The sequence below is a fragment of the Lepidochelys kempii genome, chromosome 1 (genome assembly GCF_965140285.1).
Source record: "Lepidochelys kempii isolate rLepKem1 chromosome 1, rLepKem1.hap1, whole genome shotgun sequence".
Classification (NCBI taxonomy): Eukaryota; Metazoa; Chordata; order Testudines; family Cheloniidae; genus Lepidochelys; species Lepidochelys kempii.
In genome coordinates this window covers 26,549,910-27,602,597 of record NC_136380.1, presented here as the reverse complement: position 1 = coordinate 27,602,597, position 1,052,688 = coordinate 26,549,910, and the positions used below count along the sequence as shown (strand labels likewise).

Here is a 1,052,688-nt window from a genome sequence, read left to right as displayed (position 1 = left end):
GTAGAAATGGGATGGTAAATCTGACCCCCACTTGTGAAGTGCTTTGTGATCATAAGGACAGTCTACTGTGGGGATTTTTGCACTGATATAGCAAAAGCCAGGATAAATGACACTGGTGCAAGCCCCACTTTACACCTGTGCAGCACATCTACACTGGGGATTTGCACTGGTGTACAAGGTAGACAAGCCCTTAGAGAGAAGGGCTAAGTATTAGCGAACTAGTATTAGCTGCTGCTGCATGTGAAGAGGCAAGCTGCCTTTCTCCAGAAAGATCCTTTCATAATATGCCAAGGGCCTAGTCCTCACTTCCCTTTGTGCCCCATGTTCAATCAGTGCTAGATGATGCAAATGCACGGATCATGGTGGCGAAGTCCAAATTCAACACGAGAGGACGCCATTTTTGTTGTGTGATAATAGAGAATTACAGAGCAGTGGCATTGGAACACTTTTAAGAGTGGGGGTGCTGAAAGCAGTTATTACTTTTTACCTCATGCCCCCCTTACCCCTGTCTGTGCCCCCCCTTCCCCCAGAGCTGGGGCCAGGAGTAGGGCCATGTCTCTGAGGGGGGGTACCCGGACAGGGGTAAGGGGGCTGGGGCCACAGCTGGGGGCAGGCACAGGGCCAGGAGCAGGGTGCTGGGTGAGGAGCCCCAGGCAATGGGCCAGCGGCCAGGGAGCGGGCTGCGGGGATGGTGGCCGGGACCCAAGCGTGGGGCTGGAGAATGGAGTTCCGGGTGTGGGGCTGGTGGTTGGGGCCCCGTGTAAAACCTGGGGGTGCTGCAACACCCCCTCCCCTGCACCCTTAGTTCCACCACTTATGTTACAGTCTCTTTTTTCTAATGCTGAATGAGGAGTTTTAGTAGAATGAGGACAACAGTATTGTCCCCGACCCTAGGTGCAGCCTAGAACTTTTCCCTAGCCCTTCCTGCTACCGTTTTAAAGAAACAGAAGACTTAGCCTCAGAGTCTTCCTATGAATGCTTTTCACAGATATGGCTATTTGGGTGTGCAGAAGTAGCGAGGAAGAAGTTCAGCCTAACACCAAAACTGCAGGCTGTTTAACAATCTGAGAGCAGACACCCTCAGCAAAATGTGAGGTTAGAGAGTGAGTGAGTGCTTGGGAAGTTCTGCCTTGTCCTCACTAGCATCACCTCAGCCTTTCCACTATTCAGCTGCTGCCTTGGGAGATAATACTTTGAGTGTCTGATGTATATAAGTGCAGATCAACACTTCACAATGTAGTACAAAATGGCCATGTGACATGCACCGCCACAGCGTTAATAGATTTTAAGTCCAGGAAGTACCAATGTGATGATCAAATCAAACATTCTGCATAACAGAGGCCATAGAATTTCACCCAAAAATTGCTGCAGTAAGCCCATATCTGTTGAGTGAGCTAGAGCAGTGGTTCTCAAACTAGGGCCGCCGCTTGTTCAGGGAAAGCCCCTGGTGGGCTGGGCTGGTTTGTTTACCAGCTGCGGCTGCAGGTTCTGCCAATTGCGGCTCCCACTGGCCGCGGTTCGCTGCTCCAGGCCAATGGGGACTGCAGGAAGGGCGGCCAGCACATCCCTCGGCCCGCGCTGCTTCTCGCAGCCCCATTGGCCTGGAGCAGTGAACCACGGCCAGTGGGAGCCGCAATCGGCTGAACCTGTGGACGTGGCAGGTAAACAAAATGGCCCGGTGAGTCAGGGGTTTTCCCTGAACAAGCAGCGGCCCTAGTTTGAGAACCACTGCTCTAGACTGAAGAGCCCTTCATTTTCAGAAATTCTCTCCCCATGTAGGTGCTGATAGACCACAATCAAGTCATCCTTTAACCTTCTCTTGGCTAAGCTAAATAAATTGAACATATTTAGTCTCTCACTATAAGGCAGATTTTATATGTGATGTAATATTTTCTTGTTACTGGTGGTTTCTTCCAGAACTTTCTGATTTTTTAAAAGTGGATTTCAGCATTGCAAATTAGGGTGGGGGTTCAGTTATTTTACTTTGTGCATTTGACTGCACTTTGTAAATAATCAGTTTCACAGCTCTCTTCCCCCAACCATGTCCCTGATGTACTGTCAGTTTTTCCTGTTATCATATGAAAGACCTACACCAATGAAAGAGACAGGAACACTTAAAAATATGAAAAGGTATTTGTAAAGCCACAAAAATTGGCCGGGGGGCCAGGAACAAGTGTTCATGGCACCTGAAAGTATTTATACCTCCTTTTTAAAAAGAAATGGACTCGATATGCTGATGATGTCCCTTCAGCCAGACCTATTATCTTCTGACTGCAAAATCTGAAGTCAAACTTGCACAGTTTTGAGGAAGATTTTTCTGAGTTGCAGGTGTGAAGTAAATGAATAATTTTAATCCATTCAGTTTCACACAATCAGAAGAGAGAGTTTATAGTGTTTCTTCTACTGATTAATATAGAATTTGGAAAACATTCCTATCAGAGCAATGATGATTGCAACACAAAGTTCTGGAGTATCTTTGAAGTGTTCCCTTATCATTAGAGTCAAAGGTCTTGGAGCTTTTGGAAGGCTTACAGTTATTTCATTACAACACAGACAATGTGTTAATTGATTTGTTTTCAGAGAACTACATTATTCAAATACTGTGTGGGCAGTCAGAGAGCAAATATATTCAACACAATGACCTGCCAAGAAGTGTCATCTCATAGATTTAAACTCTGTGATGCTATTATTAAATTTTTAGAAAGAGCCAGAATTTCACATGGGTTTTTATTACAGCTATCTACTTAGCAGCATAAGGCAGGGAGGAGAGGTGGGGAGAGAGTCAGCAATTCATAAATGTGTTGTTGCTTAGAAGTCTTTCATGCATCGATGATATTCTTTCCTTAATTTTCTGAAATTGGAACGGTCATTCTCAGATAGGGGTAGGAGTGCTCAGTATGGTTTGCTTCATCTGAGTACAGGTCAACTCTGCAGTTGTTTACCAAACTACTTAAGCAAACATTTCATACAAAAAACAAAAACACAGAGTTTTTCTGCTGGGATTAATATACAACAGAAGTGATGCATTGCATGAGATTTAATTTATTGATTTAATTTTTATTTTATTTGCAGAGGCTGAAGCTGGCTTGCATTTTAATAAACGCTGAAACACTCTTTGGCTGGATAAAGAGGAAAACAAAGAAATGGAGATAAGTTTGTGCCAGGGTATTCAACATTCACTCAGTTGCTCATTTTCTTTGTCCTTCTCTTCTCCAGTCAAGATGTTGGTTACACCTCTTGGTCCTGCAGTGTATTCTCCAAAGTTGCAGCTATAGTTGAATTCACCCTTTCCTAGCGGTCACTTGAGAATTTACTGTAGGCAACATTCCTGCACTGGCCGCATGGGGTTGGGCAACCTGTGGCTCTGGAGCCGCATGTGGCTCTTCAGAAGTTAATATGCGGCTCCTTGTATAGACACTGACTGGGGCTGGAGCTACAGGCCCCTAACTTTCCAATGTGCTAGGGGGTGCTCACAGGCCCTGACCCCTCTCCACCCCTTCCCGCCTCCTTCCCTGAGCCTGCCGTGCCCTTGCCCCCCCCCCCACAGAGCCTTCTGCACACCGTGAAACAGCTGATCAGGAAATGCGGGAGGGAGGGGGAGGCACTGATCGGAAGCACTGCTGATGGGTGGGAGGCTCTGGGGGTGGGGGCTTATGGGGGGCTGCTGACTTATTACTGTGGTTCTTTGGCAATGTACATTGGTAAATTCTGGCTCCTTTTCAGGCTCAGGTTGGCCACCCCTGGGCTAGGTAAAATAACTGATCTTTCCCATCTCAAAAATATCTGATTCTTGGACAATCCCATTTGTGTGGCAAATATGATTGCATGGAATATGGGGTAACACACATGTTAACTCCCCTTAAATAAAGAGGATGACATTATCCCATGCTCAACACCTGTTTCAGTTACCTGACTCCTCCACTGAAAAAGAATAAGGAAAAAACAGACCTTGACACATGCAATAAACTGTTTCTGAACTAGCTGGTGGTATCGTTAAAGGACAAGACTGGAAAGGCAGTAAGTAAGTTCTTTCCCTCATTGTTCATAAAAAATGCTGGAGGGTCATGTCCTAGATGCTGGGATCAATCTGTTTAAAAGTGGAAGGGTAATAAAAAATTTCTGATTGTACCAAAGCAGAAAAATTTGGGAAAAGGAAAGCTTAACAAAGTAGCAAGCACAGACGAATTATTGAACGTATTTCAAGGTCATCCCTACTTTCTCCCATGCTCCCCACTACATCTGGATTAAAGTCCCCAATCTTATTTATTATTAATTGTATTTATTAGGGTAGTGCATAAGGACCAATTGAGAATGGGGTCCCATTTTGATAGGCACTTACAACTATATAATGAGAGACAGTCTTTACCCAGAAGAACTTGCCATCTAAATAAACAAGACAAAGTTTAGAGGTATAACTAGATGTTGAAGAATTAGATTTTTATTGGTAAATATCAATTTCACCAACACACATGGGAAAAAATTTCAAATAGTTCCATCAATACTGATCAAAATGTACAGTAGTCAAAGAAAGAAATGCAGCTTGAGAACTTAGAGGTTGATTTAAGAAAATTTACTTTGTATATTTGACATATGATGTTGATAATTTGTTTTAATGAATATAAAGCTTTAACTTTGACTCTTGACCTCTGTTATTACCCCCCGCACACAATAATTTCCTGCAACTCTGAAAATATAAATTGATAAAATTGAAAAAATTCTTAAAAATAAACCAATATTATCTGTCAGATGATATGCATTTGAATTCTACCATGCCTAGGTATAACATACACATAGAGTGAACAATGTGATGGTGTCATATTAGCTCAGATTGTTTTGTTATTTAGATCCTTTCTGTGAGGTTATGTTAGAAGACAGTTAGCTAGCTGGAAAGACGAAGGAGCAGGTGGGAAGCCCTGGGAAAGGAGGTAGGAGGGGGTTACAGCAAACAGCCAATCAGCAGAGGGCAGAGAATGTTCAGAGTGAAATTCTGCTGACAGCCTCTCTTGGTCCTTGCTTCTCCAGCACCGGGGTTGCCTTCACTCTGGCTTGCTCCTCCCTGCAGTTTCTTCTTAAAGGCCACATGGCTGCAGAAGGGGAGATACTGCATAGCTCCTAGTGTCCCCAGAGAAGGGGCACAGTTCTGGGGTCTGGAGGTGCAAGGTGAGAGGGGTGATCCCAGCTCGACCCCATTTTACCTTCTTCATCCCCAGTACCTCCTTTAACTGCTCTCTGCAGCTGCTCTTTTGTCATGCAGCCTCTCTCCCCCTAAATCCCCTTTCAGGCAGTCTTCCAGCAGTGAAACCTTTCCTGTGTCCACCCCTGAAAAAAAAAAGAAAAAAAAAATACAAGGCTTAGACTAACTATTTACGAAGCACAAGAGCTAACACTATGCTTATGTTACATACCCAGTAACCTCACAATCATATAGGGCCTGTGTTTAGAGCCCTTTGAAATCAATGGAAAGATTCCTATTGACTTCAGTCAGGCTGTTACCCAGGTTTGTCTGAAACCGCAACAGGGGCAACTTAACTATTGTGTAAGGAATAAACCAACAGGAACACAACAATTCTGTCTGATAAGATTCATGCAAATAAGTGTGCTCTATCTAAAACAGCAGTTTATTAGAGTTAAGCACACACAAACATCAGCAATAGGTTTAGAACATCCCAGATATTTACCTAACATCTGGACCAGCAGGTTCTCAGTGGCCAGTTGCTCACCCACCTGGGAGAAAGGGTGTCAGGAAAAACGTCTCAAAGTGGCTTCAGAGGACTGCTCCAAAGTACACTCCATTAGCTAATCTTTTATAACTAATTTCTACAAAACACAGAGGTCATAATGATTCTAGTCTATCATCACTTTTCTAACTTTCAATAAACTTTTAATATCAGAGGCGTCTAGACAAAGTTTTCCAACCACCAAGGTTTTCAGTTTCAGTTGTTTACATGTCTGTCCCCTCCTCCCATTCTGATTAGCAAAAGGAGAGACAGTCTTTATCCAGAAGAACTTGCCATCTAAATAAGCAAGACAAAGTTTAGACATATAACTAGATGTTGAAGAATTAGATTAGCAAAAACTGCCAGCTAGATATGACCTTGCTCCTAAAAGCCTATCTCCAAACTAACCCTCAATTACATGGTATTCTATTTCATTACTTCAGGGTGGCTGAAGACACATAATATGGTTGCAATTAACTTAATCACATTCTGGCGTATACACACTCCTCAAAACCAGGCAACAAGGCTCATACTGGGTATAACTTTATCTTTCTCCTACCTCTTTTCATTGCTTGTCATCCTCTCATGCCATCTGCTAGTCCAGGGGCAGTGACCCATCTCTTGTCTGTAAAGGGCAAAGCCTACTCATGGCACTGCAGAAATAAATAGTCTCATAACCCTCAATTTCCAAGGAGGTGTTAAGAATTTTGATAGCTCACACAAGATAGAAAGGAAGAGCCAGTGGGTTCTATCCATGTGCTTATATTGCCCTGTTACCAGAGTAGTTGAGCCTCGCAAACATTACAGGGTTTATCTCCAGTGATGTAAAAAAAAAATCTCCATTTCACAGATGGGAGACAGGAGCTCAGAAAGCCTACGACCAACATTGTCAAAATTGGCCACTGATTTTAGCTGCCGAAGTAGAGGCTCCTGGGGCCTGATTTTCAGATGCACTGAGTATGTGAAGCTTCAGTTGACTTCTTTGGGAATTATGGGTGCTCAGTGCTTCTGCAAATGCAGTCCAAGGTGCCTCTGTATGTGCAGCCAAAAACCAAAACAGCTAAGATGAGGAAGCTATCCAGCTGGAGAAGAGGACACAGCTCTGTCACACCAGCAGGCGAGGAGGACACAGCTCTGTCACAGGGAGGACACTGGCTGCTGGTTACTTCTGGTGGCAGGCACTGCTCCATCCCTACTCCCAACGCACCCATCATAGTGATAAAGAGCCATTACGCCATGGAGGAATCGCCCCAAAAGGTGGAGGAGGAGATGCTCTGGAACCCCAAGGCTGGGAGGATCACAGCCACCACTCCGAAGAGGAACCATAGGGTAGTGGTGGTCTGTGACTCCCTTCTGAGGGGGACAGAGGCACCCATCTGTCAGCTTGACATGGCATCCTGGGAACCATGCTGCCTGTCAGAGGCCTGTATCTGAGATGTTACGGAGGGATTATCGAGGATCATCTAGCCCTGACTACTACCCCATGCTGCTCACCCATGTGGGCACTAATGATACTGTGAGGTATGAGCCTGAGCAAATCAGAAGTGACTACAGGGCTCTTGGAGCAAAGGGGTGAAGAAGCTTGGGCTCAGGTGGTGTTCACTTTGCTCCTTCCGGGCAAGGGGAGGGGCTCAGGCAGAGAGAAAGATGCATCCTGGAGGTGAATGCCTGGCTGCGAGGGATAGTGTCGCCAGATGGACTTTGGCTTCCTTGACCGCAGGAAGCTAGTCTGTTGAAGAAGGACTGCTAAGCAGCAATGGGGTCCACCTATCGAGGAAGGGGAAGAGTATCTTCAAGTACAGACTGTCTAACCTAGTGAGGAGGGCTTTAAAACTAGGTTCAGTGGGGGCAGGAGACAAAAGCCCATGGGTAAATCAAAAAACATTGAGAACTGGGAGAAGGATTGGAATCGGGGTGGGGAGCATGGGCTTTTATAGCAGGGACAAAGGAGAGACAAGAGGGAACAGAAAAATCAAATCAGTAGCTTAAATGTCTGTATACTAATGGAAGAAGTATGGGGAATAAACAGGAAGAACTAGAAATACTAGTGAATAATCAAACTATGACATAGTTGGCATCAGAGAGACTTGATGGGATAATACATGACTGGAATATTGAGATACAAAGGTACAACTTGTTCAGAAAGAACAGGAAGGGGTGAAAGGGTGGAGTTATTGCCTTGTATATTAAAGCTGTATACACTTGCACTGAAGTAGAGATGGAAATAGGAGACAGACTTGTTGGAAGTCTCTGGGTAAGGATAAAAGGGATAAAAAATAAGGGTGATGTCATGGTAGGGGTCTACTATAGACCACCTAGCCAGAAAGAAGAGGTGGATGAGGCTTAAAAAAAACACCCCTACATCATCCAAAGCACAGGACTTGGTGGTGATGGGGAACTTCAACTACCCAGACATCTGCTGGGAAAATACAGCAGGGCACAATTTTTTGGGGTGCATCAGAGGCAATTTTCTATTTCAGGAGGTGGAGAAAGCTACTAAGAGAGAGGCTGTTCTAAATTTGATTTTGACAAATAGGGAGAAACTGGTTTAGAATTTGAAAGCGGAAGGCAGCTTGGGTGAAATTGATCAAGAAATGAGAGAGTTCATGATTCTAAGGAATGATAGCAAGGAAAACAGCACAATAAATATAATGACTTTCAAGAAGGCAGACTTTAGCAAACTCAGGGAGTTGGCAGGTAAGATCTATGGGAAGCAAGTCTAAGGGGGAAAACAGTTTGAGAGATAGTTGGCAAATTTTTCAAGCGGATATTATTTAAGGGCACAAGAGCAAACTATCCCACTGTATACAATATGGCAAGAGGTCACCCTGGCTTAACCATGAGGTCTTCAATGATCTGAAACTCAAAAAAAGAGTCCTAGAAAAAGTGAAAAAAAATAGGTCAAATTACAAAGGGTGAAGATAAAGGAACAAACATGCAGGGACAAGATTAGAAAGGCCAAGGCACAAAATGAGATTAAATTAGGTAGAGACATAAAAAATAACATATTCTACAAATACATTAGAAGCAAAATGAAGACCCATTACTCAATGTGGGAAGAAAGACAACAGAAAATGTGGAATTGACAGAAGTGCTAAATGAGTGTTTTCACCAAAAATGTTTGTAGTGATTGGACATCTAACCTAGTGAATGCCAATGAAAATGAGGTAAGATCCGAGGCTAAAATAAGTAATTTTTAACTTGATCTTTCCCTTGACAAGTTAGACGTCTTCAAGTTGGCACGGGGTGAAGAAATACGTCCTACAATACTCAAGGAACTGACTGAGGAGATATCTAAGCCATTAGCAGTTATCTTTGAAAAGTCATGGAAGATGGGAAACATTCCAGAGGACAGGAAGAGGGCAATTATAGTGCCAATCTATAAAAAGGGAAATAAGGACAACCCATGGAATTACAGACCAGTCAGCTTAACTTCAGTACCCCAAAAGATAGTGGAGCAAATAATTAAGTAATCATTTTGCAAACACCTAGAAGGTAAGGTGATTAGTCAGTCACCATGGATTTGTCAAGAACAAATCATGTCAAGCCAACCTAATAGCTTTCTCTGACAAAGCCTTGGGGATGAGGGGGAAGCAGTAGATGTGGTATATCTGACTTTAGTAGGGTTTTGATACTGTCTTGCATGACCTTTTCATAAACAAACTAGGGAAATATAGCCTAGATGGAGCTACTATAATGTGGGTGCAAAACTGGTCGGAAAACTGTTCCCAGAGAGTAGTCACCTTGGTTCACAGTCAAGCTGGAATGGCATATTGAGTGAGGTCCCACAGGGATTAATCTTGGGTCTGGTTTTGTTCAACATCTTCATCAATGATTTAGATGATGGTATGGAGAGTACACTTATGTTGCAGACGATACCAAGCTGGAAGGGATTTCAAGTGCCTTGGAGGATAGGATTAAGATTCAAAATGAGCTGGACAAACTGGAGAAATGGTCTGAACGAAATAGAATGAAATTCAATAAGGACAAATGCCAAGTACTCCACTTAGGAAGGAACAGGGTATGACTGCAGCTGGTGTAGACATATCCTACGCTACCTTTATCTAGCTACCTTGGGTACTGGAACTGTGAAATGGCAGCACAGTATAGCCACCCAGAGTAATTACCCAGGGTCCTGAGCAGGTTAGTACAGCCCGTGCTACCATGGCTTCACTGCTCAGGTACCCAAACTAACCAAATGAGCTTTAATCTAGTTATGTCTACAAGAGTTGCACTCTCAGCTGATGACTGCAGTACAGGTGTAGCCCGAGTCTACAGGGTCTGACACAGTAGCTCCAAGAGATGTGAAATGTCCAATTCATCCTAGCTACCTGCTGTCACTCCTAAGCAAGGCGGGGGGCGGGGCCATGAGGTACACCATCTGGGTTGGTTCTAGAGCTTTATATTACCTTATTTCAGCCCAGGAGGGTCCTGAGCTTGGTTGGGGCACTCAGTGTGCAAGGCACTGTACGTAAACATAGTAGCAGTCCCTGCTCTGAAGAGATTACAGGCTAAGACCCCTTTGTCTTGCAAGATGTGAAAGGGGCTCTGTGCAGGTGCAGCAGTCCATCTACATGCAACAAACTACAGGATCAGGGCCTAAATAGACAGGTCAGGAAAGGAAGTATTATTCCTATCTTACAGATGGGGAACTGAGACAGAAATTATGGCCCTGGTCCTGCAAAGACCTTAAGCACATGAGTAGCCCCCTTGGCTTCAGTGCAACTACTCATATGCTTGAAGTTAAGCACATTTTTATGCTTTCCTGGATCTGAGCCTAAGTGACTTGCTAGAGGTCACAGAGGTAGTGTGAGGCTGAGCTGAGACCTGACTGAGGTCTTCAGACTCTCGTTCTTGTGCATTACTCACAAAATCACCTTTCCTCTAAAGGCTGATCACACATGTAGATTTGGCTAAATACTAATAGGTGTTTGGATTGACCTATGTTCCAAACCTCATTAATAAGGGGTTATCCACATTTTGCCTGCAGCTGGCTGGTTTCTATTGACTCAAATCTCATGCAACAGTCACGTTTCATAATTATAATAGAACAGGTTATGGTTCCTTCAAATACAGTGGTGGGAGATAAGTAACTGAATGGGACTGCCTGTTTCTGGAGTCAGGCTGTGACTGTGGCAGATATTACAGGAGTTTTCTCCCTGCATCTGACTACAGACAAGGCAGGAATTTCAGAATATATAGAAGTGGATGGGGACTGTGATCACACAGTATGGAGCTGTGAAAAGGCAGCAAGGAAAGTGTTAAATAAAAAAAACTGTAAGACAAACTTTAAAAATAAAATTCTACTCTCATTGTACATGTAGAGTAACTCCATTTACTTGGATCCTGTCAGGATAACAGAAGCATAAGCAATAAACTGCATGAGACTATAAAGGCTAAATCTTGCCAGATAAATTTGACCTTTTTAAAAAAGAAATACTAAATTAATCATTGAAAGCAAAGCAATAGCTGTAGTATCTTTGGAAAATAGCAAATCATTTAGTTAAGCACCAAGCATGAGATGTGTCATAAAATTTTACACTCAAAATTAATAAGCAATGATGCAATTGAAAACTGAATGAAGGACATAAAAGGTTAAGACAAAAGGTAGCATAATGGAGGAGAGGGAAGTGTAGAACCAGGATTTTTGTACCTTCTAATGTCATTTAATGTCTTCATTTGTGACCTAGAAGAGAAAGGAGCATGCACATTAAATGAGATTGACAAACGCTAGTAAATTGAGAGCAGTTGTGCATGCTGTAAAGACAAAGTAGTGCAAAGGGCCAGCAAGAGATCATAAAATAAAATCATTCACCTTGGACGCTCATACATCTGGAGAAAAGCAAGGGGGGTGGGGAAGGATATTTAGTGGGAAGGGAAATACCTGTAAAACACTGAATCCTCACTCCCAGTTAGGGCTTTCAGATTTAGTTTGATGTAGTAGACACAAGGCCAGCGCCATTTTGGGCTGTACACAGTGACGTCACACGACAGAGCAAAGAGACAACAATTCTCTATCTAGCTCTTGTGCAACCACACCTGGAATATAGAGTTAATTTCTGGGCACCTCGTTACCTGAAAGATGTTGAAAAGTTCAGAAAAGAGCAACAACAATGATTATAAGAGTCAGGAGGGGGTTAGGGTTCTGAGGCCTGATATTTGAAAAGTGCAAACCCTGAGCGAGGAGAGGAAGGATGAGTTTGTGGTTAATGCACTGGCCTGATGCTTGAGACCTAAGTTCTGGCTTTACTACAGTCTGACTGTGTGATCTTGGGCAAATCACTTCTTAACTGTGTACCTCAGTTTCCTCCTCTGAGAGCTGGAAATAATTGTACTTAACTACCACACAGTGATGTGAGACTAAACTCATACTCTGAAACATAGTCAATAGATTGGGGCCCCATTACCCTAGCCACAATGTAAAGTTAGAGAACCAGTGATGAAACCAGTCCCAAATGTGTAGTTAGTGCATCCATCACCAAATGGAACCAGGAAAGAAAAGATTTTGCGCAAAAAAATATTCCCATTAGATTTTTATCCTAATATTTATGCTAAGAAGTTTGGACAAGTTTTGCTATCTAAAGCAAAGCTCCAAGATATTAAAAATCCATCCACAACTGAACAAGAGTTGCTTTGGATATACAGAATCGTGCAACCTACATTGTCTAGCTTGCTGAATTGAATGAATATCTTAGTATTGTGATCCAGAAAGGTGCAACCATTCATGAGACTGAGAGAAAGTTCACAAAGTTCTGTTGGAGTTAGCGACATTCCATGCAACTTAATCTATTAAAAACAATTAGTGGGTAAAACAGCTTTTTAAAATATATTTCTATCGTTTTAGAAAAGAATAGGGGAGAGGCTTAACTAAGGGAGTATTGAGAGCTCGTATTCATGTTCACTATGATGGAAGTGGCTGTCAAAGAAGACTAGGAAAGCTAACAATTGTAACAAGCCAAACCAGAAACTTCTGAGGCTAAAGTAAAGGTTCCAGGAAAAACTGGATACTGCAAGTGAGTAGAGTCAGTTGTCTAAGAACATAAGAATGGCCATACTGGGTCAGACAAATGGCCCATCTAGCCCAGTATCCTGTCTTCTGACACTGACCCATGCCAGATGCTTCAGAGGGAATGAACAGAACAGGACAATTAGTGAGTGACCCATCCCCTGTCATCCAGTCCCAGCATCTGGCAGTCAGAGGCTTAAGGATACCCAGAGCATGGGGTTGCATCCCTGACCATCTTGGCTAATAGCTGTTGCGGACCTATTTTCCATGAATGTATCTAATTCTTTTTTGAACCCAGTTATACTTTTGACTCTGGCAACCAGTTCCAAGGGTTCACTGTGCATTGTATGAAGAAGAACTTCCTTTTCTTTGTTTTAAACCTGCTGCCTATTCATTTCATTGGGTGACCCCTGGTTCTTGTGCTGTGTGAAGGGGTAAATAACACTTCCCTGTTCACTTTTGCCACACCATTCATGGTTTTATAGACCTCTATCATTCCCTCCGCCTCTCCCAGTCATTTCTTTTCCAAGCTGAACTATCCCAGGTTTTTGAATCTCTCCTCGTAGGGAAGCTGTTCCATAACTTTAATAATTTTTGTTGCCCTTCTCTGTACCTTTTCCTTTTCTAGTATATCTTTTTGGTGATTTGGAGGCCAGAACTGCATGCAGTATTCAAGGTGTGGGCATACGATGGACTTAGATAGAGGCACTATGATATTTGCTGTCTTATTATCCATCCTTTTCCTAACAATTCATAAAATTCGGTTGGCTTTTTTGACTGCTGCTGCACACTGAGTGGATGTTTTCCTGAGAACTATCCACAATGACTCCAAGATCTCTTTCTTGAGTGGGAACAGCTAATTGAGACCCCATCATTTTGTATGTATAGTTGGGATTACATTTTCCAGTGCACTTTACTTTGCATTTTTCAGTGTTGAATTTCATCTGCCATTTTGTTGCCCAGTCACGCAGTTTTGTGAGATCCCTTTGGAACTCTTCTCAATCTGGTTTTGGCTTAACTATCTTGAGTAATTTAATATCATCTGCAAATTTTGCCACCTCACTGTTTATCCCTTTTTTCCAGTTCATTGATGAATACGTTAAACAGCACTGATCCAACTACAGATCATTGGGGGAATCTGCTATTCGCCCTCTCCATTCTGAAAACTGACCATTTATTCCTAACCTTTGTTTTCTGTCTTTTAACCAGTTACTCATCCATGAGAGGACCTTCCCTCTTCACCCATGACTGCTTACTTTGCTTAAGGGCCTTCAGTGAGGGACCTTGTCAAAGGTTTTCTGAAAGTTCAAGTACACTATATCTGCTAAATCACCCTTATGCATGTTTGTTGACCCCTCAAAGAATTATAAGACATTTCTGAGGCATGATCTCCCTTTACAAAAGCCGTGTTGATACTTCCCCAACAAACTGTGTGCATCTATGTGTCTGATAATTCTGTTCTTTACTATAGTTTCAACCAGTCTGCCTGGTACTGAAGTTAGGCCTGTAATTGCCAGCATCGCCTCTGGAGCCTTTTTTAAAAAATCAGCTTTACATTTGCTATCCTCTAGTCATCTGGTACAGAGGCTGACATAAGTGATAGGTCATAGGTGCAGATTCTCTGGGTGCTCCAGGGCTGGGGGGTGAGGGCTGGAGGGAAAGGGGGTGCGGAGTGGGGCCAGGGGTGGAGTTGGGGGTTGAGCACTCCCCGGGGTCTGGAGGAAGACGATGCCTGTGTAATAGGTTACATACCACAGTTAGTAGTTCTGCAATTTGATATTTGAGTTCCTTCAGAACTCTGGGGTTAACGTCATCTGGTGCTGATGACTATTGGCTGGTTGAGCCTTAGCATTAGCTTCTGTGGTACAGTGCTAAACAGAAGCTTTGCTGCAGTTTTGTGGTGAATGGACAGAATAAATATAGAGGTTTTAAACTTTGCCGGTAGAATAAGTGCTCTCTCTAGTGGGAGTGAGATAGGAAGTAATCCTGCCAAGGTGCGGGAGGTGAGATTGAGTGACCCAAGCTGTCTTTTCTGCCCCTCTGATATGAGTCTATATTAGTCTAACGTAACCCTTGTTACTGTATAATGTGCACAACCAAGTAGCCACTATAATCCAGAGATAGTGCTGCTTCTTACTTCACGATGAGTTACATTTGAGTAACAAAAGACTAATATAACTGAAGTGGAAACAGTTGGTTGCTGACAATGTTTGTTTTAAAACCAGATGCAGCTGGATAATATAATCACATGACTGAAAATAATTAGAGAAAAATAAATACCCTTAATTAATTGTAATCATAATTAAAGGATAGATTGTATTTTCATTCAAAAGTCCTGTTCATAATCCTCAGAGGCCACACACAGAGGAACAGTAACCCACGTGCCTAATAGGGAGATATCTCTTAAAGAGATCTAGAGAGAAGAGGGGGAGAGGAATGAGCCGTGTCTGGGTCACTGTTGCTAGGCAGATACACAATTCACATGCCACACCCAGAAGTTTCTGGAATTGGGTGTTGTGGTATTTTGGACATGCTCAGTAGGTTCCTTGTACCTAGACTCACAGACTCCATTGTGGGCAAGTAGTCAGGGCAGTTTACGAAAGGACACATGAGCTGCATGGGTTGGATGAAGCTCAGTCACAGTGGCAGAAAGGAACTGGTTTCCCCTAACTCTGAAGCATTGTGCAGCAGGTTCGTGCTATTGTTAACTTTCTGACATGGGGGTTAATTATAGAAAGAGGAAATTGAGGGGGAGGAGGGGCTAATTTCTTTCATTTTGTCTAATTTCAAATGGTCTTATCCAGTCTGGTTCACTAGCTCTCTTCTTGTTTAAATGGGATCCTGGGGAAAGAGTCATCTGTATTTTGCTATTTTTAGTCTTGTATTTTTCTTATCAGAGGGTTTTTCATGTATGTACTTAATACTGATTGGTAGGTTAATTAGTTGAACTTCCACTTGTATTATTTCCATGTATTATTTCCAGCCAAGCAGGGGTTAATGATATACTGCTGATATGGCAAATTAAAATAATTCACTCTCTGTTGATGACACAGCATATTCAAAAAGCTTCCCCCCCTTTCCATTTTTCCCATTCTGCCATTATAATTCACCCTCCTACATCTTTTTCACATTGTTCCATGAATAATTTCTCTTTGTCTGCTTCAACTGAATTTAATGCTTTGTAAAAGCTGGAAACTGGTTCTTTTGTACTGTAGCTACTATTCACAAACCTTGCTATGGTTGACAGTTCTCTGTTCAATGTGTCCTAATTTTCCCCTTGTGAAATGTAATGCTTAATTTGTAGAAATTGGAAAAGAGACAAATCAGTGCATTTATACATTTCCTTAACTTGAGGTAGATCTCAGATATACCCTTGTATATGTTTTGGCAGTTGTTGGGAGGAGCAGATTCTATCCACATGTCCATTCTTGACGTGAACGTTATTTTCCTTTAGGTTGAGATTTTCAATTTCAACAACTGACCCCAGCTTCTGGGAATGAATCCCCAGTCCTTGAGAGAGAAAGTTTTACCCTCTCACTTTTCTGCAGCAAAATATATTTTGTAAATTGCAGGTTGGGGAGGCTCATTTCCATGCTATGTTTATTTGACTAAATTTGTGCACCTAACCTGAAATAGCTTGCTTCAAACACGGTTAGTAGTGTTGAATATTGGGGAAGGCCAGTGTTGTCTTTTGCCTTATACACAGCACTTAGGTGTTTGTGCTGCCATACCCCATGGCTTGATGTGGTTTCCATCATATGCAGGGTTTACAGTTTGGTTTAGTGGCACCCCCACTATACAAATTGTTCCAGCACCCTGCAACAATATTACCATGGAGAAACCACACAGTCACCATGGGGCCCAAATAGCAATATTCAGTACATAGACACAACATGTAAGGTGTAGCTACATATACACAGTTCTGCTCTGTCTGGCTTCCAAAAGATAGAACACAGTGAGTATTGGAGGGCTCACTAATTCATTAAAGGGATTTCACCTAATTCCTATTTCTCACAGTGAGGCAACCCCCTGCTGAAATAGACAGTGTTCCTCCTATCCACTTGTTTCTCTTTTGTCCTAGGAAAACGCTTAGGGCTCTCACAGTTTCCTCTGCATTTTTCCACCAAAGGAATATGGCTTGCTTCTTTCTCACTCCCTGGAAGAAACTGACAACTCCTCAGTTCTTCCAAGAGCTGTGTAGATTGTGGAGAACTTCTGAGGGTGCAGAGCCTCTGTCTTGGCCACAGGCCTCCTTCCACTGTGCTCCCACACCCTGTTAGACATCTCAACTTGTTCCTACTCCAGTACGGAATGATAATACAGACTGTACTAACTTTCCTTTGGATTGTCTGCTGGTGGTGGGGAATTCTGCACATTCCCCTTCCTCTGGGCCATAGCCTCATTTCACCCCATGCACAGATCCCCCCAAATCCATGAGGTCCTGGGCAAGGGGGAAATACTGCCATAGAGGTGGCTGATACTTCTTTCTGCAGGTGGAGGATATCTGCATAAATCACAACTGTATGATCCAAGCATTAGTTAACTTGCTCTGGGGTCTTTTAGGATGGTGGCAAATCTCCATTAATCTTATTTGTTAACCTTAAATGGTACAAACAGATTGGAAGTTCCCTATAACTTACAGTTGTAGCTGGGTACACATCCAAATATTTCAAGGGTCTAGAAAACTCTACAGAAAATTAAGGGCCAAATCATGAAAATCAGTATAAAGCCTGAACAGACAGGCTGTACTTTAGTGCTCTCTGGGCAGGAGCCATCCTCCCTTCTGAGGCTATATAACCATTATGTGTCTGCAACCAGGGCCAGATTAACTCTCCTATGGGCCCAGAGCTATTAGATTTTGTGGGACCCCCTGTATACAAGTTGTTTTCCTAATTTAAAACAAAATGATCACAATTATGGCATCAAGGCTATTAACGCTATACTAAACTTATCTTTTAATTAACATAAAGCCATTCTGTGGTTACATTTCAGTCTTAAAACATGTAGAATATAGTTAAGTTAATTCAAAATGGCCTAATTCTTATTTTAGAACAGCTGTTATATTAGTTTCTTTCTGGGAGGGAGTTTGGGTGCAGGAGGGGGCCCCATGCTGGGGCACAGTGTTGGGGTACAGGAGAGGGTGAGGGGTGTAAGCTCTGGGAGGGAGCTTGGTGCAGGTGGGGATTCTGACCTGGGGCAGTGGGTTGGGGTGCAGGAGAGGGTGCGGGTTCTGGGAGGGAGTTTGGATGTAGAAGGGGATTCTGACCTGGCCTTTTTGCTATAGGGGAACGTTTATTTTAAATTGGATACTCCTGAAAATATATTTTCATCATAAAATTGTTGTAAAGTAAGTTATGTCTGATAATCTTAAATCATTTATAGAGTGTGTGATCACCAACTTGCAACACCGCCCTTAAATATTAATGTCAGATATTTGTTAATAAATGTAAAATATGCGCCAGGACCAAACTGATGTACCCTTAAAAAAACTGCTGAACCCTCAGGGAAAAACTTTGAAGACTATTGAAGATATAAGGATTGTATTTTGTTTCAGGGGATTCCGAGGATATGGCTACAATTCCCAGCTCTGCAACAGACTTCCTGTGTGACTGTGGGCCAGCCACTTCTTAATCTCCGTGTCTCAGTTCATTATCTGTAATATGGGGATACTAATAACTACAGCTCAGCTACATCGTATTTTCTGTATGTCTTATCCCTTTTATTTTTAATATGTGGGATATCTGTAGAAAAAAGAGGATGTTCACTTCTAAGAACTCTGTTGTAATTAGTGGGGTGATGTTGCAGATGGAGTGTTACGTCATCTGATCAAGGATCAGCAGTAGGAGAGAACAGAATCTTAAACAGAGGTCTGATGGCCCGGAGGGTCAGCAATGGAATACCTCTCATCTGCTGATTAAGTGTGGTTCCCAGATCATGACTGGTTGGTGTCCTTTGAAAATGGCTGGCAGTCAATATCTAGATACTGGTGGACAAGTGTCCATAAAACAAAACTACCACTGCAATCAACTCTGATTAGCACCCTTCTACGCACTCATGAAATGAATGGACATAAACTGAGGTGGTTCCTCCAGAATGAGGTTGAGTAACAGTACCTCTCCAATCTAACTCTTCTTCTTTGTCCTTTTGGCTACAGTGCTTAGCCAGGCCTTGGTTACCTGCAGACTCAGCTGCTGGAATCTCCTGTCTGGCCTCTCCTATCCCCATTTTGCTGCCCTCTATTCCACCTCAGTTAAAACCACTACCCTCACCCATCATATACTACATCACTTCCCTCCCCTAGTCCCTTTTCTGGCTTCCTTTCCTTTCTCCCAGCTCTCTAGGCTCTTTCAAATCCCTCCCAAAACTTCACACACCTGCAAAGCCAGTACAATGCTAAACCACCTCCCATTAAAAAAATTCTGCCCAGCACAGCCTACAAGTGAACTGAGAGAAAGACAACGGGGAATAAATAAAGAGGAAGACAGAAGCTCTAAAAACTTTCCTCTGCGTCTCCCAGATGCTGTCTATTTAGATTATAGGAGAGAGACTTTAGGCTTGAATCCAAAGCCCAGTTGTGGCCCCTTTGTGCCAGTCATGTGCATGAGGGCCATTATCCAACCACAACCACATCTGAGAATTCCTGTGATGTAGGCTGCTGGCCCAAGAGTGCTACTATTGGACACTGTGCCTCCCTTTCCCTCCGCTCTTCCCTTCCCCCTACCCCCCCGCCCAGCTTAGAGGGTATGTTGTAGAAAGAGGCATGGCAGGACTGTGCTCAGCACTGATCGGGCCTCACTGCACTTTGGGAAAGATGTGGACAAACTGGAGAGAGCCCAGAGGAGAGCAACAAAAATGATTCAATGTCTAGAAAACATGACCTGTGAGGAAAAGTTGAAAAAAAAATTGAGTTTCGGTTTGGAGAAGAGAAGACTGAAGAGGAACTTGATAACAAACTTCAAGTACATAAAAAGTGGTTATAAAGAGGAAAGTGATAAATTGTTCGCCTTATTCACTGAGGACAGGACAAGAAGCAATGAGCTTAAATTACAGCAAAGGCGGTTCAGGTCGGACATTAGGAAAAACTTCCTAACTGTAGGGGTAGTTAAGCACTAGAACCTATTACCTAGGGAGGTTGTAAAGAACAGATTAGGCAAATACCTGTCGGGGATGATCTAGATAATATCTAGCCCTGCCTCAGTGCAGGGGACTGGACTATATGACCTACTGAAGTCCCTTCCAGTCCTACATTTCTAAGATTCTGCTTCTTCTTATCTGTCTTAGATATTTTTATATGGCCTTTGTTACCATAGTGTCTGAGCACCTCAAAGTCTATATCCCCACATTACCCCTTTTAAAGTAGGGAAGTGTTGTCTCCATGTTACAGATGGGGAACTAAGGCACAGAACTAAATTACTTGCTCAAGATCACATAGGTAGTGTTGGTGGAGCAGGGATTTGAACTTACATCTCCTGAGTCCCAGGCTAACATGCTAAATACTAGGCTGTTCCTCCTCAATTAGCCCAAGTAGTGCACACAGCTGCGGCCCAGTTCAGCTGTGTGCTAAAGGTCATGGCCGCCCCACGGACTCCTGGCTGCCGCCCGGCCCCACACCACAGGGCTCGGGGTCTGGGCAGCCAGCTGCTGCCTGGCCCCACAGGGCTTGGGGTTTGAGCAGCTGGCTGCCACCCAGCCCCATGCAGCAGGGTACGGGGTGGGGGTCCTGGCTGCCCCCCAGCCCTGCCCAGCAGGGGTGGGGGGCGGGGGTCCCTGTGCAGCAGGGTCTGGGGTCAGGTCCCTGCCCATGCCCAGGTCTCCGCTTCTGGCCCCACTCTGTGGAGGGGTCTCTGGGTGGAGGGTGCGGGGCTTAGAGTCAGACTCTTAGAGATGAGTAACACTTTCTTGGGTGTGTGATAGAGGCCCCTAATTATGATTAACAGGAGGGGATCAGTTCTGGGGTGGTGGGTGTCTGGACTCACCACTGCCTTCTCATCCCTTAACTCACAAACATAAAGTAACTTTGGACTGAAAGGATAGGATCATATCTTTATTCTCTGTATAAGGCCTATTAAATAAAAGGTTTTTAGTATATATTCATAAAAATACGTACACACACAGCAGGTGCTAGGCATAAGGAGACTAAGCAATTGCTTAGGGCGCCGAGCAGCTCAAGGGAGCCCACTATTCACTTTTTATTAGAACTTGCCTCTTTTAGTATTGTGTGTTGGAGGGACCACCATAAATATTCCTGGTTAAGGCCCCCAGTGGGCTAGCACTGGCTTTGTGAACACACATAACATATGGTAAAGGTGTAAATCCAGACCTATCCCATGTGTAAAGGTGAAACCTCTGAAGCGGATACTGAAACGTCTTTAAGGGAAACTAAATAACCAACAGTTAAGAAAGCTTGTACCAGCTTTACATGCAGCATTTTTCTTCATTTTATTGTTGTGATACATCCTGGATCAAGAACTCTGAGGACTGTGAGACACACTGTTAATCTTTTATTCTTTGGAGAACAGTCCATCTACAGTCCAGCTTCTTTGTTCATGTAAAGACCAATACAGTCAAATCATTCACTGATGCTAAAGTTTAGGAAATAGACTATTTTAATTAAAAATTCTACTAAAATCCAGCTTCTGCTGATCTCTTTCCCATTTCTGTTTTCCTGTTACTTTGTTTGTTCCTCCTCCTTCTAACCATCTTGCAGAGAAAAAATACTTGAATTTTATTGAATTTTCATTGTTTTAGAACAGTTTACCCACTAGAAAGTGCTCCAGTCTATTGATATAAATTGCTAGCTGCCGTAGTGTATCCTCATCTCTTACACACACGGATATTAACTGGCACTTCTGAAAGCTACAACTCCTTTTATCACACTTCTTATCTATGACTGGGTGACCATTTTTTGTTAACACAGTTTTTCAATGGAAAATTGTTGTTGTTTTTTTGACGATAGGAAAATGTGCTCATTAAGTGTCATGAAAAAACAGAGAAGTTTTTGGCCAAAAAGTCAAAATTTTCTAGGAAAAAAAGTTTGACTAGCTCTACTCGTAAACCTTAGATATAAATCAAGGAATATGATCAAAAAAGCCTGCAACACAACATGATTCTGGATGAGGCTTTTTTAAAGCGACTAACGAAGTCATCCAAAGCACAGGACTTTGTGGTGATGGGGGACTTCAACTACCCAGACATCTGTTGGGAAAATAACCCAGCAGAGCACAGATCATTCAACAAGTTCTTGGAGACAATTTTTTATTTCAGAAGGTGGAGAAAGCTCCTAAGGGAGAGGCTGTTCTAGATTTGATTTTGACAAATAGGGAGGAACTGGCTGAGATTTTTGGAAGTGGAAGGCAGCTTGGGTGAAAGTGATAATGAAATGTTAAGAATTCATGCTTTTAAGGAATGGTAGGAGGGAGAACAGCAAAATAAAGATGAAGGATTTCAAGAAGGCAGACTTTAGCAAATTCAGGGAGTTGGTAGGTAAGATCCCATGGGAAGCAAGTCTAAGAAGGAAAAACAATTGAAGACAGTTGGCAGTTTTTTAAAGGGACATAATTAAGGGCGCAAGAGCAAACTATCCCACTACATAGGAAAGATAGGAGGTATAGCAAGGGACCACCCTGCCTTAACCAGGAGATCTTCAATTATGTGAAACTCAAAAAAGAGTCCTACAAAAAGTGGAAACTAGGTCAAATTACAAAGGATGGATATAAACAAATAACACAAGTATGCAGGGACAAAATTAGAAAGGTCAAGGCAAAAAAACGAGATCAAACTAGCTACAGACATAAAAGGTAACAAGAAAATATTCTACCAATACATTAGAAGCAAGAGGAAGACCAAGGACAGGGTAGGCCCATTACTCAATTGGCGGGGGGGGGGAGAATAATAACAGAAAATGTGGAAGTGGCAGAGGTGCTTAATGACTTATTTGTTTCAATTTTCACCAAGAAGGTTAGTGGTGATTGGACGTCTAACATAGTGAATGTTAGTGAAAATGAAGTAGGATCAGAGGCTAAGATAGGGAAAGAACAAGTTACAAATTGCTTAGACAAGTTAGATGTCTTCAAGTCACCAGGACCTGATGAAATGCATCCTAGAATACTCAAGGAGCTGACTGAGGAGATATCTGAGCCATTAGCAATTATCTTTGAAAAGTCATGGAAGACGGGAGAGATTCCAGAAGACTGGAAAAGGGCAAATATAGTGACAATCTATAAAAAGGGAAATAAGGGCAACCCCGGAAATTACAGACCAGTCAGATTAATTTCTGTACCTGGAAAGATAATGGATCAAAAAATAAAGCAATCAATTTGCAAACATCTAGAAGATAATAATGTGATAAATAACAGTCAGCATGGATTTGTCAAGAACAAATCATATCAAAACAACCTGATAGCTTTCTTTCACTGGTTAACAAGCCTTGTGGATGGGGGGAAGCCTTGTGGATGGGGGGAAGTAGATGTGGTACATCTTGACTTTAGTAAAGCTTTTGATACTGTCTTGGATGACCTTCTCATAAACAAACTAGGGAAATGCAACCTAGATTGAGCTACTGTAAGGTGGGTGCATAACTACTCTCTGAGAACGGTTATCCAACCAGTTATCAGTGGTTCACAGTCATGCTGGAAGGGCATAACAAGTGGGGTCCCACAGGAATCAGTTCTGGGTCCAGTTCTGTTCAATATCTTCATTAATGATTTAGATAATGGCATAAAGTTTGTGGACGATACCAAACTGAAAGGGGTTACAAGTGCTTTGGAGGATCAGATTATTATAATTCAAAATGATCTAGACAAACTGTAGAAATGGTCTGAAGTAAATTAGATGAAATTCAATAAGGACAAATGCAAAGTACTCCATTTAGGAAGGAACAATCAGTTGCACACATACAAAATGGAAAATGACTGCCTATGACGGAGTACTGTGGAAAGGGATCAGGGGGTCATAGGGTACCATAAGCTATATATGAGTCAACAGTGTAATGCTATTGCAAAAAAAGCGAACATCATTCTGGGATGTATGAGGAGTGCTGTAAACAAGACACGAGAAGTAATTCTCTGCTCTACTCCACTCTGATTAGGCCTCAGCTGGAGTACTGTGTCCAGTTCTGGGTTCTACATTTCAGGAAAGATGTGGACAAATTGGAGGAAGTCCAGAGAAGAGCAACAAAAATGGTTAAAGATTTAGAAAATATGATGTGTGAGGGAAGATTGAAAAAATTGGGTTTGTTTAGTCTGAAAAGAGAAGACTGAGAGGGGCCAGGATAGTTTTCTAGTACATAAAAGGTAGTTACACGGAGGAGGGAGAAAAATTGCTCTCCTCTGAGGATAGGACAAGAAGCAATGGGCTTCAATTGCAGCAAGGGAGGTTTAGGTTGGACATTAGGAAAAACTTCCAAACTGTCAGAGTGATTAAGCCCTGGAATAAATTGCCTAATGAGGTTGTGGAGTCTCCATCACTGGAGATTTTTAAGAGCAGGTTAGACAAACACCTGTCCTGCCCTGAGTGCAGGGGACTGGACTAGATGACCTCTCGAGGTCCCTTCCAGTCCTATGATTCTGTGATTCAGTCATACTTGATTAGCAATAGATCCCATGACTAGAGCCCTACAAATCCATGGATATACATGGGCCATTTTTGCAGATCATGGATCGGATGCAGATGCACATTTTGTATCTGCGCAGGGTTCTACCCATGAACACTCTTCAATCTGCAGAGAGCCACTGATATCCTTCAGATAGTTCTATTGCAAAATACTATTAACCAAAGGACTGAAAAATCTTGTATTGGGCTCCCATTGAAATCAATTGAAAAATTCATGTTGATTTGAATGGGACTGAGATTTGCCCCATGAAATCATTGTACATTATAGATTCTGCAAATAAGCTCCTAGGCCAAGATTTTAAAAAATAGGAGTCTAAAATTAGCTCTGAAGTCATCATCAGACAACAAATAATAGGTCTGATTTTTTGAAAGTCCTGAACACCCACAAGCTCCAGTGAGTTCAGGAACCTACTCTCCGGCACCTACTTTGGATACCCTTGGACCCACAATTTTCAACAAATGCCTATTTATTATTTTTTTACAATGGATTCAAATGGCCCAGCAAAGATCAGCATTGTATCCCTGCGCGGATACAAAATTTTGGGATCCCTGCCATATTAAATTGACTTCAAAACAGTTTCCTCTCCCCCAGACATTCAAACAACTTGTACTAGTGAATTGCCTAGAAAGGATCCACTCCAGAGTCTGGTACTTTAATTATCATACCATTTATTTTGCTCAATGTGTCTTGGGTACCCTGTACAGTATCTGGTGGCAATAACATTAGCTTGCTGTGTAAATCATTTTTCATTATTCAATAAGAAATATACTGATCCTGATACATTTGCATTGTAACAGGCCAGAAAAGCTGCTTGCTTCACTTTCCCACGTTTATTTTATAAATGTAAACAATCTACACAGTCCAGTACTGCATAACAGTTTAATTTAGCATCTCTTTATTTTAGTACAGGAGAGTCTGACCTCTCCAATATCCCGCATTCTGAAGGCCATCACTCATTTTAGTCCTAGAATTACCCATGTTCCACACATCTGGTGTTCCCTCACTAGTGATGTAGAAAACTTGACATCAGGTAATGTATAGGAATGGGATAGTATCCCTTTAAACAGGAGAGTCCTCTAGCGGTGCTCACTTGGCTCTAAATTTTAGAAGCCATCAGAAACCAGTGCATATGTTGCTAGGCTTTACAGGTGGGTACATTTAGTAAACATGGTTCTTTAGGGCCAACTGTGCCCATGTGGGGTTTTTTCAGATACTTTTTGTTGTGCAAAGAGCAAAAGACATGACAATCAGAAATAAAGAATCATTGCACTGAGATTACAGCTCTATTTATACTGAAGGAAAAATTAACATGGCTGTGACTTGGCTTCCCATATTTGTCATAGTAATATTATGATATGATTGTGTCATAATCATAATGTATTTTGTTCAGTATAGGTCATGTGAGGTGTTATTGGAAAGGTTATGATTTACTGATATGATTATCCTATTTGTATACATGTATCATTTTTGTATCTGAAGCTGGGAATATTGACTACACATCTGTACTACAAAAGTGTTTGCACCTGGGGAATGCCCACCAGACAGAATGCTGTCAGTCTGGAGGGCTAGTTGGGAACAAGTCAATGGACCATTAGGGAGAAAAATAGGTCTTTGCAGATGCTAATCTCCCACCTTCCTGAGAAGCTTTCCTGGGATGCTACAAACAGCCTCTGACTCTTGACTGCAGGGTCATGTGATCCAGTCACCTGGTACTGGACTCCATGATAGAATACCAGTATTCTTCCACCGCGGTGGGGGGAACCACACTGGAAAACAAAGGATTCCCACCATCTGTAAAACCTATTTAAGGCGGGGTGGGGGCGGGGGGGACATAATCAGTGTTCATTCTTCACTGAATCCCCGCCCAGGATGACTTCTGAAAAATCTAAGAAACAAAGACGGGGAGGACTGAACTCAGGGTACACTGTATAGTTCTCTGTGCAGCACAAGATGGTACAATTTTGGCTTTACACTCCACTTAAGTGCTAGGCAATTCCCTAGCTGAAGCCTTCCCATGCAGTGCTGATTTCAGTGTCTTTGTCTTTCTGCAGCTGGGTGTGTTCCTACCTGTGTGCATGCTGGAGGAGGCTTGAAGGCCTGGCTCAGCAGGACAGTGTAAGGGAGCCCAGGCTGGTGGAACAGGCAGGCTCAGTGGTACCCCAGTTTCAAGTGGCTCCCTGGGGGAACCTGTCACAATGGCATTTTAGTTTTCCTGCATAAATCATTTTTTGTGTCCATCATTTTGTGTCCTTGTCACACACTGTCCAATTTGGGCTTTGGCAGCATGAAAGATATGAATTTTGGCCACAGACACATTATATTCTTTAAAACTCTCTAGCTACCTAGATAGATATTTGGTTGTCCTCCGTTTCCACAGTATCTGAGTGACTCCCAAGTATTTAAACATAGAAATAACAATATATCACTCACTTGCTTCCTCTATAGCCTGCAGGACATTTTATAGAAAACATTCTGTTCCTTTTAAAAAACGTGGGGGATGTTGGTAGTGATGTTTGGAGGGGCAGACAAACACCACAAAACCCGAAAGCCTTCCAACTTTTGAAAACCTAAAAACTTTTTTTCTTTGGGGGGTTTTCATTTAAAGCGCGCGTGTACACACACACACACCTGTGAAAAACTTTTTTGGGGATTGGGGTGGGGAATACGTATATTCTGGCCAGTTCTGACAAAATATGTGGCTGAAGAGATGAAGTTTTCAGAAGTTCCTTGAAATTCAGTAGATTGAGTTTTTAATTTCATACAGCTCTAGTAAGGATGCTCCTTCCATATTTTGAGTGGTAGAGAGATTCAGTATCAACTTTACAGTTGCATATAGTTTTATCATAGAATCATAGAATATCAGGGTTGGAAGGGACCTCAGGAGGTCATCTAGTCCAACCCCCTGCTCAAAGCAGGACCAATCCCCAACTAAATCTATAAATTTATGCTGTGTGTTCAGTTAAAAATCAGAGTTGTCTAAGATGTTTGCAGTACTTGCCACAGCAAATATGTGCTCTGAAGATCAGAGAGTTGCAAAGCCTGCTCTGAATGAGGAATCATCAGTTTTGCAACATTAAGATGTATTTTTCATATTCTATGACATTACATAAAAGTAAAACTACTTCCCCCTTGCATATACTACAGCTGGTTAATTTTCAAAGGTAAAATAAAAGTAAGCCTGTTTGAATTGAATAAGTAACAAAGCTTATTAGAGATACCTGATTTATATATCAGTGTCAGTTAGAAACATAACTTATTCCAATATTAGTTCAAAATAGTTATGGTCTCGGACAGCACTAACCTTTCATGACATACTTTACAATCTAGTCAATACACAGACTGATGAAAGTGCCCGTTCTTCGTTTGAAGGCAGCAGCTGTGATTCAGGTCAGGAAAATACTCGCTGGCCTAGGGAGACGATAAGACATTGGTCTACACAGCACTGTGCTTTGTAGCAAAACCAAAATAAGAGACAATTGAGGCAGAGAACTAAGCAGGATTCGCAAAAGACTTGGGTATTTATACAGGTGATGATAACATCCAATATTATCTTAGGACATTTATTTTAATTTGGAAGGGATATCTAGCCTCATCCTTTAGGAAGAAACTTCCCATATAGACAGATTATTTTATAATTACCCACTTCAGGTTTTTGACATCTTGCACTGAAACATCTGGTTCTGGTTATTGTCACAGACAGAATACTGGACAAGATTGACCCTTTGGTCTGATCCAGTCAGGCAGTTCCTTTGTTCAATGACTACATGTACCCAAAACTGAAGCTGGTTGGAAAATTTCTGTTAAAACAGTTTTCCATCAGGAAATTCTCTTTTGAGGAAACAGATTTTTTTGTGTGAAATCATATCAATTCTGATGAAATTTCCTGAAATAAAAAATTTCCTAAATGGGGGGAAAAATTGTTTTGGAAAATTCATGTTTCAGAAAAAATTCAAAATTTTTGTTTCAAAATATATTTTAATGTTTTTTCATTCTGTTTTGTACTTCAACAAAAAAACTTCAAAAACAGACTCCAAGGAGAGACTGCTGAATTGGAATGAATTTGCAAACTGGATACAATTAACTTAGGCTTGAATAGAGACTGGGAGTGGATGGGTCATTACACAAAGTAAAACTATTTCCCCATGTTTATTCCCCCCCCTCTAGCCCCCACTGTTCCTCAGACGTTCTTGTCAACTGCTGGAAATGGCCCACCTTGATTATCACTACAAAAAGTCCCCTCCCTCCCCCCGCTCTCCTGCTGGTAATAGCTCACCTTAAGTGATCACTCTCGTTACAGTGTGTATGGTAACACCCATTGTTTCATGTTCTCTGTGTATATAAATCTCCCCACTGTATTTTTCACTGAATGCATCCGATGAAGTGAGCTGTAGCTCATGAAAGCTTATGCTCAAATAAATTTGTTTATCTCTAAGGTGCCACAAGTACTCCTTTTCTTTTTGTAGGGTAGTGATCTCAATTGGTAGCCTCAAACGTGAGAACCTCAGCCTTAGGTTAACAAAAACAAGTGGAAAAAAAATCCTGGTTTCAAATGTCATCAATTGAATGCCAGCACGGAGCATCCAGCAACTGTGTCTCTCTTCATTCCCTGTCTCTGTGCTGAAAACACCCGTCTGTGTTTAGACACTGCTCTCTCTGCATCCACGCAGTTCGTTGGACTTGTCAGACAGCTCTGAGCTAGCCTTGAAAGATGGGGGATTCTGCCTCCAGCTGAGTTCCAAAACTGTAGCATAGGCAAACTACAGTCCGCTTCTTTTGCAATATTTTTGTAAGCAGGAATCTCCTGCCTACGATTCTTATCAAAGCCAGGAATTGCATTAAGTGAGATTAAATCCACCATCAACAGATGCATTTGTGCAGGGTCAAAAATACACACTGCTTTTAGGAACCCTGCTGCAGGTTGTTGAAACTTTTGGGCCATTTTAGCTACATCACTTGACTCTTCCCCAAAGCAGTCACATTGTTTGAGCTTCTTTGCCAGGCAAGAAAATATCTGCTGAACACTGGCATTTAACGCAGCATTGTCAGAGTGATTTTCGTTTGTGCTTCAGCCCAGAACAGTACATCCATTACTTTGTTGTACACTTGGTGGATTGTGACACATTGAGATTCAAACCAAGTGATTAAGTCCATGAGTCCTATGGCATTCTTGGCAACAAACTGAACTTCCTTATTCAGCTGAGCATCGTGTAGACGGTTGACAGTTCTGTTAAAACCTGTGTTTTCGGTGTTGGTGGCAGCTCCACTGAGACAAATTCAGAGTAGTATTTCAGGTGAGCTGCATGGTATTGTACAGCCCCAAACCAGGAATTACAACGAGTATTTACTGGCTCTGGGGGAAGTGCAGTTTTTTGTTCCCCAGTTTCAGTCATTTCACTTGTGTTTGCAATGTGTTGCCTGTATCAAAGTTTATGGCTAGAGCAGTGTTTAAAGATCTTTTTAATATAGCTGACCAGTTTATCAACTTTACCAAACTCACGTCTCCACAGCTCACTGACAAGAGAAATTATACGTGCATTACATGTAATATGGACAGCATTTGGCATTATACCTTGGAGAACCAATTTGAAAGATTTCGTCATGTAAGTAGCATTGTCCCTTAGGGCTTGTCCACACTACCTGCCAAATCGACGGGCAGCGATCGATCTGGGGGGGTCGATTTATCGCGTCGAGTATAGACACAATAAATGGATGGCTGAGCGCTCTCCCATCGACTCCTGTACTCCACCAGAACGAGAAGCGCAAGTGGAGTTGATGGGAGAGTGTCAGCTGTCGACTTACCACAGTGAAGACATGGCGGTAAGTAGATCTAAGTACGTCAGCTTCAGCTACACTATTCACATAGCTGAAGTTGCGTATCTGAGATCGACCCCACACAGTAGTGTAGACAAGCCCTTATGAAAGCAGATACTTTGTCAACGTTTGCACTGTTGTTAGCTTTCCTGTCTGTACATATTCAGCCTGGTCAGAAATAAAATCAAACAAATCAAGCAGTAAATAGTTACCTTGCTCATCTATGGACTCATCCGAAATAATTTCACAAGACTCTCATGAGTTAATTTGAGACTTCATCTCCTCACAATGTGTAGCAATAACCTTTGGAAGGTAGTCCTGCCATAGCTTATTTGCACTTGGTAAGCAACTGGCATTTTGTACATTCCACAATGAAATCACACAGCTTTGGGTGATCAAGCTTTTCCAACAGTATATTAGCACTTGCAAATGAATCCACACATTCTATTCTAGATAAATAACGGGTCTAAGAGTTCTCTGTCTCCTTAGAAAGAGATGATTTTTTTTAAACTTTTCGTCTACTAACAATGCACTATCTGTAAGCCCCTTTCTGCTTTGATGGGTTTCCAAGTCTAAGTGGCACTGAGTCGTTGCCCGATGTGTGTGTGATCCAGTGAAACATTGCAGCTTACACAAAATAGTTTGTCACCATTGGCATGTAGAATTTGGCTTCCAAATTCTTTCATGCAATCCACTGCAGTAATCATTTTTGAGGTTTCTGATTTACTTGGAACACTCATTTTACAGTAATTGCACGTGTGTTCTGGTAGGCAGTCAATTCAGATCACGACACTACAAAAGCTCCACAGTGTCCATATCTACCAATCAGTGAGTTGAGCCCTGAGTGAGATTTGCTGCTGTAAAGTGTCAATCAAAAAATTCGGTCACCTTTCTTTTTATTTTTATTGAAATGAGCTAATAATTGTATCTGGAAAGGGTGGTGGGGGGGAGTTCTCAGTACAATGTCCCCTCCCCAGGCAGCTACAAAGGGAGGGGGACAGGAAGCGAGCAAGGAGGACAGGGTCTAGAGCTGTCTGAAGCCAGGAGAGATGCCCAAGAGCAGCTCTGCAGGGAAAGAGCAAGTCCTGTCCTGCCCCAGCCATGACCGGACTAGCAGCTAGGACCCCCCTGCTGGGCACTCCCAGCAGCACAGGGAAAATTGTACCCAACTCCACAAGCCTCCTCCAGCTGCAGGAACCTCTGGGGCAGCTGCCCAGTCCCAGAGCGTCCCCCAGCAGGAGCAGGCACCTGGTGGTGGATCTGAGCTCCCCCTGAGAGTGGCTGTGCAGGGGATGGACAAGTCCTGTCCCTCCCCAGCCTAGCCGGAGCTAGGAGCCCCTTTTGCTGGGGCACTCCTAGCACGGAGGGAGATCGGATTTCATGGGGAAAGGCTTATTTCGCTGTCCGTGATGTCTTTTTCACAGCCGTGAAATTGGTAGGGCCCTAGCTATGAGACAGGTTTTCCATCCCTTTATTCATTCTCATGGCTCTTCTCTGAACCCTCTCGAATTTCTCAGCATCCTTTGTGAATTGTGGAGACCAGAGCTGGACACCGTATTCGAGCAGCTTTTCACACCAGTGCCAATACATAGATAAAATAACCTCTCTGCTCCTACATGAGACTGACCTATTTATGCATCCAAGGATCACATTAGCTCTTTGAAGATGAGAGGCTGCATAAGAAATGGGGAGTGGAAGGTAAATCTCTGAGATGATGAATATGTGGTGATTAATGTGATAAGTATAGGTCACAGCAAACCAACTGCCTAGTCTTTCTTAGTCCATCTTCAACATCTCTCCAGCTGACCTGTGGAATGTTGTTATTAGTATCATTTATTTGCATCTCCCAGTGACCTCAATCAAAATCAGGGCTCCATCATGCTGGGTGCAGAACCATAACAAAACAGAACTGTCAGTAGTCCTCTCTGTATCTTTGGGCTGCAGCCTGGTTGTTTCCTCTCTGGGTAACTAACATTTGATTATTATCTACTTAACATGTGCAGAGACTTAACTAGTTCAGCTTAGTTTGTGATAAGCATCTTGGGCCAGATCCTCAGCTGGTGTAAGCCATGTAGTTCTATGAAGTCAATGAAACTGTGCTAACTTACACCACCTGTTTGCTAAGTTCTAACCATCACTAGTAAGAAAGAATTTTCCCTGTGGTAAGGACATCTAGAGCATGGTGAGGTGGTGTTCCCTATCATTCCTTTCAATAACACTGTAAGTTTGGACATATTCTGTATCACTCATAGCATTCTGTACACATTATTATATTGTTTCCTGGGTGATATTAATAACTCCATTTTGTAAATCATGGTAAATATTGTCTCTTAGAAAATGCAGCTTTTTGATTCAGATTGCCACCTTTTTCCCTTATGTGGGTGAAGTCATTATGATGACAATATGATTTTTTACAGATCTTTTAACATACCATTTTGGTGATAAGGGTGCCTGCAATTAGATTCTAATGAGTTTCCTTCTGATAAATAATTCCTCTCTCTCAGCTAAATTAATTTACAATAAAATTTAATTTGTCTCCAACTAAAATTGGAAATTTTCACTTTAAATGGGAAATGAAAAAGGCAATTACCTATTTGATTGTGTTACTCTTATATTTTATCAGTTGTGATTATGAACCGCACACAGCATAATATTGCCCTGAACTGTTTTCAGATACATTTTCTGCATTGACTAGCTCAGATTTTTCTCTCCGCATGCCCCAGCTGTTACTACCTCTGCAACTGGCTTATAGCTGCTGCTGGCCATCACCTCTCTGCAGTGTCACATTCTGAGGTTCCACCACTTAACTTAGCTCTTAGTGATTTCAGCCGGTAGTGGGGAACCTCACTGCCAGAACAGTTTCTGTTTTTTCACTGCAACACTGTCCCCACACAAGCTCTAAGGCTTAGCCCCTAGATTGGCTCAGCACGGGTGCCAATGCCAGGAATCCTAAGTGCTGGAAATACGGGTGCGGGGCGTGCTGCCCCACCCCCTATCTTGAAGTGTTCTCTGCTATATACAGGGTTTACAGCTTTGTTCAATGGCTCTCAGCACCCCCCACTATACAAATTGTTCCAGTGCCCCTGCCAGGAATCACCAACCAGAAACAAGGACTCTGAACAGAGTCGGGGCAGTTCTGTTTTTAAACACTATGGAGGAGCAGGACAAATGGTGTCTAGGATTCTTTAGGAGGAGTCCACACCACCACACAGAAACACCTGTCCCCACCCACTCTCAGCTCCACTGGGATTTGGCATCCCTACCCCCTGCATAACAAGTCAGCGACTCCCTCAAACAAGGCAGGCTAAGTACTGTTCTGCTGCCTTTTACTCATACAATCAGGATAACAGCATTTCATTACCCTTGCATTCAAATATTAGAGTGATTTGTAATCCAACATCAGCCCAAATTCATCATTTTGGCAAAGCAGCTCCGCCTGCTGCACACCTGGACAGAGTGGGCATGTCTATGCAAACAAGGTCTGCTCCTGAAGTCTTTTCCCCCAGCTCATCACTAGATATCAAGGGAGAGCTTACGCAAACCCTGTTTACATCCAGAGCCAGTGGCGGCTCATGCCAAGGGGCCCAGCTAATTGGGGGTGGGGGCAGAAAAATGGGCACCTCCATGCCCCAACCCACTCTGCCAGCCAGGCACTCATGCCAGGGAGCAGGAGAACCCCACACCCTGACCCCACTCCCCAGCAGGAGCACTGGGCGGGGTGGGCAAGCCTCCCTGCCCCAACCCCATTTTCCCAGCAGGAGCACCCAGGCAGGGGGCAGTCCAGGGAGGACTGCAGGCAGAAGGTTTGTGGAGGGGCCCCCACTTGCTCTGGCCCAGACTACAAAACGATAATCTGCCTCTGTCCAGAGCTTGTCCTCAGGATAGGGATCTGCTCTGAGGATAGAAAGCAGTAAAAATGAAGATGAACAGTGTATTGTCTAATTGGAGATAAACCCAACACACTAAAAGAGAGAGATAACACTGGCCTCTTTGTGCGTGAAGAAGCCAACACCAGCTTTGTGCCTCTTCTTCACTTGTAGACCCAAATTATTGTGTAATGTCATTGTGAGTTATTAAATGATTAACATTATCCACTCCAGGGGTGGCTGGATTTGAGGTCTCTATGGAGGTATCTATCCATCTGTCTTGCAGGCTACATGGTAGTTTATAGAGGTCTTTGGAATGGAAACAGTAAAATAAATTCCAAAATTTTCTATGAGCTTTAACTGTCTCTTTTCCTTTGCCTCATTTTTCCTACTCTTTCTTTAACTACCTCCCTCACTCCTGCCATTCCCCATTTTACCCCCACCTCCCAAAATACTCCAACCCAATCATAACAAAACTGTGTCAGCCCCATGTTCATTTGCTTGTATGTTATTCCCTCAACATCTCTATGCCTGTATCGTTTACTGGTGGTGTTGTGAGGCTTAAGCTCCAAAAAGCACTGTCAGATCTGTGAATAGCAGGTGCTATAAAAGTATAAAATGGGATTTTCAGAAGTGCTCCGTGTTGGTCTAAATGCTGCCACTGAAGTCAATGGGAATTTTGCCATCGGTATTAGTGGGAACCAATGCTGAAAATTTTTGAAAGTCTCTCCTATAATGTATTATTAAATCTCAACCAGAAATGTTAATTAGATCATCAGGGGTCTGGGTGCTGACACTGTGGGGTAAGAGGAGCTGCTCCAGGTCTGTTGGCAGCTTGTGGGGAGAAATGACTAACTTCCTCTTCCCAAATCCTACATTAATGCAGTAAGGGGGCAGGATTGGCATTGGCCAAGCCCCTCCCCTTTTCTCCCCAGAGATGCTTGTGTGGGAAAGAGAGGAGTTGTGCAGGAGAAAAGGGATATCCAAACTTACCATATCTGAATGGTAGGGAGGGAAATAGATGTCTGAGATGAATGGAGAAAAACAGGATGAAAAGGAGGCCCTGTGTTGTCTCATCTATTTCCTTTACTAACCGAAATGAGCAGTGAAAGGGGACTCAGCAAGCCAGTCTCAGACCTCCCATTTTCATAAGGGTAGGGATCAATAATCAAATAAAAATAACATTTGTAAAAAAATAATGTTTAAGGCACCTTGTCTCTGTGAAAAGCTAAACTTAGCTTGGTCTTCATTATCATCTATTTGTTTTGTTTTATTTTATTTTAGCCTTTGGTAAAAGCATCCTTTATTTATTAAGACGTGTAATGGTATCAGTCATTAGGATAACTTGGATGCCTATTGGACCTTTTAAAATAAGTCCATTACAGAATAAGAAAATATGAAGCTTTTCAGTTTAAAAGCTCAATAAGATCCAAACTTGATTAATAGTCCTCCAGCTGTGAAGAGTTTAACCCAAGGAGCCAAGCAACGAGAGCAATTCACCAGATTGTTATATGTGTGTTGGGTCACAGGGAGACAGGTGGCACTCAGGAAATGGGGTACTTGTAATGTATAGGCATGGGGTAGTATCCCTGTTACAGAGGGTCCCTCATGGCCAGAGTTCCCTCTGCAGCACCCTCCCCGCTGTTCTCTATCTTCAGGGTCCATATGAGATCTATACAGTCTCTCTTATGAGTAGTACCAGCCCTCCATTTGGGGCTTGTTTAATGACCGCAGACTGTTCCACATAGTCCTTAATGTCTCAGAAATAACCTTCAGCATTGCAACCTAGGGCAGGGATCACACTTACCTCTGACTCTTTGGCCACTCACACGGAGCTCTTCTGCCAGCATCAGTTCTTCACAGAGTGGTTTCTATCTGGAGCTCAGCTGTCTGGCTCTAGCTTTCTTCTCCTGCCAGTGTATCTTCTGTTCTTTTCTTTTTTTAATTTTTTTTTTACTTTTCATGGCAAAGCAGACCTCGTTGGATAGTCTATAAAAGGGGTGGGCAAACTTTTTGGCCCGAGGGCCACATCTAGGTATAGAAATTGTATGGCAGGCCATGAATGCTCACAAAATTGGGGTTGGGCTGTGGGAAGGGGTGAGGGCTCTGGCTGGAGGTGCAGGCTGCAGATTGGGACCAGAAATGAGGCGTTCAGGGAGTGGGAGGGGGCTCTGGGCTGGGACAGGGAGGTAGGGTGCAGGGAGGGTGAGGGCTCTGGCTGGGGGTGTGGGCTCTGGGATGGGGCTGGGAATTAGGAGTTTGGGGTGTAGGAGGGTGCTCCAGGCTGGGACCGAGGGGTTCGGAGGGCAGGAGGGGGATCAGGGCTGGGACAGGGGGTTGGGGCATGGGGGTTGAGGGATCTGGCTGGGGGTGCAGGGGCTGGGGATGAGAAGTTTGGGGTGCAGGAGGGGGCTCTGGGCTGGGATCGAGGGGTTTGGAGGGCAGGAGGGGGATCAGGGCTAGGGCAGGGGAATGGGGTATGGGGGGAGGCTCAAGGGTTCAGGCTCTGGGTGGTGCTCACCTCCCAGAAGCAGCGGCTCCCAGAAGCAGCGGCATGTCCCCTTTCCGGCTCCTATGTGGAGGCACGGCCAGATGGCTCTGCTGCACACTGCCCTGTCCGCAGGCACTGCCCCTGCAGCTCCCATTGGCTGCAGTTCCCGGCCCATGGGAGCTGTGGGGATGGTGCTTGGGGCGAGGGCAGCATTAAGAGCAGAGGCCCCTGGCTGCCCCTATGTATTGAAGCCAGAGGGGACCGATGCCTCTGCTTCTGGGAGCCATGTGGAGCAGCCCCCAACCCTGCTCCTAGGCTGGAGCACCAGAGCGGGACAAGCCCCAGACTTGAGGACTGGATTAAAATGGCTGGCGGGCCATAGTTTGCCCACCCCTGGTCTATAGCCACCACCAGCTATAATTTCTAAATACCTAGTGGTTTATATTCTCTCCTCCTACCCTGTGTCTTTCAGGTAATGTAACAACACCTTTCTAATACTACCCCATTTCCCTGATATTTTTACTAAATAACATAATGTAACTTTTGTTACCTTAAACCATTTAATTGCCTCAAAAGCTTTTGCCTTTCTTTATCACAGCCCTTATATACCCATAACAGGTGATAAATGTTTTGTCTACCTTACAGCATGCACATAATCCATCTTTTGTGTGTGTGTGTGCAAAAAAGTTTTTTGTTTAAACCACTTCGGCCAGTTTGTACTCTAAACAAAAGCACGTCACTTTTCCTATCCGAGTCCTCAAGTACGTTATTATCCTCAACTGGAGGGCACAATTAAAATCTTCCTCTTTTTTTGTTGTTGATTCAAATTTTTTGCTATTCCTCTTTTGAATTTTTCTGTGTTAGACTTTTGAATTCCTGTTTTGCACAAGGGCATTTCTCTGTCAGTCCTTCCATTACTTACAGCTCTTTTAGTGGCTTTGTCTGCTGTTTCATTCCTAGTCATCCCAATCTGCGCTCAGATCCAGTCCAATGCTTTATGTAGCCCCAGCTGTACTAACTCTGTGACTAGAATATAATTTCATTGTTTAGATCACTTCTACATACAGACACCCTTTTTATTGGAATACCGCATGATATTGAATAATAATAAAAAAAAAGATTTCTGCTCGGCTTACATCCCAGATCTAGTGTAATGCTCCTATTATTGTTGCTAGTTTAGCTGTCATGCAAGTGACAACATCATTTTTGGATCCATCTGTATATATTTAACAAAAATGACTCCACTTTTCTTCTATACAATGGTACACTTCATTTTTTATACCTCCTGCCTTCTTTTTACCCTTAAGTTGATACAATAAATCTAAATCCATATTTGGATGTAACACTCCATCCATAACTAATTTTCCCGTGACTAAAAGTTTTGATTTGTTTATCTTTTCCGTGTCTTTCAACTTCTGCAGCCACATTCTAACTCCAACAGCGTGTGGAGTTCTAGAATTGTGCCCTATAGTTCACCTGTTGAATTGCAAATAATCTTCATGTTTGTCTGGGTCTTTTCATCATTGCAATTTTCATTATCTTTGGTGCAGAAAGCTATAACCAGTAGTTTCATTTGTAGTGTAATTGGCAGTTCACTAGCAGTAATCTTTAGTGCACATAAGGGTGTTGTACTAAATGCACCACACGCAACTCGTAGTGCGTGTGCTTGCATTAAATTTAATATTTTAACTTTTGTGGTTTTGATGTTGACCCAGAACTTTGACAACCATAGTTGATAACTGGTCTGATAGATGCTCTGGGTACCATAAGCAGTGTTTTTTTATCTGCCCCCCAGTTAGTCCCAGCCATACTTTTAAACAGGTTGATCCTTCCTTGCATTTATCTTTAATATTGTCTATATGATCTTTCCAAAATAATTTAGTATCAAATATTTACCCTAGGAATTGAAACCTTTTTTACTACATCTATTTGTTCTGCATACAGGTACAGTTTACATTCCCTCCCCTGTTCTGAGGGAGAAGACTGTCTATGTATTGCCCTCCTCCACAGAGCTCCTTTTGACTGGCTGGAAGAGAGGGGAGCTCTATGGGGCTCCTGGTCCGAGGCCCTAAGAGTGACAGTGTTCTGAGTTTTTTAACTCACCCAACTACTAATTCCACAGAACCACTTCCAGTCTTCTACTATAAGGCCATTTCCTGAGTCTTTGTTCATTTCAGCTTTCTGGAACAGGGTCTTCTAACCCCCTCTACTCTTAAAGGGCTGCGGTACGCTATTATAATCCCTTTAAATAGTCTTCATTGTCTTCTGAATTTCAGAAGCCAGCACAACCCTGCCAGAGCAGCAGTGTGGTTCATACTGTGTTTGTTGCATAAAGACACAATAGTAGTAGACTTTTAAATCTTACATCTTTCACAGTTTAGCATGTCGAACTGCAGCCAGAATGCATCAGTGGCCGATGTAAAGCACAGAACACTGGTCGTATGAGCTCATGATTGCTTACTCAACGCAATAAAAGAGCCATCATGTCTCTACTGGATGAACCTTGCAGGTGCAAGGAAGCAAAGCCCATTGCAATAGTTGCGCCTTGAGGTTAAAATGGCATGAATCACTCTGCCAAGGTCCACTTCTGAGCCACAGCATCAAGTCCAACTGTAAACGGAAGAACGTACCACTGTGCTATAGCTGTCTGTGAGAATCCAGCAGTAACAGTGGACCCCAAATCCCCCTGTGTCATGACTAGGGTGTGGGAGGTTCATGCTGGAGCCTGGGCTTTCGGACCCTCCCCCATGATGGGGTCCCAGAGCCCAGACTCCAGCCCAAACCTGAACACCTATACTGCAGTTGAACAGCCATGTAGCCCGAGCCCCACAAACCCAAGTCAGCTGACACGGGCCAGCTGCAGGTGTTTAATTGCATGTAGACATACCCTTGAGGTCAACTTAATCTCATTGCCACCACTCCTCTTCTCCTTCCAGTGAGGACTGGGGGGATACAGAGCATCTCACCCTCAGCATAGACAGCGGAAGCCATGTTTTGGCTTTGGGTTTGAACTAAGCTCAGAGACACAGTGGCATCATGGACCCTGGGGAAGTCATTGTGGATGCTACCTCAGCACACGGGGTGAATGGGCAACAAACAGTTTGAGAAGCCCCCTGCTCTAGAAATATGAGAAATATTGTACTAAAACTTGTAGTGCAATGGATACCATTTAAAAATTGGATGTTTATCCCCTTCAGCAGTTGCATTTCCCATCGTATGCATAGGGGAGTCTGCAAATACTCTGATAAGAGTAAAAACAATGGCCAATATTGTACTGTTTCCTCGTACTCTGCTGTCTGTCTGTATCCATCTCTTGTGTTCTGTCTTAAACTTACATTGTAAGCTCTCTTTGGAGTAGAGATTGTCTTTTTGTTCAGTGTTTGTACAGAGCCTAGCACAATGGGGACCTTGTCCAGGACAAGGGTTCCTTGGTGCTATAATAATAAATACAAATAAATAAAGTAAATTTCAATGGTATTCTCTCTGAATGGACAGATATTTAAATATGCCAATTTTTACAAAAACATTACTAAATAGTTGTGTAGATATGTCCTCTCATGTGAGATTTTATCCTGCCTATAGATGGGATAAATGCAATGATTGATTGTGTCTTTTTCATCTCTAACTTCTATGATCCTGCATAGTAACTAAAATCTCTTTTTACATTTCCTTGGCTTTTATTAATTGTTTGTTAATTCAGTTACCAGATGCTGCTTGCACAATAGGGCCAACAAATTGTTTTTAAGAAAGAAAACTTACAAAATCATTAGCCATGTTACAATCTTGTAACAGACTCAGTATTCACACATCCTCCATATACAGTCTGTTAGGTAGGAATAAGTCACCCAAAGAAAGGTTTAGGATGGCATTTTTCCAGCATAATTGTTTGATGAAGTACATTAACAAGATAGGCAAATTGAGTAATAATCCTAAAACACAGGGGTTCCAAGGTAGCATCTATGTTTACAGGGACCTGAATCTTCCACAGGTAATTTGGACATGTTTCTATTGTGTATTTCTATTGAAAACAAAATGTGGCTTCTAATTTACTTTCCACAAATAAGTTGTTTAAAATATTGACAACCATTATAAATGCCATCTGCTTGGGATGTCCATTGTGTATAGAGACAATATGGGAAACTTCTTTTTAAAAAAATATATAAATATAAAGTTTTCAGCTTCTAAATATTAATCTCAACTCCACTGGGGTCCCTTAGCAAAAGTGATTTTTTCAAATATGTTATTGTGTCAAAACTTTTCTTAATTAAATAGTACTGGCAAGAATCCAGTAATAACAAGAAAATTGGCACACAACCGAATGTGAGCAGGAGACTGGGGATTCAAGATGCCAAGCAGACTATCACAATATTCTGTAAGTACTTAACATTAATTAAAAACCAATGAATTACATTCTAAGTTCTTGCTGCAAATCTTTCCTGTACTAAGACTATATGCAAGAAGCCTAACATAATATTGCTCTGCTGCTGGAATTCAGCAAACACACCAACATTAATTTCTGTTGACCTGTAAGTCTGGACTTGTAACTTGGTACCAAGAGTAATGGGCCAGTCTTTATCTACATCGCCCTTGAGGGGGCCATTTGGGATCTGGAGCAAAAATTGGGGATTGGTCCTGCTTTGAGCAGGGGGTTGGACTAGATGACCTCCTGAGGTCCCTTCCAACCTTGGTATTCTATGATTCCTGGCTGCCCCCACGCCCACAAAACTGTATAATTGCTAAGGCTGGAAATTATTTGAGTACGTATCCACTCTCTTCCAACCAACATGGGATCTTCAAATTCTATACCTTCCGTTGTTGGTGACGTTTTGATGTACTTCGTTTGCTTCATTGTTCTACATTAATTCCGCACATTTGTAGCATTCAGTTTACATCCCCGCTTAAATTCTGTTGTAAGACATAAAACCTGAAATTAAAGATGTAAAAATTACCTGTATGAGATGGCGACTACCTGGTGAATACATATAACTTATATCTACAGTGGGTTACACAGCAGGGTCAGCAGTGGAGCAGGGAATAGAAGCCACATCTTGAAACTCCTCATCCAGAGATCTAGTCATTTGTCCATGCTGCTCTATACCTACAAATGTCACAGCCATTAATCTGCTGTCTCTAGTCCTGGGGGGGAGGGGTAAGATCCGGGACTTGGAAATCACGTCATTTTTATGTAAAGAATATCTGTCACTGACCCAAGACTGGATATTGCCCTTCTTGGACCTATGACTGGTATAATTTCAGGTGGTAAATTCTACACTTAAGGGAAAGAATACAAAGGTGGTTTTGTTGCAAGTTGATTTTTAAAAAAATGATGTTGCCTATTTGAAGCTGCTCAGAGGTTTGGAATTTTAAGACTAATCCCAGGTGAGAGGAATCAGTGGGCATTAGGCAGGTGAGGCAAATGAACGGGCATACTAAATACAATTTACTATATCATTTTGCAATGCCCTTTCAGCTTGACTGCGAACCCTGATAACTGGTTGGAAAACCGTTCCCAGAGAGTAGTTATGCATCCAGTTATAGTAGCTCCACCTAGGTTGTATTTCCCTAGTTTGTTTATGAGCAGGCCATGAGAGACAGTATCAAAAGCCTTACTAAAGTCAGGACATGCCACATCTACCACTTTCTCCCTTTGCACAAGGCTTGTTACCCTTCCAACCCTGATATTCTATGATTTAAGCATGTGTGAGGTCCCATTGACTTCAGGCTAACTGAGTGCTTGAGTGCTCTGCTGATTTGGGATTTGAGAGAGATTCCTTTGCAGTGTACTAAAGTGAACTATAGAGAGATTAAGTGACTGGCTCAAGATCACACATGGAGTCAGTAGTAGAGATGGAAATAGAATTGATCTAAGAAAAGAGACGTAGTCTTCCCTGGTCTTAGATGGTCATGGATAGTACATCATAAAAACCCTTCTCAAATTAATTTATTTATATAGCAGCTCAGGTCCAAAATGCTGAAGATTGTAAAATGAGAGGGGGGTATCAATGATTTTGCAGTTCCGCTGTTCTGAGAGAAGCGCTCTTCATTTATTATCACATTGCTAAAATAAAATACTGCTTTTATTGCCAAGTAGCTTCTGTTGTTAGTACTGCGGCGTGTTGTTAAGGCCACTAAGTGCTTCTGCGTCTGTAGCTCTGATGTCCACTTCAGTAGCAGAGAGTACAACTTGCCAATTCAGCAGTCCTCCATGTTGTTCTTAAAGAAAGACCACAGACTCAGTCGGGTGGCAAAGGCACTCGACCAGGTTTATTGTCAATAAAGCACTGTACTAGTGCCCCAAAGAAGTTACAAGTACACTAACACATGTATGCCTGCCACAAAGTACCAACTCAGTCAGGATACCAGGATCCCGTCCCCTCAGCCAGCAAAAAGATACCCCTCCTGTGACTTCTCCTTTTAACATTGATAGAAACAAGTGATGTGTTACTCTCCAGATGTTGTTAGTTATTAACCTTATCCTTGTACCCGCCAATTCGAACAAAACATCCTCATCCATTATCCTGTCATCCCATCCTTACCTTACAAGAGGTCAATGTGCTCTTTTACCACTTCTTAAGAAGGTGTTTATATAATTACTTGAGAGATCTGTGTGTCTTTGTACTGTCCTCTCCAGTCAGGAATGTGCTTACTTGGTTAGCTGATGCCTGGTGTGTTGCTATTTTGCCAAAGTCAGGCCTACTCTGGTTCACAGCCTTTTGTTCATACTATTACGTATGCTTAGGGCTCCAGCAAGGCCTAAAGCCTCTACGGCAACTTTAATTACTTAACTGCAATTGGTAATTGCAAGAAACCACTGAAGAAAAAGAGAGGTTTTGCCACAGACAGAAGGGTATGGAGCATTTCCTTCAGCCAAGAGTTGAGATGGAACAGGGGCGTGCTTTTGTTCATCCTGTCCTATGATAGGTTATTGACTCCTTCCCTCTCCTCTTCTGCAGCTGGTGTGAAGCCTACTTCTATGGCTGAGTTGCCTCCAGCGCTAAGGAGACCTAAAGAAAGGGCTTCTGACTAACGATAGAAATGATACCAGAAGCAAATTGGAGTCCATTATGGAAGGCTTAGAGGAGAAGAGTCAAAGTGTGGGTAGCTGGAGCCCAGTTTTCAAATCGAGTATTTTCCAGATGTACAAAGAGGCACTCAGCTCAGCACTTAGACAGATAAAATGGCAATTTGGATAGCTAAATTGCTGCTGTTTAAGGAGTGCCATAAATGACTAAGGCCCCCAACTGTAGAATTGAATGCTCTAAGGTGACGCTGAAATTATTCAACATGCTTTAGTCTAAGAAAATGCTCATCTGCACCGAAATGTGAAATGCAGTGAAACCTTTCTTAAGTGACCCAAGGGACTAGCAGAAATTGTTTGCCACCTAGAGATTTGTCTTTAACTAGAGTTTGGACGAATTTGTTCTGGGAGCCCTGGGGATACTGAAGTGCTCAGGGAATGGTTACATATTGGTGGAAGTCCAGGCCTTAGTTATTGCAGGTGACCCTTGGTACTGTGGTTACCAAAGGCTTGTCTGAATTAGTGCACAGCAGTCCAGGCTGTGAATCTGCAGTGCAGATCCACCATGGCACACACTACCGTTCCATGTAGGCACTACTGCAGTGCAGGGAAAGTCCTAGAGTCTGGCTAAGAGTAGGTCTACATAGAAAAAAAATACTGCAGCAGTGACTCTCAGAACCCGACCAGAACACTTTCAGAACACTGACTCAGGCTTGAACTATGGGGCTAAAAATAACAGTTTAGACATTCGCACTGCGGCTGGAGCCTGAGCTGGGAGACCCACCCCCCCAGTGCCAGGTCTCAGGGCTAGTCTCCAGACCCAGACTGAATGTCTGCACAGCCACTTTTAGTCTTGTTAGCACGAGTCTATGTAAGTTGACCCTGGACTCTGCTGCCGTGGGGTATTTTTCTGCAGTATAGTCATCCCTTAGAGTACTGCACTTTCAATAAGAGTATGTTAAACTGCACTCTGGGACTTTTGCATCTGAACGACTAAGAAGTTTTTTTTAAAAAAAAAACCCTACTTTGAAAAATAACTATAGTGTATTTTACATTTTTGTCTCTTGGATTGTTTAATTATGGAATAGGAACAACTTCCTAAGTAATATCTGATTTCTTGTTATCTTTTTCAGTACCCCAGGGAATTTATATGTGCTACTGCTAACAATGACCATCATGTGCTAAATTGTTTTGGTGGGGCTGGTGGTTCATTTTTCAACTTGTGTTTCATTTACATGAAAACTGCAGGGTTTAGGGATGAGTGCACTGTCCTCCATTCTTGCTGACTGCTCCATGCGTCCTAAGTTTTCAGTGGAGTGAAATTGATGGGGAACCTGCTCTGGGAGTTGATCAGCCTGAAAAGCTAAAAGGCTGAATCTTCACACTCCTGCCATTTGTATTTTCTGATCCCCCTACCCCTTGCTTCCAAGAAGCATGGGGACAGGGAGGGGTGAATAAGTATTTGAGCTCCAGATTAAGGACCGACCACCATGCCACAATTCTCCATTGAAAATATCCAAACAAAACCAGCTGTGATATGCATGCTGCTGTGTACCACATTGCCTTCTACTGGTTAGAATCAGAATTGCTCTTTTGTCATCCATAGGCTCCGGTACTGTTTCTAGAACTGATTGGGAATTTTCTGTCGGAATGATTTTCTGATGGAAAATACAGATTCTGGGGGGAAAAAATAAAAAAAAAAAGCAGGAGAACAAACAAAGCAGGAGAACAAACAAAGCATGACTCAAAACAAAGAATTTCAGGTCACTTCAACAAACCAAAATGAATCATTTTGCTTTTGGGAATGTTGAAATGTCTTGTTCTAACTGAGACTTTTCCTTTGAAATTTCTTTTAGAATATCTTTTCCATGGAAAATTTTGAAAATTTCAACTTTGTCTTGTTTTGGGATGAATCAAAATGTTGAAATTCAGTTTTGTTCAGCTCTAATTGTTACTATCACACATGGTGGCCACAGACACTACTGCATCAGGGGGATTGAATGATAGATCTTCCACACCAAAAACAAGGGCTCTACCTCTTGAGCTAAAGGACAACTTGTTTTAAGTGTGACTAGACAGCTGTCATACTAACTGTGGTCCTATAATAGAGGAAGACACAATCACATGCTCTAAGCAAGTATATTACATTAGTCATACAGGGAAGGATGCTCTTGTGGTTCAAAGAGCCTTTTGAGACCTGTGCTTTTTGGAAGAGGAAGATCTGAGTTCTGTTCATGCTCCTTCAGTGAAGTTCTAAGTGGCTATGGTGTGTAGTGTAGCGACAAGTATGGCAACAGATCTTTATGTCTATGGTAGGACCTTGATTTTATGTACACCAGCCTTACTAATGACCAGTTAGATAAACCATTTCTTCCCAAGGAGGAAAAAAAATGACATAATGGAAGAGATAACCATGAAGAACAAGTTGGCATCCCTTCACAGTCTAATCTTCACAGCCTGATGTCTTCAATGCACTGGAAATCGGTTGGCATTGGTTTGAAAGACAAGAAGAAAGTGATGCAGTGCACCATACTGCAATTTATCCATCAGATCTACTGTTGTTTTATAAACTTTTTGATTTTTTATGAACTCAGTCCACAGGTAGTTCATAAAACAGTGGTTCTACTGGATGCATTTTAACAAAATCCTAGTTGGATTCTGTCAGTCTAGTATGTGGAAGGTTTTACAGGATTGGGATGTTAATAGTCATTTACTTTTGCTAACCTCCTTTCCCATATGACATAATTTTTTCTCTAACAGAATCTTTCTTTCTTTTATAACCAGCTTTCTCATTACCGTTTGTTGTCAGTTGTTTTAATAATGCCCCAATCCACTGAATGAAATTTTAGAATTAAATACATGGAATGAGATGTCATCAATAATGGGATTGTGGTCTCACTCCAGGAGACAGGTAGTGGGAAGAGAAAAATTGATAATAAAGAAAAGAGATTGTGTTTACCAACCACTCCCAGAAGCCCAGATTGTGCAGTTCTCTTTGTGAGCACTTTCTCACACTGACGGGCACTTAGTCACAAGAGTCATGCCATTGAACTGCTCTTGTGAATAAGCACTGTACAATCTAGCCCTTGATATGGTAATCAATAAAGATGGAAAAAGAATGCAAGAAAGAAGTAAAAAAGTTGGATGGAGCTTGGTAAAATAGGTGTGAGGGTTTTAAAATGGCTGGCAGTATGGCCAGTTCTCAAGATTTTGTCACACGTCTTATTTTATCACAGTATTTGGTGTTTTTCTTTAAGCCCCAGTTCCTAAAGACATGTGATTACTTGAGAATCTGAGGTTTCATTTAGGAATAAAAGTAAGCTTCTAACCTGCATGGTTAAAGAGAAAAGCTGAAAAACATTAAAAACCAGGATGCAAAGAAAAACCCGCAAATCATTTATTTAAGATCATGATTTTTTTAAGCCAATTTCATTATTTTGGGGGACTGGCTTATGATTTTTGAATGCGTGGGGGTTGGCAAGACTACTGAAGTGAGGAGCCCAATGTACAAAGACTAAGTGGCAATAGCTGAATGGCATTCATTTCCTGCTAGCCTAACGGTCCCCTAGTAACCTTTGCATAAAGTAGCTCTGAGAAGCCACAAATAACACTTCATGAATCAGTGGCTCATTTAAGTAAAGCACAGAAAGAGATGGACAGAGTTGAAACCCTAGAAAAGGATAATGAATTCTCCACATGTATGTCATGTAGAAAATAAATCATCTCCAGGTATCTTCTGGTGAGACCTCGAATTGTTTCACAGGTTATCTTTGCTTGAAATTTGCTTTTTTGCCGCAGTTATTCAACATGAGGGACGTGCCATTGGGGTTGCCCCACCTTCTTTACTTGCCCTGCACTTTCCCTTGTTATTAACACTTGAAAACTGCCAAGGGCTTTGGAGAGCTACATAAAATCAAATCAATATCAGTGCTTCCTGGGATGTTTTAGCTGATAAATATCTCAACCACCCTTGTATTTTATGGGGATTGAGGCTCAATACCAGGCTTGTACGCTAACAGCATCAGAACAATAATATTGCGTCCCGGTGGTAGCTTGATGTTCCTGTTTTCACTGATCTCTATGGTTTCGCAAAGTCCCTTTGATCACACCATACTGGGATGATAATACCCAGCGCGGTAGCTGATGACTTCAAAATGCCACTGTTGGGTGTTGCCATATGCATGGCATATGTAAGACCACATTACTGAAGCACTATGGCCTCAAATGGCATCATGCAACATGGCATGGTATGCAACATTGTCTCACAGTAAATGGAAACCTGTATTAACTGGAAATTACAAGTCACAGCCATGAAGCATCTGTCTTATCACATGTGGGAGATAACACATCAGCATTGTACCCTGTGGCATTTGAACTGTAATTGATTAAGAGATGACTTGACTCCACTATAATGTGATTCAGCAACATGCTGCTGTCATGCTGCTCAGGAACTAAAATATTATCTGTCTATAACTCATATGAATGATAGGATACAGAATTAATTTCATTATCAGTGACCATTTATACTGCATAACTAAACCTTGTTACTTATTTTATATCCTGCAGGGTACAGAAATCCCCAGATATAAACAACAACAATAATAATTTTGTTTTAGGTACCAGTGTATCAGGGATGTTCTTAGATGTCTTAAATAAAATGAAGTCAAAATCACATTTGGCAGTGTGGGCAAGTGCATAGAGCACTAGAAAGGCACTCAGGAGACCTGGATACAGTCCTGACTCAACATGCTTTTTGCAGGGTGACCTTGGGCAAATCACGTTCCTTCTTGGTGCCTCAGTTTCCCCATGTGTAAAATGGGGTTAATGATATGGCTCTCCTTTTTGAAAGCACTTTGAGATCTATGGATTTAAAAGTGCTATATAGGAGCTAGGTTATCAAATTTGAGGGCCGTGATGAAAGCCCAAATTTTTACAGATCAGTTTTAAAGATCTAAACCTGAGATGCTCTCAGTGTCAAGACAGAAGTGACTCCAACCATCCTTGATACAAACAGTACCCTTCCTGATGCTGAATGCCCTTGATGTTTAACATCTCATTTGTTCTAACATAATTGGATGGGATGGGTTGGGATGTAGGCAGTCAAAAGATCAGCAAAGTAATGAGCACAGTCCACTGAAGAGTTAAAGTGAAAAGGCATATACCCATTTGCATGCAGCCAGTGCTGAGCGAAGCAGTGTGGAGAAATCCCTTTGTGCATCACTTTCTGCACTAACTGCAAGCAACAGATCAGTATTTTGGCTACCCAGCAATAAAAGTGGCATGCACTGCAGTAATCCATACTTGATGTCACACAGTCATACATCACAGTCACTCTAGCGTGAGCGATTCTACTCTGAAGAGTGGCTTGGTAAAAATGGTAACAAATTTGTGTTCAATTTGTATTCAGAGTACTTTTTGGTGACCTTATTTCTGTTAGCCCAGCAGAGCCAACATAGCTAAAAAGGAGGAAGCTATGATCAAAGGCACATACTTTCTTGTACATCATACTGTCTTGTACATCATCAGCAGAATTGATTACTAATTCCAATCGCTTAGAACTGTGCCAAACACATTGAGGAAAGTGGAGTTGCAGATGTCTCTGAGGATCTAATTTGAAGATCATGATATTCTACAATAAAGTTGAGGGTAGAAATGCTCATGAAGGAAGAATGCAGCTTGACTGATTCATCCCACGTAGAGTTTGCAGGGCTGTCAGTCAGAAATAAACACATTTAATATGATGTCCATGAGAGACAAAGGATATGAAAGGCCACAGTGCCATTCTTGTGGTGCCACTTTTCAGAGTGGAGTGGCACACAAGTTGCTCAAAAATTGCCTAAGGGGATGAGACCTTGCATCTGTAATGTCTGACATGATAACGGAGTGCTCCTACTGAAATTCGCAGCCAGAGAACTCTGACCTCAGTTTCTAGCAGATAATGGAGATAAGGGGCATCTGTATGTGGCTAATCAGTAGTGCTTTGGCCTCTGAACAGAATGCAGGCCACTGAATACACAATCTCACTGACTTTGCCTATGAAATACTATAATCTCCTCTCTGGACAAACTGTTGCACAATTGTGAAGTCATGAAATTATCCATTACATCCCTTGAGAGCAAAATGGAAATCCAGACAGGACAAATAGAGTAGGGAGAGACTGGTGGTGCTGACCTGGAGAAGAAAAGAGGTACATACCGTAAGGGAGAAGGAAGGCTTTATAAGCTTGCATAGTGCAGGGCCACTGAGCATGGAGAGGATAGCTCATTGATGGGGAGCCACTTGCAAATGAAAAATGTAAAGGGTAAAGGGATTCTGCCCGCAGAGAAGAGCACAGGCTCCAGGGATGTCTGCCAGAGTCAACGTTTGGATGAGGATGTACATTGACCCTTCCTGCACAATTCCATTGAGGAAGAGAAGCTGACAGGAGACAATGCAAAGCCTGTGATAGCGTTGGTTGGGTGCATGAATGAAAAGGTCAGGGTAAATGCTGCCAGGAAAGAGGGGCATTCTATGTAGTGGAAATAGGGTCCTGCTCTTTCTCTGACCTCTGCTGAGTACTAGGCAGAGGAAAGGAAAGGACCGAGATCAAACAGCATTTCCTGAGTGTAAGAGTCAATGCAGCTGCTTTAGTCTCATGAAAGCCAAGTGTCATCTATGAAGGAGAGAATCATCTGTTCTGGAACATTGACTCTGCAAAAGCCCCTTTACTAGGAACAGTTGGGGAAGATGAGAATAGAAGTAAATCTGAAGGGAAGGCAGCTGAGAACTAAAGGCTGGAGATGATTCATCTGTATAATTCGGTCTATGACAAATGATTCCTTATAGCATGAGTTTGGTTTGCATTACCTCTAACATAAATTTTTCCCTTTAGAGGCTCAGTGTGATTTTCTTGTTATGTGATAAAACTAAGATTTTTATAATTATGAGCCAAAGTATAATGGGAAAAAGATAGGTGGATTGTTATAAAATAGCTTTTCTTATTGGACAAGTACAGACTATACATGTCATCTCTCCTCACACATCCCCAAATAGAGGACTAACAGTTTAAAAGATCGGTGTGCAAGTGTAACCTGGGGGGGAGGTGTGCTATAGGTCCATCTCTTCAGAGGATATGAGCTGTTACAGGCCCAAATTACAGTGATTTGGCACTCTAGCTCATGTGTTTAGCTCTTGGGGGTCCCGATTCTATCCCCAGTGTGTTCATCATGAGGGCAGTCACCACACAAGCATGTGTTGTTGGAAACGATGATATAAATATACACACATTTCTACGGTACTCATGACAATAGTATCTGTGCACCTCAGAAACATTAAAGAATTTATCTTCAGACTACTCTTGCGAGGAAGGGAAGAAAAAAAAAGCAGGAACTTAATGAGACAGGGTCTGTGGGAATAATATCATGTGATGATGTTATTAAATCCTGTAACACAATGCATATGCACAAGGGGATAGAGTTAAGGTTACATAGGCACAGTGTTTAATTGCATGTGTCATAAATATAAAGGGAAGGGTAAACCCCTTTGAAATCCCTCCTGGCCAGGGGAAAGCTCCTCTCACCTGTAAAGGGTTAAGAAGCTAAAGGTAACCTCGCTGGCACCTGACCAAAATGACCAATGAGGAGACAAGATACTTTCAAAAGCTGGGAGGAGGGAGAGAAACAAAGGGTCTGTGTCTGTCTGTATGCTGCGTTTGCCAGGGACAGAACAGGAATGGAGTCTTAGAACTTTTAGTAAGTAATCTAGCTAGGTATGTGTTAGATTATGATTTCTTTAAATGGCTGAGAAAAGAATTGTGCTGAATAGAATAACTATTTCTGTCTGTGTATCTTTTTTGTAACTTAAGGTTTTGCCTAGAGGGGTTCTCTATGTTTTTGAATCTAATTACCCTGTAAGATATATACCATCCTGATTTTACAGGGGGAATTTCTTTATTTCTATTTACTTCTATTTTTTATTAAAAGTCTTCTTGTAAAACACTGAATGCTTTTTCATTGTTCTCAGATCCAAGGGTTTGGGTCTGTGGTCACCTATGCAAATTGGTGAGGCTTTTTATCCAACATTTCCCAGGAAAGGGGGAGTGCAAGTGTTGGGAGGATTGTTCATTGTTCTTAAGATCCAAGGGTCTGGGTCTGTAGTCACCTAGGCAAATTGGTGAGGCTTTTTACCAAACCTTGTCCAGGAAGTGGGGTGCAAGGTTTTGGGAAGTATTTTGGGGGGAAGGACGCGTCCAAACAGCTCTTCCCCAGTAACCAGTATTAGTTTGGTGGTGGTAGCGGCCATTCCAAGGATAACGGGGGTAAAATTTTGTACCTTGGGGAAGTTTTGACCTAAGCTGGTAAAGATAAGCTTAGGAGGTTTTTCATGCAGGTCCCCACATCTGTACCCTAGAGTTCAGAGTGGGGGAGGAACCTTGACATGGTGGCACAGTGGTGGGATTAACCTGAAATCATTTTGAGATCCAGTTGAGATTTTTTGAACTAGAAATACAGATTTTAAAAAGGAATTTTTAGGAAGTCCAGAAGGCAGCTTTGAAACTGAAAGCAGCTTGGTTTCTCTCTGCTTTGTGGCCAAGCAGAGACAAAAGGGGATTATCTTGTGAATTGCAGGTTTTCTTTGCCTGGAGGCAGGGTACTTAACTCCTGCAGGGAAATTCACAGTCTTCCAACCCAGAGGTTTTTTTTTTTTTTCTTTTCTTCCTAAAAGTAAATAGGGGGTGTGTGCTCTACCCATTTGCCTGGAGACAAAAGTGGCAGGTTTTTTTTTTAGGATTTTGATTTTTTTTTTTGTTTTACAAGGAGCACAGGTTTGAAAAGAAATTTTTTTTCTTCTTTGGGCTGGGTAAGCAGGTTTCCAGGTAGTTGGAGGTTTTTTGCTTTAATTTGGGCCCAGAGCAGAGACAAGGGAATTGTCTTTTTCTGTAGGCTGACAATCACTATCAGAGAATAGGTATTCTATTCCAGCACAGCAAAATTTTACAGCCAAGTTTTGTTTGTTTATTTCTAAACCTCGGGTGTAAAGTTAGTTAAAAACAGAGAGGTTAGAATGGCCAAATCCTCAGCTCGACTACAGCTGGAATTAGCCAAATTTCAGGCTGAGGAAAAACAAAGGGAACATGAAAGACAGATAGAACACATGCGGCTGAAGAAGGAGGAGAAGGAAGAAGAGAGGAAGCATGTGGAGGAGGAGAAGGAAAAAGAGAGGAAGCATGTGGAGGAGATGGAGAGGATAAAGGCCCAGCAGAATATACCAACAAACCCTAGCAATCCTTCTCCAGGTACCACTTCCCATCCCAGAAAGTTCCCCACCTACAAGGCAGGTGATGATACTGAAGCCTTCTTAGAAAACTTCGAAAGGGCCTGCCTTGGGTACAACATCTCTACTGACCAATACATGGTAGAGCTGAGGCCGCAGCTCAGTGGACCCTTAGCTGAGGTGGCAGCTGAAATGCCTAAAGAACACATGAACAAGTATGAACTGTTTAAATCCAAGGCGAGAGTCAGAATGGGGATAACACCCGAGCAGTCTCGTCGGAGGTTCAGAGCCCTAAGGTGGAAACCAGACATGTCATTTACCCGACATGCCTACCACATTGTAAAACATTGGGATGCCTGGATATCAGGAGCAAGTGTTGAATCTCCAGTAAATTTGCCCTTCCTAATGCAAATGGAACAATTCTTAGAGGGTGTTCCTGAGGAAATAGAAAGATACATCCTAGATGGGAAACCCAAAACTGTAATTGAGGCAGGAGAGATTGGAGCCAGATGGGTGGAGGTGGCAGAGAAGAAGAAAACTGGTCGCAGTTGGAGCGGAGACCAGAAGGGACCACCCCAGACCACACCCTATTACCGGGGGCCGCCCAAAGCCCCACCTACCTCCCAAAGAACCCTCCAGACCCCTTATCGTCCCACCACCCCGTTCTCCAGCAACCCTCCTCGCCCCAGTGACCCGTCAGCTGGACGATGTTTTAAGTGTAACGAGCTGGGGCATGTAAAGGCCAACTGCCCCAAGAACCCCAACAGATTACAGTTCATTGCACCGGAATCACACCAGAGGTCCACAGGCCCAGATACCTCCCAGATACCCTTGGAGCGGAGGGAAACTGTGAGTGTGGGTGGGAAGAAGGTCACCGCGTGGAGGGACACCGGAGCACAAGTGTCAGCTATCCATGCTTCCTTAGTGGACCCCAATTTAATCAACCCAGAGATCCAAGTGACGATTCAACCCTTCAAGTCCAACTCTTTCAATTTGCCTACAGCCAAGTTGCCTGTCCAGTACAAGGGCTGGTCAGGAATGTGGACTTTTGCAGTCTATGATGATTATCCCATCCCCATGCTGTTGGGGGAAGACTTGGCCAATCATGTGAAGCAGGCCAAGAGGGTGGGAATGGTCACCCGCAACCAGGCTAAACAAGCCGTGAGGCCTAGCTCTGTTCCGGAAACTTCTATCAGGACCCAGTCAGAGGTGATGGACCTGGACCCCAGGCCAATGTCTGCAACAGCAGTAGTGGATCCAGTCCCAGAGACCCAGACGGAACCAGTCCCAGAACCGGAACCAGCCGAACAACCAACACCAGACCCCGTGTCAGCACTGAATCCAGTACTTGCAACCTCAACACCAGAGGGCCCCACCGAACCTGAACTGGCAGCAGCCGATAACCCTACACAAGAGGCTCAGCCGGAGCCTGAATCCCAACATAGTGCACCAGCGGAGAGCGGTTCACAGTCAACAGAAACAGCTCCATCCCCTATATCGATTCCAGAGGGACCAAGCCTAGATCCACAATCCCATGAGGAACTGATGTCTCCAGCATCAAGGGAACAGTTCCAGACCGAACAGGAAGCAGATGAAAGCCTCCAGAGAGCTTGGACGGCGGCACAGAGCAACCCACCGCCTCTCAGCTCTTCTAATCGATCCAGAGAATTAAAGGTTTGTCAGTTTACAGCCCAGGGAGGAGACGACGCTGAGTGGCCTGAAGGTGTCTACTACGAAGGGAAATGTGCTGGTGGTGTGGAAGAGGTGAACCTCTCCATGACCCTTGGGCGTATGCAGCGACAGCAGATCCAGGAGCTGTGCACTAGCTACGCGCCAACGTTCTCAGCCACCCCAGGACTGACTGAACGGGCATACCACTCCATTGACACAGGTAATGCTCACCCAATTAGGGTCCAACCTTACCGGGTGTCTCCTCAAGCTAAAACTGCTATAGAACGGGAGATCCAGGATATGTTACAGATGGGTGTAATCCGCCCCTCTGAAAGTGCATGGGCATCTCCAGTGGTTCTAGTTCCCAAACCAGATGGGGAAATACGTTTTTGCGTGGACTACCGTAAGCTAAATGCTGTAACTCGCCCAGACAACTATCCCATGCCACGCACAGATGAACTATTAGAGAAACTGGGAAGGGCCCAGTTCATCTCTACCTTGGACTTAACCAAGGGGTACTGGCAGGTACCGCTAGATGAATCTGCCAAGGAAAGGTCAGCCTTCATCACACATCTCGGGCTGTATGAATTTAATGTACTCCCTTTCGGGCTGCGAAATGCACCCGCCACTTTCCAAAGACTTGTAGATGGTCTCCTAGCGGGATTAGGAGAATATGCAGTCGCCTACCTTGACGATGTGGCCATATTTTCGGATTCCTGGGCAGACCACCTGGAACATCTACAAAAAGTCCTTGAGCGCATAAGGGAGGCAGGACTAACTGTTAAGGCTAAGAAGTGTCAAATAGGCCTAAACAGAGTGACTTACCTTGGACACCAGGTGGGTCAAGGAACTATCAGCCCCCTACAGGCCAAAGTGGATGCTATCCAAAAGTGGCCTGTCCCAAAGTCAAAGAAACAAGTTCAATCCTTCTTAGGCTTGGCCGGTTATTACAGACGATTTGTACCGCACTACAGCCAAATCGCTGCCCCACTGACAGACCTAACCAAAAAGAAACAGCCAAATGCTGTTCAGTGGACCGGAAAGTGTCAGAAGGCCTTTAACAAGCTTAAAGCGACACTCATGTCTGACCCTGTACTAAGGGCCCCAGACTTTGACAAACCGTTCCTAGTAACCACAGATGCATCCGAGCGTGGTGTGGGAGCAGTTTTAATGCAGAAAGGACCTGATCAAGAATTCCACCCTGTAGTGTTTCTCAGCAAAAAACTGTCTGAGAGGGAAAGCAACTGGTCAGTCACTGAAAAAGAATGTTATGCCATTGTCTACGCTCTGGAAAAGCTACGCCCATATGTTTGGGGACGGCGTTTCCACCTGCAAACCGACCATGCTGCACTAAAGTGGCTTCACACTGTCAAAGAAACTAACAAAAAACTTCTTCGGTGGAGTTTAGCTCTCCAAGATTTTGATTTCGACATCCAACACATCTCAGGAGCTTCTAACAAAGTGGCTGATGCACTCTCCCGTGAAAGTTTCCCAGAATCAACTGGTTAAAATCGTCCTTGAGATGTGGAAAATATTGTTAGTCTTTATGTACTTGGTAGTATATTTAGAGATGCATGTGTCTTATTAACTCTGTTTTCCTAGAGCTCCAGGAAGAAATCCCAGCCAGTGTTTCACCCTAGCTGAGATTTGGGGGGCGTGTCATAAATATAAAGGGAAGGGTAAACCCCTTTGAAATCCCTCCTGGCCAGGGGAAAGCTCCTCTCACCTGTAAAGGGTTAAGAAGCTAAAGGTAACCTCGCTGGCACCTGACCAAAATGACCAATGAGGAGACAAGATACTTTCAAAAGCTGGGAGGAGGGAGAGAAACAAAGGGTCTGTGTCTGTCTGTATGCTGCGTTTGCCAGGGACAGAACAGGAATGGAGTCTTAGAACTTTTAGTAAGTAATCTAGCTAGGTATGTGTTAGATTATGATTTCTTTAAATGGCTGAGAAAAGAATTGTGCTGAATAGAATAACTATTTCTGTCTGTGTATCTTTTTTGTAACTTAAGGTTTTGCCTAGAGGGGTTCTCTATGTTTTTGAATCTAATTACCCTGTAAGATATATACCATCCTGATTTTACAGGGGGAATTTCTTTATTTCTATTTACTTCTATTTTTTATTAAAAGTCTTCTTGTAAAACACTGAATGCTTTTTCATTGTTCTCAGATCCAAGGGTTTGGGTCTGTGGTCACCTATGCAAATTGGTGAGGCTTTTTATCCAACATTTCCCAGGAAAGGGGGAGTGCAAGTGTTGGGAGGATTGTTCATTGTTCTTAAGATCCAAGGGTCTGGGTCTGTAGTCACCTAGGCAAATTGGTGAGGCTTTTTACCAAACCTTGTCCAGGAAGTGGGGTGCAAGGTTTTGGGAAGTATTTTGGGGGGAAGGACGCGTCCAAACAGCTCTTCCCCAGTAACCAGTATTAGTTTGGTGGTGGTAGCGGCCATTGCAAGGATAACGGGGGTAAAATTTTGTACCTTGGGGAAGTTTTGACCTAAGCTGGTAAAGATAAGCTTAGGAGGTTTTTCATGCAGGTCCCCACATCTGTACCCTAGAGTTCAGAGTGGGGGAGGAACCTTGACAGCATGCTCAAAGTATTTTTTTCTTCAGAACCTCAGCCTCATTCAGATTCCAACTTAGCTAGCTTTAGACAAAGACACAGCACTAGTGGAGTCATTTGTGTTACTTTAACTGTAGGCATTCTTCCGTGTGTGTGTGTGTGTAAGAGTAATAGTGCTGTATTAGAAGGGAAAGAAGCACAGATCACCATTAGTATTGTTTCTGTGTATTGCGGTAGTGACTAGGAGTCCCAGTCATATACCAGGACCCCACTGTGCTAGGCCCTGTACGGATACAGAACAAAAAAAAAAAATGGTTTCTGCCCCAGGAAGTTTACAATCTAAATTGGGTCAAAGCGGGAGGGGTACCCTTTATATTCCATCTGTCATCCTAAAGCAAGAATTTTAGTGAAACTGTCTTTGGCATTCATGAATAAGATGAAGCCTGGAAATGCATTTCAAATTTTATGTCCCATGATGTTTCTGGTTATATTAACTATCTATCGTCACAAATAATTTGCTGTGATACTTTAATTTTGCCTTATAAGATTTCCTACATCCCTCTGTTTATACACACCATATCTAAAAAGGCATTATCTGAGATCTGTAAATTGGACTAGCAGTCTCACTGGTAAAAAGCTGATGGAACACAGAAATTTATTGCATGATTCATTATAAAGATATGCCTCAGGTAAAGAGAAAGTACTAAGGGATTAATTTTAGGCTTGGTATGATCACATAAACAGATATTTACTCCCTCCTGGTGCCATGAGTAACTAGGTATGAATTAAGCCCTGGGAGGTTAATTTTAGGAGACCATGCAGTCAGTGTGATTTTTATTTTGATCATTGTTTCTAGTCCATCTCCAGATATAAACAGTATCGATACCTGCAGAGTTGTCTGTGCCTTAAAAATAACTAGTTTTATTTTTTAGGTAAAATCATCAGAAAAAGTGTTTCAGAACAGACGCAATTATAATAAAGACAAACAATCTGAGCGAAGAGAAAAAAAAAATCACATTGCTGTATTATAGTCAGGACATAGAAATGGACATTTCATACCGGAACAGCCATTCCTGCTGTTTTTTAATCTTGTTGCATTCATACAATTTGGAACAGGTATTAATCATCAGATACAGATACGAAAAACTGGTTAAAAAAAACAACAACCGGTAATAAAAACATGTAATAATCTCCCTGATGTACCTTCAGAACTGATCTTTTGCCTGGAACAAATTGGAGCTGAAACTCCGTAAGTGACACTGTTTCTTCACCGAGTAGGTTCCCTTGCATATCAGAAGAATGGGGTGTAAGTAGATCTAACAGAGTCAAAGTTAATATAACAGGATCCAATTTACACCATCTTATGCATCATCTCTGAATTTGGATATTTCTAGCATTTTTCCAGAGTCAAGTTTATAATCTTTATGGTACTTGAAAATAGCTATCAATCATTTTACATATTCTTCCTGAAACTTCCAGCAATCATGAGATGGTCTTAAATTCAGTCATGCAGTCACTGAAGCGTGCAGATTTTTTATTTGTATTTGCCAGGTGGCAGCATTTGTGAAATTGTGATCTATGGACCCCTGGGGATTTCATGGTGCTGATTGTGCTTCTTACAACCCATGCTCAGAGAGAGAATCAGAATAGGCGGAAGAGAGCAATGAGATGAAGAGCACAAGTAGTGTGTGTGAGGCTGAAACACTTAGGGACAGATTTTTAAAGGTATTTTTGGCACCTACGGATAGGTGCCTAGTGGGACTTTCAAAAGCATGTAGACTCCCTAATTCCTACTGATTTCAGTGAGCATTAAGTATCTAGCCTCTTTTGAAAGTCCCACTAGGAAGCTATCTACATCTTTAGGAGTCTAAATACTTCAAAAATCTGCCCTCATTGCATTAAGGATAGTTAAAAATAATAAATGCTAATGTAAAGACCCATTTGCTGTAGTTTTTAGTAGTAGTTGTAGTTGTCACAGGTGTTAAGGGCTCATGAGTGGGAAGGAAGGATTGGATTGACCCATATGATTGCTCATGAGAGACATTTTCCATGAGACAATCACTCTCAAAATGAGTCCCAGACTATGAAAAAGTTTAGGAACTTCAGCTCTAGAAGAGTCTATAGGAACTTGTGAAAAATATTAGGCCTTGGCTAACTCTCCTCAGAGGCTGTCTGCATTAAGGGCCTGATTCAGTAAAGTGTTTGAGCACAATGCAATCTTTCATAGATTCAAAGTGACCCATTGTGATCGTCTAGTCTGATCTCCGGCATAACATACACCATAAGACTTCCTTAAATTAATTACTGCTTCAAGTCCTATAACTACACTTGCACTATAGCATCCACTCTGGATTTAAAATTTTCTAGTGATTGAGAATCCACCATAAGCCTTGGTAAATTGTTCTGATGGTTAATTACCTCAGTGTTAAACATTTGCACCTTATTTCTAATCAGAAATGGTCTCGCTTCAACTTTGGTATCTTTTCTCTGCTAGACGGAAGAGCCTTCTGTTATCAAATTTCTGTTCTGCATGTGAGTACTTATAGGCTGTGATCAAGTCACCCTTTAACCATCTTTCATTATAAGGCACGTGAGTAATGCCACTGACGTCTACTCATGCTTCAAGACCTTGCTGAATTGAGGCCTTCACAGCAGCAGTAACAGATTGCATAGGTATATTGCCCCAGTTTTAATCTCTAAAGGAGCAGTACACTCACGATTGAAGAACCTCAAAAACCCACAGGGAAAGAATAAGAACACATGTTAGTAAAGGGTAAAGGAACTCTTGCCACAGCTGATAGGCAAAGGGGCTAAATGCAGTGGTTAATGGGATGCAGGATAAGACAGCAACATGCAAACTATCCGTTCTATTCTTAGGCCAAATTAATTCAAAAACTGTTCTACAGAAACAAACAGTATACATGTTGTGAGGGCAGAGTGAGAACAGGCACCACCTCTCAGCAGACAGCTAGAGAATGACCTGCTACCTGCAAGTCATTTTATTAATTTCCCCATATGAGACATTTTGGTTCTCTCCAAGAACTCTTTGTGCTTGACTTAAGTCCACAAGTACGTATCGTATCATACAATGTACAAATTAATCAAATAAAGTTAAGGATCCATTGTAGCTAGGATATGGGCTAGAAGATCAGGCTCTAAGGTACCAGGGGCCAGATTCTGATCTCAGTTACACAAGGAAAAATCCAGAGTAAATTCACTGAAGTTAGCTGAGTTACTCTGGATTTACACAGGTTTACCTGACATCACTATCTCATCCTCTGACATAAAGTATTGAAACCCCGCTCTTAAAATGGCAATGTGGCTGTGGCAAGTTTCAGGTTACCCCATGAGTGAGGCTGACTGTTGTAGGAAAAATAGCAAATTCCCTTGAGATTGTGGAGTGCTGAAAAATCAGAAGTGGGATTGTCCTGGAACCATTCTGCACCTCATTTATCAAGAAAAGACACGGACAAGAGCTGAGTGAAATTCACAGTCATAGTGGACAAGCCACTCAGCATGAGCTCCCGGTGCAATACTGTGGCAAAAAGAGCTAATGTGATCCATGGATATATAAACAGGGGAGTAGTGACTAGCAATACAGAAATGATTTTACTTCTGTATATAGCATTGATGAAAGTAGCTAATAGGGATAATAATTGAACGGGGTTGTTTCCAATGGGATTCTATTGGGATTGATACTAGACCTGACACTAATTCAATAGTTTCATCAGTGATCTGAAAGTAAATATAAAATCGCTTCTGATAACATTTGTGGATGACATAACAATGAGGACAGGGGAAGTCAGAGAGAATGACCTGGATCTCTTTGTAAAACTGATCCTATCCAAATCAAATGCATTTAATACAGCCAAATGCAAAGTTCTACATCCAGGAACAAGGAATGGTGACCATACCTGCAGAATGAGGCACTGTATCCTCAAAAGCAGAGACTCTGGAAAGGATTTAGGAGTTAGTGGACAAGCAACTCAGCACGTGCTCCCAGGGCAATGCTATGTTAAAAAAGGCTAGTGTGATCCTGGGAGGTATAGACAGAGAAGTAGGAGCAGAGGTGGTTTTACCTCCATCCGTGACATAGATAAGACCAGTACTACGTACAATTCTGGGAGTCCGTATCTGTAAAAAGATGCTGCACAATTGGAGAGGGTGCAGAGAAGAGCCACATAAATTATTTGAGTTCTGGAGAAAATGCTGTACACAGAAAGACTCAGAGCTCAATCTCTTTTGTGTATCAAAAAGAAGACTCAGAAGTGATTTGATTACCATATAAAAGTAACTTCAAAGGGAAAAATACCAGGTACTAAAAAGCTCGTTAAGCTACCAGAGAAAGGCATAACATGAACCAATGGCAGGAAGCTGAAGCAAGATAAATTCAAAGTAGAGACAATGCACAAATAGTTTACACTGGCTGTTACTACCAAGGGAAGTGACAGAGTCTCTTGATGTCATCTGATCGAGGCTGGATGCTTTTCTGTAAAATACATTTTAGTCGAACAAGTTATGGAGCTTGTCAAGGTTCCTCCCCCACTCTGAACTCTAGGGTACAGATGTGGGGACCTGCATGAAAAACCTCCTAAGCTTATCTTTACCAGCTTAGGTCAAAACTTCCCCAAGGTACAAAATATTCCCCCCGTTGTCCTTGGACTGGCCGCTACCACCACCAAACTAATACTGGTTACTGGGGAAGAGCTGTTTGGACGCGTCTTTCCCCCCAAAATACTTCCCAAAACCCTGCACCTCACTTCCTGGACAAGGTTTGGTAAAGAGCCTCACCAATTTGCCTAGGTGACTACAGACCCAGACCCTTGGATCTTAAGAACAATGAACAATCCTCCCAACACTTGCACCCCCCTTTTCCTGGGAAATGTTGGATAAAAAGCCTCACCAATTTGCATAGGTGACCACAGACCCAAACCCTTGGATCTGAGAACAATGAAAAAGCATTCAGTTTTCTTACAAGACGACTTTTAATAAAAATAGAAGTAAATAGAAATAAAGAAATCCCCCCTGTAAAATCAGGATGGTAGATATCTTACAGGGTAATTAGATTCAAAAACATAGAGAACCCCTCTAGGCAAAACCTTAAGTTACAAAAAAGATACACAGACAGAAATAGTTATTCTATTCAGCACAATTCTTTTCTCAGCCATTTAAAGAAATCATAATCTAACACATACCTAGCTAGATTACTTACTAAAAGTTCTAAGGCTCCATTCCTGGTCTATCCCTGGCAGAAACCAGCATACAGACAGACACAGACCCATTGTTTCTCTCCCTCCTCCCAGCTTTTGAAAGTATCTTGTCTCCTCATTGGTCATTTTGGTCAGGTGCCAGTGAGGTTACCTTTAGCTTCTTAACCCTTTACAGGTGAGAGGAGCTTTCCCCTGGCCAGGAGGGATTTCAAAGGGGTTTACCCTTCCCTTTATATTTATGACAGAGCTCAATACAAGCTGGATGAAATTTAAATAGCCTGCAGTGTACAGGAGGACAAACTAGATGATCTAATGGTCCCATTCTGGCCTTAAACAATATGAATTTATGAAATCAGAATTTCTGTCCCAAGGGAAACTTCATTATTTCAGTGGTTATTCATTCCAAATCAGAATATTAGTATTCTGAAAATATTTTTTTAAATATCAATGTTCTGTCTGGATATTTTTGATTAAACTGAAACATTGTGACATTCGTAAAATAGAAACATGGTTTTGCATTGTTGAATTCACTTGAAAGGCTTTGTTTCAATTCACTTTGACATTAAACTATATTACCCTATTATGGCACACTGCTTCCTGGGATTTGCAGTTTGGGAACTTGATTTTTCCCCTCCCATTCTCCCCTATAACCAGGTTTCCTGTCCGGACTACGTTTCCCATGATGCACTGAAGGCCACAGTCATGATTCACCTTGCAGCTTGGTGAGGGGGAGTCCGTGTTGCATCATGGGAAATGTAATACCCTAGGGAGCCCAGGCCATAGGAGAGAATGGTGGCATGAAGTATAACTCATGAGGAAATGCAACACAATAGGGAAATTAAGTTTAATATTGAACAGGCTCAGAAAGAAATGTTATGGGTCAATTCAACAAAAGGAAATACTCTGTTTTGGAACAAACCTACCCAAAATGGCATATTTTGCTTTAATTTTCTATTAGATAAAATTGAAAACCTTTGGCTACAATAAAAGTTTCCTGTGGACAATTTTAATTTTATGGAAACTGAATTTTCTATCAAAATTATTCCAGTGGAAAATTGCCATGGAAAATAATTCAGATGGATTATGACCTAACCAGTGGTCAGATGAAGACACATAGATTTTTAAGGCTAGAAATAGGGCGGGTCAAAAATTTCCCATTAAAAAAAAATTGACAGAAAATTTGGTTTTTGATTAGATGAAATATTTTGAAAAAATATTCAGTTTTTCATCAGAAAACTAATTTTTTCTAACGATACCTAAAAAAAATTCAGTTTTTCTAGTTTTGTTTTTTGTTGAAAAGGCAACATATTCCATTGAAAATTTTAATAAAAATGATACTGTTTAGGTTATCAGAATTTTCTACAGAGGGAAAAAATAATTCTCACCAGCTCTAGCTAAAGGGAATTGCTGCAATCATCTGGTCTGACTTCCTGCATAATACAGGCTAGAGAATTTCAGCAGTAATTCCTAAGGGCATTTCCAAACTTCTTCCACCAATTGTTGCTTTGATGCCAAAGTGTCTAAAGAAATTTTAATGTGTTGAAATTATTAAGGGAGTAATTAGTCATGAAAAATACAGCTTCAAAAAGCAGATGAATGACTGTTTTTTCTTAAAATTATGAAGAAAAGCACTCAAACCACAGTATATGTTCACAAAAGAAGATATATAAAAAAATCTTTAACTATAGTAGCATTGGAAGATGCTGCTATAATGTTCTTAATGTGCTCCCTACTGATCAGGGAGGAGGGACAGAAATTAATACTAGTTCCATGTTGCTAGGAACCAACAGGATTTTAAAAGGAGAAAATATTTGAAGGTTTATGTACTACTAGACTTACATTTCTCTGTACTTCGACTATATCACTGGTATGCTTAAGTTCAGAGCCTCACAGACTGTACTGTTTACTAAGAAAGCTGCAAGGGAGTTTGGTCCACATTCGGATTACACTTTGTCATAAATATAAAGGGAAGGGTAAACCCCTTTGAAATCCCTCCTGGCCAGGGGAAAGCTCCTCTCACCTGTAAAGGGTTAAGAAGCTAAAGGTAACCTCGCTGGCACCTGACCAAAATGACCAATGAGGAGACAAGATACTTTCAAAAGCTGGGAGGAGGGAGAGAAACAATGGGTCTGTGTCTGTCTGTATGCTGGTTTCTGCCAGGGATAGACCAGGAATGGAGCCTTAGAACTTTTAGTAAGTAATCTAGCTAGGTATGTGTTAGATTATGATTTCTTTAAATGGCTGAGAAAAGAATTGTGCTGAATAGAATAACTATTTCTGTCTGTGTATCTTTTTTGTAACTTAAGGTTTTGCCTAGAGGGGTTCTCTATGTTTTTGAATCTAATTACCCTGTAAGATATCTACCATCCTGATTTTACAGGGGGGATTTCTTCATTTCTATTTACTTCTATTTTTATTAAAAGTCTTCTTGTAAGAAACTGAATGCTTTTTCATTGTTCTCAGATCCAAGGGTTTGGGTCTGTGGTCACCTATGCAAATTGGTGAGGCTTTTTATCCAACATTTCCCAGGAAAGGGGGGGGTGCAAGTGTTGGGAGGATTGTTCATTGTTCTTAAGATCCAAGGGTCTGGGTCTGTAGTCACCTAGGCAAATTGGTGAGGCTCTTTACCAAACCTTGTCCAGGAAGTGGGGTGCAAATTTTGTTAATCTCTAAGGTGCCACAAGACGTCTGGAGTGGCTCACCAGACAAAGGTGCCAACTTCAGGGCAGAGTGTTACAGACAAGGGCACAAACCCCAAACTGGTTGATACTTCAATTTCACCAACAAAGTATCAAGTGTTAACTCCTCTGGCACTACAACAGCCTTAACATGGAGTCTGACGATCCCCTAGGGCACTCTAGTCTATCTTGTCACCCAGGCAAGCCTGCCTTCGTGATAGATGGCCCCTTACGCCAAAAATCACCACAATATTCATGTTACTCCCAGTCCTAAAAGACCAGTTACTTACCCCAGGTCAATTGTACTGGAGATCTCTTACCAGAGACAACTCTTGTAGCCAATCCTATAACACACAACTAAAGATTTATTAACTAAGAAAAAGAATTGATTTATTTGCAACGTTAAAGCAGGTAAACATACAGATACAAATGAGTTACAGTTTTACATTTCTAAAAGTAGTAGAAGCTGCTGAAATGTGCAAGCTCTCTAAGTCCTTTAGGGCTAAGCTAAGCAGCTTGGGGATCTCTTGCTTATGCTTAGAAATATTGCCCTCTCCAAATTCCAAGCAGCACAGTGATACAGTTCCTTCTGGTCAGGGATATTTATTCCCTTCCCCCAGAGTTCAAACTGATAAACCCTCGCCCCGTTCATGTTCCCTCTTCATTGGTGTGGGGGAACAATCAATAAAGCCTTCTGTCCACTGATGTTCCACTGACGTCTGGTGCCTATAGGCCTTCTTTTGTTGGGTAGGAGATGACACCTCTTGTGGTAAACTAGTATTTCACACTTGGTAATGCTTCTCTCCTGACGTGTTTTTTTCCCATTTCATAGCAAACACTTAAATATTCCCTTATAACATGGGATGCAGATATGTGAGATTAATGTATGCAGCAACACGCAAGCATTTCATAGAGTCCAAACATGAAACACCTTCTTACAAACTTTACATCTATTTTAAGAAAGCGCTAACACTTGAGCCAGACTGGTCTCCTGTTATGCCTTGGCATGAGCTGCCACCTGCTCTGACAGCATCAGACCAGGCCAAAATTGTCTAAATATTGAGTGGCAGGATAAAGGTAGGAGATTATTCATAGGAACTGCTAGAAAGCTATTTTATCAGTGACTTTACATGTCAGTGTCATTTGTGGGCAGATACACTGCCTTCTGACAGCTCAGACCTCCATTCACATTAGCTTGTGTGTGGGGCTAGGCTTTGAAAGTGGAATCTGTTGAAACCGATCTTTAATGGCTCACAGCTAGGCAGATTGGTACCAGTGAAAACTTGGATTCAATTTGCTCAATGCACAGCAGTTTACTTGAGAGAGAATCGCACAAGCAGTAAAAGGTTCTATAATATGTCTCCCTTTTAGTGTGGTGTTGTTCAAAAGGGTCATTTTGACCCGGGTCAGCCTGTGCCGAGCTCACTGATCCCACGTTTTTGCGTTTTCTTTACTTGGTGAGCTGGCCATTGTCTGATATATTTCAAAGTTCTATGTTGAAACACATACACAGATAGTGCCTCTGATCATGCTCAGTAAATTTCCATACCAGCTGTCTGATGCCAAGAGACCCCTGCTCCCAGAATCCTCTAGAAAATTGAGACTACCAGGCCATACCAAACTCCTGCTCACCACGCTTATTCATATCAATTACAGTAATCAGTAATAATTTGGCACTGTCCCAACAGAAGCCTACTACTTAAATGACTTGTACTATTTGGTCAGCAATATGTCTGTAAGTCCTGATGGTGACTGTGTGCTGACAATCAGGTGGCAAGCACTGTGCCATTTCCAGGCATCCACCTCCCTGCAAAGAAGCCAATTAACAGCCACAGGAAACCATGATGTATCCAGCAGAAACCAATCAGGGAAGCGTCTGCACTCAAGGTAATTGGGGATTTCACCTCTTTTTTCAATTATCCTTGTTTATGCGGCATGCCTGCAGGACAGCCTGATGGGCTAGCAGTAGATGTACAGCTTGCCGAGCCATGTTCTAGACTAGATGGTGTAGATTCAATTACTGTTTTTTCTTCTGGAAGATCATACAAGAAACATAAAATCATTTGTTAATAACTGACTTTTTAAAAAAATATATTTATTTAGCTTAAACTATGGGGTCCTCTCCTTGACTAGAGGCACATCATTTCCATTGATGCTGGTAGATATAGTAGGTGTGTACAGAACACATTTCTTCTGCTTAAAAGAGAGGAGTGGATGGCTCAGGGCTCAAGAGCTTTTCACCTCTCAGGGTCAGATTTTCAAAAGTGTTCAGCAGCACCCATTTTGGCACCAAATTAAATGCCCATATTTTCAAAGAGATGTGCATATTGGGTGCTGAGCTCTTTTGAAAAGCTACCTCTTAGTGTAAAAATGGGAGTTGCTAAGTGTTGCACACCTTTGAAAATCTGGTCCTTATTTATGTGCCTAAATAAGAGCTGAGTTCTCCTGCAAATCAGGTTCATGTAGAGACTTGAAAATTTGGGCCTAGTTACCAGTTCAAATCTAGCCCAGATCAATAGTGATTGAAAGTTATTGTCACCTGATTGGTGGCCTATTTAAAATGAGCTGATTCTGATTGAAGTCACTCCCATTAATCCTGCACAAGTGCTAAATTAGCACAAACATGATATAGAAAATAAGATGGAGTCAAAGAATTTGGTTAGCATTTCTTTGTATTCTTTTTTGATCCACTCAACTCAGTTCCATTGGAAGGTTTTTCTCTGAGTGAGAGAACATCTCTATCTAGTCACTTTTGGCTACTATTATTTATAATCATTATTAGATGGCATTGTGTATGTATATAATATACATTTTTATAATGGTTACTATCTATTGTTATAATTATAATAGTAACCACAAGTGAGTTGTTAGAGCTGCCATTGTGGAGATGTTACATACTGAACTAGAAGCAATGTGGCTGGATATTTTGTAATGCAATATATTAAGCCTGTTTTTGTGCATTGTCTTTTTGATTTACTTGATATTTTGCTGATTATTAGGTAGGAATAAAGTTGAATCTGCACAAGCAGATTCATAGAATCATAGAATCATAGAATATCAGGGTTGGAAGGGACCCCAGAAGGTCATCTAGTCCAACCCCCTGCTCGAAGCAGGACCAATTCCCAGTTAAATCATCCCAGCCAGGGCTTTGTCAAGCCTGACCTTAAAAACCTCTAAGGAAGGAGATTCTACCACCTCCCTAGGTAACGCATTCCAGTGTTTCACCACCCTCTTAGTGAAAAAGTTTTTCCTAATATCCAATCTAAACCTCCCCCACTGCAACTTGAGACCATTACTCCTCGTTCTGTCATCTGCTACCATTGAGAACAGTCTAGAGCCATCCTCTTTGGAACCCCCTTTCAGGTAGTTGAAAGCAGCTATCAAATCCCCCCTCATTCTTCTCTTCTGCAGGCTAAACAATCCCAGCTCCCTCAGCCTCTCCTCATAACTCATGTGTTCCAGACCCCTAATCATTTTTGTTGCCCTTCACTGGACTCTCTCCAATTTATCCACATCCTTCTTGAAGTGTGGGGCCCAAAACTGCACACAGTACTCCAGATGAGGCCTCACCAATGTCGAATAGAGGGGAACGATCACGTCCCTCGATCTGCTCGCTATGCCCCTACTTATACATCCCAAAATGCCATTGGCCTTCTTGGCAACAAGGGCACACTGCTGACTCATATCCAGCTTCTCGTCCACTGTCACCCCTAGGTCCTTTTCTGCAGAACTGCTGCCTAGCCATTCGGTCCCTAGTCTGTAGCTGTGCATTGGGTTCTTCCGTCCTAAGTGCAGGACCCTGCACTTATCCTTATTGAACCTCATCAGATTCCTTTTGGCCCAATCTTCCAATTGGTCTAGGTCCTTCTGTATCCTATCCCTCCCCTCCAGCGTATCTACCACTCCTCCCAGTTTAGTATCATCCGCAAATTTGCTGAGAGTGCAATCCACACCATCCTCCAGATCATTTATGAAGATATTGAATAAAACCGGCCCCAGGACCGACCCTTGGGGCACTCCACTTGATACCGGCTGCCAACTAGACATGGAGCCATTGATCACTACCCGTTGAGCCCGACAATTTAGCCAGCTTTCTACCCACCTTATAGTGCATTCATCCAGCCCATACTTCCTTAACTTGCTGACAAGAATACTATGGGAGACCGTGTCAAAAGCTTTGCTAAAGTCAAGAAACAATACATCCACTGCTTTCCCTTCATCCACAGAACCAGTAATCTCATCATAAAAGGCGATTAGATTAGTCAAGCATGACCTTCCCTTGGTGAATCCATGCTGGCTGTTCCTGATCACTTTCCTCTCATGCAAGTGCTTCAGGATTGATTCTTTGAGGACCTGCTCCATGATTTTTCCAGGGACTGAGGTGAGGCTGACTGGCCTGTAGTTCCCAGGATCTTCCTTCTTCCCTTTTTTAAAGATTGGCACTACATTAGCCTTTTTCCAGTCATCCGGGACTTCCCCGGTTCGCCACGAGTTTTCAAAGATAATGGCCAGTGGCTCTGCAATCACAGCCGCCAATTCCTTCAGCACTCTCGGATGCAACTCGTCCGGCCCCATGGACTTGTGCACGTCCAGCTTTTCTAAATAGTCCCTAACCGCCTCTATCTCCACAGAGGGCTGGCCATCTCTTCCGCATTTTGTGATGCCCAGCGCAGCAGTCTGGGAGCTGACCTTGTTAGTGAAAACAGAGGCAAAAAAAGCATTGAGTACATTAGCTTTTTCCACATCCTCTGTCACTAGGTTGCCTCCCTCATTCAGTAAGGGGCCCACACATTCCTTGGCTTTCTTCTTGTTGCCAACATACCTGAAGAAACCCTTCTTGTTACTCTTGACATCTCTGGCTAGCTGCAGCTCCAGGTGCGATTTGGCCCTCCTGATAACATTCCTACATGCCCGAGCAATATTTTTATACTCTTCCCTGGTCATATGTCCAACTTTCCACTTCTTGTAAGCTTCTTTTTTATGTTTAAGATCCGCTAGGATTTCACCATTAAGCCAAGTTGGTCGCCTGCCATATTTACTATTCTTTCTACACATCGGGATGGTTTGTCCCTGTAACCTCAACAGGGATTCCTTGAAATACAGCCAGCTCTCCTGGACTCCTTTCCCCTTCAAGTTAGTCCCCCAGGGGATCCTGGCCATCCGTTCCCTGAGGGAGTCGAAGTCTGCTTTCCTGAAGTCCAGGGTCCGTATCCTGCTGCTTACCTTTGTTCCCTGCGTCAGGATCCTGAACTCAACCAACTCATGGTCACTGCCTCCCAGATTACTGAATAATGCAGCCTCTACCTTCATGGTACACAAATAACTTTGAACTTCAGAGGTAGAAAGACAGATTCCTTATTTAAATTAAATAATCCCCAATCCCTCTAGATATGCTTGCGCTCTCTCTCCTGCTCTCTCTGAAATGCTCAACTCTGCCACTGTAAGGCCGCAATTCAGCAAAGTACTTAAACATGTGCTTAAGTCCCAGTGACTTTTTCCACTGAAGTCCATAAGTGCTTTTGCTGAACTCAGGCATAAATAATGAGGAAAATCATTTGATGCGGAATAATCCTAATTTAACTTTAATATTTTTTTGCAAAACTACATCAGTGAAACTCCCCTACCCAACTAAAACAAGCAAATTAATTAGTAGCCCTTTGACAGAGCCCTTGCCATCCATTTTTGTGACAGATGCATTGTGCCGTTTCTTCTTTAAATCATCCTGCTCCTTGGTTTTGAATATGGAGAACAGTTGAAAAAATGATGGTACAGAATGGCCCCATGTGACTTACACAAAATGATTATCTATCGGAAAGTACTTTATTTCTTAGGAATATATATTTTCAGGTGTGCTTGCTTGGAGCATTGTTTTGAATCAGTGACTTTAACTTAAAGGGCAATTCCATTTGGAAGGAGCGTGCAGCTAAAGGACAGCCAAATTGCAAGGTCCCCCAAGTCACATTATCAGATATTTCAAAAAGATTTGTAAAGTGTCATTTTCAAACCCCCTTGGACTTGAATCTGAAAAGCACTCTGAAAATAAAAAAAAAAGTGTTCTAGACAGAAAGTCAAGGTCACGTTTTGAATAGGTGCAATGTGCATACCAAAGGCAGGTAGCGGACATGCAGATCCTCACACTGATCGGGAAGTGATACGGGACACTAATTCTATTCCCCTCTCCAGTCCATGCAACAATGCTGCCTCCTTTTCTTATTGGGTATGGCCAGGCAGGTAGCTGGAGAAGGTGAAGTCTATTTTCCTAGTGGCTTGTACAGTCGAATGGCAACTTGGTACTTTGAGCTAGGGAGGCAGTAATGGTGGTACTCCACAATGAAAATGGAGCAACTTTGACTAATTTAGGGGCTTAACAGAAGTGGCTCCTAGAGGCTCCCACACACAGCAGAATAGAGGCAGGGACTGGAGCTGAAACTGTGGCTACCTGCCCCTCCTCTGCTTGAGACACATAAAGAGCGTATTGAGGACAGCCCAGGAGCCTGACAGATAAGCCAAGCAATCAACTGCTGTCCTTAAAGAGCCTGCATGTGTTTGGGACCACTCATGCATATGAACTAAGCCTGGGCAGACCCCAGAGGAGAAAGAGTTACTGTGCAGGGCCTGAATGACCTGTATTAATGACCAACTACAGGCCCAGGAGAGGCTGCATGTGGCCAGGTTACCCCATTGTGTGGTGGGAATGAGAGGTTCTGCTGCCATTGGGGATCAGTGGTAACGCAGAAGAGGGCTACAAACACTAACAGATTTTTGTTGGAGGGGATAAATATAAGGACCAGAATGGAAAATGCAAATGAACATCTCCTGTTAATACTATTATTGCATCTTAGCTTTGTGGTGCACAGGAGTGCAGGCTAAAGAAAGAGGTGAGCACAAATTGTGGGCTGGTGAGATCAAAAACATCCCAAATGCTGATAGAGCAGACTCTTCCCGGATGCTGCTGACAATCACACCCTTTGTTCTGTCTGAGACTCCAGGTACCAAACTATGTTAGATGTCAATCCTGCAAAGGAGTCCTCAAGGGCAGACACCTCACCTGTGGGGTCAGTGGGACTCCAGCAAGCATAAGAGTTAGCCTGCGTGGATCTGACTGCAGGACTGCTGCTAAAATTGTACAGTAGGAAGAGGCTTCTTCAACCTACTTTGACATCTCAATGATTTAGTTGAATCACTAAAGAGGGACACTGGGTGTCATCAGCATAGGGTGAGTCCATGGTATGATAGTCACCATATTGCCCAACACAGAAGGGAGTGAAGTGGAGACTTCCAGATTTGTAAGCATTGGTCACTCACTACAGCTTTAACTGAAGACCCAAGCTCTGTGTTGGTGGGCTGTAATGGAGTCATATACTCCGTGGGTGGGGCACAGAGAGGAACATACAACATACACTTCCTCTACATGGTTCCTCTGGACAGAAGAAGCTTGTCCTAAGCATCTGAAATCCACAGCAGTTTGAATCCCAGAGAGACCCTGCTAAGTGAGGGCTGCCCCCTGATGCTGATGGCTGACTCAGGGTATTAAATCAGGGATCTATAGATTTGTGTCTCTACAGCTGAAGTTAAAAAATCATGCTCTCTGTATTGCCCAGGCTGAAACAGACTCTGTGGATCAGGCATACAAGGCAATTTGTAACATACTGAACAGTGGGTTAATAGGGTGCATCACTATCTTGGTGATCTCCTGTATCCATTGAATCCAAGCATAATGTTGACCCACTTGCATATCTCTGTTATGACTCTTTTAGACAGAAAGGTTTGTGTGTGGCATATGTCACAGAGATCAGGAGAGTGGATTAGAGATTGGTTTTGTGGGTCGGAAGACAGAATTTCCCCCTAAGATTGTATGCATTGGTACTGCTATATCATCAACTAGGTAAATAAACATTGGGGTAAATATATGGCCCAAGAAAGATAATTTAAATTAATTTGTTCATGTTTCATAATGCTTTGGTAATTCTGTGAGCACCCCACACATCCTCTGAGGAAGGTTAATATTCTGACATCTTATTTTTCTTGAATCCTAAAATATGTATTTCTTATTTAGTGTTTACATAAGAAAATATTTTTCAGCAGCCAGTGCTGCATTATATCCCACACAATACAGTAGCTAAACATTTTAGGCCAAAGCACAACAAAACTATTACAAGTAATAGAAGACATGCAGTGTACTGGGAACAAATCTCAGGTACAGATTGTCTGGAGGTTTCCTTCCTGGGGCCCATTATTCTTCCCTTTCATTAAATATGGTTTGCATTCTGCCTGGAAAATGCAGTGACACTACATTAAATCCTGTTGAACCTGATCTACAAGTTGGTCTTGGTAATATTCAAGTGTTGGATTGTGGCAGTATTGTAATTTAACTGCCAAACAAAGGGGGGAAACTCATTTTAATTAGCTTGATTTCTGTGTTATTATTATTTATTGTATTACCATAGCTTCTAGGAGCCCCAGTAATAGACAAGGATCCTATTGTGCTAGGCACTATGCAAACACTGAACAAAAGCGCATTCCCTGCCCCAAAGAGCTTACAATCCAACTAAGTATTGCTGATTTGTGTCCAGTCCTGCAAATACTTCTGTACCTGAGTAGCTTCACACACAGGAGTTTTATGGATTCTAATGGGATCAGTCACATGGACAAGGCTGCTGTGGTGCAGGTGTGCAGGATTGGGCCCTTGGTTTGGAATTTTCCCGAAAAAGCACAACCAAGCTAGGGCTGTGCTCCAGCAACATACACTAGCATGTGCTTCGGGCAATCGCTACCCAGAACAGCACATAAGCATGTGCTTAACTTTAAACACGTGACTTCCACGGGAGTTGCAATGGAAAATGATTAAAGTTTACTTCAATTAGACTTATGCACATGTTTACTTGCTACTCTCACTAAGGAGGCTTTTCAGTTTGGGCTATAACTGGGAGACCCAAATCTTCAAAAGCACGTGTGCGCTTTGGTGGGTGTCCAATTTAGGAAGTAGCAACTACCAATGTACATGAGCAGGTTGGCGTTTGCACATGCCCATGAGGGCACAGAGCAGCATTTTATTGATATTCCAACTATTCATTGTAGATGTTTATGATCTACGGGGTGGCAGATAATGTGTTATCTAATTTACCTGGTATGTTCACCAGCAGTTCAATGAAACTTCATATAACAACTTTTTCATATAATCCCATCAGTTTGTTTTTTATTATTTATTATTATGAATTTATTGATTTATGTTCAGTTTCTTAAAATGGACCCAGCAAAAACTCTAGGTTAATGTACAAGCAATTAAAAAACCAAAACAAGCCTCAGAGCCAATGTTGGCATTAAAATCCTCTAGATCCGCCAAAACTAAAAACTTTAGATGCAGGGAGGCTGAAAGGCATCCAATACTGCACTGTAAGACAGCAGGGAGAGAAGAGCCTAACCATCTTAATCTTCCTCCTTGAACACACAAATTATTGCTGGACTTGCCAGTATTAACTCCCATAGTTTCTCATTTCACACTTTAAAGCCCTTGGTAGGGAAGAGTTATTGGCTCAGGTTCCGGTTTCTGAGGGAGCAGTGTTGGTAGGGGGCCTGGGAACAAATGTGGAGGAGTTGGCCTTCTGTGCAGATCCTGGGAAACCCATGGGATTTTGTCATGGATTTTACTTATATAATCCAAGAATTATGGGGTTGTTTCCATTTTAAATCATTATCATCATCAGTGGAACAGTTGATATTTAAACTGTCATCATGGGACTTCAGAAAGAATGCTCCATTGGGGTACGTAGGGGCAGTTCACACTCATTTAACCTATAGTCTGTCTGTCTGCGGGGTCCATGAGACAGTACTGTCTCAGTTCACATTTGTAATGGTTTTTTTAGCAATGATGAACAGGACTGGTCGAAACTTTTCTATTAAAGTTTTGAAAACAGAACGTCCAAACCCCAAACCAGACTTCATCTCCCATGATGCATCAACTCACCGCACCAGGAGGAAATGGTGGGGACCTAAAAGAGAACAGATTTGAGGCTGGAGTCAGAGCCATTAATTGAACTTTCTGATAGTGTTTTCATCGTCAACCCTCGAATTTTATCTGACTTTCAAATATTTCCTTTTTAACTTTGAAATTCTCACTGCCGTGTGCATTTTTGGCATAACTACTGTATTCTAATAAGATTGCTTATGTAAGCAATGTCAGGATGAGCTCCACCCTGACATCTGGTGGTGAGGTGTGGCAAGTTGTGGAAAAGAACTTCAGGGGCCGATCTCATTTGCATAGGCACACCCACCACGCCTAGAATGAGACCATAGCTGCCCAAATGGTCACTTTGGCTGCTGTGGGATCCCCAGTGTCTCTGTTATTGGGGCAGGAAGAATAAATTGTTATTACCCTGATTATGGGAACTGTGCTTGGAACTGTACGTGGCCTTTTGTTACGATGGAGGGATTCACCATCATCTAAGTAGCACTCGCTAGGCAAGGGTCATGGGTTCCAAAACTGTGTGAATGGAGAGAGGCTGGGGACAAGTATTAATACTTGGTGGCATGGGCCCCTTGGTGAGGGCCTTACATGCTAATTGCACTTCCTCCTCTCTCCACTGTGGAATATCAGAGCTAATTTTGATTTCATTAGAAGTCTAGTTATAGGCTGCTGAGCTCACTTTGGGCTGACAGTGCACCAGCACTGGGGCTCCCCTATTATAAGCTGAATTCACCTAAGCGCTGAAATCACTGAGTGTTGTGTTAAGTAGTGGGGGAGCCTGAAGATATATTGTGGAGCAGTTTGCGGGACGGCTGGCGAAGCAGTTCGACACGGAGCAGTGTGTGGATGGCAGGAGTTGCTGGTGGGCCGTGGAGCTGAGCGAAGGAGTTCGTGGGGCGGCTGGCGGAGCGGAGCGCAGCTGAGCGAAGGAGTTCGTGGGGCGGCTGGCGGAGCGGAGCGCAGCTGCGCGAAGGAGTTTTGTGGGGCGGCTGGCGGAGCGGAGCGGAGCGCCGCTATGGAGCTATGGGGCGGTCAGCTTCAGATCACGTAAGGTGCCTCTTACCCCCGTCCCATTTCCACCCAGGTTGGGAGGTAAAGCTCCGCCGATAAACTTTCGAACTCTGGGGCTGCCCTGACCAGGGACAGAGACTTTTGGGGCATTGGACTTTTGGGGTTGCTGGACTCAAGAACCAAAGGGAAAAGGGCATGCCCCAATTTGCCTGGGGTGGGGTTGTTTTTGCTCATGGGTTGTGTTATGAATCCGGTTGGTGGTGTTTCCCCAACATAATGCCACATTGTTTCTCTCTGTTATTAAAAGACTTTTGCTACACTCAGACTATGTGCTTGCGAGAGGGGAAGTATTGCCTCTTGGAGGCGCCCAGCGGGGGTGGTATATATTTGTCCCAGGTCACTGGGTGGGGGCTCGAGCCGGTTTGCATTGTGTTATTGGAATGGAACCCCTAGATATTGAACCCGGCCCTTGTTGCTGCCAACTCTGACGGGCAGAAGGGTTACACTTACAATAACTTTATATTATCAAAAAGCTTTGAGTGGGAATTATTTTAGTTTTGTTTGGTAGTTGGGTTACAAACCTAATGTGTGAGACTCAGATGTCCAAGTACCGAAGTTGCTGCAAGTCTGGAGCAGAAAGAGGTCAGAGTGTTTGCTGTATAAAAGCCTTGGGTGTAGTAGGCTGGCTTTTTTCCTCTTTCGCTCCTTCTGTGCTCTTAGGGAACCTTTTCCCCAAATAGGACTCTTGTTCTGGTTCCTGCTCTGTTCCTACAGACTTTATAAACTTTGCAGGAGCCCTAAGTGTTTATAAACCTTCGAGGATCCATGGACTTTTTTTTTCCTCTACCCCTATGGACAGAACTTGTTCTGGCAGGCTGCAAAACCTGCTTCTTCCACAGGGCGGGAGACTAACTTAATTCTGAAGCCATGGTACAAATTGTTACAGCATACAGAAGTATAGCCATGAGGCCTCACACTGTGACTATTACTGTACAGGGCATGCTCAACTCCTCACACTAAGAGGAGTGAGCAGCTGAGCCTCTGGGTGCAGCTGAAGCCTTCGGATTTGTCAAGAGGTAGGTTCTGAGCAAATGGAATTAGTGCCGTGAATGCCTCTCACCTTCTGATGGTGAGACATGAGGGGAAGGAGATTTGGAATAGGAATGTGTCTTAGTGAGGATGCTTCCTTGTAGTCTTTTCCTCAGTGGTGGCCCAGCTGGAGCTAGGGTGTTACGGGCGCCTTTCCTCCTTTGCAGGTGACAGCCCTCCCAATGGTGGGTGGGAGCCATCCTCTGTCCTTCTATGTAATACTGTAACCAGTGATGAGCTGCCAATATCTTAACAATGGGTTCCCTCCTCACCCCACGAGGGGGTCGTTGCCCACCCCCGCCCCCCGGGACTCCTGCCCCATCCAATCCCCCCGCATTCCTTGACACCCTCTCCCAGGACACCTGCCCCATCCACCCCTGTCCCCTGACTTCCCCCAGAACCGGGCAGGAGGGTCTTGTGGGCCACCGTAGTGGGTGTCCACCCCACCCCTAAGAGCCAGAGGCACCTGCCAGGGGGCGAGGTGGGGAGTCCCAGAGGTGCTTATCTGGGGCAGCTCCCAAGAAGCTTCCGGCAGGTCCCTCTGGCTCCTAGGGGCGGGGGAGCATAGCTGGGGGGGAGCAGCCGCTCCCCCACTCATCACATCAAAAGTGGCACCTTAGGCGCCGACTCCCTGGGTGCTCCGGGGCTGGAGTATCCATGGGGAAAATTTGGTGGGTGCAGAGCACCCACCGGCAGCTCCCCACCCCGCGCCCGTCCCCAGCTCACCTCACCTCCGCCTCTGCCTCCTCCCCTGAATGCGCCGCCCCGCTCTGCTTCTCTGCCTCCTCCCCCGGCTTCCCGCAAGTCAGCTGTTCGGCGGGAAGCCGGGGAGGGCTGAGAAGCAGGCCGCGGCTTCCCGCTCAGGCGAGGGTGGCGGAGGTGAGCTGGGGCGGGGAGCGGTTCCCCTGCACATCCCGTCCCGTCCCCCGGTTACCTGCTGCGGCGCTGGCGGCCCTACTCGCACCCCCCTGCCCCAGCTCACCTCCGCCTCCCTGGGCCTGAGCGGGAAGCCGCGGCCTGCTTCTCAGCCCACCCCGGCTTCCCGCGCGAACAGCTGATTCGCAGGAAGCCTGGTGGGGGGGTGGAGAAGCAGAGCGGGGCGGCGTGTTCAGGGGAGGAGGCGGAGGCGGAGGTGGAGCGGAGGTGAGCTGGGGCCGGGGGTGGGGCGGGGAGCTGCCGGTGGTGCTCTGCACCCACCAAATTTTCCCCTTGGGTGCTCCAGGGCTGGCGCACCCATGGAGTCGGCGTCTAAGGCGCCACTTTTGGCAGGTTAAATTTAGAAGCCCTTTTAGAACCGGTTGTCCCTCACGGAACAACCGGTTCTAAAAGGGCTTCTAAATTTAACAACCAGTTCGCTAGAACTGGCTCCAGCTCACCACTGACTGTAACCCAAGTCCTTCATGCAGTATTTGACTTTTCCTCTGGGAGAGCAGGGGGAGAGAAGCCGTGGGGAACAGACATGCATTTTAGCTAAATACTCTGTGTCGCTGTGCAGGGAGCAGGGCAACTCAGCTAGAAGGACCCAAAAGAAACTTCCAGAACAGGTTGTGATAATTACCAGACATGTTCAGTAGCTGTTCTGAGATGGTATAGGAAGTTTTCATGGTTGGCAACCCACCTGGCAGGTCATACCCTAGTCATGCTCTGAGAGCTGACCTGCAGGAACAAGGGGAGTGTAATAGATTTATACAGAACATTGCCTGAACATTCCCTGCCCCCAGCACAGTATCAGATGGTGATGTCCAGTGAGGAGGCTTTTTATGAGTATATGTTACAAGAGTCAGGTGCACCCACAGTGAGTTCCCAGTGTGCTTAGACTCACCATTACACAATGCTCAGGGTTATAATCTTTATGGACCCTTAGCATAGTGCACACAATTATTTTCTGTAGTGCAGGACTTTTCTATTATCCATTTAGCCTGAGTACCACATATGAGCACTTTTCCTTGCAACTTTAAACCTCTTAATTTGACCAAGCCACTATTGCATGCTACCAAAGAAACAGCAGCAGACGTGCCCAAAAATGAAATACCTGGCTCTTTTTGAAGTTGCATATCGCATACACTTTGAACAGAAAATATCTCTCTTTCTGTAATTTAAAGCTGTGACTGAACTTGGCTTTATCATGGAAAATTTCTTAAAGGTTTAACTATGGAATTGCTACTGAAGCTTCATAAATCAGGAAACTCTTCTTTGAGAAAGTATACACTGATGCCTCTGTACCCTCACATTACTATTTATTTCTGGTTCTTCTTTTGGAGAATGTCCTATCTGGGCAACATGCCCTGTTCTGTACAAGCCATCAGCACAAACGGCCTGCTGCTTCTTGACCCCTATTATTTTAGAGCATGACCATCTATGCTCCATTTCCACAGTCTGAATTTGGCCTTGGCTCAGCCCTTTTCAGAATTAATTGTATTGCTGGAATAAAGCAATAATTTAATTACAAAAAGTGTTTTAATGCCAATCAAATATATATTTGAAAGCAGTGCTGCTTAATTCAGAGTCTTGGAAGGAATGAGTTGTGGTGTATAAAACCCTGGAGCTTCATCATACGGAGGGAACCAAGAATGATTTGTGGGGACTGTGGTGGTGGGCTTCTCTTTGGGTGGATTTAGTAGCAGGGGCTTTCCCTGCACAAGCGGCGGAACAAGTTTGGGAACCATTGCTCTAAAGTGCTTTAAGGTCTTTTGGTGGAAGTTGCTATATAAGTGCAAAGTTTTGTAAACTAAAAACATAAGAACGGCCATACTGGGACAGACCAATGGTCTGCCTAGCCCAGTATCCTGTCTTCTGACAGTGGCCAATAGCAGGTGCCCCAGAGGGAATGAACAAAACGGGAAATCATCTAGTGATTCATCCCCTATCACCCGTCCTCAGCTTCTGGCAAACAGAGACTAGGGACACTTCAGAGCATGGTTTTGCATCCCTGCCCATTCTGGCTAATAGTCATTGATGGACCTCTCCTCCATGAATTTATCCATTTCTTTTTTGAACCCAGTTATAGTCTTGGCCTTCACATCATCCTCTGGCAAAGAATTCCATAGCTTGACTGCACTGTGTGAAGAAATACTTCCTTTTATTTGTTTTAAACTTGCTGCCTAATAATTTCATTTTGTGACTCCTAGTTCTTTTGTTATGAGGAGTAAATAACACTTCCTTATTTACTTTCTCCACACCAGAAATGATTTTATAGACCTCTATCATATCCCCCCTTCGTCATCTCTTTTCCAAGTGAAAAGTCCCAGTCTTCTTAATCTCTCCTCATATGGAAGCTGTTTCATACTCGTAATCATTTTTGTTGCCCTTTTCTGAACCTTCTCCAATTCCAATATATCTTTTTTGAGATGGGGTGACCACATTTGCATGCAGTATTCAATACGTGGCATACCATGGATTTAGACAGAAAATATCATATTGCCTTTATATTATTATCTATCCTTTTCCTAATGATTCCCAGCATTCTGTTAGCCTTTTTGACCGCTGCTGAACATAGAGTGGATGTTGTCAGAGAACTATCCACAATGACTCCAAGATCCCTTTCTTGAGTGGCAACAGCTAATTTAGACCCCATCATTTTATATGTATAAATGGGATTATGTTTTCCAATGTGCATTACTTTGCATTTATCAACATTGAATTTCTTTTCCATTTTGTTGCCCAGTCACGCAGTTTTGTGAGGTCCCTTTGTAACTCTTCACATTCTGCTTTGGACTTAACTATCTTGAGTAAATTAAGAAATACTTATTTGTTCCACGCAGTTTCATAGCTAGGCTTGGAAGGAAGAAATGTTTATTGGCAAATGGCAGTAAAAATCAATGTCACCATATATACACAAACCGACAAAAAGTATTTCCATTAATAATCATCAAAATTTGCAGATAGGCAAAATAAAAAAAAATGCTACTTGAGAACTAATTAGAGTTTGATTTAAGGATATTTATTGTCTATATTTTGACATATGATGTGGACAATGTGTGTTTTAAGGGTTACAAAGGTTTAACTTGTTGAATCTCAATGTCAACTGTCATTAAATAATTATTGTCTAATGCTCCCCTCAAAATTTCCCAGAACTGTGAAAATTTAAACAGATAACAATTGGAAAAATGCTTACAAGCCATAATTGTGCATAACTGTGAAAATTTATTGATAAAAACCTAAAAAAATGCTTAAAATAAACATCAGCATCTGTTGAAATGATTAAAAAATGAAAATTGAATTCTGTCAAGCCCATTTATAGCTTATCAGGCCTGGCATTACTACGTGCTGATCTGGTCTATAATACTTCTCTCATTTTAATCTGACTGTTTCAGTAGTAATCTTAGCACTAGGTAGCACTAAGAACCCCAAAGCACTTAAAAGACATTAATTGATAAGCCTCACAAAACCGTTGTGATGGTTATGTAGGTATATAAAATTTGTCTCTATTAAACCTATGGAGTAACGAAGGTACAGAGAGGTATAGTGACTTGCCCAAGGTCATACATCAAAGCAGTGGCAGAGCTGGCAGTAAACTCCAGCAGTCTTGATTCTCATTCTCTCACTCTTGGCACTGGTAACACTCCCTCTCATGTATTAAAAAATCCAGAGTATTCTACAGTTTACTGTTACTTACATTGATTTCAATGAGACAGTGAAGTAATGTACTACTTAAAATGGCTATGGTGGCTGAATCTGATCCACAGTGTTTGGAGCATTGCTGTAGAGAATATTGTGGTATACTTACTTCTGTCGCCCCTTATTAAATTTATCAGGAAAGCTTTGGACAATTCACAAGCAAAGTTAGCTCCATGGCACAGGACAATTCAGGAAATCCAAAAGCTAGATGTCTGTGGGGCACAGGTAGCTAATGATCTGAGACTCGCTAGCAACTGAGAATGAGGAATCAGTGCAAGGAGCCAGAGGAAAAAGGGACTTGGAAGCTAAAGAAGACTTTGCAAACAAAAGAGTAATGATAGGCACAGCCTGAGGCAGCTTCAAGGCAGAAGTAGAGGTGGGAGGTTTGGAGCAAAGGAAGAGGCTTCCAGACTCTTAAAAGCAAAGGAAAAAGCCGTGCCTAACCAAATACAGTCCAGATGGCAATTCAGGTAAATCTTCAGGACAAACATTGTGCAGGTACCTTTGTGATATCTTCCTTGAGTAGACATAAATGGAGCAATGTCATTTGGGAGTCAAATTTGGGGTTGACCTTATTTATATGGTGCTATATGTTAGCAAGTGTGCATGGCACTGCCCTGAGGTGCCCAAGGCCTGATTCCCTACTGTCTTATACCATGTGTCATCATTCACATCTGTGCAAGGTTTAAAATGCTGCAAAATCAGAATGGTAAATGATACACAAGGTGAAAGATTCTAATTCCGATGTGACGGAGAGACTGCCAAGACTCATCAAGCCCTCGGATCGCTATCCCTTCATGCTTCTCCACGTGGGCACCAATGATACTGCCAAGAATGACCTTGAGCAGATCACTGCGGACTACGTGGCTCTGGGAAGAAGGATAAAGGAGTTTGAGGCGCAAGTGGTGTTCTCGTCCATTCTCCCTGTGGAAGGAAAAGGCCTGGGTAGGGACCGTCGAATCGTGGAAGTCAACGAATGGCTACGCAGGTGGTGTCGGAGAGAAGGCTTTGGATTCTTTGACCATGGGATGGTGTTCCATGAAGGAGGAGTTCTAGGCAGAGACGGGCTCCACCTTACGAAGAGAGGGAAGAGCATCTTTGCGAGCAGGCTGGCTAACCTAGTGAGGAGGGCTTTAAACTAGGTTCACCGGGGGAAGGAGACCAAAGCCCTGAGGTAAGTGGGAAAGCGGGATACCGGGAGGAAGCACAGGCACGAATGTCTGTGAGGGGAGGGCTCCTGCCTCATAGTGAGAATGAGGGGCGATCAGCAGGTTATCTCAAGTGCTTATGTACAAATGCACAAAGCCTTGGAAACAAGCAGGGAGAACTGGAGGTCCTGGTGATGTCAAGGAATTATGATGTGATTGGAATAATAGAGACTTGGTGGGATAACTCACATGACTGGAGTACTGTCATGGATGGTTATAAACTGTTCAGGAAGGACAGGCAGGGCAGAAAAGGTGGGGGAGTAGCACTGTATGTAAGGGAGAAGTATGACTGCTCAGAGCTCCGGTACGAAACTGCAGAAAAACCTGAGTGTCTCTGGATTAAGTTTAAAAGTGTGAGCGAGAAGAGTGATGTAGTGGTGGGAGTCTGCTATAGACCACCGGACCAGGGGGATGAGGTGGATGAGGCTTTCTTCCGGCAGCTCGCAGAAGCTACTAGATCGCACGCCCTGGTTCTCATGGGTAACTTTAATTTTCCTGATATCTGCTGGGAGAGCAATACAGCGGTGCATAGACAATCCAGGAAGTTTTTGGAAAGTGTAGGGGACAATTTCTTGGTGCAAGTGCTAGAGGAGCCAACTAGGGGGGGAGCTTTTCTTGACCTGCTGCTCACAAACCGGGAAGAATTAGTAGGGGAAGCAAAAGTGGATGGGAATCTGGGAGGCAGTGACCATGAGTTGGTTGAGTTCAGGATCCTGACACAGGGAAGAAAGGTAAGCAGCAGGATACGGACCCTGGACTTCAGGAAAGCAGACTTCGGCTCCCTCAGGGAACGGATGGGTAGGATCCCCTAGGGGACTAACATGAAGGGGAAAGGAGTCCAGGAGAGCTGGCTGTATTTCAAGGAATCCCTGTTGAGGTTACAGGGACAAACCATCCCGATGTGTCGAAAGAATAGTAAATATGGCAGGCGACCAGCTTGGCTTAACGGTGAAATCCTAGAGGATCTTAAACATAAAAAAGAAGCTTACAAGAAGTGGAAGGTTGGACATATGACCAGGGAAGAGTATAAAAATATTGCTCGGGCATGTAGGAATGAAATCGGGAGGGCCAAATCGCACCTGGAGCTGCAGCTAGCGAGAGATGTCAAGAGTAACAAGAAGGGTTTCTTCAGGTATGTTGGCAACAAGAAGAAAGCCAAGGAAAGTGTGGGCCCTTTAATGAATGAGGGAGGCAACCTAGTGACAGAGGATGTGGAAAAAACTAATGTACTCAATGCTTTTTTTGCCTTTGTCTTCACGAACAAGGTCAGCTCCCAGACTGCTGCACTGGGCATCACAACATGGGGAATAGATGGCCAGCCCTCTGTGGAGAAAGAGGTGGTTAGGGCCTATTTAGAAAAGCTGGACATGCACAAGTCCATGGGGCCGGACGAGTTGCATCCGAGAGTGCTAAAGGAACTGGCGGCTGTGATTGCAGAGCCATTGGCCATTATCTTTGAAAACTCGTGGCGAATGGGGGAAGTCCCGGATGACTGGAAAAAGGCTAATGTAGTGCCAATCTTTAAAAAAGGGAAGAAGGAGGATCCTGGGAACTACAGGCCAGTCAGCCTCACTTCAGTCCCCGGAAAAATCATGGAGCAGGTCCTCAAAGAATCAATCCTGAAGCACTTGCATGAGAGGAAAGTGATCAGGAACAGTCAACATGGATTCACCAAGGGAAGGTCATGCCTGACTAATCTAATCGCCTTCTATGATGAGATTACTGGTTCTGTGGATGAAGGGAAAGCAGTGGATGTATTGTTTCTTGACTTTAGCAAAGCTTTTGACATGGTCTCCCACAGTATTCTTGTCAGCAAGTTAAAGAAGTACGGGCTGGATGAATGCACTATAAGGTGGGTAGAAAGTTGGCTAGATTGTCGGGCTCAACGGGTAGTGATCAATGGCTCCATGTCTAGTTGGCAGCCGGTGTCAAGTGGAGTGCCCCAGGGGTTGGTCCTGGGGCCGGTTTTGTTCAATATCTTCATAAATGATCTGGAGGATGGTGTGGATTGCACTCTCAGCAAATTTGCGGATGATACTAAACTGGGAGGAGTGGTAGATACGCTGGAGGGCAGGGATAGGATACAGAGGGACCTAGACAAATTGGAGGATTGGGCCAAAAGAAATCTGATGAGGTTCAATAAGGATAAGAGCAGGGTCCTGCACTTAGGACAGAAGAACCCAATGCACAGCTACAGACTAGGGACCGAATGGCTAGGCAGCAGTTCTGCGGAAAAGGACCTAGGGGTGACAGTGGACGAGAAGCTGGACATGAGTCAGCAGTGTGCCCTTGTTGCCAAGAAGGCCAATGGCACTTTGGGATGTATAAGTAGGGGCATAGCGAGCAGATCGAGGGACGTGATCGTCCCCCTCTATTCGACATTGGTGAGGCCTCATCTGGAGTACTGTGTCCAGTTTTGTGCCCCACACTACAAGAAGGATGTGGATAAATTGGAAAGAGTCCAGCGAAGGGCAACAAAAATGATTAGGGGTCTGGAACACATGACTTACGAGGAGAGGCTGAGGGAACTGGGATTGTTTAGTCTGCAGAAGAGAAGAATGAGGGGGGATTTGATAGCTGCTTTCAACTACCTGAGAGGTGGTTCCAGAGAGGAAGGTTCTAGACTATTCTCAGTGGTAGAAGATGACAGGACAAGGAGTAATGGTCTCAAGTTGCAGTGGGGGAGGTTTAGGTTGGATATTAGGAAAAACTTTTTCACTAGGAGGGTGGTGAAACACTGGAATGCGTTACCTAGGGAGGTGGTGGAATCTCCTTCCTTAGAAGTTTTTAAGGTCAGGCTTGACAAAGCCCTGGCTGGGATGATTTAATTGGGGATTGGTCCTGCTTTTGAGCAGGGGGTTGGACTAGATGACCTCCTGAGGTCCCTTCCAACCCTGATATTCTATGATTCTATGATTCTATGATTCTAATTGATACATTCTATAGGATAGAAGTGGAGACATCATTGAGATGGTATCTGTGTTGGGGGAGGCACAATTGGCATAATACCAGAGGGGAAAGGGCCAAAAGCGCACAGGATTCTGTTTTATATTTAGATTAGGGGGTTTTTCTGAGAGTTTGTAATCCTTTGCCTTATAATTATTGTATATGTCATAGTGTATTCGCTACTGTGTTTTGATAGGGTCTTTTTCTGTGTGTTTGTTTTTGATATAGAGATTTCAAAAAGGCCAGTAAGAATTAGACTCAGAAAAATGATGGATAGTCTTCTTCAGCCCAGATCTGTTCCTGGGCTGAGTTCAGTGTAGCTAGGGTGCAGTAAAAATAGCTGGTGGCTTTGTGACATGTAGCAAGATGGGCCTGTAGCAGGAGCCACTAGATCCAATGGACAGGGACCCCTGACATGAGGCAAATATTTATGTATTGTCATTTTTGGTGTTTTTCTTTAAAGCCGCCACTTCTGGAATCAGGTGACTAGAGCAGAATCTTGGCTTTTCTTTTTTTTAAGTAAGTTTTAGTCCTTGTGGAGGAAAACTTGAAAATATGAACCCTGAAGACTAAAAACCAAGAGGCAAATAAAAAGAACCCTAAATATCATGATTTTTAAGCCAAACTCATGAATTTTGGGACCTGATTTATGGCTTTTAAATGCTTGAGGGCTGGCAATTCTAGCATGACCTTTTGTAGCCCCAAAGCACATCATGTGGAGTCAGTAGCCACTGATGCCAATGACTACTGGCACCCTTCCCTTTCCTGACTGCAAGGGAAAGAGGAGGGAGCATTCCCTGGTGCCATGCTGATCCTAGTTTGCCTCTCCTCTTTTTTTGTCCGTAAAGAGTGGGAGTGGGCGGAGCTGGGATCCTGCCCATGTCCCACATGCAGCACAGAACAGGCAGCTTCTATGTTTAGAGCACAGAGGTATCTGCTGCAGCATGCTCCATGACCCACAGCTTCAGAACGGTTAGGTGAAAAGAGAACATAGAATTTACAAGATTTCACAGAGTTAGGGCAGACTAGATACTTCCCTCCTCACCAGATCTTTGCCATGTCAGTGAGTTTGAAAGACAAAACTATCCTTATTTCCTTGATGCAATCTGTAATAATGATAGTGGTGAGTTCAAAGCTAGTAGTTCCTGGGTGAGTCAATGAAGGTTTTATTTCAATGTGAGGGGTGAATTGATGTGGGAGACTATTTGATCCTCTCAATTGCAGTGGGAGGGGAGCTCAGTTTTGTTGTCTGTTTTGAAGATTCATGATGTGCGAGAGGATACCCTTATGGATAGAGTCAGGCAAGATAAGAGAAACAAACATAAAGTGACATTTTTGTTTTGAGGAATTTAGGCTGAATGTCCCCAAAGCCTGACATCCCCAGGAAATGGAATAATATGATGATACTTAATATCATTTCTAGTGGCAGAATTTCAGGCTGCTGATTCTTGGAATTGAATCAAATCCACTGTACATATGAGTTAGCAGTTGAGTGCCTAAAGCCTGCTTAAGTTCTCAGTACCAATCACTGTGAAGGCACACATGATTGATTACGCTGCCTTTCTGTTCTTGTCCTGTTTGGGGGCCATCCAGGGCCTTTTGGAGGAAATAGAGAGAGGTGAGCTTTGGAGTCATGTAAATACACCAGAATCCCAGCTTTTATTGTTTTAAAGTAAGTTTCTAGCCCTTATTGTGGTTGATGATAAGCTTGAAAATGCCAACCCTAAAGGTTCAAAAGCCAGATGGGAAAAAAACCGCCAAAGGTGTGATTTTAACAATCTCCTACTTTTTAAGGCAGTCTCATAATTTTGTGGGCCTTGACTCATTATTTTTGCACATTTGGGTTTGGCCATTGGTGCAGTTCCGTCTGAAGACTTCTGTTAACCCCAGCCTAGAAACAAAGAGCCAAATTCAGAGGTGAATCTAAGAGAGTCAAAGTTGCTGTATGCCCCCACTATGCTATGGCTAAGGAGGATTTAAATGGGTATAACTCACATGTAGAGGGGCCAGAAGAGACGGCAGAAAGAAAAGCAACTAATGAGGGTAGAAGAGGACATAAATTAAAATAGCTTCCACCCTACTTTAACTTGTAGCTTCTTGAATATTCTTCTTCAGCTCAGCTACTGCCCTCCTTACTTCCCCGAGCCCTGACTCATGGGGCAATGGCTAGCTGGGCTGTATTAGCCAGGCATCTTTCTGCATGGATGTCCATCTTTCTGCATGGATGACCAGTAATTGTGGTCTGGCTTTGTGTTGCTCTGTGCCAAAGGTCACTCACTCCTCTGATTCTAAGGAGCTTCCTTCTTGACTGGCAGGAAGAGAGCTCCACCCCCACCTTACTTTGGCCTATGGGAGAATGAAAGGGCCAGTAACATTCACCATCTACTGCAGCAGGGTTTGCCCTCTCACCTTGCCATGTGCTACAGAGCAGGGTTTATCCAGGGGAGATTGTATTTGTGTGTGATGGATGTAGGGTGACCAGACAGCAAATGTGAAAAATCGGGATGGGGGTGTGGGGTAATAGGAGCCTATATAAGAAAAAGACCCAAAAATCGGGACTGTCCCTATAAAATCTGGACATCTGGTCACCCTAGATGAATGGATGGATGATGCTGTGCTGGTTAACTATTGTGTTTCCCTGTCAGTTTGGGTCAAACTAGAATCCCATCTGCGTATCCCCATTATTATTATTTGTTGTTTGTATCATATTTCAGTCTGTCACAACTTTGGGGCTGACATAGGCTTTGCATAGGTAACTGTATTAGGCTCTTTGGTTCAGGGAGGAGAAGGCCTTACATCTCCCAGACTGGTGGGATTCAGAGTGCTGCTGGGACAGAGACCGTCTCAGTGGCAGCTCTAACCCGCTCTCTGCGTATGGAATGTGGCTATGGAACAAGCCACATATGCAGGCCTGAGTGGGCTGGACACTATCATGTTGTAGCAACCAGGCCAGGTACTAACAAACTTCAACAGGACTTTATTTTTAAAGTGGAAACCTCTTTACCAAGCTGCTGCTGCACACTTAGTAGCTCTCACTCAGCCTCCTCAACTTGCCCCCCCTCCCCCCGTCCTGTTTCCTGTCCTTTCAGACTCCCACAGCTAGTGCTCCCAGTTCTACTAATTACAAGCAGCATCTAAACACCACATATCAGTAGCTAGGTAGCCATTTTGATCTTGATATCTGCCAACCAGGACAAAGAGTGTTGCACTCATGTGCTGACAGAGCAGCTGCAGCCACCCTTTGCTGCTATGTTCACCCTCCTCCTTCACTTGTTTACAGTTTTGTTCATTTAATAAAGTTGCAGCCATAAATGCCATTAACTTTTCCTTTGCTTGTGAGAGGCCCTTTGAGGATCCCCTGGGCAGTGGTTCTTCATGTGAGACTTCCTTATGCAGCAGAAAGTGGGTGTAAGTATGCTGTGTCAGGGAGTCTGGCTTCCACCACCTCACGCATGACCCTGAATTTGGCTCAGATGCTGCTGAGGGACGTTCTGATATCAGGCAATGGAAGATATTTTGCAAGCTTTTATCTCTTAGCATTTACCAGGGAATTGAGCTGTTTTATTTTTGTCAGTACATCTAAGCTCCCCATCCCTCTTTGACTTCGTGACTCTATAAATATTAAGCATTACTAATTTAACCCTCCTGTGGTTGCCAATTTAGTATGTGCCCTTAGTTACCCAGGGCATCTGAGATTATTTGTAGTTTTGTAGATGAAACTTTAGGCAGAATTTTGCTTTGTGTTTTAGCATGTATTTAACCACGAAACTCCAACTGAAACTTGAGATTCATGAACACACTTGAATTGGAACCAAAATTGCAGACACCTCTGAACTAAAGCTGCCAAATTTTGCATGTCCCTCCAAATTCTGCTGCAGGAGTTCTATCCTGTGAGGTTCGCAGCACCTCACATGATCAGACCCCAAATGAATCCATTTGGGACAGAGACTAGATTGGTGGGTTTTTTTAAACAGTTCTTGGAGAAATAATGATAATTTACTGAGTCTTTCACTGCAGAGAAAGTGAATGAGCTTTGGAATGGTTTCAATCTGTTACAGTTAAGTAATTTAGGCTAACATTCTATATCTTTGTAAATTATTTGACTTTCAAAAGTTTAACAAGGAACTGCTTTTAATGTGGAATGAATAGATTTCCTTTGGGAGTGAGGGACGTCAGGCAGATTGTTAACAGGTATTCTAAGTAGTGCAGCACCAAGCAAACATCTTTTAAAATGATCTTTCTGATGACGTCTTTCAATACTGAAATTGCTGACACTGAGAAAAGAATGGTTTCAGAGTGGAAGCCATGTTAGTCTGTATCAGCAAAAAAAAAATGCGGAGTACTTGTGGCACCTTAGAGACAATGTACAATAACATTGACCAAACCGGACAATCTCTACGCAAAAGAAAAAATGGACACAAATCAGACATCAAGAATTATAACATTCAAAAACCATCGGAGAACACTTCAACCTCCCTGGTCACTCAATTTCAGTCCTAAAAGTTGCAGTTCTCCAACAAAAAAATTTCAAAAACAGACTCCAACGAGAAACTGCAGAATTGGAATTAATTTGCAAGCTGGACACCATTAAATTAGGCTTGAATAAAGACTGGGAGTGGATGGGTCATTCCACAAAGTAAAAACTATTTCCCCACGCTAATTTTTCCCCCTACTGTTACTCACACCTTCTTGTCAAATGTTTGAAATGGGCCATCCTGATTATCACTACAAAAGTTTTTTTTTTCTCCTGCTGATTATAGCCCACCTTAATTAATTAGTCTTGTTACAGTTACATTTTTTCATGTTCTCTGTGTATATATCTCTTCCTACTGCATTTTCCACGGCATGCATCCGATGAAGTGGGTTTTAGCCCACGAAAGCTTATGCCCAAATAAAGTTGATAGTCTCTAAGGTGCCACAAGTACTCCTTGTTTTTTTTGAGAAAAGAATGTACCTCTCATACGGACATCACCTTTTAGAGAGTGCTGATGGAATAAATAGTACATTGTAGCCATTGGAGAAGACAGATTAGGGAGTGAAGGGCAGGTGGTTGAATAAGAAGTGTCCATTATGTACTTTCATTTAAGTCAGGGCCCAGAATAATAGGAGTCTTTCCCCACATTTGGCCTTTTAGGTAAATATAGCCTTTGCTTAGGGTGACCAGATGTCCCGATTTTATAGGGACAGTTCCGATTTTTGGGGCTTTTTCTTACATAGGCCAACCCCTGTCCTGATGTTTCACACTTGCTATCTGGTCACCCTACCTTTGTTCTTCAGATGGATTCATTCATAAACTCAAAGGCATCCTGCATTTCATCTGGTAGGTGAAGAATGTGCGAAAATAACCCTCAGTAAAAATGTGTGTTTAATATATGTTTTGATTTAAAAAAAAATAAGTCACTGGGTTTGACCGAGGAAGTCAACACATGTTGAGTCCATTTCAGACAGTTCCCCTTGCCCCATGAATAAGGTGCTGAATCTCCTTTGTTAAACTGAAAAATAGTTAATTAGTCATTCCATAGACTGGACATGTGCATGCCCAGAACTCGATGTTTTATTTAGCAGGAAAACTGGGATCAACAGTGTCCTTCTGCTTACAGAGAGTGCCTGCTACATATTATTTTTTAATTTTACAGGTTATTTTATTTTACTGCCTTTTATATGGTTGTCAACATATGAATGTGGATCTCATGCTTTGAAAAGCCATTCAAAGTATTGGTACCCAAACTGCTTATCTCCCCTCTCTTTTTACTTCCTTTGAAAATTTTCCTCTAATGTTCTCAAGAGCCTACCTTGCTATCGTCTACAGCTCCAGTCCTGCAAACACATACGTATGTGCTTAACTTTATGCATGCAAGTAGTCCAGCTGAAGTCAATGTGATTATTCATATGTGTAAAGGTAAGCACATGCATAAATGTTTGCAGGAATGGGGCTTAAAATATGCTCTATTTTTTGTATTGTGGTAGAATCTTTGAGCCCCCGTCACATAGCAAGACCCCATTGTGCTAGGAGCTGTACAGAGAACAAAAAGAGCTTACAAACTAAGTTCTAACTTAGCCAGAAGTTACTGACTTTGCTAAAGTCCCTCTGCTTTAGGATTTCACCAAGTAATTCCTAAGGCTTCTGTTATGTAGGAGGTTAGACAAGTCTACTAAGTGGTCCCTGCAGCCCTTAAAATATATATGTACGTAGAGGGGAGGTAAGTCAGTATACTTACCAATTCTGTGCTACATAAAGGGATTGGGACTTCTGACAACCAGAGATCTTCTGCTTTAATGTATGTTCGCACTGGGTATTATATTGATAATTAAATAAAAACATTTAGTTGTATCACCTAACCAGTTGTTTCAGCATCCAAACTATTTAGCACATACACAACTTCAAAAAAGAAGAAAACCTTTGACAATAACTGTAGCTGTTAGGCGCACACAGTGTCTTTGGTTCAATGATATAATCCACCTCGCAAAGATATTTCGCCTCCAGTCTGTGATTCCTCCTTTATGGTGTTTCGAGTCTCAATCCCACTGACTTCTGAAAAATTACAGGAAACTGTGCTGAGATCCAACCCACAGATTCAGCTTGGGTTATCTCTGGCAGTTCCATCTCCTCCCTGCAGATCTGACGGGTGCTCAACATGGCTGCCAGTGCTGTACCCCTGACGGAACTCACTACTGCTTAACCAGGAGCTTCCAGCTAAGGGGCTATGTGTGTACATGTGGAAGGTATGTGCTTAACGTACAAGGGATGTCTGCCCTTAAATGAAGTCTTCCACAGTAGCTTCAAACAGCTGCTGAGCTTGGTTAACAACTTCCTGCGCTCCCTCTCATTTACTGAAACAGCAACTACTTTGCAGTCACTCGAGGCTCTTATACTGCCACCTTGTCTGGGAATGTTTCCATATCAGCTCCAAGCGAGGAGAAACAGCTGCTCAAATTACAGCAATAAGTGTTTTTAGCTAAACACCATGAACTAAGAAAAAGAAAAGGGGGTTACATGTGGATCTGTTAATGCTTGGGGGAGGGGGTGGAGTTCTCCTCAGGCTTTTTGGACTTCTCCCATCAGGAGGCCCAACCAAAGCCTTTAGAAACCGTGAACATGGGGATATGTGGTGCTGGGACCATATTGAAATTTGGTTGAGTTTCATTTAACTGGTGTGAGGACACTTCCTTTTGCTGCATTCTGGGTGCAATAACCTTATTATGTTTATTCCATGAAAAATATTAGTTTTGGCCACTAAAAAGAAAAAGGAAGGCGGACAAAAAAGAAATGTAGTTATTGCTGTGAGGGGAGCTTGGAGACTGGCCTCCTTTCTACAGCCAAAGTACATATGCTTAAGTTCATCCCTAGTGTATCTCTACTGAAGTTAATGGGGTTACACCAGGCATAAATATGCTCTCTAGGGTCTGATGCTCTTCTCACTTACACCAGTGCAAATCAATTGATCTCTTTTGAGTTACTTCTGAGTTACATGTCTGTAAATGAGAGGAGAATCAGATCCAATCAGCATTTGCTCCTGTAGCTCAGGCTTCCCCCCTGTCTAATCAATGTCTTGCTACCCTGACCTGGAGGTTCCACCTTTAGTGATGAGTGTTTTACTAGTGAGTTCCATTCCCATGTCCATTCAGTCCTTAGCCTCTTTTCTGAGGTTGCCAATGAGCTTGTTCATTAATGTAAATTGCAGTGGGATTTATTGTGAAATGAACACTTCTCCACAAGGGACTTGACAAAAGACTACCATATTTCACCCCAGATGAGCCATCAGATGAAAAATATCTTTAAGAGGAGGTAATTAGTACTTACTTAGTACCAAAGTAATGGACTTTTAGTTGCGCATTATACTGAAATAACCCTGAACTTCTCAGTTTCTATAATTTCATTCTGCTTGGGTTTAATTTATTACAGTCATATCAAATTCTCTCAATACAGGAAGGGGAAAAATACTTAAGTCTTTGTAAACACTGGCCTAATTTTATTTTTCCTTTTAAAAATTGAGTCTGCCAGTAGGGCTTCAATTGCCAGGAGAACAATTAAAATAATTTGCCAACAGGCATCTTTGCCAGAGGACAGACATACATTTTCTTACCATAACAAAAATCTGTAACTTTCAGTGTTGCATATTATAATGCATTTAGACATATCTGTCTTCTACTAATATGGCATAAATGGTTGCTCCATCTTTCTGTTTCTATACAGCATGCAATTAATTACAGGGATTCAGAACATAAGTTTCTTCCCATCATCACTCTAATCTACAAGTCTTTGTGGAGTAAAAAGGGGTAATTTTAAGTTGTTGGCCACCAAGGAATTTTAAAAGTGACTACAAATATTAGGCCTGAATAAAGACTTGGAGTGGCTGGGTCACTACAAAAAAGAATTTCCTCTCTGTTGATACTCAGACCTTCTTGTCAACTCTTGGAAATGGGCCACATCCACCCTAATTGAAATGGCCTTGTTAGCACTGACCCCCCACTCAGTAAAGAAACTCCCATCTTTTCATGTGCTGTATATTTATACCTGCTTACTGTATTTTCCACTCCATGCATCTGATGAAGTGGGTTATAGCTCACAAAAGCTTATGCCCAAATAAATTTGTTAGTCTCTATGGTGCCACAAGGACTCTGCGTTGTTTTTGCTGATACAGACTAACAGGGCTACCCCCCTGAAACCTACAAATATTTAATGTAGAGAAACAAGAAATGGTAGCCCAGCTCTTACCAGTTGTTTCTCTGACTGCCAACTCAGGGGTGTGCTCCCACTGTTTTAGTCACAGGAGTTCTTTTACCACCATGATCAAAACCAAGCAAAAAATCATTTATTAACTGTGGTTGTTTTATTATTAAAGAAGGGAAAAGAAAACATTATGCAAAATAAGTCAAATGACAGAACACAAATGATAAACTGGTTACTTCCTTTCCAATCTCTTCTGTACTTCTCTCTGTGGAGAGCCTTTAACAGAGATTACACCTTTTGAGAGTGGACTGCCTCTGGGGGCGTTCTTCGTTTGCTTTGGATGGATGTACTAGACAGACAGTTACTTCACAGAGATGTTGTAAGACTTAACTAAATAATTTTGAAAAGACATTATTACCTTTGGATGGGAAGATGGTGGATAGATGAAGGGTTCATGTTTAGCTATTCCACCTGGAAGCAGGCAGGGCACACCCTGACTGTTTTGTAGAAGCAATGCACACATTGCTCTATCCAAGGACAAGGGCTAGATATGAACCATGAGAACTTGAGTGTTGGGACAGCAACTGTGGGAAGCTTTCTTAGCCTGGGCTCAAGGCCTGAGAACCAGGATTGTAGTAGATAAAGGATGGTAAATAAGTATATTAATCAACGTCATACATTCCTTTGTGTATCTTTTTGCGGTAGCAGTGTGTAATGCTTAGGGGGGAGAAATATAATAAAAGGAGACGGTGGAAGGCGGGGGGGCAGAACAGCCCATCTCAGCTGACCAGCCTGCTTGCTTGCATAAAGCTGTGTTCTGTCTCATCATTGAACCGCCACAGATAGACCAAAGTAGATTGTTTCCCATATTATTGTGAGCTCAATTTAGTATCTTATTAGATACTTTAAAATGGTTTATGTATGATTCACATTCACAGTTGGGTCAATTCAGTCCATAGTCCAGGAGTACTCATGGTACGTCTACGCTGCAGGAAAAAACCCATGGCTGGCCTGGGTCAGCTGACCCAGGCTCATGAGGCTTGGACGGCTGGGCTAGCTCAAGCTGCAATGAACTCTTCATTGAGATTGCACCTTGGATCCCTTTGGAAACTGCCTCTAGTGCAGAATGCAGTGGCTTGCTTCGCTGGTGGAATTTCTTGCTGTGAATACATAAAACGAGTGCCATGGTCTGCAGTGGCTGCAAGGCTGGTTAGTAGATGGGGTTTCAGCAGTTGGTATTGGTTAGAACTGGCTAAAAAATGGAAAAATAAGCAGAAAACCCCCCAAATGTTAAAATTGTGTTGATTTTGTTGGGTTTAAAATGTATCTCTCTTTCTCTCTGTGTATGTGTGTGTGTGTGTGTGTGTATAAATTTATTATATATATTTTGGATTTTTTTAATTTTTCATTTCCCCCCTTCTTTTTTGGGGGGGGAGGGTGGTTTGTTTTGGTTTTTTTTTGTTTTGTTTTTGACTTGGCCATTGAGTACAATAAAATGAGAAATGTCCAGAACTTTTTTTCTCATATTTTCTTTTACTTCTTTCTACTCTGTAACTTTCCAAAACTTCCACTTTGGAAAAGTTTCAGAGTGGCAAAGTCACTGTTTCATTTTTTTTCTTCTTGCCATTTTGTAATTTTATCAAACATGAGAAATTTTGAAAAATTAGAGCGGAAAAAGGGAAAAAAAGGCGGAGACTCCACTCCCACCTCAACCCTGGATGTCATTCATTTTATTGCCATCAGTGGCAAGTTGTAGGGGAAAATACAAAATTTCTCTTTAAAAAATCAGTTTTTGAAAACAAAGCAAAACTTCAGTTCTTGGTCTGAAATAGCCCAAATCTGTTGACTATTAGGGCATGCTACAAAGCCCATCTCTCTTCCTAGTCTTTTGGGGAGGGGCTGTGTGTGAGGATCTGTAGCTGCGGTTTTGTTGTTTTTGTTTTTGTTTTCAGGAGGCTCCTAGAGCTAGTTTAGTTGTATTAATTTATTGTATTTTTAATATATGATAAAGGTGCCTAGAGCACTGGATAGGCAGGTTTCTTATGTTTATATAAATCAAAATAAACTAAATAAATAAAGCAACCAAGAAGACCAGAGGCAATTTTGGATTTAGTTACTGAGAAAATAAGAGCTATGATCAATTCACTAGAGGTTTGGGCATGTTTCATTATGAGACTGCACTGCACAGTAGTGTCACACATTTCTAGATATTTCATTCTGACTCTAAAGTACAATATCACTTTTATTTCAAATAACCGGAAATTGCTTCAGGCTCTCTCACTGATCACAGGCCTGGGCAGATATTTTTAACTCTTTTTCATTCCTATAATAAGAAGAGATTTCATATCTCCCTGAAGATAGGTTGTATTCTATTTTTTAAGGGTCTGATTCTGATTTCCTTAATCCCATGTAACTCTACAGTGTATGCTGGTGTAAATTAGGAGAGAATGTCAGCTTCATTGATAAGAAAAGAGTTTGAGAGTTCTGTGTTCCATTCCTGGCTCTGTCTCCGACTTGCTGTGTGACCTTCAGCAAGTCACTTGACTTATCTTTGCCTCTGTTTACCCATCTATAAAATAGGTATAGTAACAGAGAGGTGAAGGATTGTCTAGTGCTTAGGGTGCTGGTCTGAGGCTTTGGAGACTGGGATTCCATTCCTTATTTTACCATAGACTTCCTGTGTGACCTTGGCCAAGTCACCTAGTCACTGGCCTATGGTGTATTCACTAATGTCTTCTGTGTTTAGGTGATGGCACTTTACTATCTAAGGTCCTGCTCCTACAAAGGGATCTTTAAGTGTAAGGGTCCCTGCAGGTGAATCCTTTTGTAGGACTGAGACCATAGAGATCTCCATAGTGGCTGTGGGGTCTTCTGCTGCTCTTTGCAACCCCGTGTCAGCATGGGTAAAAACTACTGTGGATTCAGGAAGAAGCATCCTGGTGGGGGATCTTTCTCTTTTGTGGTATTCACCTTTAAAGTGCCAGGCATAGCAAAGGGGACCTTGGGCCTGATCCACCTCCCATGTGAGGCAGTCGTTGAGTTAAAGTAGGCCCTATATAAATACAAAATTTGCATTTAGACTAATAAGCATTAGTCTAAATAATTATTTATTATTATGCTTATTAGTCTAAATGCAAATTTTGTATTTATATAGGGCCTACTTTAACTCAACGACTTCCTTGCATGGCATGCCTCACATGCCTTATAAATAAATAAAAAGGGCTATACTTCACTTTAATCCTGAATAATCTTTGCAGCCAAGTGGAACATGGAATTTGATATTTTATAATTACATACTTTTTGTTAATAAAATGCATTTCTATGGACTTATAGTTCCCAACTGCCAGGCCTGGATATCATTCACCACCTCTGACAGAGACTGAACTCTATATGAATCGTGTCTGCTTCCTTAGAAAGCACAAGTTTCCATTAGTTCACTAAACTAAAGCCCTGACAGACCTGGAGACTAAAATCCATGCTGCATGCTTCCCCACATTGCTCACCCCTGATGTGACAGGATCACTGCTAACTGTGCAATAGGGCAGTTAAAGTCTTCATCTCCATTCAGTCATTTTCCTCTTTCCAAAGTGTGCGATTTGTCAATGATCTGTCAGCAAATACCCAGAGATTTGTATTGTACTCCAAATAATTTCTTATGCACAAAATAGGTGTTGTCTATAGAGCAAGGTCATTTAGATAATCTGCTGTGTTAAAAATGAGTTTATTTTACCTATAGATGTCGCCCAGCAGGATAAGAGATTGATGTTTCAGCCAGTGGCTTTTGTCAAGCCACTTGATGTTAGCAAACATCTCGACAAAGGCCCCTGCCAAATTGTTGCTCTTCTGTCCCCGTGGATGACACCTGTGAGTAAAATAAACTCATTCTAATGGAATAGGTGGCCTCCATGCCCTCTTCTCCAAAAGACTGAGCTGCGGTGAATATTTATGGTTGGATTCAACGTATTCCTAATCTATAAGGATACCTTTCCTCACATAATGGAGAACGTGTTCATTTACTTTTTTATGCTGCAAAGAAACAGAATGAAGAAGAAAAATACTCTTAAATGGGTGTGCTAGAAATCACCAGTCTTTAACACTGCCTCATGTTAAAAGAAATGTTTGTTTTATTGTGAAACTTACTACTTTTAAAGACAAAAAGAAGTGGGATGTTTATTGGCGGGGGGGGAACTTTCAAGAAAAGGATGTAGGAATGGCCCCAATTTGCATGCACATTTCCCTAGATAAGTTCATGTAGGAGGTAGATTTAGAAAAGCATGCCTGGTATAAATGCCAAGTGCTGGTTTTTGCTCATCAGCATAGAAGCAGAGAGGATTTCAGTAAGTCTGCTTTTTTACACATATAATTTGTTCAATGAGGAATCAAAAAGGACTATAGTATATGCAGCCAAACCTTTCATTTTTTATAATGTCTCTAACAATGGTTCAAAAAAGACTTTCTGAAGATTTTTTTTCCTTTTCCAGAGCACAGATAGCTATGGCTAAATCCTATAGTCCATAGTCTTTACTCACATTCTTTGGTCCCATATATTTATTATGATAGATTATTGGCTTTGACTCCCTCCCCCCAACCAATGTTAATGTTAACAATTATTATTTCCATTTTAAATTAACTTTTTAGTTTAAGGTTTTTAATTTTTCAAAGTAAAAACAGCATAACATTAATTGAATTTTTTCATGATTGGGTTGAAGAATGGGTTTATTTATCAATTTTTCTTATTAATTGTATTTATTTTTCTACCAATCCATAATGGGACACCATTGTGTTAAGTGCTGTATAAATTCCCGAGATCTTACGATTAAAATTGTAACAGGCCATGATCTGGAGTGTAACACGTGATATCTTTGAACCAGCAAAATACTTCAATATATGCATGACTTTAGCCACAGGAGCTGATCTATAGATCTCAATGGGACTGCTAATGTGCTTAAAATTAAGTAGATTTGTAAGTGCGTTGCTGGTCAGTTGAAATTGTTTGTTAGGCTAATATGAGGAAATAGAGGGGAAGGGTAACAGTAAGGAGATGCTACATAGCATAATTTTGTGAAATGCTGAGGGGTCTAAGTCATTAGAGTGCTGAAGGAATTGGCGGCTGTGATTGCAGAGCCACTGGCCATTATCTTTGAAAACTCATGGCGAACCGGGGAAGTCCCGGATGACTGGAAAAAGGCTAATGTAGTGCCAATCTTTAAAAAAGGGAAGAAGAAGGATCCTGGGAACTACAGGCCAGTCAGCCTCACCTCAGTCCCCGGAAAAATCATGGAGCAGGTCCTCAAAGAATCAATCCTGAAGCACTTGCATGAGAGGAAAGTGATCAGGAACAGCCAGCATGGATTCACCAAGGGAAGGTCATGCCTGACTAATCTAATCGCCTTTTATGATGAGATTACTGGTTCTGTGGATGAAGGGAAAGCAGTGGATGTATTGTTTCTTGACTTTAGCAAAGCTTTTGACACGGTCTCCCATAGTATTCTTGTCAGCAAGTTAAGGAAGTATGGGCTGGATGAATGCACTATAAGGTGGGTAGAAAGCTGGCTAGATTGTCGGGCTCAACGGGTAGTGATCAATGGCTCCATGTCTAGTTGGCAGTTGGTATCAAGTGGAGTGCCCCAAGGGTCGGTCCTGGGGCCAGTTTTATTCAATATCTTCATAAATGATCTGGAGGATGGTGTGGATTGCACTCTCAGCAAATTTGCGGATGATACTAAACTGGGAGGAGTGGTAGATACGCTGGAGGGGAGGGATAGGATACAGAAGGACCTAGACCAATTGGAAGATTGGGCCAAAAGGAATCTGATGAGTTTCAGTAAGGATAAGTGCAGGGTCCTGCACTTAGGACGGAAGAACCCAATGCACAGCTACAGACTAGGGACCGAATGGCTAGGCAGCAGTTCTGCGGAAAAGGACCTAGGGGTGACAGTGGACGAGAAGCTGGATATGAGTCAGCAGTGTGCCCTTGTTGCCAAGAAGGCCAATGGCATTTTGGGATGTATAAGTAGGGGCATAGCGAGCAGATCGAGGGACGTGATCGTTCCCCTCTATTCGACATTGGTGAGGCCTCATCTGGAGTACTGTGTCCAGTTTTGGGCCCCACACTTCAAGAAGGATGTGGATAAATTGGAGAGAGTCCAGCGAAGGGCAACAAAAATGATTAGGGGACTGGAACACATGAGTTATGAGGAGAGGCTGAGGGAGCTGGGATTGTTTAGCCTGCAGAAGAGAAGAATGAGGGGGGATTTGATAGCTGCTTTCAACTACCTGAAAGGGGGTTCCAAAGAGGATGGCTCTAGACTGTTCTCAATGGTAGCAGATGACAGAACGAGGAGTAATGGTCTCAAGTTGCAGTGGGGGAGGTTTAGATTGGATATTAGGAAAAACTTTTTCACTAAGAGGGTGGTGAAACACTGGAATGCGTTACCTAGGGAGGTGGTAGAATCTCCTTCCTTAGAGGTTTTTAAGGTCAGGCTTGACAAAGCCCTGGCTGGGATGATTTAACTGGGAATTGGTCCTGCTTTGAGCAGGGGGTTGGACTAGATGACCTTCTGGGGTCCCTTCCAACCCTGATATTCTATGATTCTATGATTCTATGATTATGTCTTTATCAAACAGCTGTCCAAGACTGCCACTCATCCTAATCATCACGGGTGGCTGTGACATTACCCAGGTTACAATCTGGACTGATGAACAGCTGTGTCCACCCCCATGTTGGAGAACTGAGGGCCTTTTACACTGCTTCACTACCGCTCCTGGTCTGCTTACACACAACCTCCAGTATGACAGGTTTCAGAGTAGCAGCCATGTTAGTCTGTATTCACAAAAAGAAAAGGAGTACTTGTGGCACCTTAGAGACTAACAAATTTATTTGAGCATAAGCTTTCATGAGCTAAAGCTCACTTTATCGGATGCTTTCAGTGGAAAATACAGTGGGGAGATTTATATACATAGAGAACATGAAACAATGGGTGTTACCATACACACTGTATATAAATCTCCCCACTAACCTTCAGTATGTAAGTTATTCCCGGTTATACGATATGAGTGTTGTAGCCAACCACTCATGAATTACACTGCAGAACAACACCAGCAAATTCCCAGAGCTGGCCTGTACAATACAGGCTCATATAAAGTCTGTCATTTTATTAATAGAAAATGATATCCACAAATCCTGTTATCCCAAATAGAGTTTCCCAAATACTTCAATCCAAACACACTAGTCTAGATAAAACAAGTTTATTAACTACAAAAGATAGATTTTAAGTGACTGTAAGTAATGAGGCATAAAAGTCAGAACTGGTTACAAGCAAATAAAAGTAAAATGCAACTAGTACCTAACTTAATAGGCTAAGTAAATTCAAAGCAAAGGTCTCTCTCATCACATGTTCCAGCAGTCTTACTGGTTGAATTCCTTTCAGTCAGGATCCCTCCCCCAGTTCAAAGCTGTTTTCTTTGTTCTTCAAGTATTGTGGATGCCATGGGTACAGAGAAAGAGGGGAATCATTTGGGGTGTTTGCTCCCCCATCTTATTGCTCTTTCTCTTCTCCAGCTGAGGTTCAGGAGACAGAAAATCTTGTGGTTGGGAACCCCCGAACTGTTTCTTTGTCAATATGTAGATTTTCACCCACATCCTCTTTCCTGGTCATGTTGATTTTTCTGACACCTGGCTGAGGTTTTGGCTGGCTTTTTGTCTCCAGAGAACTGGTTTGTGGCTGTTCCCCACAGAATTGGAGCATATTTAGTAATACCATACAGAGGAATCCCACATGCAGTGTTGCCACACACATTTTACCAGGACAATAATGATCATAAAGTTATGAGTTTTCAACTGATACCTCACAAGGCATATTTTGTGCAAAATTTATCATAATCCTGTAAAAGGGGTGAACATAGGGGTACAGACTGTCACAGTGGCTCATTTTTTTTAGATGTGTTAAAAGATGTGTGTAGAAGTGGCAAATTTTTTTAAATTAAACTTTCATTTTTTCATTCCTTACCTGAGGATCTGACCCCTAATTTCTTGGTGGCTCAGTTGCACTTAAAAAAGTGTGTATATGTAAAATATTTTCCTTTCTCACATACGTTTGTAAAGTGCTCAGATACTATGGTAATGGAGGCAATAACAGTACCAGATTTATAAGATTTGGCTCTTGGTGCTTTCAAAACCAGGAACTAAATTCTAATCTCAGACATTTGATGTGAATCACCAGGATCCTGAGAAGAATCCATAGATACAAAAGTCAACCCAATAGAGAAGTTTTGAGGTGTAAAGGGTTATAAATCTAGGAACTGAGAATGTAGGCCACAAGGAGTAAGTAAAGGATGGTGGACTCTATCCTGGGAAGCAGTGACTGAAAAAGCTTTGGGGGCATGGTGGATAATCATCTGAATGTGAGCTCCCACTGTGTGCCAAAGGACTAATGCAATCCTTGGATGTATAAATGGAGGAATCTCAGGTAGGAGTGAGAGCTTATACTACCTCTGTATTTTTCAGTGATGCAACAACTAAATACTGTGTCCCAGAGATGACTCGTACCAACTGATACTGGTGGGGCACAATTTGAGGATGGGGGTGGGGGCACATGACCATCCCATGTGTTGCCTTTGGGAGGAACCTTCTAGCCCCATCTCCCTAGGCTAGGGCAACCAATCTGCTGGCTCCTGGGGGGGCTGGGGCCACAGGAGCAGGGGCCACGTGCCTGGGGCCAGGCTGGGCAGGCCACAGCCTGGGGAGACTCTCAGCATCACAGTGTCTCTACATACTTCTTGCACCCTCACGGATGATTCAGCAGGGGGAGGGGCATGGACAATGCCCATAAATCAGGCCAAACAGAGGGATCCTGTTCCCAGTGCCTGGCCCAGCCTGGGGACAATGTGCTGTCCTGGCCGGAATTACCTGGGGGCGGGGGTCCTGTCCTTATCCCGCTGTGCCTCCCCCCACCCCAGCACATTTGTGGCTCACTCAGCTCCAGCTTGCTTGGCCCCCGTTCTTGACAGCTGGGCCCGGACCACCGCCACCTCAGCAGCCAGGCCCGGGTGGGGAGCCGAGGGGGTGGGACAGAGCCACTTCTCACGCCGGGTGAGGGTGGCTGCTCAGGGTCACTGCCTCTATGCACTGCTGCAGCGGCTGCCTGTGAGGGCCTGCCTGGGGAGGTGGCGGTGGTCCGGGCCCAGCTGTCAAGAACGGGGGCCAAGCAAGCTGGAGCCCTCCTCCTCCTCAGCACATTTCCAACTCGCTCCACCCCATTCCCTAGCAGCTGGGCCTGTGCAGGGAGCAGAGCGGGTGGCCCACCACTGCCTCCCCACCTGGGCTCTCTCAGGCAGCCACCATGCTGCAAGGAGGCAACGACCCTGCACAGAGTCAGCCAGAGTGAGAAGCGGCTCCATCCCACCCCCTCCACTCCCTGCTCGGGCTCACCGGTGGGGGAGGAACCGAGCAAGCTGGAAGTGCCGGTGCGGAGGCACAGCAGGCAGCTTGGCACTCACAGAAATCTGGTTGGGGCACTTGACCCCGCATTTCCCTCCCATGCATTGCCTCTGCTGTGTCCAGTTCTGATGTCCACACTTCCAAGGAAAAATTTGATAAGCTGGAAAGAGACGAGAAGAGCCATGAGAATGATTATAGGACTGGGAAAAAATATCTTATGGTGAGAAGCTCCAGGAGAGCAATCTATTTAGTTTATCAAAGAGGTGAGAGGGTGATTTGATCACAGTCAAGTACGTAAATGGGGGACACGAATTTGATGATAAATGGCTCTTCAGTCTAGCAAACGAAGATATAAGATTGAATGTCTGGAAGTTGAAACAAATTCAGAGAAGAAATAAGGCAAACGTTTTAAACAGTGAGGATAATTAACCATTGAAACAATCTACCAAGAGTTGTGGTGGAGATTTTTTTTTTATCAATGGACATTTTTAAATCCATATCGAGTGTTTTCCTAACAAAGATCCTCTAGTTCAACCACAGGTATTGGTCTTGAAACAGGAATGAATAGTCTCATGGCACAATGGTCCCTTGTGTCTTTAAAATCTGTGAATCTGAAAATGGTGCCTTAGAAACCATAACTTGGCCTAACCTTATACTTCTCCTCAGACATTGAAAACTAAGGCTGAATAAAGAAAATAGTGTAAAGAGGAGGGGTAGAAGAGAAAAAGGAAAGTCACTCATTCATTCAAGCCTCTTCTGTTTCTGAAATATATAAATAATCCGAAAGGAATAACTCAGGATCACTTTGTTAAATGAAAAACATATCTTAATTATTTTATTAAGCAAAGTTATAATGATGAAAGGTCAAAGTAATTAAGTATTATCTTTATTCTCAGTATGAGTTACCCATCCAGACAATAAGAGCTGAACTGTATGCAGCCTTCCTCTCCCAGCCCCCATTGTTAGAAATAAGGAAATTAGGCTGTTGTTTTGAATAAAAAGGAGTAACTGACATGCTCTGCGTGATTAAAGATACTGATTTAAGCATCTGGCTGCAAACAGAATTCAGCAGAATGCCAAGATATGTCATAGAGTATGACCTTATTTAGCTCAAAAACCTGAGGGCCTCATTCAGGTCTAGTCACAGTTGCCAACTTTCACGCAGTAAATAAGCACCCCGACTTTCACAATTAGCCAAAAATCAAGCTAATCCCATTTCAAAACAAGGCCAAAACAAGCCAATCCCTAAGAACCCCAACACTCTGTGACTAGATCCCCCCGGTATGCAGTCTGGGACTGTGGTGGGCCCGCTGGGCACCCCAGACTATCTCCCCCTCTTGTTTCTGCTTGGCCCTTGCACCCCTTTTATCCCCCTTGCCCCTGCTTACCAGGAGCTGATTAAAAAAAAAAGAAGCAACAAGCTACAAGCCAAACAAACAACAAGTTACAAGCCAAAAACTAGCCAACAAGCAACTCACAAGCCAATTAAGTAAAAAAGAAGCCCAAATTCCACGTTTTTTCCATGGGTTTGGCATGTCTGGGTTTAGTAGTATCTTACTTTGCTAACAGCCCCAGGATTAAGATCTGATTCTGCACTGTCAGAGTGGCAAAATCTGAATAATTAGGAATTGTGGGATTTTTTGTAGACTGGAAAATCAAGAGTGGTGGCTTTGATGCAGGGAGCAGTCCTGTAGTACGTTCCAAACACATGATGCAGCCTGAATCCTGCGGTCTATACCGTGGGAAGCACTGAAAAGGTTTTTGCATCAAGGACTCAGTAGGATTAGAGCTGGGCAAATATTTTTCAGATGAAACTTTTTTTTGCCAAAAGGTTAAAAAAAAGCCTCAAAAACTGAATATTTTGTTTCAGGTCAGACAACACATTTAGTTTGACCTGAAATAAACAAATTTCAGCTTCTTTGGTATCAGCCTTAACATTGGTGGTACAGCTGACAGGCTGAAGTTCAGTGACCTAGTTGCCTTGAAATCTGACCAAGTGATTTCAGAAAAGAAAATCTCTTTCTATCTCTCCTTTCTTCTTCATGTTCCCTTCCTTACTTTTAAAAGGCTCGCTCCTGCTCCTATTAAGTCTGTCAAAATTCTACTTAGCTAAACAGTAATATGGCTGCAAGAACTGGAGAGCTATTAAAATGTTAGGTAGAAATCTAGATGCCTTTGAAAATACATGCCCATAAAAGATTCTGCACTTTGGATGGAGAGATGTTATCACAGAGAAATTACCAACCAGAAGCAATTCTCCACTGGAATTAGAAGAAAATCCTGGACATATTTGCACCATGTTCTTGGATGCCAGCACACAGACTCCCGCATGAAGCTGTCAAGTAGAAACCAACTGGTCTGAGGAAATGAGGATGCCCTCGAGAAACCTTAACAAGAACCCTTATCCGGGAGGACAGAACCCTCAGTCTCAACACCATAGAGCAAACGAAGCAGCGGGCTAATGACTGAAAGGGATGGTAGAGACTAGTTTCTGCCCTGTGTGCCGACATTGGTGTGAGAAGAATATGACGGTAATAATAATTAATAAAATAAGGTACTTAATAATCTTGGCTGGTTATATGAGAGATGGTTATTTCTTTGCTCACACATTCAGCACTGACGTCTAGCTAAGTTCCCTGTAAGCTGCATGGCCATGCATCAGGCTATCAAGGGCCACACAGGTGGGAGAGGTGCCCCTCCCCCAGTCCCCCTGGAGCTGACGGGTAGAGAAGCCTCTCCACCGGCCTGGCCCAGCCCAGCCCCACCAGAGCTGCTGGGGAGAGGAGCCCCTCCCCCAGCCCAGCCCAGCCCAGGCCTGCTGGAACTGCCGTGGCCGGGGAGAGGAGCTTCTCACCTGGCCCTGAGCTGCTGCAGCGAGAGAGGACTGGGGGGAGTCCTCTCTCCCTGCCGCAGCTCTGGAGCAGCCTGCACCCAAAACCCTTCATCCCTGGCCCCACCCCAGAGCCTGCACTCCCCCGCATGCCAACCCTCTGCCCTAGCCCTGAGCCCCCTCCCACACTCCGAACCCTTGGCCTCACCCCCACCACACATCACCTCCATATTGGTGCACATAACAAAATTCACTCCACACATGTAAAAAATTAGAGGGAACATTAGAGGTAAGTGGAGTTTTGAAGTGACTTGCTCACAAGCAAATACTGAGTCAATACTGGAACCATGAGTTCCAACTCCCAATTCCTTTGCACTAACCATTAGATAAGGTTCCCTTTCTTCCACGGGAATTTGAGGAGGGCTCATCATTTGATATTTTTACAAAGATAGTCTGGACAAAATATACTTTAAAGAATAATCTTTTCCAAGAGGATCTGATACCTTTAATATAGGTATTTTCCTTCTCAAAGTGTTATGAGTCTGATTAATTGGTACTGATTAATTTTCAGTTTGGGGACTGTAAAGATAGTGTCAGAAAAGGGTTTTGGTAATAACAGTGATTCCACTGGATCTGTCAGGTAATTAACATAAAATGGAGAGATTTGTCTGAGCTGTAAAATCTTAGCTTGAACCTTCTTCTCCCTCCCCATCCAAACCAAATTTGGGAATGAAATCATGACCCACTGAATTCAAATGGGAGTTTTGCCATGGGACCAGGATTTCATCTTCAAACAGTTTGGATCTGGGATTTTTGTTTGGGCCATTATAGATATTGGGCCAAGTGTGAAATCTGGATCCAAACAGCCATGTTTAGATCTCAGGTCTTGGGACCGGGTCATCTCTAATGTGAACTTCAGAAACTGGAATATTGAGTGACATCTTGGGGAAGATCTTCAACTGACTTCACTGGAACTAAACTGATTTACAATAGAGGAAGATCTGATCTGTTGTATCCATGTATACAGTACAATTCTGACAATGATTGTAACATGATTGTATCTCATTTTACATATCATGCTGCTTTCAGCTAGGATCTTTTGCCAGAAAGCCACTTGCTACTTATTTGCTATTCTAATCAAACATCTTGTCTTGTTTAAGGATAAATATGCAAGTGCTGTATGACACATTTAATTGATGTCATGCAATTATATTTTTGTGACTGCTTTGAAATAACATCTGTCTGCCCCCTCTGGGTCCCTGTAGGAAATTCTGGTGAATATGATCATCTCAGTGAGTCTTTCCTGGACATGGTTTAAATATTGATCCAGTTTTGATTCTAAAGTTAATGTGTACTAATGATGTCCCCAATGCCATACATTTAAATTAACACCTGGAGCTAACAGCCTGGAAGTAACCTCAGTTGCTTTCAATTATTGCCTTAATTGCCCTGACAAATCTGTTGATAACATATTTAACATGTCCTTTTTGATTCATATTGAACCTGTATGTTCTTTAACTAAAAAAAAGTATCATCCAGAGTTGGGTGATTGTATGTAAAGCATTTTCCAGGTGACTTCTATTGTGTTCAACTCATATAAAGCATAAAGCTAAGAGTTTCAAAAGTGACTAATGATTTTAGGTGGCCAACTTGAGATACCTTAAAAGGGTCTGATTTTCAGAAGGCAGGTGCTTAGCACCTTCTGAAAGTCAGGCCCCATTAAAGAGTGTGAAGTTGGGCATCCAAAATCACTGGTCACTTTTGAAACTCTTGGCCTATGTTACTTGGAGATTTTTTAGAATATAAGAAAATTTAATCTACAGGCACAATTCAACTTAGAATTTCGCAATAATAATAATACAAATTCTTGGTAGTGATACAGGGCTAGATTGTGCCACCCTTTCTCACACAGTGGCTCCTCACACCATGAATAGTCCCAGTTTCTTCAACGGTAAAAAAAAACATGTAAACATTCACAAAACTAACATTGCTAGGCCCTGATATTTAATATTTCAGTGCAATGTACCTCTGACCACAACACTGATCAATCTATTTGTTCACCTAAAGCTAGCGTCCTCTTAAGGAAGAGAGAAAGGATGGTCCTGTGATTGACACTGGCCTGGAGCACAGGAGATCTGAATTCAGTTTCCAGCTCTGTCACAGGCTATCTGTATGACATAGGGCAACTCACCTAAGCTATATTAGCTTAATCACTTAACCGTTCTCTGCCTCAGTTTCTCCAAATGGATACAGTAATTCTTACTAGTTGGAAGACAAGTTTTCTTGTGATCAAGAGTGCTGGAGTAGTAGAGCACTTCTAAAGAACACGGTTCAGGAAAACATCAAGGAGGATGGAGAAACACCTTGTTTAGAACAGCACATAAGCTTGCGTTACATTTCAGTGCCCCTTGTGACAGATGAGGTGCTTTCAGTCCTAGAAAGGGTGGCTAGTGAGAAAATCCACCCCTAAATTACTCCATAGGGATAGGGTATCTTAGATGCTGCTACAAAGGTCTGCTGCCAAACTGGGAATGAAAGAAAAGACTAACAAAACTGAACTGAGAAGTTAGAAAACCCAGACAGTCCTCCATGCTTGATACTGAAGGCATCTGCAGACACTGCACCAGTTTACACCTGCTAAACCAAACCCAGACTCCCAACCACAAATAACCACCGTGGGAAGAAGTTAGTATACTTCTTACTAGAGCTGATCAAATAGTTAAATTCATTGGTTTGTGTCTTCATGAATAAAAGTACTGACTGCTGCGATGGGAGGTTTACCGTTTGCTCAGATTCAAGAATCATATTATTCATTATTCACAAACATTTGGATAAATGCTTGTTGAGTAGTACCTTACTCTGTGAAACTCATTGTCTTCAACTGGTCCACATGCAGATTAAGGTGCTACTCAACAGGAGTAAAGGTGGCATAATGTAAGCACTACTGTCTTGCATCAAAGTGCCAAATACTAACAAAAAGAAAAGGAGTACTTGTGGCACCTTAGAGACTAACCAATTTATTAGAGCATAAGCTTTCGTGAGCTACAGCTCACTTCCTCAGATGCATATCGTGGAAACTGCAGCAGGCTTTATATATACACAGAGAATATGAAACAATACCTCCTCCCACCCCACTGTCCTGCTGGTAATAGCTTATCTAAAGTGATCATCATGTGGGCCATTTCCAGCACAAATCCAGGTTTTCTCACCCTCCACCCCCCCACACAAATTCACTCTCCTGCTGGTGATAGCCCATCCAAAGTGACAACTCTTTACACAATGTGCATGACAATCAAGTTGGGCTATTTCCTGCACAAATCCAGGTTCTCACATCCCCCCCACCCCCACCCCCCCCACACACACAAACTCACTCTCCTGCTGGTAATAGCTCATCCAAACTGACCACTCTTCAAGTTTAAATCCAAGTTAAACCAGAACATCTGGGGGGGGGGGGGTAGGAAAAAACAAGAGGAAACAGGCTATGCTCTAGCTTATGCTCTAGAGCTTATGCTCTAATAAATTGGTTAGTCTCTAAGGTGCCACAAGTACTCCTTTTCTTTTTGCGAATACAGACTAACACGGCTGTTACTCTGAAATACTAACAAGTTTCACATCATCTCTGTGAGGTAGGTATGCTATTTGAACAGGTCAGAATTCTCTTTTCCAGTAATATTTGGTATGAATTTGGCCCCTCTTTTTGGTTAACACATTGTTTTCAAACCCTTCCTGATTTCCATAAATTCATTAATCAGTTCTTAACTTTCCACCTAATAGTTTTAACTGGTAATTTTCATTGTCTGGATTGATCGCTTTGACTATTTCACATTCATTATTCAGGTTTATGATTGGTCAGTTATGTCACATGCTACTGATTCTTCATCCTGACTGGAAGACTGGAACTTCTCAAACAGGAGAATAAATGAGAAATTAATTTCTAGGCCATACTTTTGGATACTTGTGCAGACACTTACAAAACTGTCAAGCTTGTGAACATTTCATGATTGCCCAGTGGCCACCCAAATATTTGTGAGGTGGGGGGAAGGGAGAGAGGGCAAGGAATGAGCAGAAGAATGGGGAGCTTGCAGTGAGACTTGTCAGACTTTGTTCTGACCCTACTGACATGTTTATAATAGTTTTGAATTTCTCAATACCTGGAAAGAGACCCTTGATCTTATGGTGTGGGATATACAATTAGAAATCTTACCCACTCAGCTTGTGACAGTGTCTATCAAGCCTTCTATGCTGCCTGCTGAAGTCCTCAGTGCTCCGATGCTTCCCTCCCAAGACAAATCCACTCAGACTGGGTGACGAACAAGACAGTTCTCCAGAGGCCTATATGGACCAGGAGGAAATACTGACCAATCGAGGACCATCATGCCAGTTAAGAAGGTTTGCCGCCTTTGCTCAGGGGCAAAGCTGGGTGAGACTGGGACAGAGGAGTTGCTCCTTCGGGCTCGTCCCTTGCCCGAAGAACTGCAACTAAGTGCATTTGAAGGGGTTTTCTCCCCTTTGTTTAAAGGTGCAGACAACTAAATCCTGAGTTGCTACTTTGTTACTCGATTGTTTGACACCAAGCTTACAGCACAGGTTATTCTGCCCCAAGCAGGCTGCCAAACCTTGCAGACTCAGGCAGGGAATGCCTGCAGTACCACCCGTGGCCCTGGAGGGGGTACTGAAGAGCAGCACTGCCTACCACGCTAATATTTACCCTTTCACATGGAATAAGATCACAGGCTGTGGCTTCAGCTGAGAGAGCTGTACTCATGTAATTTAAAAAATATATATATATATATATATATATATATATTTAAAAATATATATAATTAATTGTATTTTGAGAGTTGATGTAACTGATATTTTCTATGAACAGTATTGCAGGATAGAGCCCCAGGTGAATAAATGGAGAAGCAGAAGTGTATGGGAAAATGGGGGAAGGACATGAAAATAGCAGAGACAGGATCATTTGTATAGGGTGCAGTGGTGTTGTAATCGTGGTTGCCAGCCAAATCATTGCCAGATAATAGGGGTTGTAGTCATCACAGCAAAGATAGTCTGTAAGAAGAGAATTCAAAGGGAAAAGGTGCGGCAACACGCACCAGATGGGTGTGATTTTTGGCCCATGTGACCCCGCTGGAGCACATTTCTAAAGTTCCCTTGTGAATGTTAACGTAGTACTGCTTGAAACAGGACTAGAGTGTTGTGCACTAGCAGTTCGCATGTAGCATATAGCGTGCCTACAGGGTCCATATGGGTCACTTAGTGCATGACATATCGATGCAGGTTCAAATTCACATCCCTGTGGTGAACATTGCCACACCATAGAGACAAGCTGGGAGGTGGTGGCTTTGTCAAGGGAGATCTGCACAAACGTAAGGGGCAGCACAGGAGAAAGCATGAATGTGCCTGTGGGGGGGAAACGCTGTTTACATTCTCAGTGTCCCCACCCTTTCTAATTCAGAGACCCGAGGTGTGGGTTCATGAGATCTAGACGGGGGAATTAATTTAGCCCAAAATATATTTTATTTAACTTGCCTGTTTAAATAGCAAAGCATTCTTCATGTGGCTATTTTATCAATATCCTAGTTTTACATAATTCAACTTTCCTTATTCTTTTGTGTATTTTTATATGTGAAATACTTTATTTTATTTTTAATTTTTTTGCTTTTGCGAAATATAGAATCATATTGACTGAAAAAAATTAATGGATGCTCTAAGCATAAACTCACGAAGTTATGCTGACTTCTGTTGTTGCTCATGGAAAGTTACAGGTATTAAATTAACTATAGGCATTTACTGTAGTTGCTTAAATATAAGAGAAACATACTGAGAATTACACCGTGTGAAAAGAATCATGTAACTGGGTGTCCTATTTGTTGAGACATTCATAACTACACTTAGGAAAATGTTTATTTGTCCTGCTTTTACTGAAATCACATGGGATGTATGCTACTGAAGTCAATTGGAACAAGATCAGATGTCCTTCTTTTTGCCCTTTCACTGAGGAGCCAAGACACATTTTTCATAAATGTAGTTCTGGGATCAACCAGAGAACAGGAATTTTTGAACTCTAGAGTAGAGCTGGATGCAATTGTTTGATCAGCTAATAAATTTTCCAAAAATATATTTGCAGGCCAACCAAAATTATTTTCGAGTTCGGGTAGATTTGGCTAATAGTTTCAGGCAAACTATAAAAGTGAGGGGAAAAAATCTAAAAAATAGAAACAGTTACTTTTGACATTTTGAGAGTGAAATGTTTTGACATGTTGGTTTCCAAATGATGATGTTTTGTTTAGAAATTTAGGTAGATTTGTTTTTAAAATGTATTTTAAAAGGATAAAAAGACCAAAAAAGTTACTAAAGGAAAAATCAAAAAATGTCATTTGGAGTTGAGCAAAATACTTTGTTTGACCCGAAAAAGTTTTTGTTTGTTTTTTTGTTTTATTCATAAAAGGCAAAAACAAAAAATCTATTTTAGTTTGAAACAAACCAAATCTTTTTTTTTTCTGATTTTTTTTTTCTGTTTGGCCACTATGATGCTGTATGATTGAATATGACCATTTATATTATTGACATTACCTTTTTCGGCTATCCCTCAATGGGAGGATGATGTCTGCCAGAGGGTTCATTGGTGGGTTTTTAAGTGGCCGAGGAGCCCAGTTCATATTCTGTGGATTTTCCCACAGAAGTGACAGATGTGATCTTGGATGAGACATAGTTTTTGGCTGGAGTGTTGTGCCCTTTTATAGATTCATAGATACTAAGGTCAGAAGGGACCATTATGATCATCTAGTCCGACCTCCTGCACATCGCAGGCCACAGAATCTCACCCACCCACTCCTGCGAAAAACCTCTCACCTATGTCTGAGCTATTGAAGTCCTCAAGTCGCTTCACTATCTCTTGAGCACGTCTGTTATCCTCAAAGTGAGCTGTGGCTTGGTGCATGGTGTGGCGCCGCTGTGTTCTGTTCTGAACCAAGTCCTCCCAGTTTGCTGGGTTGATGCCTCTCTTTTTAAGGCATACTTTCAGTATCTATTTGAAGCACTTCCACTGCCCTCTGTGAGCCCTTCTTCCCTGACTTAACTGAGAGAAGAGTACTTGCTTCGGGAGGTAAGTCTTTAGACATATGTACATAGTGGCCAGCCCAGCAGAATTGGTGTTCATGACCTGTGCTTCTATACTGCTGATGCTGGCTGCAGAGAGAATGCTGATGTTAGTGCATTGGTCTTCCCAGTTGATCCTGAGAATGCTCCTGAGGCAGTGCTGCTGGAACCACTCCAGCCACTTGAGATGTTGAAAGAAAAGGAGGACTTGTGGCACCTTACAAGCCCTCCTTTTCTTTTTATGGATACAGACTAACACAGCTGCTACTCTGAAACTTGAGATGTTGAGATATTCTTGACTGTTATAGTCAGAGCCAGAGATTACACTGACGTCCATATAACACGAGCCATGAGAGGTACAGATCACTGTTGGACAGACCACTGATTAGCAAGATCAATCATGCTCGCTCCACCACACTGCAAACACCCGAAGACTAAGCGGTACAACGTCAAAGCACTTCAAGACCAAACCAACTGTGAGACTTTCCAGTAACACCTGTCTGAGAAACTCTCTAACTTGCCTGACAACATAATTGATATTCAAGGTCACTGATATTACCACTGTTATATAATTACAACAAAGTATGTCATGTAAGGATCAATGGAAAAGTTATGATTTTGCTAAGTATGATTATCCTGTTTGTATGCATGTATCACCATTGTATCGAAAGTTATGAATATTGGCCATGAACTTGTATTGTATACATGTATTGTATTGTATTGTATTCCTGGGTAAAACCCACCAGATAAGATTTACATCAAGGCTAGACAGCTATATGCTGATAGCCCATTAAGGACACTTCACTCTAACAATGAGCCATAGAAAAAACTCATCTCACCCAGTAAGCTGTTCTGTGGATGCCTCAGCAAGAATAAGGGCAATGGCTGCCCTTGGGAGTCATCAAAGCATGTAAGGACATGTGATATGCTCATGTGACCCTGGACTTGATCTTGGGCTAGTAACTTTCCAGAAACAGAGACTGTAAGGTTTGTTTGGTACAGTAAAATTCCATGCACCTGGCAGAGGATATAAAAGGACCCCTGAGATATCTCCATTTTGTCTTCATTTCCTGCTTCATTTCTCTGGACTGGATTTCTAAGAGCGCTCTAAACAAGGACTCATGACCTCCAACCTGTTTGGGTAATTTCCAGAGCGACTTTTGCAAGCTAGCAGTTTATTCCATCACAGCTATGTTCCTGATCTATGAACACTAAAAAGTCACTTGTAGGTATATGATCTATTAACCATTTATAACTCTTCTTTTCTCTTTTTATTAAACCTTTAGTTTTTTAGTTACTAAAGGATTGGCATCAGCATGATTATTGGGTAAGATCTAAGTTATATATTGACCTGGCTAAGTAGTTGATCTCTTGGGATTGAAAGGATCCTATATCTGATTAAATTCATTTTCAGTAACTATTCATCATTAAGCCCAGTGTCTTGGTGGTGAGTCAAGGGCTGGGATGCCTAATGTGTTTTTGGTTTCTTATTTAACCAGTGTGGTGACACAGAATTTCACTTTTGATACTGGCTTGGTATAATTTAATGATAGAATAACCACCAGTTTGGGGTGAGTCTGCCCTATTTCTCAGGAGTCTATCCTGAATTTGGTATCCTCAGCTGTGAGCCACTGAGGCACTAAACCTAAAAATCAATAATTCACTCAGCTCTACCGTAGAGTAAGTAGATATGTGCAACAAGTCACAAAACATAAGGAAGTGTTGATCACTGGTATTGTACCAATACCCCCAACCCCTTCTCTGTGCTGGTCATAGGTGCTGATAGATGCCCTAAGGAGGCAAGCCTGCACCTATTTCTCTTCGGGTTGTGCATAGACTCCCTTTGCTTCTCTGGATCTGGAAGCTTCTGACGCAAAAACTGATTTTTTAGAGGAGATCTGCGACCATTCATATATAGTCTGCAGGGCTGTCAATTCAGCAACTTATGAGCACTGAAATTCCCATAAAAACATAAATGAACAGCAGCCTCTTACTGTAGCTTTCAGAGTCTCATCTCTTCTTACCCACAGCTTTTTAAAAAGTGTCAATAGCAATGAATTAAAAACAGTTATGATATTGATTAGCTCTCAGTTAATTCCCTTTGTCTCTAGCTCTAGTTTCTCATGCATTCTATAGTTAAAAATATTATTGTACCTAGTAGCTGTAATAAAAGTGTCAAAGTAAATCACATTATCCTGTCATTCTGAAGTATAAGCTGGTGATCTTGGTTTATTATTTCTTCTTTAGAATAATTAAATTACAATTAAACATAAAACCTCTCTAGTAATATTATGTGTCTTTTGAATATGTTGGAACTAGCATCTTGCTGTATTAATTTTTAACAGCCTTTGATTTCCTTCTTAGAATTGTCATGGTCATGTGTAATTGTTAAGGGTGGATGAACCATGCAATTTAACTCCTCTGATATTCTGGGTCTATGCAAATGATCATAATCTTTTGGACCTAAATTCATAATAGTGACTAAACATCCCACAGAGTGTCTAGACTGAAATCTAGTAGCCTGAGCAGGACAGGACAAAGGAGAATCTTAAATAAATCCTTTTCAGAACATCTGGCATTATACTGGCAGCCACTGATCAATTCTATAGCAGCTTTGATTCAGGTATCTCAAAGTGCTTCACAACCATTAGTGAAATGAGCAGCAACATTAATATTTACCAAAGGGCCAAAATGCTGCTAAATACCCATCTGATCTCTACAACATGTCAGGGAGTAAGACTACAGCTTCCTCTGAATAAATCCCAGATTGTATTCTACTATATCGCTTTTACGATGTCAGATCTTCAGAACTGGAGAGGTATTTATTTGGGGAGATAACTAATGTATACAACTATGGTGCTATGTAAATAACAAGTATGTGTGTCCTGCAAATCCCCATGTGTTTTGAGCACCATATTGGGTCAGTGCAGAAGACACAGCTCACAGGGAGAGGCTGAACTCTTCCACCACCAGTGATAAGTGAATGACAACCTATGATGGACTAATTAAAGACAGTCTGGAATGACTAGCATTCACTATTTATATATATGTATATTTAATTCTATGCCACAGTGGAATTCAGAGCATAGAGACAACAGTGTTATTTTTGGCTGTAAGTTTCACTTTGGTAACCTATTCCAGAATGTCATTGAACCATTGGTTTCATACATTATAAAAATGGGTATACAATACAGATACATTGATCAGTTCAGCTGATATTGCTGCCTGTAGGTGTTGTCTTACTGAAATTGTAAACTGTAAATAGGAGTTATGATACCCAAGCAGGTGCAGCCATTTATAATATGGTCATAGGCAGATGGAAACTTACATTATAACTTGTCGAAATGGGTTGGATTCAGAGAGAAACAATGGATGGTTATTTGAGGATAGATGGTAGAACATAGAAGAAAGACACAAAATTAATCTGAAATGAAATCAAGCAAGAATAAAAACACAGACACAGGAGGAATATGTCGTAAAGAACAAAGAGGCCAAAAAGTCCTAAGACAGACAAATGAGATTTTATAGACAAAAATGCAACAGATGTGCGGACAGCTGCAGCCTAAAATGGCATAAAGGCAATGTACACTATCATTAGACAGTTGTTAGGAAGAAAAACAAATAAAAACCAGCTGGTTCAAGACAATGACGGCAACCTAACAACAGAGATAACAGAATATATGGAGGTAGTGCTTTAATCAGCTACTGAATGGCATGCCAATGACCAATCCCCTGGATATAGAGGAAGAAGAAGATCTGAACATTGAACTGGGACCTATCACTAGAAGCAGAGAAGGCAGTCAATCAGTTAAAAAGTGGAAAGGCATCTGGTCTGGAAAATATCTCAACCACGGTCCTTAAGGCACACTTGAAGAAAACAGTAGGCATTTTGATAGGTCTCTTACAAAAGATATGGGAAAAAGAAAAATACCAGACAAGTGGGGAAAGGGTCATATAATGAAGCTGCCAAAGACTTGAGTCCATGCAAAAACTTGAGGGACGTTCAATTGCTGTCTAATCCAAGTAAGTATTTATGTGCATTATTCTAAACAGAATAAGGAATAGAGTAGATCAATGGTTACAACAAGAACAGGTAGGGTACAGACAGGAGAAATTATGTATAGCTCAAATAGTAATTCTGCATATCATCATAAATTGTTGAATGGTGGTCATGACTTTATAAAATTCATGTAGATTTCCAAAAGGCCTATGATAAGGTGGATAAAACAGTTCTATGGAAGTTGGTATATTACTAGGGAATCCCTCAAAAAAGTGTGAACCTCAGTCAGAGTTTACATGGAAATATGACATGCAAGTAATACATAATAGTGAACTGACACAGCCATTTGCAGTTATTACTGGCATCATAGATTCTAAAGCCAGAATGGACCATTGTAATCATCTAGTCTGACCTCATGTATAACACAGGCCATAGAACATCCCCAAAATAATTCCTAGAGTGTATCTTTTAGAAAAACATCCAATCTTGATTTAAAAATTGTTGTCGAATCCACCACAGCTCTTGGTAGATTGTCCCAATACTTAATTACACTCAGAGTTAAAAATTTATGCCTTAGTTCCAGTCTGAATTTGTCTTGCTTCAACTTCCAGCCATTGGATTATGTTATACTTTTCTCTGCTAGATTGAAGAGCCCATTACTGAATATTTGTTCTCCATGTAGATACAAGCATGTTTTATGTCACCCATTATCTTTTAGTGGTAGTGAATTGGGTAATGAGAAGGACCACAGAACAACCAAGGGACTGGAACCCCCAAGTTAAGAGGTGACAAGGTAGACCAAGAATAACATGAAGATGTGAGTTGTTATAACCAGAGGTCCTGGTTAGGTGATAAGAGCCCTTGTTTCTTCTCAGACTCAGGCAATTGTGATGGGTTCCCTCTGGGGTGCCACTAGAAACTGAGGTACTACTGAGCCCAGCTGTCCCACCAGCCTGGGTTCCCTTTACACTGTATTGCTGAGGCAACCCTCAGGGTTCAGATTGCACTTTACCAGCAAACATACAGGTAGGGACACACCACCTGCAGCTTTACACACAGATGCTGAGATCAACTCTGCATGGAAACGTTCAACTAAGGAATTGCCCAGCACTCAAGTGTACACCCCCTCTGGAGTGTAAACCCAAAACTATATTGTCTTGCGCTGCTCAGAGAACTATACAGCATAAGCACATTGAAATTCGCCCCTTCCCTCAATGTGGAGGAAGATATGCACAGCTTTTTGCCCCTCCCCCCAAGTTATAAATTCAACAAACAGGTTTTAGAGAAAACAAAACCAAGTTTATTAACTACAGAAGATAGATTTTAAGTGATCATAAAGGATAGCAAACAGATCAAAGCAGATTACTTAGCAAATCAAACAAACACACAATCTAAGCTTAAGATACTAAAGAAATTGGTTACAATTTGCACATTCTCACCCTGAATGAGGCAGATTGCAGAGATTCTTGAAGGACAGCTGCACTGGCCTGCAGCTTAAAATTTCAGATATTTCATTCAGAGCCTAGACATCCTTCCAGCCTGGGCTCAGTCCTTCTCCCACCTTATCTTTGTTTCTTAGATGTTTACAGCAGTCCTCCTGGGCAGGGATTCAGTGAAGAATGAACCACAATTATATCACTCCCCTGCCTTAAATAGATTTTACATATGGCGGGAGTCCTTTGTCTTCCAAAGTGATTCTCACCCCCACTCAGTGGAAAAGTACTAATTTTATCATGGAGTCCAGTATCAGGTGACTTGATCACTGACCCTGCAGCCATAACTCAAAGTCTATTTGCAGAGTCCACAGGAAGACTTTCCAGGAAGGTGGGAGATTAGCATCTTCAAAGACCTATTGTGTTTCCTAATGGCCCTTTCCAGCTAGCAGTCTAAACTGATTGCATTCTGTCTAGTGGGCACTTCCCAGGTTTACACACATTTGCAATAGGTGCATAGACAATATTCCTAACTTCAGATACAAAAATGATACATGCATACAAATATGATGATCATATTCAGTAAATCATAACCTTTCCAGTGATAGCTCACATGACCCATCTTGCATAAAATATATCTCGGATATGCTATAATCATATCATAACATCTCCATGGGGAATGTGGGGCATAGTATCACAGCAACCCCTTAACGTCTCTTTGCTATCCCCCTTCCCAACGCCCTCACTGCAGGCCAGCCTCAGTCAGTTCTGGCACAACAGTCTCTGCTCTGGTTGCCATGAAGCCAACCAACAGCCTCTGAGGTTCCCTGCTTGGGCAGAGCCCCAGCAGACTATCAACAGCAGCTTCTGACTTTCTGTCACTAGCTTAGCAGCAGCTCCTGGCTTGGACAGTGCTCCTTATAGCAGTCTCCAGGGATTTCAGCTCCTCATATACAAGTTGCAGCCCACCAACTGCTCTCCCTCTATCCCCTGGAAGTGGAATCTCTCTCTCTTCCTAAGGGCATCATGAGAGTTGTAGTCTCCAAGGCTGGATAGCAGCAGTCAGGACCTTCCCAACTGGAACAGTCCCAGTTAAGTTCAGAGGTCTGTCTAGTACAGGGTGCCTAATTGCCTTCAAGGCCTGATCTGGTAAGTGGGCTCAGAACCCACCTACTGGATTAGGTCACTATCGACGAGTTTACACAAAACAGCTGGAGGAGAAGGAGGCAGTGCTTCCTAATAACTCATAGCCCAGAGATCAGAATCATTATCTGGGATGTTGGAGATCCCCAGTTTAAGCGCCTTCTGCTTGGGCAGGAAGAGGGAAGGGATTTGGCAGGAATCTGCCACCTCTCAGGTGACGGGTCTAACCACTGGGCTATGGGGTATTCGCCCTCGATCTCTCCTGTTGAAGCTGTCCCACTCTGGATAATTAGTGAAAGGAACATTGGGTGAGAGAGAGATAATGTGAGTGACTCTGTAGCCCAGTGATTAGAGCACTCACAGGAGCAGAATCCGGTCCCACTGCTTAAATCAGAAATCAGTGACTTAATACTCCACAAACACTATGAAATTATGATTGTTTACATAGGAATGTACACACATTCTGAGAGATGTCCATGTTTCCAAAATTAAACTGGCTCTTCATTAAGAGAACTATTTACAGAGGTTCTGCAGCAGTAGCTCTCTAGCTACAGCATTCCAGCCATGTGCATGCAAACTGACTTCCCAGTGCCTCCTCCAAACTTGCGCTCCGACAGGTAGGGTTGCCACCTCTGAAGTACCAGAAACCAGGACTTCTGGGATGATCCAGAGCCCATAAAATTGGCTGGCTGGTTTTGTATACTGAGCAGCCCTAGATTTCTCAGGACAGCTACTTCTAAAAAGGGACAATCCTGGGAAAACCTGGACATGTGGCAACCTGGCCTGCAACCTGTTCTCCTCCCTCCAAGTTCCACACAGGTTGCTTCAATGGTTTCTTAGACCCAAAGATCTGACAGAGCTGGAAAAAAACCAATTGGGTTCACTGGTTTCATTCTCTTGCCAGTGCTGGATAGCTTCCCATAGTACATTTTCTCCTGCAGTGATTCTCACCCTTTTTTTACTTTTAACAACTAATCTGGCAGGAGAACCTTTTGTATTTACCACTTTTCTCAAGACTGAGACTATCCTGTGGGGAGTTAAAAAATAAGATGATTGTTCAAAATCATTCTTAAGAAGCCTTATATGTGTCTGATCATTTTAGCTAGTAGGTTACGTATCCAATATAAATTTCCTACGTGAGAACCAGATAAGGCATAGGCTATGGAAAAAGTCCAAAAAAGGAAGACTGCCCATTTTATGCTAGCTTTTTTTCTGATAAAGTAGGAAATATAAAATTGCATATAATCATTCTTCAAAAAATTGATGTAGGACTGTCTCCACTTCAGATAACGTGTATAGTCTTGAACTTTGTAGCTGGATTCTTGAATCTATGATCAGTAAGATTCCCAAAGTGTAACCAGTTATGGTATCCAAAGATCAAAATCTACTATATCCATACCCCAGTGCACACGGCAGCTGTTGTATTACCAGCAAGCCAAGGGTTAACTCCTGGGTTAGATCTCTCACCAGTGTGTAGAAGAGAGTAATGGAGCAGAGCTGAGGGCTGAGGATATACTCTGGCACTTAGCTAGTAGCTTCCTGCTAATCATAGAGGGAAGACATTCCCAAGGAGCTGAACTTCATATCTGGTTCATCTAGTCCAAGCCCATGCTCAAAGCAGGACCAATCCCCAACTAAATCATCCCAGCCAGGGGGTTGTCAAGCCTGACTTTAAAAACCTCTAAGGAAGGAGATTCCACCACCTCCCTTGGTAACGCATTCCAGTACTTCACCACCCTCCTAGTGAAAATGTTTTTCCTAATATCCAATCTAAACCTCCCCCACTGCAACTTTAGACCATTGCTTCTTGTTCTGTCATCTGCCACCACTGAGAACAGTCTAGATGCATCCTCTTTGGAACCCCCTTTCAGCTAGTTGAAAGCAGCTATCAAATCCCCCCTCATTCTTCTCTTCTGCAGACTAAACAATCCCAGCTCCCTCAGCTTCTCCTCATAAGTCATGTGTTCTAGTCCCCTAATCATTTTTGTTGCCCTCCACTGGATGCTTTCTAATTTTTCCACATCCTTCTTGTAGTGTGGGGCCCAAAACTGGACACAGTACTCCAGATGAGGCCTCACCAATGTTGAATAGAGGGGAACGATCACGTCCCTCAATCTGCTGGCAATGCCCCTACTTATACACTTCTTTCTACTTTGGAATGCTGAGGGCCTGATTGAACCATTCCGGAGTCTGAAGCAAGTATTTAACAGAGCCTGCATATTTTGAACCTGATAGTTAGAGCACCCAGCTGCTTCTACTACTGGAAGAAGGCTTTATCACTGTGGAATTCATAATGCTTATAGAGATACCAAGTGAGTCTTGTTACCTCTCTGGAAACTGCTCTCATCCTTGCACTCCCTTGCTGGTGCTCAGAAGAGGACAGGGTTATGTTCATTAGCTCTCACCCACCTCGCACCTCCTAGAGCTTGTGGCAAATAATGGCTTCTTCTTGAATGGATGTGGGGTTTTTTTGCACCTTCTCTCCATAATCTACAAGTCCAGCCAGAATTTGGCCCATGCTGTATATTAGATTGCAAAATGACATAAATAATTTGCATATTGAATTTGAATTGCAAATACAAAACAATATATTGGTACAAATACACTACATACGAATTGCTGGTAGTAGTAGCAATCTGGTAGTGCCTAAAGGCCCCATCCAAAGCGAGGGCTTCCTAGTGCTAGGAACTGTACACACACTGAATAGAAGACCACCTCTGCTCTGAAGAGCTTACAAGAGCTTATTAAAGCATGTGCTGTGTACTAGACAGAGTTATTAGGCACCTGCCATAAAGCTGGCATTCCCCGCTCAATGCTGGGGTATTGGGATCACATTTACATGAGTGGTCATGATGGAATGACATGTAGGGCCAAATCCTCAGCTGCTGTACGTTGGCATAGCTCTGTTGAAGTCCATGGAGCTACATCGATTTTTCACCAGCTGGGCAGCTGGACTCTGGGGTTCACAAGTATTGAGTTTCTTTCTGGATAAACAGGATAATAAAAACAAACAATTCCATGATAATAAAATTGAGTGAGTGAAGTGATATCTTTTATTTATATTGATGAAAGAGACAAGCTTTTAAGCTACACAGAGCTCTTCTTCAGGTTTGGGAAAGGTACTCAGAGTGTCACAGCTAAATACAAGGTGGAACAGATTGTTTAGTGTAAGTAGTTAACACACATTCTAAGAGACCATTGAAGGTGAAGTGGTCCATTAACACCTCTTCAATCATAGGACAAAAAAGGTTTCAGAGTAGCAGCCGTGTTAGTCTGTATCCGCAAAAAGAAAAGGACGACTTGTGGCACCTTAGAGACTAACCAATTTATTTGAGCATAAGCTTTCGTGAGCTACAGCTCACTTCATCGGATGCAAAAAGGGAGGTTAGTGCATTACAGATTGTTGAAATAAGCCATAAATCCAGTGTCTTTATTCAGGCTTTGTCTACACTGGCAAGTGAAAGACAAAACTTGTCATTCAGAGGTGTTAAAATAATACCTCCTTCCCTCCCCTCCCTCCCCCCGAAAGACAAAAGTTTTGTCAATGAGAAGTGCCGGTGTGAACAGCACTTTGTCGGAGCACTCTCCTGCCGACAATGCTAATGCCGCTCATTGGGGGTGGAAGAGCTCTCTCCTGCCAACAAACAGCGGCTACACTGCATGCCTTTTAGCGGCACAGCTGTAGCAGTACAGCTGGGTCACTAAAAGCTGCATAGTGTAGACATAGCCTAAGACCACGATTTTAGTATTTAGCAAAGATATGAATTTATATGTTCCCAGGCTCGTCTTTTGAAGGTGTTGTGAGGTCAGCACTGAGAAGTCAGAGATAGAGTGACTGCTTTGTGAAAAGCGTTCACCAGGGTGATATGGAGTTTTGTCTTTTATCATTTTCCTGTATGAGTTCATTCGAGAGTGCAGTGATTGTCTGGTTTCATGCACATCGTTGTTGTTGGGGCATTTAGTGCAGTGGATGAGGTACAGCACATGTTGTGATAAGCATGGATCTTGAAAGGTGTGTTGTGGGGGCATTGATCATTGTAGCTGTAAATATATGTTTGCAGGTTTTGCCTTACTTGTTCTGGAGATTGAAGAGCCCATTATCAAATTTTTGTTCCCCATGTAGGTACTTATACACTGTGATCATCATCCTCTTATCATCTCTCAGTTATATAGAATGAGCTCCTTGAGTCTCTCATTATAATGCATGTTTTCCAGTCCTTTAATCATTCTCATAGCTGTTTTCTGAACCCTTTCCAATTCACCAACATGCTTCCTCAACTGTGGACACCAGAACTGGACACAGTATTCCAGTAGCAGGCACACCAGTGCCAAATATAGAGGTAATATAACCTCTTTACTCCTACTCGAGATGCAGCCAGGGATCACATTAGCTTTTTTGGCCACAGCGTTACTGTTCTTCCTTGTGCATCATTACGGGAGTTGCAAGAAGTTACAGCTCTCCCATCCCATTTAAGGCAAAGGTGGTTGCAAAGCAGTCACTAAGTAGTGATACTAAGGCCTTGTTAACCCTAGATTTTGAACCACTGCATTTCCACCTCCAGTAGCAATGGCAAGATCAATAGTGGGCCAAGGCCCTGATGGTCATTGATGATTTAACCACCATATTTTCTAGACCTGCTCTGAGCATTTTTAGGAGACATAGTAGTTAAGATGCTGGCACTTTGTCTACACTACAGCTTTCACTGTTGTTTCTGCACCAATGATAGGAACAGTGGGAAAGTTCAGGGGGGAAAAGTCCAGGGTGGACACAGCTTGAGTGCATAATTTGTCCTTTGAAAACCTTTAATATCAGTGATGGTGCACAAGAAGGAAAGAACCCAGCTTGATTCTCAGATTCTAGGTTGAGTTTACAGGGCTGGCAGTTGGGGGCGGGGGAGACATCCTTTTACTTGAAAACTGATTACACTTGATATGGAAATTACTGAGCCAATAAATACAAGTCACAAGGATTCACTTTTACACAGCAAATTGTCAGAGCCGAACTGCACTTTCACTTGGAGTGTTCAAACTTTTGTGGATTTAAATCAGGATCAAGATCTTAAATTCAAGATCATTTCAATCTTGGACCTTTTGTGTTCAGTATAACTCAGCCTACGGCATCATGTGCCATGTATGTTTCATCCAGTGTATTAAACCTCTATTTGTCTACTCACCCTTTTTTTTTCTTTTTTTGGGGGGGGGGGCAGAGAGGTCTGGGTTTTTTTGTTCAATTTCTCTCGTAATCTTGAAACTTAAAATCACTTCAATTAAGAAGAATATGAAGGACTCATCAATCCATGTTTATGATGCAGTTTTTAATTGTATTTAATAAGGAGAACAATGCTAAAGTTTAAAGTAAAATTGTTTCCTTGGACAAAGAGAATAAGCACACAAGGATAGAAACTGGCCAACATTACAGAAACAATTGACAGATTTAACAAAACTTTGAATGAAAGCAACATTGTAATAAAGTCTTGGTTTCTTTTTTTTTTTTAAATGAAATGAGTGCACTGAACTCTTACAAATAACACCATTGATAGGCTTCAGTTAAACTGAGGACACTTTAGTTGTGCAGGATTAATACATTGGATAGAACAAGTCATTCAACAAGTAAAAGTACTTTTTGAAAAATAGTTGGGGAAGGAGGTGCAGCATTTAATGAACTAACTCACTGAGCAAACTCCAGGATTGCTATATTCCCCTCCCCATAAGTAATATGGCACTTTTGGCAGTGTGATTGGTTATACATAATGTGTTTGAATGATGTCTTTACACATGCAAGATTGTCGTGCTGTTTTAAAAAAAAATCTGTACCCAAATAAATCTCAAAAATGTAGGCACGATGTGTTTTAATGCAGATGGCTTCAATGCCACATCAGTTTATGATATACAGCAGAGAGGACTACTAACATGTTTTTTATATCTCAAACTAAACACTGCTGGCTGCAACCAGTGGCACTAGAGTATCCAGCTCACTAGTCTCAGTAGCTTTTCAATGGTTCATAGCTGCTAATTGTGCAAAATATTCTAAAGCAATAAAAGTCTACTTGAAATTCTGCAACATAACTGGCTTTCACTGTACTGCAAGTGTGACACATTATTTTAGATTAGTTCCACTTCAGATTAAGGGGGGGGAGAATTTGATGCTCTGTCTATTTTTAATGACATTCATAGATTCATAGATACTAAGGTCAGAAGAGACCATCATGATCATCTAGTCCGACCTCTTGCACAACGCAGGCCACAGAATCTCACCCACCCACGCCTGCAAAAAACCTCTCACCTAAGTCTTTCATGGTGTGCTGTTGTGTAAAGCATTGAGGAAACCTTAAGTATAACTAACCTTTCTTGTGGCAGACTCCTGCCTTGGGGCCTGATCCTAACTTTATTCAGACAAAATACAGATGCCACAGTGATAAAGCCTGGATAGAGAAGAGAGGTTAGATAGATAGGATCATGGCTCCGATTTTAAAAAGCATCTGGATTATTGCACTAGATCCCATATAATCATACGTTATCAGCTAGGGCATGTAAGACTGGTGAACACACTGCATTTTGGGAAACCTAATGTTATATCTAATATAATTAATAGAATATCTGATTCATTACATTTTAATCAAGGGAAAAAGCAGAAACAGTTAGAAAATAGATTTGCAGTAAAGGCTTTAAGGGAAACTTTTAGCAGTGAGGCTTTGAGCTAAACAGGACACAAGATCCCCTGCTTGCACCAGAGTAGATGAAAGGGAAATTCTACCTGGCCCTTTTTCATGGGGACCATTTGGAGCTGGATATAAAAAGCCTGGTTGAGAGAAGGGGGCCAGGAACAATTCCAGTCCCTAGACTCAGGAGTATAGGGACTGCTTCCTTCCTGCTCCTCCGGTGTGCATGATACCCTGAAGTGGGCAGATAATGAGGCTGGGCTATGGTTCCTCCCCACCATTGTACAACAGCCAGTTGGGGGAGGGGAGTGAGTTGTGCCCCTCAGAGGTGCATAGTAGTACATATGCAGTCTCTGCCTACCCGAGAGCTCTGGGAATGCTCACCCTGTGGTGGGCAGCTGCATAACAAACTTTTCTATGGATTGTGATTAAATGATATAATCTAGCCCAATGTGATTTGTGAAGTGGAGCCAAGTTTGCAAACTCATACCACCACCCTGACATCAGTGGGAGTACTTGCTACTCCCACGAGTGAGTGAGTACAGGATCAAACTCTTGATTAGTTTACTACCCAAACCTAGTCACACATGGGGAAACATTTTAAAGTGCCTAAGTGACTTAGGAGTCTGTCCTGTTTTCAAAAGTGCTTTAGACACTTAGGAGCCTAAGTCTCATTGAAAGCGGATGAGACTTAGGCTCCTCAGTGATTTGGGAGCTTATGGAAATTGTACCCTTGTCTTTGGGAGTTTTTTATTTGCCATTTCAAAAATAGGTGACTAAGGTTATGTTCCCAAACAAATGGTCTGATTTTCAAAATTGAAGAGTAGCCAGCAGTTCCCGTTAAAGTCAATGGGAGCTGCTGGGTACTGAGCACTTGAAAATTTTCACTTTTTGGGAGCCTAAATGTGGATACAGGAGTGTCAGTTTAGGCACCTATTTTTGAAAATTAGAATTAGTATTGCAGCACCTGGGATCCCTAGTCATGGACCAGGAACCCGTTGTGCTAGGTGCTGTTCAAACACACTGAAAAGATGGTCCCTGTAAGAAAAAGATGGTCTAAGTAATCTTAGTTTAGGTAATCCTTATGTAGAACACATAATAATCCATTTTCATTTGGTAGTGATGGCCATTAAGTTTTTTGAAGGCAATCAGAATATCTGAATAGGGTGTCATCCTAATTAACATTTTAAAAATGTCAGGAAAGGCTTTTTTTAGGGGAGATCTGTAAATTGTGCAAGTGGCATTTAGTACAAGAAGAAAACTGAGCACTTTCCTTGATTGCATCACTCATTGAGAGTTGTTAAATACAGAACCAATTCTGAAAAAGAATGATCATAGCAAAATTTCTGTCTAATTTTGATTGTTAGGGGCTAGTTTATGACATTTAGGCACAGCTCAAGTAAAACATGGTGCGAAGTACCACTGCTCTAGTGGGGGCACCAAGAGCCATTCTGTTCTGCACCACCCTGTCCCAGGTACAATGATGGGGTGTGGCTTACTACCCTCCACCCCTTCTTGGGGCATCATGTGTCCATATAGCATAGACAGGTAGCAGTCCCTGTGTTCTCAGACTGGAATTCAACCTGGCTCTTATGTGGGCAATCCTGCTGGGGGAATGATCCCTCACCCACACTGTGCTTGCACTAAAGTCCAGGCATAATCTGTCTCTTTAACAGAAAATGGGGGGATTTTTTTCATGTTGAGCAGTAGTGCAAGTAGGGTGACCAGACAGCAAGTGTGAAAAATCGGGACAGGGTGGGGAGGTAATTGGCGCCGATACAAGACAAAACTTCAAATATCAGGACTGTCCCTATAAAATCGGGACATCTGGTCACCCTAAGTGCAAGACACCTACTGGGTGATGCTACACAAATGAGCAGTTGGAAAGCCTGTCTCCTGGCGCTTTGGGTAGATATTATTTCTTCCTTAGGCTGACTTAAATTTTCATCCTTGTTTCTAATCATCCAGTTTCACATTGTTCAAACCATGTTTTCTACCTCTTCTGGACCCTTTTTAGCCTCCATTTTGAGTATTAATACGGTTAAATTAAAGATATCTCAGAACGTAGGAGAAGCACAAGGCTATTAAAAAGTGATTGTTACTGTATAGAGCTGCTTTTGTCAATGGGCCTGATTCTGCACTCCTTTTGTGTTCAGAGCTCCCACTGCAGTCAAGGGGTGTTTATGTTGTGGAAGAAGTAAAGGGTACAAAGGAGTGATTCCTCATGTCTGGAACTGATTGTAAGTCCACAAGTATTCTTCCATATTCTACCCTCATGTTAGTCTGTGTGAGTCTTCAGCGACAAGTTGAGTCTTTTGAACACACATCTTACATACAGATGTGCTCAGGAGTCAAGTGGGGCATAGACCTGGTGCTGGCCACTGCATAGCAGATTTTCCCCTCACCAACCCCACAGAGTGGACAGTGGCAGTGGGGAGGGGAGGGAATGGATGTGTAAGAGAATTTTGCTAATTATTTTCTGCCATTTTGCAAGGCCTTTCATGCTTTCTCTTTTTTGTGATATACCAATGAAATGACAACATGGAACACATGCAAGGAGGTGAATTGTCATGTGTTTTCATTGTGAAGCCATTTTGGCTCAAAAGCAAGGCATTTTTATTGAACATAGGAAAAATCAACAGCAAACAGAGCAAATATAGGCCATTCCTGATTTTGTACCTAAAAAGCACAGGCCAGCTGGTGTAAATTGGCATAGCTCATCATTCCTGCAGTTTTAGTACTTGTGATTATGTCACATGTCTGTAACCAGAAGGCCAGCTCACCTGGACTACAGAAGAGTTCATGGGTTCTTTGATATCCATTTTAGATACAGTGAATAATCCTAAAACTGCATTACCATAGTCAACTCTTCATTGCACTGCTGAAGAATGATTTCCTATATTATCATAGATTTAAGATAAATAAATATGTAAAAATTAAAGGCAGCAACTTCATCCCGCAATCCTTAGATTGAGTGGGCATTTTGCTTTCACAAGAACTTCAGATCAGATCTTTATTTTGGGCCTGATGGAAGTCAATAGGAGTTCTTTGTGTGGTAGCCAGCATTTTAGCTATCACCAGGTATTGGACTGGGGACTTCTAGGACTGAACACATGAGACTCTGCAGAATAAGATAAAGAACAAGGGTCTCTGGCTAGGCATGAAACCTTAAGTATACTGATGATACTCTTCCTCTGTGGATCCAGCCAGTGGGTTACAGTGGGTGGTCTTGCGGGATCAAGTTCTTTGTTACTGCAACTGTATCAACATGAAACATTCTTAATACTACATTCATATTATTAATTTTTACAATGCAATTAAAATAGCTCTTGCTCTAGAGGTTACATGAAGGGAATTATTGCAAAATATTTACAAAAAGATCTTTTAAAAAAATTATAACACCAATGTTTAGTGGTGTTTTCTGGATGTTGCTGAAGGAGCAATTAACAAAGGATGAACCAGAATCAATAATGCTTTCTACAGTTTGACATTATTAACCGCATCCATATATGCTTGATAGAGATTGAGGCAGTCTATGGATTTATTATTTAGTCTTAGGGTGTAGAATCCAGCCTGTGAAAATGGCCATTTATTCCAATGGATTAGTGAACAGGAATGCTGGGAGGGTGGGGGTGGGTTGTTTTTAAAATTTGTGGTAGAAGCTTAACTCAAGAAATGGTTACAAGGAAAAATATATACAAGATCCACAAATACTTACAATATATACAGATAGAGATTTATTTATTTAACTGTAAAATCTCCAGCCTCATACACTTCTTTTAAAATTAGAATTGGGGCAAAAACTAATCATTCTAAATCCAAATGTGCCATTAAAAGAAGGAAGAGAGAGATGTGCTTCTGACCCTGAGACTGGGGTACTCAGAATCCATCAGCTGAATCAGCACTTTTAGTGTGAAATCCTTGCCTCATTGAAGTCAATAGCTCCAGAATTCCATCCTTAATATTTTATGAAAATGCTCTTTGAGGGTGAAAGTCATCCGTGTCGTCATGCCTGTGCAGACGGTTAGCATATGGCCAATGCACCGCATAAATCTCACTTAAGCTCATTGGAAAAAGTAAAAGATCCATCCCTCTGTACTAAAGTGGGACTTACTGGGTAGAACCTCTGCAATAGACCCTCTGCAAAAGGTTGAATTTCACCTCTAAAGAAGAGTTTTGCTATAAGGAACATTCTGGAACAGAATCATTTTATTATAAATCCAAAACACTAATAACATTTAAAATCAAATCAAAAAGAAACTAAATAGATGAAAAGATCCCAAATAGTCTTCCAAAAGCAGAATAATCACTAGCAGCCTTCTGTCCCTGAAGCATCATTCTCATTCTGCTAGTGACCCATGTAGAAGACAGGATCTCCCTTTGCTTTTTTCCGACATTTTCTTAAAGTGTCAACATTTGATATGCTGTTATTGTAAATATTTTACAGTCTTCACAACTGAGATACTCTTTTCCTCAAAGATGGATAAATCTGTATGCAGCTTATTACATTCATCCTGACTATGTTTCAAATCATGCTATAAACATATGACCTGTATTGTAGACTAATAAAAGAGTTTCTTTTTTTCCCATATGAGGAATAATTGCATCTTACATTTACAGGTTTTTTTTTCAAAATGTACAGTTGGAGGAAGGGATTTTCTAACTGTAACAAAGTAATGGATACAATTAATTTAAGACTTTTTACATTGGTACGTGGGTGTATTATTACATGGAAAAATAAACTATTGCTAAATGAAGAGAGAATTTACTATGGAAGAACTGTGTTAGTCATCTAGTTTAACTGGATTTATATAATTGATTTCAGGTTTAAATTAAAATTAACAGTTGTGCAGTAATATACTATATAAAAACTTGTTCTTTGTTTACCAAGCACCTCCCACTGTCATTGCAAAAGTACTCAAGATGGAGAGTACCTTGTGCTGCAAATACCCCCACTGATTTCATGTAGATACCACAAGGAGCAAGATAACAAGGTACTAAGTGAGAGTAAGGATGGCAGAATCTGTCTCTTAGGATAAAGCATCTCTTCCGACATCTTTTAGCCAGTTGCAATGAAGGGCCAGATTTTGGAACCCTTATATATCTTAGTAAGCAGTTACTCACATGAGTAGTCTCATTAGCTTCATTTCAGATTACTGATGTACGTGCTCACCAATGTGAATAACAATTCCAAAATTTGACCCCTAATTTTTAAAGCACAAATGTAATTAGAAAAATGACTTTGTAAAAATGTCAATGTCCACGTCACATCTGCTTCCTATAAACATATAGAATATCTGCTTACTTATATGAGAAAAGTTATTACTACTTTTCATTTAGCTCTGCAGCATTAACACAGCAATAGGACTGTGAGCTGGATGCTATTCTGGCTCATGCATCATCGAATGATAAACTGAGATCCGTCTGAGTTATATTTAACACTCGTATTCATATACAAGTTAGAAAGGATAGCTTGACTTTCAAGTCCCAAGCTGAGTTTTCAGAGCTAGAAGTCTGAATAAACAATGTTGTGAAGTGAGCAAATTTGGTGCCACCTCTTGCGTTCCCTGAGCACTCAAAATTCCGATTGACTTTGATGGGCATTTCACACACACACGGACACACACACAGCAAGTCCATATTCAGGACCTTGGACAAAATGGAGGGTGGAAGTTTTATAGAGTCACTTTCAAAGTAGAACTATGTTTTAAGGATGGTTGCTTATATTTAAATTAATTTTATAGACACCATTGGGACAAATTTGTGCTGTTTAAATCCATGGAGTAATAAAAGGAATTAATTTGGCCCTGATTCTTTAGCTATTTCTCTTGGGTCATCATTAAGTGTTCCTCTCTTTCACCATCCTATAGAAAATGGTTATATCTCTCCAAGATCTTTGTCCACTTAGTTTTCATCAAAGCAGTACTATATGCCAGTTAGGCTCCTGTGCTTCAGAGCACATTAGAAATACCAGGAAAATATGGAACAAGCTTGGAAAATCATAGAATCATAGAATATCAGGGTTGGAAGGGACCCCAGAAGGTCATCTAATCCAACCCCCTGCTCAAAGCAGGACCAATTCCCAGTTAAATCATCCCAGCCAGGGCTTTGTCAAGCCTGACCTTAAAAACCTCTAAGGAAGGAGATTCTACCACCTCCCTAGGTAACGCATTCCAGTGTTTCACCACCCTCTTAGTGAAAAAGTTTTTCCTAATATCCAATCTAAACCTCCCCCACTGCAACTTGAGACCATTACGCCTCGTTCTGTCATCTGCTACCATTGAGAACAGTCTAGAGCCATCCTCTTTGGAACCCCCTTTCAGGTAGTTGAAAGCAGCTATCAAATCCCCCCTCATTCTTCTCTTCTGCAGGCTAAACAATCCCAGCTCCCTCAGCCTCTCCTCATAACTCATGTGTTCCAGTCCCCTAATCATTTTTGTTGCCCTTCGCTGGACTCTCTCCAATTTATCCACATCCTTCTTGAAGTGTGGGGCCCAAAACTGGACCCAGTACTCCAGATGAGGCCTCACCAATGTCGAATAGAGGGGAACGATCACGTCCCTCGATCTGCTCGCTATGCCCCTACTTATACATCCCAAAATGCCATTGGCCTTCTTGGCAACAAGGGCACACTGCTGACTCATATCCAGCTTCTCGTCCACTGTCACCCCTAGGTCCTTTTCTGCAGAACTTTTCATCAGATTTGTCACTTTGCCATATAGTTTTGACTTTAGATGGTTTTCATTGCCTGCCATAAAATCTATTAAAGTGAGTTCATTCTTTGAAATTTGTCTCTAAAAATAGGGTCCTATGTTTAATGTGTTTTAGTGACTCCATATGCAATTTGCTTAGTGCACAAGTTTTAAAATATTTTTCCTAAAGGTCAGCACAGTAAATCCAATTTGGAGTGTGAAAATCAAGTTGAGTTCCTTCCTTCTTACTCAGCATCACCAATGACTGAAAGATAGCTAATGTAACGCCAATATTTAAAAAGGGCTCTAGAGGTGATCCTGGCAATTACAGACCGGTAAGTCTAACGTCAGTACCGGGCAAATAAGTTGAAACAATAGTAAAGAATAAAATTGTCAGACACATAGAAGAACATAAATTGTTGGGCAAAAGTCAACATGGTTTCTGTAAAAGGAAATCATGTCTTACTAATCTATTAGAGTTCTTTGAAGGGGTCAACAAACATGTGGACAAGGGGGATCCAGTGGACATAATGTACTTAGATTTCCAGAAAGCCTCGCCAAAGGCTCTTACGTAAATTAAGTTGTCATGGGCTAAGAGGGAAGATCCTTTCATGGATTGAGAACTGGTTAAAAGACAGGGAACAAAGCAATAAATGGTAAATTTTCAGAATCGAGAGGGATAACATAGGTGTTCCCCAAGGGTCAGTCCTAGGACCAATTCTATTCAACTTATTCATAAATGATCTGGAGAAAGGGGTAAACAGTGAGGTGGCAAAGTTTGCAGATGATACTAAACTGCTCAAGATAGTTAAGACCAAAGCAGACTGTGAAGAACTTCAAAAAGATCTCACAAAACTAAGTGATTGGTCAACAAAATGGCAAACGAAACGTAATGTGGATAAATGTAAAGTAATGCACATTGCAAAAATAACCCCAACTATACATACAATATGATGGGGACTAATTTAGCTACAACTAATCAGGAAAAAGATCTTGGAGTCATCGTGGATAGTTCTCTGAAGACGTCCATGCAGTGTGCAGCGGCGGTCAAAAAAGCAAACAGGATGTTAGGAATCATTTAAAAAGGGATAGAGAATAAGATGGAGAATATCTTATTGCCCTTATACAAATCCATGGTACACCCACACCTTGAATACTGCGCATAGATGTGGTCCCCTCATCTCAAAAAATATATACTGGCATTAGAAAAGGTTCAGAAAAAGGCAATTAAAATGATTAGGGGTTTGGAACAAGTCCCATATGAGGAGAGATTAAAGAGGCTAGGACTTTTCAGCTTGGAAAAGAGGAGACTAAGGGGGGGGATATGATAGAAGTCTATAAAATCATGAATGGTGTAGAGAAAGTGAATAAGGAAAAGTTATTTACTTGTTCCCATAATATAAGAACTAGGGGCCACAAAATGAAATTAATGGGTAGCAGGTTTAAAACAAATTAAAGGAAGTTCTTCTTCACAAAGCACACAGTCAACCTGTGGAACTCCTTGCCTGAGGAGGTTGTGAAGGCTAGGACTATAACAGGGTTTAAAAGAGAACTGGATAAATTCATGGAGGCTAAATCCATTAATGGCTATTAGCCAGGATAGGTAAGGAATGGTGTCCCTCACCTCTGTTTGTCAGAGGGTGGAGATGGATGGCAGGAGAGAGATCACTTGATCATTACCTGTTAGGTTCACTCCCTCTGGGGCACCTGGCAGTGGCCACTGTCAGTAGACAGGATCCTGGGCTGGATGGACCTTTGGTCTAACTCAGTATGGCCGTTCTTAAGTTCTTATGTACTGTAGTAATAAAGATGATGCGAGCTAAATTATACAGGCCATAGTGGGGTGTGCAGGTGTAACCCATGTTGTAATTTGGCCTGCATGATAGCTGTTAGTGGAGAAGGAAAGAGAAGGCTGAGTTTGCAGAGCTGACCAAAAAAACCCCTCCCTTTTATCCTGTAAACTGTGCAGAGTTGAGCTGGAGTCACACTAAGAGACCACAAACATGGAACCTCATCCTGATATTTTTAGAGCAGAACCCCACTTGAAACAGGCAACCCCACCTGCCCCATGTACAAAAAACCTTTAAATATCTCAGGGGAGATTTTCTCAAAAGTGTTCAGTAGTGGCCAAATGCTGCCCGCACTGAAGTCAGTGAGAGTCAATGAAGTAAATGAGCGTTTCACCACTGACTCCAATGGGAGCAGAGCTAGGTCAATGCTGAGTACTTTTGAAAAGTGACACCGTTAGTGACTCCCCTTCATTTTACATGATTCTGTTTGGAATTCATTGTTCCATATAGTTTTTGGAGCCTACAACTTCCAAATGAACTATATATACTATATATAAAATTAAGAAGGCAATATTTATACTATACATTTTATATCTGTTATTTCTAAACAGTTATTATGTGTCTATTGCCCTTCAGTATACACACCACTCCACCAAGTACTAATGGGAATTCTGAGCACATATTAGAAGAAGAATCCTCAAAGTAATATAAATGTGTAAACAACTGACCAGTTACATTGTATCATCTGAAGGAAAAAAAGAGAAAGAAAGAATATATACAGAAGACAAATAGAATAAATAAACTGAGATGGATATATATGAAAATCCCTGCCAGGAAAGGCATTAGTAATAAAATATTCTTGTAGGACAAAATTCTCCTCTTCAGTTCACAAGGAAAACTTGTTCCCCTACCAGTACATACACAGAAATGCCAAGTTTGACACATAGAGGGAAAGCACAGTATCTACGTCAATTTCCATGTGCAAATATGACAGGAAAAATATGCCCTCAGCCTTGACTACTATACCTCTAAGCAAATGCATTCATTATATTTTCTAAGAGCCAAATTCTGACCTTGGATAAATGCATGACCCCCACTGAAGTCAATGACTGCCTCATCCACATTTTGAGAACAGGATTAGTCTCTCAGAAATAAAGCAGCTGGCATTCATGTTCTACTTTAATTCTGAAGCTGATTTCAAATTGGTATCTTGTATAAAATATGAATTTAGAAGAGCAGTGTGTTTTATCAAGACAACAGTATTCCAGTCACTGTATGACATTAAAATTGAAAGAACAGAAAAGTAAGCAAGAATGAGTGTAATCTTACAATTACATCACTGGAGTTCTCAATGACACTTCTTTGCATTCACCATAACACATTTACAAGGTATCAGTTTTGATTTGGTCATTGTTGTTTAAAGCAGGAGAAGGCTTGGTCTTTGGACCTTCAGTCCCCCCTTTGGATGTGTCCTGAAAGAAAATCCTTGGCATCCACAGTGACATTAGGATTCGTTTATATTCTTTCCGAAAATTCTGGTTAAGAAGTCCGTATATTATTGCATTAAGGCAACTGTTGAAGTAGGCCATGAAATAGCTTATGACGAACAACCACTCAGGAATTTTTGGTGCCATTTCCAAAGGATTGATAGCTACAGCTAGTCCAATGAAGTTCAGTGGTGCCCAACAAAAGGCAAAGATCACGAAAACCACGAACATGGTGAGAAAGTTTCTGAAGTCACTTGGCTTCAGTCTTGGTTTTATTTCTGATTTGACTCTTCTTCTTACTTGAATCACTAAGATCCAAATCCGAAAGTAGCAGAAGCTCACAATAGTGATAGGTACTATGAAATGAATTATGACAACAGCGATGGTGTAATAGGAGCTAGCAGTCTGAACAAATGTGCATGAATAGATGCGCGGATCATACTCTAAAGAGCCAACGAAAAAATTTGGCACAGTTGCAACAACTGTTAACACCCAAATTAGGCAGACGTATAGCATTGTGTTCCACCAGGTATAGACTTTGTCATAAGCAAAGCTATGGCATATATAGCAGTATCTGTTTATTGCAATTGCAGCAATGTTGAAGATGGAGCCTATTACGCTTAGTCCCATCACAAAGCCACTCAGTTTACAGTGCATTTCACCCAAGGACCATCCATTGTGGAAAATGGCTAAGAGCACCAGTGGATATGGATACAAGGCCACCACCAGGTCTGCCAAAGCCAGGCTAACCACAAATGCATTACCTACGGAAGAAGAAAAGAGAGGCAAATAAATATACTCATATTTATGAAACAGAAGAAAATAGTTTCAAACATTTGTAACACGAACGTGTTCAAGGTACCAGCAAGAAGCAGCTATTTCAATAGCAACCTTTCTGTACATGAGATCTAGCTCTGTCATACAGAACAAGCTATCACATAAATGTTAGCTGCTGCTGAGCAGCTGCTGAGTGGCTTATAGCTATTAGTGACTGCACTTAGGCCAGAGGATCTTCCCACAGGAAATACCCTACTGCCAGGATCACTTTACTATTCTACCACTGTTTATAAACTTAAATATCAATAATCCATTATATATAAACTAAGTCACTTTAGTGTAACCAACTCCAGCAGCCTTGTGCAAAAATGTGATTGAAAAGGCAGCTTGGGTAGGCAGATACTTGTGTAGAGGATCGTTATAGGCTGCCTCTGTAATACACCTTGGGATTCAACAAACTGCAAAGGGAAAAATGGCACGAAGATCAGGGATGATGGTACCAGGATGATGCATTATATGTTTATTTCAAATAGCTACACAATAAGCTGAACTACAGATATTTTCTTTGGCATGTTGCCTACCCTTCTGCAACTAGTTTGCAATTGAATCAATTTAGGAGGAAGAGTGAAACACTTCCATCATCTTCTATACAAAAGCACACCAAACTATGTAAAAATCAAAAATACAGGAATGCAATGGAAAGAAAAAGTATTTAAATGCACAGAAGTCTAGATTCTTTTCTATTTTTGATGTTAAAAGAAACTTCAACAATAAAAGTGAGACTTATTGTCTCTCTCTAAATAATACCCTTTTCATCTATTTGAAGTTTCTGAACTGTATCTATAAAATCCTTCTTGTATAAAACGGTAAGACATCAAGATTTATATTTGAAATGTGAAATACGTTACACTAAATAGTGGTTCCATTGATTTTGTGGGAAGAATACCAAATACCTTCCTAGCAACTTCCCAAAGTAATATAATAGGAGAGTTACTAATATTAGGTTTCTGACATTCAGGAAACATAAAAAATGTTCTTAGCTTGGCTGTTTGTTTGCTTGTTTTTATTGAAATCCATATAGTACTAGTAAAAAAAAAATCCTTTAAACTGTGAATGTAATTGTGAAAAAGACCAGTGTATTTTAAAATTATGTGTGGGCATAAATCTGGTGTTCATTTACAGTGAACAATTAAGGGCTCAATCCTGGAAGATGCTGAGCATTTTGTTCCTGATCCAGTGACACACCTATGCACATGCTTAATTTTAGGCATATAAATAAACCATATGCTTAAGTACATTGCTGAGTCTGGTCCATAGTGCTTAGTCCTCTGCAGGATTCAACACTCAGAAAAAATGGCAAGACCAGTGCCCATACAAATTTCTCCACACACTTTAGCAAATATACCTTAACCATACGGAAGGAATATGGAGCTCTGCTACTCCCCTCTACTCAAAGGGAGATCTTCTTCCATCAACCCCTTCACATGGGGGAAGGGAGACTTACGATACTACCAAGAAGGACCTTGAACAGATCACTGCAGTCTACGTGGATTTGGGAAGAAGGATAAAAGAGTTTGGTGTTCTCATCCAACACAAGTGGTATTCTCGTCCGTCCTCTCTGTTGAAGGAAAAGGCCTGGGCAGAAACCATCAAATAGCGGAAGTAAATGTGTGGTTACACCGGTGGTGTCGGCAAATGGGCTTTGGCTTCTTCAACAACAAGCTGATGTTCCAGAAAAGAGGATTACTGTGCTGGGATGGGCTCTATCTATCTAATACTAGGAAGAGCATCCTGGGACATTGTCTGGCTAACCTGATGAGAGTTTTAAACTAGGTCCAATGGTGGATGGTGACAAAAATACAGCCAATGTGTATCTATGGTCAAGTAACAAAGACAAGGGAAAGGGGCTAATTGCTGAAGAAGGGTCTAGAAATAACAACTACATTCAAAAGGCAAAAAGAAAAGCAACAGGGTAATCTGCAAAGTATCTTCAATGCCTGTATGCGATTGCAAGGAGTATGGGGAAGAAGCAAGATGAACTAAAAGTCATAGTATATGAAGAAAATTGTAGTAAGATGAGGTCCTGAAACATAAACCCTTATATCAGAAGCCTGGTATGAAGCCTAAGGCCTGAACTAAAGTAATGGTCAAGACTTTGCTAACATAAAGCAAAGTTAAGCTGTGAGCCAGAGGCAGGTCCTGCTCACAGAAGCTGGCAAGGAAAGGGCTGATGTTGCAAAAATATACGTACCTAAAAGGTACTGGACACTCGATACCAGAACACTCCAATACTTGCACATTCCACACACATAACAAGGAACAGGCTGACCCATCCTAAAGACAGGGGCAAAAGGGTAATATGATGGATAGAGATGTTTTGTTCGAACCAACATGTATAAGGTGAGAGGCGGAACCTTGCTACGTAGAGGGGTTGCACCGCAATATGTCCAGAATGATGCGTAATTTGTTTGTACCTGTATATAAGAATGCATCCCTGAGTGGATGTCTTTGTCCGGCCTAGGGGGCAGTGGAGTGTCCCACCACTGACTGAGCTGTGTCCATTGTCAGGGGGCACATATTCGTAGTATGTCCTCTAGAGTCTGCTGGAAGCTATTACTGTGCTTCGTTTGACAGTAAACCTGGCCAGGTGCCTTTGTACCTTAACGGAGTCTGTGGACATGGGGGTTCTCTCAGGGTCTGCTGTGCCAGCGATCTGCAGAGCCGGGGCAGCACACAGAGGGAACACATGCACACGGACAACTGTTATCAACATTGAACAGAGCAGAGCACCACACTGGTGGCGTCTGACAACAAAAATTATGACTTAATTGGCATGACAGAGACTTGGTAGAACAACTCCCATGATTGGAGTACCTGCATTGTGTAATATAGCTTGTTCCAAAAGGATACGTATAAGAAAAAAGGACGAGATGTTGTGCTGTATGTCAAGAATGAATACACTTATTCTGAGGTCCAAGGGCAAATGAGTCACAGGCCTACTAAGTCTCTGGGTGAGGATAAGAAGGGAAAAGAACAGTAGTGATGTTATGATGGGAGTCTATTATAGACCACCAAATCAGAAAGAGAAAGTGGATGAGTAATTCTATAAACAGTTAATAAGATTAGCTAACACATAAGCTAGTATTAATGGGGGATATTAAATTCAATGATATATATTGGAAGACTATTGCAGCAAAATATAATATATCCTGCAAATTCTTAGCATGTATAGGGGAAAGCTTTCTGATTCAGAAAGTTGAGGAAACAACTAGGGGGTCATCCATTTTGGATCTGGTTTTGACCAACAGGGATGAATTAGCTACAAACATGAAAGTGGTCAGGAACTTGGGAGGAAGTGATCATGATATGATAGAATTCAAGATTCTATGGAAAGAAGGACATGAGAACAGCAAAACATGGACACAGGATTTCAGAAAGGTGGATTTCAACCAACTCAGAGAAATAGTAGGCAAGGTCCCAGGGGAAGACCAATTAAGAAGAAAAGGAGTCGAAGGGAGCTGTCAGTTCTTAAAATACGTAATACTAGAGGCTCAACATCAAGTTATTCCAATGCAGGGGAAAGATAAAAAGAGCCACAGGAGGCTAATGTGGCTGCTCAAGGAGCTTTTTAGCTATCCAAAACCAAAAGGGATACATACAGGAAATGGAAGGAGGGGCATGTGACCAAGGAGGTATACATGGGAATAGTGCAAGCACATAGGGACAAAATCAGGAAAGCTAAGGCAAAGAATGAGTTACAGCTGGCAAGAAATGTTAGAAACAACAGGAAGGGGTTCTTCAAATATGTCAGACAAAAAGCAAGATCTAGGATGGTATGGGTCCACTGCTCAATGGAGAAGGTGAGCTGGTAATGGAAGATGATAGAAAGGCAGAGACGCTCAATGCCTACTTTGCTTCAGTCTTCTCACAAAAAATAATGTGACCAGATGACTAGTGAAGTTACCATAGACAATAAAGGGGAAGGGATGCAGATCAGAGTAAGTTAAGAATATGTCAGAGATCTTCTGACCCATTTGAATAAATTCAAATCAGCAGGGCCAGATGCTATTCACCCAATGGTACTGAAGGAATTAGCTGAAGAAATCTCGGAATCTCGGCAATAATACTTACAAACTCATGGATGACAGGCGAGGTCCCATAAGACCAGAGAAGGGCTACTAATATAGTGCCTAGCTTTAAAAAGTGGGGAAAGGAGGAATTGGGGAACTATAGACCAGTCAGCCTGACTTTGATACCTGGGAAGCTACTCAAGCAATGTATAAAATATTCAATTTGCGAATAGCTGGAAAGTGGAGGGGTAATCACTAGCAGCCAGCATGGATTTACCAAGAACAAATCATGCCAGACTAGCTTGATTTCCTTCATTGACAGGCTAACTGATTTGGTGGATAGGGCGAATGTAGTGGATATAATATACTTAGATTTCATCAGTGGTTTTGACACAGTCCCACATGACATTCAGATAAGTACGCTGGAGAAATGCGGGCTTGACAGAACTTCCAGTAAGTGGCTACATATTTGGTTAAACAACTGCAAAGAGTAGCTCATGCTCAAATAAATTGGTTAGTCTCTAAGGTGCCACAAGTACTCCTTTTCTTTTTATTAATGGAATGATGTCGGATTGGAGGGAGGTCTCAAATGGGGTTCAACAGGGATCTGTTCTGGGTCCAGTCTTGTTTAAATCTTTATTAATGACCTAATGTAGGTATAGAGAGCATACTGTTTAAATTGGCAGATGACACAAAGCTAGACAGGCTGCAAACACTTTGGAGGATAGAGCTAAAATTCAGAGGGATCTCTAGAAATTGGAGACCTGGGCTATAGACAATGAAACAAAATTCAACAAAGACAAATGTAAGGTGCTACATTTGGGGAAGAAAAACCAAATGCACTAATACAGAATGGGGGATAACTGACTTGACAGCAGCACTGCTGAGAAGGATCTGGGAGTTGTAGCGGAACACAATCTCAACATGAGTTAGCAATGCGAAACTGTTGCAAGAAAATGCAATTTTAGGTTGCATTAACAGAGGCATAGCATACAAGTCATGGGAAGTGATAGTACTGCTCTACTCGGTACTACTTAGGCCTCTGCTGGAGTAGTATATCCAATTTTGGTCACCAGTGTATAGAAAGGATATAGAGAAACTGGAATAGATCCAGAGGTGAGCGACACAGATGATCAAAGGGATGGAATGCAAGCCATCTGAGCAAAGGCTGAAGGAACTCGGCTTGTTTAGTTTGGAAAAGAGGAGATTAATGGGGGATATGACAGCAGTCTTCAGATACTGAAAGGCTGCCATAAAAAAGATGGAGAAACGTTGTTCTCTTTTTATCACAGAGGACAGGAAAAGAGGCAATGGGTTCAAACTGCAGCATAGCAAATTTATATTAAATCTCAAGGATAACTTCTTAACTGTAAGAACAGTAGGACAATGGAACAGACTGCCTAAGGAGGTTGTGGAAGCTTCTTTTCTGGAGATTTTCAAAAGGAGGCTGGATAGCCATCTGTCATGGATGGTTTAGACAAAATAAATCCTGCATTTTGGCAGGTGGTTAGACTAGATGAGCCTTGCAGTCCCCTCTAACCCTATGATTCTACCTTCCCACCACAGCCAGCACAGGTGGTCTGCAATGAGAGGAGACCAGCTTACCTCAAGACTAATGCAGAGGGAGCTCCTTGCTATAAATTTGGCAGCACTTTGCAGGGCCAGGTCCTGCCTGCTTTATGATTCCCAGGATGCACAAACACCTTGATGTCCATTGTTCATTCCAAAACTCAGTAGCGTGTTGGAATAATTTTCTTTGAGACTGTTGGATCCCTTTTTCTGTACTGTATCTCTAAGAGGTAGAGTCCAGAACTCAAAATGAGGATGGGGAGGGGGCAGGGGTTAAAATGACTTTAAGATAGCTTCCTGCCCTCCCAATCCTGAGTTGCTCTCATGGCTGGAGAGCCCCTGGCATCATTTAGATAGCCCTAAGAGTCAAATCTATGGCAGCTTCCCAGAATCTCCTCAGACCCACCCCAAAACTCTCTTCCTGCCCCCAGCTCCATTCCTGGTATGCACCTTACATCGAGATTGTGAAGAGGTCCTCAAAAGGCAGCCTTATGGTTGTCTTCTGCAGTGCCTGGGCTAGGGGAATCCTCCATAAGTCAGATGTAGGGGGTTTACAGCCCTTTTACTCAGGGCTGATTACCCAATAGGGAGACTAAGCACATGCTTAGGGCACCAGCAAAGCAGGGGGCACCAAAAAAATGAGATTTTTTTTTAAATTTGATATTTCAAAAAAAAGCATCCAAGTAGTCATCATGGGAAAAATCAGAACATTGTTAGACTTCCTTACATTCCACTACACACTCTTCCCCCATTTTTCTGTTCTCTTTGTATTACTTATCCCCACCTAAACCAGGGGGGTGTCCTAATAACGTAGATCAAAATAATGTGAGGAAATCAGATCCTGTTATGTATTTGCAATACATTTGTTTTATTATTGATAAATTCTTCTGAGTTATATGTACTTGATTTGTTTTTTCTCATATATATATATAAATAGTGTACGTTGTGTAATTTTTTTTTTAAGTTCAGATAACTGAGATAAGGGGCAGGATGAAACGTAAGCAACTGAGTGGAGCACAGAAACATAAACTGGCAGAAGAAAAGAAACAAAAAACTAGTGAAATTTTCCAAAATCTTCCAAAGCTGACATCATTTTTCAAAGCGAATCCATCAGAAACATCTTCTCTCAGTAGCACAGACAGCATTCCAAAATCTGTAGGTGTTTCAGAGACTGACCCTTCTTCTATTGGTGAAACAAACACCATTCCAGAATATGTGGATGTGTCAGAGGCTGTAACTGATCATCCTACTGCTGGTGGTAAAACAGACATTGTTCTAGAAGGTGTGGATGTGTCAGAGACTGAACCTGCTCATGCTGTAAATAATAGGAGAAAAGATCCTGGTATGTGGGTTGATTTCAGTACCGATGATGTAGCTTACTGGATAGAATCATAGAATACCAGAGTTGGAAGGAACCTAAGGAGATCATCTAGTCCAACCTCCTGCTCAAAGCAGGACCAATCCCCAATTTTTTCCCCGATCCCTAAACGGCCCCCTCAAGGATTGAACTCACAACCCTGGCTTTAGCAGGCCAGTGCGCAAACCACTGAGCTATCATGGACCAAAGGACTATCAATACCACACTGGGCCATATGAGAAATCACGTTGGACTTTTACCAATGGCAAACAAATACGATATTGTCCACAAAAAGAAGCTTTTAGAACAGAACAAATATGCCATATTCATACCATGTGCTGCACACTCTCTCAGTCTTGTTGGCCGCGGTGCTGTTGATTAGTTGTCCAGTGGCAGTACAATTTTTCTCAACAGTCCAGTTACTTTATACATTTTTCTCTGCCTCAACACACCGATGGGAAGTTCTTAAAACATATTTGGGCAATGATCATGTGTTGAAATCTCTTTGTAATACTCGCTGGGAGGCACATGCAGTGGCAACAAGTGCAATTCTGGAGTCCTACTCAAAGATTGTGGATGCATTAGAAAGTATAGCTGAACACCAATCACAAAAGGGAGAAACTATACGAGAGGCAGAAAACATTGCAAACAAGATGCAAGAACTAGAGTTTGTATTCATGTTGACCATATGGAATGAAATTTTACAACACTTTTACCACACAAAACAAGCTCTCCAAGAAAAAGAATTGGATTTGAAAACATGTGCAGACCTCTGTCAATCATTAGCAGACCACTTACACACTTGGAGGAATGATTTCAAAAGGTCTGAAGACATATCAAAAGATATCTTGCCTGATACTAACTACAAAGAAGCCCAGTCCTGCAAGCGAATCAGGACACAACAAGCAAATGATAGCAGTGCAACAGAAACAGGATCAGCATTGAATCCTAGAGATAAATTTTGCATATCTACTTACTATGCTATAATTGATACACTTGAAGCTCGTATGAAGAGGAGAAGTGACGTGTACAAAGAAGCATCAAGAAGATTTTCTTTTCTAAAGAATATGGATTTATCTTACGAACAATATTCACAAGGTTCCCAAAAGCTGGTTGACTCATACCCTGTTGACTTGAACATGAATTTCTGTGAAGAAGTATGGCCCTTCCACTGTTATATGCGCGCAAAGTTTAATGAAACAGGAAAAATGAAATTCAGTCACATTGATCTTCATGACACAATATTGAAAGAGGGAATACAATGTGTATTTCCAAATGTAGAGATCGCACTATGTATTTTTCTAACATTGATGATTACTAACTGCTCCGCAGAACACTCTTTTCCTTAGCTGAAAAGAATAAAAAACCCTCAGAGAACAATGTGTCAGAACAGACTTGATTCACTTTCCCTATTGTGTATGGAAGCAGACATGCTTCGTTAAGTCAGCTTTGATGAACTCATCCAGAATTTTGCAATCAGAAAGAAGCTAGAAAGAAGCTATTTTAATTTCAGCATACATGTAAGTTTTATGTCATTTCAAAAAATAAAATTTTATTTTACGGTATAGTATTGTTTTTATTTCGAATTACATATGGGGGGGGCACCATAATCTTTTCAGTGCTTAGGGCCTCGAAAGGTCTTAATCCGGCCCTGCCTTTACTCCACTCCACTCCACCCTTTTCACTTAGCATAGAGGGGACAGAGCGGGGTAGGGAGGATTTCACCATGGTGTATGTGCTTCATGGTAGTAAGTAGCTTCACCACATTTTCCCTACATTGTGATATCTTTTGGGGAGAGAAAATTTAATCCATGACAACACAGATTAAATGTCCATAAATCCCCTTAAACATCAACCAGGCACATATCTCAATTCAGCTAAAGGAATCACCTATTACTTTCAGAAAATTCTACCTGGCTTCTAGCCATCAGGAGATCTTCCCCATATAATTAAATCATTTACCTTTCACACACACTTACAGGTGCAGCTTTTTATTAAATGCTGTTTAAAGGTAATCCAGAAAAGCAGGTGGTGGTCCTGCTGCAGCAGTGGCATCAAGCCTTCTCTCCTTGTGAGAACATCTGTGAGATCCATGAACGTACTCAGTATTTGTCTTACTGACGTCTTTCAAGGGATCAATCTGTCTCTAGTCCTGGAGGGGGCACGGATGGAGAAACCTTGGTAATAGCTAATTAAATGCAAGTCTGATTTCAGAGTTATCAGCTAAAGCCGCACTGTGGAGAAGGTTAGGCTAGGTTGAGATGTCTGGGAAATGATTTATCCCTATGAAACATTGTGATTAAAACAATTTTATTTTTAATTTTCAACAAAATTTTTCTTCAAATATTTTCAGGTTTTTGTCAAAAAAATGAAAATGGTTCAGTTTAAAAGAAAAATTTCACCTTTCAGTGGCTGAAAAGTGAAGTTTTTATTCAAAAAAAGAAAACCTTTCAGGAAAGTGGAAAATATTTGGTAAATATTTCTGTTTAGTCAAGAAGCTATTTTCTGCTGAGGAAATATTTAGATGGGAAATTTTCGACAAGCTCTAATACTGCATAAGCAGCATCCAAGAAAAACTAGTTTTTAGTCATAGCAAGGTGCACAGTGCTTACATGTAGGAATAGAAATCAGACATAAAAAGCTCCCTGAAAAGATGCAGAAAGTCAATGGGATTTGTGCTCCTAAATGCATGTGGAGCTTTTGAAAATGCCACCTAGGATGAATCAGGCCATTCCAAACTGATCAAGGAAATAATGTGACATTAGTGCATAATGTGTACTGCATTTTAGGAGAGACAAAGTGTAAAAGCCTGACAGAATGCTTTCTGTGCTTTGTCAGACTACTCATTGCAATATAAGGGCCAGAGTCTTGTCTCTTGTGGAGGTGAGTGCAGAATATGGTCCTAAATTGTTACATTATTGCAACGAGTAGTTTGAAAAAGCAAAGAAAACCTTTTCTAATGTATAAATAATCTAAACCAGGGGTCGGCAACCTTTCAGAAGCGGTGTGCCGAGTTTTCATTTATTCACTTTAATTTAAGGTTTCACGTGCCAGGAATACATTTTAACATTTTTTAGAAGGTCTCTCTGTATAAGTCTATATATTATATAACTAAACTATTGTCGTATGTAAAGTAAACAAGGTTTTCAAAATGTTTAAGAAGCTTCATTTAAAATTAAATTAAAATGCTGATTTTACATTGCCGACCCGCTCAGCCTGCTGCCAGCCTGGGGTTCCGTTCACCTAAGCCGGCAGCAGGGTGAGCGGGGCCTGCAGCCGGGATCCCAGCTGGCAAGGGGCCAGCAGTCAGAACCCCAGACCAGCAGCAGGCTGAGCAGGTTGGCGGCCAGGACCCCAGACCGGCAGTGGGCTGAGCGGCTCAGCCCACTGCCACTCAGCCCGCTGACGGTCTGGGTTCCATCCACCGGCTCCTGCCAGCCAGGGTCCTAGCTGCCAGCCCCGCTCAGCCCACTGCCGGACTGGGATCCCGGCCCTGACCACATAGAGTGGGTACCTACCTTCTCCCTGGTTCTAGCTCATTCTCTTCATCTCTCTCTCTCTCTGCACTGAGCTGAGGGTGGGAGTGCACTGACACAGGGCTGGGGGTGAAGGAGCAGGCTGGGGGTTGGGGTGTAGGATCTGGCCAGGACCTTGAATGAGGGAGGGGGCTCAGGGTTGGGGCAGGAGGTTTGAGTGTGGAGTTCTTACCTGGGCAGCTCCCATTTGGTGCAAGGGGTGCAGGTGGGAATCATAGAATCATAGAATATCAGGGTTGGAAGGGACCCCAGAAGGTCATCTAGTCCAACCCCCTGCTCAAAGCAGGACCAATTCCCAGTTAAATCATCCCAGCCAGGGCTTTGTCAAGCCTGACCTTAAAAACCTCTAAGGAAGGAGATTCTACCACCTCCCTAGGTAACGCATTCCAGTGTTTCACCACCCTCCTAGTGAAAAAGTTTTTCCTAATATCCAATCTAAACCTCCCCCACTGCAACTTGAGACCATTACTCCTCGTTTCTGTCATCTGCTACCATTGAGAACAGTCTAGAGCCATCCTCTTTGGAACCCCCTTTCAGGTAGTTGAAAGCAGCTATCAAATCCCCCCTCATTCTTCTCTTCTGCAGACTAAACAATCCCAGCTCCCTCAGCCTCTCCTCATAACTCATGTGTTCCAGTCCCCTAATCATTTTTGTTGCCCTTCGCTGGACTCTCTCCAATTTATCCACATCCTTCTTGAAGTGTGGGGCCCAAAACTGGACCCAGTACTCCAGATGAGGCCTCACCAATGTCGAATAGAGGGGAACGATCACGTCCCTCGATCTGCTCGCTATGCCCCTACTTATACATCCCAAAATGCCATTGGCCTTCTTGGCAACAAGGGCACACTGCTGACTCATATCCAGCTTCTCGTCCACTGTCACCCCTAGGTCCTTTTCCGCAGAACTGCTGCTTAGCCATTCGGTCCCTAGTCTGTAGCTGTGCATTGGGTTCTTCCGTCCTAAGTGCAGGACCCTGCACTTATCCTTATTGAACCTCATCAGATTCCTTTTGGCCCAATCTTCCAATTGGTCTAGGTCCTTCTGTATCCTATCCCTCCCCTCCAGCGTATCTACCACTCCTCCCAGTTTAGTATCATCCGCAAATTTGCTGAGAGTGCAATCCACACCATCCTCCAGATCATTTATGAAGATATTGAATAAAACCGGCCCCAGGACCGACCCTTGGGGCACTCCACTTGATACCGGCTGCCAACTAGACATGGAGCCATTGATCACTACCCGTTGAGCCCGACAATCTAGCCAGCTTTCTACCCACCTTATAGTGCATTCATCCAGCCCATACTTCCTTAACTTGCTGACAAGAATACTATGGGAGACCGTGTCAAAAGCTTTGCTAAAGTCAAGAAACAATACATCCACTGCTTTCCCTTCATCCACAGAACCAGTAATCTCATCGTAAAAGGCGATTAGATTAGTCAGGCATGACCTTCCCTTGGTGAATCCATGCTGGCTGTTCCTGATCACTTTCCTCTCATGCAAGTGCTTCAGGATTGATTCTTTGAGGACCTGCTCCATGATTTTTCCAGGGATTGAGGTGAGGCTGACTGGCCTGTAGTTCCCAGGATCTTCCTTCTTCCCTTTTGTGGAGAATGTGGAGGAGGGGGGTGCAGGAGCTTCCATTTGGTGCTCAGGGTGGGGGTGGGAATGTGGGGGGTGCAGGAGTCAGGGCAGGGGGCATGTGAGGGAGTGCAGGAGTCAGGGCATAGGGTGGGGGGGCTAGGTATGTGTGTGGGGTGCTGGAGTCAGGGCTGGGGTCGTGGGAGGGTGCAGGGGTCAGGGCAGGAGGTTGGGGTGTGGGGGGGTGCAGGGATCAGGGCAGAGGGCTGTGAGTGTGTGTGGGGGGCCATCAGCTGGGCCATCAGCTGATCGGCAGCAGGGAGGGAGAGGAGGAAGCGGGGCAGGAACCCAGCGCACTGGGGGAAGAGGCTGGGGAGGGGGGAGCTTGCCTGCCCTGCAGCAGCAGCCAGCAGGACCAAGCTTCTTCACCCTGCCCCCTCAGGGGGGGAGCAGGCTCAGGTGGGCAGGATTTTTAATGGCACGCTGCTGCTTGCCAGGGTTCCGGCCGCCGGTCCCGCTCAGCCTGCCTCCAGCCTAGGTTTGGCAGCAGGCTGAGCAGGGCCAGCAGCTGAGACCCAGCAGGCAGCAGCATGCCATTAAAAATCAGCTCGTGCGCTGTCTTTGGCACGTGTGCCATAGGTTGCCAACCCCTGATCTAAACTTTTGGAAATCAAAGGACTGTGATGTCTTTGAAGTTCTCTAAGCAAGCAAATGCACTATAAGGTGGGTAGAAAGCTGGCTAAATTGTCGGGCTCAACGGGTAGTGATCAATGGCTCCATGTCTAGTTGGCAGCCGGTATCAAGTGGAGTGCCCCAAGGGTCGGTCCTGGGGCCGGTTTTATTCAATATCTTCATAAATGATCTGGAGGATGGTGTGGATTGCACTCTCAGCAAATTTGCGGATGATACTAAACTGGGAGGAGTAGTAGATACGCTGGAGGGGAGGGATAGGATACAGAAGGACCTAGACCAATTGGAAGATTGGGCCAAAAGGAATCTGATGAGGTTCAATAAGGATAAGTGCAGGGTCCTGCACTTAGGACGGAAGAACCCAATGCACAGCTACAGACTAGGGACCGAATGGCTAGGCAGCAGTTCTGCAGAAAAGGACCTAGGGGTGACAGTGGACGAGAAGCTGGATATGAGTCAGCAGTGTGCCCTTGTTGCCAAGAAGGCCAATGGCATTTTGGGATGTATAAGTAGGGGCATAGCGAGCAGATCGAGGGACGTGATCGTTCCCCTCTATTCGACATTGGTGAGGCCTCATCTGGAGTACTGGGTCCAGTTTTGGGCCCCACACTTCAAGAAGGATGTGGATAAATTGGAGAGAGTCCAGCGAAGGGCAACAAAAATGATTAGGGGACTGGAACACATGAGTTATGAGGAGAGGCTGAGGGAGCTGGGATTGTTTAGCCTGCAGAAGAGAAGAATGAGGGGGGATTTGATAGCTGCTTTCAACTACCTGAAAGGGGGTTCCAAAGAGGATGGCTCTAGACTGTTCTCAATGGTAGCAGATGACAGAACGAGGAGTAATGGTCTCAAGTTGCAGTGGGGGAGGTTTAGATTGGATATTAGGAAAAACTTTTTCACTAAGAGGGTGGTGAAACACTGGAATGCGTTACCTAGGGAGGTGGTAGAATCTCCTTCCTTAGAGGTTTTTAAGGTCAGGCTTGACAAAGCCCTGGCTGGGATGATTTAACTGGGAATTGGTCCTGCTTTGAGCAGGGGGTTGGACTAGATGACCTTCTGGGGTCCCTTCCAACCCTGATATTCTATGATTCTATGAAATGTTCCTTAATATGCCTATGATGCAGCATCTAGCATGGGTCTTATCTATAAGAAAATTACCAATTTAGTGCAGGAACCACACTTTGCTCTCTCCAGCAAGTCTGAAGCCACACTATGCTCATGTAGTTGGGATGATTATTTCATCCTTACAATGTTCCCATGGTAATGGGTTCCTAGATTTCAGTTCCATCAGCTACATTTGCTAAAAGATAGTGCTTACTGATCAGAAACACAGCTGCCTCATTGAAAGCTACATGATAAAATGACTTCATACTGAATAAAGCACATATGCACCGATCAGTGGTGAGTTACGGCTATTGAGAGCCAAATGATCAGCCCTGGGTGCAGCAATGTACATGCACCTATTGTGCATTAAAATCTAACATTTGTGTGTACAGAGAGGCAAATGAACATTTATTTACCAATCCGTGTGCACAATCATCCAGTTTGTACCCCAGATTTGATAGCATGACAGGAATGTATATGTTTTTTGGTATGAATGTCTGTGCATATTGTTTTTAATCCAACTTCATAATCACAGTAAATGGGATATCATTTAGGGTTTGTCTACAGTTGGACATACAGGAAAGTTTATCCAAAGTAACTAAAGGTGTGAATTTGAAGTAGATCAGTTAAACCACATTAAATCCCTGTGTGAATGCTGTTATTCAGAATTAAAGTGGCCTTAATGTAGTATAGTTTAATTCACTTTGGAAGTGAATTAAGGCCACTTTGCTTCTTAATGAGAGGGTTCACACAGGGTTTTAATGTGATTTAACCAATACACTTCAAATTCACCCCTTTAGTTAATTCAGATTAATTTTCCTGGATGTTCCCACATAGACAAGTCCTTAATCTCTGACAGCATTTAAATGACTATGCTGAGAAATTAAAGAACAAACTTTTTATTAAAGCCAGGATTTTTAAATGCTAAGCACCCTCTGTGGGAAAAGTAGGTCCCATGAAGGTGTTTAAAGTTGGGCACCCCACAATGGGAGTACTTAAAATCATTTGGTTTTTTTAAAAATCTTTTTCTATTTCTTTAGTTTCAAATTGACATTTTATTGTTTTATATATTTTTATTATAGACTCATAGACTTTAAGGTCAGAAGGGACCAGCGTGATCATCTAGTCTGACCTCCTGCACATTGCAGGCCACAGAACCTCACCCACCTTTTCCTGAAATAGACCCCTAACCTCTGGCTGAATTACTGAAGTCCTGAAATCATGGTTTAAAGACTTCAAGTTACAGAGAATTCACCATTCACACCACTAGTTTAAACCTGCAAGTGACCCATGCCACATGCTGCAGAGGAAGGCAAAAAAAATCCCTCAGGGTCTCAGCCAATCTGACCGGGAGAAAATTCCTTCCTGACCCCAACTATGGCAATCAGTTAGACCCTGAGTATGTGGGCAAGACCCACCAGGCAGATACCTGGGAAAGAATTCTCTGTAGTAACTCAGAGCCCTCCCCATCAAGTGTCCTGTCTCCAGCTATTGGGGATTTTTGCTACTGGCAGTTGCCAATGGGCCACATGCCATCGCAAGCAGTCCCATCATACCATCCCCTCCATAAACTCATCAAGCTTAGTCTTGAAGCCAGTTAGATTTTCTGCCCCCACTGCTCCCCTTGGAAAGCTGTTCTAAAACTTCAGTCCTCTGATAGTTAGAAACCCCTTCACCTAATTTCAAGCCTAAACTTGTTGATGGCCAGTTTATATCCATTTGTTCTTGTGTCCACATTGGTGCTTAACTTAAATAACTCATCTTCCTCCCTGGTATTTATCCCTCTGATGTATTTAGAGAGAGCAATCATATCTCCCCTCAGTCTTCTTTGGTTAGGCTAAACAAGCCATGCTCTTTGAGTGTCCTTTCATAAGGTAGTTTTCTATTTCTTGGATCATCCTAGTAGCCCTTCTCTGCACCTGTTCAAGTTTGAATTAGGACTGTCCAGTGATTAAAAAAATTAATTGCAATTAAGAAAACTAATCGCCATTAATCGTGCAATTAATCCCACTGTTAAACAATAATTGAATGCCATTTAAATATTTTTGGATGTTTTCTACGTTTTCAAATATATTGGTTTCAATTACAACACAGGATACAAAGTGTACAGTGCTCACTTTATATTTATTTTTGATTACAAGTATTTGCACTGTAAAAAATCAAAAGATATATTATTTTTCAATTCACTTAATACAAGTACTGTAGTGCAATCTCTTTATCATGAAAGTTGAACTTACAAATGTAGAATTATGTACAGAAAAACCTGCATTCAAAAATAAAATAATGTAAAATTTTAGAGTTTGCAAGTCCGCTCAGTCCTACTTCTTGTTCAGCCAATCACTCAGACAAACAAGTTTGTTTACATTTGCAAAAGATAATTCTGCCCGCTTTTTGCTTACAATGTCACCTGAAAGTGAAAACAGGCATTCGCATGGCACTGTTGTAGCTGGCATTGCAAGATATTTATGTGCCAGATGCGCTAAAGGTTCATGTGTCCCTTCATGCTTCCACCACTATTCCAGAGGACATGCGTCCAGGCTGATGATGGGTTCTACTGAATAACAATCCAAAGGAGTGCAGACCAATGGATGCTCATTTTCATTAACTGAGTCAGATGCCACCAGCACAAGGTTGATTTTTTTTTTTTGGTGGTTCAGGTTCTGTAGTTTCCACATTGGATTGTTATTCTTTTAAGACTTCTGAAAGCATGCTCCACACCTCATCCCTCTCAGATTTTGGAAGGCACTTCAGATTCCTAAACCTTGGGTCAAGTGCTGTAGCTATCTTTAGAAATCTCACATTGGTACTTTCTTTGCCTTTTGTGAAATCTGCAGTGAAAGTGTTCTTAAAATGAAACATGTGCTGGGTCATCATCTGAGACTGCTATAACATGAAATACATGGCAGAATGCGGGTAAAAAAGAACAGGGGCCATACAGTTCTCACCCAAAGAGTTCAGTCACAAATTGAATTAACACATTATTTTTTTAATGAGCATCATCAGCATGGAAGCATGTCCTCTGGAATGGTGGCCAAAGCATGAAGGGGCATATGAATGTTTAGCATATCTGGCACATAAATATTTTGCAATGCCAGCTACAAAAGGGCCAGGAAAATACCTATTCTCACTTTCTGGTGACATTGTAAATAAGAAGAGGACAGCATTATCTCCTGTAAATGTAAACAAACTTGTTTGTCTTAGCAATTGGCTGAACAAGAAGTAGGACTGAGTGGACTTGTAGGCTCTGAAGTTTTACATTGTTTTGTAACAACACAATAAGCTACAATGAATGGCAACTACACAAAAATGAGGAGGTCAGTTAAACAGAAATTAAAGGGTACAATGCCAAAAGTGAAATCTCTGCAAGCTGTGTGGAAACTTTTTAAAGACACCATAATAGAGGCTCAACTTAAATGTATATCCCAAATTAAAAAACACAGGAAAAGAACTAAAAAAGAGCCACCAACGCTTAACAACCATGTAAAAGAAGCAGTGAGAGATAAAAAGGCATCCTTTAAAAAGTGGAAGTTAAATCCTAGTGAGGAAAATAAAAAGGAGCATAAACACTGGCAAATGAAGTTTAAAAATACAATTAGGAAGGCCAAAAAAGAATTTGATGAACAGTCAGCCAAAAACTCAAAAAGTAATAGCAATTTTTTTTAAAATTACATCAGAAGCAGGGAGCCTGCTAAACAACCAGTGGGGCCACTGGACATTCGAGGTGCTAAAGGAGCACTCAAGGATGATAAGGCCATTGCGGAAAAATTAAATGAATTCTTTGCATCAGTCTTCATGGCTGAGGATGTGAAGAAGATTCCCAACCCTGAGCCATTCTTTTTAGGTGACAGATCTGAGGAACTGTCCCAGAATGAGGTATCATTAGAGGAGGTTTTGGAACAAATTGATAAATTAAACAGCAATAAGTCACCAGGATCAGATGGTATTCACCCAAGAGTTCTGAAGGAACTCAAATGTGAAATTGCAGAACTACTAACTGTAATTTGTAGCCTATCATTTAAATCAGCTTTTGTATCAGATGACTGAGGCTAGCTAATGTGATGCCAATTTTTAAAAAGAGCTCCAGAGGTAATCCCGGCAATTACAGGCCTGTAAGCCTGACTTCAGTATCGGGCAAATGGGTTGAAATACAGAACAATATTGTCAGACATACAGATGAACATAATTTGTTGAGGAAGAGTCAACATGATTTTAGAAAAGGGAAATCTACTAGAATTCTTTGAGGGGGTCAACAAGCATGTGGACCAAGGGGATCCAGTGGATATAGTGTACTTAGATTTTCAGAAAGCCTTTGACAAGGTCCCTTTCCAAAGGCTCTTATGCAAAGTAAGCTGCCACGGGATAAGAGGGAAGGTGCTCTCATGGATTGGTAACTGGTTAAAAGATAGGAAACAATGGGTAGGTATAAATGGTCAGTTTTCAGAATTGAGAGAGGTAAATAGTGGTGTCCTCCAGGGGTCTGTTCTGGGACCAGTCCTATTCAACATATTCATAAATGATCTGGAAAAAGGGGTAAACAGTGAGGTGGCAAATTTGCAGATGATACAAAATTACTAAAGATAGTTAAGACCCAGGCAGACTGTGAAGAGCTACAAAAGGATCTCTCAAAACTGTGTGACTGGGCAACAAAATGTCAGATGACATTTAATGTTGCTAAATGCAAAGTAATGCATATTGGAAAGCATAATCACAACTATACATATAAAATGATGGGGTCTAAATTAGTTGCTGCCAGTCAAGAAAGAGATATTGGAGTCATTGTGGATAGTTCTCTGAAAACATCCACTCAATGTGCAGCAGCAATCAGAAAAGTGAACAGAACTATTAGGAAACAGATAAATAATAAGACAGTAAATATCATAATGCCAATATATAAATCCCTGTTATCCCAGGTTATGGGCCTGAGTGACAGGGAGATAGTATTGTCCTCCGTGACAGAGAAAGGGGGGAGAGGAATGATAAAGGGTGAAATTCTGACCCTAATAAAGTAATTGGAGTTTTGACATTTCCTGGTTCTACTGAAGACATTCACTGAAGGTGTTAAATTGATAGGAAAACATCTTAGAAAATATGTCAAAATGGCAGACTGAGAGTGCCAGAGATGCTTACAATATGTTCACAGTTTGGTGTATCTAAGATACACTTAAACAAGGATTAGATATTATGGATGAAGGGTTTTCACCTGTTGTGAATGCTTTGTTTATTCTTCTACAAGATTGGTTTAAATCCTTTCACACACAGTGTATAACGAGAGAGAATTTTGGAAGGACCCTACCAGGATTCTAGCTTTGGTTGATGTATCAAAACATATTCTGAGTTGATTTTCCAGCTAGCTAGACAAATGAGGGATGTATTTTGTTGGGGATGTAAAGTTTTATAGCTCCCATAAGTTACCTGTGCAGCCACTAAGCATAGGAAATGATTTCTTGTTCTTCAACAAGTGGTAAATATATAACACACATACAACATGAATTTAAACTTTTATAGCCTTCCTGTATCCCAATAAAACAGGGAAAATAAAACATGTTTTATGGTCCCAATCATCCTGCAGGCTTCCTATGAGGTAAGCTGGTAAATCTGCACAAAACTCTTCTTTTGCTGAGACATCTTCCATCTTGAACAAAGATCAACAAGATATGGGCTTTGGACTTAATGTGGAAGACCCTCTTGACAGTATTTGTTTCTGACTATTAAAATTGTGAGTGAGGAAAAATTATTTCCTTTTATCAACTTGGTTGCATTTAGCTGATTATATCAATCTAAATTTGGCCTAGTCCAATGTCTTTGAAAGTCAGTGGAAGAATTCCCATTGACTTCAATGGGCATTGGATCAGGCCATTAAATAATAGAAGTATAAGGAAATAAAAGCCACTTATCCTAAAGTGGAAATCCTGTGAGAAACTATTCTCACAGTACTTCCAACCTGACCTAAACCAGGTCTTACAGGAAATCTTACTAGCAAAATCTGGCAAGTTTTTCACCCAGATTTCTCAACTAATGAGGTCCAGAAAAGCATCTGAACTCCAGACCAGTGGAAAATTGAGAAATACTAATTTAAGGGAACAAGATCTTCACCAATAAAAGATACAGTAATAAATGGGGGTATAGAGTTTTGACAGGTTCTTACTTCAGTAAAGACTGTTATATGTTTGTTTAACAAGAATGTGAGACACTGAAAACATATGGTATAGCTAACATGCACTAAATTGTGAAAGTTCAAGGCATGTGCATAAAATTTGGAAACAAAGAAAAACCCCCAACCCATAGTTTCTATCCAACCAACAGTTTCTACAACTTTTAAAAGAACAGACCTCTTCTCAAAATAGAGCTAAGAAGTAACCCACTAGCAACCTCAGGTAAGAAAAAACCTGAGAAAAGGTCTGACATGCCAAGGGAAGTGGCCAGGGCAATCTAGCTGCAGCCAGGAAGTAAAAGGCTAGTTAGTGATACCCAAAATGGAGACATTTCTTAAAGGAAACTTTTATTTATTAGAAAGGATCAAAGTTATTCTGCTACTCTGCTGAACTTCCCTAATAGCAAATGTAGCAAGTGGAATAAAAGCAGTTCACCCATGTTTTGATGTTTTTCTGAAATACTTATTACCTCATATAATGGTGCCCTGCATCTAAAGAAGTATATGCTAGGTCTGGCATTGGTTTGCAAACATCTGCAGTGTGAGTCAAAGCTTATGATGGGTGGATCTCAGAATACTCATCCAAAGCTTACTCTGCTATTTTATAATGGGGTGTGCAAGTCCGTTAGCATCCCAAAAGGAGATTCTTATTGTCATGATATTTACCACTAAGCAGAAACATTCATAGATTCATAGATATTTAGGTCAGAAGGGACCATTATGATCATCTAGTCTGACCTCCTGCACAATGCAGGCCACAGAATTTCACCCACCACTCCTAAAAAAGACCTCACACCTATATCTGTGCTATTGAAGTCCTCAAATTGTAGTTTGAAGACCTCAAGGAGCAGAGAATCCTCCAGCAAGTGACCCGTGCCCCATGCTACAGAGGAAGGCGAAAAACCTCCAGGGCCTTCCAATCTGCCCTGGAGGAAAATTCCTTCCCGACCCCAAATATGGCGATCAGCTAAACCCTGAGCATATGGGCAAGATTCATCAGCCAGATACTACAGAAAATTCTTTCCCGGGTAACTTGGATCTTACCCCATCTAAAAACCCATCACAGGCCATTGGGCCTATTTACCATGAATATTTAATTACCAAAACCATGTTATCCCATCATACCATCTCCTCCATAAACTTATCGAGTTTAATCTTAAAGCAAGATAGATCTTTTGCCCCCACTACTTCCCTCGGAAGGCTATTCCAAAACTTCACTCCTCTGATGGTTAGAAACCTTCGTCTAATTTCTAATCTAAATTTCCTAGTGGCCAGTTTATATCCATTTGTTCTTGTGTCCACATTGGTATTGAGTTTAAATAATTCCTCTCCCTCTCTGGTATTTATCCCTCTGATATATTTATAGAGAGTAATCATATCTCCCCTCAACCTTCTTTTAGTTAGGCTAAACAAGCCAAGCTCCCTGAGTCTCCTTTCATAAGACAAGTTTTCCATTCCTCGGATCATCCTAGTAGCCCTTCTCTGTACCTGTTCCAGTTTGAATTCATCCTTCTTAAACATGGGAGACCAGAACTGCACACAGTATTCCAGGTGAGGTCTCACCAGTGCCTTATAACACGGTACTAAAACCTCCTTATCCCTACTGGAAATACCTCTCCTGATGCATCCCAAGACGACATTAGCTTTTTTCACAGCCATATCACATTGGCAGCTCATAGTCAACCTATGATCAACCAATACTCCAAGGTCCTTTTCCTCCTCCGTTACTTCTAGTTGATGCATCCCTAGCTTATAACTAAAATTCTTGTTATTAATCCCTAAATGCATGACCTTACACTTCTCACTATTAAATTTCATCCTATTCCTATTACTCCAGTTTACAAGGTCATCCAGATCCTCCTGTAGGGTATCCCTGTCCTTCTCTAAATTAGCAATACCTCCCAGCTTTGTATCATCTGCAAACTTTATTAGCACACTCCCACTTTTTGTGCCCAGGTCAGTAATAAAAAGATTAAATAAGATTGGTCCCAAAACTGATCCTTGAGGAACTCCACTGGTAACCTCCCTCCAACTTGACAGTTCACCTTTCAGTAGGACCCGTTGTAGTCTCCCCTTTAACCAATTCCCTATCCACCTTTCAATTTTCCTATTGATGCCCATCTTATCCAATTTAACTAATAATTCCCCATGTGGCACAGTATCAAACGCCTTACTAAAATCTAAATAAATTAGATCCACTGCGTTTCCTTTATCTAAAAAGATCTGTTACTCTCTCAAAGAAGGAAATCAGGTTGGTTTGGCACAATCTACCTTTTGTAAAACCATGTTGTATTTTGTCCCATTTACCATTGACTTCAATGTCCTTAACTACCTTCTCCTTCAAAATTTTTTCCAAGACCTTGCATACTACAGATGTCAAACTAACAGGCCTATAATTACTTGGATCACTTTTTTTCCCTTTCTTAAAAATAGGAACTATGTTAGCAATTCTCCAATCATATGGTACAACCCCTGAATTTACAGATTCATTAAAAATTCTTGCTAATGGGCTTGCAATTTCTTGTGCCAATTCTTTTAATATTCTTGGATGAAGATTATCTGGGCCCCCCGATTTAGCCCCATTAAGCTGTTTGAGTTTCGCTTCTACCTCAGATATGGTGATGTCTACCTCCATATCCTCATTCCCATTTATCATGCTACCATTATCCCTAAGATCCTCTTTAGTCTTATTAAAGACTGAGGCAAAGTATTTGTTTAGATATTGGGCCATGCCTAGATTATCCTTGACCTCCACTCCATCCTCAGTTTTTAGCGGTCCCACTTCTTCTTTCTTTGTTTTTTTCCTATTTATATGACTATAGAACCTTTTACTATTGGTTTTAATTCCCTTTGCAAGGTCCAACTCTACTTGACTTTTAGCCTGTCTCACTTTATCCCTACATATTCTGACCTCAATAAGGTAGCTTTCCTTACTGATCCCTCCCTTCTTCCACTCCCTATATGCTTTCTGCTTTTTCTTAATTACCTCTCTAAGATGCTTGCTCATCCAGCTTGGTCTACAACTCCTGCCTATGAATTTTTTCCCCTTTCTTGGGATGCAGGCTTCCGATAGCTTCTGCAGCTTTAATTTAAAATAATCCCAGGCCTCCTCTACCTTTAAACCCATAAATTCTTCAGTCCAATCCACTTCCCTAACTAATTTCCTTAATTTTTGAAAGTCAGCCCTTTTGAAATCAAAAACCCTAGTTGCAGATTTATTTTTGTTAATCCTTCCATTCAGTTTGAACTGAATTAGCTCATGATCACTTGAGCCAAGATTATCCCCTACAACCATTTCCTCTATGAGATCCTCATTACTCGCCAAGACCAGATCTAAAATGGCATCCCCTCTAGTCGGTTCAGCAACTACTTGTTGAAGGAATCCATCAGCTATCGCATCTAGGAAAATCTGAGCCCTATTATTATTACTAGCACTCATCCTCCAGTCTATATCTGGGAAGTTAAAGTCTCCCATGATCACACAGTTTCCATTAGTATTTACTTTATTAAAAACATTAAAAAGGGCTCTATCCATATCCAAATTAGATCCCAGTGGTCTATAGCACACCCCAAGCACTATCCTAGGGGAGGCTCTAATAGTTTTCTTCCCCAATTTAATTATTGCCCAGACAGACTCAGTCATATCCATTTCATCGCTTCTTATTTCTTTACATTCTATCTCATCATTGATATACAGTGCTACTCCACCACCTTTACCTTTATTTCGGTCTTTCCTAAACAGCACATACCCTTCAATACCTGTAGCCCAGTCATGACTACTATTCCACCAGGTCTCTGTTATACCTATAATATCTGGTTTCACTTCCTGCACCAGTAACTCTAGTTCCTCCATTTTGTTACCTAGGCTCCTTGCATTAGTGTACAAACATCTTAATTTTTGCTGTTTGGCCTCACTCACATTCTGTACCCTATTAGGCACGGTTATTTTACTACCAGTATAACCTATTAGACTTGTATCTACACTGCCCTTCCTCCTACCTACAGCTGTATCCACTCTTACTTCATTTTCTTTCCACTCTATGCTAAATTCTGGCGTGGAGATTACCTGGACATCTCCCAACCATCTCCCCCAAATTCCTAGTTTAAAGCTCTCTTAATCAGTTGTGCCAGCCTCCATCCTAGAAGTCTATTTCCTTCCCTACTCAGATGAAGTCCATCCCGAGAGAACTGTCCTCTATCCATGAATGCCTCCCAATGGCCATACATCCCAAAGCCCTCCTTATAGCACCACTGCCTAAGCCATCTATTGATAGTCATAATCTTGTCACACCTTTGTTGCCCTTCTCTAGGAACAGGCAAAATCCCACTAAAGATCACCTGAGCCTCAATTTCCTTAAGCGTCCTCCCCAGCCTAACGTAGTCTCCCTTAATACTTTCCAGTGAGAATCTAGCCGTATCATTTGTTCCCACATGAAGGATAATTAGGGGATTCTTTCCCGCTCCCTTTAGAATCCTTTTTAACCTCAGGTCTACATCCCGTATCTTAGCACCTGGAAGACAGCACACTCTCCTATTTTCTGGATCAGCTCTGGTTACAGGCCTATCTATTCTTCTCAATAAAGAGTCCCCAATCACATAGACCTGCCTTTTCCTAGTGACGGTGCTATTCTCCAGTCTATCCCCTGTTCCCTCTGGCTGCAAGTTTTTTCCATTCCCATTCTCCCTTGTAATCCTTTTTAACCCATCCTGTATCCTCCTGGGGCTCATATTTGGTGTAATCTCCATTAACTCTTCCCCTTTTCCTATAGGACTAACCGCTCTTCTCTTCTTCCTTGCCCTGTCACCTTCAGTGACTACCTGCTGAGCCCCTTCTTCATTTTCCAACTCTGCAAACCTATTCTGAAGCTCTATTTCTCCTTCACTAGCCCGTCTTTTCCTCTGCCTAGTTCTTTTAGTCACATGCTTCCACTGACCACTTTCCTCACCCAGTCTCCCCTCAAAATTCCCTAGTCCTGCTTCCATCTGCAAGTCTGAGCTTTTCCCTTCAGATACCTCATGTCTTTGCTCCATAATCTGCTCAAACCCCTTCCTAAACTCTACCAGACTTTCCACCTGCATCTCCAAACCTCTGATCTTTTCCTCCATCAGCTCTATCAGACGGCATTTCATGCAGACAAAACTCTTACCAGGTGCCCCCTCCAGGATCATGTACATACCACAGCTTCCACATCCAGTCATCTTCATTGTGTCATCTGCTACATGGGTCACTCCCACTGCCACCTCTGAATCTGTCATAGCCTTCCCACCTAAATCCTGTTAATCTGGGAAACACAAACCACACCAAAACACCACCACCCACAGCAAAACCAAACCCCACACAAGCACCACAAGACAAACTCCGCTTTCAAACTCAAACTCCCCTGTTTACAGCTCTGTTTGCTAGCTCCTGTGCTGCTGCAGCTGTCTGTGCTGGTGCCTGACTGGCTGCTATCTTTATAGGACCCCTAGTCAGTGAAGCCCCGCCCCCTAATCAGGGCTCAGCTTCTCTTCCAGCACAAAGCCCTTACAAGCCTCTACACATACAAATACTACCAATACAAAGCCAAACAAACACAAATACCTTCTCCTCCAACAGAACTCCCACTCAAACTCCCCTGTTTACAGCTCTGTTTGCTAGCTCCTGTGCTGCTGCAGCTGCATTGCCAAACTGGCCAGCAATGCAGGTGGGCTTGAGGAAACTGGAGTTGTTTAAATCTAGCATCTGTTAGCTTGGACACTGAGAGTGCCTGCTGCTCTAGGAGAAGCTGTGGGCTAGAGAGATTTGGGTTAAATCCCAACTGTAGATTCTAATTTGAGCTCATTGAAGCTGAAGGAAAGCAGCTCGATCCCCAGTTAAGCCTCGTGTTAACTAGGGCAGCTGAGCTTTGTTCTGTAATCAAAGGTTTATAAAAGATCAGGCTTGTGCTCAGGGAGAAAGAAATCAAGGGAGAATTTCTGCTTTCTAACCAGAATTCAGCATGTAGCTGGGTTGTTATGTGTTGTAGATGATATAGCTCCACATGCCCTTTATCCTGTAGAAGCAAGATAATAAATGAACATCCCTACCAGAAGACGATGCATCTTGTAGTCCCCTGACTAAAGACCCATGTGATTTGCAAGTGTGGACCCTGGCATAGCAATGAACTTCCTAGGCATAGCCAGTTCATTGATAAGGTAAGAGCTGCATTTTGTGTTCCTGGTTCTATTCCTTGCCAGAACTAAGAAGCATACAGATAGGTGGGAACAGGGTTAACGCTTGTAAACATGTAAAACCTAGTTTGAGGTTTTGAGACTAGTTTTGTGCAACTCCCAGACCTAGATAGTGTAGAGGGATGGAACTGTCTGCAACCTCTATAGGGGGAAAGCTACCTCTGGCCACCCTCATTTCACAAATTACACTATTTCTTACCATTAGTTTCACATATTGTGGGTTTTTTGTGTTTTTTTTTAATTGGAATATGTCTGTGTTGTTCTATACATGCTAATAGATTGTTACTGTGACTGATCTTAGGAAAAGGCATAGGAGTTGTGCAAAATATGCCCTAGAGTATATTGGTCACCCTGACCTTATAGATCGTGAACTCTGGTTTGGGAATGGGATTCAAGCTCTGTAAGAGACCAGAGAGCTCTGTCTGAGATACCAGGAATTTTTTCTTCCAAGGAGTAGGGGCTTCATCAAAAAGGCTCATTTTGTAGGTTTCTATTAGAGAGTCTGAATCTTGAGTGGAGTGATTTGATTTGACCAGACTGGACTACACTCCACTAACAGCCATGATGCAGAACTGACTTCACAGCAAAGCCTGACTGGGCAAGTGGTGGTGGAGAGCTGACTACGTGACAGGGCCCCACCAGAACAGCAGTGGCAGAGCTGACATCACAGAACTGGATGAGGTAGCTATAAATCAGAATGCGATTGTGTGGTATGTAATTCATGGGAGTGGACAAGGAGAGCCACCTCCTGACGATCACCAAGTTTCTTTCAAACAATGAATGAGTGGGTTTGTTTATGACCAAGAGTTCTGGACCACAACAAGCTGGACAGTTGATACAATGGAACTCAGGGGTTGGCCATTGTTTAGGGTTTCTTTCCCCCGTCACTTCTGGAGCGAATTCTGTGATACTGCGCACCTTCAGAATTCATATCCCACACAGATTTTTGTGTTTGTTTCCCTGCAGAATAATAGTCTGATGGGGAAAGCAAAGGGAAGCCCCAAGAGGGGTCAGCGTTCCCAAGTGGGTGCAGCAGTTCTGGCATTGGGAACAGCTGGGAGAGATGTAAATCCTCACCTAGGTGGGACAAGGCTAGGCATGCAAGACTCTCTCCCTTGCTATCGCAGTGCACCTGGTACAGAGGGACAGAGCCCTGGGGTGTTGCTGGGGCAGGTCTGGCCCTTGCGCAGTGTTGGGTGCAGCCTCGCTGCCAAATCCATGCCCCTAGGGAAGGGCTGCAGGGTAATTCCCCACCTCTGCAGCCAGTGGGGAGGCAGTGCGTATCCCTTGCCTCCACTGATGCACCCACCCTGCAGAGGCATGGGGTTGACACAAGCATCTATTGGGAAGTCACAGGGAGCCTTGGCCAAGGGTGCCATTTAGCGAGAGCAGGGGGGTACCTACCCCCCATGAGTTTTGAACCAGAGGTCTGCTCATGGCTGCACCGCAGGCGGAGCTCTTACCTGCAGCACCACACAGGCGGATCCCCTCCTCCAGGAGTCGGGGTTTTCCGACTGACTCCCATGGTCAGTTTCCTCTGCTGCGCTACGCCTCTGGGGGAGGGGCAAGCAAGGAAGGGGTCAGTGAGGATGGGAGGAGAGTGCATAAGGGACTCTGTGGTGGGAGTGCATGGGGAGAAGCAGAGGGTCCCCAGTGGTTGGAGGGGAGAAGCAGAGGATCCTCAGTGGTGGGGAGATCTTAGAGCCTAGGGGTTGCCAGTGAGGTGGGAAAGGGGAGTTAATCTCCAGGGGACGGGAGAGGTGAGGGCAAAGGGCTGTGCCCTGAAGGAGGGGGCAAGGAGTGTGGGAGGAGCACCTGAAGGGGGATAGTTCCTGGAGCAAGGATCTGAGAGAGGGGGAGCTGAAGAAGGGTAGGGGGCTAGGAGAAGCAAGTGGATTTTGGGATCCATTTGCCCTCCGAGAAGCAGGGAGCACCCTCACCTGTCCTTGGAAGAGACTGGGGACAGACTTCATTAAGCTAATGCATTCTCTCAACTGACTAATTTGCTCTCTGCCTTCCTCCTCATCTCCTACTCCAGGGTAACCTATACCTTGATCCTGCAGTGAGGATCCATGTGGATGCAGAGGTTTCTTTAACTCTCTACTCCTGGGAGAATCTTTTTTGTTGCCTGTATTGTTAGACATACTTGCTGGCAGGTATTTTGAAATAAATGACCAAAATAATAGAAACTGATGTGATTATATTGGGTTATTCTGACAAAATGTGCAGAACTTTGCAAACTTTTTTAATTTTTTGGTGCAGAATTCTCCCAGGAGTAAAGCCTTGTATGTAAATATATATAGTTATTGTTTTTTGCTTTTGTTTGCTCTTCTTTTTCCCCAAATTATTTTGGGTTTCATGTTCCCAAAGACTCCTGAATGCTTGCAAGTAGGGAAGACCCCCCTAGGAAGATGTGATTTAATTTGGAAGTTGTGATTTAATTTCCCAGAGCCAGATGTACTGATACAGCTCTGGGTGGGGACTTTTCTCTTTTCAAAAAGAATCCCTCCACAGATCTAACCCTGGCCTTGTGGTGGTCATTGGCACCTGGCGGAAGCGTCACTCTTATTTTAGCTGAACAGATTCAATTTCCCTAGCCAACACTGGGCCACCAATACCCATAATCCTGATGGCTCAGCTAGACCCTAGGCTAATCCTGGTGCTGCTACAGGGCTCAGTCATGAGACGAGCTGTGCAAGTAAAGAGCTGCCTTGCCCCTGTCTGCAGGCCTGACTTTCTTGTTTGGTATTGGCTTCTTTGAATTTAAGGGGAAAAAAAAGATGGTACTTTCAAGATCCATTTGATGTTGGCTCTTGGTTTAAATCTGTAATGTTTGAGTCTAACCAAGCCACAATACATGGTCTCATTCTTCTTTTCTGTCAATGCATTAAAGAGGAGAAACTCTGCCAGCCATATTCAGGCAAAACTCTGTTCATCTGAGTAGGAAAAAAGCCAGCAGGATTGGCCCTGGTCTGCAGGTGGAGCATAGGATTAGATCTCTCATAGTTTGAAATTTAGATTCTCTAGTACAAAGTAGATATACCATGGATCAATACCTAGGGTATTTTTTGAACTACTCTGGACATGAGTTAATCCTTATGTTAAGTAATGTACTGTGAACAGAAGTGTTAGCATAATTCTCCTAGAAAGTGTGGGTGGGTGGGTTTGTTTTACACACCTAAAATTTAAAGGTAGCAATGCCCTAATGTTGTTGCTACTTTCTCATGGCCAAAAACACTTTTTGGGTGAAACTGCAGAAGATTGTTCTTATATAAAGTGACAGTCTAGATATTTTCACAGAGAATGCTGCATCACCCCTGAGCTTTTGTGGATCAATACCAAAAAATAAAAAAGGTATCTCAAAGGTAAGGCAGAGGACTTTGTCCTTGATCCATGGCCTATAGAGGGTATTTACTGTTAGTAGACACACATCTTTAGAAGAAACTTTAAATACTTGGTGAGTAAAATTGTCCCCTGGATCTCTCAATTGAAATCCCTCTGATATGGCTGGAAATTCTGTGTGCAGAACAAGAGTAGGGAAGGGGGAAATATTTTTGAGAACTGATCCTGCATGTGTTATGCATCTTAATTGCTTCAATGGGAGTTTTGCATTCAGAAGAAGAGGACTGGACCCTTCATGTTCTGAAAGTGTAGGTATGACAGAGGGAAGACTTTGTAGCATACTTTAATATGATTGGGTGGACAGAATGCCTGCTCCATCCTTCTTAATTACAGAAAGAGTAAGGACAGTACTATAGGTGAGAGGAGTTTGTCTGTGCTGGTTCCCAAGTCTGAATTTTTTTATAATGTATTTCGGGTATAAAAGCAACTTCTGTGCTGCTCCATGGCTAAAAAGTTAATCAGGCACAAGATTTGTGACCCCCTAAATATGTAACGTTGCCCAGATGCAGTGTCCCATGGTGAAATCAGTCCGTATTAATAATGAATATGACTCTGTAGTGCCACCTTGTGTTTCAGCTAAAATTGACATAATAAATTGTACCAACTAACACTGGAAGGCAACATGTAAAAAGTGTGTGGTGGTTTGCGGTTTCCAGAACAGACAAACCATCTGATCTGGTCCTTAGAGGTACTAGGCTTCCTCAGCTCCCTGTGCCGCTGAAAACTTAGGACACACCTAAGAGGTACCCTGAATAAATTTATAAGCAGAGTTCAATGCAAGAATCTTTAACAATATATTTACTGTCACTACTGTTTTGTAAACATTCAGACTCTAATAGTGTGATAATTCTGGGCCCAATTCCACAGCCTTTACTTACATAGAGCAGCTGTTAAACATGAGTTGTCCCACTGTGCTCAGTAGGACCTCTTGTTGGAATAAATGCTACTGAACATGAGTAAGAGTGACAAAATTTGGCCTATAAAGACAAATTTTATGTCCATTTTTCTTTTTTCCCTATAAATAAAAATTCCTATAGAATCTCCTTATGTTGAGCTTAGATATTATTATTATTATTCTCTATTATATAGCACTTTTCATCAGTAGATCTCCAAGCACAGGATCCTTTTCCCCATTTTATAGATGAGAAACTGAGGCACAGAAAGGTGAACTGACTTCCCCAAAATCACCCAGCAGGCCAGTGGTAGAGCCAGGAATTGTACTCTGGTCTCCTGAGTCCCAGTTTAGTACTCTAGCCATTAGGCAACACTGTCCTCCTGTGAAACTCCATGTAGGGCTAGCTTATGCCCTTAGGCACAGCCTTGAATAAAGGGCAGTTCATAGGAACAACACCCCAGAGGGAGCACCAAGAGGCACTATGCATCATTATTACTGCTCAGAGGCATTGGCACAGATCCTCAAAGATGTTTAGGCACTTAATTCCCATTGAAATCAATGGGAGTTAGGCTTCTAAATATGCTGCTGATCTGGGCTATGTTTCCTCCTGGGATTCACCTATTGCACAGGAGTGCACATCATTTTACAGCACTCTGTTTCAGACTACTGCATACTCCCCCTGCATAGCCAGCCAGCTCTGCTGACAGAAACCTGATGAGGAGGATGTATTCATAACTCCACTCTCTCCTTGAGGGGAGAGATGATATTCAGCTCCTGCATTTCCAGCCCCAGCAGCACTGAGTTATAAAATCCCATTAGCAAGGGGAGGAACCCTTACTCCCCTGCCTCCACACTGAGGGCTAGTCACAATCTAGCCCTCAGCATAGCCCATATGGTTACAATGTGCATTTTCATTTCTAGAGAACTGCCACTTGTCATGAAGTTTTCTTCATAATTTTCTTCACTTGAAATAATCCATTACTTCAACCAACAAATAACAGGAAACCTATGTGATGTATCACAAATATGAAAAACTCATCTACTGCTGACACAAAGGAAAATATAACCAATTTATAAAACACCACAGATGTATTCTAGTCTGATCCCAACAATAACCAACTAAGCTATTTTCATTCTTATGCTCTCCTGTCATTTGTATCATGTTCCTTGTATAAAAAGAGGAATGTATAGAATTTTGTGGTATATTATTTTGTTAGCCTTAAAAATACCCACTGAAAACAAGTTTGGACCAACTGTAACAGGCCTCAGTCTGGAAGCAAACAATCAAATTAAGAAGTTTTCAGTGGTTGAAAAGTCTGGTCTATTCACAAAACTTTACTGTGCTGTTTAGGCCTCATAAATATGAATTTATTTTCTGTGACTGGGCTAGTTCTTCCTCTGCTACATTCACAGAAACCCTTGAGTCTGATAATGCACCTCAGCTTTCTCTGCTCCCTTCCTTTAGTTTCTGCTTTTTGTCAAAGAAAAATGTTCACAAATGCCAAAAGTTGCACAAGACTTAACAAGAATATTCAGAGGTGCAGGAACCAAACTGTAAACCCTGTATTGGATGGAAACCACTTCAAACCAGGGGGTCCAGCAGCAGGCTCAGCACCCCTATTCCAGTGCTAGCCTATGAGAATATTCAGCCAGGAATTATTTGCCGTTCATAATTTGCAATAAATAGTTTGGCCAGAGATAATGAAGGGCAAATTCCTACTAGTCATCAGAGAAGATTGGGGGAAGCAGAGGATATGAGCAACAGTCCCTTTAGAACCTATCTTTCCAGCTCAGGACCAGGGAGGGCTAAGTATAGGGCTAATATATGGGCTCAATCCAGGGGTAAGTGGCCTGAGGGATACGAGAAGTCAGTGGTGATTCTCTAATGGTCCCTTCTGGCTGTAGAATCTCAAATCTATATGATTGGGGTGGGGGAACCTTACTGCTAGTCGAAAAAGTAGCCTCATGTAATCTCTAGCACATGCTGCCCGTTACGTGGGGCCTACCCAACTAAGCCAAAAAGTTCCCACCAATTGTTTTCTAGGATTGTTGGGTGCTCAGCTTGAGAACCCTTGCACCTTGATTTGCAGAAGTTCTGAGTGCTCAGCTTCCATTCAATGTTATAGGAACTTTAGGTGCTTCTTATCTCTGAACATTAAATCCTATCTGTTTCAAGTTGGGCTCCCAACATCAGTGGCCACTTTTGTACATTTGGGTCATAGGCTTTTATAAATGGAGGCTAAGCTCCTTAGGGATGTTTAGAATAACAGTAGATCTAAGCAGCATTGGTAACGCTCTGGATAGCTGTATAAAAGGCCTGGGTCTATCCTCTTAATTTACAAGACACCCCAGTGCATCTGCAGTAGAGTTGGATGAAAAATGGAGGGGGGAAATCACAAAGATTTTCATAAATTGTTTAAATTTTCATTCCTTGGATTTCAAAAGAGCAAATTTTGTCCAAAATTTGCATCAATTTATTGAAAATTATTTATTTTTTTCTTTTCGTTCAGTTTTCCTCCCCTGCTCCTTTTCCCCCCTCCATTTTGCCACTGAAAAAGGAAAAAGACAGATGAAGGGAGGGAGGAGAAAAATGAGAAATTGAAGTGCTGTTTAAATCTTGTTTTCCAGTTTTATTAAAAAATGGAAATTAAAAAAAAAGTGTGTGAAAATTGTTTTGGGGGAGACCATTTTTGACCCACCCACCCCCACAGGCCAAAAACAGTTTGAAAAATTTCCACCAGAGATATCTAAACCCTTCAGACAAAGCTGTCCAGGGAATAGTAATGTGTAGTGCATTTTGATGGTTATGGGAGACTGCCCAGCTCTGTTTTAACTAGGTGTTTTAGGTAACCAAGATTTGGAATAAGAGTTCTAACAATATGTAGACCTTACATCAGTAGACTGCAAAGTGCTTTGAGGAAGGCAGTGTGGTTTAGTGGCTACAGCACTGAACTGGGCCTCAGGAGATCTGTTTTATTCCCACCTCTGCCACAGGCCTGCTGGGTGACCTTGGGTAAGTCACTTCCCCTCTCTGTACTTCCGTTTCCCTGTATGTAAAATGGGGATAATGATATTGTCCTCTTGCAGTGTGTTTTGAAATCTATTGATAAGTGCTCTATAAGAGAGGTATCCTTCAAAAAGGAGGCGAGATCGTTACCCTGATTTTTTTTTTTAGATGGGAAAATGACTTGCCCAAGCTCACCCAGAAGTAGAGATGGTACTAGAACCTAGGTCCCCTGAGTCCTCATTTGGTGTGGTATACTCTAAACTTAAGTCACACTGCTTCCTTCTAGCTCTGAATTTCATTGATATTGTCTAGGGCTTGACCCACAGGCTCATGCTTACGGTGCTACCTGAACAAGTGATAATAGCAATAAACTTTAGTTGTAGATGAATACTGCACCTCAAACACACCATTCTGCATATGGGATAAGAACTCTTTATCTTGGTCTCTAGTGTACAGCCACTAAATCACTGCGCCATAAGTAGTATATGAAAAATACTGAGGACTATTGGACTCTTGGCAAACTTCCCTCAGTGGACTGGCACACTGTTTATTGCAGCTGTGTCTGCAATGGTGGTCGTCCTTTCAGTTCAAAGATGACCATGACATCACTGATTGGTTTGGTTTCTGTGAACATGTGTGGCTGATCAGGCCAATGGGAGCTTTGAACGGTCTGTGGCACACTGAACAAGAGATGCTGTTATAGGTTACTTGATTAACAGCAGACATGCTGCTGCTCTCAATTGTAACACACTGAAAAATGTCATTGTACAATGGTCTTCTCCAGTTTTTTTCCTTTCCTCTGTGCTCAAATCCTTATTTCACCTGTGTAGAGCAGAAACTCTCTAATTTAAATCTGCACACCCCTTAATCTAACCACAAAAGATAGTGATCCTAGTCCTCCTCCTACTGAAGTCAATGGCAAATTTGCAAATCTCCTTTGGTATAATAGCAAACTGCTACAGTCAGGCCTGATAGAGTGTGTCTACACAGCCTGCAGCAGCAAGCATCCCAGCCCTGGTTGACAGACATGGGTTCGTGGGACTTATGCTAAAAATAATTGTGTAGACAGCACTTTTAAGTTGCAGCTTAGGCTTTGAAGCCCATCACCATTCATAGGCTTCAGACAGGAAGATGTAACATCTGGTCAGCTATTTTTAGCACAGTAGCCTGAGCCTGGTGAGCCAAAGTCTGTCAACCTGGGCTAGGAGGCTCTGCTGCAGGCTATGTAGATGTACCAATATATTAAGTCTTCATTGTTTTCACAAACTCTACTACATTTAGTATGTGACAAAGTACTGTAATAAATAATTAAAACTAAAACACTTGTTCAGATACATGAACACAATACACATGATGCATTATCCATGTTTTCCTATTGTGTTGGTTTGCTTACTTGCTAATTCATAAAGCTGACTAATGCAGAATGGGCTTCCCTTTCCAAGTTATTATTGTGAATCAGCAGGGTTCAGTTGTAGGGGAGAGTGCATAAATACTACCTACCTAATTCTTAAAGATTATTTTCTGAAACCATCTTCATAGCTACTACATTTTTTTTAAAAGATGCAAAATTCTGAAAATTGTAATAAAGATCACACCTGACACTTTCCAAGCATTGTAGTCATTAAGTAACTCATCCTCATAACACTGTTTTGAGGAAGGGAAGTTTCATTAGCCTTATTTTACATATGAGAGAAACTATCCAAGGTCAGGGTTAGAGCTGGTATTAAAATCCATGGTATTCCTGGTTGCCAAGGCTGTACACAGTGGTTCTCAACCTCTTCCATATCATGATCCCATATTACAACAAAAAGTTTTGGGACTCCTCCCCCCTAGTTTTAGGAAATGCCTGTACATAAAGAAATGGTTGCAATCTGCAGGTTGAGAACCCAGGCTCTACACAGTGCTGCCTTGCTATATCATTTATAGGGCCAAATCCTATAGGCTTTAGACCAAGGGTGGGCAAACTTTATGGCCTGAGGGCCACATCTGGGTATGGAAATTGTATGGCAGGCCATGAATGCTCATGAAATTTGGGATGTGGGAGGGGTTGGGGGGCTGTGGCTGGAGGTGCAGGCTCTGGGGTGGGGCTGAGGATGAGGGGTTGGGGGGTACAGGAGGGTGCTCAGGGCTGGGACTGAAGGGGATCAGGGTTGGGGCACAGGAGGAGGTCAGGGTGCAGGTTCCAGGGGGCACTTAACTCAAGCAGCTCCTAGAAGCAGTGGCATATCCCCTGTCTGGCTCCTGCACAGCCAGGCAGCTCTGCGCGCTACCCCATTCACAGGCACCACCCTGCAGCTCCCACTGGCTGGGAACCGTGTCAATGAGAGCTGCAGGGGCTGCGCTTAGGGCGGAGACAGCATGTGGAGTCCCCTGGTTTCCCCTATGCATAGGAGCCGGAGGGGGGACATGTTGTTGCTTCCAGGAGCCATGCAGAGGAGGGCAAGCCCCGACTCTGCTCCCCAGCGGGAGCTCAAGGGCCGGATGTGGCCCTCAGGCCATAGTTTGCCCACCCCCGCTTTAGACGAAACTCCCTTTGAACACAATGATGCTTTGCCTGCATAAGGACTTCCAAGATTTGGTTTGTGGGGGTAAAGTAATCAGGATAATTTTGGCCAGAGCAGAAAATATTACAAGTTTATGTTGTGATCAGGGAAATAAAGTAGTAAGTGGACATTTCCTTGCCTGTACCAAGTTATTTTCTCTTAAAATCCCAACAAATACTCCCCTAATGTCTCAGGGCTCTAAATAAACTTGCCTGTGCCAGAAGGGAGACACTAACAGATACAAACACACACAAAACACCATATGTAAAACAAAGCCTTTTATTGCCTCCCACATATCTAGGAATAGTGAGCTCCCAGCTCAATTCCCAGTCACATTCAGGTTTCCCAAGCCACATCCTGCTATCCCACAAATGACCTCTTCACATATTCCACTGAGTATCTGTGTGCACTAACTATAGGCTCAATAAAGTTCCAGTGTTACTTAGGAGCCTCTTTTATTGAGGCACCCTAACATCTTCCTGTTCTTTTCCACTGATTCTCTCCTGGTTCCTGCTTCTCGTCTGTATGAGAACAGCTGTTTTTGGTTAAAAAGATCCATTGCTAATAAACCAACAGAAGTCTCCAGAAAAGAGTGTAGCCCTTTCTACTCCGAGCTTGTGGGATCCTCCATCTGTTTTATATTGCACGCATTTACGGAGTTGAATGTCTGTAGAAGCTGTTGCCAGTTTTTACCATCTGCTTCCTTTGAAAGAGGGCTTTAAACTAAGATGCATTTACATGTATCAATATGATACACAGTAGGTTTGTAAACAGATGAGTAAATTAATGCTGTGTTGGAAATCAATTAATGTATTCTCTTCTGAAGCAGTAGTAGTTTTATCACTCACCTCAATCTAGAGAAGTAGTGGGATGATGATTCTTGAATCCAGGTCTTACCAGACAGCTGGAAAAACACTCACTCACACATAGAGAAACTCTGTTATTGTTGGCCATAAAAATCACAATACCAGTGCGGGAAACCATTTTTCCCCAACTGACTTGTTTTCTTAAGTGTAAGTGGATTACATTCAGGGAGGAGATGCAAAGATATTTAAAATACTTCTACCTTAATTTTAATTAAGGTACCTGTGTATGTGGAACAGATGGGGAAGGCTACTGGTGATTCTGCCTTAGAATGGGGTTCTGTTTGCATGGGCTGCTCCATCAGAAAGCACTCCAAACGGGTGATCTCTGTGTTCTAGAACGTGAACCATAGGTGCACAGGGAAACTGAAAAAAAATATTCTGGCTGGTTAAGCAATAGAACTCTTCTAAGCCCTGATTCTCCACAAAGTCTGAGCTCAGCTCACTATGGGAGTAGTCGAAAAGGGCAGCTGCAAGGAAACAGCTGTAGTTCCCTGATTCAGGGCCACTTGGCACCAGTGCAAGTTAGAGCGACAAGGGTCCTGTTTGGCTTACATCATTACCATAAGGTTATGGCTGCGGGGTATCTGGTATAGTGGAGCTCAGCTCTGCTGGTCCCTCTCCCACCCTTGGCAACATAGAATGGCCTTAGCAGAATGGAGAATTGGGGCCATAATGTACTTACAGCACACCGCAGAGAGCTCTAGACCCTAGCAAGAATAGTTTGGAAACCAACTTCATTGGAGTCAAGATTTCACCCAATGTTTCTGTAAATTAGTGTTCAATGCTAAAGTCAACTCAGCCATTTGCAGAGTCCCTTTCCCACTATGTAGGTTTGTGGCACATTGTGTGTGCATCTTGAACCTCACTCAGGCCACACTTCAAACTGGTCCCCTCTTGGGATTCATAAATATTACAAAGATGGGGCCCAAGTGGGTAACCGTTTTAGTTTTGGCTGTAGCAAAGTCAATGGGAGAAATTTTGCCTGAGTAAGACACTGTCCAGATCAAGTCACATCTGTAAGCTGCTGCTTTACCAGGTGCGTCAAATGGGAATTTCCCATTGGCCAGCCTAGTAATAGCTTTACTAAATCAGTCTCATCGGGAAACCACTCTTTGCACATCTTACAAGAAATAAGGTTGTTTTTTAAAGGCCACCTACTATAATATTTTGTTTGGTGTTTTTTTAAGTAGACTTCAAAAGTAACATACTTTATCTTTCCTGGGCATAGATATTTCTATTTCATGTCTAAATGTGAAGTTAACTTTATAATAAAGGCAGGAGAAGATATTTAAAATCTTCAGCTCCCTTGTCTACTGGGTGTTAGATACCTTTTAGATTATCTACCTAAAGACATCATAACAGGATTTGAAAGTAGTTAATTTTTGCTCAACTTTAAAGCAATAAGATGTCCAAGTGCTGAAATAAGATGCTGGACAGCATAGTGAATGTTTCAAGTCTGGGACCACGGTCATTTTGGGTGGTCTCTGCTCACAAAGGTAACATCCCACAAGATAAATCACCATGGCCAAGACTGTCATACCAAGGCCTATTTCTACATATGATAACAAGCTACCCATTCTTCTGACTGCAAAAGGGAAGCCTGGCCAACATGGCAATCGGTTCAGAAAAGAGCGTCTGGCAAGGAAAAACAGTGTTTTTCACCCTTCATAAATTGCTATATGGGTGTTTTTGCAAAGACTCTAGAGTACACCGTGCTTAGTAGTCTGCCTTTCCTAGAGTGCTCTATAGTTTAGAATCACTACCAATCACTTTCTGTCACATGCGCGAACTACATTTTACTACAGCCCCCTGACTGGAATATTTAAGTACCATTTGCCTTCAGATAACCATGCTGCTGGGTGTGCTTAGTTTTAAGTGATCCCTGACTTGAGAGAGATGCACAAAAGGATGCCAGGCCCCCATTAATCAGATAAGTGTTTCTTTATTTCGGTACAATAGTAGGCCTTTATACTTAACTAAGGCTCTGTCTCAGGTGACTGTATTGAGAAGTTTCCTGGATTTCATTCAGTATATGACAGTGTGCTTTTTCTCCTTTTTTTGAACTTATTTCTTTCAGTTAAGACTTGAACCTACCCACAGATACAAAATGCTCACCAGGCTTTACTTCCCAGTCCCAGCTGCTTCTAGTAACATTGTAAATTTAAAGCAGTTACACAGACACAAAACATTCTTGTTACGCATATTTAAGCAAAAGGGCTCCATGTTTTTTTTATGCAAGAAATAATGCCCCACGAAATGCACTGATCCTGTTGTAAGCATGTTGCCAATGGTAAGTTTATTTCACTGCTCCCACTTTTCAAGGATGCAAAATTCATTCCTGCGAAGTGAGAGCAGTAAAGAAGTAGAAAAGTAGGGAAGGATAACGTTAGCCTTAAAATGAAAGGTCACCATTCTTACCATCTCTACTCCCCCTGCCCAAATAGTTATTTTGCAACCTTCTATTTATATAACATTTAGGTTGCATTATTTAAAAACTCAGAAGTGAGGAAATGCAAATGCTAAGCTTGTATATGCAACTTTGGGCCAGCTCCTCAGCTGGTGTGGCTCATTTGGAGTTAGACCAATTTATACAAGCTGATAGTCTGTTCCCTTAACTCTTTCCCCCAGTCAATAAATTATTTAATTACATGATAAGGTACTGTCTTTTAAACAATATAGGTTAGTACACTGTGGAAAAGGTATAGTGTTATGCTGGGACATTGGCTCAGTAGTGAATCAGAGGAAAGAGTGATACCTACTAGGTCACCATAGCATATTTTACAGCATCTTGCATTTTCCTTGGATGTCTTCTATTAAAGCACTGATCAAGCCTAACCCTGGTTAGCTTATACCTGTAGAATCAAAGGGAATAAGACATTAAACTACTACTTAAAGTTTCTTCTAATCCCACAAATGCAGAAGTTAGAATTTACACTAGCACTCCATCCTTAACACAGACCATCATGGTATTGTGAGACTGCCCACTGTGCTGTGACCATTTCCAATAAGTAAACCAAATGGGTTAGATTGTCAGGGCTAAAATGGTCTTTCAGTTAATTTTAGGCAGCCTTAGCAGCAGCTTTAAGTTATTGCAGCCCTCGCAGTGCGGCCTGTGTTTTGTGGCACAAGACACGACAGCCATAGCTGAATAAACTATGGCTCCCCCACTTTAGCCACTGGCACTTGCAGGGTACGTTGCAAGCCCACCCACAGTAGTTCAACACTACCTGCACCAAGGGAATTCTCCCTCAATCCACTGCAGGCTATTTAAAGTGCCAATACTCTGCCTGAGCAACATATAGGAGCAGAATCCTTTCCAGTGCAACAGCATTGATTTAAATGGTATTACATTTAGAATGAAGTTGGCCCAACTGGATAAATTAAGGGAAAATAGTCTCCTTGACTCAGTGTACTTGCTTTCCTTGGTCTGAATCAGACCCTTACACTCATTTTAGTGTGTTGACTATCCTACTTTTTCATCCTGAATGACAGCAGCAGTAATGGGAATAATGCCAACGCTGCCAGAGTCCCTAGCTGTGCTAGTTTTTTCATCAGCAGGTCTTAATTTTTTTGTGCTATGGGAAAGCATTCATCTCCCTGCAATGGAACTCCTTTAGGGTGAAAAGCACATCTTCTTTTTCCTGCATTCTGTGTCTCTGGATAGTGGATCTGAACAAATTTGCTAATTAGTTGGGTTGAAGCTGTGGGCCGTATTTCCCAACCAGACGCTCCTATGGAGAGTAAGAGTTGCCAAGCACTTTTGAAAATGTGGCCTCTTCATTTTGATGCCTAAATGGGAACAGTTGGATGCAGACTGCTTCTGCAAACCTCACTCTTGTTGTTTTATATTCATTAAATGAGAGCAGTGTGCTTGGCAGTGCACAGATTGTAAAGAAAGACATGGTCATGTGCCATAGAATTCACATTCTCAGTAGACTGACTGTAGGTGTGCAGCAGCACTTACTACTTACATGGCTTCACTCTGTACCATTTGCTGAGCTATTTCAGTGAAGGAAAGTTAGTTGTCTTTCATACCAAGAGTGTAGGAGGGAGTACTTAGTTACAAGGGGAGCATGAAAGAAATCACAAACCTGTTTACCTTAGCTACAATAGTGCTTTGCAGGATCAGGTCCAGAGAGGAGTTCTAGGTAAAAACGCCAGCTCTGATTAAGGCAGAGGTCCCCAAACTGTGGGGCATGCTCCACAAAGGGGGTGTGGAGGAACATTCAGGGGAGAGTGGCAGAGCATGGGGCAGCCCCCATGGGGGCAGGAACACCACACCGCACCACTCTGACACCAGCCTCGGCCCCTGGCTCCCAGCAACGGCTCCCAGTTGTGACCCCAGTCTGGAGCCCTTTACCCCTGTCTGCACCCCTCTCCCCCACCCGAGCCACAACCCAGCTCCTGGCCTCTGCACCCTGCCCCTCCCCGGGGAGGATTGTGGGGGGGCATGACATGAAAAGTTTGGGCACCACAGGATTAAGCTATTTCAGTGAAGCTTATACGCTTTATTTTGCAGCCTCAGAGTAAGTTGCCAGAACTCTGTCTCTTAGGGTATGTCTACACTGCAGCTGGGTGTGTAATTTGGTGTTCATGTAGACATATCCATGCTAGTTGTAATCCAACTAGCTCACTAAAAATATCCATGAGGATGCAGTGGTATGGGCTTCAGTGCAGGCTGCACAAGTTCACTTGACACCCCACCCTGGGGACAGACTCACTTGTACAGTCTCTGCCAAATCCCTCACCGCCATGTCCTCAATGCCATGTTTAGTGAGTTAGAATACAGCTGGTGTGGGTACATCTATGCAAGCTGCAAATCAGACTCCCAGCTACAGCATAGACATACCCTTGGCCTTCCCAGATATTTATGCACAACGGCTTTGTGCACACAGCACACTGAAAAGGTTTTGTTGTATTTCATTAAGAGCTTGTTCCTGAAGGGTGCTGCAACTCTCTCAGGGAGGTACATGGTCTCTCCTGGATCGAGTCCCAGAGGAGTGTTTTGTTCTGGCTGCTAATTGTATGGTGGTTTATTTTAACATTCCAGTATGATACCAGGATGTCAGATCGTTCTATTTAACAAAATTGCATGAATGAATGCAATAAAGTGTAACATATTATATGGTCATTAACATTTATAACAAAAGTCCTTTGCTTGTGATGGGCTTGTAGATTTACTTTGCCATAACAGGGGAGGAGGAGAATCAACACCTAGCTTGGCATTTCCTGAAGTGTAGGTACCAGGGTGTGTAATGAGATTTTTTTTTTTTTTTTAAAAAGGGGGGGGATGTAAGAAAGCATTTGTAAAAAGTGGGGGAAGAGAAATAAAAATGCACGTTGCAATGTGCGTAAGCTTTCATGCAAGCATAGAGGTGCTGGCTGCTGCATAGCAGCTGGCGTGCAAATCACATGGGCACAGAGTGTGCTGCTCATGCAGCACTGGGGCTCCCTTGATGGCTGAGGCTCCTGGAAAGGGATTGGTTGTGAGTGTAGGGGCTTGTGGTGGTGGTGGGAGGAGGAAAGCAGCAGTCAGAGGCTTGTGTGTCTAGGTGACCTCGGGGGGGGCTTCCCTTTCCTTGAGGATTGAGGGAGGCTCCTGGGAGGGAGTGGGTATGGGGCTTATAGGTCAGGGGCGTCAGGTTGCTGGTTTGGGAGGGGTGCCTAAAAGGGCAATAGAAGGGTTAGTATGGTGGAGCCAGTGGCCAGTTTTTCTGTGCCTTGGAGGTTGGAGTTGTAACCCTATTTACAACTTTAATATTAATGTAGGCTCACATTATTGCCATCTTTGGAGTAGGGGAGTGGTCTGAAAATTATTTTTGTGCTTTTAATTTTCAAAAAAAACACCTCAAACCCCTGGTGTCAAATTAACAGAGATGAGCCTGAAGGGTGTTGTGGCCTAAAAAAGTTTGGGAACCACTGATTTAGCTTAATGAAGTGTTGAAATCCTGCAGGCACTGGAATGTTTTTAGAGGATGATAACAAACCCCGATATTATTATCTGTCAATTGAATGAACTTTGTGCTGTTGACAGGTTCCATCCTATTGGATGACTAGGATTGGTGGATAGGTTTCAGTCCAACACAGCTCTTGATTTACATGAAAATCCACAAGCAACACTGCTGGAGACACAGGCAACTTTTCCCTGTTAGCCTGATGCTGCCCTGTTACTTTCAAGTCAGGGTAGCGGGGAACAATAGGACCAATATAGCAAAACAAAAAATGCTGTAGGGGAAATACTGTATGCACTGCTCCCATAGAGTTATAAAATGTAGGGCTGGAAGAGACCTCAAGAAGTCATCAAGTCCAGCCCCCTGCACTGAGGCAGGACCAAGTAAACGCATGCTGGAATCTCGGATGCATGCAATGTTAGGCCATCGCATACAGAGGACCTGACTCTGAGAAGAGCCAACTTGAAAGGAGACTTGCAAGGAGCTCAACACCTCTGAGGTTTAGAGCTGGGCAGAAAATTTTTCCTATCCCAGGTTAAAAAATTGGCGTCTGAACTTTTGTCCTATCCTGAATTGGGACAGAGAGTCAAGATCTTAACCATTTTTGCAAACTGATAATATGGAAGGAAAAAAATCACTTTGGATCAATCTAAATGCTTCACGTCAATCCTTTTGAAACATTTTGTTCTCACATTGACCTTTTTTTAAAAAAAATTCTAATTAACTTAAATTTCTTAATTGAAAGTCATTTTGAAATGAAAACCCAGAATTTTTAGTTTTGAAAATGTCAAATGGGGCTGTTGTGACAACTTTGAAGCTTTTTTCCCTAAAATATATTTAAATGAGAGATTCATTGAAATCAACCCTTTCCTGCAAACAGATGTGTTTTCAAGGAACTGCCATTACATGACGAAAAAAGGTTTCCTTGAAAAATTCCCAACCAGCTCTACTGAAGATCCAGCCCAGAACACGATGAGCAAGATACTGGGTGCTTGGGAGCACCTGCCTGCTTAACAGGAGTGTAGCAGCTAGACACATTCAGCATGAAGGCAGCTCACAGAGGAGATACCTCTTACAAAGCTGTTTCCTACAATGCGAGCAAATGGACAACCCAAAATAAACATCACTTAGTTTCCTTTTTAAGCACACTGAGTTAGGAAAGGGCCACATACCTATTTAAGGTCAGCACATGAGATGGAAGACTGGATATGTGCACAGAGTCCCTCATCAGCCAATGATGAGATACTGCAAGGATAGCCATTTTCCTCTGACCCCGGTCAAGGTGGGGCCTGGTGGGCAGAGGATGCTTCTTTGAAACCTGTCCCAGGTAGGTTGATGTGGACAAGCTGGTCTGGAGGTTGTTCTGCCTGATCCTGGCACCAGCTGGGCTTGCCTGGTCCTAGCAGCACTGGTCAGCTGCTGGATCTGGGACCATCATTGCCCCATGTTGTGGCTGAGCTGGTGGGCCTGGAATTTCTTGTGCCCAGTGAAGGTGGTGGTGCATAGGTCACATGAAGGCACATGTGCTGCTCCAGGGACCACTGGTCCTCTATGGGAGCAACACTGGACAACCTGGCTTCTCGGCACAGGACCTGGTCTTCATGCCTGTCTGACAGGGCTCCCCACCCAGCTGTTTCCCCTCATTTTGCAAGGAGCCTCCTTCCAGCCCACTTCCTTCCCCTTCCTCTTCCTCCCCCTCTCTAGCAATGTACTACTACTTCATCTGCTGGACACTGTAGGGCTTCTTTGAATCCTCTTTGTCCTGAGGGGTGCCTTCTGGCTGGGTCTGTGAGGACCATGGTTTGGGAATGGATGCTTTTGTCCTTCGTAATACCTGCCCTCTGAATTTAACTAACCCTGGTCTTTTGCTGCTTTTTATCTCTGCTCTGCCCAGCATCAGTTGCTTCCAGATCCTTCCTGTCCAACCTGGCTGGGGTGGGGTCTTCCCCAGGTGTTCTTTTTCAGGTACATGCTGCTGACCTGGTACCACATACTGTTCAGCTGCACATAAGGGCATGTCTTCTGGCTTGTCTAGCTGCCAGAACTGCTCCTGGAGGTCGCTTTTGCTGTCTTGCAGCTCCAGAGCTGAGTGGGGAGCAGCTGGCTCCAGGGCTGAGCTGGAGGCCAATTGCAGAGTTAAGCCCTTTTCAGTCTCCAGGGCTATCAAACTCTACTTCTTTCATCTAGAACAGTGGTTCTCAAAGCCAGTCTGCTGCTTGTTCAGGGAAAACCCCTGGCGGGCTGGACCGGTTTGTTTACCTACCGTGTCCGCAGGTTTGACTAATCGCGGCTCCCATTGGCCGTGGTTTGCCGCTCCAGGCCAATGGGGGCTGCGGGAAGGGCAGCCAGCATGTCCCTTGGCCTGCACTGCTTCCCGCAGCCCCCATTGGCCTGGAGCAGTGAACAGTGGCCAGTGGGAGCTGCGATTGGCCAAACCTGTGGACGCGGCAGGTAAACAAACTGGTCCGGCACGCCAGGGTTTTTCCCTGAACAAGAAGCAGATCGGCTTTGAGAACCACTGATCTAGAAGATGCTACTTTAGGACAGAGGGCCCATTTGCTCTTTCTCCCTGGCTTTGACGTAAGGCTGTTCCCAGACCTATCCCCACTTCAACATCGGTATCCACAGCTGAAGAGCCCACCCAGGAAGTTTGTGTAAGCTCCATGATCTAGACACTGCTGCAACCAGGATTTGGTCTGATATGATATGAAGTGAGCAGCTACTTTGCCCCTAAATGTGAGAATGTGACACTGTTAGACAGCAGCATGATCTTCTCAGAAAGCCCAACTAAAAATGAGTCTCTGAAGAGCTGAGATTATTATGCACTTAGGGCAAGATTTTCCAAAGCACCTAAGTAATTTAGGAGCACAATGTCCTGACTACTCCTAAGTCACATAGGCTATTTGAATATGCCACCCTTAATATCATGGGTGCTACCAGCATTAAGAGATTTCTACACAGAGAAGGCATGGCACTTGCCCTGAGAAATACACACTCTAAAGACAGAGTAATAGGAAGGGATGCAATATATATGTAGAGTGGTCAAGTTGATGATTCACTGCCTCTAAGTAATGGCTATATAGAGCCCTGGCTTGGAGGATTTAATAGGACTCATTGTTCTTCTAGTGTAGAAAACATTCCTTCTCCCCCAAGTTTGAAGTGTCATGGAAACAATGATTACAGTCTTTGTAAGACAAAGATGAATGAAGCCAGCATTTTGCTCCATAAATATTGCTTATAGCCTCAGAATGTACAGTTTCAACAACATGGTTCACTGGTGACTTGCATCATTCATTACAAAAGGTCTACAGACACAAAAGGTACGATTTAGCCTGTCAGTTAAGAATGCTCAATAAAAATATTTTAAAATATTAAAAATATTTATCATAATTCTTCCTGAAACCATCTAAAGTTGCCCTGTTTGTTCAGTTTTGTATGTTTTTCTGACAATTATCTGACACTAGTAACAAGAAGAGATGGACGAGTGCGCTTCTTTGAGATGACTTTGTAGCTACTAAATACGAATGGAGGGAGCAAGGGATAGGGTGGAATATATAAAGGGCCAGATCCTGGGCTGAGTCTGAGACACACTTGGTGCAGCTCAGGTGCTATTTTATGGTCCCTGATCTTGGAACCATCTAGCCATTGTCCAAGAGCTGTCCTGTGATGGCTCTTTTTTATACTAAGTACTATTTTCTACCAGCTGGAAGAACATGAATAGGACTTCTAGGTACTAATAATTAACAATATGACCCACATCTCCTTTCCAGCTCATTTTGTTTTTAGGATCAAAACTTTTTGTGCTTCTGAAGTCTATGGACAATATTTTGCTTCTCAAATGCCTTTGTACTTGCAGGTCACAGTTGTACCCAGAATGCTAAAATACTATGCAAGAGGTTATCCTCTGGGCCCAAAAGGAGAGGACCCTTTTTGAGAAATGTCGTTAATCTTATTTGGTTGTACGTCTCTGTTCCTCAAATTCCCTCTTCACGTTCTGATTTCCAGCCTGTGTTACCTGCTAGAGTTTATACACATTTCTGTTGGCTTCACTTGGGTTGGATTTCCACTCTGTTTCTTTCTTGCTCTCCTTTCAGTTTAAGGGTATGTATGCCTTCTATGACTCTACTCTGGCTATTTTAATCAACCTCTGTGTTGAGTCTAAGGACTTTATTGTCCTTATTTTCAATGTTAGGGTCTTTTTGACTAGCTTCCTCTTTAAAAAATATAAATGATTAGATCCTCAGCAGATGTAAATTGGCATAACTCTATTTATTGTAATGGTGCTATGCTGATTTATGCCAGCTGAGTATTTGGCACAAAATAAAGGAAGTTTGGTCAAAGTGTTAACTTTTGATACACACCCTTCTCCAGCAACATTGAAGTGGATTCTATTGTTATCACTGGGTGAAACAGTGGACGTGTTGTTCCTTGACTTTAGCAAAGCTTTTGACACTGTCTCCCACAGTATTCTTGACAGCAAGTTAAAGAAGTATGGGCTGGATGAATGGACTATAAGGTGGATAGAAAGATGGCTAGATTGTCGGACTCAACGGGTAGTGATCAATGGCTCCATGTCTAGTTGGCAGCCGGTATCAAGTGGAGTGTTCCAAGGGTCAGTCCTTGGGCCGGTTTTGTTCAATATCTTCATAAATGATCTGGAGGATGGTGTGGATTGCACCCTCAGCAAGTTTGCAGATGACACTAAACCGGGAGGAGAGGTAGGGATAGGATACTGGAGGGTAGGGATAGGATACAGAGGGACCTAGACAAATTTGAGGATTGGGCCAAAAGAAATCTGAGGTTCAACAAGGACAAGTGCAGAGTCCTATACTTAGGACGGAAGAATCCCATGCACCGCTACAGACTAGGGACCGAATGGCTCGGCAGCAGTTCTGCAGAAAAGGACCTAGGGGTTACAGTGGACGAGAAGCTGGATATGAGTCAACAGTGTGCCCTTGTTGCCAAGAAGGCCAATGGCATTTTGGGATGTATAAGTAGGGGCATAGCCAGCAGATCGAGGGACGTGATCATTCCCCTCTATTCGACATTGGTGAGGCCTCATCTGGAGTACTGTGTCCAGTTTTGGGCCCCACACTACAAGAAGAGTCCAGTGGAGGGCAAAAAAAATGATTAGGGGACTGCAACACATGACTTATGAGGTGAGGCTGAGGGAACTGGGATTGTTTAGTCTGCGGAAGAGAAGAATGAGGGGGGATTTGATAGCTGCTTTCAACTACCTGAAAGAGGGTTCCAAAGAGGATGGCTCTAGACTGTTCTCAGTGGTAGCAGATGACAGAACAAGGAGTAATGGTCTCAAGTTGCAGTGGGGGAGGTTTAGGTTGGATATTAGGAAAAACTTTTTCACTAGGAGGGTGGTGAAACACTGGAATGCGTTACCTGGGGAGGTGGTGGAATCTCCTTCCTTAGAAGTTTTTAAGGTCAGGCTTGACAAAGCCCTGGCTGGGATGATTTAGTTGGGGATTGGTCCTGCTCTGAGCAGGTGGTTGGACTAGATGACCTCCTGAGGTCCCGTCCAACCCTGATATTTAGAATCATAGAATCTTGACCCTTTGAAGTTAATGGTAAAAATCTCATTGACAAAGATTTGAGCAAGGGCAAAGATTTCAGTCCTTGTCAGTTAGGCCTAGATCTTAAAGTATTTAGGCACCTAATGGTCATTAAAACTAATGACTCAAAATCAGTGATGCAACTGTAGTTACTTTTTGAACCAGCTCAAATGGAAGAGAACATGTCACTGGGAATCTTCTCCCCTCCCGGATGACAGAGATGTACTGTGTTTAGTTTACTAAGGATGGGTAGAAAGTGGGCTGGTGAAGGGAAAGGAGAGAGAGAAACAGAATGCTGTAAGGCTTCAGAGTTTTGGGGATGGAAAGGGGTGAATGAAGGAGATACATCGGGGGAATGTAGAGGTGAGATGACAGACTGATGTTGAAAATAGGGTGACCAGATGTCCTGATAAAATTGGGACTGTCCCGATTTTTAGTTCTTTGTCCCATGTCCCGACTGATGCACAGTCGGGATGCCATTTGTCCCTATATTCCGGCTTTGGCCACTCCAGACACTTTTTTTTTTTTTTGCTTCCCCCATGTGTCCCGATATTCTGTCCATTTCATCTGGTCACCCTAGTTGAAAACAGGGGGTGGCTAGAAAAGAGTAGCAGTACAATTGAGTGGGTAGGGAAGGAGAGGCGCAGAGAGCCTTGGATGGGGAAAAGAGAGGAGATGCAAAGAGCAGATGTTAGAGACAACATGGAAAATGAGGGAGAGAACACAATGCAGGGGGAAAAAGAAGAGAGATGAGGAAAAAGGAAAGGCTACAAATGGTTAATATACACCCAGATGTAAAGAAGGAAGGAATGTGGTGTGAATGATGAGAAAAGGGAATGTGAAGAACAAAAGCACAAGACACTTACATTTTTTAAAGTTTATTTAGTAGGAAGTTGAATGCCAGAATTGTTAAAATACCATGTGCAGGAATGTTTTATTTTATACAGGTGTGTACGTTTACAGATTACAGAAATAGATATTTCTGTAGAGATAGACGTGTGTGTATAATTACATGACTGTATACACCAATATTCTGATGGCGGGGGGGCAGGAAGAATGGAGGAAAGTGGAATTATTATTCATATTATAGTAGCACCATACCCCAATCAAGATCAGAGTTCCATTGTGCTAGGTGCCGCTTATGAGCATATGTGTATATATAGAGAGAGAGGGGGGGGGGAGGGGGTAAGAATGGAGGGAGAAAAGAATGTTGAGTGGGTAACATTGCATTAGTATAATAACTAGCTCTTATACAGTACTTTTATCACTAGATCTCAACGCACTTTACAATCTGTTTATCCTTACAACATCTCTCTGAGGTAGTGAAGTATTATAATCCCCATTTTACAGATGGGGGAACTGAGGGTCTGAGGTCTGGGTCTACAATTAAAAGTTAGCTACGTTGCTCAATGTGTGAAAAAAGTCACATGATGAGTGACTGGTCTACAGTCACACAAGAAATCTATGGTGGAAGAGTGATCAGAAGCCAGATCTCCTAATTTTAGGCAAGTGCTTTAACCACTGGACCAAATGTCAATGCTCACGAATACAGCCTTTGGCAGTGCCCCAAGGCTAGCAAAAGGTTCCCTGCCAAAAGTCAGAAGGTACCACTGTCCTAAATTATCCTATGAGCTTACATTCCAGATAAGGTTGGGCAACTTTACGGTAGCAGAGGGCCATTAAAATCCTTTGAGCTATCACAATCAGGGCAGCTCACCTGGCTGCTGGTGCAAGCACATGCACCAGAGCAGTGAGTTATGCACCACCACCACCTTGCCAGGCCACATCACATTATATGCATATATTAAACTCGATCTCATGGAAGACAGATCAGCCCCTGCACACTCTCACCACTCCTGCCCTGGTCCCTACCAGTGGGGACATGCTAACCCCAGGCGCTGTCCACCAGCACCATCCCAGAGCTGCCACCTTCCTTCCCTTACTCCAGCAGGTGTCAGAGCAGCCTTCCCTCTTCCTCTGGACTGTGGAAAGAGCCGCCTCTCACCCTTTTTCACTGTCCTCTGCTCCATGCCGGCAGAGCCTTTCCCCTTCTCTCACTCCAGGTGCTGGCAGATCTGCCTAGTCTCTTCTGGTTGACGGGGCCAAATAAAAAAGATCTGACAATGACCAATGGGCTACCAGTTGCCCATCCTTCTTCCAGATAATGGGCATGATTCTGATCTCTTCCCCATTATGCACTGGCATAACTCAATTGAATTTCTCTTGATTTGATCTGCCCCCCTCCAATATGGAGCTCCTTGTAGAGTTCCCTACCATAGGTTTTACTCTCTTACCTATTGTTTGGTATTGGAATAGTAGAGTTATCTATGTCTATATAAATATGGACTGAAAGTCTCAGAAGTGACTTGTGATTTGGGGTAACTTGGGACACCTTAATGAGCCCTGATTTTTTTAGGGTGATCAGCTGAAAATGAGGCCCCTTCAAAGATCTCTCAAGTTTGGCACACAACAATTGAGGCACCCAAAATTGTTAGTCACTTCTGAAAGTACATTATGTCAAACAGATAGGACAAGCTAACTTATTTGATCATTCCCACATATGAAATTTTGTTTAACTTTGCAACAAGTTGGATAAAATTATTTCCCCTCCAAAATTAGACACTAAAAGGCACCAATTTCTGTAAATTAAATCATTTCTAGAAATCAGAAATTGCTCAGGATCGTACAAAAAGGCTGGTTAGAGTTGCATAACTGGATAAGTGGTGTGGAGTCATACCAATTAGGATATGAATTAGTAGAAAAAGCCTTCACAAATTCACTCCCTTTCCCCCAAGCATAATTCAGAAACGGACTTTAGTATGTACGTCAAGCCTGCAGTTGTAATGCTGCCCAAACTCCCAATGTAGCAGGACAAAGATCAGGCCCTAAAAGCATCAGTCCTACCAATGCCCCACAGTCTCTTCACTCTCCTCTTCTGCTGAACATGAATACCAACCTACACTTTTCTATATAAAGGCTAATGGGACATTTTATTTCACTCAGTTCTGCGAGCCTCACATTGTACAAAAGCTGCGAAACAGATTTGCTTTTGATCATTCCTTAATTGTATGGTGGATGATTCATAATTAAACACTTTGTAATTATCAGGATCTTAGTATAAAACCTGAGACAAGTGTCTGAATCTGGGAGAATATAACATAATGGTGTCCTGATTCCTGAAGAGAAAGTTATTAGTGATATTAAAGTAATTGAGCTTGAGTTCTTTATTCCACAAATCCACACTTAGTTGCAACCTTCAGCTCACACCCTAAAACTCTCCCTCTGTCTCCAGACACAAGTTTACCAGCTTTTTCAGAGAGAAGGTAGTTAAGATCTGAAGTGGTCTCTCCGATTCATAGAACCATAGAGTTAGAAGGGACTGGAAGGATCATCTAGTCTAACTCCCTGCCAAGATGCAGTATTTATGCCTAAGCCATCCAAGACAGATGGCTATCCAGCCTCCTTTTGAATTCCTCCAGTGAAGGAGCTTTCACAACTTCCTGAGGCAGTTTGTTCCATTGTCCTACTGTTCTTATAGTTAAGAAGTTTATCCTGAGATTTAATATAGATTTGCTATGCTGTAGTTTGGACCCATTGCCTCTTGTCCTATCTTCTGTGGCAAGAGAACAATTTTTCTCCATCTGTTTTATGGCAGCCTTTCAAGTATTTGAAGACTAATATCATGTCTTTCTCCCCTTCCCTCCCCTCCCCCATCTGCTCTTTTCCAAACTAAACATACCCAGGCTTCTTTGCTCATAAAGCTTGCATTCCATCCCTTTGATCATCTTTGCTCACCTCTGGATCCTTTTCAGTTTCTCTACATCTTTCTATACAGTGGTGACCAAAATTCCTCCTATTTCCTCCCTACCAGCACCCTCTCTTCCTTTACCCCGTCACCTACGCCAAAGTTTTGGCCTGCTCTCTTCTTCTAACCCTTCCACTGTCTGTGATCCCATCCCCTCTTGTCTCTGACATCCACTCTTGCCGCTTCCTGATCCTCCTCACTATCTGACTTGCCTTTGCTCCTTCCCTTCACAATTACAAAGATGCTCAAAATCAACAAGATAAAATTCAATAAAGACAAGTGCAAAGTACTATGCTTAGGAAGAAAAATCAAATGCACAACTATAAAATGTGGTGGCTAGGTAGTAGTATTACTAAAAAAAGGATCTGGGAGTTGTAGTGGATCACAAATGAATGTGTTAATGTGACGCAGTTGTGAAAAAGGCTTATCATTCTGGGTTGTATTAACAGTAGTGTTTGTAAAACACAGGGTAATTGTCCCATTCTACTGACACTGAGGCTTCAGCTGGAGTACTGTGTCCACTTCTGGGCACCAGACTTTCAGAAAGATGGGGACAATTTGGAGAGAGTCCAGAGGAGAGCAACAAAAATGATAAAAAATTTTAGAAACCCTGACCTAGGATGAAAGGTTAAACAAACTGAACATATTTAGACTTGAGAAAAGATGGGGGAATGTGATAAGTCTTCAAATATGTGAAGGGCTGTTACAAGGAGGATGGTGATCAATTGTTCCCCATCTCCACTGAAGGTCAGGTAAGAAATAATGGGCCTAATCTGCAGGAAGGGAGATTAATATATTAGGAAAATCTTTCTAACTATAAGGATAGGTAGGCTCCAAAAGAGCCTTAACACAGAGGGCTGGACTAGATGATCTCTTGAGGTCCTATCCAGCCTTACATTTCTCTGATTCTATAATTCTATGCTCCAGTCTCCTCAAAAAGTCATCTCTTGACTCACCTATCTTTCCAACTCCTGCCTCTTCTCTCTTCTTCCCTTCACCTCCAAAGTAATTGGTTCTTAGCATTCCTCACCTTCTCCACTACTCCATTAATGGTGTTAGTCTGGAATGTTCATTTCTCTGATTCTCCCCCAGCCATGTTCATGCCTTCTTTCACTCTGCATTCTATTCATGGAAATCTGACTGAATTGACACATAAGCCACTACCTACCCCTACCTCTACCCCTTCTCCCCCCCCCCATCTATCATCGAGTCATTTCTTCCATAATGCCTAAAAATGAGTTTGTGGGACAGTCATATGTAGACGAATATTTAAGGTTAAGAGAATATGTATATTCAAAATAAATATTTTGATGGTGTCCCTCTCTCTGATCCTCGGCATGTTGCTTGGCCTCATGAATTGTAAACTGTTACTAGCACATTATGGGCACTACTGGACCTAATAATATGCATTAATAATTCTATTATGAAATAATGCTTGTCACTAGTGACAACTTATGATACCACTATGCACTTTGATACTTAAATGTAAGCTGCTTCTAACTATCATTCACCAGTAACTTCTTTGCACTGTAAAATGAATGAAGCAAACCATATCTGCCTACCTAGACAGAAGTCCTTCCTGATCATGCTTCCTCCTCTGATTTGATGTTTCTATCCATCTGAGCTTCTCAAAGATGAGTGAACAAAAATCTATTCATTTTCATCAACCAATGGGCACTAGTCAAAGCAAGGTATTCCCAGGGTTATTCAGAGTCAGAACTGACACTTCTCTCAGTCTTTGGGTCATGCAAAGCTTCAGTGATTCATATCTATGGACTCTGATTAGTGATAGACCTATTTGTCTAAGGACTGGTAGGTTGCTGTGATTTTTTTTCCCCTCCCCACTTACAGTATTTGCTCATCAGCAGAGGTGCAGGTGCCCTCAGTGTAATAAGAGGAATTTTAAAATATGGAGGAATGTCATTATCTTCCTCCTAACTAATTAGACATCTACATGGAGTAAAGCTCAATAGAAGCATATTGTTTTAATCATACTATATTATATGACTTTCTAAGCCACATCCTGCCCTTAAATATACATATAAACATGTTATCAAGTTACTAAGCAATTGATGACTAAACAGTCATTTGCTAAAAGAAAACTGCTTTTAGATTAAAACTCAGCATCCTCTATTTTTCAGTTCAATACCTTCCTGGTTCTGTTTCTATATTTTCATTTTTCTGTCCCTTTGGCTTATTTTTCCCCACTGATAAAGGCTAGATTCCTTTTTTTAAAAAAATATAATAGTATTTAAGTATTGACCAAATGGTAACAGAATAGTAATGATAGCTGTGTATATTGTATTATTTCCAATTTCATGCATCTCCAGGTCCTAAAGAAGCATTTTTCTTTGAAAAGCAAAAGTAACCTAGTTCTAGCTCCTCCTACTGTTCAATTCAAATCCAATTAGTATATCTTCAGCAGTTATTACTGTCAAGTTACAGAAACCAGAGTTTCACACACATCTGAAGTGATGTTTGTAAAAGTCTTATGCTTCAGCTGAACTATGAGAATACCCTTTGTACTAGGTAAACTAATAAACAAGATAAAGAGCTATTTCAGCCTTTCTTATAGCAAATAAAATCTGTCTTAATGTATTGCATCCTCAATGGGGAGGAAGGAAAGGAAGCTTCATCTCTTTACACACTACTTTATCTTTTGTATTTAACAGGAGGACTGACTTTTCCTCAATTCCCTTCAGTTCCAGAACTATCCACAATGAATGTGAAACAAGAAAACACTGAAAAAACCTTTGCAAAAGAATTGAACCTCCCTGAAATAGCCCTGTATGCTTAAAGTACTTTAATAAGGGTATATTGCTAACTATATTTTACTAACAAAAGGAGCGTTTATAGCAAGGCTCTAGATACATGCGTCTAACTTAGAGCTGTTCTTGACAAAGTTTTGTTACTTAGCACTGTCATACCATAAAATAATGTTATTGAAGATCCGAAGTACCAGTGCAATCCCGGAACTGCTTGTAAGGGGAACTGTAAGGAGCTCAGGCTTCAGAGTAGCAGCCGTGTTAGTCTATATCCACAAAAAGAAGAGGAGTACTTGTGCCACCTTAGAGACTAACAAATTTATTTGAGCATAAGCTTTTGTGAGCTACAGCTCACTTCAGCAGCTCCATGCAGTTGAAAACAGAGGGGGGAGATTTTATATACACAGAGAACATGAAACAATGGGTGTTACTATACTCCATGTAATGAGAGTGAGCTATTACCAGCAAGAGTGAGGGAGGGAAAAAAAACCTTTTGGAGTGATAATGAAAGTGGACCATTCCCAGCAGTTGACAAGAACGTGTGAGGAACGGTGGGGTGGGGAAATAAACAGGGGGAAATAGGTAGATGGATGTAATGGAAGAGTAGTAAACTAACAATCTAACTTTTTAGCACCTTATAAATGAACTCTAGTTGGGCTGAATGTAGGCAGCATGGTAGATGGTATAACAAAAGTCTATACACCAGGACATAACACACCACAACAATGGGACGCAATTCTAAAAGATGCATGGCAGAGCAGTCCCAGCGGGGTACCCCTTATTTCCTCCCCCTGTCTAGTTCTATAGGGCAAACAAATCCCTAGCCACCTGCATCTTTAGCTAACCCCAAACTGAATAAAGCGGGAGAGAAACAGAAAGTTTATCAGTAACATCACCTCAAGAAATAAACACACACACGATTCATAAATCTCCTTTATTTTCTGTTTCCTGGTTAAGGATGACCAGTCAGGAGGCAGAAAACGTTGTTTAATAAATATAAAGATGACGGTGATTTTGATAAAACGGGGGACCGTGAACTGAGTCAGTCTCTCTCTAACCGCCTCCCGCCCAAAGTACACTTAGACAAGCCTGGATCTCTACAAAGAGATTTCCCTCTTGATCAGTTTTGGGAAAAGCTTTAAGTTAAATCATTAAACGCTATGTTATTAGCCTATGCACTGGTGCCCAAAGAATTATACGCGGCGCAAAGATTACACGACGCTTTGCCAGGCTCCAGGGCCGGGTTTAGCATCGCGTCCGGCCGGAGCCCCCACGGGCGGGGCAGGGAAGGGCTACGCCGGAGCTCAGGTGTTGCTTTGAAAGCGCCCCGGAGGCGGCCCCGTCCAGCCTGCTCGCCCCCCGCGCCCCTTACCGGAGTTCCGGAGCTTGCGGTTCTTGAAGACCGAGATGACGACCAGCAGGTTGCCCACGATGTCCACCACGGTGGTGAAGATCAGCACGCTGGACAGCGCCGGCCCCACCCAGGCCGGCCGCCGGGCCGCCGCCGCCGCCTCCCGCCCGGCCAAGCCGAAGCCCCCTCGCCCGCCCAGCTCGCAGCAGTTCCTCAGCGAGCCATTCTCCAGCATCGCGGACGCCCCCGCCGCCTTCTCCGGGCGTCCCCGGCCGCCGCCTCCCGCCCGGCCCGGCTGCTCCTAGCACGGGCTGGGGCGCTCCGGGCTCGGCATGGCAGCGCCGGCTGCCGCCTTGCCTCACGCCCCGGCTGACCCGGCTCAGGCGACTAGCCGTGCTCGGCGGCGGGCAGGGCTTTAAGGGGCTCCGCGCCCCCGCCCCGCGCCCACTCCCCCGCTGCCTCCCCGGCAGAAGGCGCTGCGGGCGGGCGGGGCTGGACGCAGCAAAACCCTCCCTCGCGCCCCCGCCCCTCTCTCGCCCGCCAGCGCCGCCAGGAGCTGGGGCAGGCGGGGGAAGGGGTCGGCGCGGGCTAAAGGGGGCGGGTGGGGGGAAGACTCAGAGCCGCTGGCCACTGGCTGTCCCGCCCCCCGCGCGAGCGCAGCGTGACTGCAAACTTTCCCGCGCGCCGCTCGCTGCAGCTCGGCGGCGGCCGGGGGGCTCTGAGGGGAGCCCGCGCGCCAGAGCCGTTTGCTGCGGGGATTGGCGCGTGCGGGGGGGGGCCGGAGCACGGGGCCTCGCGCACGGGGCGGCGGTGGGTAAGTTCGGAGCGCTCGGGCAGGAGGAGGACGCGGGGGAAGTACGCGGGGGGGGGGGGGGGACGGCGTGCAGGGAGAGAGACGGAGGAGCGTGCGTAAGGGAAGGGGATCCCCGACCGGGGGGGATCTGGGGAAGGGATAACACGCATGGGGGGGGGGGATCATTGGCAGTGGAGCATGAATAGAAGAGGGGGAATCATACAGGGGGAGGATGCATAGAGGAAGGAAGCTCCCAGGGAGATGGGAGGATGCGTGGTGGGGCGGGGGGGGGCGGGCATGGTCAGGGCAGTGGCAGTCAACCTTTTTTCATTCGCGGACCCCTAAAATAGTTCAAGTGGAGTTGCACACAGCCCCCCTTTGGAAATCTTGGCCATAGTCTGCAGATCCCCTCCCCCCCAGGGGTGCGCGGCCCGTAGGTTGAAAAGCCACTGAGTTAAGGGAATGGGGAGGAGGGAGGGTTATGCACAAGGGGCAGAGAGCCCCAAGCAGAGGGAGTGTGGGTGAGGGAGGAGTCCCAGGCGGGCAGGCACCGTGTAAGCTAGGGACTGGCACACAGTAGAGTGGTAACAGGTGTGGGGCACTGCACACGCCGGGGCTGGCACGGGGGCCGTGGCCGAGGCCGAGCTGAGCGTGCAGGGGACGCTGCTGCTGTAAGTGGGGCAGGCAGGGGCCATCGCACGCCGCAAGGGGCCCGGTCCTGCGGCCGTGGGTGTCCCAGGGCTGCTTGCAGCGGCCTCGCCAGGCACTGAGCCCAGCTGTGCCACGGGGCGGTGTGAGGGGCTGATCTTGTGCTGCAGATCCAGGGCCCTTCCGGCGAAGATGCAGCGAGGGGCCTGAGCCTTCGTGCTCGTCCCGGGCCCTGCGTGGGGGCAGAGGAGCCTCAGTGCTCCTTTCTGCGCGGGACAAGTCACAGCCACAGGGCGGGGCGGGGGGCAGGCTGAGGAAGGCCCGTGGTGGCTCACCTCACTGCCGGCAGGAGAGGAAAGGATTTGGAGACCATGCTCATTAGCAGTAAGCCTCAGAAGGGTCCAGCACCGTGCTGGAGCTGCATGGCAACTAGCCAGGAGTCTGAGCTCGGACAGCAGGAGCTTCCACGTGACTCATGAGACGAGCTGCCAAGGGAGCAGCTCCTCCTTGGTTTCTCTGCCTTTGGCTCACTGTTTGAATGGACTGACTAACCCGGATAAGGTAATCAAGGGCAGCAAACAACCCTTCCTCTCCTTTTTTAAACAGGGCAGAGCTTCAGATTTAGAGTTTATCTTAATTATGAAGTCCATGTAATCCAGCTCTATCTAAATCATCTCTCTCTAGCTTGGAGTTTCAGAACTGATTTGGCAGGAGGCGATTTTTTAAAGCAGGATGGGTATGAAAATTGTAGGGCAGGCCATGAATGCTCATGAAATTGGGGGTGGGGAGGCGGTTCCGGCTGTGGGGGCGGGCTCTGGAGTGGGGCCAGAAATAAAGAGTTCAGGGTGTGGGAGGGGGCTCTGGGCTGCAGGGGTGGGGGAGGAATGAGGGCTCGGGGCTGGGGATGAGGGGTTGGGGGTGCAGGAGGGTGCTCCAGGCTGGGACCGAGGGGTTTGGAGGCAGGGAGATCAAGGCAGGGGGCTGGGGCACGGGAGAAGATCAGGGGTGCAGGCTCTGGACAGCGCTTACCTCAAGCAGCTCCCAGAAGCAGCAGCATGTCCCCCCTCCAGCTTCTATGTGGAGGCGTGGCCAGGCAGCTCTGCGCGCTACCCTGTCTGCAGGTGCTGGCCCTGCAGCTCCCATTGGCCCTGGTTCCCGGCCAATGGGAGCTGTGGGGGCAGCGCTTGGGGTGGGGGCAGCGTGTGGAGCCCCCTAACTGCCCCTAGGTGTAGGAGCCGGAGCAGGGACATGCTGCTACTTCCTGGAGCTGCGTGGAGTGGGGCAAGCCCTGGATCCCACTCCCTCCCGGACAGATTAAAACGTCTGGAGGGCCAGATGTGGCCCCTGGGACATAGTCTGCCCACCCCTGTTCTAAGGCAGGTCTCCCTACTATAATTCAATAACTATACATGAGGCACCCAAGGAGGAGAACTTTATTTTCCTCAGGATCAGTCTAACAGCTACAGTGAGTTAGTTGTAATGGGAAATCCCTCCTCACTTTCCCCCTCTACTCCATCTGTTGTCTGGCTCTAAATGTTCCACTGCTGTCCCACCAGTTAAAGCAATTTCAGTCACTTCCTATGGATTATGTCAGGGCTGCCCAACCTACAGCACACCAAAGCATTTCATAAGGCCCGCAGCCTGCTTCAACCCAATATACTAACGTCCAATTCACTAGCATTTTGTCATCATGTTTACATCATTTTAGTTTACACAAGTGTGTAAATAAACAATACTGTACATAGAAACAACCTGTTTCAATACATATGAAACAACCTGAACTTAAAATATAAATCAATACAGGTGACTTTAAATCTTATTAAAATTTGTGGAATCTGTTTGGCCCACACAAGATTGTGCTTAGGTATATGTGGCCCTCCTGTGTAATAAAGTTGGGCACCACTAAATGTAATCATTTACTAAATATAATACAATATACACTATGCATTATTATTTGTGTTACATTAATGCCAAGAGGCACCACCTGAGAACAGGGCCCCATTTTGCTCAGTGCTGCACAAACACTAGAGTGGTATACAGTCCCTGCCCCCAGAGAGCTTACAATCTAAATAGGCATGACCTACAGAAGTGGAGTGACTTGCACAAGGTTACACACATAGAATATCATTGGAACAGCTGGGATTAGAGAAACCCAGATCTCTTTACTGCTAGTCTGATGCCCTATCTACTAGGCCACACTGCTTCCTAATACAACAATAAGATTATATACAAGATCTCCTAGACTTGTGTGCGACTTCTCTTCCTCTCCTACTCCGCAAAATTTCACAGATAAATTGATCAATGTATGATAAGTAACATCCAGTGTATCCTGTGAATTTCACAAGTCACCCAGATTTGACTATCCTGGCAGACTCCAGTTGAGGCCTAATCAGCACAGAGTAGAGTGGAAGAATTACTTCTCATGTCTTGCTTACAACACTCCTGCTAATACATCCCAGAAGGATGTTTGCTTTTTTTGTAACAGCATTACACTGTTGACTCATATTTGACTTGTGGTCCACTATAACCCCCAGATCCCTTTCCTCAGTACTCCTTCCTAGGTAGTCATTTCCCATTTTGTATGTGTGCAACCTTCCTAAATGGAGTACTTTGCATTTGTCCTTGTTGAATTTCATCCTATTTACTTCAGACCATTTCTCCAGTTTGTCCAGATCATTTTGAATTTTAATCCTATCCTCCAAAGCACTTGCAACCTCTCCCAGCTTGGTATCATCCTCAAACTTTAGAAGTGTACTCTGTATGGCATTATCTAAATCACTGGTGAAGATATTGAATAGAACTATACCCAGAACTGATTCCAGTGGGACTGAACTTGTTATGCCCTTCCAGCATGACTGTGAACCACTGATAACTACTCTCTGGGAACTATTTTCCAACCAGTTTTGCACCCACCTTATAGTAGCTCCATCTAGGTTGCATTTCCCTAGTTTGTTTATGAAAAGGTCATGTGAGACAGTATCAAAAGCTTTACTAAAGTCAAGATATACCACATCTATCACTTATCCCCTATCCACAAGGCTTGTTACCCTGTCAAAGAAAGCTATCAGGTTGGTTTGACATGATTTGTTTTTGACAAATCCATGCTGACTGTTACTTATCACCTTATTGTCTTCTAGGGGTTTGCAAATTGATTGCGTAATTATTTGCTCCATTATCTTTCCAGATACAGAAGTTAAGCTGACGGGTCTGTAATTCTCTGGGTTGTCCTTATTTCCCTTTTTATAGATGGGCACTATATTTGCCCTTTCCCAGTCTTCTGGAATCTCTCCCATCTTCCATGACTTTTCAAAGATAATCACTAATGCCTCAGATATCTCCTCAGTCAGCTCCTTGAGTATTCTAGGATGCATTTAGTCGGGCCCTGGTGACTTGAAGACATCTAATTTTTCCAAGTTGAATATTGTGCACCAGTATGGAGAAGATGCAGCCACATGCGACTTGTGGATACCCAGCTGAATACAGTGATGCAGTGCATCACAGGAATCCTTAAGTCAACTCCAACCCCATGGCTACCTGTTCTGTCTAACATCGCTCCCCCGCTGATACGCCACACTGTTGCGACATTCCATGAAGCTCAGTGAATCCAGGAAAATGGATGCCTTCCTATCCACCAAGACCTTGACAATGACCCCCTGCAACGTCGTAAGTCCCACATGCCTTTCTGGGAACATTCGTTTAGCCTCAAGCAATCGGGCTATGATCAGAAGCAGGCTTGGAAAGCAGATTGAGCTGAACAAGACTTAAAAAATAAGCACCTTGTGCCACATCCCATTCAGAAAGTTCCTAGGTTTAACCTTCACAGTCATCTTGGTCAACTCTGAACCGAATTTGAACCAACTATGGTAGATGCGCACATCTAATACACAAATGGAAAATCAAGGACTCCCCAGTCTGAGAGTTTGGTTCCCCACAACAGACCATCGAACATATCACTACTACTTCCAAATTTATAAATATGAAGCAGGCATTAGTGCAATAAATTCTGCAACTCCTGATGTAGCCATTTGGCTCGATCAACTTCACGTGAAATTGTAGTTGCTGCTCTGCACCAGCCAGACAAAAGAAGAAGATTTAACTGAGAAGAATTTGGTCCAGAATCTTCAGCCACACCTTAAAAAATGAGCACCTAATGTGGAGCACCTAACCCTTACTTAGGCACCTAAGTAAGAAGGTCTGATTTTCAAAATTGCGCATCTTCCATTGATCCTAATAGGAGCTGCTGAATGCTGAACACTTTTGAGAATCAGCCAATTTATTAAGGAGTCCAAGAGCCCATTTTTGAAAGTCTTGACTATCAATCATTGCTCAGAATCAGTGGGACTTTTCCCAGTAATTTTCTGGGAAATTCTGGGAACCACAGACTTTTCTGTGTTATATCTGTGGATGCTCTCTCTAGGAAATGCTTCTTTTAGTTTTCTGAAAAAGATCACTCTTACCCTGATCTTTTTTCTTTTATTTGAAGCAAGATGTGGTACTTCATATATGGGTGAATCTGGAAAACTGTACTGAGAACAGTCGTGGGTAATTAAAAAGTGTTTGTTCAGAATAACTTCCACTGAATCTATGAACAGATCAATTTTTGTGGTTAAAGGTACTCCTATTGAGCTCTAATATAAAGAAATGCCTTGGTATTTTAAAGTAATATTAAAAATCTTTTATTTTCTTTTGAAAAATTCTATGCCTCTGCCCCTCATTTTATGTCTAAGGGAAGTAATTTTATTCTGTGATGTAAATCCAGGCAGATTTATTTTTTAAGCAATCTAAGGCTCTGTGTGTCTGCTGCAGGACAAAACCAAGGAATTGCCTGTATAGGGAGCAATCAAATATTCCACACATCACTCAGCTGCCCAAGGCTGTTCTCTGTGGATTGTTCTTTTTTTCCTGAAAATGTGTGGCTGCTTCCTGAAGATACATTCATACTCCTGTTTTCTGTGTTTTATTGATTTTTTTAAAGGGACTTATCTTTAACCAGTTGTCAAAAGTGTAAACTTTTTATGAACATGAATGTAATTTCGGGAGACAGAAGTTGCTACTGCTGGCGTCCCTTGAATTTTCAGTTTCCCAGTAGAACAGAAGAAAAAAATTACCTCTCAGCACATTCATTATGTTATCACATGTCTCTGTAAGCTAACAGTGCAATTTCAACTAGAAGCACTATCTTTTAAAACGCCTTCATGCTTTCAGTGGTGTTAATTTCATGGCAATTTAAACTCTGCACATCCTGGTGGAAGCCAGAATCTAGGGTGCTCTCCTGCTTTCAATTTGATCCAAGTTTAGTTCTTTCAAAAACAGTTTGACTTACCTTTGAGTCAAATCAGGCCCAAGTTACAATGTTTAAAAGAAAGCCTCTTCTGCCCGTCACTGGTTTTCTACTGTTGAGAACCTGCGCAAAAAGCAGTATCTCCTTGCAGAAAGGAGAGACTGTGCCATCCCAGAAACAAAGTTGGTTGACTAACATATTGCTATATGATCTGCATCTTTTTTGCTCCCACACTATGAGAAGGTACTTATCTAGAAATCAAAGCCAGTTTTGTTATCTTTGTTGTATATTTTTTTCAACTTTTAAAAATGGCTTTATTTTCCCCTAGAACTCTCCTTCGGCCCATGCCACTTCCTGCAGTCCCCACTGGCCTACAATGGCCAGTGAGAGCTGCGATCGGCCAAACTTGCAGACGCTGCAGGTAAACGAACCGTCTCGGCCCACCAGCAGATTTCCCTGATGGGCCGTGTGCAAAGGTTGCCAATCCCTGATTTAGTGGGTCTAATGAAGACCCGCCAAATTGACTGCAGATCACACTCTGGTCAACCCCGGTACTCCGCCCGGAACAAGAAGAGTAAGGTAAGTCGATGGGATACACTCTCCTGTCGACCCAGGTCGGTGTAGTCACCGCAGTAAGTCGACCTAAGCTACGTCGACTTCAGCTACGTTATTCATGTAGCTGGAGTTGTGTAACTTAGATCAACTTACTGCGGTAGTGTGGACATAGCCTCAAAGTGTGACCTTCATGCTTGCAGGATGATTGTGAGGAGCCCATGTTGGCACCTACAGCAGCAAAGCATTGTGAGGCACCTCAGCTTGCAGGGCAAGTGGTAACACAGCCCCTCACTAGTATAGATTGCACCTGGAATGTCATACCGTGGCAGGAGTAAAATGTGGTTTTTTTTGAGCTATTAAAGGAAGCAGGGAGAAAGGAGTGGGAGAGAGTTAGGCTCCTAAATCCCATTGACAGTCAGCATGAATGGAACACCTAACTGCCCTTAGTGCCATTGAAAAATCTTTGTTCCTGCTAGTATATTGTGAATTAGGAGTGAATTGAATGCTCTAAAAAGTGAAATAATGGTGGCTCGAGCACAGTGCATTGCCAGGTGACGGTTCCATGCACATCTCTGCTGATGCAACCCATCCCTAAACTTAGACCCTCCAGGCTAGGCCACTCTTGGGCCTCTGCTGCCGTTTTGTGTGTTGGTTTTATGGCATTTATAAATGCAAGGCTGGAATGAAATAAACTAATTTTCACTCATGACCTAAGCTAATATATGAGCATGCATTTCCACAGGTGAAAGGCAAATTCCATTGCCCCACATCACCCCTTAACTAATTGCATTTAAAATGGAAAGCAGAGTCACAGAGCTCATATCATTAGACTGAGCGACCATAATGCATAATACAGTGTCTCTGAAAAATTCTCTGCACTGAGCTCAGTGCAGTTGCCTATCTGTAACGGAGAGCAGAACTGGGACCACGATGTGGAACAGGGCACAGGTGTGTGCTAGCTAATTGTTAAAACAATCTTTGAAATAAGGAAGGGGCTTGAATTTTCTCTTTCTCTTCCTACCCTGCAGTGCTGCTTCGATAATCCAGAGTGATCATCATTTGTGGGAGGCTTGATTCCTGTCATAGAGGAGTGGGATTGATTAGGCTTATGCCAAGAGAGTGGCATCTAACATTGGCCTCACTGGCTATGCCTGCCAGCTCATCTTGGGTTAGCAGACAGTGATCCTGCCTCCTCATTTCATGCAGTTGAATACAGGACAGTTGGCTAACATAATTAGCATACAAGATATAAAATATGGATGGGGACCCTTGCTTTCCATGTATAATTGAAACCCACTAGCCAACGCTGCAGGCTCAGATGACCCTGACAGAGAAGTCTGTTCAACATAAGCCATGAGAGAGATGCTGAGACAGTGCTATTTGCACCTGGCTCTGAGTGCAGCCCCAACACCACCAGATTTGAAGGTGTGACCACCTTGTATTGGAATCTCAAGAAGGGTGAAGCAGGGGCACTATGTGCCACACTGATGTACAGTTCACTACACCACAGAGTCCCTACTTGAGTTGACAACATTTCTTTCTGCAGAACCACTGATGTGGCCTGAACTAATGGGTGACTTCAGTCTCCACACAGATGACAATCCCTGAGGGGGCAACTTAAACTCTCGTGGTCAGCAGGACAGCCATGTGACTGTCCTGTGTGGTTTTTGGATTCATATAGCTAGAGATACTCTGGATCTGATTTTTGAGGTGGGATTGGAGGCAAAAGGGATGGTATGTCTTTTTCATGGACTGACAGGTTCTCTTGGGCCATGTTCTGCAGTACTTCATCAGTCCTTACTCAAGTAAAAGTCACTCTGACTACAATGGATGTTTTGGCTGAGAAAGGACTGTAGGATTTGGCTCTCAAATTTAAAAAAAAACTAGATAGTTCTGATTGTTTCTTATATATAGTATGTACATATGAATCCATGAAAATGTAAATGCATGAAATCCTGACTTTTCAATAGGGCCAGGATTCCCCCCATTAAGTACTGCAATATTTCAAACAGTGGTATACAGTAGAATCTCAAAGTTACAAACACTTCAGGAATGGAGGTTGTTTGCAACTCTGAAATGTTTGTAACTTTGAACAAAACATTATGGTTGTTCTTTCAAAAGGTTACAACTGAACATTGACTTAATACAGTTTTGAAACTTTACTATGCAAAAGAAAAATGCTGCTTTTAACCATCTTAATTTAAATGAAACACGCACAGAAATAATGACAGGTTTCAGAGTAACAGCCGTGTTAGTCTGTATTCGCAAAAAGAAAAGGAGGACTTGTGACACCTTAGAGACTAACCAATTTATTAGAGCATAAGCTTTCGTCATGCACATTGTGTAAAGAGTTATCACTTTGGATGGGCTATCACCAGCAGGAGAGTGAATTTGTGTGGGGGGGTGGAGGGTGAGAAAACCTGGATTTGTGCTGGAAATCACTTTAGATAAGCTATTACCAGCAGGACAGTGGGGTGGGAATAGGTATTGTTTCATATTCTCTGTGTATATATAAAGCCTGCTGCAGTTTCCACGATATGCATCTGAAGAAGTGAGCTGTAGCTCACGAAAGCTTACGCACAGAAATAGTTTCCTTACCTTGTCAAATCATTTTTTTTTACAGTTTCCCTTTTTTTTTAAGTAGTTTACTTTTAACAGAGTATATGCTTTTTTCTTTTTTTTTTCTTTTCTTTTTTGACAGGGGTGGGGGGGTGTCTGCTGCTGCCTGATTGTGTAGTTCTGGTTCCAAATGAGGTGTGTGGTCAGTTTGTACCTCAGGTGTTCTTAACTCTGAGATTCTACTGTATTTCAATTGATTTATAACCATTGATAGAAGCAGCCAAAATGTACACTAGACATATTTATATAAATGCATATATATTTATATAAATCTTCTCTGATAAATGTAACAACAACAAAAATTCAGGAGGATGAAGAATTTATCCAGAAGTAGAATTTTTCATAAGGTTCTGTCAATAACAGGGGAAAAAATTACCCAGCTTCTGTTCAATGCTAAGGATTTATCCTCAAGAATCTAGACAGAGCATTGGCATTGAGGATTGCATATTGATGTGAGCAATAATGATAGAAGTGCAGGGTATTTCCTGGAGATTAATGGTCATCCGGGTATTGAGGGTCTAAACTGCACCAAGGGGCACTCACCCCAACTGGTTATTCATCCCCAGGAAATGCTGTGAATGTCAGTCATTATTGCATAAATTAACATGCTGACTTGGAAGCTCAGTCTACATTCTTAAGGATAAAATGAAAAAACAAAACCATGATGTGTGGCTATTTTTTAAATGGGTGATGCTGTTTCAGCTGGTACCATGTGTACAGGGCATCTCTAGAGAACTACTGGCGTGGAGTTTACACAGTCAAATTCCTTAAATCATCTGTCAATATCATTATATGAAACTCTACTATAGAATGTAATATTAGTTAAGAAATGTAGAAAGAGGGGAGCTGAAGGCCCAGTGTGATGAGTAGATATGCCACAAACTGCCCCTTGTAATTAAAGTGGAGTGAAACAGGAGTGGGAGGTTGCTTTGTACCAGCCAAGGGGGAATTTAGAGTGGTGGTCCCTCAAGACAGGGAAATGGGGGGAGCTCTCCCTCTGCTTTTAGGTTCACTACCTCCAGTACCCCCTTAATATAACTGCTCTCTCCCTTTAATATAAACCCGGCCTCACTCAGTCAGTCAATAAAAGGTATCAGGCTCTTTAAGAGGCAAATTTTAAAAAAAATCTCATCAGATAAAGAGCTAACCACATAAAACTAGGATGGTAAACACATTAAAAACATGCTAACCAGCTTTGCATCTTATGAAGCCACTGAATAGTAAACAGTAGCTTATATAAGCACAAAATTTGCAGGCCTAATCTTGCTCCCACTGAAGCAAATGAGAATCTTGCCACTGACTTCACTGGGGAGACCAAAATGCAGAGCTATGAGCATGAGAGAAGAGAAAATGCTCCAGTGATTACAGTGCTAGAATCTGATGGAGCTAGAGCAGTGGTTGTCAAACTTTTGTACTGGTGACCCCTTTCACATAGCAAGCCTCTGAGGGCGACCCCCCCCCCTTATAAATTAAAAACATTTTTTTATATATTTAACACCATTATAAATGCTGGACGCAAAGTGGGGTTTAGGGTGGAGGATGACAGCTCACAACTCCCCATGTAATAACCTCGTGACCTCCTGAGGGGTCCTGACCTCCAGTTTGAGAACCCCTGTGCTAGATCCTCCTGACCCCTGCATGCCAGGAGCATAAGAATAGGGATTGAGCCTGCCCCCTATGCGAGGCACATAGCAGGGGTATAGGGCCCTATTGCACACCTACTAAGGTCTCTAAAGTTAGCAAAGTCTGGTGCTTCATCAATGACTATATGGTTTTATTGACAAGTGACCCTGCATTGATCAGATAATAGCTGTCAGTTGGGGTTGTTTCCACTGTTACATTCAGCCATGCGGTTCTGGCATTGGTCAGTGTGAAGGAAATTAAATGACTGCTACCCAGGGTACCGGCTTGCCAGATTCTCAATGGATCTAATGGGAATGGGTCACATCTACCACAGATGCTTGGTGAAATGGAAGGAAAATAAAGAGTAAAAAGTGGAGTGCAATTATGTCAGCCAGAGAGGATGATACAGCACTGGAAGGGTTTGAAATTCCTAGATTCTGTAAGCCCTAAGATTTGAATCCCAGCAAGCTCAGCTAAGTCTTTCTCCCTTCTAAGTTAGATGGATTGAATAGTATGTAGTTTTCCTGTATGTATGAAGTCCTGTCTGCTCTATGTGAACATGTGAAAAGTAACTAGAGTTTGTCCTGGATGTTTTTCCATGGCCGAAATGCCATTTAATCCCATCCAGTTGTGCATTATCTACCTGCTGGAAGCTGCCCCTCAGCCCAGGGGATCTTCAGTGACATGTATGTAGAGGGAAAGTCATCTCTGGGAAGAAGGCTAACACAAGACCTATTCATCACTTAATAGTGCTTAAAAGTGAGAATTAAGTGGTGCATCGGTCTTGTACTGGTCCTTGGCCCAGGGTGAATTTCACCCAGAGTTTGTAAGCCTTTGAGATGAAAGGCTAAATGTTAAACAATAAAATCTTTCTACTTAACATGTGAGAGAGTTTCAATAGGCATTAAAATGAAGCTTGAAAATGGGTAAAAACTATTTTTGCATCTTAGGCTCATGTAATAGTCTTTGTGTGCTCCAGGCACTTTCCCATAGGATAGGTGGTAAAATCATGTTAAAGAACAAAATTGTATTTATTGTAGATGTTAATTATTCAAGCATTGACTGGAATTCATTAAGTAGAGGAAAAGGCATGAAAGTATGTTTGTGGTGGTGGTACAGAATTGCTTTTTAACTCAATATGAACATCAAGCAACAAGGAAAGGAATGTTGCTAGATATGTTACTAAGTAACAGAGAGGATATGAAAACAGAAAGGCAAAGGGAGACTGCAGGAAGCCATTTGGATCAAAGTGCCATTAGGATTAGTTTTAAACAAAAAGGGGAAAAGTTAAAGTAGCCAACTTTATAAAGACAAGTTTGGTTTGGAAGAGATAGGGGATGAATGGAATACAATTAAATGCTATAAGACGCCACAGTGGAAGTTAGAGAGTGAAAGGAAATGTGACAAAACAGTGTTTCTTTCTACCTTTTTCATTTCAAATGCTATATTACTAAAAAGCGTATAATGGAAAAAATGGACCCATTTGAATAAGTAAAAAGGTTTATAGCATCATTAGAAGGAGGAAAGAGACAATCAGAACTATTAGATGCTTACAGTTTCAGAGAAAGAAGATAGTGAACTAGTGAATGGACTAAAATTCTAAATGTAAAAATATAAGGAACATTACAATAGCAAATACATAGAAATGGTATTTAACTAGTATATTTCAGCCAAGGATCCCAGAGGACTGAACCTTTCAAAGCAGACTAGAAACTGTAGGTAATTGAGCTATGCAGGTTTATACCAGCTGAGGATCCGGCCCTAAATTGTCATGGATTTACTGGTATGCAGCCCGTAAGCAGCACACAACAATACTATGCAACTGAAAAATACCACATCCCAACTCAACCCATATGGGAATTGAATTAGAATTGTAGAAGTTTGGTGCTAACTCTCTTTCTGTCAGCAAAGGTGTCACACATTTTTAATGATCAGTGCTTGAGTTGAAAGATGGTACCTCCCAACACCCATCATATTAGGCTATTGCCAGTAATAAATCAGGAGGAGGAGCACCACTTACTGAATTATCTCAACAGTTCCATTTCCTCCTGCAGCACCTTAGAGGATGGGATTTCCAAAATTCATCAGTGGGAGCAGAGTTCAGGCAATGAAAAAGTGGGTGGCTAACGTACAATAGTTCTCAGATTTAAGAAATTGCAAACAAAAACCTACAATAAAACAATATTATCAAGGGTACAAAGTCAAGCACCCAAAAGTTGGGGCATGCCAGAATTAGGTTGCATTAAGGTACCTTGTGTTAATAAGAAGCATAATTAAAATTGGAATCTTGGTCATGCCTAGATTTCCCAGCAACACCAGTGGCCCCAAATGCTCCCACTTCCTTCCCCCCTTCACTTAGGGACAGATTTTACAACACCTATCCACACTGACTAGGGGATAACCTGAAATCAGTGAGAATACTCAATCAATAATGCACAACTCAGTGCAGGTGGCAGAGTCTGGCCCCTTGTCAAGTAGTTAAAGTGTTTTCTTAGGCAAGCTTAACAATGTGTGTCACTGTCACTCCAGCTAGAATTCAAAGGTTACAGCTACACTGCGATAAAAAACCCACGGCTTTGAGGTCAGTTGACTTGGGCTCATGGGGGTCATGCTGCATGGCTAAAATTTGCTGTGTAGACATTCAGGCTTGGGCTGGAGTCGGGACTCTGAGACCTCATGAGGGGGTGGGTCTCAAAGCCTGAGCTCTGACCCGAGCCTGAACATCTGCAATTTTATAACCCGACAGACCAAGCCCCCCAAGCGCAAGTAAGCTGACTCAAGCCAGATGCAGCCATACTGCAAGTCTTTTATTGCAGTGTAGATCTACCAATATTGATAGTAATCATAAATATAACTGTGACATTCTATACCTTGGGGGAGCACCCTGTAACCCCCATATTCCTAATTTACATATATTTGTGATATTGCATATCAAGCATGCCTTGTAAAGTGTCATGGGAAAGGTTATGATCTGCTGAAACCCACTGTTCCATCTAAATATGTACATTATTAATGCATATGAAGTTATGAGAATTGTGTTGTAAAGTTGTCACTAAAATACGCTGTGGGTTTGGGAAGCACCCAGATATTAGCTCCCCAGAGACAACAGCAAGAAAAGTAACCAACACCTGGGCAGGTGTCAAACAACCATCAATAGCCATTGTCCAGCAAGGGAGTTACAATTCAATGACTCACCTGGACTCATGTTCTCCAAGCACATTGACTAAGGGTATAAAACAAACACAGTGGCCACATGCTGGGGCTTTTCTCCCTCCCTCCACCGAGGCTGCAAGCAACAAGGACATTCAGAAGACTGAAGATTCCAACAGAGTGGCCCACGTTTCAAGGGTGAAACCTGTGTACTCTGAACTGCAATATCCATTGGGGTGCGAAAAACTGTTTAATCTAGATGTTGCCCAATCTAATAGGGTTGAGAGTTTAGACTACGTGCTGATATTTTCTTTTCTTTTGGTAACTAACTCTGACTTTTTGCCTATCTCTTATAATCACTTCAAATCTATCTTTGTAGTCAATAAGTTTGTTTAACTGTTTATCTTTACCAGTGAGTTTGCCTGGAGTGTTTGGTAAACCTGCTCAGGTTTACAAAGTCTGGTGTATATCCACTTTCCATTGATGCAGTAGTGAATCAATTAATAAATTTGCACTGCTCATCTTGAGCAGTGCAAGATGGTATACTCCTGAGGTACAAGGCTGGGAGCTGGGGGAATTTGGCTGGTGCCTTTCTCTGTGTGATTCATGAGTGGCTCTGTGAACATGCAATCTAGCTGGGTGTGGGGCTCCACATGAGGTTGTGCTGAGTGATAACAGTGCCTGGAGGGGTTTGCTGCTTTTCACTAGCAAAGCACTGTGAGAGGCAGCCCAGGCTGGAGAGTGAAGGGGGCACAGCAGTCCCACAGACCCAGGCTGCACCCTGAGGACCCTGTCACAATAACATGATTGTAAGGATTTTCCTTCTTGCAGCATCTGAACTTCTAAAATGACTTGTAGGTGTAACAATGCAAGACTATTGTCTTGCTATTGAAGGATGGGATGAGTGCAAAGTAGAGTGAAAAACCTTCTGAGGCTGCCTCTGGAGCAGAATAAAGGGGTTTGGGTTCTCCACTGCCTTGCATCCATTTACACCTTTGTTAAGTGTTTTGCACCTGCCTTACACAGGTGTAAAGTGACAACACAAGGTACAAGGTGGTGGAGAATCAGGCATAAGGAGCCTGGGAAAGAGGCTCCTACCTGAAGCAGCGGAGTGCTGAAGTTTAGGAATTTTAGGGACAGTGCTGGGCAGTAAGTAGTTTAATCCATTGATATAAACTAAGATCTGACCCTGGGGAATTGGAGAATGAACCTTCAACTAGAGAGAGTGAAAGTATAAAAAGGAGAGGGGAAAATTAGCAAAAGTTGGGTGAGGATTCCATTGGCAGACTGTGAAGAGATCCAAAGGGACCTCACAAAACTGGGTGACTGGGCAACAAAATAGCAGTTGAAATTCAATCTTGATAAATGCGAAGTCATGCATATTGGATAACATAATCCCAACTATACATTCAAAATGATGGGACCTAAATTAGCTGTTCCCACTCAAGAAAGAGATCTTGGAGTCATTATGGATGGTTCTCTGACAACATCTAGGGGAACAATTTGTACAGTGGGGGTGCTTAGAGCCATTGAAACAAACTGTAAACTCTGTATATAATAACAAGCCAGTAAATATCAATTCCACAAAGGAGAAACAGAAACATATAAAAGTGAAGTGATGTACCCAAAGTCCCATACCAGGTCAGTGGCAGAGCCAGGCTTAAAACTCATTCTCACCATTCCTAGACCAGGGCTCTATTTGCTAAATAACACTTGTGAAGGGTTCCCCCCGGCTGGGATATGATCTGGAACTTGGGTACCATAGGCGCCGACTTCCCCTGTACCCGGGAGAGGGGGGGTGATCGACCCCCCCACTCTGCCCAAGTCCCACCCCCACTCCAGCCCGTCTCCCAACCCCCCACCTCTTCCCCGCCTCTTTCCGCTCCCTCCCCCAAGTGTGCTCCTGTCACTGCTCCTCCTCCTCACTTCTGGAGCCGACCTGCATGCTGCAAAACAGCTGTTCATGGCGGGCAGGAGGTGCTGGGAGGGAGGGGGAGGAGTGATCAGCAAGGCGGCCGGCAGGAGAGAGGCACTGGAGGGAGGGCAGGAGCTTGGCTGCTGGTGGGTGCTGAGCACCGACAAATTTTTCTCCGGGGCTGGAGCACCCGCAGAGTCAGCACCAATGGGTACCACTGAGCCCCCTGACCCACCAGCCTGCACTCCCTTTACACTGTACTGCTGTGACCAGTCTACCAAACCCTCTCCCAGGTTCCAGCACACATACAGATAGGGACACACCCAGCTGCAGAACATACAGATGCTGTGATCAGTTCTGCATGGAGAGGCTACAGCTAAGGAATTACACAGCTACTCAAGTGTACCCACCTCACCCTGGAGTGTAAACACAAAATTATACTGTCTTGTGCTGTACAGAGATCTGTACAGTGTAAGCTCATGAAATTCACCTCCTCCCTCCACGGGGAGAAGGATATGCAACAGCTTTCTGCTCCCAATTATGACTCCCACATACTGGTTTTAGACAAAGCAAAAATAAATTTATTTAACAAAAGATAGATTTTAAGTGATTATAAGGGGTACCAAACAGATCAAAGCAGATTACCTAGCAAACAAACAAAACACGCAAACGAAGCTTAATATACTAAAGAGACTGGATGTGAGTAGCAAATTCTCACCCTAAATGATGATTCAAGCAGGCTGCAGAGATTCTTAAGGGGCCAGCTGCACTTGCTTACAGCTTAAAAACCCCAGGTGTTCCTTTCACAGGCTAAAATCCCTTTAGCCTGGGTCCAGCAATTCCCCCCATTTCAGTCTTTGTTCCTCAGATGTTTCTAAGAGTCTCTTTGGGGCACGGAGTCAGTGAAGAGCCACTATGATGTCACTCCCCTGCCTTAAATAGCTTTTGCATATGGCAGGAACCCTTTGTCTCAAAGCTTACTTCCCATGGCAGTCAGTGGAAAAACACTGGTATTCCAAGATGGAGTCCAGTACCAGGTGACTTGGTTACATCTCCCTGTAGTGCCACAGCAGCCATTGCTCAGAGGCCATTTGTAGCAGCCTCAGGAAGACCTCCCCACATAAACTTCTTCTAAAGCCTATTGTTTTCTCTAACGGCCCTTTCCAGCCAGCCAGAATGATTGCATTCTGCCTAGTGGGTGTTGCACAGGTGTAAACACATTTATAACACAGATACATAGTCAATATTCCTAACTTCAGATAAAAAAGTGATACATGCATACAAATAGGATAATCATATTCAGTAAATCATAACCTTTTCAATGATATCTCACATTACTGATTTTGCATAAAATACCTCATAGTTATGCAATAATCATATCGTAATAATAGCTCTGTGAAGAATATGGGGTGCAGTGTCACAACACTGTCTCCTCTACTAGATCTTTATGAATTGCTAGTTTCCAGTTTTGCCATCCCCAACTATTCAAAATTTGTGAGACAAGCCCTATAAAAATCATGACATTGGCCCAAATAATGAATTTTATAAATATAATAAATTTGGGGTTCTTTTCCATTTAGATTTTGAGCCTTTAGGGTACACTCTGATCACATTTCAAGCTTTTCTCCCCAACCAGGAGGCCTAGAAACTTACTTTTTTTTAATTGAAGCTGATATTCTCACATGATCCCATGATTCCAAAACCTGGTACTTAAAGAAAAAACACCAAATATTGCAACACTTGCAATAACAATCACACAAGCTGGCAATGTTGAAATTCTTCCACTCTTACTTTTGAGTAGCACTTTACTCTGTGAGTAGTTCTATTTAAATCAATGGGCTACTTACAGAGTAAGGTGCTCCTCAACGTGACTAAAATGGCAGTCTCTAGCTCCATCTAGAATATGAAATGATACACCCACAGAAACATAATACATGGGTAACCAGATGAGATTCTATGGCCTGTCTGATTGAGGAGGCCAGGCTAGATGATCTAACGGTCCTTTCTGGCCTTTAAGTTTATGAATAGACAGACAGCTCATGTAATTAACTATATGGACTCTCTCAGACCAAAACCACTCCCATCTTCATGCCTGTCCAGCTTAGGCAAAATCTGAGTGAACAGATAGGTCTCACACAGCACAAGGAAGATCAAACACATCCCAATCACTATGAAATAAAATTCAAACAGCCATTCATGAATATCTTTTTGAAGAGAACACTGCAGAGCTCAACACACCTATGAGGCAGTAGCCTTCCTACATCTCAAAAAGAGACAGGAATGTTTTCATGATCATGCTCCACCACCAGCAACACATGCCAAGGAGAGGATTAACTGTTAAGTGTGTTCTGATTACACTGCCACATGCGAGTTAACTACATTTCTTGCCCCTACCCTGTGGCAGGGTTATTCTGCTGGCCTACCCTCTTGCATTTGAGCCAGGAGTGGTCAAAAAATTCCTATCAACACCATTTTATGATGGGAAATTTGGTTTTCAACAAAATGGACATTTGTGTGGAAAGTATCTGCTTTCTGCAGAAAATTTTGAGCTTGGGGGCTTTTGACCAAAAGTTGAAATTTACCTCAGAACCTCCCTCCCATTTTCTAACAACTCTAGTTAGAACCCTGCATAAAGCTGCTGAAGTTCTGCTGCCTCATTGAAGCAGGAGCACCCAGGGAGGTAGCAGTAGCTCTCTAGGGACAGGGAATAAGGAATCTAGGACAGGGGAAGGTCCGGAGGCAAACCAAACCCAGGGCTGGTCTACACTACAACGGTAGGTCATCTTAGGCACTTTGCTCAGGGCTGTGAAAAATTTCACGCTCTGTGATGTAATTAAACTGACCTAAGCTCCAGTGCTGACACCACTATGTCACCGAGCTACCATCTCTCAGAGAGGTGGATTTACTACAGAAACAGAAGAAGACCTTCCATCGCTGTAGTAAGTGTCTATGCTGTGCTACTTTAGCATTTCTAGTGTAGAGATACCCCCAGTGAGGAAGCTTAGGTTTAAATTACCAGTAAAGCTAAATCCCAGGAACACTGTGAGTTTGGACACTTAACTCAGGCTCTGGGTTGATTTACTGACGATAGGTCAGAGACATAGCCCATTCATATCCTGCCACAAATTTAAATGCCTTGCATGTCAAGGACTGCTAGCGTGGGCTATGAAAAGGAGAAAAATTATGGTTCATTCACACACCAGATAATCCTATTTTTAATAGGAGAAACTGCCAGAGAGATGAAATAGTATGTGTCGCAGGGCAAGGCCCGATGGCTACAGGAAAGTAGTGAGAAACAGGTATATTAGCCTCAGGCTAAACAAATCCCTGTTACCATGGTAACCAAATGGCAGTTGCTCCAGGTCAATTAAGACACCTTGGGTCAATTAAGAGCCATTTAGAAAGCAGTGGAGACAGCGTGGTTGATTGGGACACCTGAAGCTAATCAAGGGCTGGTTGAAACTAGTTAAAAGCCTCCCAGTTAGTCAGTGCGGGGGTGGGGGGAGGGGTGTCAGGAGCAGTAGGAGGAAGCTGCGCTGCTGGAGAAACTGGGCAATGCAAACCCTATCAGGCACAAGGAAGGAGGCTCTGAGGTAAGGGTGAAGTAGATGTTGCACAAGTGGGGGCTGCTGTTGGGAAGTGGCCCAGGGAATTGTACTTGTCCTGTTTCAAAAAGTCAGCTACCAATAGCTGCTACTATTAGGGTCCCTGGGCTGTTGTTGGGGGGGGCGGCTTTGCCCAGTGAGAGGTTGCTAGAGTGTGGGGAGAAGGAAAAGATCATTGTCAAAAGTGAACCCTGTGTGTGCTAGCACAGTAGTAAAATTTCCATTCAGGATGTTTGAATGACAACATATGCTAGTTTTTGTTGGGGGACAGGGAGGCATAAAGAAGCAAAGAGGAAGGAAATGGCCTGTTTGCTAGAGTCAACTAGTTTTGGTGACAAGAGAACAGCACATGTTAGGAGAGATAATTAAGGTGTCAAGTTTAAATACTTTTCTATAAGGATGAATAATCGTATCAGAAAAACACCTTTGATATTCAGCAGAGAGCAGTTTAGTGCCTGAAAAGTCTACGGAAGCGTGAAATCTGACATAAAAGAAATCCAAGGGACAAAATGCCAATTAGCTCCAACTTTGATTTACATAATGGAGACTGTCATCCACTGAGAGTCAATGATTCTGATGTCCTGTGCAGACAAGGTGCATGTGCCGATTGACAAATTGCCCACAATATCACCTCATGAAAGCCTGTCATATTATATATATATTTCAAAAGGAAATTTCCTCCAGAATTTAAGCTGAAGGTATTATAGTTAAGGTTGCTGCACCACAACTTCTGTTTACAGGTTGAATTTTCTAAGTATTCTAAAATGGACATGCTTAGTTAGATCCCTTTGAAATTTGATGTGCATCAAGAAAGTGCAGGGGAGGGTTAGTGACCCAAATTTGGAGTCATTTGAGCTAGCAGTTGCTGAGATATAACCCACTGAAAAATAGTCAGTTTTCAAAAGTTTCAAGGTCGGTTGTGTTTTTAGTTTTGTTTTTGTTTTTTGCTCAGAACTAGAGATCAAACTATTGATGTGATGCAGGTCAAAATGGCCTCAAATCTGTCAAGTTTAACCCAAAGTTGTACATGGAACCCATTAAATCACTAAATACAGAACAGTATTTAAGAATTTTTTTTACAACACACATGCATCAATACAGAAAAAGGGCTAGAGGGTTTCCATTCCCTCCATTTTATATGTTTTAAAGCTCAACTCTTGTAGGTGCTCTAAACACCTTTTTCCCCTGGTTGTTCTTCTATAGTGTTAGATGGAAACCTGTGGGTGGGAGCAAAATGGGCTGTAAAAGGAGGTGAAGAGCTTGTACATTTCAGCAGCTCTGGGGTTGACTCAATAATGGTATATGTGTTAATGGGCATAATGGGGTTTTCCTGAAAAAGGGAAGAGTTAAGGTTGCATGGGTAATTTAACTGTGAATTTCCTGGTTTTCAGAAGCTGAGTTCTGCTCAATTCAACATTCTGTATGAGGACGACATAACTCTGTGTTAGTATAGTTTTTTGCCATTGAAATATTTATATATATTTACACTAAGTAACAAATTACTTTTAATATCTGAACTGCTGCTGCTGAAAACGTGACTGACCACTGCTACATATTGTGTTGCCTAACAATGTTGAGTAAGTATGATACAGTATTATCCAGAACCCAGCAGAATGACTGAAGAGAGGAGATTGGGCTAATTAGAATGTTAATTAGAATCCAAAGATTAAACATCAGTTTTGATAACTGATGGAAAAGGTTGGTGAAGTAATATGTTTTGACAACTAACAGTTCCTCCTCTCTAGTGATAAGTAACTTGTACAGAACATCACAAGCAGTGCATGCAGTAAGTACTATAGTGTAAATCCTAGCAATTAAAAACTAAAAAATACCCCCAAACCAAACATGGAATTAAGGGGAATATGCTCCACCCTAACTGCATTGAACACTTCCCTAACTGAGCATAGGCTGACCTTAAATCTTGAGGCTAGCATCTTTACTTACTTAGTCATGTACTCCATCATGTGATCTTCCTGTCCCCTCAGTTTTATCAACTGGGTCAGCCTTGGAACAGGTACATAGGGCCTTGCACATGTTACACCTTTTATGCCAATTCTTAGCTTCCAAAGGAGAACATAAATTATTTTTAGAATTCTAACCTTTCAGCTTCTTGCAATGCTGAGGCCTCCCAGGCCCCAGCTACACGTAGCACAGTAACATATACACTGCTCGCAGGCCCATACAAGAGCTCAGTCTGAAGGCTACCACCCTATTCTTAAAAAGGGAAGCTCACATTTCTTGATATCATTTATGTAGCTATTAACACAGACTATCAATACAAATAGAACCACACTTTGGAGGAAGAGGACTTGTAAAGCAGACCTTATGTGATGGTATTAACAGAAGGAAGAAGAAGACAACCACTGCAAAGACAATCATCAAATAGTCACACAAAATTATTACTAAAAATAAACAATATGAACCCTTTTGTAAAACAATGTATTTCAGGGGTCCTCACACCTGTGCACCGAGAGCAGTGCACTGTTACACTAAAGCAGCGGTTCTTAACCGGTGGGTCATGATCCCTGTGGGAGGTCATAAAAAGGCATTGGGGATGGAGGAGAAGGAGGCATCACAAGTTGTTGAAAATTTTATTTCAATCTAAAGCTGAGAAAATTTGCTCCCCCACTCCCTGCAATACCCTTTCCCTTCAAAGTAAATATTCCTTTTCAAGGTCTCAAAATGCACAGAGATAAATCCTATAGGCCTTGCATGGTTCTCAGTGATACATATTTTAAACACACCCAAACACATTCTGCCCGACTTTTGTGAGCTATATAAATGACATCCTAAGATGGGGGCAGTGAAGAATTAGGCCCCTAGCTTTCCATGCTGTCACAGGATGTTACTGACCCTTTAAGAGGGAACAGGGCCAGTGCCCCTTTGCCTTCTAGTCTGGCCAATTAAGAAGGTAGGCGAGCACACAGGGGTTATAAGTGGGCCAGGAGAATCAGAGCCAGGAAGTGACCTGGTGAAGGGAAGAGAGATTTGGTAAGAAAAAGAGACACTCAGCCAGGGCTGCCTGGGTCAGTCAGGAGAGACCCAGTGTGGGAGAGAGAGAACCAGTGAATCAGAGCAGACTGAGTCAGTCAGGAGAAGGGAAGGAGGCAAGAGCTGTCTGAGGTTGTTTCTGGGAGAAGGCTGAAGGCAGGAGAGCAGCAAGAGGGGGTTGCTGGCTGGCGTCCCCAAACCAGGGTTGGGGAAGGCTGAAGGCCAGGCAGCAATAGAGGGAGTTGTCTGCTGGCTCTCTGCCAGAGAGATGTAGCCAAGGGCTGGAGGCAGCGAAGCAGGGGCAGAGCCTAACCATTGACATCTCCAGGGCTGGAGAGGGGCCAGGGGCAATGAGAGGTGTTCACCTGGTAAAGATGATTTCCCAGCAGAGAAGCTGTCCGGTTTCCTGTTAGGAAGTCGGGGCTGCATGTCAGCTGGAAGGGCTGGTGTGGCTATTCTAGCAGAGGAATAGCAGAGGACTGACAGAGTCTTGGCATGGCCAAAAGGTGCCAGTGTGTGGTATGTAGGGCATCAAGGGACAAGGTATCTTGAGTTTTAATGACTGCTTGCAATGGATTTTTGTTGGCAATTAAGGGAATTGTGTTTTGGTAATAAACAGTCCCCAAGGAGGGGGTTATTAAATAAGAGAACCAGACGTGAAGTTACTGGATTACCTCAGGAGGGAAATTGAGGCAAGCACACCTGTTCTGTCATGACCTGCTGCAGGAGTGTGCTCCAGGTGGAACCACCCAGTGATACCTGGTAATTCTTTTAGATCTGTCAGCAATTCTTTGAAACCATTAGCCATGAGGTGGTGGTGATGCAGCTGAGGACCATGAGGTGGATTAAGAAGTTGTATTTGAGTGGCTTTTCCTTCCACTTTCAAAGATCCTGAAGGTGAAATTTGGTATTTATCCATCTGCTCCAAGGGCTCTCTAGCACAGGGTCCCTATTCTGAGGTTACTCACGGGTCTGGTTAGCCTGCACTACCATGAGTCATGCTGATGTCATTCAGCCAATGTCTCCTTTTGTTTAGACCCAGATGGTGCAATCTCTGCTTTCCCAATGTTGAGCCAAGGCTAGTCATATTATATAATATTTCTTAAGCATTGTGTACATGGTGCTATTCAAGATACAAAACACACACAGTCCCTCCCTCAAGGAGTTCAAACGCTAAACTAGACAGACACAAAGTGGACATGACTCACTGAAGCCCAGAAAAGGTACTGTTTGTTGTCCCTTTTCTTGTGGACATTACAAAAGTATTTTAATGAAAATAGTGTAGTGCTTAAGGGATCTGAATTATTCCACTTATCCAGGTTTTATAAGGTCACCCATCTACATGTTATCTAAGTGCCTTCTACGAAAAGGAGCCATGACATACCAGGGTACAATCCAGAGTAATGAGTATTTGTGTCACTCCTGTCCTGTAACCTGGAGTGCCCTTTACAATGCTTTGCTGCTGTGGCCTCCAACCTGGACTGCTCACAAACGGCCTCCAGCATGTAAGTCACTCCCAAAGTTATGTCTGTTTGTGCTGCAGCCAGCCAGTCACACCTTGGCTCTTATCAGCCTTGATTATGCTACAGGGTGACCCCAACACACACCCCAGTCCTGGATCATCCCCAAGAAATGTATGTCCTTTGCTGCCCAGCCCTCTCCTGGTATGGTAAGGCCCTTATTCCTTTAAAACGGAATAATATGCATGCAACTTGTTACCCCGAATGGAGTTACTCAGCCACTTCAACTTGAACACATTTGATTAGACAAAACAATAAAACAAGTTTACGAACTATAAAGAATAGATTTTAAGTGCATACAAGTAATGAGGCATAAAAATCAAAAATGGTTACAAGAAAAATAAAGATAAAATGCAACAAGTGCCTAACTCAACAAAGTATATTAAATTCAAAGCAAGGTTTTCTCACCACAAGCTTTCAGCAGTCTTATTGACCAAACTTTTTTAGGTCAGGACCCCACGCCCAGAGTCCAACAGCTGCACCCTGTGTCTCTTTGGGTGCAGTGAATGCGGTGGGCAGGGAAAGAGAGACGGATGCCTTGGGGTGTTTGTTCCTCCTTTTTATCATTTCAGTCCCCCTCTCTTGAAAAACATTTCCAGATGAGACCCAGGAGACACAGAGTCTATGTGGAAGAATATTCCCCGTTTTTTCCCACCTGTTTGAACTTCCTTTGTTTGCCTTCCCTGCTTGAGGACTCTGTTTACAGCTTAAATGCAAATTAAGGCAAGCATACACTCCTTTCTTTGTTCTGCCTAGGCAGGGTGTGGGGTTTCGAAGATGTGCTATGAATAAGGGTACAAATCTGTCACAGATATTACAGATTCCGTGATTTTACGAGACCTCTGGGACTTTTTGAAAATTCCAGTAATTCAGCCCCTTCAGCTTCAGTGCTGGGCAGTGGGATGGAGGCCCACTCCTTAGTTTCTGCTGTGAGCCCCAGTGAGTCTAATGCTGGCTCTGGTTGTTGCTTAGCCAATAAGATTTGTTGTAATTGAGCAGTCAAGCATGAGGAGCACGTGTGTGTTTTAGTTGAGTGAAAGAAAAATTGACAACTCCAAATACACTAAGAAGCAAAGTGGCAAACACCGCTGCAATGCAGAGAAGTAGTAAATTTCATGAAAGTGGCAATTGATTATTTGTACAGTATGTAATGTTTCTGTAGATTACAAGAGAAAAGCAAGCTGCGACAAACATATAGAAAGTGCTTTGCATAAACATAAGGCACAAGGCCTTGAATCGGGTCTGGGCAAGAAAGCTAAACTACAAAAATGGTGAGCGAACTGTTTACTCTAAAGACCAAAGAACAGATGCATTGTAGGACATATGTTTACTGACTTACAGAGGCTTTCTTCACTGCTAACATTCCACTACATGTCCTAGACAACCCTGCTATGAAAAGCTATCTGGGAAGCTCCCTGAAAAACATCAGTGTTATACTGACCTCAGATCATCTCTGAAAAATGTATTTGCCAAGGCTTTCTGAAAGACATATAAATGACCTGAAAGAACTGTTGAATCAATGCTTTGGAATTAGTCTCATAGCAGACAAAACTACGGATGCTATATAGTGAATATCCTGACAGCGCCCTGTTTGTCTTTTACAGACATTTCAAACTGACAAGGAAAAGGTAGATTGGAATTGAAGTCTTTACTACTATTGTGTGTCTGTTTGGAGACTGTTAACTTTAAAACTGTGAGTCACACAGTGGTGGAAACAGTTCAGAAATACAGAATTCCTTTTGATAAAGTCACTGCTTTTGCCACTGACAATGCTGCAGATGCAAACAAAACCTGGGAACGATGTCTCAAAGTGCTTTTTCTGAATGCACTGAACAGCTTCTCAACTTAGTGGGCAATACCTGGAGAAAAACATTTGGAAAAGTAAATGAACTTGTCGTTGATGTAAAACGTACATTCACTACCTGCCCTGCCCACAAAGCATGGTTCTGTCAATCGTTGCAGGAAAAAGAGAAAGTGCCTGCAATTCCACCTTCTTCAGTAATCATATCGTGGAACAGCTGGTTTTTTTGAGGAGTGCGAGCAAAGCTGTAGTTCATCTGTTGAAGATGTGGTCACTTTAAGTAAATCAATGGAAATAAAAGCAGATATTGCAGCAACAGAAGCATTTGCACCAAGAATGATGGCAACTCTCATTGCTTATGAAAAAACAGAAATCAGCTTGCATAAGGTGGCAAATAATTTAGCTGATCTTGCCATTTGGGCAAGCCCTTCAGTGCGACGACTGACAATCTGTTAGCTAAGAAAGCCCTTTGTGAAAACAGCTATAAAATCGAAGCCTATATGACTGGTTCTGAACAATTTTTTCAAACTGCTGCCAGTTTTTTTAAAGCCTGCTGAATGTTTGATCCCAGTCAGGCTAAACTTCTCGACCTTGCATCACTAAATGTATTTGAGTCTATTCCCATGTTTGAAGACAACGAGTTGGCAATAGCCACGTTTTGTAGCTATAGCAGTGCAGTTTCTGAAATGAAGTCCCTTGACACTGTGGAATTTTGGTGCAAACTTAAAAGATCGCTTTCCAAGTCTGGCCATAATAGCTTGGAAGTGTTTATTGGTGCACGTTAACAATGCATACTGCATGAGATCATTTTTGTCTTACGAGGATATCTTGCGAGATGATAGACGCTCAACCAAAGACAACAACCTGGCGATGTGCAACATGCGGTTTCAGAAATAGTTGAAAATTCTGTTTGTAAATGACTCTAACAATTAGTCTTGTCAGTAGTCAAAATTATATAAGGTTTAATAGGCAATTTAAAAGCTTCAGTACTGATATAGTGAAAACTGCTTTACTATGTACATTTCCCTGATTTATAATTTATTGCCCAGGTCCTGTCCATGACTTTTAATAAAAATACCCATGCCAAAATCTTAGCCTTGTTAATGAGATCATACAGGGGAATCTTATAACTTCACATACAATGTTGCCACCCATATTTTACCAGGACAAGATGGAGCAGCAAATTATGGGTTTTCAAATGATACCTTACAAGGCAAACTTTGTACAAAGATTATTACTATAATGTGTAGGATATGAATATAGGGGTATATTCTGTCACATGGGTCATTTACAGATGACGCAGAGCAGTTGCTCAAGGTCACAAGGCAGGTCAGAGACAGGAAGAGAGCCCGGGTCCCTTATACACTGGACCATGCTGCCTCCATGCATAGGGGGGTGCAGGGAAAAATGAACAGACACAGTTAGCGGAGCAAATGAATGGGGGTGGGAGAATAACCATTGTGGTAATGGGGTGAATGTCAGTACCTAAGATAGAAAAATTATTGGTCAGCATAGGCTCAGGGAGTGACATGCAAAAAGAACGTGTCAGAGATGTAAGCCTGCAAGACTGGGACCTGGATAAGAGCTTATTGTCTAACCCTCAGCCTGGGTAAGACAGAATTGATACTGGTGGGTTAGAAGAAAAGCATCAGGAGAAGATGGCGATTGTGGAGGCAGCATCTTCCTCCTTCTTTGAGGTAATATGCTCACCAGTGCTTAATTTGTGCTATGGCTTGCAAGGGCTGAGCCCCAGCACCTCTAGGCTTGGCAATTCATAGGCCCAGCACCTCTGGGCTTGCCCCATCACTTATGAATAGAACCTACCAAATTCATGGCCATGAAAAACACGTCATGGACCACAAAATTTGATCTCCCCTATGAAATCTGGTCTCCCCTGTGAAATCTGGCTATTGTAGGAAAGACCAGATTTCACAGTGCTGGGCAGCTGGAGAGCAGCAGCAGCTGGCTGTGAGCCCAGCTCTGAGGGCAGTTCTGCCACCAGCAGCAGCGCAGAAATCAGGGTAGCATGGTATGAGGAGAGGTCACCACTTTGGGGCGGGCAGGGCTGGCCTTATAGGTGGGCGACTGGACAACCGCCCAGGGCCCTATAGTCGGGGGGGCACCATGGTCACTCCCACATACACACACAGCCAGCCCAAGGCCCCTTTTACTCCTGAACCCTGGGCCTGGAGCCAGGAAGGGCAGGGCTGGGGATGTCCCACCTGGATCTCCTAATGTGCACTGGGCTCCATCTGCTTGTCCTGGCAGGCTGGGGAGGGACAGGACTTCCTCTTCCTCTGCACGGGCCACTCCCAGCCCCAGGTCAGACCCACCTCTGGGAATCTTCCCTGGCTTCAGGAAGCTTGCAGCTGCTGGCTGGGAGCCCAGCTCTGAAGGCAGTCCTGCCACCAGCAGCAGCACAAAAGGGAGGGTGGCCTTGTATGGATTGCGACCCCTCACTTCTGAGCTGCTGCTAGTGGTGGCATTGTCTTCAGAGCTGGCTGCCCGGCCAGCAGCTGCCCTCCAGCCACCCACCTCTGAAGGCAGCAGCAAAGACGTGAGGGTGGCATGGTATGGTATTGCTACCCTCACTTCTGCGCTGCTGCTGATAGCAGCACTTCCTTCCGAGCTGGCCACCCAGCAGCAGCTGCCCTCCGGTTGCCCAGCTCTCAAGGTAGCAGCACAGAAGTAAGGATGGCAATACCACGACCCCACCCCAACAACAGTCTTACCACCCCCTCCCACCACAACCCCATTTTGGGTTGAGACCCTCATGGTTACAGTGCTGTGAAATTTCAGATTTAAATATCTGAAAGCACAAAATTTACAATTTTTAAAATGTGATTACCATGATGGCTTGAAAGGGTTAAACATCCTGCAAAATAAATAACCCTCAAAAGATATGTGGGGAGTTAGAGTAGGATCGGCAATGTAATCAACAGTCCCTATCTATGCTGTATTCTGATATCATTTAAATGAATTGTGAACACGGGATATCTCGGTATTCATTTCACTTTGAAATGTATAGAGAATCTGTGAATGGTGGAGGAACAAGCAAATGGCCTTATGTTAATTCATATCGCTAAGTACCAGTGATGGACCTCCTTCAGTCGTCCTAATTACATTTTGTTCCCCGAGGAACTCCCAACTTGTCAAAGAGGACATGAAATTGTATAAAAGATCCCTGGGTCTGATTCTGTCATCTCAGAACTGCCTAGGCTTCATCAGGGGAAGTATGAGTCGCAAGACTGAGATCCCAGTTATGCTGGTACGCCCTGAATATGATATTTGGACACCGGACTATGACCTATGAACTGAATTCTAAAGGAACTCTTTGCAACTACAAAGCTCACCATCTCTGCTATGAATCTGAACCTCAATGGATTGAACTCATGTCCGTATGTATATTGATCTTTTAACCATACTTTCTCTTTTGTTTTTTAATAAATTTTAGTTCAGTTAATAAGAATTAGCTGTAGCATATATTTGGGTAAGATCTGGAATATTCAATAACCTGGGAGGTAATGTATCCGATCCTTTTTTCTTTTATATGATGAAATAAGATTTACAGAAATTTTCATCGTATTTGACGTGGGTACCTGGATGGAGGCCTGAGGCTGGATCACTTTAAGGGAACTGTGTTGTTTGGATTTCTGAGTAACCAGTAAGGTAATAAAGAAGCTGTTTTATGCTGGCTTAGTAAATCTAAGTATTGGAATATCCACCAGATTTGGGGGGGTTTGGCTGCCCCATTCTTTGCAGTTCCCCCTAATTGAGTGACCCTAGCTGGTCCCCACTGGGACCCCAGTCACACATGAAATTGACCAAAATGGAGCGTGAATTTGGTAGGGCCCTATTATGAAAGTAAAAAGATTGCTTGAGCCCCAGAACCTAATTGCTTGATCCCGGCACCACTTTCATTACAAATTAAGCGCTAATGCTTGCCCTAGCCCGTGGCTAGCAGAGCTCACAATCTGGTGGTCCTGCTAGAGCCTCACATGCTCCCGGGGATGCAAAGCAGCAGCAGCAGCCAAGACATTTTTTTTCCCCCCAATCTGTGCTTGGCAATGACATGGCAGCCATTTCTGTCTGTCCCAGGCCTCTCTCTAGATTTCTCGCTGCCAGGACAATATTCTCACAAAGTGCTGCATATGAAACCACTCAGAAACTTCAGCCAGTGCCTGCCTGTATCTAAATGGGTGGTCTTCCACAGAACATAATGATAGCCGTGTTACACAGAAAGCATTGGCTTCCCAGTTTAGTGTTCCCCAGTTGCAACAGAAGGTGCTGGTTTTGATCTATAAAGCTCTATATAGTATGGGTCTTGGCCCAGTCTTAGAGCTCCCACCCTCTCCTATCCTGACAGCTGAGATCAGCAAGGTGATTCACATTGCCCAGATGGGAGCTGGAGGCAGGGAGTTCTCAACTCTGAAATGTCCCCACTCGTCTGCCAGAAATTGAGCTACCTTCCCGGGCATATTCCCTGTCTATTCACTCAAGGCTCATTAGTGCTGGCCCCCGCCCTATTCCTGAGCGTTTTGAGTGGGCAGACTGGTGCAAAGAGCCTCTCTATCATGTGCACTCCTACAAAGGATACAGTGCAGCTGAGGTCCTCTAAGTGCAAGGTGGTGAGAAGCATGTGCAATCACCTGCCAACAGGTGGGTTGCCATGGTGGGGGGAAGAAAGGGTCATAGTCTTGTAAAGTGCAGAGCAGGGGTTATGCCCCTTGGAGATCCACCAACCGTTTTGCCAGTTTCAGGCACAACACCTCCTAAATCTCCCTCTTGGCAGCTGTGTCATGGCCAGCTAGTTATGTTTTAACATGGGTTTGAAACAAAACAAAACTGTAAATGCACCTAAGGCGATGATGGGCCATTTGCAAACTGGAAAATAAATATAGGCTCTACCTCCATTTGACCCAAATCAGTTTATTTTATTAAATCACAGTAGCTAGATTAAAACCTGATACTTAAATGACTAACCCATACCCTCTGGCTGTCCACGTGACCCTCAACAATCCCAGCTCTAATAGCATTTAGACCCCAAAATGATGTTGAGCAAAATCCCTTACAAAAAGTGCATGTGATTTCCCCTATTCACTGTTTTTGCCACAAATAAGATTGAATTAGTGTCCATCTTTCTAATTATAATTCATGATTCACAGAGGCTGAAAAGTTATTTCCTTTCATGTCTTTCTAATTAACTATGCTTACAGATACATACCAAAGTGAAGAGGTACTATGGAACTAGCAGCTTGTTCTTGGCAAACAGATATGTTTCTTGCTCACTTTTTTTTCTTTTCATCTCTGAACAGAAATGGTTGTTATAGCAGAAAAACTAAGTAAACAATGTATTTCTCAGTGGATACTCCATAAAAGTTCATGTAATGTCTTCACTTTGGTCTGATGATGCATTACAGGAGCTAATGATGAGCAAGATTAACTGGGGCTCTTACCTTGTGATCATTCAGCTATTGGTTCATTTATTCTGTTATCCAGAATAATGGTGGGAATGTAACCCCAAACCATAGTCATTGCTCCTCATTACATCTAGAATTATTTCTCATTATAACCATATAATGAGGCATGAATGTAATTTCACTGTCTTTACTGGACCACTGTTAGTTGAACTTTCTTTTAGTTTAAGCAGTATTGACTGTTTTAGGTCATTCCAATGTTTCCTTAAGAAAAATTTAAGAAAATACTCTAATGTAGAGTATTTTAAAACACAAGGGGCCTAGATTAAGCAGGGCACTTAAATGCATGCCTAATTTTCAGCACCCAGGTTGCACTATTGAAGACAATGAGTGCTAAAAGTTAGGCACCTGCTTAAGTGCTAAGCTGAATCTGGGAGCCTTACGTGAGTGTGAAGTGGGTGTAAAACACTGACATTCTGCTCTGGTAACATTTGACACCCTCTTTGCACTGATGTAAATGACAATACAAGGTGCCAGGCAATGGAACATCAAAACGGAGGTATAATTTTTCTCATGATTGTTTATCTGTCACATGCATCCAATTTCTGAGGTCAAAATTTGAGAATAAAATCATACCGATCATTCTGAAGCCTGCGTGTCATTAGTTTTATATTAGTGGTTAATGTTACCTAAGCCTAGCACATGTAAGCATTCCCCTGACTAATAGACCTCAAAATACGAATAATGGCCCTGATTATCCGCTCATTATTAGAATTTATCTGTATTAAAATAGCACCAAGATTAGAGTCCCATTTTGCTAGGCACTGTGCAAACACAGAGTTAAGAGACAGTCCATACAGCTTACAACCTCAGTGCTGCAAACAGCCATGCACATGCTTAACTTTAAGCACCTGATTTAAGCTCCCATTGACTTCAACGGGGACTTCTTATGTGTTTCTTCAGGTATGTTGGCAACAAGAAGAAAGCCAAGGAATGTGTGGGCCCCTTACTGAATGAGGGAGGCAACCTAGTGACAGAGGATGTGGAAAAAGCTAATGTACTCAATGTTTTTTTTTGCCTCTGTTTTCACGAACAAGGTCAGCTCCCAGACTGCTGCGCTGGGCATCACAAAATGGGGAAGAGATGGCCAGCCCTCTGTGGAGATAGAGGTGGTTAGGGACTATTTAGAAAAGCTGGACGTGCACAAGTCCATGGGGCCGGACGAGTTGCATCCGAGAGTGCTGAAGGAATTGGCGGCTGTGATTGCAGAGCCATTGGCCATTATCTTTGAAAACTCGTGGCGAACCGGGGAAGTCCCGGATGACTGGAAAAAGGGTAATGTAGTGCCAATCTTTAAAAAAGGGAAGAAGGAGGATCCTGGGAACTACAGGCCAGTCAGCCTCACCTCAGTCCCTGGAAAAATCATGGAGCAGGTCCTCAAAGAATCAATCCTGAAGCACTTGCATGAGAGGAAAGTGATCAGGAACAGCCAGCATGGATTCACCAAGGGAAGGTCATGCCTGACTAATCTAATCGCCTTTTATGATGAGATTACTGGTTCTGTGGATGAAGGGAAAGCAGTGGATGTATTGTTTCTTGACTTTAGCAAAGCTTTTGACACGGTCTCCCACGGTATTCTTGTCAGCAAGTTAAGGAAGTATGGGCTGGATGAATGCACTATAAGGTGGGTAGAAAGCTGGCTAGATTGTCGGGCTCAATGGGTAGTGATCAATGGCTCCATGTCTAGTTGGCAGCCGGTATCAAGTGGAGTACCCCAAGGATCGGTCCTGGGGCCGGTTTTGTTCAATATCTTCATAAATGATCTGGAGGATGGTGTGGATTGCACTCTCAGCAAATTTGCAGATGATACTAAACTGGGAGGAGTGGTAGATACGCTGGAGGGGAGGGATAGGATACAGAAGGACCTAGACAAATTGGAGGATTGGGCCAAAAGAAATCTGATGAGGTTCAATAAGGATAAGTGCAGGGTCCTGCACTTAGGACGAAAAAACCCAATGCACAGCTACAGACTAGGGACCGAATGGCTAGGCAGCAGTTCTGCGGAAAAGGACCTAGGGGTGACAGTGGACGAGAAGCTGGATATGAGTCAACAGTGTGCCCTTGTTGCCAAGAAGGCCAATGGCATTTTGGGATGTATAAGTAGGGGCATAGCGAGCAGATCGAGGGACGTGATCGTTCCCCTCTATTCGACATTGGTGAGGCCTCATCTGGAGTACTGTGTCCAGTTTTGGGCCCCACACTTCAAGAAGGATGTGGATAAATTGGAGAGAGTCCAGCGAAGGGCAACAAAAATGATTAGGGGACTGGAACACATGAGTTATGAGGAGAGGCTGAGGGAGCTGGGATTGTTTAGCCGGCAGAAGAGAAGAATGAGGGGGGATTTGATAGCTGCTTTCAACTACCTGAAAGGGGGTTCCAAAGAGGATGGCTCTAGACTGTTCTCAATGGTAGCAGATGACAGAACGAGGAGTAATGGTCTCAAGTTGCAGTGGGGGAGGTTTAGATTGGATATTAGGAAAAACTTTTTCACTAAGAGGGTGGTGAAACACTGGAATGCGTTACCTAGGGAGGTGGTAGAATCTCCTTCCTTAGAAGGTTTTAAGGTCAGGCTTGACAAAGCCCTGGCTGGGATGATTTAACTGGGAATTGGTCCTGCTTTGAGCAGGGGGTTGGACTAGATGACCTTCTGGGGTCCCTTCCAACCCTGATATTCTATGATTCTATGATTCTATGACTTGCAGGATCGGAGCCTAAATCTCACTTAGATACCAAGTTCATGCGAGTGTAATTCTACTGACTTCAGTGCAGTTACTCCTGATTTACATCAAAGTAAGAGGTGAATCCAGCCCAGTATCTGTACTGCACATGAACAGCATTAATCACCTGGGCTGGATCTAATACTGCTGTTGCTTTCCTTGTCCTTTTGTTGAAAATGTTGGATTTTTTTATATTCATTAAAGTAATGAACAGCTCTATTGCCTTTCAAATAACAAATATTTAAAAATAAATGAGCGAACGACATATTCTTAATTCATTGCATTCACATGCTTTTAAATGTTCCAGTGCTAAATAAAATCAATGGATACTAACCAGAGTTTAATCCCTGAAATTGTTTTTAATGTTAATCTTAATTGTGTCAGTGCTTTGAGATCATTAGAAGAAAAGGCATATTTTTATTATTATTTTGAACATAAAAAGCTCAATAACCCAGATATTTAATGTTTAAAATAAAATGCTCTGCCCCACAATAATCTCTTTGGAGCAGAGCACATCTTTTAATCTAGGTTTGTAAAGCACTGTGGATGTTTGTAGTTCTATGTAAATGAATTATGATTCATAATATTACAAATTATAATCAAAATTATTAGCACACATTCCAAAATGCAGTGGCATTGGTATTCAGCTGTCAGAGGAAAGGAGCAGACTTACTTTTCAATCTACACCACAGTGTAAATCTTCTAAAAGAGCAATTATACTCTATTGGGTAAATAATGCTCATCTGATAAATTAAAATCTATGTATTTAGTGACACAATGTACTGCAGTAGCCTCTTCAGAACCATTGGGATCCACAGGGTCAAGCTAATGTGGCAAGAATCTGTATGTGTCTGAGAGCCCAGTGGAGGGGATATCTAAAATGCTATGAACCTTCATGGTTTGGGGCATGAGCCAACCTCTGTCACTCCGACTTGGGAACCCCATCAGTGCACTGGGATTTCTTTGCTTTCCACTTTCCTCTAATTGGGGAACAGCAGGGCAGAAGGGGAGTCAGTCCCTGGAGCAAGGGGCTGGGGAAATCAGGCTACAGTGGGGCAGAGGGAGGGTTGGTCCCTGGAGTGAGGGGCTGGGGTGGAGAAATCAGGGCACAGCAGAGGGGCGGACAGGATCCCCCTCCCCATTTTCCCCCCTGGTGGCACCAATACCTACCTCTCCACCAGAGAGACTGCAGCTGGGTCTGAGAGCCAGCCAGTTCTTTCCGTCAGCAGCTGAGCAACATCTCCAGGCTCCAGCAGCAGCTGTTGTTGCTGCTCTTCCCACCCTTTCGTCAGGGAGGCTGATTGTGATTACTCTGGTAACCGGACTTTTTTGTCTCTGGTCAGCAGTGTGGACATTGCTGGGTTCCTTTTTTGACTGGACTTTCTGGTTGAAAACCAGACACCTGGCAACCCTATTACAACATCCCTGTGAGGTGGGTAGTGGTGTAATAATTGTGCTTACCAAGTTACCCTAATTGTGAGCTCAACTGTAAAGTGTCTGTGAAAGTTCATAAAATGTCACAATAATCTATAATAACAAACGCTGACGGGAAAAGGTATGAAAGGGAGACACAGAGTGAATTAATCCACACAAAAAGGCTGCTGATATGACTCCAGGATGGTGTTAAGATCATGGCTGGTAAACAAGAAAAGTGTAGAACTAGAAATTGGTGAAACTAGGCCTAACTTGTGGACAAAATGAGAGGACAAGCTATTCCACCCACACTCCCTTTGTGGGTCCGTAAAGAAAGTGGATGGGGGGCAAATGGGCTACTGGGGTGAGCGTCACCATCATGGCTGTCACACCCACCATCTCCTTGTACCCTGGGCTTCTCTCATGCTGATCCTGAGAGATGACCTGACCAGACTGGCCAGCAAGAAGGACTTAGATGATATCACCACCTCTACCAGCTCCAGCTGAATCCCAAATGCCACATGGGATGAAACGGGATTGGATTTCAACAGCAGCAGCCGCTCCAGTTCATCAAATATTACCATCCTTAACACCCATCTAAGAGACTGTCAAGCATGAGGGTTTCTCCAGCTAAAAGCAAAGGAACCAAGGGATGTTCCTTATTTAATACTTTACATTTCAAATGCTTTAAACTGTTTTTCCTTCTTTTCTTTATCTTTAACAAAAAGTTTATCTAATAGTGTGTTTGCTATGGTAGTGAGCAGGCTGAGGGCTCATTATTTAACCCTGTTTAATGTTGGACGGTGACTGGGTCATGTTAATATCTCTGACTCTTTGGGCCCGTATACTCCAACTAAATTAATATAACAGTGGTAAGGTCTGATCACCCCTATTTTACAGATGGGGCAGCTGATACTGCAAGATGATGTGACTGGTCCAAGACCACACAACATAGTAAGTCAGGATTAAAATGTGGAACCTTCCAATGCTAAGCTTATGCCTCCAGACCACACTGCCACTTCCACCATCCCACCTCGGGGGACTATTCTACTACATAACACATCTCACTGTTCTCACCGCCAACCAAATTTTTGGCTGAAAAATCAGTCCCTCACCATTCTATTGAACCCAAGGTATTGTACAACAGATTGCATGTAAAAGCACTGAACAGAAATGACTGAGGGTGCCATAATTTTTGACAATACAAGAGAGTAAAGGACTCATAATGCAGACATCTCTGATCAATAGGTGATTTTAGGGACAATACATCCTACAGCACAACAAAGAAGAGGAAAAGCAAGAACAGCAGCAAAGACCCCAAATCTGTATATGATATTTACATATAGTAAATTATGTAATACTGCACAACAGGATGAGTCACAGCTCCAAACTTCGTAACCTCAAAATTGTTTAAACACAGCTTTTCTGTGTGAAATTCACTTTTAAGGTGTTTATAGTAGTGCCTGCTATTTGGCTATCACAGATTCATCAGCAGATGCTCTTTAAAAAAAGGAGTACTTGTGGCACCTTAGAGACTAACCAATTTATTTGAGCATAAGCTTTCGTGAGCTACAGCTCACTTCATCGGATGGTATATTACACTGGTAAGCTTATGCTCAAATAAATTGGTTAGTCTCTAAGGTGCCACAAGTACTCCTTTTCTTTTTGCGAATACAGACTAACACGGCTGTTACTCTGAAAGATGCTCTTTAATAACCCACTATTTTGTAGCTGTAAAATTTCAGCTCTGCTTGACAGAGAAGTTCTCAACCCTGGAGCATTAAAAAAAACCAAATCACCTCAAATGCCATTTTTCTTTTGACAAGCCAGCACAGTGCATTAATAATGGATCATTTCCAAGAGCAAGAGGCACATCATCGGCAAGGGAAGAGGCTGGAGAGAGGTGAGCAGGGAAGGAGAATGAGATAAAGTAATAAATGGGATTAAGGAGCAAAACAAATTGTTCTTTGTTACTATTTTATAAATGGTAACGTGCTCCAGAACTGTGCATAGATGTAATTTCATCGCAAAGTTCTAGTGACGATGAGAAAAAACACACATACCGCTCCCATAATTTATGGTGTCGCTCTCTGCAAATTAGCAGCCTTACCATGTATGGTTAGGTGTACAGAATTTGGTATATTACACTGGTAAGCGGCATGACAAAGGGTCTGATTCTGCTCTCGCACAGTGCAAATCAGGAATAACTCCCCTGAAGTCAATGGAGTTACATTGGTGTAAAACTGACACATACCTGAGCTCAGTATCAGGACCAAAGTACTTTGGATCTTTACTTCTATGTTAAGGGTTGTTCAGTATTTGTTATTTTAATTCACTACAATTTAGTCTGGTAGGGTCTGACTGGTCAAGAACCAGGATCTAGCTGGATTTATTCACTGATATACTTAATTGACTCAAAAGGTGGTTGCACTTCATCCATAAGTGAAGAGGTTGATTTTATATATGTATGCGTCCCATATCTATACATCTCTATCTCTAATCTCTGTATATCTCTATCATATATATATATGCCCCAGTCCTGCAAAAACATGCAATTGGATTACTTGCATGTATGAAGTAACATACCTGCTTAAGTCTTTGCAGGATCAGCCCCATAGTTTGTAAAATAAGTCTGGCATCTGAATGAAAGTTGCTTATTTAGACATATAGAACTGTATTATCGTACTTGGCAAGATTAATGAATTATAGTCACTGCATTCTAATGGTATGGTTTATTGACCTTCAGATTAAGTTACATAATATTTTCCATACCTGTTAAGGACCAGGAAGACTCTGCTAGGAGAACACAGAGATCTTAAATGTGTTTTTGGCTGTCTGTTTACAATGTATGTTAATTATTGATCAAAAGGGTAGAGGCTGGAGTAGTTACTGGAGTGGTCTATTTGTAATATACGTCAAGAATTGCCTACAGCTAAGGATGGGTGATCTTTTTTAAAATGAGTTTACAAATCTAAATAAATAAATGAAGGAATACATTATTAATGCAACTTATTACTCTATAACAGCAAGAGTAACACAACATAGATATGCAGAATGAGTGCAGAGGAGGTGTAAAACACTACCATTCTGACATGGTAACATATTACACTTGCATTGCACTGGAGGAAATGACTATCCAAGGTCCAGGGGCTTAGATAAATGTGCCTTTTGTACATGACCTTGGGATTTTTATTTCAAAATTGAACATCCAAACATTTAGGGCTCAACTGATGTTTGGGCACAAAAGATAGGATAGAGAAGGCACAAAGAACATCTGTGCAGGGACCAGGCACAATGCAATCCTTGTTCTCCCCAGACCTCAAGGACCACTGCACCTGGCTAGTACTGAGGTCAGTAATGGCCTTCCCAGAGAAAGAGAGGCTGTGACTGTGGCCCTCATTCTCTGGAGCACACCAGAGAGATAGCGATTCCCATGCAGTCGGGACTGCTCGTTGCATGCTGTGAAAGAGAGGCACAACAACCACACTCCCATTTGTGCTCCTGGGGACCTGATACCAGGATGAAGACCATGCTCGAGAATTTCACTCCTCTGGCACAATGGGACTTTCTGCAATAAGGGTGAAGCTCATCTGTGTAGCAGAGAACTTTCTCAGGGCCTGAACTCCACCAGGAACTAAGGACCATCACAGATCAAACCCCCTTCCACTCCAAGTACAAGGTGTATTTCTTTGACCTGGCCTTCTCCAACACAAACATAGCAACATTATATAAATAAATAAACTCCAAACAAACCCTGCACAGAGAAGCAATAATATGGGAAGGGAAGTCACAACAATGCCCTCAGTTTTCATTCCAAACCTGGTGTCACAGACACAGTCTTAACATAAAGTCCACCAACAATCTGCATCCACACACAAATACGCTATTAATCACTCACTCAGCTGCAGGCAAATAAGGGGAGGTGGTAGCTCTGTGACTGGGAAGCAGCCTTCACACCTCAGAGAACTCTTACACTGAGCATTGGGATGGGAAGCTAGCCACGAGTAGTGAGGCTGCCAACTTCCAGTCTCCATAACTCCTCTCTTCATGAAGCACTATCAGCCAAGGCACAGACTTGCTGGAGAGCACAGATCATGTGTGTGTAAGAGGGAATCACAGCCATGGACAGATATAACTCCAAACAAGTAGCAACCCAGAGAAAACTGATCACTTTCCCCACAAACAGTACCCTGAATTCACATGGCAATGTCTACGCATAATAAATTGTTCTGAGGATTACCTGGTTTTATTGGTGCAGAATAGGCCAAGATGCAGCTACTCTCAGACTAGGACCTATTATACCTAGCAGCAAGGTGCTTCAGCATTTTGTCAGTCACCAGTACTTCAGGGGGACACTAAGGCTCCCTTGTCACTTTACTCCCTAAGGCCATGTTTCCTAAAATGTGGGATGGACCCCTTTTGGGTATTGCAAAGGACCAGTCAAAGAGTCTTGGCCAAACATCTGTTCTTCAGTCCCAGCTTTCATTTTCAAATGAAGTTAGTCTCAAGCTGCAAGCATTGTGAGGAAAACCTTGAAAAATGTGCCCTGAGTGTACTGATGCAGTAATGTCTGCCTGAGTTTGAAGAGAGTCTAAAACAATAGCTCTGAATTTGAACTACCCCATTCATCTCAACGGGTGCTAATAACGCTACTTTAGGTGTCTACATAATTAGCTATTTCACTGATTGTCACATGTAAGAAAGGAGAATCATCATGTTATTTAGCTTTATACAGTCTACTTTGAGAGCTTGTTTACCGTAGAAAAGGAGTTGAAGCAAGATCATTGTTAGCTTGGGGAATGTTAACTAACTTCAGTCTAACCACAACCATTTTCTTAGGGCATAGCTACACCTGCAAATGTAGCGTGCTCTCATAGAATCATAGAATATCAGGATTGGAAGGGACCTCAGGAGGTCATCTAGTCCAACCCCCTACTCAAAGCAGGACCAATCCCCAACTAAATCATCCCAGCCAGGGCTTTGTCAAGACTGACCTTAAAAACTTCAAAGGAAGGAGATTCCACTACCTCCCTAGGTAACGCATTCCAGTGCTTCACCACCCTCCTAGTGAAAAAGTTTTCCCTAATATCCAACCTAAATCTCCCCCACTGCAACTTGAGACCATTACTCCTCGTTCTGTCATCTGTTACCACTGAGATCAGTCTAGATCCATCCTCTTTGGAACCCCCTTTCAGGTAGTTGAAAGCAGCTATCAAATCCCCCCTCATTCTTCTCCTCCACAGTCTAAACAATCCCAGTTCCCTCACCCTCTCCTCATAAGTCATGTGTTCCAGTCCCCTCATCATTTTTGTTGTCCTCCGCTGGATGCTTTCTAATTTTTCCACATCCTTCTTGTAGTGTGGGGCCCAAAACTGGACACAGTACTCCAGATGAGGCCTCACCAATGTCGAATAGAGGGGAATGATCACGTCCCTCGATCTGCTGGCAATGCCCCTCCTTATACAGCCCAAAATGCCATTGGCCTTCTTGGCAACAAGGGCACACTGTTGATTCATATCCAACTTCTCATCCACCATAACCCCTACGTCCTTTTCTGCAGAACTGCTGCCTAGTCATTCGGTCCCTAGTCTGTAGCGGTGCATGGGATTCTTCCGTCCTAAGTGCAGGACTCTGCAATTGTCCTTGTTGAACCTCATCAGATTTCTTTTGGCCCAATCCTCTAATTTGTCTAGGTCCCTCTGTATCCTATCCCTGCCATCCAGCATATCTACCTCTCCTCACAGTTTAGTGTCATCTGCAAACTTGTTAAGGGTGCAATCCACGCCATCCTCCAGATCATTAATGAAGATATTGAACAATACTGGCCCCAGAACTGACCCTTGGGGCACTCCACTTGATACCAGCTGCCAACTAGACATGGAGCCATTGATCACTACCCGTTGAGCCCGACAATCTAGCCAGCTTTCTATCCACCTTATAGCTCTGAGTTAAACCAGTCTTCATAGAGCGCAGTAGGTAAGCGCTGCAGTCTGTCCACACTGACAGCTGCAAGCACGCTGGTGTGTCCACATTTGCGCACTTGCAGTGGCATTGGGAGCGGTGCATTGTGGGCAGCTATCCCATAGAGCACCTCTTCCCATTCTGGCACTATGGCTTGTGGGAAGGGTGTGGGGGGTGTGGGGCATTCTGGGTCCTGTCCCAACACCCTGTGATGCATCAGTTCACATCCCAGCAATCCCTCTGCTTCTGTCCACAATTGGTGCCATCTTTCAATGTTTTTTGTACGCTCTGTCTTCCCTTTCAATCTGTGGGAATGCAGCCCGAACTGCTGAGGAGTAGGCTGATGAGTTTCACCAGCATGTCACATTTGGAAGTCAAGTTATTCCTTATGATCCAAAGTGACAGTGAGGACTCCAACAATATCGACACGAGTAACGCATATGACACGAGATTGCTTGTGGCATTCACAGACATCCTCACCACCATGGAACACTACTTTTAGGCTCGGGAAACAAGCACTGAGTGGTGGGATCACATTGTCATGCAAGTCTGGGATGACGAGTAGTGGCTGCAGAACTTTCGGATGTGAAAAGCCACTTTCGTGGGACTGTGTGAGGAGCTCACCCCCACCCTACGGCGCAAGGACATGAGATTGAGAGCTGCCCTGCCAGTGGAGAAGTGGGTGGCTATTGCATTCTGGAAGCTGGCAACTCCAGACAGCTACTGATCGGTAGCTAACCAGTTTGGAGTGGGGAAGTCAACCATTGGAATCCTGTTGATGCAAGTTTGCAGGGCCATTAATCACATCCTGTTCAGAAGAACCGTGACTCCGGGTAACGTGCATGACATTATGGCTGGCTTTGCATAGATGGGTTTCCCTAACTGCGGAGGGGTGATAGATGGGATGCATATTCCAATTCTGGCACCAGCCCACCTAGCCTCAGAGTACTTTAATTGGAAGGACTATTTCTCTATTGGACTGGAATAGGGGCCAGAAACCCACCCCCTGCAATGCAAAAGGGTAAATGGCTCAGCTCAGATTGTGGGTGATGAAAGGGAGGGATGTGGTCCTCACTCACAGAATACTTGACAGTGAGAGAATGTGTGTGTGAAGGAGAGAAAGCATGGCTGGAGGACAAGAGAATGTGCAGCAGAGAGTCAGCTAAGAGACAGAAAAACAAAAAGCACAGAAAAGCAGAGGGCAAGAAATACCTCTCAGTGCAGAAGAAAAAAAAATGAAGCCATCTATCCTGACCACAACAAAAGCTGAGCAAAAGGACAACAGGTAGACAGTGAAAGAAAGAAACCAGCAAGAGGGAAATGCAGCTAAAGACCCAGGCTATAGCAACTGAGGAACATCTTTAGAGCAGCTATGAAAAGCGCAAGCTTCACAGGAACTGAACTGCGATACTGCAGACATTATAAAGAGAACGGAGAGAAAGAAAAAACTAACACAACTGGCACGGCATTCCCAGCAATAGCCCTAGAAAAGTTAAATTGCACAAATACAGGTTCGGCTGGGAGATTACAATGCCTCCAGATGGTGTAAGGTTTCAATGAGACAATAGATCCTTAAAGGTGCATATGAGTACTCCACTGTCTGAGGGGAATCCAGCATAGAGTGGGCATTCCTAGTTAGCTCAGGGTTGGGGCCTTGTGTGGGAGGAGGTCTGTCCAGAGGGAGACTTTTCCAAAGAAGCAGATGTTAGAGAAGTCTTATGGCTGTTCTAAATTGCACTAGCTGACCCCAAGATTGTAGGGACAGGGAAAGCCACCTTTCCTCCTCCTTCCCTGGCAGCTGCACTAAGCAGGAGCTTCATATAACTGGAGGATAGAGCCCAAGAATTCCCAGTAAGAGTTACTCAATGAAAGATGCCTCTGATGAGATCCAGGAAATGTTTCTGTTAACTGCAGAAGCAAAAAATAATGATGAGAAGTTTGATGCTCACTGTTGGGGGTCCATAAGGAGAGATACAAAGTGCAATTTAATCACAGTTCATAGATTCCAAGGCCAGAATGGACCATTGTGATCATCTAATCTGTTCTCCTGTATAATACAGGTCATAGAACTTCCCCAAAATATTTCCTAGAGCATATCTTTTAGAAAAACATCCAATCTTGGTTTAAAAATTGTCAGGGATGGAGACTCCACCACCAGCCATAGTAAACTGCTCCACTGGTTAGTTATTCTCACTCTTAAAAATTTACTCCTTATTTCCAGTCTAAATTTGTCTAGCTTCAACTTCCAGCCATTGGGTCATGTAATATCTTTCTCTAACAGCATATCCTCAGCAAATGTGAGGAGCATGATTTGCTTATCACAAATACTATCTTTAGGCAGAGGGACAAATATAAGACCACTTGGAAACACCCAGATTCCGAACACTGGCATCTTCTTGAGTATGTCAATGTCAGAGCTAGTGACTGTACTGATGTCCATATTACTCAAGTCATGAGAGGTACAGATGACCGCTGGACAGTCCATCATTTAGTCAGATCAATCATGAACATGCAGCTTGCACCACAACACCATAAACAACCAAAAGGAATACAGAAGAGATTTAACATCAAGGCACTTCAGAATCACACTAGTCATGAGACTCTTCAGCCATGCCTCTTTGACAGGCTCTCTGACCTGCCTGACAACATCAATGACATCCAAAACGCATTGGGAGCAGTTCAAGACCATTATTCACAAGGCATGGGCTGAATTGATTGGATACTCCACTCACCGCCATCAGGATTGGTTTGATGAGAACAACGAGGACATCCTAGCACTTATTCATCAGAAGAGAAGCACATTTTGCACTTGGCAAAATGAACTCTCTAACCAGCATTGCCCTCCTCTCCATTGCTGGAAAGTCCTTGCTCCCTTCCTTTGAACTGTCTCCTCCCTCTTCCCAAAGACATCCTTCCAGAATCCCAATGTGGTTTCAGACCATCTCAGGCATGATTTTTGTTTCACGACTGATCCAAAAGAAGTGTAGAGAATAACACCAGCTCTTGTTTATGGCATTTATTGACCTAACTAAGGCCTTTGATTAATCAATCATGACGTATTATGGAAGGTGCTGTCTAGGTTCGTCTGTCCATTGAAGTTCATTTGTGTTCTCAGGTTATGTCATGGTGGGATGACCGCCATCATCCTCTGTAATGGTTTGGAGATGGACCCTTTCACCATCCATACTGGTGTCAAGCAGGGCTGTGTTAGTGCCCCAACACTTTTTCCCCCTCTACCTTGCCGTGATCTTGATTCTTATTTATGACCACCTTTCTTCGGAAATGGATTGAGTATCGCATGGACAGCCAACTCTTCAACTTCCGATGTCTTCATTCTAAAACTAAGGTCACCAGGACTGTTATTACCAACCTTCAAGATGCTGATGACTGTGCTATCCTCGCACACACCAAGGCTGACTTGCAATCCACCCTACATCTTTCCTCAGGTTCCTATCATAGCCTGGAACTTTCCCTCGGTATTGGGAATATTAAGGTGCCCCACCAGCCTGTCTCAGCACAAGTTGTTACCTTTCTCCCACTAATTGTCATCAGTGATGAGCCCCTGAAAAAGGTTAAGCATTTCCCTTACCTTTGTAGCCACCTCTATCTTGATGAGGAGATGGAACATAGGATCCATTGTGCCAGCGTATCCTTTGGAAGGTTGCTTTGTCATGTCTTTATTGACAGAGATCTGAAGATGGAAACAAAGATCCTGGTCTACAATGCAGTAGTCATCCCCATTCTTCTTTATGGGTGTGAGACATAGGTGATATACCAAAGTCAGCTTAAGTGACTGGAGTGGTACCAACAGTGCTGGCTTAGGAAGATTCTCTATATCAGATGGGTAGACCATCACACCAATGACAGTGTTCTCTCTGCAAGTAACATCACCAGTGTTGAGGCAAAGATTATGAAACAGCAGCTTCACACACTGGACTGGCCATTGTATGAGGACAGCTGATACTCATCTTCTAAAGCAAGTCCTCTTTTCTCAACTTAGTCATGGTAAGAGAACTTGCAGTGGACAGAGGAAACACTACAAGGACACCCTGAAAGTATATCTTAAGAAGGGAGGCATTGACCTCACAAACTGGGAAGAGCTTGCTGGCAATAGACTGCAATGGCATCACATCAAACATCAAGCCTCAGCCTGTTTTGAAGAGAATTGTCTTGCTTCAGAGGCTGAGAAACAGCAGAGGAGGAAGGAAGGTGTACAGCATCCTGGCCAGCAGTTGTGCTCTCTCCAAGCAACCACCTGTCACATATGTGGAAAACCTATAGAGCATGGATTGGACTCCTCAACCATATTAAATTTCATCAATGACTTTTCCCCTGGCAGACATCATCCTTGTATCGAGGTATAGCTGCTGCCGATGACCACCTTTCTTTGATAGATTGAAGAGCCCATTATCAAATATGTGTTCCTATGTACTTATTTAGATTGTAATCCAGTAATCCCTTAAACTTCTCTTTGTTAAACTAAATAGACTGAGCTCCTTGAGTCTATCACTCTAAAGCATGTGTTCTAATCCTTTATTCATTATCATGGTTCTTCTCTGAATCCTCTCCAATTTCTCAACATCCTTCTTGAATTGTTGACACCAGAACTGGACACAATATTCCATCAGTGGTCACAACAGTGCCAAATATTGAGGTAAAATCTCCTATTTGAGATTGCCCTGTTTATATATCCAAGGATCACATTAGTTCTTTTGGCCACAGTGTCACACTGGGAGCTCAAGTTCACCTGATTATTGACCACAACCCCTCAAAGCTTTTTCAGAGTCACTGCTTCTCAAGATAGAGTGCTCCATCCTGTAAGTGTGGCATACATTCTTTGTTTCTAGATATATACATTTACAATTAACCATACTAAAACATATATTGTTTGCTCACACCAAGCAATGTAGACTGCTCTGCATCAGTGGCCTGTCCTCTTCATTATTTACAACTCCTCCAACTTTTGAGTCATCTGCAAACTCTATCAGTGATGATTTTATGTTTTTTTCCAGGTTACTGATAAAAACATTAAATAGTGTAAGGACAAGAACAGATCCTTGTGGGAGCCCACTAGAAACACACCTGTTCAATGATGATTGCCCATTTACAATTACATTTTGAGACCTATCAGTTAGCCAGGTTTTAATCCATTTAATGTGTGCCATATTAATTGTATATCATTCTAGTTTTTTAATTAAAATATTGTGCAAATACCAAGTCAAATGTCTTACAGAAGTCTAAATATATTACAATCAACCATATTATCTTTATCAACCAAATTTGTAATCTCATCAAAAAAAGATATCCAGTTAGTCTGACAGGATCTATTTTCCATAAACCTATGTTGCTTGGTATTAATTATATTACCATCATTTTATTCTTTATTAATCAAGTCCCATATCAGTCACTCCATTATCTTGCTTTGGATTAATGTCAAACTGACAGGCGTACAATTATCCAGGTCACCCTGTTTATCTTTTAAAAATATTAGCACAATATTAGTTTTCTTTCCATCTTCTGGAATGTTCCCAGTGTTCGAAGATTTAGTGAAAATCAACATATATGATCCAGTGAGCTCCTCAGCCAGCTCTTTTAAAACTCTTAGATGAAAGTTATCTGGGCCTCCTGATTTAAAAATGTCTAACTTTATTAGCTGCTGATTAACATCCTCCTGAGACACTAGTGGAATGGAAAGAATGTTATCATATGATGAGGTTACATCATCTGTTTTTCTCCCAGATGCAGAACAGATATATTTATTGAACACTTTTGCATTTTCTACATTATTACTGCTAGTTTTACCATGTCCATCTATAAATGGACCAATGCCATTACAGGATTCTTTTTGTTCCTAATATACTTAAAAACAACCTATTGTCCTCAATTTTGCAGGCCATGGATTTCTCCTAATGTCCCTTTGCTTCCCTTATCAATTTTCTACAATTCATAGCTTCTAATTTGTATTCATTACCAACTTTCCTTTTCTTCCATTTGTTATATATTATTTTGTATAGTTGCCTTCACTTCCCCTCTACCCCAAAGAAGACTGTATAGTCCTTTAAAACAGCTGCATAGAACCTTGTCAAACTTTGCCAATTTTCTCAGTTACATGTAAGAAATAAGAAGATACAATCATTATTGTGGCTGTAAATGGGACAAAAACCTGTCAAATACTTCTTGTGAAACCCCAAAACCGACACTTGAAAAAAGCAGCAAACACAAATAATTTACAAAGTTTATGGACTGTGTGAATAGACCTCAAGCTTTAGCTGGCCTTAATGGCTGAAAATGCTTTGATAACTTCCACCCAGAATCAAAAGATTTCACCTTGGATGCCTGTGAATTACCTACAAAAGTAACACATATGCAAACAAAGATACTAAAATTAGCAATGCCCCTCATAGGTATCCACTTAAACAATCTATCAGCTGAGTAACAGGACTTTGAGAAATATAACCAAGTGTGAGTGTCTCGGTGACAAAGACTATACCAGAATCACCACCCAACTTCAACACAACAAGGCAATTCGAAAGGCAGACAACATCAACTTGTGACTGATCAGGCCTGGTATAGGAGGCTAGGGACATAAGACAGAATTTCTGTGGACTTGATTGACAGGAATGTGACTGTGGTAATTATGCAACAAAAAAGAGTAATACCACAGATCTGACTAGCGAAGTTACAGCTGAAAGTTCACAAGGGACTCCAGTGCATAAAAAAGTACCACACAAGGGCTCTTTAGTCACTGTGGTGGATTGGTGTTGGCCACAATTAAAAAAGAAAGAATGCAAAACCTTAACGTGTGGTAATAAATACAAAATTCAACAGTGAAGATCAGCGATGTGACCAGGGATGTGGAGGGGTCACTCACCAGCCAGGAGGATATAGCTCATTCTGTGAATAACATGACACATTAGAAACATTGATGTCAGCTGTTGACCTGTGATTGTCTTCAGCAACCAATTTGGCCAAAGACTTTTATTATAAACACGTGACCAACTGTCCACGCTTGCCTCAAAGACAGAGGGACGGGAAAAGATTAGTGAGAAGAGGAAATGCAAAAAATATCTGAAAGTCAGGGGAACCCTAAAAGGCCTTGGCAATCAGCCAGCTCTGCCAGTACCAGCAATTTCACTAGCATCACCCGAAATTGAGAGAAGGCTTTCTAGTCTATTATCTGTGGCTTTGAAACAGTTTCAGCCCAATGGCTAAATTTAGATGTGTAGCCACTACCATGTATGCAACAACCGTTTATAGGGAAAGCACAGGTATTCTAAGACTGTAACACAAAGACCTATAGACCTCAAGCCTGTATGACATTTAGCTCAGCATAACTAAAGCCTAGGTATAAAATGGTATAGTAGTAATGAAGGAGGCAGTTACTAGGTAAGTTGTATTTAACTGATAATTTGCATGTAAGTCATAAGATAATTATTACAGTAAAAGAAAGTGATATGTGAAAAGAAAAGGTGAAGTGAGATACCACAAAAGCATACTTTTAGAATTTTAGGGAGAGTTTAAAATAATGTTGAGCTCAACCGAAACTGACATGTACTAACTGCAAGTATACCATTGTAACTAATTGGTATAAATGCTAATGAGTGTAATGTAAATGATTAGTTAAACCATGGAAGATAGGAACCCCAATATTACTGAGATATGGAATTATGTATAAGGAAAAGAGGCTAAAACCCCCATTGAATATGCATAAGATAGGGAGCATTAGAATAACCCTCTATAAAAGTTAAGACCCAGTGTAACCCATGCCTGTGTGGTTCTGTACCCCTCTAGTGGCACGTAGCCCAGTTAGAGTCTGCTACAGCCTTGGCTAAGAGCCATGTGGATTATAGCTCATGCAGTAGGAAGGGGTGGCCAACCTGTGACTCCAGAGCCGCAAGCGGCTCTTCAGAAGTTAATATTCGGCTCCTTGTATAGGCACCAACTCTGGGGCTGGAGCTACAGGTGCCAACTTTCCAATGTGCTGGGGGGGGGAGGAGGAGATGGCTGCTCACTGCTCAACCCCTGACTCTTCCACAGGCCCTACCCCTGCTTCACCCCTTCCCCCAAGGCCCCCGCTCTTTCCTGCCCCCTTCCCTGAGCCTGCCAGGCCCTCACTCCTCCACCTACCCCCAGAGCCTCCTCCATGCCTCAGGAGGCATGGGGAAGGAAGGGGAGGCACTGATCAGCAGGGCTGCTGGCAGGCGGGGGGAGGGGAGAAACTGATGAGGGGTTGCGGAGGTATTACTGTGGCTCTTTGGCAATGTACATAGGTAAATTCTGGTTTCAGAGTAGCAGCCGTGTTAGTCTGTATCCACAAAAAGAGCAGGAGTACTTGTGGCGCCTTAGAGACTAACACATTTATTAGAGCATAAGCTTTCATGGGCTACAGCCCACTTCATCAGATGCATAGAATGGAACATATAGTAAGAAGATATATATACATACAGAGAAGGTGGAAGTTGCCATACAAACTGTAAGAGGCTAATTAATTAAGATGAGCTATTATCAGCAGGAGAAAAAAACTTTTGTAGTGCTAATCAAGATGGCCCATTTAGACTGTTGACAAGAAGGTGTGAGGATACTTAACATAGGGAAATAGATTCAATATGTGTAATGACCCAGCCACTCCCAGTTCCATTCTATGCATCCTATGAAGTGGGCTGTAGCCCATGAAAGCTTATGCTCTAATAAATTTGTTAGTCTCTAAGGTGCCATAGGTAAATTCTGGCTCCTTCTCAGGCGCCGGCTGGCCACTCCTGCAGCAGAGGCTCATACACTAAGCTTCAGAAGTCCGAGATTTGATCCCGCCCACTGACAACCGGGGTCTGTCAGTGTTACACCAGTCTGAGGGCATTGGAACGCATTGGTCTGATGACAATCTGTGGCTCAACTCACCTATTCCATAGTTTCCTGCAAAGGATGATGCAAGTGCCGGACATTTTGTATTGGCTCTGTCTCCTTTGCTATATTACAGTGTTTGTGATCCTGTTTGTTTTGCTAATAAATTTTATAACATTACTAGTCAGAAAACACGTAATGGATTGTTTCTCATGCAGTCCTCAAGGTCCTCATTTTACTGACAGCTTCACTACCCTAGCCAGTTCAGAGGCAGAACTCTCACAAACTACTGCATAGTAGACTAAATTAAATACCCCCTCCCTCCTTCTAAATTAGGCTACAGATGCAAGAAAAAAGAGGCAACAATAAAATAGCAACATGGATCTGATGCCAATGTAATCTCCACAGAGCTAGCCATTTGCCTGAATTAAACCAAGAACAGTGTCTGGTAGCTTAATTTTCAGCCCCATGGCAAGGTTGTTAGTCATACAGAGAGGAGGTGTAATAACCATGCAGCTCTACAATTCCAGAGTATACTCAAACCTGATTGAAATTGCTGCAGATTGGCATGATGAACACCACTAACAAAATTCATTATTTTCTATCTGGAGTATTTATTTCAGCAAGATTCCCCACAGCATTTCATTGGTATCAGTACATCTTCAGAAGAGAATGTATCATGGAGCAGCAAGACTGCAAAGCATGCTGTGCAAGGTGTTAATGTGTTGGACTCTAACAAATCTCACAAAGGACATGAAGAGAGCTTACCTGCTAAGACTCTTTCAGCAACTTGCTCTCATGCTAGGAAAAAAAATAATTCAAAAAATAAAATAAATCAGTGCTCAATACTTGTGAGTCCTACAGAAATCTCCAGCTAACAATGGTTAAATTGAGGGCCTGTTGAGTATAGTTTATGTTAATGTCATATATACACATGAAAAATTGCACAGATTTCAATTATATCTTCCTCCTACAACAAAAGGCTGAATTGACAAGATGCCTTTTATCACCATGACTGCTTTCTCGTATATTATATGCTGCTCACAATCCTTTCTCTATCCTTTTTAGATTGTAAGCTGCTGAAGGCAGAGACCCCATTAAGTCACCTGCCACAGAATCTTGCTCAGAACTGGGCCTCCCAGAACTATTACAATACCAATAAAAAAGTCTAAGCAAACTCAAATTGATCATAGACTTTCCAGCAAACAGAGATACCTCAGGTGTGATAAGGAGACTTCTGGTGATGAATATACATCGAAGGAAACTCAGGTCATGTCTTTTAGAGTTATAAAGACACTAAGAGAGCTAATGTTTCCATCTATGCTGCTGCACTTTAAAGTGCCAATGAGAGAAAGCTGGTAGTGGCAGATGCTGCATCAAATGCAGTATGTACATATTGAAAAGACAATCATTTCTGGGGACATATTTAAACCTTTATGAACTCTCCCCCCATGCAGTATCAAAACAGATCTTAAATAAAACTATTTGGCTGAACCTCTGCCTTAAAAAAGAAAGAGAAGAAAAGGTTCCCCTGTCAGAAAGAGAAAGGGACTTTGAGAAACAAGTCCAAGTGCATTTTGACTGTGACATAGAAGATCCCCAAATCCACCACACAATCACAAAAAGTATGGCAGTTCAAAAGATAGATAACGTCAACCCAGATCTTGCAAAAGAGGTGAGAGACATAGGACAGAACTGCTTTGTCATTTTCATACGTGATTGGCAGTAACCCTGATAGAAAGAGGTTTGTTGCTGAAGCAACATCACAGAACAACACCACAGTCTCTCTCAGCAAAGCTGCTATTGAAAATTGACAAAGGATGCTAATACATAATGCTAATGCAGTGTGATACAATGATTTATCATCTCACCTTGAATAAAAAAAATGTGAGCTCATGAAAGAGAAATCAGATCTGAAGACCACACATCCTCAGTCTTACTAATGTGATTGAATCTGATCCACGTAAGATAGAATTAGACACACCAAGGTATTTAGGCTCCTAACGTCCATTGAAATCAACAGAAATCAAAAAGTTAGGAGCCTAAATACCACTGATGATCTGGGCCTGAGTTTCCAGCAAATAAAAATACTTCAGAAATTATAATACTCCAGGGAATGAGCATACATCTCAAAAACTTCATACCCAATGTTGTACAAGTTACACAACCATTTAAAGAGCAACTCCAGCTGGTCTGGCATGATATAGTGAAAAGAAGCAGGAGATGGCAGTGGAAGATGCCCCATGATATGGCCAGTGGGCATCCCTTTTGCAGCTTCAATAAGATAGAGATTTGCTTTCATTTCCTGAATATAACAGAAGCAGAGCAATGGTGTGTGCATATTGTGAAACAGGGCACTTATGGGCATTCTAATGTGTTTAGCCTTGCTGTGTGTATGTGGAGTTCATGATCAAAATAGCACAAGCCTTGCTTGGCCCTTCTTGGATCAAAATGCTTGAATGGAAAGACATTCTCATAAGTAAACAAAGGAAAGGTGGCCTACATGAAATTACTATAAGGTGAGTGCACAACTGGTTGAAAGAATGTATTCAAAAAGAGTAGTTATCAATGGTTTGCTGTCAAACTGGGAGGGCGTATCTAATGGGATCCTGCATAGATCAGTCCTGAGTCTGGTATTATTCAGTATTTTCATTAATGACTTGGACAGTGGAGTGGATAGTATGCTTATATAATTTGCAGAGGATGCCAAGCTGGGAGGGTTGCAAGCACTTTGGAGGACAGGATTAGAATTCAAAATGACCTTGACAAATTGGTCTGAATTCAACAAGATGAAATTCAATAAAGACAAGTGCAAAATCCTTGACTTAGAAAGGAAAAATAAAATGCACAATTACAAAATTGGGAACAACTGGCTAGTCGGGGGTACTGCTAAAAAGCATCTGGTTTACAAGGCATTTCAATGCATAACAAAGTGTGATGCATGGACTCTTCATCTCACTTGCATTAAAAAAAGTGAGAGAAATCAGATGTAAGGAACAAATGCTAAAATACTATAACTGGGCTTACCTCTTCTTTTAAAAAAATAAAGAGAAAAATATTCACAGCCTTTTCAGCAAACAAAGATAGTTCAGAGTAATAAGACCAAAGGATGAGCATATGTGTGAGGAAATTCATACCCAACCTTGCATGTGTTTCATAGCCAATCCAAGAATCACCTTGTTCTAGCATGAAAGGGTGCTTAGGTGTAGAACATGGCAGTGGCAAATGTCTCACTGTATGATCTGGAGGCTTTTCTCATATAACATCAACAAGACAGAGAAAGGCAACCAGTTGCCTTCATTTCCTGAGGCCTAATAGAAGCAGAGGAGTGATATGTGGATAGAAACCACCCCACATTTATTGGCATGACAATGTATTTAGCGTTACTGGATGGGTATGGAGCTTACTATCAAAACCAGAGCAGATGACTTCCTTGGCCTTTCTTGGATTAGAAGCCCTGCTTTAGACACTAGAACTTTACTTACAGTAGCTCACACAAATGCCAAAAAATGCTGGCAATAGTAATTTCTAAGGCTCCACTCACACAGGCTTTGCTGGAGGAGACACAGGAGGTTGAGAATTTGTCTGTGTGTATTTTGACTCTGTTACAGAGCATATTACAAAATCCAGCAAGAAAGATCAATACCACAAACTCTGTGAGCACAGGTGATGTCAACAATTCACCAAGGACGCAGAAGCAAAGGCCATGCAATGGCCCTTCGGCGGGTGTGGCAGATTGGAGTCAGCCCACAAATGCAAGAAATAATGGGAAATCGCAACATATGCCACATATTGAAGTCTTATCTTCCAGAAGTAATGATACCGATTTCATTTTTAAAGAGACCTTTCAGCATGTGGCAAGAGACCTAGTCATCTTGAACAAGAACGCTGTAACAGAGTTCTTCTCTTCATCTACCGAAGTGGTCAATTCGGAGAAAACAACGTGCTGTATAATTCATCAACTAAAGTCCATAAACAGTCATCAGTTGCTTGCTACAGCCTTTGATGGTTTTCCAATAGTCTGATTTTGAACACATGCCCAGCTTTCTTCACAGAAACAGGGGAGTGGAAAGAGTCTGTGGAATTTTAAACCACCTAAAAATGTCAGGAAAACAAAACAAAAACAAAAAATGATACAACTATACTTGCAACTCTTTGGTGCATGAAATTTGTGCAGCTGAACTCTTAATGAGAACATGAGTTCATGCCCTATTGCCTGTAGTTTAATGGAACTAAAAATTGACAGATTCCTGAGACTATGGGTTGTGAATGCATTCAGTTATTACACAACCCATAGGGCTCTGGAGCCCCAGTCAAAAAGGTTTCCAGGAAGAGGAGAGAGGAATGGTCAGATGGACAACTTAAACTGATGCCAAACTAATTTTTTGTTCAATATTTTGGAACGAGTAAAGAACTGGTAAATGTCAGTGGAGTGATGCTGAGAGTTCGCCATCAGTTATTCTTTATTTGCATTGTGGTAGCACCAACAGGCCAGAGCACACTGTGTTAGGCGCTGTTCAAACAAATAACAAAAATGGCTCCTGCCTCAGAGAGCTTACAATTTCGACTGTATATTAAATAATATACCATACTGAAATGGACATTAAGATACAAAATACGTTTGGAATGCTATCGTTTTCTTTTTTTCATATCAGGGCCCTGTTATTTGATCATCAGAACTCTGACAAATATGGATCAAGGATGCTATGTCAAAAAAACCAACAACCAGAAGTTCAAGGTGAATGCACAAATTGAATGTTATTGGACTAAGAAGATGCACAACTAGGACTTCATTAATATCAAGGGCTCAAATGGTGGAGCAAGCAAGGTGCCTTCTTCCATGCCCCCCTCCGCTCCCCCGGTGGGAGGGGAACTCACACAGATGCACCTCTGAACCCTGGGTCCTCGCTGACCAAGGACAGCCACTGTGAGTGGGGTGTGGTGAGAGAGCAGAGAGGGGCACAGAAAAGGAACTTTTGGTTGTAGAACTCAAGAACCTGAGGCAGAAGACTCTGCCCCACGCACTCTGGGGTGGGTGCCCTGCTCACAGTTTTATGACTATGAATCCTGCTTGCAGCATTTTCCCTAATTAATGTCAGGTGACTTCCCTCCTTTCATTAAAAGTTTCTTTGCTACACTCAGACTCTATGCTTGCAAACGGGGAAGTATTGCCTCTCAGAGGCGCCCAGGAGGTGATGTGTAATTTTCCCAGGTTACTGGATGGGGCTTGAGCCAGTTCTGTGTTGTATTGTTGAAAAGGAACCCCTAGATATTGAACCTGGCCCTGGTTGCTGCCAGCTCCACCTGGCAGAAGAGTAACAAAAAGGAGGGGAAAGGTCCTTCTTAAATTCACCATCTGTATATAGAAGACCTGCCTGTCTGCCTGGTCACATTTAAGAGGTATCATAGATGTAGTTTGACTTCTATATTTGGGGGTAGGGCCCATGGCCAGTAGCCACCACTCTCCGGCCACCCAGCTCTGAAGGCAGCAGCAGGGCAGAACTTTAGAGCTGGGCAGCCAGCATTCATGTTTGGACAATGGACATAGATTAGTAGATGGTTTCACTTTTGGTTTAGTCAGTTTCTCTTTCTTATGTTGCTGCACCAGAATGGTGCTATCATGTGATTAAAAGTGCATGATTTGGAGTGAGACCTGGGACAGCAATGGTTGCCCAAAGTCAGAGCTGCACTGTCCCATGGAGAGGTAGGTACAGGGCTGGTTCTAGGGGCGGATAAGCAGGGTGATTGCTGTGCCACTCGGCTGGGTTTTTTTTGTGGGGGGGGGAGTTGCCTTTTACCCTCCTCCACTCTGATTGGCTGGCTGTTTTGTTGGTTTTGCTTCACTGATTGGCTTTTGGTTGGTCCTTTTTGTCCCTGTTGTTATTGCTTGGCTGTCTGGAGGGCAGTGGACACCACAAAGGGGGCACCAAAAACATTTTCTGTCCTACCCTACGAAACAGTTGAGGCCACTCCTGGGTAAGGGAGGAATTGTGCCTCAGGAAAGCAGTCTTCTTTAGGGCTCTGTGCAGCTGAAGAGAGGTGGGTGGGATTAAGATAAACACTAAAATTAAGGCACTCAAATCAGTGTTCTGTTTTGAAAATGTCAACGTATGGGCCTGATTTGTCAGAGTTACTGAGCTCCCACTGACTTCAGCAAAAGCCATAGGTGTTCAGCTCCTCTGAAAATCAGGCTCCAGGTTACTACTATTATGTTAAAGTTTCTTGTGGGCTGTACCCTTAAGTCTCTAAGACAGTGTCTGCAGAGATAAGCAGCCATATTGAGAAACGGAGCTGCCTCATGGAGGAGTCTGTATTGAGGTTACTGAGCACACAGAGATAGACACCAACTCTGCCTGACTCTCTAGCTTGCAGGCTGAGGCAAACAGCCTATGCTGAACAGTGTTACTGCATGGCATCTGCCTAAATCATCTTGCTCTCAGAGATGGAAGGTATAAAGTTGCTCTTTGTTTGGAAAACTTAACACCACTGGTATAACTGAAAGCAGGATTTGGGCCACAATATTTTATGCTCAGCTTGGCTTTGTTTCTGAACAATGACTGTTTTATTGCAGAGTAAGGGGTCCACTTATATTTAAAGTTAACTTAAATGCCTGTTCATCAGTTGTCACTGTTAGGCTCTTTGGCACATGGATTGTGGTTGTAGATGTTTGTACCACACCTAACACAAGGAGGTTCTGCTTCTGACTGGGATCTCTGGATGCTACTTTAATCTAAATAGCAACCAACAATCTATTTGAGCATCTAACACTTTGTTGTGGAGTCATTTTGGTTTGCAGTAGCAACGACATAGTATTTGATTATCCTTTGCTGATTGGAGTCCAAGTCTAGACGAGCCAGTTAATCAGAATAAAAGTAACCTCACTGTGTTCGTGAACTGTTGGCATGGCACACAGTCAGCTTAATGCTGTGTCTCAACAAAATAAACTCATTAAACTCAGTGACTAACTTTACTTTTTCTGACATTCGAGTTGTACCCATTGGCTAGATGGATATGATGCATTTTGCTGTTGTGTGCTTCCATTGCCAATGAAGCGGAAGTGACTCACTGATGTGTGGGCTGACCAACGCAACCGAGTCTTCTAGCACTGAACCATTTCTTAATTGACTATGACAAGACTATCTCTCTCTTTTCCTATAATATTTTTAAAGCGCACAAGGCCAAAATGTAGGTTCTTTTCCTTTACACAACCTTCTATTACTATACTATAGAATAAAATAGCTTAGACTAGAAATCACTTAAGACCAGAGTATTATAAGTAATATTTTATTCTATGCTGAATAGCTAACACTAGGACTAACCAAATAACTAGCATTGCTCCTTAATTAATTGTAAAGCTGGTCAAATATTATTCCTCAAATGTTTTATAGGGGTTTTATTATTGGCTAGAAAAGTCATCAGGCACATGGATGTGAAACAACCAGATTTTTGTGGGTCATTTTTCTGCCATGCATGTGTGCCCTCAACTTCATGGAATAATTTATCTGTGAAGAAAGTTAACACTGGATGACACTGGAACCAAGTACCAAAAATTAAACGATAATTTAAAAATGAAGTCTTCCTTATTATTAGAATATGCCCTTTTATGGGAGTTGGACATGCTAAATAGCCAGGAGCTTTGCTTACAACCAATATCTCTGATTTATGTGATGCCATCAACAGGAAAAAGCCAGTTAACTGAAACTTTTAACCCTTTCTCTGCTTAAACACCTTCTGTTCTGGAGTGTGGTAGCACTAAACCTGGTACATGGAGTAGCACACAAGTTTCAATCATTAACCACTGGGCACTTCAGACATCTATCTTCTTATGTCTTATTTAAGTCTCATATGCATCTTTTTGTTCTGTGTTTGTACAGCATCTATCACAACTGGGTTGTGATCCATGACTGGGGCTCCCAAGTGCTTGGCAATCTAAATAATAAATAATATATCCCCCTTTTTGTGGGTTAGCTATGCTCATTGTTGCTCATCAGTTCTGTTGGCTGAATACTAAAATAATATCTTACACTAATTGATAATGTAGTTAGCTTGTGGAAAAGGAATCAGACAAGGTAGATAGACTTCTGAAGACTTGAATGAAGCTGGTAGATATGTACTATTTACTGTACCATTAAGTATATAAAAATGTATCCATGCTGAAGAATAGAAGAGGCAGAATTTGCATCAGTTGTCGCACACATTTACATGCAGGAAATGTTCAGCCCCTGCAACTCAAGAAATTAAACCCACATCACGTATAAACATTTCATAAGAACCTGTGAGGTTATCCCTCATGGAAACGAATGTAAAAGTTCAATGGGAACACACAGAGATTTGTAAGGGAGAATGTTAGCAGAGCTGAAAATAAAACCTTAGAAAAATACAATGGATGTTACAGAGTACTCTCCATTCACTTCTCATTTCCATAAAATCATGGTATAGAGTTTGGATATCAAAATGACAAGCATGGGAATAACCTGACAATTGAAGACTCCTTAGCAGTGATTCTTGAAAAATCACCTTCCTCCTTTAAAAGATAAGAAGGGACATGAGAAATACATTAATCCAGTAAAGCATAAGGAAAGAGATGCTTTCTGGTAAGTTTACTGCCGAGTAATGTCAGTGTCATTAATATACACCAGTATAATCACCAAGGGATTAAAATGCGCTGTGCCTTTAAGTATGTTGTCTCGCAGGCTGAGAGAGGGGCACATTCTATCACTCTCATTCCAAATGACCCTTCTGCAAGACATCTCTTCAGGACAAGCAGCATATATCTGGACTGAGCTTTAGACCTTAGCTTTAGACGGTGATTCGGAAAAGGGAAGGGGTAAGGAAAAATGCCTTCAGAGAAGAGGACCAACTTGGATCCCTAGGTTATTAGTAATTCATACAGGACCATAGGAGTGTTGGCATTACAAATAAAAACAATGGTTCTCTGGACTGGAGCGTTTTCAATTTAAGGCGCTGATCCTGCCAGGAGCTCTGTGCAGATGGACCCCTATGCCTACATGGAGCTTCTCATAGATTTGGGGCCTAAATTCAACATAATACAACAATGGCTAATGATAAAGGAAGGATGGGTGAAGGTAACAACAGTGAAACATCAGGAGACACATTTATAGCTGCAGAGACATCTTGTATCTCACCAGTTCCTATTTTTAGTTAATATAGCAAAATTAGGGGATGCAGTCAGGGAAAATGAGAAGGAGCAGAGGTCAGCACTAATCAGATGAAGTGAGTTCTGATGCATAATTTGTAGGAGGAGAGTGAAGACTCAGGCCATGCAGTGTCAAGGACAATGTTCCAGATAGAAGGGAAAGAAGGGGTGGCAGGCAGCATTCCCCTTGACTCTGCGTACCATGCATCCATCAGTGGGAGTTAGCTGCCTAAATACGTTGGGGATCTAGACCTTAGAGGACCTAGACTCCCTCCCCAATGCTGTAAGTGGCACCAGAGCCCCGATGACTTCACTGGGCTCCACGTCGGCACAAGAATCTCACCTCATGGAGACAATTCCAGGATCAGAACCTTAGATACCTCAGTGGTAGGCACTATATAAAAAGAGAGAGAGAAAGAGAGAATGTGTTAACAAACATTGATTTTTTAATAACTGCTTTGTACAGTGCCAGAGAACGATGGGTCATTGTGCTGACAGAGCCACTTTGAAGTGATCTTGACTACCCCAGATTCAACTTCCTGAGCCAAATTCTGCCCTCAGTTACACTCATGTAACCCTATGAACTTCAGCAGAGCTGTAGCTGATGGCAGAGTTTAGCACCCTGTCCATCAGGAATGGAGAGCAGAGAATGCTACTCCCTGGTAAAGGACACATAAGCTTTATTTTTGCCTGTAACTTGAATATTTGTCATTTTAATATTGACTCCAAAGGAATTTAAAAGATGAAGTTGATAGAAGAATCATCCTTCCTGCCTGGAGCCCAAGAGTGAGTAAGAGAGTTCACAGTTTAGGGGGGGAATTCAGATTTAAAAAACAAGACTTACACAGCATAAGTCAAGTAAACTTGTGTGGGCTGGCAGGTTTAAAGAGTATGATAGTATTCATTTAGTGGGGGGTCTATGGTTTGGGGGGAACACATGACTTATGAGGAGAGGCTGAGGGAACTGGGATTGTTTAGTCTGCAGAAGAGAAGAATGAAGGGGGATTTGATAGCTGCTTTCAATTACCTGAGAGGTGGTTCCAGAGAGGATGGTTCTAGACTATTCTCAGTGGTAGAAGAGGACAGGACAAGGAGTAGTGGTCTCAAGTTGCAGTGCGGGAGATTTAGGTTGGATATTAGGAAAAACTTTTTCACTAGGAGGGTGGTGAAACACTGGAATGCGTTACCTAGGGAGGTGGTAGAATCTCCTTCCTTAGAAGTTTTTAAGGTCAGGCTTGACAAAGCCCTGGCTGGGATGATTTAATTGGGGATTGGTCCTGCTTTGAGCAGGGGGTTGGACTAGATGACCTCCTGAGGTCCCTTCCAACCCTGATATTCCATGATTCTGTGGCTTAAAGCACTTTCATTACAGTTATAAAAATTATTCAATACCCACAGCTATTTTGAAAACTGTATGTATTTCAATCTATTCATATCCATCTGAGTGTCCTCCACTTCTAAGTACTCTGGAAACTAGCATTTTAAAACACTTTTGTTGCTAAGGTCTTGTGAACTCAGCATTTCATCAACTTGACCCTGGCTACCTATGGTCTATTCATATCCTGAAAGGTGTCTCCATACCTGTCCCTAATTAGTTTGGATATTGTTTTCAAATGGCATTTTTAGATATATCAGCTAAACAGGCCCATGTAGATTAGATGTCTTTCAATTACTAGAACAACGTCATCTGCAGTTTTCCACTGGCACTAAATAAGCTACTTCAGCCACATGAACTGCTATATAACAAATTATGAGCCAGGCCTTCAGCTGGATGGCATAACACTATAGAAGCATGACTTCAATATAGCTTTACCAAGCTGAGGATTTTGCCATTCTTCTGTTGTGCACCTCGTATTTTACAGTCTGAACATTTATGATAAACATCTTTTTTTTATAGCAAAAGAACTTTAAAGCGATGTGGCAATTTGCAGAATTATTTGAACTGATGAATCCAGTTTTCCTTTAAAACAAATCCGAGAGTTCTGTGTAAGCTCAAAAGCTTGTCTCTCTCACCAACAGAAGTTGGTCCAATAGAAGATATTACCTCACCGCCTTGTCTCTTTCATATCCTGGGACCAACATGGCTACAACAACACTGCATATATAAAGCACACAGACCTACACACAGTGCAGTAGAACCAAACTTATGTTAACATTTTCTTTGTACCTTAATGCAGCCTACAGGGGCTTCTATCAGGCTAGCCTTGCTCAGAAATGAAGGAAATAATTGTTATGATGATTTAAATAATGAAATTTCATTCAAACATGGTAATGTAAGAGTTTGGGGCTGTGTATCGTGTGATCAGCATGGCACTTTGCTATTTTGAGTCCACGTTGATTCTAGATTGCTTAATTGTGGTATTATAAACGGAGTCACTTTAAACATACTGCAAGCATGGTGCTAACCAGAGGGCCCTGCAGAGAAATTTTACTTAAGCAGTTCATATTGATTTATGTCTTTTTAGTCATGACGAGGTGACCATGAAATACTTTATTTCTTTACCTTATTATCTCTTTAAAAATATTGAGTAGTTTAGGCCTAGATGAGCTAGAGAGGATTTTCTGGGCAATTGGTTGGTGAAAAACACAGCATGAACTAAAATGGAGACTTGATGGTCCCTTTGCCCTCCAGGAAATTCCCTTGGTATACATGGATTTCCTGGCTGGCACAAAGTCCAAGTAAAGGTTCTAGGCCACACTTGCAGTATACCAGGTATGTCAAGACATTGCTTGGGGTAAGACGATAGCCCCTAGGAAACAGCACATTTGGAGCTATTGGCAGGCAAGCGTAAGTTATAGCAGCTCTAATTTAGGCTCTGAATCAGCCCAAGGGCTGAACTAGCTGGGTTGTAGAGATGTCAGTGACGGCAGAATTTGGTGTTTCATCTCTAACTTTTTCATTGCTTACCTCCTTTCAGAGGTCAAGCTCCTGACCACTCACGGTCATTAGAAATCCTCTGGCCATGTAACAGGGCACTGCTCACTGCTAGGGCACCTCCTCCTGGATGCTCTCGGGATTAGCTCTCTCCAGGTCTGACACCCCCTTCTGCCACTCATTGAGTGCCTTCCATCTCTCTCCCACTGCGACTCAGGGTGCTCTCTTATCATGACTTGGCTGCTCCTTCTTTGTGGGTTGGCCCTCTAGCCAGGTCACTAGGTGTTTTTCCCCCTTCCAGGATATCTGTACTCAGGCAGTCTTCCCAGTCACTGACCAGATGGTGCCACTTCCCCACTGGCTGGTAGGGGAACCCAGGCCTGCCCTCGAGTCTGGGTTCCAGCTCAGAGGTCTGCACTATCATAAACCTTGCTTCCATTTCCTACACCCTCTCCCCTAGGTTTCCTGCCTTCCCTCCCTCTCTAATGTATAGAGAATGGCTCTAGGGCCCCTCAGTACAGCCCTTTCCTGCTGCCAACTTCATGGCTTTGTACTAGCTCCAACTGTTCCTTCTCAGCTAGGCTCAATCATCATTCAGGGGGTTACTAACTAATTCCCCTCAGCTGTGGCCTATCTGGTTAACTAGCCCCTTCTCAGCATCACTAACCTCTTTTAGGCTAGTGTATGGTGAACACCCCATCACAGTCAATTAACAGTAGAGATTTTCTCCTGGTATCCTAACTCAGTTCCATTTGGGCAATTAAAATCTGTGAATTGTCCCCACAGCTTCAATTAGACACCATAGCCTTCACCTTTTCTCCTAAACTATCAGCTAGTGTTTCTACTGGCTGTTAAACTTTCCCCACTTTACACCCAAGGAAGCTGCATTTCCATGATGCCTTTATAAATTTGGCTCATACTGGTGTGAATCCTGAGTAACTCCATCAAACCCTGTGCAATGACTCAGGATTTACATGAGTGTGAATGAGAGGAGAATTTGACAGATATAAATAAAGATCATGATTAAAAAAAAGAGTCTTTCAATGAAAGCTGCTGTAGAAACACCAGCAATTATTAAAAGTTATTATTATTTTCATTACTATTAATGCCAGAAGATCTGTCAGCCATACAAAAAAAATCCTAGGGTAGATCTACTGGAACTATGCCAGTTTATACCAACTGGTGGCCTGGCCCCAAGTTTCTTCTGAGTTATCTTTATCAAGGAAGCATTGCCTTTGAAGCACTCACATCTCCAAATTTTTGTTCGACCCTTGGAGGTGCAACTGAGAACCAAATTTGGCCAGTGTCCTTATTACAATATTCAAAGCATGTGAATTCTCTGTGTGCGTGTGCGTACATGCAAACATTTCCCTGTTGTTTTTAATGATATCTATGAAACATACCATATTTTGATAAAGATTCCTTTAAAAATTAATTTCAGAAAGGGGTATGGCAATGAATAAAGCCTTTGAGATGTTGAAGCTGTTTCCCAACTCTGTTTACTTTTTCTCAGAATTCTTTGTTTTCACTAAAGTTTCAAGATAAATGATTATTAGGTGTTCTCCTGGCTCTATCCTATTTCCTCAGTGCTGTGGTAGCTTCATGACCTAAACATGAGCCTGGAAAATCACTGTCCACTAGCTTGAATGATCACCTTACCCCTTCTTCAAAAGGAAGGTTAAATTCCTACTAACATCACATTCTGATGGACTAGCAGAAGTGAACAGTGTGAAAGACGCCTGTTACTGGCCTAATGCATCTGATGAAGTGAGCTGTAGCTCAGGAAAGCTTATGCTCAAATAAATTAGTTAGTCTCTAAGGTGCCACTAGTACTCCTTTTCTTTTTACTTCCTTAAAGGTAGGAATCAGCATGTATATTGCAGATCTGTCTTTTTAAAAATGTTCACATAATGCATTTGAGATTAAAACAGGAGTTTGAAAATATTTAAATATTTTTCCTATTTATGTATGCCTTTTATATGCACTTTCTTATTCAGATTGAAATAATTCCTGTAGTCCATGATAACACATTACCCTATACATAAACACCACATCATAACACAAGCCAAGTAAGTCACTTCATGCCAAGTTCTATGGTCTACAGAATTTGGCCCTCCTTTTTTATTCCCCTCTCTTGGAATATTTTCTATTCAAGTATAGTTATCACTACGGTATCTGACTGGTCAGTATAACCCTTGTACCAATGTTCATGGCCACCTGATCCATGAAATAAGGCACAGCCTGCTAGCGGAAAATCCTGCCTTTGCACTAGATCTCCTTTGCTTTGCTTACAAGGAGTTAAGGAGCGTGATTTGACTAATTTTGAAGATTGCCATTTGAAATTATTCTAAAAAGGATTAATAAAGTGCTTGCTGTGGTCTGTTGGAAGTTGTGCACCATCTGCTGGAAATCTTGAAGCTCTCTCAACTGTCTTAGGAACCAACTGTCATTTTAAATGGCAAAAGGTGCTCATTTAAAAGGCAATTAGTTCTTTTTAAAATGTGCCTAAACACTTTCCTAGTCAGACCCAGAGTATATATGCACATATACAATACATTTCATCCAAAATTTGAATAAATGAATGGTCAACTTGAGAGGGCTTGAGCTGGATTTCAGAAGCGCTAAGCACCCACAACACTTGATGAAGTCAGTGAGAGCTGCAGATGGTCAGCATCTCTGGAAATCAGTCCCAAGGAGTCCAAGATTGGGCATCTAGAACTAGCGTCCTCTTTTGAAAATGTTGGCCTATATATATATACACACATATGAGGTTGGCCTGAACCTGAACACCAGATCTGAACCCCTTCAAACAACTGGGGAAGTTTGGATCCATGGCCAGATCTCTCTCTGCCTAGCCTGAAACAGAACCTTGGATCCAAACCCCCCTGGAGCTCTGGGGAAATTTGGATTCAGATCTATCTCGATCTGAACTTGATAACTCAGCCCCACCTCTGGAATAAATTCAGATTTTCCTCATAAACTCTAATCCTTTTTTTTTATTATTTTATTTTTTAACAGATTTTAGCGAGGATACACAATTTGACTGAAGACAGAAGACTATAGGTCACCCTTTCAAGATGAGGGATTGTATCATGGAAAGCAGTGCCTCTAAAAAAGAATTAGAGAACATGGTGGAGAACCCCTGAGCATGAGCTCCCAATGGCTGGAAAGACTAAGTGGGATTATGTGATCCTTGGCTGTATAATACAGGGAAATATCAAGAAGGGGGTGCTATTATCTCTGTATATAGCATTAGTGAGACCACTACCGGAATGCTGTGTCAAGTTCTGGTGTCCATCCTTCACAAAGAATTTGAAAACTTGGAAAAGGTTCAGAAAAGATCTACAAGAATGATTCAAGGTCTGGAACATCTGCCTAATGGTGAGAAACTAAATAAATTCAATGTACATATGGAAAAGATATCTAACAGTAGAAGGCTATTTAATCTAGTAGACAAAGACATAACAAGAAAAACTGGGAGCTGAAGCTAAATTCGTTCTGGTTAGAAATAAGGTGCACATTTTTAACAGTGAGGATAATTAATCATTGGAACCACATGGATTCTCCATTACTTGAAAATTTTAAATCAAGATTGATAGTCTTTCTGCTTCAGCCACAAGATACAGGCTTGATGCAGGAATTACTGAGCGGATTCCTATGGCCTTTGTTGTGCAGAAGGTCAGACTCAGTCTAGCCATGAGGTCTCTTGTCTCCCAAAGCAGCAACAGTCTTTGCAGGGCATGTGGGGGATGATGGTGCCCTTAGTTATATTCTGAAGAAGATGCCTGAGAAGTTCGAGGACTTGTCCTTTCCTTATGAGAGAAGGCTGGAGCTCAAAACTTTTTCTAAAATAATTTGGCACTGATTCTTGCCACACTAGCATCATCCCAAACTAACATCCTGCAGCTGAGGGTGAGCTCTGAGAACATGGAATTTCTTTCCTCTGGTGGGCCCTTCTCATGATGCTTGAGGTGGGGGGAGTGTCCCAGAAGCTAGGGCCCTATGCAGGGGCCCTACTGACTTCCCATGGTGGACAGAATAATGCCCGTTGGTGTCAATAATGCCCCTGGAGCCAGTTGTATCCTGCATCAGAAAAAGGCAACCATGGGCATCCCCCTTAGAAATTATCACTGGCATCAGACAATAGACTATTTCCTTGTGTGCAATGTGGGTGCTCTCTGTGCATCAGCAAGTGGGCTATGCACGCCCATTATTCCACATTATATCGTTTGCTTAAAAATAAGTCTACAAGACAATAAAATAAGCTAATCAAGGTTACAGCAAAGATACATTTTGCACAAACATCCTTTCTAGTGTTTTAGCAATTCTTTATTTCTACACTTTTCCATTAAGAACATTACTAAATATAATGACAGGTTTCAGAGTAGCAGCCGTGTTAGTCTGTATTCGCAAAAAGAAAAGGAGTACTTGTGGCACCTTAGAGACTAACCAATTTATTTGAGCATAAGCTTTCGTGAGTTACAGCTCACTTCATCGGATGCATAATGTCTTCTGCAGTTTCCACAGTATGCATTCGATGAAGTGAGCTGTAGCTCACGAAAGCTTATGCTCAAATAAATTGGTTAGTCTCTAAGGTGCCACAAGTACTCCTTTTCTTATTACTAAATATGACACCTATCCCACATAGCAAAACTCCAATTGTTCAGTACAGCATAATATCCATAGGGGCATAATGAATAACACTAATTAGAATGTTTCGGTGTCATCTTAATATAAAAACTAAGAGGAGAGAGATGAAATTACAGTGAATCAGTTTTCTAAAGACAAAAATGGGAAAGAAATCTGCTGAAATATTACACTGGAGAAAAGGAAACAAATTGCAGCACCTGTAAAAGTGATGCAGTGGACACAGAGTGCATAAGCTGCATATCTATTTCAGTCATGTGTCCATTAAGCCTAGGTAAAAGATTAGACACAAGTGACAATTCAAAAATATTTCTTTTAACTTCAGTCCATTGAGATGTCACTTGTCCCCTTTTCATAGGTCCTGTGAATGATAAAAATCAGACATAAGTGGCAAAGATTGTGGTTTAACTGCCTTTGTTCTTACAACAAGTGTATCCTAGCAGCATTTCTCTGCAGAACACCAATCCTTTATAGTCACCATATTAAATGAAATCTCCTTCACTTGTCTTCGGATTTGGATTCAGCTCCGAGTTATCCTCTCCCATCGTTCAGGCCCTTGTGTTTACTGCTCTGATGTTATCATCCAATTCTCCAGGCCTCAAGGTCACTTGGCCAGATCCTCAGCTGGTGTAAACTGGTGCGGTCCCAGAGACTTCAAGGGAGTGACTTCCAATTTACAGAGTTGTGAACTCTCACAATTTGATCAGAAGTCTCAAGTTCCTTGGTGTTTTTCTTAAATCCCTAGACACTGGAGTCATGTGAAGACACCAGAATCTCTCAGCTTTCGTTGCAAAAAAGTAAGTTTCTAGCCTTCATTGTTATGGAGGAATGCTTGAAAATGAAAGTCAAAAAGATTCAAATGTCAGAAGCTAAATAATTACAACCCCAAGCATATTATTATTTTTAAGCCAACAGAGGGTTTTAGGGCCCTGACTCAGGAGTTCTGAATGCTTGGGGTTGGCAAGCACCAACTGAAGAATTCCCTCATCTCCATGTTAATGTCCATTTCAGAGCGCATTGCCTCTGGTTTCTTTCCTCTTGGATGCAGAGAGTCTAATATATTCTTCCTCATCCTCAACTGTGCTGGAGCCACTTTATGCCAGTCTCTTGGTGCAAAGTGACCATAGGGCTGGTGCATCTGATTATGGGAGGATCTCCCCAGCACAAGGAGATTGTTTTGGTGGCACAGAGCTCCCGTAATGTCTCTATGCCACTCCATTCCTTGTGGCTGAGTAAAGGTAATGCCACTTTTTTCCTCAGACCCTGCAGATCTTGGGCTGCTGAGGCCACTTTCAGCCAGTATAAATTAGAGCAGGCTTGAGGTGGTTTCAGTTACACTGGGTCGCTGGCCATACTCACAATTGGCACAGGACTGGGGAATGCACATTTACAGCACTAACATATACGTCTGCCAGCTGAGAATTGCTGGACCACTGCAGAGCTGCAGACGTGTCCCCACCCCCCAGCATACCTCCTTCACTGCAAGATTCAGTCCTAGGCCAGTGACAGCTTTCCTAGGTCATGACTTTAGTCTCAAGTCTCACAGCCCTGCAAGACTAGAAACAGGAACTTTACATAATTGGAACAAGTAGAGTCCCGCCTTCCCAATGGGGGCACAGCCTTTGTTTTAGCCTTAGGAGGTCCCAAGGTATTTATCCTTGAAACACTGACATTTTTAGACACAAAAATGCTATTTAAAAATTGGTTTTAGAGGTTTTTGATGGTTCCCTCTGAGCCCTAGATTGTTGGATTCATGAGGCACCTGGCTGTATGGGCAAGGGGATGCAAAAATAATCTGAATCTTTTTGGTTTTTTAATTAAACAAACTCTCCAGAACATCCTAAACCTTTTTTCTTTAATATACATAGCATATCAGGCTATGTGATTGTGTGGTTTCTCAGAAAAGTTAGTTAGCAATCCAGGATTCAGTCCAGAGATTATAAACACATTCGAAATTTAGGAGACAAAGGACAGAATTCCAGTATGAGTAGTAGTCAGACAGAACTTTCAAAAACTTCAGCTGGAATCTTGCCTGAGAAAAGATTGCTGGATTTGGTTCATAGATTTTAAATTGTTCCATACCCAAAGGAAAACAAAACAAAATAAAACAAGTAGGTCTTTTCAAATGTGGCAGTCTCTGCTAAATCATCAGTTTAGGTTAGATAAAGGAGGGTAATCTCTGGTCCAGCGCTTAACATAGACAGCTTGTGTAAAATAGCAGTCAAGCATGCCAAGATCACATCTTCTCCAGGTCTATTCCATCAACATCCGGACACTCTTTTGAAACAGAGGAATTTGTGCATGTTTTGTTTTTAGTCATAAATACTGTTTAAATACAAGACAGGATTAATTTCACTGGACATTTTCTAGAGGAGAGTCACTCCAGCAGGCCTTGGGAAATTGGGTAAGAACAACTCCTGTCCAACCCCACTGTCAAGAAAGCAGGTACTTGCTGGAATTATAATTGAACAAGCTTTTGTAACAGTATGAATAACAGGGTTCAGAAGACTAGATAAGCCTGATTCCTATAAAGTTTCTAAAATATTCCTGTCCATCCACACATCACACAATATTGCTGTTGGCACCACTCAACAAAAGCATAGTGACTTAATGGTTTCACTATAAAATCAAGGCATCTCTATAGCAAACAAGTGTCCCCATCTGCTCAATCATTCGTAATGAGTGTAAAACAGGGAACTCTACAGTCAGACAACATGTTGCTAGGATTTCAATATCAGAAGCTGTCTGCATCTGTGAAGCCAGACAGGCTTCTGTCAGTTTAATTCATTGAGCCTGCAAAAGCATTTAAAGAGAAAAGAATATACAGCTGGGGCTGTACCTACTGCTTTCCTAAACGCTGAATACCTCCGTAGATAACTACCGTGTTTTAGATCCCAAATCATTAGCAAAAAAGATTCAATAAAATTTACAAGTAGCAGGGGGTAGAAGAAGTGGGTTTTTTACCCATGAAAGCTTATGCCCAAAAAAATCTGTTAGTCTTTAAGGTGCCACCAGATTCCTTGTTGTTTTAATAAAATTTACAAGCACAGTAGGACCCTGAAGAGTCTGGGGCACAGGTGAACCCATCTGAAAAACAAGGTGGGAGAAATATTGTGAGTTTAACGCTTAGCACAGAGGTTTGCGGGACAAGAGACCTTCATTCTAGCCCCAACTCTGGCAGATATGTCTGGCCTCCCTATCTTATGCCACATGGCTGGGAACCGGGGTTCAGTGAGTCTGAGTGCAAGCTGGCCTTGGGGAAACGGAGCAATGTGGTCCTCTTCAGCTAGTTGGTTTGGAAGCTAGCCAGGGGATATTGACTTCACTCTATGTGAGTGCAGGAAAGAGTACAATAGAGTCCCGAGGGGGAAACTGATCCTTATTTAATCAAGACCTTTGATTAGCTGGATTTTGGTAAAACAGAGTGTACTGTGACCCAACAATTTAGAAAGCACAATACTGGAGCTGAAACCTGGTTCCTCAGTCCTTGCCATGCTCTGCATTCAAGACTCTATGTTTCTCTGCCCCAGCTAGTGGAGAGGACCTGACCCACTGGCTGCATTAGGAGTTGCAGGTGCACACTTCTGTGCAGAATTTGATGCAAGTCATGAAATGCATTTCCTACTACTGGTTTAGTTGTTAATTGTGCTATCAATGCCTCCAAAAGAAACCCAGCACACTGACCAAGTCCTCACAGCAGGTCAAATGCTCTTTAGTCCACCTTTGGTTTTCCCCCCTAAGTTATTTAAACTGTGTAAACCAGAACCTCAATAATAGGCCTGATTTTTAAAAATACTAGCATGCAGTTGCATACCTAATTTGTGTACACAATTACCATGACTGGACATGCAAATCAGGTAGTCAGAAATGCAAATTGCCCTCTATTCATCAAACTCGTGATTTGTATCCGTAAATTTGCTAAACATTATTTATTAAAAATAACATGGCTGCCCACATCCTTTGCCTTCTTTATGTGGATGACCTCTGTGTTCAATCCTCTTTGCCACATGCTGCCTGCAATTACAGCTATGCAATCCTCTAGACTTCAGTTGAGGTTCACAATAGTAACTGCCAGCAAAATTTGACCCATAGTGCCAGTGTTTTCCTTCCTCCAATACAGAATTAGAACTCTCATTCAGCACTTAATTTCTTGTCATTGCATTTAGTCAGCAGCTTGGATGATAATGTATGTTCCACTTTCTTATTGCCCAGTAGCCTGTGCATGGGCAAATCTTCCCTGGTTCATGCCAAATAGTCTTAGATGAGCCTGGCAAATTGCCACCTTCATTTCCAGTCTCATTAGATTAACAAAGATATCTTTGTTGTTTTTCTGATCTATTTTTGCTTTACAAAAATCGCATCAATTAATCGAAAGTCACAATGAAAGAAAAAGTTCAAAGAAAGTGCAGTATTGTTGGGATGAATTCTTCCCTCCGACATAACCACACCCCTGATCTCTGCTTCAGCCAAAGAGGGCATGGGGCAGCTCAGCTGGGGCAGAGCCTTTAAACCACCTTTGTGCCATATCTCCCTTCAGATTCTGGACTGATTGGGCACTGGTCTATCCCGCTCCCCACCCCAGCATGACTTAAGCCAGCCAGAGGGCTGGTCACTGTGGGTGGTGTGGGAGCTGCAAGAGTGGCTCTAAGGCACAAGGGGTACTTCCATGAATGGCTACATTGACTGTAGGGTTCCTTAACAGCCTGAAGTAGCACAAAGCAACTGCAGCTCAGTCAAGGGTCTGGCTTGTTGACTGCAATAGAAGTTGCACCTGCAGGCAGAATTTGGCCTAGTAATAATTCAGTCTTAAATTTGACTACAGAATCTCTGAAACACATGAACACTTCAGCCATCAAAGTGACAGTTTCTTATTGAAACTTGAGGAATTAATAAGTGTTAATCAAGCTACAAAACAGCTCCTCAGCGGTTCCCCAAACACAGCAGAAACATAATAGAATGACAGCTCCAAAACTGAACAAAGGGATGAGACAGCTTGAACCAAGTGTGCATACAAATTTCAGGCAAATCAGACAGTTTACTTTTGCCTTTTAACCCTTCAATCAACCAGAGGGAAGCTGAGTGCAATGGGGTTCCCACTCACCACTTCATGCTCCCCTTTGCATCTAGACCTGGGAAAGTAGCTCTCATTATATTGTGTACCCCAGTCCTGCTCTCAGCTCAGTCGGTGATTGTCTCTCTTCTGCTCACTTGGCCCTCCAGCCAGGTCCCCATTAAAGCAGGGAAGGATGTAGAGGTGAGGAAGTCCAACAGTATCACTGTCCAAACACTTTATCCAGATGGCGTTCAGCCCCAGCTTGGAGCTGTGTGCCACTATACCATTGACTGGAAGGGGAACCTGAGCCTGCTACTCTGGGTTTTGGTCCAGAGACCCTATAACTAGCAATCCAGGTCTGCTCTGTCCCCGTCGCTGTTTCCCTGGGCTCCTTCCTACCGAGCCTCTTGTTTCCCTTGGCTGTGTCTGGGTTTACCACAGTACTCTACTCCCCATACTTCACTCCTTCCTAGCCTCTTGCAAGACTTCTTACTCCAGGACAGGCTCTCAGGGCTCTCTCTCTCTCTTCCTGGACTTCCTCCTTAACCCGGACCACTACCCTCATCCCAGGGAGTATCTGGAGCCTCCTTCCCCGGCAGCCCTTCTGCTTTTAGCATCAGTGCAGGCTTTATAGCGCTGGCCCAGTCCTTCCCCAGCTCGGCTTCACTCAACATTAACCCTGGCCCTCCCTTTCGCAGGTGATGCCCCACTGAGTCCCAGTAACAACTCAGACATGTGGCTAAAGGGAAGAGATATTTTACTGGAACTGTCAGAATGCAGAAGGTTGCAAATGCCATAGTTACGCTACTTAAACAATTGCAATTCAAAGTAAAACAGCGGCAGTTCCTATTTGGGCCCTGGGGGCAGTTCAATAGAGAGTTAGGGTTCCTCAAGTCTAATGCCTGTGGGTCTCTGTAGAGGCAAACAGGAGCTTCCAGATTTCCAGGCCAGGATCAGTAAGCAGTGATTAGGGCCCCTCTGAACTGGCTCCCTGCCCAGCCTCTGCTGCTTCCCCACAGAGTCTGCACAGGTTTGACCACAGCTGCAATGTGCTCCAGGCACACCTCTTCACATGCAGTTCCCCAGCTCCAGCTGCAGCTTGCTTTGCATGCAGTTTCCTGGCAATCTCTGCAGCATTCAGCTTCCCTAATGCTCCAAATTTGTCATGTAGCCACTGCTTCCCCCAGAATGAGGTTACCTCCTGGCTCAGCGTCCCCATAACATTTCTGCCCCACCTTGTAGTGGCCAGACAAAGGGAATGTATTCACATATCCACCTGGAGGGTGATAGGTCAGAGGAGATGGTAGTTTTCTGCTTAGCAGTTCATCCCACGATTCTTTCCTGTGTATCAACTGTAGTGTTTAATAAGTTCCAAACAGTCACACCTGTACAACCATATTGAAGGCAACAGCTCTCACTGAGGGTAGTATCTGGCCCGTCAAACCTTTATTATTGGCAATGGTGCATTGGAAGGTAGGAACCCAGCTTGACCTTCAGATCTTAAGTTGAATTTGCAGGGCTGACAGTTAAGAAAAATACATATCTGAATTCATAAAGTGAGCACACTTGAGACAAACTTGGAACCCAATAACCCCCTCTCAATTACTCCAATTAGCTAGCTATTATTATTAATCATTTGGATTGCAGTAGCATCTAGAGGCCCCCACTTGCTCAGGTCCCGTTCTACTAGGTGCTTTACAAACATAGTAAACGATAGTCCCTATCCCAGAGATCTTACCAACAAAAGATAAGAAATCAGGGGGCAATGAGACAAACAAGCAAGATGAGGAGGGTGGAGACCTGCAGAGTAAGAAAACATTTAGGATATTTTTGCATCAACCAATTGTGTGCATATTGCTTAGCCCATCAATAGCAATAATCACAACGAGCTACCTGCTAAACTTCTGTACATCTGTCTGTCTGGATTTTTTCCTTCCATTTGCCTTCTCAAGTCCTGTCAATGAGTTTTCAGTTTCTTCCATACCTTGACTGCAATTCACTGCCAATTCTGTTGTGTTTTTCATTTCTACCTCCCGCCTCCTCTCAAATCCTTTCCGTTGTGTCAGGAGGGTTTTTTTCTGACTATTTCTTTCTGATGAGTAAAATGGATTTTTCCCCGTTGGACAGCAATGCATTCCCTTATTATACACAGTAATATCCCCAGAATGCCACTTCAAACTGTACTTGAATGATTTAGCACATAAACTGCAAATGAATGAGCAAATTTGTGAATAACTTGAAATTTTCTGCCTTTAACTGTTGAACTTTATGATCTCAGCAACTCAAATAGCCTTTCTGAGATATAAGATACAAGAATAAAAACAACAAATAGGAGGGAGGGTGTTTTGTAATTGCACAAGTCAAAGCCCATTTCATTTAAGGGCAGGTGTTAGCAGCTAATATTTACCATACAGGCAGAGAGATACAGTTTAAATGTCAGCTAGACAGATATTGCTATCTATATATAAAGGGTCAGATTCTGTGTTGCCTTCAGCATCTGCTGTGCAAAGCAGAGAAGCCAGGAAGCCAGTTATGGTTCCTTGATTCTATGCCCAACCCCAGATGCAGGTTGGAGCAGCCTGGGGGCTGCTCTACCATGCCCCAGCAGGCAGCTAGTGCATAAGGGACTATCCACTAGTTGGGAATTGCACTCCAGATACTCTCCCCCTTCTGACCCTGGACAAGCTTCCTGCTCCAAGAGATGTTGTGGGCAGAGAACTGTTGGAACCACTATGCTGACTGTAAACCCTTGGCGGAGTCCCCACGTCAGGGCAACCCCCAACACTGGACTTGAAGCCAGTCTCTGTCCCCAAGTGGTTCGAAGGTAAAGGAGCACAGCAGAGACTCTACCCCCAAAATGTATGTATCAAAAAAATGTGAAAGTACCTTGTATTCCTAGGTCACTTAGACTATTATGTACACTGAAACTGGGAGGTGTGATTCCCAGCCTGGGTAGACAGACTGTGTAGATGTTGCAGCATAGGAAGTGGCTTGGGCTAGCCGCCTGAGTCCATGCCTGCCCAACCCCCTGGCTCGGAGCGTGGGTGGCTAGCCTGAGCCACACCCCGGATGTTGCAAAGACCACACTGCTATTTTTTGGTGAATTAGCTTGAGCAGAGCTAGCACGAGTCTGTCTACCCACGCTGGGAACCACATCTCCCAGCTGCAGACTAGAGACATTCCTATCAGCCTTGCTGGAGCCCGAGGCATAACTAACAGTGTGAACCAAAGGTGGTGAACCAGAGTAGGCCTGGCCTTGGCGAAATAACAGCACACTCGGTATTAGCTATCACCATGTAAGCACATCCCTGACGGGAGAGGAGGGTACAAACCCACACTTCTCTCAAATAACTGTGCAAACATCTTCTTAAGAGCTGGTAGAGGGACACACCGATACATGGATAAAGATGGGGGGAGGGATAGCTCAGTGGTTTGAGCATTGGCCTGCTAAACCCAGGGTTGTGAGTTCAATCCTTGAGGGGGCCATTTAGGGATCTGGGGCAAAAATTGGGGATTGGTCCTGCTTTGAGCAGGGGGTTGGACTAGATGATCTCCTGAGGTCTCTTCCAACCCTGATATTCTATGATTCTATGTTTTGTTCGAACTAGCAGCTACAAGGATAAGGGTGGTGACTAGCCCTGTCTGGAGGGTAATACTTAACTTGTTGGCATCGGTGTATAAAAGGACAAGTCATCGGAGGGGCATCTTTGGCCACCAAGGGGAGAGCATCCTGTTGTGCTGAATGAGCTGGTACCATTGTTGCAGGCATATATGTGTCAGTGTACTTGAAGCTCCCATGGGATGCTAGCACCATGCTTTGTCAACAGTAAACTTAGCCGAGCGCCTTCGCCACCGAACTTTCTTAAGAATAACATTGAGATTTGCTGTATCAGCACGCTGAGTCCTCTGTTCACGCAGCTAACACCGGAGCTCTGAGAACAGCAGCGCTGAGCAGCCATCACAACTTGGCAGCAGTAACAACATTCCTCAGCACTTAACAATTCCCAGTGGCCCAAAATGGTACCTGTAGGTCTTTCTGCAGACTTGGCCAATGCTTCAACCCATGGGCAAGCTAACCCATTTGCCAAACCCCTTCCGCACCCACCAGGATGGCTATGCTAAGAGGAAAGCTGGATATATCCGCCTCGCTCCCCAGCCATCCCAGAGACATTATGCTTCCTGCCACTAAAATGGCACACCTTCTTCTTCAGACCTCTGAGGCAGCGTAATATGGCCCACAGTCTCTTGAGAACCTAGGCTGAAAATTTCAAAGGGTCAATCGGAGTTGGACACCCAATGCCCTTAGGCCTGTATAAAAATCCGATCCCTAGAGAATAAAGCAAGCCACAATTATATCAGGCACCTAAGAGTGGCAGAGGGAGGGTTATGGAAATCAGGGGCCCAGAAAACTATAGAGGGAAATAAATATTATAGCTAGATTTGTTGCTGCTGTTGTTTACAAAAGACTAGACAGTTCTGTGACTGATCATACTTATAGTGATGCAGGATAAGATTACAGAAACCCTGCCTAGCATGGGTTAGGAAGAGAAAAAACTATAAGGTGGCAGACGTGTCTTCCTTCGACCAGGCCTAGGGTTAGATCTCTCAGTGACAAGACAATGGCAGACTGCGAGACCCTGAAATCTGGTTCATGCTGATGAGTGTAAATACTCTTGTTAATGAACCCAGCACCAACCACGATCTGACTGATGGTGGATCTGAACCTTCCTCATATCACTAAGACCTAGCTGCATTACCTAGCTGTCTGTGTGTTAGAACACAGCTCTGTGCTGATTAGAGCTGAGCATTAGCCTAGAGAAGGCCAGGGAGAAGGAGTGGCTGGGCTTTTAATTCTTATGTATATCACTCCATAAGCATACACGTGGCTTTACGGAGCAGGAAAAAGACTGTCCCTGCCCCGGAAGGAGGAGGAACTTGGCATGACACATGAGAAGAACGAGGGCAAAATGGTGACAGATCAAGAGATGCTGCATAATACACAATGTCTTTTCAGCTTCTGGTTTGCTTTGGTTTTAGTATGTTAATTCTATTCTGAGGGGTAGAAGTAATAGGAAGGAGCAGTTCTCAAGGAGAGATGAGAAAGAGGGAGAGTAAGGTTGTCTGGTGTTACAGGTGCTGAGAGGGCTTTTTGCATCAGAGCTCAGAGGCTGGAAACTTCCAGTTCCAAAGATGGACTGGTGTGAATATTGTCACTGCGTCTTTCAAAGCCAATGTGAGACTCCTCAGGGTGCACATGGTAACATGAATGGGGTGCTAAGAAGAGCAAGTCATCACCTTAGATTTCAGGGAGAGAAGAAGCCATTCACACACTGTCTCCAGGAGGGCTGTAGATAGCACTGCTGCGTTTGCTGAGGTAAACCAGGCTTCTCACACCTATAAAGTCATCTCAGTGCCATTCAGGGAATGGCGCTTGTCATATGAATGCTCCTTTGTCCCACATAAACTTGCAGCTGTCAGCACAGCCAGCGCTAACTGCTAGGAAATGATCAGTCTGAGAAGGAAACGTTGCAAGCTACCAAGTTTCCAAAATGTGCTAAAACTGCCATAGACGCAAGCTGCCAGCAGCTTTTTATAAACTGTGGCCTTGACTGGCATGCTGCTGAGTAAGGAAATATATCAAATAATCCCAAAAAGAGAGGAGACAACACCCTGACCAGGGTAACAGTCCTGAATGATATCTTATAGGGATCATTTCCTGCCACCTGCCTCCCCCACAAAACAGGAGTGCATGAGCTCAAAAGAACCTTTAAAAGGCATGTTATTAGTGAGGGAGTGAGAAGAATTACCCTAGCAAGGAATTCTATAGCTGTTATCAGGAAAACCTGAATGAGCTACTGCTCATACAGGCAGCAATAACTGCCAGTGTATATGCCTGACTTGGATGCTGCCCTAACTTCATGGAGCACGAGGTGAAAGAGTCAGGGAGCACCAGGGCTAAAACTGAATCACCAGCTTGCTGAACCCAGGCCCTGCCTTGAAAAGTCTACTCTGTAACTCCAGCCATGGAGCACTTGTGGAGTATAAACTCCACTGGCTTTGACGGTCAGTGGAGTTTGGCAGAATATGGATACATGGAAGAGGCTGTTTGAATGTAGCTAGTCTTATACTATATCAAGACAGGTAACATTTCATGACATGCTGATGATATCATAAGAGGAGCTGATAGCACTGTAATAGTTAAGGTTGCCTGATATTTTACATTATGAGACCCTGTGTTCATAATGATGAATGTTAACTGTTTGGGTTGAAATGTGACATGTTGTGAGTCTGCCTCAGGCTTCAGAGTAACAGCCGTGTTAGTCTGTATTCGCAAAAAGAAAAGGAGTACTTGTGGCACCTTAGAGACTAACCAATTTATTTGAGCATGAGCTTTCGTGAGCTACAGCTCACTTCATCGGATGCATGCCGTGGAAACTGCAGCAGACTTTATTTATACACAGAGAATATGAAAAAATACCTCCTCCCACCCCACTGTCCTGCTGGTAATAGCTTATCTAAAGTGATCATCAGCTTATCTAAAGTGATCTCCTGCTGGAGAGTGAATTTGTGGGGGGGGGTGGAGGGTGAGAAAACCTGGATTTGTGCTGGAAATGGCCCACCTGATGATCACTTTAGATAAGCTATTACCAGCAGGACAGTGGGGTGGGAGGAGGTATTTTTTCATATTCTCTGTGTATAAATAAAGTCTGCTGCAGTTTCCACGGCATGCATCCGATGAAGTGAGCTGTAGCTCACGAAAGCTCATGCTCAAATAAATTGGTTAGTCTCTAAGGTGCCACAAGTACTCCTTTTCTTTTTGCCTCAGGCTAAATTTTCTGGGAGAATTTCAGAAAAAATGCTTCAGCAATTTTTCAGAACAAGGTTAACAAAGAATACATTGTTTGGTACAGGTTAAAAGGTTTTTACAACTTTTTCGCTGAGAAGCTCTAGCACCTTCATACTTCGGAGCCAGGACTAAAAATTTGGTAGGGGACTTCTCAGCTACCAAGTATGTGCCTTTTGTGGTCTCTTTGAAAATCCCCCTCAAAATTTCACCAAATTATGGTTGTCTGAAAATCTCAGTTTGCATGTGCTCAGTCGAGAGCTGCTAGCATTTGCTAGCTATATTCTCTGAAGATTCCATCTGCACTGTCCATCTTCCATCCCAGCACTGCGGGGTCTGAGCAGAACTTTCTCTGCAATTGCTCTTCCCAGCTGCCATGGGCTGCTGGGTACTGGAACTGTCTCTCCTGTGATCTCAATAATCGGACTGATAGTGCCCAGACAGCAAGGAGGAAGAAGTCTGACTGGAATGCAGAGGGGTGAGGAACTGGGGCAAGGTGGGAATGGCAAATGGGGTGACAGGGACAAGGGGCTGAGGTGGGTTAGGAAGACAGAGACTTAGACATGTGGGATGGTGGGAGGTACGAGACTAAGATGTGGAGCTAGAGGGACGATTGGGACTAGGGCTGGAACATGGTGCTGAGGAGGGCCAGGGGACAACCAAGACTGGGATGGGTTGAGAGGAGACTGGGACTAGGAAAAGGACAAGCTGGAGGGGCCAAGTATCTGTAACGAACAGCAGGCAGTCCCCTCAGTCCCCCTGGAACAAAGCTTAAGATTCCTGCATCTCCCCATTCCTCAGCTGTGAAGCCCACTGACAAAATGTGTGCCTCATTTCCTTCTAATGGTTGACTTACGTAGAGGATAACAACCTACTACCACTGTCAGTTGCTCTGTTAGCTGAAGTAGCAGAGGGCTGCGCTGTGGACCTAAAGATACCAACCCTGCTGAGGAACCATGTGGGAGTCAGTATGGGTCCACATGATAGAATAGCTACTTTTTCAGAGTCCTGCACTTAGGACGGAAGAATCCCATGCACTGCTACAGACTAGGGACCGAGTGGCTAGGCAACAGTTCTGCAGAAAAGGACCTAAGGGTTACAGTGGACGAGAAGCTGGATATGAGTCAACAGTTTGCCCTTGTTGCCAAGAAGGCTAACAGCATTTTGGGCTGTATAAGTAGGAGCATTGCCAGCAGATGGAGGGACATGATCATTCCCCTCTATTCAGCATTGGTGAAGCGTCATCTGGAGTACTGTGTCCAGTTTTGGGCCACATACTACAAGAAGGATGTGAAAAAGTTGGAAAGTGTCCAGCGGAGGACAACAAAAATGATTAGGGGGGTGGAGCACATGGCTTATGAGGAGAGGCTGAGGGAACTGGGATTATTTAGTCTGCAGAAGAGAAGAATGAGGTGGGATTTGATAGCTGCTTTCAACTACCTGAAAGGGGGTTCCAAAGAGGATGGATCTAGACTTTTCTCAGTGGTAGCAGATGACAGAACAAGGAGTAATGGTCTCAAGTTGCAGTGAGGGAGGTTTAGGTTGGATATTAGGATATTTCACTAGGAGGGTGGTAAAGCACTGGAATGGGTTACCTAGGGAAGTGGTGGAATCTGCTTCCTTAGAGGTTTTTAAGGCTAGACAAAGCCCTGGCTGGGATGATTTAATTGGGGATTGGTCCTGCTTTGAGAAGGGGGATGGACTAGATGACCTCCTGAGGTCCCTTCCAACCCTGATATTCTATGATTAAAAGAATATCAAGGTTGCAAAGTCAAACACTCCAGAAATAGGAAACACCAGAATTAAGGTTTGTCCAGCTACAAATGCAAGAATTTGCAACACTGCAATGGAATATCCCAGACTTTCTTAAACTCATTTAATAACCACAAATCTGACATGGTTTGATGGGATGTTTACCTCACACTTTCTGGGAAAGGGTTAATGGAGAGTGAGAAGGGGGCTAATTAACCCACCAAGCCACACCTGAGGGGAATCAGGTGGCCAAGTAATCCCCTGACTACATGAGGAAGCCCACCTGCAGAGGAATGAGCTGGGCTGGGATCATAAAGACAAGAAATTGGAAGCAGAAAGAGGGTTGCTGGGAAAGTCTGGAGTCACTCCTTTGGAGAAGGGAGATGTCTTTGGAGGCTATAGGGACAGATCATCAACAAAAATGATTAGGGGTCTGGAACACATGACTTATGAGGAGAGGCTGAGGGAAATGGGATTGTTTAGTCTGCAGAAGAGAAGAATGAGGGGGGATTTGATAGCTGCTTTCAACTACCTAAGAGGTGGTTCCAAAGAGGATGGTTCTAGACTATTCTCAGTGGTAGAAGAGGACAGGACAAGGAGTAATGGTCTCAAGTTGCAGTGGGGGAGGTTTAGGTTGGATATTAGGAAAAACTTTTTCACTAGGAGGGTGGTGAAACACTGGAATGCGTTACCTAGGGAGGTGGTAGAATCTCCTTGCTTAGAAGTTTTTAAGGTCAGGCTTGACAAAGCCCTGGCTGGGATGATTTAATTGGGGATTGGTCCTGCTTTGAGCAGGGGATTGGACTAGATGACCTCCTGAGGTCCCTTCCAACCCTGATATTCTATGATCAACAGTTACTTTCTGGAAGCACCAGATGATAAGGAAAGGGCTCAGTGAAAGGCAGTAAGGTCTCAAAGGGAACAGATCTTGACAGCTGGCTAGAGGTCCCTGAGCCAGAGTAGTGGGGCTGGGTTCCCCTGCCTGCCACAGAGGGAGTGGCACTATAAGGCAGTGAATGAGCAGAGTGCCTAGGTCTACAGGAGAGGAATGACTTTGATACCCCGGAAGGGGACAAAGCAGATAGTGACCTGGCTGGGTGGCTGAATCACAAAAAGGCTCCAGCAGCTCCTAGAGCAAGAGAGGGGTTAGAGACAGAGGTGGAGTGACAGCTTGCAACTCCGGGAGGGAGGAGTTGACCCTGGTGAGCTATTCCCCAAATGACCAGGAGGAGGCGCCATGCCTGCAGTGAGTGCAGCACTTCTTCACACAAGGAAATTTCACTCACCCTGAGGAAAGTGTATAATTTGAGGATATAAACAGGTGGAGTTAGGAAATCCTGTTCCTAACTGAGCTTGTGGACACACACACACACACACACACACACACACACACACACATACTGTATCTTTCATTTCAACCTTAAATAAGAATTATATATTTCCCTCTGAATTCCCAACTGAGCTTGGCTATTCCTAGGTTCCTTCCCTGTTCCTTGTACTCCACCTCGGGAGATGTTCAAACCTTTTATACTTCTGAGTTGGAACTAATAAAGACCACATGGTATGTCTGTACAGGGTCCTAGCACATGACAGCCTGTGACAGAGTGTCTCACACTTTTAAGTTAAAAGATTCCTAGGTTTCATTAACTTTTTCCTGAAAGGGAATTAAGATTATCTCAGAGGGAGAGTAGCACTAACTGGCTTCCACGGGAGTCAAGTAAGAGCTAATCTCGTAGGATAGTAAATGCAAACCTTATTTTGAGGAATATTTTATCCTTGAAATTTTGGTTGGGTTTTCCATGCTTCTTAGATAGAGTTTAGAAGTACCTGAACTGAAGTGTATAATGGGAACATTTGAGAAAGAAAATCATAGAATCATAGAATATCAGGGTTGGAAGGGACCCCAGAAGGTCATCTAGTCCAACCCCCTGCTCGAAGCAGGACCAATTCCCAGTTAAATCATCCCAGCCAGGGCTTTGTCAAGCCTGACCTTAAAAACCTCTAAGGAAGGAGATTCTACCACCTCCCCAGGTAACGCATTCCAGTGTTTCACCACCCTCATAGTGAAAAAGTTTTTCCTAATATCCAATCTAAACCTCCCCCACTGCAACTTGAGACCATTACTCCTCGTTCTGTCATCTGCTACCATTGAGAACAGTCTAGAGCCATCCTCTTTGGAACCCCCTTTCAGGTAGTTGAAAGCAGCTATCAAATCCCCCCTCATTCTTCTCTTCTGCAGACTAAACAACCCCAGCTCCCTCAGCCTCTCCTCATAAGTCATGTGTTCTAGACCCCTAATCATTTTTGTTGCCCTTCGCTGGACTCTCTCCAATTTATCCACATCCTTCTTGTAGTGTGGGGCCCAAAACTGGACACAGTACTCCAGATGAGGCCTCACCAATGCCAAATAGAGGGGAACGATCACGTCCCTTGATCTGCTCGCTATGCCCCTACTTATACAATCATCCTGATAGCATGAAGGAAAAACAAGCTGAGGGAAATCTTGCTAACAAATGTATTTACCTTAAAGAGTTTTCCTCAGGTTCGAGAAAGGATATGTCACCTGGGAATCTGGTGGCTGATAGAGAAAAACTGTGGCCAACTTTAGAGTCTGATCCTGAATTTAGGCCCTTAAAGATTTAAGGGGGCCTGATGGAAGTGAGAATTATCATCCTTCTCATTTACTAGAAAAGGGTAACTCGGTATTGGTTGAAGAAATCTGGGATGTCCTCCAGTCATGACACCAGGCCCCACAAAAGGACTTAGACACCTACTCCTACTTTAGGCACCTAATTCCAAATTTTAGGTACCATTGTGATCCTCAAAACCCCTGCTCTGCTACCTTCGAAACCTGGAGGCACCTAAAATCCCTTGGCACCTAAATTTCTGCCATTGAAGTTCCCAAGGTACCTAAGAGTATCTCTATACAGCAGCTGAGAGGGGTAATTCCCAGATCAGGTAGATGTACACAGGCTAGCCTTTCAGAGTAACAGCCGTGTTAGTCTGTATTCGCAAAAAGAAAAGGAGTACTTGTGGCACCTTAGAGACTAACCAATTTATTTGAGCATGAGCTTTCGTGAGCTACAGCTCACTTCATCGGATGCATGCCGTGGAAACTGCAGCAGACTTTATATATACACAGAGAATATGAAAAAATACCTCCTCCCACCCCACTGTCCAGCTGGTAATAGCTTATCTAAAGTGATCATCAGGTGGGCCATTTCCAGCACAAATCCAGGTTTTCTCACCCTCCACCCCCCCACACAAATTCACTCTCCTGCTGGTGATAGCCCATCCAAAGTGACAACTCTTTACACAATGTGCATGATAATAAAGTTGGGCCATTTCCTGCACAAATCCAGGTTCTCTCACCCCCCTCCCAAAAACCACACACACAAACTCACTATCCTGCTGGTAATAGCTCATCCAAAGTGACCATTCTCCCTGCAATGTGCATAATTAAGGTGGGCCATTTCCAGCACAAATCCAGGTTTTCTCACATCCCCCCCACCCGCATACACACACAAACTCACTCTCCTGCTGGTAATAGCTCATCCAAACTGACCACTCTCCAAGTTTAAATCCAAGTTAAACCAGAACATCTGGGGGTGGGGGGGTAGGAAAAAACAAGAGGAAATAGGCTACCTTGCATAATGACCTAGCCACTCCCAGTCTCTATTTAAGCCTAAATTAATAGTATCCAATTTGCAAATGAATTCCAATTCAGCAGTTTCTCGCTGGAGTCTGGATTTGAAGTTTTTTTGTTTTAAGATAGCGACCTTCATGTCTGTGATTGCGTGACCAGAGAGATTGAAGTGTTCTCCGACTGGTTTATGAATGTTATAATTCTTGACATCTGATTTGGCTAGCCTGGCTCAAGCTAGTATCTAAAAATAGCATGTGGCCACTGTGGCACTAGCTAGCCATCCAAGTGCATAGCCAAGGTCTTGGGTGGTATTGTACTCAGGCGGCTAGCCTGAGGCACGGCAGCCTTACTGTTGTTTGGAGCACACTAGCTGGAGCAGGGCTAGTTAGGAAGCACACCTCCCAGCTGCTGTGTAGACCTACCCTAAATTTCTGCCTCTGGGCATCTGCACTCCCTGAGAGGGGTGGGGCTCAGGACACACTCCCTGTCTTTGGTGTTTGCTATTGGATAGTTAGGTGTGCCCTCCCCCCCATCTTGCTGGCTATTGTGGATCCCATACTTAGGCACCTAATTCTCCCCATGCATTGTATAGGGAGCCTAGCCCACTCCAAGGTTTGTGGATTTTGCTGGGCAGCAGCTGTCTAAAAATTAGGCTCTGTGTTACTGAGTGTTGCAATGTCTAAGTCCCTTTTTGGATTTGGGTCTAGGAGACCAGAGTTATTCAGGAGTTGGAGATAGCATAACTTTGTTTTTATCAGTGATGCGTCATTTGTTAAGTGCCGGCAGTGTGCTCAGCATAGCTCTGCACACACGTCTGTGACCCAATTCTTGTTGAAATCAAGATGTATTTCTCAGACCATGAAGAACTGATGCAGTGCATTCTCTGATTGGAAGCTGAGTAGGATTCAAGGTAAAGACATTGGCTCTGTGTGGGGGAGGAAGGTGAGGTCACTGATACAGAATCACCTCCTACACTTTGGCAGGCGTGTGTCACACTTTGAAAAGAGTACTAAACATTAGGCAAGGCAACACATAACCTTTTCGTCAGACATTTTATTCTGTTCTGACTGTAGTCCTTCTGCATATCTGCGTGCTCTCTCCTAACTGCTCCTTTGGGGCAAAATTCCACTCTCCATTCAATCTACCACTGACTTTAGAGAAGTTACTGCAGCTTTATATTGGTGTAATTGAAAGCAAGATTTGGCCCCACGTCTCCTTCCACTCTTATCTTTTAGCCATGTTTCATGCTTGAAACAGCCTGTCACCTCTCATGCACCAAGCATCCTCTCTCTCCTCTTTCAAACCTCTCCTTAACTCCCTTATTTCCTCAAGGCTTCCTACGTATCTTCCCCAAGAATGTCCATACATCTCCTTCTGCCTGAACCATTGTCCTGTGTAACTCTCCAGGGCATAGGCCTTGTCTCTTTATATGTTCTGTAAAGCAGCGGGCATATTTCTGGTGCTCCATAATAACAGTATTATTCACAGCAGGTACGTTTTACTATCCCCACTTTATAGATGAGCAAACTGAAGCATGGAGAATTTAAGTGATTTGCCCAAGATCACATGGCAAGTCAGTGGCTGGGCTAGATGCTGAGAACAGGAATCCTATCTCCCAGTCACCTGTTCTAACTACTAGATAACTGCACCCTCTAAAGGAAAGAATTCTGGTGGTACTAGAAATCTATTACGTCCCTTTTCTTCGATTCCTAGATTTTTAACATCAGAAGTGTCCCTTACGGTCATCAAAACTGGCCAGCATAACACAGGCCACAGAATTTTACACAGTAGTTCCTACATAGAGTCCAATACCTTTAGCTCTGCAATATACTAACTTGATATCAAGATTATTTGACCCACTAGTTCTCTGCTGTGTCCCAAATCCCCTGAAAATGAATAATACCCTCTAACTGCACTGTACAGAGATGTTAATAGTGACAATTCTCTTTGATTATTGTAATACTAAACACTTTGAAGAAGTAGAATACACCATTTAAACTGAAATGATTGGATGAGTTCCAGCTTTTCCCATCTTTGCCTGCTAATACAAAATGTCACCCTGCACAAACAGTAATCTGGGCAGCTACTATACAAGGGGTCAAATCTTCAATTGGTGTAAATCAGCACATCTGTACTGAAGGCCTTGTCTACACTAACCCTGTAAGTGTAGATTTAAGTTACACTAGTTAAGTTAGGTAACTTAAGTCGATGTAACTTACATTGACTCATAGCACTGCCTACACCATACTGCGCTGACAGGAGATGCTCTCCCATCAACACAGCTTCTGCCTCTCATTGAAGTGGAGTACTGAAGTCGACGGGAAAGCGCTCGGCCATTATTGCATCTTCACTAGACTGCTAAATCGATGTCCACTGCATCCATCGCAGCAGTGCCGATTTAGCCCAAAGTGCAGACAAGCCCGAAGTCACTGGAGCTGCGCAGACTGAAAGCAGCTAAGGATCTGGATCTAAGCCAGTATTTCTCAAATGGGGCCACCATGGCCACATGCAGCCACCAGGGGCTTTTCATGCAGCCACAGCCTCACCTGGGGTCGGGCCCTGCCATCCTCTTGAGCCACAAACACTGGAAGAGCAGGCAGCCGGTGTGAGTTCCCCACCTTCCCGGGGGCAGTGAGGTTCAGGCTTCCACGGTGGGCAGCGGGCTCTGTCCCCTGGCCATGGAGCTTGGGCTTGGGCTCTGGCCCCAGGCTCACCACCACCCCCATCGCCTCTGTGCCCCACTGCCTCCTATGGCTCCAGGCTCTGGCTACAGAGCCAGGTGGCAGGCTGTATTTCCCAGCTGCAGGGTTTCGGGTTCTGGCTACAGGGCCATGGGATCCAGCTAGCTGTGAAAAGTGTTATTAAGCATACAAATATCACTTTTCACAGAAGCAGACTTATTAGCTAGCAAGGCTAAAAAAAAAAAGGCAACCAAAAAAGCAAAAGAAACGACAACAAAAGACAAGAACATGCAAAGCACCTTATTTGTGTTTCTATTCTGGTTAGGTCCAGTAAAGAATAGAAACGGCAGTAAATTCTTTTTTATTATTGAGTCTGCAAAAGAAAACCCTACATAAATAAATGACAATGATTTGGACATGTGTATGTGCATATTTATTTGTTCTTCCTAAAGTGAATTAAATATTTTAGGAAAAATTGTCAGAGCAGCCACCTGCAAGAGTTGGTGGCTGCACTCTGAGGCCACCAAAAAATGTGTTGCGAGAACCAAGCACTTTAAAAAGACTGTAGAGTGGGGATTAAAACTCTGTGGGTCATTCGTTAGAATACACCCTCAGAATACTGTAGATCAATATATTTTAGGGCAACTTCAGTTTTGCAAACCACACAGTTCCTTTAATGTACACATGTAATAGGAATGCCCTATTGTCAGACACAGAAGATAATTCTCCAGCAAGGGAAAATCTCACATCCCCACTTTGTCTCACACTGACAGATCATCACACATGGTAAAGGGCACGTGGTATCCCCATGTACTGGAGTGCAGCCAGAAGCAGGGTTATGTGGATGATGAACCTGAATTGCAGGGCAGCACATAGGACACTGTCATGAATATTTCCATGTTGAGCCAAAGGTCACCTTTCACTGAAACTCGGGGAGGCCAAAAATCACATGTTCTAATGAGCAAAATGCTGATTTTTGACGTTGCCTGACACTGCAATGCTGAACAGGACCAGTCAAGTTCTGTGCTTTCCATGGGGACACTGAGCAAAAGACAGATTCAATAAATCATTAACAAATTCACTCTCCGGGCAGGGCACATGGTAATTAATCTCATCTCTGTCACTTGCTTTGAGAGCTAACTCTGTAACTGACAAGCTTCTCCTCTTTGGTCCCATTTCTGCAAGTGGATAGAGAGCTGGCATTGGTGGGGCAGCCCACGAGATTATGGAGGCGCCTGTATGAGGAAGTAGCAACCCCATCTCCTGCCAATCCCAAACCCTCCTTTCCCTTCCACCCTGATACTTCCAGCAGCATTAACTCTCGTGGATTTCTGATTAGGAATTGACAGGGTCCAGGGGGGCAAACGCAATGGAGCGCAGCTGCTCCCTGAAACCCTATCCTCAAAATCTGTGGAAAATCGAACTCACTGTCTTTCTACAGTGGGCTCTCCACCCCAGTTCCAGCTGATTTTACTCCCTGTGCAGAGTAAGTGTAGAGGGGAGTTGGGCTCTTATTGCCAACACTAATAGCCCTTCTACAACAAAGATGTACTAAATAAGACTTACTCGTTTACTTCTTTTCCAAGAAGTCAGAGGACTTTTGGACACCTTTATGAAAGGACATCACAGTATCAGGCCACAGCAACAAGTATAAAAAAGAAATTTTCAGAGAACTTAGTCCTTACTTTATTGTTGCACAGGGTAATAGTTTAACTATCAAAGTATTTAGGAACCCCCTAGAAAAAGCTGTGGCAGGGGGCTTTTGTGTTCACTCTGTGCTTCTGCTCTACATAAACAAAATAGTCCATAACGTCAGCGGGAAGAACTAGGATATCATACCTGTTGTTTGTAAAGTAGACAGGACCCACTTATTGCTTTGATTCCTGGAGACTAAAAGAATGCTTGTGGGAATGCAAAATGCAATCTTTCAGAGCAGTGACTCTACCCAGGATGCTACTGTGTCTCAAATGTTGTCACCTGACTTCTTTGCTTTCTTTCATTTTGCTTCACAGCAGTTGTTTTGGATTTTAAAGTGCACTACCCAGGGAAAGCGGAGATGGGGGGATGAAGATCCAAACGTAAGTATTAAAACCTGTAGGGTGTAAGAGTAAATACATAAAGCAGCAAGAAACCCAGATCACATGCCATATGGTGCAGCACCATATCAGGAGTCTCACTATTAGAGCGTCAAAAGCAGCTGACCAAAATTAGTATTGCACTTCCATCCAAGCCATTCTAAACAACTCTTGATCTCATTCGGAGTTAGGACAATCTTTACATTAAGAACAAACCTGTCATGTACAAAGCAGCCTAATTAGCCTGGGAGGCAGGATACCTTAGTTCTACCTTCCAACCATGCCACTGATTAACTATGAGAGAGAATGTCTCTCGCTGACATAGCATGGTGTGGATACCGCTTTAAGTCGATGTAACTTACGTCACTCAGGGAGGGGTCGTTTTTTTCACACCCCTGAGTGACATAAATTACATCGACTTAAGCAGTAGTGTAGACCAGCCCATAATCTCAGGCGAGGCAGAGGGTTGTGTGTAGGATGTGTGTGTGTAGAGAGAGAGAGACTTAGAGACTTATAAAAATGTCTGTCACTTTGGTATATTGTATGATGCACCATTAAAAACAACTATTAACAAAAACGAAGTCACAAACTAAAAGAATCTAGATCAAAATCTTAAACAGCTTTTATTAGACCCTCGGGCATCTATGTACAGCAGATTTAGCTAACCCTGGTAAATACCAGAAATGCTGCCAGACATCAGCTAATATGTCCCATAACACTTTTTCTTACCGAAAATTACAAAAATATTGGAGTAATGTTTCATTAGTCTTTCCACGGTTTTGAATTCAAAGTTCCTCCCCTCTCCAAAAGCCTGTCACCTGGCATTTATGGACAAATTCAAATAGTCCAGCAAATGCCAGAAATGGCAACTAATGTGTCTCGTAGCAAAATCTGTAATACTCAGAAAATAGAACACCCCTCCAGTTTATTTATAATGGGCGGGAGAATTGTCAAACACAGCTTTGACAGAGAAAATAACTATATTGGCAACAAAGTGAGGAAAAATACATTGAAGTGTGATGTGAAATGAAGGCTTAAATTAGCTGTGGTGTAACACAGCTTGTACACTGGGGGCTAGGTCAGCTTACCTATGTCACTCAGGGGTGTGGATTTTTCAATGCCTGAGCGAAGTAGCTGGGTCAACCTAGCTTTTTAGTGTAAACCAGGCCTGACACAGTGACCTGATGCCCACCACATTCAGTTTGTGCTGGACTCAAAGAGGGGGCATACGTCCTCCTAGGAGAGCACACTGCCTCCCATCCCGGAGGGTTCAACCCCAGGAACAGGTAGCAAGAGTCTAAACTGCTATGACAGGTCTGGAGATAGAAAGGTGATCTGCCAGGTGACTGGATCTTGATTACTTAAGCCCAAAATGTATTAATAGATTTGTTCTGGATTCAGATCATAGTTTCATAGATTCTAAGGTCAGAAGGGATCACTGTGATCACCTAGTCTGACTTCCAGGATAACACAGGCCAAAAGATTTCCCTGAATTAATTCTTGTTTGGACTAGAGCATATTTATTCATTTGCCATGTGCTGGTGTCTTTGATGATAGCTATTTTGTATCATTACCCTGTGCAATAATTTCCCCATAAAAAAAGACCAACTCTTGGAATAGTTCACAGTGCTATTCAGTCATCGTTTCCAAAACCACCATACGTTGCCATTCATGCAGGATCTCTAACAGGCATAACTTTGTAGTGACGTGAAAATGACAGCATGTGAGTGGCAGAGTTCCTGACCTGGGCTTCCAAACTTTCTTCATGTTAGGTAGCTGATTAGCGAGTGGGTCTGGCAAATATAAATATGCATGACAATGCATATACTCCTTAGTTTTCTCAACAAACTTTCTCAGTCTCCTCCAAGGCATTATAACACACAAAACTGGGTTTAAAACAGTCCAATGACACTAGACCGCATCACCCTACTTTGAGATTTGACGTACGGCCCAGTTTTTAGGTAAAATACAATAATCCTGTGCTGCAGATTTGTCTCAGCACATTTCACATAATTAGGGGAGCCAGTGAAGGAGCTGTTCAGAACCACAGAGAATCAGCAGGGTTCTCCCCAGTCACTTGTATTTGCCTTCTGTTCTACTGAACAAGAATACGAATGTTCTGAGGCCACCTACTGTTTATTTTAAGGACCTACATGTTAAACTTTAGGACAGTATCCAAGAGATCTGACATTTCTTAATGACTGAAAAGTAGGCCTCATCATTTATTTAAAAAGTCAAAATAAGTTGACAACAGAACAGCATGAAACCCACCTGCTTTGCTTTATGTGAATCTTTATTTTAATAACAATCCCTAGCTCATATATAAGGGCTCATAGGAGATAACTATTGTGATACCCAAATCTGTTTCTTTCACTTTATCATAATGAATGCAACAAGTGCTCTGGGAGCATGTAGAATCTTTATAAGAATGCAGTGAACAAAACTCAGACTCTCCCAAATGCTCCACTTCCAAATGCTCCTACAGCCCTGCTCTGGAGAATTCTCAAGACACGGGGTGAAATCTGGGGGCCCATTGAAATTATTGGTTGATTCCAATGGGGCCAGGATTTCACCCATGCTGTTTCTCCCCCATCAGTTCAACAGAACCTGAATTTGCTGACTTCCAGGTGATACTGCAATGCCCATTTGTTCTCCCAGGCTTTTGCAACTGGGAGAGATGAGTAGAGGGTGAAGAAATGACGGTTGCAGCAACTCACACCACTTCAGAAACTGTTCTTGACTGAAAGCCTCAGGCCACTCACAAGCCAACCCAAGCTGCATTTGAACACCTGTCTTTGGACTGAGGCACAAATGGAATTTAACCAGAAGCTCCAGCCCAGCACAATCTAACCCTACTGCCAGGTGGACCAAGCGAGGGTGCCATGATGGTCTGTTGGACTGGTTAAAGACTGAGTCCAGGGAGAGCTGCAGAGGAGGGCACACCAACAGAGGGCACCGCCTCAGGACCTGTTGGACAGTGAGAGGACTGAGCCCAGGAAGGGCTGCAGGACACTTTTGATTGTGTATCCCGGAAGAGGTTTTGTCAGTTTCACACACAGACTGAGTGTGACTTGGCCAGAGGGCTGATTCACTGAAGACTGGCCTGACAAGCACAGCGGCTGACCGGGGGCACTGTGAGTGAAGGAAACTGAGAAAAAACTGGAGGCCCACAAAAACAACGAGGAGTCCTTGTAGCACCTTAGAGACTAACAAATTTATTTGGGCATAAGCTTTTGTGGGCTAGAGCCCACTTCATCAGATGCATGTAGTGGAAAATACAGGAGCAGGTATAAAAATACATGAAAAGATGAGAGTTGCCTTACCACGTGTGAAGTCAGTCTAACGAGACAATTCAATTAACAGTAGGATACCAAGGGAGGAAATATCAGTTTTGTAGTGGTAATGAGAGTGGCCCATTGCAAACAGTTGACAAGAAGGTGTGAGTAACAGTAGGGGGAAATTAGGTTTAGGTTTTGTAACCACTCAGTCTTTAATAAGGCCTAATTTGATAATGTCCAGTTTTCAAACTAATTCCAGTTCTGCAGTTTCACGTTGGAGTCTGTTTTTGAAGTTTTTTTGTTGAAGAATTGCCACTTTTAGGTCTGTTATTGAGTGACCATAGAGATTGGAGTGTTCTCCAACTGGTTTTTGATGTTATAATTCCTGATGAAGATTTGTGTCCATTTATTCTTTTATGTAGAGACTGTCCGGTTTGGCCAACGTACATGGCAGAGGGGCATTGCTGGTACATGATGGCATATATCACATTGGTAGATGTGCAGGTGAACAAGCCCCTGATGGTGTGGCTGATGTGATTAGGTCCTATGATGGTGTCCCTTGAATAGATATGTGGACAGAGTTGGCACCGGGATTTGTTGCAGGGTTTGGTTCCTGGGTTGGTATTTTTTGTTGTGTGGCGTGCACCCCATTACAGTCAGCCTAACTTCAATACCTGGAAAGATAGTGGAACAAATTATTGAACAGTCAGTTTGTAAGCAGCCAGAGGTTAATAGGGTTGTAAGGAATTGCCAGTATGGATTTGTCAAAAAAAAATATGCCAAACCAATTTATTTTCCTTCTTTGACAGGGTGAGTGGCCTAGTGGATAGGAAGGAAGCAGTAAATATGATATATCCTGATTTTTAGTATGGCTTTTGATAAAGTCTCACATAACAGTGTCATAAGCAAACTAGGGAATTGCAGTCTAGATTAAATTACTAAAGGTAGATACACAACTGATTGAAAGACTGAACTCTAAGAGCAGTTACCAATGGTTTGCTGTGAGGTTCCACAGAGGTCAGTGCTGGTCAATATTTTCATTAATGACATGGATAATGAAGTGGAGAGTATGCTTATAAAATTTGCAGATGACAGTGAGCTGGAAAACATTGCAAGCATTTTGGAGCACAGGATTAGAATTCAAAACCACCTTGACAAACTGGAGAATTGGCCTGAAATCAACAAGGTGAAAATTTAAAAAAAAATTGCAAAGTACTACATTTAGGAAGGAAAACTCAAATGCACAACTACAATATAGGGAATAACTGGCTAGGTGGTAGTACTGCTGAAAAGGATCTGGGGGTTAGAGGGGATCATCAACTGAATATGAGTCAACAGTGTGAAGCAGCTGTGGAAAAGGCTAATATAATTCTGAGGTGTATTAACAGGACTGTCATATGCAGGACATAGGAAATAATTTTCCCTCTCTACTCGGCACTGGTGAGGCCTCACCTGGAGCACAGTATCTAATTCTGGATGCCACACTTTAGGAAAGATGTGGACAAATTGCAGAGAGTCCAGAGGAGAGCAACAAAAATGCTAAAAGGTTTAGAAAACCTGACCTATGAGGAACGGTTTAGAAAACTGGTATGTTTAGTCTTGAGAAAAGAAGACTGAGGAGGGACCTGATAAGTCTTCAAATACATTAAAGGCTGTTATAAAGAAGAGGGTGATCAATTGTTCTCCGTGTCCATGGAAGATAGGACAAGAAGTAAAGAATCTGCAGCAAGGGACATTTAGGTTAGATAGTAGGAAAAACTTTCTAACTATAAGGGTAGCTAACTCTGCAATAAGCTCCCAGGGAGGTTGTGGAATCCCCATCATTGGCGGTTTTTATAACAGATTAGACAAAGACCGGTCAGGGATGGTCTGGGTTTCCTTAGTCCTGCATCAGTGCAGGGGGCTGGACTTGATGACCTTTTGTGGTCCCTTCTAGACCTACATTTCTAGGATTCTAAGTTCTGGTTCAGTGAAGACAATTCTTCCAGGCTCCAGAATTCTAGGGAAGAAACTCAGAGCAAAGCAAGACCCCAACACAGTCTCTGCTCTCTCTCTCATTGATCGTCAAACTCAGTATGTCATGAATGAATTGAACTAAAGGGACAGAGAATGTGAAGAGAAGAAAATTTCCAATCGTTTATATACAAGGAGACTGGGTAACAAGCAATAGGAATCGGGAACTCTCATTGATAAGAAATTTGATATAATTGGCATTACTGAAAACTGGCGGGATTATTCACATGATTGGAATGTTCAAATAACTAGTTATACCCTGTTTAGGAAGGACAGAGAAGGTAAAAGAGGTAGAGGGGGATGTTCTAGAGTTATTGATACCTCAGAAAGACAGAATGATGAACACATATGGAACAATGTGCTAACTAACAGAGCCCTCTCTAGGACTTTGTTACAGACCACCAAATCAAACTAGACAACAGGATGCCTTACTTCTTAAGCACCTAACTGTAACGTTTGGAAAGAAAAAAATGTGTTATGGGGTACTTAAATTTACAAGATCTCTTGTAGCCAGTAGGAAAAATCATTAGAGTTTCTAAAAACTATAAATTTAACACAAAAGGTATTGCAGCCAACATGAGGAAACTCTATTTTGGACCTCATTGTGATCAATCACTGAAGTGGAAGATGGTGATTTCCTAGGAATCAGTGATCATGACCTGATTACATTTAATATGAGCAACCAGAGGGCAATCCCAACCAGTAAAATAAATGTGAGTGTGTGTGTGTGTGTGTGTGTGTGTGTGTGTGTGTGTATAGAGACTATCCTATACTAAAGGGTTAATTTCCCCAAGATGAGGAAAATTATGAGCAAAATTGATTGGGAGGAAAATTTTAGATAGAAAAATATGAATGAAAACAGGGAGTTCTTTAAGAGATTATTAGCTTGTCAAAAAGCCATGACTACACAATCAAAGACAACTTTGGCTAAATATTTCTGTTTTGCATTTGGAAAGAAGTAAGATGATGTACTCGTATCACATAAGGACGATAAAGGACAGTCCATTAGTAACCAAGGAAGATATTAAATATCTACTAGGAGTTAAACATTTTTAAATCTACAGGCCTGGGACACTTCCACTCAACAGCCAGAAAGAGTTGGCTGAGGAGATCTCTGGCCCATTGATGTTAATTTTTAATAAATCTTAGAATACCAAGGTAATTCCGGAAGAATGTAATAGCACTAATATTATGCCAATATTCAAAAAGGGCAGGTTTAGAGAGGATTATTTATAAATATATCCTATCCAGTCCTTAACTTTTTTCAGGCTCAGTTTATACTAAAGCCACTACTTTCAGATCTGGATCTTCAGTTTCCCCAAGAGTGATGGAGTGTTCTTCTGAATTTGACAACAAATCTTAGTGCCTTCAGAATTAAATGTAAAATATGCTTCTTCAGCATTGCTTTCCCATTAAACTTATACACACACATTTCCTCCAACTTGGTGATTGAAAGAGAGAAATATTGTATAAATTTGCTCAGATACAAAGCTGATGCGTTCAGGATGGGTAGATAGATGGATTTTATCCATTATCTCCAAATTTGGGGGTGCTTAGATGTAGTATTTTGGTCCAGACCCTCCTAATATTTCTTTACAAGTTTATTTTGTATTGGATTCAACTGTTTATCCTTCAATTGAAGCAAAGCTCTCTCTGGGGTAAGTTAGCCCATTTGTATTTCATATTGATAATCTTTAGTAATTTGTTACCATAACTAATATTTTAATAGTGGAGGCCAAAAATCTGTGATTTACTTTCTGTGGAACTGATTGACTTCAGTGGATTTGCACAAACTATGAGTCAGCACACAAATTGGCCCAACATATTTAGCCTTCAGATCCATCATTAAAACTATTTGAGTTTAGCTGGTAGAAGAACAACCACCTGGGATCCTTATTGATATACAATAAACCACTTGAAAAAAATGTCTTTGGGTTTTCTTCCACAATTGAATGTACCATTTTAGGTAATATTTTTACATGAAGTAGGAATATGTGAGTGTTTTAAAAAGTAGTTATTATTACTAGTTATTAGTTATTAGTAGTTATTAGTTACATTAATTAGCTGAGGTATGGAGGGAAGTTGTTTCTCTTGAATGCCTCATGCTGTAGTTCATTAATTTTCCCATTTGCTCTTTTTTAACTCATTAACTTTTAAATGTTGTAGATTGATGCTGAGGTGAAGACAAAGTTATTCATTCACTCTGCCATCAGCTTCAAGCCATCTTACAATTATCGGTATTGAGAGAGATAAGGTGGGTGAAATCTTTTATTGGACCAACTTCTGTTGGTGGAGGGCACAAGTTTTCGAGCTTCACAGAGCTTTACTTCGGGTCTAGAGAAAGTAACCTTATGGCAAGTCTACAAATTTAAGTCAATATAAGTTATGTCAACGTATAGCCACCACAGTAATTTAATCGGTTGACGTCCACACTAGCGCCTTCTGTCAGCGGTGCATATCCTCACCAGAAGTGCTTGCACCAGCTGTCGGTGTGGGGCATTGCAGTGCACTGACAACTGGAGCCCCACCACCTGGTCAATAGAAGAATTCATCAGTTGATTGAGCTACCATCTCTCTGGGAGGTGAATTAACTACAGCAACAGGAGAACCCCTCCCAGCACTGTAGCGAGCGTCTACACTGAAGCACTACAGCAGCACAGGATTGCCACTGGAGTGTTTTTAAGTGTAGATATCCCTAAGGCCTGGTCTACACTAGGAAATTAGGTCAGTTAACTGTATTGCTCAGGGGTGTGAAAAATCCACACCCCTCCCCCCTAAGTGACACAGTTCATAGAAGATTAGTGTTGGAAGAGACCTCAGGAGGTCATCATCCACTGTAATTCCCAGGTCCTTTTCTGCAGAACTGCTGCTTAGCCAGTCATTCCCCAGCCTGTAGCAGTGCATGGGATTCTTCTGTCCTTGTTGAACCTCATCAGATTTCTTTTGGCCCAATCCCCCGATTTGTCTAGGTCACTCTGGACCCTCTCCCTACCTTCTAGCATATCTACCTCTCCCCGCAGCCTAGTGTCATTCGCGAACTTGCTGAGGGTGCAATCCATCCCATCATCCAGATCATTAATGATGATGTTGAACAAAACAGGCCCCAGGACTGATCCCTGGGGCACTCAACTTGATACCAGCTACCAACTAGACATTGAGCCATTGATCACTACCTGTTGAGCCCGACGATCTAGCCAGAAATGGATCTATCCATTCATCTAATCCATGCTTTTTTAACTTGCTGCCAAGAGTACTGTGGGAGACTGTATCAAAAGCTTTGCTAATGTCAAGATATATCACGTCCACCGCTTTTCACATATCCACAGGGCCAGTTATCTCATCATAGAAGACAATCAGGTTGATCAGGCATGACTTGCCCTTGGTGAATCCATGCTGACTGTTCCTGATCACCTTCCTCTCCTCCAAGTGCTTCAAAATGGATTCCTTGAGGACCTTCTCCATGACTTTTCCAGGGACTGAGGTGAGGCTGACCATCTGTAGTTCCCTGGATTTCCTTCTTCCCTTTTTCAAACTGACCTAATCCCCCGTGTAGACAACACTAGGTTGACTGGGGCATTCTCCCATCGACCTAGTTACCAACTTTCGGGGAGATGGAGTACCTACTCTGAGGGGAGACACCCCCTTCCATCGGCATAGGTTGTCTTCGCTGAAGTGTGACAGCAGTGCAGCTGCACCACTGCATCATTTGAAGTGTAGACAAGCCCTAAAATAAATACAAGGTGGGGCAGATTGTTAATCCTAACGAGTCAACACTTGGGGCTTGTCTACACTATGGAGCTTTTAGTGACAAGGCTGTGTCAACACAGCCTTGTCGCTAAAAGTCAGCAAGCGTGAACACTCTTTTGCGGTATTTTGTCAGCACTTTTGCCAACAAAATACTTCCAGCCCCAGGAGCGGCCTAAGCTTTGTTGGCAGGAGAGTGCTTCTACCGACAAAACCGCATTCACACTGCTACTTGCATTGGCAAAACTTTTGTCTTTCGCGGGTACTTAAAGAAGCCCCCCCTCCCCCCCGCAAAAGACAAAAGTTTTGCCGACAACCATGCAGTGTAGACATACCCTTGGTGTAGGCAACCACTTAAAATGAAGTGAGCAATTAACACCTCTGCAGTTGGAACATGGTGGAGGGTTAGTAGGCAGCAGGGTGTGTTACAGATTGTTGTAATGAGTTATAAAACCAGGGTTTCTGCTAAGTCCATGGTTCTTAGGCCTGATCTACAGTAGAAAATTAGGTCAGCATAACTACATCAGTCATGAGAAAAAGCCACACCTCTGAGCAGCATAGTTAAGCCAACCTAAGTCCCCATGTAGACAGCGTTAAGTCAACGGAAGAATTCTCCCATCAACCTACTACTTGGAGAAGTGGTTTCCTGTGCCAATGGGAGAATCCCTCCTATCCACATACATAGTGTCTATGCTGAAGTGGTGCAGTTTTAAGTGTCCCTTAGTGTCCAGCAGAATTGTGAATTTAAATTCCCAAGTTCCTCTTCTGAAGGTGTTACATGAACCCCCCCTTTTGCTTAACAATCTGTCCAGCTTCTATTTAGCTTAGACAGTCTGGTTCCATTGTCCAGGCCCGAGGAAGAGCCTTGTCTGTCTCATATCCTGGGGCCAACACAACTATAACACCACTGCACAAGCAATTATGGTATTCTGATTTATTTATATTGCAGTAGCACCAACCAGGGGTTGGGGCTCTGTTGTGTGAGGTGCTGAATAAATGCATGTGGCCTATGCCCCCAAAAACTTACTATCTCTATCCACTCGTCTCTCTAAAATGAGACAAGTGGATATGACAAGGGGATGAGGAAGTACAAGGTTGCAGTGAGATAAGACTTGGTGGATGGGAGGCAATGTGTTGGGTTGTCCTGTCCCATGGACCTTCAGAGTTGTAATACATTTCCTCTAATTTCCTTCCAGCCATAATCCCTTCCTTATTGGGAAGCCTTAGGCACATCCATTGAGGTAGCATAGGAGGGCCCAGGAACAGCTCTGCTCCCAGGTGACATATATGAGACCCTTGGAACAACTGTAACTTACAGAGCTATTGGGAGTAAAATGTTGTTTTCTGCAATTCTAAGGAGCCATGTGTGTGCATGTGCACACACTCATGGTGATGCAGGTGTCATTAGTGAGAGCTGGAAAGTAAATAAGAGAATCTGAACAGCTGGTAATTGTTTCATTTCCTACATATTTCATCTCCCAAATGCAAACAGCACATAGAATAGAAGAGAATTTTTCTGCTGATAAGCAATTAAACCAGGTGAGGCTATAGCCTACAATGGTCCCTATTTGGGGATTATAGGGAAAACCTGGAAGGAATCCCCTCTCTCTGGGTAAAACCTTAGAACTCAAAGTACTCTCTTCTGGCAAAATTTGCTCCTGTGGAGAGGGCTAGCACAAGACATAGGCACCACTTTAATCCTACTTACATCCATTAGTATATCTGGCTAAACACTCCAGGCTTGGTAAAAACATAATGAAAACATACAAGCTCAACTGCATCACATCAATTGCAAAAGCCAGCTTGAGTTGTTAATTTCTTCAGGATGTCAAAGGTACTTTGTTCCTAGCTCTGTGCCGGAAAGAAAAAGCTGCTTATCAACAGAGCTGTAACAAAATAGAGAGGGTGAGGTTAAACTGTGTTTGGAATAAAGGACCTGACACCTTGCACATTTCCTCTGACAGCTCATTATTACAGCTAGAGCTGGAGGGTGAATATTTTGGCAAAAACTTTTTGTTCAAAAATGTAGATTTGGGTTGACTGAAACATTTCACAAATTCATGCTGATTTCAGAGAACTGTTTCTATTGTAGGGGGTGGGAGTGGGAGGGAATGGAAATGTCCAAACAGTTCATTCTGACAACAAAACACTGCAATTCTTCAGGCTAGATTCACAAAGGAGCCCAGGTGTCCAACTCCAACATTCTCCCACCATTTGAGGAACCCTGGAGTAGATGGTGCTGGCAGCCCCTTTATACCTGACAGCTCAATGGTCGGGGTACTCCCTTGGAGAGGAGGGCCTGTTCCAGAGCAAGAATTCAAGCCTGGATCCCGCATATCCTAGGTGAGTTAGCTAAACACAGGACTATTACCACTCCGCCGCCTCCTTGGTTTGTGAATGGTACCTCAGTCCGTCCTATGAATCTAGCCTTTCACTTCCAAGTTGCCTTTATATTTATTTTTTTTAAAGAATCAAAAATGCCTAAAATCACAATGAAACGTTTGCTTTTGGTCAACCCAAAATGAATTCGTTTAATTTCTGGCTTTTCAGTTTGCCAAAAACTTCAGCTTTGGATTGACCCAGAATGAATTTTTACAATTTTTCAGAACTGCCAGTGGACCAAAAAATCCCAAACCAGTTATTCACACATTTCTAATTATAGCTTCAGGGCCTGGTATACCACCACCTGGAACCTTGTGTAGTCATTTATTCCCAGACAAAGTGGTTGTAAACTGTACCAGTCAAGATTTAGTGGAGTTTTACATCCAGTTTTGAACAGGGTTAAATACATGAGGGGCAAGGCTCTGAAAAGTCATACCTCCATTATCCAACTGTTGTTCTAGATGAAAAACAAGCATCAGCAGATAAAGCCAAGCTACTGCAGCCACATGCGCTTTGCAAAAGAAGGAAGGCTAGTGCTAAGACAAGCTTTACAGGACTAGTGAGGCAGGAGTAATGCAGGAACCTGAGCTAGTGTACTGAGCACAAGCTTATGCTTCAGTAACTCCTCAGCCGTAGTCCCAACCTTGCTTGGTGGCATTGGGCAAGTCACCAAGAGTCAAGCATTCAACAATGGCCTCTCACTTTGGTCACTTCAGTTTTTGGGATCCCAAATTTAAACATTCAGAGCTGCTGAAATTCATGGAACCCACTGAGTTTAGTCAGTATTGTATACACTCAGCATCACTGAAAACTAAGTGTTACAGTAAGTATTCAAAGCTAGGCCCTCAAAAATGGAAGCACCCAAAACTATAAGCCTCTCTTGAAAAGCTAGGCCTCAACTTCTGTCTCTAGTTTCACTTTCAGTAAAATGGGGGTAATACTTACTTGTCTCCTGGGAGCATTGTGAGGGTTCATCAGTTAGTGTTTGTGCAACACTTTCAAAGGGTAACTCACCTTTAAAGCGAGAAACTCATCTATTACAGTGAGAAAATACTTTGCATTACAAACCTGATTTTAAATCCCTCCTTTAATGTCCCCAAAATCCAGCCAATCTGACTGAAATTTCTCCTGCATGATGTCTTGCCAATGGAGACTTTATTGGGGTGAATCAGACAGGGCTTCTAGCATTAGCTAGTGTCCTAGTAGTGAAGACTTACCATAGGATCATGATCTCAGAGCAGAGTAGAAATTGTATTACAAGAGTTGTCTGCAGTCCTGGAGCTGTTTGGGACACTTGAGGCAGGCTGCTGAAGTTCTGCCATTAGAAGACTGTTGGCCCTGGCCCTGTGTATATATCATGATTACTCCCCACAAAGAAGTAGCAGGACAATAAGGAAACATTTTCAGGAAGGTAACACTTCTCCCACACTGAAAAACAAATTACTCACCTCATGCTAATCACATGGCATTTTTACTAGCAGTAAGTGAGAGCGACTTTTTCTGTTCTTGTCAGTAATATTTTCTTTTCTCAGATGAACTGGGAATCAGTCACACTGAAAGTCAGTGGAACCTACAATGTGATCCTAATGACAAATCTCTGCAGCTTTACATTCGTTCACATGTGTTATTTTGTTTTCAAATCCCTTTTAAAAAGCATTTGTTCCAATTCCTTTAATTCCTCTTTAACAGAACTCTCAGCCGGGCTTCTCCATCACTCCTTGTTCAGAATACATAGGGGGTCCAGCTATATGAAATGCACAAAAGTAGAAGCATCCCCCTCTTCCCAGGAGGTGGGAGAAGGCACAACACAAAGGGGTTTTAATATCTGGGAGTTGCAGGGGTGGGAAAAGAGCTTGCTTCTTTTCTTCACTGGACTCCCTCCTCTCTTCCAGAGCCTGCCCACACCACAACCATCGCAAGCTGCCCATCTATTCCTAACTCTTTTACCTTAACAACCTTTGCTTCTGCTGGGTGCTGACACTACTGTATTTGTATAATCAGTATCTGCTGCTTTCTGAATAGGGATGGGCCTGATCCCAAACCTTGAAACTAGATCTGTATGTCACATCGCGATCACAGGTTGCAACAAAACTTGTGCTCTGAACAGTCCCAGTTTGGGGTTCAAACTCCAGTGTGGAATCCAGGCTTTCCTGAATAATTGGGGTGTTCAAATCTAGGCATTTGAGAGCCTGTGAATTTGGCTCCAAATCAAAGTTTGTACCTGGGGTTTTGGTTCACGCCCATCTATGCTTCTAAGGCTAGCATGGCCCAGAATGCGGTGCACATTTCTTGCAGGATCAGCCACTAAATGTTGTTTCATAGCAGGTAAGTAAGTATCAGCCCCATTTTACAGAAAGTGAAACCTGAGATGGGGAAGCTAGGGCCTACTTTTTCATAGCAGTGCTGATGTCCAGGTTCTGGGGGAAAAAACAAAAGATTGGGGTGCTCTTATATGCCTGAGTTTCTTTCCTACCATAATGTAAACCAGTGGTTCTCATCCAGGTGTACACATACCCTCTGGGGGTATGCAGAGGTCTTCTGGGAATACATCAACTCATCTAGACATTTGCCTAGTTTTACAACAGGCTACATAAAAAGCACTAGTGAAGTCAGTGTAAATTAAAATTTCATATAGACAAATGAGAAAGGAAGTAATTTTACAGTAACAGTGTGCTGTGACACTTTTGTATTTCTATGTCTGATATTGTGAGTACATAGTTTTTAAGAGAGGTGAAACTTGGGGTATGCAAGACAAATCAGACTCTTGAAAGGAGAACAGTAGTCTGGAAAGAACCACAGATGTAAACTGTAGTTAGTGCATTGCTATATCTCCCTCTGGTGGTGGCTGAACCATACAGAGGGAGACGTAATTTGCAAACTGGACACCATCAAATTAGGCCTGAATAGAGATAGGGAGTGGATGAGTCACTACAGAAACTAAATCAATTTGTTAGTCTCTAAGGTACCACAAGTACTCCTCGTTGTTTTTACAAAAACTAATTTCCCCTTGCTAAATACTCTCACCTTCTTGTCGACTGTTTGAAATGGGCCACGTTGTTTACATTGGCCTCATTAACACTACAAAAGTGATTTCCATTCCTACTTGTCAACTGTTGTGAATAGCCTACTTCCAACTTAAATTGGGTTGGCTCATTAGCACTGACCCTCCCACTTGGTAAGGCAACTCCCATCTTTTCATACGCTGTGTATTTATACCTCCCCACTGTATGTTCCACTCCATGCATCTGATGAAGTGGGTTTTAGCCCACGAAAACTTGTGCCCAAATAAATGTGTTAATCTCTAAAGTGCCACAAGGACTCCTCATTGTTTTTGCTGATAGAGACTAACACGGCTACCACTCTGAAACCTGCAAAAAGAAAAGGAGGACTTGTGGCACTTTAGAGACTAACAAATTTATTTGACCATAAGCTTTCGTGAGCGTTTATGGTCAAATTTGTTAGTCTCTAAGGTGCCACAAGTCCTCCTTTTCTTTTTGCGGATACAGACTAACATGGCTGCTACTCTGAACTCTGAAACCTGTTACCAAGCTAATGTTCCTCCCACCAAACATATCTTTTTTTTCATTTAACATGTGATGGAAGTGGTGGGGAAAACAATCACATCTGAACTGTTGGATCATCACAGTACTTGATGCTGATGGCAACTTTTGGGCAGATGTTGATAAGGACCTTTTACCTGGCCCATTCATCTTGGGCTGCACTTTAAACTTTCACTGTCACCAACTGCCCCATGAAAGCAGGTTTTAAGATACATTCTACCCCCAAATGCATCAGTGCGGGTGTTTGGTAGATTTGTTGATATTGGCAATGGGCTCCAAATGAAGGATCATCAGACAATTATATGAGTCATTTTAGCTGCTGTTGCCTCCAAAATTGTGATTCCAGATGATAACAACAAGGACGATGATGAGGAAGCACTTGCCCACAGTAGATTAGGAAACATATCCGGGGCATCATCCTTTATGGAAAAAATTGCACAGAGTAAAACCTGACAAGATTTCTGTGGTTCAGGTCACAGCGGAGCATGAGGGATCTACCAGCAGCAAAGGACACTTGATTCTTTCCTTTTTAAAATATCACAACAGTGTCATTCTTATTGTTGCTGTAAGCTTCCTCGGAATTTAGGGCCAAATCCTTCAACCCTTACAGAGACTTGCATATTAATTTCAAGGGGCATTTTACCAGAACAACAACTGACTAAGGTCTGCAGGATTTGTCCCTTAAGAAATAAAAATTGTAAATACACATGACATCCTGCCCTCTGTCCTTTATGAGCTTTGCAAATATAAAAATATTTGGTTCACTGAGTGGTTACACTGTGTGGGGACCTGACCCTATTATCCCTCATGCCCAAAGCAACTAGGTCCTCCACAGCTGGGAAAGTGAGAGCAAGACTGACTTGTCTCTCATAGTTAAACTGAAATAAAGCCTAGACACATCAATCATTTCTCTCTCAGAACTGGAATTCTTTCAGACTGTTCTTTGAGTACAGTCCTCACTTGCAGTGCGGGTGTCTTGCAGTTCTCTGTGTGACAGGAAAACCTAGGATTGAGCTTGACAGGAAAAAATGGAGGAAATGTCCAGCCCAGAAAGACTTCACTGTTTTTTGGTAGGTGCAGACCCTGCAGCATTCTGTTCTAGAGAATGTTAATTATGAAGAAGTAACAGTTACCTGGGTTGCTTTCAGTACTCTTATTCTCCCCGCCCCTCAAAATTTCTGTTTTTCCAAACATTGCAATGCCAAGTATAAACAAGCCTGAGTGTTCCAATGCAGTGAAAGCAACAGTAAATGTAAGCTTTACATAATACAAAAATTGCTAATTTTATTCTTAAAAGTTGGGTGCAGATTGATTTTGCCATCAGTTCCAAAATGCTTCCCAACTGTCAGATTACAAAAAACATTCCTACTCTAGTGATTAATTTCCTTTGCTCCATTTCTTTTTTAGTTATTGATATAAACTTTCCTTAAATTAGATCCAAAATCCCCCACCCCACATCCCCAGTGCAAAGCCTGAGTGTACAGAGCATTGCATGGCAAACAGCACCTACAGAATTAACTAGCTGACAATGCAATCCGCCACTCCGTCAGTCAGGGTATAAAATCCACTGTTACTGTAGTAGCAGCTGTAACATACTATTTGCTCTCTCATGTGAGTGTTTTGGCTGGAAGAGTGTAAGAAAAGGACTGAGACCAAATATTAATTTCACATAAACAAAATGGCAACAAGTACTTTCTGCCAGTACAAACCTGAGCATAATTCAAACCTAGGATATATTCACATTGTTCACGTCTGCAAATGTACAAGTGAGATCTAAAGAGGTTTATTTTATGGCCTGGATCCATGTATATTTGCCCCTGCTATGAAATTTAGGTTTGTACCTCAGCAAAAACTCTTGTATTCTGCATGGCACAATAGCATTTGTTCTTGCAGAAGGCTTTGCATTTTTCAAAGTTAAATTGACTAATAAGGACTCCTGGTGATTTATAGGATATCACAGGGAGAGATAATGAGTTTACCTTACATCTATGAATTGGTAAGCATGTTTCTGATAGCACTCAATAATGAATCACCATCTAAGTATTAGGGTCAGCCTTCTGACAACAAGCTACTTGTCAGGTGCTTGGAAAGCACAGCATTTTGCCATCACAAGAACAAATCAAGTGATTATCTTTCTCATGATTTTTGGCACTAAGAGAGGAGATATTGTGAAAACACACACACACACACCCCGCTCTCCTGCTGGTAATAGCTCACCTTACCAGATCACTCTCATTACAGTGTGTATGGAAACACCCATTGTTTCATATTCTCTGTGTATATAAAATCTCCCCACTGTATTTTCTGCTGAATGTATCCGATGAAGTGAGCTGTAGCTCACGAAAGCTTATGCTCAAATAAATATTTTAGTCTCTAAGGTGCCACAAGTCCTCCTGTTCTTTCTGCAGATACAGAGTAACACAGCTGCTACTCTGAAACCTGTCATTATGCAAGGCACGGAATTTAGCCACATGGAGTGGAAATCTATCAACTTCATGAAAAAACTTGTACAGATACAGACAGACATCATCTTTCTTTTCAAATGCAAACAGATGGACATCATTCCAAAAGGACTGAAGGTAAAAAATCCATTGCAATCTACATACCACACAGACTATGCTGACAGCTTGTGCCAAACGCTCTCAAAGAAACTGTGGAACCACCTGATCAACATCCTCTACAGCAAACAGGGGAAGATTAAGAATGAGCTCTCAAAACTGGATACTCTCATAAAAAACCAACCTTCCACACAAACTTCCTCGTGGCTGGACTTTACTAAAACTAGACAAGCCATTTACAACACACACTTTGCTTCTCTACAAAAGAAAAAGGACTAAACTATCTAAACTACTACATGCCACAAGGGGCCACAACAGTGGTTCCCTTAACCCACCCAGCAATATTGTTAATCTATCCAACTATACTCTTAGCCCAGCAGAAGAATCTGTCCTATCTCGGGGCCTCTCCTTCTGCCCCTCCACCCCCATGAACATGATACAATTCTGTGGTGACCTAGAATTCTATTTTTGACGTCTCTGACTCAAAGAATATTTCCAACACACCTCTGAACAACATACTAACCCACAGAGACCTTCCTACCAAGACTACAAAAAGAAGGATTCTGGGTGGACTCCTCCTGAAGGTCGAAACAACAGACTGGACTTCTACACAGAGTGCTTCTGCCGATGTGCACGGGCTGAAATTGTGGAAAAGCAGCATCACTTGCCCCATAACCTCAGCCGTGCAGAACACAATGCCATCCACAGCCTCAGAAACAACTCTGACATCACAATCAAAAAGGCTGACAAAGGAGGTGCTGTCGTCCTCATGAATAGGTCGGAATATGAACAAGAGGCTCCTAGGCAGCTCTCCAACACCACTTTCTACAAGCCATTACCCTCTGATCCCACTGAGAGTTACCAAAAGAAACTACACCATCTGCTCAAGACACTCCCTGAAAAAGCACAAGAACAAATCCACACAGACACACCCCTGGAACCCCGACCTGGGGCATTCTATCTGCTACCCAAGATCCATAAACCTGGAAATCCTGGGCGCCCCATCATCTCAGGCATTGGCACCCTAACAGCAGGATTGTCTGGCTATGTAGACTCCCTCCTCAGGCCCTACGCTACCAGCACTCCAAGCTATCTTCGAGACACCACTGACTTCCTGAGGAAACTACAATCCATCCGTGATCTTCCTGAAAACACCAGCCTAGCCACTATGGATGTAGAAGCCCTCTACACCAATATTCCACACAAAGATGGACTACAAGCCGTCAGGAACAGTATCCTCGATAATGTCATGGCAAACCTGGTGGCTGAACTTTGTGACTTTGTCCTCACCCATAACTATTTCACATTTGGGGACAATGTATACCTTCAAATCAGCGGCACTGCTATGGGTACCCGCATGGCCCCACAGTATGCCAACATTTTTATGGCTGACTTAGAACAACGCTTCCTCAGCTCTTGTCCCCTAATGCCCCTACTCTACTTACGCTACATTGATGACATCTTCATCATCTGGACGCACAGAAAAGAAGCCCTTGAGGAATTCCACCATGATTTCAACAATTTCCATCCCACCATCAACCTCAGCCTGGACCAGTCCACACAAGAGATCCACTTCCTGGACACTACGGTGCTAATAAGCGATGGTCACATAAACACCACCCTATACTGGAAACCTACTGACTGCTATGCCTACCTACATGCCTCCAGCTTTCATCCAGACCACACCACATGATCCATTGTCTACAGCCAAGCTCTACAAAACGACCACCTTTGCTCCAACCCCTTAGACAGAGACAAACACCTACAAGATCTCTATCAAGCATTCTTACAACTACAGTACCCACCTGCTGAAGTGAAGAAACACATTGACAGAGCCAGAAGAGTACCCAGAAGTTACCTACTACAGGACAGGCCCAACAAAGAAAATAACAGAACACCACTAACCATCACCTTCAGCCCCCAACTCAAACCTCTCCAACGCATCATCAAGGATCTACAGCCTATCCTGAAGGATGACCCATCACTCTCACAGATCTTGGGAGACAGGCCAGTTCTTGCTTACAGACAGCCTCCCAACCTGAACCAAATACTCACCAGCAACCACACACCATACAACAAAAACACTAACCCAGGAACCTATCCTTGCAACAAAGCCCGCTGCCAACTGTGTCCACATATCTATTCAGGGGACACCATCATAGGGCCTAATCACATCAGCCACACTATCAGAGGCTCGTTCATCTGCACATCAACCAATGTGATATATGCCATCATGTGCCAACAATGCCCCTCTGCCATGTACATTGGCCAAACTGGACAGTCTCTATGTAAAAGAATAAATGGACACAAATCAGACATCAAGAATTATAACATTCAAAAACCAGTCGGAGAACACTTCAGTCTCTTTGGTCACTCGATTACAGACCTAAAACTGGCAATTCTTCAACAAAAAAACCTTCAAAAACAGACTCCCATGAGAGACTGCTGAATTGGAATTAATTTGCAAACTGGATACAATTAACTTAGGCTTGAATAAAGACTGGGAGTGGATGTGTCATGACACAAAGTAAAACTATCCCCCCCCCCCCCACACACACACACAGTTCCTCACATGTTCTTGTCAACTATGGAAATGGCCCACCTTGATTATCAGTACAAAAGGTTTCCACTCCTCCCCCGCCACACACTCTCCTACTAGTAATAGCTCACCTTACCTGATCACTCTCATTACAGTGTGTATGATAACACCCATTGTTTCATGTTCTCTGTGTATATAAAATCTCCCCACTGTATTTTCCACTGCATGCATCCGATGAAGTGAGCTGTAGCTCACGAAAGCTTATGCTCAAATACATTTGTTAGTCTCTAAGGTGCCACAAGTACTCCTTTTCTTTTTGCGGATACAGACTAACACGGCTGCTACTCTGCCTGTAAAACATTTGACACTTAAATGGAAATAACCACTTCACATTTGAACCCGTTTGGCAGGACAGATTTTAGTGAATGCCTCTACACAGAGATACATAGATGCTGCCACGCGGTAAAGGATCTCCATCATGAGCTATGCATTTAAAAGTGAACAAAGTTTAGGTATTGGCTTTATTTTTGCATATAGCTAAACTTTAAAAGAGCCACTTACCCTTAAATCTGTGCTTCCAAACATTGCAAAGCCTAGTGTAAACCAGCCTGAGTGTTCCAATGCAGCCAAGCAGGAACCAAACCTAGAGAGCCAAGAAATAGATCATGAAAATGTTGTCTATAACAATCTGAAGTATGCTCGCCACAAAAAACTCAAAATAAAGGAGATGGACAAATTTGATATGAAAATTAGAGAAGACAGGTAAATAGCTGGGTCCCAAAAAGATCTGTACTGGGACCAGTGCTGTTCAACATATTCATAAATGATCTAGAAAAAGGGGTACACAATGAGGTGGAAAAGTTTGCAGATGATACAAAATTACTCAAGTTAGTTAAGTCCAAAGCAGACTGCAAAGAGTTACAAAGTGATCTCACAAAACTGGGTGATTGGGCAACAAAATGGCAGATGAAATTCACTGTTGATAAATGCAATGTAATGCACATAATCCCAACTATACATATAAAACGATGGGGTCTAAATTAGCCATTATCACTCAAGAAAAAGATTTCGGAGTGACTGTGGATAGTTCTCTGAAAACATCTGCTCAATGTGCAGTGGCAGTCAAAAAAGCGAACAGACTGTTGGGAATCATTAGGAACGGGATAGATAATAAAACAGAAAATATCATCAAATCATAGAATATCAGGGATGGAAGGGGCCTCAGAAGATCATCTAGTCCAACTCCCTGCTCAAAGCAGGACTAATCCCCAATTAAATCATCCCAGCCAGGGCTTTGTCAAGCCTGACCTTAAAAACCTCTAAGGAAGAAGATTCCACCACCTCCCAAGGTAACCCAGTCCAGTGCTTCACCACACTCCGAGTGAAAAAGTTTTTCCTAATCATAGAATCTCAGGGTTGGAAGGGACCCCAGAAGGTCATCTAGTCCAACCCCCTGCTCGAAGCAGGACCAATTCCCAGTTAAATCATCCCAGCCAGGGCTTTGTCAAGCCTGACCTTAAAAACCTCTAAGGAAGGAGATTCTACCACCTCCCTAGGTAACGCATTCCAGTGTTTCACCACCCTCTTAGTGAAAAAGTTTTTCCTAATATCCAATCTAAACCTCCCCCACTGCAACTTGAGACCATTACTCCTCGTTCTGTCATCTGCTACCATTGAGAACAGTCTAGAGCCATCCTCTTTGGAACCCCCTTTCAGGTAGTTGAAAGCAGCTATCAAATCCCCCCTCATTCTTCTCTTCTGCAGGCTAAACAATCCCAGCTCCCTCAGCCTCTCCTCATAAGTCATGTGTTCCAGACCCCTAATAATTTTTGTTGCCCTTCGCTGGACTCTCTCCAATTTATCCACATCCTTCTTGTAGTGTGGGGCCCAAAACTGGACACAGTACTCCAGATGAGGCCTCACCAATGTCGAATAGAGGGGAATGATCACGTCCCTCGATCTGCTCGCTATGCCCCTACTTATACATCCCAAAATGCCATTGGCCTTCTTGGCAACAAGGGCACACTGCTGACTCATATCCAGCTTCTCGTCCACTGTCACCCCTAGGTCCTTTTCCGCAGAACTGCTGCCTAGCCATTCGGTCCCTAGTCTGTAGCTGTGCATTGGGTTCTAATATCCAACCTAAACCTCCCCCACTGCAACTTGAGACCATTACTCCTTGTTCTGTCATAACATCACTATATAAATCCATGATAGACCGACACCTTGAATTCTGCACCCAGTTATGGTCACCTCATCTCATAAAAGGTATCTTAGAACTTGAAAAAGTACAGAGAAGGGCAACAAAAATGATTAAGGGTTTGGAACAGCTTCTGAACAGCTCCTTTTGAGGAGAAATTAAAAAGACTAGGATTGCTCAGCTTAGAAAAGAGACGACTAAGGGGGGATGTGATAGAGGTCTATACAATCATGACTGGTTTGAGAAAATGAATAAGGAAGAGTTATTTACCCCTTCACATAACACAAGAATCAGGGGTCACCCAATGAAATTAATAGGCAGCAGGTTTAAAATAAACAAAGGAAGTACTTCTTCACACAATGCAGTCAACTGGTGGAGTTCATTGGCAGGGGATGTTGTGAAGTCCAAAAGTATAACTGGGTTCAAAAAAGAAGTAGATAAGTTCATGGAGGATAGGTACAGCAATGATTATTAGTAGGGCCCTACCAAATTCAAAGTCCATTTTCGTAAATTTCCCGGTCATAGCATTTTTTAAATCTTGAATTTCACTGTTTCAGATATTTAAATCTTAAATTTCACGTGGTTGTAACAAACACGGCTATGTATTTTAAAATGACAAAAGATAAACATGTAAAGCCCTCAAAGCACAGCGTTTCTCAAACTGACCCAAAAGGGGGTCACAAGGCTCTTGTAGGGGGGTCATGGTATTGCCACCCTGACTTCTGCGCTGCCTTCAGAGCTGGGCGGTGGGAGAGCAGCAGCTGCTGGCCGGATGCCCAGCTCTGAAAGCAGCACTGCCGCCAGCAGCAGCACAGAAGTCAGGGTGGCAATACTGTGGCCCCCTCCAATAGCCTTGTGACCCCCTTTTGGGTCATGATCCCCAGTTTGAGAAAAGCTGTTTACTTTTATACACTTTTACCCTGTAGTATAGGGCACTTTTATAATATTGGGTAAAAGTACACAAAAGATCAGATTTCATGGGGGAGACCAGATTTCACGGTCTGTGATATGTTTTTCACGGCTGTGAATTTGGTAGGGCCTTAGCCATTAGCCAAGATAGCTAAGCCTCTGACTGCCAGATACTAGAACTGGATGACAGGGGGTGGATCACTCAATAATTTCCCTGTTCTGTTCATTCTCCCTGAACCATCTGGCACTGGCCACTGTCAGAAGACAGGATACTGGGCTAGATGGATTATCAGTCTGACCCATTCTTACGTTGCTTAGAAAATAATTGCATGACCATAGCACATAGCACTTACACAACTCGCATTTTCAATGCACAACACAAACGCTGACTAATTAAACTTAAGATTCAGTCATAAATCTCCTAACATGCCCATGCAGGGGCGTAAAGGGGCATAAAATGCCCTCTTGTTTTTCTTCTTGGGCTACCTATGTTGTTACTCAATGCACTTGGGAGAGGGCAGCTGTCACCAAGTTCCTGCTGTTATTTCCATGTGGCTGGGAGGGGAGTAAAGCTGGGCAGGAAAGGACTTTTCCCGTTGTGGAAAAATATGAGATTTTGAAAAGTTTTCCCTTCCCAAATAGGAATAAAAAGTCAAAATTGCAAAAATTTTCATGAACCAACAATCCAGAAAAGGATTTGGTTCAGGCCAACCAAAATGTTTCATTTTGATCATTTCAAAATATTGTGTTTTGATTTGGACCTTTTTTATCTTTTTAAAATACATTTAGCTTAAATTTGTAAATGAAACAATTTCTAAATTTCTACAAACAAAAAAAATGAACTTTTCATTTCAAAGATGTCAAAACAGGATGTTTTGACATTTTTTAAACTTATTTTTCCAAAATTTGTTGAAAGTGACCCTTTCCCCCAAAAATTGGTTTTGACAAATCAGCATTTTTGGACGAAAAGTCATTGTTGAAAAATTCCCAACCAGCTGTGAGGGTGAGACAGCAGAACCCTGGATCCACTCTGTTTTTCCCTCCCTCAGTGCACCATGCCCTACTCCTGCAGCAGTGCAACTGTCTGCTACCCCTTACATGGGGCAGGCTGTCAGATTATAATTCATTTAGTTTGTCAAATCTTTGGGGCAGGGATTGCCTTTTATTACAAGTTTGCACAGTGCCAAGCATATTGCAGTCCTGACCTCAGTTGGGGCCACTAGACCCTACTGACGTACAAATAATAAACAACTGACAAACAACAAAGGCAGAAAAATCTATGGAGTCATTGGAGGTTTTCTGTCTGTTACAGTAGTCTGATGTTACCCTGGATGGATATTTTGAAAAAATGGTACTTAGAACAAGAAATCCCAACCACATAGAATAACTAACCATTGCAACAAAACTCCTTGCATTGGCTATCGATGTCTACCAAAAAGCAGCAAATTCTGCTTGAAGATATGCCCATGAGAAGTATAAAATAGATTTACTATTAGCAGACTTGGTTAACATTTTTCTATACACAAATGGCTTCTGCCACCCCCACCATCAATCTTTTTGGTTTTGTGTGTGTGTGGAAACTTTCATGTTTTAACAACATTGAACATGACAGAAAGACGAAGTGGGGAAGGAGACAATGGGTACGTCTACACTGTATAAAAGCCCACAAGGCAGTGAGTCGCAGATCCCCAGTCAACTGAATGGACTGAACAACTGAACTGATTGTTACCAAGCTAACAATCAACATTCCTGCCTGGACTGGAGCCTGGGATCTGAAACCCAGCAAGAGGGGAGGGTCTCAGAACCCAGACTCCAGACTGAGTGGGAACAGCTGCAACTGCTATCTTTAGCCAGATTCCAGGCCTGCTTCAGTTGACCTGAACTCTGAGACTTTTTTTTTCTTTTTGCAGTGTAGACGTACCCGAAGCGACAGTCATGGGAGAGGTGTGTGTAGAGTCAAAGAACGAGGATGAACCGTGGAGTGATTTAAAGACAAGTGGGAGAAGCTTCAGCTGTATGTAGAAGATGGCCCTGCAGAGAGTTAAAAATGGATTGGATCATGTAAAGCACTAAGCTCCCTCACATCCCACAGACTTCAGGAAGATGTGCAACCTCAAGCCTTTTGTAAAAATGATGGGAAGGGAAGCTCAGAGAGCTATGTACTAGGTGGATACTGGTACTGCTTTTCATGGGCAGTGAGTCAACCTCCCTGTTTGGGGAGGCTAGCCTACTGCCCTCCCCTTCTGCCTGAGGCCCCGCCCCTACTTTACCCTTCTGCCCCCAGCTTGCCCACCAGAGCCAGAGGAGTCCCCCTCCCCCACCATGGCCAGAGGAGCCCCAGCCTGCCTGCTGGCCCAAGACCCACCCGCCCTGAGCCCTGGCCAGCCAGTCCGAGATGCCCCAAGCCCCGATACGAGCCCCAGCCCAGCCAGCCTGAGCCACCCTGAGGCACAGCCCACCCACTGGCCCGAACCCCAGCTGCCCTGAGTCCCAGCCTGCTGGCTAGCCCAAGCTGCTGGCTAGCCCGAGCCCCATGCCCCGTTGGCCGGCCCCTGCTCTGGCCAACCCAAGCCATGCCAAGCGCCGAGTCCTGGCCCACCGGCCAGCCTGAGTCGAGCCCAACCCTTGGCCTGAGCCACCTGCCCTGAGTCCCAGGCTGCCGGCTGGCCCAAGCCCCAGGCCGCCAGCTGCCCTGGCCCACTAACCGGCCTGAGCCCCAACCAGCCCACCCCTGGCCCACCAAAGCTCCTGCATGTGGGAAGAGGAGCCTTGGGATGGAGCATGGGTGGGGCCACCGCCTGGCTGTTTGGGGAGGCTTAGCCTCCCCTGGCCTATTATACATGTCATCCATGCTTCTTTTGGGTCTTAGCAAAGCTTTCCTTAAAATTCACAACAGAATAAATTTAACATGGTATCTAAGGTTACTCTGTTTTATCTAAATCTCAAACTCTCTTCTCTTTAAAGTTCATTTCACCCCATATGAACTCTCTTGGTGAAGGTGAAAAAAAGCTGCTGAGAGCATCTTAGTCACATCATTATTATTGTTGTTCTCACTAACTGTCTAAAAGGTGATTGCATTTCATTCACAGTACATTGGGCAATTTTTCTTTCCCACATCCTCATCCTGACCGGCTCCAAACCACACAGCATCAGGAAACACACAGTACGACACTATGCTTGGAACAAAAACAAATGCTACTACAGAAGCTGCAATACGTAGCTGGTTCTGGCTTACCTCTATTTTCTTAGGTGTGGGCTGCGCACAGAGTTGTCCCAATGTAACTAAAGGTGTGGTTTCATGCCAGTTCTATTAAATCAGTACAACTTTCTTGTGTGGGCTCTTATATCAGTTTAAAACTGGTTATACTGGTTTAGTTTGCACTTGTACAGTTTTAAACCAATATACAAGAGAGTCCACACACAAAAGTTAAGTAAACTGATGTAAGTTAAATCTGTGTAACTTTGGTGCACAGACAACTTCTTAAGGCTCATCTACACAAGGAGTTATTCAGGAATAGCTGTTGCACTTTAAATTCACACCCTACCTTAAGCAGAATTAACTTTCAAGCATAAACACCACCTTAGTGTGAAATTTTTGTCCCTCATGCAAAGACTGAATTCAGAGTTGAGTGACAACGAGGGGCCCGTTAAATGGGACAAATCCTCCCCCAACTCAGAGCAAGGTGCAGGGCACCTTCTATTACCATAATGTCCAGCAGGGCCTCGTTCCCAAAGATGTGTTGTGGAGAGTAAAACTGAAGTTATTGCCAGGCCCTGCTCTTCAGCTAACCCATTCACAACACCTTGTCTGGGTAAATGAGGCCCCCTGCCTGGCACTCCATATTCATAGAATCATGGAATATCAGGGTTGGAAGGGACCTCAGGAGGTCATCTAGTCCAACCCCCTGCTCAAAGCAGGACCAATCCCCAACTGAATCATCCCAGCCAGGGCTTTGTCAAGCCTGACCTTAAAAACTTCTAAGGAAGGAGATTCTACCACCTCCCTAGGTAACGCATTCCAGTGTTTCACCACCCTCCTAGTGAAAAAGTTTTTCCTAATATCCAACCTAAACCTCCCCCACTGCAACTTGAGACCATTACTCCTTGTTCTGTCATCTGCTACCACTAAGAACAGTCTAGATCCATCCTCTTTGGAACCCCCTTTCAGGTAGTTGAAAGCAGCTATCAAATCCCCCTTCATTCTTCTCTTCCACAGACTAAACAATCCCAGTTCCCTCAGCCTCTCCTCATAAGTCATGTGTTCCAGACCCCTAATCATTTTTGTTGCCCTTCGCTGGACTCTTTCCAATTTATCCACATCCTTCTTGTAGTGTGGGGCCCAAAACTGGACACAGTACTCCAGATGAGGCCTCACCAATGTCGAATAGAGGGGAACGATCACGTCCCTCAATCTGCTGGCTATGCCCCTACTTATACATCCCAAAATGCCATTGGCCTTCTTGGCAACAATGGCACACTGTTGACTCATATCCAGCTTCTCATCCACTGTAACCCCTAGGTCCTTTTCTGCAGAACTGCTGCCTAGCCATTCGGTCCCTAGTCTGTAGCGGTGCATGGGATTCTTCCATCCTAAGTGCAGGACTCTGCACATGTCCTTGTTGAACCTCATCAGATTTCTTTTGGCCCAATCCTCTAATTTGTCTAGGTCCCTCTGTATCCTATCCCTACCCTCCAGCATATCTACCTCTCCTCCCAGTTGTACCACTATGGATGTTCAACTATATTTTGGGGCTTTCGTAGCTCAGGGAACAATTCCCAGCCCCTTCCCCCAGTTTATGATGTCATCTCAGAGAGATGAGGCTCAAGCCTGATTTACACTAAAAAGTTAGATCAGTGTGAAAAAGACACACCCCTGAGCGACGTAGTTAAGCTGACCTAAACCCTGGTGTAGACAGCACTAGGTCGCTGGGAGAATCCTTCCATTGACCTAGTTACCACTTCTCAGGGAGGTGGATTATCTACACTGAAGGGAGAACCCCTCCTCTCAGTGTAGATGGTATCTACACTGAAGCGCAGCTGTGCTGTTGAAGCATTTCAAGTGTAAACAATCCCTCAGAATTACTACAGAAAAATAAAGTACTCATGATGTGTGATGTATCCAGAATCCAGTGGAGCTAATACAAGATTGGGTGTCAGAAGAGTGCGCTTCTAATCCCAGTTTTGCCACTAGGTCACGGTGTGTCCTTGGGCAAGTCACCTAGGCCAACATTTTCAACAATATCTGCCTAAAGTTAGGCACCTAACTAAAAGTATCCTTTTCAGAAGTACTGAGAACTTCAGACACTCGGTACATCTAGAAGTCAGTCCTCTGTGTATTTACATACCTATGTATGGATCCGGGGGCCTAACTTCAGCCACACAAGTTTGAAAATGAGCTAGTGTAAATCCGCATAGCTCACATGCCTTAAATAGAATGCAGTCAGTTTGCATCAGCCCAAGATTTGGCCCATTGGTTTTAATCTGTCTGGCCTTAGTTTCACCATTTGTAAAATGAGGATGCGGATGAAACCCATCCTTTGCCATTATGCCTTAAGCTCACCCTTGCTTCTGAGACCTAGGGATGAAAAGCACTACAAAAATACAAAGCCTTATTTATTAAAGGTTATTCTATTATTACTGAGGAAAATTATAATATTTTTAATGTTCAGACCTTTGTTGTTTAGTATATTTTCTATTTTGTCTCAAAATGGGGCATTACAACTAAACGGTGCTAAAATCTTGCAAATATACCAAACGGTATGATATTTAACATGTATTACTCAGTACTTATTAAAACAATAACAGTTGCAAAAGCTACCACAGCCTGATTAATATATATAGACCAAATTCTGACATGCTTACTCACACTAAGTCATATCTTAGTCTGTGAACAGTCCCTTTAAAGCCAATGGGAGTAACTGTGGAGTAATGTGCTATTCATCAGGAGTAAGAATCTGTCCTTTGAGCGGGTGATAAGAAATAAAGGCTCACATTCTCCTGTATTGCAATGAAATGTGCAGTTAGCTATTATACCTTCTGGGAGGCAAGGAACAAACTGCTCTCCGCCTTTCCAGTCTGCTGCTCGCCCGGTCTTCTGGGACTAGATCATTGGCTGCCATCTCCTCTTGCATTTATCACGGAGTGGTCAGGCACTAGTATATTATTCAGATGCGTGGGAGTGGCGAAAGCATGCCTGGTGCTCAGGAGCGGGAAGAGAGAGCTGTGGAATCTTTATGATCATAGGCTGTTGGCATGTAGGCACCCCACACCAGTGCCTTGATCTGAGAATAAAAGAACTGCAACTGGTAGCATATGCTACTTTTCTTTTCCTTTCAGCTACTAAAATGTTCATTTTTCAAAAAGGGAAGGTTTCCCCCCAGTGATGGGACAAGGCCTCGAATCAGAGGGATGGCAAGGAAGTGGTCACATGAGTTTTTGTGGGTTAAGCCATACTCTCCGTGAGGCAGCTTACGCTGATCTAACTATGGAGGTGTACAATGCTCCTCCCACTGCTTTAACTCGCCTCTTACACCAACCTAATAAAGCCACCTGGATGAGAGGCTTAGACCTTTAGGAGGTGTCCCACAATGTCCTCTGTCACCGTTTTGAACGCTGCTACCCTGCAGCCAGGTACTCAGGTTACTCCTGGGGGAATTGTGCGCGCCCACAGAATTCATGTCCCCCCACAGATTTCTTTGCTTCCCTGCAGAAAAATGATTTTCTGACTGGGAAGCAAAGGGAAACCTCAAGAGTGGTCATGCACCCCTCCACAGCAGTGCAGGTGCATTGTTTTGCTAGCCCAGAGCGGCCATCAGAGAAGTAAATGACCACAGGGTGGGCAAGGTTGAGGTTGCCCCAGCCAGTGGCTCCTACCCTGTGCGGGACTCAGCTGCTAGTCCTGGCTGGGATGGGGGCAGAAGAGCACAGGACTTCCATTTTCCCTCCAAGGAGCAGCTGGGGCCAGGGCAAGAGCCAGAGCCAGATCAGACCCAACCCCAGAAACCTCCCTCGGCTACAGGAAGCTCTGCACCCCCCCGACACACTTCCCGCCCACATTGGTCCTTAGCCATGGGGGGTCACTGTGTGAAGAGCTGCTCCGCTGTCCACCCAAATTCCGTGTATCCAGACCCCCCCCATACCCGGACCCCCCCACCAAGCCTCACACACCCAGAACCGCCCCACACACGGAGCCTCCCACATGTGAACCCCCACCCTGCCAAGCTTCACCCCTGCTGCATCTGGACCCCCACCCCTCCCGCATCCAGATTCCCACCCCTACACCCAGACCACCCCTTGCTGAGCTCCTCATACTTGAACACCCACCAAACTAGCCACACCGCTCCTGCACCTGGACCACCCTGACCAGCCCCCCACACCCAGCCCCCGACCCCACTGAGTCCCAACCAGGTGCACCCAGACCCCCATCCTACCCCACTAAACTCCACTTTCCCAGCACCCAGACACCCCCACTGAGCTCCCTGCACCCAGACCTCTCCTGCTAAGCCCCAACCACTTTCACCTGGACCCCCCCAGCAGAGTCCCATTGCCCCTGCCTCCAGAACCTCCAAATAAGTCCCCGTGCATCCAGATCCTTCTGCTCCCAGACCCCCCCACTGAGCTGCCCACACAGAACCCTCTCACGCCACACCAAGCCCCTCCACACTTGGATCCTGCCAAGCTGAGCCTGCTTGCCCCACACCTGGTTGGGAGCCAGAGATGGGCATGCGTGCAAAACTCCCTCCCTCTCACTTGCTATCTTAGTGCCCCTGATGGGAAGGGGCAGGGCCCAGGGTGTTTCTGGGGCAAGCTCGGCTCTTGTGCTGTCTCAGAGTCAGATGCAGCCTCACCACCGAGTCCACGTCCTGAGAGGGACTGCAGGGTAATCTCCCACCTGTGCTCCCCACTGCCATGCTGGAGCCTCCACATTTATTTATTGATAAAAGTTGCGGAGTTTTGCAGAATTTGAAAACATTGTGCGCATAATTTTTATTTTATGTTGTTGGTGTAGAATTCCCTCCTTATAATGAATGAATGCCCATCCCCCCTTAAAGACTCAAGAAGTTTTGAAATTGCTCTTCCTGTTTGCTCAGCATGGAGAGCAACTGCCCAGTGGACCGTGCTGGCTCCATGGAGCAAAAGCGCCCCCTGCCTGGAGTTCAGGGGAGGTGGTGGATCTCCTGGGTCTGTGAGGAGAATTGGCTGTGCAGGCACAACTCCGCTCCAGCCACAGGCACGTTGATATCGATGGCCAGGTCGCTCAGGGCATGGTGGAGAAGGGCTATGACAGGGACATGCTGCCGCACCGCGTACAAATCACGGCATTGAGGAAGGTGTACCAGAAGCCAAGGGAGACAAATAGCCACTCCAGTGTGGAGCCGCAGACGTTCCGCTTCTCCATGGAGCTGCATGCCATCCTCAGCGGTGACCCCGTCTCCACCACCAAGAGCCCTGGGGATACTTCTGGGCAGGGCGGGGCCGGAGTCACTGGCCACCGTAGTGAACCCAGAGGATGATGTGCTGGACAAGGAAATGGAGGCAGAGGAGGATGGGGGCAGGCAACAGGGAGATCCAGTGGTGTGGGGAGCCAGGACCTCTTTTTGTCTCCTGAGCATTCTAGCCAGTCCCAGCAGTCAAGCTCCAGTGAGCCAGGGAACCTCTAGTAAATACTCTACTTCACTACTGCAGGGACACATCTGGGCATGGACTGCCTTTTAATCGGGCTACAAGAGGTAGTGAAATAACCAACACAGGTACAGTTGCTATCTTCTTCTCACTTCCCTGTACAGCTAGGCAGAGGGGGCCCTTCAGAAAGGTTTGTTTACACACACCAGGCTGTCCCATGAATCCTCCATAGAGATCTCTAGGAAACTTTCTGGAGATAGTCTGCAATTCTCTGCTGAAGGTTTCTTGGGAGGGCTGCTTTGTTTCTCCCCCCGTGGTAGGAAACTTTGCCATGCCACTCAGCAGTTACTTCAGCGAGCACCATAGTAGCACACAGGGCAGCAGCATGTGGTCCTGGTCTGCAGCCACACGCATACAGGAGCTGGACCCTTGCTGCCATGGCTAACTTCAAGACTGAGATAGTGAAGTCAGGGAAGAAAAGAAACAATCAGTTCCAAATGAGATACCAGCTTTAGCTTTGGCTCCTCAGCCCAGGGTGGCGGGGCTATGGGCAGGCTCAGGCTCCAGTACCCTGACCTGGGGTCGTACAGTAATTTTTGTTGTCAGAAGGGGGGTCACAGTGCAATGAAGTTTGAGAATCGCTGGACTAGATAATCATAATAACCCTTCTTATCTTAAAATCTATGAATCACAAGGTGTGGGGGGAATTGGCAGATTTTACACAGTACCTGTGAAGCACACACATTATTCTATTTATAGAGATATTACTATAGCACAGGTGGATCTGAGAACAGAACTCCACCTTGGGAAAACAATATACACCAGACAGGGGCAGATGTGCCTGACTGTATGGGAGAGTCAAAGAGCCAGCCAGGGTCTGCATGGGGGAGTCTCTCCAACTCCCTAACAATCCCCCCCACCCCCAAAACAAAAACAAAAACTAAAACAAAACAACCCTGTTCCATTCTTCTCCTACCTACACCCAACAACCCTCTAGGTTCACTCCCAGGCTTCTCCCCAGCAATTACTTCCCTCTCCCTTGGCTCCTCCATTACCCCTGACTCCCCCATGCATTTGCACTGCTTCTGAAGCATGCAGGAAATACTTTACTGCATTGTAGTTTAAATGAATTATTACTCAGAGTTCTGTATTAATATGCCTAGTAAGGAATCTATTTGTCAAAAAACATTTCCTGAATCTTTTTTGTTGTCTGTATTGTTACAGACATACTTGCCGACTGGTATTTTGAAATAAATCACCAAAATAATTGAAACTGGTGTGATTATACTGTGTTATTTTGACAAAAAATGCAGAATTTTGAAAATTTTGGCACAGAATTGCCCCAGGAGTATATATACATCTGCAACTTGCTGTGCTGATTTCAATGCAGTGCAATAGCTTCTTATTTGGGTTTATACATTATATGCAGAACAGACAAATCCCAGTTTAGAGAAGAAAATTACCACAGAAAGATATTTTTGTTGCAGGAAACAATCATTACATCAAAAGCAAAAGACACCGCTGGTACCCCTGTGACTAACCTCTTAAAATGAACTCTCTGAGGTAGACTCATACTGAGAAGCTATCTAATACCAGCTGTGCTTCCATGGTATTTTTCCCCCTTGCAGCAAAACTTCTTCTGTGTCCTGCTTTACTTGTAAAATTAACCACAGTAAATAATGCTTTCAGGTCTCTTTATACTGAGATTTTATTTTTAACAACAGAAACATCTTAATGGTTAAGACAGAGAATATGTTGTGCCTGGGATTTAGTACTCTTGAGGTTACTTGTTCTCAACACAATGCGGGGCGGCACAGGGGCAGGGGGAAATCATCTCTGTCAGATAGTAGAGAAAATAAAAAGTTAGACTGCACACACTGAAGAAGCCTACAAATATTAAGGAGCCTCTAGATGGCAATGTGATCTTCTGCTATTGCTGGAATGCTCGCTAAACAGGCGTAGTGCTTCCATCAGCACTGGTTCGGTTTCGATGGGTTTCTTGTTATGGGCATATTAGACTGGAAGACCAATGAATTCCAAAGCACGCTGACCAAGGAATGCCACTGCTTGGCTGTTGATCATGCAAGTATCAAAAGCTTCAGCGGCATAGTGAGATTGCTAGTGATAAACTGAACATCCAGCCAGGCCACCATAAGCACCTTGTCAGAGATCAATCCGAATGACGCTTGATCTGCAAGGAGGCTATGTCCCTTTGGGATATGCCATGGTGGTGATGGGGTTGGTGATGATGTGGGCACAGAAGGGTGAATTCTTGTCTGCGTTCAATGAGAAAAGTCAACCCATTCTTGGAGCAAAGCTTTCAAACCATGCGCAGGAAGACAGGAAGAGAGAATTCCTTCAGGAAAGACCTTAATAAAAAGAGAGACTGTTCTCCTGGGAAGAGAAACAGAGATTTTGCTCTGTGGAAACAGACTATGCTTATTTCACCCTTCTGACCCCATAGAACTAAAGCTCTTTCCAGCTGCAGAATGTGTGTACAATCACAGTTCTGAATTGGCTGAAAAATGCAGATCAGCCTCAAGCTCTGAGTGAGCCAGGGAAGAACAGAAACACTCAGCAGAAAAACTCCTGAGCCATCAGTAGTAAACCTGAGCCCCAACTGGGGGAACATCCAAATTAACGGGAATTCTCCTGAAATGGAAAAGAACTATATCTACACCATATGGGGATGTGACCCTACCTAATGAACTAGACTGGATTCTTGGACTACTGAAATTGCTGAACTCTGCATCCTTAAGAAGTAACTGTTATGCCTTTGCTCAAAACGGCAACCCATCACTTCTCTCCAGCACTGTCCAAACGGACATGCTCTAGAACAGGCGTTCTTAACCTTTTTCTTTCTGAGGCCCCCCCCCAGCATGCTATTAAAAACTCCATGGCCCACCTATGCCACAACAACTAGTTTTCTGCATATAAAAGCCAGGGACAGTGTTAGGGGTAGCAAGCACGGCAATTGCTTCAGTCCCAGGTTGAAGGGTTCAGGCCCATGAGGTGGGACTTTAGATTTCTGCCCTGGGCCCCAGAGAGTCTAACACTGGTCCTGCTTGGCAGACCCCCTGAAACCTGCTCGTGGCCCGCAAAGGGTCCCTGGACCCCTGGTTGAGAACCACTGCTCTAGAGCACAGCACAACAAACACAACCTCTTCTGATTGTGCACTGGCAGACTGCTGTTTTTATCCTCTTGAGGCTCAGCCTCTCGAGACATCCACAGTGCTGTCCAACACTAAGGGGGGAAGTTTTCAAAGGAGCAGGTGATAATTCCCATTGATTTGCTCACTGCCATTTGTGCTTCTAGAATTCTCCACCGAAGTTCCTAGATCTGAAGTCAGGGTCACCAAGACAAGCAAAAGCCAATACACCAACTGCCAAGCCCAACCCACTTGCCCACCCTCAGCAATAATGTTCAGGGCAAAACTGCCTTGCACATAGTAATCCAGCCTCGGTGTCCGTATAGCTGCACGGATCTGCTGAAAGCTTTGAGGCCTAGAATGTAGTCCACAAAGCTCAGTTCTGTGCATTCAGTGAACCTATGACCCATGCTCCCATTCTTGACATGCACAGAGGCAGCAAGGCGCTACCTTGAAGCAATGCAACGTGGTGCCCAACAAAGCAGACCTTACAAAGTCTTCAAGTGCAAAGCTCAAGGAGAGGAAATGGTGCTGTGCCATCAGAACTCATTGCCATCATACTGGACTCATGACAGCACTGCCCCAGAGAGAGTCTGGAATACAGCCATGCACAGCCAGCCTTCCCCTTGCAGTGCCTGTACACAGTGAGACCCCTTTCCTGACTAGGACCTCTAGGTACCACCATAGTACAAATAATACTAGTAATAGCGGATAGCAGAGTTTTAAATACAACCCATTTCAACACACCCGTATTACAACATTCAAATACGCACTCTGATTTTACAGATAAGTCTAAAACCACTACATTGAAACTCATCCGTTAACCTGTGTACTGCCAGGAGTCTAAATTTTATTTCCTCTTTGAGTGACTTATCTATGCCTGCAAACATGGCAAAGCAGTTTTCTGGGGTCAAAGCATGACAGGTAGGAGCTTCTATTGAGTCGATTCTTTTGACGATTCCAAGTTTTTGTTCTTTCCTCAGTTATGGTGAGTGGTGAGTAATTTTCCTCCAGCTGATGAATTCCATTACCTTCCCCCCTTTAAAATTAGTATCCTCTGCAGAAACCACATCAAAACAGTGATCTAATGTCAAAAACATCTCAGGCTCCAAAAAAAGAGTAAAAAAACAAAACACCTTCTCCGACAATTTAGAAAAGTTCCTGCTGCCAAGTAAATTCCTTTGTAAATGCTAACTCCACTCAAAAGACATTTTAGAGTAATGTTTTTGAAGGCTTATGCTTTCATTATCACAGCCGGGAAGGTGAAACTTCCTCACTAGAGTACACATTTGAATGCAAAATAAATAAATGGAGAGATGAAATAACATGGAAATATCACGTTATAAACCAGCACTCACAACCAGAAGCAAAATTAGTGTCATCAGTGAACTCCAGAGTATTAAACTATCCTTTAAAAGTGCTCGCATGCAAAGGCAAAGTCCTTGGCAATGCATTGTGGGAATGGCCACAGTGTAGGCTGTGGGCCATGAACATACCACAGGGTTTTCACATTTGTGGCAGTCCTCATCATTAATAGTAATACGTTCGCCTCCATATTATATTAATAGATTCATAAATTTTAAGGCCAGATGGGACCATTATGATCATGTAGACTCACCTCCTACATAATACAGGCCAAACAACCTCATCCAGTAATTTCTGCATCAAACCCATAATTTCTGTTTGAACTAATGTATATATTTTAGGTAGAAATCCAGTCTTAATTTAAAGACTTCAAGTGATGGAGCATCAATGGTTTCAATGGGTGATTATTCTCCTTGCTAAAAATTTGCACTTTAGTTCTAGTTTGAATTTGTCTAGTTTTAGCTTCCAATCACTGGCTCGTATGTCATGTCTTTTATTGTCAAATTAAAGAGCTGTCTACTATCAGAAATCTCATCTCCGTGTAGTTACTTATAGACTGCAATCAAGTCAAATATTACCCCTCTTTGAATAAAGTAAACAGATTGAAATTAAGTCTCTCACTATAAGGCATGTTTTCCAAATATCAAATTAGTCTTGTAGCTTGTTTCTGAATGCTTTCCAATTTTTCAATATCCTTTTCTGAAATGTGGACACCTGAACTGGACACATTATTCCAGTAATGGTCTCGCTGATGACACCACACCATGGGAATGCCACCCTCCGTACCCCTACTTGATATTCCTCTGCTTATACATCCAAGTATGCATCTGCCTTTTCACATACAGACTCACCCTTGGAGCTTGTGCTCAGCTGGTTACCTGCTATGACCCTAAATCCTTCAGTGTTGCTGCATTCCAGGATACAGTCCTGCATCTTGTTAAGTGTGGCCTACATTCTTTCCCCCCCAGACATACTACCTTGCATTTGGCTCTGTTAAAATGAATGTTGTTCAAATGAGTCCACCATGCTAAGTGATCCAGGTTGGTTTTTATAACTGACGTGTCTGACTCATTATTTACCCCTGTGATGGGGTACATAGAGCTCACACTGGGCAACAAGGGGGCTGAGGAGTTGCTCTGGACTCATGCAGCTCCACCCCCCACCCCCACCCCGCAGCTCCCCTACACACCTGCAGGGCATGCGCAGGCTGGAGGAAGAGTTTAAAAGGGGGAGCAGAGCTCACCTGTTGGCAGACCAGGGAAGAAAATAGGACAGACCTTCAGCCCTCCGCTTCTGAGGAAAGGGCTGACTGAAGGAAGGAGCTTTCCACATGACCACTGCTTTACGGCCCTGGTGATTGCAGGTCACTGCAGAGGTGGAGCAGCCATCAGCAGGAGACCCAGCAGGGAGAGAGCTACTATGCCAGGCCTGGCCACAAGGAGGCACCAGCTGTGAGTCAACATCTTCACCCTTCCCGTGCCTAGAGAGAAGGGAGGACTGACTGACCCAGACGGTCAAACACTCTAGACCTAAAGGCATGGGTTGGTAGGACAGACAACACGGATCTAGAGATGGGGTGGCCAAACTGTGGCTTGCGAGCCGCATGCAATTCTTTTACAGTTAACGTGCGGCTCATGGAGCCCCCCCCAAGCCCCCATTCTCCACCTACCTGACTTCAGGGAGTGGTGGGGAAACAGGTCAGGACCTCTGCCTTGCAGCAGGGTGGTGGGGTGGGGGCTTCTGCTTGGTAGGGAGGTGCTCAGAGCTTCAGCAGGAGCAGGACTGAAGCCCTGAGCCCCGGTAAGTGCCTCCCATGTGGCAGAAGCCCCAAGCCCCAGCAGGCACACCCCAGCTCTCAAACGTCTGAAGGTCGTCATATGTGGCTCGCAGGGTCAGTAAGTTTGGCCACTCCTGCTCTAGGGCATCTTGTCACGTGGATAACTGAGAACCAGCAGCAGCAACAGGCAGCCCAGCAGCAACGCTTGCAATGCATGGCTGCCCAGCAGCAACACTGGTCCAGGACTTGGGGGTGCAACAATAGGAACAGCAGCAAAGACTGGTCCAAGAGGCACTGTCCTAATGAAGCCTCAGGATCTCCCGGGGTTTCCCCTCAGGGGGGCTATAGGCCCCATGGCCCAGCCTGTGCCAGTGAAACTCACAAAGATGGGCTCCAAGGCAGTAGCGCAGCCAGGGGGGGAAGCGGCCACTCCCCCTCTGAGCACAAGTGGTGCCTTTTTAATTTATAGGTGCCTTTTTTAATCTGTACTCACCCGGCGGCGCTCCGGGTCTTTGGCGGCGAGGGCCGTTACACGTTCTGGCTCCTCGGCGGCACTTCGGTGGCACGGGCCTTCACGCGCTCCGGCTCCTCGGCGGCACTTCGGTGGCACGGGCCTTCACGCGCTCCGGCTCCTCGGCGGCACTTCGGTGGCACGGGCCGTCACGCGCTCCGGCTCCTCGGCGGCACTTCGGTGGCACGGGCCGTCACGCGCTCCGGCTCCTCGGCGGCACTTCGGTGGCACGGGCCGTCACGCGCTCCGGCTCCTCGGCGGCACTTCGGTGGCACGGGCCGTCACGCGCTCCGGCTCCTCGGCGGCACTTCGGTGGCACGGGCCGTCACGCGCTCCGGCTCCTCGGCGGCACTTCGGTGGCACGGGCCGTCACGCGCTCCGGCTCCTCGGCGGCACTTCGGTGGCACGGGCCTTCACGCGCTCCGGCTCCTCGGCGGCACTTCGGTGGCACGGGCCTTCACGCGCTCCGGCTCCTCGGCGGCACTTCGGTGGCACGGGCCTTCACGCGCTCCGGCTCGGCGGGGGCCGTCACGCGCTCCGGCTCCTTGGCGGCACTTCGGTGGCACGGGCCTTCACGCGCTCCGGCTCCTCGGTGGCACTTCAGTGGCACGGGCCTTCACGCGCTCCGGCTCGGCGGGGGCCGTCACGCGCTCCGGCTCCTCGGCGGCACTTCGGTGGCACGGGCCGTCACGCGCTCCGGCTCCTCGGCGGCACTTCGGTGGCACGGGCCGTCACGCGCTCCGGCTCCTCGGCGGCACTTCGGTGGCACGGGCCGTCACGCGCTCCGGCTCCTCGGCGGCACTTCGGTGGCACGGGCCGTCACGCGCTCCGGCTCCTCGGCGGCACTTCGGTGGCACGGGCCGTCACGCGCTCCGGCTCCTCGGCGGCACTTCGGTGGCACGGGCCGTCACGCGCTCCGGCTCCTCGGCGGCACTTCGGTGGCACGGGCCTTCACGCGCTCCGGCTCCTCGGCGGCACTTCGGTGGCACGGGCCTTCACGCGCTCCGGCTCGGCGGGGGCCGTCACGCGCTCCGGCTCCTTGGCGGCACTTCGGTGGCACGGGCCTTCACGCGCTCCGGCTCCTCGGTGGCACTTCAGTGGCACGGGCCTTCACGCGCTCCGGCTCGGCGGGGGCCTTCACGCGCTCCGGCTCCTCGGCGGCACTTCGGTGGCACGGGCCTTCACGCGCTCCGGCTCCTCGGCGGCACTTCGGTGGCACGGGCCTTCACGCGCTCCGGCTCCTCGGCGGCACTTCGGTGGCACGGGCCTTCACGCGCTCCGGCTCGGCGGGGGCCTTCACGCGCTCCGGCTCCTCGGCGGCACTTCGGTGGCACGGGCCGTCATGCGCTCCGGCTCCTCGGCGGCACTTCGGTGGCATGGGCCTTCACGCGCTCCGGCTCCTCGGTGGCACTTCGGTGGCATGGGCCTTCACGCGCTCCGGCTCCTCGGTGGCACTTCGGTGGCACGGGCCTTCAAGTGCTCTGGCTTGGCAGGGGCCTTCAGTCGCTTCGGGTCGTCGTCGGCATTTTGGCGGCGGGGGCCTTCAGTGCTGCTGAGGACCTGGAGCGCCGCCCGGTGCGTACAAGCGGGTGGCACCTTTTTTTATGTCCACTGCCCCTGTTCGCTCCACCTAGCTACACCACTGCTCCAAGGATGACCTGCAGGCTTTCCTGCTAGCGTCTGAACGAGAGGCAACTGCAGCCTAGTGGCCACCTAACCAGTCCGTACATCCAACTGGGGATAGAGATTGGGTGCTCAAACACTGGCCAGAGTCCCTACCTAATGCTGTCTGATGGAAAATTATCTAGCTGCAGAAGCAGCTCTGGCAACATCACACAAGCAACTGCCTGAGCCAAGGAGGCCCCTTGACTCAAGAGAAAACCCACTCGGGCGAGTCAGCAATCACACAATATGGTCTCAGCAGCACCAGCTTTTAACGGGCCCAACAGATCGCTGGGTCCTGGTCTGGCCTCCGTTGGGAAATCCCAGCATCTCAAGCTCCAGCCCACACAGAGGCCCCTGGGACTTCTGCGAACATCTCCACAGGAATACAAGGGAATAGGAGCAGACCAGCCACACAGGGAAGGGCTACCTCAAACATTCGGCCCAGAGGCAGCACCCACTCAGCCAGCAATGGGGGTTTGCTTTTTATGTGGGTGCCCAGATCATCAGTATCATGATTGCCCCTATATGGAGTGTGGTTATGGAGAGGTGTGGCCTGCAGAAAGATGCCCCCTAGGTAAACCCCAGCCAAAGTAATGGGCCCAATTCAGATATATGGAACAGAGGTAGATTCTAGATGAGGGAAGAACCTGGTCTAGGACAACTTGGTCCCAAAGCCTAAGACTCCCCATGGAGACACTATTTCTACAGTGTATTCCTGGAGACATTAAACCCTATCTCAGTACACACATGCGCTTGGCTGTAGGGGAAAACATGAAGTCCCTTGTAAGTGGGGCTGGCCTGCACACTAGCCTGCCTCATTATCTTGAGTCAGGATTGGTAAGATTACTCTGAGATATTGAAGGAGGTTAAACCAGCCCCACAAGGATTAACTGATGACACTCTGGGAGATGGGCTCTCAAAACCTGTGATGTTGGCAGGTGTAGGTGGGGAGCTGAGCCCTGGAGACAGGGGATCCAGCCAAGGAGAAGTTCCCCCAGAAGGGCCACCTCATAACAAAGTGACATTGCCCCCCCTACAGGAGAGGGACATCCTAACTAGAAGGACTGCCTTCATCAAGAATCAGAAGGAAGGCAAACCCTTGAGGCAGGTCAACTGCTGGTGGTTAGCAGGGATCTAACAGACTCATAACAAACAGAGCAGTACCCCTGGTTTGAGCTCTAGGCAGAGTGATTGTACCGACTAAAGGAAGACTGACCGATGGGTGAAATTCAATTGCAGCTCCTCATTCCCTGACCTCATAGGCACGAGGTTATATGACTGGCTCACACTATCCCCTCTCCAGGTCTCCTCAGTCATGAGAAGACCCTGGCTAGGTTCTGGACTGATTTTTTGGGAGGCCAGGATTCACCAAGAACTTAAAGTCTTCTGAAGCTCCTGTCCCTAATGCCGACTCAAAGGACTGAAAGGAGTGACAAAAACCCATCTGGTCCCACTCCCCATAGTAGGCATGATGTTTGAAAAGATTGGGATGGACCTCTTCAGACCCTTAGAAAAAAGTCCAGTTGGGTACAAACACGTATTAGTTGTAGTTGATTATGCTACCCGCTGTCCTGAGGCAAACCCACTGTAGGTCTCGAATGCAAAGACTATTGCAGCAGAATTGTTAAAAGTCTTTGCCAAAGTTGGGGAAAGGAGATCCTCACTGATCAAGGCACCAACTTTGTCACATCTGCTGAAGGAGGTGTTGTAATCTATATGTCTGTTAACAGCCTTTTCACGGTGTGACAAAGTTAATTGCTGAGGACCCTGTCACTGGGATCAGCTGATCTCTCCCCTGTTATTTGCTATTCAAGAAGTTCCCCAATCATCTACTGGATTCTCACTCTTTGAACTCTTACATGGGAGACAAGCCTGGGGAATTCTTGACCTGGCCTGTGAGATGTGGGAGGAACAGGCTCCTAGGACAAGAGTGTTGTACAGAATGTAGTGAAGCTTTGGGAGAGGCTCAAAACCCTAGGGACCTTTGCCAAAAAAACTTCCTCCATGCTCAACAGGCCCAGCAGCGAGCCTGCAATAAAGTGAGCATATGGGCATATTTAAGCCTGGGAATTGGGTACTACTTCTACTCCTGAGTGCAGAGCCCAAGTTACTTGTTAAATGGCCAGGGCCATACAAAGTATTCTGCCAGATCAGGCAAGTTAACCATGAAAGCAGCCAGCCCGATAAGAGAAAGCGAACCTAGATCTACCTTAGTAAACTTCTGAAGCCCTGGAAGGAGTGAGAGAGCTTATTTATCATTCCTTATCCCCCTAAGTCTGAGCTGGGGCCCCAACACCCACCCCACTGGACCCAGCTGCTATACAAATGGGAAGACATCTTCACCTGGAACAGAGAGCCCAGTGAGAAGCCTAGTAAAAGCCTTCTTGACAGTGTTTGTATCCCAGCCAGGATGGACTCATCTCGTGCAACACCACATCCAGACAGAAGCTGGGCAACTCCTGGGATAGCCCACAGCGACTCCCCCCAGAAATACAAGAGGCTGTGAGGCAAGAGGTCCATGTAATGTTGGAACTAGGGGTCATTGAAGAATCCTGCAGCAACTAGTAAAGTCCAGTTGTACTGGTCCCAAAGCTGGACAGCACTATCCAGTTTTACATAGATTTTTAAAATGCCTGTGCGATCTCCACATTTGATGCTTATCCACTGCCTGAGGGACAAACTACTTAACTGGCTAGGTGAGGCCCAATATAGTAACACGTTAGGCCTAGCCATGGAATACTGGCAGATCGCTCTCACAGCAGAATCATGGGAAAAAACTGCCTTTGCCACATGGTTTGGCCTCTATCAGTTTAGGACTATGCCCTTTGGCTTCCACAGTGCCCCAGTGATATTCCAATGGCTCATGGATCAAGTTCTTCAACCACATGGGTCTTATGCTGCAGTCTATTTAGATGATGTGGTTGTCTCCAGCTGAGATTGAGATAAATATTTAGCACAAGTGGCTGCTGTACATCAATCACTATGGGGTGGGGGAAGGGGGGGCTAACTGCAAACCCAGCAAAGAAGAAAACATCTGTCTGGGACATACTTTGTGGAACGGCACTGTCCAGCCCCTTGTAGACAACGTCCAGGCCCTCAAAGCACGCTCTATTCCAACCATGAAGAAATAAGTCCAAAGATTACTGCCAAGATTTTCAGTGATACCAGCTCCCCTAATTGAGCTAATTAAGGACAGTAGCCCCAAGAAGTTTCCCTAGCCTTAGACCTGTGAAAAAGGCCTTTCAGAAGTTGAAAGACCACTTGTGCAAAGAGCCTGTCCTGTTCAGTCCTGATTTCTCAAAAGAGTCCATTTTGCAAACTGGTATCTCAGAAGTGGGCCTAGTCACAGGATTGTCCCAGGAAGCAAATGGAGAGGAACACTATGTGCTTTATCTGAGCCACAAAGTGTTCCCTCAGGAGCAGGCATATTCTGTGATAGAAAAGGAAGAACTGGCTGTGAAATGGGTCATGGACTCTTCTTGATATTACCTCCTGGAAAATGCATTCAAGCTCATCACTGACCATGCTCCCTTAAGCTGGTTAATCGCCATGAAAGACACGAGGCCCTCAGCTTATGTTCTGATATCTGTCCCTCCAGCTGTGCACCTTCCAAATTCAGCATAGAGCTGGAAATGCTCACCAAAATGTTGATTTTCTTTCCAACGGGTGGAGAAATCTCCTGGCTCTGGTTTCCTAGATACGATCTTGAAGGGGAGGGTGGGTGATGTAGTATACAAATCCCCCACTGGACAACAGGGAATTATGGAGCAGCTCAGGGCTCAGGCAGCTCCTCCTCAAGGGTGCTGATGATGGAAACCATGTATTTGGTGTTTGTTATTACTACTTCAAGCCAGGAAGTGCAGGAGCACCCCATCACCCTTAGTTCCGGCACCACTGCTTCACCCTGCCACACCCGTAAGGCCGGCACAGGCTGGAGGAGGAGTTTAAAAGGGGGACAGAGCGGCTCCCTTATTGGCAGACCAGGGAAGAGAACAAACCTGCAGCTCCTGAGGAAAGGGTTGACTGGAGGCTGGAGCTTCTCAGATGACTGCTACGCAAAGACCCCCTTCATGAGGGAAGGGAGGGCCAGATTCCGATGCACATTGAGAGGGAATCATTCTCCTCTGCTTCTTAGTAGCTCAGTGTATTTGTGTTAGTTCCCTTTGCTTTTTTGTTAATAGACTACCCTAAAAAGAGAGAGACTTTAAAGTGACATGGTCAGAAGGCCAAGTCACAGGAAAAGGCAGAGCACCACAAAGGTGGAGCAGCTGTCAGTGGGAGACACCCCCTGGGGAGAGAGCTGCTATGCCATGCCTGGCCACAAGGAGGAGCCAGCGGTGAGTCAACCCATTTCACAAGGACTAAGGTAAATGTCTTACAGAAGTCTATTATGTAAATACAGTTACCATTATCAACCACATTTGTGATCTCATCAAAAAACAATATCCAGTTTGTTTGACGAGAACTATTTTCCATAAAACCAAGTTGACTGGATTATTTTACCATCCTTTAATCCTTTTCCGAGTGCAGCTCATATCGGTGACTAAATGGATCAAATGCTGAGAGATGCTGTTACCAGTTTGTTACCCATGAGGGTTTTAATAAGGTTCAAATTTATTTTTTATTCATAAATTTCCAGTATACTATGAAAATCTGTGTATCTGGCATAATATACTAAATTCTGCTACCCTAAACATCTATTACAATTTTTAGTACTTGTACAGTTCTGTAGCCATTAGTTTACCCTCTCTTTAATGTAGAGATCCATGTAGACTGTTATAAGAACATCAGTAGAAAGTGTTATGAATAGTTATAAGCAACCTGTCGACCTGTTAGGCTCTATAACAATTTATTATTGTTTATTAAAACATCTATTCATTATGTATTAACCCTTTGCAAGCTATGTGTATATATATATTTAATATAGAATGTGTCCAAACCAAGATTTTTTTTTTAATTCAGCACAAATATACAAAAGAGCCATTCAGTTTAACTGCAAATGGAGGTTTGTGGAAATCAAACCATAAATGCTCAGGAATATAAAAAGTTAACAGTTCAGAATTATGTCCATAGGTAAAAGTTTTGTCCAGAGTATTTTATTTAAACGTGGAAGCCTTCTGTTCTTATGTATCAGTGTTTAGAGATGATATTTGCTATTGTTCCCTTCAAATGTTGTAAATTGCCTTATTTTCTAAATGGCAGAAGATTAATTTCTAAAGGTTAGGCTTGTTTATCAGGAACATGACTTTTCTGTGGAAATTTAATGATTAGATATGGCAGCTCCAAACACAGAATGGAACCAAATAATTTATATCAGAGGTTCTCAAGCATTTTGTATAAGACACTAGGAAAAAATAGATAGCCCCATAACAACTAGTCCATTGTAAAATCTTATGGTGAAATCCTGGCCTGATTGAAACCAGTGGCAAAACTCCCGTTGACTACAGTGGGCTAGGATTTCACCCCGAGCAGAGACTTGATAGGTTTTTGTTTTACTTCATAGTAGCTGTTAAGGTAAACTTCAGGGGGAAGTCTAGAGTTGACCTTGACCAATTACATTGAGGTAGAACTACAGCTTGCCCCGTCAACACTACTCTGTTGTGTTGGTTATAAAATCACACCTTGTTATTCCCCCAAGTATAGACATGATCAGATTGTGGACTAAATCTTAACATGTGGATTGTCTTGTGGACAGTCCCTTTCCTGGTAGTCCAGGCTATCTCCCCTCTCATTTGTGATCACATGACACCCCAACTGCTACATGACAGTGGCAACTACAGCAAATGCTGACTTGGGAAAGTAACATCACGAAATTATTTAATGCATTTTTAGCTTCTTTGAATGAAATTTAGCAGATGGAGACAAGGAGGAGGAGCCAGTACCATGTGACCAGCACACACTTCATGATCCACCAACAAGTGCTCCACAGTTTAAGGACATCTGTTCTATATGATATTACGTTTAACAAAATCAAACCAAACTTATGTTAAAAGGACTGTTTTTTAGGTTGCAAAGTCAAACACTCAAAAGTTAGGAAATGCAGAATTTTGATTGTCCATGTAACCTTAACCTCTGCCCCACAATCGTTCATTACATGATCACATACTGTTTTTAACACAGGACCCCAGACTCTTTCAGTGCACAGGATGGGTGGTGTTCAAGGAAGGAGACAGCTGTTCAATACCTTTAGCTTCATCATTTAATTAGTGGTTTCTGCCTTATTTGCTGCACGCATTCCGAGGCCTGCAGTGCATACATAATCATTTCCTCGTAGCCAGGACACTTATTACTGTCGTGTCTGAGTGGCTCACAAACAATGAATTCATTTACACTGAAACATAATAGGGCATTATTATCCTCATTTAAAAGATGAGGAAACTGAGACAACACAAATTCACAGAAACCACACAGTGAATCACTGGCAGAGCCAAGATTGAAACTAAGGCTGTTCTGACTCCTAACACTGGGTTTACGCCTCCAGACCAGACAGCTGCAATAGTGTGCGGGCACAGCTTCCCTTGGCATCAGCTGGAGTTGTAAGCGTTCAGCATTTCTGCACCTCGGGCCCCAAATGTCTCAAACCAGGCACCCAGGAAATGAGGAACACACATTTCGTTCGGGGCCACCTGCCAAGATTTTGGTTTAAGCGAATTGCTGAGCAAAATAAGGGAAGCCTGTGCCAGAGGCAGGAGGAGCACTGAGTTCTCCTCCATGGCATTCACATGCCTTAGCCATAAGAACACCCTTTGTCTTCCTGCAGCCTCTTGCCTTGGTCTCTTCCAGCTTCTAAAGCAACTGAGGCCCAGATCCTACAAACAGCCTCAGACACTACACAGCCCTGAATTATGGCCTGAGAACAGGCCAGTCTCTTTGCTGAATCATTATTAGTTCTCTTTATGTGGTCATAGTGCCGCTGAGTGACCTCCCAGGGCATTGAGTCCTGAGCTGAATAAACCAAACAACGGGGGAAAGGACACGGTAACAGGACAGAACTGAACCCCAAGCTGAGTTCGTCCCGCCAACTTCAGTGAACTCATAAGCCTACAAGACGACTGCCCCCAGAAGGACATGGGTCCCTCTCTCCAGGAAGGGGCAAGGGCTGGTATCTCAGACATAGTTTTCTCTGAGCTGGCTTGGTTACTGAGAAGCACCCTGCTTTGTTGCTGCTTGTCATTTATTTTCTCTGTTGAATAAATAGCTGTGAGGTCTTTGCTTGTCTGAGTCATTACACCCCTTCATGTGTGAGAAGAGCCCACGTGCCGGAATCGCGACCCTGGTGCTTAGACAATGAGGCTCAGTTATTAGCAACTGCCTGCCAGCCCCGACTACACTTTTCAGTAATTTTCAGACAGCAATAACTTGGTGCTCAACAGACCCCTAAATCATGCCTAAAACACCTTGTTCCTGTCTGTACTCCGCAACGCTAGCTCCCCCAGTTCCCTGAATGGTATCTCAGGAAAGACTGGGCTCCTGGCTGAGAGGAACATGCCCTGCTGCACAGAGGTGCTGTTGACAAAGGGCTAGATCGTCAGCATTGTTGTTCCCCGGTGTGGCTGAACAAGCAGGAGTAAAACCACCCTCCTTCCTCAGATGGATACTCTGGCTGCGGGGGGAGACAAAGGCTGCTTGCAAGTAGGCACGGAGGGGCTAGGAAAAGCCCTGGCTCCCATCACCCTACCAAACAACCGGCATCGGTATCCTGGTGAACAGGGAAGGGGTATGCTGATCCATGGAGAAACGTGAGTAGTACACATAAGAGCAGATCAGAGTTAGAGTGACCTGTGCCCTGACCCTTTAAGGATTGAAGGGCTGCTGAGAGGGGTTAAAGGGGACAGCTGTGGTTGCAGCAGCAGGGTAGTGTGCGCCCTGCAAGGACTGGCCTGGGCCACTGTGTGTGTGTTTGTTTGGATACTAAGTTGAATAAAACTCCAGTTTTAAAATGGTCGCTGCTCTGGTAGTGTAACGTGTCATAACTGACTTCCTCTCCAGAGTGTGGGAGGAATGGTGGCTGGTTGTGAACGACATGACAAGTAAAGCTGTTCCTAAACCTACTGTGTCAGACTTTACACCTCTCTTTAGGGGGGATGAATAATGAACATTGCTAGGGGCTGGGTCTAATTTATAAAGGTGTTAAGAGAGAATTGTAAGAAAAATAACAAGATGATGGAAACACTGAAAGATCCATTGAGATGACAGCAGCACCCGCACTTCTGGGAGGGCTTCCTATTTTCTAATCCAAAATAAAGCAGAATTAAAACTTGCCATTATCTGAAGGGGGGTTTCATACTTTTGGTCTCTAAGAGCTCTGCTCCCATTGGAACCACATCAAAACTTACATTGACTTCCGGGAGACAGGCTCAAGCCTCAAGAAGCAGTAGGCGGTGTGCACTCCCATTGAAGATAAGGGGCCAGATTTACAAGCTACTTAGGTGCCTAAAGATGCCGATGGATGTGTAGGCCCAGATCCACAAAGGTACTTTGGAGCTTTGAAATGAATGGAAGGTACCTTTGAAGGTCTGGGCTCTAGCGGGATGTTTGACTTCAAAAGAGTTAGCTTAACTCACTGAAGTGCTTTCATAAACGCCAGTTAGTGCCCATGTGTATTGTTAGGAGCCAAAATTCCTTTGTGCATCAGGCCCCTAGAATAGGGACTGGTCCATGGGACTACTTGTGTGATTGAAATTAGACACATCTCAACAACTTGAACCCCAGAGGCAAGCCACTGCAACAGTACAGGTGGGAATCCCTCATTGCAGCATGCAGAGACTCTCTTAGCACTGCATACCTCTAGGGGCGGGGCGAGGCACAGCAACGGTCCCATCTACTCACTAAACATCCTAGCATCTGGTGCTAGGTACTGAAGCTAGCTGCATTCTTTTTAACGATGCAGTAAGTGCTACCAGTGAGTAAATTCTCCCCACACTCTGACCTATGCTTGGGAACTTCACCTTTCCAGCCCAGTCCAGCTCTGGGTCTAACAGCTATAATTTAGCTCTTTCTTTCAAGCTACATGGACTAGTGACTGTGCCTCCTGCTCTGTTCTGTACAGCACCAAGCACAGTAATTGTTCTCAGTTAATAATCAGATGCAGTAAGTTGCAATATTGCAATGAAATTTACATGGTTAAAGTTCCCTAAAGTCCAGTACAGCAGAAGTCAGTCCTTCAACAATGATAGCTCACCTGCATCACAGATTTGTGATCATTATTACATTGGTAAAGCTGCCATGCAATAACACTAACGGTGTCCAATAAAATTACTAATGCCCACGAGGTAGGATTTATGGTATTCATTTCAGTGCACAAGTAGTAACATATTAAACTACATATTTAACCAGGTGAACGGGGACAGAAAAAAATATGGTTGAAACATTGGCCCCACTGAAGTCAATGGGGGTTTTGCTTCAGCGGAGCCAGGATTTCACCCTATATATGTGTAATGAGGCTGAGTTAACATACCTGTTATCTTCACGCCTGGTTTTGGAGACTAACACAGTACTGCCCTGTAATTGTATGAATAATTATCTATGCATTTAAATCTCTAGGTTCTTTTAAAGAAAATTTAGTGTGAAAGGTGACCTGCAAAGTAAAAACAAGTGTTGAGTGTGCCTCTTTTTTTGCTTCTTTCTGAGGTATACACAAGGCACTCCACAGTGTGCCCAGCTAACTGATCATCACACAGAGATTGAGGGCCAAATTCTCTACGACGCCTGTTTACAGCAGCATTTGGCCCTGGGAAGCAAGCTCATGACACTTATGAGTTCAAACAACTAGTGACCAAATGGGAAAACCTGAATTTGGTTCTACACAATTCTGCACTGCTTTGGGCTCAACAGAATTCTCTGCTCTCTGAAGAACCCAGGGCCATATTCTCACCTTCCACTGGCTTTACAGTGGTTCCCTCCATTGTTTTGAATGGAGTCATTCCTATTTTACACTGGTGTAAGGGAGAGCAGAAGCAAGCCCTAAAATATTGGAAACGAAAATCTAGTATCAAATTCTCTCAGGCAAATTGAAGAAGCTGATATTGGCAGGTGTGGGGCAAAAAGTGTAGTCAGGGAAATAGAAAGCCAGAGAGAGAGGCCTTGTCATGTTAAGGGAGAAAATACCTCTGGTGAGAGCTAAACTATTGTAGACACAAGTCATAACTGAAGCTGTTTCCTCCACCTGCTGTTCAACTGCTCTGTCCTCTCTTCCTGGCCCATGGATTCCGCTCCCTGCGGTTCATAGCCCTTATTTACAAGTGAGGCATTGGGGCTCGGAAGTCTCTCTTCGTTCCAGCATCTAACTGCTGGTAGAAAGCAGGCAGGGGGTTTGTAAATTACTGTTCCCACACTGCAGAGAGAGTCCTAGTTACAGTGATGATTTATTTTTAACTGGGAGGGAGAGGGGAAGAGAAACAGGAAAAGATGCTACCAGGAGTTGCAAGTCTTCAATTTGAAAATTGCAACACTCATTCAAGTTTAATGACCCTGAAGCCTCTATCTCTTCACTGCCATTTGATCCACACAGAGGACTGTGCAGCCTCTATCAGTGGGATGCTGAGATACTACAGCCGTGGGGACCAGAAGTGCCTTTGTTAAATAGATGGCTTCTTTTGCCGAAACATTTTCATTCAGTTTTGCAAGTGCACCTTTTGTTTTATACTGGACATCCCACTGTGAATATGTAAGAAAAGTTTCTAGGTGAAAACCCAGTGCCATTGAAGTCAATAGCAAACTGTCACTGACTTCAATGAAGCTGGCACTTCATCCTCTGTACCTATTCATTTTTTCAATGCTTTATTATTTTTATATTCAATGGAAACACTGCTTATCACACTTATCACCATACGCGATGCTTCTTGGCACACAACGAGGGAGAATTCCCTTTAACCTCGTCTCATTACTCATACTTATAACGATAGTTTTATTGTCCCACATCCCTTAGTAGTTTTGAATAAAATTGCTACCAAGTCCTAAGGCACCCATTCTGAGTGTCATGGGAACAAAGAACCAGGGGCTGATACCAGAAAACTGGGGAGAATCACTAAACTGTTTGCCATGGAAGGGGAATAGAGTTTTACTTAAAGAGTGATTTTTAAAAAGCACTCTATTAGCAATTCTAAACTGGGTCAAAAGTAATTTGTTTTGCCTGAAAATGATGTTTTCTAGTGTCTCTCCACGGATCTTGTGCTCCCTACCTCTCCAAACAGGCAGATGGATCCTCCAATGGCTGAATTTTTGACTCCTAGTCCTGACAGCCGCTTGCCCACATGTGGTCTCAGTTCCAGAGCATCCACATCTACTTACACTACTGTTTGGGGAAACAGTGAAAAAACAGCCTTCTACTCCCAGAACAAGGGAGATGTGAACTGAAAAGAAATTAACATGGTTCAAATGAGGGCCCTGAAGTCTAAGAAAACCTTTGTCCCCTTGGAGGGAATAGATGCTTTTGCTTGGCATCCTGCTTTGTTTTACCACTATGCGACTTTAAATTCATGTTTCCAGGAGGCCAAAGAAAAGTATCTGAACTCTGATCAGTGGTTTAGTTTCAAAGACTGTTCTAAGTTTCATATGGTTTTAATGTGATACCGTCCTATGAAAAACATCACTCCTCCAATTTAGTGGTGTGAGTGCTCTAAATCCATTCTCCAGTTTTGTATGGGAGTCATTTTTTAAAAAATTATATGGTTGTGTTATGTAAACAGGATTAAAATGTGTTTGAAGGGCTCTGAAATGGTTTCCCTTCCTACTTGGAGCTGGTGTTTCTTCTCAGTATGTTGGGAGCTGGGGGGTCGGAAGATCTGAGCAAACGTGTCTAGAGTTAACTGAATGTTGGGGGTGGGGGAATCCCTCTAATTCTGATGTGGTGAACCCCTGTACACAAAACTCTGAGTGGACTGAAAGATCTTTGAGACAAGGACTTTTTTAAAATAATTGTATACATCGTGCCTAGCACAATAGGGTCTCATTTTGTTACTGCGCTATAACAAGGAGGCGGATTTGAGGAATCTGAAAAGCGCAGTGCTTTCTGGATTACAACATACAGTAGGGAGAACTATACATTGCAATGTGAATTTTCCCCTAGACTGCTGACAGAATTTATATGCCTCATCTGAATCCCTCTTTTCAAAATGTGTCCTAATGAAAATGTCAATAAATAGTAAACACAAGTAGGTTTTTTTTTTGTTTTTTTACTTAAACTTGTTTTAACCATCAACTTTAGCAAATTTTGGCAGTTACAAACCTGTACACTTTTTTCTTTTTTATAGCAAAAGAACACAAGACAATACTGCCAACAGCAATTATGAAGGAACATTTAATCTTCAGATGAGGGCCGAGATCCACTCGAAGTGATTACCTTCTCCTTTGCATAAGGTTGTTTTTTTTTTGTCAATGAAAAAATGATGTATCTTAACAGCTACTTGACATGGCATAAAAATCATGTCTCTAAGTCTTTGTGCAAAACACATTGATTTAAAAAAAGTCAATAAAAAACATCTTCTTAAAAACAGAAAAAGTTAAATGAAAAGAGCTGAACCAAAAGGAAAGTTACAGTACATTTGAAATGATTAAAAAGTACCATTTTTTCAAATCTAAACTTTTTTTTTGCCATTACCTTAAAAGTTTAAACCAACTTGGATGACTCTCTTTTAATTATATCAAACAAAAATTTAAAGCGACCCGATTGGCATCAAATATCTACAAAAGCCTGGTAATTTGAAACCATTATATACATTATTTTTATAAACTTCTTTTTAAACACCAAAACATACATCTTTTACAAACCAGCCTGCTTGCAACAGGTAAAATTTACACGACAATCTTTCTGATACAGTGCTTTAAAGAGAACTGCTTCCATTTCCCAAATGCATTTGTCACTTCCTGAAAAGCAGTTGTATGGGCTCATAAAATTATTAAATAGTAGCAATTCAGGTATTCATATGACAGACGAATAATTACAGTACTGAGAGTTCCAATCTCATTCCCATAATACAATTCAAGTGCATCCTTAACACTGGTAATGACAAGTTATGGCCTTCGCATAATACTACGTATTTGTAATTATTGCTTTTTGTTATTACATAAAGAAATTAATTTTGTTTATTCTTTCCCCACCCACCCGCCTGTTCCTCCCCCGTAAGATGTGGCTATAGGTAAATCAATGCCCCTTCTGTTAATGGGTGACTTTGTAGGTCAAGTTTACAGACTACAGGCTAAAGGCAATGGACAATAATGCGAATACTGTTAATTTCTAGGGATTGTTGTATCACTGATGTGTACTGAGAGGACAGAGATGCACACTGGCAAAAAAGCAGAGAACTATACCATAGAGCGTGTACCATCATGAACCTAAAGAAGTCTCTCTCCCCTTTAGAACCTTTTAACTTCCGTAATTACTCCTGTAATAATTAAAAAAAAAAAAAGGCTAAAATGGTAATATTGATCTAACAAAGATGCATTTCTCTATTGGTTTAAAATAGCTATTTTCCTTAATTATGAATGACACCAGCCTTTTAAAGAAAGCATTGCAGTAATGAACAATAATGGTCCACTGAACCTTGAGTCACTCCTGGGTTGTGGGGTTAAAATATCATGGCATGATTTTCAAACAGGAGTATGACTTGCTACACAAATATGTATTTACCATTCCTGCTAGACCTGCCTTTTCCACTGGAACTTGTATTGAGGCACAACAACAATTGTCATGTAACATATCAAAGGCTTTATAACAGGCTAGAATTTTTTTTGTTGAGGACCAAAGTTAAACAACTGTAAGAAACATGCTCAGGGTGAAATTCTGTGCTGTGCCTCTGAGAGGTGCAGCCCAGGTGGAGCTGGGATCTCTAAACCACCTTTGTGTCTTCTTGACCATGGGCTGCTCCCGTCTTCCAAACCTTGCCTTGAGAAAGGATCCTTGGAAGGGCAGCCCTATGGCTGTCTCCTGCAGTGCTTGTGCCAGGCAAATCCTCCCCCACCTGTATATGGGACTTTTAGGGTCCCTGTACACCACTTTGGCCCTTTTACCCAGTGTAAAGGAGCCAGATCAGGAGTACTAGTTTTTTTCCCCTCAGAAGCTCATAACTGGAGGCAAAATGTTAACGATAATTTAAAAAACCCCCATGCTTGCCAGATTCTCCTTTACACTAAGACCACTTTAGAGGGTCTTGGAATTGTAAATGGCATTGACACCCACTTTAAGGCCCTTAAAGGAGCACTGGTGTTAATGAGAATCTGACCCTTTGTCAAAAACAGAAAATATGCATCAGATAAGTAAGACTCACAAGCATCTTGGAAGTCTAAGAAATTCTGATAAAGATATGAATTTATTTTCTGAGCAGTTGCTGCCTTTTTTTTTTTTTAAATAAAAAGCAAAGAGTATATTTACCATAGAGGACTGTGGTTTTGCTGTGGAATATCATCATTTGATATTGTAGTAATTCTGTGAAAATAGAATCTGAAGGGAAATATCATGTAGGGGAGCCATCTACAGGAATGTGAATTGTGATACTGTACAGACACAATGATAGTTAGTCAAGACTAGCAGGGATTCTGAGCAAAGGCTGAACTAGGCAGCTGACAAGACGGCAACAAACAAAAAACCCATCATACGACAGAGTAATATACATCAGATGGAATAGTGTAAACTACCTACTCATGCACTCATTTGGTTCATATTATCACCTCCCAGGTGAGAGAATCAGGGTTAATCATAGCACACCATTAATTAAAAAGGCAAATAAGATGCTGAGTTGTATTAACAAGGAGACAGAAAGTAATGTGAGAACGTTATTGCACGCTGTAATGCTTGGAAAGGTTTTCACCTTGAGATCTGCATTCAAGTTTGGTCATTGAAAAGAACTAGAAGAGAACCAGAAAGGCAACAAAAGTGGGGACAGGCATTGAGGGGTTTCTGTCTGAGGAAAGACTGAATACAAGAGGCCTATTTAGTTTGGAGAGGAGGCGATATTGAGGTATATAAAATCATGAATGGTACGGAGAAGGTTTATCAGGTGCTCCCATATATCCTTCCCCATAACACATTAACAAATTGGCGCTTGATTAAATGAAATGGCAACAAAATTTAAAAGACAGAAAAGGAAGTATATACTGAAGCTACGTGTATATTACCAGTGAAACTCACTGCCCACAAGATATTACTGAGGCAACAAGCTTAGTTAGAACCATTGGTATTTTCTGGTATGGCAATTGCTATGTTACCAATTGTGTTTCCCTTTGTGACACTTTTGATATGTCCCTATAAGGAAAATAACTTAGATACCAGTGTCTCAGGGATCTATTACCCAAAGATGTTTTCTACAGATGAAGATGGTGAGAATATTTAATAACTAGTTGGGGGCAAAAAGAGAGTTCATTGCATAATAGCTCAAAATGTAGTACAGAAGAGTTGACTTGAAGCAAACCCCATGTACATCACAGCCATGTGCTAAAAGAGTATTAAATTCATATCAGCATTAAAACTATTGCACAACAGCTAAAAGTGCAGCTTTTTTATTTTGTTTAAACTCAAATATTCCTATCCTTGAAGTAATACTAATCTATTCCTTGCAACCGCTTCTCTGTAATGTGAACTTTCTGAGCAGGGCACGGTCATGCTGCAAAACTGAATCTCTGCCTTGGCCCGAGCCAAACTATTTCATGGGTTGCAGGGAAATCCCTCATTTCCCTTGCAATCGTGATATACTTGAAATCTGTATTTTTTTCCTTTAAAATGGTGGGAGAGTGGGAGGGAAAGGGGATCAAAATGTACCATAAACACATGTAGAACATACCACTCTTACAGAAGCACTTTGAGGAGACCAAGTGACAGTCATAAATTCAATGAACAGGAACTATATGCAGGCAAGTACTTCATAATACTTGTAGGTGCAGTACATTCTCTTGCCTAAATTCCACTTTATTTATTTATGTTCCTCTACATACTGTAACTGGATTGTTTTTTAATGAAGAATTGTTGCATGATCCAAAGTAAAACCAAACTTCTACTGATATATGATATACCGGAGGAAAGCACTGAAATATCAGGTTTACACTGCAAATTTTAGAGACCATGTTTTATTAAAAGTGTCACAAGCTACACAACTATTTAAGTAACATTCTCAATAACCTATTTTCTTTTGGGAAAACTTGAGAATAATCACCAGCGGTATGATAAGAAATAAGACTGACTTATGACAACCAAATGGGTAAAATTCAGTTCAGTCAAGAATCTCAAAAACGATCCAGTTAACTTATTTGACCAAGAAACAGGATAAGGCAGCAGCATGAAAAACCTGTTGGAGCATCCATTCATCTATAACTTCTATCTGTTCAACAAACTTTCAGAACGACTGAGTTCTGCCAGGGAAGAATGTGGATAGTAAACATGAATGCAAAGTGAAGACTTCCTCCTATTCAATGTACAACATACAGCTACAGAGATATATAAAGCTGTAGAAGTACTCGTAACTGTAGTAAACACATTTTCACAGCATTGAGTAAAGGGCACATATATATTTTACTGCAGTTGAGTGGAAAAAAAAAAGATTTCCATATTGCATTTAACCTGCTCTGGATGATTAATGTGAAATGCCAAAATTAACCTAATGTGTTGTTTTTGCATTTTACAGTATTATGCAAAAGTGCTTTTAACCCTGTGAATACTATTTGAGCGTTCTGAGGGAATACAGGGCCAGGTACTCAGCTGATGTTGATGTAAACAAAAATATCTCCACTGACTACCCCAATCTACACCAGCAGAGGATTTGTTCCACAAACTCGAGGGCAGGCCTTTTTGAAACTGTAGTTGATCTAGCAATTTAAGATTACAGCAGAATGCGTATGCAAATTAATACAAACTAATTTAACCGGACTATGACAGCATTATGACTGCTGTTAAAAAGCTGCAAGGAAGCCCAAAATAAAAGCAGCAAAATGTGGTAGGTCAGGTTCAGTTCTGTTCTCAGATACGCGTTCACATTGTGTACACAAATCACTGGGAGTTACATACGTGTATCTAAGGGCAGAATTTGGCCATTAGTGAGTCATACTCGCACGGGTTAAATGTCGCAATATTTGGAAAGTCTCATCATTCAATGTATACACAAACATGTGAAAGTAACTTTGAATAATGGCAACCAACCTAGTCTAGTTTGGTGTACAATATATAATGTATATATTTGTCTTATTTGATGCACACAAGCTAGAATTAGATGTGATATATAAACAAAACCATAAATAAATAGTTATTTATGAACAGATATCCATGTCGATAAGTTGACTTCGAAATGCTTTTTAAATAAAACCAATGGAATTGTTTTACATATGATCAAATTCTTTAGCGGACCTAAAATTTCATGCAACAGTGCCTCTTGGAATCATCCTCCCGTTTCTTAATACTGCAGGGAGAGATTGTAACACTTTTAATAATACAATACCAAATAAAATAGGAGGTGAAGAAAGGGAACTTAAAAGGTGAAATTGTTTCCCCCCTCAGAAACTCTGCGAGTGTACTCTTGGGAATAAATAGATGGTACGTACTCTCCAGATTGTCTGTAACAATTTTGTGGCATACAGCTTAACATAACTGGTCTCTTTGTGTCTGCACATACAGTATCGTTTTTGAACAAGTTAATAGGTTATACTGGATTTCTGCCTTGCCCAATATACATAGATATATCTTTACCAAAATGTCTTCTCAGTATTTATACTGTTAATTGGACCAAATGACCACCAAAAAAAAAAAAAAAGTCTCCTTTACACTTGTGTCTGATGCTGGGTCTCCACAAATGGAATGTGAATGTTATCTAGGATGAGCTCCTCCACACTTTCAAAGTCACTCATGGCTACTTCGGAGTCGTCAAAGCCGCAGCTAGCTGAGATGTCAGATGAGGAGGCATCCAGAGAGTTGTGTAAGGATAAGGGCATCTTACCTGCACTAACGTTTTCCAAGCTTTGGCCTGGGACAACAGCAAAAGTACTAAATTCATTCACAGTCTGAGATCCAGCAGCGTCCATCTCATTGGGAAACTGATGAGGAGGGAGGTATTGGCTAGGGTGAAACTGTGGCCGCCGTCTGCAATCTGGGCTGAGTGTGCTAGCCATTGAGACTGGCTGTGATGGTGAAAGGGTTTCATATTGGTCTGGGTAATCCTCGGGTAGAGGTGGCGGTAACTGGTCCTGACTTAAAAACTCTTCTTCGTGAGGAGGAGGATAGTCGCTGTCAATGTCATAGCCACCAAGGTAGTAATCAGTTTCCAGCTCCCTGTTACTTCCATGATGCACCGAGCCTCCATCTGCTGTTTCATAATTGGGCACTTCCTCAATATCAGACAAACGAGCGCTTGGCATCCAGTCAGAGGTGTCCCAATGATAAGCTGTAAAGGGGAACAAACTCTTTAGGATGGACAGTAACTAATAAGAACAAAACCTATTGCATGCACCTGCCTCAGAGAAAATATTCACAGCAAATTTCAGCCACAGATGCAAATATAATCAGCATGCTCCACAGCCTGCTAAAACTGGTCAGCCATGCTCTCCCCAAAGGGGGGAAAAACAACTTTACATCACGATGCCAACACAAAGACTAAAAGAAACAAAACATAACCATCTGAAAGCATTTCACATTGAAGGATGCAAGTAAGTGTATTAGAAATTATGAGTCTAAAAAATCAAAATGCTAGAAATCTGTGAATTAATATTTTTCACGAGGCATTAAAAAAAATCCAGCATGCTCAAAATAGCACGTCTGTCACCCCCAAACAACTTTGTTTCAGGAAAGAAAATACGCAGGACACACAAAGTGAACGGCTGAGAGGTCGAAAAGTATGGATGGCCCCTGAAGTAAACACTGGATGGCAAAATTCCCATGCATGCAGAATTTGCACATAATATAATCCAGAAGAGGGAAGAGAGATGAAGCACACTGATACTGAGAAAACAAAACCCAATGCCTTCCCCACCCTGACACAGTACAATAGGCAGAAAGCATCTCAGAAAAGTCACCTCTGTTGTAGTTCTGTCCTTGATCCATAACAGACACTGTTAGATACAAAGTGAAAAGTAAAAGCTGGTAATTCAAAGCTTGCTACCAGCATAGAGTTACAAGTGAAAATACAACTCTTAGCATGCATATGTCTAAAATACAGCTGGCTGTACGTTGTTTTATTAGCATTTTTAATTGTGCCATAGATTAACGTATCAGGTAAGCCTTGCCCAGTCAAACATGGAAACATTCTGTCACTTGTGTCAGTAAGTCATATTCCTTTCCTTTCATCATCTTAATTATCTATCTTCCCTTAATAAATATGGAATTAAATTAAAGCTGGAATTCTTAGTATAAAAGGGCCACCCACAGTCTGTAAGGTTTATAACTGTATAATACATTTCTCTCTCTCTTGCTCACTTTGAAATGGAAAAATAAGAATCTACAATTCTCAGGACCAGTTCAAACAAATCTGGGCCCACTCAAGTTCAGATACCATGGTGATGGGCATGGTATAAAAACATGAATAGAATAGAAAGCCATTCCATGGGGTCATCAGCTACCCAACATTGCGTGCTTCCCGATCCCACACCCTTGACCTCTAAACTGTTCTGCCATGCTAGCTGATTGGGGGGGGGGGGGGTGGATTCCAATATGGGGTAGGAAAGAGAAGAGGAATGAAGGTTTTGCGTTAAATGGGAGGAGAGTAACCTGTGATCTTTTTTTTTAAAAAGAAGCTCTAATAATTCAATCACTAGTTACTGGTCTCAATGCAAGAATCACTGAGCAAAAATCTCTGCACTTTGTTACTGTAGGTGGTCAGATTAAATCATCATAAGGGTATTTTATGGCCTTAAAATTTATTGATCTATGTATCCCAGCCAGGGCCGAGATAAAAGTGTGTGTGGGGGCGTGGGGAACCATCCCAGTTCCCTGGTGGCTCAATTTATTAACATCACACAGAGCTCTCACTCAACACCAAGCCATTTGTCCAGTTTACATGGTAACATAGCATGGTTAGTAAACAACATGCTAGCCTTCCAACTGGTCTCTGATAATGCTGGGGTGGCTGGGGACATGCTTGCCTGGAGGCTGCAGGTTTGGCAGCACTGTCTGAACCACCCTTAGCTATCCAAATATTGTCCAAAAAGAGCCTAAAACAAATGATCACACCAGTGGTCCCCAAACTTTTACCTCGTGCCTCCCACCCTGAGCTGCAGCTCTGGGAGGGGGGGGACGGGGACAGGGACAGAGGTACAGGGGTAAGGAGGCCAAGGCTGGTGCCACAGCAGGGGGCGGAGCCGGAAACGGAGCCTCAGCCAGGGGCGAGGGCTGGCAGCCGGGGCCAGCGCTGGGGCCAGGAGCAGAACTGGGTGGCACTCCTTCCCCACCCCCCCGTGGGGGCTGGCCCGGGCCCCAGCCTCACCCCCCGAATGTTCCTCTGTGCCCCCCTTGGGGGGTGCGCCACACAATTTGGGGACTTCTGGATTACACTGACAACACTCTTTGTTGGTAACCAGTATTGTGCTCTCCTCCGAGCTGTCTTCCGTCAGTGCAATTATACTGTACCCAAGGTGCATCAGGTACCTTAGCAGCTGCATCTTTTCACTACCCAGTAGAACCTCACTAATTTGCTGACCTGCACCAACCACAATTCCCACATGAAATAGTGCCTTCTGATCCCTGCCCCTGACTTCCCAGCAGGGATTTGACAGCAGATGATGTTGTGAGGTTTCATGTGACTATGGGCTTGTCTACGCCATGCAGCTTTTAGCGACAAGGCTATGTCGACACAGCCTTATCGCTAAAAGTCAGCACGTGTAAACACTCTTTGTCGGTACTTTGTCGGCACTTTTGCCAACAAAATACTTCCAGCCCCGCGAGCAGCGCTAGCTTTGTCGTGCTCCTGCCAACAAAGCCGCGTTCACACTGCCACTTGAGTCAGCAAAACTTTTGCCTTTCACGGGGGGGCTTTTTTATGTACCCGTGAAAGACAAACATTTTGTCGACACCGTCACAGCGTAGACACATCCTAAGAATCCATTGCTTTTACCCAACTCTACCTACTTCTCAAATCAGGAGTTTGCAGGTGGGCACAACATTTTCAGTGGAGGTTTCTGAAATTTATTTCTATGTTTTCTTGAGTCCACTGACCTTAAGGCATGGTGTGCAGCCAATTTGTTTTTCAAGTTTTTGTCTTGAGACACTGAGGTATTGGTGTTGTTTCTTATTTTCTTAATTTGGGGTGGAGTCTATTTTATTAGTTAACATTGATTACCTCATTGTATTAGTTTTGTAACATTGTATATGTTAGACAACTGCTAAGGGTATATCCTTAGATCTCAGGAAATAAGCAAGTACTTTCAAGTACTGTACCAATAAACAATTCCGGCTAAATGAACCTTTGAAACCTGCCACGAAAATATACTAGCCTGGGCACAAAATCAACTAGCTCACCATTTATTGTGATTATAATGATGACATCAGTATTTTATTTGCCCATCCTTAAACATTACTCAGCCTGGGCTAGCAGCACTCTGTAAGGCTGGACTAAACTATACTTGCTAAATAAGGGTGAAATCCTGAGCAAGCCAGACTCGATGGGCTTAGCAAATAAATAATAAAACCGAGCTCTTATATAGCACTTCTCACCAGTAGATCTCAAAGTGTTTTACAAAGAAGGAGAGTATAATTATCCCCACTTCACGGGTGGGGAAACTGAGGCACAGTGAGGTGAAGAGACTTGCCCAGCAAGCTAAGTGTTCCAGGTGGGAACAGAACCCAGTTGTCCTGAGTCCCAGTCCAGTGCTTTATTCACTAGGCAACACTGCCTCCAATGGGGGGCTATGGAACCCTCACTCTAACTGAGAACCAGGACATGTTTCTGTAATAGCATCCAGAGCTTTCTGCACAACTTGTGTGTTGGCATTGTGGCATTTGGGACCATTTGGCTTTGCCCACACCTACCTTCAGCCCCCACCTCCTCTCCATATGGTCCTGTGGCATAAAGAGCTGCAGAACGTAGCTCCCCTGTGGTCAGGGGTTAAACAGTCCCCAAGCATGGTCCCCCAGCATCCACCTTACGACAGCCACAGCAGTTTGGCTACGTCATGAGCTTAATCCTGCTCCAAATCAAGTCAACAGAATAACTCCCATTGACTTGAATGGCACAGGATCAAGCCCTGTGTGCCTTTTTGTACCCTGGATGGCACCCACAATTACCAAAGTAGATTTTGTGATGCATCGTCCTAGATCTTATTCTGCTGTTTGTTTGTTTGTAACCTTGCTAATTTGTAAAGCTGTCATCTGTAGTGGGTTTGCCAGTCAGTGTAGATTAGTGAGATTCTGCTGTAGTGTTTCAACAAAGAATACAGGAGGCAATGTTTGCAGAATAATAAAGAAAAAAATTAAATACCTTCATTTTCTATAGTGTCAACTACATTGTTGACAAGCTGTATGACAGTCACTATGGAAGCTTGTGGAAAAGGGAGAGTGGAAAATAAAGGGAGGGGAAGGACAGCTTTAGGTTAGTATTTAAAAACACACACAATATGTTCCCACATTAAAATTTCTCAAACAGAACTGGCATGAAAAAGGCTGTCAAACAATTCATGAATTATGCAGTGGTTTCCAACATTTCATTTCAGATAATCCTGTATATTTTTCAAATGGAAAAGCACATGATGATAAATTCCAAAGCATTACTTCCAAAAAGGCACATGCAATGATGAATATCAACTCCTAAATTCAAACAGGACTGTCCAGCTGATTCAATTAACCAAAGTAGTATCTGGTTTTACCAGATACTAATCTCTAATTAATTCTTGCTCAAAGGCCACTAGAGACAGTGTGGTGCATTTCAAGGAATCATTATCTCTGAGGCAATCACACAGATCTGAAATGGAGTTAAGTCTTCAACTTAATCTATTTCATAATAAAGATATTTTACTTATTTACTGTGCGTACCCTGCAGTATAGTACCTCAATGACATTAAGCAGTGCTGCTATAATTAGGACACTGTCAAATGGTTTCAGTCCAAATTCCGACCCATGTTAAATAAAATGCTATGTTGAATGTCCTGTGGGTTCGAAACGTGTTTTGCCAGTAATTAATTTAGACCAATCACAGTTAAATACAGGACCAAACTGCATTGTATGGCATAGACACCTTGACAGTAGCAATGATTGGACTCCAAAAGGTCCTGGTTATTGGATGAGCTGCCCCAAGTTCAGATGCTTATCTAAACCTTCTCCCGATCTCACAGATTGGCAAACCAGGACTTGACATTTTTTGCAAATAAGCTTTCATAGGAGGCTTCTGAATGTGCAACATTATTCTCATTAATATCCCATTCTTCTCCTGATGAGAGGCTATGCCCCTTTCAATTGAGGCATGGTCCCAGGCCCACTGGAGTCAGTGGAAAGACTTGCATTAAATTGGTGCTGGCCCTTCATGAAGGAATAGTTTTTCCCATCTCTAATTACCATGATCCAACTTAATGCTCCTGGGAAGGGGTCCCTTTTTTGATCCAGAAATAGCCTCTCTTCTCATGGTATTTAAGCCCATCCCTTATTGACAGTCATTTAGCAGAGAGAGGCCTGGTTAACCAAATAAACCATATCCTTGAGCTGTGTTGACCTTATAGATGCCATCAGTGATACTGATTATAATCATATAAATAAGGGAGTCCCAGATCTGTTAATGCACCATAAGTAATAGAGAGGGATAAAAAATCCTCCATTATATGGTTAGCTGCCGCATGACTGGGGAAAGAGGGTGAAGGGAGCACTAAGTGAGAGTGCCTTTCCAGAGACGCAGTGAAGTGCCCCCCACCGCCGGGCCAGCAGGATTCCACCAGCACAAGATACAGAGTCACTGCTTAGCCTAGCAGTGCTGACTAGCTCAAGATTTGGCACGCATAATTTGGAGAGACAAAAAAAATCTTGCCCATCCCTCTGCTAATGCAAATGCTTGGCAAATTAAAAAAAAAAAAAGGCAAAACCAGAAGGGAATGTGATGCTAGTGTGAAGCATCTGTGAGACAAGAAAGAGTTGAAAACAAAACATTAAAAACCAGGGTCAGCTTCGCATGGTAATGGCAGTGCAAAAAGTGAACAGAATGTTGGGAATCGTTACGAAAGTGATAGATAATAAGACAGAAAATATCATACTGCCTCTATTTAAATCCCTGGTATGCCCACAACTTGACTTCTGCGTGCATATTTTGGCCGCACCATCTCAAAAAACGATATATTGGAATTGGAAAAGGTTCAGAAAAGGGCAACAAAAACGATTAGGGGTATGGAATGGATTCCATCTGAGGAGAGATTAATAAGACTGGGACTTTTCAGCTTAGAAAAGAGACAACTAAGGGGGGATGTGATAGAGGTCTATAAAATCATGACTGGTGTGGAAAAAGTAAATAAAAAAGTGTTATTTACTCCTTCTCATAACACGAGAACTAGGGGTCACCAAATGAAATTAATAGGCAGCAGGTTTAAAACAAACAAAAGGAAGTATTTCTTCACACAACGCATAGTCAACCTGTGAAACTCCTTGCCAGAGGACGTTGTGAAGGCAAAGACTATAACAGGGTTCAAAAAGAACTAGATAAATTCATGGAGGATAGGTCCATCAGTGGCTATTAGCCTGGATGGGCAGGGATGGTGTCCCTAGCCTCTGTTTGCCAGAAGCTGGGAATGGGCGATAGGGGATGGATCACTTGATGATTACCTGTTCTGTTCATTCCCTCTGGGGCACCTGGCATTGGCCACTGTTGGAAGACAGGACAGTGGGTGAGATGGAACTTTGGACTGACCCAGTATGGCCGCGCTTATGTTAAGGAGTTACCCTTCCCCACGGGATCAGAGTTTGGGTTCTCAGACCAGTTGGAAGAGACAGCAGGGACTGGAACTACTTGCAGGGGCTGTGTACTCAGTCTCCTCATGCTGTTCTGGAGGGAAATCCCTCTGGCTGATTCAATATGAAAGGGGCAGCATCCATGAACAGGGTCAGCTTTTATGGAGAAAACTAGGGGTCTCAGTGAATGGTCTCTCTGATCCCTGAACCAACTCACCCACCCTAGACCCCCAATATAACAAGTAACCTGACAGTGTCCTTTTAAGTTTGCTTCAGCCCATCCATTCAAAATTCCTTCTTACAGGAAACAGTAACTTGCATTCAAAGTGCACTCTCAAAACCTTTGTGCTGAGAGCAGGCATTCTTTTCCCATTACGGTGAATAAGGAATTTTAAGACATCGTTTGCCTTTTTTGATTACGAAAATTAATGCTAATTACTCTGAGCACAACAAACTGAGACAAGCAATTTAAACACATTCAAAATGACTTAGAGTCACCTTAACAAAAACCAGTCACAGTAAATGTTCACAATAAAAAGCATTCAAAAGAAATGTTAGAGTTATGAGCTGAACCCATCAAAGCTATGGAAATCCACAGAGAAAGCCCCAAACCAACAACACTCGGGGGAACGTATGCTGCCTACCCATGTATTGACACAAACTGAATGAACAGTCTGATGTTTCTCTTAGGAGAAAGAAGAAATGCCTTTTGCTTGTAACGGCACTTTTACAGGAACTATTCCCAGCTCCAGTAAGACGAGCTCTGTTGCTTCCATATATGGAACAGGCTTCCCGAGTCAGTGGAAGATGACAACCCTACCCAGTTTTGCTAATAATTTTCGCAACATGACACAACTCGTTGCCCAGTCTCAGAAGAGGACAGTCAGTGTTGCAGGCAGGGTCATGCACAATCTTGATGGGAAGAAATATAATAATGACTCCGCCTTCGTGTCTCCTTGCGGACGTGGCTGGTGAGCAGCTATCCAGTTTCGGGGGCAAACATTGTGACCTTTGCAAGACGGATTCATTCACTAGCTTTAGAATGGAACGCCGGTGTGGGAATGTGAGGTGGTGAGTCATCCCTGAACTAGAGCCTGATTAAACCACTTGCAGTGACTGGTCATTCCTTACTAGGCTCCAGTCAATGCACAAGCCAGGAGCTGCTCTGGTGACTCTCAGGGCACCTATATAAGCCTCACAGGAGAAACAGTAGCTCAGTCTGCCCAACGTCACAGAATGACTTGGAACACTCCCCTGCTGGATAGTGGTGACGGGGAGAGCACCTGCCCTGCTCTTGTTCCAGCTTTGTTTCCAGTCCTGCTCCTGGAGAAACACTTAACTGCTTTAAAAGGAGAGTGCTTCCTTACCCGCTGTGTGTGTGTGTCCATGTATGTCTGCCTCCTATTTGGGGGTCCTATGTTGAAAAAAATCAGAAAAAACAGGATATGCTATTCTGCACTGACTTCTGTGGGATGACGCCAATGACCTAAAAGGCCTTCCTATCCTCTCTGAACCTTGATTACAGTAGACACTGAACTAGAATTCTTATCTTTAAGGGACACATTTTAAATACTGCTTCCACAAAATGTGTGTGGACACAAAGGGTCCAATCCAGCTCCCCGGAGGAGTTTTGCCTAGGGTTGCCAACTTTGGTTGGAAGTATTCCTGGACGTTTCATCAGATGCCATAATCTTTAAAGATTAATATTTAATTCTTGGAGACTCCAGGGCAATCCTGGAGCGTTTGCAACCCTAGTTTTGCCACTGACTTACAGGATCAGGTACCTGAAAAGCCTGCATTCACACTAATTTGAATTTGGTTGGCCTACAAGGTAATTGCATATACGTGCAAATCCATGTTTTGCAAATGCAACAGAAGTGCAACAAATAATGCAAGATTACACAGCCAGTTTTGAAATTTGGTCTTGAACTGCATGGAAGCTTAACTGCAAGGAAACTGAGTCTTTGCTCTTTTTGTTTTAAATAAAAATGTGCATTTTTTTCTTTTAATTCTTTTGAAAGGGGAGAAAAAATAATCAATTAGACAAGAACATTTGAATGTGTTCAGTTTATTCAGACATAAAGGAAAAGGAAAACAGTCATTTGTTTGACAGCTACCATCCAGCTATAGTCAGCATTTTTTGTAGCCTATGAATTAAAAAGATAGCCAAATTGCTACCCTGTCTGTGAAAGAAAGAGTAAAATTCTCTCCTTCATTCCATGGGGCAGGCATCAATTATACACTCTGCACTCCTTCCACGCGGGGTATGGATCCAAGAGGAGAATTTCAACTGAACACTGGTACAAGGTATGATTGGGACTGTTTACTTTTTATCAACAGGAACACATATTCTAAGCTTTTTATTGTGTTTATACTTTAGGTTTGAAAACTCTGAACATCTTACAATGGAAGGAGGAAGGGTGATTCTTGTTAAAGGGCGGCACTGAGACTCAGGAGATCATAGATTCACAGATTTGTTCCAGGCTATGCCAGGCTTTTTGTGCGATGCTTCATCTCCCTGTCCCTCAGTTTCCTCCTCTGAAAAATGGGGAGAATAACATTTTACAAGGGAGCAGAGTGGATAGATTCATTCCTGTGTGGGAGGTGCTCAGACTCTATGGGTATGAGTGCCACAGAAAAGGTCAAAATGTCTGAAATTTCTATTTTTAAGGTATGGATGAAAAGATTGAGTCAAGTGAATGAGAGGAATTACTCACCTGTAACTGGAGGTCCTTTGAGATGCATGGTCCCTATCTGTATTCCTCTGTGGGTTATGCATGTGCACCATGAGCCCAGAGCTGGAACATTGAAAACAGTGTCTGTTGGTCCACGCATGCCCCCTGCCTCACACCTCATGCCTCACCTCATAAAGGGCAGGCTGGACTGACCACTTCTCTGGTTGCTTTACTACGACAAATCAGATAAGATCTGAAGCAGAGGAGAAGGAGGGTGGGTAGTAGAATACAGATAGGGACCACACATCTTGAAGACCCTCCAGTTACAGGTAAGTAACCTCTTCTTCTTCTTCAAGTGATGGTATCCCTATGGTATTCCATTGTGGGTGACTGACAAGCAGTACCTAAGTAGGAGGGTGTGAGGATGTAGATTGTAGGGCTGAGCAGAGTAATCCTGTCCCAAAGGAGGCATCAACAGAAGAGTCCTGCACCCGGACATAATGTCTTGCAAATGTGTGATTGGAGTCCCATGGGGCTGCTTTACAGATGTCCCGGAAGAGTACCTCCTGAGGAGATGCCAGAGTTGTTGCTTGTGTCTGATAGAAGGAGCTCTTACCCCACGGAGGCTGGGGATTCAAAAGCGGATAAAGTAGAATGCAGCCAGAGATCCACTGGAGATTCTCTGAGAGGAGATGGTGTGTCCATTAACTTTTTCTGCTGTAGTGATGCATAGTCGCGGGATATCCTGGTTGGTTTTGTAAAAAGCCAAAGCCCGCTGAACATCGAGGGAGTGGAGTCTTTGTTCCTCTGTGGAAGTGTGCGGTTTTGGGAAGAACACAGGTAAGAGAATGGATTGGTTAAGGTGAAATACCAAAACTACTTTAGGGGTGAATTTGGGGTGTAGGTATAATATCCTTATGGAATACAGTGTATGGAGGATGGGCCATCATCACTCCAAGTTCACCAACCCTTCTCGCTGAGATGATGTCTACAAGGAAAGCGACCTTCCTAGAATGGAGGGACATGGAGCAAATAGCTAAAGGCTCAAAGGTGCGGCCTCGTGTGTACTGAGAGAACACAGTTCAGGTCCCACTGGGGGGCAGGCTTTTGAGTAGGTGGGAAGGTTCTGATTTAGCCTTTCCAGAATGTATTGGTCCACAGCTGTGCGGAGACCGAGTAGCCCTGAGAAGGTGGATTGTATGCACTCATCACCACCAAGTGTATTTGAAAGGAGCTGATGGACAAAGACAGGATACAGTCCAAGATGAGAGGAATATCTGTACTCTCTGGGAGAACGCCTCTTTGCTTTGCCCAAGAGGAGAACATTTGAGAGCAAAAATGTCCTGTGGAGCAGCAACAGATTCAGATCTTCCTGGTGTGAGACGGATTCTGTTTGTCTGGGCCATCGGAGCTGGCAAGCAGGGTGGTATCTGAAGTTGGCGGTGATCAGACTTCATCGGTGCAGACGGATCCCGGGGTTTGGGAGGAGCCGGGGATGACAGCGCCAATGGACCATGGTCCACTACCAATGGAGCCCAATGTTTCGGACTTTCTTGTTGTGCCTCTGGGACTTAGGATGTACTAATTCCTCATAGGCCAAGCTAGTGGGCTTGCTTACAGCTGAGTCCAACTTCTTTCAAGTGGACTTAGAGGAAGACTTAGTCTCATGCTTATAAGAGTGCTTCCTAGCTTCCTGATAAGACCTCACTGTAGGGTCCGTGCAGGCAGATTCTCTCACACCAGAGTCAGACTTCACAGCAGTAGGCGCACGCTTTGCTGAATCAGGCCAATGTATGGGGTGTGTGTGAGCGTGTTCCCGGGCCTGGGTCCAACTGGGGCCTCATGGCCTCCATGAGGATTTGCGGAGATGAAGTTCCCGCCCTTCTCAGGTATGGCTGGGGAACAATCAGCAGATAGTGCACCTTGCTGCAATGTGAGTTTCCCCAAGGCAGCGCTGGTGGTCATCACTGACTGGGAAGGATGGCGAGCAGAAGCACAGAGTTTGAAGCCTGGAGTCCTGGGCATAGTCCAGTACCCAAATGGGATGGAAGTGGGGTGCTAATAGTTTTAAAAGTTTTAAAAAAGATTAAAATGATTAAAACCTATTAGAACTTTTAAACTATTTATGGACTAGATGATTCATATTTTGTAGAAGGAAGCTGAAGCTGCGGACTCTAAAGTTTCCCACCTGGACCATGTGGCAGTGATAAAAGACTGTGGAGGTGGTCAGTCTGCCCCACCCTTAATCCCCTGGTCTGGAAGTGCAAGGTGAGCCAGGGCGTATGCACAGATCAGCAGGCACTGCTTTCAAATTCTGTAGCTCTGGGAGTATGGTGCTCTTGTGGAATATAATAAGGACCGTCACTCGAAGAAGAATCTGTGTGATCTGATGACGAGACAATTCCCCCCCCAGGAAACGCACTTGTGAGTGCAACAAAAACAATTGCTGTGCTGCTTGTGGGTAAAAGGCCACAGATTAACCAAAAGGAGCTGTGAATGCACTTCACGTTAAGTACTTTTTCTAATATTTAAGAGTACTTAAGGAAGAGCTGTACACAACGACTGGGGAAGTAGATCTCCAGAGGATTCATTAATTGATTGTTGAGGATTCTAAGAACAATTTCTTTCTGATAATCTTCTTGATGCATCTGAATTAGGCACCCACTTTCATGGCAGGAGCATCTAGCTTTATTTCAGACCATTGCTCAACATACGCAGTCCTTAGGAATAGAGGTTTGATCGGCTGCTTAATTTTAGGCCGCATATATTCACCCCTTGTATAACCTTCTGTCAACCACCAAGGTAACAATCTAAGACATGAGAGCAGGCAACCAACTTTCTCTGAGTTGGGATGTAATGGTATTGATCATTCATCCAGCTGTGATTACTAGCGTGACAGTCATCAGTAACTGTTCACTGAAAAGTAGTGGAGTTTTTTGTTGGGAATCCTAAATGAGACTTTGCAAACCTTACAGGATTTCCCTTTGAACTGACTCTTGAGACATGAAAAAGATATTGCTCCAAGGCTGAAAGACGCTGTTGCTTTTGAGTGATAGAAATTCTATATCCAGGTCCATTATATTCCTTGCGTTCTGGACCTTTGGGCGAGTTGTAAAGCTGGGTCTCCCATATGACAGCTCAGGACACCAAGGTTTCAATGATCTTTCCTTTAATTGAAAAAAAAATCACAGAGAGGTTTAGAACCCAGGAGCTCTGTGCTCGAAAGCCTGTGCTCAGACTGCACTAGATTTTCTACCAGATTCCAGCCCTCTCTCTACAACGGCTGTGGATGGGTTTACAAGATGTGGCAACCTCTGCTGATAACTCATCCCCGATACAATAATGCTGTAATCACTTCTTACCGTTATCGTCACCCGAGTCTGACTGGAAAGAGCTGAGGGACTGAACTTCAGAGTTGCTGCCTTTATTACTTCCTGCAAAACAGGTCACCTCTTCAGCGTCATCAACCTCTTTACCTTCATCGATAGCAAAAAACAAAGCAAAATGGTACTGTACAGGTATGCACATGTCTAAATATACCACTGCAGAGTGAGTTAAATGTTGCAAACGAGTAGTTCCCTCTTGCTTTTGTTGGAATAAAATTATTTACTTCAACAGCAGGAAATGACCTCATCTATTGGTCAAGTGGACAGCCAATCAAGAGATGTGAATTATGTTTTTGAAACACTTGACAAGTTTTGAAATGGCTGACGACAGCCGAAGCAATGAAGCAGCAGCTGTTTTAAATTTTCTCATTTGAATGCTGTGTGGGATCAGAACTAATTAAAATTATGAATCAAAAGGGTGCTATAAATATCTTATACAATAGATCATAATTACATTGATCTTTACTGTTCACTGTCCTGGGGCAGAATCTCACACAGAGCCTACTCCAGAGCCCATTGAAGTTAATGGGAGTCTTTCCATTGACTTCAGTGGCCTTTGAATTAGGCTCTACTTGCTCTGCCATTGGTGAATAGTCGCAGTGATTATACTTTGCACTTCCAGTGCCTTTCCCCTTCAAGCACCTGACAATTTCTCCTAACTCCTGAACAGTTCAGAAAGGTACTTAATTTAACTGCCATCTATGGTATATATCCTCTCTCCTTCACGTAAAGATACAAACACACCATATAAGACACGTAATTAAACACAGACAGATATATATATTTCCAATCAAACAACTATCAAAGTGGCATAATTACATTCTGTAATAAGGATATTTAGGTCTGTATTCTTCTTTAGATCAACGAAAGCATGTTTATAGGTAAGAAAAACATACCTATATCTGCAAATGCTGTTGTCTGCAATGTAAGTGGCAAGTCAAAAATTAAAACACTGCCAGAAAGCTTAAGAATTATATCCTCAGTAAATAAAGGTTATCCTTGTACTTCACAATGCTAGAAATATATTTGGTCAAAATTCTGACCTCATTTACACCACCCAATTGAAATTAAAAGGTTACGCTAGTTCTGCACTTGTCCCTTTGTTCTCAATTAATAATTTCCAGAACGATGGGACTTCCCATATTAAGATAAAGATTGTAGTATGGGCTCCTTCATTTGGAAGTTTTAAGTTTAATCTACAAAACAGTGGTTTCAAGATGCAACAGAATAAAAGAGGGATGAGGTTATTAAGAAGAAAAAAAAAAAGATGAGCAAAAAAGAAAACTTTGAGGACCCATGCCCTAATACAAGGCGTTTTATCAAGCACTGATTTGCGATAAAGGCAGGGGGACATACAGCATCATATATGGCCCTTGGAAACTGCTATTTGCTGATGCAATAACTTGTATCATGTCTCATGTGTGGATAGACCGTACAGAAATTGAAGATGTGCTTTGCTATCAGTGAAAAGGGAAGAGAAGCACTGGGAGCACAAATGGTTTAAATATGAAGATAACAGACGGTACAAGGTTTTAATATTTAGCACAGATGAGAAATAGATTGAAAATGTGGTTATAAGAGCAGCCTACACTCGTCCGATGAGCAGCATAAATAAAAAGTACTTATTAATTCATTTCCTGCGTAAATTTTAAGTGCCTTATCCGGTCTAGTTCTAAATACCCCTTGCACGACTGATTGCTCAAGCTAAGAGAGCTCAGAGTCAGGAAACTTAGGCCAAAATTTTCCTTTTCAACAGAAAGACACTTGCACTGCATCATGCGGCAGGAGTCCTCAGAGCAGTCTTCCTCAAACGTCCTGAACCAATATAAAAAGTAGGTTGGCCGCCATATTTTGATGACCTAAATAGGGCACTTCTCTACCTAGCCTCATCCTAATTACATCCTTTCAGTACTAAACCAGCACTTTCTCTGTGTACATTAGTCTGGGCTGCTTTCAATACGGTTCATTAAGTGTTCCCTGTCAAACTCACCTAGCGTTAACCAGACAGCACATCCTGGTTCACCCTGCCACCCTTGAGCTCCTAAAACTGCTGTACTCTGACAAGAGCTGTTATAACATGTGTCAGAAAGGGAAAGTAACACCCGGCATCTAATGACGCGACTCACTTTCAGTACCGCCGTCCCAGGTACTCTTCCTGATGGAGTCACAGTCAGATCGACAGGGAGACATGGCTGGCAGGTTGGGAGCCACGCTGCACACCACCACACCCCGCCTTGCTGTCAATATCCGAGGAGACTCTGGATGAAACGTTGTCATCTCCTGATGCTCAACTCCAAGTCCATCCACTATCTTGTCTAAATTGTTCCGCGAGTCACTCTGGAAGCAAGGGGTGTAGGCCATGGGCCTCACAGGGACTTGTGGTGGCCCTACCTCTTGGTAGATATTGCGACTGTCCCCAGTGTTCCTTAGGTTCTTGAACTGGATCCCGTTGCTCTTGTTGAGCAGAGCAGCAGTAGCCGGGTCCTGGACCAGGGTGATATTGTTGCGTGAGTAATTTTTCCTGAACACTTTCTTGCGGAAAACTATAAACAGGATGATCAACACAAAGATGACAAAAAGGACGACTGCTATTCCTATTAGCTCTTCTTTGCCGACGTAGGAATGTCCGGCTTGTATGTTGGGTACCACCACAGGCCTGAGGCCACAATACTGGCCCACATATCCAGGAGTGCAGTTACACAGAAACGAGCCAAATACATTGATGCAGGAGCCGCCATTTTCACATTCCTCTCTTTCACATTCGTTGACATCATCTTCGCACCTTAAGAGAACAAGACATGGATACAGATCTCGGAGGAGAAACCTTAGCAATCAACACCACTTACAATAATTTATTTAGGCTGTCTAGGCAGCAATTGTGTTATGTACTCTGCCAGTATCTGGCAAATGAACATATTATTATCCAGCCACATTACAACATTTAAAATCGTCTAAAGAGGGAAACAAGTTCTGCTGCTTTTTAAGTCAATGACAAGAAAACATACTGGAGAAAAGAACTGATTAATCCTACTCATCAGGAAAAGGCTCCTAGGACTGATTCACCATTGCATTACTCCCAGGTTTTATGCTGGTGCAACTCCATTGATTTCAGTGGAGTGAAACCGGTATAAAACTGGACCAATACAGTGATGAATCAGGCTCAGAGACTGTAATAAAAATGCTAACTTTTCTGTAGGTGTTTTGGACCATCCCACGAGATTCAATACAAATTGATATCCCTGCTGTACAATTCCACAGAACAGTTCAAACAACCTAACAAAAGGTTAGCATTGGCTATTAAATTCTATAGGATTTTAGATGGTTTGGGAAGAGAAAGGGAATGGAAATGAAAGAGAACGAATAGAGGGAAAAAGAGATATCAAAATTGTACTAATATGGGAAAGGACTGGGTGATGGGGAGTATAAAAAGTTATTTAGGACTGGAGATAGAATTAACAAATGTAAGAGAAAGCAGAAGAAATGAGAACTAGAATCTGAAATATCGAGGGGAATTGGTAAGCAATGAAGCTGAAGGAATTATAACAGGAGAGCGGATAGATGACATGGGAAGAAGCAAGTTGAGGAGCAGGTTAGGGGATTTTTCTGTTTCTGCAATAGATATTTGCTGGAGAACAAGATTTTAAAAAATGGATGCATTGAGTTAGGCTCCCAAGTCAAGACTTAGGTGCCCAAATAAGTGAGCTAATTTTCAAAACTGATGAGCACCCAGCAGCTTCCAATGCCTTAATGGGACTTTCAAAGGAGCCTATGGGAGTTAGGTGCCCAATTTCCACTGAACTCCCAGAGCTAAACAACAACTTCAGAAACCAATTTTAAATACCCACTTTGGAAAACTTTGGCCTCATGAATTTCTTGGATCATGTTAATATGGCCTCTTGGTAAGCCATGTGATTTGGCTATACTTTGTTAGGTAACTAGAGGCTTTAGGGTACAAGACGCCCTATGCAAAAAAGACCTCGTATTAAAATGATTCAAAGATGACAATTCCCCACTGGAATGCATCTGATGAAGTGAGCTGTAGCTCACGAAAGCTTATGCTCAAATAAATTGGTTAGTCTCTAAGGTACCACAAGTACTCCTTTTCTTTTTGCGAATACAGACTAACACGGCTGCTACTCTGAAACCCCACTGGTAGTTCACTTACGTTACTCCTGTCAATCCATTTTTGCAATTGCAGATGAAGGCATTGCCTATCGGGTCACATGACCCTCCGTTCCGACACGGATTTGGAAAGCACACTGTGATCTCCGATTCACAATTTCTTCCTGTGAATTGAGAGAGGCAACTACACTGATAACCTGGGAAAATAAAAACAAAAGTAACAACAGGAGCCTATAAATACAACTGTCAACACATGCTACAATCGGGTTACTTTAGTAGCTGTCCGGTAAATTGAAACAGAGTCACTTGGGGTTGGGTGTCACATAGGAATTCTGGCATGCAAGTGTGACCCACATTAATAGCAATGTGAAAGTTTGTCCCCAGCTGGTGGCCAGACCTCATAAGAAGCTTATACATCTGCAAATGCCTGTGCCCTAATAGAGTTGATCTTTTTGTTCCAGGAGTACAGCCAAATGTTTTTACATCAAGAGTCCTGGGTTCAATCCCAACAGAGGACACCACCAAAGAAGCAGTTACAGTCAGTAACTTATCCTTCACTTTCCGATATCAGCAACTGTCCTTTGAGAAAGCCTTTAAAAAAAGATTTTACATCATTGCAGCACTTCTTACTCAACGATCTTGCACATGAAGAGAAGCCGCCCACACTTATATTAGGGCTTCCGTGCAGAATAAATAAATGCGTCTAGATCAGGGGTATGCAAACTACAGCCTGCGGGCTGGATCTGGCCTACCAGCGTTTTTAATCTGGCCCTTGAGCTCCAGCTGGGGAGCAGGGCCTGGGGCTTGCCCTGCTACGGCACTCCAGGTGGGGAGCAGGGTTGGTGGCCGCTCCACATGGTTCCCGAAAGCAGCGGCATGGCCCCACTCTGGTTCCTGCACATAGGGGCAGGCAGGGGGTTCCGCCCTGCATGCTGCCCCTGCCCCAAGCACCGCCCCCGCAGCTCCCATTGGCCGGGAACTGCGGCCAATGGGAGCTGCAGGGATGGCATCTGTGGACGCGGCAGTGCGCCGAGCCGCCTGGCTGTGGCTCCATGTAGGAGCTGGAGCGGGAACATGGCCAGTGCTTCTGGGAGCCGCTTGAGGTAAGCACCGCCTTTAGCCTGCACCCCAGAGCCCCTCCCAGGGCCCCAACCCTGATCCCCCTCCTTACCTCTAAACCCCTCAGTCCCAGCCCGGAGCACCCTACTACACCCCAAACTCCTCATCTCCAGCCCCACCCCAGAGCCCTCCCCCCCCGCACCCTGAGCTCCTCATTTCTGGCCCCACCCCAGCGCCCGCATCCCCAGCCAGAGCTCTCATCCCCTCCTGCATCCTAACCCCAATTTTGTGAACATTCATGGCCCGCCATACAATTTCTATTCCCAGATGTGGCCTTCGGGTCAAAAAGTTTGCCCACCCCTGGTCTAGACCCTTAGAAAATATTTCCAATTCAGATACACCAGAGTTTACTGATCTCATCACTAGAACAGAAAATCGCATGACATTAAATTAAGAATAGGCATGATAATGATACTTAACATTTCTATATAATCTGTCATCTAAAAGACTGTGCGTGCTTTACAAACAGTAACTGACTCACCCAATGCCTGAGTGAGGTGGGAAAGCAGTATGACATCCATGCTGCTAGCTAACCTGGGGCAGCATATGGTTAAGAAACTGATTAATCACGATTCAAGATCATACTGTTGGCCCCAAGTTTCCTGCTCAGTCTCACACTGAAGGTCAGTGGCAGTTAGAAATAGAACCCAACAGTTCCTAGAACTTCCAGTTTCCTTGCACACTCATTTTTGTAACGATGAGTAACATTAATGAACATTGTTTAAAATTAATAACCTGGAACAAATTTAGTGTTGTGGATGCTGTCACTGATCTTATTAGACAACTGTAAGTATCACAAAACCACATATTTTCTGTGTTCCGGCGTCACTACTGCATCTGCAAGATGAGGTGGTTGGTGGGTTTTTTTTTTTTTTTTCTTCCCCAATTCAGACACTCTGACCTACATTCTGAACATTCAAAGACCTGGACAAAACACACAGAGTGGCCTAACGAGATGCGAAACTGACAATGCCATTGGCATTATATCATGATGCCAGCCTATTAGGAAGATTTCTTGTTACCTGGAAAACCATTTGCTTACAAACAGTTTGGAAAGGAATCACTGCATGAGTGAACAAGATTGTGTCAGTGTTCCATTATATGACTCAATAGTGACATCTATAGACCAAAACACTGCAGTATATCTGTTTTTATATAAAGCATTATAATCGCTCTGTGTATTTAATTTAACCAAAATATTTAATTCAAATACAAAAGATTTTATGCAGAAAGTTGTCATGTGACAATGTAATAGCTGAACTAATATGTTTTCAGTAGATTCCTGACCTAATTGTAATCAGACAGTAGGAAACTAAATAAAACATGTGTAAATCAAATATCTTTATCTAAGTTACTAATAATTACCAAGAATTATATTAAAATATAATTTTCTTGTCACTTTTTGCATTTCTCTGAGCTTGAAAACTGAAAATAGGTTAGTCAATTTTTCTTTCACATTCTCATGCAATAAAGCATGATACCCCAAAGTTTGGATTGCAAAAAGTAAACCTATTTCCACTGGAAATAAAAAAGCATACCACTTTTATTATTTTTTATATTACCTGCATGAGAGCAGCATTTAGAAAACCTGAACTCTCAGATGTTCAGAACAGATTAAGCTCCATTGTAGGAGTGTAGGCAGTGTATAAACTAAACAAAAAAGTCTCTGTTGTATAAATTTATACTTACAAAGCTGCATTTTAGACTAAATTTTACTCAACGATATGGCCTTTAAAATGCACTCAGATGCTAGCCTAGTACACTAAGCAGCACAGTATCTAAGTATAGGGATCCATTTCTTGGGTTAGGAAAAAACACTCATAAAACAAGGTAAATAGAGTCCACATTTATCACTGATTTAATCTCAGGACCCTAATCAGGAACCTACCTATGCTTATATCTTGGGACCGAAAGCAGCAGGGAAACAGCTTTCTGGTTGCACAGCTAGGCCAAGCCACAGAAAACACGTTCAGGAGGATTCCTCTCACTCCAGCACATTCATAGGTGGAGCACTATTCTCCACGGGGAACAACAGAAGTGAAGCACTGAGCACTGGAGGTATTGCCAGCAGGCCAGTTCACAGAGAAGATTCCCTGGGCCGAAAGACTGGCCATTCCCTTTACTCCTTCCTATCCCTCAGAAGTGGCTGTGTTCTTGTTGCATGGCAGCGACTGCAGGTCAGGGCGGAGGATTCCATACCTCACCCTGTGACAAGGTTTGACCCTGAAGCAAATCCCTTTGGCTACTGTTTCTGATGTTGGGTTCAGATTTAGGCCCCCAGGGAGGAGGTACGATACATATTATATTTCATGGTACATACCATGTGATAAAGTTAGCTATTATCCCACTGGCACTATGAGAAGAAAAACATAAATCTGCTTCCCTAACAAAGGCAGGCAAACTTAAAGGAAACACTAATGACCTCTAACTTTTCTGCATGGAAAAGAGCACATTTCAAACAGTCCAGGGCTTGATCCCGCTGCTATTGAAGCCAGTTGCGGGGCTGTGGATGTTCAGCACCTCTCCAATTCAGGTCATGTATTCCGGTCCATAAATATGGACGTAAATGCCTAACTTTATGCACCCACATCTGAAAACATTGGTCTATATACTTCAGTGCAGTATGAGTCACTGATGAACTGATGATGTTTCGAAAGGGAGCGGAGGAAGATGACAGATAAAAACGTGTTAATTTATTATTATAAATAATAACACAGATGCTAACACCGTCAAGTGTACTTTGTCTTCCTGACATTTTTAAAGGTGTGCATATTGTCTGCCAGAAGGCCACCCTGCAAACTTCAGGCCTGGTCTTCAGCTGGTGTGAACAGGAGTAGTGCCCACTGACACCAGCTGAGGAGCTGGTCCTTCAGCTTTTAATAAGGCTTTTACCACAACTCTACCAACTTGCCTCTCCTCAAGCCTCATCACTTTGACTTCAGCATCTTCCTTTCATCTAAGGTATTGCTCACCTCTCCCTTTTTGGTGATGTAAAGTGTCAAGAGGCACGAGGACACCGTGTGGTCCCAGAAGAGGAGCCTCTAGCAAACAATGACACTCGCAGTACTACACAGATACACTTCTCATCTATTCACATATGTTTGCTTGGCTCCCGTAGACTTAAAGAAGTTGTAAGCAAGGAGGCACTGTGCCATTGTAGCAGATGGGATGACTCAATGCAGCTGTCATGCAGAGAGCGTGTCTGTTGTTGCTAGAATCTCCAGTCTGAACCTTTGAGCTGCTCCCTATCCATAGATTCACTTGACTTTATTAAAGAGGATGTTCCAAACAGCTGCCAATTCTTTTTCACATACATATGCTCCTGTTTCCATCTATTACTTGGCCTTCTTTTGTGACATGCTTTGCTTTTACATCAGTTTCAGGCATGTTGTTTCCATGCTGTGCAGTTTTACTTCACCAATTCAGAGCTGGACCTATAGAAACAGATTTTGCCTCAAATCCAGTTATACCAGGAGCTGATTGGTACGAAGCATTGGAGCAAAAGGGGAGCTCCCCGATTTGCATTTTGATATGATTCTGTAGACATCTGGTTGGTTTGGGGACCAGAGTATTCTTCATCCAAGCATATTCCTGCCACCTCTAGTTTGTTTTATATTTCTCACACAGACAGTGACTTCCTTGCAATTACAATGACGACTCTGGTGACACCTTAAAGACTAACAGATTTATCTGGGAATAAGCTTTTGTGGGTAAAAAAACCACTTCTTCAGATGCATGGGGTTTTTACCCACAAAAGCTTATGCCCAAATAAATCTGTTAGCCTTTAAGATGCCACCAGACTCCTCCTTGCTTCTGTGGCTACAGACTAACATGGCTACCCCTCGGTTCCTTGCAGTTCAAATTGCAATTACAATGAATCTCTGTCTTTCACTCAAGACCCTTGCAACCAAATTTGTTTCTGTGAATTTATAGTCAGACTCTTTTACCTAATTTGAAACCATAAAATTCAATCAAGAAATCTGGAAGAGCTGATTAGCAGTCTCTTAAAGCTATACAAATAATAAAACGGTCCAACTCTTTTTAATTTTTTTTTAAATCCTAAAGTCTTTTAAAAATCAACATTAAATGGAGTTGTGATTTTAAGATTGCTTTTGTAAATCACGGTGTTTCGTTTGCGTCTCTCTGAAGGAGAAAGAAAAAGAGAGCCGGTCAGTTAATGACCATATGATTAAAGCAGCCTTTTGTTCTTTGCTTAACTCTCATGAGTGTTCTGAGAAATACCTAGTTCACATGTTAATATCTCTAAAATGCATCAAAATTTAAAAGTACCATATAAATGCTACGAAGGGCCCCCCCCTCCGCCACTTGGGATTTTAATGGTATTTATGTAAAAAGCAAGAGCTCATAGAACGAGGAGGAGGAAAGGAGTGTTGTTCTCTACTCATAATTCGCCCATGATCCCAGAGAAGCTAGATACCGCTGTTAAAATGATACATACTAAAATAGCCAATGTTGATATTTATGATGTCATTAGGATTCAGAGTTAGTTCCTCACTGGTTAATAATGGGGCAGCTGCATCTTTCTGGGAGCTAGTGTCTATCCATACAGATGGTAAAACAGCTTCTGTCAGCTCAGGTTTGAAAGATTTTCTTCAAAGCTGTAAGGGTGCAATTTTTTTACCCTTTAGTTGAAAGTTTGAATTCTGCAGAAGCTGAAGGGCTGAAAGAGGGCTGCTGGTCCATAATCTCACCACATACTGGTTCAAACCATCTCCTGAGACTCAACCCCACATGTGTTTTTTTTTTTTCACTTCGACATGGTAAAACTGCCTGTTCAGACAATTCAATCAAGGCAAGATGTATAGCACTGATAAAATTAAAATGAAGTAACTATACTTATAATTACAAGACTCTAACTAACCTAAGGTTTGTTTCTGTGACTTTTGAAAAACTTGGTCCAGTATTCATGCTTGCCCTATTAGTACATTTGGTACAGTAATGCTGTCTATGCCACTGCTGTTTGCTTGCCTTTGCATTGAGTGGAAATCTATCAACTTCATGAAAAAACTCGTACAGATACAGACAGACATCGTCTTCCCTTCCAAATGCAAGGAGATGGACATCGTACCAAAAGGACTGAAGGTAAAAAATCCATTACAGTCTACATACCACACAGACTATGCTGACAGCTTGTGTCACACGCTCTCAAAGAAACTGTGGAACCACCTGATCAACATCCTCTACAGCAAACAGGGAAAGATAAAGAATGAGCTCTCAAAACTGGATTCTCTCATAAAAAACCAACCTTCCACACAAACTTCCTCATGGCTGGACTTTACAAAAACTAGACAAGCCATTTACAACACACACGTTGCTTCTCTACAAAAGAAGAACGACACTAAATTATCTAAACTACTACATGCCACAAGGGGCCACAACAGTGGTTCCCTTAACCCACCCAGCAATATTGTTAATCTATCCAATTATACTCTCAGCCCAGCAGAAGAATCTGTCCTATCTCGGGGCCTCTCCTTCTGCCCCTCCACCCCCATGAACATGATACAATTCTGTGGTACCTAGAATTCTATTTTCGAAGTCTCCGACTCAAGGAATATTTCCAAAACACCTCTGAACAACATACTAACCCACAGAGACCTTCCTACCAAGACTACAAAAAGAAGGATTCTGGGTGGAATCTGGGTGAAGGGTGAAGGTAGAAATTCTGGGTGAAGGTAGAAACAACAGGATGGACTTCTACACAGAGTGCTTCTGCTGATGTGCACGGGCTGAAATTGTGGAAAAGCAGCATCACTTGCCCCATAACCTCAGCCGTGCAGAACACAATGCCGTCCACAGCCTCAGAAACAACTCTGACATCATAATCGAAAAGGCTGACAAAGAAGGTGCTATCGTCATCATGAATAGGTCGGAATATGAGCAAGAGGCTCCTAGGCAGCTCTCCAACACCACTTTCTACAAGCCATTACCCTCTGATCCCACTGAGGGTTACCAAAAGAAACTACACCATCTGCTCAAGACACTCCCTGAAAAAGCACAAGAACAAATCTGCACAGACACACCCCTGGAACCCCAACCTGGGGCACTCTATCTGCTACCCAAGATCCATAAACCTGGAAATCCTGGACGCCCCATCATCTCAAGCATTGGCACTCTGACAGCAGGATTGTCTGGCTATGTAGACTCCCTCCTCAGGCCCTACGCTACCAGCACTCCCAGCTATCTTCGAGACACCACTGACTTCCTGAGGAAACTACAATCCATCCGTGATCTTCCTGAAAACACCAGCCTAGCCACTATGGATGTAGAAGCCCTCTACACCAATATTCCACACAAAGATGGACTACAAGCCGTCAGGAACAGTATCCCCGATAATGTCAGGGCAAACCTGGTGGCTGAACTTTGTGACTTTGTCCTCACCCATAACTATTTCACATTTGGGGACAATGTATACCTTCAAATCAGCGGCACTGCTATGGGTACCCGCATGGCCCCACAGTATGCCAACGTTTTTATGGCTGACTTAGAACAACGCTTCCTCAGCTCTCGTCTCCTAATGCCCCTACTCTATTTGTGCTACACTTCCCATTTTAAGACGTTGTTTTCAGTGGCTTATATTTTTTATCAAACTCCAACCGTTTGGGCTGACGTTTTCCATGCCTCAGGCTGATTGTTTGGGGAAACATTCAGCTGACACAGTGCATCCATCTCTGTCTCTCCCCCTCCCCCCACCTCCAAAAGGCTAAGGAAAAATACATTGTTTAGCCCATGTTAAACTTTTCCAACAACTATTCTTTGAACAGCCCTAGTGCTGTCACACTTTGGAGTAGAGACTTGAAATTTGGCAGCGGTGTGGCCTTTGTGTCAGGGATGTGCATTTTGTGATCCCTGTAAAAGTCCAACCTACTTTGGCCCAGTTTGAAAAATTGGGAGTTTGCACATTCTCGGTAGAAATGTCTTAGATGTTTAGAAGCTAAAATCTTATAAGATTTCATCTTCACTAAGTGTGTACCATCTCCTCACTGCTTAGTGCTGAGCAAACTGTGCATGCCCCATTCCCACAGACCATGGTCCTTCCAGCTCAAGGCTACAGGGGCTCATAAGGCTTGTAAGGGCTGCTCTGGGCCAGGGTCAGGCCAGGCACTGGAACTCAGAGCAGGGAGCCTGTCTCTCCTGTGCTCTCATATGATGTCCCCTGATGGCATCCAGGCAGCATGGAGGAGGAAGCCATCTGATCTGAACGCAAAGTGGGACAAGCTGGTCTGGGGGAATGGAAAGGAGTAGACTGGGACAAGGAATCTGGTGAGACTGGGACTGGGGGGTGGATGACCGGACTATCAGGTAAGGAGATTGGAACTGAGAGGTCAGGGGAAGAGGCTGGGATGGTTGGATGGAGAGGCTGGAACTGGGAACCGGAGGAAAGGGGAATCTGGGACTGGTTGAGCAAGAAGACTAGGAGTTGGGAGGGGGTTAAAATACGAGGGAGCTCGGGAACTGGCAAGGGAAAGAGGGCGATGGGAGAACTGGGAGTCAGTTGTCCAGGAAGGGGAATGCTGAGTTTGAATGAGCAGCTGGGGAGCGGGGAGAGGAAACTAAGTCTGGCTGGACAAGGAGACTGGAACTAGGAACCAATGGGGGGGAATGGAGACAGATCTGACAAGGAGCTATAGTGGGAAAACTGGGACTGGCTGGGCGAAGAGACTGGGACAAGGAGGCAGGGAGGGGGGCACTGAGGTAAGGAGCTAGAGAAGGAGGTTGGGGCGGAGCTCGGAGAGAGAGACTGGAACTGAGAGATGCTGTGGGGGAGGGGAGAGACATTCTGGATTAGGAGTTGGGAGTGGGGAACTTGGACAGGATGTGGAAGGAGACGGGGAAGAATCAGGACTGGGTCAGGGACAGGTTGGAGTGGATGGGACAGAAGGGTTCAAACCTGGGGGAAATGGGCAGAAGAGTCTGTGTCAACTAGACAACACTCCCCTCCAGAGCACAGACAAGAACTGAAGAGTCCTAAGTCTCACTGCATCTCTTTTGTCAGAAAACAGCTGTGAAACCCACTGGAAAAGTCTCCCATCCTCCGCTAGTGCCAGTCCACATAGCAGTGGTAGGTTGTCATCCACTATCAGCTACTCTATTAGCTCATGTGGCAGAGGTTTGTGTGATGGATCTAAAGGTCCCAAGCCTGCTGACGAGAATCTGGCTTATTAAAAAACCAACAAACAAACAAAAAAAACACAATCTAGGAAATCACACTCCCCCACCCCAATCCTCTCTTAAAAGAACATTAAGGTTGCAAAGTCAAGCACTCAAAAGTTAGGAAATGCCAGAATGAAGCTTTCCTTTTAATTCAGCCTTTTTGTTCATTTGCTTTATGACAGAATGTTTAATTAGATGATCACATACTATTTTTCCCCCACAGGATCCCTGCTTCGTTCAGTACACAGGATGCCCCTGCTCTGGGAATGAACCAGAATTGTGTAGTAGAGAAGGCTGTTGTGTGCAGGATCCCTGCCTTTTCTGTTGCAGGAATTGGAAGTAATGTGTAGTCATGAGGCAGGGGATTGCAGGAAAAGAAAGGCAGGTTTCATGGTTAAGGCAGCTAAATGATGCCCGGAAGAACGTGATTGCCTTCGCCACAGAGTTCCTGTGTGATTCTAGGCAAAGCACTTAAACCAAACTTTCCACAGGTAGTCCTTTTCATGTGTATTCCTCATTTTCTGGGTGACTGACTTGAGACCCTAGGGTCTAAACTGTGGAAATGTGGAGCTATATGCCAGCTGTGCTTTGAACACATAAAGTGATATATAATGCTTTGTGCTTCGACAAATCAGGTCCTGGGTGCTTCAGATCGGGCACTCAGAATTAGTGGAAATTTTTGACCTTAATCTCTCTGTGCCTCATTTCCCCATTTGCAAAATGGGGACAATACCACTTCTTCACCTCTCAGGGGTTTTGTGAAAATAAATTAATGTTTGCAGAGAACACAGCTACTAACGATTCATAGATAAGGCCAGAGGGGACCTCTTGGATCGTCTGGTCTGATCTCCTGTATAACACAGTCCAGAGAACTTCTTTGAATTAATTCCTGTCTGAACAAGAAAAACATACAATATTGATTTAAAAATAGCCAGTGATGGAGAATCTACCACGATCCTTGTTAAAGTTGTTCCAATGATTAGTTACCCTTGTTGTTAAAAATTAACATTTTATTTCCAATCTGAATTTGTCTTGCTTTGACTTCCAGGCACTGGATCTTCATTTACCTTTGTCTGCTAATTGTGATGTATGCCACAGAAAACCAATGAGGAAATTAGTAATTATGTATTTAGAACACGACTTGAATAGAGTACAATAAATAAGGCATGCAGCCACACATTGAATAAAGAGAAAACAAAATACTGAATAGATGTTAATTAAGTGTGCACTGAATGAGGCAGGAGTCCTGGGGAAAATATAGTATGTGATCACATATTTAAAGACTTACTATAATGCACACACACAAGGGGATCAAACTGAGGTTGCAAGGGCAATCTTTTCGAGGGCTTGGTTTTGCAACCTTGATATTGTTCTTTTGATATGTTTTTTTTTGGAGTATAAGCCAGCAGCATCACCACTCTGAAACATTAACGGAATTTACTCTCACAATGCCCCTGGAAAGTGTTATTACTCCCATTTATTTAAATAGTTGGGAAACTGTGGTTTTGGGAAATTAAGATATGTCTACACTGCAGCTGGGAGCAAGCCTCCCAGCCTAGCACCCCACACTAGCTTTGCTCAAGATAGTGCACTAAAAATAGCAGTGTGGACACTGCTAACCATCCCAGTACAATCCTACCCATACCCTTTAGGTCTGTATTCAGGTAGCTACCCTACCTGTGCCACAATGTCCATTCTGCTACTTTCCCCATGCTTGCTTGAGCAAAGCTAGCATGTGTCTGTCTACCCGGGCTGGGAGGCACACTCCCAACTGCAGTGTAGACATTCCCTAAATGGCTTGCCAAGAGGGCAGGCACCAAGTCTGTGGAAAAGCCAGGAATTTAACCAAGGTCTCCCGAGTCCCAGTTCAGCACTTTACCCACAAGCCATCCTTCCTCCTTGCCACGATCAATTTAGCTGACCATACTTCTATGTAAGCCACTGCTTTGGCTCCTGGTACCTTATGTCAAGGACTTCATGTTCAGGTTCTAGATTCTTTTGCACATGTAGCCCTTTCCTGGTTGACATCATCCTATGGACCATATGCTTATCCTCCTCCATTCATGAGCAGAATGCCCACACAGGTCAATCAGAAGCAGTTCTCTGTATTGGTGGAAGTTCCCTACATGAACAGCATGCGGTCTTCAGCTTCTGAGCTGCTCACATTGTACAGTTCTACCTATAGGGTCCACCACTTTAATTTTGGAGAACCCCTTGCAGAAGGCCTCTGGTCCCAGCCCCTCTATATGTCTTAGCAATAAACTTTGATCTGTTGAGACTTGTCTTTTTTCCCTTCAGATATGTCATCTCTCTCTCTCTCAGGGTGCCCAAAGAATGGACTGAGATTCATTGTAGCTAGCCCAAAAATGCCTTGAAAGCTGTAATGGCAAGAGGAAACCAAAGTTGATCAAATGTAGGTTTTATTGCTGATGAACAGAAACAACCAGCCATTTCTATTCAGGAAGGAAGGTATCACCTCAGGGATAGCATTATGGATGTCTGCATTCATTTTACATACTTTATGCAAATTATATGTAAATTAGGCATGGCCCCCTGCCTCCTGCTACACTGCCAATGACTTTTTGACGTCACAGTGTTTGGTCGTAGATAGAACTCTGAGCTCTCTTTGTTTTCTCTTATTTTCACTGTAAATCATAGTAGGATTATTATAGGAAAAGGGAACTTACAATTGTATGCACACTACTCTGGAACATTCAAATTCAAAATTTATCCAACTAAATTCTGCATTTATGCTGAACACTGCTCACTTTGGGACAGATTCTGACACCCTTGTTCATAGTTAGTAGCACCTTGCTCCATTGATTTCAATGACCCTACATGTAAAGTAAGGTGCTATGTAAAGAACTGGGCTGTAGGTGCTGCTGTGTTATCCCTATAGTCATTGACTTAACTGGACCAGAATCAGGCCCCTTTGGTAGCAAAATATATGTGTGCGCACTTTCCCCCCAAAGAAAAGCTGCCATCTCCTTTCCTAAGATAAAAATGAAGCTTCGTATATTTTATTTTAAATCTACTGCGGGTGCTACCATCGGTGCCAGCAAGCACAATGTTCTGCCATCCTTAAAAGCATGCTACAATTTGTGGTTATATAACTAGCATTTGACATGGTGTAGGGTTCTCCTTTCAACCCAATTTCATTATATGCTCTTTTTATATACTGAGAATGGCTCACACTAACAGGATTGTTTTGCCTGGTGGAAAAAAATGGCCATGACTTGTCATAGCGGGCTGGTTTATAGAGCCACTCACGTATAGTTAGGGCCCACTGCTTTGAAATTATGGTACTATAACAATCCTTTATTTACATAAATTGCTGAAACAGTAAAAAGAGCAAACAGATTTCTTAACTAGAGACAGCTGAAATATCCCCTCTGGGCACTTGCCTCCTCATTGAGGCAATAACGTTTGCAAGTCTAAATAACTTCAGTGCCTGGATTCCAGAAGTAAATTATCTTGACTTGAACCGTTTATTTTATTCTAATAATAAAATGGACTCAACATTTGGAGCTGCATGCATCCCCTGCACTGCCCTCCTGTAAACTGGCAATACATATGATGTTGGGAAAAAGAATTACCATGAAGTGATTTGTTAGAAAGGTCTCAATATACTCACCATGCAATTGCTAGACAATACAATAAATAGATTCAAGTTAAATTAATAAAAGGCACAGTTCCTACTCTCCCCAGCTTGCTAAGTTGGTGATACTTGACCTAATTTATTATATATGGAATCTGAGTTAACGTTTCATCTTTACTTTCTGGGATTTCTATAATCTTGTTTAGCAGTTTCTCAAAAGCCACTACCTCTTTTTCACTCAAATATTTTCTTTCCCCTTTAATTGCCTGCTGCTTATTGCCTTTCCTTACATTCGCAGGTAAAGACCTTACACATACACATAAGCTGCAACATTTGTCTTTGTGCTGCACATTGAAGTCCCATTGCCATGCTTGGTGTTAATACTGAGATGCTTTGCTAATGTACGTGCTGTGAGTTCATTTCTTTTAACTATCTTTGCACTTTCTTCAATTGACCATACTTCTACAGCTTCCCTGACTCATCCTTGATCTTACTTGTTGTGAACCAAAGCCAAGTAGGAAGCACTGAGGTAAATACTGGGATGGCAACAGGGTGCTGTGGGCCAAATTAAACCTCCCACTAGCGGAGCTGTGAAGAAGGTACCTTGCATGAGCAAGGACAGCTGGAGGCCATTCAGTGAGCCCCTTCCATATGCTCAGGGAACACAGACAGACCAGTTATGGCTTCCTTCTGCACAAGAGCACTAGGGAAAGTGCTTATAACTTCCTTCTGGTGAAAGCCAAAATTCAGCTTCTGTGTTTTCTTGCAATACTGCTGAAGAATAAGCTTGCTTTTACAGAGGGAAGGACACCAGAGTGTGCAAGTTTCCCACAGATTTTCTTCCATTTCCAAAAGTGAATTTCAGTCCAGTTGAACTATTTAATGTCTGTGCAGGGCTGGGACTGAGAAGCAATAAACAGATGCTAAGTAACATTATTACTAACAGGTGCTTGGAAAAGGTACCAGATTGTTTAGTAACTGGAATCGGAGCCCACAAAGACAAGGAAAGGCTCTACCCCTTCAGGTGAGGGAGGGGCCACTGAGCCCTGAAATCAATAGATTACAGGGGACAAAAAAATGAAAAAAGCAGGGATAGAAGTGCAGGTCACAGAGTCAAAACCAGGGCTCCGGAAGGTGCCGCCAAGCAGAGAATCCCAGGCAACACCCACATTTCCAAGAAGGAGTCCAAGGAGTCAGTGGTTGCTGCATTGAGGAACCCTACCTAGACAGGTGAATGTATGAAGGACTGGAAAAGGGGACCACAATCTCAGAGAACCAGGTATGGCTAGTGCCACGAGGTGGCTGATGAGTAGGTCCTGGGACTTTGTAGGGCCACAGAAGAGGCATGAATAGAGGTGCCAACCTGACAGATATGGAAAATGAAGCACTGAATTGTGCGCAGCAGAAAAAAAGCTTCCTCATTTCTGTGCTGCAAACTAGGACTGGGAGGGCCCAGCCGTAGCATCAAGCAGGTAGATTTGTCTCCACACCCATTCAACACTCTCACTGACAGGACTGCCAATGATCCCAGTGTTTTTTGTGATTTGGGCACCTGCTCATTAGGAATTAGCTTGATGCTACAAAACCCACTTCACACAAGCTGTCAAACTGCCACTAGACAGGAACGGTCACCTCTAATACAGGTGTGAGTCAAAAGAATGACCTACTGGCTTTGCCCTGTTACCAAGACCCTGAAGCATTCAGTTCCCCCTGGGACTCCACTGCACGTGGGTTTTATCTGCAGTTTTATAACGCTTTAGACTCACAATTTAATATATAGATATGTAAGCAAATTATATACTCAAAAATGGATGATGGTGTTGTGGAAGTCTAAGTAACAATCTGTGCCAGCTTATATAGAGAAGCACAACCGTACGATTCAAGCTGTGATGGATATTAGGTATCACCAGTTTTGTTTGCAACCTCTGTTGCTGTAAATGGATTTTGAAAGCCTCAGCTGAGCACTTCAGTAATTGTTATGCTATTGGTGTCTACATAAATAGGATTATAGTAACCCTAGTGAGAGACAATCTCCTCCTTGAATACTAATACAGTGAGAATGGGTGAGTGCCATTTAGTTGTTGTTTATGAAGCTGGCAGCTTTTATAAACTTTGCCAAACCTAAAAAGCTTTTATAGAGTTTATGAGACTTTTCCAACATGTCTCCGCATTGAAAGACTTGTGACAGACTGAATGAGAGACAAGGTGGGTGAGGTAATATCTTTTATGGGACCAATTTCTGTTGGTGAAAGAGACAAGCTTTCGAGCTCTTCTTCAGCTCTGTGTAGCATGACAGCTTGTCTCTCTCACCAACAGAAGTTGGCCCAATAAAAGATATTACCTCACCCACCTTGTATCTCTAATATCCCGGGAACACCACAGACAGCACTGCAATTGACTGAATGAGACAGACATTGACTTCCCCCCCCCCGCAAAAAAAAGAAAATGTAATTAAAGATATTTACCACCAGATGGCAAACTAGTACAGCTCCCTCCGTTCTGGCAAGGATTCCTCTCACATGCATCAGGGTATAGAACGCAGCCAAGCTTTAATTCAGTCAGGCCAACCACTTCTGCAAAGCTGCTGCGCTTGTTTTGGAGCGGCAGTTCATTGTTATTCAGGATAACAGAATCCAGGCAGCCCTGAAAACCACTCAGGACCTGGGTTGTCCTCTTGTCAGTCAGGCTCCGGACATTATCCACTTGCACCTGGGCTCCAAAGTAGACAGAGCTATCGGTACTCAGAGTCTGAAAGTAGAGGGGGGCTTTGCGCCGCTCCACATAACTGTCATCAAGTGACAAGCTTGTGAAATTCCGATTGAGCTCCAGGAAGACCGAGTGCCAGTTCCCATCATTAACAGTCCTGCCAGAAATGCCCAGGATTCCTGGGCCACTTCCACAGTCCAACTGGAACCACAATTTGCCGTCCATGATCTGTGAGGGTAAAAGCAAAAACCAACCCACTTAAAACATTGGTCTTACAACACTTCTTTAATGTGTGTCCTTAAAATTGGTCTGATGCTTTACACGAATACTGTGGTATATTGTAGCAACCATTCACAACAACACACAGACACATGCTGCTGTACATTAGCCATAGAAGTAAGTATAAGTAAGTTTACACTACAGGTGTAATCCAAGGGATAAGGCACTGGGCTGGGACACCTGGCTTCTATTCCCAACTCTTGTGTGACTTTGGGCCAGTCACTTCATCTCTCTGCACCTGTTTCCTCTCCCATCATGTGCCTCTCTTGTCTATTTGGACTGGAAGCTCTTTGGGGCAAGGACTGTCTTGCACTGTACATTTCCTGTGCTTAGGACAATGGAGCTCTGATCTCAGCAGGGGACTCCAGGTGCTAATAGAAACAAATAGGTTTAATGGAGTTTACATTAGTTGGGTTGCAGGATTCTGCATCCCTATAGCTTTCACAGAGGAGCAGTTATTTTTGTTGTTTTTCCTAATGTCACAAGTTCACTCACCTCTATCAACAAAGTGAAATCCTGATTAACCAGGGGTCAGTTATGACCTGTGGAGTTTACTTCACTGCACTCCAGCTTCCATTCAGAAAATGCAAGAACTGCCCAAGAGCTTCTACTTTCTCTCCTTCCCTCATATTTGTACTGAGCTCATCACTGTGGTGTCCGCTTCCTTAATTTAAACATCATCACCACAATGTAAAGGTCACACCTGGGTCTAGTTTCCTCCCTCTTCCCCTGGAGGCAGCTGGGGATTTATTGACGGTGGTTGTCATTATTTATTACTGTCCCTCTTGCTCCTTGTCTGGCTGGTGGCAGAGGAATGGAGGTGCTGGTTAATAAAGAGGGTCTTGAGTGGAGAGGAGATTGAACTAGAACGCAAGAGACCTAGGTTTGATTCCTGCCTCAGACTCCTTGTGTGATATTGGGGAAGTTATTTAATCCACCCTGTGCCTCAGTTCTCCATCTGTAAATCAGAGTTAACACCTCCCTACGTCAGAGGAGCTGTGAACATAGCATTGAAGATTGTGAGGGGGCCAGTGCACGTACATAAATAGTGACAAGTGGAACCCTGTGCCTGGGTTTCCCTGAACTTGAAGCTTGCCAGCATTGTGGGGAAGGTGAAGTTCTTGGTCCCCCAAATGAAGAGCACAAACACCGGCTTCCCTGATTAGCTGTTTATCCAAAGGTTGCAAGTGTCACCAGAGGACCATGAGGAACTTGAAAATGGCTGACAGAATTGAGAAACATTTTCCTTGATGTGCTGACATTCATTGGACCCACACACTGTTCAAATCTTTGTGATTGTTTTACTTTTATTTCTTACTAAATGTTGTCCTTCAAAGGCACAATCTTTTTGCTGTGAGGACATGCCACCATCTCACCTGGAGCATGGTAATACAAGTGACAACCCAGCCTCTGATTTAACTGCTGCCATTACTACGTCTTCCCTTAAAAGTCATACAAAATGGGCACCTGTAATAGAGATGTCTCAGCTTTCAGCTCTAGTGTAGCACAATGAAAGGAAAATAGCCTTCAGGCCTTAACTGATATAGCATCAGGGATGAAACAGACAGTTGGCAGAATGAGGATGGTGCACTTACTCTTTTAGCCCTAGAGACCAGTGTTCAGATCTAGATTAGGTTACTGGTGAAAATAAGTTTGGTGGTTTCTGCTGGTCCCTACTGTATGCATTGCCATTCTATTTTGAATAGCCTCTGCACTGCAACCCAGAATGCTTTATCGCATTCTCTAAGCAGTATTTATCCTCACTAGCCCCATTCTGGGACAGCTCTGTCCCAGTGTTTATCCCCCACACTTGAGTTCTCACAAAAGTCCCATAAAATATTAAAGCTAATACACTCCTTGACATTTCCCCATTCCTGACATTTTCTTTTCCCATTTTGCTGGCTTTGGAAATTGAGGTAAAATATTTGGGACAAGGGCACAGGCTGAATTTTCAGCTACTGCCAACTTCCATATGTCCTACCACTTACAGCTTCTGATCCTGAGATTGGCCAGATTTGGACAGGCTGTAACTTTGAATGGGCCTGCTCCAATTCATGCTAGCAGATAATGGCTCTGAAGAGGCCGTTCCACTGTCCAGCACTCAGAGTAGTGGCACAGAGCTGGATAAGCTGACTCTATGCCACATAGGGTCTCTCTTCAACTGCTTTACATGCAGGAGTGGTGCCTAGCAGATGAAAGGGGGCAGAGGACGAGGGGAAGGATTTGGCCTTATGAATTTATCATGAACAACCCTTTATTTAAAAGCCCTTGACTAGACAAACCTGTAGGAGTCTGATGGAACTATACAGAATTGGAAATGTTTCTAACACAACAAATGTAACTGACAGAGTTAGAAATCTAAACTGTTGTCTTCTACTCCCAAAGGTCAATAAAGGAAAAGGCTGAGAGTTGTGTGTAAGAATAAGTCTGGATTCACCTTCCATTTCAAAGTCTTATCTCAGAGGGCTTAAAAATTGGCTATCAACAATTACTTTAAATTAAAAGCTGGCCTATTAAGCTATCAACTGAAGAGGAATCTTTTGATCATCAAGATGGCCCCTCAAACTACAGTTGTTGTTTTTAATTTAAGAAGGGGCAGTTTATCTTCCCCCATGCAATAATTAAAACACCCCAATTTTGTAGGAGCAGTTTAGACAGGCAGTTTCAAATTTTGGCTTGACATGGTCTAAATACAAAATACAAAGGGGCGGGGGGGAGGAGGAGGAGAAGAAGTGCTTGGAAAAGTAGCCATCACAGGAGCAGTAAATACAGTTCTTTCCCTAAAGGCTTTTATTATGCTTACTATGGAGTCTATTCTCCTGCATATTATATACATATAACTCCCATAAGGCTCATTATACCCTGACAGGTCCATTATCGACATGCCTTTTACCGGTATCCACGTACCATGCTTTTCCAGTGATCTATCTAAATACAGCACCGTACACACACTCTTGGGACAAACATGACACAGTTTTTATCTGGGAGACAACGTTTTAAAGGATCTAGAGTTTAAAAATACTTTACATATCTTCTGTTGTAGCTTGATCTTCTCTTTCTTTTCTTTTTTCATCTGTTTTATTCCTTCCCATTCATATGTTTATTAAATATTACAGCTCCTCTGTATGCTCTGAAATTTCACGTCCATTTCATTAAATGAAAAACACACACAAGGCAAGTCTTGGAGAGAGCAAGGATGGTCCAGGGGTTACAGCTCTAACCTAGGACTTGGGAGACCTGCACTCATGTCACCAGTAACAAACTGATAACTTAAACAGTTATAAGTCACCAGGGCCAGATAGTATTTACCCAAGAGTTCTGAAGGGACTCAAATATAATATTGCAGAACTGCTAACTGTGGTATGTAACCTGTCACTTATATCAGTCTCTGTACCAGATGACTGGAGAATAGCTAATAGGATGCCAATTTTTAAACAAGACTCCAGAGGCGATCCTGGCAATTAGAGGCCAGTAAGCCTAACTTCAGTACCAGGGAAACTGTTTGAAAAGTCAGAATTATCAGCACGCTTTGTTGGGGAAGAATCAATACATCTTTTGTAAAGGGAAATCATGCCTCATCAATCTATTAGAATCTTTGAGAGGATCAAAAAACTTGTGGACAAGGGGGATCCAGTAGATATAGTTACTTGGACTTTCACAAAATCTTTGACAAGGTCCCTCACCAAAGTAAGCTTTCCTGGGATAAGACGGGATTAGGGATAGGGAACAGCTTCTATATGAGGAGAGATTAAAAAGAATGGGACTTTTTAGCTTGGAAAAGAGACAACTAAGGGGCCATATGATAGAGGTCTATAAAATCATGAATGGTGTGAAGAAAGAGAGTAAGGAAGTACTAGTTACCCCTGCACATAACACAAGAACCAGGGGTCACCCAAATTAAAGTAATAGGCAACAGGTTTAAAACAAGCAAAAGAAAACTACTTCATACAATGCACAGTCACCAGGAACTCATTGGCAGGGGATGTTGTGAAGGCCAAAAGTTCAATTGAGTTAAAAAAAGCATTAGATAAGTTGATGGAGGACAGATCCATCAACGGCTATTAGCCAAGATGATCAGGGATGCAACCCCATGCTCTGGGCCTCCTAAGTCTCTAACTGCCAGAAGCTGGGAATGGGCGACAGGGGATGGATCACTCGATGATTAGCTGTTCTGTTCATTCTCTCTGGGGCACCTGGTATTGGCCATTGTCAGAAGACAGGATACTGGGCTAGATGGACCATTGGTCTGACCTAGTATGGTTGCTCTTATGGCCCTGCTCTGCTACAGACTTCCTGTGTGACCGTGGTGCCTCTGTTTGCCATCTGGGAAATGGGGATAATAGCCCTACATTAAATACATTAAAGATTGTGAGTTGATCAGATACAACAGGGATGGAGGCTATAAAGTACTTTAGAAAGACAAATGCGCAGACAGTTACAGTGCTTAATGTGCAAGGGAAGAAGGTGTCCTGCTCAAATTGCGACTTCAGCTGCAGTAGGCAAAGCAGGACCTACGTGCTATAAGTAAGAGGGTTGGGAGGGGCTGAGAGCAGGAGGAGTCCTGGCCCCAGCCACCACCTACTTGCTGGCTACAGAAGCTGGATAGACACACAGGGAGAAATAAACTGCTTCACAAAAACAGGTGAAGCAAGTTACTCCTTCCCCCAGAGCAGGCATTGAGTAAAGGAGAAATTGTTGCTCACTGAGTGACAATTCACCTCTCGTCTCCCCCTGGGGTAGCGCAGCAAGGTGCTGCCCCTTCCTTAGGACAGGCTGTCCAATCTAATTTTTGGTGCTGCATTGAGAGATATGGGGAAACAGAGCTAAAATTTTGTCTGAAGATGGTAAATGCTAGCAAGTGTTATGCAAATCAAATTAAAAGCTGATGCTCAAGTCCAGGGCCTGCAGATTCCCATGCAAATAGCTTTTACGCCTTTGGATCTAAATGGGATGACTAACGGTTTGCTGGTCCAGACCAGACTTCCACTCAGAACTGAGCCTCTGGTGCTACTTTTGCACATACAGCGAGGTGCAAGTTGCCCCATCCTGTGGTCGTACAGTCCGCGGGACCCCAGTGGAGACCCACTCTGATCAAATTAAAGAATGATGCTATAGCTTCACTGCAGGGCAGCCAGTGTTTCTTTAAAGTGGTAATTCCTGAACAGCTGAGTGCTTCCTACCTCAGAACACAACTTACCTTAAAGTCTCTCTCCTTATAGCTGCATGGGCTCTAATGTCAATATATATTTGGATACACGTACGTGCTCTAGCATACAAATATATAAAATTCATGAAATATGTGAAATAGGCAGAGATGTGCAGAGGTGCTTCGTAAGGGTGATGCAAATTGGTACATTTTGATTGTTTCATTCAATAAGCAAAATGAATATTATAAATTACATTAAAATATTAGCCTGGCAGAGGGGCTTGGATCTGTACATCAACACAGGTAATAAAATGATCAAATGGTTCTTCTCAAACCACCTTAGGCTTGCATAGTCCACCTGCAATCACATACCATGAATACAACATGATGCCTACTGATCTATCTAGGGAAATGTTTTGTTACATTTCAGGTTTATGTGTGTAAAATGGTATATTTAATACTGAAATATTACTTGCTTCAACTCTAGCAACACCTGGGATCACACCCAAGCTTCAATCTTATCCTGCATGAGGTGATGTTGTAATAATACGTTACAATGTATAAAATTCACTTAACTAAGCTGTGCAAAGTTTCACATTGACTGTCTGGACTAAAAAACATATGATCACCTTATACTATTCAACAGTTACATTTATTGCATGACAGGAAAGTCAGTCTTTATTTTTTTAATCTCTGATTTTATAAACCAAGCGGGACTTAAATGAGGATTCTCATCCAAAATGGCCTAATCTTGGTTAACCTTATTACTTTTCACTGATAGAATTACACGAGAGAAAGGAACGCGTGATGCAATTCTCTGCATGTGTAATCATTCCTAGGGAAAATGCAACTGAATGACATCTCATTTTGCTCCAACAGCTTAAAATCAGGAGGCATACATCTGAAATAATTTACTTTTAGAATGGCTGATGTCTCTAAATCAATGGATAAATTGCTTCATCTGAAACAACAAAATAAATAACACCCTTATTATATCAACATACTATAACTAGTAAGCTTTGAACAGGATGGTAGACAAGCAGTTTGTTCAATTAAATTGATTATTCAGTGAAGAAGGACCCTGTGTTATGATTATGAAGCATTTCCATCCCTTGAGTTATCATAAACGTATGAGCTTCCAAAATTAAGCTGGTCACTTAAACATTAAAGACCTTATTGTGCTATCAATTTTTAAGTAGATATCTGTGGTGGTGGTGGTGAAGGCCTATTTCAAAATCAATGGTACAATATGCCTTAAATATCTCTTTTGGCCTCAAGAGAGTTTCACACAAAGCCCTAAAATTGGTAACATCAATATTGTTCCATTTTCTACCCTCATTTAGGGCTTGATTCTGTGAAGTGCTGAGCCATCTGGCTCTGATCCAGCAAAGCACCTAAGCAGGTGCTTAAAACTTAGTATGTGTATAGTCTCAATGACTTCATGTGTATGAAAATAAACAAATGTTTCAGTGCTTTGTTGGATTGGGTCAGAGTGCTCTGCACACTGCGGGATCAATCCATTATCCCCTTCTTTGGAATAGCTCAGCAGATTTAACTTAATTGAAAGCAATACTCAAATCTTCTGAATAACAGTCTCACATTTAGAGACCTCTGTCTAGTCTAGCAATCTTAGATACCCATATGACCGGCATTACCATAGTGTTTGAGTGGCTCACAATCTTTAATACTCACAACACCCATTTTACAGATAGCATCAATTTTTCAAAGGTGCCTAAGAGATTTAGGAGCCAAATCCCATTTTCACAATTGGCTTAGGAGTCTAATTCTCAAATGAGCTAAAGATGCTTTGAAAAATTTGGCCTAAGTGAATTGCCCAAGATGGCACAAAGTCCATGACAGAACAGCGAAAGGAATCCAAATCTCCATATCATACCCTAACCACTGGAGTATGCTTTCTCTCTATTTTAGGTTTTCTTAAGTGTCTGTCACCATAGTACCCAAGCCCCTGTTGGTAATGTTAACTAAATGTGTGATCCATTGAAATGATAGGCACTATACGAATGTGGGATTATCATCTGAGTATTGCATATGCATTACAGACAGGGCTAATTGAGCCATCTATTGTCAACGTTGCCTGACACTTCTCATCATAAGATCCTATTTTCAGTTTCTTACAACTTTACCAAACTTTAATTATTCAGGATGAAGTTTTATTTATGAGTGTCTGCTTCAGGTTGAATTTTTTTGGGAAACTTCATCCAAAATAGTTCAGCCATTTCCAAGAACGAGATTAGGAAAAAGACAGAATTTTTGTCCATGTTAAACTCTTATTTGGAAACCACTAGCACCCTCATATTTGAAAATTCAAGCAATGGCCTTTTTTACATCTCCAAACAATTAGGTCTCATACAAGCCTGAGCTGTGCTGATTTCCCTGCTCTCCTTGCCCCAGGTGAAAGGCACAATACTTGTACTCATGAAACATTTTTTGTATTTAAGCACAACAGCTAAAGAGATATTTGCTGTACACTAAAAATTGCTGTCACTGTTTTAAATTTACCTGAACATTCAAACAAACAAACAAACAAAAAATCCAAAAATTGCAAACACAAATACAAAATGCTTTGTACCATTTCTTCCATTGCTGATTTACAGTACATGGGAAAGATACAATCGGTCACATTGTCTTCATTCAATGCCTTCGGGATTCCAGCAGAAGTATTATACATGGAGGCTGTTGGAACTGTTTATCCTTCTCTTTTAACCTGCTCTACAGAAATTTGGCCTTCCATAGAACCACACTTTAGGCAGTTCAGCAAAGAGTCAAAGTCATAGAGACTTCATTCAATACAGTAGGTATCTTCACCTACCCCCAGCCTTCTGGAAGAACAATCATAACTCTCTGATTCGATAAGCCACCTCATTCAAGCAGAGAAGCTTTTCTTAAAAAATAAAAAAAAAAGTTTTTGAAATTAACTGTGATTCAGCGGTATGAAGGCTCATTTTCCAATCACACAGATGCAGAGGAAAAACAGCCTTTTCAACAAGTGTGGCTTAGAATACACAATCATCTGAATGGCCAGGTCTTACATCTCAAGTAGATCGGCTCTTGCGCCTAGTCACATAGAATCATAGAATATCAGGGTTGGAAGGGACCTCAGGAAGTCATCTAGTCCAACCCCCTGCTCAAAGCAGGACCAATCGATACAATGGTCATATAAGATAAAGCACCCAATGGTCCATATTCAAAGAATACTACTACTGCAATGCATATCAAGCTGCTTTTTTGTTTGTTGTTTTTGTTGAAATTGCTGCTTTTCCCTGTTACCATGAAACAGATCAATCTTCATCTTCTCAATCCACAGCTGAAATGAGAACAACATTCCCCAAAGCAAGAGCCAATGAGAAAACATATAATCAAGAAAATAAGTGCAGGAAAGATAACATTTTAATTACCTTCAGAATTATACAGGGATTCGCTCTGGTGTACATTATAATCCCATTGCTTTGCAAGGTTCGTAGACGCAGAGCCAGCTTGAATTCTTCTTTCTTGCTATTTTCAGAAACCCGGTATTTGATGTAACTATTCCCAGCAAAACTAAGGGAAGTGTGCCCTGAAACAACCATTTTGAGAAGATACATATTCTTTTAATGTTCAGAAATGAGCAGAGACACATGAAATTATCCTACAATTGCAAATGAAGTTAGTTACAGAACACAGGTAGCTAACAAAGAAGAAACTTTTAAATAAAACCCACCATTGACTGATTAAAAACTTGTCTCCATTGCAAACCACACACCACAGATTTGGGGAGAAATCTAATAATTTATCATTATAATTTCCTAATAAGGGGGAAAATCCAGCTCACCATTCTCAGACAGGAAGCCTTATTGACTTCATTGGAACTACTGGCAGGTGTAAGGTGAGAAGGATTTAGCTCTAGCAGAGCACCAGAAATCAGAATTTGCTGGGGAATCTGCACCCTCTGTTAGCATCAGGATATTTCTGACTCCGAGTCCTACTCAAAGCCCATTGAAGTCAATGGAAATGGTCTGCTTGACTTTGCATTAGGACCCTGGTGCCTTGGTGGTTAACATAAATTGAACAAAATGTACAAAGTTCCTGAAATGTTTTTTTCAAGATACCATGGTATTTTTATCACAAAAATTACAAACTTTATGAATGTTAATAACAAGTAAAACCTTGAATTAATATCTCCTAAAGGATCCCAAAGTGCTTTGCCACTAGCAGGGCAGTATTCAAGGACAGCAGTTCTCTAGAAAGAACTGTCTTCTCAAAAGTCCCATGTTTTACTGATTTGGGGCACCATCCTGATCAGATTCAGTCAATGGGAGTTTTGTTTGTAGAAGCAGAATCGGGTATATATGCAGTACCAGGTTTGGACAACCAGTTTCTTTTACAACACTCATAAGTAAATGAGTGAGACCAGATCCTGAGAGGTGTGCATACACAACTCCCATTGACTTCAATAGCAACTCTCCATATTATGATACAATGGCCGCACTTCTTATATAAAAATCACACTTTTAAGTATTTCCTGGTTACTCTTTTGGAGGAATCTGCACCTGAACATTCTCCGAGCTTCCCTGGTGGGCACTGGCAGATGAATGGCCTTCGACTAGCTTCGTACCCCACACACTGCATGTCCCCTGGACATGGCTTCTCCATACAGGGATCGCTGGACCCAGGACACAGCCCTCCTGTGACCAATTGAAACATGCTGTTAAGAATACGTCAAACATGCACCTTGGCAACAGGAAGCAGAAAGAGACTTAAAAATTGTAACAGAATTTAAATCTAGATTGTAAACTCTTTGGGTCACAGATGTCTTTTAAATAAGTGTGCGTACTGTGCCTAGCATAATGGGGTGCTGGTCCTTGAGTGGGTGCTTAGGTGCTGCTATAAGACAAATCAATAAATAATAATAATAAACAATTATGACCAATTGACTGGTGTCATGATGGCTTTGCCAGTGTTTTCGTTCCAAACCCCCTCTCTGAAGGGGATCTAGAGCTGACCCATGAAACACATTACTAGGGGCTACAACCTTCTTTTGCCTTGCCTTAAGTTGGGAGAATTCTGCGCAGGCAGGAAGGACAGCCACGCCCAGGCTGCACAGTGTAAGGAGAGCTCCTTGTGCAGGCGGTACTGCAGTATCCTCATGCTCCACAATGGCATGCTGATCCTTCCAGAAGGGGAAAGCAATCCCATAAAGCTGGACACACTGCTAGGCACCACAAATCCTGCTCCCTCCCTCCCAAATTGGGCTGCATAAACTACACTGCATCTGGGATCCTGGACAAAAAAGGAGGAATGGACAGGATTTTTCTGTCTTTGAAGCTACATATTATCCTGCAACGGATTCAGGGTGGAGATTTTTTTTTAATTTAAAAAATAATCGGATGGGTTATTTTAAATGATATATTTTTAAGACAGGAGAAGTTTAACACTCTAAATAGCTAGCTTCAATTTACAGACTTAAATTGGGCAAAATAATCCTTAAAATATTCAAACTGTATTTAGTGGCATATGTAAACGGGTTAAAATTACTTAAACTTTGAAAAGCCCTGACAGCTGATGTACCATCAGTACTTTCATAAGGATTCTGACTAGGTTTGCCAACCCAGGACACAATTTTGGTTTGACCTCTATCCATGAAGATCTCCCGCTGACTGCAAAGGGTAGTCTGGAGGAAGAACTGAGTCCCCGAGGTGTAAACCTTGATTAAAATCTTTCCTTACAACACAGGCACTGCAAGCACTTCAAAAAATCCCTAAATATGTTAACACCCAACAAATTCAGATGGCTGCTAAGGGCTTGATTTAAAGCTAATGGAAGTCAATGGAAAGTTCCCATTTAATTTAATGGATTCTGGATCGGGACCTTATTTTGTCTTTTTAAAAGCCCTTAAAATACATATATATTTAAATTACCTCAGTCTGGAAAGGCCTGTAAACACTGTAAACCACAATACAAATGACCACACAGCCTCTGAGGGAGCCACTGAAGCTCAACATATCAGGGGGTTGGACTAGATGACCTCCTGAGGTCCCTTCCAACCCTGATATTCTATGATTCTATGATATCAATCCTCAAATGCTTCTAGAAAGAGAGACTTTCTTTTTAGACACCACAAAGAAATGTAAAGGAAATTAACATGCACTGGGCCAAGTTCTGCCCTTGGATGAGTTTGTGGGACTTCTAGTGAAATACATGTGGTTGTGCACAGACTTGGAAAATGGCACGCCTGCCTATGCTTGGGATTTATTTGCTTCTGTTGATTTGTATTTAGGGCTTGGACAGAGAGAGGGCCAGTGGTAGGGGATGGATAGGGTTAGCACTTCCTCGTCTGTCAAACTTAAATTAAAATCTGCTCTGAGATGTACAAGGACAGGAGAGTCCCCCCTTACTGAATATCTGCTGTTCCTGCTTTGTGTCACAACCTTAATGCAATTTGAATGTGGGGGTTTTTTTTTAGTGCATGTATTTTATTTACAGTGTATAAAGAAAGTAATGAACTTGTAATGGAGCAATCCCCTCCTACCCCTTGCAGTTATGAAAGAGACAACGTTACTAACACACTTCTGTACAAGCCAAGCAGGGCTCAGGCTAAGCATAGCTCAAGCTACCTGTCACTGTAGGTATTTTCTGGAAACAGACAACTTATTACTGTAGGTTTCAAAGTGGAGATGGTCTGCCTATAAACATGGCAGAGACTATAAATGCCTATGCTTGGTGAGCAACACAGTCAGTTTAATCTTTTTACACCTCCCCTCCTTTGTCAAACATTTGTTTGAGATGTCTGTGCAGGAAATGAGCGCTGATGTAAAATGATACATGGCAATCATTATTAATCAGTGTAATAGGGTATATTAACATGCATAATAACGAAGCAGAGCTCTGTGTAAGCACAAAAGCATGCCTCTTTCACCGTCAGAAATTGGTCCAATAAAAGATCTTATTTCGCCCACTTTGCCTCTCATGAATAATACTAGTGATATACTATCACATTTCAACTCCTATCGATACCAAAAGGGATGAAATCAACAGGCTTCTATGGAAATTTAATTTAATAGGGTTCTATAGAAAATATTATAAAACGACAGAATTTAACTGAGAATGAGATATTTTCCATAGGTGTTTTTGGGTGTCTGTTTTCTTCTTAAGAAACAACAATCCTATAGAATTCTATAGCAGGGACATAATTCTCTAGAGAATGGCAAAAATGTTCCATAGAAAGGTTATAATTTACTGTTTAATTCCATCAGCTATATCAATACATTCTTATTAGGTGTATGCTCTATCTGCACAGTACATCTGTTCTTTCAACGCACTTAAACCTTTTGTAAGGTAGTAATTTAAGTGAGCCTCTCTGTAGCTGACAAATAGACAAGTCACTTGGGCAAAAAACCCAGAGCTTGTGAATATGCTGAACTGCTGAGATTTCAGAATGTGGCATTGCACATTTTCACAACCCTTTAACCTTCGATTAAAATCTCTGACATTAAGCAATAAATCAATACTTGACTTCTCTATCACTCTCTGCCACTTTTTAGCTGATTCTAACTCTTGATTTGTGGTTCAGATTCATCATTCCATGGTTCAAAAGTATATGGAAAGAATCTAATATATTTATTATCACTGTGAAGATGTAAGCTTACGCTGGCAGACCACGAATGGTTTTTTTAGATAAACTACAAGAAAATCAACTTTGTATTCATCCTGTGGATTTCACAGCTGTGACAGAAGTTTTAAAATATTCAAACCTGGGAGAAGAAATGTTTTATGCCTATCTGTATGATTATAAGTGCATAAGCTACAAATCATGCACTGCTGTATTGCATTGTTTTGGCTAATGTGCATGTTCAGGCTGATTTCATAACTGCACTGAGTAAAACTGTAAAATAATGCACGGATATGTTATCCATTGTCAAAGATTTACAGCCAGAGTTGAAATACAATAATTGAGTTGTCACATTTCCACTCTGAAGTCCAGCATTTTTACCATTCTTTGTTCTTTCCAAAAGAGATTCAACGATATGGATTAGGATTGATTTTCTTTCCCCTAGGCAAGTCCTGAAAATCCATGGCATTCCCATGTAACTCACATTACTATTAATAAATTTGTTTCCAAGAAGGTATTGCATAGAAACATGGGGTTAGGGTCAACCAGTAATGGACAGGAAATTTTGGGAGGGGTCTGCCTGATTTTGACAGATAATCTCTGTTTATTGCTCTAGAAAGAGGTGGAACTACTCCAAGGTCCCTGCCAGTATGATGAAGAGGAAAATACTTTCTCATTTCTAAATGTGGCAATTACTCCATCCCTGTACATATAAGCAGGAATCACCCAGAACCATGCAATTCCATTTGCAGTGTTGCCAAGTCTTGGTGATTTGTGTTTTTCTGAAAGCCCCAGCTCCTGGATACATGTGATTATCTAAAAAAATCTCAGATTTCATTTTAAAAAGTAAACGTTTAACTTTCTTGGTTGCAGAGAAAAAATTGAAAGTGACTCCTAAAGGCTAACAATACCAAGGCAAATACAAAGAACCCCAAACTTATTATTGTAAAAAAAAAAAACTTAAATTTTTTAAGACAATCTTATGATTTTTTGGTGGAGGGGTCTGACTCATAATTTTTGAATGCTTGGGTTGGCCATACTGCAATTGTACTCTTGGACTAGGGTGATCAGGCATCTTAGTCTGTTCTAATGTAACTGGGAATTTGTCCTGGTGTTAGTGGAACTGGCTGGGATACCTGACTACCTCTGCTGGCTCCAAATTCTCCCCAGCTCCTTCCAGTCTGTAGCAATTCCCACTCTGCCTGTCTCTACTTGCCTCACACTCCTCTGGGCCTCATTCCTCATATTTTATACCAGCTCTCTGCAACATCCCCTACCTCAATGCTCTATCAACAGCAGCTTCTCCTCATTGATCGCATTATGTAGTACCATAAGGGAATCCCATCTCCTCTACAACCCAGTGACAATTCCTTTCTTCCTCTTAAAAATCACACCCCTTTCACTCCAGGGCCAAGTCTCTCTCAAACCACAGCTCTTCTAAAATCTGAGCCACATGGATTCTGCTGATACCTTGTGGGGCACAGAATTCCAAAGGTTGATTACCCTGAAAAAAGTCTGACCTTGCAAGTAATCTATACTTCAGTGGCTCAAAAGCACTGTGGTTCAAAGAGCAATGGACTAGTCAACTTTTTCCAACCTTGGGTGATGCACTGGCTTCAAAGGCAGCGTACATGTTTTAGGGGAGAGACCTCAGTATTAATGCAAAAATGATATTAATTATCTCATAACTTATTTTTTATTAGGTCATTACAAACGTTCATGGAGGATAAGTCTATCAATGGCTATTAGCCAGGGGTGAAAGTAACTTAAAGGATTTACCGGTACTCTGGAGTCCTGATGAGGGGGTGGGGCCTCAACCGGAAGAGGCGGGGCCTTTAAATCCCCAGGCTCTTTAAATCAGGATTTAAAGGGCCTGGGGCTAGGTCTGTGGGAGCAGCAGCTGGGAGCCCCGGGCCCTTTAAATCACACCCTCAGCTCCCAGCTGCAGAGGCAACTGAGAGCCCTGGGATTCGGGGGTGATTTAAAGGGGGCTATTTAAAGGGTCTGGGGCCACTGCTACCGCCCCAGCCCTTTAACTTGCCACTGGAGCCCCGCTGCTGCTACCCCAGGGCTCTGGCAACAAGGCTCCAGGAACAATTTAAAGGGCCTGGGCCGGATTAACTTTTTGGGGGCCTGGCACCAAACATATCTGAGGGCCCCCCCTGGGGAAAGAAGAGGCCAGGGGCAAGAGCACAGCTGGGCATGGTGGTGGTGGAAGGATTGGTCCCCAGCTGCAGTGAGGCAGGGGCCGGGGCAAGATTAGCACATTGAGGCATGGGGGGAGAATTAGTCCCTGCTGACTGGAGCAAGGCAGGGGCTGGGGGCAAAAACACAGTGGGGCGGGAGCTAGGGTTGGTCCTTGGAGCAAGGGAGGGTCTGGGGTTAAACTACAAGGGCAGCAGGGCTGGGGAGGGGGTAAACAGGATCCCCCACACATACCCCTGCCCACATAGAGTGGGTACCTAACTTCTCCCTGGTTCTAGCCCATTCTCTTTGTCTCTCTCTCTGCACCAAGCTGAGGGTGGGGGTGCACTGAGAACAGGGCTGGGGATGCAAGGTCTGGGAGGGAGTTAGGGTGCAGGAGCAGGCTGGGGGTTGCAGGGTCTGTCCTAGAATGAGGGAGGGGGCTCAGGGTTGGGGCAGGAGGTTGGGGTGTGGAGCGCTTACCTGGGGCAGCTCCCATTCGGTGCAAGGGGTGCAGGTGGGTATGTGGGGTGGGGGAGGGTGCCGGAGCTCCCGTTTGGTGCTCAGGGTAGGGGTGGAGATGTGGAGTGGTGCAGGAGTCAGGGCATGGGGTGTGGAAGGGTGCAGAAGTCAGGGCAGAGGGCTGGGGTGTGGGCTGGGGTCGTGGGGGGTGTGAGGGGGGTGCAGGAGTCAGGGCAGAGGGCTGGGGGTGTGGGCTGGGGTCGCTCCCAGCTCCCTGCCCTGAGCGGCTCATGGCAGGGGGTATGCCCTGATTCCACCCCCTTCCCCAAGGCCCCGCCCCTGCCTCTTCTCTGCTTCCTCATGCCAGCAAACAGCTGATCGGCAGCAGGGAGAGAGAGTGAGAGGGGGCGGGGGAACGCAGCACACTGGGGGAAGTGGAGGGGGAGGGGGGAGTTGGGCTGCCAGCGGAGCCTGCCCTGCAGCAGCAGGACAGAGCCCCGGGAGAAGGCAGCACCAAGCTTCTGCCCCCATAGGAGAGAACGGGGGGCGGAAAAGAGCGGCCAGGGCCCCTTCTGAGAATGGGCCCTTTAAATAGCTGCTGGAGCACCTCCGCCGCTACCCCAGGGCTCTGGCAGCGGGGCTCTGGTGGAAATTTAAAGGGCCTGGGGCTCCAGCCGCTGCTGGGAGCCCCAGGCCCTTTCAGTTGTCGCCTGGGGAAGCCAGTCCGCCCCGGTACGGCACACTGACTCTTGCCAGTATGCCGTACCGGGGCGTACCGGCTTACTTGCACCTCTGCTATTAGCCAGGATGGACAGGGATGGTGTCCCTAACCTCTGTTTGCCAGAAGCTGGGAATGGGCGACGGGGTGGATCACTTGATGATCACCTGTTCCGTTCATTCCCTCTGGGGCACCTGGCATTGTTCATTGTTGGAAGACAGAATAGTAGGCTAGACGGACCTTTGGTCTGACCCAGTGTGGCCGTTCTCATGTTCTTAAACTTGTTTACATGTTTACTGAATATTAAGATATAACTACAAATATGTTATAGCTTGGAAATATAACAATACACATGTTTACCTAGTTATGTTACAAAATGTTAAAGCTAATCAAAGAAATTCAGGAAGATTTCTACTCCTATTTCCCAAGGACAAGCAAACATCAAGATGACAAACCATGTAAAACATTCATGTTTTAGGAAGAAACCTGAATATGATTGGAATGTAGGGTGTGTTACCAGAGCGATACATCTAGGTACCGTGGGGGTTCTACCAACCTCCACCCTCTTGCAAGAAAACTTACTTGTGTTCTTAAAACCTTCAGAGAAAAACATGTTGTTGGAGATGTTTTAAACTTTTGTTTATTTCTTAAATGTTGAAATTGCAAACACCTTTGGAGATGTATGTTTGCAAAGATATCTAAATGTAGGAATAGTAAGATGTTTAATATACAAATATAGCAAGGTCATTTGATGCGATAACTGTGTACTAATATAAGAAGCTATTTAAGTATAGAATATTCATATTAATAGGATGCTAATTAATTACTGGCAGTGTGCAAGCAAACCCTCATCCAACTCCAGACGACAAGAATCATCTCTTCTAAAACTATGACAAGAATCAACACATTTTTATATTATTTAAGTTGTAAAAAAAAACTTTCTAAAGGTTATTTAATTTAAAAAGACTGTTTGGAGAACTGAAATCTTTTATATAAAGAACATGAGTGTTTGGACTGTTTCAAAACAGAATTTCATTTTCTAGTAAAGTTGAAAGAATATCTCAGAAGATGGATCAAATAAAAAGAAACAGTTAAAACTAGCTTTGACAGTTATCTGATGCTTTCGTCCACAAGAAGAACAAAGGCGATGAAAGAAATGTTGCATATTTATTAAACAGATTGTATATTCAGGAGCTGAAGGTGTCACCTAAGCCAAACCTGAAGACATCAAGCCAATGAAAAGGTGACAGCAACCAACTTTGAATCTTCAACAAGCCTATGTCTTTTCCCGTAAATTTCCTAAAAATCGGAAGGTGATGCATATAAAAGAGTCAAAGTGAGCACCTCTCATACACACACTCCCTGCTATTCTGCTTAGACAGCAAACACTCCACAACTTATGCTGTGTATCTCTACAAGCTAGTTGCCACAGACAATTGAGAAAAACATAAAAGACTCAAGAAGAAACCAACCCAAGGAAGACCTCCCCAAACTTCAACATGCACAGGTGAGAGAAGTTAACTAAAACACTGACAATGGATTAGATTTCAATTCATATAATGATTTTATTGGGATACTGAAATGCTATTGTAACATAAAATATTAATAGTTTCTCCTGATAATCACCAGCTGGTTAGGCCATGTATTGCTGGAGAGAAGATGGGATAAACATTGGTAATCAGAGAAATAGTGGGATTTAATTACACTTAGGATTCTTAATATTTGTAATTGTCCTGTTTTAAGATAGCTTCTTTTAATTAACTAATTTCAATATTTCCTTTGATTTCAGAGGATTTACTTAAGATTGCTTACTTTGCCAACTACAAACTGCTTAGTTATTACCAACAACCAGACATGCTTCACTTGCCCTTAAACACATTATTTTGCCTGTTTATCCACAGTTTTAAGTATCTAATAAGATACTAAAACTGAATTTACAATAATTTTGGATAATAATATACTTTGTCTTAACTTACCAAAAAACAAAAAGCACCCCACCATCGCCCAGGGAATCCATTCTCAAAGGTGAAATCTCTGCTATAAGACCTCCATAGAACAATATAATATAGGAGAGATTGTAATGTAAGTATCAGTATTGTTATATCTGTTCTCTCATTTGTGTTATTTAATTTAATACTTTCTCTTTCTTTTTTCACTAGTAAAATGACCACAATTAATAACTGATTATTTTGCTTGGTCTTAATCATGGTATTTCCTAAGACACATAAAAGAACCTCTGTGACTAAGTAGGGGGAGTCACACCCATAATATGGCAATAAAAGAAACAATTAGTAAGAGATGGCCTACCCTTTCTCTAAACTAAGTATTTTTAGTAACATTTACAATAAAATTACATGGCGCCCAACAATTAAAATGACCCCCCATACCACACAATGTGTTCGGCACCTTGGAAAAATCAGACCACTTTTATTTAATGCCTAAGCGCAGACTGGATGGGAAGATACTATCCCCCTCTCTCACTCAGCCTTCTTAGCTGTACTACCATGATGGCTTACAAGGGGCAGGATCTGTGTGTAGGCTTCATGGGAGTCAGTTGGTCTTTTGGAGGAATTTGAATGAGCAGAGAGTGGGAGTCTGGCACACTGGTATTGGGACTTGAGTTCAATGGTCAGGACTGGACGCATCGGACCCTGTCATGAGAGGTATCGAGGACCTGTTAGCGGGTGCGGTGCACTCAACTTCTACAATGGGACCTGAGGGGGCACAGCTCCTCTAAAAATTGGGCCCCTTTTTTTATTTATTAGTGGCAGAGGATCACAGTGCATTATATTCAGATATTTCTGCCTTCCTGCAGAATGTACCAGGTATAGCTCCAAAAGACCTAAAGCTTAGATTCCTTCTTTCCTCCCATGAATTTAGATTTTGGTACAAGACAGAATAATCTATTCCTGTTACACTGTAGAAGAAGCCATATGCACTCTAATATAGATGTGTGAGTTTTCACTTCCACACAACACTTTTGGGGACAGTGTTCACAAGGCTCCTGAATGATTACATCGGAATCATATTCGATCCTCTTCCCTAACACACACATTTTTGTAACCCATGTTTTCAAAAACTGTCGAGTGTAGTGCAAATTATGCTCCTCATAGAAGTTCCTTAACAGGGGCTAGAAATGGGAATGTGAGCAAGACTGTATGAACAAATCAGTTCCAACAAAACTAACCAACTTTCCCCCCGTGAATCTTTGTCCTAAAACTAAATTCAGACCAAATCTTTACTTAGTTTTTTTTTTAAAGGATAATGTAACATGAAGTATCATTTTTGCCTCTGAAATACCAAAATACCATGGGAATGGCTGTTTATTCCAGTACTTTTCACATGACTGGATGCAAAAATGCCAGAAAACTCAGGAGTTAGCCTGTTATTGCAAGATTTTTTAGTTATTGACTCTAAAGGTTCAGGCTGAGGCGTCTGAACTTTGGGGCGTTATCCTACCTGAAATGAGCTGCTGAATCTTTAGAGGTTCACAAGTTACCTGCTTTAATAGTCTCTCAGCATTCTGGTGTTAGATAACTCCGTTTGCTCATAAAGGTAATCTAGGTTATGCACAGCTGGCATGCATAATTTGTGCATATTTGTGACATCTGGCAGTGGGAACTATGTTCCAAGTCTGATACATATTTCAAGAATGTGTGAATTAGCTCAAACTCAGGCTTCCTGGGTTATAACTGAATCTGATCAGTGAAAACATATGCAATATTTTAATAGGTTTGTCATTCTTCAATCTATCAATATTTATTTGGCTAGATCATTAAACTACTCTAGAAACAAATATAGTAGAACACTGATTCTGCTGAATGTGTCTTGCCAAAGCTATCATGTTAAAGGAACCATGAGGAAATCCATCCTAGTATTTTGTGTACTATTTTTCCACTTGCTGTATTTATATGCACATAAATATGCAGATACACATTCATTATGGTTTATCATACAGAATACACACATACACACTTCTGAGGAAAGACTGATTAAAAGAACTATCTATGATTTGCTTTAACAAAAACTAAAGAGAGTGAGGCAGGTTAATTTTCTACAAGTATCTGAAAGGAGCAAATGCCACTGACCAAGGTTAACTGCTTTGGGTGGTAAACAAAGGGTATAATTAGCAACAATGGAATGAAAATAAGAATGGGAACATGTAAACTGAATATCAGGAGAAAATTGCTGTCAGTGAGATCTATCAGTCTCCCAAGATAGGTATGGATTCCCCATTGATTGGTACATTTAAAACTAGACTGGACAAAGATACAGTTTCAAAACAGTACAGAATATACTGTACGTAATAGTCCTGCACTGGCCTAGGGGCTTGGCTAGATGATATGATAGCACCGTCTATTCTATGAAAGTCTCTATTGCACAGCTTTTGTATAGCTAATAATAGCAGGGACTGTAACATACATCTAAAGCTGTTTGAAACACTTAACACTATCATTTAACAATTAGCCCTTAAATGTGCATAAAAGATCTCGACTCCAATATTCTTATCTTCTCACGTTCCCTGAACTATCAGGGCCCTATTATCTCCCCTCTGCAGGACTCAAGTGACTCCAGCTGAAGTTCCATGCGTTGGGGCCTGACCCAATCCCCTCTGAAGTCCATGGTAAGACACTTATTGACTTTAACAGGAGCAAGAGCAAACCCTTAAGGAGGCTAGGTTGTCACACTGAAGATCTGCCATACAGTTCTGAGAGCAAAATGTGGTGCACAGTCTTTATGGGCCGAATTCTTTGCTAAACTGTCACAGCCTCATTGACTTCACAGGAGTTTTGTCCATTGACACCAGCAGAAAACAAAGTCCCGTCTCTCTGTGTATGTTTACGAGAAGGGAGGTTTACATGTATTGATTTTACAGCAGCTTCTTATTTCACTCTTGAGCAAAGTGGAATGAGGAACAGAAAACCGCGCAAACAGAAGGAACAGGTCTATTATTATAAGTGCTTGAGGTTTTTTACCTAGTACACAGAAGCAGAAGGAAGATGGGCAACCAAGTGAATATGCTGGCCGTTCCCATATGAAATCCCTTCAAAACTGCGGAACAATTTCATGAACCAGTGCCACTGCTGGGAGCTCCAGGCCCTTTAAATTGCCCCCTGGGGAAGCCGGGCTGTCCCAGTACGGTGCACCGGCTCTTGCCAGTACGCCATACCGGGGCGTACCGGCTTACTTTCACCTCTGGTTAAAGATCATTCTCACTTTCAAAACGCTGGGTGCAGTCGCTAAATACTGACTGGCCAGTTTCTGACATGACCACACTTTATGTACTATTCAGTACTGTTACAGATTGGGTGGCAAACCACAGCAGAAGGTTTGTTGATGGCTCTGATTACCATGCCTCCAGCAAAGTGGCCTTTGGTCACAGAAGGTGAAAGTTCACCATCTTCCATTTACATAAATAAACGTGAACAATTCTTAACCACCCTCAGAAATCAATTCCCACCATACATTTGCCACATGCTCTTTAACTAAATGAATTGAACTGCCCCTTCCAATCTGCATCAGAGAAACAAAAACTATCCTAACCCATAATGTGGAAAGATTGAAGGTGAAGAGGGAGTCATACTCACCATTACATGTGCAGCGTACATTTCTGTAGAAACGGGGACACACAAAACTAATTCGCGCTGTGCTATAGGTCATCAGGGAATGGGAATCAATAGACAGGCTTTGTTCGCAGTGCTGCTCCTGACAATCCAGTCCAGAACAATTCTTCTCCAAGATAGCTGAGATGTGAATCACATTTTCTAAGTGTCTCCTTGCATTGGTAAGCTTCTGAATCAAATAAGCAGGCTTATAGAATCCACTGTTGTGCATCTGAACTGCAAACAGCATGTCAAGCTGATTGGTGCCTGCCACAGGCTGAATGCTGATAATGTGCAGGCTATCTTGTTTCTGCGAGAGCACAGCATTTCGCAAGGTGCGCCTGAACCCATGCATGTGGAGCCCCACAAAATCTTCAGGGGAAACGTTCTCAAATCGGATGGTGACCGTGTTCTGCAGCATTTCTTGTATCAGCTGTTCCATGTGGACTATAACATCAATGGGCACTTGGAACCGACCATCGCTAACTGACACGTTCAGCGTGTACTTGCCGTTATCTAGCCCTCCCAGGGCAATGATCTTGCCATCATGGCTGCTAACCTTGAAGAGACTTTTCTGCTCTGACTTCAGGGTATAAGTGAGAACGTCATACATATCTTGATCTGTGGCATGAATCTTTCCAATGACACCCCCTGGAAAGTCATCTTCCATGGTGACTATAAAAATCTCCAGTGGAATGGCTGTTGGTTTGTGAATGCTTTCTTCAATGACCCGCACTTGGATGTAACTGTGGGATACCTGTTGGGGCTTCCCAGAATCTTTAGCCTAATTTAATTTGGAAAGAACAAGCACACGCATAAATCACAGTCAATAGTAATAAATCCTCACTCTTCCTCCTCCTCCCTACTACTATATTTATAAAGTCTGTCATCCTGACACTCTTTTCAAAGTACTTTACTAACTATATTCATAAAGGAACTTGGCCCCACATTGCAATGCTGCCACCTCTGATGTGGAATACAAAAACACCTTAGGGAAATGAAGAAAACTGTATCTAAATGAACTGCAGGGGGAAACATATAGGCAGACTGAAATACGACCAGAATACCACAGACAGAACTTGTACTCCGGTATTACATCAATTACCACAAATGCTCAGGTTTTTTATTTTAGTCTCAAATTCCCATTTGAATGATGGCCCCTCCTGCACATCTGATGGAGCTTTGGTTCAGTACTGACTCAAAGAAGAGAGTGCAACCTACTTAATCATCAAGAATGCTTTCTGCAGCAGCTGGGCATGCTTCAGAAGTTTCTGATCCACCTTGACCCTGCTTAGCTTATGAGGATCTTAGAAAGTTAGGGTTGGCGTTTTTAATACTGCTTTCTGTATTGCTTTACCTAAATCACTCAAGAAACATGCTTGAAATAAAGAAAATTTATCACCCTCCAAAGATGAAATAAGATGCATGTTATATTACTAACAATAAAATATGAGAGTAGAACTGAGCTTGGACAGCTGACTCTGTGACCCAGAGCACATATGATAGCATCATTTTCACTTTTTAGAGAGAGCAATAGAGCAGGTCTGACAAAAAACTCAAGGCCTTCCTGACAGAAGGCTATGCAAACTTGGATCAATGTCCTTTTTGTGCAGTAATAAAAATGCTCCATTCAGCTCACTATTAAGATTTACTACTCACTCTGAAGGAGAACAGAACAAAAGAACATAGACCTGCCACTTGATCTGAAGAACTTTATTGGAGAATTGAATGTGGTTATAAAAATCAACAAGGAAAAAGAAAAAAATATAGAATGCTAATAAGAATTATATATACACCTTCAGTAGGAGCAGTGTGTGCTGAGCACCTCTGAAAATCACTCCTCCTCACCCTGAATAGGGCTGGAAAGCCAAAAAGGTCATTTTGTTGACCTGTCCCTCCTCCAAATTTAATGTTAATAAAAACTACAAAGGAGGACTGGTGGTAGAGTGGAGAGAGAGAGGCTCTTCCTTCAGCTGCCCTGAACTGTCAGGTATGCTGGTAGGGTCCAAACACTCCAAATAACATTAAAAATGTTTTAATTGTAGAAGCCCTTAAATAAGAAAGGAATGCGAAGGGTCCATTAAGCCTCCAAAAGTCAACCACAATATTTTTCTATATATTTTGATACATTTTAGAATATGATGTCTATCTTTTACTCCATTTATATCACAGTCACAGGTACATAGCTAAAATTGCAACCACATTTCCATTACATATGCTATTTATAGCCTCACCAGAACTTTGCTTAGGAAAATTAGTTTGGCCTAAAAATTGGCAGTTTTATAATAAAGGCTAGGGAAAGGGTTTTTTTATTCCTATAAGGCTTGAGAATAAAATTGGTTTCAGTGCTTATGAGTTTTAGGCTTGCTGCAGAATGACACCCAACTGTTTTCCCCCTGTAAATCATGAAGAGAAGCAGACAATGTACTTTTGAGTTAGATGTCACAAAAATTACTCTGGTTATGAAGCTCCTCGGTAGTGACTTCTATTAGCAGCTCTCTTTTCATCTCCCTTCTAAACTAAACAAACCTGGAAAATTTTCATGAGTTCTTGGTCTGTTTTGGAAAATGTATTACTACATTTATGGACTTAGGAACCAGTGTGATTTCCTTCCCTATAACAATATTTTGTTGTGTGTTTATATGAGCAGAAGGTATTTTTTTCCTGGATATTCTATTCCCCTACTTTCCTTCCTGAGCTTTATAAAAAAATAAATGAAAATCTTAAATCATACGCTTGCTACTCACAAATCCCATTCCATACAAATAAAATTGGTAAGGTGGCTGGTTACCTATTTATATTTATATGAAATTGGGTTTGTGAGCAGTGAAGGAAATGTACTGTTTTGTGCACTGTACGTTGCAATGCACTATATTGACTAACTGAATAAAATCAATTAAAAACAAAACAAACAGGCAACATAAAAACATAAAACATAAAAATAGTGGCAAAAATGACATGACACTAAGAGAATTTTCTTGGTTTGTGCTGATGTGCAATAATAAGGCCATACCTGCACACAGAGCATATATTCAGTTGCTACCATGTGCTTGAAGATAACTGCAGACCTCAAAACTCCATGTGGGTCCAACATAAATTCCTCCTCTTCATTGCCAGTCAGAATGGTAAAGGTAAACGGGGGGCCATTGTGAAAAGAATCGTTGTCTGTCACTACCAGCTGCAAAATGCTTGTGCCCACGGGCTTATTCTCCTTTATGCATATACACAGTGTATAAAGAGAAATTACAATGACGTATCTCACCATATTGTTAAAAGAACATTCAGAATACACAGGAAAATGGTTTTTCCACAGCAGTTCCCCATAGTTTTTACATTCCACCCCATTGTGCTCCAGTTACACACATGGAACACGATTCACTTGGCAGGAAGCACAGAGGTGACTGAGAGCAGAATTTGACACAGATTCTCTAGTGAGGAGTCCAGATTTTGGGCCTTTTTTTTTTTTTTAACCACCACTGTATCTATTACACATGACCATTATTATTAGTACACTGAATAAAATGAAGAAAACTTTAACCTCTTGTCGGCTCATCACCTAGCTTAGGGTTGGGCAGCCATTGGTATATTTGGCAGGACCAACATGCATTTACTAGGGTGATGCAGTGCTTTGCCAGTCAGAACATTTAACTGTCCCCAGTACTATGAAGGTAATCATATCAAAAAGCTGTTTCATAAAATTTTTCATGCCTGCATCCCATTGTGATGCAATGTTCATGGTTTTCCCACAAGATACACTGAAACAGATAACATGGGGTTGCCAGAGATTTAGATTCTCTCCCAACTCCGCCCCCAAAAATCTACCCCAAAGAGAGCTCTGACCCTGTAAAGGGAGAAGTGCTAGAGACTCCATGAAGTCCCTAGGGACTTTGCAATTGCTCTTGATTTTATGGGGAAGGCACTGAGATACCACAGTGATTGGGGGGCAGTATAAAACTCTAAGATAGACAGATAGATCCATCTTCACAGTACCAGACATGGAATATACTAGTCAAGAGTGCAGAAACTCTTCAGGAGAGTATGGGAAATGGAAATTCCAGAACTTCTTTCATTTTCTTCTCTCCTCTGATCAAGGAGGGCTTGAACCCTCTATAAACAATTTAAGCTAATTCTTTATCTAGCTGTGGGACAGGCAGGAAAGACAAGAGAGCCCGACATGGCAACTGGAATGGCTACAATTGCGGAAGAAGAATAAAAAACATTTCTTAGACAAGGGGAAAGCTTCTTGAGTTGCTGGGATAAGTGGTAAAATCTGTGGCAGATTCTGAGGAATCTCATAAACAGAGTCCTGTCAAAGAGTTCAGAAAAACATGCCTATCCTTTGCTTGCAATGAGACAATTTGATATACCTTGGGCTGATCAAAAGTAACTTAATGGTAACCAAATGCTTTCATGTTTAAAGGTCAGATCAGTTTTTGATGTGCAGGATACACTTACTTGAATTACAGCTGTATAGTTGGCTGGTGTAAATACAGGGCTATTATCGTTCACATCAGAAATGTCTATGTTGACCGTTACAGATGATGACATAGGAGGGATGCCACTGTCTCTTGCCTGAATAACTAGTGAATATCCAGACACCTGTGAAAAGGTGAAAACATTAAATCAATGCGAAAGGGGTCCTAAATTTCAGCAATCATTCCTTCCATCTTGTGTGCTACGTACCACATTCTGTGGAAAGCTGTCTCACCTCATTACTTGTCCTGCCCTTTGTATAATATTTCCCTGTTTAGTGCTTCACTGTGTCCCAAACTCTGTTTTATAAGGCTATCAATAATCTGAATGGCGTCACCATATTAAAATAACTGCACCAGACAATGCATACTATAGATAATGGTACACTTCAAAAACAAACTGCATGGTGCCTTGCGTATAATATGCAAAATCAGCCATTACAACTTTAACTTACAAGCAAACACAGAGAATACTTTGAGTTAGGTGTCTACTGCAACATTTTGGTCAGATTCCAGTCAAACCGGGATTTTAGGAATGGTTTCCAAGACTCTTTTGTACATGATTTCTGAGAGCATGTCTCATTATCTATCTAACATGAAACACTTCTAACATGGCATTTGCAAAGTACTAAGGTAAAGTTCATAGAGAGGTAGCCTAAATGATTTGAAAAACACTTTCAATGGCTAGTAACACCTGTGCCTCTGTACCCCCTGGCTTGGATAGGTAGTTTGCAGCTGGATATCATCTACCTGCCACTAAAAAGATTTTTCTCGGTACTTATTAGAAACAGCCACACAATACATGTCATTAGGGGAGCAGTTGTCTTTATGCTTTTGGGACATGTCTTTACCTTTGACGATAGCACAAACCACAGGGTGCCTGTGGCATTAGGTTTAAAACATCACAACAGCACCTGGGGAATGGATTTTCTTACTTCCCTCTCTCCTATGACAGGCTTTGGCTGGTTCAGAGTTGGTTGCTGTCTTGGGACTTCTTCCGACAATTTTTTTTGTTTGGTTTTGTCTTTCTGTGCCCTCTATCACTCACCTTGGATTTAAGAACTTAACCTGTCTGTATGTTTACCCCTTTGAAATGAGTACTGTTTCTCCTTCCGAAAGTTTAGCTTATACATTTTTTTTTTGTACAAGAATGAGGAAGCCCAACATCGATGTCCTAGAGTATATCCTATATTCTATGTATTTCAGAATGGGGCTTGCTGTATTGTCTCCGAAGAACATCAGAGACAATGGGCCAAATTCACTACTGATGTAAGCAGGTGCAACTCTGCTCACATCATGTAACTGCCCCTGTTTATACCTGTGGTGAATTTAGTCCTACAAGCATGTTTATATAAAGCACCTGTGTGCGTGTGTACTTTGCAGCTATACTAACACAAACATTAAATTAATGCAAATTAAAAAATTAAGGCTATACAGTAAAAAATATATAGCACCTATCTAGCCTATAGACCACAGCACAGCAAAGAACAAACACATGCACTGACCGCATGACGTCTGTGTCCTTAGCACCCCTAGTGCTACCTGCAGAGATTTCCCTATGTGTTGTAAGATTACTGAAGTCATGTAACTTTCTCCTATGCTCACACTAACACTAGGCAAACCATCTTTGTTTGTCAAATGCTGTTATTTGAGAGGTGGGTGAAACGGTGATAAGTTGTCTTGGGTGAATGTTGTACTGGGGTAAACAAAGCAATGGGGTCTCTCAAATATAGCACCCTATCACTACCTCGATAGCTTGGCCACTTCACCACATAACCTTGCTAATAATATTTTACACACATTGCCAATTCAAAGTTGAGGTCTTGGCTCTGTGCCTGTTGTTACTGTCTAGAATGTGTTACAATCACCATTGTGTATGTGTATGATAGAAACAAGGTAGCAGCTCATTAACACTACAGCTTTCTGTATTGTCACAGGTTTGTCTTCTTTAATCTTATCTGATACCAGTAGAGAGGGGAGCATTTGAAGCTCAGTTTGCTTGTAGATAGGACTGGGGTGAAAGGAGTGAATTGGGCAATAAGAGAAATAGAGGATAGAATATTTTGTAGTGCCAACTGCAGACTACATAAACGACAAGCCTGCAGTCATGCAGAAAGCCAGCAGCACAGCTGAAGTCAATATACATATGCAATTTCTAGTAAGTTTAGAAGAAAGTCCAGCACATGTTATCTTACCCTTTCTCTGTCCAATTTCTTTTTAACCTTTATAAGTCCCAAAACAGGATCAACTGAAAATTCATTGTCCCGATCACCGTTCACTATGGAAAAATGAATCTGGCCATTGGTAGGACTATCCTGGTCTTCTGCTATCAACTTTTTGAGAGAAGAATAAAATTAGCTATACAGATTAAGAAATATTTCTATGGTACAATAAGAAATCAAAACCTCAAAGGAATAACTTTACATTCCGTCAGGTTAGTAGATATAACTTACTAGACAGTGCATGTTTGTCTAAAAGTTCTCTCATCACAAATTTGGAATGGGAAGATTATTTGCAAGGGGCAAGCCAGTGTGTGTGTTATACAAGTCATATGAAACAAGTACCAATGAGCTCTTCATATCGCTGCATACAATCATACATTTTGTTTAGGCCACATAGAATCACAGGGTTAAAAGGGACTGCAAGGATCATTTCGTCTAACTCCCTGCCAACACAGAATCATAGAAAATCACAGACTCATAGAACTGGAAGAGACCTCAAGAGGTCATCTAGTCCAGTCCCCTGCACTCAAGGCAGGACTAAGTATTGTCTAGACCATCCCTGACAGGTGTTTGTCCAACCCTGACAGGTGTTTGTCCAACCTGCTCTTAAAAATCCCCAATGATGGAGATTCCACAACCTCCTTAGGCAATTTATTCCAGTGCTTGTGATCCACTATGACCCACAGATCCCTTTCCACAGTACTCCTTCCTAGGCAGTCATTTCTCATTTTGTATGTGTGCAACTGTTTGTTCCTTCCTAACTGGAGTACTTTGCATTTGTCCTTATTGAATTTCATCCTGTTTACTTTAGACCATTTCTCCAGTTTGTCCAGATCATTTTGAATTTTAATCGTATCCTCCAAAGCACTTGCAACACCTCCCAGCTTGGTATCATCTGCAAACTTTGTAAGTATATTCTGTATGCCATTATCGAAATCACTGATGAAGATATTGAACAGAACCAGACCCAGAACCAGTCCCTGCGGGACCCCACTCGTTATGCCCTTCCAGCATGACTGTGAACCACTGATAACTATATGCAGGATTTGTTATGTCTAAACCCTCCAAGACAGATGGCTATCCACATTTTAGACAGAAGTTATTTTAGAAAATTTGTTGATGCTCTAGAGTGGGATTTTCAAAGGCGTTAGGTGACTTTTAATGGCAGCTGGATGCCTAACTCCCTTAGGAGCCTTTGAAACTCTCAGCCTTAAAATCTTTTAATGCTTCTAGTTTTCACAACCTTTCCCTACTAAAGCCAGATGTCTCAGATACAGTAGAAAGTGTTGTGATTTGAGGTATGCTATGTTGTATTCCAGCAGGGCTAGATTCAAACACTTTTTATGTCACTGGAAAGCCATAAATGTTGCCTCTCCAATGAGAAATATGATGTGTTTCTACCTCTGATGAGCCACGAGACATCAGACATCACCTGTCATGGGTCCAGGGCAAAAGTATGCCTAGGGTGGAGTGCAAAATTGAGAGGAAAAAAGAAAACATTTTATCTCACGGGTTCTTTTTTTGAGAGGGGGCGGAGGGGGGGAAATGGCAGTTGCTTTGAAAGTTGATTGGCGGTTTGGAACATTAAAAGTAATTCTAGAAGAGACAGAATACTGGACAGATGGCAGATAAGGTGGTCAAAAGGTGCAGTGGCTATTACAGTTTATCATCTGTACAGCCACAGAATGATTGTTTATTATATGCTTATGCAAACATAGTTATTTATCGCAACACCTTGTATTGACTTTCTGTCTGAAATCATATACATTATACTCACCATAATAACGGAATCACCAACTGAAGCATCCTCACTGATAACTGCACTGTAGGCCTCTTGATTAAATTTTGGTGCATTGTCATTAACATCCGTTACATTTATGTTCACTGTAGTAACAGCACTTAGGGCTGGCGTACCTCCATCTTTTGCTTCCACTCTTAGGTAAAAGTCTTTACACATTTCATAGTCCAGAGCTTCAATTACAGAAATGGATCCTTTGAAAGAAGAGAGGGAATGTTAACAGATCTAAAGAAGCAAACTCTGTGAGCAGTAATATTATCAGCGTTAGTGATAGCCAAAAAATTATAGACTAGAATACATTATTTAGCACCATTGCAAAATACCACATGATGCTACTGAAATGATAATGCCAGCAAATCCAAGGAAAATATACAATTAGACATCTGCATTTCCTCTTGTATAAATTAAAGAAAGATATAATAACTTGAGCTTATATATCACTTCTCAGGACAGGAACTTCAAGTGGTTCAGAATGATTAATGGCACCACTAGAGGTAGCTTTTATTACACCAGTGCCATAGATGGGTAAACAGAGAAAGCACAGTTTAATGACTTGCCCAGGCTCACAGAGAGTCAGTGGCAGAACGGGAAATGGAATCCAGACATCTTGATTCACAGCTCAATGTTCTGAACTCAATAAACATTCTGGCCAAAATTTTCAAACCTACATGGCTAATGACACCTATACCTATCTTCAGCAGCCTAAATACAGGAGGTCTGATTTTTCCATAGCATTAAGTACCCACAACTCCACCTGAAGTGGGAGCTGTTGGGTAATCATCAGCTTTGAAAATCAGGTTATTTTTGTTTAGGGCGTAAATATGGACTTAGAAGCCTAACTTCAGGCAACCAGGTTTAACAATGTTGACCTCTATCTCACAACACTGCAGGAACAGAATTTCTCTTGCTCCAATGATTTGAATACATTTTCATCTTATTAACTTCATGTACCAATGCTACCTTTAGAAGATAATCACTTTACATACAAGTCTTTAGCCAGAGGTTTTTTTGCACTGAGTAAAATGCATTGAGGGAAGTACCATTGGGCACTAAGGGGAAGGGCTGAGTAGCAACCCCAGCCAGACGAGCATTACTCCCCTTTTGGCATGACTTGCTGAGAGCAGGAGCGCTGAAGAGGACCCGTGGAGAAGCCTGCACTTGCTAGCAGGAAATTCCCATTGATAAATGGCGTGACTGAGGGGGATTATTTTTCAAGCCCTGATCAGGCATGTTACATCAGTATATGGCTGTCTGGAATCTCAGCTCCTGCATCTAAACTGACAATAATGAGGCTGTCACACATTAATGAATAATAAATGCTATTTTCTTCTTGTGCGATTAAACTTCACCTCTGTCTTTTATTGATCTATCTCCTTGGCTTCCTTGTCAAATGCAAATTTAACAATATTTAAGTATCTCTTTCCATGTGCTTATGTATAAATTCACCTACTCCTTGCTGAAATAAACTGAAGTTAAAGCACACTTCCATTAGTTATTTTAAAAAGCCCTTTAACGTAAGTGAAGAGTTTCCATAGAGAGAAGGGGAATTTTTTTACACAGTATAGTGTATGTGAGATAACGTGTCATGTTGGGTATTTCTAGGCTAAGAGCTACATTTATAGCTGCCCATAAACAACTGTTACTTTCAGCTTTCACATTACAGATCAATCAGGTAAGAACCTCAGGTGGCAAGTCCATATGGCTCTTCCTGAATATTGTGGGATGAGGGAATGCTGACTGAGAGAGGTACAGAAAGAGATGACAGCTCACTGCTGTTACTTAACGGGGATAATGAATAGATCCCAATCAGGAAACTGAAACAGCAGTAGCCTTTTGGAATACCCTGTGTTTCTGGGTATTTCTTTAAAGAAGCCAAGCAGTCTGTTTTTTGAAAAAACTCATTACACATAATAAAAGCATAAAGAGTTTAAGCCTACTTTCACAATCCTGTAGATCATGAGCAACCTCACTGAAGTCAGTGCAGTTCTACAGGGTTATAAACGTAAGGCCAGAGACAAGCCCTTAGTGCTCTGTCCATTGATCAATCTTCTCCCAATCTGCCGAGCGTCAGCAGCGAGTCACATTTGGGTAGCACAGCAAGTTAGTTCTTAAGGGAAGGATCAGAGAGCCTTTGCTCACACTGGTGAGCACCTGAGTTGCTCCACTGGGCATAAGTGCTCATGAGTGTGAGTAAGGGCTGCATAGTTGGGCCCCAAGGACTAGTTTCTGCTATCCATACTCAGAGCCTATAACATCCCAGGCCACTGATTCATGGAGTAAGGTACTATCCACTTGAGTACCTGTGACTGCATCTGGCCCTAAATCACACCACTCCTTTTCATGTGGAACTTGTCTAAAACTAATTCCACAATGAAAGGATCTAGAGAGCTGTCTTTGGAACTCATTGAGTTCTACAGATTTCCCCAAAGCACTATTAATTAGAGAGACGCTTTTCGTGGGTGTTGTATTACAAACCCGTCTTTGAGTTGATCCTGAATTTCCCTTTCTCATTTCCAGACCTGATGAGGTAAGTAATCTCTGCATTGGTACCAATGTCTTTGCTTGTTGCGAAAACAGCCAGTACTTTGGTGCCAGGTGAGGTATCTTCAGGCACTGTAACAAGGTAGTCTCTTCTCTCAAACACAGGAGGGTTGTCATTAACATCCAGCACTGTAATGGTAACTGTGGCAAATGAAGACTGGGACAACACAATGCTTTGGTCTGATGCTTTTACGCTGATGTTATAGGAAGGCTGCAGCTCTCTATCAAGTGGATGCTCCAAAATAATGATCCCTGATGATCTATCCACAGAGAAGTAACCATCTGCGGAGTCCGCTAAGGAATAGACCACCTTTCTGTTCACACCTGAAAGAGAAGCAAAGATTAATTTTAAAAAATGCTTCTAAGCAAAACAGTTGCAATTTTGGTGTTCATTTCTCTAGCACGCCATGGGATGGGGGGGGGGAAGTTGAGTGGCCTTTCTTATACCAAAAATCCCCGGTGAGCAATCTGTGCAATCCTTTACACCTGACCATAGGGTGTTGATTGAAAAAGCATGGTAACTCTTTCGCAAAACCAACCAGCAATACAGTCCAGAAGCAAGGCCCAGAACTGAGAACCAGTGACTACCGAGATCTAACCCATTCTCTGGTGCTGACTCTGTGGCCGTGAACAAGTAAACAACATTTCCATCTCCTTTTCTCCAGTTGTATAATGGCGATATTAATACTCACTGACTTCACTGGGGTTTGAGGGATTAATTAGCTACTATTTGTAGCGAACCTTGAAATGTAAAGTGATGAGGAAAAAGAAGATTTGTTACAGTGCTGTGATAAATGCTTAGGGTCCAGACCTTACTATGGTCACTCCAACATGAGTTTTGCCTGAGTAAGGATGGGCTCTTATGCTGGGCATAGAAGAATTCCCACGAATGACAACAGCAGCAGTTGTGCATCTATTTCCCCTTCTATCCCATGTTGTTACTACAATATTCCAGTAGTGACTACTTAAATCAAGACAGGACCTCTGCTTTTGTGCTATATAGATTGTACAGACCTTGAGAGACACAGTTGCTGCCCTGAAGAGTTCATAATTTAAATAGATAAGAAATAGACAGAATATGCGGAAAATGCATTGCCTCAGAGAACATCTTGGAGAAATAGTAATGCACATATGGAAAAACAAATACAGCAGAACCCCTTTATCTTATCTAATTGGGAACAGGACCGATCAGATAATCAAAAATTTGGGTAATGCAGAGAATGGGGAAGAGTGAGGCTGCATCGCCATCTAGTGGCCACAGTAGAGACCGCCAGCTCCTGGACCTGTGCGCGGCGGTTGTTGGGTTAATACAAAGAGCTGGATCACGGCGGTTCAGATAAATGGAGTTCTAGTGTATACCTCAGGTAGCAAACTGCATTCTTTCACTACCAACTTTGCCTTCATTCCATTGCACACACAGTATGAAAGTGAAAAGTGTGTGTTGAGGAACAAAACATTGTCTCTATAGGTCGAAATTTGTCAGATGGGATAGTTACATCATCCAGTCCCAGCAACAATATGGACATTTTAGAAAGGAAAGTCTTTTTTCAGGTTGAGAACAGTAATGGAATTGGGCAATGAAGTCTTTTATTTTTCAAATCCCAGTTATAGTACCAGAAAGCCTAGGCTTACTTACCTTACAGTAACTGGAGTTCTTTGAGATGTGTGGTCCTTATGGTATTCACTGTATGTGCACTTGTGCTCTTTGCACCTGAGACCGCAACTTCTTCAATAGCCTGGTCCATGCCTGCGCCCTGCACCTCCTTGTGCTCCCAGCTGAGGGCATAAGGGTGATGCAGACTGATCGCCTCTCCAGCTCCAACTCTACCACGAATCAGAAGATGACACAAGCAGAGGGAAAGTAGGGCAGGCCATGATTATCCATAGGGCCTATGCATCTGGAAGAAATCCAGTTATTGTAAGTTAAGTAACTTCATTTCTTCTTCAAGTGTGGGTCCCTATGGGTATTCACTGTGGGTGGGTCTCAAGCAGTGTTTGTTGCAGAGGAGGGTATGCTGTGCCACAGAGTGGAAGATCACCAAGCCAAATGATGCATCCATAGCAGAAGCTTGGACCAGTGAATAATGCCTGGTAAAAGTCTGTATGGAAGCCCAAGCAGCTGCTCTGCATATCTCCGAGAGGGGGATTCCCCTATTGATGCCACTTGGACTTTTGCAGAATGGCCCCTGAGGGGCTTTCATAACATCATGGGAAAGAATGGTGGAGAAAATCTACCTACAGAGCCTTTGAGAGGAAACAGCTTTCTCCTTCATTCTTTCAGTAATAACAACAAAGAATTTTGGGGTCTATTCTGTGCAGGTAGAAGGATAAAGCCCTGCACACATCCACGGAATGGAGTATTGTCTTCTCCATGCTTTGGTGAGGCTTAGGGGAAAACATTGGAAGGTGAACAGTCTGGTTAAGATGGAACTCTTAGAGGTGAACATAGGATGTAGTTGCAACAAAACCTTCTCCTTATGGAAAACTGTACAAGGCGGATCTACCTTAAGGGCTCCAAGATTTCCAACCCTTCTAGCAGAGTTAATCATTGTTAAGAAGGCCACTTATATAGGTGCAGGAGGGAATGGGAGGCTAAAGATTCAAACAGTGTTCTCCTGTGAGCAGAAAGATCAGGCTGGATGTCTTCAGATCAAGCTGGATGTCTTGAGTGATAGAAGATACTCCAGCATGAGGGGGATTCCTGGTGTCCCAGCAGGTAACTGGTGGTGCTGGCACCAAAGGGAGAATTGTTTCCATGTAGCGGTGTAACATATCTGCATAAAAGGTCTCAAGCTGTAACTGAGGAACTATGTTGGTTGTCCATCCAAAACTTGTGCTGCCACATGTAGGGATGCTGGGTTGGGCTGGTTCCTCCTAGCCATGTTCTGGGACAGCAGGCCAAGGAATGGTTGTAGGTAGAGGGATGCTGTGAGGCTAGCTATAGTGTGGTAGTGAACGAAATTTGCCTCAGCCACTAAGGTGCTATCAGGATCTCTGTTGTTCCATCAAGTTTGATCTTCTTGAGTATGCAAGGAAGCAGAGGGATGGGAGGGAAAGTGTACATCAGTGGTTCTTACCACTTGCCCAGGAAGGCATCCCCTCTGGAACTGAGGCCTTGACGGATCCCAAGACAGGACACCCTGCCAGATTGTTGGAAGATGGGTGGAGTTCCCACTGGTGGTCTTTGTGTAAATGCCTGCTGAAACTGTCTGCCAGGAAATTCATCACCCTGGGATGTGTTGGGTGATTCTCATAGACTATCAGAGTTGGAAGGAACCTAAGGAGATCATCTAGTCCAACTCCCGGCTCAAAGCAGGCACACTCCCCAATTTTTTTTTTTTTTGCCCCAGATCCCTAAATGGCCCCCTCAAGGACTGAACTCACAACCCTGGTTTAGCAGGCCAATGCTCAAACCACTGAGCTATCCCTCCCCCTGTGGCTGATGCCCCAGTTTCAGAGCTGGACTGTCTCTCTGCAGAGTCCAAAGGATCTTGCTCCTCCCTGCTCGTTTATATAGTACAAGATGGTCATGTTGTCTGCTCTGACCTGGACGTGTGTGGACCAAACAATGGGTATAAATGACTTGCTCGTCTTGTGAACTGCCCGAAGCTCTAACACATTGATATGTAGTGTGGATTCCTGTGGGGACCAGGAGTCGTGGATTTTCTGGTTGTCAAGATGCACTCCCATCCCAGTAGGGAGGCGTCCATTGTGAGCGACTCTGTAGGGAGTGTGGGAACAAAGGAGACTCCCACTCATACTGTGTCTCTGCTCTGCCATCAGGTGAGCGATGTCAACATCTCCTGAGGAAGAGAGACCTTCTTGTCCAAGGAATCCCTGTTTGGGGCATAGACTGTAACCATATTTGAAGGGGTCATAGGTGCAGACACACAAATGGAGAGACATAGGTGCACTCCACCATGTGACCTAACAAAGACCAAGCAGGATTGGACTGGAGTCTGAGGTCTGAGATGAAGCTGGTTGATCAGATCCCTAGTGGCGAGGAGCTGGTCTTGAGGCAGAGTAGGGCCTTGATGTGACTGAGTTTAGGCCCATCCCAGTGAAATCTATGGTTTGTCTGAGCGTCAATGTGTCTAAACTGACTTAGAGTCTGAGGGAATGAAAGAGTTGGAGTGAGGTGGTGGCTATTGCTTGTACCTCCTGGCATGATTGACCTGTGAGCAGTCAATTGTCCAGGTAGGGAAATATTGGTCTTCCCTGTCTGTGAAAGTATGTGGCCATGATTGCAAGTACTTGGAGCTGTGAGGAGGCCAAAGGGGAGCATCTTGTACAGAAAGTGCTCTTGGCCCACTGTAAAGCCCAGGAACCTTCTGAGAACAGGATGAATGTCCAAATGAAAGTATGCATCTTTTAAACTGAGGGCTGTAAATCAATCACCTGATTTGAGGAAAGGCATTATAGAGGTCAGAGTCGTCATTCTGAACTTTGAGTGTCAGATGAAGACATTCAACTGTCTGAGGTCCAGAATGGATCTCCAGCTCCCCTTTTTTTGAAGGGGGGTGTAGAAGAAGTACCTTGAGTAAAAGCCCTTACCTACATGAGGAAATGGTTTGGGCTCTATTGCCCACAGCTAGAGAAGAGAGTCTGCTTCTTGTTAAGAATCCTCTGGTGAGAGGGGCCCCTGAAAAAGGGATGCGGGGAAGAAGCAACTTCCAGCATGCAGCCTTTTGACAGAAATGGCCAGTACCCATTTGTCTGTCGTGATAATGTGCCACACTGGGAGAAAATGACACAGGTGGCCACTGAAGGTGTAGCAGGGGGTGTGGAATCTAGTTGTTGACTGTTGGGCATTGCATCAAAATGACTTTGGCTGAGACTGCAGAGTGGAGGATGATGGTGCAGACTGTCTATCCTGCTGGGTCCTTTGCCATTTCTTGGGAGGTTCATATGTCTGCTGTTGAAAGAAGGATGGAGACAGTAGTCAATGTTGAAGTGGAGGAGGCCAGGAATATTTTCTATGGGTTGCCGGAGTATATATCGCCAGAGAGTGGAGGATAACTTGAGAATTTTTGAGGGTATGTAGTGACTCGTCCATTTCGTCATTAGAGGTTGCTACCTTCTAGGGGAAGTCCTCCACAGTAGTTGGACCTCTTTAGGGAACTCCGAGGTCTGTAGGCACAAAGCCCTTCTCAAGACTACCGAGGTAGCCAAAGAGCGTGACACTGTGTTTGCTACATCAGGGGATTTCTGGAGAGAAGATATTGAAACTAACTTTCCTTCATCCAGGATGGCCTGTGGAAACTTGATGTAATTCTGACAGCTTGTTGTAATTCAAGAAGTTGTATCTGGACATCAAAGCTTGGTGATTCGCCAGCAGGTCTGGATGAGTGGAAGGGGAGCAGAAGGGCCGTAATCTGAATGGGGCCTCATGAGAATTGCATAAGATGTCTCTGGAGCCTGAATTCACGAGTCTGCCTGGTAAGACGAGGGAAAGTGTGGCAGATACTGGACTTGGAAGGGATGTGAGCTTCCCAGAGGCAATACAGGCAGGTCTTATGCAGGTCATCAGGAAAACCAGGGGCACGCACGGCAAGGCTTCAAGCCTGGAATTTTGGGCATAAAGGTGCCTGAAACAGTGGTGGAATTGGTAGGGGGAACCCCCCCCCAACTTCCAGCTCACTATCACTACAAGCCAAACTAACTAACTATCGAAACTAAAAGTCCTATCTACAATATTTACAAATTTGATTAAGTAAATCACCCAAGAGCAGAAATTGCCACAGAAATGGAGGTTCCACCCCAGACCATGAGTGGTAGAAAAGGAATGTCAGGTTTCAGAGTAACAGCCGTGTTAGTCTGTATTCGCAAAAAGAAAAGGAGTACTTGTAGCACCTTAGAGACTAACCAATTTATTTGAGCATAAGCTTTCATGAGCTACAGCTCACTTCATCGGATGCATACTGTGGAAAGTATAGAAGATCTTTTTATACACACAAAGCATGAAAAAATGGGTGTTTACCACTACAAAAGGTTCTCTCTCCCCCCACCCCACTCTCCTGCTGGTAATAGCTTATCTAAAGTGATCACTCTCCTTACAATGTGTATGATAATCAAGTTGGGCCATTTCCAGCACAAATCCAAGGTTTAACAAGAACCGGGGGGGGGGCGGGTGTGTTAGGAAAAAACAAGGGGAAATAGGTTACCTTGCATAATGACTTAGTCACTCCCAGTCTCTATTCAAGCCTAAGTTAATTGTATCCAATTTGCAAATGAATTCCAATTCAACAGTCTCTCGCTGGAGTCTGGTTTTGAAGTTTTTTTGTTGTAATATCGCAACTTTCATGTCTGTAATCGCGTGACCAGAGAGATTGAAGTGTTCTCTGACTGGTTTATGAATGTTATAATTCTTGACATCTAATTGGCGTCCATTTATTCTTTTACGTAGAGACTGTCCAGTTTGACCAATGTACATGGCAGAGGGGAGAGACAGTCAGTCTGCACCATCCTTTGCTCTCAGTTGGGCTTACAACGGGGCACAGGATGCAGGTGTGGACAAGTGGACACCACTATTAAAGAATTTCTGGTCCTGGGCACACTTGTGCATACACAATGATATCCTTAGAGAATAGCACTCAAAGATTGCATAGGTGCGTATGCTAAAGTTGTCTGCAGTAATGAGGCCTGAAGGGAAGGTACCATACGGTTGCTTGCTCTTCCTACACTTCAGTGAGATAGCTACTTCAAATCTTTGCAAAAGTGAATGCTGAAACAACCCCACACAAGTTTCCTGGTTGCTGGTTTATTTTATACCCAGGTCCTGGGAACTGCAATCAGAGATTATTATTAAAACACAAAGATCCACTAAGTTGTAGATTCCCCATTCTTAGCATCTATCAGCTGAGTATTTGCTGCCCTTATTGTCTGAGAACTTTACAAGCCTGACATTAATTGAACACACAAGAGCTACCAATCCCTTCTAGGCGTATTTTTTTCATGTAAAATTTGTGACAGTATTATTCTGCTTTACAGCAGTAGAAAAGCATTGTAAAAATGACTGATCAAAAGCCATACAAATCACATTTGTTTTCTGCTTGACATAGTACAAATAAAGTATTCACACCAGGGGGAGCTGAGGGACTCTCTTTTCTCCAACCGTGCTTACATAAAAGCAACACCAAGCACCAAGAAAAGATGCTATTTAAATTACATTAGGATTAGCTGGCTCTCCAGAGAATAATGCAGTCTTTGACACACCTATCTTGAGTTTTAAACATTCAAATGTAATTAAAAATAGACATATAATTGCCAGTATTCTAATTCATTGTTATTGGTGTTACACTAGCACCTAGATGCACTGCCTGAGATCACAGCCCTGTTATGCAAGACAGTAGAAAAACAGTCCTTGCACCATCTAAACAGGCAAATGGTGGAAGAAAGGAAGTATCTGCATTTTACAAATGGGGAACTGAGGTCAGCACAGAAAGACAGAGAGTCACTTGCTCAAGGTCACACAGGATGCCTCTGCTGAACCTCGAACTGAACCCAGATCCCCTAAGTCCGAGTCCAGTGCCTTATGCACAACATACATGGCTTAGACTGTAAGCTCCCTGTGGCAGGGACGGTCTTTTCGTTCTGTGTATGTACAGCACCTACCACAACAGGGTTCTGGTCTTAGGCACTATGGTAATAAAAATAAATAAATACATATACAACAACAACGATTAGACGAACACAAAAAAACAATTCCCTGTACAGTAAGGTGCTAACAACCTGTGACCACGTGGGAACCACATTTTTAAGAGGACAGAAATAAGGAGGACATTGAGAGCACAGGAAAAATGAGCTCGTACTTATGAAAAAAGCCTAGAAAGAGAGATGAGTCTTAGGGGTTTTCTAAATGTGGCCAACCGTAGGCAAACCCCTGGGAGTAGTGGATTACAGAGGCAATGGCCTCTGTAGTTCCAGCTCACTAAGTGGTCCAGATAAGAACAGGTTCTGTGATGGGTGAGAGACAGAAAGGTGGCTCCTAGAGTAGCTGGGCCAGAAGGCATTTAGAGGTTTGCTGATTGTAACCAATATCTTGAATGTCACCAGGCAATTTGCAGGCAGCTATCTCAGAATATGAAGCACAGGTAGAATACACCCTCATTCTCCCATCCTACTCAGGAGATGGACAGCCTGGTTCTGCAGCACTTGCTGAAATTTCTGAGTGGCCTTTGTGACTTGCTCCAGCCTAGAAGCATTGTGCAAAGGCATGGAGGAGTGAGGCAAGATCTCCAAGGAGTATATGCTGCAATCTTTTAGCAAGCTGAAGATGGAAAAGGGCATTTGTGGCCACGGTTGCTATTTGCTAGAAGCAGAGATGCACCTAATGGGACCACAACTTCTTTGACAAAGGGAAGAGACAACCTCAGTTTATGAGGTGGTTCTAGGCCCTCAGGAGGCTTCCCTGTACTGAACAGCATTCTCGCCACCCTTTTCAGGTTGATCTTAAGCCAAATGGTTTTCATACAGGTCACTATTTCTTCCAGTCACTGAGAGATAAAGCTTTGAGTCTATATAACTGTGTGACACATCATCTAGAATATTAAAAGTAAGCCAGGCCTTTGGAGGACTTCACCTTAAGCTACTCATCCAGTGCACCATCAAACAGTCAACAAATCTGATGATATACAAGGCAGCAGTAATAGCATCCCTTGTATATGGGTGTGAAACATGGACAGATTTACACACACACACACACACCCCCTACACACACAACCTCAAACAACTTGAAAATTTTCACATGCACTGTCTCCATTCTGTTCAGAAGCTCCACTGGTGAGACCAAGTCTCAACTTTTAACATCCCTGAAAGAGCAAAAACAACCAGTATTGAGGTGACAGGTTTCAGAGTGGTAGCCATGTTAGTCTGTATCAGCAAAAACAACTAGGAGTCCTTGTGGCACCTTAGAGACTAACAAATTTATTTGGGCATAAGCTTTTGTGGGCTAAAACCCATTTTATCAGATGCATGGAGTGGAACATAGAGTAGGGAGGTGTAAATACACAGCATATGAGAAGATGGGAGTTGCCTTACAACGTGGGGGGTAAGTGCTAACAAGCCAATTCAATTAAGGTGGAAGTGGACTATTCTGAACTCCCTAAAGAGGTCCAGCTCTTCTCAACGGTTGACAAGAAGGGGTGAAAGTATTATTATTCCTATAAGAGGATTCCACAGTATTCTTTTAATAAAGGAATAAGCCAGGAAATTTTATACTTAGATTTTGTACTAGCATGGGATGGACTATTGCCCTTTGCTATGTGAACACAAGCCAAGTCTCTAGAGTGGAGACTCTGCGTAATATACAGCCTTTTTGTACATCAAATGCCATCCTTCCAGTGGTTATTCCTTCCTTCTGTATAGCACTGAAATAAAGTAGCACGTAGCTGAATGCTGCTTATGTTGTTTGTCGCTAATCGCTATATTAAGGACAGTCACAAGAAATGTGTTTCTGTAAAACACAAGGGTTACAAGTGTAACTCCCGTGATTGGATACACTCCCATCCCCCGATTTAAAGGCTAACAAACATTCATGCACTCAGGCAGCACCAATTAGGTGCGCCTGCAGAACATGTTTCACCTGGAAAAGGGGAACTTAGAAAGGTGATGCTCGCCACAGAAATGGGGCAAAGTTTGCCCTGGAGGAGAGGCTGCCAGGGACTGCCAGTAGCAAAAGGAGCCCAGCCCCAGGGCTAGCCTCCCTGCCCTGCCCCGCCCCCCACCTTGTTTGGGGGCAGACAGTGAAAGCATGATACAGGCAAGAGGCCCCATGTAAGGCTGCTCCAAGCTAATTACCTGTGGTGGGACCTGGGGAGCACCGCCAAGAATTAGAGGTAATTGGACTCAAAGAAGGATCGTGGGAGTGAGCTGAACTCCTGCCGGGAAATCTGAGATTGCCCAGGCCTGGAGGGATAGAGGGCCAAGGACCAGAGACTGAAAGAGACTATGGCCAAACCCAGGCTGAGGGTTGGCCAACTACAACTGTGGGGCAATGCGGACGATGAAGCCCTATGCCTATACAAGGCCCTGAGACAGAAACAGGTTCCGCACCAGTCTGATGAGAGGGGTCTTCTGCCAAGGTGGCCCCCGAGCACTGATGTAAGTTGATGGTGGAGTGGCAACAACAGCAGGCCAACCAGCACCAGCAATCCCAGCAGCAGATGTTGCAGCAGTGGAGAGTCCAGCAGCAGGCCCGAGCAATGCAGCAGCAGCAGCTGCTGAAGGAGATTGTGTCCAGCAGCACAAACTCTGGACTTTCTGCAATAGTTAAGACCATTGGTCCCTGCCCAGAGAAGGCAGGCAGGGCCCAATACAACAGGGGGAGCTCTGCCATCTGTGTCAGTGAAGTTAACTAAGATAGGCCCGGACAACAATCCAGAAGCATTCCTCACCACCTTCGAGGGGGAGCTGCTGGCCTCTCAATGCCCTTTGGAGTATTGGGTGTTAGTTTAGCTCCTTACCTGACAGGACAGGCTCAATTGGCTTGCCGTAATCTTGATCCATCACTGGCTTGAGACTACAATCGGCCAGGGTAGCTATTTAAATTACCTGTACATGAGAGACACACTGGCAGCACTTTAGAGCAGAGATATAACCCAGGTGGTAACCCAACAATTAAAAGAGCACTGTCGGTGATGACTTCGCTCCAGGGCCGAAGTTGCAGAGTTGGGCCTAATGGAGCAGTTTGTATCCATGCTTCCAGTAAGGGGCCAGGAGTGTGTATTCCGGCATCACCCCAAGTCATCGTTGGAGACGGTGCAGCTGATGGAGAAATTTCTCACAGTCCATTGGTTGCTAGAGATGGGACACGCGTAGCCTCTACTCTCTTGCCAACCATGGCACCAGATACCCACCAGCAGACACCATACCCTGGGCGTGACAGAAAACAAGTGCAAACCCCACCCCAATGACTGAGCTACCCGCACAGAGAAGAGAAGACCTTGGCAAGACACGGGGCCAAGCTCAGTGAGGCATCACCCGGATTACTGTCTGGTGATGCAAACAACCAGGCTGGAGCCCTTGAGCTCAGACACAGGTCCCATTCATAGTTTAACAGCTGCTCCCTGCCAGGCAGGAGCCCGCAGAGATGAGCTTGGTAATATGCTACTCCTGTGGGCAACAGGGGCATATGAAGAAAGAGTGCCCATGGATAGAAAGGGAATAGGCAGAGAGTTGGACGGCAGATGACAGGAGGACTTCCCCTAAATTGACAGTCCCACTATGGGTCCAAGGGAAGGAGGTCCTAGGGCTTGTAGGTGTAGCCAAGTGGTTATGCAAGCCACCCTAGTGGGTTAGCCAATGAACCCAGAGGGGACAATTTGCTTGCAGTATATACATGGAGATGTGAAGCCTTGTCCCAGTGTACAACTGGAACTGTCAGTGGGGACCCTCACCAATTCAGTTACAATAGAGCTAGCCAAAAAATTTGAATACCCGGTGATAAATGGCCAAGATTGGCCCTACTTTTGGCAAATTGTTAATGAACTAACCAATGCTTCAGCTGAACACCTTGACAAGACCTGGCCTGTGAACACAGCAGACACACAGTGGGCTTGGGGGACTCGGAAAACCCCAAGGAGGGTATGTCCCAGGACCAGAGCCAGCCAGGGAGATGCCTAAACAACTGGTACTTCCTGTGGACCTTGAGGCCCTAATGCGAGGGGAAAGCTTCGTCCAAGGTAGATTACTAAAGGAAGATCATGCCAGATCAACCTGATCTCTTTCCTTGAGAAGATAACCAAGATTCTAGACAAAGGAAATGCAGTAGATCTAATCTACTTGAATTTCAGTAAAGCCTTTGATACAGTTCAACATGGGAAATTAATAGTTAAACTGGTGAAGATGGGGATTAATATGAGAATCAAAAGGTGTGTAAGGAACTGGTTAAAGTGGAGACTACAATATGTCATGCTGAAAGGTGAAATGTCAGGCTGGAGGGAATTTACTACTGGAGTTCCTCAGGGATCTGTCTTTGGGACCAATCTTATTTAATATTTTCATTAATGAGCATGGCACAAGAAGTGGAAGTGGGTTAACAAAATTTGCAGATGCCACAAAGTTGGGAGGTATCGCCAATATGGAGGAGGACCGGAATAGCATACTGGAAGATTTGGATGACCTTGAAAATTGCAAAGCGCAAGATCATTCATATAGGAACTAACAACAAGAATTTTTGCTATAAGCTGGGGATGTAGCACTTGGGAAACGAGAAAGGAAGAAAAAGACTTGGTTGTACAGGTTGATCACAGGATGACTACAAGTCGCTAATGTGATGCAGCTGTGAAAAAAAGCTAATGCAATCCTAGTATGCATTAGGTAAGGTATAAGCAGTAGAGATATGGCAGTGTTATCATCATTGTACAAGGCACTGGTGAGACCTCATTTAGAATACCATATGCAATTCTGGTCTCCTGTGTTTAAGAAAGATTAATTCAAATTGGCACAGGTAAAGAGATGGGCTACTAGGAAATGGAATGGAGAACCTATCTTATGAGAGGAGACTTAAGGAACTTTGAAGGTTGAGGGGAGATAGGATTGCTCTCTATAAATACATCAGAGAGATAAACACCAGGGTGGGAAAGGAGTTATTTAAATTAAAGGCCAGTGTTGGCACAAGAATAATATAAACTGGTCATCAACAAGCTTAGGCTTCAAATTAGATGAAGATTCCTAAACCTCAGAGAAGCCCTGGAACAGCCTTCCAAGGGAAATAGTGAGAGAAAATCCCTAATTTGTTTCAAGATCGAGCCTGTTAAGTTTATGGAGGGGATGGTATGATGCGGTTCCATATAATAGTATGCTACAAATGCCATTACCAAATATCTCCAATGGCCACAGCCGGGACACAAGATGGGGAGGGCTCTGAATTGGGGGAGATGGGTAGATGTCTGGCTGGTGGGTCTTGCTCACATACTCAGGGTCTAACTGATCACTATATTTGTATCAGGAAAGAATTTCCTCCCAGGTCAGACTGACAGAGACCTTGCAGCATGGGGCACAGATCACATCTGATTTGAACTAGAGTAAATGGTGGATTCTCTGTAACTTCAAGTCTTTAAATCAGGATTTGAGGACTTCAGTAATGCAGCCAGAGGTTAGGGGTCCATTACAGGAGTGTGTGGGTGAGGTTCTGTGGCCTGCGATGTGCAGGAGGTCGAATTTCATGATCATGATGGTCCCTTATTGCTTTAAAGCCTCTGAATGAGAACAATATGATGATGCGACATTTAGCTACAGCTGTGAACAAGTGGCATACATGAATGAGGATACAATGGACCCCCAGCACCTGAGACACTACCCCCCACTTTTTGTTAGCGAAAGAGCCACTGTATAGAGCGGAGTGAAACTTGCAGTTGGGGGTAGTAGGAACTCAGTTACTCGTCCCCCATAAGTATTGCCAAGCTGCAATGCAGCTAGCTCATTATATTCTCTGTACGGTGCATCTAGGTCAGGAGAAGACTCTGGAGTGGATACTGGCCCTGTTTTTCTGCTCAGGGTGCATCGTGCAGTTAGGGAGTATTGCTCTTTCTGCCCCCAGTGAACGTATTCAGCAGCTAAGAATGTCCCGAAGGTCCCCCTGGTCCCAATGCTATTAGTGGAAACCACATTTGAGAGAATATGGATGGATATGGTCATTGAGAAACCAATATATACTTAAAAAGAAAAGGAGTACTTGAGGCACCTTAGAGACTAACAAATTTATTTGAGCATAAGCTTTCATGAGCTATAGCTCACTTCATCGGATGCATTCAGTGGAAAATACAGTGGGGAGCTTTATATACACAGAGAACATGAAACACTGGGTGTTACCATACACACTTTAACGAGAGTGATCACTTAAGGTGAGCTATTACCAGCAGGAAAGCGGAGGAGGGGGGAGAAAACCTTTTGTAGTGATAATCAAGGTGGGCCATTTCCAGCAGTTGACAAGAACGTCTGAGGAAGAGTGGGGTGGGGATGTGGGGGGGGAATAAACATGGGGAAATAGTTTTACTTTGTGTAATGACCCATCCACTCCCAGTCTTTATTCAAGCCTAAGTTAATTGTATCCAGTTTGCAAATTAATTCCAATTCAGCAGTCTCTCCTTGGAGCGTGTTTTTGAAGTTTTTTTTGTTGAAGAATTGCTACTTTTAGGTCTGTAATCGAGTGACCAAAGAGATTGAAGTGTTCTCCGACTGGTTTTTGAATGTTATAATTCTTGACGTCTGATTTGTGTCCATTTATTCTTTTACGTAGAGAAATTGGTTAGTCTCTAAGGTGCCACAAGTACTCCTTTTCTTTTTGCGAATACAGACTAACACAGCTGCTACTCTGAAACCTGTCAATATATAGTTGTAGTGGTGGACTATGCCACTCATTACCTGGAAGCCATACAGCTCTGTTCAGCTAAGGTGACAGTGATCACTCCTGAGTTTATGAGATTTTTTGCCCAGATACATTTCCCGCAAGAAATTTTGACTGATTGGGCTCCAAGTTCATACCTCAGGTGATGCAGAAACTATGCTCCTGCCTTAAAATCACGGCTCTGAGAACATCAACGTACCATCTGCAAATGGACAGCATCGTGGAAAGATTTAACAAAACATTGAAGGAGATGTCAAAATGGTTTGTTGGGATGAAGCCTACTCACTGGCACCATCTCCTGCTGCTGCTGCTGCTATTTACCATGTGAGAGGAACCCCAAGCCTCTACGAGGTTCTTGCCCTATGAATTGCTCTATGGAGTCTAGCTCTGGGGAATCTTGGATGTGTTATGAGAAGGTTGGGAAGAAGCAAACCCACTTGACACAACCCAGTATATTATACGCCTACGGAAGCACTTTAAGACATTGAGCACGTCTAAAAAAGAGAATCTCATCTGCGCTCAACAAAGGCAAGAACAAAGGTACAACTAAAAGAAATGTTTATGAACTTTCCACTTGGAGACAGAGTTCTGTTGCTATTACCATCCTTGAAGTTGAAATTGACGGCTCACAGGCAGGGCCCATTCAAGACGTTGAGATAAATGGGCCTGGTAGATTATGAGATCCAGCTATCCAGCAGGAGGAAGGAAACTAAGGTCTCCCATGTACATTTTCTCAAGCTATGGATGACACAGGAAACTCTCCTGATAGACACTTACCTGGTGAGCCCGGAACTCGGGCCCAAGGTAGCTGCTTGCCCAGAACCTGGACCTCTACTATTAAGTGAGGCCCTTTCACTGGATCAAAAAATCCAATTGGTGCAAATGATCTCAGACTTTGCTACAGAGTTCTCCCCAAGTCCGGAGAGAACATACACAATACAGTATCATCTGGAAACAGCACCAAGACAACTGGTTAGGGAGAATCCCCGACCCTTACCAAAAAGGATAGGGGACACAGTAAGAAAAGAGGTGAAGGCCATACTGAAAATGGGATATTGAGGAGTCTCAGAGCAACTGGAGGGCCCCTATAGTCCTGGTCCCTAAAGCGGATGACACAGTCCGATTTTGCATAGACTTTTAGAAGGTCAATGCCTTTGTGAAATTTGATGCCTACCCAATGCCCAGGGTGGAAGAGCTATTAGAGCAGTTGTGCCCAGCACAATACCTCAGTACCCTTGACTTTGCAAAGGGCAGACTTCCCTGTCTCCATCCTTCCAGGAGATGTCTGTATAATCAATCCCCTTTGGCCATTTCCATTTTAAAACTATGCTGTTTGGGTTGCAAGGGTTGGCAGCAAGTTTCCAGCGTCTTATGAATCAAAACCTTAGACCCCACCAGCAGTAGGCCGTGGCTTACCTTGACAATACTGTCATCTATAGCTATATGTGGGAAGATCACTTACAGCACAGAAGGGCAATACTGACATCCCTATAGGAGGCTGGCCTCACAGCTAACCTGGCAAAATGTAAGTTGGTTGCAACAGAAGTAATTTATTTAGGGTATTGGATAGGAGGAGGCCCTGTGAAACCTGTGTTAGACAAAGTCTCTGTGTGTTGAAATCATATCCCACGTCCTGGACTAGGAGACAAATACGCTGCTTCTTGGGCCTTGTGGGATTCTATTGCCAGTTCATCTGCAATTCTGCACTCCAATTTAGCTCCCTTGTTAAAAGGCAAAGACACCAAGAACACCAAGACACCAGCACTATCCGGTGGGAGGACTGGTCTGATGAAGCTTTTAATACCTTGAATACACTTCTCAGCCAAGCGCTGGTCCTCATCAACCCACACTTCACCCAAGAGTTTATTCTCTATACAGATGCTTCCGATGTCAGCCCAGGAGCGGTGCTCTCCCAGGACCCAATCCTATATGTAAGCAGGAAGTTGTCCCCCCCACCCCCTGGGGTGGGGGAACAGCATTCAGTTATTGAGAAAGGGAGCTCTGGCTATCCAGTAGGCTGTAGACTCACTCAGGTATTACCTCCTGGGTAGGCCCCTTGTCCTTAGTCACTGACCACGTGCCCTTGCGGTGACTACCCTACATGAAGGGCTTGAACCCCACATTATAAACTGGTATCTAGCCCTCCAGCTTCTGGGAGCAGCACCACGTAGGGAAAGAGCATACAAATGTGGATTTTTTTTCCCCAGACTTATTATCCCTGTTTCTTTCCAGACATGACAAGTTTCTTTCCGGACATGACATCCATTTGCTTTTCTGTAGCTGATAATGCCTGCTGATGACACCACATAACCATTTTCTTTTTAAATATTAAAAGTTTACAGCATGTTTCTCTTCTTGGTTTTAATCCATCTCCATCAACTAATTAACAAAATATTTTCTCCAGGAAAGTTAATTTACTCTATTTTAATTGAATTTTTAAAAGAATTCTTAGCTTGCTTGCTTTCTTTTTAAATAAATGAGATTGCAAAAGAAAACCAAAAAAGAGGGTTGAAATATTTTCTTTACCACAGAAAACAATCACACTGTTAAAGCTTGGCAAAAAGTCATGACAACCATAAGAAAAAAATATTCTATGAATATGAAAGAAAAAAAAAAGGAAGCTGTGCCATAAGATCTGTGAAATTAGTGGTTACTTTTCAAGTTACAAATTATTTGTAAGCAGACTATCTAATTGCAGTGCTTCCTCCCACTCCAATTTTTCATGGTGTAATTATTAGCCTTAGGATGCTCCTATGGCAGTGGTTCTCAAACTGTGGGTTTACACACACAAACAACAGAGAATTATCCACATCCCTTGGCCTTTTTTGTTAGTAGTTGTCATAAACATACAGCTAAGGATAGCATAAAATCCCTCCTTTACTTGTAAAGGGTTAAGAAGCTTAGATAACCTGGTTGGCACCTTACCAAAAGGACCAATAAGGGGAGAAGATACTTTTAAATCTGTGGGGGAAGGTTTTTGTTTTGTGTTCTTTCCCGGTCAGCGAGGAACCAGGACAGGGAAAATACATCTCCTAAAGCCACACCTGAACTAAGCATTTAAGAGTACAAATTGTAAGTAATAGGAAGGAAATGCATTAGATTATTTTTTGTTTTAGCTTGTGAATTTTCCCTGTGCTAAGAGGGAGGTTTATTCCTGTTTTTTGTAACTTTAAAGTTTTGCCTAGACGGTAATTCTCTATGTTTTAAATTTTATTACCCTGTAAAATTACCTTTCATCCTGATTTTACAGAGGTGGTTATTTTACTTTATATATCTATATATAAAAAAATAAAGTTCTATTTTTTAAGAATTTGATTGGTTTTTAGTGTTCTAAAAACCCAAGGGTCTGGTCTGTGCTCACCCTGTTTACCTATTTGGTTGGTAGATTATTCTTAAGCCTCCCCAGGAAAGGGGGTGAAGTGGCTTGGGGGAATATTTTGGGGAAACAGGAACTCCAAGTGGTCCTTTTCCTGAATCTTTGTCTAATTCACTTGGTGGTGGCAGCAGTACTCATCCAAGGACAGGGAAGGATTTGTGCCTTGGGGAAGTTTTTAACCTAAGCTAGTAGAAATAAGCTTAGGGTGTCTTTCATGTGGGTCCCCACATCTGTATCCCAGAGTTCAGCATGGGGAGGGAACTCTGACAGTAGTATTTCATTTTTATTGGAGTTTTAGTAGCTCCCTCGGTACTCGCAAAGATTTAAACACTTTGGAAAGGAGCAGAACTTCAGACAGAATAGATATTAATCATAGTTCTGAGATCTTTGCTGAAAATGTTGTATCCTCCCTCACCCAACAGAGGGGAAAACTCAGAGAGAGGGCATTTAGCGATAACTGCAAGTACAAATTAACCATATATAGATACAGAAAACAATAGATAATGAACTTGATTCCTTCTCTTTGCAGCAGCTGGGAGGGCAGCTATCACTTACTACACACAAAGGTCTATAGGAGCCCCAACTAGCAGAGCCTGCATGACACGGGATATGCTGAATGCAATGCATCCTCTGAGCTACCTGGACCTAAAGAGCACCACCCACTTTTTGATGGGTGCAAGCTCACAATGCCGCTTTAATCAGACTTAGGCAAAAATTCCACTGCTAGGGGCCTTCCACTGCAGGCCATGACAATATCCAGCACAAATCCTGAAGGAATCAAGCCCAGGAAATAGACTCTTAATGGAAATAAACCAAATAGCAGAGACATACTGAGCCATAGGAGTCATACAAGACCCAGAGCAACCAAGGTCATCATACAAAATATCCCACTGTGTGGATATATTTTTGAAACTGACAGATACATCTCAGAGCACTCTGTGTTCTGCTGTGAGGTTACAGCCTTTCAAAAGAGCAGGATACATCAGCAACTAAAAGCACTGTCTTCACAAAACTAAAGGAATGCTTTGGAAATGTACCACAGAACTTATTCATCGTATGTGTTGCTTTATGATGTATCCAAAACTTTTCTTTAGGTTTGTAGAAATCCTTCCCAAAATTGCACTCTTACACTATACCTGTGAAGTTTCACCCCTCCCAGCACAGACCATTCCTAGACTTGTTTTCACCTCAGGAGAGAGAGACGTGCTCTAATGGTATAATTTGCTCTGGATAGTCCCAGACAACATTACCCCTAAATCCTTTTCAGAGTCACTGCTTTCCACATATGGTCTCCGACTCTGTAGTTCTGGCCTGCATTCCTTGTTCCTAGATGTAGAACTCTGCATTCAGGAATATTAAAACACATTTTGTTTGCATGGGTCCAGCTTACCAAATGGTTCAGATTACTCATATGACTGCCCTGTCCTCATCATTATTACCACGCCACCAATCTTTGAGTCATCCACAAATTTTATAAATAGTAATTTTTCATTCTGTAAGCATGAAAAGCCAGACTACAGAGTGGCTCATCGGGAACACTGGCATGAAACAGGGCTTCATTTTATCTCTGCTGTTTGGCATTGCCATAAACTGCATAGTAAAGAAGTGCATTTGGAGCAGAGGCGCCAACTTTTGTTGGCGTTGGTGAGTGCTTGTGCCCCCCCGGCCCCTGCCCCACCCCAACTCCGCCCCTCCCTGCCCCTATTGGATCCCCCCGCAAATCCCCGCCCCAGCCCCGCCTCCTCCCCCAAGGGCACCACGCTCCCCCTCCTCCCCGCTCCCTCCAAGGCTTGCTGTGCGAAACAGCTGTTTTGTGGCACAAGCACTGGGAGGGAGAGGGGAAAAGCAGGACCCAGCGGCGTGCTCAGGGGAGGAGGCGGAGCGGAGGTGAGCTGGGGCGGGGTGGGGAGCTGCCGGTGGGTGCAGAGGACCCACCAATTTTTCCCTGTGGGTGCTCCAGCCCTGGATCACCCATGGAGTCGGCGCCTATAATTTGGAGTACAAACACTGGTATAGAATCAGTAGATAGCATATGATTAGAGGAGCTACACTTTACTGATGATAGTGGGAAACTAAGTGATACCCCCAAAAAGTAACAAAGAGAGTCAATCTGGCAAACACAGCAGTCCACGTAAGGCTCAAAATTAGTTATGCTAAAACAAACGTACTGGAAACCCAGACATCAAACAGTAACATCACGCTAGATGGCAAAAATATCAAGGAAGGAAAACAGCTTCCCTTCCTGGGCAGCACCATATTGGCCAGAGATCTCAAGAAGGAAAGGATATCAAAGATAGGAAAGGCATCTTCAGTATTTACTAAACTCAACAACATATGGAAATCAATGATATACAGCACCAAACTAAAACTGAGAATTTTCAATTCGAACACAATATCAATGCTAACATATGGCTGCAAGAAATGAAGATCTTTTAGACTGAAAACTAGATGCCTTTAAAAATATGTGCCTATGAAAGATTCTGGGCACTGGTTGGAAAGACTTCATCACCAATGAAAAGATCCAAGAAATTACGAACCAGCAACTTGTTTCCACTAGAATCAGAAGAAGGCGCTGGACATATCTACTCCAGATACCAACTCTCAGACTCCCACATGAAGCTGTCAAGTGGAAACCAGCTGGTGTGCAGAAATGAGGGTACCCCAGAGAAACCTCAAGAAGAACTTTTAGGAGGAAGGGCAGAACAATCTATCTCAACACCATAGAACAGTGGAAGCAGCAGCAGCAAATAACAGAGAGGAAAGGAAAAGACTAAATTCCGCCCTGTGCACCAACATTGGAAGATGCAATGTAATAATGATTTTATATTTATTTCCATATCATTGATGCAAATGTTGAATAGCTTCAGTCCTAGTACCAAACGCTGTGAAACCCCACTAGAAACATCCCCATTCAATGCTGATTCCCCATTGGCACCTATTTTTTGAGATCTATTAAATAGCCAGTTCTTACTCCATTTAACGTGTGCTTTATTGATATCATATAGTTTGAATTTTTTATCAGAATGCTGTGCAGTCACAAGTTAAATGCCTTACAGAAGTCTATGCAGTTACCCTTATCGACCAAACTTGTAATCTCATCAAAGAATGAAATCAGGTTTGACATGACCTATTTTTCATAAATCCATGTTGATTGGCATGAATTATATTCCTATCTTTTATTTCATAATCAATTAAAGCACATATCTTTTCCATTATTTTGCCTGGGACTGATATCAGGTTAACCAGCCTATAGCTAACTATGTCATTCTGCATGCCCTTTTTGAATATTGGCACAACATTAGCACTCTTCCAGTCATCTGGCCTTTCCTTGGTATTCAAGATTTATTAAAAATTAACATCAGCAGGCCAGAGATCTTCTCAGAAAGCTCCTTTAGGGATCTTAGTTACAAGGTATCCAGGTCTGCTGAGTTTAAAGTGTTTACCCCTAGTAGATGTTGTTTAGCATCTTCCTAAGTTATGAATGGACTGGAAAGTACTTCATGGTTCTCATGTGACACGAGCACACACACATTTTTCTATCTATATTTTTTTTATCTCAATGAATTTTGCTCAGCTTTTGGAAATTACCCCTTTTGAAGCACCAAGTATTTATAGTACTGATTGGAACTGTCCTCTACTTGTCCCTATTCAGTGTTCTCTGGTCATGATCACCAGTCACTCAGCAATTATCCCCCTTTATCTTTATTCATCATAAGGAGCTACCTTGGTGTTGGGTACAATAACTTTTGTGTTAGAAAATTATCATGTAAAATTTTTAGAAACTGTAATGATGGCTGAACGGTACCTCTAGCATACGTCTCCCATGACAGACCGATCAGCTAAAAGATTGACTAGAAGGATCTTGTTAGACTTCAATAAATTGCCAAAACCACCAGTACTGGATGAGGGAAATGGAGAGCTGGATCTGCCAGCTGGTCACCACAAATGTTAACGCTCCAGGGACCAGATTTCTAGAGGCGTGTAGGCACCTGAAGATGAAGATAGGTGCTGGCCTAGTTGGAAGTAGTAGAATTTTCGAAAGCGTCAAGGCACCTAACTCCCATTAGAGTTCTCCATCAAGTTTCCCTCTAGGGTAGACGTTGCATAATAGATTCCACATATTAGATTGCTATGGTGTCTCTGCAAACCTGGAGCCTCTCTGCCACACCATACAACCAGTTGCAGCTCAGGTCCCAAAGCCTCTATACTCTATCTACAACAGCAGGATGGTGGGTTATTTCACTAGCTTGTATGATATGGGTGAGCTCTGTGAAAAATCAGGAATTTCCAGTAAACGTAGGGCAGATAGCAATGCTATATGTTTATCTTTAAAAAAAATCAATAATTTTAGTGTAACAAAGCGAGTTGTGTAGCTACTCCCCTTTCTTCCAGATGCCCACTTAATTCACAGTTTGGACCATCCACCTTTGTTTGAACTATGCACTGTATTGGAATATGCTCCTTGTTATCCAAAGCAATTCTCTTCGACTGAAAGTTGTGAAATTGGAAAGCAGAGCCCTCCCATTCATGTCCCCCTCTAGCACGTGTTCGGGCTTGGCTACACTTACATTTTATAGCGCTCTAACTTCCTGGCTCAGGGGGGTGAAAAACCGCCCCCTTGAGCGCAGCAAGTCAGAGCGCTTTAAAGTGCTAGTGTAAACAGGCTCCGAGCACTGGGAGCTAATCCCCTCATGGAGAGCTCTCTCCCAGCGCTCACGCGCGACCACACTCACACTTGAATGCGCTCCCACGGAAGCGCTCCCACAACAGCGCTTTGAAGTTTCCAGTGTAGCCATGCCCTTAGTCAATTTAGGTTCAAATCCTGCATAGTGCTGAGTACACTCTGTGATGCTGTCAAGCAGGTTGCCAATACCCACCAAGGCAGCAGGCTAATTCACTCACATGCTAATAGAAATCAAAGGAGTGTCAAAAGGCATTGTAATGTGATCAGGCCAATTCACTTGTGGGTTGGCATAATTAAAAAGAAATGTGATGGTATTGTCTTCATTTATCTGTAACCTGTTGAATGTTATTACATTATATTTTACATTATAGATCCCTGTACTTAATTAACCCTAGATCAAAGGATGTATTAGCGTTTAGATGAGAATTTACTTAATGTGTAAAACTGCATGAAAACTAATGAAGGATTGTTTCTGGCTATCACGTTGTTCATGAAAACTAATGAAAGACTGGCTGGATGGCTTAACTAAATGCATTATGTATGTCTCTGTAAAGTTCACCAGGATTGAAGCCTTAGAACTGTAAATGAGAAGCATGCAAACTTCAAAGCATGGGCTCTTGCGTTCAACAAAGGAAAATCTACAGAACCATGCTGTGATGCGAACACGTGCCAGATTGCTTTCTGGGGAAAACAGCTAAGAGAATGTACCTTGGGAGTGATCCTGTATCTCTGAGCTGTTCGGACACTTTCAGGGGGTGTTCCAGATACAAGACAGAGATCCCCAAAGCTGTTTTGGGTAACCCTGAGAGACCTATGGAAAATCAGGAGATTACTACACCTCTGCTAATCATTTGGACTTACAAACTCTGACTCACCTATAATGTATTTTACCTACATTAACCTCTCAAAAAGAAAAGGAGTACTTGTGGCACCTTAGAGACTAACCAATTTATTTGAGCATGAGCTTTCGTGAGCTACAGCTCACTTCGAAAGCTCATGCTCAAATAAATTGGTTAGTCTCTAAGGTGCCACAAGTACTCCTTTTCTTTTTGCGAATACAGACTAACACGGCTGTTACTCTGAAACCTGTCATTAACCTCTCAGTAACTTTAATTTCTTTTTCTTAGCTAATAAATCTCTAGTTAGTTTACTAGAGAAATTGGCTACAGCATTGTTTTTGGTGTGAGATCAAGAGTATCCTTTGACCTGGGGTAAGTGACTGGCCCTTTGGGGTCAGGAGTGTCCTAATGTGAGGTGATTTTTGGTTTTAATAACTTTTCATCATTTAGACCAGTTTGTCTGGGTGGCAAGATGCACTAAAGAGCCTCAGGGGACTGTCTTTGGCTCCATGGTAAGATTAATATAGTAATCCAGCAGTGCACAGTTGTTACTGGCTTGGTGAAATCCAATTATAGAATCACCAGTTTGGGGTGTCAGAAAACAGGGCAGACAGTCTGAACGGAGATTGACACTCTCAGTTGTGAGCTACTCCAGATAGCATGACACCCTCACCTCTCATAGATTTCAAAAGGTCTCTTAGGAAATGCTCAGCATATTTCATGATCAAACCCTTAAGAAGAAAGCAAAGGCACATCCCTGTTTCAAATAATATGTTGAGCTGCAGGTACTGCACAGCAAAAACCTTCAATAACTTGAGCAGTGGCACTGAATCTTCCTACTGCCTGGAAATTTCCCTAATTATCCTAAGAATATCTGACCAAACATTCATTCTATATAAATGCCAGTTCCCCCATATGCTGTATTATGTTTAGTGGGACGAGTTCCTGGAGCCCATAACATGGCTTGTCTTTCAAGTTTTCTCTCTGTGTTCCCCATGCTGGCATTCCTTTCTTCATTCTTCTGAAAAGGTTTCAGAGTAACAGCCGTGTTAGTCTGTATTCGCAAAAAGAAAAGGAGTACTTGTGGCACCTTAGAGACTAACCAATTTATTTGAGCATGAGCTTTCGTGAGCTACAGCTCACTTCATCGGATGCATACCGTGGAAACTGCAGCAGACTTTATATACACACAGAGAATATGAAACAATACCTCCTCCCACCCCACTGTCCTGCTGGTAATAGCTTATCTAAAGTGAGGCCCAACTTGATGATCACTTTAGATAAGCTATTACCAGCAGGACAGTGGGGTGGGAGGAGGTATTGTTTCATATTCTCTGTGTGTATATAAAGTCTGCTGCAGTTTCCACGGTATTCATCCGATGAAGTGAGCTGTAGCTCACGAAAGCTCATGCTCAAATAAATTGGTTAGTCTCTAAGGTGCCACAAGTACTCCTTTTCTTCTGAAAAGGGTGCATGTTCTCTAAGTCACAACTCACCCACCCACAACTCAAGGACTGAAATAGCAGAGGAGTCGGCAGATGCTAACACTGACTGTAAAATGCACCATGGAAAATATGTTCCTTGGCTCATTACAAGCTAAACAAATGTTTTCAAGGGGAGTGGGGGCTTTCAGTACACTACAGAGATTTAACTGCTGTATGTTATGAAAAAAACATCCTATCCTAATTCATTCATTTCCACAACAATGGGAATATGTGTTTTTAGTGCTGACTGATAAAACACTGAATTGTATTAAAATCAGTTTCAAACCAGATTAACCCCTGCATCTTACACATCCCTCTATGATTTACAGCTCTAAATACGAAGTCTATATACCCTTTCATATTTGTCATCACATATCCACCTCTATAAAAATATGCAGTCTCAGAAAGAGAATGAATGTAGCAATTACCTCTATTTTTAAATAGTTCATCATCTCTTTATGTAAAGTTGATTTAGCATAAGCATTTATTTACAACTTTTATTTCAAATTCTTTGCTATCTTTTTAAATGTCACTTCATACACATGAGAAAAATGCTAATTAAAACAGCAGTGGAAAATAAAAACACTGGGTTTGCAACACATGTATTGGCTAACTAACAGTAATTGTTTTGCACTACTGGGCAGTAGAATAAACTGTAATTGTGATTTTTCAACCAAGGAGCATAATATATTCTTTATAGATAAAGTAATAAATGTTTGCAGCTTATTATTTAACTTTACTGAATGCAGCAAATTTAAACTAGCAACCTTAACAATAGAGGACACTACCAGCATCTATTATAATCCAGAAAAATATGAACAAAAAGTATTTCCATTCAGTGGAAGATCCTGGTTTGTAGGTAACATCACTCATGCCATGATTTCATAAAACATCTCCCAAAAATAAAGCAGAGAAAAGAAAAAACTGTCAGACTCTATATTTATTTACCTGAAACAAATTAGATGAAAAAGAGCAAAGGCTTTTACAAATTAATACTTGTGTTACAAGACAAAAAAATTGTGCCTAGATTTCATGATTAAGTTCTTCACATAACAAAAGACTGAAATTAAAAAAAAACAAACCAGTAAGAAAATAACCAGAGTATCTCCAGTGTAAACAATAACAGACTAAAATTATAACAAAGCTGTGATGTATCAAGACCTATATTTCTCTACCTAGCAATAGATTTCTACTGGCATATAACTATACTACATGCATAACACAAAAACAGGCATGGAGAACTTCAGCTCCAAAAGAACTTGAGACCTTTATAGCACAAAAGTTTAAACTTAACCCTAAATTCATCATAACTGCTACCAGTGATCTCTACAATAAGAATATGGTGATGACAGACTTCCCTGGCCACTGCAATACTTATACATCTATGACACCATGCCACATTCAACAATGGGCAGCAGCAAAGGGGATAACAAAGGGGAGAGGAAGAAAAAGCAGAAGAGGTGAATAAGGAGAGAAACAGGGAAGAGGAAGGTGCCATCTCTGTCGCAATTCCACCAACCCATGCATTTTTCCTAGTTATTCTTAGTAATATTGCTCACTTACCTACATCAGGATCCGTGGCCTGGACTCTTGTTAACAAAGCTTTAGTGGCTGTATTCTCATAGACACATGCGGTGTAATGATCAGTAGAAAACATTGGTGGATTATCATTGACATCTTCCAGAAAAAGGTAGATTTCTGACTGGCAGAACCTGCCACCGCCATCTGTTGCCCTGGCAATCAAGTTGTACACAGGGATTTTCTCTCTGTCTAAAAGGGCCGAGGTTTTCAACTCACCTAAAATTGGGTACAAGCAGTGATCATCATTATAATATTACAGAATATCCATTTTTAGATATTGTAAGCACCAGAAAGATCACATATTTTTCAGGAATTAAAAGAAAAAAAGAGGGGGGGGGGGAAAGAAACAACAACAGTATCCATCACTGAAAAGCATACAAAATCCTGAAAGTTTCATTTTTACTTCTGTTTATCCACCATAGTTAACTGCCAGTACAAATGCAGTAGCGTAAGCCAATCTGGATGACCTTCAAAGCCCTACAATTTCACCCATGGCTGAGAGTATAATAAACAATATTTTTCATGTCTGCCTTTTGGTTACTCTCATAATCTCCATGGCTCTCTAGATTTCTAAACACATAAATGCACTGTAAATCTACTGATGACAGCAAAGATAATCAAATGTAAAGGGCCATAATGCTGATCTTTGCCAAAAAACAACTCAAGCGTCTCAGTGGGTGCCTGCGCCTTCCAGTTTAGATCAGATCTCTCATTCTCAGATACACACACGTTATAGACCAATGAAAGGACACAGGTCTGACCCTGGGCATTAAGAGCAACAATAAGGTAGATTGTTCATATTCCACAAGTTTTCAATATTATCTGCTTCTTATAAAACAAAGAAATAGTCTTCAACCATTAACGTATCAGCAAAGCATCTGGTACTAGCCAGCAGGACCGATTTAGTCTTTTATATGCCAGATCCCATATTTAAATGGATTACACTTTATTCTGATAGGGGACAATAACCCACCTTTAAAATACTAAAAACCTCCCACTGCTTCAACCTCTGTCATTTATGGTAACAAAACAGTACCACCAGATGCAGTTGCCTCCGGTTTTTAAACCACGTATCAAATCAGCAATACCCCCACAACACTCCAACATGCTAACAAATACTATATCCATGGCCCTTCCTCCCCAAAAGCCTGGATGAAAAGATAGTCCTTGCCACATGTCCTGAAGATTGACACATTCAGGCTATTTTAGACATGGGTGGAAGAAATGATTGCCAAAGCTGAAGGCTTTTTGTAAACATTCTGCCAGCAGCTCCCTGTCTTTTATACCAAGTGGGCTCCAGCTCAAGGCCTCTGATGCCCACAACTGGTTTGAAGGTCTTGCTGGGAAACAGGAGGGTTAAATCCTCCCCAATGGATGGAATATCCAAGGTGGCTATGAAAGGGGTTCCTTCTCCTCTACTGTCCTATAACTGTCACCTTCAAAGTGGACATAAATGCCTGCAATATTATAAACTGACAGCAGAAGTTCAGATTTCCACATGTGACACTTTAATGGAAAATGCATTAGCAGTAATTGGCGAGAACTCTGGCCCCAACTGGTGGCCGGGGTTAGCAATGTCATTCAGAGACAAAAGTTTTGTCACCTTACCGCTTTCTGGATCTAAAAAAAATTTATTGTTCCCAGGCCCGAACAGCGAATAGCGAATTTCACCATTGGATCCGATGTCTGCATCCTTGGCGCTGATCTTAAGGATGACTTTGTTTGATGGAATGTCTTCAGGAAATAATGCTGTGTATGCAAACTAGGGACAAAAGCACAAAACACAGGGGATGCAAGAGCAGCAGTTAATATTATCTTTGCACAAACATCATTTTGCATGGTTACTCTCTATGGTGCATGCACTTACAAGTATCTTCAACATTTTTATACAAAAGAAACAACTTTTCTTAAGGAACTTTAACTCATTAGTATAAGTTCTAAAGTTTTTTAAGTATCACAACAACAACAAAAATTAAAAGCATTAATAGGACTGCAAAGGTGTTAGGAATAAAAAGGCAGCCACACCTTATACACTGCCTACCCTGACTTTTCCTTGAACATTCCCCTCATTTCACTACTGTAGCAGGACAACTGCACCCTTGACGGTGAATGTGGGAGCGCAAGGACAGGACACAGGTAATTTTACCACTGTATCATCTGTGCTCAGAGTAGGTCTAGATATCATGGTGGTTAAAATGCCAGAGGCTACCTGTGCCCGGTCTATACTAATCCTCTCACCATTGTTACCACTAGAGGAGCTGCATCAACAATAATCTAACCTTACTGCACAATAAGAAAACTACCAGTGTGGAGAAGGCCCAGTTCCTCTAGCTCCACTGCTATGTTCTCTAAAACACTATTCTTCCACCTGCTTTAGTGAAACTATCTACTCCCACCAGTGCCTCCCAGAACACGTCAGGCCACTGAACTGAGAACTTACCATAAATGCAGCTAAGAAATGAAACTGGAAAGCAATGATAAATAATAATGAACTTATAGGAAATCTTTATGTCCAGTAAAATATTACACAACTAAAATTTGCTGACTAACCTGATCACAGACAGGACTATTATCATTAACATCCGTGACCGTCACTTCCACAGCAGCTTGCGTTACAAAGAGGCCATCGGTAGCAGTGATGTTCAGAAAATAAATGTCTTGTTCTTCCCGATCTAGTGGTCTCTTCACGTAAACCTTCCATTCATTCTGAACCAGTCCCAAGGCAAACTTCCCTTTGGGATTCCCTCCTACAAGAGGCAATGGGGGCCTATCAGAACTTTGCACTCATTCAAACATAAACACAAGATGCAGCTTAAAGGTGCCACAAGTAAGTAGCTATCTTTTCTCCTCATACAATGATAAGTGCTTTCAAACTGGCAAACTTTGGAAATCTGTAATAAGATTATGCTCCCGGGCATTTGTGGTCCCTTGTATGAAAGTAGAACACTAATATCAAAAGAAAACAAAATCCGTTTAGCAGAGCTCAAGATGATCTCGTTTAGTTCTCCTAAAGGGCAATCAAATTCAAACTGTGAACAATCAATAGTCTTCTCAGGATGGTACAATTGTCTTTCCACTTAGTCTCAAGAGAGTCTGTAATACACTATAGCTCTTGTTACCAAGACAATTTCATTAGCTGTTGATTATGCAATCAAGGAATGGCAGTAGGTTCTATTAAGGAATCCTTTAATGAAAGCTTTATCATACAGCTGTGCTGTTCTTATACTCATTAGGATTCTAGTTTTAAAAAAAAAGTTTACATGACCCAGGAAGACACATTAGTATTAAATAGCCCTAACGAGGGGTCATTTAAAGAGCAGTTCAAAGATAAGCATTGCAATTAGATCACATTTATCAGAGAGTGAAAGCTAGCGAAAGCCAGCCAGGAGTGAAGGAGGTGAAGCAGAACAGCTTTTCATTATGCTGAAACACTGACACCGAACCTGGCAATATTACTTTTCCACATCATTAAATTGCATGGAGAGAAAAGCAGCTTGTACAGAGAAAGACTCGTCCCCATCATCCTCAGAGAGGGAAATAATGTTATTTCACACACTGAAGGATACAAGGAATTAAAAGTGACGTGAAAAGGGGCATGGTTCTTTGTCAATAACATTTCTAATGCTTATTTACACCTGCATTTGAAATGATATAATCCCCTAACTCTTCTATAAGAAGATCACCTTCAGTTACCTTCCTTTGATGTAGCCTGTTCTCCAACCTTTGTCTTTAAGTTGTCAGATTGGACTGGAAATTCTTTTGGGTCGGGTTATCACGACTTCCTATCTGTGTGTACAGCTCCTAGAACATGCCTGGTCTGTAAAACTAGATGTATACATTCACCATATTCAGGCAGAATGGCATCTGTTTATAATGAACTCAGATGCTGCATGAATTGAATGGGGAGACGGAAATGCCCCACATTGTTTCAGTGAGCAAATTACAACTCAGGCTAACCCGCTATTTAAGCTTTTCCCACTGGGTGAAGTTTGCTACTGTTCTCTTAAAGGGAGACTGCAAAGGTTAAAAAAAAAGTGTGGGGGGGGCCTTCTGCCCTCCTTCTTTGTGATGTATAAAGGCAGCCCAAATGGTGTCTTTTCATTAAATTTTTTTTTCTCCTCAGCAATATCAAGAATGTAAAGTCTGGTGTTCCTTGGCTTTGCTGGAGGGCTCACTCAGTGTCTTAGATGTGTGTTGTGAGATCTCTTGGCCCCAATGAAAAAGGCAGGTTTTTAATCTTTTCTCCCAACTATTTATGTGAGTATGTTAGAAAATAGGCATTAACAAAAACATAGAAAAGAGAAAAAGTTATAAACGGTCGGAATAAAAAAAATCACTCTCCCCCTGTGATCACACCACTTTATTAGGTGTGACTACCTAGCATCTCAGATATCATAACTCTGCCAGTTCTCCATGAAGTCTCTCAGGGGCCTGTTCTACGTTATGAAATTAGGTTGGTATAACTACATCGCTCAGGGGTGTGAAAAATCCACACCCCTGAGTGACACACTTAAAATGATCTAACCCCCAGCGTAGACAGCACTAAATGGATAACAGAAATCTCTCATTGATCTAGCTACTACGTCTTGGGGAGGTGAAATACCTATGCTTTCCCATCAGCATAGGTAGTGTCTTCATTGAAGTACTAGAGCGGCACAGCAAACTTAAAACCGAACAAAAAGGTTGAATGCATATGTTAAGCCTTGTGTGTATATCAAACACCAGAAAATGAGGGCACACACTCGGTCCCACCGCTCTTTTGCTTTAAATATTCAAGCTTTTTCAAACTGGCCTATCTCCATTAAAATTAATGGAGTGATGTCTGGCCCTAAGTCTTTATTGCTAGACAACACTATTTGTACCAACCTATAATTGATTTGAGAAATAATTTTGTGATTTAAAAGATGTTTAGCTTATTGATCAGCCATATATTTTATAGAACCTTTAGACTGAGTGTGTGCATTTGTATTCAAGTATAAAATTAGTATATCAAACATTTAACTATTTTCTGTTTATAGCAAACCACTGGACACAGGTTCCAATCCTGAAAGGTCCTGAACTCCCAGTGACTTCTGTGAGAGCACAGAATGCTCAATGACAGGCCAAATCAGGCCCTTGCTGAAGCTGTGTTGTGACAAAAAATGGATTTCCCCAAAAGAGGATCCATTGTATTTCATTATGCAACATGGGCTGGATCCAAAGACCAGTCAAGTCACTGACCACTGACTTGACTGAACTATGAAGCACATCCTAATCAGGTTATCAAGAAAGGTTTAATGATTAACATTAAAATATCTCCATTTAAGTTCAGCATCCGGGTAAAGAAGCATAATTTTTCTCCACAGCTGGTTGCGAACCAGTCATAGCAAGAATTCTTTATAATATAAAAAAAACAGCCTTAAATATATGTGTTTAACTTCATGGTGGCTTTCAATACTTCTCTGCACTGTACATGAGAGTTACATGTACATGCTTTGGTTAAAGCAAATGATTAACAAGCTTCAGTTAACATGAAGCAGTATACCCACCTCATGTATATCCCATTGCAAAGTAAAGAGGAGAGGTAAAATCTTTAATCAGTTGGGTGGTTGGTCCTGCTAATAGTAACACCAGCCTTGAACAACTCTATAGTCATTACTGCTGTGTTGTTCATGAAATAACTTTTATATCATACGCTGTGAATTATGGGAGCATGTATAAAATGTTTGGGTCTTTAAGATCCCACATTTCTTTCCTTTATTCTATTAGGAGATTCATCTGACTGACCAAGAAACCTTAGTGATAAACAGGTTTCAGAGTAACAGCCGTGTTAGTCTGTATTCGCAAAAAGAAAAGGAGTACTTGTGGCACCTTAGAGACTAACCAATTTATTTGAGCATAAGCTTTCGTGAGCTACAGCTCACTTCATCGGATGCATACTGTGGAAACTGCAGAAGACATTATATACACAGCTTTATAATAGCTTAGCTATTATAACATTATAATAGCTTAGCTATTACCAGCAGGAGAGTGGGGTGGGAGGAGGTATTGTTTCATGGTCTCTGTGTATATAATGTCTTCTGCAGTTTCCACAGTATGCATCCGATGAAGTGAGTTGTAGCTCACGAAAGCTTATGCTCAAATAAATTGGCTAGTCTCTAAGGTGCCACAAGTACTCCTTTTCTTTTAGTGATAAACAGAAAACATGTGAATCAAAGGATTGATTCATATGTCTCTTCCTTTTTGGTTATCATTATCCTTCCTTTCTCCATTGCTCAGCACTGGTGCTACATTTTGCTGATGAAAGACTGAAGGCATATGATAAAATGTCACAGAAATAATGAGCTGTAAACAGTAAAATACTGTCAGGGAAATATTCTTAAAAGGAAAGGATAAAAATAAGCTGTGGTTCATGGAACCATTTTCTAGCACTCATATGTATGTCCTGCTGCAGATCTCATTCTGCAATGATTAATTAACTTTTCCACTAACATAGTTAAGCAGATTCTGTGTCCTCAGGGCATTCTAATTAATTAGTTTTTCACTCTGAATAATGTAGAATTTTTAAACGGACGCCTCCTGACTACAAGTATTAATGGATTCTTTAAAATCTGTTGGCAGTTTTCTTATGTTCTGCTTTGAATGTCACAACACTGAAGTGTTAGCTAAAAATAAAGGCAACTTTTTTGAATTACTTTTGAGGCTAAGGCCTGGTCTACATAAGGGGGGGGGGGGTATGGATCTAAGATACGCAACTTCAGCTACGAGAATAGCGTAGCTGAAGTTGACGTTCTTAGATCGACTTAGAATCACTTACTTCGCGTCCTCGCAGCGCGGGATCGATGGCGGCGGCAGCTCCCCCGTCAATTCCGCTTCCGCCTTTTGCCATGGTGGAGTTCCGGAGTCGACGGCAGAGCGATCAGGGATCAATTTATCGCGTCTACACTAGACACGATAAATCGATCCCCGATAGATCGATCACTACCCGCCGATCCGGCGGGTAGTGCAGACATGGCCTAAGAGAATCTGCATAATCTTTCATCTTTTGTTACTTGAAGTTTGACTAATGGCCTATTCCCCCATGCCCTACTCAGCACATGGTACAAAACCAACTTGGGCACAAGTTTAATGAAAGAAAAAACAGCTGGATACAATGAAATCCAGAAACATGTTGATCCCAAATAAACAAATCTTGATACATATTATTACTAAAGCGCACATACGTAAGTAATAACAACTAAAAGGGTAGCTGAAAACTAGATGCTGACCACATGAGTTTTCACTGCGAAAACTATTCCCTATTTGTAGTGCATACTAGAGTGGTTAATTTATTTTGTTTCTTTCTTTGGATTTCATATTTATTTATTTAGAAATGTCTAGTGCCTATCTGGAACTGTATGTGATTTATGCATATTAAAACCAATAGAGTTTACACAAAATTTAATACAGTGCACATGCTTATTGAGTTGCCCAAATGATAAAGACAACCCACCAAATTCTACCACCACACCTTAGCTTTTGAGGACAATATTCTTATATCTGCCAATATACCTCCTCCTGCAAATACCTGAGCTCTCAGGGCTCTCAGAAGTGGCTACTGAATGACTCTAAGGGTATGTCTACACTGCAAGAAAACACCCACGGCTGGCCCATGTCAGCTGGCTTGGGTGGTGAGACTACAGAATTTCAGTATAGATGTTAAAGCTCGGGCTGGAGCTCCAGCTCTGGGACTCCACAAGGTGGGAGAATCCTAGAGCCTGGACTCCAGCCCAAGCCCAAACATCTACACCAGTGGTTCTCAACCTTTCCAGACTACAGTACCCCTTTCAGGAGTCTGATTTGTCTTGAGTACCCCAAGTTTCACTTCACTTAAAAACTACTTGCTTACAAAATCAAATATAAAAATACGAAAGTGTCCCAACACACTATTACTGACAAATTACTTCCTTTCTCATTTTTACCATATAATTATAAAATAAATCAATTGGAATATAAATATTGTACTTACATTTCAGTGTGATACTTGAGCCTGTTTTCCCACTTGTGAGTCTTTGTCTTAAGCCAGAGCCTCGGCGGTGAGGCTGAAGCCTGAGCCCCACCTCCTGGAGCATGTAACTTAGCTTCACAGGACCCACTGTGGTGTGGGGCCTCAGGCAATTGCCCTGCTTGCCCCCCCAACCCTGCACTTGTGACCCCCCAAAACCCATCCTGCGACCCCCACTGAGGATTACAACCCCCAGGTTGAGAAACATTCATCTAGATTAGTTGAATAGCCCCTGGAAGACCTCTGTATACGCCCAGGAGTATGTGTACCCCTGGCAGAGAACCACTGATCTACACTACACTTTTATAACCCTGCAGCCCAAGCCCTGTGAGCTCAAGTCAACTGACACGGGCAGCCGCAGGTGTTTTACATACCTTAAAGGACAGATCCTCAGCTCTGGTTTACTGTATCCATTGACTTCAGCAGAGCTATGGCCATTCACACTAGCTGAGGATCTGCCCAGAGGTGCTTGAAATGCACACAAAGCAAAAATAAAAATGTGCCACCCACCCCAAAATTACTCAATAAATACCAGTTGAGCTTCCCATGCAAAACAAACACAGACAAAAAGAAAATAATACTCACCACAAACAACACAAACTCTCCCTTCCAAAAAAAAATACCGAGAAAGCAGATGAATAAGGGGTCCTCCTCTCTTAATCAGAAACACAGGCAAGGGCTCCAATGACTTGCTGGATCAAAGTTATAATCTCAGCCACATTTTCTGGTTGCTTTCCCCGGATCTACCAGCATTACACCTCAGTCTCATCTGAGATGGGCATCAACCAGCTCACCCGTGCCCAGGGTCAGATGTCAGTCAGACACTGGGCTAGGCATACCGCCTCACCAGGTAGGTCAGCCACACTGAGGATGTCAGACTGAGTTCCACTGGCACACTTCGAAGCTGCTATCGCCCATGCCTCCTCACTAAGGGCCTGATCCTCTCAGCTGCTGAGCACCCTCCGTTCCCACGTTCTTCAATAGGAACTGTGGGTGCTCAACAGCTTCAAGGACAGGGATGCAATCTTAACAGCCTCAAGCAGTGGTTACGTCCAGTTACCTTAGGCCATGTCTACACAGGGACACTCAGGAAAGTGAATGTAAATCAACTAGAGGTGTGAAGTCAGTGCCCATTGTGTGTGGATGCCCTCATTAAGAAGTAAAGTGGCCCTAATTTACAGTAACTTAATCTGCCTTGAATCAGGCTTCCCCTCCACCTTGAAGGTGACTTCACACCTTTTAGTTGATTTGCCTTAACTTTCCTGAGTTTCCCCGAGCAGACAAGCCCTCAGATATCTAAATACTTTTACAAAACCTGCAATATTTGCACTAACAAGGGCATTCCCCCCTACAGTAATTACAGGGGCCTGTAGGTAATACTGCAAACACCAAGAAAACCTTCTCTATTTGTCTAAAACAATACTGACAAGTCTTCGGTAACCCACATGAAAAGGCCCATGGTTTATTGCATGCAACTGGCCAAAATTGTGCTCTCACAAGAAAAGCAACAGTGTCCCTTCCATCTCCAGCTATCACTGCTAGGGATTTGCTGATATTTAACAGCCAGCTTTTATATCGTGCCTTTCATTGGTACGGATCCCAAATTGTTTTACAAGGACTGTCAATAAATGGACAAATAGGCATCACTCTTCCACCCGTGAAATGCAAATGGCTCTGGGCTAGAAAATGGCAGCTGTTTACCAGCACAGAGCAAGCCTGAAAAACAGGTTTGAACTGAAGAACTGTATCTATGTTAAACTAAAAGTGGGAGGGGCATGTTAGTCAAGGACAGTGTTGTTATCCATATTAGAAGTTGGCCAGAACACTGAGATCATTGATGTATTCTTGGGGAAAGTATTATGAGAACTTTAGTTGTCACAAGTGGTTAGAGCTTTGATTTTATGCCTCATCTAAAAGGCGATTTTTCCACACCTTCTGTGTGTTACATGTCCTCAGGGACATGTATGAAAGGCTATTTTGAGTGCCCTAAATGCCATTCTCCTCATTTACTTTCTTTTCTCTTTAATTCAGTGATCCATACTTGCTCCAGTGAACGGCTCAGGCGTGACTGGATTTACAGAACAATATTCTGGGTCTCAAAATACCCTCAAAATGACACAGTCACTGAAAAAAATCCCCAGCTAATTTGATCTCAAGAAATGTTTAAGTCCACTAGCAAAACTCATTTTGAACTCGAAGTATGAACTGAATGTTTCATTAGTGAAAATGCAACTGTATTTTAACATTTGTTTTTTAGCCAATAGAATTAAATTTTTCTGGATGATTTTCATTCTACAATTTCCCATATCTAAGAGGATGTCTTAAAAAAATGAAGATAGCAAAGCCTCTTTGGTATTATGTTCTAGCAACTGCAATGGTATATCACATGTGCCTTTTAAACCTTTTGCTTTTTTCAGTAGCATTTTTAGAATTTTCTATGACAACTTAAAATCAGGAAGGGATAGTTTTGAAACTTTTAGGTCTTATGGGAGGAGACTGCTGTTCAACTGGTATTTTTCTCAAATGAAAGGAAGTGGATTAATACATAATGTATCTATATTGTGCTTTAGAACAGGAGATTTAAGACTGCCACAAAACCAATAGGACACCAGCATTACTATTCCAGTTTTACAAACAGGGACAATGAAGCAGGAAGTGGGTGGCAGAGTCAGGAATAGAACTCCTGTTCTTTACTCACAAAACTATCCTTCACTTCCTGTCCTTATATACTATTAAATGATACACTATTAATATACCAGTTTAGCCTTTACAGGAGCGGAAGAATTCACTTTCCAACTGAGTAAAGACTCTTTTCAAATGGTCAAAATGAATTATTAAATCACTTGAAACCTGTGGTATTTTGAATGTATATGATGACAAATCCATGTTACCTAGGACTTCACGATTGTTACCATACCACGTGCCACAGCCATTCTGCATTTGACAGCAAAAGCAGGGACAGAATTCAGATCCTCCAGCTCCAAATACACAAACCCCTGCACCACTTGAGCTAAATGAGACTTATTTTTGCCCATTACTTGTTAGCAGAATTGAGTCTATGACAAAACTGGGAGCAGTTCTAATTCTATCCAGTGCAGACAGCGGTGCATATCCACAATAACCAGGTCATTACAATATATCAGCAGCTCTGGCAGGATGAGAGGCAGGAGGAACCAAAACCTTAATCCCAAAAAAGTACTGGAGAATGCAGATAACAGACATAGGCATAGACAAAATAATCACATCCCATTCCCCTCTCCATCTCCCTTTTCCAACACATACAGACACATCTAACATTGCTCTGGAAAAAAAGAATGACAACAAATATAGCATGATAGGAACAAACAATACTACTATGCTTGGAAAAAAAATTAGTGAAATAACGTTTACACCATATACCTACTGCACAGCTGTTAACCAGAACAGCAGTGAGGAGGGTTATTGCTTCCCTGGTTTGTGATATGATGCTTCTCATAAGTGGGGAAAGTGTGGTATTCCTCCCTCACTAATTTACATTGCACATCAATTTTTCCAAAGATAATGATTTTTTAAATTGAATTTTTAAATGAAATTTTAAATGAAAATTCCCCTATCTGGAAGGGGAAAGGTTTAATTAAAAAAAAGTGCTTAGAAATGTAAGGGTTTTCCTCCTGAGAATAAATGCTGTTTATTTTCTCTGGTTGATACATTAAGTTCTGATCTTTCCCATGCTGACACATCAATCATGATGGGTTACACCTCCTTACATTGCAGCACAGCATGAAGTGCTGGGCTGTGAAATTGGTGGGGAGGGGTAGGTGGGGGGGGGAAAGAGTGACACACACACAAATCTCTTTCTATCTCTAAGCTTCACTAATTGCTACAAAATTCTGGTCAAATTAAGAACAATAAATCCAAGAGAACAATAAATCCAAGAGAAACAGAACTGACTCGCTTCCAAGCTGAAGATGTACCTGACATCCTGCTAAATCTTTCATGTCAATCTGTACTAAATCTCAGTCCTTCAATAACGGCAGGTTTCAGGAAGAAAAGGGGTTTGAAAGTTTCTTACCTGTGATATGGTAGCTAACCTGCCGGTTGACTTCAGACGTGTCTTCATCCCATGTGCTGAGAACTGCCACAACTTCACCGGGAGGGTCACTCTCTTTTACGGATCCTTTGTACACCTCGTGTTCAAAGACTGGTGTGTTGTCGTTTATGTCTGTCACAGTGACAGAGACCAAGGTGGTGGATGAAAAGGAGAAAGCTTCTCCCAGATCTGAAGCAACCACTGCAAAAGTAAAAGTGGGATTCTTTTCATGATCTAGGTCCTTCAATGTGCTGATCCACCCACTGTTGCTATCGATTGAGAAGGCTTCCATGATCTTGTCCAGATCAGATTCTGCTGAAAGAGTATATGTGACTTGCCCATTTGCACCCCAGTCTGCATCAACTGCTTTAACCTGGATAAGATTAATCCCTATTGGCATCCCTTCCATTATTACAGCTTCATAGTTGGCAGCTTCAAACACAGGCTTGTTATCATTTACATCCAACACTTTAACCTCCACATCCACAGTTAATACAATGTCCACTTTGTCAAGCTGTATGGTGGCTGCAACTTTAAAGTGAAAAGCAGGATTTGTCTCATGGTCAAGTCTCTTATCTAGCTTTATGATTCCAGTGTCTTGGTCTATGATGAAAATCCCTTCCTTGTTGTTTTCAGCTAATTCACCATTAACAGTGCTATACACAGCACCCTGGCTTGGCAAAACATGCAAAATGTCAAGGGTGCTTCCTATGAGAGTGTCTTCTGGTATTGTAAAGGAATATTGGGGTTGGGAAAAGGAAGGTAAAACAGCTTCTGGAGGTAAAACATGGATATAGACAGGAATAAGGGAATGCTTCATGGGAATGCCACCATCAACTGCTTTGACGAAGAATGACAGAACTGTGTTTTTCAGCTGGTTAAAGTTACCTTTGGTGACCATCCATCCATTGTCAGGATCAATTTCAAGCAGATCTGCCACTGAAACAGAGGCTTCACTATATAATGAATAAGTGATCCTTGAATTGGTTCCATCATCTGGATCTAATGCCTGCACTTGGGTGACCAAATGACCTTTTCCAACATCTGCTTTTACACTTGCTCTGTATTCTATTGTCAAAAACTGGGGAGTATTGTCATTCTCATCCACTACAATCACTCTCACGGTGCAGAAAGTCATTCTCCCACCTCCATCCAGGGCCCTCAAAAATATATTGATATCCCCTTCCAAAGGGTTCTCTCGGTCCAATTTCTCAGTTGTTAGGATGTGTCCATTGTTATCAATTAAGAATCGGTCCTTGGCAAAATCATTTATTATAGAGTAGTTTATTTGGCCATATATACCAGAATCTCCATCTGTCACTTTTACATGAATTACCTTAGTTCCAGGTGCAGCATTTTCTCTAACCTCTGCCACATAAATACTCTGTGAAAACACGGGGCTATAGAGGTTAGCACCAAGGATGTGAATATGCACCTGAGCTGTGCTGGTGAACAATCCATCCGAGACAGAGACATTTAAGCTATACATTGGCTCCATCCTCTGTTTCCGATGGTTAGACAGAGTTATAATGCCATTCTTGCTGTCCATTAGAAAGCTGGTCCGATCATTTCCAGACAAGATACTGTACTCCAGTCTGTCAAAATCAGAGCTGTCAGCATCAGAAGCTTGGACACAAGTCACAAAATGACCCCGAGGGGCCAGTTCACTCACGTAAGATTCATATATTAACTGGTTAAAAACTGGAGGGTTGTCATTCATATCTGTCACATAAATACTAACAAGAACTTCACTGCTCAGTGGTGGGAATCCATTATCAGCTGCTCTGACTTTTAAGCTGCACTGCTGTAATAGTTCATGATCCAACATACGGGCTGTCAGGATTAGGCCACTTGTGCTATCTATGTGAAAATAATCAGTGCTGTTAAAGGAGTCCTGGACAATTTGATACTGTATATTTTTGTTATTTTCAGAGTCTGCATCAGTAGCAACAACCTGCAACACAGGAGTCCCAATCAATGATGCTTCGGATAAGGTGGCATTATAGGCCGAGTGATCGAAAACAGGAGGATTATCATTTACATCATTAATGATTAAGTCCACAGTGACCTCAGCCCGAGCACCAGTGAGGGCATCACTGGCTCGTACTGTCATCTTAAAAACAGAATTTACTTCATAATCCAATGGGCTGATGACACTCAGAATGCCGGTATCAAAGTCAATGTTAAACTGGTTGTAGGGATCTCCATCAATGATGATATAAATGATACCCTGGCCCTCTGGGCTGGTTGCATTTATGCTAAGAATTGGGGTGTGCATTTCTATGTCTTCATTTACAGAAGCTGTATAGAAGGGCTTGTCAAATACAGGCATTGCTTTATTAACTATAGTAATAGGCAGTTCTACTGAAGCAGACAATGATGGATTACCACCATCTTTTGCAAGGATGATAACTAAATACTCTATATTAGATAAGTCAGAGTTGAAAGCTTCTCTTAAAGTGACACTACCAGTTTGTCTGTCAATTTCAAAATGCCCATAGTCTTCTTTCAGTAGATAGGAGACTTCACCATTTGCACCCTTATCTTTATCAATGGCTGTCACTCGATATATTAGGGTACCAGGCTCAGCATCAACTTGTACAGCAGCATAGTAAGGCAGCCCTACAAACACCGGAGCATTGTCATTGATGTCCTCAATGTTAACTCTGACAACCACCCTGGCCACACGGAGATGATCTAGTTCACGACTTGCCTCAACGACCAACTCATATAGCTCTTGTTTTTCTCTGTCAAAGGGGATGCCCGTTGTTTCAATGACTCCTGAGGTGGATTTGATCTTGAACTTGTTCCCTGGGTTTAATATGCCATACTTCAAGGGCTCATTGAGACGGTTTCCAACAGCATTCACCACAGCTACCTTTGTGATATTAGTGCTGTTCTCCGAAATAGAAGTGGAATAAAAACTTTGCGTAAAATGGAGCCCACTATCCATGGCTTCTTTTACCATTATGGTCACCATAGCAGTGCTGTAAAATTTCCCATCGGACACTCTTACTATAAGCATATAATGATCTTTGGAAAGAGTATTATTTTTTATGGTGAGTACCCCAGTACCTGAATCAATCAAAAAATGGTCCACATTGCCTTCGATCAGACTGTATGTTAGTTCAGGTGGAACCTCTGAATCTGGGTCTGTAGCCTTGACTTTAAGAACCTCTACACCAATGTAAGTGGGAAGAAGCAAGACTGTCTCAAACACAGCCTGACTGAAGACTGGAGGATTGTCATTGATGTCAGTTACTTCAATAGTAACTTCGACCGGACTCTCCGCTGTGAGCTGTGGATTTCCGCTATCCCTAACATGCACGTGGAAATGGAAGTGGGCTATGGTTTCATGGTCTAAATTTGCAATTGTTCTGATCGCACCAGTGCTGGAATCTACAGTGAAGTACTTCTTAGCAGTGGATTCAACAATCTGATAAACCAGCAAAGCATTCTGATTACTGTCGGCATCCGTGGCTCGTATCACCAGTGGGTTGTTGGCTGAACTCCGGACTATACTGTTTACAGGAGCAGCTTCACTTATGCTGCCTAAGTATTGGGAGAGGATAAAAACTGGCAGGTTATCATTTTCATCAAGAATCTGAATGTTGGCGGTGGCATTTGATGCCATGCCTGCCATGTTAGTTGCTTGAACAATGAGCTGGTAAGAGGAAGTGCGTTCATAATCAAGTGGCTTTTGACTGGTGATGACTCCAGAATATGGATTTATAGCAAAGGCTCCATCCACATTCCCATCCTTGACCTCATAAACTAATGTAGACTGACTGATTGCAGAGATCAAAATGACTGAAGTTCCAATATCAACATTTTCATTAACTTCTGCTTGGTATTCCTTGTGTGTGAACTTTGGATGGGAATTATCTGACATGGTCACAGAAATGCGTACAATTGCTGTTGCAGACAGTGGTGGTGAACCTTGATCAGTTACTTTGACTGACAAAACAAACTGTCCCATTGTTGTCAAGTCCGGCTCCTTCAATACTGTGATGATGCCTAAAACTGGTTCAATCTTGAACGTGTTCCCAGTGTTTCCTAAAACATAAATGTTGAAAGCTATATTAGAAGTGAAATCTTGAAAATGATGTTATAAAACTAATCTATGATACCATAGTCATTATGTTATAAAACTAATCTGACTATGATACCATAACCCACAAGTGGTCATCAGTAATACCAGTAATTGCATAGAATGAAAAAAGCAGGTAACTAAATCTGTGGCCTGAAAATCAAATAAGTGGCCTGATTTTCATAAGTACTGAGCATCCAGCAACATCCACTGTCTTCTGAAAATCAGACCATGTATTCATGTATGTAAATATGGTCCTAAGAGCCCCTTTTTGAAAATCTTGGTTTATACATTTGTTTCATATTGATTAAAACAAAGCCTTTTTCTCTATTTTTAAAGATTTTAAAATTATTTTAATGGTTACTACAGGTGCTCAATACTTCTGAAAACCACACTATTTCTATTTAGGTGCCTACACATGAATTTAAGAGCCTACCTTTAAGATCCTAGTTTTGAAAATTTGGGCAATGTATATTATGCAAAAGTAAAATGTAGGCAAATGCACCTCCCACATTATGTAATTAGACTATCAAATAGTTGCATACCTGAGACACAAAAAGGGGATCATAGGCTAACAAGCCAATTGTCTGATAAAGGGATAACAATTCATGGCCTGAAATAAAGAGGCTATTAAGCACCTGTAGAGAAGATTACTGTAGCTCAAGGCTACAAAGAACTGACTACAAAGTGTTAGAATAGAAGTTAGAAAAATTACAAGGAACAATACCATATAAAATAGGTAACAGTATCTTGTGTCAGAGAGGTTTATTATTTGATTTCTGAAGAAAGAGAAATCTAGATTAATAAGATTTTGTAGAAAATGTTTTGAGATCAGTGTTAGAATGTACAGACAGAGAGGTGACAGACTGCATAAAGGAGAAAATAATTTGTTTGGATCACAGGTTTGTGTGCTTTTTAAACTAACGTGTGATATACACTCTGACTGTTCTTCAGGAGACAGATGCAAAACTTCAGGGTCTGTCCAAGTTTTTAACTGTTACTACATGTCACCTCTATTAGGCAACATTTTTGTGTGTGGCATCTTAAGTAATTGCTTAAAATGTGGTTCATTGTGTGTGTGTGTATAAGCATACACACAAGCTTTTAGCTCCTTCTTCTCATTTTGATTCCAAAGCCAAACAGCATATATAGACCTGTACCAATTCTGAATCTTTGTTGTCAAACCATTCCCGATATCATGGTACATTATCATGGAGACTATTCCGGGGATCTTTTTTGCTAGTCAAGGACCCATGGCCACTGTAAGAACATTTCTCATACACCACTGAGTGGTAACCATTAGTAAACAGTGATCTTTTAGTGGCAACTGCTCCAGCTGTTGCGCAGAGGGCAGCATGTGTGAAAATTCCAGCTGGAGAACAAACTATGTGGCGACCCAAGAAGTAAATAAATACAGATTCTCTGAAAGCTGTAACTGACTTCTAAGACTACCCGTATTTGCTGCAGGTTCTGAGGCACAGAGGCTAGTCCAAACAGCAGAGATCAGTATGATAGTGGCTCCCACATATCAGCTATAAACACACCCGTAAGAGCGACAGAGGCCAAGGGTTATGCTAGCTAAACCAAACTTTGTGCTGTTCACTGAGAAGCCCGGGGTGCAGATTCCCACAAGGATGAGCACACTGGTAGCACTGACACACATTGCATGTGGCCGAGCAGTTTTATTTTGTTACTGCTAGCTAACAGGAATCACAGACTGATACATGTAGGGCGGGGGGGTTGTTTTTCTCCTTTAGAAATTTCTGATTAAATTATGAGACTACTGCTTTCATCATTCAAAACACTTCCTGTGAATGAAGAAGCTGTGGATGATCTGAGCCCAGCTGCTAAAATCAGCATCCTCACTGCACAGAATTTATAGGTTATAGAAACTACAGCAAATGAAGCCTCAATTTTGATGCATCTAGGATTGGAACATCTGTGGATAATGAAACCATAGGAGTTCAGTTTTATAGTAAATGGAGGCTTGAAGTCTGGAAAAGCAGACAGAGCTCATGATGAAACAGAAACAGCAGGCAGTTATAGAAGACAAACCTATATGCAAACACTTTGGAGGACAGAACTAAAATTCAAAGGGATCTAGATAAATTGGAGAACTGGGCTACAGACAAGATGAAATTAAACAAGGACAAATGCAAGGTGCTACACTTAGAGAAGAATAACCAAATGCACAAATACAGAATGGGGGATAGCTGTCTTGGCAGCAGCAGAATCTGGGAGCTGTGGTGGCTCACAACCTCAAGATGAGTCAGCAATATGATGCTGTTGCAAATAAGGCAAATGCAATTTTGGGTTGTATTAACAGAGGCAAAGCATGCAAGCCACAGGAGGGGACAGTACTGCTCTACTTGGCACTGGTTAGGCCTCAGCTGGATGTACTGTGTCCAGTTCTGGTCACTGTTGTATAGAAAGGATGTAGAGAAACTGGAAAGGATCCAGAGGCGAGAGGTGAAGATGACCAAAAGGATAGAATGCTAGCCTTATGAGCAAAGGCCGAAGGAACTGTGTACGTTTAGCTTGGAAAAGAGGACGGGGTGAAAGTAAGGAGGTACAGGCTGGTACGGTGTACCGGTAAAACGTGGCCGCCGGTACCGGTTCGTACAGCTGACTTTAAAGCGCTGCTGCCGCTGCCCGGGGGAGGGGGAACGCAAAAGGGGCAGCGACGTTAAAGCCCTGCCACGGCAAAGGACCCTACTTACAGCTTAACATTGTTGCCCCTTTTGCCCCCTCTCCTGGGCCGCTGACGGGGGCAAAAAGAGTAGCTGTCCTGGGCCCGGCAATTTAAAAGGGCCCAGGGCTCTGGCCAAAGCCCCGGGCCCTTTTGATCGCCACTGCAGCCTCAGGCAGCATGGGCCAGGCAGCGCGGATGGCCTGGCTCGGGGATGCTGACCCCCAGCCCCGCCCCTTCCGCCTGAGGCCCCGCCCCTTCCCAGCCCCCCCTACTGGTAAGAGTTCAATTTTACTTTCACCCCTTAAATATGTCATAAATATAAAGGGAAGGGCAAACACCTTTAAATTCCTCCTAGCCAGAGGAAAAACCCCTTCACCTGTAAAGGGTTAAGAAGCTAAGACAACCTCGCTGGCACCTGACCAAAATGACCAATGAGGAGACAAGACACTTTCAAAGCTGGAGGGGGACGGACGGACAAAGGGTTCCCTCTGTCTGTGTTGCTTATGCCGGGACCAGAGCAGGAATGCAGGTCAGAACTCCTGTAAAAAGTCAGTGAGCAATCTAGTTAGATATGCGTTAGATTCTGTTTTGTTTAAATGGCTGATAAAATGAGTTGTGCTGAATGGAATGTATAGTCCTGTTTTTGTGTCTTTTTGTAACTTAAGGTTTAGCCTAGAGGGATTCTCTATGTTTTGAATCTGATTAACCTGTAAGGTATTTACCATCCTGATTTTACAGAGGTGATTCTTTTACTTTTTCTTTAATTAAAATTCTTCTTTTAAAACCTGATTGCTTTTTCACTGTTCTTAAGATCCAAGGGTTTGGGTCTGTGTTCACCTAAGCAAATTGGTGAGGATTTTTATCGAGCCTTCCCCAGGAAAGGGGGTGTAGGGCTTGGGGGGGATTTTGAGGGGAAAGACATTTCCAAGTGGGCTCTTTCCCTGTTATATTTGTTGGACGCTTGGTGGTGGCAGCAATAAAGTCCAGGGACAAAAAGTAAAATAGTTTGTACCTTGGGGAAGTTTTAACCTAAGCTGGTAAAAATAAGCTTAGGGGGTTTTTCAAGCAGGTCCCCACATCTGTACTCTAGAGTTCAGAGTGGGGAAGGAACCTTGACAGAGAGACTAAGGGGGAACATGATAGTGGTCTTCAAATATGTGAAAAGCTGTGTGACGGGGTGTACTTGCCCCACACTAGAGAAGGAGGACTTAACCCCACATGGTGGGTGGAGGAAGCCACATCCCCTTGCCACTGCTGGGCATGCTCCAACTGGAGCCTCAGTATAAAAGGCCAGTTCAGTCGGGGGTGAGGAGAAAGTACGCTCATTGCAGGCTCCCTCCTCGGAGCTGCTGAAGCCCCCGATCGTGGAGGCCAAGCGCGCCGAGACCCAGGCCAAAACCTGGCTGCCCACGGAAGCCCAAGTCATTGGGAGCTCTGCAAACTGATGACCCCCAGGAGACTTGTGCATAGCAACACTAGAAAACAGGGTAGGAAGTAACTAGATTGGTCTGGTTGTGCAACCGGGACAAAGGCAGCGTGTTTCAGACGGATCCTCACTAATGTAGTGGTGAATCCACTCGCTGCTATCAGGGCCGTGGGCTGGGAATTGGTGGAGCAGGGATAGCCTGGATCCCTCTTCCCTGGCTGCCAGCAACCCCTGGGTGGCAGCCCACTTCCGCACTGTCAGCGCGATCACACAGCCTTGACTAAGAGGGCAGCCACATTGAGTCTGGCCACTAGGCCCTGAGGCTCAGGGTGGTCATTGGGACTCAGTTGCGGGGCTTTAATGCTCTTCCCCACGCCCCAAAGGGTGATGGGGTGTACTGGCTCCACAAGAAGTTGCCACAAAAAAGATAAAGAAGAACTGTTCTTTCTTGCCACAGAGGGCAGACCAAGAGGAAAAGGGTTCAAACTACAGCATAGCAGATTTAGATTAAATCTCAGGAAAAACTTCCTAACTGTAAGAACAGCAGGACAATGGAACAGATGGCCTAGGGAAGTAATGGAATCTCCTTCACTGGAGGTTTTCAAAAGGAAGCTGGATAGCCATCTGTTTTGGGTGGTTTAGACCCAACAAATCCTGCATCTTGACAGGGGCGTAGACTAGATGACTCTTGCAGTCCCCCCCTAACCCCAAGGCTCTATGATTCTGTGATGTGATATATGTAGAAAGGAGGAAAACATACAGCCTAAAAATGGCCATCTAATAACCTAAACATCATTTTATCATCACCTTATTTTCTGTCTCCATTATGTACTATATTACAATGCATTGTAGCCATATACTTACAGCACTACATTATTTATGATGTGTAGTGTGGTGGCGCCTAGAGGCCAACGAGGTTGGGGTCCCCTTGTGCTAGGTGCTGTACAAAGATATAGTAAATAACAGTATCTTCTCCAAAGAGCTTACAGTCTCACAGACAAGTCATAAAAGGTGGACAAGACAAACCAGGGGGCTGTGGGACAGACGGACTAATAAAAATAGTAGGACGTGTGCAATTCTTCACTGGTTTGCTGTCTACCTCTTTAAAAAAAGCAATAAACCAATCCCATGCCCTCACCCACACACACATTATAATAGGGAATATAAAACTATATCCCAATGAGGGAATCATGTAGGAGGAGCATGGAGGGAAGTAGATGGCTCAGGTTATGGAACAAGGAGTCTTTTATCACTAGGTTGCCGGTTGGAATCTGCTTCAGGTAGATACTCAGGTCTGGTGACCTTGAACAAAGTGATCTGCTGGCCCCTGCCCCAGTGCGAGTGGAACAGAGGCGTTCTTTTGCTACCCCCGCTACTTACACTGGGAAAGTCTCTTCTCCTCCATTTCCTCACCCATCCTTAGTCCATTTTGACTATTTAGACTGTTCTAAAACACCATTTTTTTGGCTCCCATGTTGGAAGCCACAGCAGACTGGCCAAGGATGGAACAGGCACAGAGATAGAGAGCTGGGTGCCCTCTCTCCCTGGGCTGATCCCTTAGGAAAGGGTGGAGGCATATTGGTGTGTCAGCATGGGTAACCTGAAATGCAGCTGCCTATGCTGTGCTCATTCTGTGATGACCAGGACTTAATTCTTCCAGGGTTATTAATCTATTCCCTTTCCCAAGGGCCACAATAAATAAAACGTATGGCATCTATTTCTTTCAAAGAAAAGGCCACCCGTAGAACGGTAATACACAGTGCAGAACTGTATTTCACCAACATACTCCATCTGAACATAATGCCGTGCCGCATTTATTTGTATGGCTGATGGGAGCCCTCCTAATTAATTGTGCATAGAGTCACTTGTTGTGGCAGGGAAGAAGACATCAAATCTGGCAAAAACAGCCACAGCTGTCTGTCCATAGAGCTTGAGACCAGCTCCTCCCCTAGATAGTACATTGTCTGATACTCTGCTGGAGCTGCTCACACTCTTGGCACTGGCTGACCATACTGGAACATGTTCACAGGAAGGACAGTGGGAGACAGAACCAGTAGTATGTGTAGAGAGGCAGCATGAACCAATGGATAGAATACTGGATTGGGACTCAGGAAACTGGCTTCTGTTCCCAGCTTGCTACTTATCTTGGGCTAGTCACTTCACCTCTGAGTGCTTCTGCTTCCACCCTTTATCTGTCTTGTCTATTTAGATTGTTAGCTCCTAGAGTTGAAGGCCAGAAGGGACCACCAGATCATCCTGTCTGACTTTCTGTATATGACAGGAACATCACCACCACCCAGCACCTGCACACTAAACCCAACAACCAAAATTAAACCAAAGTCCATGGGAGACCAGTCTATTATGTGCCTCAAACAGAGAATGGGAAGGAATGAGATGCCCAAGACCCCTGGAATGGCAGGGAAATGATTAAGTAAGATACCCAGATAATCCTGGCAAGTGGCTTGTACCTACATGCTGCAGAGGAAGGCAAAAAATCCCCCAAGGTCACTGCCCATCTGACCGGAGAGAAAATTCCTTCCCAACCCCACAGATGGTGATCACGGAACATGTGAGCAAGAACCAGCCAGCCAAGCATCTGAGAGAGAGACAGAGTGCTCAGTGCCACCTCAGAGCCATGGCCTTCCCTGCCCAATGTCCCATCTCCAGCTTTGGCTGTCCTTGATGAGCCAGAGGAAAGAGATTAAAAAAAACAACCCAGAATACACAGGAATCCCTTTCTGACTCCCTGCAGGTGGCTGGCTGGAACCCTGAAGCATGAGTTTTTAGGAACATAAGACAAACAGGAAGTGAGACCCAGGGCTGCTGAGCCCTGCCCCCCGCCATCACATGCAACCCCATCACACAGGGCAGGGATATTTCTGTGCACCTGAACCCTTCCTAGTTCAATGTTCCTGATCTGAATTGGGGCCTCTAGAGGATACCATGATACAAATAATAAACCTGCATTCTGACCACATGCATAAATAATATATATGATTACTTAGACTGTCCAGCTTGGCTGCTTTTCAGGTCTGTATTTAACTGTTTTCTGTTTCGAACAACTTACAACATTATCTTCTTATTTGTTTAAGGAAGTGAAATTCCAATTCCTGTCATTGTTACAAAGCCTCCAGAGTAGAGACGGGTGAACAAGAAAGAGGGTTCCTTAGGGTTTGTCACCATGAGAAAGTTGCATGGTTTAATTTAAGGTGTGTAGTGCATAAAGCTGTACAGGCACTCTTATTTTGGGTTGAGCGAGGCTTATTTCAGTTTAGTTGAACCTGTTCCTAATAGACTTAAACAACACAAGACAGAGCCAAGAAAATATTTTTGCTCAGGGCTGGGTATGTAGCCTTAGTTTTTCTGGAAAAGCTAAGACTACATAAATAGCACAAAAAATAAAGATTGTGTGGCCACTGGAAAACTCTTGATCTCTCACTGAAAAGTGAAGAGGATTATTTAGATACTTTGGAAACTGGCTCAGATGTTGAACTTTCTGAACTGCGTTTTAATAGGTATGCTTAGTGTTTGTCTATTAATATGTTTATGATACTAAGAATAATGGGCAAGATCCTCGGCTGGTGTAAATTTGCATGGCTCCACTGAAGTGAATGGGTCTCTAGGAGAGCATAAGTGCCACCTGAATAGATCAGTCTGCAAGATCAAGGTCTAATAAGTGAAGTCTGTGTCTTGATTAATCATTGGGACCATCATGGAGTATGGGATTCCTCCTCTTTGTGATCTACAGTTGAGAAGTGTGATATAGGTGCCAAGCATTATTATTATTAAAATGGAAAATTCACATTATTTCGAAGTGCAGAGTGCAGCAGCAACACAAAAGCAATCTAAGAGATAGGATTTTCCATTTTCTCACTTTTCCCAAGTATCTCTACTGAATGCATACTAATTTCCGGCTTTGGAAATGGTTTCTAAATTCAAATCTATAAAAGCAATAAAATGTTCACCTCTTACATATATATGCATACACCCAGAAATGCATTAGGGAAATTAAACCATGAAAAATACAGATTGACAGCCTTGGAGATTCACATCTCCAAGAGGGATATCATACTCTATGCCGGCAAAAGTGGCCTCAGTCTCCCTGCTCCTCTGATTAAAATGTCAGCAAAGATGCCAGTTAGCACCAGCTGTCATTGTGTTAGTTTATGATGAAGCCATCCTGTCCACTGCACTAGAATGCGGCTCCCACTGGCCACGGTTTGCCGCTCCCGGCCAATGGGGGCTGCGGGAAGCGGCACGGGCCAAGGGACGTGGGAGCCGCGATCGGCCGAACCTGCGGACGCGGCAGGTAAAAAAACCAGTCCAGCCCACCAGGGGCTTTCCCTGAACAAGCGGTGGACTGGCTTTGAGAACCACTGACCTAGAGGTAGAAGTCTCAGTAGCCATCTAATTAAAATGAAGTCAGCTCTCTCTGATCAGTAGCTTAAATGTGGAAAACAGCAGACAAGAATTTGTACTTTTTGTACACTTTCATCAGGGGATAGCTAGGATCAAGAATCCGTAAAGATTTCTTAGTGTTACCCTATCTCTAATATAATCACTCTTTTCAGTTTATAGAATGCATCATATTGCAGCCTTTTCTGTCCCTGTCCTCTAACCTGCTTCCATAGTGTAGATAAGCTCTGCGTTTTCTCCTTTGTCTTTATCCAAAGCAGTGACCTGCAAAACAGCAGATCCAATAGCTGCTGACTCATACACCGAAGCTTCATACAAAGGACTGGTGAAGTAGGGACTGTGATCATTGGAATCTTCCACATTTATGATGACTCTGGCCAGGTTTCTTCTATAAGGAAACTCCTGATCTCGAACCTATAGAAAAAATGCAGGAGAAACATCTTGAAATACCTTTATTAGCAGTAATAATAACTATCTGAGCCCTGGCAATGTGCTCCTTGCTGTACATTACACTAAGTACAGACTTTTTCCATTCTGAAGGCCTTAAAATCTAAAAGACAGACAAACAGAAGAGATGGCACAAAGCGAGAAATCAAGAGGAGAAAAAGGACTGGAGGGTATTTTTAAATTTAATTTGTTATAAATTTATTCCTGGTGCCCCCACACTGAAGATGTAGATTTTTAAACTGATACAAAATAATGCCGTAAAGTCTCATTTGATGTTCAGTTTTGAGTTTGTGCCAAAGGTTCTCTGATGCTGACAAATACAATATAAACTGCGATGTGCCACGCCCCTCATTGCCACCATAGCAGGGGAACAAAGCAGCAGTATGTACAGTGCACATCTACGTAGCTTTGTACCTTCTTTCCAAAAAAATGTATGGGATTGCACACACAATGACCAAAGATATAGTTATCTAATCGTTTGCATGTAAAAATCCAATTTGCGCATACAGGTACGTGTGGATTTTTGTATCAGCAAATATGTGCATACATTTTTGAAGATCATGGTACCCAGGGTAAAAAGGACAGTATTGATCCTACGGGGTGCTGAGCACTCTTCACTTAGACTGCAGTCAGTGGGGACTGATCAAACCTCGCAAGAGGGACTCAATACCTTGCAGACCTGGAGCTATTATTTACACCTGTACTTTCTTTCACTCCCACATCCAAAATCTCAGCACTGGCTACAGTGAAGATCCTACCGGCAGGTGTAAGACAACCTTGAATATTTTGGTTCTTCTTAAATAAAGCAAGCAAACTTTGCATCACATGGAGGCTAAGCACACAATCCTAGCAATGATCTCCATGCCCCGGTTTCTCTATAGTCATGTCTGCACCACTTCTTAGCTTCTGTCACTTCTCACTCACCACAAGCCTGCCTTCTCCTTGGGCTCTGCTTGCCTGAAGATGAGTCGCAGTATGCAGGATGGTGCCTAAGTTGTTTCTTCCTAAAGCTAGCCTTGCATCTAACAGGCCACACGGTGGTGCTTCAAAGGGCTTATTCTACAGGGCTCTGAGATAACTAAAGAAAATTAGTAGGTTACAGTGTTTAAACTAACTGAGTTTAAACTAATCTGTTTTGAAATTAACCTCCACTTCATAATATGCAACTTCCACATCAAAGCAGAGCACATTCACCTCTATAATTTAGGCACACTGAGCACACAAACTGATAATTAATTTTTTCTCTGCCTACTCCCATGTTCGGAAAAGTAGCGGCATATGAATATCTACCACCTTAAAATAAACCTATATAAGTAAACTATCTATCAGGCTGCCATGCTTCCCAAGGCTACAGCTTTGTGAACTGCAAGAAGCGATTCTTCTGTGAGCGACTTCTCAAAGAACTTTTTAGCTTCTCTTCAGAAACTTTGAAAATGATCTCAGATGAAAGGGCCAAATGTCAAGAGATTATAACGTTTCTTGCTTGTTGTCCCTCAAGATGGCAAATCATTTCATATTAGATAAAATGTACTGGTAATAAGTCTTGCAGAGCTTAAATAAAAAATGTAAAATCAATGCATAGTGTAGGAAAAGATTAAATTAATTATCATTTACTATACTGAAAACTCTTTGCTTATCCAAAGACTAAAGCAAATATACATCTTAAACAACGATACTGTTCTAGGTACCAAGCTTATATTCCGTTCTTACCATTACATTAAGGATGTGCTTATCTTGAGCTTCATGGTCTAATCTCTCGGCAGTGTATAGTACCCCTGTGCTGGGGTCAATTCTGAATTTTCTCATGCTGACTGAGTCAATGCTGCTGTGAACAGTGTAGCTCAACTTGTGTTTCTCGTCTCTGTCTATAGCTTCAACCTGCAGTATCTCAGTATCAGGGAGAATGTCCTCCGAAATCGTGACATCGTAACTTGGGTGAGAGAATTCCGGGCCATTATCATTGTTATCCAATACTTTGATAAGAACCTACAGACAACATGAAATAAATAAATCAATAAAGCAACTATGACTAAGAGTTATTGGAGTCAAGTCAGTTCACTCAACATGCACGCAAAGAAATACGATTTGCTTTACAGAACTGTCTGTTATGTTATTCATATATGTGCTGGGGCAGAGGAGTTGAGAGGCATCATTTAATGTTAAACAGTCACTTCCATAATCAAAATAAATGCAAGAATATTCAATGGGAAAGCAAATTGATCCTAATTAAAATGATCTACCCTAGAGAGGATTGTTAATGATCTAAACAAGAGATTCACAACACCAAGGTTTCCAGCAATAATTGGAATGACTTAGTATTTTGGTACTTTGAATTGCTATAGAAACATTACTTTTGTGGGTGTTACCAGAGAGCTGTATGCATATTCTGGGCATTTTTTCCTCATCATCATCAAGGCCACAAAACTGATAATTTCCCTGATTTTTAAACCTGTTCTCTTACCGGACGAAGCATTCATTAAATCCTGTACCTTTCTCAGCCCCACATATTGCACTGTGATGTACTGTCAGTCGGTATGTTGGTATCCAGACACAACAGTGATGGGTACCGCAAGTGTTCATCACATTTTAAGCAACATTTTAAACTACTGTAGGACTGGAAATTTGGGCTAAGAATCAATTCAAGGCCACACAGATCTAAAGCCAGCTAAATTGGAACATATTTTGGTGACTGGGCAACAAAATGGCAAATGAAATTTAATGTGGATAAATGTAAAGTAATGCATATTGGAAAAAATAACCCCAACTATACGTACAATATGATGGGGGCTAATTTAGCTACAACTAATCAGGAGAAAGACCTTGGCGTCATCGTGGATAGTTCTCTGAAGACGTCCATGCAGTGTGCAGTGGCAGTCAAAAAAGCAAACGGGATGTTAGGAATCATGAAAAAAGGGACAGAGAATAAGACGGAGAATATCTTATTGTCGTTATATAAATCCATGGTACGCCTACATCTTGAATACTGCATACAGATGTGGTCCCCTCATCTCAAAAAAGATATACTGGCATTAGAAAAGGTTCAGAAAAGGGCAACTAAAATGATTAGGGGTTTGGAATGGGTCCCATATGAGAAGAGATTAAAGAGGCTAGGACTTTTCAGCTTGGAAAAGAGGAGACTAAGGGGGGGATATGGTAGAGGGATACAAAATCATGAGTGGTGTGGAGAAAGTTAATAAGAAAAAGTTATTTACTTGTTCCCATAATATAAGAACTAGGAGCCACCAAATGAAATTAATGGGCAGCAGGTTTAAAACAAATAAAAGGAAGTTCTTCTTCACTCAGCTCACAGTCAACCTGTGGAACTCCTTGCCTGAGGAGTTGTAAAGGCTAGGACTATAACAGGGTTTAAAAGAGAGCTGGATAAATTCATGGCGGTTAAGTCCATTAATGGCTATTAGCCAGGATGGGTAAGGAATGGTGTCCCTAGCCTCTGTGTGTCAGAGGGTGGAGATGGATGGCAGGAGAGAGATCACTTGATCATTACCTGTTAGGTTCACTCCCTCTGGGGCACCTGGCATTGGCTCCTGTCGGTAGACAGGATACTGGGATGGATGGACCTTTGGTCTGACCCAGTATGGCCATTCTTATTTTCAAGGATAGGCAATCTAAAGGCACTGGCTACATGGCAGATTTATTTTAAAATAATTTACAATTCCATATAATCCCCTCCTGCCTATGCTCTGCGCAGGACTCCAACCTTTATCGCCCCCTTGTTCAATTTACCCTCAAACACTTTTGTGCTTCCTCCAATCTTTGCCTTAAGCCTGCGAGCAGCTCTCCATAACAATCTGAAAAGCCACTACATTATCCTCTTTCAAATTCCACCTTAAAACTCAATGCCAAAGTGATGCCCACAAAACAATGATCAGTGGTACACTGCAACTGCAGGGTATTATACGGATTGTAACAGCTCACTGTTACCCTGGTCTATCCCCATCCGATTGTTGTATCCACCTGCTCTCTCTCCTCATAGGCTGTAGACATGGCCCTCTTTTCAAGTGTACTGCCAAGAACAACAGGGCCCCAAATCCTGATTGGGGGGCTCTAGATGCTACCCCAATTCAAATGGTTAATAATCATCATCCCCACCTTCAAGTTTTTGCTTATTCACAATTTTGCCAATATGTAACCATAAATATACCTCAAAATGTATTTATCACCAGCTGAGGAATCAGATCCCTGCTGTGGGCTTGGTTTCAACCCTGTATATGCTACTGATTACTTCTGGGACCCTGGCAGCAGAATCATAGAAGGAGGCAAGGAAAAGTGTTTGTAACACTGAAACAGACAACAACAAATACAGCTGTATCTCTCATTGCATTGAGGAAAAGCAGTATCTCCTGCAGAGGATGTCTGGGAAACTCGATACACTTTTTACAAAGAGAGCATGTAATACTAGAGATGAAGAATAAATGTACCACAGGAGGGAATCCATCATTTAAAAAAAATAGTCCTCACAGATTGCCAGCTATAAATGGTCTGATCCTATTATTCAAAAGTTTTAGAAAGAGATAGGAAATGAACTGAGACCCTGCCTAGGAGATGTAGTTATAAACCAAGCACACGTCTGCTGGGTGATCTGACTATCCTCCAGGATACTACCTCTCATATAAAAAAGTGCCTCAACCTGGCTCTTTTGTAGCAGAAAGAGTTTATTACAGTGCTGGATCAAACCCAGCTCACCCACACTTTTTGTTTTAGTAGAGGAAACATTCATTTAATCTGTTACTACAGTATCACATGAAAAGACATGGTCTCAGAGGGAAATGAAACTTTAGATTTCCATGTTTGGAAGCCTTTCTTGAATATTTTACCAGACAGAGCACAAGCAGTTGCAAACTCCAGTCACAATGACCTAGCCCGGGAACTGACTAAAAAGCAGTTGCAATGAAATGGTCTATATCTTAAAGCTATTATAAAGGACTTAGCATGTGACTGTGCGTTTGAGAAAGTTTAATCTTTGATAGCTTATGGGGATATGAAGACAGGAGGAAGCTATATTAGGTTATTTTTTGGTGGGAGAAAGAGAGAAGTATAATAGAGGGGTAAACATATGTCATTAGAGCTATAATGATGACAAATCTCCCTTACTCATTGCAGTTTTATTTTTCTAAACATACAGAATACATCAGGATATGTTCCTAACCTTAATGAGATAAATGAATCCTTAAAAAAAAAAAAAACGTTGTAGCACTTAGGGATTTTAGATGCCTTAAAACATGGGAAAAAGTTTGGAATAAAAATAAAGAACCTAATTCTGCTCTAAAAGCACACAGAGTAAGGTTACCTGACCAACAACTTGCTCTTTTGTGAGCATAGAAAAGAGACACTGAAGCAATTTGAATGTGGGGGAATATGATGGGAACATGTTCTCTAGCATCTAACACTTAATACGAAAACTATTCAAATAGAACATTCCCTAAAAGCAGTGACACTTTCAATCCTTGACACATATCCTACTGTAAAGCAGCGTGATTATTATTTGCTGCATTGTTAACACAGACTATAAGGAAGAGAGATTTATTTTGATCTTGATTTAATTAGTGGCCAGGAGCTTTGTTATATGTCATTAATTTAGACATTCTAATTGAGAAGTGAACACTTTTCAAACCTTAAATAGCATTTCACTGAAATGCACAGTGTGTTCGATTGCACAGCTATTATTACAGCACAGATTACATTCATTTTGGGATCATTAAAGTTGCCATGTGAGTTTGTTTTTTTTACTAATGCTAAAGTGTGTTAGTTCAATCCACTCTCTCTCTAGGAAACAATGGTTATGCCAACGTGGGAGCTCACAGTGACAAGCCTTAACAGCACTGAATTATGTGTTACAATCGGGACCTTAACCACCAACACCATTGTTGCCGTGTTGTATATGATTATACAAATAGCATGGTCGCTTCCCACTAGGTGTTTATGTGCAGTATTTCTGATTCCATTATGGCAACCACAAGAGGTAAGCTCATGTGGTTGTGATATTGCAACCCAGAGATGTGTACATGCCTTTGTTCACCACCTTGATTGTGCAATCACAGCTCCTTGATCTATGATCTCATTCAATCTCATAAATTAAGCAGGGCTGAGCTGGGTCAACATCAAGAGACCAAAATGGAAACCAAGATGCTACAGGAAATCATAGCAGTGATTCATTAGGTGGCATTCTCTCTGATACACCAATGAACCAGCACATTATTAGGGAGCACTGAGGTGGCTGAGGTGCTCCTTGGATAAGACTGAGGTCCTAATTAGTTGTGGTCATTAAAAATCCCATGGAACTTTTCACTTTAAATTTTCTTGGTAGTTTCACGGATAAGGTGGTTTTCTTTTCACTTTCTGTCCTGAACTGTTATGAAATCTTGATAGCTGCTGTTTAATGGTTGCCAACTTCCTCCCTAGAGATGACTGCATTTTAGTGGTGTGTGAAGTGATCCATAGTGCAATACATATTATTTATTACATACTTTGCATTTCTATAGTACCTTCCCATCTGGAGATCTTAAAGTGCATTACGAACATTAATGACTGAAAATGACACTATCAACCTGAAATTTAGTCTATTAAAAAGGAGTTAAAAGTAATTTCAGGTACTGTCACCTGCACCTCTGTATCCCTGCCAATTTGTTATGGGTTTAAGATCAGATTTTCCTGTGTTATTTAAAATCATGTTCTCTCCCCTATTGCTGTGTCAAAGTCCTCTCCCCACCCAAATAAAAACAGTGGAAACTGACTGTACAGGGGAAAAATGATTATATACAAAGTGTTTCAACTCCACAAACTGGACAAAATATAGAATTTTGTTTTCTCCGAGTTCTTTAAATTCTAGTATTCTTAGGAGTTACTTGTAAAAACCGTAGGTAAAAAATGTGCAGACACAAATATAATTTTTAAGCTGATGGTATCCTATTAAGCCTCACAGCACTTCTATAGGGTAGATAAGTATTATCATCCTCATTCTACAAAAGGGAAAAAACAGAAGGGAGGGGTGGGCGGGGTTGTGATGCTGTATGATCAAAATATAACCATTTATATCATTAATATTACCACTGTTAAACAAATGCAACAAATCTTGCTCAAAGTATGTCATGTAAGGTATCAATGGAAAAGTTACAATCTATCAAATATGATTATCCTTTTGGATACATGTATCATCTTTGTATCTAAAGTTATGCATATTGACTATGTACCAGTATTTCAAATGTGTTTGCTCCTGGGGTAACACCCAAAAGGTAGTTTAAATACAGTATAACCAGCACATTGTGAATGGATCATTCAAGTTGATGGCCCATTATGGAAAATCAGGGCCATAGAAGAAGCCTGTTCCAGGCTCAGTGAGCTTTCCTTTGGACGCTTTAGCCAAAATATGAGTAATGGCTGCTCCTATGAGTCATCAAAGCACACAAGGGCATGTCACTTGCTCATGTGACCCCAGACTCCATCTTGTGCCTGTAATTTTCCACAAACTAAGACTGAGAGCATTCCCTCCATATGGGAAAAGTTATAAAGGACCCTGGATGCATCTCCATTTTGGCCTGTTTCCTGCTCTGTTTTCTGGACTATGGACTTACACTGAAAGGCGCATTCCAACCAATGGACTGAGGACCTTCCAATCTTTTGGAAGTTATCAGAGGCCTTACAAGCCAGCAGTCTGTAACATCACTGCTACAAACCTGATCCAAGAACTTTGCAATGACTGTATGTATTTGCTTTCCTTAACCATTTTAACTCTCTCCTGTTTCTTTTCATCTTATAAATAAACCTTTAAATATTAGATACTAAAGGATTAGCAACAGCATGATTATTGGGTAAGATTTCAGTTATATCTTGATCTGGCTATGTGGCTGATTTTGGGATTAGAAGGAACCTTTTGTTTGATTAAATTGGTTTTAAATAACTACTCATCAAAGGCTAGTGTCTGCATGGTGAAATGAGTGCTGGAATGCTTGGGGAGACTGCAGTTTGGACTTCTTGTTAATCAGTGTGATGAAACAGAAGTTTAGTTTTGTTACTGGCTTGGTATATCTTATGGAAGAATAACCACCAGTCTGGGCTGCGTCTGCCCTATTTCTCAGCTGTTCATCCTGAATTTGGCATCCTCAGCTGTGACCCACTGAGACATGGCAACAGGCTGTTAAATGACTTATCCATTATTGCACAAGGGGTTTGGGGCAGGGCTGGGAATAGAATCCAGATCACTTGACTGTTAGAGGTATATTTTTGATCTATTTCCTCATTAGTCATGTCACCTTAAAATATTTTTTTATCTTGTAAAAGATTTCCTGCTATGCTGGATGAATTTTATAGACTAAAAATGGGTTCCAGAGAGGAAAAAAAATCCTTCTCTTCAAAAAAGGAGCAATGTTAAGGTGACATGAACACCGCACACATACAAATGGGTCTTGATTACACATATGTGGATAACATTAAATGAGCTGAACTGAATTCAGAGTACTCATGTGAGTAAAGTTATTCAAATTTACACAAGTATTTGCAGGATTGTGCCAAAGTCCAGGGGTGAAATCCTGGCCCCATTGACAAACGTCCCATTGACTTAAATGTAGCCATGATTTCACTCCTGAAGCCTTAAATCCTAACCATCCTGCAGTAAGGGAAGTGTCTTATATTTTTTACAAAAATTAAGTCTTATGAACAGAATTGGATCCAAGGCTAACAATGCATGTGTGTATGTTTCAAACCCTTTTCTTTTGTTCCAAATTGAAAATCTGACATGAATGAATCTGCCATTCATTACTGTTACTTCATGGGTCAAGTAAGCTTTTAATCAGACAAAGATTCATTGGCACACATCAGGACTGGCTTTTAAAAATATTTATATACTAGTTGCAGTTGCCCAAAGTTGCAGTCAACTTTGAAGAAGGTAAATGTTAATATTGTAGGTGAGTGGAGCATTATGTTGGCACAATTCCTATTATTTAAAATGAAAGGCTGATTTTAAAAGTTCTATGTTACATCTCCTCAATGAGATGCAATGACAATATTTAATGCCTGCATTCTGTTAAGTAGCAATGGCCTCAGGAATTCCTCTTTACTGAGGTCGCTGATTAAAACACTTTTCATCTGCCAACGTTATCTGAAAGACTTTATCCACCCTCATAAAGCAATTTCCAGCACAGCAATCTTTGCCCAGATATCCTTGAAAGCTCATCTCTTTTCCAATATGTAGCAGGCTCTACAAAAGCTTGCCCATTTCTGGTCACATTGTGCACTGTCTAATTTACAGTCCGAACAAGTGTCTTGCTATAAAAGATCTCCTTCTCCCTACTCACTTCCTATTTCCCACAGTTAAAGCAAATTTCAAATAAAGGACCTTTTGGAGCTCCAAGCTTATAAATTAGGCAAAGTAACTCTCAGAGCATTACCAGAGATTTTGTATTCAAAATGGCAAGTGACAGGCCTAGAGAAATACAATCAAATCAAAGCAGAACAAAGCCTAATGCAGGAAGTCTCTCCAAAGCCGTTTTTAATGTTGCCCATCACAAATACTTCTGGTTGAGGTAAAACGTAGTTGAATAAAAACTGGACACTTGCCAGGAGCTGCTTTACAGATATATGAGGCTGGAAGAATCCTCTTGGGCTAATTGCTTGGTCAGGGAACTGTGTTGTAGTACAACCTATTAAGTGCCTGAATTGCTTCAACTCAGCTTATGCTTTTATATGGGTTTTGAAAACCTACTTTGATTTAATATTGCTTTCAAGAGTGTTACCACACAAGTTTATTTGTTACAACCTGAAAAGTTTTTTTTTCTATCCTTCTAAATTTTCCATACAAATGCAAACAATTTCTCCACCATCCTCAGTGGCCAGTCATTCATGCTTTAACATGTCTCTGAATTTATGCTGAAATGGAAATGAAACATCACACACAGCCTCCACTTCATACACTGGCATGTGGCAAGATAGTGCTGGGGTTGTGGCATGAGGAAAAAGCAAGGCTTCCGAGAGTGGAGGTTCTAGTTCTGGAGAACTGTCCTGCTCAGAAAAGTAAAGAATTGAATGAAAACAGAATGTAGCTTCATCTCAGTTCTGTGCGCCATTCACAACTACTAACTTAACAGTTAAATCTCCTAGAACTGATTGATATGGGAACAGCTGTGGTTGTGGCTTAGACCATGTACCATCCATGCAACAGGAGAGGGCAGAAAAAGGACTTCAGGGAAGGATCCAGTTTGTTTAACAACTGGCCACCTGGTAGAAGGCTGAAAGACATTTTAAAAATGTCTCCAATTAAAGCGCACATGTGAACCTATAGAGGGCTATGATGCTTCACCTACATTTTGACTCATAGCCACTACTGGTTGAAGGCGAGCCTTTTTGGCATTCTGCAGAAACAACCTCCCTCTCGTGTAAAGATCACTATGATTTATTAGGTATTCACTTCAGCAAAACTATTTCCTAAAATAAACGTGTGCCCTGTACAAAGAGAACAAGTTCTACATCCTGAATGTGCCATCTAAAGGATTCCAATGAGCAGAAAAATTCCATAGCTTTCTGCAGAGAGGAGGGAAAAGATCCATGAACAATAGCTCTGGCGGAGGCTCATTCAACCAGAAGACAATTTGGCTGGGCTGGGCAAAAGCATTTTAACAGCAACTACAAATATTGCTCACAGAAAAGTGTGTAGGAGTAGAGACCTAAGCATTCACAAAGCATGAACCAAGTCACCCACATCATGAGATTGGTTTATAAATAATGAGATTTATTGTTTAAAAACCAATACATCTAAGCTTTTTATTCCTCTACTGTCTGGATTTTGAGCCTTCAGGGTTCACATTTGCTCTGAACCAGGAGGAATAAAACTTTCATTACAAAAACCAAAAGGAAGCTGAAATGCCTGCAAGCTGCATGGAAACTACTTAAAACCACCATAATAGAGGCTCAAACTAAATGTATTATCCCCTCACCTCCTGCAAAAACAAAAAAACCCAAACAGTAAGAGGACCAAAAAAACGCCACCATGGCTAAACAGCGGAGTAAAAGAGGTGGTATGGTACAAAAAGGCAACCTTTAAAAACTGGAAGTCAAATCCTACTGAGGAAAACATAAAGGAGGATAAACTCTGGCAAGTCAAGTATAGAAGTATAGTTAGACAGGCCAAAAAATAATTTGAAGAGCAACTAGCAAAAGACACAAAAACTAACAACCATTTTTTTAAAGTACATCAGAGGCAGGAAGCCTGCCAAACAACCATGGGGCCACCGGATCATCAAGGCGCTAAAGAAGCCCTCAAAGAAGACAAGGCTGTTGTGGAGAAGCTAACTGAATTCTGTGCATGAGTCTTCACTGCAGAGGATGTGGGGGAGATTCCTACACCTGAGCCATTCTTTCAGGTGACAAATCTGAGGAACGGTACCAGATTGAGATGTCAATAAAAGAGATTTTGGAACAAATCAATACAGTAAACAGTAATAAGTCCCCAGGACCAGGTGTTCTGGTCACCCAAGAGTTCTGATGGAACTCAAATATGAAATTGCAGAACTGCTAACTGTGGTATATAACCTGTAACTTAAATCAGCCTCTGTACCAGATGTCTGGAGGATAGCTAATGAAACACCAATATTCAACAAAGGCTCAAGGGATGATCCCGGCAAGTACAGGCCAGTAAGCCTTACTTCAGTACCAGGCAAATTAGTTGAAACCATAGTAAAAAACTGAATTATCAGACACACAGGTGAATACAATTTGTTGGGGAACAGTCAACACATTTTTTGTAAAGGGAAATCATGCCTCACCAATCTCTCAGAATTCTTTGAGGGTGTTAACAAGCATGTGGACAAAGATGATGCTGCTGACATAGCATACCTGGACTTTCAGAACGCTTTTACAAGGACCCACAACAAAGGCTCTTAAGCAAAGTAAGCAGTCATGGAATAAGACAGAAGGTTCTCTCATGGATCAGTAACTGGTTAAAAGGGTAGGAATAAATGGACAGTTTTCAGACTAGAGAGAGGTAAAATAGTGGTGTCCACCAGGAATCTGTACTGGGACTTGTGCTGTGCAAAATATTCATAAATGATCTGGTAAGAAGGCAAACAGTGAGGTGACAAAGTCTGCAGATGATATTAAATTACTCAAGATTGTTAGCTCCAAATCTGACCATGAAGAGTTACAAAGGAATCTCACAAAACTGACTAGGCAACAAAATGGCAGATGAAATTCAGTGTTGATAAGTGCAAAATGCTCATTGGAAAAAATAATCCCAAGTATATATACAAAATAGGGGAGTCTAAATTAGCTGTTACCACTAAGAAAGAGATCTTGGAATCATTATGGATAGTTCTCTGAAAACATCTGCTCAAAGTCCAGTGGCAGTCAAAAAAACTAACAGAATGTTGGGAACCATTAGAAAAAGGATATATAGTAAAACAGAAAATATCATAATGCCACTATAGAAATCCATGGTATGTCCACAACTTGAATATTGTGTTCAGTTCTGGTGCCTTATTTCAAAAACAATATAGGAGAATTGGAAAAGATACAGAGAAGGGGCATGGAACAGCTTCTATATGAGGCAAGACTAAAAAGAGTGGGACTGTTCAGCTTAGAAAAGAAATGACTAAGGGGGGATATGATAGAGGTCTACAGAACCATGAATGGTGGGAAGAAAGGGAAGAAGGAAGTGTTATTTACCGCTTCACATAACACAAGAAGCAGGGGTCATCCAGTGAAATAAGCAGGTTTAAAACAAACAAAAGGAAGTAGTTCTTCACACAGTGTGCAGTCAAGCCGTGGAACTCGTTGCTGGAGGATGTTGTGAAGACCAAAACTATAACTGAGTTCAAAACAAAATTAGATAATTTCATGGAGGACAGGTCCACCAGTGGCTATTAGCCAAGATGGTCAGAGATGCAACCCCATCCTCTAGATATCACTAAACATCTGACTACCAGAAGCTGGGACTAGGCAACAGCTTGATAATTGTCCTAGTCTGTTCTTTCCCTCTGAAATCTGGCACTGGCTACTGTCAGATGACAGGATGCTGGGCGAGAGGGACCATGGGTCTGACCCAGCATGGCCATTCTTATGTTCTAATGTTCTCATGTAATAGCATGACTCCAAGAGCTGGGGCATTAAGAAAACCCATCAAATAAAATTGCAAGAGCTGGTAGCACTGAAGCTGACAGAAATAAATCATTCCCCACTCCTCTGTACCTTTCCAGGTGTTTTAGAAGAGTGAACAGCTGGTTAGTGAAAGGGGAAGCAAGAAGGCAAAGCACCCAGTTTCTTTGCTTCTCCAGCAGCTGGGCTGAAAGGTTCTTGTGAAATTGACAAGACACTTCCAGATGGGCAGCTGGGAAACTGAACATTTCTGTTTTAGTTCTCCTAAAATAATCTTTTTCTTGAAATCCCTTTTTGCAAAAAAATTTGACATTTTGTCCTGGTTTGTGATAATTTCTTTTTTAAATGCCAAATTTTTCATGGGAAGGGATTTCTACTTTCGGGCCAGCTCTATTCCTGACCTCATTTCATCAGGGCTGGTCAATACTGAGAAGGGAGTGGGAGAAAGGGTACCATTAAATTGATTCTGTGCCAGCAGAAGCCCCTCTTTGTTCAATTGAGGGCAATATACTCTCCATCATCAAGATTAAATCTTATGGCCTACGGCAAAAGCAGAGTCCTAGGGTCATGGATTCATGGTTTCATTCAAGTGTGGGGACAGCAGATGTCCCCCAAGGACTAGTGAGCAGGCGATACCTGCAAGAATCACATTTCTCATGAACTCAGAGGTGGTGTACAACTTCAGACTTTTATAAATTATCACATTGCCTTCAGAAATGATGAATTAAGTGGAGAAAAAACAAAACCCGTCCCTGTCTTGTTCCTCGCTTAGCCTTCCTAGAAGTTAATCAATCTAATAGGTACCTTCATACTCACACTCCAATAATATATCAAGTAAATCAATATTCCTCCCTCACAACTACCGCTGCCATTTTGCTCGGATCATAGCCGGAGTGCATTAAAATAGATCTTTACTGGCATAAAACGTGGTGGTTGCAGCCTGGATGAAGGGGCAATGTGGTAAGTGGGAACAGTACATTAACACGAATAGTGTCTCACTCACGAATTTGCATGGATCTCTGTAACTTGACATCGTCCACTCCCCCACCAAAAATCCTTTAATTTATGTGGAAACCTTTAAGGCCTTCTTGGGTTTCTTAAATTCTCTCTTTTACCTCCATCAAAACTTATCTATAACACAAAACGTGTGAATTTTAAATCATAATGGTTTTGTTTCTCTTACTACACTATAACATACAGCGTGTAGGGTCATGGGTGAAGGAAGTCATAATAGTTTATCAGAATTTAATAAATATGCAGCACTACTACTGAAGAAACTGAAGCTGTTATGCGGTCTTCAGCACTGATCATATTACTGAAACAAAAATCTTTGGTATTTTTACAATGTCTTTTACCACTTCTGACTGTGTAATGCACCAAATGACAGAAAGAGATAAAGGAAGAACAAGTGCTGTTGAATAAAAGGGAATATGGTTCCATTAAGCATGATGAAGATCAGCTGTTTTGTAGTAAACCACTGCGTGTTGGGGGTGGGGGGTGAGTGGGAGGGCTTCTTTTATTAGTTTTTTTTAAATGAAGCAAAGGGATTTATAGATGCATTTCCCCCCGCACTTCTTCCAGAAAATATTTTTGCAAGTAACATTAAAACTAGGGCTGTCGATTAATCACAATTAACTCACAAAAATGAATAGTGATTAAAAAAATTAATCTCAATTAATTGCAGTTTTATTCGCACTGTTAAATAATAGAATACCAATTGAAATTTATTAAATATTTAGGATGTTTTTCTACATTTTCAAATACATGGATTTCAATTATAAGTGTACAGTACTCACTTTATATTATTCTCATTACAAATATTTGCATTGTAAAAATGATAAACAATAGAAATAATATTTTTCAATTCACCTCATACAAGTACCATAGTGCAATCTCTTTATCGTGAAAGCACAACTTACAAATGTAGATTTTTTTTGTTACATAAATGCACTCAGAAACAAAACAATGCAAAACTTTCGAGCCTACAAGTCCACTCAGTCCTACTTATTGTTCAGCCAAACGCTAAGAAAAACAAGTTTGTTTACATTTATGGGAGATAATTTACAATGTCAGCTGAAAGGGAGAACAGAAGGTTTGCATGGCACTTTTGTAGCCAGCATTGCAAGGTATTTATGTGCCAGATATGCTAAACATTTGTATGCCTCTTCATGCTTTGGCCACCATTCCAGAGGATATGCTTCCATGCTGATGACGCTGTTCAAAAAATATTGTGTTAATTAAATTTGTGACTGAACTCCTTGAGGAAGGATTGTATGTCTCCTGCACTGTGTTTTACCCACATTCTGCCATATATTTAATGTTATAGCAGTCTTGGGTGATGATCCAGCATGTTGTTCATTTTAAGAACACTTTCACTGCAGATTTGACAAAACGCAAAGAAGGTACCAATGTGAGATTTCTAAAGATAGCTACCGCATTTGACCCAAGGTTTAAGAATCTGAAGTGCCTTCCAAAATCTGATCAGGACTGGGTGTGGAGTATGCTTTCAGAAGTTTTAAAAGAGCAAGACTCCTGTGTGAAAACTACAGAACCTGAACCACCAAAAAAGAAAGTCAACCTTCTGCTGGTGGCATCTGACTCAGATGATGAAAATGAAAATGCGTTGGTCTGCACTTCTTTGGATCGTTATTGAGCAGAAGCCATCATCAGCATGGACAGATGTCCTCTGGAATGGTGGTTGAAGCATGAAAGGACATCTGAATCTAACACATCTGGTACATAAATATCTTGCAACACTGGCTACAACAGTGCCGTATGAACACCAGTTCTCACTTTCTGGTGACGTTGTAAATAAGAAGCAGGCAGAATTATCTCCTGCAAATGTAAACAAACTTATTTGCCTGAACGATTGGCTGAACAAGAAGTAGGACTGAGTGGACTTGTAGGCACTAAAGTTTTCCATAGTTTTATTTTTGAGTGCAGTTATTTTTTGTACATAATTCTACACATGTATGTTCAACTTTCATGATAAAGAGATTGCAATACAGTACTTGTATTAAGCTAATTGAAAAACACTATTTCTTTTATTTTTACAGTGCAAATATTTATAATAAAAATAAATATTAAGTGAGCACTGTACACTTTGTAGTCTGCATTGTAATTGAAATCAATGTATTTGAAAATGTGGGAAACATCCAAAAATATTTATATAAATAGTATTTTATTAGTGTTTAACAGCGTGATTAATTGCACAATTAATCGTGATTATTTTTTTATTTGTGAGATTAATCACAATTTTTTAATCGGTTGACAGCCCTAATTAAAACCCAGGTGGTTCTTTGCCTACAGTGCAATGTCCTGGGACTCAGAATAAGACTTCTGAGAACTCTCAGAAGATTATATTAATATTATATATGAGATATTTTTGACTTAGCACATGGGCTTTATTTTGTTAAATAAACAAAGGTGAGTAACATTGTTCAGCTCTTTTTATCACTTTTAAGTTTGAAAATTCAAACTTTTGAATATGATAAAAATACCTCACATGAATGTATATAAGAAAATTGTAGAATGTGAATATATGGAACACTATTCAGTATTTCCTGTATTATAAATTCTCATCTCTAACATTATTTCACACTCTATAAAAGAAAACAATCTTTATAATTTTAATTCCTATTTCTACCTATGAAAACATAACTTCCAGAAAAAAACTAGTTAATGAGTTGATTATATATCACACAGGAAATGATAGTTATTGCTATATCTTATATAGCCTGTTACTATAGTATCACAATGTTTAATGTACTTATCCTCATAAGACACTGGTGATTTAGGGAAGTTCTACTATCCCTGATTTACAGATGGAAAACCGAGGCACAGAGGAGATAATTGATTTGCCCAAGGTCACACAGGAAGCTTATGGCAGAGCAAGGACTTGAGCCAACCCAACCCACAACCTACTATTTATTGTTATTTTTCATTAGTAGTATTACTGTAGTACCTAGGGGTCCCAGACCAGGACCATGTTATACTAGGCACTGTACAAACATAAGAACAAAAAGACAGCCCTTGCCCCAAGAAGCTTACCAAGACCAGTGCTCTAACCACTGGGCCATACTTCCTCTGTATTAAACCATGGGTTTAGGTGGACACCCACTATGAAGCACAATTTTCACTGTGAGCAACTGTTTTGGTTTTGTTTCTTGGTGCTTTCTTTTAGTTATTTATCAAGCATTTTAATAACATACTATTCGATATCTAAATCAAATCACAGAGGCTGCGTAAATGATTGCACTAGGTATGTAACATGACATGTCTGACCCACAGAGATTATGGTTTATATTTAGGATTGGGATAAAGAACTAGACAATATATGTACAAAATTCATTTTGCTAGCTACAAGCTTGTATTAAATGCTTCTGTTTAACTGTCACTGAATACTCTGGAGATAAATCAAAAAGTACAAACTGGAAGTACTGTAAATGGCGAAGGTTAAACAGCTCATAATTCTTGAAGGTTTGAGACTTTGATCATCTTTTCAAATAAGGGCGGAGAGCTCCCAAACTACATATGAGTCATCCAAGCAAAACCAGACATTTCTGATAACGGTAAGATAAAAAAGCAAAAAATAAATCTGCCATGACATCTTTTTGCATTATAAAAAAGCAAACAACATTACAAACCTAATTTTTTTCATTTCCTCTGCAGGTCACCTTTAATCTGGGAGGCCCTGTACATTCCAATGATGTATATTTCATCCAAACACTATAAGATGCATGCTTCATGCACACTTCACTCTCATGCTGAGTTAGGAGTCAAGACACTAACTAGTCCATACCTCTCAACTGTACCTCACTTTGAGGGACATGTCTCCTTTTAGTCCCAAAGTGGTCTATGCTCCAAATAAATTCATCCCCTTACTTGTATTTTTGGAAATTACTGACATCAGAAATAAAGAAATGTAGAATTGAGATTAGACAGTCATTGACAGGAAAGGAAGGAATCCCAAAGCACAAGTTTTCTGCCTGAATAATTTGTGCCTTCCCCTCATTTTGGGTCTTTGCTACACATTATGTTCCACATTTAGGCATGGGTAGGTTGAGAGGTATGAACTGCATTTAGAAAAAAAAGAAAAAGAAACAGAAAATAATCCGCAGTATTCTACAGTAATATCCACAAAAACTGCAGAATCACTAAGATGTAAGATGAAGTCCTCTGGACCATTGTTGTATAATACAAATCTGTGCTGTCAACATCTGTGCCTAGCTCCCATCTGATATGGAAACTCTCAGTCCTGGGACAGAATCTTGGTTCAACATGAACATGAAGACCAGAAGAAGAAATGCCACTATTCTAAGTGTTAAACATTCAAATCTCTTCAAAGCAAGTGGAAACATGCTTCAAAATATTTACCAAATGCCAAATTATTTAACTTGGCTGGCACAGTTATTCTATAATATTGCACAAATTCCACAAACAAATGAAAAACTTGCGCACAAAGAATGCGATATTGTACCTGAGTGGTTGCAACATTTGTTCCATCGGTGACCTCCACAGTCATGTTATATATTGACCTCTGCTCTGCATCCAAGGGCTTTGCAATGACAATAGTGCCCACACCCTTCTCAGCGTCGAAAGAACTATCGAAATTCCCTCCTAATCATCCACAAAAACACAATTCAATTAGCTATCTCTGGAAACTTTCCATAGAAAATGTATCTGGGGTAGTTGTATCTGTTTATTGACAACCATGTTTAGGGCCTTCTTTACGCATAACCCAGTGAATTTTAGTGAAACTTTTTGTTCTAAAATAATTTATATTTCAAAGCACAGTTTTGTACACTGTAAAACAGATGTTATAAAAATGCCCTGAAAACAAAAGCTTCGACAATATATTTAAGTGAAGCATTATTAACTGAGTTTATAAAAAGATTTTAGGGGTTATAAACCCACAAGAGATGTGCCCTTGTAATTCCTGTAATGAACAAGCATAAGTTTTGGTTTAAGAAATTCATTTTAAGGGGGTTCAGTTCTGCAGATTTTAAGTCAATGGGTGCAAGGACTAGACTGGTCTTTTAAAATGAGTACGGCTTATTACATATTTGGAAAAAAATGCAAATAGAGAAATGTAATGCTAATTTCAAGGACATGTAAATATTTGTCAGCAGAGGTCAAATAATTTGTCTCTCTCAGAAATAATTAAACAGAGTTGACAGGGAAGACACCAAAAAAAAAACCAAACTCCGAAATCAAGATAAACCTCTAAAACTTCTCTCTGCATTTTACATCAGAATTGTTCCAAATACACAATTGTCCTGCCAAACCAAATTACCTACAGCAGTGCAAAAAATATTCCAGCAGCTCATAAAGTAGGGGAAAAAAATCAACAAAAGAATAAGGGAAAGCCATAAACAACCAAAGATTAAAGGGTTACCAAGAATATTCTACCACAGCTATAGTTCATAAGTTAGAACTGCTCATTGTGCAAAAAGTAGGATTGCATTAACTGCTGCTGTGCTTCCCTCCCCACCCCGGGTGATCAGATGTCCCGATTTTATAGGGTCAGTCCCAATATTTGGGGCTTTATCTTATATAGGTGCCTATTACCCACCCCACCCCCACCCACCCCTAGTTTGCCTTCTGGTCACCCTACTCAGCTGTAAAGAGGAGTTTATTATAATTCCCACTCTGAGATTTTCTGGAGCATGAGGAGGAGGAATAAGACTAGACGGGGAGAGAACTCTTGCGCTATTTTAATTAAATATTAGTATCATTCCAGGAGCTATATTTTCTAAGGGCCTGATCCTGTGAGTGCCTTTGATTCCCATTGATTTCAGGGGGTGTTTAAAATGTTTCAGGAGGTGCTTAGTTTCTCTAGGGATCAGGTCTGTAGTTGAGAGATTTCATTCCATTGCTTTTGGTTTTGCCCAGTAATTTTACTGAATGGCTGCTTTGTTATGGTGAAACCTTAACCGTTTTTGGGGGGTTTGGGGGCTACCTTTACTCCTTGCTCTCACACCCTGATACACAAACTATACCAAAAAGAATAGGGAGGGAAGCAGGCAGGGCCTCACCCTGACCTGCAACAGCTAGATGCACAGTGTGGGAGTTTGCGGCACCATCCGAAGCTATCGGGCAGTCACTGAACTCCCTCTGCACACTGGGAGATCCAGAGGAACCTGTCTCCTGCACTGCCCCACCAGTGAACTGAACCTATCAAGCACAATGTGGCCTGCCACTAAAACACTGCAATTTGATCTGCTGTGATTTACAAAGAAGGGAAGCCCCCTTTCTGCATAACCAAACACTTACTGTTCCCAGTGGTTATATATACTTAACACTTTTTAATTGCTAGTGAAAGCTTAATTGTCCTTGACATTTAATTAAAGTTATGGAGATACCAACTTATTTGAAAACTATAATATCATATGTTTGGAGGTATTTTTAAGTTAACCTAAAAAAGAGAGAGGTCATCTCCCAATTAATGTTTTTAATTGATTTACTTGGGAAATACTGCATGAAAAAAAAAAATCAACTCCGGGAAAAAAAATCATTTGAAGAAGCGAGTTTGCAGATGGTTGCAAGGAAACCTGGGCTGAAACGAAGCTAGCCTTGGGACAGTCTGCTCTTTTCAAAGGGAATGTTTCACACTAATAACCGTGATAAATGAAATGAAAGTCTTTAATACAAAATGCTTAATAACTATCTTAATGAGCAATCAAAAATCATATGTTATCAGCACACACTTCCAAGGAAACTCTGCCTTTAAAACTTCCAAAAAGTTAAAACTGAGAGATTAGCAAATACAAGTTTTTAAATGCCCTTTCCTTGCTTACCAAGTATAGTGTTTAGGATGAGGACAATGCAGATTGTTCAACACTGTGCCACAAATAACACCCATCTGTCATTGCTCTATGAGTCACAGACAACTTTGACTAACTCCATAATCTCGTCCTAAAATTAATAAACTTAATTCAATTGGATTAATAGTATAGGCTCTCATATAGCCTTCCAAAATTATATTCATGATATATTTCTCTCCCTCTCTCTCTTTCTCCTGTCCCTCCCACCAACCAGCAGGGGCTGGGCTGTGTTTATTTTTCATGGTTCAGTTTTGTATTAAATAGCATTACTGAGGAAAAGCTAGGTCAAAGAACTGGATCTGCATTTTCGGGTGAGGTTTGCTATCAGCCCAATCTCTATTGGGATTGAGGGCCATATTTATGGATAGTTTGTATTTCGCATCAGCTGTGGACAACAGAGAATTTGTCACTTGATTATTTCATTTAGGGGAATGACCTATCACTCAGTCTGAGATATTTGGATTGTGCCTCTCTTCTAGCATACACACCAGAGGCAAGTCAAACTCATGTCTCAGAATTGCAGGGTTTAGCCGCACTGCAAACAATCCCTCACCAGGTGAGTGTTTCCAAAAGTGTATTGAAATGCTGACACCTTACTAGTAAATTAGCTATAAATTCTTAATTGTAACAGTGTGTACAAATGTATTCACTACATACATGGACTCCAAGAAGGCAATGATAGAAGCACCCAAAGGAATTTCCTCAAGTGGGACAGAATGGGGAACAGGTGTTTCCCAGAAACAAAATCATAACAAGGTTTTGCTTCTGGAACCTGCCTTTCCCCAGTCCGAGACTTCAGAGATGTAGAAAGCAATGCAGAAACAATACTAGGAAAGGACGGATAAAGTAAGACAGAAAGAAAAAGAATTCTTGCCTTCACTACAAATTAGTGGAATTAAATTATTTTGTGACCAGTGCTTGGACCTACTTTCTTCCAAAGGATGCTTTCATGGGATGGCTACGGAGGTGGCAGCTTTACAGATTTCCTTTGTGGTGGCTCCTCATGTTCTTGCTATGGAACGTACTTAAAGGGCTCCAATCCCCTCTGCAAGTATTTTATTCGCAGCTGTGTAAACTTCAGCGATGCAGTTTCATACATAGCTACAGAATATTTAGAAGCTTTCAAGAAGAGGAATTTAGGATGAGAGGAGACAAGCAAGGATGACATCTGCCTCAACTGTGCAATTCTATTAAGGTAAACCACTGAGGGTGGGGGAAAAGCACTCTGCTATGGTCCTGGAACAGCCGGTTTCCTGTGCCTGATCTTTCTACCTTGGCAATGGTAACAGAATGTTTTGCAACCTCTTGCATAAACCAAGAAGGTGAAAGATCTCCATGAACTCAAGGGTCAACCTAATACCCTAGAGGAGTATCCCAGTTTATTTAGGGTTTGGCCCTGGTATAAAAGATCCTGCCTACTGAGAGGACAAAGCAGACACCTATGCAACAGGCCTATGAGATCTTAGCAGCACGGGCTTCTTTGCCAACTTGGGATGAGGAAAATGATGGCTGCTTCCTCTTTTGTCTTTTGAGTCACTCTTCCTAGTATAGTACGGAGCAGGAGGAGGTGTATGGAAGCTGAATTGGGACACCTGTGAGCCAGAGCTTCCGTTCCCTTGGTGAAGACGAGATTCAGCTGCATCTCTTGACTGCTGTAAATAGAGCCGGGGGAAGGTATGCTATTTGGTATCAACTGGAATGCTTCTTGGCTTAGGGGCTATTCCCAGTTACATATCTGCTGATGGCTTAGCACAGAGGTGGGCCAACTACGGCCCGCGGGACTGTCCTACCCGGCCCTTGAGCTCCCGGCCGGGGAAGCTAGCCGCCAGCCCTTTCCCTGCCATCCCCCCTCCCCCGCAGCCTCAGCTCGCCGTGCCGCCAGCACTCTGGGCGGCGGGGCTGCGAGCTCCTGCTGGGCAGTGCAGTGGCATGGCTGGCTCCGGCCGGGCGGCGTGGCTGCCAGTCCTGCTGCTCTGAGCAGCATGGTAAGGGGGCGGGGAGTGGTCAGGGGACTGGGAACAGGGCGGGTTGGATAGGTGTGGGAGTCCCGGGGGGCCTGTCAGGGAGCAGGGGTGTGGCTAGGGGTCGGGGAAGTCAGAGGACAGGGAACGGGGGGGGGGGGGGTTAGATAGGGAGTGGGGTGCTGGGGGGCAGTCAGGGGACAAGGAGCAGGGGGGGTTGGATGGGTCAGGAGATCTGATGGGGGGCAGTCAGGGGACAAGGAGCAGGGGGGGTTGGATGGGTCAGGAGATCTGATGGGGGGCAGTCAGGGGACAGGAAGTGGGAGGGGGCAGGGGCCAGGCTGTTTGGGGAGGCACAGCCTTCCCTACCCGGCCCTCCAACCCAAATGTGGCCCCCAGGCAAAAAAGTTTGCCCACCCCTGGCTTAGCCAGTCCGCTCTTGCATTCTATATCTTCTTCATGTGCATCAACTGGAAAGAAGCTAGAGAACCTTCTGCCCACCAAAGAACCTGCCTCATTCTGGCTGTTAGAACTCAAAGCTACTGGTGTCCTCTTGCTGATTTCTATATCATCTTATCTGACTGAATCAGGAAATGGCCCCTTTCTCAGGTGGCCCCTGAAGTGGAGGAGGGTCAGTCTGACGATTTTTATCTCTAGGAAGTTGGTGTTCTAGAGAGTTTGACTTTGTCCCTGATCACTTTGTGCTGTGGTTCCCCAAGCATGCTCCTTCATGGTGAGGAGCTGGCATCCACGGTCAGAAAGTAGGGATTTCGACTCTGATGGAAGAATCCTACTATCACATAGGCTTTTCATTTCAACCACAGGCCTGCCACAGATGCAGACTGGGGAAACTGCTAAACTGGAGGTGCGATTTTTGTGTAGTCTTGCATGTGGGGTGACCAAGAAGACATAGGAGCTGCATGTAAATCTGGATGGGTGAAACTCAGACACTTCTTGGAGATTAGCACCTGCACCTTGCTGAATGAGACTTTCCTGTATCTAGAAGACTGGCCACCTTCCTTGTACCTGTTTTGAAACCTAACTATGTGATCACCTGTGAGGTAATCAGGGATTTTTTTTAGCTGATCAGAGACCCATGTTCCTGAATCATGGAGAGGATCTTTTGGGTTGCTGGCTTCTTGTCATGGTGCTCTTAAAACAGTACCAGCTCAGAACAGACACATGTGACTTTCTAGACAGAATTAGCCTGGCTAATATTATCATCAAAATCTTTGTGAACACCCTTGCTGCAAAGGACAGGCTGAACGGAAGGGTTTTATAATGCTAGAGGCAATTTCCAAGGGTGAACCTGAGAAACTGCCAATTGCAGGGCCTGATGGATACGTATACTGTAGCACTTGTGAGGAAATATGATATGCTTTTTATCTTTTCTTTTGCATTTTCTTTGGTTTCCACTCTGGATTTTTTACTTTATCTTTAGAGGGAGAAATATAGAAAGTAGAAGGTGTAAGAGCCATGCGTCCCTGCTTTGCTGAGAAGTAATTTAAAATTAAAACAGGCGTGTATTCCTGTAAGAGACCGTATCTTCCTCTCGGAAGGAGGGGAAAGCATGCCAGACTTCTGTGAAAATGACTATTACCCACTGATGTGTATGGAAGGACACTCTAGAGCTTTTCCCCTTTGAAGAGGACTGGACCAGGATAGTGGGGTTGGAGATACTCCTGAGAAATCCCTGATTGCAGAGGGTGGTGTTTGTTGTCAAGTCCCAGACATGATACTCGACAATACTGAGTTTAGTGAGGTATCTACAGGCTGAAGTGGGGGTGGATTTCTCAGCCCTTTCTCCTGATGCCCTCGGGCAGTGTGTGCCTGGTTCAGTTGCTGGGCAGGTCTCCTCACAGATGGAACAACTCTGGGTGTACATGGAGCAACTCTGGGTGAGCAGGGTCTCATACAGCCTGCTCTGGCATGATGTGGAGGGCAAGAGAAAAGGAGTCAGGTGAGTGCTTCTAATTCAGGGAGCAGAGCCCCAAAAGAATATTTGTCCCAAGGCGTGGGGAGGGGGGAATCTTGCTTAGTCCTGCCCCAAAGTGAGTTATAAAACCTAGGATGCTAACAGAAAAACATGGGACAGCCGAACCACTGCCCTGTATGCAGTACTGGAGGCACAATGATGGAAAGGGAATGGACAGATTCCAGGGTCCCAAGGAAGAGTCTAAACTGCCTCTGGCATTTGCAGAAAGAAAGGTACAGCCCAAATTACTCAGACTCAGGGAGAGGTCAGGATCAGAAATTTAGCTTTCTAGTTCTGGCGGATCTAAAATAAATCTATATGCTGACAAAACAGGTACCAAGTACTCTGAATTCAACTGCAGCATTCAGTTAAAACATGGTGTATTTTAGAAATATTAGTAACACAACATGCAAAGCAAGACTTCATACGTAGCACATTATCTTAGAAAGAGAAGGACACTGCAGAGATATTTTGAATTTCAGCGAAGTAACTGTTAGTAGCAAATCCAAGGCTGTGATTCTCCTGAAAAGCTGAGTATGGGGCAGAAAATAAGGTGTAGGGGGAAAAAAAACCCCAAGAAATATAGTACACAGTTCTCATAGCAGATGATTCAAAAGAGGCTGGGGAATCATGTTTTTGGCAATGAAAATTGGTGCAATGTAGTTTGCATAGGAAAAAGTTTAAATTATTATTAGCCAGGGATCCTGAAATTACTGGAATTTAAGCACAACGGGGTAGGAAGGTCCTGCTCTAGTTTTAAAAGTTGCCTGTCCTTTTAAAGGACATCAGGAGTAGGAGGAAGGGATGGAGAGAGACCTAATGGGAAAGTGTCAGAGGGGTTTTGTGCAACATGCTACTCAAGCAACAATCGGCACCGTGCAGCTCAGCTAATGCAACGAAAGTAGCACACTAATTATCGTACCACTCCCACGACCAGTGCAAAGGGGTGAAAGAGACAGAGACAGAGAGAGGGCTCAGTTTACATGGGAACAAAAATAATTTCAACTGTTTTGGAGCTTCTATTCCATTGAAAATGAGTTTCTTATCAAACAGTGATTAAATATAACAAAAACTGAGAAAATGGGCTCTTTTGTTCAGGGCCTTCACAAAGAAGTGCTGTGGGCTCTGTGTGACCTGACAGATAAATTCAATACATGCTGAAAACAGAAACTGGGTTTGACTTTTCAACCATTATTGATTAGAAGGGCCCAAATAGAAGGCAGCCTCCTATGTGAGGAGGTGAACTCCAAATTAAACAAACAGGCAAGTAGATATCAGAAAAAAATAATGAAGGGAAACGATTACACTGGGAGATTCTGGTCCTTATTTATTTTATGAAGCCAATAAACTTAAAGGTTGAACTCGAAACTCTGGGTTAAATCAGGCACTTGCATAAGCATGCAGGGCTTCCATTGACTTTACTGTGGGATGTTCATGGAGATGCAAGTGCAAAATTCAGATCAGGGCAAGGTTGCTGCCATCTTCTAGCGTGGCTCACAAACAGCTGTCTGGAGCCATCAGTCCCTCCCAGCTTCCCGTACGGTAACTGACACTGATTAGAAGCAGCTAAATTAATCTAAACATAAATACTAGACTGTAAGCTCTTTGTGGCAGGGACCATATTTTTGTTCTTTGTTTGCACAGCACCAAGCACACTGGGGTCCTGGTTCATGCCTGCTGCTACCAGGCACTACTGCAGTAGAAATACTACGTCTAATAAAGTAGATGGCCACAGGCGCAGACGAGGGAATTGACCCTGCAGTGTACTGAGAGGTGCCAAGTGCCCAGAATACCTATTAAAGTCAATGGAAATTAGGCGCTCAACACCTCTTGGTACTGGCTAACATCAAACTCTAGAGCCTTTATGGACAATGTTAGTTGGTTTTTGTTTGTTTTTTTTTGGGGGGGGGAATAAACTAAAACCTATTTTAAAAAGTATTTAAGCTATTCTAGCTGTAAGTACTGTATTAAATTACCAACTACGGGCTCTAATTACCATGCACGCTCTTCATCAGCCATCTCTTTGGGGGGGCAAACATGTTGAGCATCATTACTAGGAGGTGCTGGAACAGGAATAATTACAATGATGCGTAAGAATGTAGTTGGAAAGCAGCAGCCTTCTCTCAGACTTAAAGTTGAGAGCATTATAATGAGAGTGGTGGGATTCACTGAGCAAAAGACAAAACAGGATGAAGGGCAGAGAAGTCCAACAAGAAGTTCGAGTTCAAAAAGTGACAAAGTCAATGTGGGGGGGAGAGGGGCCTCCCATGGGAGGATAGTTAGGGCCAGCAAGAGGAAGGGAATGTAAACGTGATGCTAATATAAACTGCTCAGACTGTGCTAAAACTATCGAAGAATGCAAGGGAAGACATTAGGAGACGTGTTTTGCTCTTCTCAAAGGGCTAACGGGAACCCAAGAGCGCGACAGCACTGGGTTTAGTTTTAATGATGTTTGGCATCTCAGAAACCCAGCTACAGATACAAGAGGAAACACAACAGTTTTCCTTCCTGATCTGCACAAATTAAGGACAGAAAGGTTACAGAGCTGTTAAGTGAGTTGCCCAAAGCCACACAAATAAATCAGTGGCAGAGCTGGGAACAGACCTCAGGAATGCTGACTCTTACTTAGTTCCCTGTTCCAGCTGCTAAGCAATACTCCTTCTTCCCTCTTTTTCTGATATCCACAGACCTACTGCATTTGCCTTTGCATTTAAAATACCACCACTGTCATGCCCTCTCCTGCCTTTTACCAACCATGCTTGCTCTCCTTTTCCCCACCTTTATAAGCAAAGTTATGGAAGGCAAATTAGGCAATTTTGTGCTTGAAATCTCACATCTAAACTGATTTCACTTTGTCAGCTTGCATTCAAGTGGATCATTTTGGTGGCTCCACTTGCAACCCACATGCTGATGCTGCTCATGCCTAATTTTTTTTTTTTCATTTCCCATTTTAAACGGACAGCATTGAACTGTAAAACCTTTGAATTTTTTTTGGTTAAATTGTGAAAATCTGTGAATAAAGGGCTAATAATTGGATATGATAAAATCTGTCATAGAAAAGAATGTATCCAGTCCATCCTGTCAAAGGCACTTATGAAAGGTGTCATATAATTTGCTTCAAAGAACTTGTAAAAAAAGAAAAGAAAAAAAAAAGGCAGCTTGGATAGTTGTACTTTAGCAAATGTGTTTGCACTAAGGGTACCTTCTGTTGAACAGTTCTGCCCACAAGCTGTCTGTAGAATATAGAACATCTCTCGAGCATGCTTGCCACCTTGAAGCAGGGCAGTCGGAAGCAGAAAAAAAAGAACAGAATGCAGAAAAAAAGGTGAAGAAAAGAGAGAAATGAGGGACAGCAAGTCTAAGTACCATAAATACATTTAGAAATGAGATTAGCAAAGTATGACAATAGAATTCAAATGACAGACAACATCAAGATTGCAGTAAATAACATACTATGAAAAAAAAAACAATCCAGCCATACAGCGCTTTCTTTTCAGCTTAGCTAAGGAGTCATAACAAAAGCATGATTATTATTATTATTATATTATTAAATTAGGCATTTTCATTTCAGCATGTCACATTTTTAATTTGGGTAATAATTCACTGTTAGTTTTCTCACTCTCAAAACCACACATCCTGAGATGTTTTTCTTGATACCTATTCACAGCACTGAGTTCAAACTTACCGACTACATCAAACCACAAAGGTATGTTAGCGGGTTGCACAGAGACCACTCCCACAATTTCCGTCACTTTATCGCTTTCCATGACAGTGAAGTTGTAGAAGGGCTCATCAAAAGTGAGTGATACAGGTGAGGGTACGGGTTTCTTAATCCACTCAATATGGAGGCGTGCAGTTGAAGACTTCTGGGGTCGTCCATTGTCCACTGCTTTTATCTGTTACGCATAGAGAGAACACATACGGTGCCTTAACATGCTGCTCTGTCAATGCATCTTGAGTATACTCCTGCCACCAGAGTAAAGTTGGGTTTATTTCTGTGGAAATTTTCAACAAAAATGAAAATTCATTTTTTGTCAAAATTTTTCATGTAAAAGTTTGATCTTTCAGTGAAAATCAAAATGTTCTGATTTGGAAATGCCGCTGGCCTCATGGGAGTTGTATTCTGAGGACCTCATGCTCCCTTTTGGTCCAGGCTCCCTGGCTGGACTACAACCCCCAGCATGCACCACAGTTATTCCTCCTGGTGAGGGAGGTGGTTGCATCACCAGAGCCCCTGATCATGGTGAGTCATGGGGAACATAGCCCAGCCAGGGAGGACAATGGGGACATGAGGAAACTGAACTACAACCCTTCATGAGGAACTGTGACAAGATATCTGGCTCAAAATATTTCAGTTTTCAGCCTAAATATGTAAGTTTTCCATAGTGTCATAGGGTTACGGTCTGAAGGGACCTCCTGTGTATCTAAGGCCAATAAATTTCACCCCAAATCAAAAATTTCTACAGATACTTTTCACTTGGTAAAATCTCTTTTAGTTGAAAACTCAATTTTGCACTATTTTTTTTAACTAACTAACTAACTTAGTTGCATCCGACGAAGTGGGTATTCACCCACGAAAGCTCACTCTCCAATATGTCTGTTAGTCTATAAGGTGCCACAGGACTCTTTGCCGCTTTAACTAACTAAAGTGACATGCCCAATACCTGAGATACAATTTAAGTCTAAAGGGATTGTTACTGCTTCTTGGTCTTCTCTGCAGTTCTGAGACAGCGAGGAGAACTTGATAAAATAAAATTATGTCAGGGGTTTGAAGCAATCCTTGCTATGCGGAAGTGATACAAACCACTACAACTGGCACTGTCAAATAACACCATCAATATTGTAGGGATGCGTGAACTCACAAAACAAATATTGAATACAGAGGGCTTTCAGCATGGTAGATGCTGATGATGACTTCAATATCCTATATAGGCTTTTTTCACCCATAGCTTAACTCCATAGATTTTACAACTGCCGCAGTTTTTGTGAGATACTGGGCATAAATATTTTGTCATTCAAACAGGGGAAAATAGCAAGATGGCATTCACACTAGTGAGATGTAGAGGTCTATATCTGCTTGCCATGCCAGTACTAAAAAGATCTGCTACAAGCAACAGACAAGTAAGAATCTCAGCTTTCTAACAGTACATGTCAGATGTTTCTAGTCAAATAATTCACATTTTTAACCTGGTTTCAGAGTAACAGCCGTGTTAGCCTGTATTCGCAAAAAGAAAAGGAGTACTTGTGGCACCTTAGAGACTAACCAATTTATCTGAGCATAAGCTTTCGTGAGCTACAGCTCACTTCATAACTTGTTATTGGTGCCTGTGTCTACCAGTGCTTTATTGATACTGGTCCAGAATTGGACTAGTGTTATTTTCATTATCTTCTCTAGAAGCCTTTTCTAAAATGTAATAGGCTTTCGCTGTCAGGAAATTTGACCTGCGTTCTATTCCTGGCTTTGCTACTAAGCTGCTGGGTGACCTTTGGGAAGTCACTTCACAACTGTATGCCTCATTTTCCACATTTGTAAAATGGAGATAATGATATTTACCTTTGCACGTTGAGACCTGCTGATGAGAAGCATTATATAAGAGGTAAGTATTATTATTAATAATCTTCCCAAAATTTCCCTTAATTTCACCCCATTACTCCTATTTCCAGTCTAAATAATTTCTATATCTTATGTTCACACTGTTGTTATTATTTTCATCATTATTTGTATTACCAGAGTCCTACTCGGAGATTCCAACTGAGACAGCAGACCTACTTTGGCAGGTACTGTACAAACACAAATATGATCCATGACATGACACATATGTGGACCAATGGCCTTTTTTGCTATCGCACTTCGACTGCAAAACTATTAACTTTTCAGTATGCTATATCCTTCAGTCTCTTACAGTACTATGTTTTGGATTATTTCAACCCATTTTCCAAAATGATTACTTTCTTCCTGTGTTTCAGTTTCTCTAGATCTATTTATGTTGCTTCTCTGCCCTCAGTGTTCACAATTCCTCCCGAATTAGTATTAATTCTTCTTATTATTTATGTTATACTATCAATGTGCCTGGTGCATGATAAGCGTGATCCTTGCCTGGAATAGTTTACAATCTAGGGGCTTGTCTATACCAAGAGTTAGTGCATGGCAAGCTGGGGTGTAAATCTACAGCAGTCTAGCCTGCTATGTGCTAACTGGCTGCATGGACCTTCTGGCCATGTGCTAAAAGTTCCATAGTTCACTTTGATCTACCGCTGTTTCAGCATGCAGTAGGTCAAAACATACTGCAGAACTTTTAGTGAGAGGCAGCAGGGTTCACATGGTGACTTACTGTGCAGCATCCTATAGGGCTAGCCCATTGATTTACAGTGCAGCTTACAGCACAGTAACTGTCCAGATAGACAAGCCCTATGTGTACAAAAAGACATGGGATGACAAACATCTGGGTAAGAGAAGGGAGGATGGGGGTTACAAATACCATTTCATGTGGGTGCGTTGGTCAGTTATGTAAACATCTGGAGAGTCTGGCTAGTTTTTCTTTATTTTAGTGTGTTTTCGAGTTACACACTATAGGAGATATTTATAAATATATATCACTATACCATGAACTAATGTGATTAACACACTTTTAAAAAGGCTGGAAGTATTTGCCTGAAACACCTTATCCTGTTAGCCAGTGTTGATCTTGCTGGGAAATAGATAAAGGGGGTCTGGTGAACTATAGCAGATGGTTTGTTACTCTACTTGGATTTAAGAGGGATGGACTCTTTAGAGAGAGAGGAACAAGGCTGTATCCTGAGCAGTCCTGGGGTAGATTCCAAGTTGGAACTCGGCCTGGGGAGAAGACTTGAGCTGAACTTTACATTACAGTATTTTATTAATAAAGCCAACTGCCAGGAAGTGAGAGACCTGGCTCACAGTGTGAGATCTGAAAGGCAACTGGTCAGAGTACTGTTTACGCTGACACCTAGATCCCTGATGAAGATGTGAAATAAGACGGGATGAAACATCCATCGATGTGGCACACTACTAGACACCTACGCCCACTCAATACTTTGCTGTTTATCATTAGACTTTGTTTAAGTGCCTACCACCAATCGTTTTCAATCACACAAGAATGTTTCAATACATATGGATTTCTGGAGTTCATATGCCCCTAAATTTGATTCTATCAAAAAATACCACACATCTCTTGTCTCTCTCAGGCCTGGTCTGCACACAGTTTTTGTGTCCCATAACTATTTTGGTTAAGGCAGTGATTATTTTTTTTACTGAAATAGTTATTCCAGTGCAACCCCTAGTGTGGGTGAAGTTACACCAGTGTAAAAGTGCTTTATATCAGTATAGATTATTCCACTTCACTTACAAGCATAAGCCCAGGGCCAAACAGAGAGTGGGGGCCAGGAGGGCCATTTGGCCTGGGCCTCAAGCTCAAAGGGGGCCTCAAATTTAAACACTTGATATAGATTTTTCCTCAATAATTAGTGCATTTGCACAGAAAAAGGCTAGAAAAGAATTTGTTAAATAAAAAAAAATTCAAATTATGTCTCACTTTTTTTGGTGCCTTATTTTGTTTTCATGTGTCGTCATTTTTTATTTTTATCATGGCTAGGGGCCTCAAAAGCCAGAAGTGGCCCGGGCCTCTCTGGATCTCTGAGAGGGCCTGCATAAGTCATGCTAGTATAATTACTTTTATACCGATATAACTGCCTCCACACTAAGGGAGTTGTATTGTTTTAACTGAAGTGGTAGAGTTGCAGCAGTACAACTATTGTGTGCATAGACAAGCCCTCGGTCTACATTTTTTCCCTGTGCATTGGAAAGACAACTGATGTTTTGAAGATCGACCATTTGAACAACCTGAGAAGAACCCATTATGTGCTATAGCATGAAAATATTCAGGGTAAAAAGAGCTTTTTCTTTATCTATAGTTATGTATGAAGACTGGATTTCTTAATGGGTTAAGGGTTTACATATAACTCCTAAATTAGGGAAAACTATGTGATATTATTTATACTAACTTTAAAAAAAATATTCTTGAAACATCAAATGGTGTGTGCTTATTCTGGTTAATGAATCCTTACTGTTAAGATGTCATAATTCCCTGCTGTGAATTGCTTTCTGGAAGAAACCATCCCAGTTTTAGGGTCAATAAAAAATTTCCCATCATCATTTCCATCCACGATGCTGTAGGAAATTTCTGCATTCGGTCCTTCATCTTTGTCAAATGCAAAAGCTCTGTAGATTGGCTCCCCTCTTTTCTTGCGGTCTCTCTCAGGCAACTTGATCTGATAGACTTTCTCTGGAAACTGAGGCTTGTTATCATTTTCATCCAGAACTTGAACCACCACCCAAACAGTAGATTGCTTGGGAGAGACGCCTCCATCTGTGACCGTCACCTGGATCAAAATATATATTTTTATATATATATATATATATGAAGAATTATGGAATCTAAATCTAATGAAACTTTGTAAATGGGCGGAATGAGCCACATGGAAAAATAACTCTTTGGTAGTCAGCAAGGTCTTCCCTTTAAGGAATAATGTTTATAACAAGAAATCTAACAAGTTCATATAAGCAAAAAGAGAGAACACAGAAAAATCTCCAGCTGGGGGTTCAGCTCAGAACCTACAGCCCCAGGTGTAGAAATCTATTACTTTTTCCAAAACACATTCTCCTGCCTCTCTCTCTCAAACAGCCCCTGAGCAGTGATGCCAAAAGAGATGGAAACGGAATTGGAAATAACCACTTGCTCACCAGGGGATCATGTGGTACCTTTGCACCACTGCATTTTTAAAAAATTTTTTTTAGAAGTTTCCTGATTCATACATGGAAGAAGAGATGTGATTTCTTTATAGCACTGATGACAAATTTAACACATTTCTTCTTAAATTCTGAAAGGATGGCTGTCATTTTTTCATTCATTACCCAGAATCTGACAGCTCATTAATCCCATGATTTGTATGGCTGCAGTGGAAACAGAGATACATATATCAACAGAACAGAACCAGAGACATGCTTAGTAAAAATTCCTGGTGCATTGTGTAAACTATACAGCGAGCTGACAGTAATAAATAAGCACTGCAATCTGAGGGAAAAAATAGTTAATTAGGAAGTTGGCAGAGACTTAAAACAGAATTTACTAATAATTTTAATTATGAAATATTGTGAAAATGCGATGATCCAAAATCAGCAAGAACTTGAGAGACTCAGTAATACTCTTCAAAAAAAAAAATCAATCAATATACATTTCAAGCTTTCCCCCCATCTTTCAAGTACAATTTTAACAAGTTAAGCAATAAGTCAGAAAGAGACTTCTGCTTGCATGAAAGAAGCTTGGATTCGCTTTCAATTAAATTTGCTAACATGCCAATTCCCACAGTAGCAATTTTGGATGGCGGTCAGCCAAAAATATTACATACTTTCTAGTCTGGCTGGGCTGACCATTGACAGCGACAGCTCTGCTGGTTAACTGCTCAGTGGGTTATTTTTGTCTAAATGTCTCTTTATTTCCTCCTTACAAAACGAAGTCCCATCTCCCAATCCGCAAAGAAAGCTAAATGGTTCTGGAAATCTTATCCCCTGGCATTGTTCACTCCCTGCAATTAGAAACTGTGATTTAGAGTAAATGCTAAAGTGGTCTTGCTATCAGCAGCAGAAGTACAGCATTTTCTAGGAAGGAGTCAAGCTGTTTTTTCCCCCTGGCCTGTTTTTAACCACACTTTTTAAAACTAAAACCATGGAAAGTGCTGGACTGACAGCTGTGGAGACTCAACCCCTCTCTTTACAGACAAGAACTGTTATGGCAGCAGGCACCAGCAATGTAAGATTGCCCACATCATCCAATCACTCATCTGGGACGAGGGACCTGCTCTAGGAGTGCATCAGCCTTGGGTGTCTCTCTTGAGAGACTGTCAACCTGGGTGCCAATTAGTACTGGTTGGGATTGCAGTCTCGTGATGCGCACACTTGTCTGCTGAGAACTGGACTGAGACCAGCATTGTATTTCTCACAAGCCACTAAACCACCATCTGTCAGTACTGGAGCAACCGGCAACCTAGAGATGAAAGACTCATTGCTCACTGCCGATGAGCTCAGTCAAACAGTTCCTTGTCACTGCACTTTTAAAAATATTATTTATCATTTTTAAAAGGCTGCATGAGTGGTAGCTGATCTGCCTCTCCCATCTTGTGAAGTTAACACCTCTGGAAGTAGCAGTTGCTTCACTCAATAAACCCATGAATGCTAGATCATTTGTAAACAGAAAGCACTACCTCCAATCTATCACTAGCATAAAAAAGTAAGAAAAAATCTACCACCTTTAAGGATGATCCCACCGCACCTTTGCTTTTTGCTGCAGAGCAAGACAGGCAGTCAGCAGGAGCACAAGTTAAAGAAATCCTATTCCAGGACTTCTGCTTATAATAGAGATAAAATAATCAATAATACTGGCAGTACAGCAAGGATGTAGCATACCAAAATAAAATAAGCCATGCTAATTTCAACACCAATCAAAATACAATGCAATGCTGTTTATTATTTCTATAATGTCCCTAATACACAGAAAATGCCAGTGTGAGAGGGAAAATACTGGTGTTTGCATAATGAAATATGACACTATTACCAGGGAAAGATACATCTTCCAAACTCCCAGAGGAACACTGTGAACAATGGAGAATAGAAATAAAAATATTATAGGTGGGGCTGATAGCACAGCCACTTTAAGATCACCTGATACTTCTATTATTAGATCCTGTTTTCACTGCTTATGACTTTGCCAAACTTTAATTGTTTGGGCTGAAGTTTTCCATTTCAGCTGTCTGCCTCAATTTGGGGCGGTTGTTGTTGCTGTATTTATTTATTTATTTATTGAAGATTTCAGCCAAAATGGCCCAGCACTTTCTGAGAATCATAGAATATCAGGGTTGGAAGGGACCTCAGGAGGTCATCTAGTCCAACCCCCTGCTCAAAGCAGGACCTAATCCCCAACTAAATCATCCCAGCCAGGGCTTTGTCAAACCTGACCTTAGAAACCTCTAAGGAAGGAGATTCCACCACCTCCCCGTTCCACTGTTTCACCACCCTCTTAGTGAAAAAGTTTTTCCTAATATCCAACCTAAACCTCCCCCACTGCAACTTGAGACCATTACTCCTTGATCTATCATCTGGTACCACTGAGAACAGTCTAGAGCCATCCTCTTTGGAACCCCCTTTCAGGTAGTTGCAAGCAGCTATCAAATCCCCCCTCATTCTTCTCTTCTAGAGACTAAATAATCCCAGTTCCCTCAGCCTCTTCTCATAATTCCTGTGCTCCAGCCCCCTAATCATTTTTGTTGCCCTCCGCTGGACTCTTTCCAATTTTTCCACATCCTTCTTTAGTGTGGGGCCCAAAACTGGACACCATACTCCAGATGAGGCCTCACCAATGCCGAATAGAGGGGAATGATCACGTCCCTCAATCTGCTGGAATGCTCCTACTTATACAGCCCAAAATGCTGTTAGCCTTCTTGGCAACAAGGGCACGCTGTTGACTCATATCCAGCTTCTTGTTGACTATAACCCCTAGGTCCTTTTCTGCAGAACTGCTGCCTAGCCACTCGGTCCCTAATCTGTAGCAGTGCATGGGATTCTTCCGTCCTAAGTACAGGACTCTGCACTTTGTCTTTGTTGAACCTCATCAGATTTTTTTTGGCCCAATCCTCTAATTTGTCTTGGTCCCTCTGTATCCTATCCCTACCCTCCAGCGTTTTATGTAGAACAAGGCTAGGGGAAAATATGTTGTTTTGCCCACGTGAAAAAATTCTGGGGACTTTTTCTGAGAGATGCTCTGGTGCCCCAGGCTTTGGAGCAGGGATGTGACATTTGGCAGAGGGACAGCCTTTGCATCAGGGATGGGCCTTTTGCTGGCCACATGAAAATCCACCCGAATTCGGCCAAGTTTATTAGTCTCTGAAAATCAAATCTTGCACATGCTCAGTAGAGACTTCGATTTTCACAGCTAAATACCCGGGCAGCTTGGGGCTGAACGTGACTTTTCCTGTAACTGCAGCAGGCTGTGACAGGGGTCAAGGCACCTGAACTGAGCGCAAAACTCTCCTCTACTCTCAATACCCCCGATGCCTGGGCAACCTTATTTTGCCCACCTTGTGCATATGTATTACCATGTACTCTTTAAATTGCATGATCATATCCTATTTTTCCATGGGATCACTGGCACCATTCATCACATAGGATGGGCCTTCTCTGAAGGTGGATCAGGGCTGTGTAATGAAGAAGATCGTTTGTAGGACTCCGACTCCTTCGTTGCAGAAGTTGGAAGGTCTGTAGTGAGTGAGGCAGGGGATTGCAGGAGGACGACAAAAAACATGGTTAAAGCAGTTGAATGCTGGCCTGGAGAACTGGATTCTATCTCTGCCTCTGCCACTGGGTTCCCACGTGATGCTCGGCAGGTCACTTAATCCAAACTTTTTATAAATGGTAATTAATTGTGTGCTCCTCATTTTCTGGGTGACTGACTAGAGACCCTGGGGACTGATCTGCAGAAGCACTGAGCCACTGAAGTCAATAGGAGCTGTGCTTTGAACATGTAAAGTGCTATATCATCAGGATCTATGCATTTCCTTTTGACTTTAATCTCTCTGTGCCTCAGTTCCTCTCTGCAAAATGGGGATGATAATACTCCCTCATCTCACAGAGGTATTGTAAAAATAAATTCATTAATATTTGTGAAGAACTCAGGTTATATAATGATAAGCCCCTCCAGAAAGACCATGAGGAAATAAGTGAGTCTGTCTTCAGAACAGGGTTTGAGTAGCCTGCAATAAACAAGGCATGGGGCCACACATTGAACAATAAGGAGAGAACAAAGTGCTGAATAGCTGCTTGTTATGCTCCAGTCTGCACTGAACTAGACAGGGGTCTTGAGGGAAAAATAATGTGAATAAGATTACGTAATCTAAGGCTGTCAGAAATGCATATGCAAAAGGGGGTCGAATGCTGGCATTTTCTAACTTTTCAGAGCTTGACTTTGCAACCTGCTAATGTTCTTTTAATGTTTTTTTGTGTACACAGACAGATCTAGACACAGATGAAGGTGCCCTTTTACCAGACAGCAGTGATTTTGGGGCCAATTCTGTTTTGGAGTTGATACAGGATCCAAGTTTTTCCTCTCATTCCCTTTTTGCTTTTTTTTTTAAAATTAAAAAGTGAATTTTCTAGTTCCTTAAATTTACAAAACTAGCTTCTCCTATTAGGAAGGCATTGGTTCAAGCTGTACTGTTAAAAGCATATTGTTATTTGCTTCTCAAAGGTGAATTAAAATCCTTTGTTTTACTCTTTACTGACTGAATTCAGTCTCCAAACTTGGAAAAAAACCTTTTCAAAGTAGAACTGAATTTTCTATGGATTTTTTGCTGTAAAATATTCTGTAACTCTGTAAAGAAAACCTTTTAGAATACTCCCTTTCTGAATTCTGGAATTCTTTTCCAGAGATTTTTTTTTTAAGTCCATCTAACATAAGAGCCAGATGAACCACGGGCTTCAAATTTTACTCATGTGGAGCAAGGTGTAGATCTGGGATCCATCACATTTCTAGAATACCTTGGACACTGTCTACATAGTGGGACATATAATAAATAAATTTAAAAGTTATTTCTAAAATGTGTCAAACTAAATTTATTCTGCCAATGGCAGCTGACAGATATGACAAATTACGAAGAATGCCCCCCAGCCCCACTATTGTGTCAAGTGGATGCTCAAGAATTGTTTATATAGCACCCGTGATCGAGAAGAAAACCCCCATTACACCTTATGTTTTCAGTATTTTCTTAATGATGAGTGCTAAGAGTTCCTCACGCTCATCTTTAAGAAAATGTTGATAACATAAACTGAGCGTAATCGGAGTCTTCACCACCATGGGGCTATAAATAAATTAATTTTTGTAAACCCAATTTCTGGAACATCAATGGAATAACAAATATATTCAATGATTCAAATATACGTCAATAACAACTGAATGGTTACATCTAGTAGTGTTAATTAAATAACAGAAATTAATACATTAATAACATTCAAAGCAACCAATATCATAAATTTTTGCTTTAATCCTGAAGTTTGTCAATTCTGCTCTAAAATTGTACACCCTGGAGGAGAAAGCTTTACATTTAAGTGTCTTCTGGGTAACACAAGCTTTTCAAATTGCCAGGCTGCAGCTTCACTTGAAAAGCTCTGAGTGCCAGACAGAGGAAGCTGAAGTGTTAGTTAAAGCTTTATCTCTCAGGCATGTAAATTAAAAAAATCCAAAACCCAACAACCAGAGATCGGATTATTTTACTGAACTGCTATTCCACTCCCTGGATAGCCCTTTTCTCCACTCCACTGGCCTATCTCCAGCCCTGGATTGTCAGATCCCACATTTAAAATAGATTAAAATAAAAGAGAAAAAATAAAATGACTTTCAAAATCCCCCCACCCCCCCGCAACTTTGCAAGTTTAAAGTTGCTCAGACATATTTCCATACAACACAAATTCTGAATAGCATGGAAACAAAAAGATATCTCAACTATCACCCAACAACACCAATATCCAAGCACTAGCTCATTTACATCAGGACACTCCAACTTGTTACACTGATCTCTCTAATGTACTCACTTTCAATTCAACATTACTACAATCCTCAGTGCAAACATCAAACAGTTAAAAAACACACTGCAAGGTAGTAAGGAGATCTCCTCACAAACCCCAGAAAAATCCTCTGCAATTTTCTTGGAAAAACAGAAATCTCTTGAAGTTCTCTTCAATTTTAAAATGACCTTCAGTCAAGGCTGTGGTGAGATATACCAGTTCATAGGAAAATTTAATTTATCCAACCTTATCTGAAAATTTCCTTTCTTTGAGTAACAAGGTCCATAGCTTGGTTAAAATGGGTACTTCAGCCAGCTTGCAGCTTGGGAGAGGAACCAGACCTATCAGTCACTGGCAGCAGAAGAATGCCCTGCCTCCTGGAATAGCATAATTCAAATCTACTTTCCTAAGTTACAGATTGTGTTCCTCAATATACACTGAAGGAACAAATTCTCCTACTGCAGAGTATGGTAAATCCCATGTAATGGCAACAAACTCAAAACCATGGATGTCAATTTCCACTGCTATTCTGGATGATCGGTTTTGTCTCCAGGATGAGCCAGATCTGTCCACCTTATTACTCAACTAAAGGAAATTTTCACATAAGCACGGATAAATTTTCCTATTCTTCATTACACCTATCCATTACAATGGGATTTTTATAGTAATGCACTTCCAGTGTGTGAAGCAGGTTCATCCTTTAATTACGGACATCCAAATAAAGGTAGATTTTATATAAGTTGCTCCTCTGTCTTCCTGTGGGCACTAAGGTGTGGAGAAGACTTCTGCCAAAAGAAAGAAAATGGCATCTGCTAACACTGGATGACCAATATACAGAATTTGGTGAACTAATGGATATTTACCAGACCTCAATACAGGAGATATGTCTACTCTGCCCTGAGAATGCTAGTGCCCCTAACAACTGGACTTGCTGCTTAACTGAAGGAGGACTATTTCCTGAATTTGCTTAGGAAATGAACTCTATGGCCATTGTAAGAATGACTGATCTGAATTAAAATTACAATAATGGTCTCATTAGAGAAAGCTCCCCAATGGAAATAAAAAACTCATCTGATTGGAGAAAATAGCAAATAGGAGGCCTACATGTTTGTTTTGTCAGTTTGCTGCAACCTGAGTGTTTTCATGCTCAGAAAAGGGAGCTGAGAGGATACCTGCCTGGACCTGGCTGCCTACAAAGGGTCCATATGGTGAGGAGCCCATTCCTTCAACTAAAAATCTCCCTCTGTTAGAAATGCCGACTCCCTGACCACCAAGAAAAATAGCCACAGGTATCTTTGGTAGCAATACTAGGTTCAATTTTGATTGGTGCACACTGAGAACTGAGCAGACTGGTTCTTCCAGATATAGATTGCTGTCCCTCTCGATCCTCTATAGCCAGCTGTTGAGAAGAAAGTGGCAAGGCAGGGCATTTTGCAGCAAAATCTGGAAGCAATCACCAGGACATTAGGGCATGGAGACCCATATTGGTAGCTGGGGATGAAAGTCCAATACCTTCCCAGTCTTTTAGGATTTGGCAGGAAATCCCTGTCACTCTATTGCACTTTCCCAGGGTCTGTGATGAGGTATACATAGCTACAGCTGTCTAAGGCCATTACAGATCTCCTAATGGAACCTATTTGAACCGGGAACTCTCATTTGGAGTTCCCTAAGGAGGAAGAGTTTCCCTTGTGAAGGTGTGTGTGTACACATGCCTAGAGGTATCAGAGCGTCTATGGACTGGTCCTTTGTGCATTGATCTGTCATGTCGACTCTATAAGGGTGAACAGGGGAATGCAGCACTGATGACTAAACCCCAGGCTGCGCTCCATGGAAGTGAGCAGAGGAACCGGGTGCTAGATCATCTCTCCTGCTGCACTCAGTGAGGGTGACCAGGGGAAACAGTGGTGATTTTATTATTAATTTATTTCCCCCTTGAGAGTTTGTCCCCATAATCCTGCTTTGGAAGGCAGAATAAAACTGGGCTCTGAGACAGTTCTGAAAATACTTCAAGTGGCTGGCATCTCCTTGTCCTCAGAGAGGCTTGGGCGCGTCTCCTCTCCCCCACATAGAATCGTAGGACTCGAAAGGTATGGCCCGCTACTGGCTCTCTCTGAAAGAAGGTTCAGCCTGGGTCTCAAGGATGGGCTTCCCAGAAGCTCTACCCCTCTCTAATGCATGGGATCCATACGGGTCAGACGGGTCTGTGTTTCCCATTGTGGTCTCAGCCTGGGATATCAGCACGGATCCCCCATGGGGAGAGGGGCTGTTACAGAAGTGGCAGCAAGGAGAGGAAGGGGGTCCCAAGGGCCCCTCATCAAACTCTCTGGCATTGGCAGCGTCTCTGCTGCATTTAGTGCCCTCCATCTGCAAACCACGGGAAAGTGGAGGGGAGGAAGCAGCTGAGTTCCACAGTCAGAGGCAAGGCTGCTGGCATGGGCTAGAGGGTCTCAGGTGCAAACTTCTTCAGGCAGAGAGGGGCTGATTATCCTGGAGCCAGTTTTTTTCCAATCCTTCCTAGCTCCTTTCCTGCCAGGGATGGGGAAGCTGAGGTGACCCCACCCAGACTGGGCTGTGAAGGATACTGCATTCTACAGGGGTGGTAGCAGGAGGCTCACTCAATCCTTTCCTTTGGCATCTCTGGCTTTCTGGGCCCAGCTCGCTCCCTGAAGCCTGCAGGGGCACCCGTTGCTACCAACACCTCAGACAAGGAAGCAGAGCTGAGGGAATTGTCTGCCCAAAATCAAATGAAGCCACAGGATAGGGCTGGGCATTAGCTAGACAGTAGTCAACGGAACTGTTAGCCTAAAAAACTGAAGTAACGTTTGGAATTTCCCTCTGCAGCAGGGAGGTCTGGCTGAGCTGCCAGCCCCTGTGGAGGCAGAAAAAAATGGAGATGAGTTCAAGAGGCAGGGCATTCCCCACCTGCCATTGACTGCCTGGCGTGGTTCTGCCTCCAAGCTGCAAGCACCCTGAAGTATCCATTGGAATGGATCTGTGGACATTAGCATGAAGAAGAAAGATAAAGATTCTGAAGGCAGAAGCATTGCAAGAAAAAGACAAAGACAGTGAAATACAACATGTAGTTATACTCCAGAGAAAGACAGCAATACTGGCTACATTGTTCCAGAGGTTTCATTTAAAACAATACCCAGAATCCTTAGTGGCAATAGCATAAACACAGTCAAATTGCTCTTCTGAGTTAGTCTGTGTGGAAGGTATGGTTATTGTATGATCTCAGTGAAAAATAAACTGAGTGCTTTAGGGAACTCTACGATAATAATTTTTGTAAAATGTGTGATTTACTATACTAAATTTAGGATGTATTGATACAAATCAACACACAATAGATCTGAGAGATCTTGGAAGTAAAACAGACATGAGGTGGGCAGTTGTTTAGCTCATTTAATCTAATGCAAATTCCTGAAAAACACAAATGACTCCAACACTTATTGTAGAAAAGACTGCCAGTTATAGCAATGGGACTCATCCCTGCTTCTCTCCCATTGGAGAACTGTTAATCTGGTAGTCTTATGTTTTCAATCATGAAAATTAATCACTCACTTTGACCAGATATGATAAATGAGTAATTTACAATTCAGTTTTAACAACAATCTGTTAAAGACACAAACACTCGAGGTAGCTGATTAGAAAAGCCACTGATTTCAAGCCACATTCAAGCTGGAAAATGAGCACAACAATTTAATATTCAAAACTAAAGATTAAATTGTCAGGTAGTTTCAAGGCCTTAACAACAAGTATTGCTAACAACAAGTTTCAGTTTTACTAAGTTTTACTAAGAAAAAAGCTTTTGTTATTGAAAAAAGTGAAAACAGTTATTGGCTTGGAAATAAGCATTCCCCTGCTGTATTTTCAATCCAAATATTACAGGACTGTATTAAGAAAAGTCTTGATGTTTTTGAATCAAGACTGGATGCCTTTCTGGAATATATGCTTTAGTTGAAAACAAGTTATTGGGCTCAGCACTGGAGTAACTTGGTGAAATTCTATGACCTATGCTATACAGGAAGTCAGAGTAGGCGACCAGGACGTAACCACTCAAAGCAGCACCAGATCCTGCCATAACAACAGATTCAAAACTGATGATCAACACCCCTAACACACCTTTCAAGATCAACAGGGCCTACACATGCCTATCACAACATGGGGTATATCTCATCCAGTGCCTCAACAACTATTTGGGTGAAACAAGACAATCGCTACACTCTTGAAATGAACTCAAAAAGAAAAATGATAGAAGATAAAAACACCACATCACTCATGGACAAACACTTTCCACAAAATGATCACTCTATATCTGACACCTCAGTCCTCGTCCTCAAAGGAAACCTGCACACTTACAAAAGAGGAGCCTGGGTTAGGGTTGCCAACCCTCCAGGATTCTCCAGGAATTAAAAATGAATCTTTAATTCAAGATTATGTCATGTGATGAAAGCTCCAGGAATACGTCCAATCAAAACTGGCGACCCTAGCAGTGCTTAAGTTCATAATTTTGCTAGACAAAAATCATGACTCTATAGAGCAGTGGTTCTCAACCTGTGGGCCTCATGCGCCCCAATTAGCATACAGCTGCAGCCCAGCTGTGCGCTAAAGAAAATTTCAAAATTTGTCGCTCTGCTCTGGCAGGGGGCGGGGCTGGCTGACAGGGAGACAGGATCTGGCAGCCTGCTGGAGCGCTCCTGCCAGCAGGGAGCTGGTGGGTGCTGCACGGGGGGCAGGGTGCGGGAGAGTGGGTCTCTGGGCAGGTTTGTGGGGAGGGCGAGTGCTCTGGGCAGTGGGGGGAGGGGAATGTGAGGGACGCTGGGAACTAGGGGTTTGTGGGGGTGCTGCAGCCCGACTCGGTCCTGGCTACCAGCTGCCTGGCCCCGTGCAGAAGGTGTGGCTGCCCTGCGCTGCAGGCTGTGGTTGCCTGGCCTCCTGGCCCCGCTCTGTGGAGGGAGTCTCTGGGCATAGGGGACTGTGCATGTGTGTGTGGGGGGAGGGCGTTGTAGTTCTCAATCTGTGGCCCAGGTAACACATTGTGGGCCATGTATGCAGCCCCACAGTGATAAACAGGTTGAGAACCCCGGCTATAGAGATACTGATTTTGTGTCTCATTACAACAATCAGTGGCCCAGGAACCACCCTTTGTCCTGTGACTGCAGAAGTGTTAATTGCCCACTTGATCTTCAATGGTCTCTTGCAACATATGTAAACTCCTTATGCCTAACAATCCCTTCCACCTTATATTTAGCTGTGACACTCTGAGTACCTTTCCCAGACCTGAAGAAGAGCTCTGTGTAGCTCAAAAAGCTTGTCTCTTTCACCAACAGAAGTTGGTCCAACAAAAGATCTTACCTCACCTGCCTTGTGTCTCTCATATGCTGGGATGATTATAGCTACAGCACAACTTCAAACAAAAGTTAAATACATTCATTTATTTTATTGACCCAGCTGTTTGAAAGTCTAAAAAGCAAACAAGGGGAATAAATAGTGAAAAGAAAATTATATTTACATTTTAGTTGTAATAATTTAAGTTATTAATAGTAAGACAGGCAAGGATTTTTTGATTATATAAAAAATTTTACAGTGTCCCTTTAAAAATAAAATACAGTCCCCCATAGACACCAGTTCAGAGGTTCAATATACTTGGAGACACTATCAGTCTTTGTGTACTAAGTTATATTTATGGCACTCTGGAATGGATAAGTGTAAAGCCTCAAAGAAAGAGATATTACTCCATTAACTTCTCATGACAGCACAGCAGTCTGCTACATGTCAAAAGACAATCCCACCTATCATCTCTCATTTGGTATTAAGCTGCCAACGCTCGCCCATGATGCCAGACTCCACTGTCCATTTGTGGAGTTTTCAAAGATGCACCTCCATGCTTTCTCCCAGCCTGCCCCACACGCGCGGTCGGCACTCCATGTAAACCTCCAGAAAGCTAATATTCTCCTTCAAATCCTACCTCAAAACTCTTCTTTGCCATGCTGCCTGCATAAAATGTGACAGTGGTTAGGCTGCTATTGTGCCAGGACCACTGCCTATCATGCTGACCTAGAATGTCTTCTTGTTTCCTTGTACCCCTCCATCTGTCTATATCCATCTGTTGTCTCGTCTTGTACTTAGAGTGTAAATTCCTTGGGGCAAGGGCTGTCTTTTTGTTCTGTGTCTATACAGTGCCTAGCACAGTGGGGTCCTGATCCATGACTAGGGCTCGTAGGCTCTACAGTAATATAAATGAAATATAAATTAGGTGCCCAGGCTCCCTAAGCAACACATGGGGACAGTTAGGTGCATAAGAATGTAATTCACAAATGCCAAGCTGGGAGCTCCCTCAACTAGCCAATAGGAAATGCTGAGGAGAAGGATGCAGCCTAAGCCCTGCCCCTCAAAGGGAGTTAGGTCACTCCAGTCTGGAGAGAAGCACTTCCCTGCACTCTGGATTCACAGCTATGAATGCTCTCCTGGAATTAGGCACTGAAGCCAGCCCAGACCTTTCTCAATGGAAAACTAATGAGGAACAGGAGGAGGTGGTGCCCCTCTTATACCCTACAGCCCAGTGATTAGAGCACTAACCCAGAATGTGAGAGATCTGGGTTCAAATCATCCCTCTGCCTGCTGTGGAACAGGAATTTGAACTCAGGTCTCCCATCTCCCAGTGGGCTCTGGGTCACGGGTGCGTGCCCCCCACTCCTGTTGAAGCTGTTCTGTTTTGTACAAAATACTTAAATGGTCACTGGCCAGACAGAGAGTGAGACTGACTCTATGGTCCAAGGGCTACGGTGCCCAGCTGGGATACATAGCTTTCAGTCCCTGCTCCAGTGAATAATTATTTATACAAACTTCACAAGGTTTTTTTGACCTTTTTATGATCTCTTATACTATTTCAATTGAAGAAATGGTCAGGGTTTACCCACCTATGTTAAGTGCAAAGGTTGCCTGCAGTCCGGTAGTTCCTTTCCTAATGTACCTAATGGACGGTTTCAGAGTAGCAGCCATGTTAGTCTGTATCCGCAAAAAGAAAAGGAGGACTTGTGGCACATTAGAGACTAACACATTTGAGCATAAGCTTTTGTGAGCTACAGCCCTATCTACTTTAGCCATTTGTGATTCTTCCTTCTCTCAGGCTGAGGAAGACTTGTGATCAAATATTGATATTGAGAGTTGTTCTTCCATATCCTTGCCTAGCTCCACTTTTGCAGATAACAGTCTCCTTCAAAACTCTTATCTCTAAACTTCAGAAAATAGAGTGGCTCCCAGCCTGACAGCTCTTAAAGTCCTCATGCCTGCCCGCAGAGAGGTATGCATCAACTACTAAGCTCTTCACATTACCATTCTCTTAGGAGATTCATCTACTCTTCATTTTCTATTCATAAATCTTGCTTGATTCTAATCTTCACTATCAGCAGGAACTAAACACCTTTTTCAAAGTTTCCTTAAAATTATGATGATTGCTATTCAATTCTAATCTCTTCCCTGTCACATAGGCTAGCCCAATCTCTCCAATCACATGACCTATTGAGAACAACTCTGCCATGAACAAAAAGAAAAGGAGCACTTGTGGCACTTTAGAGACTAAACAATTTATTTGAGCATAAGCTTTCGTGAGCTACAGCTCACTTCATCGGATGCATCATACCACTGTGATGGAGTGTTCATGGCACATTAGTCTTGGAAGGGTTAACAGAAGCAAGAAAGGCCAATTAGCCAGAGGCTGCACCTGGCGAGGAAGTAGGATGCAATGAGGCTTAATTAGGGATGAAGCTCACGGAAGCAGAAACAGGCAGGGCTTCTATAAAGCCAGGAAGCTACAGTCACAGTACCTGATATAAGTGAGGAGAGTAGGAGCCTGTAATAGGAGTGCAGGAAGCAGTCCAGGGAAGAAGCAGTAAGGGCTGAGAGAGCAGACCTGAACTGCTCTTCGAGGGCCCCAGGACTGGAAGCCAGTGTAGAGGGTGGGCCCAGCTTCCCGTACAAGCCACTGTGGGAGTGGCGCAGGCAGTGGAGATATAGACTGCCTCAGACTGTGTGGAGACACACTCTGGTGAGACTCCGGAAGGGGAGGATGATGGGGAGTTGGCTGGAGGACTATGCCACGAAGGAGAAGTGCTGCAGCTTCTTCCCAGCCAGAGAGGGGCCGCAGAGCGAGACAGCAGGCTGAGCAACTGCTGGATGGGGCGTGGACACTGGTGAACTAATTTTCCAGGCGTGCCACAAGGAGGTGCCAGAGCAGTGTAGAAAGCAATGCCCTGGCCCAACTGCTACCAACAAATTGCCTGAGCAGTACCCAACTTTTGCAGTTTGTTTTATGCTTTAACTGTCTCCAGACAGGCTGTGTTCAAAATACGATTCAACTTACCAGACACTAAAAAATTAATCAACAATAGAAGTGGTACATCATGTCCTACTACAGTCTGCAGACCTACCATTTTTTACTATGGCTCCTCCAAGCTAAGCAGGGTTGGTGTAGGTCAGCTCTTCTACGGGAAACTTCCCAGGACTGTACTGATGATTTAATATGTAGCACTCTTCCCTCTGGTTCATAATAAGCCAATGTCACTGCCTGGTGTGAGCATGTGCTGTAATGTTGAATGTGCTGTCTCTCAGATAAGACATAATACAGATGTCCCGGGCTCCATTTTCTTTAAACTGCTCCTGGCATTTATTGAAAGATGTGCGGTGTTTATTGTATTATACTGGCCATACCCCAAACTGGATAAATATATTCTGCCCACCTAAATTCCCACTTCTGTTGCACCTGGATAACAGCCATTCTACCCAAAACTATAGCGTAGTACTGCATTTAACAGTTGCCAAGTCTCATTTCAGAAGTAGCTGCATTCTAATAGTGGATGATGCAACCTTGTGTGTTGTTCTGTTATGGACTCGCAGACATTTAAATTAAACTTTGAAAGTTTTATGTAAAAAAAATGTAAAAAAAATCTGCAAAATAAAAAGACTTCTTACTAACAGACAAATTACAGGTAGAAAAGACCTATTAGGTCATTAGTCCATTCCCAGGAGAGGCCAGAATTATTACCTCTAACTCCAGTTACCTCTCGTTGTCTGTGTCCTAACTGATGCAGAGTTGTACCACCACACTTGGGAGACTATTCCAAAACCTACAGCATCCAATCCTCAGGAAGTTTTCCCTGATATTAAGCTTATTCACTTTCTCAGTTGTATCCCATCACTTTTAAATTAATATTAGTTGAGAGGAATGACGGAAAATCCCTAAACATAATCTACACTGTTCTGGATCTTCATACTAACTGGTGGTCAATTTTACTAGTTAATTTCAGAATCAGCCTGGGGCTGGTAGTGGACAGGACCCAAAATCCCTTCAGATGCGGCTTTTGGAGAAATTTTTATCTTCATGATTTATTCTTTTTTTCTCCTTTAAAGTTCAGTTATCAGTCTTGAAAACCCAGCCTGGGAAATGAAAACCAAATTGTGTCTTTTTTGGCTCACCTATTGTGACCAGCACAAAGATTCTGCATTCGGAACTCCAATAACAATTCTGTTGATGCCAGGATAAAAGCCCGTTAGTTTTTTTTTTCCATAGGTGCTTTGGGTCAGTTCTCACCTCAAGTAGCGAAACCGTATTTTTCCATCAAAGTAAGTTGATTTGGCTCTGAATACATTTAAGGACTGATTCGCTGTTGCCCTGAACTGTGTGTAGTCATTTTATTTTAATTTTTATCTGAACAGCCCAGATATGGTAAGATGTATGGGCTGCTAGTAATACACAGCGAGAGGCTAGAGGCAAGCAAGCATTCCCCTGCTGAACCAAGTGCATGTTGTCCAGTGAACCAGATGTATTGCAATCTGCTCAGTGGAGAAATATATCAGATGTGAAATTCTAGCCCTTTGAAGTCAGTGGAATTTTTCCCGTTGACTTTAATGGGGCTAGGATTTCATCCCTAGTGCTTAATAACTTTCCTTGAGCCCACATATTGCCTTTGCCTAACCTTGGGCTCCATGCTGCACAGTATACAATATAAGAACCTGCAAGATCCAGGCCTTTGCCTAAAGGAAGGGGTACAAAAGATGTACGCAACTGTCTGGATACAGCAATAAATATTGGAGCAGGTAAGGAAAAACATAACATTTTTACCCTAAGAAAAATGTGTCCCCTTTTTGTTGAAGAAAATTAGCTATTTCTTATATACAATATCAGTGATTTGTGTTTAAAATCAGCCATTCCTGCTGGCTCATTCTTCCCCCATATAGGCACCATCTTACAAACAGTTATGCGTGTGAGTGACTTTTAGCATGTGTGCAGTCTCATACTACTTACAGACAGAAACATGTAGAATCAGGGTTGTGGGGTTTGTTTGTTTGTTTTGGGGGTTTATCTAATACAGGCAATACTGTCCTAAAGCCTTAAAATTCCAAGTGTCTTTGAAGAGATTTCATGTCCTGAAGGAATTATCACTGAGTTCCCATAAAAAAGGTTCAGGAGATGATGACTATATATACTCTACAGTGCACAGAGCTCAAGAACGGCATCTTTATAAACCTGAAAAATAAAAAAAGAACGACACTCCTTTCCAGCAGGAGATGTGGAATTTTAAGAGGACAGATCCGTAAATCTTTTGATTTTTCTTAATCCCATTATTCTTGCGCACCATACTTCTATAGTGTTTTTTTTTATTATTATTTTTGCAAGGATCAGTGAGACTTAGGTAGTGCATAGGTACTGTACTAGCCCTCTGGAGACAGGTGAAATAAACCCATAGTGATGAAAATACCCATTTAATCCCTGCCCACTGATGCCAAATGGAGCAGGATCAAGTCCTTCCTGTCTATAGTTATACTGGTTCACTTCCATGCAATCGAGGTATTTAAATTCTCAGTAGGTATCTGTCTTTGTCTGACTTCACTAAATCAGGACTTTTTAAATATGGAGCAAATAATTCCATTTTGGGACATTAGCAACTTGATAAAGTGCTCAAGCATCAAACCTATAATTTATGGAGTCACTATAACCCCTTGATGGAATTAGACAGTCTCATCATCTACCTGTTATTCTATAGTATACCAATAGGAGAAACTGGTGACACATGAGAGACTAGAGGGAGGATGGATAGAGAGAAAGATCAGCCAAAGTGAATGATAATTGGATTCCAAAAGTCACAAAACATGGCTGAAGTATAAGGAGTATCATTCCATGTAAACGTCTCCCTATTGTGAAATGAAAGTTAAGAGCAGAGCCAGTCATTTACATGTAGCATTGATCTATAGGAGGATATCTGAGGGCCCCGGTGAGCAGCATCCCCATTAACTTTTTAGTACTAGGGTTTAGTGCTATTGGTAAAATGAGTGGATCTTATAACGATGAGCAGGAATGTCCGACTGAGACAACTTCATAATGCTATTAGCCTTTTGAAAGACTGTCCTCTAGCAAATGTGATCTCAGGGACAATAAAACACTGCATGAGACAGCGTGCCTAATTTGATAATGTGGGACTGACTCAAGGGAGAAGAATCAGAATTTACCTTGACTCATTTTATGGGCATCCAATTAGTTCTTAACAGGATGGAGAGAGAGAATGGTCAGTGGCAGAATTAATTGTTCTGAAACAATTTTGTGGATTTTTTAGCATGATAGATTACAGAAGCCAACTTTCCAGCTGAGAATCTTCCTGACACAGGGCAAGTCTCTGATAGGACAACTGTGCCCCGGCCATGCCCTGGGCAGCAATCCCCATCGCTAGGTATTCGGGTCAGAGGCAGGAGGTGCTATGGCAAAGTTCTATTATCCTCCACTGGAACATGGGCCCATGAAGCACCCTATGTGAGCGAAGCAACAGAGCTTCCTAGCAGCAGCTCTAAATGGTGTCAGGGCTGGGGCTGGCCTTCAGAATCAAGGAGCAGTAACTGGCTCCCTGTTCCCTCATCCCACCTGCTGTGGCAAGTAGAGCTCTGGCACAAGAGCATCATAAAACACACTGGCAAATCTTTGTGTCTGCAAAGCTATTACTTGAGTGTGTAAAATCAGAGGCCAACGTGATACCCTCTTTCAAAAAGAGGCCTTAATCCATTGATTATTGACCTGATAGAATATTTAAATCTCATTAAGAAACTATTGAATAAAAATCCAGAGTGAGTTTAAGTGATCTGCAGCAAGGGAGATCAAGGTCAGATATTAGGGGGAAAAAATTAAATTTCTAACTATATGGATAGTTAAGCAGTGGAATAGGTTACCAAGGGAGGTTGTGGAATCTCTCTCATTGGAGGGATTTAAGAACTGGCTGGACAAACACCTGGTCTAAATATACTTGGTCCTGTGTCAGCATGGGGGAATGGGCAGACTTGGTGACATCTTGAGGTCCCTTCCAGCTCTACATTTCTATCATTTTATGAATATTCATATTTCACTGCTCATGCATGGTGAGTTCCTGTGCTAAAAATCCTTGGGAAACAGTGCTGAAATCTGCATTTTAAATCAGCCATTTAAACATCCCAAGGCAAGCCTATATTCTGGAAAGTCTAAAAGCAGAGATAAGCCCAAATGACAAAGTTTGGATGTAGACTTGTGATATTGCCAAGATTAAAGAATTAAGATACAGTGTTACAGTTGCCATCTCCACAACTACATGTGTTTAAACCACTCCCTTCGGAAACAAACACAAATCATTTTGGTTACAAAGCTCAAAGAAACTTGTCTTTTTTAGTCCTTTCTTCTCACCCCACCCCTCAGAAACAGACCTTTCACTTGATACTTTCACACAAAGTTAGATTGTACAGGAAATGGATGCCTGGGGATAAGAAATTAAAGCAAATTTGATTTTATTATTTTTTAAATTTCAGTCCCTTGCTCAGACTTGGCATCTCAGCCTGGAGTGAATTTGTATAGTCAAGTTATATCAAGAGGCTTATAACAGAAATGCTGAAAGATCCTTAACTATCTCAAGACTGGGTAAATGCCACTGGCGTATGCAGAGAAGACACACCATGGCTTGGCTTTGGATATTGCATTTAATTCCACGAAGAAAAGGTTACACTCAAAACTCCCAACACTGTGGGGAGTTTGTTGCTTGTGATTTGCCCACGATCAGAGGTGCAACAATGGGGCAAAGAGTCCGGGGGGCTGGGGCCAGACTCCTCCCCCCATCCCTTGACTGGCTCTGAACAGAAACACAGCAGCTGCCACCTCCCTTCCTGGCCATGCTGAAGAAAGCAACAAGGGGCAGCCTCGCAGCTAGGGGATCCTGCTTCCCCACCTAAGGGCGGAGCCCTGGCTGGAGTCCTAGTGCTGTAGGCTGGCATGGGAGGCCCCAGCACTTCCCTAAGCCCCCTATCCCAGGTGGGGCTGTAGCAGGGAGAGGGTGTCTGGAGCCTGGATTCCAGGGTTTTCCATGGGGATCCAGGGTGCTGGGAGCCTAGGGTGCTGGGAGCCTATGGTGCTGAGCCCTGTCCTGGCTCTGGGTTCAGCATGTCCCAGCATTTCCTTCTCTGGCAATAGCCCCACAAACTTGCCTGCATCTTGCTCTGCCCTCTGTGAGCCGTGAGCCAAGCCAAGCCAAGCCCTCAGGCCAGCGAGCCCCACACTGTCTTCTTCCCTAGGACAGGCACCCTACTGGAGAGGGGTCCTCTCCCTGGACACCCTCCTTTGGAAAAATTCTGATCACATCTCTGCCCAGGACAACAGGGTATTTGGAGTTGACGGTGATGGAGGAGAGAGCACTAACATCAGTTAATACTTTTAACCCTCCGGTTTTATATTTTAGGCTACTCTTTCATCCTGAAGAAGAGCAAATTAATCCTGAAGCTTTGAGTATCTCCCTCAACGAACAAATTTTATCAGGGAACTCATGCCATACTCCACTTTTTAATGCACCACAGAATAAAACACATCTCCCCTCAGCTAAAGAGTACACAATCCCAAAGATGCTTATTAGTGGGAATTATTATTTGTAGGTCGTTTTTGAAATGAATATAGCCAAGATTTTAAAAAATGGCTGCCAAGCACATACCACATTTTTACTTACTACATGTTTGTTTGTTTGTTGTTTGTTTCTTTAAAACTTGAAAATACCTGTTTTGGCAAAACAGGCTAGAAGCTCATTTACTCATATGATGGTTTTAAAATTATCTGAAAAAGATGGAGAAGGAAATAGAATCCATGGGAAAAATACATATGTTCAAGACTATGGAAGAAAGTATTAAAATGCTTATTGGTGTATTAATTAAAGATAAAATGCTGTTTCTGTAGAAAAGAAGACACTGTACTAGAACAAGGTTTTTAATGTTCACATCTTAGATTTTCCTGTATTATTTAAGGGAAATAAACTGATTAATTCTGTGATGATATTTTGCAAATAATTAGCTATGATAATACACCCCGTCAAATATTTTGTGTTCTAAATAAGAGGGTTGCTTTTTTTTGCCAAAACCTTCCATAAAACCCACTCCACAACTAATATTGTAGCATTTTCAACATCTCTAGAAAGATCATGAGAGATTTTCAACCAGCAATATTATGTTTCAAAAGGAAGAGACTCATCTACTTCTTGACAACTCAAAAGTCTTCTGGCTAGGAGAAAGAAATTATTTGTTTTTTTGAGGGTAGATTTCATAGCACTTGATGCTTTAGGGCTTCTGTACTTTTCTGTCTAAGTTATATCTCAGGAAAGGCCCCACTTTGGACTATGATTATGATCAAGCTAAAGATTTTTTTATCCATTCTGATGATGAATAACAATGTCAATGAATTAGATACCAAAGATGAATTAACCTACAAATTTGAACTTTTTTTTAATCTCTCAAGTCTCTAGTGTACCACTGTTTTAGAGATAATCCATTATGTCGGAAACTGCAAGGCAACAGGATTCTTATACCTTAGGGTAATAAGTTTAGAGAGAAAAAATATTTGTGTCTAGTATATTTATTAAACTGTGATTCCCAACATGATTAGAGGTCTTCTTATACCCAAGATTCTAGTAAATACTTTAATTGTGTCATGTTACAAATTATGCTCACTATCAGATTCTTGTCAGTGAAAGGTGCATTTCTTTGACATGATACATTATTTTTTTTAAATTAGGAGAGAAATAAATCCTGTAGGAGGCCAGGGTTTTTTGTGACATTCTACCCTTTCAGGTACGTCTTGTCTATCTCTACTTATCTAATAGAAAGTGGGCTGAGAGGCGGTAATTTTGTAAGATAAAAGAGCAGATAAGTAGGGAGAGGCTTAGCTGTGAAAGGGCTCACCTAACAATTGTGATGGAGAAGAGGGAGATTAAGAAAAGGGCTGTCATGTTTATAATGATGGGTCAGGAAGAGGATCCTAATAGCGCTATGGCATAGAACTGAGGAGAGGGAGGTGGGCATCAGAATGGATAGAAAGGAGGAGATTTCGGCAGACAGTCAAGATGGGAAATGACGAGGGCTTAGATGACAGTTTTGGCAACCAAAACAGAAACAAAAGACCAGATCTTAGGGAGGATCTTAGAAGAAGATCTGTGGGTACATGTGGCTCTACTGAGAGAGCAGGGTCAAAGATGACTCCATGTTATGGGCTTAAGTGACTAGGACGATGTTGGCAGCACTGATGGAGACAAGAGTGAAGGCAGACACTTGGGAGGAATGGCAATGATTTAGGTTTTTGCCATGGTAAGCTGAAGTATATGATGCAACATTCAGGAGGAGATAGCAGGGAGACAGTTAACATGCAGGACTGGATGGAGAGAGGAAGGTCAGTAGCAGAGAGGTACGTTTGTGAGCTATTGGAGAAGAGGCACTGGATCAAAGACAGAGTCCCATGGGACACCAAGAGGATGTGGGACAGAGAAAAAGTATCCTGCATGAAAAAAACTGTGGAAAAAAAGAGCAAAGAGTTTTGAGGGGACCCAGAAGAGGACAGAATTGCAAAAGCCAAGAGGAGATTTCAAGGGGGAGGATATGATCAGTGGAGTCAACAGCAGTCAAGGAGGCTCTGGCTGGAGGCAGAGGTTGAGATTGATCTATGCAGAGGTCACTTGAGGCTTTGGGGAGAGTTCTTTCACTAGAGTAGAAGGCAGAAAGCAGAAAGGATCAAGGATGGCACTGAAGGAGAGAAATGTGAGACAATAGTTGTCAATATCACATGCAGTGGGTTTAGAGGTGAGGTGGAGAAGGGAAGCATGTGGTACATGGAGAGGAAGGTGGTGTTTTTGTAGTCTCTGGGATGTCAATGTACCACTCTTTACAAGAGCTAAATTAACTTTTTAAAACAATCAAAATTATATCTATACACTAACAGCTCACACAGGAAGAAGTGTTCCCAAGTAAGAGTGAAGCCAAACTACTCACAGGGAAGACAGTGGTCTCCCATGCTGAACAGGAGGCGAAGAGGAGATGGGGAATGTAAGCAGTGGCCATATTTGCTAAGGGTAGCCTGTAGCCTCAGGGGATGTCTACACTTGCCATTTGAAGTGAAAAAAGTCCCCTTTTTGCCCAAAAACCATGGGAGCATCTATACTTGCCAATGACTTGCCCCGCGGGCCCCCCCCCCTCGATGAGAGGTATATAGCTCTTGCCGGTGATGCTTTTGTGGTGATGTGCAGGTGAAAATACGTTCTTCCTGTTTACACAGCTTTTAGCCTCCGGAGAATATCCCACAGTGCCCAGGTGACCACGCTAGCCAGCAGCTCTGCTGCTCTGTTGCCAGGTAAACAGACATTCTCCCCACTCCCTGTAAAGTCCCGGGAACTTTGAAACCCCCTTCCTGTTTTCTTGGCAAGTGCTCACTTATCTGACCAGGTGACAACGCCTGCTCCACGGAGCAAACGATCCCCTGCTTGGAGCAATGCAGAGCTACTGGAGCCGATCAGTGTTTGGGGGAGAGGAGGCTGTGCAGGGACCCAGGATGCCCCGCGATCACCCTCCACCCCATTCCCACAAGACCCATCGTCAAACTGGAGAGAGCTGAACTGTGGGACAGCTGTCCTAGAGCGCTGCTCTCATGGATGATGGAAGTGCTTCTAATGTAAACACTCTCTGACACCTGAGGAATTAAGTGAGTACACAAACCAGAGCTTTACTTTCACTGGTACCCTATCACTGGTGAAACTTACAGCACAAAAACTCTGCAAGTGTAGACATACCCTCACTCTCTCTAAGAACAAAGAGGGTGACCATTCTGAAAGAAGGAAATTCTTTGTGTGGTTCTCTGAAGGGAAACATCAGTGAGAACATTATCCTTCAGTAATTGATGAGGGAGAAACCTTCAGTTTTAAAGGATATTAAGGTGGGAAATGAAAATTAAACCTAAAAAAATCTTCACAAAAGATATCCATTCCACCAGATTATTCAAGATTCATCTCTCTACCAATTTGTGGATAGACTGAAAAGGCTTGAGCCAAAATCAGGAAAAGAAAAGGCTTGATGCTGAGTGCTACAATTCCTAAAGGACCTCTTTTAAAATTAATTTTAACTAATCAATAATTTTACTTGTAAATTCTCAGAAAATGGATTCTGTAATCAACAAGTAAGTGTTCTAATTTTCGGGAGAATACAGTGTATTTCTCATACATAACAAGGAAGCTGTGTCCCTGCTTTAAGTGCAAAACTCACCTCAACCTTAACTACGAAGCTGCAGTTGGAAACCTCCACAATGAGTGTATGTTCTGTATATGTATTACACACAGTCACAAATTAGGAATCCATGGAAGCTGTTAGTTACTGTAAATGATACAAAAACATGACACAGGACTAAAGCAGATATGCTTCAGATAACACAAAGATTCTGTACATCCAGATAGATTCAAATTATGTGAAAGATTCCCTGCCATTTCTGTAGAAGATTAAAACATTGGTACATTTATAAAAACAAGCGTGAAGATTTAGTAAACCAAGATGTCCTCCACAATGACTTTTTGTTTAGTAAAGCATGGAGCGTGGCAAGAGGCTCTGGAGGAGACATAGTAAGGGGATAAATCAAACCGGCGTGAGCCTCGTGGGTGGGCTCCAATCAATAAAATAGAATGACACATCTTCAGAACAGTACAACAAAGTAAAAACCTATGAACCCTGAACTAATCTCTGAGCTAATTCATCAAAAGGAAAGCTACAGCAGACAGAACTCCAGAATTATGACAGAGAATAAGATATAAATGAACTACAGAATTTGCCTACACAAACTTACTGCCAAGAAAAGGTTTAAAACAGGAAGAGGGATGGAAAATCATTATAGCATGTTCCTTTTTATTTCATCATGCATTTAACAAACTTCTAATAGCCTAATTTTCATAAGAACACAATAATGTTGGGTGTTTTAACAACAAAACATCCATCCATTCTGTTTACGCTAAGGTAATGCCCATCATCTCCTAGCTCTCCAAACACAAGGGATGACATAGGACTTGTCCATGCTAGGATAAAAGGTATATTTTTAAAAATGTGTTAGTGAACGCATTTTAACGGACCCATTTTACAACCCTCTCATAGCCAGCTGGCCAAGATAAACCCAAGAGGGGAATCTAGGCTACAGCACAATCGACTAACATGTCTGTGAAATACAACTTGCTCTGTCTAGCTAAATCATGTTAACTGATATGGTTTAAAAAACACACCTTTTCTCCTACTGTGGACAAGCCCACATTCACTGACGAGAAGAGTGTGTGATCTCTCAAAATATATATCGGAAATAAAAATGGGAATGCTGCAGGTTCCTAACTCACACCATGGTAAATCAGGAATAATGGAGCTCAATGGAGTTAAAACTGGCCTAAGTAGACCAGTGTTAATCAGAAAATTAGGTCGCGTGAGAATATTACCATGACATAAAAATAAATGTGAGTTGTCCCTATCTACAGTGACTGCAATGCTATATTATTCAAATGTCAGTTAACCAAAAGGTCATGTTTTCACACTCTCTCATTTTCTAGTTAAAAGCTCAGTGAGATCAGAATCCAGCCCAAGATGATGAGCCCTTCTTGATATACATTTAGGAACCTCAGCTCCCAAGAGCTGCTCAACCCTTTACAGTTCATTTCTCCTCAGAATCTTGTTGCCTGGTAAAATTTGATCTTGTGGAAATGTCCTGCAGCTAATATTCCACTGGGGAAGTGAGATCCAGGGATCCCTTGATGCCAGTTGGCAGAGGGCACAGGGGGTGCATAAGGTTGTACAGGGATCCCCTGGGTCAGAGATATACATAATAGTTCATCAAAGGATGGTATGTGAGGGGGTCTAGGAGAGCCAGTAGCCCACTGGTCATCATAATCAATGCAAAATGTATGTATGGATATTGCAGGAGTTATGTATCTATGCTGAAAATTATGTTCTTAAGGTCTCGGAGTTAAAACAGGTCATCTGGAGATGACATACCTTGGAGATACTTAGTTCAGGCAGGACGTAACAGACACTTATCTCCCTGTCTGCTCATTTGTGCATTGCATGCCTCACAACATACACCTATTTGCATATTGAGTTACAGGCAAAAGAAGAAGTTGTGAAATCTACCAGAAAGGAAATCTACAAGATGAAACGCACAGCAGAGGGGTGTCCTGTTTCTGAATAAAGACAAAGGATTGTTCTGGTATACTCTGAGGTGCAAGAAAACACACTGAATCCTAACCTCAGAGGCAAACTGACAGAGTACTTGTCTCATCAAAGGAGGACCAGAGCCCAGCCTGACTGTAAATCGTTGCAAGGATTTTGGGTGAGCACTATTCTACGAGACATAAGAGCATCTTGTTAATTAAGGCTAAGCTCTAGAATGCATGTGATGATTTTGTTCTATATGTAACCATTTGTTTCCAATACTACACCTTGCTGCTGCTTGAATCTCCATGTTTTGTTAAATAAACTTGTAAGGAAAAAAATCCAAAGGGGACAAGGCCTAAATGAAGTAGTTGGTTAATACTTTAAAATTAAAAGCTAAGATCTGCAGTAGACATGAGTGAAACAAACATTTCCTCTGGGATGCCCCAATTCCAAAGAGTTTATAGAAATATCACACACAAGCATTTCTAGGGTTCACTGTCATTCTCATCTCAATAGTATTGTTTAGCTAATCTGAAATCGATTGTGGATCTCTCACTCCATCTCCTAGCAAATATACAGACAGTCTCTCCCTTGCTGTGGTAAAAATTATGGTCTCAGCGATGTCCACACACCTCTCACTGACAATGTGCATCTTGCACAGGAGCCTAACGGGATTTAAATAAAATAAAAATGGATGTTCGTTTTCAGCAATATTCATGTTGCTTTATATCTTAGCACAAAAACTTCTTTTTTTGCCTTAAAAAAACATTGTAAAATTTAGTCTTCCTGAGACTTTGGCCTCATCTACAGCCTTACTTCTCAAGTTACTGTCTCAAATATCACAGCATCTGGAAGCCACTGAAACGTGTGGTAATCAAGGAAAGAGAGAAAGAAATATCTGTAACAATGCCATGCATTCGCTATTTTGCAGCTTTACTTTCTTGTACAGACCTCTTGGATGAATCCTACTTGGTTAGCAGATGAAGTAGTAATATTTCCAGTCATGCATTTGATAACTCTGTGTTCTTAGGTCACATTAGTAAGAGATGATGCTGTAGCCCATGAGTCACTTATCATGACAGACCGATGTAATCACAGCCAGACGACTTTCACATTCTGCTGTGTCACATTTTATGCCTCAATACTCCTGAGAAGCAGTGTCCAATGTCATATGTAAATCTGGCTCTTGAGCAATGATTTTTAACCTCCAAAGCCAGTCCCTGTCTTTGGAAAGTTCGTTGGCAACTTCTGATAACAGGACTTTCAGAGAAATGGCATTTTTAAGTGTGTGCCACCATTTTGCTGCTATTCATTTTTAAGTGGTCTTCTGTAAAGATTCACATTTAATTCCTTGGGGTGTGCAAAGCAGGGGCAGAGGAGTAAACGCAGACTTCTAGGTGACCCTCAGCTGTTGTCTTTGATACAGAGGTAGAGCCCACAAAGAATGCAGATCTCAGCATCATTATTATTATTATTTGCATTACTGTACTGCCGAGGAGCCCCAGTCATGGACCAGAACCCATTGTGTTAGGTGCTGTACAAACACAGGACAAAAAGACAGTCCCTGCTCCAAAGCGCTTACTGTCTAAGCATAAGACAAGAGACCACGGATGGATACAGACGGAGCAACAGGACAGTACAAGAAAACAATGAGCCAGTATTGGTCAGCATAATAGGCTGTGACCTCAGCACACAAGGAATGCTGCAACTTCCTCTAAGTTGCCTGGGCAGCTTGGCCCACCCAGTGGCACTGCATGCTGGGAACTGTAGTCTCAATGAGCTGTACTGCCACATCATAAGTATCAGCATGTTGAAATCTGCTCCGTTATATAGAAATAAATCCCCCAGACCTGCAAAGTGATCCACAGGCAGGGAGATCCACTGGGGTCTGAGTGTGGCCCACCACCTCCCCAGGAATGAAACCATTGGTTGGGCAAAGTTTGGGACATCCTCATCAGTTTTATACGCCCCCACTCACAAATCAAATTTCAGGCCTGTTAAAGTTTATTTCTTTCCTGTTTTTAAGCATTTTTTGCAATGTTGTCACTATAATGTTGCTTTTATTACCTTTTTAATAGGGACTCTTAGACTTATTTTGCCACTCCAAATGATTTTTAGATCATTCTAGCAATAATCAAAGGCAGCCTACAACTTTTCTCTCTCCTTTCCTTGTGGCAAACACAGCAAAGCTATTCCAGAGAACTGTTAACTAAACAATTTTAAGTTCAAGCTATAAGTAGTAGTTTGCCTTCCTATATTACTAGTTTCTCTTGCATCATCTAATGGACTTCAGTTTTAAAAAGGGAAAGGCAGGTGCCCTCTTGGCAACACTTAAACCTCAGATAAAAAACGCTGAACCAAATACGTTGTCTAGTTTATACCCCAGTCGCTAGTACGTCACCAAGAAGGAATGCACAGTTTTCTTCGCCAAAAGTGGGCAAAGTTAAAGCTATATGAATAGATGTTTAAACAAATTAATAATTTAGGATTTAAAATAATCAATCTTCTGTATAGTACTAGCTACATCTCAGAAGCTAAGCAGGGTTTAGGTATGTCAGTACATGGATGGGAAGCTTCCACAGAAAACCAAGGATACTGCAGAAAGTAGTGTTGGTGAGATGAAATTCTTCCATAGGGCTCTGTACTAAACCAATGCCCTGGCATGGTATTAGCAGGATACTGTGTTATTTTAAGTGCTACATTTTGGGTGAGATGTCAAAAAGCAAGATCCTTACCCACTTGTGGTCATTTCCAATAATACTCTTCCCCAATTTGATATTCAGGACAAATTTTAAATTGGATAACAACATATCCAAATATCAAAATTCCCCTTGCAGTTTCAATTTTTCATTATGGATGGAAACTAACTTTTCAGAAGGATGTACTTCTGACTGCATTTGCGGGTGGGGAGGGGGAATTATGTTTCCCTCTGATTACTGCACATAAATAGAAAAGGAGGACTTGTGGCACCTTAGAGACTAACCAATTTATTTGAGCATAAGCTTTCGTGAGCTACAGCTACAATAAATTGGTTAGTCTCTAAGGTGCCACAAGTCCTCCTTTTCTTTTTGTGAATACAGACTAACACGGCTGTTACTCTGAAACCTGCACATAAATACATGCTACATAACAAAAAGAAAAGGAGTACTTTTGCGGATACAGACTAACACGGCTGCTACTCTGAATGGTACATAACACAGATTATATAGTGCTCTTTGCTACTGTACTCACAGTAAATGGTTTCACTGGAGCCCTGATATTTTGGCACTTACATCAGATCTGCCCATTTATCTTCATTACAGTCTCTTGTACTGTTACTGACCTCCTTCTCAGAACTATACTAAAGCAGCATGGCAGCAAGATTGATGAGGCCGGTATTTACTGATTTGCTACAAAAGCAAGGCATTTCTGAGTACTGCTACAACATTCTGATTGAACAAAGTTGGTTAAAAATAAGCAGGGAGTCAGCGAAGGCACTCTCTTCCCCTTATTAATAATGATCCTTGAGCTGAAATTTCAAGGGCCAAACCTGTCACAACTGCTTCTTAAAAACCATTAAGTTATAGTTAAACTTTTAAGATAGTTTACATTTCACCCACACTTATCTACAATGGCTATTAGCAGCTATTTTTTGTTCTTTATGGAGACTCTACTGAATCTACCCTTTGATCAATCATTTAGTTAAAAAAGTACTACAGAATAAGGTAAGAAACTACAGAGTCCTTGTCAAGAATTTAAACATGGAAAGCCTACGAGTAAATTTTCAAAAGTGCCTAAGGGTATGTCCACGCTGCAAAGAAAAACCCACAGTGCTGTGTCTCAGAGTCTGGGTCAACTGACTCAGGCTTGAAGGGCTCGGGCAGTGGGGCTAAAAGCAGTAGCGTACGTATTCCTGCTCAGGCTGGGTCCTGGGCTCTGAAACCTGGCAAGGGGGAAGGGTCTTGGGACTTGAGCTCTACTCCAAACAGGAAGATCTACGCTGCTATTTTTAGCCCCACCAGCTCAAGCCCTGTGAGTCCGAATCAGTTGATCCCAGCTATGAGACTTGGTGTCATGGGTTTTTCTTTGCAATGTAGATGCCCTAAGTGTTTCAAAGCCTATGTCCCATTTTCAAAATTGACGAAGGTACTTCGGCACTTTTGAAAGTGTACCCTATACTACCAGTGAGGTAAAAGGAGGAAGCAACATTTTACTCCAGCTTTTATGAACCTTCAAATCACGCAGTTCTCAGGTTTTGGAGCCTCTGTTGAGAATTGTACACTAAAACCAGAATCTTCTCTATACAAAAGGCTAATCCCCTTGTTAAACAGAGGGTTTGCAGTGCAAGAGGGTCCTAGCCAACGAAACTCATCAAAAGCATGTACATCTTACAGATGCCTGCCCAGGATGGCTTGAACCAACATTTGCAACAGCTCATTTTAAAACCCCTGAAATTGAGAACGTATACTCAGATCTATTTTACAGAATGAATGTGCAAGTCAATGAGCTGTCACTTGGATTAAATGTTTCACTCCCATCAAACTGCAGATGTACACAGCAGAGCAGGACGGGAATTATTGATATTCCTGGTGTCTCAGAGTAAGCTGACAAAGAACAAGGTTGTAGATCCTTCATGAAATGGTTTACTTTCAGCCTCCATATCTCACTCCAGTTGCTGTTTGCATAAGATCAGGCAACTAATTTACTATATGCAAAAGCTGTAAAATATAACAGTAGGAAGCTCCCAACAAGAAACTCCCTGCAAAAGGCAGACCTAAACTTTTGACTCTCTTCCCAGAGCTAACATTCCAATAACGCTGCCCACTGTTAGCTTTTATGTCTTTGGTGAGTAAGAACTATGCAAGAGAAAAATGAGGGACAAGACTCCAAAAACCAAGAAACATTAGAAAACGAAAGAGACACAAATCTGGGACAGAGACTGGATGAAGACAGGAGGAAGCAGCTGAGAGAGATTTAATAAAAATGCTGCAATGTCCAGTTATTACGGGGGAATAAAGGAAGATTCCCTGCAAATGGTAATCACATCTCATTTTGAAATGGGTATTTATTTTAATTCACTTGCTTAGCAAGCAGATAACTACCACAATTTCATTCTTTTTATCTGATTGACAATTAAAGCATGGATCCATTTAAGATATTTCGCAGAATAATCTGAGAAAACTGCATTGGGGTTGTTGTATGTTAGAAAATAATGTAGCAAGTTGATCATTTTCCCCCAATTTAAACCATCCCTTTAGCAAGTATACAGGAAAGCGAGAAACCATGCAGTATCTGATCCACTGAGACCAAATTACACCTGCCACAAAAAAAAAATGCTACTAGACAGTAATCATGTAACTATGCCCTAAATCCTAGAATTATTAAATGATTTTAGAAACGTCAAAGAAATCAAACCTTTTTTAAAAAACGGGATAACATACTTTTCAGGGAAGGTTTAAAAGGCACCTTTTTCAAAGAAATAAACAAACGTACCTCTCTCAAACAAAACCAACCCAAATAATTTGAATCTTTCAGCCAGGAAGCAAGATAAGAATTTAGGAAGAGTAAAGTCTATCACCTAAGTAGGTTCTGAAAGTTAATGTCTTCCTTTGTATGTATTCTTTAACTTGTGCAGAATCCTTTAACTGCAGCCATAGGTGTTTGTTTTAAAAAGACAGACACTGGAAAACAGATAACTACAAAAAGGCATACTCTATGACACGAAGGCACTCAATGTGGGTTCAGGAGATCTGAGTTCAATACCTGATGCTACCACAGACTCCCTGTGTGACTTGGGACAAGTCACTTTGTCTTTGTGCTTCAGCTCCCCATCTGTAAAATGGGGATCACGATAAAGAGGAAGTTACTCACCTTGTACAGTAACAATGGTTCTTCGAGATGTGTGTCCCCCTATGGGTGCTCCACTGTAGGTGTATGTGTGCTCCTGCGCCTCTAATCGGAGATTTTTGGTATCAGTGTCCCGTTGAGCCCGTGCATGTGCCCTCTCTCCCTCGCGGTCTGCCTCGAGGCTATTTAGCACTGCACGGGCGGGCGAACCCCACTCCCCACTTCCTTCTCTACCGCAGAGCCCTATAGAGAACTCCGAAGTAGAGGGGAGGAAGGTGGGTTGTGGAGCACCCATAGGGACACACATCTCGAAGAACCATCATTACTGCACAAGGTGAGTAACTTCCTCTTCTTCTTCAAGTAGTGTCCCTATGGGTGCTCCAGTGTAGGTGACTCCCAAGCAGTACCCACCACTGGAGGCTTGGACTTCGGAGTGGAGTCTTTTACTACAGAGAGTACTGTGGAGTCGAAGATGGTGTGAGCGCCCAAATCTGTTGTGATTGCATAATGTTCTGCGAAAGAATGGGCAGAGGCCCAAGTGTTGAGATGGGGTATCCCTACAGAATGTGATTGATCTAAAAACTGACCTCGTGGAGTGTGTATGGACTCTGGACGGAAGCAAGTAGCATCCTTGATTAATGCAACTAGAGACCCATTTGGATAGTCTTTGAGCCGATATCACAGAGCTTTTGGATCTTTCTGTGGACAAAAGGAAGAGTTTACGGGATGTCCTTAAGTCCTCAGTCCTGACCAAGTAGAATGCTAATGTCCCTCTAATATCTAGCATATGTACAATTATCTCCCAGTTGTCCCAATGTGATTTTGGGAAAAAACAGGGAGACGGATCTGTTGATTCATATGGAAAGTGCAGAGAAAGTAGGGAGAAACTTGGGATATGGCCTTAGAGTTACTTTGTCTTTAAAAAAAAAAAAGGCCATGAATGATCGATGTGCCATCAGGGCCGTTATTTCTACTATGTGCCTAGCTGAGGTGACGCAATTAGTAATGATGTCTGCATGGACAGGTGTAAGAGAGAACAAGATGCCCTGGACTCGGAGGGAGGTCTAGTCAAAGCCCTGAAAACTGGGTTAACAGGCTGGTGTGGGTGGTGTCACATGCAGGAAGAGATTCCCAATGCCCTTAAAGAATCTACGAATTAGTGGGTGAGCAAACACCAAGTGGGAAGCTGATTTCACCGTGAGATGAACCTTAAGGAAGTGGAGTTTAAAATATAGTGCAAAATCAAAGGGAGGAAAAATGAGGTTGATTCTCTGTGTTTGAAATGACACAAATGGAGTCGTTTCCATTTTGTAGATAAGTATGTTGAGTGGTCAACTTTTGGTTGTGTTGCAACACATCTTTCAGCTTGTCAGAGCATTCTGCCTCTAAGCGTTGGAACTAAGAAGGAGCCAAGCCTGGAGGTGGAGGACCCTCAGGTTGGGGTGAAGGGTCAGCCCATTGTTCTGAGAGAGCGGGTGAGAGATGGGCTGAAGAGAAACAGGAGGGCATATTGCCATCTGTGTCAGATAAGGGATCCAGACTGGTCATGGTCAAGAGGGGCAATTAGAATAACTCTTGCTTTGTCTCGTTGAATTTTCAACAGAATCTTGGATAGAGTAGGAAACTGGGAAGACATATACAAGTGGGCCCTGTCCCATGGGAAGATGAGGGCAACTGCCAGTGAATGTTTCCCCAGGCCAGCCCTGGAGCAGTAACAAGGACCTTTCTTGTTCTATTAAGTAGCGAAGAGATCCATAGGCCGGGCTCCCCACAGGATGGATATATCTTGAAGCATCTCTGAATTCAGTACACACTCACTGTTGTGAGAAAATTGCAACTGTCGGCTGTGGCGTTCTATATCCCTGGTAGATAGACAGCTGAGATGAGCACATTGTAATGGAAGCATCAATTCCAAAGTTTGAGTGCTGCCTTGTAGAGGGAGGGAGATCTGGCAGCTCCTTGGTGGTTTATACAAAACACACAGGTCACATTAAGTCCGTCATAACCTTTGCGTGTTGTTTTTGATGAAAGGCAGAAAGTGTGCACAGACACTCCCGACAGCCCTTAGCCCCAAAAGAGTGATATGGAAGGTCATTTCTGTGGAAGGCCATTTGTCTTGAACCTTGTGGTTGTGTAGGTGAGCTCCCCAGTGCATTAGGGAGACATGTGTCCCAGGGTGGTGAATGTGGGTAGCGAGAGGAATGCTCTCGGTTGTACTGCATCAAGGTTGGTGCTGATAAAGTCCAGTCACTGTACTGGGGTTAGTATGCCACTACAATGAAGAGAACCTTGGAGAATACCCTGTGTGGAGCAGACTGTACTGAAAATGATCCTGCCCCAAAAGTAAGCAGTAGGAAATCTGCTGTACGATGGTTGTATTGAGATATGGAAGTAGGCACCCTGTAGGTTCAGGGCTAGAAATCAATCTCCTTGCTATAAAGCTGGTCCTAACTGCTGTGAAGTAGAGCAAGGTGACTTCTGAGTGGCGTGACAGGTGTATAGATGGCAGCTTATGCTGTAAGGTATCGTTGTTCAGGCCCTCGACCAGCTCATCAAAAGTGCTTATAAGAGGCAGTTTGAGAGGTCATGGACTGGGGTGCAGCTTGTTTCCACTTTTGAGCCATGGTCCTCTTACACTGTGGCTCATAACAGCACTGAGATGGTGGGTATTGAGAAGATTGTGATCTGTGGTGTGGTTGAGAGGTATATCTTCTTTTCTGTCCCACAGCTTAAATTCCTAAGGAGTGTAACATGGTCCGAGAATCCTTCGGGAAGTGGAGAGAAAATCTGTCTTCTCCGCAAAGCGTTTGGCCCTTCAAACTGGAAGTCTGTAGCTCTTTGAGCAATCTAGAGAGGTGTAGCACAAAAACAACACAACTTGCCTCAGTACCACTGTCATGGAGACTGAGAGGACAACTGTAACAGTTACATCCAGTGCTGTCTCTAGGACCAGTCTGGCTATTAACTGACCATCTCTAAGAATGGTCTGAATCTGTTCTTTTTGTGTTTCCAGTAATGTTCCAGAAACACAGTGGGTTTCCCATAACTAATAAAATTGTATTTGGCCATGTCAGTTTGGTAATTAATGACTCTACACAGTAATGTTGTCGATGAATAGGCCATCTTGCCAAGCCTGATTGTATGGAGTTGACTTGGCACCATGCTGCTTGCTTTGAGCATTAACCACATCCACTATGATGGAGTTGGGTTGTGGATGTTTAAAACAAAGTCTGCCTCTTTGGGTAGAGATGTAGGGCGTTTTTTTGTTTGTTTGTTTTTAAACACACAGTTGCTGGATGGTGTGATGGAGGCTGCAGTCTGCCAGATGACTTTGGTAGGATCTAGAATCACCTCATTAATTGGGAGGACAATTCTAGATGAGAAGGTGGTGTGCAGAATTTCCACCAACTTGTGATATGTATCTGCCACCTCCTGTAGGGAATCAGCAGCTCGTCTGCCACCCTCTTGGTAAGATCCAGAAAGTTCTTAAAATCTTCACCTAGTGATGAGGGGTGGGCAGCACAGCCTCATCTGTGACAGATGAGGAGAAGTGTGCTGGAGGGATAGCTTCCTCTTCAGGTTCTTTTTCCTGTTCTGAAAAAGCTTCCTTCTGCACTGACTCAGGTGCTCTAGACAGCCAGGCTGTAGCAAACCATCTGGTGGACTCTTCCTGACAGACACTGGGGATGGTCACAACGTGTGTGTACGTTGCCCAAGAATTACAATATGACCTTGGGGGGCTGAGATAGGAAAGCGGGCATGGGCGGTGGGCTTACCTCAGGGGGCCCGTACCGCGATTGTAGGTTGGCTTGATGGAATTGGGGAGGACCCTTGTAATGTGACGGTGGGCCACGATGAGGGCCAGGGAAATTATCTCCTCCTGGTCAGTGTCAGATTCTTCAGTGGGTAAGGGTGGTGCTGACTGGGGTATTGGCAGTACAGCCCGGTGCCAAGAGCGACTGTGGGTGCCGGGATGTGCTCGATACCGGGGTCCTGGTACCAAGTAATGGGGATTGTGGTTCTTCCCCAACCATCAGGTCTCCAGGGTACCAGAGCTCATGCAGTACCATGGGTTCATCTGGTACCACAGAGAAGTGTCTGTGGTACGTTGTCAGTACCGATAGTTGGGCAGAGCACTCCCTACATGAGAGTTTTGTTGTGCACAGTACAGAAAGTTTGTTGGTGTCACTATTTTAGAGATAACTGTCTCTATTTACGGTAACTGTCTCTCCCTGGGTACTGAGGCCACTGGTCTCCAGAGTACCAGAGCACATGTGTTACCATGGGCTCACGTGTTACCACAGAGGAGTGTTTGTAGCATGTTGTCAGTACTGATGGTTGGGAAGGTGCAGAACACTTCCTAGATGGGAGTTTTGTTGCACCTGGTACCAAAGGGTTTCTCTGTGCTGCTCTTTTAGAGACGGTATGGTAATTGTCCCCTCTCCTTAGGGGGCGGTACCATTGCCTGAGAGCCTGACTGAGGAAGCCCCTGGGTATGGAGGAGATGGTGCAACAGCAGAGCTCACAGCAGGGGCCCCTTAGCGGTGCCATGCTTCAGAGCTGCTGGGTTCCTACTGAGGTGGCCGCTCTGGGGAGCCCCGCTGGCTGGCCAGCTACTGGGAGTGCACCTGTTGGGATCGGTGCTGAGATGGCCGCACTGGGGAACCCCTCTGGCTGGCCAGTTGCTTGGAGGAGCTCTTTTTATGAGCCTCCCCCCACCCCTTCTCTTCTTCTCTCTCTTCTTCTTCTCCTCTTCACGACTCGACCCCTTTTGAAGTCAAGGCTCCGGGGTCAGCACCCACCGGAGTCCCCTGCAGACTGAAGTGTTTTCTCCATAGGGAGGAGTTTTAACTTCAGCTCCCAGCTCCTGCGGCAGGTAAAGCACCTCTGCCAGGCTCTCCCAGGCACAGTGAGTGTCTGGCCATTACAGGGACTGACTCCTGGCAGGAGAGGCACCGCTTGGAGCAGAGAGAGCCAGGCAAGGGGTTGTCATCCTCTAGCAGGGAAGAATGCAGAAGAACCTCATCTTCACTCTTTTTTTTTTTTTTTCAACTGAAAATAAAAAAATAAGTCTACAGATGCCAGGGGAAGGGGGGACACGACTGCCCCCAGGAAACTGAACTTCTTTTCCTTTCTCTCTCTCTCTCCTTCTCCTTTTTTTTTTTTTAACCCAAAGGAATAAAATAAAACAAAAAAACACTAGCCTAACTACTTTTAAGGAGAACAAAGGTAACAAAACAAACACTACTTATGCTAATTTTCACAGATAAGGAAAGGTTTCAGGGTAGCAGTCCTGTTAGCCTGTGTCAGGGGACACTATCACAGGGCCTAATCACATCAGCCACAATATCAGAGGCTCGTTCACCTGCACATCTACCAATGTGATAGATGCCATCATGTGCCAGCAATGCCCCTCTGCCATGTACATTGGCCAAACTGGACAGTCTCTACGTAAAAGAATAAATGGACACAAATCAGACGTCAAGAATTATAATGTTCAAAAACCAGTCGGAGAACGCTTCAATCTCTTTGGTCACTCGATTCCAGACCTAAAAGTGGCAATTCTTCAACAAAAAAACTTCAAAAACAGACTCCCATGAGAGACTGCTGAATTGGAATTAATTTGCAAACTGGATACAATTACCTTAGGCTTGAATAAAGACTGGGAGTGGATGGGTCATTACACAAAGTAAAACTATTTCCCCATGTTTATCTCCTCCCCTCCCCCTTCCTCAGAGGTTCTTACCAACTGCTGGAAATGGCCCACCTTGATTATCACTACAAAAGGTTGTTTTTTCCCTCCTGCTGGTAATAGCTCATCTTAAGTGATCCCTCTCCTTACAATGTGTACGGTAACACCCATTGTTTCATGTTCTCTGCGTATATAAAATCTCCCCACTGTATTTTCCACTGAATGCATCCGATGAAGTGAGCTGTAGCTCACAAAAGCTTATGCTCAAATAAATTTGTTAGTCTCTAAGGTGCCACAAGTCCTCCTTTTCTTTTTACAGATAAGGAAGGGACAACTGCTCATTCCGCCTGAGGCCAAAGGTGGTAGAGAAGGAAATGAGCCCGCGGTGGGGGGAAGGGAGTTCGCCCCTGCAGTGCTAAATAATCTCGAGGCAGACCAGGAGGGAGGGAGGGCACATGCGTGGGCTCAAAGGGACACTGCTACCAAAAATCTCCAATTAGAGGCATAGGGGCACACAAACACATACAGTGGAGCACCCATAGGGACACAACTCGAAGAAGAACAGTCCCCTATCCTACAACGTATTGTGAAGTAATCAATTCATTAAATATTGTGAGGCACACAACTATGGTTTGAATCAGGGGACATATAAATACCTAGATTAGCAGAAGGATGGTTTACATTGGGCAGCTGTGGCAGCGTGGAATAAGCATGGGTATTGGAATCAGAAGACCAGAGTCTGCCACTAATTTACTCAGTGACCCTGGGCAATTTACTTGACCACTTTGTGCCCTGTTTGCTCTGCCTGTAAAGCACCAGTGTGAAGTGCTTGGAGAGCTATGAATGAAAATGTGCTATTAACACTGCAAAGTATTATAACCATTAGCCCCCACAATCTCATCTTGCCTTGTTTTGTTAACTGCTATTGTGAATGGGGTGGACACAGACCAATGGAATTTGCTCTGTAGGTACTTTGTTGTCTGGGAACAATGCCTCAATCAAATTCAAGTTGAGAAAAGGGCATGACTATTTAAAAAATAATTAAAAGGCGTTCTAACCAGGAAAGGTCCATCAATGCCTCATACATGCACCATGCAAGCGGAAACAGAGGTTGCTGGGTCAAGCTCTAATAAGATCCTTTCAGAGGGAGCCAGTTTTACTCTTTTTTATGCCAGACAGACTCTATTGGCAAGAGGGTATGAAACAAAACCGGAAGGGTAATAATTGTACTGTTGGGAGACCATGGTAATCTTGGCAATTAAGGACTCCCTAGGAGGTTAATTAAAGACATTGAGAGTCAAACATTTTACAAAATGTTTCAAGTATGTCATAAAAACGTGCCCACCTTAAACAGCTCAGTTCTCAACCATCAACAGCCTATTTGTTTTTGCCATGCTCAACTTGCCTCTAAGTATGCTGTAAAGATGGCAAATGTTAACTTTTCATTAGCAAATGAAAAGACTGACTAGGTCATCTAGTTCATCTCGCTGCAATGCACAATTCTATTCCCTGCAGTAAGTTTTTGCCCAGTTGGCCCAGTTTAGTTTTAAAAGTCTCAAGCAACAGGGCTCCTTCCACTCTCTTCAAGAGGCTATTCCAGACCTTGCTGTTCGCATTTCTAGATTGCCTACACTTTTCTGTGCTCAGTTCCATCCTATTAATCCCAATTCTAAACCTCCTGTATCAGCCTAAACACTTCATCTCATTCCTTTACATATGCACCTTTCAAAAACTTGTAGACCAATCAATATCTTTCAAACTGTACAAAAATCTGAGGAAAGCATCTAGCGTAGCGGGCTACAGCCTGAGTTTTATAAATAATACAAGAGAGATCCCCCCTGCTTCCACCATTAAAGATGTATAATGCTTCCCTTTTTAAGGGATGAGAATCCTTTGGAAAATTGGCATCTGGTGTGATTCATTCAGATCCCCTGAGAAAACACAGACGCAGAGAAGACTTACAGTCCAGACCAAATTTGTCCAATAAATGATATTACCTCACCCACCTTGTCTAAGACCCAAGTTTCTCAATATATATACACTTCAAAATCTATGCCAAATTCACTTCAGCTGGCTATCTTCCCTAGCAGTAAAAGCTGAAAAATCTCCAGTTATCGGAATAAAGAATTACTTAGCTAACTTTCCAACAGAAGAAATCTCTTAAAGGAGAAAAAAAAATCCCTTTATTCCTCCTCATTTATTTATAGCCTGGGATGTTTGGGATTGTACAGAAACATATAGAGGGGAAAAAATTAGCAGGTTAGGTAAGAAATTAACCCTCCTCTCGTTTTGTTTTGTACTAAGCCAAATGCTCAGGATTTTCCTCAAGCAGTACTAACCATGGGAAGGAATATCCGAAACCAGAGGTTACTGCATTATTCTGCCGAATAGTGATTGGAACAAAAATTCATTCTGATCCTGTAAGGGTGCTTAATATGTCCAGATATTCTTTAGCTCACACTGCTGTTTCTAAAAACATATTATATGGATGGCTGTGTCTATTGAATGATCTTTCACAGTGGCCCTGGTTTGCCACTTGCACCAATGTGAATCAGGAGTAATTTCAGTAAATTCAGGGGAGTTACATCACTGCAAATTAGAGTGAGATCAGAATCAAGCCTGGTATATGGAAAAGAATGGAAACATTTTATCACATGGTTTTTAGAGCCACGAGATAGAAATCACCTACTGGACCTCGCAATACACAGGTACGGTTTTGTGAGAGTTAGGCATATTACAGATAGTTATTCACATGAGAGGACACATACTATGGAGAGAGAGTTGAAATAAACCTTCCACTGCAAAGAGTAATTTCTTACTTGGAAACTGTAGTTGATAGGTTTAAATTTGAAATTTCAAAAATGATTCATCCTGATGATCTAGCCAAAGTGAGTAAAACTAGAGTTTACTTCCACTCACATTATAGGGTTTTGCATATAGATTCAAGATGCAATCTTAGGCCTCAATCCTTGAAAAACTTAGACATGTTTAATTGTACACTGGGAACAATCCCACATACAAGTGGTTTTCAAACTTTAGCAACCTGAGGACCCCTATTTTGATTTAAAATATTTCTGAGCCCCCCCATCCTCCCGGCTCAGCCCCAGGCCCTGCCCTTTCTCCACCCCTTCCCCCAAAGCCCCACCCTTGCCCCATCTCTTCTTGCTCCCTGCCCACTCCCTCCCCCCTCCCTCCCTCACTTTCACCAGGCTGGGTGCAGGAGGGGGTGCGGGCTCTGGGTGGGAGTTTGGCTGCAGGAGTGGGTAAGGGGTGCAAGCTCTTAGAGAGAGTTTGGGTGTGGAGTGCGGGCTTTGGGCTGAGGCAAGGGGTTGGGGTGCGGGAGGGGGTGAGGCCAATTCCTGGCCAATGGGAGCTGCAGAGTCGGCACTTGGGGCAGGAGCAGCGTGCGGAGACCTGTCCTCCCCTCACCCCATCAGGGGCTGCAGGAACGTGCCAGCCGCTTCCGGGAGCAGCTCAGGGCCAAGGTAGGCAGGGAGCCTGCCTTAGCCCTGCTGCACCACTGGACTTTTAGCGGCCTAAAATCTCCTGGTTTGGCTTCAGAAGCCTCCGGGAGATAGAGGGAGGGGGAGGAGTTGAGGGAGGGAGGGAGAAGAGTTGATCAGCAGGGACCCCCAGTGTTCCGCGGACCCCAGTTTGAGAAATGCTGCCATATACTTCAATAGCACTAATCACAGGGTGCAAAGTTATCGATGTGCAGAAGTCTTTGCAGAATCAGGTCCTTCCAAACTGCATTAGAAATTCATTAGAGGGACATAGACGACTGAAATATCACATGCTTCTCTGAAATATTTTAACTTATTGTTACAAAATAACAAAAAATTGCTATAACCAAAAGAGATTAGAGAAAAAAAGAATATCTGTCTATTTCTACAGTTTGTTCATGTGTCTGAAAGCATTTTGTGAATTGTCAATTGAATTATTTCCCCTGTATAGTCAGGTTCCCCTCTTTGCACAGCTCTTTCAGACAGCAACAGGAGAGGGAATAGCATTGTCTTAAGGGGGGGGGGGGGGTTTCCTGAAAATTAACATGGAAAGTTAGACAACAGGTGTAACAGCAGAAACAAACTTTAAACTCATTATTTGAAATTGGTAAGATTTGAAGATGGAGGTACCCCTTTAATATATATATTCCCCATCAGAGTTTACCTCGAGAAAATGCTCTGCCTGCTGCTCTCGATCCAATTTTCTTGATGTTGTCATAATCAGACCTGCGGGAAAAGGAGAACATTTGATTGTCAATATATGCTGGAGCAACGTAAATCTCTCCACTGACCATAAGAAGCAAGTTCATTTGCTGAATTCTCCAAAAGTGGTGGTAATGGGGGGTGGGGGGATGATTTGGAACAGTATCATGCCTAGTTTTCTTGAGGTCTGTCTGACATCACCATAGTCAGTGTTTGCCTGAAAATGAATCTGTAAGGGGAAAAAAGAATACAATATTAAAAACTGAAAATGGGTTACAATTGTGTTTATATAGTTAATATACTGTAGTTAGTATGGTAAATTCAAAAACCTCAGTAAAGAATCACTAACAGTCTTGTAATTAGGAATTTTAATTAACATTTGCATATGAGTGAAATCTTACAGTAAGAATCTCATTAAAGATTTTAGAGTTCTTGAACAATTAATAGGATGGGATACTGATTACTTCTGTGCCAAAGCTCTATCTTCTGTTATTTAACTTTCTGATAGGTTTTTGATCTCTCTTTTTTGTTATTATATTTGACAAGGAAGGTTATTTCTGTAATAACTCCTTGTATGCATAATGATTTCCAGCTCTTGTGCACTGAAGGTCCTGTACTACGTCATCATTTTGTTCCATGTATAAAGAGCCTTTAAACAAAGTAACTTTTTACATTAAAAAGATCAAGACATCTTTACTTTAAACAGTGCTCTTCTATACACTAATAACCTCATGCAGGATATAGACTTAGCAAAGAAAATATGAGAGACACTCACAGACTTTCCAAGATTCATTACCCTTACCGTGTTGTTAAAAACAATTTTAGCTTTTATTTTTCCTCAGTAGCAATTAAAAGGTTCCACTTCTACCTCACACAGAGTGTTCTTTGAATAGCAGGATACATTGTGTGCTGTCTCGGAGGTAGATTCTGACTAGTGTTAAGACACCAGAATCCCGGAGGTATATATTTCCAGAGGTTTATATTTTATTGAAGACAATGCAATGTACCATATACTTTGCAAGAATTCATTCTTCATGTTTGCTAGAAAAACAGGAGCAGTAATATCCCACGGCTGAACTAAAAGACTTACTTGTTTAATGAGAGGATTTACCCTTCTGATGACCATGATTTTTTTCAGAATAATAATTCTTATTAATTATAATTATTATATTTTACATTTATATTGTGCCTTTAATCTCAAAGCACTCTAAAGCACTTTACACACGGTCGCTTTCTACTTAGGAGGAATCACTTCACTCACCAGTAAAATAGGGGTTATACCTAAGAGTAATGGGATTAATTTAACAAAGAGAAGTCTTTCCTGATATTTCAGGCTAACAACGAGATCTATTAGACTGAAAAATAGACTCCCAAGGGAAAGTGACAAAAACCAGACTAGACTTGACAAAGCATCAGAAAAAATTATATACTGTTGTTATTGAGAATAAACCTGTGCTGGCAAAGGGATGGAAAAGAAAAATGCAACAGGCCTTTTCGATCTCAGATGGTTATAATTCTGTTCTCTGGGTTGTAAGATGACTGCAGTTGTGTGGGTTTGGGAAGGCATCACAGTGGATGATGGGTTTGTGCCATGCATGCAACTCTGTATTCATGCATCCGATGAAGTGAGCTGTAGCCCACGAAAGCTTATGCTCAAATAAATTTGTTAGTCTCTAAGGTGCCACAAGTACTCCTGTTCTTTTTGTGTGAATGTAGCTCATCATATATGAACACAAGGAAGAAGTCACTACAAGCAAATACTTGTTTTCAGCAACACCTTGTAAGAGCAACTGCCCTTTACAAGCAACATTTCCTCTGGGAACATGTTCCCTACTGTGACTTATCAGCACTCCCCATAACAGCAACAGTTGCTTGGGAGCAACATAGCAAAAGGGCACTGATATATTGCTATTAATAACCATCTACTGTATTTAAGAAAATATTTCATTACCAACAAGATTTTAAAGTGGAACTCATTAAGCCCTTTTGTGGCATTAAGACACCACTATAGACCCCTGTGCTCAGACAGGGCATGTATCAACAGAGTTCTCACTATTGCTGAAGATATGACATCTCTTTATATGCCCTCCCACTCTCTTTTTGCTAAGGCACTATTTATAAATGGTACCCAACTTCTTCTTAAGTCAGAAATGTACATGCACAAAGAGTACGGACTGAAGGTCAGATAGTCAAATGCACCCTATACCTTCCCAAACAGTTTTGGATGCATGCTGCATGGCCTTTCATTACAGTGAGTGATATGATTAGGGTTCCCTGGCTCCGGAAGTCTCCCAGAAGCGGCAGCATGTCCCCGCTCCAGCTGCTAGGTGGAGGGGCCAGGGGCTCTGCATGCTGCCTGTGCTCACAGGCACCACTGCCACAGCTCCCATTGGCTGTGGTTCCTGTCCAATGGGAGCTGCGGAGCTGGCACACAGGGTATGGGCAGCGTGTGGAGCCCCATCCCCACCCCTATACCTAAGAGCCAGACATGCTGGCTGCTTCTGGGAGCCACGTGGAGCCAGGGCAGGCAGGGAGCCTCCCTTAGCCCCGCTGCACTGTTGACTGGACTTTTAGCGGCCCGGTCAGCAGTGCTGACCACAGCCGCCACGGTCCCTTTTCGACTGGGCATTCCAGTCGAAAACCAGACACCTGGCAACCTTAGATATGATTTCTGCCCTAACCACCCCATGGAGAGAGCACATCTTACTCTCCTTTTGAAATGAAAAGCTCACGATGGACTCTTCAAACTGAACCTTCCAGTTGGTAGAACACCCTGGCACCTGCCACTGGACAGGCAAAAGGGACGGTCACTATGATCAATTCTCACAAGTGTCATTTTGTAAGGTTGTTGGTTGGTTTTTTGTTTTGTTTTTTTAAAGCTACAGATATTTGTATTACAGTTCTATCCAGAGGCCCCAAACACATCTGGCTCCCATTCTGCTACATGTTCTTCACGCACTGTCTGTGTGTTTATTCAGTGCCTAGGACAGGGGGGCTCCATTCTTGGCTGGCACTTAGGCACTACCGTAATAAACATGATTAATGATAGAATAATAAATACAAACACATAGCAAATCCCTACTACAAAAATGGTTCATATAATTTCAAAGGAATGGCTACAGGAAGAGAAGAGCAGCTATCAGACTCCATACTGAACAAAACCTAGTATACGCTCTTCAATCAAATAATCATCTTACACAGAGATGGCTATAAATGTTCCCTATAAAGGCTGTTGATGTTGGGCCAATTTCATCAGCCCCCACGAATGACTTCAGCTGAATTTCATGGGCTTTTCTCGGAGGAGAATTCAGCCAATGGTGTTGTAACACTTTTTCCCTCTCCAAGTTTATTAATGTAATAAATATGTGACAGTAATAGTACTCAGCAGGACAATTTTAATCTTCCAAGCACTGTACACATGTTAACCAATCCATCTGCACAACGTCTCAGTGAGTATCATCCTTACTTTGAAAGGTGGGGAAACTGAGGCAACTTGACCAATGTCGCCCAGCAGGCCAGTGGTAGATGTGACAGTAGAGCTTGCTTTATTGATAGCTGGTGGGGCTGGAGGATTTAGGGCTACCACCATGCCCCCCCATCCAGGAAGAAGATATTTTGCTGCTCTGTCCAAAGGGCAGCTCGATTCCTGAGCTGCCAGCTGGGAATTGTTCAGTCCAGTCTCTTCCTGGATGCCAGGCAGTAATAAGGGAGGATGTTTGCTGCTCCTGACATTCAGATGTCAAGAGGGGTCATCTCCCCCCCGCACCAGAAACCAAAAAGGGAGAAGTTCCCCTCTTCGAGCTTTGGGAGAGCTTTGTAATCACAGAAGTCTGTTGGGTCAGACAGCTTCAGGGGCTCGGTCCAGAGTCTTGGCTGTACACGAGCATGGGCAATATTGTGAGATTTCCTGCTTCCATTCAAACCAGACAAGAATGTCCTAGCAACGGACCTTCTGGCACATCTGCTCCCAGCCAAGCACTGAAAGTGGGGAGTCAGCTAAACTTTTGTGAATTTCAAAACAGATTAGATCCAGGTCAAGTTCTGGGTCCAGAGAGGCCTGACTAGACTAGTCTTAATTTGCACTTTTACAGAGCCTTTCCCCCATGGATCTCGAAGCAATTTATAAGCATCCCCTGGAGGATAAACTACTATTATCATCCTCATGTTACAGAGAAGCTGAGACACAGGTAAGCGACTCATCTTAGGTCACAGAGTGAATAAGTGACCCCACCAGGAACAGAACTCTGAACTCCTGACTCCATGTCTGCTGTTCTAACCACCGGACAACAAACCCTCTTTGAACAAGTTTACTAACCCTTTGGTGTTAACATATATATAATGTAGCGAACACGTAAGCATAAGAACAGTTATGAGCTCAACAATGAGGCTAGCACTCTGTGGAATGGTAAAATATGGGCATGAAATAACTAATAATAAAATAAGCAAGCCAGAGAGTGTCAAAAACAGTTAGCTTTTATGTTTAGCTTTTTAGTTTTGCTGATTTGTGTCATCTTGGGTATTTTTGTGATATGCAAAAAATAGGTTTCTTTTTTACTTTAAATGATTCCTTTGTGATTTAATTTTTTAAAAACAGTAGTTTTGCTTGGATGGTTAATCATGTGTTTATGCAGCTTTTTATGTGTATCTGGGGAAATACCCAAAAGTACTTATTTGCACTATGGGCCTGATGCCATTCAGGTTTCAAAACAGAAAGCTAGATTCTCAACTGGTGTAAATCAGTGTAGCTCCACTGAAGCCAAAGGACCCACATCAATTCACATAAACTAAGGATTTGGCTGAGAGGATTTTATTGTTTTAATTTTTGGTCTGATTATTTTTAATCATGAGTATATGAAAACCCCACTGTAAATCACTACTTTTTGTGTAACAAGAAAAAAAGTTGTATTTTTTTAATAAATTGATTCAAAAGTCATTTTTAGGCAAAAATCTGATAATCCATGTCCAAGCTCAGCATCCATTATTTTATTTGTCTGTGCAAGTTGTACTTTCTTTGAATACATAAAATGTCATTTAACTCCTACCAAAGCTGCAAATCAAAATTAAGTTTTGCCAGTTTTGCCAACCTTTCTGATAGTTTACCATGTACAGTACTGAAAATGTAAACATATTTTATAGGATTGTGTTACTCTAACACAAAGCTCATGGTTTTTGGCAGCCTATATGATTAACTTGCCAAGGAATGTGGGTCTGATATGCAGGCTGAGAGAGTATCTTGAGTAAAAGCAGACAGGTAAAGGAGAAGCTAATATGTGACTTTTCACCAACACTGAATCTCCCCTTTTAAGTCTAAGATGGAATTGATGTTGATTAAAATGGAGGATTGCAAATAAACAAATGAGGAAATAATGCTACAACTGTACTCTTCAAAGATGTGATCCCAGAATCCCATATTTAATGGGCAAAGGAATTAAATAAAGGTCCTAAAAAGTATCATCCAGAGCAGACGGGCTACGCTGTGCTGGGCACATGAAGCCCTGGCTTGCACTCTCAGAAAGCCCATCTGTCCCTAAGCTGGTAACATCCATATTGTACAGGTCAGTATTTCTATGCATTCTTAAAAAGGCAAGGGAAAAGGATATGCAAGATTTGTGATGAGCAGGATTCGTGGAATTGCTCCTCCTACATGTACTGTCTCATGCAGCTCAGTTGCAAACCAGATGAAACTGTATCCCAACTCCAGTACTTCCAAAGCAAAACAAAAAAAACCCAAAAAAACAGAGGGACGTGCAGACTGGTTTAATAGGAATTGAGAAACCAAACTGCAAGGGATGAAATTACTTATTTCCATCCTCCATCAGCCTGGGCAAATGGGCATTTAAGAGCAGTAGTCCAACAGCAACACAAATGAGCTGCATAGGTCCTGCTTATCGTTATGGCAGCTGGCAGAACACACTTTCCAAAATGTGTTGGTAAACTGCTCTACAAAACTCAAGATGATATCTCTGCTCTTGGAGCCGAGAAGTAGACATGGCCCCTGGTCCAGTGTACCTTGATTGCTAATGCTCCTTCTAAGGTCATTCCCCTAATCAAACCTGCCAGGCCCTTTTAAGGAATTTTAAAACCATACTGCCAAATAACACTCAGCAACACACAGTGATCGGATTAGCACCTAATGAGTTGTAATTTAAACTGCTGCTGCACACCCATTGCATTACTAGCTCCAGCTTCACTCCTAATGTGTTGGCTACCTTGAGTTTAAAGGACCAGTTAACTCAAACTAGACATTTGTGTATGCAAACAGGAGTGTGGGTTGGGGCAACACTCGAGTTATATCTTGAGTTAACAATACAGTGAAGATAAATCCTTAGGTTAATCAACTTTTCATAATCTTATTTAATATGTATTATCCTAAATGTTTGCATTAGAGATATTTGGAATATTCTCAACTGCTATCAATTATTTACATACACAGTCTGACTGGTTAATATCACTGTAGCCATCATTAATGTTACCCTATGAGGAAGTAAACAAACCTGTGGACTCATCACATGACTATATTCAGCGAGGATTTTCTTCCTGTATGTAAAAATCAATACATATCATCCTTACATATATTTGACTTCTGAGAAATATTTATTTAGTGGATCTTAGGTACCAAGGCACCTAAAGACTGAAAGTTAGTTTGCCGCAGATATTCTTTCATACAGAATATTTGAGTTTCCCTAATAGGTCTAATACTAATATTAATCCAGGGAGAGCTCAGTAGCTTTTTCCAATGAAAATCAATTATTTTGATTCTAACTGTAGGGTCAGATTCTGATAACCTTATTCGAGCTGAGCAGCAATTGACTCTAGGGATGATTCTGTTTTCAATGTGTCTCTTCTCTCAGTAAGGTACTACTTAACAGGAATAAGGGTGTCCGAATCTGGCTCAAATGAAGAGGATACATTAGCATCGTGTTACTCTCCCTAGTAGGGGAGCAGATTTTTAAATTATAGGAGATAGAAAGGACTGAAATTGCAATCCAATTATTTTGTTAGCTTCTCATCTCCACAATCGGTTTAGCTAAGAATACACAAACAACATGTGCAAGGCAACAAGCCACCCAGGGTCAAAGAAGGCCAACAAGCAGCATGTTCCTATGTCTCTAAGCAGAAGGCAGGTCCACTGTGACTTTCAATAACTGATATGGTATCCAGATTTGTTCTCTCCAAAATAAAATATTCAGATTGGGATACAGATGTGAAGTTGGTTGAGTAGAAAACAGTCAGGCTTCAATATATTTCCAGGTGTATCATCCACTTTTTAAACTCACGTTCTTCTCCCATCCCACCCATTAAAATCCCACACATCTAATTTTTTTAAAATAAATTCTTGCAACTGCACGATTGGCTGGAAATATGAATAAAGGAGCTTGTAGTATATTACTCAGGTTTAACTTGTGGTTTCAGAATATGTTTACTCAGATGTACAAACAATACATTCTATCACTTGCAACATAAAAAAATCTTCATCAGAGGACAAAGCCAGACACAATTTGCCATGAATCGTAAAGCCTGTATGGCAAAGCCACATGGACAGATCCTACATGGATTATAGTTGAGATCTCAGCCTGAAGCTTTGCTATACCCTGGTTTCAGAGGAAAGCTTTCCTCTCACTAAGATACTGATCTTGGCCTCCAAATATGATGGTACCCATAGTATAACACTAGGGAGCTTTCTCCACAGAGTTATCACCCATCCATGCTCATCAAGAAGTTTTTGCACCTTCCTTGTCACAGATGCTATATTCCCAGATTTTTAACTGCTGCTCTCAAGCGCCGCAATGAACAAAGATACAGGTAGAAGAAGATCCACCAAGTTATCAAAGCAACTTCCAGAGGGTAACCTTTGAAGACTATGGCCAGGTCCCAGCAGTCAGATGCCAAATGGGTCATGCCTAAACAAAATAATGAAGCTGACCCATAGCTTGAGAGCAAGAGGAAGTGGACAACATAGGCTCCAATGTTCATCTGTATCTGGGTAGGAGCCTGATTGACCAGAACAGAAATAGTTTGGGTGAACTGACACTAATGCCTAGTTGGCCTAGACAATCATATTTCTTGCTGCAGAAGTGTTCCTCAGCTAAAAGAAGACTGGCCCTTCTACATAGGAGGCTTTCCCAGATCTAAGGAAGCAGTTGGTCCTCTACTAGAAACTTAAGAACTGGACATTCCTTCTCTAGAACAGATCTTACCTTAAAGGGAGAGTAATCAAGGAAGCTTTAAATGCATTAACTGACCACATTCTGAGACACTTATTTCCTTTGTGCCATAAAATACCACGACAATGATTCCTTCTCTTTGAGAGAGTCTATAGCTTTTTTAACAGTTTTGATGCAGAACCCATACTCTAGCGCACTATTTGTTCTTTCCTTAACAGAAGGGTATTCTGGAAAAGTTCAGGTATCCTTCCTAGAACCTGTATGTATATGGTCTCCTAGCAGAAAACCAGTTTCTTACTTTCCCCCATAGCCTCTCAAATACATACACTTGGTCCCCTTGTTCAATGAAGAATGGCAGGCCATCTTTTTTCAAAATTGCTTGAACTCGCTTGATTGAAAGTGAGATTTCTAAAAGTGCCTAGATTTCCAGTGGAACTTGTGCTTCTAAATCACTTAGGCACTTTTGAAAATCCTATGCTCAGTCTCAGTTCTATAAATTTCACCATCACTGGTGGAGGCCTATAGATCCTAACAAGGAAAAGAGCATCCAAAGGTCCCTTGCAGGTGATTGAAACATTTCTCTTTCTCTACCTAGACCCCCAAAGTCCTGAGGAGAGCCTTGTCTTGTGGAACCTCACCAAAAGCCTGATTCCTCTTCACAGGATATGAGGATTCTGCCTCCAGCTTCTTTAAGGCAGAACCAAACATGAACACTAGACTAGGATCCAAGCTCTGAACTGAAGAAGAGAGAATCAAAGGTAGTAGAAGGCTTCTTTACTGGAATCTGAACCATCAATGAAACTAAGTTTCAGGGAGCCCACAAAGTATATTCTGTAGTCACGGAAGCCCTTTATTTTAACCTGCCCCCTAAATTTGAGATGTTCAAATCCCTTTGGTGATTTAAGGCTAAAGGAACTAGCCCAGGCACCCTAGCTTTGCATCTACAACAAAAGCTGCTGTGGATTTAGCCATTCATGGAATTGGCCAACATAATCCATCTAGTGGGAAAGATAAAAGACTGCTTCATCAGTGAAAAATTCACTTAAAAAAAAGTGTTCTGGGGATGTTCTTAATAATTCTAGGTAAAGTGTTTTAAATAGGCAGGAACCTGTTGGTCAGCTCCTATTGGACACTGATTCCTAAAAGGTGGGACAGGCGACTGAAAATATCTGGCACAGGTATGGAGATTTCAGCCCAACAATGAAGTAGAAGAAGAAACTGAAGAAACTAATGCTTGTGCTCCCAGGAATAGTACTCCTGACCGAAGAAGTCAAAGGAGAGGTAATAAATATTGCCAATTACAGGAGTTTACTAACACAAATGATCAGAAACTTATTTCTGAAAAAAAGACGATGGGCCTTCTAGAAGGCCCAAGTACACATCAATTATACTCACAAGTCAACATAGGAATTTCATTCAAGAGCAGTATGCAGGAAATGGCATAAAGAGACAGGATACCTCTGTTCAGAAGTACAGCCATCAACTGTAAAATCTTTGTTTTCCCCTGATGGTACAGAATTAAACCTACAAGTCTAGGTTGATCAAAGAGGGTCACTAGAGTGCATCATCTTTTTCAGTAGTGCATGCTGGAGTATAAAATTGTCCAATATCCATGGTAGTGGAAGTGCAGAAATGGTTAGCAATAATCAGGGCAACTCTGTTATCAACAAAAGGCATTTTAAACGCTAACAGCACATTCATCTAGCGTAATAAATTAGCGATTGACATAGTGAAATTGCATATCAAAGATAAATTATAGAATAGAATTTAAATTTGACTTGGAGATGTAAACAAACATATCATTTTATATAATTACACATGTAAACCTCTAATTTAGAAAGAATGTATTCTGATCCTAAATGAATGATACTGTATTGAAGAAAAAAACGAGGAAGACTGTGTAATTACTTTAAAGATTACTGCATTACTGGTTTTGTTGAGATGACAATGAGAATGAAATGACCTCTCTCTCTGAAATGAGCAAAACATAAAATGCTACCACTTTTAAAACATTAATGTTTTCTTTTATATGCATAAACTGACTCCCAAGAATTTATTTCTCGTTATCCTCTTCTACGTCTTAGATGGTAAACTTTATATTTAGAATATGAAAAGGGAACACAACACCGATATTCCACTAAAGAACTCCCAGATCCTCACATATTGGCAGCATTTGTCTTCTGATCTGTTTGGGAACTTATATCTATCTATGCACGGTATTTATGTTGCCCCCATTCCTGCAGTAACTGGGCATCTCACAATGTATTTATCCTTACAACACCCCTATGAGGTAGGGAACTGCTATGAGCCCCATTTTACAGATAGGGGAACTGAAACACAGGAAATCTAAGTGTCTTCTCCAAGGTCACACAGGAAGTTTGTGGAACAGAAGAGAACTGAACCCTGGTATCCCAAGGCCCAGGCTACCACCTAACCACTGGATCATCCCTCTTTCCATCCTGACCACTATCAATGTAATTCCCGAGAGCCTTCCAAGTATTATGGGGGAGTGGTAGCAAGGCCCTAGTTAAGGCTGCCTCAGAGAACTGTGTATATTTTAAACACAGAAAACAACAATAACATACCTTTATTCTTCCTTCCCAGTTTGTAGGATCCTTAATTCATTGTGTGTGGGGGGTGCATGGGAGAGAAAGACCAGATCCTACTGAAAACCAGTTAGTCCTATATGGGGTGAAGTTCACAGTCATTCTAATTTCTTCAAAGAGTGAGCTCAACTATCTGGGTGCAGCAGGAATGTGTATGTTTACACACACAGTCCCTGTCACAAACTGCTTACATCCTAAGTAGATAAATGACACATGAGGGATAGGGAAGTGGAATATTAATTAAATATATTTAATCTGGTTATATCTCACTAAATCAATTATCTGCCAGTACATTGGCGCATCTCGTTCCCTCCTGTTCTCTGCCTGTGGCCCACAGTAGTTTAATCTCCTGAGAGCTGTTATACTTTGGTTGAATTCTGGTGGTTAGGGTTGGTGTGGCAGTGTTTAGTGGCCTGTGATATACAGATCTGGGGGTCATGTCTAGCCTTCAACTCTATGACTCTATATAGAATTTGTATGTGCATTTGCAATTTTAAAATTATAAACATATAAAATAAGTGTCAAACCCTCCTTGGCCCCTCAGCCAAGCCATCATTAATGGAGGATTTCCTATGGATGTTACAGCATTCAGTAGCCCTGAGGAGTCAATGATAGCTTCAATGTCATGGAAGGACTGAACCATTACCCTAGATAGTGGGGGGCTGTCACAGAGGACTCAAGCTCTTAGGAATCCTTCCCCACAGTGATTAGCATGTTAAAGGTTTTACAAGTTCCTCATTTAAAGATAAATGAATAAATAAATAAAAACATTTGTCTCCTTTGTATTTTCCTTCAGAAAAAAAAATCCGAGCCTCCTACACAACTAATTGTTAATATGATGCCTCTGTGCAGATTTTAACAACTCCCTAGGTCACTCTTTCATTTTCAATAATAAATTACAGCATTCCATTCTGGTTGTAATTAGCATCTAATTAGTACTTGTAGAAGTAGCTATAAATATATCTAACTCCTGGTTAGTTTAGTATCCAAAACACATGATCATTATACAATTTCCTTTAATTTTTCTATGCACAAAGGCCTGCTAATGCCTAAACCGAGTGAGCCTAGCTAGCCTATAGTTATAATTTATGCCAGTCGGTTTCACACTTTAGAAAAAAAGAAACTTGCACAACATGAAAGAGAAGAAAGGGGAGGTGGTGCTGCTCTCAGTAGTAAGAGGGTGTGCAAATAACCCACATACCACTCAGTTGTTTAATGCATTACCAATCATTGCTTGATCTTAGTTTCTAGCATATTATCACACTACAAGAAGGGTGGAGGATTAAGTCCTCAGTCAGTGCTTTTGTAACCCATATGCATAGGTCACAGCATGGTGAAGCCTTGGAATTTTCTTTTATCAATTGTTGGGGGCAGGAGTGGACAGTTCATCGCCTAACAAACAGAGCTATCGCTTGTGCCTCCTAATCCAGACTCTCTTGTCACCTTTTAAAGGAAAGTGATTTTACATTTTTCCACCCACATTATGAATGAACACTATACTTGACAATGGGTAAACACCTCCCTTTTCTCCCAACTGTGATCAGAATAAAGGGATTGATTGCTTATTACAAGCAATTGTCTGCAGCCTAGCAAAACCAAGGTTTATCTGGACTGCCAAAGCACCATGTTAGCAGTGCCCTTTGCTGGCCACAGATTATGAGGATCAGGTAAATCTCATCTTCATCTCTAATAAAAATGCTTCCTTGGTGGTGTGACCTTCCCTGAGCCAGATGCAGAAGGCAGAGCTGCAGAATGAAGCCTCTTATCAAGATTTATGGTCCTATTTCATGACATATTTATCTCAGGAAAAGACCTAATTAATACCTTGGAACTGTTAAGATCTGTTACCATTCACAAAGTGGCTAGCAAACTGCACTGGGAGCCCTGAGTTCCTTTCCCAGCACTGCCACTATCCTGCTCTGTGACCTTACATGAGTCACTTTGTGTTTCTGTGCCTCAGTTTCCCCTACCGTAAAAGGGGGATAACAATGCTCTTCTTTGAAAAGTGCCTTGAGACCTATAAAGCAAAAGCACTGAGTGAGAGCTAGATATTACCACCTAATAGTCCTGCAAAACACCAATGAAATACACCTTAATTGTTCTCTAAGATTATTTGTTAAATAGCTGGGGGGAAAGAAAAAAAAAAAACCTCCTTCAATTACTGAAATAAATTCCTTTCCGTACCAGGAGTTTATACTTTCATTTGTCTGTCAGGGTAACCACCCCAATGACAAAAACTTATTTAAATTATTATTTAAAACTTATTTAAATTATTTAAATGTATTTCATCATAAAAATAAAAACCATCACAGACTACAGATGCCCTGACAAATAATAATAATAAAAAAAACCACGAACAGCAGCAGCAGTAAACAAACAGACTTTTTCCTCAAACCCAGCATTTTCCCATTTCAGCTCCTGCAAAAATCAATTTCTGCCCCCTCCAAATGAAAATCCCCACCTCAGCCTCCCCAGTCAGCTACCCAAATGATTGAGCCCTGCAGGGTGCCTTACAGGTCGACATATTAAAGGAGGAGGACGAACAATACAGAGGGAAATTAAGGAGTCCTCACAAAAAGGTGTCTCAGACTCCAAGAGAGAGGGGCAGTTAGCTGAAGCACATCCCCACCAGGCCCCTTTGCCCCCCACAGGTCTTTCCCTCAGCACCAAATGCCAGATAGGGCAGGAATGTTTCCAGGTCACTGACCTAAACAAGGCAATGGAAATGGAGGAGTATAGGCAAGCGAGTGAAAGAAGGGCAGCAGGGCTTGATCCACGGTACAAGGAGCACCCTGAGGCTTCCCTAAGCCATCAGTTTGATTTATAGTTTATATAGTATGAGACGTTATTGACGGGAAGAGGAAATAAGGAACTGAATGAGGAAGGTGGAAGAGAAAGAGAAACGAAAAGATGAGCGGAAGAGAGGGAACATGCACGGAGGAGAGTAGGGAGCAAGGAAAGGGTGGAGGTAAGGATCAAGAGGACTCAGATTCAAATTCATAAACTTTAAGACCAAAAGGGACCACTAAATCATTTAGGCTGATTTCCAGTATAACACAGGGTGCATAGTAATAGGGGCTGAAGGTTCTAGGACAAGGTGGTGACACCAGATTCAAAGACTCCACTGCCAGATTTAAAGACTTCACTTCCAGAAGGGACCATCATGATCATCTAGTCCAGGGGTTCCCAAACTTGGTTCACGGCTTGTTCAGGGTAAGTCCCTGGCGGGCCGTGAGATGCTTTGTTTACCTGAGTGTCCACAGCTACGGCCGCTTGCAGCTCCCAGTGGCTGCAGTTCGCCGTTCCCAGCCAATGGGAGCTTAGGGAAGCGCCGCGGGCTGGGCCACCACTTCTCGCAGCTCCCATTGCCTGGGAACAGCAAACCATGGCCACTGGGAGCTGCGAGTGGCCGTACCTGCGGACGCTCAGGTAAACAAAGCGTCTCGCAGCCCACCAGGGGCTTACCCTGAACAAGCCGCGAACCAAGTTTGGGAACCCCTGATCTAGTCTTACCTCGTGCACACTACAGGCCACAGAACCTCACCCACCCACTCCTGAAATAGGCTCATAACCTCTGGCTGAGAGACTGAACTTCTCAACTCTTGATTTAAACACTTCAAGTTACAGAGAATCCACCATTTACACTAGATCAAACCACCAAGAGACCTGTGCCTCACACTGCAGAGGAAGGCAAAACCCCACCATCCCTCAGGGTCTCGGCCAATCTGATCGGGGGGAAATTCTATCTTAAACCCAAATATGGTGATCAGTGAGCCCCTGAGCACGTGGGACACAAGGGAAAGACTTTGCTGTAGTAACTCAGAACCCTTCCCGTCTCCAGCCATTGGAGATATTTGCTAATGGGGATGGGCCAGACGCCATCGCAGGTAACCTCATCATACCATCCCCTCCATAAACTTGTCAAGCTCAGTCCTGAAACAAGTTAGTATTTTCACCCTCACCGCTCCCCTTGGAAGGCTGTTCCAGAATTTTATTCTTCTGGAGATTGGAAACCTTCATCAACCTTGAAGCCTCAGCTTGCTGATTGCCAGTTGAAATCCATTTGTTCTTGTGCCAATAGTGTCCCTTCACTTAAATAACTCCTCTCCCTACATGGTATTTATCCCTCTGATGTATTTGTAGAGAGAAATCATATCTCATATCAGTCTTCATTCTGTTAGGGTAAACAAGCCAAGCTCCTTAGGTTTCCTCTCATAAGGCAGGTTCCCCATTCCACTGATCATCCAGGTAGCCCTTCTCCACACCTGTTCCAGTTTGAATGAATCTTTCTGAAACAGAATTGCACCCAGTATTCCAGATGAGGTCTCACCAGTGCCTTGTACAATGGCAATAAGACTACCCTATCCAGACTGGAAATACTTCACTTAGGATTGCATTAGCCTATTTCACAGCTGCATCACACTGATGGCTCTTAGTCATCATGTGATCAACCAATACACTGCTGCTGCTGAACTCCAATCCTGTTTCATCTCAGGTGGTGGTTGGGATTCAGTTGGAGCTGCTGGGGGTGGCAATGCCATCTGGAGCCCCCTCTCTCAGGATCAGGATGATTAAACCCTGGGGTCACAGGAGATGATGGGGAAGGGAGCCATGATGGTGAAGCTCACCCTAGTAGACTCTGTCTGTTCTTCTGTTATGTTCCTCTTTTTGTTCTTTCATACTTTCCCCACAAAATATCTTTCTTGTAAGAACCCAAAAAGGAAGTGGTCGGTAGAATAGCCCATGTCCTCATTGTTTTGTCCACCAATTAGGCCTAATATCTGACATACCAATTTTGGCTCATTACCTTCCAGCTCCACATCTTCTATTTTTAACAAACATAATGTCAACACAGTCCTTGAATCATACAAACTTGACCTTTTTGTTTAAATTAATTCAGTTATTCTGCCTCCCTTTCATACCTTTCCCATCAACATTTGTTATTATACGTTACTGTAACATCTCATGAAGTTTTCATACTTTTTACAGTTGATCTCACAATTCAGGTAAATTCGTAGGCCCAATTATCACAACACCATCTAGCTCTCTCTCCTCTTCTGTTCTTATAAGTCTACCTCTTATAGCAAAAAACTTGTTGTTAGTCCTTAAGTGTATGACTTTGCACTATTAAATTTCATCCCTTTTGTATTACTCCAGTTTCCAAGGGCATCCAAATCTTCTTGTGTGATATTCCGATCCTCCTCTGTATTGGCAATACCTCCCAACTTTGTGTCATCTGCAAATTTTATTAGCACACTCCCACTTTACATGCCAAGGTCATGAAAGTGTTTAAATAAGATTGGTCCCAAGACCGATTCTTGAGGAATTCCACTAGTTAACTCCCTTCAGCTTAACAGTTCCCCTTTCAGCATGACCCAGTGTAATCTCCCCTTTAATCAGTTCTTTACCCACCTTTCATTTCTCATATTAAGCCCCATGCTCTCCAATTTTAACTAACAATTTCCCACATGAAACTGTCTCAAATACTTTACTGAAATCCTTGTCTAGAAAATCAGTTATCTTTTCAAAGAAAGAGATCAGGCTGGCTTGGTACAATCTACCCACTGTAAAACTATAAGCAAGAGTCAATGAGTTGCTACTGATACAGACGGACAACATGGGGGGGCAGGTTGTGGAGTGGTGCCTGGCTGAATGGAGTGCTATCTGTGAGGGCAGAAGCAGGAATGTCCAGAAGCTGGGCTGGAATGCTGGTGGGGGCTGTTGCAGCTGCAAGGACACACCCTTCCCCCTCTTCTTTATAGTCTCTCCTCCTCCAGCACAACACCATTACTTTAAGCCATCGCTTTTACAGAGCCTAAATATATTTCCCTTCCCTATCCCCATTTCAGTCTTTTCCCCTTCTTTTTTGTTTGAGATCCTCCTCCCCCAGCCTTTGACTTCTTCACCCCATGATGATCACCTCCACATGGAGGAGGGATGAACACGGTTCTCTCCAGAACTCATGGATACTGCTCTTTCAGTCAGACAGCAGAGACCTGACCCGCTCTCAGTGTGCACTGCAGTATTCCCAGCCCAAGAAGCAAATGGCATTTCTACAGGTTGTAGTTACCACTCCACCAGTATCTCTTCTCCCATTCTCGATATCTGTATAATTATTTCTCCTCCTCAATTATCTGTCTCTTTTCTCCCCCACCTCTATCCTAACTTCCTCTGTTTTTATTCTAGACGGGCACTGCTGCTGGCTTTGTAGCAAAAATGGCCATCACCTTCAACTGTCATGGATACTGCAAGCTCAGAAGCAGCATCAACAACACATGTTGCATAACTAGCCTGGGTAAAATGTATTCAGACTCATTTTCAATACTTCTTATTGAGCTACTGGATACAATGATTCTGAGGCAAAGTGGGATGCTTGGTGAGCTCATTTGCATCTCATTACCCAGCACGCTCTTCCTCCTCGAAGCTATTTTCATAGCAGCACTGTTGTCCAAGCCCTGGGAACAGGCGGAAAGATTTGGGCATGCTTTTGGATGCACTGAGTTCTTTTCTGCTGGCTTTGCTCCCCCTTAGTAATGAAAGGCTTTGCACAGTGGTCAAAATGATCCAATTTTCCATTTTGCAGTTTTGTTTTGTTTTTTAAGTAGTTTAAGTTATCAGGAGCAAATCTTGAACAAGGAACAAGATTACAGACATCTGAGCCTAATGTTCCTCTCTGTGTGGTGCTCAGGCCTGAAGGTTTTGATCGGGAAGTAAAAAATGAGTTTAAATTCCATGGGATTTAAATTCGTTTGTAAGAAGAACATATTCCAGCAAAATGGGATTGCAAGCCCGTTACTTTGAGAAGAGCAAATATCCTCTATTATAACTCAGTAGTATCAGCAACTTGCTTTGCACATTACATGCTTCAACTAAGAGCACGGAACATATCCACTCCTGTCACTATCTACATCTAAAGACTGAAATGATTTCGCTCTGTCCAATTCATTTCAAAGTGTGTAGTTTCCAATTACAAGTATAACATGTCAGCCAGTACAAGGGTCTACAGTTTGAGCCACTGCAGTAAATTTTTGCTTTCTGGCAGTTTTACAGCATCAAAGGGTTGATTTAAGGATCAGTAAAACATTTTTTTAATCCCCATACCAAAACTCAAAACAACACTTAAATTACTTAAGTTCTTTATTGTTTTCAGTATCTTCTTAGAAATTTGGACATAAAATTCCACTCATGAATGATTTTATACTTTTTCAATTGACACTTCAAACAAAGGAAAGAATAAAAAAAAAAAACCCAGACACCTCAGTTCTATTCACTTGAATAGCACCTCTCATCCAAAGATTACATAGCACTTCATAATTGTTAATGAGCCTCAACACCCCTTCTGTGGCACTTATTTCCTCCATTTTATAGAAGGAAAAAAAAAACCTCAGGCAAAGAGATAATGACACAGAATATCTCTGGCAGAACCAGCATTAAATCCTGTATCTTCAGACTCCCAGGCTTGTGCTTTAGACACAAGATCAGGACCAAGCATGTTCTTTCAAAGTGAAAATACACAGATAATGTGGGGTAAAAATTATGCACAGAGAAGTGACAAAATCTGTGGGAACAAGAGATGCTTTCTGCCATGATTCAGCTCCCCCTTAAAACCTTTGGAGTGACAATTTCTCAGGTCTTATGCACCATGTGTCTCCAAAACAGTGCCACAGGAGCATGCTCTGTAAGTTTATGCCTCTATACGCCCTGGACAGACAATTATACCCTCCTACCCACACAGATTATTCATTTTTCTAGTAACATATCCCTTCTGATGCAGTAATATGGGTCTATTTTAGGGCCATTTCCATCACGGGCCAACAATTGGTCCTTTAGGATCCAAAAGGACTTTCATGTTCAGATTATACCTATTGTGAGTGACAGGAATGTATACAATGTGGTGAAACCACCAGAAATACTGCAAATGGCAGAGGCTAAAATAATTACACTGAACTGTTTAAAAGGTAGAGAAATATTGTGATACTGTCTAAGGCTGAAGTTTCACATCCCCTATCATAGCAAACTGCATTCACACTGACAGGTTTCAGAGTAACAGCCGTGTTAGTCTGTATTCGCAAAAAGAAAAGGAGTACTTGTGGCACCTTAGAGACTAACCAATTTATTTGAGCATGAGCTTTCGTGAGCTACAGCTCACTTCATCGGATGCATGCCGTGGAAACTGCAGCAGACTTTATTTATACACAGAGAATATGAAAAAATACCTCCTCCCACCCCACTGTCCTACTGGTAATGGCTTATCTAAAGTGATCATCAGGTGGGCCATTTCCAGCACAAATCCAGGTTTTCTCACCCTCCACCCCCCCACACAAATTCACTCTCCTGCTGGTGATAGCCCATCCAAAGTGACAACTCTTTACACAATGTGCATGATAATAAAGTTGGGCCATTTCCTGCACAAATCCAGGTTCTCTCATCCCCTCACCCCCCTCCCAAAAACCACACACACAAACTCACTATCCTGCTGGTAATAGCTCATCCAAAGTGACCATTCTCCCTACAATGTGCATAATTAAGGTGGGCCATTTCCAGCACAAATCCAGGTTTTCTCACATCCCCCCCACCCCCATACACACACAAACTCACTCTCCTGCTGGTAAATAGCTCATCCAAACTGACCACTCTCCAAGTTTAAATCCAAGTTAAACCAGAACATCGGGGGGGGGGGGGGGGTAGGAAAAAACAAGAGGAAATAGGCTACCTTGCATAATGACTTAGCCACTCCCAGTCTCTATTTAAGCCTAAATTAATAGTATCCAATTTGCAAATGAATTCCAATTCAGCAGTTTCTCGCTGGAGTCTGGATTTGAAGTTTTTTTGTTTTAAGATAGCGACCTTCATGTCTGTGATTGCGTGACCAGAGAGATTGAAGTGTTCTCCGACTGGTTTATGAATGTTATAATTCTTGACATCTGATTTGTGTCCATTTATTCTTTTACGTAGAGACTGTCCAGTTTGACCAATGTACATGGCAGAGGGGCATTGCTGGCACATGATGGCATATATCACATTGGTGGATGTGCAGGTGAACGAGCCTCTGATAGTGTGGCTGATGTTATTAGGCCCTGTGATGGTGTCCCCTGAATAGATATGTGGGCACAATTGGCAACGGGCTTTGTTGCATTCACACTGGAGTCATTGGAGCTGGCAGTACCAGGTCCCTGGGGGAGTCATGAAGGAACACTGGATAGGGATTTCTTGGGGGCTGGTCCATGGCTGTGGAATCCTCATGCAGCAGAAATCAGGATGACAACAAATTTTACCACTTTATGAATATACACACATTTTTTCCTCTCTCTATAATGACATAATAATAGAGTGATAGGATAGGGAATGCAGCCCTGCACACTGTAGTTTTATGTAACTTTGTTGGTGCCCAAATACCATAGTGATGGTCACAATAGCTACATCTCTCTCTATAATACACTTCACACAATGTCCAGCCCTCTAAACTTCAGAACACGAAAATGGCCATACTGGATCACACTAATAGTTCATCCAGCCCAGTATCTTATCTTTCAACAGTGACCAATGTCAGATGCTTCAGAGGGAATGAACAGAACAGGGCAATTATCGAGAGATCTGTCCCGTCATCCAGTCCCAGCATCTGGCTGGGTCAGAGATTTAGGGACACCCACAGCATAGGGTTGCATCCCTGACTATCTTGGCTAATAGCCACTGAGGGACCTATCCTCCATTAACTGATCTAATTCTTTTCTGAACCCAGTTATAGTTCTGGCCTTCATAACATCCCCTGGCAACAAGTTCCACAGGCTGACGGTACATTGTGTAAAGACACACTTCCTTTCGTGAAGGCTCATGTTGAATATGCCATGCCTGCACTGCACTTCTATTTCAAACTATCCATGGGCCAATGAACTTAGTATCAAACAAAGCTGGTCATAAAACAGAACTGTAAAGCTACAGCTAAAAGGTATGTTAATAGATTATGATATTTGATATGTCAATGTTCATCAGCCCTTTGCAGAAGGCTGTTAAAGCTCATTATTCAAGTACTTCCTCATGCAGCCAGTGATTCCAGCAACGTTGCACTGAACAGCCTTTGTTGTGTTTCACTAGTGAGGAAGCACTGAAGGGTGCTGCAGATGTGTATCTTGCAAAGAACTGCGTTCCACTAGCAGGATGAAGGTACCAAGTCAAGGGTGAATGACAGACAGGCAAGGTAACAGTGGAACAGATAGCATAGAAATTAATGTTCACCAGTCCACTCTGTGTCTGAATGATTATTACTTTTTAAAACTCAAACCATTATTTTTGTCAGTCAAAGCAAGTAAGGCAAATAAAAATCAAATGGATTTATTTTTTAAAAAGGAAACATTTAGCCACCTGCAAACCTTATGTAATATCAATAAATGGAGTACATTTTCCCAGAAGTCACACCAGTGCAAGCCAATGGGTATCATGGCATCAACAGAGGGAAGAACTGAACCCTAGGAGACCTGGCTGTGACTCCTAGGAAGTACAGTACAGGTGATGAAGCCAAGGAGAAGGAAGGAGACACGAAGGTGACTGTATGCAACCTGAGGTCCCTCTAGATCAGTGTTTCCAAAACTTGGGATGCCGCTTGTTCAGGGAAAGCCCCTGGCGGGCTGATCCGGTTTGTTTACCTGCCACGTCCACAGGTTTGGCCAATTGCGGCTCCTACTTGCTGTGGTTCGCTGTTGCAGGCCAGTGGGGGCTGTGGGAAGCGGTGCAGGCCGAGGGCCGTACCAGACGCCGCTTCCCCCAGCCCCCATCGGCTGGGCACAGCAAACCGCGGCCAGTGGGAGCCGTGATCGGCCGAACCTGCGGACGCGGCAGGTAAACAAACCGGCCCGGCCCGCCAGGGGCTTTCCCTGCACAAGCGACGTCCCAAGTTTGGGAAACACTGCACTAGATTATGGGCTGTTCCAGTCAGTCTGACCTCTGGTGTAAATCAGATCAGCCCCAGGATCTGCCTATGTGCTGCAGGGCAGCCCAGATTCTCCTATAGTAGGTTACACATCCCCCCTGCATCTCCATCCCACCTTGTCCCTCCTCCGGCATCCTCCACATGCCAAGCCCTTTCAGTGGCCTGGTGCAATTCCTGGCCCCTTGCGACTTTTTTTATGCTACTGGAGCAGCATATAGGTCTAGAGTTGAGGGGGAAGAGGGCAGCAGTGGTCCCTATATCTTCAATCAAAACTGTGTAAGATATTTACACAATTCCATGTATACATACACAAGCCTGATAAAAAGAAAAAAAGGTGAGCATTCAGTTTGAAAGTTTCCATGCCACATTTTAGGCCTGGTCTACACACAGATTTTGTACCAGTATAACTACAGTATGTCAGTTAGGTGTGTGATTTAAAAAAAAAAACAAAAAAAACAAAGTTATACCAGGACAACACCTAATGGACGCAGTTCTATTGGTATAAAGGTGCCTTTTACAGGTATAGATTATGGGAATAAGCTATCCGAGTATAAGCACATTTATACTGGTATAACTGCATTCATACTAGGGGGGGTTGTACTGCTTTAAGTATACCAGTGTCATTAAAGTGGTACCACATGTGTGTACAGATGGGCTCTTAGCCTAATGGTAATTAACACTGACATTTTCAACTACCAAGAGCAGCTGAGGCTTACAATGGAAATAGCCACTGACCCATAACAATTTGCCGTACTATCAGATGCTGCTGTTAAACAACTCTACTTTCAATTAGTTTTGCCACATCTGCAGGAAAGACAGTTTATATGCTCTTATGCCCCTTTTAGCACGAGACCCCAAGAGCTAAAAGTTGCTTGTGACCACTTTTCTATTAGAACACTGCCTTCCGACGGCAACAGAAAAAAATAATCAATTCAGCCAATGACATTTCTAATGACAGGGATAAGACAACACAAAGGCACTGATAAAAGTGGCAGTTAACCCTGTGGTAGCCTTATTGTTCTTGATTCACAAACACTGAACACTTGAGCAACACCAGGAGAGAGGGAGGAGGAGGTCTGCCATCTGTTGCTAGCAGTGACATCACCCCCTTTAGCTCAACCATTTCTTTTCAGGATTGTGTCTGCATCATTAATCAGTACCGTCCTGAGGCTGCCCCATTCAGCCCGGCCTAAACTGTCAGCACTTGAGCCCTGCAGTTCAAAAGGGACCTGCCAAAATGCTTGGCCTCATTTTTAAAGAGGCTTGGACCCATATCAAGATTACCTTGGACAGTGTACTCCGCAACCAGTACTGGGAGAAACACTGCATCTTACGGTATGTAATTTGAAGAATAAAGTAATCCAGGGTTAAAACAACCCCCAAACATACCAAACCAGATACTGCTTTCCTTCTGTGAGCAAGAACAGTGTTCGGTGCACAATGAAATGATTTGCACCTATTCTGCTTACCTTTATACGATGAGTCTTTCTCTGCAAGCTACAAGGAAATCTATATGGGAGCCACAACAGACTTCTTGTACAGAAAACTCCAACTCAAATAAGAAAGTAGAGAATCCACTAATTCAACGGTTCTCAAAATTTATTGCACCATGACCCCCCTTCTGACAACAAGTACTACACAACCCCAGGAGGGGGGAACGAAGCCTGAGCCCACCCCAGCCCCCCTGCCCAGGGTGGGGTGTGGGGTGTGTGTGTGTGTGCGCAAAGCTGAAGCGGGTAGAGGGCACGCAACTTTAGTCCCCCTTCCCAGGGCTAAAGTCCTCGGGCTGAAGGCCTGGGTGGTGGGGCTTGGGCTTCAGATCTGGGTGGTGGGGCTCAGGCTTTGGCTCAGCTCTAGGCCTCAGCAAGTCTAATACCAGCCTTGGCAACCCCATTAAAATGGGGTCGCGACCCATAATTTGAGAACACCTCACTAATTCATTAGGGAACTCTGTCATTTAAAAAAAGTGAATTTATCATAATTTGGTAAAAGGAGGAGAATAACCCTCACCTCTGGAATTCCCAGTGAGCCCGATCTCCCATATGGTGATCTTTCACATTCCAATAAGTATTGTGGTAACACCTCAGAGCCACAGTCATTGACTAGGGGCCCACTGCGTGAGACAAATATTGTAAATTCTTTCTATCTAACATTGTACTTAGAGCACAGTGCCCCAATTACAAAAGTACCTGAGTCCCTCACAAACTAATGTATTTAGTCTCACAAAGTACTTTTGTCTCCACTTTACAGATGCGAGCTGAGGCCCAAGGAGGCTAAGTGACTTGCCAAAAGTCACACAAGAAGTCTGGCACAGCAGGGACTTGAAACTAGGACAAGGATTTTTACGTCATGCACACTATCAACACTAGACAAACTAATAAACAGTAATAATAAGGTTTCAGAGTGGTAGCCGTGTTAGTCTGCACCAGCAAAAACAACGAGGTGTCCTTGTGGCACATTAGAGACTAACAAATAATTTAGCCCACGAAAGCTTATGCCCAAATAAATTTGTTAATCTCTAACGTGCCACAAGCAATAAAAAGGACGGTCTCTATAGGACATTATGAAATGATGCCTTATGGATCTGGTCCATTGTAACTCAGTATTTGGGGCTGGGTAAAAATAAATAAATAAATAACCAGTAACATTGGTTGAATTTTTCCCCCCATACTTCTTCAAAGCAAAACAAATCCCCCCGTCTCCCACAATCTTTGTGGTTCCAGCCGTAGCGCTATTCTTGCTGCTCAGCATTTTCTTTGGCCTCTCTTCATTTCTGTGCAGCCAATGCCTAGAGTCCCAGGGCTCACGGAAATAGGAGTAACATTGCCACAGGAGAGGTGGACACAGTGAAGCTGCCAGACTCGTGCATGCAGCAGGAAAGCAACATTCAGCACTTTTTTCTGAATCAGCTGGGAAAGAGGAATTTACTGTAGGGAAGAAACAGTATCAGAGGAAAAATCAGTAAATACAGAACTGATTTGACAGTGGGTCAAATTCTGCCCTGATTTCTGGACTGACTGCAAGGGAATTGAGTTTGGCCTAGTATGTCAGGAAAGGGGAGCGGGCAGAGCAATGCAGGGAGGATGACATGGTTTCATTATAGACAGGATTATCACCAACCTGGGAATGGCGTTCAGAACAGGAAAACAGAAAGGGAGAAAAATTCAGGCCTTACACAGACTCTCTGAATTTGGGATGGATTTGGGACACATTTAGAGAAGAAAATGGTTTTAGATATCTGAAGGTCTTCTACAGTTCACATTAGTGCTCTATCTGAGTGCCTGATAATTGTTAACCTCCCAATATTCCTGTGAGGTAGAGAAGTACTATTATCCTTATTGTACAGATGGTCCTACCGGTACCATCCTTCTTCGCCTGTAAACAGAGTTTGATTACACAGAATAAAAGGAAGCGAAAAGAAAGGTTTACTTATAAGAATAACAATAATTGTTTGAAAACTATGGAAAAACTTAAGAAAGAAAATAATCATATATAATGAAAAGCTGCTGACAAACACTCTGGTTCACGGCATATGCAGACTCCCCAAAGTGGATGTTTTCTGTTTGGGAGGGTGAGGGATGAAAAGCACAAGTATATTTTTGCCCTATTTAGCTATAAAAAGTTTAAGAATGTTAAGAATAGAGGTGGTAGGGTATTCACCAAACAATTCCAGACATGAAACGTTACTTCAACAACTCCTCAAATCTGCTTCATTCTTACACAGCTGTGCAATTCTCAGTGTCAAAAGGAGGCACAGAAAAGCAAGCTTGTTAGCTTGAGGAGATAGCTACCAAAAAAGCAAGTCAACCAGTGTGCACAGGGGACAGAAATATAACCAAGAAATCCATTAGCTCCACACATGAAACAACAGCTATATATTTAAGGAATTTCCATATTTAATTTGACTGGTGTAAGTGGCACTTTCATGACAATACCTGCTATGGAGATTGGAACTGGAGATCCCTCACTGAAAAACAGTTTAGAGTAGGGCTGTTGATTAATAGCAGTTAACTCATGAGATTAATTTTAAAAAATTTATCATGATTAATCACAGTTCTAATCGCACTGTTAAACAATAGAATACCAATTGAAATGTAGTAAATTTCTGGATGTTTTTCTACATTTTCAAATATATTGATTTCACTTACAATAAGATTACAAAGTTTACAGTGCTCACTTTATATTATTATTTTTATTACAAATATTTGTACTGTAAAAATGATAAACAAAAGAAATAGTATATTTCAATTCACCTCATACAAATACTGTATTGCAATCTCTTTATCATGAAAGTGAAACTTACAAATGTAGGATTTTTTTTTTTTGTTACATAACTGCACTCAAACAAAACAACTTAAAACTTTAGAGCCTACAAGTCTACTCAGTCCTATTTCTTGTTCAGGTAAGAAACAAATTTGTTTACATTTACAGGAGATCATGCTGCCCTCTTCTTATTTACAGTGTCCCCTGAAAAGGAGAACAGACGTTCACATGGCACTTTTGTAGCCACCACTGCAAGGTATTTATATGCCAGATATGGTAAACATTCATATGCTCCTTCATGCTTCGGCCACCATGCCAGAAGATGTGCTACCATGCTGATGGCACTTGTTAAAAAAAATAGTGTGTTAATTAAATTTGTGACTGAACTTGTTGGGGGAGAATTGTATGTCTCCTGCTCTGTTTTACCCACATATTTCATGGTATAGCAGTCTCGGATGATGACCCAGCACATATTGTTCGTTTTAAGAACACTTTCACTGCAGAGCTGACAAAACGCAAAGAAGTTACCAATGTGAGATTTCTAAAGATAGCTACAGCATTCGACCCAAGATTTAAGAATCTGACGTGCCTTCCAAAATCTGATCAAGACAGCGTGTGGAGCATGCTTTCAGAAGTCTTAAAAGAGCAACACTCTGATGTGGAATCTACAGAACCCAAACCATCAAAAAAGAAAATCAACCTTCTGCTGGTAGCATCTGACTCAGATGATGAAAATGAACATGCTTCGGTCAGCACTGCTTCGGACTGTTATCGAGCAGAACCTGTCATCAGCATGGATGCATGTCCTCTGGAATGGTGGTTGAAGCATGAAGGGACATATGAATCTTCAGCATATCTGGCACGTAAATATCTTGCCACGCCAGTTACAACAGTGCCATGCGAACGCCTGTTCTCACTTTCAGGTGACATTGTAAACAAGAAGCGGGCATTTATCTCCTGCAAATGTAAACAAACTTGTTTGCCTGAATGACTGGCTTTAGAAAAAGTAGGACTGAGTGGACTTGTAGGCTCTGAAGCTTTACATTGTTTTAATTTTGAATGTAGTTTTTTTTTGCACATAATTCTACATTTGTAAGTTCAACTTTCATGATAAAGAGATTGAACTACAGTACTTGTAATAGATGAACTGAAAAACACTATTTCTTTTGTTTTTACAGTGCAAATATTTGTAATAAAAATAAATATAAAGTGAGCACTGTACACTTTGTATTGTGTGCTGTAATTGAAATCAATATATTTGAAAATGGAGTAAACAGCCAAAAATATTAAAATAAACGGTATTCTTCTATTGTTTAATAGCGTGATTAATTTTTTAAATCACACGATTAATTGCGATTAATTTTTTTAATTGTTTGACAGCCCTAGTTTAGACCCAAAGCTTGATTTACCATAAGCTACTTACAATCTGGTATGGATTGTCCTCTAGAGCTACTAGAAATGTGCTTATTCACACTTTACTACTTTGCCCTCCAAAAATGGCAGCCTATCTTCCACATCTCAGCAAAGATTTGATAGCACACAAAAAAGCTGTCTTGAGTATGGCTGGTTGAAAATTGTGCATCAATACTCTTTTCCAATAGATAAATGGGGTTTCGATTAAATGTACTTTTTGGTGAAAAACCTCTGCTTTCCAAGGGAAATGCAGTTTTTTTCCTTGAAAAACCAAACACCCAAAACCCAAAGAGTTTTCAGTTTCCATCCAAAATATTTCAGTCAAAAACTGAAATATTTAGATTTGGATATACTAGTATATAACTTCATGGGAGCTGTAGTTTGGTTTCCTCATGTCCCCATTTTCCTCTATGGGCTGCTCTACCCACATGAACTACATCTCTTATGATGCCCCACAGCCAGGGACTCCGATGATGCAACCACCTTTCCTTACCCATGAGAGGATACTGTGGTATATCATGGGAGCAGTAGTCTGAGCAAGGGGCCCAGCCTATAGAGAGGAAAGGGAGCATAAGACACCTGAACAGCAACTCCCATGAGGCACCACACAGCAGCATTCCCAAAACGAAATATTTCAGTTTTCAATTTTTCAGTGAAAATTAAAAAAAAAAAAAAAACACCATAGGGCCAGATTTTTAGTCTTAGTGCCACCCCTTTGTGTTGCCTGAGTGGTGCAACAAGGACACAATTTGGCTGCGGGTGGCCAGTTCAGAATTCACCTGGCAGAGGGGAATTCTCAGTTGACACAGAGCTGGCCCTTATACCCACCAAACTCGTCCATCCTGACTTAGGGAACATGTGCTGGAGTAAGGGGATGGGGCAGACTTAGCTCTTGCTATGAAGAAATAGCCTTGAATTTTTTTCAGCTACACTTTCACTAAATCACATATATCTCAACAAGGTGACCAGGCAGTCCAATTCTGACTGTTCTGGTGTCAGAGTCAGAGTGCAACCAGCCCTTGAATGGGTGCTCGGGGTAAGTGTGGTATCCCTTCCCATCTGGTGTCCATCACCAGCTATTGGGGATATTTGCTACTAGCAGTTGCAGATCAGCTACGTGCTATTGTAGGCAGTCCCATCATACCATTCCCCCCATAAACTTAACAAACGCAGAAACCAGTTAGGTTTTTTGCCCACCACTGCTTCCCTTGGAAGGCTGTTTGAGAACTTCTCTCCTCTGATAGTTAGAATTCATCTAATTTCAAGCCTAAACATGTTGATGGCCAGTTTATATCTATTTGTTCTTGTGTCCACATTGGTGCTTAACTTAAATACCTCCTCTCCCTCCCTGGTATTTATCCCTCTGATGTATTTATAGAGAGCAATCATATCTCCCCTCAGCCTTCTTTTGGTTAGGCTGAACATACCCAGCTCTTTGAGTCTCCTCTCATAAGGTAGGTTTTCCATTCCTCAGATCATCCTAGTAGCCCTTCTCTGCACCTGTTTCAGTCTGAGTTCATCTTTCTTAAACATGGTATATCAGCACGGCACACAGCATTCCAGATGAGGTCTCACCAGTGCCTTGCATAACGGTACTAACACTTCTCTGCTACTGGAAATACCTCACCTGATGCATCTAAAGACTGTATTAGCCTTTTTCACAGCCACCTCACATTGGTGACTCAGTCATCCTGTGATCAAGCAATACACCCAGGTCTTTCTCCTCCTCTATCACTTCCAACTGATACGTTCCCAGCTTATAGCAAACATTCTTGTTATTAGTCCCTAAATGTATGACTTAGCACTTTGCACTATTAAATATATAAGGAAAATATTCTTAAAACTAACTCTAATAAGTTTTCAATCAGCATTTTTCTCACTTTGCCTATCCATAAATTTCAATTACTATCGAGGGAAATTTTTTTTTGTTGGTTTGTGTGTGAAGAGTGAAATCAACATATACCAACTTTCACCGATAAACATCTAATCCCTCCAAGCCTAGCTCTATAGCGCATAGCTTTTTTTTGCTAGCTGGAACAAATGGCCTTGCAAGAAACTTTAGAAGAGAGCCCTTGCAAGCCACCACCCCTCCAGCACAGTAAAATATACAAAACCACACAGATCAGCACTCACTTGGGTCCTATTCTTCATCCCTCACTTCCCCCTCACTCCTTTCCCCCAAGTTAAAAAATCCATGTGTGGCAGCACATTGGTATTCAAAAGTTTGTTTTCTTTAGGCAATTTGGTCTTGAAGTTTTACTGTTTATACAGTCAGATAATGATTACTACTAGTGTGAAAACACAGGCATCTGTGGTTCTGATTATGGCTAAATTCAGACTGCAACCTCAGCTGTCAACAGTTTAATGTCTCTCTCTCTCTCTCTCTCTCTCAAAAAAGCAGCCTCTAATTATAGAGGAATTGTTTTGAAACACATCTGGAAAATGTGCACTGGACCTTTCCAGTCAGCACTACTTCTCCATGACCTTCCTGCTGCCCAAAAAGCAATGAAGCAGAAATAACTGGGAAATTCCTTGCTATATCACTTCTCGCTTCTCAAGGCTGTCATCACACTTGCACTTGCTCTCAGTAATAGCTTCTGGCATGGAGTGTTCTCATCTCATACCACAATATTCACCAGCTGTCAGATACTGGCAATTTGGAGTCTAAGTACCAACATAGATAGAAATGGGGGTAATAATGTTGTTAGTTGGGGACAAATTATTGAACTTCTAGTGCAATCCCCCCTCAATCTCTCCAAAAAGTCTAAGTTTGTATGTTTTTTCCCAAACAAGTGCAGGAATGGGGTTATGAGATAGACACCATCTGATTATAAGAATTTATTTGCAAATTATTTCAACATGGACCCACAGTACTTAACTTCCACTGATTTAAATGGGACCTAGATGCCTACATACCTTTAAAAATCTGGGCCTATGTCTTTAATTGCTCTTTAAATTCTAGAGCAAGGGCTCATGCCTAATCTATACCACCACAGGGATAACCCAGGATGCACTGTGACTTAGAAATACACCCGAGTCACAACTACACCCCTGCTTCTTCCTCGCTTCCGGAGACAGTAATTTATTGTTGGTTTATGCCAGTAGTAAATTACTACACATCTTCCCTCCCCCCCCCCGCCAACCCTCTTCCCCCCCACCCCAGTGCTGGCTTGGCTATTATGATCAGTGAGTAGAATGGGCAGAGCCAAATTTCCATTCATACTCTGCCCACTTGCTGCAAGGATGAAGTAAGTGGGTAAATAGGCCAGTTTATAGTTCTCCATGCAGTCTTGGGGCTCCAACCCACTGCTGCTACTCCTTGAATGACAGAGGAAGAAAACTGCTCCAGTCTGTCCACCCTGATGCTTGCTTTACAGGTGGGCCCTGGCTGCCTCTGCTCTTTAGGCAGCCTAGGAGGTGGGTAAAATGGGGGAGAAGGGAGTGTAGCGTAGTCCTGGGCTGCTGCTCCTCTTTGTGAGGGGAAAGAGGGGAATCTAGCCAAGATAAATATGAATGTAACGGGTAATTGGTACTGTAAATACTGTATCTTCCAAAGGCAGCTTAAAGGTTGTAACCTTCATTTGGCCTTGCTGGTCAGGCATTGGACTTCTGCTGAACAGCAATGGGAAGAGAACACCTAGATTCCACGGGGACAGGTGCACTATCTATACCACAGGTAGATGATAAATTAGCTAGACCTTCCAGGCTCTCCCCTTGAGTGTCAGTTAAGAAGATTTTATAACATACATACCAGATAGAGCTGTCAGAACGTGAAGCGTCCAGATACTCAGTGATCAGACGGACAATTGTATGGGATTCTCTTTCGCTTGGCCAACTCCAGAGATGAATCAAAGTCTCTGTCATCCAGCAGCCATCATTAAAATTTTGTGATAACAAACATCTTTAGTCAGTAGCTTCACAGTCATCCCTTTCAGTTCCTCCTTCTGTACCAAGGAAGCCGAATTCTTCTTTGTCACATTCTTCTCTGTCACATTCTTCTTTGACAAGTTTACCAGAGGCTTGCATTACTGCTTGCCCATCTACTCTTATGACACTTTTGAGCATTCTTCTTGTTCTCCGCATCTCTAGCACACTTCCGGCTCATTTAACAAAGCTTATGTTAAGCTGCAAGCACTGAATGAGCCAATTTGCTCGCTCTCTCCAAAAAGGGATTTTAGAGCAACCTGGTTGTTCCTGTAAGGATGCTGAACTCCTCTTTCTCAAGCCAAAAAGTAAGAAAAGGCTACAAAGCAATTCCACAACATAAATATACAGTCACTAGCTGAACGGCTCCATACACATACGACCAACAGCAAATCAAACGCAAGAGTCTTTGAGTGAACCCCCCACCTAGTATGTTAGTGTACAACTTCAACAGAGTTGGGTCCCACTGATCAGTGCTCTGCTTCTAGAAAAGGTCAATCTGAGCAGAAAGTTGATCAAAGGGCTGCTCCCTGTTCTTGATTAACCGCTCCCAATATTTGCTGTCCTTTAAAAATAAAGTTCTCAGTTTTCAGCGGAGATGCAATTTGCATTACTGAGCAGAACAGCCTGATGTGTATAAATCCACATTTAGAGATATTATGAATTGTATTTTGCATATAGGTACATAATTTTACTTATCAATTACATAATAAAATAAGGAGACTATATTTTAACTGTGACAAAGTCAGGCCAGACAGCTGCAAGAGGGTCTTTTCTTTTTTTTTGTTTTTTAACAAACATTTATTGATGCAGCCATGTTACAAGTTTAGAATCGCAGCTTCTGGAAGAACCACTTATTCTTACCAGTCTTGTATCTTTCCTCAAATTTCACCTTGGCTTCGCACCTTGCCTTGCGTTTTAGTGCAGGGTCCCTGAATACATCTTTATTGACAACGGTTTTGTCCAGAGGAATATCAACAGAATACCTGGTGAGCATTAGATGGTTGTAGTTATAAATCTTCACAAAAGATTTGATCTTGGACCTCTTCGCTATCTTCTTTTTGCCCATTGCAGCAGTTACCTTCTGTGGGTACCTATCAATACCAGCCACCAGGGCATGGCCATATGGTCGGTCCGAGGTACCGTCATCATGTTAAAGGCCCTTTTCCCTACAAGCTGAGAAGGGGTTACCTCAGTGACAGTTAGCGACACCTGATCCCAATTAAGGGCTGCCTGAGGCCTTTAACCCCACTCCTCTGGGTAGAAAAGAGGGGAAGAGAGAGACAAGCTGCTGCCATGTTAGTGGCAGTAGGGAAACAAGTTGCTCCAGGGAGAGAGGCTGTTCTCCTTTCCATAGGGGAAACAGCCAAACCTTAGTACCTGTTGGGGAAGAAGGGCAACCAACAGGGTGACACCCAGCACCAGCGAGGAGGCAGCGAAAGGTACCCCTCTACGTTTTTTTTGTTTGTTACTTTTTGTTTGGTGGAGGATCACCCCTTAGGCCAACCCTCAGGCCTATCCTGAAAATATGACCCAGGGAGCACAGAAGGGGGAAGGCAAACCCTGCCCTGAGTGGAGCTGATTACCCCAGGCCCGCCATCACCAGAGGAGGAAATGCTAAGTCAGGTGAGATGAAGGATGTGCCTTGCCACATAATGTATACAGTACACATAAGGGGGACACAGAAAAGGTTCATCACACAACCTAAATTCTATATTTCCATGTTATGCTGAGTGCCTCATTTCTCAACCTTAATGTTGCATGAAGATTAGTTTTTGCATGGAATACCAGCACACACACACACACACGACCACACAGCCGATGTTTTCAACAGTGATTCTGGATGCCTCAGTTTCTGAGTCCCATAATTGAGACACTTTAAAAGGGCCTGCCTTCACTTCTGAACCTCAGGCCCCTTTAAACTGTTTCAAATTGAGTACCCAAAACCATTGTGTGAAAATTTACACACAAGGGTGCATGCATGCATACACACATGGTGTAAATACAATTCATATTAAAAGTCTACAACTTTCTGTTCTTTCAGTCACCAACTGAAAACCTCTCTTCTGTGTCAACTTCAAGATAGCTAGCTAAGTTTTACATTAAGAAAATGACTATTTTGACAGAACCAGTAAGAAGTGGGCACATCATGACTGAGTAACCATGTTTCAAAATCACTTAAGTTCCTTTGACTTTCAGTGGGACTTAGGGTCCATAAGTGACTCTGGGACTTTTGAAAACTGGACTTAGGCTTCTAAAGTCACTAAGATGCTTTTGAAAATTTTATCTGGCATCTTATTGTTTTGTGTCTTCACCCCATTCTCCATATGGGTTAGTGATTCTGACCCACTATGTTATGCCTAAATTTAGATTATATGTAAACTACCTAGTACTTTTTGGTGCTGTGCTAATAATCAGTAAAATATTAACATTAATAATATATAACATCTGAGTTAAGGTTTGCACTTCTGTCCTCTTGAATGTGTCATTATGATAGTGGGCTGAATCCCCAGGTCTGGACACCTTTCCACTTTTCTGACTCCTAGATTGTACCAGGTATGTGGTCATACAGAGTACAAGTGCTGATAAAAGCCATGGCAGCTAGAGTGCTCCCCTAGGGACTGCGCTGCTAGCTGGAGATCCCTGAGTGTAGCACACTCTGGCCACGCCCCCTTCCATGTCCATGGAATGCTCCCCACTTCTGTGTAGGGGGTGTAACAAGTGGCACACACCTGGCTCTGATGGCTTTACCCTATCCTGGGGCTCCTCTACATTAGGGAAATCCTCCAGCAGTCATGTTAGGGGAGCTCAGTCAAGTTGGGGAGATAGAACTAGAAGCTAGGTTTTGACCTATGCTTTTTAGTTACATGAAGATGTACCATTTCTCAAATAATGCAGTAAATCTTTACTGATTTCGGACCAGATCATGAGATGACACTTCAAGAGGAGTTGCAGGTGCTAGCATCTCTCAGGATTTTCCTCTAAGGGTCAGATTTTTAAAAGATATTTAGGTGTCTAGTTGGATCTTCAAAAGCACCAAGGGACCTCTCAGCCACAAACCATTAAAGATTCACTGAACAACAAAATCCATCAATCATAACAAGTGAATAAAACAAGTTAAGTTGTTACACAGGTTTCTAAGCTTGTAGGGAAAAACCCTAGTATGACATTAACTTTGTCATCATGTAACTGAAGACAATCTGCTTCATGCTCCATTCCAGATTTACACCAGTGTAACTGGGAGAGGAATCAGACCTGACATCATAATGCATACACACAAAAGGACTCGAGCTGATTTTGCACATGGTACCTTGCCAACATTTTAAAAATGGTAGTAAGTGGAAGCAAGGACACAGAACAGCCAATTGCGACTGCTTACATGCTGAGAAGGAGAGAGATCTTCTCAATTCTGTTTCAAAACAACTGAAACAGCCTTAGTCTATCACTACCACAGAAATTTACCAAATATTCCTAATTAACAAAATATGCTCAAACATATAACGCTCCAAAACAAAACAGCTCTCCAAGCTACCAAAGTACTCAATGACAGAGGGAGACATACAGACAGAACTTGTCTACAATATGAATCTACAATGTGTGTCAACAAGAGGGCAGCTGAACCTGAACAGGCTCTAACCAGGATTTCTGAAACCGTGTGAAGCATGTTTGTCTTTGGCTGTACTTGCAGCTAAACCACACACAGCATCAGTTCAGCGGCAGCCATTATGGAAACCTGTGGTCAGCAATAGGTAAATTTCACAGTGTGGATGCTATGGGGATAGGATATGGTACAGAAGCTAAAATAAACTGATGCCAGAGATTATACCCAACTGCAAAATGGAAGAGACACTGAAAAGCTATATGGCCAAGGACAAAAGCAGTCAAGAAATCCCAAGTACTGCTGGAAAGATCCCTAAAAGTGATATAATTGGCTCTCTTGAAGCCTGAACATCACTTAAGTCTTTTCAAGCCAGAGAAGTAGAGAGAGATCCTTCCTAGAAACCAGCACTGAAAGCTACACTAACTATGAGAGAATTTGGAGCTTCTATCAGACAGAATTCAGGACCAGATCCTCAGCTGGTGTAAAGTGGCAAAGCTTCATTGAAGCCAATGGAGCTCCACTGATTCATACTAATTGATGAACTGGTCTTCTATGTCAAAATTGTCAGTGAGTTACCAAAAACAGCGACATCTTGTGCTTACCTAGAAAAAAAAATGCTGGCAATATAAATGAGAATTCAAAACTGAGGTATAAAACCCATATACATTCTCTTTTTCATGACCTCCCCAAGTGTTATACAATGAGTAGGACAGCATGCAATTTCCAAAACCTTGCAGGACTGACTAATTTAGGGAATTAGTAACATATGGAGATTTCACTTCAAGTCAGGTCTAGTTTGTTAGTGAAAGGTCAGTATCATGTGATGGATGTTGGTGGCCCCCCGTAGTAGGAACTTGATATCTCACCCCAGTGACAAATCAACACATGTCATATCACATAAAACCCCACCAAAAGTGATACAAACTGTTAGACTTGAGGGCACTTGCATAGGTCAAGGACTATACGGGTATACAGAATGACCATCTCCCAACAGAGATGTGGTCTTTTCAGGACAGGACTGAGGCCCATTGTGGGGGCAGTATTTTGGTGGGAATCATACACTACTACAGGCTATCATGTCCCTAGTGTGTGGACAGAGGAATTTGCTCCCCAGAGCTTTCCCTGCAGCAGAAAATTCAGCTCAAAACATATTTGAAAAAACCATACAGGATATCTCAATGTCAATAGAATGAAACATCTTGGCCTTAAACATTTTAGAAGCAGATGTACCAATTTTGCCATCTGGCTTCAGAAAATGGACTTCACAGGTTATAACACCTACGTAGACAATAAATGCACGTATGCTGTCAAGGTTCCTCCCCCACTCTGAACTCTAGGGTACAGATGTGGGGACCTGCATGAAAAACCTCCTAAGCTTATCTTTACCAGCTTAGGTCAAAACTTCCCCAAGGTACAAAATATTCCACCCGTCGTCCTTGGATTGGCCGCTACCACCACCAAACTAATACTGGTTACTGGGGAAGAGCTGTTTGGACGCGTCTTTCCCCCCAAAATACTTCCCAAAACCTTGCACCCCACTTCCTGGACAAGGTTTGGTAAAAAGCCTCACCAATTTGCCTAGGTGACTACAGACCCAGACCCTTGGATCTTAAGAACAATGAACACTCCTCCCAACACTTGCACTCCCCCTTTTCTGGGAAATGTTGGATAAAAAGCCTCACCAATTTGCATAGGTGACCACAGACCCAAACCCTTGGATCTGAGAACAATGAAAAAGCATTCAGTTTTTACAAGAAGACTTTTAATAAAAATAGAAGTAAATAGAAATAAAGAAATCCCCCCTGTAAAATCAGGATGGTAGATATCTTACAGGGTAATTAGATTCAAAAACATAGAGAACCCCTCTAGGCAAACCCTTAAGTTACAAAAAAGATACACAGACAGAAATAGTTATTCTATTCAGCACAATTCTTTTCTCAGCCATTTAAAGAAATCATAATCTAACACATACCTAGCTAGATTACTTACTAAAAGTTCTAAGACTCCATTCCTGGTCTATCCCCGGCAAAGACCAGCATATAGACAGACCCACAGACCCTTTGTTTCTCTCCCTCCTCCCAGCTTTTGAAAGTATCTTGTCTCCTCATTGGTCATTTTGGTCAGGTGCCAGCGAGGTTACCTTTAGCTTCTTAACCCTTTACAGGTGAGAGGAGTTTTCCTCTGGCCAGGAGGGATTTTAAAGGGGTTTACCCTTCCCTTTATATTTATGACATATGCAAAGTCAGGTTTCCAACATTCCTTTATTCCCAGGCTTGTGGTGTCCTGGAAGAGATACTCACACCCAGTTCTACTGTATCAGCAGCTAATTATGATTCTGTGGTCTGTGGACCAAAACAATAGAGGTCATCTTCTAGTCCATCCCTCTGCACCTAGGTAGGATCAATTATACCTAGATCATCCCTGACAGGTTTTGTCTTACGTGTTCTTAGAAACCGCCAATGATGGCGATTCCACAAGCTCCCTTGGTAACCTAATTCCACTACTAAATCTTTAGAGCTAGAAAGTTTTTCTTAATATCTAACCTAAATCTCCCTTGCTGTTACCTTTAGTCGAAATGGAGAACAATTGATTGCAGTCCTCTTTATAACAGCCATGAGCATATTTGAAAGCTGTCATCAGGTTCTCCCCTCAGTCTTCTTCTCTCAAGACTAAACATGCCCAGTTTTTTTTAACCTTTCCTAAACCTTTTATTGTTTTTGTTGCTCCCCTCTGGACTCTCTCCAGTCTGTGCACATCTTTCTTAAAATGTGGCGCCCAAAACTGGACACAGTTCTCCACCAGTTCAGAGTATAGCGGAAGAATTACCTCCTGTGTCTTACAACACCCACAATCTTAGCCTTTTTTGCAACTCCATGTTGGCAAATACAGCAGATTGAAAAATGGTATTTTCCATATAAAAATTCAAGAACACAAATGTTCATACAAATTTTCTTCCTTTTCTCACACCCCCCTCCCCTAATTTTTTTTCTGCTTTCAAAAGCCAAAATGGGGGCGGGGGATGGGAAGATTAAGAAAAAAAAATCAAATGCACTGACAATTTTTGCTTTGTAAAAAGTTTATTTTGCATAGGATAAGCAAGTTTTATTGGACATATTTTTTCAGCTCTATTGGCAAGTGAAAGAAAAGTGAACGCGGGGGAGGGGGGGGAGAGAGTCTGAGGACACACCAGGAACAGTGTCCTCTCCCTTTGCATGTTATAATGGGTAGAAATAATTAAAAGAAAAAACTTGGTGGGCTTCTTGCATGAAGGCTTGGGATTTAACTCCCATCTTCCACTTCTACTGCCCCAAGATTCCTGTGTTCCCTCCAGAGGACCAGTGGGTTGGGGGATGCCATGGTGATAAAAGACAAGTCCTTAGGAAAGGAGGTTGGAGAGTGGAGCAGGACTTGAGAGTATTGAGGCCCTGGACAGAAAGGAGCAGCTAAAGTGGAAGGGGGAAGGGGAGAAGAGAAAAAGAGAGACTTCATCACATAGTATAAATGCTCTTCTCTAGCTTCAGCACTAGCCTGTGGCAACACGATTTACTTCAAACACCCTGGAAAACAGCAGGTCTATTTGTCTCTTTCACACACAACAGCACTTTTAAAACTAATCTCCAGCAATTTTCTACAAACAGCTATAAATCCCCCCAAAAGAGAACCAGAAAAACGATTCCACATAAGTCCCCAAAACAATTTTAGTAACAACAGTGTTATTTTCTGGCAGTCTTATATTAGGGATTAAATTCACACATTTTATTGTTGGTTCTTCTTCTATATTTTAACCTTTTGGATGCCACACTCTCCTTGCTAGGGCTGAAAGCAATTTATTTTTCAGCATGATAAGATCACCAGATTCTCATAGGCCATACAAATGCAGCTTCACTGTATATATTGTATTGCTGTGCTTTCAGAGAGACTTTAAAGGGACAGGTTCACCAGTGATGCAAAGCTGCTGCAAACCCAATTTAACTGACCAGCTAAACAGGGTTTATAACTGTTATGCATGACCAGAACGGCACAAAGCAGCTGGAGCTTCTCAATGTAATTGGCCCCAGGGAATCAACATTCCATAGGAAAATGTTATGAGATTTAATGATGGTCATTCAAGGACAACATCAGCTTCAAATCTAGTCTTTTTGAAAGCATGAATTACAACACCACCACCGAATAGTTCTTTTCATCTGCAGATGCTGAAGTACTGAGGAGTAGTAGTTCAAAGTACTACACCTACATAAATCCTCCTGCCACATGTTGTGATTTTCCAGACACATTTTCTTATTTTTTTTAAAAAAAATTACTCTCCCCGCTTCACACTGCATGAAAGACCTACACAAAAAAGACCTCCGTGACAAAGATAGCATGGCTCTGTGATTGTTTCCCCCATGCTTTGTATGATGATTGTTTTTGGATAAAGAAATAAAATGGAATTAACCAACTACATGCCTATCATTATCCAGGTCACTTAGCTTGTATGTTTTATCCCAGTTTCCCTCCCTATTTTTGTCTTTTTAGACTGGAAGACTAATAAAGTAGAAACCGTCTCTCAGTATGCTTTTGGACAGACAGATAACAGATAATCATCCTGATCCATTCCACTGTTCCGTACTGCAATAAAAAACAACAATGAAACAGCACTTCCAGGTACAGATGTTAAATTCCAGCCTTTAAAACTAGAGAGCAATTTGTGAAACAGAAAAGCATCAGTATTTGGCACTGAAATACTGTTTCTAAAACCTACCTCTTAAGCAGCTTTACAATAAACATGAATCCCCTCTTTAATAATGACAAGAATTTGAAGGATGTAAACACCAAGGAGATGTTTAAGGTAGTCAAAGTATAATGAGAAGTAATCAGATGAAGTTAAGGAAAAGGAGCAATTTGCCTAAATCAGGGGAAATTTCCTAAGGGTGAAGTTGATCAGGCCCTTGAAATGACTAAATCACGGAAAATCGGACTAACAGAGCATTGAATAAATGGAACCTGCTCTGGTTCCAAGGGATGTGCTAAATGATCTAATATAACCTTTTCATCTCCAACTGTAGAGGGGCAAATCCTAAAGCCCTTATTTAGGGCCCTGTCCTGCAGCTGCATCCACAGGTTAATCCTTGCTCCTGCATAGAGCCCCATTGACTTCTGTAGGGCTCCCAGGGATCTGAGTGCAAGGTTTTGAGATTTAGACCCTATTCAGTCACTGCTCAGGAAAACTCTCATTGAAGCCAGTGAGTCAGTAAGAATCTCCCTTATTAAGGGTCTGACTAAGGGCAAGATCTTGCCTCTAATGGAAAGGATCACAAGAAGCGAAGAAACTCCATGAGATTTCCCTTGTACAATTTTCTTCAGACCTTTGCACTGGGGATGGTAGAGTCTTTCCCCCTCCTCTCCAATAAATCAGCTGGAGGCTTTGACTCCAGAACTTGCAAAAAGCTTCAAGAGACATTTGTCTCCACAATGATTCCAGGATCTCTGGATGCACACTCCTGTTTATTATCCTACTCACAATTTCTCCTGGATCTTCTCTGCCCCTAAGGGTAATTCCATATGTGACCCAAGGACCTCCTAAAGCCAACTGGCAGAGGGGTACATAGGCATGAAAGGATCCCATGAGTTCACCACAAGGGGACACGTAAGGTCTCTACTGAAAGCCTGTGTCACACTTGTCATCATAATCACTGTGTGATGTATGTACAAAAAATATGTGAGGAGTTGTGTGTGTACACTAAAAATTATGTACTCTACGTTTGCAGTGAAAAGGTCACAAAGTTAGAGTGTCTTGAAACGAACTTCTCTAGACAGGGCTGGGAGACACTTCTCTCTCTAGCAGACCATTTTGTATTGTGTGTCATATAACAGAAATCTATTAGCATACTAAATCAAATGCTAATGAATTGCTGGCAGAGACTTCAGAAGAACTTTAACAGGAAGAGGTAAACAATGAAAAAGGAGGGGGAACCCTATTTTCAGGTGAGCATCAAAGGTCTGTTCTGGTATATTTGGGTGTCTTTGTCATCCTTCCACCTGTGCAGACAAGCTTCTAGCAGGCTTGATCTTATGAAAGTGGAATCTTGGCCAATCTGCTTGACAATGCTGGACAAAGGACAGAGGGTAAGCCATCCTATAGGATACAAGGAGGTAAATGAGGTACATTTAGGCTCTAGAAAGTGTGGAATGATTGTTTTATATGTAACCATTTGTTTCCAATATTCTTACTTATTATCACTTGAATCTCTGTTCTTTGATAATAAACTTATTCTTGTTTTCCCTATAAAAACTCTAAGTGGAGTGTGTGGAGCGGAGTGATGATCCTGAGGTGAAACCAGTAAGCTGGTGTGTAATTTTCCTTTGGAAGTAGAGAATCAGAGAGTTCTGTAAGTGCTCAGTGGAACAGGGGCTGGGCACTCCATAGGGTCACCTGGAGAACTTGGAGGTTGATATGTACATATCGCTAACCTCTACAGAGAGAGCAAGGCCTCGAAGGTGGTGCTTCTGTTGCCAAAGGCTGGTGGAGTCAAGAACCGAGCCATAGCAGGCACAAACAAGACTTCCTCACACTAATGGCAGGTGGTAGCGAGGTGCCTCACATAACCCTGGTATCCTTGGTTAGTGCCATATTATAGTTTGGAAGAATTCTGCTGAAAAGCTTCAGCTGAAATGCTGCTTCACTAGTTTTCAGTAGATTCTCAGCAGGGTTGGCAGGAGGGATAACATATGTAGCACACCTGCCACTCCCCCAGTTTATGTGTGGCTCTCTCTAGGAGCTGGGATGAGTGCCACATATGCAGGAGTAAATCCACACACAGATCACGGAGTCATTTCCAGTCCTGAATATGGACCTCAGACCTAGTCCCTGTGATTCAAACAAACATCTCAAAAAGTGTAAAATTGTTTTAAGGCCTGACAAACCCTGCCCCACATATTTATAAATGATTTTATTAACATTAGAGTATTGCAAAGCCCCAGCTAGAACTCCGATAACACAGACAGTTGAGTTCACTTAAAAAATAATGACTGGTCTACAGATTAAAATACTAAAACATATTTCAGAGTGGCAGCCGTGTTAGTCTGTATTTGCAAAAAGAAAAGGAGGACTTGTGGCAACTTAGAGACTAACCCATTTATTTGAGCATCAGCTTCCGTGAGCTACAGCTCACTTCATCGGATGCTCCGTTGAAGTGAGCTGTAGCTCACGGAAGCTGATGCTCAAATAAATGGGTTAGTCTCTAAGTTGCCACAAGTCCTCCTGTTCTTTTTGGTAAAATGTATTTGTAGTTCTAACAAAATACAGACTCTTCCACAACACACCTAGAGCTAGCCAACACCTTGAAAAATTAGGACAAAACATCCAAAAGAGCTTTTCAGCACTACAGGTTATTCCCTAACCAGGACTGGATGGATTGCACAATAAAATGTCAACATCAAAACAATATCAAAAAAATAATTACAGACAGTGTTAGTGTTGTAAGCTGATAAAAACCAGATGGTCTTTTGTATTTATGGTTTGCCTTGTGCATACAAATGCTTTTGGGATCTAATTAATCTCCTACAAAACTCAAACTGGGTAATTACTATCATTATCCCCTTTTCAAATAAATCTGAAGTCTAAACTGCAATTAAGTTTTTTATCTTACAATTCATATCAGAGATTTTAAGAATTGTTCTTTTCACAAAATTTCTTTCAGTGACTGATGTAAATAAAGTGCAAAAACTTAAAATACAATTTTAAAAAAGGAGCCTCTCTCTATAAGGGAGTATTGGCAGTATGACTCTAAGTGCTTTCCAAATAAGTGAGACATTAGTGGTGGATACACCTGATTCTGCTATCATTACTCATGTTGAGTGGTACTTTATTCCAACTGGTAAAATCCAGAATCAGGTCATAATTAAGGTTCAGTTTTTAAGCTCTATAAGGGAAAGCAGCTGAAGAATTTATATGGAGAGCCATATAACTACCCATATACACAATGCGATAATCTTTTACAAGATATGAAGTGGCAGTGATTGTAATTAACTTTTGACTCTGCCCCAATAGGCAACACACGGGTTGATGATGGGCTATGAAAGAGTGCAGTGCAAATAATAAGCAAAGAATGTCATTTTTATTGGTTTCTTGCCCTCAGGACAGCTAATCACATGACAAAGGTATCATTGTAATAATGTGACCCAGTGAACTCATTTAATGGAGAATTAATCAAAATCTGTCCAAAAATAGATAGTAGATAAGATGACAATGTTACAAGTTAATTACACTCCCCTGACCCAGATAAATTATTATAGATTACCGAGGGGTCAGAATCCTTCATTATGCAAGGCAAAAAAGCAGCAAGTGGTAATCATCCGAAACAGTTGTTCCGGCCACTAAGGTGACCAGACATTTTCAGGGACCCAAAGCATTCTGGTTTTGCTGCTGAAATGTATATGATTTACCCCTCTGCTTCTGTAAAGACCGTTTGCAATCTGAACACTGAAATCAACCAGAACACTGAGCTAAAGTGATACCATATGATTAATTTTATTATGGCCTTTCTTGTAACATTAACCACTGTTGTAATGGTTTCCCAAGCTGTGTTCTTGTGAGTGTTCTCCTCCCACTTCTGCCCAACCACCTCCACCGCTATTTTGAGGGCCTACACTTGGAATTTGTTTTTATTTTGTTGATGTGCGGGAGACTTCTTTTAAATATTATTTATTATCTGTTAAGTTCTGATTTAAATAACTTTTTTTAAAAAAAAGTCTTTGATCATTTGTGCTATTGCCACATTCGATTAAAATATACACCGAACTCAATTATAAATGCGGGTTTTTTTTCCCCAATGTCACTAGTAGAGTAAAATATCTTATTTGAATTTAACGCAACTGCCACAGGCAAAAACAAAATACTGAAAATTAAGTCCCTCATCATGCAAACAGTCAAAGCAGGTAAATCACTTTATTGACATGAATAACCCCACTGACTTCAACTCATGCTTAAGGGTAGTTAAGCTCTGGAGTAGGCTTCCAAGGGAGGCTGTGGAATCCCCAGCACTGGAGGTTTCGCAGAACTGGTTGGAGAAACACCAGTCATGGATGGTCCTGGTTTACTTGGTCCTGCACCTGTGCATTGGTCTGGACTTAATGACTTTTTGAGGTCCTTTCCAGCCCTACAATCCTATGATTTCTATGTGCTTATGTATAATCCGTGGATACAACTGTATTTGTATGGAAGCTTTTCCTTAGTGGCGTAAAATGTTTGACACTGCCAAACAAAATTGCTTTAGTGTTAACAAGGAAAAGTTAATTAGACTTTCAGTACTGTAACAAAGTTATTGGGATTTTTTTCTTTTTCTTTCTTTTTTTGTTTTAATGCATACAGCCCATATTTTTTCAAATATAAGAGTCCCTAAATCCATGTTTAAGGCATCTAAAGATGAGATTTTTGAAAGCACTTTGGTGACTTAGGGGTACAAGTACCTTTGACCTCAAACTACAGACCCTGAGGAAGGAGTACAGCCTGGTCAAAGCATTTCAGCTTTCTTGGCATGTGAGAATTCAATTTTGGATGGGGCGTTGATGCAACCATAGTCCAGGCTATTTGCTTATCAATGTTGTGGTTTAGTTTGTTGTTGTTTTCACAGTAAGGATGTTAATGAGGCCCCGAACTTATCTTTGTCAGCACAGATGAGCATTTTAGGCGTGAAACGTCTTAGCAGAAAAAAGAAACTATATCAGATATAATAAAGCAATAAAATAAGGCTAAAAATAAATAGCAATAATTACAATGACCCAAGGACTCAGAATCTCTGACCTTAGCAGGCAACGTCCCGCATTTTCAGAGCGGCAACAGAAACTCCTTATATGCATCAAGAGGTCTTTTCAGCCATTGTGAGACAAATACATCATGCGTGTGTTATATACAGTAGCTAATTTGCTGATCCACAATTAAGAAATACAGCACATCAAAATCCAGCCCTGTCATAGCTTCTGTCTACCTGTGCATTGTGTTGCTTGTTTGCTTGATGTTTTTGGTAGGTGAGAGAATTTCATTCTACATGAAAAGGATTTCTGGTTATTGGAAGTTTATAGCCGAAACTCTTTTTTGTAACATCAAACTCAATTGTCCTGATAGTGGCATAGCTTGCAGCCGGCAGTACAGTTGTGCTATGTCCAGAACAATAATTGACCTGACAGTCCATTTTTTAACTGGGGTTGAAATATCAAAATGGTTCAGCTATTAACGCTGATGCTGCAGCATTCTGCCAGCTTGCCTGCTTTTTTGGATGACAAGCGGATTTGTGATCACACCATCATTAACAAGGGCCACAGCTGCTGCAAGAAATTGCCTCGGTCATGGATTCAGGAAGTTGTGCTTCAGAAAATAATACAGCACAAGAGGGAAAAATGGGTCAAAAAGACAAGAGTCAGAACAAGGAATGACACGTGCTCCTGCTTCAAAGATCAGAGCATTACCAGTTTCATAGATTCAGTAATCTAAGTCCCTGCCTTAACTCTCCATTCAAACTCCCGCTGGTGCTGAACTTTGGATAAATAGATATCCAGAACTGGAGCATTAAACGTACACACCTCTCATATGACTTCATTTAACTTAATAATAAAGATTACATTTAAATGGTACTTTTCACCTTGAAGGGTCCAGAAGTGCGTTTAGGCCTTGAACTGGGAAAACAGCAGACATGCTAAAGTCCATCCATAGTCAGCAAAGCACATGCTTAACTTCAAGTGTTTCCCAAAGCGCTTTCTGAAGTGTGGCTTAGACAGACAGATAGATGCAAATAGGAGTAGCTATTACTGATTGCGGTAGTTCTCTTATTAAGGGGTGATCACACAAAGAGCATGTTACATATGCTATGTAGGATATCAGCAGGTTCCTGGATCAAACTTAAGGAGTCGTGCTTAATCTTCTAAAGCCATACATGGGTTAGATCCCAATTGCTTGAGATACCACTTCTCTCCCTGTATGGTACTTCAATTACAATCATCTGAAGCAACTGTGATCAGCTGAGATGCCCTAGCTAAAACCCTACTTGCTCCTCATTCAGACCAGTGGAGGGCTTGCTGGCCATGTGTTCTTGGATAAGGGGTCTGCAACCAAGAAATTCACATCCCCTTATTCCCCTTAGTCCAGGGGTCAGAAACCTATGGCATGCGTGCCAAAGGCAGCACACAAGCTGCTTTTCAGTGGCACTCTGCTGCCGGCTGGGATTCTGTCCGCCGGCCCCCTGCCAGCCGGGGTTCCAGCCACAGGCCCCGCTCAGCCCGCTGCCAGCCTGGGATACCAGCCACTGGCCTCGCTCAACCGGCTCCCTTTCTGGATGAAGGGAATCTTTCCCTCCCCAAAGAAGATAATCTACTTACAGACAATGGAAAACTCAGCAAACAAAAGCAAGGGCAAGGATCACACTAAACTGATAAGATCTGCATTTTAACTTAAATTTTAAATGAAGCTTCTGAAACATTTTAAAAACCTTATATACTTTACATACAACAATAGTTTAGTTATAGAAGATAGACTTATATAGAGAGACCTTCTAAAAACATTAAAATATATTACTGGCACGCGAAACCTTAAATTACCGTGAATAAAGAAAGACTTGGCACACCACTTCTGAAAGGTTGCCAACCCCTGTCTTAGTCTATCGGAACCGGGATATGGTGATATTCAGGACATGCTATAAGTTTTGCCTGTTTCCCTAAGGCTTTCAGGGTTTTTCCCCTTTTCTTTTTTTAAGAGCTTCCCCGCCTTTTTTTAACATGTCTTTGATTACTGCTTTTGTAATGCACCTAGAGAACTTATGACCCGCACAACTGGGAGAAAAAACTAGGAATCCTTCCAAATAAAAGTAGCTATGTAGTTTATCCATAATAATCCTAGATCATTATTGTAATTATTAATACATGTATGTATTATCAACAATATCACCTACCAATTTAGAAGTAATGAGGAATACTGTGACCAATTAAAAAATAAATAGGAACTTTTAGAAAGGCAACATGTAATTACCCGCAAGATACAAAAGACACTTCAGCAACCCTTTTCCTGCAAAACATAACACGAGATCTTTAATGATCATGTGTGAACAGGACCTTAAGTATAAGTTTAATCTAAACTGGAGAAGTGGGGACGGAATCTGATGGATCCTATTCGCTTGTTCCCTTAATTATTATTATTTATATTAGCATAGTACCTAGGAGCCCAGTGTGCAAGAAATTACCAGATGTTAATATTTTCCATCTGCTTGACAGTGCTGACTGACTGTTATGACAAGGAGCAGAATCAATGCATGGACTAAATAAGGAAGTATGATTTACTCCTTCTCATAACACAAGAACTAGGGGGTCACCAAATTAAATTAATAGGCAGCAGGTTTAAAACAAGCAAAAGGAAATATTTCTTCACACAATGCACAGTCAACCTGTGGAACTCTATGCCAGATGATGTTGTGAAAGCCAAAACTATAATAGGGTACACAAATTCATGGAGGATAGGTCCATCAATGGCTATTAGCCAGGATGGGCAGGGATGGCGTCCCTAGCCTCTGTTTGCCAGAAACTGGGAATGGGCGACGGGGGATGGATCACTAGATGATTTCCTGTTCTGTTCATTCGCTCTGGGGCATCTGGCATTGGCCACTGTCAGAAGACAGGATACTAGGCTAGATGTACTTTTAGTCTAACCCAGTATGGCCGTTCTTATAGTCTTATGACTATTGGCTATAGTAACTCTTTAGGAAAAACTTGGTCTTATGTTCCACAGTAATGATACAATTACAGGGACTGATGGAGTTTGTGACGATGAAAGGTGGCTACCCTGAGAGGACTTACATTATAGTTGCTTCTTAACAAATTGTAGGTGGCAAACTTCAGACAACTGGAACGTGTTCAGGGTGCCACAGAAACTGGCCTAAGATATAGTGCATTCTATAAACACACACAGTATCTGCTAGAAAAAAACTTGGTTTCATTCACTAATACTTTCTGAGTTTGAATATATGGCAACTGAGGCTCAGAGCACTAGAGCTTCAAACATGAAAAAATTAATATGATCAGATATTCACCCAAGAAATGCTGAAAGACTTCCACTTTTCTTGAAAGTCTTTAGTGTCTACGGTGTCATAAGAATGTGCCAGGGAATGCAGGTTCTTAGTGGTTTCATCATCTTATGACAATGACAACTTGAGTTCCTTTGTTCACATGTGAGAGTGTATGCTTGTGTTTAACAGTATTTTTTTAATTAGTTCTCAACAAGTGTAAGACAATGGAGCCTCACAGTTACAAGGCTTAGAAACAGATATAATTATGAAAATATGAACTGTACTCTAGAGAACAGGGAGCAGACCAGGTCCTGACCCAAGGAGCTTACAGTCTGATAGAATGAACACTGCTATCCAAGAACAGCATTAATTATAGCACTTACACTTAGTGCATTTTGTCACAAAGCTAATGCTCTTCTGAGGATTTTCTTCACTAAGCATCAAGAGTTTCACCAATGTTTATGCAGTACACATACTGTATCAGAGACCTCTTTTAAATGCAGCTAAACAGCTAAGTCCCATCTGAAACAACAGTCTTAACATTTAAAGGGTTTAGTAGTTGCCAGCTGAACAAATCCCACCTAGGTATCTGAATTCAGAATGTGGGTGATGTTAGAAAGGACAAGGATTGAATATGTATGGACATCTATCTAACTATGGTACTTGTATATCACCCATTGCTGTAGTATCTGAGATCTTCACAATCTTTTTTATGTATTTATCCACAGAAGTACTACTATTCCCATATTACAGATGGAGAACTGGGCACAGAGAGGTCAAGTGACTTGCTCAGGGTCACACAGGAAGTCTGGCAAAGCAGGGAATGGAATCCAGGCCTCCCAAATCCTAGACTTGTGGCCTAAAAACTGGATCATTCTTTCTCTTCAATCTACGTGCGTCTTCTTATTCGAGGTTGTTTCTCTCCTGGACAGGGCTGAGGCCCATTGACAATGCAATGTGGGAAAGCTCACTCTGTTGCTGCCTGTGTTGTACATTTTCTATGGATTTACAGAAGGCTTCATTACCCAGGAATGCCAATCTGGCACCTATTAAAAGTGTTACATACTCACTCAAAATAAAACAAACTGAATCCAGTGTTAGAAGAACTGTCCACTGCCAAGAACAGAAGCAACAAAAATGCATGGGATATTCATGAAAACTGCCTCCTCCACTCCAGTGACAACATATTCTTTTGAAGGGATAATTCACAATTATCTTCCCCCATTACTTAAAAACATTCAGCTATAATTTGTGCAGCCAAGACCACTTAACTTTCCTTGGAATGATTCATGCCAAGTAAAAAAGCAACTGCAGCTTTTATAGCAAAGAGGGGCATAATCATCTGGTTCACTGCTGCCTCCTATAACACAAGCTCACAATCATCCACCCCACCCTAAAAAACACCTTACCCACAAAAAACAACATATACACACACAGAGTCTCTGCTTACAAGTGCTACTATAAAAATTAACATACTATGCTCGTTCAATGGAAAATCCCACAAAGGTTATCAGTGTTGATCTTATTGATGTTGTCATTTTTAATGCTGCATTGATTTTGTTTTTGCTGTAATTGTGATAGTCTTTGCTTGATGATAATTCTTTACGAATGCCCATAAGAGGCAGAACAACTACTGTAGAACAGCCAAAATAAAATGTGTTCAGTTTCTACATCTAACAGACCATTTTTCTTTTTTGTCTGCAGCTAATAAGGTGATGATAATCTCATAAAAATTGGTGGTAAACAAAAGCCTTTGCAATTCCAAGTTAAATTTTATTTGAGAAGGGAGTTAAGAATCACATTCATTATTACTTTTTGAACAAAGAACTGGGGAGCAACCATAAGCCCTCTTCACAATTGACTGTCACAATGTAATATTAAGTCTTTCATTCTCCCCAACGTTTCATATGGTACAGAGGGCAATGTAGCAACAGAATAATCCTCTGGAGTTTTGTTCTTAGCTGCTATTTGCTCCTGTGCATAATTTACTTACACTGAAAATAACATAGACACTTCCTCCTGAAAGATTTGTTTGGGATTGTAAAAGGGTAACATTTACAAAAGCTGTAATCATCACTTAATGCACATATTGCTATTATTAATTATGTCCAGAGATAACAAAAGTGAACAATAAGCATCAGCTTGAAATTTGCTTTAGAAAAGACAGTAGCAGCAAGCAGCACAGTAGTGGCTGAGCTAAACAGCAGCTCCGCTTCCACAAAGTTAACCATGTCACATGTTAGACAGAAAGCTGCAGGCACTCCTGGATTTCAAGTATTGGACAAATTGCTTCAAAATGCTTCAGGGTCAAAAAAATCCTTTAAAATAAATTCATCCTAGCTTGGAACTTAAAATTTCTTTCATGCTGCATACAGACAACCAGGAAGCAATGCTGAAGTCATGCTATATATAGACATAATGGAGTGCTAGAATCCTACAGCACTGCAGATCATTTTACAATATGGTATGTTTTGCTTTATTATGCTTTTTGGCTTTGTGCTTTGGTTGAGGCCCATTTATACATTCTCTAGTCACTATTTCACCTGTTTCCTGGTACACTTCTCACTTCCTACCTCCCATCATAACCCATCTCTCTCTCTCTCTCTTTTTTTTAAGCTAGGGAATCATTCCAGGAATGAACAATTAATTTAACCCTCACCCCCACCCGCACAGACACAAAAAGCTGGCACAATGTTGTTGCGAAACCGTGTGTGATCAGAATCTGTATCTTTACATTTCATCATCATGTTCCTAGTATGCCTCTGGCATTTAGGGCAATGACAAAGCTCCTCCACTCCTGTCTGTTTCTGGCAAGTCTTTCAATGGTTCCCCAGCTGTGCCCCAGGTTTTTCAGTTCGGCTTCCGCAGCTCTTTGCCATGTTGTTTTCGGGCAGCCTCGTTTTCGCTTGCCGTCAGGTGTCCATCTTATTGCTACTCTGGTGATGAAATCAGTTTCCATCCAAAGCACATGACCGATCCATCTCCAACGCCTTCTGGCAATGATGGCGCTCAGATCCTCTTGGCTGCACTGTGTCAGTAGATCTTGGTTTGAGATTGTTCTGGGCCAAAAGATACGGAGGATTTTTCTGAGGCAGGCTGTATGGAATGAAGACAGTTTGGACATGTCATACTTTCTCATTCCCCAGCATTCTGCTCTATAAAGTAGTGTTGAAAGTACACAGCTCTGATGCATCTTGAGTTTGGTGTAGGTGTTGTATGTTGATGATTTCCAGACTATATTTAAGCTCCTGAAGGTGTTCCTGGCTTTACTGATTTTGTTCCGGATGTCCTGGCTTGTTCCACCGTCCTGGCTGATGGTGCTGCCCAAGTATGTGACTGTTTCTACATTGGTGAGAACATAATCCTCTATCCTTACTGGTGATGGTGAGGCCATATTAAAGGTCATGATATTTGTCTTATTGCGGTTGATTTTCAGTCCAATTTGCTGGCTGAATGCATTGAGTTGACTTGTTTTTTCTTGTATATTGTGTTCGGTTCGTGATAGGAGAGCGACATCATCTGTGAAGTCCAGGTTTTCAAGGGATGGGAAGAGTGTCTATTTAATGCCTCTTGGCATGTCTTCTGTTGTACGCTGCATTACCCAGTCGATGGCAATGTTGAAGAGGATTTACATTTAGGACCTGCATAATAATACAGGAATTGCCCTACTGGATCAGAATCAAGGTCCATCTAGTCCACGCATATTGTCTCCAACAGTGACCAGTATCAGCTGTTTCTGTAGGAGTTGTAAGCAATCACAAAGATCATCCACAATAGAAGTTTTTTCATAACCTCCACCCATTAGTCGTTGGCTTATGCCCTGAAGCATAAGAGTTTAAAGCTCTAGTAAATATCTTACCCCCCCTAATGCAACTGTAGTTAATCTCATTAAAAACACAACTGTCTAATCCTTTTTAATACTATTAAGTTCAATACCTTGTGGCATTGAGTTGCACAGATTTTTTATTTAGTGTTGTTTTTAATTCCCATAGTTTGTTGCTTGACAAAATAATAATAATAAATCCCTATGTGGTTTGATCTTGTGAGACTCTGAGCACCTCCAGTGATGTGCTGAACTCCTCAGCTTTGGTGGAAAGGCCCCCACAGCACCTTATAGATGATACTTAGCACCTTTCATAAGATCAGAACCGATGGTGGAATAAAGACTACACTGAGCAACTATTATCCCCTACTTGTGTTTCCATGTTCCCCAAATCTCTATTAAATACGCATGTGAATAAAACTTCTAGCACTACAGTTCATAGAACATATTTCAACATTTAAAGTATTAACAACTTTAGTTACTCTCCTTCCATGCCCCACCCCCCAACAGAGCAGCAATTTAAGACCATGCAGCAGACCCCATTGATTTGATTCGCACTGAAAATATGCTATTTCAAATCAAAAATGATGAGCTCACTTTCTGAACTGACAAACAGATTGTAACTAACTGTGATGAAATATTTAATACCCCAGGTTCTTTGCAGTTCACTTTTAAAGTCACTGACTCCTTTGAGAAAACTGTGGAAAACATTCTAACAAATTCTGCTGATACAGTATATATTCTTGGTTGGTTTTTGTCTTCTTCTGTTTTCATTACGAAGGAAGTTAGCATGAAAAATAGATTGTTGTTGCATAGAAAGTCATCTGCCTCTGTTGCTTAGCCTTCACCTGCAGCCACGAGCATGTGCTTGTGACTTCATAATCACCTCCACAACAATTTACAGTAGAAGCCCTATTTTGCAAACTAATTGGGGATTGAGGAGTTCATCAAGGTGAACATTTCAAAATTACGGTAGGAATGCTGCATAAGCTGCAGTATGGTGCACAGCATCATTTTCTTCCTGTCCTTCAAAGAACTGCAAATATATTTCCAAGACGCTGAAGGCATTTGGAATGGAAAAGATGTTGAGCTGGTTCTTCATCAACATCACTTTCATTGTGGTGGGCGGAGGGGGGTTTCCTAGGGAAAAATGTTTCTTATAACTGGTTATTTGTAAGATTGATGCTCATAAAAATCAATGTTCTAGGGTATCATGATATTAGAAACAGAAGATTATCGACTTCCAGTGAGGAATAAACAGAACAGGAGCAGATGAGTTCCAAAGCAACAGTGACCATTTTTCATATACATGTTCCTACAGGAACAAAAGAACAAACAAGAGATGTAAATACACGACAATTTTATTTTGTAAGGCATCTTTCTCACACACACACACCACAGCTGCACAGAATTAAACAGTACAGTCCTAAGTGAAAATACAAAAGCGGTATTAATGAGTTTTAGTTCAGACTAAAAATAAGAATAAATGAAGCAGAAAGATGCAGAGAGAATGTATGCAGATTGCAGGAGCTGCAGAGGAGAAGGCTCTCACTCAGGCAATAGTAAAATTATGTGAAGAGGTAAAGCAAAGGTAGGTCCTAAGATAAGCAGAAAAAGGAAGGATGGGAGATCAGGAGGCATGAGGTCCTGGAGGTAGACTGGAGTAAATGCATGGAGGGTTTTATTAAAACAAGGATTCTGAAAAGAACAGAGAGACAGTGAAGCTGCTGTTCTGAGAACACAGGTCAGATGATTGAAAAATAAATACTTATACTGTACATTCAATGATTCCAACTAGGAACTTTTTCCATGATATGTCAGTGGGCCATTAGAAGTAACACTCATTATGTGAATACTCAACGTATTCAAAATGTTCAATATCAAACATTTGTAAGTGCAACCTACTGCTGAAAAGCTTCACCACAAATCATTAGAAACATTTCTGTAAATTTGGGAAAGATGGAACCAAACTGCACATCAATAATGCAGCACAGTCAAACTAACATCCTGAATACACGAGTTGCTACTAACAATTCTTAATGCAAGTCTAGACTAAATGCTGACAGATATGCAGATCTTCATACATATACAGTTAACCCTATATCCTGTACATCCTATATACACATCTTCAGTAACCATTTCACTAGTGGGATTCTGTCAGTGCCTTCTAAATTAATCTGATTTACATTGCTGTTTCTAGTGTTCCATGCTTCCCTCCACTGAACTTCATAATTGGAGCATGCAGTATGTTCATAACAACACATTCATCAATAACTGTAATATGAGATTTATCAGAAAATGTGCTTATTGTTGCCTGCTGACCACATTTGGGTGGACAGGTATCAAGTAGGGTCCACAGGTGAATAGCTCTCCTGAAGCCTTTTAATGTTATGACTAGTCAAAACAAAATCTAAAAATGAAGTGAAGGGAAAAGATAAAGACTAAAGCACAGCAGAGCTAGCCAAAGGAACAACTAGAGCTTCGCAGGCAACATACCCTTTGCGAAGTGACAGTGGTATTAGCAAAATCTCTGTGTTTTTCTGTCTCCATCTGCTGGAAGGAATTATAAATGACCCGCTATCTCGGCTACAAGGAGGAGGAGAGAGGAATTACATTTGCAGAGATGATATGCAGTAATAATGAGAGGTCCATACAGGAATCAGTACAATGAGTTCATGAGAAGCAAAAAAGAACCAAGCGTAATAGCTGAGAAAGGCAATAGAGCAGAATAAATCTACCCTGACAGTCCTAACAATTGCAGTACCATATGTTCTGTACTTTATCTATTAACCGTTTGTTTGAACAATAGAACCGAAACTTCTTAAAAATCACACGACTCGTGCTATAGGCCATCTGTCAAACAAGCCATTGTGACAATATTCCTAACTTGCCTCAACCAAAATGCAGTACTATGAACAACTTTCCTGTAGATGGAAATAGAATGGTATGAACCTGGTGCCCAAGAGCGTTCATGCTTAGGGATCTGACAATCATTTCAGGGGGCACAAGAACTGAGAGAATCTGAAAGCCTGACATTCAAATAATTCATAAAAAGACTGGCTTGCAAGAAAATAAGAATGGGGCATTCGCTCATGGTCACTGTTGAGCTGGGTGGTTAGATGGTGCTGGCTTCCTGTTTTCAGCTATTAACTTGCATTAAGACAGCTAAAAAATACATTAAACATCTTCCTAATGTCACTTTTCCATGTAAGCAACTGCTGAAGTAGCTACAGGGATGCTGTGTCACTGTGAATGAAAGGGGGAGGTGTCCACAGGCCATCACTCTATTAAGATGTGTTGCACCTTATGAAAAAAATTGGGAATCAATGACAGATTTAAAAAAAAAAAAACAATCTGAAGGGGGGAGTGCAAGGCAGCACCAGGTATTCTCCAGAGGGAGATGTGATCATTGCCAATTGTTACATTAAAAGAAAAATAAGAGTGAGTTCGGTATCTAAGTGCATTTATCTGCTAAATTTGACAGTAACAGCTCTGCTCTCAGTTTGAGTCTTTTGAGGGTTCAAGTTGACATGATGGTGGCAAGTTTCAAGATACTGACTTCACTAGCCTCAGGTGTCATTTCGTGGTGATGACAGCAGCTGTCTTGGACAGTGTGGGGGAAGGTTAAGACACAACTGTCAACATCACTGACTTACTGTGTTTCATTATCAGAGAGCAAGTGCTGGCAGACACAGCGTAGGAATAGGCCAGGATGGCTCCAGACAGCCACCTCCCCGGAAGTACTGACAACATGATACACCAATAACAGAGGCTGAAACTATGATGCAACACAGAATCAGAGAAAAATCATACAGGTCTATGTAATGGCCACTGACTCTATACTCTCTAAAGAAGACATACGGAGCTCCATTCCACCTTTGTTTATAACCCATGGACTTCAAAGGAGTTGTATGTTGCATATCCCAGGGCAGCATCTGTCCCCTATGTTCTTGGACTGAAATTCACTAAGGTAGAGAGATCATTTCAAACCTACCAGCACCACTTAAGCAGTGGGTCTGCATAGGAATGGGAGGAGCAGCTATCTGCTCTGTGCACTGCAGAGGGGAACTCCATGTTGGCTCTGAACACGGTGATAGGAAGAGGATCACTGGGGCAAGTCAAGAGAGAAGGACCAAGATCTGTATTTAGGCCCAGATGGTGAGCAGCCCCTGTGAGACTGTGCAGAGGCAGATAGCTGAGCATGAAGCTTCCCCTTGTCTCCTCCCCAGAGGAGCACATAGGACATTCACAGTAGCAGTCCCTGCATTCCCTGTTCTCTGGGGAGCACACAAACTGCTAACTCTTGTTCTCCCCAACCCCAGGGAGTAGGACATTCAATAGGGGGCAGGAAGGTGGGATTATGACCTGTTCCCACAGTGGGACACGGAGCAAGCCAGTGTCCTGGGGGAAGCATTCTGTGTCAGACTAATGGCTGGGGCACAATTACTCCTGGGGGAATTCTGCATCATTGCGTGTGTGCAGAATTCATAACCCCTGCACATTTCTTTGCTTTCCCTGCAGAAAAATGACTTCTGAGAGGGAAGCAAAGGGAAGTCACAAGAATGGTCACATGTCCCGCCCCGGCAGCACAGGCAGGTCAGTATGGGTGCCTGCAGCAGCCGGTAAAGACATAAATCACCCCAGAGGCAGTGGGGGGGTGGGCAGTCTTACATGAGAGAGAGAGAGAGAGAGAGAGACTCTATCCCTCTCACTCACTACTGCAGCATGCTCGGCGTGGAGGGGCAAGGCTTCAGGGTGTTTCTGAGGAGGTAGGAGTGGGGCAGGCTCTGTCCCATCAGGGAGAGCAGAATATACTCAGTGAATTGTTCACATTGTCTTAGTGAATTCCCCTAGGAGTATAATAAAATAGGGGTAAAAGTTTTAAGGCTCCTTATAGAATCATAGAATAACAGAGTTGAAAGGCACCTCTGGAGGCCATCTAGTCCAACCCCCTGCCCAGAGCAGGACCAATCCCAACTAAATCACCCCAGCCAGGGCTTTGTCAAGCCTGACCTTAGAAACTTCTAAGAATGGGGCATTCGCTCACCACCTCCCTAAGTAATGCATTCCAGTGTTTCACCATCCTCCTAGTGAAAAAGTTTTTCCTAATATCCAACCTAAACCTCCCCCACTGCAACTTGAGACCATTACTCCTTGTCCTGTCATCTGCTATCACTGAGAATAGTCTAGATCCATCCTCTTTGGATCCACCTTTCAGGTAGTTAAAAGCAGCTATCAAATCCCCCCTCATTCTTCTCTTCCGTAGACTAAACAATCCCAGTTCCCTCAGCCTCTCCTCATAAGTCATGTGTTCCAGTCCCCTATCATTTTTGTTGTCCTTCGCTGGACTCTTTCCAATTTCTCCACATCCTTCTTGTAGCGTGGGGCCCAAAACTGGACACAGTACTCCAGATGAGGCCTCAACAATGTCAAATAGAGGGGAACGATCACGTCCCTCGATCTGCTGGCAATGCTACTACTTATACACCCCAAAATGCCATTGGCCTTCTTGGCAACAAGGGCACACTGTTGACTCATATCCAGCTTCTCGTCCAATGTAACCCCTAGGTCCTTCTCTGCAGAACTGCTGTCTAGCCATTCAGTCCCATACAGCTGGCTGTATTTCAAGGAATCCCTGTTGAGGTTACAGGGACAAACCATCCCAGTGAGTCGAAAGAATAGTAAATATGGCAGGCGACCAGCTTGGCTTAATGGTGAAATCCTAGCGGATCTTAAACATAAAAAAGAAGCTTACAAGAAGTGGAAGGTTGGACATATGACCAGGGAAGAGTATAAAAATATTGCTCGGGCATGTAGGAATGTTATCAGGAGGGCCAAATCGCACCTGTATTGTTTCTTGACTTTAGCAAAGCTTTTGACACGGTCTCCCACAGTATTCTTGTCAGCAAGTTAAGGAAGTATGGGCTGGATGAATGCACTATAAGGTGGATAGAAAGCTGGCTAGATTGTCGGGCTCAACAGGTAGTGATCAATGGCTCCATGTCTAGTTGGCAGCCGGTATCAAGTGGAGTGCCCCAAGGGTCAGTCCTGGGGCCGGTTTTGTTCAATATCTTCATAAATGATCTGGAGGATGGTGTGGATTGCACTCTCAGCAAATTTGCGGATGATACTAAACTGGGAGGAGTGGTAGATACGCTGGAGGGGAGGGATAGGATACAGAAGGACCTAGACAAATTGGAGGATTGGGCCAAAAGAAATCTGATGAGGTTCAATAAGGATAAGTGCAGGGTCCTGCACTTAGGACGGAAGAACCCAATGCACAACTACAGACTAGGGACTGAATGGCTAGGCAGCAGTTCTGCGGAAAAGGACCTAGGGGTTACAGTGGACGAGAAGCTGGATATGAGTCAGCAGTGTGCCCTTGTTGCCAAGAAGGCCAATGGCATTTTGGGATGTATAAGTAGGGGCATAGCGAGCAGATCGAGGGACGTGATCGTTCCCCTCTATTCGACATTGGTGAGGCCTCATCTGGAGTACTGTGTCCAGTTTTGGGCCCCACACTTCAAGAAGGATGTGGATAAATTGGAGAGAGTCCAGCGAAGGGCAACAAAAATGATTAGGGGACTGGAACACATGAGTTATGAGGAGAGGCTGAGGGAGCTGGGATTGTTTAGCCTGCAGAAGAGAAGAATGAGGGGGGATTTGATAGCTGCTTTCAACTACCTGAAAGGGGGTTTCAAAGAGGATGGCTCTAGACTGTTCTCAATGGTAGCAGATGACAGAACGAGGAGTAATGGTCTCAAGTTGCAGTGGGGGAGGTTTAGATTGGATATTAGGAAAAACTTTTTCACTAAGAGGGTGGTGAAACACTGGAATGCGTTACCTAGGGAGGTGGTAGAATCTCCTTCCTTAGAGGTTTTTAAGGTCAGGCTTGACAAAGCCCTGGCTGGGATGATTTAACTGGGAATTGGTCCTGCTTTGAGCAGGGGGTTGGACTAGATGACCTTCCGGAGTCCCTTCCAACCCTGATATTCTATGATTCTATGATTCCCTAGTCTGTAGCGGTGCATTGGATTCTTTCGTCCTAAGTGCAGGACTCTGCACTTCTCCTTGTTGAACCTCATCAGATTTCTTTTGGCCCAATCCTCCAATTTGTCTAGGTCCCTCTGTATCCTATCCCTACCTTCCGGCATATCTACCACTCCTCCCAGTTTAGTGCCATCCACCAACTTGCTGAGGGTGCAATCCACACCATCCTCTAGATCATTAATGAAGATATTGAATAAAACCGGCCCCAGGACTGACCCTTGGGGCACTCCGCTAGATACCGGCTGCCAACTAGACATGGAACCATTGATCACTACCCGTTGAGCCCGACAATCTAGCCAACTTTCTACCCACCTTGTAGTGCATCCATCCAGCCCATACTTCTTTAACTTGCTGACAAGAATACTGCGGGAGACTGGTCAAAAGCTTTGCTAAAGTCGAGGAATAACATGTCCACTGCTTTCCCTTCATCCACAGAACCAGTTATCTCATCATAGAAGGCAATTAGATTAGTCAGGCATGACTTTCCCTTGGTGAATCCATGCTGACTGTTCCTGATCACTTTCCTCTCATCTAAGTGCTTCAGAATTGATTCCTTGAGGACATGCTCCATGATTTTTCTGGGGACTGAGGTGAGGCTGACCGGCCTGTAGTTCCCAGGATCATCCTTCTTCCCTTTTTTAAAGATGGGCACTACATTAGCCTTTTTCCAGTCTTCTGGGACTTCCCCCGATCGCCATGAGTTTTCAAAGATAATGGCCAATGGCTCTGCAATCACATCCGCCAACTCCTTTAGCACTCTCGGATGCAACGCATCCGGCCCCATGGACTTGTGCACGTCCAGTTTTTCTAAATAGTCCCGAACCACTTCTTCCTTCACAGAGGGCTGGCCACCTCCTCCCCATGCTGTGCTGCCCAGTGCAGTAGTCTGGGAGCTGACCTTGTTCGTGAAGACAGAGGCAAAAAAAGCACTGAGTACGTTAGCTTTTTCCACATCCTCTGTCACTAGGTTGCCTCCCTCATTTAGTAAGGGGCCCACACTTTCCTTGGCCACACTTTCCTCTACATTGCCAGAGTGGCGTAAAGGACAGTATGGCCTTATAAATGTTTATGGTGCTTTAGTGATTAGAATGATAGAAAATTCCTATCAAAATGTGCTCCCTGAACTGTTTGCTACTGACCTTTCTGGAGATGGTCAGTAGCTAATATAAGTTGTGAGTTTAATTCCCCAGCCCTCACTTGCTCTTCAGTTGCTTATAATGTAACACTGAACATATGGCTGCATATATTTGTTGACTAATAACTAGAAATAAAGAGTCATACCTAGCTACATTACTATTGGGGAAGAGGGTTTACGGATTTTCTCCAATGCTCCCCATTTCCAATCCATTGTATTGTAGTTTAAATAAATTACCAAAATAATTGAAACCAGTGTGATTATATTGCGTTATTTTGACAAATAAAATAGGCAGAATTTTGCAGAATTTTAAAATAGTGTGTGCTGAATTTTTAATGTTTTGGCGCAGACTTCCTGCAGGAGTACACAATGCACACCTCCCACTTGTCTGGAAAGGGACAGTATCTTCCCTGACAAAAAGGTGTGTTTACCACACGACAGCAAATGCATGTTAGCTATCCCACTGTGAAAAAAACAGAGCAGAGAGACATGGCACTCTGGTTTTACTGCGAGGCATACCATGTGGGGAGAGAAGGGGAAATAGTTCTGAACTCACCTACCACCTCGGGATAAACACTGCAAGTGCCTTGTCTCCACTTAGGATGTTACAGTGAAAAAACTGTCATGTGATAGTTATCTCGCAACACACCTCCGTATCAGTGAAGTGAAAATGTGCATCTCCTTGGTGTTCTTGCTAATACAGTGTGGTTCTGCACCACTCCTACTCAGGGCTTCTGTCTAAAGGCCACAGTCTTTCCCCTCCTTTTACTGTGTCCCCAATTCAGCAAAGCACTTACTCATATGTTTAAGCATTTCCCATTGAAGTCACTTCCCCGCTCTTTACATAAGCATGAACGTAATTCAAGGGCCAATTCCCAACATTAGGATTTAACTATAATCTATAAATATTCTTCATATTATTCAGGAACAGAATTTATCAAAAGTTCACATTCTGCAACCTTTGAGATCTGAAAGGAAAAGCACTATGTACTGAGCACTAAAAGCTACGGCTAATGTCTAGTATTACAGGGTTATTTTTAAGATAAATATTTCTTTTAAAACACTTAAAGTTTCTTCAGAGCCACCAGGCTGAACAGCAATGTCAGCATTACCATGTGCCTGCGATTACTACTTTTTATTAAAGCTGGCGTGTCGCATGCAAATACAATGCAGCAAGCAGGTTGCCTCATGGATGTCATTACTTTGGACTCATAATTGAGAGCACAGCAAAGCTTGAAAGTAGCTAGGAAGACTGATCAGATTTCCATGTCTACTAAAATGTGGAATCTTGAACTTGTTTTGCCTTTTCTATTGAGAGCTGTAAAAGGCAGCTTGGCTCTGCTGATTGTGAGTGGTTCAGTGATAGTTATCCAAGGTTTCACATGATTACAAGTGACACGCGTGACCTACCATTATGGGGAACAAATAATGCAGTGATCGTTACAGACTGACATGCTTGCTTTCTCCTAAAAAAATAACAGTTAGCTCCTCAAAACACACACTGCCTGATACCCATTTACTTTTATTTGGCATGCTCTGGTTTTAAATTCCGTTCTCACTAAGGCCTTGCCAACAGTACGGTTTTTAGCCACAGGTATAGCTACCGTCATGCAAACTTCTAGAGTGAAATCCTGATCCTACTGGAGTCAATGGAAGCTTTGGAATAGACTTCAATGGGACTGATATTTCACCCCTAATGCAGAAGCATTACATCAGTGTACACCATGACTTGCACCAATGCTGCACTCCTACAATGGGTGTGTGCACTGGAGCAGCTACTCGGGTATAACCACACTAGTGGCTAAAAACCCAGTGTGGACCAGCCCTTACAATGGTATAAATTCAAGGATTTCAGTGCAATGCACCTGATTTACAACAGCATACATGAAAAGAGAATCCAGGCTTCCCTGTCAAGCTATGTTGGACAAACCTGAAACACCTGATTTAGGTATTAAGAAATGCGCTGCCACTGGCATTCATTGCTACTGTATTTATTGTGCTGAGATTTTGGTGGGTTTAGAAACAACTTCTGAAACAGCACATTTTATGTAAGCAACTACCTCTTGAGGATGCTAATTCTTTGCCAGTTCAGGTAGGAGTTCCAAAGGCAAACACAATACTGCAGTGAAAACTACCTGTAATTCACAACTGAAACAAAATTATTTAGGTCCCTGAAAAGTTATAGTAGCAGAAAACAAACATTCAGAAAATGTAGCTGAAAAGGAAAATAAAAACATTATGGCCCAGGTTTTCTGTTGTCCTGTAACTTGCATAATCATTTACACAAGTGCCAACTGGGATAAATCATCACTGTTCTGATTTACTAGTGTTTTATGCTCACTTTGCACTGGTGTGTGCACACTGGAGTCAGTGCAAATCAGAATGTACATGTTTACATATTTGGGACATATGGAGTTCAGGGCAGCGTTCTGGTCCTGTTGGTCCCGTGTGGCTACAAAAACACAGGCTTAAAGGGTCACGGTCAGGTTTAAAATAAAATCACTCCTTTTAAAATAAAATCACACACAGAGTATAGTAAATTCAAGTAACGCCTAAGATTACTATAAATTTATTTTTCTTCTGATCTCTTTCAGTGTAGTAATCTCAGGTGTTACTTGAAACAATACCAAGTAGTAACGCTGCAGACATAAATGTGAATCATAAGCAGATTGTGTGTAACATTTTGAAAAGTGCCTAAGTTATTTAGGAGCCTAAATCTCACAGATTTAGGCCATGTCTACACTAAAGTATTGGGTCGACCCAGCTACGTCACCCAAGGGTGTGAAAATTACATATCCCGGAGCGACGCCATTAAGCTAACCTAACTCTAGTGTAGACAGCACTAGGTGAACAGAAGAATTCATCTCTCTGGGAGGTGGATTAACCACTCCCATTGCTGTAGTGTCTACACTGAAGCACACCAGCGGTACAGCTGCAGCAGTTTCAGTGTAGATATAGCCTCAGGCTCCTTGGTGTGTAAGTCACTTAGGGCCAAATTTCCACATTGAAATCAATGGGAGTTAGGTACCTAACCCGCTTAAGCACTTTTGAAAATCCCAGTAAGTGTCTACTTGCATCTTTACGCACCTTAATACCTTTGAAAATCTGTCCCTTAAGCACTTTTGAAAATGTTATCCTACATCTCTTTAATAAGGTACAATACTGGTCCCATAGTTAAATGGAAGGAGATTCTCATTTTTAAGCTGATATCTTCACTAGTTGGCGAGAGCACACAATGGTCCCTATTAAAAAGCCATCAGCTACCAATGATACCACATTATGATAAACATTCTACAAAATGGCATAGCTTCAATACCATGCTTATCATTCTGGCATCTGAGTACTTACATCTTACACAGGTACACAGGCAGATTTAGGGAGCCTTACACTTAGGCATGCAGCAGGTTTCTACCCCCACAGCCTTTCCATCCTAAACCACCCATGCCCAACAAAAATAGGAAATTAATTTAAAAAAATTAAAACCCCAACACCCTACCCCAAGCAGAATTTTGACCCCATAAAGAGAGAAGTGTCAGACACTCCATGAAGATCATTAGGCACTTCACTATTGCTACTGACTTTATGGGGAAGGTGCTCAGATACTATGGTGATGGGTGTCAGTATAAAACCTTAAAATAGATATACAGATTTGAACAGTGTTCTGTAAAGCTCATAGCCATCAGACAACATGGCCAACATAGGGGAAAAAAGCTGGGAAGAATCTTTGCACTTGAGTGTTCTCAATGTCCCTTTTGAGTCAGAAGCCATTATCCTTCATCTGTATGTTAATGAAGCAGCTGTTTCTTTGCTAATTGTTCTTCCAACAAATTGGTTTTGTTGGGTACAATTAAGATTTTATTATGGGATTTATCATTACAATCACAAATATGTGTATTTCAGTTCTACAAAGACAACAAAAAGGTGCAATTATAGCACCAGGTTTACACAAGGTGCCATCACATGAGGTCACAATCCAGAGTCCTTAAACGGTGGTCAGGACATGTGTGGCTACCTATGTACATGCTTATTCACTGAGTGTTTCCCTTCACACATGCACTCAGCAGTGTTTTTAAACTGGCTTGCCCACAGTTCGGCATCTAAATCCAGACACAGGCCCCTAAATAAATGGTCTAATTTTCAGAAATGATGAGAATGTCCACAGGTCCCAACGACTTCACTCTGGTGTCCTTGTAAATTTGGTATCAGAATCTGAGTTCAGTTTATTTTACAGTCAAATAATTGTTTTAAACATTCTTCTTCTTGGTTAATTTGTTTTAAGATTGCCCAGCAAAACAGTAATTATCCTTTCAGATGTGCTAGAAGTATGCAAAAGCTCAAATCTGCACTATTATTTTTGTTAAATGGGATCAAATCAAAAGCATCTTAAGAATAAATGTATATCGCCAAGTTCCCATGAGAGTCCACCAAAGATTATGTAAACTAAGGGGTACAGTTTTCTGCTTCATGTTTCCAGATGTAATGAGAAAAACAGGACAAAAACTGATTAAAACTGTATATGGGTGCAATCTTCTGCCATTTGTTTTCACAGGTAGTGGATTTGGCTTACGGTCTAAATTCAGAAGATCCAATCCTAGCTCTGACGCTGACTTCATGAGTGACTATGAATAAGTCACTTAACTCCATGGAGCCTCAGTTTCTCCAGCTATAAAAATGTGGGTACTGATATCCTCATATGAATGATGTTATGAATAAATGATTTGTGGTGTGCTATGATTCAGTAAGGTACTTTGGCATGCAATTAATCTCACTGAACTCAATAGAACTACTTATGCTTAAAGTCAGGCATGTGCTTATGCACCTTGCTGAACTGGGGTCAAAGTCACAGTGTTACAATTCAGTTCAATCAGGGGCAGAGATGGGAATACCTGACCAGGGGTCTGGATCCCACTAGACATTTTTCCCAAGATATATTAGGCAGAAAAAGTCACGCAAATGCTGCAGCATCAAACATAAAAATAGGAAATTTTTGGTACAAATAAATAAATAAATAAATACATAAAACCCATGTCAAATATTTTGTCTAGCTTCCAGTACTAAGTGAAGGTTGTACTTTTATTAAAATTTCATCAAGTCACAGGTCTGATGAAAGGTTTTTTTACCCTCTACTGTGTAGAGTGCTTGCTTCAAGCTCAGTTATTGCTATGCAACATCTCAGATATGACAACAGGTGTCACTTACATTGTGTAGGAGAAAACAGAGGAGTTACAGAAATACTGGTTATATCTTAGGGGCCCAATCTTTCAGTCTCAGGACAGGTAAACACACAGTGAGATGCCTCATCTGGGCATCAACCCAGCCCTCAGTGTCACGTAGGGATTTGTTCCCTTTCTGCCTCTTCAGCAACTCCTCCGACAACTGTACTCTTAAACACATGAGCAAGGGGAATTGCACAGGTTGGCAGCTGGAAATAAGCCTTTGGGAGTGCTTCAGCTCTGTGTTACAAACTATTTTAAGTCACCAAATTTGTGAGTCCCCGATTCATTCTTTTTTCTGACTGGTCTTGCTTCAAATGCTTTGTCTCAGATGTGTGCTCTGAAAAGATCCAGTGTTTTATAGACAACTGGCAGCATCCCCCCTAATTTATGATTTGCTAACTATCCACATTAAACACAAAGCAGGAAATAATTGTCCAGTTAGCACAGACGGATCAGAGGAATGGACCAAAGTCAAGCCGCACTTTAGCCGATTAAATTCTATGTGGATGGCTCACAGAATTTGTACCTACAACTAATATTTTAAAGGAGTTAGAAATTTCACTGTTGGGGGCTAGTATGAACAAAGTCTTGATACAAATACTGAAAATAAATTTGTTCTTTACTTTGTCAGATCCCATCCAATGAACAGACATGACGATTGCTTTTTCTGCCCTTTGAAACAAACTATTAGGAACCTGTCTTGTTAAAAGTGACCTGCACAAGCTCACAGGAAAATCCAACAGCTTCAAAATCGTACACTCAACATCCTGAGTAGCAAGGCTAAGAGGATAGTCAGCCCATGAAATATACACACAGCTATGTTTTTCCTTTCTCATTCTGAAGGCTCAAGATGTCACACCTTCCCTGGAACCTTGCTGAAAACTAGACATCACTACGCGGTCATGGAAGGATGTAATCTTTTTGTTGCTGTTTTTAATAAACTAGTATGTAGCAAACTGTGACTTGCAGTTGGAATAAGTATGGGCCAGCAAAATTAGTGGAGGGGCAGGGAATTCAGGTAGGTAAGTTTAACATCTAATTCTGTAAAATCACTGAACTTTTAGAATATTATTTTCAGATCATCCTTAAAAATATCTAGGATACAATACTAAAATAAATAATAATAAGAAGAAGTTAGAATTATGTAGTCTTCATCCTGAGGGAATCCAAATTGCTTCAAAATTATATACAGCCCTGAAGCCTTCAAATTCCATCTGTTCTGCACGAAGAAGTGTTTTGTTAGATTTTGTTCTTCTTCTTCTCAGGAACTCAGTGTCATTCAATGGAATTTATACAGCAGGAGAAGTATTACCCTGAAGAACAGTTAGTATTCGAAGGCTTCAGGACAGGGCTGAAGGTGGGAAACAGCAGATTTTGCACAAGGTGCAATATTGTGAAGAGTGGCTTAGCAAATTCCAACTATTACAAAAAATGCAACAGACTCTAATGTCCACAAAGATCACACGAAGTCGTCCTTTTTTTTTTTTAAGGTCTCATCCAAAATAGGAAAACACAATAAGTTGCAATTCATTTGCCAGCAAAGGAAAAAGGATTGAGTTGATTCTGCCAAGATCAAACCTCTAGTTCCAGAGAATCAAGGTATTTCTAATCTAATGCTTAGACCACTAATTGACCCCCCCCACCCCAACCCCCGGATATTCATGTGTCATCCTGAAGTACTGCAAAGCAGTTGAAGTACACAAATCATGGCACCTACTCCCGAAGTGCAGCCACTACTGCTTTGGGATATGAAAGATTAACAGCACACAGCAATCCTATAAAACAGAGCAGGAACGGGCAGACACAATTGATGTTTTACGGGCAACACAGGAGGTAGCCTCATTATTTTTGTCATTCACTTTCCTTCTTCCCATTAAGTATATGCACAATCATTCCAGTTCCTTCCATGATGACCATTTATTGCGTATGTGTTGTATAAATATTTATACTAAAATAATTTTTATATTTATTTTGCTGGAAATGGCCAGGTCTGTATTTACACCACAAATGGATAAGTGAATCCAGATCTGGCTTTTGGAGTCTAAACCATCTTAGTCTCGCTAGTGCTACAGATAACAGTCAGAATGGAGACAGACAGATTATGGGAGTTGGGTGGGGGGGGAAGAGAGGACAAGACATCCCTAGATAAAAGATCAGGGTGAGCTTTACCAAATCCTTGTCTACAGGTCTTACATGTTTCACTGAGTTACTACCCTAGGAAGATGACAGCTTCTCTGATAAATCTATCAGGAAAGGGATTGTGGTCACACAAAAAATATCCACGTTCCAAGGTTAGGTCTTCTCACATCCAAAGGGATTAAAAATATATAATCTCTTTTATGGAATTGCTTGTTATTTCACAAACTATGGCTTTTGTGACCTTTCTGTCTGGTGCTTTCCAGAAATGTTGCTAAACCAGAGCGAAAAATAATGCAAATGGATAACAACCAGTGAACTCTAGAATAAATTATGACTCTTGCATTCCAAAGCATGTATATTTTTTATTCAGTCATTTATTTCTTCTGAGTTGCTCTTCTTAGATGGAGAACATCTCCCCTGTGTCATTGTTAAGAGGATAAGAATAGTCTTATTGAAATAAACCAATAGTCCATTTACAGTAATCCAGTATTATGTCTCCAAAAGCAGTCAGTGCTGGATGCTTCCTAAGGAGGTGTAAAACCTCTTTTATGTACCTAACTGTGCAATTCTAGGTATCATGGAGGAAAATTTATTTTTGACCCCAGCAGGTGATCATTTCCCCCCCAAAGCATAAAGACAGATATCCCTTATAACTTTTATCCTACCAAGTGTAATAGCATCTGTGCAATTCTTATTAATTCTTATGTGTCTTTTGTTGTTGTTTTCAGGGCTTTGGAGCGGAGCCTGGAGCTGGAGCGTGGAGCAGCTCCGGAGCAGTGGGGCTGCAGGTGTTTGCCTGGAGCTGGAGCGGAGCCAGAGCACAGCTCCAAAGCCCTGGAAGAAATAGGTATCTCTTACTCTACCAGAACTTCTGAATTTGGCTTCTTGATCCATAAGAAGCTCTGGCAACGTAGCCCCTTCCCTTCAATTGGTGAGGCTACACCTTAAAGTAGTGAAGAGTAAACAGTGCTATTGTAAACCTGAGCCAATGCTCTGCCACTCTCCAGTAAGGTCAGACAGAGAAAGGCTAGCTCTGTAATACTGCCAGCCCTATAAATTCTACCTGGGTCATGCAATAGCACCAATAATGAAGATCATATGGGCCAAGTTTTGCCCTCAAAATATGCTTGTGCAATCCTGTTCTCTTGAATGGGACCTGCAGAGCTCTAAGTGAGGGAAGAATCTGCCTCCCAAAACCAAGTTAGATTAGTGTACAAAAGAGCAGAGTTTCGTTCTGAAAATGGAAGTTAAAGCCAGATCCTGCTGCCATGGTAGTCAATGGGACTTTTATCACGAGTTCAGTGGTAGCAAGATTGGACTCTGAATTAACAATTCTGTCAATGAAGAAGAAACCACAATTGAATCTGACTAAAATGTGCAAGTAAGAAATAATAGAAACCCACTCTTTAGAAATACATTTTTCTTCACCTTGCTCTTCTGATCAGGGACCATGTCTACACCTGTGTGTTTGTACAATAGGGAACTGATACTGACTAGGGTCTCTACGCATTACTGTACTGTAAGTAACCCATAACAACTTTGAGATATTGCAGTAATGAGGCACATACAAATCAATATATTTCTGAATCTTTCTGGAAAAGGCCTGGAAAGAGAGATAGCAGATCAAATGTTCTCCCAGCCTTTAATGCAAATAAAGGGGAAATCAGCTTCCAAATTTAAGACTATAAAAAGCATTTGCAGTTTGTAGTTTAATATTGTGATAAGTCTGTGACCACTTTAGGCTGCCTGGCTGTCACTCTGCAACACACACTGGTTCTTTGTAACTTCATGGTGGCAATGGAGATATATTTTAGATCCTCTTGTTTGCTTTTTCCAGCTCTCCATGTGCAGGGGATGGAGGCCCTTGCAAACACTTCCATGCTGAGGCCAGCTGGCTCTCCTTGCCTGAGTCCTGCGTGATCCCTGGCCAGCAACAGTCTGTGTGGGTGGACTTGGCTGCTTTTGGCAGCATAAGCAGAGGTTCCCATCCAATTACTCCACTATGGGAAGAGAAGCTTTTTTGCCTAGCTAGCACCTCCACGTGGCTCTGGGGAGAGCTCCAGTTGTGGCTGCACCTCACTAATAAGAGAAAGGAGTTATATCATAGGGACTCCAAATAGCAAAGAAGCCTGATATTACACAGGTCAGAAACAGATCTGCAGATTTAACCAATTCATAAATCCTATGATTAATTAATTTGAAGAATAGATGATCCACCACCGGAGGGCCTGCAGCTGAGCAGGCAGGACGCCACAGGAGTGGTCCTCAGTTGCTGGGTCATTCTCACTCTGCCACTAACAAGTCTAGTTCTGCTTCCTAAAATTTATGAAAGGCCCTCCCTCCATAGAAAACAGTGATATTTACCTACCTTGAGAGACTGTATGGGGGAGACTGCCCATTACATGCTATTGTAACTCTTTTGGGACAATTTCATGCTTTGAAAACACTGAGATGCTCTCTGAGTTATTCCTCCACTAAGAGCAGCAGGCAGAGATTGAAAGATCATCTCCTTATTTTGCCTATATTTAAATTCTCTGCGACTCAGTCTAAACCTAACCCTCGACCTAAGCAGCAGCACGGCATCAGGAAACCTGCTTTGGAGTAAGAGTGGAGGAGGCTGTACACATATTAACCGCTTAAACCCACTGGGCTGGCTGCCTGTGGAAGATTAATTTCCTTTATTTATGCATCCTTGCATGACAAATTGTTCTCAGTACAGAAGCTGATAGAAATGTGAATGGCCCCTGTTAAAATATGCTAACCAATGTCTCCTCTTTATCACTGAGGTGTTAAAGAATTGTTTAAGCTAGACAAAGGATGACTAAACTTCTTCAGACGCTCTACAGTAAAAGGTTTCAGAGTAGCAGCCGTGTTAGTCTGTATTCGCAAAAAGAAAAGGAGTACTTGTGGCACCTTAGCGACTAACCAATTTATTTGAGCATAAGCTTTTGTAAGCTACAGCTCACTTCATCAGATGCATACTGTGGAAAGTGTAGAAGATCTTTTTATACACACAAAGCATGCTATATAAAAAGATCTTCTACACTTTCCACAGTATGCATCCGATGAAGTGAGCTGTAGCTCACGAAAGTTTATGCTCAAATAAATTGGTTAGTCTCTAAGATGCACAAGTACTCCTTTTCTTTCTACAGTAAAAGCCTACTTAAAGTGTGGATCCACTTCCTTAAATCAGGAACCCACTTGAGCAATAACAATCTCTTTTAAACTTTGCTTTTAAAAAAAAAAAAGTTATTTTTTAACATTATTTCATATACATGGCCCCCCCGCTTTTGGTCATAGGGACTAGACCTTATACATCTATGTCAGGTCTGTATAAGGCCCCCATTACCATTGCACCCAAGTGAGTCATAATTTTTAAATGTATTTTTCCTACAGCACCCTTGTGCGGTAGGAAAGTGCCCCTTTATTATCCCCAGTGGGGAAGAGAGGCAAGCAGACTATGTGAATTGCCGAAGGTCACCCAGGAAGCCTCTGCCAGAACAGAGAACTGACACAGGGTCTCCAAAGCTAGCACCTTATCCATTGAGCCATCTTTTCACTATATCCTGTTTGACTAGGAAGTGGGGACCGGGCTGGCAGTTCTAACAAAAGCATTTAGCCGCAGCTCTGGAGACATGACACCTGCTACCTCTTCCACAGGAGAATCCAGACCCTCAGGTGCTGTGGGCTCTCGTGGGTCCACAGCACATCCTGTCACAAAGTTTGAGAGCCCCAATAGCACAACTTACAAATGGCTGCACATCATAGAATCATAGAAGATTAGGGTTGGAAGAGACCTCAGGAGGTCATCTAGTCCAACCCCCTGCTCAAAGTAGGGCCAATCCCCCACAAAATCATCCCAGCCAGAGCTTTGCCGAGCATGACCTTAAAAACCTCTAAGGAAGGAGATTCCACTACCTCCCTAGGTAACCCATTCCAGTGCGTCACCACCCTCCTGGTGAAAAAGTTTTTCCTAATATCCAATCTAAACCTCCCCCACTGCAACTTGAGACCATGGCTTCTTGTTCTGTCATCTGCCACCACTGAAAACAGCCTACCTCTATCCTCTTTGGAACCCCCCTTCAGGTAGTTAAAAGGCTGCTATCAAATCCCCCCTCACTCTTCTCTTCCGCAGACTAAATAATCCCAGTTCCCTCAGTCTCTCCTCATAAGTCATGTGCCCCTGCCCCCTAATCATTTTTGTTGCCCTCCGCTGGATTCTTTCCAATTTTTCCACATCCTTCTCGTAGTGTGGGGCCCAAAACTGGACACAGTACTCCAGATGAGGCCTCACCAATGCCGAAGAGAGGGGAATAATCACTTCCCTTGATCTGCTGGCAATGCTCCTACTAATGCAACCCAATGTGCCGTTAGCCTTCTTGGCAATGAGGAAACACTGCTGACTTATATCCAGCTTCTCATCCACTGTAATCCCCAGGTCCTTTTCTGCAGAACTGCTGGTTAGCCAGTCAGTCCCCAGCCTGTAGCGGTGCATGGGATTCTTCCGTCCTAAGTGCAGAACTCTGCACTTGTCTTGTTGAACCTCATCAGATTTCTTGAAAAAACATAATTCTTTAAAACCTAGCAGCAGGTTTGTTATAGATCTAAGAGTTAAAGAAATGACTCGAAGCCATTATATCAGGGGTGGTCAAACTGTGGCTTGTGAGCCGCATGCAGCTCTTTTACAGTTAAAGTGTGGCTCGCAGAGCCCTCCACACCCCCCTGACCCATTCTCCACCTATCAGACTGCAGGGGGGAGCTAGGGACCTCTGCCTTGCAGGGGGGTAGTGAGGTAGGGGCTTCTGCCCAGTGGGGAAGCGTGTCTCGGGGCTTCTGCCCGGCGGGGTGCATTTGCTGGGGCTCAAGGCTTCAGCAGAAGTGGGACTGAAGCCCCAGATCACGACAGCTGCATCCCGTGGGGCTGAAGCCCCGAGTCCTGGCAGGTGTGCCCCGGCTCTCGAACTTCTGAAGATTGTTGTATGTGGCTCAGAGGGTCAGTAAGTTTGGTCACTCCTGCATTATATTATCTGACATCTTTTTGGTGATCTCAGTTAAGTTCTCAGTCAACCAGTCACTACGTCACAAAATTAATCACTGCCAATGGTTCTCGTCTGAGAAAAGTATCATGAATGGACATGATGATTTTACTCTTGCCTCTAGAGGTGGGCCCCTCTCCTTTTCAGGAATTTGGCAACTGGATTCTGTAAAGGTAGGAAAGTTTATAGTACCACTGTCTATGCCATACCTGTTTTGTGGCTAAAACAGTCTCTGGGACTGTCAAAGCTGGAACTTGTCAGCAGCGCTAAATTTGTATCCAGGAGAGTGAAAATTTTTTTTATCTAAAAGTGAATTTTAGATGAGACTGTACAGTACAAACTCGACTCTTTAAAGAAAATAAAGTGAGAACAACACATCACCTATTACTCTGTTTATGTTCCCTTTTGCATTATGCATGTCCCACTTCTACTTACCAAGTGAAGTGTGTACTTTCAAAACAACCTTGAATGTCGGACTGGACAAAATCCATGCATAGCCTTACATTTTTAAAGTCTGTCAAAGAGCTTACACCGGCTCTCCCAGGAGTTAAGCGATTGATACACAAGAAAATAAAAAAAATCTTTAATTTAAGGAATATATTGTGATTTCTTCCATCTTCTCTATGCACTGAGTAAAAGGATAATTCACTTGTGCAACTGAACTCCTTTAGCACAACTGAACAAACAACAGAATCTCAAATCATACAAAGCCAGATTTCACCACACTTACTCACACTTAGCAGTAATCAGTGTGAAAACTGTTGGGACCACTTGCTGCTAGAGGTACTACTTTGTGTAAGGGCAACAATACGGCCCATAAGAAATACACCAGTTGAAAAGGTGTGTAGGATGCAGAAAAGATCAATGTGTAAATTGAGCAAAGGGGCCAGAGGAAACAGCAATAGTATATGCTGTTACATACATGTGCTTTGTTTAAAAGGAAGTGAATAGCTATTGGGATGAGGAAGAAAACCATAAATCTAATTTCTGGCCTTAAACAGAAGCAGTACTGTCATTCAGAAAGTCTAAACAAGGCTTCAGAACTTCAGTTGTTCACTTCCAGAAATCCTATCTGGGTAGACAGAAGACCTTTGCCTTGAAAGCACTGAGACAGGATTGTGGAATTGGTTCTTTGGTGGCCAGACTGATGATACTGTGGAACTAGAATGAGTGGAAATCCATGGCCGAGTCTTAACGATACACCCTGAGTTTTATGCTCATTTCCCATCATTCCTACTGCCTTAGCGTCACAGCAAGTGATCTGTTCTCCAGCTCAGGAGCACATCAACAATGCTTGGAGAACAACTGAAAATGACTACCCAAGGTTAGAAGGCACCTTGTCACTTTCAATTCTTGGAGCAGGAGAGCCGTGTCTGTGCAGCACTACCAGCCCCGATAGCCTGAGAATAAGGCACATTTTGGGTCTGTAATCTTTGTGTACACTTTAAGGATGGATAAACTCATGTTGCCTAACTTCAAATCTATTGAAAAATCATGGATTTGAAATTTCAGCTCCAACACAAGTTATATCCAGTTCCCATTTCTTCTAGGAGACAGCGCAAAGAAATGAGCACTGAGTTCAGTTTACAATATGATTTAGCATTTCTGGAATTTATGGCACTGTCACAGAAGTAAAGGAATTTTGTCAATTCTCCATCACTGCTCTTTTAATTGTACAATTATACATATACACACAAACACATAATCTTTTAAGCACTTTCAGTGTGGCTGGTGCTATACAGACAGAAAAAGATCTCACCCATATTCCAAGAAGCATTCAAGGCTACCCCAAGCCTAAATCAGACAGATAAAGTTCAGGCACACCATAAGACACCAAAAGCCAGAGACAAGTCCACTCTTGAAAACAGTGCAGATATCCTTCTATATCATCTACAACTTCCTTCTACTTGGTAGATGACCATTGAAAAGGTTTGTGAAAGAAACATAGCGGTGCTGATATATTCAAAGTGATTCCCTTTGTATCAGCAAATCATTTGCTATGTTTCAGCGGGTCTCCAGCAAGAATAGCCTCTAAAAATAAAAATGCCTGTAGCTCCAACTTTTTCACACCCACATGTTTCCTGAAATGTATCAGCCCGAAAGTGTATCTAAAGTAAATAAATAAATAATGTAGATTTAGCAGTGTTACTTATTGAAGCACAACAGTTTAATTTGAGAATTGATAAGAGAAGTTCAACCTATTTAAACAACAAGGAGGAGTCCTTGTGGCACTTTAGAGACTAACAAATTTATTTGGGCATAAGCTTTCGTGGGCTAAAACCCACTTCATCAGACCCATGGAGTGGAACATACAGTGGGGAGGTATAAATACACAGCTTATGAGAAGATGGGAGTTGCCTGACCACGTGGGGGGTCAGTGCTAAGGAGCCAATTCAATTTAAGTTGGAAGTAGGCAATTCTCAACAGTTGACAACATACAGATTAGACACACCCAAATACTGCCAATACATTTCAAAGGGATTGGAAATGCATATTTGGATAATGCAGGTGTTCTCAAATGATAGGGAATGGGAAGGTGGCTAATTCTGTGGAATATTGTGCTTTCAAAGGGAGTATGTGTCAGCTGACAACCTACTTAGCATTTTATACCCCAATTCTGGGTATCCAGCAAATAAAACCAGTGAAACATGGGTAGAGACATGATTAAGTGGACATGCAAATTTCTTCCTCTTTTTAATATACGGTACTGAACAAATGTTATCTAATTACTACTACTAAAAGAATTAGCTGCTTCTTTATGAAAAAAGCACACTCCTTTTTTTTTCTTTCACTCCTTCCCTCAATGTAGGGAATATTAAATGGATTTTCTATGTTTGTGTTAGAGTTTTAGCGGATTAGGAGTGTGGGCAAGGATTCAACATAGTTCTAAATCCATTAATAAAAAGATACAGCTTATAGCTTATCTTAAGCTATTGCAGAGAAAACAACTGACATAAGGGAAAAAACCCACAACAATAATAATAAAGGGATTTAATGAGCTGATGTTCCAAGATAGTTAGATCCTGCCGAGAATTCAGACCTATACCATTGTACAGTTACCCTGACAGTCAAGGCTAACCAAATTCAGTGAAGCAGACTTGTGGACCATCTACTTGCAATATAGATTTTGTACAGCCTTCTGCTTATTAGCCTGCTCCCATATGTCCTGAAACAGTGGCAGTCAGCAGGCACAGATAATACTCTGACTTTTAAAAACCTATCTCATAGTAAGCTCCTGCTGGAATGCAGTCCATTTCAGGAAACATAGGGTATTTTGTTGATCACAAATCACCCCAGCCCCCGCCAAAAAGGAGTTTATAACAGCAGTAATTCTGAATGACCCTTTCCTATTACTGCTGTCTTCTTCTTCATGTGGGACCATTTGGGTGACAAATCTCTACCTGTCCAAACTTTTGGACTCATTCCAAAATGTAAAAGTCAAGGGAAAGCAACTGTGCTGTGCTAGAAAATAAAAGTTTAACACTATTGACAAAGTATGTCATTAGATAACATACTCAATGCAGCTTTAAATGGGATCAAATAACTTGTTCCATTCTCCATCAGAAACACCATCTGCTTTAAAAAAAGTGAAGTCACACTTCACCTGATGGATTAGTTCATACAGTTTAAAACCTGACCTCAAGGTTGCTGGTTAGGAGTGGATGATGGAGGTAAAATGATTATAACTAATTTATATTTAATTTAGAGGAACTAACTAAGGAATAAAACAATTCCACAGATTTAGCCACCTTCCCATTCCCTATCTTTAGTAGAATACCTGCATTATCCAAATGACTGGGGATTGCATTTCCAATCCCTCTGAAATTTATTGGCAGTATTTGGGTGCATCTAATCTCAGTTCAAGATTTTATACTGATACAAATTGCTGACCTATATCAGGTAGGAAAATCCCAGAGTATGTGTTATTCCCAATATCTGTGTTACTAGCATTTTGTGTTTCCACCTTAAATTATAAACAAGTAAATTCCACATATAAAAATCAAAGTATGATCTTGTCTTTTTTCTCCCTTTCATATTCAGTCATTAACAATGTAAGAGGCAAATTCTGTACTGATTTATAACACAACTGACTTAAATTGAGTCAATGAAATTATGGGTGCCAGTAAGCATGGAATTTGGCTTTTAGGTACTGCTTTGTACACAAGTCAGCATTTATTTTACACCTTCTCTCTGCAAATTTTGGTAATCAAATCTCTGTCCCAAAACATACAAGGCAAACCTAAAGATATCAGTCTGAAAGGCATGGGGGAGGGTGGTATTTGAAAAACTCTCCATACATGTCCAACAAAAATCCTGATGATCCTTGAAACAATAAAACAACCCATTTTCCACGGAAAGGACTTTTCCCTCCACTTTGGCTGGAGTTAAAACCTTCCCCAGAGAATGCCTGGAAAATTGTAGCCATTTGCTTTTTGGACTACTTCTGTGGTTACACTGTGCATCCCAAAATGGAACTAAATCCGGGGAAGTACCAGAGTATACCATGGCATTCTGGAAGGAAGGGAGATTTGTGCATTCAATTCCAAAAGGCCTTGGAACAAATTGTCTGCTGGCATACTCAATGGAGTTATGCCAACAGAAAAGTTAGCCCCTTGAGTTATTCTGAAGTGAGGTTTAGCTGTCAGCGTGGCTTTTCAACACAGGGCTAGGACAACTTGATAGAAGAACCTTATTTCTATTAACGTCTTTAGCATTTCAAGGATTTAAAAGAAACGAAGTACCTTTTTGAGACTGTTCCTGTACTTATTTCTAAATGCCCCAGTGATTAGAATTTCCAGAATTAGTGAGTGAAAGCAGGAGGAGGAATTATTTAAGCTCAGTACCAATGAAGACACAAGAACAAATGGATATAAACTGGCCACCAGGAAGTTTAGACTTGAAATTAGACAAAGGTTTCTAACCATCAGAGAAGTGAAGTTTTGGAATAGCCTTCCAAGGGAAGCAGTGGGGGCAAAAGATCTATCTGGCTTTAAGATTAAACTCGATAAGTTTATGGAGGAGATGGTATGATGGGATAACATGATTTTGGTAATTAAATATTCATGGTAAATAGGCCTAATGGCCTGTGATGGGATGTTAGATAGGGTGGGATCTGAGTTACCCAGGAACGAATTTTCTGTAGTTTCTGGCAGGTGAATCTTGCCCATATGCTCAGGGTTTAGCTGATCGCCATATTTGGGGTCGGGAAGGAATTTTCCTCCAGGGCAGATTGGAAGAGGCCCTGGAGGTTTTTCACCTTCCTCTGCAGCATGGAGCACGGGTCACTTGCTGGAGGATTCTCTGCTCCTTGAAGTCTTTAAACCACGATTTGAGGACTTCAATAGCTGAGACATAGGTGAGAGGTTTTTCGCAGGAGTGGGTGGGCGAAATTCTGTGGCCGACTTTGTGCAGGAGGTCAGACTAGATGATCATAATGGTCCCTTCTGACCTTAGTATCTATGAATCTATGAAAAAAGGATTGGGCAAGTTAATATCTGAAGATTTTACTGGATTCCCTACTGCAAGTGCTACGGAGGTAAAAGGAGGATAGATTTCTCCTGTTCCCAAGAATGACAACGGTAAGTTGTATCTCCAGGACATACTTTTCAGACACCCCCCCCAAAAAAAAATCTGATCAAGCAAAAATATTTTTAACTAACCAAGAAAGGTGATTTAAATATAAAAATATTATCTAAAAATGACTATAACCACATCACAATAAGCGTAATCATTTTTTTAAATGACCATACATGCCATGTGAAAAGAAATGTGATGAGGTTCAACAAGGACAAGTGCAGAGTCCTGCACTTAGGACGGAAGAATCCCATGCACTGCTACAGACTAGGGACAGAGCGGCTAGGCAGCAGTTCTGCAGAAAAGGACCTAGGGGTTATAGTGGACGAGAAGCTGGATATGAGTCACCAGTGTATCCTTGCTGCCAAGAAGGCTAATGGCATTTTGGGCTGTATAAGTAGGAGCATTGCCAGCAGATCGAGGGGCGTGATCATTTCCCTTTATTCGGCGTTGGTGAGGCCTCATCTGGAGTACTGTGTCCAGTTTTGGGCCCCACACTACAAGAAGGGTGTGGAAAAATTGGAAAGAGTCCAGAGAAGGGCAACAAAAGTGATTAGGGGGCTGGAGCACATGACTTATGAGGAGAGGCTGAGGGAACTGGGGTTGTTTAGTCTGTAGAAGAGAAGAATGAGGGGGGATTTGGTAGTTGCTTTCAACTACCTGAAAGGGGGTTCCAAAGAGGATGCATCTAGACTGTTCTCAGTGTTACCAGATGACAGAACGAGGAGTAATGGTCTCAAGTTGCAGTGGGGGAGGTTTAGATTGGATATTAGGAAAAACTTTTTCACAAGGAGGGTGGTGAAGCACTGGAAGGGTTACCTAGGGAGATGGTGGAATCTCCTTCCTTAGAGGTTTTTAAGGTCATGCTTGACAAAGCCCTGGCTGGGATGATTTAGTTGGGGATCAGTCCTGCTTTGAACAGGGGGGTGGACTAGATGATCTCCTGAGATCCCTTCCAACCCTGATATTCTATGATTCTATATGCACTAGCATTATAAATTCTTTAAAGTTTGCTATGGCTCCTGGAGGAATCAAATACATATTACATTACCTCCTTCTTGTATATTTTATTGTTTAGGCTCTTAATAAACTCCTTTCCCATAAAATTCATGGCTAAACCACTATGCTATTACTAAAAGTGAACAAGTATAATACATCCAAAAGAATGCACTACCAGGGTTGCCTAAGGTATTGCAAAGGTTCCTCCTGACATACCAGGAACTTCTAAGCATCAACCAGAACTTCAGTTGAGTATTATATGTGCGCTGGTAGCACTAACTATTATTAAGGTTGCCTGACACTTCCCAGTATAAACACCCTGCTTTCAGCAGCTTATGCCTTTGCCAAACTTTAACAATTTGGGCTGAAATTTTACATGCCAGGTGTCTGCCTTAGGCTGACTTTTTTGAGGGGTAGGGGAGGATTTCAGTCAAACTGATGCAGCTGTTTCTGAGAATGAGGCTACGCAAAAATATGTTATTTTGTTCACATTAAGAATCCTTGATTCCTTTTATCTGAAAGGCTCTAGTAGCCCCAAGCTGTGAAGCAGGGACTTGAAATTTGGCAGGTCTTGTCAGGACTTCTTTCCATCCCTGTGAAAATCCACATAGATTTGGCCTCGTTATATGAGATTTTGAAAAACTGCAGTTTACACATGACTTAAATTTTAGCAGCTAAAATATTGGAAGATTTCGTCCTCACCAAGCATGCCCTCTCAGCTCCTAGTGAATGAGTGTGCTCCATCCCCTCACAGAGCCATTTCACTGGTTTGCTTTGATTTGTTTTTCCTCTACACCGTTATAATGAAATCTCAAAGTAGATACAGTCTCTCATAGTTACCCAATATTTATTTTAAAATAACAGACGCATTAACCTGTATGTGAAACTTTTGGGGAATGGCATAAGTGACTTAACATACTAAACGTGCTTTCTATCCTCTCTCTTTCTGAAGACATTACTAGAATCTGTAATGAAGCTGAATATACATCTCTCTTTTATGTGCTCATAATGTCCTAGTTTCTTGACAGGTATTACCCCACATGAAATCTTATCTGTGCAGAATTGAGACTAGCTCCTCACATATCATCCTCCACACTCCTTTCTAAAGAACTTAAGCTGATTATAGCAATAGCATCCAGGTGCTGTGCCCGCCTATTTCAATCATATCAGGACAAAATTATCCTCTCACTCTGCTCCACCTTACCCCCAAGTACATACTTGCTCGTCTTTGACAAGACCAGAGTTAAAATAACTGTGCACATTTGTATTGTATCTATTTTCTCATCTGAAATTGTTTGGTACTTTCCACGTTCTGTTGCCTGGGGAACAGTTTTTGAAAACTTCAGGCAAACCTGTCTCTTAGATTTACACGTCCCTTTTATATTAAAGAATCGCGTGTCTCTTCTTTAGCACTTTAGCTGCAGTGTAAGTTGTCTCTTTCACTTGCTCTTTCTTAAAAGTTATCAGAAGTAAAATCCAAGAACCTTAATATAAGAATTAGGATTTAAAAAGAGAGAGAGAGAGAAAGCACACAGAATGCGCACGGCAATCAAATGGGAAAATAGCAGGTCTACCTTTCCCCTGTATAAATGGTAATCTGACAAAATTCCGAGACTCTGGATGCTGAACGTTGAATTTCACAAAGATGTTTCTTGAAGACGACAATTACAAAAGCCAAGAGCTCTTCCATAGTGACCTTCTAGCCCCCTATGATCAGGTTAAATTTAATTTGAAAAAATTATTCCCATTCTTTTATCATATAGTATGCCTACAAAAATCCAACAGTGAGCTATTTATTCCTTTCCGGTATGATTAAATGTTGTATCACAGTTTAATATCTGACACATCTTCTGTGGGGGACAGAGTGGATGATCAATCAAAAAGTCTCTTCCATCTCTAGTTTCTATGATCCTAGTATATTATTATTTAAACACTTTACTTCTCCCCCTATTACGAAGTGCAAATGATGGGAAATGGTTTGAACTCTACATGCATGGTAGCTCCCACAACAAAGAAAAACTGAAACCACCATCATTGTACTTTGCATATTTAAAACCAATTTAATGGATTATTTCTTCCAGATATTCTACTAGCATGCAAGCTCAAACGTGTATTTAACTTGGAACTCACAAGGCGAGAATGCTCTTCACAGTGAGTGTGTGTGTGTGTGTCCCCATACGATGTCATAATGATAGACTGACAAGCAGTCTCACCCTCTGCTAAACCTCCTTCAGCTTGTGTCACAGACATAAATCAGATTTTATTCTTCCTCATGGCCCTCAGGATGTTGGATCAATCTCAATGTTGCAAAAATGAGAAGTTTGCCTTTTTATTAAACTTGCCTTCAGAGACATCTTCCCCAATTATATTTAGGGACAGTTTGGGAAAAATCTTACTGTATGTGCTTTGTAGTACCATACTTGATAACATGGGCAAATGACCAAGGTCTGCAAGAGCCACCTTTGCTGTGTTTCACATGTCCTTGTTTAAAGTACTATGCAGAGCTACAACTCCTCATCACCAATCCAGCTTCTAACTGAAGAGACAGGCAACCAGGGAGGCGAGGAATGCTGCAGGGAACACTCAGATGCTATGCTATCCGTGCTTCATGACCACAGACTAGATTTGATTAAATAGAAGTGTGATTTCATATTTGGGATCAGGTTCACCGCACACCTTTTGGATTTTAACACAGTGCAAGAGGGTGATGCTGGCACGCAGAGATATAGTGGAGAAAGTCATCACACATCTCTAAACAATGCCAGTATTGCCAACAGAGAGTTGAAAAATCATGAGTCAGAAGCCCCAACATCATGAGACTGGTATAAAAACCATGAGTTTTTGTTTTAAAAAAATGGGGGGATGAGAGGGGGGTTAGTCCATCTTCTGGCTTTTTAACTACCTCTGACTGCAGGCCCTTATTCCCCAGCTCCTTCCCCTCTGCAGGCTCCAGCACTTTTCCCCTATCTCCAGCTAAGGCTTCCTCTGTGGTTTCACCTCTGTTAACTCCCCTTTCCCACACTATAGTGGGAGATGAGGCTCTCGCACACGGTGCCTGCTCCAAGGCTCTGCCCAGCTCAGAGTGCACAAGGCCACCCCAGTACTACAGACAGATATTACTACAGTGATTATGATTATAAATAGCAGCTGGCCAGTGAGCACTGAAGTATCAGTATGGGAAACAACGCACAATCCGATTAAACAGGCGCATACGGATCCTAACGTTTTCCGACATCGCCCAGCAAGTGTGACAGTATTGTGCAGATTGGGGTATGCAGGAAGCTCCTGCAGTCTTGCAACAAAATCAAAATCATAGATTCAGATACACATTTCATATGTGGGTGCCTTTATTTAAGTTTGTGGCAATGGAGTTTTAGGGAGGTAACCAGAATTTGCCCAATAAATATCATATACAGTGCTTTAATATTTTTTAAACCAGATGCTAGCTTGAGATAGATAAAACAGACAAAGATGAGGGGGAGGAGGTTAAAGGCAATTGAGAAGCTGCTGGGAAGCAAGAATGTGCTGGGATTTCTATCGGGGACTTTTGGGGGGGCCCAGCTTGCGGCAAAGGGGCCTTCTTCTTGCTTTCCCTAGCAGCAGCCCTCTCCCAGGGCTGATTTCAAGCCCTTCAGGGCAGGAGCGGGTGACCATCCCACTACACTTACATGTAGTAGAATCATGGAGCTGATATGATCCTTGATTGTTTCACCGCTACCCAGAGTACTAGAGAACAGAAGTGAAACTGAGCACAGTTTTAAGAGCCCTCTCACTCTGCTCCTAACTCATCGATGTTCCCAGCTGCAGCAGAAGCACCTGAACTGAACATGTGTAGAATTGGGACGGCCACATAATTTCCATTTGCATTCAGCCTCATTTCAGAAGCTTAAAATGCCCATAAGAGCTACATTTAAAAAAAAAAAAAAAAAAAAGCTTAAACTGATAGTTTAAGTCCCCAAGCTGGTTAAGAAGAGCTTGACATTTGTCAGTCATGAGCAGTGAATGTAACTTTCAAGTGTGAATAATATATACTTACTAGAGTTGAGAGCAAAAGTGAAAAAAACTCTTAAGTTTAAAAGATCACTGCACTTTAAATGACAATTTTATCTGCATTAATACATGGAATTCTGGACCTTTGCACTTGATTAATAACTGCAGGTCACTTTTCAAGTCAATGGGCAATAGTTTTTCATTCTAAAACCAGAGTGCAAAACTCACTTCTCAGATATATGCAGTAACTCTTAACTCTAATATTCTGCTTCACCTACACACCTGTATCTCCTATTTCCACCACCTTGTGAGCTGTGCATGTGAGGAGAACAACATATCATGAGAGCACTAACATGTGGATCTAAGTGAAGAATTTTGGACTGAGATGGCACTTTTGCTATTTTATTAGATTCATTATAAAAAGAGGGAGAAATAGTAAAGCAATGTTCTCTTCTGACTCTGCCTCCATTCAGCTATTAAACCTAATTACTAACTAGCTTTCAGTTGGAGCAATTTTTTTTTCTGGACACTATTCTTTGAAGGCCACAGTTAAAACAATAATTGTATCTGCTGCGTAAATTAAATCTTGATAAGTCACACACAACATCTTTTTTCATGTAGCTTCTTCAGAGGGACACATTCTCCATTTTACATTTTCATTAACCTGCAGCAGCACAGAGGTTGAAAGGTTAAAGCTGTTTAATTGCTAGTATATGTTAATCAGTATAAAAATGATATTCTAACATGCCACTGCTGGCAAAGCTGTTCTATTTTCAGATACAGGCCTGTATACTCTCCTTTTCTCATTAAGCTACATTCATATGTATCACATAGCATATATACCTAGGCTTTAAAGAATAGAATTCATTACTATTCCTATAAATAAGGCAAGAAGCAGCCCAAATCAAATGTTTTGGGGGTATAGAAGTACTTGGTTCATCACCATTTATTTTTATTATTATTATTGTTATTTCTATTCTGGGAGCACCTAGAAGCCCCAGCCATGAACTAGGGCCCCATTGTGCTAAGTACAACACAAACAAAGGAAAAAAGGTGGTACCTGCCCCGAGGAGCTTACAACCCACCACATCCTCTCTTTCCCTTTACCGCAACTGTCAGGACTTCAGGTAGGGTTGGCTGCACATCCTGCTCTACCACTTTGGTGGTGGGTCTCCTCTTCAAGAGGACGCATGCAGGGCCCACTAACCAATTCCCAGCACAAAGAGAACAAGAATTTAGCCCAACGCCCACAATAAACCCTGGGATGTCACTCCAGAGAGGGCAGCAGGCCACCAAGCCTCCCCCTCAGCAAGACACAATATTGCCAACACCAAACATTGAAAATTGAGAGTCAGACCGTCCCTCGTCCTGAAAATCACTAGATATGTTTTTTAACCAGTGATTCCCCCTCCCCCAATTGCCCCCCCCCCCCCCAAATACAAGTTGAGTCTTTTTGTGTGTCTCCTGGGTTTTTGAATCTTTGGGGTTCATGTTTTCCAGCTTCTCTCCACAACCACGAGGATAGAAAATAACTTCAATTCCAGGAACTGGGGTTTAAAGAAAACCACCAAATAGTGCAAGACTAGCCACAAAATGATGAGCGAATGAATGCTTGGAAGAGCACTGGAACTTAGGCAGACCTAGAGAGACCAGGTGTGTGCTTCCCAAGAGATGAAGCATGGTCCAGTGGTTAGGGAGTGGCTTAGGATTTGTGAGAGAAGGATTCAATTCCCTGCTCAGCCGCAGACTTCCTGTGTGACCTTGGGGCAGTGCAGGGAAGGGCAGCTCTTCACACACCCCTCTGTCCCTTCCTAGGCCTGCTGTTGCAGGGCAGGCAGGGGGAAGAGCACCGGAGCTGTCCCAACTCCACTGCTCCCAGTTGGGAGGGAGAGGATGGAGCAGAGCTGCCTCTGGGTTCTTTCTGCGATCACTTTGCGTATGTGTGCACAGTAGTTGGGAGATGATATTGCTAGCTCAGGTAGACATACACATGCTAGCTCTGCTTCGGCTAGCACGCTAAAGCAGCAGTGTGGCCACAGTGGCACGCGCAGTAGTTTGGGCTAGATGCCTACAGACAATTCGCCCGACCCTTTGGGCACATACTCGAGTGGCCGTCAGAGCCACACTGCTCTCTTTAGCACACTAGCCTGAGTAGAGCTAGCACATGTACGTCTACCCGATGGGCACTGGAATGACAGGTGCTGGGGGTGAGGCAGTATCCCTTACAATGAAGTAATAATAGCAACCAAATGCATGGCTTTCATCATATACTGCATTTACAGTTTTATTCAATGCCTTTATTCAATGGTTGTTAATCTCTCTGGGCCTCAATTTCCCATCAGTACAATGGAGGACAATAGCACCGCCCTACCTCACAGAGGTGTTTGTGAGGGTAAATATATTAAAGACTGTGAGAAACTCAGATAAAAGGGGCCAGATAAGTATTAAGGAGAAGTCTGCATAGGGCTGGTGGAGTTGGATTGACCATCAAAGGTTAACCTGATGTGGCTAAACTTCCAATAATCATCCAGACTAGCGGAATGGACTCAAGATGACCTTCCGTAATGACTGAGGTTAGCCTAGTGCTGCTTCTGATGAAGGCAGAATTTTTTTTCATGAGAGCAAATGACAACTGGAAACACAGTAGGTAGGTAGGTAGGTAAGTGTTAATGGGACTGTAACTGTGGGGAACAAGAGGAGGAGGGAGTAAGTGATTGGAGGAGAAAACGAGATTGAGACCTAGCTATGTCTGTTGCGTCCTGTGACAGTAAAAATACCCACTGAGGCTGGGGCCCTGCAGAACAGCCCAGATCAGTGGAGGGCTATATGAAGTGACATTTTCTTCTCTCTCTAAAATCCCTGCCTAACTGGCTTTAGATTACATTTCAAACAGTCTCTTCTTTAAAAAGCTAATTAGATGGTAAGATTTTTTAGGTCAGTGACTGTGTCTCCATAGGCTCCAATCATGCTCAGATGCTGAGCAGTATATTATAATTAATTATTCATAGCAAGCAAATACCTATCTAGAGATGCTAGGCCTGCCATTTAATGCACTTCTGAAAAGTGTTCAGCTAGCACACTGACAGGTGTGGGATAAAAACCTGAAAAGAACAGAAATGAATTTAATCTAGGCATTTCTAAAGTGCCCATCATCACAGCATCTTGAGCACAAATTTAGCAACAAATTACGCTTGTGAATAACCCTAATTGTCTCCAGAACAGACAAATGCCTCACAGTACATCCTGCAACCTGCGCAACATGCAGGGGATCATTACAGCTGGGCAGAGAAAGGGAATTCCCCTGGCCCCCTTCTAGACTGGGGGTATGGGGGCAGCTCCAGAGGACCCCTCTGCACCTTCCCAGGCCTGGTATTGCAGGGAAGGAAAGGGGAGATACAGAGGAGCTGTCCCATCCCTGTGCTCAGAAGTAGGGAAGGGAAAGAAGGAGCAGAGCAGCTGCTGGGCTCTTTCTCCTCCCCTCAACCCCAATCCAGTGAGAATGGTTTCTGTTTGCGGAGGGCAAGGGAGATCTCTGCCTACAGCAGCTCTCAACTTTTTCTGACACAGGAGATGAGCAGAGAGCCAATCAACCAGACGGAGTTTCCCTCAGGCAGGGCTCAAATTCATGTGAGGGTTGGAACTTCTCATGTCATTGCCAGGCTGGGCCTCAGCCCTTGGCAAAATGCTATCACTCAAGGAAAAAAAAAATCACAAGAGTTGGCACCACTGAAGGTGCAAGTGCTTAGAAGATGGTTTCAGCACGAAACAGAGACAGAGAATGCCTCTTGCACTCATTGATCCTGATCCTCTTCTCATTCAGACCATTTTTAACACTGGTTGCAACATCCTTGACTAATGTGAAAGAAGAACTCGGGCCAGAGTGTTTCCATGATACAGACACTATTCTACAACGGTTGCCAAGTTTACTACCTGCTGCGGCAGCACCAACAACCCAAAACACACAACACAGATAGATTTTTAGGCCAGAAGGGACCATTAGGTCAGCTAGTCTGACTCCCAGTGAAATACAAACATAGAATCTCACCCAGTTATCCCTGCATCAAACCCACTAGCTTCCATTTGATCAAAGTATAACAGGTCCTGAGGAATTATCCACTGTAATTAGAAGGTAAATATAAAAACAAGTAAAAAACCACAAACCATTTATGATTAATTACCTTTTGGGACTGAAATATGAGTTAAACAAATTACCCTACTGAGTAAACTGATAATGCAGACACTTTAGCAGATGATCTAAACCTGTTTGCTGCCAAGACAGACAAAGAACTACTCTAACCCATCTTCCAAGAAGAAAACTTGAAAAATAAGTTCAGGTTTTAATATTCAGCAACTTAAATGTCAACTTAAACATGTGGCTCAAATTTACATTTTATAAAAGCAACCTATATAAAAGCTAAATCCAATAAAATAATCCACAAGTTATTTTTAGATTCCAGTGGGGACTGTTATTCTTTTAAACAAATAAACATTCCCTTGCAGTGTTACCACCAGACCCCAAAACTGAATCAAATTATAAAAAAAAAATACCACTGACTTTACAGATTTTTGTCCACGCTGTGAGAAACACAACAAGTAAATAAAGAACATAAATAATGACTAATGCCTAAGACTTCATCCCACTCCCCTCCCCCCCTTTTTTTAATAACGGACAATTGTACCCATGGGCACTGACAAAGACAGAAGAGTAGCAACTGTCTGTCATGGAGAGGGCAATAGAAAGAAGAATTCTTAGAATTTCAATTTGCAACCAAGTCCCCAGTGAAGTGATCAGACAGCAGAGTGGAGTGCAGGACACCATTGTTGAGAGCAGGCATAGTAAAATGCAATGGGCCGGGCATATAGTGAGGCTCACTGACAATCGATGGACTATCTGAGAGAAGAAGCATCAGCAGCCCCAATGGCAAAACTTTGACAGGTAAACACATGACCACAGCACCAAGAAGACAGATTAGACTATTCCTTTTTGTGGCACACAACATTACCCATTAATTGTGATTGATAAACTCACAACAGTGTTGGTTTGCAATGTGCGCAGGCCTGAAACTGATGGTAAAAAAAAAAAGAAATATACAATCTTCTCTAAGGGCCTCCACCTTGCAGTTATAGAATAATACTAAATTTCACAAATACCAGAAGGATGGTCTTGATCCATTTTTTAATAGTCTGAGAGAGGAGTTAGGTCTGGAACCCTAAATCAGCTGGTTAGATCTTCATGCCCCTGAAATGGTGGCTATTACTGCACATTTAGACATGGTACTAATTTTCCTTGGCTTTTGCCAGTAAAGGCAGCACTAGATGAAAAAGTAAAAAAACCATTCATCCCTAGAAATCTACTGCTGTTAAAAATAACTCAGTACTTTTTTCTTCAGGGGAAAAATCCATGCAGGATGACAAATCACTAAGCCATATGCATCTGTACTTTGAAAAGAAATTAAGTGGCTAATCAGTTCAACGTGGGACACACAGTCACCTCATCCGGACATAAGCAATAATTCACACAAGTTACAACCCTCTGTGTTTTCTCTGAATTTCAGCCATTAGTGCAGGGATTATGGAGGGCTATGCAATGATTATAGAGTTCTTGGTCCTCCACAGTGACCAGAGAGAGCCATGATGTGTTGTAGATGGAGCTTAATAAAGGGAGGGACTGCCTGGCCCAAGGGTTCTCTAGTCACTGCTTAAAAAGCCATGGGTCTTTGTGTTTATGGCTTCACATTAGAGACAGGTGCTTAGGCAGCTTTATGCCTCCACATGCAAGTTGGACCCTCGTCCTTCCTGCTGGCAAAGGCCAGTGGGGAACTGTATTGTCATTTGTCGCTTTGAAGAACAGAACAATCTAGCGCTTCCTATCCAGAGGTCAACTACAGTCTGGCTCTAATTAACATAGGTGTGGCTTTCTCTACTCTCTGCATTACAGTGAAATATTGTACCTTATGTAATGAAGAAACTCTTCTGGCTTCATGACAGTGTCCGAGTACTTTCATGGGCAGAAACTACCTGGTACTAAAGGGTTCTTTAATCTATTAGAGAAAGGTGTAACAAGAAGTTACTGGAAGTTAAAGCCTGACAAATTTAAATGGGAAATATGACATAAATATCTAACAGCGAGGATGACTAATCACTGGAACAAGCTACCAAGGGAAGTGATGGATTCTTCATCTCTTCCTGTCTTCAAATCAAGACCTGTGTGGAAGACGTGCCTCAGTCAGATACAAGTTATGCGGATCAATGCAGGTATTTCTGGTTGAAATTTTATGGCCTGTGATACACAAGAAGTCAGACTAGATGATCTAATGGTCCCTCTTTCTGGCCATAAATCTATGGTTATGTCTATGCTAACCGCGCTTTACTGGTAAAGGTATAACAATATACAATACTGGCAAAGCACTCCTAGTCAGGATACAATTTGTCCTGGCAAAGCTGCTGCTTTTGCCAGTATAGCTTATTCCACACACACCCCCATAAAGGAAACAAGCTATACCAGTCAAAAACACACACAGTTTTGCCAGTACAACTTGTGTCCACCTTAGTGGCTTCTGCTGGGATAGCTATGTCAGTCAAAGATCACACCTCTTCACACTCCAAATGACATGGCTACACCAGAAGTCTGTAATGTAGACATGGCCTATGCATTCATAGAATCATAGAATCATAGAATATCAGGGTTGGAAGGGACCCCAGAAGGTCATCTAGTCCAACCCCCTGCTCGAAGCAGGACCAATTCCCAGTTAAATCATCCCAGCCAGGGCTTTGTCAAGCCTGACCTTAAAAACCTCTAAGGAAGGAGATTCTACCACCTCCCTAGGTAACGCATTCCAGTGTTTCACCACCCTCTTAGTGAAAAAGTTTTTCCTAATATCCAATCTAAACCTCCCCCACTGCAACTTGAGACCATTACTCCTCGTTCTGTCATCTGCTACCATTGAGAACAGTCTAGAGCCATCCTCTTTGGAACCCCCTTTCAGGTAGTTGAAAGCAGCTATCAAATCCCCCCTCATTCTTCTCTTCTGCAGGCTAAACAATCCCAGCTCCCTCAGCCTCTCCTCATAAGTCATGTGTCCCAGTCCCCTAATCATTTTTGTTGCCCTTCGCTGGACTCTCTCCAATTTATCCACATCCTTCTTGAAGTGTGGGGCCCAAAACTGGACACAGTACTCCAGATGAGGCCTCACCAATGTCGAATAGAGGGGAACGATCACGTCCCTCGATCTGCTCGCTATGCCCCTACTTATACATCCCAAAATGCCATTGGCCTTCTTGGCAACAAGGGCACACTGCTGACTCATATCCAGCTTCTCGTCCACTGTCACCCCTAGGTCCTTTTCCGCAGAACTGCTGCCTAGCCATTTGGTCCCTAGTCTGTAGCTGTGCATTGGGTTCTTCCGTCCTAAGTGCAGGACCCTGCACTTATCCTTATTGAACCTCATCAGATTTCTTTTGGCCCAATCCTCCAATTTGTCTAGGTCCTTCTGTATCCTATCCCTCCCCTCCAGCGTATCTACCACTCCTCCCAGTTTAGTATCATCCGCAAATTTGCTGAGAGTGCAATCCACACCATCCTCCAGATCATTTATGAAGATATTGAACAAAACCGGCCCCAGGACCGACCCTTGGGGCACTCCACTTGATACCGGCTGCCAACTAGACATGGAGCCATTGATCACTACCCATTGAGCCCGACAATCTAGCCAGCTTTCTACCCACCTTATAGTGCATTCATCCAGCCCATACTTCCTTAACTTGCTGACAAGAATACTGTGGGAGACTGTGTCAAAAGCTTTGCTAAAGTCAAGAAACAATACATCCACTGCTTTCCCTTCATCCACAGAACCAGTAATCTCATCATAAAAGGCGATTAGATTAGTCAGGCATGACCTTCCCTTGGTGAATCCATGCTGGCTGTTCCTGATCACTTTCCTCTCATGCAAGTGCTTCAGCGTCTTAGGGCAAGTCTACACTACAGCACTATATTGGCACAGTTGCACTGATGCAGCTGTGCCCTGTAGCGCGTCTAGTGAAGACGCACTATGTCGATGGGAAAGCATAATTACTCCAGCTCGGCAAGAAGTGTAAACTATGTCGGCAGGAGAGCGCTCTCCCTGTCAGCAGAGCGCATCTTCACCAGATGTGCTGCAGCTGTGCCGATGTAGCACTGTAGTGTAGACTTGCCATAAGACAATATGGAATTCATAGGCCATGTCTACATTACAGACTTCTGCTGTAGCCAAGTTGCTCGGGGGGGGGGGAGGGGGGGGGGAGGAGAGGGGGAAGAGGGTGGTGGAAGGGGCTTTTTCACACCTCTGGTCTGAGACGTAAATTAGATCGATTTAACCGTACTGTAGACCTGCCCTGCGAGATTTGCCAAAACACTATCAGCAAAAAAACTGTTTCTTTTTCTTCAATTTGTAAAAAAGGGGAATAATCCCACAAATTACAATACACATCTCAAAATGAAAAGGCAAAAATGTTTTCTGCCCCTAAATTACATCCCCAGAAGGGAACAAGGTTTGGAAAATATCAGCTCTTTAAAATACCTGAACGTTTTTCCATTTTCACTGTATAATTTAAATCTAATTTAATATAAAAATATGGAAGCCAGTTCAGACAGTTATCTTAGCTATGAATTTGCACCAAGCAAATTATTGTTTCTAATAGTCTCAAATGAACCAAATTAAATACATTTTCTCACTTCACACTCAGTCACTTGGGGCTCAATTCTGCTTCCATCTGTGACAATGGCAAAAATCCCACTTCAAGGGGAACAGGACAGAGCTCTTACACTGTAGATACTACAGGATAACCAGTGTAACTTTTTTTTTTTAAAAGACAACTATGAAACAACAGAAAGTGACATATGTAGTTTCGCAGAGAACAATGAAGTTGCACGTGCTTACATCAGTACTGAATTAGACCCTATCAGCCTGGTGTAGTCTACTTGTATTTATCATTCATAAAGTGCTGCATGGTTCCCAGTGGCTATATCTCAAGATCACATGGAAGTATGTGCTAGCCACTTCTCAGACAAAAAAGAAATTATGGGGTGTAAAATTTTCACACACCTAAATGACATAGAAACCTAAGTTCATTTTCAAAAGTGACAAGTCCCATTGACCTTCAGTTTACAGTTAGGCTGCTAAATCACTTTTGAAAATGGGACTTACATGCTTTTAAAATTTTACCCATGGTCTCTTCCCCAACAATGTTGCAAATCAATTTCATATCAGACACAATGAAAAGTACTTACAATATTCAAGGTAGGGGAAGGATAACAGCTGAAGTAATAAGATCATACAGTTGTTTACAGTATGTTCACATCATGATGGTTCCCTGATGTTGGGGAGAGGGCTTTTTTATTTTCTGTTAATAAAATCACTTTTCAGGTGATGAAAGAAATGAATTTGTGACTTTATTTTAAAAGGCAGTTGAATATTTAAATGTACTTTTGTATTTTAAGGGTAATTTCTAATTATATGCACAATTACTCATCCATCTGTTTACTACATACTGTAGATGTCTGTGGTTACACATGCTTGAATAATTATTTAAAATTAAATATTGTGAAGAGTCAAATTAATTTCTCTGAGCATAGCAAATCACAGGAAGGCTGCAAGATGATAAAATGTTGTTTGCCCCCAGAAAAAGAACAAGCCAGTCTTATCATACACCTCACCAAATGCATCTATGGCTGTTTTGTACCTGATAGGGAACTTTTTAATTCCAAATTTATAACAAGAAAAGATTCATTACATTCTGCTATCACTGAAAGAGTGATTTAAAAGCACAGTCTGCAAATGTTTGAATATCACAACAGAAAACATCATGTTCCCCCTAGGAAGCAACTTGCTATTAAGACATTTCTGTTTTTGTTCTAGCAGAAACATCAGAGGCACCTTTCTAAAAAAGTGAACGTGCTTGGTATTTTTGAACAACCTTGCCCAGTAGTAATGGTATTCTAGGCACATATTAAAGGAAATCTGTTATTTGCATGCATGAGATCTTAGGTACAATTAATTATATAAAAAAATAGAGATGCATCATTGATTCGTACATTTTTTAAGGCCAGAAAGGACCAGTGATTATCTGGTTTGACCATCCACAGAACACAAGTCATAGAATTTCACCAAGTCATTCCTGCATCAATCCCACCTCTCACTGAGCTAAAGCATACCTTTCAGAAAGACACCTGGCCTAGTGAAATTGTTGCAATGGTTAATTAACATCACTGTTAAAAAAAAGGAGGAGCCTTATTTCTAGCCTGAATTTGCCTACCTTCAACTTCCAGCCATTGAGTCTTGTGTCTCTTTCTGCTACATGAAAGAGCCCACTCCTACCAGAAACCTTTTTGCCATAAGGACACTTACAAGACCATAAGGACAGCCATCCTGGGTCAGACTAATTGTCCATCTAGCCCAGTATCCTGACTCCAGCAGTGACCAGTAGCAGAGCTTCAGAGGGAGTGTACAGAACAGGGCAATTGTGGAGAGATTCACCCCTATTTTCCCCTCCCAGCTTCTGGCAGTCAGAGGTGTAGGGTCATCTCAAGCATGAGGTTACATCCCTGACCATTTTGGCTAATAGCAGTTGACGGATCTATCCTCCATGAATGTATCTAGCTCTTTTTTGGAAAGGAGTTATACGCTTGGACATCACAATATCCCATAGTGATGAGTTCCACAGGTTAACTGTGCATTGTGTGAAAAAGTACTTCCTCTTGTTTGTATTAAAACTAGTGCCTATTAATTCCATTGAGCACCCTCTGGTTTTTGTATTGTGGGAAAGGGTAAGTAACACTTCTTTACTCACTTTTTCCACACCATTAATTATTTTATAGACTTCTATTAAATGCCCCCTCAGTCATCTCTTTTCTAAGTCTTTCCTTGTAAGGAAGCAGTTTCATGTCACTGATCGTCTTTTCTCCTCTTCTCTGAACCTTTTCCGGTTCCACTATAACCTTTCTGAGATGGAGTCACACAATATTCAAGTGTGTGGGCACATCATGGATTTATATCGTGGCATAATATTTTTTTCTCATTTTTCTATCCCTTTCCTAATAGTTCCTAACATTCTGTTAACCTTTTTGACTGATGCTGCTCACTGAGCTGAAATTTTCACAAACCTAGCCACTATGACTCCAAGATCTCTTCTTGAGTGGTAACATCTAATTTAGAACCCATCATTATATACGTGTAGTTGGGATTATTTTTTCAAATGTGCATTATTTTGCACTTATCAATGTTGAATTTCATCTGCCATTCTGTTGCCCAGTTACCCTTTGGAAATCTTTACAGTCTGCTTTGGACTTAACTGTCTAGAATAATTTTGTATCATTTGCTAACTTTGCCACTTCACAGTTCACTCCCTTCTCCCATCATTAATGAATATGTTGAACAGCTCAGGTTCCAGTATAGATCCTTGGGAGACCTCACTGTTTACCTTGCTCCATTTTGAAAACTGTCCATTTATTCCTACCCTTTGTTTCCTGCTTTTTAACCACTTACTGATAATTTTATTTTTATAGACCATGATCTAGTCACCTCTTAAATATCAAGCCACGTTCTCTTTGTTAAACTACATAGATGGAACTTCTTTAGTCTCTCACAGTAAGGCAAGTGGTAATCACTCCTACACTGTCAACCCTGAGTACCACCATAGGCTTTGATGGAGTCACCCAGCATTCAGAACAATGTAATTGAGATCAGAATCTGGTTCTAAATGTTTAGCCACACCAGTTAGAGGTGAGCCTTATGGGGTACCCATCAATGCCTACAGCTAAAAGATGGTATGTCCAAGGCCTTTCAATCCCTCCTGAAGGAACTCCAGAACTATGGAGAAAGGGATTTTTCTAGTTTGGATGAGAACACTTGCCAGCCTCAGCAGCATACAAAAGAAGTTCCATTATTCAGGAACACAGAATATCCAGGTGACAGCTTGAGAAATCCAGCTTTGCTAGGAGACTCCCTCGTGAACAAGACACGAACGCAGCTGTGTTGTTATGAAGAACTGGAACTGGGTGCAACGGTTTGAACTTTCCTGGAGGATTAAGTATTCATTCATTGTTATTTTAGTTGCCGGGCTACTGGTTTTGTTTTTTTATTTTCTGATTTTTTGACAAAATAAAACATTTCACTTCAACTGAATGTCTTTTTTTTTATCCTAATCAAATAGAATATAAACACTTTGTTGTTGATTTGTTAAGTGCTTTCTCCCTCTCTTTCCTAATGACAAAAGGGGGAAAAGGAAAAAAGGGTGGGGGGAGGAGACAAACAAAATATGTCATTTACAGTCCATTTGATTTGAACTGAAACAAAAAAATTACATTGCAAATAATTTTGCTGAAACAAAATCCTTTAAAAATTCAAACAAAACAAAACAAATCCTTTTGTTCTAAATTTTGGTGGACAATAATTCCCATTTTTTTGACCAGCCCTTAAATAAACGGGGGGCAGAAGGCATATGTCTGCTACTAGTTCAGGCAAAGACAGCAAACTAATGAGAAGCTGACACCTGAGAGAGAGAGAGAGAGAGAGAGAGAGAGAGAGAGAGAGAGAGAGAGAGAGAGAGAGAGAGAGAGAAATGGGGGCAGGAGGCAAGAATATGCTTACAGTATACAGTGTACATGCTTTCTATATAATTATCATTAAAACACATATTATATATACACCAATTGACAAAAAGACACTGAAGGAGAGGTGGTTCTGTGAGATAAACATGCAGCAAAGAACGAGGAGTACCGTAGAGACTAACAAATTTATTTGAGCATAAGCTTTCATGGGCTAAAACCCAAACAGATGAAGTGGGTTTTAGCCCATGAAAGCTTATGCTCAAATAAATTTGTTAGTCTCTAAGGTGCCACAAGTACTCCTCGTTCTTTTCACTGATACGGACTAACACAGCTACCACTCAAACATGCAGCAAAGGTGATATGAGACATCAGCCAAAGCATAAAGCCTTCAAGCTGCCAGAGAAAACAGTATCCTCATCCCAGCTTGCGATACCTTACTGCAAATATTTGCACTCTTTTCTAACAACCTACTTTAGAGGCCAAAATGGTCAAATCCAGGTGCCTAAAGTTCGACTTCAATGTATACATAAAGGCCCCAGTTCCACAAGATGTTTTAGCACATGGCTAACTTTAAGCATGTGAAATGTCCCATTGAGATAAACAGAACAACACAGAAGCTTAAAGTTAGGTACGTGCTTAAGTACTTTACAAAATCAGGGACACAGACACCTCAACAGAATTGGCCTGATTTCAAAATATGCTGAGAGATCCCAGCTCCCAATTAAATCCTTAGCCGCTGCATGCTCAGCAGCGATGAAAATCAGGCCACTTCTAATTTAGGTGTCTACATATGAAATCAGGAGCCTAACCTACAGGAATGTAAGTGTGAAGACTTTGGTCCAAGACTAACTTTAAAAACAATCATTTCAATTTTTGGTAACATTCTGTGGTATGCTATACCATGTCCACTCTGTCCTGTTTTCCGGCTATAGGACACACAAGCAGTAAATGGGTCCACTAGCAATGGAAGTGCGTTTTACATTTGAGAGTTTTATATAAGCTGAGGGAGAAGAACTCAGCTTTGGCACAGGATTGCACTTACCTATTTTTGATAACTGATATACTGAATATCTCGTCACAAAAAGGCCCACCAAATACTATTCATAATACACTTCTATTCTATTAGTACTCTAAACGCTAGACATGAGTTTTGAAAATCTATAGTTAACTGTCTCCAATCATTTCCTACAAGTGAAGCTAAACATAGTATCAGAGCTAATGCCTTTATTTATTCATAACTTTGGTTATACTAGGCTTTTAACACTACAAAAAAGTAGCTTGAAATCAATACAAGTACAGTGCACGCACATTTTTCTTATATTTCTCAGGACGTCTTCTCAAAATATTCTTTACTCTAGCAAGACATGCAACATCACGCTCTTGTCATCAGTGATTCAAACCTTAATCCGCATGAGGTAGACTGAGTCCTATACAGTTTCGCTATCTGTGGATTTTCAAAAGAGACCTGAAAAACTGCACACGCATTAGCTCTGCATGGTCATTTACAGAGCCCATGGCATTTTGCTTCAGGGAAAAATATTTCTAGGACCTGCCTGAAACCTGCATAACCAAGCTCCTGTCTTAGCAGTAGGGTATTAGTCACCTTATAAGACTTAAATGTGTGTTCTCTGTGTACTTTGATATTTATATAGGTTCAATCACCACAGAAACAGACTGAATCTGTTACTTTTGGTGAGGTGGGTGAAGGATGGTAGGGAGGCAGAGGCTACAGACTTACCCCTCTGGCTAAGTCACTTAAGGTTCTATCCACTACGGGGCACTCGAAGTCCACAGTAAGTATGAAGCAAAATAAACTGTTCCCCTTCCTCCAGAAGATCTGCTAGGTCACAGTCTTCCCCATTCCCTGACCCTAGCCAGACTTATCTCTGACAGTGAGAGCACCACATCCTCTCTCTCCCTGCCTGCTCTCCTCTGACTGAACAAGGCTTTCCCAGCCCTTCCCAGGAAGCCTGCCTCCTGCTCCAGATGTCTCAGTTTGGGCTGATTAGGCCTTCAGCAGCCCATTAACCCCTTCTTCCTTTGCACAGAGGTCTGTCTCCCCCATTACAGATATTCTGTAGATATAAATGTCTTCATCTTCACCAACTCAAGAGCTATAAGGATGAGACAGATGAGAAACAAACTTTCCCCTCTTCAGTAATTTACCTTGAGTAGCCAGGTTTGAGTAAGGATATGCTACAGGGGTTGATGGGAGAGATCCTCTCTTCCAGAGAATGGAGGAACATAAAAACAGTCTCTGCCCGCCCTAAGTACAGCAGCCCTAAGGCCAACAGCCCCTAGGCTTCAAATCTTTGCAATGTGCTGACATAGAGTGAACAGCTCAGGGTGTGAGGAGCTCTTTCTCAAGCTCCAGAAATTCTGTCCCTTCCCATTGTTATGTGCAGAAAAACTGCATTGTTCTCACTGCTCCTTGGGATCTCCACAGCTGTGATGGTGAAGGGCTCTCCACAAGTGGCCAGGTGTTCAGGTGTTGCGCACCTGTACATTTCCATGAACACTACAATGCTTATCCCTTCTGAAAATCAGGTCACTGTATTTACGTACTAAAGTTTTTAGGTACCCATATGTTGGCCTCGTTTTCTTCCTAAACAGATTTTCACAAAAGGGACAACTGTGATCATCTAGTCCAGGGGTGGCCAACCTGAGCCTGAGAAGGAGCCAGAATTTACCAACGTACATCGCCAAAGAGCCACAGTAATACATCAGCAGTCCCCCATCAGCTGCCCCCTCTGCCCCCAGCACCTCCCACCCAACGTCAGCCCCACTGATCAGGACCTCCTCCTCCCTCCCCGCACCTCCTGATCAGCTGTTTCATGGCATGCAGGAGGCTCTGGGGGGGAGGAGCGAGAGCACGGCAGGCTCAGGGGAGGGTGTGGGAAGGGGTGGAGTGGGGGCAGGGCCTGTGGCAAGCCAGGGGTTAAGCAGTGAGAGCCCCCCCAGCACATCGGAAAGCTGGCGCCTGTAGCTCCAGACCCGGAGTCGGTGCCTACATAAGGAGCCGCATATTAACATCCGAAGAGTCAAATGTGGCTGCTTTTAGAAAAATATCCAATCTTGATGTAATCAAGTCACCCCTTAACCCTCTCTTTGTTAAGATAAATAGATTGAGCTTGTTGAGTCTATCACTGTAATGATTAGGCACACTTTCTAATCCTTTAATCATTCTTGTGGCTCTTCTCTGAACCCCCTCCAATTTATCAACATCCTTCTTGAATTGCAGGCATCAGAACTGGACACAGTATTTCCACAGCAGTTGCACCAGTGCCAAATACAGAGGTAAAATAACCTCTCTACTGCTACTTGAGATTTCCCTTTTTATGCACCCCAGGATCTCATTAGCCCCTTTGGCCACAGTGTTGTACTGGGAGCTCAAGTTCACCTAATTATCCACCATGACCCCCAAATCTTTTTCAGAATCACTGCTTCCCAGGATGGAATCCTCCATCATGTACTCATGACCTCCATTCCTTGTTTCTAGATTTGTATTTAGCCACATTAAAATGCATATTGTTTGATTGCATCAAGTTTACCAAGAGATGCAGATTGCTCTGAATCAGGGACCTGTTCTCTTCATTATTTATCACTCCCCAATTTTTGGGTCTTCTGCAAACCTTATCAGTGATGACTTTATATTTTCTTCCGGGTCATTAATAAAAATGTTACATAGCATAGGGCCAAGAACTGGTCCCTGTGGGACCTCACAGGAAACACACCTGCTCAATGGCAATTTCCCATTTACAATTACATTTTGCGAATTATCAGTTGGCTAGAACTTACTGCATTTAATGTATGCCATGTTAATTTTATATTGTTCAATTTTTTAATCAAAATGTCATGCAGTAAATACAAACCCCTTACATAATTGCAAGTATACTATGTCAACAGTATTATCTTTATCAGCCAAACTTGTAATCTCATCAAAAAAAGATAAAGTGAGTGTGAGAGGATCTATTTTCCACAAATCCATGTAGATCTGCATTAATTACACAGCCCTCTGTGAGGGGGCTTAACTCCCATCACTTGTAAGTTAAGAGATAAATAAAGGATATTATCTCACCCACCTTGTCTCTTTATTGTGCATTTAAATAGTACGGTAAAGGGAGCCATACAATAATACGGCTAGGATCTCAGTTGACACAAACTGGTGTAAGATCCATTGATTTCAATGGAACTGTGCTGATTTACACCTGATTTACTCGGAACAGAAACATTTTTACAAACACTTTCAATGATTCCTTCCACCTGGAAGAAGAAAGTATATGACCGTGGGGGATGGACGTAAGAAAAAGGTATCAGGACTAATTTTGTCCTCAGTTACAGATACACACTATGTCACTGTAGAAGGAAGTGCCCATTCTAAGAGGACATAAGAGAAATTTTTATGGCAAATGAGAGAAAGCACAAAATGTTATTCCTAATGTTTGTCTGGGACTGTTTTTGTAATGATCTTGTACTGTTTATTGATCAGTGAAGGGACAAGCTAAGTGCAAATTAAGTGACTGACTGGAAAGTGGTAGCAATTAAAAAACCCCACTAACTCTGGCTGGTCCAGCATTGGAAGACTCAGAGCTGTGTCCTTAGTCCTCCGGGACCCCTTATCTCTGCGAGAACACAGCTGCTCACATGGTTTCTATATTATCTATATGCCTATAATTCTCAAAATCTATCTTCCCACCTGCTGATTTCTATTCTGAGTTGCAGGCTTGCATCACAGACAAGTGCATCATTCTTGTGAGGTGTTTTTTGGTTTTGGTTTTGTTTCCCTGCTATTATTTATAATAGTTTAGGACATGAAGTGAAAACTACCTTATTGATAGAGATCTTTCAGAAAAAATTATACTGGCAAATGTTTAGCCTGCCTGTGCCTCAGTAATAAAATTTTGCCATTATAGTATATAGTATCTTTTATCCAATGATCTCAGTTATGTCTCTGTCTCTGATAACAATTCAATGAATATTATTGTGTAAGTGTATAACAGCCCTAATAACTAACCTTGAATATCAGTGGTAGGTGAATGACTGGGTGTGCAGTATATCAAAGTGGTTGCTTGACCAGTTTTGACTAATCATAGTGTCTTGAAATGTTACGAATAAAGAAATGATACTGAAAGACAAGATAGCATTTTAGAACTAAGCAGATAACCAGCATGGAGTTGAAAAGGAGAGAGATTCTAGCTTTTGCTAACCTTTTGAAGAGAATTGATGTAATCTACAATAATTTAGAATAGTATGGAACTACTGCCAAAATTTCACATAACAAACTGCTCTAAGATCCCAGTTCTGTATGGGCAGGAAGGAAATTATTTAACTGCATGGAAGTATTCGGGAGGGAGAGGGATCCCAGAATTTGATTCACTACTCTTCCTTTTTGAAAGGGACTGATCCAAAGCCCAGCTGAAGTAAACGGAAACACGCCCACTGACTCTAAGAGATCTGGCCCTAAAGTCTGATTCTGCCAACCTCATTCCTGCTGAACAGCAACTTCCTCTGTGAACAATATCAGCCTATTGGGCTATATCATACCAGGCTTTTTAAGCAGAGTTCCCCACTGAAGCAATATTCTCCTTAGAAGCTGATGGTACAATTAATGAAGGATGGCACAACGGTCCAATGAAAGCAATCAGGATGCTCACGGAGTGTGCTACTACCCAACAGGAAAGAAAGTGGCATCACTGAGGCTTAAATGAATGTAAAATGTTCTGTAAGCCAGTTAAAATGTGCTGATTACAGAAAAATGGAGCTGGCAATTACACTGAGTAACAGCAGAGCTGTTGGTAAAATTTAAAAAAGAGAGGCTCCTGCTCTCAGGAACTTCCAGCAAGCTGAACTGCCTTTGATGTTTAACAAAACAAAACTCAATCAGCATAAAACTACTCTAATCAGAGGAGACGGAAATGTTTTATTTATTATTGTATTAAAAGCAGCGTTACATTAGCACCACCTGAGACCAGGGCAGCATTGTGCTTGGTGTTACACACACAGACTAGGAGCTGAGTCAATAGATTTCAGTCAATAGACAGACAAAAGGTAAAAAGGGAGACAGAGGAGTGCAGTATTTGACTTAGAATCATACAGTGAGTGGGAAGTAAAGCTGGGAACAGACCCCCAAGGCTCATAGCTCCCGCTCCAGTGTCCTAGCCACTAGACCACACTCTCATTCACTCTAGGGAGGCTGGAGATGCATCTTGCTGCCTCAGCAAATGGCCACATATTTTTTAAATAGCTGTCATTTAGACAGAACTTTTCACCTTCAGAGCATTTCATGGGCACTAAGTCTGACCACAGTCACGTGAGGTAGGTAAATACCATTCCCGTTTCTAAAAACAGGGAAACGGGGAAGTTATGCAGCTAGCTCAAAACCAAAACCTGGACTGGCATGGAGGACTTAACTGGAGACATACTATAGGGAATAACCTGCATTGGCATGGAGTTGGACTGATGCTGTATGTCTTTTCCATTTGCTATGTTTGTAGGTATCTGCCCTGAGGCAGGGCCTGTGCCTAGTGTGCTTGTACAGTGTCCCTAGCAGGTACTAAAACAAATAATACTGATCTAAGGAGGTTATACTGCACAAAAATATCTAACTGTTCTATGCAAACACGTACTTTGGACTAGACTGTGCAGCCCTTAGTCATGTTGATGACCAGTTACACAAGTAGTCTCTGACTGGAAGAGGAAGGACCTCTGCTTTGGGCACTAGCCAGAGACCTGGGTTCAATTCCCTACTCTACTACAGACTTCTTGGGTGACCTTGGGCAAGTCACTTCATCGTTCTATGCCTCAGTTTCCCATTCTGAATGTAGCACTCAAAAAGCTACACAGACTTTTTTTTCCCCTCTTGGAGAAGATGGGGTTAGAGTTGCTACTAGTCACAACCCAAAGGAATACGCCATAAGAATAGCAAGACCTTTATTCATGAGGCTTATAAAACACCAGTCCAGAAGAGGCTTACTTGAAACTTTAATAGAATGCAGAATGTCACCCCTACTTTCAGATGGGACTTATGAAGGCACTCGTGAATGTTTTCAAGTCACAAAGAGACAATACAAGTTGCTTATTCTTGCAGAAATGATAGGCATATGAAATAGCTTTCAAACAATCTAGAGCAACAAAAGCACCCAAGTAATTTAAAACATCTATTAGGTATTATTGATCTGGTGTCCATTAAAAAAAAGAAAGAAAAAAAAAGTAGGTCTCTGTAAAAACAGCTTCATGTAAACATTTCTTACGATCTTGCATTGCTTGTAACTACTCCATAGATTGGGGATTTATAAACTGAATTGCATCAACCATGTACAGTATGTTACCACAATGCAGTCCTCTGGTCCTACCCAGGCCAACTTGGGTTTGACCCTCCAAATTTCTGAATGCTTCCTGGTTGGAGCTGAGGGTCCGCAACTCCCAGAGAGCTCTCAGTACCGTACAGGATTAGGCCTACTCCCCAGGGCAGTTCTGCATCACTCTCAAATGATTCCCACCAGCTGCAGACTGAAGCAGTGTTGACAAGCCCTGGGAGGCTCTACACTCAATCATGGAAAAGCCACCACAGGGCTAGGTCTTTAAGGGGCAAGCAAATAAAACCACAATTTACTAAAGGATCCCAAGAGAGCTTCACTGACTAGTATATTGGAATGACTCACCACGGAAATGCCACTTCTTCTGGGCTGAAATGAGGCAATTGTTGAACAGCATCTAGCTATACTCCACAGGAGTACAGGATATGGGAAGAATATTGTATCCAGCTGAAACTGGAGGGGAAATTTAGATTGCAAGAATTTAGAAAAAGTGGGGGTGTAGAGGAAAGGGTGGGGGTGCGGAAATAGGGACCATTTGTAAGGCCTGTTTTGATATAGCACAGCATATCAGATTTTCTGCTTCTGGCTAAGCTAGGCCATATACCTACTGCTTCAGATGATGGCAAAGAACAATTTAGTCTCATAATACGCCTTAAAAATTGCCCAAAACTCTTCAAGGTGGGTCAGAGGCATTTTATCTTGATCCCAGCAATTAGATTACGGCCTTCATTAACCCTACACTAGCTTGCATAGTCATAGAATTAACCAAGCCTCTCTCGAAATCTGTCTGTGGTATTTGAACAGCCAGGTACTGCCACACCCAAGAAGCATTACTGTAAAAAAAGCACTGGGTTACATGTATCATTTCCAATTTTATTAATGAATCCAGTGTTACAATGTAAGCACGCATTAGTTTGGGAGTGTTGTTGGTCAGGCATCGTTAAATCAAACGGAAAACAGTAAACTGTACTGGTAACATACCAGGCAACCTAGGGCCAAATTTAACTCACAGACACATCATTATAAATTTAGAGTGACTCCATTAAAATCAATAGTTAATTTGGATTTACACTGGTGTGAATGACAGCCAAATTTGCCTGCAATCATGTTAGTTAAAATATGTCTTAATATAATCTGCATTAGACTGAACAGAAGCCTATTGGGTTTGTCCAAAGTATCCTCTCCCCAAAAAAGTAATGGTTTGAATTAAAATTCATCATTTCCTTGAGAGCACTAAAAAGTAATAAATCAGTGCAGTAAATTACTGCTATGCTGCACTGTGAAATTAAAACCTGCATACATGAAATAAAAATAAGAATATATGGCCCTAATCAATCATTTTTTATAACTCCATCGTCTGTCTTTTTTATCTTCTTCCACAATCCTCTCCCAGATAATTGATACTAGCTTCAGTGCTAACTGTTTAGCATGGCCATAGAATTTCCAGCAGTTTTCTTCCAACACAGCACTTCTAGTAGTGGTTAGAATTCAGCTAACTTGAGAATTCATGCAACACTAGGATTCTTCTCCGTTTTCATCTTTTCCACCCTGTAATTTTTAGATCTATATATATAGGCACATTCAAATACATACACACACATCCCATCAGTTCATGCAGTTTATTTAGCTGCCCTGTGTTCAGTGTCAGAGTAAGATGGAGCCCTCCCCTCTGCATGGAAGTCAAGCCAAGAAGGGAAACCTGCATGTGGGTGTGTTGAGACTAGCCATGAAAAAGGACGACACTATGGGTAAAATTTTAAAAAGTGCTTAAGTGACTTAGAAGCCATTTTTTAAAAGTTACTTAGGCAGTTAGGAACATTAATGCTTAAGGGCCAGATTTACCACTGAACTTAGTAAAACATATCAATTTAGGTTACTAATAGTCCTATCTGCATCTTTAGGGGCATAAATACCTATGTAAGTCTGGCCCTAAATCACTCCTGAAAATAAGACTAAGGGCCAGATTTTAAAAGATATTTAGGTGCCGAAAGATGCAGATAGCCCCCAAATTAGATTTTCAAAAGTGCCTAGGTGCCTAATTGAAATTGGAATCAATGGGAGTTAAGTGCTACAGTGCTTTTGAAAATTTTACCCTACATCATCTTCATCATACATATGCAATCACCCTTGCTGAGCAGAACTAACAATGGAAACACTTAAGTAGCCATTTTAAGTACAGTAGGTGTCTACCAAACAAACAAGTGTCAACACACATTTCCTTACTGTGACTATAACCATACTGCAGCAACCATTTGCCCTTTCCTATTTGAAGTGCACTTCTATCCACACAAAAATTGAATTTAATGACAATATTGAATTTAAACACCCCTTGCACAATAAATCAGGGAAAGTCAGAGATGTCCTATTGGACTTGCTAAATTAAGCGAACACTATTCATTGTTCTACAGGAAAAGGCAATCTTTAATAGCTCCCTGAAAGAGAGCACAGATGATTTATGGTTTCATAACTACTCATGTACTACATTATCTGCTTGGTGCCTGTACTTATGCATATCAGCTCATCACAGAAAGTACCATTCTGCCCACTGGATGCCACTTAGCTATACATTATAACAAAATCTAGGACATGAAAGGAGGAACCTACATGTGAGGAAGCATTTGTCCCATGATGTCTGCTGTGCTAGAGAGCTCAGGGATGATAGTAGGATGTTCTGACAGTTTCTTCTTGTCTTTCTCCTCTCAGGTGTAGAAACAAGGGGTACTGGAGCCAGCTGTGACACACACACAAAAACACATACCCCGGAACAGTAGGGTTGCCAACTTTCTAATAGCACAAAACTGAACACCCCTGCCCTAAGGCCCCGCCCCCCGCTCACTCCACCACCACCCTCCTTGCTCACTCTCCCTCATCCTCACTCACTTGCTTGTTTACCCCGGGCTGGGGCAGGGGGCTAGGTGCGGAGGAAGTAAGGGCTCCGGCTGGGGGTGCGGGCTCTGGGGTGGGGCCAGAAAGGAGGGGTTCAGGGTGTGGGAGGGGACTCCGGGCTGTGGCAGGCGGTTGGGTGTGGGGTCTGGGGGGGGCCAAGGATGAGGGTTTTGGGGTGCAGGAGGAGACTCCAGGCTGGGGGCATGGAGCTGAGGAGTTCAGAGTGTGGGAGGGGGCTCCAGGCTGAGGCAGGGGGCTGGGATGTCGGAGGGGGTATTGGTTCTGAGCTAGGGCTGCGAGTTCCAGGGTAGGGCCAGAAATGAGGGATTCAGGGTGCAAGAGGAGGTTCTGGGCAGGGGCGGGGAGCTAGGAATGTGGGGGTGTATGGCAGGGAGTTTAGGTGTGGGAGGGGGTTCAGAGCTGGGACAGAGGTGCAGGAGGGGTGTGGGGTGCAGGCTCTGGGAGGGAGTCTGAGTGTGGGAAGAGGCTCCAGGCCAGAGCAGGGGGTTGGGGTGTGGGAAGAGGTGCAGGATGCAGGCTCAGGGCTGGGGCCGGGAGTGGGAGAGGGTGTGAGCTCCAGGAGTGAGTTTGAGTTTAGGAGGAGGCTCTGAGCTGGAACAGGGGTATGGGAGGAGGTGTGGGGTGCAGGCTGTAGATGGTGCTTACCTCAGGGGGCTCCCGGAAGCAGATGGCATGTCCCTTGGCTTCTTGGCACAGGGGAGGCCAGGTAACTCTGAACTGTGCACGCTGCCTGCAGGCGCTGCCCCTGCAGCTCCAACTGGCCATGGTTCCCAGCCAATATAAGTGGCAAAGCCAGTGCATGGGGTGGGGGCAGCGCGCACCCTCCACCTGGCTGTCCCTCCTCCTAGGAACCAAGGGACATGTCGCCACTTACGGGAGCCACACAGAGCCGGGTAGGAAGCCGTTCAGCCCCGCCAATGGGACTTTTAACAGCCTGGCAGTGGTGCTGACCGGAGCCGCCAGGGTCCCTTTTCGACTGGGCTTTTGGGTCAAAAACCGGACACCTGGCAACCCTATGGAGCAGGGACCTGGGAGAAGTGGCTTTTCATGGTCAAAATTGCCTCTTTATCCTCCCCCATCAGAGCAGAATCTAGAAGAGGAGAGAATGGGTGGTGTCTCATGGGCCACTCCCCAAAAAGCAGAAAACCTTCCTATGTCGCTAGAACCATCTGGATGGAGTCTTCAGACTGGGCTTCTTGATCAGATGGACATTTCCTCATTGGAGGACTGAAAGTCTCACTTGAAAGTGAATTAAATTTATATTATTTTATTTATACTTCATCAGCCCTACAGCCAACACGAGGGCTCCATTTTGCAGGGCACTGCCTATATACTTAGGAAGAGACAGTCCTTGCCCTAATGTGCTTATATTGTACAGAGACGTGGGAGACAAAGGGATTATTATTATTTCCATTTTACAGATGGGAAGCTAAGGCACAGAAGAGCTAAGGACCAAATATTTAAAGGTATTGAGGTGCCTTAGGCTGCAGATAGACATGGCATGGGATTTTCAAAAATGCTTGGGCACCTAACTCCCATTGATTTCAATAGGAGTTAAGAGCCTAGGCACGTAGAAAATCCCTCTAGGCACCTATCTGCATACTGAGGCAGCACCAAAATACCCTTAAAAAAAATCTTGCCTTAAGTCACTTGCCAAAAGCCTGCGGCCCAGCCAGGAATCAAACCCAGATCTCCAGCGGCGTGCCCTCACCAGAGGGCGATACACTATGGTGATAAGTATATGATAAACTAGGGTGTAATATAAACACATGGATAGGTACTGCAAACCCATCCCATCAACATTATAGAACTGTATACAACTGGAATGAGCACTGAAGAGGATGAAAGCAAGCTTTGGAGAAAGGGAAGGTGGAAAACCTTGTCATTTATGAATTGGTGAAACGAGTGTATAGAAACACCATTATAAAATGGACCAACCAGAAGTGATTCTTTGGAAATACCACACAAACTGCACCCAAAAACAAAAAGCCAGGGATTTGCTGAATTTATGATTTGATACGCAGTGGACTACTGTCCATGCCAGCATGGGCCTAAATGGGACACTACTTTAATTTTCACTCACAAAGCCAGACTAGTCATAGATGAAAGATGACCGACTGTTTACATTACTTAAAATTTTAGGACTGAATTAATTCCCGTGGCACAGATGAATAGTTTCATTGTGAGGCAGAAACACCCAAACACCACTCACCTATACTGCCATCGCTACATTGCCACCTGTGACATATCTGGGTTCATACTAAATATATTAAGCTTTATTTATTGTACAGAATGCTGCAACATTTAAGTCTGCCTTGCAAAGCGCTACATAAATTACAGCTTTGCTGAATGTCAGCTAGCACATAAAGCTACACAAAAATCTGAGACAAATCTCTTCCGTATATGCTGGAAAACGATAAATCTATTTCTTAATTACTAGAAAACATCATAACTGAGAACCTGTTTCTTATAAAAATCGTATCAGTAAGAAAAGACTGTGGTTTGAAAGAGGTTTAAAAGCATCTTGGGCAGCTCACTGAAGGCCACTTTCTAAAGCTAACACTGTATGTTTCTCTCTCAGCTTTGAGTCTCCCACCTCCCATTGCTGTCACCGAGAACCGTGCTGTTAAAACCCACAGCACTTTGATAATTTGTGAGACTGTGATTCCAATCCCTGGCTTTAAAATTGGAAACCTCCCTTCTCAGCACCACAGAACCAGTGTACACATACACCACCAATCCATCCACAGAAGAACTTGAAGAGGGGGAAGGGGAGAGGCATCCCATCCAGTTTTCAGAGTTTTCCATTTTATTTCTCTTTAAGTAAGCTGCACAAAGGGAGCGGATTTATCCCACATGTACACAATCTTTCACAAATCATACACTGGCCAGAAGATTCCCATAGCACAATAAGGTCCCTCCTGAGCTACTGAAATATAAACGTTAAATATTAAAAATCTTACTTGCCATCGGCACTAGAAGCTCTGAGAGAGTTTGCAGAGCTTAGGAGGGGAATGGCTGAAGACTCTAAGTTCCAGCCATGTAAACTTGGTAAAACTAAGCAAAGCAAGCTTCAAATTAAACTCCCTATTGAAAAGAACGGAGGCACCCTTGTGAGGGGAAACCGTCCTGGTTCCCTGATCGAGGGTGCTCTTATAGCTATTATGATTATTTGTATTACTGTAGTCTTGTTGCTGGACCTGGACTGTACCATACTAGGTGTCGTCTGAACACAGAACAAAAAGATGGTCCCTGCTCCACTGACCTTGACATCGGAGGCAGTGCAGTTGCACTGAACAGGCTGTGCTGAAAGATTTGGGGAGCCAATGCAGGGGAAGCACAGGCATTACTACAACCCAGCTCATCTGGGGCTTCTTTCACAATGGGGATTTGGGGGTGGGGCCGGTGGATCAACCCTCCTCTTCCATCCCTTATCATGAGAAGGTGTGTGATTTGGGCTTTAGGCTGTGTATTTGCAGCAGATTCAGCGAGAGCACTTATTAAGGCCAGTCTGCAGGGTTATGCCTGAAAAGAAGTCCGCCAATTCTTTTACCACATATAGTAGCTGGGCTGCCTAGCCAAATACTGCATAGTAGCAAAGTTACTTACCCCCTGTTATTACTCACAACTGATTGTATTTGTCTTTGACTTGCGTACACGTACACAGATGTAAGTCTTTTTAAAAAATGTAAATTGAGGTTTATTTAAAGCAGTGCAGAAGGCATTTGGCCATGCATCTTTCATTAGAATGAATTGGGGGCGGTGGGTGAAAGCCCACACTGCTTTGAAAAATCTCTGCCTATTGCTATGAAATATCCCACCACCTTCTTCGCTACAGAATATGCTGTCAGGTCCACATCAAGTCGAGGAGGTTTGCAAGGCAGATAATGGATGGTAGACAGCATGGAGGCCATTTTGCAGCAGCATACAGGTATGCATGCGGGATAATGTAAGCGGTCTCAGGCTCAACCACCTATTGCACTCTTTACTGTTCCCGAGTGTTAATTCTTGATCTTCCAGCTAAGGTGTGGTATTTATAGCACCATATTCAGCTAAACTTTAAAGCACATGCATAGTCCCACTGAAGTCAATGTATGCGTGCTCAAGTGCTCTGCTGAATTGGGGCCCAGGTGAGCTAACAGGTGACTGCAATGCAGCTCAGAAGAATAACCAGATAGACAGCATCATATCTGTAACATGTCACCCATATGCTCAGATCCCCAGCTGGTATAAATCTGTGTAGACTCAATTTAAGGCCCGAGAGACCATTAGATCATATAGTCTGATCTGCTGTACAAATACATGCCATAAAATTGCATCCAGTTAACTCTTGTATTGAGTCCAATAACTTGCGTTTGACAAATGTTGACTTCAACGGGGCTACAACCAAATTACAACAGATGGGAATTTGTCCCATAAACTACAACAGCTCTAACCCACTGGTAAATCTTCCCTAGCAGCATTAAGTGTACTTAGTATAGCAAAACCCTATCCCTTCGGGTAAAGTTGATGAGTAATAATACCCTTAGTATAGCAAAGCCTCATCCCTTTTGGTAAAGTTGTTGGGTAATACTGAGAAGCTATGAAAGAGGAGTAAGAAAAAGATCACCATAACGGCAAAAAGAAAATATTGTTTGGGTTGCACCATCTGCCAATGCAGATGTTTACAGGCACAAAGGTGTACACAACAGTATCACAATCCTTACACAAAGGCTATGGTTACTGCCACGCTATTGAATCAACTGTGAAATTGGAACTTGACTGTTGGGAAAAAAATAGGCAACAATTTCCCCAAAACATCCCCACACACAAAAAAACAGCTTCAGAAGAGTCCAATGCAAGAGACAGAGAAAGAAAAGCAGCTCTGTACAAAATCCACATAGACCAAGCAACAAAAAGCAGTGGTATCTCATTACCTGTTTTTGGATTGATAGCGAAGAAGTTCTGAGGGTTTCCACTTGTAATCCTGTATGTCAGTTTTTCACTGCTGCTGGAGTCGGGATCTTGGGCCTGGATCTGAATGACAGATACATCCTTCGGGGAGTTTTCCATGACAGCCGGATAATAAATGGGTTGAGAGGTCAGAGGGGCATTGTCATTCACATCTTCCACTTCAACATAGACCTCGATGGTGGCATAGAGTGGGACAACACCACGATCAGTCGCATACACTGTTAGCCAATAGGATTTGGTTGTCTCTCGGTCAAGGACATCTGCAGTATAGATCACTCCTGCAGGAAAGACAAGTAAGCACAGTACTGTGGGTTACCAAAAACAATAGAGATAATAAAAGGTGCATCTTCACCTGGTGTTTCGAAGGAGAGTACGGTGCAGATGTATAAAGCGTGTCCATCGCAACAAATTACTAAATCATTAAATATGCCTATGGACACAATGACAACAGACATCTATCCTCGGCCATCTGTTCTCAAACCCTGTTTGACACCTCCACCCTCACCCGAAGAAAAACCTGGGAAAAGAGAGAGGCTTAGCAGATTTGGAGTGGTGAGGGGCAAGTTCCAGAGTGAGTAACACGTCACCAAAAATGCCCTGGGCAACAACCCCATCTTCTTTAAACCCTGGGACTGTCACATCAGTGGTTCTCAACCTATTTACGATCGTGGGCTGCATACACAACACTCAATGATTTATTGGGCTGCATCCACACTATATATATATATATAGGATTGTATGGCCCTAAGAATGTCACATGGGCTGCTGCTATGTGCTGATTGGGTCGCAAGCGGCCCTCAGGCCACAGGTTGAGAACCACTGCATCAGATGATCACAACTGATGGGAAGGAGAGAGTTCCTCCTCTGAAAAGACCTCCTCAGACTTCGCTACAGATATTGAAACAAACAGGGGATGAAGATTATAATACTGACGTTGCTTTCAAATTAAACCAAACAGTGATAACACATTGTCACACATTGCATATGTTCCAGATAATCAACAGCCTGATACATCCATGGTAGCAAATCAAAGGATCCTCCATAGAAACCTATCACACTCTTTATTAATCAAGGCCCATCCACTCCACCTGCTGAGGACAGAAAATGTCAACAGGTTTCCCATCCACTCTGAGTGTGTATGTAGAGCTGCCAGCCTTTAGGATATATATAACTACACGCCACGCATACCCTTCCCCAAAAGCCATCCGCCCACCTTCAATTCAGTCTACAGTGACATACAGACCCATTTTTCTCCCACTGAAATCAACAGCAAATACCACATTGACTTCAGTAAAAGCATCACAGGGCCCTTAAATTGTAAATTCCTTGTGGCATAGACAATTTCTTACATAGGTCCAATCCTAATTTCAGAATTTACATTCCTATTGACTTCAGAGCAGACTGTGTTTGCAGAGTGACAAACACAATAACAGTGCACAAATAATAATAATACCAAAATAAACGCATTCAGCTGTATTTTTCCCACCACTTTTGGGATGTATACAAAGACCGTTTAGTTATCCTAACCCGATACTAACATTCTGGCAGAAACACCAATATAGCTGAACTCAAGGATGAAATATATTAACAGGGACAGTCTGGAGAAAAGTAAGTCATGCTGTTAATAGAGAGAAATTAGTGAAGAAGCTGTAGGGCAGGATGGTAACAAGAAACTTGGATTTAGCCACAGATGCATTTGGTACTAGATAAAGAATTTAAATGCATCAATTTTTCATTCAGGAGGCAGATCTGCTCATGGGCCAGAACTAATGGGTTATTTTTGATTACACCATTCAGCACAGGACTTTCCGTAGCAGCCTGAATTCTTACACAATCTTTAAGCTAATCAAAACAGATGAAAGTGATCCTTTATAAATTCAGGGCTGCACTTGTGCCTTGGAGGCCAAACCAGCCATTTGTGATGGGTGTTGGTTCAGCCAGGATTCCAGCATGTTGCCGTGAGATATCTATTGTTCTTTAAATGGTTTAAATTTAGCTCCCCAGTTCTAGCTCTAATGGCCTGTGTGGAAGGGGTAAGATTCATGGTCCCAGCCTCACCCCACTCTGGAGAGACTAGCATGGTAGCTAAGAAGTGACTCTGCTCACCTGCCTCGCTGGGCATTGTCCTTGATGAGAGAATGTGAGTGGGGGAGGAGAATGTGAGTGGGGGAGGAGAGTAAACTCCATGTGTATAAATGGCTTATGTACCAATGTGGGCCAGAGATTGTATGCACTCCACAAGGGTTATCACAGCTCCTTCAGGTAGTGAAAACAGCAGGGAATGACAAAGGCAAATCACTCATGTTATAACACCTCCAGAGAGGTACCACTTCTGGAAAGGCTAACATATTCTGATTCAAACTGGATTCCCCAGAGACCAACAGAAAAAGAAATGACTTTTGGACAAATAGCCCAGGCTTAAACTGACTCAGGGCCTTTGTTTTAGTTCCTGACTGGATGAACTTGTAACCACAGGGAAAACCCAATTGTGGGGTTTGAAGGACTAACCCCTACCAGAGTCCTATGTTGGAGTTGGGGGTGACCTCAGGTAAGCTTTTTAGCATGTGTACAGGTTCTTTTATTGTTTTTATATGTTTTCTCTGTAATGCTTTTACCTTAAGAATAAATGTGTTTGCTCAGATGGAGCTATCTGGTAACTTGTAAGCAATACACTGGTCATTGCCCTCAGAGAAAGCAAAGCGCAGGCACTGGCCTTTTAGGCAGACTGGCTTGCTGGACATATTAGTGTAGATCAGAGAGCTGGGCAGCCTTAAAATCCCCAGTCAGGAGGGAGTGAGACATGGATCTCCACCCAGGACAGGCGGCGGCTGGGAGCCAGAAACCCCTATGTGGGTGCCCTTGAAGGACCATGGAGGGGAAAATACAGGTGCAGTTACCGTGAAACACTGACAGAAGTCATATCCAGCACCCTCCCCACTGATTTCTGCTCAGCACTGGAGAGAATAATAAGGCCCAAGTAGTCAATTAGTAGAGGCTTTGGAAGTAGGAACACTTGTCCACTAGGAAGTATACTGAGGCTACCAACTTACTTCTATTCTTTAAAAGTTTTCAAAAAACAAAAAAAACCTTTTTTGGTGTGAACAGCCTATCTGATAAGAGCTCCCATGCACTTCAGTCCAACGCACAGACGAAAAGATAGAGAGGGAGAAAATGGCATGAATTCCAGCAATATAAATACTCAAGTCTTTTTACAGCAGCATCAGGTCCATGTCCTTGTTGATCAGATAATATTAATCACCTAACACAGGGAAGTAATGCAGTGCTTTAGAACAAAGGGAGAGTATATTCTAAATATCCTTTGTCGACAGGCCCTGCCACATAATGACTTTCTGTAGGAACACGGATGAAATATGTAGTGAATAATGATGGAAATACCTAAAAGTCCAGAAGAGAAATGACATTCTGTGAATGAAAAGAGCCCATAACAAACAATGCACTCTGGAAATAAATAAATCCAACCAGGAAGGGATAAAGCAAAGAGATGAAGAATAAATAGCCACAGAAATGCTAATTTATCAAAAAGATGAGAGGGATTATTTTAGATACGTAAACAGAAATTGAAATGACTGATTTTTTTTTTCCCAAGGAGAGCAGGGGAATGTGCTGGGAAATTAACAGCTGTTTTTGAAGCTGAGTTCCACTAGTACTGAGCTGACAAATATATTTTCTGAGACCTTACTTTACTTTATGACTGCGGGCAACGGTTACTTTGCACTTCTTCATTTTACAGGGAAAGGATCACAAAACAAGTGTTGGCAATTGCCAATGGGTCTTTTCCAATGGATTTAAACACTGATTTATTAAAATGTTCCAGCTACAGATTAAGTTCCTTTGTTCAGTATTTCTGGCCTTTTCACCCGCCATGAAACAGGAACTTGATAAACAGATTAAAAATTTATCTACTTTCATTTGGATGTTCTCTAACTATACCACCTCCCAATATCCTCTGCTGACACAGTCTTTTGGAACTCCCCACAAGAGTGCTCCCAAGTGAAGCACAATAATTTCCTCCACATTTATTATCACTATCGAAGCATCTACAGGATCCACTAAGTTCCTAATACCTGATCCAAAGCCCAATGAAGTCATTGGGAGCCTTTCTACTGATTTCACTGGGCTTTGGATCAGAGGGCTAGTGCATAACCAACAACCCATCCGACATTTCCTGCAGTCTGTTGGTACCTCCTCCCACCCCAGCTTCCAACAGAAAGAGAACTTTATTTTGAAAAGCCTAACCTTTATGGTTGTGAAACCTTCTCAAATGTGAACCAATGCATCATCGTCTTCCTGCATATCTAGACAAACTAATCTTAAGAAAGCTTTTAGACAGCCTCCAGTCATTCAGAAGGATCAAACTTCATGTCAGTGAGGTGTTAACTCTGAAATATGTTTGCTGTTCATTATATTGGCATGAAATCAATGTGCGTATCACAGAGTGGTTGATACAATATCATCACAGACATTAGGAGGTGGAAAAGATTTTACTAGATAATCCAAACCTTATCTTAAACTTATCCCTGTAGTAGCTGTTTATTATTGAGAATGAATAAGGAAGGAGAGTAGAGAATGTGTGTGAATGCAGGATCACCAGAGATGCAAAAAAGACTCCATTCTCTTCAAAACTGGATTTGGTGACACTATTTGGTGACACTATTTTACTCTTTAGCAAATAAAATATGTTCAAGGTAGTTACAACTATGAAAATGTTCACTGAAGAAAAGAACTTTATTTGCAGCTGCCACAAAAGTAGAGAGAAGTGGAGATTTGTGCTTTCAGCTGCAAGCTTTTTCATGGACATGGGATGACCTTCTTCATGTGTGAGCTGCCAACCAATTTGAAAAGAAATACAAGTGAGACAGTCATCCCCATTGTGAACAAATCAAGATGTGCCAAGGATCACCATTAGTGATTCAGAAATTTTTTTTGGGAGGGGAAGGGTGGGAGGGGCGGCAAAGAGGAGGAAGAGGGAAGGTCTGAGTTATTTCCAGACCCTTTTACAGCTGAACTTGAAAAGTATATTGACATACAATGTTCCAATCCGCTGTCACCATCTTTTATGAAAGACTCGCTTACTGAATTTCTGTAAAATGACAACTGAGTTCCAGATAGAGAGTATATAAGAAGGCTGTTTGTCGCACCCTCTGTGGAAGTAGTTAGATTTGTGAACAAGCTTTTTCTTACAGTGCTTCTATAGAAATCAAAGCTTTGCAACTCCTTAAAATACTGAAACTTATATTACCTAAGGCACGTGGTACCCTCAGAGAGAGAAACCAAGACATCAAGAAGCTGAGGTCAGAAAAACACCACCATTGATCTGCCTTCCACTACAGCCGTCAAAGTACATTTGGCCTTTGTGATTTGCAAATCACTGTGTGCGCGAAGAACGTTATAAATGAAAAACAACAACAGTATGCATTTATCTCTGGTTAAAATCCTACACACATTTCAATGTAAATTAAACACAGCCCTTGGGCTCTTGGCAACATGCCAGCACAGCCCTCCCTGCTGCATAGGTTGTGCAGCAACTTTCTCCTAGAGGCCTGTTTTCCCTCTTTCCCCAGCAAAAGAAAAGGATTTAGCTACTTCCTCCATTGATACTGACAGGCCTTTACCCATGGCACACACTGAAAAGCTAAATTAAAATGAGACATATAAAATACAGTGTGAATTAGTGGTTAGTACAGGGGACAAGGAGCCAGTGGCCTACCATTCTATTCCTGGCTCTGCAAAAATCACTGAAAGGGTCACAGTCACTTCAAAAAGCACCTGAAAGTTTTGTATTAACTATTATTGCAAGAAACCACTCAAGGTTGTTACAGCTGAAACGGATCAGAGAAGAACATTATTTTTCTTCTTTCTTTTCTTTTCTCAGTGCTGTTGGTCCGGCGGTTGCTGGGCCTTAAACTCTGCTAGCTTGTGGTAGTTATTAAAATAGGACTTCGCTAGCAGAGCCTGGTAGTTTGCAATCTGGACCTGTAGTCCCGCCAAGGAATATATCTTCTGGCCCAGCAGATCCATCCTCTTTGCCACCCTGTCCGCAGGGGTAGACTTCTGCAAGTGCTAGGATACCCACTCTGCTGCCGCATGGACCACCAGAGAGCGACGGGGCGGAGGAGTAAAAAGAAAATCTACCCTTTGGGCAGGTACAAAGTATCTCCTCTCTGCTCTCTTAGGTGTGGGGCACAGGAGGCAGGGATGCGTCACATGCACCGGTGAGCATTCTAGATGCATTGGCACCATGGTTGTCGTCAGTACTATCAGATCCCATTTCTGTCAGGCCTACCCTTCACACGGAGACGGTTGGATGCTAGTCTGACCTCTCACCCTCACCTAGCCCAGCTTGGGGAGGAACCGCTGTGCTTAGGAGTAGTCCGTGGCGGGGATCTGCTCTTGTGCCTGTGAGAATGTTTTTTACTCTAATGTTGGGACTTGTCCTTGGTACCAACAGATCAAGGGCATGGGAGGTGCTCAGAGGGGCGCTCACCACAGGTGACGGTCATTGTACGGGGTGTTCCACCAGTCCCAGATATGAATGTGCCCTCGATCTCATAGCTTCCTCCATCAAGTCACTTATAGAGGTGGAGCTCTCGACCTTCCCGGGTTTGGGGCAGGAAGGACTTGCAGATGGAACAGCGAGCCACGAGTCACTGAGGTAGTAAAGGCGCCTCTGGTGCTTGTCGCTCACAGAGAATGAGTGTGGACAGGAAACACCGCTTTTAAATCCCAAAATGCAGGGCATCATCCTAGGAGTGAGGGGTTGGGTGGACAGAGAGGGATCTGTCCCTCAAAGGGGGAAAGAACTACACTAACTTATCGATCTACCTACAACGATTTATAACCATATATGCTGAATGAAGAGTAGTCACTCTCTCAACAAAAAATAAGAGGGAGAAGGAACAGGGGTTCCGACTCAGGCCACGAGGCAGAAAGAGGGAACTGGAGAGGCGTAGACCCACCCTACCTATTATGCCCTCTGCTGGGAGTACGAGGGGACGAGGTATACATGTGCGGGTCAATGGACACTGCTAACAAACACTTTCGGCCTCAGGCGCATGTGCACCCACATAGGGATCATCACTCGAAGAAGAAGAAATACTGTTACACTTGAGAACTGGATTTCACTCCTCTGCCTTTGAAACAAAGGAGTCGAACACAAACAGTTTAGGAAATAGTAATCATTTGGTCTCAAAATAAAAACGATTATGGGTATATGTGTGCATTACACAGAGGTAAGCATGGATAAAAAGAACATGGTAAAATTCTGTTTTATCACTCAAAATTCACAGGGAGAAAAAAAGATTGATTTTTAAATGCTACTAATTATTCATAAGCCTCATCAAAGGCTCAGTGTTTTTAATAGTAGTGAACCTCAGATCACATTTGTCACACAACCAATAGCCTAGTTCCTTGCTAATATTTCCTTTTTAGCTAAAATAAATTTTAAAAGATAGTTGGATAAGGACATCGTTCAAAAGCTCACCGTTGAAAATAAAGAAAACAAAAAATCTTAAAAACCTAATCAGGGCTCATTGAAATTTATACATTATTCACAGCCAAAGAGAAAAAAAATGGTTGAAACTAGGGCTGTCAAGTGATTAAAAAATTAATCACGATTAATCATGCAATTAAAAAATTAATCACATTTAATCAAATGATTAATTGCACTGTTAAAGAATAATATAATATTTATTTAAATATTTATGGATGTTTTCTACATTTTCAAATATATTGATTTCATTTACAACACAGAATACAAAGTGTATAGTGCTCACTTTATATTTGTTTTTGATTACAAGTATTTGCACTGTAAAAAAAAACAAAAGAAATAATATTTTTCAATTCACCTAATATAAATACTGTAGTGCAATCTCTCTATCATGAAAGCTGAACTTACAAATGTAGAATTTATGTACCAAAAAAACTGCATTCAAAAATAAAACAATGTACAATTTTAGAGCTTGCAAGTCCACTCAGTCCTACTTCTTGCTCAGCCAATCGCTGAGACAAACAAGTTGTTTACATTTGAGGAGATAATGCTGCCTGCTTCTTCTTTACAATGTCACCTGAAAGTGAGAACAGGCATTCTCATAGTACTGTTATAGCTGGCATTGCAAGATATTTGCCTGCCAGATGTGCTAAAGATTCATATGCCCCTTCATGCTTCAACCAACATTCAGGGGACATGCGTCTATGCTGATGATGGGTTCTGCTGGATAACGATCCAAAGCAGTACAGACGGATGCATGTTCGTTTTCATTTTCTGAGTCAGATGCCACCAGCAGAAGGTTGATTTTCTTTTTTGCTGCTTCGAGTTCTGTAGTCTCCGCATCGATTGTTGCTCTTTTAAGACTTCTGAAAGTCTCCACACCATGTCCCTCTCAGTTTTTGGAAGGCACTTCAGATTCTTAAAACTTGGGTCGAGTGCTGTAGCTATCTTTAGAAATCTAACTTTGGTACCGTCTTTGTGTTTTGTGAAATCTGCAGTGAAAGTGTTCTTAAAATGAACAACATGTGCTGGGTCATCATCAGAGACAGCTATAATATGAAATATATCGCAAAGCGTGGGTAAAATAGAGCAGGGGATATACAATTCTCCCCCAAGGAGTTCAGTCACAAATTTAATTAACGTATTTGTTTTTTAACGAGTGTCATCAGCATAGAAGCATGTCCTCTGGAATGGTGGCCAAAGCGTGAAGAGGCAAACAAATGTTTACCATATCTGGCACATAAATACCTTGCAACGCTGGCTACAAGTGCCATACAAATGCCTGTTTTCACTTTCTGGTGACATTGTAAATAAGAAGAAGGCAGCATTACCTCCTGTAAATGTAAACAAATGTCTTAGCAATTGGCTGAACAAGAAGTAGGACTGAGTGGACTTGTAGGCTCTGAAGATTTACATTGTTTTGTTTTTGAGTGCAGTTATGTAACAAAAAAAATCTACATTTGTAAGTTGCACTTTCACAATGAAGAGATTGCACTACAGTACTTGTAAGAGGTGAACTGAAAAATACTATTTCTTTTATCATTTTTACAGTGCAAGTCTTTGTAATCAAAAATAATAATATACACTTTGATTTAAATTGCAACACAGAATACTATATATGAAAATGTAAAAAAAGTCCAAAATATGCAATAAATTTCAATTGGTATTCTATTGTTTAATAGTGCAATTAAAATTGTGATTAATCGCGATTAATTTTTTGAGTTAATTACGTGAGTTAACTGTGGTTTATCGACAGCCCTAGTTGAAACTAGTATAGGTGAATCCATATTATTATTATTAATTTATTTATTATTTAATTACCATAGTGTCTGGGAGCCCTAGTCATGGACTGGGATCCTGTTATGCTAGGCGCTGTATACACACAGAACAAAACATGGTCCCTGCCCTAAGAGGTATATTTGGGGGCATGGATCAGCATTCACGTTGCACACCTCATCAGTACCCAGCCCAGGCCAGGGAAGCTAACAATCCAACCAGCAGACCAAATTCATTGATGAATCCTGGTCACATGCTACCTGAGGCACATATGCTAAGAAGCAGAAGGGACATACAATCTAAGTATAAGATAAAAAACCTCCGATGGATACAGGCAGAGAGGAGAGTACCAGTGATCAATGAGAAAACATGGTCAGCATGACTAGCAGTGGTTTCAGCACACCAGAAGCCTAACCGCTGTCGAGTTTTTTGCGGCCATCACAGCAAAAAAGTGTTTTAACGAGAGATGTGAAGGCAGATAATGAAGTCACTTTGCAGATCTTTCTCGTGAGATTTGCAAATATAATCCCAAATGTCAGGACCAGCTCCTACTCCTGGCATAAGCCAATTATATTATTTTTGAAGGACTGAAAAGTAAAGGTTATAATTATAAGGAGCCTTACTTTTAAAAAAAAAAGTAAAGAGTGACATGATTTGTAGATAAGATTTTTCTCTTAAAGATTAAGAAAGAAAATGTACGGTTTAAAGAGCCAATATTATACCCATGTATTTTTGGCTTGGGTAGCTCTCATAGGATAGGCCTCGATGTTTATAAAAATAGGGTCTATACCTCCTTTAGTAGATGTTTGATTATTTCCATTAGAGATAAACTGTAAATACAACATACAAAGATTAAATAGCTTCAGTCCAATTAATATGCCGACTGCTCTCAATAACCAGTGCAAGAGCTGATTTGCATGTCAGGGATCTGATTCAAAGCCCTTTGAAGTCAGTGGGACTCAGGGTAAACCTTGTACCGTATCCCACCCCTCTTTAGGCCCCTTCAGGTCAGTAGCTACTCTTCTGAAGGCTAGTGACGTCACGGCAAGCACAGAACCCAACCTGAGCATACAGGTGGCCTATAGTAAGTAGCACCCACTGCTCCCATTTAAGCACCTTTGAATATCATGCTATTTAGGTGCTTAAAGGTGGATTTAAGTGCCTAAGTCTAGGCTCCTCACTCTCAAAATTTTGCCTTCCCATTTTTAATATACCACATCTTTTGTAAATTTTAGTGCATATTAAAATGCCAACCCAACTCCCATTGAAATGAATGGAAAAATTCCCATAGATTTAAATTGGAATTAGAGCATGCCAAGAAATGGTTCCAAAAGCAACATTAACGCCGTGCAGTCACACATATGTAGCATTTTCTAATATTATTTTTCTGTTTAAATGCATCGCTTACTACCTTACTGTTTATATTGTGAAATGTATACCATAAACATACCAAACGTGCAATGTAAGCTAGTTAACATTCCCGCTGGAAGCTTAAAACTCTTATGTTTTGCCATTTTTGACTGTGCAAATTCAATGTTGCATTAATGTGAAGCCTTTGCATTTGATACCGTACTCTAGTTGATAGCTTAATAAAAGAGAATTAGGGAGCCAATTCTCACTAATGTAATTTCTATGGATATTAAAGATTGCACGTCGATATAAAAATTCCAGCAATCACATTGTTTGACACAATTTCTTGAATGTCCCAAATTACCCAGGATTAACAAGGGTTGAGAGTGGCCAGGGTACTCAACATACAGTTTTGGTATCCAGCATGTTGGGGTAATGTGGGGTGCAGGTAAGTAAAAAAATTCCAGTTGACTAAGAGGGAGGGAGTTTGGGTGCGGGAAGGGGCTCAGGGCGATGCACACCTCAGGTGGCTCACAACAAGCAGCGACATGTCCCTGCTGCTCCTAGGCAGAGGCACGTCCCACCCCTAGTACTTTTAACGGCCCGGTCAGCAGTGCTGACTGGAGCCACCAGTGTCCCTTTTTGACAGGGTGTTCCGGTCGCAAACCAGACACCTGGCAACCCTAAACCCCACACAACAGTTTAGGACAGGAAGTGAAGCATATCTTACCACACTGAAACTGCAAGTGTCTGGAATCTGGGCCTGCAGCACACCCAGTGTCTGGTGAACCTATCAAGCACAGCTGGCCTGTAGTAGACTGCCTGACTGATTGGAAGAGTCAGCAGAGCAGCTCTTAAGCCCAACAGTAGCAGCAGCTGAAGAAAGCATTCACCCATGGCTGCGATAGCTCCTGTGCCTTGTTCCCAGTCTCACTTCTGCCTTGGACCCAGCCTGGCCCCCCTCCGGGTAACCCAGTTCTAACCCTTGGCTCCATTCCTGACCTCTGATTCCAGCTCTCCTGTTCTAACCACTAGACATGACTCCTGCTCTGACCATGGGGGCCTGACTCCTGCTCCAAGCACTAGGCGTAACTGCCCAGGCACCAGTCATGTGACAACAAGGGGAATTAGGCTAAATATAATCATTAAGCTGAAATTTGCCCCAGACATAATAGCCAGCACACTCTAACATTAAATAGATAAATTACAATGGGCTCTTTAATGATCAAATTAGATGAGAACCCCAACTTCATGTTCTAATTGAACGACAGAACCTCCAATAACTGTGCACTCTCAGGCATCATGCATTGGTTCAGCACAGATTCAACTTGCCTCCTACATGCAAATGCCTCCTACTGAATAATCAATGCCATTTCATGCAGGGCCTGGGATTCCTAGAGGACCTCCCATTGAATTACTGGGTCTAATTCTGCTTAGTTTGGGAGACCTGATGAGAAACACTGAGGTTGCATGGCTGCTGATATTAATATTAAGCTTCCTGAGAAAGCTGCATTGTTGTAACACCTGAAAAATGTGTGTCCTTCCTTACCCACATTAGGTATTCTACCCTTCAAGGTTAAGTATTTTCCAAACTAACATCCTCAAATAACTTAATCTTGACACTGTCAGTTCCCATGCATTGGCTTTATCTTATTATATATATAAAAATAATTTCAAATCAAAATGAAACACCATTTTAAAATGACAACTGCAAACTCACACATTAATTTCAAAGCAATTTTCCAAGATCATCATCAAGAAATTGAACCGCACACTCAAGCCAAATACATTTTCTATTTTCTTTCTAGTATGGATGAAATTAGATGATTTTGCCAACATTTTCATCTTACTGGGGCTTTTCACGGTTGCTATATTTACCAACACAGTCCTATACTCAAGGAAATTTTCACTATCAACTTGCCTTAACACCAATAATAATTTCTTGAGGCTCACTGGAAAGAAACAAACCGAATTCTCAGAATGTTTCTGAAAGCACACTTGCATAGAACAGCCAGAAAAGAACCAAAATAGCTTTAACAATATCAACTTGAGTGTAGCTCTAAACCATATAAGCTCTATCTGTGAGATTTCCCACAAAACATTGTCACTGCCTGTTGACTTAAAGAGCCTATCCAATCTTAGAGTGATATCTCATATCTTGGCTCTGGGAAGGCATCATACTGTCCTGTTTGCCTGTCCCTTGCAGTACAAGTTTTGCTTCTTCTGAGTACTGACTCTCCAGCAAGGACAATCCATCTTCCTTGAATGATTGGAGAACTCTTTGCAGGCAAGCCTGACTTTCTTTCAGACTGGGTTGAGCTGCCATCCACACTTGTGTACTGCCTCTGTTCCCATGGGTATGCTGGATCTCGAGAGGTTTCTTCCAAGGCTCCATGTTGAGGACCTGGTATCTATTTAAAACTTCTAGCTTTGTAGAATTTCTCTTAGTCCTCTTTGGTGGCCATCCTCATGTGTCTCCAGTTGTGTACAATACCACCATGACCTCCTGGCTCTGGAGGTTATGAACCACCAGGCCTCCTATCTGACTTCCTCTCTCCCCCATTACTTGGTGGACAGCTCCATTCTTCTTTGAACCCAGGCTACTGGTGTTTCCTGAACCTGGATGTCTAGGAACTCCTCAGCTTCTCTGATTCTCAGTAGCATCTCAGCTTGCAGCTCCTCTCCAAGAATCTTTTCTTTCAGAATTGCCATCAACTTGCACTTCATGCACACGAAATCCGTTTGGTCTTCAAGTGGGAAAGAGAAACCCGGAAAGTACAATACAAAGCTAAATGTAAATATATATATAAAGGATCAAAGAATGTAGGCCACACTTACAGAATGGGGAAGCAGTGACTCTGAAAAGGATTTGGGATTGTACTGAATAATCAGCTGAACATGAACTCGCAATGTCATGGTATCGCCAAAAGGGCTAATGTGATCCTGAGGCAACAGGGCAATCTCAAGTAGAAGTAGAGAGGTTATATTACGTCTATATTTGGGACTGGTATGCCCCTGCTGGAATACTTTACCCAGTTCTTGTGCCCACAATTCAAGAAGGATATTGATAAACTGGAGGGGGTTCAGAGAAGAGCCACATGAATGATTAAAGGATTAGAAAACATTCCTCAGTGATAGATTGAACTCATTGAGTCTATTTAACTTAACATAGAGAAGGTTAAGAGATTTGACTATAGTCTATACACCTCTACATGAAGAACAAATATTTAATAATGGACACTTCAGTCTAGCAAAGAAAGGTATAACAGGATCCAGTGCTAGAAATTCAAGGTAGACAAACTCATACTAGAAATGAGGCATAATATTTTTTCACAGTGAGGATAATTAACCATTGGAACAATTTACCAAGGGTTGTGGTGAACTCTCCATCTCCAACAACTTTTAAATCAAGACTGGATGTTTTTTCTAAAAAATGTGCTCCGGGAATTATTTTAAGGGAAGTTCTACGGCCTATGTTACACAGGTCAGACTAGATGATCACAACGGTCCCTTCTGTCCTTGGAATTTCTGAATCTTTTAAATTGTCTGACATACATAGATCCAGGGATGTGCTATGTATACAATGCATGCATTGTATGTCCCAGAACTACAATGTCGTCCAACTGGTGGCCCATGGAATGATTCTGTCTGGCCCCCAAACCCAAATGGAGGATGCCATTTTGTTACACAGCACATAGTGTGCAAGATCACACCTCGTGGAGGATGCTATTTTGTTGAACGTCATTAAAAAAGCCTGAAAATGTAGAACTGAAAAAGTTTTAACGGGGATTTGCCATTATGTAACTAAAGAAGGCATGCAACTTCCCTTTGCATGACTCCATGATTCAATAATTATTAATAAGACATCATGCCTTTGTACATTTCCAGCAGATGATCAGATTAAATGCATGGCAGTTGTTTAACACAGCTCTTTGAGGTTTGCATTTTGATACCATGCATCTAATAAAAGGTCACACCTACAGATAAGACCTATTAGACTGCAACTATATGGAAACATTGTTGAGTTCTTGAATTGAGTTAATCTAGTAGATTTCTGCATAGAGGACTAAAAAGGCATGCAAGTGTAGAATTCAATACACCAGGCATGCAAGACTAGAACTGAACTGCCCCTGACCGAAGAAAACTAGAGGTGCAAACTCTTTGTCAGGATGGAACGTTTTTATCTATCATCTAAAAAGTGTTGCATGGCTTATTAAAATTTCACCGCATGCTACTGCATAGACCTCAGTGCTTCCTGTGACATTTTTTCTTCTCTCTATCCTCTGAAGAGATGTGCGAAGGACATCTCACCTTTAATGAATTAAAATTACCCTATTTCAGACCTCCACAGGCTATTTGTACTGCCTGGAGCTGAAGCTCTCGTGGTTGCAGAGGGAAATGACTATTAACTGGAGACCAAAGCTGGGTTCAGCTGTTTGAAGGAGATAACATCTGTCAACAGGGAGAAAAGTTAGGAGACTCTATCCATCCAGTTCAGTAGGGACTACAGGTCTCTTGTACTTTTGCTAGTCCAAAGCTTAAGAAAACGGATGTGCCATACTGTCCTTCAATCACATGGTGCCTCCTCCTTGTCCACCTGTTATTTGGTGCAGGAATTGTAAGTCCCTCAGCACTCACACAGGAGCTCATCTGATGGAGTCTTCAATACACTCCCTTCTGCGCTAATGCTTTACTGGGACTGGTGGGACCACAGTTCGGGACCTGCTGTCTCCACTTACCTCCACCCATTGCGTCTGTAACAGGCGCTCCCAAAGGGGAGAGGTGGCCACAGTAACAGGACACAAGACAGGTGTTGGTGAACAACATTTGGCAAGCTACTCACTCCTGTCTGAGCTGGCAGCCAAGGAGGCTGCTGAAAAAACTGGCTTGTGTCCTTTCATTAACTGAAGGTTGGAGCTGCAGAGATATAGTTATTAGGTAGAAGGCACAGGGCCAAATGCCGCTCTTGGTTTCACATGTGTGGCTCAGCTGGAGCCCTGCACATGTATCCGCAGAAGTTGGTCTTTTACTTGCAGCCAAAAAGGTGATATTATTGGCTGCCTGCTTCAAGCTCATCAGCCCCAAAGCCACTTTTTCCAGCAAATTTGCTGGCCTAAGAATCCTACAAAGAATAAAATTTCTAATATTTAAGCACTTTGATCTTTTATAAATGCTGTTTTAGAAATATATAGTTTCACATGGGAGACAAGAGTCCTCTGTGAGCCTTCCTCTATCACTTCCAATACGCTCATCACCAATATGTATCCTCCCACTAAAAAGTGATTAAGATGCAATTAAGAAGCATCCTATGATGTGCCTGCAAGTAAGATCCACTTCCCGCTGAGTATCACAACAAATAAGCAACTCAGAACTTTCTAATGGTGATGACGGCTTACATTTATAAGCCTCCTTCTCTCAGAAAGCCCCCAAACTTATTTAAAAACTTTACACAGGAACTACTTCAGCTATCACAAAGAAGCAGTTACCTCTATGACGGTGTAAAGTTAGAGAAGTAGAATGCAATTATCCAAATTGGAAGTTGGCCAAGACATTGCTGGCTACTAGACCTATTCCTGAGGAAATATGGCATGGGACCTTTAAAGTGGGCAGAACCTTAGTTTCCAGCTGATGTGAAACATGGCGGAAATTGAGCTCTTGCTATGATGGTGGATACAGCATGAAACCTTGGCTTGTACAAGCAGCACTTTAATTGTATTTCTGTCTCACTCCCCACAGTCTGTCTAACTCATGGCAATAAATGGCAGGGTCAGGAAGACAAGGCATAAGGAAGCTGGGTAGGAGGCAGTGTTCATTTAATCTTCTTGTAGTTTTAGTTTAGAAATTTTCTTTGATAATATTCTACAATCAAGACAATATTCTCAGACACTCTGCAGACAAGAGTATGGAAAGAAACACAAAGCTGAGAGACAGAAGGAATAGTGGCAAATAAGAACAATGAAATAAAACCCATGACATGCACGACCATAGTCTGCAGTGTGATCTTTCAAGATCTCAAATGCTAAGATGGGGAAAGCTGAGATGACAGAGTGCTAGTAAAAACCGAAGTGATACAGGTTGTACTCTACCTTCTGACTCAGAATGGAATCAATTACCTAACGGCACTTGGTTGCACTGGACAGTTAGAGGCTCTGCCTTTCAGATGAGACATATAACCAAGTCTCTGACCTCTTATGCGCCTTAAAGATCCAATGGCAACTTCTGATAGTTCTCCCCAGAGAACTCCCATATGCTATTACGTGATACGATTGTCACTTTGGCTAGAAAAGCCACTTCCTCGCAGTGGGTGTGGCTTCACCTAAGGACTCCCAGTAGCAGAGAGGATCCCAAAGCTCAAGAGAAGCTGTGTGGTTTACTGCCCATTCACTTCGGACAATGCTAAAGGTATTCAAAAGGATTCTGGGGCAGTTAAAGTGGAGTGAGATCATGGCTGGGACTTAAAAAAATAGAAAAAAACCCAGCAGGGAAGAGCAGGTGGCAGCTACCCCCAGACCACTGCTGCGAGCAGACCAAACAGGCAATGGCAGAAACGGCTGCTGGAGTCTGGAGGGAGGTTGCCCAGCAATGGGGGAGAGAGAAAGAGGCCAGTGGCAAGCGAGCACCTACCGGCACCAGAAGCAAAGGGACACAGTAAGTGGGGAGCCAGTGGATAGGGACCTCAGCAGCCAAGTTGCATCATTTTCAGGGTGCCAGTAATACAGCTGAACGGGAGAATGTCCACCTCATAAGGGACAGGAAAGACAGAGAGTAGGAACAGTAGGGATAGTCGTAAGAGGAAAGTGGTATATGAGGGAAAGAGAAAGGAAGAACAGCACAGTTAATCAAGGAAAAATAACTCAAGTGTCTCTAAGTAATTAACAAATTATTAGAAAAACACTGACAGAAAATGGTGAGAAAAATAAAGCAACAATGAAATGTGAAGGAAGTAAGCTGTAATAAAGGAGAACCAGACTTAAGAAATAAGGAGGAAGTGAGCTTAGTGAAAATAAGAAAAGAGTAAAGACTGTAAAACAAAACATTCGGACAGTATCTTAAGATATACAAGGTGAAGAGACAGGAATAGAGAAATTGACAGAGAGCAAATAGACAAAGCCAGAAAGGAGCAGAGGGATAACTGCTCAATCTAGAAGCCAACACAACACATCAAGGAAAACTGTGGTCTTTATTTAATTTGGAACTCGAAACAATAAACAAAGATTACATAATAGGACTGCTCAAGAGATAACATCCTAAGAACTTTTCCTCCAATCTCTGGGCTTACAGAGACTGAAAACTGAGAAACTGAAACAGGGACTGTGGCGTTATGCTCTAGTGTGTTATATTTTCTAATTCCAAATTCTGTTATTTCATAAATATAAATTGTTACCTATAAAGTGAGTTTAACTGAGATAGTAGATAATATATAGTAGACAAGAGTAATAGTTATTAGTAATTAATATATAGTAGGTAAGAGTAATAGTTTACAGTAGCTTATGGTGTAAGCCTAAGTAGCAGTTCCTGCTAAAACAACTAACTTTGATAGACTTGTGATTATTCCCCACTTAGCTGATTTGTACTTTACCCCAACTGATTGAGATAAAACATAATTTGGCCTCTAGATGGTTTCTGGCTTGTTTTAAATGCATGCACACACAAAAATTGCAGCACCTCAAATTTAGTGTTTTATGGCTAGACACTGATCTTTCTGAAAGGGGAAAAAATGACATAGCAATAAAGTAAATAATGAAATGCGGGAGTACCAATACTTATGATATTATTCCTAAAGACAAACTACTGGTTGTAAGGGCTCATGAGAAATAAACCACAGAAAATAAGGGTTTTACTATGGATGCACCACAGATGCAGGCTTACTGTGTCTATGCTTTACAATGACTTCTATCACTGTACCATGCTTATTCACAACAGTGAAACTGTATATACATAGGTGTGTACATTTTATACAGATGCAGACTCCTATACAAAATGTAAGGGAAGAAAAAGGAAAGACAAAAATAAAAGGAAAATGAACGGCCAGTGCATACACAAGCCAACACTTCTTTTATCTGCATGGGTTGCCTTACAAACCCATATTCTTATTTAGGATGACACTTTGATAAACACTTGGCATTAGAATTTGCACTCTAGAATATTTTAGCTTTTAACACCTTCTTGTACTTTGTGCTTTAAGATCTAAAACACACAATAAATATGGTTTGTGCTTGGCCCAGGACTAACCTAAAGGCTGTGTTTAAGCCAGCAAAACAACACTGTTGGCTACTTATACAGTTTTTAGACCAGGGTTCCTTTTTATAAAAGGAAAGGCAATATGAGCAAACCATAGAATGCAGTTTAATTTTATTTTATTGTTTTATTTAAAATGCAACTTTGCCAACTACACTAGCAATAAAAAAGGCAAGAAATTATCCCAGATCCAGGAGCAAGAGAAAGCATGGGTGCCTCTAATTGAGTTTCCTTCATTCTTATCTCTTATAGATCCCTTAGATTGTTTTCCGATTTTATTTCCATTTCTTCCATTAAATGACTCTAACCTATGACCTCCATTTACCACCACACATTTATCTTCTGTTCTTAATTGAGATGTAACATGTCCACTTACCCAGTTCTGAGCACCAGAGACTCTGACAACATGCTTGATAAATACTAACTCATTTTAGAAAGCTCACTTTGAGAAGGTGAAATACAAAGCTATATTCTTGGGTTCCTTTAAAACAGAATTTATCATAAAAACCTACCAAGCAGAAGATGAGAAAAAGTAGTTATTACGGGGGGGGGGGGGTGTATTTGCTTGATTGGTGCAGCGTGGAGGTAGTGTATTTTTATTGTTGTTGAGGGGAGGGAGGAGAAAAGGTTGGGTTAGGAAAGCTTTGCACAGTCTAATCATTTGTATTTTCCATGCTGAAACATTATAAGATTTAAATTATTTTATATATTTTAAAATTTTCAATCAAACTTCTGCCTCTGAGTTTTACTTTACAGTAAGCGATATAATTGGTAACTTTATTCATAGCTAACATTTTGAATGTCCCTCACACCTTCCATCCAGGGATCTTGTACCCTTTTACAAACGTTAATTAAACCCACAAGAGGTATGAATTGAGAACGCATTTAATAGCTGGGTAAGTCTGTGGCAGAGTCAGGAATACAGGAGCTTCACGGTTCCCTTCCCTATCTACTAAAACTCTGTCTGAAAAAGATATATGGAATTTTGAAACTTGCAGAAGCAATATTTTAGGCACTTGGAGGAATATAGTTAATTTAATAGGGTACCCTACACCAGTGGTTCTCAAAGCCGGTCCACCGCTTGTTCAGGGAAAGCCCCTGGCGTGCCAGACCGGTTTATTTACCTGCTGCATCCGCAGGTTTGGTCGATTGTGGCTCCCACAGGCTGCGGTTCGCCGCTCCAGGCCAATGGGGGCTGCGGGAAGTGCCTCGGGCCAAGGGACATGCTGGCCGCCCTTCCCGCAGCCCCCACTGTCCTGGAGCAGTGAACCGCGGGCAGTGGGAGCTGCAATCGGCCGAACCTGCGGACGCGGCAGGTAAACAAACCGGTCCAGCACGCCATGGGCTTTCCTTGAACAAGCAGCAGACCGGCTCTGAGAACCACTGCCCTACACTATAGTGAAGTCCTAAGTTTGTACAAAAAGCATGGCGGCCAAGCATTGAACCCTGAAAAGTAAATAAATAAATGAATGAATGAAACACTACACACTTATTGTAAAAGGCCCTATGTTTAGGACATTGGTATTAAGTGAAAGAGGAATGTATTGGAATCATAATGGTAAGAGTCTGAGCGAAACTCTTTATTCAAATCTTGCGAACCAAGATTTTGTTTCTGGTTCTTTTTCCCAAAAAGATGGTCTGAAAGGACCTGTGGTCAAACCATCTGAACTTAGTCTCACTTTGCTGGCCAGAAGAGGTTGTGAATATCACAACCAAAAAAAGCCAGAACAAGCTTTTGACACGGTCTCCCACAGTATTCTTGTCAGCAAGTTAAAGAAGTATGGGCTGGATGAATGCACTATAAGGTGGGTAGAAAGCTGGCTAGATTGTCGGGCTCAACGGGTAGTGATCAATGGCTCCATGTCTAGTTGGCAGCCGGTATCAAGTGGAGTGCCCCAAGGGTCGGTCCTGGGGACGGTTTTGTTCAATATCTTCATAAATGATCTGGAGGATGGTGTGGATTGCACTCTCAGCAAATTTGCGGATGATACTAAACTGGGAGGAGTGGTAGATACGCTGGAGGGGAGGGATAGGATACAGAAGGACCTGGACAAATTGGAGGATTGGGCCAAAAGAAATCTGATGAGGTTCAATAAGGATAAGTGCAGGGTCCTGCACTTAGGACGGAAGAACCCAATGCACAGCTACAGACTAGGGACCGAATGGCTAGGCAGCAGTTCTGCGGAAAAGGACCTAGGGGTGACAGTGGACGAGAAGCTGGATATGAGTCAGCAGTGTGCCCTTGTTGCCAAGAAGGCCAATGGCATTTTGGGATGTATAAGTAGGGGCATAGCGAGCAGATCGAGGGACGTGATCGTTCCCCTCTATTCGACATTGGTGAGGCCTCATCTGGAGTACTGTGTCCAGTTTTGGGCCCCACACTACAAGAAGGATGTGGATAAATTGGAGAGAGTCCAGCGAAGGGCAACAAAAATGATTAGGGGACTGGAACACATGAGTTATGAGGAGCGGCTGAGGGAGCTGGGATTGTTTAGCCTGCAGAAGAGAAGAATGAGGGGGGATTTGATAGCTGCTTTCAACTACCTGAAAGGGGGTTCCAAAGAGGATGGCTCTAGACTGTTCTCAATGGTAGCAGATGACAGAACGAGGAGTAATGGTCTCAAGTTGCAGTGGGGGAGGTTTAGATTGGATATTAGGAAAAACTTTTTCACTAAGAGGGTGGTGAAACACTGGAATGCGTTACCTAGGGAGGTGGTAGAATCTCCTTCCTGAGAGGTTTTTAAGGTCAGGCTTGACAAAGCCCTGGCTGGGATGATTTAACTGGGAATTGGTCCTGCTTCGAGCAGGGGGTTGGACTAGATGACCTTCTGGGGTCCCTTCCAACCCTGATATTCTATGATTCTATGATCAGAAAGACAATACTCTCAGCCTCAGGCAGAGAAAGAAAGGGAAGACACAGCACCAGAGAACACTGTTGGTGCAGTCACCATCACTGGTTCCAGGAGACAAGTTGTGTCTGGTCTTCAAAGCCACAGTGCTGGGACTGATGGTGCACATCAGTGCACATGTAAGGTGTCTGATGATGTGCCCTGTCAAAAATGTAACATGGTGGATAGATTAGGAAGAATCTGAGAACAAATGACAACCTTGCTGTGACAAGTAGTCCTGTGACTACTGACAAGCATGCTCTTTCAAAACAAGTGAGACCAGTATTAATATGACGGACAAAATCCTTCTAAGAGGTCTCCAGTGCAGCACTGATCTTCCCCATCTAAACACAATCAAAATGTAATCCAGCAGCTAAGGGCCCAAGTATAACATAGGTATTCCGAACAGAAATCGCAGCTATGAGAAAACATCACCGCAGGCAGCAATGGCGCTAAAGAGAACAATGCCATTCTCAGCATGAGTGCTCTTTAACATGCGCAGTACCACACAAGCATCTGCTGCCACCTAATTAAAGCACCAGTTCCATTCAGTGACATCCAGCATCATGAATCAAATGAAACATCTGCTAATTCTTCCAAGAGGCAGCCAGAACAAGCCAAAAAAGACAAAACACGTATTGCTAACTTTGACACAGATAGCTCGCCCAGTGCAAGATTGCCACATCATTAGCCAAGTCTTTAGTGTATCTGACAGTGTAAATATGCCTCCAGCATTTGCTTTGTGCTCCAGCAAGCAAGATGGGACAATTTCTGCCAAACTAAGTAAACATGTCACACTGTACATTGTTGTGCTGCAGTGGAATTGGCCACTGGGCAAACCAATCTCAAGTTCATATAGTACAGAGAGCAAAGGCATACACTACTATCCACATAAATGGTTAAAGCACTAGGGAAGGCAGAAATCTCAATATATGCATATACAATAGCAGCAAAAGCACAGGGTGTCTCCCCCCCCCGCCCCAGGACAAACAGATGTTTTATTTTAATTTCCACTATAAATAATTGTTTTATTTTAATAGGTAAAGATAATCAGGCATGTACATGGTTTCCTGCAGAGCGGCAATATTAAACCACCATGTTGCAGCCATTCATAAACCGATCACATGTCTGGAATTGCTTTTTGCTGTCTTCATTATCAAACCCACAACATAACAGTAAAATGATCAGGCTCACAAGCCATTTTTGAAAATTTAAGTACCACCGCGTCAGGCTCTTAATGAAATTTTAAACATTTAAAGTATTCAAGACCTTCTCTTTCTGATGGCTGCAAAGTTCTGAACATGGATATGGTTAGAATTTATGGACCTGATTCTGGTCTCAAATCACATCGGATTTACACTGGTGAAATGTCACTCTCTTCAATAGATTTAATATCTAACATTCATATGCAACACCTGATATGCCCAGGGCACTGCAAATAAAAACAAGATACCTGTCCCAGAGAGATTACAGTCTCAACTGAGTAAGAGAACACCAGAAATCAGCATCAGGCAAAGAGGAAGGAGTATATTGATAAAGCCATGGGATGGGAAGGTGACACATCACACATCCCGTCAGTTCAAGGCTTTTTTCTTTTTTTAAATGCATTGGTCATTGTTTGAAGGACTATTTGCAAAGGTGAGCTTTGAGTAGGGATTTGAAGTACAAGGACATTGCAAGGTGGTCAGACAATGAGGGCATTCCAGATGCAGGGGGTAGCACAGGAGAAAGCGTTGAGATACTTGTGAAAGGAAACAACAAACCAGGAGCGGAAGGAAATGAAACTGGAATTTACCAGACTTAATACATAATCTTATTGCTGTTTCCTCCTCACTTCCCCTTCCCTCCTGTTTTTGATTACACACACTTGTTGCCTATTGTCTTAAATCATACTGTAAGTTCTGAAGGGCAGAGACTATATTCAGCCCACATCTCGCCTGGGGTCTCTGGGAGTTTCTAGAGTACAAATAATAAGAAGGTGGGGAAGGTGGTTTTGCAGCAATGTTCTTAATGTGAGATAGGTGGATATCAGGCAAAAAATGGAGGTTGCTGTGATCTATCTGGGAGACATTTTGGCAGAAGGATGGACACCCAAGGAATGGATTTTGGAGCTACTGCAAAAGAACAACAACATGTTTGCAAGAGGTAAGAAACAAACAGGTCAAGGGGGGGCTGACATTGTGGGTCTAGGTAACAAGAAAGAGAGCAGTTACCTACTATAATGGAGAAATAAAGGTAGGAGTTGGGGGACACAGACTGATACAGAATATTTCCATGATGCTGAGAGCGAGCTGGTGGAAGGGTATCCAGGAGCAGAGTTAAGTCTGAAGAGAGAGGGAAGGTTCAGAGGGAGAGAGAGAGATTTACGAGTAACAAGCACAAAGATGGCAGCTGATCCCATAAAAACAGATATGGTCACTCAGTACATAAGTACAAAAAAGAGAAAAGGAAGGTGACCAAGGATGGACCCTGTGGGATACAAACAGAGTGGGAAGGAGGAGAAGATGAAGCCACCAAGGGAAGCACTGAATAGCAGGGGGAAGGATAGAACACCAGTTAAACATGGAGTTACAAAGTCCTAAGGAGACAAGAGAGCACTGAAGAGGATGGAGGGATTGACTGTACTGAAAGAATCATAGAATTTCAGGGTTGGAAGGGACCTCAGGAGCTCATCTAGTCCAACCCCCTGTTCAAAGCAGGACCAATCCCCAATTTTTGCCCCAGATCCCTAAATGGCCCCCTCAAGGATTGAACTCACAACCCTGGGTTTAGCAGGCCAATGCTCAAACCACTGAGCTATCCCTCTCCCGCAAACACCAGTCAAGGATGATGAGGATGGGAAAGATGCCTTGGGATATGGCCAGGAGGAAACTGTTAGTGATTTTAGTCAACAGAATCTCAGTGGAGTAGAGGGGGCAGAAACCAGAATGTAAAGGAGAGACCTATGGAGACAGGAGGAGTAGGGAGCAAGCACAAGCAGCTTGGATCTGAGGATAAGGATAAGTTGGGGTCATAGCCAGAGACCCAGGAAGGCTTCAGGGAAGATTTGTTTTTTCCATGATGGGGAGACAGTGGCATACTTGAAAATAAACATAACAGATGGAGAAAATAAGGGGGGGGGTGAGACAACAGGAATAATGGGTGAGGTCAGAAGGCAGGTAGAGATGAGCTCAAGGGGAGCAGGCCAAGTAGCTGCAGAGTAGGAAGGACACTTTAGTATAAGGCTCATTTATAGACCGCAGAGAACACTCAGTCCATACCACACTGGGCCGGATGCAGCCAACCACCTAGTCATAAAGGGTTCAATATATCCTGTCACCAGACCCTGGAGCCACTGAGACACCATCTGATACACCACCTGTATGGGAAACCAGTATCAAAAATTGTAAAGTCACTTTCCACCCTACCTACAGTTCTGTGTTCATTTCCCTTTTATAAAACATGAACTAGTTTAATAAATCATCCAGGTGAAACCAAGATGGAGTATCTATTTGTTGTGTTTTAGCACTCTCTGTGGTTAGAACCTGGCCTGCCAAGAAGGAACTAGGAACGTGGGCAGCTTTCAGCGACACAAATCATAGTTACAGCACTTCTAGAACATTGACTGTGACCACCGTACAAGTCTCCCACTCTTAATTTCCATTACGGAAATGGCAACCAGTTAGACTTTGGGTGCAATCCTGACCCCACTCAAGTCAATGCCAAAACGCCCGCTGACTTCAAAGGAATCAGGATTTCACCCTTTATTTTTAAAAGTCTCCTATAAAGAAAAGACCCCGCCAGACGTGCACTGTAGAAAATTCCTAAAACATTTCTGTGAAATTCATGCATCAGCCAGTTTTGTTTCCTGACTCTCTATATTAATAATCTCCCTTAGGACACCACTATTCACAGAATATAATATGATTTCCCAACAGTTTCATGTCATTAACTGGAGAAAGGCACTTTATGAACATACAAAAAAAAGACAGTGGCTCAGCCACAATTAAAGCAAAATTATACCTGCTGACCTTGACAACAAAGGAAGTGTTGGGGGAAAATGCCATGTAATATTTTATGTCCTGAACTAATTAACCATCTCATTCCCCAAACAGACAGCTAGCAAAGATGAGCAGCACCTCCGGATGAAGAATTCCTATTTTGATGTTACTGTAATGAGCACAGCCTCAAAGGAGCAAGTCAATAAAAAAAATCTCCTAGCGAGAGGATGCTGAATGAAATTTGGACTTAATTTAACAGCAATACCTTATTGCATCATTGCAACGGTCTCAGTTCAATTTTTCTGTCATGAATTTGGGGATGCAAAAAAAAAAAATCTGTGTCATCTCAGTCTGCTAAATTCTTTTCCTTCACTTATTGCTGTCGATGATGATGAACAAAAAGTTACTATTACACCTCTGCATGCATTTTTTACATTTAATTTATTAACTTGAGAGAATATCACAACCAGACACTAGAACAAAAATGCCTTTTTATTGTGTTAAATTGATGTTACAGCGAGTGCCCTAGGTACACCACATTGCTGCTCAATTGCTTAGAGATAAATAAAAAGGATATTTTTCCTTCCTCCTCTCTCCCCCACCCCCATCTCCATCACTTCGCGAACACTGTGCTTCTGGCAAAAGAGATTACACTACTGCCTTCTGCAAAACAACATACCTGAATCCTGTTGTGTCTACTATATCCCATATGGCTTTCCTTAATTACCTCATATAGGAGAGAGATCACTTTTCATAAAGGCATAGACCCAGTTAGAATAACTGAGCTAGGATATTTGCTCAATTATCAGAATAAAACCAGAAATCATTAACATTTTGGGCCAGATTTTGGCAAATTAATCCTTGACCCAGGTGCAGGGGGAAGAGAGAACAAAGGGAACTCCAAGAAGAATTCTGGCTAACTTGGGACTTACTAGCCTGAAAGTGGTAGTTACAGACGTAAGAACAAGTGGGATTAAATGTAGAAAGAAGAGAGACTGGCAACAAAGACCAAACTCTGAAAGATGCCAAAACATGGGATTGGGGACAGGGGAATCGTAAAGGCGCTGGAGAAGTATGGGGGTGAACCATGTACGCTGCACTACCAGGATATGGCCAGCAGTGTAAGTGCAGCCTGTGGCTGTCAATCAAGGTATCTATTGTGCAAGCTTTGAGGGTCTGCTCATGTGCAGAAGGGATGCTTGGCCTAAGGTACGCAAATCTCAGATTCTCAATTATGATTATGATTCATGTGAAAAGTACCTGTTTACCTAACAGCAGCTCTTGCTCTATGTTGATTGGTTAATCTATTTACCTAACAAAAGCAACCTCATGTAGCTCTGTATTGATAGGTCAGTTGCCTATATAACATGTTGTTACCAGTTTGTTCGAGCTATCTGCTGGTCAGATTACCCCACTGTGACTCTGCCTGGTCAGCAGCGCTCTGGAATCTGTACCTTCGCATCTTTAATAAAGAATTTGTTAAATACTTACCCAAGTTCCAAGAGTCAGTTTCCGGATGGACCAGGAGGGTAGCAGGCAGAACCAGACGGAATTACTACCACCCAGAGGGAAGGATAGGGAAGTAGCCCCAGCAAACCAGAAAAACACAACATCATGAAAGCCCAGAGAAGGAGAGTGTTTAAAGCAGTAGATCTATCGAGGAGAAGATAATCTGACAGAGAGAAGACCATCACTGACCTTACTAAGAGCAGCTCCAGTGACAGAAATCACATTCCAGACAATCCGGTAAGGAACTGAAGCAGAAAGGTCAAGGCAGTGGTATAGATAGCACATTCAAGGTGTTGTGGGCAAACAGGAGGAAGAGGTTGATATAAGTGAGACCAGGTAAAGGGGTGTGTGTGTGTGAGAGATTTTAAGAATAGGATATTGCAGCCATGTTTGAAGGCTGAGGGGAAGGTTGCCAGGTGTCCAGTTTTTGACTGGAAAGCACTGTTGAAAAGGGACCCTGGCGGCTCCCGTCAGCACCGTTAAAAGTCCAGTTGGCGGTGCTGGCAGGCTCCCTATCTGGCTCCATGCAGCTCCCAGAAGCAGCAGCATGTCCCTAAGTGGAGGGACGGCCAGGGGGCCTCCGTGCATTGCCCCTGCCCCAAGCTCCGGGTCCACAGCTCCCATTGGCTGGGAACCACAGTGAATGGGAGCTACAGGGGCAATGCCTGCGGGCATGGGCAGCATGCACCACGCAGAGCTGCCTGGCCGCCCCTATGCCTAGAAGCCAAGGGACATGTCGCCGCTTCTAGGGAGCCCCCCCCATAGTAAGCGCTTCCTGGAGCCTGCTCCCCACAACCCAACCCCGCCATTCTTCAGCCCTGCCTGCGCGCAAACTCTCTCCCAGAGCCCACACCTCCTCCCACAGCCCTGAGCCCCCTCCCACACACAAACTCCCTCCCGGAGCCTGCACACCACACACACACACAGCCCCTCACCGCAACCCCCTGCCCCAGCCCAGAGCCCCCTCCCGCACCCTGAATCTCTCATTTCTGGTCCCACCCCAGAGCCCACACCCCCAGCTGGAGCCCTTACCCCCTTCTGCACCCCACCCCCCTGCCCCAGCCCGGTGAAAATGAGCGAGTGAGTGAGGGTGGGGGAGAGCGAGCAACGGTGCGAAAGGGAATGGCGTGAGCAGGGCCTCAGAGAAGGGGAGGGGCAGGGGCAGGGCAAGGGTGTTCCGTTTTGTGCAATTAGAAAGTTGGCAACCCTAGCTGAGGGAAAGGAGCCTGAAAAAAAGTGGCTGAAGATAAGGGAGGAGACAGAATAAGAGAAAGTGAGAGAGAAACGATACACTCAAGAAGACAAACCAAAAGGTTGGAAGCTGAGACTGAGACACCTCTGAGTCTGGGACAGGAGTGAAGAAAGGAAAGATTATGTAGGAAGGGATGGGAGAGAGATCTTGCTGGAGTGTCTCTTTCTTAAAAAAAAGTTTGGTGCTGAGAAAGGAGGAGGAGATTGCCCAGAAAAGCCTATGAGAGGGAGATGGAAGAGCTCACAAGTACAGAAGACAAGACATAGGAGAAGGTCAGGGAAGATGACACAATGAAAAGGTAGGATACAGAGAGTGAAGGGGCCAAGGCGTATAAAGCAGGAACCAGAAAATAAGCAAGAGAAGCATGACAAGGAGTCAAACTGGGCAACAGATGAAGGACATTTGAGATGACAGACAATACATAGCAGTAGGTAGTTACTCCGGCAGATTAAGACAAGAAGGTTAATTTACCTGGGCTTTAAAATAATAAAATATATAGCAAGCAATTATACTGCAATAAATGAAATAACAGCACATGTGCAAATGAGGTGAAACCTAAGAATGCATGCTGGAGATACAAGAATTGCCAGGTGGCTGGTAAGTCACGCTCTGGGATCCAACCGTTGGTAGAGTGACTTGCAGTGGTTCCTGAGGATTGGGGATTTTAGCTCACACCCCATGAGTGGACTGTGCTGCAAACAAGTGGCTGAGTTGCACAGAATGGCTTCTTGGTTCATGTGGACAGGAGGGAGAGGGAAGCAAGTTCTGCTTTCTGAAGTCATCTCTTAGCTAAACATCTGTGTACTGCTATAAAAGAACAAATGCTAGTACTGAAGAAAATTAGATTTCATTCTTTTAGTGATGTTTTAAGATTTTCTGCACCTGGAAGAAAGATAACCTATAAACATATACAAAATCTGAATTAGCTCAGGTTACAGACCCAGTGAGTCAAGTTGCTTTGGTTTTAATGAGACTCTCCAATTAGCCATAACCTAGTTCCAGTGTTAATTATTGTTTCCTAGACAACTGATCTACAAATTATAGACCTTATACAACTCTGCTAACCGAACTTCTAAGGAAAGAACTTCCTCTGTTTCTCCAAAATCACCTTGTCTTTTTAAGTCAGCATTTCCAGACTGAAAACCATCCACGGAAGTAACTGCTGGTGTTTGCAAAGTTTGAAAGGTTGGCAGTTAATGAGGAAAAAAATACAAAAACCAAATCCAGCTTTACACTTGTAAACTACATTAATTGGAAAACCACAAAGCTATTCTTACAAAATCAGTTTTCAGAATAGAAGAATCTTTTAAGAGCATTTTCTGATAGGCAGTTGTGAACACGCAAAGCAAGAAAGTTATGCAGTGGCTAAACGATACTCAAAACCGGCTTTCAAAACGGTATGACAACTCTGTTGGTTGTTATCCCAGAGACAAGAAAAAAACTGAATGATTTGATGTGCATCTTTCTTTAGGAAATCGAAGTAACATTCATACCAAAAAAAAATAAAAAATACAAAACTGGAAGAGATAAACAGCAGGTCCCTCCGCCCCAGCAACAAGAGACCTACGTTCATTTGATCATTTTATAACACCACAGACCCATGGTAGTCTCTGCCAAGCAGGGTGGTTAAAATAGACTATTTATTAAGAAAATTAAAAATCATATTTGTTTTATTGACACTGGATTTTTTATAATTTAAATAATAGTTTCTTTTTAAAAATAAACCATTTAAAATGGAATTCTGAATTTAATACAAAATATGTTAAGATCAAAACATATTATGATCTCTTAAAACATTTAAATAAAAAACAAATATGCTGAATCCGTGAGCCTCTTTCAAACACTTTGACTTAAAGGTTGCTTTTCTATATAAAGAAAGCATCTGGGGAAAACCATCTAACTTTTGAGATCAAGTTTTATTAAATATAGCAGAATAGGTCATGCACTGTATTAAGGACTTGTTTTGTTTAATAAAAATACATTTTATGTGCTGTTTCCTGTGTTTTTATTCCAGTTATCATCCTAATGCAGCTTGACACAAACATGAGCAAAAAGTCAAATTATCTAGTAAATAAGCAATATATCATTAACCATTTTCTAGCACGCTAAAAATGTACAATTACTTAATAAGAATCTGAAAATATTAAGCTATACAATTGCTTCAATAAAAGTATATAGTAGGGCTCTCAATTAATCACAGGTAACTCACATAATAAACTCAAAAAAAAATTGTGATTAAAAAAATTAACGATTAATCGGACTGTTAAAAAATGGAATACCAATTGAAATTTATTAAATATTTTGGCTGTTTTTCTATATTTACAAATATATCAATTTCAATTACAACGTGTACAGTACTCACTTTATATTATTTTATTACTAATATTTGCACTGTAAAAATGATAAACAAAAGAAACAGTATTTTTCAATGTTTCTGAGTAGCAGCCGTGTTAGTCTGTATGCGCAAAAAGAACAGGAGTACTTTGTGGCACCTTAGAGACTAACAAATTTATTTGAGCATAAACCTCATACAAGTACTATAGCGCACTCTCTTTATCACGAAAGTGCAACTTATAAAGGTAGGGGGTTTTTTTGTTTCATAACTACACTCAAAAACAAAATAATGTAAAACTTTAGAGCATACAAATCCACTCAGTCCTACTTCTTGTTCAGTCAATCGCTAAGAGAAACAAGTTTGTTTACAGTTATGGGAGATAATGCTGCCCACTTCTTACTTACACTGTCACCTGAAAGCGAGAACAGGCGTTCACATGGAACTATTCTATCTGGTGTCACAAGGTATTTATGTGCCAGATGCGCTAAAGATTCATAAGCCTCTTCATGCTTCAACCATTGTTACAGAAGACATGCTTCTATGCTGATGACGCTCGTTAAAAAAATAATGCGTAAATTAAATTTGTGACTGACGTCCTTGGACGAGAACTGTATGTCTCCTTCTTTGTTTTACCCACAACCTGCCATATATTTCATGTTATAACAGTCTCAGATGATGACCCAGCACATGTTGTTCGTTTTCAGAACACTTTCACTGCAAATCTGACAAAATGCAAAGCAGATACCAATGTGAAATTTCTAACAATAGCTACAGCACTCAGCCCAAGATGTAAGAATCTGAAGTGCCTTCCAAAATCTGGGAAGGATGAGGTGTGGAGCATGCTTTCAGAAGTCGTAAAAGAGCAACACACTGATGCGGACACTACTGAACCCAAAACCACGAAAAAAGAAAATAACCTTCTGCCGGGGACATCTGATTCAGATGATGAAAATGAACATGCATCGGTCCGCACTGCTCTGGATCATTATTGAGCAGAACTCACCATTAGTATGGACACAGGTCCTCTGGAATGGTGGTTGAAACATCAAGGGACAAATGAATCCTTAGTGCATCTGGTATGTAAATATCTTGCGACGCCAGCTACAATGGTGCCATGCAAACGCCTGTTCTCACTTTCAGGTGACATTGTAAACAAGAAGCAGGCAGCACTGTCTTCTGAAAATGTAAACAAACCACCTTGTCTGAGCGATTGGCTGAACAAGAAGTAGGACTGATTGGACTTCTAGGCTCTAAAGTTTTACATTGTTTTCTTTTTGAATGTAGGGTTTTTTTGTACATAATTCTACATTTCTAAGTTCAACGTTCATGATAAAGAGATTGTACTACAGTACTTGTATTAGGTGAACTGAAAAACACAATTTCTTTTGTTTTTTACAGTTCAAATATTTGTAATAAAAATAATATGAGCACTGTACACTTTGTATTCTGTGTTGCGACTGAAATCAATATATTTGAAAATGTAGAAAACATCCACAAATATGTAAATAAATGGTATTCTATTATTGTTTAATAGCATGATTAATTGCAATTAATTTTTTAATCGCTTGACAGCCCTAGTTTATAGGTTAATGTACCCTCCTAGGTAGAAAAAGATGTACAAAGTCTAGTGTAAAGGCTCTGTTTAGTTGTAAATCAACATGTTTTAACAGTAATATCAACCAATGAGAATGCACCTTTCTTTAGGAAATAACAAGTCAAATGGAAAAGCTGATTAAAATCTATTATTTAAATAGTTTCCACCTGGTGATTTAAATGACACTGACTTAAATCAATCCACCTTGCTACCAAGCCTATTTTTATGTCACTGGATACAACCTCATTTACTGAGCACTATTTTCCCTTACTGGAAAGGGATGGAGATGTCCCAGGACTGATACTCTGTTCTCCTCTCCTTACACTGAACAACTAAATTAGTTGCATATTAAGAGAGGGAGAAAGAAATCAGAAATGCATTTAAAACTTCTCTTGCCTGGTTGCAGCTGTGAAAAGCTATGCAAGAATGACTAAGGACTTATTTTACAAAAGTGAAAAAACTGGTAACAATAACCTTACAATAATACAAGCACTCTTTCAGTCCTTTCAAGGTGATAGCCTTGTCTTTTCTGCTATAAGAGTGTGTTTTTCTGTACAGACCACTAAAGCTAGATAGCCATCTAACTACACATCTGAAATAAGAAACAAATATATACCCTAAATATATAAAGCTGAAATTCAACCTGATTATCATTCAATCACATGTTACCTAGCTAAGAATTAACAGTTAACACAAAAGAACTGGCCTTTCATCAAAAGCAATTTAATTAATTCCTAAGACATGCATTTGTAGATGCCAAATCAGATGGAGGAATTGACAGGGGGGATACATATACGTCTTCCATAACGGCACTCAAAATCCTAATTAAGACCAGAAACATAAAAGTGATTATGGAAGGAAGGGTTATAGAAGAGGAGGAAAACTTGAGAGAAATCATGCCAGATTTTCTATTCCTTGTTTTGGCTCCTCACTTTTTTCCTTCATATGCAATCAAAACACACACACACACACACACACAGAGTTTTTAGCACAAACAACAGAACTGCAAAACCATATACGTGCAGTCAACCAAGAGGCCTAGGTCAGAAAGTGGCTTTGTAATCCTTGTTCTTACTGGTAGTCAAAAATCAGCTGTGTTAGCAAGTAAACAACCTTGCTCTACTGGGTGGGGGGAGGGAATAAATAATAAATTCCATAATCATTATTCTACTGAGTGTGCAACCTTCCACCTAAACACCTGTGATGCTGAATGGTTAAAATCCATGTGATAGGATAAAGGTGCACATGCTCCTGGCGAACAAGAAGTTAACATTCATTAATCTTCCACCTTCCTTTTGCACAGATGCTCAGGAGAAGAGCTATACATGGGCTAGCCTCCGTGAAAAAGAATGCCTATGACAACACTTCTCAAAGAGCAGGCGCATCTCCCCAGGGGAAGAGGTCTCACAACAAATTTTTTGGCAGCCACGCTAACAATTTTTCCTAAAATACTCAATTAACTTCAGGAAAAACAAATAAATGTGTACATACACATGTCCAATTCATTGTAATTTATTTATGTAGGGTTTTTTTTTTATTTTTTACAGACTCGATAATCAAAATAATGTACAGTCGTCTCTATTCTTTACTGGACCTAAACAGACTAGAAATACTAGGACTCTGGATGGGGAGGCGGGTAGGGAGGCGGGTAGGGAGGCAAAGGGAACCTGGGGGGGAGGGTGGTGAGCCTGGGGGCCAGAGCCTGAATCCTCATGGCTGGAGACTGCTGCCCACCATCCCAGGGTTGAAGTCTGACCCCACTGCCTCTGGGAAGGTGGGGAACTCACTGGCTGCCTGCTTCTCCAGTGTGTGTGTCTCCAGAGGAAACAGGGCATAACCTGGGGGGAGGAGGAAGGGGGGGGGCACTACTTTGCTTCCCCTCGCCCCCCATCACCGTCCAGGAGGATGGGCCACAAGAAAAGCCCCTGGTGGCTACATGCGGCCACAGTGGCCAAATTTGAGAAATGCTGCCCTAGGGACAAGAGGACTAGATACAAGGGTTGAGGGAACAGATCTTCCCATGGTCCTCCAGAGTCCTGACTTCCACTAATTTTATAAGTCTTCAGAAGACCTTCAAAACTTGAACTGAGCATAACTGATGTTGTGATATTTTTCCTGAGTTTGCACAGAGCCTAAAACAATAGTTCTCAGGCACAAACTTCCTTGTTTACTTCAATGGGTGCTAATTCAGTTAGCAATTATGCTATTTTCTATGTTAACCATCTTACCTATTTCATATTAATCAGAGCTGGTTGAAAAAAAATTAAATTCAGAAATTTTGTGACCAAAAAAAGGGGGTGTTGAGGGTAGTTTTTCCAAAAAAAAAAAAAAAAAAAAAAAAAATCCATCTGTTTTCTCATCAACTCTAGTGGGGATGCATCGAGTCATGAAAGAAAGGAGAGGCAGTAACAAATTACAAGTATCTACTTCAGCATTTTCTAAACTCTGTGTGGAGGGGAGAAGAGAAAAAGGCAGGGGAGAGGAGGGAAAATGCAAAAATTAAGGTATGTAGGCCACCTTTAACCCCACATGACAGGACTACAAAAGGATAACCATTTGTTTTATTTTCCTGAAGGGGCCTCAGCTTTCAAAAGTCTGGGATACACTGGCCTATGGCAAGGCTCTTCACGTAGGGTTCTAGGGCAGGATTGAACTCCAGACTGCGAGAATATTCTCTTAACTCTTTTTAGTTTCCGGTTAAACACATTTTTCTTTAAGAAGGAATCCTTGCTGATTCCACCTGGTTTGTTTCTGCTGAGTCATCCCACCAGCTTCCACCATAATACAGCAATATGGAGGTTGCTGAAAACCTCCAGCTCGCTCTCAAACACTCACACCTGTCTTTTAATTTGATGTTGGGCCAACTGGACACCAGTAAGATTCCATAAGGGAGATCTGAGGCTAGCAACCATGTGCTCCTTACCAATGTCTCCTTAGCCGTGTCTATTTGAATGTCAACACACCTTCAGGTAACTGGCAAAAAGAAATTTTTCTAATCGTGAGAAAAAGGTTGAGTATTATTGGTTTCCTGTAGCGTGCCCAGTGTGCTGAGAGCTGTGAAAGCTCAAAACAAGATGGTCCTTGCCCCAAAGATCAGATAAACTGAAGACAGGCTCAGGAGAGAGGAATGGGTTATCCCATTCAAAGAGAAGAGACAAGGTGATGCCTGGCCCCCACTTGATAATACCGTCACGTTTTGTAAGTCACATATAGAGACTATCCTCAACGGACCCTCAGCCTTTCCTTTTTTATTCAGATAATTTCTTGGAGATCAGGGTGCTCTGCATCACAGAGAACTGAGCTCGAAATTATGACATTTCAGCAAGAACTCCGCTATTGTATCCTACCAAGGAAGCGAGGCAGTTTGGCCCCTTGGCTCACACAGAGCAGTCACAAAGCTGGATAGTGGCCCACCAACTTCCACACAGCTGTGATTCCTTCCGTACCTAGAAGGAATCATAGATTCATAGTTACTAAGGTCAGAAGGGACCATTATGATAATCTAGTCCGACCTCCTGCACAACACAGACCAGAGAATCTCACCCACCCACTCCTGCGAAAAACCTCTCACCTATGTCTGAGCTATTGAAGTCCTCAAATCATGGTTTAAAGACTTCAAGGAGCAGAGAATCCTCCAGCAAGTGACCCGTACCCCATGCTACAGAGGAAGGAAAAACACCTCCAGGGCCTCTTCCAATCTGCCCTGGAGGAAAATTCCTTCCCAACCCCAAATATGGCAATCAGCTAAACCCTGAGCATATGGGCAAGATTCTCCAGCCAGATACCCAGGTGTCAAGGTTCCTTCCCCACTCTGAACTCTATGGTACAGATGTGGGAAACCTGCATGAAAAACCCCCAAGCTTATTTTTACCATCTTAGGTTAAAACTTCCCCAAGGTATAAACTATTTTACCTTTTGCCCTTGGACTTTATTGCTGTCACCACCAAGCGTCTAACAAATATATAACAGGGAGAGAGCCCGCTTGGAAACGTCTTTCCCCACAAAATCCTCCCAAACCCTACACCCCCTTTCCTGGGGAACGCTTGATAAAAATCCTCACCAATTTGCTTAGGTGAACACAGACCCAAACCCTTGGATTTTGAGAACAATGAAAAAGCAATCAGGTTCTTAAAAGAAGAATTTTAATTGAAGAAAAACTAAAAGAATCACCTCTGTAAAATCAGGATGGTAAATACTTTACGGGGTAATCAGATTCAAAACATAAAGAATCCCTCTAGGCAAAACCTTAAGTTACAAAAAGACACAAAAACAGGAATATACATTCCATTCAGCACAACTGAATTTATCAGCCATTTAAACAAAACAGAATCTAACGCACATCTAACTAGATTGCTTATTAGCCCTTTACAGGAGTTCTGACCTGCATTCCTGCTCTGGTCCCGGCAAAAACAATACACAGACCGAGAGAACCTTTGTTTCTCCCACCCTCCCCACCCTCCAGCTTTGAAAGTATCTTGTCTCCTCAGAGGTCATTTTGGTCAGGTGCCAGCAAGGTTATCCTAGCTTCTTAACCCTTTACAGGTGAAAGGGTTTTTCCTCTGGGCAGGAGGTATTTAAAGGTGTTTACCTTTCCCTTTATATTTATGACAAGGAAAGAATTTTCTGTAGTAACTCAGATCCCACCCCATCTAACATCCCATCACAGGCCATTGGGCCTATTTACCATGAATATTTAAAAATCAATTAATTACCAAAATCATGTTGTCCCATCATACCATCTCCTCCATAAACTTATCGAGTGTAATCTTAACGCCAGATAGATTTTTTGACCCCACTGCTTCCCTTGGAAGGCTATTCCAAAACTTCGCTCCTCTGATGGTTAGAAACCTTCATCTAATTTCAAATCTAAACTTCCCAATGACCAGTTTATATCCATTTGTTCTCGTGTCCACATTGGTACTGAGCTTAAATAATTCATCTCCCTCTCCGGTATTTATTCCTCTGATATATTTATAGAGAGCAATCATATCTCCCCTCAAACTTCTTTTAGTTAGGCTAAACAAGCCAAGCTCCTTGAGTCTCCTTTCATAAGACAGATTTTCCATTCCTCGGACATCCTAGTAGCCCTTCTCTGTACCTGTTCCAGTTTGAATTCATCCTTCTTAAACATGGGAGACCAGAACTGCACACAGTGTTCCCAGGTGAGGTCTCACCAGTGCCTTGTATAACGGTACTAACACCTCCTTATCTCTACTGGAAATACCTCGCCTGATGCATCCCAAGACCGCATTAGCTTTTTTCACGGCCATATCACATTGGCAGCTCATAGTCATCCTATGATCAACCAATACTCCAAGGTCCTTCTCCTCCTCCGTTACTTCTAATTGATACGTCCCCAGCTTACAACTAAAATTCTTGTTATTGATCCCTAAATGCATAACCCTACACTTCTCACTATTAAATTTCATCCTATTACTATTACTCCAGTTTACAAAGTCATCCAGATCCTCCTGTAGGGTATCCCTGTCCTTCTCTAAATTGGCAGTACCTCCCAGCTTTGTATCATCCACAAACTTTATTAGCACACTCCCACTTTTTTGTGCCCAGGTCAGTAATAAAAAGATTAAATAAGATTGGTCCCAAAACCGATCCTTGAGGAACTCCACTGGTAACCTCCCTCCAGCCTGACAGTTCACCTTTCAGTAGAACCCATTGTAGTCTCCCCTTTAACCAATTCCTTATCCACCTTTCAATTTTCCTATTGATCCCCATCTTATCCAATTTAACTAATAATTCCCCATGTGGCACGGTATCAAATGCCTTACTAAAATCTAGGTAAATTAGATCCACTGCGTTTCCTTTGTCTAAAAAATCTGTTACTTTCTCAAAGAAGGAGATCAGGTTGGTTTGGCATGATCTACCTTTTGTAAAACCATGTTGTATTTTGTCCCACTTACCATTGACTTCAATGTCCTTAACTACCTTCTCTTTCAAAATTTTTTCCAAGACCTTGCATACTACAGATGTCAAACTAACAGGCCTATAATTACCCGGATCACTTTTTTTCCCTTTCTTAAAAATAGGAACTATGTTAGCAATTCTCCCATCATACGGTACAACCGCTGAGTTTACAGATTCATTAAAAATTCTTGCTAATGGGCTTGCAATTTCTTGTGCCAATTCCTTTAATATTCTTGGATGAAGATTATCTGGGCCCCCCGATTTAGTCCCATTAAGCTGTTTGAGTTTCGCTTCTACCTCAAATATGGTGATGTCTACCTCCATATCCTCATTCCCATTTGTCATGCTACCATGCTACCATTATCCATATCACATGCCAGACAGCACCAGCAAGTATTTGCTGGGTAACATCTTTTCAAAACCTCTGGAAACATTATGCCATACATGACCATAATGTCTCCAGGCATCACTCTCAGGCTATGGACCACTTCCTTTTCCCAACCATGTCTCTCTCACTATGTGGAGACATAAATGCGCCCTAAACTCACTGCATACGTCTAATTAATTTATTAAAATAATACTTGTTTAATTTGCCTCTTCCTGAAGATTCAAACGCCATTCATCTACAGATCATCTACTCTAGAGTTCTAGCAAGCTGACTGCTATTGGTTCGGGAATTTTTTTTAATGAGGGCATTAGGCAAAGATGCTATCAGAAGTGTACATTCAGGATTATTTTATATTTGTCACCTCCAGGGTTAATGGAAATAGTCCCATCATTTCTTATAGAAGATAAAATGCACTTTTTTCAGATTAAATCATTTGATATCCTCTCTCTGCATTATGTTTAATTTCAGCCCAGTGAAACTGATAAACTGTTGTCATCAGCTTCAACCAATACTAACTTTTAAATCCGTAGATTTTCATACCAAGGTTCTAATGAAAGACTCATTCCCAGGTAATTTTTCAATTTACATCTGTCCCTCTTCTACTCTGTACTCTCTCTTCTAGACATATTCCATTTTAGGGTTGAACAACATATTTCTTTCTATTGATATATTGCAAGCTGGTTCTCTAGATAACAGAGATATTCATATGTCACCTTCTGGCCTTACCATGTTTAATGTCAATCACATGGGTTAGTTTTCTTTCTAATACTGGTGTACTTTATCTAATCCAAAATTCCCTTTTCCAGAAACTTGACCAAAAAGCAACAATATTTCCACACTTAAGGGGGAAAGCTCATATCATTGCTCTTCATCTGGAATTCTCTGCCCCAGCAAAATACTGTTAACGAAACACACCACAAATGACTTCTGAAAATTAGTCAGGTCTGAGATCACAAATATTAAGACCTTATAAGGTAAAGTGGCTATACCTGAAATCCACTAGGAGGTTGGCCAAATCCCACCATGACAGGAGTTATTCTTGCCTGTACTCCTGATGTTCTTTTAACTAACTGAAGTGCAGGAGAAATTCAAATCTTATGTACAGGTTTAAAAAATTGACATGTCTTGTGGTTGGTAGAAAAAAAATCAGTTAAAATTCGATTTTTTAATAAATAAAATTTTTCACAAAAAGTTTCTTTCTGTGGAAAATTTCTGTTTTACATAGAAAAAAATGAACACCCCAAAGCTAAAACTTTTGGCCAAACACTTACATTTTTATTTCACATATGTCATTGTGTTGCCTCATGTCCCCATTTTTCACTATGGGCCAGGATCCCGAGTCAGACTTTATCTATCTGTCATAATTCATGCATTGCTTCTCCTCACCATGGCGGCAGACTCTGGTGCAGATTGCAGATGCAATCTGATAACCAAGCCTGATATATAGAGAGCAATGGAAGCATAAGACACTGTGGAAACTTTTCAGAATCTAAATATTTCACTTAAATATTTTTGCTGAAAAATCAAAATTTTCCACTGGGAAAGGGAGAAAAATATTTTCCCACCAGTTCTCACCTTCAAAGGACAGCATAGAATCATAGAATATCAGGGTTGGAAGGGACCCCAGAAGGTCATCTAGTCCAACCCCCTGCTCGAAACAGGACCAATTCCCAGTTAAATCATCCCAGCCAGGGCTTTGTCAAGCCTGACCTTAAAAACCTCTAAGGAAGGAGATTCTACCACCTCCCTAGGTAACGCATTCCAGTGTTTCACCACCCTCTTAGTGAAAAAGTTTTTCCTAATATCCAATCTAAACCTCCCCCACTGCAACTTGAGACCATTACTCCTCGTTCTGTCATCTGCTACCATTGAGAACAGTCTAGAGCCATCCTCTTTGGAACCCCCTTTCAGGTAGTTGAAAGCAGCTATCAAATCCCCCCTCATTCTTCTCTTCTGCAGGCTAACCAATCCCAGCTCCCTCAGCCTCTCCTCATAACTCATGTGTTCTAGACCCCTAATCATTTTTGTTGCCCTTCGCTGGACTCTCTCCAATTTATCCACATCCTTCTTGAAGTGTGGGGCCCAAAACTGGACACAGTACTCCAGGTGAGGCCTCACCAATGTCGAATAGAGGGGGACGATCACGTCCCTCGATCTGCTCGCTATGCCCCTACTTATACATCCCAAAATGCCATTGGCCTTCTTGGCAACAAGGGCACACTGCTGACTCATATCCAGCTTCTCGTCCACTGTCACCCCTAGGTCCTTTTCCGCAGAACTGCTGCCTAGCCATTCGGTCCCTAGTCTGTAGCTGTGCATTGGGTTCTTCCGTCCTAAGTGCAGGACCCTGCACTTATCCTTATTGAACCTCATCAGATTCCTTTTGGCCCAATCTTCCAATTGGTCTAGGTCCTTCTGTATCCTATCCCTCCCCTCCAGCGTATCTACCACTCCTCCCAGTTTAGTATCATCCGCAAATTTGCTGAGAGTGCAATCCACACCATCCTCCAGATCATTTATGAAGATATTGAATAAAACCGGCCCCAGGACCGACCCTTGGGGCACTCCACTTGATACTGGCTGCCAACTAGACATGGAGCCATTGATCACTACCCGTTGAACCCGACAATCTAGCCAGCTTTCTACCCACCTTATAGTGCATTCATCCAGCCCATACTTCCTTAACTTGCTGACAAGAATACTATGGGAGACCGTGTCAAAAGCTTTGCTAAAGTCAAGAAACAATACATCCACTGCTTTCCCTTCATCCACAGAACCAGTAATCTCATCATAAAAGGCGATTAGATTAGTCAGGCATGACCTTCCCTTGGTGAATCCATGCTGGCTGTTCCTGATCACTTTCCTCTCATGCAAGTGCTTCAGGATTGATTCTTTGAGGACCTGCTCCATGATTTTTCCAGGGACTGAGGTGAGGCTGACTGGCCTGTAGTTCCCAGGATCTTCCTTCTTCCCTTTTTTAAAGATTGGCACTACATTAGCCTTTTTCCAGTCATCCGGGACTTCCCCGGTTCGCCACTCGAGACACAAAGCCTAGCATAATGTCCATTAATCTTGAGGAACTTTGGATCAGACCCTAAGTCTTTCTTGCAATTACATCACAGAAAGCTACACAAATTCTAAACAAAAATGTAAAGGCATTCAAAAGTCAGCTACAATCAGCCAATATGCTCAATAAAGACACCTTTGCAAAAAAGGGACCCTCACAATTAAATACATTTCCTTTCACAATGGTGTGTTGTTTCTTCTTTTGTTTTTTCACTCTAAATTTAAGGCGCATGTATTTTTGCCATTAGTTTTATTGAAGATTACTCTTATCTGTATTACAGCAGTGCCTCCAGACCCCTTTTTGCTATATGTATGTGTATAAGCACATCATAAGAGAATATCCGAGACCTGCAGAGTTCACAGTTTAATAGACAAGACAAAGGGGGAAACACAGACAGGTGAAGTGAATTGGTCAAGGTCACAAAGCAGGACAGTGGTAAAGTTGTGAATAGAATCCAGGTCTCCTGAGTGCCCTGTCCACTTCTTCAATGTGCTGAACACATTCCTCCCGGGTGCTGTGTGCCCTTTGACTTCCAGAAGACATTCGGGTCCTAATGGAACAAGTCACTTAAACACATTGTTCTCATTGACTCCAATGGGACTTAAGCATATACTTGAAGTTAAGCGTGCGTGTGAGTTCTTTGCTGAATATGGATGTACTAAACCACATCTTGAGTGATTGGCTAAATTAGGGCCACAAGATCAGACTTTAATCATGGAAAATGCATGATACAATATTGATGCAATTCAACTTTAGTTTGCACAGAAACTTACAAACTACGTCCCAAACCAAAATAACTTATTGGAGTTAAATAACAAATGGTTGCAGAGAGGGAGAGAGAGACATGTAATGGTGTAGAGAATGTATATACTGTCAGATGTGATTTAAAAAGACATGGACTCAGACACTAAGGCAAACAGAGACACTGTATAAAGAAGCTGGTAGAGTCAGCAAAACCAACCGAGGAGATGTTCTCACTTTGGTGTTTATCGAATTTCTTTTCTTATTTTATCTTAAATCTTGTTTCACACTAGTATAATAAAATATTCACAGGCCATCTCAGGGGAAGAAGCGTTATCACAGTGCAATATTAAATACTTTCCTTTCAAATACTCTTCAGTCCATAATTCCTGTTTTATTTATATTAAACTCCTTTTTCCCCCTCATCCCCCATCCCAGCTTTGTGGTCAAAACTGGGTTTTAGTGCACATACAAGGAATACAGTAACATATGGACACAACACGGGTACTTGTGGGTAAGACGGGTATTTGGCCTTCCCCCCACAAGCTACCATTGATTTCTAACTCAAAGGATAATATCCCAACCCTCAATAAGCTGAAATGGCATTTTGAGAATAACCATTTAACTGAATGTGGCATGACAAGAAGTGAGGTCATGTATGATGCCAGACTTTTATTTGTGAAAGTGTTACCTCAAAATGAAATTTCAGCAAGTTGGTCATACTACCCCTGTTTTCAGTCAGACCAGCAATGGGTGAAAGTAACATGATGCAGGCTCACTGATGCCTCAGGGAATTTTACACTTTCTCATAATGTGTACAACATGTTAATAGTATTAGAACCACACATACTAGAATCCCTCACATTTATCTCCAGGTATTTAATCTCCTTTCTATACATGGAGTACATAAGGGTTCACGTTAGCATGATGAGTACAGTGATTTATGTTAATTTTGCATGTTTCAGTAGTGGAGCATTAATAGGAGTATATATTTGCATAGAAATTATAGATGATAAATATATACATACTGGATAAAATCCTGGCTCTACTGAAATCAATCCTCACTGCATTTTCCACTTTTATGCATTCGATTAAGTGAGCTGTAGCTCACGAAAGCTTATGCTCAAATAAATTGGTTAGTCTCTAAGGTGCCACAAGTACTCCTTTTCTTTTTGCGAATATAGACTAACATGGCTGCTACTCTGAAAACTGAAATCAATGGCAGCTTGCCTGCGCGCACGCACACACACACACGACTTTGGGGAGGGAAAGGGGGCAAAGATAGACAAGCAACTACATACTGTACATTTCAACGTTTGCAGCTTCCCTTCCATGAAGAGAGAGCATTCATTGCACCCAGATTGATTTAGGCCCTGATCCTGAACCATTAAAGTCAAGGGAAGTGTTACATTTACTACAATGCAATACACTAAAGTAACTTCACACCACCTCTCAGGAATCATTTGACAAACTGATTTAGCGTGTCAGAGAGGGGTGCATTGAAAGCACCAGTGCAGGATATGGTTTTTGTCCTTTTCTCCACCATAAATGCCTAAGTGTAGTATCCCTCATCACAAATTGTATGCAATGACACAAAAAGCCAGCTCACTAGTCAGAGTAGCTTACTATTTCTTTTCCAGCCTTGCATTAGAGAGCAAGTTAAAATAAGAGTTATTTTGATTAACCCCCTTCTGTTGCTTTCCCACCAGGGAGTCACACACTCACTCTGAAAGGCTGGAAATAACTGTTTTTATTAAATCACATTCAATTACAGGAATATTTATTAAAACCAATAACTGGAAATGGTAAGAATCCCCTCATGCTTGTTTCTGGGTATTTAAATTCAGTTAAATGCACAATACATTTTGCTTTGTTTCAATTTACATGACCCCAGAGTCTTTACATATCCCATAGGCAAGATTCACATACTTATAAACTGATATTAAACATGAACATATGGTGGACTAGAACGACCTGCACCATCACCACTCTTACAGGAGTGCTGAAAACTGCCTTCCTGTCTCTCAATCCACTCAGAGAGCCTAACACAAGGACAAAATCCCCCTTCAAACCAATAAAGATGCTTTAGTTCCAGCAGTGACTCAAATGAACAAATGTAATATACCAAAGTGCCTATGGTGAGGGTTCAGACTCCCATGTGCCAGCCTGGCGTCTTGATACAAGTCTGACTCTGGTCATCTCTCGCGAATCAGTATCTTTCACAAAGCAGATTCATAAATTTCACAGCCAGATTATCACACATTGTGATAATCTAGTCTGACCTCCTGTCTGACAAAGGTCACATAATTCCACCAAGTTGCATGGATTTCAAGGGAGCACATGTAGTATAAGGAAGATAATTCCCCTATGGGCGCCTTATTTCCTAATGAGGTCCCTTGTGCCTTCCTCTGAAGTAATGGGCACTGGCCAGAGACAGAGTCACAGTCTGATTCAGTAGGGCAATTCCCATGCTCCATAAAGGATCCCTTCTCTCTTGTTTTATTGGTTCCCTATTAAAAAAAGGAAATTGGACCCATCAAGACAGATAAATTATTAATACTAAAATGAGCTCTTATTTACTGACCTCCTCTGCCATCCCTTTCAATCCCTCTATCAATACACAAGCTATCTCTAGTCTTTGTTTAGTTCTTTACCAGCTTGCACCCTTCAATGATATCACACATCCAGCAGCACACGTTCACAACAGTATATGGATCACCATGAATTCACGTCCATCTTCCAGCACTTGGAAAGAGAGCAGCACATTTTGGTGCACCTTTGTCCACTGGGTCCAGTGAAATAATGTTTAATTCTCAATATACTAATATTCTCTCCAGACCTTGAAGACTTGGTTTATGTTGTGTATCAAGATACACAGAGGATGTGTGTAACTTGCAATGCATGTTTCTCACAACTGATGGCCAACTCAACCACACCTCCATCTTTTTGTCCACTGACTTGCAAGGATATTGCCACATTTACCTTTAAGACAAAATGGAGAGACAATTCCACTGTTACATCATGCTCATTCACTCTAGATCCATCTGCAGCTATCATCCTCATATAACTACAGCAAAGCCAGCAACAACTTCATCTTCTCTATGAAGAAAGCACCTACCTTTTTCATTTGCACTTGTCACCTTCTGTTTTCTTACCCTTGCTCCTGATATCACCAGCATCTCCAATGGATCTCTTCTTGTCTCACTAAAAGCTAATGATAAAAATCTTACCTGATCTTTTCTGGATCACTCCAACTCCCACCTCCTTTTTCTCACTAAGTCACTGGTCTTCCCTCACTACGTCTTCAGGCACAATCTCACTAAATGTTTTCTAGGCTGACTTCTGACCTGTTTACAGTACCAACAATATCCTTCCTTCACGTGGGCAAAACAACATATTTTCCCCTAGCCTTGTTCTACATAAAACGCTGGAGGGGAGGGATAGGATACAGAGGGACCAAGACAAATTAGAGGATTGGGCCAAAAGAAATCTGATGAGGTTCAATAAGGATAAGTGCAGGGTCCTTCACTTAGGACGGAAGAACCCAATGCACCGCTACAGACTAGGGACCGAATGGCTAGGCAGCAGTTCTGCGGAAAAGGACCTAGGGACGAGAAGCTGGATATGAGTCAGTAGTGTGCCCTTGTTGCCAAGAAGGCCAATGGCATTTTGGGATGTGTAAGTAGGGGCATAGCCAGCAGATCGAGGGACGTGATCGTCCCCCTCTATTCGACATTGGTGAGGCCTCATCTGGAGTACTGTGTCCAGTTTTGGGCCCCACACTATAAGAAGGATGTGGAGAAATTGGAGAGAGTCCAGCGAAGGGCAACAAAAATGAATAGGGGTCTGGAACACATGACTTATGAGGAGAGGCTGAGGGAACTGGGATTGTTTAGTCTGCAGAAGAGAAGAATGAGGGGGGATTTGATAGCTGCTTTCAACTACCTGAGAGGTGGTTCCAGAGAGGATGGTTCTAGACTATTCTCAGTGGTAGAAGAGGACAGGACAAGGAGTAATGGTCTCAAGTTGCAGTGGGGGAGGTTTAGGTTGGATATTAGGAAAAACTTTTTCACTAGGAGGGTGGTGAAACACTGGAATGCGTTACCTAGGCAGGTGGTGGAATCTCCTTCCTTAGAAGTTTTTAAGGTCAGGCTTGACAAAGCCCTGGCTGGGATGATTTAATTGGGGATTGGTCCTGCTTTGAGCAGGGGGTTGGACTAGATGACTTCCTGAGGTCCCTTCCAACCCTGATATTCTATGATTCTATGAAAATGTACATTCAAGCTCAAGAAAGAAGACTCTTGTCAGGGTTCCTTCCCCACTCTGAACTCTAGGGTACAGATGTGGTGACCCGCATGAAAGATCCCGTAAGCTTATTCTTACCACCTTAGGTTAAAAACTTTGCCTTGTCCATGAACAGTATGCTGCCACCACCACGCATTTTAAACAAAGAACAGGGAAAGAGACCACATGGAGACGTCTTCCCCCCAAAATATCCCCCCTCCCCAAGCCCTACATACCCCCTTTCCTGGGGAGGCTTGAGAATAATATCCTAACCAATTGGTTACAAAATCATCAAAGACCCAAACCCCACGGAGGGAGGGAGGGAGGGAGGGAGGGAGGGAGGGACGGACGGACGAACGAAAGAATCTCTGCAAAATCAGGATGGAAAATACTTTACAGAGTATTCAGATTCAAAACACAGAGGATCCCGCTCTGGGCAAAACCTTAAAGTTACAGAAAACAGGAATAAACCTCCCTCTTAACACAGGGAAAATTCACATAAAACAAAAGATAAACTAATCCGCCTTGCCTCGCTTACCTATACTGGTTGAAATGTTGGAGACTTGGATTATGATGGTTGGAGGAGATGGATTTCTGTCTGGCCTCTCAGTCCCAAGAGAGAACAACCACATAAAACAAAGAGCACAAAACAAAAGCCTTCCTTCCCCCAAGATTTGAAAGTATCTTGTCCCCTTATTGGTCCTTTGGGTCAGGTGCCAGCCAGGTTAGCTGAGCTTCTTAGCCCTTTACAGGTAACAGGATGTTTCCTCTGGCCAGGAGGGATTTTACAGCACTGTATACAGAAAGGTGGTTACCCTTCCCTTTATACTTATGACAACTCTTTTATATGTTTCTTCTTCCTAGGCGGGGAATCTGATTTCCTTCTCTTGTGCAGAGTAAGGCTCTCTGTGGAAAGTTGACTAGCTTTTGGATAGAGACAGAAGAACCAAGACTAGAAGGCCTACTGTTTCTCTGATGCCTCCTGTTACTGGCTAGATGAAGGTACAAAATTTAGGCCATGTCTACACTTGCCATTTAAAGTGCAAAAAGTCCCTTTTTTGAGCAAAAACCGTGGGAGCGTCTACACTTGCCAATGACTTTTTGCGGTGAAACTCAGAAGTTTCACTGCAAACAGAAAACCACCTCTACGAGAGGCGAACAGTTCTTACTGCTGATCCTTTTGCGGTGATGTGCAAGTGGAGACACCTTCTTCCTGCGTAAACAGCTTTTAGTCTCCACAGGATATCCTACAGCGCCCAGGGCGATCACTCTGGCCAGCAGCTCTGCTGCTCTGACACCAGATAAACAGATATCCGCCCCTCCCGCTGTAAAGGCCCGAGAACTTTGAAACTCCCTTTCCTGTTTTGTTTTCAAGTGCTCATCTGTCCAAGTGACCACGGATGCTCCATGGAGCAAACAATCCCCTGCTTGGTCCCTGCACTCACCCTCGCTTCCCACAAGACCTATCGTCAAAATGGAGAGAGCTGCACTGTGGGATAGCTGCCCTCAGCGTGCTGCTCTCATTGGCAATGGAAGTGCTGCAAATGTAAACACTATCCGACGCCTGTGGAAGTGAGTGAGTACACAACCCAGCGCTTTTCCCTATCACCGGTCAAACTCTGCAAGTGTAGACATAGCCTCAGTCCAAAGGCAGGGGTCTGGCTTGCTTTGAGCTTGGGAAAGAGAACATAGGGGCCTTCTATTGTACTGGCGGGCCTTTGCTGAGTGAGAGACATCTCATGCACAGTGTTGTCCTGGATTTGAGGGGTGTATATACCCCAGAATGTGACTAAGGTAACTACATCATATTACGTGCATTCAGCCACCCTGAATTAATGAAATAGAACACCACGTAGTTAAGGGTTAATTTGGCTTTTAGAAGCAAAGTCAAAACTAGTGCTAATCAGAATGGGAGGAGGGAACAAACATGTAAACAACTGAGTCCGAAAACCTTGGTGGTTGGAAAACCTTGTCTACACACCTCTGATATTAAAAGTTTATTGAAAGTTAGAAAAGTGATGAGATAGAGGTCATAATGACCCAGACTGTGTTTTGTAGAAGTTAGTTATAAAAGATTAGCTAATAGGGTGTACTTTGGAGCAGTCGTCTGAAACCATCTTGAAAGATGTTTTTCCTGACACCCTTTCTCTCTCCAGCGGTTGAGCAACTGACCACTGCGAACCTGCTGTTAATTAATTAATACCATTCCAGATGTTAGGTAAATATCTGGGACATTCTAAACCTATTGCCTATGTTTGTGTGTGCTTGAATCTAATAAACTGCGGTGTTAGCCAAGAGCATGCTTACTTGCATTACTCCTCGATCAGATAGAAGTGCTGTGTTCCTATTGATTTATTCCTTACATCGCCTAGAGTAAAATAGTTAAGTTGCCCCTGCTGGGGGTCCTAAAAACCCCAGGGTAACAACACTAGTGAAGGAACCTGCAGTTGACGTAATGCAATGCAAACCAGAATGCATACATTCTTAGCTATCTCTCTCTCTCTCTTTACTCCCCTAAACCAGAGTTGCTGCTAGAAATGGTTGGCTAACATTAAGGGCAGATGGAGATCATGATCAATCTGATGAAATATGGCCCATGGCTCTGCTGGACAGGCGGATCTCAAAAGGAAAATCAATTAGGTTAGACTGGTGGAAATTTTCATCTCAGAAATTGTCACACTGAATACATACACACACAAACACACTGTTTGCTGGCTAGAATAAAAAAAATAAAAGTTTCACTGCTGGAACAAAAGCTAAACTCCATGAGCTAGATAGATGGAGGGCAGAAATGCTGAGGAATGACTTTCTGGTAGTTGCTGGAGATTTAAATTAAACAGCTTTATTAAATAATACTTTGCAAAACTGGCTACAAAATTACCTCAGAACATAGGACTGGCAGGGACCTCCTGGGTACTGAATTCGGTCTCCTGCTATTTCAGGCAACACCATCATATAATCCCAATCCTAAATTTACCAAGCTCCACCTTAAAACTATTTAGGTCATTTGCCCCAGTACTCCTATTGGGAAGTCATTCCAGAATCTCACTGCTCTCATGGTTAGAAACCTTATAATTTCCAGCCTAGATTTATTCATGGTCAGTTTACACCCATTTGTTCTTGTGCCAACAATGTCCTTTAGTTTAAATAGCTCTTCACTTTCCCTGGTGTTTACCCTCCTGATGTATTTACAGACACTTTGATATTTACATCGTACCAATCAGCATAATATGGAGGCACACATGCTTCTTTCTGAATATCAAGAATTGATACATTAAGACCAAAGTATAACATCATGTCTGTAAAGTCAGCCTGCATGAGGAGTGGTTATTCAAGAATTTCATGCTGCAAACAGTGGGTGTAAGTTCCATTTGTCCCAATAAAAATACATGTTATTGATACAAAAATAAAGAAAGAAAAATTAGGTATTCCATTTAAAAAGTAATGATTTTTTGTAAAAGGACAGATTACACTTTTTGAAATGTATATAGAATTTTCTATTATGCCAGCAGTTGCCTAATTTAGAAATTTTTAAGCACAAAATATTTTCAAAGAGTTTGCACAGGGTTTCATACAGCCTAAAACAAAGCCCTGCGAGAAATTCTCAAACACATGGTCACTAGTAATTACAAATGCCCCACCTCATGCAAGATATACAATTAATAATATTCAACCCATATCCTACAAATCCTGTCTTTTTTTCCCTTTGTTTTGCCAGGGAAAGACAGGTGGCAAGTCAGCTTACAAATAAAGCAAAAAAATTCATCAAGAAAAATAAGTGTACCGTGGTCTGCTTTATAAATGTGGGTTTTTAAGAGTTCTCATTTTTATTACAGTTACTTTAAACCAATCTTTTTCCTAGTTACCTTTATAAACACCAGATGGGAATAATTTAGAAGCTCCCCCATTTTTTTAGGTATTTTTCCCTTTCCAAAATATGTACTAAGTTTTGTCACTTTAATCAGCATGTTGATATTGATGAATTAATGTGAAAATAATAAATAATTCTTAAATATCAGAGGGGAAGCTGTGTTAGTAGATCTGTAAAAGCGGCAGAGAGTCCTGTGGCACCTTATAGACTAACAGATGTATTGGAGCATAAGCTTTCGTGGGTGAATACCCACTTCTTCAGATGCATGTAGTGGAAATTTCCAGAGACAGAAGCAGTTTCTCCTCCCTTGGTGTTCACACCTCAACTGCTAGAAGAGGGCCTCATCCTCCCTGATTGAACTAACCTCGTTATCGTTAGCCTGATCCTTTGTTTAATCCTGAGCTGATGGTGTCAAATTTGCAAATGAACTGAAGCTCAGCAGTTTCTCTTTGAAGTCTGGTCCTGAAGTTTTTTTGATGCAGGATGGCTACCTTTACATCTGCTATTGTGTGTCCAGCAAGATTGAAGTGTTCTCTTACAGGTATTTGTATATTGCCATTCCTAATACCTGATTTGTGTCCATTTATCCTTTTACGTAGGGACTGTCCAATCTGGCCGATGTACACAGCAGAGGGGCATTGCTGGCACATGATGGCGTATATTTCATTGGTGGACGTTCGGGTGAATGAACCGGTGATGGTGTGGCTGATCTGGTTAGGTCCTGTGATGGTGTCACTGGTGTAGATATGTGGGCAGAGTTGGCATTGAGGTATGTTGCATGGATTGGTTCCTGAGTTAGTGTGTTGTTGCTGGTGAGAATATGCTTCAGGTTGGCGTGCTGTGTGTGGGCGAGGACTGGCCTGCCTCCCAAGGCCTGTGAAAGTGAGGGATTGTTGTCCAGGATGGGTTGAAGATCACTGATGATGCGTTGGAGAGGTTTTAGCTGAGGACTGTATGTGATGGCCAGTGAGTTCTGTTGGTTTCTTTCTTGGGCTTGTCTCGCAGCAGGAGGCTTCTGGGTACACGTCTGGCTCTGTTGATCTATTTCCTTATTTCCTTGTGCGGGTATTGTAGTTTTGAGAATGCTTGGTGAAGATCTCGTAGGTGTTGGTCTCTGTCTGAGGGGTTCAAGCAAATGCAGTTGTACCTCAGCGCTTGGCTGTAGACAATGGATCGTGTGCTGTGTCCGGGATGGAAGCTGGAGGCATGAAGGTAGGCATAGCTGTCGGTGGGTATTCAGTATAGGGTGGTGTTAACGTGACCGTCACTTATTTGCACCATGGTGTCTAGGAAGTGGACCTCCCGAGTAGATTGGTCCAGGCTGAGGTTGATGGTGGGGTGGAAGCTGTTGAAATCGTGGTGGAATTCTTCCACAGTTTCCTTCCCATGGGTCCAGATGATGAAGATGTCATCAATGTAGCAAAGGTAGAGAAGGGGCGTGAGTGGACGAGAGCTGAGGAAGCATTGTTCCAGGTCAGACACCATCACAGGACCTAACCAGATCAGCCACACCATCACCAGTTCATTCACCTGAACGTCCACCAATGTAATATACGCCATCATGTGCCAGCAATGCCCCTCTGCTATGTACATTGGCCAAACTGGACAGTCCCTCTGTAAAAGGATAAATGGACACAAATCAGGTGTTAGGAATGGCAATATATAAAAACCTGTAGGAGAACACTTCAATCTCGCTGGACACACAATAGCAGATGTAAAGGTAGCCATCCTGCATCAAAAAAACTTCAGGACCAGACTTCAAAGAGAAACTGCTGAGCTTCAGTTCATTTGCAAATTTGACACCATCAGCTCAGGATTAAACAAAGACTGTGAACGGCTCGCCAACTACAAAAGCAGTTTCTCCTCCCTTGGTGTTCACACCTCAACTGCTAGAAGAGGGCCTCATCCTCCCTGATTGAACTAGCCTCGTTATCCCTAGCCTGATTCTTGCTTGCATATTTATACCTGTCTTTGGAAATTTCCACGACATGCACCTGACGAAGTAGGTATTCACCCACGAAAGCTTATGCTCCAATACGTCTGTTAGTCTATAAGGTGCCACAGGACTCTCTGCCAATTCTTAAATAGTTACACAGATGTGGGTACAAACACACACAATATTATAGACTGAGCCTGTAGCGCCACCTAAAGTTAAGGTTGCCTGACACGTCCATTATAAGTAAGGCCCTACCAAATTCATGGCCATGAAAAAAGCGTCACAGAGCATGAAATACGGCTGTTATTGTAGGAAGGTCGTGGTACTGCCACTCTTACTTCTGTGCTGCCCACAGAGCTGGGTGGCTAGAGAGCAGCAGCGAAGTCAGGCATGGAATATACCATATGAACACATCCCCAAAATTTGCTATTTATGTTGTGACCAACCCACAAAAAATGTGTGATTTTTCCGTGATTTAAGTAGAACCCTAATTATACAACCCTGTTTTCAACTGCTTATAACTTTGCCAAACTTTAACTGTTCAGGTTGACATTTTTCATGCAGGGTGTCTGCTTCAGACTGAGGTTTTGGGTTGGGGTTTTTATTTGAAAGTTCAGCAAAAATGGTTCAGCCATTTCTCAGAACGACATTGGAGAACAATATGTTGTTTTGTTCATGTTCTTAGAAAAATCTCAGGTAGCACATGCTCAGAAGACGACTTGACAGTGTGTGGCATCTCCATTCTCTGAAGATTATATCAACACTGAGCATGCTCTATCCCACGGCTGCAGGAACTGAGCAGGATTTTTCCTGCAAATGGCTGCTCCCAGGTGCTGTGGGCCGCTGTGGTTGCTGGACACAGGAACAGAGAGCAGGGAGTCTCTCCTCCATTCTCAGAAGTCTCCTTACTGGTGCCCAGGCAGCATGGAGGAGGAAGTCACCTGTCTCCAATGGGGTAGCCTTAGGAGCAGACTCGGACAAGGACCCCAGGAGGATGAGAGGAAGACTGACTGTCTGAACATGGAGACTGGAGAGGTGCAGATTGGGAAGACTGGGATGAGGAGCTGGGGGGGGGGAGAGGAGGAAAGAGAGACAGGACAGGGACAAGGACAGGCTGAAGGGGACAAGGGCAGAGGGTCAGTGACCACTAGAACACACTCCTCCCCACAGCCTAGAGTAGAATCCAGGATATCTTGGGTCTCACCACTCCTCTGCTACCATCAAATTTCTGTGAAACCAGCTGGCAAAGAATATGTCTCATTCCCCTCTAAATGCTTGTCCATAAGAGCATGACAACCTATCACTGCTATCTAAGGTTCTGTACAGTTAGTTCAAGTGGCTGTGGATTTAAAGGCTCCAGCGCTGCTGATGCACCATGTAGGTATCAACATAGCAGCATATGTTTTTTTCAGTATGCTTTTTCACAGTCATAGGAAATTACATATAAAAAACGGTATTAAAAAACATTAAAGGTTGCAAAGTCTAGCATTCAAAAGTTAGGTAATGGCAGAATTAAGGTTGTCTGAACAATGTTAATTCAGCCCCCTTGTTTTAGGAGCATCATTTTAGTCACCTAGGTTTTAAAATGTTGATCTGTGGCTTAATCCTGCAATAAGATCCACACAAGCAAACCCCTGCATTTGTTTGAAGCCCCCTTGACACTATTACAGATGGGCAGACCCCTCCCTCCCACCTAACACACACACACACACACACACACACACACACACACACACTTAATTGTCCAACACACAGCGAGGTATTTTACAAAATATATCATAATTAACAGGTTTGACCTCACACCTATGATTTGGTAAAGTCTTCCAATCACAGCCTGCATTGAAACAGTTCCTGATACCAGAGGAGATGACGTGTGGGGCATACAAACAGATGGTAAGCAAGAAAATCCCAAGCATGAGTGGGAAGGGGTAGAAGGTACAAAAAAATAAAAAATAAAAAAATCAAACCTGGGATAATTAAAGAAACTGCTAACCTTGTGTATTTAAAGAAGTGCTCCATCCAACAGTAATTAATAACCTAAGCTTGTGACTACTTCAAATCAACTGTTTTGCTATATGTTTGTACAGTGCCTCATATACAATGGAACTCAGGCCTGGCCTTACCACAATGCAAATAACAATGATTTAGAAAACCATAAAACCCAATAATTGAAACATTGCCTCCTTTTGAAAACGTATCAGCATTTAACCTTGTTAAGTGTGTTGCAATATTGCCCCATGTAACAAAGAATACTGACACGCATGCCAAGCAAGCACCACGGCGGCTTACACATAGGAATCTGCTGCATAATGAGAATTAAACAAGAAAAACCAACAACAAAAATCTTAGAGAAACAGCATCAAGCATTATTTTTACTGTAGCTTTGCAACTTCAGTCTATCTGTTTTTGTTATTTTTAATTCCTCTCTTCCATCTGCATTTATTTTGGGAGCTATACTGTAAAAATGTTTCTGTGTACTGTAGTAGAAAACTAATTTGCCCTTAAACAAAAAAATCCTGATAGTGTTACTAGTTTTACTTGGCTTTCTGGTACAAAGCAAACCAGAGTCTCTCAAGACTTGCAACACACAAATATAATTTCATTAGTTTTCAATCAGTAGTTTGTACACGTATAAACAAAATAAATTGATTTAGCACCTTAGTCCTGTGAAACTGAAGTCTAAATGGAGCGGGTTTTCTTCCTCTATTGTACCCTGTCCTCAAATATTAGTTACCATCATGGAATATCACGGAAATCAAATAACAGACTCTTTTTTCATAATTACACCAGCAGCTGCAGTGACATGTTTCAATGGCTATCCACTGGAACTCATTAAGAAAGCATTATGTATAGTAAATTAAAATGCAGGGTCTATGATCTGCGGACAAAAGGATGACAAAGCTTATCAAATGTATGCCTTGGATAGGACTTTAAATGGCACTGTCCTCTTAGAACAGGTAACTAAGTGCACTCTAGGATATTTCTGTTTGTAATGAGCAGACCAGAGCCAGACAATCTATATCTGGCTTTATGGAAATTGTTCTAAAGAAAATGCTGCATTCCCTAATCCAGTGAAGCAAAGATTTAGATTGGGGCTGAACAGAATTTTAAAACAGCTAAACAGTGTCTTCAAGGCACATACAATTACAGAACAATCAATCACAATGGTAATACTAATCAGTGGTAATGTAAAATTATCCATCGTAACAAACATCTGCTTTTGCAAAGCCCATGTTGGTTTTGGTAAAGAGCATCCGAGGAAAGGAAAGCATATTTAGAGACAATAGGCCGAAGACCCTGCTCCCACCAAAGTCAATGACAAAACTCCCACTGTCTTCCGTTACTCCTCACAGTTACAGTGGTGTAAATCTAGTCAGAATCTGGCCTTTCACATCTGCATTACAAAAGGGCTGTCTCTCTCCCCTTTCTAGGCAGCTTCACACTCAGGGTTAGTCTACACTAGAAGTGCTACAGAAGCACAACCTCTCCAATACAGCTGTGCCGCTATAGCAAGCCTGATGAAGATACTCCCCGCTGACCGGAGAGGGCTCTTCCATCAGCATAATAAAACCACCTCTGCAAGAGGCAGCAGCTATGTTGGCGGGAGAACCTCTCCCCCCAAAACAGCGCTGTCCACACCAGCACTTAGGTCGGGGTAACTTATGTTGCTGACGAGGGTGGCTTAATCAAACCTCTGCATGACATAAATTATACTGACATAACATGTCGAGTAGACAAGCCCTCAGACAGAAATTTCCAGAATGCTCAGCAGCAAAGGCCTAGTCAGTATCACAACATTCAACCACCACAGAACAAATCCTTCCTTATCGTTCAAATGAATGGAGATTTGAGCAACCCTGCAGGAATGGACAGATACATAAGGCTTCCAAAGCAACTGACAAAAGTTAGTCACACCTTTCACAAAGTTAATTCTGTGCACAAATCAAGCCCCATACTCGTCTTACTAACTGCCAGTTTAGTTCAACAAGTCATGAGAGTCTGCTGTTCATCATTTTGTTTTTATGTTATGGATGGTTTCTAGGTGTGTGGAGCATACACCTTTAACATGATAAAAGGCTTTTGTAAGAACAATTTGAAATCCAAACCAAAGGACATAAATTGTCACAAGTTAACAGAGGAACACAAAGAACATGCATCAGATGGTTTCCCTCAGATGCATATTAGCTTTGCCCAAAAGCTTTGCTTTAGTGCTGCACTTGCACTGAACATGACAATGTACGGATCACAGTTATGCTTCAGTAAAAATCTGATTTTCCAGTGACAGCTTCCTTTGAAGAATATCACTCATTTACTACAAAATAAAAATACATCAACCAACTGCCCAGAACCAGAAAAGTGCTTAGCTATCTACTGCCTATTTCATGCAACTAGAGTGTCAATGTTTACGATCCTTGTCTCACCTGTGAAAGGAAAAAAAAAAAAAAAACCTCTCCCCATTTTACAAACAGTTATCTAAAATTACTTTGGGCCTGAAAATCCAAATGCAGGAAAATTTAGACAGGACTTAAGGGCAGAGGGACAGAAAGGTTAACAGTTGCTTTTTTAAAAAAACAGACTAGTTGAACATACCTTAGGCCCTTTTAAGCCAAGGGAAAAGCATTTCTATTTTCCAGTGCACCCTAGTAACTGTCTCTTATTTAATATATACTTTACAGAGCCGATATAAGCTGGGAAACAGGGGTAGGTAAAAATTAAGTACAGAAGCAACAGAAACTTTGGTAAAGATTTATCATGTTTTCAATCTATGCAATGGTTTGACATTCTTTCACCAAAATAAAAACAAAGATTTAGTAGTAGAGAGCACCGTCATGCCAGTGTGACTCTCCAGAAGCATGGAGTTTCACCTCTCTCATTCCTCCCAAATCCAGCCGCGGAAGTAGGCCGGTACGCTGCGGTACACCATACCCACACCGTACCAGCAAGCTATTTATAGCTGGTACGGTGTGCAGTAATTCCTCACTTAACATCCTCCTCGTTAATATTGTTTCAGTGTTACGTCCCTGCTCCATTAGAACACATGCTCGTTTAAAGTTGTGCAATGCTCCCTTATAACGTCGTTCGGCCGCCTGCTTTGTCCACTGCTTGCAGGATTCTCCAGAAGAGCAGCGACTTTCTAAGAGAGCATTGCATAACTTGTAACCAGGGTGGGCTGGCAGCCCTTCTATCAGCTCCCCTACCCCCCCACCCCTACTCACGAGCACCTCCCACCCGCCGCAATCAGCTGTTGTGCAGCGTTCAGGAGGCTGGGGGGGAGGAGCAAGGCCACGGCATGCTCTGGGGAGGGGAAGCTGCTGCTGCTCAAGGTGCTTCCTAGCCTAACATGGCACCTTCAGCCTCCTTGTCTGCAGTGGGCTGTGCCTGTGTGGGGTAAGGCGGGGGCACCTCCCAACTACAGTACTGTACAGTACGTATGTTTGTAAACCCACGTGCATGCTTCAACCCCCCGCCTTCCCTCCCCCCAGCAATTCACCATTGCTTTATGGCCCAGCTGCCGCCCTGCTCGGGAATAGGGCGCTATGCCAAGTGCTTGCAAGGCCACCAGCCACCTGCAAAGCAGCTGCGGGAGGTGCACAGCAGCAGCCCTGCCTTGCGGCTGAATACACAACGTTCCATCCACCCCCCGCGCACGCACACACACACACACTTTGCTGGAGGGGGGTAAGAACAGAGGGGGCGGCAGCCCGCCCAAACCAAGTTCCAGTAATAGCATTCCAGCGTCTGCTTCACTGTAGCAAGGGGGAGAAGTGGTGTAGAGATGCACAGACCCTGGCTCTGCTCCCATAAAGGTGAAATCCACGAGACCTTTGCCATTCACTTTAATGCCAGCTGCATCTCTCTGCCCCTGCATGCACACAGCAGGGAGGGGCACAGCCCTGCAGCAAACATTATATTTCTCCTCTTACTACATTGGCTGCAATGCTGCCTGGGTGCTGAGTGCATGGTTCCTAGGGGAGACACAGCAGGACCAGCTTTTCCAGGGCACCCTAGAAGACTGGCCTTTGGTTCTCCAGCAGGTCTACTGTGAAAGAAAGAACCTCCATAACTAGTCCTAGCCTAAACCCACAGGGCTTCCCTTAGGGGAGCAGATTACCATGGAGAATGAAATGGGTTTTCCAAATTCTTTCCCTTGCAATAGCTGATTGATGCTGCATGACCCTGGCCATTCCATGCTGAAGGGAGTGAAGAGTAGCACATGCATGCGCCATCCAGAGGAGCATCACCCAGCATCATGAGTCAAAAACGTCCAGCAAGTGATAGTGGAGTGCCTAGCAGTAGCAGTACCACCAGCAGTAAGAAAACCAGGAAAACCATTAGTTTGGGTACTAAATTAGACACTTTAAAGCGTTTTGATACAGGCCAGCGTGTGGCAGACATTGGCATCGCTCTAGGTCTTACTCTGACCACTGTGAGAACAATTCGGGGTAATGCCAACAAGATTAGGGCTAGTGCTCGGTGTGTAACACCACTTAGTGCTGCTACAACAAGTCAATCCAGAAGTCGTTTGCTGGAAAATATGGAGCATCTTCTCTCAGTGTGGACAGAGGACCAAAAGCAGCAGAACATACCTCTAAGCTTGTTAGTGATACAAGCTGTGGCAAAAAGTTTGTATGACAATTTGAAGAGAGACCAAGGTGAAGGATCACACACAGAGACTTTCACAGCAAGTCGGGGACGGTTTGATCAGTTCAAGAGGCACTTCCACCTGCATAACATCAACATGTCTTGTGAGGCGGCTAACGCTGATATTGCAGCCACTAAAAAATTCCCCAACTATCTCGAGAAAATAATTGAGGAAGGTGGCTATTCCCCTAAATAAGTCTTCAGTGTCGATGAAACATGCCTGTACTGGAAGAGAATGCCTGAGCGGACTTACATTTCCTGAGAGGAGAAGACAGAGCCCGGATTTAAAGCTGCAAAAGACCGCCTACCCTTGCTTCTGCAATCACACGGAGAGGAGCTAACCAATGAAGATCTGATGCAACCAGAGGTGATGAGAGCAAGGGAAGAAGAGGGCCAAGAAGTAAAACAAGAACCAATCCATCAAAATTTGACTGCCAAATGTCTTTCTGAAGTTTTCCAAATGATTGAAGCTGGCTTGCAAATCCTTAGTGATGACGATCCTGACAGGGAACGCAGCTCCAAAGTGATTAGGGGAGTTGGTCATCTAAATGACTTGCTATAAAGAAACTTACAAAAAAAAAAAAAAAAAGGCAAAACAATCATCTCTAGATGTGTTTTTTTTTTTGAGTTCAGAAAGTTCAGCAAGAACAGTAAGAGGAGAAGCTGGACGATCCACCCTCTTCCACGCTCTGACTCCACAACCTCAACCAAGCTTCATACTCAGCAATGACGACTGTAGTATTAAATTGTTTATTTAAAACTTATACTGTATATGTATATAATGCCTTTTGTCTGGCAAAAAAAAAATTTCCCTGGAATCTAACCCCCCCCCACCCGTATTTACATTAATTGTTATGGGGAAACTGGATTCGCTTAACATCCTTTTGCTTAAAGTCGCATTTTTCAGGAACATAACTACAACGTTAAGTGAGGAGTTACTGTACCAGAAAGACACAGTGGCAGCCCCACTGGAGAAGAGGGCTGGGGGTTCTGCTCCTTTCCCTGCTGCCCCTCCCAGCAGGGAAAGGAGCAGAACTCCCAGCCCCAACCCCTGCCCTTCCACCGAGCTGTGTCTCCGCCTTTGTACCACAGCAGCAGCCCCGCCGGAGGAGAGAACCGCAGCCAATGGGAGCTTCGGGGGAGATAACCGCAGGTGAGGGCAGCGCGCGGAGCCCTCTGCCCCCCACCCAGGGGCCACAGAGACTTGGTGCCAGCTGCTTCCGGGAGCAGCAGGGGCCCAGGGCAGGCAGGGAGCCTGCCCTAGCGCTGCTGCCACCCCGGAGCCACTCAAGTTAAGCGATTTCAGGCCAGAGCCTGCGCCCCAACCCCATGCCCTGAGCCCCCTCCCGCACTCCGCACCCCTCCTGCATCCCAGCCCCTTGCCCTGAGCCCATTCCTGCACACCGCACCCCCTCCCACACCCCGTGCTCCCGCCCGCAACCCAACCCCCTGCCCCAGCCCTACATTCATGGCCCTGCATCCAATTTCCCCACCCAGATGCGGCCCTTGGGCCAAAAAGTTTGCCCACCCCTGCACCAGCTGTATACTGATGAAATCCTCCCCCATCTGAGTAGCACAAACAGAACACTCCAGCGTAGGGTCAGGTGATACCTCAGCTGCCCTCAAAATACACCTTGGCTCTGTGTAGCTACTCCGAATGCTGTAGCCTAACATTCTCTGTGTTCCAGAAACTAGAGCATCCGATGAAGTGAGCTGTAGCTCACGAAAGCTTATGCTCAAATAAATTGGTTAGTCTCTAAGGTGCCACAAGTCCTCCTTTTCTTTTTGCAGATACAGACTAACACGGCTGCTACTCTGAAACCAGTAACTAGAGTGCACACAATGACAATCTCAGTAATTCTGAATACTATCAGAGTCCTACTGAGATTCAGTCTTCCGGAAAACACTGATACGTTACAACCGAATGCATTACAGCTTTTCAGTAAAAATTACCCAAGTAGGAAAAGTACTCCACAGTCAACCACACTGACCATTTAAACCAATTAGGTTGTGTTTGATCTTCCTCAGACCCACAAAGCCCAGCTCTCCTATTCTTTCTAACAGACCTTAATGTTAGGATTTCTTTCGCTCTCTTTCCCACCCCTCTCTGTGAGAATTAGCAGGCCTCTTAAAGTGAATAAATTTGATAGAGCTAAGCAAATAGCCTAGACTATGAAAAGCAAAATGAGGCTTTCAGCTACTGAATACTGCTAAGACAGTGAACTTTCAGACAGGCATTATAGCTTTTTATGCAATCAAACAGCTGCAGAATTGGGTTTCCATTGGGCAGCTCTGTTTTAAAATGTTCATACATTGTTATTTATTATTTGATGAGCGAAGGCAGGGCATTGTGAGACAGCTAGGACCCTGCTCTCAAGCAGTATGCAATCTAAGGCCCTGATCCTGCAAATTGTAACAACATACAACAATTTACACAGTGCACACCCTTCTGAAAAGCTTTACTTTTGGCAGAAACTTTCCATGTTGAGTCACAGTCAGAAGGTGAATATTTGGGGAAACTTTCAGTAACTTTATTTGAGATGATTTTCAGCTCAGCAAGGGAAGCGGAAAACTGCTTTGCTAGTTTAAAAAAAAAAGAACAAAACCTCCATTTGTTTAAAGACATGAAGGAAACAAGGAGAGGAAAAAGGCTGACATCTGAAACTTTACTAGAAAATAGTTTTCATGATAGGAGTAGAGACTTCGCTGTCATAGAAGTTACAGAATGAAAGGCCCTACTGAGTCATCTAGTCAACCTCTCTGTCGACAGGGTGTTGAGAGAAGCATTTTAAAGTTATAAGCACTCACTGAGCATTACATCTGCTAAGACTTATAACTATTAACGAATTATTATTATATATTTATGTTATGGTAGTGACCAAAGGCCCTAACTGCGGTGAGGGGGGAGGTCTGCTGTACGATACACTGTGCAAACACCCAAAAGAGACAATCCCTGTTCTGAGAGCTAACAACGTAATGATGTCCTTATTCTTTGATGACATCACTGGATATCAACCCTACTGAGCTGGACAGGAGATTGTAAATATCTGGCTGAAACACACCCAGCAACACCCTTGCGGGGTGGAAGGGAGAGAGCGAGAGAAAAACAATTACTTTTAAAATAGGGAAAGGAGGAAAATAAACATCTCAAGATTTTCAGATCTCTGAAGCCAATGGACTATGAAGGGGTCTGGTCCATGCAGAATCAAGTGCAAGATCAGGTCCCAACCTTTATAAAACTAAATTTCTAGCTCTTTCAATTGTGATTATGCAAATACAGTTAGAGAACATAAGCAACCTTAACTCTGTCCTCTAATGATATCAGGCAACAACCATACAATTATGATTAATGCACTTTAGTTTTTGTGATCCCAAGTTGATGAAAGCATCTTTTTAAAGACATTAAGATTTTGTCATACTTGTTTTTCTCATGGTGTCACTACAGGGCAGATTTAAGGATATTTGAATGCCAGTGATGGAGTGCCCACCCCACACAAGACCTGAAGAAGTTAAGGTGTCTAGGTGGGCCAATTAACCATCTAGGCTGCACCCGAAGGAGGGTAATGAGGGTTAATGAAAGAGGAAGCACAGCTGGACAGGAACAGGAGTGGCCCGTATGAAGCCCAGTGGCTAAGAGCAGAAGGGGCTGCAGAGAATGAGGCAGCAGTCACTCTCAGGGTGAGAGAAGGCAAGGTAGGAAGTAACCCAGGGATACAGGAGTAAGATTTAGGATTGTGCAGACTTTGACCGCTTGTTGCAGGGTCCCTGGGCTAGAACCCAATGTAGAGGGTGGGCCTGGGTTCCCCTACCAACCCCTGGAGAAGTGGCACCATTAAGGGGGCAGTAAGAGGAAGGACTGCCTGGGACAGTGGGTCTGGAGAGAGACTGGTACCCTGCAAAGGGATGAGTCCAGTGACCCAGCCAGAGGGCCAAACCAAGAAGTGGGAGCAGTTGAGTCCTTAAAGAGCGAGGCTTTGTCTACGCTGGACTTTAGTCAATAAAACTTTTGTCATTCAGAGGTGTGAAAAAAACCACACACACCCCGAACAAAAAAGCTTTCCCGACAAAAAGTGCCGTGTGAACAGCACTTTGTCAGCGAGAGAGCTCTCTCCTGCCGACGAAGAGCAGCTACCCTGCACACCTTTTAACAGCATGGCTGTAGTGGCCCATCTGTGACATTAAAAGGTGTGTAATTTACACATAGCCTTAGAGAGTGACAGAATGCAACTGCAGGAACGAGCGCCCATATGACAGAGTTAAGCCCCAGAAGTGGCCAGGTGGTGGCGCTCCTGCGGTGAGCAAAACACCCCGTGACAATGGCCTAACTATACATTCCCATATCGTAACATGTTTGCATTTCTTATAAATTCAAATGAAACTGTAAATTTCCTGGGTTTGCAATGCCAGTCCACACATGGAGTTGGTCAGGAATCATTAATCTGCTTGAAATTCAGGATTAATTTCCCTGTGTTGACAAGCCCTTACAGTGCTAGACTCTAGAAGCTCAATCTGCTGAGTTTAACCACAAGAAGCTTATGGCGGTGACTTGATCACAGTCTATAAGAATCTACCTGGGGAACAAAACTTGGATAATGGACTCCTCAACCTAGCAGAGAAAGACGTAGCAAGACCCAATAGCTAGAAGTTGAAGCTAGATAAAAATCAGACTGGAAATAAGGTGCAAATTTTAACAGTCAGAGTAATTTCCCATTGGAACAGTTTATCAAGGGTTGTGATGGATTTTCCCTCCTGGAAATTCTTAAATCATGAGTGGATGATTTTCTAAAAGACCCACTCTAGTTCAATCAGGCATTAATTGAGCAAAGTTCTGTGGCCCATGCTATACAGGACATCAGACTACATAATCACGATGGTCCCTTCTGGCCTTAGAATCTATGAAACCTCCATATATGTTTTTAAACTCTTAAGTTACTGACATGTATTATCCACCTTTATATACCTTTTTGGGGAGGAATTTCCTTGGTCTTTCTAAAAACTATTAAATTTTAACACATAAATACCAAAGAACCAACCCACTGAGAATGCTACCGTGTTATATTTGAAAACATGTGATATCTACCTTAACATATTTGTTTTTGAAATTTTGACCCCGATTCACTAGCACACTCCAGATCAAACTCGCCAAAGAGCACTAGCCAGTTAAACTGGTTGCACCTTCTTTGCATCACTGCACCAGCATGGTGAAGCTGGCCCTTCATCTGCAATTGGCTTCTTGCTTTAATTATCTAGGGTTCTGAGTAATTTTTGTAACTTCTTTTTTTTAAAGGCAAATTCATTAAATAAACTGCCAGGATATAAAACAGTGGAATCTGGCTTCCCAAAATGAAAGGAAATAGACATTCCCTTTATTTTGGTTATCTGTGTAAGCCCAGATGTAATCTAGATAGGCCCAGAGTCCAGAGATAGGTGAGATTGGAGCTATGAGATGCACGGAATGGAGAAGGGTGATGGGACTAGGGAGACTAGTCAAGAAGACTAGTCAAGACTTGCCAAGAAGGCCAATGGCATTTTGGGATGTATAAGTAGGGGCATAGCGAGCAGATCGAGGGACGTGATCGTTCCCCTCTATTCGACATTGGTGAGGCCTCATCTGGAGTACTGTGTCCAGTTTTGGGCCCCACACTACAAGAAGGATGTGGATAAATTGGAGAGAGTCCAGCGAAGGGCAACAAAAATGATTAGGGGTCTAGAACACATGACTTATGAGGAGAGGCTGAGGGAGCTGGGATTGTTTAGCCTGCAGAAGAGAAGAATGAGGGGGGATTTGATACCTGCTTTCAACTACCTAAAAGGGGGTTCCAAAGAGGATGGCTCTAGACTGTTCTCAATGGTAGCAGATGACAGAACGAGGAGTAATGGTCTCAAGTTGCAGTGGGGGAGGTTTAGATTGGATATTAGGAAAAACTTTTTCACTAAGAGGGTGGTGAAACACTGGAATGCGTTACCTAGGGAGGTGGTAGAATCTCCTTCCTTAGAGGTTTTTAAGGTCAGGCTTGACAAAGCCCTGGCTGGGATGATTTAACTGGGAATTGGTCCTGCTTCGAGCAGGGGGTTGGACTAGATGACCTTCTGGGGTCCCTTCCAACCCTGATATTCTATGATTCTATGATTCTATGACTAGGGCAAGGAGGGGAAAGAAAGAGGATTCTGGACTTTATGCTGCATTATTAAAGTCAATGGGAGGTTTGCCATTGTGGAAAGTTTGAAGACTCTGTGCTATTTCATTAACATTATCATTTGAGACCAAAAGAAAAGGGGGGAGGGGTTTAATATGCTGCTAAATTTCTTAAAGGACCAGTTTTTCAAAATTAATTTTAGCTCAGAGCAGTTAAGAGGTTTACCAAAATTATCAGAAAACTCATTGCGCACTCAGATAGCACGTGCTGTCATTTTGGGTAGACCCAGCCTTAAATTTGTGCTATGGTCAGCACCTCCACACTTCACTTTCTCTCTCTCTCTCTCACACACACACACACATGTGTGCACGAACACAAAGAGCAATTCAGCATAATCTCCAGTCAAAAATGACATATTATTCAAAATAAGCAAAATCCTGCTGTGCGTATCTCCTCGGGTGCTTTATATTTATTGAAATTTATCTGCCAGTCATGGTCTAAAAATTACTTAGATTGGGAGGGATTTTTTTTCCAGAATGTCGTTTACTGATGAAAGCTATAGGGAAGCCACAACTGTTTGTCGAGTCTCTTGGACAGGAGAAACAAGCAATTGTTACTCAGAAATATCTTTGTCATTATTCACACCACCACCACCCAAAAAAAAAAAAAAAAAAATGTTTACACAGCTTGTGAAGATTATTTTTCAGAAAATTAAATCTCTGTAACACCTTCATCTCATTAGCACACTTGCCAATTATTCCCCTCCCTCTGATTCCAAAGACAAGTAGTACTCAGAAAAATGAAGCGCACGTATTTAGCTTGGAAAAGCTATGTGTGTCTACTGTAACCGATAGTCCATGATTACCTCCTCTCTGATAAGTGAAATCCACTGTGTTAAGAATAATTTCTCTTGCATGAACACTGCCTGCCTGGACGGTTGGTATTGCCAAGCTAGTTTTATTATTCTCTTTCTCAATGGTTCGGAAAGCGAAGATGCCGGAGGAAGTGTTGTGGCGATAGAATTTCTTTATCCCCCATATTCCACAGAGTGGGTATAGTACAGGCCCCAGTAGTGCATGCTTCCCCATTGCCCTGCCAGTGCGTTTCAATGCGTACTGGGACAGACCTCCTGTAGAAACTGGAGAGTATCACTGGCCCCATGTTTTATTCAGTCCTCATCTCCACTGTAGAGTATGCCACTGAGGGGACCAATCAGCCCAATTGCTGAAATCCTTCCTGTGCCTACTGGTGACAGCAGAAGTAATACTATGTCCCGGTGTTACAGTGCTGAGGCCACGGGCTCAATCCTTGCAGATGCTGAGCATTCTGGCCCATTCCAGAGAAGCTGAAGCACATAAGCAATCCCATAAAGCAATCCCATCCATGAAGCACATAAGCTTTGTTGGATAGGGCCACAGGGTCAAGGATCGAGCACCATATAAGCACTGAGAGAGCAATAATGTTGGAAGGGACCATCCAATTAGGTTCAACACATCTCTCCAGGGACTTGGTACACCGGAGCATTTCTCCTAATTGCTTGGTCTGGCTTCATTTGACATGGGGCCCAGAAATTCCTCTGCTGCCAGAGAGACAACACTGAAGTCCTTGGCCACTAATTGTTTCCAGGTCCACGTGGTTTGTGCTGCTGTCCATTCAAGGGGTTCTTGGCTCTCTCATTTTCTCCCCCTCATTTTGTCCATGCAATTCCTTTCTAGGGCTCTTCAGAAAAGCCTGCTAATGGCTATTAAGCACATTAATCCCCCCCAAGCCTTCAAAAATGAAACAGCCTCCTGAATATGTATGACATGTAAGTGCAGGAGCTGCCCTGGAGGGCAGCTGGGCTGCTGACAATATTCTGAAGCCGACAGGCTATAGCCACTGCAAAAAGGGCAACAGTGCAATTAAGCATATTCACCGTATAACTGTATCCATTGCACACAGGATACTGAGGGGCAGATGCATGTGCCAAGATTTTCAGAAAAGCATATCTTATGAGGAGTGAACAGCTTAGTGGATTGATAATAGTATAGAGAGCCTTTTATCTCTTGGCTCCTGGTGACAAAAACCACCATTACCACCAACAGCATTATTTGGTAGTCTAAGAAGGGGCCTAAGACTGAGGGGATACAAAGAATGAATTTCCCTCCAGGCAGGGCTTGGAACCTTGTGGAGAGTCTGCACTGCCACTCCTAGGTCTGGATCTGTTCCCGGGACAAATAGAGGACTTCAGTCTTTTGGGCTGTCAATCCAGCACTTTTCACGAGCACCAAAATTCACATTCATGTTCATTATTTTAAATGTAAGCCCCAAAAAATGGAGAACTCTCACCTTGGAGCTGCACTCAAAGCTACTCATCCACTGTGAAGTGCAAAACTGGTTGTCTTTTCCAGCTATGATTTGCCAGCAATGATTTTTTGCACTGATTTGCTGGAAAACATGATTTGTCATCACCATTTCTGGCATTTCAAGAAAACTTTCAAGGGACCTCACAGTCCAAGTTCATGCTCAATTAAATTGGTTAGTCTCTAAGGTGCCACAAGTACTCCTTTTCTTTTTGCGAATACAGACTAACAGGGCTGTTACTCTGAAACCTGTCATTCCTCTACTATGTCCCTCCCTCCCTCTCCTATACCTCATTAGCAAGTCAACTGCTAGTGGTGGTCATCCCTGTGTTCTTGTGGCCAGTTTGCCATATATACTCCTACCACACACATATCCAGGCAGACACATGAGGGATTCAAGCCACAACACAAATGAACACTTTATCCAAGGCTTTTCTTTCATTTTGAAACAATCTCAAAGGCAAACTTGGATGGCGTCTTTAAACAGATGTTATAAAAAAAAAATCTAGGTTCTACAGCAAGCAAGTCTCTCAAAATTTGGATTCCACAATAACAATAATGATTATTAATAATAAATAATAATTAATGAGGTCTTATTCTTTTAGTCCATGGATGGACATAAATTGCAAAACCATGAAGCGACATGTACGAGCTGAAGCTAAAACTTTTTAATCACAAACAAGCTGTAATTAAACTTATTTTACCAACTGCTCACTTGGCATAAGCAGATTCATAACTCTTGCTGAAAGCTGCTGAACTGACTGGATTTAATGATTTTTTTCATTTGCTTTGGAAGGCTGGTGGACACTATCACTAAATGATTATACTGGTTCAAAGCCGGGAAGGCACAGAACAGTGGTGGCATTGGCCATTAAAATATTTTAAAGTATGAGTATGTGGGGAAAAGTGCAATTTAGAAAAACGGTCATTTTGTCTCAGGGTATTATGCAACTCTAACTGTAGTCAATTCATCTGCATATAGAGTGTGCAATGGCACACACTACTGGTTAATTGAAGTATGCATCTATCCCATTATTGCCACAAATGAGAAGACTTTTTCTTTCAATGGAAAGAACACTGTCTAAAGATGCTGGCATAACAGTCTCAACCCAGAATTCCTTAGCTGCTTTACCTGGAATCAAAAAACAGAACTAAAGAGCAATTCAGTCCTATTTCAGCTGCTGTGTTCTGACCCAGGGAAAATATATCAATAGAGCATACAGTACATTTATTCTAGAGGTAATGGCCAGATTCTCATCTCAATCAAATTGATGCTTTAGCAAAAAAGCTTTAAAAGCATTAAAGCTTTAGCAAAGCTTTTGACACGGTCTCCCACAGTATTCTTGTCAGCAAGTTAAGGAAGTATGGGCTGGATGAATGCACTACAAGGTGGGTAGAAAGCTGGCTAGATTGTCGGGCTCAAAGGGTAGTGATCAATGGCTCCATATCTAGTTGGCAGCTGGTATCAAGTGGAGTACCCCAAGGGTCGGTCCTGGGGCCGGTTTTGTTCAATATCTTCATAAATGATCTGGAGGATGGTGTGGATTGCACTCTCAGCAAATTTGCGGATGATACTAAACTGGGAGGAGTGGTAGATACGCTGGAGGGGAGGGATAGGATACAGAAAGACCTAGACAAATTGGAGGATTGGGCCAAAAGAAATCTGATGAGGTTCAATAAGGATAAGTGCAGGGTCCTGCACTTAGGATGGAAGAACCCAATGCACAGCTACAGACTAGGGACCGAATGGCTAGGCAGCAGTTCTGCGGAAAAGGACCTAGGGGTGACAGTGGACGAGAAGCTGGATATGAGTCAGCAGTGTGCCCTTGTTGCCAAGAAGGCCAATGGCATTTTGGGATGTATAAGTAGGGGCATAGCGAGCAGATCGAGGGACGTGATCGTTCCCCTCTATTCGACATTGGTGAGGCCTCATCTGGAGTACTGTGTCCAGTTTTGGGCCCCACACTTCAAGAAGGATGTGGATAAATTGGAGAGAGTCCAGCGAAGGGCAACAAAAATGATTAGGGGACTGGAACACATGACTTATGAGGAGAGGCTGAGGGAGCTGGGATTGTTTAGCCTGCAGAAGAGAAAAATGAGGGGGGATTTGATAGCTGCTTTCAACTACCTGAAAGGGGGTTCCAAAGAGGATGGCTCTAGACTGTTCTCAATGGTAGCAGATGACAGAACGAGGAGTAATGGTCTCAAGTTGCAGTGGGGGAGGTTTAGATTGGATATTAGGAAAAACTTTTTCACTAAGAGGGTGGTGAAACACTGGAATGCGTTACCTAGGGAGGTGGTAGAATCTCCTTCCTTAGAGGTTTTTAAGGTCAGGCTTGACAAAGCCCTGGCTGGGATGATTTAACTGGGAATTGGTCCTGCTTTGAGCAGGGGGTTGGACTAGATGACCTTCTGGGGTCCCTTCCAACCCTGATATTTTATGATTCTATGATGTAGCTCCAGAAACCAATGGAGTGACTCCCAATCTACACCAGTATAACACAGATCAGAATACTAGACACTTCTCACAGGAAAACCCTACATTTGTAGCTTTAAACAATTTCTGAACTTCATTCAAAAATACTTGCAAAATATTAAGGGGCAAAATATTCGAAAGCAGAACCCTACGCTGTAAAATGCTAAGACATGTATGCATGGGTGAAAGCTGTTAATTACACATGCAGTTATCTGTTTTCTACATGCAGCTACTTAATGTATTTGTTCAATTCCTTGTTTGAACACTCGTGTGCATATTTTGTACGTGCACTTGTGCATCTATGTTTTGAAAATAAGGTCCTAAATTTAAAAAAAGAAAATCAAAACATGAGGACTTATATCTGTTAACTCTTATGTAACCAATTGTTGTATTAAACAGAGAGTTTGTGTGTGTGTGTGTGTGTGTGTGCGCGCGCGCGCACAGGCACATGTGCAGGCAGGCATGTTCGCATATCAGCTATGCTATGTTGGATGCAGCTTGTTTTCTAATTTATTTTCCTTTGGGGAAGGATATTATACTCTTGCTATATTTGTTCTTCTATTATTTATATTTCTCCTGATTTATTATTAAAATCTGGCTTCAGATTAGCCATTCCTGGATAGGATTTGAATGTTTTAATACATTTTGCTAGAAATTCAATGACAAAAATCTGAACATGCAATTTACATCCAATGGATATTAAAAAAAAAAACAGTTGTAACCCCTTTAAATATTTGGCAGGATACTTACCTAGCATATTTTAATTTAATGCAGATGTGTCCTAACAAATAAATGCATTTAGTAGTCTATATTCATCACCCATAATCAATTGCCCACTCCTTAAATTGTTGCATATTTAGCACTAACAACAAATATATTGAAGACAGACCAAGATATAACAATAGCATTAATAATAATTTTATTTATAAAGTGCCACTCCCTCTGCAATAGTCCTTGGGCAGCTACTTAAAAGACAACCAAGCACGTAACATAACATAACATAAATAAATCAGCTACATAATTTAAAAAACAAATAAAGGCAAAAGAATGCAAAATCATAACCACTAAATACCATCTTATTTTACTACCAGTTTTAATTTTGGTTGACTGTGTGATGGTCAAGAAATATATGGACTAAAAGCCCTGTCTAGTAACAGATACAGCACATTGTGTAGTATGTGAGTGAAGTTGTTTTATCAACACATCTCAAGATCTGACCAGCAGCACTTTAGCGCTTGGTCACCTTTAAGAAGCTACTGATTGCAAAGAGCTGTGTGAGATTTGTAACAGAGAAAAAGACCCTCTAATAACTTAGCTAAGGTGTCCAAACTTCCTTAAACCTTTTAATTTCATTCACATATGAAACCAGTGAAAAGCACAGTGAAACTGCTCTGCATCTGAAGACCTGAGCCAAAGCCTACTGAAGGCAATGAGAGTCATTCCATCGTCTTCAGTGGGCTCCGGATCAAGACCCTTAGTAAATAGCAATATTCCTATTTTTTCTTTATGCATGCAACAGCCCTGTAACACACTCTCAAGAAGAATTTCCACTGGTCCTTCAGCAGTCAGCTGACCTTTCCCCTGGTTATGCTAGCCTATCACCCATGGCCTACCAGGGCTTGTGTGGTCCAGATGATGCTGTCTCCCGGATCTGGCTATTCGTGTTTAAAATCAATTAGCTCATCCTGGATTTAAAAAATAATGCATCGTCTATTCATTTATTGTTCCAGCTTTCTGCTTCTTTAAAAGCAAGATTTAAATTCTCGTGCTGGTAAGATCTAGCTGCATAAGTTGTCTGAATACAATGCCTGAGCCATAAAAATTCACTTGAACAACACAGCATGCATTTTTCAAGGGAGCAGAGTGTGTGCTTGGGGAATTTCAGTTACTGACATCCTCTGATGAGTGTCTGACAGAGACGCTAAATCGGGAAAGGTTATTTTTAGGAATGAACAAACAATTTTGCTATTTTCTTCTTAATGTTATTAAGTCTCACAGACTTTTTTTTAAAAAAAGACAAATCCTGGTTGTTTACTTATCCCATTTACTTATCACTTGTTTTCAACACAAGTTTCCATAACAGAATATTTTAATTTTTTAGCCCAGCACATCTCAATGCAAACTAGTGTACATCTGCAGTGAGCTCCATTTAAGGGGATGTTTGCTACATAAGAACTATTTACCTTTCCTACAATATTTGTGGTAGTCCCTACACCTGAAATGGAAAATACGCAACCTCCACAGCGAATACAGTATTTAACAGTGCCTACTGCATGTACAAGGCACCCCAACTTCATGAAACGTGTTGGCAACTTGCACAAGAATCATACTCATTTTGCATCTAATGAAGCAGATTAGAGGCACACTTCATATGAAGGTGCAACCCACAGAGACAGTAGGCTATAACTCTGAAGTAATGGATTGAAATAAAGCAATGCATGATGGGAATTTATGATGTACTGGGGATTTTCCCTTATGTTGTATATGAGCCTATGTGAGTCTTACTGTTTTGCATGAATGCTGTGTGTGCCTCAGTTTCCCTGTGTATTGCACCAGTGTCTAGGTGGTAGAAATAAGGGTGTGTGATTTTTGTGGGGGCTGCTCCAGCTACCTGCACGGATGCTATGGCCACCTCTTTGTAACCTGAGACCCAAGAGTGGGATGTGACCAGGTGACTCTTGGCCCGGGAAGCGAGACAAAGGCCAGAGGAGGAGCAGCAGGCAGGGCAGGGGCCAGGCAGCTGGAAGCAAGTCAGTCTCGGCTGGCTTGGGGGCGCAGTGTCTGTGCTCCCCTACCCCGACGATGGACTTGGCTGAAAGTCACTGATTTCTGTGCTAACAAGTTCTGTTCTACACTATGTTCCTGTCGACTAATAAACCTTCTGTTTTACCGGCTGGCAGAGAGTCACATCTGACCACGGAGTTGGGGTGCAAAGCCCTCTGGCTTCCCCAGGAGCCCCGCCCAGGCAGACTCGCTGAGGGAAGCGCACAGTGTGGAAGGGGATGCTGAGTGCCCCAAGGTCAGACCCAGGAAGGTCGAAGCTGTGTAAGCTTCTTGCTCTGGAGACAGTATGCTCAGAGAGAGAGGAGGCATGCTCCCCCAGAGTCCTGACTTGCTTCATATGGAGTAGTTCCAGAGCATCGCCACAGTGACTCTGTGACAGAACTACATGGAGCACCCTTCAGTGTTGTCTACGGACCACATTTTAGAAACCTGTTGGGCAGGGGTCTTATTTTGGTCAATCCTGATTTAGGTTTGGGTGCAATTCACGTTTGGCATTAGTAAATGCCCCTACAAAGTGTTCCATTCCTCAGTAAGGATTTACTGCTTTTGATTATCAATTTTTCATTACCATCAAAAGTGAGGTTAAAATGTTTCAGAGGCAACAGCTCATATTAGTCTCTCAAACACATGCTCAGAGTAAAGCTGTCAGTCAGGAAAACTGATGTCATTCCAGCTTCCAAATAGCTATGGAAGCAAGTAAAGAATCATTAAATGTAAATACTTCCACATGAGATAGGCTAGAGAAAGGGAGAAATACGGCCAGCCAAGAAGATTTCTGAATAGAAGCCAAGATATACAGATAGGGGCCAAGATTCATTGGCCACATTGCATTCATTTCATTTAAAAAGGAAAACACATCAAAGCAATAAAACAATAACAGCACTTTATACGACAACAGTAAAAACAGAGATTTTTAAAATAGTTTTTACTTAACTCTCCTGTACCTCAGAGCTTAACTCTCCTGTTGGCTAAAATGTGGTAAATTAGATAGACTAGATAGAGAATTGCTTCAGTGAGGGACAAAAGGGAGTTTAGCTTCTAAATGTGGAACAGTAAGATGTATGGAGGCACAGTGGAGTGGGGTGTGCAACTTTAGCCTCTACAAACTAGTTCCTGAATAAAGTGATCTGTTTCTGAAGGAGTTCAATTTGGGGAATTTTTCTTATCTTTCCAGGGGGAGAGGGTGAAGGAAGAGGAGAGAAAATGAACTTCAAAGTAACTTCTCTCTAGAGATCAAGCTATGTGATAATATCCTTTCACTGCAGGGGAGAACCTAAAAAGTTTGATAGTTTATTTTGAGGCATTTTGCAAATACCAACACAATCATGCTTATTAAGAGATGCTGGAACTGACTGCATGATCTGCCAAATAAAGGAATGCAGCCCTAAGGGAGCCCAGCACCCTCGACAACAAAACTAAATCAAATCTATGCATATATTACTTTTGCTTAAAGAAACAGACAAGATGGTTCCTTGTCCCATTGTAATTAGATTCAGGAGTTGTTAGACCTGCCTCCCTATCCCCTAAGATTTCCACCACTTTTTCTTCTGGGAAACAAAAAACAAGCTTTTATTGAAATAATTTACACTGGAGTCAAGAATACATTCCAAGGGCTGTGGTGGCAGCATAAAAAGGGATACAACATAACACAAGCAAATACTGTATTTCTAAATCACTCTGTACTTTTTAAGGACATCAGAAACAGGACGCTTGCCAAATAATCAGTGGGGCCGCTGGATGATCAAGGCATTAAAGGAACATTCAAGGAAGATAAAGCCATTGCAAAGAACCTAAACGAATTCTTTGCATAGGTCTTCACTACAGAGGACGTGAGGGGGGTTCTCACATCTGAGCCATTCTTTTTAGGTGACAAATCTGAGGAACTGTCCTAGATTTGGATGTCGACAGAGGAGGTTTTGGAACAAACTGATAAATTGAAGAGTAACAACTCACCAGGTCCAGATGCCATTCACCCAAGAGTTGTGAAGGAACTCAGATATGAAACTGCAAAGCTACTAACTGTGGTATGACAGGTTTCAGAGTAGCATGTGGTATGTAACCTATCACATAAATCTGCTTCTATATCAGATGAGTGGAGGATAGCTAATTTTTAAACAAGGCTCCAGACACAACCCTGGCAATTAGAGGCCCGTAAGCCTAACTTCACTACCAAGCAAACTGATTGAAGCTATAGTAAAGAACAGAATTATCAGACACTTAGATGAACACAATTTGTTGGGGAAGAGTCAATATATCTTTTGTAAAGGGAAATCATGCCTCACCAATCTATTAGATTTCTTTGAGGGTGTCAACAAACATGCAGACAAGGGTAATCCAGTGGATATAGTGTACTTGGACTTTCAGAACACCTTTGACAATGTCCCTCACCAAAGGCTCTTAAGCAAACTAAGTGCTCATGGGATAAGAGGGAAAGTCCTCTCATGGATTAGTAGTTGGTTAAGAGACAGGAAACAAAGGGTAGGCATAAATGGACAGTTTTCAGAAGGGAGAGAGGTAAATAGTGGTGTCCCTCAGAGATCTGTACTAGGACCAGTACTGTTCAACATATTCATAAATGATCTGGAAAAAAGGAGCAAATAGTGAGGTGGCAAAATTTGCAGAGATAAAAATTACTCAATAGTTGAGTCCAAAGCAGACTGAGAAGAGTTCCAAAGGGATCTCACAAAAATGGGTGACTGAGCAACAAAATGGCAGATGAAATTCAATGATGATAAATGCAAAGTAATGCACACTGGAAAACATAATCTCATTTCTACATATAAAATGATGGGGTCTAAATTAGCTGTTACCACTCATGAAAGAAATCTTGGAGTAACTGTGGCTAGCTCTCTGAAAACATCTGCTCAAAGTGCAGCAACAGTCAATAGCTAGCAGAATGTTAAGAATCATGAGGAAAGGGATAGATAGTAAAATAGTAAATATCATAATGCTGCTGTATAAATCCCTGGTACGCCCCAGACCTCAAGTACTATGTGCAGTTCTGGTCACCCCATCTCAAAAAAGATATATTAGAACTGGAAAAGATTCAGAAAAGGGCAACAAAAATGAGTCAGGGTATGGAACAACTTCCCTGTGAGGAGAGATTAAAAGGCTGGGGCTGTTCAGCTTGGAAAAAGAGACGACGAAGGGGTGATATGGCAGAGGTCTATTAAATCTTGAATGGCATGGAGAAAGTGAATAAGTAAGTTTTATTTATCCCTTCACATACCACAAGAGCCAGGGGTCCCCCAATGAAATTATTAGTCATCAGACTTAAAACAAACAAAAGGAAGCTCTTATTCACACAATGCACAGTTAACCTGTGGAACTCGTTCCAGGGGATGTTGTGAAGGCGAAAAGTATAAATGGCTTCAAAAAAGAATCTGAAAACTTCATGAGGTGTAAGTCCATCAATGGCTATTAGCCAAGATGGTCAGGGATGAAACTCCATGCTGTGAAAAGAAAAGGACGACTTGTGGAACCTTACAGACTAACAAATTTATTTGAGCATAAGCTTTTGTGAGCTACAGCTCACTTCATCAGATGCATGCAGTGGAAAATACAGTGGGGAGATTTATATACACAGAGAGCATGAAACAATGGGTGTTACCATACACACTGTAACGAGAGTGATCAGATAAGGTGAGCTTTTACCAGCAAGAGAGCGGGGAGGAAGGGGAAAGAGAGGGGTGGAACGTTTTGTAGTGATAATCAAGGCGGGCCATTTCCAGCAGTTGACAAGAATGTCTGAGGAACGGGGGAGGGAAAGGGGGGGATGGTGGGTGGAGGGAGAAATAAACATGGGGAAATAGTTTTACTTTGTGTCATGACACATCCACTTCCAGTCTTTATTCAAGCCTAAGTTAATTGTATCCAGTTTGCAAATTAATTCCAATTCAGCAGTCTCTCGCTGGAGTCTGTTTTTGAAGATTTTTGTTGAAGTATTGCTACTTTTAGGTCTGTAATCGAGTGACCAAAGAGATTGAAGTGTTCTCCAACTGGTTTTTAAATGTTATAATTCCTGACATCTGATCTGTGTCCATTTATTCTTTTACGTAGAGACTGTCCGGTTTGGCCAATGTACATGGCAGAGGGGCATTGCTGGCACATGATGGCATATATCACATTGGTAGATGTGCAGGTGAACGAGCCTCTGATAGTGTGGCTGATGTGATTAGGCCTACAATGGTGTCCCCTGAATAGATATGTGGACACAGTTGACAACGGGCTTTGTTGCAAGGATAGGTTCCTGGGTTAGTGTTTTTGGTGTGTGGTTGCTGGTGAGTATTTGCTTCAGGTTGAGGGGCTGTCTGTAAGCAAGGACTGGCCTGTCTCCCAAGATCTGTGAGAGTGATGGGTCATCCTTCAGGATAGATTGTAGATCCTTGATGATGCGTTGGAGAGGTTTTGGTTGGGGGCTGAACGTAATGGTTAGTGGCGTTCTGTTATTTTCTTTGCTGGGTCTGTCCTGTAGTAGGTAACTTCTGGGTACTCTTCTGGCTCTGTCAATGTGTTTCTTCACTTCAGCAGGTGGGTATTGTAGTTGTAAGAATGCTTGATAGAGATCTTGTAGGTGTTGGTCTCTGTCTGAGGGGTTGGAGCAAATGCGGTTGTATCGTAGAGCTTGGCTGTAGACAATGGATCATGTGGCGTGGTCTGGATGAAAGCTGGAGGCATGTAGGTAAGCATAGCAGTCAGTAGGTTTCCGGTATAGAGTGGTGTTTATGTGACCATCGCTTATTAGCACGGTAGTGTCCAGGAAGTGGCTCTCTTGTATGGACTAGTCCAGGCTGAGGTTGATGGTGGGATGGAAATTGTTGAAATCATGGTGGAATTCCATGCTGTGAGTGTCCCTAAGCCTCTGACTACCATATGCTGGGACTGGAAGAATCATTTGATAATTTCCATGTTCTGTTCATTCCCTTTGAAGCAACTGGCATTGGCCACCTTTGGAAGACAGGTTACTGGGCTAGATGGACCACTGGTGTGACCCAGTATGACCACTCTTATGATGTGCCATCCTTGAATAGACTGGCTTTCTTCCCTTTCTCACTATATGTGCAGTCTTTACACACTTCTCTCCCAGATATCCTTAATACCAGACCCTCCTCTGAACTCACAGTAATAACAAACAGGAGATGAAAAATCCACTTGCCTACTTATCAAAGCCACCTGTAGAATGTGAACTTTCATTCAAATGTAAAAAATTAAGCTTCTAGCATTTAAAGGTTGCAAAGATAACCTTGTGCCCATTAACAGATCCAGAGCCTTCCTTCCACATTTGCAGACAGATAACTCCCCTGTCCAGCTTCTGTTGACACCGCTAACTCTTCCCACAGTCAGAGTTAAACGGACTAACCTTTAGCCAGTTTCACAGGTAATACCCAGACCCCTCTGGGCTTGAGTGAAATTGACACAAATCATGTCATTTTCCTCCCTGCCACAGTTTTGGAAGGTGATGCACAACAGCAAAGGCAGACTTTGAGGTATTCACAGGGGAAGAGGAAGCTGGATGAAGAGGCAGAGCAGCAGGCTGGAGAAAAGAGAAGAGACCCCTCCCACACTTACGCCAGCAATGAAGTTGATGGAGAATAGCAGAGATTAACTTCTGCCAAACAATCAATAGGCTCTGGTGTGGGGGAGGAGGGAGGTGAAGAGAAAGAGTGAGGTATCTTCCCTTCCAACAGCAGAGGTGCTGATGGTGGGGAGGTCCGCAAAATATCAATTATTTACTAGGCAGTAGTCTCTAGGAAAGATGCAGCCCCTGAGAAAGCTGGCGAGAGACAGAGAATAATAGTAGGAATCCCATTGCCACCTAGTTGCTCGGGCTGGCTGACTTCTCACCAACGATTCACCCTAGACATCACTAATAGACCCCATCTCCCCATGATATCATATTCTGGCTAGTAGCTTTAGTCTTCTGGCTAATTAAGCATTGTGACACAGAGGCCTATTGGTGCCAAAGAGCAAAGGGTTCACTGTTCTTTACAAGCAACTCCTGTCTCAGACCTGACAGACTCACTATACCTAATACACCACTTTCAGCGTAGTGTGCGGGGTTTCTACTGAAAGCTTGTAACTTTTCAATATTCAATCATTGCAAGATGTGCGTATAGGTAATATGTAAGGCATAATGTAACTATATTGAAAATTATTCTCTTAGGATCCTGGAGTCAAAGTGATTCACAGAAGCTCAGGCTAGATGAGTGGTGAACAACCTGCGGCCTGACAGGGTAATGTGCTTGCAGGCCGTGAGACAGTTTGTTTACATTGACCGTCTGCAGGCATGGCCGCCCACAGCTCCCAGTGGCCATGGTTCGCCATTCCTGGTTGACAATTTCCCCCAAAATTAATTGTTTCCACCAAGAGTGTCTGCTTTCTGTGGAAAAATTCAATTTGCCATCAAAAAGCTCCCCAGCACCGGGTCGCTGGGCCCGGAGCCAGGGAGGGGCAGGACTGTAGGCACCCTGGCCAAGGGCTCCTACCATACACTGGCCTCCAGCTTCTGGTCCTGGCCAGGCTGGTGAGGGATGGGACTTTCTCTTCCCCTGTAGGGGCCTCTCCTGGGGCCAGGTCAGACCCACCTCCGGTAACCTTCCCCAGCTGCAGGAAGTTCTGTGGCTCTGAAAGCAACGTCACTGCCACCAGCAGTGTAGAAATAAGGGAGTCATGGTATGGTATTGCCACCTTTACTTCCCCGCTGCTCCTGGCTGCGGCACTGCCTTCAGAGCTGGCCAGGCAGCATCCACGGCTTTCCAGCCACCCAGTTTTGAAGGCAGTATGGAAGTAAAGGTGGTAATACCGCAACACCCCGACAACAGCCTTGCGACCCTCCCACAACGCCCTTTTGGGTAGGGACCCCTAGTTTCAGATATGCTGGTCTCCCCCGTGAAATCTGTATAATATAGGGTAAAAGTACACCAAAGACCAGATTTCACGGGGGAGACCAGATTTCATAGTCCGTGACAAATTTTTTACAGCCATGAATTTGGTAGGGCCCTAGTCATAAGGGTAAAGCTCAACTGCACAGAAGACAGAACTTCCCCGGGGCTGAGCAGAGAATGTGGAACGAACTCCTCCAGGAGCTAAGGACAATCACAAACCCCACCGCCTTCCCCTCCATTTGCCAGGAGCACTTCTTGAACTAACCATCTCTAACATGCACACCGAGCAACATGAACATTTAAAAACAAAAACAAAACCCTGCCAAATAAAACACCACACTACACACGCAATTCTCCCACTCTGAGTAGAGGTTGAGGGACAGAACAAACCACATGGGACAGATGCTAGTCACATTAATTAATGCACTACTGGAAGGTGCTCACATGCTGCGGTCAGGAGGGAGGCATAAAAAGCTATATAAATAGAACAGAACCGGACCAGACCACAAAATGATAAATTTTCAGAGAATCAGCACTGAGGGTCTAATAGGATTCATGTAAACAGGAGGGAATTGATGTCAGAGTACATTTAGATTGGATAAAATGCAGCCAGATTGTTTCTTGTTCTGAACAGGTAAGGATATAGCTTGTATTATTTATTTGGAGTTATTTATTTATGCATTGTTTCTTTGTTAGTATAGGGATGGGGATATATGTATTTATGTACTGGGGATGCGGATATGTTATTGCCTTGAACCTCTTTGGTCTAATTGCTCATTTATGCTTAATTATGGTTTTAGGTCTTTTTTTTTTTTTGTGAAGGTGCCTTAGAGGCCAGAAACAATACGGCTGTATTATCATCATGGAGAAATTTGAATCTGAAATATTCTTTGGAACGTAAGAAACAGATGTCTTAGAAAGTTGTGGCTTGCAGGATGTGGAATAAGACCATTACTGAGCAAGACACTGAACAAAACTGTATCTAATGAGTAGAAGATTCACAAGAGATTTTCTCTGTGACAGGACTATGCAAAGGCAACTCGCTACACCAAAAGAAAAGGAACGTATTACTATCTTATTTGAGGCAAGAGCTACTTCATTCTTTAACATGCACCTGATTTGGCAACTAGCTCACCATTAAAGTTATCGTCCCTTCCAGGAAAGATTAAAGAGCGCTAGCTGGTTATTATAAAACACATTCTGGTTAGTAACAGTCTTGCTGTTTGTTTCCTTAGGTAATGAGCGTCAAGCTTCACATACTCTTTTTTTTTTTTTTTTTTTTTAAAAAAAGCCCTAAAACCGTCAATATTAATTTTCTGCTAAGTGACCAGGGATTCATTTACCATCATCTGCTTCAAGGCAAAGTAGCCTTGTGATTGGCTTGTTGAAGCTTAGGAGGTTTCCTATCAAAGCTTCCATTGATTCCCTTCCCACTTGGAAAAGCATTCACAGTTTGTCCTGGAGCAGGATAATTGGCAAGTGGTTAAGTACTTACACAGTTGTTTTCAGGAAGAGCATTGCAGTAAATGGGCACTTGCAAAGAGCCCTGATTAACATTTTCCTCAAAACTCCTGTCACTGACGTTAATAAGTCTTTTAAAATATACATGAACTGTATTCCCACCCCCGGCCCCTTACTTACAATGCAACCTCACCCCACTGTGTGAGCATGTCAAAACTTCCTTATTTTTAGCAGCACACAGAATCTCAATCAGACAGTGTTGTCAAAGCAGTCATTCATAGGTAAGAATGAAAGAAGACTGTGAGGCAGAGCCATGGTCTAAACAGCTGAAAGCTAAAAACAAAGAAACATACTTTAGCTCTGCACTGTTGTGCTTGAAATCAGCATCAAATCGGCCAACATTTGCTGTTATTCCCCCTACTACACACACAAACACACACACACTCTCTCTCCACAGAGCCAGAGAGCAATCGTATTATGATAAATAATCAACCCCCACCCTTGTGACAAAAATAGATAATTAAATGTATAGCCTCTCTCACCCACTGGAGAAAAGTGATAAGCAAAGTGATATTCCCTGCTGGATCTAATATTGATTCCCTCCGCATCTCCTGCATAATACTAACGAATGCTACAGTCCTGCTCTCATTGAAACAGAATCAAGGCTTAAATGCACAGCATATTCTCCTAGCTACCTTAGGTCCCCATTACCATGGTAGCTGAACACCTCACAATCTTTAACTTATTTATCCTCACAACACCTTTGGGACGTGGGGAAGTGCTATTATCCCCATTTTACAGGTGGAGAAATGAGGCACAGAGAGTCCTAGGCTCAGGCCCTCAAAGGTATGGAAGTCCCTAACTCTCACTGAAATCAAAGGGCTAGGAACCTAAATACCTTTGAGGATCTGGGCCTAAGTGACTTGCCCAGTGTGACATGCACAGTCTGTGATGGAGCAGGGAGTTGAGCCCAGGTCTCCCAAGTACCAAGCCAGCAACCTAACTAATGACCCATCCTTCCTCTCTATCCCACATCCTTTCCCTCTTCCCCATAGCCCTTTGAAGGTGATCTGGATGGTTCAGGCTCCATGGGTAGTGAGTTACAGGTGGAAGGGAACAGCTGTCAGCAGCAATTTGTAGGGATTTCGTTACTTCACAATGTGAGGCAGACCGAGACATACCATAGCAGAGGTCTGGGGCTAGCAGCTGGTCAGAGAGACCCTGGTAGCGTGCCTTCACTGTGTGAAGGGAAGTGCCAGATGGCAAAATGACATACAGCAATGCCTATTTATCACTCCAGACCTGAGCTAAAATCTTCACTAGGTGAGAAGTCCTAATGAGTTTGGTGGTTTCATCCATCTCCCTGTTTGCAGACTTCATAAAACCACCACTCCCCCTGACCCCCCACACACGACTGTCCATTTCTGCTCAAAGTCTGGAAGAGTTAGGTGCAACAGAGCAAGACAGCAGAACAGAACAAAGTGTGGGCAGTTTGCTCTATTATTGCTAGCTTGGTAATAACCACACACGATTCCTGGCCAGCACTATCAATCCTACACGTTCACGAAACAGACTGACAGGTTTGTTTGTTTTTTTAAAAAGTAAATACAGAATGTTTATAAGTTCAAAAAGGTGCTGGAAACACTATCCGTGCAAAGCACTGAACGTTAACAGGCAAAATGTAACAGTCAAGCCTTTGTAGCTTGGAAGAGGAGAAAGGAGTGGGAGGGGGAGGAAACGACCTGTGGTCCACATCTTGAGCTGGTATAATTCAATTAGGCTGATCTACACCAGCTGAGGGTCTGCCCATGTACATGTAGGATATAAAGTACACACACAGTGCTGTGCCAGTCTGTCCCCCCCTCATTTTGGTAATTTCACATAATTTACACATTAGTTGTTGGAGTTCCAAAAACGTACTAGATGCTTTAGACAATTCACATGGCACAAATCCAGGACGACATCTGTACTCAGCAAACTGAAACTAACCAAGGCTTGTCGTGAATTCTCCAATCACTGGCAAATTTTAAATCCAGATTGATCTGAAAGATACGTTCTAGGAATTATTTTTGGGAAGTTCTACTGTGGCCTGTGTTATGCAGGAGGCCAGACTAGATGATCACGATGGTCCCTTCTGACCTTGGAATCTATGAATTCCCACTATGCACAAGGGGATGATCCAAAGCCCACTGAATTCAATGGAAAGATTCCCATTGGCTTTCATGAGCTTTGGATCAGACCTTAAATATACATTTTTCTCTCACCTCTCCAACCTAACACTATCTCCCTTCCAGAAATCATCAATTTAGAACTCAGCATCCACTACAAGATTATAAACGCAATCCCTAACATATTAAAGAAAAGTAACCACTAAAACCTATTCAAAACAAAGCCTATATAACTCCTGGATAGCCTGTAGAGCAGGTAGAGGAAGATATAAAACGGTTACCTACGTTTTTGTAACTTTTCTTCGAGATGTATTGCTCGTGTCCATTCCATTTTAGGCGTGTGCACATCCACGTGAACAGTTGCTGGAGATTTTTGCCTTAGCGGTATCCGGAGGGCCAGCTGTGGTACCCTCTGGAGTGATGCTCCTATGAGGGCCAGCTGTGGTGCCCTCTGGAGTGATGCTCCTATGAGGGGGCATATCAGGCACTGCCAGCCCTGTGCCCTCTCAGTTCCTTCTTGCCGGCAACTCTGACAGCGGGGTAGGAGGGTGGGAAATGGAATGGACATGAGCAACACCTCTCCAAGAACAACAGTTACAAAAAGGTAGGTAACCGTTTTTTCTTCTTTGAGTGCTTGCTCATGTCGATTCCATCTTAGGTGACTCACAAGCAGTACACACGGAGGTGGGCTCGTAGCTCACAGCTTACGACTTGCAGTACTGCTCTGTCAAAGTCAGCGTCATCCCGGACCTGCTGGGTCAGCGCATAGTGGGATGTAAAGGTATGGACAGATGACCAGGTGGCTGCTCTGCAGATGTCCCGAATAGGCACATGGGCCAGAAAGGCTGCCGAGGAGATCTGCACCCTAGTAGAGTGAGCAGTGACAATCTCCAGAGGCAGTACCTTTGCTTGGTCATAGCAGAAGCGAATGCAAGCCATGATCCAAGAAGAAATTCTTTGCGTGGATGCAGGGCAACCTTTCGTCCTGTCGGCCACCACGATGAATAGTTGTGTCAACTTACAGAACAACCTGGTTCTGTCAATGTAGAAGGCCAGAGCCCTTTGGACACCCAAGGCATGTAGCCTACTCTCCTCCAATTTATGCAGCTTAATGAAGACGACCAGTAAGTAAACGTCCTGACTCGAATGAAACAGAGACGAACTTGGGGAGATACGCCAGGAGTGGTCTGAATTGGACTTTGTCCTTATAGAAGGCCTTGTACGGCGGTTCCGAAGCAAGCGCCCAAATCATGGATACTCATCGGGCCGACATTACCACAACTAGGAACGCAACCTTCCAAGAAAGGCAGAGGAGAGAGCATGAAGCCATAGGCTCGAAGGGGGGACCCGTGAGCTGCAACAGCACCAAGTTCAAGTTCAAGTCCCATGGCAGGACGGGGTCCTTGACTTGCAGGTAGAGATGTTCTAGGCTTCTCAGGAATCTGGCCATGTTGGGGTGCTGCAGACTGCCGTGGTTCTGGGACAACAGGTCCGATCTGAGCGGCAGCCAGAATGGTGTTGCCACTGAGAGGTCCAGCAAACTGCTGAACCAGTGGTTGCGTGGCCATGCCGACGCTATGAGAATGATCCTCGCCCTGTCCTGTTTGATCTTTGTGAGAACCTTGGGTAACAACGGCAGAGGGAAGGCATACATCAGGGCCTACAACAATGGGAGCAGAAGGGCATCCTACAGGGATCCTCTGTCCATGCCCCCAATCAAGCAGAAAATGTGGCATTTCCTGTTCTGCCGGGATGCGAACAAGTCCAGACTTCATAAAACCACCACGCCCCCTGACCACCCCCCCCAACATGTCCTGAGCACCAGCGAAGGGGAGCAGTGCCGGGCCGAGTCCAGTGGTGCACCGAAGCCGATCCACGCAACAAAGGGTCAGCCATGGAGGACTCCAGCGTGGGACGAACAGCGGATTCCAAGAAGAAACCGCTAGCCCTTGCTATGCAAGGAAAGGTACTCCAACTAACCACCACAGGCAGTAAGAAGGAACTGAGAGGGCACTGGCTGGTTGCGCCTAATATACCGCCGCATGGGAGCACCATTCCAGCGGGTGCCACAGCCAGCCCTACGGATACCACTAAGGCAAAAATCTCCGGCAACTGTTCATGTGGCGTACACCCACATAAAATGGAATCGACATGGGCAAGCACTCGAAGAAGAAGAGTTGTTATGCAAAAGGGAAATATTAAACAGCTCACAGAGCAAACTGTAATAAACTAGACATATTATAAGCTATAGATCCCTTCATATCAATCTGTATATTTACAGAGCGGTTACATACCCACAAAGAATACGAAGTGAAATAAATTCTATGAACTACCAATTAACGCATCTGGAGAAACTGTTAAAAACATTAATATTAAATAAATTTATCTGGACCATGGTAAAACAAACCCCTCAAACTTAGAATCATAGAACCACAAGGTTAGAAGGGAGTTCAAGGCTCAGCTAATCTAACTCCCTGGCAAGATGCAGGATTTGTTGTGTCTAAACCATCCAAGGCAGATGGTTTCCAGCCTCTTTTTGAAAACCTCCAGTGAAGGAGATTCCATGATTTCCCGAGTCAGCCTGTTCCATTGTCCTATTGTTCTTACAGTTAGAAAGGTTTTCCTGAGATTTAATCTAAATCTGCTTTGCTGTTGTTTGAACCCATTGCCATTTGTCCTGCCCTCTATGGCAAGAGAGAACAATTTTTTATATCTTTCTTATGGCAGCCTTTCAAATACTTGAAAACCACAGTCATGTCCCCCCTCAATCTCCTCTTTTTCAAACTGAGTTTGAAACTTTTTTAAATACCCAGTCCCTTCAGCCTTTGCTCATGCGGCTTGCATTCCCTCTCTTTGATCATCTTTGTCAATCGCCTCTGGATCCTCTCCAGTTTCTCTACATCCATTCTACACATTGGTGACTAAAATTGGACGCAGTACTCCAGCTGAGGCCTATCCAATGCCAAGTAGAGCAGTACTATCACCTCTTGGGACTTGCATGCTATGCCTCTGTTAATGCAACCCAAAACTGCATTTACTTTTTTTTTTTTTTTTTTTTTGCAAAAGCAAAATTAAAGGACAACAAATTAACTGAAGACCTCAGAGTTTCTCCTTTCTTATAAAGTGCCTAGTACACCATTAGCTTTCCATTAAGAAAACAAGAAAATGGACATTCCCTGTCCAGTTACGACGGAATCTATGCTGGATTGTTTGATTTTAAATTTCTCGTATAGTGAATTTACAGTGTTGTAACCACATTGGTTCTCTTTTTTTTAGGCTCAGATACATTGCTTCCTTCCCCAGACCTGAAGAGCTCTGTGTAGCTTGAATTCTTGTACACTCCACGAAAAGAAGTTGGTCCAATAAAAGATATTATTTCACCTACCGTGTCTCTCTAGTATACAGAAAACATTCTGTATATACAGTATGTACGTTACCGACGTCCGTTATATTAACCATGCAGTATGATGGCTGGATATGATACCAACATCTGTCCTAGTATTAGTTTATGTACTCCTAAAAGTATCTTTTTACAACAATTATAGGGGTTCTTCGCAATTTTTTGGGGGGGAGGGGAGGGCGGCAGGATGTCAAAAGCATATTGCCTCTTAGCTGTGTAAATAAAAAAAAGATACCAAGTAACATTTTTGGTGGAATTTGTGAACAGCCACAAAAATATATATATATGGGTCCCCTCTTTTTCCCTACATGAGCTTCAGCAAGCAGGCAATTCTTTTTTTCCTGGAGAAGAGCCAAGAATTTTAAACATGCCATACCAACTACATTTCTTTATTTCCAACTCATATCTGTAGCAACCTGGCAATCCTTCTCTGATAAGCCCAGCACGGCATCCAATCTGTTCCTAATTATCTGTTTCTCATGAGCTGAGGAAGGGTAGAATACTGAGCAGAGAAAGGGATGAGACAGACAGGGTGCCAGGATGCAAAGGAGCAGAGCAAGAGATGGCACAAAGAGAATAAATGTATGGGGATCACAGTTGCCAACTTTCACGCGGTAAATAAGCACCCCGACTTTCACAATAAGCCAAAAATCAAGCTAATCCCATTTCAAAACAAAGCCAAAACAAGCCAATCCCTAAGAACCCCAACACTCTATGTGACTAGATCCCCCTGGCGTGCAGTCTGGGACTGCTTCTTGCTGACACGATTAAGGTCCAAATGATTGTCATATGTGGGGTCGGGAAGGAATTTTCCCCACATGAGATTGGAAGTGACTTTGGGTTTTTTTTTGCCTTCCTCCAGAATGTGGTATGAGGTCACTTGCCTGGACCATCTGGGTATATCTCAATCAGTTCCCTCACACTGAAGCCCCTGGTGTTCCTTAATCCCTCCTGTTCTCTGCCTGTGGCACATAATTCGAATTTCCTTTGGGCTGTCCTACCTTCATCAATTATCAGTGGCTGGGTTCAGTGTGGAGGTGATGGGTGGGTTTGGTGGCTGTGATACATAGATGGTCAGACTAGAGAATATGGTAGTCCCTTCTGGCCTTAAATGTTATGACTGTCTGACTATGTTATTGAGAGAGAAAGAGAGAAATAATAGAAAGGACTGGAGAGGAAGAGAACACTAAGGACATAAAGGGGAGAAAGGGCAAGAGGAAAGGCGAGAGAGGGAGTGAGATTTATAAACTCGTGGCACTCAGTTGCAAAACAGTAGCTTTTAAACAGACTCGGGTGTCTTGGAACAAAGTCTTTTTCCTTACATAAAACATAACTGCATTCAATCTGGATTTTTGTACAGTCTACCTCAACAGTAGAACAAACAAACTTTCAATGCAGCTTAGTACATACACTCACTCTCAAAGCCACCCCCAATAGCCTTTTATTTGTACGACGGCAGGGATTCAGAGACAATCAGAGCCAGGTGAGTTTGGGAGCACCTGCCTAGTGAGTGGGTTTAAAAGTATGTTTGTTATATATGAATTATGTATTTTCTTAGCACACTCTGTACATGGGTATTAGTTTATATACATGATTAAATATATAAGTATAATATGGTAAAAATAAAATACCTAAATACAAATATGAAACATTTTAATTGCATATGAAACCTATGCTAAACAATGTTATTTAGGTTGTAAAGTCCAACACATGAAAGTCAGGAAATGCCAGATTCAAAGTTTCTTATGTAACTTTTAATTTGTCCCCCTCATCCATATGCACTGTGGTACACACCCACATTCTATTTTTTGATAGGACCTGTAACAGGGTGCTGAGTCAGGAGCTGACTCAGTACCCTGGCACTCAAATCCTCAAGCAGGTTAACTGGGACCTAATTAGCAGATCAGTTACAAGTGGTGATACAGCTACAGGACTAGTTAGAGGGGGATGGAAAGACAGCAGCTGTGAGCAGATAAATGGCAAGGAAGGAAGCCCTGGAAGGGGGGCGGGGAACTGAGAGCCTGAAGGAAGGCAGAGCTGGAACTGCGCTCCCTTCCTCCATCAGCAAGTGCGGGAGCTGGCTGGGACTTATAAATACTACAGGCGGTGGCAGACTGGAATAGTATAACAAACCACGGTAGTAGTGAAGGAGACCTGAAGTGGGTGTGGGCTCTACTTAACGCAAGAGAGGACTCACAGGAGACCATCCCGGGACAGGACCCCTGCCTCATTCAGTGCACAGGATGGATGGTCCTTAGAGAATAAGACATCTGTTCAATATTTCGTTTCATTCTCTTCATTCAATGGGTGGCCCTGCGCCTTATTCAAAGCACCAAGGCCTGTGAAAGGATATGAAAAATAGTTCCATAAAATGTTTTAAATTCTCTCAATCACTTCTAAACAGACTTCCTCTAGCACATGTGCCATATGCAGTTTACATGATGGTGTGATGTGGGATAAGGACTTTTTGGTATTTGTTTGTGTCGGTCTGCATAACTTTCAAACAATTACTGAGGAGGCTAGAGAAAGCTGAGGGTGACATATACAAGAGACCTGGAGCAGACAGTGGGAGATGGGCAATCAGAGATGCCTATGGCACATGTCTCAGAAAGGAGTGGCCACACTAACTTCTTTCAAGATATTGCTATTCTGTGACCCCACTGTGCCAGATGTTCATGAATTAAGGGAGGATCACTCATGCTGCAGTTCTTATGAAAACAGGCCATGAAGGAGATTGTATCAAGCCCTTACAGAGACACACACAAGCTAGGGAGGAAAAGGTTGTGTTTGGAAGGAGATGTATTATAGATGAGCAAAATGTCACTGTTCTAAAATATTTGCGGTGTCATTTCAGACAATTTTCTTTTCAAATTCTTATTTCAGAGTAACTGGATACCAAAGTTAAAAATCACAAAAAGCATGTAGGCTAGTAGATTACTTGCAATCCTGTGCTTACTATGAAAACAAAGAGACAATGATTTTTTTTAAAAACAAAACCGAAAAATTAACGAGGTTGTTTTCAAATTTATCGGCACAATCCAAACCCACAAGCATTTTTGTTTGTTTTTTTAGGACACGCTGTTTCTGAACCATGCTGTATCAACAGGCAGGAGGAGTTATCTGATAGGAAACATGGCTAATGTAGCCTAAGAAAGTTAATATATGGAGTCAAACAGGGTACATTATGAGCAATACTAAAAACCCAGTTCATAGGGTAAAATACCATCATGAGACTGAACATAATAAATTGATTGCCTGGCTTAAAGGCTACGTGGGATAGAAGTCATTTTAAATCAATTGAGTTACTGTTTCTTAGCAATTTGATAGAACGGAGAAACAGTGTAATTGGTAATCAAGTGCTCCTTTGGGAGCTTCAAAACAGCCAGCTGCATTTGTAAACTCATGTTAATCTGTTCAGGCCAAATTCTGAGATAACATAAATGGTGGTGTAAGGTACACGCTGAGTGTAAAATTGGTCAGAAAACAGATGTGAATGGGGAAATGCATCAGAACCTGCAGGGTGAAGGAATGCACCATTTGTCCATAATGTTAATACAATCCTGGCTCCACTCCCCCGCCAAAACAGACTACACTAGATTTAATCAAGGGCCAATCTATTCACGTGTTCTTTTCAAAGCAGAAACCAGATATAATTTGGAGAGAAATACATTCAGTCTGCATTATTAATTAGCTTTTTTCTGTTTATCTAAGTTTATATTAAGTAAAAGGATTTGTAGATAAACCAAGCTTTTCAATTTCTTCGAAGCCACTGTATATGGACTAGATTTCAGTGTAGAGCCAAGAACAAGGGAAAAATGCTATAACAGAAAAAGTACTCTATGGGGAAGATGCTGCATTTACCTCCTTGATCACGGTCACATTAAATACATTTCATTTTACTTTCTATTAACCCAAATGCTCTTTTATATGGTTGAAAACATTCACCCTTCTCTTCCCCTTTAACAACTTCTCCATTTGGTAAAGGCAACATGTGTTTGTTCTCTTTCATTGTGAGTGAAGATAAGTTTCATACAACCCTTTTGTTTACCAATGAAAAATTTTAATATTTTTTTTAATTGTTAAAGTGCACCCCCCACCCCCTCCAAAAGTCACAACAAATGAAAAAATTCAGCTCTGAAAAGTATATTTTTGAGGATCATAGACTGTTGCAAGGGCAGTTGAGAAACTAAGCTGAAAACTTAGTTGAAATAAGGAATTTGACATGGAATTAGGGCTGTCAAGTGATTAAAAAAATCAATCATGACTAATCGTGTGATTAATCGCACTGTTAAACAATAACAGAACACCGTTTATTTAAATCTTTTTGGATGTTTCCTACATTTTCAAATATACTGATTTCAATTACAACACAGAATACAAAGTGTACGGTGCTCATTCTATATTTATTTTTGGTTACAAGTGTTATTTTGTTTGTCTACAGACTGAGTCAAGGGGAGTCCAAGTTACGTTTAGGCTGGGAACTTAGCGTTCCTCCTGGAAGGAAGAGTTGAGTTCTAGCATCCATCAGTCCTATAGAGATGTCAAAGCGCGGACACAGATGAAGTCATCTGTGGAAGGGTAACAGTTAGACAAGCCCCGCCCGCCCCCAAAAAAACAGATTAACCAGAGTCATAACTAAGGGGGTGGTTGGAAGAAATCTTTACCACATGCTGTTAATGAAGAGGAGGAGGAGTTGTGTTTGGTTACAACAATACAAACAGAGGAGTAAGTACAGCACTCAAACTTTGGTCCTCTCATGAACTCTTGTCTATGATTAAAAGTACACAAAAGGATCAGGGCTTTTCTACCTGGACCTGAACACCTGCAGATGGAGGTTACAGCATGAACTCTTTGAATAACCCTCTTAATAGTCACCTTGTATTAGGCTATTTGCTATCAAGGAAACACATGACATTTACCAATAGGAAGTTCTGGCAGGGCATGAAAACCAGAGGTGCATGGGAATTTTTTGACAAGATGTTTCTTTAATCAAAAAATACTGATTCATCAAAACCAAAACGTTGCAAAAAATTTCAGTCTTAATGAATTTCTTGCTTGAGAAAAATTTTGGGAAAAAAAGTTTCAAATTTTTCAAAACATTCCATTTCAACATTTTAGAAAAGTTCCATTTTTCTGTTCAAAATAACTTCTCATTTTGAATTGTAAGTTAATTTCTAGTAAAAAATAAAATGAAACGTTTTGATTGCTCTGACCCCATTATTTTTTCAGTTTTTTAGTTCTCCCAAAAATTAAGATTGCCTTTTTATCTCAATTTGGGGAAAATTTGTCATAATGCCAAAAATTCTCACTGGATGGGAAAACCATTTCCTGTCTATCTCCAGTAGAAACTTAGCTCCCTCGAGTAAACTGTGACAACCATTTCTGTAGCTTCTGACAAAATACTAAAACTAAAAGTTTATGGCAAAATAACTTTGGTTATTAATCTTGTTAGCCGCTCAGCTTTCAATTTCTGAAAACTACAGCAGAGAGAGAGAAAAAATCTCCATACCGAAGATCCAAATTGTCTACTGTGATGTAATCAAGGGGTCTCAGAACATAGTCTTGTGCAGCATTTCAATGGACTGTGAAATTACTTACATTAATGGACAGTACTAGTTTCTATTGGGAAAGATGTAGAAATTAATGGATACACTAAATCAAAAACACTGACTTAAATTCAGTTATTTCAATACTTACAAATCTTGTACAGTATGAGAAGCCTGATTTTGCTTGACTGTGTACGCTGCCAATATTTTCATTTTTCAGTAACGGTAAATTTTTAGGCACCATATTAGAACACCTTTTTGATGCACCGAAAAGGTACAGCCTGACCTGCAGCAGCACAATCTGTCCCAAAGTGCTGTCCCACCAATGTGCTTCAACCCTGCGCTGGGCAGGACCACTTGTAGTCAAGAGCAACCAGGTTAGTTTCCATGGCCATTGAGTCATTACATTCTCCACTGAGACTTGCAGCACTTAGTGTCAAATGTAATGTGGACAAATGCCCACTAGCCTGTGAGTTCTCTGAGGCAAGCATTGTCATTTTCTGTACGTTTATACAGAGCCTAGTACAATAGGGCCCTGACCTGACTGGCCTCTTCAGTGTTTCCATAATATCAATATTGGATAATGATAGGAACTGGAATAGAAACAGAGCAATGTTGATCAGGCCCAACGTGTATCTAGTCCAGTATCCTGATTCTGAAACTGGCCAGCACCAGATACTTCAGAAGAAGGTGTAAAAAGTCCACGGACAGCAAAGATGTGGAATAATCTGCCACTTTTTGTCTCATCTTCATCTCTGATCATTAGAAACTGGCTTAAGCCTTGAAGAACAACATTTACTATCCCTTTCAGAAATTGTGTGGTCATTAATCACAATAAGTCTGGATAGCTACATAACTGTCCATATGATACATATAAATGATCTCCTCCCACAAGTTATCAAACTGCTATCAGATGGCAACACAACTGATCTGGGGCCAATTACCCTACAGTGAAAATGTCTATCTCCATTAACAATTATCCAGTGCTTACCCCACCCCTTGAAAAATGTCTTTGGGTAATACTCACAGATGTAAATGTACAACACAGGACAGCAGATGAGAATTAATTCTATTCTACAAGCCATAGCCACCTTCCTTACTTAAACTCTTAGCAATGAGGAAGCAAAGGGTTGCTGTTTTGTTTTGTTTGGCTTTGGGTGGTAAGGGAGGCAGAAAAAGGAAGCTGCAAGATTACTGAAACTGCTATAAATGCCAGATGGATAAAGTACAACCGAGATACAATGATACAGCGGAGAGATGGATTATGGAGAACTCACGATAGGCCTTTTCCAATATTCTCTGATTCTATGACCGCCCTAACTCTTAAATGCCAAGGATATATGAACATCAAGCACTATCACACCCTGAGATATAATGAATAAAGAGAATGGCTGCTTTTAAATATAATGTTAAATGCCATAAATGCTAACGTCTAACTTCTGAATAAACATGTTCAAATCCAAAGAATTCAGAAAGGAAGAATTTAAGCCCCTGCTATTTATCCTCTTACAATTTATATAAACAATTTATTCTACAGATCTGAGTCATTCTACAGTCTTTGACCCTAAATCCATCACCTTCTTACTTCAAAGGGAAGGATTGTAATTTGATTTCAAATAGAATTGGATTGGGATCTAAACGAATTTCTCTCCGGCTATCAGTTATAATATGTGACCATTTTGGCGAGGGTGAAGGGGTGGGAGGAGAGTGGGGTTTTTTTGTTTTCCCAGGTAGTCAAATTTTAGAGGAACACTGCAAAATAGACCAAGTTTACCTGGGCAATGCAAAACCTTTATCAAACCAACTCTTTGTTGTTGTTTTTTCTTTCCATGCTTTGTTTTGCTGAAATCTCAAAAGTCAACAATTGCTGCATATTTCACCAAGACCAGTAACAAAATGAGGCAGTAAATGGGACATGGAAAATCATGATTACGGAAGACAAGAGAAAGCAAGAAGGGATGAGAGCTATTAAATTGAAATCAGAGAGTTGAAAGGAGGAGCACAGAGGGAAAGCTCACTGGATCCTAAAAAGGCATTTTTTTGGCCCAGATCTTGAGAATTAACAGCTATTGTTGAGAAATGTGCAACATTTCCGTATTTCACCAGTCAGACCTCATTAAATATACTGTCTGCAGGATATCATGTTTCAAGGCCATTTTCCTGGAGGCATCTTATTGTCCCCACCATGTTGCCAATAAATCATAACTTTCTGAACCATTACTCATCCTGCTTCTAGGCCTGGACCTCTCCATTTAATCAGCTGCTTTCTGCTCAACCTAGGTGATAAGGGAAGAGTGAGAAGAGAGCAGAGATCAAACAAAAGAGAAAGTCTCATAGCACAGATCTGAAATGGACATTGGCCAAAGTTTTCTAATTTGAGAGCCTCAAGTTAAGCCCCTAAATCAGGGCCTGCTCAAAAAGCTCCTTGAAAATTAGCTTCAATGAGTTTTGGATTAGACTCTAAGTGGCCTGATTTTCAGAGGTGCTGAGCATCCCAACTTTAACTGATATCAGCGGAAGCTGCAGGTGCTCTGCTCCTTTGAAAGTCAGGTCACTTATTTAGGTATCTAACATTAGGCTCCCAAGATTGACAATTGTGTGCTGTGCACCCATGCTGCAACGTGACGGTAAGGGAAGTGACGGAGGACGCAAGAGAAGATGAACTTTTTTTTTTTTTACCCTCAGAAAAGGGAGCTTAGTTCAAATTCGTACTTGATAATACTAAGGGTATGTCTACACTGCCACAAAATTCAGACTACAGGGGTGCAAATGGCAGTGTGCCCCAAGTGCTGTGCTGTATCTCCCCCATGTGGACACTGTGGGCGCAACAAAAAGGTTTCTACTTCTCATTAATGTCATCCTGGTTGAAGGCATTAATGCGAGGTAGGAACCGTTCAGTTTTAACCCACAGCATGCACAAGGGAGAGTTACAGCACTTTGGGGCACACAGCTACTCAGCCCCATAGTGTGAATTATGAGGCAGCACAGATATGGTCAAAGCTGACTGTGGCAGAAGCCTGGCTCAGTAGCTGATGGGATAGAAAGCTGATTCCTTCCCAGCTAACAGCTTAACTGGCAAGATGGGATGCCACTAAGTAGATATTAATGTACCTAAATAAATGTCTAGTAGAAATTCCAGGCTATGCTGCAGGTAAGTCCTTCCCTGAGAAACTTGCTCAGAACCAACCAAAGTTCTTTCAACAAGGCCAAGAACTGCACAGGTACTCTCTATTCAGCCTAGATTCGTACTGGATAAATACTTCCTAATACTTTCCATAAACTTTTGAGAGAATAAAGCAAAGTGTGCCTATATTCTTATTCATATGTGCCTATATTCTTACTCATATGAAGAAGAGCCCTGCTATGTATGACAACTGCTTCCTAAGACTTTGCGATAAGAGAAGAATTTAGCTGCTGATTAACATATACTGACTTTTCTCACATTACAGACTCAAAAACTGTTTTTTAAAAATCCACACTGTACAGCCTCTTCTATTTTCACTTAGCTAAGAAGTGATCAATCAGTTAACAATGGTTTGATTTTACACATTGTGACAGGGTCGGGCCAGATGGCTACAGGAGAGTAATAGAAGGCAGATATATTAGCCCCAGGTTAAGTAGGTCCCTTTTCTCTGGGTCAGGTAACAGGGAAGGTTCCAGAACAATCAGGAAACTTCTGGAGACAATTAAGACAGACAGGCTGATTAGAACACCTGTAGCCAATCAAGAAGCTGCTAGAATCAATTAAGGCAGGCTAATCAGAGCACCTGGGTTTAAAAAGGAGCTCACTTCAGTTTGTGGTGTGTGTGTGAGGAACTGGGAGCAAGAGGCACTAGGAGCTGAGAGTGAGAACGCGGACTATTGGAGGACTGAGGAGTACAAGCATTATCAGACACCAGGAGGAAGGTCCTATAGTGAGGATAAAGAAGGTGTTGGGAGGAGGCCATGGGGAAGTAGCCCAGGGAGTTGTAGCTGTCGCACAGCTGTTCCAGGAGGCAGTCTGGACAGCTGCATTCCACAGGGCCATGGGCTGGAACCCGGAGTAGAGGGCGGGCCCGAGTTCCCCCCAAATCCTCCCAACTCCTGGTCAGACACAGGAGGAGTCGACCTGGACTGTGGGTTCACGAAAACGGCCAATCTGAGGGCTTCCGTAAAGCTCCAAGGCGAGCAAATCCGCCAATAAGTGCAAGACCCACCAAGGTAGAGAAGGAACTTTGTCACAACTTCCTTTACAACCAACATTCAAATCTGTAAACTAACACTCAACATTCCCTGCACGCTCAAATGATAAATACAAATAAGTAAAATGTAAAGGGCCACAAGAAATTAATACAACTTTTGATTTAGGGGATATGTAATTTTATACACATAATTCTTATTATAGTTAGGGTTGGTAGCACACCTATTATTAAGGTTGCCCAACACTTTCCATTATAAGACACTGTTTTTAATTGGTTATAACTTTGCCAAACTTTTAACTGCTTTAACGGCTGGAATTTTCCATCCCAGTGGCCGGCCTCAGGATGAGGGGTTTTTTTGGAAAATTTCAGCCAAAAGAGCTGACCCATTTCCGAGAACAAGGCCAAGGGAAATACTTTATTTTACCAATGTTAAAAAAAAATGTGGTGGCCTTTCCTTTGAGAAGCTCTAGCTTTGAATTAATCATGGTCTGGTTCTGGGAACTGATTTGCAGAAATGGTCAGCACTCACACATGTGAGTGAACTCAATAGCAGCTGTGCTTTGAACATACACAGGGCTACTGTAACCCTACATATTCTGTAAAATCAGGTCCTGGGTGTCTGAAATTGGGCACCCAACATTTAGTAGATACATCTGACTTTAATCTCTCTGCACCTCACTTTCCCATTTGTAAAATGGGTATAATACCCCTGATCCCACAGGGGTGCTGTGAAGTTAATGTTTGTGAAGCACCCAGATAATATAGCAATGAGCACCAGGGAAAAGCCCATAAGCAACTTAATAATTCTGACTTCAGAGCAGGATTTGAGTCATATGCTGTAAATAAGCACTAAGGTCACCCATTGCTCAACAATGGTGAAACAAAATATCCAAACAAAGCAGGAATCCTGCTGAAAAAATTATATGTTACCATATAATTAAACACTGTAGCATAAATGCACACACACAAGGAGGCCAAATTAAGTTTGCCCACGCAACCTTAATTCTGGCATTTCCTAATTTTTGAGTGCTTGATTTTGCAATCTCAATAATGTTCTGCTAATGTAGTTTTTTGTGGGTAATATTTTATATACCTTTATGATTATATAAAGTAGACACTAGGGGAAGGGGTTTTCAAAGACACTCCATGCTGGCTTTACTCTGCTCCCATTATAGCCGTGGTTGTTGAACCATACTTTTGAAAAATCCCACCCCAGATTTATAATGTAATTTTATACAGCCCTATATTTTCTCCTTGAAATCATTCCTGCAGCTACAGGAATTATGTCCATAATATCATGCCCTGAATGCCTATATTAAAGAGTTTCTTTTGTCCTAATAGTTCATACACAAAAACCGCCTGAAGCTGGCAACAGTCCAACAAAATTCAAAGTCAGTTAATCCCTTTTAAAAAAAGCGTGGGTACTTCTGTATGTGCACTACCCTGTAATCTAAACTAGCAACTGTGAAATACAGTCATTATCTTACAGCACTGATCTAATTTTCTACTGAATGCCCTAAAATGAGGGGTTTCTTTAAAATACAAAATACAAGGACTGGGACTTAAAAATGATAATTTGACAGCACTTAAAACAGAATTTATTTATTTTTTTACTCCCATCACATTAAATAACACCAACTGACAACAGCTCTACATGCTGCATGAATCGAGATGCATTTGCTGACTGTAGGAAATCTCAGAGATATAATGCAGTGGGAGACTGGTATTGTGCTCATTAGATCACTAAGCAGCAGCGCTTATAAAAAGAATATTTAACTAGAATCCTCAAAGATATTCTAATGCAGCTGCCATAATGTACTTTGAAATTTTCCCCCTAATGCAAAAATGCGAGAGACAAGATATCATCTCCCTTTAAAGCATGCAGGTTCAACATGAATATTACCTGATTAACTCACTTTGTTATTAATTTAAATTAATAAAGAAAACATATGGTATGCCACAATTTATTAATCTTAATATTGAGGTCATGTAGGAAGAACTCTGTATACCATTTGGCTAGTAGATTTAAGTGGGATTTAATAAAATATCACAGGAAGAAATCAGGGAGTAGAATGATAGGGAAAGAGTATTTCCTTATGAGGATTATAAAGGGGCAAGAAAGCAAAACAAATATATTATATAATGTACATAATGTATAATTCATTAAGAGCCGACAAGATTATTAAAGGGGAAAAAACAAAATCCATCAGCGATGAGCTTCTGAATTCAATAAAGAAAGAGAACCATTTTCTGCTGTATTCCCTTTTTAATTCCCTATTTCAGTACTGTCATTCTTACCCACATCATAGCATAGATCATAGAATCTCAGGGTTGGAAGGGACCGCAGGAGGTCATCTAGTCCAACCCCAATCAAAAGCAGGACCAATCCCCAATTTTTGCCCCAGATCCCTAAACGGCTCCCTCTAGGATTGAAACTCACAACCCTGGGTTTAGCAGACCAATGCTCAAACCACTGAGCTATCATTCACAAGCAATACTCTTTAATGAGAAATGTGAATTTGTCATGAGGCGGCCTGTATGATATTAGTCAGTGAACTCAGTCTAGTTTCTGAAGTGAGCATGGTATCCACCTTATTGGGAAATTTCAACATCACTACAACTCGACCCCTCTCTCGAAGTCTCAGCATATAGCCCAAGATCCGACTGCATATGAAGACTGGACAGTATCATCCTACTCACATCCAGAGGAGGTACTGCCCTCTAGGTCAACCCTGAAGTTTGCCACTGGCTGAGCAACATGTGGGAACTCATACTGCAGCTGACTATGTCAGACCTTATCTAGGTCTAAGCAGATGACAGCAGTCTCCATTGCTATCAAACTGGCTCCTTTCTCCAGCACTGAAATTAACTTAAAAAAAAAAATCATTTGCAAAGTCAGGCGAATAAATGGAAAGTTAAATTGGCTGAAAAAGAATCTGCAAAAGCTGGAAAGCAAAGATACATTCACAAGGGGAATAAATTCACAGCAAGCAAGACATTCCTATCATTTCCTCTGGTGCTCATTGTTCTAGCATTAGAATGAGGATGGAACTCTCCAGATATTCTTCTGGCTGTAATAAGTAATTCAGAAGGAATCCCATCATAATTTTGCAGGAATTAATGTCCACTTAATATAAAGCATTACCAAATCTACTGCTTAACAGACAGCTTTATAGACAGCTATAACCGGAATTAATTGATGTCATCTGTACATGAGGAAGAATCCATTTGTGACCCAAATGTTGTGGAATTTAGCATAATTACACACTATCGTTTGGGTGATTTTTTTGATTAAATTAGGAGTTCACAGTGTGGTTACAGTCTAATCAGTTGACTATATTTACCTCTTGATGAGCATTTCCCCACAACTAACCCTGAAGAGAACAACCTTGGCAATCGAGACAAGCTATGAGAAATATGAAGGACATTTCAAACTTAAAAGTCAAGCTACCCAAGGTAGGTAGATAGGCGAACATCCACAGTGTATTAAGGGAACTATTAAGGACAATGAAACAGGACTAAAGGAACCATACTGGGGAAAGCAGGAGGTACTCCGCGCTAATCAGCCCTTCTTCAAGGAACGAGATCATGGTAGCACCCAAAAATAATACACACCCTTAAAAAAAAAAAACTCATGTAAAATATAAATATTCTCTCAGCTAAGCAGCTATGCCTGTACAGTTCAACAATGAGACAAATGCATCATTTCCATGAAGCACGAAACAGATTATATTAGGGGAATTGAGAATTGTGTTCCCTTTCAGTGCAGGTAGTTGGGGAGGCACTGTGATGTTTGTTTAGGGAAAGGCTAATTAGGTATGAAGCCAATAAGAATAAAAGCCCTCTAATGTGCTAAAAAATACAATTAGTAAAGAAACTGCATGAACTGCAGCTAAAAAACTTGTTCTTAAGGGGAACCGAGGGACACATAAGGATCCAGCTCCAGTTCTCTGAACCACTGACTCATGAAACAGTTTATTTGTCTTTGTGCCAGACAAGCTTCCTGTGAATATAAGGATGAAGCTATGGACTGTACGGCCTGGTGGGTCAAAAAGGAATCCCTGATTAGTTGCACTGACACGGTTATGAAAGTTTCATGTCATGACGTGGAGTCATCTGAAGAGAGAGGCGGGGGGGGGAGGAGGGAGTGGAACAGGGTTTGCTTCTTTTCATGCTGTAAGGTGTAAGTCTGCATCTCAAATACCAGAAGGTTAGAAACTTGTTTTAGAGAGGATAAAATTACCCAAAAATTACAACAGAGGGGAAAAGGGAAGGCTGAGACTTAAGAGCTATACAACACTATTAGTACACAGAGACTCTCGCAAATTAGACAGGGTAACACAACAGGCTAAATTCTGCTTTTCCCTCACTGAGGCGCGCTGGTAGGAGGGGGAGCAGAGATGAAACAATCAGCTGGCAGTTCTCCAATCCTTCTGCTAGTCCAAGGAGGGCTGTCTTTTAGGGCTCTGAAGGCAGGCTGTGTGCCATGGCACAAAAGCACTGAAGTGCCAGTCAGAGCCGAGCACGACCATGGGAACTAAGCAGGAATGGAGCACGGAGAAATGAGCTGCCTCAAGGAAAAGGGGAGCCCTAGAATTGAGCTACCAGACAAAAGGGGAGAGAAAAAGCAGGAGAAGGATCTAAGCAGAGCTGCACTAAGTTGCCACTCAGAGGTAGTGAGAGGAAAAGAGACTGAGCAGAGCAAGGGAATGGAGACAGGGGTCAAAGGAGCAGGGGGAGGAGAATGGGCTGTGCCGAGCAATAGAACAGGGAAGCCTGTCAGAAGGAAAGGAGCAGGAGCTTAAGAGTAATAATAATCCGATTAAGTTCCTAAAAGTATCATATGAAAGTGTGGCGCAGACCTCTGGCACCTGGCACATTGCAACCATGGCTCTCTGCAAAAGGAGCACCCCACTGTGCTGGAGCCTGCAATAATATTGCAAAGAAATTCAAAGAAGTCCCATTGCTAGACACATTCAAAATTGGATTTAACAGGACACTCTCTTCCTAGTGATCATTACAAAAGTCTAGAATTTAATTCCTTTTATTTATATATATATATATATATATATATTACCATAAAGTATTCCACAAGCACTTATTTACTCCCGCCCCTGCACTTATACAGTAGTCATGTACTGTGACCAAAAGAGAGTCAGAACACTTTTTAAACCCCCCTGAAAAAAACCAAAAGTATAATTCCCCTGTAGACAACAGAATAGAAAAATCTGCTCCTTCAGTGAATAAAGGCTACCAGCATCCCTGGAGCTAACTACTTCACTGTCTTGCCAAGCTCACAATTCACTGCTTGACATTCAGTAATAAATATGTAGCACATTTGTCCTTTTCAGAGTTCTGCAGAATCCCATTACATTAGATAAAAATATGACCCAGCCAAATCACCTTCCAAAATCCAGAAAATCATTCCATTCTGAGGTGTATATTCTAATCTTGATGTGCTGGGTATTATTTCAATATTGAGCTCTAGCAGAAGTTAGACACACAAATACTCTGTGCATTGAAATAGGAATCGTAGTAGTATTAGTCATTTGTACTGCAGGAACATCTAGGAGCCGCAGTCAAGGACCCCAGTCCCATTGTGCTAGGTGCTGTTTAGCCACAGAACAAGATGGTAAGATCCTTAAATTTCTGCATTAAAAATGCTGAGCAATCTGCCATGGTTCAGTAAAGCACTTAATAACATGCTTAATTTTAAGCACATGAGTACCTCATTGGCTCCCAGCACTTTGAGCATTAAACCCATAATGAACTTTTCACTTTGATAATTCATGAACTAACATAAATTCCCAAATCACCTCCTTACATCTGCTCCTAGAAGTCGATCTGCTGGCGTGACACTCATCAATACACTTTTGGATACACGTTCCTTAAGCAGATAGGCACTAGGCACATTTTGATTTATGGGGGTGAAAGCGGTTGGGCAGGGGTGTGAGCTACTGAACTCTGACAGCTTCCCACACAGATGAGCACTGAGTGGTGGGTGCACTTAGTGCCTCGACCTCTCAGTCAACTGGAGGCTACTGCAGCAGTTGCTCCTAAGAGGAAATGGGAGGGGAGAAGGGAGGAGGAAGATTTTGCAAGGGATGAAAACAGATAACAATAACCTGCTCTCAAACTCTGAGTGGGAACGGGGGAGGAGATGGATCATTATCAGCTCCTTTGGCACCGCCTGTAAACTCAAGCCCACAGTGTACACACACTCTTCAGAATGTGGAGACTTGCAGCAGGCAGCCATAAAGCCATACACAGGGGCTAGCTGAACAGTCAGATGTTGAATATCTCTCTGTGGGAAAGCAAGTGAATCATAAAGGAAAATAACTGTTCACATTTTCAAAGGGGTGTGCTTCCTAGTCCGATGCATGTAAAACAAGTGCATATGTACTGCGGCCTGTTAAAATACTTAAAAAGTCACTCTCAGCCAGGACGATCGGTCCTGCTTGAGAGGAAAAACAAATGGAAATTACCATGAGTGTTTAGAGCTCATATGAAATTGGGGTGGGATTTTTCAAAAGTGCTGAAGGGATTTAGAATCATAGAATCTCAGGGTTGGAAGGGACCCCTGAAGGTCATCTAGTCCAACCCCCTGCTCGAAGCAGGACCAATTCCCAGTTAAATCATCCCAGCCAGGGCTTTGTCAAGCCTGACCTTAAAAACCTCTAAGGAAGAAGATTCTACCACCTCCCTAGGTAATGCATTCCAGTGTTTCACCACCCTCTTAGTGAAAAAGTTTTTCCTAATATCCAATCTAAACCTCCCCCATTGCAACTTGAGACCATTACTCCTCGTTCTGTCATCTGTTACCACTGAGAACAGTCATCCTCTTTGGAACCCCCTTTCAGGTAGTTGAAAGCAGCTATCAAATCCTGGTTTATCCCTGATCATTTATATACAGAGAGAACATGAAACAACGGTGTTACCATACACACTGTAACCAGAGTGATCACTTAAGGTGAGCTATTACCAGCAGGAAGTCGGGGGAAGGTTTTGTAGTGATAATCAAGGCAGGCCATTTCCAGCAGTTGACAAGAACATCTGAGGAACAGTGGGGGAGGTGAGGGGGGGGGATAAACATGGGGAAATAGTTTTACTTTGTGTGATGACACATCCACTTCCAGTCTTTATTCAAGCCTAAATTAATTGTATCCAGTTTGCAAATTAATTCCAATTCAGCAGTCTCTCGCTGGAGTCTGTTTTTTTGTTGAAGAATTGTCACTTTTAGGTCTGTAATCGAGTGACCAAAGAGACTGAAGTGTTCTCCGACTGGTTTTTGAATGTTGTAAGTCTTGACATCTGATTTGTGTCCATTTATTCTTTTACGTAGAGAGTGTCCAGTTTGGCCAATGTACATGGCAGACAGGCATTGGTGGCACATGATGGCATCTATCACATTGGTAGATGTGCAGGTGAACGAGCCTCTGATAGTGTGGCTGATGCGATTAGGCCTACAATGATGTCCCCGGAATAGATATGTGGACACAGTTGACAACGGGCTACATGCCTCCAGCTTTCATCCGGACCATACCACACGATCCATTGTCTACAGCCAACCCTATCAGAGGCTTGTTCACCTGCGTATCTACCAATGTGATATATGCCATCACGTGCCAGCAGTGCCCCTCTGCCATGTACATTGACCAAACTGGACAGTCTCTACGTAAAAGAATAAATGGACACAAATCAGATGTCAAGAATTATAACATTCAAAAACCAGTCAGAGAACACTTCAATCTCTCTGGTCACGTGATTACAGACCCAAAAGTGGCAATTCTTCAACAAAAAAACTTCAAAAACAGACTCCAGCGAGAGATGGCTGAATTGGAATTAATTTGCAAACTGGATACAATTAACTTAGGCTTGAATAAAGACTGGGAGTGGATGGGTCATTACACCAAGTAAAACTATTTCCCCATGTTTATTCCTCCTGCCCGCTGTTCCTCAGACGTTCTTGTCAACTGCTGGAAATGGCCCACCTTGATTATCACTATAAAAGGTCCTGCCCCACCCCCCCTTGCTGGTAATAGCTCACCTTACCTGATCACTCCGGTTACAGTGTGTATGGTACCACCCATTGTTTCATGCTCTCTGTGCATATAAATCTCCCCACTGTATTTTCCACTACATTCATCCGATGAAGTGAGCTGTAACTCACGAAAGCTTATGCTCAAATAAATTTGTTAGTCTCTAAGGTGCCACAAGTCCTCCTTTTCTTTTTGCGGATACAGACTAACACGGCTGCTACTCTGAAACCTGGAGATATAGGTTAACACTTCATCTCTGCCACAGACTTTCCGTGCAACGCTAGGCAAACAACTTCTCTATATACTTCAAGTCCCTGTCTAAAATAGAGATGATTACACTTCCTTATCTCATGCTACAGCTGTGAAGACAAATTCTTGAAGACCTGAATTCAGCAAAGCAGAAAGCTAACCCCATCCTTGCTCAGCAAAGCACTTAAGTATGTGCTTAAATCCCATTGACTTCAGTGAGGTTTAAGTGTTTTGCTGAATCAGGCCCTAAAGTTTGGGAGATACTTAGATACTAAGGCTGGGGAGGGAAGGTGCTTAAAATTGCTTACAATAGACAGGACTGAGGGCACTAAAATGCATATGAATTGACTGGAGAAGGTTTCAGGAGGGATGGGGAAAAGGAAATAGCACTAAAAATGTAAGACAGCTTTCCAGTTAATTGAAGATCAGAGGTAAGTGGAATCAGAAAATTAAATGGGACTGAAGGTATGTTAGATTCACAGCAGAAGGTAGGAGATTACTTAATTGTCTTACACATTTAAATTAATTCTCTTTAATCTTTTTATACACATTGTAAACAAGATCTCTGTATCCCTTGAAAACTAGATTTCAAAATCTGGGTAAAAATATTAATGAATCCAGAAATCTCAGTTTATTTACTTTTTTTTTTTTTTTTTTAAACAAAAACCAAGCAGGGAAGAGCTTTGTAAACAGTTTTGACCTTTAGAGAGCCCAGCACTCTATATATTTATTCCAAAAATAAAAAACACTTTGAAACTGCTAGGAACAAAATGGTCATTTACATGGAATTGGCTGCGTTATTGCTACACTTCATTTACAGTAATCAAGAGTACGCACCCTAAACGTTAACAAAGCATTACACAGAGGAAAAAAACAGAACAACTATTGCCAGTAGCCAGAGTAATTATAAAACTCTTACTCCTTGTTCCTGGAGTATGGTTCTCAATCTAATGCTAAATCCAAACTAAAAACATGCACGGGACAAAAAGAAAAGGAGTACTTGTGGCTCCTTAGAGACTAACCAATTTATTTGAGCATAAGCTTTCGTGAGCTACAGCTCACTTCATCAGATGCATACTGTGGAAAGTGTAGAAGATCTTTTTATACACACAAAGCATGAAAAAATACCTCCCCCCGCCCCACTCTCCTGCTGGTAATAGCTTATCTAAAGTGATCACTCTCCTTACAATGTGTATGATAATCAAGGTGGGCCATTTCCAGCACAAATCCAGGGTTTAACAAGAACGTTGGGGGGGGGGGGGCGGAAAAAACAAGGGGAAATAGGTTATCTTGCATAATGACTTAGCCACTCCCAGTCTCTATTCAAGCCTAAGTTAATTGTATCCAATTTGCAAATGAATTCCAATTCAGCAGTCTCTCGCTGGAGTCTGGATTTGAAGTTTTTTTGTTGTAATATCGCAACTTTCATGTCTGTAATCACGTGACCAGAGAGATTGAAGTGTTCTCTGACTGGTTTATGAACGTTATAATTCTTGACCTCTGATTTGTGTCCATTTATTCTTTTACGTAGAGACTGTCCAGTTTGGCCAATGTACATGGCAGAGGGGCATTGCTGGCACATGATGGCATATATCACATTGGTGGATGTGCAGGTGAACGAGGCTCTGATAGTGTGGCTGACGTTATTAGGCCTACAACGGTGTGCCCTGAATAGATATGTGGACACAGTTGACAACGGGCTTTCCTGCAAGGATAGGTTCCTGGGTTAGTGGTTCTGTTGTGTGGTGTGTGGTTGCTGGTGAGTATTTGCTTCAGGTTGGGGGGCTGTCTGTAGGCAAGGATTGGCCTGTCTCCCAAGATTTGTGAGAGTGTTGGGTCATCCTTCAGGATAGGCTGTAGATCCTTAATAATGCGTTGGAGGGGTTTTAGTTGGGGGCTGAAGGTGATGGCTAGTGGCGTTCTGTTATTTTCTTTGTTAGGCCTGTCCTGTAGCAGGTGACTTCTGGGAACTCTTCTGGCTCTATCAATCTGTTTCTTCACTTTCGCAGGTGGGTACTGTAGTTGTAAGAATGTTTGATAGAGATCTTGTAGGTGTTTGTCTCTGTCTGAGGGGTTGGAGCAAATGCGGTTGTATCGCAGAGCTTGGCTATAGACAATGGACCGTGTGGTGTGGTCAGGGTGAAAGCTGGAGGCATGTAGGTAAGAATAGCGGTCAGTAGATTTCCGGTACAAGTAGTCGTATCCACATTTATGGGTGGTTCCTAGTTTACTTAGGGTTGCCAGCTTTCTAATGTCTGAAACCCAGACCCCCTGCCCTGCCTCTTCCCTCAAAGCTCCTCCCTGCATTGTTCGCTGCTCTCCCCCCAGCCCCCTTCTTTGTCCCTGGATCCTCTCTACTTCCCTCCTTCCCTCTCTCCCAGCCGGGCTCCCTCTCCTCCTGAGCTGGGCCAGGAGCTGGAGCCCCTGACACGGAGCATGCCTGCCATGAGATGCAGGTAGGAGGTAGCCCCGGCTGACCAGGGGCTGGCATGGGTTGATGACCTGGTGCCTCCCCCGCCCCGCCCCGGTAACCAGTGCCAGGTCCTCTTTTTTACTGGACTTTCTGGTCAGAAACCTGACACTTGGCAACCCTAAGTTTACTATCAATAACCCGATCATTACTATCAATATTTCATCTAAAAATATAGCGAAACTAACAAAGGATCATTCTATCAGCAAGTTTATACCAAATACTAGTTCTCAAATCCATTTTTTATTTGTGTACTGTTTTAATAAGTGAGTGCTGCACATACAGGTGTACATGTAAATGGGCTGAAGTTACCGTGTATATTGCTTATTCACAGCTGCTGGATGGAGTAAAATCTGCTTCTGGGTTTGAGAGTATGGCATCCTTCAGTCACTGTACCATAATGAAAATTTACTTCAAATTTTCTCCTTTTACTTAAGCACTTTACTTAAGGTTTAAAACAAACGAAAGGAAGCATTTCTTCACACAACGCATAGTCAACCTGTGGAACTCCTTCTGAAGGCCAAGACTATAACAGGGTTTAAAAAAGAACTAGATACATTCATGGAGGATAGGTCCATCAATGACTATTAGCCAGGATGGGCAGGGATGGTGTGCCTAGCCTCTGCTTGCCAGAAGCTGGGAATGGCAACAGAGGATGGTTGATGATAAACACTTGATGATTATCTGTTCTGTTCATCCCCTCTGGGGTACCTGGCATTAGCTACTGTCGGAAGTCAGGATACTGAGCTAGACAGACCTTTGGTCTGACCCAGTATGGCTGCTCTTATGTTCTTAAGTGGTAAAGGTGTAACTTTTTAGAACAGAAAATCCTGATGTGTAATATCAATGAAAATGTTCATTACTTTATTTCTTCATAAACGTCATTAAAACACTTTGGGGGATGACTAAAACATTTCTTTGCAGTGCTGGGAACCCAAACACCATGATCACTGTGCTAGACACAGAGCATCTGAACCAGAAATTAAAAACTAACTAAAAAAAGAGAAACTAACCTGCTTAGTTTCATACTCCAGTATGAAAGGCAGTAAGTAAACCAACAGGATACAATTAAACCCTACAAGGTAAGGGAGCAGCCTTCTTTAAAAGAATCATTACAACTGTTTATATCAAATAGAGCAGAAAGTTGTGACAAGTCAATGAAACTTTGCTAGAAACATTCCTTGACTCCAGCTTGGAGCCAAAACATCAAACACTATTGATAGAGCCCTTCACGGATACAAAATTGATAGAGCCCTTCACGCATCCAATCAGCATCCACCAGAATCAACATGCATCCAACCCGCTATCTTCTAGCCGTCCTTTATGTGTATCCGCATCCACACCTGCAGCAGGAAGCTGTCTCACAAATGCCAGCGACAGGGTCTGGAGGGGGAGGAGAGGGAGCAGAGATGAGCGGGCAGGGGCGCGGGGTCTTTCAGGGAAGAGGCGGCATGGGGGCGGGGCCTGGGGGAAGGGGTTTTGCATCATGCACTGCTCCCAGGGGCTCGCAAGCAACAGCAGCAGCAGTGCGTACTGCATCACAGCAGAGCGGAGGGGTGGGACGCCAGGGTGGGCCAGGCCATCGCTGGGATCCTGTTGCTGCCTGTGGGGCCTGAGCTGCTTGACAGGAAGTGGCGCAGCAAGCGGGTGCTGGACAGCCCCGAGTCTGGCCTGCCGCCCAGCCCCTGCCACCGGCCCCAAGCACACTACACCCCACGGACTGCCCGAGCCGGACACCGTGGGCCAGGCACAGCCGGTGAGTAAGAGCCCAGTGCGGTTGTATCCGCATCCAATCCACTATCCGCTAAAATAGTCCGCAGATATCCATGTATTTGCAGGTCTATAGACAATACTAATCTACTTCTTTCTGTCTCTAATTGCTGCCTTAATAACCTGGCTTAAAGCCCAAAATAGGGAAATCAGTTGCTCAGATTCATTCCCATCACCAGAAAAGTTCCTTTTATTGCATTTAAAACAAGATCATCATAGCATGACTTTTTATTGACAAGACAATTACTCTAAGAAAACAGCACTTAATGTAAACTGATGGCTGTTGAAACTATTTAATGGGGTAAGTCAAGAGATAAATATTGATCTCAAGTGCCTTAGCAAAGTTAAACAGAGGGACAGTCTTCTTATTCTGTGTTTCTACAGTAGCTAGCACACTAGGGTCCCTGGTCCACGACTGAGGCTTCTGGGTGCTAATACAACACAAATAATAATACATCATATAATTACACTGGAAATCTGAACAAGAAACAGAAATGGTTACAGACAATGCCCTGGGGTAGTTTACAAGCTAAAGGCCCACGCATGCAATGAGGTTTGTGCAGGTTCACCCATGGCAAACTCCAGAGGATCAGGGCCTACATATCTATATGCAAGTTCCAGTTCGCTTTGTAAAATAAGGCAACCACAGAGACCTATAATAAGCAGTTTTGCCATTCCATTGACTTTAGTGGACCTGCACCCAGGAAATAAGGCATACATTTTTAACAGTGAGGGTAATTACCCATTGGAACAATTTACAGAAGGGTCATGATGGATTCTCCAACACTGGCAATTTTGAAATCAAGATGGGATGTTTTTCTAAAGACTTGCTCTAAAATGATTTAGGGGAATTTCCACAGCCTGTTGTATATAGGTGGCCAGACTAAATGATCACAATGGTTCCCTTCACGCCTTGGAATCTTTGAACCCTCAAGGAGCACTGTCAAAATGTATCAAAACGCAAAATGTGGCCCAATAAAGACTGAGGCTGCTTTTCCCAAAATGTCTAGGTGACTTAGGAGCACAACTCCCTGATTTAGGGTGGGATTTTCAAAAACATCTGAGTCTTCCCAATGACAGCACAATCTTGCCTGCCCAATAAAGACTTTACATGAAAATTAATTTGTTGCTTTGTTTTCTCTGAACAGCACACTAAGTCAGATTTTTGGAATATCATTCCTTTCCAGAAGGCTGAAAAGAATGATCTGTCACTGTGAATACAGACCCGTCAAGTAGCTCCAATTCAGGTAACAGTTTAAAAAAAAAAAAGATGGTGACTATTTGGAACAAACGTACTACTTTAAATAGTTGCTGTGATTCAGAAGCTTTCCTTGGAGATTAGGATGTGAAAAAAGTGGGTCCTGAAGGAAATTCCTCTCCTTTAACATCCTCTCACTTCAAGCAGAATGCAACGGTTTTATACAACACTGTGCATTTTAATACTGACTTCCATCATATGCACCCTCAGAGCTTTGCAACCATTCATCAAGCAAGCCTCACCACACTCCCGCGAAATGGTAATCATTAGACTCATTGTACAGATGGGGAAAGTGACGCATGAAGAGGTTAGGCTCACTCTCTGGGGGATGCTTCTCCCCTATATAATTTACTGTCAGTGACCCTACATTTTTTATTTTTATTTTAGAAATCACAATAAATAAACGCAGTAACGCCTAACCAAAGCACTAGGGGCCCTGCCATCGCATATATACATCACATACAAAATAAGCAGCCCTCTGAGCCTAAGCCCTTCGTAATATCCAGCCATAATCAGAAGTAAAACAGACCAATAACCCATTCAGCCACAGACCTGGCCCTATTCCATCTCTGCTGCCCTTTCCCCCAAAGCCTGGTAAAAACAGAGGTCCTTGCAATCTGTCATAACTTCCAGCCCCTTCTTTTATCCAGTATAGCAGTCGTTCTCAAACTGTGGGTCAGGACCCCAAAGTGGGTTGCGACCCCATTTTAATGGGATCACCAGAGCTAGCTCAGACTTGCTGTGGCCCAGGGCTGAAACTGAAGCCCGAGCCCCACCACCTGGGGCCGAAGCTGAAGCCCAAGGGCTTCAGCCCTGGGTGTCGGGACTCAGGTCACAGGCCCCCTGCCTGGGGCTGGATGCATTTCATCACAAATGTCTGAGAAGAATATTGGGAATACACTCACAAATAATCTACAAAAGAAGTCCTCAGTGGCTGAGACATGTGCTGAAAATGGAAAAAGAACGCTTACCAAATATCACCTTTGAATGGAAGCCAGAAAATACAAGAAGAAAGAGAGGAAGACCGTGAATAACATGGAAACGAACAGTTCTGAATGACTTCAAGCACCTTTCAACATGAAATGGGAAGATTTGGAGAGAAGGGCAGTTCACAGGGAAGGATGGCAAACGTGGGTAGCCCAATATGCAGGAAAGCATGGGAGGGACTGAGGACTAAGGAAAGGCCTGGGCCTGAAGCCCTGGGGCTTTGACTTTGGTCCCCCCCCCCAGACACACACACACACACCTGGTCTACTAATGAGATCTGGTGCTGTGTATTAGTGTCTGCTTCCTTGACAGCCTGTTGCTAGTTTTATCTTTAACTGATCAATGGGGAAAATAGCTTGGGGAAGTATTTCCTCATGGACAGGTAATTCACCATCCATTCCTCAGTGCATTCCCCATGGGACGGGAACCAAGCAGGTCTATATGTGTGTGGGTAGTGGGGGGAGGAGAGATTGTTTGTGGAAGGTTTTTCTCCAGTGCTCCCTGGAGCTGCTTGTATGATGGAGAGAGAGAGAGAGAGGGATAGAGGTTTCATAATTAAAAGCCAAGTGAGTGTTGAAAGCCCCTCCGGCTGGGGATCATCTGAGCTTCTGTGTCCTGCTTGGATTTTCTAGTGGTCCAACAGGGCTTTAAATTCATGCTATAATAACTATGCGTTAGCAGAAACAGACACAAAGGATAGTGCGTCACATTATTTTATTGGCCTTACTTTGTATTGGCCACAGGCCGTGATAGCAGGCAAACTGCTGAACTGTTATATTATTATAGTGCAGGGAAGACTCTTGTCACCTTCCTGTTGTCACTATAAATCTCAGACCGAGAAATTCATTCAGGCTGGCTCAGCTATTTCATGGGATTCTTCCTCCCACCTCCTCCCCCGGCTTCTCTAAACTAACTTTCTCCTGCTGTTGGTTTGATGTCTTGGACAGAAAGAAACTTCAGCGAGCTCTAGGAAAATTTCTTCCTCCTTTCTCTCTCTTACAATCTTCAATGTGTTTATTATCTTCACAACATCCCTGTGAGCCAGGGCACTGCTATTATCCCTGTTTTACAGATAGGGAACTGAGGCACAGAGAGAAACTGGTTAGCCTAAAGTCACACAGGTTGTCTGTGCCAGAGCAGGGACTAGGACCCAGGTCTCCCAAGTGTTTGGCTCAGTGGTCCAGCCCCCAAATTAAAAGAGTTGAGATTCCAGGAAGGGGTCCCAGCCTTCTGAGCTCTAGCTGCTAGAACTTGAACACTGCCAGAAATTTCTCTGGTGGTCAGAAGATGCTCAGATAATGCAGACGTGGATATCACCAGTATGCAGAAATGAATATGACTAGATGGAAAGATTCAGTGCCCTCAAAGAATGGATGCCATTCAGGGACACTGGGTTCCTGAAAGAGATCACAAGACAGAACCCACTGATTTGAACAGAGAACACTCTGAATTATAGGCAGCATTAGAGAAAAATTAAAGTACTCAACTGCAGGAACAGGAAGGGGAAAGCATCACACTTCATGAGCATCTAGCCTCAGGGTTTAAGAGGGGAGAAGTGCAATTTCTTGCAGTGCCACTAAGCCCTGAAAAAGAGTACAGGAAGTAAGCTATTCAGCAACCAAATTGCACCATAGAAGAAACACAGATAGAAGTTAAACAATTAGAGAAAACTTAGGGGGATGGAAGGACAGTAGATGTATAAGTAGTCATTATGAATGAAAAGGCTGAAGCAACAGGATTTGGTTGCAATTTATATGTAAATGCTAAAAATTATATCATCCGTAATCATTTCAGAAAGAGACTTATTTCAAAATTGCAACATACAGACATTTTTCCTAGAAAAGCCAGACTCAAATATTTTTTTCCGTCTAGATATACAGCTGCAAAGCTAGCCAGGCCTTTTTTTTTTTAATTGACCCTTGCTAATTTTCTATCCATTCAAAGAGCTATAGATTTTAACCTGTGAACTAAGATATCTGGCTCAACATCAAAATTGAAAAAGTCATTTAATTAGCAGAAAAGTATTTGCTAACAGACGGAACTTCTCCTGGCTTACCACCAAATGTAGTCCTACTGGAATCAAGCTGAATTCAATAGCACTACAGCCAAAAGTGAACACTACACACAGTAGCATTTGCAGGGTCAGGCCTTCCACATTTGCGTTGGTCTTCCAATGAAATATAGAGTTGTGTAACTGCAGGACGATTGATGTGCTCAAAATAATTGAAACTGAGGTTTGAAAGTCTTGATCAGTTTTTAATTTCTGGACAGAGAGGTTAGCCCACTTATCCCTGCCCAGCACAGGATGCAAAAGCAGAACAGTATTATTTTTGTGTAATGTGTGTCTTAACATCTCCATTATTTTAATTACATGTCAAACTTTAATATCTAATGCTATTTAAATTACAGATCAACTGAGTATAAGAAGAAGACAGGAAACAAAGCTAGATAGATGGGATGTTTACATATTGACTAATTATCTTCATTTGAAGAAAGCATAACTAAAAGCTGGGCAAAAGCATGTGAAAAATGTAGGATCATCGAAAGTAAGTGTGATATTGGTTAATGAATGCTAGTAACAACCACTGCAAAAATATGGGTGGGGTGTCTCTAATAAAGGTCATAATGCACTGAGGGCTAGATCCTGGTAGTGACTCATTTCCAGTAATACCTTACTCCATGAGTGGTCTCATTGACTTCAGTGGAACGATTCATGGAGAAATGAGGAATTAAACCGGATTAATTTTATCAGACTCTGCCCCTAAATGACAATCATAGCCTTGAAAACAAAGTAACTTCCACATGAACAGAGTGTGTGACAAACATGGGGCTGCTTTGTAGTAATGTATGAATGCTGTATGTTGACCTGGTTATTGAGAGGTTTGCTGTGGATTGGTTTAATTTAGAAGGAGGATGTATGGAAATCCAAGCAGGAAAAAAATACAAGGGCTACAGAAACCTGAAGGGAAGAACTGATGATGCCAGAACCTGTGGGATAAGAATGGTTGATATTCAGGGTACTGTAGCCCAGGACCTAGTCTAAGAGTTAGAAAATTGCATGATTCCCCCATGAGACAGGTAAAAGCAGGAGGCCTGACACTGCAGGGGGTGCCTTGGAGAGGTTACAAAGGGAGCAAAGGTGCAGCTAACACTGTAACTAGGACAGAGTGTGCTTTATACACGCCGGGGCAAAACCACGTGGCCACACTCTTTTGACAATTTAATTTTACAGCACTGGAAATGCCCATTAGTGTGAACTCCCAACAAAAACAAAATCCAAGGAAAACCTTCCTTCCCACCTCCAATATATTCGGTTTCTTCTCTTTTTTTTTTTTTTTGGGGGGGGGGGGGCAACACATTAATGCTAGTAAGATACAGTAAGTGGTGACAGCTGAGGAAAAGTATAGGTTGTGTATTTTCACCATATAAAAGTATTTCAAATGATCTAGAATTTATGTTTTATTATCAGGAGCATCCTGGATAACAAAGGTGTTTGCAAATGGCAGTGGAGTTTGATGGCTCTCTAGTGGCATATTCCAAAGAAGGAAAAATGTGTAAAATTACACACAGCTGTAAAAGTTGTGCATTTTATAAACCATTTTATGTGGTATTAAGCTGTGAATGTTGAACAGCTTGACTGGAATAATTCTGTATAACCAACTCCACATAAGTGAACTTTCAAAATATGCCATAATTATATTAGGGCACCTTTAACATAAATATTTTAAAAGCTGATGTATGTTTTAAAGTTTAAATGATTAAAATAAAATTTCCCCTGTCAAATCCAGACAGACTTCATTGCCTTTAGTAGTTTGCAGCCAGATGTTACAGCAAAATTTATATTTTTTTTAATAAAAATACACACAGAGATCACATCAAAGGGTTTTTGTTGCAATTAATTTGAACAGCAAAAAGATTATCTTAACATTTACTTTACAGAAATTGGTTGGATACCATCAATGGGGAAAGACCATATTCTAAAGTGCTGCCAGAGATAACTTACAGCTGAACAAGAAAGCACACCCAGAAGCACAGAAATGTCTGTGTTTTACAGGAATGCTGTACTCACAACTGACACAGACAAAGTATGTTTGCAGTGTTGTTGCAGTCATGCTGGTCCCAGAATATGAGAGAGACGTGATTGGTGAGGTATTATCTTTTTCTGGACCAACTTCTGCTGGTAGAAGGGATGAGCTTCCACAGTCTCACATTCAGGCCAGAATTCTGCTCCCTGAACCACACAGTGGATTTCACCTCTGATATTCTGTTCCAAAGGACTTCCAATATAGGCAACAAGAGCAGAACAGCGTAGCCAATATCTGATGCACAGCCCAAAGAACAGAATTTTGCCGTAACAAGCATCCTAACATTACAGAGAGAAATGAAGCATAAATGTGGACATACAGATACAAATGAACAATTGTTGATGAATACACAATAACAAATTAGTACAAAATGGCTGATATCCATTACCATATCACTAATGAAGACCAGGTCAAGTTCTGATGTTCTCACAATTAAGAGGTGGAAAACCTAAATTGTTCCTAGAAAGATGTCAGAAACATTAGCCTCTACAAATTAACTTTACAAAAGTAAACACTTGATTTTAGTATTACTTTAGGCTAAGTTAAAAATTAATAGAAAGGTTGAACCATAGAACAGTAGGACTGGAAGGGACCTTGAGAGACCATCTAGTCCAGTACCCGAGGCAGTTATTGGAGAAGGAAATGTATTGCAGGGAAAAATTAAACCCATGATAGCACTGCTGCCTTTCTGTGCGTCAGCAGAACCCTTGATTCCTCAGGGGTAGAGCTAGTCAGAAACAGGGCTTTCTGTTATCTTGGGGACCATTTTGGTTTTTCAGGGAAAAACTAAACAACAAATATTTTAAGCTGAAGACTTCTGGCTCAAATCCAAAAATTCAATTTGGAAATGTGGCAGCTGTGCAGGTGTAGTTCAAATGCTTTATGTCCCCTCTCTCCTCTGTGGTCCAGGCTGGACTACGTCTCCCATGACCCAGCTCTCACTGACTTTCAATGAGACTTTGACTCCTGTATAACTAATGTCACTTTTGAAAACGGGAATCTAAGTCAATTAGGCAGGTAAATTCCTTACTTTGACAGGAAAACTAGAAGCACCCCATTATACCTAATAATGCAAATACCTGAACCAGGAATTTAATATAAATTTAACTGAATTCTACATGCAACTCTTACATAAGAATGCCCATATTGGGTCAGACCAAAGGTCCATCTAGCCCAGTATTCTGACAGCGGCCAATGCCAGGTGCCCCAGAGGGAATGAACAGAACAGGAAATCATCAAGTGACCCATCCCCTGTCACCCATTCCCAGATTCAACTCTTCATAGATTTAGTCAGCAGATACAACATATTTTCATTTAAAAAATGCAGACCATAGCCCATTTTCATTTCATTTTCTTTTCAATAAACCACTATGCTGGCATCACATAAATATTTATCAAACTCTATAACTCCTCAAACTGTGATGATAAATGACAGTATCCTTCAACTTGCATACTCATTACCTACAAAACTATTTTAGAAGACAGCAGTGAGATGCAATAAATGTATTCCCTTTGCCAGATAGAGACAACATGGGCAGGCTTATTTTGTTGCCAACTCTATTTCCTGGTGTTTCATGTTTCCATTGCAAATAAATTTAAGCCACAATTAAGATTTTCCAGAAGTGACTGGCTTCTTTTTTGGACTCTAGCAACAGTTTGTCAGAGTATTTCCATTACTCTTTAGGTAAAATTAAAGGCTTCAGAACTGTGCATCAAATTGCTGCGCTAGTGACAGTGAATTACTACATGTATCCCATCTCCCTTTAATGGCATCCTTAATTTTTTATCATTTAGGAAAAGAAATATTTCTGAAAGCTAAAGGCTTGTCTTTGTTGGTCTAAAATTTCAGGATTGAGAAAAAAAACCCAAACAAACCTAGAGACCACAGTTAAAACCCTGACAGGGTCAATTCAGTCTTTCATTTTTCTGAAGCAGAAGAATTTAGAGCCAAATAGTTTACTGGGCGGGTGGAGGGAGTGACTTAGGCAACTAAGTGACCTTTGAAAACAGGATTTAGGTTCCTAAGTGAATTAGCAGCCTTAGAAAATTTTATCCCTGATTTGTATGGATATTAAAGATCCCATAGGATTTTTAATAACATTAGGGTTTTGCCCGCATTTGTGTACAGCTGTGACTTCAGTGGGACCTTAACGCATGCTTCAGTGCTTCCCTAATCAGGGCTCATAAGCTCTGTGCTTCAGTTTCCTCATCTGTAACAACAAAGATGATCATACTTTCCACCTCATGGGGACGTTAGGAGGCTACATTAATTGATGCATATAAAGCATACTGAGATCACAGTACCACAAGGCACTAATTGTCTCCAGTCTCTCTGTTCATTAAGAAATCATTTCATTCTATTTCTACGATAGCTAATGCCCTGGACCAGGCTACGGTAAATATAGGAGCCTTCCTAGTGCAAGACTGCTACCAAGGGCACATTGTTGTGAGCATAGGCCAGAATGAAAGGCAGAGCTTGAGTTAAAAATGGTGTTTCATTGCACCACAGAAACATGAAAAGAGTGAACATCTGAGAGTGTGAATTAGAAATACTCCCATATTTACTGTCTAAATAAAGGACAATGGAGGGTTTCTGATGCAGGGTATTTTCAAAAGGCTACTCATATCCTTCAAAAGCTCAACCAATATAAAAACCTAAGTGCACTGTGATCTCACACAAATAGATAAAAGATCTGTGTTCATGTTACTTGTGTTAGTAGATTTTGGTATTGTAAATGATTCAGGAAGCATCCTGTACAGTTATCCTCTGAAGGAGAAAGTAGTCATTATAGACTAGACGTAACCAGAAGGTAAATGGATGAAAGTAACAGATGAGGAACAGGTTTCAGAGTAACAGCCGTGTTAGTCTGTATTCGCAAAAAGAAAAGGAGTACTTGTGGCACCTTAGAGACTAACCAATTTATTTGAGCATGAGCTTTCGTGAGCTACAGCTCACTTCATCGGATGCATGCCGTGGAAACTGCAGCAGACTTTATTTATACACAGAGAATATGAAAAAATACCTCCTCCCACCCCACTGTCCTGCTGGTAATAGCTTATCTAAAGTGATCATCAGGTGGGCCATTTCCAGCACAAATCCAGGTTTTCTCACCCTCCACCCCCCCCACACAAATTCACTCTCCTGCTGGTGATAGCCCATCCAAAGTGACAACTCTTTACACAATGTGCATGATAACAAAGTTGGGCCATTTCCTGCACAAATCCAGGTTCTCTCATGTCTGGGAAACATGATGAAACTTGGCTGAAGCCCACGAACTGGGTACAATACAGCCAGCAATGTCTGTGTCTCAGAGAGGCTACCCTTTCAAGAGAGGGACAAGAAAGGCAGGGAGAGCTCTTTCTTAACTAACATTGTTTTCCTGGAATCTGGAGCCTCACAACAGCGCTAAACAGTACGCATGGAGATGTCTGCTAAAATACAGCCAACAGCATTCCAAGGTAAGGACATGAGTGTAACAAGAATTACACACACACACACACCCCTCCATAACATAGAAGCTAGTTTACAGAGAGTGTAAATTCTAGGCATGCCTAAGAAAACTAGAGAGAGGGACACACCAAGCCACTTCAAAAGGCAGTGCTGGTTGAGGAAAAAGAAGAAGAACATCCAACTCCATCAAAGCCTGGATCACATCAGATGTCCACTACTGAGGGCTTTTTAGTGACAAACTACCAGCCTATAAACAAGTTGATTAGAAACAGCCAAACAAGGAAGCATAAAGAATAGGCGAAGCAATGAAGATGATTTGGAATTGTACACATAGAAGGGAGGTAAACTAGCTCTCTAGTTAGCATGTATGGATGAACAAACTGTCCATAGAATCATAGGGTTAAAGAAACAGCAAGGGTCATCTAGTCTAACCCCCTGCCAAGATACAGGATTTGTTGCATCTAAACCATCCAAGACAGATGGCTATCCAGCCTCCATTTGAAAACCTCCAGTGAAGAAGCTTCCACACCTCCCGAGGCAGTCTGATCCATTGTCCTAATGTTCTTACAGTTAGGAAGTTTTTCCTGAGATTTAATCTAAATCTGCTATGCTGTAGTTCAAATCCATTGCTTCTTGTCCTGCCCGCTGTGACAAAAGAAAACAACTTTTCTCCATCTTTTTATGGCAGCCTTTCAAGTATCTAAAGAATGCTATCATATCCCCCCTTAATCTCTTCTTTTCCAAACTAAACGAACCCAATTCCTTAAGCCTTTGCTCATATGGCTTGCATTCCATCTCTTTAATTATCTTTGTCGTTCACCTCTGGATCCTTTCCAGTTTCTCTACATCCTTTCTATACACTGGTGACCAAAATGGACACAGTACTCCAGCTGAGGCCTAACCAGTGCTGAGCAGAGTGGCACTATCACCTCCCTAGACTTCCATGCTGTGCCTCTGTTAACGCAACCTAAATTTGCATTTGCTTTTTTTGCAACAGCATCGCATTGCTGACTCATGTTGAGGTTTTGATCTGCTACAACAGATCCTTCTCAGCAGTGCTGCTCCCAAGCCAGTTTTCCACCATTCTGTATTTGTGTATTTGGTTTTTCTTCCCTACATGTAGCACCTTATATTTGTCTTTGTTGAATTTCATTTTGTTGTCTATAGTCCAGGTCTCCCCTCTGAATTTTAGCTCTATCCTCCAAAGTATTGGCACACACTCCTGCCCCCCCGCCCCCCGCTTTGTATCACCTGCAAACTTGATCAGTATGCTCTCTCTACCTATACCCAGATATGGAGGTATAGGTATAGAATTGCATCCATAACATGCAATTCTTCCATATGTGGTCAACATTAGGAGATAAAATAACTGGATGTTTTCTGCCAACACCCTTACACTATAGGAGAGAGTACAGTAATCTTGAGATTTTTATTGACTCCATCTACCAGTAGAGGAAAATAAACCCACTTGCTGGGCTGGCACAGAGTGAAGTTGGAAAAAAGCTGAAGTTTGGTGGGGGAAGTGGTTCGGACATGGATGTAGGGAGAAAGGCATGAGTGGAGTTTAGTTATGTGAACTTTACCTATTTATGAGTCGGAGGCACAGCCACAGTTTGCTGCTATAAATTTGACTCACTAGATTCTGAGGTGCTGAATTCTATAATTCATCAACGGTACCCAGAGAGATGTCCATCACACAGGCCAGAGAGAAGAGTTCTGGGATGAAATCCTGGTCCCAGTAAATTTCCACTGATTTCAGCAGGGCCAGAATTTCATCCCTGATTTTTTCTGTGTGAACTCAGATGCAGCTTTGATAGCACATGGAGTGACACAGACAAGAGAGCATAGAGTTGGAATTACACCCACTTACACAAGGACTGAATTTGGTTCCTTTGTATTTAACAATGATTATAATGGGTATTGCAGTCTTCCTCTCATTAAGGCAGTAGCCAAAAAATACTGATTATTTTGTACTTCTCACTTCTGCTTTCCTTCACAAATTTCACAAGAAAGACAACAGATAAGTCAATAGAGCAGGTCAGTTTAAAAAGTGACAAATTAAGTGCATGAAAACTAAATAAGCAGCAATCTCCTTATAAATTAATTCAGTCTGTGATTTCAGCTCTTCATTACATCTAGAAAGCCAATTCATCATTCAACAGCATTTAAGCTTTCACCAGCCCAACAGCAAAGCTTTATGGATTTCACCAATTTGGCAAATAGATCAAATTTTGCACTCAGATTACAAGGGTGCAAAATAACGCCCAAACCATCAAAACCTGTTGTCCACATATACTCAATGGCAACGGTAGTCACCTTTCTGGGTGGCAAAAAACACCTGATTTCTTCAATTAATTGAAGAATTTTTTTAAAGTATCAATATTCAATGTAATCACAAGTACAACTGAAAGAAAATTATTTTTTTAAATGCTTTGCTGCTAGGTAATCTTTCAAAACAGTCGAATGAAATACTGACAAGGGGCTTGTCTGATTATCATTTTAAAATATGTTTTCAAATGTGAAAGAAAAATATATTTATTCCTATATTTATTTTTTTAAAAGGGTCTATCCTAAAGATTAATTAAAGCTTCAATTCAGGAAAGCATGTAAACACACACTTAATTTGTGGTAGACAGTTAAGTCCTATTGAAGTCAAGCACATGGTTAAATAAGTATGCACTGTATTTTGCTGATCTGGGGCCATAATCCATTGTAGGCCATCAAATCTTTTGAACCAGTTGGGACACAGGTTAAAAATATGGATAATCTAGTTAAAGTCTTCAATGAACCTCTAATTTTTCAGAATTTCACCAGGTAACTTCCATTGCCTTTAGCGGGATTTGTTTTGCTTAATCCTAACTATGACGATTTGGGGACTCTGTCTATGCATAGAGTATGAATTCTGTTTGATACCAGAGGCTTTTTATAGTTATCTGTGTCAGGCTGCAAACTCCATTCTGAATGTGGGGCTTGCTGCCTTCTCTGTTGTTCTTTTAACTCCATATTAGTCTGAAATTTCAAGGAACAGTGGCACATAGATAATAGTAGAGGGTTGTTGAGCCTTGATTGTCTTCTGTTCAAACAGAAGCACCCTGAGTTAGCTGCCACCCAGAAGAAGCAGTCTGCCCAGGTGGGGATCAGTTCACCTGGTGAGGGACTCTGATCAGGTTGAACAGCAGGGTCACTTGACAAAAGAGATGAGAAGTTATAAAAGAGAGGGTCTCTCAACAGTCATTTTGAGAAGAGACCACAAGTAGAGGAAGTTTGGGAAGGAGTGTGGAAAGACCCTCACAGCAGAAGTCAGAGAGATTCCTCTCTAGAGTGGTAAGGAAATTGAGATTGGGAAATGCACACAGGTGTGGTTATTTTGTCTAGATCTGTGTACTTCTTGTGCTATCCAAGTAAGGAGAAATTGTGTTTACAATCCTGTGCAAAGTCGGTCTGCATGTCTGTTAGCTTTTACTGTCACCTGCCCCTTAAGAGGTGAACTATATACTGAGAGCACCTACACCGCTGGAGTGCTGAGAGAAAGTGGGTATAACCTAAGGGACAGTCTGAGGGTCTATCACAAGTCTCAGGGACTATGCAGTTAGACCGTGGGGTCTCAGCTATCAGGAGAGAGTGCTAGACAGAGGATCTGCACCACAAGAGTGTGCAGAGAGACCCCAGCCAAGGGCAGTGTCTGGACTCTGTTCAGAGTCAAGAGAGTTAAAGCACATGGGGCCCAGTGAGGTGAGGGCCTAACACAACAGCATGGCGAGTGTCAGGTCAGAGGGAGCTCTAACAGAACTCTGTGTGTGTGATACACTATGCAACTCAGTTTCAACTCAGTAAGATCGTAGACCAAAATTTTCCAACCTGAACACCTAAAATTGTGTTTCTAAATCCATAATTATTTACCTAAATCAGTGTAGCCCGAGCACCTACAGCTACCATTATCTCCAGTTCGGGAGATCAGCACTTATAAATAAAGAGACCGCTTTTAATGGTAGCCCTGAATATTGCTTCAGATACCCAAGTTTGCATTGTTTGGTCACAGGGCTATAAATATATTGTTTGTGCCCAGCTGCAGTATATAGACTGTAGCTCAAATAGGTTTAAGGGGTCTTCGATGCCTTTATTTCATATTAGGCCCACCCTCTGTTTTCCACAATGTTCAGTTTAGAATTTTGATATTTGATTAAACCGTTTGAATTAGCCAAACCATACATTTTTAATCTAATGCTTTAATACCACATTCAAAATTAAAAGCTTTAGAAAAAGAAACACATGGTCTACTTAAAACACAGCAAACCCAACATATTTAATGTAATTTCTTAAGATGCAAACTAATGTTTTCTAATTTCCACACTTAATCTAGTATCACAGCTGCACCATTAGTGCCAACAGCTATTAAATACTTAAACAGCCAGCTCCTAAACTGTGTTTTACTACACAGCTTCTCCTGCTTGATTTTTATGGTTTTAGAATGCTGGTGACTTTGCAGTTAAAAATCTTTAAAAAACATAAACTTCTTAATCAGCATTCAAATACTGCTTTCTAATGTGCATGTTTGAATTTTATTCTTATGAAGAGAATCAATATTAGCACAAACTGAATTGTGTGTTACCTCAAAGCATATGATACAGCGTGACATATTGTTTCAAACTGCTGAATGCGAACGAAAAACAACAGCATGCCAGCATTATGAGTAATACCACAGAAACAGGAATTCTTTGATCCCCAAACCTATTTCACACTCCTCATTTACTTTATTGGGTTCAGCCTTTAGTCAAGGTCGAGAGTGCAGTGACAGTCTGCAGAAGTGACCTGAGTAATTTATAGTTATCAACAGATAATATGGTAGCTGTAATGGAATCCCCGCACAGCCACCATTGCTATTCAGTGAACTGTATGGCGATTGCAAAGTAATGTGTATTATTCCACACCCACTGCGAGACGGATGCATCCAAGTAATAAACTCTTGTTAGATCTATGCCTGAAACATTTATATTTATAACTTTATCTTGCCTATTATGAAGAACTGAACTTATGTTACATTATGAAGTGAAATAATTATCCCCCTGCTTTACTTTTGTAAAAACTTCTATGAAGGTTAAAGTAAATAAAATAAATTAAGTAATATTCTAAACTTACCGGTTTCTTCATCTATGCTAAATCTTCCAAGGCCACTGCCATCTCTGATGGAATACTGAATCTCCCCATCCCTTCCAGAGTCTTCATCCTGAGCTATCACTTGCAACACACTTGTTCCAGTGCGGGAGTTTTCCTTCACAGTTCCAATGACTGCAAAGTCAGGAAAATAAGGAGTGTAGAGATTTTCATTAACATCCACCACTTCAACCTCTACAAAAGAAACGGAAGAGAGGGAAACTGGACGTCCTTTGTCTTTTGCACGCACAGTCAGGTTATAGAACTGCTGTTTCTCGTAATCGAGTTCTTTGTTCAAGCGAATGGTGCCGCTGGTTTTGTCTATTTCAAATCGTCCATTGTAATCGTTCACCAAAGAGTAACGCACTTGACCTCCCAAACCAAGATCTGGGTCGTGAGTTTCTAGCCAAGCTATTACAGTGCCAACTGGCAGATCTTCAAGGACCTTCACACTGTAGCTAGATGGTATGAAAGCTGGAGAACAATCATTCACATCATCCAAAAAAACCTTCAGAGGAACAACAGAAAATTGCTGATGGCCAATCTCAGCTTTGTCCCTGGCCTCTATCTTTAGTGTATAGTTTGCTTTCAATTCCCTGTCTAGCTGGTCAGCCACATAAACTACTCCAGTAGAACTATTGATGGCAAACTGCTGCGTGTCTGTCAATATAGAGTAAGTCACTTCACCGCTAGATCCTAGATCTTTATCTCTAGCTTCTACTTGGATCATTTCTGTACCAATACTCATGCTTTCTAAAATATTAACTGAGTAACTATCCTGTAAAAAAACAGGTCTGTTATCATTTGCATCCTCTACAGTTACAGTCAATAGTCTCCATGTAGATTTCTGGGGATCACCTAAATCATAAATTGTAATGTTAAGGAGATACAGGTCTGTTTTCTCTCGGTCCATGGGCATAAGAACTTTAAGAAGCCCTGTTTCCATGTCAATGTTAAAGCAACTATCTGTATTACCATCAGAAATTGTATAGACCACCTTCCCATTAAATCCAGAGTCCGCATCATAGGCTTTTATTTTCAGGATGCTAGCACCAACTGGAAAGTCCTCTCTAACCGCTACATCAGAGGGAAAGGATTTATCAAAGTGTGGAGCTTGTCTGTTAATTGAATAAAAATCAAGGAAGCCATCTTCCAAATTCAGCTTCACATTTGCTTTTGCCTTCTTGAGCAATTTCTCTGCCAGCTTCTGAGCAACTCTAGTCTCTCTGCAGCTAAAGGTCTTTGAAGACACTTTCCCATGTACTACTGAAATGTTAATGAACATGGCATCAGCAAAATTCTCTCCATCCGTAGCTGTGATCCTAAGGCCGAAATTGCTGTTCTTTATACCAGAATTAACAAGAGACTTTTTAAGTTGCAGCACACCGGAGTCAGGATTTAAATAAAAAATCCCAAGATCATTTCCAGAGATTATTTTGTATTTCACTAGTTCTAACTCATCTATATCTATTGCAGATACAGCAGTGATGTGACCACCAATGGGAAAGTCAGATGAAATCACTCCCTGACAAGCCACTTTCTCAAACAAGGGCTTGTTATCGTTGACATTGCCTATGTATACAGTGACATTCACCTCACTTTCATGACGGTAGGGCGAACCCCAGTCAGAGGCTCTGACAATGAACCTGTAGCTCTCCGGAGAGGACTCAAAATCCAGTTCTTCAGAGGTGCTAATAACACCAGTAAACTGATTTATAGTAAAGGGCAGTGAATTCAGACTGGCAATGCTGTATGTTATATAGCCATTTTCTCCCCTGTCCTTGTCAAATGCTGAAACTGACAAAACACTGGTTCCTACAGCAACACTTTCATTGACAAAGGAGCTGTACGAAGGCTGTGTGAACTCTGGAGTGTGATCATTGGCGTCTTCTAACCTGACAATAACTTGTGCTTTTAAATCACCACCTTTGTTTACTACTTCTAACTCATAGAGTTCCTTCTCAATGATTTTTAAAGGGCGAGCGGTGATAATAAGACCTGTCCTGGGATTAATCTTAAAATATTCAGCATCCTGATTAGGAGATATTATATATTCCACACCCTGTGGTTCAGGCATCAACTTAACTATAACTACCGCCACTCCAGGAGGGGAAAATTCACTGATTGACACATCATAAACTTCCTTTTCAAACTTTACTGGGATACTTTCTCTCTTGGGACTAGCGATGTGGACCAGTTTGACTGCAGAAAACTTCTGAGGAGACCCTTTGTCCTTCGCTTGAAGAGTAAGATTGTAACCATAGGGGAAGTTGTCCCAGTCAATGGGTTTTCTCTCTTTGATTTTGTATTCATTAATCCATTTCCCCTCCTTAGCCAGAAAGAACTGTTCTAAGGGGTCTCCAGCTACAATGGAAACAGATTCAATCTCCCCATTAGCTCCTTCATCTAGGTCATCAACGTTAATAACAGCATATGTAGGCTCCTTGTCTAATGGAAAGGGTACATGGGTTACCACACTTATGGCTGGGGCGTGTTCGTTTATACGTTCAATATGAACATAAAGCTTGGCAGTGCTGCTTACTCCATTGTTTCCATAAAGTTTCATCCCACGGTCCACAGCCAGAACTTCAAGGTCATATCTGTTTTTCTCATCGTAGTTTAACCGGCCACTTAAAGAGACAACGCCGCTAGTTGGGTGAACTGAAAAGAGATCAACTTTGTTTTTGAAGTAGTAATAGAATTCACCATTGGACCCAATATCTGCATCTGTTGCTGTCACCTGCGCAATACTAGTCCTTAAAGGAGTGCTTTCTGCTATTGTTACAGAGTAAGTGGTTGGTGAAAACAAAGGTCTTAGATCATTCATATCCAAAACCTGGATATTCACTTTTGTCCATGCTTCTAAGTCCTCTCCTCTGACGGACCCTTTTACTATCAATAAATAGTTATCTTGGATTTCTCTGTTTAATATAGCAGAATTCCCACCTTTAGTTCTTATTCTGAGAAAGCAGAAGTCAGCAATTATGACTTCCTCTGCTTTGAAAAAGCCTTCTTCATCGCCAGACACTATCCTATATTTGATATCCCATGAAAGATCTACCAATGTAATGCCCATTCTACTTGGACTGTTGACATAGGTCCTGGCTGCAGAGTTCTCATACACTGTAGCATTGTAAATGGAATGCGTAAAGTGAAAGCTGAGTGGTATTGTCCCGTGAAGCCCCTCGCAAACGCAGGCCAAAAGCTTGACAAGCAGGAGGGTGAGGCAAGACAATGGGGGCCTTGTGCCTGACCAGCAGCCCATAGTCACCTCCATCACATCATTCTTTCATCCTAAGGCAAAAGAAGAGAAAAGAATAATTAATCATAATTAATAATGGGGAGGGGAGAAATCAGCACTGAAAAATGTCATTTAAAAAAAAGTGTTCAGTAACTGCATTATTAAAATTAATACATTCATTGGTGGCAGTCACTCCCGAGTAAATGTGGAAGAACTGAAGTAGAGACTGTTAGTCTAATAGTGATTCTGTGATATATTACACTTGTGGGAGGGCATGCCATTATACCAACATACAGGACTATAATTGGATTATAAGAAATAGAAAATCACCAATCCCAAGCATACACACACACACACACAATAGTAATCAAAGAAAAAGAAAAACACTCACAAAACCGCAAACAGGATAATACAAGACAGGATGAAGACACAGTGACTACAGATCATAATCACTGCTAGTCCACCAGAGCACAGACTTATTAACTTCCAAGGCATGCTACAAAGCCCATCTTTTTGCCCCAGTATTTGAAGCAGGAACGGATGCTATTCAAGGGGGCTATTGCTTTATCTGTAATAATATGGTGGGCAAGTACCAAGTTTTGCGCAGTCTAGAATGGTAAAATAGTACAAGGAACGAACAATGGTACACATAAACACTGACCAGTTCATTACTGTAGTTATATATTCCTATATAAAATAATTAAGAATGAATTAAGATTGCTTACGTACATACACACACCCATACGAAGAGTATGATAAAGAGGTTTCAAAGCAGTTTTCAAATCAGGAAATGTCAAAGTTAAGGTTCTTTGAAAGACATTAACTCTGCCCCCTCATGCACATATATTGCAGTACAATCTGCAATTACATGAGCACATACTTTGTTTTTTTCATGTGCCTTCTCTGCTTCGTTCTGTGTGCATGTAATATAATGCACAGTGAATGAGACAGGTTTTAAACATTTTTATCCTCGTATTCAATAGTTGCTGGTTGTCTCTGTAGTAGGAAGAGAGCCCGAGACATAAGCTCTTGTACCAGAGGCCTGGTATGAGGCCTGACCTAAAGTAATAGTCATAACTTGCTAATATAAAGCAAAGTTAAGTTGTGAGCAAGAGGCAGGCCCTGCTCTCAGAATCTGGCAAGAACAGGGCTGATATTGCAGAAACAAGTTCCTAAGTCGTGCTAGGCATAAGGATATATAAGCAAACACATTCCAAAAAGGTAGTACCAAAACATCTCGATACCACATACAATCCCCAAAGATAACAGGAACACACTGACCCCTCCGAAAGATAAGTTCAGGATGACAGCATAATGTATAAAGATGTTTTGATTGAACCAACACGTCCAAGGTAATGGGTGGCACCCAAATAAGTCAGGGGATGGCACCTAGATACGTCAGGGGTAATACGTAGTTTGTTTGTATCTGTGTATAAAGATGTATGTCAGAGGGAGCGTCTTTGTCTGGCCAAGGGGAGAGTGGGAAGTCCTGCCATTCACTGAGCTGGTCCATTGTCACGAGCATACATGTGTTAGTGTATCTGTAACATTGAGCCAGGGCATTAGCACTGTGCTTCATCAGCAATAAACCTGACCAAGTTCCTTCGCAGAAAACTGAGTCTGTGCATTTATTGGGCAGTTCAATCGGAGCCTGCTGTACCGGCTATCTGGCCAGAGTCAGTACAGCATGCAGAGAGAACACACACATGCAGCCGAACATCTGACCACAGTCTCATTAACTGCACACTGTCCAAACTTCATATTCCTGGGGAACATCTTTGGAATTTCTAAATGTTATAGATCACAATTTCCTAACTAAAAGTGTTGCATCCAACACAAGGGAATTCTGTATTACACTTCATCTTGACCGATAAAGAGGAACTGATCACAGAACTAAAAATTTACAGTAGTTTAGGTACAAGTGATCATTACTTGATCCCATTTATAATGTGCAAACACAACAAAGTCCAGACCAGTGATTTATATACTTGGTGTTTTAAAAAGGCCAATTTCACAAAGCTGAAAACAATTATGGGTCAAATCATAGAATCATAGAGTATCAGGGTTGGAAGGGACCTCAGGAGGTCATCTAGTCCAACCCCCTGCTCAAAGCAGGACTGATCCCCAACTAAATCATCCCAGCCAGGGCTTTGTCAAGCCTGACCTTAAAAACTTCTAAGGAAGGAGATTCCACCACCTCCCTAGGTAACACATTCCAGTGTTTCACCACCCTCCTAGTGAAAAAGTTTTTCCTAATATCCAACCTAAACCTCCCCCACTGCAACTTGAGACCATTACTCCTTGTTCTGCCATCTGCTACCACTGAGAACAGTCTCGATCCATCCTCTTTGGAACCCCCTTTCAGGTAGTTGAAAGCAGCTATCAAATCCCCACTAATTCTTCTCTTCCGCAGATTAAGCAAGCCCAGTTCCCTCAGCCTCTCCTCATAACTCATGTGTTCCAGTTCCCTAATCATTTTTGTTGCCCTCCGCTGGACTCTTTCCAATTTTTCCACATCCCTCTTGTAGTGTGGGGCCCAAAACTGGACACATACTCCAGACGAGGCCTCACCGATGTCAAATAGAGGGGAACGATCAAGTCCCTCGATCTGCTGGCAATGCCCCTACTTATACAGCCCAAAATGCCATTGGCCTTCTTGGCAACAAGGGCACATTGTTGACTCATATCCAGCTTCTTGTCCACTGTAACCCCTAGGTCCTTTTCTGCAGAACTGCTGCCGAGCCATTCAGTCCTTAGTCTGTAGCGGTGCATGGGATTCTTCCGTCCTAAGTGCAGGACTCTGCACTTGTCCTGGTTGAACCTCATCAGATTTCTTTTGACCCAATCCTCTAATTTGTCTAGGTTTCTCTGTATCCTATCCCTACCCTCCAGCGTATCTACCTCTCCTCCCAGTTTAGTGTCATCTGCAAACTTGCTGAGGGTGTAATCCACACCATCCTCCAGATCATTTATGAAGATACAGAACAAAACTGGCCGGAGGACCGACCCTTGGGGCACTCCACTTGATACCGGCTGCCAACTAGACATGGAGCCATTGATCACTACCCGTTGAGCCCGACAATCTAACCAACTTTCTATCCACCTTATAGTCCATTCATCCAGCCCATACTTTTTTAGCTTGCTGGCAAGAATACTATGGGAGACCATGTCAAAAGCTTTGCTAAAGTCAAGGAACAACACATCCACCGCTTTCCCCTCATCCACAGAGCCAGTTATCTCGTCATAGAAGGCAATTAGATTAGTCAGGCATGACTTTCCCTTGGTGAATCCATGCTGACTTTTCCTGATCACTTTCCTCTCCTCTAAGTGCTTCAGAACTGATTCCTTGAGGACCTGCTCCACGATTTTTCCAGGGACTGAGGTGAGGCTGACTGGCCTGTAGTTCCCAGGATCCTCCTTCTTCCCTTTTTTAAAGATGGGCACTACATTAGCCTTTTTCCAGTCGTCCAGGACGTCCCCGGATCGCCATGAGTTTTCAAAGATAATGGCCAATGGCTCTGCAATCACATCCGCCAACTCCTTTAGCACTCTCGGATGCAACGCATCTGGTCCCATGGACTTGTGCTTGTCCAGCTTTTCTAAATAGTCCCGAACCACTTCTTTCTCCACAGAGGGCTGGTCACCTCCTCCCCATGCTGTGCTGCCCAGTGCAGTAGTCTGGGAGCTGACCTTGTTTGTGAAGACAGAGGCAAAAAAAGCATGGAGTACATTAGCTTTTTCCACATCCTCGGTCACTAGGTTGCCTCCCTCATTCAGTAAGGGGCCCACACTTTCCTTGACTTTCTTCTTGTTGCTAACATACCTGAAGAAACCCTTCTTGTTACTCTTAACATCTCTTGCTAGCTGCAACTCCAAGTGTGATTTGGCCTTCCTGATTTCACTCCTGCATGCCTGAGCAATATTTTTATACTCTTCCCCGGTCATTTGTCCAATCTTCCACTTCTTGTAAGCTTCTTTTTTGTGTTTAAGATCAGCAAGGATTTCACTGTTAAGCCAAGCTGGTCGCCTGCTATATTTACTATTCTTTCTACACATTGGGATGGTTTGTTCCTGTAACCTCAATAAGGATTCTTTAAAATACAGCCAGCTCTCCTGGACTCCTTTCCCCCTCATGTTATTCCCCCAGGGGATCCTACCCATCAGTTCCCGGAGGGAGTCAAAGTCTGCTTTTCTGAAGTCCAGGGTCCATATTCTGCTGCTCTCCTTTCTTCCTTGTGTTAGGATCCTGAACTCATGGTCACTGCCTCCCAGGTTCCCATCCACTTTTGCTTCCCCAACTAATTCTTCCCGATTTGTGAGCAGCAGGTCAAGAAGAGCTTTGCCCCTAGTTGGTTCCTCCAGCACTTGCACCAGGAAATTATTCCCTACACTTTCCAAAAAACTTCCTGGATTGTCTGTGCACCACTGTATTGCTCTCCCAGCAGATAACAGGGTGATTGAAGTCTCCCATCAGTTGTGAGGAATAATTTAATCAGAAAAATATGAATGATAATTGGGAATTGTTTAAGAACCCTTAACTAGATGCCCAACAAGCTGCAATTGAGGAGAAAGACGGTATTGGTTAAAGAAATTACCTGGTTTAGAGCGGAGGCGAAGGCAATTATAAAAAATTAAATATATTTAAACGTAACAAATGAAAGAAAATTTAAGTTGATAGTAATGAATATAAATCAAAAAGCTAAGAACTGTAGAAAATTGATCAGGAAAGCAAAAGGGACACAAGGAGAAATTTATAGCCAGCAGAGTTAAGGACAAAACCGCCTTCTTATTAACCATATTAGGAACAAAAGAGAGTCTTAATTGTGGTATTGGTCCACTACTAGGTCGAAATGCTATAATTATCAATGAAAATGCAGAACAGGGTAGAAATATTCAATAAATATCCCTGTTCCGTATTGTTGTGGGGAGGGCAGGGGAAAACACATGGGGGAAACAGATGATATAGTCATATAATATGATAATGCGTTTTCCATTATACTGGTATCTCAGGAGGGTGGTAAACAGCAGCTGCTAAAGTTAAAGTTCGACATTTTTAATTCAGCAGGTCCAAGTAACATAGAGCACTGGAGAAATTCCAGAAGATTGGAATAAAGCTAATATTATGCCAATATTTTAAAAGGGTAAATGGGATGATCTGGGTAATTATATGCCTGTCCGTCTGACACTGATCCCCAGCCAGACACTGGAAAGGCTGATACAGAACTCAATTAATAAAGAATTAAAGGATGGTAATATAACCAGTGCCAATCAATGTGGGTTTTATGAAAAATTTATCCTGTCAGAATAACTTGATATCTTTTTGTGATGAGATTAAAGTTTGGCTGATAAGAGGTAATAGTCATGATGTAACTGACAATTTGATTAAAAACTAGAATGATATAAATTGACATGGCACACATTAAGTGGATTAAAAGATGGCTAACTGATAGATCTCAAAATGTTGCTGTAAACAGGGAATCATCACTGAGCAGGTGGCTTTCTAGTGGGGTCCCACAGGGATCATTTCTTGGCCATACACTATTTAACATTTTTATCAATGACTTGGAAGAAAACAAAATCATCACTACAAAAATTAGGGGAGAGGTAAGTACTGAAGAGGACAGGTCACTGATACAGAGAGATCTGGATCACATGGTAAGCTGAGCACAAGCAAACAATATGTGTTTTAACATAGCTAAATGTTAATATAAGCATTTAGGAAAAAAGAATATGTAAGCCTCGCCTACAAGATGGGGAACTGTCCTGGGAAGCCATGACTCTGAAAAAGATTTGGGGGTCACAGTGGATAACAAGAGTGTCCAGTGGAATGCTGTGGGCAACCGGGCAACAGGAGACTCTCAAATAGGAGCACAGAGGTTACTGTACCTCTGTATTTGGCACTGTTACAACTGCTGCTGGAACACTGTGTCCAGTTCTGATGTCCACACTTCAAGAAGGATGTTGAAAAATTGGAGAAGTTTCAGAGAAAAGCCACGAGAATGATTAAAGGATTAGAAAACCTGCCTTATAGTGATAGACTCAAGGAGGTCAATCTATTTAGCTTAACAAAGAGAAGCTTAAGGGGGGGACTTAATTAGTCTATAAGTACTTACGCTGGGAGGAAATATTTAATAATGGGCTCTTTAATCTAGCAGAGAAAAGTATAATATGATCCATTGGCTGGATACTGAAGCTAGACAAATTCAAACTGGAAATAAGGTATACATTTTTAACAGTGTGGGTTATTAACTCCTGGAACAATTTACCAAGGGTTGTGGTGGATTCAACATTGCTGACAACCTGTAAAATCAAGATTGGATGTTTTTCTAGATCTGCTCTAGGAACTATTCTGCGGGAGTTCTTTGGCCTTCTAGCTTTGGAATCTATGAATGAGGCAGGGGTCTTCAAGACCTCTGCCCTAGGTTTGAACATCCTGTCCACCAACAGCTTGAATGCATTCTCATTCACTACATAGACCAACTAACACAAACTTTCTTAGATACACCTACTAGGGAATTACAAGACTGTGTGTGTACTGCAGTTGGTTTCCTTCTTGATTTGTCTTGTTTTCTCAAAAAACAAGCACAGGTGTTGGAACTTGGGGCGCTCTCACACCCCCTGGCTTGAAGTGGTTTCCATCATGTACAGTGTTTACAGGTTGGTTCAATGCCTCTCAGTAGCTCCACTATATAAATTGTTCCAGCACCCCTGAAAACAAGCAGCAGATTTCTTTTACAAATCTGTTTTTAAACTTTATCCCAAGCTGAATACCAAGATATTTCAAGTATATTCACTTATTTACTACCATTACACTCCATATTATGAATTTCTACAAGAAGTTTATAAAACATAAAAACAGAATAATATATATTGCTGAAACATACTGAGAGTTACTGTTCAATGACATTTTCAATATTGTTTCCACTTGATACTTTCTTCTTTTAAAAAAGATTTAGCTAATTCATTAGTAAATTTACAAAAAAGAATGACGACTCCCTGTATATAGAGCCTGACCCAAAAGCTATTTAAATCGATGGAAATCTTTCTACTGACTTCAAATGGCTTGGAGTGTGCCCATAATGAACACAAAATGGAAAGTTAACATTAAAAAACGGATTGTTTTTCAGGCATCCTAAGAGTGTTTGTTGCTAATTACTTTCATAGCTAGGAGTGAAAATCCTAAAAGCCCCTTTTAAAAGACAATTACTATAAGCCCCACATTGCTCTTATTTTAATAGAAAAGGAAAGAGTTCAAAGCTGCTTGAAACTGTAATAAAGGAAATGTCAGAACATAGGGCAGAAAGGGGCAGGAAGAGTTGTTGGTAATGATAATCCAAACGCTATGCAGCCTTCCTAGATTGCTGGAGCCCTTCATAGGAATACAATAGTGCAAGCTCAGAGTGAAGTTTCCTTTTTTCCTCTTGGTTCCAACAATCCGGGCTGCAACTAGCACTAGTCTAGACCAGATTGGGCGGGGTGGGAGTGTGGGGGGGAGAGAGACTTGGCTAGTGTAACCATGCACCTGAATGAACCTCTAACGCAGCACCATCATCCACACAGTTATTGCAATGGGGAGGTATGAACGGAGTGCTCAGCAACCTCCGGGCTGATTTTGTCTACTGTGGCAGACACTTTTGACCCAGAAGATCACCCTACCACTAAAGAGTGAATTTTACTATTTGAAGGAAGTGATATACATGCTTCTTGGATCAATTCTGACTATCCTTAACAAGTGCCAGTCAAGGGGCAGTCCGTTCTTTGAGACCCTTTAAGCAAAATAAAAAGTGCCTCCATCAGATTAGCTTCTTTATCAGACAGCTGTAGTAGGCTCATATATTCTTTGGCAGACCAGCTACTAGAGGGAGACAAAGACCACATTGTCATGGGCTGAGATGGCCTTTCTACCAGCCAGCTGGCTGGGTAAGGTCATTTATGGAATTTGTCAGATTGGAGGACAGCTGCCACCACAGTTGAGAATTCCCTCAGAACTGCCATGAGACCGAAGGACAAAGCAGCATGTTGAAAGGAAAGAGAAATGATCTGTACCTCAAATTCCACATACACCTCAAGGATAGGACAAACCCCACCCACCACTCATCCTCAGAATGAGCTCCCACTACTGAGAGAAGAAGCTTGACCCCGTTCCTAGAGGACACAGGTACAATTCTGGGATAAAAATAAACAGTTTTTGTCCAGCTTTACCAACACCAAGTTTGTTCCTTTTCCTCAGAGCCCTGGACTCTGAAGAACTAGGACTTGAACAGTGATCTGCTGAGAGAGTGGCCTATAACACTAGACAGCTGTAAAGTTTTTCTTCCCAGCATGTGCGTTTAAGCTTCACATTAGCATTCTAATGGTGCCGTTTTATATTCTGAAACCATGCTCTCTAAATCAATAATTTAACAACTGATGAGTGCACGTGGGAATTGGGCTTTACTGCCCTACAGAGTCTAATGACAGCATGTTGGAGGCAGTAGAATTCTCATTCCTGATCCATGCTGAAGTCTAAAGAACTCGTAGCCACGTAACATATCTGAAGTATGAGCAGCAACGCAAGATTTTGTTAGACAGAAGCACCCTCAATCTTACTGATAACTCATTCCTGTCACTTAAACTACTCAGGATGATGAGGTTAGATAACTGTTTGAACAATGTCACCAAGGCCCCAATCCCGCGGTTTCACTCAGGCAGATCCCTGCACTCACAGGGAGCCCTTCTGATTTCAGTGGGGCTCCACATTGGTACAGGGAGGACATCTTGCTTCTGGCAAAACTGGGAACCACATATGTGCATTTCACCAAAATAAAGGGCATAACAGGCAATAACGAAAGATTTCTGTCATGATCTGTTGTCTATATTGTAATGAACTCACTAGTGTGTATTTATACCACTGCCCTTAACTGGAAGGAAACTGCTTAACCGTATGTCTAGGCTCAAAGCTCATTTTTAGCACCAACAGGAGTAGAGTGATTTGGGAGCAGAAGGTCCAGAATTGTATTCCTGCCACCAAACCACCACAGTAAACGATTGTGAAAGTCAAGCTGTAGGTTGCCACAGATTCTTTACAGCATTTACCTACTTACACAAGCCTGATAATCTGCATTTTGTCAAATGCAATACGATGCAATGTGAAAAATCAGAACATTAAAGGTGTCTGGCAATGAGAAGTAACATACGTGTTCCTTTCATGACCCCCCAACAATAGCTCAAAACAGATTAGCAGGAAGCAATGGTGATACTGGCTAGGAAAAGAAATAAACATTGAAAACTGGAATTCACGTTGCACTACAAGGCATTAGAAAACTAATGTTTGACCCCAAAACACAGCAGAGAGAGAAAGAGACTGATAGTAGATATGCTACTGACAAGAAAATGACTTTTCCCAGAGAGTAATCCCTTTGCAACAGTAAATTCTAACCTCCGTCATAGCAGCAAATCTTTCAGCCGCCTGACTGTAACCTTGCAGGAGAAAAGCCCACTCAGCATGAAAGAAGTGTAATTCAAGACAGCCCCAAAGAAGTGAAGATTCAACCACCCAGGAATGTGTTATGAATAGCTTGCTTTATTTTATACCAGGTGCGGGTGGGGATATTTCCATATACCAGTTAATGTCAAGTATCAGTTCGTCATCAAATACTTCAAACTTGTGAACGTGATTTCAGTCATTCTTTGTCATCTTAAGATGCTGGTGCGGTGGTAGGGCCTTTCAAATCCCTTTCACACACACACACACACACACACACGGCTTGGGGAAAGGAGAAAAAAGAAAAAGGAATAATTTGCTGCCATGTGAGCTGTGTCAGAAAGAGAATTCCAGAGAGCGATCTTACAAAGGGATTTTAGCTTGTTCCTTGGTGGTCCATTTGGCTAGAAACAAAGAATGATCAACAGTTTTCGTGCCTTGTAGGTACCCAATTCCCCCGCCCCAACCCTGGCACCTACTTTTTAATCCCTGTCAACTATTTTGAAACGGGGAAGCTACTGAGCAGTTTCAATTCATCAAGTTATTTCATAGTGCTACCAGTCAGAGGCCAGTATTTTAATTATTTGTTTTTAAAAAGCTTTAACCAGTATATCTATTTTGATTATGATACTTTTGAGTTTTGTATTGAAACTTCATCCTATACAAGGTATGGCTATAGGAAATTTTGAAAGAATGCATCTCTTTTAGTATTTCCACAATTAGCCCATTATTATTAAATTAACTGTACAATCCACAACAAACTAGGTGCTTTACAGATACATAGAACAGGGGTGGGCAAACTACAACCCAGGGGCGGCCCTCCAGATCTTTCAATTCAGCCCTTGACATCCCACTGGGGAGCAGGATCCGGGGCTTGCCCCGCTCTGCACAGCTCCCAGAAGCAGCAGCATGTCCCCGCTCCTGCTCCTATTAATGGGGCAGGCAGGAGTCTCCACATGCTGCCCCTGCCTCAAGTGCCACCCCGGCAGCTCCCACTGGCTGGAAACCACGGCCAATGGGAGCTGCAGGGGTGGCACCTGCGGACAGGGCAGCACGCAGAGCCACCTGGCTGTGCCTCCAAGAAGGAGGTGGAGCAGGGACATGCCGCTGCTTCTGGGAGCTGCTTGAGGTAAGCAACCCCCGAAGCCTGCACCCCTGACCCCCTCCTGTGCCCCAGCCCCCTGCACCACCCCAATCCCCCTCCTATCCTCCAAATCCCTTGGTCCCAGCCAAGAGCACCCTCCTGCACCCCCCCAACCCCTCATCCTCAGCCCCACCCCAGAGCCCGTAGCCCCAGCCTGAGCCCTCACCCCCTCCCAAACCCCAACTCCCAATTTTGTGAGCATTCACGGCCCACCATACAAATTTCCATACCCAGATGTGGCCCTCAGGTCAAAAAGTTTGCCCACCCCTGATATAGAAGGTAGTCTCCTATTATTATCATTTTAATTGTGGTAGCACCCATGATCCCCCAGTCATGGACCAGGACCCCATTGTGCTAGGAGCTGTACAAACACAAAAGTAAAAGAAAAGTTTACGATCTAAGTTTCAAACAAGGAATAACAGGTGAATACAGAGAGACAGGCAGTGGAGCACAAGGAAACAAGGTCTTATTCTACGGCAGTTCTGCAAAGTTCTGTTATGCTCATGCTTAACTTTACCCCTCTCAGCATTCATGGGATTTCAACTGGATTACTCTCGTACATAAATCGAAATGCAAGCCTGCAGGACTGGGTTGTAGGTAAGCCAATATAAAAAGCTAGGAAAGGGGTGGGAGTCAATATAATGCAGTGTGAATGAGAAGCATCTTGTAGTTCCACCATGTTTAATAATGATTTACACTAACCCAGATGGTGGGGTACTGGAATAACCGTTACTGTTAGAGAAACGGAGGACAGGCTGGAGGCACAGTTGATACGGTCAGGGAGGCTGTACTCCAGGAGTAAGGAGTCAGGAAGAAGACCCAAAGGCAGAAGAACAAAAAGACACAGGAAAGGGAGTCCAGAGTCATGTGGCTTCGGTGAAGTGAAGTGGGTGCGAGGGGGTGCAGGTGGGGTTGAGACAAGAACAGAAAAGTACTGGACATTTTACTGGAGAACTACACATGAGGTAAAAGGATGGTCTTGTGGTTCAAGCACTGAGACACAAGAGATCAGGAGTCAGTCCCTGACTGCCACAGACTTTTCGTCAGAGCTTGGACAAATCTCAATCTCTATCTCTTACTTTCCCCTCTGTAAAATAAATGGGGAAACTAATATTTATTTTATCTATAACTTATGTTTTAGTGCTTTCCAGAATAGGGATGGACTTAAGCATGCACTTAAAGCTAACTGCATGCTTAAGTGCTTCCCCAAAACTGATTTTAAGTCCTTTGGAGCAGAGATTGTTTGTACAGAGCCTAGTACACTTGGGGCCCATCTTATTTGGGGCCTTCAAACGCTTTGGGTGAAATTTCAAAAACACCTAACTGGTTTGGAAGCCTGAGGCCAATTTTCAAAAGTGACCAGGCACTTCGTACCCTAAATCTTACTGACTTTCAATGAGATTATAGGCTCCCAAATGCCTAAACCACTTTTGAAAATGAGATGTAGGCTCCTAAATCAATTAGGCACATGGGACACGAATATCTGAAAGGAGGCACAGCAAAAAAAAGTTTGAGAACCTTTGTCTTAAGCCACCTAAGGTGAGCAAATCCAGTCACCGTGAATGGAATATTTTAACATACTATTTTTGATATACAATGGAATCTTGATTGATCTTTGTCCGTCCTACCCTCACTGAGCTAACCAAGCCACAATTCACTGTTTCCACACTTCATCAGTAGTCTGACACCCAGCAACAAAGGCAAGTGCTCGATTCTGCAGCTCTTCTGAGTGCAGGAACTTCCATGCCATCCACACTAAAAGGGTATGTCTCTTTGCCCCCCCTCTGTGCCAAGACTATGTATGCATGTTTATTAATCTGCTATTGCCTTCAAGCTAATGGAGAAGGTTCCTTTCACTCAAGCTGTGGAGGCCCTTGGTTTTAGTACCCGGCATGTTTTCACAAATACACACACACCCTGCATGCCCACTGCAAGTTCATCTCCTGAGTAAAAATTCAAAGGAGTGGTGCTTTGTATTTTAAAATGGGTTTATTGTTTGGTTGGGGTTTTTTTAAGCAAACAGGCATTTATTAGTTTGTTTGAAAAAAAAAACAAACCAATACTTCCAATATAAATCCTATGTTAATTAACGTTTCCAGGATAAAGAGTGAGATCAGGAACAAAACTTAAAAGCATAAAATTAGTAACAAAGACATCATGATTTCAACTGGAGGTACAGACATTCTCTTTCCAGGAAAAATGGTAAAGGGGTTACCGTTTAGGAGTCAACGAACCAGTGTTACTGAGATCCTGCAGTTATTTCTCTCATGAAAGTATGCCGGACACTACAATGTAGTATCTGCTGAAAACTGCTCAGTACTTCATGATGACCATTTTCTGTGATATAAAATAAGATACCTCTTAATATATACCTTAGATAACTACCTTGGAAAAACTAAATTACTTGACATTAAAGAAAATCCCCTAAAATAGTATAAATTTCGTTTATGGGCCAGTTTCATATGTTAAAAAAGTACCATTTTTCTTTTATCCCTCGTTAACACAGCCATATCCTCCCTTCGGTTGAGGCTTCTAATTTCCTCAGCTATCAACAGGAGCTATGTTCCCTTTAACGTGTGCGCCTGCATAGGGGCCACTAAGGACCACGTATTTAATTAGCAGAGCCACTAAGGCATGCACACTGCACTCAGGGGTGTAGCCACAGGTGGGCCCGGAAGATGGCAGTGGGGAAGGTGGGGGGTGGTGATGGGGGAGCTTGGGGCATGCGGGGCTGCGGCCACTCCCCCAACCCCAGGGCTGCAGCGTGGTAAGGAGAGACGCCTCTCCCCCCATCTCCAGCCCCACCCCAGAGCCTGCACCCCCAGCCAGAGCCCTCAACCTCCTCATCCCAACCCTCTGCCCCAGCCACACTCCAAATCCCTCAGCCCCACCCAGTCCATACATCACCTCCATATTGGTGCACATAACAAAATTCATTCTGCACATGGATGGGAAAAATTAAAGAAACATCAAACAGGAGCACTGCATGAAGAACAAGCAGAGAACAGCATGACTGAGTTGCACTGGCTGCAGAAATTTCGCAACACACATCCTTTCTCCTTGCAAGGAGCTTTGTGTTCTAGTTAAATAGGCTAAACATTAGAGCAGGTATGGAAAGCTTCAAATTTAACTCTGCTGGAACACCAGGACTATTCAAAAACATCCTGTTATCTACTTCCTGAAAGTATTACAAACACTGGGCAAAGTTCTCAGAAGCACCTACATCCCATTAACTTTCTGAAACCCAGAGCCAGTGACAATTTTGAAAGTGGGATTTAGGTGCTTTTGAAGAAGTTGTCCATTAATTCACTAATCCTCAGACACCTCTGCAGGAAAGGAAAATATTGGTTTTCCCATTGTACAGATTAGGAAACCAAGACAATTGGCTTTGCCCAAGGGCACACAACAAATCAGTGGCTGAGACAAGATTAGGAATCAAGATATCCAGATGTCCCAGCAACATGCTCAATCTGCCAGGTCACCCTGCCTCTCTACAACACATTATAATGTCAGCAAAGTTCAGTTCAGAAATGTTTCACAATACAATAGTGCTAAAGCATACTACAGGTGTCACAATTTCAAAAGAAAGGGTCACGCCATTATTCTGCCCCCTCCCTCCCGTTTTTTACAGTGGCTGCTATTTGACACAACATTTATCCACAGCATGGTATCTGAGAAACTGCATTATTAGTTCCCTGTACTCAGAGTAGAAGAAAGCTACAGCAGTATCTCAGACTCTGCTCCATGGGAACTGTTGCCCATATAATGACAAACAATGTAAAAAGAAAAAAGTCTGACCCCATTATACCTGTGAAAAACTAGCGGCAAATTCCAATACCTCTTCTCCATTGTAAATGGGCTTATCACCTCAATACCCTATCACTTTCCAATGGCTTTCCTAGAGTCAGTGATTATCTGTGACCAAAAGCCAAACTGGGGAGGGGGAGGGAAGGGGGGAAAGGAGGTAGTACTCTGCAAAGCTCCGCCCACAAAGGAAGCCCCACCCACACAAGACGCTACTCTCAGTAGATTTTGCAGACGTGTACACATCGTCTCTGGGATCAGCTCCTCCTTAATGCAGTCCAAATACACTCATGATCTCTGCTGCCCTTGGACTTCCTGCAGTGAGGCCGACGTGACCCCGCTAGGCTTCTTGAATTCCGAGAGGCTCCTTGTTGACTGAGGGATGGGAGATGCGACAGTATTCTTGGAAGCCCACCCCCCCATGGTGCCAAAATCATCTGTCACGCACAGTACAGTATGAAGATCTTTCATAATAGGATCCCCCTTCTTTTTTTACATGGTTTGACAAGCAGTGAACGTATTATCGTTGCTCAGTACAGTACACTGGACTTCTGAGTTAGAACCCACACAACCAAATGGGACAATTTACACCTCTCCGAGCTGTTGTCCCAGGTACTGTAAATGCAGGCAGCGGATACTGCACTGACTTTATGCTTTTGAGGCTCTCTCAGTAGCGATAAGGGCAAGAGACTTACTATTTTTTTTTATTATTAAATGAAAGCTTAGATTCTGGAGAACATGATGGGTAGAGTAAGAGGTGCTGATACACTATACTGCCATATACCGGTGGTGTTACAGCCCTGTCTCAGACTCTGACCAGGAGCTCTCTTCAGCAGGCTATGTATATTGAGCCAGATCCTCTAGTGCACCTGCTTGGTTTCATAGGCTGCATCATCCCAGTTCAAGAGGGATTCTCCAGTGATGTGGAAACTCCTATACCAATCCTTTCCAGCTGCTAACATTGGGGACATAGCCAGAGAAAGGAAGCCCCTATGTGGTTCCTTTTCTGGCGCCACTAGCAGCTGCTGGAAGACAGAGCAGCCCTTCATCTGCTCTGCTCTACAACAAGGGGATCGTACTAGTGCACAGGGGCCCAAGACAAAGGCAAATTGCTACTTTTACACAACCTCTGTGGCAAGCCCGGGCCACATGCTCCTCAGCCACAGCCAAGGGTTTGTCCGCCAGTTTCCTTGATAAAAGATGGGGAAAAAACTACTAACCTGTTTTCTAGTACTCAGATACCCCAGTGTAGAGAACAGTGTTTTGTTCCTCCTGTCTATACTCGTAGCAGAAAACCCAGCTGAAAGTGATGTTTCACATGTTAAAACACAGTACACCTTTATAGACAAACTGCTGCACAATGGTTGTCACTTGTACTATTTCTCCACCCAGACCTGATCCTGCAGTCCTTCCTCAGGCAAAGTGCTCCATAAAGTTAACAGGTACTTAGCCTGAGTTAAGGGTGCAATATCAGCCTCCTTGGTTCTTTTAAGGCACTAGCAAAGAACAAAGGGTAGGGTTACGAAAGTAGCAACGTTAAGCAGAGTAACACAAATTTTGCAATATTATAAATCCAAACTGAAAAAAATCCTGGCTCAATTGTGATGCTAACGCTTATGGATTAAAAAAAAATGTTGTAAGCATAATATATTTCTATACATCCTTTATAAAGAAAGGTTCTGAACAGCTTTTGGCATTTGAAGAGAATGTCAATAAAGCAGAATGTACCACAAGAACACTGTCTTACACCTGTCCCAGGAATTTATGTCCAAATGCTATTGTATTATCCTCTGTATTTTGTGTGTCTCTGGGGCGATGACTATATTTTATTAAATGAACTGTGATTTATTGCTTTTAAAGAAAAAAGTATTTATAGGGAACGAAAGGAGCCTTTTTAATGCTAAGAGGAGCTGGCTCCCACTTAATTAACCCCTTTAGGTAAATGGCCACCTTAAAATATATATTTATATGTACAGTGCATTTCATCTGAGTCCATCTGCAGTAATACTTCAGAACTATACAGTATTTGTCACCTTAAGTAATTTAAGTAGAGCCCTGCACAGATACAAAATTTGTATCCACATCCAATCTACAATCCGCAAAAATGATCCGCAGATATCCATAGATTTCCAGGGCTCTAAATACAAAATGTATATCTGCATCTGAGCCGCGAACCGCAAAAATGGTCAACGGATATCCGCATCCATATCCGCAAATGCACATATCTGTGGATACAAAATCTGTGGATTTGTAGGGCTCTATATTTAAATGTCTAAATCCTTGTTGCTCTAGGATATTCATAAGGCCCTAGCGGTCTCAAAAGAACAGTTAAACATTGATTTTGTTTGACATGTAAAAATATTTCCGCCCCCGCCCTCCCAAATGAGTTCTCAATATTTATCAAGTATCGTTTCTAGTAAACATAACTGATGTGTGTAATATGTACTGCAAAGCTATAGTGCTATCAAAAATCCAGATACGCATACAGACATACGGCGGATACTACACTTTCTGGCCACAATGAAACAACAGTAATCATAGCATACTACAGAACTGTTAGTGCATAGTAGCAGGGTCCACTGGGCTGATGTGTGTGCAGCAGGCTAGACTGTTATTAATTTACAACCCAGCTTGCCACACACTCACTCTCAGTATAGATACATCCTTGGGATGACTACAGATTTCATCACCTTAGCTTAGGCACCCAAGTTGGAAAATGCTGACTTACAGTGATACTCACACGGTATAGACTGAGGGAGAAAGGCTTCTCTATTACAAAAAACAGTAGTTACAAGAAACTTAACCAAAACTACCAAGGTACCATAAAATATATGTAATACTATTTAAAAAGACACATTAAGTATAAAACTACAGTTCGCATCAGTCATTTTAAAAACATGGCAGATTTTACTTGTAACCCAGGATTTAAACAGCTTCTCTTCACTGCTGTTAGAGTCTTTGCAAACAAAAAAGCATGAATTTGAAGCTGAAATGAATAGCGGCACTTCAATTCCTATTTAAACCGCATTCAACAATATAACTCCACTAACAACATGCAAGGTTTGCACATATTATGAAACATAACCTGCTCTTGGCTCAAAGTGAGCCGCACAAATTAGCTGACAAAATAATTTGCCTCTTGTTTTTCCTCTCTCGTAAGGAGAATAACCATCACTCATGAACTAAGGGAGAAACCTTTATTAAAGCCATTAGAATAACCAAGCATCTTTAATGTTTGTCTTGTAATGATATGCTAAATGCTCAGTATCCAAGGAAACAGTGTTGTAATGAACTTGGAGAGTACTGTATAAATGTACCTCTTAAATCACCACATAGAATGTAAATTCCAACACCACTGGACAGTTTATTAGTGTGAAAACTGTCAATGCCGCTGATGTACTGATAGCTTAGACATGCTACAGCTTGAAAAAAAGCTAACAAGCTACCTTTAAAGAAAGGACCATTTTATCTGCCATGTATGAACAGTCTCCTCTTAGCATCTTGCTACAGAGCCTCTGCATGTATCGTGTGATACTTCATGCATGTTAGCCACCTTTGTGAGTTGTTTGGGAGGGAAAAAAAACAACCTTTAATTCTGAGCATCAATTAAATCTCACAACCAGAAACAAACAATACAAAGACATTTTCATTTGCATACAACTTCCAAGTGGCACTGAAATGTGCATCAGTAGAAATTTTACAACCTTCCACCATAGTTCCAGGGAACTAGTTGTCTGAAATTTATTTCTTTAAGGCTGAGAAATCAGCCTATTCATGGGCTGAGTTACTGCTGCTTTACTGAAAGTAATTTAAAAACAAATACTTATTTCCCATCATTTTTATCCCACACATAGTGTTATTGTCTAGGACCATGGGCAATTTTAAGGGCAGGAAGCCAATCTGAAACTGATTTGCACTTTGGGGGGGGGAGGGGTGAGCACTTGTACCGTCACACAGTATTTCTGTTCTTGAAAAGTTTCTGAGGTTCTGTTTAGGAAAACGTTTAGCTGCTCTCATCACTGCCCGAGTAGCTTACTCCATATAACCACCTTAGTTTAAAGAAATTCCACTGTGTTCATTGACCCAGCCATTCTTTCACTGAGCTTTGGCATCCTCTACTTTTAGCAGCTGTTATTCTATCAGAGAACTGGCTTTTTGCTGCTATCATGTTAGAAGTCTTAGCCACCCTATCACCATATCTTTCCTCCTACTTTAGTGTGTTGTCACTTATGGCTCTTGGAGGTCATATCTCTTTCCCACAGGTAACGTCATGGACTCATTACCTGTACATTCAGTTCTGAAGGCAACTTATCTGCCGTGCTCTTTTGGCCTCTTGTATTGTTTAAGAATATCATTCTTTGAATTTTGCCGTCAGTAAGTTTTGTCTCCTTACTGAACACTTCTTCTTCCAGATCAGTGACATATACATGTGACAATCCAGCCCAAATGCTGATTCTTGCAGCAATCCACTAATCTCTTCCCTCCATCACAAACTGTTTTGTCTCACAAATACCCTACTTCTGAATTATCTGAAGTGGCTCTGAAACTCACCTTTTTGCCATACTAGTTGATTTTGTTAGATTAAGCTTTTTAGTAGGTTACTATACCAAAGAACTTTTGTTAAAGGTCCTAGAAATAATACCCATAGCTTCCTTGGCAACTCCTTTTTCCACTAACTTTCTCAAAATATCTTATTTGTTACACATGTGCTATTCGTTTTTCTTCTACTACATCTTAATTGCTGAAGTCATGCTCGTAGTCCCACAATTACCTGATTTTTCCCAAAATTGATTCTTAAAAACATAACTAATCCTAGCCTCATTTGCACTGTCCATCTAGCTCATCCATTTCTACAGCATTAATTTCTTAATTTGTCTACCTAACAGTAAGATTGGTCAATACAAGACAGAGTCCGAGACAATTCCACTCAAATTAACATCTTCCTTACTATTCAGAGCACTACAAGTCAAAAACAGCAATTGTCCATGACTTCCTATGCTCTGGATACAATGACCTAGTTCCAGTCTCACTGTAATTCAAGAAGATATATTGCAGGTATCTTATTGCCCTTAGCTGTATCTCCTCGATATAATCATAAGAAAAAGGGAGTTTCCAGTTTAAGAACCCACCCATAACTGATCAGAAAAGTAATCAATGAGGAGGTCTTACTTTCCAGTAATCTACACATGCCAATCTGTTGAGCCTATTTCAACATCCGTCATTAATGGACCATTTGGGACAACAGCTCAAACAGTCTCTTCTATATTGATGATCATAGGGGCTACCTTATTACAGAAAGAGAAGGCTGAGTCATACAGCCGTTAAGTCTTACACCTTTGTAAACCCTTATTTTCTTTTCTGTTACAAGTAATGATCAGATATCCATGGGGAACTCCAGCTTCTACTAGATCAAAGACATGGACTTCATTCATGCATTAAAAGCTCACAGTAAGCACTTTCTCTTCTACAGGGGCTACTTTTGGATGCTGGAAACCACTCTACTGTTCCTTCCTAAATACCAAAGTTTGTTTTGCTGTATATCTTTCCTCTACTCATTGTTCCAACAATACCTCTGATGTGGTGGATGGATACATGCACAAGAATTTTATTCCCTGCCCATATCCGTCTTCTTCATGCTTCATACATCCATTAACCTGAGGCTTTCTTCCAGGTTATTATACAGAGTATAATAACCTGGAAGAAAGCCTCAGGTTAATGGATGAGTATATACAGAGTATAATAACCTGGAAGAAAGCTCTCACCCTCCCTTTCCCAAGAGATCCTCAGCTTTGAAAATGGTTTCACAGCTGTAAGAAGCAGCTAAAAAATCATAGCAGGGAAGTGCAAACACGAAAATCTGTAGTTAAGTTATCTCCATGAACTGAATTGGGGTGGGACTAATCCTGCACTGCCTCCATATTGGACATACGTATTTAAAAGTCCCATTTACTGGTATGAAATAGCAATGATGATGACAGAAGGTACAAGCAGAGTTAACTAGAAAATCCTCAGCAAGACTATTCTATTCAGACCGGGCAAAACAAAGAGATACCTCCCTGCCTAGGGCACCTCTCCTGCCAGTACAAGCATTCTAGTGGTTAGACCTCAGGAGTGGCAGTCAGAACTTGTAAATTGTCTTCCTAGCTCTGTAACTGACTTTGTGTGTGACCTCAGCCAAGTCATTTATGGCCTGATTACTGAGCACCTTTAGCTCATGTTCACTCCAGTGGGAATGTCATCAGGCGCTCAGTTCCATGGAAAATCAGGCTACTAACCTCTCTGTGCTTCATCTTATCTGTAAGTTGTGCTTACTGCTTATCTGCCTCACAGGGATGTTGTGAAGTTTAATTAGTTTATGTCTGCAAAGCACTTCGAGATCCCTTGATGAAAAGCACTATATGTGTTCACAATATTATTGCTGACAGCTAAACAATCTACTTGGTGTCTGAGGGATAACTAGCACTAGCAGCTGAAGGAGGATTCCAAAGGGACAGTATTCCTTACTCGGCAGCTCCAGTCTCTGTGCTAAGCTGCCGGGGATTCCTAGATGTTTCTGAAAGATTATATGTTTCAGAGGCAGAATTTCTGCACAATGTGCACTGGATTAGACATGGGAGTTAGCAGCAGTTACACCTCTAACTTGGCCCTGTGATGGAAAATGTACTTATCTGGTTCTTTCAGCTAAAATAACTAAGTCAGAACATGGAGATGAACAACAACAACAAAAACAAAAAGTAACAGAAAGGTGGTTGTTTTTTTTGAACACCCCAAATGGCTTAAAGTTGTTTACACTTCTGTATGCATTAATTGCTCAGGACACAGACTGATTTATTTATGGCTCAGAAAAGAATTCTCAGTTCTTAGGATTTCCACAGAACAAGCACCCCCAGTTCGGCCTGGCCACCTTAGCCAACTCACCATGCAGTTCTCCATTATAATGCTAATGCAGTTCAAACAACCAAACCCTGCATATTCTATTTATGCAATAAGCCATTCTTTAGGTCACTTAGTTGTGTCAGTTTAAACGTCAACATTCCCCATGCAGAAAAACTGATCTTTTATTTACTTGTGAGGGAAGAGACAGCAGAGAAAAACACTTCATTATAAAAATGCTCTTTTGTTTGGGGGGGGGTCCCCACACCCATTGAAATACATGGGAATTTTTCATTAACTTCAGTGGCCGTTGGATTGGGCTCATGGTGAACAATATTTTAAAGTTTTGAATATTTGTACTTTAATAATTGTATATTATCTTAGAAGTATAAAGCTCCCAACGAATTTGTGTTTTTACACGCGTGGACACACAGAAACACACACATTATTAGAACCTGATCCAATGTCTACTGAAGTCAAGGAAAAGGCTGCACGGACTTCAATGGACTTTGGATCAGCCTCTTTAAGTGAATTTAAGGTTCGAATCTACCACCGTTAATCTCACAAATAGACCCATTATTTCTAAAGAGCTCCCCACAAAAGCAAAGGACGATGGTCAGGCCATTAGTGCTCAAGAAATGTGCTGAATTCCCAGTAGAGACACAGACGTTTTTTGCAATTAAACTGAAAACAGGGTATTTTCATGATTAATTGAAACCCCCCCCCCACACACACACACACAGAAAATCCCATTTTGAGCCCAAATTTGAGACATCTTGTTAAAAAAAACAAGGACAATTTTCAGCACAATTAGGCAGACATTTGAGCAAAGATGAAGACACAACCATAACGTGTAAAAATTCAGTGCACAGGATTCCCACTCTGCCCTTGCAATGAGCCTCAACCCTGACCTGCAAGAACCGCTGTAGGAAAGTTCTACCATCTCCCTCAGTCTTTTGCCTCTCTGTACAGAACACTGAGAAGGGACACAGTTAAAATCAATTAGTGCCAACTATGTGATATGCATGTCCATTAAGAACTAGAATGACACCACCAACTTATATCAGCAAGCCACTAAGACACCAGTTAGTGACAATTTTGGCTAATTACCATCAAGCACTACATTCAAGACAACAATCAAGATATGAAAGCACCAGAGTCCTTTATCAACCCTACTGCCCACAATACAGCTCCCATACCATCTACCACCGCAGACTGGTTGAATGACAGAAACAGCCAGCCCCGTAGGGTTTCTTATTAGCAGATGGCACAAAAACTGCTCCCCTACTCTTCCGAGTGCACACTTTTCCGTGAGACGGCTCCATCCTAGGAATAACTAGGAGGGAGTCTGGAAGCAGATAAATGTGTGTGTAAGGTACGTGAGAGATAGACAATGCCCTGAGGTGAACAACCCTAAAAGTACAAAACTGGTGTCGATGACAAACAACCTGGACAGACTGTGGGGCAGGGCAAAGGACTGCAATATACAGAAAACCCTTGTTCAGAGAAACTTGGTACTCAGCTATAATCCACACTAAAATAGTGTGGCTCTTTCCCCCCCTCTAGTGGCTGAACCACACAAGAGGTTTATGAATCTTCTGTGGCTGCTCCAAATGGATGGACAGGGTCCTTTTGCCACAAGCAATGGACATTTGGAGTTTCAGATACAGAGGTCCCTGTTCAATCCCCACAGACTAGGGCTGTTATACAGTGAGAAAGCAGAGGGGCCAAACCATGACTTGAGGCGGATAGGATACGACTCACGTTTAGGGACAGATGCACAATGGCAGATTTTAGAATTAGGTGGTCCAAGGAATACTTTGCTGTGAATACCTGCAGATGAGATAAAAATGAACCCTTTTTTTCCCCTTCAAGAAGCACAAGAGAATCAAATATTCAGCGACCAAGAACATCTCAAATTCTCAAGTGTTAACCTAGTTTGAGGACGAAGTTTCGTGCTTGAAAGTTACCTGCATGTCAATGGGGTCTGAATGAATCACTGGGAATCTTTAAAAAGAAAAAGGAGTACTTGGGGAACCTTAGAATGAAGTGAGCTGTAGCTCACGAAAGCTTATGCTCAAATAAATTGGTTAGTCTCTGAGGTGCCACAAGTACTCCTTTTCTTTTTGCGAATACAGACTAACACGGCTGTTACTCTGAAACCTGGGAATCTTTAATCAATTCTATGTCTCAATGATCTTTAATCAATTTCCCCAGAGGCACACAACCATATGGCTATATGATGCCCTTCCATTTCTGAGAGAGAACACAAACAGGAAAAAAAAACTTCACATGTCTTCACCAGTCATCGTTTTAATGTGGGAACAGTCAAGTCCCTTTCCCTTGGTTGCCAGTGCTAAAATATGCTAACAACAAGGGAAGACTTGCAAAGAGCTCACAATCTGTATTCAGCATAATTAGCAGATGCCAATTTTCAACTTATTACTGCTTCTTCATTTCTATACTCTAAGAAGGACATCAGTGGCAACCTGTTATCTAAATGATTGTTTTCTTTGTATGGATATAAAGCAGCAATCATGGGAAAATACAGCCACAGAGCATGTGTTAGCAAATATCCATCCCATTTTGAAATGACATTAAAAAAAAACCAACTGTTGTTGTAAATGAAGAAATTCATGCCATTAGATGGGCCCGCTGTCTCTCTTCATACCTGGGAGTTTAAAGCACTGCAAACTAAAAGCATTGGGCATTTCGCAGAATTACCAGTTATTTAAATATGCACAGGCAAGACACAAGGCAAAGTAAGATTAGTAAAGGAGCTTGCTCAGCTGAATCTGCTACTGATCATTTTAAAACAGATGAAACAAAAGCACTTAAAAGGTTGCATCTTCTATGCAGAGAACCAAAAACTATAAATGAATAAATAAAATGGAGCCTTTCAAATTCAGTACCTAATAAAGCAATGCAACCTTTAAAAATGTTACTGCCAAACCACCAAAATAAACAGAATGTGTGACAGTTAAAGGGATCAATCTATAGTAAGTCCATACACTTTCATTCTACAAAGCCAGAATATGTTTCATAAAACAAAGCCCTCTTGAACGTAGAGCTTTTAAAAGGATGGACATATGCAAAAAATTTCTTTGCTCATCTAAGTTATAGCTTTAACAGGTTATTACAGTATAAAGATCACAATGACACAGTCCAAACAGCATCTTCTGCTGCTTTGTGTTTAGTGAAGATTTCATTCCTCCCATAACATTTTGTATGTTTCAGTATACCATACACAATTATTCTTACAATCTGATTATGATTATAAAGGATATATGTAAAAGCCTTGTAGGCTGTCCTTGTGCATAACCACTCATTTTCTTCTGACAACCTTAGATAAAAAACAATCAACAACTTAATTTTCTGCTAGACATAACAATAAAACTCTATCATTATTGTGCACAATACTTAAGAAGAAAGAATATCTCACATGCTTCTTTAAGCCCATATGCATGCACAGTATAGGATAGCTTCCGTGCAAACCTATTCACCCCCCGCCGCCCCAGGTTAAACTGGTCTCTGCGGAAACTAATAACTTTCCACAGTATGCACTGTAATCCAAGTAATAATTTTAAAACTGGCATAAGCTGCAGCCTGCTGAACTAAGGCATTCTTACCTTGCAAAGAGTGTTTGAGTATATTTAATTACTGTAAAAGGAAACAATGAACATGCTGCCAAATAGAGAGAGAGAGAGAGAGTCTGAAACAGAGTATATTTCTGAGTTGGGGAAGAGGAACAGAAAGGATAAGATGCAAAGTTAATATTTTGTCTTTATGCTTCAACCAATGTTGAGTCAAGTGGGGGAACTACTTGTGATGAAAAGGAAAATTTTCAGGAAACAATTTTTCCTCAGATGTAAAGAGCTTTGACTGGATGATGTACAATAGTGTAAGTCAAAAACCCTCATATCCTTCCTCCTCATGAGCCAATTAGTTGCAAACAACAAACAAACATTACACAAAACAATGCACGAAGATGTTTAACAGAAAAATTACAGAAGCCCTTACCTTTTAGTCAGAATAAGTGACCAATAAGCATAATAAACTCAGTGGGCATGGTTGCTGTACACATCTCTCTGTGGACTTCTCTCTAGCAGTCCCAAAAGCACTGAACATAAAAAACTCCAGTCTGCCTGCTTCATTCTTCCGCAACAGAGATACATGCTACCACGGTAACGAGGAAAAGCAACAAGAACTACAGATCTTAATTTCTTAAAAATCCTTGTGCTTATATAAGAAAAGAGAGGCAAAAATAGAGCATACTTTCACTGAGAGGAACTGGCCTTGGCTGTATACCTAACCCACAGCAGAGGATCATTAAGTTTGAATTTCCCTGCTTGCAAGCTTTCTGGAAACAAATAGTCAGTCTTTAGGAAGGAGGGGGGACAAAAAGCAAATGCCTGGATTGGGGGAAGGGGAGAAAAGGAGGAGGAGGAGGAGGAGAGAGCTCCTATGTGACATACATATGGAATGAGCATTAGAACAATGCTAACAGGATAGCCAAGCAACTGCTCTCTATGGCAGCAGTTTTCAAAGCAGAGCTCCGCAGTTCTGCAGGAAGGAGAGGAAAACAATAAAAATGTATTATTTTTTCCTCCACAAAAAAAGGAGCTACTTCCAAAAATGAACGGGAATGAAACAATAAGTTGCCAAATTCGGCAAAAATTGCCTTGTCCGCTTTCCAGCAATGCAGGCAGAAGCCTGGATGTCTAATGCTCTTACATTTTATGCAGCTCGCCATGGGTTCATCCTCCCCTCCCCCCCCAACGAAGCTCTCGGTCCCAGGGGGGTAAGAATTCCAGTGGACCCAATTAACACTGTACTTTGCTAGCTCCTTAGTTTGATCAATATAAAATAAGCTGTTTTATAGCGGTGTTGAAGAATAAAGCAGCCATCCAATTTGTGACTGTTAAAGGTTGGGGGGTTTTCCACCTCACCCATCCATCTCAGAATGATCCAACAAGAAGGAAAAAAAATCCACCAGTGCAAGTGAGTGACAAGCTATTTGGTAGAAACTTGATAAAAGCATAAGGTTGGTTACTCATTTCAATGAAGGCTCCACCGTATATTTAAATAGAACACATCTTTCAAATCAGTAGACAGAGAACAACTCTCAAACGGACTTTCACCAGGTCAATTTCTATTGTCTAATATACCTTTTAATGGACAGGAAGTTTGACGATGGGTTTGGGGATTGTATCAGAAGCACATTTGTTTTAAGTGGATTCCCCACATTATGATTGCATATTTCCATAAATAAAATGCATTAACAAGTTCGTTGCTTTAAGGGAATTCATCAGTAATGTGTTGACTGGCTCATTCCAAAAGCACGTGCCACAATGCACTCTTCAAACGATTTTAATTTGAAGGGGAAGCGAGTAGGAAGCAGTAACCCTTTCTGGTCCTATTTTCACTGATCTATCAATCACAGATTGCCATGTAAAAACAATCTGCTACAGGCTTCCACTATGGAGGAAAAGTAATTATTAGACTTAACTGCTGCCATTGCAAATTAATACAATCCACTCTACAACTGACTGATGCAGTTTGCACAAGACACATTCATATAAGAATGATCTAGTATTGTGTTTAAATCTGACCTGTTTGTTTGGGAGTCTAAAGTTAAGAACTTTTCTCCTCTGCACAGATTTTTATCCATTTTTTTTAAACTCAGGGGAAATGAAAGACAGTCACTAGCTAGGCAAAGGCAGACATTTTATTTCACACGACCTAGTGCAAATCAAAGCTAACAAAACCCAGAAGTGGACTTGCACACAAATACCAACTTCATTATCAGTATCTGCTATTTCCTTTTGTTTCTGGTGTGGCCCTAATCTACAAACCAACCACAATAAAAAACACTGAACTAGTTCATTGACTGAACAGCTGGGTTTACAGCAGCAGACTCAAATCCATCCTATTAAATTAATGGAAGATCGCATTTCCATAAGAATAAGGTCAATTCAGAATGTTCCAGAAGATAGATATTCATGCAGAAGTGCTACTGAAGATACTGAAGAATTAAATAAGGGAATTAAAAAACCCATGATTAAATAATTTTAAGGTTATGATACTAACTGAAGGGAGAAAAAAACCAACAACAAAATACTGGGGATTTAATGGCTGTCCTGCATTACCTCTGAATTTCACTCTGTTGGGCAGTTTCCCCGACATCTTGTATGTTATTTAATAGTCACAAGCCACCTTATAGTGTTATTCCATAAGATATCACATTCTGCTGAGCTAAATTACCCTGCAGTTTCAACTGAAAGTTAATTTCTTATCGTAAATGGTGGTGTAATGCTAACTTCTGTTTTGTAACATTCCTTCCCAGAAGTGGATGCACTTTAGTGGTTCACAAAATAAGCTCTCTCTGTATACAATGTATCTCAGTTTAAGTGTATGAAAACCATTGGGATCCCTTCCAAACAATGCTTAGCCAAGTTGTCCTACTGAGGATGCCCACCAAACTTTCAGCCTCCTTCCATGAGGATGGCAACCTCTAACAAAAGACATTTTATTTACATGGATCAGATGGGATCTAATGAGTATTTCTGTATTTGGGAGGGTCAAGTATTCACAACTTTAATGGGGGCCACATAAGTAATTAAGGCCCACACAAGCAATTAATCAATCTCTCTTCCCAACACTTCTGTAAAGTAGAACAGTGTTAGCACCACATTATACACACAGGGAACTTGAGACACAGAGAAATTAGGTGATTTCCCCAAAGCCACAGAGAAAAGTCTGGGGCAGAGCACAGTAGTGAACCCAGATCTCTCAAGTCCCAGCCTGGTGTGTTAGTCACAAGACTGCTCTCCCTGGGTGTAGACTATAAAATGTGAAATATTTCTAGAGTTAAACTGTTAGTCCCCGAAAACCTTCAGGCTCATTCTAGTCTATTTTAGGTACAACTCAAAGGGCTGGTGATGCTAGTTAAATGCTGAAAAGGTGGAGAACCCAGCTTCCTTAGAAACTCCCTTCTTACTCCTAACTGCAAGAGCTAAGGGTCAATGGGGCCTAAAGGCGAGAAGTAGTTCCCATCAGTCCTAAAGGTTGAACTCTTGGGAGCCAGCAGCTCAGCATCCTCAGTAGAAGTTTCTTGCCAGTGGAACATACTCCTTCTCATGTTCCCCATAGAGCACGGGCTGAGCAAGCTTCGCAGCACAGAGCAATGCACACTCAGCTATTCTCCAAGTTTTTGACAACACCCACATGGATCTCTTTGCCAATGGGCAGAGGGTGACTAATTATTGGGTTGGCTTCTTTTGTTGTCTACTATGTGATGTACAGTATATGCTTTTTATACAGTACCCATGTATCACAATCACCAGCAGCAAACAAGAGAGAGAGAGCACATGTGCAAGAAGAATGAAGATACTCGGGACACTACATTAAACTGCACATTTCTGTTTTAGTAGAACATTAAAATGGTCATGTGGTGATTCCACTGGGGAGGTGTGAGAATCTGAGTCCCCCATTGGTACCATATTTCTGAGCTAGAAGGAAGCCCTACAGAAGCAGTTCTCATAGTTATGAGAGAATGCTGGAAAATGTTACATCACTATAACCAATGCAGTAGTATCTTCCTGTGTCTGCAGCCAGCCTCATGCCCAGAGAGAAGCAGCAGTTACCAGAGCCAGGGAAGAAGCCCCTGGGCCCACATCTCCCACCCTAGCAAACCATGCACCTGCTGAGCTTGAGGGGCAGGAAGGCAGCTTGCCTTTGTCTATCCTGGCTTAGAGCAAGGGGTTCCCATATATGGGTCCCCCAGAAAGGGGTGTATATTGGGCCCAACTACCTTAATCCTGCCCTGCATGCAGATTCTCCTAGCCTCTGGCTCCCCTTCAATGGCACTTGAATGCCCCACTGGGCTCTGCAAGACTGGCTACCTGTAAGCATGTGACTCACCAGCCAGCACACCCTATGGAGGCTGGGCATGCCACAGCACACTCTCCTCCTTTAGTGCCCCCTGCTGACTGCTGTTCTGGCCCTATGGTGGTCTGCTTCTTCTTGCAACTTGACACCTCCCCCCTCGGCCAGGTCACATACTCCCACCCCTTCTGGTATAAACCAACAGTCCAACAACTAACAGTCCATCAACTTTCATGCTGGACCCTCAGTCCGAGCCTGAACTCTGGTTCATATCCCTGGGACCAGGGGGTTTCAGTCGTCCTTACCCCTAGTTGGAGAGGGGGGTTCCGCTCCGCCTTCCTCAGTGGGCTGGTGAGAAAACCCAGGTTCTCCCACTCCACCAGGTTCCAGTCCAGGGACCTTTGAGGAAGCAGCCAAGGACTGACTACATAGACCCATGGCTGCCTCCTGGATCACTTCGCACCTTGCCCTGTCTTGGGCCTTGCCTCAGCCAGCTCCCCCCTCTCTAAGCCTCTTCCACAGGCTCACAGCAGGGCTTCTCAGCACTTTCTGCAACCCAGCTGGTTCTGCTGCAGGAGAGTTTGCTCCACTTCCCTGGCAGGGCAGTCCCGGACACAGCTGTCATCTTCTTGCTCCCTGCAGGCCCCTCCACAAGTGCACCAAATCCTAGGCAGACTCACTTCCTGCTGTTTCGTCCCAACTGCCTTGGGCTCCCTGCTGGAGATCTACCTTCCTTCCAGGAGGCTCGATCAGCCAGCAGTCCCACCCTGCTTCCTGACTCCAGCCATGCTTCTCTCCCTGAGAGCCAGAGATCTACTTTCCTTCCTGGCCAGGCCTTAGCTGGGGAGGCTCAGCCCTTTTAGCCTTCCAGGTGTGACACTTACTGCAGATGAGTGGGGTGAGGCTGATTGCGCCCTCAGGCCCTCTTCAGGCCAAATGTCGTGGGATTCAGGTGCCCCCCTACGCCCCTAGGGTTCTGGGGGACAGATGAGGGGGAAGAGAAAATGAGGACACCTTCCCAACTGCTACCCACTCGCGATGCCAAAATGAAATGCCACGGAATAGACCACACAAATCTTAGTGTTTGGTTTAATATAGTTCAGAGAACGGAGTGGTAATACAACATGAATCATCCTCTTCTCTCATCATTTGCTTAAGTTACCCGGAAGCCCACTCTACAAGAGTAGTAATGAGCACCTAAATAAAAGTCCAAGCTAGAAAGATTTATCAAAGAAGCAGAGCTGCTACTAAAAGAGAAAGGCCAATCAGTATTTACTGCTTTGAGGGCAAGAAATAATGACCAGTGCTAATGGAGTAACACTGTACACCACAGAACTGCGATACTAACACTGGAGATTTTTCCCCTCTTCTCCCCTAAAAGAGAAATTGTATTAAAAAAATATCAGCATTGAACTAAACATCAGAGTTCTGCAATTTATGCAGATGTTTCCCCAACACCTTTGACCCCAACTACCAATAAGGGAAATTAAAACAGTAAAAGATACACATTGTTTTACAGCATGTAACAGCTAATTCACTTTATTACAAGCATCGTCAACTCTGCTCATTATGTAAACCTTGCAACTTAACCGCTCCTGTACTCGAAGACTTAAAGCCTGAGGGGCAATATTTGTTTAGGTTGCTTAAATTGATTTTTAGAAGATACTGTTTTTGATGATTAAAAGGCAAATAAATTAGCAGATTTTTCTCTCCCTTTTCCTTTCAATCCTGTTTAACACAATACATCCAGCACATTCACAGCCACATAGCTACCAAAAATAAATAAATAAATAAATCCTGACTTCAAAGCACTGGTATTCAAAATAGGAACAACTGAACATACATGCTGATTTGGTCTTTATATAAGAATGAGAGAAATGAACACTGAACACTTTAAATATTTACCAAACAAGGCAGTTTGCATCATGTTTCAGAGTATTGGTTTATACATATTTTCCATAGATAAGATTCATTGAGATCAGTAGGTTTGGATTTTTTTTTCCTTTCTCTTTTAAATTACATTTTAATCGAGGAATAAACAGAATGAACACGTAATGGTAGATTTAAAAAAAAATAAAAAAGAGTAAAAACAACCTTTTACAGAGCTTAGCATCGGAGAAGGTTAGCCAGATAATTACGATTTACAACTGCGCAATAAACCACCGTGGAGGTTCAGCTGACTAATGCGCTATTGTGTAGCAAGTATCAAAGATAAAAGGCCAATTTCCTATTTAGAAATTGCATTTCAGTAACTTGCAACCACCAGCCCATAGGCTGGATTATTAGACTCCCACTCTCATTAATCACAGAGACTCATCAAACTATTGTTGGGAATTTCTGCACCCCATTTCCACTCTCCTCATCTTAGTCCCACTCAGGAGTTCACTATTAAACATCTGTACACAACTATACATAAAAGGATAACTCAGTTATCTATCACACAACAATGCTCACATAGAAAGAACGCCCTAAGGTTAAAGCTGTGAACCAGAATTCAGGAAATCTAGGTTCAAATCCTGGCTCTGCCACAGACTTCATTTGTGACCTTAGGCAAGTCACAATCTCTCCCTGCCTCGGATCCTCTTCTATAAAATAGGAACATTCCTCCTCCCTTCATCTGTTTTGTTTATTTGGATTATAAATTCTTTGAGGCAGGGACTGTGTCATACTATATTTATGCACAGTGTCTCACTCAAGGGAGCCTCAAACAAACAACCACATAGGCCCATACAATGTGGAAGAAAGCAGGGAGAAGGAAGACAAGCACAAATAAAAGCACCAATACTAGACGTAATAAATTGCTAAGTGGCATGTCAATGATCCCACATTGGGGCTGGCAGACTCCCAAAGGCAGCATAGGTGGAAGAGGCCACATCAGCTTTACAGTGTCTCATGAAAGAGCGCAGGAATCCCTAGGTCATGTCCTCTGGCTTTAATTGATCAAGAGATGGTGAAGAGTCTTGTGAAAGGTACCAGAATACATAGCGCAGAAGACAAGGACAAAGGTCCACATCTCCATGATAAAGCGGTAAAAGCTCTGGAAGGAATAACTTTGTAGCAATATCAGCATCTGAGGCCTAGTTGCAGGAAAGAGGCATGAGGATCATAAATGTTCCAGGAGACGCCCTGCAAGACAGCAGACAAAAGGAGCCCAAAACTGGCAGATGAGAAAAATCCAGTGTTTTACTGGAAGAATGTACATGAGAAGGAAGGGGCAGGGATTATGGGTAGCTTGATATCACTGGAGAAGGAGGAACCATTCAGTAAAGGAGCCAGGCACTAAGAAGTCACACACCTCATAAACTGGCTTTCAGTGGAGCATGACCTACCAGCAGTCAGATATTCTAAGTTAAGCATCAGTGGGCCGAGTTAGTACTTGCATGGGGAAACCCCAAATGTTGCAAAGTGGTGCTGGTCATTCAGTGGGTGAATTCTTCTCTAAGACTCAGTACTAAGCCAATTCTCCTTTCACTCAAGATGTAAAAGTGAGGCCTGGACAGGGCCATGGTCATTAGACAATCCCATGCTAGTTCTGCGAGAATAAGGGTGTTAATCTTTGATCAACACCCAGACCTTGAACATCTAAGATTTGCATAACTCAGGCTACGCCTACATTACAGCTTATGTCAGCATAATTTATGTCACTCGGGAGTGTGAATAAATTGCCCTCCTGAGCGACGTAAGTGACACTGACATAAGCACTGGTGTGGACAGCGCTATGTAGGTGGGAGAGCTTCTCCTGACGACAGCTTCCACCGTTTGCAGGTGCTGGAGTAATTCAGCCAACAGAAGAGCTCTCCCCCGTCAGCATAGTGCAGCCACCTTAGAGAGTTTACAGCAGCGCAGCTGCATCAGTGAACCAGCGCCACTCTAAACTCTCTAATGTAGCCATGCCCTAAATTTCCCCAGAACGAACTCCCCCTCTTTAAGCTGACATTGCGGGAGATTCAGTGCTGCACTTCTAAGACATTCAGCACAGAAAAGGAAAGAGGGGCCATTCCCAAGGTGGTTTTAAGGCCACTTTGTATGCTCCTAATCCTGGGCTGCTCTGGGAGCTGGAAAAAAGCCCATCTAATTTATGGCAGCCTCCTCAGCGTGTTCTATGGGCCACATTGCTGTGTAACATGGCCCCACCTTCAACCCACCCCTCCACCTCCCGATAGCGAGGCTTGCATTGGGATCCGCAGAAGGCAGCCTCACAGTTATCTTCCACAGCCCCTCTGCAGGGGCAATCCTCCCAGGGCAGAAAAAGGGTTTTTTAGGGGCCCCTTTTACACTGCTCCAGTCCTTTCACCAAAAGTAAAGGGGCCGAACCAGGGGTGAGATCTCACCCCCTCACCTACTGGTGAAGAAAGGTTACCACAATCCATCCCAGAGGTGGCAAGCTTTGGTGATGAGCAAGTACTGACATGTTACAAGTTAGACAAGATATCCCAGAGAATGAATATCCATAAAACACAGAAGTAAGGGTAAAGGAAAAACCAGAGTCCCAATAATACCCATCAATACATCCTGCGAATTTGTGGTGTCATACGGAGTGGAAGCTGATGGGGAATGAGGCTCACTGTGTATGGCAACTTCCACCTTCTCTGTACGTGTGTGTGTGTATATACACACACACACACACACACACAGAGAATGGAACATATATATTCTTACTATATGTTCCATTCTATGCATCCGATGAAGTGGGCTGTAGCCCACAAAAGCTTATGCTCTAATAAATTTGTTCATCTCTAAGGTGCTACAAGTACTCCTGTTCTTTGTGTAAAAAGAATACATTTTTGTTTAATTGTTAACATCAATACTATACAGTGTGAGTAATTAGGTTTATGGAGGTTTCCTGGAAGAGGCAGTGGCGAGGCCAGCCTCTCAGGGCAGATAAGTGATGGAGTTTTGTATATTTTTATATGTTTGTTCAGTGCCCAGAAACGACAGGCACTTAGAACCCTTTAAATAAATAAAGCATGTTGGAGTCATTCAACATGAAAGGCATTATATAAATTCAAGTTAGCTGCTATCGATGGAAACGGTTATGGAAGATTTACACAGGATGTGGGGATAATTTGAACTGCCAAAGAAGAAACGAAATAAAAATCGAAAAAAAATTGTAAGGCCAACAGCCGTTCAGCAAGCAACAGATCAGGCCAAAGATCTGAGAATAATTCAAACAGCTATGGAGGGAGAAAATACGCCACCACTCCTTGCTAAGATTTGCCCATGATAACAGAAGAACATACGTCCCATTATAGTGAGCCCAAAACGGGAGATTCTGTAACCATGAGCCAGAACACGTAGTCATATAGAATTAATGCAGAGTATGCTGAAAATGAGCTTAAAACGTAGCCAAGAGCTTCCCTTTAAGGAACCCTCCTGCAGTGCAAGGCACTGCTAGAGAAGCAAAAGATGAAGAGAAAGGGCCACACTTTCTGCTGGTGCAGGAGGAATTTTTCTCATTTAAGTCAATGGAGCCATAATAATTTACACCAGTAGAGACTCTGACCCAAGATTTTTACCTTTCTGAAATGAGAGAAAGAAGTTTTAATCCAATAGCTGTAATTTAAGAGTGCAAAACACTGGTCTAGACATTTTTACAACATCTTAAGGGTGAAATGAAGTTACAAGCAGTGATTTACTGAGATTTAGACAAGTCGGTCTTCCGCTGATTGTATGCCTGAAATTTTAGAGGTACTAAACTAGGATGCAGCATTATTAAGTGACAACACAAATCAAGGGACATTAGCAGTTTTGTCATCACATTCTACCAGTGTGTTTGACTCCTTAGGTATATATAAGTTGATCTGTGCACATGCAAAGTTAGTTGATAGTTAAACTGCCTTCCATTTTGCAGGGTCACTAAAATACCTAGTGCTCTTCATTGCAGGTCTTTATTTCACGTTTGTGCATGCACAATGTGGTCAACAGAAACGAACTGAAGTTCTATAAACTATGTAGGACAGAGCATCAATATGATGAAATTGATTAAAAATGGAATATGTAACAATTTATCTGGATTCTTTCCACACATACAATCCATACAATCAATACATATAATCAATCCACACATACAATCCACACATAATCCACACATACAATCAATCCCAGGATCATGGAGTAGAATATAATCATTTACACATGCACAGGCCCTTCTGACGGGGTACACAGGCCCCACACTCATGAGGAAGGCACCAGAGAAACCCTATGTGCGGGGTTAGCCCCGCCTCTCCAGCCCTGTCAATCATGTATGGTAGGAAGGAGACCTTTAAAAAGAAGGAACTGCAGTCATCTGGGGGAGAGAGATCACCCTAAGCAATAAAGAGCTGGAGTAACTCCTTAAGCGGCATGGGGAACTCCCATGCAGCAGATCTCCACTCTGACACTTTGGGGACTACAGCAAACTCCCAGGGTAAGCCTGACAGAGTTAGCCCCATAGCCACCCAGCCAGAAGGACTACTAGAAAACCGCTACGCAGACAGCCCGGTACTGCTGGCCTTTTCCCCTTTTGAGTTGACTCCATGAAGAAGTTATTCTCAAATGAACTGGAACATTTATTGCCCTTTTGATCCCCCACTAGAAGAGACACAAGAAGGCCCACAAAGGGCAGAGTCCCCATTGTAAGGACTAAGAAACTGGGACCTGAACATAAGCTACCCAGTGCAGATAACTGAGTGTGGCCAGGGTCTCCCACGGTCTGGGTAAAAAACCAAAGAGGGCTCTTTCAGGCTCTGAAAATCCAATTTCAGACTCTGCAGTAGAATGGAAACAAAATAAACCCACAAATATAGAAATGCAAATCAGGTGCAACTGTCAGTCGGCATGTGCAAACATAGTTTTCACAAAGGCAAAATGCATTTCCCCTGGGGCAGATTCTGAAGGTATGTTTTCAGATACAAGGTGAAAATTTAGAGCCATTCCATAACTAGAATAAGCATTACATAGTTAAAGCTGTTAAAACAAATGCCATCAGCTGAAGGGACTTTTTCTTTCACTAGCACTTCTCTTTCTGTGACATGAAAACAATGAATTTAGAAGGCTGACCACCTTACTAGATTGGTCTGAAAGAGTTAAGTGCTTCCCTGCTTAGATCTTTTCCTTTCCTGAGTCTTATGGTAAGTACTGGAAGATTTATGTGCAATGAATTTCCAATTACTGATCTCCACCAGCTGGGCTGTCAATCAAACTGTCTATACACTGGATATCTTCACCTCCCTGTTTCCTTGTTATGCACACATGCTCGCAAAAGCATACAATTCTACACAGAGATTCCCATCAACTACAGTAGGTTAAATGTTATCTTGGCCAGCGCAAGCTTCCACAGTCCTCAGTCTTTGGCTTGGCTTATTTTCTGCTCTGCCCTAGCTACAGAACCCAGGAGAGCAATTCCAGTGGTGGATCTGAAAGACCAAAAAGAATTTTAAAAGCAGAATTACATTTTCTGTGACCTTTCTCCCACCAGCAGCCCTCAATGAGGAACTGATGGATTGAGGGAGGAAGCCAGGCCTCTTTTCACATCAGGAGACTGGTGAGACATTTTTAAGATGTTACAACTGCTCTTTGAACTCTAGGACATCTAAAATCCCCACATGGTGATGCAAAAAGCAAGGTTTAAGGACAGACAAAACCACTACTTTCTGCTGACACTTCACCTCATTTCATCCAGGCAGAAGTGCATAATGGTTTCAGATCAACTAGACAGGCCATCATTGGCAACATAGCAGGAGCGCCAAAAAAGCATCCTAGGGTTTGTCTACACTACACAGCTTTTGGCAACACGGCCGTATTCCTAAAAGTCAGGCAGTGTAAATGGTGTTTGTTGGCACTTTTGCTGACAAAATACTTCCACCCCCTACGAGCGAGGTTCGCGTGGTCGACAGGAAAGCACTCCTGACGACAACGAGCCGTTTACACTGCCACTTCCCAAGGCAAAAAACTTTTGTCTTTCGCGGGGGGGGGGGGGGGGGGGGCTTTTTAAGCACTTGTGAACGACAAAAGTTTTGTCGTTCAATGGTCAGTGGAGACATAGTCCTAGGATTCTCCCGGATTAGGTGGCCCTTGGTGCCATGAACATCTCCCATGCTCCATCTCATATCTAGGGTTTCGCACCCCAGATACAGATGAGCACACAGTGGTAAGTCAGGACCTCCATCTTCTTTTTACCACTTCCCTCTCCCTCCCAACCCAGACATAGGGTCCAATTCCCTTCACATGGAGAACAGCAGCAGCCACAGCTGGAAAGGGCCTTCACACATCCCTTAACAGGATCACTTGCTTATTTCTGAAACACGCACTCTGGATTTCTCTTGCCACATTTGTTGGGTCACCACTTGCAGCTGGGCTCCCCACTCCCTTTATGCTTTCCCACTCTGACCACCCCTCAGATGCCCAACATTACTTTACAGAGCTCATTGCCTCACCTATCTTCCTACTCTCCATTCTCTCTCTTCCTCTAACAATCTCCTCCTCTCCGACTGCCCCCAAGAAAGGTCCTCTAACACTAAGATTCTGTACCATAAATAAGATTCTTTTATTAAAAATGGTACAGAACATGAATGACATGTGCCCGTAACCCACCTGATCACTGTTGTTTGGTGTACCCTTTCCCCCACCCGTTTGGTTGTTATTTTGTCATTTTATCTTGCAAGCCGCTCAGGGCAGGGATCAAGTCATCCTGTACATTCATACAAAGATCCCTGATCTCTGCCGGGTTGAAACACAATGTATATAAATAAATAATATGGGGAAAATGGGTCGCACCACGTTGTGGTTTAAAAAGCATCTTTGGCAGAAATTCAGGAAGGCTTATGGGTCATTGTATCTCAATTTAAAACTAAATGGAGCAGCCTGCACTACAGAATCAACAGTTCACTCAACCCCTTCCTAGCAATGACCGTGGCAATGAGGAAACCAGTTTGAATAATACTGTACAGACACTGAGCCCATGCTCTCAAAAGAAGAGTCATGGAAGCTACAAAGAACTCGGGATCTAAGCTGCTAAAGCAGTACACTAAGGGCCTGGCTACACTGGAAACGTCAAAGCGCTCTCGCAGCAGCGCTTTGAAGTGCGAGCGTGGTCACGCGCGAGCGCTGGGAGACAGCTCTCCCAGCGCTCCTGGTAATCCACCTCCACGAGGGGATTATCTCCGAGTGCTGGGAGCACGCCTCCCAGTGCTCGGAGCCTGTTTACACTAGCGCTTTAAAGCTCTCTGACTTGCTGCACTCAGGAGGGTGATTTTTCACACCCCTGAGCCAGCAAGTTAGAACGCTATAAAATGTAAGTGTAGCCAAGCCCTCAGTCGACCCCACCTCTCACATGAGCCAAGCATTCTGCATCCACAATCTAGTCAGGTTCTACCAGCTTAAGGAATAATAGGATAGCTGGATTCCTTTTCTTTTTTTTTTTTTTTTAAAGTAATCAAGAGGAAAATCTGAATTTTTGCAAGCTGTCTGACGTAAAACAATGAGAGAACACATGTATTTTTGCCTTAGTTTACATTGTGCACTCCCTCTTTTCTTACAGTGGGTTAACTTGTTTTTCAAAATGATCTACACACAGAATTTGCATGAAGCCAAATTTCACAAATAAACTCTACAGCACTATCAGCTCCTTGCGAACGCAGACCTGTTTCAGTACTTAGACCAGAGACCACGGAAAACCTAGAGTCCTACATGAAGTGCCGGTGCTGACACAGCAGATTTTCAATCACAGATTTCTAGTGTCCAGTCAAGATTGGGACCAGTGTGGAAGGCATTGCTCAAAACACAGAAAGACACAATGTCCTGCTTTTGAAAACATGAAGGACATTCTTCCATTCAAGTCAGTAGGGCACTAGAAGGCACTGAGCTCCTAGCAATTGTGTCTTCTGACTAAGACCTGAGGAATTAACCATGTGTGGCCATAAAAAAGAAAACCTTGTGGCACTTTTACAAGAAAGGAGTGATAACAATGGAATCCTGTCCAAATTCCAACTGAGGACAACCACGCTACGCCCATCAGTAAATATCGCTCGATCTGGCTCTAAATGTGCAATTACACTGTTATTACATAACTGCCAGTGCTTAGGAAAAGTAGACTCACAACCAAGTGACATTAGCAGCTTTGCCATCCATTCCCTTTCCTTAGTACAGGGGAGTTCTCTCAGGCTACAGCTACACAGCCTGTGGCAGAGAGCCTCCAACCCTGGGTCAACAGACTCAAGAACACAGGGCTCGGGCTACTGTGCAACTCAGGCTGAAACACCACCCCGCCCTCCCTAGGCTTCAGAGCCCAAGCTGCAATGACTACACCGCTATTTTTAGTGCAGTAGCACACACACACACCCCGCCCCCCCAAGCCCACCTCTGTCGACCAGGGCTTGGCAGCTTACTGCCGCCTGCTGCCACTGCCTGTTAAGGGCTACCCAAAGTCTCACAGGCAACGATTTCTACAGGGTGAACAGCAGGCGCTGGAGTGCAGCAATCCAGGTGCCGCTATGGAAACATGCATCCAACACATTCAGAAATTGCTGGGCCTAAACCCAAGTCAAACTCAAATAGCTGAATCAGTACAAAAGCTAGAAACAGATGAAGCTGGAAGATAAATGTGACTGCGAAAAAAAACAAAGGTGGGGGTATACGTAAGGCAGCACTAATGCTGAGGGCGGCTATAAACATACACAGTAGGTATTTGAAGACCAGCCAGTAAAGTTTTAATTCTCAGAACACCACCATTTCCTGACTGCCAGTCAAATAAATCCTTGAGATAACACCCAGCATTCCTATTGGCAGCTATAAAAAGACACAAAAAAGTGGCCAGGTTAAAATCGTATTTTATAAAATAAGATCTACACCTATGTTGCAACGTCATATAATATCTGGATTATTAAAACTGAAACAGTTGTAAACATCTAATTTCCTTTTTGCTATTTATGAGTTGGTGTACTTTGTGTATTTCTCATACCTGGGTTATTGCAAACTGGCTAGCCCCTTTCACTTTTGTTTAGAGTCAGTTTCACTCAAAACCTTCTCATTCATCAGTGTAGCGCAGCAATGTTTATGTCACCCACATTGCAAGGATATGTTTATGTTCTGAAACATAATTTTCTCTGGATTAAAACAACAAAACAAAAACTAGTTCTAGTGGCGTCAGGTTTTCTAGGAGAAAGTTTTACAAAAGCTAAATTTTGAGCCACATATGATTCAACATCATCCCTTTTAGTGCTCATTATCTTCTGCCCTGAAGCAAGGAACAGTGGCAGTACAAGTTTCCCCTATAATGCCCTGCTAACATGGCAGGGCTGAAGTGGGGAGCAAAGGGTTTTATTTTCCTGAAAAGAGGCTCTCACACAGCTTTCAAAAGTTTGTATATATAACTGCAAAGGGTTAAACACCATAAGGTGTTACTCTGATCTGATCTCCTCAGGTCTATGAAGTTACAATGGTGTAAAACCAGTGTGAAGCAGAATCAGACCAAAAAACTCTTAATGAAGCATGAGCTGGATGTCTATATGGATTTCCGAAGGTGCACTGTTTTTGTATCAAGACGCGTTCTATATATTATTGTTTAACCTCTTTCAGGACCTAGATCTTTGATTTCAAACTAGCACCCACGGTCAACAAGATCAGCAACATTGATTAAATCTACAGGTACTGAAGAGACAGTGATATTACATTTTCTTGAAACACATGCTTTGCCAGACCTTAACACTCTGGAAAAATAAGTTTACCTACAGAGTTGGACCAACTTTAGTCGTAGCTTTAGTGACAGTAATATCAAATAATCCATTTACCACCTAAAATTGTTACAAGGTATGAAACTGAATTATTAAAACTTACAGTACATCTGTCCTCTGTCTGTTCAGAGTGCCTTGATTTCAGCTGCAAATAAGAGTCTAAAATACCTCTGATAAAATCACTCTCATTTGTGGTTCACTTAGGGTTAAAGTTTGAAAGTCATCCATCTGGGTTTGTAGTCTGTAGTTTATTGCCACCATGACCAGCTATGAAGCTTAGGCATTTTATCAGGAATTCAGTGGCACAGCAAAGCTTTAAAGTATACACATACAATTCTGATTCCAAGGAAGCAGAAAGCATGCAAAAAAAAAATTATGCCATGACTAACCATTCCCATAATTCCTCCCAACTTTCTTCTTCACAATGAGCTGAATCAAGAATTTTAAATTGGTCACAAAATCACCATTTTTCCCTAGAGAAAGGGTTTTTTTTAAACCAGAATGCAAAGCACCGATTTTTCTGTTTTTGTGATTTAAATCTATTAATTTGTGTTAACAGAATATTTGCAGAGTGGTTCAAAAATGCTACAAGCCTTGCAAATACTGCTCACATTTTCCTTGCCTGCATTGCTGTGAGGTCACAGAGAAGTCAGAATTTAATCACAAGTGTAAGCAGCAGCATATTTCCTCTTTGAAATAGCTGCCACCTGGGGGCATTAGGTGTGTTTGAGCAACCTAGCTCCGTTAAGCCCACACACCACTGTGCAGTGGTATTGTGGAGCTTTTCTGTACACAACACTTGTGAGAGGTGTGACCTAGAATCAAGGGGTGAAAATTGATCAGGGGGAGGAATGCATAAAATTAATATCAGGGTATTAACAGTGCAGATTGCCAACCAAAAAGCATGGATGAATGTACTTTTTTTTTTTTTAAGCTATTACTTCAGTTGCTTTAAAAAAAAATTGAGCAGGCGAGAGGAAAAAACAACAGGGATCAGTTATTGAGTGGCACAGTGACACTTGAAGAAATAAAATTGAAAGCAAGCAGAAAAGGTGAAGTGCCTGAAAACATCTGAAAGATTTCTGCTCCACGGATGCTTATGTATCCTCCTGACCTCTGACACTGGCAGTTCCCCGATGGTGGTGTAAGACAGCCTTACAGGAAGTGACAGGGTTGCGGAAACGGATTGATTGGAAACTGTCCCACTAATGACAAAAGAAATAGGGTTTCAAATGTGAAAAGTGGGTCATGGACAAATACAAATGGGAAAAACCCAGTGTAACAGAGCAGCGCTCTGAGAGTCAAGACACTACCAGTGATAATGGAGTAGTTAGTGGCACAAAGCCTGAGGCATTTATTAGTGTCATCATTATTACAGACATTTCTAAAATACCCATCAACCTGTCACTGTTGTATTTGGGGGCTGACCTAGGTGAATTTCAGTGCATGTGCCCTCCGCTCCTTAGTCCAGTCTACGTCTGTGTTCTTTCAGTCTTATATTTCTATGTGGTGCAATAATTCATCCCTCTTTGCCTTCACTCCCCACCCTTTCTTTCTTCCTTTCATGGCATTGTGCAATTGGCCTTTCAATTACACTCTAGCTCCTCTCCCTACCCCCACCCCAAGCAGTCCGGGCCCTCCTCTCTTCCCCCTTCCTTCAGTAGTACTCGACTCGCACACATTGACTCACTCGCTCTCCCCCACCCGGAGTCTCTTTCTGCCCCGGCCACCCATGCTCTCTTCAGAGGCCCCTTTCTCCATCTTTTCTGACTTGCCCCCTTCAATCTCTCACCCTCTCTTCTGGGGTTCTCCCACCCACCCACCCACTTTTGCCCTGCCTCTCACCAAACCAAGGGGGTGATTTGGGGTCGGGGAGCACTAGCAGAGCCAGGCTGCATGGGGGAGGTCAGGAGCCTTCGCAAGGCAAAGGGAGGTGAGCAGGCTGGAAGAAAGAAAGCTGACAAGCTAGGGCAGCTGCTACTGAAAGACAGCAGTGAGACTGGGGGCTGGGCAAGCCCGTTCTGTGAGCAGCCCAGAGCCTCGGCCTCTCACACACTCCTCTTTTCTCCTCACCCTCACAGTAGCTTTGCAGAAGTGGCGCTGTGGTATCAGCAGCCACCACTACCTGGCTCCAAGGTTTGGCCTCATTCGCATGCCTCTCCCTGGGAGTTCAGCTCATCGTGTCCCCAGCCAGTGAAAGGCAGGCGTCTGAGCAGCCCTCTGTCTCCGCAAAGGGAGTGGGTACTTTCCCTGGAATTCAGCAAAGTGCCTCAAAGGCCACTTGTGGGCACTCTGTTGTAGCATCTGCCTGCCAGAGAAAGGGTAGGGCTGGATGATATCCTTGGGAAGAGGAGGAGGGACGCAGAATCTGATCAACAGCACTGGGAGAGGAAAGGAGCAGCTGTGTGTCAGTATGTCTCACTGTCAGGTTGAGGGAAGGGACAAAAGCACTGGACTGTGAGCTAAGGGTACAATTCCACACCCTGAAATAAACTAGACTTCCCCATTCCCTCCTTAAAAATTAGAAAAAAAATCAGATTTCTTAAACACTGCTTAAATGATCCACACCCCCAAAAGAATTAAATTACCATTTATTGCCTATTCCTCCTATTAAACATTTATCAATTTATTCATCACTTCTAGAATACAGACCTTTCATTTGTTTTATAATGAAGAAACCTTTGATCTGCAATTCTCCACGGCTACTATTTTTTATTCTTCAGTTCTTCTCATTAAAAATAAATATCTCTGTTCTCCAAAATGCAGCCATGGAGAACTCCAAATACCCACTTTTAACAATAAGAAACTTGTTTTAGCCTTATCTTGATTAGGTACACTGAAGATGTTAAAAGGGATTTTTTTTTCCAAATGGGAACAGTACTGTTCTCCAACAGAAAAATCCCACTCTATAATATGCCTAAGAATCACTAAGGTTGAAGATTTGCAACTATCCAGTGTTTAGAGAGGGAGCTGAAAAGGCAGTTTCCTCAATAAGTGCAAATGCAAACAGTAATAACAAAGCTGCACACACAATATCCTTGTCCTGGCATAGCATATCAGCCCAACTTTAAGTCAATCTGATGCACTGAATGCTCTTAGCTACATCCCCAGTGTTTACCAAACCACCTCAAACAAGGATTGCTTTTATACCCAAAGCCACAGCTTCAGGAGATAACTCAGAGACCATATTTTAGCCAGATTTTTTCCCCTCACCTTGTTCACTATAGCTGGATGTACAAAGAAACTCCCAACAAAACAAAAATGTCTTTCTACTTGGGTGTAGCTGTCCACAGGATTACACACACCCAGACTTGACCTTAAGCAAGCATGCGGCTAAGGCACAACCCTTGCTTTACTTGACATAAAGGGTCTGATTCTGCTCCCACTGAAGTCAATAGTAAACCTCCCAGCCGGGTCGGCCCTGTAATATCTTTGGAACAAAAAGAACACATCCTACACATCTTTCCAGAACAACACGCTTTCACCTCTCCATTAGTTTATCCAAGCTTCCATAGCTACAAGAATTTGGGGTGAGAAAACGTGCTGCACTGACCCTTTCGGAGGCACACAGAGCCCAATTCAGGGTTGTCCCAAAATCCCTTCCTGCAGTTCTGTCGTAAAGGTTATGTGGAGCTGCCATATTAGTCACTGAGAAATTATCCTGGCCCAGGAGTCGTCCCGCATAGTACAGAGCTGGCTATGCTGGGGCTACACCACCTATTCCCATAACATAGGGGGCACGGCAGGAGTTGCACTCTGCCACAGTTCTCCTAGCTGCTAACCAAGTTCTTTAGATAGGGCTGGTTGAAAATTTTCCACCGAAAAATTTTTTTTTCCAATGAAAAATTGGGGTTTTGACTGAACAACATTCTTCACACCCAGCGTCTGCTTTCCAGGGAAAATTTCTATCTTTTGTTGAAAAACCTGAAGACCAAAATACTTCCGTTTTTCATATTTGGATAAAAATTCCAAATTTTCCATGGAAAATGTCAACAAAAAAAGTCATTTCCCCCCACGATTTCCATGGCAATAAATCCCACTTTTCTGACCCGCTCTGCCCTTGGGACCACCACAAGGCACAAGTTGGAGCAGGCCCCAGAACAGAGAAAGCACAATGGTGGTAAAGACCCATTCAGATCTCTGTTCTGGTGCTGAAGTCAGCTCAGGTGCAAGGACAGCTCAAGCCCATAGAAGTCACTGAAATATTTAAAACACTGATTTATCAAAACACACGCATTGTGTGAAGACCCTCCACAGTACTGAAGGAAATAAACAGCTAGCTTGGTAGAGGACCAACAATGTACTTCACTGCCAAAGTAAGAGAGTGTATCTCAGGATCAGGAATTCCAAGCCTCCAACCAGTGGAAAACAAACACATGGTGAAGGCAAGCCATAGAGTTTCTGGGGAAAGGCAGTCATAGTGCTTAGACAGCAGCTCTTGCCAACAGACCTATCTATCTGTGTAGAGAGTGCTATCATTGACCCTTTGGGGGGCTGCCAAGCTGCTTACCAGTGATCTCTTCTCCACCTATTCAACAAAGCTATAGCAAGTAGCTGCTGGAGTTAAGAGGGAGCAGAAATGGGACAAGCAGGAGGCAGAGAAATCAGGCAACAGCTAAGCATAAAAAACGACTACATAAAAGACCCCATTGCTAAATAGCGTTAATTACATTTTTGGCACCAAATGCAAGATGAACTGAAAATATACTTTGCCTTCTATACACTGAACACGCAAGAGTATAACCCAGAGATAAGAGTTCTGTGCCAAAACAATTCATCTAAACATAAATGGATTAATTTCACAATTTTGTGAAAATGAATTCATCACTAACACAACCGATCTATAACTGCGCATCACCAGATGTCACACAGACTATGAAACAGCCACTTGAGTACTCTCTTCACATGCACTGCACAGTGTCAGATGAGTGCCGTGAATAGGATATTCCACATACTTATCAATCTGTAATACGTATTATTCCTGTTCAATAATCTAACCCTGTCAACTTGTTCCTGTGTACGTTAAAGCTTGCTCAGCATGTTCCATTTGCTATAATTCTTGCAGACTAATCATTTGGCAAAATGAAACCGCGTTAATAGATAACAGCTTGCCCTCTTTGCAAACAGGAGGCCCATACTAGTGCACTGTCAACTACAAATGCAAAAAACCCAAACAGAAATAAACAACATTACAATAGCACCTACAGAGGCCACAGTTAGGTCCAGGATCCTACTGTGGTGGCACTGTACAAATGACTGCACCACACCTGAAGCGGGAGAAGACATTGTCCAGGCTTGCCAGGGGAAGGTAGCAGGGCTTTACGGGAAGGGCTGCAAAAAGGTGTGTGGGGGGTCAGCTTGGCGATGCTGATTCATCCCCTGGGAACGTACATGTGGAAAGTTTTAAAAGGTGCAAGCCCAGGTGTTTGAAGCCCTTCCTCCAGGAAGCCAGCAACCACCCTCTCTCCCCTCAAGGTGGGAAGTATCATTCCCATTTCACAGATGGAGAATTGAGGCACAGAAGCACAGAGTTTCAAAATATTTAGGTGCCTTACTCTCCCCTTTGAAGATCTGGGCCAGAGACCAATAAGATCACACCGAACATCTGTGCTGAGCAAGCAATTCAATCCAGTCTCCCAAGTCCCAGACCAGTTAACCACCTGTGTTACACAGGAAGATAGTCAAATACTGTAGGCTTCAGAGTAACAGCCGTGTTAGTGATGAAGTGAGCTGTAGCTCACGAAAGCTCATGCTCAAATAAATTGGTTAGTCTCTAAGGTGCCACAAGTACTCCTTTTCTTTTTTCAAATACTGTAGTTCCTTTTGGCCTTAAAATCTATGATGAACAACCTGTGTATTTACATGTATCTCATATTCTGAATCTCAGTATTCTGGAAAATTACTCTAAATGCTGTTTTTTTCTTTTTTTAAATGCAGCATCTACCTATTCTGAATCCTGGTTGCATTGGGCATGCATGCTGAGCACTAGAAAACAGAGAGAGGTTACCAATGGTGTGACTAAACCTACCCTTTTGCATTTTCTGAAGGTCTCGAATACTCCTGTATTATTGCCCTAGTGTTCCTGTAAAGGTCCAAGTCTGAAAGTGACCAGTAAAAACAACACATTCACTATCAACCTCAGTTTGTGCTGCATACTGCTAGTTTGTACAGGAACCAAAAAGGCCATATTTCTGATGAAGGGTCTGACAGATTCTTCATGGCAGTTTATGGAAAGTGTTTTAAATACAGCTGGGCAGTATGTCTATATGACCTGATTTTACATTTTCCCTAACCTGCTAATATTTTCTCTCCAAGATTTGGTTATCCTGTGTAAGAGGTGGAGTATTCCTGAAAATGACTGTAGTTCAGGGGTCGGCAAACTTTTTGGACCGAGGGCCACATCTGGGTGGGGAAATTGTATGCAGGGCCAGGGCCGGGAGTTGGGGTGTGGGAGGGAGTGCAGTGTGCAGGAACGGGCTCAGGGCAAGGGACTGGGGCAAAGGAGGGGTGTGGGGTGTGTGGGGGGCTCAGGGCAGGGGTGCAGACTGCGGGAGGGAGCTCAGGACAGGGGGTTGGGGTGCAGGAGGGGTACAGGGTGCGACGGGGGCACAGGGCTGGGAGCTGGAGTGCACAGGGCTGCAGGGTGCAGCAGGGACTCAGGGTGCAGGAGGGGTGCAAGGTGCAGGCAGAGAGTTGGGGGGCGGGGTGCAGGAGGGCATCCGTCTCCGGCCCAGGGCTGCTTACCTAGGCGGCTCCGGGGTGGCAACGGCGTGCACCGGGGCCAGGGCAGGCTCTCTGCCTCTCTGCCTGCCTGCCCTGGGCCCATGCCACACCACTCCGGAAAGCAGCTGGCACCACAACCCTGTGCAGCCCCTGGGCGGGGGGGGGGGGGGGGGTGAGGCGGGGGCGGGGGCACAGGGCTCCACGCACTGTCCTTCTCACACCTCCAGATACCTCCCCGAAGCTCCCATTGGCTGCGGTTCCCCGTTCCCGGCCAATGACAGCTGCAGGGGGCGATGCCTGCAGGCAAGGGCAACACACGGAGCCCTCTGCCCCCCCCGCCCCCCCCGGGCCCCAGGGACGTGTTGTCTGCCACTTCTGAGAATGGCGCAGGGCCTGTGGCACCATGGGGGGCAATCCCACGGGCCGGATCCAAAGCCCTGAGGGGCCGGATCCAAAGCCCTGAGGGGCCGGGGCCGGCCCGCAGGCTGTAGTTTGCCCACCCCTGCTGTAGTTGCTTTTCTGCTGGGACAATGAGATGGCCACAAGGAAGTTTACTTTGAGGGGGAGGAGCTTGAGATGCAGTGATTTAAGTAGTTCAAAAAGTGACCCAATTAGCTTTCTGAGAAATATGGGAAATTAAGATAAATACACTCTCCTGCCTGGAGTTCTGCAAACGGAGTACTAGGCACAACCAAGGAAAACAAAAGCCCAAAATGCAAAAATGTCCATGCAATTTATTAATATAAACAAAAACAACAAAATGGCAGTGAGAATCGATCTACCTACGAAACATTATTTTTAAAAAATGCTTATGTCAAAAGTTCCCGGACGGTTGTCCATGGACTAACCGTGGCACTTGGTGATCTGCAGAGTGCTGGCTGGTCACTTGATGCTGGCTCCTCCTCCTCGTCCAATGGTAAAATGGTATTTTCTAAGTTTCTTTTAATACATTAAATACTTTCCTATTACTTTCCTGTGTAAGCAATTGCTGAAATTGCACAGAGATCAGGCATGAGAGAGGAGGTGATCTCCATGGGGAAAAGCAGTTTACAATATAATCCCTCTGTTAAGATGTGCTCCACATAATGAAAAAAAGAAAGTCTGAGACCCCACGGTTTATTGCAATCAAATTACTTCTTTACTAGATCTCCAAGACAGCCTCTGCCTGGAGCAACACCGGTACGTGCTATGTAAAGGCTCCAAGCCTCTTCTTCCCTCCTAGACCACCGACTCTCAGGGCATTTCTGAATCAGCTTCCTGGAATCATCCCTACCCTGTATCTTTCTACGGGTTGCAGGATCAGGCGCCAACCAATCGATAATGAACTAATAATAATACCTAGGCTCTTCTATAGCCTTTTTCATCAGTAGATCTCAAAGCAGGTCAGTATGATTATCCTCCTTTTAGGAGTTCACTCAGCTACTTCTTATTCGAAGGGTCCAGCTGCTCAACTGGGTCCCTGTACTCTCCTAAAATGGCTACAGTTATAGACTCTTCCTTGGCAACATTGGGCAGGAACCTTTCTGTAACTGATCCGGGCTGGCTGAGTTGAGTGGAGTTTATTTGAATGTTTGTTTTCCATACTGTGGGGTGTATTATGTGGTTGTAAGATTGCTGTGTCAGGAGTGCTTGGAACTCCTCTATAGGCACCTTCCTTATCTAAAATCTAAATAAATAAAACTGGGGCAGTCACCTCAGTGGGGAAGACCCACACAAAGCCCTACAGACTCTTTGAAGCCCGGCGCTAAGGGCTGCAGCATAGATGAGAACTCATGCTCTGGAGGGAAAATTCACACTGATGGTACAATTCTGCAGCTGTTTCTCAGAAGTACAGTGTCAAGACACTCAGGTGTTTGGGCACTGTAGTTTTGGGGACTCCATTACTTCCAAACCTGATGCTTTAACTACTAAGCTATTCCATCTGGTACTAGTGGCAGTATTTATTATTTTTAATACTGTGCCTTCAGGCACAGGCAAACAAAGTAAAAGAGATTGACAGGTCTCCCTTCAAAGTGAGTGTCCAGTGAAACAAGAAAGCTGTGTGTGCACTTTATAGTTTTCACTTTAGAATGTGTGTGTGGCTCCTAGATAAAGCATTACAGATACACTACTTCTGACTCTTAACCCTTCCTTTGGATTTAAAGAAATACACAGAATGCCACGAGCATTCATTATTGTTTAATACCAGATTTGAACCGGCTAAAAGAACCTAGCTTAGAAAAATGAAAGGCCCATTTTGCTATTGAAAATGGAAAGCTTCTCATTAAAAGGGAAAAAAAATAATAATTGTAGGGAGAAAATGTCTCCTTTTAACTACCTACTGTTGTTCCTCCCCAACTGTGCTTTGGGCTGTGCAGATTAAGAAAGTATTAAGAAAGAATGCTGAAGGAAACTTGAATAAAGTGTTTAAAAAGTGGAGCTCCCAAGAACTGTAACAGAAATTTAATCTGATTAAAATATTAATGCAAGTTTCAAAAATAGAGACTTACCTTTTAATAAGGAAGTCTAAATGGCATGACAATCATTTTCACATTTTTGTGAACTGTACATTGCTACATAATATCCTACAAAAGGCAATGTGTTCAGTTAGCCACTGCACTTCTCAGAGGCCGATAAACAGCCCATAAATTCAGTTCCCACATCAGAAATATTCTAATATAAGCACACTAGACAATTCATTGCTCTATGTAGGGGCCTGACCCAAAGCATACTGAAGTCTATGTAAGTCTTTCCATTGTTCTAAATGGGATTTGGATCAGTCCCCACAATATATTAAATAAGATAGAAGATAACGCACAGTAGTAATAACTGGAGGCATGATTCTCCTCTTACTTGCACCAGTGTAAATCCGTGGACTTCAATGGTGTTACATCTGATTTTACACCAGCATAAGTGAGGGGGTATCTCACCCAATTTCCGAGAAAGGCAGCTTAGTAGATTTCTCCGTCAAAACCTTTCTAGGTGTGTGTGTGGTGGGGGAAAGACAGTTGTGGTGTCACAGACTCAGATTACAAATTCCAATCATGGTTTAATGGAATCTCCATGCAGTTAACATTTTCTGCTCACCCCTCAGTCCTTTATACCAGCTCTTCTAAACATCATGCAGCCGCCCTCCTTTAACTTTCATTTGATTTTACTGCAAGGGTCTATAACGACTTCGCTCATACACTTCTAACTTATTTTTGATAATGTGTAGGCTACTGTACAATTATTTACAGCTAAGTCTGCAGGCTACATTACTAGATCAATATCCTTGCCTAGTGTTAAATGGTTTCACAGCAGGTCACAAATCTTCCTTTTATTATAATTCAAATCCTAAAATATCTGAGGTGGGGTCTTTTTCTAAAAAAATCTCTGCAGGTTTAGTAACTTATGAAAGGGGGGGGAGTTGTTTTGTTTAAAAAAAAAGGTGCAAATATTCTAATTCTATATTGCACTGTCTGCACTTTGTCTGTGTGAATTTAGCTCAGGAGAAGGATATCAGAACCCCAACCCTAGAGCCAGGAGAGAGAGAGAGAATGAGCAGTAGCAATACAAATTTGTTCAAAACCATCTTGTCTGTGTCCTGATCCTAGAGCGGCCACAATGCTAGGGGTGAGAGAGGATACTTCAGTCTCCACACCAACTAACTCCTTGGCCTGTCCACTCAGACTGCCAGCAAGGGAGCCAGTCGTGGTGTGATGCTTTTTGTGACACGGACACCTTTCCACTAGGAAATGGACTTGACCCCCCCCTCCCCCATTCCTATTACCAGGGCCAAACAACTATCCCATGGTAACAACTTTAGCCAATGCTCAAATGAACTGACAACTAAGAACTCAAGTGCTCTTGTGTAGATGTTCTCAGTGGAAGGGGAATCACTGACAGGTCCTGGAGGATCACAGACTCTCTCCCTTTGTCAATGGCTAACTGGGAGAAGGCTGCTGAATTGATGGGAGGGGGATCTCACAGCTTCTTGCTGTGGTAACGTGGGATCAGGGGATGGAAGAGGTTGAGAACCACTGCTCTAGTGTATAATCCATTACCGGTCCCCTGAATCAACCAATATGCAACCTCTCTCCTTTATTAAAAGAAAAGTCTGCTACATAAATTAAGTTTTTACACACGTCTGATTTTCAAGTACATTCACTGCAGCTAGTACTGACAAGCTATTTTCATCCTCATCATCATTTATTACACAGCAATTTATTAAAGCCTTATAGACACAAGTGTAAGCTAGCCAGGAATGCCAGAAAGCAATGGTTCAAGTCTTCAGGTCATGAACCTTCCTGTCAGATGGCACCGGTCAAAGTGGACTTAGCAAATGCTTAAACTCCTTAACAGATTCCCTGACATCAAAATATGACAATTACTTCTAGAGCATTTACAACCAAAAAGGAAAGGGAAAGACTCGGCTTAGATCAAATTATTAAAGGCTGTTTGAGAAAAGCTGCAGTACTGGCTAACAGGTTACCATAACCTAGTGGAAAGAATACAGACAGATCACTAAAGAAAAAAACTTTCATCCTCCCTCCTCCGCATTCAGAGCAGATCACTACCAAAAATGCTGTCCAGAGTGAATGGCTTACTGATCTACGCCTCAGGTTTGAAATACCAACTCTCTCAAACCAAAGACTCAAATCCCAGTAGGATCAACACAGGCCTGCGTCCTGAGTTATATGCACTTTACTGCATGGAGAAAAAAGAAAAGGAGTACTTGTGGCACCTTAGAGACTAACCAATTTATTTGAGCATAAGCTTTCATGAGCTACAGCTGTGAGTCTCTAAGGTGCCACAAGTACTCCTTTTCTTTTTGCGAATACAGACTAACACGGCTGTTACTCTGAAACCTGTCTTTACTACATGGGGAACTTTCAGATATGACCTTTAGAATTTTGTCTGCTCTCCATGGGCAACAAAGATCCCACAGTTCTTTTAGTAAGATAAGCAGAGGGACTTGCTAACGTGTTTCTGACCAAAGCTTCCCATCCCTACACATCAGATGGTCCCCACCCACCAAGGGTGGGGACCACATTTCAGTGGTGGTGGATGGGTGTAAGTTACGTGCTTTAGGATCTTCAGAATGAAAGGCTCCATATAAATATAAATTATTATTAATAAATAGGAATTATTCAGACGTCTCCTTCAGAAGTTTGGAGGGAAGTGCTGTAGCAGTAGCCATGATCTGAATGCTAACATCATGAAGACACAGGTCGAGAGGAAGCACAACCAGTCAGCCTTTAGACATATGAAATGGAGAGCCTGGGGAAGTACGGGGGATGACAAAAAAAGGGAAAAGGGGATTTGTCTCATACAGATGACATCCATCAACCCAGAAGATACTGCTGGATCATTACCTACCCAAAGCAGTGGCAGGGCAATTGGACTGAAGGTGGTCCTAGCATCATTTACAGGTTCTGTGACCTGAATGGAACCCTTTATTAACTGCCTCCTTCTCTGAATCTGCTGACAACTGCACAGCTCTCTGGCAAGCCAACAAAATCCTCACTCATCCTTCAGAGTACAACTGTCGGGAAAATTATCATTTTAAATTAATTCAATTAATTCCTCTTCCCCCTTCTGTATCAGCCTAGGAGATCACTGGGAATTCTCTGACTGAATTAAAAACCTCCTCAGGTGTGCCAGTGAGGCCTGGCTTTATCGGACATCAGGGGCCAGATCCTGCAACGGCAACGAGTGCACTCATCTATTGGTTTAAAAGGGAATTGTTTGTGCTCTGCATTTTGCAGGAGACAAATAAGCAGCTCATAGAATCAGGACCAGATCCAAAGTCCAAGAGGGTCTTCCATTCATCATTATCATTAATTCTGTCATAGTAGCACCTGGAAGCACCGTTGAGGTAGGCACTGCACAACTGCATAGCAAGAAGCAATCTTTGCCTAGAAGAGCTTACAATCGGGCAGGTCTTCACTACCAGCCAGATCGGCGGGTAGCAATCAATCTATTGGTGATCGATTTATTGCGTCTCATCTAGACGCGATAAATCAATCCCCGAATGTGTTCTCCATCGACTCAGGAACTCCAGCTCGCGAGGGACAGAAGCGGAGTCAACGGGGGAGCAGCAGCGGTCAACTCGCTGCCGTCCTCACGGCCAGGTAAGTCGATCTAAGATACGCCAACTTCAGCTACGCTATTCTCATAGCTGAAGTTGCGTATTTTAGGTCGACACCCCCCTACCCACCCCAGCGTAGACCAGGGCTAAGTAGACAATACAGACATTAAGAATGGGAGTTGAAGTAACTTGCCAAAGGCCACACAGCAGGTCATTGGCCAAGCCAGGAACACAAACCAGGTCTCCTGACTTTCAATCCAATGCCCTATCCATGAGATCAAACTGCTTCAGGGCGCTCTGGATCAGGCCTCGAGACAGTAATTTAGCAGAACACCACCAGGGTGCAGATACAGAGGTAAAATGAGTTATTTTAGGCCAATGCACCGACTGAAATCACTGAAAACTACTCCACCTTCTACTGCCACAGGGGATTTTTACCCTCCTCTAGCTGCAATATCATGAGAGCTAGTAAATGGACTAAATGCACCGTCCCAGGCAGCTGGGTTTCTCTTTTGTTTTTAATTAAGATACACCAGTCAGACTACAATGAGATGTAAATTCCAGGTACTATATTTTCCAGCTTCTAGTTTCAGAGTATTTTTTTCTAAGTATCCTAGTCCCTGACCCATCTTTCCTGTGCACACTGTATTTTACACTGTGGAACTGAATCAATGCTCTTTATTTTTAGTTTTTCTTCCTGTGACTCTATGCCACAAACTCTATTAACACTTTGTCTTAGAACATCAAAGATACTCAAAGATCAATCAAACTGTCAAAAATGCTCTCTCTGCTTAAGAAGTGAACCCAGCCAACTTTCTTGTACGAAAATCAGAAAGCAAACACACACAAAAAACAAAAACAAAAAAACCCATCCTGAAAATAAACCAAAACAGCGGATTTTGTGACTATACACTAAAATTCCTCGGGGGGGGGGGGGGGGGGGAAATGGAGTAGCAATTTTTTACTCACTCGTATACAGCAAAAGGATAGATCTGTTTGAATTGAGGGCACCTCAAGGTGATGGGGTGAGGAGACAAGACAAAATAACTATGCACTTCTGCCTCATTAGAAGCAAACATTTACTGGCCCCTTATAACTCCCTCTCTCCCCCTCTCAATATACCGACTCTAATCATACCTGCAAGAAATTTTAACTTAACTCATGACCCTCAGTTCAGTGAAAATCTTCTAATTCACCCAGTTCAAAATGTTGAATTATTAAAGTAATATGCTCCGACCTAAGGCTATTTAAGATACAGTGATATCTCCTCCCTGGGGGGATGGGGAATATGACTTTACATTCCATTCCAGCTCCTCACATAAAACATACTATAATCAATCTCTTCATTCTTTAATTTTCTTCCCAAGCAGGATTAAAAGAGACTGAAAATAAAAATACAATTACTTCAAAACGACACCCTTCTATATTCTGTAATGGAGTCTGCTCTTAAAAATACCCCCAAAGCCTCCCTCAATTTAAAAAAAACAAATTGTCTGGAATATATTGCAACTTGTATTTTAGTTGGAGCCTGGGGAAATATGTAAAGCGTTAATCGGAAAAAATCTAATACTGCATACATGTCAGCTGAGAGAGGGGAGAGAAATGATTATGAAGAGCAACTGAAGATTAAAAAAAAAGGAGTACTTGTGATTAAAGGAATGCTGTCAGTTAGATGACCACATTTCTAATTGAAAATTTCTGACGTGCTATTGTTACAATACCTTAGATTATTACAAAAGAAGGATGTGAGCAAATTATTAAATTTCTCTGTATCTTCCAGTTTATTTACTCTTTCGTGGGTGAATACCCACTTCGTCGGATGCATCCGACGAAGTGGGTATTCACCCACGAAAGCTTATGCTCCAATACGTCTCTTAGTCTTTAAGGTGCCATAGGACTCTTTGCCGCTTTTACAGATCCAGACTAACACAGCTACCCCTCTGATATTTATTTACTCTGTGTATCATGTAAATAGCCAGTTACCCTTCCTAGTCTCATGTACTTAGCAATACGACATCACAAGCACATACTGGTCTGGGGCAAGACTTGACATCTCTGCAGGAATCCTTTTATAGATTTCAGCAGCTGTTGCATGGTCAGAGATAGGCATCTAACTATATGAGTGCTCTACATTGTCAGCCTAGCTCAGGCAACAGGCCGCCAGATCAGGAGTTATAAGACCAGGGTTTTCTATTCCCTGTTCTTCTACTGACTTAGTTTGTGTGACCTTGGGTGAGTCACTTAGCATTTCTGGGTGAAATCCTGCCCCAGTCAATGGAGTCAATGGAGGCAAAAGATCTCATGCCCTGTGTCTTAGTTTCCCTGTAGTCAATAAGGAGCTTGAGACACATCTGCCAACTATCTAGCATGCACGCCCCCCCACTTTGAGCCTTTGGACATGCACATCCTCCCATACAGGTTGAGAGCAGGGGAGAGCAAAAGAAACCCCAAAAACCCTCTTAAATTGATCAAAATAAAAAAATTGAAGGACATGAATAAATTAAGCTTTATAAAGACACTAATACTTTAAAATCTGTTCATCTTCCCCAAATTCAAGTGGACTCAAGTTAGCGCTAGTTGAAAAAGGCACAAACATCTTTGAAATTATTCTTGAAAAAAAGTTTTTGCAACTTTTTTGTCAAAATTACAAAGTTCTGAAAAAAGCTGACCACTTCATAAGCTGGTCAAAGAACAGGCACAGATTTTTCTCAAAATATTTGATTTTTTTAAAATTAGAGCAGCCAAAGAAAAGTATTGAGTTTATCAATTTTTCAGCACCAAAACCTGTGCTAGCCGCTTTACCAAACAGACACAAAGATCACTGCCCCAAAACTATCACAATCCAGTCTTTGATTGTATGTTATCCTCTACCCAAAGGAGCTAACTGAAAAACCTGAAACAATAAAATTGATGCTTATGTAGGCAATTCTTTACAAAATCCCAAACATTGTGGAGTCTATTCCTTCATTTGAATGCACTATGCTCTTAATGTTAATAGATGTCAAGCATGTACTCATCATGGATAAAAAGTAAACATTTACCAAGAATTACCACATACCAGTGTCTCGAGTTATTTCCGATTTTCCACATGGGGAAAATTACAGTAACTGTTGACAAATGTTGACTTTTTATTGAGAACCACCATATCCACAGGTGGGATAAAATGCTGTTTATTGCTAAAAATAATCTTATGATTTAAAGGAACCTAGTAAGCAAGTTAATTCACTTAATCTGCAAAGATATTTTACCCAATTACTAGCCAAGAATTATCGACCCTGCAATGTTATAACACGCAGAGCTTTAGTCATGCTTTCAGCAGTGCTTTATTTACACATTGTGGTTGTATTTATCTGGCTGTTGCTCTGATGCTTAAGGAATGATACAGAATACTACTTAAAGCAGTATGCAACGTAAACACACAGCAAAGTAATTTCAGAAGCAATCACTATAGTTCAAGTGTGGATTTATATACACAAATGCCCATCAACATCATGTCATGGCATCAGGAAGCAGTAATAGTTAATTACAAACATTGCATTTACATAGCAATAGATACAGAGGGCTAAAACTATGTAGCACCACTTACATGAAGCGGCCTTCAAGGTTCAGGGTAGTAACCAACTATTCCACGGCACGCTTAGCTGCTGTGGCTCTGTAGGGCTTGGTTTAGGGAGGTGCAGGTACCTGCAACTCCCACTGCAATCAGTACTTCCCCATCATCTGGCTCAAATATTCAAAAGTGCCCATTAATATTTGCCAGCTTCTGATTCATATTTGATTTCTCTATAAAACTTCCATCCTACTGTAGCTTCTATTGGTTATGTAAAATGCATCTTTTGAGGAAAAAGTTTTGTTCTTAACCTTTAATTTGCATTTTGTAGCAAGATAGCTCCTGATCACTGTTTCCAGAGTGATTTTACCAATACCCTAGTCACTGCCTACAGCTGCAGACCTCAATCTCACCTCCTGGTGCAGCTTATAGCTCCTCTCCTCTTTTCCCTGGATACCCAGTGCCCTTTTACAATGTCCCTCCACCTGGAGCATGCCCTGCTCCTACTGAGGGGCAAGGCCTCCCGAGTTCAATATTGTTCCACGTCTTGCTCTGGTTTAGTGTGGCGTCTGTAAATCCCATCACACAGAGGACAAGTACCTTTAAGTTTCTTCTTAACGAGACACACATCTAGACACTTCACCCTCGGACAGCGAGACTACTAAAACAACTTCAGTCCTCCTTTGTACAGGCCCTTCGTCCTAGGACCAATTTCACCTTAAAGGGAAAAAGACCCTAACGTTTGTTCTTCTTCTAGCCCTGTCTGGTTTGCTAATGCAGACAAAGAGAACAGCTAAATACCACCTAGATGTTTGGCAAATACAAGGCAGGACTGTAATTCAATATTGTCGATTGGACAGTATTTGCACACAACAGAAACAGAACTAGCCACATTACAAGAGAAATGAACGCTATCCAAAATTCTGCCTGCATTAAGACCAATGCCAAGTTCTATATATAGACTCTTTTTAAAAAAAATGATTTAGCAAAGAATTAGCAGTGGCAGGAACTGGGAACACTAAAATCATGCTATTGGGTTTTTGTTTTTTATAAAATGGGACACTGAAGGTAAAAAATTACATTAAAAATAGAACTTCAAAAATCTGTACTCATTTGTGGGGTGTTTTGTTTTTGTTTGTTTCTTTTGGGGGGAGTGTTGCTTTTACTTTAGCTTGGGTAGGGAAACCACCACAGTGGTTAGTTTCACTATCTGTTCATAGTCAGGTTTCAGAGTAGCAGCCTGTTAGTCTGTATTCGCAAAAAGAAAAGGAGGACTTGTGGCACCTTAGAGACTAACCAATTTATTTGAGCATAAGCTTCCGTGAGCTACAGCTCACTTCATACGATGCATTTTCCACTGCATGCATCCAATGAAGTGAGCTGTAGCTCACGAAAGCTCATGCTCAAATAAATTGGTTAGTCTCTAAGGTGCCACAAGTACTCCTTTTCTTTTTTTTCATAGTCAGTTTCACTTTCGGATTCGGCCCTAGCACAGTGCTTTCCTGTCTGAAGGCAGAATGCTGCAGGGACATGTTGGTATTGCACTGAACCTGCTGGTTCCTTACTCAGTTCCTTCCCCTCCACTCTGGCTGAGCTGGAGCAAAGGAACCCTATGAGTAGTGGCCACTTCGCTACCCAATTCTACATCTAATTCGTAAAGAACTCCATAATACAGGAAAGGGAAGTGCAACTCAAAGTCACAGAACGCCAGGCTGGCCAGAGGCAGCACCCTGGGAGCTGGCACTTGAATTCTGAAAGCTAGGCAGAGATTCACAAGCAGGGGGCCAGCAGTACAGTACCTTCAGTGGGAGGGAAAAGGGCATCGGCAAAGTGTGGAGGGGTCACACGGAGATTTTTACCTTTATACCCACACAGTGGGCTGCCACTAGGGGTGGGTTGGGAACTCCTGGTTTGAGCTTTGTGTTGTAACAAAGCAACTCGGTAAAGTTTTCAAAAGCGTCTAAGTGCCTTAGGAACCTCAAAAAGGATAGACTCTTTAGAGCCTAAGTATCAATGTAAGTCAATGGGACTTAGGCTCCAAAGTGCCTATGGCACTTTTGAAAATAGAACTTCAGTACTTTTGAAAATTGTATCCACTGTGCTTAGGATATTTGCACCTTTTACTTCTCGCAGTTGCCTGTTACTCAGTATTTGTGAGAACTCACTGAGGGCTAGAGTCTGTGGAACCTAGTGCTTGGAACACCTACAGCAGTTGCATCCAAGCTCATGGCATGTAGACTGTACTACCAGATGGAACTAGTGTCATCCAACACTTCTTGCAATGGGGATCTCTAACAGTATGAAATCAACCAAATTACACCAATGCTACACAGGTGTAAACAAGATCAAAATCAGGCCTTCTGTTTTTTCCATCCAATGCAATATCAGAAATATAAGTATATATTAACAAATGCAGTGCTTTACAAGCCCCAAAAGATATTTACCTTTTAACCTATAAACATTGTGGGTCTACACTGCATCCATTTTTCAAGCCAAAAAAGAGTGCTTGGAACTAATAACAGAGCCTGATCTAACTTCGGTTAGCTTCCATGGGAGTTGGATATGGCTCAGTGCTTTCACAGCTTTTCCCTCATCTGCTAGGCTTTGAAGAAAATACCCAGGACTTGAAATTAAACCTGACTGTCCCACACGGCAAAGCCGAGTGCTGAATTATGAGGCTTCTTTTCCTGTCCCTTCATTTTCTTTTCATCTTCAATTTTGTGTGCCAGTGTTAACTTAATATACAGTATTAACAGGAGTTAATTTCTTTCCTGACTCAAGATCTCACTAGGGGAATATTGTGTGTTATTGTGGCTGTTGGAAAGCATTACTTCCATATAAAAAATTAACCTGTGTCACTACACGAATCTTTTTCTTTATTTTACTTACAGAAAAAATACCTGTCTTATTAAAATAAGAGCTAGCACAATCGCTAATGCAAATAACTGAAGCCCCAACCACATGAAATATGTAAATGTTTCCATTTATGAGAGTCCAAGTGTTTTTCCAAATCAATATAATGAAGAGTATGACCTTAGTGCCTCAGCTGAAGAATTAAATGAGAGATCTAAAGAACTGTCCTGTTCACTTGTCAGAGAGAGTTTTCTATCCCACCCGACTTGATGACAAACAAGCCATTCATGTGAAATCAACTCCCCACTTAACCCAGCCGTACACAGAAAGAGGACAACTACTATATATATTTCAGAGTAAGATAGGAGACTAAATCCTAAAGGGAACAATGTTAAATGGATTGAAAAGGGAAGTGATGGACAGAAAGCAACTGACGCTGTGGAACACACTGAATGTAGTGGTTATATGAACACTGAGGTTCAATCTGTTAATCTGTAAACTCTTTAATGCTGAAATACATGCCAGGTCTGACCAGGAAAAACACTATCCACGAAGCAACTGATTTTAAGCTGAGAGAATAACTGATTTTTCAGTTCAATGTCTGAAACAAAAAATCTGAAGAAAAAAAAATCAGTTAATTTCAATCCCAAAGTGATTTTTCACTTAGTCGTCTTTTCTCAAGACTAAACAAACCCATCTTTTTTTAACCTTTCCTCATAGATCAGGCTTTCTAAACCTTTTATCGTTTTTGTTGCTCTCCTCTGGACTCTCTCCAGTTTGTGCACATCTCTCCCAAACTGTGGCGTCCAAAACTGGACACAGTACTCCAAGCTGAGGCTTCACAAGTGCCAAAAAGAGTAGAACAACTACCTCCTCTGTTTTATATACGACAATCCTGTTAACACACCCCAGAACTATATTACCCTTTTTCAAAACTGCATCACTGTCATAAATATAAAGGGAAGGGTAAACCCCTTTGAAATCCTTCCTGGCCAGGGGAAAGCTCCTCTCACCTGTAAAGGGTTAAGAAGCTAAAGGTAACCTCGCTGGCACCTGACCAACATGACCAATGAGGAGACAAGATACTTTCAAAAGCTGGGAGGAGGGAGAGAAACAAAGGGTCTGTAGGTCTGTCTATATGCTGGTCTTTACCGGGGATAGACCAGGAATGGAGTCTTAGAACTTTTAGTAAGTAATCTAGCTAGGTATGTGTTAGATTATGATTTCTTTAAATGGCTGAGAAAAGAATTCTGATGAATAGAGTAACTATTTCTGTCTGTGTATCTTTTTTGTAACTAGAGGGGTTCTCTATGTTTTTGAATCTAATTACCCTGCAAGATATCTACCATCCTGATTTTACAGGGGGGATTTCTTTATTTCTATTTACTTCTATTTTTATTAAAAGTCTTCTTGTAAGAAAACTGAATGCTTTTTCATTGTTCTCAGATCCAAGGGTTTGGGTCTGTGGTCACCTATGCAAATTGGTGAGGGTTTTTATCCAACATTTCCCAGGAAAGGGGGGGTGCAAGTGTTGGGAGGATTGTTCATTGTTCTTAAGATCCAAGGGTCTGGGTCTGTAGTCACCTAGGCAAATTGGTGAGGCTTTTACCAAACCTTGTCCAGGAAGTGGGGTGCAAGGTTTTGGGAAGTATTTTGGGGGGGAAGGACGCGTCCAAACAGCTCTTCCCCAGTAACCAGTATTAGTTTGGTGGTGGTAGCGGCCAGTCCAAGGACAACGGGTGGAATATTTTGTACCTTGGGGAAGTTTTGACCTAAGCTGGTAAAGATAAGCTTAGGAGGTTTTTCATGAAGGTCCCCACATCTGTACCCTAGAGTTCAGAGTGGGGGAGGAACCTTGACAATCACACTATTGGCTCATATTCAATTTTTGAGCCACTTCTTCTTCTTAGTGTATGCACAATGTGCCTAAGGTAGCAGGAGACCAGGATTCATCACGAAATGTGGCCCACTGGTTGGATCAATAGCTTCCCCGGGTTGGACCGGGTACTGATGGGAAGGGCAATGTGAAACCCCATATCCCTTTCAGCAGTACTACTGCTAGTCAGTTGTTCCCTGTTGTGTAGTTGTGCATTTGATTTTTCCTGGCTGTGTAGTAATTTACACTTGTCTTTATCGAATTTAATCTTGTTAATTTCAGAACAATTCTGTCCTCCCAAGTGCCTGCAGCCCTTCCCAGCTTGGTGTCAACCATAAATTTTATATTCTCCACTCCACTATCCAAGCCATTAATGAAAATAGTGACTAGAACCACACCCATGACAGACTCCCACAGGATCCTACTAGATATGCCCTCCCAGTCTGATGGCAAACCACTAATAATTACAGTTTTTCAATCAGTTGTGCATCTACCTTATAATAATTTCATTTACAGATTTCCGTATTTTGCTTATGAGAATGTCATGTGGAACTGTGTCAAAAGCCTTACTAAAATCTGTGAGAGAACCCCATAAAGTCCGAGATGGGATATGTGAAAGGGTGCACATATGTTCCTCCTGGACCTTCAAGAATTACGGCCCTCTAAGTATGCCACAACGCCACAACTCCCCCCCCACCCCTGCCTCCCCACAGGACATTTTAGCCGTTTCAACACCCAACGCCAAAATGTCTCGTATCTTTTGGAAGCCTCACATGCAAGCCACAGTGCAGGCCTTATGGCCTCTTGAAATACGCGCGCCCACTTCAAGGCATCTCACAACAAATTCCTCTGCCTGCTGCAACCTCTCAAGACTCCATCTAACCTCTGGACTGTCATCACCCCTGTCAAGGTTCCTCCCCCACTCTGAACTCTAGGGTACAGATGTGGGGACCTGCATGAAAAACCTCCTAAGCTTATCTTTACCAGCTTAGGTCAAAACTTCCCCAAGGTACAAAATATTACCCCTTGGACAGGCCGCTACCACCACCAAACTAATACTGGTTACTGGGGAAGAGCTGTTTGGACGCGTCCTTCCCCCCAAAATACTTCCCAAAACCTTGCACCCCACTTCCTGGACAAGGTTTGGTAAAAAGCCTCACCAATTTGCCTAGGTGACTACAGACCCAGACCCTTGGATCTTAAGAACAATGAACAATCCTCCCAACACTTGCACCCCCCCTTTCCTGGGAAATGTTGGATAAAAAGCCTCACCAATTTGCATAGGTGACCACAAACCCAAACCCTTGGATCTGAGAACAATGAAAAAGCATTCAGTGTTTTACAAGAAGACTTTTAATAAAAAATAGAAGTAAATAGAAATAAAGAAATCCCCCCTATAAAATCAGGATGGTATATATCTTACAGGGTAATTAGATTCAAAAACATAGAGAACCCCTCTAGGCAAAACCTTAAGTTACAAAAAAGATACACAGACAGAAATAGTTATTCTATTCAGCACAATTCTTTTCTCAGCCATTTAAAGAAATCATAATCTAACACATACCTAGCTAGATTACTTACTAAAAGTTCTAAGACTCCATTCCTGTTCTGTCCCTGGCCAAGACTACAGACAGACACACAAACCCTTTGTTTCTCTCCCTCCTCCCAGCTTTTGAAAGTATCTTGTCTCCTCATTGGTCATTTTGGTCAGGTGCCAGCGAGGTTACCTTTAGCTTCTTAACCCTTTACAGGTGAGAGGAGCTTTCCCCTGGCCAGGAGGGATTTCAAAGGGGTTTACCCTTCCCTTTATATTTATGACACGCCCCCCAAATCTCAGCTAGGGTGAAACACTGGCTGGGATTTCTTCCTGGAGCTCTAGGAAAACAGAGTTAATAAGACACATGCATCTCTAAATATACTACCAAGTACATAAAGACTAACAATATTTTCCACATCTCAAGGACGATTTTAACCAGTTGATTCTGGGAAACTTTCACGGGAGAGTGCATCAGCCACTTTGTTAGAAGCTCCTGAGATGTGTTGGATGTCGAAATCAAAATCTTGGAGAGCTAAACTCCACCGAAGAAGTTTTCTGTTAGTTTCTTTGACCATGTGAAGCCACTTTAGTGCAGCATGGTCGGTTTGCAGGTGGAAACGCCGTCCCCAAACATATGGGCGTAGCTTTTCCAGAGCGTAGACAATGGCATAACATTCTTTTTCAGTGACTGACCAGTTGCTTTCCCTCTCAGACAGTTTTTTGCTGAGAAACACTACAGGGTGGAATTCTTGATCAGGTCCTTTCTGCATTAAAACTGCTCCCACACCACGCTCGGATGCATCTGTGGTTACTAGGAACGGTTTGTCAAAGTCTGGGGCCCTTAGTACAGGGTCAGACATGAGTGTCGCTTTAAGCTTGTTAAAGGCCTTCTGACACTTTCCGGTCCACTGAACAGCATTTGGCTGTTTCTTTTTGGTTAGGTCTGTCAGTGGGGCAGCGATTTGGCTGTAGTGCGGTACAAATCGTCTGTAATAACCGGCCAAGCCTAAGAAGGATTGAACCTGTTTCTTTGACTTTGGGACAGGCCACTTTTGGATAGCATCCACTTTGGCCTGTAGGGGGCTGATAGTTCCTTGACCCACCTGGTGTCCAAGGTAAGTCACTCTGTTTAGGCCTATTTGACACTTCTTAGCCTTAACAGTTAGTCCTGCCTCCCTTATGCGCTCAAGGACTTTTTGTAGATGTTCCAGGTGGTCTGCCCAGGAATCCGAAAATATGGCCACATCGTCAAGGTAGGCGACAGCATATTCTCCTAATCCCGCTAGGAGACCATCTACAAGTCTTTGGAAAGTGGCGGGTGCATTTCGCAGCCCGAAAGGGAGTACATTAAATTCATACAGCCCGAGATGTGTGATGAAGGCTGACCTTTCCTTGGCAGATTCATCTAGCGGTACCTGCCAGTACCCCTTGGTTAAGTCCAAGGTAGAGATGAACTGGGCCCTTCCCAGTTTCTCTAATAGTTCATCTGTGCGTGGCATGGGATAGTTGTCTGGGCGAGTTACAGCATTTAGCTTACGGTAGTCCACGCAAAAACGTATTTCCCCATCTGGTTTGGGAACTAGAACCACTGGAGATGCCCATGCACTTTCAGAGGGGCGGATTACACCCATCTGTAACATATCCTGGATCTCCCGTTCTATAGCAGTTTTAGCTTGAGGAGACACCCGGTAAGGGTGGACCCTAATTGGGTGAGCATTACCTGTGTCAATGGAGTGGTATGCCCGTTCAGTCAGTCCTGGGGTGGCTGAGAACGTTGGCGCGTAGCTAGTGCACAGCTCCTGGATCTGCTGTCGCTGCATACGCCCAAGGGTCATGGAGAGGTTCACCTCTTCCACACCACCAGCACATTTCCCTTCGTAGTAGACACCTTCAGGACACTCAGCGTCGTCTCCTCCCTGGGCTGTAAACTGACAAACCTTTAATTCTCTGGAATAAAAGGGCTTTAGAGAATTAATATGATACACCTTAGGCTTTCGGTTGGAGGTGGGGAATGCTATGAGATAATTAACAGCTCCCAGGCGCTCCTGGACCACGAATGGCCCTTCCCACGATGCTTCCATTTTATGGGCCTGGAGCGCCTTTAAGACCATGACCTGGTCTCCTACTTTGAAGGAACGCTCTCTGGCATGTTTATCATACCAGGCTTTTTGCTCTTTTTGAGCATCCTGTAAGTTTTCTCTAGCAAGGGCTAAAGAGGTTCGGAGGGTGTTTTGTAGGTTGGTTACAAAGTCCAGAATGTTAGTTCCTGGAGAAGGTGTAAATCCCTCCCATTGCTGCTTCACCAACTGCAATGGCCCCTTAACCTCACGGCCATATACAAGTTCAAATGGGGAAAACCCTAAACTGGGATGTGGTACAGCTCTGTAGGCAAAGAGCAACTGCTGCAATACTAGGTCCCAATCATTGGAGTGCTCATTTACGAATTTACGTATCATGGCCCCCAAAGTTCCATTAAACTTCTCCACCATGCCATTTGTTTGATGATGGTAAGGAGTGGCAACCAAGTGATTTACCCCATGAGCTTCCCAAAGATTTTTCATAGTTCCTGCCAGGAAATTAGTCCCTGCATCTGTGAGGATGTCGGAGGGCCAACCTACCCTGGCAAAAATGTCTGCTAGTGCCTGGCACACACTTTTAGCCCTGGTGTTGCTTAGAGCTACTGCTTCCGGCCATCGGGTGGCAAAATCCATGAAAGTCAGTATGTACTGCTTTCCTCTGGGTGTCTTTTTCGGAAAAGGACCCAGAATATCCACAGCTACTCGCTGAAATGGAACTTCAATGATGGGGAGTGGCTGGAGAGGAGCTTTGACCTGGTCTTGGGGTTTTCCAACTCTTTGGCACACCTCACAAGACTGGACATAGGTAGAAACATCCTTGCCCATTCCCTCCCAGTGGAATGACCCCCCCAAACGGTCTTTGGTCCTGTTCACCCCAGCATGGCCACTAGGGTGATCATGGGCTAAGCTCAAGAGCTTGGCCCGGTATTTAGTTGGAACTACCAACTGTCTCTGAGGATGCCAGTCTTCCTGGTGTCCCCCAGAAAGAGTTTCCTTGTATAAAAGTCCTCTTTCTACAACAAACCTGGATCGATTAGAAGAGCTGAGAGGCGGTGGGTTGCTCCGTGCCGCCGTCCAAGCTCTCTGGAGGCTTTCATCTGCTTCCTGTTCGGTCTGGAACTGTTCCCTTGATGCTGGAGACATCAGTTCCTCATGGGATTGTGGACCTAGGCTTGGTCCCTCTGGAAGCGATATAGGGGATGGAGCTGTTTCTGTTGACTGTGAACCGCTCTCCGCTGGTGCACTATGTTGGGATTCAGGCTCCGGCTGAGCCTCTTGTGTAGGGTTATCGGCTGCTGCCAGTTCAGGTTCGGTGGGGCCCTCTGGTGTTGAGGTTGCAAGTACTGGATTCAGTGCTGACACGGGGTCTGGTGTTGGTTGTTTGGCTGGTTCCGGTTCCGGGACTGGTTCCGTCTGGGTCTCTGGGACTGGATCCACTACTGCTGTTGCAGACATTGGCCTGGGGTCCAGGTCCATCACCTCTGACTGGGTCCTGATAGAAGTTTCCGGAACAGAGCTAGGCCTCACGGCTTGTTTAGCCTGGTTGCGGGTGACCATTCCCACCCTCTTGGCCTGCTTCACATGATTGGCCAAGTCTTCCCCCAACAGCATGGGGATGGGATAATCATCATAGACTGCAAAAGTCCACATTCCTGACCAGCCCTTGTACTGGACAGGCAACTTGGCTGTAGGCAAATTGAAAGAGTTGGACTTGAAGGGTTGAATCGTCACTTGGATCTCTGGGTTGATTAAATTGGGGTCCACTAAGGAAGCATGGATAGCTGACACTTGTGCTCCGGTGTCCCTCCACGTGGTGACCTTCTTCCCACCCACACTCACAGTTTCCCTCCGCTCCAAGGGTATCTGGGAGGTATCTGGGCCTGTGGACCTCTGGTGTGATTCCGGTGCAATGAACTGTAATCTGTTGGGGTTCTTGGGGCAGTTGGCCTTTACATGCCCCAGCTCGTTACACTTAAAACATCGTCCAGCTGACGGGTCACTGGGGCGAGGAGGGTTGCTGGAGAACGGGGTGGTGGGACGATAAGGGGTCTGGAGGGTTCTTTGGGAGGTAGGTGGGGCTTTGGGCGGCCCCCGGTAATAGGGTGTGGTCTGGGGTGGTCCCTTCTGGTCTCCGCTCCAACTGCGACCAGTTTTCTTCTTCTCTGCCACCTCCACCCATCTGGCTCCAATCTCTCCTGCCTCAATTACAGTTTTGGGTTTCCCATCTAGGATGTATCTTTCTATTTCCTCAGGAACACCCTCTAAGAATTGTTCCATTTGCATTAGGAAGGGCAAATTTACTGGAGATTCAACACTTGCTCCTGATATCCAGGCATCCCAATGTTTTACAATGTGGTAGGCATGTCGGGTAAATGACATGTCTGGTTTCCACCTTAGGGCTCTGAACCTCCGACGAGACTGCTCGGGTGTTATCCCCATTCTGACTCTCGCCTTGGATTTAAACAGTTCATACTTGTTCATGTGTTCTTTAGGCATTTCAGCTGCCACCTCAGCTAAGGGTCCACTGAGCTGCGGCCTCAGCTCTACCATGTATTGGTCAGTAGAGATGTTGTACCCAAGGCAGGCCCTTTCGAAGTTTTCTAAGAAGGCCTCAGTATCATCACCTGCCTTGTAGGTGGGGAACTTTCTGGGATGGGAAGTGGTACCTGGAGAAGGATTGCTAGGGTTTGTTGGTATATTCTGCTGGGCCTTTATCCTCTCCATCTCCTCCACATGCTTCCTCTCTTTTTCCTTCTCCTCCTGCACATGCTTCCTCTCTTTTTTCCCTCTCCTCCTCCACATGCTTCCTTGCCTCCATTTCCCTCTTGTGGGCAGCCTCTTGGTGTTGTTCTGCCTCCCTTTCTTGTTCCTTCTTCAGCTGCATGAGTTCTATCTGTCTTTCATGTTCCCTTTGTTTTTCCTCAGCCTGAAATTTGGCTAATTCCAGCTGTAGTCGAGCTGAGGATTTGGCCATTCTAACCTCTCTGTTTTTAACTAACTTTACACCCGAGGTTTAGAAATAAACAAACAAAACTTGGCTGTAAAATTTTGCTGTGCTGGAATAGAATACCTATTCTCTGATAGTGATTGTCAGCCTACAGAAAAAGACAATTCCCTTGTCTCTGCTCTGGGCCCAAATTAAAGCAAAAACCCTCCAACTACTTGGAAACCTGCTTACCCATCCCAAAGAAGAAAAAAATTTCTTTTCAAACCTGTGCTCCTTGTAAAACAAAAAAAAAATCAAAATCCTAAAAAAAACCCTGCCACTTTTGTCTCCAGGCAAATGGGTAGAGCACACACCCCCTATTTACTTTTAGGAAGAAAAGAAAAAAAAAAAAACCTCTGGGTTGGAAGACTGTGAATTTCCCTGCAGGAGTTAAGTACCCTGCCTCCAGGCAAAGAAAACCTGCAATTCACAAGATAATCCCCTTTTGTCTCTGCTTGGCCACAAAGCAGAGAGAAACCAAGCTGCTTTCAGTTTCAAAGCTGCTTCTGGACTTCCTAAAAATTCCTTTTTAAAATCTGTATTTCTAGTTCAAAAAATCTCAACTGGATCTCAAAATGATTTCAGGTTAATCCCACCACTGTGCCACCATGTCAAGGTTCCTCCCCCACTCTGAACTCTAGGGTACAGATGTGGGGACCTGCATGAAAAACCTCCTAAGCTTATCTTTACCAGCTTAGGTCAAAACTTCCCCAAGGTACAAAATATTACCCCTTGGACAGGCCGCTACCACCACCAAACTAATACTGGTTACTGGGGAAGAGCTGTTTGGACGCGTCCTTCCCCCCAAAATACTTCCCAAAACCTTGCACCCCACTTCCTGGACAAGGTTTGGTAAAAAGCCTCACCAATTTGCCTAGGTGACTACAGACCCAGACCCTTGGATCTTAAGAACAATGAACAATCCTCCCAACACTTGCACCCCCCCTTTCCTGGGAAATGTTGGATAAAAAGCCTCACCAATTTGCATAGGTGACCACAAACCCAAACCCTTGGATCTGAGAACAATGAAAAAGCATTCAGTGTTTTACAAGAAGACTTTTAATAAAAAATAGAAGTAAATAGAAATAAAGAAATCCCCCCTGTAAAATCAGGATGGTATATATCTTACAGGGTAATTAGATTCAAAAACATAGAGAACCCCTCTAGGCAAAACCTTAAGTTACAAAAAAGATACACAGACAGAAATAGTTATTCTATTCAGCACAATTCTTTTCTCAGCCATTTAAAGAAATCATAATCTAACACATACCTAGCTAGATTACTTACTAAAAGTTCTAAGACTCCATTCCTGTTCTGTCCCCGGCCAAGACTACAGACAGACACACAAACCCTTTGTTTCTCTCCCTCCTCCCAGCTTTTGAAAGTATCTTGTCTCCTCATTGGTCATTTTGGTCAGGTGCCAGCGAGGTTACCTTTAGCTTCTTAACCCTTTACAGGTGAGAGGAGCTTTCCCCTGGCCAGGAGGGATTTCAAAGGGGTTTACCCTTCCCTTTATATTTATGACAACCCCAGATTTCATAGTAGAACCACTTGAGTCCAACAGGCTCATGACCATCTTGACAGTGATGGACCAACTCACCAAAATGCCACACTTCAACCTCTGCACTGGCCTGTTCTTCTTCCAGGAAACCGCCCAACTTTGGGTGGACCAAGTCGTCCACCTCCATGACCACCCAGAGCACATCACGTCTAACCACAGTGCACAATTTATCTTCCACAAGTCCTCCAGATGTTAGGCATTCACAATTCTGTTCGACTCCTAACTTAAGATCACTGTTATTGTTTTCAAGTGAAAAATATCATGCAACAATGCCTTAATATTGATTTTCTTTTAATCTCACAAAAAAATTACATCATCACCTCTCTTATGCTTCTGTTCTGCAGATCATCAAAAATATTCATACCTATGCACATCTAGGTCAGAGTTCGAACCTAAACTGGGTCTCTTCGCTTCTCTCAGATCATGTCTAACAACACTTAATAGCATGGGCAGCTGATGAACTGTCGGTTGGGGGAGGCTAGCCCTTGGTTGGCCCCGCCCCCCTGCCTGAGGACCCGCCCCTCTTCCCCCACCAGAGAGCCCCCTCCCTGCGGCCACCAGCCCCCCAATCCCTACCACAGCTCCCAAGCACAGAGCGGGTGGTGCCCCCACCCCCAACCCCTGAGCGTAAGGCAGGCGGGCAGCACGTGGCCCCCCCTCCAGCCCCCGAGTGGCACGGGCCTCCCCCCAGTCCCTGAGCGTAGCGCGAGCGGGTAGTGCACAGCCCCCTCCAGCCCCAGTGCCCCCAGTCTCCCCAAGCACAGAGCGGGCAGTCCCAGGGCCTCCAGCCCCCTCCGCCAGCGCTAGGCGGCCCCAGCCACTCCAAGTCCCAGCCGCTTTAGCCCCAGCACACTTCCCTGAAGAGGAGCAGCCTGCCTAGGCTGGGGCCAAGAGGGAAAGGCAAGCAAGAAGGGGCTTCAGGGAGGAGTGTGGGCAGGGCCACGCCGGGCTGTTTGGGGAGGCACAGCCTTCCCCAGCCTATGCGACACACCACCCATGCCGTGCTTAATATGTTCTTTTCTGTTTTAAATTTAATTCTGCATATCTTTCCACTGCAAAATATGATTCTTTACAAAATCCCTGGGGACCCCACCTTTTGATTTATAGAATTTTTGAATATGAAAAATGATACAGCTTCTGTTTCACTGACTCCCTCTTTCCTGTAATACACTACTACTCCTTCACTCTCCAAGCATAATAAAACAATTTTTCTCCTACTATTCAAACTGTTAACTATCCACACAAAACCAGAACTGGATACCAATCATTTAAATTCTTTTACTGTCCTTCTGGCATCCTACACAGTGGCACAAAATCTGGACGAACTGCAAAGCATTTTAATGGGATGTGGGTTTCTTCATTTAAGCTGCCATTAACACATTTTGATGATTATGTAGGCAAATTTGTCATTTAAAAGGCCTGGGCCAGTTACTGCATTCATTATAGTCAGCTACCAAGATCGCCAAGCTGATATTACTTGGAGATAGGGAAAGAGGCTGAAAAATGTAGAGTGGGGACAAACAAAAATATATCGCTGTTTATGCTCTGATGGCTACTGGTTTATTAAAAGAAACTCTTTCAACATATGGAGATTTTTAAACAAGAAACAGCTTACAGATTCATGGCTTGATTTCCAAAGAGGTGAGAACCTGCAATTTCCCAGAGACTTCACTGGGATTTGGACTTTCTTAGCACTTCTGAAAAGCAGGCCACCAGGTTTTACATAATCCATCACACATATGCAACTAATGGAAACTGAAACAGATGTTTTCATGCTGCTTCCGTTACATGCCTCTCTGTGGCTACAGGGCTAGAGAGAGAGTCTGTAAGGTCCCCATTTTTTCCATCTCAGATGACAGCTGTGCAATGTTCTTCAGTAGATGTTAATTTCATTTTCTCTCCAGGAACGAACAGCTCGGCTAGTGAAGCACAATCTCAGACTAAGGAGAAACTTTACTGCCCTTACAAGCACCGTGCAAGAGCCAAAGGGTTTTAAAAGGATAGATAAGGGAAAAAACAGCGATATAAAATCATTATCTTGGATCATTCCAAATTTTTTCCAAAAAACACAGTGCCATTGTCACGCTGTCTGGATTGACTCACAACAGTGTGTGCCCACCTCAGGTCAGACTGTCAAAAACAGGGCAGATATCCCAAACTGATTGTATGTTCTATAATTAGATTTCACCAACCCAGTAACAAATGCGATCCCCTGGATCACTGTGATAGTCTTACCACGGAGTCACAGGCAATCCCCTTAGGCTCTTCAATCTATTTTGCCAGGCACGCTGGACTTAATGATAATTGGTCACCTACACCAAAGGTCACAAAAATATTCAGGTTTCAGAGTAGCAGCCATGTTAGTCTGTATTCGCAAAAAGAAAAGGAGTACTTGTGGCACCTTAGAGACTAACAAATTTATTTGAGCAGAAGCTTTCGTGAGCTACAGCTCACTTCATCGGAGCTGTAGCTCACGAAAGCTTCTGCTCAAATAAATTTGTTAGTCTCTAAGGTGCCACAAGTACTCCTTTTCTTTTTGAAAAATATTCAGGTTACTTCCACTCCCAAGAGACCAACAACGTACCTCAGATCACACACCAAAGATGCTTGTAGCCAATCCTGTAATAAATTACCTATAGGTTTAGTAACTAGGAAAAAGAAATAAGAGGGTTACTGATAGGTGCAAGCAAGCATACCTACACTCGAGAATTTCAGAATGTGATTCAAAAGTGACAGCTGTAGTATTCTGTCAATTCAAAGTATCTTTCAGAGCTAACCCATGCCAAATAGCATGGGGATCTCCTTGCTTATGTTTAGGAATCTTCGCCCCTCAGAGTCCAGACAACATGAAAGCGACCCAGTTTCCCCCGTCAGTGATTTTTATCCCATTCATTCCAGGGTCCAAACTGATGGGATGAGTTCATGCGTAGGTCTCTTTTTCCTAGAGGAGGTTATGAATTCAGTCAACAAAATCTCTGTCCTTTGATGCTACATGGTAGTTCATTTACCTTCAATGGGCCACAGACGAGCACTTTATCTTAATCAATGCTTCTTTTACTGTTTGGTGAGTTACACAATTACAGAGGTTTACAATGCAAACACTCAATATAACTTTATAACATAGGCTACAGAGGTTATGGGTGAGATCAATACATGCAGAATCCTACAAACATTTAATAAAGTCTAAACACTAAATGCATTCTTGTCAACTGAACATCTAATATCTATTTTGAACAGGCTAACACACAGGTAAGCAACACTGGTTTCCAGCTATGTATTTGTAAGTGTTCAATGAGGCTTGGGCCCTTGGCATGAGATGGCGTCTGGTCTACCAGTGTCACAGCCATCCTCTTGCTGTATAGACAGTGGGGCAGATCAGCAAATGTCAATGTCCTCTACAGAACTGTGTTGCTTTTTTATTTTCCAATCTCCAGCCATCTGGAGTAGATCTTAGATTAGTGCAGATGACTAAATCCAAGTTTTATGAACAATCCTCCTGGAAGATACTGTTTTCAGCTGAAGAAAAGTGTTCAAAAATTTCTAAAAAGAAAATTTCAACAAGCCTGTTCTAAAATTTAGGGTCCAATCCCATCATCATCACTCAAGCAAAACCTCCATCAGCTTCAGTGGACCCCACAGAATATACGTGAGTTCAAAGTGTGAACAGAAGGCGCTGAGCGCTGAAGAGCAGCTGCAGGAAACACAGAAGCTGGGGACTTTCTCTGTTCTACCTTGCATTCAAAATAGCAACCAGGTTGGCTACATGTTGCATTCCTGTCCCTAAGTCCTTTGCTAGGCATTAATCAAACTGGTAAGTGAAGAAGGGGAATCCAAAGATGGTGCCAATAGTCTTCAGTCTGCCTAATCTCTTGCCCTGCCTGTCCGTCCCAGAGGACGAGGAGAAATCTCAGTTCATGCCAAAGCAGCCCCACATCTTGGAAAAATCCTACAGAATTCAATTTTAAAAGTTATATATCTAAAGGGTTTCCTTTTTAAAAGCTTCTTATAGAATCTGATGGAGAATTATATCCCGGCTATAAAATTTCTACAATAAACCTATAAGAAGCATCTCATTCTGTAACAGATTCTAAAGTACTTTTCTACTACTGGGTCTGTAAATAGGGGACAACATGCTATATATTTGCAATTACAAAATTTCTCAGTTCTGAGCCAAATGGGCAAGGTACAGAATCCCTTCTGAGTGGTGCTAAGCATTCTCAACTACAGCTGAAAGTTGCAGGACTGATCCCAGCATGGCTGCACCTTCAACATGCTGTTTTTATTAGCAATCACTCTTGTTCAGCAGCCACATCTCAAAATGCTAGCCACAAGAGAAAATGGTTACAAAGAATGATACAAATGTAGGTCTGGAAAGGACCTCAAGAGGTCATCTAGTCCATCCCCCAACAATGAGGCAGGACCAAGTAAACCTAGACCATCCTTAAGTGTTTGTCTAACCTGCTCTTAAAAACCTACAAGGACAGGGATTCCTAGGTAACCTGTTTCAGTGCTTAACTATCCAGAGTTGGAAAACTTTTCATAACATCCAAACTAATTCATGCTTGCTGCAAATTAAGCCATTCACTTCTTATCCTATCTTCTGTGGGCATGTAGACCAATTTACGACCGCCCTCTTTACAAGAGCCTTTTATATATGGTGGACATCGTTACTATTTCACAACCAGCCTCCATTAAAGCCACTCACTGTGTGCTCAGATCTGTATCTGACATACAAGAACCTGCCCCAAAAGGGTTACGATCTACTGGACAGAAATGGAGGAGATGAGACACTCTGAGAAGTCCAGAGAAAGGATTAACTTTAACAATTGTGCCATTTTTCTTCTTGTTCACAGCTTGCGATCATCAGGGAAGCTTATGAAACACAATGGTCACCATAGCTTCTAAGTGAAAATCTCTGATGAATCTCATCTGGGTCTTATGTTCTTTTCCTTTGTAGGCTGATTTCCATGTGAAGCTTCCAACATTATTTACATGGGGAAAGGCCATTACCATTTGGTAGCTAAGCAACTGTTGCTCAGTTGTGCCAGTCTTTCAAAGCCACTGTGTTTTTTTTAAAAAGTTAACTTTTTAAAAAATGATGGATTGTCCTCAAACAAACTAAAGAGGGCTCTCATAAGAGAGCAGTTAAGGGGCTTTTTGTTTGTTGTTAAATGGTTTCTGCATTTGGCCAGAGGAGACCAAGAATGCAGCTGACAGTGCATTTGCACATAGGGGAGTTACTTGTACTTTTTGCTGGAGATATTATACATTGCACAAACTTTCCAGCCTCCAGAGGACCCAACATAATCAGAAGGCAAGTGCTGTCACTTGGAGGAGAGCTCGAGTTTTCCTCCATCCTGTACAACTTTGCAATCACCATCTGTGTAGATGAGATAAACTGATTCACAGTCTATCCAATCTTTCTCCTGACCATGTGGACTGCTTAGGGGCATGAGATCTAAAACCTTCAGCAACACGGAAAAAGCCACAGGTCACTCTAGCTGGGTAAAGGTCATTCTACTGAATTCTAACTTCAGCCACAATGGTGCATATCACGGTTAGGACTGCACATTCACAGAAATGAATATTTTACCAAATATTCCTTTATTACCTGGATAATGGTTAAATTTACAGTGTCCCTGCAAATCCAGATACGCTAAGGTATTCAGGCATGATAAAATTTCATCGGCAGTATGTTATGTGTAAAGTTGTCAGTGATGGTGTGTAAATCAGACAGATGTTCCTTAGTGTTTACAAGGGCTGTCGATTAATCGCAGTTAATTCATGTAATTAACCCCAAAAAATTAATTGCAATTAATCGCAGTTTTAATTGCGCTGTTAAACAATAGAATCCCAATTGAAAGTTATTAAATATTTTGGATGCTTTTCTACATTTTCAAATATATTGACTTCAATTACAACACAGAATACAAAGTATACAGTGCTCACTTTATATTATTATTTTTATTACAAATATTTGCACTGTAAAAATAACAAAAGAAACAGTTTTTCAATTCACCTCATACAAGTACCGTAGTGCAATCTTTGATCATGAAAGTGCAACTTACCAATGTAGATTTTTTTTTTTTTGGTTACATAACTGCACTCAAAACAGTGTAAAACTTTACAGCCTATAAGTCCACTCAGTCCTACTTCTTGTTCAGCCAATCGCTCAGACAAACAAGTTTGTTTACATTTACGGGAGATAATGCTGCCCACTTCTTATTTACGTCACCTGAAAGTGACAACAGGTGTTTGCATAGCACTTTTGTAGCAGGTATTGCAAGGTATTTCAATGCTAGATATACTAACTCACACTTCGGCCACCATTCCAGAGGACATGCTAATGGCATGTGATGTTCTGTACCTCAGGGGAACACCCTACACCACCATGTTCATCTTTATAAAATGATTGTGTGGTATCCAATGCAAAATTTGGAAAGTTGGGTGTCTTTGGAAGGCTCATGATGCACTGAGCATGGCTGTTATAGTGATGTTATAGTAACTGTTACAGTAATGTCATAGTAAGGTTATAGGTTATAATTTCATGTTTCTAGTTATGAGGTTGAAAATGTATTCTCGTGGCTTAAAGCAAGCCCAGGCAAAAACTCTCCAAGAACAGAGAGGTAGTTCACACCTCATCAGGGCATCTATGGACAAACCCAGCCCAGCCTCATAGGAACAAAGGATGCTGGCCTAGGCAACAACAAAAGGATCTGTTAGACTCTTGAGTGAGTCACCCCCCTTCCTATGGTCAGTTTGGAATTGCAATGAGGTAAAGCTCACCTGACTCTGAAAGGGGGGGCGGGAGGCAAAGCCAAGAGGGAAGAAAGGACATGATAAAAGGAAGAGACATTGGCCATGCTCTTCCTCCTCCATCTACAGACACCACACCAAACAACTGAAGTGCTGATCAAAGGGGAGAGCCTGGCTGAAGAGCAACCAGCCAGCTTGTGGTGAGAAGCATCTAAGTCTGTAAGGGCACTGAAAGTGTTAAGATCTTAGAATGCATTTTGCTTTTATTTCATTTGACCACATCCGACTTGTTATGCTTTGACTTATAACCACTCAAAATCTATCTTTATAGTTAATACATCTAATTGTTTATTCTACCTGAAGCAGTGCGTTTGGTTTGAAGCATGTCAGAGACTCCCCTTAGGAGAACGAGCCTGGTACATATCAATTCCTTTGTTAAATTGACAAACTCATATAAGCTTGCAGCATTCAGAGGGCATAACTGGACACTGCAAGATGAAGGATCCTAGGGTTGTGTCTGAGACCGAAGATATTGGCTAGTGTCATTCAGTTGCACAATCCAAGGAGCAGCTTACATGCCAGAGGCTGTGCATTGACAGCCCAGGAGTGGGAGTTCTCACAACAGAGCAGGGTAAGGCTGGCTCCCAGAGCCAAGGACTGGAGTTACCTAGCAGATCACCAGTCCAGATAACAGCAGAGGGGGAATGTCACATGGCACTCGTTAAAAAAATAATGTGTTAATTAAATTTGTGACTGAACAACTTGGGGGAGAACTGTACGTCTCCTTCTCTGTTTTACCCGCATTCTGCCATATATTTCATGTTACAACAGTCTCGGATGATGACCCAGCACATGTTGTTCATTTTTAAGAACACTTTCATTGCAGAGCTGACAAAACACAAAGAAGGTAACAATGTGAGATTGCTAAGGACAGATACAGCACTCGACCAACCATTTAAGAATCTGAAATACCTTCCAAAATCTGAGAGGGACGAGGCGTGGATCATGGTTTCAGATGTCTTAAAAGAGCAACACTCCAATACGGAAACTACAGAACATGAACCACCAAAAAAGAAAATCTATCTTCTGTTGGTGGCATTGGAAGAAAATGAACATGCATTGGTCTGCATCGTTATCGAGCAGAACCTGTCATCAGAGGAAGCATGTCCTCTGGAATGGTAGCTGAAGCATGAAGGGACATATGAATCTTTTGCGCATCTGGCATGTAAATATAGAATCATATAATATCAGGGTTGGAAAGGACCTCAGGAGGTCATATAGTCCAACCCCTTGCTCAAAACAGGACCAATCCCCAACTAAATTATCTTTCGACGCCAGCTAAACAGTGCCATGCGAATGCCTGTTCTCACTTTCAGGTGACACTGTAAACAAGAAGTGGGCAGCATTTCTCTTCCGCACATGTAAACAAATATGTTTGTCTGAGCGATTGGCTGAACAAGAAGTAGGACTGAGCGGACTTGTAGGCTCTAAAGTTTTACATGGTTTTACTTTTGAACACAGGTGTTTTTGTACATAATTCTACATTTGTAAGTTCAACTTCCATGATAAAGAGATTGCACTACAGTACTTTTATTGAGTGAATTCGAAAATAGATTCATAGATATTAAGGTCAGAAGGGACTGTTATGATCATGTAGTCTGACCTTCTGCACAACGCAGGCCACAGAATCTCACCCACCCACTCCTGCCACAAACCTCTTACCTATATCTGAGCTACTGAAGTCCTCAAATCATGGTTTAAAGACTTCAAGGAGCAGAGAATCCTCCAGCAAGTGATCCGTGCCCCATACTACAGAGGAAGGCGAAAAACCTCCAGGGCCTCTTCCAATCTGCCCTAGAGGAAAATTCCTTCCCGACCCCAAATATGGCGATCAGCTATACCCTGAGCATATGGGCAAGATTCACCAGCCAGATACCCAGGAAAGAATTCTCTGTAGTAACTCAGATCCCACCCCATCTAACATCCCATCACAGGCCATTGGGCCTATTTACCATGAATATTTAAAGATTAATTAATTGCCAAATAATACGATTTCTTTTGTTTATTTACAATGCGAATATTTGTAATAAAAATAAATATAAAGTGAGCACTGTGTACTTTGTATTCTGTGTTGTAATTAAAATCAGTATATTTGAAAATGTAGAAAACATCCAAAAATATTTAAATAAATGGTATTCTATTATTAACAGCGCAATTAATCGCACGATTAATTTTTTTAATCACTTGACAGCCCTAGCATTTACGCATTCAGCAGCGATGTAAAGTACTATTAGTGCACGTTAGTACAATTAGTGTGCCTTTTTGTCCATCAAGACAGATTTGCACTTTACAGTTATTTGTTTAGCACCAAAAATATGCATTTTAAATCATTTATAGCTATAACTGCATCTTAATAGTCCAGCTCTGGTTTACAAAAGTTATCAGAATATGTTAGAAGAAAGTACAGTCACTTTCTATGTTCTCCATAGGAGCCCAATCCTGCGAGATGCAAAGCACCCTCAGCTGCCACTGACTTCTGCTCAGCAGGCACTTGGCAACTCAGAATCAGGTGTTCAGTCAGAGGAAAGACGGGTTTGTGGTTAAGGCACTCTACTGGAATTTAGGGAGTCTGCAATCAACTGCTGATGCTGCCATATATGTAACCTTAATCTCTCTGTGCCCTGGGTGTCCTGTCTAGTTAGAATGTTAATTCTTTGGAGTAGGGACAGTCTACTGCTCCATATATATATATATATATATATATATACACACACACACACACACACACACACCAGTTAACACAATGAGGCCCTGATCTCAGCTGGAACCTCTAAGTGAAACTGAAATACTATCATCATTAATAAAGTGAGGCAATATAAATAGAATGTACTTACTCATCCATCATCCCTCTTTTCTATTCAACTCCTTTCCCCAGCACACAGATGGCACACAGCAGAGCTTAAGACCTTTGCAGAGAGGAATGACAAAATTATTCCAAACCGGCTTTTGGATTTGCATGTTATACCTTTAGTTATTAATATCGCATTATAAATGTACACTGCGCTTTACAAAGCGAATAAGACCACTCTGGAGAGCTCATGATGTACATTGATTTCTCTGCACTTTTACTTTAAACTTGGTACCGTGCCATTGTGAAACTGCCATTGCATTAGAATTTTACAATGATGCCAAGATGGATTTCCAATTGCTACACGTTGTGAAGACAACAGCAATACAACACGAATTGTTGAGGCAACTTTCAACATTCCCCAACGCAGGCCCAAATTAATACTTCCACACCATTATTTTGCACTGGATTCCCTCACTGAGCTATCAATGCAAGGACCAGGAGTGATTCCAGCAGAGGAGGAGATGGCTATGCGAGGGTTAAGAGGGTTGGCACTTTAACATGTGAATCTTGATCACCTCTGTGCCCTGCCACTGAGTGGCACAATGAACAAAGAGCACATGCAGCGTGAACCACATGGGTTTTGACAGGGATCCAGGAAAGAGACAAGTCTTCTCCCAAGCTAAGATTTAAAACAACATCAATCCGCAACTGTACCAAGCTTTGTTCCACATCATGTCTGTATAACTCATCAGTCATTAAAGTTTGGCAAGTATTCTCCTATTATAGTTGTGCAATTTCATTTGCCCTCCCTGGTGTGCATTCAGATACTAGGTGAGGAGTACAGCATAAATGTCACAATACCCTTCATTTGGCTAGGCCATCTCTTTCATACGTTTCTTATGCTGGCTCCACAGAATCCAGCCTGGAAAACAAACACCACAAACATAAGTAACTATGTAAGCGGTTTAATTTCAGTAGGAACAGTTGGTGTTTCATATCGCTCTGGGACACATAACAGGTGTCCAAGTATGGGTTTAGCTGCCTAACTTTAGGCACCAGAGTTTGAAAGTGTTGGTGTAGGGCCTGTAAAAAACGATTAACAACATTTCTGTAACTGTTGTTTTTCAAGATGTGTTGAACATGTCCATTCCAACGTAGGTGTGTGCATGCCCCGAGCACAGTTGATGTAATTTTTTCCCTTAGTGGTATCTGTTGGGTCGGCTCCAGCATCCTCTGGTGCTGCGCACTCATAGAGCTGGTACAAGAGGCCCTACTGACCCAACACCCCTTCAGTTTCTTCTTACCGACTGACTCTGATAAGAGGGGATGGAGGGCGGGTCTTGGAATGGACATGTGCAACGCATCTCAAAGAACAAGTGTTACAGAAAGGTTAGTAACAGTTTTTTTCTTGTTCAAGTGCTTGCCTATGTCCATTCCAATGTAGGTGACCCACAAGCAGTTGAACAGGATGTTGGCTCAGTCGAGGACAAGCTGACTGCAAGACTGCACAGCCAAAGTTGGCATCGTCTTTTGCCTGTTAGGTAATGGCATAGTGCGCTGAGAATGTGTGGTCCGAGGACCAGATTGCTGCCCTGCAGATATCTTGAATAAGAACTTGTGCTAGGAAAGCAGTCGAAGAGGCCTGAGATCTTTGGGATGTGCAGCCAGGTTAGTCAGAGGTAGGACTCCCATGAGTTTATAACATGCACAGATACATGAGATAATCCAAGATGAAATCCTCTGAGCAGAGATGGGGAATCCCTTCATTCTCTCGGCTATCGCTATGTGCAGCTGAGTTGATCTGCGGTATCGTTTGGTCCTTTGAATATAAAACGCCAGGACCCGTCTAACATCCAAGGAGTGTAGGCGCTGTTCCCCCCTATTTGCATGTGATTTAGGGTAGAATACAGATAGAAAAAATTGCTTGGCTGCAGTGGAATTGGGAGACCACTTTTGGGAGGAACTTTGGATGCGGGCACAGCTTTGAAAAAACAGATTACAATATTGTGCAAAAAGACTGATTTGTTGTCAACTTTAGGATGGAAGACTGAAATGGTCACCAGGTGGACCCTGACTGAAGACCAGACCTTGCTGCTTCAAGAGCAGAAGGAACTCCAAAATAAACTGCAATGAGGACTGTGCAGATGGAACTCCATGCTGGGAAGACTAGTGGAAGAATTGTTTCCACTTTGCCAAGCAAGGAACCCGGGTGGAGTATTTTCTATTGCCTAATAGGATTCTACAAACCTGCTCCAAGCAAGTTTGCTCTTCAGAATTTAGCCAGGGACGTTCCAGGCCACCAGATGAAGAGAACTGAGGTTCGGGTGGAGCAGCAGACCGAGGGTCTCAGGAGATCAGGTCTGAGTGTAGTGGAAGCCAGACTGGGGTCTCTGCCAAAAGTCTTGACAGGGCGGTGAACCAGTTCTGTTTGGGCCATGCCGGGGCTATGAGGATGACCCATGCTCGGTCCTGCTTGATCTTCATCAGAACCTTTTCTATCAACGGAATGGGGGGAAAAGGTGTAAAACAGGCGAGTTGTCCATGTTAACAGGAAGGTGTCCGAAAAGGACCCCAGGCAGTGGCCCCAAAGGGAGCAGAACTGATAGCATTTTCTATTGTCATGAGTAGCAAACAGGTCTATTAAAGAGGAGTCCCTCACCACTGGAAGATGTCCTTTGCAATGTCCAGTCGAAGGGACCACTCGTGGTGAGTGGAGAGGACCTGCTGAGGTGATCCGCGAGTTGGTTCTGTGTACCCAGCAGGTCAGATGCTTATAGATAGATTGAGTGTGTGATACAGAACTCCCACAGCCAAACTGCCTCCTGACATAGGGGGAAGAGCGCGCTCCGCCTTGCCTGTTGATGTAGGACGTGGCAGTTGTATTGTCCATGAGAACCGAAACTACCTTGTCCATAATATGGAGTAGGAGCACTTGGCAGGCTAGGTGAAACGCCCCAAGTTCCCCGATACTGATATGAAGAGAGAGTTCTTCTTGGGACTATAGGTCTTGAGTCCTGAGGAACCCTAAGTGGACCCCCTCAACCCAGCACTGAGGCATCAGAGACCAGAGACATCAACAGTTGATGCCTCAAAAAAGATACTCTTGCACAGACCATGCATTGGTTCAACCACCAAGTCAGTGAATCAAGGACTTGAAGTGGGACGGTGAATACCATGTCCAGGTGATATCATGAAGGTGAATATACCCTGGCCATGCAGGCCAACAGAGGTCTGAGACATAGCCTCGCATGTTGTGCCACATATGTGCATGATGCCATGCAGCCCAGAAGGCTCAAGTATATCCAGCCTGGTGACCGGATGCGTCTGAAGAGAACTTATCAGGGTCGAGACTGAGAGAAAACAATCTTCCGGAAGTAGGACCTTCACCTATAGAGAGTCGGGAACTGCCCCAATGATCTCTATTCTTTGTATAGGGATAAGGGTGGATTTATGATTATTAGTAGGCCTAATGCCCGGAAGGTCGATTGGATGAGATGATGTCAGATTCCACCTGAGCTCTGGACCATCCTTTGATTAGCCATTCATCAAGGTATGGGAATACATGAAGTCTCTTTCTCTTGAGGAAAGCCTCTACCACTGTCATACATTTGGTGAAGACCCATGGGGCAGTCAACAGGCCAAATGGGAGAACTGCAAACTAGTAATGAGTCTGTTTCACAACAAATTTTAGGAACCTTCTGTGGCCTTGGAAAAATCAATATGTGGAAGTATGCGTCCTTTAGACCAAGGGCAGCATCCAGTCCCCTGGATCCAGCAAAGCAGTGATGGAAGCCAAGGAGACCTTGCAGCTTCAAACTCTTGAGATAGTCGTTGAGACGACGCATAGGATCGGCCTGAGACACCCCCCCCCATGACTTCTGGAATTAGAAAGTAATGGGAATAAAATCCTTTTCCTCTTAGATAATGTAGAGCCTCTTCCAAAGCTCCCACCCAAAGGAGGGACTGGACTTCTTGTTCCCATAGTTGCTTTTGAGACGGGTCCCTGAAGAGGGATGGGGAGGGGAAATGAGAAGATGAGGTGGATAAAAACAGGAGGGTATAACCTAATTCTATTGTGTTTAGAACCCAACAGTCCAAGGTAATGTGGGTCCAGGCACTGTGGTAGGTAGAGGAATAGTCGGTTGGAAAACAAAGGGGTAACTGGATCCAGAACTGAGTGGATTGAGATGTCATCCTTGAGCACCTCATCAAAATGAGTGTTTCAAGCTGCCCATGTGTCTAAGGCCAGACTGCATCAGCCCTGAGGAGGAGGTCGGTGGAGGGGGTCTATGCCTGAACTCTTGTTTGGCAGGCTGCACAAAATAGCATCCAGTCTGCTGAGGCCTGTAGTGTTTTCTGGACAGTGCCGGCGTATACAGACCAGAGATTTTAGGGTCACCATGGAGTCCTTAAGCCCATGGAGTTTGGCATCTGTTTCTCTGAAAACAGTGAGGACCCTTCGAATGGGAGATCCTGGAGGGTCTAATGCACCTCTTGAGGGACCCCAAGAATCGTAACCACGAGCTCCTGTGCATGGTAACAGCCATGGCCATCGATCTGGACACAGAATTGGCAGCATCCAAGGTTCCCTGCAGGGAGGCCTGGGCTGCTGTCTTCCATTCTTTGACTAGTGAAGAGAACTCCTGTCTGGGCTCTTTGGGGAGCATGTCCTTACATTTTTGCATCACCTCCCACATATTAAAATCATAGCGACACAGAAAAGCTTGCTGATTTGCTATTCAGAGTTGTAGTCTACCAGTCAAATAAGCTTTTCTGCCAAACAAGTCCAGGTTTTGGGGTCCTTTGCCTTTGCCCGCTTGACCTTGACGGTCCCTCTCATTGGTCGCTGCCACCATTAGAGACCCTGGAGCAGGGGTGTGAAAACAGAAATTCGTACCCCCTTGGCTGGTACGAAGTATTTGCAGTCCATCAATTTGGCCATAGGAGGGAAAGAAGCGGGGGTCTGCCAGAGTGCTCTAACTGGGTCCATGACTGCCTCATTAAGGGATAGAGCCACTCTTGAGGGACCTGCTGCAGACAAAATGTCTAGTAAACTGTGTGTCGTCTCTTTGAGCGCTTTGACATGGACACTCAAATTTGAGGCTACCCGCTTTAATAAGTCCTGGTAGGTCAGTCGCAGGCAACCTGCAGCCCATCAGGCTAATCCTCTGGTGGGCCGTGAGACAGTATTTACACTGACTGTCCGCCGGCACGGCTGCCTGCAGCTCCCAGTGGCTGCGGTTCGCCGTTCCTAACCAATTGGAGCTGTGGGAAGCAGCGGCCAGCACATCCCTGCGGCCCACACCGGTTCCCGCAACTCCCATTGACCGGGAACGGCGAACCACGGCCACTGGGAGCTGCAGACGGTCAATGTAAATGCTGTTTCACAGCCCACCAGCAGATTACCCTGACGGGCAGCAGATTGCCCACCACTGTGGTAGGCCTTGTGGTCATCTTCAGATAAGACACACCATAAACCACCACTGCCTCACCTAAGGAAGAGGAGACTGCGGCTAAGGCTGGTAGAGGGGCCTTCCCCCTGACTGAAACCTGTGGGACCTCCTCCTCTTGTTCTTCAACACTGGGCTTGGCACCAAAATGCAGGTTGGGTATCTTGCAGCATGGTACCAGAGGTGCCCTATTTTCTGAGGCCACAGAATGCAAATGCCTTGAAACAGTGCCCTGGCCCAGGGGAAACTCCCACAGGCTGCATAAAGGCCACTGGCACCCATGCAAAGTGTTTGGGGAAATATTACAGGGTAGGATTGGTGTGGGGGGCAGTGTGGACGAACCTGACAGTGGGGAGAATAGGACTCCAATGACAAAGATAAGCTCCAGCGGGGAGCCCAGGGCGGTGCCGATCCTCTTGGTGCGGGCGAACAGTGTCACAGAGACGTCCAAGCCGAGGCTACCATGGGGGTTTTCCCCTAGAGGGTGGCCTGGGTGCCACACAAAATCTGGGGGATGCTTCTCTGCCGCTCATCGGTACTGGTGGTACCAAGTCCTGAATCTCTGAAAACTCTGGGACTGGAAGAGTGAGCAGGTCTCTAGCAGCCACAAATACCTCTGAGGTTGATGGTACCACAGCCTGATCGGTATGCTGTCTCCTAGAGGATTGCATTCCCATGCTTGAGTTAGCAGAGCTTGAGGGGGTACCAAGGCTGACGGAGGTGGCTACTACAGTGCTGGGGAGGGAAAGCGGCTCGACACGGGTCTCGCTCTATCCCAATCCCCTCTCCTGCTTACTTTCAGCGCCTGGGAATGCCTCTTCTCTTGGTGCTTATGGTGTTTCTTCTTAGGCACCGGCGAAGAGGATCAGTGCCAGAACTCAACTGGTGGGAGGAACACTCCACACCAAAGCTGAGGTGCTTGGTGCTGAGTCCAACAGCTCCAATGCTGGTGTTAGGGCTGCCTCCATGAGGAGGACCTTCAACCTTGTTTCCCGGTCTTTCTTGGTGCTGGGTTTGAAGTCCCTGCAGATCTGGCAATGGTCTTTCCTATGAGCTTCCCCTAAGCACTTGAGACAGCTCGAATGCACATTGCTCAAGAGCATTGACTTGTCACAGGAAGCACAGGGCTTGAAGCCCGGTGACCAAGGCGTGCTCCGGCACCGGGGATCAGGCAAGTCTGGCCAACTAAATGTGGAGTTGTCCAAAACTAATGACTAAAACAACTACAATAACTATATACACGAGAAAAGAGAAGGAAAACCACTGGGAGAAATTGCCCGAGCAATAAGGGAAGTTCCAGCAACCGTCACAGGTAGTAAGAAGGAACTAAGAGGCACTGGGTCAGAGGGGCCCCTTATAGTGATGTTAGGAGCGCGTGGCACCAGAGCGCACTGGAGCTGACCCGAGGGATACCACTAAGGGAAAAAATTCTGGCAACCGTGCTCAGGGCACACATACACCTACATTGGAACGAACATGTGCAAGCACTCAAAGAACAAAAACATGACTTTGAAAACCGAAGTATAGTGCTTCTGTTATCCCATACGTTTGGGCAGGTCACCAGCAATAGGGAGTGAACCTGGGACTTCTGGATCTAAAAGAATGAGTCTTTTCTGTCTCATTTAAGAGAACCAGGTCTCTTAGCCAAGCTTGTAGCAGGCCCATCAATATCTGTATGTGGCCCAGTCACCACTGGAGAGGGACAGAGTGCCACACTGAGTGGGTGTGGGTTACACCTGGCTATGTAAACTGGAGCTGCGTTAATGACATGAATGCTAGGAATGCCAAGGTCTGCTCCCATAATCTGAATCTCATTGCAAACAAATATCTCCTCCACTCTCCAAAGACAATTCCAAGATCTTTGCCTCTGGTGCTACTGCCACTTGCTGCCTAGACAAAAGGACTTATAAAACTTTCACTACATTCTAGCGGGTCCCATGCAGCTATACTTCTTCAATTTCTGCCCTGGCAGGTGTCTGGCACAGATTTCTGGGGACCCGAGCACTTTGCCTCTCCCTTTACTGTCATTATCCCCAACAGGATACCTGTGAAAACATCCACAAACTGCCCTGCCCAACCTCAGCACTTGATTTAGGAACCCTCTTGTTCGTGCACTTTGAATCTGAGTAGTCCCTTTAGCCCAACCACATTGGTTGGGAAACATTTGTTTCGGGTAAATGACAATTTTTTTTTTACCAATGTAACCCTCATGCACTTGTCCCTACAGCCCTGAAGAGATGTCTCAGTCTGCACTCGTTGTAAACATTCCATGGAGTCACCATCAGGCACTCATGACAGTTTGCTTAATGAAGAACCTACATGGGAGTGGGTCTGATGTATTAAGTACAGGCAGGGCCCATCCAGTGTCTTTATGAAGGCACTAAAACAGGGAACTGTAGAGGGAGTCCTTCCAGCCTGACCCATCTCTTTCAGGGCGCTCTCGTGAGAAATACCCCTAGCTTCTGGCAGATACTGATGAGAATAAAGTTGGATGCAGTACCACCCAGAAAAGAGAAAGTTTCCCTTGCACTACAAGGCAGCCTGTTTTATTTCCCAAGTAGCAGACGTTCCGCTGGCCCAAATGATGCTATATCCCCCTATACTACCTATGTGCAGTAGATCTGGTATTAATGTATTGGTCAGCAGTGGAACTTCTGAACCCTAACCAAATGTTAAGATAATCTGGTCAAACCTTTCGGAGCTACCAAAAGGTGCATCAGCAACATCACTGAAAGCGACAGCAATAACCCCTACAACTGCCTATGCACACACGCAGCTTTCCTCACAGGAGCAGCCCCATTGATTTCAAGGGGGATAGCTCAAAGGCTGATAACTAAGGGTTTTGCGAATACTTATACACATACTTAACTATTACATCGTTTTTATTCTATACAGCACCTTGTAAAATTTCACTTAAGTTCAATGAGCTGGTTAACTATATTGTGCAATGAATGTTTCTCAAGGATATTCACGGTTCTCCTATTAAGTTTTATGTTGCTATTTTTTGATAAGCAAGGGAAAAGATGACGAGGTGCTACAGGGAAAAGCCAGAACCTCGTTTAATATTTTAGAAATAGCTTGGTGCTTTATAGATACTATGAAGTAATGATTTGGGGTGCTTTCCCCTTGGTCTCGTGTGTCCTTTTCAGCCACGCAGCTTAATGTGTCTACCATCTTGGTATTATCCAATCCCTTTTGTAAAAGGCATACCATTTTTAATCTAGCTGTCTGATTAATCATTTCAGCCCTACATAGAACTAAACAAAACTGATGCAAACGAATTTCCCCTGAAAGAGTGCATCTCATGTATCCATCTATGATATTAACACAATTGATACCACAAACAAGCCAGCTGCTGACAAAGAATGAATGGAAGCAACAACACTGAGCATACTGGTGAGATGCAGTTATACAAACGCACCTGGCCCAAGAATGCAACTGAACCAAAAGTCACTGTATTCATCTCTTTACAAACAAAACCTCCTTGGAACAGGACTATTCCCACATTGTAATAACTGGAGGACTTACAGGGAGGCTCATATCCATCACTAACAGGATGTGCAGAAAATAACCACATGAAAGCAGAATGGACCTGATCCTTGTAAGGTTTTCCACACATTTTAAGAATAGAAGGGACCCTTAATCTGACCTCCTGCATAACACAGGTTAGAGAATTTCACCAAGTATTTTTGCATCAGGCCCACAATTTCTAGACAAGCTACAGAATCTCTTTAGAAAGACATCCAATTTTTATCTAAAGTCTTTAAGTGACAATGTATCTACCACAAGCCCTAGGTAAACTGTTCCAAAGGGGAATTACACTTATGTAAAAAAAAAAAAAAAAGTGTCTTGTTTCTACTCTAAATTTGTCTAGCTTCAGCTTCCAACTATTGGGTCTTCTTACAGCTTTGTCTGCTAGATTAAAGAGCACTCTTATCAGAATTCTCCTCCCGATGTAGCTACTTAGAGACAAGGAGCAAGTCACCTTTATTATTGCTGCTTTCACTTCCTTTCATAACCAGGATGGTTTGGTTTTCTAAAACCAACAAAGCCTATTTTTGCAATAGCAAAATTGTGGGGTTTTGAGGCATCTGATAAGATTTTCTTAAAACTTCCATTTTTGTTTTGTTTAGATGTTCTTCCCGGTCAGTTTTGCTCATAAGTGGTGCCAGATGCAAAGCTCCCACTTGTACCATTGAAACCAACAACTGCAATCTGCTGAGCAACTTGACAGACTACGAAGGTGACATTACACTCCATATTCCTTCTGAAAATATGCTTATGATATGGATATGAAATAACTGAGATGAATTTTATGCAAGATGGCTCACGTAAGATATCATAGGAAAGGTTATGATTTCCTGAATGTGATTATCCAATTTGTATGCCTGTATTATTTCTTTATCTAAAGTTAGGAACATGGACTATGTAACAATTACAACTGGGTGTGTACTGGGAAGACACTCACCAGACGACAGGCCATCAGATTTGATGGGCCATTAAGAAGGAACAAGATTGTGAAGATACTAATCTCTCTCCCTCGTGGGAGGCGTCCGGGTACATAACTGTGACACTATTAGGTCAGGTGGTCTTGTCACGTGATACTAAACATTACCTGGGACTTCTAACTTTCCACTAAAAGAAAAGGGGGGTCAGGTTTGGGAAACAAGGGATTCCCATCTTATGTAAATCTTATTTCAGGGTGGGGAGGAAGAAAAAGGGGACTCTACTTCATGGCCTGTCTGCCCAAGAAGAAAAACTGCTAAAGACACCTGAATGGCAGGCAAGGGGAGGGTCCAGTCTGAAAAGAAATATCATAGACTCTCAGGGTTGGAAGGGACCTCAGGAGGTCATCTAGTCCAACCCCCGGCTCAAACCAGGACCAATCCCCAACTAAATCATCCCAGCCAGGACTTTGTCAAGCATGACCTTAAAAACTTCTAAGGAAGGAGATTCCACCACCTCCCTAGGTAACACATTCCAGTGTTTCACCACCCTCCTAGTGAAAAAGTTTTTCCTAATATCCAATCTAAACCTCCCCCACTGCAACTTGAGACCATTACTCCTCGTTCTGTCATCTGCTACCACTGAGAACAGTCTAGATCCATCCTCTTTGGAACCCCCTTTCAGGTAGTTGAAAGCAGCTATCAAATCCCCCCTCATTCTTCTCTTCCGCAGACTAAACAATCCCAGTTCCCTCAGCTTCTCCTCATAAGTCATGTGCTCCAGTCCCCTAATCATTTTTGTTGCCCTCCGCTGGACGTTTTCCAATTTTTCCACATCCTTCTTGTAGCGTGGGGCCCAAAACTGGACACAGTACTCCAGATGAGGCCTCACCAATGTCGAATAGATTCACAGATACTAAGGTCAGAAGGGACCATTATGATCATCTAGTCTGACCTCCTGCACAACGCAGGCCACAGAATTTCACCCACCCACTCCTGCGAAAAACCTCTCACCTATGTCTGAGCTATTGAAGTCCTCAAATTGTGGTATAAAGACTTCAAGGAGCAGAGAATCCTCCAGCAAGTGACCCGTGCTCCATGCTACAGAGGAAGGCGAAAAACCTCCAGGGCCTCTTCCAATCTGCCCTGGAGGAAAATTCCTTCCCGACCCCAAATATGGCGATCAGCTAAACCCTGAGCATATGGGCAAGATTCACCTGCCAGATACAACAGAAAATTCTTTCCTGGGTAACTCAGATCCCACCCCATCTAACATCCCATCAAAGGCCATTAGGCCTATTTACCATGAATATTTAATTACCAAAATCATGTTATCCCATCATATAATCTCCTCCATAAACTTATCAAGTTTAGTCTTAAAGCCAGACAGATCTTTTGCCCCCACTGCTTCCCTTGGAAAGCTATTCCAAAACTTCACTCCTCTGATGGTTAGAAACCTTTGTCTAATTTCAAGTCTAAATTTCCTGGTGTCCAGTTTATATCCATTTGTTCTTGTGTCCACATTGGTACTGAGCTTAAATAATTCCTCTCCCTCTCCGGTATTTATCCCTCTGATATATTTATAGAGAGCAATCATATCTCCCCTCAACCTTCTTTTGGTTAGGCTAAACAAGCCAAGCTCCTTGAGTCTCTTTTCATAATACAAGTTTTCCATTCCTCGGATCATCCCAGCAGCCCTTCTCTGTACCTGTTCCAGTTTGAATTCATCCTTCTTAAACATAGGAGACCAGAACTGCACACAGTATTCCAGGTTAGGTCTCACCAGTGCCTTGTATAACAGTACTAAAACCTCCTTATCCCTCCTGGAAATACCTCTCCTGATGCATCCCAAGACCACATTAGCTTTTTTCACAGCCATATCACATTGGCGGCTCATAGTCATCCTATGATCAACCAATACTCCAAGGTCCTTCATCTCCTCCATTATTTCTAATTGATGCGACCCCAGCTTATAACTAAAATTCTTGTTATTAATCCCTAAATGCATAACCCTACACTTCTCACTATTAAATTTCATCCTATTACTATTACTCCAGTTTACAAGGTCATCCAGATCCTCCTGTATGATAACCTGGTCCTTCTCTAAACCGGCAATACCTCCCAGCTTTGTATCATCCGCAAACTTTATTAGCACACTTCCACTTTTTGTGCCAAGGTCAGTAATAAAAAGATTAAATAAGATTGGTCTCAAAACTGATCCTTGAGGAACTCCACTAGTAACCTCCCTCCAGCCTGACAGTTCACCTTTCAGTAGGACCCGTTGTAGTCTCCCCTTTAACCAATTCCTTATCCACCTTTCCATCTTCATATTGATCCCCATCTTTTCCAATTTAACTAATAATTCCCCATGTGGGGAACGATCACATCCCTCGATCTGCTGGCAATGCCCCTACTTATACAGCCCAAAATGCCATTGGCCTTCTTGGCAACAAGGGCACACTGCTGACTCATATCCAGCTTCTCGTCCACTGTCACCCCTAGGTCCTTTTCCGCAGAACTGCTGCCTAGCCATTCGGTCCCTAGTCTGTAGCAGTGCATGGGATTCTTCCGTCCTAAGTGCAGGATTCTACACTTGTCCTTGCTGTATCTCATCAGATTTCTTTTGGCCCAATCCTCTAATTTGTCTAGGGCCCTCTGTATCCTATCCCTACCCTCCAGTGTATCTACCCCTCCTCCCAGTTTAGTGTCATCTGCAAACTTGCTGAGGGTGCAATCCACACCATCCACACCAAATATAACAAACTCTAAGCTACAGAAACTTTGTAACTTGCCTAAAATAAGATTTATGGTAAGAAATTATATTTTGTAACCTGTTTCTTAAGTATATTGAGCTTAGCTTGTGTATTTTGTTTTATTAGCTCAGTAGTCTGCTTTGTTCTGTCTATTATCTCTTATACTCACTTAAAAGTCATCTTTTGTAGTTAATAAACTTATTTCTTGTTTATAATATAACCCAGTTTGTGCAATTCATAATGGGGGAGTGGGGAGAAGAGGCTGTGCATACGTTCCTCCACATCGAGGGAGGAGGTGGATTTCATAATATACTTTTGGGTCTGCACTCCAAGGGAGGTGGACACTTGAGTGCTGGGGTAGGTCCCTTAAGCTGAGTCTTCCCAGAGCTGATCTCAGTGACTGTCATTTTGCAGTTGGGTATGGTCCTGCCTGCGTGTGTGCTGGAGGAGGCTTAATAGCCTGGCTCAGCAAGACAGGTAAAAAGGGTGCGTAGGCTGGCATAACAGGCGGGCTCAGTGGTATCTCAGCACACCAGGTGACATCCTAAGGGGAGCAACCCATCACAAGGATCAACATGCAAAAGTTGAATGATGCACCATGCAATTAATTAACAAGAACATAACATAAGAATGACCATATGAGTCAGACCAATGGTCCATCTAGCCCAGTATCCTATCTCTGACAGTGGCCAGTGCCAGATGTTTCCAGCAGTTGGAAATGTAGGGACACAAGAGCACAGGGTTGCACCCCTAACCATCCTGACTAGTAGCTATTGATGGATCTATCCTACATAAAATTATCTAATTCTTGTTTGAACCCTTTTATACATATAAAAACATTTTATTATTTTATTATATACATGGAAGCAGGCAAAACTTACATTGATTTCCATGGAAGATTTGCCTAATAGAAACACAGGATTTGGTCCCCAGCTGCTTTCCACACTGCAACCTTTTAAGAGTTGGCGTCAGCCTGTTAAAACAGTACAAGAGGTGCAGACAAAGCCTCTAAATTCACTCTGCGAACTCCATTAAGAAAACAGCAGCTAAGGATAAGGTCATCACTGAAGATTATGCAGCCAGTGTACTAACGCTTCATTTTCTCTTCTCCCTGTCTCCCCCTTCTCTTCTCGGAGAAAATGTAACTCTTGACATTGAATGTACAAGTAATTTCGCCCTAACCAATAACTGAGAGGACAGAAGTACATTTGAAAAGTAAAGACTGCTTTGTGATTTTCAAAATAGTTTCAGAATGATGCACAATACATATAAAATTGCTATAGCATTTCACACTCCTGAGTGAAGATTCAATCTAATCCAAATGATACTTGTAACTTTAAAACAACCCTGACTCCAGACTTGTTAAAGCACTCAGAGATTAAATATTTCAGACAGGAAATCTCCACTTGATTTTCTCTTCATCTCAACCAAGCAACAAGGAACAAAATGAAGAAGTAGTCAAGTATCCTGATATGACACCATACTTCTCTCTCTCTCTCATACACACAAATTCTCGGCTCCAACAACCATCAAACATTGCTAATTACAAATGCTATAGTTAATTTATGAAATTATTTTAGCCACACATGCAGGCATACTGAAGTCTTTTGAGCACAGATTTCACCTTTCACCCACATATGGAAATATGCTGTATTTACTATTGTGCTTGCTCAGTAACAAACACCAGGCATTAAGTTTAAGAAACAGTTGTAGCGGTGATTATCCAACAATGATCCCCTTCCCCATCTTCACATATTTCTGCACTTAATGCAAATATTCACTTTTCAGACTGGCATTCTCTAGCCCTAATCTCTGGCCAAAAGCCAATTTTGTTGTTTTTTGTTCTTGTTGTTTTAGCAAAATCTCTTTAGCCACGTTGGAATTCTGAAAGGGTGTGGTTAAACCCTCCATGACCCTGAATATATTACCTTCAACAGCCACAACCGGAGACAGAACCTGATGCTCCTTTTTAGGTACCTGATCCTGCAATCCTACCACTATCTTCAGCCCGCACTTCAGTATTTTCAGGATCAGGGCCCAATTATATTAGTAACCTTATGAATGTGAGTAGTCCAATTCAAATCAACTGGAGCACGGGCTTGCAGGATCAGGCCCCCAGTGAGTAATATCACAGGACTGGGAGCAAAAGGACCAATGTGTGCTACAGAGCACAATCCCTCTCCCTCAGCCCCTACAGATCTTCATATATTGGCAGCTCCATGCCACCACATGGCTCAATACAGAAAAGGTAAGGTATTTGCCCCAGATCTTAAAAGGTACCTAAACACCATTGATTTTGATGAGACAAGTTGGATGAGATAGTATCTTCTATTGGACCCACTTCTGTTGGTGAGAGCTCTATGTAGCTCGAAAGCTTGTCTCCTTCACCAACAGAAGTGGGTCCAACAAAAGATATTACCTCACCCACCTTTTTCCCTGCTAATATCCTGGGACTAACACAGCTACAACAACACTGATTTCAATGGGAGTCAGGCAACTAAATAGTTTTGATGATCTAGGCCTTTGTCCACATTCTTAGTATTAAGCATTCACTGATCTGCAAAGTCAAACTGCTTCTGTGGGATGTGTGTCATGTCCGGGTTTAAAAGTCACTTTGTGTGCATGGCCTTGCGTTCCGTTATGGTGGCCTCGCGCTCTGTTACAATGCTGCACAAAGGAAGCGCTGCAACGGCACTAAGGAGAGAAGCAGGGCAGCTGAAGCTCCCCCCTGACTGTGAGTAGAGTATCAATCTTTCCAGATACCAGAAACAAAAAACACGACAAAACAAAGTAAGAAGCCTCCCTAAATAAAGGTCATTTATGAACTGGTAGAACCCAAGAAGTCAATCACTAGGTAATGAAGCAAAAAAGCAGGTGTGACAGAACACTTGGTTGGTGGCAATTACTCTGACACGTCCGGATTGAAAAGATTCAGCTCATTCTCCACTTCTGATAACGACTGATTGATGTGCAAGGCTCACGTGCGTTTTAGTGCAGAGGTTTGACGTGTTTTTTCTGTTTAATATACCAATTGTCGCCGCAAGTCATGGTGCCTCTGTGTATGAATAAATTCTTTTTCTTCCTTTATCAGGCTGAGGTTTCCACCAGCATATTAAATACTTATCTGTTCCTGTTTGTTTCTATTACTGAACTGCAGTCCTTGTAGGCCTACATGCTTATTGTCAGATTAGTTTAGTCAACCTGGTGCCTATAACGAGACACAATGCACTTTACGGTCAGCTTAATATTAGAAAGAGCTCCTATGTTCCACGAAATCATTCTAGCATACAAGTATATCTGTGATTGAGTTTGAATGAGGGAAGATCTAAAGTCTGGAACTTGATATATCCCCAGCTTCTGAATGTAATCATTTGGTCATCTTTTCCTTTTTCTTTGACAGCTGTAATATCTGCAATTAAAAGCCAAATCAGCAGGGGCTGTTTTAAGAACAAAGAAGGTATTGCAGTTCAGTGAAGCTCTGCAAGATCCAGAGGGATACGCTAGAATCAGCATTCCAGTTCATTAATTCGTTCACTCTAATAGCATTTTGCAACTGTACATACACAATATAAGGATCCCTCACCACTGAAACACAGCCAACTCTGGGGTGGAAAGTGACAGCCATCAAGCACTAATAATACTACACCACAGTCCTTATGAGTGGAACTGAACAACATCCGCTCTAAACTATACGGTGAATTTGGGGGGGGGGGGGGGGGTATAGTAATTTGACAAAAAAAAAAAAAAAAACACAACAAACCTGAATATTTAACACCCTCCACACTTCCATGAAGCATCATGGCAACTCTTCTTTAATGACCACACAGGATCAGGAATTTGTTTTGGTTTTTTTTTTCAGAAAAATTCAAAGTCTGGATCTGCAACAGAAACATAAGAGGATCCTGATTGCAAATTCCTAAAGAATCTTAAAGTGGCTCCTGAAGAGTACTCATTTGCACACATGGGGGGGGGGGTATATTCCAAAAATTCTGGGCACTTGCAGATTGAGCTTTAGGTGTCTCTAATGGGGTACCCAAAATGAGTAAACACTAATCAGAATCACGGCCTTAATCTGTTTCTCAATACCCCATCTCTTAAATGGGGATAGTTATACTTATCCACCATGGTGGTGCTAAATTACTTTATGACGATTGGGTGCAAGGCACTACTGCAGTATTGAAAACTGTAAGGATACAAAAGTATGAGTGAGGACCCAAAAATCTTGAGACTGGCATAGAAATCTTGAGGGTTTGGTTTTTGTTTTTTTTTAAAAGTAATCTGGGGTTCTTTTTATTTGCCTTCTGATTCACATTGTTCAAGCTTTTTCCTCTACAAACACTTAATTCCTCCCATCCCCAACTTAAATCATATCACTTCAGGGTTTTAAGAAAACCCAACAAATTGTGAAATTTGAGATAAAATTGCAAGAGTTGGCAACAGTGCCATCGTAAATGAAAATAATCAGAAGTCTGATCACGCAACTAACGTTTCGTGTTTGGTGCAGTACTCCTGCACTTAGGCAGCATCAAGCCATGGGAGAAACACCACACAGGGCAAGGTGTGCGTTCTGAGAGAATTGACTACAAAAAAAAAACAAAAAAAAACCAGGCATGTTATCTGTGTGCGCGAACACATGCAATGGACGCAAGTTTTTTTTTTTGTAGACCCACAGATTCTAAGTCCAGAAGGGCCCATTGTGATCATCTGTATTCTGACCTCCTGTAGAGCACCAGCCATACAAATTCCCCAAAATAATTCCTTGTAGCCTTTTATTTATTTAATATTAATTGTACTGCAGTGGGTTCAGCTCTGGCGGCTACAGTCTCAAGTTCAACAGAGTTAGCTCTGGATCTAGAGTTCACAGGAACACATGAAACCATAGGCAAATAACACATACAATTACAAGAGCATCCATCTTTTAGCAGTTTTTTAAGCTTACCGACAAAGCTATAAATGTCACAGCATCTACAATTCCTAAAGGTAAGTACCACGTACCAGTTATATCTACAGACATCCTCCTAGACAGTGTTAGAGTCTGTTGGCATCAATACGGAAGTGGCTCCTGCTAAAGGTTTCCATAGGAAGCTCAATTTTCCTGCTCTTGGCACCCTTTTTATACTGTGATTCTGTCTATACCTACATTCTGTGCATGTACATGAATTGGTCAACTCTCTGTTTCTTATTGGTCTGTGTCCCCTAGAAACACAAGGGATGCCGAATTCTATAGGCTGTGTAGGTTCTCATTAACATACCAGCTTTATCTTGTGGTTGAGGCATGTTGGAGACAAGATTTACGGTTACAGCATTTTTTAATTTAAATGTAATCTTCCCGGCTATACTTTCACAATATTATCAGTTGGTACCTCTTTTCCGATAATCTTTCGGGTTACTTCTCGGTCATTGACTTACACCATCGTTTCTTGTCTCCAAGGCGCAGAATAGCTAAGCTAAAATCTTGCAGGCCTCAGCATACAGGTTCTTGCATTTCAGCTGGTCTTACTTATGTCTACTACATGGTTTCTCTAAACACTGATGTATTTAGATATATTTTATACTTTTATAATCCTACAAATTAACATACAATGAATATATATGTTATAACACTGATTAATCATAACATCACACAATAAAGGCATAATTAACTAAAATCACTTGCTACATCGTAGAGCATAACTTTTAGAAAAAAACATCCAATCTTGATTTAAAAATTTGCCACGACCCTTGGTACAGCAGTAGCTCAGAGTTACGAACACCTCAGAAACAGAGGTTGTTCGGAACTCTGAAACATTCGTAATGTTGAACAAAACGGTATGGTTGTTCTTTCAAAAGTTTACAACTGAACATTGACTTAATACAGCTTTGAAACTTTACTATGCAAAAAAAAATGCTGCTTTCCCTTTTTTAAAAAAAATAGTTTACATTTAACACTACTGTATTTCCCTTTTTTTTGGGATGGGGGGGGCGGGGTCTCTGCTGCTGCCTGATTTGGTACTTCCGGTTTCAAATTAGGTATGTGGTTGACTGGTCAGTTCAGAACTCAGGTGTTCGTAACTCTGTAATTTACAGGTTCTCCTGTAAATTGTTCCAATGATTAATTACTCTCACTGTTAAGAATTTATGCCTGATTTATAGTCTGAATTAGTCTACCTTAAACGTCCAGCTGTTGGATTGTGTTACACCTTTCTCTGCTAGATAAAAGTCCCCTTTCAACTCATCCCCACTGAATTCTCCACTGAGAAAGAATACCTTCCAACTTGTTAACCAATGAGTACTAGTGTAAAATGGAACAGCTTCAAATGACTTCTCACAGAATTTATGTCATCCGCAGATTTCTTTGCTTCCCCTCAGAAAAATTACTTCTGAGGGCAAGCAAGGGGAAGCCACAAGAGTGGTCACTCGCTCCTCCCCAGCAGCCCGGAGCAGACAGCGGAAACGTAAATCAGCGCAGGGTGGGGTGGCTGGGTGTGTTTGTGTGAGGAGACGTCAATCACTGCCAGGGTGCGGGGTTGGGCAGGCGTACGAGCAAGTCAGCAAGAAAGACTTTGTCCCTCTGGCTCACTATTGCACCACGCCCAGCACGGAGGGGCAGGGCTTTGGGGTGTTCGGAGGCAGGCATGAGGCAGGCTCTGTCCCCTCACAAAGAGCAAAATGCAGCAGCTTGCCTATTTAGTTGTTCCCGTTCTTGTTGGTAAACTGTTCCCATTCTTAGTGAATTCCCCTAGGAACATAAAACAGGTGTAAAACTTTTAAGGTTCCTTTATATTGGCAAAGGCTGTAAAGGAGTCATATTGTAAATGACAGTATAGCCTTGTAAATGCTTATGGTACTTTAACTATTAGAATTGGTCTAAATTTTCAGACTGAAAAATTTTCTCTGTAGCAGCTGCTGATATGATTGCCTTAACATCTGGACGGCCACAGCATTAACTCTGTCTCTCAATATAACACCCTGTCCTCATGCCTCAGGGCCCCTAAGAGTTAGGAAATCAGATTCCAGCCCTCACTTCTGTGGCAACAATAGTTCACCACAGCAGCCCTCTCACTAAATGGCTTCCCTTGCAGTATAATAAAGAAGAACTTTCAAAGAGGCAAGGGGAAATCACTCCTTAACATGCAATATTAGAAATTACAGAGCAAGAGACCTCATCTAAACATATAGGGAAGTCCACCTCAAACAGATACCTTCATAAGATAAATCTAAAAGGATAGCAGGTTTCAGAAGAACGTTAAGGAAACTTTGAATAACTTCCCATTGTTGCTAGAGTAGACAAGGCCAAACACACTAGGCCCCCATGTTCCACGTCCCGACCCACTGCCTCCTCAATTTCCGTTTTGCTGCTGCTCTTACAGGGAGACACAGATGTAGTGTCTGGGAAACAGCGTGCACATGAGGAAGTGATATCATTATGCTAGAGTATGAGACAGGAAGTGCAAGAGACCAAACACAGCAAGCGACAATCCACAAAGTAAGCAAGCTGAAAAAATACAAAACAATATTTTTTTCACTAACTTCTTACAGTTTTAATACTCTTATGTGTTACTTTTAACTATAGGAGCTGAAAAATTTTCAGACAAATAATATTATCTAGTTACCAGCATCCCTCTAAATGGACGTTCTATGGACATTCTGCTTCAGAGACCCATAATGCTGTCCAGAGGCAGAGAAGGTGAGGATCATAAAATCAAAGTGAGTAAGCTTTATTTAATAAGTGATAATATGTAGCACTTGCCAACTGCTTTACACTTTAATACGGAATAAATATTCAGAAGTGTATTACAGCCCCACACAGGGTAATTACATGGTTAACTCTCTTGAATGTGTTCTGTAATGAGCATTTAAGAACAAGCTTTGCCACTGAATACAATAGATGACACTCCTGCATCTCATTTACATTTTAATTGTGTGCGACAAAAGCATTGAGTCACAAAGTATAATTTTGTTTCTAATCCTTGCTTTATTTTGATTCCACACTAGGCAATATCCAATGGTAAGAAAATCTAAAGGCTTTTGTCAATGGGGGAAAAAGCTGCAGAATAGCTTACAGCAATCTATGAACTTAAAGTATTACTTCATTTTTTTTCTCGAGTCTAGCAGTGCATGGCAACAACAAAAAAATCAAGTCTCTGGAACATTTCCACAATGAGAATATGTAAATAAATTACCCACTTACGTTGATGGATGAGAGTTATTTTGGTTGAAAACAATGCAAGTCACCCTCACTTTACAAAACAATATATATCAATAAAATGAGTCAGACATGCTAAAGAAAATATTTGTTGTAGCCTTACGCTATTTTAACTGAACCTTCAATTACAGTTTTTAGAGAAAGTGTGCCATTTTCATGCACCTATTACCGACTGTTAAAATGAGACATAAGTCTCCTCAAATAGTAAAGCATCTCTTAATATACAAGCTAAAAATACACACAGGAAGGTTATGGAGAGCACATCATCATCCTTCAAGATTCCAGCAACAAGTGAGGAAAAAACTGAAGGCACTCAGAGAACTTTACAGAAATAGCTTTCTATCCAAAAAAATAAGTACTTCACAGCATCCAGTGTCTCAGTTTCTCCCAGCGTCTTTTTCCAGAATCTAAACATACTTGCATAAGAGAGAAAAATATAACCCAGTTCAAACAAAGCATCAGTGCAGGTAAACTCTTGTTTTTCAACCAAAGTTTAAAAATGCCTAACAGCATCTTCCAAAAAGCATCAAGCTCTATTCCAGCCTCTATATGCTGCTCAGGCAGCATACAGGGGATGTAAAGAGGTTGCAGAAGGCTAGAGGATAACTATCCTGCCACAGGAGCGGCACAAGCCACAGCACAGAGGGCCTGCCTGGGGGTGGCAGGAGGCATACATCTCTAGGTACTCAGCACTACCAGGATGCTGAGCTGCAGAGAAACCGATAGGTAGCCCTGAGGCTGCTCTGCTTTATGCTGACGGGTCTTTTCAGCCTCCACAGCAGCCAAGAGTCCAGACATACAACACTAGCAAAGTCTTTTGTGCTGTGTCTTTTGCAGGAAAGTTATGAACGCAGTGAAGAGTCTGAAAACGTATCAATGTTTGGAATCATCTACACTCATGATACCAAGGGGACATCAAGGATCTGGATGGCACACAAATGTAACTGGACACTCAAGACACATAGGCCAACCGTTTTCAAACTTAGGTACCTACTTTTGTCATCCAAGTCCACAGACAGGCCTCTAAATAACAGTGGTCTGAATTTTTCAAAAGTGCTGAGCCCCTGCGACACATGCACTGAAGCCAATGGGAGCTCCGGGTACTTGGCACCTCTGGACAAAAAAAAAACATCAAGACATTTTTATTTAGGTGCCTTTAGGCACACAGCTTTGAAAATATTGGCCTAAATGTTGAATGGCAAAAAAAAAAAAAAATCTTCTAATCCTCTAGATATCAAAATATACACCTAATCCACACATACACACAAAAATCTGTATGGGGGTATGTTTGTTTTTTAAGACCCAGACATACCAAACTCCACGCGACAATACTCAGTGCACACTAAATACAGGACAACATATATTGCAGGGATTGAAACATTTACTAGACATCTATGAGCTGGAGGACTTGACCTACTAGTCAAAAATCAATGCAACAGCTGACAGTTAGGGTACTCCACCAGCAAGGTCCACAGGTAATGCCCTACTAGATAGGCTAGCCTACTAGCCACAGTCCCATCTACTGGGAAAGGAAGGTTCTGGGATTTCTACCAAGGAGCTGGCCCTGGGCTCTAGCTCTATCTGATGGTTCAATCTTCCGTATCATCCTCAACACGTGAAACCTCACACCCCATCCTCCCACACAAAATTCCCATTTGCTGGAAGAAGCTCTCTCTCTCCATTCTCCTTCCAGAGCTTCCTTGGGAGAGAGAATGGAGCTAGAAGTTTCAACCATTCACCCTCTCCCTCAGCCTCCACTACTGGGTGCTTCTGTGTGAATATCTCTAGTATCTGCTGCTGCTTCTCAGATCTTCCCAAAAACTGCAGCTGCTTGAAACTGACATCGTGGTTGTCCCTTTAATCATCTAGAGCAGCGTTCTGAACACAAGCAGTGAAACAAACCATATTGCAGGTATTTACAGTCTGTTGCTGCTGGGCAAAGCTCTGAGCACACAGAAAGTGCTGGAACTCTCTGCATCAGATGACAGTATTCTTATTATCGTAGACGTAGAGCCTGTGAGCCCTAGTCATGGACCAACACCCCTATGTGCTAGGTGCTGCACAAACACAAAACAAAAAGATCGCCCTTGCCCCCAAAAAGAGCTTACAATTTATTACATTCATTCAGTAAGTTCTCTACCAGCACAAGAGCTAGGAAATCGCTATTTTTTAGAAGTGTAAGCTAAAATTCTGCAAAAATTGACAGTTTAGCCCGCCCCCCTCCTCTCTCTCTCTCTCTCTCTCTCAGAGAGAGAGAGAAGGCTCCTACTTACAGGTGGGGAGTAGATTTTCAAACCTTGATATGTTGACATTATAACTCTAAGCCATGTACCCTATTACACATGATATGGGAAGATTCTAAGATAAAAAAATGTTTGTAATGAGATTATCCAGATCCAATTAATGGTGGGAGTAATAAATACTATGAGACCTGCACCACTTTATGCTAGGAGTCTTACTGAGTCTATGTGACACTACCAAAGATCATAAGAAATAACATGAGCAAGCTTTCCTCATGACAAAGAAATTAATTTTAATGAGATGGAAATCATCATATGCACCACAAATTAGCAAACAGAGTGTGGGGCTAAATTAACTCACTGTAATGGAAAGGGTACTTTATAAAATACCAGATAACTTAAACTTGCAATAATATCTGATCCACAAATTCTTTGAACTACAAATATATGAAAAGATGTAACCTAATACGCATCTTATTCTTATGAACATGTATTTTTTCTTCCTCTCACTTCCTCTTAGATACGTATATTAGATAATCCTTGTATATTTTTATTTCCAGAAAGTAATGAAAAAATTTACTTGGTTTATAAGCTGTGGACAGCTTGAAATTAAATTCTAAGGAAACAGGTATCCAAGGGTTTTGTTTTTATTTTTTCCAGCTAGGGTAGGTAGATATTAGCCTGACACAATGCACACCACTTTATGTCACAATGATGATGTTACATCAGAAGATCCAAAGTCTTTTAAAGTACCATCCTCCCATAGCCCCTAAGCAATGGAAAGGGCAAAGGGAATAGGCACACATCTCCAAAACCATCATTCTAATTAGAACACAACTGTTTATTTTTGGCTGCAATTTACACACTAAGCAGCTGCTGATATTTTACTTGATCTCTATTTAAAATTAAATAAAGAAACAAGACAGATGATTAGTTTTCTGCTGGTACAGTTTGAAGTTCAGAACAAATGGACTCACTGAGTCTGTAAAAAAAAAAAAAATTAAAAAATTAAAAAAGTAAAATAAAGAACAAGCCAGGATGGCAGAAAGGAAGAAAATCTGTTTCACTGCATATTGATCTGGAAGTAGAAACATCCCTAATGCAACAAAATTAGACCTACAGCTTGTGCCACATTATTCCTAACCTACTAAATTGAGGACTCCTTCTAATGTGCCAAGTTTTTTCTGAAGAAATTCTGGATAAAAGGCATTGTAGAGTTTGATGGGGGTGGTGTTGGGGGAGATTGTAGGGGGCAGTTGTGTTTCAGCAGCCTCATTATCAGACTTTAAAAATGAAAACATGTATTGTAAATAACTTGACCTGCATCTCAGCTTGGGATCTGCAAATCAAGCCGAGATCTTTCCTTCTTACAGGTCATCATCAGTACCACAGATGATGTCGATAAATTCTTTCCTTGGTTACACCTGTGCAACCCCCAGCTGGAGCGGATGTGCTTGCACAAAAGCAATTGAGGGTATAAACTAAAGACAGAGATGCAGAGGTGGGACAGAGTCTGTAGGCCAAATTCTGCTCTATCATCAGAGGAAACATGAGAGAAGGACTGAACCAAACTCAACTCTAAAATCCCAGGGTTGAGCATGCAGGGCTGCCAATAGATGAAAAAAGCCATGTTCTTAGATATAAATTCATCACATCAGTTAAGGAAACCACTGAGACTAAAAAAATTGGACTCCAAAAAGATAAGTCTCTTTTCAGAGTACACCTGCACTTTAAGAAATGGCTGGACGATTACAACTGCCATATGATAGAAACAGATGCAACATACTCCTAGAAGGTTCAATCTGGATTGTCTTTGATTTGTTTGGCGAGGATGTTGTAGACTAGAGATAAAGGGTCAATTCATTCCTGTTGTCAGTTTATTAACTTACAAGGAGGATGAATCTGTCCCAGTGCTTTTATGTGCTCAGGATATTGAGCTTATCTTGTGGTCACTGTTACTTAGTGTCTTGACTAGAGTTACTTCTTGAACCGGTTCCAGTATATTACCATGTGTTAAATCAAGAATGACCTGCCCTCTTGAGTGCTCTGGAACTAACTGTTCCAAAAGGTAAACTTGTAAGGCAGGGGTAATCTATTTTTTGTCAAGGTCCAAATTTCTTGGTCAAGGTATCATCAAGATCCAGACTACAGAGAAAATTTAAAAAAAAAAAGATAAGTAAATAAAAAGCCTTCACAAGCATCTGGTGGAGGATTTCGTTTCACCCCAAAAGATCCCCAATGGCTAACAGATTTAATACCTTCCTCTTTACACCTACTTCTCATCCATCCATGCATTGAGACTCGTGGGTTCCCCCTTTATAGCTAGCCTTACAATGTTTCAGAGAAAGCGACCACAGAGCATAATCCCAGGTCCCAAATCTTTTTTTTCCTAGTAATCCAAATTTAGCTTCTCTCTCCTTCAGCTCCTTGCAGCACAGGTACCAATATATACCATGACCATAGCTTCCTCTCCAGCATGCACTGATGTTTGTCTAGAAGATGTTCTTTTAGACTCAAAAAGTTCTCATGGTCACCATGCCTGAATAACAATATTTCTGACTATTTCATTTCCCATCGCCACAGTCTGTTTCCATCTCACAACTGCAACCCCTTCTATCGGAGTTACCTCCTCATTGGAGTGAAGAGTAATCAGCCTCTTCTATCTTGGTTCCTTCACTCCACCTTGGTCCCTCACCCATCCTGAGGCTGACTCCTCAACCAGAGCGTTGGGGCATTCAAGTTCTCATGGGGTCCCGCTCTGCATATCACTATACAACAATGGTCTATAAAGAACTCTCTCTCGCTCTCTCTGGTACACCAGTTCACCAGCTCTGGCTTCAGGACACCATACTTAGGCTCTGAGGGTCACAAGCTGCTTGCATAAGGCACATACATACAACCAGTTGGCTACAAGGCCAGTAGCCCTATGTCCTGTACTCTCTTTAGCAATCTGGATAGTCCCCACCATGATTATCTGCTGCTGGCCTCTGCAGCCACAGCTGAATCAGGGTTTTTGCTCTGCATCTGGATAAAAGCTTGAGCTGGGTTTTATCTTTAGCTGTAAATTAGAATTTATGGCTTTCTCAGTGGCTGAGTTTACTTAATGGATTTTCTTTACTCTAGATCATGAACAACCAATTAAACCACCTCCACCACCTTAGTGCCAAAATTCCCATGGGCTCATTCTGTCAGTGCTGCTGCCTGCCTGAGGCCTCTCTCAGTGAGCTGAGCTACACAGCATTAGGACAGAATTAGATTGCCTAATAGCTCTTTTCCCTGTCTCATTTCTCTGTTGCTTGATAACTACAGACTAGTCACCCCACTCCTAACTTGCTGCAGGTCTTAAGTCCAAAAAAACACTTTTTACAGCTGGCAAACTCAGAAACCGCATCACCAGCAGCTAAACACTCTGGCTCTTCAGTACAAAAGAAACCTAGATAGTGACATATCTGCTTTTCCCTGTCCTTAAGAGGTCATCAAAGATCACCTGCATTTCTCTCACTCACCCCCTTTCCAAAGCAGACAGCAGTTGGTACTGAATTAACTCACCTTCGGACTAAAAACCAAAAAAATATCTAAACTGAGGCAGGTGGAGCAGAGTGGTGTGACTTACTGCCCAACGCCTTCCTCTACACACCCATATAATCTTTTCACTTGAGTGACAGCTGCAACATGGTGTAATGTAGATCTAGCACTTAGAGATGGCTTCTGACTGCTCTGGCGTTTATACCCAGGCCACAGATCAGAAAGCTCTTTCGTCTAAACAGCCGTAAGTTAACTACCTTTTAATTACTTTTAATTATCTTTACACGATTACTAAGGATTTCTTATGGGGGAGAAAAACCTAAGTATAATCAATACATGCCGTATGTCCTAGCTGATTAGCACAATTCTTACCTCGCGGTCATGCTGGAGACGTGCCAAACTTACCTTGTGCACAATTCAGTGTCTACTAATGCCTGCTGCTGCTCAGCAGGCCTCTGGAATTAACAGTAAAAGAACTGGGATTTATGTTTCCTCTCTCCCATCCCCTCCGCGCTCCCCTCTCGTCTGTTTTAGCTCGCTCATGCCTGAAGAAAACAGCCAACTGTCAAAGGATGTAGTTACAAAGAAAGAAAACTCATGAGTGCAGAACTGACCCATTGTGGTGTTCAGAGCACAGGGCCAGATTCTTGTTTGGGCCAAACTACGCCTGGCACTAAACATGAGTGTCAGGAAGCAAAGAAGTCCTAAACCTTGGCACCCTCCTGATTCTAGATGTAACAAGGAGTCGGTGTAGCCACTGTTTTAACTTTAGACCAGATCTGAAGTTGCTCTAACTTATGCCATGCATAGATAATGTGCTAGTGTGGATTTCAAGGTTTCCATCTCTAACTTGGATCTCTTGACCCATTTGTTCACATTCCTCCGGAGGATTCCTCCAGAGCAACTAGAAACACAAAAGATGGAATAGGTTCCTTGGAGATCTTTTGATTTGGAGATTGGCTCCAGGACCCCAATACTAGTAAATGAGGACAATGACTGATTTTTTTTTTAATTTTTTGAGAATTTGGGTACTGAAGGAATTTTATGGATGGGGACGGTCCAGCAGACATTGCCAACTATTTCTATTACCCATCGATTCAAAGATGCAGCAACCCACTGAAGAAGCTTTCCCCATCTAGCTCCTTAGAATGACAACAAAAGGAATCAGGAGTTGTTCCTGATGATGAAAGGCTGCTCAGAAAAGTTGCTTCTGATCCATGATCTGGTGCTCTACTGTCCCCTTGAAGAGTTATCAGCTGCAGAACCTAGTCAATGAACAGCCTGGAAAGTTCTGCTGAGACCTTGACAAGGACTCATACAAGAAAGCAAGTTCGTAGAAGGCATTTTAAAAACAAAAACTAGCTACTTGATTACTTTCCACAGTCAAACGTGTATTATACTTTTGTCCAGTTCCTTGCTTTAATTTTGTTTGGCTCTCATAAAATACTGTGAGCTGAAACTAAGAAGCTCAGCTCTGTATCAAATCAAAGGGTAGGTCTACACTAAAGCTGGAAGATGTAATTCCCAGCTCCCAGGACATATCCATGCTAGTGCGCTAAAAAAAAAAGAGGGTAGCCATGGTGGCACAAATGCAGGACAGCTAGCTGATCCAAGGAAAAGCCTAAGGTCACAGATGGGGTCATACTCAGATCAGAGAGTCCCTCCCGCTGTTACAGCTACGCTTCTGTTTTTAGCATGCTAGGTCCTCAGAGCGAGTGCAGGTAGGTCTACTTAAGCTGGAAGTTACACCACCCGCTCCAATGTGCATAAGAACAGCCATACTGGGTGAGACCAGAGGTCCATCTAGCCCAGTATCCTGTCTTCCGACAGTGGCCAATGCCAGGTGCCCCAGAGTGAACGAACAGAACAGGTAATCATCAAGTGATCCATCCCGTCGCCCATTCCCAGCTTCTGGCAACAGAGGCTAGGGACACTATCCCTGCCCATCCTGGCTAATAGCTATCGATGGACCTATCCTCCATGAATTTATCTAGTTCTTTTTTGAACCCTGTTATAGTCTTGGCCTTCACAACGTCCTCTGGCAAAGAGTTCCACAGGTTGACTGTGTGTTGTGTGAAGAAATACTTCCCTTTATTTGTTTTAAACCTGCTGCCTATTAAAGACATACGCTAAGACCTGGAGGGAGGGAGGGAGGGAAGGAAGGAAAGAGCTACAAAATAAATCTGTCCTAGCAACCGCATCCAAAACTAATTCAACATTTTCACTTTATAAAAAAATAACATGGCAATGGTCCTAACAGAAGAGACTCTTCAAATGTTTCGTTTTTTCTTTGGTTACAGGGCCTTACTTTGGTTTTAGTAAGACATACTTGATCAAATGCCATGCCACAAACCATCTTGCTTTAGAAGGACGCTTTACTAGCTCTCCCACTGCACAGTACTATAGATAGGGCTAAAGTCTATCCTCAGACGTACCCATGTATTGTAATTCCTGTTGTCTTCTGTAGGAGTTGCATAATCAAGCACAGTATTAGGCCCTAAATTAAAATTCAGGTTAATGTTTTTAAATATTTGCTATCGTTACTGCTAAATATTTTGCTGTGAAACTCAACCTGATAAGTACAAGGTTAAGTCATCTAGCCTCTTCTGGCAGAGAAACTAACACATGAAAACGTGTTAAAGATTCTAATCTCAGTTACGCTGCAGTAAATCTGAAGCATCTCCACTAATGTCAAAAGACTGACTCTAGATTTACAAACAGTCAACTGAGATGAGAATAAGTTCTAAATCGTTCTATTAACTTTCAGAAAAGTTTTAACTTTCAGCAAGAAATATGTTTATGCACTCAGTACAACAAGTAAAACGCTCCCATAAAATTCACCCTGTACATCTTGGATTGTATCATCAGTGACTTTAAAAACTTTAAGATCACTTAAGCACAGCTTTACTTACTTCATAAAAGTATATTGCAATAATATTTATGAACCCAGTCCTACAAATGCTCTGCACACAGAGCGCTTTAATGGACTATGCCCTATATTGTTTCTAATAAAGATCTGATTCTGCAAGCATTATTCATATGAATTGTTCCAATTAAGTCAAATGAGTAAGAATGTAAGCTTGCTCCCAAAGAGTGAACTCTTCCTTAGCATCTGGCAATGAGGAAACAAATTACTTTTCAATATATGTGGGATGTGTCTTCCATATTGGCATATTGCTCTTCTCCAGTAGAATTCTCATTCACAGACCAAATACACACTAGCCTGTGCAAAAATAAAAAGGGGGCGGGTGGGTAGAGTATATGCACAAGAAGAGATCATTAGAGGATGTTTCTAAATCATTCTCTTGCCAGTTATCCTTTTCATGCAGATTCAAAGTACATCAGAAAGACCAACTCTGGGCAGCGTGTGCAGTTCAAGCAGACAGTGAACGATCAGCTATGCCTGCAGGAATGATGGAATGCTAGATTTGTTTTAAAAACCACTCTGGGTAAGAAACGTATTTATAGAGTGGAGAAATAATAAAACTGAAGATCTCTCTGAAGTGACTGAAAGAGTTCACTTCCAAATTAATGTTTAACTTACTGAAGCACATTTACAACTCGACTTTCAAATGTAAACAAGTACAAGTGAAAATCAGACTGGGCTTATATGAAAAAGTATTTTCCAATAGCCTTAGTCTGCTAATCACAGTGAGCATGGGCGGCTCTTTTCTTGTGAAGATTCCAACGTGCTTTACACAAAGAAAGCCAGGCAAGCCTTAGTATCCCCATTTTGCAGATAAAATAACTGCGGCAGAGAGAAGTTAAGTGGCTTGCCCAAGTCACCCCTGGAGCTAGAAATTTGAGGGATACTCTAAGCAGGATTCCCTACCCATTAGACCACACTGCTTCCCAGATATTATACACACACAAACAAGTTTTCTGCTTGCAAATACAATTAAAGACAAAGAAAACTGAAAGTGCGTTTTAAACTAGCGCAACTAATACTCCAAACAGTATTGCGTTACCTAGGGAGGTGGTAGAATCTCCTTCCTTAGAGGTTTTTAAGGTCAGGCTTGACAAAGCCCTGGCTGGGATGATTTAACTGGGAATTGGTCCTGCTTTGAGCAGGGGGCTGGACTGGATGACCTTCTGGGGTCCCTTCCAACCCTGATATTCTATGATTCTATGATTACTTACACTGCTTTATCCACACTGAAAACTTTAGGTGGTTAAAGTTTTAAAATCTAGAAAATTTTACGCTTAACATGGATGAGAGTCTCTTCCTATCACTGTTCCTCTTCATGTCCCCCACTCAGCTCCCTTCTATGCCCCTTTCTGTAGATATCATAGAATCATAGAATATCAGGGTTGGAAGAGACCTCAGGAGGTCATCTAGTCCAACCCCCTGCTCAAAGCAGGACCAATCCCCATTTTTTGCCCCAGATCCCTAAATGGCCCCCTCAAAGATTGAACTCACAACCCTGGGTTTAGCAGGCCAATGCTCAAACCACTGAGCTAACCCTCCCGCCCAAATCCATCCATTACACCCAAAGCCTTGCCATTGCCAGCTTCCTGCCCTCTTCCAGCTGCCCTCCCCTGGTTCCAAGACCAGGTAACACCCTATACACAATCTCTCTCTCTCTCTCCTGGACTGCTATTCCTCCACATTTCGACTCCCTCGCCTAGCCTCCTACCCTTCCAATCCATGTCTGCAATCAGTAGCAAGTCAATTGATATTTCATAGACATTTAACAATCATTTCAGACCTTTCTCTGTGTACACAGGAAGACAACGGTGTTCAATTGTGACCCATGAGGTAAATATGGTTCAGGTTGGGGAGGAGGAGCGAAAAAGGAACCAAATACTGCAACCTCCTGCTTTAAGGCACACCTACCATTCTGCAGCACATTTCTGTGCCCAAGCCTATAGTACAGGGAATCTAAACTGGGCACAAAGGGACACCGGCAAGGAAGCTTGTTTCAGCCTGAGGGGAACCAATTAATTACAAAACCCTTTAAATATATAGTCCTTTCCAGTTTTTCCTGACCCAATGGCATGTCTGGGCGAAGACTTCCTCTAGGTGGCACAGAGTACATACATGTAGCACTAATTATACATATCCAAGTGCTTTTCAGTAATCAGATAAAACTACCCTGAGAGAGACTTCAGCTGTGTTTTGAAATATTCTGCTGTGCAAACAGCATAGGCTAAAGACCCCCCAGCAAAACAGGAGCAGCACCAAGTCGCTGGAAACTGCAAACAGAAGGTACAAGGAGGTCAAGTTTAAGAAAGGCCCTTAAAAAAATGGCAAGTAGCACAAATCTGAACCAAAGCGCACTAACAATTTGGAGGGAACATCGTTAAAACATTGAAAATTGACGGCAAGATTTTAAAAACACTTCCCAATTTTAAAAGGCAACTAATCTAACTGCACAAATAATGAGCCAATCAAAACAAATTAAAGGAGCAGCAGAATTCTGTATCAGCTGTAAGTTTTTTTTAAAAAAAGAAACTGAAAGGCCAGCAAAACCAGCATTCCCTAACTGGGGACTAAACCTATATGTCAACCACAGATATAAAAAAGGAGAGGGAAGCCCCACTGCCCAGGTGAGATGCAGGAGCCCTGAACAGCCCAGCCGTACCTAACCCAAGGCTTCTGGGAAGTGGTGAAGGCAATGGGATTCTTACCAGAATGCACCATCTTTCATATCAGCCTCTAGCTGGTAAGGTCTCTGATAAAATTGAAGCCTTCCTTGGGCCACTGGAAAAAAGCAATTGCTTTTCCTCTCTGTTCCCATCCAGGTCTGTGATGAAAAACCTTCAGCTTCATATATTTTTGCATAGTTGGTGTTGCTTCCCCACCTTATTCACTAGGGAAACTTCATACCTGCTAGCTGGGAGAGAAGTTTTTGAGTTGCGGCCAGTACAAAAGAGGTAACAATGACATGCACTAAAGTTTCAGGGACAACGAGAGTACAGAAAGTGACACAGACTATCCAAAACACTGACGATACAAAGAAGCAAGTTGAGATTTTCAAGGTGCCCAAGGGAGTTAGGCTCCCCTGAAGATCTCAGCTAAATTCTAGCCTTTGGACCACAACTATAAAATACTATAACAAAGCTATGGGAAAAAAGGCGTATACACAAAATCTCAGTTTTGGGTCCATATTTACTGCCAACCTCTCTCTAGTATGCATTGCACTGCAGAAAAAAGAAAAGAAAAAAAATCTATAAAGAGGTTATTCCAAAGAAATAGCAGCTGACAACCCTACTCCCGCACGGAATCATGCTACATGATTCACAGCTTACATGACTCCACATAACTCAACCAATAACAGCGTGAGTTGCCGTTATTTAATCGCCACTTAAAGGAAACCTAGCAATGAATTCTGAATCCCAGTCTTAAAAATAGCCATGTAAACATCAAAATTATTAGCTCAACATTTCAATCTGAAGAGTCAACAGAACATTTCACCCAATGGCAGAACATAAATAGCCTAGTTTAAGACTCTCTAGATGCCATAATTCGTATAAGCAATGTGAAACATCATAATGCTTAACATTTAAAAAAAAAAACAGTGCAACATATCTGACGGCAAAATGGACGTTTATACCGTCATTATATGCACTTGTCACTAAATTTAATCTGCATTACCCTGAGAAGTGCTCAGATGGTTATAACACAAAACGTATGTTCAATGTTATTTAGTAGTATTAATAACCTCCTTTACTTCAAAATGTGAAACACTAATGGCTCCGCTCGAGATGGCTCACTTCTAACCTTTAACAACATTCAAGTGGCTGTAATTTTTATCAGATTGTTTGGAATTTGATTTAGTTCAAGTCCTGAAGCTACAATTAAACTCACAGCTACCTTTTCTAACTATGCTTCATTCAACAGCTGGAATAATCTTTCAAATCGGGGGGGGTAGAAGGGAAGGTGGAAGAACAGGACACAAAATGCTATTTACAACTGGTTTGCACAATACAAGTATCAGCAAGTTGATTTACATATTTTCTGAGTTGGTGGAAAACAAACCATTTCTTACCAGCACTGCAAGAAAATCATCAAAGCTACTTCCTCTCCCCACCTTTCACTCCCTCAAGTCCAGATGCTATTCGAGGCTGAAACCAAAATTGCTATGCAATTTTCCTGGGAACACACACAAAGGGATTTCCAAAATCTCTCAGCATTGGCCTAACTGTTCTCTCACTGCAGTCAATGGTGACATTCCCCTTGACTTCAATGGAAGAATTAGCCAACTCTGAGAACTTCTGAAAATTCCACCTGTAGAATCCAATACGTTTAAGGATCAGCTACAAAATCTGTAAATAATGGTACACCCCTTTTACAGTCCAAAAAAATCCACCCAGTTAACTGAAGCTGGAAGGGAATTTCAGGTCAGAAGAGCCATCTATGGTGGGATCCACAAAGGAGTTTAGGGGCCTGACCCCCAAGTTTGGCTCCACTGCAATCCACAAAACTCCTGCCGAACCTTGTAGGTACCTAACTGCACTTGGCACCTAAGTTTTTCAAGTAGAAATTCCCTTGGACCTCAGAGCATGTACACTGCTGTCTCCCTCCCACCTAAGCCCCAGAGTGATTCATGAACCACAGAATGAGGCATCTTCAGCTGCCTAAATCGCATGTGGGGCCATATCTGGTCAGCAGCCTCTGAGCACGCCTACTGGAAAAGGTGCTACTCAAACGTCTCCTGCAGGAGGTGCTGTGCACCCAACTACTGGTTTGGCCCAGTAATTAGAGCACACCTGATCACCCCCTCCTCAGGGAAAAACAGAGAGTGAAATGCAGGCTTCATTGAAGTCAGTTGGGTTTTTTTGTTTGTTTTTTTTCCCCATTGATTTCAGTAGGGTCAAGATTTCACCCAGAACATAAATAAACTTTGCAGCTGGCCTCGAAAATCAACAAACAGAGGACTCTGTCAGAGCCATTAGCCAGCCACTGTAAGTGACCTGCCTCTGGCTCCCAGGGCTACGAGATCTAAGACTGTTGGCTGGAGCGGAGCGTGCCAGCTGATATCAGCGATCAGGTCAGAACACAAGGAAGGGAATGGTCTTCAGGAGTCACATAACCCACACCACAAAGGACTTTCGAGATCAAAATCAACTCCCTGCATTGCACTCAGAAATGAACTAGGAGTCAGTGCAGCCCAGGGAAAAGTAGCACAATACTGGACCTCATCAGTCTCTCACTGCCGTATTGCCCTTTGTGTAGCAACAGCATAAACACAGTCAACGGGCTCAATTCTGATCTCAAACCTGTTTTGCACTGGCGCAACTCCAAAGACTTCAATGGACTTGCACCAAATTTAGGGTCTGCTTCTGCTCCCACTCCCACCTCAGTTAATGACAAATACCCATTGACTTGAATAACGCAAGACCAGGACCTTCCAATGGTTTCAGTGAAAGGAGAATCAGGATCACTCTCTTTTAGTCACATTTTTTTTTCACAAACATGATGAAGAGAGATACTAACAGGGTATAAATTGCATTTTTTAAACAAATACCTTTATTTTTATGAAAGCCACTTAATTTCCATAAACCTGCTCAAGCTTTTCTTTAAAAGAAATTTACTTTTCCAAAATGAACGCTGACTGAATTCCAAAATGCACTCATCTTTGTTTGTTATCAATTTTACTTTTAATTCTTGTGCAAACCCCACAATGAAGCATTATCTGGGCTGAATGCACTGCACAAACACTGTTTGAACCTAAATGAAAAACTCTCTATATAGGAATTAAAAACAGAAAAACTCACGTAAATATTTCATTTTCCACTTCTGTGAAAACTTTTCCACAAAAGGTAACATTTATATGCAATGTCCCATCACAATTTTTGTTCTGCTCTCTCAAATTCTCCTCTCTTCCGCTGAATCATAGGTGCTGGAGCACCCACAGGAAAAAAAAAAAAAAAGAGTGGGTGCTCAGCACCCACCAGGGGCCATGCCAGTCAGCTTCTCCCCACCCCCACAGCACCACCTGCCTGCCGGCGCGGCCCATCAACCAGCTCCTCCCCTTCCCTCAGAAGGAAGACACGGGGCAGGGCCTTGGGTGAAGGGGAGGAGTGGGACCTGGGGCAGAGCAGGAGTCGAGCACCCCCAGGCAAATGACAAAGTCAGCGTCTGTGCACTGAATACTGTAAAAACCTACTGAAACCCCACATTCCAACTGAAAAGGTAACTCTAACCCAACCTGGAACTGTGCTTGTGAAAAGCACTAGCTGGACAACCCAAGAGACTTCCCCGACGAGAGGCGTACAGCTTTCCGTGCCAGGGCTACAGCACTGTGGTGCCAATGTAGACACTGTGGTCGATGACAGCGCTGCAACTGGCCTCCAGGAGGTGTCCCACAATGCCTGTTCTTGCCTCTCTGGTCATCGGTTTGAACTCTACTGCCCTGCCCTCAGGTGACCAACCGTCATCCCCACCCCGTAAATTCCTTTGCAAATGTAAAAGTCCCCTTCCTGTTTGTTCTGTGACCCGGGCAGCAGTCTCAGCGCATCCTTCCAGGAGGCCATGCCTGCTCCACGCACCAGGCGATCCCCCACTTGGAGCAAAGCCAAGCTGGACTTCATAAGCATTTGGTGAGAGGAGGCTGTCTACTCCCAGCTGCTCTTCAGTCATAGGAGTTATGATACCTACAGACAGATTTCATGATGCATGACAGAAAGGGGCCATGACCGGGACACAATGCAGTGCGGGTCAAAGTGAAGGAGCTGCGGAACGCCTACTAGAAGGTGCAGGAGGCAAACTTCTGCTCCGCAGCTGCACCCACGAGCTGCCGGTTCTACAAAGAGCTGGACGCAATACTCAGCGGTGACCTCACCTCCACTGTGAAGACCCCTGTAGATACTTCAGTGGTTCGCATGCCAGTCGAGAGTGGACTGAGCCAGGAGGAGGAAATCTTGGACGAGGATGTGGAGGGGGACCCAGAGGCAGATGATGACTCGGAGGTCAGAGATGCATGCAGCCAGGAGCTCTTTTCTACCCCGGAAGAGGCTAGCCAGTCACAGCTGTCGGAGATTGGTGAAGCGCAAACAGGAGAGGAGGCCCCTGGTAAGTGGATTTGATTTTGGGAATCGCTGAAGCGAGTTGTTGGGGGCAGGAGGGCTGCAGAAAGCAGGCTTGTCTCCTGCCGCATGCCGCGTCTAAGCAGCGGAACAGGCTGTTGATTGACTTCCTCACTTCACAGGAATCTGCCTCAGAGATCTTCAGCAAAACTCTCATGGAGATACTGGGCAATCCGCTGCCCTGGGTTCTTTGGCAGAGCTGCTTTGTTTCTTGCCCTATTAACGGTAACTTTCCCGTGCCACTGTGCCATCATGGTTGGAGGGGCGAGAACACCATTTCTGCACACAGGCGAGCAACATAGAGGCCGGGGTGGAAGCCGCAGTGTTGGAGAAGACCCTCCCATGATTTCCTGCTCACCCTCAGCAGCGAGATATCTTCCATAATGATCACATCCTTTGGAAAGTGTGGGGACAGGAATGATTATCAGGCCCCCCTACATTGCTGCCTCTCCCCAAGAGCCACATGCCCAGTGTACAGCAGGGGCTGGGAAGAGTGATCTACCTTGCCCCTGCGACTACTCACTATTTTGGGGGTCCTGTCGCTCATATGTGCTTGCCTGGGGTCAGCCAGTTAGTGACAGGTGTGTGAGTACTGGCTGTGTTTTAAAGCACTGAATCAGTGTTGTCTGTGTTGCAAACAATACTGCTGCTATAAAATGTTGCAATTAAACTTCAGAGAGATGACTGTGGGAGCCCAGCCTCCCTCTTTGTTTCTGGAGGCTGAACAGGTTGCAGAATTAGAAAGCGGCCAAGAAGAACTAAGGAGGATTTTCTGTGTGGTGTTATGATGCACTCTGTGGCCGAGAAATAGGAATTGAAGGAGTGGCAGAACTGCAAGAAGAGAGACCAAAAGGAGAATGCGGCACACCAGAATGAAGCCACGGAGCGACTCTTAAACATTATGGAGTGCCAAGAGGACACGTTCCAGGTGATACTCCCATGTACCCCCCAGACACCACCTCCACACTCTTATCTACCTCCTGGCTCGTCTGTACCCACAGCATTCCACTCCTCCCCCATCACAGTCCACCACTGCAGATTCCCACTATCCACTGCATTCAACACCCATCCCTCTGCAGTTTGGCCCTGCTGAAGTACAGTACCCGCTGCATTGTACTCCAAAGGAGAAGGCTGGATATGATCCCTGGACATACACAAATCTTTAGGTTTCAGAGTAACAGCCGTGTTAGTCTGTATTCGCAAAAAGAAAAAGAGGACTTGTGGCACCTTAAGACTAACCAATTTATTTGAGCATAAGCTATCGTGAGCTACAGCTTTAGCCGTCCTGGGACCCTCCCTTCTCCCATCCCCATCACTTGAGGGTTTTTTTTTGGTTTGACTCTCTCCTCCAGTTGTTGTTTTTTAATAAAAGAATTGTGTTGGTTTGAAAGCAATCTTTATTCTATTAATTGAAAGCAAACAGAGCCCTGAAAAGCCACAATTATGTTAAACCTTCACATTACATTGTCTGCACCAATCACAATCACCTCCTAGCATTATAAGCACTGCATTCCCAAGCACAGCAACAAATATTAGTGGCTTTCAGTTTCAAATAGCTGCCTCAAGGCATCCCTGATCCTTATGTCCCTGCGTTGCACCCCTCTAATAGCCCTGGTCTCTGGTGGCTCAAACGCAGCCTCCAGGCGCTGAGTCTCTGTGGTCCAGCCCTGACTGAAGCTTTCACCCTTCCCTTCACAAATATTATTGAGCATACAGCACACGGCGAGGCGATAAGCATTAGAATATTGTCATCAGCCAGGTCCAGCTTCCCATAAAGGCAGCACCAGCGGGCTTTTAAACTGCCGAATGCACACTCAACAGTCATTCTGCACTTTCACAGCCTGTTTTTGAACTGCTCCTTGCTTCTGTCAAGTTGCCCCATGTATGGCTTCATAAGGCACGGCATTAGAGGGTAGGCTGGGTCTCCCAGGATCACAATGGGCACTTTGACTTCCCCTACTGTGACCTTCTGGACCAGGAAGACAGTCCCTGCTTGCAGCTTCCTGAACAGGCCACTGTTCCAAATGCATGCGTCATGCACCTTTCTGGACCAGCCTGCGTTCATGACTGTGAAACACCCACGGTGATCCGCAAGTGCCTGGAGAACTATTGAGATATACCCCTTGCAATTAATGTACTTGGTAGCTAGGTGGTCTAGTGCCAGAATTGGAATGTGCGTGCCATCTATCACGTCTCCACAGTTAGGGAAGCCCATTTGTGCAAAGCCATCCACAATGTCACGTTGCCCAGAGTCATGGTCTTCCACAGCAGGATGCAATTAACGTCCCTGAACACTTCTGTCAACACGAGTCCAACCGTCGACTTTTCCAATCCAAACTGGTTAGCGACCGATCGGTAGCAGTCTGGAGTAGCCAGCTTCCACAGTGCAATCGCCATGGGCTTCTCCAAAGGCAGGGCAGCTCTCATTCTCATGTCCTTGTGCCACAGGGCTGGGGGGAGCTCATCACACAGTCCCATGAATGTTGGTTTCCTCATCCAAAAGATCTGCAGCCACTGCTTGTCACCCCAGACGTGCATCACGATGTGATCCCACCACACAGTGCTTATTTCCCAAGCCCAAGAGTGGCGTTCCACTGTGGTCAGCACCTCCGTGAATGCCACAAGCAATCTCGTGTCATAGCTACTACGCGTGGCGAGATCAATGTCGCACTCCTCTTGCCTTTGTAGTTTAAGGAATAGCTCCACTGCCACTCATGACGTGCTAGTCAGAGCAAGCAGCACACTGGTCGACAGTTCAGGATCCATTCCTACAGACCGAAGAGGCAGAGCGCTCAGTACACAAACCGTTGAAAGATGGCGCCAAATGTGGACAGAAGCACAGGGACTGCTGGGATGCGAAGCAACGCATCGTGGGACAGAACCCAGGATGCCCCATGACCCCCTCTGCCTTCCCACAACTCTTACCGGCAGGAGAGGGAGAGATGCTGTCTGGGATAGCTACCCAGAGTGCACCGCTCCGAATACTGCTGCAAGTGCCACAAGTGTGCACACGCTATTGCGCAGGCAGCTGACAGTGTGAACACACAACAGCGGTTTCCCTTCAGAGCGATAACTGCCGGCGCTGTAACTCTGCCAGTGTAGACATACCCAGAGTGTCCCAGCTAAATACAAGGTGGAACAGATTGTTTAGCATAGGTAGTTAACACACATTTCAAGGGACCATTCAAGGTGAAGTGGCCCATTAACCTCTGCAGTTATGGGGGAGAAAAGAAAAAAAAAAGATGGGGGAGGGGTTAAGTGAGTTATATATTGCTGTCATGAGCCATGAATCCAGCATCTCTGTTCAGTCCATGATTTTTAGTATCTACCAAAGTTATGAATTTCAACTCCTGGGCTTGTCTTTTGAAGGTACTGGGCAGGTTTCCTTTGAGAATGAGGACTGATAAGTCAGATATAAAGTGATGGCTTTGTGAAAAGTGTTCCCACACAGGTGATGTGGTATTTTTGTCTTATTTTTCTGTGTGAGTTCATGTGAGGGCATAGTGATTGTCTGGTTTCATCCACAAAGTTGTTTGGGGGATGAGGTACACCACATGTTGTGATAGGAATGGATCTTGAAAGATGTGTTGTGGGGGTAGATGTACTGTAGCGGTGGAGATATGTCTCCAGATTTTGCTGTTCTTCTGGCAGGGTCTGGTGCTGCTTTGAGTTGCTGTAACCTGGTCTGCGGAGAGCTTGCTGAATAGAAACACTGGATTTATGGCTTATTACAACAATCTATAACCTACTTAAGCCCCCTACCACCGTTTTTTCCCACCTGTCCTGCCCCCCTAGGACTGGAGAAGTGTTAATGGGCCATTTCACCTTGAATGATCCCTTGAAATATGCATTAACTACTTGCTAAACAAGTGGCTCCACCTTGTACTTACCTGTAACACTTTTAGTACATTTCCCAGACCTGAAGAAGAGCTCTGTGTAGCTCAAAAGCTTGTCTCTCTCACCAACAGAAGTTGGACCAATAGAAGATATTACCTCACCCGCCGTCTCCCTTAAATCTTCTGTTGAGCCACTGAACAGACACAGCATGGGTGGCAGCAGTGAGAGCTTCTTCACATTATATACCACTGTGCCTCCCAGCCTAGTAGAGATTACTTCTAGTGTGAAACTCTGGTCTCACTGAAGCCTGGGGCAAAACTGCCACTGACTTCAGCTGAGGCAGGATTCCACCACTGGTCTAGTAGTTCGGTCTCCCTGCCCATTCTGTCTTTGGCCTTCTAGCCAAAACCATCAGGATGCTAAATGTGCAAGCAGCTTTGGTGATGTGAACTAGAGACAAGTCACAAAACCATTCACATAAGTCATCAAATAGCCATAAGATGGTAAAAAAAAAGAAAAGAAAAGAAACACAAAAACAAAAATTTTAGTCACTACTGACCTGTGCTTGATTCAAACCTGCATCCAAGAGATGAAAGGTATTCTATATCCTGTATTGGGACTGCTTGGGATAACAAATCCTCTCCTACCCCACAGATTTTTCTCATACAAGTAAAAGAAAACTATTAATCTGAGCAACATTTGTACTGTTTGCATGTGTCACAAACATTTGAGAACTCCAAACATATTTACGTCCGTAATGGAATAAGAGCTACTAAATCCTATCAGCAAGTAATGGCTAGACACCCTACTCAGGTATAATTGCCCACTTCATTCTATTTGACATAATCTATCAACTAGGTTACATCAGGTCGTATTGCCGTACTGGAGAATGGCAACAATGAAAACGTAACTTGTTAAAATATAATGCACTTATGTCAGAAACAAGGACTGCACTGAAAGAACCGAGTGTTTTATATGGCCGTCATCACAGTAGTAAAATAGCATAACACACAGGTCAATGGGCACCCTCACCTTATTGCTAGTTAACAGGTGTTACTATATAGGTAGTAAGATTCCAAGAGATACAACTTTTAGTTAGAAAGCAAGGCTCTTGCCCTTTAAAAAAAGCTTAACATCTGAAGGCAAGTACAGTCAAGGCAACCTACTGATTATCCGCGATAACACTAGATGCACAGGCACTGGAAAAGAAAGAAGCAGAGCTACCTCGCTGCTTTCTGGAGCGCCAGTAAATTGGTTCTAATTTGGGTTTCTCAGCCGGCCTGCAACATCTTTTGGGCACACGGTTCTGTGAACTCTTTCACAGCAGCTTCTCGGGACCACAGACTGGCTCCAGAGGGATCGTCTGTTCTTTTCCTAGCGCCACCAACACGGTTTCTTCAAGGAAACAAGAGCAACTTTGGTTAAATTTAAAGGATAAGCTGTGGGTCACCAAAAATGGGGAGCAAGAACTGGACCCTCGCTGTTTCATGGCGCCCTGGTTTCCCAGCTCCGGTGTATACCCCCTATATAACTGCTTCTAAGCGACCACTGAAAGCAAGGGCACCCCTCAGCCGTTAGCGAACAGGGCAGGATTTCTCCTCCCTAATTCTCAGAGCTCTCTCTTTTTCAGCTGCTAATTCCTCCGCCAGGAACCTGACCATTCATAAGTAAAGCCTCTGCTACATACTATCAGTGACTATGCCGGTGGAGAACACATCTTCTCCTGGAGAGAGGCGAGTTAGATTTTTGACAAACACCGAGCAAAGGATGCTCCTGGCGGAGTCTGACAGCAATGCAAAGGGAGAGAAAAGGAGGAGAGAGGGAACGCACGCATTTCCCGGAGCATTGTCTCTGGAACAAGGTAAGCTTGCTGCTCCGGAGAGCTATCGGAGTTTTCCCTTCTTTTATGTCCCGCTTACTTGCATTTATTTTAATTGGATCTGGGACTGAGGACAATCGTCAAACCTTTTAATCCTCTAAACAACAAAGCAAGGGCACGAAGCCACCAAGAACAAAATACAAGGCACACAACGATACGTCTCTTTAGCGACTGGGGGAAGGGCGCGGGGGTTGCCCCCGTAAATAATCCGGCAGGGTTCAAGAAATAGCAAAAGAAGTACAACGGTCTCCTAATCATAGAAGTTAGGGGTGGGAAAACCACATTTACCAGTCCCCAAACTAGGGCAGGTTTTGCTCCATGCCTACATTTACCAGCAAGTGGAAACACGGTCATCTGATGATTTCTTTTAGCTCCTTTATGTTAGCAAATGGAAATTCAGTCCCATTTGCAAACCAATGCAGCGGGGATGGAAACGGTCCGAGGCCCCAGCAACCCTCCTGCGGCTGCCCTACAAAGGCTGAACTAATCATTAACCGCAAAGGCAAAGCGAGATCTGTTCCCTCCGCCCGATCCCAGGCAGCAGCCAAGGGAGAGGTGAGAGATTATTGCAACGCTCACCCCACCCCCACCCCCCGCAAAAAAACCAAACTTGTTTCAAACGTGCAGAAATCCAAACGAAAGCGACCGGCCCCCAGGGCACGATTGGGAGCGACGGGGAGAGCAGTCTCCCCTCCCCCCACCCTCCAGCACTGCCCATTGCAAACACTTCCCCTGTGCGACCCCCACCGGGCAGAGTCCGCGCTGCCAGCCCCCAAGCAGGGAGCAGCTGAGCGATTCTCTCTGCTGGTCTCCGGCCGCAGCAGCCCCGCCGCCACCTCCCGGGGAAACCCCCCTCTGCAGCCATGCAAAGCGCAGCACAGTAACCGCCCCTTCCCCCCGCACCTCCAACGAGCAAGTCACGCCGCGAAGAGACGGGATTGCGGAAGGCGAACTCCCCTTCCACGCGGAGAGCAGCAGAGCAGAGCCCAGAGCAGCAGCAAGCCTCCGCCAGGCACCGCGATCGGCTGGGCTAGTAACGAACGCAGCTGAACAGCATAAGCAGAAAACTCCCCCGCGCCCCAGCCTCCGACTGTGTTTAAATCTGGTGCAAAGCAGGAGAACACTCACTAGCAGCAGGATTGCACTGCAGGGGGGGGGGGAACCCCACTTGCTTCCTCCCTTTGCAAAAGCACAGCTCACCCGGAGAGCCACTGAGCTACAGATAAAGATCAAACACACCCGACGGGCTGGGGTCAGCAATTTGCATCGGCCTAAGGGGAGTTTCTCCTGCTTTACGAAAACCGAACCGGTTTAAGTTTTGCAACTTGCACATGCGAACTTCCCTATCGCGCGGAGCCCCTTCGGAGCGTGCACTGGGGCTGCTGCACCTTCCTCGGCGTCCCACGCTAGCGGCAGCGCGGGCTGTGCACGCCCAGGCAAGTTTGCAAGGTGGAAAGTTTCCACGCGTATCCCCCAGCCCGCTCCTGCCCGCCCGGCTCTGCAAAGGGACCGGCCAACCCCAAGAAGCAAAGGCGCCGCACCCTTCCCTCCAGCGGCATCAGCTCCGGGGCTTCCTCCGCTGCACGGTCTCCATGAGCCCGGGAGCCAGCCCCGCTGCGCCCTCCCGGTGCAGCGCGCAGCCCGGGACTGGAGCCGGGAGGAGACGGCTGGAGGCTCGGCGCGCAGCTCCGGACTCTGCCTGGGGGCTCTGAGCGGAGGGGGAAGGGGGCGATCCCAACCCGCCGGTCTGGTCACAGCGCAGCCTACCGGGAGGAGAGCCCGCTCCCGTGTCGCCGCCTCTTCTTCCCCTTGCCAGCCTCTCCCTAGCAGAGAGACAGACCCACACTCACCCCGCTCCTGCCGCCTGCTCTCTGGGGAACACAGACGCTCAGCCTCTGTGTCCGCTCATCCCGGCTGAGAGACGCTCGCTCTCCACAGCCTCCCTGGTGCCTCTTCTTCCCCTCAAAGACACACACGGCTCGCCCTGGATCCTCGCAAGCGCCTGCCTCCTTCCCGTCACAGCAGGCAGACCTCACGAGTTCTTCTCTCCCATCCCCAGCTGCCGCGCTCCTACACACCCACCCTGCAGCCTCTCACATCTGCCTCAACCCATCCCACCGGCGCAGGGAAGGCTACACCCTCAGCTCGATGCAATACTCCTTCAGTGGCAGGGCGAGCCACACGGTGCACTGTAAAAGCCCGAGATCTGGACAGGGCTTCCCAGTGTGTTTCTGCTTTTATCCCGCGGCCCTTGCTCCTTACTGTTGTTTACCCCGATCCCCTGGCGGGTAGTTATGGGTGATGAGTCATTATCTATGGTCCTATACTATGCTCAATAGCTGACTCGCTTGCAATATTTAATAAAAAGAAAAGGAGGACTTGTGGCACCTTAGAGACTAACCAATTTATTTGAGCATCAGCTTCCGTGAGCTACAGCTCACTTCATGGGATGCATTCAGTGGAAAATACCAGCTTTTTGCGAATACAGACTAACACAGCTGCTACTCTGAAACAATATTTAATGTCTATCTTGCCAACACCCTTGTGAGGTAGGGAGCTGCTTGTATCCCCATTTTAGAGATGAGGAACTGAGAGACACAGGCTGAGACTTTCAAAAGTACCTAGTTTTGGGAAGTTCCTAGGCCTTAGTGAAAGTCAATGGGATAGGAGTTAGGAACCTAAGTCACTTAGGCATTTTTAAAAATTCCTCCTTAAATGATTTACCTAAGGCCACACAGGAAGCCTGGGGTGGATCAAGGAACTAAACCTATGTACCCCACAAATCGAGCTAGCAGCTTAATTTTTGAGCCAGCTGCCTTCTTTTATTGCTTGTTTTTCATCTGGCAGCTTTTCCCCTTTTTTTGTGTGTGTGTGTGTGAAAAATCTTTTATCTTGGTTGATAATTACAGGAAATATCTTTCTCATGCTTTCTTGTATGTCAGAACCTGGAATATAAGAACAGCCATACTGGGTCAGACCAAAGGTCCATCTAGCCCAGTATCCTGTCTACCAACAGTGGCCAATGCCAGGTGCCTCAGAGGGAATGAACAGAATAGGTAATCAAGTGATTCATCCCCTGTCACCCATTCCCAGCTTAGGTGTCTCAATTTCTTCTCTGTCCCATCGATTCCTACCTGGGGTTGAATGGTGCTTCAGGACTTCCAGTTTTCATGTCTAGTTTGTATTCATGGATTCTGCACTTGGTAAGAGTCCAGCTTAGCTTTGCTAGTTTCACCGTAGTGAGGGTAGTCTGCTGTGATAGCTCTGCACAAGGATTTGTAGCAGTGTACAAGGTTGATTTCTTCCCAGTGTTTCATATATTGGTATTATGTAGGGTCTAGCATCTTGAGCATTTTCAGATTTTTCACTCCATTGGCTTGTTGGGACTGTTGGGAGCAGGAAATACAAGAGTGGATTATGCCTCTGTAGTTATTTGGGTTGAGAGCCACTTCATTTTTGAGTACTGGGGTAGGCTTTTATGTACTAGGGTACTTATTACTTGTTTCACAATATGCATATTCATGTTGCTGAACTGTATGTCCATTATGGCACTTTTGCTGTGCTAAGGGTAAATCTGCCCAAGGAGCCCCTCTTGTTCTACCATTGAGAACATTTTCTGTATAGTTGGCAATGTCTTCCCATTTGTGTTGATGGTGATGCTCAACGATCCCTATTTTAATGGGGTGTTATGATAAGGTAGGTCATCTCTAAATCTGTTTGTCTCCCTGTGTAGAGATGGAATCCAGTTCCCTGCTTGTACAGTCACTTATGGCTTATGTACTACATCTGAGAGAGACAGCTATCACCAGTGAAACTGCTTTGAAGTGTTAATTTTGTTTATTTTCTAGTCTGTTGCTCTTTCACTCTTTTCTTGCCTACCCCTTTACTGTTGGTCACAGTTGCTAAACATGACTTCCAACCAGAGGACAGGTGAAAAGTTCCCCATGAAAACCACTGTCAGCATTGCTCTCTCCACTGATCTCATAAAACACTCAGCATGCATTGGGCAATCTGCTGCTGTAAATTAGTGTGAAGGTGGAAAAAACCCAGCAAAAGCCCACATTAATCACACTATCCAGGCCAATAAGCACAAAACAAGAGGGCCAGACTGTAGCCAACAAAACAAACAAACAAACAAACATCAAACACTGATTGTTTATTTTAAAACCCTACTGACTACAACTAAAAGTGTGAATGCCCCATGGCAGAAGTACATAGGCAATGTTACCTTTTACTAAAACAAAACTACACTACAAGTCATTTTATACTAATGTTTGTTTTTCTCATAATGGGTCATCCAGCGAAATTTACTACTACTACTAAAAGTTTATTAATATTTGGTTTTTGGTAGTCTCAAGAAGCTACAGCTGAGACCAGGGGAGCATTGTGCTAGGTACTATAGAAACACAAAGTAAGGAATAGTCCTGTTCCTAAGAGCTTATACTCTGCACAGTCAAGAACAACATATACTGGGAAGGAAAATATAGTATATTACAGGTGGTATTGGGAGAAAAACTGATTTAGCTGAGGGATTAGCCACTGGGCTAACAGGACCCATGTCCAGGGGCCCCAACCAATTGGGCGGCCCTGGAAAAATGGGTGCCCCCGCACACCTACCCTGCTCCCCCTCCACCCAGCGCTCCTGCCAGGGAGCGGGGTCAGGGCGCAGGGGCACCTGCAAGGGAGCGGGGGAAGCCCTTGCTCCCCGATCCCGCTGCCCGGCAGGAGCGCTGGGTAGACAGGTGTGGTAAGCCCCATTCACCCCAACCCCATTTCCCCTGCAGGAATGCCGGGGGAGGGGTGGGGGGACTTCAGGTGGAAGGGGCCCCCACTTGCTCCAGCCCAGGGCCCCACAAAACCGTAATCCACCTCTGGAGCCAGGAACCCAGATCTCCCCAGTCCTAGTATAAAAACAGTGCTCCTTAGCTTCCAAAAGACCTTGCAGATAATGTTATACAGTACTGTTTCTTAAGTCGTCTTTTTGAGATATTGGCTGTTTTTCTTTATATTTTTGAACTGCCTCTGTGGGTGAATGGTAACATTATAAAAACATAAATAAAACTAAACACAAATTCCTCTAACTATAAATTAAAATACTGGGATAGATTGTGTTCCATGCCACTGCAATTTTGTTCCTTACAAATTATTGTAATGAACTGGCTAGTGTATGTGTACACCTCTGCCCTCTACTGGAAAGAATCAGAACTGTGTGTCAAAGTTCTTATACTGCTTGTATGGGGGTGGGGGGGATGTGAGAACCTGGATTTATGCAGGAAATAGCCCAGCTTGATTGTCATGCACATTGTGTAAAGAGTTGTCACTTTGGATGGGCTATCACCAGCAGGAGAGTGAATTTGTGTGGGGGGGTGGAGGGTGAGAAAACCTGGATTTGTGCTGGAAATCACTTTAGATAAGCTATTACCAGCAGGACAGTGGGGTGGGAATAGGTATTGTTTCATATTCTCTGTGTATATATAAAGCCTGCTGCAGTTTCCACGATATGCATCTGAGGAAGTGAGCTGTAGCTCACGAAAGCTTATGCTCTAATAAATTGGTTAGTCTCTAAGGTGCCACAAGTCCTCCTTTTCTTTTTGCGTATACTGCTTATATTTACCTTTAACTCAAATGGGAGGAGGCTGTATTTGCGGAGTAGGAAGTATGAAGACTGCAGTGCCGTCCCTACTGTTGTCATGTACTTCTGAAAAGTGTTGCACTGAATTTGTTACAATATTGCACAGTCCTTTGTTTAGCCTTCTGATAGGGCTTCCACTGCTTCTCCTGGGAAAACTATTCCACAATTTTATGGATTTCACTGTCAGGACAGGTTCTTTCTCTATTCCACCTATCGCCCATTCAATATTTGGCCTAAATTTCTATTTTCTTAATTCTATCCTTTGATAATACACCCTACAGATATTTACAGACTTACATCTGTTGTAGATCCCCCTTAGTTGTCACTTAGCCAAAGTCTATATATCAGATTGGAAGGTATTCAAATTTTTATCGGTAAATGTCAGTAAGCATTGATTTCACCATATATGCACAGACTGATGACAAAATATTTCCATTGATAATAAATGAAATTTACAGATAAGAAAAGCAAGAACACTGCCGCTTGGGAACTTATTAGAGTTTGATTTAAGGATATTTACTTTGTGTATTTTGACATGTGACAATTTGTGTTTTAACGATTTGAATTTCAATGTCTACTGTCATTCAATAATTGTCAGAGCCCCATAATTTCCTGCAACTCTGAAAATTTTAATTGCTAAAAATAGAAAAAAAGTGCTTAAAAATAAACATTGATATTATCTGTCAAAATTATTTAAAAAATTAAAAAGTCTAGTTCTGCCAAGCCTTCCTCTGTCTATATATTTACTGAGGGTTACAGTAGATAAATGCTAATGAGTATTAGTAGTTAGTTCAGTTTTTCCTTATTAATCAATCCCTCCAGCCCTGTAATGATTTTTGCTGCTCTTCTCTGAACTATCCCCAGTAGGGAGGGAATTCTGTTGATTAGCAATAGCACTTTGTATGGATGTAGCATTTTGTTCAGTTGTAGATTACTTTTCTAAAGGAGGGAAACAGTTTGCATGTGGAGTAACTAAGGCATAGAGGACCATACTGTCCTCTCGTACCAGTTTTTTACATGGTGTAACTTCATCAACTTCAATGGAGTTACCCCTGATTTACACTGCTGTGAGAGGAGAATTAGGTCCAGAGTGGTTAAGTGAGTTGTGTCAGTCAGCAACTGAACCTAGGTCTCCTGACTCCCAAGTCCCATCTCAGTCTACTCGATCCAGCTGATCCTAAAACATAGTCATCTATAGAATTACTATTGAAAACAAAATAACACAACTATCATGTCTGATATATCATGTTATCATACTCTACAAACACCACTCTGGAAATTGCTTCTTGATCTCCATATGCCATCTTCTAAACCAGGGGTGGGCAAACTACGGCCCGTGTGCCAGATCCGGCCCACAAGATTGGCACCCCCATGGCGCCGCGGGCCCCCTGCCGCTCCCTGAAGCGGCCAATACCACGTCCCTGTGGCTTCTGGGGGTGGGTGGGGGGAACGGAGGGCTCCGCGCACTGCCCTCACCTGTGGGTACCTCCCCCGAAGCTCCTACCGGCCAGGGGCTGCAGGGAAGTGGTGCCGTCTGCTTCCGGGAGCGGCGCAGGGCCAGGGCAGGCGCGGGGGTGGTCAGGTAATCGGTGCCGGAGTTGGAATCCCTCCTGCACCCTGCACCCCAACTCCCTGCCCTGAGCCCCCTGCCTGCACCCCAACCCCCTGCCACACTCCGCATCCCCTCCTGCACCCCAACCCCCTGCCTGGAGCCCCCTGCCGCACTCCACATCCCCTCCTGCACCCCAACCCCCTTCCCTGAGCCCCCTCGTACACCCCACACCTCTCCTCTTCCCCAACCCCTTGCCCTGAGCCCCTTCTTGCACACCACACCCCCTCCCGCACTCCCTCCCACACCCCAACCCCCTGCCCCAGCCCTACATTCATGGCCCTGCAAGCAATTTCCCCACCCAGATGTGGCCCTCGGGCCAAAAAGTTTGCCCACCCCTGTTCTAAGCAAACAGCAAGGGAAATCTTGTCACCCTCCTGCAAAGATGACCAAATTAATGAAGATCTAAATAAACCACTAGTGGGATATATAATTTTACTTTTTAATCTACTCAGGAATTGATGTTGAAATTATAGTTAATGATTATTCAGCTAAGCCTAAGGTAAAGAAAAAATAAAACCAAGTCAGAGGACAAAAGGCTTCCAAGAGCTCCAAGAAGGGACAGAGAGACTGATTTTACATCTGATCTTAACTGAACCTGCAGCACACTCTTAAAAATAAATCTCAGCATATTGTCATGAATTATGAAACACTGGAATTAATGTGAAGAGCTGCTTGTACACTATTTTAGAATCAACTTGGTTTAGGCAAATTAACACATATTTTACTTCACCAGAACAAATGTTAGCAACCCTGTTGTTTTTCAAAACATCAAACTATTTGCGTAATGAAAAATATCTTAATAGACGTTGTTCCCCAGGGCTGTTGTGAAAGTTACTTTGAAAAGAATCAAATCTGTTACGAATCACCAATTGCTTGATTCAAAATACTACTGATTATTTTCATATAGGTGTAAGAGATTACTCATTGCCCAGGCTGGCCTTTCTGGGTATGTCTACGCTGCAATTAAAAACCCATTGCTGGCCTATGCCCACTGACTTGGATTCAGGTTAGTAGGCTGTTTAATTGTGATTTTGACTTTCAGGATTGGGCTGGTGCCTGGGCTTTAGAACGTGACGAGATGGGATAGCCCCAGAGCTCAGGGTGCAGTCTGAGCCGGAATGTCACCACCACAATTAAACAGCCCCTTAGCCTGAACCCCACAAGCCCGAGTTAGCTGGCTTGGCCAGTCACGGGTTTTCAATTGCAGTGTAGATATACCCGCAGTTTACAGGGCCTTAAGCTGCTAAAAGGGGAAAGAGGGTAATTGGGCTTCCTGCTCAAAAAAGGCATGAACATCAGAGAAAGTTGTTTTCACTTTTGGCAACTGTGGTGCCGGAAGTAGACACTGGGGAGGCCCATTTGGTGAATCTGCATGAGTCCACAAGCAGCCAATAGCATGCTGATCCCAGTCTTACGTTACCTTTGCTATATCTGGCTATAACAGATACCACGGTGCCAGTCTACGGCTCCTGTACATCAACTTTGGTTTTTGTTTTTCTGAAGAACATCAAAACTGAAAATACTCCAAGTTGAGTTTTTTGTCCGAAAAGTAATCAGGATTACTTCTTACTGTTTGAGGCATCAGTTCAGCAAGGCACGTAAAGACATACTTTCAGCATATGGGTGAATACTTTATGGATGGACTTAAGGACATGCATAACTGCTTTGCTGAATCGGGGTCTAAAACAGTTATCTGAAAAAGTCATCTGATAACAGGAAATTAAGGAGTCACTTGAGCAACGCTCTTGTTTTCAGTTCCATCATTTGACCAAAAAAAACCATTTATTTCTATATCAATTCCCTATAATTTTTTATTTCTCTCAGAGGCAAAATCACCCACCTCAGTAACAGATGTTTGTGAATCTGCAATCAAGAAACAGAAGCATGTCCTACGGTTTAATTTCTCATCATATATTCTGAACCTATTTGGGAAGTGATAGATCATGATACCCAGTAACCCAATGATGCCATAGAACTTCGTACAAACTTCCCATGCATCTGCATATCTTCTCACATCTGCTGGTAGCAAGAGATATTTTAATGATAACCCTAAGTCAGCGTTAAAAGTTAACCGATTGTGACATTACTCGTACTCTACTTTAGAAACAAGATGTGGAGGCACAGTTCAGCTAAATGGAGCCCATACCAGAAGTTTTCCTTAGGGACATTAGTCCTCATGTCCTTGAGCACATCTCACTCAAAGGCTTGCTCTCTCTGATGAGGAACTACACCACCGGTTGGTCTTCAGTAGGGTCAGTCATCTAACAGGCTCAACACAGGAGTAGCTGGATGAAATTATGTGGCCTGTGTAATACAGGAGGTCAGACTGCACACTCACAATGGGATCTTAAAAATCAATGAAACCAACAAGGGCCACAGTATGAATGATCTGAGATGGCACTAGCCATTAAATACTAAGGATTTAGCTAAGTACTTTGGCTTTAATGGCTAATGCTCCCTCCTTAAAACCTTCCTTTGCCATGATATTTACTGATCAAAACTATCTGGCATTGGTAAGACTAGCCATCATTCAGACCACTGAAGCTACTTACTTGTGCAAACAAATCATTTCTTACTGTTACCTTGCCCCTCACCCTAGGGCTATTGCCTGTTTATCCACTTGCTTCACTTTATCATAATCCTTCTTTCTCAGGCAGGGAACGTCTTTGTGCTACTTGTTTGTGCAGTGCCTAACACAATGAGGCTCTGATACCTCACTGGGGCCTCTAGGTGTCGTCATATTAGTAACTGAGAACGGGTGCTGTAACTGGATTCTCTTGAGCCGTAATTGCCATTTAACAAGAAAGATCCTCAGTCGAATGCAGGAGTCATTGCAATTGAGTTTTATTGTGATAGTCAGAAGGGGACTGCAGTTACTATCTCCTTTTGTGAGGGCAATGATATTATGCATCCAAAAATTGATTTTGACAGTCCAAGTCAAAACACTTCACCGGTATAATGCTAGATTGTGATTTACAGCACAATACTATTAACCCCCCTGGAACAGTATTAAAGGAACATTAAAGGTTTGACTTAAACCCTCAGGAATGAGGTCATTCTGAGTAAAAGGGAAACATTGGAGTTGACGTATGTCCTTAATTTATGCCGTTGCAAACAAGGAGACAATGGCACATGTAGAGGCAACGTCAGTTCAGATTTTTTTAGCCTTTCTTTTCTGTTTGCTCTCTTTAAATTCTTCCCACATCCAATCAAGGATCACTTTAGCATGACTGGGCACAGCACGAACTCTAAGAGGAGTGTATCTGATCAGCATCTAACCTAAAGTCAAAGAAATCAGACATGCCACCTTCAAAGAACAGATTCTGACCTGAGTCGACCTTTAGGAGATACATATTTGTGATACTGGAACACTTCCTCTCCAGAGGGAGGATATCAAACTTGATGGCTTGATCCATGAATGAATCCTGTTTACAGAGCATTGAAAGCAGGGTTTTGTGCCTATTTTTCTTTTAGGGAGTTTTGAGAAAGGAAGAAGCCCTGTCTAGTGGTTAGAGCATGGAACACTGAGTGAAGTTCCAAGTGCTAGTCACAGCTCAGCCACTGACTTTTGCTTTGTAACCCTTGGCAAGTCCCTTAACCTCCCTGTGCCTTAGATTGCCCTGCTATAAAAGCAAAGCACTCTAATACTAACCTGAAGAATGCCAATATAAGACACAGGCTGGATGGTTTTGTGGCTATGTTACTAGCCTGGGCTGTTGGAGATCTGAGTTCAATTCCTGAATTTGCACTGGATATTTTGTGTGACTTTGGAGAAGTCATGTTAATCTCGGTCTACCGCACTGTCCCATGTGTAAAAAGGGGATATGAATACCTATTTGGATGGAAAGCCAGGGTTGTCAATTTCCCGGGAAAAACTAGCTTAAGAGAGGGCACCAGCAAATATTGGCTTAAACCTAATGTAAACCAGGAAAAATAAAATTATTAGAATATACTAATGAAAATTGCTGAAAAATATTTAACAATATTATAATAGTTTGCAGTATATGTAATATTGAAAACTGAAATATGAGTCATGCCATGTATAACTTCCTTGAGAAAATACTGAACCAAAATGTATAGACATTCCAATGTTCAGTGTTATGTTACATTTTACTTTTTATTGGAACGACCCCACATTAATCTCCAAATCTACTGTCTTAAGTAACCACAATTTGAATATTACTCATGTTGGAATTCTGCACCACAGTGCAATGCAGAATTTGTACAGAATATGTTCCCTGCAGAATTTTTTCCTGCAGAATTAGTGATTTCCACCAGAATGCTGCCTTTTTCTGGTTTTGCATGTTTCAAATGTATTAGTTACATCCAGTTGAACCCCAATTATCCAATCTAATTTGGACATGGGTCAGATTGGAGAATCAAAAATCTGGATAAACTGGAGAATGGGTGGCAGGGCTCCCGCTGTCAGCCCAAGGTAGCTGTGGCTTCTGTGACAGCGGGAGCCCCAGCTGAACTACATTTCCTGAATATTTTTTGTTGCTGCTATTGTTGCAGATATACCTGTCTAACAGGTATTTTGAAATAAATTACATAATTGAAACTGGCATGATTATATGGCATTATTTTAACAAATAGAATATGCAGAATTTTGCAAAATATTTTTAATTTTTTGGTGCAGAATTCCTACAGGAGTAGAATATGTAACTAAAGCTAACTGTAATGTGGCATGGATTAATGAAACACATTTTTAAAATAGAAAATATCTTGACCTCGGGCAACCTAGTTTGTCCCAGGGTGGTAAAAACCATGATTTTACCTGGTAAAAACCACGTAGGTAAATACCATCCCATCTCTGTTGGAAGCTCTTTAAAGCAGATACCGTCTGTGTCTGTACAGTGCCTAGCACAATGGAGTCCTGATCTTGTGATGGGGCCTGTAGGCCATTTTAATAATAATAAATACATTGAGAATAATTATGAGACTTATTTAATGCTGAAAAGCACTTTGAGATCAGATGAAAGATTTTACTGAACAACAAAACATGTTTAACATGCAAACAAGAATAATAAGTTGCTAATCATAAAAGTTGATTATATAAACTTTGTGAGAGCTGCTGCAATGCAGACAGCGACAACTCTAGAATTCAGGCCATCATACGGGGTAGTTAAGAAGTCACTGATTTTTTTGAGAAGGATATCATATCCCCAGTAGCTCTGTGCAGTCACTTCAGTCAGTCCATTGTGGCAAGGTTCCATGCCTACAAACACTTGCACACATTTAACTTTATGCAGAGGAGTAATCCCTTTGACTTTCACTTTTAAAGTAAAGTTAAGCAGATGCATGACTGTTAGCAAGATCAGGGCCACAGCTTGGGATTCATTGGCCCACAACACCATGGGGGCTTCTTTGGGTGTTTCCCATGTCTAGTGAAAACTACAGTATTGACTTGAGGCATGATCCAGCTCCCACTGAAATGGGAGCCTCTCCATTAACTTCTATAGGTGTTGGATTTGGCCCTTAATGGGCAACAAACGTGCTTTTTGATTGTCACAACTGCAAAAAATAAATAAAACCTAAATTAATGGTATAAAATGCTCATTTCCTGTTTTAGGACTTGAGATTTTATACATCAAGCTTCTGACCAGAGCAAAATTTTACCAGCTGAGCTATAAGCCACTGCAAATAAAGTGTTGTATCTAAACTCTTAGCTTTAGCAGAGAAAAATGTACTGCTTGGTGTAGGATAATAGTGCAGTAGCAAGCTAAGAATGTAAGAATGGTCAGACCAATGGTTCATCTAGCCAAGTATGTGGTCTTTCAACAGTTGCCAGCGCCAGAGGGAATGAACAGAACAGGGCAATTTATCAAGTGAGCTATATCCTGTTGTCCTGTCCCACCTTCTGACAATCAGAGGTTTACAGACATCCAGAGCATGGAGTTGCATCCCTGACCACCTCGGCTAATAGCCATTGGTGGACCTATCCTCCATGAATTTATCTAATTCTTTTGTGAATCCAGGTATAGTTTTGGCTTTCACAACATCCCCTGACAACAAGTTCCACAGGTTGACCTACATTGTGTGAAGAAGTACTTCCTTTCGTTAGTTTTAAACCTGCTTCCTATTAATTTATGTTATGTAAACAACATTTCTTTCCACACCATTCATGATCTTATAGAACTCTATCATATCCCCCCTTAGTCATCTCTCTTCTAAGATGAACAGTCCCAGTCTGTTTAATCACTCCTCATACAGAAACTGGTCCATACCCTTAATCATTTTTGTTGCCTTTGTCTGTACTTTTTCCATTTCTAATATATCTTTTTTGAGATGGAATGACCAGAACTGCACACATTATTCGAGGTGTGAGTGTATCATGGATTTATATAGTAGCATTATGATATTTTTGGTCTTATCTATTCCTTTCCTAATGGTAGCTAACATTCTGTTAGCTTTTTTTACTGCCGCTGCACACTGAGCAGATGTTTTCAGATAACTATGCACGATGACTCCAAGATCTTTTTCTTGTGTGGTAACAGCTAATTTAGACCCCATCATTTTATATGTATAGATGGGATGTTTTCCAAAGTACATTACTTTGAATATATCTACTTTGAATGTCATCTGCCATTTTGTTGCCCAGTCACCCAGTTTTGTGAGATCCCTTTGGAACTCTTCACAGTCAGCTCTGGTCTTAACTATTTTGAGTCATTTTGTATCATCTGAAAACTTTGCCACCTCATTGTTTACCCCTTTTATGAATATGTTGAACAGCACTGGGCCCAGTACAGATCCCACGGGGGCACCACTATTTACCTCTCTCCATTCTGAAAACTAACCATTTATTCCTGCCCTTTGTTTCCTATCTTTTAACCAGTTCCTGATCCATGAGAAGACCTTCCCTCTTATCCCATGACTGCTTACTTTGGCAAGGTCCCTCACCAAAGGCTCTTAAGCAAAGGCTTTCTGAAAGCCCACTGTATCCATTGGATCACCCTTGTTCACATGTTTGTTGACCCCCTCAAAGAATTCTCAGAGACAGGTGAGACATGATTTCCTTTTAGAAAAGCCATGTTGATTCTTCCAACATATTGTGTTCATTTAAATGTCTGATAATTCTGTTCTTTCTGATAGTTTCAACCAATTTGCCTGGCACTGAAGTTAGCTTACTGGCTTCTAATTGCCAGGATCACATCTGTAGCCTTTAAAAAAAATAAGGATTACATTAGCTATCATCCAGTCATCTGGTATAAAGGCTAATTTAAACAATACAGTAGAACCTCAGAGTTACAGACACCTTGGGATTGGAGGTTGTCCGTAACTCTGAAATGTTTGTAACTCTGAGCAAAGCACAGTTCAGGCGCCAGATCCAGCAGCTAATGCTCCAAGCCAGGCTTCAGCATCAGCTGAGCTCCCTGCTCAGCCCTTGCATGAGTTTGCAAGCTTGTCCCCCTCCTGACAGAGGGGTGGTGTGTGTGTGTGTGTGTAAGAAAACAGCAGACCCCAGCACTGCTCCTGCTCTGCTGCCTGACTTCAGCTGCCTTGAGCTGGCAGCCCCAGCATCTTGCTGTAAGTGACTGCCCCATGTGTGGGGATGGGGATGGGGACAGGCAGCCCAGATGTGCCTACCTTTAATATTCAATACAGGCATATACAGTATTTTCTCTTTTTATTTTTTTTTTGGTCTCTGCTGCTGCCTGATTGGTTACTTCCGGTTTCATTTGGTGTCCGGTTTACTGATCAGTCCATAACTCTGGTGTTCATATGAGGTTATACTGCAGGTTACATACCACAGTTAGTAGTTCTGCAATTTCATGTTTGAGTTTCTTCAGAACTCTTGGATGAATACCAGCTGGTCCTGGTGATTTACCGTTTAACCTGTAAATTTGTTCCCAAATCTCCTCTATTGACACCTCAATGTGGGACAGTTCTTCACATTTGTCACCTAAAAGAATGGCTCAAGTGTGGGAATCTCCTCTGCAGGAGGAGCAGTGCAAAGAATTCATTTAGCTTCTCCAAAATAGCCTTGTCTTCCCTGAGTGCTCCTTTAGCACCTCAGTTGTCCAGTAGCCCAAGTGATTGTTTGGCAGAATTCCTGCTTCTGATAGACTTAAAAAACATGTTGCTGGTTTGTGTCTTCTGCTAGTTGTTCTTCAAATTCTTTGTTGGCCTCCCTAAGTATACTTTTACCATTGTCTTGCCAGAGTTTATGTTCCTTTCTACTTTCCTCAGTAGGATTTGACTTCCAATTTTTAAAATATGTCTTTTTGTTTCTAATGACCTCTTTTACCCAGTTATTTAGCCATGGTGGCATTTTTTTGTTGGTCCTCTTACTACTTTTTTTTTTTTAATTTGGGGGTATACATATAGTCTGAGCCTCTATTATGGTGTTTTTAAAAAGTTTCCATGTAGCTTGCTGGAATTTAACCCATATGACTACTTCTTTGAATTTCCATTTAATTTCCTCGTTTTTGTTTAGTTCCCCTTTTGAAGTTAAGTGCTACTTTGGTGGGTTTCTTTGGTATTTCTTTCCCCCCTCCCCTCCCCAAGGATGTTAAATTTAATTACATTATGGTCGTTATTACCATACAGTTCAGCTACATTGACTTCTTGGATCAGATTCTGTGTGCCACTTATGACCAAACGAAGAATTGCCTCTCCACTTGTGGATTCCAGGACTACCTGCTCCAAGAAGCAGTCATTAATGGTGTCCAGAAACTTTCTCTCTGCGTCCCATCCTGATGTGATATATAGCCAGTCAGTAAGGGGAAGGTTGACATCCCCCATTACTATTGTTTTTTCTGTTTTTGTAGCCTCTCTAATTTCCCTGAGCATTTCACAATCACCACCGTCATCCTGGTCAGATGGTTGATCATACATTCCTACTGCTCTACTCTTATTATTCAAGCATGAGATTTCTATACATAGAGATTCTGTGGTACTGTTTGATTCATTTAAGATTTTTAATATATTTGACTCTATGGTTTCTTTCACATATACCTCGGAAGGGTATTCTCAGTGCAAGGATACCATGACATCATCTGGAAGGAGAATAGGATTGTTCCCCCTGCTCCAGCTTGATGTTCTCCTTCCCCAAGACTTTACTCCTTCTCAACAGCACGGGGGCTGTCAGACTGGGAGTGGGGCCACTCTTCTGTTGCCCAGTAAACATTGTCTATGTACCTCTCTGTCTCCTTTACCTCCTCCAGTTCAGCTAGGATGATCTCAAGAGCCCACAATCTGAGGGCCATGAGCAGCTTGCACTGAATGCAAACATATACCACCTGCCCACAAAGTGCAATAAACTGTATGTCCAGCAGCAAGACTGGGGGCTTTCTGCCTGTATTATTTTTTACTGTTGCAGCAGATTTGTTTGTTTGGGGGTTGTCATAAATGTAAAGGGAAGGGTAAACCCCTTTGAAATCCCTGCTGGCCAGGGGAAAGCTCCTCTCACCTGTAAAGGGTTAAGAAGCTAAAGGTAACCTTGCTGGCACCTGACCAAAATACCAATGAGGAGACAAGATACTTTCAAAAGCTGGGAGGAGGGAGAGAAACAAAAGGGTCTCAGTCAGTCTATATGCTGTTTTTGCCGGGGATAGACCAGGAATGGAGTCTTAGAACTTTTAGTAAGTAATCTAGCTAGGTATGTGTTAGATTATGATTTCTTTAAATGGCTGAGAAAAGAATTGTGTTGAATAGAATAACTATTTCTGTCTGTGTATCTTTTTTGTAACTTAAGGTTTTGCCTAGAGGGATTCTCTATGTTTTGAATCTAATTACCCTGTAAGGTATCTACCATCCTGATTTTACAGAGGGGATTTCTTTACTTCTATTTCTATTAAAAGTCTTCTTGTAAGAAAACTGAATGCTTTTTCATTGTTCTCAGATCCAAGGGTTTGGGTCTGTAGTCACCTATGCAAATTGGTGAGGGTTTTTATCCAATGTTTCCCAGGAAAGGGGGGGTGCAAGTGTTGGGAGGATTGTTCATTGTTCTTAAGATCCAAGGGTCTGGGTCTGTAGTCACCTAGGCAAATTGGTGAGGCTTTTTTACCAAACCTTGTCCAGGAAGTGGGGTGCAAGGTTTTGGGAAGTATTTTGGGGGGAAAGACGTTTCCAAACAGCTCTTCCCCAGTAACCAGTATTTGTTTGGTGATGGTAGCGGCCAATCCAAGGACAAAGGGTGGAATATTTTGTACCTTGGGGAAGTTTTGACCTAAGCTGGTAAAGATAAGCTTAGGAGGTTTTTCATGCAGGTCCCCACATCTGTACCCTAGCGTTCAGAGTGGGGAAGGAACCTTGACAGGGGTGTTATTGGATTAAGTTTAGAGACGGTTTATTAGATCTATCTAGCTCTCACACTCCCTCACAAAATTCCCTTGTTTACTGCTCCTGTTCTCTAGCTCAGTGGCTCGACCTTTCCAGACTACTTCAGGAGTCTGATTTGTCTCGTGTACCCCAAGTTTTACCTCACTTAAAAAGTACTTGCAAAAAATACAACAACAAAAAAAAAAAGTCACAGCACACTATCACTGAAAAATTGCTTACTTTCTCATTTTTACCATATAATTACAAAATAAATAGTTTGGAATATAAATATTGTACTTACATTTCAGTGTATAGTATATAGAGCAGTATAAACCAGTCATTGTCTGTATGAAATTTTAGTTTGTACTGACTTTGCTAGTGCTTTTTATGTAGCCTGTTGTAAACCTAGGCAAATATCTAGATGAGTTGACATACGCCCAGGAAGACATCTGCGTATCCCCAGGGCTACATGTACCCCTGGTTGAGAACCACTGTTCTAGCTCCTCTGGCCATCTACAAGCTGGCTTTTTGAACCCCTGTTCTCCCTGAGTTAGCCTCGCCTCATTGTCAAAGGTTCCTAAAAGGGTTAGGGATCAAAGGGTGGCAGGCTAGAGCCTTGTTAGCAAGCGCTCAGCCTTCCCTAGCAGGCCACTAGGCTCAGCACCCAAACCCCTCAACAGACCTCACTCCAACGGTCATGTAGTCACTCCTTCACCTGGAGAACTCCCTCACAAAACTGTTTGCTGCTCCTGTTTGCTAGCTCAAAGCTAATAATTAAGGTATATTAGGGTTCACAGGTTTTTCCATTGTTGTATACATTCACAGTACCTGGTTTAAAAAAAGGAGTAGATAAACAATACATATACAAGTGCCAACATTTTCATGGTCTAATTTCATAGTCATCATCTCCCATAAGGGGAGACATCTATCAGTGGGGATCTGTGCATGCCATTCTTGCTTTATGGTTACTGCTGCTCCATTTTTTTCTTTATTAAAAGTTGCTCAGAAAAGAATTATTGAATTAGAAACTTGTATCAAGTTCTTTCACCAATTACTTGGCACAACTATCACTGTATATTCATATTCCTTATATTGTATTTTCATGTTTGTGGCCATTATCAGTGACAGCTTGGCAGGTACAATTAGTGCTCTAAACTGTTGATTTTATTTCCCACCCACCTCCGTCTGCCTCCAGATGTGTCATTCCCTACCAACAACTCCTTCAGTATGTGGCACTTCCTTGCGCTGGATGACACCTTATAATAAATAGAAATGTTGGAGAGAAAGAAAAACAAGACAGAGAGAGAAAGAAAAAATGTCCCATTGCTTGGTCATGTAATAAGGCCATATCAGAGGGCATTTCCCCAGCTACCCAGTGAGCCGCACTGCCTGGCCCATATGCGTGGTCTTTTACTCACAATATGCATGCAGTCTGTTACTGTTCACCATGTGTATCTTTAATCTGTAGAATCTCTACAGACCACAGTACAGGCATGGGTCCAGGGGAGCCCTCCACCCAGTTTTCTCTGCCACACCCAGCAATTATTTATCTTCCTTTACTCAGCTAATTACCTCATTAGCCCGATCATTTCCCCCACATGTCAAAATGTCCACCATAACAGGTTAATTGCCCCCAGTTAACCCTGTAATGATCTCTGTATTCAATCACTTGAGTGACCATGGTGCCTCAACTCGGTCACAGGTCAATTCTGCCAACAGTTTTTTCATTTAGTAATGATTGATAAAGATGATTCATGCCCAGGGGGACGTAAAGGGAACTTTACACACCACTGGTCCTTATTGGACAGACCAAGGACTGATGTGGAAGGATGCAAAAGAGTCAAGGTATTCATAGCTTTGAGGGACACGGACGTTCCCTTCCTACAAAGCTAACATGACAGCCTTAGAAAAGTGCGCACACTGCCAACTTCTTCTCAAATAACGGCGAGGCCAATTGCCATGGAGGTGGGGGAAAGCTAGATGGTGAGCTGAAGGGCCTCTATTACAGTGGGGTTGGCCCTTTCCTCAGGCTGGCAGAAGACTCCAAGAATTACTGCCTCCAACACTCACGTTCCCAGAAGTTCAGACTGGCAGTCTACCTGTGGACCAAGGACACTACGGTGGTATCTTTATAAGTGACTAGTTTTGTGTTCCTCAACTTTTGGATGCACAGCTTGAGACACCTTAGAGGGCCCTGATTAGCACAGTACTAACTGAAAATCAAGACACTTTAAGGTGTCTCAGGTTGAGCACCCAAAAATCACCAGTCATGTTTGAGAAGCATCTCAACAGGCACGTAACTTTAGCTATCTAACTAACTAACTAGCTACAACAAAAAATCCATGGAGGCAAGAGGAGAAACACTGCAATTTACATGAGTTGAGAATGAACGCCTTGGTTCTAGATGTTTTGAGTACAACCTTGACAGCATTAAAGTCAATGGTGAAACTTCTATTGACTTCAGTAGGGCCAAGATATCACGCTTGGCTTTTACATTTTGATTTCCATCTAAAAACAGCTTAACCCAAAATGATGCCTGTCAAACCTCTGGCTGCCCTTGCTGTACATTAAAAACTACAATACTGGAGGAGTTGCAACATAAAGCATTGAAAGCAGCAGCTCTTCTCCTTCCTCCATAACACACCTCATTTGGATGCTGCTCAACTCTCTCTTCAAGTGAGGTCTCCAATGCAGAGATTGTCAGCCACCACCTTCTATCTTTTGCAGTTGCAATGGATCGAAAATGTCCACTCTTCTTTGGAAACCAGTCCATATGACAATGTTTCTGACATAACTGGCTCTCTTTCTTTCTCTCCTCCTCCTGGTTTGCCTATGTTCTGCTAAATGATATACATGCAGTGAGACTAGTTTGACAGCAACACCCATGATCCAAGTTGTGATGTTGCACCCCATAATGTTTTATGGAAATATGCTTTTTAATGTAAATATGACATAACTGGAATATGTTTTATGCTACTGTCAAGGTTCCTTCCCGACTCTGAACTCTAGGGTACAGATGTGGGGACCTGCATGAAAACCTCCTACGCTTACTTTTACCAGCTTAGGTTAAAACTTCCCCAAGGTACAAAATTATTTTACCCTTGGATTTCCACTGCCACCACCAAACTTTATCTGGGTTTACCGGGAAACGTAGTTTGGACACGTCTTTCCCCCCAAAATCCTCCCAACCCTTGCACCCCACTTCCTGGGGAAGGTTTGGTAAAAATCCTCACCAATTTGCATAGGTGACCACAGACCCAAACCCTTGAATCTTAGAACAATGAAAAAGCATTCAGTTTTCTTACAAGAAGACTTTTAATAGAAGTAAAGGAATCACCTCTGTAAAATCAGGATGGTAATACCTTACAGGGTAATTAGATTCAAAACATAGAGAATCCCTCTAGGCAAAACCTTAAGTTACAAAAAGACACACAGACAGGAATATTCATTCTATTCAGCACAGCTATTTTCTCAGCCATTTAAAGAAATCATAATATAACACATACCTAGCTAGATTACTTACTAAGTTCTAAGACTCCATTCCTGTTCTGTCCCCGGCCAAAGCATCATACAGACAGTCACAAACCCTCTGCTTTTCTCCCTCCTCCCAGCTTTCAAAAGCTATCTTGTTTCCTCATTGGTCATTTTGGTCAGGTGCCAGCAAGGTTACCTTTAGCTTCTTAACCCTTTACAGGTGAGAGGATTTTTCCTCTGGCCAGGAGGGATTTTAAAGGGGTTTACCCTTCTCTTTATATTTATGACAGCTACATATGCCATGTAACATATCTCTGCAAAGGTTATGATCTACTGAATATATTCTTCTTATTTGTATGCATGTATCATTTTTGTATTCGAAGTTATGAATATTGGCTGTGTACTTGTTTGAGCTTGAAAAGCCTTAGTAAAGTATTTGGTCAGCTTCTTGAGAAAGGAATGTGCAAATTAAGTGCCCAATCAAGAAACACTTAACTGACAATGGATCTTGGAAGACTCCAATCCACATAAGAAGTCTTCCTGGAGACATTCAAGATAGCATGTGGGCAATGGCTGCTGCCTGTAAAAACGGAGTCATGCATGAACATGTGACTTGCCCATGTGACTCCAAAACTCCATGTTGGAGCTGGATTTTGCATAGGAGAGAAGAGGGGGTCTCCACTCAAAAGAGAAAGTCTATTTAAGCCCCTGGGGGACCCCTCCATTTGGTCTTCAGCTGGCTCAAGAGATAGCCTCTCCACCCCCAAAGGATACCTGAAAGAAACTGGAACAAAGGACAGTAACCATGAGGGTGTGAGTGATTGCTAGACCCAGACTAGAAGGAGGCTAGTCTGTAAAAGAAACTTACTGTAACATCTCGGAGGGTGAGATTTCATCTGTAATCACTTTCTTACTGTATTAGGTTTAGACTTGTGTGTTTTATTTTATTTTGTTTGGTAATTTACTTTGTTCTGTCTGTTACTACTTGGAACCACTTAAATCCTATGTTTTGTATTTAATAAAATAACTTTTTACTTATTAACTAACCCAGAGTATGCATTAGTACCTGGGGGGAGGGCAAACAGCTGTGCATATCTCTCTATCAGTGTTATAGAGGGCAAATAACTTATGAGTTTACCCTGTATAAGCTTTATACACAGTAAAACGGATTTATATGTGGTTTGGACCCCATTGGGAGCTCGGCATCTGGGTGTTGGAGACAGGAACGCTTTTTAAGCTGTTTTCAGTTAAGCCTGCAGCTTTTGTGTGACATTGTTCAGACCTGGGTCTGGGTTAGCAACAGGCAAGCGTGTCTGGCTCAAAAAAGGCAGGGTATTGAAGTCCTAGGCTGGCAGGGAAAACAGACTCAGAAGTAGTCTTGGCACATCAGGTGGCATTTCCCAAGGGGGTTTCTGTGATCCAACCTGTCACATAAGCACTGGCACATGATTGACTATGCCATTGCCTGGGCTCTGGATCGCAAAGATGCCACTCAAGCTATGACTGGAAGAGATGACTGTTTATCAGTCACCTAATCCACTTGATCATGACCATCAGACTGGCCCCTAAACGACAGCTGCAATGGAAATAATAGAGACAGAAAATCAATATAGAGGCATTCAAGGTTTGGATAAAGCATGATCTCTTCCACCAACGGCTTAGTGAAAAACTGACAAATCCCAAAGAAAGACAACCGGACTAAGTCAGGAGTACCTGGGATGCCTTCAAATCTAGCATCCTCAATGACTGTGAAGTCATGCTAGGATTCTCTATTAGGAACCATCAGGACTGGCTTGGTGAAAATGATTGGGAGATAGGAGACCTGATTGATCACAAACACAAGGCCTTTTGTGTCTGGCAGAATTATATCAATTTGGTGCAAAAGAAGTCAGCTCACCAACAAGCAAAGGCAGAGGTTCTAAGAAGAACTCAGAACATGAAGAACAGGTGGTGGCTAGATAAGTCACATGAGCTTCAACTCCTTGTTGAAACTCATGATATGTGTGGCTTTCTTAATGCAATTAAAAGCATTTATGGCCCATGCATCTTGGAGCCAACCACTCTGAGACTGATGGATGGAGAAGAGTTGATCAAAGAAATGGAAGCTGTCAATGGATGCTGGAAGGAACATTTTGAAGATCTCCTTAGTAGGGACTTTACTGTTGATGACAATGTCTTCACCTTCATCCTACAACACTCAACCAGAGATGAACTCAGAATACCTTCAACCCTGGAAAAAGTATGTAGAGCTATTAAGCAGATAAACAACAACTAGGCATCTGGAATTGATGGAATCCCTGCCGAAATCTGTAAGCATGGGCGATTTACAGCTATACACTTTTATTTTGAAAATCTGGAACCATGAGAAAATTCCAGATGAATTTAAAGATGATGTGATTATGATGATTTTTAAGAAAGGAGATGAATTCAACTATGGAAATTATAGAGGAATCTCTCTGCTAGCAACTTCAGGAAAGATCCTCCCTTGTTTTCTTCTGAACTGTCTTCTTCCTCTTGCCAAAGACATTATTCCTGAATCTCAGTGTGAGATTAGACCATCTAGAGGCACTACTGACATGATCTTTACTGCTTGCCAGCTGCAGGAAAAATGTAGAGAACAACTCCAACCATTATATCTGGTGTTCATTGACCTGACAAAAAAGACTGAGTCCATCAACAGGGAAGCACTGTGGAAAATCCTTCTGAAGTATGGATATCCACCAAAATTTGTCACCATCTTTTGTTTCCTTCATGATGACTTGCAAGCAGTGATCCTTTGTAATGGAACTCCTATGGCTCCTTTTAAGGATAATATAGGTGTTAGGCAGGGGTGTGTCATTGCTCTGATGCTCTTTTCCACCTTCCCTGCCACGATGCTCTATTTGATCATAGACAAGATCCCAGAAACCGTGCAGCTAATCTTTCGAATGAATGGTAAGCTGTTCAGCTTGGGTCACTTCTGATCCAGAACGAACATGCCGCTGACCCTAGTCATTGAGCTGCAGTATGTTGACGACGCTGTAATGTGTGCTCACTTGGGAACAGATCTTCATGCGATCATTCACGCCTTTGCTGAAGCATACCAGAAATTGGGACTGACACTCAAGATCCAGAAGACAAAGGTTCTCTATCAGCACAATTCCAAGCACCAGCAATACAGATCCATAATAACCTTCTGGAGAATGTTGTGCATTTCCCATATGTTGGAAGCCACCTCTCTCAGACAGCTGACATTGACAACGAAATCCAGTATCGGCTCAAATTTGCTAGCTGAGTTTTTGGTTATCTGAGAAAGAGGGTGTTTGAAGATTGTGACATCAGAATTAAAAACTTTGTATGGTTTACAAAGCTGTTGTGATCCCCACCCTATCCTATGGGGTTGAAATGTGGACAACAAAAGGAGACATCTTAAGGCCCTGGAGAAGTATCACCAATGCTGTTTGCATAAGATTCTTCTAATTAAATGGGCGCATAGATGCACTAATCTCCTGAGCTGGGAGACCATACCGGAGCCCTGTCAAGCTGAGGACTGGTCAGAGCTGCTGGAGCTGCCCATGACCAGGGCACTGAGGAGTCGCTGGGACTGCCACTGGCCTTCTACCCCGAGGAAACGGAGGACCCCCATGGATCCAGGTACACCCCCAGGGGAGGGGAGGAAGTGGCCCTGGGACAGCCGACCACAGTCTGGCTGCATTGCTGCCAGAGACCCCGTCAGTGTGTGGAGGCTGGAATCCCCACTGACCCAGCGGTGGGACACTCTGCCACTGTGAGGACCCTAGGGTAGCAGCCTGCCCTCTCTAGGCCAAGAGGCCTGCGTTTGTCAGCCGTCTGCTGGAGATAGAATGCCCAACCCTGTGTTGCTCTGCCTGGATCACAGGCCAGAGCCCCTAACCATTTGCTGCTCTGCCCTAACTGTAGTCCAGAGCCTTAAACGGTTTGCTGCCCCAGCCTGAGTGAGTGTCTGGAATCATAGACTTGTGCTGCTGTGCCCAGATCACGGGCCAGAGCCTCTAACTGTTTACTGCTTGGCCTGCACTGCAGGCTGGAGCTGTTGGGTGCCCCTCATGGCTTGATGGTCTGGGCCCAGAGGCTCATTTGCAGCTGTTCCCTGACTACAGGCCAGAGTCATAAACTGTTCAATGTCTGCTAATTCCCTGGCTCTGGACAACGCTTACCGACGTAGTGAGATGGAGTGGCCTCCCACTGACCCAGAGGAGGAGGGCCCACCACTAACCCACTACAGGAGGGAACTTGAAAAAACAGAAGGGAAACAGTCAGGAGTAAGCCTGAGAATGGGGGGTAGGGAAAGAACTTGAGAGAAGCATAAAGGGTAGGGGCTGCCTGAGAAATTAGGCTACCTGTGGGGAGGGAGGGGGAGCTGATGTCAGAGAATAAAGCCCTGGAGATTGAGGAAAACTGAGAGGAGCTGCAGAGAAAGGGTGAGAGAAAGTGTGTCTTAGAAATGGTCAGCAGAGAGCAAAGAGAAGCTGAAGACTAAGTGGAAGGAGGAAGCCTGAAGATTTACAGACAAGCTGTGCATATCAGAGGAATCTCCCAGGGAAGGCTGACAAGTAGATAGCAGGAGGTACACACCGTTGTTTTAGGAATGATCAGTTTCATGGGAAATACCCTGTATACAAAACTGATCTACAAAGGATCATTTTATAAAGTGCAACAAGCTGTATTCTACATATTGCTGAAAGGGTATTCAGGTAGTAGGAAAATGAGAATTGCCAGAGTGGATCTGACTAAAGTTCCTTCTAATCAAGCATCTTGTCTCTGATAATGGTCACTAGCAGGTGTTTCACAGGAAGGTGCAAGAAGCCCTGTAATAGACAATGATGGAATAACCTGCTGATGGAGAAAGTTTTATCTTGCTGACTCCAGACAATTAGTGATTGGCTTCTGCACTGAAGCATTAAAGTTTATATCCATAATGTCTTTTTATGCCATCTAATAAAACTGTGGCTGTTGCCATTACATGGCTAATGGCCATCTAGATGAAAAAATGTACAAAATATAGATAGGGATCAGCCCACTCACTACTGATACGGAGCCATGTCTGATGTGAAATGCAGCATCTGTTCAACAGCCCACTGCTATTAATAACCCACAGCAATAGGACATTGCAGTTTAAGACAGGAGGTGACAAATGGCATATCGAGTGGAAAGTGCATAAGGAATGTGGGGACTCCGAATGTAATTATCCCATCTGGGATTTGACCAGAACACAGGGACTGGGGCCCTTAAACCCTCAATGAGTATCACAGAATCTTTTCTGATTCACAGTGGTTAGCATTTTAATTGTACATCTCCTGCTGAAAGACAGAAACCCCACCAGCACAGAATGCATCAACACCATCCTGAGACGGCCCAGTGCTGACTTAGAAAAAGGGACACTTGTGGAATCAACACCACAACTTCCTGCAGCTTCTAGTATTCCTCAGAGGTTTTTCATCCAAGTATACCTCATCCAGGTGTGTGAGATCTGATAGGCTCCCCGCATAAGGGGAATGGCTCCAAGCATATTACTTAAATAAGACTTATTCCAGGACTAATACCTATCTGAAAAAAACCAACGTATTTACTATTTGGCAGTTACTGTTTTGTACCATCTGGCATCTGGAATCATTGTCAATACTGTATTTTTTAAATTCTGCATCATAAGAAATTATCCCTCCAGGAGGGGCGGGAAGCCATAATTAAAACTAAAAGTGATAACTCACAGTCGTATCCTTTCACAGCAACATTGTTCAAAAGAGACTAAAATGTAACTCCAGAAGCAGCAAAACCTCTGTGTCCTATCAAGGGAAAGGAGTATCTGAAAGAGATGTAAACAGAGTAAAAAAAAAAAGAATCAGGCAATCTGGCAATGTTTGCAGAAAGGCTACATTACATTTCAAAACTGCGAACAATGAACAATTTCCAGTCTCTGTTTGCTTTGTGGAATGTATAAGCATGTGATGTAATAGTCTGTCACAGTTCAGGGCAACTGCACCTGTATTCCCCCTCTATGATCCAGCAAGAGCACCCACTCTAGACTTCCAGCTCCCTAGCTGTTGCCTCTCTTGTGTGGAGACATGCATCTCTCTGCCTTCCGACAGGAATATTTCCAGGCTGAACAGTTCCCAGACTATACTGTGACCTCCCTGGAAAAAGACACACTACCTCAACAGGCCTGTTTCACTTCTCTCCTTAAAGACAGTACACAGTGTAACTGCTGCAATTAAATTACCACACAGCCCTTTCTAAGCATGCACATTTATCCTTAAGGTGAAAGCATTACAGAGAAGACATATTAAAAAACAACAAAAGAACCAAAACACATGCTGATAAGCTTACCAGAGATCATCCTTTCACTCCAACAAGGGATCTGGTTGGTAATTAGTCCTTCAAATCCCGCATAGGGGTTTTTACTGTGGTCACAATTTCATCACAACCCTAAGCTCTGAACCAGCACCTACATTTTTCAGTAGGTCAAAAATCTTCCAACCCTCCCTTAAGGATTGGGCGCTCCTCCTTCCCCGCAGACCAGAGGTCCATTTGGTAGATCAGGAAGAAGGCCATGACTCAGTTTTTAACTCAGGCTATTTAACCAAATATCCTTTCTTTGTCTGTTGGTTCCTGGAGAATCCTGTTTGAACCAGTATATGCAAGCCTCTCTCCAGGTGGTGGTCACTCTCTGGAGGTGCTACAACCTGAATGAATTTGCCTACAGCCAGCCCCCAGCTCCCCCGCACCATTGGTTTGAGTTCCTGGAGGGCTGTGGTCCCCCTTCCTCATGGAAATACATATGCTCCCTCATAGTACATAAACATTTGCATTTTTAATACAGTGAACTCCTAAAAAACTCAGTTCAATAAAGTTTAACTTAATTCAATAATGTTTGTCCAGGGTATTGTCATATTTGCCGCACGATTATGAAAGGAGCTAAATAATTGTGTATGGTTGCTTTGTACAGTAAATAATTTTCAACTTACATACAGTTTTCCATCTTTAAAGTGCCTTATAAACACTAACTCCCCACATTTTACAGATGGGGAAACTGAGGAAACAACCTTGAATGACTTGCCTAAGGCTTCATGAGGATTCAGTATTTGAACCTAGTTCAGAAAACAAGAGTCCTAGTCTCCAGTTCCTGTGCTGAAACCACTAGACTATATCGCCCTTAAATACAGATCATCATAACATCCAAGTGAATCAGATGTACAAGAATAATTTTTTGCAGAGTAATTAGAGCTTTACCAAAGAGCACTCACGGAAATTACAAAGTAACAAAAATTAACACAGAAAAAATTTAGTCCTTCATTCTAAATGTCTTTGGTGATGGATTAAGTATTTTCTTTTCACCACTTAAGTACTTTCTTGCACGCTCTATTTCTGATGTTTTTTACCTCCTTAACATGAATGTAATGTAGAGAACCTTTCCGTTGCTCTGCTGATGTTTTTGTCATTTAACTGAGGCAGATTGCACTCCAGAAAGAATGTGCTGATGTCTAGGTCAGTGCACTTTGTATTTTTCCAGATCGTGCCGATAGTATATTATATTATATAGTATAATATAATTGTATTATATTATAATATATAGTATAATACCAAGGTGACTTAACATCTGTAAAACACACCCATGCAAAAAATTAGAAATAATGGCTGTAATAAGAAGGATGGCTCTCATTAATATGCCCCTATTAAGTCTGGTGAGATAATCTCACGTACATAGGGTGAGGATTAGCAAAGGAATTAAATAAAGGAAACATTTTCTTGTGGTTAGAGGTGACAGCTGTAAAGGCTGAGGCCATTTCTGCTCACAGCAAATGAGTTTCTTGTATCTCATAATGCAGTAGGTGAAAGGAAGAGTTTTTGCTAGCAGATTAACACGAGATAGTGGAGGTGAACTGCAAATTCAGCCATCAATGTGTTTCAGCCAGACAGGCAATCTGCAGAACCCTGGGTATAAGCAGGCATGCACCGCTAAACTCCATGACATAAAATTTGTAATATCCTGTGTGTGACATTTCTTGTGGCAACAGGCAAGTAGTTTAATCGTTCAGGAGGCTTTTTGTTAACCCACTGCTAGGTCTCTCTATTTAACAGCCTCCCCTGTGCTAGTGATCATATTGTATGTGTAAAAGACATGTCTACTAGGAATATTAGGAGTCTACTGATGTCGGGGACTGGGCGGAGAAATTAATTGGTCAATGTGTCTGCAAGTGTCAGATTGCTAAGGGAAGCCGTGTGCAGGAAGGCAACAGCAAAGTAGGTTCAACAGGGCTGCAAATTAACAGTGATAAAAAGGCTTTCTTTGCTGTTAATAGAACCCTATTGGGCAACTGTAAAGAAGTAGATGGTTTTCAGACACTGCATTCAAGTCCCAGGTTGCTAATGGTGGAACATAGATTGTACTACTTATATTGTAAGCTCTTTGCGGCTGGGTCCATCTTTTTGTTCTATGTATGTACAGCACCTAGCACAAACGGGTCCTGCTCTTTGACTGCGGGACTGAGGTACTACCACAAGAGAAATAATGAACAACATACCTTGTGATCACTAATTTGTATGTGGAAGGAACAGAACCAAATTCAGAGGGTATGATGAAACACTATTAAACAATGCCAGAGTGTCTCCGTTGAGGATTGTTCCCCCAAAAAAGCCCTGTTGTCTTACCTTGATCCATCATTCATCGTATCCAGACATCAGATGATTCCATTAATCTACAATTTTAAAAGTTACATACCTCCATAGATTTTAAGGCCCCAAGGCACACTTGTGGTCATCCAGTCTGACCTAGTGTTTAACACAGGCCACAGAATTTACCCACTCAAGCAAAAGAGATGGTGTTGGGGGTCTCCATTTACAAACAAACAACTGGTTATTTTGGCTCTCAGTATATCTGGAAACATTTAACTGAAAGTTTTAAATTCACAGGAAAGTGCCCTGGGGGAAAGTATATGCCTATGAATCTTTCAGTATCATGGCCATACTCATTGATATAAAGGCCTTAACTCAGGCATCCTTGTTCCTTTCACAGAATCACAGAAGATTAGGGTTGGAAGAGACCTCAGGAGGTCAAATTGTCCAGCCCCCATACTCAAAGCAGGACCAACACCAACTAAATCATTCCATCCAGGGTTTTGCCAAGCCAGGCCTTAAAAAACTCTAAGGATGGAGATTCCACCACCTCCCTAGGTAACCCATTCTTGTGCTTCACCACCCTCCTAGTGAAATAGTTTTTCCTAATATCCAACCTAGACCTCCCACACTGCAACTTGAGACCATTGCTCCTTGTTCTGTCATCTGCCACCACTGAGAACAGCCTAGCTCCATCCTCTTTGAAACCCCCCTTCAGGTAGTTCAAGGCTGCTATCAAATCTCCCTCACTCTTCTTTTCTGCAGACTAAACATGCCCAGTCCTCTCAGCCTCTCCTTGTAAGTAATGTGCCCCAGCCCCCTGATCAATTTCATAGTCCTCCGCTGGACTCTCTCCAATTTGTCCACATCCTTTCTGTAGTGGGGGGCCCAAAACTGGACGCAATACTCCAGATGCGGCCTCACCAGTGCCGAATAAGGGGAATAATCACTTCCCTCGATCTGCTGGCAATACTTTTACTAATGTAGCCCAATATGCCATTAGCCTTCTTGGCAACAAGGGCACACTGCTGACTCATAGCCAGTGTAATCCCAATGTCCTTTTCCTCAGAACTGCTGCTTAGCCAGTCGGTCTCCAGCCCGTAGTGTTGCATGGGATTCTTCCATCCTAAGTTCAGGACTCTGCACTTGTCCTTGTTGAACCTCATCAAATTTCTTTTGGCCCAATCCTCTAATTTGTCTAGGTCACTCTGGACCCTATCCCTACCCTCCAGCATATCTACCTTTCCCCCCAGCTTAGTGTCATCTGTGAACTTGCTGAGGGTGCAATCCATCCCATCATCCAGATCATTAATAAATTTAATCATTTCAGCCCACTACCTGCAAACTTGCTTGCAGTGGGGTGTGTCAGATGAGTGATCCCTGCTCTCCTGACTGCCCCAACTGAAGAATGTGACTAGGGCCGACATCCTTAAAGATATTTATGCACCTAATTTCCATTGAGGGTCTGGGCCTAAATGCTTTTTCTGGATCAGGGCCTTAGTTTCCACTGGGAGACCAGTGGACTCAGGAACCAATAGAGTCAAGAATCACTAGGCCAAAAGGCTTGATGCTTTGCACTAAAACCTAATTTTCAACCAGAACCAGTAAGAAGCAGCTGAAAAATTTCAACTTGAATTTCTGCTTGGTTTGTGTTGAGTGCTAGAGATAAAGAAAGTGAAGTAAAAAAAGTTGTAATTATTTCAAAATTGGAAAGTTGTCCCAAAAAGTCCAGTTGTGTGAGTTTCTTGCAGCTGGAACTGCTGCTGGGCTTTCATAAAAAGACGAAAGACTCTATACCTTTAGTAGCAGAAGAAGAAACCAGGTCACATCTCAGATGGTGACACTTCTGTACACTGAGCTAAATTAAAGAAGGATGGAACGTTCTTTCCTTTAGAAAGCTGTAAAATATCAAACAACTGGTTACACACACATACACACAAAAAAAGACAAAAAAACACACCTGGGGAAGGGGAAAAGTCATGGAGTGAGCCATTCAGAAGGCTTACTCTTTGCCCAGCATGCTGTCTGAATGCTAACAATAAGGAAAAGTCACCCCTTGTATATTAAATATAGTATAACCTTATATTTAAAGGGAGAGCTTGGCATCTGAATCTTCTATATGGAGGATACATTTCAGCATCAGTGCAACATGGCAGGAAGGGCAGACCATATCTAACAGGGTGTTAGTACAGTTGTTGCAGGAGGAGAAGTGATGGCAGTCAGGTAGATAGGGGTGGAGAAAAGGGGTCATCACTGGCCGTACGTCGGATGGTGTGAAACTCTCTGGAAACAAGTGAAAGTGTCCTATTGTTAAGATAAGTGGTAGGGGTCTCAACATGTATGAGAACCTTGGTGTGGGAATGAATTTGCATTTAATTCTCCCAATTTCTATATATTAAATAGAAAGAGCACATTCAAATAGGCCTAGTATCAGATAAAACCTTTCTTTGAGCTGTGAGCACAGTTAACATTCTGATAAGTGCCATTGTGACAGCTGCCATCTTGGCCAGCAGAAATGAAACTGCCTGGGATCTCCAGAGCTAAGCATGAGCTACCAGTGCTCTCTGACTTGCTCTATAACTTGAGCTGTAGACTCTGTGGATTGGGCCCAGAAGAGGGCTTGCAATACATACATACCGGCAGATTACACCACCATTGCTTGGAATACTAAAAATGTGGGGTCAGATTCCCTGGTATATTCCAGCTGTTTGTTTTACTCTGGTGATGCAAAGCAGCTGTGACTCCGGGGAAGTGGTCCTGAGCCAGCTGTGCCCTTTCAGAAAGATGCCGGTTTTGTCAAAGGCATTGTTACTAGCCGGCGAATGAGACACTTTTAAAATTACTAGCTGGTGAATGCTACGCTTCTTTCGTGTTTTCAAGACGTTCTGCAGAAACATAAGCACTAGAAATATAATTATTGTTTTTAACTGAAAGCTTTGAGTCAGGAGCAGCCATTAACTTGTCAAAAATATTTGTCAAACAACATTGTGATGGAGGGGGGAAAAAACAAATTATGATGAAGATTGTCTATACATCAAAATTAACACAGCAATAAAGTTAGAAAGTAGCCTTTCCTTGAGGTGCTGATGAAATCTACAAGCAAATTGATTTTCAGTTATCATAAATCAGTAATTAATTACCCAGAAAAGTCTAAGACTGAAAGTAAAAAAAGTTATTTCAAGCAGCAATTTTTAAATTTATTATAATACCTTACCTGAAAATCTTGAAAAAAGTTCATCTCTACTCACAGATGACGTTCTTTACATTTGAGGAAAGTATTCAATATTCTTCAGACAAAATAAAGTGGCTAAATCCCTGCTTTAAGGGAAAAAGAGAATCCTGCCTTACCAGCACCTCCAATTTTCAGATCCAGCAGGCCAGATTCTCTCTTGTGCCAAAACCTGCTTGGCTCAGGAGACGAGGTTGAGCCATCAGGTTACAGCTCACTCATTCTTTGCCCTATGAAGACATAGTCTCAGCATAGGTTAGAGCAGGCTAGGGGCTGCTGTGACCTACGCCAGCTGGCAACAGTCCCAAGGGCCTGTCCTGGAGATGAGAAATGGAAACAAAACGTTGATATTGTTGTACCTGAACCCCTAGCATGCACCCTACTTCAGATTCCCATGAGTTGAGAGCTCCCCACCAAGTGGATGAATTTTCAGCTGGCCAGATACAGCCACTATCCAGCCCCTTTGCATTGGTCTCATGGCACCAAGCAACCTTAGACCTGGTGGGTCCGGCTGCAGTAGAATTGCCCATTGTTAGAGTCTGTTTTGCTGGTGTGGGTAGCCATAGTGGCTTCTATGCTGCCCCCACCAGTATGGGATGGGCATGCCAGGGAGAAAGGGCTGTGATTCAGATGCTGAGGTCGTCTAGCTGAACTACGCTGTTGGAACAATTCCTAGGGGCCCTGTGCAACTGGTATAAAGTAGTGCAGACTTCATTCTGAGTCTCACTGGGGACTGGACTGGCTCATCCGGGATCAGGGAAGCTTATGACTTTTGCTCCTCCCTGATTCTGCATCAAGCGTGGCTCAGATGGCCCAAAGAATCTGACCCGTAGCGGGGGTGCTGGAACAATTTTTATAGTGGGGGTACAGATGATGGAAACCATGTATTTGGTGTTTGCTATTACCATTTCAAGCCAGGGGGTGTGGCAGCACCCCCAGCACCTCTAGTTCCAGCACCACTGACCCACAGTTTCCAAGGTGCTTTAAGATTCTCCTCAGTGGAAGGGGGCCTATATAAATAGAAGTCATTCCCCTGCTAGTTTGTTGCAATGGTTAGTCTCATTCTTAAAAGATTGTCACTTGCTGGAGGATTCTCCACTCCTTGAAGTCTTTATACCACGATTTGAGGACTTCAATAGCTCAGACATAAGTGAGAGGTTTTTCCGCAGGAGTGGGTGGGTGAGATTCTGTGGCCTGCAGAAGGAGGACGGACTAGATGATCATAATGGTCCCTTCTGACCTTAATATCTATGAATCTATGAATTTCTTATTCAAATTTGTCGGGCTTCAATTTCCAACCATTGGCTCTTGTTATGCCTTTCTCCACTAGATTCAAGACCCTTTTCGTACTTGATATTTCCTTCCTCTGATGGTACTACTGTAATGAAGTCACCTCTCAATCTTCTTTTTGATAAAAGAAATCGATCTCTTTGTCTGTGTCTCTCACTGTAAGACATTTTCTCCAGCCCCCAGATCATTTTGTGGCTCTTTTTTCCCTCTCTCTAATTTCTCAGCATCCTTTTAAAAAATGTGGAGCCCGGAATGGTATGCAATATGCCTCCAGTGCTCCAGATTCTTATAGCAGCAACTATAACATAATGCCATCTTGTGGACACTAGGGGTATGTAACAGGAAATAGGCCAGAGACATTGAAACACAGATTATAGATCCTCTGAGTGAGACTCTGAATCCCGTTTCACCATCAAGTTTTGATATAATTCATAGATTCATAGATTCATAGATATTTAGGTCAGAAGGGACCATTATGATCATCTAGTCTGACCTCCTGCACAATGCAGGCCACAGAATTTCACCCACCACTCCTAAAAAAGACCTCACACCTATATCTGTGCTATTGAAGTCCTCAAATTGTAGTTTGAAGACCTCAAGGAGCAGAGAATCCTCCAGCAAGTGACCCGTGCCCCATGCTACAGAGGAAGGCGAAAAACCTCCAGGGCCTTCCAATCTGCCCTGGAGGAAAATTCCTTTTGGAATAATACAGCATTTTCCAAACTTTTGAAAGCTGAGCCCCATCTTTCAGGAAAACGAAACCAATTGTGCCCACTGTCAAGCCCTCCATATGTTAAAGATCTACCCAAAAGGAGCAGGTACTCACATTAGACTGTGTAGATCTTTACAATATGATCCTTCTCCTTTCTCACTTTGATGCTTTCTCATGCTTTGATGAGTAATGAAATAGTTAACAATGTTGACATTTAAAGTGAGGCAGTTCATACCTCTCAGAACTCCTGTTTCAGGCTCTCTGCAAACTCAGGCAGTTGTTGGTTGTCATATTTTCTTCCCAACTATAGCAGCTAGACACTAAAAAAAAAAGGAAAAAGACCAAGATTCCTGAGAACTGTAGGCCTCTCTGTGCTTCTGCCACCACATCTACCCATAGCATGTCCATTAGATTAGGGGGTTTCTCTAAATCCAGGGCAAAAAGTTAGACATTTGAATAAATAGTGGGCCTTAAGGGCAGTGTAATTGTAATTTAGCTGTGCATCCCTCCAGAGGTGGGAGAAAGTTGGTTTATATGGTCAATAAAAGATGCAGGGATATCATTATCATAAATGCAGAATTGAGACCTGCACTCTATTCTGAGGTCAATGTGACTTGGAGTAAATTGCTTACTCTCTCTGTGCCTTAGTTTCCTCATCTATAAAATGAGCATCAAACATACCAAATAGGGGTGTTAAGAGGCTTAATTAATGTCTCTAAAAACCAGTGAGATCCTTGAATGGAAGATGCTATATGTAGGGCCCTACCAAATTCATGGTCCATTTTGGTCAATTTCACAGTCATAGGATTTTTAAAAATTCCAAATTTCATGACTTCAGCTACGTAGATCTGAAATTTCATGGTATTATAATTGTAGGGGTCCTGACCCAAAAAGGAGTTGTGGGGGGTTGTGGTATTGCTACCCTTACTTCTGAGCTGGTGCTGGCAGGGGCACTGCCTGGAGAAATGGGCAGCTGGAGAGCGGCAGCTGCTGGCCGGGAGCCCAGCTCTGAAGGCAGAGCCTCCGCAAGCAGCAGCGCAGAAGGAAGGATGGCCTGGCATGGTATTGCCACCCTCACCCCTTCAGAGCTGGGTCCTTGGTCAGCAGCTGCCACTGTCTGACCACCCAGCTCTGATGGCAGCTGCGCAGAAGAAAGGGTGGCCCCCCTGCAACTTCCGTTTGGGTCAGAACCCCCAATTTGGGAAACACTGGTCTCCCCCATGAAATCTGTATAGTATAGGGTAAAAGAAAACAAAAGATCAGATTTCACAGTGGGAGACCAGATTTCATGGTCCGTGACACAGTTTTCAAGGCCAAGAATTTGGTAGGGCCCTAGCTATATGAATGCAAAGTATTAACAACATTTAAAAATGGTTAGTAAATAATTCATAGGAATAGTTGCCAAATTGCAATTGAAGCTTAATCTGTAATATTTTCAGAATGATATCAATCAGTGATATATTTGTAGTTGGGTCAGGCAGAGACATTCCTCCCTCTAAACAATCTGTTCATAGGAACATAGGACTGGAAGGGACTTCCTGAGCCACTGAGTCTGTCCCCTGCTGTCACATGCAACCTCATCATATAATCCCATTAATCTATTTATCGAGCTCCTTGATTCGAAAGCTTCACCAGCTTCCCAACCAAAGAACGTATTTTCCCCTTTCTATATGTTTCTTTTATCTTCTGGGAACTATAATACAACAGGCTGCAAATGCTGGTTTGTGGCTTTGAGAACTTCATATGGATTGCCCTTTTTTAGGAATGTCCCAAATAAATCACTTGATCTTGGTATTATTTTATTCCGCCAGAGTATAATTTGTATCTTACATGATCTATATAATTTTGAAAGACAAAAGAGGAACAATGATGTTAGGATCTAACAGAGGAGGAACAGCTTCTGGGGACATATAGCTGGGTCATTGTGGCAGTTAATTATTTGTTATATATTCACTAGGCTCCATTGATCTAGGCACAGTAGAAACATAGCAAGAGACAGTCCCTGTTTCAAAGAGCTTGTAGTCTCAGTGGAGAAGTTAGACCAGGGATCGGCAACCTTTGGCATGCAGCCCACCAGGGTAAGCCCCCTGGTGGGCCAGGCCGGTTTATTTACCTGCTGTGTCCGCAGGTTCGGCCGATCGCAGCTCCCACTGGCCACGGTTCGCCGCTCCAGGCCATTGAGGGCTGTGGGAAGCAGCAGCCAGCACATCTCTTGGCCTGCCAGGGGCTTACCCTGGCAGGCCGCATGCCAAAGGTCGCCAATCCCTGAGTTAGACAAAGTGTGGGAGGAGAAACAGAGGCACAGAAAAGTGAAAGGAGTTGCACAATGTCACGCAGCTGATCAGTTGGAGTAGAATGCTAGATAGCCTGATTCTCAGGTCTCTACTTTATCCATTGCACATACTGCCCTTCATTATAGCTCAGACTTCTGTCTCATGCTCAGTTACCTTTGTGGCAGTAGGTGCGTTACAAATTATTTAGCTAAAGAAAGAGAAAATCATATTAAAAGAACAATTTTCCCCCTCTAAAAACGAGTCATTGTTTGCATTAAATAATCACAGAAAACTAGGAACTCTAAATTTGATTAATATTGTCTATTATATATTGATGGGGGAATAAGTGTGAATCAGCCCTGAATTCTGATTACCTGAGAGGTTCCACTTGTACTTTAATTAAGAGCTACTCCATAATGGTGCTAGGTATATAATTGAATAATACATGCATCCCCTGCTGTTGGAACTCAAGGCAAGGCATTCATTAAGAAGGATTTTTTTTTTGTTCCTGCACTTATGATGTTGAGAGCTTATTGCACTTAGAGTGCATGTTTACATTATTAATAGAGATGTGCCTGATCTGTGGCCCTGGATCCAGACATTTCATGCTTCAGAGGGTTTTGAAATCAGGATCTGAATTTTGTGAGTCAGGCCCAACTCTGTTTATTAGTTTTTCAGATTTCTTGTTGTCATTCAGTTTAGATAGGGCAGTAGATCACTCCTGACGAAAGATATGCTTTGGAATAATGCTGGGGCAGGGGAGAGAGAGGGGGTATTAATATGCTGACACTTGGTTGCTTACTACATATGCCCACTAGATGGCTGACATTGGTGTGGTCATTCATTACTTATTAAATTATTTTACACACTTCTGTTTTTGAAGATTTGTTTACTACATGGTTTTCTAATCTTCCTGATCTTCATTAAGAAAACACTTTGCATCTCTGTATCATTCCATCTGCAGATTCATAGAGTTTTAAGGCCAGAAGGGGCCATTAAATCATTTAATCTGGCCTCCTGTACAACACAGATCATAGTACGTCAGCCAAATACCTTTGATCTCAAAACAGTTTACAAACACAGATGAGCTTAACTTTATGCAAGCAGTTTCACTGAAGTCAAGGAGATTATTCCTGTGCTTAAAGTTAAGCATGTGAGAAAGGGATTGCAGGATGGGGCCAGATATTATAGAAATGGGGAAACTGAAGGAAAGAGAAGCTAAGGCCCAGATCCTCAAAGATATGTAGGTTCTTAACTTCCATTTCACAAGGCCATACTCACCAAATGACTGGAACCGTGCTCTAATGAGTAGGAACACATTTTTGCTTTACTTCATATAGGTATTTAACTTTGAAATGCTACATTGGACTCATCATGATACTGTTTAGTCACTGGTGACTAACGTCTAGCATATGGTTAGTGAAAATGTAGGGCTATCATTAGCATTGAAGTATTATGCCTAATCGCATCTTGTGTATGTTGCATTAAACTTCTGACTTAATGGGAGCAGAGATAGGCCATCGCACCACACTTTATATCACAGATGGAATTTCAAATAACCAGCCACATGGGCAACTTCCATCTGCATATTCAAGCATGCTAGAGAGAGACAGCATTTTATGAGCACAGGAGTTGGCATCAGGAATGTTTTGAGCTCCAATCCTGCCTCTGCCATGGTTTCCCTTTGTGATGCTAGAGCTTGTGATGCTTCATGTCTCTGCTTTGGCTTTCGATCTCTGAACTGGAGATGAGCCAGTATTAGAATCCAACCTTACCTGCTGCATAGAGGTGTTGTGAGAATTGACGCTAATCAATATTTGTACAGTACAAAACGTGCTTAAAAGGGATTACTATAATATTTATAACACAAAACTGCTCCCCTCCATATCTGGGACTTCAATGGCAAGAACAATTTATTTCCTATAAATCCAGTGTGTTTGGTTCAGTTCAGAATGAAAATGCACATAGATAAAGTGCACAATCCTGTTAGGTGCTGAGCACCATCAGTTCCCACTGCCTAGGATGGGAGAGGATGGAACTCAGTATCTCTCAGAATTGTGCCTAGATACACATCAGCAACCTTGCTTGAAATTAAATCATTTTCATACACTGTATTGCAGGGAAAGCCTTCTTTTCTGTATTTGCCCCTTTCCCTTAACGAGACACAAGTCCTCCTACTCCCTGAAGGTTAAGTCATTAACTGGCTACATGAAGCTTTAGCTATAGCATGGACTGAAGTATTGTACATTCTGGAAAGTCATACAACCTGTGACCCTACAGAATTTGAATTTTTGTCCAAACACAGTGTATTCGTGTCAAAAACAATGTTTTCTAATTCCCCAAGAATCTAGGGAGAACTTCTTTCTTAATTTACCTTATATCCATTTATTCCATGTTTCCTCAGCCATATATGCAAATGAAGTAAAACACAACTACCATGAATTTTTATAGAGTAATTATGTCATGTCAGTAGTTTTCACTGACATATTTATTCTTTGTTCCCTCTGTGTGTGTGTGTGTAATATGCGTATCATGACTGCTGTGACAGAAAACACCAGCCAATGCATTTTCGTCAAGCTGACTGGTTCATACGATCTAGTGGCATGTCCTGCAGCCCTTGCCTTAACAATGAAGATCATGGTCTGCATGCAAAATTCTATAAGATTTAAGAAGGATCAACAATATGAAAGAAATTAAAACACAATAGCAACAATTTGTGTATAAGAGACAATATACTATAGAGGAATACACAAGTTTGGTGAACCAGAAACTCCTGTATTCTAATTATTCTTTGTCTCACAGTAGTGCCTAAACACACCAGCCAGGATTGGGACCCCCTGTTGAAACATGTAAGAAAGTGTCCCTGCCCCACAGAAAGATAACAGGTGGGAGAAAAGTATTATTATCCCCATTTTACTTATGCTGAAGTGAGGCACAGAGAGATTAAGGTATTTCCAGAGAAAACTCTCCAGTCTCTGCTGTGTGTCTCTGATTTCCCATTCTGAATAAACAAAAATCACCCCACTCTGAGATGGGTGCTGCGGACCCTGAACATGCTCAGTAAGAACTTAGGATTTTGTTTAAAAAAAAAAAGTGTCCTGGCAAAGAGCCAAGTGTATGTGACTGTGGTTTATCAGAATCATAGCTCTGAGGTGAAGGACATCAGTAAGCATGTGCAAGATTAGCAACTATTGCGCATGTGCAAAAACATGTCCAGACAAAGACCAGACATGACCAGGTAAAGGCCTGACAGTCAATAGTATAGTACTACCAAGTCTGTGCAGTAAAGGGAGGGGTGGCAGAGAGGTCAGTCAGTTAAGCCTCTAGCTGGTCGGAAGCCACTCATACCAGCCACAACTTGTTTGAATGGTCAGAGCTGTCAATCAGAATTCTGAGGTAATGATCAAAACTGAGCATGTGCGAGTGAAGTAACTGTAGCGAAGAATAGGAAACTATATAAAAACAGAGCTACAATGTTGCATAAAAGGCCAGCAGCCAACAGCATTTTTGGAGTCCAGAGGCTGCATCTGAGAAGAGGAGAGCTGTGCAGAAAGAGCTGAGAAGCCAGAGACAAACTGCTGCAGAGAGAGAGAGAGAGAAGAAAGCTAGAGCAGAGCAGAACCGGCTGATCAGGAGCCCAACAGCAGCAGCGATTTGATTTTTAAAAGAAAGCAGCAACGGATTTAGAGAGTTAGGTTAACATTCTTTTAAATATAGTTTAGTATGAGTATAGTTTAGGATAGGTTATAGTATTTGTAGTCAGATGAGGCCCGGAAACATAAACCCTTGTGTCAGAGGCCCGGTATGAGGCCTAAGGCCTGAGCTAAAGTAATGGTCAAGGCTTTGCTAACATAAAGCAAAGTTAAGCTGTGAGCCAGAGGCAGGCCCTGCTCACAAAAGCTGTCAAGGAAAGGGCTGATGCTGCAAAAAGATACATACCTAAAAGGTACTAGACACTAGGTATCAGAACACTCTGATACTTGCACATTCCACACACATAACAAGGGACAGGTTGACCCATCCTAAAGACAGGGGCAAAAGGATAAATATGATGGATAGAGTTGTTTTGTTCGAACCAACATGTACAAGGTGAGAGGCGGTACCTTGCTACATAGAGGGGCTGCACCTCAAAACATCAGGAGTGACGTGTAACTTGTTTGTACCTGTGTATAAGAATGCATCCCTGGGGCAGTGTCTTTGTCTGGCCTAGGGGGCAGTGGAGTGTCCCGCCACTGACGGAGCCAGTCCATTGTCCGGGGGCACATATTCGTAGTATGTCCCGTAGAGTCTTCTGGAAACAATTACTGTGCTTTGTTTGACAATAAACCTGGCAGCTGCCTTTGTACCTTATTAGAGTCTATGGTCATTGGGGGTTCTCTCGGGGTCTGCTGTGCCAGCAATCTGCAGAGGGAACACACGCATGCAGCCAACTGTTATCATCATTGAACAGAGCAGAGCACCACACCGGTGGCCTCTGACAACAGTACTTAATATGTGTATGCTTGAAATGTGTGTGTGTGTGTGTGTTTTAATTGTAACTTTAGCTATGTGAATTTTAAAGCAATTTAAGATCCACTGTCAGCAATTTGTTGCAAACTGGCTACTTGCAACAAATTGCTTCGCTTAGTATCATTTGAACTATATGCTATTGTAGTTTAAGTGCTCTTTAACTTCAATAAGGGATTGGAGTCTCAGGGATCTTTGTGCTTTATTTCAGATTTTTAGGATACCCTGTATTAGGGATTATTAGTTATTTTAATAAAAAGATACTTTGTTTTGGAAGGATCACTGCCTGTGTCAATTACTTTATCGGAAGGATATATCCATGTCCTTTGAGTGTTTCTTTAGCAACTCCAGGAACTTTTACCTTGGGAAGAACAGGTTAAGGGGGCAATAGGCAGGTTAGTGTAGCAGTGCTTCAAAACTCATTTTTTGGGGTAACAGTTTCTTGCCTAAGGTCATACAGGAAGTTGTAACAAAGGCACCGATCCTAGATCTTTTAAGTGCTAGTTCAGTGCCTCTTAATCCCAGTTCTTCCACGGATTTGTGATGCATTCTCAGACATGGCACTTACTTCTCTTCCTTATCCTCTGTTTTTCTGCCTCTAAAATGAGGATCAGACCTACCTGATGGACAAGTTGCAGTGGGGGAGGTTTAGATTGGATATTAGGAAAAACTTTTTCACTAAGAGGGTGGTGAAACACTGGAATGCGTTACCTAGGGAGGTGGTAGAATCTCCTTCCTTAGAGGTTTTTAAGGTCAGGCTTGACAAAGCCCTGGCTGGGATGATTTAACTGGGAATTGGTCCTGCTTTGAGCAGGGGGTTGGACTAGATGACCTTCTGGGGTCCCTTCCAACCCTGATATTCTATGATTCTATGACATATTAAGGAGGACTAATGAAATGACATGCTTTGAACACCAGTGATGTGCTGCTCAAATTTTAACAAGGGGCTTCCTCAAAAATTCAGTGAAACATGCTACATTCCCTGGATAAAATACTCCCCCCAGGAAATCCCATCAATTCCATAATCTCATTCCACTCTTCAGAAAGAAAATGCATACCCCTTCTTTCCCCTCCATCTGACCCAGTAAATCTTGACCCACCGCACTTCTTCCTCAGAACCTTTGACCTGGACATTGTTCCTCCCAGCAGTAGTAATGGTGGTTGGTTATCCTGTGGCCTCTCCTCTACCACTGGGGTAGCTGACTGGGGGAGCAGGAACCTTCTGATGATTGGGTGGGTGGAGGTGGATGGGTCTCACATGACTGCCGGCTACCTCCCCTAGCTGTTCTATATGTGTGGGAGGAAGGGTATGTGCAGGTGTCGGAGATAGTCCAGAGCTCAAGTGGGAACCTGAATGGGATATAGCTTCAGGTGCCCTAAAACTGCAGGCATGGAATCAGTGCAGCCCAACAGCAGCTTAGCTGATCCTCCTCTCCTCCTGTGTACAACCGATAGGGGGCAGGGACCATGCAGCATGTTCTATAGTACTCCTCCTAGAGGAGGAAAGTTTTTCCTATAGCAGCTGCTATGGCCAAAGCAATAATGGGTACACATGTGGTAACCATGCAAGTGAGCAGTAGTGGACTCCATCCCAGCCTCAAAGAGAGCTGCACATTTCAGCAAGATGTTAGCATTTCTAGGTGAGCCATGTGAAATTTCCCACACCATTGTGCATAGATATGGGCCCAAGGACTAAATGGTCCTCACTCAGGGCCTGGTTGGGGAGCGTGGCTTAGTGGTCACAGCCACAATCCCTGACTGCCAAGGGGGTTGTGAGGAGGGGAGCCTGGGCCCTCCCACTCCACCGGGCTCTGACCCAGGCCCCTTTGGGCTACCAGTAGTCTGTCAACCAAGGCTGCCCTTTCTGGGCTTCTTTCTCTCATCTCCCCACTCTCTGGGTCAGCTCAGTCCAAGGCCTTCCCCTGGTGGGAAAAACCAAACTAAAAGAAGTAAGAGGGAGTTACCAATGCCCAAGGTCCACAGAATACTTCCCTCTCTGGTTGTCTCTGGGGTGGGTCCTCCCTCCCTCAGGGAGACCCCCCTTTGAGCAGCTGTGTCAAAGCCTTTAGGCTTCCCTCTGTTCTGCACTGTTAGAGCTGTGGGCTCCAGGTCTGCTCATTTCCAGCTCTGCCACCTAAATGAGCAAATTCCCTGCTTTTTAATTCCTCCAGCAGATGGAGCATTTGCTGCCAATGTGGCGGGGTGGTGCTGGCTGAGCCCAAAATAATCCCTTAACCCAGGGATACCAAACTTGGTTCCCAACTTGTTCTGGGTAAGCCCCCGGTGGGCTGTGAGATGCTTTGTTTACCTGAGTGTCCATAGGTACGGCTGCTCGCAGCTCCCAGTGGCTGCGGTTCACCATTCCCGGCCAATGGGAGTGGTGGGAAGTGGTCCGGGCCACTGTACAGAAGTTCTGTACAGAGGTGTTCTTTCAGTTTTTGAAAGGCTTTTTCACAGGCCTTGGACCAGTGCACTTTCTCTGGGCTGTCATTCATAACCAGATCTGGAGAGGGGCTGTGATCATCGAGAACCTTGGTACAAACCAGCAGTAGTAGCCAACAAGTCCCAAAAAACTCCTGACCTGTTTCTTGATGGTAGTGCATGGGGTGTCATTGAGGGCCTGGACTTTATCTATAAGGGCCCTGATCTGGGCTTTCCCCAAAATGTATCCCACGTAGGTGGTTTCATCTTTCCCTATTTTACATATTGCAGGGTTTGCTGTTAGTCCAGCCTGTTCAGGGTGTGGAGTACGGCCACAACTTGTGCCAGGTGTTCTTCCCAGGTTCGGCTATAGATTATTATTTCATCTAAATATGCAGCCGCATATGAGTTATGGAGCTGCAAAACCTGGTCCATAAGACGTTGGAACATCGCAGGTGCCCCATGGAGTCAAAGGGCATAGTTCAAAACTGGTAGAGGCTGAATGGAGTGGCAAAGGTGGGTTTTTCTTGCAATTCTGGCATGAGTGGGATTTGCCAATACCCTTTTGTTAAGTCTAAGTTGCTGATATACTGAGCTTCACCCAGCCGGTCTAACAGTTCATCCACATGGGCCAATGGATAGGCATCAAATTTGGAGATCATATTGACATTCCTGTTTCAGAGTAGCAGCCGTGTTAGTCTGTATCCGCAAAAAGAAAAGGAGTACTTGTGGCACCTTAGAGACTAACAAATTTATTTGAGCATAAGCTTTTGTGACAATAATAATTTTGTAATAAATAAATTTGTTAGTCTCTAAGTACTCCTTTTCTTTTTATTGACCCCCTGAATTTGATGCAAAACCGGACAGTGCCATCCGGCTTTGGGACTAATACAATGGGGCTCTGTCACTCGCTGCGGGATTCCTCATTGACCCCAAACTTCAACGTGGTCTGGACTTCCTGTTTTACCTCATCACACACTTCCAGGGAAGTGTCAGGGAGTTCTCCTGGACGATCTGTCCAGGTTTGGTCTGGGTGTGGTAGTGTGTGAGGTGGGTCCTTCCTGGTTGGGAGGAAAACACCATCAGGAATGCTTTCACTAGGCTCTGCACCTGGGCCTATTGGTCAGGGAGAAGTTGTTCCCCTACCTGTATAGTCTCTGGGGACAGAGCATAAGGTACTTGGGGCCCCAGTTCGGTTCAGGGGGGTACGGGGTGATGAATAGGCTCTCTCATTCTTCCCACACTTTCAGCAGGTTGATGTGATAGACCTGGGTGGCCTTCTGTTTGTTAGGCTGTCTAACCTCATAATTGACTGGGCTGACTTGGTGAACAATTTCGTCGGGCTCCTGCCACTTGGTCAGTAGTTTAGACTCTGTACGCAAGAGTAGCAGGAAGACCTGGCCTGAAAGTGCATACCCGTGCTCTCTTTTCATAGGAGTATTCCTGGGTCTGTTGTGCAGTGAGGTGGTTTTTTTTAGCCAATGCTCCCACAGTTTCGAGTCTCAACATATACTGTAGGACATTCAGAGTTTGTCCTTCCCACATCTCCCAGACCAGGTTGAGGACTCCCTGGGGCCGTCTCCCATACAAGAGCTTGAATGGAGAGAAGCCAGTAGAAGATTGTGGGACTTTCCAAATGGCAAACAGGAAGAGGGTGGGGATCAGTTGATCTCAGTGACACAGGTCTTTTGACATAAACCTTTTCTGCATCCGCTTTCAGAAGATCACAGACCTGTTTAATCAAGCAGGGCATAAAGTTCGTGCTTGGTCAGTGAGAATTTTTTTGGGTACTCCTACTTGAGCTAAGATTTTCAATAGTTCCATGGCAATAGTCTTTGCATTGGTGTTACATAGTGGGATTGCCTCAGGATAGCGAGTAGCATAATTATCTATCACCAACAGGTGTTTGTATCCAGCAGCACTTTTTTCCTGGAGGGGGCCAATAAGGTCTACCAATTAGTTTGAAGGGGACATCAAAACTAGGAGAAGGACTTTCACCCCACCTTTTGGCCCGACTAGCTGGCACTCCAGGCAGGAGTTGCAGAAGTTTTTAACTTCTTGATGTATGCCAGGCCAGAAGAAGTGGTCTAAGATCTGGGCCAGAGTTTTCTCCTGTCCAAGGTGGCCTGCGGAGGGGATGGCATGGGCCAGTTGCATGACTTCTTGTCAATGTGGCTGAGGGCCTGGGGGAGCATGCTGTCTAGTTTTTGTCTCCTCTGGCTGGCTTTCCCTTTCTGTTGAGGGGTCTCTCTGGAGTCAAGCAATGGCTCCGAAGCAAGAGTTAGAGCTGTCTCAACTGCCAGATAGTTTTACAGTGTTGGTAAGTAACTCTGGTCAATGTCTGAGCGCCCAGTCTCTACCCCCTTTCGGAAGGATATGGACAAACTGTTCCACCAGGATTAGTTCGGTCACCTCTTCTGTGGTCCACCCTTTTAACTTTAGCCACCTCCAACATAGGTCTTGCAGTTTCCGGGCAACAACCTGGGGTTGGCCTCTGGAGGGTACCTCTATCCCCGGAACCTCTGGTGGAAGGTCTCCTCGGTGATGTTGACATAGTCCAAGATGGCTGCTATGACCGGGGGGTAGTCTTGGGAGGTCTCTGCATGCAGTCCCTGGTATGCAGCCTGCGCCAGGTCTGTCAGGTAGAGTGCCAGCAGGATGGCCCGCTGGTCAGGGGGCCATTGGCCAGCCATTGCCACCCACTCAAATGTTGTCAGAAAAGCCTCAGGATCGTCCTCAGGGCCCATCTCTGTGAGCTTCATGGGTACTGGTGGGGTTCCTGGGCTTGGTCCCAGGCCACCTAATTGAGAAGCTCCAGAGGACCCTGGGAGCTGAATCAATGCCATGACTTGTTGAACTAACCTTTGCTATTGTTGCTGCTGCTGGGCGGCCATTTGCTGCAGGAGCTGTTGCTGTTTTAGCTGCTGCACTGCCTGCTGCTGCTGCTGGTTCTCAGTCATCCATTTCAGCAACTGTTCTAACTCTATCATCGCGGGCCTACCAGTCTCTGTTGTTCTCAGTCAGGTTGTTTGGCCACCTAGGTCAGTCAATCCACCCTTCTCTCGGGGGGGGGGGGGGAGGGGGAGAGGGCATTGCCCACATTCTCCACCAGTTTGTAATGGTCCTCCCTCAGGGTCTGGTTGCAGAGCGTGGCCTAGTGGTCACGATCACAACCACTGACTGCCAAGGCAGGTTGTGGGGAGGGGAGCCTAGGCCTTCCTACTCTGCCAGGCTCTGACCCAGGGCCCTTTGGGCTACCAGTAGTCTGGCAACCAAGACTGCTTAAGGCTGTCCTTTCTGGGCCTCTTTCTCTTGTCCCAGCCCCCCACCACCCCAGACTCAGCTCAGTCCAAGGCCTTCCCCTGGTGGGGAAAACCAAACCAAAAGAAGTAAGAGGGAGTTACCAATGCCCAAGGTCCATAGGATACTTCCCTCTCTGGTTGTCTCTGGGGTGGGTCCTCCCTTCCCTCAGGGAACCCCCTTTGAGCAGCTGTGTCAAAGCTTTTAGGCTCTGCTCCACTGGAGCTGTGGGCTGCAGGTCTGCTCACTTGCAGGTCTGCCACATAAATGAGCTAATCCCTGCCTTTTAATTCCTCCAGCAGATTAAGCATTTGCTGTAGGTGTGGTGGGACGGCTGAGCCCCAAATAATTCCTTAACCCCTTGTTGCCCAGTTTGGGGTTTGTACACCCCATCACCCAAGGCCTAGAGAGAAGATTCTTTGGGATCCACCCCAAACACATCCAACTTATTTACATGAAGTGTGTGTTTGTGTGTGTGTGTACCATTCAGTTCCACCCAGCCTACTGCTGCAGGAGTGACAGCCAGTTGCTTGTTTCTTTCAACCTTCATGATCAGTTTACATTTTCCATGTCATCTTTGCAAAGAGGAGGGCTTGAAACATACTTTTTATATGAAATGACAGCTGAGATGCTCCTTGAAGGACTCCAGAGGCTGCCTTTGGTAACCGGAGGCTCACACAGGCCCCTTCCAACCCATTGTATCTAATATTGCCATTGTGTGTGTTCAGAAATCATGAGTCAGAGCTGCCCATGAAGTTGGCTTTGAAATCACATACTTTTAAAGACACCACATTTAGTGGGGCTGGTGGTGGGGTTATTTGCCTTCAGGTTTTCGAGCCTTTTGGAGTTATGATTTCAAGCTTTTTTCCACAACCAGGAAGGCTAGAAACTTACATTAAAAACAAACAAAGAGACACACACAAAAACAGATTCTCATATCATTTCAAGACTCCAGGATCTGGGACTTTAAGAAAACCACCAAATATCACAGGACTGCCAGTAAAATAGCAAGAGTTTAATTTTAAAATGACCTCTCTTTGGGATCCACCCTTTGGTACTGGGTGCAGAGAGAATGATGTCATTCATTGGATCACGGGCCTTTTCATTCTTGCTGGGAGTTGAGTGGCTCCCTGTGTCTGTGGATAGAAAAACAATGACTCCAGCTCCAGGGTATTTTCTGCTCTCTCCTTACCAGCTGAATTCAAGGAATTTATGTGCAACATACAAATGGGTATCTTTCCATTGACTTCAATGGGCTTTGGATCAGGACCTAAGGTTCAGATCCTCAAAGGTATTTAGGTTTTTAACTTCCATTAAAATCAATGGAAGTTAGAAGCCTATATACCCTTGAGGATCTGGGCCTAAATCATTGTACACAATAGTCAGTTAAAGCTTAACTCTTCCCTCCTCATTCCAAACACACCACTAGTGATGACCAGAAAAGGATGTTTTTTAGGTGAAAAAATGGCTTTTTGAATGTTTCAAAAATATTGTCAGAAAAATGGGGAGTCTGGGGTTCATCTCAATCAGCTAAATGGAGGTAAAACTACAACTTGCCCTGTCTACAGTGTCTTAGAAATCACATTTTAAACACACACCCCTTTTCATAGTGTTCAGAGGGCATAAGAGGGCTCTCGCCCTGAAACAAACTCAGGAGTGTGCATGCAATCCCTCCTAGGGGAAGATTTTATAAGCTACCTGAAGAGGTCCTTATGGTACTTCTTCCTCTTTGCTACAGACACATGTGGATTTTTAAAGACCCACAGGATGAAAGGAAACATATCGATGGTGGAAAATGTTGAGCCCCTTTGGTGTTTGAATTAACTACCAGCATCTTCCCCCGAGTTGTATAATGTTGGAAGAACCCCAGGAATGCTGACATTCAACTTGCTTAGAAGTGGAGATGCAGATGGCTACTGAGTCTATTTCTGTGAGCATGAAATTCAAGGGCAGGGAGAGGGAGTGAGACTAGCACAGCTTTGCTGTATTTCCTCTCATTGTCATGGGTGCCAAGATCTGAATGCTACTAAACAGGGAAATCTTGTGGGAGGTGGAATCGGGACCTCCCCTTTTGACCCACTGAAATACATTAGATTAAAGGAATATTTTTGGATGAAAAGAGAGGGAAGCGGGTACATTTCAGTGCTATTTAAGGACAAAACAAAAACAAAACCAACCTCCAAACAGGGCATTCTCTGCTAAATAGGGACAGCTGGAATGTACTGTACCATATGTAAAGAATCCAATCAGACTTTCTACTGGGGGAAAAAAATAACAAAAAAACAATTTAGTTGAGTAACATCCAAGTTGCAAGAGAACAGATTGAAATACCCCAAAATATCATTTCTGATTGTTTATAGCAGGGGTCGGCAACCTATGGCATACGTGCCAAAGATGGCGCGCGAACCAATTTTTAATGGCACGCTGCTGCCTGCCAAGTCCCAGCCGCCGGCCCCACTCAGCCTGCTGCTGAACCCCAGCCAGGACCCCGGCAGGCAGCAGCGTGCCATTAAAAATCCTGCCCGCCCTTCTATGCCCCCCTCCATGGGGGCAGGGTGAAGAAGCTTGGTCCTGCCGGCTGCTGCTGCAGGGCAGGCAAGGTCCTCCCTCCCTGGCCTCTTCTGCTGGCGTGCTGGGTTCCTGCCCCTCCTGCTCTCCCTCCCTGCCGATCCCCTGATGGCCCTTGAGAGGGAGGGGGAGAAGCGGAGCCTCAGCACACTCCCTGCTCCGGGCGGAGGTGGAGAAGAGGTGGGGATGGGATCTTGGGGGAGGGGGTGGAATCAGGGCATGCCCTCTCCAGCCCCCTGCCGTGAGCCGGTCTGGGCAGGGGGCTGGGAGCACCCCCACGACCCTAGCCCACACCCCCAGCCCTCTGCCCTGACCCCTACACCCGCTCACACACCCCAGCCTCCTGCCCTAACCCCTGCACCCCCCCATGACCCCAGCCCTGACTCCAGCCCCCTGCACATACCCAGTCCCCCCACACCCCATGCCCTGACTCCTGCACCCCTCACATATCCCTAGCCCTCTGCCCTGACTCCTGCACCCTCCTCACACACCCGCAGCCCCCTGCCCTGACTCCTGCACCCCCCCCACATACCTAGCCACCTCCACACCCTATGCCCTGACTCTTGCACCCCCCCACATTCCCACCCCCACCCCTCGCACCAAATGGGAGCTCCTACACACATCCCTGCCACACATTCCCACCTGCACCCCTCGCACCAAATAGGAGCTGCCCTGGTAAGCACTCCACACCCAAACCTCCTGCCCCAACCCTGAGCCCCCTCCCTCATTCTAGCTCCTGGCCAGACCCTACACACCAACCCCCAGCCTGCTCCTTCACCCCCAGCCCTGCGCTCAGTGCACTCCCACCCTCAGCTCAGTGCAGAGAGAGAGGAAGAGAATGGGCTAGAACCAGGAAGAAGGTAAGTACCCACTCTATGTGGGCAGGGCTGGGATCCCAGACCGGCAGCAGACTGAGTGGGGCCAGCAGCCAGGACCCTGGCTGGCAGAAGCTGACAGACAGAACCTCAGACTGGTAGCAGGCTGAGCCACTTAGCCCACTGCTGGTCTGGGGGCCCGGCCGCCGGTCCCGCTCAGCCCGCTGCTGGTCTGGGGTTCTGGCTGCCGGCCCCTTGCCAGCCGGGCTCCTGGCCTGCTGCCAGCTTAGGTGAACAGAATTCCAGGCTGACAGTGGGCTGAGCGGGCCAGCAGCGTAAGATCAGCATTTTAATTTAATTTTAAATGAAGCTTCTTAAACATTTTGAAAACCTCATTTACTTTACATACAGCAATAGTTTAGTTATATAATATATAGACTTAGAATCATAGAATATCAGGGTTGGAAGGAACCTCAGGAGATCATCTAGTCCAACCCCCACCTCAAACCAGGACCAATCCCCAACTAAATCATCCCAGCCAGGGCTTTGTCAAGCATGACCTTAAAAACTTCTAAGGAAGGAGATTCCACCACTTTCCTAGGTAACGCATTCCAGTGCTTCACCACCCTCCTAGTGAAAAAGTTTTTCCTAATATCCAACCTAAACCTCCCCCACTGCAACTTGAGACCATTACTCCTTGTTCTGTCATCTGTTACCACTGAGAACAGTCTCGATCCGTCCTCTTTGGAAACCCCTTTCGGGTACTTGAAAGCAGCTATCAAATCCCCCCTCATTCTTCTCTTCCGCAGACTAAACAATCCCGGATCCCTCAGCCTCTCCTCATAAGTCATGTGTTCCAGTCCCCTAATCATTTTTGTTGCCCTCCGCTGGACTCTTTCCAATTTTTCCACATCCTTCTTGTAGTGTGGGGCCCAAAACTGGACACATACTCCAGATGTGGAGGTCCAGTGTTGAATAGAGGGGAACGATCACGTCCCTTGATCTGCTGGCAATGCCCCTATGTATACAGCCCAATGTGCCGTTAGCCTTCTTGGCAACAAGGGCACGTTGTTGACTCATATCCAGCTTCTCATTGACTGTAACCTCTAGGGTCTTTTCTGCAGAACTGCTGCCTAGCCATTCAGTCCCTAGTATGTAGCAGTGCATGGGATTCTTCTGTCCTAAGTGCAGGACTCTGCACTTGTCCTTGTTGAACCTCATCAGATTTCTTTTGGCCCAATCCTCTAATTTGTCTAGGTTTCTCTGTATCCTATACCTACCCTCCAGCATATCTACCACTCCTCCCAGTTTAGTGTCATCTGCAAACTTGCTGAGAGTGCAGTCCACGCCATCCTCCAGATCGTTAATGAAGATATTGAACAAGACTGGCCCCAGGACTGACCCTTGGGGCACTCCACTTGATACCGACTGCCAACTAGACAGGGAGCCATTAATCACTACCCATTGAGTCCGACGATCTAGCCAGCTTTCTATCCACCTTATAGTCCATTCATCCAGCCCATACTTCTTTAACTTGCTGGCAAGAATACTGTGGGAGACGTATCGAAAGCTTTGCTAAAGTCAAGAAATAACATGTCCACTGCTTTCTCCTCATCCACAGAGCCAGTTATCTCATCATAGAAGGCAATTAGATTAGTCAGGCATGACTTGCCCTTGGTAATCCATGCTGACTGTTCCTGATCACTTTCCTCTCCTCTAAGTGCTTCTGAATTGATTTCTTGAGGACCTGCTCCATGATTTTTTCAGAGACTGAGGTGAGGCTGACTGGCCTGTAGTTCCCAGATCCTCCTTCTTCCCTTTTTACATTAGAATCATAGAATCATAGAATATCAGGGTTGGAAGGGACCTCAGGAGGTCACCTAGTCCAAACCCCTGTTCAAAGCAGGACCGATCCCTAATTAAATCATCCCAGCCAGGGCTTTGTCAAGCCTGACCTTAAAAACTTCTAAGGAAGGAGATTCCACCACCTCCCTAGGTAACACATTCCAGTGTTTCACCACCCTCCTAGTGAAAAAGTTTTTCCTAATATCCAACCTCAATCTCCCCCACTGCAACTTGAGACCATTACTCCGTGTTCTGACATCTGCTACCACTGAGAACAGTCTAGAGCCATCCTCTTTGGAACCCCCTTTCAGGTAGTTGAAAGCAGCTATCAAATCACCCCTCATTCTTCTCTTCTGCAGACTAAATAATCTCAGTTCCCTCAGCCTCTCTTCATAACTCATGTGTTCCAGTCCCCTAATCATTTTTGTTGCCCTCCGCTGGATTCTTTCCAGCCTTTTTCCAGTTGTCTGGGACCTCCCCCGATCGCCATGAGTTTTCAAAGATAATGGCCAATGGCTCTGCAATCACATCCGCCAACTCCTTTAGCGCTCTCGGATGCAGCGCATCCAGCCCAATGGACTTGTGCTTTTCCAGCTTTTCTAAGTAGTCCCGAACCACTTCTTTCTCCACGGAGGGCTGGTTAGCTCCTCCCCATGCTGTGCTGCCCAGTGCAGTAGTCTGGGAGCTGACCTTGTTTGTGAAGGCAGAGGCAAAAAAAGCATTGAGTACATTAGCTTTTTCCACATCCTCTGTCACTAGGTTGCCTCCCTCATTCAGTAAGGGGCCCACACTTTCCTTGACTTTCTTCTGTTGCTAACATACCTGAAGAAACCCTTCTTGTTCCTCTTAACATCTCTTGCTAGCTGCAACTCCAAGTGTGATTTGGCTTTCCTGATTTCACTCCTGCATGCCTGAGCAATATTTTTATACTCCTCCCTGGTCATTTGTCCAATCTTCCACATCTTGTAAGCTTCTTTTTTGTGTTTAAGATCAGCAAGGATTTCATTGTTAAGACAAGCTGGTCACCTGCCATATTTACTATTCTTTCTACACATTGGGATGGTTTGTTCCTGTAACCTCAATAAGGATTCTTTAAAATACAGCCAGTTCTCCTGGACTCCTTTCCCCCTCATGTTATTCTCCCAGGGGATCCTGCCCATCAGTTCCCTGAGGGAGTCAAAGTCTGCTTTTCTGAAGTCCAGGGTCCGTATTCTGCTGCTTTCCTTTCTTCCTTGTGTTAGGATCCTGAACTCGATCATCTCATGGTCACTGCCTCCCAGGTTCCCCTCCACTTTTGCTTCCCCTACTAATTCTTCCCAGTTTGTGAGCAGCAGGTCAAGAAGAGCTCTGCTGCTAGTTGGTTCCTCCAGCACTTGCACCAGGAAATTGTCCCTTACACTTTCCAAAAACTTCTTGGATTGTCTGTGCACTGCTGTATTGCTCTCCCAGCAGATATCAGGATGATTGAAGTATCCCATGAGAACCAGGGCCTGCGATCTAGCAACTTCCGTTAGTTGCTGGAAGAAAGCCTCATCCACCTCAGCCCCCTGGTCCGGTGGTCTATAGCAGACTCCCACCACGACATCACCCTTGTTGCTCACACTTCTAAACTTAATCCAGAGACTCTTAGGTTTTTCCGCAGTTTCATACCGGACAGAACTCTGAGCAGTCATACTGCTCTCTTACATACAATGCAACTCCCTCACCTTTTCTGCCCTGCCTGTCCTTCCTGAACAGCTTATATCCATCCATGAGAGAACTCCAGTCATGTGACTTATCCCACCAAGTCTCTGTTATTCCAATCACATCATAATTCTGTGACTGTGCCAAGACTTCCAGTTCTCCCTGCTTGGTTCCCAGGCTTCTTGCATTTGTGGGTAGGCACTTAAGATAACTCACTGGACTCCTACTTTCTCAGTATGAAGCAGGAGCCCTCCCCTCTTGCGCTCTCCTGCTTGTGCTTCCTCCCAGTATCCCACTTCCCCACTTACGTCAGGGCTTTGGCCTCCTTCCCCCCGTGAACCTAGTTTAAAGCCCTCTTCACTAGGTTAGCCAGCCTGGTTGCGAAGATGCTCTTCCCTCTGTTCGTTAGGTGGAGCCCATCTCTGCCTAGCTCTCCTCCTTCTTGGAACACCATCCCATGGTCAAAGAATCCAAAGCCTTCTCTCTGACACCACTTGTGTAGCCATTCATTGACTTCCACGATTCGACGGTCTCTACCCAGGCCTTTTCCTTCTACGGGGAGGATGGACAAAAACACCACTTGCACCTCAAACTCCTTTATCCTTCTTCCCAGAGCCGCGTAGTCTGCAGTGCTTGTTAGGGGGCTTATTCCTTCACCCACTTACTTCCCTGGTCCTTCTCGCATGAACAGAGAGCAACAATACCCGAAGTCCAAAGGTGCAAACAATTCGATGTTTACTGGGGTGAACTTCCAGCAAGCATGATTCCAGTTTCCTTCCTTAGTATCCTCCTTCCCAGCTCTGACACCACAGAGCCTTACACCTGTGTCCCTGTTCCCATTCCTGCCCTTAGCCAAACATGATTCCAATTTCCTTACTCCCATTCCCTGTTCCCATTTCCCCCTTTAGCAAAACATGATTCCAATTTTCTTATGCCCATTCCCTGTTCCCATCTCCCCCTTTAGCAAAACATGATTCCAATTTTCTTACCCCCATTCCCTGTTCCCATCTCACACACCCACATGCCCACCCCCACCCCCACCCAGTCACTTCCTCATTGACTACAGTTTATATAGTAAAACTTGAGTTCTGCTTAGCTCTACCTTAACCAATCATTTTCCTGAAATTTAACTAACCAATCCTAACATATTGTAACATGATTATGTAACCAATTATATCCCACCACCTTAATTAGTTTACACCAAGCAAAATTAATTATACAGCAGACAGGAACAATCACAAAACCAGACAGAGATTATACAGACAAACAACAGCAAAGTGGGAACTATAATGACAAGACAATACAGAAGTGAGGATTTCACATCCCAGCTATTGATAAGTGAGTTCTTGCCAGACAGGATGCTATCAAACTAAGTTTCCTTTTACATTTTCTAGGCACTTCCCTTTCTCTGGAGGTGATAGGAATACAATCCTGTCCTGATAGTGCCTAACAGCCCAATAGCACCTTATTTCAGTGTGACTAGTTTGGAATGTGAGGATGTGACCGTTCGCTTCCCAGCTTATGGCTGCCTCTGCTTCTTAGCCAAAGGCCTTAGCCTAAGAACAGGGCCTCAGACTGTCACAGTAAGAGAAGGCCCAACACCAGCAGACAGTGATTTTGATTCTTTCTTTTATACCTCTATCACTAGCCAAGTGATAAGAATACACCTAAATTCTGAGAGTATAGGCCTTTACAGACAGGCCTGAATATCCATATCCTAACAGTGATCCACTCAAGGTCATTCTTGGCAGCATCATTGGTGCCCATGTGGAGAAGCAGGAAGGGGTAGAGATCCGATGGCTTGATGAGTCTTGGTAGTCTCTCTGTCACATCGTGAATCCTAGCTCCTGGCAAGCAGCAGACTTCTCGGTTTTCCCGGTCAGGGCGGCAGATAGATGACTCAGTCCCTCTGAGGAGGGAGTCCCCGACCACCACCACCCGTGTCCTTCTTTTGGGAGAGGTGGTCGTGGAACCCCCATCCCTAGGACAGTGCATCTCATGCCTTCCAATTGGCAGAGTCTCCTTCTGCTCGCTTCCCTCAGATGTATCATCTAGTCTACTCTCTGCATTAGTACCCGTGGAGAGAACATGAAAATGGTTGCTTACCTGTATCTGCATTGCTGGTACATGGACGCTCCTCTTTCTTCTTCTGGAGGTCACATGCTGCCAAATTTCTTCACCATCCTTCTGTCCCCATTGCGTAGCCTGCTCTGAATCTTCAGAACGTTGCACCCGTAGAAGCATATCCTGATGTCTGTCCAGGAAATCTTCAGTTTCTCTTATGCAATGCAGGGTTGATGCTTGTTTCTCCAGACCTTGGACCTTCTCTTCCAATATGGAGACCAGCTTGCACTTTGTACAGACAAAGTCGCTTCTGTCCTGTGGAAGAAAGACAAACATGGCACATCCTGTGCAGGTAACAACAGCTGAACGCTCACCATCCATATTACCTTCCTTCTAAGAGCTTCCTCTGGTGTTGTAGTAACTACTCAGAGAAGCCTGCAAGATGGAAGCCTTGGTGGGCTCTCCCCAGGCAAACTCCCTCTGTTAGCCTCTCCGCTGTTCGCCGCTCAGCTGGTTTGCAGCTGACTGGCTTTTTATAACAGTCAGGCCCACTCAAGGCTCACCTGGAACAAAGCACTCCCAATTCACACTTTTCAAACAATCAAGCAAGCACATAGTCAAACTGACAAACTGTCCCCGCTTATAGAGAGAGACCTTCTAAAAAATGTTAAAATGTATTATTGGCACGCGAAACCTTAAATTAAAGTGAATAAATGAAGACTCCGCATACCACTTCTGAAAGGTTGCCGACCCCTGGTTTATAGTGATGTCATTTTAATTTCCCTCTCTAGGATACCCAGGGCCTATTGGCAGAACAACATCCAATAGCATTTCTCATTGAAAGGTGGGATGGATGCATCTATTTTTGAGTAATATATTTTATTTCTTTTTAGTTTTCATAAAACAATGCATACCAGAGCAAACCTTCAACCTATCGCACATTTCTTCATGAGACAAAGAATTAGGGAAAAGATGAGGATGGCTTGTTCTGAACTGTCTGTATTAAACTAAAATGTTGCAATGATGGATAGTGGTTTATTCATAGGTTTGGGGGAAATTAAAGCAACAGAAAGTCCAATTCATCACGGGACAGATCCTCCTAAATACCTTTGGAGATTTGGGCCCATGTTCCTTGAATAATGCAATAACCTTTGCAGTCATAGCAATGAACAATATGATAACCTTTGCAGCCATATTGGACCTACTGTATGTGCTCTTCAGAGATAGGCATTGATTTCCATTAGATTAACATCAAGGGCCCAATTCTGCCTTTGATTACACCATTGATTTATTCTGGTCTGAGAACATGGCCCGATGGGCTTGATTCTGCAAAATCCTGAGCACTCTGGCCCCAGACCTGCAAAGCACTTAAACAAGTGCTTAAATTTAAGCACATGCACAATCTCATTTACTTCATTGGGCGTGGACGGCAGTCAGAACCTTGCAGGACTGAGACATAAGAGGACAGTCCTGCTCTTAGTGAGGTCAGTAGCAAAACTCCCATTGACTTCAATGGGTACAAGAATGGGCCCTTGGGCCTGATTCTGCAAGATGTTGAATGCCATCAGCTCCTGTTGAGGACAATGGGATTAAAGCAGGAGGTGAGGGTGCTCAGTGCTTTCTAGTACATACTCAGTTCCTTTCAGGATCATACCAGAAGGTATTTAAGGGAACCATTTCCTTTTGAGCGGGAAGGATGATGGTGGGTAGGGTTGACTAGATCTGTTTGTGAAATGAACGTAGAGCTCAATGAAGGTCCCAGTCAAACCTGTCCTCTTTTCAGTTGTACCAGCCATGTCCTCCCTGAATTATCTAAACCTAGGACGATCCCATAGCAAATGTGATTAGAGTGTGCCCAGATATGATTTACTACACCAGCCTTTGTTTGTTCTGGCAATTCTGGCCGAGTACATTTGGACCAATGTCCAACGTGAACAAAAACAATTCTCTGGCACATTAAATGTGGTTTTAAATCCAAGGGGTAGTTTTGACTATTTGAACAGTTAATGGCCCATATGGGTTGTGCAACAGAAATCTGGCTGTTTCTCTCTTGACTACAGAGTGTATACATGGGCAGGAAGAATGGCCATGTGGTGAAGGCACTGGACTCAGGAGACTGCCTTCTATTCTGGCTTCTGCCACAGAGTTTATGTGTGGTTTAAAGCAAGTCACTTAAAATCTCTATGCCTCAATGTTCTAAAACAGGAATTATGGTAATACTTATGTAACATTTACCGGATCCTCTCCTAAGTAAACCTTCCCCCACATCAAATGTGGAACTAATGTAACCTATGTAGAAGGGAGATAAGTCAATTTACGTACCAATTCTGTGCTACAGAATTCCTCTATCTGACTTAAAGTATTTTCACAGACCATGAATTCCTATCCTTGCAAGAAACTACAGCAGGATTTTCTATAGGAGAGGAAATTATAATAGGATTCACTTTCTTTCCCTCCTTAGGAATCCAGTACCAGACTTTACCATAAGACAGTTACGCACATACAGTTAATAATTTCCTATTCCTTTTTATGAATAACACTAAAAAATCCACAACTTGTTAGAGAACAACAGTTACAACATCCCTTAACTAGACTAACATCGCTAACTAGAAATGTGTTTCCCTTTAAAATGAAGACTATAACACAGAGTCTAAACCCAAAGATATATGTATTTATAATACCTTATAATATAGATACAGGGATTGGGACGTCTGACAAATGGAGATCTTCTGCTTTCATGTAGGCTCATGATGGGTATTATATTGACAATTAAATAAAATATTTAGTAGTATCACATAACTAATTGTTTCAGCATCCATGCTATTTAGCACATACATAACTTCAAATAAGAAAAAAAATTGACAATGACTGTAGCTGTTAGTAGGGTTGCCAACTGTCTAAGCACACAAACCCACTCTTGCCCCACCCCTTACCCAAGGCCCTGCCCCAGCCCCAAGGCCCCACCTCACTCACTCCATCACTCACTCTCCCCCTCATTTTGGCCGGGCTGGGGCAGAAGGTTGGGGTACAGGATGGGGTGCGGGCTCTGGGCTGGGGCCGAGGGGTTCGGAGTGTGGGATGGGGCTCCAGGTTGAGCCTGGGGCAGGGGGTTGGGATGCAGGAGGGGGTGCAGGGTGCAAGCTCTGGGAGGGAGTTTGTGTGCAGGAGGGGGCTCCGGGCTGGGGTAGGGGGTTGGGATGAAGGAGGGGGTGCAGGGTGCAAGCTCTGGGAGGGAGTTTGTGTGCAGGAGGGGGCTCCGGGCTGGGGTAGGGGGTTGGGATGAAGGAGGGGCTTGGGGTGCAGGCTCAGGGAAGGAGTTTGGATGTGGGAGGGAGCTCAGGGCTGAGGCAGAGGGTTGGGGTATGGGAGAGGGTGCAGGCTCTGGGAGGGAGTTTGGATGCAGAAGGGTGCTCCAGGCTGATGTAGGGGGTTGGGGTGCAGGAGGAGGTGAGGGGTGTGGGCTCCGGCCGGGAGGCGCTTACCTTGGTTGGATCCCGATTGGTGGCGCAATGGGGCTAGGGCAGGCTCCCTGCCTGCCCTGGCTCTGCACCACTCCTGGAAGGAGCCGGCATGTTCCTGCGGGGAAGGGGAGGTGGGCAGGGGGCTCTGTGTGCCTGCAAACTCTGCCCCTGCAGCTCCCATTGGACACAGTTCCTGGCCAATGGGAGCTGTGGGGTCAGCGCTTGGGGTGGGGGCAGTGTGTGGAGACCTCTTGCCCCCACCCCCCCACCCCTGGGGCCACAGAGACTTGCGGGCCACTTCTGGGAGCGGCATGGGGCTAGGGCCAGCAGGGAGCCTGCCTTCACCCTGCTGCGCTGCTAGACTTTTAGCGCCTGAAATTTCCCATTTTGGCATTGGTAGCCTCCGGGAGATAGGGCCTGATTCTGGGAGACTCCCGGCGAAACCGGAAGGGTTGGCAACCCTAGCTATTAAGCGCACACTGTGTCTTTGGTTTAGTGATGTAATACACCTTGCAAAGACATTTCGCCTTCCGTCTGTGATTCCTCCTTAATAGTGTTTCTGAGTCTCAGTCTCACTGACTTCTATAAAGATATAGGAAACTGTGTTGAGATCCAACCCTCAGATTCAGTCTGGGTTATCCCTGGCCATTCTATCTCCTCCCTTCAGGGCTGGGCTGGATCTGATGGGTGCTCAACATGGCTGCCGGTGCTGTACACCTGACAGAAGTCACTCCTGCTTGGCCAGGAGCTTCCAGCTTCTAACTAAGGGGCTATGTGTGTCCATGCTGGCAGTATGTGTGTACATGACGGGATAGCTGCCCTTAATGAAGCCTTCCCCACCAGCTTCAAGCAGCTGCTGAGTATGGTTAGCAACTTCCTGTGCTCCCTCTCGTGTCCTGAAACAGCAACTACTTCTCTGCATCCGACGAAGTGGGCATTCACCCATGAAAGCTTATGCTCCAGTACGTCTGTTAGTTTATAAGGTGCCACAGGACTCTGCCGCTTTTACAGAGCCAGACTAACACGGCTACCCCTCTGATACCTCTCTGCAGTCACTCGAGGCTCTATACTGCCACCTTATCTGGGAATGTTTCTGTAAGAGCTCCGAGCAAGTAGAAACAGGAGCTCTAATTACAGCAATAAGTGTTTTGGCTGAACACCATGAAATAAGAAAAAGAAAAGGGCATTATATTAATGTAACATTTACTGCCATCACAGTGCTCACTCTGCTTGTATATCCTATACCTTGAGTCTATTTAGACTGCAAGCTCTTTGGGGCAGGGACTGTCTACTACTCTGTGGTTGTACAGTACCTAGCACAAGGAGGCTACTGAAATAAACTCGATTAAGAATGACCCTCAGACTGCAATAGCAATAATGCTATTGCTATTACTACACTTGTTTTAATACATTGCTAGGCAGTAAATATATAGGAAGAGCTGCAGAATTGCTAGTGTTGACATAAGCTCCACTTGTTTATCATTTTAAAAGTATTACATCAGTGATTTATTTGCAGTGGAGTAAGCCAAAGAAATTCCTAACTCTGTATGAGTCTGTTCCTTGGCTCCGTATATTCAAGAACTTCTGTACCAGGGAAATGAATTTCCTTCCTTTTTATAAATACATAGCATAATGATAATGGAACCCACAAAATATAAGTGGGTTCTATTATTGCATAAATTGATAACAATATGCTGTTTTCCTTGGTGTGCATTTTTTTACATGACTTATCTTTCTGTCGATCTGGATCAGGGGTCGGCAACCTGTGGTATGCGTGCCAAAGACGGCGCACGAGCTGATTTTTAATGGCACGCTGCTGCCTGCTGGGTCCCAGCTGCTGGCCCCGCTCAGCCTGCTGCCGAACCCCGGCCAGCAGCAGGCTGAGCTGGGTTGGCGGCAGGGACCCCAGCAGGCAGCAGCGTGCCATTAAAAATCCTGCCCGCCCCGCCCCACTCTTCTCTACCCTCCCCCCCACGGGGGCATGGTGAAGATGCTTGGTCCTGCCGGCTGCTGTTACAGGGCAGGCAAGGTCCCCCTCCCCTGCCTCTTCTGCTGGCGTGCTGGGTTCCTGCCCCTCCTCCTCTCCCTCCCTGTTGCCGATCCCCTGATGGCCCTTGTGAGGGAGGGGGAGAAGCGGAGCCGCAGCACGCTCCCTGCTCTGGGGAGGAGGCGGAGAAGAGGTGGGGATGGGGCCTTGGGGAAGGGGGTGGAATCAGGGCATACCCCCTCCAGTCCCCTGCCTGAGCCGGTCTGGGCAGAGAGCTGGGAGCACCCCCAGGACCCTAGCCCACACCACCAGCCCTCTGCCCTGACCCCCCCAGCCCTCTGCCCTGACCCCATGCCCCCCACACACCCAGCCCTCTGCCTGACCCCTGCACCCCCCATGACCCCAGCCCTGACTCCAGCACCCCCCCACACCCAGCCCCCTGCCCTGACCCCTGCACCTCCCACCCCAGCCCCCTGCCCTGACCCCTGCACCCCCCTCACACACCTCCAGCCCTCTGCCCTTACCCCTGCACCCCTCACACACCCCCAGCCCTCTGCCCTGATCCCTGCACCCCCCCACACCCCAGCCTCCTGCCCTGACCCCTGCACTCCCCACGACCCCAGCCCTGACTCTAGCACCCCCACACACCCAGCCCCCTGCCCTGACCCCTGCGCCCCCCTCACACACCCAGCCCTCTACCTGACCCCTGCACCCCTCACACATCCCAGCTTCCTGCCCTGACCCCTGCACCCCCATGACCCCTGCCCTGACTCTTGCACCCCCCACATTCCCACCCCCACCCTGAGCACCAAATGGGAGCTCCTGTACACACCCCCACCACAGATTCCCCCCTGCACTCCTCGCACCAAATGGGAGCTACACTGGTAAGCACTCCACACCCAAACCTCCTGCCCCAACCCTGAGCCCCCTCCCTCATCCTAGCTCCTGGTCAGATCCTACACCCCAACCACCAGCCTGCTCCTAGATTCTGATCCTACACTCCAACCCCCTGATCTAGATTCTTATATGGTACGTACCTCTTTAGTATCTGTATTATAAACCATACACACTTTATCTCTTTCCCACTCCTCCACAGTCATTGGGTCCTGGACTTTGTTTTGTGAGGAGTTTTGTGGTTTTCTTTTTTAATTGTAATTTATTTATTTATTTTAGAAATGTGGCTTTATTGTGGTTGGCAGCAGTGGGTTCTGCAGCTTGCTCTGAAGGTGCTGTGGTTCATGTTTATTCTACTCTCTACTGGGAGTGAGTTCCAGATTTGTCAGCCGGTTACTGAGCAAGTCCCCTCTCCTGTACACATGAGCTTTACAGCTCTGCTGTTCCAGTGGAACGCAGCTGTGGCAGGAGGGTATGGTGCTGAAGGGACAGATGGGGCCAGGACCATGGAAGGCTTTGAAGACGAGAATTGAAACCTTGAATTATTTGGGGGAAGAGGCGAGTGAAAACGAAAGACTAAGGTGATGTGCTCTTCAGTGGCCTGTGTTGTTGAACAGTTGGGCTGCTGTTGTCCTGAACCAATTGTTGTTTCATTAAGGTTGGCAGTTTCATATCTATGTACAGGGAAATGTCAGTAGCTGAACAGACCAGAAGACAACTCCTGAGGAGCACCTGAACTAGCTCACTCATTAGTGGAATAGCAGAAACTGGGCAGTGGCTGGAGAGGGTGATTGCAGCAACTGATGGTTCATTATGGCTTGCTTTGGCCATCGTTGCAAATCTCCCTGCTCAAGGGAGGCATTTATGATCCCAGTTAGTGGGGGCTTCTATTCAAGGAAGGAATTTCACAGATAAATCACAGATCCCACTGGCTCTCTGGTTTATTTGAGTCTATTGTGGCACATAATGTATTTTCTACCAGGTTTCTATTTTCTGTCCTTTTTTATTTCTAGAGTTTACATCCTACTGTGAGAAAGGTCAAATCCTGCTCACCTTATTCAGGTGACTAGCCCTGTTGGTCTGGATTCTAATAAAACACTCCCTATGTGTACACTACGAAATTAGGTTGATATTATAGAAGTCAATTTGTAGAAATTGATTTTATACAGTCAATTGTGTAGTCCACACTAAGCGCATTAAGTCGGCGGAGTGCGTCCTCACTACTGTGGCTAGCGTCGACTTACGGAGCGGTGCGCTGTGGGTAGTTATCCCACAATTCCCACTGTCTCCACCACCCATTGGAATTCTGGGTTAAGCTCCCAATGCCTGATGGGGCAAAAACATTGTCGTTGGTGGTTCTGGGTACATCTCGTCAGTTGCCCCTCCCTCCATGAAACCAACGGCAGACAATCCTTTCGCACCTTTTTTCTGCGCAGATGCCACACCACGGCAAGCATGGAGTCCGCTCAGCTCAGCTCACTGACATCACCGCTGTTGTGTCCTGGGTGCTGCGAGCAGCAGACGGTGCAATAGGACTGCTAACCGTCATCATACACTGCTTCCGCTGCAACTCTGCTCTGCTGCTATTGTCTCAATAGCGAATTTCTCCATGTTGTCTGTGATGGGCCCTCGGGTATGTGTGTTGTTCCTCGGGAAATGTGGCAGTGTAAACCGTCATCCTCCACCACTTCCGCTGCAACTCTGCTCTCCTGCTCTCAGGAATCCACCTCGCAGGTCCTCTCATCATTCTCTATAAATATCTATTCTTGTAGCATCCGTCGTCAGCCACCGCTTCTGCTGCAACTCTGCTTTCCTGCAGACACCATACCACGGCAAGCATGGAGCTCACTCAGATCATCACAGCAGTTATGAGCATTGTAAACACCTTGCTCATTATTCTGCAATATGTGCAGAACCAGAACCTGCAAAAGCAGGCGAGGAGGCGACGGCAGTGCGGTGACAAGAGTGATGAGGACATGGACACAGACTTCTCTCAAAGCACGGGCCCCGGCAATTTGGACATCCTGGTGGGAATGGGGCAGGCTCCTGCCATGGAACGCCGATTCTGGGCCCGAGAAATAAACATAGACTGATGGGACTGCATAGTGTGGCAGGTCTGAGATGATTTCCAGTGGCTGCGAAACTTTCGCATGGGTAAGGGCACTTTCATGGAACTTTGTGACTTGCTTTCCCCTGTCCTGAAGCTCAAGAATACCAAGATGAGAGCAGCCCTCACAGAAGCAAGTGGCGATAGCCCTCTGGAAGCTTGCAACGCCAGACAGCTACCGGTCAGTTGGGAATCAATTTGGAGTGGGCAAATCTACTGTGGGGGCTGCCGTGATCCAAGTAGCCAACGCAATCATTGAGCTGCTGCTATCAAGGGTAGTGACTCTGGGAAATGTGCAGGTCATAGTGGATGGCTTTGCTGCAATGGTATTCCCTAACTGTGGTGAGACGATAGATGGAACGCATATCCCTATCTTGGGACCAGACCACCTTGGCAGCCAGTACATAAACCTCAAGGGGTACTTCTCAATGGTGCTGCAAGCACTGGTGGATCACAAGGGACGTTTCACCAACATCAGCGTGGGATGGCCTGGAAAGGTACATGACGCTCGCATTTTCAGGAACTCTGGTCTGTTTGAACAGCTGCAGAAAGGGACTTACTTCCCAGACCAGAAAATAACTGTTGGGGATGTTGAAATGCCTATAGTTATCCTTGGGGACCCAGCCTACCCCTTAATGCCCTGGCTCATGAAGCCATACACAGGCACCCTGGACAGTAGTAAGGAGCTGTTCAACTATAGGATGAGCAAGTACAGAATGGGGGTAGAATGTGCATTTGGACATTTAAAAGCATGTTGGCACAGTTTACTGACTCGGTTAGACCTCAGCGAAACCAATATTCCCATTGTTATTGCTGCTTGCTGAGTGCTCCACAATATCTGTGAGAGTAGGATAGAGATGTTTATGGTGGGGTGGGAGGTTGAGGCAAATCGACTGGCCACTGATTACACGCAGCCAAACACCAGGGCGATTAGAAGAGCACAGCAGGGTGTGCTGCGCATCAGAGAAGCTTTGAAAACCAGTTTCATGACTGGCCAGGCTATGGTGTGACAGTTGTGTTTGTTTCTCCTTGATGAAAACCCGCCCCCTTGGTTCACTCTACTTCCCTGTAAGCCGACCGCCCTCCTCCCTTTGATCACCGCTTGCAGAGGCAATAAAGTCATTGTTGTTTCAAAATCATGCATTCTTTATTAATTCATCACACATATAGGGGGATAACTGCCAAGGTAGCCCGGGAGCAGTGGGGGAGGAGGGAAGCACCGGGTGGAGTGGTGGATGAGGGGAGGAGGGAAGGACAATGCCACACTGCACTTCAAAACTTATTGAATGCCAGCCTTCTGTTGCTTTGGCAGTCCTCTGGGGTGGAGTGGTTGGGTGCCCGGAGCCCCCCCGCCCGCGTTCTTGGGCGTCTGGGTGAGGAGGATATGGAACTTGGGGAGGAGGGCAGGTGGTTGCACAGGGGCTGCAGCAGCGGTCTGTGCTCCTGCTGCCTTTCCTGCAGCTCCACCAGATGCTGGAGCATATCAGTTTGATCCCCCAGGAGCCTCTGCATTGCATCCTGCCTCCTCTCATCTCGCTCCCGCCTCCTCTCATCTCGCTCGTCCCTCCTGTCCTCGCATTCATTTTCTGCTTTTCTGGTCTCTGTCATTGTCTGCCTCCATGCATTCTGCTGAGCTCTTTCAGTGCGGGAGGACTGCATGAGCTCAGAGAACATTTCATCATGAGTGCATTTTTTTCACCTTCTTATCTGCACTAGCCTCTGGGACGGAGATGATAGGGGGAGTGTTGAAACATTTGCAGCTGCGGGAGGAAAAAAGGAAGAGTAGTATTTAAAAAGACATTTTAGAGAACAACGGGTAGACTCTCTCACTGTGAACCAAGCTGTTATCATTACATAGCACATGTGCTTTAGGTACAAGGTCGCATTTTGCCTCTTATATTGAGGGCCTGCCAGTTTGGTGTGAGAGATCACACATGCAGGGCCAGGCAATAGAATTCAGCTTGCAGGCAGCCATGGTAAGCCACAGTCTTTCGGCTTCTTCAACCTTCATAACATGTGGGAATGGTTTCAAACAGCAGCGCCCTCCTTTCCCATACCAAGCACCCGTTGGGTTGGCCATTTAAAAGGAGGGGCTGTACTGGCCGCAAATGCATCCCAAGTCTTCAGGGCAAATTAATTATTAAACACGCTTGCTTTTAAACCATGTATTATATTTACAAAGGTACACTCACCAGAGGTGCCTTCTCCGGCTTCATGGTCTGGGAGCCCGCCTTGGGAGGGTTGAGACGGTATTGGCTCCAGGGTGATAAACAGTTCCTGGCTGTCGGGGAGAATGGTTTCTCCACTTGCCTGCTGTGTGCTATCCTCCTCCTCCTCATCTTCCTCATCCCCCAAATCCTCATGCCTGTTACATGAGACCCCCCGCTTGCAGGTGTCCACAGACAGGGGTGGGGTAGTGGTAGGGGCCCCTCTTAGAATTGCATGCAGCTCATCATAAAAGCCGCATGTCTGGGGCTCTGACCCAGAGCGGCTGTTTGCCTCTTTCGTTTTTTGGTAGGCTTGCCTGAGCGACTTAATTTTCATGCGGCACTGCTGCGTGTCCCTGTTATAGCCTCTGGCCATCTTGCCCTTGGAGATTTTTGCAAATATTTTGGCATTTTGTCTTTTGGAACGGAGTTCTGATAGCACGGATTCATCTCCCCATCCAGTGATCAGATCCAGTACCTCCTGTTCGGTCCATGCTGGAGCTCTTTTGTGATTCTGGGACTGCAAGGTCACCTGTGCTGATGAGCTCTGCATGGTCACCTGTGCTGATCAGCTCGCCACGCTGGCCAAACAGGAAATGAAATTCAAAAGTTCCCGGGGCTTTTCCTGTGTACCTGGCCAGTGCATCTGAGTTGAAAGTGCGGTCCAGAGCGGTCACAATGGAGCACTCTGGGATAGCTCCTGGAGGCCAATACCATCAAATTGCGTCCACACTACCCCAAATTCGACCCGGTGATGTCGATTTCAGCGCTAACCCCCTCATCGGGGAGGAGTACAGAAATTGATTTTAAGAGCCCTTTAAGTTGACAAAAATGGCTTTGTCGTGTGGACGGGTGCAGGGTTAAATCGATCTAACGCTGCTAAATTTGACTTAAACTTGTAGTGTAGACCAGGGCTCAGTCACATAGAGCACTTTCCATCACTAGATCTCAATGTGCTTTACAATGAAGCTGAGTGTCATTATCCCCTTTTTACATATGAAGCACAAGAGAGGTGAAATGACTTGTGCAAGACCACCCAGTAGATTGGTGGTAGAGGAACTCAGGTTTCTTGACTTTGAGCCCAGTCCTTTAGCTGTTAGGCCACACTGCCTCAGTTGTTCAAGGGGGGTAATATTTTACTCCTTGAGTAGTCCTATTGATTTTATTGTTACTAGTTTGTATTGTCAATCCTTACAGTGAAATCCAAGGATATTAATTAGTTACGCCTGATGACACTTCTGAGAAGTAAACAGTACAGATGGGTAAATCAAGGAAGGATTTGATTTTTCAGAGGCGCTGAGCACCCAGAACTCAAGTCTATGTCGATGGGAGCTCATTGCTTTCCCCTGTATTTTCCTTTGCGAATGTCTCACCCTTTGCATACATCTCCTCCCCTGGCAGTGTGTTGTTCTATAGTTAGGCTTCTAAGGATTGGATTTTTATGGATAAATACTGGTGAACACTGATTTCACTTTACACAAATTGGCAAAAATATATTTGCATTGATAATAATGGAAATTTACAGATAGGCCAAGTAAGAAAAATGCTTCTTGAGAATTTGTTAGAGTCAAAATCCAGTGATTGAGGCTTTTGAATTAGGTTTGTTACAAATGAACTAGTGAATGAATTAAAACAGGCATGAAGTAAAAATGGGTCGGATTTGTTGATTTAAGGTATTTATTTTGCATATTTTGGCATGTGATGTTGACAATTTGTGTTTGAATGGTTTATAAACTTTTTGAATCTCAGTATCTACCATCATTAAATTATTATGTGACTCCCCTATAATTTCTCACTTCTGTGAACATTCACATAAATAAAAATAAAAAATGCTTAAACAAACACCAATGTTATCCATCAACATTATAAAAAAAATCAAATTCTGCCAAGCCTGTTTATAGCACATCATTCATTTATTGATGTTTTCCCCCAGCATTACATGTTGTCTTGGAATTACAAACTGTACCTCCAGATCCTTGTAAATTTCAATACTGGAAGCCACCACCAAATGTTGGTGTGATGACCTGTAAAAGTATGAGGTGCTTGGGATATAATGTCTCTGTAGTTGGATGAAAGATCTATGATGAGATTATATAGACTGTCTGTGGCTATGGGGAAATGCATCTTTTAACCCTTTAGGGCAGGGAATAACAGCAAATGCAATTCTGTGATCCATGCTGGAAGCAAGAGTATAGAATGTACTTTGGAAAAACTTATCCACAATGCAAAGGAACTAGTGAAGTCAAATGCTGTGTGCTGTTCCAATTGACTTATTACACAAACTGCATGCCAGAAAGGGGAAACATACAGCAGAAGGCAACCAGAATGATAACACGGCTCAAGGACTCTGGTATTCAAACAGAATGGAAAATCTACAGTGGATTATTTGGAAAGTAGGAGGCCCTCATTAAGGTAAACACAATTCTGAGGGGGCTAGAGAAGATAAATGCTACAAGGCTATTATTAGCTCATGTCAAATACAGGAACAGCAGGAGAACAGCAGAGGCACACACTTAAGTTACAGTCCAGGCGCTAAAGGCATTTAAGGGGAATTCCTTAGAGAGAGCACAGTTAATGTATGGAATGTACAGTCACAAGCAGCAGTTGAAACAAACAGGGTAATAAGTTTATGGAACTAGTAAGAAGAAAATGTTGTGGAAGGGCAACTTAATGCCCTGATTCATCAAGGTACTTCAGCATGTGCCTAAATCAACTGTAAGCAATGGGGCTGCTGAATTGGGGTTTAAAGCAGGAGCAGACCTATTGTGACGCCCAATGGCCAAGACAGACATGGGGGAAGTCCAGAGCAGTGGTCAAGTGTGTGCGGTGTTGGGTAGCTGTGAGGTCAATCACAGGTCAGAGGCCGTCACTGGCAATGGTCAGAGTTCTGACAGGGGTCAGTAACCAGAAGATCCCATGTAAGGGGCCCAGTCAGAGAGATGAGGAGGCAAGGCAGAGTCAGGCAAGGTAGGAACCAGCAGGCAATAGTCTATTGCTCAGTCAGTTTCCTCATCCTGTTAGAGTCTTTATACAATCCAGGTACCCAATGACAATGCTTTCTCTCCAGCCAATCAGGGGCCTGAGGTGTGACTGCTTCAGGTCAGTAGGGCTTAAGCCAGAGGTTCTCACAACAAATTTTTTGGTGGCCACAGAGTGCGGCCACCAACTCTTGCTGGTGGCCGTGCAGACAATTTTCCCTAAAATAATTAATTAACTTTAGGAAAAACAAATAAATATGCACATATCCATGTCCAAATCATTGTAATGTATTTATGTAGGTTTTTTTTCAGACTCAGTAATAAAAAAATTTATAGTTGTCTCTATTCTTTACTGGACCTAAACAGAAAAGAAACACAAATAAGGTGCTTTGCATGTTCTTGTCTTTTTGTTGTTGTTTCTTTTGCTTTTTTGGTTGTGCTTTTTATTCTTCTAAGACTTGCTAGCTGGTAAGTCTTCTGCTGTGAAAAGTGATATTTGTATGTTTGTTAATACCACTTTTCACTTACTCAGCCCCGGCAAGCCCTGGGATAAATTAAGTCCTGAATGGGGAGGTGGGCAGGGAGGCAGCAGGGCCAGGGACAATGGCAGGGGTGGTGAGCCTGAGGCCGGAGTTCTGGAACCAGAGCCTGCCACCGCGTGGATGGAGCCCGAAGCCCCGTGGCCAAAGCCTGCCTCCACTACCCCTGGGAAAGTGGGGAATTCATCAGCTAGATAACTGGTTTAGGTAGCTTAGCTGACCTAGTAGGGTTTTTCCAGCTCTTATTTTTATAATTCTGTGATGCAGTTCCTAGCCTTCTTCTGTCCTATAATTCCCAATGTCTCCTATAACTGCTATATCTCTTAAGTATTTAACATATTATAGAATATCTCCACTTATAACATCTTCCTCTGAGCAATCTTTGCATCAAGACTCAGCATTTTATGATTCTGCACTGAGCTGCACGTGGCATCTACCACCCCAACTGCTTAAATTATGAACGTTAAGCCCCTATGTCTACATCTGCATTTTTCCTGCCATTTTTTGGTCTTCCTCATGTTCCTTTCTATGTGCCTAGAAAATTGACTTTCAGCATTATCCTCCAGGTCAGTTAAATGTGATACAAAATAAATTAAAAAAGGGTTTGGGACTCAAACTCACTGGCTTTAGTACTTTCCTATTAAACTTTTTCTAGTTCAAAAACAAAAGTTCTATTTGTGGCTTTCTCTGTTTATTGTACTGTACAGGCAATTTCAATACAGGGAGAGCCAGAATGTTCTACTACAAAATTCATTAGACATTAACCTCACAAGCAGAACTTTTTCAAGTGCATACTTGGAGTTGAAAGCATACAACGGCCACTGCAGCTCTTTTGTCTGTCTATAGCCTGGAACTACTGTCTGAAAAGAGTTCCTGCTTTTAACTTGAGTGGAAAACATGTTATCTCATGTTGTTTAGGGGGGTTATAGGTTCATTTGCTACTGGTATTTCTTGTAATGTTTCTACTCTTGTTTGCAGGGGTTAGAAAATTCCCCTAATCAATTTTCACCATGGTCTTTTTCTTTCGTATGTGTTACAAGTCAATATCTAGCTTGTTCAGCCACCTAACTGATGAATCGTTGAGGGTAGCAAGCAGAGTTGCCAACTTTCATGTGGTAAATAAGCACCCCGAACTTTCACAATAAGCCAAAAATCAAGCTACTCCCATTTCAAAACAAGGCCAAATGAAGCCAATCCCTAAGACCCCCAACACGCTATGTCAGAGCTTCTCAAAATGTGGTCTATGGACCACCATTGGTCGGCGAACTCCATTCAGATGGTCCAAAGATAGTTCCCTCTAAGGTGCATGCCTGGGTGGCCACACACGAGACAATGAAGGGCCACCCACCTAATTCGTGGAACCGCGCAGGTGTGGCTCCACTAATTAGGTGCCTGAACCCTGGAGAAGATGCGCATGTAAGGTGAGGTGGTGGCCTTGGGGGGAATAGGGGGTAGGTGGGAGGGGGCAATGGGCTGAGAAAAGGGAGTGGGGGGAATTTGGGATGTGCAGGGCTGTGGCGGCCAGAGAAAGAGGTGACTCCCCCAGCTCCAGGGCTGAGGCTGCAGGGGAGAGATGGCCCTCCTTCCCAGCCTCAGCTCTGTGGCTACCGCAGCTGGGGAAAGACGGCACATTCATCGCATTAGAAAGGTACTGATATTAAAATATGAGTTGTGTGCTTTTATTTGTAGAACAAAAAAAGTTAACTATTAAGTTTTTTTATGTATAGCGTTTTTATCCAAAGCACTTTACAATAGTTAGCTAAAGGTACAAACAACATTTGGAAAGATCATTAAGTGGTCCGCCGAGACCCCCAGAAATTTTCAAGTGGTCCATGAAAAGAAAGGTTTGAGAACCACTGCTCTGTGTGACTAGATCCCCCCGGTGTGCAGTCTGGAACTGTGGTGGGCTCACTGTGCACCCTTGACTGTCCTCACCTTGCCTCTGCTTGCCTCTTGCCCCTGCTTGCTAGGAGCTGATAAAAAAAAAAAAAAGCAACAAGCTACAAGCCAAAAACTAGCCAACAAGCAACTCATAAGCCAATTAAGCCAAAAACAAGCCCAATTTCTGCGTTTTTTTCACGGGTTTGGCATGTCTGGTAGCAAGGTGTGGAAGTCCACCCTCCAGTCTTCTAATTTTATATTTCTCCAACATGTTTGACCATCTGTATCTCTGCCCTGCAGTCACTCTGTGAAGACTGGCCTAAACCAAATTTCTTGGATGATGTGTCTATTGCTTTCTTGTGGCATCCCCTGTGAGTAGCATAAAGTGAAATGAAAGTAGACAAAATATGGAACATAGGTTTGCATTCACCATGATAATCTCATCCCAATCCTAATGAGGTCCAAGCACAGAAGAAGTGCTAATATACACTATTGATTAATTTGACTTCACAATCTATTTTCCTACCCTTTGCAGAGTGCAGAATTTACAGTATATACACACCTGCATTTCTTAAACGTTTTACATTTTTTGTTGGTAGGAATAATCTGATCTAGGGAAAACAAGGTTGTCTGCATGTAGTTATGACTATGGACTTCACATTCCTGAGGGGGATGAAAGTCAAGGTGCAACTAAGTGGAATTCAGGGAGTAGCAGGAGGAGAAATTATGCCCCAAATGACACAAAAGTCCCATTTCTATAGCACAGAGATAATGTATGCATTTGCATTTCATGAATCATAGAATCATAGAATATCAGAGTTGGAAGGGACCTCAGGAGGTCATCCAGTCCAACCCCCTACTCAAAGCAGGACCGATCCCCAACTAAATCATCCCAGCCAGGGCTTTGTCAAGCCTGACCTTAAAAACCTCAAAGGAAGGAGATTCCACCACCTCCTTAGGTAGCACATTCCAGTGCTTCACCACTCTCCTAGTGAAAAAGTTTTTCCTAATATCCAATCTAAACCTCCCCCACTGCAACTTGAGACCATTACTCCTTGTTCTGTCATCTTCTACCACTGAGAACGATGAATGATATAGGCCTGAACGAGAAAGCCCTAAGGACCAAAGTAATAAAATATTAGCTTTTGTTCATCCAGCACCCATCATCTCAAATCCTATCCATATTAGAAACATGGATCTCTCCACCCACCACTGAGCTGCAACCATGTCTGGGGTGAAACATGTCAGCTGTTTGACAACAACATTTTAGGAAGTAAGAGAAGGAGAATACAGTACTCAGTTCCTGTGACACTGTAAGGGTCATATTAGGTAGACAGAATACAATTGGCTAAATAGGATTGTGATAAGGAGATCAAGATGAAACCCCTACTTTTATTAAAAAGTACCTGAAAAGAACCCCAGTATATTTAATGGCAAATCATCAGGATCATAGTTTTACATCATATCTGAAAGATGGTGTCTTTTGTATCATGGCTATCGACTGCTCCCCCTCCACCCCAAACCCAAGTTGTTCTGCAATTTTTAGAAAAAAAAGCAGCTGTGATTTTTTAATTTACCATTGTTTCTGCACTTCTTTCATTGTGATTAACCCTGCTGTGTCCAGGGAGCTTCTGTGGTCTAAAGCATCCCTCTCATGATATATTGCAGTTCAGTTTGGAAAAGTAACATTTTATGTCCTTGAAATTCCACAAGGATTTTTTCCTGTGCTCCTGCACTGAGCTAGCTGAGACAATAACCCTCTGTGTCTTGTCCTATTCCAAGCCCCTCAACCTCTGCAGGCTGCAGTACCTCCATGGCATGCCCATATTGCAGCAGAAGCCTGGGTCAATGTACCTTCATGGACCGTTCCAAGAGGAAGTGTTTCTGTGAAGAACTGATGGTTGATGTTCTAGGGAGGACCAACAATCAGGTCCATTATTAAAGACCGAGGGACTTAATGGCAAGAGGAAAGGCTGAGGCTGGCTTCACAGCTTGAGGAAAAGGGTTTCAGCAAGGGAACAGGATGACAGAGCTCAGCAGAAAGAACAGTTTGAGCGGCTGCTATCTCTAATGGCCATAAGAGGACTGGCTCTGGGTGCATCTGCACCATAACCTGCCTGAGTCCCCTCTCTGGTTCCTTGTTCTGCAGTCCAGAAACAGCTTGGACAACTTCATGGCTGGGTGGCCCATGCAATCAGGCCCTATAAGCAGCTGCGCCGGACACCTGTGCCCTATGCAGTCCTCCATATTACCTCCTTTCCATCAGACACCTCTACCCCTTCCCTGTATCAAGTGGATGGCAAATGTGGAAGCAAGGGAAAGGAGAATGGGGGGCAGGGTGGGGACATGCAACAATTGGAGGGTTCTGTTTAGTACATGGTTTCACGGTTTGTACTTGTTCATGCATTTTAAAAAAAGATTTTATTGATACTCCATTCTCTTAAAACCAGCAATTACTTCAGGAATCTCTTTGATGTCCACCAGCATGGGCCAAACCACATGCCTGATTGCATCAGAATCCTCCACCACCCCTTTACCACAGTTTACTTTCCAACACCAAACTGCTTGGCAATGGATCTGTAGCAGTCTGGGGTAGCCAGCTTCCACATGGTTATAGCGACCCACTTCTGGACCAACATGGCAGCCCTCGTGCAGGTGTCTTTATGCTGGAGGGTTGGGACAAGCTACTGATGAAACTCCAGAAATGTAACTTTCTTAATGTAAAAGTTCTGGACCCACTACTGGTCATCCCAGCTCTACTAGACAATGTGGTCCCGCCAGTCTGTGCTTGTGACCCTGCTCCAGAAGCACTGGTCTACATAGGGGACATCAGCAGCTACACTGAGACAATTCATGCCTGCCGTGTCTGTATCCTCTTCCTCCTGCTCCATCAGGTGCCTTTGGTGGGTCAGTGTAGCAGGATCGAGACTCACCAGTGTGGCGCCTCCTGGTGGTCATCTGGGAATTAACTCTTTTCCAGCTTCAGAGCACGCTCTGGTGGCTGGTGGCTCACCTCTCTGAGGCCCCATGTCCCTCCCAGACCTCAGTGCACCTTTACCTTGAGGTTCTGCCCTAGAAATACCCCCACACTCTGGGTCTCCCCTCCCCAGGGAACCCCCAGCCCTCTACACTCACCTTGCCTCAGTGGCTACTGCCAGTCATCATCTAGCCCCTGCTCACTGGGGCAGACTGCAGTCAATAATGGCTACTCATCACCGGCAAGAGGTTAGGACCTGTTGCCTCTGCCTATTCCCAGGCTGTATCTCTGCAGCCCCAGGACCTCTGCAGGCCTTCAACAAGGCCTGCAGCCTAGGGTTTTACAAGGCTGGAGCTCCCCAGCCCTATTCCCCAGCACTGCTCCAGTTCAGGTACCTTCCTCTCAGGCAGCTAGTCCTTCTTCCTCCAGGGCTGGAGAGAGACTTCTCTATCACCTGGCCCCACAGTCCTTTTATGAGGGCCAACTGGGCTCTGACTGGCATGGCCCCAGCTGTGGCTGCTTCCCCAATCAGCCTATCTTGGCTGCTTTTAACCCCCTGTTCTCCACGAGTGGGGTAGCCACCCCACTACAGTCAGAAAATGCTGCCAAAATGTCCACCAGCATCCCAAAGAAGCTCTGCTTGTTTCCTGACACAGGAGTGAAAGCACAAGCAAGAGAAATTCTTCAAATGGCACCTCCTCCATGTTGTTGGCTCTGGTTGCTGGGAGTGCACAGACCAAAATGATTGCCCAGCAGGATGTATTCAGAGGCTGTTCAAACTTCCTATAACACGCAGGGTGGACAATCAAATTTTCGCACACTGGACTGCAGAGTGGCTACATTTCGGGAGGATGCTAGGAAGTCTAGGATCTGGCCCGTTTGACTCAGGTGTGTGTGCTGCAGTGTGGATGCGAGAGCCACGGTTTCCATCCTAGGTTAGAAAATTCTTTACCTAGGGGTTATGATCAGTGTAGATGCTGAAGCCCTGGGTTCTCTCACCCAGGCTCCACTGGCTTGGGTCCCACTAACCCCAGGCTTATGCTGCAGCATAGGCATACTCTGCAACAAAACAACCCAGGTGGCTCAGGCTTGCAGGGCTTTAAAGTGTAGATGCTTGGGCTGAAGCCCAGGCTCTGGGACCCCACGAATGTGGATGTCTACACTGAAATTTTATAGCCCCACAGCCCAAGTCCTGTGAGCCAGAGGTCAGTTGGCACAGGCCAGCCGTAGGCGTTTTGTTGCAGTGTAGACATACCCTCAGTGTCTGAGGGCACCCAGGAAACCTGTGACAGAGTCAGGATGAGAACTAGGTAATCTGATTCCCAGTCCTGAGCTTTAGCTAGAAGATCAGCCTCTCTCCCAAGAAGATCTGAATACCCTGCATTCCATGGGCTGCTTTATCCATGGATCGAACAGCTGGCTATTTCAACTGCAATAATACAGCATATCATATAAATAAATAATAAAGAATGACCACACTCTCCCTGCTAGAGTGGCTGTCCTTTAAAGTCATGGCGAAAATCACCAAGTCTATAATATAAAGGCAAAGCAGAGGGTTATTGTTATTTCCAGAGCTGCCAGTCGCCTTTGCAAATATGTGAGTGCAGAGAGTAAAGAAGTAACCTTAAACTGCTGAGGAGTGCAAGGAGCCCCTGGCACTTAGATATTTCCCTTTTTTGGGAAGGAAAAAAGAGCATTATGCAGTGCTGGGCCGTTGCAAGCTGCAGTTAGAAATAACGGCCAGCTCATGCCTGCCTGGCTAGAAAGATGCTTGTATATCAGCGTGCACAGGAAACTGTTGCTTTCTATTTGTAACAACTACCAAAGAGGCAGATTGGGAAGAAAAGGGGTTTTTTAGCTCTGGGGTGGTTGAACCTTATTACTGGAGAGACCGAGGATATTTTCAGTTGGAAATCAGATTGAGCCCAATCCCTTTTCCCCAGAGCAGTAGGGGCAAAGTATGGTATCTTTGTAATGAAAACCCACTGAACTTGGTGTGTGTATGTGCCTGGTGTGTGTGCACGGAAATCCAGATCTAAATCCGAGTTCTCGCAGGGCTGTTAGTGGTGGTACTCACTGCCTTAGCGCCCCCTATTGTCGGAGCTTGTGGATGCCCTCTGTAGGCCATGTGCCTTTGTGCACGGTTTAGCCTGCTGGTGGAGAAGCTTCTAGTTTAGATCCCTTTCAGGGTAACAGAATTCACACTAAGTGTCCAAGTTCAAACTAGAGCCAAAGTGTCTCAACAAATCAGCCGTTCCTCTGGGCTTCATCTTCATTTCCCTCTCTGGGCTACTCCTCTCCAGCTCTGGTATAGAGCAATGGCCCCTCAGGCTGAGTCTTCCTGTGGTGTCTATGCTCCTGGAGACTCTCACTCAGGCCCCTTCCCAGGAGTCTCTCCAGAGGCAGTGGAACTAGGGTGACACTGGGGTTAGCGCCCTTGCAATGGAAATACTGTGGAGGCTGATTCATGTTTCCTGCCCCACAATATTTCTGCTGTACCCAGGAAGGGTGTGAGAGACTGCAGCCTGGACCCAGCTCCTCCTCCAGCCCAGCCCCCTCAGTGCCAGGGAGAGGGGGTACCTTGAAGTGGAAGCAGGAGCCAGGCTGGGCGGGGAATGGGTAGCTGGGTGCAGTGGTGACATTTTGGGGACGGGGAGTCTGTTTCCCTTGCAGGACAGGAGCTGCAGCCAATTGTCTGAAAGCAGCAGCCAGGGTGGGGAGCAGGAACACCATGCCACACAGCTGCCCAGACCACACCACTTTCTCAGCCTACCTTGTGTCACCCAGGCCAAGATGAGTCCCTGCCCCTCTGCCAGAGCCCTGACACTGAGCTCTATCTGCACCCCGGGCTCCTCGGCACCTCCCTGCCCCAAACTTAGCACTCCCCGCGCTAGTGAGTGTCCACCACCTCTGACTGCCTTTGCTGTTCCTCTCTCTCTCCCATGACTGAACTCTCTCAGACTTTTATGGAGCCCAGGTGTCCAATAAGTTCTAACCTGATCCCTCTTAGTACCACCCCTCTGGTTGAGAAGCAGCTAATTAATTACAGTACAGGTATAATTGATGTAATGAACTGGCTTTTAACCTTGATGGGGTGTCACCTTGTCACAAGGCCCATCTGTAGTTTTCACTTATTTGGATGCTGTTCAAACTTTGTAAAAATGTAGGTCTTGAATATTCAAACCCTACAAGTGGTATAGGATTGGTCCTGCCTCAGTTCACAGGGCACCCCCTCCTGAGCAAACAGGAGACACCATTTCAGTCCTTGGGTCACTGTTGTTCAAGAACTAGAGGAGTTGAATGTCTGTCTATGGTCCCCTGGTGCACCAACTAGTGAACCATGTCTAGTCTGTGGGGCGGTGCACATTGCACTGTTGTAAAGTATTACTCTTCTGCCATGGCATGTGCTGCTCCATTGCTCTCCAAAGGATTCTGTCTGAGTCCCCTCCTCTCCAAATGCACATTATGAGCTTTGAGTTGCAAGGACCTAATTTGCAAAAATATGTGCCTAATTTATGCACTTGGAATATGCACAGTGGCAAACACACAAAACATGCATTTGTGCACTCAGACGCTCAGGGTCTGCAAGCAAGTAGGGGTATGTCAGTGTATGCACACATGTGCCCTCACAGGTATTCATATTTTGCAGGCACAACTTAGCTGCCTATTTTTGAAAATCTGACTCTTAAAAAGCAATGGTCATACCTATTTTAAATCAAAGAGTAGATTTAGCAGCCTGAAGAAAAGAGAATATTTCTGTTTCTGTGCTGTAACTTTACTTTGCTTTGCTACTGCATCAGCAAAACAGCCTTTTATTCTTATCAATAAAAAGTTAAATAGTGAATAGATTGGAAAGTGTGGGAACTAAAGGGAAATTATTTATTTTAAAAATATTTGCTGCGGAGTCCCCGGAGGTTCTAGGCCCTGTTGGCTTTCTTTCCAGGTGGCTGTACATATATAAAAAAGGCTGTTGGGGCGCTGGGAGATTGTATCACAGAAGTTTGAGTTGCTGCAGTTCGAAAAACAACATTCCAGAGACACCATCAGTTCTCCAATATCAAAAGAGCCACTAGAATGGAAACTGACCCCACTCTTGTCATATAAACAGATCTGTTGTGTACGTTTGTCAAAGACGTATGAGACAATCCATTGCAACGCCTGATTTTGATGTTTCTCCCTGTTTTTAGTCTTCACCTATGGCAAATCTCATCCCTAGAAAAATCAACAGAATTATAAGTTGAAGAAAATTCTTTTTTCCCTCCATAATTGCAGACGTGGTCCATTGCCCAGCCTCAGTGGGGATATTGCATTACTGAGAAATTCATCGTTGAACATCTTCAGGGCTGCTTACCTGAGGAATCAGGTTCTTTCATGTGGTATCTTCATCTGTTGATTTATGGTCTCCACCACTTATCTGACATGTATATAAAGTGTTCTTTGTTCATAACCATACAAAATGCCTAGCAAATTTCATTTGCTCAACTGCAGGTGCAGCAGAATTTTAAATAAGAGCACAATTAAATGGAAATCTGAATGCCAGCCAGCAGATGTTCACAATACTACAGTACACTGGTGTGCTCTGTAATATTGATCCTGTCATGGTTCAATGTGAAATGACTCAAAGCACAGTTACTATATAAAGATGTAGGTTTTTCATTGAAACATCCCCTCCATTACCATGGTGAGTTGTGCCAGGATCGAGGTTGACATAATTAGCTCAGATGTAAAATCTAATTGCAAGATAAAATTTTGCCTTGATTTTTGTTTAACTTTGTTGATGTCTCAGCTCTCTTGGCTTTGATAAGTTCCACTTGTTCTTCACAGGCTTAAAAAAACTGCAACTTAAAAGCAATTACTGGCTAGTGAGGGGAAAAGTGGTAGAGAATTAAGACATGTGAAGATGTGTAAGAACAGAGGGTTTTACAAACAACATTCTTTCTATCTCAAAACTGAGCTACTGCCAAGAAATAAATTTGCTGAGCTGCGGACTGAGTTTACTTGTCTATATAAAGGCACTAAACTCGCAGACGCAGATATTACAATTTGCACATTTGCTAGATTTATTCCTAAAATTTTGGCACACCAGATATACTGCTCATTGCTCAGTATAAATCAGACTTAGGGCACAAACTGCTTTCTTTTTTATTATAATAAAACCAATGCAAGACAGGGTTTCATCTTTTATTTTTCACCTTGGAGGTAGAGGTCAAGAGATTAGGCTGCAGAACAAGGGAGGACCTCAGCATTACAGACACTTGGTATATCTACCACTGTGTTTACATTTTGAGGAGACAAATTTAGTGCTTCTAGGAACAGTTCCATTTTTGATTAATGGAGCCAACTTCAACCCTGTTTTAAATAGGTGCAATTCCACTGAAATCACAGATGATGTTGGCCTACTTTTTCAGAGTAGATTATGAGGTCTCTGTGAGTCATTCTCCAAAAGAAGAATTAATTGATGGCAGACATTGGCCTTGTTGTATACCTTGCAGCTGTGGGAGGGGAAGGTCATGTGTGTTTCCACCATCCTGACGGTCCATTCAGGTTTTTAGCTTGTCAGTGGCAAAGACATTGGAAGAAAGAGCAGCCCATCCAAAGGTGCCAAAAATGGGGCAGGGTCACTAACCCTCCTCCTTCCTGCAAAGACAACACCAGAGAAAGGTAGAGGGGTATGTGTGTGAAGATGTCTCCTGGTGAGGTCCTCCACACATTCAGATAAGCATTCCAACTCGGAACTTTTTGGCTATTCTGAGTCCGGTAAAGAACTTTCAGTGGCACCACTGTTATAGGGCTATTGGAGGAGTCCATCACTGGTGATTCAGCAGAACAGGTGCCCATATGGACTCTGTATACCCCCTGACTAATTACATGGCTAGTTGCACAACACTAGCATCAAGCTGCACAGCAGTGAGATAAGCTTGCATCTCCTGCTGAGCAGCCAGAGTGCCCATTCATCCAGAACTCACTCAGATTCCTCCAGCGCCCAGTTGCGCTGAGCAAGAAAAAACACAGTGGTTGCAGGAGACTGCTGCCATCTGGCCTACCTCCCAGACTCATTTAGCGGAAAAATCTCAGCCCTCTGACTTGGCCAGACCACAGGATGGGGAAATTTTTGGGACACAATTCTCTCGACAGATTCCCATGCCAAGTCCAGAGGTAGAACTTGAATACATATGTCCCTGGCCTTTTGCACTTCCTCTTGATCTGGCGCATGTGTTTTTATATCAGTGTTTTGCAATGGTCTATGTAGTGCTGTATTTCACCCCAATTTCTCCCTACAAACCAAAGTGACCGAAGATGACCGCCATGCTGCATATGGGTGAAAATTCAAATGTGCCAAATCACAGAATGTTGAGTGAGATGTAGATTTCACAAGTAGTGAAGCCAGATTTTGATTAAAGCTACAGGTGTGCAGGCAGGCTTATCCCAGTGGATCTGGGGTAAGCTGTAAACCCATGAAATGGTTCCCTTACAGACCTAATGGAATGACCGAAGCCAACATTAAGGCAACCGCTTCCAAATCTGAGCCAGAATGGAAGGTGGGTGCATTGAAGCCCAAGCAGATGCTTGACTTTACTCATGAGGCTGCAGAGTTGGCAGGGTTCAGATCTAAAAGGACATAGGAATTGCAATACTTTCAGCCCCTATTCGGGTCTCCCAGTTATTGCTGGTCTTTCTTATCTCCCACACAGTAAAACTCTCTTGCAAGCTCTCATGATCTGGCATCTCAATTACTGCAACATCGTTCTCTCTGGCCTTGGCAAACACAACCTTGCCCCACTCCTATCCCCATTCAGAATGCTACTGCAAAGATCATTTTCCTAGTTCGTTGCTTTGACCTGGCCACCCATCTCCTTGAATCCCTCCACCACTTCCCACTTCTCTATTGTATCAAACATAAGCTGCTTACCTTCACTGGCAAACCCCTTCACTGTCAGGCCCACCCTACCTAACATCATGCATTCACTAGTGAGCTGTAGGTGCTCTTCTCCAATCGGCCCATGATGCCAGTCTCCACTGCCCACTTGTTAAATTTTCTAACAAACTCCTTTGTGCTTTCTCCCATACTGTCCTACACACTTGGAAACAGCTCCCCATAAATATGCACAAAGCTACCTCATTATCTACCTTCAAAACCCTATTCATGATTCTCCTTTGCTATGATGCCTACGACAAACTTGGCTATTAGTCTGCTGGTGTGCTGAGACCACTGCCTATCTTGCTAGCCAGTATTGTCTAATTGGTTCCTTGTACTCCCTCAAATGTCAGTATTCCTGTGTTGTCTCTTGTTTTACACTTAGATTGTAAGCTCCTTGGTGCAGGGACTGTCTTTTTGTGCTCTGCTTGTACAGTGTGTAGCACAATGGAGTCCATGCCTAAGGCTCTAGGAGCTACAACACCACAAATAATAATAACTGCTATGTAGAACTGGGTGGGAACCAGATTTTCAGTTTTGGAGGAAATTCTACAATTTCAATTTTTTTTTCTCTTTCGAAGTGAACAACAACAACAACAACAAAAATCAACCCACCCACTTTTGGTTGACCAAAATGTTTTGTTTCCATGAAATTGAAATGTTTCATTTCGATTTTGACATTTTTAAAAAAAATATGTTATATAAAATTTTTAAAATGAAATGGAAAGTGATGTAGAAACAAAAAACCTAGACATTCCATTCTGATTTTGACAAAATGGCATTTTCTGATGGAAAAACAATGTGTTGGAAAATTTCTGATCAGTTCTACTGCTTAGCTTTTGAATGACAGTACAACTGCAAGGCTGGGAAGTGGAATATCAAAGCTTGGGCCTGGATACACTCACTCTGCACATGTGACACACACCCTTTTGTGTCTCTCCTGGGTGTAGGTGGGATGTGTTAGGTAATGGCTGAATTCTGCTGGGGTGTGATCATATTCTACAATGCAGTATGGCATGTTAGCTAATCACTGCTCCATTCTTTACTAAGGTAGCTGCAGAGTTGGCAGGCTCCCTCTTCCAGATCTAACAGGACATGCGACGTAGGACATTACTCAGCTGAAATGGTGTGGGAGCACAGGAGCTAGCCTCCATATCCCAGATGAGACTGAGAGCAGGGCCATAATACCTTCCATGTGTAACCCCCTTCCAGTATGGAGCGGTTCCAGATAGGGTAAGTCTGTCAGGATATTTTTATTTCTGAGGGAGTTAAGCCCCTGCTGGCATAAGCTATGACTCTCTCCTTCCCCAACTGAACCTGCATCAGTACGACTCCTAGCCCCTCCATGGATGCCTCCGTTTGGAGCATGAATGTTAAACTTTAATTAGCATATCTGAACACTGGTGCAGTTGTCAGCTTTGTCTTCAGCTCCATGAAGGCCTAGTCACATTACTCTGTCCAGATGAAACTGGGTATCTTAGTGGAAACCTTCTGACTTCTCCTTCTGGTCTGGGATTCACTTGCAGTTAATCTGAACAATGGGGCAGCCAGTTTGGAATATATTTTGATGTATCTCCTGTAATAGCCGGTGAATCCAAGAAACTGCAACACTTCCTTCCTGTTAGAAGGGATCTTCCAATTCCACACCTCCTGTAGCTTATTTGGCTCTGTTACAATACCTTGGGCAGATACTATTGTCAAAGCTATCCTATCTTCTCTTGTAACAAGTGACACGCTTTGGGCTTCATCTTGAGACTGTGTTAGCAAAGTTCATCAAGAACCATCTCCATCATGTGCTGCAGATGTTCCTCAAAACTGCGGGAGATCACTATGACATCATCGAGGTAAATCAGTCCTGCCAAGAAGTTTAAGTCCCCCAAGATATGTGTCATCAGTCTCTGAAAGGTAGCTGGTGCATTCTGTAGACATTTCCATCTACTAGTATCCTGAGGTAAGGTGCAGGGTGGAGGGTGCAGAAGGGTGCAGAGTGGAGTAGAATCTGGAGTAGTATCTGGCTTTTCCTATGGCAGCCAGGGCAGAAGAAATGCATCTTGAGTAGTCTTAACATTCAGCTGTCTGTAGTCAATATGCACTCACATAGAACCACCCTTCTTCCTTGCCACCGCTATTGGTGGTGCATATTGGCTTTGGCTCATAGACTTGAAGATTAGAAGGGACCATCGTGAACATCTAGTCTGACTTGCTGCACACTGCAGTCCACAGAACCTCACCCACCCACTCCTGTAATAGACCCCTAACCTCTGGCTTGCGTGACTGAAGTCCCCAATTCATGGTTTGAAGACTTCAAGTTACAGAGAATTCACCATTTACAAAGCAACTACTTATTCTGACACGATGCATTAAAAATTCTGTTTTTCCTTTCCTATTGTACTGTGAAGTATTTTGGTGATACAAAATACTCTCACTCTCCTCACTGAACATTCTGGCTGCCTCTTAGTGATAGTTCAGAAAGCAGGGGAAATCCATCCATATCCAATGGTATCTAAGGATGTGTGATATAGAATATTTGTTTCACATTAAATCATTTAATTGCAGAGACTTTAGAGTCTTGTAGATAATTTCGTATATAGTTCTGATTGTGCACTTATTTCCATGGGATTTAAAAGAGGGCTTTTAATCTGTTTAAGGTGCCGCAGATGAACAACAAAGAGCAACTAGTGTGCTTTGAAATTTCATCTTCTGTACCACTGCTGGTTTGGGAAAGCTGGAGGATTTGTGGTGCTGCCATTTTCTGGGTTAGAAGCTTATACAGGGCTTGATTGTGGACCTCAAGGTCTGGGTAAGGGGCACTGTGTAACTGCACTGCTTCTGGACCAAACAGTGACTCTGGTTCCTGGTTTACTCTATAGCTCCAGCACGGGTGTAATTTTGGCCAGCCATTTACGTGGTGCACATTACTTCCCCCTCAGAGCTGGCTCAGCTGCATCACTTACTGTAGTGTGTGTGTGTCTGGTGGGGGGCGAGGTGGGGTGGCAGAGATGAGGCTCTGCCAGTCCCTGGCCCTGGCCATTCCCTGACAACCTGCATGGAAGGGACAGTAGCTGGCTCAAAGGGACTCCTAACCTCACCATGACATAACCAGAAATCTGGGCTTCCTGCATAGAATAAGAAACACATAATATTTACTTAATGTCCTGCATGTGCAGAGAGGAAACCACCATCTGCCCTACAGTATATGTGTGTTGTTTGTTAATAGAGACTTCTCTATGCTGCATCTCACTGTATTTCCCACCAAGAACTTTGAAAACATGCTCTGTTATCCCATATTATGTCCCAGTTTCCCACACTGATCAGAAAGCAAACTATCAGTATGAATATTTGGCATCAGTCTAGAGAATGAAATCAGGTCAGAGCTTTTGAAAGCAGCTGAGTGGCTACCAGAATAGCTATTGCTTTGCATATTGGGTGGTCATCCTTAAAAATTGGAATTTGCCAATAGTTACCATGCACTGGTATATGGCACATCATCATATTCTACCATTTTTGGAATCTAGAGGTAAGTGAGGTATCTAAGAGGCTCTGATTGGAGAGGAAGGATGGTTCAGTGGTTGGAGTGGTCCCTTAGGGCTTGGGGATCCATGTTTAATTCCCTACTTCAGCACGTCCTCTCTTGGTGACCTTTGGCAAGTCTCTTTGTGGCTCAGTTCCCTATCTGGAGAAGGGAGATAATAGCACTTCCCTACCACATAGGGGCATTGTGGGGATAAATATAGGAAAGATTGTGAGGTGCTCAGATACTACCATAATAAGAGTCCCCGCTGAGACAGAGGGATACCTCTGTGGTATTTGTTGGTATAGACTTTTTTTAATGGCAGTCACTGCACTGAATTCTTCCTTTTGCCTTGACATCCCTCCCACAACTGATTGCTGGCTTGTTAATGCTGTCACCAGAACAGGAGGTCCTGATTCAGGTAAATGTAAATGCAATAATTTTAACTGAGTGAAATTCCCCCCTTGTGCAAGATGCCACCAGAAGGTCACTGCACCGCTTGCATCTAATTTAATAATAATAAAAAATTCTTTGATATGGTTCTTATCATCCTCATGTCTCAGAGGGCTTTATGAGGAAGAGAGCACCATTTCACAGATGCAGAAGCTGAGGCAGAAAAGTGACCAGCCCATGATCACACAACCAAGTGAGCAGCAGAGTTGGGAAGAGGACCCAGATCTCTTGAATAGCAGGCCATTATCCTGTCTGCATCACCACTCTGTCTCTCTGGAGGGCTTGGATGGTACTTATACATAGACCTTTTGCTGTCCCTCTGTGCAGAGGTGAATTTTGCTCTTTGGATTTAGCACAAAACAGTCTGGGTTCAGGCATTGCCAGCCCCATGCATCATCTATTCACCTTATTTTAATTTCACTGCTAGCAGCAGTCTGGAATCAGACTTGTTTTGATAACACCAAGTGTTTGTACAGTGGCCCTCCTAATTAAACTGAAATGTCACCACATGCATATGCCTATGTGGTATCTTTATTCTTATCTGAAGTTCTTTCCCTTAGGAAGTGTCCTAATTTAAATAAAACTTATCAAGGGAACTTTTTTTTGTAACTTTCAAATAAAGCTATGCTATTTCTATTAACCATACTGTGAAATATAACTGTTCGTGTGAAATTCAGCCCACTGCAGAAGGCTTAGACAAACTCCCCCAAAGTCACAGATCACAGAGCTTCCAAGGTCCCTGGCTTGTGCACAGATGGTGAGGTGGACAGCTTTGGGGCCTAGTATCCCAAGATCTGCTCTTCTGGAGCTCCATCTAAACCAAAATGGAACCAGATGACTGGCGATTAAAATTAAAAAGGTCGTAGAGCAGTTTTTAAACTAAGGGCTGGGGGAAGACCAACAGGTACGGAGAAGCATATGGTTCAGACATATCTTAGGGGAGGATCTATAAATGGAGATTCCCTATGTCCTAATAAGGAGGAGAGGATGGAAGATGATAAAATAGAGGTAGAATCTGATGAGAAACAGTCAAAAGAAAAAAGTCTCATTCAATTACATCATGTAACGGCAGACAGCTAAAAAGTGACAAATTTTTAAAGTGCTTATATACCAATCGTAGACGTCTAAATAATAAGATGGGCGACCTAGAGTGCCTTGTATTAAATGAGGATATTGATATAATAGGAATCATAGAAACTTGGTGGAATGAGGATAATCAATGGGACACAGTAATACCAGGGTACAAAATATATCAGAAGGACAGAACAGGTTGTGGTGGTAGCACTATATGTGAAAGAAAGCTTAGAATCAAATGAAGTAAAAATCTTAAATGAACCAAACTGTATCATAGAATCTCTATGGATAGTAATTCCATGCTTGAATAATAAGAATATAGCAGTAGGGATATATTACAGACTACCTGAAAAGGATGGTGATAGTGACTGTGAAATGCTCGGAGATTAGAGAGGCTATTAAAATAAAAAACTCAATAATAATGGGGGATTTCAACTATCCCCATATTGACTGGGTACATGTTACCTCAGGAAGGGATGCAGAGATAAAGTTTCTTGGTACCTTAAATGACTGCTTCTTGGAGCAGCTAGTCCTGGAACCCACAAGTGGAGAAGCAATTCTTGATTTAGTCCTAAGTGGAGCACAGGATCTGGTCCAAGAGGTGAATATAGTTGGACCGCTTGGTATTAGTGACCATAATATAATTAAATTTAACATCTCTGTGGTGGGGAAAACACCACAGCGGCCCAACACTGTAGCATTTAGTTTCAGATCATTAAAATCACCTTCTGTACCAAATGACTGGAGGTTAGCTAATGCGATGCCAATTTTTAAAAAGGGCTCCAGAGATGACCCTGGCAATTACAGACCGGTAAGCTGACTTCAGTACCAGGCAAACTGGTTGAAACTAGAGTAAAGAACAAAATTGTCAGACACATAGATGAACATAATTTGTTGGGGAGTAGTCAACATGTTTTTTGTAAAGGGAAATTATGCCTCACCAATCTACTAGAATTCTTTGAGGGGGTCAACAAGCACGTGGACAAGGGGGATCCAGTGGATATAGTGTATTTAGATTTCCAGAAAGTCTTTGACAAGGTCCCTCGCCAAAGGCTCTTGAGCAAAGTAAGCAGTCATGGGATAAGAGGGAAGGTTCTCTTATGGATTGGTAATTAGTTAAAAGATAGGAAACAAAGGGTAGGAATAAATGGTCAGTTTTCAGAATTGAGAGAGGTAAATAGTGATGTCCCCCAGGGGTCTGTACTGAGCTCAGTCATATTTAACATATTCATTAATGATCTGGAAAAAGGGTGAACAGTGAGGTGGCAAAATTTGCAGATACAAAACTACTCAAGAGTTAAGTCCCAGGCAGACTGCAAAGAGCTACAAAAGGATCTCTCAAAACTGGGTGACCGGGCAACAAAATGGCAGATGAAATTCAGTGTGGATAAATGCAAAGTAATGCACATTGGAAAACATAATCGAAACCATACATTTAAAATGATGGGGTTATTATGTTCTTATGTTGGGTCTAAATTAGCTTTTACCACTCAAGAAAGAGATCTCGGCCTCATTGTGGATAGTTCTCTGAAAACATCCACTCAATGTGCAATGGCAGTCAAAAAAGTGAACAGAACGTTGGGAATCATTAAGAGAGGGATAAATAATAAGACAGAAAATATTAGATTGCCTCTATATAAATCCATGGTATGCCCACATCATGAATACTGTGTGCAAATGTGGTCACCCCCTCTCAAAAAAGATATTGGACTTGGAAAAGGTTCAGAAAAGGGCAACAAAATGATTAGGGGTATGGAAGGGCTGCCATATGAGGAGAGATGAATAAGACAGGGACTTTTCAGCTTGGGAAATAGACGACTAAGGCGGGATATGATAGAGGTCTATAAAATCATGACTGGTGTGGAGAAAGTAAAAATGGAAGCGTTATTTACTCCTTCTCATAACATAAGACCTAGAGGCCACCAAATGAAATTAATAGGCAGCTGGTTTAAAACAAACAAAAGGAAGCATTTTTTTCACACAACACACAGTCTGTGGAATTCCTTGCCAGAGGGTGTTGTGAAGACCAAGACTATAACAGGGTTCAAAAAAGAACTAGATAACATTCATGGAGGATAGGTCCATCAATGGCTATTAGCTCGGATGGGCAGGAATGGTGTTCCTAGCCTCTGCTTGCCAGAAGCTGGGAATGGGTGACAGAGGATGGATTACTTGATGATGACCTGTTCTGTTCATTCCCTCTGGGGCACCTGGCATTGGCCACTATCGGAAGACAAGACACTGAGCTAGATGGACCTTTGGTCTGACATAGTATGGTCATTCTTATGTTCTTATGGGGCAGCCCACAGGCAGATAGCCCCAGAGTCATGGCCCCTAAGGCTTCAAAAGTCCATGGCTCAAGAACAGGTGGACTATCTTTGAGTCTGGGACCCTGGAACTTTCCCTGGTGCACTGAATTCAGAAGCTTTTGGTTTTCATTCTGAATTGGATTGAAACCATATTTCATAATATTGAAATCCTCTGCAAAATGGAATGACCTCTCTCCATATTGCTCTAACAAGCACATGCTGAAGTGCTTTGCTGAATCAGGGCCTTAAGGAGTGTGCATGCAGGAGTATGTTAGAACTGCTTCTTGCAGAACTTTATGGGATGTATTGTTCAGTAGTTATATACCCACAGTTCTCAAGAAGAGAAAAATACCCCCTGAGATATGACATTCACTGACTTTATGGACCCGTGAAAAAATATTCATCCCTCTAAACTATGTGAAGAATGCCTTCCAGCCAAGCCAAGCTTAATAAACCTTGTAAACATAGTTTATTACTTCAGGCTGTGATCTCTCCTTATTTCACAAGTTAAACAGTGTTGGGCCTAGTCCCTGGATGCCTTCACTCAACCCAGCATGTTGCTGGAAGTGGCACTCTTCCTCCTTAGTCCCTGCAGCACAATATTGGGGGTACAGTGCTGTCTTTCGTGTGAGACATTTAAACTGGGGGCTTGACCTAGATCTTAAGATCTCATGGCACTTGTTTGCAAGAGTAGGAGGGCTAAAGTTTCTTGCTGTACTGCATTAAAACAAACCAAGTAGGGGAACATCCTAGCCACAATGAAGTCAATGACAAACTAGCAAAACTCCCATTAACTTTAACGCAGCCAGGACTTCACCCAAGGTTCTTGCAATACATTTATGTTATATCTGAAACTTGTTTACAACGTCTTGAGTATTTATCTTCAACAACACAATCTTTACAAGGCAGCTGGGTCTGTGAGTTCCTTGATCCAGAGCCATTTGCAAGTGGATATCTAAGACTGTATTTAGAAATGAAACAACAACATTCTCAGCGGAATTATAAGCAAGAGCTATTCTACTCAGACTGATAAGAAACACATCAATCATTTCAGATACCACAGGCTTCTCCTTTCTTCACACAACTGAAAGCCTTTTGCAAGCAGCCTGGGAAACCAAAAGGAAAAACAAAATAGAATGATGTCCACAGGATGCTAATATAAGTCATAGTACATAGTCATACAGATTTCTACATTTAAAATAATACATTTGAAAAGATTACTCTGTTTTCCATAATTTCCTAACCAACACCAGTACCCCAGATTATGCATTGTATGTTTTGTAAATACACCTTGTGTGATATTTTAATACACTATTGTGAGTAGCAAAGGATTGTTTTTCCAGCTAGAAGTTTAGATGCAGGATGTGCATTACATGGTAGCACAGGATGGTAAATGTGTTAACCTTGAGATTTCCAAAGGGGCCGAAGGCTCTGAACCAGTACCTTTGAATTCAATGGGAGTTTTGCTATTGAATGGATCAAATCCTAAATAAGTTAGATGCTCAATTCACATTAAAAGCTGAGTGCTTAACTCACTCAGACCCCCTCTTGAAAACACTAGCCTAAGGGCATGTCTAGTGGGTGACATGTTGGGGTTGAAATTAGGGTTGCCAACCCTCCAGGAATTAATCTTTAACTAAAGATTGTCATGTGATGAAACCTCCAGGAATACATCCAACCAAAATTGGCAACCCTAGTTGAAATCTGCAGTCCTTTAGCCTGCCGTGCACAAGAAGCTACTGTGAACCCTGCTACTGTGCACAAGAAGCTCGGTAATGCCCTTTGAGCTACTGCTGTAGGCTGGAGCGCTCTATATTTACACCCCAGCTTACTACGTACTAACTCTCCATATAGACAAGCCAAAATGCACTACTGTATGTAAAGTTGTACTCATACTTCAGTGGCTTATTTGCCAAATATTGATGTAAAGAAAAATCATATTTTAAGAAGGCTCGAGTTAGGCTGAATTTAACCTTAACTTCAGTTTGAACTCATTTAATCTGTTGCTTTTTGAGAGCTTGATTCTTCAACTGTTATTTGAAAACTTTTCAAATACATTTGGCATTTCAAATAAATGTGCAAAAGCCAAACCAAACCAAACCACTCAGCACCCTAAGCCATCTCAAACCACAGGCCATCCTCACAGCTTCAGGTAGTGGCTTTTTGATTACTCGATTCAGCTCAGAAAGGGCCATAATGCTGTCACAGAATAGCCAGAGCACACTGTGAAGTAGTCACACCCTCTATGGCTGGGAGATGGAGTGAGGCCAGTGGAGAGCCATGATGCTGTTTCTCTGCTGGCTGGAGAACACCTCTGCAAGGAAGGTATTCTGAGTAGGCCATTTAAACCCCATTTAAGGTCCCTTTATGCCACCAGGCCTTTTTGTTTTACTTTACAGGCAGTTTGTAATGACAAACATTTTAGTTAGCCTCGTTTTTTTCCATGGGATTTAGAGAATTAATTTCATATTGTAGAATATCGAAAACAGCCCTTTTTGTCTGGCATGTAACTTCTCTCTTCCATCAGGAAACAGCAGGTGACTTTGTGGAGAACATTTGCTATTGGATAGTTTTCAGATTTCCATGTGCTGGCATGATGTTTTCTTGCACAAAGTGTTGAGTATCCAAAATAATCCTTACTCGATTTTAACTTTACAGTTATTAGATTTAGCTATTCCCAAAAGACAAAGCAGTGGGTCGGGATGCCAATTAATTGGTGTCATCTCTTTAATTGCTTGTAAGTTATTTTCCCCATCAGAACTGGAAGAGCTATGTGGACGTTCCCAAAATATCTGAAATGTTGCTTCTTGCTGAGGGTGACAATGTCAGCAGTTGTTCCTTGGCTGTGCTCCCAGGCAGTGTAATTTAACAGGTGAGAAATAGAAGTCTCTGGGTGAGAAAATAGTGAGATGGTCTAAATTTAGAGGCGGTCGTGTGTTTTTGTTAATTGTCGTATTTCTTTCTGTTTTCCTTTGAGAAGACACAGAAAGATCTGTTGCAGTCTCCGATTGCTATAAGGACTAAAGAGGATTCTAGAGTTTGGATAGAAAAAAAATCCAACTTGTTGCAAGATGTTTTAAATCAAAGAAATGAACTGTTTTGTCGTGGGGCCCTTTTGTTAAAAATAAATATTGGAATCTGTATTAAAAAAAGAGTGCCCGGAGCCAGTGCATTGCTGAAACTGTAAATGATACTTAAAAATTGTATTTAAAGAAATTCTCATTTTGACTGGTCTGCTTCTAAAAGAATATAGTGCAGTGTAGTTATGCCGCTCAACTTCCAGCCTTAAAAGTGTTTGCTTGGAGATATTTTGGAGTGTTGTAGTTGTCCCATAAGTTCTGGGAAATGTAGCCATCCTAAAGACTATTTTAATTTCTTCCCATATTTGGATGAAGTGCTTCACTGTGCATTGTTTTGGTTGGGGTTATAAAGTTCACTGAGTCTCTACATTGATGGGGCAGGTAGGAAGAATTGTTAATGTAGCACGGTAAGGCTGATGTTTCAAATGAGTCTATCAAAAAGAAGGTTAAAGACTGTGGGTCAAATCCTTAGCCCTGCTAACATTGTGTCCCAAGTGGGCAGTTGAGGTTTCCCCTTTTGTGAGGGGAATTTCTGGCTGGTGCAGGGGATGTGTCGGGAGTGGGAAGGCAGTGGCCAGAGCATGCTGCACTCCTACTGTCCTGGATAACATCATGGCCCCATGAGAACCATTACAAATTGACATAACTTAGAGCACTCCCAAGGCTCCTCCTTGTGCATGACTTCTGTGAGAAAGGCGTCATTAGAGACCACAGAAAAGGGACTGGATTTGTTCTTGTGTGTTTTGGGCAAATCCACAGAGTGCAGAAATCAGACTCCTAAATCCATAAATGAGGGTGCTTAGCACTGTGAAAATTAGATCACTTATTCAGCTGTTAGGATACTCATCATTCTTGGTTTTTGTTTGTGGGAGTGAAAGTCACCCATTCTGATTCTCTGCTGGAAGTTCAGTTTGTTGCTAAGTTAGTTTTATATCTGTATATTTTATTAAGGGTACCAATTGTTTTTACTATCTCAGGATGTTGGGTCAAGGTGCTCTAGGGCAGACATAAAGGCATTCCTGTTTATCTGGTATGTGCATATAGTTCGGGAACTAATCCATCTAAAAGGTAAAATAGGGATTAAACTGATGTAGGGCACGAAAACTTGCCAAATCCAGAAAGAAAGACTGCGGGGGGGGGGGGAGTGGTTATCGTTGTTCTGGGGGTATTTATTTGCACACTATGAATATTGGTGGAATTTTCAAAAGCACCTACGTGATTAGTGGCTTGATTAGTGGCTTCCTCCATTAAAGTCAGTGACAAAACTCCCAGAGGCTTCAATGGTGCAGGATCAGGCCCCAGGAGCACAGGTCATCATACTGATTTTCAGGGGAATGTACGTTCTCTTAAATGACACAGGGCAGTGGCTCTCAAACTTTTGTACTGGTGACCCCTTTCAAATAGCAAGCCTCTGAGTGCGACCCCCCCCCTTATAAATTAAAAACACTTTTTTATATATTTAACACCATTATAAATGCTGGAGGCAAAGTGGGATTTGGGGTGGAGGTTGACAGCTCATGACCCCTCATGTAATAACCTCGCGACCCCCTGAGGGGTCCCAACCCCCAGTTTGAGAACCCCTGACATAGGACCTGTCTATGCAAACACTTAGTTCACAGCAAGCTGGTGTGTAAATCAAATCAATCTAGCCCTTGCTTGCTGCACACTAATTGTCCAGGTGGACCCTGCTGCTGCACATTAAGGGTTCCATAGGTGCTTTGATCTACCCTGCTTTGAAACACGAATAAAGTGAACAGCAGCAAGGCCCACAAGGATAGTGTGTGGCAGCAGAGTCTACACAGATAGTTAGTGTGGGGTAGGCTAGCTCAGGGTAGACTTACACCTCAGCTTGCTGCCAACTAGGTATAAAGAAGCCCTTAGACACTTTTGGAATTCTCATCCATTATGTATATGAAAATGAACTATTACATGTAGGCCATTCTTGCCAGCATTTTCCTTAATATCAGTAGAATTTATTCATGAAGAGCTAATGATTATCACACTGCTAGATTGGAAGGATCCTCCTGATTTTAGGAATATATGTAGAGCAATATTTGTCATTATTTTAGGGGGAAAATGAAACCCCTAACATACCATGTCAGTATTCTGGTTTTATTACAGAGTTCTTCCATGCAAGATGATAAGCTGCATCTTAGGCTGTTTCTGTGTGAAGAATATCAACTGATCACCACAGGCTTTGGTTTGTGGGACTAGGAAATAAAAGGAGTCTCAAAAGGACTGCTTTCTAAATTTGTTTTAATATGTCTGCATCTGGTTAATTTATTTGGAAGAGAATATTGAAAGTCAAGTGTTATTACATTGTAACATGTGATACTGGGCTTCTTTGATTAAAGGTATGTTATTGTATTGAGTCTATTAAAAGAAATTAAGTATCTAAACCTTGGAGACCATCTTTCCTCATGGAGTTTGAATGGAAATCTGTAATGAACAGAACATTCTTGGCTCTGATTAGCCTGAGAATCGTTATGCATTTCAGTGTTCTAATTTTCTAATAACCTGTTTCTGACATTTTCCAATCATGGTGGCCTAGATAGATGCCTTTAAAGCTAACTGCTGTGTCACAAATCTTATTTATTGAAAAATAAAATCATATGACTCAAACCACAGGAGGAAAGAAAAGCAGCTTTCCATGTTTCCTTTTTCAAGGGTCAGATTCTGATACCCCTACTTACATTGAGTAGCTCTCTTTATTCCAGAAGTCATCTCATTGACTACAATGGGACTATTTCAAGGAATAAAAAACTATTCAGTGTGAATAAAGGTGGCAGAATCTGCTCCCAATGAAATAGTTATCTGTCAATGGTAATTATTCCCAGTGTAAAACTTTTTAAATATAGAAAAAGAAAGGGAAAGGGATTTATTGAGATAAAATAATGGAAAATAAACTTCCTTTCACACACATGCATACCAGAAAAGGGGTTCCACCCTGATAACCCCTTTTAGCACTACTTATCACAAAATTTTAAAAGACATGACTATATAAATTTGAGCCTTCAAACTCTTCACTTGATAGCCATTGTCCAGTCAGCTTAGAATATTTATTGCTATAGTTATATAACTGGTCACAATTAGTGGAATTAAATCTAAGTAAAATCATGGGTGGTGACTGTCAAGGTTCCTTCCCCACTCTGAACTCTAGGGTACAGATGTGGGGACCTGCATGAAAACCTCCTAAGCTTACTTTTACCAGCTTAGGTTAAAACTTCCCCAAGGTACAAACTATTGTACCCTTTGACCTTGGACTTCCACTGCCACCACCAAACTTTATCTGGATTCCTGAGAAAACGTTGTTTGGAAACGTCTTTCCCCCCAAAATCCTCCCAACCCTTGCACCCCACTTCCTGGGGAAGGTTTGGTAAAAATCCTCACCAATTTGCATAGGTGACCACAGACCCAAACCCTTGGATCTTAGAACAATGAAAAAGCATTCAGTTTTCTTACAAGAAGACTTTTAATAGATGTAAAAAAGAATCACCTCTGTAAAATCAGGATGGTAAATACCTTACAGGGTAATTAGATTCAAAACATAGAGAATCCCTCTAGGCAAAACCTTAAGTTACAAAAAAGATACACAGACAGGAATATTCATTCTATTCAGCACAGCTATTTTCTCAGCCATTTAAAGAAATCATAATCCAACACATACCTAGCTAGATTACTTACTAAATTCTAAGACTCCATTCCTGTTCTGTCCCCGGCAAAAGCATCACACCGACAGACACAGACCCTTTGTTTTTCTCCCTCCTCCCACTTTTGAAAGTATCTTGTCTCCTCATTGGTCATTTTGGTCAGGTGCCAGTGAGGTTACCTTTAGCTTCTTAACCCTTTACAGGTAAGAGGATTTTTCCTCTGGCCAGGAGGGATTTTAAAGGTGATTACCCTTCCCTTTATATTTATGACAGTGACATTTCAGGATCTTTCAGGTAGGTTGAAGTTCAGTCACTGGAAGATAAAAATGGGTTATAATTCAGGCTGAGAGGAGAATGGCACAGAGCTAAGTTAATATGTGGCCATTTTTGGCAGATGATTCTCTGTTGCTTCCAGAACAAGCAGCTATGAAAGTCGTGCTGCTTTCTGAAACACATGGTAGTGAAGGAACTTAATCAACGAAACTGAAGTCAACGGAACGATGCCAATTTACACCAGTTGTGGATCTGGCCCTGAGACTGCATGTTGTGGAAAGTCAGTTCTGTTGGAATGAACTGTGGCTGTATATATACAAATTTCGTTTGCTCAAGGTGTAATGGCCTGTGCTATAGGTCCTGAGTTTGGTCCTCACTGTGACTCTAGTATCTCTTTGCATTTGGATGTGGTTTGTTACACTGTGGTCCCAGAAAAGCAGCCTTGGGTTTCACATCCCCTCTGCTTTAGCTGAAGTCCCTACAAGAATATGGCAAAAAATGCCTACAGTGGGAGTGACCACCTCATAGGGAACTGCTGTGATTACTGCTTATTATGCTGATCCGTATTGTCTCATATACACTTGTGTGCTCCCCATATGGCTTGTTCTCTCTCATCTTATACTCAGGTTGCAAGGGCAGGGACCATCCCTTTGTATGTTTGTACATTGCCCAGCACAATGGGGCTGGGGTCTCTAGACTGTACAGCAACACAGCTAATAATAATCAGGGCATGGATAGCAAAGCCTAACACATTGCTGCACCCAGCTTTCCATGCCCTGGCCACCAAGTAAAGGCAGCTATCGAAGAGCTGGGGGGCAATAAGGCCAATTCTTCAGCACCCAGCAAAATAACTCCAACCCAAGAAGTCAGTGACTAACTTTCAGGAGTTCAGGGAAGGAGTAGTCATGGATGGATCAAGGAAGGTCATTCCTAGTTCAAACCTTGATTGTGGTAATATACAGGCCATGAACACAAGCCATTGCTGTGTAGCCCCTTTGAATTCAATGGGGCTGTAAGGATGTGAATGAGGAAGAATTTGGAGCATGGAGTCCAGCGATTAGACATGGAGAGTACCACTAATTGGTCAAACCCTCTCTAGTGTCTGACCAGTTGGAAGGCACAACAACGTCCTCTTTCCTCGGTGAAACACTGAATAAAATAAACATTATTAGTTTCCAAAGCAGTTGTCCCTTTGGCAAGGAAAAGCAGAATTAATAGAAGTGTGCAGATTTTAAAGGAGCACAAGTTTCACACCGCTACATTTGCTGTGGAGAAAGAGGACAAGTTACAGGAAGCTTAATAAGAGTTGTGTTCTAAGGTTAAAGCAACAAAGTAGATTTTACTGGAGTTTTTATTCATTCTTTAAGGGGTTTTTTTTTGAAGTGTGTGTGGAGGTCTACTAGGATATGAATCTGTGGCTACAGTGAGTCTGGAGTTTAGATCACTAATACCATTGCCATAACTGTTAAAACTTTAGAGATACAGCTGCTGAAACCTCAGTGAAATTGGTCTGTGATTGCCAAACATTTATGATTGTCATAAGTATTTCTTTCAGCTGTCACTTTTTCAGCTGGATAAAATAAAGAAATGCGACTAAACAATTCTATAGATGTAGCAGACTCTTTCCAACTGGTTAGGAATGACCAATAGTTACAATTGCTATCAATTTCTTTGCAGCAGCAGGAATATTAAAACAGAGGCTTTCATCTTCTTTCAGGTACATTTGTTACACATTAATTTATCATTATTTACACAGCACACAAAGTGTGTCGGTACATTACAGCCATATAAAAGAGACAGGGGTCTTATGGAAGATAAGGCAATTGCAGAGAAACTAAATGAATTCTTTGCATCAGTCTTCATGGCTGAGGATGTGAAGGAGATTCCCAAACCTGAGCCATTCTTTTTAGGTTATAAATCTGAGGAACTGTCCCAGATTGAGGTGTCATTAGAGGAGCTTTTGGAACAAATTGATAAATTAAACAATAATAAGTCACCAGGACCAGATGGTATTCACCCAAGAGTTCTGGGTGAATGTGAACTCAAATGTGAAATTGCAGAACTACTAACTGTCATTTCAATGAGCTTCTGTACTAGATGACTGGAGACTAACTAATGTGACACCAATTATTAAAAAGGCTCCAGAGGCAATCCTGGCAATTACAGGCTGGTAAACCTAACTTCAGTACTGCGCAAATTGGTTGAAAGTATAGTAAAGAACAGAATTATTAGTTACATGGATGAACATGATTTGTTGGGGAAGAGTCAACATGGTTTTTGTAACGGGAAATCATGCATCACCAATCTGCTAGAATTCTTTAAGGGGGTCAACAAGCATGTGGACAAGGGTGATACAGTGCATATAGAGTACTTAGGTTTTCAGAAGGCCTTTGACAAGGTCCCTTACCAAAGAGTCTTAAGGAAACTAAGTAGCCATGGTGTAAGAGGGAAGGTCTTCTCATGGATCAGGAATTGGTTGAAAGACTGGAAATCAAGGGTAGGATTAAATGGCCAGTTTTCAGAATGGAGAGAGGTAAATAGGGTGTCCCCCAGGGGTCTGTACTGGGACTGGTCCTGTTCAACATATTCACAAATGAGCTGGAAAAAGGGGTAAACAGTGATGTGTCAAAATTTGCAGATAATTCAAAACTACTCAAGACAGTTAAGTCCAAAGCAGACTGCAAAGAAGTTACAAAAGGATCTCACAAAACTGGGTGACTGGACAACAAAATGGCAGACAAAATTCAGTGTGGATAAATGTAAAGTAATGCACATTGGAAAACATAATCCCAACTATACATATAAAATGATGATGTCTAAATTAGCTGTTACCACTCAAGAGAGAGATCATTGTAGGTAGTTCTCTGAATACATCCACTCAAGCTTCAGTGGCAGTCAGAAAAGCTAACAGAATGTTGGGAATAATTAGGAAAGGGACAGGTAATAAGACAGAAAATATAATATTTCCTCCATATAAATCCATGGTATGCCCCCAACTTGAATACTGCATGCCCATGTGGTCGCCCCATCCCAAAAAGGGTATATTGGAATTGGAAAAGGTTCAGAAAAGAGCAACAAAAATGATTAGGGGTTTGGAACGGCTTCCATATGAGGAGAGATTAATAATTTCATCTTGGGAAAGAGATGACGAAGGGAGGACATGATAGAGATCTATAAAATCATGACTGGTGTGAAGAAAGTAAACAAGGAAGTGTTATTTACTCCTTCTCGTAACACAAGAACGAGGAGTGACCAAATGAAATTAATAGGCAGCAGGTTTAAAACAAACAAAAGGAAGTATTTCTTCACACAATGCACAGTCAACCTGTGGAACTCTTTGCCAGATGATGTTGTGAAGGCCAAGACTATAACAGGGTTCTAAAAAAAGAACTAGATAAGTTCATGGAGGATAGGTCCACCAATGACTATTAGCCAGGATGGGCAGGAATGGTGTCCCTAGCCTCTGTTTGCCAGAAGCTGGGAATGGGCAACAGAGGATGGATCACTTGATGATTACCTGTTCTGTTCATTCCCTCTGGGGCACCTGGCATTGGCCTCTGTTGGAAGACAGGATACTGGGCTAGATGGACCATTGGTCTGACCCAGTATGGCCTTTCCTATGTTCTTAACCCAAGAGCTTGCAGTCTTAGGATGACAACAAATCTCGCTTAGTGTTTTATATTGCTGTCCATCACTGTAGTATCTGAATATGAAATAGACTGGCAGTAGTGAACTCCAAAGTGGATTTTATGTAGTCTCTTGATCTTTTCTCCTTTATTGGGTTACAAGAAGCTCTACTGTTGTTTAGTGGGGGAGAGAAGGGTAGTTGATGTCAGTAAGTTTATGGTGCACTAGAGAAAAGGGTCTATAGACATTTTATAAAATCTCTTGTCCAATTATACTTAACTGTGTGTCCAGTAAACCTAATGTAGCCATACACATTATCTCTATCTATATGCTAAAGGCCATATTTTCCTGTTGAGGGGTTAATTGCTCTATCAGCAGCCCCATTCATTTTACTTGTAGAGTGACAGAATCTGTCCCTAATTTACTATTTACTCATATTACCCATATTCTCCAACCCTCACCCATTCACTCATTGCCTTGATATCTGGATTACATTTTAACTTATTTATTTTTTAAAATAATTATCTATTTTCCCTCAATCACCCAAGCTTTCTTCCCACTATCTTTCCCTCTCCCTTTCTCCTCCCTCTGTTATTATCCCAGGCAATTACTCTAGGGAATGTCTCCACTTGGAGCTGTGGGGGTGTGATTCCCAGATTGTGCAGACAAATGTACACTAGCTGTCATTTAATTAGCATGCTAAAAGTAATAGTGTAGCTGTGAGATCATGGGCAGCGGTGAGTGGTGGCTAGCTGTGCCAGGTACAAACCTGCCTGAACCCCATGGGTATGTACTCAGCACAGCTAGTCCCAGCCACCTATCACTGCTGCCCATGCTACCCTGGCGATTTTTAGCTTGCTAGCTTGATGAGAGCTCGTGTGAGTATGTCTATGTGAGCTGGGAATCACACTCCCACCTCAAAGTGTAGACAGAGCCTTAGACTCTTTATTTTTAGCAGTTGGAGTGTGTTCTTAATGGCAAAGTGGGTGGTATGTGGTCTGGTAGTAGGGCACTGGACTGGGAATCAGCAGAGTTAGGCTGTCTTTCCAGTGCTGCAAGTAACCTGTGGTGTGTTCTTGGGCAAGTCACTTCACCTCTCGGTGCGTCTAATTTCCCTCCCAACCTTTGTCTGTCTTCTCTATTCCTTTGTTGCAGGAACAGTCTATTATTATGTGTTTGTCCTGTCTCCAGCACAATGGGGTCCCAATCTTGACTGGGCCTCCAGGCACTACTGTAATTCAAATCATAAAAAACCTTTCCCCCCAGCTAGAACAGAAAAATTAAGTTATGAACACTTTCCTTTGTGTAGTGGAGGAAGGTTGAGCTAGTGCGTGGGAAGCACCCTCCCAGCTGCAGTGTAGATTCCAGCTAAAACCAAAAACCAGAATTTCATTCTCGAAGATTCTTCAATTAGACCCCAATCCCACAAAAGGCTGTCGTGTGTTTAATTGAAGAAGACCGTAGGTCCTTGTAAGACAGTTGTGGTGTTACATATGGTGTGTCGGGAACTTCTTTGGAGACATATGAAATGTCCTGGCTCTTCATTTCTGCAGTCAAAACGTTTTTGTATTTTCTTTACGGCTAAAAGCTATCTGTTCAGGATACATTGCTGCCATGGGTAGAGCTTGTTCTTTCTTTACCAGGAACAAACAGCCCGGGGAAATAAGCGTTCAGTGTGATGGGCAACATGGGGAGGGAAGAGAATAGTCCAATGAACATATGCCAGGTCAAAACTTAAAGTGAACATTAATTAACATTTAGCTTAAAGTGAACATTAATGAAACTTGAAAAGGAGTACTTGTGGCACCTTAGAGACTAACCAATTTATTAGAGCATAAGCTTTCGTGAGCTACAGCTCACTTCATCAGATGCATATCGTGGAAACTGCAGCAGACTTTATATATACACAGAAAATATGAACCAATACCTCCTCCCACCCCACTGTCCTGCTGGTAATAGCTTATCTAAAGTGATCATCAGGTGGGCCATTTCCAGCACAAATCCAGGTTTTCTCACCCTCCACCCCCCCACACAAATTCACTCTCCTGCTGGTGACTAACACGGCTGTTACTCTGAAACCTGTCATTAATGAAACTTGTTCTGTGTTTCCTGAAGCATGTCATTCAGAACACTGTGTCCCTGGAAAAATGTCTTCCTCTTTGAGAAACAAGCCCATGCTGCTGTTGAGTCACAAGTTGGCAGTATTAACAACACCCTGTATTTTTATCAGTAGTTTTTATTAAGTAGCTTTATTTTTACAAGTAGCTCACGACCCTAAAGATATCACTACAAAAGTGTCCCAGTTCTTTATCTTGAAGCATCTTTGGGCCTCAGTTTATCCAATGCTAATCTGTTTCCCCTCTCTGCCAGAAAGTAGTGGGTTTTTTTTGTTTGTTCGTTTGTTTTTCCTTTTCATGAAGTTCTCCAATTGAGGCTCTTCTCCTGTTTGGTCCTCAGTCAGAACTGAGTTATGAGCTCAATTTTTTCCAGCTATTTGGATGTCGGAAGCTGGGAATTAACCCTCTCCTTGCTGGATCTTTGTTAGGGTCTCTACTCTCTCCCAATGCTGTATGAATAGTATTATGGTATTGGGAGAATTACACTGTAAGCTCTTTGGGGCGCAGTCTTTTTGTTCTGTGCTTATACAGTGCTTAGCACAATGGGGTCCTGGTCCATGACTGGGGATTCTAGGTGCTACCACAATAGAAATAATTAGTAAATAATAATGCCCCAGTCCTGCAAACACTTGAGCATGTGCTGAAATGTTTGCAGAATCAAGGCCTCAATCAATGTGATTTAGTTCTCCAGTAGTACCGTTACTTAGAAACTACCTCCATTTTGGCTAATCCAAATAAATGAATAAATAAATAACTCTATAAACAAAGGGAGAAAAAGGATAAAATGTTCCCAGTGCACAGAGGGTATTACAGTGCATTCTTCTATAATTAGAGTCAGTGAAGCCAAAGCAAAGTGTGTTACTTTTATTTCTAATACCCAGGTAAGAAGGCATCTTTATAAAAGGAAGGAGAGAGAGAGAGACTGCTTGGTTTTTCATTACAATTAATATAGACTCCAGTGTAAGATATAAAATCTGCTGGGTCAGGAGTGAGTCTTGCAAATGCTACCTGGCTTCTCTCCATTTAAAATCCCACAGTGTAGACACAGAAGTAAGTTTTGAGTTTAAGGAAACATTTTTCAGCCCTGAGACTTAATTTTGACATGCCTGAAGTTTTTCTTCCCTTCTGAGTTCTCCTAGAGATGACCCACTCTCCCAGGCCCCGCTGGGCTTTTCAATTTACCATCTCATTGTCACAGACCATGTTAGTGTACAAACAGAGTGTCAAATTCGCTTTCTTGACAAACATGGTAATTAGGGTAGGCATGGTAAAGACACAAACACTCTCCTTGTGGTCTTTTAAAATTGTGATATTTCTCACATGCTGGATTTGAGCTTTGTTCTGCAATACTTGTGGCTTTCATATCAAGGAAAAGCCAATACTGCACACTCATCTTGAGGCCAAGATCCACTCTGGAATATTAACATCACTGGTCATTTTGAAAAATCTTGGTCACTAGGTTTAAACCTGTAGGGGCACTTTGAGATCCTATAATCTAAAGGTGTAAAGTGCAAAATATGACTGCTAACGTGAACCTCTGAGATCTCAATTTGTATCCAGTGTGGTTAAAAATAAATTACAATAAACACTTGCCAGGTCCTCTTCCTCTGACAAAACAGATCCCTGAAAAAACGAATAAGGATGAGCCTTTATATCCAAACCAACAGTGCCTTTCATGATGTAAAACACACAGAAGCTTCCATGTGGAGCTTATAAACAGCCAGAAAACTCAGCCTGAAAAAGGCTATTCAATAACATGCCAGGAAGGAGTGTGGCGTGTGGACATGATTTCACATTGTGCTTTGGGGTTACTAAGCCCTTCCATGTATAATTTTTTTCTCCTTATCTGGATTCTATAGTAAGGCAAGTTTGCTTAAACAGGCTGCATCAGTTTACACATTGCAGATAAAATTCTCAGAACAAAATCTTGTTGCAAGTAATTCATTATTGGACAGAGCCCTTTTGCCATTTCTATAGCACAGCACATTTTAACGATGCTTTTATGAGATGCAGAGAAAACATTACTTATTCTTATTTTAAGGAATTGCACACAGTTATGTAGCTATTGTATCTGTTGTAATTTATTAGTGCAATTTATCTCCCGCTATGTGACATTCAACTCTTGTCACCAACACATCAGATTTTCTTTTTGTAAATGATGTTTAATCACTTAAAATACTGAATATTAAGGAACCCATTCAAACAGTTTGAATGTCTAAAGTTATCAGTGTTTGATTGTACAGCTAAAAGTAATGGTATGAAAAACTAATAGCTTACTGGGAAAACTCATAAGTGTAATACACACACGTAAAATCAAGCTTACCACAATGGGAACGGAGCTTATGTCAGCACACTTCCTTTAATGGGGATGTAACTGTAAGTGAAATGTTTGCATTATACTTTGGCTTGTTTATGCCTGTTCTGATTTCATGCAGTCTCACTGTAAATCTTTTTGTGAATATTTATTATTATTTATGCCATTAGGATCCAACCAAGATTGGGCCTCATTGTGTTAGGAGCTGTACAAACACTCAAGGAGAGGGAGGCCGGTCACAAACAGTTTACAATCTAAAGAGACAAAACAGACAAAGGGTGAGAGGCACAGAGGGGTGAAGTGACTTACCCAAGGTCACACAGAAAGTCAGTGGCAGAGATGAAGGTCTCCTGAATCCCAGTCCAGTGTGGTGTTCACTGGCTCACACTGCCTCTCCAGCCAGCCCTTTATTATAACTATAATAATATTTAACAGTGCTTTACATTTTCAATCATTAACTAGCTATTGTTAATGTAAGCATCTCTGCTCATTATAAGTGATACTCACTATAGCTGGCAGTACCAATTCAAATATTTCAGCCACGAAGAAGCCCCAGGAAGACACTATTTTTAAACCACAGAACTATCATATCTTCTCATTCTTTGTGTGCTATTGTTCTGGCTATATCCTACTTTATCTCCACTTTTGCCCTATCTTGCACTCAGCTACCAGCACATGTGATACCTGCAACTTCACAGTAAAGCTATGAAGCCACTGAAAAATTCAACACATTTTATCTGAATGGTACTGCTAATGACACCAACAGGATCAATGATAAGGTGATAACCCGTTCTTCACTCCTTTTTAATCAATGTCACCACAAGTGCTAAAACATCTTCAAGAGCGAATTTGGTTTGTAGACTTGATACAGAACTTTGCAATTTGACATCTCCCACCCCATGACTGACTTTGTTAGTCATTACGTCAGCAACCTTCTATTCAAGGCAGTTCAAACACAGATGATACAGTCGTTTCCTAATGCTCTTCATCAATTCATTGGCAAGGCTGAAGATGCATCCAGCCAAACAATAGCCAAATGTCCTTCTGAGCTACAGTAGGAGCTGTGCAAATGCAAGGAAGGAGCACACCTACGGGATGTGAAATATATGAGAGAAAGTTAATTGCAACTATTTTCTGTCCAAAATTAAACTTGATTGTGATTTAGGTGCAGTAGTTTATATGCTAATAAAATAGCTTTCAGCTTATCCTAGTGGTTGTACCATATACACAGATTGAGGGAAAACTAAAAGTACACTGCACTGTGATTTAGAATGGTATGTATGTGTCTGTGTGGGGGTGAGAGGGTTGGGTTTATGGATTAGAGCCGGTTGGCAATTTTTTGACAAAATGTTTTTTCAGTTGAAAGTGGCAATTTGTGAAAACTATTAACGGGAAAGGGTCAGTGTTGAGTAATTTCTGGTTTTAAAAAAATGGAAAAAAGTTTAGAGTTCAAATGACTTTTTTTTTTTTAGAAATTTAAGCTAATTATAAGTAAAAAATGGGGCAAAAATCAAAATGCTTCAAAAAGTAGAATGAAACGTTTTGATTGACCTCAGCTGAGTTATTATTCAGATGGTCTGTTTGTAAAAATTTTGACTTTTTGTCCCAATTTGGGATGTGAAAATTTTTTGAACTCTTACATTTTCCTGGGCTAGGAGAATAGTGTCCCATGCAATCTAGTGTGGGTCTATATAAAAACTGTCTCCTGTATATAGTTACAAACCTGTGTCCACCTGGTAAATTTAGTTGTCACTATGCTACCCACTGTGACCACTTGACTCTTCACAGCAACAATAAGGGAGAGCTCAAATCCCTGGGGTCCAAAAACACAGGCAGCTCCAGCCTAAGTTGAAGGAGACTCTCAGCTGTCAGCAGAGAGGGCTCTATAACACTGACTAGGTCTGATTTCATCCAGTAGAGGGCAGTAATACACGCACAGTTTATTATTGTTATCTACATTTACCTGTGTATATATAAAATAATATAGTACAAGAGGGCTTTCTTTCTCCCCATGCCATGACAGTGATGGAAGCTTTCTTGTGACGAGAGCAATAACATTTACCTACTTCTACTCCAGGTGAGGCTGAACCCAGAATCCCAGCTCTGGCTCACTTTTCCTGACCATGTGGATGGGCCCAATTTTTCTCACTTCTCAGCCATTGTCATGAATCAGCCTTTTAATTTTACATGAAAGGTGGTTCACTGTCATCGATTTTGAAAAAAATATTCAGTCCTGAAACATCACGAAGAAACCTACATTTCATCAGTGTGAAATCATATGTGTTGAAGTGGAAGCAATATTACAGAATTTTCAATAAAATATATTTTCTAAAATACAGATTTTTTCCCCACCCAGTTCTAGTCAGATGCGCCTGAATGATGGTGTCTTCCTGCCTTCCCGGTATATCATCATAACCGCATCTAGATGATGCGAGAATAACATTACCATCTATTGTGTGAAAACACAGCCACTTCCTAATCGTTTTGCTTGAGGAGAGATACTAGCTGTGAGCCATTAGTGTGTGTGGAGAGAGCTCATTAGAAGAAAAGCAGAGATTAGACAAAAAATGTAATTTATGTGTGAGAAGGCAAAGCTTTAGAATGAATGTTTCATCCAGCCTATTTAAGCATTTAATTGTTAAACTACAGCCTGTCAGGTAGAAATGGAAGGAAATGATGGCTCACTGTTCCCTTGTGCTCCCGTCTGTCTGTAGCCCTGGTCTCTTGTCTTGTACTTAGACTGTAAACTCTTTGGGGAAGGGATAGTCTATTTGCTCTGTGTTTGCGTAGCACCTAGCACAGTAGGATCCTGGTCTATTCTGGGGGCTCCTACATGCTACCTCAGTACAAATAAGTAATAATAATAATAATAATAATAATAAATAATTAATAATGCCTTTAGGGCACAGCCCTCTGTGAGGGGATGGTGCAGAAGCACATTGCTCAGTAGGAGGTGTGGCAGTCATTGGGAAGCAGGCCCAGTGCTACGTGGAGATGCAGGCTTTGCAGGGGGAGCACAGCTACTGAGGTCATTCAAGTAAAGGGTGCAGCACCCAGTCCTCTTTGGAGAGGTCAGAACCAGCAGGAGCATTAGTGCAGTGTAGCCATTGTAATCCCTTAGGGCAAAGATTGACCATTATGACCAGCCTCTTCATGAAATAGGGGAAGCAAACTACTTCTGCCCCTTGTAGCATCCTGCATGGAACTGGAGGGAAGAGCACTGGAGGGAAGAGTTTGGAGGAGGCACCGGGAATTCAATCTGTTTGCACATGGCTGGAATGCTAGCTGCAGTTGTAGTATCTCTAAATAGTTCTCTTAATAAAGAGCCAGTTTAATTTAACAAGTATGGAGTTCTTTCATGTTATTCCCTAGCACACAATTGAAGACCTGAGCAGGGGTCAGACACATCTTGTCCAAGGGGATGCTAACTTGTTAAGTTAAAATGTACTCTCCAACCCCACCCCCCAAATGGTTAAAACAAATAGGTTCCTTCTCTCTTTTGGGGCTTTTTGTATGTGTGTGTCCAGTGTTTGTGGATTTCTCTCCTGGCAGGCAGTTCCTGCCATAGCAGAACTTAGACAGTTCTACTGTCTCCTTGTGGGCAGGACAACAAACAAGATTTTCTATTTGGCAGGGGGAAGAAAGGAAAGCAGGGGCCAGGCTCTCACCTTCACATTCCTCATGGACCTAATTCTGTGTGTGTGTGTGGATGAGTGAGGGCAGACTCAAAGGGGTTGCTTCCTTGGAGGTTTCAGAGGGAGCAGAGTTCAACACAAGTACTCCTTTTCTTATTGTTTTATGGGTGGTTCTTGAGGAGCACAAGTGCTTGTCCAGCCTGCTGTCAATTTCACCAGTTCAGCTGGTTACCTGCTCATTCAGGTGGCCAGTATGAGACTGGCCATGACAACAGGGACATTTCTAGCTTACACAAACATGTGGGTTTTTTACCATGTATATCAGGGATTGACAACCTTTGGCACATGGCCCATCAGGGAAATCTGTTGGTGGGCCGGGACGGTTTGTTTACCTGCAGCATCCGCAGGTTTGGCTGATTGTGGCTCCCAGTGACTGCGGTTTGCTGCTCCACGCCAATGGGGGCTGCAGAAAGTGGCGCGGGCCGAGGGATGTACTGGCTGCCACTTCCCACAGCCCCCATTGGCTGGAACGGTGAACCGCAGCCAGTGGGAGCTGCCATTGGCCGAATCTGCGGACACTGCAGGTAAACAAACCATCATGGCCTGCCAGCGGATTTTCCTGAGAGGCCACATGCCAAAGGTTGCTGATCCCTGAAGTATATTTATAAAGACAGTGATGGCAGAGCTAGAGGTCAGAACCCTGGACAAAAGTTGTTTAATTTTTTCTGGAGGAGGGAGAATCAGGAGACTGTCATTTAAAAAAATAATTGTGTGGGGTGGGAGCCGGAGCAAAAATGTTTTGCTGGCCTGGCAAAGATTACTTTGTTATCTGTCTAATCTCTGTATGCTGTCCTCATCAAGTTGGCACCAGCAGATAGGTTTACAAGGGTTCGATTTTTATCAGTAACTGTGACTAATTGTCAATTTCACTGTACACACACAAATGGATGCAAAATATTTCCATCCATAGAAATCAACATTTACAGAGAGGCAAAGTAAGAAAAACTTGAGAACGTTTTAGAGCTTGATTTAAGTATATTTACTTTGTATATTTGACATGTGATGTGGATAATTTGTGTTTTAATATGTTATAAAGCTACTGGCATGAAATAATGATTGTCTGACCACCCCATAATTTCCTGCAACTGTGAAAATTTTAATTGATAACAATTTAAAAAAGCTTAAAATAAACAGCCATATTATCCATCAAAATTGTTAAAAAATTGAATTCTGCCAAGCCTATCTCTAGGTACATTTACCACATGGAGTTGGATTTCCACAATGTGGAGGTATCAGGAGGTGAAATTGCTAAATATACTTCAGCAGTACTGGGCAAATTAAATTGCTTCCCAGGTGTTCATATGGTGTGAACAATGGAAACTAATCAAACTTATTGCTACAATATATCATGTTGTCTGTTACAATTATAGCTGGCAAAAAAAAAAATTGACAGAACATTTTTTCTGTCAGAAAATGCATTTTTGTCTAAACAAAAATGTTTTTTGGAAATCTGTGGAAAGTTTTAACAACATTTAGTTTGGGAAGGTGTCTCAGGTCCAGGGTGGAATGAACATACATACATATGTGTATGTATTAACAAATATATATACATTTTGACAAAGCTCTGTCCTTGCCTCTGTGGGTCCCACGTTTCCTGGCGGATTTCACTAGCCTCAGAGGCTCACTGTGACCCTCCTCGTAACCCTTCTCTCTCTAGAGACAAGGGTCATAGTCTACTGAGCCATTTTCATCATAAGCCAGCAAGGGAGGTGAGGAGAAGTTATCCTTCCTTGCACAGTCTCTGTTGTCTCCCAGTCTCAGTGATTAATCAGGGGGCAAAGTGGGGGGGGAGCCCAGGCCCACCTCTACTCCGGGCTCCAGCCCAGGGACCCTAATAGTATCAGCTATGGTAGCTGACCTTTTAGAAACATGACGTACAATTCCCTGGGCTACTTTTCCCACAGCAGCCCTCACTTCCTCAAGCTCCACTTCACCCTTACCTCAGGGCCTCCTTCCTTGTGCCTGATATGGTGTGTACTACTCAGCCTCTCCAACAGTGCAACTTCCTCCCACAGCTCCTGACATGCACACCCACCTGACTGACTGGGAGGCTTTTAACTAGTTTCAGCCAGCCCCTGATTCGCTTCAGGTGTCCCAATCAACCTAGCATTCTCCCTGCCTTCTGGAAAGTTCTTAATTGGCCCCAGGTGTCTTAATTGACCTGGAGCAGCTGCCATTTCACTTATCCTGGTACCAGTGATTTGTTTAGCCTGGAGCTAATATATCTGTCTCCCACTACTTTTCTATAGCCATCTGGCCTTGCCCTGTCACAACCTATATATGTACATGCATGTGAATGTATAAGCAAAAGCATCCCAGGATGGCCAATAGTGTGGTAGCTAAGGCATTAGCCTTGCTATATAGGAGACCTAGGTTCGAGTACCTACTCCAAACCAGGCAGAGAAATTTTCTGAGAAATGGAATTGTTCAGCAGCCAGCCCTAGTTAAAAGCTCATCATGGTGGAATGGCACTGCTTTAATACACACCTGCTAAAGGGATGGACAGTAAAGACTTGACAAATACTCAGTGTAGAAGAGATGGCTGACTCAAAGAGAGATTCCTTTGGTATCATAGCTGCCTAAATGCCCGGCTTTCCCTAAATTAACGACATTTGCAAAGAAATAATACTTAAAAAGCCTGAAGGGCCAAACTTGCCCTACTTTATACCCCTAAAATGTAGTGACAGCAATGTATGTGTAAATGAGGGTAGAAACCATCCCGCAATGTCTTATCATTCCAATTATCTTAACTGAAGGACAATTCCTTTTGGACCGAGTATTAATTACACTAAGGGTGGGTTACACTACTCTGGCAGTATAAAAAGTGGGTGCCAGTGTAACTTAAAGGCTAAAACAAAATGCAAAGAGGTTTCAAGTAAAAATGAGAATCACGCCCCCAGATTACAACAGAAGCAGAGGCAGGACTTTAGGACCTGATCTGGCAAGGTACTGAGGGCTTCCAAAAGGTGCTAAGACAGTGGGATTTGAGGGCACTCCGTCCCTGGCAGGTTTGGGATATGGAGCTAACGTGGTCCATTGATAGGTCCTGATTCTTCTCTCATGATAGTGCTACCCCAGTGTAACCTCATTGATCCCAGTATAGTCAGTCCTGATTTACACTAATGTAATTAAATGCTGAATCAGGTGAATAGCAAACAAGAAATATGAAGGCTTTTGTATAGCTCTGCGTATCAATATGCCAACTGTTTTTCCCTGTTACTTCCCTGAGAACATTCATTGGGAACTTCAGTAAAGATAATTAAACACATAGTACTGGATTATCATTGGGGTGAATATGCAGTCTCAAAAGACCTGCTCGAAACAGCAATGTGGCAGTGTTCCTGCCTGGTCTTGTCATCTTATTAATGAAGTGCTCTTCACAGAACGAGGCACGATTTTTTACCATCAATGGAGAAATTACCTAGCAAGCAACTACTTAATTAAATGGCATACGGTGAAAATTGCAGTAGAAGATAAAGTCAGCAGAGTGCGAAGGTTGAGGTAGGCAGTTACAAGATATCACTGGTATCTGCATTCCAATGAACCTGAAGAATTATAAATCTAGGTTTTATAAGGATTCAGATAATCACCCTTGTTTTTATTTGTGGCACAGCAGCGGCCCAGAGATCTCAATCAGGGCCCCATTGTACTGGTCCAAACCATATACTAAAAGACCATCCTTGCTGTGAACAGGTCACAGATCAAGGCCCTGATTCCGCAAACACTTATGCATGTGAGTAACTTTACATGTGTGAGTAATCCTGGTGACTTCAATGGGATGATATACATAAATTACTCATGTGCATATATTTTGGTAGGATTAAGGCCTAGTTTAAGAAAGGTGAAACAGGGGGACATAGGACACCACAGAGGGGTTAAAGGAACATGTAGTTACATGGAGTAGCAATCAGCACAGTTTGTAGGTTTAAATTAAAAAAAAATGCGAACAAAGAAGAGCTTTTAAGGTCAATACAGATTCAAGTTTCACTTACGTGGCAGACAGGAAACTTTCTAAAGCCTCCTAGAAATGCTAAGTCTTCTAATATAACTGATTGAAGCTAGCTGCCAACTCAAATGGATTAACAATCAATGCAAACTAATGCAAGAAGCACATAGATTGTAGTGCACTGATGTGAAATACATGTCAGCTGAAGTCTTTAGAAAATCTACATTTCATAGAATCAATCATAGAATATCCGGGTTGGAAGGGACCTCAGGAGGTCATCTAGTCCAGCCCCCTGCTCAAAGCAGGACCAATCCCCAATTTTTGCCCCAGATCCCTACATGGCCCCCTCAACAATTGAACTCACAACCCTGGGGTTAGCAGGCCAATGCTCAAACCACTGAGCTATCCCACCCCCCTTGAGAAATAAGCTATAAAACTCCTGATACTTTTCAACTTTTAGTTAGTTTAGAAAAGCACAAAGATCCAGCTGGCAACTGGCCTTTCAACTCATATTTGTTACTGAACTAATGGTGATCACTTGGGTTGCTGCACTGCGGGTAGAAGCAAATCTTCAACAGTTTTCTTCTTTTTCTTTGTTCATTAGATATTTAAATACACACATGGCCAATAGCCAAGCAGTCTCCTGTTATAGGGGAGTAGTGCCTTTGGAGATGGGCACACCTGCCATTCATACCAATAAGAGTGATCTGTGTACATTTAAGGGCAGAATTTGGCTCTATTCTATTTTATTCACGTTCTTCTGGCTTCATCACTGCAGTATCTGAGCGCCTTAAGTGACATGAAAAAACATCTTCAGCTGTGGTTCATCCTGTCTTCCAGCCTTTTCCTAGGGAGAGAACTGTGCCTGCAATGGTGTGTTTTGTTTTGGTAGGCTTTTCTTTTTAAGATGTACCTGCTGCTCTAGGTTTATATCAGAGAAGGCAGACTGAAGAAGTGTGCCTTGCTCTTGGAGCACAAGGTGGTGAGGTTTGGGATGGCCCTTGGTTACATGGTCTCTGGACAGCCGCTGAGAAATCTCTGTCTCCTGCACAGACAAGGGGTACTCTTGTGGTCAAACCCTAAGCTTAGAATGCATTTGTTCTCCAGTGGGATGAAAGTCTGGATAAAGAATGGAAACTGCATGGTCCAGATTGTGGCAGTTAGGTGGAGGTGAAGCAGAAGTGATCTGCCCCAAGAGGAGCTCAGGGAGGGATGGTGCTGTATGCTCCCCAATCCACAGCTAGCCAGTAATGTGATCTGGTGCAGAAGAAGAGTAGACCATAGCTTTACCTCCTCCCCATCCCTTTTTTGCAGTGATTTGCATTCCCAGGAATGCATATTCCCTGCAATATATGGACTGCAATTGTCTGTAGCCTTTAAATGGGGCACACAGAAGCAAAGGAAGGCTTTTTGCATCCATCTTGACAATTAGCACTGGCAAGCTGGAGAACATGGTCAGATAGAAATAAGCCATTACTTTATGTCTTCTTTTCCTCTTTTCATTAGATATTTTAACACACACAACCAATATGCTACTAATCTCCTAATCCTTCCCAGTCCTGCAAACACTTATTACCACGCATAGTGACTTAAAAGGCATTTTTCACAGCCATGAGCATAATGTGGAGCATTACAGTTTTGTAAGCTTGTGTACTGCCGGTGTAAGAACCCAATCCTGCAACTGGATCTATGCGGGGGGTGGGGGAGACTTTAGTCCCTGTGGAGACCCTGAATGACTACAGTGGGGCTTTCCTAGTTATTAGCCGTGATTCTTATCACATGTGCTATGTGCTGAGAAAACAGTCTATCCATCAGCAAGTTTTATCTGGCGGTAAATATTGGAATACACTTTCTTCTGATCTGAAGGGAGATTAGCTGTCTGGCACACACCTTTACTTTGGATGGTCATTCTGGCTACCGGCCTTTAACATGGTCAAAGGTTAACGTCTTTCAGAGAGAGATCAACAAAATAGGAAAGGATCTAAGATAAGTCAAAGTACCTGTCAGTCATACAGAACGCAAAGAGGTGGAGGATGAAAATACTTGAAAGAAAAACATAAATTGTGCTTCTGAGCCCCTGGAAGCTTAGGTTCTATTTGATTCCGTTCATGAAAATAAATAGCTCCTCTTCAGAAATGGCATCTGGGATTGCGAGGCGGATCCTCTGCAGAAGTAAGTGTCCAGTTAATGACAATTTACACCAGCTGCGGATCTGGCCCTATATTTTTCTGAACATCTGCAAATTTAGCTCAGTGGAACCTGCCAAAAACCAAGGAAGAATAAATACAGGGAAGGCTTTCCCCCGCATTGTTGAAAAATAGACCTTTTTTGAAAAAAGGTCTAAGTGACGAAACAATTTAATTGTCACAGAATGAAGCTACTTGCATCAGCAACCTGAATTGTGACCTTTTTCTGTTTTAAAAATCTTAAAATAATTAGGTCAAAGTTTCCATTGCTGATATTTATTCCACAGTAATTCATGGCTGATGGTTTAATTGAATTTTGGTACATATGAAGCAGAGGCTATAAGCTTCCTGCCATATCACTGTGAAAATGTTAGTCACGCAGATTTATAATAAAGCAATCACTTATTGTTCATTCCCACTTTCAGATACATTTTGTGCTACAGCTGATTTTGAAATTGTCTCATTTAATTAGGAACATTGACACAAGTCACAGGATTTATGCATCTAATCAAGTGGGCTCTAACAGGAGTTTTAAAAATGATTAAAGCTAAGAGACTAATATATGTTTACATGTATTTATAGTATTTTTCTTAAGCAAGAGGTCAGAGTAAAAATAATCTCTTTGCTTTTCCATACTCACAAGAAGTCCTTTTATTTAAACAGATGATGTGAACATGGTACAGATGTGAGTGTATGTGTATATAAGTTGTAAATACATAAATAGAAGGAATGATAGATGGATATAAACCATAGTTATAAGCAATTTTTTGACTTGTAGGATTCTAGAAATTGGTAAACCATTTATTAAAACATCTATTAATCATCTAACAACTCTTGAGAAACTATTTATATAATTTACCTATAAATATAATTTAATATAATTTAATATACTATTTATGTACCTTTAATATAAAGTGTGAACCATTTCATTTTGTCCACCAAAGATTAAATGAAAGAGATTTGCTAATTAATGATCCAGTGAGCTAGTGGAATGGTCAGCTAGTTCAGGAATTAGAGAAAATCCAGCTAATTAGTCAGCAAGTTTTCCTCCTTAAGGTTTTATTGCTGAGGTTTGCTTATTCATTGATTAGGGCAAGAAAAACAAATGGGAAAAACCCAGCCAAGGTTACAGTCCAGCAGCTCTGTAACAAACAGGTGTGGCTTTCTGTCTTCTTAGGAACCTTCCCTCGTTACGTCTGGCCCAACTATCAAGTGCTGGTCTTGTAGGGCTTGATTGTGCACTCACTGAAGTCAATGGGTACAGGATTAATAGATTTTAGGGCCAGAAGGGCCCATTCTGATCATCTAGTTTCAGCTCCTGCAAAACACAGCCCACAGAACCTCACCCAGTGATTTCTGCATCTAATCCATAACTTCTGCTTGAACTAGAGCATGTCTTTTAAAAAGACAGCCAATACTAACTGAAAGATGACTTGTTCCACATCCTTACATAAGCTATTCCAATGGCTCATAAAGGATCAGGATAATAAATTATATATTTTGGGGATTTTTTCATTTGTTCATGGAGTAACTACTATGGATGGAGTATTTGCTGTGAACGGATTTTCCTGTTATTTGGTGAGCTCAGTGTTATTATTATTTAATAACATACATAGTGCAATAGTGCTCAGTTAGGATTGTGCTAGGCACTGTACAAAATACTTAGGGATAGTCCCTGCTTTGAAAATCTTGCATTCTAATTAAGATGATATACATAAGGCAGGGGGAGAGAGAATCAAATAAATTACTTTTATATGCATTTGTTGTATTTTTATTATAAATAAAGTAATTTTTTGTGATCCCTATCAGCTCCTCAATTTAGCCATCATTAACATTAATTGCTAACTCTCACAGTTTTGTCATGAGTTTTGAAATATTTGGTGTTTTTCCTGGGTTCAAAAAAGAACTAGATAAATTCATGGAGGATAGGTCCATCAATGGCTTTTAGCCAGGATGGGCAGGGATGGTATCCCTAGCCTCTGTTTGCCAGAAGCTGGGAATGGGCAACAGGGAATGGATCACTTGATGATTACCTTTTCCGTTCATTCCCTCTGGGGCACATGGCATTGGCCACTGTCAGAAGACAGGGTACTGGGCTAGATGGACCTTTGTTCTGACAGTTCTTATGTTCTTATGATGGCAGTTCTTATGTTCTTATGTAAGCCCCAGCTTCTGGATTCATGTGATTATTTGAGAGTCTCAGCTTTCATTTAAAAAAGTAAGTTTCTAGGCCTCATGGTTGTAGAGAAAAGCTGGCAAACATGAAGTGAGTAAACTTGCAAACCAGCAAGCAAATAAAAGAGCCCAACATTTATTGTTTAAAGAAATCACATGATTTTTTAGCCAAATACATGATTTTTGGGGGGGGGGGGGGGCTGCCTCATGATTTTTGTGTGATGAAGTTTAACAATCCTGCCTTAGTCGGCTGAATTTTTATAGGCTTCATGTGGAGGTGGGTCTTGAGAAGGAATTAAAGGAGGATTGGGGTCATGGTTTTATGGATTAACTCCACACCTAATGGACAGTGTGAGAAAATCTGTGTAAGAAGCTGAGGAAGGGGCAGAAGAGGCTATGTCAATTGTATCCATCATTACAGTATCTAAACAATGATCTATAAACCTAATCCTGCATCACTGTAGTCCATGGGAGTTTTCCTATTGACTTCAGAGGAAGCAAAATCAGGACCATGGTTTCCTCTGTCTTAGGTTATTTTAGAGTTCACCAAGAACCAGACTGAGCCAGCCCTGCCACATTAATCTCATTAAATACTACAACACACAGTCAAACTGTGGAACTCGTTGCCCGGGGATGTTGTGGAGACCAAAACTATAACTGGGTTCCAAAAAGAATTAGATAAGTTCATGGAGGATAGGTCCTTCAATGGCTTTTAGCCAAGATGGTCAGGGATGCAACCCTATTCACTGTCTGTCCCTAAGCCTCTGACTGCCAGATGCTGGGACTGGACAACAGGGGAAGGATCACTTGATGATTGACCTGTTCCCTCCCTTTGAAGCATGTGGCATTGGCTACTATCAGAAGACAGGATACTGGGCTAGATGGATCATTGGTCTGATCCAGTATAGCTGTTCTTATGTTCTTAATCTACCCGTGTGAGATATATAATAACAATTATTATTAGTATAACAATAGTGCTTAAAGGCCCCAACCAAGACTGAAGACCTATTTTACTACAGGATTACATACACCTGTAACCCTTCTGAAAGGTGCTGTCAGCAGCAAGGAGGGCAGGGTCAGTCATTTAGAGGCTCCTTCTGAAAACCTAACAAATAACACCAGCTCATCCTGCCTCCCAGAAACCTGGGGAAATGAAATAACTCAGTCGGCACCCTTGATAGGCAATACCTCCTCCTTGTAAACACTGAGTCCATTATACAAAAAAGAAAACTTTACTGGGAGGAAAAGGGGACACAGAATAAACTTGGGAAAGCCAGTAATAATCAATCAGCAATAGATGTACATATCTGTTAAGTAAGAATCCTTCTCCCATATGCCTCCTCCCCTCCTTTCCCCCTCCCCCTGGATCTGGCAATACTTGTGGTGTGAATGTCCAATAAGGTAATCCATTCCTATGATAGCCACTTCCCTCCCCAATCCTCCATTATCTACCCTGCTTACTATTCGCTGACCAGGGTCAGCAGAGCCAGTCACTGGAATCTCGAGTTCAGACAGATCCTTCTTAGCTCCTAAGGAAGTGTTGCCTGGTCTAAATCAGGTGCTGTACCATCTATCTCAGAATCAATGATTATAGCTTTTGTTTATTGCTGGAACAGGAGGTTCTCACCAGAGTTCTTCATCTATGCTACTGCCCTGTGCAGCATCAGCCAAAGCCACTTCCAGGCCATCATCTGCCTCAAATCTGCTGCTTCAAAAATTCTTCAAAGCGAGATCAGTAGCATATCAGACCCCGAGCAGAGTCCCTACCATCTAAGACACTGTGATGTTCTGTACCGTGGGGGAACACCCAGCACCCCCATGTTCATCCTTACAATATGATTGTGTGGTATCTAATGCAAAGTTTGTCATGTCATGTGTCTTTAGAAGGCTCATGAAGTACTGAGCATTGTTGTTATGGTAATGTTATAGTAATTGTTGTTATAGTAATGTTATGATATAGGTTGTAATTTCATGTATATAGCTTTGAGACTGAAAATGTGTCCTCACGGCTTAAAGCGAGCCCAGGCAAAAACTCTCCAGAAGCAGAGGGGCAGTTCACACCTCAAACTAAAAAAGTAACTGATTTTTTGATCAAAATGCCCCAAACTGTCATATAACAGAAATGCAACTGCAGCCTGGCCAGTTCAGTCATTCCCTCTTGCTCACCAACAGAGGGCTCCCTTCCCAATGGAGCTTCCATTCAACTGGAGTTGTCAAGTAGCTCTGGGCTTCTGTTCTCCCTATACACCAGCAGATGTCAATGGAGAGCTCCCTACTCTTTAGGGTTTCAGGCTGTACACACATAGTATATTCCTGGGGGAATTCTGTGCCAAAACATTAAACATTCTGCACATAATATTTTAAAATTCTGCAAAATTCTACTGACTGCTATGGCTGGTGAGTAGGCTGCCCTCTGTTCTGGTGCCACAGCAACCCTGGGTGCTTGAAAGGCATAACTGCAGTGCCTCTTTGGCAAATGTATTTTCTGCAGCAAAAAAAAAAAAAAAATTGGGGGGAACATGAATTCTGTGCATGTGCAGTGGTGCAGAATTCCCCCAGGAGTAATAGCAATAGTAAGAGATAATTCCTGTCCCAATAGACATGACAAAGTATTAACATCACTTTGCAGATGGGGACCTAAGGCACAGGAAATTAAAAGACACACTCCAGGTCACACAACAAGTCTGTCAGAGCTAGGGCTAGAACCCAAAGCTCCTGAATGCCAGTCTAAAGCCTTACTAACAAGATCAAACTCTCTCTGCAAACACTATTAGAGGCATGATGCAGAAAAATGTAGGTCTTACTATGCCTGCAGGTATAGTATTAGCTCCCCCATAAACAAAAAAGTCCCCTCTTTAACAGCACAAAAAGTAAACGTCTTTTATTTTAATTATTTTAAAAATTAACATATAAAATACATTTGCTAGTGTAATGTTAGCTATCAGATCACAGAACAGATGTATGTACTCACCAGTGTTTATGTTTGAGGAGGAACTAACTACAATATTAGCTGACAAACTACACTGTTTTCAAGGAACTCAATACCCACAGGAGAGAAATGGAATCATTATCATAACAGATTACTATTCGATGACGAATGTATGGTATTTTTCATCTGTGTGTCTTCGGAATGAATAGAAAACAGACATAGATGTATTGTTTTCCATTCCCCGTGACTGTGTCTTGAGCTTACATTCTTATCAGCGAAATGAATTGATAATATGCTGAGCTAACTGTAACTGCTGTCTGAGAAATGTACATTGGGTGGCCATCAGTTTTACATACTCAGATGGTAATTTTTGCCCTGTTATTCCTCACTGCTCATGAAGACTGTCCTGTAAATATCTATAGGCTTGGTCATAGTCATTGAGCAAATATTTCTGGTTGCTGTTAAATTTTATCAGTAAACAAATGGTAAACAAATCAGCTTAGCAATAAAGTTGAAAAAGTGAGGCTGTATGAGAGCCCTGCAAGGTGACTTTACAGTAAGACAGCTATCAAAATAGCAGGGATGTGACTAGAATCTGAGCAGAAGATGGCTGTGGCAATAGGGTGCCAAATGATAGTGAAGTGACTTTTGTGTGAAAACCCATTTACGTCTGCCACTTAAGCTTACACTGGTACTTGAATGCAGAACTTATTTGAAAGGTAGACTGTTGATCTCATTTGTATTTCTATACCTGTGGTTCATCCTAATGTGATGAATATGTTTTTTCTTCCATCCTCAGTCCACACTTAAACAATTTGGTCCTCATGTCTGCTGGTCAGAAACGTAATGTTTTCTCACAGTAATGCTGCTACTGTAATGACCTGATCCAACAGAAAGTCTCCCACTGACTTCAACGATCTTTGAATCAGGCCCTTACAGTAAGTGAATGCTTTACTTAGTAGCCTCCAGGCCTTTGATACGCTGGTTCTTTGGTAACATAAAGAAAAGGAGTACTTGTGGCACCTTAGAGACTAACCAATTTATTTGAGCATAAGCTTTCGTGAGCTACAGCTCACTTCATCGGATGCAACATAACATAACATAGTTACTGCAGACAAGTAGACCTACTTGACCCCAAAATGCATGCAAATCATGTAACTATGCATGCAGGGACTGCTTGAACATGCACTTACCTGATCTGTTTGCAAAAAGCATGTGCAAAAGTCTTTCATGCATTTTTTGCATGTGCAAATGGACCTGTGCTTTTTCAAATGTAGCCCTTAATTTACTTTGTCTGCTAAATTCAAGAGATAGTTTTTCTAAGTGAACTTCTGTGTCCTACTCTTCGAATCTTAAATGAAGTTGTCAGATTACTTGACAGTATTGTTTCAATGTGATCTTTTTTAAAAGCAGGTATAGAGGAAGCAATTAAGTGAGGCTCGTACAGAAGGAAACATTCATTTGTCATTCTGTGAGAAATAAACCCATGTATTAAAAGGAAGATGGTGTTTAAAATTTGACTGACAGAACACTAGAAAAAATATTGGATGATCTAATAGGTCCTTTTAATCTCTTCAGTAATACTGTGATAAGTCAATGGGTTTCAATGCTTTTGCTTATATAGTTAGTGAATAATGGATGGTCATAGTACATTTCTATGCTGTGCTGAAGCGATAGTGAGATTCTGTGGCTTTGGCATATTGCCCACTTGCAGCATGATGAGTCCCTATTTCATAAAACACTATATATGAGTCCATTGGCAATAGTTACCAATTTTGTTACTTACTTCTACTTGCCTTAGAGATGGGCCAAGGAGGTGATATTAAGATCTAGAGTAAATTTGGGGTTTGATATTCAGTTTGGATGTGCCTGTGTTCTTGCAAGACTCTCACAAAGCCTTGCTCTCACAAGATTTAGGAAATCTTATGAGCTTAGTCGGTCTTGTGAGATTTCCACCATCTAGGGCTGCATCTGACCTGGATTCAAATTTTGGATATGAGCCAGGCCCCAGATTGTATAGAACCAGATTAAGACAAAGAATCAGGGCTGCCCAGAGGATTCAGGGGGTCTGGGGCAAAGCAATTTCGGGGGCCCCTTCCAGTGGCGTAGCCAGGTGGAGCAAACAGGGGTACTCACCTGGCGGTGCTCCGGGTCTTCGGTGGCACTTTGGCCAAAATGCTGCTGAAGACCCGGAGCAAGTGAAGGACCCGCCGCCCAAGTGCCACCGAAGAATTAAAAAGGCACCGCTGCCCCGCTCCCCCCCAGCTATGCTACTGGCCCCTTCCCTGTCTCAGACCTCAGACTTCAGACATTCTCGTGGGGGCCCCTGTGGGGCCCAGGGCCTGGGGCAAATTGCCCCACTTGCCCCCTGCCTGGGCGGCTCTGCAAAGAAGGTGAATGAATAACGCTCTCCCGCACCCCCACCCCATTTCAAAAACACCCTTTTGTAAGTATCAGATCTGAGCATTCAGTTGAAATACATCACTGGTAAATTGTGAATAAAATGCTGTTCTAATACTAACCCCTATTGTTTCATTGGACTTTATACTGTCAATAGACAATAATACTGAACTAGTTACACATCCCCCTTGTTAACTAGTAAATCCATGAGCATAGGACTGACTCCATAAAAAACCCCCCACGTTCCTTAAAGACTGTTTCATGAGTTTCAATGAGTTTCAAACGTTTCATGAGTCAGAGATGTTACCCCAAGGGGAGTAAGGTAATGCTTCAGAGAGAAAATACCCGAGAAATGGTAGGGGGAAAGATAGAAAAGGAAAGCCCCTTTTCTGAGAAGAGCAGACTCGGCTCCCTTCTGTGTCTGTCACCAGTGGATTTAGCTTACAATAAGGGTGTCCCTCCCTCTCTGTGTGATATAATAAAAATGAAGGAAAGACAAGGTAATATGGTGCAAACGAAGGTAAGTATTTTAAGGGTAAAGATACAGAGAACTGGAAAAACGGAGGGGAGAAACTCAAACTTAACCATACAGTGATTCAGTGACTGGCTTTAGAAGCTTGAAGCTCAGACCCACAAAACCTCCCTTGGTATTTAGAAAAACAATAAATAAAACCCCAATACAGAAACCTTTTCCTACGATTTAGGCGCAGTGGACACAGCATACAGGGGAGAAGCCCAGGACCTTCTACTCCCTGGCTGATTTGGAGCCTTCGAGGAGGACTACCGGGGAGTCCCGACGACTGTTGGATTTCGTTGCAGGCAGGGAGACCCTCCGGGATGATGGACACCAGGAAAGCAGGACCCTCCAGTGGTAAAATGGATTCAGTTCGCTGTGGCGGGGATAGTGAGGACAGGCCTCTCCTTCCTCAACCTCGCTGTGGGATAGATGGTACTCTTCTCTCTAGCTCTGGAGCGTTAGGAAGACCCGACCGTGCACATGCTGCCGCTGGAATGGACAGCCCCTCACAGGTGCTGAGCAAGATCTTATATAGCCTTTTTGGGGGGAAAAACTGGTTCAGTCCGCTCTGAGTCAGGGAAATCCAGGGTCTTTACAGTAAACAAGTCTGCTTACAGAGATGGAGTCCAAGAGTCACAGATGATATACTCCATATTGGATTTCATTAAAGCCAGTGATTTACATAACCTTTACCTTATACATACTATTAAAACAGCTAATTAAACACACTTAAACAATACCAACACAACATTTCTTACTAACAGAGAGAAGTGCTCTACGCTGCGTGATTATACAGATTATGGTGCCTGGAGGAAACACTGTTCCCTAATGTTCAGCTATTGCCCATTTGGAATTTTATAGTCTCTTAAAATGGTTTCAAAGGCACACTCTTCCTGGTGAAGAAATGCCTCTAGAATCTTACAAATCCAAGAGAAACCTGCACTGCAGAATTCATAAGATTTCCACAAGCAATGCTAGAAATTTTACAGGCCAGTTACATTTACATCTCACGCCTGATGGAGCCGGTGGTAACCTTAGCAGCTCAACAAGCGTGGCATCCTTTAACCCCTGGTTTTACAATTGTGCTTTGCTACCTCAAAAATGCCTCTCCAACAGAGATGGACTAACTCTTCATTTCCTCAACAGTTCTCTGGAAAGAGGCTTGATAGGAAAGCATGAAACTTTCCTTTTCCTCCTATCATGTACAGGGAGATTTTCAAAGCCACAAATGGGAATTTGGAAATCAATGGGAGTTGGGCCCCTAGTTGGCCTTTGACACTCTCCCCCAGAGGAAATAGTACATTTCCCCCTGGAGCTGAGTATGTACAAGACTCTTTCACATTGGAGTCTATAACTTTTTTACAAGGAAATTTGATTAATCTTCTTTTTGGCCAAGAATTTCAGTAACACATCCCACCTTCCTTTCCTTTTATGACAGTCAGATGTTGTTTAATCAGTCAACAGACAAAGTGAAAATATCTAGAGAAAATGTAAGTAGCAGAGGTGGAAACGAGGGATCAAATTCTCTATTCTTTTCATGCTTTACTCCAAAAATCATCATCAAGAGATTATCTGATTGGTTCCAATCTCTTTTAATAGCTAACTAAAGAAATTCCTTAAAGAAGCCAAAAACATTCACTGACTGCAGGCACAAAAGAGCATTCAGGGATTTTGTTTCTCAGCCCAAAGACAGTGTTCAAAATCTCCCCGATAAGATCATTCTTTAGCTTTAATTTCCCATTAGAGAGGGTTTCAATAAATCCAGAGTCAGTTTTCCATTGAACGGCAACTTGTGAATACCACCTATTGTGCTGTTAAAGGGTCTGTTAATTTAAGAGAACATGAGGTCTGGATGTGTGTGTCCAGTCGATCCATTTAGATAAGTGTTCATTCTCTTTCAGGAGGCTTTATGGAAAGTGTCTCACCTTTCTGGGAAGTGTCTCACTCATCTTCCTCAGATGGGTCAGCTAATGGTCCTCAAATGGACAAGTGCCAAATGGTTCTGTAGCTGCATGGGCATATTCCTAATGCAATAATTTCTTGTGGGAAATACATACGCATATTTTTTTGACTAGGGTAATGGGGTCCTCATTAAGGATTCAACTTTGAGCTGACTTATGTACCATTACAGAGGGGAAAGGTGCCCCTTTGCTTCCCTATGCAAACTACCCACATTTCTACTCTGTGCATGGGGAGGAGAGCAGCTACTGCAGGCTGCTACTTTCCCCTCTCTGCAGGTGGGTGGGGTGGGGTGAGGAATGGGAGGAATCTTGACTCCACCCACAGACCTCACTGACTAGCACAGCTGAGCCCCACAGAGAGGTAAGTAAGATACACCCCAGGTATAGGGCTGGGACAGCTGACTTCACCCCAAGTAGAGACAGGGACCAGTGGGGACCGACTTGTGACTCCCAGACACCTATGTGCTGTCTCTTACTCTGAGCTTGTGCTAATTCCATGGTCTAACCCCCTGCAAAGAACAGTTGTATGAATCACAGAGAATAGTTTAAACACGATTCTTGGGAAGCTATAGGATGGCTTCTGCTCCATTGGCTCTCTGTTCAAATGTACCTGAGGGCAGAAACTGGTCCTATGGCTTGTTTTGGAGGTGCAGTGAGCCAGTGTTGAAGGCTCTCAAAGCTAAGCATAAGATTCTCTCTTCATTGCCAGCCTGAATGTGGCCATTAGGCATATAATAAAGTGTGAGACTGAAAACCAGCAGGGCCCACACCATGCTTTTCATGTTTGTGTTTATGGTGTGTGTGTATGGGGGGGAATGCCTAATTGTTATCTGAGTGGGAAATAAAGCCAACTCCTTGTTTAACATGAATCATGAGCCCTTTAATTCATATAGCTTCTGCTTTTAGCTGCAGACTCTTTGCCACTATTATTATTATTTATTCCTGAGCAGTGGCAACGTGCTTGGCATTGTACAGCACCTAGATTGAGATAAGGTCCTTATTCTTAGAGGCTTGGACCTGTGAGGTCCTGCAAACTGACCCAAACCTGACAGGACACAACTACAAGTGTTAGGTTCAGGTCCTGTCAGGTCTGAAACCAACCCGACCTTCTTGGGCTTGGATTGGGGCAGGCTGACTCTGATTGGCTCCTGTGGAGTTGGTGCAGTGCTGGCTGCATGTCCTGCTCTTGCTGGCCGTTGCCACGTTGCTGTGCTCCCTGTGTGCACGGTGAACATGCTGCCAGGTCACAGAGCCTCTGAGGCCGCACACAGTGGCAGGAGGGGAGCATACAGCACCTGCTGCACCAAACCCATGGGCAGGAGATGTCTGGAGACAGGCTGCAGTCATGGTGGGCTGTGGGGAGTGGGAAGCCCCCACCATGCTGAGCCCCGCGGAGGAGGTGCTGGTGACGGCAATGACTCAGGTTGGGGGGGAAGTGTCGGGTTCAGGTCAGTTAGGGTGGGCTTGGCTTGGGTTTGGGTCCAAGTCGGGCTTTATAAAAGGCCCAAGCAGACCGCTACTCTGAGGAGCTGAGCTCCCTTGGCTCCCATGAGGCTGTATGAATCCCCTAAAACCATAGGGTGGAATTTTCAAACCTGGATGCCTAAAGTTAGGCTCCTAAATGGATATTTAACCAGGTAAATAAAAGCAGCTTCATTTGCAAAGGGGCTGAGCCGCCATACACCTGACTGAGGCTGATGACAGCTGCAGGTGTCCAGCACCTCTGCACAAGGGGTCACTTTTCTTTAGGTGTCTAAATTTGGATTTAGGAGCCTAATGTTAGGCACCCCGTTGATAGTTTTGACTATGCTGCAGGTGCCCTATTTTCAGTCCTGGCCTCTGATATTATAGACATGATCTCCCCCTGCAGCAGGTGCACCTCCCAGTGGGTAGACCCAAGCAGCCATTTGCACCCACAACACAAGTTGGAAATCCAGCTAATTAATAGGGGTATATTTGTTTTTGCCCAGGAACATGATTGTGCTGGCAGAAGTGGACAAAACTGAAATCTGATAGAAAAATTGGCCCTGTATCTGATCCCTTGCTCTAAAAGACAACATCTAATGTTAAGATGTGGCTGCTCAGGTCCAGTCCTGTGAGGTGCTAAGAATCTCCTAAGAGTAAAGGAAACAACGTTGAGGTAAAGTAATTGGAAATTCAAAACACTTCATGTTGTTTCAGGAAGCAGCTAGCTCCTCACCCATTTGCTCCATCACTACAGCCCAGGTGGTGTCTAAAACCTGGAAAAGAATTTATTAGACAGGACTGGATTCTAACCCTTTATTAATTCTTCTCCTTATTATCTATTTATATGTATTACAGCAGCACTGAGGAACCCTAGCTGTGGATAAGGATCCTGCTGTGCTAGGTGCTGTATGAAAACAGACCAAAAAGATGATCCTTGCCCCAAAGAGGTTACAATATAAATGGAAGATAAGAGCCAACAGAGGGATACAGACATATGGACAGGGAAGTCCATGAAAACAATGAGACAGTATTGGCCAGCATGATAAGCAATGGTATCAGCTTACCAGCCGCTTAACTACTGTTGAGTTTTTTGGGAGACATAACAGCAAAGGAGAGGTTTGAAGGGGGTATTAAGATAGCTTAGTAAATGTTTACAGGGAGTTCCTCTGAAATGTGAGGGGCAGCCTGAGAGAAAGCACAAAGGTGCTTGTTTAAAAATTTAACAAGTGGGTAATGGAGACTGGTAGCATGGGCTGATCGGAGTTGTTGTTTATTTCTGGGGAAGTCATCTTTGATTTTTCTCTCTCTATAAGTATTTGTAAGCATTTGGCCCATCTTCAAAGCTGAATTTGTATTCCACATACAGAGGGATTGTGTATGGATTTGGACTGTGCCCATGTATTTGCAAAATAACCCGTCTGTGGAACACACAACAGATGATTAATTGACAAGAAAACGCATCTAAATTTTTAATCTGCTAGCCCATTTGTTTCTAATGATTTGATGTAAATGATACGGTGCTTTATTAGCATGAATGGGTTATAATGTGAGTGTCAGATAAAAACACTGCTTTACTCACCGTGTGCAGGATATTTTCTAAACTGTGACTTAGTTTAAGATTTCTCCTTTAAAATGATAAGTTACGTGTTTGTCACCTGAATATTAAATCCTACTCTCTTAATAAAACAAACCTTGCTGAATTATACTTATTAATCATTGTTGTCATAGTTAAATGGCTGGAGGCAAAACAACACGTCTGTAGTGATTAAAACAAATGATGGAGCTAGATGAAACCATTGCATGGACACTTTGATTTCAATCCATAGCGAGGGTTCAAAAAATGCCCTTACACTGTGAACAAAATGAGTCCGGTGGTCTCGGACTATTCTTGTGTAGACTTACCTGCATCATAAAGTAACCCTAAAATCTGTCTCTCTTCTCAGGATGTATTATGATTGGGATAGCTGGTAGAAATTGGTGTTGCTATATTGTTCAAAATTAAAAAAAACATAGGCTCGCTAACATTAAAACCCATGTTTTTTTCCTGTTAGGTGACTTTAGTGTTTGTGAAATGTGGTAGATGGTCAGGCGTGCAGACTGGAGTTCTCTTTATCTGCAGCACACGTAGCAACAATACAAACCTCCCTCTACATCACACGGCAACACCATTGTGTGTGGAAAAAACAATTGACTGGTGCTCTATAAATTCCCTGGGCCTGATTCTCCACTGTAGTACTCCCGTTTTAGGCTGTTGGGATTCCGTTGATTTCAGTCCATATCTTTAGGCACCTGATTTTGGAAGGTTTGGCCTGAACCCCCATTTGCTTCAGTTTCACCATTTGTAACATGGGGCTTGTCAAGTTTCCTCCCCCACTCTGAACTCTAGGGTACAGATGTGGGGACCTGCATGAAAAACCTCCTAAGCTTATCTTTACCAGCTTAGGTCAAAACTTCCCCAAGGTACAAAATATTACACCCGTTATCCTTGGACTGGCCGCTACCACCACCAAACTAATACTGGTTACTGGGGAAGAGCTGTTTGGACGCGTCCTTCCCCCCAAAATACTTCCCAAAACCTTGCACCCCACTTCCTGGACAAGGTTTGGTAAAAAGCCTCACCAATTTGCCTAGGTGACTACAGACCCAGACCCTTGGATCTTAAGAACAATGAACAATCCTCCCAACACTTGCACCCCCCCTTTCCTGGGAACTGTTGGATAAAAAGCCTCACCAATTTGCATAGGTGACCACAGACCCAAACCTTTGGATCTGAGAACAATGAAAAAGCATTCAGTGTTTTACAAGAAGACTTTTAATAAAAAATAGAAGTAAATAGAAATAAAGAAATCCCCCCTATAAAATCAGGATGGTAGATATCTTACAGGGTAATTAGATTCAAAAACATAGAGAACCCCTCTAGGCAAACCCTTAAGTTACAAAAAAGATACACAGACAGAAATAGTTATTCTATTCAGCACAATTCTTTTCTCAGCCATTTAAAGAAATCATAATCTAACACATACCTAGCTAGATTACTTACTAAAAGTTCTAAGGCTCCATTCCTGGTCTATCCCTGGCAGAAACCAGCATACAGACAGTCACAGACCCTTTGTTTCGCTCCCTCCTCCCAGCTTTTGAAAGTATCTTGTCTCCTCATTGGTCATTTTGGTCAGGTGCCAGCGAGGTTACCTTTAGCTTCTTAACCCTTTACAGGTGAGAGGAGCTTTCCCCTGGCCAGGAGGGATTTCAAAGGGGTTTACCCTTCCCTTTGTATTTATGACAGGGCTAGTGATACTTACTCTCCTTTGTATAGCACTTTGAGATCTGCAGAGGTGAGAACTATAGAAATGCTGTGTGTTTATTATCTCAAATACTGAATCAAGGATAGGAAATATAAAGCAAGCCGGAACACGCATTAAACCAGGCAGGCACGAGCAAAGAAAAGTGGTGGGAGTGATTTTAAAACTAATACCAAAATGGAAACCTAATTCTCTCCGAGAGCCAGGACCAGTGTAATTGCTGAAGCAAAAGGGGTAACATGGTAATTCTGGGAAGGGCAGAAAATGATATGTGACAGAGCTTGAGTCCATTGCAAACATGTGACAGAGGAATGGAAAAGGCCAGCTAAGGAACTGATACAATGATCCAATGAAAAATAGCCAAAGTCTGAGTCAGAATCTTGGTGACAATCATAGTTCATATTTTGTGCAAGTTTAAGAAACACTAAAGGCACAACTGCTTGTGCAGTGAGGATACACTACCCGCACTACGGTTTTGATGTTGCACCCATGGAAGTCCAGAACAAGGATTCTGTGGGCTCCGGTAGTGCAGAATCAGGCTCTAGAATGCTTCTTAACTAGTAATATTGCAGGAGCTCTGCAAATATGGTGGTTTGGGGTGCACTGGAGTTTTGGTACCTCTGTTATTACTTACCTGTGTGAGCACAGATCTGTTTTCTGATGTAGTTCCAGGGACTACATCTTGCTCCAGCAGATGGTCCACAAACTAGTATGCTGGGGATTATGTTTGAAGTAACACTGATTTGCTGTTGATGCATCTACTTCTTTTCCCAGCGAAGCACACCCATTGGAGTGGGTGATGAAACTGCACCTTGAGCTTGATGTAGCTTTAATCCCTCACATCTATAGCCAACAGGATAAGTCGTTGATATGTGATTTTTATTCACATCCAGCTCCTTGTGATTGCCTTGGTACAAGGAAAAAATCCTCTTGTCACAGAGGAAGAAAAAAACCCCAGTAGTTTCAGTGTTGATTCTGTCAATGCACACAGGATACATTAGCCACAGAATCAGCTCAACAGACAGAAAAGACCAGAAAGGATAATTTTTAAGAACAAAGTTTGCTTTGCATTGTCTCTGCAGAATAAAAGATGGTGTTATCTAGCACCATTCATTTTCAAGGTGTCCCAGAACACTTCACAATAATGAACTGCATCCGATGAAGTGAGCTGTAGCTCATGAAAGCCCATGCTCAAATAAATTGGTTAGTCTCTAAGGTGCCACAAGTACTCCTTTTCTTTTTGCGAACTGCATCTAGTGACTCTGTAGGTAAATATGACCGGCATTGTGCTCTCTTACAACCTTGGACATCATGAACCACTTTTAAATTGAGAGACAGGTATGTGGGCTGGGTTCATCCCCTGCCTCCAGGTCTGAAAACTTGCCAGGATTTTCACTAACATATTGGGATTTCATACTTTTTATGGAGAAAATCCCAGTCCGAGGTGTGAAGGCCCCAAGTACAGCAGAACCAGTGCAGTTCTACTGTGGGTTTGCAAAGCCTCTGTAGGAGATGGAAAAAGAACAGGAGGACTTGTGGCACCTTAGAGACTAACAAATTTATTTGAGCATTTATTACAGCCCACTTCATCGGATGCATGCAGTGGAAAATACAGTAGGACGATTTTATATACACAGAGAACATGAAACAATGGGTGTTACCATGCACACTATAACAAGAGTGATCAGTTAAGGTGGGCTATTACCAGCAGGAGAGAAAAAAACCAACCATTTTGTAGTGATAATCAAGATGGGACAAGAACATGTGAGGAACAGTATGGGTGAAAAATAAACATGGGGAAATAGTTTTACTTTGTGTAATGACACATCCACTCCCAGTCTTTATTGGACACAAATCAGACGTCAAGAATTATAATATTCAAAAACCAGTCGGAGAACACTTCAATCTCTCTTGTCAGATTACAGACCTAAAAGTCACAATGTTACAACAAAACTTCAAATACAGACTCCAACGAGAGACTGCTGAATTGGAATTAATTTGCAAACTGAACACCATTAAATTAGGCTTGAATAAAGACTGGGAGTGGATGTGTCATTACACAAAGTAAAACTATTTCCCCATGTTTATTTTTCACCCCTACTGTTCCTCACATGTTCTTGTCAACTGCTGGAAATGGCCCACCTTGATTATCACTACAAAAGGTTGTTTTTTTTTCTCTCCTGCTGGTAATAGCCTACCTTAACTGATCACTCTTGTTATAGTGTGCATGGTAACACCCATTGTTTCATGTTCTCTTTGTATATAAAATCGTCCTACTGTATTTTCCACTGCATGCATCCAATGAAGTGGGCTGAAGCCCACAAAAGCTTATGCTCAAATAAATTTGTTAGTCTCTAAGGTGCCACAAGTACTCCTTTTCTTTTTGCGAATACAGACTAACATGGCTGCTACTCTGAAACCTGTAGGAGATGTGAAGTTCTTTGGGTCAGAAAAGGAGTTGGGGTTAGTGGGTTTGCTGGTTCCCAGTCCACCTGTAATGCACAGTCCTGGCTTTATGTCTATGAGAAAGTGTGATGTAGCCTCACCTGAATGCCTGACTACTGCTGCTAGCTAAGGCTTGATTGTACCCTGCTGGGAGGGGGCTTAAAGAGGAGAGAGTTGCAATTGTTGTATCCTCAGAGCACAGAGGCTGCTTGCTCTGTGTTCCCCCTGGACTGTGACATACACCAAAGGGAGCAAGGAAGAGACAGGGCCATGCATACCTCCAGAGTGAGCCCCAGATCTGTGAAGGAGGGGAGTATAGTGGGGTGGCTGCTCCACTCCTGCAGAACAGGGGTTAACAGCAGCCTGGGAGAGGGCTGTGGCTGGGATAAAAGGAATGAGGGCAGCTGAAGGGGTAGCTGACCACAGGTAGCTGGCCCAGCTGGCCCTGATAAGAGGGCTTGGGGGCCAGGAGTGGGAAGGGCTAGCTGCCTGGGAGCAAGGTACCTGAAGCGGAGCAGTGCTGGGGAAGGGCAAAGGGAGCTGGGGATCTCCAGCCTGGTAAACCCCAAGGCTGCAGGCCTTGTTCAAGGCCTACAAAAGGTATTGGGGCTGCAGAGGGGCAACCCCAGGTTAGGCAGAGGCAGCTGGTCCGACCCCCTTGCCAATGATGAGTGGTCTTTACAGACTGCAGTTTGCCCCAGTGAGAGGGGGCTAGATGGTGACTGGCAGTAGCCACTGAGGCAAGGTGGGTGTAGAGGGCTGGGGGATTCCCCTGGGCGGGGAGACCCAGCATGTGGGGGTACTGCAGTGGGCAGAACCCCAAGGTAAGGGGCACCAGGGTCCAGGAGTGACACGGGGCCTGAGGCAGGTGAGACATCAGCCAGCGGAGGGCGCTCCAAAGCTGGAGTTAAGCTAATTCCCTGGATGACCAGCAGGAGGTGCTGCGCTGGCAAGCCTTCGCTTTACTACAGGGAGTATGTTGCACTTGAAAGATATGCTTCTCCTGTGCCTCCTCCCTAAAGAACAATTCCTCCCAAAACACCTACTGGAGTGTCCTAGCTCCACACTGCCCCAAATACAGAGCACTCCTGTAAGGTGCTGTGTTCCCTTTGCTCCCATTGAAGCCAGTGAGAGTTCAAGGAGTGTACAGCGCCTTCCAGACATGCTTAGCACCTCGTGTGACTGAGTCCTAAAGGGAAAGGCACAACTGAGCCCTAATGTAATACACCTTTTGCTCAAGCACTATAGGACTGTGGCCTACAGTTGAAGGACCAAGATTTTAATGCAGAATCCCTGTGTACATGTGACGTATACAGTAACTCTGTCTGTTGTCAGTGGACAAGGGAGAGGAGACATTCTTCTCCTCTTGCTACCATAGTACACAACATGCACAACAAAGTTATGTGGGTTGTGTATATCGGAAAAGAGGTGCTCCTTTGGGTTAAAATACTTGGAGTCCTCATGAAATTTCATACCATCCAAATATTCAGTGCTTCTCACAAATATTTTGGTTTCATACCGGACATGGAATTTGTGTTGCAGCAGAATTTTGGTGGTGTTTTAGAGACAGTCCATTGTATCAATGTGGGCAGCCACAAACCATGACACACATTGTTGAGGACTGCAAAATGACTCAACTTCCTGGAGGGCTTCGTGCCTTGAACATTGTTGGTAAGAATGCTGTGGCTTGGCTTGACCGGATTACATACACCAAATCAATAAACAAATATTTCATGTTTGCCCATGTAAATTTAAAAAAAAATGAGGTTTTAAAAAAATATCTAGACCACCAGACATGAAGAGACAAAGGCAAGATGGCTCCCCTGAATCTCTTTATGCATGGAGGGATTACATGGCATGTAGGGTATAAAGAGCATGGAGTTCTATATTCAACAGGTTATTTTGTAACAAAGATTGCAAAGTGAAATATTGTCCCACTTGTGGAATGACCACTGAATGCTTCTGTTTCTGTGTTCTGCTGTATTGAAAGGTTTTGGGTTATAATTGCAAGAGGAAAGGGAAACAAATGAAAAGTATATCCAGGAAAGGATGCTCATAATTTGTTGCTCTACTTAGTATATATGTATTTAGACTTTAGGCTTCTTCCCAGAAGGAGCTCAGAAATAGAAACTCCACATAAAAATAGTCAGACTGAACAAACACTGATCTGTGATTCTTTCAGAGTATAATTGTTTTCAAACAGAAACCCCATAAAGTTGTAAAACATCTTGTTATGCTCTTAAAACAAGATGATGTGACAAGAGGCAACTTGGCATGTATACACTACAGCAAGATATATATCAAAGTTATACATAAGTTGATTAGATGGCTAACCTACTTTTGAAAATCCCATTTGGCACCTATTTGCATCTTTAGGTTTCTAAATACCTTTAAAAATCTGGCTCTAAGTTACTTTGGAAAATGAGACATCAGAGCCTATGTCCCATTTTCAAAAGCACCTACAGTCTAGATTCCTAAATCACTTAGATCCAAATCTTAGGTATTTACATGCCTACCTACCTGTGATCCTTTGAGGAGCTGGGCTTAGGAACTTTTGAAAATTTTACTCCCCCATCTCTTCAACCACTTTTAGCTGTAACATAACCACTATGAGAGAACAAACAACTCGTGACAGATGTGTAGTCACATTGCTTAATGCACTACTGGAAGGTGCTCAGATACTACGGTGTTGAGCATGGTATAGGAACCTATGTAGAATAGTATATAACATAGAATATTCATAGAATCATAGAATATCAGGGTTGGAAGGGACCTCAGGAGGTCACCTAGTCCAACCCCCTGCTCAAAGCAGGAACAATCCCCAATTAAATCATCCCAGCCAGGGCTTTGTCAAGCCTGACCTTAAAAACTTCTAAGGAAGGAGATTCTACCACCTCCCTAGGTAACGCATTCCAGTGTTTCACCACCCTCCTAGTAAAAATTTTTTTCCTAATATCCAACCTAAACCTCCCCCACTGCAACTTGAGACCATTACTCCTTGTCCTGTCCTCTTCTACCACTGAGAATAGTCTAGAACCATCTTCTCTGAAACCACCTCTCAGGTAGTTGAAAGCAGCTATCAAATCCCCCCTCATTCTTCTCTTCTGCAGACTAAACAATCCCAGTTCCCTCAGCCTCTCCTCATAAATCATGTGTTCCAGACCCCTAATCATTTTTGTTGCCCTTTGCTGGACTCTCTCCAATTTATCCACATCCTTCTTGTAGTGTGGGGCCCAAAACTGGACACAGTACTCCAGATGAGGCCTCACCAATGTCGAATAGAGGGGGACGATCACGTCCCTCGATCTGCTCGCTATGTCCCTACTTATACATCCCAAAATGCCATTGGCCTTCTTGGCAACAAGGGCACACTGCTGACTCATATCCAGCTTCTCGTCCACTGTCACCCCTAGGTCCTTTTCCGCAGAACTGCTGCCTAGCCATTCGGTCCCTAGTCTGTAGCTGTGCATTGGGTTCTTCCGTCTTAAGTGCAGGACCCTGCACTTATCCTTATTGAACCTCATCAGATTTCTTTTGGCCCAATCCTCCAATTTGTCTTGGTCCCTCTGTATCCTATCCCTGCCCTCCAGCGTATCTACCACTCCTCCCAGTTTAGTATCATCCGCAAATTTGCTGAGAGTGCAATCCACACCATCCTCCAGATCATTTATGAAGGTATTGAACAAAACCGGCCCCAGGACCGACCCCTGGGGCACTCCACTTGACTCCGGCTGCCAACTAGACATGGAGCCATTGATCACTACCCGTTGAGCCCGACAATCTAGCCAACTTTCTACCCACCTTATAGTGCATTCATCCAGCCCATACTTCTTTAACTTGCTGACAAGAATACTGTGGGAGACCGTGTCAAAAGCTTTGCATAAGTCAAGAAACAATACATCCACTGCTTTCCCTTCATCCACAGAACCAGTAATCTCATCATAGAAGGCGATTAGATTAGTCAGGCATGACCTTCCCTTGGTGAATCCATGCTGACTGTTCCTGATCACTTTCCTCTCATGTAATTGCTCCAGGATTGATTCTTTGAGGACCTGCTCCTTGATTTTTCCGGGGACTGAGGTGAGGCTGACTGGCCTGTAGTTCCCAGGATCCTCCTTCTTCCCTTTTTTAAAGATTGGCACTACATTAGCCTTTTTCCAGTCATCCGGGACTTCCCCCGTTTGCCACGAGTTTTCAAAGATAATGGCCAATGGCTCTGCAATCACAGCCGCCAATTCCTTTAGCACTCTCGGATGCAACTCGTCCAGCCCCATGGACTTGTGCACGTCCAGCTTTTCTAAATAGTCCCTAACCACCTCTTTCTCCACAGAGGGCTGGCCATCTATTCCCCATGTTGTGATGCCCAGCGCAGCAGTCTGGGAGCTGACCTTGTTAGTGAAGACAGAGGCAAAAAAAGCATTGAGTACATTAGCTTTTTCCACATCCTCTGTCACTAGGTTGCCTCCCTCATTCATTAAGGGGCCCACACTTTCCTTGGCTTTCTTCTTGTTGCCAACATACCTGAAGAAACCCTTCTTGTTACTCTTGACATCTCTCGCTAGCTGCAGCTCCAGGTGCAATTTGGCCCTCCTGATTTCATTCCTACATGCCCGAGCAATATTTTTATACTCTTCCCTGGTCATATGTCCAACCTTCCACTTCTTGTAAGCTTCTTTTTTATGTTTAAGATCCGCTAGGATTTCACCGTTAAGCCAAGCTGGTCTCCTGCCATATTTACTATTCTTTCGACACATCGGGATGGTTTGTCCCTGTAATCTCAACAGGGATTCCTTGAAATACAGCCAGCTCTCCTGGACTCCTTTCCCCTTCATGTTAGTCCCCCAGGGGATCCTACCCATCCGTTCCCTGAGGGAGTCGAAGTCTGCTTTCCTGAAGTCCAGGGTCCGTATCCTGCTGCTTACCTTTCTTCCCTGTGTCAGGATCCTGAGCTCATCCAACTCATGGTCACTGCCTCCCAGATTCCCATCCACTTTTGCTTCCCCCACTAATTCTTCCCAGTTTGTGAGCAGCAGGTCAAGAAAAGCTCCCCCCCTAGTTGGCTCCTCTAGCACTTGCACCAGGAAATTGTCCCCTACATTTTCCAAAAACTTCCTGGATTGTCTATGCACCGCTGTATTGCTCTCCCAGCAGATATCAGGAAAATTAAAGTCACCCATGAGAACCAGGGTGTGCGATCTAGTAGCTTCTGTGAGCTGCCGGAAGAAAGCCTCATCCACCTCATCCCCCTGGTCCGGTGGTCTATAGCAGACTCCCACCACTACATCACTCTTGTTGCTCACACTTCTAAACTTAATCCAGAGACACTCAGGTTTTTCTGCAGTTTCGTACCGGAGCTCTGAGCAGTCATACTGCTCCCTTACATACAGTGCTACTCCCCCACCTTTTCTGCCCTGCCTGTCCTTCCTGAACAGTTTATAACCATCCATGACAGTACTCCAGTCATGTGAGTTATCCCACCAAGTCTCTGTTATTCCAATCACGTCATAATTCCTTGACATCACCAGGACCTCCAGTTCTCCCTGCTTGTTTCCAAGGCTTTGTGCATTCGTATATAAGCACTTGACATAACCTGCTGATCGCCCCTCATTCTCAGTATGAGGCAGGAGCCCTCCCCTCACAGACTTTCCTGCCTGTGCTTCCTCCCGGTATCCTGCTTTCCCACTTAACTCAGGGCTTTGGTCTCCTTCCCCCGATGAACCTAGTTTAAAGCCCTCCTCACTAGGTTAGCCAGCCTGCTTGCAAAGATGCTCTTCCCTCTCTTTGTAAGGTGGAGCTCGTCTCTGCCCAGCACTCCTCCTTCATGGAACACCATCCCATGGTCGAAGAATCCAAAGCCTTCTCTCTGACATTGTGGGCTTTCAAATGATAATACTAAACACAAGCATTGGGGAGTCTCTTGTTCTAATGGGAGTTACAGGCGCTCAACTCTTCTCAGAGTTTGGCCCTAATATCATAATTCTTTTAGCCAGCAAAGTGCATTTCACTCATATTAGATCACAGGGAAAGTTTTAAAAAATATTATACAAAACATAAAACCAACATGCGATGCTGCCTCAGAAGAGTCAGTACAGCCACACAGAAGGCACCAGAAAACTCTTTTTTCAAATTTTGACCCAAGGAGAAAATATTGAAGTGGAAAACCAGAGCTTTCCTACATATTTTACAAGCTGCCTGGTCCTACATTAGTGCTGTGAAGTTACCTCAAGCCTCAGAAGTCTCTTTCAATCCATTTTTCTCTGCATTTCTCCTGTCTCAATAAGCCTCCTCAGCACATTCTTTCTGAAAGTCTCAGGAAGAGCAGAGGACAAATAATTCCCTCCTGGGGCAAATCATTGATAAAGCAGAGAACGGTGCACAACTGCAGGAAACTGTTATTGCAATAAACAGTCTATAGACCTGCTGCAGCCCTCAGATACTCCTTCATCTAGGTAAACTAGCTCTGCTCTGTGATGCACGTACATCATAATGTTTGGAAATTGCTATTGACATCAAATGAGCTGTACCAGTTTACAGCAGTTGGGAATCTGGCCCATTGTGTGCAGCTCTTACTGATGTCCAGGGGAGCTGTGCACATATAGGCTATGTCCTCACTGCAAAAAAGGTGTGCTTTTGAATCCAGATAGCTATCTTCATGTAAAATCCTAGTGGAGACAAGGCATGGGTAGTTTTTACTTCAAGGTAACTGGCTAAGGTCAGCCTCAGATGGGGGAATAGTGTTGATCTCAGCGAGATAAATGAAGGAAAAAACTACCTGTGCCTTGTCTCCACTCAGATTGTATCCCAAAATAGTGATCTCAGCATAAAACCCACAATTTTTGCAGTAAAGACAAAGCTATTACTGACACCAGAATGTGCCCCAGGCTTATACATTGCCTACCAAAGGGGAACTCTGTATGAACACCATAAGAAGAATTCAGCAATAACAGTATTTTTGCTAGAAGATTTAGTTTAGCAAGAAACTGTATTACATCTTTTACGAACATGATGAGAGAGACAGCATCAGCCTGGACAATCAGCCCTAAGCATGGCCAGGAAAGTGCTATTCTATATGAAGGATTAAATTATTCACTTATTTCTTCCTCTGAAGCTTCAGTGTACTTAGTGTTGCTTCCATTCTTTTTTTCTCGTTGGACCAATTTCTGCCCTCATTTACACCTGTTCAAATGCTCTGACTTGCAAAGAGCATAACTGAGGGCAGGATTTCCCTTTAAAATTATGGACATAGGATCCTTGATTCATCAAGTACAGTATCTTGTTTCTGACCGTGACTAGCACCATATGCTTCAGAGGGAGGTGTGGGGAATACCACAGGGGAAAATAAGAGAATAACTTACTTCCTGGAGATATTTTTTACTAACCCCATCCATTACTGGTTGAATAATGTCCTAAAACATCAGATTTTATATCCTTTATACCCTTTTATTCTATTTTATGTGGCTGCATATGATGCTATCCCTATACATCGTTAAGCTGCCCTTCACTTTGTAGTGAATGTTGTTACAGAGTTGCTGCTGTATTTCCTTCATAGAGACAATCACATTTCAGGGGCTGGCAAAGTGATGTCTGTACAGAGTGTGTAAAACTCTTTGAGACCCTTCAAAATGAAAAGTAGTAGCAAAGGCTTCAGATATATGAATGTAAAAAGGAATATTTTGTCAGTTAAGGGCTTTTTATATTTGTAAACTCAAATGCCTGGATTGAGATCAAGCAGCTCTTTAGTGTCTTATAGGACAGGGAAATGAGGTAGTGGTCTTGCTTCCTTCTCCAGGGGGCAGGTGTCCATATCAAGAAACCATCGACAAAATTGGTAGTCTCAGCAAATGAGCCAAGGACTGAGTGGTCACTGATGTTGAGGTAAACTCAGTAAGTCATATTAGTGTGGTGTAAGCAGGATCTAAATGAGTTCTCCCCTGTCAGCTAGCTGGGAGAGGGAGAGACTTCAGGAGCAAACTGTATTTACATGAACACACCTACTCTGCCAAGATATCCAGCAGATAAAGCTGTGTTGCTTAAGGAGATCAACTTTGGCTGGTGTTGGGTTACAAATCACTTTATTAGTGAATGCAGGGGTAGTGAAATATTGTTATCAATGTTGTTGTCTTTATTGTATGAATAAAGGGGAGCAGAACTGTGCTTACCCTGTCCCAAATGAGAGGGTCACCCTCAGCTGAAAGGACCTTGTTAAGCCAGGGGCTTGAATGCCAGACCCCTGTGAAAGTAAGAGGGGTGGGGACAGGTGTCCTAACCAGGATGTGTGGACTCTGGTTTAACCTGTTCCTTTCTACTGCTCAAAGAGAGAGCTAAATAGGCTTCATTAGGAGCCTTTTGGTATTTCAAGTACTCAGTAAGAGCTGAAATCACTTGTGGTGGAGTCGTATTTCTATCCAGGCTGCAAAGAGCTAAAAATCATGAAGAGACTGATCTACAGAGGTCACAGCAGAGAGGCAGGTGGTGGCAGTAGTTAATTGACAGGTGGCTAGTTGGCTGACGGAGCAGCCAGGTGGCAAGGAACATTGGCTGGCAGGATGGCCAGGAACAGTGGCTGGCGGAGGGGCCAGTGGAGAGGAAGCGCGGCTGGTGGGGTGGCCAGCTGGAGGAAGTGCTCAGATAGCAGAGCAAACAAGGTGCCTTCTTCCCCAGGTGGGAGGTGAACTCACACAGATGCACCTCTGAACTCTGGGTCCTCGCTGATCCAGGACGACCACTCTGAGTGGGGTGTGGTGAGGGAGGAAAGAGGGGCATGAAAAGGAACTTTTGGTTGTAGAACTGAAGAACGTGAGGTAGAAGACTCTGCCCTATGCACTTTGGGGTGGGTGTCCTGCTCACAGTTTTATGCTTGTTTGTGGCATTTTCCCTAATTAATGTCAGGTGACTTCTCTCCTTTCATTAAAAGTTTCTTTTCTGCACTCACACTCTGTGCTTGCGAGTGGGGAAGTATTGCTTCTCACAGGTGCCCAGGGGTGGTGTGTAATTTTCCCAGGTTACTGGGCGGGGGCTCGAGCCGGTTCTATGTTGTATTGTTGAAAAGGAACCCCTAGATATTGAACCTGGTTGCTGCCTGCTCCACCTTGCAGATGGGTTACAGTGGGAAGCTTGCCTGGCCACAGCTTGCTTTGGAGCTGTTCTCTAGATAGAGGACTTGACTCTCAAGCCCTGATAATCTGGCATAATTCCAATCACTATTGTCATTAGAAAAATATTATTATTAATAATATTAATAATAATTATTAAAAATAATCCCCCACAAAATGGCATTCAGTTTGGACATCCAAACTGAGGACCTTTCCATTTTGCATATTCAGGCAATCAACAATCTGCATACACTTTCCCTTCTCAAGTAAGCTTGTATTTGCTCACACAATGAGTTCCAAAGGCTGCATAGAAACATATTGTGTGTACAATTTTAATTTGCAATATCAAACTTCTAAAAATGTACATATGAAAATATACCCAAAGTTCTTTGCTTCAATTTATCATTGTCATTTAAACAATGCAAGACACAAGTGAACAGTGTACCTATTATGAAGAACAATCCTGGAAGAACCACAGCCCTTTATATAGAAACGCTCTCTCTCTCAAGTTTTAATATTAAGAATGTACTGCCAGTATCTTCTGTACTGTACAGCTCTTCTGAAACTCCTGTGCAGTACAGCTTATTAATGGCTCTGAATTTCTTTTCTTTTCAAAGTGTTTTTAGTCTATTAAAATTAGATACTCATGCATCTGCCTGATCATGTGATTCCTATTCTTAACTTGTACGGAGTCTTAATGACACTTCTCCAGAACACATTCTTCATCTATGTAGGCTATAAATGGAGCTAAAATGTTTGATATTAAACATCCTTTTGTGTGTCAAGGTTCTTTAGAATCTCCTTGAGCAATTTTTTGCTAGCAGTGACTGTATAATTTACAAAGCATGTATTATATGCTAATGAGATGCTAAAAAGTATCAACAGCATTTGCAAATTAAGAGTTAGACATAAGCCCTCGAAATGAGCCCTTAGAAGCATAACATAACATAAATTTGTCAGCACAAATATACATGTTTTCTGTAAGCTTCTTTATAAACATACTTACTCTTTTGTGTTTATTCTACCACTAGATTTTAGTTAGCAGATAAAAACGGCTGCCATTTTCATCTTACGATGAGTTTTTATGAGAAGCAAAGGTTCAGTCACTTCAAGGATGTTATTTCTCTGTTACACCATCTCCTAAGTTTTAGAATGCGATGGGCCCAAATATTTAAGAAAAAGGCTGATTGAATAATCTTTAATTTTACCTTTATTCTCAAGAAATTAAAAGAGAGAGAGAGAGAAACCTTGTGGACAGTCTATACTTGTGAAATGGAGTAGTGAAGAAGGAAGTCAAGAGACTAGATATGACGAGAAGCCAGTGGCTAGAACGAAGAGCTGGGAAACATGCCTTGGTATTTTCAAAACCATTTAAATATTTCCTTTAAAAGAGATTATCAATACAAGCATTTCAGTTCCTAAAGAAATCACATGCATACTATAAATGTTATGTCTGAAACGTTTTCATATAGACATACTTGTGTTAATGACAATGTCTTAGTATTATAGCAATAGTCTTTCTATGTATTGCGGTTGCTCATCGGAATATCAGTCTTTCTATGCCTTTCCCTCTCTTGGCCCTGTTGCATTAGGTACTGCTCATAGTTTATAAAGGCTGGAGCCTGGTTTTATATGTGTTTTTCCTTGGATCTCTTTCTGATGACCTTCCACCTCACTCTGCCTTAGGGTTTTCTATAGCATCCTTCACTGTGGTATCTACCCATTTCCTAAGCAAATCAGTTCCACATGCTGAAGTTCCTAGAGGATTTTGTGGACATTTCTGCTCATCTCCTCTCTCTGTTTTGGGAATACATTTTAAAAAAAACCCCCTCATCATACTCAGAATTACTAAATGTGTCAATGTGTAACTGGGCTTGTAGGGATGAAGAGGACTGGTGGTGGTGGATGGGCAAGAAGACACTTTAAATAATGTAGTTTTGGTGTAAACACCAAGCTTCTTGTTTTGAAACAAACATATAAGAGAATAGTTCTGCTTTCCTAACTGTGGTTCTCCATCACACATTGTGCAAATTTTTCATCAAGGCATGCTCCACCAATGGAATGAGCAAAATGTCTGGGGGGCTGGGGGCCGCAGGAGAAAACACGCCATGCGTTGCTGACCTGTAGTTTGGATCCATCACAAGATTCTGGCAAATACATTTTGACATATAGGTATGATATATATTCAGATGATTTGGAACAAGTAGGCCTGTCAAGGTTCCTTCCCCACTCTGAACGCTAGGGTACAGATGTGGGGACCTGCATGAAAAACCTCCTAAGCTTATCTTTACCAGCTTAGGTCAAAACTTCCCCAAGGTACAAAATATTCCACGCTTTGTCCTTGGATTGGCCGCTATCACCACCTAACAAATACTGGTTACTGGGGAAGAGCTGTTTGGAAACGTCTTTCCCCCCAAAATACTTCCCAAAACCTTGCACCCCACTTCCTGGACAAGGTTTGGTAAAAAGCCTCACCAATTTGCCTAGGTGACTACAGACCCAGACCCTTGGATCTTAAGAACGATGAACAATCCTCCCAACACTTGCACCCCCCCTTTCCTGGGGAATGTTGGATAAAAAGCCTCACCAATTTGCATAGGTGACCACAGTCCCAAACCCTTGGATCTGAGAACAATGAAAAAGCATTCAGTTTTCTTACAAGAAGACTTTTAATAGAGATAGAAGTAAATAGAAGTAAAGAAATCCCCCCTGTAACATCAGGATGGTAGATACCTTACAGGGTAATTAGATTCAAAACATAGAGAACCCCTCTAGGCAAAACCTTAAGTTATAAAAAGATACACAGACAGAAATAGTTATTCTATTCAGCACAATTCTTTTCTCAGCCATTTAAAGAAATCATAATCTAACGCATGCCTAGCTAGTTTACTTACTAAAAGTTCTAAGACTCCATTCCTGGTCTATCCCCGACAAAGGCAGCATAAAGACAGACACACAGACCCTTTGTTTCTCTCCCTCCTCCCAGCTTTTGAAAGTATCTTGTCTCCTCATTGGTCATTTTGGTCAGGTGCCAGTGAGGTTACCTTTAGCTTCTTAACCCTTTCCAGGTGAGAGGATTTTTTTCTCTGGCCAGGAGGGATTTTAAAGGGGTTTACCCTTCCCTTTATATTTATGACAAGGCCAAATTCTTCTCTGTTACAACCACAGCTTCTTTGGGATTCTATGGGTATAAATGGCAGCAAAATTTGGCACCGTGTTTGTTACTTAACAAACAGCCTGATGGAGCCTAGTTGATTAACTGAGCATAGATCTGGGAACCAGAACAAATGTCAGTTATGTGGCAAGATGTCAGTCACGTCACTTAATACACTACTGGAAGGGGCTCGGGCACTGTGGTGATGAGGGTAGTATAAGAGTCTGCATAGAATAGAATAGATTCATAGGTTCCAAGGCCAGGAGGGATCACTGTGATCATCTAGTCTGGCCTCCTGCATAACACAGGTTGTAGAACTTCCCCAAAATATTTCCTAGAGCAGATCTTCTAGAAAAACATCCAATCTTGATTTAAAAATTGTCAGTAATGGAAACACCACTGTAATTTACACACCTTGGTAAATTGTTCTGATAGTTAATTACCATCACCATTAAAAATATACATGCCTTATTTCCAGTCTGGATTTGTCAATTTACCGCCATTGGATTGCATTATACTTTTTTTTGCAAAGGTGAAGGACCCATTATTAAATATTTGTTCCTCATGTAGATACTTATAGGCTGTAATCAAGTCACCCTGTACCCTTCTCTTTGATACGCTAAGTAGATTGAGCTTGTTGTGACTATCACTATAAGGCAGGTTTTCTAACCCTTTAATCATTCTTGTAGTTGTTTTGTGAATCCTCTCCAATTTATCAGCATCCTTCCTGAATTGCAGGCACCAGAACTGGACACAGTATTCCAGCAGCAGTCACACCAGCACCAAATAAAGAGGTAAAATAACCTCTCTGCTCCTACCTACAATTCCTGTTTATGCATCCCAGGCTCGCATTAGCTCTTTTGGCCATAGTGTCTCCCACTGGGAGCTTGTGTTCAGGTGATTATCCACCATGACACCCAAATCTTTTTTCAGTATCACTGCTTCCCAGTGTGTAAGTATAGCCTCCATTCTTTGGTCCTAAATGTATATATTTACTTTTAGCCATATTAAAATGCATATTGCTTGTGTGTGCACAATTTACCAAGTGATCCAGATCTCTCTGAATCAATGATCTATTCTCTTCAATATTTACCATTCCCTCAATTTTTGTGTCATCTGCAAACTTTAGCAGTGATGATTTTGTTTTCTTCCAGGTTATCGATAAAAATGTTAGATAGCATAGGGCCAAGAGGGACCTCACTGGAAAAACACCCGCTTGATGATGATTCCCCATTTACAGTTACGTTTTGAGACAAATCAGTCAGTCAGTGCTCATTCATTTAATATTTGCCATGTTCATTTTACATCGTTCTAGTTTTTTAATCAAAATGTCATGTGGTACCAAGTCAAACACTCTAGAGAAGACTAAGTGTAGTACGTCTCTACTATTACTTTTAGCAACCAAATTTGTAATCTCATCAAATAAAGATATCAAGTTAGTCGGAGAGGATCTATTTTCCCCAGCCCATGTTGATTATCATTAATTAAATTACCCTCCTTTAATTTTTTATTGAGTCCTATATCAGTCGCTCCATTAGCTTGCCAGGATTGATGTTGGACTGACAGGCTTATGATTAAAATAGAATAGAAAATCTGGGATCTATTCCTCATCCTACTACTGACTTGGTGTGTGATGTTGGGTAAGTCACTTAAACTCTCTGAGTCTCACTTATCCCTCATCAAAAGTCACTATCATCTGGATCATCAAGTTGTGCACATTTCTAACCCACGTATCCCTGGATTTTCACTGCTGTTACTTTGGTCATGCCTCCCCCTTCCATCTTAGCTTTCACTACACCCACATGTAGCATCTTGTCTTAAATCAGGCTCTGATCTTGTAATAGCACATGAGCGAACTGCTGCACTTGCCCAGAGTTCCGACTGAAATCAATGGGGCCCCACAGGGGCACAGCGCTCCAGCTACACACCACCAGTTACTGGATTTGAGCCGTTAGATGGTAAGCTTTTGGAGGCAGGGGCTGCACTGCACTATGCGTTTGTACCATATAGTTCCTAATACAATGGGGTCCAGATCCAGAATGGGACTTCCAGGCTATACTGCAGTGCAGACATTAATGATCACCAGTCTTTAAACTGAGGCTAATTATGCTTAACCACCTTTGCAAAGTGCTTTGAGAGATATGGTGTGGATGCAAAGTGCTGCACAAGAACAAAGTATAATTAATTTTCGCCAAGCCTAAAATAGGTGTAGGGGGGGACATTACTCAGGGGAGTGGGTAGATTAGGCCATCCCTATCCAGTATGCAAGAACTACATGGTTCTAATGCTTCAGGTAACTACTTCTTATTGACAAAGCAAATCTGCTCCATTTATTCATTTCCAGTGTAATCTTTTTGTTTTCGCTGCTCAAGCTTGTTGTATGTAGCGATCCGTTCCTCCTCATGGAAGATAAATGCTTAGAAAAAAACATCGAAGGATGTGTCAGGAAACCTTTTAGCCCTTAAAATGTGCTGTTACAGGAAGAGGCTGAGGGTCTAATCTAGTCCCCAAACTTTTTCTGTCACATCCCTCCCTTACCAGTAATGGAATCTATCCGTGCATCCCCCTCTACTCCGGGAGCTGCAGTCAGGAGCAGAGCCACAGTCAGGAGCTGGGGCTGGGAGCCGGGAGCCGTGGCCTAAGCCATGGCCAGGGCCCTGGCCGGGGGCCGAGGTGTGGTCGGGACCTGGGGCTGGGAGCAGAGTCGTGATCAGGGCAGGGAGCCAGAAACCCAGACTGGGCCTGGAGTGGAGCTGGGTGCAGAGTGTGACTGGGTGGTGCTCCCTCCCCGTCCTCCAGGGGGACTGGTCCGGGCCCCACCGTGCCCCTCCTGTATGCTCCTCCAGGTGTGTTCCACAGTTTGGGGACCTCTGTTAGGAAGTTCTTTCTAATGTCTAACCTAAATCTCCCTTGCTGGAATATATGCCTATAACGTCTTATCCTGTTCTCATCGATAAAGAGAACAATGTATCACCTTCTTCTTTATAACAACCTTTTACATACTTGAAGACTATTATGTTCCCCCTCAGTCTTCTCCAGACTAAACACACCCATTTTTTAAAATCATTCCTTGTAGGTCATGTTTTCTTGACTTCCAATCATTTTTGTTGCTCTCCTCTGGACTTCCTCCAATTTGTCCACATCTTTCTCACTTGTGGTGCCCAGAATTGGACCCAGTACTTCACTTAAGTCTTATCAGTGTTGAGTAGAATGGGAGAATTACTTCTCATGTCTTGCTCACAACACTCCTGCTAATACATCCAGAATTATGTTCACTTTTTTTGGAAACAGTATTACATTATTAACTCTCATTTGGTTTGTGATCCACTGTAATCCACAGATCCTTTTCCGCAATACTCCTTCCTAGTCAGTCATTTCCCATTTTGTATTTGTGCAATTGATTGTTCCTTCCTAAGTGCAGTATTTTGCATTTTCCTTACAGAAATTTCATCCTATCAATTTCAGGCCATTTCTCCAGTTTGTCAAGACCATTTTGAATACTAATCCTGGCCTCCAAAACACTTGCAACCCCTTTGAGCTTGGTATCATCTGCAGACTTTATAAGTATGCTCTTTATGCTATTATCCAAATCATTTATGAATAAATGGTATTCCCTGTGCTTAATATAGGGAATATCTAATGAAACCAGTAGCATCTTAACCAGTGGAAGAAATGTTCATAAATGCAGCCTCTGTGGATCCTCCGCAGGTATAAATGGTTGTAGTTCCACAGAAGTCAATGGAAAACACCAACTCAGAGTATTCATCTGTATTTCTCAAGTGATATTCTTGGCTTAATTTAAAAGGACAACTGGAACTCAAATTAGGCCAATATTAGGCTTTGCCTTTTGAAAGGATTTTGTGCATAAATTAAAAAAAAAAGCAAAAAAACCCAACAACAACCCCAAATAACATTTTGTATCATTTTTGGTAAATTCAAATATATTATTACTGTTTGATTATAGAGTAGGTTGAAACTCTACAGGAAATTCTGGCATTTCAAAATGTTGGTTCAAAATGTCCTGAATCTGAATGAGAACAAAAACAGCTGAAATTTCCTGTGAAATTTCAGGTAATTTTAAAGGCTTCATTTGGATAAAATCAAAATATTTCACTCTGAGTTAGACTTTAAAAATGTATATTATAATTTATAATATAATAAATTTCAAAATGAAAAATAATTTTGAAACAAAAAATTAAAAGATTCTATCTGACTTATTGAAATGCATCATATTATTCTGTGTTCAAAATGAAAGTTTAGATTTTGACAAAAAGGCATTTTCTTATGGAAAAATGATTCCATCTGAAAATTTTCAACCAGTGCTATGTATTATTTTTCAGGGGAGAAAAGAGTGTTAGGTTCTTTGCAGAGCAATTAGGAGTACACAGTCCTTCCTCCAAAGAATTTACAATCTAAAATCCCAATCCTGCATTTATATTTACATGGGCAGACACCTGTTCTTATGCAGAGCCCTCTTAACTTCAGGGATTCTGTTTGAGGGTAAGGGTGTTCCAATACGGCTCAGCTTGTAAACCAGGGCCCACACAACAACAAGGGTAACAAACAATAGGGGAAGAGGTGAGGAAGGAAGAGAGTTGTGGCAAAAGAATCATGCAATTACTTGATGTAGGTATGTGCTCATTGTAATGGTCCATCAGAAAACCAAACAACAGTGTGCTAACACTGGACAAAGTCAACTTGAAATTGACTTGAAACAAAAGTGAAGACCAAGTTTATTAAACTGTCCAGGTTGACTGAGATGCAAAAAGTGAGCAAACAAGAATAAAGTGAAAGGCAATTAACTATGGGTTTTTATCTTGACAATGCCCCTTTAAACGCACAAATTAATTATATACAGCAGCTGTATTTTTTCCCCAGTTATTCACAGTACATTTTATTTGCAAACTGCTAGGATAGTATTTCCACAGCAAGTTTCGTCTCAGTTTTTCCCCTTTCTTTTAGCAAATATTGATTATTCTACAGTGCTTCCAATGGAGCTTGAAATGAATATTTTGTTAGCGTCCTCTTTTGTGCACTGACACTATGAATGATGCCAGCAGCACCTGAGAAATAGGGAGTTTGAGTCTGATCTCCCGTACCTGGTATATCCTAGTATAACTTCATAGATTTCAGTGGACTTGTTCCTGATGTGCACAGATATGAGTGAGATTAGAATTCGGCTCAGGGTGTGAAAGTGAGCTGCTGCTGCTGCAAAGCACACAACATTGGTTTTGCCTAGGTCCTTCGTAGGGGGCCTTGCCCTGTTCTCATTGAAGTTAATGGCAAAACTCCTAATAACTAAGGCCCTGCTTAAACTGCGGGATGATTGTCAAAAAATTGCAGCTGAGTTGGGGACGAGCCATGGAAAATTGCAAAAAAGTAATAAAGGAATTTATTATTTGTGGAAATAAACTCCATTATTACTTCTCAGCGATTTTCTGCTGTTGTCCACTCGGGGATGAGGGTGGGGCTCCAGGGCTGACAACAGCTGCCCGGGGCTGACAGCGGGCACTCCTGATCTCAGCCCCAAAGCAGCTGGGGCTCCCACTGTCAGCCCAGCACACTGACGCACAGGGGAGATCAAGTGACTTGCCTCAGGTCACACAGGAAGCACATGGCAGAGTCAGGAGTTGAATCCACTGAGTCCCAGTGCTTTAATCATTAGACCATACAGAGTAGGTTCAGTTGGATGAGTGGGGACAGGCTGAACTCCGTAATGGTGCATAACAGTGGTTGAACTAGGGTGTTCTGGGAGGCATTCCTGGAGTCTGAATGCTTCTTGGTGCTCCCCTGGGGTACCGAGGCACTGTGCTGCCCTGTAAAGACATGATCTAATCCCCTCTGAGACCTGACATGCTTTGTCATCACAAGTTATGTTGAATTAGGCATCCGTGCCCCTTTCTCCTCCCTTAGACACAGTCCCTTCTGCCCTCCAGTCCATATGGAGCATAACTCTGTGGTGGAGAGGAACAGTGTAAATATTCCCACCCCTCTCATCTATCTATCTGTCCCAAACTTCTCATGTCACTCTCACCATCTATCTTGTGGGCTCTGGTTCCTCTCTTCCTTTTGGGTGTCCATGCAAGGATGTCCTCTGACTCCAGTAGCAGTTCCATAAGAACCATATGCAGAGGAGAGCAATGGCCCAGTGGTGTGGGGCAAGCTCAGGATGTCATTCTGAGACATGTTATAATGTGCTTGGGTCACAACCTGTCCAGTTAAGTAAATAAGGTCAGAGGTTATAATATAGTTGGGTTACAAAAAGTAATTACTTTTTCATTTGAACTGGAATAAATATGACAATGATTGTCGATGCTGTATTTAGGCCAGTGACAAGAGCAATGAGGAAGATGGGCATATTGCATATAAAACAAATGAGATAATTATTTTGCGCTGCCCAGCACTTCTGAGGCTATAATTGGAATAGAACATTCTATTATGAGCATCGAACTTGGAAGATGACCTAGACAAATTAAAGGGGGAAGCAACACATCTGATAAAAGGTTTGAAAATTAGACCTAGGTACTGGGGAAGGTTAAGAGAAATAAGTCTCATCAGGTAAGAGGAAAAGAAAACTGAAGGGAGACATGCTAACGAGCCACAACCACATAAAATGATGCTATAAATAATACTTTGCCCTCCGAGAGCACCTTTTTTATTCTTGTTACTCATATTTGTTTTGTCATAGCCCCAAGCAGGGCCTGTGTTGAGGTGGTGAGACTGCATGGCCACAATAATCTCTTCTGGCTTTAAAATCTCTGAATCTACAACTCGTGCTAACAACAGCTGTGCCAATACAAAGGAAGACGGGGTTGAAGCCCTGAAAAGCTTACAATCTTCTCACCACGGATCTCAGGCTTAACTAACAGATAAACTGAGAAAGAATAATGAAGAGGGTTGAACTTTGCTATTTTCTTTTCCTCTTCTTTAAGGTGGCCATACTAATCAGCTTTCAACAGCATATTGCAAAACAATGGTAAAGAATCACAGAAAAGAGTTGATTTCTTCTAATGCTGACCAATGAGCTTTATTAGAATAAGGAAAACTATATTATCCCTCAGACTTTGTCTCTGCTTCACTCTTGAGCTTCTTTTTAGAGCCTTTCCCAGTCCTCTTATTGCCTGGCCTCCTTCGCCAGCTCTAGAGAGCTGTATTATGTTGGGCTGTCGTTAAGCTATGCTAATTGGACAGTCACATGAAAACAGCTGTATGAAACTTTACTAAAATATTCTTAAGTAAACAGCCATATCTCTGGAGTGCATACATAAATTATTAATTAGGATGGAAACAAGTCTGCGATTTAACTGTTTCTATTAATTTTTTTTTGGCTCAAATTCAACTTTTCTCATTGTATCCAACTTTTTTCCCTATTGAAAGACTTTGAACAATCTGCCTGGTGCTTAATTTTATGTAGCAAGAGGAATCTGGAAATCAGTTAACAGAAGCTATAGAAAGGTGGGGGAAGCTCTTCCTTATAGCAAGACCTCCCTGGTCAGACACCCCAATCATCTGTGGATCTCTGAGCACAGCCAGGACAGGGGAAATCACTTCTAATTCCCCTACTGCCCTGATCTGGCACTATGGGAATGTACCACACCATTCACACACACAGCATTTGGCACATGGTTAGCTCCATATCTAGAGGTAGATTTCGCATATGTTGCCTTGTTCTGCCTGACAGGCATAGTACATTTCTTCTTACTTATTCTCCAATCTCAATGAACACAGAATCCAGCCTCTTTATGATTGACATCCTCTGGGGCATATTTATGTTTATACTGAAGCAGTTAGTCCAGATGATTGACCCCTATGATGAATTATTTCACACAGCAACTATTTCTCAGAAACTGATACCTATCACTTACATATATGAGATCATGTAACTTCTCAGCTGGATCCCTCCCCCCTCATGTCATAGTTATTGCCACTAAAAGGTTGGTCTCCAAGAGAAAACAACAGGGAGTGTAGCAATTGCCTGTCAGTAATGACATGCTGCCTGCTATATAGCTCTGTTTCAGCTCTGACATGTCCTCCGTGCACTGCCATGCCCTTCTCATAGCCCAGGCTAAGAGGCATGTCACTGACAGACTGCAGAGTGTGATGATGTGCCTTTCACATCACATGCCACTGAGTGGGGCATTCCCCACTCACACTTCACTAAACCATTTCTATTCTGCTGTATTTTCTCTCCTCCGTGGGGTTTCAAATAAAAGGAAGGAAGCAAACAACGCAGTTTACTCAAGGCAGATGTACGAAATTCCAGACAGTGCTGATGAACGCTCACCTAGAGGTCTGTGTGTGTGTGCGTGCATGAGCGTGTGCTCACTGAGAGATGCTTCTTTGAAATCTCAGCAGTCTATCTATGGTACAAATAGAACTGGTTGGAACATTTTCAACAAAAAATATTTTGGAGCAGGGGGAAGAGTGAGACAGGCTTTCACACTTCACGGTTTGGTGATTAGGACACTGGGTTGGGATGTAGGAGACCCCAGTTCAAGTCACTGTTCTGACTGAATCAGCATGATCTAGAGTGAAAAACGCCATATGACTCAGGCAGAGTAGGGTCTTTAACCAGTGTCTGCTATAACCCAGTCCAGTGCCCTGACTTACACTTCCACATACACAAAAATGTTCTAAAGGTTTTGTTTTTGCTCCACTGCAGAACAGAAAGACATTTCAACAGCCCAAAAGTGGCCACAAAACAGAACTTGTCATCCTCTGGTCGGCTTTTACTTCTGTGGTCCAATTACTGTAGTATCAGAGCACTTCACCATCTTTAATGTGTTTATCCTCACAGAATCCCTGTCAGACAGGGAACTGCTATTATTTCCATTTTATAGATAGGGAACTGAGGCATGGATGAAGTCTGTGGGAGAGCCGGGAATTGAACCTGCATCAGCAACCTGACTATCAGACCAGCTGTGACACTCTGTACCTCTGTACACTCTGGAACCCCCATATTCCTCTCTGTCATATAATTATGATATGCTTTGTACAAAGTATGCCTTGTTGAAGAGATTACAAGTTTGTTGCATTTGACTTGGTATCACCTGACATTTTGATTAAAAAACTAGAACAATACAAAATTAACATGGTACACATTAAAAGCTGACTAACTGATAGGATTCAAAATGTAAATATAAATGGGGCATTGTCACTGAGAGGGTGTATTTCTAGAAGTGTCCTGTGGGGATCAGTTTTTGCCCCCATGCTGTTTAACATTTTTACAAATGATCTGGAAGAAAACATAAAATTGTCACTGATAAAGTTTCCAGATGACACAAAAATTGGGCGAGTGGTAAATAATGATGAGCATAGGTCACCGATATGGAGCAATCTGTAAACTCTGGTAAGCTGGATGCAAACAAACAATACGCTCTTTAATAAGGCCAAATGCACAGCTATACATCTAGGAACAATAAATGTAGACCATACTCACAGAATGGGGGACTCTACACTGGGAAGCAGTGACAGAAAGCGTTTTGGGGGACGTGGTGGACAATCAACTAAACACGAGTTCCCAGCGCAACATTGTGGCCAAAAGAGCTGAAGTGTTCCTTGGATGTATAAACAAGGGACTATTGAGTAGCAGTAGGGAGGTTGTATTATTTCTGTATTTGGTGCTGGTGCAACCATGACTGGGATACTGTGTCTAGCTCTGGCGTGCACAGTTCAAGAAGGATGCTCATAAATTGGGGAGGGTTCAGCAAAGAGCCATGAGACTGATGAAAGCATTGGAGAACTTGCCTTATAGTGATTAAGCTCTTTAAGTCTATGGGTATGTCTACACTTACTGGAGATTGATGCTGCAGCGATTGATCCACCGGGGGTCGATTTATCAGATCTAATGAAGACTGGCTAAATCAACCTCAGATCACTCTTCTGTCTACTTCGGTACTCCAATGGAACAAGAAGCATAAGATAAGTTGACAGGAGAGTTTCTCCCATTGTAGACACCGCAGTAAATTGACCTAAGCTAAGTTATTCAAGTAGCTGGAGTTGCGTAAGTTAGGTCAACTTAACCCCGTAGTATAGACCTGCCTGATGTATTTAGCTTAACAAAGGGAAGGTTAAGGCGTGTCTTGATCGCAGTTTATAAGTATCTACATGAAGAGCAAACATTTGATAATGGGCTGTTCAATCTAGCAGACAAAGGTATAACAAAATCCAATGGCTGGAAGTTGAAGCTAAAGAAATTCATCCTGGTGCAAATTTTTAGTGGTGAGGGTAATTAGCCACTGGGATAATTTACCAAGGGTTGTGGTGGATTCTCCAAATAGGAGTTAATCCAGGCAAATTCCATGGCCTGTGTTATGTAGGAGGTCAAACTGGATGAGTATAAAGGTCCTTTCTGGCTTTATAATCTAGGAATCTTCTTGCTGATCTTATGGAAATTTGGGCCAGATTCTCAGTCTCTTTGAATCTCTCAGATAGGGTTGGAATGCAACTGGGTCTTGTCATCTAGGGATTACCTGCAATGGAGGAGTTGCTGAGGGATGTGGAGTTGGTGTAGCTTCCTCTCATTCCAACCCCCCGTAACATATGTAAGCAAGTGGGTTGGGATGGGGAAGGTGTGTGACCGAAGCATACTGCACCCTGACAATCTGCATTTGGCTGACCACACCTTGGGGACCACAGCCATCAGACATAAACTGGAGTGGCCACCTTGCTAATTTGTGTTGAAGCCTATATAGAACATGTCCTCAAATTAGAAGTACCACAACTGGCACAGTTAGGGCCTTCCTTCTCAGCTGCATTGGAAGTGAAATGCAGCTGAGAAGCTGTGCCTTTGACCTTCAGGAGTTTTTCTTTTTCTGTGGAAGTAATAAAGCACAAAAAGGTGTTTAGTACGGAGAAAATCTGCATGTTTTATTACCAGAAGTTTTGCAAAATCGTGTCAGTTCTACCCTCCATTCTACATATCTCCTTCCAAATACAGCTTGAATGAGATTTAGCTGAGTAGAACACACAATTGCTGCTGTCCTGAGTGTCCAGAGATGCGCCATTTAACTAGACAGTAGAGTAACCATTTTGAAATCTTGCAGCAGCTACTACTTTCCATGAAGTTAATTGCCTATGTACTATGATCCCTTAAAGGAATGTGTCTGAGAGTCTGTGGACACAGACCACTAGTCTGTACATTGCTCAGAAAGTTACTGTATAAAAACATCATTGCTTGCTTTATATGTCAGAAAATTAAAACATTTCCTTTTCAAAGAAGACCTTTCAGTAGAGAATGAACTTAGGGCAAAATGAACTGCCTGTTTTTCTGACAAGAAGACTGTTTAAAGCCTCAAAAGAAAAGTTTCTTTATTTTTCTTCTTAATTAGATTTCCTCTGTGCCCAGCACCAGACATTTCAGTGTGGACACCTTAGAATGTCTTACGGTGATGTGAAGTATAGTGTGTTCATAGAAGAGCATTAGCTATGCCCTTTCCTTGATAATATGCAGTGTGCCCTTGGGCACTTGAGAGCTAAATGCTTTCCCTACAATATCTTTTATTTTCTTTTGAGTTGTGAAGGAGGCTCTGGAGGAAAAATTGCTGCCCATGGATTTTAGAATGTAGCATAAGGGGAAGGGTGGTCTTGTAGTTAAAGTCTGGACTGAGACCTGTGGTGGATTTAGAGTTAGTGGGGTCCTGTGTGCAGTTTCATTTTCTGGCCCCGCCCCACTTCAGGACCCAGCCAAGAAAAAGAACATTCTCTCTTATCCCCGCCCCCATTTTCATTATTTTTTTCTTAATCCTCCTCCTATATTATAAGTAATGGGAAGTAAATGAAAATAAATTGAGGTACCTTGATTGGGACAGGTGGCTGGGGTGCAGGAGGGATTGCAGGGGTGGGGCTTGGGGCAGGAGTTTGAGTGCAGGCTCTGGGCTGGGGCAGGGGGTTGGTTGTGGGAGGGGTCGGGGGGCAGCGCTTACCTTGGCCAGCGCAGCTCCCAAAGCGACCGGCACACCCCTCTGGCAATGGCTCTTAGGAGGGCAGGGCCAGGGGGTCTCTGTGCGCTGCTGCCCACAGGCACCGCCCACACAGCTCCCATTGGCCGCAGTTCCCAGTCAATGGGAGCTGCGGAGTTGGCGCTCAGGGTGGGGGCAACGTGCAGAGACATCCCCCCAAGGGGCTGCAAGGACATGCCGGACGTTTCTGGGAGCGGCGTGGCACCACCGGTCACGGAATGCAGGCAGCCTGCCTGCCTGAGCCCTGCTGCGCCATTGGCTGGGACTCGGGGGCAGGTTGTGAGATGAGATTTGTCCTGCATTTTGGGGGCCCCCTGTCCTTGGGGGCCCCATGCCACCACACTGTTTGTTTCATGGTAAATCCGCCTCTGACTGAGATTCAAGTGATTTGGGTTCAGTTGCCAGATCTGTCACAGATTACCCATGTGACTTTGGGGACCTCACTTAATTTCTTGTGTCTCAGTTCCCCATCTGTAAAAGAGGGAGAACAGCCTGCAGAACCCATATTTGGGGATTGAAGAGTGCCTAACATTGCAAATGCATAAATTGAACCTCATGATAGTAGGTCCAGAGCATACGCTTCATTTTGGTGCATCATATCACCTTTTTCTTGTCCTTCTAACCACTGCAAAGTGATTTCTAGTGCACCGAAGGCACCAGAATGTGAAGGGATGTTGACATCACTTGCATTATGTGATTTTTGTTTTTTGCTTTCTGGCAGGAAAAATGGTTTGTGTTACTGGTTGTCCGCAAAATTGGTGTTCAGAAAATCAAGATTTTACTGTACTTCCTTTCTTCCTTTGTCTATTTTATCTATTCATATTCTTTGGGTCGGAAACTTTCTCTCATTTTGTCAATGTACGGTGCCTAGCACTATGGCGCTCTGATCTCAGTGGGGCCTCTTGATGGTATTGTTATATAAATAATGATAAGCAGAATCATTTTAGTCTGGGTTCTTCTGGAATGCAATTCTGATAATATTCCTCACTGGTGCATGCATGAGAATTGTCAGGGAATATTTTATGTCTCCCAACAGTTTGATGTCACCTTGAACTTTATGATGCAAGGCCCAGCATTTCAAATGAAGTTGCCTAAAATTAGACACCTAAATCCATATTTGGACATCTAAATGAAAGCCACCTCATTTTCAAAGATACCGAGTACTTGCAGTTCTTGTTAAACTCCTTGGGATCTGCAGGTGTTGAGCATCTCTGCAATTCAGGACACTTTTATTTACATGCTTAATTAAGGATTTAGGTTCTACCTTTAGGTACCCAAGTTTGAAAATTTTGACACAATGTATGATGTTACCTTGTCATCTCTTGACCACAAACACTATTTAAAATCTAGATCTTGACATGAGGCTCAGTTCTCCTGCCATTGAAGTCAATGGCAAAATTCTCACTGATTTCATTGGGCGCAGGTTCAAGGCCATAATGCCTTCCCCAGCTGACCAAAAGCAGAGTAGAATTGCTGAACTGTCATGCTTAATTTGCCATCACTATTAAAAATCTGAGCTAGATGTCAAGAATTGCATAATTGTGCATTTTGCCCCCTAATTGCTACTTAATTTTTGTTTTTAACATTCATTTGGTAGGAGCTAAAGTGAAAATTAAATAGTAATTGGGGAGAAAATACACAACTGTGCAATTCATCACTCCTGCACAATACAGGCCAGAGGATACTGATCTGGATAAAGATGCCAATTTAAGCATCTCCATTTCCATACTTTTGTGCTTCTTTTTAGGGCATTGGGCAATGTATTTTAAAAGAACTATACTACTAACACTCCAGTTTCTCTGTGAATGTAAGCCACAAGCCATCTTAAAAACGTGGCATGTCTGCTGGTTTTACATTTTCAGTCTGAAAGCAGAGGCCGCCGATAAATGACTAATAGTTTAATTTGCTTTCTAGCAGATAGAGAACTCCCAGTTTAATATAGTGTATTCATTTGTCTGGCCAGTGAACACTTAAAATATGAACAGTGTAAGACTTGCAAGATGTGATGCCTGATGATACAGGCTTTTGAAAATAAATATCCTATAGCCTTGAAATATATGTTTGATCCACACAAGCTTTCAACCCCACCAGTTTAAAATGTAGTGTGTAAATCATCTTATGCTTGAAAATAGCCAAGATTTTGTTGATAAAATATAATAGAATATTCACTTTGTCTACAAAAGGAAATGAGCAGGAAAACCTCCCCAATGAGCACTCCAGAGAAACTGCTCTATTTTTTTTTCATCCACTCCCGTGTATATCCATAAAGAACAGAGGTTCAGAAAACAGACTATGTGGTAAACCCCACTAATGGAAGATTAAAATGAGTTCAAACTGTCCTTGTTTGAGGAGGAAACATGAGGAATTCCAAGTGAAAGTGGAAAGTACTTGATATTCCATAGGAGACTGCTGGAAAGGAGTGAAAATGCTTTCCATTGACTTTATGTATATGCATCCAGATGCCCCTGACCTTGGATATTTTCGTCCCTTGCTTCCAGAAGTTTACAATAATTGCTGACCAGAATGATAGCTTATCAGTCATTTTCTATGGCACAGAAATGCAGCATTTGTAGTGAAAACAAGACACATCAGTGGTTTATTAGGCTCCATGGTAATTACAAGCATTAAACCCTTTTGTAATTAAGGTTTCATAGCAATCTGTTGCTATTTCTGACATTTGTTTTATGCGTTCTTAGTACACAATTGTAATCAATGTTGTGATTGTGTGTGTGTGTGAGGAATAGTGATAACAAGGATTTTATTTCAACCTGCAGGTGACATTGCAGACATATTGCCATATGGTGCTATAAACATAATGAATCAATGCTTGTTTGCTAGATGTTGTTAGACTCAGATAGACAGCGGTTCAGGTG

General features: G+C 42.8%; 2 protein-coding genes across 6 annotated transcripts; both read right to left on the bottom strand.

Annotated features, from left to right (window-relative positions):
* Positions 1–136,867: 136,867 nt before the first annotated feature.
* On the bottom strand, positions 136,868–194,401 carry MTNR1B (melatonin receptor 1B). The gene is made up of 2 exons (XM_073318239.1): positions 194,188–194,401; positions 136,868–137,736 (listed from the first exon to the last, which is right to left on the bottom strand). Exons 1-2 carry the CDS (start codon positions 194,399–194,401, stop codon positions 136,868–136,870), a joined length of 1,083 nt encoding a protein of 360 aa, XP_073174340.1.
* Positions 194,402–336,257: 141,856 nt separating this feature from the next.
* On the bottom strand, positions 336,258–895,559 carry FAT3 (FAT atypical cadherin 3). Of its 5 annotated transcripts, none has more exons than XM_073336876.2 (28): positions 895,461–895,559; positions 768,616–771,924; positions 644,475–644,789; positions 533,832–533,893; positions 492,127–492,441; positions 487,727–487,937; positions 477,759–477,898; positions 460,892–461,167; positions 458,938–459,148; positions 446,093–450,166; positions 436,569–436,765; positions 435,627–435,780; positions 434,001–434,234; positions 407,642–408,031; positions 405,146–405,360; positions 403,342–403,479; positions 401,130–401,273; positions 399,688–399,885; positions 396,660–397,458; positions 384,649–384,783; positions 383,518–383,675; positions 374,436–374,904; positions 359,125–359,278; positions 357,086–357,741; positions 354,936–355,049; positions 346,455–346,514; positions 343,060–343,095; positions 336,258–342,431 (listed from the first exon to the last, which is right to left on the bottom strand). In XM_073336876.2, exons 2-28 carry the CDS (start codon positions 771,905–771,907, stop codon positions 341,812–341,814), a joined length of 13,767 nt encoding a protein of 4,588 aa, XP_073192977.2. In that variant the 5' UTR covers positions 771,908–771,924; positions 895,461–895,559; the 3' UTR covers positions 336,258–341,811. The 5 variants fall into 5 exon arrangements, with proteins under 5 accessions (XP_073192977.2, XP_073192987.2, XP_073193018.2 ...); XM_073336886.2 differs by lacking the exon at positions 895,461–895,559 and adding an exon at positions 797,176–797,262; XM_073336917.2 differs by lacking the exon at positions 343,060–343,095.
* Between the last annotated feature and the right edge of the window lie 157,129 nt (positions 895,560–1,052,688).

What these genes read in the sequence shown, in the direction of transcription:
- FAT3 (XM_073336876.2), bottom strand. Translation starts at nt 771,907, where the DNA reads ATGGAGGTGACTATGGGCTGCTGGTCAGGCACAAGGCCCCCATTGTCT. An exon ending in AGGCAGAGCATTTTCTCGAG is followed by an intron (nt 492,442 to 533,831) that starts GTAAACTCTGAT and finishes ATTTTGATCCAG; the next exon opens with GTGACGGTCACAGATGGAGG. An exon ending in CAAATGTTGCAACCACTCAG is followed by an intron (nt 461,168 to 477,758) that starts GTACAATATCGC and finishes TGTTGTCTGTAG; the next exon opens with GTTCTTATCAAAGTATTGGA.
- MTNR1B (XM_073318239.1), bottom strand. Translation starts at nt 194,401, where the DNA reads ATGCTGGAGAATGGCTCGCTGAGGAACTGCTGCGAGCTGGGCGGGCGA. An exon ending in CCGCAAGCTCCGGAACTCCG is followed by an intron (nt 137,737 to 194,187) that starts GTAAGGGGCGCG and finishes CTTCTTCCGTAG; the next exon opens with GTAATGCATTTGTGGTTAGC.